This window comes from Sminthopsis crassicaudata, chromosome 5 (assembly GCF_048593235.1).
Source record: "Sminthopsis crassicaudata isolate SCR6 chromosome 5, ASM4859323v1, whole genome shotgun sequence".
In the NCBI taxonomy this organism is placed as follows: Eukaryota; Metazoa; Chordata; class Mammalia; order Dasyuromorphia; family Dasyuridae; genus Sminthopsis; species Sminthopsis crassicaudata.
In genome coordinates, this window is record NC_133621.1 from 79,399,107 (window position 1) to 80,552,539 (window position 1,153,433).

At 34.5% G+C, this 1,153,433-nt stretch overlaps 2 protein-coding genes, 2 long non-coding RNA genes and 1 pseudogene across 21 annotated transcripts; 2 read left to right on the forward strand and 3 right to left on the reverse strand.

The window, feature by feature from the left end:
- Nucleotides 1–17,735: 17,735 nt before the first annotated feature.
- DIP2C (disco interacting protein 2 homolog C) lies at nt 17,736–596,407 on the forward strand. 8 transcript variants are annotated; one of them, XM_074267253.1, is made up of 39 exons: nt 17,737–18,429; nt 327,674–327,745; nt 329,601–329,768; nt 339,710–339,820; nt 363,844–363,969; nt 367,347–367,556; nt 384,600–384,734; nt 388,473–388,592; nt 390,567–390,764; nt 410,240–410,331; nt 414,945–415,055; nt 431,371–431,494; nt 432,574–432,683; nt 432,889–432,991; nt 435,464–435,528; nt 439,702–439,795; nt 440,002–440,121; nt 442,457–442,571; nt 473,923–474,062; nt 477,145–477,281; nt 481,720–481,928; nt 486,096–486,210; nt 486,782–486,983; nt 493,741–493,850; nt 495,466–495,546; nt 506,291–506,414; nt 507,090–507,211; nt 514,906–515,017; nt 515,151–515,260; nt 518,578–518,708; nt 529,209–529,377; nt 534,025–534,195; nt 543,383–543,412; nt 545,556–545,617; nt 578,625–578,682; nt 582,813–582,887; nt 585,090–585,264; nt 588,654–588,777; nt 595,914–596,407. In XM_074267253.1, exons 1-39 carry the CDS (start codon nt 18,345–18,347, stop codon nt 596,164–596,166), a joined length of 4,869 nt encoding a protein of 1,622 aa, XP_074123354.1. In that variant the 5' UTR covers nt 17,737–18,344; the 3' UTR covers nt 596,167–596,407. The 8 variants fall into 8 exon arrangements, with proteins under 8 accessions (XP_074123357.1, XP_074123354.1, XP_074123355.1 ...); XM_074267255.1 differs by lacking the exon at nt 17,737–18,429 and adding an exon at nt 128,355–152,071; XM_074267261.1 differs by lacking the exon at nt 17,737–18,429 and adding an exon at nt 239,798–239,891.
- Nucleotides 329,666–336,062, reverse strand: LOC141542677 (uncharacterized). The gene is made up of 3 exons (XR_012482234.1): nt 335,987–336,062; nt 330,692–330,984; nt 329,666–329,775 (listed from the first exon to the last, which is right to left on the reverse strand). It is a non-coding gene; the product is annotated as an uncharacterized LOC141542677 (long non-coding RNA).
- Nucleotides 596,408–629,519: 33,112 nt separating the features above from the next.
- On the reverse strand, nt 629,520–778,153 carry ZMYND11 (zinc finger MYND-type containing 11). Of its 11 annotated transcripts, none has more exons than XR_012482238.1 (16): nt 760,383–760,827; nt 710,483–710,616; nt 686,386–686,545; nt 673,363–673,524; nt 657,850–657,927; nt 657,242–657,334; nt 654,781–654,868; nt 653,847–653,902; nt 651,575–651,652; nt 650,195–650,313; nt 640,448–640,655; nt 639,906–639,974; nt 638,827–639,099; nt 638,344–638,529; nt 632,851–633,200; nt 629,520–630,167 (listed from the first exon to the last, which is right to left on the reverse strand). XR_012482238.1 is itself a non-coding variant. In XM_074267282.1 (16 exons), exons 3-16 carry the CDS (start codon nt 710,596–710,598, stop codon nt 633,078–633,080), a joined length of 1,809 nt encoding a protein of 602 aa, XP_074123383.1. In that variant the 5' UTR covers nt 710,599–710,616; nt 760,383–760,479; nt 777,785–777,801; the 3' UTR covers nt 629,520–633,077. The 11 variants fall into 11 exon arrangements, 10 of the variants coding, with proteins under 10 accessions (XP_074123383.1, XP_074123387.1, XP_074123386.1 ...); XM_074267282.1 differs by adding an exon at nt 777,785–777,801 and having other exon boundaries at nt 629,520–633,200; nt 760,383–760,479; XM_074267286.1 differs by lacking the exon at nt 760,383–760,827 and adding an exon at nt 777,805–778,153 and having other exon boundaries at nt 629,520–633,200.
- A 72,407-nt stretch (nt 778,154–850,560) lies between these two features.
- LOC141542431 (uncharacterized) lies at nt 850,561–883,356 on the forward strand. Its single transcript, XR_012482152.1, has 3 exons — nt 850,561–850,679; nt 850,940–851,019; nt 883,123–883,356. It is a non-coding gene; the product is annotated as an uncharacterized LOC141542431 (long non-coding RNA).
- Nucleotides 883,357–958,314: 74,958 nt separating this feature from the next.
- LOC141543862 (protein C1orf43 homolog pseudogene) lies at nt 958,315–958,819 on the reverse strand (annotated as a pseudogene).
- Nucleotides 958,820–1,153,433: the final 194,614 nt, after the last annotated feature.

Genomic DNA, 1,153,433 nt, shown 5'->3' on the forward strand with positions numbered 1-1,153,433 from the left:
TATTGAAAGGATTATATTTTGAGAGGACAGTAGCAACTAGGGAAGACTTTTTAAGTGATGAGAAAATTTCAGCCTTTTCAGAGGCGGCAGAGAAGAAAACAGTAGAGAGGGAGAGATTGAAGGTTAGGAAGAGAAGGAATATGATTGAGGAGATAGTTTGTTGAGAATTTGGGAAATATTGGGATAAAAATATATATAGAGGGGTTGATTTTGGTTTAGAGAAGGACCATTTCATTATGAGAATCAAGTAAAGTAGGAAAGAATAAGAAATGAGACTAAGAATCTTAAAATGAAGAGAATGAGACAAGAGGAAGCTCATGGTGAAGCGTCTTGATTTTCTCAATAAAATAAGGGGCAAGTTAAAAAAAAAGAAAAGAAAAGAAGAGGCAAATTCTTCAACTGAGAGTGGAGGAAAGGCAAATAAAGGAGTATGAAGAAAGAAGAGAAGATTTGGAATAGCCCACGTGGTAAGTAAAACCATAAATCAATTAAGGAGAAGCAAAATAATTTCTTTACTTTAGCAAGGACCCACCCAAGGTTAGATAACATAATTTTTTTCCAGCTTTGCCTAGCATTGAATAGAAGAGTAGAATATCGGAAATTATCAATTTTTAGTGTTTGGCAAGGAATGAATAAGAAGAATAGAAGGCAGTGTGAAGGCAAACTAATTAGCTAGGGTTGAGATTGGGAAGGGAAAAAAGTAAAGACAAATTAGGAATAAATGCCTGAGAAAATAAGGGAGGAGTGGAAGGATTGGAAGTCACAAATAGGTGTATACAAGAGTATGCTCAAATAGGAAAATGGCAATCTTGATTGCCTGTGTTCATTTTATTTTCACAATAGTGAAATTTAGGATATAACCATCCCTGTATGTGTCTGAAGCAGAATGGAGGAATAAACCAATGGTATTTTCATAGTAAGAGAAACTGAAAGGTTAACACATTGATGAGGGGTCATCAACATGAATGTTAAAGGTCCCTAGAATAAGAATAGATGTTGATAATTAAAAGGAAGAAAATGAGCCAGGTGTTGGTTTCCTTGAGATAAATGGAAGAATAATCTGGAAATCAATAAGCAACAGTCATCATGATCTATATTAAATGAAAAATTTCAATAAGTTAAATTTTGTTTATTTATTAGCAAGGCATTTGGGATTAAGCGACTTCCCCAGGACCACACAATTTGGAAGTATTAAGTTTCTAAAACTAGATTTGAACTCAGCTTCTCCTGACTCCATAGCTGATGTTCTAGTCACAAGTCATCTAGCTTCCCCTAGTAACTTAAACTTTAAAGAAGCTAAGTGACACTGGCAACAGGATATTTTAGAAGTGGTGATGTGGAGCAAGACTCTTCCTGGATCAGTGTGATGAAGAGGGAGAGAAGGTATAACTAGTGGTCAAAAGGAGAGCCTGGGACCTGGGATCCCATGGAGGAGGCTGGGTCTCTGTGAGAGTAAATTGATAGAAGAAATGTGAGAGGAAAAGTTCCAGAATGAAAGGAAGTTTGTTTCTTTTGGAACAGGAATTCCCAAATTTACAGTATAAGAAATGGACAGAGTTGGAGTGGGACATAGGAATGGAAGGTTTAAGGAAGATGAGAAGAAGGAAGTTGGGAATCATTTACTTCTTGGTCATGGATGATTTAATAACACATAGTAACCAGTGGTGGTATGTTATTATTATTTCTTATTCAATGAAAATGTCAGGCTATAAACTCATTTTTAAGAGAATGAAAATATCTCCAGGACATTTTAATAGTAAATAAAACAACAAAGATGACACTATATGGTATTGATTTGTCCTATTATGTTTCTATATTTTGAGAGCTTTTTATTCAGTGTAGCTTGGCAGTTATGAGTATTTGGTTTGGTGGAATTTATTAAAAACATTATTCTTAAACTCTTGTGGTTTACCGTTTTCTTCAGATGTTTTGGATGACAGTATTGTCTGTGATAACTCTCTTGTTTCAGCACAATTTGTTGAATTCTCAATCTATACGGGAAAATATATTTGCAGTACAAAAATGCATTGTCTAATAATTTATGAAGAATAGCAAAGTTTGGATTATATTGCTTGCCATTTGATCATGTCTTTCTACATAGTCACTATTTTCTATTGATATGGATCATAGTTTCTCCTATTTTGGGGCATATTTGCATTTATCAATAAGCCTAATTTTCTTAAAGTGGAACATTATGTCATTTCTGAGAACAATGACCTAAACATATGTTTTCATGAACCCCTCCATTTCTATAAACAAACCACTTGATTTAGTCATTTGTTTGACATTCCTATTTTGATGGTGCTCAGCCCAATGCATTCTCCTTCACCAAGGGAATGAAGTAAGATTGAATGACAGATACAATCTTAGTCTTGTATTTCTTACAGTTATGTTCTAGGATGTGAGGAAATGTGAAGAATAAATGAATGAACAGTAGTTATTAAGAACCTGACATAGTAATTGGCCCAGACAGTCCCTGGAGATCACCTTCTGAAAGGGGAGACCACACATATGTAACCAAGAAAAGGAATTTTGTTACAGAAGTCACAAGGATGGTAAGTGTAACAATGCCTTTTTAGAGGCAATGATAGTATTTATTTTATTACAATTCTCAGAACAAGTGATAGAAAGCCAGGCTGGAGTAGGTGGAGAAAAGGTTATTTCCATATCAGGGTAGATAATGGCTAGTGTAGAAATGAATTTGCATTGTCTCAGGGAGTTCAAAGTTCAATGACAGCTCCTACCAGAAATGGCCAACTGGTAGTGTGGTTTGGACAGAGGAGCAGCAGCAGGGTGGGAAATAGCTGAGGTTCCAATGAGCACAGAGCCAAATGATTTAGATCCTCATAAACATGGATAAGTGCTATCTTTGGAATTAGCAAATCAGGGGTTGACGTCTTGCTATTCAAACTTGTCATGTGTGACCACATCCAAGTTAGCTAACCTGTTATTTTCCTAGGTAACTCTCTAAAGCTTTAAGTTAAAGAAATTGTGGTTCTTCATTACCAGAGGAAGTTCCTGCATTGAAAATACACCAATGAAATCACTGATCTAGATCAAAACATGTTCCAGAATGCCACAAAGCACTTGGAAGCTGGTTCTTCTTTGTAGAATAGAAATAATGATTGATTGAGAAAATTGTCTATTACTTTGTATAAGATAATGACTACTCTGGAAGCATACCCACAAGTATATAATGCCCTATATATAGTAAGTACTCAGTAAATGTTTTAGATGAATGAATGTTCAAAATGGTTTAAAACTGTTTAAACTTCATCTAGACATTATTTTTGAAATTCAAAAGGGATTAAGAAATAAATGAACATAGAAAATGCTGATTCTAATTCATATGTTTTCAGAAATATAACTAGGGATTATTTGACTTGGAATGTAAACAATTGGGGAGCCAGCAGTATGCAGAAGACTTTATAATGGGATGATTAGTCCCATTAGGGGAAAAGTCTGGAACTCTTTTCTTGAGGTATGGAAAGAAAGGTAGATTATGAGAAATTGCCACAGAAAAGGGATCCTGGAAATGGCTAATGGAAGTGATTGGGTTGAATGGCTGGATAAGGAATGTAAAGAAAGCCTGGGGACAGTAGTTACCAGCAGAGGAAGTGCCTTCCTTGAGAGAAAGCTGTCTCCCTGGGACAAAATCTCATCTTCCTTGTGCTAGTTACTATTCTAGTTAGTACTCTTTGGTAGTCATTGTCCTAAAGGACAATGGGGATATAGAAATAAAAGTGACAATCCATGCCCTCAAGGATCTTATATTTTTGAAGTAGGACTATAACATATTCCCTGATAAGGAAATAGAGGATACATACTAAATGATTATGGAGTTAGTCAACAAGCATTTGTTAAGAGTTTGCTCACTTTAAATCAGCCTCTGTGCTAAGTGCCGGGGATAAAGGCAAAAACAGTCTTTTTCTTCAAGAATCTTGCCTTCTAATGGGTGAGAGAACATGCAAATAACTGTTTATGTACAAGATATTGTGTACAAAATACAAGGAAAATGATCTGAGAGGAAGAGACTCTAGTAGCTTGGAAGGTGGAAGTTCTGGTAAAGACCTGCAGAGGATTTGGTCTGAATTCTGAGGGAAGCCAGAAAAACTAAGGGGGTAGACATAAATGGTCAGAGCATTCTTGATATCAGTGTAAAGGTACAGAGTTGGGAAATGGTATCCTGTGAAAGAAAGGAGTATTGAGGTTCCCCATACAGAACCACCAAATGATAACGGGGTTGATGTTGAAAGTAGTACCAAAAGAATTTATAAGCTTAGACATATTCCAGATTGAGGGGGAAAGATTTTAATATTCTTCTAAGAGCAGGATAAATCCATGAGGGTTTTTAGTAAGAAAAGTGTTTTTTTTTTTTAGCCATTAACAAGGGAAAGATAAGGTCCCTAGCAGGAACCAGAAGGAAGGTATCATTAAGAGGGAGTACACATAGCAGATTAAATTCATAGAGGTTTAGCAAACTAACCTCCAAAGGGGATTCTGGAATGGGGGGAAGGGGAAAACTAACCCTAAAAGGGATTTAGGAGCCTAAAAAGTTAGCAAACATTTACAGTGTGAACAGATCCTTTATAGAAGGATTTGATATCGTAACTTAGCTTTCTGATTGGATACAATAAAGATGGGGTTTTACGAGATCTCCACTTAGGGTGGGACTGTAATCAAAAGTCCAGTAACACCAAAGGCTTACTTAAGAACAAAAGGCCTATTTAAGGCTGAATTGGAATAGAGATTGATGGGATGGGAAGATTCTGGGTTGTTTTATCCTGGTGGCGATTACTGGTGAACTCCTTTCCAATGATATTTCCTTTTTGGGGTTCAGAAATTCTGGACAGGTCTCTTCTATTTTTTTTTCCTGGAATAAGATATTCAGAAGTACTGGATAGCAGAAGTACTAGGCAGCAGGATAGTCAAGAGTGGAGGACTGTACTTTGTGGAAATAGATGATTATAGGATCAAGGCTGCCAGAACAGGGGTGATGAACTGAGAATATAGGGCTAGAGAATGTTTATTCTCTGTGAGATTTTGGGTAAATATCTTCTTTCCTGAGCCCCAACTTTTTCATCTTTGTAAAATGGGGAGCTGGAGTAGATGATGACCTCTAAGGAGACTTTTAGCTCTAGATCTTTCATTCTATGAGCTATTACCACAATTTCTTGGAGGAATTGGATGATCTATCCCACATGATTGAGAATGTCAGAGTAGTGCCACAAAAACTCCCAGAGAAAGAGTATTGAGACAGAGGGGTTATTTAGGCATCAAATGCCATGAAGAGGTCAAGAAGACTGAGGACTAAGAGAAGGACATTCATTGGATTTAGGAATAAAAAGACCATTGTTGACCTTGGAGAGAAATTTCATTTGAATTACGAGATCTTAAACCAGATTGCAAGGAGTTGAGAGGTGAGAGCAAAGAGAGGCAATAGAGTACATAACTTTTTCTGAAAGTTTGTTTGTAAAATTATAGCAGGATGGACAGATATGGGGCAAGATCTAAGGACCTATTAATGTCAAGTGTGTGTGTGTGTGTGTGTGTGTGTGTGTGTGTGTGTGTGAGTGTGTGTGTGTATGTATGTAAACTTGGGATATTTGAAAGCTAAGGGAAAGGAGGCTATATAAAAATAAGGAGAAGTTAGAAATTAGGGAGAGGGAAGGCATGGTCAAAGGGTCAATTTAATTGAGATAGGTGGGTATGTTATCAATGGGGAGATTGGTTAGGGTGTTATCAGTGGGGAGATAAGTGGGGATGTTATCACCAGGGAGATTGGTGAGAATGTTATCCATGTACCAAGTTAAGAAGTTTACCTCTTGAAACCTGAGGGCCCTCTCCTCTAATAACAATGAAGAGATGTTTTGAAAGGTAGGACTGGGGTACAGTAGGAGACTGGCCTTTTCTAGTTGAGCTTTTCTTCACCCTTGCTTTTCCCTTTATGTTCCTAAATATTTACACTAAGTCTGGAGAACTAGTCATATGATACAGTCTGCTGAGTATTTCAGTGGTCATTAATTCAGTTCATTATGTACTTAAGTGATCCGTTGTATTACTATCAGCCATAATAATATGGATACCAGTAAAACTTAATCATGATACTGGGAATGACCCAGCATTACATACTTTTTATTATTGACTTTCCTTTCTTTTATTATTTAATAAATGCTGAGATAGTCTTCTTTACATATTAGATCTGATCCCAAAGATTTTGCCCTTCCCTCAACTTTGTGAGGACTCTTGGTCAGTAAATTTACCTTCCCTAGAAGGACATTTTCACGGCTCTTGAATGGTTGGCAATTAAATCCTACTTATAAATTCCCATACTAATTCTATAAATTGAGTATTTGTTTTATAGTCAATTCACAGTATCCCTATAATATATAAGACTTTCTCTTCCCAGATCCAGACATTATTCCGGAATAGGTGAAAAATCAAGTTCTCTTTTAGAAAAGGTGTGTTTTTAACTTATTTTATTTATTAACATGTTTGTCAATTGGGTTAAACTGTATTTTCTTGGCCATGGTGATAAATCCTCAGCTACTCAATGCATCATTACACCCAGATTTTGAAGGGCAAAGACAAAAAAAACTCACCTTTTTAAATCTCATTAAAAAAAGATCAATTTTCTTTTCCCAAAAAAATTTCATTGTCATCCCACAAGAGGGCAGTAATAAGAATACTTCAGAGCTTGCCAAGGATAGTATAGTCAACGGGTAAAATAACCATTTTTCAAGGACAGGTTTTTTTACCTTTATAAAAGCAGATAAAAGTATACCTTCCCCATTAATTCTCTCTCTTTCTTTCTCTCCATCAAATACTTTTAATAGTGTTCTTTTGAAGGACTTAGGAAAATAAAGGAACAGTAGAAATAAAACTTGCTAAAATGAAAAGGAGTCAATATGTTAATTATGTTTATAGATAAAAGGAGTAATTCAAAGTGATCATTTTGCTAAATTTCCCTCTTCATCCTCTTATCTTATTAAAAAACATAAGACACTTAGCCATGTACAACACTGTGTACATACTTTATCTCCTCTGCAAGATTATTAGATCCTAGAAAAGGATTGTTTCCCACTTGTCTTTGTATTATTTAACATTTCATCTTGCACATAATAAGTTTTCAAAAACTGTTCATTGGATGAATGAATGAATTAGTGCTTATATGTAAACAGATTTCATGGATACTCTTTCCACCGATGCAGATTCTGATTCAACTATACCTCCCTATCATTGGTGCTTCTTGTTCATGGTCTGTAATTCTCCCATGGAGAATTTGCCCATGGTGTTAATGATCTTCTTCTATATCTTTTTACATTATAAAAAGATCCAGTGCCCATTATTTTATGCTAATTCTTTAATCAGTAACACAGTTCCCAAATGTTGTTCCTTTGGGGAAATATCAACTTTTTGGCTATCCATTTTGACATATGTAGGCCCTCATTGTGCTAAAAAGTTGTAATTGCTTATATTTGCTTTTCCCCTGAAGAGCTTTACAGATATTTTCATTTATCTGTTTTTGGAGTTAAATATTGAGGAATTAGAACATATATACTATGAAGGAATGAATATCAACTCAATTATATCCTAAGCAATTGAAATGAAGGATTTTGAGTAATTAGATGGAGTGGAGACAAGGAGGGGCAGAATTCTGCATCCCGTTAAGTCCCAGGTTTCTTTGCGAATCATTTCTGGGGAATCTTTAGATCATAACAGAGTCATACATGGTCAAATATTTATTTGAGTTTGCCCCAATCCATCAACTTGACCATTGGCAAGACAAATAGAAGTACCTACCACTAAAAAGGTAGATTATAGTTACCCTTGATTAGTTAGACTAAGTCTCTGTACTTTTGATTGTCTGTGGAAGGAATGCAGCTTTTTTGGGGGGATTACTCTAATGAACTATCCATCTAATCTTTGAGTGTCAGCAATAAAGGTTTTAATCTGGAATTTCCCTATCCATTCCATCCACTATGTTTATGTACTACCTCTCCCCATCATCAGTTGCTGTGTGCCCAGGGGGTAATAACTGATTTTAGTATTAGCTTAATTAAATTAGATATAATTGTGGAAGGAAAATCTGTTGTTATAAGGAATTAATAAACAACAGCCAAATCAGCCTCCATTAAATTCAACCTTCCTTTGGAGGGCAGCAATAAGTAGCAGAAGGAGCATTGAACTTGAAGTCAGAAGAGACTAGAATTGGAATCTTGCCTCTATAATACTGACTAAAGGTGTGGCCAGGAACAATTCACCTAAACTTTCTGATTTTTTTTTTCATCTGTAAAACAGGCATTTGTGATACATGTAATCCTTTCTTTTAGGGTTGTTATGAGAATGCAATGAGATCACTTATGTAATGTCTTATAAACTGGAAAGCTCTTTGTAAAGTGACCCTGAGTTCTTGAAGGTGAGACCAGTAGAGATCAGGCTTTGGCAAATCTCATCAAACTAAGAAGATTCCAAGAGCAGTGGAGAGATGAAATATATACGTATATGTATGTACATAAACAGTTGATGTTCATTCCTTCATAGTATATATCCTATTTTTTTCTACTTTTTGGTGAAATGGAAGATTGTCTCTTTAAGGCAGTTATATATTACTTGAAACCTACTTTAGTGGAATACAAAATTTTCAAATAATCTGAAATAATTTTACTGTTTTACAAAAAGGAATTACTGATTCCTTTTGTTTTTATATTACAATCTGATCTCATCAAATTTACCCATTTTCCCATTGCCTCGCCCCATAGGATCCTGTCTAATAACATACCCAAACCAGTGAACCAAGCAGCATAAGCTATAGTTTGTAGCATATTTTTATTGAGGATAGAGAAATGTTTCATAAAGTATTTCCTGGGACCAAGATGCATAATCTGATATGTTTCTATTCTACTCTACTCCATTCATACTGTTTCAACTATAAGGACCTATTTGCTTTGTATCACACATATTCCATCTCTAATATTTCTGATTTTTGCATTTGCTGTCTCTCACATCTGGAATGCTCATTCCTAATTTCAGCTCTGAGAATTCCTGCCTTCTTTTATGACTAAGGTCAATCAAATACCAACTCCTCCAGAAGCTAGTCTTCATCCTCCCTTTGTGGTCTTCCCTTCCTCCCTAGTCCCTTGCCTCACAATACTACCATCTCCATCAGAACAAAAGCTTCTTGAAGACAGTAACTATTTTGCTTCTTGTTTCTATTGACAGCACTTAATAGAATATCTGGAATTCTGCTAAGTCTTTAATAAATGCTTAATGATTGGTTGACAAATGTTTGTATTGTCTTCATTTACATTATTATAGTCATGGTTATACAGGGACTTCCAAAAGCTCCAATTGCTAAAAACTGTACTAACTTTTGGGAAATTCGGTATTGTGCTCTTGGTTCTGCTTTATTTTCATCACTATATACAAGTCTTCCCATGTTTTGCTGGATTTCTCATATTTCTTATAGCACAATAATATTTTGTAAATATAACATATTCATCTGTTCTACTAATGGGTGTTCATGTTGCTTGCATTTTTCTACAACAAAGAGTCTTTCCCAGAATGTTTTTCTAAATTGAACCTTTCTTTCTCACACACTACTGATGAATTCTAGTTTATGTTGAAATAAGAGTGTTTCAAACATTTTCCAATCACAATTAATGTCATTAGCAAGATGCTTTATACCCTGATATCTTCAATACAATGAGAACAACTGATATGAGTTACAGAATCCCTCCATCAATCAAATGTGTAAAATGGTGCAAACAATTTCTAGACATTCTATTGTATCAGTCAATCAACCAAAGGTATAAACTAGGTGCAAACTACTTACTTAATTAAGTTGGGAAGAAGTGATAATCATAGAGCCACTGGATAAAATCAAATAACAGAGATAATGGTTATAAGAATAAGACACATTTTGGGATTTAAGGAAATTCTAGCTGTAGGATTCCAGCAACTATTTTGAGAGTTAAGCTTTGGAAGCATCTTGGGGAACCAGATGCTCTCACCCAAAAGAGATGAGAACTGCAAAGAGGGAAGAGTGAGCCCAAGGAGTGTCAGACTACTCTGTCTCTTGATCATGTCATTAGAAATACTGGACCAGGATAATGATGCATCCCTCAGGTTGCTAAAAGAAGAGAAGCTGAACATGCCGAAGAAAGTGTGTGGGAGTGTGACCAAGATAAGTATTGGTTCAGGACACTTCAAGAGACTGATTCTTAAATCCCAACAGAGAACTACAAATGTCACAAGAGAACTTTATAGGGACTATAGGGAGAAATGGACTTCTATCCCACATAGAATTAGTAATGAACATTTTGATGCATTTACATTGAAATAGCTTTCTCCTAAATTCTGTATGTGTGGGAGTGTGACCCAGCTTTTAGGGGAAATGCTTTACTTCTACTGTTCTTATAATATTATCTGAGTAAACAACCCTAATTAATAGCTAATTAGCTCTGACTGGCTAATTGTTGTCAATGAGCACACAAAATGGGGGCTTATGAGCAATAGTACTAGAAAATCCCCCATCTTGATATGGCTCTCTTCAACAATGAGATGATTCAAACCAGTTCCAATTATTCAGTGATGAAGAGAGCCATCTACACCCAGAGAGAGGACTATGGGAACTGAGTGTGGCTCATGACAAAGCCTTTTCACTCTTTTTGTTGTTCACTTGTATTTTATTTTGTTTCTCTCTCTTTTTTAAGATTACTGTTTTGATTTGATTTTTCTTGTGTGGTACAATAATTGTATAAATAGTTATACATATTTTGGATTTAACATATATTTCTACCATGTTTAACATGTATTGGACTACTTGCCATCTAGGGGAGGGTGTGGGGGAAGGGAGGGGACATTAGAATACAAGGTTTTACAAGGGCTAATGTTGAAGAATTGTCCATGCATATGCTTTGAAAAATAAAAAGCTTTAATAAAGGGGAAAAAAAGAAAATCCCCCATCTTCCTGGTTACCCATCTGGGAATCTGGAAGTTGAAGAAGTAGCTCTAGAGGGAATGCTACAATGACAAATAATAACCTTATTGGTTAAATTAAACTTTAAAACTATGTAATTAAATGCATATACAACTTATCATGGATAAATTTTGGAGTTTTTTTTTTTTTTTTAAATAGAAAATCAAAATGTCTTCTTCAGAAGGAGAAGCAAATTAGCAAAGTGAATACCAGGCTAGTCTTTAAGCTATGCTACTGAAACATACTGATTTTAAGACTATGATGAAGTCATTTAACCATTCAAAGCCCTGAGGCAACTCTCTAAGGTTATAAATTACATATAAGTTGCTTCTCCACAAAGTCAAAATGAATTTCTACATGGGGAGTTCTCCAACAGGGATGAAATCACAGTTTCAGAATAAATTAAAATCCTTATCTTCTTATTAAAACAACTGTATTCTTCCAATATTCTAGGAAGAGTATGGGGGAGGGACCGTTTGTTTTTCCTTTTGTATTTACTTGTAGGTAAATAAATGGTGACATTCATGACTTTTTTTGTGGTAGCTCTCTAGTCACAGAGAGAAAAGTTAATCACATCAGGGAAACTATTGGGCATTTTATTTATTCTCATTATTTTACTTATTTTTGTATGGCCATCTCCAGTTGTCTTGACTATTTTGTCACTGGACCCAAATGATGTTAAAGGAGAAAATGAGACTGGTGTCTTTGCACTGCCCTCCCTTACTTAAATCCAGTTCACCTCCTTGTCATGACAATATTTTCCTGACATCATGATCCTCTTTAAGAGTGAAGGACAAACAACAACAACATTTTAGATACTTTTATCATAATAGAAATGTTTTGTCACAAAAATCCTAATAATATCTTGCTCGTACCTAATAGTTTGTGTTGGATCCCAAATAGCTCTCTGAATGTTTATTAGTTTAACCCAAAATGTTCTCTTCATTTGTCTTTTTCTTTAAGTCAAACCATCTACAGGAGCAGAATTTCTTGAAATATGGTAAAAAATGTTGGTTGCCAAGTTCAGTGCTTTATGACAAATTGCATCTTGGAAAGATTTTGTCATGACTGGGTTATAAACCCCAGAAAAATAGGATTTATAATGTAAGCTCCCAGAGAACTTTAAGTACAATATTTCACATCAGGGCTTTGCATGAAATTTCCCCTAAAAAGGCAAAAATATTATAAATTTGGAAGATGCCAGGGAGAACACAGCATGCTCAGGTCCTGCCATCATCTGATAAGAATCAAATAATCACCTCTTATCAGCTTTAAGACTTAAAAGGGAAAAGGTGTACCTTTAAGATATACTTCTCCAAAGGAGTCAGATTTCTATAAATGCTTTGTATTTTCTCTCTTTTAGTAGTCTCATTAATAAATAAACCACCTTCTGAATTGCACGGATTTCTTTTAGCATGTTTTGATTTATTACATCCTTTCATATACACCCTCTTTTTAAACCATAGAATTTTGGATAGGAAGCCTGGAGCATATTTGGATATAAATACTTAATTTTTTATTTGTTAGAGGAAGGCTCTGAAGTTCATTGTATGGGAAAGAATAGAGATGAAGTCCTGAAGTATATATAATGACAAATTATTATGTATTGCATCTCCTAAAAAATGCAAGTTCCTTGAGAGTAGGCATTGTTTAGCATTTTGGCATTCTCTAGCACCAAAAAGATGGCCTGGTAGAGTGGACAGAGGGCTCAGTCTCTGTACCAGATGGGGCTTCTAGTCTTGCCTCTGATAGTGTTGTGACACATACTGAATATATGATTCTAGGCAACACTTTGGCCTCTCAATGCTAAAGTCAACTTTCTAAGACTATAAATGTGGGAAAATTGCAGATCTGTATTAGTGAAGGTAGTTTCTTCACTTCACTATACCAATAGTCTGGACTAAATCTTCTGCCCCCTCCCCAGTGCATAGTATGGTGTCCTTCATATAGTAGCATAGTAGGTGTGGAATAAATTCTTATTAGATTGGCTGAGATTGAAAATGGTCTCCCAGAAAACCAATAGCACAATGTAGCTGTGAGTTTTGTATTTCATAACGATTGTAGAAGATGAATTTACTAATTTGTTTTGATTTATGAAACTGTATATTTTAAGAATTTGAAGCAATGCAATCTGGGCCAGCCTTCTGAAAAACTTTAATAAGGCAGTTGATTTTTAGTGACTCTTCACCAATTGATAGCCTCTGGCTGTCTAGAATCCTTAGTAAGATGCCCTCCCTCAAGTATGTCATCCCTGGTCATTACCTGAACTTCTGAACTTTCTTATAGATTTTATTCATTTTTTTGTCTCATTCCCTGGGAACCTTGCTTGGAAACCACTGGCTGATCTTATAGAAATTAAATCATGTTTATGTGTTGGTGGATGCTGGTTGTTCATTGTAAAATAACATGCATCTATTTCAAGAGTAGCACTTTAGTGAGAGAGGAAAAATACTAATTCAAAATCCTGTACATGGGGGGAAGTGAGCTTTCTGAGCAGGTGGTCTTCATGGAACTTTCAAAGCAAACCTTATAACCATTGAGGCAGAAAAGCATTCCTAACCACATTGACAACTTTAAACACCAGATCCTAATTTTATTAAATAGAAAGCAAGAAAAATAAGAGAGAAAATCAAAGGAAACATTTGGTGGGGATGCTAAGAGAGGATCATCAGAGAAGCAGGAAGCATGAAGAGCAGGTAATGGCAAATTTGAACAGCAGATAGAGGGTAATCAAGCCCAAGAATGGGCAAACCTGAGAGCCTCTTAGAACTGCCTGGAGCTGATTCTTTTGCAGGGTCAAAAAAAGGATGGAAAAGAGGATACTTCCCCTCTTTGGTCTTGATTTTAGACTGCATGCAGCGCTGGGTTATGGCTGCTGCAGTGATGCTGAGAGCAGGTGAATGCTTTGGCAGTATCACCCTGATATGCTGCTTAGGTGCTGTACTGAACAGAACGCAGAAGTGGGGTTTTAGCCCTCTAAGATATTCTTTTCTAATGAGATAAATAAGATAAACATAGCTTCCCTCTCCCCCCTTTCCTATGTTCTATTTCTTTTTTATTTCTATCCTTTCTCTTCTATTTATCTTCCTTCTTTTCTTCCTCCTCCCTTCCCTCTCTCCCTCTCTTCCTTCCCTTCTCTTCCCTTCCCTTCCTCTCCCTCCCTCTCTTCCCCCTTTCTTCATTTTATAATTGAGAAAGCTGACATTGAGAGAGGTTAAGTCCCTTGACCAGGGACTAGTAAATGACTGAGGCAGGATTTGAATTCAAGTCTTTCTGTGCCTAGAGACTTCTTTAGGGACACACATATAACAGGGCCAGAGATTAAAGCCAGGTCATCCTTGTTCTGAGGCTGGCTTTTTATCCATTTTACAGCCTCAGGAAACTAGTTATACATTTTAATTATTTAATCACCCTAACATGTTGCCATATAGGATAAGCAAACAGAGAACACCAAAAGCTACCAAAATTAATTATAAAAAAAAAAATCCCTCTACTCCTGTACAATGTTTGAAACAAAGTTCTTATGGTTAAACTATTCTTTGGGAAGATTTGACCCTTATCAACAATTAATACCTTACTTAGAATTTCTGTATCAGATTAGCCAAGTAGTCATTTTTCATGGCCCTGAAGAAATGAAGCAGATCAGGTTTTTATTGACTAAGAAGAAGGGTCAGGGAAGTTACAGAAAAGGGTATTGTTTCAGAGGGCAAGCCTGGATAGGCCTTTCCAATGAGGGAATCTGGACAATTAAGGCCTACTTTTTAAATGGAGTAATTCTTTGATGTCAATAGTAAAAAGTCACTGGGTATTTGAAGATAAGGGTGAATGGTTTACACCAAAGACAATGTTAACTACCTAGCAAATTTTTCCCTTTGCAATTTTGCATTGATTCTATCACACCTGGTATGTCACAGAATCCAGAATTTAAAAATTGAAAGAACCTTATATGGCCATCTAGACCAATCCATACAAGAAAGATGCGTGTCCTTAATGTGCTTGACAAATGATAATCCATTTGAGAGGCTCCACACCCTAATCCAAGGCAGTCCATTTGACTTTTATATAGATCTAATTTGTAGGAAATTTTCTCTTCCATTAAGTCTCAACTTAACTTTCTGCATCTTCAACCCCATTACTTTCATTTCTGCCTTTTAGGGCAAAGCAGAAGACAGCTGTTATACCCACCCCAAGTCTTTTTAAATACTAACTATGCCCAGTGCTTTCACTAGATCTTATACCATAAATTCAAGACCCTCCCCTATTCTGGATGCCTTCTCTAGGACATTCTCCAACTTAACAATTTCCTTCCTCAAATGTGGTACCTAAAACTGAACACAACATTCTAGCTTTGGCTTGATCAGAGTAGAGCCAATTATGCCCTTATTCCTGGACACTGTTCCTCTTTTAACACAACATAAGATTTATTCATTTTCATATGTCAATGGGCTGTAGTAGATAAAAGAGCCGACCTGAATGCCAGGAAAACCTGGGTTCAAGGGCTACCTATGATACATATAGGACTTCACATACTGTGTGATCCTGGATGAATCCCTTGACCTCTTAGTATAATCAACAACTCTAAGATTTAAAGTTGACAGCCCACAATGATGGAGAGGAGTTTTTCATCAGGTTTTCCTTATATCAGTGAAATCACAGATCTCATTTTTTTTGGTTCCTGCATTTTGCTAATTATTAATCATATAATCCACTAAAACTTTTTTTTCAGATAAACTGCTGTTTAGTTATACTTACCCGTCTTATATTTGTGAAATCGATTTTTCATCCCTAGAGTAATTTTACATTTACCTCTATTGAGTTTCATCTTCTTAAATTTGTTTCAATGCTCTAGCTTATCAAGATGTTTTTGAACCCTGAACCTTTTATCCTGTGTATTTACTTTATTTATTTATTTTTGGAGATAATTTGCACATTTGATAAGTACTATCTGTGACTTTATCTTCCATTGATAAAAATGTTAAGTAGCACAGGCCAATAAAGCATGGATAACTCTATAGAATTATCATTTAATTCTTAATGACTACTTTTTTAGGTCTAGACATTTTGCTAATTTCATATCTAATTAATTTCACATTATTGTGCCCAATCTCTTTTCTAGGTTTTCTTGATCAAGGTAACCCTAATATTCAATTTAACCAGATTAGCAGTGTAGAAAAAAAGTGGAGAAAAAAAAATACATGTTATTCCCAGTATAACTTTTAAAAACTTACCTTATACTTTTCCAGGTGATTCTGGGAGGTGGCAAAGGTGGAAAGTAGGGAGAAGGGATCTAATACTTTTTGGGCCCCGTAGTTTTTAAGGCCTAAAGAATTGGGAATTACTGCAATCTTTTGAATAAAGGATCAGCATGACCCTAACTACATTTCAGGAAGATTCATCTAGCATTGCTGGAAAAGATAAATGGAAGAGGGAGAAAGCTTGCATAATGATCTATTGAACTAATCTAGGCATTAGGCGAGGATGGCTTCTATTGAGGTGGTAGAACAGAAATGGAAGTAGATGTTAGATGTGATGGAGAAAGAATGGGGGGGGGGGACTGTGACACAGATTAAAATTGTGGGTAAGGGATGAAAGATTGTGAGGTTTAGTCAAAGAGAGTAACATTAGTGAAAATGTGGACATTAGAAAGATTTGATTTGTCTGGAATCAATATCAATATGCATTTATTAAGCACCTACTGTATTCATAGTGTCCAATTTAAGATTGACTAAGACTTAATCTTGATCTTGAGAAGTTTTTTGATCTACTATGACCTCCCCTCCCCCCATGGTAAGTGTAAGATAGATTTAGTTTAATGAAATATTTATCAGCCAATTGGAAAAAAAAATGAGTGGGACTTGAGAGAAAAGAGTCAGTAAGATACTATCACTTACCCTAAATCAGGAGTCCCCCCAAAGGTTTCACAAGCTGAAGGGAGGGGGCGGGGAGGGCTAGTCACATGAGCGCTCCCCGAGAGAGCCGATGGACAGCTTGTGGTCCTCTGGTACCCTCAGGCTCTCTGGAGGACTTAAGGCCTCCAGAACTTGGGTGACCTGGATCGGTCATGGACAGGAGTCACCTGGGATGGACTGCGATCTTCATCGTGGGCGGGGAATGTTCACACTGATGAAACGATGGATGCACAGGTAAGAATGTATGCGGGGGGTGGGGGAGGAGGAGGAGAGGAAGTTAGAAGTTTTAGCATGCACATTTCAAGACCACAAAGAATTTTTTTAAACATTGGACTAGGGAAAATGAGTGGGGCCAGGCGGTGAAGGAGCTCAGGCTCGGTCTCCGGTCGGCCCCAGCTGGGCTCACCCCGGGTTCTCACAAGGCCTCAGGCTGTTAGGGCCCGAGCCCACGGGTCCAGCACACCCGACCCTCGAGGGAAAGTTCCATCCTCCTGCCCCCCCTCCGCCCTGCTCCCTCACTCGGGTCCCCGAGGCGTTCCACTCTAGCTCTCCACTGCTTTCCCTGCGTCTTGTGCTCACGCGCACCCCCTAGGGAGGACAAACCCCCCTTGGGGGATGGATGCAGATGCGCGCACACACACCAAATCACGCACACACACTCGCACCCACAATCACGCTGGGGGCGCGCGCGCGGGTACACACACACACAACACACACACACACACACACACACATCACACACACAATCACGTGAACGTGACAGCCACGCTCTCCCAGCGGCAGGAGTAGGCAGCAGCAGCAGCAGCAGCGGCCGGCAACGGCAGCAGCAGTCGGCAGCAGCAGCAGCAGCAGAGGCAGCAGAGGCAGCAGCAGCAATAACAGCCGCCGCCGCCGCTGCAGCCCGGGGGAAGCGAGCGCGAGCCGGAGCCTGAGCCAGAGCCGGAGCCGGAGCCCGAGCAGGAGCTAGAACCAGGCGGTGGCTGCAGCGAGAAGGAGCCGGGAGCTGACGCCCGGACAGTGCCGAGCCCGGCGGCGCCTCGGGCCGGGGGGAGGGGTGGGGAGGGGGGCGGCTAGCCTTGGAAGTCACCTGAGGTGGCCACCTCCCCCTCCCCGTTTGCCACGGAGAAGACCTACGGACACTGCGAGGCCGACATGGCGGGGCTCCACTGAAGGAAGCCGTCAGGGAGGAGAGGAGAGGGGGGAGAGAAGAAGAAGAAGAAAAAAATCCCTGCATTTCCTCCTCCTCCTCCTCCTCCTCCTCCTCCTCCTCCTCCTGCTCCCACACACCATCCCTTTGCTGTGACTCCTCGTCCTCCCCCGGCGTCCTCCTCCTACTCTATGCATTACTAAAACGGCGCAAGGACTGCATCGGGAGGAAAAAAATCTCTTGCAAACAAAGAGAGAAAGAGGGAGCGAGCAGCGAGGGTGGGGGGTGGAAAATCTCCTAGGCGAGCATGGCGGACCGCAGCTTGGAAAGCATGTCTTTGCCCCTGGAGGTGAGAGCCCGTTTGGCCGAGCTGGAGCTAGAACTATCCGAAGGTAAATGCGATGAATGCAGCGGCCTCCTCCCTCTCCTCATTCCTCTTCCTACTTCTCCGCCTTTTGCCTTGAAAAAAAAAATGACATTTTCCCCTCTGCCTCCTTCCCCCCGGCCCCCTCCCGCTCACTCCGTGCGACTTGTTCCAGTGCATCTGGAGGGGACTGGCAGTTGCTGGAAAGTGACATTTTTCAGAGTGTGTGTGTGGTGGTGGCGGGGGGGGCGGGGAACGGGGGCGGAGGGGGAGTGGGCCTTTCCCTCTCCCCTTCCCCACCCCCACACTTGGGGGCTCCAGGCAATTTCAGGGTCTCCTTTGGTCTGATGAATTTTGCTTCTGCAGTTGTTTACTGTAGGTGTAAATGGATCGGGGGGATCTGTCAAGAGAGCGAGAAACGAGAGGCAAAGACGCTCTCACAAAGATCCCAGATACCGTTCGCCTCTCGGGTGACTGACCAGGCTGTCTCTCTCCGCTGGTCTCGGGCACCCACCGGGTCGGGCTTTGGAGAACATTCCGTGGCGGCGTGTATTTGCGGTTCCCGATGGCGTAGCGCACCCACACGCCGCCTCTCCCCTCGCCCCCTCCCGTTCTCTACCTTTTCAGGGGCTGCTCTTTCTTCTGACTAATTTCCACCTCTCCTCGCTGCCTCCTGCCACGGCGCTGGTGGAGGAAGGGAGGAGAGGGAAGAAGAGGCTCTGGCCGCAGTTTGTACGTTTCATTACGGAAGATGGAAAAATCTTCGGGGCTGGGCTTGCAGGGACCTCTGTCCTGCCAAGGAAATCCTATGTTAGTGAAATCCACGCTATCCCCGAACTTAACGTCTGGCCATTCCTGGAAGCGTGAGGCGAGCTGCACTGTTAGAGTCCTCAAAGATCGTTTGATTAGAGAAATCACTTTATGCTGTGATTGGAGTTTGGGATTTGATGGTTGAGGATGTTTCTGGGCTTCTTGGTTCTGGACAATAGTTGTTGGGATAAAGTACTACTGACCTTTTTTTTTTTTAAATGTGAAGAATATGGCAAAACCTTTAGCGCCTCGACTCCCCAATCAAGCTTCAGATCTCACTTTCTGAGTAGTATACTTAGAATGGGTCAGATTTGTTTAAAAGAAAATAGTTTCTTAGGATTATTTTCAAAACAATTGATTTCTTGTGATGGTAGAAGCTGCTCAAAAGACATGAGTATTAAGTGGATTTTGCAGTGTTTGATTCACTTTCTCAAAAAAATTTTATAAAAGTTTAAAAGTGTTAGTTTCAAAATATGCATTTTTTGAGTGATCAACTGCCCCACTTCTGAAAGGGCATGTTTGAGGAGAAAAATAAGAATTTGTATCTTTGGAATAAGAGTAGTGTGGGCTATTGAACTTTTTTTTTTTTTTTTTTGTAACGGTTCTATGAGGGCTCCCAGCCAGAAAATGAATTTCCTCATGCCAATTTTCATCGGCAGGGAGGAGCTGATGTTGACATTGTATTTTCCTTTTTAACACTTTCAGGATGAAGGGTCGTATAAACTATAGAAGCTAATATGTGTGTTTAAACTTGCTTTTTCAGTTCTCTATTGACCATTTTCCTTTTTCATATTTCAAATTTGATTTACTGCAGTGTATATTTAACCAACCCCCCAAAAAGAGAGGAAGAATGTTTCCTAGGCTATAATGTGCTGAGTAGTCAATATTCTGATTATTTGGAGAAGCGATTGTGAATACAATACTGCATGCTGTTATACCAGATAGTCACTGAATTTCTCAGAAGACTTTTTATCCAGGAAATAAAGTCCATCATGCAGTTGCCAGAGATAAATATAATGGTATGATTGCTGAAGTGTGAAGTACATTCAGGCCATTGGCAAAACACTTTATAAAAACATCTGTACACCTGTTTTTTTTTGGGAGGGGTACAGGCTCATATTGATAATTTTTTTCTCATTCTCTCTTCTCTACTTTTTAAAAAAAATCTCTCTTCATCCTGACCTTTGCCTCTTCTTATTTTCTGATTGATCAAAGTGTGTGTTTATCCATTAAGTCAACAGATTCTATTTGTTATATGTTTGTTTTTATCATTAATTCAGACAACTATTTCTATCTTTCCCATTCCCCCCAAGTGAAGTTATTTGTTACTGATCTGGAGTAGGCACAGTCCACTTGCTGCTAGCAGCTTCTTCTTTTTTGTATTAACTATAATTCACAGAGTATTAGGGATGTATGAGAAATGCCTCTGTGATTTGTAGGGTATGTGTATCCTAAACTAACTCCTTGGAAATAGTTGCTTTACACATAGTTGATTTTTCAGGCAGTCCTGCTCTTTGATGGAAAAATCTCCAGCTTTCCCCTCAAGATCAATATCAGGGTCTTCTTACTTCCTAATCACAGCAAAGTTTTTTTTTTAGGGGATTGCAAAAGCAGATGAAAGAAACCAAGCTATGCTCAGCTAAACTTACCCTGTTCTGATTTTTTTTAAAGGGCCCTTTATAGCACGGTTGTATAAGGGGTGTGTATATATGCACATATATAAATGTTTAAAGTTTTATTATTGTTCTTACTCCATAAGCCCAGCCAAGAGTCTGGCTTAAAGGTTTGAGAAGAGTAAATTCAAAGGCCTGCTGCTTATGTGCTGTTCTCTTTAGCCACACCCACACACTGGAAAGGCAATGGCCAGGTGTGTCATCTTTGAACATGAGGGACAACTATATTTATGTTGGCTTTATAGAGAGTTCTTTAAGGCCATCCAGAATTGCATATGCTCCCCATCTCCCCCCAACCTCATAGATCATTTTGAATGGTTTAAATGAGATGCATTAATTTGTTTTCCCAAATAGCTTGGAGGTAATCAAAGAATCAATTTGTCAGGACAAAAGTCTCAGTGTTGTTATAAGAAGGTAATTCTTACAAAGCCTCCCATAGTACATTGGACTCCTGCTAGTGCATTCCTGAGTGTGTATTTACATACATAGTGTCCAAGATTCAATTATGTTTAAATTATATATTTTTTTCCTTCAAACAGGATTCCTTAGGAGAGGAGTTTTCAAAACTTTATTTTTGTATTTTGTTGAAGTGTCAAAATCCCGGAGAAACAGTTGTAGAATCATCAGTACCCAGGGCCTGGCAAGAGAAAATAGAATTACTTTTAAGCAGATGACATAAATATGCTTATTTTTAGAAGGCTTTAAAAGTTGTGGTAAAGCCTTTGCCAGTTTTTGTATTCTCTGTTCCTAGACTCCAGGATCTAGTTATGGTCTGTCTATTATTGGTCTGCATTGTTCATTTGGTATTGTCCTGTACTCTAATGTATTTTGCATTTATTGGGTCATTGTTTGGCGAGCTGTTGTAGATTTATTTCTTGGCTGGAGAGCTTAAATCATTCCCAGCCCCTCTTTCTTGCCTATGTTACTACATTGCTCCAGTACTTCCCTCTCATTGGGGAAAGCAAGAGCCTTCTCGCATAGGAGAACAATATTGTCAGCAAGATACAAGAACATTCTGTGGGGAGATGTGGCTGGCAGCCTCTTCTGTAGACACTAAAAGTATCACATCTGCATGTCTGGATATATCTACTGGTTTGGGGCCAGGGATCTTGGTCTGCTAGTGTCCTTGGGACTGAGTGGCAGACAGACTGATTAAACCATACCACTGAAAATGCCAAGTTGAGTAGAATTATCTATTTTGTCTCTGGTTGCTTTTTTGGGGGGTATTTCTTTCTCCCTTCCTAATATTTCTACTTTTGAAAGATACTTTTTTTTTTTAAAATTTGGAAACTTGATTAATTGCTAGGATTTGGTTTAAGAAGTATTATTGCTCCCTCCTCTTTCATTTCCCCCACCTCAACAAGCCAACTTATATCTATCTGCCCCCAAACACTTAAAATAAATCCTCCACTCACACTCCCAGTTTGCTGAATTTCTTAGTTTGGGGTCAGAAACTGATTGCAGTGCATCTGATTGAAAGTTCCTCTGTTAACTAATCTAGATTTTCTTTCTTTTAGTTTGTTTTCTATTACATAATAACACCTTGTTTAATATGTAACAACGCCCAGTAACTTGTCTACATTCAGATTTGTGTTCTAGGAAGCAAAAGTTTGATACATTGTTCAATTTAGTCTTTCTTTTCAACTTGGTTGAAAGTATTGCTGAATTTTATAAAGTTAATGTTAGTTTATAATAAAAAACTTTTAAAAATGTTTACTTGATTCTTTAAAAAAACATTGCTGTCATTTTTCTGTGACTGTTGCTTCCTCAGAGTTCCTTCCTTTATAGGAAATAAGTATAGTTAAGTGGAGCAAACAACATGGGTCAGATCTGATGATGTATGTCTCATTCTCCATCTGTTGGCTACCATTTTTCTTCTAGAAGAGGGAAACTTGTCTTGCCTTAGGTGCTATGAAGTAGCAAGGGATTGCATCCTTATAGTCCTTGTGTGATTTACTGTTAAACGATTTGGATTCTGCTGGAACATATTAAAATAGTCTGAGATAATGTATGAAAAGCCTTTGGATTTTTGCAAAAGAAGAATATATTCTTTTTATTGGAGGGATAGTAAATTCTGTAAGAATGGATGCTATACAGTCAACCAATGTTTACAGACCAACTATAATATGAATTGTTAGAAATAAAATAATTCTTTCCATTGTCAGTTGAGAAGTTCAGTAACTGAGGTGACATCTGTGAAATTGCGTTCAGGTTTAGCAGTGTTCCTAATAGGTCTCCAATCTGCAGTTTTTCTAGAATAGGGTGAGAATTGCTTGGAGAGAAAGGTGGAGGACTCATGCAGGTGTCAGTACCTCTCTTTGTTGGTCAAGGAGCTAAGAAAGCAGGTTCATTTATAACAGCCAACCTTTATCACACAGGTGGCAGAAGTTTTTTTTTTAAGCACTCCTTATGTTATTATTATGGGACATGAGTCAGAGGTGGAGACTTAGAGAGGCTTTTAATATTTGTGACTGTCTTGCTGTACTTTGAGAGATGTATTTTCCTTCTTTAAATATCAGGACCACTTAATAACAACATACTTTGAGTTGCGTGGATAAATTATTCCTACTTGCAAACATTTTTTCTGACAGTCTCATTATGTAGTTGTTACTGTTATTTTTTAAAACCAGCAAAAGAGAATCACCTTATAGAAAAAATCTTTTGAAAAAAAATTCCCCTCCCTTCCCCAGCAGTATCTAATTAATGATTTGTTGTAAAAAAAATTGAGAGTTTATCTTCCATAGAAGATGGTAGTTGTTAAGATGCAGTACTTTTCCAGTGGGGGGGACTTAAGAAATACTTGTTACTGAGACTTATTTACTTTGTAAGAACTTTGTGAGAAAAAAAAAGTCATACAATAACAATCTGTCAGGTGTTATGCACAATGAGGTGAAATACTTTTATGCATAAATTTAAAATATAGTTACATCCAATATTTTTACAACTGTAAATGACTTGAATTTGGAGGAAATTTTAATAGTCCTACATAATCAGTTATGAATATGACTTAATTTTAATGTTATTTCCTTGAATGAATAATTGCAAATATTAAATTTACCTAGGGTGTTGGAGAAGTTATTAACAAGCCTAGATTACTAAGATTTCTTTGAGAACTGCTGGCCAATATTATTTACTATAACATGTAATTGATTTGAATAGATATGATCAATTATGACATTTGCAACATCATTTTACTTTTCAATATTTGCTACAAATTTTGGTTTTGTGTTGAAACTATAAGTTTTGTAGTATTTTTTGTTATAATTCATGGGAAATGTTGCTGGATAAGATAGTTTTCTGCCTTCCAAATCTTCTTTTCTTGATTCCCTCCCCTAATGGTTTGATCTTCCCCTGCTTTTTTTTTTTTGAGAATTGATTTTCCTAAGTAGCAGTTTACACAGGGAAACATTTGTAGTACTGGTTGGTTTTTCCCCTTCAATGTACAGAGAAAGAGTATTAAAAAATCTTGGATTTAGTGTTCCATACCATTGATTGATTTGGTAGTTCAAAATCATGGCCTGGTTCAAATGCAGTTCTTATAACTCTAACTCTATTTACCCTGTTTGGAGTTCAGCTATCCTTTGGAAATCTTAACAATAGCTTTCAATACCTAATTTTCTACTTCCAACATCAGCAAGAGGTAGTCTCTCAAACCTATGAACTCTTAGAACATTTTTTTTTACATCCTGCATGCCTTGTATTATAATTTATCTAATCCTCATCTTCCCTACTTGACCATGAGGGCAGGAACTATGTCTTTGCCATCTTTGAACTTAACTTACATAAAAGAAGTACTTTTAAGTAATAGATAAATGAGTGCATGGATAAGAAGTACAGAGAGCTCTTCTTCTAGCTCTTCTGTAAAACAGTTATGTCTGTAAGACATAATATACCATAGGGAAAGCAAAAATATTCCTTTCCCAAATAGTCATCATATAAATTCATTCTTTCAACACATTTATTCAATAATTTCAGTGTGCATAGATATCACTGGACAAGTTATCAGGGGTTTACAAAGAAGAACCGTGAGTGGTCGCTGCCTTCAAGGACTTCAGTCGGTTTGGAGAAAGAAAACATATACTGGAAGTTATAACAATTTAAATTTCAATGTAGCCATAATGTCATTCTTGAACTTCTCAAAACCAGACATGTTGGTTTCAAGCAACTTAAATTCCTTTTCCATTATTTACTGCCACCTGACACAGTATTTTTAAAGGACTGATATTGCATGTGCATTTGTGCTTATATTTTAATATTTCATTATGTGAATGATTTGGAATTGGGAAAGAAATCTTACGGGGTATATTTATCCCATCTAGATTGTTTGTGTATGTGTATAAGTGTGTGTGTCTTTTTATTTTAATAGAAAAATGGCATGACAAAGTGGACAGAATGATGAATTAGGAGTCAAGGAGGCTGGAACTGGAATTAGCAAGAGTGTAAAACCTAGTCAAGATAGGCCACACTCTTTACTATATTATCTTACTGCTTAAAAACACACTATTTAACTGAGCAGACAAATATCCATGCATTTTTCTACTCATTGAGGTGCTACTATTTTTAGGCAGTGAGATGGCACAATGCAGAGAATATCCAGACTTGGAGGCAAGTGTGAATCTGGCTTCAGACACTTACTTAGTGACTTAGGGGGAGTTAATTATTCCTCTCAGTCTAGATTCCTTCAAATGTAAAGGAAGAGTGATTAGGTGAAAAGTAAATCCCTTTGCCAACTTTAGCAAACTTACATTGATGAGGATGTTCTGTTTTTCATTTGTTTCAATCATGATTGACTATGATCCCGTTAGCAGTTTTCTTGGCAAAGATACTGATGTGGTTTGCCATTTCCTCCTCTATCTCTCATTTTACAGGTGAGGAAATTGAGGCAGATAGAGGTAAGTGATTTGCCAGGAGTAACTGTCTGAGGCTGGATTTGAATTCAGGTCTTTCTGACTCCGGCCTGGCACTTTATTCACTTTACCATCCAGCTTCCAGAGGGGGAAATAAAAGGAAGAGGAGAAGGAAGAAAAGGAAGAGAAGGAGGAGATGATGGTGATGGTGATGGTGATGATAGCTTCCTTGTATCCCATTGTATCCTTATGTACATAGTTTGGCTCAGTCAGTATTTATTGTTGATGGTGATGAAGATAGAGCTGACTATTATTGCAGTGAGTATTCAGTTCATGAAGCTGGGAGCTGTAAGTGGTATAGAATAAATCTAGAGATATGAGAGTACCACTTGATTTTCTGGGCATAGTAAGTTGAAAGATGCCATCTTCTTATAGGTGATGATTTCCCTTTCTTACCTTTGGACATCTAGAAGTATAAACTGGGTTACTATGAGTGATCTCCATGAATTATGAAGGGAGGGAATTCCTTGTTCAATTTCTTTGTGGTTGAGTATATAAATCAGACAGACAAAAGAAAGCCCTTCAAGATTGTAGGTTCTGGGTGAATTCTATGATTGATAATGGATTGAATAGACTTTCTCTCATTCGGGATGCTGGCTCTAAGATACTGACTGCTTATCAGATGGGAAAATTCCTTCTTAAAACACTGAGGCCCTTAGTTTTGTGAATATGCATTAAGACTCCTGAAACTATTCACATTGGCACCTGGGAGGCCAGCCTTACAGGATCTCAATATAGACAGATGCTTTATTCTTGTGACTGACTTGACTCATCAGTTCAATCATATGGCTACTTTGATCTTTTTCTTTTAGAATTAGGGCTAGAGTTTGAATTTACCTAATTAATTAGTAGGTTTAGCATAGTTTTAAATATAGTCTTAGTTGAGAGCATAAAGCAGTAGTATGCAATCTTTTGAATGTCTTTTGTCCAAGACCATGAAATTCATTTCTTTCCCTAAAAATCTCTGTATGTCACTTCTTTTCTGCTTTAAATATTTTAAAAGATTGAATCAAAGTTAACTTTGTTTTGGCAAAAGAATTTTGTGATATCCTTAGTATAATTAGTATTGTGAACCAGAGGTGAGATTAGAGACAGCTATTTGTTTTCCCTTCAGTAACAAAAATATATTTTTTGAAGAAATTTTAGGGAATTTCTTTTGCTTTCTCTAAAATTCAATCCATTTGAAGATAGAGACATTTCATAGAATTGAAGAGTCTTAGGTATGGAACGAATCACAGAGATCTATCCATATCTGAACAGAAACCTCCTCCATTTGATTTTTTGCAAGTGTTTTTCCAGCCTCCTCTTGAAAAGGGACAACTCAGTATTCTTGAAAGCAGTGTTCTCTCTCTCTCTCTCTCTCTCTCTCTCTCTCTCTCTCTCTCTCTCTCTCTCTCTCTCTCTCTCTCTCTCTCTCTCTTTCTCTCTCTCTCTTTTCTCTCTCTCTCTCTCTCTCTCTCTCTCTCTCTCTCTCTCTCTCTCTCTCTCTCTCTCTCTCTCTCTCTCTCTCTCTCTCTCTCTCTCTCTCTCTCTGTGTGTGTGTGTGTGTGTGTGTAACTGAAATCCCTCCTCTTCAGTTTTCACTAATTACTTCAACTTCTGCCCTCTGGGGCCAAGTGGAATAAGTCTGTTCTTTCATATGGCAATCTTTCAAATATATGAAGATAGCTGTTATTTTGTCTCTAAATTATCTTTTCTCCAGGCTAAACTTCCCACTTTTTTCAACTGGTCATGGTGCCAAAGCCTCTTGTCTGCTTTGCCCTGCCCTGGCTGTGCTCCAGTTTATCCTCCCCAAAATCTGGGATCCAAAAGTGAATATAGTCCAGATGTGGTCTGGCTATGGCAGAATACAGTGGAATTATGACCTTCCCTGTTCTCAATGCCAAGCTTCTATGAATACAACCCAAGGATGAACTCTTTAGGTTGCCACGTCATTCTATTGGTTTGTATTTGACTGGGTGGAAAGCCCTGGGTACAGTTCAAGGTGGCTTTCCAAGGTTAGGTAGGCAGTCGGTGTACCTGTGAAGTGCCCAGTTAGGTGGCCCCATATTCAGGGAGGGGATGGGCTAAATGCTTTAGATGCCCCTCCCCCACATGCTTGCTGCTTGTTTATGTTATCCCATTGCTGGCCACTGTCAGATTTCTTCATTTTGTTTGTTATAGAGAAAGCTTGCAAATCTCTTTCACTTCCTATTTTCACATCTGATTTTTCTGCTCAAGTACTGCCTTTCTCCAATAATGAAAAGTATAGGGAGCTATCCCTCCCCCATATAATAATACTACGTTTCAAATCATTTTCACAAAGCCTTTGTTAGGTATCAAGTCAGCATATTTTGGCAGTTCCAGGGAGGTGGAAAAAGACTGGAGTCTATTTGGAGAAAATAATGTTTTCCTAAGTTAGTCTCAAACAAACAAACAAACAAAAGGCAAGTTGAGGTGATGTAGTTTATGGCAAGATTTTGGATAAAACTCTTACTAGTAGGATGACATGTATGAGATATTATATTTGATCTTACCAGTTGATAGTGTGTAGCATTTAGAGGCAGCTAGACAGTGCAGTTGGTAGAACTCTTAAGTATTGAATAAAAAAAAAATCTTGGTTCAGCTGTGAATTCAGACAATTACTAGCTGTGTGATACTGGGCAAGTCACTTAAACTCTGTTTCAGTTTTTTCAACTGTAGAACAGAGATAACAAGAGTATTTACCTTGCAGTATTGGGAACATCAAATGACATGTTATTTATAAAGTATTTAGCATAGTGCCTGGCACATAAATGTTTATGACCTTCTCCATCTTCACATGTTATAACTACACATATTAATAGAAAACTCTTAACCATTCTTTTTTATATTTATTTTTTTAGAATTGCTTTTAGGCCATAATATTGTTCAAAAAATAACACTGGGTATTTTAGTGTATTAGGTGCTTTAAGATTGGAAAATTTATTTAAGTGTCTCCAATATGGTGGGGAAATAGTAGGTTTTGATACACTGTTGCACTTATGACTTGTAGCACCAAGATCATTTTGTAGGTTATTTTTTCCCCATTCATTTTTATTCTTAATTTTTTTTTGTTTGTTTGTGCTTGCAAGGATTTCCTCATTTAAAAGTCCATGTTTCTGTATATGAAACATTCTTAGTCTGGGATAATGGTATTATAGTCTAGGAATGTTGTTTGTGTTTTTTTTTTTTTTTTTTTATCCTGTGTGTGCACGTGCATGTATACACACCTGTGTTCTGAGAATCTTCATCCATCCATCCATCCACCCATCCATGGCACATTTATTGAAGGCCTGCTATATACTAAGTGCTGATTGTAGGTCTAGGAACCTTATGTTGCTGGCAGAGTAGCCTCCTCCTTCTCTCTCAGCTATCCCACTAGATGCTGCCCATCCATCTCCAATAGGGGAAATGGAAGGAGTCAGTCATCTAACACATCCCTAGCCTTGACTTTGCAAGTATCAATGCATAGCAAAAAATCCTCAGTTTGTCGTCAGGAAGGATTGCCTGTACCTTTATCTTTAGTCCCTCTGAGGTCCTTTCCCTGTTTTTCTCTCTTTACAATTCCAGAAACTTAATGCAGTGATACCATTGCTATTGAATGGTCTATGTCCCTCTATTTCTCTGTGGTTCCATTTACTCACTATCTGTATAACTTTTAAAATTAAAATAGTCCTCCTTGGCTACAATTCTCTTATGTATTATTTCTTCATATTAGAACTAATGTCTTTGGATGGCAGGATCTTTTGGGTTTGTTATCTCTAGTACCTAGCCCTGGACTTGACCTTTAATCAGGACTTTTAATTCATTCATTTACAAATTCATCTGACTCATTGATTTATGTATAAAAGCCCTTACCTATTTGCTTATGTTAGACCATCCTTAAACTGGAAAAGTGTCAGAGTGAAATACATATGCATACTCTCTGGCTGTGGTTTGTCAGCTGATGTCTGCTGGTCAGTTGGGAGGGCTTGAACTGGGTACTAATTGCCCTGGGAACTGGTATGTAGTTTATGAACACTAAGTGTTAGCTGATAAGCTGGGACATGCCTAATGCATTTTCTCTGACCCAAAGAAATCTTTATCTTGGTTAGATTAGAGACAGTCCATGAGTAGGACCTTGAGAATGGGTACCTGTCTTTGGTTCTTCTACCTACTGAGATTCCCCCCCCCCCCACCTCCTCTTCAAAAGAGTAGGTAAGAGTCCAGGAATGACTGAGTACTTCTTCTTATTTCCACTTATTTGGGCCATATTTTGTAAACATTTGTGGGAATCATAAATTTAGAATGCCATTAAATCAAAGAATTTAAAAGTTAGAAGAGATCTAAATCATTCTCTAGATCAACCCATTATGTTTAAATGTTTATATTAGCATATGCATTTTTTAGCTTATTTGTTTGGTCAGCTGTTTTGTTTGAAAATTAAAAATTAAATGCAGACATTTCAGATCCGTTTATTTATTTCTTCCTGTGTTCCCTAATTGTATCAATAGTTTCTTGTGTAATAATTAATGATTGTAAAGGTAACACACAGCATTCAGGTAAAACTGACCATCTAGTGTGTGTGTCTAGGCAAACAATTACTGAAGACCATGGCAGCTGGACTTCTAGTTAGCATGATTAAGCTTTGAAAACCCCTTATGTTCCTATTTTCTGTGGAGATTTTAATGGTTCTTAATAGTTTTTGAGATTCAATATGAATTTAAGGTGCTTTTAAATTGTATGACTGAATTAATTCTGTTTTAATATAAAAAAACAGCTTCAAAATCAGAGCCAGAAAATGGCAAGACAGGAATACCTGTTAGAGATCAAAAGAAGTCATGCTTAGATCAAAACTAACTACTTATTTAATTATCCACATTAACGAAAATTTACTGTCTCTTGAATACAAGAGGAATATTGTCCTATAAGAGAAAGTACTCTATGTATATGTGGAATGATATTTCTTAATGAAAAAAAATCCCACTTTGCAAATAAATGGATTTCCTGTCCAAGTCTTAGCATACACCAGAGTCAACACATTGTACTGGGACAGGCAAATAAAGAGCCAAGTGATTCTTCCTTATTTTTTTTTTATTATGCATTAAGGCTTTGGGAATTTTTGGCTCTCTAGTAATGTCTATAAAACACTTATGAACAATGAGTGGGCTTTGTTTTCTCTCTTCCTTATACATGGTTATTGGTTATTATGTATGCTGGTAAGATGCTAATAAGGCATTTCAGTATTCCTTTTCTGTAAAAGAGGGAAGATAACAGATTTCTGAATCTATCAAGGATTATTTCTTCTTTTTAATTTTTACAGGTTATTCTCTTCTGCCACCCCCACCCCACACACCATTTAATTTGCCCATATTTCTTACTTTACTCCTGGAATAGTTGGAACAACCTTAGAAAATACATGCCTTATGTAAGTTGGCCAATACATCTGGTCTTCTGGGGTATAGTTCTAAACATAAAAAGTGATTTGGTGAAGTCTGAACTTATTGGGAAATGTGTAAAAATAAAGAGAGGACATTTTCCAGGGATATTGTAGAATAGACCAGCCTCGGGTTGACAAAGAGGGAAACCTGGAAGCAGGCTCTAATGTGAAATATTCTTGAGGAAGAAAGATTTGCAAAAGGCAAGAGGGAGGAATAGGACCCTACATGGGACCAGCTTTTTGGCCGATGACATATCTGCTGTTTGACATTGAGAACATTTTTCTAAAGGAAGGAATCCCAAAGGAGAGACAGAAACAGGTGGTAGCAGGAGATGCAACAACTCTGACTTTGAAGACTGACAAGAAAACATGGAGAGAATGATATATGGAACAAGGGTCATCCCTTGTTTGAGAGACAAATTTAGGATCATTAAAAGGAAGAGTGACTTTAAACAATAGGTGTGGAATAATGGAGTTTTAAGACTAGAAGAAACCTAAAATATTATCTAGTCCTACAGCCTTTTTTTTACCCCCACAGCCTTTAAAAAAAAAGATGATAAAACTAGGAAAATCTAGATAACTCACCATGTTATACCCTTTGTGTTATTGTAGCTGTTAATTCCCCAAGAAGAAATGCTGGCATGTTGGGAAAAAAAGATTTCAGAAACTTTAGCAGAATATATATCCACAATTATTTAAGAAAAAGCATATTCCTAAGTTTCAGGTTTAACCTTAAAGCAGAAAAATAGAAATATGACTTGCTCCTTACCATTACTTTTATACTTTTCTTCTACCACTATCACTCAGCAGTTTCTCCTTTTAGACTCATGTTATCCAAATTTATTGCCCCATCTATTGGGTTACAGTATCCATTATCTTCTTGGATATTTCTCCTTTTTTTTCAATGGCATGGTCAGTGATTGGCTGATACAGTCTCTCTATCTCAACTTCTGCCCTCATCTTGGAGAACTTCAATTTAATGAAATACACACACACACACACACACACACACACACACACACACATATATATCTGTGTATATATAGATCTGAGTATATATGTATAAACATATACATGTATATATATGCATATAATTAAATCTACATATATATCTTCTCTCAAATATCCTAACTTAATAGTTTCTTGCTCTACTCAATTCCCATGATGTGTTCACTCCACCCTTGCCTCATGCAGAGATGCTGACATCCTTAATTCTTTTATCACCCATGAGTATTTTACTTACATGATCACAAATTCCACATTTCCTTATTTAAAATAATCTTTTACTGTTCCAACTTTCTTGTGTTTGAGGGCCTCTAAACCTGTTCATTGTCCTTACCATGACCTCCATTTCCTCTATTCCTTCTCTCACCCATCACCCCTATACTAGTTATACTCCCTCCTAATCTTAACATCTTGGTAAACCAGTTCAATTCTCAAATCTTTTGAACTCCTGTCTTTTTACCTGTGGTGCTTTACCAAATTTCAAACTTGCATTATTCCCATTATTTACCTCCTTTCACATTCTAAATTTATATTATTTAATCTCAATTAGAAATTCACTTCACTAAAACAATCCTTCTACTCTTCCCCATTGATTTGCTCACTTGCTTCAATGGCCTTTCCAAACTTCATCTCTACTCAAATGTTCTACTGCACTCTTCACATTATCCTTTCTTCTGAAGACCTATCATAATTCTCCAAAAAAAGGAGACCATTCACTAAACGCTCTCATTTTAGACACATTTTTCTCCTTCATTTCTGTTCCACAGGAAGGTAACCCTTCTTGTCAAGAAAAATCCCTCTTTGAACCTATCCCCTAGTGTGTTGTCCAGAATATTACCTCTTCTTTCATTCTCAATCTCTCTTAACTTCAATCTTTTGCAGGTATGCTCATGTATCCAGCTTGCTTAATTATATCATTATTGTTAGGTATAACCTCTCTTTCTATTTATGGCTCAATTTCCTTTCCCCCCTATTTTTTTGGGGGGGAGGCAATTGGGGTTAAATAACTTGTCCAAAGTCACACAGCTGGAAAGTATTGAATGTCTGAGCATGGATTTGAACCCATGTCCTCCTGACTCCATGGCTAGTGTTCTATTCCCTGCATCATCTTGCTGCCCTCGATTTCTTCTGAAAGTTATCTATATTAAGTGCTTTAACGATCTCTCTATTCAGTTTTCTAACTCCTCTGTAGTCTGATGTTCAACCCCATCATTCAATTGGAACTGCTCTCTCCAAAATTAATAATAATGTCAATTTTCAAATCTAATGGTGTTCCTTTAGTCCTCCTTTTTGATCTCTTTGTGGTTTTTGACACTGTCGAATACCTATATATTCTACATATTTTCTTCATTTTAGGTTTTCTTGACACTAATTTTTCTTGGGTCCCTTCTCATTTTTATCCCTACTTTCATTGTCTTTTGCTAGTTCTTCATCCTGCTTATATCCACTAACCGAAAATTGCCCAGGGATCTCTCCTAGATCCTCTTCTCTACTTTCATCTCCTCTCTTCTTTTTTTCTCTCCATATATACATACCCCTGCACATTATCTTACTTGGAGATCATAACAGCTTTTATAATTTCTTTTATCTCAATTCCTAGATTTATGTATCCAGCTCTAGATTCTCTCTGGAATCACAGCTATGTCTTACTAATTGACTTTTGGACATTTAGAATTAGATGTTACATAGGCACTTCCAATTCATCATGACAAAAGCAGAAATTATCTTTTCTCCCAACCCTCTCTTCCCAACTTTTCTACTATTGTTGAGGGTACCATCAACTTCCCAGGTACAAAAGCTGAATGTCATCCTTGACTTTCATTCTCATTTGCTCCATATGTCTAATCAGTGATCAAGTATTATCATTTCAACCATCACAGTATCTCTTTTATGTATCACTTCCTCTTCACTCATAGCTACCATGCTATTTCAGGTTCTTCTCATCTTTTACCTTGATGGCTAAAATAATTTTTTAATTGCTGTTCCTGCTTTGAGTTTCTTCTACTTCAATCCACCAGACCTCTTCATCTGCCAAAATGACTGTCTTAAAGGGTAGGACTATGAATACCACCCCCATCTGTACTATACATCTCAATAAATTCCAGAATTTCTGCTATTTCCAGTATCAACGATAAAGTTCTGTTTTGGTATTTTAAGCTCTTTACAACTTGGGTCTTTCTTTCCTTTTCAGTCTTGTTATGCTTTTTCCTCCTCTACATACTATATATGCACCGACCTTCTTGCTTTTCCTTGTCTAATACACTCCAGTTCTCCTTTTCATGGCTTTGCACTGGTAATGTTCCTCTTGAACAGCCTTTGCCCCTCACTTTCACCTCTAAGTTTCTTTTGCTTCTTTTAAGACTTTTCAAATCCCACTTTCTGCAGGAAGGTTTTTTTTTTTTTTTTTTTTTTTTTTTTTTTGATATTCCTCTAGCTATTAGTGCTGAATTATATTAGTGTTCTGTATATACCTTGTAGGTACCTAGTTATTTACAGACTATCTCCCTAATTAGAGTGTAAATTATAAATGTAATTAGAGCTAGTAGGCTTCTTGAGGGAAGGAATTGCTTTTGCTTTTCTTTATTCTTAGCACAGTGTGTAGATGTAGCACATTCTAGGCACTTGTTTATTGACTAACAGACATGATCTTCTACAGTGTATACTATGAAGCTCTGGATGCTAGGCCTTATTCATTATGATAGTTCCTATGTAACATTCAGTAGTAGTAAAGTAGGGAATATTAATGTACAGTCAATCAGTAGACTGTTGCTCAGGGCTGTTAATATGTTAATAATATTGTTGCTCATTTGGTTGGTTGAATGATTTCACAATGAAATTTTTTTTTTTTTACATTATAGTGTAGTTTGGCCAAATATATTAATAATGCTCATTCTCCTCCTTCCCTTCCTTCCTTCCTTCCTTCCTTCCTTCCTTCCTTCCTTCCTTCCTTCCTTCCTTCCTTCCTTCCTTCCTTCCTTCCTTCCTTCCTTCTTAATAATGTTCTTTCTTTCTTGGTTTCATTTGTGAATTGACTATATATTGTTCTTTTACTTGATTACAGAATTATATGGCAGTATTCTTAAAAAATTTCTAAACTACTAAATTTCTAAGCTACTGTCTAAAGTTTAAAGCCTCTGGGTCAGTTTGAGGAGCAGGAGGCTGAATTTAGAGTTTGAAGGGAATATACAGCTGGATGTGTAGACTTTCCTATCTTTGGCTTGGTGGGATTATCATCTTGCCTCCATGTGGTGTAGCTGAAGATCTGATTTGGGGGTCCATGTTATTTTTAACATAGAATTTTATCACATGTTTAGCTCTCTGTGAATATGTTACTTTTTTACAACTCAAGCTTCTTGTATTTTGATTATTAGGGGTGGGTTAAATGACCGACATAATTATTTTAATTGCCAGTCATGTTAATGTTTGTAAAATTCCATGAAGACAATTTTTGAAACTGATTTTTAAAAATCTCTAGTAGACTTAATCTGCTTAGTAAACTAGGATTGTAGTTTCCTGTCCTATTGTTAATTTAGCCTTTATTATTATATTTATAGATCCTCTAGAGGAAGCTATTTAGTGATTATTTATAATTACCAAAAGAACGTAATGATTAGAGCATCTCTTTGGAATATGTCTTATGTTGTAGTTTTCCTTCAGCAAAAGCCAGAATCATAGCCCATGAAAATGTAGGAGGAAGCACTTAGCCTTTTAAATGGACTTTGTTCTATAATGTGAATCTGTGGATTAGTAGCAGAAGGTCACACATTATCCTTGGGTAAGAAAACAGAATTACTATCTATACTTTTCTTTCATTTTCTCCCTCCCCTACCTCTCATCCTACTTCTGTCTGGCTAAGTTGGGGGTCTTATTATGTATAGTGTCCTGTGTTGTTAATGGCTGTCAATAGTGAGGTTTCTACTTGAGCCTCAGCTAAGGATATATAACACATGCAGACATGTGCCAGGATGGGCACTTTTTAATGACTTAAAGCCTGTTCTAGTGGATGGTAACCCACAAGGGACATAATTTGTAAACCTTGTCCATGGTGTACAGATGGTCCATCATGCTTATGATGGGTATTGCTCTTGTGGTTAGAGGGATGTCTGTGAGATTTTTCTTTAGCTTAATTAGAGAATTTCCAGAGTTGAATTTCACTCCTAGAAATGCAATCTTAAGATTTAGAGGTGGAAGAGCTTTTGGAGATCTCCCAGTTATCCCACTCATTTTACAGATGAAGAAGAAGTACCTTATTTGCAGTCACTAAGACAGTCAATCACAGAATTGGAATGTGAACCCAGATCTTTGACTCTAAATCAAATGATCTGTTTACTTTGCTATCATAAAAATAAAACTAAAGCTTCACATTGGTCCAGTTTACAAATGCTTCCTGTGCTTGTACACTTTTCTTGCCTTATTAAAAATAAATACCAGACAAATATGGTTTGTGCTTTGCATATTTCCAACAGAGCTTCTTGTAAGAAATGGTTAATGTTTTCTCTTTGATGGAAACCATGTGAATTGCTTAAACAGAAAACATGGATTATAAACTGTATCTTCAGATCATCTTTGCATATTTATGATTGCACCTGTTATATAAGCTATGAAAAATACTCAGCTTTGTCCTATTGGTGCCATGGTTATCAGTTTGGAGAAAAACAAGATCATTTGTCAATTTAAGTATTCTAAATCTAAGGAAGTGCTCTTATCTGCATAATAATGCTCTCTTAAAGAGAGATACCATTTGACTTTTAGCAGGATTATAGTCATGAGATTGTAGTTGAATTATTATGCTGAACTCTGAGTTAATTTTTTTTTAAATTTAGCATAAGGTTGTAGTATAACAGAACATTTGCCAGAATAATGGCTTTTTTTTTTTTTTGATACAAGTGAAAATCCTACTGTCCTTGCTTTGTGATACAGATGAACCTTTGAACATTTATGAAATGATAAGGACAGGGATTTAGGAATCATCAGCCAAATCACCCTATCTTCTTTTAAATGTCTTATTTTTAAAAAAATCTCATCTTTACCTAGTTTTTTATTAAACATTCATCTTACTATTGACTCTGGAAGTCCTGCCTTAAGACAGTCCCTAATAATATGTGAGTGGACTGGTCTAAATGCTTGATTACCAATGAGGAAAAAAAATTTCCTTTAAGTTGCTTCTTGGGCATACAGTTTATTCTTTGTTATTTGGATAGAGAATTTTCTCTTTGGAAAGATTTCAATCTTAGCTTAACTTTCTTCTCTTTCCCATCCAATATCCATCTTCCAATTTAACCTAGTCAGTGAGTATTCTGAGTATACAAACATTAAAAAGTTGACCTTCATAAAACAATTAGGAAAATAAATCTATGAATAAAACATCATATACTGTATTGTGAAGCCAGATAGATTTATTTTGGATTGTCCTTGGGACTGTGTGTTCCATTATCTGGAAATTAATGTCTGAGATAGATGACCCTTGCAGTCCCTTTCAACTCACATTTTATGATTTTGCAGAAATTATCCTATGTTTTGTTTTTCTTCATGACCAAGAAGATCTTGGCCTTTGCTAAGCAACCTTGGTAGTAAGTGTTGTGGTTTTTTTTTTTTTTTCTAAGTAAGACTTATTATTTATTATTTGCAGTCATAAGTATTTGCAAAATAAGGCTTTTTTGACTTGAACATCACCTAAAATAGGATAACTTCAGTTGTAATATGAAAAGTTGGACTATACTTTTGAAGAATAGCAGCTGGCTTTTGTTCATGTAGAGAGTTCTGCTTATAAAAAGTTGAATTTTGTACCCATAATTTGGACCATTTCTTTTAAAAAGGGAATTGCTTTTATAGTGGGAGTTTCTCTAGAGATTCAGGTTAAGTTTCTATGTTATATTTTTGTTACGGTTGCTTAGCATTTGTTCAACCTTGGTGAGAGTAACCCTTTATGATCTAAGAGTAACTTATCTGTTGGGAAGTTTTAACCCTAAACAAATCTCCCCCTGCCATCCAGCACATAATGAGTCACTCTTCCTTCTCCTGTATGTTTGCATAGATTAAAAGAATGGTAACTATTTTTCATCTTAGGTTATGAAAAATGTGATTAGAAAGTAAAATCTCCTAGAAATATATAAAATATATATATATACTTTTGTATATGTATGTTTAAATACACACACACACACACACACACACACACACATATATATATATATATATATATATATATATATATATATATATATACTTATATTTACTCTAGAGCCAAATATAAATTACCCTTGGATTTTTCTTTCTTTTGAATTACTTGTTGCATTACTTAATTCCATTAATTCATCCATTAATCCATACCCATTTATTGAATTTCTGTTATGCTAATTATAAAAAACTATGAGGTATAAAAGCTCATCTTCTGCCCTTCAGTTTATAGCCTATCTGAGAAGAAAAGACATGAGCAAAATGATGAAAGAGTTAAAAAGTTTAAGATAGCTAGATCAGACCTGTCAGAAGGCAACTTAAGATCTCTGACAAAGTTGTAGCTCAGATGCTAAGTAAACTGCAGGAGTTCAAAGAATAATCTGCTATGTGTAGGATGGTGTAGAGGAAAGAGAGGTATGGGAAGGTTTTATAGAAAAGGAAGGATTTGTCTGGAATTTTGAATAAGTATAGACAAAATAGAGCTGATCAATTAACTTCAATCAACTCTTATATTTGACAATAGATTCTATTGGAAGATTTTCTACTTTGTATATTATCTATGGTCTTTACTGCACTGCCCAAGTGAATCATAGAATGGATACTAGAAGTAAACTAAGAAAGATTTGGAATTGGCCATAAGGAGAGTTAAAAATCTTAGTGCCTGAATTAGACTCTATCTTGGTTAGACCACCTCAGGAGGTATAAGGATTAGTTCTGGCCACCATATGCTAGCAGGGAGATTGATAAATTGAAGATTGTACAGAGAAGGACAATCAAACTAATAAAGAATCTTGTGTTTATACCATTTAAGGCTAAGTTGAAGGAAATGGAGATGTTTAGCTTCAAAAATAGAAAACTTAGAGGAAACATGATAGCTAACTGTAAATGTTGAAAGGGCTGCAGGATACAATAGAAATCAGCCTTTGTCCTCCCCCCCCCCCATCCTTAGTAGATAAAACTAAGAGCAGTGGATTGAAATTATACAAAGGCCAGGAAAATTTTTTTTCTAATAATTAAAGACATTCCAAAGCTGCTTTAGGAGGTAGTGAATTTCCTTTCAAGTAAAGGTTGAATGAACACTTGTCTGGTTCTTGATTAGTTATGGGATGGCTAGATATTCTATCATCTGCTTTCTAATTTATCTTGTGATCCTGTATCAGGATTCCCTTGCATTACTATGGTGGGTGAAGAGTTCACTATGTTTTTATTATGGGATTAGGAGTATGGACCTTGAACTGAAAGAAATAAGAGAATCAAACCTACAAAAATTGAATGACTTGCCAAGGATATGCAATGGCAGAATCAGGACTAGTCATTAGGACTTCATCCTATGTTCTTTCTAGTATCCCAATATAATCCACTAGACTTTGTTTCCTCGAGGGCTCACAGAACAATAGGCAAATAGTAAATAATTTTTAAGACATTAACTTGTGCAACAGAATGAATGAGCCCAAAATCACTTCATTTAAATTTTTGTTAATGATGGGTTTTCTCTGTGGCAAATCATCACTGTTCAGCATCTTATGCCTTTCAGGCCTTCAGTGAGCCCTCCTGACTAATCAGGAAATGGTCAGCAGATGTGCTTGGCTCTATTCATCTGACCACGAGATGACTCCAGCCCACAAATTGTTAGTGTTGTAGATCCTAAATTCAGCATTTCTCTCTCATTCAGTTATTTTATTCCTGTTGATCTTATTTTTATTTTGAAGGCATAGAAAGGTGTCTTCAATGTGAAGGCTTTGGGTTTGCTTTCCTTTTTTAGATCAGCATTCTTATGTGACTTTTAGTCTTCCTCTTTTACCCAAAGTTTGATGTATAGGATGATGTTTAAACATATTCCTCAAAACTCCATGGATGGATAGATAGATATTCAACTTTTATCCCTTGATTATTGGGTCAGCTATTGGGGAATGGATTTTATTGAAAAAAAAAAGTAATGTTTTTAATTTTAGGATCTATTTAGGTCATAGAACCAGAAGGAAAATGAATTGACTAACTAGGCAAGGCTTTATTTTTAAGGCAATGGAATGTGAAGAAGCAGTTTTTTAAGGGGTTGGAATCCATTTGGAACCTTGATGCCTGTGAGTCAAATTTCCTCTACTCCTTGATTAGCTGTAGGGCATTTCCTTTTTTTTTTCCTCTCCCCTAGGCTTTTCATTCCTTAAATGTTTGTAAAGGTCAATCAGGATGGTGTTCACATCATCCTAATACTCTGGGACTGAAGTTCATCACTTTCACTTATTGTAGTTGTTATTTAACATCTATGTCTGGAAATATTTACCTTCATTTTTTTTTTTTAATGCCCAAAAAGTTTCTTCTGATTTTTCTGCCTTTTACTCATGTAATAACACATGCCTGTCTTATATTTTTAAAAAGTTCACTTTTACCAAGTCAGAGATTATTAATAATGATAGTTGGCACTTATGTAGTGCTTCAACATTTGCGAAGCACTTGGCAGATATCTCATTGAGGTTATTTTCTCTCAACTGAGTAGCATAAAAATTAACATGCACTAAAGTGCTACTGAAAATTGTTGTCAACTTTCCAATCTGCAAAGGCAGAATTCTAGTTTTGCCTTTTAAAGACAAGTGTGAAGTAATGAGAAAATTGTAAAATTGCTCTAATGGATAAGGACAAGAATGGGGAAATCATATTTTACATGAGTTCAGATTCTAATTTTGATGTATTCTTTTGGGAAAATGGGCTGGACAAAGTATTTGGTTGTAATTAAAAGAATGGTAGTTTTCAAATCAAGAGAAAGAAGCATTCTGATTCTAGTTACTACTCATCAGCTATGTGATCTGAGGCAATTACTTACTTCTTACTCACTCAATTTCCTCATTTGGGAAATGAGTCCCATAATACTTGCTTTACCTACTGTAACGTGCTGTTGTCTCCAGAAGCTGCCAATTGTTCTCTGGGAGGAGATCTGCTGTGTCAACTCAAATCTCTCGAACAGATTCTTCTTCCTGTAGAGAGCCAACTCAACTCTGGCTTAGAGCAGAGACTCCCTATCTCTGGAGTGCTGCCCTCTTTTATCCTCCCAGAGAATGGGCGTGGGATAATGCAAGGGCTTCTGGGAAAAATTACTTCAACCAATGAACTTGCTCCTCCTAAGCATGCAAGCTCCTTCCCAGTAAAGGCCGGAACTAGAGAATTGTTAAGTACCGACTTAGCACTTAGTAAGAACCTAATATCTCATTATCTCATTAGTAAGAACCTAACAACCTACCTCCCAGAATGGTTGCAGGATCAAGTGATACTGACTAATGGAAATCACTTTGCAAATTATATGCAAATGTAAACTTACATTTCTATTATTTCTTCTAGATAATAATTTATAATTCTTTTATCTACCAAAGATATTTAAATAGATAATATCAAAGTTATTAGAATTTGTAGAGCTTATCAGTACTTTTAATTTACCTTGTCTGCAGTCACACTCCCCTCCTAAAACTTATCTATACTACTGTTCTACATTAATTATTGATATCAGCATTCTGCTATCCTGGAGAGATCCCTTTTTGGTTTTGTAGTTAGGCTTACACTCAGTGAGATATCAAAAATTATTATTTATGTGCATGCTTATGGCTTGATTACATATTAATATTACCTGTAATTAGTATTATTTTATGTAAATTATATATTAATGATATTTTAAATGTCATAATTAATTTACATTTGATGTTTTTTTTAAATTAATGACAGATTTTTAAATTCTTGGCTTTCTACTGCTATAGATTTATCTTTTGATTGAATTTTTGTGCAGTATTATTGGCCTATGATTTTTGCATATCATTTGGCTATTGCAATTCATTTGGTATTTTGTGACTTTAAACCATTTAACGTTAATATAGGGTGTTACCTAAGCCTGTTTAATCAGAAACAAGATTAGCATTTGTATATTTTAGTCAGGGTTTAAAAATTATGCCCCCTCTAAGATGACAGGAAAAGATAATGATGAATATTGGAGGGGATGTAGGAAAACTGGGACACTGATACATTGTTGGTGGAGTTGTAGACTGATTCAATCATTCTGGAAGGCAATTTGGAACTATGCCCATAAGTTATGGTATATGGATATTATGGAATATTATTGTTCTATAAGAAACAATCAACAGGATGATTTCAGAGAGGCCTGGAGAGACTTACATGAACTGATGCTAAGTGAAATGAGCAGAATGAGGAGATCATTATGCATAGCAACAACAAGATTATACAATGATCAATTCTGATGGACATGGCTCTTTTCAACCATGATATGATTCAGGCCAGTTCCAATGATCTTTTAATGAAGAGGGCCGTCTAAACCCAGAGAATGTACTTTGGGTTTTCTTTTTTTCTTTTTTCTTTTTTTACTCTTTCTATTGTTGTTTGCTTGCATTTCATTTTCTTTCTCATTTTTTTTTTCTTTTTTGATTTGATTTTTCTTGTGCAGCAAGATAATTGTATAAATATGTATGCACATATTGGATTTAATATATATTTTCACCATGTTTAACATATATTGGATTACTTGCCATCTAGGGGAAAGGGTAGGAGGAAGGGAGGGGAAAGTGAAACAAGATTTTGCAAGGGTTAATATTGAAAAATTATCCAGGCATATGTTTTGAAAATAAAAAGCTTTAATAAAATAAAATTGTGCCCTCTGAAATACAAGTCTTCATTCACTCACAGTTACACATACAACTTGACTTTCCATGAAATAATTGCTAACTGGAACAGTTAGAAAAGGTATAAGAAGCAATCTTTGATGCCCTTCCCTTCCCTCATTGTAGGATTAGAGGTTTAAAGTTTAAAGTGACCTTTGAGGTTATCATGTGGCACCTAGATAGTTAATTACCTCCTTTACCAAACTCAAGAGTGGTAGAACTTCTTATATTTTGTAATGTGCTAATGTCATCTTTGGTTCTTCTCTCTTCTCCCTATATATTCAGTAAGCCATGAGGTCCTATTGATTCTATTTGTAGAATATTTCTCACATCCATCCCTGTTTTATTCACACTATTGCCATTCTAGGTCAGGTCTTCATTATCTCTTGACTAATCAGTTTTTCCCTATTTCACATCCATCCTGTACAGTGCTACCAGGTTCATCTTCAGAATGCCCAGCTCCAGTTGTATTCCTGTAGGTATAAAATCCTTTTTTGACATGACACTAAATAAAGTTTGAACTACTTAAATTAGTATTCTAGCCTTTCTGATAATCTGATCTTGACCTTTATTTCCAAGCTTGTCTCCTAATATTTCTCTTCATGTGCCTGACATCCTGGATGAACTGAATTATTCACCACAAGTGTCTCTCCTTGTTTTATTCCTTATGTCTGTAATATCCCTGTCCCCCCAACCCTATAATTTCTATGTGTTGAATTCATACTTGTTCTTCAAGTAGTGCCTGGCACATAATAGGTGCCCCCAATAGACTTACAGTTTCATTGGGAAGACAAAATTGGCTTGCAAAGAATCACAGAATATTTTTTTTAATCAAAAAGGGACATTGGTGATCATTTTGCCCAGTCCTTTAAATCCCAGAAACACAAAGTCATGGGTTTGAGCATATAGTAGATATGTTTGAGTAACTAGAATCTTGACTGATCTAAAGGGGAAGGAGAATTGAAGTCTTATTTCTTTCACTATTGAATCTAAAATATTCGGTAATACCATCTATTCTATAGTACTACTATGTAGAATAATTGAGAATCTTAAAATGTGTGAGAGTATAAAAGACTTTAGAAATGCTAATGTATAATAGCATAAAATTTAATTATCTCTGTAAAAAAAGTCTTTTAAAATAATTACTACTTGATTATTTACTTTTATCAGTTGATCATAAACTTTAATGAATAAATTCATTTCAAGATTTGTGGAATATCCCTTACATCAAATTCCAGGAAAGATAAGCTAGGCTCTAGGGTTTTTATCTCATAAATTTCAGCTAGATTCACCTGAATGATGGTCCTTTTGGACAACTACAAGAAAAAGAAGCATTGGAGGATCTGTACTGCGATATCTCTAATAGAGAATGTATGTGAGCCTGCCTCTGTGTGTATATGTGTGAATTTAAGAATACAACCCTGTGGGTCTCATGAATCATCACTACAAATGTGAGAAATAGACTTTGAAGACACTTTGTTTAGCCTAAGCAAAACTTAAGCTTATATGAGGCTGTCAGCAGGGAAAGAGACTAGGATGCTGAACAAACTCATGTTGTTCATTTCTCTTTTGCAGGTTCATCTGACTCATGTAGTATGTTTTTCATATAGAGGATTTATTTTTCTTTTTTGGATGGGGGGATTGGTATGAGCCTTCTTTTCCACTTGATGAGGTCATTATTGGACTTGTGGTTTGCTTTCAAAACTCTCATAGTTGCATCATTATTTAATCTTTCTTTCTGGGGGGAGGAAGGGATTTAAAAATAGCATTCAAAGTGAGGAGCTATTGATTGATTGAGCTAAGTTTTGTTTTTTTGCTCAGTTGTTTAAATTGTGCCCTAATCTTTGGGTTTTCTTGATAAAGATACTGATAGAACAGCAAAATTTGAAGCTTATTACCAGGTGGGCTGACAACAGAGGGATATTTTGGCCACAAAAACTATAAAATTACTAAATTGTAGAGGGGTTGTGATCTTTGTTCATGGTGAGAATATCCTCATTAACAGTGATACCAGATTCCTGCAATATTGATGTCGATATTTTATATCTATTTGCCTGTCTCTCTTATCTATCTAAAGTCTAAAGACTTGTCTCAGATGCTTATTAGCTATGTGATCCTGGTAAGTCACTAAAACCTCAGTGTCCTCATCTGTAAAATGAGCTGAAGAAAGAAGTGGCAAACCCCATTCAGTATCTTTGTCAAGAAAACTCCAAATGGCATTCAAACATGAATGCCAACAAAATAATTATATGCATCTCTATCATATATATTTAAAACAGGACTTCCTTTCCCCACAACTCATGTAATTTCAATATAGAGTGTGTCACTGAGCAAAGTTGAGATATCATAGAATGCTATGTTATTTTATTATACATGTAGAAGGTTCATTGTTTGAGGAGAGCCTTCTAAATTGACATCTAAAGTATTTGCTAGTAGAATGGGAGATGTTTATACAGAGTAAAAATAAAAAAGAATTCCTATTGATGACACAATTCTCTGTATTCCACTTTCCCTATATGATCTTATAGTCATTGCATTGAAGTCTGAGACATTACAAAATTTCTGTAATGAAATCTATAGAAGTGAAAAAATTCAAAATGAAATTAAAATTCAAATCCACTAGATTAGGACCTGCATTTGTCTGAGCAGTTTGTCTGGTTAGTTCAACATTTTACAGATCTTGAATGGATGCTACAATAGACAGTAAGCTGGTCTCAGAATTAAAGAGGGAGAGTAGCATTGGTTGGATTGCATTTGGGAAATGGTGCAGTGCTTTGGAAAGGAATCTGGATTTGTAGTCTTGACTATCTGGGTTGAAAACCCAACTCTGATCCTTTCTTCATTTGTGATATTGGAAAATCCATTTAAACTTAAAATGAGGGGGTTGGATTCAATGTCTACAGTTCCTAATCAGCTCTGAATCTATGACTTCAAACTCATCACTGACACAAAAGTCCATCTATTTAATACCAACATTCTTCTTATGATAAGTGGCTATGAATCATGGAACAGCACAGTCTAGGAGGAAGCAAAATGATAACTAACCCAAAGGATAGTAGAATGACATATGACTGACATAAATTAGTTGCATTGTATTACCAGCAATGACTTGTGCCATACAAATGGTATAAATTAAGTCATCATTAAGGATATGTTTGATTGGAAAGGGAGGTGCTTTGGGCATGTAGAGAGTATGAAAGATAACAGGTAGTTAGTTTGAATGACATATTCATACTCCCAAGATATTAGAAGGGCCAGAGAAAGGCCTCTAATTCATTGGCTTTTCCTAAAGGATCTTTGAGAAGATGTCTGTAGTAATGACATACATATAAAAGAAGGCAGAGCTGTTGAGATCTCTCTCCTGCAAGGGAAACCATTCCAATGAAATCACAGAGCCATCAAAATAAATATAGAATAGATTCCAAAGAAATCTAAAAGTATAGGGAAAATGACAAGGTAAGGGAATGGACACTACTTAAAAACATTTATTTTCTGGTTCATTTATTAAGTATGGATCCAGCACTCCCATATTTCTTTTGTTTGGAGTTTTAACCTAAAACATAGTTAAACTATCTTATGTAGTCCCAAGGTAGATTATCCATCTGTGCTGGAGGGTGTTTAGGGCTTTGTCCCTTCTCTCCAGTTGATTAATTACTGTCAGTTGATAATGTTTTCATTTGAATTTTGTTAATGGGGAGACTCTGAGCTGTGAAAAGATTGCCTCTTTTTTATTTCTTTCAGAAATCCCTTTTGTATTCCAGCTATGAATAAGGGGACAGTCATTTTCTCCCTATATTTATAAACATGTCTTGAATATTAGTGATAGCTTTTTGGATATTGTTTGAAATTCAGAGAAATGACAATGTTAAGTTGACTTGGCACATTTTCTTTGAAGTTTTGTGTATAAGAAACTGGCACTATTTTTCAGCAAGGTAACATTGGATGTGATAGAAGGAGAAATGGAAGTTATACTTCTTATTCAGGGAATCTTAGGACTAGCTGACCTGGAAAAGTCACCTTGCCTTTTTCCTTTTCTTTAGGGCAAATAATATCAGAAGTGTTTAAGGCAAAAATCTTTTTATATGCCTCAATCCATGCAATACCTGGTCAGGTTCATAATGTCACATTCTGGGGTTTTATCTGTTTAACCCTGTCGGCCTTTTGTTTCTCATATCCTATCACAGGGTAGAGATGGACTCTCTTTGGCAGAGAATAAACAGATTTTGAAAGAGCTATATTAATGTAGCTATTTTTATACCTCTCATTTAGACTAAGAAGAATAAATAAATAATAAAGTCTATTAGACCTGTAGGTTTTCAGTCGTTTAGTAAATGGATATTTTTAGGTTTCAAGAAATTTTCTTTGGTGAGTATGAAATAGATTTGCCCATCTAATATATACATTTTTTTCCCAAAAATTTCTAAAGTTAGTGAACACCATGTTATATGGACATTTCCATATGCATAATAAAACAACAGAAAACAGAGGACTATATCTAAAACTGGGGATTTCTATTATGCACAGCTTACCTTTCTTTTATATAATGTATAATATATAATTTATATAATGTACAATAAATTCAACATATAACTTTCAAAGTTTTTCTGTGATTCTTTCTGGCTTTTCTTTTGTTTATTAAAAAAGATGTTTCAATGACATCTTTTCTTTTCTTTTTCTTTTTTTAACTACCATATCTTTTTTTTTTCTCTCTGCATCTTAACTCTACTCTCCCACATTATAATGAACAAACAAAGCCTTGTAATATGCATAATTAGAAAAAACACATTTTTATACTGTCAGTAAATGTATATTGTATTTTTCATCTTGGCTCCATCATATCTCTTATTAGTTGGGGAGTCTGCTTCATAATCAGTCTGCGGGAAATATGGTTGGTCATTGTATTAGCATTCTTGAATTTTTCTAAAGTTGTTTTTCTTTATAATATTGTTATTGTATAAATGTTTCTCTTGATTCTTCTTACTTTACTATGTATCACTTTAGACAAATCATACCCATTTTCTCTTAAACTACCCATTTGATTATTTCTTACAATAAAATATTATTTATTATAAGATATAATTTGTTTGGGTCTCCCCTTTTGATGGGTACCCTTTAGTTTCCATTTGTGCTATGACAAAAAAATTGCTATAAATATTTGTGCATATTTGTCTGTTTTTTATTTTTTTATTCTCTTTTGGATTTTGGTCTAGTAATTATTTTTGTGGGCTAAAGAGCATGCATTCTTTAGAACCTTTGGAGGTGTGATTTCATATTGCTTTCCATAATGGTTGGACCAATTCACTACTCTACCAACAATGAATTACTATGCCTGTTTTCTGACAGTCTCTTCCAACTATGTTGGCTTTCCCTTTTTTATCATCTTTGCCACTCAGATGGGTCAGAAATGGCACTTTAGAGTTGCTTTAATTAGCATTTCTCTAATTAGTTGTGATTTGGAGCATTTTTCCCTATTTTTGTCGAAAGTTTGGATTATTTTTTTTCCTTTGAAAAGCTGCCTGTTCATGATGAATAGATTCTTAAAGATGTCTGTAGGAGATTGCAAAACCTCCCTTGTTAATGATTGCAACAACTTATTTGGTTCTTTGTCCTGTGCTTAGTAGGAATGGAAGTTTATCTTTTGGTTAAGTAGGAATGGAAGTTTATCTTTTGGTTAAGTCTTTTGCATGCTTGAATTCTTTTTTATCTTTCAGTTTTCTAAAGCAATTAGGAATTTGTTTTTTTTCAGATACAATCCTTTAAAAATTCTTCTTTGGAAATGAAAAATTCATGTTGTTGATGCCTGTTATTTAAACTTTTATTTTCCAAAATGTTTTTATTTTAAAAAAATTATTTACAATATTTTTAACATTTGTTTTAAAAATTTTTAAGTTGCTGGATTTAATTTGTAGGCCCTTTCACTTTATCTTGTCAATTGTATCCAACTTTATATCTTTGTAAAGTTGTGGATTGCCAAAAATGTGTGACTTCAAAAAGAGGTGGGTGTAGAGAGAAAGAGAATAAAATGTAGACGGGCTCTGATAACCCAGAGATATGAAAAGATCTGGAGGGAGGTCTTTGATCTAGAGCATGCATTCCTTGTGCAAAAATCTAAGGAACAGCATGGCCAAGAATTGCATAGGATGGAAGGGTGTGGATTGCATTCTACAACAATGAAGGGAATATATACATGTGATAAGAGCATTGTACCATTAAATAATAATAGCTAGCATTCACGTGGTACTTTAAGGTTTACAAAAAACATAAATAAAATCACATTTCATATCCTCCACAACCATGGAAGGCAGGTGCTATTATTATCTCCATTTTACAACTGAGACAGATAGGTTAAATGATTTGTCCAGGGTCATATAATGACTAAGAATCTGAGGCAGAATTTGAACTCAGGTCAACAGGTACAGTACTCTATCTAGCGTGTCACCTAATTGCCTTTGAAAATATTGAAATATAAATTATATTATTGCTGTATAAGTAAGGAATATATAATAAAGAATAGGGCAAGTACTAGGAATAGTGGAAAGGAAGGGATTTGTGACTTCCTATTGCTTCTAAAATAAAAAAGGAAGTCTTTTGCTCAGCTTTTAAAACTGTTCGCATTCCTAACATAATTTTCAAGTCTAATATATTACTCCTTTCTCCCTTCTCTATGTTCTAACCAAACTTATCTTCTTCCTTCTTCTCATACATGACACTCCCATCTCTTTGCCTTTCCCTATCTATCCTGCATGCCTGTAATATACTCCCATCTCACCTTTGCTCACAGAATCTTTTACTTCTTTCAAGATTGAGACCAAGCATTTCTGTGAGTCCCCCCAATTGCTAATACCTTCCTTCTGCAATCTACCTTATGTTAATTATGCATGTGTATATATATGTATATATATATATATATATATATATATATATATATATATATATATATATATATAAAATTACAAATTATCTACTTTGCCTTTGTATCTTTAGAATCTAGCATGGTGTCTAGTAAAGTAGCCATGTAATAATTACTTTTTGATTGATTAGAAATTCTGTGGAGGTAGAATTGTTAGGCTTTAGTGACTTAGTATAACAGTATTGGTCATTTGTGACACAGATGTGGTACATATCAAGGTAAAATGTTGCTGACAAGGTTTATCTTTTGAAATGCATGGAGCTCTTTCAGTACATGCCCTCTGTCTGGCACAAGACTCCTAGGGCACATCCAGAACTCTGTTAACATAGTGCTATTGGTGCTTTTGGAACCTGCTGTGGGTATAGTCATTCTTAAGAGTGCCCTGATTGTATAGAAAGATAGGCTGGCATGATGCCAGTCTCAGTAACTGCCTATGCCATTTTACTATTTCCTTTCCTTTAGAATTGGGATCATAGCTGGCAGGAGTTACTGAGCCCTGCTTTACTTTTTTGTGATTTGTGTCCCTTTTGTTTTCAACTAGGATTTGGGGTAGTGAGTCTTTGCTTATAACATATTTCTGCTGTTGATAAATCCAATAGTTCTGCAACTTCAATTGTCTGTCTCATTTGAGAAAGGGAGGGAGGAAAGGAGGCATAAAGAGACGGACACAGAGAGAGAGACAGAGGCAGACACAAGGTCAGACACACAGAGAGAATGAACCTAAATATTTCATTTTTAAGAATTATTAGAATTTTTGTAAATGTAGATTTGGGAGGGAAAAGAGCATCATCTTAGATGTCAGAGACTCCTGAAAAATTGTTTTGTAGCATACTGACTATTCTCATCTTAATTTAGTGTTCATTTAAGGTAAAAAATATTTCTATTTTATTTTAATATTTGATACGTTTTCAATTAAATCTTCTTGCCATGTATTTGGAGTACAGTAATCAGTTTGATGACTGGTGAACTATTTTACTGATGGAGAGAAGCTGAGAATTTCTTCATTCTTTTTAGATCTTAAGATTAAATAGCATGGTGTAAGGAATTGCACATGAGAATCAGGAGGAAGTTTTCAAAATGAAATATCTTAGCCTGTAAAGTGAAGACTATTATGTTGTTCTTAGACTTTTATGGTCCTGAAATAATTTCTGTTGAGAAATTGTTCTTGAATAAATAGCCCTTCCTATCCTTTATTGCATTAAATCTTTGGAAAAGTATTTTCCCCCTTCTTTTCTTTATTCAGCAATATTTGTGGTATGAATACTATGTGTAATATGCTATATTAGGTTCTTCATGGTATAAGAAAAGAAAGAGGACATAATCTCTACCCTCAAGGAACTTACAGTCTACACATGTACAAATATCTGCAGCCTAAGACAATAGGTGACAATAGTGTCAAATGAGGGGACTGAGCTAAGGACTATGGGATTGCAGAGATAGAAATTAGTCACTTGCAGCTGGGTTCATTAGGTGATGAATCATTGAAGTGGCATTTAAATTGGGGTGTGGACTTTTGACTGGCAAAGATGTGGGAGAAAGGCATTGAAGGGAAGATAGGAGGGGCATGAACAATGAAATAGAGGTGGGAATGTGATGCCTCATTTAGTTTTCAACAAAGTGTCGTTTAAATTGGTCAGAATGTAGGAGATAAGGAAAAGAAGATAAATTGGAGTCTTATTGTGGAGTAACATAACCAAATCAGTGCTTTTGAAAGATTAATTTGAAGGTACTAATATGTGGGATTGATTGGAAGAATAGGAAGACAGAGATGGTGAAAAGGCTTGCTTGATAGTCCACATTGATCAGGATCTGAATTAAGGTATTAGCAGGGGAACTGGAAAAGAAAATTTGAATATAGGAAAACTTGCTGTCAAAGACTCAGCAGCTCTTGCCTTAATGTAAGGTATGGACGAGGGAGAATGAAAGGCAGAGAGGAGTCAAAGATTGCTCAGAGGTTTTAAACCTGAGTGACTGAGAATTCTGTACTATTGAGGAAAATACTCAACAGGAGCTGGTTTTCCTGAAATGTGTTAAGTTTAAGGTAAACATCTATAAGAAGAGATAGATTTGAGCTTGGTAGAACTTTTAATTTTCTCCTTGGTATAATTACTAAAATTGGGTGAACTTGGGAGGTCTTTGAGAAAGTGTAATGAGTACAGAGGGCTGAGGACAGGACTTTGGGAATTGTCTATTTTTAGAGGCTAGTAATTGAAGGAGTAGGGCAGGAATAAACAAAATCCCAAACAACAACAACAAAAACCAAATAAATGTCATTAAAAACAAGAGAAAATACATATCTAGGAAATAGGAAGTAAGACATTACTTTTAGAAGCTTCAAAAAGGTCAAGGAAAATGAGCACAGAGAAAAGGCCATTGGCCTTGCTCAGTAGAACCTCCAGGGAGAACTTTCCAGGATAGTTTTAGAAGAAGGATGGAAGGAAAGCTAGATTTTAAAGTTTTATGGAGTGGATAGTTTGGTTGGTAAGGCAAATAGAGGCCTCAAGTTCCCTGAAGCAAATGACCAATAAAACAATAAAAACAAGTCACTATCTGTAATTCATTTTATTCATTGTTTTCTACTCTTATCTGTTCATTCCACTCTCTTCCCCTCCAATTAAAAATGAAAACTGGGGCCAGGAAGAGATAGAAAGGACCTAATTACTTTTGTACAGAAGGGTTAGTTCCTTTAGAAGACTGAGCAGGTGAGCAGGAACAGCACTCTGAGGTTTGCAAAGTCATGGCAATCTTTGATAATGAATCATATTTGTAAAGTCCTTAGCACAATGCCTGACACATAGTAGGTGCTTTCAAAATATTCTCTCTCTCTCTTTCTGTGTCACACAGATATGCACACAGACACACAGACACAGACACACACAGACACACACACACACACACACACACATTCCTTTTTCCTAAACTGTGTTTAATGGTTAAAAAAAAAAAAAAAAGCCTTGCAGTTTTTGTCAAGTGATGTATTTTTATATTCTATTAGACTTTAAATTTATGATGACCTTCTGCAGTTCCATAAAAAAGATAGGAAGTATCACAGAGTGACCTCCTGGATGTGATTTATCTTCCTGACTCTCAGGGTTCCTTTCAAGCTCTACTCTTTTTGGTTAGGTACCTTTTAATCCCTTACATGACATTTGAAATGCTGCACATTTCTTGTTTCTCTGATAGGTTGGCTGAGAAGATGTTTAAAATTAGATTCCTAGAAATTAGGTTAGAGAATCTCTTCCGCTTATTGCATAGGCTGTGTTTTGAGCCTTGAAGAGTGGAGTCATGCAATAGTGACTATAATTAGCATTTATAGAATGCCTGAGTCAAAATGTTAGAAGAGCTTTATTTATTTCCTTTCTCTAGCTCTCTTGTTTATGGACTTTGGTGTACTTTTTACACATCCTCACGGAACACTTGTGACGTCAGATAGTCAACTTAAAAACTGCCCTCACATGTTTCTTTATTCTTCTTTTATCTACACCATTAATCTTCACTTCATTTTTAAAAGAATGTAAATAATAATTTGAAATAGGTTGAAGAACTTGTCTGGGATCATGATTTGGCTGCTGAGTAGTATGAGAACCCACGGCAGTTTCACATCACTGATAAGAGCTTCAGACTACTCTAGTGTTATTTTTTAAAGGTGCTACTTTGCCATGAATTGATCCCAAGATGAAGAAATAGTAATAAAACCAAAACAAAACAGAAAAGGAAGAATTATCCTATATGTTTCATTCAGAGGGAAATTACTTGGATAGGAAAAAAATTTATTAAAAATGGATCAGACCAGAGTATGTTATTTATACCAGATAAGTAGCATGGTCTTACTATGCATTTCAACAAGTTACTAAACCAGTAGTGACTAAGAGGGTGTGCTTTGCTACCCTTGGCTTGTAGTTTATATGGTTGTTATCCTTGTTAGACATAGATAGTTACTTTGTCTTTTTTAATTTTGAAGCTATTATGACCCTAAAGTCACAGACTTAAAGTTGAAAGAAATCTTAGAATCAGCCAAACCAATCTTTTTATTCTACAGATGAGGAGACTGAGGTTCTAGAGGGATTAATTGATTTTTCCAAAGCCAAACAAGCAGTAAGATATAGCTGGGAGTGGAACTCAGCATCTGGGCTTCTAATTTGTCAAGAAATGAAGTGAGGTTATTTTTAAGGATAGGGTTTGAAGATTATACAAACCTACACTGGAATTTAGGGGTGAAGGGCTAGGCTCTTTTGGAAGAGTAGGTGCTTGAGAGGTCATCCTTGGTGGAAATATATAACTGAAGCTTTCTTTTCTTTTTTGGGGGAGGCAATTGAGGTTAAATGACTCGCCCAATGTCACACAGCTACTAAGTGTCTGAAGCCACATTTGAACTCAATTCCTCATGGTTCCAGGGCCAATACACTATCCACTATGCAACCTCACTGCCCTTAACTGGAATTTTCTCAACCAATTCCTTACCAACCTGCCTCAGAGAATCAGACAGATCATTTGGAGAACAGTAAACAAGCACATAAAAAGGGTGAAATGTACTCAGAAGGCTCTTCAAAGTTATTTACATGTAAGAAGTCTAAGCATGTTAACAGTACAAAGTTAATATGTCAAACATAGGTAGGTAGATGACATCATTTGACTAGAGTGCTTTAGTTTTTTAAAAAAAAATTCTAGGGATGATGATAATTTTTCATTATAAGCCACCAGTTCTTGTACATATTATATAATGTATGATGTGGATGAAGTAACAGCTCTGATGTTAAATATTTGCCAGAGAGGTCTGGTTAATAGTTAATGTCATTAAAAATACCTAGAAAAAAATAAGTTCTTCATATGAACTTAGTTATCATTCACACACTTAGATTATTAGAGCCAATTCCTTCATTCAGGAAACATTAAGCACCAAAATGTACTGCATAAAATATGTATTATGACATGGAAAAAGTTCAAAGATAAATAAACTTTATTTCCTGATAGCTTATGCTACATTTTCTCAAAAGGTTTAAAGTCTATAGAGGGTGAAAAGATACACACAGAAAAAGAACACAAACACATATAAGTTTAATAGGAATATACACGTCCAGCTTGGGGGTAATGGGGCACAATTGATTTCCATCAAAATTTTGTTTTTCTTGATATAGGATTTAGAGGTGAAAGGGACAGATTTCCTGTCTCCATTTGCAGATGACTAAACTGAGGCCCCAAATGGTGTCAAGGAAGTATGAAATAGAGCTCAGATTTGATTCTCCAAACCCTTTTATCCTGATTCCAGTGTTCCTTCCAGTTGACCATGTTCTGTTGGCACTTTAGTCATAAGATGTATGTTCCATTTTTCCATATGAAAAGATGGTAATCACAATACTTGTGGGCAGGTGTGACTGAGAAGGCCAGTATATGCTTAATGATCCTTTCTGTGTTTCCCATGTGAAAATATTGTTTTTGGCTTGGTAACCACAGCTGCCATTTGTGGAGTCTGTCACTGATTGCCACTCAGTCTCTTTGATTTATGACTGACTCAAATCAATTCAGGAATTTGACAAACATTTATTAAGCAGCTAATGTGTATAAAGTCCATGCTGTTCTGGGCTGTTGCTGTCCATATGGGTCTCCTTGTTGCAGGAGTCCATATGGGTCTCCTTGTTGCAGGAGTTTAATGTTCTGTACCACAATATTTGAAGCTGTCTTTGGTTCATCTTTAAGCCTTCAATTCAGTCCAATAAATGTTTTGAATACCTACTGTGTATATAGTTTTGGGCTAGGTACTAAAGTCAGACAGGAAAAATAAGTCTTGTGCTTTTAAAAATTATAATTTTTTAGGGTGGAGATATATATATATATACATACATATGTATGTATATATATATATGTATGTATATCTTTCTATCCATCTCTATTATCTATCTCTTTATTTCAGTGCCTTAGAATCACAATTCAGATTCCAGCTCTGCTTTCTATTGTTTCTATGACCTAAAAAAAGGACACATGCCTCTCTGGATTTCAACTTCCCATCTCTAAAACTAGAAAGTTGGGTTAGACCTCTATAATACTTTCCAACTCTAAACCCTATGGTCTAGTGATTTGTATATGAGTATAAAAATTCATGCTCAAATCTGCTTCTCTGTACAATGCAAGAATACTTAACTACTCTCAGATGATGATACTCTGGTTCTTCAGCAATATTTGAGAGCTTCCTTTGATTCTTGGGGAGTGTGAGCATTGCAAATTATGTCGAAAATTTTTTTTTTATCATTAGCACATTTTGCTTCATATGGATACTAAAACAGGAATTTTGCCTGTTTATGTAACATTTTTTTTGAGCTACTTGAAGTGAAGATATAATAATATACAATGAATCTGATCAAAGTTTTTTCATTAATGGAGTCTCATTTTATGAAAAATTTTTCATTAGTTTCTTGCCTATTGTGTAGAAGTTAACTTGAAAGGCCCACTGGTGTTTGGAATGCGGGAGTCCTTTGGACTTTTTTTTTTTATTGAAAATCATTTCACAAACCCAACTGGCTCTAAGAAGAGCTTGCAATTTCCCCCTTTTCTTTTCCCTTTTCATCTGGCAGTCTCTACAGAGATATCCTGGTCTAGTTGTCAGGAAAGCTCCTATTAGCATGAGATCTAGACTTCAGCTGTGAAGAATGAAAGCACTGCTAAGAAATCTCCCTGGATAACGTTTGATAAGGAGACAAACTCTGCTTTATGCTTGCTGTCAAGGTTTATGAAGCAGGATTCTCCCAGCCACCAGAGTGCTTAGTAAGGTTACTTTCATAACTGCCTTTGTCGCTGACCCCTTTGCTGTAGCTATATCCCTACATTTTTTCATATGGATTTCATTTCTTTTGTTTGACATTAGTTCTGTGCATTAGATGAAGATTTCTGTGTTTATAGGCTATATTCCTGTCAAAAAAAAAGAGATTTGTTTTTAGGTTATATGTTCATCCAGACATGATAAAATGATCAAAAGATCTGTCCTTTATGTTAAAAGAATTAGAACATAATCTTTGTGAGGGGATTTTGGTTATTAATTTAATTCTTTTTAAGTGTAAAATTAATTTATTTCTGGAAAAAAACTCATTTTCAAAGTTCAAGATGACAATCAAAGGTCATTTTGAAAGGTACTTAGCACTATGCCTGACACATAGTAGATACCATATAAAAGCTTATTTGCTTCCCCAAATAGACTTTTCTTTATGATTTTACAAAAGAAGATACTGTTGAATGTTTGTATACTTGGTTATTCTGTTTAAGGCAGAAATGTTTTTTTCTTAGTCCTACCCTTGGACCATTATTTTTTTTGGGGGGTATGATCATGTATTATATTTCCCTCTAAGCCCTTGAGGGAGGTATTATGTCATTTTTTCCCCACATTTGTGTACTGGGCATTTAATACAATGCTTTTCCATAGAAGGCCTTATAAGACATGTTAGTTGAATAGTCCCAAATTTTCCCCCATTTTCCCATTTTTTCAGCTGAGTCTGAGATAGTAAGACATAGGTTCTTGGGCTTCTTGTCCTGGATCTTTTCCAGGGTTCACAACATCAGGCACTGGTAGGTATTCAATTTCATGTTTTTTATTTTCTGACTTTGTACAGAATAAGACATATCTCTGTGGATGTTTTACTTTTATCTGAAGGGTCACTTTTTGGTATTACATCATGGGCTGTGGAGCATAGCAGCTTCTTAAAAGCAAGGCTAGAGAAAAAGAGGCGTCCCAAGAAAGGCATAGCAGAAACTCTGTGATGTGGAACAGAAAAGCCTTCTTTGCCCCCAAAGTGTGCTTTGTCTGGTATGGCCCAATGTTAATCTTTCAACACTGCTTTTGTGGATATGTTGACTTCTTTTTTTTAACTTATTCATGTAAGTTGTACATATTTTGGTTTGATTATTGTGGCTTAGTGTCTTTTATTTCATTGATTTGAGAAGACAGATATTTGCCTGAAAACATCCCCCAAATGTTCCCTATTCCAAACCCCATTCCCCAGAGCATGTTATTGGCGGAGGGGGGGTGGTAAACAAAAGAGGATATATATACTTAAACTTTAATAATTTGTTAGCTACGTGCCCACTGTATCCAGTTAAAGTTTTGTTGCCTTTTAGTGATATCTTTATTTACATTGTTGCAATTATTACATACATATATCAATATATAGATATATAGATATAGATATATATATGTATATATATCTATATCTATCTATCTATTGATATATATATATATATATGTATATATATATATATATATGACACTACTTTTTATGTATCACTTTTGACAATCCATTCCATCATAGCTCTTCCCTAGTTGGGGGCATGTTTTAATGTTAGTCTTTTGCTATAAATAACACTGCTGCAAATAATCATGTATATTTTGGCCTTTTCTTTCTATTATTAGCCTCTTTGGATTCTCTGGTTTAAATATATGAATAAATTGGTCACTTCCCTTAAAAAAACTCTAATTTCTCTTTCAGATTGATTTGATCACTTCTCAGCTCTACCAGCAGTGAATTCTGCTACTCCCCCAGCATGAATTTCTTTCCCCCCATCTTTGTTAGTTTGAGGTTTGTGAAGCAATAATATCTCAGAATATTTAAAATTTTCATTTCTTGATTATTAATTATTTTGACTTTAGAATCAGTATGGTATAGTAGAAAAAACAGTGGACTTGGATTATAAGGATCTAGATTCCAATCTCACTTTTGACATCTATTAGCTATGTCATCTTGAACAAGTCATTTCATTTCTCTAGGGTTCAGTCTCCTTAGCTTCAAAATGAAGATAATGATACCCACCTCAATTCTATAATCATTTATTAAACATATTTGATAGCTAGATCCTGAGAATACAGATAAAAAAGGAAGCAGTTTCTAAATTCAATCACTTCAGAAGATCAAATAAGATAATGTATGTAATGTGTGTATATAAAGTGCTTTGTAAACTTTAAATCGTTATTTCTGTGTGAGCTATGATTATTTTTTAATTTTTTTCAATACAACAAGCATTTTCATAGCATAGAATAACAAAAGTGATTGAGCATGAAATTGCAAATCTATTCTGTACAACTTAATATTCTTTATAAACATATAGCAAAGTTATATAACTTCCCCCTTCCTCATTTTTCCCCTTCTCTCTTTTCTTCCTTGACCAGAGATAGCTACAATTAGAGTGCTGGATTGGGGAGTCAGAGGATCTGCTTCCAAATCCTGCCTACCTTATACTAGCTAAGTGCTCTTCAGGAAATCACTTGACCACTCTAGGGCTCTATTTCCTTATTTGTAATATGATAAGATGAACTTTCCATATGACAAGAGGATCTTTCCATTTCCAAAATCTATAATCATTTAATCCTACATGCAAGAGTCTTGGCATATAGCCCATTTCTAAATTCAGTGCTACCATTGCCCCATTTACCTCTGAGGAGACTAATTTTGATAGGAACTGCTTTCTAATTTTTTCTGTTTACTTAGCATTTCATGGGAGTGTTAGGAATGAAAAGGACCTTTATGGCTGTATTGCTCTGTTCTCTCCATTTGAGGAATTGGGGAGGCTCTAGGAGGTGAAACAGTCTGACCCAGGTCACCCAACTTGTTTCCCTCCTACAGTATCACATAGAGTGGTGTCTCAAACTCTAACATTGTGTTCAAGCTTTCCAGGGTGTCAGTGGAAAAACTGAGTAGATGGATGCTCATAAAAATGCAGTAGAAGCATAGTCTTAAAAAAGCAAAAATTGCTTACAAAATGATGTTGATTTATATATTATATATATAATATATATACATATATATATTATATCTCTATATATCTATATATACTTATTTTTCAGCAATGAATATGAATGTTGTTATTTTGAATATCTGAAGAATTGTCTTTGGAAATTTGATTGAATTTGGAAAAAATTTGTCTCTAAACATTTAGAATTTTGTCTTTAATTATAAATAGTGGTTTGATGTAGGAGGAAGAATGAATGACAGCTGTCAGAAGCATGCTATTCAGGAATTACATCCCAAATCTGGAAATAGTTTGTATTGAAGAAACTATATTTTCACATTACCGGAATAAACCATCCTGAGGTGGCACTATTGGAACATGATAGATTTTTGGTTGCTATTCTCTATCCTCTAACTCTTCCTACCCTAAACTTGAGGAGAGTGACTAATCTCATGAAGGCTAGGATGGCTTCAGTTAGATGGACAGATCTACTTAGGGAGTAAAGAGGAATTATGTTGCATTAAATCTAAAATGAGATTATAACTGAAAAATTCTCATCTCGATATATTCATTGTCCTGTGAATGGAATCCAAATGGCAATTATAGCTTTGAAGAGACAGTTAGATGGGAAACCATCTTCTTCTGCTTAAAAACTCCCACATCCCAGGGCCCCAGGGACTAACCCTTCCTCTTTTTCACATAGTGGCAGCTGGAGGCAAAAGCAGCAGGTTCTCAACTGCTTTTTCATTCATTTCAAAGACTCAAGTGCCTAAGTGAAATAATGTCTTGCTACCATTAACAGTTTTCTTTCTTATCATAAATGTGATGAACTTGACACTGTGAATAACAGCTTTTTTTCTCCTTGTTTCAAAACCAAAACATCCACATTTTCCCCCTTCCCTCAATGTTTCATTTGTGTCATTCTTAAAGCAGCAGAAATCCTGCTCAGGAACTTGTTTCAAAGCCCCCACAGTAAGCAGGGTTTGTTTGCTGTTTGCTGGTAGCAAGAAATCACATCCTTTGGCTGCCCCTAGCTTTATTATGTAGTCTCAGGAAGGGTTTGTTCAGCTAAGGTACAGAATGATCATAACTTTCCTTATCTGTCAATATAAAGGCAAAATATCTAGAGAAAAGCCTGCACTTTAAACTAACTTTAGAGTGAGGGATGGGAGTTAAATTTGGGTCATCTGTCAGATTTGTTATGTGCATGATTGAGATCAAGGCACCCAAAGTTTTCTCTTGTTGCTTCCCTTTCAATTCTTGTTAATGTGCAGGCTGTTAAGAGGTGTGAGAGTTCCTTTTTAAAACTGGAATCCTTGTGGATTTTAGCTGGGATAGCTGAAGGAAGCAGTAGCACTACTTTCATTGCTGGTGCCCATGAGCCCCATCTCTCATTGATTTTAGAATTGACTCCAAAAAAAAGCGCAGTTTTTTCTTTAATCCTTTGGTGTTTTTATTTTCATATATTATTTTGTTTTGTATTAGATTCTGATTTTACTGTCATTTTCTTGAGTAGTAGCTAGAAAAAAACCAAGTCTAAAGCTTCCATTCTTGCTTGACAGATTCCATTTTTGAACAGTTTTTTTTTTTAATTTTAATGCCTAGGATTGTTTGTGTGGAAGAAAAATTAGATTTTTCAGGGTAGATAAAAGTTTGAAAATGTGAATGCTGATATTCTCTTAAAGAGACCTGGGCAAAATGGACCAAACTGCTTCCAGTACTGTTGGTTTTGAAAAAATGAGATATGCCATTTTGTGTGTGTGTGTGTAGGTGTGCATGTGTGCGCAAGCACATAAGATTTTAATCTAATTTAATACAGATGGAAAGACTGCTGTTATTCATCTTTCATTCTTGAAAACCTATGAGATCCCAACAGGCATGGAGAGTCTGTAAATGGTTTATAATGTTAACATTTTGCAATCAAAATATTTACTAAGCACCTGTTATACTGCTAGTTATAGTTATTAAGCAGTAGTCTTAATTAATATTACTTATGTTGACCACTGTGTGTGAAGGTTGTGCTGTTGACCAGGAGACAACACATACTTATATATACATAGGCAAGGGATTTTTTTTTTCTATAAGTAGGAAAGACCATATCTCTGAAAATCCATCTATGCCCTCAAATGACAGAATCTTTATTTCTGAAGCATAGCATAGGTGACAGATACTTCCAATAGAAAAACTTTTTTTTTTCTTCTTATCCTCCACACATATATATCCTTCCTTCCTTCCTTCCTTCCTTCCTTCCTTCCTTCCTTCCTTCCTTCCTTCCTTCCTTCCTTCCTTCCTTCCTTCCTTCCTTCCTTCCTTCCTTCCTTCCTTCCTTCCTTCCTTTCTCTCTCTCTCTCTCTCTTTCTTTCTTTCTTTCTTTCTTTCTTTCTTTCTTTCTTTCTTTCTTTCTTTCTTTCTTTCTTTCTTTCTTTCTTTCTTTCTTTCTCTCTTTTTTCTTTCTTTCTCTCTTTTTTCTTTCTTTCTCTCTTTTTTCTTTCTTTCTCTCTTTTTTCTTTCTTTCTTTCTTTCTTTCTTTCTTTCTTTCTTTCTTTCTTTCTTTCTTTCTTTCTTTCTTTCTTTCTTTCTTTCTTTCTCTCTTTCTCTCTCTCTCTCTCTCTCTCTCTCTCTCTCTCTCTCTCTCTCTCTCTCTCTCTCTCTCTCTCTCTCCCTCCCTCCCTCCCTCCCTCCCTCCCTCCCTCCCTCCCTCCCTCCCTCCCTCCCTCCCTCCCTCCCTCCCTCCCTCCCTCCCTCTCTCTCTCTCTCTCTCTCTCTCTCTCTCTCTCTCTCTCTCTCTCTCTCTCTCTCTCTCCCCCCCCCTTTTTGATATACCTGTCATATCTACTCAGAAGAATGAAAATATCTTGAAGGTAGGGACCATTTCCCTCTCTCACTTATTATTAGCACATAGTAGGTAGGCACTTTAGAAATGCCAGTTGATTTGAATGATTGTTGAGTGACCTTTATTTTCAGTGTGATTATCTGAGACTAAGTGAGTTTGTATCTATGGACAAAAATAAGAATAATAGTTCCACTGGTAATGGGGGGCTCTGCTGTTGAAGCCATTATCAATGTGTTTTAACCTATAGAGAGAATTAGCTATAGTCCTAGGGAATACTAACTTCCAAGTTTTTCTTTTATCTGAAGGAGGGAGATAAAAGGATCTAAGTAGTGAAAAAGGAAATAGCTGGTGAGTTCCCCATCTCTAGGGGTATTTAGCTATAAGCTTGGATGCTCATTCTGGAGTGATATCATAGAGAGTTATACAATGTGACTTTCTCTGAGTTCCCTTCCAATCCAAAATTTCTTTGAGCATGAGCTTTCGCTTTCTAAAGGTACAGTTTTATAGCCTTGGAGAGTGCTGTCTTGGGGTACTGCCTCAAGGAAACCTTGCCAAGGGAGCTGAGTATAGTCTAATCACGTATGCAGCATGTTCTTGTACTATTTCTTGCTAAAAACATGCTCATAGGATCCTAGACTCAGAGTTAGAAGGGATCTAAGAGGCCAGCTAAACCAATCCCCACATTTTATAGATGTAGTTGTAGTAGAGGGAGGGAAAGTGATTTGCTAACTAGGTCACATAGATGATTAGTAGGAGAGATAAGTAGGATACTTACCAAGGACTTGAACCCAGAACATCTGACTCTAAATAACATTCAGTGCAATCTAGCAAACGTTTATTAAGTCATCTGTACTATGCTAGACATGAGAATACTTGAGACAGTTCCTGCCCTCAGGGGTATTACATTTTACTATTTCAAATCCAGTCACCTTTCATTTCCACATGTTATTCAATACTTATACTAAACAAGTATTTCTTGACTCATTGCACTATGTAGGCTCTCACTAGTTGAGAAGTCCTTTCCTTTGGTCTTTATAAATCAGACCAAAAAAGGAATTAAAGATTGGGGAGGTAGCCATGGAATAGTTTCTCTCCATAGTCCTGTTACTCCTTAAGACCTCCTAATGTGAGAGAGACTGGAACTGACCCTTCCTAATAAGGAAATTTCGGGCCACCCTAGTGTTGTACTATAGATGACTTGCAATCTGGGAAACATATTCTGTCTAAATTTTTTTTTCATTCTGATGTGTTCATAGCATGTTTCCAAAACAATGATACACTAGGATCTTGCTGACAAATGACCCGCTATGAAAGAAACATGAGCCTATTCAATATAAAGACAGCACTTGCGTTGCATTAACTATAACATGGGATGACTTGCTGCCAGATACCATCTGTCTTTCACTTAAAATAAATACAGGATTATTTAGTTGTGGATTTGTATTCTTTTGTAATAATCTAATATTTTTTTTGGATTTAATTATTCAGTGGACATTTGGCTTATGTCTACATACTAGGTCCTTAAAGACTTTTGGGATCCTAGAAGAGATCTTTGAGAGTTTATTTTCCAAACTATTAATTTTTCTGAAAAGGAAATTGAAATCAAGATAAATAACACAACTTTATCTACTCAAAGTGTGAATGGTGGAACTGGTGCTTAGTTTAAAAGTATTTTCTATTTATGCCCCCATGTTCAATTCTACTTTTCCCTCAATTAGCAATATCAATGACAACATGGCAGATCTTTCATTCACAAAATTACTAGATGCTTTAAATAAAAGAAGTTTTAGTTATTTTTAAAAATTGCTTTATTGTAGTTCAATTACTTTCAATTTACACAATTTATCCATGTTTTCAAATAGGAATGGGTATTTCTAGTGTGTTAAAATGAAGTAATTTGAGCCTTTAAAAATCTTAACTGACTTTAAGAGGATGATTTCATTTATTTTTAAGAGTAAAATGCTAATTTTATACCTAGTATTTTAGTTATTTTGGGGAACATTAGTAAGAATTATGGTAGAATCGAAGTTTTAGGACTTCCAACCCCTTTTTCTTTAACTTTATATTTTTCTCATATTTTAAAGCCTGTCTGTGATCTGAGCTAAAAATTTATTTTCTTAATCTACATATCAGTATAATTCAGAACTCCGAGCAATACTATGTGGTATGATGGAAGGGGCCTGATATTTGCAATCTTTGTGACTTTGGTTGAGTCACTTCCCTACTATGTTCCCCACTTTGCCCATCTGTGAAATTAGGAAGTTAAATTACATGACTGTTAAGGTCTCTTCCCACTCTCAGTGTGAGATGCAGTGATCTCATTGGCTTGAAATTTCAACTTGATAACCTGTGTTTGCGTCTTTACTTTTTTTTTTTTACCCAGTTGATTCAACATGATAAATTCCAATAATGATTTATTTTATTTAATTAATTGTGACTACAGAAGGAGGGAACATTTTGCAACATTCTTAATTTTGAGTGTATTGAACACTTTTAATTAAATTACAGTAGCATATGTAGTGTGAAGATTATGCATATAGTGGGGCTTGGGCCAAAGCAGAAAGGCATTTTACATAGCTTAGCCTTTGAGAAGATCTTCTCAAATCCCTTTGGAACATCTTACAGTTTACTGTAGATGCTCAGTGTTCCAGGTTAGACCCTCTCATTCTCTATGAAATATCAAAGATACTGAGCTGGAATAGACAGAATCAAGGTTCAAGCTCAAAATCCAGCTTTTTCCATTACCGTGTACTGCAGTTTGCTTATGTTGTTATTATAATTGTTTTTCCAGGTGGCCACATCACATTAGAATATTGTAGAGAATGGATGGGGTAGGGCAACAAAAGTGAATAGGAAGATATGAGTTGGAAGAAACCAAAGATCAAAATAGGTGACCCAAGAAGATAATGCTTGAGGTCCTTGAGAAGGTGTGTTTAGTTGATGGAAGACTTTATGACTTCAGGATTAACTTTGTTGTCTCCATTAGCATCAAGTTAGTAATCTTTAAGATTGATAGCAAATTGTTTATTGACTCTTGAAAGAAGAAAGTGTGGGTTATAGAAAGATCTTTCCTTAGATGTAGAAGATTTAAGCTTGAGTTTAGTTCTGCTGCCAACTAGCTATATGGTCTAAGGTAAATCATCTAACCTCTTTGTGCCTCAGTTTCTTCATCATCTTTCAGGAATAATGTATTACTTGATCAACAGTGAATATTGTTACTAGATTTTTTGTGAGTCAGCTTGGATGCTCTCTCCTACAGAGGCCTTTCCGTTTTCTCTCAATTGTTAGCTTTTATTATATGTAGTGTGTGTGTGTGTGTGTGTGTGTGTGTGTGTGTGTGTGTGTGTGTGTGTGTAGGTATATGTTTGTATTATTTTTCCCATTAAAATTCAAGTTCCTCGAAGGTAGGGATTCTTTTTTTACTTTTCTTTCATACGTCAATCATTTAGCATGGTTGATTGCTTACAAGTAAGTTTTCAGGAACTGAGGACATGTGATTGAATAATAAAAAAAATGTCAATTATCCTTTCAAATGTAAGTAGAAGAAAAAAGTAACTAAAGTGAATTCTGTACCAGGATTCTAAGTAGAAGTTATGTATAAGACATGATTAGGAAAAACCTGGGCATATAACTTAAGATGCTCTAGGATGAAGTATTTTTTTTTCTCAGTTTGACTGTGTTCCAATGGAAAGTGTGAATGTAGGTCATTGACTTTTGAAATGAGTGATATCTCCAAATGGGGCGTGAATATCATTGCCTGGGCACTATTGTCCCATTCACACCATATTGAAAAAAAGACTGATTGAGTCATAACTCTGAGATTTTATAACCCTTTATCAATCATTCTTTCTCAGTGGGTTTTCAGTTAGTCATTAGTGTGATATCAATTGTCCAAGAAGTACCAAGGGGGAAAAAGAGTTGTAGGTCTAGCTTCAAAAAGAAGTCATTAGAGAATGACAGTGGCTATGTCCATACTTGTAAATCCCAGAATAAAAAGCCCCATCTGATGACCTTGTTAGGTTAATTGCGTTACCTCTAGGTACACCCTATGTCAGTTATACTGATGATTGTAAATATTTTTAGAATAAGATGACTTTTCATATGTGGTAGGAGAATCCTGGGGAATACTCCTGGGGTTCCTTCTCCATGGTGTTGTAGAATTCACATAAACTGTCCCACATCTGAATTTTACTTGAATACCAGTAGAATATCTCTAGTTACCTCAGAGAGCGACGTGAATTTTCAAAGCCATTTTGAGAACAAAAGAACATCACCAACACTATTTTCTGATAGCTATATACCATGCAGCATTTTTATGGGGGTGGGTGAGGTTGGAAAATCATATCCACAACAATGTGCTACTGCAACTCCCAAAAGTCTGACTTAAGATTTTTAAGAAGAAATGTGGTTAGGGATAGAAGGGTTCACATGAGCAGTTACAAAGAATGGGGTTGTGCACAAGAGAGGGAGGAAGAGATTCCTAAACTTTTCTGAAGTTAAAGACAGAATCTAGAAAAAAGCTTTTCAAGCAAACCATCCTTGTGATGGATTATTTTGTTAACAAACTTAAGAAGCAAAAATCTGTACTTGTTAAAAACTGTGGTATGCAGGTAGCTTTGGGATTGTAAGAAAAGATTTTTTTCCTTCTCTAAGTCATCTAACATAGCCTGTGATACATTTAAAACTATCAGGCAATCTGTAATTCATTTATTGGCATGTTTCTTTCCTTTCAGAGAACAGAAGACAATTGGCTTATTCAAATGTAGAAAAGCTAAAATTGTATCATTTGTTGGGAATGGTAGGCGCTAGCTGAGATTAATAATTCATGGAGACACAATTTACAGCATTCCTTCCACTTCATTCAGTGCAGCATTCAACCATATTGCCTCTGTCTCTAGTCTGTGACACACTTTGTTTTGTGTAGCATTTTATCTTTAGGTGTCTACTTTAAGTCTTTTTTCCAAGACAATAGTTTAGTACATTTGGGAAGATATGCCTTAGTCTTTCCTTTCATCCTTTAACAATGATTCTTCATGTTCCTGACCTTTTTACAATAACCACAGCCTGCAATTTTTGTTTCTAGGCTATGGTAGTGAATATTTTTTCATTGTAGATTTTAATCCTGCCATTTTAATTATAAGTAAAAATAAGAGTCAGAGAATATCAGCTTAAGAAGTAAAAAGGGGGAAGGAGAGGAAATTATGTCATAATAGCATGTTAAGTAACTTGTTCAGTCACACAATTTGGCTAGTAAATGTCTGAGGCAGGCTTTGAATTCAGGTCTTCCTGTACTCAGGACTCTTCTCATGGTGCTACTTCTTTGAGTTAGATGATCTTTAAGGTCCTTTCTAGCTTTAAAGTCTCATTTGAAGTTAGATTATTTCTCTTTAATATTTCTGCTTCTTTGACTTCTTCCCTAATTGCTCATTTCTCTACCTATTTCTATACTGTTCTTTAGGGAAGCCCTTCTATAAAACACACTATTTTCCAAAGTGAATTCACAGTTTACTTGTCAGTAACTAAGAACAATAACATTATCTCATATAAGAAAAAAATAATTCTTGATGTTCAATTTTGTGCCAGGATTTTTATGTGTATAATATTTATATATTTATTAAGATATCACAAATGCATTTTTGACATTTCATAAAGTTGGATTATTTGTTTAAAGATCAGACCATTGCTTTTGACAGCCAGTGCAATTAATAATATGAGGGCACAGAAAGTGATACTATACTTTGTGAAGTCTGTTTCTAAATATAGTGTGATTTTTATATTTCCTTTTCTCTCTTCTGGAGGACTATGTTGTTTGTGTATGGAGAAATAGAGTTACATAGATTTGTATTACATTCCTGCTCCAATTTAAAGTCTCCTAAATACTAACTTTAGTTTGGAGAAGACAATTGCTTTGACTCTGGAAGATCCCTTTATGAATGTAAGAATGGTTAGAAAGTTTCTGTATCATTTCTAGTGTCATTATATGTTGATATACCTGGGAAAAGTGTGTGGTATGTGTATATGATTATGTTTTGGTACATTGTAGGTCTAAAAGCTTAAGCTGATCTTAGTCATATTCCAATTGTTGTAGTTAAATGGATCTAAAAGATGGATGCTATTTGGAGGCAATTATATCGGTCAACTTATTTGCTGGATTTATAGACTTTCCCATCTTCACCTACTTTGTGGAAGTCCTAGATAGTTGTTTTTAGAACTAAATTGGCAGCCACTTAATTTTGTATTTGGACATTTGCTCCAGACTTATGCCCTGCCAAAGTTTACTGGCATGGGAGGAAACCAGGTCTGGGATATTCCCATCATGGAGAGAGACAAGCAACTGTGAAATGACAGGGTACCAATATTGTGGTAGAAAAAAAAGACGTGTTTTCTTAAAATGGGAAGAAGAGAGAAAATGTTTTTTACTTTAGTCACACTTACAAAAGGATTTTACATTGCCAAATAATATTTGCAAGTATTGATAAACTCCTTTATTTCCCACTAGGCTCAAATAGAGCATTTCTCTGGAAATAAACAACACAGACATGAAAGGACTAGATATGTGCATGCTTCCTGAGGAAACTTCCCTTTTTTGTCCCCTCCCAATCACAAAGCACCTATGAACTTTTGAAGCAATTATTAAAAAGTACATTAATAGAATTAATAATACCACCTAGATGTATTTCAGCCTGATTAAGTCAGAAATGAAAATAAAACCATGAGTCTTTTGTAGCATGAGAAGTTATATCCTCAAGTCTTCTGCCTTTTCTGTTGGTGAAAAGGAAAGATAATAAGTTTTAATTTAAGTAGGACTCCAACTATAAATATTGAAGTTGGCATTTATATACATAACTGCTTTAAGGTCTTCAAAGTTCTTTACTTAAATGATCTCATTTGACTGTCATGACAACTGTACAAGATACTGGTCTTATCTCTGATTTACAAATGAAGACATTAAGGTTCAAAAAGAGAGATGTCTGGCAATACAGGCTATCAGATGTGGGATCTGAATTCAAGACTGCTAAATTCATGGCTGGTACTCTGCTTACTACATCAGGCTTTGTCTTAAGAAATCATAAAAAGAAGATAAGAATCAGATACACTTAATTCCCCCCCTCCAATATACTAAGTTTACAAGATCCATAATTTGTAACTACAAGGTGCAATCTCATTTTAAGTGCTTTTCAGACAAACAGGAAAAAGCAATAACTTCTTTGAGGTCACAGAGAGAGTTTCTTTCAAATCCAGGAATAGAAAACAGGTCTTCTTTGCACTGCTTGAATGACTTTCTTTAAAATAGATTCTTTGTTTATTATGTAGAACTAAAGACTATAGTGTAAAACCAGTAAACTGAAAGGAATGAAAAGTTTGCCCAAAGATCCTGAAAGATTGAGTTACATTTAATATTCCTAATCTTCTCCCACCTATTTTTTGAGTGCTTTCATATTTTTCCTCTTTGGCTTAGCTAGAAATAAAACCTCACGATACATCTATCTGTGGAAAGAACACATTAGCTGTGGAGTTAGAAGACAAAAGTTCCAATCTCACTTCTGACATTTTCATACTTGTGGGACCTTAGGCACTTAATTTCACCTTTCTTGGCATCAACTTCTTTACCTATGAAATAATGGGGTTCAATTAGATAGTGTCTGAGGTCCTTTTTAGTTCTGCGATCCTATAAATAAAACAAAACACTGAAGTAGTTTTTCAGAAAATAGGGTTATTTTATTTGTAACAACATGTAAATTGAAAATGTACTCACCTATAGCTTAGGAGACCAGAGGTCATCAATGGTTCAGATTTTCTTGTAGGCTTTAAATACGTCCCCTTTCCGATAGTACCAGAAGTGCAAGGCATCTCCCTTTTGGCTCATGTGGTTCTATAGCAGCTGACGCAGCTGTCTTGAATCAGCTTTAGCTTTGATATTCCATATTGCTGACAGTTTATCTGTCCCTGTCTTTTCTATTCTCTTCTTTCCTCCTCCCTCCTGTCTCAACAGTCAGTTTGGAATTTAATATTTATTACCACTGCTGGGCATGCCTCTTAGTTTTCAGTAGGTACTAAAATTATGTGGATTTTTTTTTGTCTGGGGGTTTAATTTTACTGAGATATAGAAGAAAAAAATGGAAAGGAGATGAATTGCCAACAATAAGGGCAAAAGTATATGTAAACTTGGGTATATGCCTTCATTCGTGATATGATTCAAGTCATCTTTAAGGAATGGTTTAAGAAAATAGAATTTGCTACATCTTAATAATAGCTACTTTTTATACATCATTTTAAGGTAAACACAGCACTTAACATTTGTTATTCCATTGATCCTGTAAGGATCATATCCTGGAGTATGTAGATGCTTAATTTTATCTCCATTTTATCAATGAGAAAACAGGTTGAGAGAAATACCAAAACCAAAAAACAAAAACAAAAACAACCCCCCCCCAAAACAATAAAAAAACCTTGTCCAGTATTTATATTTTGTGAGTAATTGTCTGAGGAAAGATTTAAACTCAGATCTTCTCAACTTCAGCACTCTATTTGCTATGCCCTCTAGCTAACATATTTAAATATTGAATATGTAGTTATTTCAAAGATAGGCAATTGTAATCATGAACCCATTTGACCATTTGGATATATCTTTCAAGCCTATGGGTTAACTGTTACATTTTTATATTTTTAAATCAATAATTCCACAAGTATTTATTATGAACATAGTAGAACATAGTATCTATCTATAATTAAGAAAGACAAGTAAACATATAGGGGTGTTTATGTACATGCATACATACGTGTATGTATGCATGCATGTATATATACATATATACAGAGAGAAATTAAAGATGTTTGAAATATGCTTGACAGCTAAGGAAAGGAATCACGTAAAAGATGGCATTGGTGAAAAGTAGGAGCATATCCATTCAGATAAATCAGGGGACTGTATTCAAATTTTGCCTCTGATATTTACTCATGACCTAAAAGCTTGGCAAAGTTATTTATTTTCCCTCAGCCTCATTTTCCTCATCTACAAAGCAAGTAGATTATATTAGATAGTCTCAGAGGTCCTTACTCATTTGGTTCAGTAGTACTACATCAGCATCTTTTGTATACCTCAACAACTATTTATTCATTCAACAAATCATGATGATGAGGATGACATGAAAGACACTGTACTGGCTCTGTGTAGTGTCTATTTTGGGAGATTGATTTAGATGGATGAGTGAATTTATACTTAAATAGATAATTGCATCCAGGGAAATGGTCCATGTGCACAAATTCATGGACATAGAAATACTGATGCTGACTTGTGGCTATTGTAGGACAGCAAAAGGGCAGTGGAATATGTAGACAGTTGTATTATAGTGAGATGAAGCAGGTCACCACTGGCAGGTCAGCCACCTTCCAAGCAGATGGGTAGCATTGTGTATTGGAGGAATACAGAGAAATCCTAGATAGTAAAAGGCCAGCCTGCTGTCCTGTAAGTGAAGTGATCAGAAATGGGAGGGGCTCATTTAGAAGGAAACCATCAGTCAGAACTTCAAGGCTAAAAGACAGAACCACAAACAGTGACAGGCCCATCAATTAGCTGCTGCATATAGGTGTGGAATGGACGGTTGGTCATGTCTTGTTCTTTTCACTCACAGATGGATAGCAATATCGGCCTTGTTATCCCAGAACACAAAGGACCATCATATTCATCATTGCTCTCAACTGAAAAGAGGTACTTTGGAAGAGAAAATAGGCTAGGGGAAGTTAGCAGCTGGCTAAGACGATAGTAGCAGAGAACAGAACTTAGCTTTCTGAAGCAGGGACAAGAAGAAATATTGATGGGGTTTCTACCAGAGAATCAGTACCTCCTGTAAAGGCTGGTGAACGCCTATAAATTATATTAGAGAGATTTTTTACAGCCTGCTATGAGTTGAGGGTTTTGATAAATGTTAAATGATGTATTAAATACAACAAAAAGAACTGTTTTATTAATTGTTCCAAGGGACTGCAGGAAAAACTGAAATCCCTATTAAAGGTAAATGGGAAGATCATGATAGCTTATAACAGAGAAAAGTTAGCATTATACCAGACCTATTTTGCTTTTGTTTTCTTTCTGGAGGAAAATGGCCTTCATCCTGGGAAGCATTGAACAAAACTGATTAAAAAGAAAATTGAAATTCAGAATAAGTGAGGATATCGTTAAAATACCTTGCTGTCTTCAGTAAATTCAAGTCTCCTGTCTTTTAACTTCCAGATATTTGAAGAAAGATCATATGAATGGAATAGTTAGATTTGTTCCTATTTGAACTCCTTGAATAGAACTAGGTAGGATGAGTGAGATGAAGATAGAAGCAGTCAACTTTCAGCTTGACATAAGGAAAATTACCTAATAATGAGTACTATCTATAAATAGATTTAATGGCTTGAAAGTGCAGGGGAGAGAATTTTCTGCCTTAAAAGTGGAGGCCAAATGGCCACTTGATACAGGTATTAGAGAAAAGATTCATGCTTTAGGTAGTGGTTTGATTCAATAACTTTTGTGGTTATCCAAATATGTGGTTTCCAACTCTGAAATTCTCTGATTCTATGTTAAAACAACAAGCAAAGCTCCCTCAGGGGGTTGATCATCATTCACTTAATTGGAGCCCAACTTTAAAAATAAATAAGAGAATGTTTCCTCTGCAAAGTCCTTTTGCTAGCTGGCTAAAGTGCATGAGGGAGGATTTAATGATGTGTTTTATGCTTGAGCCTTGGTTGGTCTTACAATTGAGATTGGAATTTTCCAAATGCAAATGAAGAGTAATATTGGTAGTATATTTGCTGTGATAAATGTTGTTAATATAATCTGGGAATTAACACATACTCTGATAAGTTAAATGAAATATCTCCAGAATCAGAAAAGTTGGAATGAAAGGTTTCGCAATTGTCAATGTTGAAAAATTACCTATGCATAAAATTTTTGTAAAAATTAATTGATTTAATTAATTAATTAATAAAAAAGTTGTGCTAAACTGTTTGTATCCTTTCCACTGAAAAAAATTATGTTATCCATTTAACATGTATGGGACTGCCGGTCCTCTAGGGGAGGGGGTGGAGGGAAGGAGGGGAAAATTCAGAACAGAAGTGAGTGCAAGGGATAATGGTGTAAAAAAATTACCCATGCATATGTACTGTCAAAAAAAGTTATAATTATAAAATTAATAAAAAAAAGTATAAAAAGTGGAAAAAAATATGTTATCTTTTGGAATATCCATTGATAAAAGATAGCATCTTGAATAATTCTGAAATTTTTTCAGCATCATCTTCTGACAATTTTAGTAGGAAAATTGGTAAAAGAATGTTCCTTTCTCCCCAGATATTTAGTTTTTGCTGTGCATCTAGTTTTCCAAAGGAATGTTTGATACTAGAGACATTTAAAAAATCACTAATTTGACCAAAGCATTTAAGGTAAGCCTATGCCCAAACAGGTGGGTTTTGCTTATGCTTTGTTCATAAATTTAGGTACTTTTTATGCTAGGCCACATGTAAACGTGTTCATCTTTCTGTGTAGTCCAACTTGTGGTTTCTATGGAAATAACCCCTCTGCTGCTAAAAAATTGAGGGCAGGGGACAATGTTTCTACTTTGGTGTGCAATCTCTGAAGTGCCAATTATAGTGCCATACACTCTTGTTACTCAGCAGATTGGGTTGTTCTTGTAGTAGTTATTATTTGGAACAGTAACAATAATAATAATGAGATGGGATGACTTTTCTCCATTTTCCAGTAACCATTTACTAATAGGCAAAGCTTTGTAGTTACTGTTGCTTCTTTCTAATCATGTTGGGGAGTATAACAACATGTAAAGGGCAGCGAGGTGGCACCATAGTGCAGAGTGCTGGAGCTGGAGTCAGGAGGACTCTTCTTCCTGAGTTCAAATCCTACTTCATACACTTACTAGCAATGAAACTTGGGCAAGTCACTTAATTCTTTGCATCAGCTTCCTCATCTGGAGAAAGAAATGGCAAACCACTCTAAAATCTTTTCTAAGAAAACCCCAAATGGGATCATGAAGAATAGAACATGATTGACAAATGACCACATACTGAGCTTTCTTATTTTCAAAGTACTTTTCTTACAATAATGCTGTACCATAGAATGTTATTTATTTTGATTTTATAAAAAAGGAAACAGAATCGGAAAGGTGAGTTTATAGTCACATGATTAATATGTGTCCGATTTGGGACTTGAACCCAGGTTTTCTGACCAAAAACATATTCATGGTTTCACATTAGTGATGGAAGGGGATATTGGGTATCCTAAATCTAAGTACTTTTCATATTATCCCTTCTAAAGGCCTTTGAAAGCTGGGGCTGTATGATAATATATATTTTCTAAAGCCTTCATCTTCTTGATGATTTTTGGTCCCTTTAAAAAAGCATACAGGTGATGAGAAATGGAATTTTACTTTATATATTTAGTTATATATTGGAACATGTTTCCTTAAAACTATGCCATCTTTTTTACTGTACAAAGTCCTTATATAATATTACAAATTCAGGTACCCTTAAACCTGTGAGCCCATCCTATTTGCCACATAAAAAAATATCCAAATGCTTAATTTCATTGCCAAAAATGAAAATAAAGTACAACTTGACCTAGAACCATACTTTTCTTGTCGCTCTGTCATCCAACAAAGCTTTAAATTAAAGTCTTTTCCCCCAGTTTTATTCATTTAGCTAAACTCATTTTCTGTTTTATAAATACTGGACTTCTGAATTTATAACTTCTGAACTACCGTGAAGACTGAATTGGCTCTAGAACTCATTTCCTTAAAAAAGTATTTGTTCCTTGTTGGAATCATTTTCCAATGCAGTTTTTGTTGCCAATATAAAGAATAGAACATTATGTTCTGCTTGTGATGATTCCTTTGACTGAAGCAACTGTATAATTAGGATAGAAGATTAAATAGCATTTTCCTAATTAATGTGTCTTTTCTCGGTCTTCATCTTTCTTGACATCTCTGCATCCTTTGACACTGTCAATTATCGTCTTATTCTTAATATAATTTTTTTTCTCCAGGTTTTCCTGGAACCATCTTCTTATGATTTTCCTTCTGCCTCTTCGATTGTTCCTTCTCCATCTCCTGTGCTACATCTTCACATACTTGTGAAGCTAACTCTGCCAACAAGACTTTGTCTTTAGCCTTTTTATTCCTCTACATTATTTTGCTTGGCAATGTCATTAACTATCATAGTTTCAATTATAATCTCTATGCAACAGACACAGCTACTTATTTAGTCCTGTCTAAGAGGACATCTTGAATTAGCTGACCTATAGACATCTTTAACTCAACATATTCAAAACTGAACTGATTATTTTTCTCTCCCCTCTCCACTTAATAGTATTTTATTTTTCCAATTACATATAAAGATAGTTTTCAACATTTACCTTTTTTTGGAAGTAGTATTTTTTTTGGAGTTGGAAGAAGCTTTATTATTTGTTGTTTTCTTTCTTTTTAAAATTTTTTTTCAACATTAATTTTTATAAGATTTTGAGTTCCTAGGAAATCATTATACTTAGCAATAGCAAGATTATATAATGATCAATTCTGATGGATGTGGCTCTTTTCAACGATGAAATGATTCAGGGCCATTTCAATGTTCTTGTGATGGAGAGAACCATCTGCACCCAGAGAGAGGAACTGTGGGAATTGAGTATGGATCACATCATAGCACTTTCACTTTTTTGTTGTTGTTTGCTTGTATTTTGTTTTCTTTTTCATTTTTTCCTTTTTGATATGATTTTTCTTGTGCAACATGATATTTGTAGAAAATGTATAGAAGAATTGTACATTTAACATATATTCGACTACTTGTCATCTAAGGGAGTGAGGGGATGGGGAGAAGGAGGGAAAAATTTGAGATACAAGGTCTTGCAAAGGTGAATATTGAAAATTATCCATACATGTGTTTTGAAAATAAAAAGCTTTAATAAAAAAGAATGAAAAAAAAGATTTTGAGTTCCATTTTTTCTCTCTCCTTCCCCAAAATAGCAAGCAACTTGATATAGGTTCTACACATATAATCATATTAAACATATTTCACATTAGTCATGTCATGAAAGAAGAATCAGAACAAGAGGGGAAAACCATGAAAAAGGAAAAAAAAACCCAAAAACACATGAAAATAGCATGTTTCAATTTACATTGAGACTCCATAATTCTTTTTCTGAATGTGGATAGTATTTTCCATCATGAGTCTTTTGGAATTGTCTTACATCATTGTATTGCTGAGAAGAGTTAAGTCTGTCAAAGTTGATTATCTGACAATGTTGTTACTGTGTACAGTATTTTCCTGGTTCTACTTATTTCTCTCAGCATGAGCTAAATATCTTTCCTTCCTAATTTTCCTTTCTCCCTAACTTCCTTATTACTGATGGATGTATCATTTTTCTCATACTCAGCAGGGCTTGAAACCCTCTTCTTGTTCTCTCTCTCACCTCCCATCCAGTCAACTGTCAATATAGTTATTTCTACCATTATAATGTCTTTTGTATATTTCTCATTCTCTCCTCTGACACTGTCATCATCTCAGAGTCATCACATGGCACCCAGATTATTGCCTTCCAACTGGTGATTGGTCTCCCTGCTGCAAGTTTCTCCCCACTCCAATCTATCCAGTCTATATGTCATGACTCCAGGCATTTTTACCAGCTGTTTCTTATGCCTACAATGTTTTTTTCTTATCTGTGCCACTTAGCTTCCCTGGCTTTCTTCAACTCGTATAAAAATCCAGTCTTCTGGAAGAAACTTTCCCCAGTACTCCTTAATCTTAGTGCCTTCCACCTGATATTATCTCCAATTTATTTTGAATGTATCTTATTTATACATAGTTGTTTAAATATTGTCTCTTTGCATCAGACTGAGCTTCTTGAGAAAAGGGGCCATTCCTTTCTTAATATTTCTAGTATTTAGCATGGTGACTGTTATATAATAAGTGCTTAATAATTGCACTTGACTAACTAGTCTTTTTTAAAAAGTTTCTTCCATATGTATTATTACTAAAAACTTGCTGCTTAATATGGGATATTTTAGAAAGTTTAACTTTAGTTTAGTTAACATGTTTTAAAATTTGTTATTTTACAAATAGCTAGAAAATGTACTTATAAAACGCCCAGAATTTGGGTTTTATATAGTGGTAATGATGAGTTTTTGGAAGCACCTGTTCTCTCAAAGGGCTTAGTGTCCAGTGAGTATCCACAATCAGGAAAGTGAATGAAGGCTGTTTATTAGATTGCCTGCCTTTTAGATTAGTGTCAGAGGGATTAGCCTTCAGGCAAGAGGTTGAGAAATAATGGATTGATTTTTTTCTTTTTTCTTTTTGTTAATAGCATAGTTGGCATCTGTATTAGTTACATTTCCTTTGTCAGGCATTGTAACAGGAAAGTAAAAGTAATTGAAATAGAATGATTTCAGTCTTTTACATAATCAAAAGATATGTGTGACATACTGAACACTAATTATCAACAGATAAGGGAAACAAATCAATTTTTGCAAGTCCATTTCTGTCTTGAGTATGGGTGAAGTGATAAAGGAAGATAGAGCTATGGTTCATGAATACTTTTCTTGAGTTTTCTACTATGAAATTCCTTCTCTCCAAGGAGACTCTGGCAACTACTTAAGTGATGTTACCCTGAGTAAGGGCACCATTCTAGTCTTCAAGCTCTCATTATTGAAGGGGAGATCTCTACATTGAAATTTACTCATAATGTGTTTAAAATGTCAATTAAGTGTACATTAAAATATCTTTCCTACCATAAATAAAAGGAAAGTAATTCCATTTAATGAACTTATTTTGATGTGATTTGAGAAATGCAATTTGAATAAGGTGGCCTGTAGTGTACAATGAGTTAGGGTGAAAGCCCTCTTGTCACTTTGGAAGGAAAGACTTACAAATTACAAGAAAGAAAAAATCGAGGGAAATTAGCATATTTGTGTTTCTTTAATATTAAGAGCAGAAATACAAACTCACCTCCATGGCAACTCAAAGAATTTTCTTCAGGTACAGATTGTTTTCTGGATGAGTCCAGTGGATATCTATTTGATAGAATCCTTAATTTCATCAATGTAGGGAGTCCCCTTAAAAGGAACTCTCCTCTATCAGTGCTGATAGGTGCTTTCTCTAAAATTTAATGTCTTAGAGCATACCTAGAAAAATGATGGACAGACAGAGTCATAGATGACTAGAGGAAACAAGCAATCTTTTATTAAACCTTTTGTGTGTGCAAGGCTAACAAAACAGTCTCCAGCCTGGAGTCAGAGAAGACAAAATATAAAAGGATGCTGGTAAAGGTACGGTGTGGTGGCTACATGCATGGCTGAGTCATTTGAGGACTTGGATTCTAATAAGATAAGGTGAAAACCTACTTTGCAGATCTGAGTGGAATCATCCAGGGAGTAGGTGGAGAAGGCCAGAGTCTATTGACTATGCAAAGTTAAGTTACTTAGCTAGGGTTACAAAGCCATTATGTGTTAGAGGCAGGATTTTAATCTAGGTCTTCTTGCCTTATAAGCCAAATTTCTTGCCACTCTTCGATACCACTTCTTTGAATGAATATGAATTAGTAGCATGTACAATAATCATTTTCTCAGCAGACTGTATTGTCATCTGGGAAGTACTTCCACTTAATGAACTCAGATGGAAGGAACTCATTGTATTAGTAGTAGAGGAAATAGAATTGAAATAAATAGTAAAGGAACAAAATTTAAATTGTGTTATTGTTAATAGGGCGTCTCCTCTATCGTTATTGCATTCCATATTTCAATAATATTTGCATGAAACCAGAAAGTTAATATAAGGATGCATTTTTGTTGACTTTAATTAGGTCTTCTTAATGAACTGAAGTACTTCTGACATGGTTCTTTGAGGAATTCAATGAATCTTATTTCCTGTATTTGGGTCTACATCCTAATTTTCTTGATAATTGATTAGGATTCTTACTTGTATATGGAGAGAAGTGCCCTAATGACTCGCAGAACTTGCATTAGTGTAAATTGTCTTACAATTGGAGAATCTACTAGCTAGAAAAATAGTATTAATGAAGATTGAAAATAAGGAAAATATGCCATATTTTGCTTGCTGTGAAATGAGTTTCAAGAGTATCACAGACTCTGAGAGAATTACAAGAGTATTTCCCAGTATTGTCTAGGAAAGGGATTGTGACTTTACATTTATAAAATCCTAGGCAAATTCTTATAGATAGGAAGATGAGGCACTAGGGTACAGTTGCCAGCTTTTGTGTATTATTAAGATGGAAGCAGTTAAGAGGAACTATTTACCTGCGTCTTATGTATTATAAGAGAATTTGAGGAGTATGAAGAGACTTTTCCCATTTGTTCTTATCTTAGGACCCTACCTTCAGCTATTTGTTTCTCCATTTGCCCTTTGCATCTCTGTCTATAACCACTTCTGTGTTACTTGTAGGTTCAGATTATGAGAATGCTTTTGACAATGAAAGTAATTTAAAAGACAGCAGTAGTTAATTCCACAGGCAATGCTCACTTAGGTACCTCTGAAACAAATTTAGAGATAGATGGAGTATTAAGAGTAATTTTGTTTAACCTCTCTCATGTACATTGGAAAAACTGAGCCTGAGATTAATTGACTTGACCATGGTCACAGTGGTAGTTAAATTGTCCCAGTGGGACTTCTGATCCATGCCCCCCTTTGTTCTCTCCACAGGGTTATACTGGTATGTTCAAAAACTGGACATATTTTAAAATTCACCTTTCATTATTAATAGTTTTTTTCCTTAGTTTTATTTAGTGTATGTCTATTTTAAAATGCTGTAAACAACAGATTGTAGAGTTTTGTTTTCTTATCTGATATGTCACTTTTCCCTTTTATTGGATTGTTTAATCCATTCACATTTTAAATTATGAAAACTAAGTGTATATTTTTTCATCTGACTCTAATAGTGCCTTTTTTAGAAGTGCAATTCCTCCCCCTCTCATATTATAAATTTAATACTAAGTTCTTTCAATTATTTTATCTTAATCCTTTTTAAGGTGCCCTTGCTCTCATTTGCTATCTTACTACTTTCTTATGTGCCATTTGTCCCCAGGTGCTCCAAGTTCCTCTCCTCCTGAGGTAGAATGAATAGACTTTTCAAGTATCAAATTCACTGAGCACATGGTTTTCATCTTTTCACAGATCATCTTTTTTTTTTAAGCAGTAGAGACATTTATCAGTAGAATTCCTACCATCAAAGCAAAGCATCCTTTCTTTCCACTCATTTTCAGTCCCTTTTACCTCTTACTCACTCCCCTGCAGGTGCTTTTCTTTCTGAGAAGACAGAGATCACCTTCTTTTTCTGTTAGCTCTTAATTTGACCCTAGCATTTTACATATTCCTCTCTATTGTTCTGCCTTTTTTCTTCCTCTTCATGTATCCTTCCATGTTGTATTGTAGTTCTAAAAAAAAGAAGAAAATATTGATTTATCTGGAAGCAGGATATTACCAGATTCTCTACATAAGGACCCATGCTTGACTTTTCACTGTTTCTTCTACAGGGCTTCTGCCTTCACCTGTCTCCTTGGGTTTGTTTAGAAAGAAATTGATTATCAGTCTCTGTTGTTGTTTTGTTGTTGTTGCTGTTTTTATTTGCTACCTTTTTTCATTGCTTTTGCATTTCTGCTATTTGGGGTGTTCAAGAAACAAATAATCTCTTCAATTTTAGGTTTGTTTGAAAATGTTTCAGTACCTCTTTCTTTTTGAGCATCCACCTTTATTCATGTATGGCTAAGCTCAGATTTATGGTATAGGTCACCATGGTTGAATCCTGAGTTCCAATCAGAATACATTATTTTATTCCCTCCTACATTTTCTTGTGAGTACAGTAACACATAACTTGTATATTTGTATTTCCTTTATTTTTTATCTAAAGATAGTCTTGATAGGTTGAAAAACTTGATCTTTCTGAAGTGAATTTTAAAATTTAATGCTAAATTAAATTGAATTTTGTAGCCTTGGGATTTTTTTTCTGGAGGAGAACTGTGAATTCTTTGACTTGGTTCTGTGGTTAGAGTTTCTTTTATTGTGCTGTTAAGGTCTTTTGTGTACTTCTTGGTGATCCATGATCCTCTGTCTCTATGCATCTTGTCTTTGAGATCAGTATGTTTTGCTTACAGTATAGACATAATTTTTCCCTTTTAATGTTATTGTTTTTGCTTCTCTTCTAGATTGTCCTTCACTTCATTATATTTGCATTCACAATCCCTTGCTTTCTCTTTTGTTTCTTTGGTAAGACTTACCATTGTAGATTCCATTTTTTCTGTTCTAACTATTGTTTTTGCTGTGTTGAATATAAATTCTGATTTCTCTTTTGAACTAGTCCAAAGAGTATATTGTGGTTACATGTTGTCAAATTCTACAGGTTTCTTTATCTCATCAAATGTTGGGATCATTTTCCTTTGCTTTTATTCATAGATTCCTGGATTCATTTACTGGAGACCATATTTCTCTGTCGTTATGTATTTCCTTTTGATTTATTAGTTTATATTCAAGTTTTTGAGTTTTCTTCCTGAGGGCTTTGGTAAATTTCTCCCCCATATTTTTCTTCTTTTTGCTTTCTAATTGTTCCCTCTGATGACAATCTCAAAATGTATTAATCTTCTTCCATATTGGACAATTGATGGCTCAACAGCATAAGTCCCCCTGCCCGTACTGACTTTTAGGTGATCAGAACTGGTACTGGTAGGATGCTGTGTACTTTGCCTTAGGCTTAGTAGAGTGTTGCACATTGCCCTTCCTTAACCCCATCTCAATTTCTTGCTCTGGTGTGCTGGCCTACTCTCTTTGTTTTATAGTTTTCTAGCCTCAGTGCCAGCACTTCGAAGAGCTGCTGTGCTGATATTATGAGTTTGTACATTCTGGTTTTCATGGTTCATTGTTCTGCAACTTTTATACTACTATTAGCTGTCTGTTTTAGCCCAGGTAAATTTCTGCAGCTTGGAATCAAAGTCTTAACAGCACTGGAAAGAAGGAGGGGAAATTGGGATGTAGTTCTATTGTAAGCTTATGTTGTACCTTTGAGTATGCTAGTACAGTTTTGTTGCCAGTTGGATGGAAAATGGTATGGGGATGCTGAATGATCTTGGTGTTAGTGAGTGTTTAGAGAGTGGTTTTTTAAATCTTCTTTTGGACTATGGAGACAGTAGAAGTTGTTTTATCTTTGGCTTGTAATTTTTATCTTAGAACTGTTTGAGAGGCTGTAAGGATCAGAGAAAATGTCTAATCCTCTATCTTGTTGCTCATATGACTTGGAAATCAATCATAGTAAACTAAAGACTGATTCTTGCTTTGGTCTCTTACCTGTAAGACCTTCAGCTTTTATTAAAATCTAAAATTTCTTTCCTGAAATCAGCACTCTGCCCTGATTCAGTTAATACCCTAATTTAATAAATAGAGAAAATTCATAGTCATCAAAGACAAGAGTTGAAATACTAGAGTCTATTGTTTACTAAGAAAGTCTATTAGGTACAAAACTTTCTACTGGTTCTTCATAGCTACAAATTAAATAGATATGGCTCTCATTTTCTGCTAATTAAATGTCAGGAATTGGGAATTTTGCTCTAAATAATCATAAATGAAAATCAAGTATTTTATTTAAAATATGATTCCTTTTTAAAATACGTTGATCAAAGGGGAAGCAACCTATATCCTTTGGGTACAAGTACAAGTAACTGAGAATGATTTATCATCTTGATTATTTTGAAAGCTATTCATTTGTTTTCTTTATTCCATTATCTTGAATTGAGGGTAGGTGGTATATCTCAGCAGACTTTTAGCAAATCCATTATTCCATGTATGCTGTGTATGAGCTGTGAGTGATTACTGAGGTTAACACCATGTCTAGATTTGACTTTAGTTACTAATATCAGAGAAACAGAGAAATGGTATTAATATTATTTGTTAATGGCCAGTCATTGTAAAACACTACTCTCTTTTTCCTTTTCAGATATTGAAGAAATTGTATTTGGTTTGAAATAAATGTTTAGGCATAAATATTGATAAGGACAGAATTATGAGTGTCTTCCAGTAATTTGTTTTATTGTGTGCTCAGTAATTTTGTACAATTCTAAAGCCAAGTCATAATGAAAGTATTTATGGTACATACCTTTTGGGAAGGTTAATGATTTTAGCTGGGGTTATCTTAAAAAATGGTAAGTAGTGACTTGCTCTTGAGTTAACAGCTTATAAGCGCCAGTAGTCACAGTCCACAGAGAAAACCTACTGGGCATCCTTAGAGGAAAAAGGAAGGAGAAATCATGCTGTACTAAGAACTCACTATTTATCAAAGTCACTTTGAACTTTCATGGAATAGTGATCACTAGATAAGATGGCCCCAAGTTGGTTATTTTAGTGGTGTTGTGCATGTTTTAAAAATAACAAAATATCAAAAAAAATTTAGGCTCGTCAAAGATAGGCAAAATAGGGGATCAGAATGGAACACTCAACTCTATTTCTCCTGCTCTCTGCCCCACCCTCCCAGATGATATTTTTATAGTCCTATTAGTGATGAAACTTTGATATATTTCTTTAAAAATATTTAGTATTATTCTATTAGCAGTTCCTCAGAGTGGTATCTGGAGGTGTTTGTGGTACTAAATATAATGCTGTCACAATTGATTAGAGTTTGTAATTGTAAATGGCAGTATATATATATAGATGAGTGCTCAAATTGAGGCAAGATTACTGTGAATACAGTACTACAAAATATTGCCTCAAACAAAAAGAATTTTCAATAATATTAAGACATAACCAAAACCTTTATATTGACATCATCCATTTCACCCAGTGTTCTGCAATGTAATTAGAACATAGCCTAATCATTCCCCAACCTGGGTTAGCATTTCCTCCCATCAACTCCCTGTGTTTCTTATAGCACTAACCACTCCCTCTTGCTTATCATCTTATGTTAAATTTGAATGGATCCATGTAATCATGTTAGACATGATTTGTCTATAGAGATAGCACAGTGTCCTGGTTCACTGTCCTTCATTCTGGAAGAGGACCATGACATCAGGAAAGTAATACACTTATTGCAAGTGAATTGGATTTAATTGAAGGAGGGCTGTTCAAAGTCACCAGTGTTACACTTTCCTCCAGAACGATCTGGGTCCAGTGGCAAAATATCAGTCAGGAAGACTGAAGATGGCCCTGGATACAATGGGATATGAGCAATTCCCATTCAGTGGATAGGTAAGAAATCAGCAAAGTAACTAGGGAAGCCAACAAGAGGGAGACCAGACTAGAGCTATGTGAAAGGAAGACCACCTTCTGTACTGTATGCACTGGGACAGAAGGGGCAAAGAAAATGTTTTTAAATCTAAGATACCCTATTCCTATATTTCTCCTCTCTCTCTCTCTCTCTCTCTCTCTCTCTCTCTCTCTCTCTCTCTCTCTCTCTCTCTCTCTCTCTCTTTCTCTCTCTCGGTATTTCTCTCTTTTAGAAGGAGTTGGGCAGATGTAGTTGGCACCAGAAGATCTTCTCATAGAGATCACTTTAATGCAACTTATTTTCCAAGGTTTTCCCTGACCATTTGTATGATATAAATGTGGATTTTTCATTGATTTTCTTGTATTAATGTTCTCAATTACGCCATGTTCATCTTTTCATCTTCTACATTGATGATGATCTCCCTTTGGCTTCAGGCAGTCCATGTAGTTTGGTTTGGAGTTTTTCTCACTTCTTTCCTCTTATATACTTCCTTCATCTACTCGTTTTTCCCTCAGGATATTTTTAAAAACATGTTTTCTTATTTGTGTTGAATATAGGATATTTTTATCTGTGGGGAATGCTTTTGTTGAGTGAAATAAATATATTGCCTGAATTCTCAGTTCCTCCTAATCAGATGTGGTGGTAGTGATAATGGATAATAGTGGTGGTAGTAATAGTAGTAGTAGTAATAGTGTGTATGTGTGTATCTATGTGTTTGAGAAACAAAGAGAGAGAGAGACAGACAGACAGACAGACAGACAAAGAGAGAGCCAGAGGGAACATGAGAAGAAGAACATTGGATAGGGAGAAATAATTTTTGTAGTTTCAATTTTTGTTTCTGGTTTGATTTGTTTGGTTTCTCCCTTGCCTAAACATCATTGGATCTCTGGTTTGTAGTTCAAAGTGTAGTCTACTTCCCTTATTTCACAAATGGAGCAGCTGAAGCCTGGGGAGATTTGTGCTCAAGGTAAGGGTTACTCAGTGAGTGGAGAACTCAAGTGCTCTGGCTCCAAAATCAGTAGATTTTTCTTTCCACTATACCTGATACCTTACTGTTGGATCTTTGAAGGTTTACCTTCTCTTCTCTTTGAGCTGGAGACACTTGACTATGCACCACTGCTGGAGAATCAAGTTACAAAAACAACAGACTTTTGATCTTAGAATCCATATTCTAGATCAGCAGTGGACATTTTCTGCTTTCTCAAGAGGTCAGTGAGAATCTGTTTGCCAAGCCATTTCCCAGAACATTCACAAGTCTTCTCTTGTGCATTTTATTTCATGAGAAATCCACCTTTTCATTTATTTGGATTTATCATTGTATATTAGGCTTTCTTAGTGATGTTGACAGTGGGAAATAGATGTGCATCATCTATCTCCCTGGGCTATAGATCTGGCTGTTACTATTATGAAAAAATAACTGGGAATAAGCAGAGACAGAGGGAAAACTCTATTTTGCTAGACTTCCATCCTTAGCCAACTCACAGCCCCTGAGTAATTATGTAAGTGTAGGGAAAGGGGGAGAGAATAATTTTCTTGTCAGTAGGAAATGTCAAATCCTCTACACCTTATGAATGAAGGGTTCAGGCATAACAAACGTATGCTTGTGATGTAGGTTCTTAGCACTGTGGCTGTGATTTAAAGCCAAATTTTGGTTTTATGAACTAGGAACATGTCTAGGTCCGGTCGTCTCTTCAATTATAATCCTTCTCTGGGAGGAGATCTCTTTTCTGTATAATCTTTTCTCTGTGAGCAGGTTTCTTGGGAGCTCTGAATTTCCTCCCGCTCTTGTCCTTCCCCATCCAAACTCACTCTCCAGGCCCAATGCTGCCCCTTTTTATCCTCCCAGAGAATGGGCATGTGGAACTCAACGGGGCCTGGGGAAATACTTCAATCAATGAACTTGCTCCTCTTAAAGGTGCAAACTCCTTTAAACATGAAAACTCTCCCTGAGAATTCCAAAGGTGTAAACTCCCTTAAAGGTCGAACCAAAGGTGTGAATTCTGAGCTAGAGAATTGTTTAGATAACCTTAGTTCTCACCTTGTAATCCTAAGAGGAACATATACTATACATACATACACATGCATGTATGTATATATTTCTATATATATATACATATAGAGAATATTTTAGTCCCAGCTCTTTTACCCCTTTACTACAAATAATTGAAAAAAGGTAAGATTCTGCTTTTAAGCTGCTGTAAGATTGTATTTGCCATAATATATTATGGACTTTATAATATCTGTTATTTTATAATAACAGGTATTCCATATAGGGAAAAAAACTATTGATGTTAGATAGCAAAAAGTCAGTAGTATCCTCAAGATACTGGAAACCATTTTATGTCCTGCTCCAAAATTTCTTGAAAGCTTATTTCTTTTATGGATATGAAAATGAAATGACAGATTTTTTTTCTCTCTTCCTCATCACTTCCTGTCCCCTCACTGTAACTCACACTTTTTATTTTCAGACTCTTCATTTCCATTTAGTTAATTTTCTTTCCATTAGTATTTTGTTAAACAATTACTATCAGAGGAGGGGATTTACAAAAAAAGAAAGGAAGAAAAAGGAAAATAAAATTGTGCTTGTCCTCAAGGAGATTATATTTTACTTTGTAGCAATAGTAAAGAGAAATTGTTAAGCTTTATAATATAATTCTACTTTTGTTGAAAATTGACTTTGTGGCTTTTTTGATAATACTCTTATATTATTTTTAAAATGAATCTCATTAGCATTTGAGAATTAAATCATCATCTGTTCAAGCCTCCTTGATTGCTATTGTATGTCTTTGTATTCCTCCACAATGAGAAACAATCTAGAATCATTCTTAAGTTGCTCTATTTCAAATGCCCCATGGGATGCTTGGGGTTCCATTTTGATACTTTTGTTAATAATAAACCATATTCTGAACATTTTTTTAAAGACTTAGTTTAGTTAATTGTATTAGTGGTGTCATCTTGGTGTGGGAACTATTTTGCTGAAAAAAATAGCATCATTGAGTTCATATTCACGAAAAAATAAAAAAGGTAAAACACTCATTCATTCTTCACAGATCAGTTCAATACTTATTTTTTTAAAAAATGAAATTTGTGATTTCTTTGGCATTAGGAATTGCGGAAACCCTCTCTTTTAATATAGATCATTGTCTGCTTTGTAAATCATAATTTTATAGAGTTGCCCAAGGCTTTGACAAGTTATTTGCCCAGGGTTACACAGTGATTTTGTGGCTGAGGTCCTGTGGCCAAAGAAGACATCACCTTGCTGCTAAACTATTGGTGATGAATTTAAAAGAATATTAGAATATTAAAGCTGGAAAGAAATAAAAAAAATCTTTCTCTTCAGTGCCTTCCCAGCACATTAGGTAAAACAAAATGCAGAAAAGTTATACAACGTGGCCAAGCACACAAAGCTGAATTTTATGTCACTGTTATTATTTTTTTTTATTATGTAGCACAGATGGAAAGAGCTCTGACCATAGGCCCAAGGTTCAAATGTTTGCCCTATCTATGTGACCTTTGTTAGGAGTACCTAAAATTTGTTTTAGAAAATTTTTTATGTCTATTGGAATTGAATAGCCCTATTAAAACCACAAAGCTAATTGATAACAACTATTTCTCCAGCACAAATGTGTACTAAAATGAAAAATTAGTTTTTTCTTTGAAGGAAAGTTCATAAATATATTTATAAATTTATATGCATAAATTTACTTTTGGTGACCTTTGATTTATCTACCTGCTTATTTTTTTGTCTTAAAAATGGGTAAGGATAAGGAGTAAGCATTCTTCATAAGCCTGTAATGAGACTTTTATAACAGTTCTTGGAAGTAGAGTTGGGTTGATGATAATACTTGTACTATGAAACCAGCACTTCTCTACTCCATATGACAACTTTTTTATTCTTCCAGAATAGTTTACTGGTATTATATCTGTCTGCTTTCTCTCCCCTCCTTTTTCTTTTCCTTCTCCTCCTCTTTCCCTCCCTTCTTTCCTTCTTCTCTTTTGGCACATGGTTCTCTTCTTTCTTGTAGGCTAAAAGTATCCACTCATCCATTACTTATTGATTTCAGTTCTTTTCTCCTTCTATTTCAACCTTAGTTGGTTTACCCCCTCCTTAGGTAGTCCTGTGGCTGCTTGTTGCATTTTAAGAAGCATAAGAAAATATTTTAGCACTATTTCTCTTTGCCTCTCAAAAGAATAATTCTGCAGCAGTGGGATGTCTTATTCATCTCTCAGCATGTATTTTGTCTTTCTGTTACTTAGCTGAGCCACACGAAGTCCACTTGAAGTTGGTCATTGCTGAGACATCCCATTGTAGCTGCCAGCATTTTATTATACTGGGGTTGAATTTAGCTTGGATGTACAATTGGCTTAGTCTGTTGCAGCTCAGAGCTACTGAGTTCAAGTGATCAACTACCTTAACCTCAGGAAGCAGAGAGTATAGACATTCTTATCTGCCCTCTAGTTCTTTCTCACTGCCAGCATCCTAGTTTAAGCCCTTATTATGTAATATTTAAACTATTAAAAATGCTCCATTGGTGTTCTTTCCTTTTCTGTTACCACTGGCATTTCCCCACAGTTTCCTCCCTCCCTCATTGGAAATCTTCCTTGTAACACATAAGTACAATTAGATAAAGCAAATTATACTGTTTCTGAAGGCATTTGGCTCTTAATCATTGTTCCTTACAATACAGAAATATTTCCTCACGTTCGTGGACTAGTTTGCTTAAATAACTCCTCATTGACGAACATTTATCTTGCTTTCATTTTTTGGTTGCTGCTACAAAAGGTATTGTTATAAATATTTTGTTATACATAAGTTTTTTCTTTTTATGGCTGACCTCTTTAGAAGAGTATATTTAGTTGTAAAATCTCAGTATCTAAGACACCAGCATTTTAGTAATTTTATTCAAATAATTCCAAATTGCTTTTCAGAATAGTTGGACAAATTCATAGTTCTACTAATAGCTAATTAGAGTCTTGTCTTCCCATAACCTCATCCACCATTGACTCCTTTCTTCTTTTGTTATCTTTGCTACATGTTGGGTATGAGATAACCCCCTCAAAGTTGTCTTGATTTACATTTCTCCTATTATTTGTGATATGGAACAATCTTCCATAGTTATTAATAGTTTGGAACTCTTTTAAGATCTGTTTGTTCATATTCTTTTTTCACTAAATCATTGGTGACTGGCTTTTGGTCATATATTTGTGTTAAGTAGCTCTATATCTTGGATAGTAAATCCTTGTCAGAGATATTTAATGCAAAGACTCTCCCCTTCTCCCTTCCCCTCCCCCCTGGATTGTTTCCTTCCTATCCTACTTGGGTTAATTTGGTCCCTCTTTATTATCAGACTGCATTTTTCTTAAGTGGATGTGAGGGCAGAGAGTACCAAACTTCTTGCTTCTTTTGTGCTTCACCTAGTGCCAGGAATATTAGTAGGTTTCAGTAAATGGTAGTGGAATGAGCTTGAAACTAATTCAGGTAAAATATGTTATTCCAGCTTCCACTGAGAGATCTTTGATCCTTTGAAGAAGCTTGAAGAAAGCTCTATTTTGAAGTTATTTTAAGCCCTTTCTTTTAGTAAATGTGCTCTAACACCTAGAGGTGCTAAGTACTGGTTTCCTACTCTAGATTTCAGCTACTTTACTTGTTGTTAGGATAGAAAGTGGCACATTAAAGGTACATTTGTTACATTTAGTCACATTTCAAATTCAAGCTTAAATGTCCCAGTTCTTGAACCTTGTTTAAGCAGCTGTAAAGGTACCTCTCATAGAGATTCCTGCTATTTGACTAAAATGACGGACCCTTGAGGAAAACTGAGAGAAAATGAAAGACATCTCCAGATTCTGTGATTTGGTGCTGTTGTTCCATAGTAGATAGACAAGATTTTGGAAAAATATATTTTTTAAAAATCCCAATGTATTAACATTAAATAAAAATATGTCAGAAAGACTTGGTTATCTTGCAATTAATGGGGCAAGATGACTATAGAGTTCAGAGATCTTAGCATGTCCTGGAATTCAGTAAAATGACAGTGTAGGAGCAGCCTGTTTTAGAATCTTGTTTTAAAGGCTTACCAGTGATTGATTTTATGGATAGCTAGGTGATAAAGTGGATAAAGCCTTGGACTTGGAATGAGGAAGACTCATCCTTATCAGTTCAAAATCAGCATCAGATGCTTGCTAGCTATGCTAACCTATTTGCCTCAGTTTCCTCATTTGTAAAATGAGCTAGAGAAGAAGATGGCAAATTCTTCCAATAACTTTATCAAGAAAACCCCCAAATGGGGTCATAAAGAGTTAGACGTGACTGAAAAACGAGAAAGTGATTTATTTTATTTTGTACTAACCTGGGATTCTATTAGCATGGGGAACTTTTCTCCTGATAAAGATTGACAACTCACTTATAATTGAGATTTTCCTAAAGTACTGAGGGATTATGTGACTTGCTCACAATCACATGGCTAGTTTTTCTCAGAGGCTGAAATGGAATGCATGTCTTTTTCCCTTCAAGGTCAGTCTTATAGTCTCTCTGTAAAGCTGCTTGATACATAGTCATTGCTTGATGATTGCTCGCTGAATTGAATTGAATTTTTGAACTCCTTAACCTAATACATATTTGAAATACAAATCTGACTTATAGAGTTTATCCTTTTCTTACTCTTGAGATTTTGGCTTGGTTGTTTCATGTTTAGATGCCACTAAAGGTCAGCCATGCCATCTGCTTCCTACTTTATTTATAATTAATAATCATAATAGGATAGCAGTAGTAATTTCCATGTAATCTAAAGTTTGAAAAGTATGCACTTATTAGAGAGTTGGAAAGTACCTGATGATAAGCTCAGCCACTGGTTTTATTACTTGCCTGAACTAATTCACCTTTTTTTCTGGCAATTGCAGGATTTTGATTGTAAAAGTATCAGGGTTCTATTTTTGCCGACACATTGGCAGTGATCTCAGTCAATCTCGCTACCTTTCCAGTGTGGAAAGTCAAAGTGATATTATTTCTTTCACTTTTTCTCAGGGATCCAGAGAATGCTGGCCCAAGCTGGGCTTATTTTAAAATACATGGCCCGGTGCTTCGCTCTGTTGGACACATTGGATGTCATTCTCTGGTTATTTTTATATATGTTTTACTCTGCCTGCCTCCCCTTTCCCTAGGGTAGAGATTATTTTTTTAAACTATTTTTACCACAATTTCTGGTATAATCAGGACACTTAAAAATCATATAGGGACCCTTTCCAAGTAGGCTTTCTTATCCGAAATACTAGAAATCTCTCGTGAGTGTGGGCTGATACTATATAATGTAGGCCTTTGGCCCTTCAAAACAATACAATTACTATGGCTTATAAACCAATGCTTTCTGTGGTAATGGGTATAATAAATCAGGTCTTTTTCATATTTGGAATATTTGTGGCTGCTTGAAATTTTACTTTTTACATTTTATAGATACTTTGATTAGAAACCCCTATTCGTTGTTATTGGATAATCAGGTGTACTCAATAAAATTGTGCCAATATCTGGTAATCACCATGGACCTGAAAACCTCTTCTAGTCCTGGACTGAGCCGAATTAAAGAGATCTTATTAATTATTCATCATGACATTTTCTATGTTATTTTACTTTATTTAATTACTCAACTCTATGTAATTAACCTTTTCATTTAGTTAGAGTAAAGCATTTAACATTAAGTAGGGATATAATTACAACTATTAAAAAAGTATATGGAATCTTTAAAATTATTAAATGGATAGAAAAATCATTTGTTTCAGTTCTTCCCTGGGCTTCTTCTCCCTTATCAAGAAGCATCCAAATTAAAAAAAAGTGTAGAGAGAAAAGCAAAAATAATTTAGTAATAATCTGAATGAAGCTAACTGTTTAGGGTTACTTCTTTTATTCACTATGCATTTTTGACATTTCTGAGTGGTAGTATAGTCTCTATTTATTATGTTTCATTTTGTTAGGACTGAGGAGGGGAAAAGATTGGTAAACCTGGTTTGGATCATATAAGAGTGAGCTAAGCTGGGAAAAGGAAAACATTTTAGAGATGATGGTTTTTGCTTATTGAAGAACATTGACCTGTGTTAATCTGAGATGATGGCTCTTTTTCTTATGACCTCTTGAGTAGACCTTCATATCTATTCTCAGAGTAGGAGTTAGAACCATGATGTAATGGCTTGTATTCTTCATTCCTTCTTCCATGTTGTATTCCTTTCCATGATTCCCTAACTTCCATGTACATCTATCTTTTGGCTAATCATCAAGGGAAGTGATATGTAGGCTTTAAATGAGGTTTGGTTAAAGAATAGTTGAAATTCTTGGAGCCAAAAATATTTATGGAAATGAATTCAAGATATTTAAGTAGACCTGCTTGTGGAAGTTCTGGGGAGAGCATCAAACAATCAGCAAGTATTTTTTTTTTAAAAGCATGTTGTACTAGGGCATATATGTTATGACTCGTACATATTCATCCATATAAGCATATCAAAATATATACAAAGTAAATGAAGGAAGATTTGAGTCCAAATTCAACATCATATACTCACTGCTATTTGATCCTAAGCAAGTCATTTAATGTCTGATTGCCTTGGTCTCATCATCTGTAAAAGGAGGATAAAATAAAATAATATTTGTAATTTTTGGTGAACCTTAAAGCACTATGAAAATTCTGCTACTGGTATTATTGTTATTACATGGAGAAGAGTTATATAGAAATGATGAGAATTCTTTCAACCTGGCAGTCCCCATATTTGGAAAGAGTCCCCACACCAATGGCATCATAGGTACTTTGGAGCATTGAGATAAGGTGACCAGATGCTCTAAAAAGTTAAGCCTGATAACAACAGAGAAAAGAGGAATTTCAGTTATTATAGGCTAGTCTTAGACTCATAGAATCTTAGATTTAAAATAAAAGGAAAGGCAAAACTGAAATCAGAATAGGAGAGAGAGAGAGAGAGAGAGAGAGAGAGAGAGAGAGAGAGAGAGAGAGAGAGAGAGAGAGAGAGAGAGAGAGAGAGAGAGAGAGAGAGAGAGAGAGAGAGAATGAGAGAGAGTTTTTTTTAAAAAGGGATAAATATTGGAAGCCGAGGACATTAACTTTTGGTGCTAATTGAAGATGCTTGCAGAATGAGTTGTCAATTGCTTTTTTCCTCTTAAGGGACAGAACACAAGCTCTGCAGAGTGAACTTAAAAGCAAGTTGACAATCATTTGTGCTGAGGTGTTCAGGTTTTTCATGATTCCTGTTGACACATTTCAGAGGGTTAGCTGCAATATAGGATTAATTACAATATGCCAGAAGAAGAAAAACACCACGTGGAAATAATTGCTCTTCCATTAAACTGAAGCCTATTTCATTTGACTTTGTAGATAACTAATCTTAAAATAAAAATCATATAATTCATTTTGATTTTTCTTAAAATGATACATTTATTTTGGTGCACTGTTGTTTTTCAGACATACTTGAGAGGATTTGGGTCTAAATCCAGCTTCCCCTGGTTATTAGCTGGATGATTCTGGATAACTAATTTCTCCTGTCTGAAACTTTGGTTTCTCATCTATAAAACAGAAAAGACTAGATTAAATGACCTTTGAAGTCTATTCCAGGATGATTTTACAATGAACAGAAAGGAGGGATTTGTCCTTTAACCTGGGCTTTAAGATACTAAATTCAAATAGTTTCTATGTTGATTTTTTTTGAAACAATTAGGGTTAAATATCTTGCCCAGGGTCATACTAGGAAGTGTTAAGTATTAAGTGGTCTGAGGTCAAATTGAATTCAGATCCTCCTGACTTCAGGGCTGGTGCTCTATCCACTTGGCCACCTAGCTGCTCCATGTTGACCTTTTTTATGTTGTTATACTTATATATTCTATTCTTTTGCTTCTGCTTTTTAAAACTCAGTATTTGTTCTTATAAGCCTTCTCATGATTCTCTGAATTCTTCATTCTTATTATTTCTGATAGTGAGGTAATATTCCAGAACTTTCATATGCCATAACCTATTCAACCACTCCCCAATTATTCATTTCCCCAGGTTTTTGTCATTTTTATTATCACAAATAATATTGCCATTAAAACAACATGAATCTTTTCTCGTTTTAAAAACAGGAGCTATCATTTGAGTCACTGTATGCTTTTCTGCCCTATTAGATTTATAATTTACAAAAATATCTTAAACCATTTTTGAAACAAAACCTTTGTGGCCTTTTTCCAAGAGAGCTGAGTGATAACCTTTACAATTTTATTGCATTTCCTCCCATTTCAGAATTCATTGATTCATTTTCTTTAAATTAATGTCTCTACTCAAAAATAAATTTTATTACAAACAAATTGATGTATTTTTATTTCCCCCACTTTTTTGGGGGAGCATTTCATTTACCTACTCAGTACTTGTAAACCAATCACAAGCAAATAAGGACTTTTTAACTATGTCAAAATTAAAGAGATTCTTATTGCTTTAATCTTGTGAAGTGATCTTTCTGCTCTTTCCAAACCTATCTTTGTTTATCTCTTTGCCTGCCCCTTCCCAACATTCAGCAAGCATGACATATGATGCTCAGCAATCTTTGAATGACTTGTTGGTTGATCCAAGCAGCTGGGGCCACCAACCAAGTGCAGCTGAAGCACAAGCCCTTGGATGGAGAATAGAGAAGTGTCCAGATGCAGACCCACTTCCAAAATGCATTTGAAGGTAGAAACCTATTATTAGCCTCTTTTTAATAAAAGAAGCACTCTGCAGAACGTTTAATTTAGCAGTCAGCTCCTACAAGTTGCCCATTTTTCCCCGTGTGCATTTAAAATTAAAAATGACATTTTCTGTGTGGTAGCCAGTATCCTTGTTAGCTCTTAGTCATTGTCATGCAGCTTTATGTTAATTTGACTGAAACTGCCAGATGTAGGAATGATTCTAAGCATGTTTGCCCCCAAACTGTGTGAGGCCAGTTTGTGAACATCTAATAAAGGGTGGGTTTTTGTAAAGTGCATTCAGGGTTGGAACTGTTCTTCAATTGTGAGCACAAATGGTAAGCAATAGAAAAATGGCTGTGATTTGAAATGTGAGGAATTTTACATTTATATTGGACTTCAGGTGCCTAATTGCAAAGAGAAAAAAAGCAAATGGATAGTTTGCAAGTCCATTATTCCATTATTGCTTGCTTATTTACCTTATTTATCTTTTTAAAATGTTACTGTTGACTTTTGGGTTTATATTTTCCCTTTTTTTCTTGCTCCCTTCCTTCTAAGCTGTTCTCTACCCCACCTCAAATTTTTTTTATAGTCAAGTATAGTCAAATTTATAGTCAAGTCAATAAGACTTGATCAAATGTCTACTATGTGCCAAGCACTGTATTAAATGCTGGGAATAGAAAGAAAGCCAAAAACTAATCCTTGCTCCCAAGGAGCTCATGGTGCAAACAGCTGTGATGACCAAACAGAACAATACATTTAAGTTAAGAGTTGGGCCATGGAGTATCTTATGAGAGCAATAGCAAAGATACCGATATCACTAAAAGATAGAATATTTTGAGGGAAATAAGGTGTAAGAAGACTAGAAAGCTCTGGAAAGGGGTTCTGTTTGATCCTGAAAATAATAGGGAGCCTCTGGAGCTTATTGAAGGGTAAAAGGTAACATGGATGTTGTTTGTAAGCAAATCTCTCCTTTCCTCCAACTCAAATATTTAAACAAAGGTAATGGACAGAGCCAGGTGACTTAGTGAATTAAGTGGAGGGCTTGAAATCAGAAACCTTCATCTTCCAGAGTTCTAATTAAACCTCCAACTATAGTAGCTGGGCAAATCACTTAACCCTTACAAAATGATTTGCAGAAGGAAATGGCAAACTACCCCAATATTTCTACTAAGAAAACCCTAAATGGAGTCACAAAAGTAGGAAACAAACTCAAAAACAAGTTGAATAAACTGACATTGGGAATCATTTTTTCTCACTGGATTTATTCATTGCCTTTCACATATACAGTATCCATCTCTCTAGACTGAAAAGAGCAACAATATGATTCGTTATCAGTTCTACATACCTGAATTACCTTCTTTTTTGATGTCCATTATTTAGGCATATTGTTTTCTTACTTTTTTTTCTTCAAGCTGCATCATGTCATACAAACTTCGCCATGTTTCTCTGAATTCCTAAATTTCTTATACTATAGTATTATATCCATTATAGTTCATATGCTATCATTTGTTCAGCCAACCCAATTGATGGATACTTATTTAGTTCCTTTCATTTTTGTTGTGGCTGAATTCTTAGTTTTAGTAGCTACAGTTTCATAAATAAATTTATTAATAATAAACACTTTCAGGCTTACAATAGAATTCAAAGGCCCCTATTTGAACCATTGGTAAGAACTTTTTGTACATTTAGAAATTCAGTTTGATAGGACAAAAGATATGCTAGTAATCTCTTAACCTTAGAAGTTAGTTCATAGGCCAGTTTCAGAGTAGAATCTTAGGATTCCACCTTAGAGTGTCTTTGTTGGTTAGCAGATGTGAAGTTTGCACCTTGGAGTCTAGACCTTGCAGTGTGATATCTTAGTACTTAAATGCTTATTCAGTGAATTTGAATTGAGAGAGAAAAAGAGGATGTATTTTCCTTGTATCATGGCTAACTTTAGAATAAAAGCACATTAATATTTTCCTTTAGAAGAGGATAACAAATATTTGGTTTTCTTAGACCACCATCTTTGGGATGGAAGACATAGTTTCATATTAGTGTTGAAAATAAAAGAATTCATTCTAAGTTATCAAATTAATTTCTTCTGAGTTCATAGAATTGGAAAAAAGTCAAATTACAGTTTATCATTCAAAATGGTTATGAATTTCTCTCATTTTAACTAGTGATAAAAATTAGTTTTCATATAAAAATTAAGGAAGCCAGTTTAAAAAAAATTAATTATTAGAACCTCTGCCATACATTTTCAAAATGGTTTATGGTTTATAAAGCATTTTATATTAATTATCTTGTTTGATCCTCCCAAAAGTCGTCTGAGGTGAGCAGCTAGGGAAGATATTCTTATCCCAGTTCTACAGATGAAGAAACTATTCCTCTAAGAAAGTGTGACTCATTCAAGCTGACATGGCTACTGAGTGGCAGAGTTAAGACCAGAAGCCAGCTTTTCTGACTCTTAATATTGTGCTCTCCCCCAATGTACAAAATACTCTTTGAACTAATCAAGTAGAGTGAGTCAACTTGATGACATTTAGGAGAAGGCCTACCTCCAAAAATATATTTTCCAGCAAATTTTCTAGTTGTGAGGGATCAGATTTATATTAGATAATGGCAATAGGAACTTCAAAACCGAACTCATTATTTCAGAGTGTGAGAACATCATACAGAATCAACATAAAGATCAGATGTTAAGAAAGTTAATGTAAAGACCAGAGAGGGCCTCCATGCTGGACATTAGAATGGGATGATTGTAAGTGAGCCACATGTTGAATGGTGAGCTTTGCTGTGAAATCACAAAATGACAGGATGCCTGGAAGGATTAAGCTGGTTGAATTCAGTTCCAGTTCAACTCATACTTGACACAAGTATTTTAATCCATTAACAAATTTTTATTGAATTTATGCTACATGCATATGGAAGGAAGAAAAATATTTCAAGCTAGCAGGGCTGGCTTCTTGGAGTTCACAGACAGTGGAAGAGATAGACATCAGCAATACAAGGATGTCACAAAGCAAGACGTGATTGTCTGATAAGTGGGAATAGACATAACTGCTATGAATCCAGAACTTAATGAATTTGATAGGTGTGAATTGAATATAGGTACAAAAATAATAGTTCAAAAAGAGGAACTTCAACCATGACTTATTAGTTTAGGAGACATGCCAGTTTCTTAATGATTAAGATATGTTAACATTTATTATGGGGAGGTACTAGCAATTGCTGAGTGTTTCATGGAGAAAGAACTATCAGTCTGTACTTGGTTCATTCAGGTTTTGTTTTCTGAACTTGATGTATATATGTATATGTATATTTGTAGCATCATAGATTTAGAACTATAAGGAATTTAGAATTACTCAATTAGGAAAAAAGGCATTTGTTAAGTGCCTACTATGTGTCATATATCCCATTAAGCAATAGGAATAGAAAGGCAAAAATAGTATCATTTAGTCCAATCAACTGAGACTCAAATTAATAAGTGAGTTTTCCAACATCACATAGCTAGTGGTAAATGATAGGGCTGAGATTCTAACTCCAAAGTCTTATGCAACCTGGTGAGTGAATGGAGACTCAAGAGTGGGAAGGGAATTAATAGTTACTTAGCCCAATCATAGCTGATCAGAATCCTTGACTGTAAAATAACAAACCTCACTGCTTAGCATTTAAAGTTGTTCACAGTCTGACTCCACGACTTATTTCAAATGATCTACCTTCTCTTCACTGACATCCTTTCTTTCATTTTCATGATCTTGTTGATTCCTTTAACAGCCCTATAAGAGAGTAGGTAGGGGATATTTTCTTGAGTTCATAATAGGGACCTGGAGAAAGATTAAATGAATTGCCTATGGGCAAATAGTAAGCAAGTGATAGAGCTGGAACTGAAACCCATAATATCATAGCTTGGAGGACCCTAGGAATCCATCCCTCTCATTGTAAAGATGAAAATGAGTTGCTCAATGTTAGCTCCCTAGTTAAAAAAAAAACAAAAAAAAAAACAAAAAGAAAAAACAAAAAAAAAGAGACTTAACATGTATGAGTAAATAGCTAGGGGGCACAGTGAGTAGGACTCTGAATTTTTTGGGAAGACCTGAGTTCAGATTCAGCCTTAGATATTTTCTGTGTGAATGGAAAAGAAAATGGCAAAACACTCTAGTATTTTTGCCAAGAAAACCCCATGCACAGCATTGGGGTGCTAGCATCCACAGGATCACAAAGAGTTTAGTATGATTAAACAACTGAACAACAAGAATCTGTGTAACCCTGAACAGATCCCTTAATCCTGCTTGCCTCAGTTTTTTCATTTGTAAAACAGAGATAATAATAAATAAAATAATAAAATAAAATAATAATAAAGAGTGAAGATAAAATTTGATAATATGTATAAAGTGATTATCACAATATGTGGCATATAATAGTTTATTTAATTCTTGTTGAGAGACAGAGAGAGAGAGGGGAAGAGGGGAGATAGAGAAAGAGACAGAATGGAGTTTCTGACTCAGATAGTCTCAATAAAAATCCAATTCAGATTTTTCCATTGAATCATGCATTTCATGTTCTTTTATGTCATGTATGTATTCCTTTTCTTTTCATCTCTCAAACTCCATAGCCTACATAGGCTTCCTGTTCCTCATGTCTCTTAGTATTATTGCTTAGCCTAAACATCAGCAATAGAGTCCAGACCTTTCCCTCCCAATTTGTGCACGGCTTTTGGAGCTCCCTGTTATTCCAGGCATCTCTGAGAACTGTCAGTTTGTTGTCTCAAGGCAGTTTCTTATGTACTTCAGGAAACCAACATCAGATCACTGGTTTAGAGTCGCAAGGGGATATTTGAGATGACCTACTCAGATCTCCTCAATTTTCAATTTAGGACACCAGGTCCCAGAGGACCAAAGTGAAATTGCCCAATATCACACAGGCTATAAGTAACACATTTATATCAAAGTGACATGATTTCATTGGAAAATAAAAAAATAAAACAGAATTGATGCTTTTGTTCATACCATTTCCCTGGCCTAAAATATCCACTCATTTCTTTATTGGTCTCTACATCTCAGCCAGTTTTCAAGGTCCATTTAATGCCTTCCTATTCCATTAAGTCTTCTCCAATCACTCCAGTTTGGAATGACTTTGCTATCCTCAGAACTAGTAATACTAACTGTTTATATTGCTTATTTGATTAATATATCTTATGTAATATGTATTTTAAATTCCTACATTGTAGTTTAACTCTTAATGAATTTATGACTTCCAAATAGAACTGATTTTTAGTTATTGCTTATAATAACTGACATTTATATTGAACATTAAAAATTCACAAAGTGATTTGTATAAATTATCCAATTTGAGTCTGACAGTGACCCTGAGATTATCACCCCCATTTTATAGATGAGAGAACAGGTCAAGGATATCACAAATGGAACCAAGTCAACCTGACTTTAAGTCTAGTAGTCTATATCCTGTGCCACTTTGACTTCCTTTATCTTATCCATTCTCTAGATAAGTGTGGGCCCCTCTATGTGCTGAAGGATGGTATTGATAAGACATTTGAACTTTATCTTATCATGATTATCTGATTTTAGATGGTGACTTTTTCCCCCTTCCCAACATTCAAGCCAATCCTGATACTATATCTCAGATGGGCCTGAAATTCTGAGTTATTGTTGGATCATTGGGAACAGTGTTGATTTCCTTTGGCAGGAGCAAAGCCTAATGGAAAGATTCAGACACCTCAGGAATTTGCATGTTTGGGATAGGCGTATTCCCTGGATTGGAGACTTGGTATTCCTGGCAGCTGCTTTATTAGTCCTCTAGCAGGTGCCATTGGAAGGCATTGCTAATAGAAGTCCTAAAATAATTTCAGTGTACCAATCTTTTTGAAAAATGTATTGAAAAATCTCAAAGGAAGAGAAATGAAACAGACAGCCTGAAAATATATAACAATGTTTTGAGTTTTTATATTTGATGGAAATTTCTTTATTGAAAGATGACAAGTTAAATTAAAATTTAATGAATAATGGGGATGACTGGTAGAAACAATAATAATGATAATGAAAATACAAAAGGCTATTTGTTTTATTTTCCTATCTTTTTCAGATATATAGTAAGTCTTTAAGTTTTCAGAGCTTACCTGTGAAGGGTAAGCAGGATGGTGAAGATCCTCAAGTTTATTCCATATGAAAGTCATTAGAAAAAAGGGAGGACTTTCTATCTGGACAAGAAAGAGAAGGCTCAGTGCCTTCAACTATTTGAGAGTCTGTCATTTTGGAGGAAGGATTAGATGCTTTTCCTAAAAGACAGAACTATTAGAAATGAAGTTGATGGTGGCAAAATTTATACTTGGACTTTATTAAACCTTTCCAAAAGGGAAGTAGTGGGTTCCTCCTTAATGGGGGGATTTTTTTCCCTCCAAATAAGGATTGTATTAGATGGCCTCCAAGATCTCTTCCAACTTGGAAAATCTGGGACTTTGCTATTCTATAATGCATGTTTTTGGCCCATCTAGAACAGAACAGATTTTTACTCTTATTGGCATTGTGGAGAATTTCAAGTTGGTTTTTCTTTCAAATGACTGACATGAATGAAGTCTACAAATCTGGACCTCAAAGTTTCCCTAAGCAGACTATTCTTTAAAGAGTCAATGGGAAGAGGATGTGGGCACAACCATATTTGTCTGTTTATAGCTGCATGGTAGGGTCCCTAGAGTGTCCTGATGCACCGGAGGCTGGCTTAATGTTGCTGATGTTTTCCTTGTATTAATTGCTTCAGTGGAGGAGAAATTAGGGCTTGGGATTCTCTGCCTTTTTTTTTAAAGGCTTTTTAGGTGTTTCTCTAAAACTGTGGGACTGATCTTGAAAACCACATATGGCAAGTAAACTCATTACTTCATGTAATGTAGAAATACATTGAACAACAACAAATTTTAAGCATATATGAATAGAAAGACAGATATTGAATGGGAAAGCCAATAACAGACATTTAGCAATATAGAAAAAACAAAACAGAAAATATATTTCATCCAACTCTACTAAACTAGGTTCTCTTCTGTATAAATTTGCTTTAACCTTGTTCTTTGTGAATATGGAACACTGGTATCTAATTTTAACTTGGAATGTTTTTCAGTGCAGGTTGAAGCATATAACTTGCATTGCATATGCAACTACATTTAATTGAGCATAATTAACAGGATGTATTTAAAACATCTCAGTGTGCCCCAAAGGGCATACTGAGCTCCAAGTCATGCACGTAGTAGGCACCCGATAAAATTTGTCAGATAAGAAATACTTGTCCAATAGAGAGGCTGAACACAATACTAACTCAGTTAGAAGGAGATCCAAGAGTCTGCAGTGCAAACAAAGCGATAAGTTGGATTATGATTGTGAGCAGTTGTATTATTCTCATTATAGCTCATCAGTTCAGTTTAGGTAGAATACAGCGGAGCTATTAGCTAATAGAATAATTTAGTAATGAGCCTGAAAATACAATTTCTGCACAGTGAGGAAGCAAAAGCTCTTTGCTAGTTCATTGTCTGGAATTTCTGAGCCAGATTTCTTCATCATCAGCTCAGCTGGATGACCTCTTGACTGGAGCCCTCCTGGATGTGAACTAAAAGATTGTCTCCACCCTTACCTCTTTATCCATTCATGCCTCTTTTGGCCTCTAGTGAAGGAACTCATCATGTGTGCCATGCTCAGGAAGGTTTTATTGAATGACTACATGTTAAATTTAGTTATATAATATTTTCCTTGGGGACACCTGAGACAAGTGTAGGGCAAAATTTAAAATTTTGTCCTCTTTATCCTTCCCCCCCCATAAATAATTTTGTATTGATAAGCCCATGGAGTAAAGGAACCAAGGATTTAGGGTCTGATCTGTAACTGGGGCTTACATCTCAGTACTTCTATGATCTCTCCGACAAATGACTTCACCCTGATGGATCTGTTTTTTCATTTGTAAAATGAAAGTGCTTACCTTGTTTGTCTCTAACATTTAGCTCTCTTCCTTTGATATCTTTTATTTTAAAATAAGTTTTGTTGATATCTTTTGTCTTAACATTGACTAAATTTCTCTCTTTATCTCTTTCCCTTTCTTTTTCTAAAAAGTCATCCCACATAAGAAAAGATTTTTTTTGAAAGAAAGAGGGGAAAAAAGCAGGGAAGGGAAGACAGCAAAACAAAAATAAATCTCTCAAAAATCTTCCCCCAAATTCTGTGTACCCATACTCATAGGCCTTCTCTTTGCCCTTTATGTCCAATCTCTGCAAAAGAATGGAGGATCATATTTGTTCAGAAACTTTTTCAAAATGAAACAAAAGGCCAACTTGAAGAATCATCAGAAATAGGGAAATGTCCATGGTAGAGTGGAATTACATGGTAGAGGAGGGATGATGCTGGCAGGCTGCCAACCCTAGCACTGTCTGCTTGCTGCTCAAAGGAATAATGCTTGGTGGGTGCCTCAGTCTTTTTGTTGTTAATAGCATTGACCCTTAGTGCCACTCTTCTCTTGTTCTTCTCGTGGCTCTCTATATGAGTCTAGCATAGCTCCTGAAGCTAGAAAGCTGATCCTCAAAGGGGAGAAGCTAGGACAAACAACGTGGCATGTGTTGTATATTCCCTGAGGATTTTCTGTGCTTTCTCTCACCTTCAGCATTGATGTTCTTTAGGTCCATTAGTTTTGAGGATGGGGCATATTTTGATTTAGTTATATAAACTTGCCTGTGGCTTGAACCATTATCAATTTAGTGATTCCTCAGAATTCCTTCTTAGACAATATTTGTCATCATGTCTGGTTAGAGTGAGCTAATTTTATGTTCAATATCGGCAGCTAAGCCCAGGATGCTTTTGGTGGAAGTTTTTCAGAGTTTAATTGAATACCCACAAAGTGGTTCCTCTGACAGGAAATAAAACCTCTTACCTAGACTCCTTGGGCAACTGTGTTTGAGAGACAGCTGGACTTCGTTGTCACAGAGGAGGGAGAGCTGGCCTAGAAATCAGGAAAATCTGCCTCTCTCATATACACTGGTTGTGTGACACTGGGAAAGTCCCGTCATCTGCAGACAACCCTTTCAGAGTGTAAGTTGTAGAGAAGGTTCCAATACTCATTAGTAGAAGGAAGTCCCTCAGCACAGTTACCCATAGCAACAAAATCATATGTTCAAGCCATTAACCCTATTCCTGTCATGTTTTTAATGTGAAAATTCAGCCAAACAGGACTACTAGAAAATTCTTTCTTATTCCCTGTGGCTTTCTGTTTCAGGGAAGCCTTCCTACCACATCCACACTTTGAAACTCCTCTTCCCTTTGCCCATCCTTTAAATGTCAGTTCAGATGTCACCATCTCCTGGAAGCCTTCCCTGACACCTCAGACAATAATTGCCTTTTCTCATTTGGGTGAAAAATAACTTAATAACATTGTCATTACATTTCATGTGCATGTATCATGTTTCATTTTGTAATACCCTTGTCTCGGTGTCTCCTTATTAGACTGAAGGCTCTATGAAAGCAAGGACCTCGTCTTTTCTAAACTTTGTGTCCTTACCAGTGTTTATGAGGGTTCTGAGCACATAGTAAGTGCTTAATACATACTTATTTATTTGAACTGAAGGGAATGACATACTTGTGATAACATCTATAATAATTAAATTAAAATTAAATAGTTCTTAACCTTTGCAAAAAGAGACAGGTTGATGTTTGTGCCCTACATCAAGGTAATATATTTTTTTAATTATGTTGAAGTGGAACTCATTCTACATACCCCTCTGGTTACTTTTGTCTTCCCCTCTGAGATTACCTTCCATCTTTCCTTCTATTCTGCATATAACTATGCATGTACCTAATTCTTTACATGCCTTCCTTACTCTTTAGAATATGAGTTCTTTGAGGGGCAAACAAGGACTATTAATACAGTGACTAGAATATAATAAGCTTGTAATAAATGCATATTGACCGACCCATTTACTTTGTTTTGGAAAATAAAATTCTAGAAAATCCTGTCACTGGTAAAATAATTTTAGCTGGATGTTAGAAGAGTAAGACTTTTGGAATCATGTCAATTCCAGGAAAATAAAACATTGCATTATTTAAAAAATAAAAATGAAGTTTAACCAAGTGTACTGCCTTTCTTATTGAAATTAGTTTTTCCAATAAAACCTATCTATCTTTTTCAGTAGCTCAAATGCTGATTTCTGAAGAGTAAAGTGTTTACCAATGGACACTTTGGATTTCAGAACTTTTTAGATAGGCTTCTTCTAAAGCTTTCCTTTCATGAAAAAAAAAATCTTTGGGAACAGTGCAGAATGTTATAGTCTTATTGGATTGAAAAATCAAAGATATTAGAAAACATCTTGTTGGTAATATATTTTGTTTGGATGGATCTTTTCATATTTTTCTCTCAATTCTGGAATATGTTAAAAGTCAAAAAAGCAGATACAATTTAATAAAGAAAAATAATTTCTAGATAATAGAATAGTTATTGTTATAAGTTATTCTGCAAATGCTTTGGAGGCTCTCTGTCCAGAAGAGCATTTTTAGTTAGTACCTTCTGTAATGGAATACATGTGTATAGTTGTTTTGTACTCAGAGTAACCACTTTTTATTCTCCTAGGTGATAATAATTATTTATGGTAGGTTCTAGTTTCCTAAATACTGATTTATTGTGTGGTTTTGCAATTTGGAACTATTTATATGCAATTTAAGACATAAGTGGTACTAAGTACATATAGTTAGTATAATTAATGAAAATCTACATTCATACTTATCTAAACTATAAACAATATTTTATAAAGATTAATTTAAAGAATTTGCAAATATAGACTCTTCTAAGAGTGTAAATCTAAGTCAGGGTTTCTTAATCTGACTTCCATAAGTTAGTTTTTAAAATATTTTGATAATTATATTTTTATTTATTTGCAGAAATATATTAATTTAGTTGCAAGAAAGTAAACAAAACATTTAAGTCAGTTTTGCAAAGTTATTCTCTATTTATCATTATGAGAGCTTTGGCAATGTCTGTAGTCTTCATGAAATATTACATACGTTGATATAGCTAGCATTTTAAAATGGTGGGGAGGCCCCTGCTTGGAATCCCTGGGTATGTTGGTTTCTATTTGAAATGTTATGAGCAGCAGCTGTGCTCAATGCATCTAAGAAATGTGGGCAGGTCAGCAAATTTAGCCAGAGGCTGATGTGTGATTGTGTAAGGGATATGTGACAAGGTCTCATTAGCCCCAGGAGTTCAGCCTTTGTCCAAGCAAATGTGCCATCTGCCTATATATATAGCCTGGGAGCTGCCAGACTTCATCTCAAAGGCGTTCATTGGATGAATGAGGTTCTCTACCTCCTGAGAATGCTCATTCCTCAAACAGATAAAATAGTGATTTACATCAATGAAGGATGGAATGGAGGGGTTGGGCCTATAAATTAGGAGCAAAATGTTTTTCATTAAAAAAAAACTTTAATGTAATAATAACAACATCCCACATTTATATAGAATTTCATGTTTTAACACATTGCTATTTTAAACCTCACTAATTTAGAACCTGTAGTCAGATGCAGTATGTGATTCTTAGTAAATGAGAAAATAAATTTTCTTCTGAATTTTTAGGATCTTACTCAACAGCAATGGGATTTTGATCCAAAATCAGTATCATTTTCTAACCAAGGATTTAAGAAATTAAGGATCCCCTCAACTTAGAAAAAAAGTTATTTTTTTTTAAATTTTGGCTTTTTTTTTTAGCAGTTTGATGCAGCCTATAGACCACTTCTCAAAAGAATGTTTTAAAATACATATATTGAAATATAAGTATCATGGAGGAAACTAAACTATATTGCAATATGAGTTTTATTTTAATTTTGAAATATTTTTAAAAACCTATTCTTGGAGGTCAGGTTAAGAACACTTGACTCAGATTAGTATTCTTAAAGGAATCTAATATTGGATTTATATGATTTTGTTCTATAGTTTAGATTTATTGTGAATTGTAGATTTTCTTTAATTCAACTAATTGTATGAACTGAGAACCATTTATGTCTTAAGTTATATGCCATATCTGAAAAATTATAATGGATTTTACTTTAAAATTTTTATTTATTTATGTTACTTTGGGTACATAGATTAAGAAATTTATTGAACTATTTGGTTGAGACATACCAGATGCCTTACAAGTATAACCCAAGCAAATCCTTTATTTGAGAACTTTTTTCTCCCTCCCTCCCTCCCTCCCTCCCTCCCTCCCTCCCTCCCTCCCTCCCTCCCTTCCTTCCTTCCTTCCTTCCTTCCTTCCTTCCTTCCTTCCTTCCTTCCTTCCTTCCTTCCTTCCTTCCTTCCTTCCTTCCTTCCTTCCTTCCTTCTCTATCTCTTTCTCTTTCTTTCCTTTCTCTATATAACTTTATTCTCTCTCTCTGTCTCCCCATTTTTTTCATTCATGCATTAATTGATCCTTACAAGAAAGGAAGGGCATATCCTTGAACTTAGATAATACAGAAGTGGCACTGAGCCCTGTCTTGGACCAGAGTTTTGTTACTTGTCCCTACTGTGGTTTTTTTAAACATCATTTTAGTGATTGAGTTTGTTTTGGTTCTGTTTTCTTTATTTTGCATCTTCTCACCTGAGATATACCTCTCTGTATCTTCAACATTAATATTCTATAATAATATTTCATTTGAGTTGTAGTCCATAATTTGTTTATACATTTTTGAGTTATTGGGCACACACTTTGTTTCTAGCATTTTGGTCTTACTAGTTATGCTTTTACACACATTTTTGTAAATATAAGTCTTTTCTTGATGTTAAAAACCCCTTTGGGACATAGTCCTTCTAGTGGAATCTCTGAGTCAAAGGATATGAGTAACTTACTAAAAAGATGAATTTTTAAAAGTTTCACAATATCATTCAGACTTTTTAGAAAGTGTGACTGGCTTCTCTTCCACCCCATCTGATGTTTTAGATTTTTGTTTATTATGCACTCATTATGCTTATGCCACAGTGACTTGATCAGTGTTTAAAAATCCAGGTCATGAGACTTCTGCTAGCAATTCAATTCAACAGTTGCTTTGTAGGACATTGGGCAGTAACTTCCCTAGAGACACACAGTCCAGATAGGTCAGAGATGGTCTTTGAACTCCCATCTTAAAGAGGTTCAAAGAGTTTTCCTTTGGTTTCTTCATGTATTCCTTACTCTGCAGGAATGAAGAAACTGAAGTTCATGGAGATTGTGACTCACTTGTGCTATTCAAGATGGCTTATTGTAAATGGCTGGAAATGTTTCTCTGTCTTTAGACTAAACTGATCTAGCTACTTAGTCTAACACTTGAACAAGTCACTTAATTTCTCTCTTCTTTGCCTCCAGCATAAAGGACTTGACTTTGATGATTTCTAAAGTCCTTTCCATCTCTGATAAAATGTTATGCTTTTATACTTTGATGGAAGAGGTCTCTGGGAAAGGGGCTATATTTTCTTCATAGAGACCGCAATATATGGATGTATGATTAATCTCATTTAAGGAGACCATTCATCTTTCCAGATAATATTTTTTAAAATAGTAGATAAAATTTAAAAACCAAATAATATTTGATAATTGCAATAATGTAAAGGGAATTCCATAATGTCTGGCTCCCCCAAATAGCATTTATCCATTAACATATTTCCATACACAGATGATGTAACTCAATGAATTGAGAGATAGCCTCAGTCTGGAAGAACTGGGTTCAGGTCTAATTTCAGAAACATACTGGCCACATGACCTTTGTTAAGTCCCTTAACTCTTTGAGTCTATAAATTATAGAAAAAGTGTTTGCCTGCATTGGCAGAATCCCCTCTTCTAGTAGTTCCATGTTTCAGTGAAATCATAGTTCAGGTCCCCATTTCCATTCCCATCTATTTCTCTATTCTCATTCCTAAGCTTATGTCAATTTATTTAAAACTACAAAGGGTTTTGTGGCTGAGTTATTTTGAGTAATACTAATCTAGTCTAGCATTTGTTCTAAAAAAACCCGGTCCCTCATAGGTGATCTCTAAGGCATTATTTACTTTCTAGTCAATAATAACTATGTTTGCAGCTTATTTTATTTGGGAACCACCTAACAAATGAATAGCAATGTTTGGACACAGTTTGATTTCAGGAGATTCTAATGGATATTGTAGAATAGTTTGCATAACTGAGTTTCAGATATTTAACAACCATTGGAATTATTTGATTTGCCCTTCCTTCCATAAAGATTTTACCTCCCCCCAACATCTTGTAATCACAGAACTTCTGTGTTGAACAGATTTCAGAATCCATCTAGTTAAATCTATACCTGAAGAAAGTGCCTTTCACACCATGCCCAAGAAGTGTTCATCCAGCTTCTGCCTGAAAAGTATTCTGGAAGGGGTTCAGAGAATCCATCCTCTCCTAATGCAAGCCATGGTACTTTGGGATGCTCTAATTGGTAGGAAGCTTGCCCGTACAACTTCTATCTATTGTTCCTGGTTCAGCCAGATGAGAACAAGATGAGCAAAACTAATCCTTCTAGATTTTTGCCTTTCAAATACAGCTATGTAACTCGTCAATTAAAAAAAAAAATCCTCAGGCTACTCTTCCCTAGTTCCTTCAATTACATATACTAGTATCTTCAGAGGATGCTAGGATTGCAGTGCAGGAGACTGGAAGCACCAAGTGCAAATTCTGCTTCAGATAATTAGCTTGGTCATTTAACCTTTGCCCTGTCTAAGTGTTCTCATCTATAAAATGAAGATAATAATAATAGTGCTTGCCTACCAGGATTTTTGTGAGGATCAAATGAGATAGTAATGACAGAACTTTACAAGTTTAAAACACTATACAAATGCTAACTATTACTAGCCATTAACCAGTATTCAATAGACAAACTTTCCTACTCATGAGTAGTAGATTGTCCTGTGGCACGGACCATTTTAAATTCTTTTTATTCTCTCTTGGTTGCTCTCCAGCTTCCATTTTGCATGTGATCTGATTATGGTAGAGTGAAAAATATTGAGGCGCCCAAGACAGTATCAACTGTTTGGGGGCTATTATGTCTCAAGTTTCTGTCATTTTGAACTATTACAAATCTGCTACAATCAGGTTCATTCCATTGGGTAAATTAGATTAGATGCTTATTGTTTGGCTTGAGGGGTGTGTGTGTGTGTGTGTGTGTGTGTGTGTGTGTGTGTGTCGTGTGGTTATAAAATTCCCATAAGGCACTGGCACTCTCAACAATAGCTACGCAATTTTTTTTCTTGAATATATTTATTTATTGAAAAATATATTTTTGTTTGTTTTCCTTCTTTAAATCCACATAGGCTAAGCCAATTATTTGCAGTAATGAATGTTCTATGCTTGTCAGAGATGTGACAATGTTAGAGACAGAATAAGGCTTTAGAAATCCAGGAGTCCAACTAGTTTCTTTGTTTTTACATAGAGAAACTGAGGCCCAGAGAGAGCCACATATTCAAAATGGGAGGACATTGCCAGTTAGTGACAGACATGGGAATTAGAAATCTGGTGCACAGTCTTGTGGAAAGAATACTAGATTTGGTTTAGAAACTTTAGCTCTATCACTTATTGTCCCCTTAACCTTGTATAAAGTCATTTAACCTATTTAAGCCTCAGTAAAATGAGAGGTTTCCTATTTTGCTGCATTTCTAATGAAGTAAATATTGTTAGAAATAACCCTTATTAACAAAAGATCTTAGAGGGAAGTCCTTCATAATTCCTAAGAGCATAAAGAGGTTCTCAATCCCAAATCTTTGAGAACCAGTATTTCAGAGAAAACTCTTTATAAGCTTTGAACCATTAAATAAATAAGATGGCATTATTAGCAGAACATGTTTGTTGTTTAAGCTCTTTTTTTATGTGATGAGGGAAAAGGAAATAGACATTTATTAAATACCAACTATGTACTAAGAACTGTCCAAATATTCTTATTTCATCTTTGCGATAATCCTTGAAGGTAGACCATATGATTATCCCCATTTTACAGATGAGAAAACCGAGGTAAGCCAAGGTTAAGTGACATTCCCACGATCACACAGGTAGCAAGTGTCTGAGGTTATATTTAATGCAAGTCTTCTTGACTCCCAGCCCAGCATTCTGGGATATTTAGTTTCCTTGTTCCTGAGGGTTGCTTAATTGGACTTGAAGTCAGCATGGGGCAGTGGAATGAGAGATGGATTTGATTTAGATTCCAAGGCCTGAGTTTGAATACCAGCTTTGCTAATTTACTATCTGTGTGATGTTGAGTAAGCCTCTTAAACTTTTGGGGCTTCTGTTTCTTACTACTGTAAAATGAGATGGGAGTGGAAGGGGGGAGGGAGGTGGGAGGTAAAGAGATTAGATTGGATAACCTCTGGAGTCCCTTCCAACTCCAATCTGTGTGTGTCAGCTAGAGAAACTAGTGAAGGAATTAGGGGATGTCAATCCCTCGATCCCTATTTTATTGCAAGAGTTAATATTGGATTATAATCTGTTATTATTTGCAGGTGAAAATAACAAAAAAAGGCTGTCTTTGTTATAAAACAAAGTCTTTCCTGCTCTGTTCCTCATCAGGTTTAATATTAAAGGAAAAATTTGGTTGTAGTTCCTATAATCAGGTTAGAAAAGATGTGTAAAGGTTTGGTTTTAATTTTTGTATTTTTTTTTTTTTGCTATAATTTTAATGTCTAAACTGGTATGTGGGCTGCAGTTGTTCACAAGTCTCTGAAATAAATGAACTTCTTTAAATCTTTAATAATAAGAATATACAACATAAATACAATTTAATTGTTTAAACATGGGAAAGCTTTCTCCCCTAATCTTTAAGCTTGTATAGATTTAGTCTCCCAATGTTGACAATTTCCTCCTTCCTTGCCTCCCCCAGCCATATGTAATCTCTGAAGGAAGCTGTTCTAAGATAATTCCTCTCCCTTTCTTTGAGAGGGCATTGCTTTAGAGAGGGGAAAAAGGGGGAGTTTTTTTTTTTTAAGGTGGATTACATGGTTGTTAAAAATTCTCAGCTAATACCAGAGCTGAATTGAGGCATGAGTTTGCTTTGCAGCAGGGGGAAAACCTTTGTATTTAAGCAAGTATTGCTTAAGTAAAATGCCTGCAATGAGTTAAGAGGGATTTAACATTTTAAAGCTTCATTTTAACAATCTCCCATGGGAATTTTTGGAGAAGATAGATATTCTTGTCCTGCTGTTAGTATCTGAACTTGTGAGCCCACATAATAAAGTTATTCAACTAGGGAAGATTACATCATTTTGCTTTTCTTTCTCAGCTTTATCTGTTTTGTTTTAGTTTTAGTTTTTAGTTTCTTGGGTTTTTAATGTCAGTTTCACAAGAAAAAATAATTAGTAATTAATCCAGGTAAACTGTGATTGGAATCATACATTCTAGGTTTTGTAAAGCTAGGTATCAAAATGAAATGGATTAGGAAAAAACACTGAGAAAAGTGCATTATGATATGGAACTGGATAAATGTCAATTTATCATCACTCAATCTTAAGTTCCTTTTATATGCCAGACTCTGTAGATACAAGTATAAAGAATGAAACAATCTCTGCTTACAAGGGACTTCCATTCTAATGGGGAGGCCAAGTACAATTCTATTTAATAAGTATTAAGTATTCTTACAATGTGCCTAGCACTGTGCTAGAGATAAAAAGACAAAAAAGACACCATTCCTTGAGTTCAAGGAATTTACTTTCTGTCAGGGGAAAACAACATGCCAACAAATAAGTAAAATGCAGATACTAGGGGGAGGAGAGAGCACTAATTGTGGGGAGGGATATTCAGGTTTAAATTAAGGGTCCCTGAAGTCAGGCTTAAGTCAAGTCTTGAAGGAAGTGAAGAGGTGGAGATGAAGAAGAACTTTCATTTTCTGTGAGGGAGATTGCTTGCAAAGGTTCATGGACTGGAAATGGAAGGTCACATAGAAGGAGAGTTAATATGTCCCTCTGGCTGAAACATAGGGTTCATAAATAGGAATAATGTGCAGTAAGCTAGGTGGTATATTGTGAGGGCTTTAAATGCCAAACAGAAATGTTTAACTTTGTTATTCTAGGGGCATTATAGATGCCCTGGAACTTCTTGAGCAAGGGCTAGTTTTGGTCAGCTTTGATATCTTGTCTTTTGTTGACCCACTTTACTCTATTTACATAGCTTCAGAAGGGAGAGAAACCTTTTTCGTGTTGGCATTGCTCTGCTCTTCCATATAGCTACATTTCCATTTATTCATTCCATATGACCCATAAGAATTACATCAGATTACATTATAAATTGGTAATTTTTAGTGCATCAGAGCGACTTCTTTTTGAAGGGATCCATTTTAGGGAATCTTTTAAGAAAAGATTATTCATATTCTATTAAAGTGTTTTTTCTGGTAGTAGGAGTTCCTTCCATCTTTGTGCTTCAGCCTGTCTGTAACTTTAGACATAGCATTGTAGATTCATAGATTTCAAGCTGGAAGTAAATGAATGGAAGTAATGTGCCATGATTTGAATTCTGTTTATCAGCCTTCAAACCCAGAATATCTACTCTTCCTTGTTTTGGGCTCATCAAAGTGAGGTTCACTTGAACAGTTAGAATGATGTATGTATGATGGGAAAAGAGATCATAAAAAGACACGAATTAGGGAGTAATTATTCTTTCAATTGTTTCAGTTATAAAACAAATCTAACAGGAATGTACTGAATGGCATCTAGAAGCAAAATTAAAAGATGGATAATTCACTAAATCTGATTGGTTCTCAGTCTGTAGAAAGGGGAAAGATGCACTCAGGGGAAATATCACTGATTTGTTGTCTTTCTAAGGCAATAGATTCTTCTAAACCATATTGGAAAGCCATATTGGAAAAAAAGAAAAAAATATTTTGTATAGGGTGTAAATTGCTTTGCATTTGAATTAAAAGAAAAAAAAATGCCCTTGTTTAAGCAGTTGGATTGTTTACTATTATCTGTTGTTTAGTTCTTTGTAAGACAAACTCATAATTGGCCCCACAAACAATATATACAGATTAATTGATGTTCTTATCTTGTGTTAATCTATGATGTAAATATGAGCTATTATTGTTGTCTAAATTAGCTTTAAATTTAGTATCTGATTATGGTCCAGATTCCTAGTTTGCTGCTTGATAATTTAATTGACTTAATTGTCAGAAATGCTGTACTTTCATGTTGGAGCCTGCAGTAGGGCTGCCTGAATCACTTGTTTTATAAAAGAATGTAATGGATGGGAAAGATTGGTTTGCTATGAACACTCTGAGTTTAGACTGAGATTATATTGAATCAGAGGACTGGCTTTGATTACTGTCTCTGCTGGCTTCAGGGAGGAAGAACAAACTTGTTAAAGAGCATCTAAGCATGACATGAGCACACACCATATAGCTCCCTTTCTTCAGTCCTAGCTCTCCTAGTGTCATTAAGAAAGTGAATGGACTGAATCATTGTAACGTACATGAAGAACATAATGTAATTAGGATTGACGTGAAATAAATCGATGGAGTTGGGTCTTAGGTGGTGTTTTATTTCCGAAAGTTCTTTCAGATTTAGGAAATGACTCATTGGCCCTGCTGTTTGCAGAATAGTGAAACCTGACTCATTCTGGTACCAGTTTTTCAGCAATAAGCCTCTGGACGCTGTTGTGGGGAGGTCAGCTGAATAAGTTTGGGACTTCCTGTATTAGAGGCATTCATGCATCATGGATCACAAACCTGCTCACTGTTCTCTGGGCTTAGTGAATGATACCTAGGTGACATTTATAGACTATGGAAGGACTGCTGGGGACCTCTTCTTACCCCTTCTAACTTTAACTCATCAATATTCGGGACTCATTCTCTGGTACAACTTACTACATTTGAGGAAAATGGATCTGGCCCTTCCTAAAGGAAAAGGTTCTCGGAAGCTTTTATATTTGTAGATGTGTTGTTTAAACTATATTGGATTACTTGTTATTTAGGGGAGGGAGAAATGGGGAGGGAGGGAGAAAAATTTGGAACTCAAGGTTTTGCAAGGGTGAATGTTGAAAAGTATCTTTGGGTATATTTTGAAAAAAGCTATTTAAAAATAAATAAAAAGTTAAACATGTATACTATTTTCTTGGTACCTCAAGGGTATTTCCAGTTTAAGTATTTGATATTGGATCTGCCTTCAGAGAACTCTGTTGAGAAGATGAGAGGCTTTATTCCTTTCCCTACAATGAAAAGTTCAGATGATAATGTATGATTTTCATTCTTTAAGAGTCAGTTAGACAGATGTAATGTATCTGGAGATGAAACCAAATGACATCATTGCTGTGGGAGGCCATATGGTAGAGTAATATGGAAAGAGAGCGGAACTTTGAATCTGAAGTCCTGGGAGTTATTTCATCTCTCTGAGACTGTCTCCTCATCTGCAAAACAAGAAGGTTGGATGTGGTGATTTCCATCCATCTCTTATAAACTTTGATTTTTTTTCCCTAACACTTGGGCAAACCATTTAACTTTCTCGTAGACATCAGTTTCCTGATCTGTAAGAAGAGAAGGTTGGATTAGATGACCTTTTGCATTCTTAGTTTGATCTGTGATCCCACATATCTATACAATCAAGATGGTGAAGTTAGACCCTCAGACTGGAGTAGTGGTAACACGTGGTGATCATATTGGAGAAACAAAGTTCTCATGGATCTCCTAGATAACAGTTCCTGGAAAAAGGGAAAATAGACATAGGAGCTTCATGTTTTCTGTTAGTGTTACTGAGGAACATTCATCCTAGAGGACAGTAGGGAAATTTAGCTCAAGTGCTAAAATTCAGGGCTCTTTTATAATCTTATAATTTTGATTTCATATGGATGGCAGTGGTAGCTGACATTGTACTATGCTTTAAGATCTGTAAGAGTGTGTTACAAAGATTATTCATTGGCTTTTATTAATAATAGCTTAATTTATATTATTAATTATATTCATATACAATTAATTTTATAATCAATAATTTGGTAATTAATCTAATTAATAATCATATTAGTAGGTGCAGCAGACATTTTTTTTCTTCATTCTTCAGATGAGGAAACTGAGGCTTATAGATGTTTAGCAACTTGATTGGAACATGGTTGAAACAGACAAAGTGTTTTACAGAAATAACCTTAAGTTTTTGTGGTAATGACTTGCATATTTTAGGTACTCCCCAAATATTGAAGTAAATGTGAAGGAAAGGTACCATTATCTCTGTCTCACTAAGAAGTCAAATAGAAACAGGCAAAGTTACTGTCCTCAGGTTTTTTAGTGGGTCTGTGGTAAGTCTAGGAATGGAACCTCTTCCAAGAGAAGCAATTCTAATTCATATCTTGTACAGGCAGAAACAGAAGTACTAGGGCCAGGTTGAAGTATGGTTTCTGAAATGGTTGTAAGAGAACTTATTAATAAATCTCTAAAGATAAAAAAAAATCTTCTTCCTTGTTTCCCCATATTTTTTCTCTTGAATTTAGGATCCCTTTAAGAACAAGCACATGTCAAGTTCTTATTAGTTGTCTATGAAAGGGCATCTAGCACCAACAAAGTGATTTGGTAGCATTGTTTCCCTACTTTGCAAGGCAGATAGATGCATCCCAAACCTTGGCATTATTAGGGTTTTTTTTTTTAAGTGTCCTCAGCATATGTACTGAGGCAGGCCTTTTTGGCTGGCTGCCTCCTGCTCTGCTCAGGTGTTGTGTGCCCTCATAAATGTGTTATTCAGAGACAATGTGACTTGTTATGGAGAGGTTAGGACTGACAGGACTTTTTGCCCACGAGCTCTTGTTAGCATTGTTGGCTGCCCTTCCCTATTTGAGGAGGCTCTGATTCTGCTCTGTTAATTGAAACAACACTCCCACAACTTTAGCCAATGGAGGTCTGTATTTGCAGAAAAAGCTTGCCTGATTTCTAGAGAAATAAGGTTCCTTGTGCTGTTTCCCCATAAAATGTGGTAAAGCTTTTGGTTTCCAGCCAATCATAGTATCTAAACAGCAGTCCATCTTCTTCAGATGGCAGAGGGAATGCATTTTTGCTAATTGGATTAAGAGCTACATTAACTTTTTTTAAAAATAAGAACTCCAGTGACTATATAAGCGCCATTAGTTCTCCTGGTTCTTGGAAATTGCAGATTTATAGAAAGTTTATTTGTTTATAGGTTGACATTGATCAGTCTCTCTTGCTACCTAGGTAGTCAGGAATTTCATTTCATTTCGTTTTGTTTCTGATTTTTAAAAAATTACCTGAATACTCTTATTTGGAATAGGACAAGGTCCGTAAGTTATTTTGGTGAAATATTTAATGTAGGAAAGCGTTGAAGTTATAGTTATTTAGCTATACTTTCCCTTACCCAAACTTGATAGGGAGTGAAGAATGGAAGTAGTCTGGTTTGTTATTTAGTGCAACATTTTCTTCTTTCAGGGGAGAATGTCTAGAGAATGTAAGTAATTTATCCAAAGTCACATAAGATAAAAAATTGCAGAGGCAAAATATAAACTTGGTTTCCTTTGATTTCAAATTAGGCATGCTTTTCAATGGCTCCACTTTGGGCTGGAATAAAATGGAAGTAGGGTCATCAGATGTTCTTGGAAATGGTGAGTACCTATTGCATCCCATTTCCAGCCAGCATTAGGAATTTGTACCATGGTAATTCAATAGCAAATTGTGCAGTTGTCCTAATTACCCGCTGGTAACCTGTTCCTAATTATCATGGGCTGGAAACAACAATTGTTGTTAGAAGAGGTAACAAGTCAAAGATATCCAGAGTAAAAGTGAATGTATTTGTTTGCCTCACTAAGTGTGTAAAAGCAGTGAAACCGATGTGATGAGATGCTTTGAATTCCCTTTATCTGTTAACAAGATGACTTATTTGCTTTAGCTGCTATTGTTCTTGTTGGAGGCATTCAAATAAAGCCATGTTTATTTCTCTGTGGGTGTAGGTAGGAACTGGTCTTTGAATTCCATTGCTATAGGGTACTTCCCAGAGGGAAAATTCCATCCCCCAATGCTGCTTGGCATCTTCTTTTTGCAATTTCTAGTCTCATAGAGTTGTCAAAAACACTGGAATGTTAAATAATTTGTCCAGGGTCAACCATTATGTGTCAGAGGTCAGACTTGTACCCTGGTATTCTTAGCTTGGGTGTCTATTCTCTGTCCTCTTTGCCATTTTGTTTCATATTTAGATAATATTTTGTGTTTTTCTAATACTTTCAGACTTAGGTGATCTGTTACTTTATTAATATGGATCTTCTCTCCACTTGGGCAAGTTTGAGTCCCTTTGTTCCTTGAAACAACATGGTCTATTAGAAAAAGTGATGAATTTAGAGAAAAAAGAGATTTGAGTTCCAGTATTGGTTGTGTTGCTTATTAATTGTATGCCATCGGACAAATCACTTAATCTCTCTGGGTCTCAGTTTTCTCACCTGTAAAATGGAGATGGTAACTTGCATTATCTACCTCACAAAGTTCTCTATTTTAAAGCATCGTGTAAATGTGAATCATTTTTGTTATTACTTACTGCCTAAGGATTATTTTAAGAGCTTCACTAGCCAGCCTGTTGATGAGCCTTATTGAGGCTACCCCTTGAATAATAGACATGCAGGCTGTCAGCATGTCCAGACACACTCAAAGCCTTTCTAACTGCGTAGAGCTTGCCAAGGTTTAGACTATCATGACAGAGTCTTGAGAACACATAGTCAATTTTTATGCCACAGTAAAGCACAGAGGAGGACTTCAGTGGATATTTCAAGCCTTTTTGTCAACATTTGCTAGTTGGGGCAGAGGGAGGTTGAATGAACTGTTGTTGAAGCAGACAGAGAAGAAGTAGGAAGAGACCCCAAGGCTTTTGATTCCTACTCCCTTAACTGACTATCTAGTATTAGGAAGAAAAAAAAGAAATCATTAATGGTCTACTTGTAGGACACTAAGATTTCAAGGGAAAATCAGAGAATCACCGATTTAGTGCTGGGAGGGATATTATAAATCATCTTATCCAACCCATTCACTTTATAGAAGAAGAAAATAAGGTCTATGTCATGTTTGTACTAAATGATGGAGGTACAATTTGAACCCAGGCTGTCTGATTGAATGCACTGCTCTTGTTGCTGCACTATATTGGGATATAAGAGATCAGGGATCTAACAGGCACATGAAGGGAGCAAAGTAGCAAAACCCAAATTCAAACTTATACTCTTTGATTTAAAAATCTGATGTTATTTCTACTAGATCATGGTATTTAAGATAATGCCTATTATTAATACTAATAACAATTATTATTAATAATAGTAATTATAAAAAATAATCAATAAAAATGGTCATTATCATTAAGGAGTATTCAGTCTGGTTGGGGAACCAAGATATGATTAATATGTCAGACAATTAAAAGAATGACAAAAGGCAATGTAAAATATAAGTATAAAGTACTAGGTTATATGTCCTTTTCCTGCCTTTCTTTGTTTAGTTCTCTCTATTGAATGACCAGCAAGAAAATTTTTCAAAGTCTCAAAGAATTTTACATTTAGGAAAGAACTTAACAATTATCTACTTTAAGGGTGTTTTATTTCCTTCATTTGTAGACCATAGTAATGCAAATTCATATGTGTGCCATGAAATTTGAATTATATAAATAACTACATTCCAATTCTATATAATTACAGTTTCTAATTGACCTATTAGCATGAAACTCAATTACTCTTCTGGCCTACTGGTTCAAATTTTTAAAAATAGCAAAAATTCTTAGATGGGCCCTAGCTGAGATGTCAAGTGGACTGAATTTGTTTATTTGTGGGCTAAAAATTATCACCTGTCTCTAGTAAAGTGTATTAAGAAAAAGCATTCAATTCCAAAAGACTTATGATAGAAAGTGCCATTAATAAGAATGGTGAATCAAAACATAATCTTTTCATCTTTTTGTTGTTGTTTGTATGCTTGTTTTTTTTCTTGTGTTTTTTTCCCTTTTGATTTGATATGTAATATTGTACAGTATGATGGATATGGAAATATGTTTAGAAGAATTTCACATACCTAACCTTTATTAGATTGCTTGCTATATTCAGAAGGGGAGAGGAGAAAGATGAGAGAGAAAAATTTGGAACACAAGATTTAGTAAAAGTGAATGCTAAAAACTATCTTTGCATATATTTGGAAACAAATGAAATATTCTTTAAAAAAAGAAAACAAAAGTTGCAAAAACTGCAAAAAAAAGCTTTCGTGATATATCTACTATGTGCTAGGCACTGTACTAAGCATGGTGAATGTAAAGAAAGGCAAAAGACATTCCTTATTCTAGAGGGGTTTACAAGGTAATGGGGGAGAGAACTTGTTAAAAAAAACAATGATATACATACTAATCTTATAAATGCAAAATTACAAATAAACTTGAGGGAAGGCGCTAGCATCAAGAGACAGTGAGAAAGGGCTCTTGTAGAAGGTGAGATTTTAGCTGAGATATAATTGAGATGTATAGAGATTCAGGGCCCCAATGATGACATACTTAAATAGTAGCAGAAACAGAACTCTAAATCAAGGCTCTTTCCACTATAGCATGTTGCAGGTTAAAGGCTTACTAGACCTTTGCCTCACACAGTTTTGTTAAATAAATAGCCAAAATAACATTTATCTTACAGAGAGTAAGCTGAATCTCAGAGAGGTTTAATCAAATATCTAGTAAGTGTCTTTTAGCATTAGGATTGGAACTTTTGTCTCTTATCCTCATACTTACATTCTTGTCACTGGTCCATCTCTAGAAGCTCCTAATGAGTGGGGGGATATGGCAAGGGAGGTGTCTTTACTACTTTCTAGGCTAGTTCTTTGTCGCTCTCTTAATTACTATATAGCTCAAAAAGAGAAAACAACTTAAAATTAACCGCTTTTTCTCATGACCCTAGAAAACCTGCTTTAAAAAAAAAAAAAGCTTGTGTTTGCATGAAGTGAAAAAGTTTGCTTGAATTATGTACAAAAGCTGTTCCCTTCCTCCAGAACACCCACCTGTGCCTCACATTGAATATTTGTAAGCTCTGAATCTTGATCAGTCTGAGTCATAAAACGGAGTGAGTGTAGGTTTAAGGATGGCTTTTCCTCTTAGCATTTTGGAAAGAATATGACTTCAACATTCTTCCTGAAACACAGATATTCTTCTGAGGTTTCTTAGTAAGATATTTCCCCCCCTCTTCACTTTAACACAAACTATGTAATTTCCTGATGGCATAAGAGGTACTAGTCCTCATACATTTTGTGCTGAAATGTTCCCAGTTAAGGGTGAGAATGGAAGAGTTCTTTTCATGCCCTGGACTTTATAGAACTTGCAAGTTAAATTTTAAAAGAACTTTCCTCATTACACTATGTTCCATCAGTTTTCAGGCTGGTTATTTTTGTTCTACTTAGCATAGACCACCTAGGCAACTTTTTCTTTACAAATCTAGTTCTTTGACTATCAAAGGTCTTGTTTTAAACTTGAGATATTGGGGAAATTATTGAAATGGCTCTTGGTCCATTGACCAAATCACACCTAATATTGTAGCTACTGAATTTGGGTTTTACAAAAGTGTATGTTATTATGTTTCATGTATAAGACTATATTCCCAAATGTTGCTTTATAGATGAGGTGGTATAGAATAAAAGTAGAAAGGCAATTGTCTATTAATTAGGACCTATTTGTACCTTATCAGCTGTTTCTTAGCCATAGATGACATACATACTCATTCTTAGTCTCCATTCCTAGAAATATCAGTGTCATTTTGTTTCAAAGAACTCAGGACTCAAATTTATAGTTGGACATGAGCAAATTGATTCTGAGACAAACATAAATATAATTCAGCATTCCTTGAAGAACACGGATTAGTCCAAGATGGAAGAGACTTTACAGTTACCTAGTCAAAGGACCATAAGTCAACATCTGTAAAGGGACCTTAGCTAAGGACAAAAGAGTTTAAGTACATTTTCCAGATAGTAAAAGAAGTAAAAGCTGGATCTAGATTAAATAAAAATAGAATCAGATTCAGGAATTGAGTCCAGTGCCATTCTTGTCATCTGAACTTTTAAGCCAATATTTACAATACCAAACACTTATCTGTGAGTCATGGATGAGTCTTTTTACTTATTGTATCATTATAATGGTGGTGGTGTTGGGGAGAGAGTACAATTCCTTTTGAAAGGTACCACTACTATTTTTTTTATTAATTTTTATAATTATAACATTTTCTTTGATAGTACATATGCATAGGTAATTTTTTTTTTTTACAACATTATCCCTTGTACTTCCTTCTGTTCCGAGTTTTCCCCTCCTTCCCTCCACCCCCTCCCCTAGATGGCAGGCATTCCCATGCATATTAAATATCTTATAGTATATCCTAGGTACAATATATATGTGCAGAACCGCATTTTGTTGTTGTTGTTGTTGCAAAGGAAGGATTGTATTTGCAAGGTAAAAATAATCTGGGAAGAAAAACAAACAAACAAACAAAAATGCTCACAGTTTACACTCATTTCCCAGTGTTCCTTTTCTGGATGTAGCTGATTCTGTCCATCATTGATCAATTGGAATTGAATTAGCTCTTCTCTATGTTGAAGATATCCACTTCCATCAGAATACATCCTCGTACAGTATCATTGTTGAAGTGTATAATGATCCCCTAGTTCTACTCGTTTCACTCAGCATCAGTTGATATAAGTCTCTCCAAGCCTCTCTGTATTCCTCCAGTTGGTCATTTCTTACAGAACAATAATATTCCATAACCTTCATATACCATAATTTACCCAACCATTCTCCAATTGATGGACATCCATTCATCTTCCAGCTTCTAGCCACTACAGAAAGGGCTGCCACAAACATTTTGGCACATACAGGTCCCTTTCCCTTCTTTAGTATTTCCTTGGGATATAAGCCCAGTAGTAGTATGGCTGGGTCAAAGGGTATGCACATTTTGATAACTTTTGGGGCATAATTCCAGATTGCTGTCCAGAATGGTTGGATTTTTTCACAACTCCACCAACAATGCATCAGTGTCCCAGTTTTCCCATAGCCGCTCCAACATTCATCGTTATTAGTTCCTGTTATCTTAGCCAATCTGACAGGTACCACTACTATTTTTGGTGAATTCTCTAGAGGAGGGAATGTGGCTAAAATGTGAAGAAAGATGAAATTAACATCTTCCCTGCAGATGAAGGCAGGACTTTTTCTTCATATTATTACCAGCTTGTAAAAAGCCTACACAGAGGAGGGGAGCAGATTTTTAAGCCACTCTTGTTAGGAGCCTGTATGTTGTTTATAGCCCTGTAGATATAGAGGGAGAAGATAGAAAAAGGTGAATTTATATGTGTTTTTTCTTAAATGTAAAGTAAAAGTCTAACAAAAATAAATGTGAACAAGTCAGACTGGTTGTCATAATTAAGTTCTTAAGGTATTCAGGATTATTGCCTATGTAGTCTATCTAGTCTTTTAGTGTTTCCCTCACCTCTAATTGAAAAAAATGAACACCTTAATATTTGGGTGGATAGGGAGGTGGAAGAAGAGAGGTTTTGTAATTTTTTCTTTTCTTCTTTTTTTAACCTGATGTTTCAACTGTTTTTGAAGAAGTAGTTGGGTGATTGGATTTCCACTTAGTAGAGGCTCAAATGTAATAGATCCTTTTTAAAAGGCTTCAGTGTCTCTCCTAAGCTGTACTGATAGAGGACATTAACTTAAAAACAAACTTAAAGCAGTTTATAGCAACATGGGCCCCAGATGTCCCCTTTGATCTAGGATTTACAGAGTTGGGGAAATATTCCTAAATCATCCTTTGAAAGTAGTATGTCTTCCATTCACATTTCTTTGATTAAATAAAAAGTCTCAGTATTTCATATTTTTTGTGCCACTTTCCTCAGAATATGATCAACCCAAAGGGTTTCTTGGAATGTGAGAGGGACTGACTGGCTTCAGAAAGACTTCAGGAATGGTTTGGAAAAAAGGATGGAGAGAAGGTTTGACAGAGGGATAGCATTTCATCCCCATGATATTGTTTTAGAAAAGATTTGAGAGTAAGGATAAGATGAATTGTTGAGGGGAACCTTTTTTTTTTAAAGTTTTAAATAATACCTTTTGTTTTTACATCACCTATATTTCCCATCTTTCCCTCCTCTGGATTTCCCATCCCAGAAAACCTTATTTATATAATAAAAAAGGAAAAAAAAAGTTCTGCAAAACTAAGCAACATCAAAAAAGTCAAATATTATTTACAGTGTTCCATATACATAGTTTCCTCTGCAAGGAATGGAGACAAGTGTCTTCTTATTTATTTTCTGTGGAATTTAAACTTGTTCCTTATAATTTAATAATTTAAGTTTAAGTATTACATTATAGTTTAAAACTTTCTATGTTGTTTTGGTGCTGCTTTCCATTTACAAAATCATTTCCCAAAATACTGCCAACTCCCACTGAATTGCTTCCTTATAACAAAGAAAACCAGCTACCACCTTACAAAGCAAACACACCTGCCAGTATCTGAAATATTTTTGGACCTAGGGACACCTTCTCTTTACTGTTTCATCATGTCATCTGGGACTATAAGTAATCATTCAGTCAGTCAGGGTTTGCCTGCTTTTTTAAGTGTTATTTTCATTTATATTACTATAGTTGTGAATTTTGTTGTCCTTGTTCTGCTTTCTTTGCTTTTTATACTAGAGGAGATGACTTTTTAAGGATAGTCTTTAAGGTTTCATTTTATTCTTTAATTAACAAGGATTGACAATAGAATCATATGGTCTTTATGCTTTTGTTGGTTGTTCTAAAATGTAGTCTGTCGTAGAGAAATCGACTGCCCTGTTCATGTTTTCATCAAGGATACCTTTGGTGATGTGTACATAGACCTTTCTCATAATGACTTTATTTTTCACCAGTAACTAATTGCTACTTGAATTGAACTTATAATCCATTAATCATAATGAAAGAACCTCAGAAAATCTAGGTTTGGCCAAACTGCCCAGGATAGACCTTGTTTCACAGTCATAAATAATTTTATTCCCAGATCATGAGAGATGTTTTCATTTTCAACAAAGGTTTTTGTTCCCTGGGGAGAAATTTTGGTATCTGCCTTGTTTGCCACCCATTATATAATAAATAAAGTTATTTTTACTCTTTTTAAAAGGTAGCTGTTTCCATTAAACCATGATTAGCTGGAAGATAGCATCTGCTTCTTTGGATGTGGTAGTTGTGATTGCTGACAACTGACCTATTTTATTTTCTTATGATTTAGTGGTATAACTTTTTATATTATTCTTTTATCCATGTGTCCACTTTTAGTGTGATTTGAAAGGACATGAAAGTAGTGTAATGAAAGATATGTTTACCTATTTCTAAAAATATTGCATTGTAAATCTAACAGGAAAATTATCATTATTTTTTAAATTTAGTGACCTGCCTTTGGGAATGGCTCAGAACAGAACGTCATAGTGTTCAAAAGAATTATACATTTGGAAAATTGTAATTGATCTAGATCAAGAAAAAAGGCATCTAGTTGATGGAACATATTGTGAATATTGAAAGTTTATTCTATTTCTGGTTATCTGCTTTTTAGTGACTGTAACAAATCCATTTTCTCTCTTTCTTATAAAATTTGTGGGCTGGAGAAGCTCCAAACAGCTCAAGGGAACATATACATGGATATTAGCACTACTGTTTACCTTTTCAGTGATGTCATCACAAAGAACAGATATCTTATTTTTAAATATAGCATTTGATTTTGGAAAGCCAAGGGGATAAGAGATGTGAGAGGTTCCTAACATTGGAGTATTCTGAATCAAGTCAGAAGGTTTTCATTCTCAGTGGCTGCATCTTTTTTAAACTCGTCTTCTAGAGGTTACACAATATCACTTGAAAGTCAGCCCAAGTAATTAGAAGTGAGAATAAGCATGTTCTGGCTGTACCTTACTTGCTTTGAATCATAGAAGTGATCACACTAAGAAACAGTGGTCAAAAGGATCCCTGTTAGTTTCTTGATACAAAGTTTCTTTCTGGATATTTGTTTTAATTTTGAACTATAAGGTCTTTAAGGCTAAATTCTGGTTGCGTGTGGCAATTCTGTATCTGACAATTTTAAGCATAAGCAATACATTCTGGCTTCAGTTGTTTTGTGCAGAAACTTTGCAATACATCAATCATTCTATCTTTTGGTCATTTGGGATTGGTGGGGTTGGATGCAGAAAATTGCTTTGGGTTGGGGCACCAAATATTAGAATTTAAGAAAATCTCTTTCCTAAGAAGATTCCAAAGAGAAATTAAAGTATTTTGAATTTCTTTGGAATAAGGGGATTAATATATAGGAACAAATCTGTAGATCATTGATGGACTTTGTTAAATCTTAATATATGAGAGCTATGAATGGCTGAACATGCACAGTTTTTGGGTTTTGTTTTTTTTTTTACTTTGACTTATAAGATTGTGACATAGGAATGTAATCTGTTTTTAGATCTTGTCATCTGTTATTGAAGATTTTAAATTATAGTTATAGTTAAAGAAATACACTGGGCATCTTAAGGCCAATGCTTGATTCACTGGAATAGAATATGTGACAGATAATGCTGTTTAAACTCTCAGTATAGAGATTCCCTCCACTAGAAACTGTCTTAATTGTCAGTCAGCATGCATTTATTAAGTGCTTACTATATATTACGCACTAAGTGCAAGGATACAAAGAAAGGCAAAGACATAGTCCCTGATCTTAAGAAAGGTGCAGTCTTATTGGTTTATGATGTAGTATATAGCCTTAGAGAGTTGCTGAGGCATGTATAATTTAAGTGACTTGCTAATATCTCCTAGCTAGTAAATCTTTACTCCAAAACCAGCACTCTGTCTGCTATGCATACCCTCAGGCTTCAAGTAAGAATAATAAAATATAAGCAATTGGAAGGAAGGGATGTTTTTCATTTTCTAAGTAGATCATAGACTGTGATGGAAAGTTCAGAGAAGGCTCAGACATCATTTAGTCCAACTTCATTTTATAGATGAGAAGACTGAAGCTTAGGGAGGGGAAGTTAAGTGACTTGCCCAGGACCACAGAGATACTAAGTATCAAAGGCAGGATTTGAACCCAGTACTTTGTAGTAGCTTGCACATAGTAGGTACTTACTGAATAAATACTTGTGGCATTTAAATAAATTGTATCAACACAAAGTTCTAAAAAAGGTAATTAATATTTAACAATGTATTCTATATAATAAAGAATCTTAGCAATATAATAACTTTATAATAAATGTATTTTCTTCAAAAACATTTTCACATGTGTGGATATGAATGTTTGAAGGATAGCTGTTATATAGGCCACGCATGGACATTTTTGCTTCTTTGATTACATCCTTATATCAATTCTCCTTTAAATTCCTTGTTTGTAATGGAATGCAACTTGCTTATGCCCACTATGAATCTCCCTATTATCTTTTTCATGATTTTCTATTTCATTTCTCCCAAAAAAGTATCTTTCTCATGTCTATTAAAACTCTACATGATTCCTTGCAAAATAGAACTGATACCTTTATTGATTATTCTGAGGCATTAACAAAAGACATACTCAACAAAGGATACTTGTTATTAAGGAGAACTGAGTCAGAGTAAGATGAAGACTTTTTTTTTAATAGGTGATGAGATTCTCTAGATGATTTAATGATATTATGATCATCAAATCTGAGACCTCAAGTACTGCAGAGTCTCCTAAATGAGATTTATTAGTGAAAAAAATTTAACCACAATATGCAAGAGAGAAAAACTAAAATGCTGATGTCCAATGAGTATCTGGATGAGCCTGGTAGGTAGATGGTGAATATGCCCAGAACCAAACAGAATATAAGACTTGATTAAATTTGGGAAACTTATAAATTTTTTGATCCCAAGCTTCCTTGAAAACAATATTTTTCTTCTAGTGATATTATATTACTATATGAGTTAGAAAACTTCAGTCTTTGAAGAACTGAAGATTGTTTTGTATGTTTTAGATTTTTTCTTTTAAAAATATAAATGATTTGTATTATGTACTTCTTTTATTAAATATTTTATTATTTTTCTTGTTGAATTCATTGAGATGATTATTATCTAAAATTTAATAGCAATTTCTTTTTTTTTAAAAAAAAGGGCATTTAAATGAATAAAGGGAAATGTATTGCCAGCTGTGGCTCCTTTTCAACTCTAGAAAGTTTATGATTATGAGTCTGAGTCATTTGTGACTTAAATTTTCCAGATTTTCAAAACATACATGTCAAAAGTGATCAGTTAATAGTACTAATAAATTTGTATGTTTTCCCATTCTAGGGATGATCCTTGTGGTTAATGCTATTTATTTTCTGAGGATAAAAGGATGCTTATTCCTGAGAAAGAAGCAGAGGCATTTAGATTATCCTTACTTACAGAATGAACTCATTGAAATTTCAGAATTCATCAAAAATTTAAATTCAGAACAGTATTCTCTTGGACAAAGGAGGCAGTTTGTCCATGTCCTACTGCCATTACCATAGTGGTCACTGCTAGGATCCTTGCTGTTATGTTTAGAAAGTATGAATGAAACATATTGTGTAGGCCAGTAAGTATTGGATTTTCAGCTTTGGCTATTGCTAAAATTTACTTAATATTTTACCTACAGTATACAGCACAAAGAAGTTAGAATTGGAGGTCTACTCATTTGCCAGTTTGCCTACTTTCTGATTTCCCCATTAAGCTTCTTTCTCCTTTAACAGAGCTCACATTGAACAAATAGAAATGTGAAAGTAGGAGGGATGTTGGAGTTAAGAAAGTGTGTGTATAGGGAGGTAGTGGGATTTTGATAGTGCAGAAATTTCCAGGCCATATCAATGAATAGACAAACATGTGGACACCTTTTATCTATGAAGACAAAAGAAAAATAGAACCTGTCTTCAAAGATCTTAAATTTTATCCCAGAAAACAATATATATCTAATATAGGTATATATTTATACTATAATATGCAATGTGTATATTTATATTCATATTCATATGTATACTTATATTTATGTGTATATGCACCCACATTAAAAGCACACTACATTATACATATTATATAATATTTAATGTTTTGTACATACCCACATTGTGTATATTGTGTATATGTGCAATGCATGCACATGAAGCATATATTTATATTTTATATAACATACACATTATGAGTGCATATATATTTACAGGCATATATACACACATATGCATATGTAAAGAAATAGAATCTTTCACTATTTTCAGTTTCAAACACAGCCTCTTCATTAAGTCCCTCATGGTCTTTTTTTTTTTTGGCCCAAAAGAGTAGGAAGAAATTTTCCTTCTTGTTTTGTTATATTTCATGTCTTTTTTTGTTCTTTTATCTATGGTAAGGATAATAGACACTTTAAAATACACAAATAGACATTTTTATTGTATAGAAATTTGGTGGTGTTAGACACATTAGGTACAATTATTGGTGAATTACCCAGTTATGTTTAGCTGGGCTTGAGAGGGAAAATCAAATGAATATCAAGAAATTAGGGTAAGGAAAGAAAGGAAACATTATGTGCATACTTTAAAAATGTTTGTTCCATAGATCACATTAAGAACCTGGTGTAGGAACAGCCGAATACTTTCAAATGCTAAAATGGGGACAATCAAATTTCATGGTTTCCAGGAGCCAGCTGGGAACTCACCCTCATGAACAGCTTTGCATAACAGCCTATGTGTTGGGCCATTGCTGAAGGCGGGACATCAGTTAATCTTATCCTCTGTGGTGAAGCATAAGCTTTATGCACAGAACTTGACCTTGCCAAACTTGGCATGGGACTGCACAACAGTAAATCAAGCAAATATCTCAGGAAATCCTGTTTCGTTGGGGTCTCCTTTGTTGGTTGAAATAGAGAATTGAATGCACACAAGTTCTTGGTATCCCTAAATTGTAATGATCGAGATAGTGGTAGAAATTTAATTATGCAGCCCCCAAAGCTCCATTTGAAGAAAAGAACAGAACTTGGAGCTAATTTTTTTTCTCTGTTTGTACCCTGGTGACTGATGCTGATAGGGTTCTTAGTCAGTTGCACACATGGGAGAAAGTTGCAATTCTCTGGCAGCATTATCGTGAGAAATTTCGTCACGCAAGATAAACAGTTATGAGATTTGGACCCACTTGGCAAGTCAGGTGTTGACAATTGTAAAATTCCTTTTACCTTATTACAATGTGTGGTAGTCATCATTTTCCTGAAATTCTCCCCCTGTTGCTTTGAGAGCTCCATTGCATGTGTCTTTTGATTTACCCCCTTTGTAGTTGTTGCAGATGTTGTTGGCTTTTCTCAGCGTTCTGGAACTCTGGATTTTTCACTAAGAATTTAAGATGTTTTCTACATGCCAAAAGACCAAATTTAGACACAAAGTAAACTCTTACATAGAATTTATGCTTATTAGGTTTGCACTCCCTTCTTCCAGGATCCTTTCCCTTCACTGAGGAGGATTGGGATTTAAATTGGGTTAATTAGTCCTGGTCACTTTCACAAAGCTACCTGACTGAATGTTTCCTATCCTTTCTCTTATGTTTGACATAACTTTTAGCCTGCATGATCCATAAGACCTAGCAAGAAAACATGCCCATTATGTTTTAAGCTAGCCCAGGATAAAAGCACTTGCCTTAAGATTCATTGTCAGTCAGTCAATAAGCATTAGTTAGGCAAGCATCTATTATATACCCAGCAATGTGCTAAGCACTGCTGATACAAAGAAAGCTAAACAAAACCAAATCAGACCATCCCTGTTTTCAGGAGCTCTTGACCTAATGGGGGAGAAAATATGAATACAGGATATACATAGGATAAATTAGAGAGGGGAGAAGTTTGCATTAAGGAGAAATTAGGAGAAGCTTCTTATAAAAGATGGGATTTTGCCTGAAATCTCAAGAAAGCCAAAGAAGCTAGGAGGCAGAGATGAGGGGGAATAGCATTCCAAACTTGGGGGGCAGCCAGAGGAAATGCCAGAAGTTAGGAGATGGAGTTTTGTGTACAAGGAACATCAAGGAAGCCAGATTCACTGTGCACAGAGGGAATGTAGGAGGGAGAAAGGTATAAGAAGAACAGGTTATAAAGAGCTTTGAATGCCAAACAGACTTTTATATTGTTCCTGAAATTGAATACCACTAAATTTAATAGAATGGGAAAATGAAGTTATATGATGAGATCTGCATTTCAGAATGATTGATAGTTGAGTGGAAGATGGACTATAGTGAACAAAGAGGAATATTAGTCAGTAGGTTCTTATAAAGTCTGGAAGTAATAAGGATCTGTACCATGGTAGTATCAGAACAAGAAAGGGATATATAGGAAAAAAAGTCTGGAGGTGAAATTGAAAGACTGGCAATAGAATGGAAATGGAGAGAGAGTGAGGAGTTGGGGATGGGGCTCAGGTTACAAGACTGGGGGCTTGGAAGGATGGTGATATTTTCCATAGTAATTGAGAAGTCCCGTACAGGGAAAGATTTGGGGAGAAAGTCAATGAGTTCAGTTTTGGACATGTAAAATTATTTGCTCATTGTAATAAAGATAATTCTGTATCAGAAGCCTGACATGTACCCATGTCTACTTGGTTCTACCATTCTTGTCTTTATCTGCTCTCATTACCTTACAAGCTAGAGATTCAACATGATTGTAATTTGTGTGCACAGGCTACTTATATTTCTATAGTACCAGGCTAATTCTGAGCACTGAATTAAGTAAATTCAATAAATACTTACTGGTTTGCATATGTTTTTGGTACAGTAGGAAAAACAATGCTGGGAGATAGGTAAAGGGAAAAAAGTTCAGTGGACCTGAGTTCATCATCTCAGATCTGCTACCTACAGTTAGTCCCTGTAGAGTATAGACCTTTGACCAAATCACTTAATATTTTTGAATTTCAAGCACATTCTCTATAAAAAAAAGAGATGGATAAGATGATCTCCAAAATTACTTTCAACTCTATATCATGTGTTTTTTTAAAACCTGTATTGATTTTATCATGATATTTGACTTGTGTTGACATAATGATGACATTTATGATTTCCCATATCTCCAAGGTTGGGTTTCTCATTTTTTTTTTTTGGTGAGATAAATGTTACTATAGTTTCTGCTTAACCTCTTAATCACCAAATTTTGCTTTCTTTCCCTTTTACCATATATTTTACTGTAGGTTTATTTCTGCTTTTTTGTGTCTAACAACATTGTTGTCATTCAGTCATTTTAGTTATGTCTAACTCCTTGTGATCCTATTTGAAATTTTCTTGGCAAAGATGCTGAAGTGGTTTGCCATTTCCTTTTCCAGATCATAGGTTATATGGCTATGAGGCCATAGATGAAGAGACATAAACTTAGACATTTTGAACTGGAAGAGTGAATCTAGTTAAGTGTGCCAAACACAAATAGAAAGTTAAAGGTCATATAAGGATCCCTGCAGGCAGCATGTTGACTTAGAAAACCACATATTAATATCATCAATGTTCTATTCTATTTTTCTCTTATATTCTTAAATATTTCCCAATTTCATTTTAATCTAGTTCTACCAAACTTAGTGATACCTCTAATCCAGTCTAACTTTCTCATTTAATAGATAAGAAATTAGGACCAGAGAAATCATGACTTGCTTAAGATCCTACAAATAGGACCTTTGACTCAAAAGCCCTGTGGGTTTTTTTCTCAGTGTACCAGTTTGCCTCCAATAAATAATTTTATATTTGATTTATAATTTTTTAAAGATCATTGGGAAAATAGGATGAGGTTAGGTGATGGTTCTAATGGTTGGTTACCCTTCTTTTCTATCAACATAAGATTTTATTATAGACATTTGGGTTAGCTTCTAGTAAATTAAGTAGAAAAACCTGTTGTTATCAAGAAATTTATTTGAGATTTAAGTTATGCCCTCATTTAATTAACCAGTAAAAAAAAACCTTGTTAATTTCAAATTGGTAAATGTGTTCAAAGAGAGAGCAGTTTGTTATAAGATCTATTGATTTCCTTTTATGGAATATAAAAGTGAAGTTTGAAAGCAGAATAGGAAATTGCTCATTTGTAGCAGGAGGTTTAAGTATAATTGAGGATAATGTTCATTTGATGTATACTTGAATGAATGCATGACTACAAGAATGTGTAGTTTGCTTCGTTCACTTTGATATAATAAAGACATAGTAAAGTAATTTGTTTTGTTAATTTCCACATTCTCTTAATTTTAAAACTTAGTTGCAATCTGTTGTTAGTTTATTATCCTTCAAATTTTAGAGATGTAAACTTAATAGATTGTGACTTAATAAAATTTTAAAATAAGAATAAAGTGTTAAGATATAGTAATTTGTCCAAAAATTTTCAATATTGAACCTACCTGGGGGATGGAAATGCATGAATTTTATTTCTATTTTTTATTAGCATTCATCAGATTACTTTTTACCTTGAATAAATATTTCTTGGAAATAATTTAATAAAAATTGGTGAAGCTACATATGGTAAAATGCATAATTATTTAGTAATTTTTTTTTTTTTTGCTGGCTGAAATGCAAACCAAGCAGACCTTGGGGCTGATCTATTCAAGATGCATGTTATAGAATTATACTTTAATTCCCTTTGACAGTCTTCTGAAGCTTAAATGCAGCCTATGTCTTTTATTTTCAACAAGACCAAATTAGGTGATAAAGTTGTTTTAAAAGCTTTAATCCCTCAAAATATAATTCCTTCAATATTTTAGTAATCTCTTATAAACATTTCAATTCTCATGAAGTAGGTTTTAATGGAGTCAGTTATAGGAGGAACTGCTTCATTTGCCACTGGGGGGACCTTTGGCAAATCATTTAACCTTTCTGAACCCTTCTGTAACATGCAGAAGTTATACTACAGAGCCTCTTAGGTCCTTTTCAGTTCTATGGCTATTATTTTTATGATGATGAATGGCCAATATGAAGAAAAGTATTGCCATACCCATAAAAGTGCCTTTGTTTTCTAAATTTATTCCAGTTGAATTTTTAAATAGCACTTTTAATAATCAAGTTTTTATTGAGTAAAGAGATTGATTACATGTGATCCTAAAGTCACTTAAACTCTGCAGGTCTCACCTGCTAAGTGTGTTTGATTGTCATGATGATTTTGTACCCATGTTGAAAGATAGAATGTTAAAGCAGAGGAAGAAGTAGTGATATACTGGAACGAGCCTGAGTCTCTTTATCAAAGTAGTTGGATTTAAGTTTTCTCTCTCGTACATATTGCACATGTTATTATGATCAAATTATTTCACTTTTCTGTGCTTTACTTTCTTTCCTCATCTTTAAAATGAGAATACACTAGATAATTTCTAATGTCTCTCTCCATTCTATATTATTTGATTTTCTTGGGTTTTTTTGTATGTCTTTTTTTGGGGGGGTGGTATCTTTTGTAGGTGCTTAGTAAATGCTTACTGGCTTGATTATAATCTCTAAAGTTCCTCTCAGCTCCAACATTCTATTATTCTGTGACTTTTCTCTAGCTCTAGAATCTATGCTTGTGTGACATGTCACCAAAACCTCTACTTCTTTGCATCTTCACAGGACAAGTATACCTGATTATTTCTATATGGATTTTTTTTATTAAAGCTTTTTATTTACAAAACATATGCATGGTTAATTTTTCAACATTGACCCTTATAAAACCTTCTGCTCCAAATTTTCCTCTCCTTCCCTCCACTACCTCCCAGAGATGGCAGGTAGTCCAAACATGTTAAATGTTAAAATATATATTAAATTCAATATATGTATACATATTTATACAGTTATCTTGCTGCATAAGAAAAATAAGATCAAGAAGGAAAAAAAAAACTGAGAAAGAAAACAGAATACAAGCAAACGACAACAGAATGAGTGAAAATGCTATGTTGTGGTCCACACTTAGTTGCCACAGTTCTCTCTCTGGGTGTAGATGGCTTTCTTCATCACTGAACAATTGGAACTGATTTGCATCTTCTCATTGTTGAGGAGAGCCATGTCTATCAGAATCGATCATCATATAGTCCTCTTGTTGCTGTGTATAATGGTCTCCTGGTTATGCTCAGTTCATGTAAGTCTCTCCAAGCCTCTCTGAAATCATCCTGCTGGTCATTTATTACAGAACAATAATATTCCATAAGATTCATATACCATAATTTATTAAGTATGGACTTTTTTTTAGAACCAAGGACCTTTGCCCATCTCCTAGATGCATATTTGCTTTTTTCAATCTATCAAATATTTATTGAGTACTTCCCAATGTGCCAAGCATTGTTTTCTTTTCCTCTCCTTCTATACTAAAGAAATAGCCCTTCTTGAGTAAAGAAAAACTGTACTTCAGGTGAAATTATCTACTCAAACTTCTCTTCCAGAGTAAAACATTATGTTTATAGAAAGCTCCTGGGAGGAATAGGTGAGCGCTCTCTGTCTCTCTCTGTCTCTCTCTGTCTCTCTCTGTCTCTCTCTGTCTCTCTGTCTCTCTCTGTCTCTCTCTGTCTCTGTCTCTGTCTCTCTGTCTCTCTCTGTCTCTGTCTCTCTCTCTCTCTCTCTGTCTCTCTCTCTCTCTCTCTCTCTCTCTCTCTCTCTCTCTCTCTCTCTCACACACACACACACACACACACACACACACACACACACACATACACACACACACACTCCACTGGGTGATCAAAGAAACTTTCATGGAAGAGATAATATTGCGACCCAACCTTGAGGATTGATATAAGTAGGAATGAATGAAAATGAATTAACATCATTTTCCAATTGTAACAGAAAGCATGAGCAAATGCCTGGGGATGAGAAGGTATGGGAGAACTCCAACTTGGCAGATTTGACAAGAGCAAGAAGTTTGAGCTATGTCTGGAAAAGCAGAATTACAAGATCATAGGGATGGAGTTGCAATTATCCTCTGAAGACCTTTTGTCTAGTCCTCTCATTATAGAGATCAGGAAACTGAATCTTAGATTATAGTAAAGTTTTTTAAACTGTGGGTCATGACCATATGGGGATTGTGAAATTATGATTTATTATCAGTAAATGTTTGATTTGTATATCTATTTTACATACCTATCTACCTGGGATCATATAAAAATTTCTTGGACAAAAAAGGGGTCACAAGTGTAAAAAATTTAAGAAGCCCTGGATTATACGAGAAGTTGGAATGGATAGTGTTGACCTGGAATCAGTGATACCAGGCAGAAGACTCTGACTTTTTCAGTTGTCCAGATAAGATATGATAAGGGTCTGAAGTAGTGTGATGCCAGTGAGAATGGAAAAGAAGGACCATGAGGAAAAGAAATTGTGGAAGTAAATGTGAAGATGAGATTTGGCAACTGATGGTATTTGGAGAGAGTGGTGAGGGAGAGAGAGGAGTAAGAGATCCTATAATCAAAGTTAAGCATCCCCCTATACAGTCTATATGGCACATTTTAGTACATTGAGAGGCTCAAAAAACTGCAATAAAAATATTGTCATAGCAGTAGTACATACACACACATGTTTGTATACCCACACACTAATGTAATCCTGTTTTTGTGAGTGGAAAATTTAAGCATCCAAAATTGTAAACAGTTTCATAGCTTTTATCATGCATTGTATGTTCCTTCCTTACTCCCTCCCCAAAAAAGAAACTTTCAGGTAGTTTAATTCTCTATTCTAGGATTACTCTTTTTGTGTTCCTATTTAAAATATTGGGAAGCATGGTTTTCATAGTTAATACCTATTTCTGTAGATGTCTAGAGTGAAACAATTTGATGTGGCCTCTTTTTGGAACTCTGTCTTACTGTGCCTAAATTTTTACAGCAGCTGTGGAGTGATGATGTTGACAAGTCATTTTTATTTGACTCCTCATACTTGAAGTGATGTAATTTAAAACCTATGTAATGGTGCAAAACAGAGCACCCATTGGAAAGTAGCCAACTTTTTTGCTCTCTCTTTTTATCTTAACCAAACAAGGAAATGAAATGCATGAGAGAGCCTTGTTAATGCAGATATAGACAGCAAATTTAAACAGAAAACAGTTAAATATTCTCAATGAAGCAATGTTTCTTATGTCAGTACACTAAATATCTTCATTGATAACAAAATTTCTTCATATGTTTATTATACTGGAAAGAAGATTTTCCCAGTATGGATGAGAGGATTTGCAGTATTAGGGCAGTTTAAAAACAAAACAAAACATTGATTTCAATTTAGGTTAGTTGTGGCCTTGTACAGTACAAGAATAGCTTGTACTGGAAGGAGGGATGGGTTAGGAGTCAAATTGATGTACCTACTAAATAATGATTTGGTTTTCGGCAAATCACTATACTCAGTTCTCTGTTTATAAAATAGGGATAATATTTGCCCTACTGCCTCATAAAGTTATTCTCTTGAAATAATTGAGGTGAAAGTTATTAAAGGAAGTGATATACTATTAAAATACTAAAATATATTATTATCTCTCCCTGGTGTCTTAGATACATCTCTGTTTCTCCATCTGTTTTTTCCCCACCTTTAAAAAAAGTTACTCCTATCAGTAGTCGCTCACCTGGGGCCAGAAACCAGGAAAAAGGAAATGTGTGAAATTCATTCAACAAATGCTGTTATTTGTGAGCAACTCTGATAAAAGCTGGATGGAAAAAAAGCTGGGAGTACTGGCCCAAATGGAGTCTGCACTTAATGAGAGTTCCCAGCATGAGCAGGTTGACAGTAGACAGACAGTCCTTTGAAGGCCACTGGAGAAGTTCCTTCAGTAGGATCAGGTGGCCCCACAAGGGAGAGAATCCTGGCAGATAGAGCAAGGGCTATGGGCTTTGATCTGGAGGAATCAGCCTCCTAGGAAGCCTGAAAAGATAGGACTCAGGCATTCTGACCTTTGTCTTACCCTGGCTACCCATGAGATTTGCCAGCTAAATCATTTCCTCTCTGACGTCATCTCCCAGTTCTTGAAAAATAACTGGTTTATTTATTTATTAAAAAAACAACATTAGATATACATTAATTCAGAAGAAGTTAAATTTCACTACAGTGTTAAGAGTTTTCCCACTTCTTTTTGGTGCTTTGCATGAGAAGATTGAGTACAAGTGGGCACAGGGGCCATTTCCTTCTTTTTTTCTCCTGTTTGTTCTCTGCCTCCCATACACACACACACACACACACACACACACACACACACAAACACACACACACACACACACAAACATGCATATACACACACAGACACACACAGATGACACAGGTATAAGTCCCAGAAGTTCATAAAGTTTCTTGGGGATTGAAAAACAGTGAACTGAGAACAGAACTGAAGGGTGATTGGATTAAAAGGACATGGAACTATGTTCCACCTGAAACCAGATGTAAGAAACTCACTTCAAGACAGCTCTTGAGTTTTTGTGTTTCAAACTACTCCAAAGAAACTCATGGTAGAAAAAATTGAACTCTCAATAATAGTTCTTATTGATATTCTACTTCATGATTTCCTCATGATAACACTGTGAGAAAGGTCATGCAGCTATTATCTCTCCCATTTTGAAGATATAAAAACAGTCTCAAAGAAAGGAAGTGCCTTGGTTAAAGTCCCAGCTAATAAGCATCACAAGTGGGCTTTAAACTCAGGGCTTTGAGCCTCAAAGGTTAGTAGTTGAGATTCCAACACATTTCCTTTGACTCCACTTTCAAAATTCATTACACTACTTTTCTTTGCATCCTTCAAAATCTCTTGAATGGTCCCTTGCTCATAGTAGATAAAAAATATTTGGTGCATAAATGGTGAATTAATGTAGATTTTGGATTCTGATCTCCTTACTCCTTGTCATACTCTGATACATTCCAAAAATAAAAAAATAACCCTTGCTTCTCTGTGAAGGTAAATACTTTTATTAAACAAAGGCAATGAAATTTTTGTAACAGGTTAAAAAAAAAGTTTTGTGATTCTCAGAAAACGGAAAGTCAGTTAAGGACACTTAATATAATAGGTATAATCATTAAACTAAAAAATCAGATGAATTGAGAACCCTATCTGCAGTTAGCTAACCCCATTGGTTAGAACACCATGTTGATGAGGCCAGTCGAGGTCACAAGTTTCATCCCTGTGAGCTCTGCTCTGTTCTGTGTCTACAGATTGCATGTATTTCTAACTCTGGACAAACAACCTGCAAATATATGTGGTACAAGGGGCAGGCAATAAAATATGACTAAAATAGCACTGAACATATACTGTTAACATCTTGGCAATTCTCTATATTTCAAAAATTACATTTTCAAAGGAAAAAAAATTGAGAATACTATTATAAAGGGAGAGTTTGCTGCTACTGATGAGATTCAGTTATAGAAATGTTTGCCAGTTGTTTACTACAGTACAGGGTACTGTGAGAGGTGTTGTGAGGAGATCTGAAACTTAGATTAACCAAGATTCCAGGGAAGGAGGTAGCTCACAATCAATTAGAGAGATAAGACTTCACAGAAATAACTATAGCAAATAACTTAAGGTTTGCAGGAAAAGTGTACAAATGCATTTTCTTATTTGATAATCTGAAATGAAATATGTATATGCAAGAGGTACAAAATAAATGAGATCCAAGAAGTCCTTGTGAATAAAGTGATTTTTAAATTGTGCTTTAAAGAATAGATTTTTTTTAATGGAGAGTTTGAAAGGTCCAGACATAAAGAACTGTAAGAAGGTAAGAAGAGAGACAGGAAAAATGTGGGCATGTAGGAAATATCAAGTTTCTGAATTGGCTAAAGTATGAAATAAAGCAAGAAAGGTAGAGTGGTAGTAAATTGTGAAAGGACCTTGAATGTTATTTTGGAATTTTATTCTAGGCAGTTGAATTTGGAATGCTATATTGATATTTACCAATTTAGACATAAGGAGAATTAATCTGAGTTTAGCATAAAAACTGTTTTGGAAGGGTGGGAAAGTATAGGCATGAAGATTTCTTAGAAGGTAATAGAAATAGAGTGGACATTTGATTGGGGAACTAGGTGATATAGTAGATGGAGTGCCAGGCCAAGAAGACTTCAATTCAAATCTGATCTCAGACACTTGCTAGCTGTATGACTGTAAACAAGTCAGCTAACCCTTCTTGCCTCAGTTTCTTCATCTGTAAAATGAATCAAAAAAGGAAATGGCAAACCATTTCTAAAGCTCTTCCAAGAAAAATCTAGATGGGTCATGAAGAGTCATATATGACTAAACAACCAATCAATAAAGGCATTTGATCATGAGATCCCACCCAGGTTGTTGGCAAGAAGGGACAAATGGAAGAAAGATGATGGATTTAACAAAGAATTGAATGAGCTTGGATGAGGGAAAAAGTCAGTAAATGTCAAAGATGTTAGATCTAGGAGACTGGGAGAATTGTGGTAAGACTGACACGTTTATAATTTTTAATATGTAGCTACTGTGTAAGCTTGTTACTGTGATTTGGGCCAAATATTTTTAGCTGATATATGTGTTTGCTTAGGAATGGTGTTTTACACTTCTTAATGTTTGAAAGTGTGTAAGTGATATTGGGAAAAAATGCAACACTTTGTTTAAGAGATATATTTGTTCTTTCCCCATATTACTTCCTAGTGGAGGCCATGTATTTGTTTGCTTTTCTCTGCAGCATTTTGTGTTCACTCTATAACAAGAAGTAGACACAGAATGATTGAAGAATGGTTTATAGTATCTTTTTTTTCCCCTTTGCTGTTAAAATATGTCTTCTGTGGGTTTTCAACATAGGCCCCAAGTATTTCTTGACATTCTCTTGTCTGCTTTCATGAAGTACTGTTAACAAGCACTGAATTGTAGACTCATAGAATTAGAATAATCCTTTTATTGTACAGCAGTTGTAAATGAATAATATGTGGTGTTTCTGGGAAGAACATGTTATAAATGGCTTTTGCAGCTCTTTTCCAAAAATGGAAAAAAAATTGTTTATTTTTTTTTTCTGTCCTAAAGTTGGAAGGAAAGAGCTCAAATATAAGACCCAGCTTCTGACTCACTGGGCATTTTTCCTTTAATAGAGCTGATTATGGCAGTATATGCTTTAATAATCTAATAGTCTGGTGCTTATGAGCCCAGACAATTATTTGGTGGTCTGGGACAGTCATCTGATCAGTGCTTTTCCTCCACTTAGAATGCAAGTTCACAGGATTGTTGTAGGCTCTCAAATGAAACGCTTTGGAAAATGCTTTTACTGTCACAATAAAGTAGTATACTTGTAAATTGTTATATATCACAATAAAATAAAAGAAAGCTTGTAAATTGTATAGTCAAACTGTGAGGTGAGAGTTGGGACACTTTGTTCTGTGAAGGATTTATGGAAAGGCATGGACAAAAAATCAAAAGAATGGGAAGGGATGATGAATGAATAAGTGAGATAATTAATGAAAAAGCATTTATTAAGTATTTGTCATTAAGTCCAATTGTGTCCAACTCTTCATGATCCTTTTAGAATTTTCTTGGCAAAGATACAGGAGTGGTTTGCCATTCTTTCTCCAGCTCATTTTATAAATAAGGAAACTGAGGCAAATAGTTGTTCTGCTAGTTTTGCTTTAAATAGGATCAGAAGGAACATAAGCTAGTTCCTTCTATATTGGAAAGAAATTATGTAGTTAATAGTCTCCTGCTGACTGTGAAGCCTAACTTTGTAAAAAAATAAAACAAACAAACAAAAAAAACCTCTTTGGGAAATCAGTGGTTCTGATTTAAACTTTCCATAATTTTGTATCTTTTAAAACCTTGGTACTAAAGGGGAGGTGAAGATTAAAGAACAAGGGACCATGAATTAGAACCCCTGGCTCCTCTCCTTTAATCCAGGAAAATGATGGTGAAGAGACCTCTGGAATTGAATCCTACATGGTTATTATATTAACAACAATACTAACATTTGTAAAATACTATTTGCTAGGCATTGTTCTAAACACTTTACAAATATTTCATTTGTTCCTCATAATATTGTGGGAGGGAAGTGCTATTATTACCCCCATTTCACATATGAGGAAACTGAGGTTAAAAACTTTCTCAGAATTACCTATCAGTATACAAGGCCAAATTTGAATTCAAATCTTCCTGACTCCTGATCCAGTACTCCATCCACTGTGTCACCTATTTGATTGAGGACCATATTTTAGTGCCAGTAGGTTAAGAGGTAGAGAGGAAGGCATAGATAGGTTCTAACTTCTCACTTTTTAAAGAAATTAATTTTCTCTGTTTTCTTTTATTAGGAACACTAAAATAAACACTGTGGGTACTTTGTTTAATGGTTCCAAGGTGCTCTGCTGTAACTTGCCCTGTTCTAGCTTCAGTTATTCAGTTTTAACTTTGTGTGTTGGGAAATTAAGACATTTAATGTTGTCTCTTCCTTTGTGATCCCAGAAGCAGAAGAAAATAATAAAAATCTTGTCTCTTGGAGTGAATCACCAACTTTTAATCCCTTCCTCCAACTTTTAATCTTCTTCACTGATTTGGGCTTCACCAGAGCCTTTAAGAATTCTCTGTGGATGCTTTTTACTATGTTGATATCTCTACCAAGAGTTGGAGTTAAAGATAAAATGGTTTCTGAACTTCTCTAGTAGTACTCTACTTTCATATGTGGTCAGGGTCACACCTTGCTTTGGTTTATATTCTTCTTCCTCTATTACAGACATGTAGAAGATGGGGCACAAAGAAAACCTTTTGGATAAAGCCATGCCTTATCAATGTCCTTGTTTGCCTTATGTAGCTGTGGTCTCTAGTATTATTTATATTCACTTATCCTCCAGGCTTGCTCTGTCACTAAAATATCAAGAGACAGGAATAGTTCAAAGGCATTTACAGAATTATGCAATGAAATAAATAGACCTAGTTTCATAATTTCCCTTAGACATGGACAGATATGAAAAAAAGCTTATTGAATTTGTTAGAAAAAAAACTGTATTTTATTCCATAGAAATATCCATTAATTATATATGTGTAAATGTGTTTATATATGTATACACCTATAAATATGTATGTATGTATGTATATATCTTCAAAATTTTTCTTATAGGAGGGATTAAAAGCAGCTGCCATTGTACATATTTCCTAATTTGTTATGTGTTACTGCCTACATATGTCCACTCTGTGTCTCTCCTTTGCCCTTTGGGTGATCTTCAATGTCATTTCATTTAAGCTGTAGTTTTTCATAATGTGCGGCCATACAGCACTGCAGCGAGTATATTGGGATTAGAGAGATGGACCTCTGTTTCAGGGAGAAGTTTGGGTTTGATACAAGAACTTTGCAATTTCTCAGTAAAATGCAGGTAGATGGAAAACCTGTAGAACTCATACATTTAAATGTATATCTTGGCCAGGATTGATAATGGAACTTGAGTTGGGTTGAGGTTTGAAGAATAAAAGGCTGGATTATCTCACAGAAATGGCAAACTACTTTTATTTAGTTTACTATCAACTACAGAGAATCATGATGGCTATATTTAATCATATATTAATTCTAGGTTAATCTAAGAAATGAAAATTCAGCAATGATGCCCTGCATTTACAGTCTTTTCACTTATTGTAGCACCATTATTCATTAGCACCTTGCAATAAGTTGGTGAAAAGTATGAAGTAAGTGGTACTCATGTGGCAGATAAAAGAACAAGAAAAACTGAGGTTAAGTGATTTCCTTGTCCAAGATTACTTCCAAGTTTGTAACTGTTTTGAATCTGTAATCCAGGTGCTGGGATTTTTCTATTGGATCAGGCATATTACATGAATTGAAATGAGTTTTAGGAAAGGGGTCTTTTTGTCTCATCATTTGGGCCAGCTTATGTAATTTGTTTTATGCCTAAGTGATGACAATGGTCATTCGATTATCATGACAAATTGTAATTGATTATTTTGGTAGATTGGTGCTTATTTTTGTTTTAGATATGATTCAAATTATTGAATAAACAAGAAGGTGATTTAACATCATAATTTAGAATTATCAGTGTGGAAACTAAGAGACAGCAATTACAGTATCAGTCTTGCTTTAATGTAGCAATTGCATGAAAGTTCATAGCTATATTTTACATATTGATAGGGATTTTTTAAAAAAGCTATCTTTCTAAATGGTGCAAAAATAGCCAAACTAAAATGTAAGCCTTTTTAAAAAGTTCAAGGCACAGATATAATCTTTTTTGAGATAGTCTTGTCATTAGCTGTGCTTTAAAGTGCGTGTGTGTGTGTGTGTGTATGTGTGTGTGTGTGTGTATGTGTGTGTTTGGGAATGAGGGATAGGGTAGAATTCCTTGATTAAGTAATTTTGTGAAGGCCTTTGTGCTTTGCCCCAAAGTGGACCAAAAAAGTACAATAGCCTTGATTTTCAGTTGAATTAGAAAATTAGGAATTTTTTTTTTCTCTGACTCCCTGGTCCCCAAACACACACACACACACACACACACACACACACACACACACACACACACACACGCACAGCTAATGAAAATAAGTCTAATATATCTCAAAAATGTTATTTGTACCTTGAAATAAAAAAAAGACATTTTAGTTTGGCTATTTCATGATCCATTTAGTAGGATAGCTTTAAAAAAAGCCCTTAACAATATGTAAAATATAGCAATGAACTGATACACCTAAACTTGTATACTAATACTTCAAATACTTCTTTTCTCATGAAATGAAATTTCAACTCAACATTTTTAAGATAAAAGGTACTTAATGAGCATTTCTTGATTAATATAATATCTTCTTTTGAACTCACTAATTAATTTTTTTTGTCTACAAATGATTATTTTGCACCCAAGTTTTTCTTCTTCCCTCTCATTAAGCTTTTTTTGCCTCATTCCATTTCCTTCTGGATGAAGGTGTTCTCAGTGATTTATCTTGACAATCAAAGATCATACCATTTGAGACAGGATGTCTCATAAGCTCAGGCTCATTCCCAGTGTGATGAGTGATCCTGGGATGTTAACTCAATTTGATTCTATTGCTTTTCCCTTCTTGCCATCACTGGAAAAGTTTCAAATTGTGGTGATCCTTGAAAGAGATTTATCTCCTGGGGTTTGGTTTACAGAGCTATACTTCCCTAGATTATGATGTGTTTATTGTACTTATTTGAGTATCCTTTTAAAATGCATATTCTATGCATTTATAGTTGTTTACATTTATGCAGTTATTTATCTTAAACTTAATCTGCTTTCTTTAGGTTGATTTATTACAGTCACAATGTGTTTTTCAGATGCTAGTCCTAAATTATACTTATCACCTGTTTCAAGTGTTGTTGAGAGGGTCAAATGAGATAATATATGTAAAGTCAATATTTGTAAATACTAGATATTATTATTATCTATCCCCATACAGTCACATGTAGTTCTTTATGGTTCATAAGGCATTTTACTCATAGGAATTTTATATTTTATGTACAATTGTCTATTTCACAGAGGAGAAAACTGAGGCCCTAGGCAAATAATTTGCCTAGGGTAACAAAACTAGCAAATGTGAAGATCCTAGACTAGTTCTAACTGGAACCTCATCTTCTGACTTACAGGATCTCTCTACTGTACTATGCTTCCCCTCCTTAAATGAATAAGCTTAATCTCTCATTTGGCACAGTAGTAGTATTTTAACTCAATCAGCATTTCTGGAACTCTATAGAATGCTATTGGTAGGTAAAAGGATACACTGTTTTATATTCTTTTGGACAGAGTTCCAAATTATTCTCCAGAATGGTTGGACCAATTCACAACTTCACCAACATTGCATTAGCATATTTATTTTTCTACATTTTCTGCCCCCCACCCTTCTTCCTTGCCTTCAGAGTATCATTTTCCTTTTATGTCATGTTAGCCAATCTGATAGGTAGAAAGTAATGCCTCAATTTTTTAAAAATAATTGCTTTTCTCTAGTTAGAGAAAGTGATTTAGAGTATATTTTCATATAACTATCTTTAATTTGATTTCTTTTTCTGAAAAATTACTTCTTCATATCCTTTAACTATCAGTTGGGTACTAGATCTTTTTTTATATAAATTTGACTCAATTTACTTCATATTTGAGAAATGAGACCTTTAATAGAGAAATGCTGTTAAAATTGATTTTGATTCATTGTGGTAGTTTTTCCATATTTTGGAATTCCACATTGTGGAAGTGATACCTTCACTTTTGAAGGTATTCTTTCCTCTATTCCCGCTCAGTAAGTAATTTTTTGTTTAAAAAATAAAGAAAAAGAAAAATCAAGTTCTTTAGCAAAAACTCCCCAACACCAATTGTATTCGATATTACATGTGGTGTTATATTTGTATGATCTTCCATTTCTGTAAAGAAGGTAAGGGATATGTGTGTATTTTTCTCTTTTGCCCTTGGGATCTAAAATTAGTCATTATAATTGCACAGTGTGCAATTTTGCTTTTTAATTATAAGTTTTGATTTGATTATAGAAATTGACATTTGAGTCTTTGTCTCTCAAACTGGTTCTATGAGCAGTTCCAAAACATTCTTTAAGGCCAGGATTATAGAATCTCAAACAGCTGTTTGGTGGTGGCTATTGTAAACTATAGGAAGTACTGTGAAGCTTGACATGATCTATTTCCCAAGTTCTTACTTTGATATGGCCTCCTTTCTTTCCTGGATCTGTTTTTCTTGTTTACATAAAGAGAAATGAGGCAATGGACCAATAGTGGCAAGACTCAATCTCTAGTCTTGGCCAGCTTCATGTTACTGGACAAGCCACTTTACCTCTTTCTTCTTGTACTCACTTTTGTAAAATGAGGGAATTGTAAGTGGTTGCTAGGTGTTCTTTAAGGTGCCCTAATTTTAAAATTCCAAGAAAGCAGCAGCAATAGTTTACCATATTGTAATCAGCACATACCACTATATAACTTGGAAACAAAGAGCTCTTCAATATTCGAAAATTGCTGTGGCCTTGGTAGCCTACTTAAAAAATCTCAAGTAGCAGCAGCAAGCTCATGTTGTCTGCACCTGTTTATGTGGATCAGGGCCCAGAACTCATGACCTATAGTAGTTGTTGATGGGTATAATTAAAACGTATACCTAATATGCCTTGAAAAATCAGGCTTCCACCCCAGAATATACTCCTTCCTCTCTTCCAAGGAGCCTAGATGAATTTTGACTCATCTGGAGCCTGAGCAGAGCCAGGGAGCCTGGGAAGAGCTTATCTGCTGTGGCAGGAGCTTGCAAGTAAATCTACTCAGTCCCTGGCCCTTATGCAGCTTTGTTCCTCTTTAGACATTGGTGAGGTTCTGCCAGGCATCCTCACTGCTGGCACACATTGAGGAAGCCTCTTCCTCCTTGAGATGTCAAGCTTCATTCTGCTGAAAGTCTTCATTACCCCACAGACACTGAGGGACCTTAAGAGTCCTTCTGGAATACGGTCTTTTCTGCTTTCATGGTTCCTTGCTGAGTTTTATGGCTTATTAAGATGATGAGAACTCTTTCCAATAAGCTTATTATTCACAACCCCATTATTTTTGATGTAACACTGAATCTCTCTCTTTAATAAAAACACCAGGAAATACACTGCTAAGGTTGACAAGGGTAAGGAAAGGTGCCTAACCAAAGATTCCATTATAGCTCTTTTTGGTGTATCTGCAGAAATTATTAATTTGAAGCTGCAAACAGTTGCTTATCATGCACAGGAAGGGATATAGGGGCCTCTGTATTTTCTCCTTTTTTCTGTTCAAGTTTTTATTGCCTATTGAGTATTCTCATATTATTAAATAATTATCCTGCACTTGCAAGCCCTGTAGATTGCTTTGTTGCATCCAGTTCATCATGATGAATTAGAGTTAACTTGAAGAAGGTTTTTTTTTCTCTCCCTGTGTATGTGTTCAGTCCTGGGCACTCTTCCACATAACTTGGGGCAGAAAATATGAGTGTGACGGCTGCTATTTGAAACCCTTTTAGTAGTATGGCATCAGGACTGTGCTAGTTTCCAAGGAATTTTTCAACCAGACAAAGATTTTTTCTGTCTGCAGACCGAGGTAAAGGAAGAAATGAGAGTGTTGGTTTGCTTCAGCACTGTCCAAGGGCTAAAACATTCTCATGCAATGTCCCTGCCAATTGTTAACACTGAAAAGCACCCCACCTTGGAGAGCATTTTGCTCTCTGATCTGTTTTAGGTCAAGCCTTCCCACCCTTACCTCCCTCCTTGGCTATGGATAACATATTTTGTGTTGGTTCTTCCTGACTACATTGTAAATGAGGGAGGTGGTTAGGGGAACTGAGCTTCCTCCCAGGCTCATACCCATTTCAGACACATAAACAGAATGCCAGCTCTTCATCTTCCCAGACTTTTCTAAGTTCAGGAATGGGCCAAACTCCTGATTCTCAGAGCTAGGCTTAGGCAGCTGCTGCCATGGCCACTGACTACTTGCCAGAATGCCCTGGAAAGCAAGGAATGCATGAGAGAGGGGGTTGGGGAGGAAGCAATGGTTGGCACTGGCTGCCCAGATTTTTAATAGTTCTTCCCAGAAAGTGAAGTGCCCCTTTATAATGCCAAACTCTTTCATCATGCAGTAGAAGTGCCATGTTAAGAGCAGGATGTGAAAACCATCTTTGTATTAAGACTATCACTTGTTAGTTATGCAGAGGTTGATGGGCACATTTTTCATCCTACATATACCAGTGAGGAAATATGGAGCTGAAGGTTAGGAGAAGAAAGGATCCAAGGCTTCTAAATTGGGAATTTCTCCATAAATAGATAGTGACTAAACCTGGATTTCATTGGTATAGGAAATCCAAGTGAGGAAACTCTTTGTACCAATGGACCTTGTTTGCAACTTAGTGTCTTAGAATGATGTCTAGAGCCCTGACTTACCAATTCACATATGTATCAGAGGTAAACTTGTATTCAGTTCATGCTGTTCCATTCTGCTTTTATCATATACACAAAACTACATTTAAAAGCAATGTTTAAAAGCATCTGCTTGCTCTTTATATTTAGTGGTGATAATGGAAGCTGTGGCAGGAATGTTTGAGGGGAGAGGAAGGATAGAGGGTAGAACACTGGGACATACCTACGCTTAGGAAATTGGAAGAGGATGAAGTCGTCAGAAAAAGTGATTATAAATCAGATGGTGATGTCAAGGAAGAAGAGGGAGAAGGTGGAAAAATGAGGCTAGATAAAAGTCTGAATATTTTTATAAGCAAAACAAAAGTAAAGTATTATAGAGGGAAATAGTGAAGACGCCAAGAAAAAAGCAGTGATTGGAACATGCTTTATCTTCTCAGTAATCCTTATTTTATAGACAGGGAGATTGAGAAAGGCAGAAGTTAAGAAATTTTCCTATAATCTCATAGCTAGTAAGTGTCTAAGTCTGGATTTGAACTCTGGTTATGTTGATTGCAGTTTTATCTAAAGTATTGACTAAGAAAAGGTAATAGTATCAAGGGATAGGTGAATGTTTTATCTTTGATGAGGAGAGAATTGCCTCATTTCCCAAGATTGGAGAGAAGAAAGAGAACATGGTTCATCCAAGAAGTATAGGAAGGGAACGAAGGGAGCCTTCCTTGGATGACTTTTCTCCCTTCAAGGCTCAGCTTGGATGAATTCTTCCTTGATCTACCCCAGCTTGAAGTAACATTTTACTTCCCTTAATTTATCATAGGATTTTTTACTTCTATACTTCTTACATTCTACTTCTAATAATTATTTGTGGCATCTCTTACCTTTAAATTCCCTGAAGCTAAGGTTTATGGTTTGATTTTACTTTTCTCTCCCCAATGTTTAGTTGATACTGTTCTCTGAATAGACATACATACATACATACATACATACATACATAGTTTTATTACATAGCAGAAGTTGTTATGGATGGTTGTACAGATGTGGACCTCAAATGTATGCATGAGGCTGGATTGCTAATTTATCTTCCTTGAAATTAAACTAAATGTATTGAAATTTGATTTGGTTACTTCTATTATGTTGTGTACCTAGAAGACTAATTGTAAGTTGTCAAGAGCTATTATTGTAATATTCTAATACTTCAAAGTTGTGGCCTAATACTTCTTGGCTGTTACAAGAGTAGGCTCAGTTTTATAGCTCTTTGGGCTATACAGAGTCTGGTCAGCAGTTTTGTTCTAGAGGCATCATCTCCAAGAGCCCCAGGAGTGGGATTTTACTTGATGTCAAGCTGATAAATGTCCAATGAAATGGAAGGTTCCTGAAGTTGGTTATAGAGGGCTTTTGCCTAAATAGTAATGTTTCTAATTGAGAGTTCATTCGCATTTCCTTGGGTAGATGATATTGAATTTTGATGAAATTATAGAATTTTAAAGTTAGAAGAGATTTTTTGTGCCCAGGAATCTTGATCTTTTTTTGTGACAAGGATACCTTTGGATATCTATTTGGTGAAAGCTTATGTATCTCTTCTTAGAATATTTTTAAAAAATTACAAAATAAAAATTCATATTCTAACAAAGGAAACCATTATACTGAAGTACACTTATAAAAATAATTTTTAAAAAGTTCCTGAACCTCAGATCAAAATCCCTTGTCTGATTCCTCATTATTATAGATAGGATAAGCATTATAGGTACTATAGATAGTACCAGGAAGAGCAATTTAAGATTGGTCTAAAAAGAGGCAGTTAGGGAACTCACTGGATAGAATACTGGGTCTACAGTAAAGAAGAACTGAGTTTAAATTTGACTTCAGATGTGTATTAGCTGAGAGATTCCCAGGAAGTCACCTATTTTTTTTTGTGCCACAGTTTGCTCAACTATAAAATAGGAATAATAGGAATAATAATTATATCACCTATCTCATAGGGTTGTTCTGAGGATCAAATGAGATAATACTTGTAAAGCACTTAGTAGTGTCTTATAGCGGGTGATTAATAAATATGCATGTTCTTTTTACATACTACAAGACTTTTGACTGACATCATAAAGCCAAATACGGAAGATTAACATATATGTGTTTGCTTTTTAAAAGCCACATAGAAATCATTATTAAAGTAAAATAAAATGATGTTAGGAATACAAGAACTAGCCCATATTCTTTCTTCACTGTACAGACTCTTCATTTTCTAGGAAGAACATAGATTTTCACAGAGAATTGTCTTAAAATAATTGATTTTATGAAACTTTATGAAAGAAATGGCACATTATTAAATTTTGATTCATTTAGATTATGGTAGAATTTTTTCTTTATATATTTTTATTTATGAAGACTTTGCAATTTGAATATGATGGTATCATAAGTTTCCAGGATATGATAAGCAGTTGTACGGTGGTCTATGAGCTAGTTCATTAGCATGTATGTATATCTATATTTCTCTATATTTTAGTTGCTATATGTGTCAGTAAACTATATTGAAAAGAAGGGTAGTTGTCTGGACTGCCTTTTGGGAAATTGTGCAATAGCTTTTAGTGATATCACCTTTGAGGCAAAATCTCTTCTTAGCACCAATTTTGTTATTGTTGTTGATGCTGTTCCTGTGTGGTTGTGAATCATGGAGTGATGGCATAATCTCTGATGAGTTAGTTGTAAGTCATGCAAAGGGCAACATTTAGATTGCATAGTGGATGGGCTAAGGTCTTTTATCAATGAAGAATTTGCTTACCAGAAGAGGGAAAAAAGAGATCATCAAAGAGATGTATGACCTAAAAAGGGAGACATTAAGAGTGCAGGATAACAGATGGCTATATCACCTGGGTGCCCCATGGCATGAAGTTAACATCAAGAGACATAGAAGAAGACCCTCAGCATGCTGCTTGCAGTCTCTGTGGTAGATTTATGGACAGATGGTTGTGGGATGAAAAAGTTATAGATGTATTGCAATGGGGACAACTGGACAAAACTCTTACATCAATCAGGTAATAACTCTGTTAACGTACTCAAGTACATAATGACTATTCATATTACTTTCCATTCGTCAATGGATGGGTATGAGCTAAGATCTCATAGATATGGGTAGCTTCCTCTTATTTACAAGTGTTTAAACTAAGATGCTGAATGAATTTTTAAAAAATGTAATAACAGTATTACTGAACAGATGTATGCAAACTTTTGAAAATAAAACATCATTTTTAATTCACTAAAGAGGCCTAACATTACAATATTTTAATATAAAATTTTAAAATTCAGTTATAAAGAAAATAACCATCCCTTTATTCTCTCTGGTTTGTTCTAAAGGGATTGAAATTACACCTGTGTTTTCATATTTAACTGAAATCCAAAGCATAATATTCTTGTTAGCATCATGCTCTATTTCCATAGATTTTCCAGGCCTGTTTCCATTTTTTGAGGCTTGGGGAAGAAGTTTGCTTTTTCTGTCTCTTTTAGCTTCCTCAAAGGTATCTGGTTTATTAAAGCAAAGGTATTTTCTCCCAGATGGTCTAGTTGGCAGCTAGAAGGTTAAATGGTCCTTGATAAAACAGCTAGACTTGAAGAAAAGTCTTAAAGTTTTCTGGAAAATCAAGCTAACCACTTTGTGAGCTGTTAACCTTTCAGTGCCTGTTCTATTAGTCTCTTGAGAAAAGAGAAAGCAAGAAAACAAGTATTTATTATGTACCTGCTATATGCCAAGTACTTTATAAATATCTCATTTTATCCATACAACAAAATAGATGATATTATTACTCCTGTTTTACAGTTGAGGAAATGGAGGCACAGATTAAGTGACTTGTTCAGGGTCATACAGATAGTAAGTAGGTTTGGCTGGATTTGAACTAGGGTCTTCCTGATCCTAGAAAAAATTCACATTATGAACTTGATGAGCATTCTTTTCATGTTCTCTGGATGGAATTTGTGGTGATAGTGAAAATAATGATTTTTGGACATAACAGGTTGCTAAACACAGGCAATAAAAAATAGTAATAAGCTTTGCTATTAAAAACTTTAATTTCTACAGCTTTTCTTTGTGGAAGGCATATAATTGTATCACAATCTAATAACTGCTTCTACCGCTGAGCCAAAATGAATTCATTTGGAGGCAAAGAAATGAAAGACTACTTTTTATTGCCTATATTTTGAGCTCTTAGCTGCTGAACTTATTTTCTAACACATATAAAGTGATTGAAGTGCCAGACACACTTTACCTTAGCTAATTAGTAGTTCTTAGTAGTTCTTAATTAGTAGTAATCTTTAGGAATTTATTGTATTTATAGATAAGAAGAAGGCTGAGTATGGGGGAGGAGAAATCAAGATCCTTAGTTTGGGACCTACAATAATTGTTTGAATAAGGTTTTGCTGTTTCTTACTTATGTGACATTGAGAAATACACTTTACTTCATTGGGACTCAGTTTCCTCATATGTGAAGTGAGAGGCAATGATGATCTTGAAGGTCCCTTCCTTTTGGTGCTCATTTTGTTAGCTCTGTGAAATCTAATTGTCTAAAGTAAAACATTTCATAGAAAGAGAGATTCTTTTAAAAAATGGATTCACTAATATTTGCCTATATTTCTACTTTGCTTTCATTTCAGATATTGGGCTTGATAATCCTTGAAATGGGCTATTGAGAGAGGGTGTGTTTATAGTGACAATAAAGTACTTTTCCATAATGCTTTAAGGTTGAAACAAGTGCCTTTCTTACTATAGCACCAAGGTAGACGGTGGAATTTCTACTTCCATCTTATAAATAAAGAAATTGAAGAACAGAAAACTTAAGGGAGCAAGCATTTTAAGTCAGGTGTTCTGATGTTTAGATTTAAGTGCTCTTCCCACTTTTATCTGTCTGGAAAGACTTTAAAAACATAAAGGCTTTTTTTTTTTTTTTTTTTTTTTTTTTACTCTAGAACATTGTAAATGTCCTTCTGCATGATGAGTATGGTGACTTTTGAGATGTTCTTTTGACATAGTCCTCACTACCATCAACCTTATCAAACTATTACTAGGACAATGCTGAGAACAATACATAGAACATTTGGTTTGGAGATTAAAAACCTGGATTCAAATTCTTCCTCTGATGTTATTTCTAAACCTATGAGCAAATCACTCTGAGTCTCAGTTTCCTCATCTGTAAAATGAGGGATTCAGTTTATTTGGTTTCTGAGGTCCCTTTTACCTTTTTACATATTGTTATGCTGTATGCAAATACTTTATCTTTTTCTTATTTGACTCTCATACTAAAAGCCTGTGAGGTGAATCATTCATTAGTGCTGTGCACTCTGCTAACAAGTAGGAATACAAATAAGAGTAAGGAGCATCATTTTTCCTGTTTTACAGATGAGGAAATTGAAATGGAGAGAGGTCATATGGATAGTCATTAGGAAGGATTATTAATTCCATTTTATAGACGAGTTTTAGAGGAAAGCAGCAATTTGACCACTTGTCACTTAGCTAGTAAATTTCAGAGCCAGAATTCAATCTCAGATGTTCAGACACCAAATCGAGGTGGCCTTTTATTACTCTACAAGTCTTTGAATCTCTGATGGTATATGGAACATCTTCTCTTATTGTAAATAGAAATTACCTGTGCTGTAATATATTGAAGGTATCAGAATTCTACTGGATGGAATCCCCCAAAATGGTCAAATTGAATTAGAGGAAAGGAGTCCCTTCCTTGAGGTTGGCATACCTCAGTAGTATACCACTGACCAGAGAAATTGGGGAATTGGGTACTGCCATAAGCTTGGTCGTTAATTGGACCCTGAGGATTGAATCATTCTTATTCTGAAAATGGGCAGTGAATTAATGCCCATTTGGAAGCAGTTTTGGGTTGGCACTTTGTGAGAAGGGTAAGAAGACAGTGTGAACTTTGGTATTGGAAAAGTCATTCCTAAAGTCCAGGGAGAGAGGAAATCTGGAAAGGGGAAGTGCTATGGCTTAAAAGTGTGGAAATTATTCAGATGTCCTGGAAGGCAGGCATGTGTAATTCTAAAGTCTCTTAGGTTGAGAGAAGAAGCTGAATAAGGGAAGAATTAGTTTCATGTCCAATTAGTGAATATTCAAGGTTATATATAACCTATACATAGAAATGGGTGAAGCACAAATAGATAGGCTCATCAGGATTAAACTGTTATTTCAAGTTAAGTCAACAAAAATTCATTAATGCCTGCTTTGTGCCATGCACTATGCCAAGTGTGAATATATAAAGAAAGGCCCTTTCTGAAGTTTAATGGAGGAGACAACATGCAAATAACTATATGCAAACAGAATGTATATAGGATGAATTAGATAACCTCAGAGGGAAGGCACTAAGATAAAAGAGGATGAGAAAGGCTTTTTTTGGAAGATGGAATTTTAGCTAAAACTTGAAGGAAGCTAGGAGATAGAGATAAGCAAGGAGAAAGTTCTTGCCAGGAGTCGGCTGACAAAGGTCATTGCCCCTGGATCATAGTGTACATAGAAGGGAGTAAAATAGTAGGAGGTTGGAAAGATAGAAAGGGAACAGATTTTGAAGAACTTTAGAAAGCAATAAGAATTGTAAAATTGATTTTGCAGGCAAGATGGAGATGTAGAAGTTGACTAAAATGGAGGGGGTTATATGTGTCTCTGTGTGTGCGGGGTGAGGGAGAGGATATGGTTTAATGTGCATTTCAGGAAGATACTTTGACAGCAGAGTAAAGGATGGGAGAGACCTGAGGCAATATGACCAATTGTCGTAGTCCAGATGTAAAGTGATGACCGCCTGCATTAGATTGGTGCCAGTGTCTAAGGAGAGAAGAAAGTTCATAGGAGAGATATAATAAACATAGAAACAAGATTTGACAAATGATTGGCTAGAGGGAATGAAAGTGAGGAGTCCAGGATGACACTTAGGTTTTGAACCCAGCTGACTGGGAGGATGTGTTATGACCTTGATAGTAATAGGGAAATCTAGAAAAGAGTGACTTTTAATCTTTTCAGTTCTGTGCTTTTGTACTTTTTTATTTTTCTTTTAATTCTCAAATAAATTTTGATTGTGTTTCTTCTTCCCTTCAACATCCTCCCAAGCTAAGGATGGGTTGCAATTTGCAGTATTGAAGTGGGGGCCCAGATCAATGGGATTGAAATATTGAAGATCTCTTAATTACTTAGCCAGATGGGGCAGTAGATAAAGCATTGCACCTGTAGTCAAGAAGACAAGTTCAAATGCAGTATCAAATAATTAAAAGTTGTGTGACCCAGAGCAAAACATTTAACTACTCACTCAATTTACTCATCTATAAAATGAGGCTAGTAATCTTATCTACCTTCTAGAGTACTGTAGAGTCAAATTAAATACTATTCTAAAGAATCTTGCAAACTTTAAAGCATATATAAATATTAGCAGTTAGTAAATAAAGTAGATTTTAGTCCACACTTGGATAAAAAGATTCTGTGTTGAATTGAAATGGCCAAGCTGGGACATGTAGCTACAAGAAGATAGAAACTTCCTTTGAAGCTTAGCTTAGGAAATAATTTCCAGCTTGCAGTTTTTTTGATTTATAGTTTAAAGTCTTTTTTGTGCTGAAACTTTTGAAAAAGTTATCTTCGTGCTCTTAAGGTTTGGATCATAATCAAGATGTTGTAATGGGTTAGAAAAAAAGTGAAAGTTTGCTATTTTACCTACAGGGAGTATATCAACAGTTACATATTTGGAAACATCTGTGCAATTATGTTTTTCATTTTTATGGTTGTTCCTTCATTCAATAAACATTTTTAAGATGCCTACTGTATGCCAGGCACTGTGTTAAACAATAAAAATAGGACAAAAATGAAGTACACCTTGCCCTCAGGAAACTTACATTCTAGTAAACATAGACACTAATAATTTCTGTACTCCAAATTGGTGAAAATTATGCTCCCTTCTGATGTCGATTCCTTCAGATCTAGGCATAGGATTTGCTTGTTTATTCAGCACACAAACACAGATAGCATAAAGGAAATGCAATATAGCTGCTGGAAGATACAGTGCCTTGTGTCATTTGTGATAAATGTAGTTAATTATTTTGTATTTTAGTGCTGAAATGAATGTAATCCATGTCTGCAATGTTGATCTTGACAAATGAAATTGTAGGACTGACATTCTGTTCCAGTTGAACCATACTATTAGTAGACTTTTCTGTGGTGCTCCTTGAGGAAGAAGCGCTGATTCTGTGACTTAAGGCATAATTAGCACATGCTGGGAGGAAATGCTTCAAATTCAGGTTGCTCATTGATTCTGCACTAGCAGGAGATGCATATTTAGGCAGTTAAGTAACCCATTTTCTTTAGCTTTCCACCCTTTTTGCACAATACACTGCAAATAAGTCTGCATGACTCATACCATTGCTCCTAAATAAATTAATAAATAAAGTTCATGTCACAATGTCAAGGGAGTCTTCCCTCTGGTACTCATTTAATTTAATTGCAAAACTTAACTGCATCATCCAACCTTACCAATAAATGTTCAAATGAAGCTTGAACTTGAAGGAACAGAACATGAGAGAGATAAGAGGGACAAAAATAAGTAGGGGAGAGCAGGAACACAGCCATCTGCAGGGAAATCCCAAGACCTCTAAGAAAGCTCTAGACAGAGCCATTATCTCCCTGATTTGCTTCTCCTTGGTGATAGTTTTTTGCCTTCAATCTACACTTATGAGGTATAAGAATTATCCATATGTTTTTTGATTGTTTTTGGCAGAGATCCTGGAGTGGTTTGCCATTTCCTTCTCTTGTAGATTTAAGACAAACAGAGGTTAAGGACTTATCTAGCATACAGCCAGCAAGTGTCTGAGGCTGGATTTGAACTCAGAGTTTCTTTACTGCAGGCACGGTGCTTTAGTCACTGAGCCATCTAGTTGACTTAGAAAGAAAAAAAAAAAAGAAAAAAAAACAATTTTCATAGTATCCTAGTATAGAAGTATATGAATATTTTACCCTCATATTATCAAAAGACCCCAGGAAACTCAGCAAGATTGGAAAGTAAACCTGGTACGGATTGTTGCTGTCCACTGCTTTGCCAGTTGCAAACTAATCCAGGAGTAGTATTACAACCAACACTTTTTTGAAGTGAGGAAAGAATCCCTTATTCAGCAATTCTCATGAGAAGTGGGTATGCTCACAAGTGAGACATACAAAATGCAGAAGCAGGAACAAGCTTTATACTGTTAGTATAAAGTTCCTTATTCCTCCCTTCAGTCTTCAGATTGATTGGATTTATAATCACAGTTAGTTACTTTTGGTCAGATTTACAGTCAAAGTTAAGATTGGTTGCATTTACAGTCAGTTACGATTGGTCAGATTTACAATCTGAGTTACAGTTGGTCAGATTTACAATCCAAGTTACAATTGATTGGATTTACAAAACCTCTTTATTCATCCATTCCATATATCAAAAGGCTTGTGCCCTGTCATTGATCTTAGCTGGTTTGGGCCAGTTTAGACCTGAGCCCCTTTGTCAGGAACTTTGTTATTAAGCCAATTCTTTGACTCACATGATGATTGTTTGGAGATATTTTAATAAGATATTTCTCCCCTCCCTTCATTCTGTCTTGACAATATCTGTGAAAACCTAGCTTCTCATACTCCTCACATTTAGCACCTTGGTATAGTGGAAAAAAAAGCCTAACTTTGTGGTTAGAAGCTTTGGAATTAAATCTTGACTCTGACACTTGCTAATGGGTATGACAATGAACAAGTCATTTCATTTTCTAGTTTTCTCTTCTGTAAAATGGGGTCCTTTAAAAATGCAAATGGAGCAGCTAGGTGGCTTATTGGATAGGTCAGCCCTGGAGTCAGGAGGAACGGAGTTCAAATGTAGCCTTACTAGCTGTGTGACCGTGGGCAAGTCATTTGACCCCAATTGCCTTCTCCCATAATATTAAACACTGATTCCAGTTTGGAGTAGGTTATCGTAGTTGTATTTTAGAGTTGTCTCTTTACTTGATATTTTATTCATTCATTCATTTATTTTACCATAGTCTACCTTATCCACCAGTCATTTTTCTGGAATGGCTTTTGGCTGTATACAATAAATATCAAATCTGTCTTGAAAGGAGAAAAATTTGTCATGTTTGAGAATCTTTAAGAGGACCCACTTTGTATTTTGAAAGTTATTCCAAAAATGCTTTGCGTAAAGGTATCATAAATACAATAAAACATTTCTTGGGATGATAACTTTGAAGGAATCAGTGCTGACTGAGAATGTATAAGCCATATATATATATGTATATATATATATATAAAACATTAGCCATGTAATGTCATATGCACACCTCACATTAGTTTTTTCTGTCATTAAGCATTATTTGGTGGTGAAAGGAAGCATTTTGGGAAGGAATTAATTGGTTCATGTTAGTGGGAATGTTAATTTCTTTTAAAACCTCTTGTTCTCTCTAAAGCCATTTAATCAGTGCATTATTTCAGAACATTTGATTCTCATGTTTTGAGAGGTTATGTTTCCAGACTTAATGATGATGATGATGACTATAATTATAATTATGCATTTTACTGATTAAGACTTATTTTCTTACAACAACCCTGAATAATAGGTATTACAAATGTTATTATTCTATTTGCAAATAAAGGAACTGAGGCCCAGAGAATTAAGTGACTTGTTCATAGGCACATCAGTCTTCAATATTGGATCCAGGTATATCCAACCAGATTTCCCGACTCTAACCTATGGTATTACATGAAGGACAAAGATAAGAGACCTGGCTTTGGGTCACAATTGTATTTCTAAGTTGCTGTGTGACCTTGGAAAAGCCTTCATTTTCTCATTTGTAAAATGAGAAAAGTTGATCACCAGATGAACTCTAAAGTCCTTTCCACTTCTAGCATTCTGTGACTCTTTATTAGTCTTTCCACTTTATTGGGCTCTTCAATATCTTCTATAGCTTTGTGTAGATAAATAAAAGAAAGATTTTAAGTACATCTAATAGTGATGAATAGGAATAAACTAAGTGGGTTTTTTTTCTAGCTTTCTCTGTGTGGTTTTTGAAAGTAATGCTGTCATCTCCTATTCAGCATAATTTGGAAATAGGGTCATCTGGCTAATTAGATGTTCCAATTAATCATGAGTTACCATATATATTGTTGTTATTCAGTCATTTCATTTGCATCTAATTCTTTGTGACCCCATTTGGTTTTTTGTTTTTTTTTTGGCAAAGATACTAAATGGTTTGCCATTTCTTTCTCCAGTTCATTTTACAGATGAGGAAACTGAGATATACAAGGTTAAGTGCTTTGCTCAGAGTTATATAGCTTGTAAGTGTCTGTGGACAAATTTGAACTCATGATGATGAATTTTCCTTATTCCAGGCCAGCAGTCCATCTACTGTGCTACTATGCTGTCCTTATCATATATACTGTATGCATTTTTAAAAATATAATGCCATAAAAATAGAATCAACCTTGAAATTAGAATTTAATTCCTTAGATTCAGAAGATTCTTCAAGATTTTAAGACTCATGAGCATCATTAGAAATGTATATTTTTTGATCTCCCCTAGAAACCCAGAAGTATTAGGGGATTGATCCCAACGTCTTGGAGAACAGAAAGCACATATGTATTTTTTAGAAGTATTTCAAGTGATGGTCTCCTTGATAAGAAGAAATGAAATATGATTTATTCCCTTCTGTTCCAGAGAGATCTCCTCACTGATGCTTCTGTGTTTTCTTCCTTAATTTTTGTCCTGCTTTTATCAGTTTCAATTGAACATACATTTTTACTGAGTGATTTGTATGTACAAAACAGTATGCTTGATGCTGGTGAAAAGAGCTTAAAATGAAACTATCCCTTCTTTCCTCGAATTTGTCTTCTTGAGGGGAGAGGAAGAAACAATGGAGACTAGTCTGGTTCATCAGGAAGGTTAAGGCAAAAAAAAAATTCACATGAGGGGTATTTTGGAGGGTGTGAAATTTGAACCAAACCTGGAAGGAAGACAAAAATTCTGATGGAGATGGAGATGGGAGAGGGAGTGCTTGTATGAAATTACAACAGTAGGAAAGTGATCTTTTACTATTAATACATGGATAAATCTGGATTAGTTCTTTGACATCAGCTAGTTTGACTACCTCATTTATAACTGAATAGCTGAATAACTTGGGTTCGTGAAATGAATTTAAAATGGTAGCACAATGTATATATTTTAAATTCATGATTGCCCCTGGTTTCATTATTTCATTCTTTTTCTTGAGCAAATGTTGATCACTTACTTTAGTTACTTAGTTAAACAAAATTAGAATTAATTGGTACAGAATACCAGCCCTATAAAATCATCATCAAAATCTATTATTGTAAAGAAAGTATATTTGTATTTCTTGCAGATGAATATAGGCCATTATCTTAAGGACTCTAGAAACCCATCCCAATTTTTCAGCTGTTTCTTCTCCACCTCAGAGATAATGGACTTATCCCAAGGTACTTATTTGTTATCTAAAAGTTTTTGATGATCTAGCATAAAAACTAAGCAGTTTGAGAAGACGCATTTTAAAAACTATTATTTAGAAGTACACTCAAAGAAGAAGCCATGTGGAAAAGGCTTTTCTTCATAAGCTTTAAAACTGATGGTCTTCAAAAGCCATCTTGAAATGAGCTGCTTTCCAAAAAATGTATTAGACTTTAACATTTTCATCCATCTAGGAGCTGTTAAGACATTTATTTCTTATAGATAAATGTGCTATTTCATATTTATTTTAGAAAAGGTGTTATTATAGGATATTATGAATTTATTCCCTGAAACAAAATAATCTCTTTGTACAAAATGCATTTTGCACAAAAAGGTACTTACCAGAGTGGGTAGTAAATCATAACATGCTCTCTTGCTTTGTGTGATGGAGGGGGAGCATAATCTATTGGAAATTGTTTAATAGCTCTAATCAGTTACCAGATGAACTATATGTGCTAGAAGCTGCTGTGTGAATTATTAATGTTTCTGAATGAGGAAGTAACCATCTTCTGGTTGGTAAGGTATCTAAATGGGGTGGGAAAATCCATTAAGAGTAGACTTCATTGGGTCCAACTTTCATTTCTACCTTGAAAAAAAGTTAAATAGAAAGTCATAATTATTTCACCTTTGTTTTATTTTCTAAAAATATTGTTAGGTTACAGGTAATGTGTAACAAAATGGACATATTAAAACATGGGATAAACAAATGAAAATCTTCATTTTGATGCATCATTTTTTTGTTGTTGTTTTTAAACAGTGGTTTTCTAAAATGGAAAAAAAATCTTTTGATTGGATTTACATATGTATATTTTGATATAATGAAATAGAAAGAAATCCAGTCATGGAGGAATAGATAGAACTCTAGACATGGAATTGTGAAGACCTAAGTTAAAATGTGACCTCAGGCATTTATTATCTGTGTGACTCTGGGCAAGTCACTTTACCTGAGTCTCTCTTGAGTTTCTCATCTTCAAATTGGGAAAAACAATAGCACCTATCTCTTAGGGTTGTTGTAAGGTTAAACAGAAACCATATTTATAAAGTGCTTTGCAAATCTTAAAGCATTATATACATGATAGCTAAGAACTTGAAGAACTAGTGAGTGATTTTGTTTGATCCATCACTTCACTGTGATGTTTTACTAGTACTTTATTATTAAGGCAACAAAATGAAATAATATAAACTAACTGTGAAATAGAAGTTAATTTCCAGTCCAGTGTTGACTGCCTTAATCAATAATTCAGTAAATATTTACTAAGTATTTACTCTGTGCTAGGCACTGTGCTAAATTCAGGGATATGAGAAGTGGTAAGAAGAAGAGTTCCTGTCCTCAAGGTGTTTAAAATATAAGTTATATGCAGGATAATTAGGAAATAATTAACAGAGAAGACATTAAAATTAAGAGGGGAAGAAAATATTTCATATGGAAGCTGGGATTTTAGTTGAGATTTAAAGGACTCCAGGAAGGTCAGTAGTTAGAGCTTCGGAGGGAGATCATTTCAGGGAGACAGCCAGAGAGAGTACTGGAAGCCTGAGCCAAAATACTTTGTCCTCCAGGGTTCAGATCAGTCTTGTCAGACTCCCTCCCATCCTGGTTATATCCTCTTCCCCCAGAGTCTCCCAGGTTCCCCACCTCTACACAGAACAAACGTTTTTTTATGCCAGATCAGCAAACAGCTGCTTCTGCCCCCCCACACCACTAACTCTACCAATTTTCCCTTACTCATCTCTTCTTCCTCTCCCCCTGGTTTGCTTTCTTTTCTGTGGGCAGAACCTCATACTTATTAGTTGGCTCCCTGTGTAGAGTGGTCTTCCTTCCTCTCCCACTCAGTGTCATATTTTGCTACCTTTCAACCTCCTGACACAAGACAGTGTTCTCTTCATCAGGGATGCTGGTGGGAAGGAATCTGTTTTTAATTTTATTTTTGCCTCATCTATTTTTTCCCCTTCTCCCCTAGGAACCCTTTATTGCCCTGATAACCTTAAAGATGAAGTGGAGGTGGTGGTGGGGGGGGAAGCTCCAACACAGCAGGGAATCCAGGCATAATTCACAGGGACCTTATTTTTGGCTTGACTATTTTGGATATGAAACTTTTGAATGAGCACATATGCTAAGTAAATAAACCGTAACACTTCTGTTATTTAAAGGTTTTCTTCTGGAGATAACTTCTGGGAAAGCTGAGCCTTTCTTTTAAAACTGGAGGGCTGGATATTGAAATCCAGAGTTCTTTGAACTCAAAGGGACCTTCAGAGATCATTTATTCCACTTTATCATATTTAAGTGGAAACTAAGGGCCCTGGTAAAATAATCACCTAAAGGTCAAGGGCTATTATCTTTTTGTCTCATTAGTCCCAAGGCTATCCCACCCTAGCTCTCTCTCACCTCTTTTGAAAGAATTTTAAATTTAATTGGTTAGGGGAATCTCTGGGAGGAACTCATGCTCCCAGATAAGCATTTCTTTTGCAAATCCAATGTTTGAGAATTATCCAAAGCACTGAGATCTAAAATAATTTTCTTTAGGTCAGCTGACCAGTCACATGTCTTAGGAAAGGACTAGAACCTAAGATTTTCTTAACTTGAAGGCTAGCTCTCTTTCTTTATTATATGCAGCTGCCCCATGCCTCTCACATAATAGGAACTTAATAAATGCTTATTGGTTTGAAATAATTGCAGGGTTTGGGGAGGAATCTTTTCCTCCAAACCAGAAGGTAAATTACTAATGTCTACAATTTAGGAAAGTAGATCCAGAAAAAAAACCTCTTGATTAAGAGTCAAGAAGCTTGGCTTCTGAACTCATAATGATTATTTTTGGCTTAATTAATTTGATAATCTTTTCAATTTTTGTTTTTATTTTTATATATTTTTTATAATTTTACTTTTTCATATCAGTTATGTATTCACAACTAATTGGGTAGCTCATGATGCTCTGTGCAGATCTGCTGTCTTTTATTTTATTTTTTAATCCCAACAATGATCAATTAATATTTTTTTGATTAGAATGATAAAGAGAATGGAAATGCAAATTTTCATTAATTTCTAGACCAATTTTAAATGTTATTTTTAGGGTACAGCTAAATCCTTCAGCATGATTCACTTGAGTAATTGTGCTGAATAGTGAGTAGATCTTTCTCTGTTGGTTTAGGAAGGAATTTTGCAGTCCGTGAATAAGCCTAAATCTTTAAATTGCTGAGAAGAGACTACATTTTCTGTCCACAGAGATTTTTACACATTTTGTGTATGGCAGCCTGGTGAAGCCTATAGACCCCTTCTCAAAATAAGGCTTTTAAATAGATTTTTTAAAAATTAAGGTTACCTCTAATGTTATTGAAATACAGTTAGCAAATTGTTTTTGCTATTTTAAAATTAAATTATATATAAATATATATATACATAATATTTATATGTTATACATATATATATTTATTTAAACAAATAAATATATTATTATATAACTAAAATAAATAAAAAATTAAAACAATTTTAAAATTTAAAATATTTTTAAAATAAGTTCTCTCATTCTTAAATACCCCTATATTGAGATGTAAAGTCTTTATCAACTTGGTTTTATTAATCTGAGTGTGTGTGTCTGTGTGTGAAAAGAAAGCAAATTAAAGCAAATTAAGCTGGAAAAAAAGCATATATTATCTCTCTCTCTAGTAAATCATGCTTGATTGATCTGTTTGTAAAATCATATATACACTGTGTGTGTGTGTGTGTGTGTGTGTGTGTGTGTGTGTGTGTGTGTGTGTGTGTGTGTTTGGTAGTTTGGTTCCTAGGCAAATCCACCAAAGCAAAGGAATTTCAAATTTAAGAAAATCAACTGGAGTTCAAAAGTAGAGAGTGACTTTGTAATGAAAGCAGGAAAATGTTGACTTCACTGGCATTAGTTTAAAGTCAGGGCATCTTGGGCATCAACCAAATTGACTTTGTTAATGAACTAAATGAAAGGGTCCTTGCAGCATAGACCCCAGTTTAGTTTGCCAGCAAGTAATTGCTAGGATCTCTTTTTTCCTCTTTATGCTCTTTCACTTAGTTATCTTGCTAGCTTTGAGGGGTTCAGTTATATCATAATGTAGATGACTACCCACATCTCTAGTCCCTCATCTCTTCTAAACTGTACCATCAAATGCCTTCTTAACATTTTCACAAGGGTGGCCCATACATAACTTAAACGACAAAAATGGAACTGATTTTCCCCTTTAAATCCACCCCTCTTATTAACTTTTTCTGTCTTTCACGGAGGGCACTTTCATTAGTACAGACCTCTTGGCAATCTCAAAACCTTTCTTCCTAGGTCCTTGGCTCTCTCTCACCAGCCATATCCAGTCATTTTCCAAGTCTTGCTTATTCAGCTTTCACAAAATCTTTCTTACCCATTCCTTTGTCCTCACTTATTAGTTCATGTTCTCACTTGGACATGTAATAGCCACTTAATTGGCCCTGTTCCCACTATTCTTTCTCTTTTCCAACCCATTTTTTTAAATGGCTGTCAGATTAATTTTTTTAAATACAGGTTTGCCTATGACATTCTTGTCACTCAAGAAACTTGAGTGGCTTCCTATTGATTCTAGGGTCTAATATAAACTGTTTTTCATTTGAAATTCTCTAAAGCCTTGTTCCAACCCATTTTTCCAGATCAACTTCATATATCACAAATTAGCCTTGCCTTGGTACCTTTTCTCCTTTTTAATTTAAATTTCCTTTCCCCCCCTTTAAATGAGCATCAAGAAATAAACATTTAAGTATACAAAAAAAAGAAAAAGCATTGTTTCTGAAATTGTGGTCTTCTAGTACATGCAGATTTTTAAAGTTATATATTAAATTAATGACAGTAACAAAATTACTCTTTTGAATTCAATTTTTTTTTTTTTTTTACTCTTCTGTGTATTTTAAACAATACTTTATTAAGGTTCACCCTCTGTGTCTTTTCAAGGTGGCACAGTGACTAGAATGCTAGATGTGGAGTAAGAAAGATCTAATTCCAATCTTGCCCCGGATACTTAATTAGCTGTGTCAATCTTGGCAAGTCACTTTATCTTTCTTTGCCTCCATTTCCTCATTCATAGCATCAGAATAATGGTAATACATGCCTCACTAAGTAGTATGGTATTCAAACGAAATACACACAGTGCTTTGCAAACTTTAAAGTGTAACAAATGCTAGTAACTTTTAGTAATTTTTTATGTTTTACATAAAATAATATCCTTGCATTATAATATAAAACGGCAATTATTAATAGGCTTTCCACCATTCCAGGCTGCAAGATCCTGGAAGGTAGAGACAATCCTTTTTCTCTTATTACAGTGCCTAACACATAGTAGGTGCTTAATAAAAATTGATTGATTGATTGCATATTCTATATTTCACTTCTGCTTCTTAGAATCTCTGACTCTTTCAAATCAAGTTCTCAAATGTTGGATGTTTTCTGATGTCCCCAGTTGCTAATATTTTGCATTCCAGGTGCAGAGAACCATTTTAATTTGGATTCTACATTTACTGGACTATTCACTTGTTATTTCTGAATAGTAGGAAACTCTCCTCGAGGGCAGCAGAGCTTTTTTGCTTTTATTATTGTATCCTGGGTGATTGATAATGCACTTTAATAAATACTCTTGGGAGGAATCTCATAGCAATATAAAGATATTGACCTTTTGTTTTTTCAGGTGATAATCCTGTTTTGTCAGCGTAGGTCAGTGTGGAAGAAGCCTGTTTGGTCAAGATCAAGTATGGTGTCTTAATGAGACTTCCTAGCTTGGCTCTGATAGTAACCTTAGGAAGCATCTATTTTTTCACTTATAGACAATACTTAACAAGACTCACACTCCTTCCTTCATCTCATAGACATTGTGAGAATTAATTAGGTAGCAGCTTAAAAGAAATAACTTTCAAATCATTGGAGAATGACTCCTTGAAAATTGAGATGTGATGTCTGTGGTTAATTTTGTTGTTTCTTTAGAGAGTTTTACATTTTCTGTGTGGTTTCTTCTCAGTGACAGTACCTTCTATAGCACGATTGCTTGTTTTGGGTCCTGGGAAGCTTATGCCATTCAGTAAGCAGGCACATTTTCTTTGAGACCTTAAAAGGACATGTGGAGAACTTTTTTTTTTTTTTTTCCATGGCTCGGCAACTGCTTTTCTGGTGCACACACCAGTCATTACTTCTTAGAAATGTTCACTCCAAAAATCTATATTTTCTTTTTGCACAGTTCTTCAGTGTTTTGTGGATATCATTCGTTTATTTTTTTTTTTTAACAACAGTTGGCATTAGGTATTGCAAGGAGAGCTCAATTTAAACACTTATCAAGAGTTTGCTGTGTATAAAAGCATTGTGCTGGAGCTAAAGGAGCTTAAAAACTGCAGGAACTATGGTCCCAGTCCTTCCCACAAAGAGCTTTTGGGCCATAGAGAAGAGACAATATTTGCATGAATTAGAATATAAAAATACATTGGAAAAAGATAAAAGAATTATTAGAGTTCAGGAGAGGTAGAGGTCATTTTGTTTGGAGTTACTGAAAATTTATAAGGGCAGTAGAATCCAAAGAAGACCTGGCTTTGTTATATCTCTGGGATAGTCACTTTACCTCTGGCTCTTAGCTTGCTATTTATAAACTGTAGTAATTGCACTAAGTTTCTCATAGCTGAAAGAGTCAGTGAATCTAAATGTCTATATAATAAATATCAAATAATGACAATAACTAAATAAATTATTTAAAATAGTTTTAAACCTCAGTCTTTTATTCATAAGCTATCCTCTTTAGATGTGATACTCGTGTTCTATTTTCCTTTATTTTATTCTAAATCTATTTCTTCCTAAACCTTCCTTCATTCAAAAAACATTTATTTAATATCTACTATGTACCATTATCTGGGGATCCAAGACAAACAATTCCTATTCTTAAAATGCTCACATTCTACTGAGAAAAATAGAGGAAGAAGCATTTATTAAGCATCTATTGTGCCTTCATAGCCATATACAGGGACTCAAAGAGAATTCAGCCATCCCTATCCTTATTTTCAAGGAGGTGACAGTGTACAAGGTAGACATAAATAAATCAATATAAAACATGCATACAAAGTAATTTAATGAAAGAAGGCACTAATAATTGTGGGAATCAGGAGACCTAAAGTTACTATCTGAGTCTTGAGGGAATTCTAAAAGGTACAAGTGGAAAGGAAGCCCTTTCTAGACTTGGGAGCTAGCCTGTGCATAGAGGCATAAGATGGAAGAGGGAAAAGAAGGGACTTTTTGTTTGGAACATGGAGAAATTCTTAAACTCTTACCAGAATCATTATATTACTAATCTGAAGGCTTGTTGTGGAAGAAAAATAGGTGAAGTGAGGTGAAAGTTTTCTAACTCCTGGGTAGCCATATACCATATACCGGTAATTCCAGGAAATTTGTTAATGACTCCTGGGCAACATTAACTTGTAAATGATATACATACTTTATAAAGAGATCTTTCTAGATTTCCTCTTCTGGTATTACATATTGGGGACAAAGGGAAAGATAGAGGCATAGACTCTGGACTTGCACACTTGATTTTCTAAATTTCTTATGTTTAAGCATTCTAGATTGAGTATTTGTGAACCAGAAATTTTCCTTTATTTTAAACTCAAAATGATGTAGCCTACCAAAATAGGTGTCCTACTAAGCCTTTCACTGCCATTAATGTGTGCCATATTATAATATCCTTGAATTGTATATTATTTTATATATGTGTATGTATAAATTATATATACATGCATATATATGTATATGTATATTGTCATATTTGTGCCCATATATATATCAAAGTATCTAACCCTGCATGTTACATTAATATGTTCAGACTACATGTGTATATTTGTGTTCACACACACATACACACACACACATACACACCCCTTGAATCTTCCTCTTTATGAAATTGAGACCATTAATCTGAAGCCTAAATCATCCAATTAATGAGCTTCTTTTCTTTATTCAAGAATGTGCTGTTTTGGGTTATTCATTTGTGCTGGGTACCAAGCTAGAGAACAGTGAATGAACCTTTGAGTCATTTAAAACTTCTCCCCCAGCCCTCTACTTCCCTCCCTCCCTCTTGCTCCTAAATTTCATGTGGGCTTCTCTCTCTTACTGCCTGAAAGTTCAAGCACCAATTAAATTATTCATCCATTTTTAAAGTGGGCACATCCACTTTAAATAGGAGGTGACATCCATGTTGCTATTCCAATACCTATAATTTCAGTTTTTTACCCTTTGGTGCCAGCGTGAAATGTGAAAAGCCATTAGTAAAGGAAAGAGGAGTTTGGAAAGGGAGGCTTAACTCATGTGAATGTTTTTAATGATTTTCATCTGGATGCCATTCTCTTTCTTGACAAAAAGAGAGTATCATTAGATTCGCTTGCTTATTTGCAGTGTTCTGCTCCTAGGCACCAAGACCTGGGTACCATCACAGCACAAGCTGCCTGTCTGCCCTCATTTTTATTTTTGTGGAAATTAAATAGAGCGAGTGATTGCCATTTTCATTCGTGTCAGTGTAGCATCCTGAGATTAAGTATGGGTGAAGAGCATGGCTGGATACTGTATTCTCACTGATTTCCTTCCATAGGGAGTTGCTCGGTGACCCACATAAATTATGTTCCTTTGTGCCCATATGCTTCTTTCAGCCCCTGCTATGGACTGGCAGGTAGCACACACCCTCTTCCAGATGAGCACCAGTGAAAGGGCAGGAAGCATTTCATTCAACTGTCTCTTGGTCAATTTGGATTTTGGAAATACTAGGCCCATTGACATTTGTAGAAAAGATCTTTTGTATCATTGAAAATGAGAATAAGAGTCATATCACTTACAAAAGTCTAGAAATGCAACTTAACTCATCTTTAGTTTAAAGTGAATTAATAAATTTTAATGTCTACATTGATTGATGTCGTTTATAGTGTCTCTTTGATTTCTCTCTGGATTGATTTTACACCCCCCCCCCAAGAGCTGAAGCATTTTATTTATTTATTTATTTTTTTTTTATTTTTTTTTTTTTAATTTTTATTTTATTTTATAATTATAATGTTTTTTGACAGTACATATGCATGGGTAATTTTTTACAACATTATTCCTTGCACTTACTTCTATTCAGATTTTTTCCCTTCCTCCCCCAAACCCCTCCCCCAGATGGCAAGCAGTCTTATATATGTTAAATATATTACAGTATAATTTAGATACAATATATGTGTGTAGAACCGAATTTTTTTTGTTGCACAGGAAGAATTGGATTCAGAAGGTAAAAATAACAGTTTACATTCATTTCCCATTGTTCCTTTTCTGGATGTAGCTGGTTCTGTCCATCATTAATCAATTGGAATTGGATTAGCTCTTCTCTATGTTGAAGAAATCCACTTCCATCAGCATACATCCTCGTACAGTATCATTGTTGAAGTGTATAATGATCTTCTGGTTCTGCTCGTTTCACTCAGCATCAGTTGATGTAAGTCTCTCCAAGCCTCTCTATATTTCTCCTGTTGGTCATTTCTTATAGAACAATAATATTCCATAACATTCATATACCATAGTTTACCCAACCATTCTCCAATTGATGGACATCCATTCATCTTCCAGCTTCTAGCCACTATGAAAAGGGCTGCCACAAACATTTTGGCACATACAGGACCCTTTCCCTTCTCTAGTAGTTCCTTGGGGTATAAGCCCAGTAGTAGTATGGCTGGGTCAAAGGGTATGCACATTTTGATAACTTTTTGGGCATAATTCCAGATTGCTCTCCAGAATGGTTGGATTCTTTCACAACTCCACCAACAATGCATCAGTGTCCCAGTTTTCCCACAGCCCCTCCAACATTCATCGTTATTTGTTCCTGTCATCTTAGCCAATCTGACAGGTGTGTAATGATACCTCAGAGTTGTCTAAATTTGCATTTCTCTGATCAATAGTGATTTGGAACACTCTTTCATATGAGTGGAAATAGTTTTAATTTCATCATCTGAAAATTGTCTGTTCATATCCTTTGACCATTTATCAATTGGAGAATGGCTTGATTTCTTATAGATTAAAGTCAATTCTCTGTATATTTTGGAGATGAGGCCTTTATCAGAACCTTTAACTGTAAAAATTTTTTCCCAATTTGTTACTTCCCTTCTAATCTTGTTTGCATTAGTTTTGTTTGTGCAGAAACTTTTTAATTTGGTGTAATCAAAATGTTCTATTTTGTGATCAATAATGGTCTCTAGTTCTCCCTTGGACACAAACTCCTTCCTCCTCCACAAGTCTGAGAGGTAAACCATCCCATGTTCCTCCAATTTATTTATGATTTCGTTCTTTATGCCTAAATCTTGGACCCATTTTGATCTAATCTTAGTATGTGGTGTTAAATGTGGGTCCATGCCTAGTTTCTGCCATACTAATTTCCAGTTTTCCCAGCAGTTTTTGTCAAATAATGAATTCTTATCCCAAAATTTGGGATCTTTGGGTTTGTCAAAGATTAGATTGCTATTTTTATTCACTATCTTGTCCTGTGAACCTAACCTATGCCACTGATCAACTAGTCTATTTCTTAGCCAATACCAAATGGTTTTGGTGACTGTTGCTTTATAATATAGCTTTAAATCAGGTACACTTAGACCACCTTCCTCTGACTTTTTTTTCATTAGTTCCCTTGCAATTCTCGACCTTTTATTCTTCCATATGAATTTTGTTGTTATTTTTTCTAGGTCATTAAAATAGTTTCTTGGGAGTCTGATTGGTATAGCACTAAATAAATAGATTAGTTTGGGGAGTATTGTCATCTTTATTATATTCGCTCGGCCTATCCAAGAACATTGAATGTCTTTCCAATTATTTAAATCTGACTTTATTTTTGTGGGAGCTGAAGCATTTTAAAAGAGAAAGCTTACATATATTTCCCATTCTTGAGAATAGAAAGGACATTAGGAAAGTTATACGTGTAGACAATGAAATAACATGGGAAATATTTTTATAGAGTGGCTGAGCGAGTGAAATGTAGAAATGATTAAAAGCCATTCAGCAAGAGGCACATGTGCCATTGCGGAAAAAAAAAATGACCCTAATTTGAATATGAGGGGATATGCTGAGTGCTCTTTCCTCTTAGTGTGAATCAGGTATTGGAACATGGAGGAAGCCATCTAGATAAATTAGATTTTTTTTAAAAAGACCTTTGCCTTAATGTTCAAAAGACTTCATTTGGAAGAGATTCTGCATTTCCCTCAATTCTTTCTTTTAAACAACATTTTATTATACAATTAATAATTTATTATTTATTTCTGTATTTCAAATATTGATGATTTTGTCTGCAATGAAGCTTAATGGGAAGAAGCTGTCATAGGTTGTGCTCTCCTGGCACAGTTTTTGAGGAGCCAAGCACATCTTAAGCTACAGTGAGGCTTGAGAGGACAATTTTAGCATAAAGGATGGGGCAACATCAAACTGCAAGAATAAGTTCATGGAAAGTGTTGGAATCTAATAAAATCCATCTTGAATATTTATAATACTATACACTATGATTTTATCTTGCATGGTTAGTAGACATAAAAGATAAACAATCTTCATAAACCATCATTTAGTCTGACTTTCTGCTCTAAACATTTCTGGGGTCAGCTTGAGGAGTGGGTGAATAGATTATCTTTGGAAAGTCTATAAAGATGAAGAATTGAGATCCACCTCCCATTTTTAGGTCTTTACATATGCCTTTCTTCTTCACTCTGACTCTTAGAACAACTGAAAGGCTATTCTCTGCCTCCACCCAATACACAATTACATTTTCCTCAGGGTTCTCCATATTCTGTGTATACTGCATATTGTGACTACCATTAGCAAATAAAGTTTTTGAAAGCAGGATTTTTTTCATTATTTTATTTTTTGCATCTTTATTGCTTAACAGTGCCTGGCACATGGTAAATACTTAATACATCTTTGTTGATTGACTAGAAAACCAATCACTTGTCTCAGCCCCTTCCCTTTTCACCTTACACTCTCCCAGCAGCATCTCGCCGAGCCTTCCTTCTCTGGTAAATAGATGAAGTCATAGGCTGTCCCATTCTGATCTTACAGTCCAGTGTCTATCTTGTTCCACCTTCTCTTGCTGAGGGGAAAGTAAATCTATCAACTCGAATATCCTCAGAATAATACAACTCTGCTGGTATCTTTCTTACTGGGGAATTAAGAAGGCAATCTTAAAGGCTCAGAGTAGCCTCAAGATCTCTTTTTATATACCTGGAACTCCTCTTCCCCTATTTAGTTAGTTCTGGGAAGTTATAAGGACACAAATGCTCTTTCCCTTTTCCACCTCCTGGGCCCATACTACTTCAAAACTAAGGTTTGCTATTGTAAGGTTCTTTAGGAGGTAGTCATCCCCTTTGCATAAGACTGAGAGTTGTAAAGACTTTTCAGCTGCGTTGAAATCTCTGGCTGCTGGAAGCTTGGAAAATGGAACACAGAAAAAGAGGCTAACCATCTGCTCAAGAACCAGGTAGTTCCTCTGGGAGCAATTTGTAGAAAGAATGGCAGGCATGGATGGACTTCTATCTGTATCTGTGGAAGGAGTCCTTACAAGGAGCAAATAATGAAATGAAGAAGCAATTTACTACATTGCTGGATTTGATTTCAGAGAACTGGACTCAAATTCTATTTTTGTTACTTATTAGCTATGTGGACATGGTCCAGTCCTATAACTTCTGTGAACGTCAGAGTTTCCCTTAGAAAAATTGGGAGGTTGGATTAGATGGCCTCTATGAATGCTTGAAACTCCAGACTTATGATCTAATGATTTTTACATTATTTTACTGAATGGAACAGTATCCCCTTAGTAACAAAACATCATCTGGTTGCTTGGGGAAAGAGTCCTTGTACCACAAATATTTGAACCTAAATCCCAAAGCTATGAATCCTCTGAGTTTCCTGAAATTTAATTTATCTTCTGAACTCTGAGAACTAAGGGCATAACAATGTTAATAGAGACAGGAGAAGGTAGACAATTCGGATCATATATATTTTCTTTTAATCAAATTGAACACCTATGGTCTTTTACTAAGTGTTATTCAAAGCATGCATATATTTTTTGAAATAGGTACTTTTTAGGCAAGTTCTGAATGATCTATCCACCAGAGAGTCCTTCGACTTCCTTAGAGTATTGAACATTTGAGAGAAACATGGCTTTTTAGAGAGGATTTTGATAAGCTTTTAATGCTCCTCCCTTTACAGCACAGGTCATGTTGACATGTTGGTATTGTATGTTGAAAGCTTGAGGCTTGAGTTTTTCAATCTGGCAGAAGTCATTGAAGGAAAAAAGATGAAATGATTGAATTTATTTACATTTTCTATACAATTTATTTAGGCTATGTGGACTAAAATTGGAAATATAAAAATAGCAACAAAACAGGCCATCAGGGAGAAGAATGACTAGATAATAAAGAAGCAATATCACGGGACAATCAGAGGACAGTTTGTATCTTTCCTTCATATCTATACATTGTCAAGAGATCTAATAGAAATCACCAAGTCACCCACCATTTAATAAGGACTACCACATGCCTTGGCACTATGCTTGTGCTTGGGAAACTAAGAATTGTAAAAGACAGTCAGTCTAGTGGAAAGTTCTTAGCATGTGGGGTCATACCCTTCAGAAGTTTCATAGGAGGACATGGACAGGAGATGATTAGGATAAGAAGACTTGGATAGATGGCATAAGTACATCCCACTTATGTTGATAAGCTCAGAGTAATTAAAGTAATTGTAACACAATACTTTAATTTAATGAAAGAATTTTTATTTCTAATTCTTAATTTTCCTAATTTCAATGAGTTTTCCTTTAAGAAAAAGAAATTATATTTCCCTAATTTCAAAACCCAGCCAGAAACTGAAAATCCAAATTTAGTTAGCCATGGCTTACATTAGATCTTTCAGGCTATGAACAAGCTGAGAGTGTGACTGTGCTTAACTTTCCTGTTCTTATTTTCCTTGAATTAGATTCACTTTGTAGTGTTTTGTGGTAGTTTAGAGGGATATTTTGTGAGCTTCTTTTTAAAGTAATGTAGAAATTGGGAGAAAGAAGGAAAGTAAAATATGTATCTTATAATCGTTACTTAGAAATGGACATGTGGCAAGTTTTAGGTGTGGTTCCTTCTATAACTTAAAATGTGGTAGGATTTCAAACCCCTCATTAGTGACTATAATTGAATTTAAATAATAGGGAAAGGTATTTTACTAATCTGAGACTGCAAGGGAATGACTCCTCCTCTTTGTTGGGTTCAGAGTGTAATAAGCAACTGGTATGCAATAGGAATAAAATGTGGGGCATGGGCAACACAAAATTATATCTAGATATTAAGGACACATATAAAATATAAGTAACCAAGATTTTGTCCTTTTGGTAAGTTCCTTAAGTAAGGTAAGTGATGGTTTTAGCTTTGTTTCCATATCCCAGAGCCTAGTACAATGGCAGGTATAGAGTAAGTGCTTGTCAGATTCAATTAGGTTTGCTTCAGTGGATTTAATCAACAGGAATTTATCCAACAGTACATGAAAGGCATGTGTGCTAGTTGCTATTAGAGATACAGAGAAGGAAAAGATCTACTTCCTGTCCTTGGGGAGTTTTCAGTCTAGTTGAGTTCAGTCTAGTTCCAATGTACTCTGCAAAATGCATTGCATTATTTCACAACAGTACTAGAGATTATTTCCAAATAAATGTTATGCTCTATGTCATGACTTTTAAAGGGAAAGGAGCACTGTTGTTGGGATGGTTCAGAAAGGCATATAGGATTTTCTTCTCTAGAAAATAATTAGTATATCTCTTTGATTCTACAGATGTGAGAAGTATGTTCTTTTTAAAATATAATTTATTTTTCCAAATACATGTAAAGATAGTTTTCAATATTCATTTTTGTAAGATTTTGTATTCCTAATTTTTTCTCCCTCTTCCTGCCCAAGATAACAAGCAATCCAGTATAGGTTAAATACATACAGTTGTACAATTATAAATAAATATATTCTTAAAAAGAGCTTTTAAAATATTTACTAAAATCTAGATATACATAACTAGGGACTATCTCAATCATTACAGAGGGTCTTCCCATTCAGTGATGTAATGAGTTTTCCCAATTTAGGTTGATTTGCATTTGGTGTTGAAACAAAATGAGACACTCATGGATCATTGAATAGTTAATAGAATGATCCATTGCAGAGAAAGAATATTTAGCATAGATGGGAGATAAACATGGCCTATCTCCCCTCCACATGAAAACTGATCTGGTCAACAGAATAAGGTTTAGGCTCTCTTGGAACATTGATATTGTCTTAAAGAATGTCAGGGAGTTTTTATGCCTAGAAGTGATCATAGAACCAACATTAATGTGGCCAAAAGCCAACAGGAAGCAACTTTGTGGGTGACAAAGGCTTGAATTTGAATTTCTAGGCCAATCTAGTTCTGTCAGCTTTGTTGTTTTTCAGGGGGAAAAAAGTCAGCCTGTGTTATGGAATGGATGGGGAGGAACCTGAGTATATAATGATATCACAAGAGGTATAACTCAGGGTAAACAATCTCTAGATTTCTGTATTGAATTAGTTAGATTTGGAAGGAATAAAAGTTGTATAATGATATTGTAGTAATGTTGGCATAAGAAATTTGGTAATGTCTCATAGATCTTGCTTAAAATAAATCAGTTTAGAATCTAAGCACTCCTATATTGGAAGGCTTAGTGGAGAAGGGGAGAAGAGGCTTTGTATGGGTGAGGACTCTGTGTGTGTGTGTGTGTGTGTGTGTGTGTGTGTGTGTGTGTGTGTGTGCGCACGCGCAGGAAAAGTGATAAAAGGCATTGAAGACCAGTTAAGACATAAGGGAACTAATTCCAAGAAATGACATGCCCAAATGGGATAACAATATGTTTATAGTAAGCCTAGGTCTAGAGAACCTAGGGTTCTTGATGTCTTAACCAGGCCTTCTGGTGATTCTCTCCCTCCCTCCTCTCCTTTCCTTCTTTCCTTTTTTCCCTTCCTTCCTTCCCTTCCTTCCTTCCTTCCTTCCTTCCTTCCTTCCTTCCTTCCTTCCTTCCTTCCTTCCTTCCTTCCTTCCTTCCTTCCTTCCTTCCTTCCTTCCTTCCTTCCTTCCTTCCTTCCTTCCTTCTCCTTCCTTCCTTCCTTCCTTCCTTCCTTCCTTCCTTCTCCTTCCTTCCTTCCTTCCTTCTTTCCTTCCTTCCTTCCTTCCTTCCTTCCTTCCTTCCTTCCTTCCTTCCTTCCTTCCTTCCTTCCTTCCTTCCTTCCTTCCTTCCTTCCTTCCTTCCTTCCTTCCTTCCTTCCTTTCCTTCCTTCCTTTTCCTTCCTTTCCTTCCTTCCTTTCTCCTTCCTTCTCTCTCTTTTCCTCTCCCTCCTCCCTCTCTCCACCTTACTCTTTCTATCCCTCATTCTTTTCCTTCCTCTTTAGTGAGGGACTTGCTTACAATGCATGATAATGGCAACAGATGCAAGATTTTTGCCTCTACCTCCCCCCTAGAAGGTTTTTTTCTTTCTCCAAAATCATATTGAAACTATATCAAACTAAGAGGATAAACTATTAGTACATGAATATGAAGAACCTCACCAACAAATTGAAGGAGAAAGTGCTGGCTTGATAATGATGTAGTACATAGCCCTGGAACAGAGGTATCCCTTAGAGATGTGATTAGTGGTTTCCAGGTAGTCTTTGCCAAGTTCTGACATCACTTGGGGTTACATAGAGGGTTGCTGGTTTCCAACATTCATGTCGTTCACTCTGGGAAACAAAATTTTGTTGGCTAGTTCCTTTGTTACTTAAGGATGTGTTAATACAGCATAAACCAAATTTGCAAATAACCATTTATCTTATGAAGAATAAAAATTTAAACCAGAGAGGTAATAAAGAATGCTGATTAGATTTATTTTGTAGCTTTAGTACTTCTTGGAAAGTTAATAATTTAGAAAAATACAAAAACAAAAACTTGAATCACTTAGCTCTGTTGTATTTATTAGCAAAACTAGACTTTAAACAAATTAGAATTTTTCAGTTGAAAATATTTATCCTATCTTTCAGGCTTTAAAGACAAAACAAAGCATATCTTGGTTTTCACTGCATTAGCCATATTTAGGGGAAGTGAGATGGAAGGTAAAAAGTTTAATGCCACATTTAGAAGTAAGATAGAAAGTATTTTATAGTAGAAAGAATGTTGGATTTTGGTGACAGAAAACCTGGCTTTGAATCCTGGATTTGATACATTCTTTGTGCCTAAGGGAAAGTTCCTTCTGGGATAATTCTTGAATTATCTACTTTATGAGGTTGTAGTGAAAAAAGGAATTTTCAAACCATAAAGTTCTTTTTAAAAGTAAAAGGCCTTCCTGATCTCTCCATTTGTTAATATTCTACCCAAATTGTTTTTGTATTTTTAAAAATGCACTTAATACTTATGTTCACTTTGCTTACTGCTCAGTAAGACAAATTCCTTGAAAGAGACTTCCACTTTTGTTTTCATCTTGCAATCTTCCAAGATGCTATATACATAGTAGCTACTTAATAAATATGTATCAATTTTATTTTTAAATTGAGGAAGTGACAACTCTGAAGCCAAGGGAGCTCTTTCTAGAAGTTGGGCAGCAAAAGGGAGAAGAAATATAGGACATTATTTTGAGAAGATGGCAGGGCCAAATGGAGGCTCTTGCTCTTTTTTGATGAAAGAAATTTGAGAATGTCTGGATCCAATGGCTAGTGAGGGATTAAAGATCATTGAAGGAGAGAGGAAATGACTGATGAAAAGAGGATGATGGGCTATTTTTTCCTCACTGAATAGAGCCTTCATGAAGGTCAGGTGAAGGCACAGAGGGATTTAAAGCCTATCAAAATTTGTTATTGTTGAATCATTTTAGAATTTTTTTTGATAAATATACTGAAATGGTTTGCCATTCCCTTCTCCAGTTCATTTTACAGATGAGAAAACTGAGGCAAAAAAGGTGAAGTGATTTGTTTGGAGTCATATAGCTAGGAAGCATCTGAGACTAGATTTGAATTCAGGAAGATGAGTCTTTACTGACTCCAGGCCTGACACTCTGTGTACTGGGCCCCCTAGCTACCCAAATAATAATAACTAGCATTCATATAGCTCTTAAAGGTTTTTTAAGTGTCATTCATAAGATTTTAAAGTGTTGATTGATGTGTTTTGTATGTGTGAATATATATAATATATGTGTGTATAAATTATATATAGATATTTATATATTGTTATACATATGTGTGTTTTTGTTATATATGAATATTTACATATATATTATATGCACACACACACATATATATACACACACACAGACACATACCACACAAAGGCACACATTATATATACATATATATATGTGTATATATACATGTATGCACATTTATTCATAGATGGAAATTGGAAGGGGAACCACCATTGCAAAATCCTGTCATCCTTGTTAATTTCACCAACTTCTTTTTGAGATACAAATATAATTTTACAGATAGTACTTATGTATAGTCAAGTACCAAAGAAAGCATTGTCTTGCATTGATTCTCAAAAATTGCATTTAAATTTTGAAAAGAGAAAACACTTTACCATTTTTCCTGTCTTTTTTCAAAAGGAATAATGACTACACTTTTTATTCATATGGAAACAAATTGTAAACTCTAAAAAAATCCTCTAAAGAGTACGTTAACTCTCCAAAGATTTTATTAGTTTGTTTAGAGCACCAAATACACAAATCAAAAATTAGCATATTTCTGGAAAATTTTCCTTTTCCTTATTAAAATTGCCCAAGTAATAATTTGAGACTTAAATGTATCTAGCCTGTGTTGGTATTCTAAAAGGCTTTATTCTGCTGTATTGAGATGTGTGGTTGAGTAGCTTGAAACATCTAGGGAAAAGTATAATGTGGAGGCTAATAACAAAATGTGTCTGGTGGCTAACTAAACTTTCATACTCATGACTTACTTGAATAGGTAAATAAATATTTGAAGTATTTGTTCCTTTAAAAATGTGGCTATTTAAAAAGAGGGAATATCTATATTTTAAATTTTGGAAATAGTTTATTTTGAAATAAATTACCTTAGAATGATAAATAAAAGAGAAAAAATTAAAATTTTGTGCCACATTTTTTTGGCTTATAATGCTTAATTTTGTGTGTATGTATATATGTGTTTGCATGTGTGTATTTGGTCAATAGAGAGCTGGCCTGTGAGCCAGCAAGATGTGAGCTCAAATTCTGACTAAATGTGCAACTATGATTAGGTACTTAACCTTTACAGGTTCTGGAAACTGTCCAAAGATAATAAGTTGATCTGCATTGATAGAATTAGTTTTCCCATTAGATTTCCCTATTTCATTAAATCAGGTGTCTAGTGTGTTTGAGGAGAGGTCAACCATGCAATTGGAGTAAAATGAAACCAAATTCAACTTCAAAATTTATAATGGGTACACTATCAGCATTTCACTAGTTTCAAACTGCTGATTTGTTCTTGCTCACTACTTAAGGGAAAAACAACAACAACAACAACAACAAAACAAAAAACTGGTAGTGGGGAAAGAGAGACATTTTGTAAAGTGGTCCATGGAAAATAAAATTTGTGGACTTGAGACTTTTTTTTAATTTAATGTATTTAATGCCTCATTTTGGCTTCTTAAAACAGATTCTATCAATTTAGAATGTTATTGTTTTCTTACTAGTGTTTCTAATCAGACTGTACTTGAAATATGTGTCTAGTGCCAAGTGCCACATTTTAGGAATGATGTTACTTTTTTCCTTAGATAATGAAGATTCTGACAAAATATGTGAGAAAACAATCTTTTGATTTCTTGCTAACAAATGTCAAGGTATCACTCAATATACAGATATAATTTTATAGTTAGGCTTATGCATATTCAAGTTCCAAAGAAAACATTTTCTTATACTGATTCTCAAAAGTTGTATCAAAATTTTTTAAAAGAGAAAATACCTAAGAATTGTTTCTTTCTTCTTTCAAAAGGAATGGGATAATGAATATACTCCTGTAATTATTCATGTGAAAATAATTGCAAATTAAAAAAAAAAAAAACCCAAAACTAAATAAATATCCAGAACTCGAGGGTATTTGGCCATTACCTTCCACTGTTCTTCACCAAAAGTTTTTATTTTTGCCATTTGCCTCCTTTTCTCCAAACTCCATGTGCCATGAATTATATTCCCAGTTTTCTGTGGCAGGTCAATACTAAAGACTTTGAGAATTCAATTTTTTCCCCAATTTGATTTTGTTTTTGCAGAGGCAATCAAGGTTAGGTGACTTGTTCAGGATCACATAGTTAAGAAGCTAGATTCCTTTCACTAACTTGAAGGTTGACTCTTTTACTGTGGTTTTTAAAAAAAGCCATTTGTTTCCAACTTGGTGCTGGGTCTCTCTCTTTCTCTACCCTTAGTTAGGCTTCTTCCTTATAAAGTGTATACAATGTGTCCCTCAGAGTATGTTGCTTGGCATATGCTGCCTTAGTAGCTGTACAATCTTAAGTGAATATCATTTCACTTGTAATGAGACAATAAATGTAAAGAGCTTTCCACGATTTAAGGAGCTATATGAATACTAGTTGCTGTTACCATTATTATTATTTCCATGCTTCACTTTTCCAATCTATCAAGAGAGACACTAAGCTAATTTAAGTTCCTTTCATCTCTAAATCTATATACTGACTCATTTTGGTAACACCTATTTTGCATCAGTGAGCATATTCTAGAAGAAAGCTTCTTAAACTCTGGGTTACAATCCCATATGGGGGTCTTGAAATTGAATGTGGGGGTTATAAGATTATGATTTATCATCGGTAAATATTTGATTTGTGTACCTATTTACATACTGCTCTACATTGGGTCGTGTAAAAATTTCTTAAATGAAATCACAATGGAAAAAGTTTTAAAAGCCCTGTTTTAGAAGCTTCACTTTGATATAGTTTACCATTATTTCATCTCTGGGAAATCAGGGTGATTTTAGTACTAAATTGAGCCACTGGAGAATCAAACTTTCATAGAGGAGCAGGGAACACAATATACTTTTTAGAAATCTGAATAGCAAACTGTGATAGAAAGTCCTGGGTTGCTCAGCGACAGTATAAAAATGATGTATATTTAAACTGATAAAGACTTTCTGAAGTTGGTTGATGTGTAGATCATTTTTTACATTGTGTAATATAAAATGTTTGGGTTACAAAGCACTGGTTCATCTTGAGAAGCTTCCCCAACTCACTTTTTTCCCTTTAAATGAAGCCACTGAATCCAACAAATGCCTCTATGTATCAGCCAGCCACTTAGAAACAAGTTCACTTTGAGGAAAGCTAAGCTGCTGTCAGCTCTTGGGCATTTTTCAATTTGTATTGACCATATTTCTCTTCTTGAAAATTCTCTTTTATTTAGAAGCATCTGCTTCCATTTGGCTTTGAGTGTATCACTTCTTTACTCTTTCCCTGCCATCACATCTTTGAGTAAAAGAATGGGTTGAGCATTCCTTTCTGCCCAGCTATCTTTTTGAATAATGAAAAAGTAACCTTTGATAACAGGATGAAATATTTTCTTTACAAACAAGGATGTTGTCGAATTTTTCCAAAGAAGCATCTTTATGTGAATATTGATACTTAACTACTTTGCAAATTATATAACTAGTTATATGCTACGAAAAGACACATGCATTCTATCAAGGTTCTCATTAATAAATGGAGCTTTAATTTATTAATTCCCAATTTTCAAAACGAATGACAGTTCATATTTATATTGTATTTTGTAGTTAATAAATTACTTTCCCTACAATAATCCTGTGATGCAGGCACTACAAATCTTATCCTGTTTAGAGCTGAAAAAGCTGATGCTCAAGAGAGATTTTGTGTTTGGCCTAGAGTTATATCCCTGGCAGGTGCAGTAAACTCCATAGACTTCCTTTTTCTTTCAGGATCAAATGTATTTGTTTGGCTTTTAGAAACCTTTTAAACTCCCTTTCTTCCTCCCATCACCTACATTATTCTCCTCTAAGTATTCTAATATCCAGGGACACTGGCTTTCTTGATGTTTTTGCTCACAGTAGACTCCATCTCCTAGTTCTGTATATAAATCCTCGTGCCCAAAATTCTATGTTTCTTCATCTCCATCTTCTGGCTTCCTTCAAATCCCAGCTAATTTCCTATTTTTTATAAGAAAACTTTCCTTTTTCTACTGTCTTCCTTCTCTGATTATTTCCAATGTATATTGTATATATCTTTCCTGTATAGAATTGTTGACTTTTAAGGCAGGGTCTATTTTTGTTTCTTTGTATCCCTAGCACTTAGCACAGTTCCAAGAACACACAGCAGGAATTCCATCAGTGTTCATTGATTTGATTTCATTCAGGTCTTCTGACTCTGAGTCCAATAATCTCTCCTTCACCCCCACCCCCACTAAAATGTGAAATAAATTGTATTTTACACTGTATTAGTTATGACATTATTTGTGTAAAGGGAAACAATAAAATAATTTCTATTTTTAGTTGAATTTCTAGGACTGTTATAAAGTAAAAATAAGAAGACCATCAGACTTTAGTGTCAATTTGTTTTCCTTTCTCTTTTAAGCATGAGATGATATGTCTCATCTTCCTATGTCCTTGAAAATTTGAACTAGGGTATTTAAAAAGTTTGTATTCCTGGTGCTTAGTATATAATTGATGCTTAAGAAATACATGTTTATTGACCAGTTAAGGAATAGATAAAAACTTTCTATTAAACGTGTGTTGATTACAACATTATTTTTAAATCTCCTATAAACAAAAGGGACCACATCAATTTAAAATTTATTTCAAATTTTAAAATTGATAAGTTGAAAATGTTTATTGAAGTTAATTTTATTGAAGAATATATGAAAATTTTAATAAATGGATAGGTCTCACTCATTTCATATGTCTTTTTTCTACTAGCAAGGGTTTGCTGAATGAGGAAAGAAATTAATTCTGTTAACTGCTTGTTTTTATTGAAAATCAAATAAGTTAAAAGCTTATCCTTTTATCTTTTACAATTTTGGAAATGAATTGAATCTATTGCTCACATTCAACAGTTCACATTAAAGATTTTTTTTCCATATATTTATTGTACCTTAGAGAACAGCTACCACTGAATGCCCAGCTAAAGTCACGTAGTGTCATATGGTCCAATTTAATGTGTCCCCAAATACTCCTTACTGCCTGCCTTTTTATAGCAGGGAAACTCACTATGCTTAAGATATACATACAGCTAATATCCCTTTGAAGCAATATTTCAAAATTACCTCCCCCCCAGTAGAGTATGATCTTCTAGACTGATATACACTAAGAAAAAACCAAATACATATTTTGATTTTAATGTTAAAATTAGTCTGACATATGGTTTTTAAATTTCCTTTTCAAATTGAAAGGCCATCTATATTAAATAAATATCTTATGGCTACTGAAATTAATTTAAATTCATTTAAAATATAGCCCTATGTATTCCATCAAATACATTGAATTAGAGCTGAACGAATTTGAGTGAAACCTTTTTAATAAACCCCTTCTTTGAAATTCAGTTTTGGATCTGAGGATAAATAGACAAGAGAGGAATATTTCATTTTTAATGCACCCTTTATGAGCCAACTTCAGATTAAATGAATAGTAATGAGTGATATCCTTCAAAGATCAATGAATTTATCATTTTGGGTGCCCCCCCCCATACTCTTGTACATCTTGAGTAAACTGTCTTTATGAGTGATTGAAAAAATTCATTACCTGGTGGTCAGTGCTTTGATGAGAAATCTCTCCAACTTTAACTAGGCTGATTTCTCGATGAAGGACACAGTCAGCAGGCCTCTATCTGAAGCTCTTCCAGATTGCTTCCCCATAGTTTAACCTCCAGGATTCCAGTTTCCTTCCACAGCACATAATGAAGCATAAGCATAGAACATAAGTAAGGGATAATAATACTAGCTTATGTTTACTTTGTGATTTAAGCTTTACAATTAATTACAAATTTACAAATTTATTGTTTCATGATGACTTAGGATAAACAAAAAATGACTGAGCAGTAATCAAGGTCTTAGCAAAAAACAACCAATGTTCTGACCAAGAGAGTTAGCTGTTTTCTAAAAGATGATAGGTACCCTGACAAAAACTTAATTTAAGAAACACAGAACCACTGTTTACTAAGTGCATGTAAATTTCATTTAGGAGCTAAGCTTTTGGCTCACTTATTCATTTATAGATCCTCCGCTAGTTTTAAAAATTCATGTTGTTACTTTTCAGGCATTGGTCATACGTTCTGGTATTGAGAAAAGCTTAAATGTACGATGAGATCACTTTTGATTTATATCACTTGGGTCCATCAGCTTGTAAAATGAAAGTGAAATGTGTGGATTACTACCTCCTTGGGGCGTGGGAGGAGAGAAACACTTTCATTTATAACTCTGGTCCTCTGCAGTTCACCCCAGGCACAGCAATCCAAGAGAAAGCCCATTTGCTACTTTTACTTCCACCCATTTGGGCATCATTTTAAGGACTTCTAGACAACTTACTCTTGTACTCTTGATTGTGATAGTCTGGATTTTAAAGAGTGTGTGTCTTTTTTTTTTTTTTTAAATAAACAAATAGCAACCCCAAAATAAAACCTGGATTTTTTTTTTTTAAGGGATGGTTTATACGATAAGTCTTTAGCATTTTCTCTACAGAATTCAGTCTTCATTTAGAGATTTGCCTAAAGACCTTTGAGAGGTTGAGACTTTTCCAGGTCCATTTAAGCCATATGTATGGCTTAAAATCATCCTCTTGCAGAAGGTTGAACTTGAGCTGAGTCTTCAAGGAACCCAGGGAAGCTGGAAAGCAGAAGTGAGGACAGAGAGCACCCCGACCTTAGAGAGATAGCTAGGGGAAAAGGCACCAAGGGAGATGTGGTGCTGTGTTTGAAAAATGGCTACAAGGTCATTATTTGCTGGATAATACAGTACATGGAACGAAGCAAATGTAAGAAGATGGGGAAGATAAAAAGATCCAGCTCTTCATACAGCGGCACATCCATATTTTTTATCTATATTATGGCACATATGGCATTCCCAATTGGGAATTTTGTCTTTCTAAATGTTTAATTTTCCCTTTCACCTCTCCCATTTTGCTTTTTGTTTGGAGGGTTTTTTTTTTTTTTTTTTTTTTTTTTTTTGGTGGGGTGTAGGGGAAGTACTATTATGGCAAGGCCCCTTCTATTATCATTTCCATCTCGTCTTGGTTCATTGCCTTTGGCAAGCAGTTGCTGCTATAGTCTGAGTTCATCTGGCAAAGAACACTGCCTCACAGTGGGGGATGTGGGATACCTTGCCAGCAGCAGCTGAGAATTTACCCATGATACATGATAGGAAAGTAAATCTCAGAAGGACAGAGAGATTTCTCCATAGAGAATAGGATTATTTCCCCTTTAGCCTATAGTTCCCATTCAGAGCCATTCTTCTCCTAATTCCTGCATAAGGCTTCTCTTTTAAGACAATATTTCCTTATGTGAGTTTTTAGTTGGTTATTTTTTATATTCTCCAGAAATTTGCAATACAACATAATTTGGTCCCCTTCTTGAAAGACCTTCTTCCTTCTAAGTAATTGGGCTGGAAAATGGAGAAAGTGTGCTTTGATCTGGCTGAACTTTCTGACTGATCAAAGAAAACTGCCAGCCAGTTTTCCCAAGGAATCAGAAGAGTCAAGACTGTTTGGGCTAGCCAAGTTAACACGAAGTTACCTTGACGAGGTCAATAGAAAAACTTGAAATTGTCTGCATTTGGTCTCACTAGCAACCAGATGTCAGCAATGTTGTTAGGAAAATCTCAGCTTGATCTTTGAATTCTGACTTGTAGTCAAGACTTGAAAGCTATTGTTCCCCTGGAAAAGGTGATACTTTTGGGCAAAGGTCACATTGCAGGCTTTGAAATTATTTGGCTTCTATCCACAGATTTGCTGAATCTGTTTAAAAAAAAAAGTGGGGAGGGGAGAGGAGGAAGGCACATGCCAGGGGAAAATAATCCAGATTATTTGTTGCTACAAAAAAAGGACATGTTGTTTAATTTTTAAAAGCATTTGTAGTTTTCCTATCTTTTGGGGGGCAAAATCTTTTAGAACTTGGCTCATTATATAGGCCAAGATTCTTTGATATTTTTTCCTTTCTCTTTTCCTGTCTCATTATTTGATTTTCCGGTTCATGGTGAACCGGGTGTATGGTTATAATGAGTCTTTGCAAACTCCAGGTGTTAGCCAAGTTCAGGAAGTAAAATAGAGTTTAGTGTATTACACAAGATGGGAAGTTTATAATTAATATTTTTTGAATGAAATTGAGTACTGTTTTGCAAAGGGACATCGAATATCAGAGCTGGAAGGGGCTGGAGAGAATTCTGGTAAAGGCATTTATATACACACCAGGAAATGAACCTAGAGACCAAGGTCACATACCTAGTTATTGGCAGATCCAGAATTCCGGCCATTCTAGTGCTTCTTTCCTTATATCTAGCCTTTTTCATTCCTGTTTTGTTACCCTACCTGGGTAGAGAGTATCCACAGGTCAAAGTAGGTATATATAGAAAGCAGACCTATCTGACTGGGATTCCAAGATATATCTAGAAAATCCTTTACTACTTGTCCCACTGACAAACTGCATGCTTGAGAGTCAGTTTATCTAAATTCAAAGGGATTAGTTTACAAGTTCATTTTATGTGATTTGTTTTTTCCCCTTACTATAACAATTCCCAAAGACTGTCTACTTAGTTGTAAGAGGGGTAGTGATCTGTGGGTGTGTCAGTGCATTCAGTTGTCCCCTCTTAGGCCATAGAACCTTGAGGCAGAATTGTAGTGCAGATAATGAGTCTGGTTCAGAAATGTTCTGTGGTTGTGGGATTTCATGTTGACCATGGAGAGTTTCCTCAAAAAGTCTTTTTAATTATGCAGTGCAGAATTTCAGGTTCTTACTACCACTGTGTCCTATAAAGACTAAGATATTGACAAAAACAAGGATGTTGCTTTTACAAACCCAGTAACACTGCTATCATTAAGTAGCTCTTTGTTTTTTTTCTGTGTCTAAGACCTCGAACAGCTTACATTATGGGTGGATGGATCCAGGAAGCTTTCCACAGGTACACAGATAACACAGGTGAACACATGCAGGAAAAAATCACATTCAACCAACAGATATTTATTATTATGTGCTCTGCTTTGAACAGGAGACAAAAAAGGCAAACACAAGGTTCTTTTCTTCACAGAACTTTTAGTTTAATAGAGAAGACAAAATGTAAGCAATAGGGTGAATAGGAGGGAATTTAGAGGGAAGGCACTAGCCACATGTGTTGAATGGACGACCACAGAAGCCCTCTTGCTGAAGGTTGAACTTGAGCTGAATCTTTAAGGAACCCAAGGAAGCTGGAAAGCAGAAGTGAGGACAGAGAGCACCCCAATCTTAGAGAGATAGCTAGGGGGAAAAGCACCAAGGGAGATGTGGTGCTGTGTTTGAAATGGCTACAAGGTCATTATTTGCTGAATAGTACAGTACATGGAGCAAAGCAAGTGTAAGAAGATGGGGAAGATGAAAAGAGATCCGACTGTTATAGGGAGTTCCTGGAAGTTTATTGAATGGGAGAAAGGATGCTCTTTAGGAAGTTTTTTTCTCAACTAATCAGAGAATGGTTATAGTAGAGAGAGACTTGAGGCAGAGAGATACCAAGCAGGAGTTTATAGCCCAGGTGTGACTTAATTAGAGTCTGCCCCAAGTGGTGAGAACTGAGTATCTTTGAGAGGTGTTGTGAGACTTGGCAGCAGATGTGAAACTGATCTGCAACAAAAGAAGGCTTTCATATCCTTCCTCCTGCCAAAATATTCAGTGCTCTGGAATCAAGGCTAGTTTCAAGGTCATCAGCTCAGAGACCTGGACTCTCTCAGTTCCCTAGGTGAGAAGGAAGCTGAGCTCTTTAAGGTTACTGGCAACTCCCAAGGTTACTCAACCACTTCCTACTCTCACAGTTCAGTTGCCTTGGCTCTCTGAATGTGTTTCTTTAGGAGACTTGAGAATTAGAATCTTCAAGGACTAAGAACAGTTACATTATTTGATACTTACCTTTTAATGCCAATAACTAGGTTTAAATATTTATTTTGTAGTTTTTGTTTCTTATAGAAGATATTAGATAATCTTATTTTATACTACAGAAATATTATTTCTGATTTTAATGCATGCTCTCACATTTGATTTCAAAGTAATTTGAAGACATAGCTACCTGGTACGTACATAGCCTCATAAATCAAGAGATGTATCTGGAATGTCTTCTCAGGTTCCAAATAGACCACTGGAGCCTTACACCCAATTTGCTTGGATACAGGCACAAAAAAACTGGCAAAGACATCAAAGAAATGGATGAGAGAAAATGGGGGTTCTTCCTTTGGAAAATATCCTTTCTATATTTTAGAATTGTTACATAGATTTCAGTTGCTTAAAAAAGTTGTCCATCAGCATACTAAAGATTTACTGTGTACCGGCCTCTGTGTCAAGTGTGGAGCATAAAAAGGATAAATCAGAGATAATGTCATAGAGAAGGCATTAATATTAAGAAGGGCACAGATGTAAAAAGTTGTCAATTTGTATGACTTTCAAGTCCCAAACTATCTTTTTAGGCCTTAGTTAGTGCCCAAATTTAATTTTAGAAGAAATTCAAAAGTGTATTAGTTAACTAGAAGAAAGAGTGGGGAAAAATAAGTCATCTAACTCTTTCCAAAACAAAGTAGGCAGCTATTGATCTCACACATGTGGCAAAATAATTTTACATTTTTCATTAAACTTTGCATATAATGATTTAGAGGTAGAATTGACTTTCTAGATAATCTCCTCTAATCTCATTTTAGAGAAACCTGAGGCCTAAAGAGCTTTAGTCACTTGCCCAATGTCAGAGCCAATTATAATAATAATTATATAATAATCTAGTCATAGCCAGAATTCCACCTGATCTTCCAGATATAAATCTGTTGCTTTTTGGATTATACCATCTCTTTGAAAGAAAATTAATGTGATCTTAGTCAAAGAAATATTTTCTTCTTAAGCTAAAGAACATTTTTTTTTTCATAGTTTCTGTGAAGAAACTGGGATGAAATTACTTCCAAACTGCCCCTCCCCCAACTGTCTCCCTTTCCCATAGTTCATTATAAATTTGGAGGATTTTTTATTTTCCAAATCTCCTTTTTGCCCTTGCCTCATTTAGGTCCTTTTATTAAACAACAGGATGATATAAAATATGTTGAGCAGTCAATGATTCTTAGAATGCTGGCTAATGTTTTACATGCTGTCTCATTATATTCACTTTTAAAACTACAGCTTATATAATACTCTCCTCTGTTTCCTCTTGGTGGTTCTTCTCAACTTCCCCTGTCCCTCTCCAGTCACCTAGATTTGACCTATACTGAACATCTTTGTTTTAAATATGTGTGTATTTACTTATTTTGCATTTGTTGAGATTGCACCTATTTGAAAAAGAATTTTCTAGGTCACCAAAACCTTTTTTGTAGTCTATTAATTCCCACAATGTTACATAAGCCTTTGGTTTGCTTGGGTTGGTCTGTTGTGACTTGAGGGATCTAGGAACTATCTTATTTTCCCAGAATCTCCTCTCCATTTTGGTGACAGTGGAATTTCATTTTTAAGATGCCATCCTCTTGTAATCATTGCCTTAAGAGATTTTTGTAAACTGCAGATACTTCAAGGAAAGGATTGGACTTCTGTAAATTCACATCCCCAAATGTTCATGACTATTCTTTGTGGGGCCTGCCATATATTGAAGTGGTGGAGGAAGAGGAAAAAAAGGAGAGAAGTTCAGTGATAAAAAGGGAAAACTAAGAGAGATATGAGAACTCCAAGGATAAACTTCTTCATTCTTCCTGTCTGTTTTCATTAATAATTTATTTGATATGAAATTATACTTTTATTTAGGGAGGGATTCTGTTTTCTCCTGTTCTTAATCCAATTCTCACCTGTTAACCAGGTTAGTATAAGAAGGAAACTATAAATATCATGGGACAAAGGACGTATCTGAAAATTTCTGATTAGTAGATAGGAGTGTATTGGGGACATTGTATATAGAGATTCCTCAGGACATTGAACTATATTTCATTTCTGTAGATATTGAAAAAATTGCATTTGAGTAGTAGAATTTGCTTTTTTTTTTTTTTTTTTTTAATTTTTTATTTTATTTTATAATTATAACATTTTTTGACAGTACATATGCATGGGTAATTTTTTACAACATTATCCCTTGCACTTACTTCTATTCAGATTTTTTCCCTTCCTCCCCCAACCCCCTCCCCCAGATGGCAAGCAGTCTTATATATATTAAATATATTACAGTATAATTTAGATACAATATGTGTGTGTAGAACCGAATTTTTTTTTGTTGCACAGGAAGAATTGGATTCAGAATGTAAAAATAACAGTTTACATTCATTTCCCAGTGTTCCTTTTCTGGATGTAGCTGGTTCTGTCCATCATTAATCAATTGGAAGAATTTGCTTTTTTAATGATATTTTTTATGTCTTACTTGAAAATTAGGAATTTATAAGTTAGGGAGGGAACACTCTAAATGGGCTCTCAGATATGAAGTCTACTTGGAATCTACTTTTATAAATGAAAGCCTTTGTTTAAAAGGTCAAAAATTGACTCAACTTTTTTTTTTTCTCATATTTTAAAAGACCATTTCTCTCATAACTAATTAGCTTTTTGGATGCTACATAAGGAAATAACTAGACTTTTATAAACAAAACAAATCCATAAGTCTTTTTTTTGGGGGGGTGACTTGACAAAGGTCACAATACATAAATGTTAAGTGGCTGAGGCTGAATTTGAACTCAGATCCTATGCTCTATCCACTGCACTATCTAGCTATCTCCTATACCTATGTCTTGCAAATAGGTTTATGTTTTCCCCTCTCTGTGATGGTTTTCAGAAATATTCTTTTTTTTTAAGTTCATTTTTGTTATTGCTATTCAGTCATTTTCAGTTATGCCCAACTCTTTGCAGACCCTGTTTGGAGTTTTCTTGGCAAAGAAAGTTTGGTTTGGAATTTTCTTCTCCAGCTCATTTTACAGATGAGAAAACTGAGGCAAGGAGGGTTAAATGACTTGCCAAGAGTCACACAGCTAATAAGTGTCTGAGACAGATTTGAATTTAGGAAGAGAAGTCTTCTTGACTCCAGGCTTGACACTCTATCCACTGGTCACCTAGCTGATCATTGATATTAATGGTAATTTTGTTTTGTAAATACAGCATACTTCTCTGGAAAGTGAAACATGAAGATGCTCTTTCATTGTCTCTCTGCATGCTGTCTGTAGTAGTAATAAAAAAAGAGGGTCAGTATAAGAAATTTAGCTAGACAGCAGGGGAGGGGATAAACCATATGTGATTGCGGTCACAGATCATGTCCAAAGAAGGCAGTGAAGGGTGGAGGAAAAGGTAGGTAACATTGATCTTGCAAAGTCAGCAAATTCTAGAGTCCAGGAGATCAGACAACAAGAAGTCTATGACACCATAAATCAGTAGACCGGGCAAAAGGTCTATGTAACAAATGGTCTCATCAACATAGGGCAAAGTTTGGGCTGTAAGGCTAGAGTAGGCTAAGGATAGAATATCTGCAGCAAGAATGCAATTTGACACAGTGCCAATTGGTTCTGCCAAGATTAGAGCTGATTTCAGAGGTGTTCCAGGTCTGCAGGTAGAACTAAGTTGGTATAGCTGCAGGAGAAAATAGTGAAGGAATAAGTGAGGAAGGTCATTCCTTTTCTAAAAGTCTAACAAGCTGTCATCAGAAGTTAGATCTTTGCAGTATAACATATTTTACAAGTGGAATCTAGTTATGAAAAAATACCAAAAGCATGTTTGAAAGGACATAGATTTTAGTCTTGAAACTAGTAAATAATGCAAAACAAATCCCTGATGCACAGCATTGAACCATCTTCCATTCTTTAATCCAATCAACAAACTCAATTTTAATTAAGAGGTATATCTTCTAAGTACTTAAGCAATGTTCCACAAACTTTTTATAAAAAATGAAGAGCTACACTTTAGAGACTGCTATTTATTCTTGATCCATTCATTTTATTCCTAATTGTCTAAAGTTATACTTTATCATCACATCATACATTTAATATATACTGTATTTCTAAATATGATGTCTATAGATGCTATTGGTTCTACTTCTTATTTTCATTTAAAGACTTCTGTCATTTTTTTTGAAAGATCTAATGGCAATGTGGCTACTCTCCTGGACCTGAATTTCGGGCAGATTCAACTCTGACATTTACTAGCTCTTTGACCATAGACACTACTCTATCTAAGTATTAATTTCTTTATCTGTAAAGTGATAGTAATATTACATATTCATGTATCAAATGAAATAATGTTAAGTATGCTTCAAACTTTAAAATACTATATAAATCTCATTAATGATCAGGCTGGTTTTTTTTCCTATTTTTCAAATTTTTTATTCTTTGATAATGCTTGAATTAGTTGGTCCAATGGAAACTTTTGCTATTAGAGATTATGATTTCTTTGTTGAGCATAAATGTTAGTGATATGTAATAACACATGTATTGCTGTAGTTAATATGACACATATACAAATTCATAATCCTTTTGTATGGAAATTCATCTGTAAAGTTAAGAATTTGGGCTTGGTGATATTTAATAATTTAAAGTCTATGATTCTATTATTTGAATTGCTTTGAAGATAATTGTCTACATAGATATTTTCTTAGTCTTATTATTTGTCTGGCTGTGTGTGTGTGTGTGTGTGTGTGTGTGTGTGTGTGTGTGTGTGTGTGAGTTTTCCTTTATGTGGCCTCATAAATTATTAGATTGCCAAACTTAAAAGAACCTTACAGATTAATCCAATCCAATCCTCTCATTTTATATATGAGGAATTATAAAAGTCAAAGAAAGTTACTCTTTTTTCAATATGAACTATGAAGAACCAAAAGAATATAATTCAATGTGACAAGTTGGTTAGTAGATTATGATAAGATGGTCTGGGAAAGTAGGAAGGACCATATAAACATGTGATAATGTCATTCCTGCTTCCTACTTTCCCTTTTGTAGTCTGCCACTCATCAAAGAATTGTAATTGTTTTCTTTCTGTCATCTCTCTCTCTCTCTCTCTCTTTCTCTCTCTCTCTCTCTCTCTCTCTCTCTCTCTCTCTCTCTCTCTCTCTCTCTCTCTCTCTCTCTCTCTCTCTCTCTCTTTCTCTCTCTCTCTCTCTCTCTCTCTCTCTTTTAATTTATCATACAAAGCACAGTACTGAATTTGCCATGCTATGTATCTCAGTTCTACAAGGGGCAAAATGACTGTTTTGATATCACCACTATGCAAACCTTGTGAAATAAAAGATTTTTCATTAAGCTCAATTGATATCAAATAGGATTTCTTTATAGATTTACTCTTCATATGTTTCTTCATAGGATTATTTTTAACATCCTTTTTAGCTTGCCTAATTATTTATAGTGCTGATAGGAAAGAAAGTAGAAATTTGGCTAGAGTTTCAAACAGAAGAGATTTAGGTAAACAGGAAAACTTTATTCAGAATATATCCACCAGTTCAGAAAGACTTTAACAGCAAGTTAACCCAAATCATGCATTATATTTTGAGTAACTTGGCAGGAGGAAATTGAGAATCAGATTTCTGAAGTACTGTGACCTTAGAGTTTTAAGGTTGATGTACAGATGGAGAAATGGTGTGAAACATTTCTTATTGTAGATGTCCCTCTTGAATTCACAGTTTCTTCATGTTACATTATATACTCTTTTAACTCCCTAGCAAGAGAATGTCACCCATATACTTGTTGCCACAGAGAAGGAAATGTAAATTGAATGGAGCCAAGAAATAATGAACGTGTAAGAAAAAATGCTGTTTATAGATGATGTATGTCAACATTTTTATTCAGCATATACAGAGCTATCTTTTGTTAGGGCTTTTCTCTTGATACTTAGTACAATTTGGGAAGCAGGGTCTCTTAACTGCTACTTCCCTACCTAGACTACCCAGCTTTAGTCAGGCAACCTTATTTGTTCTCTTCTGTACAGGGCTGAAACTCTGAAAAAGGTATGCTTGAATCAAACAACCTATCAGCACTTAAGGCTAATTACCTATTTGATGTGAGACAATGAGTGTATTAGCATATGTTTGGATAAATGGCTCTTCTCACTGTTGGGTGCTTGCTGAATGTTTGGTATTAAGATAATCAGAAGCCTGGATTGGAGGGGAGAGAAAGAAGGGGGGTCAGGGAGTGCTTTGCTGCAGGACTAGGAGAGAGGCTGGTGCTTTGGACTCGAGAATCCAGGATACATCATTAGCAAGCCTCGTGGCATTTGTCTGGCTCCTTCATTTCTCCCCCTAAAGATCAAGGACTTTAATTTATCCTAACTCTGGCTGACCCCGAGGCCCTCCAAGGAACTAGCCCGTACTCCACACTCTTCAAAACATAAGGTCAAATATTTGAATCTGGAAGAAACCTAAGAGAACATTTAGTTCAACACTTATTTTACAGATGTGGAAATTGAGGCTCAGGGAAGTCAAATGACATAGTCCATCCCATCACATTATCTTTTTTTTGACTACAGTTTTCTCTCCTCGAAAATGAGGTCAGATGATTTTCAGTTCCCTTCAAGCTATAAAGTTATTCACCTAGCATCCTTAAAGTTTTTCCTGAACACCATAGCCTGAAGTTTTGTCTCCTTCCTCTGTACTCTAATAAGCACTTATGCTATATGGTTCTACTGATAATTAATCATGTAGGGCTTGACAGCTAAGATTCAGTAAAAGGAGCTTTAGATTTGAAGTGACCTGGCTTCAAAATGCCTGCTGTTGTTTATTACCTTAGCTAAAGCACTTTCTCAAGTGAACCCCACTTTGCTCAAATGTTTTAGGATGATGTGGGAGATATCTCCTAAGATGTTCTAACTTTAAATCTGTTGTCTTGAACCAATATTTGAACTTTGATTCTCCTTACTTAGTTTTTTAGGTGGCTCACCACTTTGTTTCAAGCTTCTTGACATCAAAAATTCTGTTTTGTACCTTTTTTGGGGGGGCTATGCTCTACAACTTGTCTCAGAGTATATCTTACATAGTAGGTGTTGAGGGATGTTTTATAATATAATAAGTGTTGAAATTGGAGGCAGAAAACCTAGGTGTCAATTCTGACTCTATTGTTTAATTCCTGTGTGACTTTTGTTAGATTACTTAATCCTTTGGGCCTCAGTTTTCATTAGTTATTTCTCATTCTCATTACAAGAATGATCTTTATGCCCCCAAAACTAGGGAATTTCAGCGTTCTAGTAAATTTGAGGAGCTTTGCACTTGACAACCTCTCAGGTTTCATTTAACTTTAATTTTACAATCTTATGATTTGAAATTGGTTTTGAGATTTTTTTTTTCTTCCTCTGCTACCCTGGAGCTGCCATTCTTTTCCTCCTTATCTTTCTCCTTTTTTTGCTGTCAATTACTGTTCCATCAACAAATAGTAGATTGTGTCTTTGTGTTGACATTTCTATTCTTAGTGGTTTGTTCTGTTGGCAGTTCTCATTAGAACTCAATATAGAAAAACATATCAGATGCACACTGGTTAGCGTTGGGAAGAAATGAGAGGATAGAAGCAGAAATTGTCATTTTTATCAGTATCAGCTAATTCTCATTTTATGCTCTAACTTTACTGTCACCTTCTTCTTGTCTTTTCTTCTCCCTCTCATACATTTATATATATATATATATATATATATATATGTACACACACACATACACACACACACACACATATTTATCTGCCTGTATCAATCAATCTATCTATATCTGACTTCTAGGTGGCACAGTGGATAGAAAGCCAGACCTGGAATTAGGAAGAGTCATCTTTCAGAGGTCAAATCTAGTCTCAGGTATTTAATAGCTGTGTGACTCTGGGCAACACATTGAACTCTGCTCGCCTCAGTTTCCTCATCTGTAAAATGAACTGGAGAAGGAAATGGCAGTACACTCCAGTATTTTTGTCAAGAAAATCTTTTGTGAAGGGGTCACAAAGAATTAGATATGAATGAAATAACTAAATAGTATATATATATGTGTATATATATATGTTTATATGCATATACATATATATTCATTTACACACACATGTGTAAATATGTATATAATATAAACATGTACCATAGCTAGTGATCAAAGAGAATCTAATTTATGCAAAGAGGGAAAATTTTTTTTTTATCGATGAGGATGAGAGCTATGATTGTCTTGAAGCATAAATATTTGTTAGTTTATGTACAATCCCCTCTATCAATTGCAATTGTTGTTTGGGTGAAATATTGAGTGAACCTGACTTTCTGATAGGAATTGCAGTGATGTGTGAAATTCATATGCTTATGACTTTCAATTTAATTTGTCAGACATTTATTAAGTTTTCTATATATATGGCACTATGCTTAAGCATATTATCTTTTCTTGCTAAGCTCTAACAAAGGCAGAAAAAGTTGTCTCAAATAAGTGAGTAATCAACATTGACAGAAATTTCAGCAGGATTATAATGTATAAATTTTCTCTCTCTCTCCATACTTTAAAATGCCAATGCTTTTCTTAATGATGGTACTCTTACTGCCAATGCAGAGTACAAGCCTGCCATACTTCATAAGCCGTTATGCTCAAAAAGACTTATCCCTTGTTGGCTACATTTTTTTTAATTTAAAAAAATTAATTAGTATTTTGTTTTCCCCCTTTACCTGTCAAGAACATTTTAAGCATTTGTTTTTACAAGATTTGGGATTTTAAATTTTCTCCCTCCTTTCCCTCCTCTCTTCCAAAGGTGGTAGGTTGTTTCATATAATTTATATATGTGCTATCATGTAAAACCTATTTCCATATTAGTCACAATTGTGCAAACTTTTGATAAAGAGTTTCTGAGAAATTAGATTGGTTCCTGGGTGACAGTCACCTAGGATCAAACTTTTGTAGTTTGGTGGGGTCTCTCAGACCTCACTCTTTGCTGACATTTAAGGACCATCATTATGCCATGATGAAGTGAGGGCCTTTAGCAGGGAAGTGATGTCTACATATCTTTATTAAAGATGGTGAAATAATGGTATGTCACCGATATTCCAAGATAGGGCAGCTGGGGCAGTTCTCAACCCTTCTAAACCTAAGTAGAGAATATTACTTCCTTCTGACTCAAAGAAGATAGATCATTCATTGTAGCTACCCAGCTATGAAATGTCAGAGCCAGGATTTCTAGTAAGATTTTTGTGATTCCAACTCTAGCATTCTGGTACCAGTACACAGTTTCCAAGGCTACCTTTATGCCATGCTGCCTTTGACAATGATATAACATTAATTTTCATATAATTAGTATGCATTTTGGTAAAATCTCATATCGTGGTTAATGGTCTCTATCTGAATAAACATAATGCTTCCATTTGCTTCCATTCACACTTTACTTAGTTCTTTATTCAGTCTCTATTCATGAAGTAGGTACTATTTAACCAAAATGCTTCATACAGTCAATAAGTATATATTAAATGCCCTACTATGTGCCAGGCATTCTGCTAAGCATTACATGTTGAGTATAATTGACAGAAGGAAAGCCTCATTACCAATCAAAGGGAGTGAGAATGTACAAAAAAGCAACTGATTTCTAATAACTTTAGGATATTTAGTGGAATGTGGGTTATTTACTTGAATTATATCACCATTCAGGAAACACTGTCAGGTACCTCGTATGCTGATATATTCATCATGTGTGAATGCTGGGAAAATAATTACTCTGTGTATTTTGGTATACTGCTAGTATTTTCTTAGCTATCCTGTGGATTTTCCCAGCACATGTAGGAACTTGATTCCTCATTGATCCCATGAGAATAAAGTCTTAAAGATTTAGTTCCTGATGGAAGTGGCCCATTGCATCCTGGAGGGGCACCTCCTATTGAGTCTGATAGTAAGATAAGAGTAATCACTGACCAAAAAACAAATAAAAAGATTATTGTGGCAAATTTTAAGTTACTTGAATTGTGCTACTTCTCTCGGTATGAATAATGGATATTCCTAAAACACAGTGGAATCATTTCCTTAAAGAAATTTCTTGTTTATTTTTTGTTTTTTATTTCCTCAGGTAAAAAGGTGATAGTTGAAAAAATGAACTGAGAGACTCAAAGAAAATTAATGGTGCTAGAAATTGGTCAAAATTATCAGGCTCATTCAGCATTTTTGTCAATTTTTCTTTTTTTTAATTTCTAGAATCATTTATAAAATAATAATAATCCTTGAAAGTTTGCAGAGCACTTCATATCCCTTATATCATTTGATTAAAAACTCCGACTCAGATGTCTAACAGGCTTTATGGTTATAAAGCATTCTCACAACTTCTCTCCTCAACAGGCTGGTCACCTTCTTGGTAGCAAATCTCTGTCCTTGAAGAATAGATTTGATTTCTAGAAACTGCCCAAAATAATTCTGAGTCAAGCTTAGTCAATCAAGTGAGCTGTTTTGATAATTGATGGGGGGAGGGGCAGGTGTCAAAATGAATTATGATGATTACTGAAACTTGCTTTATTTGTGAGACTCTAGAATTTGCTCTGAGGAGCATTTACTTCAGTTATTTTTGGAATGCTTTGTGACTTGAAATTTTACAGTGATATAATGAATTATATTTAAAAATAAAACTACAATGAGCACAAGAGTATATATTTGATGTTTGAAAAGGCATTTGACTTTAGCATGTTTTAGTCTTTCAGAATCACAGTTATCAATTTCAGTGATCATTATATTACAGAAGTTTGGGAGCTTGAGAAATAGTCCAGTTTGAGCGTTTATTATCTAGCTAGAAATAAGGTGGTGAGGTATACTTAGCAAGCTGGTTAGATAGAATGTTAGATGAGTGAGCTTTTGACTATATTTTTATCTGCACAGATATTCCCCTTATGTTATTTCAACCAAATATGAATTCCTAAATCTTTCTGGTGTTTTTGTTTGTTTGTTTGTTTGTTTATTTATTTTTTGCTGAGACAATTGGAGTTAAGTGACTTACACAGGGTCACACCACTAGGAAAATGTTAAATGTCTTGAGGTCTCATTTGAACTCGGGTCCTCCTGACTTCAGGGCTGGGGCTCTATCCACTGCACCATCTAGCTGCCCCAACTACAACAATCTTAATGGTGAGGAGGGCATTCACTTTATGAGCCATCATGCAAATGAGCACTTATCTGTCAGCTTCCTGAAATAGCATTCTGGTGGGTGAGTGACAGAGGGGAAGAAATGCCTTAAAGAAAGCTTAAAGTCACAAAAATGCCACATTTTTCGGTTTCTGCATTCATGACTGATGGCTGGGCTAGAGTAGAGAACACAAGAGTAGCTTTAAAAAAAGCCTGAAAACAGTAATAGCCTGATACAACCATGCCCCTCAATTGAGTTCTCTCCATCTCTAAGCAGCTGGGAAATGTCACACATTTGCTTCATTCATTATCAGGATGGGGCTAGATTTGAAATAGTGATCTGGAGGTGAATTGCTCTCTGTGGTGTTATTCTCTCCCCTAAGCCATCTAGCCTCCTGTGGAAGTATCACTCTTAATGTGGCAGTTGCTTACAGGTATGAAATGATAAAAAGTGTGTTATTAACTTAGCTGTTTTGACAGTTGCTGTGTCTTTTCTTGGGCTTCTCCTTTGTGCATTTTCCCCTTGGGAATTGGTCTGTCATTCAAGGAAGGATTCTTCTGCCCACTTCTCCCCTCAGTCCAGGGCTGGGACACTTATCAAGTTTATGTTATCACTCTATTTCTTGATGGTATAATGCCATATTGAAAGAGTCACATGTGTCCATAACAGAAGGAGCTATAGATTAAGAGTGGGGTGAAGGGAGAAGAGCCCCTTTTTTGATACTTAAAACTCTCCTTACTCGAGGAGAAGCTCCATTTTTTACATTTTTACCCATCTTTTTTTTTTCCCTTGGAAACTGACCCAGAGTCTCACTAAGAATAGCCTGGTTTTCTCTCATTTTTTAAAATAGTCTTTATTTACCAGATATATGCAGGGGTAATTTTACAACATTGACAATTGCCAAAAAATTTGTGTTTTCTCTAATTTTAACAGCATATATTTGATCTTCTTTCATAGATTAACCACAAAAATCAGCCTTCCGTGATGAAGTTTGTTACTGATGAATAGTATCTGCTATTTTCTTTGCACCCTAAGTACTTTATTTTCCCTCCCTCCCTCCCTCCAAAAGACCACTGATGGGCTATCTGTGGCTATTTAGTCTATATTAATAAATAATAAAGAGGTTACTTGCCTGCTTTCAGGTCATCAATCAGTCAACCAACAAGCATTTATCAAGTGGCTACTATGTACTTGGCACTGTGCTTATTCATTTGGGATTCCAAATGGTTAAAATGAAATAGCCTCTGCCCTCAAGGAACTTTCTGTTAGGATAGATCCTGTGTAAACATCTAGGTTTAGACCAAATAAATGCATGGTAAATTGGAGGCAGGAAAAGAAAGGCCCTAGGAGCTTGGTTGGAGTCCTTCATTGTCAAAGAGAACCAAAATGACATCAGTCTGTTGGGGTCAAGGTACAAGGTGACTGTGCCTGATCATTCCAATGAAGCTCTGAGTGCTCTGCCACAGGTGGGGCACAAATAGTCCATATGAAAATTTGAGCATCTCCTGTTCATAGAGCATAGGATCTTCTTTGATGTAAGCACACTATGCTGGATCGTTCTGTGCCAGTGTCTCTCTTGTATCACAAATGATTCCATCGTTCTTCAACGAGACCTGGAGAATGTCATATTATCTAACCTCAGTGTGAGCACTTGCCTTCTATATTCTCAGGAAAACAGTCTTTTAGGAAAGCATCCCTTGGCAGTGAAACAATGTGGTCTGCCTATAGGAGTTGTATTTTCTGCAGTAGAGACTGAATGCTTGGCAATTTAGCTTGAGAAATTTCCTCAGTGTCCAGTGCCTTATCTTGCCAGTAATCTTCAAAATCTTCCTAAACAATTCAGATGGATGTGATTCAGCTTCCTGGCATGGGTTGATCACCCAAGTTTCACAGACCAAGAGATCTGCACAACTTCTCTTTAGATTTTCAGTTTGGTTGACAGCTGTCAATAATACCTCTTCTTTCCTTTTCTCCAGAACCTCCCAAATACTGAGCTAGATCTGACAATAAGTTCATCGACCTTATCATCTATGTGAATATCCCTGAAAAGTATACTGCTATGATAAATGTAGAAATATGTTTAGAATCCAATAATGCTTATCGGATTACTTGCTGTGAGGGGGGAGGGAAAAACATATGGAACACAAGTTTTTGTAAGAGTGAATGTAAAAACTATCTTTGTATATATTTTGAAGAATAAAAAGCTATTACACACACACACACACACACACACACACACACACACACACACACACACACACACATATATATATATATGTGAAAGTATATTGCCAAGTAGATGAATTTATCCCATGGCATTCAGAATTTCTGCTTTTGTTATAACTGATGATTCCTAGTATGGATGGTGTGGTGCTGGCTGATGCAGGACCTGTGTTTTCTTGGTGTAAATTGTTAGGCCAAAATTAGCACAAGCAGCAGAAAATCAATCTATATTTTATTGTATCTTAGCTTCAGGAGCCTCATTGAGTACAAAATCATCTATGAACAGAAAATCAAGTACCAGCTTTCCCTCTACTTTAGTCATGACTTACAGCTTTTTCAAGCTAAATAATTTATTGTCAGTGCATTAGCTGACCTAACGGCCTCAGCTAGGAGTTCCTCAAAAGCTATGAACTATGATTCTTTGGGTGTATTGTATTTTGGAGATGTTTGTAACAGGCTTTTCATTCATTCCCTCTTCTTAAACTATTTACTGAAATCCTTACCTGCTAGCTTTCTGCCCACTCTGGTAACCATGCTCTAGGGAAGCTTCTGTCTGTCCTATGGCATTGCTTTACTGATGGGTGACTGCTTCTCCTAGACCAGAGCTTTTTAAACTTTTTTCCCTTGTGACCCCTTTTTGGTAAACAATTTTTATGTTACTCCGATATATAGGTATATAAAATAGATATTAAAATCAAACATTTATTGAACATAAATCATAATTTCACAACTCTTATACTCATGTGATCTCATATGGGATTGTGATACACAATATAAATAGCAGGTCCCTAGATCACTATTTCAGAAAAGCGCTAGCCATGGTGCTTCATTTTACTTCCTCCTCTCCTACATCTCCCATTGCCTAGCAGGCCACTTTCTTGCCATGGCATTTTCTTCCCCTTTCCCCCTTCATTTCTGGATTTTGCACATGATCAGATCAGTTATGTCAATTATTATTTCTTAATGGAATTTGTCTATGTGAGGGTCTTACTCAACCATTCCTAGTCACCTCTCCCTTATGTGTGTTCTCCTCTTTTTTAGAATATAAGCTCCTTGAAGGTAAGGATTGTTATGCTATTACTTTTATATTTGTATCCCTTATTATGCTTATTATGCTTGTCTCAAAGTAAGCTCTTGATAAATACTTTGTTATTTATTATTTCATTTACTCACCCATTTTCATTTCCATTCTCAACCCCTTCTAACATAGGACTTTCAGTATGATTATATTAAAGAGTTTTTGCAACTTTCTGCATCTCAGTCCTAGATTTTTCTTGTAAACATGTGAAATAATAGAGAACTGATGGTGAAAACAGTGGTGCAAAATGTTCAAATGAAATTGTAAGTGTGCTATTAAAAATACATGTTATTTCCTAGCCCTAGTAATTCTTATCAAAGATAATCAGATGTTGTGTGGTAAGTATCAGATATACTTTGCATATTGAAGTTACTCTATGAGGACAGAAATAGATCATTGACTTGTGAAGGTTTTAAACTGTTTGTCCAACATATTACCTCATTTTTGTTTCATTTTGAGCTGGAACATACATTGAAAAATGGATGAAGCTTTCTTTCTCTAACAGACCATTTCAACCTCACATCATTCACAAGCAAAATGCCCTATATGAAACAAGCCTAAAGCTTCTGAATTCTCTTGCATAGAAGCAAATTAAATAAATTGTCTTCTGGTGTGGATCAAGAATCACTATGTGATCTTGAGGATCTTGAGGATTTGATATAGTCTCCATGACTTCCAAATAACTGTGTCAAATATTTATTTGGATGGAAAAGAACTAAATGATAGAGACATATGGGCAAATTGTATTTTCCCAATTAATATCTCTTGAGAAGAGTAGCATTCTTTGTCCAGAAGAGAGAGGCATGCATAAATAAATATTAGCTGTTAATTTTCCTGATTATAAGACACTAAGAAAAGATATTTACAGTGGTAATTAATACATTATTTGCTGTCTCCTTTGGTTATTTCTAAGTTAGTCAAGCCATGTTGGAATGCTTGATTTTTTTTCCAGTAGCCATCATGTGGAAAGGGAACATTTTCAGTTTGACTTTGATTTGATCTGAGGTTTTCCAAGTTATGGGATAGTACAAATGTTGTGGATTACCGCATGTCTCTTGCTTCAGTATATGATGTCATTATTGTAGAGAGATACAGGGGGCAGCTAGGTGGCACAGTGGATAGAGCACCAGCTATGAAGTCAGGAGGCTGTGAGTTCAAATCTGGCCTCAGACACTTAACACTTCCTTACTGTGTGACCCTGGGCAAGTCACTTAACCCCAATTGCCTCAGGGAAAAACAAAACAAAACAAAAAAACAACTTTAGAGAGATTCATCTGAGGAAGTTCTTCTGCCAATCCATATTATCACCATCTAAGCAACTGTATTGTCTTAGCAGACTCTTTCAGGACCCTAAAAGACAAAGGGATTTGCCAGGATTTAGGATAACCTAGGGATATATCCTACTGCTCTTCCCGAATGAAGGTAGTTCTTGTCTACTATTCCATGTTGCCTCCCTCTAATCTGGAATGAGGATGGGAGATATTCTACAGTTGTTAGTTCATAAAAAGTTTTCATTTAAAAAAAGTGCAAGCAAAGAAGAAAGAACCCAACCATAGAAACTTACTATGGGAATAGGGAAGACCAGGTTCATCTTCAGAGGAGGACGTTGAAGCAAAAAAAAAAAAAAAAAAAAAAAAAAAGCCTCTGTTGCCCCAGCGAGTAATATTAAATGGCCACCTGCCCAGAAATAATTCATAGGGGAATTCAAAAACCACTTTAAAAATAAATGAGAAAAATTGATGAAAAACTTAAAAAAAATAAGAACTAGACAAGAAAAACAAAATTGTGAAAAGAAAGTCAACCAACTAGAAAAGGACATCCAAAGTCTTAAAGAAGAAAATAATTCTTTGAAAATTAAAATTTGGCAAGTGCAAACTAGTGAAGCTATGAGACTATGAAATAACAAAAACAAAATGTAAAGAATGAATAAAATAGAACAGAATGTGAAACATAAGAAAAACAACAGATCTGGATTACAGACCAAGAAGAGAAAACATAAGAATAATTGGACTACCTGAAAGCTGTGAACAAAAAAAGAAGCTTGATACAACATTTCAAGAAATAATCAAAGAAAATTGTCCTGAGATATAATAGAACATGAGGGGAATGTAAAAACAAGTAAAAATCCATCAGTCATTACTTCAGAGATCCTACAAGGAAAACACATAGAAACATGATTGCTAAAATTTCTAAACCCTTAATTCAAAGAAAACATTTTACAAGAAACAAAACAAAACAAAATTTAAATATGCTGGGGCTATAATTAGAATTGTACAGGATTTATAAGCAGTTACAATAAAAGACCTCAGATCTTGGAATATTATATATCAACAATCAAAAGAAACAGGCCTACACCCCAAAATATTATATCTAGCAAAACTAAGCATAATATTCAATGAAAAAAAAGACATTCAATGAACTATTAGGTTTTTAAAGATTTTGTCTCAACTAAAATTGAAATCAATAAAAAAAAATTTAAGAGCCAAAATCAAAGGCTAATTTCAAAGGTCTCAATAATGACAAATTGTTTATGTTTTATACATGGAAATGTAAACCATATCTCTTAGAGTGATACTAGTAGCTGGGTATCCCTCCAAAAAATTGGGGCAGAGCTGAGTATGATCTGTTTCTTAAAAGCAAAACTATCTAGGAAAAGGTAAAATAGTTATTATGCAAAAGGAATGATATTCAGAGGAAGCACTGACAGAGAGGCAGGGGGCTAGAGGTGGTAGTTTTGAAAACTTACTCACTTTGGGAATGGATTAAATAGGGAAAATATACACACATACATACTATAAAGAATATAGTGTCCTCCAAAATCTATTAAAAAATAAAGGAGAAAGAATAGGATAAAGTGGGGCACATAATTTTATCTATCTCTCAATCTATATATTTCTATGTATTGTCATCCTTAACTGTAGTCTGCTTGGGGAGGTTGGAATGGGGATGAAAGGGGGAAAATAAAGTAAAAAGTTCTCAGGAGAGAACAAAAGAAATAATCCACAGGGAAGCAAAGAAAAGATGATCAGTGTTTTCTGGGCTCTATTCAGGTGAACTTGAACTGAGCCTGAAAGGAAGTCAGGATTTCCTAGAGTTGTAGATGAGAAGAGATGCCTGCAAACTTGAGAGACAACCTGTTGAAAGACTTGAAGATGTAGGTGAAATGCCATCTGAGGAGAGCAGGAGGAAGGCTAATTTGAATGGGTAATAGAGTAGATTTGAGAAGATAATAGAATAAGTTTGGTTGGTAATAGAGTAAGCAAAGGAGAATAATGTATAATAGATGTACAAAGGGAAGTCGTGCTAGTTAGGAAGGGCTTTAAATGCCCAATAAAGCTGTTTGACATTTAAGCATTAAAAACCCCAACAACTCTTCTATCCTTTAAAAAAGTGATTTGCTTGGTCAAATTAACAAGTATTTTTGAGTGCCCTATTGTTTGCCCAGCATCGTGTTCTGTAGGCAAAACTAAATCTCTGAATCATCCAAAATTCTCAGTTAGTAGATTTCAACTGTAATCATGTTTTACTTTATTAATATCTCTATGTATCTATTTTATTGTTGGCATCTATGTCATTGTTGGCAACTAAGTGCCAGGGAATAATGTCTAGGACAAGTAAATGTTTATGAAGTAGTTTTGCATCTTTGAAAGTCAAAGCAGTTTTACCCTCCCCCTAGGTTTGAGTAATGCAATGTTAATTTTTCTAAAAATGTGGGAATATCCTTTAGAAGGAATAAGTGGAAGCAGCGAACTGAAATACTCAGCATACTGCTGAAATAAATGGGTTGGCAGCTATTCCTTATAAAAGTAACTGTTGGTTTCATACTTATGGTTAACACTCATCTGAAAACAGCTTTATTTTATTGTGTATTTTAATAGGTTCCTGTGGCCTGCTGATTGCAGAAAATTCAGAGTGATCAGGCATCCTATGGTCATTAATTATCTTCTCTGCCTTAGGAAATGTGTCTTAATTGTTGTACTATTTATCTAGTAGTGCTGGCTCTGGAAGAGGTAGTGTCATTTTTTCTTTTAGGTGACTGCTCTCTCATCACATTTTTGCTTAATGAGACTGGACTTGGTAAGCCTGATTCCCTTAGAATGGCTTTCTTTTTGTGCATTTAATACTTCCTTACATGTCCCTTGGAGTTTTAGGTGTGTATGTGTGGGTAATAGACCTAATTGTTTTAGGTCTGTAGTAGTGCTACTAAAAATAACTACTCATAATCTACTTATTATAGCTATTAATGTTAATTATTGGAAACTTTTGTTCTCCATCACTCCTAATTTATTCTTTATCACTATGTTTTAAAACATATTCCATACAGTATATTGGCTTTTTAAAAGCCTTCTTTCTATATGTTGTTTAAAAGTCTCATTATTGCCAGGTTGTATTTTCCTAAATAGTATTGGGGTGTGTGTGTGTGTGTGTGTGTGTGTGTGTGTTTGAGTGAGGGGGGTGAGGGATTTGGAATAATAACAACATCTGTCAAATTCATTGTTTAAAAATAAAAATACCAGAGTACCTCAAAAAAGTACCCTTTATTAGTCTTTTTGTTGGTACTAATGCTCAGTAAGATGGTAATAATGGTCCCTTTTGCATCTTTTGGAGGGATCTTTGAATAAAATCTCCCAATGCCAATTACTTCTTGTAAATGGAGAGAGTAACACATGTAGAGTTAACACATGAATGATATTTAGAAGGTGTCGGAGATGTCTTGTCTAACTTGCTACCTTATTCTGTTATAAAAACACCTGTTGGTCTAGTCTATAAGTATCCCTTTGGTCATGTAATAACTATATTACATGAACTATAGTTGATTGATTATTTCTGATCTTTCTACAGTGCTTTAATGGTTATATCATTCCTGTAATACAATTTCTACAGATATCATTACTCTCATTTCACATGTGAATCTACAACTCCTGACTTCCAAATCTAGAATTCTTAACATAACACCAGAACAGAGACAGTGATTATGATCCATATAAGCCCATCTTCTGAGATTTAGGGGTTGTGACGTCTGGTGTTTTGGTATCATTGTCTTTTTACCTGTTGAATTCTAACTCATCCTTTAAAATCTTCCACAAATCCTATGAAATTTCTTCTTTCTTCTCTGTCTTTACTGACTTTTTCTCTCATATATCACATGGCATTTTGTTTAAATAAGAAAATGTCTCTACCTTATAAAGCTTTAACTCTAGCAGGACTAGAGCTAATAAGAATACAGCATGGCTCAGTGTAATATTGTGGAATTGTGCTTCCCCCAGAGACCATGCTTGTAAACATGTATCTTGAGAAGGCCGTGAAGATTCCAATATGTCATTGATGAATATTGCCATATGGAAATTTTGATTGTGGCTTAGCCTATTGGGCTAACTATTGGGGGAAAAGGATAATATGAGTCTGGATTAATTTGTTCTATTGTAATTCATATTATAAACAGCATCTTTGCCCTTTGCTTACAGAGTAGAAGATTTGTCTTTGGTAGGATTATTTTGTTTCAGATTCTTTATGTTTATTAAAAACAACTTAACTGGGACTTACACTGTGCCAAAACAGTGTAGTTACCCTGGAAACATGTACAAGAATCTTAGATTTGGCATATGACTGAATCAAGTAGGTTATTGTGGTTATTTTTATAGTGCAGACACTTGTCATTGTAAACTAACTAGTAAAACATAGATATTATTGAACAGTAAACTTTAACAAAATTTATCATATAATAATAGCTTAAAACAGTCTTTTGTTGTTAGTTTTGCTTAGAATAGAGATATTTTGTCAATTACAATGTATTGATTACTTGTTATATTTTAGGTGCTATGCATAAGTACTAGGTTCTGTAAGACACAGGCCCTGATTTTAAGGAATATAATAATAATAAAAGATAATGAAACTATCTAATCATATTTCCAAAATATGGGGAGAGACTCAAAGGCAACTCTATGACCCATTGCCATTGTGGAAGACCAGCATTAAACAGTTACTTAACTTTGTGACCTTGGTAAGTCACTAATCCCTGTTTGCCTCAGCTTCCTCATTTGTAAAGTGATCTGGAGAAGGAAATGGCAAACCATTCTAGTATTTTTTCCCAAGAAAACCCCAAATGGGGTCATAAAGAGTTGGAAATGCCTGAGACAACTAAACTACAATAACATATCAACTCTAAGGGTTGTTGTGAAGATTAAAGGAGGTAACATTTGTTAAGTCTTAGGATGTAATAAATGGTTGTTTCCTTTCTTCCAAAAGTGTGTGTCTTATGTTTACTTTTCATTATTATGCATTTTAGGAGTTTTGTTTATATAGCCATTTATGAATTTTCAAGCCCAAATGCAAAAGTGCAGAATTTTAGAGGTGACAAGGATCATACAGCCCTTCTTTTCTAGTTGAATCATTTAGACATCAGGAAATTAGGGCTCAGAAAATTTAAGTGATTTCACACAGGTCACATAGTGAGAGCCAGGGTCAGAAACTAGCTTTCCTCACTTGCTCCTTCTATTCCTTCTGATTGCCTCCAGGGCCTTAAACCAGGTTAGGCAGTCTTTTGATAATGAGGTCTGCCTGAATTTTGGGGAAAAGGGGAGGTAGAAATACCTAGAGTTATCTGTGGATAACCTTTTTTTTTTTTTAAAGTACATTTAGAAAGTTTCCTTGATTATCTACTTTAAGTGAATATCAAAATAATTATTCCAGACTCTCCTGTTAGCTATGCAATTGTAAAGTTTTCACCTTTGGAATCCCTTTACAGAAAATCAGTATTTTGTTCCTTTATAGGTTGATCTTTCTTGAATGGAAACATTATTTTAAGCCACTGGAAAATCAGTTATGAGAATTCCCAGCCATTACTGCTTACCATCACAATATATAAAGTCTGTTTTCCTTGATTTCCAGTCTGGAGTTTGACACAGAACATTTTCTGAAGAAGGTTTTCCTCTCTCTTTGCCAATAAGTAACTCAGGATAGGTGAAGAAATGCAGGCTTGCTGGCCTTGGCTTGAGTTAGTTCTTTGCAGAAGCAGGGTATCTGACAGCAACCAGGGAAGGGTCACTGGAGCACTGGCACCAAGACGGTGCCCTAGAGGCTTTGTCTCCTTGGTAGCAGAGTGAAAAATTAGAATCTGGCATGGAAGTTGGGGTGGGGAAGAGAAGGAGGAATCATTTACTGTTTTATTTCATGAACTAGTATTAGAGCTTTTCAAAAGTTCAGAAGTTTTGTGGGGTTTTTTGTTTTTTGTTTTTTAGTTTTCCTGTTATTTGAGTATTTTCATTAGGGAATAAACAAACAAGCAAACAAAAAACAAAAACAAAACCCTACCTCTTTTTCCAGGTCGATTTTGCAGATAAAGAATATACGGGTAGCTTGTTAAGCCAGTTCCTCTACAGCCCCTCTGGATCTGAAAAACTGTTGATGTGAAGGTGTGAATGTCTTTTTCTCTGCCTTCACCTCCATTTTTTTGCTTTTGGGAAGTGTCAGGGCCAAAGTCTAAATGAGTTATTAAAAACACTAACCTTGTCATGGTGCTAGTGATATTTACTTTTGTTTCCTTAAAAAAAAGTAAATCTAAAAGAAAAGGCTGTTTTGGGTTCTGGCTCTCTTTTCCCTGCATCCTATGCAGGTGAAAAGATAAAAATCAAAGGTAAAGGAGTGGGGGTGGCAAGGATTAATAACTGCCCCAATGGAGAAATTGCATATATGCTCTGCAGACAATTTGAATGTCACTTTAAAATATGGCACTTATTGACTTGAAAGTTATTATTATTTTTTTAATCCTCAAGGATGTTAGTGCAAAATAAATTATTTCCGTAGAATGTGTGTATGTGTGGGGAAGTATTGTTTAGGTCCTATATTTTGTTTGTTATATCATAGGTCTTTAAGGCTAAAAGGGACTTTAGTCCAATATCCTTATTTTATTGATGAGTAAACTGAGGTCCAGGGAGGTTAAAGTGATCTGCCCAGAGTTACTGAGGTAAGTAACACAGCTGAAACTTAAAACTAGGTCCTCTGACTCCAAAATTGGTGTTTTATTCCATTACCACTTGCAGCTAAGTACTTCAATAAAGCTGTAATTAGCTGTATACCTGTTCCATCTCTGAGGAAATTGCTTTGAAAGCACCCTAGAAATGTAAGTTATTATTGTGCTGGTGGGGGAGAGGGAGGGAGAACTTGGTGTCTGTATGTATCTGAGGTCAGATACTACTAAGTAGGTTTCCTTTCTCTGTATCTTCCTATTTCTGGTAGAAACAAAGAGTTACATTTAGAAATATAGAATCGAGGCTTTACAAAGTTTTACATGGTATGGTTTGGTGATCACAACATCCTTGGGAATCAGGGGGTGCAAGCATTCTTAAAGATGAGGAGATTGAATCTTGGTTATTTCTGCTCTCTTGAAATTCCCAAGAGTGGGAGTATTCTTGTACTATGAGGGTAGGGTGTCACTTTAGGCAGTGTAACAAAACTATGTTCAGTTATTTTAAAGCATGTGTTGTAAAAATAAATTTAGACATAGCTCCTCTTGTATATGAGATCTTCCTATTCCCAAATGATTAATAAATATTAGGCTTCTTTTATTTCCTCCTTCAGATTCAACAATCTGAAGTTATTGGATATGGCATACTATGGGCTGAGTTGTAGGGGGGCATATGACCTATAGTTGCTAAAAAAAAAAGGGGGGGGGGAGGATGATTTTTTTCCGGTTGTTTCTCATTACTTGTTCTGCTGCTGGCACTTTTTGTAGCTCAGCAGGCTTAAACACAGAGCAACTGTGTGAGTTTTTTATTTAGCATGTGGGTACCCTCCCCTCTTCATTTTATATGCTTATAACTTTAGCATGTGTGAAGTCTAGTTTTAAAGCCCAGGTAAGTTTAACAAGTGACATGTAGAAAAAGTCTTTTAAGAAATGGGAAAGTGTTTAAAATCACAAAAATAACTCAAAAATGATCTTATTCCATCTGATCCATCTGTGTGTGCACTTGACTTATGACAAGTCTTAAATGGAGAAGAAGCCACTTGAGTTTAGACAAGATAAAGTTGTATCTCCTTTGGGATATTTCTTGAGTCAGTTTTATCTTTTCTGCTGATTAGGTACTTATCAGTTATTCCTCTGTTTTTATAATGTAGCATAATTTGTTACAATATATAATTTGTATATAATTATAATCTGTTTTTATAATTCGTTATAATTTCAATTAATCTATCCAGAAAGAAAACTATGGAGACTGAATATGGATCACCATAGTATTTTCACCTTTTTTGTTGTTTTTGCTTGATTTTTTTCTTTCTCATTTTTTCATCTGCTTTTTCTTGTGTAGCATGGTAAATGTTGAAATATATTTAGAAGAACTGCATATGTTTAACCTATATTAGATTATTTACTATGTAGGGAGGGAGGGTGATAAGAAGGGAAGGAGAAAAATTTGAAACATAAGGTTTTGCAGGGGTGAATGTTGAAAGCTGTCATTACATGTATTTTGAAAATAAAAAGCTATTATTAAAAATGAAAAAAGTCTATTAATCCAGAGCTATATGACCTTGATACAGTCATTTGACCTTTCTTAGTCTTTATGTTCTCTTCTCTAAAAAGCTGTGACTCTCAAAGAGGGCTGTTATAAGAATCAAATGAGGTAATATAGGGACTTAGTCTCTTTACAAATCTTAAATCTGTATAGAAGTATTTTTACTATGTGTATAAATCAGTTTATTTAATACATGGGGGATACTTGAGAAACATGGCAAAAACGTATTTGTCCCTTTGACTATAGAAAGATAATATTATATCAGATGAGAAAAAGGCTTTACCCTCCCCATTTTCACCCCTATCCCCTTTTATCTGCCTTCTCCCAGTTTTAGAGAAAAGAATGCAGTCCATTTAGATAAAGTTATTTCAGTAATGATGCAGTGGAAAGATAATTAGCCTTGGAGTCAAAAGACCTCATTCTGAATCTTGCCTTGGTATGACTTTGTCAGTTACTTACTGGCTGGGGCCTTGGTTTCTATATCTGTAATGTTGGTATAATAATATATTGGTTGACCCAAAGAGTTGTTATGGGAATTAAATGAAATTATATTTGTAAGGTATCTCGGATTGATAGAGTTCTGTATAAAAGTAAGTAATTATTATTAATTTCTGTATCTGCTGCCTTCAAGCACAATAAAAGAAGGGAAACAGGAAGAAAGAAGTCATTCCTACTAAAATCTTACTCCTTGAGTTGTTTAGGGATTTAAGGAAGAAGATTTCTTTCAGGTTAGATTTCAATGTAAAAAATTATACTTGGTTTGTGGGGAGGTCAAAGGTAATAAATGAATGATGTTGGAACTAAAATCTCATCTTGTGAATTTGGGGATAACTGGAGAGTCAATCTGTTTGTTAAATGATCATTTCATGATGCAGCCTTTGTTCTTCCATTTGGGAATTCACACTGGCTGAAAAAATTAATCTCAAAGTTTATTAGAATTATCTTTAATATAGACAGAAGCAGAAAGATATTTAGACAAGGGGCATACAAGAAATAATTATAAATTATTATGTATGTCATATACTTAGAGAGAAGTAGGAAGGTGACTTTTTATTGCTTTTATCCCCTTTAAGTATTGTTCCCCTCCATGAAAATGGCTTTAAAATACTCTTTTTCTGTGCTCCCAGCTCTGTTCTTTGCTATTTATGTTGTGTGAATGAAAACTGCTTTACTTTTCTAGGCCTCAATTTCCTTATTTGTAAATTGCAATGATTCATCTGTTTGATCCTTCCAATTATAAATCTATGATGCTAAGAATTGATTCTATGATAAGCAGTACTGTTTCTTTTATGTGGGAGAATACATTGTGTAATCAGAGCAGTAAATTTTGACAGAATGAGGCTTTTGGAGACATTTTATCTGTCTCATACACAGTAACTTGAGGTATCAAGAAAAAAACTTTTAGGTAGTTAAGTGCCTTCCTCTCTGATTCAAGTGTTTAAGCAAAGGCAGGTTGACTGCTTGAAGGATATTGCAGAATCATTGCATCTCAGGATTGGGTGGAATCTTTGAAAGGAGAGAGTCACCCCTATCTGAATTGAAATTCTTTTTACAATACTCCCAACAAATCCTACTAATGAGAGGTGCAATTCTCATGATCTCAGAATCTTAGATTAAGTCTGTGAAAGGACCTTAGAGATCATCTTATCCAACTTTGTCACTTTGCAAATGATGTGAAAAGAATTCTTGTTTAGGTATGTGTTATACCAGGTCTCTCACATTTACCTCAATTTCCTCATTTGTAAAATGAATTGACTGCAGAAGGAAACGGCAAACTACTCCATTATCTTTATCAAGAAAACCTCAAATGGAGTCCTGAAGAGTTGATCAAGATTGAAACAAGTGAACAACAACATAAACAACATACAGGACAATGATCTAGACCCAGGATTGAATGGAGAATGTTGTAAGATGGCGTTTGGGCAATGATGTAGATCTAGGATGGTACAGTGGAAATTACACTGGATATGGAATAGATGATCTGCATTCAAATCCTACTTCTACTGTTTAAAGTCTGTGTGACTTTGTGCAAGTCACTTCATCTCCTTAATATGAAATTTCTTTTTGTATAAAATTAGGGGAAGGTTGTAACAGAAGGGATTCATACTTGTTTTTATCTCTAAAATCCCTTCTAGTTTTAAACACATGATTTTAGAGGGACTTACAGATCATAATATGCAGAGTCAGTGATCTTTAAAAATGTATGTGTACAATAATTCCAATAATAATGTTTTCATTGAGTATCATCAAATGTAGTTTTTACTATATCTACTATATCTACTATCATTTCCCACTCTAGAAGATTTCCCTGTCTTAATTTGATAAAGTAAATTTTCTTTTTTAATCTACATCTAGATAACATACAGATGTGGGGTCTTAATAAACAACTGTTCTTGGCAAGATGCTTTGGGTCTCCTTTTTAAAGGCATAGGCTGCCTTATTGTTAGATTTAAATACAGGTGAAGTTTTCTATGTGGTTTCAGTCACTCAGGCTTCTTTAGTTACTGCTTTGAGAGATTTTTTTTAATGACTTAAAAATGTTAAATATGAACCATGTCATCAAAATCACTATCTAGGAATGCATTTGTAAGATGTGTTGGGTGTGATTGACCTGTGAGCGCTAAGTGACAGTAGGTGTGGAAATGTAATAAGGTGCCTGAGGTAGCATTTCAGAGAAGGAAAAAAGCAGGTAATGTTATTTGGTCTCCTGATATTAGAGTCATTTTAGAGCCTTTGCATTTCCCAAATATAGATGTAATAAGGATTGAGGTGAAGCAGTGAGTGACTGTCCCAATTAAAACTAGAAATGCCTGGTGGAGCTTTCCATCAACATCTATAAAAAATATTCCTTGAGAAACATTTGCAAAATTTTCAAGAAATCCTGTGTAGAAGCCACCTGTTTTTTTTAAGATTCCAAACAAATCAATATTGCCAAACAAATATGGAACTAGCTGCCAGTAAGCAGCCTTTGACCAGTTCCCAGGACAACCCTTTCCAATTTTTTCCTTCCCTTGTTGAAAGAGTAAGTGTCAGCTGAACAGATTCCCTTTTTACTGCCTATTTCTAACTTGGTTTTCTGGAGTTGTTTTTTTTTTTTTTTTGAAGGCACCATTGATTGAGAGGGGTGAAAAAAGCTGGTGGAAGGAAGAAGATGGATAATGAAGGTGTGATGGGTCTTTGCTGCCAACAAAGAGATCTTAGCATATTGTTCACCTTATAAGTACACCCAAATCCTGCTGAGATGGATGCTCAATAAAGAGCTCTTTGGCAATATAACTGGTCCTAAGGCATTTTTTCCAGCCAGTAACAAATTCTTTTTTTAAACCTTTAAGAATGGAAATGAAAAAGTGTGTGTGTGTGTGTGTGTGTGTGTGTGTGTGTGTGTGTGTGTGTGTGTGAGAGAGAGAGAGAGAGAGAGAGAGACAGACAGACAGACAGACAGTCAGAGACATAGAGAAATTGAGATAGAAAGGAGGGAAAATGGTGATGTTAATGAGTGTATATTGCTATAAGTGGCCTCAGGCATAAAAATTAGAAATGATACACACAATATTTTAAGGAGTAATCCCTTTCTTTAGAAAGCATCATGAAAGGAAGACTTTTTATAAACAATCACTTCTGGCAGAAAGCACTGTCTAAGCCTGAAGGAATTTTATAGGAGAGATGTCACATATATATATATATATATATATATATATATATATATATATATATATATATATATATATATAACATAAAATTGAATATTAAGTACCATTCAGTGTTCAAGAAGGGAGAGAATGGGAAAATTCCAAAAAGCTTTTATAAAGAGTGCATTTGAACTGGGTTTTGAAGGGTCAAAATGAACGAAGAAGGGCATTGCAGGTACATAAAATTATATTAGCAAAGGCATAGCGGTAGAGAGTTTGAAAAGTATGATTTTGATTATTTAAAGGCTTGATTTATATGCATCTTTCCCAGAAATAGAGTGGATTGTTGACATGGTGTAGCCAAAGAAACAGGAGATCTAGCTGGTTTCCAGTCCTGACTTTGCAGATCTCTGTATAATCAAAAGTACAACGCTTAATCTTTTAGGTGCTAAGCTTGTTGGCCTACAAAATGAAGAGTTTATACTGGGTGATTTCAGAGCTTCTTTCTATGTCCAACAGTTCAGTTATAGAGAGAACCACATATATTATCAGCTGTGGAAAGTCAAATTTTAGTATTTCATTTTGAAAAAATCTAGTCAAGCATTTTTATTTTAATATAATGATTCATTCACTTTGGGAAATACAGTGCTGCAAACTTGGGGAAAATGGGTAAAATAAAACGTGCTGTGGGTACACAGCTAAAATAAAAAACACTATATTTTTGGGGTACATATCTGTCTAGAATCTTAGGCATTTAAAGATCTTCTTTGGCTAAAAATACAAAGAATTATTTAACAGGATTTCGAATAATAGATTTGGGTTGAGATCTAGCAGATAGATACCAAGTACATATAGATATAGATACACACACATATAGATATATATAGATATATACACACACATACCCATGAACTGATTACTTTAGAGCACCCTCAATCACTTTGATATTTAGAGAATGTAATGCAGGTGTTATGAACCCTCTGTGTATGTAGAGGATTTCATTGTCTTTGGAAAGATCTTCGAAAGATTATGGAAGAGCATGAGCAAATACTGATGAAAATCTGAGATAGAGGAAGGAAAAAAAAACTTTGGCAAGTATTATGTGACCATGATCCAATTTTTAAATTTGTGTATGTCAAGTCACTACTTTGAGGATATATTTCCTAGTATGTATTAAGTGTTTCATTGGGAAGGTAAATAATAATAATAATAATAATAATAGCTATTGTAATAATTAGTGATTTAAATTTTTAAAATTTCATTTGGATCTATGATTTTATTAGTTATAAGTAATAGCAAATCACTTTGCTGAAAAGCAATAGATTTAGAGTATCTTCTTTGATTGACTGGCAAAGGGGAAAGTTGGCTTTAAATATGGGTTGTATACTTGTGGCATAGCCAAAAACAATAGGAAGGAACCTATTTAATTAAATTGACTCAAGTGTTTATTACCATGGAGTACAATAACATTTAAAAAAGAATTCTTCATGCTGGTATATTAAGTGGTTCAAGAAATTAAATCCTTATTGACTCTTAATTAAAAATAAAGAACTCTCCTTTTAAAAAAAATCCCAGAATAAACATTTTTCTGATTCAGGCTTCAATGTGAATGTAGGTCTACATATGTATTTTTCATAACAGCTGTTGGATACTTTTTATTCCGTACAGTCTTAAATGATTAGAAAACCAATGCAATTTACCAGAAAGAGTTCTGGACTTCAAATAAGGAGGACCTGGGTTTGAATGGGCCTCTGATATGTTGGTAGAAGTAAAACAATTCACTAGAAACACAGTCTCTTTTCTAATTTGTAAAACGAGGATTAAAAAAAAAATCACACTTCTTTCAAATGCTGTTGTGAAGATGAAATGAGTGGGTATAGAATACTTTGTCCACCGTAAAGTGCTATATAAATATTACATATCATATACTTTGTTATTAGAAGACCTGAGTTCAAACCTTAGTCAGCTGATCACTTCCACTGGGACTTTGGGCAAATTGACTTAATAATTTGGGTTCCAGTTTCCTCTTTTTAGAAGGAGATTTTTGGACTAGAGATTCTCTATGGTTCTAAATCAAGATTTATAATCCCTAAAGCACTTGTTTATTTATCTTCTATCTAGTTTTATTGAATGGGTCTTATTACTTCCTCTTCCAAATCTCATGCTCCTTTCATCTAGGGGCTATGTCTGGTATCTATATTTGTAGGCCTTATTGTAACTAGCCTGTACTCTTAATGAATCCATTGAATTTAGAAAAACAGGACTCAAAGAAGGAACAGAATTGGAGAATGGATCAACTTGGGCGAGTTCCTGAGCTTTTTTGACTTTGAATGATCTTATTTGTGACATAAAGGATTGGACCAGATAAACAAAAGATCCCTTCTGTCTCTAATGTTTTGTGGTTCCAACTAAAATAATTTAATATTTATACAAAAGTGGAGTTGGAGTTTGGACTGGAGGCATATGCTCCCAAGAGCAAAAATTATGCTGCTTTCCTTTTCCCCCAAAAAAATCCAAGTTGAGTTTAGTGTAGCCTAAGAGAATAACCTCTCCATATTATCAGCTAATTAAAAATAAGAAAGGTCCAATTATTCCTCATTTGTTTGATGGAAAATGGTGATGGAATGAGCAGGTTTACCTCAATGGGTTGAGGAAGCTTTGAAGTTCTTACATCAGCAACATTTTCTCTTACCTAGTTGGGTCACTGCCATTTCCCCACTTTGGATAGCTGCCTTGGGAACAGACGCCTAAACTCAGCCAGCCAAGTGGATTAGCCTCCATTTAAAAAAAAAAAAAATTGTGCCAATTGTGTCCTCTAGCCAATACTTCAGGACTTCGAGGAGCAATATTTTGTCTGTATAAGTATTCCTTCTGCTGATACAGATCATAATCTTTCTCTAGACTGTGTTTCAAACTTCACCCTCTGGCTAATGTGGAGAGGAGTCTCACCAAACTAAGCAAGATTTCTCCTTTTCAGAATCTTGCCAATATTCTCACCATTAGCATTGAAAAATCTACATATAAGAAAAGACATTATGGAGTTAATTATGCTACAAAAAGATTCACCAAAAGTTTACTTTGGTGAGAGAGAAATAGAGAAATTCTTATGTGTGAGAAATCAAAATATACCTCGAGGATACCTTGCGTATTATTTATTTAGCAAACATTTATTAAATATTTATTATGTATAGCCTGATGTACCAGGTATTTTACTCTGTGTCAACGTTAAAAATTATAATGAGTATGAAGTAGAATTTCATTTTGGAAATACTGGTTTACAGACAACCTTTCAAGAACACATCTATAGATTTTATATTAAGCAAAGTAGACCTGTACTGGGAACTGTACTGGATCATGTAAGAACTATTAAAAAATAAAATTTATTTAACTTAGGGATATTGTTTTTAAGATAAGTGTTATGGTCATTAACACATAAAAAAGAATATCTAGATTGCACCATTTGATTTTTCCCCCTGAGGCAATGGGCAAATGACTTGCCTAGGGTCACACAGCTAGGAAGTGTTAAGTGTCTGAGATCAGATTTGAACTCGGGTCCTCCTGAATTCAGGGCTGGTACTTTATCCACTAGCCATCCAGCTGCCCCTGCACCATCTGACTTTTATCTGAGTTTTAATTCTTTGCAAATTTAATTCAATCCAGTAAACATAAGCACCTACTATGTGCCAGGTTTTGTGCAGTTTAGAACAAATAAATACAAATAAAATACATATAAAATAAATACAATATATAATACATATAAATACAATATATAATAATATAAAATACATATAAAATAAATACAAATAAAAGACAGTTTCTGCCCTTAAGCAACTTACAAACTAATAGACCCATGAAATGGCTGTCATTTATTCAATAAAGCATTAAGAACCTACTATGTGCAAGGCAATCTGATATGCACATACCCCCTAAAGCTATCTTTTCTGGGCAGTCAGCCATAACTCTTTCAACTAATTAGAGGCCAATGGTTGATGGGTTACTAATAGTGTTCTCTCTATCTGTTCTTAAGATAATTAACAAAGCTTAGGGGGAAGGGAAAGTGAGGGAGAATGGAAAAAAGCTAGCTACCTTTAATTTCTCAGTTTAACATTTGGTTAAAAAAAAAAAAAAAAAAGAGGAAACAATTAAAGTAAGTGCTTTCTTGAGAAGCTAAGCCAAGCATTGAGAACTTGTTAGAGTTCATTTTTTTTTAAAGGGATTGAAATCTTGTATCTGAAGCTTCATGTTTCGTTGTTGGCCCAATCTATTTAGGTAAGGAGCTGGGAAGAGACTCTTGAGAAAGCAAAATTCAGGAAATAATTATCTGGTGAAATAATTTTTAAAACAGTATTTGTGACATAGATTAGATTTCTGAAAATGACATCTCCTTTCATCTGACATCTATAAATTTTTAAATTTACTTAAAGACATCCATCGTTGATCAGTTTAGATATTGTGTCCTTCCTCAACTTTGTACTATATCCAGATCAAGATTTTACCATTTGGTTGAGCATTTTTATACTTCCATTGTTTAATATAAAAATTCTCTTCAGTGCTTTATTTGTACTGAATAGCCTTTGTCAATCAGGAATACTTTCAAGACTTAAGAAAAAAAGTACTCCATTGTCTAATTTTGTAACTTCTTAGCAATTTGGTATCATTCAAATTTCTTTGCTTATGTCTGGGCAATTAACTGTTTCAGTGAAACTAACAGATTATTTGTCTCCATTGGGACTCATAAATTATATTATTTCATATATTCTGTTTATCTCAGGCTTATTTCTCGTTCCCAATAGGAGAGGGGCTTCATGGTAGAAGAATGTACAGGTCAAGGTTAATATTAGCAAAAGTTTGATTTTTTTAATTAAGAAGGGCATTAAATCCCAGTTCTGTGATATTGAGTGTAGGGCAAAGGCTTTGCAAACAGATCCAGATCACTATTTCATTCTGATTTATGGTACCCTTATTGCTTGTGACCTCTTGCCCCTAAACTTGAACACAATGAAATCATTGGAGAGCTTGGCTCTCAATAAGTGGGGATAGGTTTTAAAAAATAGTCTGAGTAATGTAACCTGGTAGATTTATCTTTGCCAATATCTTGGCATTTAAAAAATGATGGTAGTAATGCCATGAAAGAGGAAGATAGCATTGTTACAAATGATTTGTAAAATTGTCTGTGATAATATGTGGAGAAAACTATTTTTTCTATTACAGTATTCAAACAAAAGTCAAATATTTTACATATCAGTAAATAAATCAATAATAATCAGTGCTTGGAGGTCTATTAAATTTTTCTAAAGTTTTTCTTTTAAAGAATTCAAATTAAAAAAATATATTTGAGCCATCAAATTAACAACCATTTAGGGGTGCTAAATTAAATTTCTTAAAAGTACTTAGTGACTTGAAATAATTCCTGTACTTATAGAAGATATTTAGTTTTTTTATTTACAATGTTTGCATTATAAATTTCTTTCTATGAATTTTTTTTTTTGATAGAAGTATCATGAAGGAACAAGTTTAGGGTATATTTTCCCCTTTGTAGTCAACTTGTCCATTTAGGCAGATTTCTTAGTTTCTTAAATGTAAGAATGTTCCAAGTGTTATATGTAACCCCAAAATGCAATTCCAAATCAATAAAACATTTGCTATTCATCTAATGTTTCTTAACTGTTGAAATGGAAGATTTTTGTTATCCAAATTCACCTTTGTTTGAATTCTGAAATGTTATTGGTAGAGAGGAAAGAGAATTTATAATTAAAGGGCCTTGGTTTAAGTTTCATGTCTTATATTTATTAGCTATATAATGCTGGACAATGGCTAATTAATAATAATGGCTAATACATCTTTAGCTTTCTTGTGTAAAGGGCTGAAACTCTTCAATTGATGCACTGAGGTCAACAACCGAGTACTTAAAGCTAATTACAGATTGGACAATCCTCTATTAGCATATGCTTGGAAAATGGCCCTTCCCACTATTCTGTGCTGGCTCCATAATTGGTATATACAGAGAATTGAAGGAGGGACTAGGGGGTGGAGTAAGACTAGCCAGAGTCACTTTTGTTCGGTAGATGAAGAGGAGAGGTCATGGAGATCCTTCGTCCATCCAATTCACATCCAATTCACTTCTACCCCTAAAGACCAAGAATAAAGACAAGTACTTTTGCTTACCCTGACTCTGGCTGATTCTAAGGTATCCAGGGAGCTAACGAGATCATCACATTCTTGGGCCTCAATTCCCTTTTCTGCAAAATGGGAATGATGGATTATGGACCCTATGAGATGTGTTTCACTTTTACATCTATGACCTTATGATTTCCAAATGACATTTCCATCAGACTTGTTCCCCTCCAGGAAAGCATTCCAAAAGTTTGAAAAACTACACTAGGTCAATGAATAGGTTTGTATGCCAGACTGGGAAAATACTTTTAAAATGATCCCTTTTAGGGAAATCTTGGATTGCCTTTTCAATTACTCCTCCTTCCCTCAGAAGAACAATTAATATTATGAATAAATGGGACCATTACATACAAGAACAGTTCTAAATTATATCTATGGAATTCATCTCAGAAGAAAAATGTGTGGCTTTGAAAGAAATGAGGAAAGGAAAAGGAATGGAAAAATGTGTGTGTGTGTGTGTGTGTGTGTGTGTGTGTGTGTGTGTGTGTGTGTGTCAGAGAGAGAGAGAGACAGAGAGAGAAAGAGAGAGAGAGAGAGAGAGAGAGAGAGAGAGAGAGAGAGAGAGAGAGAGAGAGAGAAAGAGAGAGAGAGAGAGAAATAACCTCAAATAAAATTCATCTTGATCAGCTAATTGAGGTGTAATGTAAATGAATGTTTTAATAACTTGATCATTTTAACTATTTTAAAATAGTTTTTTTTAAGGGCTAGACTGTTTCCTTTTTACATGTCTTTAAATTTCTCCATGCAAGATGGAGAGAGAAATAATGAGTGAACTCATTATGGGCATTTATGATAGAAAGAAAGACTTGAGAGCTATTGTACAGAGTCAAGACTTTGTCAGTTAATGGTATGGAGTGGGGGAGGAGGAGAGGGAAGTGATTTCATCAGTAGGGATACACTGGGCAAAGAAACTCCTACTAATGCAGGTTGACAACATCTTTACCATTTCTAGTTTGAAAGTTACCAGGATCACTAAGAGAGTAAGAAGCCTACTCAATGTCAAATAGTTTATTAAGGGACATTAGTAAAGTCCAAGTGCTCTTATCTCTTGATCCAGTAAGTCCTACTGGCTCTAGGATTTGTATGTTGTAGGTGCTGAACTCACAGTGTCTCTAGGTTGCTTTTATAAGGAGAATATCAACATTGTCATTTCTGTCCTAATCAATTTACATTTGTCTTTAAGAACACAACCCAGTCAATTTACAAATTGAAAGAATTGGCAATACCATTTAACCTTGAACTTGACTTTGCAGGATCCTTGCAATGCCCATGTCATTCAGCATTTTGATTTAGTATTTATCTCTTCTACTAAAAGAGAAGAGACAGGGCTGTTTAAATCTGAGCACATCATACTGTGTTGCATGTCATGTTGATCCTGGAAACATTCATTTGAACAATCCTGTAATCAGGTTTTAGAGTTAGAAGCAGAAAAAATAATATCCAAAAATCCCTGAATAATTAAATAAGTCTCCTTTTGGTACTTTACAGGTACCCATTCTCCCCATCTTCCTGGAGAAAAAATTAATTGCTCCCAAATGATGTAGGATCCAGCCCTAATTGTATAGCCTGGCTGTAGGATGCAATTCGAGTGTGGAGGAAATGAGCTACCTGAATAAGAACAAATTTCCCTAACCTGTTTTTATATGGATGGTATTGAAATACAGTTATGTAAAGCATCCATTCTACTACTGACCTTTTAAAATTTGTAACATTAGATTTGGATTATTGTTCTGCTCAAATAATTAGTTTACAGTTATCACTCTAGGACTTAGCATACTGCCTCGAATGTAGTATGCATTAATAATTGTTTATGGATTGATTTTTTTCTCTTTTTCTGTCATTCTCTGAAGTGGTTTACATCTTTTAGTTCTTAAAAACATCCATATTTTTATTAAGTGCATACTTATTACTGTTTCATACTTATGCCTATGTAACTATGATGGAGGCAGGACTCAAATTCTAATTCTGTTCCTATCTACTTGCATGATTTTGGATGTGACTTAGCATCTCTGATTTTCAGATCCTCATTTGTAAAGTGAACATTTTCTCCTTTTAGTCCTGTTCTCTCTCAGTCTCTTTTGCCCTTTCTTATCATCCTTGTCAAGCTTCTTTTCTCCTCTTTGTACAGTCAGTAATCTTACATTCTCAAATTTCTTATCTCTTTATCTTTCTTTGGACTTTCCCATAATCTCCCTTCCCATCCCTGTTACTTGTGATCTTTCCCATTAGAATGTAAGTTTCTCCAGGAGAAGGATTATCTTCTCTTTTTGTTTGTGTATATATTCTCAGTGCTTAGTGCATTCCCTGACATATACTGAAACTTTAATAAATGCTTAATGATGATTGACTCTCTGCTTCTCCCAGAGAGCTGGGGCTTAATAGCAGACATCAAATAAGTGCTTTTGAGTGATTGGATTTGTCTAAGGGATTTCTAAAGTCTTCTGCAGTTCTAGATCTTATGAACCACATGAAACACCCATTTCCTCCCAATAGAGCAAGAAGCCGGGAAGTGTTGCACAGTACCTAGTAAAGGAGGAGAGTTAGGGATCATTGAAAGTTCTTTTGATTTTGCAACTATATGACCAGAGCTCAGGACCTTGTCAGCACCACTTCCTAATTGTTTGAATCTTGTCTATAAAATGTGGAGTTGAAACAGATAAACCTCTATGTTTCCTTTTAGTCCTAAAGCTATAACCAATTACTTTCTTGAGTATGTGCAAGGCACCCTACTAGGTACTGTGGGGGCTGTCAGAAGTGATAAGCTGCAGCCTTTGTTTCCAAGGAGCAAATTTATCACTGATATAACATCAAAAGTGTGAAAAGTAAAATAACATCAGAAAGAATATTAGGGCAAGAAGTGTCACAAGGCAGTGATTCTGAAGTAATGTTTGAAAAAGTGGTAGTAACAGTCAATGAAACAAAAATTCTGGAAAGGGAGAAGAATGGAAAGAGCCAGTAGTAGTTCTCTTGATGGAGAAGTTCATTCCAGTCTTCAGGGGAAGTTATTTTCCTTTTGAAAAATTTAATTCTTTAGGTAGATGCTTATTTTAGAATTCTTGATATATTTTGGAGACACTCAGGGACCTTATTGCGTCTTAAGAACAGTTAGTCAAGTCACAGATCAGACTACAGCTGGGAAGTTCCAAATTGAAAGACAGATTGTACACTTAGGATCTGGTTTTGCTCTTTCTAAATATTCCCATTTTATTGTTATCGTTATTTTAAAAGTCTTTCTCCCTGTCACCCTCACCTTTTCTCCCTTTTTCATTCTAAAGTGCCCACCCACACACTGCATTATGCAAATAACCAAGATAGTCCCTGGCCTCTGGAGAGGTTTACCACTCAAAAATAGACAACCTTGACATGTACAGACATTTAACAAAGGACAAATATCTACCAGATACATAGAACTGATGAAATAAAATATTCACATAACGTAAGAACATGACAGGCAGTTCAAATATTTCCTGTAGCTTTTAAATCTGAACATGCAGCAGAACAGGAATGCCCACCACACGATTCAAATTTCTGAGAAGGACCCTAAAAACAATCCATTTCAATCCTTTGATTTTGCAGATGAAGCTAGAATCAGTAAACTTTTATTAAGTACCCAGAATGTGCCAGATATTATAGTGATCTGCCAAGTCTTATCACTGATGGTAGAACCAGGATCTGAATCCACGTTTTCTGACACCTAGTTAGTTCAATTTCTTGTCTCTTTACCTTTGTTCCTATTTGTCTGGGATCTAAGGTAGACAATGCCAGGTGAATCAGCGATCTCAACCTAGGAGCTGGGATAGCAGGATGGGAGAAGGGTATAGGCTATTGGCATTTAACAAGTGTGATCCAACAGGATGAGAGACATCAATGTCGTGCAATTCCTTTGTACACATACAACCCTATACTTTGCTAAGGTGCTAATTAGGATGACTATATTTTCATAGTCTAGTTTGATGACTAGCTTTTTTTTCCTTTGTATTATTAATTTTTATAATTATACTTTTGCTTACTAGTCTCTTTCCAAACATTTCGGATTTTCTTATGGATCTTATGTTTTTGTCATTTTCTTTCTCCTTTTTTTAAATCTTTGGATGGACAGTCAAACTCCAGACCAAACTAGTCATTCCCAGCTAAATGTTTTCATTCCATATTAGCAGAGCAACAGCAAAGTTTTTGGTTATCCTATATATAGGCTCTCATGTAATTCAGTAAATAATTTTTATATAAGGTAGAAGACTTTTGAATTATGGCAGGGAAAAAATATTTACTATATCAATTAATTGGATCAGCTAGGTGATACTAGTGGTGGTGACAGGGTAGAGACGATTCACTGTGAGTTAAAATTCAGCCTCAGGCATTTTTTAGTCATATGACCCCAGGCAAGTCACTTAACCTTATTGATCTCAGTTTCCTCATCTGTAAAATGAGTTGGAGAAGGAAATGGCAAACCACTCCAGCATCTTGGCCAAGAGAACCCCAAATGTGGTTCTCTTGAATGAAAATGAAAAATCACACAAGACTAAATAGCTACTTAATACAAACTATAAATTATATCATCCTACCCTAAGTAGATTATAATCTCCACGAGGACTGAGGCCATATGCTATTTATCATTATATCTTTCCCCATACCTTTCACATTGATCTATATCTTGTTAGTACTTAAAATGTTTATGGAAGGGAAATCTATCACTCTATTCCTTTTAGCTTGACTCTGTATCAGCCTGAGACAGAGCCCATAGCAGGAATAGTGTGGAATGGAGCTAAAATGGCATGACATGCCAGCTCCCACTGCCTCTAAGACTGCTACAACAAAACTGAATTTACTATCCAATTATAAATATTATAGCTAAGATTATACATTTGGTTTCTCACAGCTTATGCCCCTTGCTCCATAAAAATCTTTTGCCTGATTGGAGAATACTTTTATAACTTCAGTTCTAATTCAGGAAGGATTTGTTAAGAAATTACTAAATGCCAAGCTTTATGCTTATATGCTGGAGATACAGAAGATGAGGGACTGAATCTTAATTGTGTTGTGTTCTCACAGTTTAGAATATAGTATTTGGTACACATTAAGTGATCAATAAATACTTGATGAATAAAAATGAAAATGACCCTATTAGAATATCCAGCATTAGTAATACACTTAAAATTAAAAGGTAAGGAAATGAATTTTAAAAAAAGAAATATAAGACAATTCAACAATTTATTTCCCCCTCCCCACATGTACATTTCCCACATTTGCTGAAACTTTCATTTTTGGAGTTATTGCTAGTACTGCCTGTTAGTGATATTTTGGTGTAATTTTTTTTTTTTCTACATGTGCTTTTCAAAAATAGAATGCTAATTTTTCTTGGGAAAGACTGTTCAGACCAAATGTCCTGTTGTGGTGTTTTCAGCCAAGGATGATAATTTTTTTTTTAATGATTAGATGTTCAAATAAAATATGAAACAATCTTTGTTTGTAATTTAGTCTCATTTATTTTGTACATGTCAATTTTTAAATATAAATTAAAAATTGAGTTCTGAATTCTCTCCCTCTCTCCTGATCCTTCTGTACTCCTTGAGAAAGTAAGCAATATAACATGTAAAATCATGCAATTTTATGAAACTTACTCTTCAGGAAGGTGACAAAATTAATATCTCTCCATTCCCTCCTCCCCAAAAGGCCAGAACAAACACAAAAGACTTGCTAAGTTCCAGTAGTAAGTGAGAAACCAAACTCTTAAGGTTAGAATTATTAAAGTGAGCCAAAGATAAGTGATGATTTCATTTCTTGGGATTTTATCAGCAGAGTGTTACCTTATATTCTGTGTCCTGCTTAGCTTTTCTTACTCTTTCATAACTTCTTTTCTGTGTCAATGAGGAGATACCACCTATTTTCTCTCGCTGAACCTCGTTGAATAATCTGAAACTGAAAAATATGCCTGAAAATGTAAAACTGGTTTCTTCTCATGATCTACATCTTCCCCCTATCCTTTGTCCACCTTTTTCTTCACTTCTGAGGGTTTAAGTGAACTGAGCTCCATTCTGCAAATCTCCAATATCACTTGTGATAAGGAATTAAGGTTATCATTCATTAATTTATTGAATTTTCTTATATGACTTTTGGGTGGTATATATTGCACATCATATTTTTCTTATATTAGTTTATAAGATTTTGTATATTATATGTACATTATATTATATATTACATGAGTCATAAGAATATATGCAAGAATCCATAATACTTCATTTGTAACATTATGGAAATGCTGCATTTGAAATATTGATACTGATTGAAAAAATGTTTATTAAGGATTTATTATGTTTCAAGTGCTAGGAATACATATAAAAGAGCTAGTGGTCTCTACTCTCAAGAATCTTATATTGATACTTACATTGAAATAAGTGACCATATATTGTATGAAATGATTTCTCCTGAAATAATTCTAATTCTACGTGGACCTTTTGTTAATTTGGAATATCCGGAGCCAGAGTTTATTTGGTCCATGGTGCCAAAGTCATTGAGCACTGGCAGCATGTAGTAAACCATCTTGGTAGGTAATGTAAATTGAGGTGAAAATACTACATAGTAAGCCAGTTTTCCCTTATGGGTATAGATTCAGGGAGAATAGGAAAGTCAACTTCTGGTTTGCCAGTGGCAGAAAGAATCATCGTGACTGCTGTGATATATTTATCCAGAAAAGCAGTGAAAGAGGTCCCAGCTGTGTAGAAGTATGGTAGGAAATGATTCCATCTTATAGACTCCTGGGTTGGAGTAAGGGAGAATAGGGGATGGGAAGGAAGAAGAAATCTCTTGTTGTTGCTGCCTTCTCCACTGTGTGCTGGTTCTGTAATCAGTTAGTTGGGCCAGTGACTCAACAGCCCCATATGGGAGCATTTTAGGCTCCCCATGACCACACTTCATGGGAAATCAACGCCAACTTATCTTGTGATCAGCAGACTTCAAAATAATAACATGTTCAAATTCTTTCTGTATGAAAATGAAGCAAGAGATATAGCATCAGTAGTTTGTGCATTTTGAAGTGAGAGTCAATTTGGGTTGAACAATCTACTCTACTCCATTCCTGTGGTAACCAAAAAATATGTTAAGTAGATGGCTGGTTGGGGATCCAGGGTACAGCCTAAGGTTAGGGAACAGAGAAAACCTAACTGTATTCCAGATTGGGATCGCACCTGCAACTTTGACTTCATTAACACTAGGCTCTAACCAACTGAGCTAATCAGGCATTGGCAGCTGTGCAGTTGTTAGGGAGTTGCTGTGTTTGATAGGACATTTATTAGCATGCACAGTGAGACAGAACACAGACTGAGCCCAAAATAGCCCAGGCTTTGGTCAAGAAAAATTAGAATTTAAAAAATGTAGTCAGTGGTTTTGATATTATTGCTTTTAAAGTTAATGATATGTGTGATTATTGGATGTAAATTTGATAGAATGATGTGTCTGTGTTTTGCTTGTATCAGTCTATGTGGATATATATGTATAAATACATATACACACATTCATGTGTGTGCGTGCATGGATGTGAAATATAATGAGTTGCTTTGGGGAACTGAGGGCTTAAACGACTTGTTCCTGGTACCTCAATTTGTTTGAAAGACAGTACTACAATCCAAGTTTAGTAGAATCCAGCTTTATCCACTTAGCAGTGTTGCCCAGTTCTTCTTAGATAGACTGGATTTTGTAAAATTAGGTATTTCGGGGTTTTGATCAGTAATCCCATAACTGGTAATAGAATAAGTGGCATTACTATACAGGAAAATTTATAGTGCAAGAATAACTAAAATAGGGGTGGCTAGGTGGTACAGTGGATAGAGCACCAGCCCTGAAGTCAGAAGGACCTGAGTTCAAATGTGGTCTCAGACACTTAACACTTCTTTGTGTTGTGACCCTGGGCAAGTCACTTAACCCCAATTGCCTCAGCAAAATAAACAAACAAATAAATAAAATACCATTTTGGTAGGAGTCTCTAATAATTATTATGATAACACTTTCCCTGTCTAAGTACTTTGATTTTTGGTTTCCTGATCTTAACTCACATTTGTTATTTGTTTTATTTATTTTTTTTTTGTATTCTTAGATACTTAAAAAATTAACTAGCTATAGTTTTGTTATCAAACTATTATGTACTAAACATCAAGCTTGTTATGCTGTGGTAAAATTTTCCAATATTTATTTCAGTTCATCTTAAAATACTCTATATTTGGGTAATTTTAAGGTGACTTGAAAAATTAACATTTTCACTTTTTTTCACAACATTTTTTTTGGGGGGGAAACTCAAGTTTAATCAACAAATAAAAGGAGAATTTCCATGAAAAATATAAAGGAGAACAGAAAAAGGCCTGAAGGTGAATATGTGAATCTCCATTTTGTCCAACTTGTCCTTCAGTATATGATAAATTAAACAAAACTTCCCTGCTTGTACTTCTTAGCCTTTCTTTTGACATTTCTATTTATAACTGGGTTCAAAAATAGAAAAATAGTTCTTTAGCCACTTACAATTCCCAGTGAAAAATAAATTATTATTCGATTCAATAAACAATAATTAAATAGGTGTGCTATCTATAAAGCACTATGCTAGTCTATACAGAGGGAAATAAAGTATGAACCCTACCCTCTTGGAGTTTTTACCCTAGGAGGTAATGTTTTCTTATCTTTGGTAAGATATTCTTCATGATTTGACTGGTACATTGCTGTAAGGTAGGTCATTTTAATTTAGAATTACTTCATTTCTATTGGTTATAATACAATGGGTGGTAATTAAATTTGCATCTTTGCATAGAGAGGATATTGTGAAAGATTAAATGTGAAGAGATACAATAAAGAATAATAATAATAGCTAGAATTGATATAATGCTTTAAGGTTTTGAAGTAGTTTGCATACATTATCTCATCTTGTAGCATAGAGGTTGTTATATTTTCCATTATCCTCAGACAGCTGAGACTGAGAAACATTAAGTGACTTGCCTTGTCCAGGTTCATATAGCTAAGTGTTTCAGGTAGGATTTGAACTCAAATTTAACTTATTCCATCTCAAGCCCCCTTTCTATTGTACCATGTACTTGCCAGATAGCATGCACACAGTGCACACACAAACATACACATATAATGTTTTACCAGGATTTAGAATGAAAAATTACTACTTTTACTCCTAGATTTTGACTGAAATCACATGAAACAGTCTTTGTATGGTGACTAGTTGGACTAGATAAACTAGTCCCCTTTACTTCTTTCTACAGCTATTCTGTAAATTCTCCCTTTGACCCTGAGCAGTTTCTCTTTGCTCCAATTTCTTTATCTGCAAAGTAGAGAAAATAATACTGAAGTTTGGGTTAGTTTCGAGGATTAATTGATAAAAAAAAAAAGCTGTAAGGAATAAACCGCCTGAGTGATAACAGTGGCAGTAATTCACAGGATAATTTTCAGTGAAGGAGCCTTTTGTGGAAGCCCAGATCCTTTGACATCATCCACCATGTCTTGTGCCTTAAAATACTATAATGAAACAAGGGTTGAAGAGGTTTTCCATAGAAAGTGTCCTTTCTTCCTGACTGTGAAGCTAGAATAATGCTATTGGGTCTATTCTAAAGGGCATATGTGTGTTTGAAATGCCCTCTTCCTCCTCCCCCCATCTCTCTCTTCTGTGCCTTGTGATATGCACAAAATACTGTATTATCTTCCAGAATTGGGATATTCATTTCAGTTACAGCCTGAAAAATCACCCTATTAGAGCAACAGACTGCTAATATAATTGAAGAATACATCTTCTCATCTTTCCAGCATTCATATCCTGAATTCCATAAGATCTGGCTAATTACATAGTCCATGTACAGAGAGATGGAAGATCTTAGTGGTATAATACTTGAAAAGAGAACATCATAAGTACTTACTAAATGTTTGTTGATTTAATATTGGGCAACACTTAAGTATTTACAACATTAAGAAGTTAGGATTATGGATTTAAAGTTGAAAGAGAACTTTGAAATTGTCTAATTTAGCCTTCTCTTTTATAGATAAGGGAAATGAAGCCTAGAGAGGCAAGGGACTGACCCATTTGGATTTAGACTCCTTCCAATATAGTCTTCTTGGGGTATTTGCTCAGTGTGAGAAATCTAAACTCATTCCCAAATAGCTTGTATAAGTATACTTGATTGGAGTGACAAGATCTGAGATTTGTGAGTTATATCACCTCTCTGAGCCTCAATTTATTCTATAGGCAAATTGAGGATTATGTAGTACCTATTGTCCTCAAGGAGTTTTTGGGAGAATCACAGGAGATAATGTATGCTAAGCAAACATATATATTATATGATTTTAATGAATATTTGTATTTACTATTTTCTCATTTGTAAAACATGGTTAGGAAAATTATGATGCCTGTCCTAATTAAATTGAAATGTTCCAGGAAAATAAAGTAATATGTGGGAAAATATACTGTAAACATAAAGCACTGTATAAATGGATAGGGATCCATATTATTCTGTCTCTATCAATCTCTGCAGGTGAAGAACTGGGAAAGAAAGGATTTCTTAGATTTCTTTTCCTCATTTCCTTTTCCAAATTTCATTTTTTTTTCAGTTATTCTATTTTTATTTAACATTCAGATAATCCATTATTTGCTCAGTGTATTTACTGTTAACTTTTAGGATATTTGAATTGGAAGAGACCGTCTAAAAAGTTATTTGATAGATGAGGAAAGTAAGGTCCAAAAAGGTGAAATATGTTGCTTAAGATAACAGGTTGTAAATGGCAAACTTAAGATTCTAGTATTCTGATTCTAAATCTTTGGTCCTTTCTCCTATTCTAAGTTCTTTCCATCTGGGTCAACCAATTTTCTTTTTAATAGAGGTCAAGTGTTTTTATAAAAATTACAAATAATTCAGATTTAAAAAGAATTTTTAAAAATTTATTTTTATATTTATTTATTTTTGCTGAGGCAATTGGGGTTAAGTGACTTGTCCAGGATCAAGCAGCTAGGGAATGTTAAGTGTCTGAGGTCAAATTTGAACTTAGGTCTTCCTGACTTCAGGGGTTATGCTCTATCTATTGTGCCACCTACCTGCCCCAAAAGAGCATTTTTCAATGCATCTATGCAGTAAAATTCCCTGCAAAATTTATCTTCCGGTCTCCAATAGTGATTCAAATACCTATGTTGACTCCAAAGAAAGAGATTGGATTAATATTTATGTACAACGATGTTGTCAGGCATATAATAAAAAACTAAGCTGTGAAAGACCCACAAAATTCACATCCTGTTTTCATTTTTGAATGTGAAAGAGCTTCCTCTTTAAGAGAAGAGGAATACATTTGTCTTTAAACTGATAGGTATTGCACCTGTTTATCTGGTTATAGGGAGAGAAATTATAAATTCTTTATTAGTTGCAAGAATCCAGAGGAATGACCCTATATTCTAATTTCTTTTTTGTTAGAATCTCTACCTAAATAAAAATTCATTTAAAAATCTGTAAATTAGGCATATCTTCAACTACCTATCCATTTTTTTTTTTACTTCTTACTTCTTTTTCTCTCTTTCTCTTCTTTCTTTCTGGCAATGCAGAAGGGAATGAATGTCTTTTCTGGCAAGAGTCAAAGGAATCTAATCTCATATAATGAGTTCAAACCTTTGTATGTTTTAAATTATATCCTAAACTTAGTGAAGCCTTTTCTTCAAACCATGCTTTGAGAACCAGTGCTTGAAATTACATCATTACTTTAAGGTTAAAGGTGGAAAATTCATATGTTTGGGAGGTGAAGACTCTGAGTGCCAGAGACAAAAAAAAAGATAAGTGACAGATAATGCAATGTTAGATTTGGCACAAAGATGTTGGGATGGGTTCTTTGGAATGAGTCAGTTGCATAGTATTGAACATATGTATCCAACGCTGTGTACTTGGTAGTGTGGGAGAACCATAAAAGGTATAGATTAGATCATCCATACCCTCAAGTAGCTTACAATTTAGTTGGGAGATAGAATCAATGGACCTTTATTATATCTATTTTATATCCCAAACTGTGCTTAGGTGCTAGAGAAAACAAAACAAACAAACAAACAAACAAACAAATAAACAAAAAAATTTCCCTCAAATGCTCATATTCTCCTGGTTAAAAATGTATTCAAATGTTAATTTGTAAATATTAGTTGCAGGGTAAATATGTTAGTTCAGGAGAATTTAACATGGGAGTTGTTAAAGATTTAATATGGAAGATGTTTTGATTTATAATAAATTATGATAAATTACTTTAAATAATTCAAAACAAGAAGAAATGTCACACAAAGTAGTAAATGATTATAGTTAAATAAATGCCTAAGTGCTTAGAGACCTTCTGGAGATTACTTCCAGCTGGAGTGATCAGAGACATCTGTAATACACTGTCCTTAAAAAAACTGACTACCTTGTGATCTATCTGGCAGGTAGCTTAGGTGTGGTCTTGATTTGCCACTGGGAACAGACGATTTTAGAAAAATCCCTCAAGACTGATCTCAGCAACAGTTAAATAAATTAGCCTTGGAGCTTTTAATCTTTAAGAGGCTAAGACCTAATTCTTGTGATCGCTTTTACACAAGTCCTTAATAAATGCTTTTTGTATAGTAATTATTTATATTTTGTTAAAAGAAGACCATTGCTATATAGGCTTTTAAAGTAGCTTATAAATGTTGATTTTATATATATTAAGATTTTAGCTAATATATAGATAGTGCTTTAAAGTTTGGATATGCTTTATGTATATTTTCTATTTTGATCTCTCAATAACTCTAAGTACTTTTAATACCCTCATTTTATAGGGAAGGAAACTGAGGCTGAGAGGAGTAAAAATGATTTGTGCCTTCCCTCTGTTGTTTGTTTTCAATTTATTCTGTATATAACTTGTTCATACCCAATTATTTACGTATTTTTTCCCATCTGTTAGACAGTGAGCTACTTAAAAGGAGGGAGTGGTTTATGCTCTTCTTTTGCACTGGGGAAGGCACTTAAAAATGTTTATTGACTGTCTTCACTTAAAAATATTTATTGTTTCACAGCAAGTAAGTGTCCAAGGCAGAATTTGCACTCAGTTCCTCCTGACTCCAAGTACAATAATTCCTCATAGAACAGTATTCTCTTCCTCTTCAGAATCTTCATTAGGTTTCCTGACAGTGGAAAAGCTATCTGTAAGCTTATGTTCATCTCATCTTTCCCATTCTTCTCTCTGGTCTCATTCAGAATTTTCTAATCTTAGTATTGATTGAAAAGGACCTTTGATATCATTAAGTGTAGCTTCTTTACTCTGATAAGATGGAGGGCTCATTTAGTCAAGGATGAAGTAGTAAATCAAATCTCACCTCTACAGATTTCCCAAAACATTGTCACCCAACCTGCACTTTGGTACTTCTAGTAAAAGGGAACTAACTACCTTATAAAGGTAACTTCTTTTCTGAGGTATGCTGAGGCAAAAACCTGCATCTTTTTCTTTCCAATTGCTCCTGATTTTGCTTTGTGGAACAATAAATAACAAAACCACTTCCTTTCCCACATGGCGGCTCTTCTTGTGTTTGACAGTTCTCAAGCCTCCTCAGCCTTTTCTTGTTGTCCATGAAGCTTTTCTTCAGTTGTTTCTTAAATGAGAGAGGTCTCATCACCCATCTGATCCTTTGTAGTTTATCATCCCCCCTAAAAATGGCATCTAGAGTTGATCTAGTAGAATCAAGTTAAAGAACTCTTGCCTCCTTTAATGGTATCTCCACAGCTTGTACAAAGTAGGTGCTTAAAAAACACTCAACCGAATGAATAAATTGCCAACTCAGACAAGGCACTGTGGTCTCAAATCACTAACTTTTTTTACAATTGTACTTTGGGGTTGATTTATATTGAACACAGCCAACTTAAACTACCCAGGTCTTTTTCATTTCTTCACATAAGCTTCTATCAGCTTCTTTTCTGTCTTTTTCTCCTTTCACATACCCTGACGCCTTCTGTACCCCTGTCTTTTATTTATTCAGCTGGTATTTTGAAACTTATATATAGAAGTTTGCACTTAAGAATATTACCTGTAATGGTTGATTTGGATCTGTCATTGCAGTTTATGAAGATGCATTTGAATCTTAGGCCCTGTCACCCATCCATTTACCTACGCTTCCCAATTTGATGTCATCCACAAATATTTAGTCAGTATCTCCTTTTTTTCCTTCCTCACTCCTACTATTGTTGAAAATGTTAAAAGGACAGAGTTAAGAATAGAATCTTATGAATTACAAAATAAAAAGGTGTCCTTCTCCCAAGGTTCCCACACTATATGAATCACTAGTTTTTCTTACAGATATTAATACAGAATAATCCCTCAATGCAACCCTGGTGAAGCAACATGGGAGAATTCATATTGTAGAAGGTTGTTTCTCTGTACTTTTGTCTTGCTCCACTAAACTCTTTCTCTATCAACACCTTCTGCTTCTCCCATCCTATGACCACTACCACTATCACCTCCTCCTCCTCCTGCTCTTCTTCTTTCTCTATTACCATCTCCTATTTCTCTTCCTTTACTAGCATCTTCTCTTCCTGTACAACTATCCACTCTTCTTCTTCTAGTATCACTTTCTCTTGCTTTTCTCTTTCCTCCATTTCTCCTACCTCTCCTCCATTCTCTTCCTCTCCTACTACTATCTCCTTCTCTTCCTCTTTCACTTTCATCTCATCCTCCTTTTTTTTCCTCTTCCTCTTCCCAATATTTAGTCTTTGCTATTTTTCTTCTACTTTTCCAAAGAAAGGACTGTTTTCCCTTTAGAGTAATCAGGAGAGCTTCTTTCACAGATGGCACGGGTATGTCACAGTGTGCTGTGATAGCACTTATTCTGGTCTAAAAATCACACTGTTTATTATATTACACCAGAGATCACACTGCCCAGAGACAATAAAACCCAAGGAGATTATGAAAGAAAATGGTTAAAGAAGATGACTTGAAGGACTTGAAGGATAATTCAGGTGAACAAAGGACAAGGCAGCGCATCTTGAGAGTACTCCTGGAATTAGATATTAGGTTCCACAGTTACACCTGCTCTTGTTTCTGTGATTCATAGAGGATCTCTTGAGAAGATTAAAAAAGGGCAAATGCAATGGCTGCCATTAAAAGATGGGAAAAGGATGACCCTAGCAATTATAGACTGGTCAACTTTCCCTTGATACTGGAGAGATATGACAGCAATTTATCAGATAATTATTCTGAAATCAGCTAGGAGAGCCCAAGGTACTGAGTTGCAACTGTCTTAGCTTTGTATAGGAAATCATACCAGACCAATTTCATTTCCTCCTATGATAAAGTGACAGGCCATCTAGACAAGGAGGAAGCAATAGATAGAATCTAAACCAACTTTGGTAAAGCTCTTGATAATTTCCTACATGACATTTTCATCAACATAGCAGAGAGATACAGTCTATACTACACCGGTCGGGTTCTCTGACTCCTTCACTCCCCCTCCCATACACACACAAACACACATTCCATACACACTCAGATACATCGCTATATACTTCTCTTTGTAAATATTTATATGTATGCAGAAAGGATGGAAAACGGTCTTAGATCATTTGTATGTGTATACATTGTGGGTATAGCTATATATTAAATTAACAGATTTAAGGGTAAAGGAGTGTATGTGTGTGTGTGTGTGTGTGTGTGTGTGTGTGTGTGTGTGTGTGTGTGTATCTGGAGAGGGAGAACTACATGGGCCTGGTTATATGTAGAGAAATAAATATGGATATATTTGTAAAGCCACATATGGCTCTCTCCATTGCTCTATACTTGTCTTTTTTTTTTTTTTTTTTGTCATTACCAGTGATTTCATTGGCACTTCTAACTTTCTCCCCCTGCAAACAAACCAGGACTTTGTGACCAAAAATTCTTTTGGAACTATGTCTGCACTATAAAAAAATGCCTTTTAATTTTTGGGTCTAGTTTTCCTTTGGAGTCCAGTAACTATCTCCAGTCTTGTCTCAATCTCTGAAATTTGGACTGCTGAATTTGTTGTCACTTTTAATATTGCATAAATAGTTCATAGAAAAATTAATATTTTTGAGCTACTTCAGTCACTTTGTGACTTTGGATAAGTTATTTAACTTGCCTCAGCCTTAATTTCCTCACTTTTTAAAATGAGAGAATTGTGCTGGATGCTTTCTTCTAGAACTAAAAAGTTGGAACTCTGTGAATATGCTAAGATATTTTTAAAAAAGAAGTTCTTAAACATTATATAGCAAACTCTTCACTAAGGACACGCAGGTGTAAAAGCAACGATAGACTTTGCTCTCTAGGATATTATTTATATCCAGTGGACAAAGCCACACATATAGGGATGGGAGCCAGGAAAGGTTGCTTTGTTCTAGAACGTTGCCAGCGTGATTTTGTTGGGGGAGGGAATCAATGTCTGTGGAGGGATATATTGCTGTAGATTGTTTCGTGAGCCTTGGTTCGGATTCTAGAAGGAGTAAAAATGGAGAACCTTTGGAGGTGATGGGGTCAGAAGAAAGGAAACAAGAATGGCAGAGAATTGTGGAGGAGGTATTTGGAGAAGAGAAGGTGTCAGGGGAAAAAGGAATGTTTTGGTGAAGGTGAGTACTTTTGGTTGGAGTACTTTTGGTTCAGGGAAACAGTGTGAAATAAGGTTGGAAAGTTAGGTTGGGAAAGAATCCAGAGGATTAAGGAAATCTGAATTTTATTTTGTTGGCCTTGGGGAGCCCTTGAAAGTTTTTTCTTTTTTTTTTTTGAACAGAGAAATGACATGATCAAAGCTTTGTTTTAGGAAGATTAATATTGCAGCAACATTTTTGCCGTATAAGGTTGCTAGTTTTCAGGAAATATGATTTGACTGAATTTCTGTAATGATAAGCTTTCTGGGATCCTACTGTATTTCTTAACTATGAATTCTTCTCTCTATTTCACTCTGACTTTAATACCATTGTAACGGCCTTTCACTGTAATATATACCCTAAATTAGCATTAGCGAGTATTAAGCCTGTAGAATTTATCGAAGGGGATGGTGATTAGAGAAGCTTAAATCAAACTGATTTTTTTTCCCCCAAGAATTTGGATTAGAGTGTGTGTGCATCTATATATGGGGCTGTTTGGCTGTAGAAACACATGTTGGTCAGGTGTGACCTTCAGGTTACCTTCTCTGTCTAATCATGGTGTGGTTGTAACTCCATGTCCTCAAAGACAATGCCGGGAGACTCCAACAAGAGAGGATAGACAGATTACAGTGGTCAGCCAAAAACCGGTCCAGCAAATCTGGAAGAGGCTCATCACTGAAAGGTTGAGCACCTACTGTCAAGAGTTTCCAGCCACAATAATTCACAAAAAATATTTGCTAAGATTAAAAGGCTAGGGATCTGTATTTGTGCATTCACTTTGAAGCATTAATATATAGAGTGATGTTCACTTAGAGAGAGGGAAATCTGGTGGTTAAGAAATCCTCATATCATAAACATGAGCTTATGTTCCCCAAATTCATATTTAGCCTTAGTACAAACTTAGAAATTTAATATTTAATTCTTCTGTGCAAAAACAGCATCTCAACTAATGTGCAGAAAGACATGCAGAGAAATGCATGTCTTAAAATATCTTACATGTCTTAAAAAGAGAAACAGAATTCTGTGAAATTGCTAGACCTACATACTGAGTTATCAGTATGTTACTAATGAGCTATATGATCTTAGACAAGTCAATTCTCTGGTCCTCATTTTTGCTCACCTCCATATAGTGATTAGATTAGATGATTCCTAAAGGTCCCTCCTAGATTTAAAAAAAATGTGAGTCAGTGAGAATTCTAAATAAAAAGAAATGATTTGGAAAGTAAAAGTGATCTTATCTTAGTAAAAATAAAAAAGGAGGACTTGGGGAAAGAACCAATGAGAAAAAAAGCAAGACATATAAATGGGGGAAAGAATAAATTAACTATGGAATGAATGAAGAAAGAAAGGTCAAAATTACAATTTTTGTTTTGGAAACATGTCTTTTTGAATGTTTTTAAGCTTTTGGTCTCTTTAATGCTACTTGAGTGGGTTGATCATAATTCACATATGGCTTATGAAAAAATGTAAACAATTAGGGGCAGCTAGGTAGTACAGTGGATAGAACACCAGTTCTGAAGTCAAGAGGACCTGAGTTCAAATCTGGTCTCAGACACAACACATTCTAGTTGTGTGATGCTGGGCAAATCACTTAACCCCAATTGCATCAGCAAAAATAAAATAAAAACACACACAATTTATTTAGGATAAATATTCTTGTTACTGTATGTGTGCATTACTTTTGAGCTGTTTCCACATTATTAAACTCTTCCTTTAAAAAGGAAATGCATCTTGGCAATCATTGATGAACCAAGAACAAGAATGATCATGAGATGAGAGCAAAGCAAGTGCTGCTGTTGAGACTGGTTTTAGTTAATTTAATTAATGGCTCAGGAAATAGTGTTCCTGGAAGCTGGCTCTCATCTCAGGGATCAAGTTATTATTTTATTCTCAGAATGAGGAGATAGTACATAGTATTTGGAGACACCCATGAGATCCCAAGGCCTAGTTTGGAATCTAAGTTTGATACCTGCTAGCAAATCACTCAGTCTGACTGTGATGGTAATGAGGATATGTTGAAGCTTATTTCAAATGATTGTTAAATTTTTGTCTTAATCTTAAAACCTTGAAAACTGACACATGAGAGGGCTTAGTTTGTTGTCTTGTTGATTGACTAGAGCTAAGAAAGTGATGGATAAAATGTTAATGCAAATTAAACTCAAAAGTGTATTATGTGTACATCTTTTTTTCCTCATAGCCTCTTATTAAACCCCTAATAGTAGAGAATTAGGGAAGATTTTATGGAAGGAGTGTTTTTGGAATTGAACCATAAAGAGAAATTAGGATTCTGAAAGGCACAGGTGAGAGATAGTATCCAGTCTAGGAAAACAGCTAAAAGTTTAGTTTATTGGATCCTTATTTGGATTTATTATATTACCATATATACATATTATATATATTACTATATATATTATTATATGAATTATTTGGATTTATTATATTACTATATGAATTATTATATAACTATATGAAAAAAGGCTGCACAGGTAGATTGGAACCAGAATTTGGAAGCCCTCAAATTCTAAACAGAGGAATTTATGTAGAGAAGGCAATAGGATGCCATTGAAGGTGGAGGTATTTATTTATTGTTTTATTCATGGGAATGACCTGTAATTTAGGAAGATTATTTTGATAATTGTATTGAAGGTGGATTGGAGAGGAGAAAATCTGGAAGCTAAATAACCAATTAAATTGATATTATGGTAGTCTAGGTAAAAAGTGATTGGGGGCTTATATTTGAGTGACCTTTGTGAGTACAAATGAGATGGGTTTACTAATATAAGAGGACCCCAGAATTAGAGTATAGGAAAAACCTTCATATATGAATCAAGGAGACTTATGGGAAATAGCCCCTTTAGGGTAAAAATAGACAGTATTTTGAGAATATTAATGAATCTATTGGTAAATTATTACTTTTTCCTCCTCCCCATTAGAATGTGAGATCTTAGAAGCCAAATTTAAAAAAAAATATTTTATTTTATTTCTTATTTGTTACCATGAAAATGAAAACAGTTCATGGTCTAAACTCTTAATAAATGTTTGTTGATTAATAAATTAATTACACTCAGTGAATTTTAAATAATTAAGACCTTTTGTAAAGTACTCAATGTGAAGTGCCCATGGTTTTTTACAGTTTGTGTTCGGTGAATGTGTATTTTCCAGGCAGAGTTCAAACTGAGCCAAGAAAGGAGAAAATAAGAAGTCAGATCTTTAAAAGACTTCATAACCTCTAGTCTTTGCTGAATATATGTAGCAGAACAGAACCCAGGGTCATCTTCACAACACCACAAGCAATTTCATTAAGATTTGCATACCACTGACGTTTCTTAGGATTCTAGTCCATCAAATGACTGTAGAATTAAACTGGAAACCAACTTCCTTAGATCAGAAAACTGATGACCTGAAAGTGTTAAATGATCTTTTATTATTAGTCAATCTTGATTCTGGAATAATAAAGTCTAGCCACCTTGACTAATTTTATTTTGAAGAACTGGCACATGTCATTGGAAGAATAAAGTGAACAGTTGTTGTAAAAGAAATGAATACAAAGAAGGAATTTTGCTCCCCTTTGAAGCCTAAAGAAAAAAAAATTAGGAAAGGAAGAATCCCACCCTTTAAATTTGGCAAATCTACTGTGTGTGACTAAAAAGACAGTGGACTTTAGTCTTAAAATAGAGGCATCTGTTGCTTTGTACAAAACTTATGAAAATTATACTCAAGGTTCTAGTGACTTAATGTGACAGATTGTAGAATTTCTTCCTTTGCAGGAACTTTTACCTCGTGATTCCTTCCCTGAAAAAACCTATCCACCTTCTGAATTTCCTATTTGTGTCATAGGCACTAACATGCTCCCACTCATCCAGGTTTGCAAGCTCTGAGTTTAATCTCCAGTTCCTTACTTTCTTTCTCTTACTGCTCCCTGCCCTTCCCCCATTCAGTCACTAACTACATTTGATCAATCCTCTCTCTTCAGTATTCTGACATTCGTTCTCTTCTGAGAGAATGTTCAGGTCACAGCTATTTCTTTTGGTGATGAACTATTGCAGGAGTCTTCTGATTGGTCTCCCTGATTTTGGTTTCTCTTCTTGCTAACACATGATCTGAACCCATGAAGATGAATCTGCAGATCTGGCACTTTATCCACTGTGCTACCTAGCAGCTCACCCACCAATAATATTTTAGTTACAATTTCAAAATCACTTTACAGTGACTTTGGGTTTGTTATGTATGTGTGTACATAAATACATAAATGTGTGTTATTTCACATGCTAGAATTAAATTCTTTGATGGCATCAATTTAAATTTTTTTTCTTTGATTCCTCATTTTGTTCTTTTAGTATCTGCTACATCATAGCTGCTTAATAAATATCTATTAATTAATTGTTGATTGGGTCATTGATACTGAATTGATAATATATAGCTAATATGTTTTAAGAATATTCTTCCCAACACTTTATCTTTACAGAACAGTCACTGATAATGTTTTACATCAGTTAAAACAAAAATGTGTGTCACCATGGCAACTTCTCAGGACCTGGGATTTGATTGCGGAATTCTCAAAAGTTGAACCCAAATCATTAAGAATTGTAAGGGCAGCATTTCTTATCTTCAGACAGGAGGCCCTGAAAGCTCTTTTTGAGAGGTTGGTAGTAGGGTTTTTATTAAATGCTTACTAGAGAAGGACCTCTACACCTAACATTATAATACCATAGTAACTCAGTAACTGGGGTATGATAGGGGTGAGGGGTAATAGCAATTATTTAGGAGCTGTAGCATTTATGAGTCCCTGAGCACAGATTTGTTCTGATTCTTCAACAGATCTTTTCAGATGCTTCGCAATCAGAGGGCTTTTACTTCATTGCATTATTGGGTAAAGGGCACTAGAAATTTTTTTTTCTTTCCAGAATATGTATGTGATGTCCAAGCAATTTCATTTAGATACTTGTGGTTTACCAGAATGCACCTTAAACCAGAGGGTTGGGACACTATAGAGACTTTAAGACTGAAGAATTTTTTAACTGTTTGCACTAATTTGTACAAAGTAGCTAAGATACATTTGCCTATTTCATGAAATCTATATTGTTACTTAGTTATTTTCAGTAGTGTCTGACTCTTTCTGATCCCATTTGGGCTTTTCTTGGTAAGATATTGTGGTGATTTGCCATTTCTTTCTCTTGCTCATTTTACAGATGAGTAAACTGAAGCAAAGAAGGTTAAATGACTTGCTTAGTGTCACACAGCTTCTAGTGTCCGAGACCAAATTTGGACTCCAGACTTCAACACCTGATGCTCTAACTACCTTTCTCAATTATATAGTGCTTTAGCATTTATTTAGCCTCTGTCTCACCAGAGCCCTATGAAAATGTTGTTATTCCATTTTGCAGATGAATATAGGATAGCAGCCCCTGATTCTATTTGAGTTTACTACACTGCCCTAGAGGAACTATTTACAAGGAATACTGCAAAATGCTGTAATATGAATACCCCCTCCTTTTAGATCTCCTTTTTAAAAACTTACTCTTTTTGTATTAAGTATACTTAAGAAAAGGAGTCTCCTGTATTAATCAAGAAAACATTCAGGGCAGCAGATTGTAAAAGCTGAGGAAGGAGGAGAAAATAGGTGTGTCTCTTTGTGTGAACCACACAAGTGACACATTGTTTTTTAAAAAGTAAACAAAATAGTTTTGTTACCTAGCTTCAGAAAAACCTTTCACAGGAAAGTACAGGTGGATGACTTAACAACATTGGCTGTACCTCCTGTTTCTCTTAGAGCTAACTCAGTTTCAGGGATGGTTTCACAGGAAGGAAGGAGCTGGATACCTGGAGCCCATGCTTCTTTCCGAACCCTGCTGACCTGGGCAACACCCAGGCACCTCACCAGGTTGATCAGCAGCATATCACTGGGGCATCAGGTAGACCTCCAGAACTGGACTACCTGTACCTCAGGTTTTGTAGTGAGAAGTTAGAGCCCCAAGATCTGGGAATGAGGATATAGTGTGTTCTTTCTTCTTTTTCTTCATATCAACTTGTAAAAATGCTAGAAGAATACAGGATTTGAAAATCTAATAATATTCAGCTAAAATGAAGGTAGGGAAGAGGATGAGGAAAGACCTGATTGTGTTCTTTTATTGTTTGCTATTATTCCATTCCTTGAAAGAGAATATAGATTCCCTATTTTCAGAACTTAGATTGTCCAGAAAGAGACAAAACATTAGGAAAAGAAATCAATATTGGTCTGATTGTTATAATAACACTATTGACTTAAATTGGGAAGATTGCTGATACCTAAGGTAAACAATATAAATGTTAGTAGCTTTAATGTTGCAATGCTTTCGTAGGTAGTTTTTACACAGCTGTGTGACCTTTTAAGAAATAATCTTGGAAAAATTTCTACCATCAGTGCTGATCCATTGACTTAGATCCCTGGGAATCCAGAAACTGATAGTAATGTTGTGTTAATTCATATCAATGTTGCAGAAGTGTTCAGAGGTTTGATGCATTTGATATTAATACAACTCTACATGGGGGAATAATAGTTGTTGCTAAACCATATTTGTTTATTAAACACTTATTATGTGCTGGGTACAAGATCACACAGTTAGTAATGATCAGAGCTAGTGCTGAAACTGAGGTTTTAGTGCTCTTTCCACAACACCATGAACTGGGGTGGAAAGGAGTTAAGAAGTTTGAATCCTTCTTTGATATTTACTATCTTTTTTTCTTAATAGAATTTTATTAGTCCAAATACATGCAAAGATAGTTTTCAACACTCACCTTTGAAAACCTTGTATTTCAAATTTATTCCCCCCCTCCCCTCCACTTCCTCTTCTAGACAGTAAGAATTGCAATATAGGTTAAACACTGACATTTAATATCTAAATAACTGTGAGCATATAAATCACCTTGAAAATTTATTTAGTGCCTAGTTTGTACCAAATGGGGTTACTAGGTGGCGCCTAGTGCACAGAGTGCTGGACTCCTGAGTTCATGCTCCTAAGTTCAAATCCAGCCTCTGACACCTACTAATTGTGTGACTCTGGGCAGGTCACCTAATCTATTTGCCTCAGTTTCACATCTGAAAAATGAACTGGAGAAGGAAATCACAGAGTACGCCAGTATATTTGCCCAAAAACACCCCTCAAAAGCATGTACAAAATCAGACACAATGAAGAAATGACTAAACTACAGCAACAACATGTACCAGGCATTGTGCTAAACTCTAGGGGAAAAAAGAAAAGTAAAAGACCTGCCCACAGGAAGCTCACCTTCTACTGGAGGAGACAAAAAGCAAATAATTAGTACAAAAGGAAAAATGAATTGTTCGTGGAATAGCAAGGAGGCCAGTGTCACCAGATGGAAGAATATGTGGTGTAAGAGGATGGGAAAGATAGGAGGGTGCTAAGGAGTCATGGTCAGACCAGCACTTTGGGAAAATCATGTTAATAACTGGACAGAGAATGGATTTGACTGTGTGTACTCTTTGATGCAGCAGTGTTTCTACTGGACCTGTATCCCAAAGAGACCATAAAAAAGAGGAAGGAACCCACACGTGCAAAAATGTTTGTAGCAGCTCTTTTTGTAGTGGCAAGAATGTCCATCAGTTGCAGAATAGCTGAATAAACTGTGGTATATGAATGTTATAGAATATTATTGCTTTATAAGAAATGATCAGTAGAATGATTTTAGAAAGGCCTGGAAAGACTTACATGAGTTAAGTGAATTGAGTAGAACCAAGAGAACATTGTACATGGCAACAAGATTATATAATGATGAGTTCTGATGGACTTGACTCTTTTAGCAGTGAGGTGATTCAGGCGGTCTAATGATAAGAAAGCCTAGAGAGGGGACTGTGAGGACTAAATGTGGATCACAACATAGTATTTCCCCTCTTTTTTTGTTTAGTTTTTGTTTTCTTTTTCATTTTTATCCTTTTTGATTTGACTTTTCTTGTGAAGATGATAATGTGTAAATATGTATAGAAGAATTGCACATGTTTAACATATTGGATTGTTTGTCTAAGGGAGGGGGGAAGTAAGGGAGAGAGAAAAAATAAAAAAGAGAGAGAGAATGGATTTGAGTGGGGAGAGACTTGAGGCAGGCAGTCACTATATCTAATGTTGAGGATCTATATCAAGATGGTGGCAAGGGCAGAGGGAAGAAGGGGATATATATATAAGGAATGTTGCAAGCATGAAATTAGGAGGCAATGGGCATTATTTGTGTATGGGAATTGAGCTGTCCTCATTCTGTACAATAGAGATCATGGCACCTGTAATACCTTACCTATAGTGTAATTGTAAAGTTTAATGACGGAATGCAATATAAGCTTCTGTATAAATGTAAGCTGTGATCTATGTAAATTGTCAAATGTCCATGTTTCTTTTCAGAGGATCCATTCCAGACTCTTCCTCTGCAAATTGTTCTTTCTCTCTTATGTGCTTCTCTAATAACTATTATCCATATAATATGCTAGTAGTTACTTCTATCCAGTTTTGAATATCACTTTTTTTGCCATCTTAACCTAGTATTTTATTTTTTTTATCATTACTTGAATTTTCACATTTCCACCTTATCTCCTGTCCTAGATTGTTAGTTTCTTAAAAGTAGAGGCTTCTCTGTTTGTGGATACCTAATAGGATGCTTTGCACATAGTCAACAGACAATGTACCTGTTGATTTGATATGATTAAACTGAATTTAGTCTTTGGGGATTGCTTTTGTGATATGTTGCAAGCATATTTGATTAGGATGGCAAAGGGAACCCAAGGGTAGTTTTGTTATTTGTTTTGATTTGGTTTGGTTTTTTGCTTTTGCTATGTGCAGAGAAAGTAACTTCATCACCTGCTTTCCTTTTGATGTGCAGAACATTTAGACAAAGCGGAACTTATTTACTCAAGAGGTCACACTTTTTTGTTAATATAATGTTTTAGATCTATTTTTTTTAAATAGAGGAGGTTGCTATATTTGTGTTTTGTTTTAGATGTATATACAAAATTGCTATTTTCCTCAGTGTTACAGCTTAATTAAAATGTCATTCATATATCAAATAAGGAGAATCTAGGGGGTAATGCCGCAGGGTGGCAATATCAAGGATTGCTATTTTCTGTAAAAAAGCCTTTGCCAATTTATTTATTCTAAGCCTTTCTCAAACCTGGATTTTGGGTTTCTAGCATAGGTCCATGCAGCTTTAGGGACAGGAGTGAAGACTATGGATATTTTATAGAATATAGTGGATGTATTTTAGATATCATGTAGGATAATTATATCTCTCCTTTTAATGGGCAGTCCTCCATCTTATCACTGGGCTGGCGTTAGTACTCTAATTTTGTAGAAGGATTTAGAGAACATGGAAAATAATGACCATAATTAAAGACTGAAAAATAGGACCCATCAGCAGAGGTTAAAGGATTAACCTTGTCTAGGAAGTAACTAAAATTCTTGTCATGGTTGCTGCCCTACAAGAAATAATTGTGAGGCTAATGTTTCGTAAATGGTAAAGCACTTATATACATGTAAAAATGTTGAAAGTAATAATAATAATAATTACTATTATTATTAGTTTTATGAAGTATTATTACTGAATGGAAGAAAATACTGGTTAATGAGCAAATGATTGGTTGTGAGAAGTGAAGGAAGAATCAAAGATGACTCCAAAATTTCAAGCCTAGATGACTGTAGTTTGAGAGGTGATTTGTTATTCCCAGAATGTATTCCTTTCTCACCTCTTTTTGATAGAGAATCTTTCATTTTTGTCAGGGATCAGCTCAAGTACAACCTTCTCTATTAAAAATTCTTAATCTGAGGTCCATGACATTGTTTAAAAATATATTTTGATAAAAGTATTTATTATCCTATGTGTATTGTATATTTTAAAACCTTTTTTTGGAAGTTGGTAGGTTTTATCAGATTACTAAAAGGAATCTATGGCACAAAAATGGTTAAGAACTCTTCTTCTTTGCTTTTATTTCTCTTCTCTTTCAGCTGCTAGTACTCCCATGCAATTATCTTTTTTTTTTAAGTGTTACATATTTTACATGTGTTTATATATCTACCTGTCTCCTGATAGAGTATAAGTTTTAAAGATAGGCACTTTGTTTCATCTTGGCTGTATGTCCCCAACATCTGCCATAATGTCTGGCACCTTATAGATACTGAATCCTTATAAAAATCAAGCAATCAAACAATTAATAGTAATTGATAGTAAATAATGTAGTAAATAAAATAGTAAATAATAATAATAATAGTAATTGTTGATTTTGTAAGGATTTACATGGATTATTTTATTATTTTTTATTAATAAAGATTGTTTTGTAAGGATTAATTTTTTTGATTCAGGCTGAGCTAAGATAACTTCTAAGTACTTCCAAAACTGAGATTCTGAGCTGTGGACAAAACAGTGTAGCATTTGCAAGTGCCTTTCTCACTCTGCATTAGACTGTTTTCATGTAAGATTATCTAGAAAATAGCTAATAACATTAAATAAAAAACACTTATGGAACAAATGAATGATTAGATAAAAATGACTTGCTTGTGCTTAATATTACATAATTTACTTTGATAATATATGATATATGATGTATATGATAATATATTTATAAAAGGATAATATATGATGAATAGGATAATGTAGATAATATATGATAACTATGATAATATAGATAATATGTGATAAGTATAGAATGGGAGGGGATCTCTGGAGTTCATCTAGTCTGTGAATTTTTTCAACTTTTTTGTCTTGTGACTCCCCTTTGATTATCTGCTAAAACCTGTTATAATTGTGATTTAGTGTACCTATAATAATACTTGGAATAAATGCTGAATTTTAGTTAGAAATTAGTGAATGTATTTTCTCCCCATTCAAGTTCATGAACCCCCAGAAACTTATACATAGATCCTGTCATCAATGAGATAAGAAAATGATAAATAAAATTAGGGTCACAGGAATTCAGACTTTCCTAAGGTCACACAAGTAGCTAATGAAGGAACTGGGATTCGAACCTAGCTCACCAGACTCCAAAGCCACAGTTCATTCTACTGTATTAAGCTGCCACAAACAGGCTCACTACTATTTTGTTTATAGTTTTAATTTACATCCTAGACTATTTTTTCATAGATATAAAATGGGTCATTCTTGGGCCTTTGAATTATCACAAATTCTGTAAGAGAGCAGCCTGCAATACTAGATTTTAAACTGTTTTTATGGAACAGATTATACAACTTGAGTTTTAAGTTTTTGAAATTTTTCTCCTTTTAGAATCTACTCTTTTATTTTCTAAACTTGTGCAAATACATCATATTTCTTTGGATGATATTAGGACTAATAAACAGTGGACCACTGTGAAGTATATACTTCTGACCTAATATCATTATATCATATTGTTTACATTTTAGGTCAAATGATTTCCCAGGTTGCTCATATTTTTTTTTTTTTGGCATATAGCTTTTGATCTGCTATCATATTCTGGCAAAAGAAAGGGCCTTTTTATTTCTCTCCAGCCCCTTAAACTCAAGATATTGCATTTTGGGAGACATTTTGAAATGGAATGCTAGTCTTTTACAAAGGTCAGGAATGGCAAAAAGATCTTTGTTGAATGTGACATGGAAAATTATAGAAAATAATGAAATGCTGTGAAAGCTCTCTAGCCCCCAGATAGAAGAATAAGACAATATTACCAAGATAATATAGTGATTAATCAAAATGGTCATTTTCAACTTGAGGAACAGGACTTTGTATAACTAGGCTGCTTTGGAGCACTTTTTAAAAAAATGGTTTAATTCCTAGTAAGATCTAAATGGTTAAATCGTTAGAGATATAATTAAAAGGATTTTTTTAAGAATATGAAAATCATTGTCTCTAAAATGTGTTACCAAGTAACTCGAGGCCTGAAAATCATTTAACTTCTCCTACTCCATCTTCATGAAATTTTAAGACTATAGCTGTGATGTGGTTTTTATAAGTATAGAAGACGTGAATCTAGTATAGTATATATTATGTCCATATTATCCATCTTTGCAGCATGTAATCATTTACTTGATGGTATTTATGTTTACCGGAAAAACCAATATATAAATGTGATCTGAATACTGTGTAACAAAACCATTTCTTTTATCCAGATGGTCTTAAGTAATGCAGTAAGAAATGTGGTCACAGTACATTAGCTTCATCTCCATGGCAACAGCATTTTGGCAGATTTAGTCATTTAGATCTGCACTGCAGTGCTCCTTAAAGGATAGTCGATATCATATATTCTATAGGCATATATATGTATGCAAGCATATGTATATAAATAGATAATATATATATTTATTGTATTAGAATTTTAAAAAGTAATTACACTGTTATTGAACATGGAACATGAATCCAAATCAGGGCGAGGCAGCCCTACTAAAAGAAGCTGCTGCCACAGTGGGGAGCATGTTAGTGATTCTGAAGCAATGACTCCAAAGAGCCTTGTAAAGCAGGTTTTTATTTGGTTGCATTTGTAGTAGCTTAAATACTAAGGAATAGTTCAGTAGTATATCGCATCAGAAGGAAGCATGGCTGTTTCCTGAAAGTCACACAGGTGTTTGCTTACAGGGAGAGAGGTTACTGGCTTCATGATTATACTGTCTGATAATATTATCAATATTGTCATTACCTTTACCATTTTCATTCAGGAAAAGTATTGGCAGTTCTGTGTGTGAAGATGCTGCTGCTGACCAGGACTTGTATCACTTTTCCAGTATTTTTGAGCTTGTGTTAAGGCTCAGCTTCTTACATTATGGTTTGAGACCTCATATGGGGGTCTCATAACTGAATGTAGAAGTTGCAAAATTATGATTTATTATTGTAGATGTTTGATTTGTTATACCATGTTATACTCAGGGTCATGTAAAAATTTCTCAAACAAAAAGGGGTTGGGTGTAAAAAGTTTCAGAAGTCTAATTCTTCCTAGGTCTTCACTGTGACCTTAGTAAGGGTGGGATGAAATTTGTTACCTGTGGCTGCATTTTAGAATTTATGTCTATGCAAAGCTAACCAATCAGTAATAATGAAAATACTACCTTATTTTGATACCATAAGTTGCACAGTTTGGAGTATGCCCTTGGATCCATAATCTCATTGGATTTTTTTCCCTCTCTTTTTGAACTTTTCCCCTCCTAATTAAATGTACATTTTCATCTTCCTACTACCTTCCCCTGACAGTTAGAAAAAAGGAAAAACAGAATCCTTGTAACAAATATACATTGTTAAACAAAACAAATTCTTGCACTGACCATGTCAAAAAAAATCACCTTTATGTGAAGAGCAAAACTTAATCATTGGTTCTCTGGAATCATGGTTGGCCACCATCAGTTCAATTGATCTATGTTCTTAAGTCTTTCAAAATTGTTTGTCCATACACATTGTTTGTAGTTCACACTAATTTTGTGGAGTGTCAGCTTCTTATCCCTAGTTTTAAAGGAACATATATACTAAAATATATACAAGACTGACATTCAGCATTTTAATTTTGCTTTCTATTTGCATCTTTAAATCTTCATCCTTGTCAGTGCCATGTTATAGATTTGAAGTTGAATGTGCTTTCTTCTGTTTGTTTATGGTTGCTACATTCACAACTTTTTTTTTAAAAATAAATCTTCATTCTTGTCAGTGCCATGTTATAGATTTGAAGTTGAATGTGGTTTCTTCTGTTTGCTTATGGTTGCTATATTCACAACTTTTAAAAAAAAAGAATATTAAAAAAGTTTCACCTCTATTCTAGGCACTGAAGATTTAAAACCAAAAATGAAATAGCCCTTGCTATCTTGGAGCTTATGTTCTCCTTCTCTTTGTAGTATTTGGAATCACACCGGCTTTCTTCTTTGGAACATATCTGTGTATTTCTCTATATATATAGGTTATTCATAAGAAATCATTAACATATGATGCTCTTAAGGTCATTGGTGAAGTCTTTTTCAAATACAAAAAGGGTTTTTGTTGTGTCTTAATATTTAAGAAGGAATTTTGTATTAAGTATTTATTTTGAACACAATTTTTATCTGTGTCTATTCTCATAAATGCAGAATGTCTTGTTTCATTTGTTCTTCAGATATTTATATTAATTCATTTCTTGGTTGTAGGAACAGATCTTAGAGCTGATGCTTTACACTTGTGATTCCTGTAAGGGCCAATACACAGACTTCCCCAAACAATTCCAAAAATTAAAAGAGCTTAGTATTCAGTGATAAAATTCAAGTTTCATGCTCATTTCCCCTAAGATATATGTTGACCAGTAACACATTTTAATATGCAGTTACCAAAAATCTTTCTGGATGTTTGTGGTATATATTACAGAGCAGTTAGCTTAATAATGTTATGTCATTGCCCTTTTGGGGTTTACTTTATGCATCTCAAAAATCCATATGGAAAATAGTTGCTATGTTCATATACTATACAACTGTTTTGCAAAACCCCAGATGTTGTGATCATTTTACTTAAGAACAAAAATAGTTCTTTCACTGTATGAAGCATGCTTTTTCAAAAACTCATTTCAATAGACCACATTGTTACGTGACTTTTTAGTACTCTGACACTTTTAGTAATGTATAACAAAGATTAGAAAAAGGAAGAGAAAATGAAGTATGCTGTGGCTAACATTTTAGCAGTTGGGTGGATCAATGGAGAGAGTATCAGGCTTGGTATTCTTGAATTCAAATATGGTCTCAGACAGTTACTAGTTGTGTGATGCTGGGTAAATCATTTAACCCAGTCTACTTTAGTTTCCTCATATGTTAAAATGAGCTGGAAAAGCACTCCAGTATCTTTGCAAAAAAACCAAAACAAACAAACAAACAAAACCATCTCATTTAAAGCTGGACATGATTGAACAGCAACAAATGATATTTTATTATCTTACACTGATTTCCTTCCAAGGCCTTTACAGGAGAAGCATCAGGAAGAGATCAAGAAATTGCTTTGCCTTTTTCAGTAAAAATTATGCATTCATTATGTATCTGAAAATCAAAGTGAAAGCGATCTTGAATTTTAGTATTGTTCGTTCAGTTTTAAAAGTTAGCATGTAAGTCAGTTGTAGCTAACTATTAAGTAACCTTAAAATCTAGAAGTTGGACTAAGTACTGGGGGTGCTGTCCTCACATTCCACTGGAATTCAGATTTACAAATTCACAGTGTTTTAAGGAAAAACATATTGACAGTTCTAACTTGGGGTAGGGAATATCATCTCCCTTCCTAACCATTTTTTTTTCTATAATGAAAACTGCTGTTGTTGATCAGTTGTTTTAGTTGTGTTTTGTTATTTCATTCTCCAGAAAATACGGTTAAGAAGACTTATTTAGAATCATACAACTAGTAAATATCTGAGGCTAGATTTGAACCCATGAAGATGGGTCTTTGTAATGACCCAATTTCAGTCTACTGTTGTGACATGGCTTTATGACATTATAAGGCAAGGTTTGAAACTGCTTTGGGTCCAGGACTGATTCTGTAGTTAGGCTTTTACTTTTAGGACCTCTGGGTTTAGGAGTTGTTACTAGTTGTTCCAAAAGGAAGCTTTTAACAGATGCTAATTCTGCCACTTATTTCTTATCTCTTATTCCTGACTCTTTTATGTATAATTGTCTTTAACATCATTCACCCAATATGTAAACACTTCTTGTCTTTTTCTCTACTTAGAATGAGTATGGAAAGATGTTGTAGGGAAATTATATTTTGGAATCTTTGGGTACTTAAAAGAGTGAAGTAAGTTTAATTTTCATTCTGCAGAAAAATAGACTGTGGAATTTACTACAGCCACTGTGGTGTTTGCTACATAGGTTGACTGTACAAGGACCTTTTTTTCACTGGTGCTATGGTAAGATTAGAAGGGGGAGGGGAGTGTTCTGGGACAAGAAATAGAAGAGACTGGGGATAGGACAGTTTATTATTATTCAGAGACCAGAAGTTGACCAGCTTAGTGTTGGGAAAGTAGAGAAGAACAGCCTCAAAAATTCACTGTCCCTTACACCCTCTCCCTCTTTACTTCCTTATTTTTAGTATTGTCACCCAATCCTTTGTAAATTATTGGATTCAGAGCTGAAATTTCCCAAGAGATCAGCATTGAAATCTTCTCAAAAGAAACTATCAACTACAACCTTTTAATTTTACAGATAAGGAAACTGAGTCCACGAGAAGAGAGTCATCTTGCCCAAAGTAACAAGCTTAGTTAGCAACAGGATTGTAGTATGTCTTTCGTCTGAGAAATAGCTCTGTTGAGTTGAGAGAGGTGGATTGTAGGTTGTTAAAGTTTGTGGCCCCAACAACTTGTAAACATTGGCTGGTGGGTTTTTGAAGGTTTATGAACCATATCCTTGGATGGAGTGCCCAGAATCAATGACATCATAGATTGTAGTATTAAGGAGAATGGTAAAATGGAATTTTCCATAAGAAGGATCATATGTATAGGGACAAATTTCACACTAGAGGAAACCAATCAACAAAATTTTATTAAGCATCTATTATACATCATGCACTCAGGATACAAACAAAAAATTGAAACAATTCCTGCCTTCAAGAAACTTGTAGTTCAAAAATAATCAGCTTTACTAAAGTGATTCATTGTAAATCTTCTTAATGATGGCATTACCATTACTAATTAAGTGGAATTTGATTTGTGATCTGATTTCTCCTCTACTTTATAAATCATTCTAATGATCCATTTAAAAATGATTGCTTTTGTGGAGCAGATGTGTCTCATTTCCCTTATGGAAGTAATGTGTAGCCAGTGTGCAGAAGGACTTCTGGTGAGATGTGCTGATCCATGTGCTAGCTGATGAGCCTACTGGACATGTTGGACTTTAGCAGCTGCCAGCAGTAGCTCAATATCTCTCAGGAGTTGTTTTTTCAAAATTTTCTGATGTAAATAGGCTGAATGGTGGCTCAGTGCCCTTCCATCTCTTCGATCTTGTGTGTGAAACCAAACAACTCTGTGGGATGCCGAGTCAATCAGGGAAAAGTCTGTTGTAATGTAATAAGAACAGTTCATCTATTTGTCAAGAAATAGAAACCTCTGGAGCTTTTGGATAGCCTGAGAGTTTTTTTTTTTTTTTTTTTTTGCTGCCAGTTTCCTTGTTACAATATTTTCTTTTAAAAAAAACAGTATTTTTAAAAATCTAAACTTAATTGTTTCTCCTGTTTAAGTACATTAACCTTGTGATAGTAATTAGGGGACAAATCATTTATCTCCATTAATATTTACCCATTCCTGAACCTCTACCAAATCCTCTGTGAAGAGTTTCATGCTGGATTTCAGAAGCTGACTGGAAGACCAGTAAGAAACCTCAATGCAGAAATACTGACATCTTGGACAAGAATCATGGTGTTCCCTTAGGAGTAGTCTGGTATAGCATTGATGGATTTGACCACATGACCTGTCAGGAAAAAAATATACAGCATTTAATAATCAAAAATCCCAAGATATTTTAGAATAGAAAATGTGGCCATAGCAACATAATCAAAGGAAAGTATTTTTGAACCTTCATCTTTTCATCTTCAGATATTTCACATGCTTTCTCTTTATTAATGAATGAAACGAGTTATAAAAGAGCCACAAGTTATTTTTCCTAAAAATAATGCATGCCATCTTTATATTGTAGCACCTTCTCAGATGGAATTTCTTCTCTGTTCTCTGCTCCCTTGCCCCCATCTCAGACTAGTAAACTATAGCAATGAATTCCTTCAGTTGCCTCTTTTGCCTTCCATTCAGGAATTCACCCTATATATTTGATCCATGATTCAGTAGCAATTTTCAGTAGCAATGGCAAGAGGAACTGAGTTCAAATGTGGCTTCAGACAGACACTTAATATTTCCTAGCTATGTGACCATGGTAAGTCACTTAACCTTGATTGCCTCATCCCCCACCCTTTACCCTCCTCCCCCACCAAAAATGGGATAGCTAGATGGTACAGTGGATAGAGCACTGGCCCTGGAGTTAAGAGAACAATTTTCACAATGGGAATGAGGAGAAAAATTTTAAGTATGCTATGTATACACATAATTTGTATTTTGGGCACAAATTTCATTTGTAAGAGTATATCATCATACTAGTTCCTGAGATTCCCTTGAATTAATTATATATTGTCAATAATTCTTGGGAAAAAGCAGGACTATCTCTCCACTACTCATCAAATACATAATAGCAGGGGAGTCTTTATTATTAAGGTTCACACAATATATTATGAGCAGTTTTATTAGCTAATTATAAAATTTTATCCTAAGTAGTTAACAATTATGTAATAAATAAGTGGAGAACATTTTTGTTGTTGCTAATGACAATTTATATGACACTTTATGAAGAACTTCGTTTTTTATCAGTTGTATTGGCTTGGAGGTAGTAATGGAGTATGGGTTTTTTTTTAACATTATTTTTATTCTTTGTCTAATTCAACAGATTCTCTTATATTGGTCTTCCTTAATCCTAGTAAAAGATAATGTAGAATCTAGTGCTAAGGAGAGACCTTTCACAGAGAACCATACATTCTCTTAAAATATGTCATATCGATTCTATCTCACAGAATCATACAAACTCATTAATAGTGTGTCTGATCCCCTGTAGCAGGTAGTAGATACTGACACTTTCTGTGTTTGATTGGAAAATGTATATAAAATACAAATGCTTTGATCCAGGCAGAGAGTATTGATGATGACAGGAATTTATTTTGTTATCATATGTACTAGACTCTGCCCTCACTTTAAACAGCTATCTCTCAATTAGAATGTGAGCACATTGAGAATAGGGATTCTGCTTTTTTATTTGAATTTTTACCACTTAACTGTATTGCCTAGTAAGCCTTTAATAAATGCTTTTTCTTTCCTTCATTCTTTTCTTCCTTTATCTATTAACTTCCTATCTCTCCTCATCCACTTGTCTTAGATGAATAAGATTCCCAGCAAATGTTCTACATATTCAGCAATGAATCTAGCCATCTCCTCTGCAAAGCTAATCAGTATGAAGATAGTTTATAATCGCCTGTCTTATTGATTTCTCTTCACACCCAGGAGAGCTTTGTTTCTTTTAAGCATATTTAGAAGCCATGTTTTTAAGCTGTTTAAATCTCCATCCATTGACAGAAACCGTTTTTTAGTGGACATTACTCGTCCATGAGATCATGTGGAAACGATAATCATTTCTATTACTTGACTGAATCCTAACATCTCAAGTAACACCAAAAAACAAGAATCAATAAGAAGGTGCCTTGCTTAGCTAGGGACATGTTGAATTCACTTTGGGCCAGATTTATTTGCCTGTCATAAACCCCAGTGATACTTAAAATTTCCAACTTTCTTGTCTAATATAACAGCATGGTATAGGCAGGCTATCTGTTTTCATTGGCTTCAGGTATGCTGTATTATACCTTTTGTTTTCATTTGAAGAGAGAAATATTTCATCCTTTATTCAATATGATAAAGTCAAGAATAGACTTCAAGTATATCAGTACTTCAAGCCAGTTACATGGCTGCTAGCATATTTTGCTTCTTCCCTCTCCATTCCCCATTTGAAATTGGATAGCAAAACAGTGCTCTTAAATGATTATTCCAATTTTCCAAACTTGACAATATGGCGAGTATCATCTTAGATAGAAGAGTAGGAGAACCGTTTTTTCTTTTTCTGATTTTATCTCCTCTCTCTGTTCTAAGCTCTTAACAACAGCAATAATAATATTAATAATAATAAAAAGGGAGTTGATTATTCACCTAATAAGTTCTCCCTGTTATTCCTATGAGTCCAATACAACTCTTTTGAATCAGTTCCACAGCAAATATTCAAAGAGCTAATCCCTTCTAGCAAAATGTTGGATATCTGAGACACACATTAGTTTCTAACACCTTTTAATGTATTGCGACATGTCATATCTAATCATGGGAGGCAAAGTAACACTGTGCAATAAAATACCATTCACAGTAGTGAGTCGAAGCATTTTTGGCATTGTCATTTTGATATGCACTGTCATTTGACCTGGCAGATCTATCCACCCTCAGCTGACAGCAGTTATCTGAAATGGTAAGGGCTGAAAAATACTCTGCATTGTTTGCAAAGTTTTGGGCCTGCAACATGATAATGCTGCCATATTCTTAGCAATCAGGAAGTACTGTGAGAATAAAAATGTTGTCAGTTCTGTGGCTTTAAAAGAAAGATTCTTTTTTCTGGGTAATTAATAATCACTTTATTAATTAGTCTAGTAAATGCTAAATTGATGGTCAGTGACCTTTCTTGGTAACCAAAAACCTATATGAAAAATTTTAAAATTTAAAAGTCAATTAAAAAAATTCAAAAGACAACATATATGGATCTGAACATACCAGATAAATACAGAAGAGCAACAGTAGCCAGAGAGGAGATGATATCAGTAGTTAGGAGGACCAACAAAGTCATCCTAGAAATAGTGGCACTTGAGTTGAATCTTCAAGGAAGCCAGGAATTCTGAGAATTAGAAGTACAGAGGGATATCTTTCTGGGCATGGGGAACAGTTGTGCAGTTGGAGTATTGTTTTCAGGGTGCAGCTAGTAGGTCAATATTGCTGGAATGAAGAGTGGTAAAGTGTGGAGGGGGATAGGATGTAATATGATTAGAAAGATAGGAAGGGAACAGATTGTCAAGAGTTTTAAATGATATACAAAGCACTTCTTAATAGGAAACCATTGGAATTTTTTGAACAAGAAGCTTGACATGGTCAGATCTATGCTTTTTGGTATGTGAGCAGAGGATGGATTGGAGTGGTCAGGGAGACCATTTAGAGGGCTATTGCTATAGTCCATTGAGAGGTTATGAGAAACAAAAGGGAATAATTTTAGGGGCATTTCCCAGGTGATCATGCCATGGTCATCAGTGCCTGGAAGATATGTTCATTTTTAGTGTATATTAAGCCTAATCTCTGAATCCTGTTCTTGAGCATTTGTGGGCTAGAAAATAGAGAAAAACCAACCCTGTCTAAACAACTGTGTTCAAATGGAGCCATGGTTGTCTTGGTGATATAAATGTTTCTCCTTTTCCTATCATTGTGTGCTGTATGTGGTTTGATGGTGCACTGATCCCTAGGAAAAAGCAACTTCAGGGAAGGATTATTATACTTTCCTCATTCCCTTGGAGCTCTCTTGGTATAAGGAATGGGGAAGGGATTTCATCTCATCATTTCTTTCTCTTGCTCCCTCTTTTTGCCTTTGTTTTCTATGGTTTTTGGAAAGCATTTAAGTCATAAAGATGTAAAAAAGCTGAGATTCAGCAATATGGAACACTACTTCTAATTCAGGAATATCTTAGTTCATCCTTACCTAAAAGTCTTGATAAACTGCTCTATCTACCTTCCTCCCCCACCCCCAAACATTACCAGTGGTCAACCTACTAGTTGTGACCCTCTCCCATGCTTTTCTTTAGAGAACAGAAATACACATTGTTGCTGGTCTTTTACTCCAAGCTTTATTTTATTGGCAGAGATTATGCTCAACAGATAGACTTTGAGAAAGTAGGGTCTCTTGATAGTAAGGTGACATGCAGTAGTTAGAAGACTCAGTTTTGAATTCTGCAATAACCTGTGCTAGCTTTGTTATTTTGGTTGTGCAGGGTACTTGCCTTCTCCTGACTTTGGTTTCCATATCTAGAAAGTGAAGATAGTAAATCTTTATCTACTTTACAGAATTGTTGTGAAGATATGATGAGATAGTATGTAAATCTTTCAGTAAACTTTAAAGTACTAAAAATATAACAAAGGAGAACTATAGTCTAACAGAGTGAAGGTTAATTTTTTTTTCTGTATATTAAACTGATCTCCAAGTAATCTTAAATGAAATTCAAAGGAAATAAATTTTACATATAGAAAAAAATTAACCTTTGATTTCTTCTCTTGGCATGGAAATAAGAATAGTTAGTATTTGTAAAGTAGGAGGGGTTTATTACTAGCAGCTTGTTATAGCTGTATTTTTCTTACCTTTTGTTCTCCCTCCTTTTCTTCTCTTCCTTTTTTCTTTTGTCCTTTCATTTATACTTTATCTCTGCTGCACCCCTTTTGCCCTCATACACCTCTTGGGGCAAGTCTGTCAGAATATAAAATCTCAAAGTGATTAGCATTTTTAATAAATTTTTTAAAATGCTGATTTGGCAGCTATGGCAATGGAAAGGAAATGAGAGACATAGTCACTGCTCTTGAGAAGCTTATGGTCAAATTATGCTTTGAAGTAAATAAATGACAATATCTGAACCCACCTTTCAGGCTCTAACAGCTTTAAGGTGACTAGAGAAATAATATTTTCAACCAAGAATCAAGCTTAAAACCAAACAGTAACTTTGGTGTTGAACAACCTGCTATTTTAATATTTGACTTTGGACAGGCAACGCTGTCTAATATCCTGTAGCAAGTTCAAAATAACAGAATGTGGTTTGTAACCTTTGGATGAGCATAACAGTACATTTGAGCAATTTTTGGTTGGAGAACTGAGGAAAGAAAATTGAATGCTACGTGGACAAAATAATTTTTAGGGTACACAGAATACTTTTAAAATGTTTCCCCAATACAATTAGAGTTGACATTGTAACATAGATTAAGATTTTGTTGGGTGGTGATTGATTTTTTTTTTTTTTCAAGATGAGCCCCACAGGATAAAACTCTTTGCTAAGGAGGCCAGAGCTATGCAAATTTCCTAATTCCCGACTGATCCCAATATCTGATCATCATTTTAGCCAAATGAGTCCATTTTGTGGGTGAAGGTTAAATGTTTAAACTTAATCTGCAGAATGGGATTGTTGTGAATAATGGATTAATGACAGTACTTTCTCTCCCTAACCCCCTATCCTCCCTGGGCTATGGGCCACCATGAAGCCATCTGAGGAAGAGTGTCTTTGTATGAGCCAAAAATATGCTGATTGTCAGCCAGGAAAAGAGAGGGTGTAGAGAGAGGACATCTAATTCTGAATACGCAAGGAGAATCTGGAGCAATGGAAGAGTTCCTCATTATGTTTTTTTCAGAGCTGGAATGACTGAGGCTTTGATTTTCTTCCTTTAACCTCACTCCTTTTCTTTTTTTGCCTTTCTTTTTATGTTTGTATCCACAGTGCTTGAATGTCAAGAGTGGTTAATAAACACCTTTTTTTTTTTTTTTTTTTGGTTGTTGTTGTTGTTGTTGTTGTTGTTGTTCCTGTATTCATTCCTTCACAGTAGGAAATAAATTCAGTAACTATTTATTGAATCCTTTTAAAGGGGAAAAAATGGTATCTTAGTTTTAGACATGTAAAGGATCTTTAATCCCTCTCATTTTTCAGAGGAGAAAAATGGGGCACAGAGTGGTTAATTGTCTTGTCTTGAATCACATAGGCAGTAAATGGTAAAGGTATAGAATTTAAACCCCAATTTTGTTTATTTTCTTTTCTTTTTAATTTTTAATTTTTTTTGTTTCATTTTATTCACTCATTTATTTACTTTTGAAGCCCAATTTTGGACAAATGTCGTGAAACATTGTCTAGTTCTTGATGAATATATATATATATATATATACACATATATATATGTGTGTGTATTTATATGCATATATGTATAACGGATTAAAATTTGGGTTCTATAATTTCTATGATTGCTTTCAGTTTCAGTTTTCTCTATATTTTAAGTTATATACAGTAGTTATATGCTGTAGTTGGTGTTTTATGGAAACTAGGACCACTTCTGTTGAGAATTTATTTTTGTATTTCAAGATCATTTTAGCTGTGGTCACATTGATCCCAAGTAGCTGGCTCATTTGGTACCAAATATCAAGAAAAATAATTGAACACACAACTATGTTTTAGCTTTTAATTCAAAAATAAAAATGAGTTTATTCCATTTTTTGTGTTTCTATTAAGGAGCTGGAGGAACCTTTTGTTCCATATCTCAGTGATTTCTATTACTCTTCATTTTAACATCTTTCTGAGATATCCCTGGTAACCTCTCTGTGCCTCATTTTTCTCCTCTGTAAAATTAGAGGGATTAAAGATTAAATATTATTTCCATTTTTTTTAATAGAGGAAAGAGCCTGGATTTGATATGGGAAGGCCCTGAGATTGAATTTAAGCTCTCAGTTGATCTTTGTACTGTAACCTCACAGCCATATGAATGCAGTCTATTACTTCCTCAGTTTTTTCCTCTATAAAATGAGGAGCTTGGTTTTAAAAATATGCCATTTATCATCCTAAGGAAAGATTTTTTTCATCCCCATGTGTTCTAGTTTGTTTTTTGTTTTTAACCAAAATGGGTTATACTCATCAAGGGGATAACCTCTGAAGTGCCTCCCAGTTCTCAATATATCATCCTATCAGTGTTCATTACTATTATTCAGGTCCCTGTGTCAGCATGCATTGCTCTAAGTTCTCTGTGACCTGGGTGATGGAATTGTCTTTGAGTTCCATTAAAGCATAGCTACTATATAGTAAAGTCCACTGAATATATCTATATTTATCTGTCCATCCATCATCATCATCAATCATCCTTCTCTCTCTCTCTCTCTCTCTCTCTCTCTCTCTCTCTCTCTCTCTCTCTCTCTCTCTCTCTCTCTCTCTCTCTCTCTCTCTCTCTCTCTCACACACACACACACACACACACACATACACACACACACATGGCTTTGATTTTTGCCTAATAATAATGGACTTTTCGAGGTTTGTTTCATGAGAGAATCAAGGACTTGTTTTGTGTGCTAATTAAAGACCTGAGTACTCAGTGTCATCTTAAACCAATTTGTACTTGCATTACATTCCATTTATCTGATAGATTTTTTGGGTGGGTGGGTATGTAATGTGTTGCTGAGCACTAGTCTAATATGATTATATTTTGTGGGGTTCTTTGACTGATTTAATATACTAAATCTACCTTCAGTTAGAGTTCTTAAGATTGGATGTCTTTGAGATCCTCAAAGTAACATGGTATCAATTTGTCACTTGAAATTGTAAGTTACAGTTCCCTTGGAAAAAACTTTTTCCTTTTCCCCAGGACAAAGTGGAATAAAAATTACAATGCTGTTTGGTAGCACACATCTGGGAATATGCTGATATTCATTAAGTACTTGTTGTGTTAGGGAAAAGTTTCAGATCTCCTCACAAATCATATGTTGACATGCTTGGTACTTGAAAAGTAATAATCAGATTGTGTGCATTTGTTGGATGGTTGTGAGAAAAGGATAACTTATTTTTTTTATTTAGTGCCCCCAAAAGTCAATACCAAAATAAAAAGATGATATTTTAAAATAACTATTATAGATATCCGAGATTAAGAAATATCAGCTTGTTTTAATTCAATCATAGTACCTGTTTTTATTGAGCACAAAATACTCTGAGGAATTATAATACCTTTACAGTCTAATTGAGGAACATGAATATGTATAAAAAGACAACCAATAGTATGAGCAATACATGACAAGTGTCAAAGGAGAGTTAGTCAAGGAGAGGTCTAGGAATTCAGAAATGGGTTGGGCTGGGGAATGATTTTAGTGGGGGTACAAATGCACTTTTAAGAAGACTGTTAAGTAGTGATTAAAGTATTTTGGCTTCTATATAGGATTCCTGAGAAAAGGGGTGGAAGGAATTATGTAGCTATAGGATACACACATATAAGCTAGGTGAAAGAATGGATATTTTTGTTATCTTTATTTGGAAAAAATTATTAGGCATTATTTCATTCCCAGAATCTTTTCTATTTTTACTAGTACAGGTCACACAACTGCTATTATTGTAAGGTAAATAATTTCAACTTTATCAGATTATATTAGAATTAAATAAAATTATAATATTCTGTTGGGAGAGAAGGAAGTTCAACTCCTACATGCCATTTTTCTGTTATGAAAAAATTTTGACCTTTTAAAGGTAGTAGTCACATTAATATTCCTTCTTCTCCCATATCTTTTTCCTCCCCTTTTAATTGTCTTTTTTGTTCTTTGTATTTGTGAGTTAAAAAAATATTCCTTGGCATTAGTTGATAAAGCATGTGAATATTGGTGATATACCTATATCAAGAAAAAGGAAAGTCACAAGTTTAGAAGTAAAATTTGATATAATTCAGACTAGAACCATCAATTCCAAGGCCCTTCAAAAGATCTAGTGGTCCTCTTTAAAATCTGTTTAATCTCAATGAACCTCCTCTTTCAATTAGATATGCTTTAAGTATCAGCACTTCATGTTTTCTTTGTATGATTTCTTTTCCGAAATAGACTGGAAAAATGATTATTACCAGCATTCAAAGATATTAAGCAATTTCTTACACAAATTGATTGGGTTTTGGTATTTTAAAATTTCTAATGATATCCCTGTATTGTTATCTTCTACTTTTCAAGGAAGTCCACCATTTATTAACCACCAACCAAATAATGTAGCCAACTTGATGAGTAAGCACCATGTCTACCTGCCTTGCTCACCAAAGGGCCCTCAGCCTATAGACTCTTAGCCTAATCTCTTTCGTCAACCCTGAGCTTGTAAGTCTTTTGGTATGGCAGAGATGTTGTCTACAGTTCAATATTTATTTTGGGGTATAGAAAAATAAAATAAATTTTCATTATGGATTATTAAAATTGGGAAATTCTGGATAATTTCTATTTTAAAATGGAAATGCTTATCTCTATCTTCTATTCTCATTTGAATCTTGCTAAAAAAAAAGCAGACATACTTTGAAGTTTATTTTGCATTACTAATATTTTTATAGTTGTGAAAAGCACATTTCCATATTAACCATGTTTCTATTCCCCCCCAAAAAAAAAGAAAAAAAAGAAAGAGAAGAAAATATTCTATAGTCTGTACCCTGAATACATTAATTCTCTTTCTTCTACTATGAGAGTAGATAGCATATTTTATTATGAATTCCTTTGGAATTGTAGTTGGTCATTGTGCTGACCAAAGGTGATTATTTTTATAATATTACTATTCTTGTATCAATTGTTCTCATAGTTCTGTTGACTTAACTTTGCCTCAATTCATTCAAGTCTTCCAGGGTTTTCCTGAAATCATCCCCTATATCATAATAGCATTCTATCACATTCAAAAATTAAAACTTGTTCAATTGGTATCCAATTGATGAAGATCCCTTAAATTTCCAATTCTTTAACACCACAAAAAGAATTGCTATATGTACATATGGATCCTTAATATTGATGTCAAAGGGTAAATACAATATAATATTTTTTGGGGTATAGTTGCATATTGTTTTCCAGAATAGTAAGATTATTTTAAAGCTCTACCACAATGCATTCAAGTAACTATTTCCCCATATCCCTTCCATTATTTGTCATTTTCCTTTTTTGCCATTTGGCCAAACTGATGCATTTGAATGATGAGATGAAATCTCAGAATTGTTTTAATTTATATTCATTATTAGTGATTTAGAGCATTTTCATATAATTATTGATACCTTTGATTTCTTCTTCTGAAAACTGCCTATTCATATATTTTGACCATTTTCAATTAGGAATTTTTATAAATTTTGACTGAATTCCCAATGTATTTTATAAATGAGTCCTTTAGTACAGAAACTTGTTTCAAACATTTTCCCTAGGTTTCTGCTTTTCTTCTGATTTTGACTAAGTTGGCATTATTTTTGCAAATACTTTAAAAATGTTATGTAATCAAACATCCATTTTACCTCTTGTGAACTTTTCTATCTCTTGTTTGGCCATGAACACTGTTTTTTCTTCTTCTTTTTTTAGATCTGACAGGTAATTTCTTTCCTGCTCCACTAAAATTGTTTATGATACCACCTTTTATGTCTATATCATGTACTTATTTTGAGCTTATCTGGTATATGGTGTGATATATTAGTATGTGTCTGGTTTCTAGCAGACTAATTCTAGTTTTTGAATGAGATATTTCCTTCTTTCTGTATGAATAGTTATAAAGTGATTTTTCATTTTTTGGTTTGTTAAAACACGGTAAAGTAAAAAGAATTATAAAGGAACTGTCAAAACTACCTGTCTCCCAAACTGAAACCTTCTGCTGAGCCCTCCCCAGCTTTCCAGCATTGGGAAATGATTAAAGGAAGAAAATGAAAGTCTGCAACTTAAGGATTTCAGTGACAAGGAAGAGATGGGGTGGGGAGAAAGATCTGTTTCCTCTCTCCCTATTTCTTCTGCCATTATAGCTAAATTCTCTCAGCCATTCAGGAATGGGCTTATGATGCCTTTCTCATGAACACGCCCCACATTCTCTATTGCCAGCTTGCAATCCTGTTCCAACTTCAGACCTCATCTGTCTCAGATCAAGGTCACAGCACATAGAGCCACAGATGCAACAGGAGCAGCCACAATAATAATGCCATTAAGTCTTGCTTTTCACCCTCCTCATGCCATTGGTTTTCTGTATCCTCCCTCCACATATTCCTCCCTCCAAAATAGCACCAGAATAGGAAGCAATGGCACACCAGCCACATGAATGAGGATAATCACTTGCTAGAACTTTTTCCCCAGGGAAACTAAGGAATGGTCATACCAGGAATGTGCAAAATATAGCTCATTTTTCTGTCTATATCATGACTTCATTATGTCATGCCAGCTCATTTTCAGGTAACTCCTGCTATCAATATGGCTTGCTAACTCAGTTTAACCTTTAGCAGTTTTCTGGTTACCACAGAGATGAAATGAATTACAGAATCCACTATACTATGTGAGTGTAATATTTGATGTTTATATAGTCTTTTAAGATTGCCAATGTACTTTATATACATTTTTTTTCTTTACTGCTTACAATTGATCTGTATACTATGTGTAGTATTAGCTCCATTTTATAGATGAGGAAATGATCTTCAGAGAGGTTAAGTGATTAATTAACCCAGGGTCATTTGGCTTTAGTTAGTCCCAGAATTGGAAGGTCTGTCCATGGTTTTTTTGTCCTTCGATCTTAGCATTCTTTCTCCTGTACTGTCCTCCTTTCCTCATAGTATTCTGGCTTCTTCCAATGCACTTTTCCCCACCAGCAAAGCAGAGCAAAGTTCTTTTCTCTGATGCATTCACCGGAGAAGAAAAGCTGAAAGGAAAAAGTCTTAGACTTTGAAGCTTTGCATCTTCCCTATCTTCCTGCTAAGTCTAATCAAGGTAGGGTAGGAGACAGAATTATTGTCTCTGTCCTGTAAGCTTGGTGCCATATCTGATGGTAACTTTGGATCCTTTTAAAATTAGGTCATATCATAAAAGAACTCCTCAATCTAGTTGAATGAGTTTCCTTATTCAAAATATATTTTGTAAATTGTTATGCCCACCTCAGGTGTTGATTTTAATTGAAAATTATGGCATTGCCAAAGATAGTGAAGCAAGCAGACTCTGAAAAGAAGTTACAGAAATAGAACAGGAAGATATGATGAAAATTTATTTAAGTGGCAGGACTTAATTTTGTGTATGATGCCTTTGCATGGAAGGCAGTCAAGAAAAGTGTTTTAAAGACAGCACCTAATTAATAATGCTTGATTTCACTTTGAATTTAGACTTCTTTGTTAAGGATGAAACATTCACATTTTTTTTTCATCCTTATTGAAGATACATGAAATATTCTGAGGATGAATTAATACAGGACGGTTTTATTCTATAACTTTGGGACCCATAAAAGATTGTTGATCTTTTGACTCTTGGAAATCTGATTTAGTCATAAGTTTTTATGTCTAGACATTTTAGATTGCTTTTTAACAAGCTTTGCAAATATATCCTCTCGCTCATTGAAAGTTAGAAATGGAAAAATGCTATGCTTTAAAATATTGAAATTCTCAAGTAATTTTTCCTAATCAGTACTTGAGTGGAAGAAATAAACCTGCAAAATGTTAAAATGATTTGCCCTCCTATGTTACTGGGCACCCACAAATGAGCAAATTGTAGGATTTCTCAGTAAAAATAATCATTGACTAAAGTGAAAGTTTAAAGAGAAATTACCATACCTCATGTATACCTTTTTAGATAAAATACCTAAAATTCTAAAGGACTTCATTTTCTTCTATGCTTTGATGTGTTTTTAGATTTTGAGTCAACGTAGCTCATTTGCAAATGACAAATGTATTCTTTTTTCACAAAGATTTATAAAGGAGCACCAAGTCCTGATGGATTATCTCTTGGAGGATAAAAGTGAGCTTTCTTGTAGTTTCTAACCAGTCTAGCTGTTACTTTTACTTTTGCTGGGATGCTAAAATATTCCCCTGCTCATCTCTCATCTCCTCCCAACCCCTTTTCTGTATGAACAGTGAAAGAAAGACCTTGAAATGCTTTTTCCTCCAGTGTCAGTTTCATACCACAGTGCATCATCAATTTCTGGAAACAGGAGTTAGTCTACAGCCACTTCTGGAAACAGTTGGCTGCTTAAAATAGCACCAGATATATCAGTCAATCAGTGGGGAATGACCTTTTGGTAAGGATCAGAACTATTTGTTGAGGGGGATGAGAATGTGTGGGTCTGAGGGTGAGATTTTGTGGAGAAAGATATAGGCAGCTAATTTATACAAATGTAAATTTGCGATCTTTGTATGGAATATGACCTTGTTTGCAGATGATTAATGGGTGATTTTGCAGATTGTCTGGCCAATTGGGTCAAGGAGCCATGCCTTAAAATAGAAAACATCAAAAACTCTTCAAACTTTTCTTTTACAAATTTTCCTTATTTTCCCTCTCGATAAAATTATGAAATCCATTAGAAGGAACATATCAGGTTTTGGGAACTTGTTTCTAATGAGATAGAAATGATCTTAGAGGAAAACTTGTTTATAGCTGAGCAGTGGTTTGTTTATCCGATTTATTCTGAAGTCAAAACTGATCATTAAATTTTATTGCGTTTCATTTTATTGGGACAAGGCTGTTGCATTTTTCTAGAGGGTTATGTTTATGCCATGAACATATTTCCTAAATCAAAAATGGTCTAACAACATATATTACATTTTCATATTTATATTTATACACACATATATTTATGTGTATATGTGTGCACGTATATTTTTATCCCTCTTTAAAAGTATGCTTTCTGTTCCTAAAATGAATGATATTATGATCTTTGTAGACCCCATAGTTGTACTGTTTATGTATGGTGGTCATTTTTCAAATGCTTACTAAAACTACAACTTACTTCACTGACTACAGTGATCTGTGCTGACAAAACAGTCATATGAGTGTGGTCACCATGCTCAGATTATTCCACATATATGGACACAGCTTTAGTTAAAAAGTATTCAAAACCTGTAACCATGTCCAGAAAGAGCTAGCAGCACCATTGATGACCCTTCTCCTATCCCTTCTCTATAAAATGCCAAAATGATGAGCATCAGTGAGCTGTGGTCTTGTACTAGTCAGTGAGGCGAGTTTCCTTCCCCCCAAAACATGAACTTTTCATTGCTACTGTCCTGCCCATTTCAGGGAAGATCAGTTCCAGGAATTAGAAGATAGTCAGGAATAATCACTGTCTAGTACCTGATCAAGCAATAGTACTAAAAATTGCTGATATGGTCCATATCTATATTCCCCAACTCTTCAAAAAGTGGGAAGAATTGCCTCAGCTTATCTGTTCTTTGGGCTTGGTCATCCTCATTTCAAAGCATTCATTTTTAATTATTGTTTTTTCCCTTTACATTATTGTAGTCATTATATATATATAATATTTTTTATATATTTTCCTACTATATTTATATATATATAAAACATATATTTTTAATATATTTTATATATTATATTATATATATAATAAATTTTTAAATATATTTTTCCTATATATATATATTTTTTTTTTCCCCCTTGGGTTCTGCTGGCTTTACTTTGCATGCTGCTGTATTCATCTGAGTCCTCATTTCTTACAGTAATATATTATGCCATCACATTTATGCATGAATCACATCTCATTTAGTCCCTTCTCAATTAATGAATGACTCCTTAAATTTTAGATCTTTAATGGATTAAGAGGCCCTATAAATATTTTAGTGTATTTTGAGGTCTTTCTTTTTATAATTGACCTCACTGCATTTGTCAGGCAATTCTTTAGGACCTCTCTAAATTTTGGAAGGGAAAGGGGAAGTAGGATGGTATATCTGGAGGGATGTAATTCCTATACCAGGAATTTTCTTGATCTGTAGTCATACTCAACTAGTAAACTACCATGAAACTTTAATTTTATCCTAATTGGATAAAATTAGTCAATTTTATTCTACCAAGCCTAAATGGTTTGATAGAATATAAAGATTGTGAAAAGAAGATGGGAGGTATTTTTTTTTAAAACCTGAAGTTTCACCTCTCCACTTCTACCTTAGGCCAGACACAATAGTTTCTTAATAGTATTTTTTTGGAATTCAGAATGCCAGTCAGTGCTATTATTCATTGCACAAGAAATAATCAGAATGTATCATAGTTGAAATTTTTTGAAAATCTGAAAATTGACCTCACTAGAAGAAATAATCTTTTGGAATAAATAATCTGCATTGCTTTTTTGTTTTGTGTCTAAAAGTAGTGAATTTATGTGAAATATTGGGAGGAGTGAGAATGGATTCTTTTATGCTAATAATAAATTTCTACTATCATGCTGCTAAGTAATAATAATGATGATGATGATGATATTGATGATAACATTCAATTATAGTCTTTTTGTTTTATACTGAAAGATGTTCTATATAAGGTAATACCTCACTTATTTGGCAGTGAGATTTCTGGTAACCTCTACCATCTGGAATGCAGCTGTGAGTTCTTAAAAAAAGCAAACAAGGCCTTGAGCATCAGGGAAAATAATGACCCCCGGATTCTTGCACTTTATTTAGCAAGAGATGGCTAGTCTCCTTCAGGTCGGAGCTATGGAAATGTCTATAAAATTAACATTACTATTAAGCATGGTTACATTTTCTATTGGCAGCCTTTAGTACATACCAGTTTTTATTTGGAAGCAAGATTCGGCACTGAAAAAGAGAATGATGTTGTTAGTAGCTGACACCCAGTCAGAAGTTCCAGCTGATAGAGTTGATGGGCAGTAGAATCTCAATTTTAAAATTATTACAGTATGGAACCATTTATTGTAGGGAAAACAACTTTATACAATTCAATAGTTCTGAATACCACAGTGATAAGTGAGATCTGCAGAAAATGACTACCTTTAGCTTAAATACAATTTGACTTATTGTTCAGAAGTCATAAATTTCTGAATTTTTTCAATTTCCCCCCAATAGCCATGTTTCTAAAGAGTAATTTTTATGGAATCATGGTTGTTAAAGTGACTTTAGGAATCACTTTGTTCTATCCTCTCGTGTCCAACCTGGACTCTGTGAAAATGTCTGCTAACATAGATTTTTGCCTTCCTCCCCACACATACCCTTTACTCACCATGAAAGAAGACTCCATTAGATTACTTGGTAACATCTTCCAGTGTTCTCAGCTATTACATGCAAGAAATTTTGTATATCATTACTTTGCCACCTGGTACATTGCTAAAATCTTTAATTAGAGTTTATAGAGGAGATTTTTAAGTTTCTTTTTTTAATTTCAGAAATTTGGCTATGTATTATACAACAGTGTTGATTGCTGTTAGAAATCATCATGTAGAGAAATGGCTACTGCTTTTTAAGAAAGTGACCTTTTCATATGAGTACAAATAGGGGTTGACTTGAAATAAATTCACTATCCTTTTAACTTATTAGTGGGCTGCCAGTCAAAGGAAATAGGAGCACATTTCTGCCAGTGATAAATTTGTTTGTGCTATTGATTTTGCTCCAAATCTGATGGAAAATGATGAGTGGCATTGCTGTAATTATCTTTAAAAAATCTATTTAGGTAAAAGGTAGAGAGCAAGTGCATTTTACTCTGACTCCCTTTCTTTCTCTTACTCTCCCCAGCACAAGTAGAATGGGAATTGCTAATGACATCATAATTATCATCAATGGATATTTGCTCCTGGTCTTTAAAATGCCAGTGCTATGTTTTGTATGGGAAGCAAAATGAGAAGATATAATTCCTGACCTCAAGGATCAGTTGTGGAGAATATACATATATCTACCCCCCCCTTTTTGTGCATTTTCTTACCAATATTCCTTTTGTTGCCATCTCCTAGTTTTTCTTTTATCTCTCTGACTACTCCTTTTCAGTCTCTTTTGTTCATTTTTCACTCCATAAACATGAATGTTTCCTAAGACTATACCATGTATACTTTCTTCTTTAAACATATATTCCTTCCACAATCTTAACAGTTCCCATGGATTCAGCTCTTTTCCCTAAGTATAATCAGATCTGTATATCCAGACCTAGTTTTTCTCAACTCCAGTTCCATATTTCCAGCTACTTGTTGGTTTCTCCTTGGATACTGCATTGACAACTCATACTCAACAGGACACATGGAACTTATCACCTATCCTTGTTAGATGGCTAGATGATATGATAGGTAAAGTATTAGTACTTAAGTCATGAAGACCTTGTGTTCAAAGTGCCTCTCATATACTTACTATCAGTATGACTTTGGGCAAGCAACCTCTATTTGTTCCACTTACTCAAATGTAAAATCAGAATAATCATGATAGCTTCCTCTCAGTATTGTTGTGAGGATCAAATAAGAGAATATCTGTAAAACACTTAGCAAACCATAAATCATGATATAAGTGCTAGCTCTTATTATTATTACTATTATTATCCTTCTCCACACTTCCATATTATTGTGAGAAACACTATTTTCTTTATTACCCAGAATTATTATCTGATACTTTCTATTTTCTATCCTCCCATATATATCTGGTCAGATATCTTTCTAGGTCCATAACAGTCTTTGCATTTCTCTTCTTCCCTCTCTAGGGATACACCTATTGTTCAAGTTCTTATCATGTCTCAATTGGATTCTTGTGATAACCTTCAAATTAGTCTTCCTGATTCTAGACTTTTCCCAAATCAGTAATCTTTGATTTGATTCAAATGATAGCAACTTCTCTCTACATCATATTTTAGACTTTTGTGAGATATTGAAATCTCTCCAGAATTCATCACGCTAATTGGGCCTCTGTTGACAAGTTTCTCCAAATCTAATGAGACTGGTCTTTAATTAACAGACATATAGTCCACTACTCCATCTGCAATGAGAATCTTTTTATTTCTTAAATTAAAAAAAAATTTATAAAGCTTTTTATTTTCAAAACACATGTACAACTAATTTGACAACATTGACCCTTGCATAGCCTTGTGTTTCAGATTTTCTCCTCCTTTCCCCCATCCCCTCCCCTAGATGGCAAATAATTCACTATATGTTGAACATGTTAAAATATGTTAAATCCAATATGTATAAACATATTTATACAATTCTCTTGCTGTACAAGGGAAATCAAATTAAAAAAAAGAAACTAAGAAAACAAAATGCAAGTGAACAATAACAAAAAGAGTGAGAAGGTTATGTTGTGATCCACATTCAGTTCCCATAGTCCTCTCTTAGTGTAGATGGCTCTCTTCATCACAAGATCATTGGAAATGGCATCAATCATCTTATTGTTGAAAAGAGTTACATTCATCAGAATTGATTGTTGTATACTATTAATGTTGTTGTGTACAGTGATCTCCTGGTTCTGCTCATTTCACTTAGCATCAGTTCATGTAAGCCTCTCCAGGTCTTTCTAAAATTATCCTCCTGATCATTTCTTATAGAAAAATAATATTCCGTAGCATTCATATGCCATAACTTATTCAGCCATTCTCCAACTCATGGACATCCACTCAGTTTCCAATTTCTTGCCACTAGGAATAGGGATGCCAGAAACATTTTTGCACATGTGAGTCCCTTTCCTTCCTTTAAGATCAATGAGAGTCTTCTTAACTATGCAGGACTTGCCAGAGCTTCTGGCAAGATTTTTTGAGAACTCAGGATCACTTCCATCCCACCATGATGCATTAGAGGAGTGAAGAAATTCCTTTGTGGACTATAGAAATATGTTCTCTGACAATTGCCTGTTAATAGCTAGACCAAAAGAGAACATAAAGTCATGATTTATTTTCTGGGTTTTTTCTTAGACACACTGTACAAATTTCAGTTAATTTGCATATTTTTGACACCATAATTGAAAAATGTACATGCAACATAGATGCCACAGAGGTTGAAGTTTTATTCTGACTTTTGTCTGATTCATCTTGTTTGGCAATGAAGACATTTGGCCATTGTGTCCCCGCCTCTACACTGAGTACTCCGTATACAACCCATTAATTTTCAGTAGAGTGTTAGTAGGTGCCATGAGCTCTTTTTATTGATGGTGGATTTTCACTATTATCTATAGAGAATGAAATAAATCCTGGCTTATTGTACTATAGTCAGCTGGTAGCTTATTGTTGTGCAGTTCTTTGGAGGAGGATATTTTGAGTTTTTTTTTTTTTTTTGTACTGATTTCTGATTTTTGGAACTCTTCTTATCTTTCAAAGTCTATATACACCTAATAAATAGTTAAGTATATGATGGGAGTATAAGGAAAAACAAAAAAGACACATAGGAAAACCATTTGGAAGTTGAGCCAAGCACATATGCCCTAGAATGATAAGTAATTTTGCAGAATAAATAGTGGTTTCTATTCAGCAGAAGCAGCTAATAGATAATCCCTGAAGTGTTCCTTTCCAGGTATAGAACTGCATGTTCATTTCTAGTTCATTTCCACAATTTTTATTTTTTTAAAAAAGATTTTCTCACAATTCAAAATCCTACAAGATAAATAATAATAACAACAACAACAACAATAATAATAATAATAATAAAAACCCAGCAGCATTTATTTCATTTTACATACTTAATTGGACTGCTTTATTTGCCAGCCTTCTCTGAGGCATTTTGGAGGTGGTTGAACTTATGTTTTTAGGGCTTATCAGTTTAGGGCTTATCATACTATTCATTGTTTAGCATAAACATCTTCAATGAAATATTTCTATTTAGGAAATTAATAGATGTAACCCCTTAGTTTAAAAATGTCAGAAGAGGTCTTCCTGGGAAATTCTTAAAGAAATAGCAACAATGCCAGTGGTTAAAAACAGTAAGACTAAATGATCACTTTCCCCCAACTATACACTTTCTGCCAGCCAGATATTGTTCATCATACAGATGCAAAGAGTGATGAGAGGTCAAGGTTTTGTGGAAATACATTTCTAAAATTCACTTTTTTTCTTTGCCTACCTGCTAAAACTCTGATCTAATATTGTATTCTAATAATAATGATGTCATTTAGCTTTTTAAAAACTCATTCCCTCTGACCCTTGAGGTGAGGGAGATCTAGCTCAGCAAACACAGTATCTTAACATCTATTTGCAAAACTTTGGGATTTCAGGAGGTTTGCTTGGTTATCTACTTTGCTGTTGACATTTATCATCCAGTAATTCCTGTGGGAGTCTTCAGCACTCAGGGATGGATAATTGGTGTGAAGATGGGGACAGACAGGAGCAATGATTCAGAACTGGACAGAACATTTATAAACGAAGGGAAAAAACAGTTCAGAGTGTCTGGCAGCAATTTGTGAAGAAGAGAAAAGAAAAGTGCTCAATATACACATCCTGTAGAATAATCTGCTTAGTTGACTACTTAGAATGGAAAACACCAAAACTAAGTTGAAGAATTTCTTAAAAGTTCATTCCAAAATGATTGTGTAAACCTAAAATTTTAACAGTATTTATGTGTGCTCTTAAATGGATAAATTTTAATCAGTTGAACTAAACTGATATGCTTTAATACTTTCTTTTAAGAAAAACTAATATATGAAATTTATGTTTGTCAGTATAATTTAGAGCTTCTAGGGAAGTTTAGTTTCTCCAGTTCTACTGCCTTATCCTACAGATCCCCCTAAAAAGAGAAAAAAAAAGGTAAGAAGAATTAAGTGATTGTTCAAGTAACATCACAACAGATAAATTTAAGGTTATTGTTCATTAAATAAAAGGATTCCTATAACCATGAATTTATTTTGTTCTGTGTATTTATTTTTTGGTGAAACAATTAGGATTAAGTGACTTGCCCTATATCACATAGTTAGTTCATATCAAATGTATGAGACTGGATTTGAATTATATCCTCTTGACTCGAGGCCCGCACTCTACCCACTACACTACTTACCTGCCCCATAACCATCATTTTAAATAAGAATTTCAGAAAAACCTAGAACAGATATCTGAACAGATACTAAGTTAAGTGAGTAGAATTAGAACAACATTGTATACAGTAACAGTAAAATTGTATGATAATCAACTCTGATAAACTTAGCTTATGCAGTAATTCAGTGACCCAAGACAATCCCAATATGGTAGAAGATACCAACATATACAGAGAAAGGATTATGGAGACTGATTGCAGATTAAAACATGCCATTTTGACTTTCTTGTGTGTGTTTTCCCCCTTTTGTTCTGATTTTTCTTTCACAATGTAACTAATATGGAAATATGCTTAAAATAATTGTATAAATATAACCCACATATGTGTAATATACATATGTATTTGTGCACATATGTGTATATAGTACTTTGATGAAAATTATTTAATTCAAGTCTTGTTACAACTTCATGAGCTTGATACTATAAGTATTATTCCCATTTTACAGATGAGAAAACAGATTCACTTCAATGACTTATCCAGTTTATATGGCTAAGAAGTATCTGAAGTGAAAATTGAACATAGACCTCTCTGATTCTAAGTCCAACATTAATCAATATAAGAAACTGCCTTTTTTGTTAATCGATTATTTCCTCTTCATTAGCATATTAATAACTCATCAGAACCCTTTGCTTGTTGTCTTGGGGAAGGTATGGGAAATCTAGAATGTTGAAAACCATTGGAAAATTACTTTTAACTGGAGAAATATAAAACAAACATTCTAAAAAACATAAATAGCAAACTCTATCTGGACATGATGGTACACCCTTGTCATCCCAGCTACTAGCCAAACTGGGGCAAACAGTTGACTATGCTAATCTGATTTCTATCTTAAGTTCAATATCAATATGGTAATAAGCCCTAAGAAGGGGATGCCTCCAGATTTCTCATGGGAAGTAGCAATTGCATTTCTTTCTTGGGCCAAGGAAAATCAGCCTTGGAAATAAATAGATAATAAGCTCTATTATTATTAGGTTCTCCTAATCAGATTATATAATCTGATTTATAAAAATTCAACTTCTATATACTTTTTCAGGAGCTAAATATATTCCATAGAATGAGGTCCACCAATGTATTGCTGTGATTTGTGAAAAAAAAAAATCAAATTTTTAGTATAGTTGAAAGAATACTGACAATACTAAGGAATTAAAAGGACCTAAGGTCCAATCCCACTTCTGAAATTTACTACCTATGTGGTTTTAAGCAAGTCACTCCAGTTTGTTATACTTCCATTCCCTTAACAGTAAAATGAGGAAATTGGATGGCCTTGGAGGACCATGCTGAAATCCACCTTTATAATTTCTTGGGCATTCTTGAACTTTTATGCCCCTAAAACCTCTCTGAGTATTTGAGACTAAATAGCTTTGACTTAGTCCTTTTAGACCCTCCTTACATAGACCAAGGAAATAAACTGTACCCCTGGTGAAAGAAAAAATGAAATCAAGTTTGTTTTCACTATTTCTATATTGTATATCCTATGAGTTAGATTTTTGTTTTATACTTTAAGTAAACTTTTAAATATTTGGCTGTAACTTCCACAGTGATCTAATGAGAAAGTAAAGTCCTGTCTATGCTCTCAGGATTTGCAGTGATTATCTTTTTCTGTATTTTAAGAATTCTTCCTTCCTCCAACTTCATTAAGTTTTCTAAAGAAGAAATTTTTACTACACTAATTGTAGTTTTTTTTTAGACTTAAGTATTATAGATATCATATATAACAAAATAATCACTTTAAAATGACTGCTGTGAATATTCAGGTGTTTTTAATTTTCTTGATTAAAATATCATTTTATTAATATTAAAAGTTATATGAACATTCTAATATTAGTGGTCATCTTGCTGTAATGTGACACATTTAAATAGAATGACTTTTTCTTCCTATCAGAATGGGAAAGGCATAAAGGTTAAATGTGAAATGTTTCTAGGGCCACCATACCACAGTGAAGCTTGATACTGGAAACTCTAAATTTCAAACTCTTTCCTTTACTACTGACTTGAAATTTGCTCTTGAATACTTGCTTCTGGAGTCCATTTTATGAGAATTTCTGTTTCTCATCCATGGATGGCAATTTCATTTTAAAAGGAACAGAATTTAATGTTTTATATGTATTAGGTTGAGAAACATTTTATACTTTATAGTATAAAGTGGTTCTTACTTTACTGTGTCTATTTCCTTTTAAATAGGATAGTTTCATTTAGATCTTATTACCTAAATAGGATTTGAGTTCTTTAGTTTGAGTTATGAACAAAATTAGCAGCTTATGCTATTGAAGAACAAATTATAAAACTTATTGAGATATTTTGTATGTACATATATGTATAGACATGTTTATACATTCATCAATGTATATCTTTGTGTGTATATATACACACAATGTGTCTGGTGTGCAGGTGTGTCTCACTAATAAATTTATATATTTACACATATATAAACATATGTATGTGTTTATATATGAACATATATATTTAGATGAGAGACAAAAATTAGTAGACATCTATTTCCTTTAAAAAAGATTCATTGCAGATGTTTCTTCAATTGTTTAGCCTGCTAATAATAACAGTAGCATTTAAGTAGCATTTTGACATTTGACAAACTGGTTACATATTCTCTCATTTTATCCTTACTGTAGCCGAACTATAGCCATCTTGGGAGGTGGGTATTATTACCCTCATTTTCCAGATAAGGAAACTAAGACTGAGAGAAAAAGGCAAGTGACTAGTCTGGGGTCATATGCATAATTAATAAATAATTGAGGAAAGATTTGACCTCAGATCTTCCTGAGAGTTTAAGCCTACCTCTTCCTCCTCCTTACCATGTAGTTGTCTCCTAGTCCATTTAAAATAAATGGTTTAGTTTATAAAAATCAGTTTATGGACATACTTTCGAAACATGCCTAGAGAGTAAAAGAAAAGAATGTTGTTCTTCAACAGACTATGTCTTATAAAGGTGGGTTTTTTCCTTTTTTGTTTTTTCCTTTATACTTGTTGTTGGATACCATATAAAGATAAATCTTTTAATAGATGGATATTAAGTTGAAGAAAATCTAATTAGCCTATTTAAGTATGATTTAGGTCATTCTAATAACATCTCATTTTCTGATAATTTTTTTCCTGGATAAATTTAAATATATATTTCTTTTTTCTTAACCATAGCATAAGAACATAAAGTAGAAGGGCCTTCCACTCCTTTACTTTACAGAAGAGAAAACTGAATCTTAGAGATCTCCATTGATTTTTCCCAAAGCCCCAGAGGTAGTAATTTACCAGTCAGGTTTAGAACTGAGATCCTCTGCCTCTAAATTTGAAGTTCTTTATGGGAACTGCTCCTGTATTTGATCTTTGAATTTGCAGTGGCTTAAGGCTTAGGAAAGTCTGAGTTTACAAAATAAAATCTGATCTGGTTCATTAAAAACATTAGTGTAAGGAGGCTTTAGGAGAAAAAAAAAGGAATCCACTGTTTTTCATGAATATTGCCTTTTGTCACTTTTGTATACCTCTAGTTCTCTGGTTTACTCAGATAGAAGCCTGAGGGACATTCAAACGGAGTGCTAATTGCTGCCAGTTCCAGGGACTGGGAACAGTTAAAGCTAAAAATTACTGGAGCTTTCTAGGTGAGAATCCTCTATCATCTCCACCAAGTAGAGCTGGGAACCTATTGCTTTTGGAACTGAGTTGCTTGAATGGCTATGAAATAAAAATGCCTTCCCACTCTTCTGGGATTTAGTTTTCTTTTTGCTCTTTATTGAAAGAATTACTGTCTCTTCTCAGGTAATATGCATGGATTTAATTACTAAATATAAAAAAATATAGTTCCATTGTTGAAAGGTAGTTTTGTGGAAAGATTGGTCCTGTGACAAATTTATAGTCTACCAGAGTGTTAATCTGATGATTAAACAATTGTTCTGGCACTATATGAACATATTAATCAATCTTATCAAATAATGGAAGGATAGAGGCCTCCTGCCTCATAATAGCAAAGATACCATTTTGTAGCTAATCTTCATTTTGATGATAATTACTAAGAATACAAGTATGTAAAAAGACCCAATATATGATATTGTAGAGGAAACAAGCTCTAGTTTAATTTCTTTTATTAGGATCATAAAAGCATATACTTAGTACTGAAAAGATTCTTAGAGATATTTTAGTCCAATCTTCTCATTTTCCAAATGAGGAAACTGAGGATCAAAGTGCTTAAGGAATGTTCCTAAAGTTAGTTACCCAGGAAACTATAATCTAATATTACACAACTATCATAGTCCTTTGTAGTCTAAAAATGCTCTCAGTGCTTCATTTTTTCCTGCACAAAATTTCTGTTACATAGGGAGGGATAGTGTCCTTAACTATTTTCTTTTTGGCTAAGTGACTTATCCAAAGACAAGTGAGAATTTCAGGTCTTTGGCTCTTAATACTGTGCTCATTACTGTCTCTCACAATTTTTCCAAAAAAAAAAAAAAAAGGAAAAGCTTTTTCAAATAATTATCAGATGACAAAGGGGAAAGTTATAATCTGATAAAGATGAAAATAACATTCTTTGATTTAGCTCCTTGTCTATCTACTCTTCCATTTATAAATTTACTGATATTAAAAATAATGTTAGATCATTCAGCTTCATGTTGCATTCAGAAAAAAATAATCACACCAACCAGGAAACATTATTAAATAATATACTTTTCATTGAATTTGGATTCATCTTAATATTTATTTGTTCCTTCTGAAAAAATAGATTGTTTTTAAAAGTTAAAAAAGAAATCACTGTTGTTTTATCTTTAAAAAATGGCTATCAATAGTAGGTACTTAAGATTTGCTGAATCAAGCTGATCATAGAGCTATTCCAACAAGTTCATTTTACAGATTAATAAACTGATTTCCAGAAAGACTACATAACTTATTTTTGGTCTCTCAGGTGACCAGTGGCTTAGTATTCAAATTCATATCCTTTGAACCAATTATACCAATTGAATAAATGAATTTTGGGGCTAACTAGATTGCTAAATAAACTCTTTGGGATATCAATCTTTTATTTCTATAATTGTCATTTTAAATCTAGCTTTAGTGCAGTTTCTTATTTAGCTCTTTATTATACATACTTATCTCCCCCTCTTCTATTCCCATTATTTTTTTTCCTAAAGGAGGAGACATTTTAAAATTGAAGAATAAAATGAACATTAGGATTAATTGTTTAGGAGAGAGGGCAAAATGGAGAGGATGCACGTCTTTTTAAGTACTTGACTATTGACTAACACACTCATAGTACTTACATTATGAATTCCTTATTGAAGAATCTAACCCTAATGCAAACTGCTCTCTGGCATCCTCTTGTGGCTGGTAGAGCAGTCAAACCAACTATATCATCTGTTCACTTTGTCTAATGATGAGATTTTATTCCTGTATGCTTGGTGAAAATTCATTTTCAGAGTCCAGTTTTAGAACTAGGTGACTAAAGGAGCTCAAAAATATAGACATCCATTGCTCATAAGAAAAGAAAATCTTCTCAGCTGCAAGTGTTTTGCAGAGTTTTGCAGAGTACTCAGTCTGGATCTCTACTTTATACCCATCATATTCCACCTTGTATTCTGGTTATATATGGCATGGTTTGCCCATTCGCCAGTCAAGAATTAACTTCATGTTATTAGTGAATCTTTTTTAAAAATTATTATTATTTCTGTGCCACTCTGCTTTTCTTACATGTAGAAGAGTTAATGTTGACATAGTTGACATATGCACTTTTTGGAATCAGAGTTCAAATATCACTTCTGATATTTACTAACTAGATGATAATGAGAAAATCCCTTTAGTTTTTTAATGCTGAGTTTCTTAGTTTATAGAATGAGAAGATTATAAAACAAACTTTTTTCCTGGGTCTAAATATATGATCCTAGAGAAATTGATAAATGAATATTTGTGGGATTTAATCTATCCTAGTTGAAGTCTAATGTTGAATGAGTATCCACAAGGATGATTGATTGAAACATGTTTTAGACATCCCCTTGAGAAAATGCTGGTCTGTAGTTTCAGATAAAGTCAAATTGCAGGAAGTTAGAATGGAAAGAGGAATAAAATGTATCACAGGGATCTGTGTCCCAGGATCCCAGATTATGAGCTGCCTCATAATCTTTCCATTTGCCATATCACAGTGTCAATATAGTGGAGTTTAGATATTATTGACCTTTGCTCACTGTTTGGTCAGGCAGTTCTAAAGCTGATGGATCAGTCAATAGTGAGGAAAGTAAACTCCACAACCATTCAGGGAATGTGAAAATATTTAGATATTACAATCTAATCTGTAAATGTGATTTTGGCTTCCCCTTGTGTTATCCTGTGTTATCCAGCATTTGTTACCTCTTACTATCATCTTTCATATTCCACTAGCAAAGAATTTTCTTTAATTGATCTTTCCTTCCCTGTAGGCCTTTTCCTTCTTCTGGAACATCAAAAATCAGCCTTCATGGCTTTATTAGTGAGGGATTCCAAAATCTCACATGCATAACTATAAAACTGGGTTGAGTACATTTTAAAAGATAACCATAGGATGAGAGAAGACAGCATTGTGTGTGACATGCTGATATATGCAGACCTGAGGTACATGAATCAACATGTTAAAGTGTAAAATTCAGAGAAGGACATTAGTTTTTTTTTGGCAAATCACTTCCTATCTCTGGTTGTAAAAGTCCCACACATAAAATGATGGGCTTTTGACAAAATTGTATTGACCCTTTTAAGGTTTAATGATTTAAGAGGCTATGGGGATTCATAAGGGAGAAAAAGTTCCTATGAGAGTTTTTGATAGCTTCTCATCTATTTAAAAGATTTATCTCTACAGCATGGTATAAAGTCAGAAAGTCTAATTTGGTTTTTGATTTGTTAGACTCAAATGAAATTGCAGTCCAAATAAATATTTACCAGTCTGGGCTTCCATATGTACATCATTCGGGGTGCTCTCTGTCCTTCTTTTTTCTGAAAGACCTTGACACTCATGCTTGTTGTGGAGTAAAACTGTTTTCATCCTGAAAAATGTGAAATGAAGAGGGGGTTGGATAAAATGATTTCTAAGGTTTCCTCCAGCTTTCATATGCTGGTACATTCTGCATAGTAGCTGGAATACTGGGCTTAGACCTACAGCTACAGCATAATTGTGTTGGTATTGTTGAAGCTTTTCTTCAGCAATCTCTGTTTTAGAACTAGCCCCAAATGACTCATGAAATAGATGGCATTTGGCTTCAGTGATACCTGTACCTTCATGGATGTCCCATGATTTAAGTAGTTAGACCTTCATGTGCCTGGGTCCTACTAAACCCCACTAGTGACTTGCTGGCTTATACCTTTGGGTGAGTCATTATACTTCTCTCTAAGCCCTAGTTTCCTGATCTGTAAAAAGAGAATAAGCATTCATTATTATATTCACAATGTTAATGGTAAGCAGTGTGCTTCAGAATACTTAAAGTCATATTGTCATGGAAGTGCGTGAGAAGCATCCCCAGCCCTCTCTTCTCTCCTCCACACATGAAGTTAAAACATATGTGTCTTTTTGTCCTGTTCTCTTGGAACCCCGAATTAAGTAGCAAATCAGTAAACTAATCTTTCCCAATCTTTAGACAAATAATTTTATATCTTAAGGCTGGAAAGGACCTCAGGAATAATGTGGTGTAGTTTTTTCACATCATAGATTAGAAAAGTTAAGATACAAGAAGATTATACTAGTGTCCCAGTCTACTATTCTTGCTGATACTTGCAAATTGCTTAATTATCTTTATAGGGGAAATATTTGCATTTTACTGGGCTTTATTTATAGATAAGACCTTAAGAATAAATCAGATGATGAAGTGACATATACATATCTTGCCTTTTTTTGGCAAGGTAATTGGGGTTAAGTGATTTGCCCAGTCACACAACTAGGAAATGTTAAGTGTCTGAGGCCAAATTTAAACTCAATTCCTCCTGACTTCAGGGCTGGTGCTGTATCCATCACACCATCTAGCTGCCCCCATATCTAGTTGCCCAACACAAATCTTTCGGCAATTATTACGTGTTTGTCACTGAGCTAGCTGCTGGATGGGGGGTAGGGAATCACATAAAGACAGGAATGACAGTTTCTGCATCAAGGGATACAATATATAGATGTAGAAATATATACAAAAAGCATACAAGATGGAATGTGGAGCTTGAAACATGTAGTGATAAAGATGAGGGATTCTAAGAATTGGAGGTATAAAAGAAGACTATTCTGGGCATGGGGAATAGTCTTTGTTGCCCTAACTGGTAAGCAGTGCTTAAGGGTGTCACTTACTGGACATAATGTAGAATTAAAGGGATAAAGTAGAAAAATAAAATAAAAAAAGATTTTAAAAGGAAGAAAGGAAGAGAGAGGGAAGAAAAAGAAAAGCCAATTTGGTGTAATAAGTTGAACACTGGAATTGGAAACTGAGGATCCCTACATCCAAATTTCATCTGGATTTTTACCAACTTTATTAGAGTGTGAGCTCCATTGGAATAGTGACTCTGCGTGTGTGTGTTTGTGTGTGTGTTAACTTTTTCTTTATATTCCTAGTATTTAGCATGTTGCCTGGCACATTGTAGATATTTAATAAATTCTAATTTATTGGCTCCATGGCTCTGGTTAAATCAGTTGACTTTGGGTCTTAGTTTCTTAAATTTATGGAATTAGGGAATTGAATTGGTGGCCTCCAAGGTCCATTTTCCTTCTAACCCTAACTCCTTCCCACTTACATTTAGGCTACCTCCTCCTACCAAATCTTATTCTTTACCCTCAGGACTCTAGGATAAGATCAGTGAGCTTTTTAACTTGTTCCTTAACCCCAAATAGACTTCCCAATGATCCCCAAACTCTGCCTCTGCCTACTTTTCATCTCTTATTCTCTTTTAAGTGTTCACTTCATCAATAAGAATATAAACTCCTTGAAGGCAAGAATAGTGGTGCTTGCCTGTTTTTATGTTCTCTGTACTTAGCACATTACCAGGAAGGAAGTAAATAATAAATGTTTCTTAAAATTCATTTGCTCTATCCCCAGTGCTTAAAATATTCTCCCTTTAGATATGTGTGTCTTGGAGTTCCCAGCTCCCTCTATTACCCTAATAACTTGATAACATCCACTTATCTGTGCATATGTTGTTTCTTTCTAATGGAATGTAAATTCCTTGAGGGCATGCGCTATTTCATTTCTGTGCCCTAGCACAGAAACATAGTAGGTGAGCAATAATTTTGTTTATTAATTATAATTTTTATTTACCAGATATATGCATGAGTAATTTTACAGCATTGACAATTGCCAAATCTTTTGTTCTAGTTTTTCCCCTCCTTCCCCCCCACCCATGGCAGGTTGACCAATACATGTTAAATATGTTAAAGTCTAATAAATATTTTTAAATTGAATTCAGTTGCCCTGTAAGTATACTTTGGGCATGGAAGTAAGGCTTTAGGATCATAGAATCCCAGAGGCCCTCATCTGGTTCAAACTTCTTATAGAAGAGGGAAGTCAGACCCAGGGAGCTTAAGTTATTTTTCTAAGGTCATACAGGTGGTAGATCAGTGTCAAAAGTGAGAATTGAACCTTTAACTCCAAGTTAATATTCTTTGCACCGACCTATGATCTTTGGCAGTAATTCTTACAGTGATATTTCTACATTAGTATATTAGGCAGGAAGCAAGTCCAGTCAGCTCCCTACTTGTGACTCCATCCATCTCAGGTGTACAGGCAAGTGAGATAAGTGTGATTCCTTAACCTCTTTGTTGCTACTGGTCTTGCTCACATCTTTGACTTGGACCTGAAGGCAAAGCCAGGCTAGATCAGGGGTAGAAATGAGGGGAAGCTGTGCAGGTTTGACTTAAGGCTGGGAAAATTGAAATAGGATAAAATATTTAAGTGACATTTCCACTAAGTCATATGACTTTGATGAATAGCCTACAATCTTGCCTTAGCCAGCCCCCCTTCTTTTGTTGCTTTTCTGCCTGTCACATGAGTGTATTGCAGAACAGAATACATTATATATGGATGAAAAGTTCTGAATATCAGCAAATTGCTAAAACCTAAGAACTTTTCACAAATTTTTGTATAATATGATAGTTGAAATGATTGAACTGAAAGATGGAAGATCCACAAAACAAAACCTCAAAGAAGTTTCCAAACAATGCTACAAATTAGGACCATTCCTGAAATCAAATAATAAAAGAAGTCCTTGTGTCATTCTTCCTAATTATTGGCTGAAACAAATGGAATCTTAATTTTAAACATAACCTCCTTCTGCAGAGCCCATCACATTAAAAAGTTGTAGCATTATAGAGCAAGGAAAAGCAACTTAGAGATTATCCAAGCCACACCGTTTATTTTACAGGGCCAAAGCCCAAAGAGGTCATGACTTCTTCTGTATAGTGAGTGGCAGAGTCAGAACTGGAGTTCTCAAGTGATGACATCACAGCTATTGAAAAACCCTCACCAGCAGACTTTGGACTACTCTGCAAATAGCACCCCTTTTCCTTTATTATTGAGACGCCTGGTAAACAGAGAGCCAGCCTCAGAGTCAGAAAAATTAGCTCAGGCCTTGCCTCTAACATATACTGGATGTGTAACTGATCCTGATTAAGTCTTCACTTCTCACTGTGCGCAAAGCAACTCTAAAAATGTCTACTTTGCTGGGAAGGTGCTGACATGCACTAATAGAGACAGTTTTCTCCCACACCTTTGAAATCACAGACTCAAGCCCTGTCCCTATCCCATAATTTTGCCATTAAATACCTAGCTTCTTACTTGTTCACAGATCTGAAAATATAATAAGCATCCAATACATACTTTATAGATTAATGGATCAATAGGCTAAGAAAATAAGGAAGTCCTGAAATCTACAGGTGAGGATGTCTAACCATTATGTTCTCACCAAATCCATTACCTAATCACATCAAGTTATTAGGCCCCTGGAGATATGTGCACACAAGCCTATTTGTCTGGTAGTACAATAATCATAAAGCAGCATTGCAATTAATTACTTGCCCAAGGTGAGCAATAATTTCTTTAGGGCAAACAGAGAGAAATGCTGAGTTCATTTATTTTACTTCCCCTTTGGAAAAAGGCAGAAGGAGTTCTAAGGAAAAACAGGTTCATAATTTTTTTGTATCCATTTGAAAGACTGATGAAGTAAAAGGCTTTTAGCAGTTTGGAGAAAATGGCTTTATAAATAATGGTCATTATTGTTGTGGTTATTATTACTCTCCTTTTTAAGCAATTATTTTCAGCTAGTGGTACAATGAATAGATTGACTCAGCCTGAAATCAGGAGAACCTGAGTTCAAATGTAGCCTCAGACTTCCTTTGATTGAACTAGCTATGTGACCCTGGGTAAATAATCTTGATTGCCTCAAAAAAGAAAAAAAAATTAACAATAGTCTCCAATACTATTATTTCTCCTAACAATAATACAGCGAGTTATCATTGATTTATCAAAATTGCTATTTATTAAGTGCTTTGTAAATATTCATTTTTAAGAAATCTCTTGAATTAGATTCTTTTCTATTTGTTTTTTTAATTGAAAACAAAATCACTTTATTATAAAATTTTTGACAGTATATATGCATGAGTAATTTTTTTGGTAACATTATCCCTTGTAATCATTTTTCCAAATTATCCCTTCCCTCCTTCTACTCCCTCCCCTAGATGACAGGCAATCCCATACATTTTACATGTGTTACAATATAATCTAGATACAATATATGTGTGTAAATACCATTTTCTTGTTGCACATTAAGTATTAGATTCCGAAGTTATAAGTAACCTGGGTAAATAGACAGTAGTGCTAACAATTTACATTCACTTCCCAGTGTTCCTTCTCTGGGTATAGTTATTTCTGTCCATCATTGATCAACTGGAAGTGAGTTGGATCTTCTTTATGTTGAAGATATCCACTTCCATCAGAATACATCTTCATACAACATTGAAGTGTACAGAGATCTGGTTCTTTTCTATTTGCTCAAGTGGAGTCAAAGGGGTTAAGCTTTGAGTTGAAGATCATCAAGGGAAATAGTTGGGAATAAGATTAAAGTTAGTCCAGAGCAAAAGACTAAATCTTTTTCTCCAACCCCCCCCCCCAGAATTTATTGCTTAAATGTTGGGCATAATAGCTTTAATAGATTTGGTTTTAATTGGAAAGCTTGCTTAGAGATTTACTAACTAAAGATCTCCTTGATATCTGATTTAAATACAAGCATATTTGGAATAGAAATCAGGAAACAGCAGCACTCTTAGAAGATGTAGAATATCTAGAGAGGAAAAAAATTCTCCACAGAGATTAAGTGAGCTGCCAAGGATCACCTAGCTAGTAAGTGTCTCAGGATTTATTAGAATCCAACTCTTTTCTTTCTCCCTTCTTCCCTCCCTTCTTCCCTTCCTTCCTTTCACCCTTTCTCCCTTTCTCCTTTTCTCCCTTTCTCCCTTCCTCCCTCTCTTCTTTATCTATCTATCTATCTATCTATCTATCTATCTATCTATCTATCTATCTATTTTTGTGGCATCCTGACAACTTTCTTAAGCAATACTTGATGCATACCTCTAGTTACTGACTTTCACAAGAATTATTATACTAGTTCTTGTGACCAATGTCTATATATTTCTCATTGATTCTTACCTCCATTACTGGTGAACATTCTGAAACATCCAGGAGAAGATTCATAGTGAGAAGCCCCAGATTTCTCCCCCTATTCTGTGTCCATCTCTGAATCTACTTCAGCATCTTGCATAGAGTAGAAACTTATAGATGTTTTTAGAAGTGGATATATCTTCTATATAGTTGAAAAATTAATTCAAAATGAAGTCATTTGTAGATTGTCTGAAGAATGTGAGAAGCATCATTTTTGGGTTAAAAACTCATGGAGACTGAAGTTAGTCCTATTTTTTTTTTTTTTTGAGGTGGGGCCTTGTATAGAAAGAGCCCTTCTTTTATTTTAGATTTAGATATTATATATATATATATATATATTTAAATTTGAGACAACAACAGTAGTTGAAACACAGGGTGGAATCAGTCTTTGAATCAGCTAGAAATATTTATTAAATGCCACCTGTGTGCCAGACATTGTATTTAGCATTGGTGGCACAAAGACCAAAATGACATGATCCTTTTACTCCAATGGTTAATTAGATTTTTTTGAGCAAGATAAAAGAGTCCAGTGAAATAATGAGTAGGATAACACATTAGATCCTATTCCAAATAAAAGTTAGAAATCAAAATATTTTAAGATTTAGATTGAGTTTATAGAGACACCCCCCCTGAAATTGCTCCTAAATTAGAAAATGGCCTTTTTATTGGTATCAATTCCTAAGTAAGTTAGGAAAAAGATGAACAACTAATATAATGCCACTGGATGGATTATCAAAGGTTCATATAAATAGACTTTAACAGAAATAAGGTAGAGGGCCTAAAATAAATTTAATAAAAACTTTGGTATATAGTGTTACCTTTTAGCCATCTTCCTAGGAATTAGTTTTTATTTATTTATTAAGTCTGTATGAATCTTGTCCATTTTTCTCCGTCAATTCTCTATGCAAAGTCTACTCCTAGAGGCTATGGCATTGTATGCATATCTGTGGCACACTGGAGATATTGAATGGTCATCCCCTAGTCTCTCTACATGACCAGCCCTGCTTTTTTATTGGTCTTATGTATTTTTAATGTTATTCTTCGTATTGCTTCTGATACAGTTCTTCTATTTAGATCCACCATGCATCTTCCTATTGGCCTTTGGTGTTCTTGAATTTGAATTCTTTAGAGATAGTACTTCCAGATTTCCAGTCACATAACATTCCTGGAAGAATATTCAAGTTTTGTTGCTAGTTGAGCTTGAAGTAGTATGCCATTGTAGTTTTCCTTCTAAATTTTATATTGGGTCATTTCCTTCACTTTCCAGAGGATGTGACAAGGAATACCAAGACTAGGCATTCTAATCTTAACTTTGTCAATAAATTGATGAGATTGCTTGGTTAAGACACTTAATTTATTTGTATCTCAGTTTCTCATTGATCAAGTTGGGTTAAGAAGAATGATTAAAAGAGAAGGCATGGTATAGTCTTCAGAGAGCTGGTCTAGGAATCAGGATGTCATTGATTCAAGTCCTGATTCTGACATATATTTTGACTTGGACTCTAAACAAGTCATTTAAACCTCTCATTGTCATAGACATTTCTCTCAGACACTAAATAATAGTTGCTCCTCAGCTTTGGTAGAGGGAGTTTATTCCATAATAATGAAGTAGCATAAATTGTCCAATTAAAAATATCCTTACTTAATGAGAGTATAAAGAGTATAATATAATATAATGAGGGTATTAAGATAATATATGCAAAACACTTGGAAGACATACAATTCCATACAAAGTTAAGCTATTTTTCAACTTGAGTTATTTAGCAAGTATATTAACTCTTAGAGAGGTAGCTCGGAATGTTGGTCAGAGAATGAGTATAGAAGCCAGAAAGATTTGAGTATAATTATTGACTCTGGGAAATACTGCTAGTACTCTGCATGAATCCCTGAGACTTTGGGTTCTTGAGATCTAGACAACTCTCCAAGACTAAAAAGTGCAGGAAGGGCTGACTTGTTTTAGCAAATGATTAATTATTTTAAAAATTAATTTCATTTATTAATTTCTATATTGTTTACTTCATTATCATTTTATAATTCTATTATATATTTAATATTGCATGTTAACATAATATACTTTCATTTAATATATAATTTATATATTATATAATTTAATTAATGTCTATGAAAGCACTGCTCTATCCATATTCCTTTTAGTTGAATCCTTAAGAAAATTTATGCCTTAATTAACTTCAATTTCTTTTTTTTGAGGGGGGGTGGAATACCTATTTTTTGGCACATATATAAAGAATTAACATTGCTTTCAAAGTCAAGATGGCCTGCATTTGAATCCTGTTTTTATGCTTATTAGCTATTATGACCCCAGGGACCTCATTTACCACTCTCTGGGGTCAGATACTCACTTTCTTCAGAAACTGAAGAAATCCTTAGTTTCCTCTTCTATAAACGAATAATCTCAGAGGTGATCCTTTGTATTTATTTTTCTCCTTCAGTTTACAAATGAAGAAATTTAGACCCAGGGGTCTAAATTGTGAGATAAGACTTTTAAGACTGGACAAAACCTTTATCTGTCCCTTGCTTTGTGCAATTGAGGAAATAGACCAGGAAGGGCTACTTGCCCCAGGCTATGCAGGTATTAGTGGCTGTGCTGTAGGTTAGACTCTTATAAATCCTATAAAGGTGAAATGCATCTAATGATCATTCAAAGGCATGCTTTTTAGGCATCCATCCTTAGGATGAGATTTGGAATGCAGGAATAATTAGTTGCTCTGGGAGCATTATTCTAGGCAACATCTGCATCTGGTTAAATGCAGTTTTGAGTCTCATTCTTCCCATCCACTTCCTCACACTATCACAGGTAATGTCAAAAAATCACTAATTTTGGCAGATCTTAGCTATTAGGGTGACAGCTTTCTCTTTGCTTTTTATTTGTATACTCAGCAATTAGCACTGTGCCTGATACACTTTAAGAGTTTAGGTACTTGGTGTTGGAAGGGACCTTTGAGGCCATCACATAAAATCTCCGCATTTCACAGATGTGGAAACAGAGACATAGAGAGGCTTGCATAGGGTCACATAAGGTAATACAAGTCACTAAGGAAGATTTGAATGCAGATGTCTTACTCTTTTGAGTCTCTTTTTGGTTTTTAAAATTTTTTTTACATTTTTAAAAAAAAATTTTATTAAAACTTTTTATTTACAAAATATTTGCATGGATAATTTTTCAGCACTGACCCTTGCAAAGCCTTTTGTTCCAAATTTTCCCCTCCTTCCCCCACCTCCTTCCCTAGATGGAAGACAGTCCAATACATGTTAAATATGTAAAAATACATGTCAAATCCAATATATGTATACATATTTATACAATTATCTTGCTGCACAAGCAAAAATCAGATCAAGAAGGAAGGAAAAAAAAAAGAAAACAAAATGCAAGCAAACAATAATAGAGTGAGAATGTTATGTTGTGTTCTATACTCTCTTTCCACATTCCTCTCTTGTGTGTAGATGGCTCTTTTCATCGCTGCACAAGTGGAACTGCTTTGAATTCTCTCATTGTTGAAGAGAGCCACATGCATCGGAATTGATCATTGAATAATCTTATTGCTGTGTATAACTATCTCCTGGTTCTGCCCATTTCACTCAGCATAAGTTCATGTAAGTCTCTCCAGGCCTTTTCAGAAAGGCCTGGTCATTTCTTACAGAACAATAATGTTCCATAACATTCATATACCACAATTTATTCAGGTTGATGGGCATCCATTCAGTTTCCAGTTTCTTGTCACCTCAAAGAGGGCTGCCACAAACATTTTTGCACATGTGGCTCCCTTTCCCTTCTATGATTCTTCTTGTTGCCAAGCACAGTGCCTTATGTTAGGTTGAATTAGTTGAATCTCCCTTTCAGAGAAATTAGGAATGGTCTGACTGTGTGTGTGTGTATGAAAGACTCTAGTTTTGCATAGAATAGATTTATACATTATGCATGCTTCTTGATTGAATTGGGCTTTTTAGTGGGCAAAGAAATGGGGAGAATTCTCTGAGCCCACTGAAAAGGGAGAGCTGTATCTGTGGGGGCTCACAGTTTTCTGATGCACTCTAACCATCTGAGTGAAGTACTTGACAAAATGGCTTCAAGGCTAAGGAAGGGCATGAAGTGAGGTGTTCCAGATTAAAGCTAGAAAGCTTGTAGTGAGCCTCATTTAGCATTCTTTAGCTTTTATTTATTAACTAGTACCCTATTGACCTCAGTGTTTATGCATACATTTTCAAAGGGTTGAACTTATTCCAAGAGACCAATTTATTCAACCCTAGAATCTGATCTATAAAATTTTAACATTGGCTATAAAACAACTACTGATTTGTTATGAAGCTGGATTTTTTTTTTCCAATACTTGTTATCTGACCATTTTATTTTCTAATCCACATTTGTAAATATATTTAGGGAAGGAACAGATAATGCAGAATTTTCTTAAGAACAGTTTATAGTTCTCTCTATCCATGACCCTCCCCCATATACCTCCATAATTTCCCACTCTCAGGGAAACACACACACACACACACATACACACACACACACACACACAAATAACACTGAAGGATAACTGCCTTCATGTTTTCATCTTGATTCTCTTGGTGGCAATTATAACTTCCTTTTATGCAGTTTTCAGGAATCAGCCCAGTTTAATAAAAAGAACATTGGGTGGAGAGGCAGGAAATCTGGGTTCAAGCTATGCTACTTGCAATCTGTATGACCTTGGACAAGCCACTTGATTTCTTTCCTCTTGTGGAAATGGAGATAATACAATCTACTTTACTTTTCAAAGAGCTATAAAATGTGAAGTATTTTGTAAATATAAGTTAATTTTATCATTGAAAGATACCATGGCTTGTGGATAGACAGTTGTCTTCTTAGGCAAGAATACTTGGGTTCAAACCCTGTTTTTGACATATACTGATTGTGTGACTGCATGGTGCTTTTGAAACTTTAAAACTATTAAGTTACTTTGAGGTCTTAATATTCAGTAGAGTCTTTAGGATACAAGTCAAACAGTTGAATAACAACAAAGGTAGTAAGGAAGACATTTAAGTGGTGCTATAATGCATAGAACCTTAGGTCTGAGTCAAATCTGGCCTCAGTTGTGTGACTTTTGGTAAATCATTTAACCTGTTTGCCTCAGCTTCCTCATCTGAAAAATGAACTAGAGAAGGAAACAGCAATATACTTTACTATTTCTGTTAAGAAAATCCCAAATGGGATCAAAAAGTGTCCGGTATAACTGATACAACTGAATCACAATAGTAGGGTTATTTGCAAACTTTTCTTATATAGTGATCAACAGCAACAAAACTCCAAAAATGGCTTTGAAAATTGTAAATGTGATCAATATAATGACTGTTCATGATTCTGAATGAAGAATACTATCTATTACAGAGGCATGACATGTTTAGGATATGAATGAGACATATTTCTATATAGAGTCATCGAAGGAATTTGTTCTCTTTGGCTATGCATATTTGTTACAAAGAATTTTTTTTGTTTTCTTTCTTTCCTTAATTTTTTAAAAATGGGATAGAGTATGGCAGGCAGAGAAAATCAATTTTTTTAAAGAAGTAATACAGATATGAAATGTTGCATGTACCTTCAGGTGAGATCACTGTATTATCAGCTTTGCTTAACTGTTTTGTTGTATTCTAAGAGACCTCACCAAGAGGGGATAATCTGTGAATTTAGATAGTGCAAAACCAAAACACATCAAAAAAACTTAATCAAAACTTATATTAATATGTTATATACTTTTTAAAGTCTAAGAATTATAAGAATTTAGAACTAGAAGCTTCCTGAGGTATTATCTAGTTCAAGATTTTTATAGCTAAAGAAAATGAAGGTTAGAGTCACTCAGTGAATTAATATTTAAGTGCCTACTATGTGCCAAGTACTATACTTAGTATTGCAGATACAAATCTAATGGAAGAAACCACATGCAGATGACTATGTAAAAATAAAATATGGGAAGGATAAATAGGAAATAATCAATGGAAAGAAGACATTATTAGCATTAAGGGGAGGAAAAATTTCCTGTATAAGGTGGGACTTTAGATGAGAAGAACTTATCTTGTGTTACACAGATAGTAAGCAGCAATAAGAAGACATAATGTTTTCCACCAATCCATGCTCAAGGAATCCTTGGAATCTGTCCATGTTGACTTGCCCAGGTTGAGGATCTGTTATCTTCACATACATAAATACATAAATAAATCAATATATAATGATACTACTAAGGCTAAATAATAACCACTACTAGATCACATTTTCATTTTCTATCTAAAATAAATTGTATTTTTCTGTTATTAAGTTTTTTGGGAAGACTTTTATAGGTGTTGTAATAGTGAGCCTTAGGGTTGGCTATGAACAAGAAAAGAAGTTAAGGACAAAGAAATTAGAGCCAAATTACCAAGAGCAATAGAAGTTTATAGTTATGTCTTGTTTGAAACTTTCTGCAGTGCAAGTTAACATTAAGCCCAAATTAAATTTTTTAAAATTCTCTTAATTACCATTTTCTCAATAGAATTTTGTTGTACTTATGCATTTATATCGCCTTCTGACCTGTTACGCTTCTCTAATCCTGAATTTCTTGGGTGCCAATAATGAATGATTTCATTTGGAGACCTCACTGACACAAAAATTTGAAAATGGAAAAAAGAGGAATTTTCTCATTTATTAAAAAATATTTTGATGATCATATTTCAATGTAATTGGTTTTCCTTATAATTCTATGTATGTTTTTTTTAAATGTATTTAAAACATGAATGAGAAGGCATCTGGTTCCTAGACTTTACCAGATTTCCAAAGGGGACCATTCTATACACAAAAGTATTAGGATATAATAAGAAGTAAACCAAAAGCATAGCCAGTCTAGTCAGTCTCAGACTATTTGCCTTTTAAAAACAATTTTTTAACCATTGAATTTACCCCCAACCTGGGAAATTCATTTCCTAAAAATACATTGGTATTCTCTTAAAAAACCCTTTAGTAAGAGAATACTATTACAACATCAACAGTTGACTGCATAGAAATCCATTCCTACAACTTGGGAAAAAAATCCTGAAAGACATTCCTCATGAAGAAGTGCTATTTTCATATAATAACAATGAATGAAAGTATTTTAAATTTACTGCCAAAGACTAGGAGGCAGAGTAATGGTGTACTGGGCTGGGATTTGACATATCAGTTATGAGAGCCCTGTGACCTCCTATGTAAGTCACTTTTCCTCATTTATCAAATATCCATTGTACTTGTTACTAAAGACCCAAATCCAAATGGGAATAATTTTTGTGTTTCCCAGTGTGTTGTAAAATGTATTTTACATTCCAAACTTCTCTCTACATCAGAGTATTAATCATAGCATCAGCTAGTTAATTAGCTAATATCCATTGAGTGTACATTAACTGTATTCAAACAGTCAAACCATTCTCTTTGCTTTCCCTCCCCAGTATCCATGCATGCTACATACTAATGCCTTTCCTTAAAGTTGTTGTCCAAACTTAGAATCTTTCCTTATTCTCTCTCTGGCTCAATCTTATAGAATTAAATTGGAGTTCAGAGGCCAGTCTTTTCTGAACATGAATCCATTCTATAACAGTTCCAAAAGCCGTTATCCAGCCTTTTTTTTTTTTTTTTTTTTTTTTTTTTTTTTTTTTTTTTTTTTTTTTTTGTGGTCCTGCAATAGGTGATGGGGAGCTTACTAGCCTCTCCACTTCCAATTAGCTCATTCTTCTTTTGAATAGCTCCTGTTGTGAATACTCTGCTATAGCTTTGCCTTACTTATTTGCAAAATGACTGAAAGGAAAAACATATTATTATCTAACTCCTTCCTTCAATCATTAAGCATTAATTAGATACCTACTGCAGTAGCTGCCAGGTATTAGGCTGGTTGTTTGACATACAAAGACAAAAATGAAATAGGCCCTAAAATCATGTCTTTTACATTCTGCCAGAAAATTTTTAACAAGACAATTCTCTTCCTCTTCTCTTTAAATTTTGTCTTTAATCAATTTAAAATTAAAAAAAATAACTTCAAGATAAGGACATTATTGGCATCTTCCCAATAACTCATACCATAACCCTTTCTAATTGTTCTAATGTCTAATTTCATATTAAATTGAACATTTCAGTAATTCACTTTAAATTTCCAGGATTCTTTGCCCATTTATTCCCCTTAAATGGTTGTAGTTAGAATGTATTATTGTCCTTCTGTTTTTATTTTTCATTTTGCATTATTTCATATAGTCTTTTCCATATTTGTCTTTCTCATACTTGCCAATATTAATTGCATTTTATTTTCCCATTACATTAATGTACTGCAATTTATTTAACCATTCCTATATTCTTTTAGGTTGGTTCTAATTTCTTGCAATTATAAATAATGCTATTATAAAACTATCTGAGTAGATAAATCCTTTCTGTTGTTTTGTTTTCTCTATCATTCCTAATGGGAGTATTCTCATTTACAGAATTACTGATTAAAAGCTTATGGTTTCCCTCCATCCTGTTTTTTCATATTACTTACCAAAACAATTCTACTCGTAGACCATTTCATCAGTCATGATCAATTTTATTGTAAAAGACGAGCACAAAAAATAATCTTAATCAAAGTTTCCAATTTGTTGGATTCTACTTAATTCTGATTTTTTTATGACTTTATTTGTATAGGATAGAAGGGGGAGGGAAGAGATTGAAAACAGAGAAACCAATTTTGAGAACATCAAAAGTCTGCATGATGACTTCCATGTTTTACGAACAAATATATTTGAATGTTTGGTCTGGTGGCTATGTACTGAGCTTTTGTGGCAAGAAGAGGAGGGGTGGATAGATAATTTTCTCTGGAGGAAAAAAAAATGTCTGGTTTGGGATGCTGATGCATCTAAATCTAATTTCAGCATCTAAGAGAAGAATTAACTGAAAGGATCAGTGTTACTAAGGACCATAGAGATTGAGGGATGATAATCAAAATGGAGTCTCTATTTGCAGAGTATTTTATACAATCATTTGATTCTTTTCAATGATCTTGTGATGCAGATAGTGCAAGTATTATCCACATTTACATCTGTAAATGCTCTGTTCTTGGATTTCACATGCTTTATGAAAACTTTGTCCCATTTTCAATGTCTCGAGTCACATAGAAATCCTTAATTGTGACTGTTCATTACTCCTCCTAGAAGGAGGTTTGTAGAGTTTTGCTAAAAACAGCAAGTTTGCCAATGTGAGAATTTGTCTGGATTACTTACAAGGGCATACATATCAGTTTAAAAGATACTGTTTTGTTTTGTTTTTTCCACTGGAGAACAGTCAGGTGGGAGGGATAGGGACTGTGGTCTCCCTCCCCACTAAGTGAGAAAAGAACAGAAGGTAAGCCAGTAGGAGTCTCAGATGTGTAGGATACCTTTGAAAATTACATGTTGCAGAAACTATCATATACTTACAATGAAAATAAGAGATTTCATGCATAATCCTTTCCTGATGTATAATGCAAGTGAGAATGCTCATTTGTTTGCCAACTTTAGAATAAAAGGGGGATACAAGAAATGTGAACATAGTCCCCTTTATCCAATGGGTCAAAGTATAGCCCTGATGGACATCTGTAGAATAGGACAGAAGTCATTGAGGGCTGAAGCTGCTTTTACAAAAGACAGTTCCTCTCTCATACTAAATGAAATATTTGAATTATATTAAAGGGAGGCAGTATGATACATTGTTTAAAGGGGAGGAGAAAGAACACTAAATTATTAAATTTTCACCTTTAATTTTTACTACCTGAATAAACTTGGGCAAGTTATGTAATAAATTTAGGCACTTTCCTCTTTTGTACAATAAAGAGTATGAGGGTTGAACAGTTCTTGGCACAGGGTGAGCACTTAATAAATGCTTGTTAACTAACTGTTGACTGCCTAGATAGCCTTTTAGTTCCCTTGCAGGTTTAGATCTATGAATCTGAAAATAAATATTAATCATACATTTCAGGAGTTATTTTCCTCTACTTTCACCTTATGAAGAAATTTGCTGCTAGGCCATGTAATGAAAGTACTGAATTGTATAATAGTTGATCAATCTTCTCTTGAGACAGAATTTGTAATATGCACATTAATATTTACAATTGTGATTGTCCTTTCTATTTCTAACTCTCTTTTCTCATAAATTACTAAGAGCTAATGCAGTTGATTGATGAGTTCTGCCTTTTGGAGTATCTTAAATATGTTAGATGCTTTCATTTTCTTCTTCCCTAGAAGTTAATAATTCTTCAAAATTTTTTTAGAGCACCTAATGAAACCTGACTTTGCAAGAAATGGATAAAAGGTGTTTTGGAGGTGGTAGACACAATTTCTTTTATGATTTCTTTCAGTTATATTCTCTCTGAAGATAATGTTGAATGTGTCTACTTTTTGTAAATCCACACACTTCCAGCTATGTTAGCTTAATACTGAAAGTCTGCCTTCAGTAGATAATGAAACACAAAATGTAGGAAAATTATCCTAAACCCTGCTTTCACCCTGTCCTGAGCCTCTCACTGAATCACAGCATTGTAATACATTTCAAGAGGTTATCTGAGTTTCTTCTCTCTGAGATAATGCAAGTGAAAGCTCTTTGAAGAGTGTAAAATATCCGTGCCAATATTAGGTGCCATCACTATTTCAAATGACCTGTGATTTAACCTTTTGATGTATAATCCCTCATCTTTTTAATGGCTTTTCTGTGACTCCTATATATGAAAGAGATGGTGCTTCCTACCTTTAGTACAAAGTATTTCATGAATTGCTGCAGTTAAAAAAATTTCTCACTTTGGGACCAATCTTCTAGTGATGAAAATTTCTGAAATTACTTAAGTTAGTTCTTGAATGATAGTTGCTGTCTGATGTTGGATGAGCCTCTTCCAAAAGCTTGGTAGAACTTATTTGACAGCTAATTTTCTGCAGTTATCACTTTCATGAATTCAGAATCATCTTCACAGTATAATGAAACAGTGGAGTATGCTCTAATGGAAATTAAAGAAAATAATATGAATAATGAGAATATCCAAACAGGGATCTCTTTTGGACTTGATTAATTTTCATAGCAACTTTTTTGTTGTAATAGTTGTTTTTAATCATGCAAAACACATATAGTCCATTTCTAAACTCACATTCAGAGGTTTCCCAACCATAAAATTGCTTCAATGAAATCTGCAGTAAATTTAAGAAAAAATCATATACAAACAACCCAATAGAATATTTGTTTTATGGCTGTGAGACATAGAACAAACAATCTCCAATGAAATGAAAATGATCATCACACTGGAGGCAGTGGGGACTTGCATGGTGATTATCTTTGAACAGAGAATTAATACTGGTAAAATCACAAATCTGTTATTCATTAAGAAGAGAGTGTAAGGGGATTGTGAGAATGAAGTATGTAAAAATATGGAAGATCTCACTACGACAATTTTTAAAAATTTGGTCATTGAGATTTTTTGGTTTTGTATTCTCTTATTTTCTTTTTTTTTTTTTTTTTTTTTTTTTTTTTTTTTTTTTTAATTTTTTTTTATTATATATATATATATATTTTATAATATTATCCCTTGTATTCATTTTTCCAAATTACCCCCCCTCCCTTATTCCCTCCCCCCGACGACAGGCAATACCATACATTTTACATGTGTTACAATATAGTCTAAGTACAATACATGTGTGTGAATATCATTTTCTTGTTGCACAATAAACATTAGAATCCGAAGGTACATGCAACCTGGGCAGACAGATATTGGTGCTAACAATTTGCATTCCCCTCCCAGTGTTTCTTCTCTGGGTGTATCTACCTCTGTCCATCATTGATCAACTGGAAGTGAGTTGGATCTTCTTTATGTTGAAGATTTCCACTTCCATCAGAATACATCCTCATACAGTATCGTTGTTGAAGTATACAGTGATCTTCTGGTTCTGCTCATTTCACTCAGCATCAGTTGATTTAAGTCTCTCCAACCCTCTCTGTATTCCTCCTGCTGGTCATTTCTTACTGAGCAATAATATTCCATAACTTTCATATACCACAATTTACCCAACCATTCTCCAACTGATGGACATCCATTCATCTTCCAGTTTCTAGCTACAACAAAAAGAGCTGCCACAAACATTTTGGCACATATATGTCTCTTTCCGCTCTTTAGTATTTCTTTGGGATATAATCCCAGTAGTAGCGCTGCTGGGTCAAAGGGTATTCTCTTATTTTCAAATAGATCCTTCTGTTTTCCTTCTCCAAGCAGCCATTCTCTATAATTAAAATAAAATGTGAGAGGGGAAAAGTCATCCAGGAAAGTTAACTAGTATGTCAGCTGAGTCTGATGATGGATTATTGCACTGGTCCTCACCCACATTCCCCCATCTCTGTAAGAAAGACAGGGAATTATATTTCCTCATGCCTTCTTTGGGAGTTATTTTGCTGTATGAACTGGAGTTACTTATTCACTTTTGGTCAAAAACATGCTGAGAATCAGTCTGCGGTTGACCTACCTTTTATATGTTTGAAAGAAGCGAAATCTTTTTGTTGTTATTGTTGCATTTTTTTTTTTGTTTTAAAAATACATATGATAATGATGTTTGTTGGATTTTTGTTTTTAATATGACAGTGGGGATAAGTAGGTCACCTGCCACCTAACAACATTTCTGGGCATATCTTCCTGAAAATAGACTCCACCAGGAACATCTAAATTATTTAGTTGCCAAGTGAGATGAAACATAAAAATGTCAGGGGAAAATAATCCTCCTTCATTATCCATAAAGAACTCATGGACACTTTGGCTAGCTTGGCTTCTAAATTAGCATCCTATAGTGTCAGATTCATATTATCATGAAGCAAGAATATATGACATTACCTTAGTGATGTTAGGGATGAGCACAAAATAATAATCTGGGAATAGTATAGTCATAGAGGAAACTGAAATGTCATTTATTCTGAGAATTAATTAGAGCTAAACAGAGGAAATTTGTCCTTTTGTATCTAGGATAGAATAAGAAAGTTTCTCTTACTCACTGGGTAGATTTCAGTGTATATGTGTTGGCAAAGATGATTAGCAGGGGGAGGGTTCTAGGGCTGGTTAGTTTGGGGTGGGGGAAGTATATCTTTTGTTAGATCTTCAGAACATTGACTCCTCTGAGCCTCCATTCTAGCATGGCAGTCATTTTCTGCAGAGTGTTTGCCCAGGCAGTCATTTTATAATGATTTATACATTATGGATCATTTAGCACATGGAAAGCTTGGGGGTAAATGTAATTGTGCAAGGGTAAATGCAATTGTGGTAAATATCCTGTGAGCAGCCTGTGAACACATATTGGGATGCAAGTGAATGTATTTTTCTGTACAACTGTCTTCTTCCAATAAATTTTTATATGAAGCCCAGCATTCCCCAAAGGAGGGAACTTCTGAAGTTAAGAACTTCAGGAACCTGCATTAGATCTACCCTTTGCAGTCAAAGATGATATCATGAACTTGGGAATATACATTTTATTTTTGAATTGAATAGAGTGCAGCACTAGGGACAGATGCCTATAAAGCAAATACTATGTTTGGAAATTAATAATCAATAATTCCAGTTGTGAGAGACTAGAGGACAGTGTAGGTTAGTGAAGAATACTAATTTTTTTCCAATTAGAAAAAATCTGTGGTTAAGGGTGATCAGAAAAATCCCTTCTCATCTTTTAAAATTATTGCTGCTCTTTATGTTTTATATCTTAACCACTTCTTGATATATCAAATATAATATATGAATTGCTCTATTACCCCCTACAAATCTTGAAGCTAAGATTATGATCATGCAACTAAGAACACTGGCTACTACGCCATAGCAACAATCTTAAAATGCAAACAATGTTCTTTATTCATAATTCTCCTTTCTGCCTAGAGAAGAAGGCAGTGGTTTTCATCATCTGTCCTTCCAGTGGTCATTGGATTTAATATGAGCTCGACTGCTTTTCAGTATTTGTATTGTCTACATTATTGTAGCAATTCAGCAATTTCAGAGAAATCTGGCAAGACTTACACAAACTGATGTGGAACAAAGAACCAGGAGAGCAATTTATACAATAGCAACAGCTTTGTAAAGAAAAACAATTTTAAAGACTTGAGACTTTTGAGCAGCACAGTGACCTACCAAGATTCCAGAGGACTTATAAATTTTGGACATGGCCAATTTGGGAATTTATTTTGCTTTACTATGCAAAAAGAAAGTAGATTTTTCTAATTAAAAAGAATTAAAATTTTAAAAATCATTGTAGTTATGCATATTATTCTCCTGGATTTGTTTTCTTCTTCCCTCCCCCCAAATACATTGGTTCAAACAAATAAAAGTCAAAATTCTTTTTATTTATATTATTAAAATATTAGGAACTTATGCATCAGCAAACACAAACATTTCCATTTACAAGGGAGAATACAAAAGAGATTCTCTCCCCCCAACCAAGAATCTCTTTTGTTTATGTTTTTGAAACTATATTGACTATAAAGAGATAGTTCTAATATGTTTCTACTGGTGTCCTCTTCTGAACTTGTTTCTGCTTTCTTCTCTATAGTTTTTTAGAAGTGTAGCTAGTCATAAGGATACATATCAGGAATCCCAGCTAGTGGGGGTGGGAAGCTGAAGCTGGTGGATCTCTTGAGCTCCAGAATTCTGAGCTGCAATGGATTAAGCACTTATTCTATCAGTATGAAGAACTCTTAAGAATGAAGGGCCACCAGAGTGGCTAAGGTAAGGTGACCCAGTGCAGATTGGAAATGGAACAGGACAAAGTCCTTGCATTGATCAGTAATAGAATTAGGCTCATTTGAGGCTGCTGCACTGGCAGCCTAGTTGAGATGAGAAGCCTCATTCTTTGAAAAAAAATTTAAATCTTATCTTCTCTTATTAGTAATAGTCTTGTAAAGTCCATCCCCTCTCTATTCAGATATTTTCCAACTTAAAGGATAATAGCAAACTCAAGTCTAGTCATTTGTAACATGGTAGACACAATGACTTCAGACATTTTAACCTTTTAAATAGATTTTATAGATATCTTCAGTTTTAATATTGACTAGATTTTCCTCTCCATCCCTCTTTCTTCTCTTCCAAATAGCCATCCTTTATATGAAAGGATTTTTTTAAATAGAAAAATTCAGCACAACCAATCAACATTTTTCTTTTTAACTTATAAACTGCCTTGACCAATGTTTTTTAAATGTATGGAATCAAATAAAGTTAGAGCCAGAATGGATGAAAAGAGAGATTACAATCCCCCACAGCTTTCTTTTTACAAATGAACATAAGATAGCTTTGGTCTTATCTATTTGGCCTTTTTGAATTGTATTGAAAATTGTTCCATAGAAATTCTGCTACTTGAACTCATTAATGAACATGTTGCTAGTAGGGGTTATATTTACAGGGCTTATTGTCCATCATAAATTACTTTGTTTATTTTTTATAGATATTGAAAATACTCACTGTAGCATTCTCCCTGAATATCTTTTTTCCCTTTTTTTTTGAAATGCAGAGCTATAAATCATGCTTTACTAATCATTTGTCAACATTTAGAATGTCTTTAACACTGATGTTGTTAATGATTTGAATCTCCTAACAGACTTAACTTGATACCCAAGCCTATAGCATTGCAGGGAAAATATAAAGGATTTGATGGCACAGTGTACTAATTAGAAGGATCCATGACAATTGAAAGGTTTTAGAATTTTTCTGGCACTCTGGCCAACTGCAGGAAGACCAACTCTTCCAAATACTTTTAAGATTTCTTCAGCTTCTCCCATTCAGATGCTCACCTATTGTAAAAATTCTGGGCTTGACTAGGCTTATTGGGTGAACTACAATATAAGAAAACACCTATGGATGAAAAGTAGGGAAGTTAGGGAGTCTTTCAAAGTTGTGGCTATGTGAGTAAAATTCATTTTTAATTTAAGTCATTTTTAGAGGTATTTTTGCCTTTTCATTCAGATGCCTAGCATCGTAGCGTTGTGCCTACAAGTTGGGTTATTTTAAGGGGGAATTCTATTATAGTACAGGCATACCTCTATTTAAGAAAAAATTAAATTATTCATCATAGAGTATGTTATTTGGTTTGTTTTTACATATTACTGAGGTTTAACTCTTTTAAGTACTCAGTCACTAAGATTTTAGATGGAAGTTTTTCCAAAATTTTTGTCATTAAGGTCCAATTTTTAAAAATAGAGTTCATTGAGCTTTAGTCTTTTGTTGCTGACTTAGCATCATCATTATTATCATTAGCTCTGTGATCTGGAGAAAAGTGAGATATAGATGCAGATATAGATGAAGGTGATATAGAACAGAGTTGACCCATCCATCAGATTGGTAAAGATGAAGGAAAAGGGAAATAAGACATGTTCGAACAATTAGGAGAAAACAAGAATACTAATGCTGCGAATGGATTCTGGAAAGCAATTTGGAACTATATCCAGAAACTTATTAAATCATCTATACTTTTTGACCCACTCATTCCATAGTTTGGCCTATTCCCAAAAGAGATGAAAACAAAGTGGAAAAGATTTACATGTATAAAAATATTTGTAACAGTTCTTTATGTGGTAGCAAAAAACTGAAATCTGAGTTGATGTTCATCATGTGAAAAATAATTGAACAAACTGTGATATATGAATATGATAGAATACTGTTGTACTATAATAAATGAGGAAATGCATGACTTTTAAAGAGAGATAGAAAGACTTGTATGCACTGAGATAGAGTAAAGCAAACAGAACTGGGGGGCATTTTATACAAAAACATCCTTTCAAAAAACAAACAACTTTTAAAAATATAACTATGACCAATATAATAACCATGTATGATTTTGAAGGACCTATGATGAACTTCCTGTCTACCTCTTGACAAATGGATTCAGGATATAGAAAAAAGCAGATTTTTTATTGGTGAATTTATTTATTTTTAATACTCATTGTTTTGTAAATCATGTCAGGAGAGAAAAATCAGAGCAAAAGGGAAAAACCATGGGAGTGATTAAAAAATAGAAGTGAACATAGCATGTGTTGATTTACATTTAGTTTCCTTAGTTCTTTTTTCTGGATGCAGATGGCATTTTCTGTCCAAAGTCTATTGGGATTGCTTTGTATCACTGAATCCCTGAGTAGAACTAAGTCTTTCATAGTTGATCATTACACGTTCTTGCTGTTATTATGTATAATGTATTCCTGGTTCTGCTCATTTTGCTCAGTATCAATTCATGTAAATGAATTGTAAAAGGTCTTTCTAAAACTAGCTTGTTCATTTATTTTTTTGTAGAACAATAATATTCCATTACCTTCATATACCACAACTTGTTTAGCCATTCCTCAATTGATAGATGTCTACTTATTTTCCAATTCTTTGCTACCACAAAAAGAGCTGCTATAAACATTTTTGCACATGTGGGTCTTTTCCCCTCCTTTATAATTTCCCTGGGATACAGAATCAATAAAGGCACTGCTGGGTCAAAAGATATGCACAGTTTTATAGCTCTTTGGGCATAGTTACACATTGCTCTTAGAATAGTTGGATCATTTCACAACCTCACCAGCAATGCATTTGTGTCCCCGTTTTACCACATTCCCTCTAACATTTATCATTATCTTTTCCTGTCATCTTAGCCAATCAGGGCAGGTAGTTTTTTAGGATGGCCAGTGAGATTTGTTTTGGTCAATGGGCAGTAGGATGGTGGTAATAAAGATGTGAGGAAGAGAAAATAGAGTTGTTAATTTTTAAAAATCATTAGCAGTGGTCCTAAATATGACTTTTCCTGAAAAAAGTCCTCAATTTTTGAGTTGGTTTTTGTCCATTTTCTTCTTTTTCATAAAGTAGTATGTGCCACTGTAAGGCTTTCTGGAAACTGCAACATGACTGGAAAAATAATTGGTGAATTTAGATTTTCTCTAAGTAATATTCTCAAATTTAAAAATCCAATAGCAATAAAAATACTAAATCCACACACATGTATGCCCTTTGTCTTGTCAGCCTCATTTAAAATATTATCTATATTTTCTGCCTCAGCAACACAGTGGACCACAGACAGACATCTTTTTGTCAGCCTACACCCACTCTTCTATCACACTTGCATTAAAGTCACTGATGGGTGTGAAGAAGTATCCCTCACTATTTCAAGAATTTGTGCCAGGGTGGGTGTTTTCTGAGCAGCTTATTCTGAAGTCTAAATTTGTCATCATTGGAATAATAACAACTCTCATTCTTACAGTGTTTTAAAGTGGAGTAATATGGCACAAGCATAAGAGAGACAGCTTTAGAAGCAGAAGAGCTTGGTTCAAGGTCCACTTCTGATCCATATTGGCAATGGTTGGATCCTGGCCAGGTTGACTTTCCTCTTGGGACCTTTAGTTATTTCTTTGTCTAAAACTATGAGGTGCAGAAGTTGTTAACCTACATTGAAGAAGGCATTTTTCTCAATATGAATTTCCTATATCAGTGAAGTTGTAAAACCAAAGAAAATCGCTTACCAAGTGATCTATGTAAACTATTTCTTTTGAATTTATGATACCACCCACATTTTACAAAAGAAAAATCTGAGGCTCATTAAGGTTTAGTGACATTGTCATGCTTTCACATTTTCTTTTTTTTTAATTTTCTGACAATGAATCTTTCGCTTTTCCCATTGTGTCAAGAAAACAAAGCAAACTTTCATCCTGTCTAGTGTTTTCTAAATTTACCTGAAAAGCAGTAGTTGTCCATAGTGAAGACCTGTGTCATTGATGGCCTTTTGTGATTTAGGAGTCAGAAAAAGGAGATGCATTCAAAATAACACTGGAAATGAAAATATATTCATGAGTATTTTTCATATTTCATAATTTTCATTTTTCATATTTTATTATTACTTACATAATTCATTTGGTCAAGAAATTATCTTCTACCTATAGCCATGAAAAGGTATATAATTTCCTTCTCTTCTAGTGTGTGCATGTGTGTGTGCGCATGTGTATTGTGTAATTGTCTTTGCTATTCAGGCCATTTATCAAATTTGAATTTGTTATAGAATATGTTATAAAATGTTGGTCAGCCTAATTCTTTCCAAATTGCTTTCCAGTTTTTGTAGCAGGTTTTTTGAAAAATCAAATAAGAAATTCCTTCTTAAATAATTGATGGGGTGATCAAACACTGGGTTATACTGGGTTATTGATTTCTATTTCTGATTCTACTTGGTCTCATTAGTTTCAATGATCTACTTTTCAATGTCAAATGGTTTGGTAATTACTGGTTTGTAATATAGTTTCAGGTGTAGAAGTATCATTTCTTCTTTACTTCTATCTTTTTTTTTTAATATTCTAGAATCTCTGCTTCTCTGTACTTAGTTTGCTTCAAACTTTTATCTAACTCTGTAAAGCATTCCTTTAGTAGTTTGATTGGTTTAATGTTAAATCTGCAAATTGGTAGTTTTGGCATTTTATTATATTGGCAAGTTTTAGTATAAATACTATAAATAGAGCTATTTAGATTGTTTTTGTTCATTTCTTTAGGCATCTTTTTGTAATTCAATCTCTAAAAATATTGAATATCCTTTGGGAGATTGGCCTCAAAATAGTTTTGGGATTTCCCTTTCTATTAATGCATCTTTCATTTCATTATTATTATATGGGAATAGTCTTATTTTGTGGGTTTATTTTGAGCTTACAACTTTTTTCTAAAGCTTTGTTAGTTTCTTAGGGTTTTCTAAGTAAGAAAGATGTCATCAGAAAATAGGGGTGATTTTGTCATGTTGTAAGTCAATAATATTCCATTACATTCATGTGTAATAATTTATTTAGCCACTTCTCAATCTGCTTTTCCCTTGGAATATTTCTTTCCTCCTCCTACCCCAGTTGATAATAGGTAGTGCAATAGAAAGACTCCTGGAGCTAGAATCAAAATATCTCATCTTCTTGGGGTTCAAATCCAGACTCAGGCACATACTAGCTGTATGCAAATCCTTAATCCTATTTGCTTCAATTTCCTCAGCTGTAAAATGAATTGGAGAAGGAAATGGCAAACCACTCCACTATCTTTGCCAAGCAAACTCCAAAGGGATCACAAAAAGTAGGATACAAACAAACAACAATATTTACCCCTCCTACCTTTTCTGTTCCAATAAAAAATAAAAATAGAGAACCCTGATTTTTTTTAAGTTAATATTGCCTTTCCCACACAACATAACAACAACATCTTGCCCAAGTCTATGATTCACAATCTTAGCTGTATGATAAGGGCTTGTCTCATTGGACTTTGGATTATTTTTCATTTGTACATCTTTCACAATCTGGAGACCTACCATGATAAGGTCCTGGAGCCCATGCAGTTCATTATGCATAAAATACATCTCCATGTTAAGCTGATTTCACCCCCTTGTTCTCCTTGTCAAGGAATTTTTTTTCCTATTACAGATGAATATTCATTCTGAAATTAGTATACAGAAAAACAGCTGTTATCCTGGAACATCTAAAGGACCACCGCTGAACTGGAAGGGTGTGGGAGTAGCTAAAATCTTCATTTTCTCTCTTCTTGCTGGCTGCTTTTTTTATTTCTAAAAAACTTATCACCATATCTTTTTTGTAGAAGAAGCCTCATTTACTTGCAAGAATTACAGTATTGGGAGTTGAGCATAGAAGGTCCTCTCCCTCCCCCAGACCAACATTCAAAAACTATAAATAGAGAGCTTCTGACAGAGGAAGAAAAGGGATGTGGTTTTAGCACCACTGAAACAAATGGTGCCAGGAAAGGATGCTAAGAGCACTGGAGAGAATGGCAAAGAGCTCCTTTAAAAAGTCAGGATTTCTTGTAAATAAGGGTACCAAGTATCTTACTATTTCTGGCTGTGCCAGAGCATACTGAGTTGATTCAAAATAGGTACTTGGAATACCCACTTCATGGAAATGAATCCTTGGCTTCTTAGAGAACCAAAGAGTCTCAGTAAAAGATTATGCAGTTCAAGATCCAGATCTAGGAAAATCATTAGTCAACTAGCATTTTAAAAATGCTTACAGTATATCAAACACTGTTCTAAGTACTAAAAATAGATATAATTATTTTTAAATATTAATTTTATTTTTAATTTCACTTTAAAACCATCTATTTCCCTCCTCACATCTCACTGAAAAAGAAAAATGAAATCTCTGTAAAATATGCCTATTAAAGCAAAGAAACTTTCACATTGGCCATGTCCAAGAAATATATTCCTCAGTCTTATACTCTGAGACCAACATCTTGACTACAGTTAGATGGTAGTATCCAACTTTGTGGTTTCTACTCTTTAAGATTAGAATTAGATATATATATTTTTTTTCAGTGTGCTTTGATTTATTATTTAAATTTATCTAATTCTCACAAGAAACAGTGGGTAGAATGTTGGATTTTGGAGTTGCTATTCTTTATATAGCACCATTGGCATAACCATTGCCATGGCTATTTGTACAGATAGGGTAAGGATGGCACAAATATGTTATTATTATTAAGGGGTAGGGATGAGACTAAAACCAATGATTTCAGATTCTCTGCCATCTCTCCCTTCCTCCTCAATTCTCTTCCTTTTATTTTTATCATACATTTCATCACAAAATTTCTGACTTGAGATGGAAGAAGCTATTGTCTAGTCAAACCCTTTCAGCTTTACAAGTGAGAAAATAGTTCAAGAGAAGTTAAGAAGGGAGAGTCTGACCTAATACTCAGGACACCTAGTTCTAAATAATCTTTTTTTCTTTTTGCCATACTTAGTATCAGACACAAGCCTGCTCACCACAAGCAGTTGGCACAGGCAGTCAACATCATAGTAGCAGTGCCCATCATAGTGGGAAGATTGTGAATTGGGAGAAAAGATAATAATAGCTAGCATTTACCCAGTGCTTTAAGGTTTGCCAAGTTTTTTACAAATGCTAAACCATTTGGCCTTTACAACAACCCTGTGAGGTAGATGCTGTTCTTATCCACATTTTACAGATGAGGGAACTGAGACATAAAGTTGTCAGCTAATTTATCCAGGGTCCACAATTCATAAATGTCTGAGAAAGGGGTATAACTTGGGTCTTCCTGAGTATCTCAAGTTCTGTACTTTATCTGCTGTGCCTTTTAGCTGCCCACAGGATGAGAACAGAATGCATCCCTATGTAGTTCTTGCATCTTTGAATAAAGTGACTGTTCAGATGATGGGCAAAACAGATCCCTTAGGAACCCATTCCAAATATCATAACCAACTGATGGAGTACTGGATAATAGTAGTTACAGAAAGGTCTCTTTTACCTTCCTTTTTCCCCTATTCCCCTTCCCTTAGCATTCACACTATGTACAAGAGGAAGAAATTCACAGCATCGTCCCTGGCTTAACCTTTCTAAGATTATTATGTCTTATTCCCTTGTCTACATTTCACAGTCCAGTCCAACTGGCTTTTTTACTTCCTTTACAAGATATTTTGCTCTGGGTCCTGATGCCTGAAGGTGTCTTTTCTTTCTTCCCCATTCCTGCTCCCCCAGATTCTGGTATCCTTCCCACCAAAACAAAAAATGACCTTGTATTTATTTTGGAATTTTAATATTACCTTCCCAGAGAGAATCTAAACTCCTTGAGGGAAGGGACTAGTTCTTCTTTGTCTTTCTATTCTTATTTCTATTCTATTCTTACCTGATTAAATTAGTACAGAGTACAGAAGTGTGATGGTGGTATAAACATTCAAATATTTCCTCTCTTTTCACCTCACCATATGAAAGTAGCACCCTGGCTACCATTACTCTGGAGTTGAGACTGCTTTCTTTTTGTGAGAACATCTATTGGTGTGGAAGTTAATGCCCTCAGTACCATGAGCTGTAGGTCCCTCATTCTGCACCTGTTAGGAAAATTGGTATTGCTGGATTGCTCATTGGGGTTTGAGGCAATCAGCGTCAGGAGTGTTCGGATTCTACCCAGAAACAAATGCCTCTGAAGCACCACAGGGATTCTCTAACAGAAGGTGCTTATAGTTCCCAGAGATTATCTCATTACTCATTTATAAGAAAAACCTTCTTTTCAGCATGATGCTTTTCTTTGATGTGCAAAGGACTGAGCAGTTTAGTCACCTTGCATTACTTGAATATGACCAAAATGTGCTTTCTCCCCAGCCTCCTAAAAAGGACAGATTTAAAAAGGATTTTTTCTATATACTCAAACTATTAAACTCCCTAGGAAATATTTTCAAATATTCAATGTGTGTGTGTGTGTGTGTGTGTGTGTGTGTGTGTGTGTGTGTGTGTGTGTGTGTGCTGGAAGAATTTTTATTTTAGATTTCCAACTCTTAGCATACTTCCTGGCACATAGTAGGTGCTTTATGAATGTTTATTGATTTGATTGAGAGAGATAAACAGACAGAAATAGAGAGAGAAAAAATGAGAATAAATGTGTATATTTTTATATTTGGGTGGAAAATTGGAGCCCTATTGATTTTGGACCATTTCAGCTTCAGGAATTCCTCCTCAGCCAGATATAAATAGCAAATGTGTGTCATGATTTCTGTTTACATAAAGAGGTCCACCTTTCTTTCCATTTGTTTTTCCCAACTGCAAATACTTTCTAAATTCATGTTATCCTATATCACCTCTAAACCTGACTTCTCTAATCACAGTAATTAAAATTCTTCCCCTTCATTGGTTGCTTCCCATAACTGAATAACAATAACTTCAAGTAACTGAATCCCAGAGGAAAATGGGAAGCAACCAATGAAGGGGAAGGATTAATTAAAAGGGAGCGACTTAGACTGATAAAATCTACTTCTTTTACAGATGAGGAAACTGAGACCCAGAGAGTTTAAGTAACTTGTATAAGGTCATTAGCACAGCAGCTTTGGGAAAGCAGATTTTTTTGATGTGAGGTCCATTGTGCTTTCCATTGTACCATATTATCCTCTTTCCTTTTCTGTATCTCTTAGAGCCACAGCTAAGTCCCAGGAAGTTTCCCGAATATGGCTCCTTTACTCAAGGAGTAAAGCTCACACTTGCCCCAATAAGAATGAGATGGTTGGTGAGGATTAGCATGGATAATGTCTGCTACAGTCCCAGTTGCTTCATCTAACCTCACCCTAAACTATATCCTCCGACCTTAGCGCCATGTACCTTATGAATTGGAGAAATCATTGCAGTCCTGTGTTTAGGAAAAAAAGAATCCTTGGCTTGGGAAATCTGCATAGAGACAGAGAGGAATCTGATATGTTGTGAGATTGTTTCAAGATTTTTTTTTTTTTTTTTTTTTTTTTTTTGTGGTTCCACTTGAATTGTTTTTAGATCTTTAGGAGCATGTGGGAACTGAAGAGTTGGGCTTCCAGGATCTCTTTTTCTGTAAGATTAGAGGCTTCAGAAAGTGGTTCAAACTTGCCTCAGGATAAATTCCCCCCCCCCCTTGCCCTTTTGTTTAGGATGGATTTGAATTAAAAATTGATTATTTCTTTGATCCCTCCTAGTCCTGACTCTTTGGATACTAAATAGCAAACCTGAAGGGAATTTTGAGGTGAAAAAAAAAACAAACAAACTATGCCATAAATAAAAATTCAAGAATAATAAGAGATAATATTTTTATGGGGCTTAAAGATTTGCAAAGGGCTTTACATACATTATAATGCTTGAGATTCCCAGTAAGTAGGTATTGCTATCATCTCCATCCTACAGAGGAAGAAGCTTAAGTTAGTGTATGAATCAAAACTTAAACCCAAGTCCCTTATGACCTTATGTTCATATCCACTAAAGCATGCTGCCTCAGGATCTGAGGGGTTCACATGTCATTATATATAATATTATCCTTGTGTTGGGGCAATTAGATTAGCACTGTGGACTGAGTGCTGAGCCTGGAGTATCTTCGGGAGTTCAAACATGGCCTCTGATTCTAATTAGTTGTGTGATGCCAGACATTTAATCCTATTTGCCTCAGTTTTCTTATTCGGAAAAGGAAAAAGAAAACTAATCCAGCACTTCTGCCAAGAAAACCCCAATGGGATCATGGAGCATTGAACACAACTGAAAAATGACTAAACAAGTCATTGTTCTATTATTCTCTTGATTGTGATAGGGCATAAGATGTCAGAAAGTCCAGAATTTAAATCCAACCCCAGATACTTTCTATCTGTGCAATACTAGACAAGTCATTCAATCTTTGCCTGCCCCAATTTTCTTAACTGCAAAATGGTATAATAATCAGACCTTATGTTCCAAAGTTGTTATGAGAATCAAATGAGATAAAGTTTGAAAAGTGCTTGACACATAATAATAATGTTTAATAAAAACTTATGTCTTTCCTTCCTATTTTTAATATGCTATAATGAACTTTTTGGGGGAAATTGAGATTATTTTTTAAAAGTTAAAGCCTATATGTTTATAAATATATTGTTCTTGAAAAGTTTCTCCTCTATTACTTATGCTTCATTTTAAAAATATGTAATCATAAAGAATTTAGCCTAGAAAGATTACCGGGACTGTCTTGAATGGTAATTTTTTTTTTTGGCTAAAATAATATATGATTATGTTTTATTTCAAATAGCCATTATGTTGAGTTTCTCTAATATACATAGCACAGGGGTGAAACTCAAATAGAAACAAGGCCATGTGACTCAGTTGAGCAATCATAGAGAAGAATCATAGAACTTGGGAAAAGACAGTAGAGGGCATTAATTACCCTTTTCACATCTGCTCTCTACTGTAGAAGTGAATCATGGAAAGAAAATGTGGGTTCTCATCATGGTTGACTTTACCTGAGCAATGTTGAGGAAGACACTTTTGAATGTCATTTTCTTCATCTTTTGAGACGAGAACATTAATATTCACGTTTCCTGATTCATAGGATTGCTATAAGGATCAGATGACTTATAATATATGTAAAACAGTTGTCATTGAAAAGCTTTCTATGAAGAGGTTGCTTAGGCAGGATAAGAAAATGCTCATCAAGGACTTGGGACTTTTTCATCCTAGAGGGCAAAATGGTACAGGTTACTATCTTCATTAATATTAGAAACATTTAAAATAGGAATGACTGCTTTGAGGGAGAGGAAGTTCAATTCAATGAGTGATTTTAAGCCCCTATTACTGTATGTATTTGGGGTACACAAAACAGAATATAAAACATTTCCTATTCTCAAGGAAGTTATTTTCTACTGGAGTTTCTCCTTTGTACATGTCTTCCAGGAAAGGGTGGATATTGCTTTATGGAAGATGCATCAAGGAAATTTTTGGTCAAAGACTATTTGGGGTATTCAAGGCCTTCAAGGTTCCTCCAATCCTGAGATTCTCTGATTGTATAGAAATACAGTTCCTCCTATAACAATTCATTACCCTTTTCATATTAGCAGAAATTTCTTCTATGGGATTTGAAAGACAAGATCACAGTGAAACATAATATCCTGGGAAGGCTTCCTTTAGAGAGAAAGAGATAGAGCTGAGCCTTGATGATTGAATCTTGAAGTGTTATGATTATCTGTTGAAAATTCTGAAGACACAAAGTTAGCTTCTATGTTTAGCTCCTTTTGTCAGTTTATTTTTCTCATGGTAGGTTGGTGTAAGAGGTGAAATTTATTTGGTAAAATGAAGAGATTGGACTCAAGAGTTCCATATATTTCAAAAACCATGCAGAAAGAACTCAGCATAACATGTCAAAATTCTAACTTCCATTAGCCTTCTTTGATCAATTCAAGTCAACTGGCATTTATAGAGTATTTGCAGTGTTCAAGGCACTATACCAAGTGCAGAGACTTCGCAAAGATTAATAAGACAGAGTTCTTTCCCTAAAGGAGATTAAGAATTCAAAAGGGAGATAAAAATAGCAATAATGCCAATTAATCCAGGACCTGTCAATGCACCTCTCTATATCAAGAGGAAGTAAGTATGTTTGTTCTGTCTTCCCCAAGACTTTCATTGGTTTTTCATGGCTTATCTTTCTTTTGATACTCTGCCAGTGCATAGAACACTGAGTACTCCATAATCATGTATTGATTGTCTTCATGTATACTCCTTATACTTGTAGCATTTTATGATCTAAACTGTTATCTAATTGGATTCTGACAACAACTCTATGAAAATGGGTGATTGTAGAAGCAATGTAGTAGTGGATATAGCATTGGATTTGGAGTCAGGAAGAAATAGCTATGAGTCCAATGGCAGTTGCTTAATAGTTGTTTGACCCTGGACAATTGCCTTAACATCTCTTGGCCAGTTTCCAGAAAATGAAGTTTATTCAAATACCTTCTTCACAGTGTTATTATGAGATTTAAAACTTTATGTAGAGCTTTGCAAACTTAAAAAACTATATAAATATCACATAATGCATATATACATATATATGTATTATGTGTATATTGCCATTGTATAAATAGGGAAGTGAAATATACTTCTACAAATGGCTTGCTGCAAGCTGAACTCAGATTGATTAAAATAAAATTCTTAGTCCCATTATGACATATCACTATATTGATTATTTTTGTTTAATTACTTTTCTTTGTTATGAGAGTTGTTCCTAAAGGACACTGAAAGAGGAGGTGGTAAAGTGGAAAATATGGTGACAATGGTGTACAAAACCAAAAGGAATCAGTAATATTAAAAAAAAAAACAACTAATGTTCAGGGGTTATACAGCTAATTAGTGGTAGTGCTGGAACCCAGGTCTATTATCTTCTGAAATTGTGTGCTGTCTCTGTTACATAGTAAGTGCTGATTTTATGTCTCTAACCAATTTTAGGTCAGTGGTCTAATTGTGACTGAGTGAACCTAATTCTGAGTATACTAGTATAAGCTGTTTCCCTACTAGGGAACAGAAAACCTACTAGAGTGAAGAGATGAACACAAGCAGCTCTAAAAGAGCTATATTCCTTCCAAGGGTGCCCCCTAAGCCTTATAAAGCAATAAGCTTAGGAAAGCAGCATTAGGAAGGTTCCTAACGACCATAAAACTCCAAACATGGAGATGATTGCTTTTGTAACATAAAGCATTCGTTGCAGCATTAAATAATGAAATAAACTCTTGACACTAAGAATGGAAACCGTCCCTGTTAAACCAGGCTGTTTACTTTGCAATAATCCTGGCCATAGAAGCACTGCTATGACACAAATATTTCATTCTTGGGGAACTAGGAAATGCCTTAAGACCACATGATCCTCACAGAACTTGAAGGAGACATCCCTAGAATTGGCTGGGTTCAGGCCACAATGTTGGCAAATGCAAAGGGCAACAGGGTTGGCAGAATGTTGCTGAATTGGAGAGACCCAGGAATCAAGTACAAGATATGAGATGTTAACTTGTCCTTTATATTTTCTGGGCTGAAGAAAATGCTTGACTTTTCTGAAGTTCAAGCTTTACCCAAGGAGTTTTACTTTTTACCCAAGTACAAAGACTTTCTTTCTTCCTCCCTTGCCCACCATGCTCTTTTGCAGTGTAAGATGGGGGGGGGGGAAGAGTTTGTACTGTTGGTAGGAGAGGGGCCTAAGGCAAGAGGAGGAATAACTTTTCCTCTTCTAAAACTTTGTCCAACTTCAGGTTGCCATAGATGCTTCCTCTGCATTTTTCTTTTTCTTTTTTAAATGACTAATCCGTAAATAGATCTCTTTCCAAGAGTCAGTAAGAAACATTTAGCTGGGGAAACCAGCTTAAAGTTTCATATGATTTCTTTGAGAACAATAGATCATTGTTTTTAGAAAGGTAGACTTCTAGACTTAGCTTATTAGGTATAGTATTTGAGTAGGTACTTCCTTCAAACTGTGAAGTATTTTCAGAAGAATTACTCATCCTTTTTTACTATCATGAAAATAGCAACATTTTCTGCTTCTACTTTTGTCAGCTTTTTATTATTATTAAAAATGGGAAAGTGGCTACATTTTTTTTTTCACCAAAAAACTCCATATCTTAACAATTATAGTCATCAATGTGTCACCTAGCACTGTGCTAGGTGAAAGGTACACAAAGACATGTAATAAAAAATGACTCCTTTTCCCAAGGAGCTTACATTCTAATGGGAGAAACAAAGTGAAACAACTATATAGGCATAAGAGTCTAAGGTGGAGGGGAGTCTCAGAGGAAAGACTAGCAGTAGGGGGTTGGGAGGTGTAGAGGAAGAATTGAGTTGAATGATGAAACTTGAGTTGAACCTTGAAGAAATCCAGGAAAAGGATATATATATGTATATATACCTTAGAAATGGAGATGGAAATAGTAGGACTTGACAAAGAAAGTGATTCATGGTCTCTAATACTAATAATAAAAGCATAATTACTTTAAAAAAATAGTTTGCTATTGTTGTTGTTCAGTCATTTTTGGTCATGTCTGACTTTTCATGACCCCATTTGGGGTTTTCTTGGCAGGGATATTGGAGTAGTTTGCTATTTACTTCTCTAGCTGATTATCAAATGAGGAAACTGAGACAAATAGGATTGAGTAATCTTCCCAGGATCACATGATTTGTAAATATCTGAGGCTGAATTTGAACTGAGAAAGATGAGTCTTCCTGACTTCAGGCCTTGTTTACCCAACTGAAAGACTTCTACAATTTTTAGTTACAGTTTTCCAAACTGCAAGTAAAAAAATCTATTGTCAAGAAAGCTGTTATCTAGGTATGTACTGAAAATATTAATATAGATGATAAAGTAAATAAACTCTAAACTTGCTTTCTCTTTGTATTTTATGCTTAATGGTGGTGCTTGAACCATCTTAGATAAAACCATTTAATTTACTTCATATTTTTTGTCCCATATGTGGGAGAACAAAATGAGTCATAATTTTCCTTAGGAAAAGCCTTGTTTCATTCAGTTACTTAATGCCAAGAAGATGACACTGATATTGAGTCATCCACAGTGAACAGCTTGTCTTCAGAGCTGCATCATTATATATGAGAAGTAGGTACTAGGAAAAAGGGGAAGATTAAGTGATAAAGCTCACAGATGTACCTCTCTCTATGTGAGAGCTTGTTTGACCTTAAAACTATGGCTTTATGGGTCACTTGTTGAATAATGTTTACGTGATTTCCTGGCTTACTGCTAATAATAGTACTGTGATGTATTAACTTGCTTCTATATGCTGTATATGTATATACTTTGGAAGACCCTAGCAACTTAATTTTTGGGTTTTTTCTCTTAAATACAAAGCAGCATGAAAAAAGGGGCATGAAATGAATTTTAGTTAAGTTCAGGCCATTAAATTCTAATTATCTATTTCTAACTGTATAGTATAGATTGCCAAGAAATCTAATCATAGTATAGCATCACTCGGTAAATTTGTCATTATACTGGGATATACTCATAACTGAATTATTTAGGGGTTAAGTTTTCCTGATTTAATTTGCTTTTTTACCAGATATTTTTGAAGTTAAACATTTATATTTCATGTAGAGTCTTTTCCCCCCTTAGAATATTTATAAAAATGAAAACAATAAGATTTTGCTAGTTTCTATCTTAAGGTCCTTAACAGCAGAAGTGTTTTCTTAGGTTACTTAGGTTAAGTTATGGGACATGTCATAAAACAGAGTATGTAAATGATGAAATATTCAACTTCTGTCTTCTTTTTTTCTAACCAGTTTTTCTGTTTCCCCCTTTCCTCATCTGTATCTCTTCTTTATTTCTTTGCCAACATTCTTGCTTTTCTTCTCTATCTATAATCATCAATTTCATCAGGAGTGAAAAATACGGTTTTCATAAAACCAGGCTAAAAATATGCAAAAGATAGCCGGCAGTTCTTTTGAGGCTGTAAAAATGTATACAACATTCAATTTGGAATGAATATTAGCCTATTCTAATATGTTAATTTGCACTATTTGAATAATTGGTATAGATTAAGGAATATACTTGACACAAAGAAGAAAATAAGTGGTTATGTGAATCAATAGAGAAATATTCCTTAAATAACATGCACTGAATAGACCAGGCAATGGTGATACAAATACAACTAAGGAAACGATTCCTTCTTGGAAGGTGTTTCATTCAAGGAGAGGAGAAAGCTTAGATAAGTATACACAGAATAAATACATACAAATTATGGAAGAAAGGTACTCAGCTTAAATCAGGAGGTGTTATATATCATGAGGTGATATTTGAACTGTGTTTGAAGAGAAGTGTAATGTGAGGTGAAAACAAAAAGGGAGACAGACTATACAAAGACATGGGGATGGGAAATGTCCAGCTATGTATGAAGAACAGAGAGAAGGCCAGATTGGCTGGACTTTAGAGTGTGAGAAGGGGAGTAATATATAATGAGGCTGAAAAGATACATTGGGAGCCAGGTTTTGAAGGGTTTTAGAAGCCAAACAGAAGAGTTTGATATTTGTCCTAGAGTTTATAGGAATCCATTGGAGTTTGTTGAGTAGGGAAGTGACATGTTCCAATCTGTGCTTGAGGAAAGACATTTATCTCTATAAAATGATAAACTATCAATCTTTAATGTTTATTTTCCCTGTAGGAAAGGCCCAGCATATTTCATTTTTTTTAGGATGATTCCTGTCCTCAAAGAGTTAACAAATTAAATGAGTAAAACAAAGTAAATGGGTAAACAAGAAATCAGTACATGCCTGAAAAAGATAAAGACACCAAGAAAGAAATATCAATAAAGCAGAATTAAATGCTTAGAGAGTACCCAGTAGAAAGGGATTTGTACTGAATTGTATTTATTCAGGAAGTGTTCATAGAAAAGATTGATTGGAAGCTTATGTGTTTGGGGTTTTTTGTTTGTTTTTTGGAAGGGAAGTGAGAAGTAATTTGACTGAACAGAGGGGGAAAGACATTCTAGAAATGTGCATAAGCAAATTGTGTTCCAGGGATGTACAACATTGTTTGACTGAAATAAAGAGTCCATGATAGGCAATAATAAAGAATTAATGTCACTAAAATTAAGAAAAATTACTTACTATGGGAGAGTCAGCTAGTTGACACAATGGATGTGTGCTAAGCCTGAAGTTTGGAAAACTTCTCTTCCTAAATTCAAATCTGATCTCAGATACTTATTACCTGATCAGTTCACTTAAGCCTATTTGCCACCATTTTTTTTTTTTTTCATCTCTAAAATGAACTGGACAAGGAATTGGCAAACCATTCCAGCATATTTGCCAAGAAAATCCCAAATGGGGTCACAAACAGTTGGACATGACTGAAAAAAAAAACAACAACTACTTATTAGAGGTTCTTAAAACTACCAGTAGTTCTAAAAAACTGGTGATTGATTAACTGTGAACATCCCAAGGTAATTTTAATGTGGCTTCTGATTTGCAAGCATATCAATTCTTAATCACCAAATATATTTTTTGTTTCTCTTGGCAAGCAGCTCATTTGTAAGGAGATAAATTCTTGCTTAGAAACGTGGAAAAGAGCTTACGTTGTTTTGAGCTTCGTCTAGCTCTACTCTAAATTCTGTCATTAAGTTAAACATAAACCTATTGTTACAGTATATCCAGAGTTTGGGAGAGAGGAAAAAGGAATGATTAATTGATATTACAGAGCCTGAAGTGACTTTAGAAAAAATAGAAATATCTGGATTAGATTTTAGAGCTAACTTGAACTCCTGGGATGATGACACCTGTAATTTATTGGTGAGGTCAATAATTTACCAATCAAGAGAATATTCAGGATGGAAAATGTTATTTAAATGTTGTGCATGCAAGCATTTTTCTAATTGAGGAATATTTATCATTCTGCCTTTTAAATAAAGGGAAGTAAATGAGCACCCTACATTAGAAAATTTATCCTTAAAACCAACCCTAAAGTCCCTAGAATTCATTATTGTTTCTTGGCCCTAACCCAACAGTCCAAAGAAGCTTCTCCTATTGGTTCCATTTTTTCCTCTATTGGCTCAAAACTAAAAATACATGGATTTCTGCCAGGAGAAGAATCTGCAACCAGATTATTTTTAGTTTTGGGGCCCTTGGGAGTTATTTGGATATCCCAATGGAGACCTATTGCCCCGTTTTCACTGTAGACATGTGAACTTCTTAGGGATTCCACTGCCCAGGTTCTCTAATATTGCTTTCTTTCTGTTATTGATTTTCCCGCAGATTCCTAGGGTCACAGTATATAGAGTTGGAAAGAACCTAGGAATTATCAGTGTCCATTTCCCTCATTTTTTATACCTGAGGAAGGAATACTGCATCTTGAAAAGTTGACATCAATTTTTTTGTCTTCCTTGTGGGAATTCTAATATTAACAGATCACATTGTATCATTGGTTCTTATAGAGTTGCCTTGGGGGCTAAAAGATAATCCTGGGTCACATAATTAGTGACAGAATTGAGATTATGAATCCAGGTACTCTATAGGATGTTGCCTCCTAAATTTCAGAAGTGGAATTAAAATACAATCTTTCTGCCTCTAACTAATTCCACCATTATGGCCAATCATTCAATGGCATTTTATTAAGTGCCTATTAAGTGTGAATCCCTGTGATAGGAATCAGACCTAAAAATGAAAGTCATTACCTTTAAGGAGTTTATGTTCTAATAGAGCCAGAAAGAGGCATATACAGAATATATAACCATGCTGACTCTCATTAAAATAATTTAAACAAATAAAATATAAAGGATATCCCAAAAGTCTTAGTAAAGTTTTAAGCTTTAATAATTTGATATATAAATGCTACAAACTTACAAAAACATAATTTGAAAGTTTAATTATTTCCATTTCTTTAATACTTAGTTTGATGAGATTAAAATAATTAATTTTTACTTTTAATTTTATCTACATTGTCTTTGTGAAGTTTTGTGAACAGTTTCTGGATATTATTTTCTTAAGATTTCAGCGGAAGTCCTTTTATTTGGCTTTCACTGTCACTTGATCTATTTCCATTAGATGTTTTCTTGTGGAGTCATGTGAAAATTGTTGTGTATACACAAAAACCTAGTTCTTTGGATGATCTTACAGCTAAGGTTACAAATGTAATATTGCCCTTCCGTCCCTGAATGGCAGCTGCTGAAAGTTTTTATAAAGTTAATAAAAATAATGGCTATCACAAGATGGTAGCTTTATTTGATTTTAATAAGAAATACAACAATATTTTTTCAAAAAAAAAACTTTTGAAAGATCTTTTTTGCAAGTATTTATATTTCTGAAGTTATTAAATATTTTTAGGAATCCTATAATCAGATTTTTGGGATACCCCATATTTTATAAAATATAATTATTATAACTATAAAATAAATAGTGATGGGTGATTTTTTGGGGGGTGTTTGTATAGTTCCTGACTTATGATTTCAAGGGACGTCCAGCTGTATATGCAGCTTCAAGTTGTCTATGTTTCATGTATAACATGTAATAAAAGTACCAATCTTACATGATGGTTATGAAAGAGAGAGAGAGAGAGAGAGAATGTGTATGTGTGTATGTATATATATTGCTCTCTCTGTTTTTACCTCTTTCCTGTGTGTGTGTGTGTGTGTGTGTGTGTGTATGTGTGAATTATCTTCTTAAGCACTAGTGGCCTGAAGAGTTCCCATCAAGTATATGTCAGAAGCAGTTCTTTAAATTTTTTAAAATTTTAAAATTTTTAAAAAAATTTATGCAATAAAACAGCATTTCCATAACATAGTATAATTTAAAAAGATGATTGGACATGAAACTGATAATCTATTACTTTCAGACATGAAAAGCAACTCTTTTAAAGGCAAATAATCTTGGCTTCATTGCTAGTTCTTTCACTATTATGTCATTCTGTATTTAGAATAATGTATTTTTATTATATGTACACAAGCACACATATATTATATATATATATATATATATATAATATGCATATATGTATGTATTATTCCAAACAGTTAAAAGATTGAAGAAATAAAACCATAATGAAGCTTGGAAATTCTACATAAATAAAATGTGTCCTCATTTACTCAGAATGAAAGTAGTGTTTGTGTGTACTTTCAGGGTCTTCAATTAATTATTTAACATGTATTTATTGAATACAACTTTGTGTGCAAGACCTTTGCAAGATTATTGTAGGAGGAGTGTTAACAAAGAAGCGGAAAAATCAATCCTGAAAGAATTTAAAATGACGTGTACAGATAAAAAGAACTAAAAATATAAATAAGGAACACCATGATAATTACCGAATGAGTGCTACACTAATTAAGTGGTGCAGAACTTGAAGGAGGGACCAGGGAAAGTCAAAGATGCCTTTACTTGAACTTGGCCTTGAAGGCTGAGGGATGGTATTTCACCAGTGGGGAGAAGGGAGCACTCCCTGTGTGTAGAAGCTGGAAAATGCAAGGAGGCTGTTTGGCTCTGAGTAAAGGGAGGAGAGGGCTCAGTGCTTAAAGAATAGCAAGTAAATTAGGTCCTCTCAGAGGACACAATTGGGGAAAAATAAATATGAAAAGCATTCACTTCCTGGACAGTTAAACCTCTCTCCCAAATCCTTTTTTTTTTTTTTTCCCCTTAATGTGTTATGGAACAAAGAGCTGAGGCATTTAGCATAGTTGGCTAAATGGGATTTAATTCTGCCCTTTAAAGAAAAAGAACTATGGAGTTATTTTGAGATGTGGAGGTCCCTGCCCTTCATTTCCCCCTCCTTTTAAGTATTAGCTTTTGATTATTTGTTTTCTTGCCTATTGTGTTTCCCATGCTTCTGAATTTAAATGTCATCTCCTTTTGGTGTTAGAGTTTTTCCTGGTTTGAACTCTGGAGGATGGGAAGGACTCTTTTAATGTATTTCAAGCAAGCAGCTGAAAAATTTGTGAAGTTTGGGTCACATTTGTGGTCTGAGACAGATTGAAAAATGAAAAGCAAATTTTTCCAGGGTTTGAGTTTCAATATAGACTTCTTCCCAAAGAAACACTTGAAGCTGAGAACTAGGCTGTGATCTCCTGAGTGAGGATGGAGAGAAAATTCCCTATGAATGTTTATCTGGTGATAATACAACATCTTGTTAGGATATTAAAATGTGTTATTTGTTTATTCACAAGTGAATCTTGCTTTTTTCCTAAAAAATTAATGTGACGTTAACTGTTTATTAATAATATTAGAAAAGATCAAGACTTGGAACTTCCCAACATGTGCAGACTCTTTGTTTCCTACATATTCTTCCAATCCAAAAATATTTTCTTCTTTCCTCTAATATTTCAGATGTGGTGATTGGAAGGGAGAATGACTAGAAAGAAAGAGGAGGAGGAGCGTGTGAAAAGGAAAATAAAGCTAATGGTTAAGTTTGTAGTTTGAGGAGTTTTTGTGTTAATTTTTTTTTTTTTTTGCTTTATCACAATTGCTTAGCCATTTTTAAAATTTTAAATCCTATGTATGCATGGGTTTTTTTTTCCTGTTAAACTCTGTATATTACCCAAAAAACCATCTTTGATGTAGTAGTGATGTTAAGGCAGAATTATCACTTCCAGGAAAGATAATTTGGAAAAGAAAACCAAAAACAATTCACTTTGAAAGCTTAAAAAAATTCAAGGACAAATTTCTGACAACTTATGAAAGAAAGTTATTTTATCAAAAATAATTAATAGTTTTTAACTTAGAAGAAAATATAAATACATTTCTTCTCTGTCTGAATATGACAGGTTAAAAATCTTATTTTTAGTATCAAGACTGAGTACTTTTCTAATATATTTTGCTTTCTATGCTGGATGTCTTTTAAGGGGTAGCAGGCTTAGATATTTTTGAAAACATCACCTTCACTCTTAGCTTTATTGAAGTAACAGAGTAGCAGTTCAAAATCGTTGTGACCTCCATGCTTGATTAGAAAAATCCTATTAATGAAAAAAGATGCTAATCGGTAATGTGTTTTGCCAGTCATCACTGGCCTAAACAGTCTGCATAATCCATTGTTGATTAAGTTAATGAAAGTCTAGCACTGGATTTGAAAGCTTTGTGATAGCAGATTGGAATAAGATTGAAGACTCTTAGACTATGCTGCACTGGGGGAGTGAATCAAGATGTGAAGGTTACTTACCCAAGTGCTCCAACATGCATTAGGTGGGCTTAGGGGGTTTCTTTTGTTTTTGCTGGGGGAGGAGAAGGAAAACAAAAAGAACACCCAGAAGAATGGTCATACTATGTCTTAATGAGTTTATTATCACTGTCAAATCTAACAAATGGTGCTGGACAGGCAATAGTGGCTCTGTGTTTGATAATTGTGTAGTCAGAAAGCTCATGCCATGGAAGGTTACTAAATATTTATTTTCCTTTCCTTATAGGTGACATCACACAGAAAGGTTATGAAAAGAAGAGGTCAAAATTAATTGGGGCCTATCTGCCACAACCTCCAGGTATGTAAATCTTGGCTGGTGACATAAAATCTAAAACATTGACAAGTCTTGAGAACTAATCACCTTAAGCACAGGACAAATAAGATGGACTATTTGAGACCACAGAATATTTTTGATGCACTTTTTCTATGTAAATAGCATATTTCTTAGTGCATTTATACATCCCCCCCTTTATGGCCATTTGCTCATATGTAGTTTTTAAAATCAGTTGGATACTTGATTTAATGAGTCATTCATATATATTATGGCAAATAATGTAATAATTATTCTTAAAAGCCCCATTCTTATAAAAATGATCAGTAAAGATTTTAAAATACTTTCTCATTCTCTGCCTAATATTTCTACCTGGAAATAGGATTCCAAAATATTGTTTGTGATTATGAAATCTCAGACAGAGACTTGCTGTGTTTTAAATTGTAGCTTATGTCAAATAGGTTTTATTTATCCTCCTTGTATGTACAGCATCTACCTCATTCTAGCTTTCTCAGATTTGCTAATTAATGTTGTCTTTTTGCACTTGGGTAATGTTAGTCTCTCCCTGAGCCTTGGTAAATTCCAGGAAAAGGGGGCCAGTGTTGGGATGAAGTGTTGATGTCTCAACTCTCAGATGATCCTATCTGTGGTGTAAGAGTGACCTTGAGTGCTGACTTAATGCGAGCTGATGCTAAAATGAACTTAATTAAGAAATGTTTATTTTTCTTAGAAAAAATGGAACTCCTATACTGTGAAGTTAAAGAGGTCTTGATCTCATAAGCTGTATTTTCATATGATTCTATAAATTTCAGTTTGTAAAACATTGCTTAGAATTTCTGCTAGAGAACACATACACATGCAGATTTACACACACACATACATACTGAAGCATTCCACTATTTTTAGCTAGATAATAATTACTGTAACTAACCTTGATATATCTGGTGGCATCCTACCACTATGTAATGGTAACGCATGTTCAAAGGGAGCTAATTTGTAGCTGAGTTTCTGCTGACTTTGCAGATTTCATTTTAGTTTTGTAGGTTTGTTTAATTTTTAGTTTATTTCTTTTTTTCCTTCCTTTAGCTTTAAAAAACAAACATAAAAATGGGTGGAAACACAATGTATTGCTTTTTATTTCTCTTTATGATAATGACTAGCAGTTTTTTAGACGATAATACGAATAGGATATTTAGGAAGAATAGAGCATTGACTCATTTGCACAGAACTCTCCTTGTCTTCCAATTCCTCATGAGAGACATTCCTGGAAATTAGAGTGTCTTTCTCAGGCTTTGGCTAGCTGGAGGATAGCATGACTGTCATTGCTGCCTGTACGAAAGAGGAAGGTGATCCCCTTTCACCAGAACATTCGTGACCAAAAACCAATTGGGTTTGCTCAAACCCTACATGTCTGAATCACTCAAGGTCAATTGTAAGGTGACAAGTGATGGAAATCCATGGTTTGTTGTGTTTTCTCTCCTCCTTCCAACAGAATCCTAGCCAATGCTGACCTAAATAACCACACCACTTGTGAACTGTTTTAAAAGAAATGGAATCTTCTCTATTTTGGAAGAAGGCTGGGGATGGATTGGTTGTATGTTGTCCTTGTGGTTGTTTTTCCATCTGTGCATTGCAAACAAAAGTGAAACGGAGGCATTTCCCGAGAAGATAGTTCTCAAGCCGCAGCTTTGCAAAGAACATGATTGATCCCAATGTTGGCTGGGCCCTAATGGTGGAAGGCCCCCGGACTGTGTCATATGGTCCCTTGTTTATTGTGTGTGCTGTTCTGCATGGGGGCGGGAGCTCCACTCACTGCTGTAACAAATTTAAAAAAAAAAAACTAAAATTTGAATTAATTAGTTTTTTTTTCAACTTGTTACAGCAGCGAATGGAGCTGCCGCAGTACGGTGTAGACTGCAGCACAGTGAAGGACCCACAAGAAGGATGCTCCGTTCTGCCAACATCGGGGTGTGTGACATCCGAGAAGCAGCGGCCAGAGACCGGGCGGCCAGCACCGCGGGAACCCGGCCTCTGTTTTACTTTCGTTTCGGTGAGCACTATTTTCAAAAGAGAGAAAGAGAAAGAAGTAGTAGAGAAATCATCGTTCAATAAAATTCAAACAATACTCAACACAACTTTGTTATAATTGAAACTGGAGAATTATAAAATCATAGAGCTACTAGGATCTTAAAGATTCTTTTAATCCATTTATTCCATTTCATAGATGAAGGCCCAGAAAACTGAAATGATTTACTGGAGCTTACATAGGTCGTTGTCTTCCAACTCCCAATTCATTGGGCTTTTCTATATGATTCTCCCATTTTTTATTTTACAACTCTTTTTTTTTTTTTTTTTTTTTTTTTTTTTTTAGAATTGGGGGAACACAAAACAACTTACACTTGGAAAACAGAAAAAAATACATTGAAAACTCACAACTTACTCAACTAGATTTCTCTGATTTCCTATCATTTCCATTATTTTATGGTCAAATATCTGTTGGAAGGCTGGACTCAATTCTGAACATCAAACCACGTATGTTTTTAAAAGGCTTGTAAAGTAGTAAATTCTACAGATAACAAGAAAGTATGTTTGGCAAAAACCAAAAAAGAAACAAAGAAAAAAACCAAAAACTAATGAATGTGAAGCCCAATGGCAAAATAAAATAAAATAAACAAACAAATTTTAAAAACCCTCAAAACTAGCCAATCTAAAGCTCTCAGCCCAAAAAGAAAACATGAACCTTCTGATTACATCATAAGAAAATTGATGTTTATAAACCAAAGTTTAAGCCTCATCAATCATCCTGTGGCATATCTCCCTCTCTCCCCCCCTCCCATAAACACATTGCAATTGAATCATGCCCAAGTAATGGAAATTATAGATATAGAACTTGCAGAGAACTTGGAGCATGATTCCATCATTCCCATTTTAAAAATTAAGAAAAGTGAGATACAAAATGATTATGTGGCTTACCCAAGATCATTATGCCAGTAAACGTCCAAGGTGGTCCTTGACTCCAGGGCTTCCAGAGGCCAAGTTTAATAATTTAACCAACTGTGTCAGGCTGATGAAACACCATTATAATACAGTTAATATAAAATATATTAAGCCATTGGTCCATCCCTTTGTTTTAAAGGCAAATGGGATGAAGGTTCCGCTCTTCATCCTTCCTATTGGGTTTGTTTCCTAGCTGCTTCTTCCATCCATCCTTTGTAATTTGACCCTCAACCAGTTGTTGATGGGCCTGGAAGCCTATAATATCACTGCTGATAAAAAGAGACAGAAAAGAGAGAAGAAACATATGAGGTGACACAGCTGTCTGGTTTCAGCAAGGTGGTGACTTGTCATCAGATGCCATTTTAGTTTTTCTTTCTTTTTTTTTTTTTTTAAGACTCACATGTCCTTTGAACATGAGAGGAAAAATATTTAATTTGACAGGAGAGTGTTTTGTGTACAAGAGCCATTTACCCACATTAGTCTCCCTGGTTTCCTTTGAGAACTAGAAAACATCATTGCACTCTCACCTATGATTTGAGGACAGGTTGTCCTACTTCATGTTCTATGGGAAAATGACAGTCTTGCTTCCTTGTGTTATATAGTGGGTTTTTTCCTCTATTTTTTTTTCTTAGAGGTTTACTCCTGAATGAATAAAGGCCTTCATTATGCATAACTTAATTCTCTAGCAAGTCAGTAACTGAAGCAGATGTTTCTAAATTAAAGAATTTAATTCTTTCTTGACTGACTCACTTTTTATAATGATTTTCCTTATACTGAAGACTCCAAAATTATTTAGTTTTTCTTTTTTTTCCTTCTCTATTCTGTCATATGTAAAAAGATAAATCATAGAATTTTTATGTTGGCAGGAAATAATTTGGTATTATTTCATACTAATTTTTCTAAAACATGTAAGGTGTTTCCAAGTAATTCCTTTTCATTTTTAGACTTACTATTGTAGGAAAAATGTTAGTGCATTTATGGTAGAAAATATAATTAGGATTTCCAAGGCAGTTGTCTTGTTCTGACTTTTTCTAACTTCCTACATCATATTCCATTAACTATTCTAACTGATTATTCTTGCAAATTTATGAGGAAGAAACCAATGTCCTTATCTTTCTTATGAGTGAAATTTTATGTGTCCAAAGTGTGTTTCTATAATTAAATCTTTACTATTTCTGCACCATAGGATGCAGTGACACAATGAACTGGATCACTAATGCTATTATCAATAATTGAGCATAACTTTTCTCATCTCGATAAACACTAAGAACATGTTATGATATATTTTTCTTAAATAGCTTGTATTTGTTCTATGTATTGGTCTGTAAAATATCACTTTTACTCTACAAAAGCTATCAATGAGAATGCTACAGTGAAGTTTGACTCCATTCTAGAATGGGCATTCAGCCAACTTCTTTCTTGAGATTTTAGGTAAATTTTGCATTTAAAATTTTTTTCTAAAAATATTAAAGAAGGTACTTAATTAAGCTTCTTGCTCTAGAAGTCCTCCTAAGCCCACTGAGGCATTTTAGAGTATTGATGTGGAATAATTTGTTGTTATGGTAATTGGAGATACAAAAGCCATGATATAGTATGACACATAAGTGTGCAACTTAAGGATTACCATAGAATCACAGAATTAGTAGTGAAATTGCATCCATCTAGTCCATCTCTTTGTTTAGAGAAGAAGCTATAATATAGCATCCATTTTGTCTTTGCATGAAGAAATCTAGTGAGAAGGAAGTCTCTACCTTGGAAGCAGTCAATTTTGCTTTGGAGAAGTTGTAACTGTTAAGAATTTTTTTTTTCCTGATAGGAGCTCAAGTCTGCTTCTCTGAAACTTCTGTCTGTCACTCCCATTTCTATCTACTAGGTTCAAAATAACAAATCATTCTACCTAATGACTTGAAGACAAATTCATGTCCCCCTTGAGGAATCTCTTTCTAGGTATCTCTAGTTTCTTTATAACTAACATGTTCCTATGAAACCTTATCTTTTCCTGACCAAATATTCCCATTTCTAGTATATAGTTGAAGATAATGATGATGCCATTCTTGAGCTCTCTATTCTCCTGGTTAAATAAACATCCTCTGTTCTTTCTAACAATTCTTATAGATCACATATTTGAGGGTTTTGACTCTTCTCTATGCACACTCTTTAGTTTCTTCAAATTCCTTCCTCATAATATTTAGCAGCATACAGAACTGAACATACTAATCCCAGATATGACCCTATATAAACAAAGTACCTATATGAACATCTTTAAAGATGTCCCATTTTAAAAAAATTAAATGATTTGTTAGAAACAATATTACACAATTCAGTTAATTCAATTTGTTTAGTACTTCTTTATAGTTAAATTAATTTCAATGCAGAAAATAGAGTTTTTCAGTCATTCCTACTAAGGCTTCACAAAGAATTTTTTTACACATTTATTTTCACTTTGACTTTTTTCATTTTACATTATCTTATGATGGTCTTTCTAGATTTCTTTGAAAGCACAACTCTTAATCTATCTGTCATCTTGTTGATTTCCATGGTCATCTGGTTAGTAGGGTGTATGGTCCCTGGTTTTTCCACCACCTCATATGTACCATATTGTAAAGGAAAACTTCAGAAGGTCTGTTCTGAGTCCTCAGTCCATCATTTGCTCATAAAGTAAATATGGGAAAACCAGTTTCCTAATCAATAAAATAGGAATAATGATATTTTCAATAATTTGATAATATTGTTATTTTCTCACAAAGTTGTAAGGAAAATATGTTGTGAATTTTTGAACAGTATAATGTGAACTTTTATTGTTAATACCCCTCTAGAAACTAGAGGAATAAAGAGGGAAGTCATTTTTTTTTTTTTTTTTTTGTGGAAGTAGTGGTATTTGTACGCTGCTCAAGAGAGGAAACAATTCAAATCTACCACTCTCTCTTTTTCAGCTTATTTTTTCTCTTCTTTCTTCCCTCTCCACTTTATTCCTTTTTGGAAGGACACAGTTTGAAAAATGAACAAAATTAGATTCTCTTTAGGTAGACAAAAAACCATTCAAAAATTAGTCTAGAAGGTAGATATCAAGGATATTCAACTTTGTAATACACACACACACACACACACACACACACACACACACACACACACACATTCACACACACCCCTGCCTGTGGGGGAGGCTTATTTAAACACATAAACACATATCCCATTAGAGGACAGCTTTATGCTCTTTATGTTACCTCTTTGCTTTCTTCATTCACTACTACCTTTTCCTTTTGATTTCTACTTTGAGAAAATTTGCAAGGCAAAGTAGGCTTGGGAAGCAGTGTTTATTACTACCCAGTCATTGGAGATGGCTGCCTGCTGATCACTGTTCCCATTTCTTAAATGTCAAGGATGCCATGATTTTTTTTTTCTTTTCTTTTTTTTACTTCAGCAAATTCTAGGGAGCTAAATGTTTGTTTACTGTTACTTTGGGAAACTCAGCATAAAAATTCCTGTATTGGGTAATAATTCTGAGGTAACAATGTGTTGTACTTTTTAATCCCTGAATTTAATGGCTTGGAGTTGCCTGCCTTTGGAAAATTTGGTATAATTAATGCTCAGAACCTGATTTGAAGTCCAGTAGCAGCATTCAACAAAGCAAAATTATTTGAGGTGGGGGAGGAAGGGGACAACATTAGAGTATTTTAGAGGGAAAAATTTTTTTTTTTCTTTGCCTTTCATTTCAACCTTCATGATCTCATCAATATAGCTACTTCACTGAGCAGATTAAAACTCATCTTCACCCTCTCATCCTTTGAATGTTTTTACATCTTGCTCAATGGCCAGAGAATATCTAAGTTCCTCAGATATTTATTATCCCTGTTACCTTGGGCAAGTTATTGCTGTTGCTATTATTGTTATTAACACCAGGATAGCTTTCAGGTTGTTAGGTTTTCATTCCGTTGTTCTCTGTGCACCCCATTGATTGACTCTTTGCCAGTCATGTATGTCCCAGATGCTGCATTATCAATAACTTCCCAAGCAAAAGTCTTTGTCCACTTCAACTAAACAAACATTTACTATGTTGCTAATAATATAGTAGTGTCTACTTGTTTCTATTATGTGTCTATAAGTTGTTCTTTGGATCACTTGCAATTTTGATTCTTGTAAGATCATAGTGCTTCACTATTTGTAATTATGTGGTATCCGAGGAATCATATTGGATGCTTAAAAGTTGTTTTATTTTTATTTATTTGGAAGCATCTTAGACCATTCAAAGTGATTTTCAGCTTTTAAAAAATTGGTTTTGAACATGATCTCTACTTTTTCTTCAGTTCTGGCTTCAACTTAATACTTGTTCGTGTGCAATCTCTGTCCTATACATATTTACATAAAGAAAGCTAGGTTAATTAATTTTATAACCTGAGTTATATATGTTCTTTATCCACTTGGGTTTTTTTATTTTGAGTTTGTAAGAGCAACAGTCCACGAAACAGATTGTTGTTATCCACTGTTTTATATTTCCCTATTATTTCTTCTAAAAGATTTTAATAAGAGACTCAGTTATTTAAAAAAATTAATTAATTAAGAGGTATTTGGTAACAGCTCACTTTTTCCATTCTTATTTTTATTTGTTGAGTTTTACATCAATTTTAATTAATCCCATCTTTGCCATTTTAGCAGAGGGCTTCTTCCATTGAATCATTTCTCAATACCAAAACACAGATTTAGGGTAATGTTTTCATTATGCAAGTAAGAGCATGAAAGCATTTTGAATGTGATGTTCAAATGTGCTAATCTGTAGAACATACTCTGCAAAATTTTAAAGTACTATATTAGGCAACTATTAGTACTACAAATCTGATGATCTTGACAATAAAAATTCCATTTGCTACCATAAGCATTTAAACTCACTTTGATGGTGTATTTGTTTTTGTTTTTGTTTTTTGTTTTTTTTCCCCTCCCCTTTTTCCTTTGCTTTGGGAATATTTATGTAAGCCTTGATAGTTTACATAGACTTTGCAGACTATGGTCTTCAGTTGAAAGAAACCTGTAACCTATAGCTCCTCTAGTGATGTAGAAATAGATTGTATTTCCACTAGATAACATACAAAAGACAAGGTTAAGCCCTGGAATAGAAAAAGAAACAACATTCAAATAAGTAATTGTTAGTAATTTAAAATGTGGCCAGTCAGTGACTCAGCCTGATATTTTCCCAGAACAGATTGCTACAGGAAATATAAAAGAAATCCCAATTACAAGTGGGCAGAAATATCACAAACAGTTTGGTCCAATACTCACAGACACTGGTGACTCTCTATTTCTCCTGCTGTTCCCTCTTAAGGAGTCTGTTCTTGCTGCTAACTGAGGTGTGAATGACTCTCCACCTCATTCCAAATTGTCTCTTTGAGGCTCTCCCTTGGGGCTGTCACCAAGTCTGAGAGCTAGTGGTTGGCCAACTTGATTTGTTATCTTATATCAACAAAAGTGTCAGATTTCTTGTATCCGAGTTAAACCATATTCTTGATCAAGAATATAAAATGAATTTCCAACACTAGGCGAGGAAGTGTGCTTACTGAATATATCAGTAGGAATAGATAATGGAATGATTAATGAAACTTTCTGTCAATACTTGGGATGCTGATGGATCCTTTTTTCCTCTAAGACAGCAGGTTCTTCATCCTAATTAAATTCAGATAGGGATGGAAGAAGCTTGAAACCAGATTTTTTTTTTTTTTTTGTGATAGGGTAGGTTGTAGTGGTATTCTGTTCAATCTTAAGCATTGTGTCACTACCTTTATTCTCTTGTAAATTGAGAATGTTACATAATTTAATTCTCTTTCCTATAGTTTCTTGTGGGGGTGGAAGAATGACACAAGGACCTGATAGTTCAAATTCGCACAGTGTGAACTCACTATGAGCTCTGGCTCTCTGTCTTTTAATCAAGGGAGAGCTCATTGAAATACTAAGTCAACTGGGAGTAAACATGCAATCCAGGCTTTCAGGGATTTTCAAGCTTCTTGAAATCATTTAAAAAATGAATACTGATTTCAAGAACCAAATTAAATGAAAATTTAGTGTGACAGCACACACATTGGGCAGATGGAGGCAAGCAGAATTTATAGGAGTCTGTAGTCAGAAATCAATATTAAGAGGTAAGGGTAGGGTAATGGTGCTAATTTTTACTTATTTTGAAATAATGAGTAATAAGAACTAGAAATTATATTGTAATTTAGAATAATTTTTCTTTCCTTATTTTCTTCTTATGTGGGCAACAGTAAATCAAATGGGGTCCACTGCGATACTATATGTAAAGTTTTTTGTGAACATTAAAAGAATAAATAATATGAATTATTCACATCTTTTCACCTCTTTGTAGAAACACATATATTTCTTCTTTCTGGTGTTGACTTCAAAAATAAATATGTAGCTTTAAGATAAAAATGATAGTAATTTAGATATATAAGAAGAGAGGAAAGCAGGATTCATATTGTATTATTAGATAAATTTAAAGTTTGAGAAAAATCTGTAATTTTACTAAAACTCTAAAGTCTAACCCAGAACATGAAATGTCTCGTCAAACTTTAGGATGTTTCTAGAGAATTCATTGGCTCCTTCACATCACTTTGAAAAACCCTATTTTGACAGTTTATATCTGATTCAGAATAGGAGCTTAGAAAACAAAGATTAAGATTAAGGTCAGGGTCATGTGCCTGGCCAATCCTCACAATGACTATGCTATTGGAAAAGCATACCACTTTATATTCCTCACCATTTTTGTTTTCTCTTTCATACATAAATAAACATGATTCTGAGTGTGTGCTTTTTGCCTTTTAGCTCAGAAATTCTGATGGTCCCTTTATGTTGAAATAAAGTTGCCTACAGATGTTTTCTGGCATACATAGCATCCTGAATCCTCCAAAGGTGGTCACTTCTGCCAGGTCATCAGACATAGTGATCTGTTCTGGTTTAAACATATTATTAACATTATTCTGTTGAAATTTATAGGCTCAAACATATCTGCCATGTTCTTTTGGTGACTATGTGGTTTACATATTTTCCAGTGACGCAGATACTGTCTACCCAGCACATAGCATTCATGAAATCTTACACTACATTTACTGGTTAAACTTTGATTGGATAGGAAATAGTTGTCTCTTTTTTCTTACTTATAGACACAAGGAAGAAAGTATACCAGACTGAAGAATGTTCAAATTTTTATTTCTTTCTTGAATATATCCAGATTCCCAGTATTGTAGAGTTTACATTTTAACCTGGCTGGTTAATGATTTCCATCACTGAGTTTCTTTCTGTTTCTTGTCCCTCTCCTCCTTCTTCTCTTTCTCCTTCTCCTTCCTTTCTCTTCCTCTCTTCTGTCAGTTTTCTTTGGAATTCTTCCACCAGCACATATTTGGAAATTATAAATTATTTCTAATCAAGAATGGTTTATATTCTTCCCTTCTGCTCTTCTCCTCTTCCCATTCTTTTCTTCATTTTCCTCCTTTCTTTCCTCTGTCTTTGAGTTTGTGTATATCCTTGATACAGTTATCCTTCAACTGAAATATTTCAGGTGTTAGAATTCTTGTATGATATTGTCCTATAGGCTTTCTCTGCAACTCTGACTTATTTGCAGCTTTTTGATAGAGAAAACCTCAAACTCTGACATTCTTACTGGTATTGTGTCAACAAAACATCAACATGAAGCAAACACACATTTTCTAATGTGCCAGCTAAGTTTGAAAAATCACCCATTAGTGCCAGTGGTAATTTTGCTGAAGGGAGGGAGAAGGAGATGGCACCAGGAAGAAGGGAGAAAGGAGATAGACAGCCTTAGAATCAAGTTCTGTCAATTACGGAAACCCATGCCCCATCATTACCCAGAACCAGAAAACCCAAGGCAAATCATAGTGTGAATCTCATCTTCCTTAAAATGTATTGTTTAAAGGAAATACTTGCATTTATGAAATCATAGATTCCCCTGGAGTGTGTGAGTCCTTCGATTTAAACTATGTAATGTAAAAAATAAATGAAGTGACAAAAGTGCAAGCCTTTTGACATCTTCCTACAAACTCTATTGATGCTTGTCTCTCTAAGGCTAGTAACGTAGTGGGAGATTCTATAACCTGAATAATAATAAAATCATTATCATTGTAATGGATAATTATTATAATTAACTTGAAGTTAATGTCATGGCCATGGTCACCATAGGAACTAACTCTCAAAATAATTTCCAATAGGTCTATATCTCCTCCCATTGAATTGTAAATCATAAAAGAATTTCTCTTACTTATGCTAGATTAAAGTAGTGGGGAACAGGAAGGTGAGGCCTACCCTGACACTTTTATACCAACCAATCAAATTAAGGTTGGGAAGAACAGGTGATAAATGAATGTACTTATACCTTCAGTTTTTCTGTGATTTATTGATATGAGCTAAATGGCTCATTTTGGCTTGCACTACCTCTTTAGGATTAAATGCTATGCCATAATTTTTAAAACATTTGAAAATATATTTGCTATTTATTGGAAATAACTTTTGGAAAAATATTTTTTCCTATAGATTTTGAAAAACTGATGTATTTAGTTTATGAAAGAGAAGAAACTTTTTTCTCCATATTTTATATTCCCCATTCCTTGTCTTCCCATTAGGCTCCCTTTTTTCATTTTACCTTCATTTAATTGGGCATCTTCATGATACAAAAATAGTATATTTTGCTGCTTTTTTCATTGCCCTTAGGTGGCAATAGACATAATTTAAGTATATAATTATCTTTGGTAAGTATGTCCTTCATAGTACTCAGTACATAGTATTCTCCCCTACAGCCATTGGCCCACAATCTTTCTATCTCCTCTCTGCTCCCCACTCCTATTTGGCTGATGGGAACTGTATTCATGATTTCTTGTTGCTGGGTCACAGGGTAAGCATAATTTATTCCTATAGAAATCAGCATAGCTGTAATTTAAAATTCCTCCAAGTGAATTATCACAATTATCTATCTGTTTTTTCTTTTCTCATTGAATTTAGGGGTGGATCAGGCCTTGCCACAAGAACGCCGGACTCCTGTTACCCCTTCCTCCTCCTCAAGATATCACCGCCGTCGGTCCTCAGGGTCCCGGGATGAACGATATCGATCTGGTAAGGTGCTAAGTTTAAGGAGACACTGCCCACCTAAACCAGACTGATCATAAATTGAAATGTGTAGTGAAGAGTAGAATTAGAATGACAAGTTAGGAGACGGAGGGTTTGGAGTTCTCAATAGTTCATTTCCCTAAAGGTAAGTTTTGATGAGCTATCATTGTAATCTTGGGATGAATAGATCCTAACCTTTTCATTATATGTTGTTTAGAACAAGTGACTATCTGGGGTGAATGCTATCACTCTTAACAGAACTTCACTTCTTAAAGAAGATCTTTTATTTATATTTATGAACAAAGTTCATATTTATAAAATTTATAAATATGCAAATTTAATAGATTTTATGTAATAATTTAAGAAAAATTAAGAGATTTTTTTTTACTTTATAAACAAAATTCTACTGATGACTTAAGTTTTTGTAGCTAATATATTTATCTTCTTTACCCATACTATACTTACATCATGTACCTTTGTTTCTCTCTCTTAAGCAAAACTATTTCTATTTGCCAAGGAGACTTTATTTTTAATCTAAAAAAAGTTCTGAAAATGTCATACCATGTGTACTTGCTACCATAATATCTTTCATATTCCTTTTGAAACCATCTTATCTTGGCATTTTCATTCTCATTATAGTTGTCACTTGGCCTAAACCTATTTCATCATTATTTTCTTTTTTTCCTCAATAATATTTTATTTTTCCAATTACATGAAATGATAGTTTTCAACATTCATTTTTGCAAGATTTTGATTTTTTAATTTCTTTTTCTCCTTCCTTCCCTTACCACCGTCTTCTTCTCAAGACATTAAGCAATCTGATATGGTTATACATATATAATTGTTTTGAACTTATTTCCATATTAATCATGTTGTAAAAGAAAAATTAGAAGAAAAGGGAAAAAAACACAAAAAAGAAAAAAGGAAACAAGCAAAAAGGTGAAAATAGTATGCTTCAATCTGCATATAGTCTCCAGAGTTTTCTCACTAGTTCATCCAATGATTTCACAGTAGAAAACTTGCTACCATGATAATTTAAGAGATATTTTCCCCTCCCCCTGCTTCAACATCCAGATTTTTAAAATACTTTTATCAGGGTAGGAAAACGTTGGAACACTGAAATACTATGTTTTTCTCCACCTGAGATTTTGTTAAAGAAAATCTTGTAAGCTATTGTGTTTGTTCTCGGATTATAGAGCATCAGATCAGAGTATGCCGTGGAATGGTGATAATAGTAACAATGATAATGCTTCTCCCTATTAGCCAGAAGCCTTTCATTATAAACCACCAAGCATTTACACATGGGCAGCTGTCTGGCAGTCTGCCTGCCTCTGTTTACCCTCTGGAAGGGAAGAAAAGGAAGACAAAGAAGATTTCTGGCACTTGGGCAAAGAAAGGGTAATGGCCCCTTGATTAGCATGAGCCCCTGCTTAACTGATGCTTCTCCCATCTTGTTGGAAAAGCTGAAAGGCCTGGGCTATGTGGAAAGTGGCTTTGTTCCCAGATGTTAGTTCCCCCCCTTCTCAGGTTGTAGAACTATTCCCAAATTGGTGCTCATACCGAAGACTATGTGTGCATTTTTCTCTCAGGCATCTTGGAAACTTGTTCTGACTTATCAGAAGAGTAATCCATTGAAGAGATCTAGAAGGAAATCCAGGAAGTCTTATTTTAGTTTCTGCCGTCTAAATTAGATTCCTGACATTATTTCTATAAACTTGGCCAGGAAAAAGAAACAAACAACCAGCAAAATCATCTCCCTGCATTTAGCATGTACATGGTATTTTTAAAGATTTCAGATATTTTAAAATAGCTATTAGGAATGACTTTTAAAAATCAGTGAATCAGTGTTTATTAAGTACCTACTAAGTTCCAGGACTATGCTAAGGGCTAGAGATACAAAGAAAAACAAAACAAAAAAACCCCTGGTATTTTCTTTCAAGGATCTCATGGTGTATCATTACTCAGTTTACCTAGTTGTTTGTTCTAGAGGAAAAATTACTTAGGGTGATAAGAAGGAGAAATGTTACAGAACAAGAGTTCTTAATCTTTTCATGGATCTCTTTTGTAGTACAGTGAAACTCAGAGAGTTCTTCTCTGAATAATGTTTTTAAATGAATAAAATAAAATGTATAAAATTATAAAAGTAACCAATCATATTAAAATATAGTTATTAAGATATTTTTTACAAAATTCACAGATACTGAAATCTATCTATGGACTCCTTAGGGGGATGGGTCCATGGATCCTAGATTAAGCATCCTTGATATAGAGGCAAGGGAACAAGGATATCAGAAGAAAGGACTATATTGAGCCATTTGGCAAGTTTTTAATACACTTGGGAGTAGATTAAATGTTTAAGTCCTTTGGAATAGAACTGGAATACCATTCTACTTTTATTTATTCACCTGCCCACATAATCCCAGACTTAGCTTATGACTCTTATTTTTGGTTCTCAGTAGCATCCTCTGAGTTAGATTGTCAAATAGTTATTAAGCTTGAGTCTTATTATATATTCCATTAGCCTTTTAGAACTAGGCAACTGTTCAAGTCTAGAACTTGGGAAAACCAAACTCGCTACGCATTTGACCATATCCTGCATCTCCCTCATTTGACTATATTCTTTGGAGAATTATTTTTCCAGTTTGTGATGTGCTTCAACAATATTTTTAGTGCCCAGAAGATACTGTGGGGGTTGCTGTTTTGGTATAAACCTATGCACTTTTTTATTTCCAGCTCTCAATTCCAATACAGTCTTATGCATAGAACTCATTTAATACGTGTTTAAATGAAGGAATGCTCTCATAATAGTAGTACTTCAGAAAGTGCTGACATAATAGTTATCCTGGGGAGCAACTATAGAGGCAAACTTCATATAGTAGTCTAAGCTGCTCCTCTGTACTTTTTAAAATAATTTTTTCTAATTAATGAGCATTTATTTTTATCCTTTTCCTGTTTAAAAATATGATTATATATCTACATACATATAGATAAATATATATACATATATACAAATAGAAGATTGTATTTATAGAATATTATGGAATATTCTATATATATAAAGACTACTTATTATTTATTATATAGAAGTCTGTGTATATATATGTATATATATAAAAGTAACAATAACAAAAACTATATATATATGTATATGAAACAAATATACCTAATTGAATAAAAACTATTCCTACTTTGGCTATGTCCAAATAAATCTGCCTCATTCTTCATCTTGAAACTATCACTTCTTTGTAGAGTTTATACAGTTCTTCATCTGTCCTCTAGAATTGATCTTTGTACTGATCAGAGTTCTGATTTCTTCAAAATGGGTGTTTTTTTTAAACATAATATTGTTATTGTAATACAAATTGTTTTCTTGGTTCAGCTAACTTTACACTGTTTACTTCATACAAATTTTCTATTTTCACTTTTATCATTGATACATTAGTATTCCATTATTTTCACATTCAAATAGTTCATATTTGTTTAGCCATTCAACAATTGATGGATACTCCTTTAGCTTCCAATACTTTTCCATTATTAAAAGAGCTACTAGAAATATTTTTGTACGCATGAGTTCTTTTTCTCTTTTGATCTCCTTGGGATATGTATTGGCCTAATAGTGGTAATGCTAGGTCAAAGATTACATACAGTTAAGTTAACTTTGAGAAAGCTATGGTTCCAAACTTTCTAAATTGGCTGTGCCACTTTACAGTTTCACCATTACTGCACCTATATGCCATTTTACTCTAAGCTCTTCAGGATTTATCATTTTCATTTTTTGTCAAATTTGTAAATTTGTAATTGCTTTAATATATATTTCTCTAATTATTAATGATTTGGTGCATTTTTTCATATGGTTATTGATAAATTCAGTTTCTTTGAAAACTGCCTGTTCATTTCTTTTAACCATTTATCAATTTGGAAATGCCCTTAGCTATTAAGAAATTATAATAATGGACTTCCACTTAGATTTTTCAAAAAATCCTTTATCCCATCCTCTCTTCTCCCACCAACTGCCTCTCTATGGGAGTTTAAGTACATTTTAAAACTACAAATGCTTCAATAATTTGCTGAAATGCAATAATGTCTTTTCTCTTGGGATATGTACATAATACACGATAATCTACACTTTCAGAATTTGCATGTTTGTATCTTTCAGTTTAGTTTCACTTGAGTTTGCTTAATAAGCACTTCATATTCATTCTTTCATTTGATTATCATATTAACCCTAAGAACGTGAGTTGCCAAAATATTGGGTGAGTTGCCTTAAGCAAGCAAGTGGCAAAGATAGCATGTCAAGGACACCTTTACTCTGCCTAATAGGCCCCATTGCTTCTTATATAGAAAATGGGAAATTCAGCATGGCAGACCGAAGGAATACTAAGTTGTTTTTATGTTTCCTTATATTTATTAGAGAGTTGACATGTAGTCTTTGCTTACATTACTTTACTTAAAATACATTTTTAAAAATAAAGGACAAATATAAAGTTCATTTATCAAGTACTTATTAATAATTTATTAAACAAGTTAAGGACCTGGGTTTAAACATTTCCTCTTCCACATTGTTGTTGGGCAAGTCCCTTAGCTCTAAGGATCTCATTTTTTTTCATCTGAAAAGTGATAGGAGTCCAGGAGTCTAGAATAGATGACCTGTAGGTCATCCCTTCCACCTCTGACCAAATATAATGGAAAATAAACTGTTTGTCAGAAAATATTTATTAAACATGTGCTATGTACCAGTACTGTTCTGAACTATAAATTATTTTTATTTTAAAGTTTTGTCTAATATATAGTGTTATATTATATGACACTATTATATATTATATAATGCCTTATGTTAAATTCTGGGAATACAAACACAAATGTAAACCAGTAACACAGGAACACAGAGCTTTTATTTTCTAGTAAGATGAAAACAGGTATATGACAGTATTAGCTAGGAAAGGACATTTTGATCTGGGGCATGGTGGATCTCTGTGAATTCACAGAGCAGCTGATTGACATCCTCTTCAGCAGTATTTGTAATGTTCAAGAATTAATTGATAACAAGCTAAAAAGAATGCTCAAGGAATGAAAAATGGCATAAGCCTCTCCAACAAGAGTTAAGATGGGTTATACAGAGCTGATCTATTAGCCCTTAATTCACTATGCTAACTTGATTTTAAACTGGATTCAATTATGATACCCAAATCAGAAGGTAGAACATGTATATGTGGCTGACTTTCTTGTATTCATAGGATGGTAAATGATGATTTGAAGAGACCACCTAGCACAATCTCCTACTTTCCCTTTTTTATTTAGATGTGAACATCGAGACACAGGGAGGTCAAATGATTTGCCCAGAATCGCATTGGTAGAAACTTTGAGAGATGAATTATGAAATTAGATCTGTGGATTCTGGAGTCACTCTTCTTTCCAATGTAGTAAGAGAACCGTTTCCAGTGAGGGTTTCTTTAGTTCTTTACTCCCCCTGCCTCCACCCAAGTTTTAACCTATTATCTCATTGTTATTTTATCCTACTTATTCACTGTTTCTATGATTTATTACTTGACCCATTCTTTCAAACCTTTCCATCCCCAAGCCACCTACACTCACTCCCCTTATAATAAATGCTTTTAAAAGTGAAATTTTATTCAAATGATGGAAATGATGAGAGAATGGGAGGGAAGACAGTTTCCCTAAAAACAATCACTTCTGTTGATTTTTCTGACTTTTGGTGGTAGTTAAAAAATCCTTCAGTAGTTGAATCAGTATTTATCTGAGCTCCAGAGCTCCTGGAGGTCAGGTATATTGGGGAATATAATCTCCATAGTAGAAGACAGAAATAGAAAGAAAAGAAATATCTCTTTAGCTGGTTGACATCTCAGGAAATGTAAATGAGGCACTATTCATAGAAACAAAAAAAACTATGGTGTCCAGTATTCAAGAAATGGAGAATGTGATATCATATTTTCCGATGACCTCCCAGAGTCATATTGATATAGAGAATCCATATAATGAGAGTGCGATAGGCAAGGACCAAGGATTCAGAAGAGCTGCCCTTTGCATCCTATCTTCAATGTAATAAAGCAGACTTTCTTGGAAGGTCTCATCAGCTGGTTCATGTGTGGATATTGTAATCAGGGCTGTTTCCTATCTCCCTTCTTGTCAGGCTGGCTTATTGTTTATGAGTCTATCATCTGCTCTGGTCTATGACCTTGCGGGAAGCAACCATGATATAAAAAATGTACAAGCAAGTTCATCTGGGGGCATATGATCCATGCTTCATTTTAATGCCCTTGCAATATCAACATAATATTATGAAAGGGCTAGAAGTCCAGGTGTTAGCTGAGAATCCAATCTGAATATATGGTGATTTCCATGCTTTCTCAGAGAGATCATTAAGTCAGGAGCAGGCTGTGCAGCTTTGTTTGAGAAACATATCAGATTCCAGCTCACCAGAAAACAGTATCATCATGATGTTTTTAGAAGCATCAGAAAACCAGAGGCAGTTTATATTGCTACATGCCAGGAATGTTCTATACCGCCTTGAATTACAGTGAAATCTCACTTTCTCAAACAGTCAGAGACAGAGAATTTTATACCTGGAAATAATGTCAGATAATATAGAGTCCAACCCACTCATTTTGCAGAGGAGGAGACTAAGACCTAGAATGACATGATGGAAAACTAAAATTCAAATTTCCTTCCTGGTTAAGAAAATTGAGAAAAGGATGAGTTTAGAATACAAACAGCAGTAGGTTTATGATTCAAGGGCCAGGGGAATTCTAGTTAACTGTCAGTCATTAGAAAACAAATTTCTATCTGTATTTATGGAAAAACTGAATATCCCTGAAGGTTTCTAGGAGTTGCTGTTGCTGACAGCCTCCAAGACAGACTTCCAGCCCCTTCCATTAGTGACAGCAATCATCTATGTAGCACTCTTTCTTCAGTTATACAACACCTTAAATACATGATCTAATTTGCTCCTTGTAAGAATGGTGCTTGAAACAAGTCTGCATTGTGTGGCACAAAATCTTATTAGGACTTCATTCAGCCTTAATTCAGAAGACTGCAAAAACTCATGAAATCGTGGGACAGTATCTGAGTTTAAAGACAGAAGATTGGTTCACACTTTGAAAGGCTTAAGAACACTGATCAATATAATGACCCAACATGATTCCAAAGATCTGATGATGTAGTGATGTTGTCCACCATCTGCCAGAGAGGTGATAGTTTCAGGATGCATAATGAGACCTATTGTCTGGATATTGTCAATGCTGCAATGTATCTTGTCTGATCTTCCTTTTTCTGAACAATTCCTCCTCCCACTTTCCAGTGGTAGTGCTGGGTGGGAGGGATAGAAAAGGGATTTTAAAAATTGATTAATTTTTTAAAAATAGTTTTGACTGGATGATTACAAAGATCTCTTCCTGCTCTAAATCATGTGGTCATATGAATTCCCTGAAGGAGTCTAACAGTTGTCACTGACTGGAGAAGGAAAAAAAAAGACCTTGTTGGGGGAGGGGGATTCACAGAGATAGTGATAGCTATAGAGGGGGTATCCTAGCAAGAAGAAGTCAGCGGAAATACAGGCTGATATTATCCTCAGATTATAGTGCTGGACTTTTAGTAAATGGTTGTAAAAGCAGATATTATTTACCGTTTATTTATCCATATCTGACTTGCAAAGTGGTTTACCATCATTTTCAGGCTTTTTCGCAATTTGTGTAGAGAAATGTAACTGCTCCTGCTACTTTGCCTGACTGCAAATATAAGAAGTGCTAAATAAATTCTTTCCTGGTAATGTAATGATCTCTAAATTTATTTCACAGCTACACAAGACTGGCTTTAAATATCTCTTTTTCCTTAGTAGATGGACACTTTTAGGCCATCAGAACTGAAAGACTCAAACTGAATAAAATATAAACTGCTGTAGCAGAGAAAGGAAGCTGGGCTACAAGGAGATTTACTTAGTTTTGCTTAATGTCACCAGGCAACTTAATTGAAATGCCTCACAAGCTGGATAATGAATCTACTTATCTCCAAGCACAAATGGAGCATTTACTCTTCTTAAATATGATACCTCATTCATTGCCACGTATTGATTACCTAGAATGTACTTAGGAGAGCATCTAATGTATATAGCAATGTAGAAGATTCACAACAATCATTTCCTTCTTGATAAACTCTTTAAACTAATGCTCTTATATAGACTGACAGATTATTTATCCTCTGTACTAATTTTTCCTTCAAAAACACCACCTGGATAAAAGTAGAAGGGCTTGCTTGTAATCCCATAAACATATTACATATCTGTGTTGGAAGAGACCTCACAGCTCAACAAATACTTTAAAAATATATTTTTTTCTTTTGCTTTTACATCACCCAGATTTCCTCCATATCCTTCCACTTTTCACTTCCAAATGAATCATCTTAGGACAAAGAATTTTTAAAAAGCTGGATGGATGGAAATCACCAAAATCTATCAATAAATTGAAAAAAAATTGACAATATATGCCATGCTCCACCTCTCCCTCCTTCCCTCTACCTGTGCAAAGAAGTAGGGGGAAATTTCTTCTAACATCTCTTCTTTAGGACCAATTTTTTTTCTTTGTAATTTTCCCCAATCACTTTCAATTGTTTTGCAGTAGATTTGGGGGGATTTTGTCCTAATATTGGACTTGTATATATGGTTTATTGATTCTTCTTAGTTATATAATTGTGCATCTAAGTCTTTCTATTATGAAGATAATCATTATGTTCCTTTTTTCTTATAGCACAATGTTATTCCATTACATTCATGTATCTAAATTTGTTTAACCTATCACCATTTTATGGGCATCTATTTTATTTCTCATTCTTTGCTACTGAAAAAGTGCTTGTTATGAAGATTTTGGAGTATATGTAGCCCTTCTTTTTATCATGTTAACTGAAAAAGCATGCTATCAATGACATACTTGTCAAGCTGTCATCTGGCCTCCTCTAATACTCCTGGTGATAATCCTTTTTCTCTAGAAGCTCTGACGTATACTTTTGGACAGTTCTAATTATTAGAGAGTCTTTCCTTATGCTATTTTGAAAACTGTCTTTGTGATTTCCGTACTCTGTTTCTATTCTACCCTCTGGGCCTAGGTAATACAAATGTAATCCTTCTTTTATATTGAAATCCTTTAATTTTTAGGCACTCGTGGCCCATGTAAGTCTCTTCTTTACAAGATTTAAACATCCTCAGTCCCTTCATGTAATTACCATATTCCATAGTCTCTAGCCTTCTCTCTAATGGATTCCTTACCAATGCTCACATTCTCATTTGTCAAAATTTTACCTCAGACAAGAACACATAGAAAGCAACATGATGTAGCAGTCACACACACACACACATTTCATAACCTAACCCAATTACCAAAATTGTCAACCTCAGAAGGGAGAGCATGTCCTGATATTGAACTACTTTTTGAGAAGCATTTTGTCCACAGTTGTTGCTACATCATTTTGCTTTTCTCATCTGGTTTTAAAATCTTGTTTTGGAGGGGCACCTCATGGTTCTCTAGGTCATGCTTATCTTTTCATTTTTGTAATATTGTCCCTATCCAATAATGAACTCTCCTTTATCAGTGAAAATGATTCTATTCCTCCATCACCCATGTGTTTTAGTTGACTTAGTTTCTGCTGTTAGTAATAGTGATGTATGTGAACCACCCACTTGTTTTTTTTCCCTTTTTTTAAATTAACTTTTATAATTATAACATTTTCTTTGGCAGTACATATGCATAGGTAATTTTTTTTTTACAACATTATTCCTTGTACTCTCTTCGGTTCCGAGTTTTTCCCCTCCTTCCTTCTACCCCCTCCCCTGGATGGCAGGCATTCCCATATATATTAAATATCTTATGGTATATCTTAAGTACAATATATATGTGCAGAACCGAATTTTGTTGTTGTTGTTGTTGCAAAGGAAGGATTGTATTCACAAGGTAAAAATAATCTGGGAAGAGAAACAAAACAAAACAAAACAAAACAAACAAACAAAAAAAACCCAACAATGCTCACAATTTACACTCATTTCCCATTGAACCACCCACTTGTAAGCAGCAGGAAATATTTATGAGCCAACAGGCCAGTGAAGAGTATGTTCTATAAACATGAAAGACAATGAAGTCAATTGATTCACCTGGAGATAGAACCTTTGATTTGCCCTCAGTATGACCTCAGTAGCATGGTGTTCTAACTCACTTTTAGCCTTTTCCAGTAAAGAAAGTTGAATGTTCTTTGCTGTGCTGCCTGAGTTAATTAATCCTTTAAAAGCTGTGCCTATTAGTTTCTTGCTTAGATTACATATATTCAATTCCCTTAATATTATCTGACCCTATGTTAAAAGTTGTACTTTAAAACTGTGCGTTCCTGAGGCTATCCCACTGATAAGGCTATGCTTTGACTAGTCCTAAAACTTTGAAAACCCTCAACTGTGGGCCCTACGATGGATATACTATGTTTGTTGTCCAAGTGGTCAGGTTTAGAGAACCCCATCATCAGGCTAACCTTTGGGAGGTGAATTTTTTGGCCATATAAAGTCAGAGGTTTCTCTTGTCCTCTAAGTCATAAAGAAATTGTCATCATCATTGGAGAAAACAGGATAAACATGACAATATTAAAGATATTTGATGTATACAAGTAATATTTACTGATAAGACAGCTTCTTAGTTTATATATTAAACTTTTCTCCTCCCATTTGTCAATATTTTGTGGTATCCAATTGAGATCACTTATTCAAAGCACAGTTTATAACCTAATAAAAACTGGCACTTCCCTGTCTTTTCATATGAAGTCTGAAATGCTTTGAGGTATCATATCTCCTTTGATTCTCATAGAAAGTATGGACTCTTAAGTCCACTAGGAAGACAATCTTTTGCATGAATTTCGAGGATGACATATTTGTTTGCTATATCAAATTGTTGTTCCCTCTTTGTAGTTTTAAGACTATAATTCTCTTGTATTTCAACCTTCACTGCTATTCACAATACATACCACATTAGTGATGTCAGCAGATCTCATTAATGTTATATTATGTTCTGTGAAAAATTTTTAAAAAATATATATTTGCTTAACTTCTGAATTCATACACAAATGGGTGGGCTTCTTGTTTTTATTATTACCCACTTACAACTTCCCATGAGTATGGCTTGTTTAAAAGTATACACAGAATACTTATAATAAAGGTTTTGATGAGACACTTAATCAAATGCTTTAAGTAATTTCAAATTTGAAATAGCAATTTACTTCTCTTCTTTCATTAGTTTTGTGAAATACCTGCCTCTGTAGATTGTATGGCATGATTTCTTTATAGAAACTTCTGGTTTTGTTTGTTTGTAATTTGTTCTGATTCTGATATTTGTGAAATAATTTGATCTATGGTTGACTCAAGTAATAGAGTCCATCACTAGAACTATAAAATAGGGAAAAATTCTGTATTTGACACCAATCCACCCTAACCCTTCTCCAGTTTTTCAATATCATAAAGAAAGCTGCTTAATAGAATGGAAAATTCTGGATTTGGCATCAAAAAACATGAAGTGACTTGGGGCAAGTTATTTTTCTTTGAGCCTCACTTTTCTCATCTTTAAAATGATGATAATAATACTCTTACTCTCTACATTATAGGGTAGCTGTAAAGAAAGGGATTTATAAATTTTATTTTTGTTTAGATCTGCCAGATATAGTTTCAAAAAAATTAGAAACACTCCATGATACAATCAAAATAGACAATATTATAGGAATTCAATAGAGGGTGTTAGATTTTTAAAATGTAACTGATTTTAAAGAAATCTAATACAAGGGAATCCACAGGTTCAAGATTTCTCAATTGAGAAAATATTCCCAAATGACCATGACTTGTATTACCATAAGCATGAATAAAATTGTTCATTATCCATGACACTTCTGTCTGCTTATTAAAAAAGAAAGAAAAGAAAAAGGACTTGTCATCCCTGAAGGTCTTTTCCATATCTGAATCTGATCTCATAATCCTATGACCTTAAATAGTTATATTTACTTTGGCCATTCTCTTATATCTGTCTTTACTCTAGGTCAGAATTTATCTGGTTTACTCAATAATGGCAAATTAATTTTCTTTAAAGTGCCAACAATACCATCTTTTCTTTTTTTTTTTGGAAATAGTATTTTATTTTTTCTCAGTTACATGTAAAAACTGTTTTCAACATTAATTTTTTAAATAAAATTTTGAGTTCTAATTTTTTTCTTCCTCTCCTCCATGTAGAGAGCAAGCAGTCTGATACAGTTTATACAAACTGCAAAACAAACAAAGTAAAATTGTATGTTTTAATCTGCATTCAGATTCCATTCTTCTTTCTATGGATGTGGATAGTATTTTCCATCATGACTCTTCTGGAATTGTCTTTAATCATTATATTGCTGAGAAGGGCTAAGTCTATCACAATTGGTCATCACACAATGTTGCTGTCACTGTGTACACTGTTCTGCCCATTTTTTCAGCATCAGTTTATGTAACTCCAGGTTTTCCTGAAACCTGCCTGCTCATCACTTTTTATACCACAATATCTTCATTTAGTCCATATGCCAAAAATTGTTCAGCCATTCCTCAATCAATAGGCATCCCCTGAATTCCCAATTCTTTGCCACCACATAAAGGATTTCTAAAATATTTTTATACAACTCCCTTTTTAAATGATGTCTTTGGGATACAAATCTAGTAATGGTATTGCTGGGTCAAAGGTAGGCAGAGTTTGATTGCCTTTTGGGCAAACTTCCAAATTGATCTACAAGAATGGTTGGATCAGTTCACAATTCTACCAACAGAGATTAGTATCCCAGTTTTCCCTTATCTTCTCTAACATTTATCACTTTCATTTTCTGTCATATTATAGATGACTTATAGGTGTAAAGGGGAACCTCAGAGTTGTTTTAATGTGCATTTCTCTAAGCACTTGTGATTTTGAATAGTTTTTTCATAGATTAATTGATTCACCTGAAAACTGTGTGTTGATATCTTTTGACCATTTATCAATTGGAGAGTGACTTATATTATTATAAATTTTGTCCAGTTCAAAATATATTTTAGAAATGAGATCTTTGTCAGAAATACTTGTTATAAAAATTGTTTCCCATCTTTCTGCTTTCCTTCTAATCTTGGTTGCATTGGTTTTGTTTGTGCAACCTTTTTTAATTTAATGTAATTAAAGTTATTCATTTTGTATTTCATAATGTTCTCTATCTCTTGTTTTGTCATAAATCCTTTCCTTTTCTATAGATCTGAGAAGTAAACTATTTCTTGCTCTCCTAATTTACTCTTTAAGTCTAAATTATGTAATCATTTTGACTGTATCTTGGTATATGGTGTGAGATGTTGTTCTATACTAGTTTCTGCCCTAACGACTTTCCATTTTTTCTAGCAGTTTTTGTCAAGTGGTGAATTCTTGTCTCAAAAGCCTGGGTTTTTGGGTTTATCAAGCAGTAGATTGTACCTAATCTATTCCACTGATCCACCACTCTATTTCTTAGCCAATACCAAATAGTTTTGGTGATTGATGCTTTATCATATGATCTTAGATTTAGCATGACTACCTTCCTTTACATTTTTTCATTAATTTTCTTTTTTCTTGGCCTTTTGTTCTTCCAGATGAATTTTGTTATTTTTTTCTAGCCGTATAAAATAATCTTTTGTAGTTTGATTGAATTGTAATAAATAAACAAATGAATTTAGGTACACTTAATCTTTTTTTTTCTTTTAAAGTGATTTAAAAATTTATTGGCATATCATTTAAAGTAGCATAGTACCATGAAAATTAATTGTGGAAAAGTAAGAAAATTTCTTGATATATAATAAACCTTACATCTTCTCTCCCTCATTTCTTCTTATATCTTAAAAAACCCACTTATAAGATGTTATATGCCTTGATTTGATTATAACATATTATTTTATATGATTACACATTCCATGTATTTTTAATTCATTTTTACAAAACATTACTTTTGATATTAAGTGTATGTTCTTTCTACATCTAACCTGTATTATAGCCTGTAGATTTTTACTGCAATTTAAATAAGTCAAGGTCACAGTCCATTGAAGCATGCTCATCTTAATTTCTTGAATAAATTTTTTTAACTATTTGTGATAACTCACCCAATCTCTTCCAATTCTCATCCAATGAAGAGTTGAAATAGGTTGTTTGCAGAGACAAGAATGATTATAGTAAACAGGAATGTGATTAGGTATTTGAAAAATCGGTGGATATTAGGACTGCATGTATATATCATATTGAGAATTCTAAGATGGACCATGTGACGTACAGTGCAATAGGAATGAAGATAATGGAAAAGTAGTCTAGTTTGAAACTTATTGTTAGATTGAAGGAGTTTATTGAGAATCACTGTCAGTTAGTGATTGTAGCTTCTTGTCCTGAGAAGATGAATAGGGTGAGTGGTAGGATGCTAGTAAAGAAAGTGAGTTTAACTGAGTTTTTACATAGTGTGGGGAAGCTATTGGTTTTGTGTGGGAAAAGTAAGCTATAAATTAGGGGGAAAGTGAGTATGGCAATGGATAATAGTAATGAAGTATTTAATAGATAATTACTTTTATTTGGAATTGCACCAAAATTTTTGGTTCCTAAGACCAATGGATGACTACTATCCTTTAAAAGTAAGAAAGCCATGGGTTTTAGGCATGGATTCAAGAATTAGCAGTTTTTGTAACTTTCTCAGGTATATAAGGAGGCTTGAACTCCTAACTCTAGATTCACAATCTAATGTTTTTGTTAAACTGTATTTGCAATATGTGGGACCTAAGATGAATTTAGGTGAAACAGAAATAATTAGTAGGGGTAACAGGTGCAGTGCTATTAATATATGTTCTCGGGTGAATGTAGGCTTGATAGGATTTATGTGGTGGGTAAATTTGCCTCGTTGAGAGGTGCTTAGTATATGGAGAGAGTATAGGGCAGTAATTACTGTATTAATACCTAGGAGGATGAGGGAGTTTGTAAGTGTAAGACTGTTTAATATTCCTTTCCATTTGGGAATTTCTATAATTCTCACTCAGTATTTCAACATAATTACCAGAGTTCATCAATAGAGAGAACACTTCTGGGCCCATTGAAAGAAAAAGTCCCCTAAACATTTTTGTGGTGAATATTTTATAGTCTGATAAAAATACTTTTGAAGTATATATTTATTTATCTTAAAAGCTCATCTGAACTATTTCTGACATTGGTTTTGGTACAGCCTTAAATTAATGAGTGAGTTTTATCAAGAAAATGATCTTTTTCCAATCTTCAATATTCTAGTCTTTGAATTGGATAGATATATTTTCTTCATGGAAATGGTTACCAACCTACCCCTCACACTACTACTACTACTACTACTACTACTACTACTACTACCACTCCTACTACCACCACTACTACTGTTACTACTACTACTTCATTTGACCTTGTTTGCCTCAGTTTCCTCATTTGTAAAATGAACCATGTAAATGTAAATGTAAAAATGAAAATACTCTAGTATTTTTGCTAAGAAAATCCTGAATTGAAGAGTCAGACATAACTGAAAAATAAGTGAACAATATTAATACCCAGCTCAATTTGATGTCATCTGGTTAAGGTTAGATATTGAGTCAGTCCTGTCAAGAGAAAGTTCCACCCATGATCATTACTTATGTAAAATGAAACCTTATAAAAATCATTATTTGTTTCAAGTAATGCTGAATCATGATTCTAGAATAGGGAACATCCCTCCCCAAACTTACTATCCCATGTTTGATCTTTACCATAATTGTGTTTTTGTGCAAATAATATCCCAGAACTCCAAGACTTGAACTACCGCAGAAGGAATTTGAGCGTGTTGGCTTAGAAGTGAATCCAAGGAAAAGCAAAGTGAATATGCATTGGCTATTGACTATAAGGTAGAGCATATATAAGTTGGAGATTAAGGAGGTATATGAATATGTTTACCTTAGGCACTTCTTTACCAAGAAGACAGTGTAAATGAAGAATGAACCAGCCTGGGTCAATCTCCATTATATCCATGGTTATTGCTAATGATGTGACTACTGGGGCACTAATGTTCAAACACAGAAACATCCAGTGTAAAGAGTGGAAGCTCATTGTTACCTAGTTTAAAGTTCAGTGTGTTAAGTTTTTCCCCATGATTGCCTGACAAATGAAGAATTCTTGAGATCAGGAGAGTAGCTCATATAACCAAGCTGCCTGGGTAGCTGATGAACTGCTCTATTGACAGCCTGGATCCTTCACATCCACAAAAGGCCAGTGGCAATATGACAACTCCAGAATGAGCCAGTGTTTCCATTGTTTAAATAGAAAGGGAACCACAGTAAAAAAAAAAAAATGACCAGTCAGGTATTTGGTGGATCTGCATAGAACAGTAGCTGTGAATGAATGCTAATGACCTAATGTCTTAATTTTCTAAAAACATTAATGGAAAGTACAGTTTACTACAGAAGGACCTTTTTAGGCATCCTTATGTATGGATTTCTTCTACTGACACAAATTCCATCCTGTTTGTGACATAATGAGATTTGGGGAATGGTTTGGAATACAAAGAAGTTTAGTTCTTTTCCTTAAGTTACACAGCTACTAATTATCACAGAATTTGGACTTGGATCCCCCCCACTCCAAGCTGAGCAATCTGATCACTATGCCAAACTATTTCTCTTAAGTAGTAACATTTTTGGAAAGGAAACCTAGAAACAGCAATGTCTTAGCCCAAAGACTAATGTTGCTATGTGGAAATGTCACCACAGATGACAGAAAGACAGCTACATCTTAGTCTATGAGACTTGCTGTAAGATCAAAGAAGCTATGCTTCCCTTGAGCTTCACTTTAGTTTTTGTCTTTATTTTATACTAGAATTAAGATAAACATCTTCAATTATAAATGGAGATAATTTTTCCTCTTAATTCTTGTTAATGAATAACCAGAATTATATTTAATAGTCATTTCAAGTATGGACACATTTTTCAAAAATATATAGGATATAAAGCTTGTATATAAAGTTTTTGAGATTTTCTAATCAAATCCTTTATTTTATAGATGAAGAAACTAAGACTCACACTGTCACTCAGATAGTGAGTAGCAGAGTCAGAGTTGCAATCTAGATTTTCTGACTCCAAAATTCATGTTTTTCTGAATGTATGCCCTAGTTCCTGGGATAGTTAATCTGTTCTTTGGGTTCCTGGTCCTAGAGCACTATCCAGGTTTGGGCGACTAGGTAAACTAGCCCATTCTATTTATTGGTTGGTTCAAGATATCTGAGCCTCAATCTAAGACAAAGCCTTCTGGTTTCATTATTCACACTAGTTAGGACCTAGCTGTAAAAAGGGATGTAAGGTAAGTAGGTTGAAATCTATAAGTAGAATTTCAAAGTTCTGAATCTCCAAGGTTTAAGATGTAACCATGATAAAGCAAGATGTGGAGTGTGGTTCTTATTCACTTTTCATACATCAGAAGAACCAATGGTAATGACATCATGATGTTGGAGTCAGGGTAGAATATGTTCATCTGTGGCCAATCAATTCAATATGAGCTCAGAAAATTCTACAAAGATTGAACACAAATAGTCCATTTGAGCATTTAAGATAAAGATGTCTCTGGATTTGCACATCTCACATTTCCATTGTGCTGCTGCAATTCTGATTTGCTCATGGGACATAGAGCCTTCTTTGATATGACAGTGTCATGTTGAACAGTCCCTTACCAGGCTCTCCCATGTCCACAATCAATATTAAAGTCTTCAAAGGACCTTAACAGTGTTCTTATACTGCTTCTTCTGATCCCATGTGAGCACTTGTCTTGTGCTAGTCTCTGTAAAATAGTCTTTTAGGTGAACATATGTTTTGCATTTGAACCCTTTGGAGCTGTACTAAGTTTGAAAACTTGATCGTTCAGCTCAAGAGAAGACCTCAGTGTCAAATATCTCATCTTTCCAGGTAATCTTCAGAAGTATTGAAGTATTGTCTTTAAGAAGGTCCAGGAACTTCATGTTGAGATTATATATGTCATCAGTAAGTCCCTGAAGATTTTGAGAAATGATTGTATTGTAGAGGAAAACTCAATATCAACTGAAAAAGTCAAAAGGGTCTAAGTTGTTAAGAACAGAAAATGAAGCTTATGAACACAAACCGTGTCCATCTGAAGGATCATATGTATGGAAACAACTTTGAGAGGGAAGAGATAGTGCTAATAACAGCAACCTTTTATCTTCCAAATCCTCTTTGTTATTATGCAATGCAGCATGTAGGTCAATGAGGATTGGGGGGAAAGGAGGGGTCTCGAAACAGCAGTGAGGAGCAAGAAGAATATCAAATCCTTCTCTTAACCCTCTGATATGGAAGAATTAGGAGAAAGAGTAGCTTATGCTGCAGAGGGTTGCCAGGGATGAGAGACAGCAAGATCTAGTTGATTGTGTGTTGGCTGTGGAATCCAGAAATTTTGGGTACTAATCTTCTGTACTTTCTGGCTAGGTGATCTTGGGCAAATCATTTCACTTCTAGGAATCAGTTCCTTATCTGTAAAATGTCGGGATTGAACTCAATGGCCTCTACAGTTCTAACTCTGGAATCCTGTATGATCCTATGGCTGTGTTGAGCTCAGATGATAGCCAAGTTTGGAGTAAAACATGGAGGTAGAAGGAAAATTGTTTGAAAAGCATAAGGGTGTTTGGAAGATTATTGAGAATAGGTCAGGAGTCCCAAATATTATATTATAATAACCTAGGACATCTGTTACCTGTATTGGACATGGAAGAGCAGGACTGATTAGAATAGGAATTAATCTGTAGGCAGGCAGAGAGCCAAAGCTGTGTGTTGATATATTCCAAGGGGAGCATTCCCATTGGCCCTTTCCTACCCCACACTCAGTGCATACCTATGGAGATTATATATGAGAGGTATGTGTATATGTGTGTATATATATGTATATATAATATGTATGTTTATATATGTATATATTGTGTATATATACATACTGCATATATTTATATATATATTTACTAATCTAATGCTTCTAAATTCATATACAGCAGAATTGCAAATGCTATTTCATTGCATTGTTGATCAAAATTATGTAGTCATCACTTGGAAAACAAAGAATTAAATGAAAACAAAACAGAAGTTGGAAAAAACAAAACCATGTGTGTGTACTTTTAGGGAATATGAATCATCTTACCAGCACTGGATTTGGATTCCAGTGCTGTATCATGAAAGATGCCAAATTTATAATGCTAGACATTAGGAGAGTCAGAACTTGTGAAAGTGTTAAATGAATCTGAACCTTAACTATTAGCTCTTAGTGAAACAGTAATCTTCTTGACATTTGTGTTGATAATATTTCCTTGGAACTGGGCTGGAGACAGACTTCTAGGTATCTACGTGACTATGTAACAAAGTAGTTTTGATGGAATAGTACTGGATTGGGACAGCTTTGACTAACATCTGTCTTGGACAATTTGTCAGTCTTGTCCTAAGTGTTCCCCTACATGGTTCCACATGGAGGATAAATAAGACTGAAGAAAAGATTGTTGCTAAATCTTTCCTCAGCGCTACCCAGGAAGTACCATCACACATGCTTTTTTTTTTTTTTTTTGTATATGTCACCAGCAGTATAATGCAGTGAATTGGATAGTGACTTGCATTAAACAAGACGTGGGCTCAAATTCTGATGCTGACTGAAACAGTTTGATGCTAGGAAAACCATTTAACTTCTTTTCTTTGAGGCCATTCGCTAGGAATAAATCATTGATGTTGTGACCCCAACTGAAGTTCTTCACACTGATGAAATCTCAGCCCTTGAAGAGCAATTTTAAATGGCATCATCTCAGACTTTTTTTTTTTTTTTTTTTTTGCTGAGGCAGTTGGGATTAAGTGACTTGTCCAAGTTCACACAGCTAGGAAATATTCTCTGAGGCTGGATTTGAACTCAGGTCCTTCTGACTTCAGAGCTGGTGCTCGATCCACTGTGCCATCTAGCTGCCCATAGTCATTGTTTTTGAGAACCAAAGGTCAGCAACACTGAATAGAGTCTTCTAAGTAAGATGGCAATTGCATTACTTAAAAGAAATCTTTTTGTCATAGCTTTCCTTTGAAACCGGACTACCAAGTACATGTCAAATTTAGAAATATAATGATTTTACTAGTTCAAGATTGGCCAACTAAATATCCCTTCTCCTACTTCTTTAATCCCAAAATGATCAGAAGCAAAAGTTTGTTTTCAGAGTTTTTATTTATTTTTTTATTTTATTCATTTTTCCAAATTATCCCCTCCCTCCCTCCACTCCCTCCCCCCGATGGCAGGTAATCCCATACATTTTACATGTGTTACAATATAACCTAGATACAATATATGTGTGTAAATACCATATATATGTGTGTAAATACCATGTTTTCAGAGTTTTTAGCAAGTCTGATTTGATAACAGGATTCTGCAGCATGAGTCAGAGGCAACAGTGAACAAAATAAGTGGCTGAGTGTTTGTGGTTGCTCACATGAGTATGGGATGTGTTATATTGCTTTTGCTGCCAGTAACACATGATTGGGTCAGGGTGGAGGTAGCACATAGAGCACACAAAATTCTGCAGAAAAAAGAAAAATGGCAAGGAGGAAGAAAGAATAAAAGAATAAAAGAAAGGAGGGAGGGAAGAAAAAGGAGGAAGAAAGAAAAGAATTCATGATAATTATGATATTTATGTTTAACCTTCTTATCAATATTATTATCAACACATCAATTAAAAGGCTAACACAGTAAATAAAGGAGCATCTCTTCTGAATCAGCTTGTATCAAACTGGACCAGGTATCATTTTATAAGATATCAAAACATAAAAACACTAGATTGTAATCTTCTCTATGAGGAGTATGCTGCACACAAATGGATATTTCTTTCTGTTGGCTTTTGATTTTGGAACAAAAAAAGAGAGAAAAACTGAATAAAACATGGGATAGATATTTTAATTGTTGTGAAAGTTGATACAAATAAGACTCGAGTTTTGATTCTGTTATAGTTGTGGTCCCACAGACTTTGCCCTTTGCTATGACCCATTTTGCTCCTGGCTTGAGATACCATAGTGTCACTTTAGGAACAATGTTCTCAAGGTTTCCAAATGAAAAAAAAATCACAAGAAAATCTGCCCCTTAGCCATGGACCAGCTAGCTGGTTGAACGCATCCTCTCCAATGTAAAGGCCTAAATATCCCCAGTTCTCAGGAACTTCATGAAAAATGATTTGTCAGATAAAGGAAAACAAATATAAGGGCAATTTATGTAACTTTTTATAGTGTTAGGGTGTTTGGACAAGTACCAAAATATTAAACCTTTTTGAGTCTTTTTTTTTTTGAGCTTTGAACAAGGAACCTTTTCAGTTACTAATTTTTTTTTTCTTAGAAGAATTCAGTATTTGGTATTCTTTTCCATTTCCCTTTTTCTCTTTCTCCTTTCCTGTTGCTCTTCTCTTTCCCTCTCTCCTTCCTTCCCCCCACCCCTCTCTCTTTTTTTTTCTCCTTGCCTTTATCTTCTGAATTCATTGTCTTTGTTTTGTAGCATGTCAATACCTCACAATTTCATTAGATTAGTAAACTGTGCATTTGTGATATTTTTCTACTATCTTTTAATCATGGAGGCAGGGGGCAGAGTAGTAGGAAAGTGGGAGTGAGTTGTGCTTAGTGAACGCTAAGAAAACTGGAACAGCTGAATGTATGAACATTCATTAAAATATGTCTCCAAAGTCCAACCCTAAATTGAAAAAATTAGTGCTAAAAATAATCTGAAACGCATGGACATAATGAAAGTCAGCATGTAACCTCTGCAGTTACATCAACTGCTTCAAGTGTTACATTTGCAACACACATACAAATGAAACACAATAAGGACTTCAGTCCTTGAGTTCATGCTTCAGGCCTCCAATTATTTTAAGTAATTTCTCCCTTGCAAAGCATGATAAAATATAGATTGGAAGTGCATCCCCACCCCCCTTTGTCAGGAATCTAGTAGCATTCTCATTTCTTAATAATAGTTCACAGATTAATTTTCTCTAAGCAGTTGTCATTAATTCATCATTAATCTGCATTAACAAGATAATTACAAAAGCTACTCTAATAATTTCAGGTTCTAGATTTACAATACTTTTTACCTGGCTTTCATTCGAAAGGAGATATGGAGAAGAGCAATCTTCTCCCTCCTCATTGATGAAGTTTCTCAGAGGATAGTGATCAAATCACTTACTCAGCAAGATTATGCAAGATAACATACTGCTTCATACATACTTCATGTAGTTCATTTGTAATTTTTTTACTGAATTTGTTAAATGTCTCCTCTTGAGTAGTCATATTTTAGGATTTGCCAAAAGGAGTCCTTTAACCTCAGAGTATCTCTTATGCCAGTTCCATGCTTACTCTTTCCATTCCCACCATCATAGTTCAAATCCTAATCAATCATTTCTTGTTGCTTTTTTTTTTCTCTGTTCCTCCAGTCTCTTCCCTTTCTACTTCCTCCTTTATAAGTATCTAAATTAATCCCTCTACTACACATGAATATATTACCCTTCTGCTACAAAACCTTCAGATGTATTTCTTTATCTGTTGACTGCAATATAGATTATTCACTTTGGTGTTCAAGACTCTCCCTGACAGTGCTTCACCTCCCCCATCCCTTTCAAATCACATTTTAGATTCCTTCCTTTTGGACATTCTATGCTACCGCCAAAGTCTGCCAGGACTACCGATTGTCCCATTTACCCACTCTGGATTATTTTGCCTTTGTGACTTTGTGTAGTCTGTTCTTTGGAGAGAACATCAACAAGCAGAGAACCTCACTCCCACCCACTTCTACCTATTGGCAATCAAAAATCGATTCCAAAGCTACTTCCTCCATGAATGATCTACAGAGTCAGATATAATCTTTTCTTCTTTGAGTTTCATATATACTCTACTATGTACTTAATAATTTTGAGCTTGCATTTTAATTATTTGTATACATGTCTCATCTCTTACTGTACCATAAACTTTTTAAAAGTAGGGATTGTATCTTATATTATTGCCTCTCCATCTTATCTTATATAGTGCTCTCTCTGTTGATACTTCTCTGTCATGTACTTACTGTGTATTCTAACTATGTATTATAACAATTTCGCTCTTATGGTCTCTGCCCTCATAAAGCATAGAGTCTATCTTTTTAATACTATTCTCTACATTCATTAATGTTTTTTTGAGTTGAATGGAATTCAAGATTATCAGAGACTTAAATAGTTCTATGGACTAAGGGCTTTAAGAAAAAAAACTAAACATTGATTTACATACTGGGCAGTATCCCCAGAAAAATGTAATGGAAAATTCATAGAGGTGAAGGGGAAAAATAAATATTTATATAGCACCAATTATATTTCACTTAGCATATTAAATGCTTTATAAATATAATTTCATTTGATCCTCAATTCCACTCCCCCCTGGTGAGGTAGGCGCTGTTATTTTCTCCATTTTTACAGTTGAAAAAACTGAGGTAAAGAAAGGTTAAATGACTTGCCCAAGATCGCACAGCTTTTATGTGTCTGAAGTCAGATTTGGATTTAGGTCTTTTTGACTGCAGGACTGGAGTTCTATGCTCTATATTATCTTGCTGTTTGTCATAGTATTAGGCAAATTAGTCCATAGGCCTTCAAAAATGAGACGCATGGGGTGAAAATTCAAGAGGAAGATTTATTGATATAAAATCAAGGCAATATTGAGCCCTTTGCAAATATAGTTGTCTTTTGATTAGTAATAATGGCTCAAAATGCCTAAATTAAACTAGATATGCCAAAAAATAATTTTTCCCTATTTTTAATGGAACTTCCAGTGAGTAGCGAAAGTGACTGAAGGAAGCTTTGCTTCCCTTTTCCATTCCCTTTCCATCTTTTGGTGCTGAGATAAATAGGCAATGAAGAAGCCAAAGTTGTCCAAGAAAAAGGAGGACAAACCCAGGAGCTTATAGAATCCATAGACTACATACTAAATAATCAAATATCTTGTATTATTTCAGATGTTCATACAGAAGCTGTCCAAGCAGCCCTGGCTAAACACAAAGAAAGGAAAATGGCAGTTCCAATGCCTTCCAAACGCCGCTCTCTGGTTGTGCAGACCTCAATGGATGCCTACACACCTCCAGGTAAGTAAATGTGCCAACCTGTGGTCTTTGTTACTCAGGAGAATGTGCATGTACTTGTCGGAGCACATGGTGAGAAAATAATTGATTTGGGGTTTCTTGCTTAGGATTTTTTGTTTGTTTTTTTAAATTGTGGCGCTTTGATTTTGATTTTTCTGTGTTTATCAAGAAACAATACATGTTACAATTTCATTTGAAACTCATTTCCTGGTAAGGTGGACAATCTTTACATCCTTAGTAATCTTTACATTCTTAGATGATATCTCTATGACATCCTTAATTACATTGCAGAGAGCAAATGTTTTAAGAAGCACCTTCTCTGTTCCTAGCATTGTGCTAAGCACTTCACAGATATTATTTCATTTGATCCCTTAGAACATACAATCCTTAAAGACAGTTTTGCTTTTGTCTTTTTATATAACGTTTAATGCAATGCCTGCAATATTGTAAGTGCTTAATTGCTTTTTTGTTTTGAGTGGATTGATTGAAACCATCAATCTGTGACTTGGATGCATTTTAAAATCTGTGCAATGAAACATGTGTGTGTGTGTGTGTGTGTGTGTGTGTGTGTGTACAAACATATATATATATATATATATATATATATATATATATATATATATATATATATATATATATATATATATATATATATATTTAAAATGTAGAATATTTCATGCTTCTTTTTTCCCTCCCCAAGTAATTGCTTTAACTCTTAACTTGTGGAGGCAGATCTGCCTTCCTCTTTTTCTTTGTCTTGAAAGAATTATAAGGAGCTAAAAGAATAGCAAAATAGCAGCATTACATGTAAACCAAAGTCAATAGTTGTTATTGAGGTCTGAACTCATCTTCCATATTTTATAGTTTAGCTCTAAGGCTCTGTGTATATTGAGAAATAGTGACATGGGACTTACTAAACTAACATTGTGTTCAGATTAATAATTTTACCTGTCCTCATTCAACTTCAAATGTCTGAACTTATACAGCCTAAAAATTATGTAATAGAACTCATTATATTGAAAATTTCCAATGTACCTCCATCTGTATTCATGGTTTATATGTGAGCTTTCAAATGATTCTTTTATTAAGGACATGATTTTCTATTATTTATTTTTCTTTTGTGTGTTTAAATAGTAAATATTCTGCCTATTTGCAAACATCCTTGTAGCATATGGTGGATTTTAATCAATATATTTTATTTTATGATAAAATTTATTTCCATGCTTTCCCAGAATTTGCATAGCAAAGAAAATATGTCATTGTTGTAATTTTAAGTGTTAGATAATGGAAATATCTTTAAACTGGAAAAATGGGAAATAGTTAAAAGCCTAAGCAAGCTTGGAGACATGGGCCCTTCCTATAAACTTTTCTTTTTCTTTTTCTTTTTTTTTGGTAGAAATATATAAACTATATCAAAAGTAAGAAGCAATATGTAGTTACTTTACTTTTACTATCTGTGTATTTATGTGCTCATTTATATGTTTATATATGTATATTTCATAGAGAATTGTATCATATGTGTACATCTGTACATGTACACACATAAACACAAAACCCCATAAGTCATGACACAAGGTAAAGTCCTTGTATTTTAAATCTTCTTTGAGAACTGCACAGGTTCATTGGTGGAAGTCTTACTCTGGCTATAACATTTGCAAATGATTATTTGCATAGCATTTCCATGCGCTCTGAATGAAGAATTTTGCAAATTGTCATCCCATCCAATCCAATCCAGACTGACAAACATTCCTTCTTGTCATCCAGCAGTCACGCAGGAGTCATAGTGGTGATTTCACATGAGATGGCTTTAAAACACCATACATGTCATGGTCAACATCATGCTTATTCAAAAAACATTTTTTTTGAGTGCTCTCTTTTGTGTTCAGTACTGCTCTCAGCCTTTTATAGCCACATCTGCTAATGCATAATCCAACTTCCACTTGTTTGCATTATTTTCCTTCCTGGGATCTTGGTGACCTTTAGAACTTTGCTCAATAACATGTGAGTGTTTGCTTGGAATAAATGGCTCCTCTACCATTCTCTCCTTTCCTGGGTATTATCAACCCAGGCTGTTATTGCTCAGTTTACTCTGAATTACTGTTTGTTTCCTTTGGGAAGGATTCCTTTAACGTTGCCTTAAGTCAGCGTGGCACATAAAAATAATTTACAGGGGCTACCATTTATTGTGTGTGTGTGTGTGTGTGTGTGTGTGTGTGTGTTTTAATGGACAATTCACAATTCTTCACAAGCTACGTGGATCTTATAATTAACAGAATTAATAATGCTTTTTATTTTATAATTTACAATAAAAGGAATAGAATCACAATTGCTTATAACTGGATCACATCTGTTTTTTTAGTGACTCGGTAATCATTAGCAGTGTGTACATTGATGTTCCACTAAGCAGTACATAGTTTTCCACATTTTATTTTCCAATTCCTTGTTCCCCAGGAGACACTCAACAATAAATAGGATGCTGAATTTGAAGGGAAATCCTGATGTCTTGACATTCCTACCAGATGTGGCAAAATGTCTGGCATTTTTATTTGCAGCTCTATATGAGATGCAAACTAGAGATCCCTAATTCACAGTTAAAGTGCTAGACTTTCAAGGCATTTGCAGCTATGGCTCTCTTCTAGAATCCTATATGCAACTCAAATCTTTATTTGAATTAAATAGGTTAAGGAGATGGCCAAGCTACCTGATGCTTATACTTTTTCTTGCTGAACTGGCATAGTTAAAATCAATTGGCTAGTCAAGAACTGGTTACTGAGAATACCATAGGAGTGTAAAGCAAGGTATATGGAGCTGTGAGAACGTTAGCTTCTTGAGAACATTCTTTGTCTTTACAATCCCAGTACATCTTGCACAGTGCCTGACCTAGAGTCGCTCCTTAATGCTTTTTTCTTTTTCTTTTTTTTTTTTTGATTGAGTGAATAAGGAGTTATGAAGAGAGAATATTTGCATAATACCATTCCTTCATGTAGAAGAAGTATATAGAAGAAAGGTACATTTCCTAGGAAGGGTTTGTTACTGAAGTATCAAGAGGTCTTCATTATAAAGTGCTTTTATGCCATGTCAGTAAGCATTTATAAAGCTCTTATCATGTTCCAAGCACTGTGCTAAGCATTGGGGATTCAAAGAACAGGCAAGATAAGTTCTGTCCTCTTAAGAAGCTTAGAAATGGCCAAACATGCAAATGACTATTTTTGGGACAAATCTGAAGTAATCTCAGAGGGAAGGAATTGGGATTAATTTTGATGTATCGGAGTGGAAGTATCCCGCAGTAAAGAGATTAGAATTCTGTGATTATGGTCTCTTGATCATGAGAAATGTCTGGTCCTGGTTTCTTAACTAACCTTGTCTATTTCCATCTATAGATACCTCTTCGGGTTCAGAGGATGAAGGCTCTGTTCAGGGTGACTCCCAGGGAACTCCCACCTCCAGTCAGGGCAGCATCAACATGGAACACTGGATCAGCCAAGCGATCCATGGCTCAACAACCTCCACCACGTCCTCCTCTTCCACGCAAAGTGGAGGCAGTGGGGCTGCACACAGACTGGCTGATGTCATGGCTCAAACACATATAGGTAAGCAGAGGTTTACTTTGAGTTTTCAATAGCTCCACACTTCAAGGGATTGATGACTCTGCCTCCTTTTTGTTTTGTCCCTCACATCCCTGGCTTTAATTTTAACATATCCTCAGTGTTTTTACCACAGTGTAAAGTTCAGAGCCCTATTCTGTCTTCACTCCACTATGGCATAGAAACTTAAAGGTATGGCCTTCTTTCGATTGCCTTTGAAACTCTTTGCACTAAAGATTTTGTCCCTCGTTCTAAAATCCTAGAATTTTTTTAATCATTAAAAGAAAAAAAGCTCCATTCAATAGAGGACAACTATTTGTTCCTTAAAATCATTTTCCATTTATGTTTTGAACTTTCTTCTAAATGAAGCTTTAACCATGTTAGGAAATATCAATAAGTATAATTATGATAAATTGGAGGAGTGTTGCATGGAAAAAGAAGCTTTGGCTCTACCTCAGTCAGCTTTTTGCTTTTTAATGATAGCTTACTTTTATATACAATTATTTTTCACTTGCAGACACTTTTTATATAAGGGACTTATGTAAGGCTTATATAAGGAGCCTAAAATGAAGATGGGTGATTTTCCAGTATTTTATGGCTCATCAGAATCAGGATTTGAACCAAGGTGTTTCATGATTCCAACTCTAGTGTATTTACACAGCTTTGCATGCCATTGTTGAAAATGCTGTATTCATAAAATTATAAACTTATATATATAATATAAATTCTATAATTCATATTGTGTATAAATGTATCATAAAATTGATATATAAGTTCTATGCGTTTAATATACATTTGATATTTATATATTTATGGAATATATACATATATTAACATAATTATAAAGTCTAGCAAATCTTTCTAATTGGATTGCTCTAAAGTTTTAGGAGAGTTCACCATGTACCCCCCAGCTTCTGCAACTTTGTCCACAACCTTCTCTTGAGAAGATTTTCTTATTCTTCCTCCCATTCTTACTGAGCAAAAAGTAATTTTTCCTTCTCCCAGTTCCCCTCAATACATTCCTTAAATCTCTTTTTTGTATTTGCCATATTTTCTCATGTATTATAATTACTTATCTCCCATATTGCCCAATACTATATGATTAGATCTATAATTAAACATACTTGTTTCAAATCTTATCTTTTCCACTTTCCACTTCCTATCTGTGTGACTTCAGAGACCTCTTAACTTCTCTGTTATTTCATCTGTAAAATGTAAAATGAGAAGGCTCAGCTAGATCATTTCTTTTTTTTTTTTTTTTTTTTTTTTTACTTTTTGGATGAGGCAATTGAGGTTTAATGATTTACCCAGATTCACACAGCTATAAATTATTAAGTAAAATTCTTCAGGTGGACTTGAATTCAGTTCCTTTTGACTCCAGGGCTGGTGCTTTATCCATTGCACCATCTAGCTGCCCCAGATAGATTGTTTTTATATCCCCACACAGCTCCAAGTCTCTCATTCTATGATGTCCTTTCGAACAATCCTCCTAGAGACATTACAAAAATAAAATGAAAAAAAATGGCTGTGAAAACTCTTTGGAAATATTAATGGCTGTTCACAATTTTAAGGTGTTGAAAATTAAATTTACAGATCAGATTTCAGAGATATGAATTGTATGAAGTGAGCTCTAGTTAATATTTGAAATCATATTAGCCTAAAAGTTGAGCTCAAAGACATAAATGAAGGAGAATAAAATAACTGTAGTGCCTAGATTGGATCCCTGAAGAGGTTCTCATGTTCTATCAGCATGTTTTCATCCATCACCTGAACTATTAGATAAATAATTTTCTTCCTCCTCTACCTTGAAAACATTTGTATTCTACTTCAAATTTGTTTTTAAGGAAGTGCTTAGAACCTCACTGAGAGAAACAAATTTATGAACAGATTAATCATTGTATTCTGTTACCCTTAGTGCCTTCACATCTTGGAATGTTGGAGGAAATTATAGTGTGGAGAATTAAATTTATCCAGACTATGAAAGGTTGCATTACTCATTTACGTCAAGTCTCAATGTGGCCTAAATATAGCTTTGGAGTGTGTGACATTTTCAGTAATTTTTAATCTGGCACAGTAATAATGTCCCTGGATATCTGTAAGATTTCTGTAAATAGGGGTAGAATTTTTAGAAAAAATCAAAAAAGGGAAAATTATGTGACTTAATGAGGAAAGGGAAATAGAAATAACTTTTTTTTTCTTGAAACAGGATAAAAACCAGTCAGGAAAATGGCACCATTTGGTCTTATCTTGAGAGCTGCTAGTAGGCCTGATAATAAGAAAACACCAGAATGTTTTATTTTTGGAAGTAATGAGGAGTAAAGCCTAGGACTAACATCTATTCCCTAATTTTAAGCATTATTTAAATATGGAGAATTATTAATACCATAAATCTAGAGCTGAATGAGGAAGTCTGAAGATAGACAATGGAGAGATAGTTGAAGGTTCAGAAAATACTCATGACCCACAGAGAGAATTCTCATGGAAAAAATATATTTAATTATCCTTGTCTTACTCTCAGTTCTCTCCCCAATGCCTAAATGTTTATTTTAACAATAGAAATTATGTAAGAACACCACAGATTGTAGCTCAAAAATCAAAACTAATGAGACTTGTTTAGAGCTAGGTACAAAGACCTGTCCTGAAGTCACCCCATTTGAGTCTCCTCAGCTTCTCTTTATTGGTGGAGCTGATCTGACATTATATGCACATATCCCTAGAAGTCCTGACAGTTACATCTCCCTATATTACCAGTGTTTCTCATGCATTAGTAAAGTAAGTTCTGTAAATAGACACTTTCCATAAATTTTCAGTCATGTGGGTACAGTTAGCATGTAACAGCAATTCACACTTAGGGCTGAAAAAAAGATGGGACCGCACATCACAATAGCTGCCCAGATCACCAGCTGAAGCATTATGAAGCTTTCATTCAAAAGAGGTCAGGGTGACTCCTGATCATCATCCAAGACCTTGTACTGAGCCATGTACATATCACATCATGGCAGGGAGTGGACAAAGAGAATTTACCATAATCAGGGCATGGAAGAATTTGTCATCTAAGATTGATATTACCAACACCGATTTACCCACAGAGGGCTACCAGACAAGGAAAACATTAACCACATGTCTAGAGGGTAAAGGTGATTATACCATATCTATGTTCAGAATTACTGAATTTTTCTGATACAGAACAGGGTAAGTAACCAGGGAATTTCCAGCCCTCCCAAATAATAGACCCAGGCAAAAACCTGGTCAATAATGATTTCATTCTCTTTAATGAATTCCCTAGAATCCAGGCAACTAAAGTCTGTTTCAGCTCATTAGATTCACACACTGGAAGGCTGATAAAGAGGCAGACATTTACTTGTATGTATATATCATGGGAAATTAGGGGAATTATAGAGTAAAAATTGAAAGAGACCTCAGATCTGGGACCTTTACTCTTTTTTTTTTGTTTATTTGTTTCATGGACCCGTTTTGGTGAAGCCTATGGAACTTCTCAGAAAAATGTTTTTAAATACATAAAATAAACTACATAGTATGACAAAAGAAATAAAGATGTAGTGGTTTGTTCCTCCCAACCAAGTTTAATAGACTCCCTGTAATCTGTCCATAAAGCTCAGATTAAGAACCCCCGCCTTGAGGCCATTGAATCCAATTTCTTCACTGTACAGATGTATAAAGGCTGAGAGAGATTAAATAATTTACCTAATAAATCTCTGAGTTAGAATTTAGACTCAGATCTTCCTTTGTCTAATCCCAGTGCTCTATCCACTGAATCACTCAGCACCTCAGTGCTATTTTTAGACAACTATAGTGAAAACCAGTCAATAAAATTTTTATTAAATCTCATCTATGTAACTAGGCATAGTCCTAAATCCATGGCCTACAAAAAGAAGGAAAAGATAGTCTCATGTCCTCAAGGAACTCAAAATCTAAAGGATTATCTGCCTTATCGTGGACTAAGAATGACCCTGACTTCAGTAAGGGAATTCAGCGGAGAATATGTTGGAGCAGGTCTTACAAAACTATAAACTCTTTGAGTATGAATTGTACATCTGTTGTCTGATGTCTAACCTTGTTAAGTTCAGGCCAGCACAATAGCATGGTGTCTGTAGGGTGATTGATGTTTAGAGATAGTATTATGACTATATCTCAGGGGACATTTACCAGGTTGTAGAGAGGCTTTCAATGCATTGTCTGGGAAGGAGCTATACTAGTGAAACTGGATCAGTGAAATATTGAGGTATCATGAGGATCCATAAAATGACATCAATATCAAATAGATGATAATGTACTTTGGCACATCCAATATATTTTAGAGTGTTTTCCAACTTCCAAAGGAGTGAAAGCACACAAAGTGTCATGATCGGGGATGGTCCTGAAGAGTGACAGCCACCTGGCCATGGTGCACATGGTGATTCCACCTGTGGGGGTGGCTGAGACTGATGGATCTCTTGGTCTGTCAGCTCACCCAAGGAAGGGAAATCCATTTTAGGTTAGAAATAGAGCAGGTCAAAGCTTCTGTGCCAGTCAGAATGGGAGTAGGAGTAGGAGTAGCTCTTGTGAATGAAACAGCTTGAAGGAAACTAAGAAAGGTAACAGTAACAGTGTTTCAAGCCATAAAAAAGGAAAATGAGAGAAAATATATTTTACTACTCATCTAGCAAATGTAGAATCAGGTCAGACCTCATTCAGATTGATCTGCTGCTTCTGTTTAGGAATTGGAATGAAATCAAACATTCATTCATCTAAGTTTATAGAAAGGAAGCTGACTTTGCTTTAGAATAGCATGGTAAATGCTGAGCTGGCCTTGGGGCCACAAGGGCCTGAGTTCAAAATCCACAACTGACACGTTTGGGTTCTATGACCCTCTGGAAGACAAAGAAGGTCTCATTGCTCTAGGTAGCACTTACACTATCCCTGACTGGTAAGGGAAATTCCTCACTGGCATTTCCTCTATCTCTAACCTCACAGCTTTGTTTTCTATTCTGTACATAGCCATAGCATAGAAAGAAAACTTAGCAAAAATACAGAATTGACTTAATTAATTATAGTTTCTTAAGTCTGTGTTAGCCATATTAGCCAGACTAATCTAGCATGCGGGAAAACAACACCTGCCTTTTATTGGAGTAGTTTTGCACTTAGACTTCTATGAAGTTAAGTAACCTTCCAAAGGCTTAGTCTCCTACTTCAGTCTAGCCTTAAGGACTTTTTCCTTAAAACATTTTAAGGAAAAACTAGATAGTACTCCTGCTATGATCATATTTCTAAAGTTAAAAAATTAGAATGAAACAAAATAGAAAATATATTGTCTTTTGGCATAAATGCTGGCTGAGTAACTGATTTGGTCAGATCACAAAATAGTATATATCAAATATGGTCCTTATACAGCGGGTCTTCCTGGCTATAATGAATGATTGAAAATCACTCACTATTATCCTTGGAGATCTGAAGACTTTCCCCTCAAACTGAACTTGCCTTCCATCAGAAGTCTTTGGGAGCCTTCTCATTAGCAAAATTTTCAAAGAAATATTTGCAATTTCTTGAGCTATTTTAGCAACTCAGTTGATATTAATGCTGCTTGCAGTGTTTGGGGTGCGTATCAATAAACAAATCCTCTTCAAATTTCTAGCATCTGTGTTCCCACTAGAAAGATGAGAAATCAAAAAGGTGATCATGTGCAAGTCAGAGAGTGAATGCAGAGTATGTTCCTCCTCATTGCATAATTAGATGAGAACCCAGAAATTGCACATTTTCATTCTATATTCTGCTTTACCAGCATATTTATTGAGTGCTTGAATGGCTTCAGTTGTGATAGTTAAATCCTCTAATTCATTAATGTGTACCCATCCTAAGTGTTGGGAATTGTTTGATAGCTTTCTGTTGATATTTCCAAATATATATGTATATATATTTTCAAAATACCAAATATATACATATTGAGGATGAGTAAACAACATTGGCAGGGATATTTAAATACTTCCTCTGCCCTCTCAGTGTGGGGACCAAACTTCTGTCTGGGAATTCCCTTTGGCATGAGTCTCTGAGGCTTGGGGCTTTCTTGCCAGAAAAGCCTTCATTGTTATGAAACAAATGCCATTGGGAAAGTATGTTAGAGAAATGGACAAAAAGCAATTAACTCAGAAGACTAGGAATTCTTTTGACAAAATAGAGGTCTTCCATATAGACTTTTGGAACCATCAGCAGCATCATGGTTAGCATTTTTATAATACCTACTATGTTCCAGACACAATGCTTTACAAATATTAATTCATTTGATCCTCAACAATAATCCATAGAAGTAGGTATTATCATTATCCCCATTTTACAGTGAAGGAAACTGAGGTAGACATATGATGAATGACTTCCCAAAATTATTTGCTAATTAGTGTCTTAAATTTGAATTAGAGCTCCCTGACTACAAAATTCAGGCTCCAAGAAATTTCTTTTTGTAGGTCTTTGTAAATGACTAGTGGAATGTCAGATTCTGGTTTTCTCTTCGACCTGGTACTGGCGGGATGTCTGGGGTAAAACTAGGGGATACATATGAGTAGCATGCAGTCTGACTCTGAAGTGCACAATGTCAAAATTATCCTAGCAAGCTGAGTGATGTCGGCAGCAGAGTACCCTAGTGACAAGCTGCTGCCTTAGCCACGAATGTTTATGTCTAATACTGGCATCATATTATATAATTAGTAATAAATCTGAGTCTAAGGAGAGACATATCCATTGACTTTTAGGTAAAATTCACTTTCTTTCCCTGTTATATGCTGAGGGACCACTAAAAATCTTAAGGAGCATTGGAACATTATCATTTTAAAACTGGGTAGACATGAGGAACTAAGCAGCATGAGAAATTAATCATTTTTAAGATAGATTTGAACATTGACCTGACATTTAAGAATTAAGCATTTCTGTAAATCAAGAATTTCCAAGGAAATGACTTTATTATTCTAAGGGAAGTTTACCTTGAAAAATATTTTGACCTTGACAAAGTAAATTAGAATGTAGTAGTCTACTCTTAAGAAGATTGCATGAAATATAATGTTGAAACAACTACTACGTGCATATCTTGGGCTGGCTGAGTTGAGTTGAGGGATAGAGAGGGGTGTGTGTGTGTGTGTGTGTGTGTGTGTGTGTGTGTGTGTGTGTGTTTGTGTGTTGCTAATGGTAGAAAAATAGAAATTAGACATTCATCATAGGTTCATAGATCTAGACTTGGAAGGAACCTTTTACTCAAAGGTCATTTACTCAATGTCTTTCATTTTGAAGAGTAACATTGGGGAAGTGATTTTCTGATCAGATATATTGTATAGAGTGAGATCTGAACCTTGATTATCTGAATCTGGAGGCAGAGAGATTTCCATTGTACCACGTTAAAGTATATTGTATGCATCAAAATACAGAAAATTGGTGACACTTAGGCAATTACATCTTAGTATGAATGAATTTAGGGAATCCTTTCTTTAGAGCATTCATTCCCTGGGGTTTGTGATCAGGCTCATAGGGAGAATAAAAGGCAGACTGATATAATGGACATCTTCCTGCTTCTAACTAAAACCAAATTCAGTTTTCTTCTTAGAAATTTTGTTAAATGTCCCATAAACAGTACAGATTTTAAAGTTGCTATCACTGTAATGCAGAATCTTTGCTTTTCAGGAGTTCTATGATAATAGTTAATGGTAGCCTTTTATAGAAGAAATGGGGTGGCTATGGAAATCTCAAAGGCTACTATTGTCTGAAGTATAAGAGATCTATTCTAACAGCTGCCAAAAATTTATCTGTACTCTTGGTATACTATCATTACAGCATAGTCCAAAAACAAATATTCAAAATCCAAAGTGCTAGGACATCCTTTCAGGGAACCCTACATCTGTGAGTATTGGATTAAAGAAATGTAAGGGAGGCATAATGTGAGAAATACTCACAGTCTCTTTTATTTGGTATTGTTCCAGCTTTGGGCAAGTCACATAATTTCCTTGAATTTTAGTTTCTTCACCCACAAAAATGAAGGCATTGAATTGGATGATTTTTAAAATCCGTTAAGGCTCAGTTCAGAAGGCTTATTCAAAAGCTGGAGAAATATCCCCTTTTCCCAATATCTCTTTGGTCTATTGCCTATTCATATGCAAATCTACAAGGAGGAAGATCGCTTTCATCATTATCTAGTTATGAAATATATAAAATATCAAATTTAGAAGAAAACTTAGAAGTCATCTAGCTTAACATTCTCATTTTATCAGGGAGGAAATTGAGAGCCCAAAAAGGATCACATAGTGAGTTCATGGCAGGCTCAAGATCAAAACCAAATTCTCTAGATTTAATTCTAATTGCAGTATTCATCGAAAAATAGAACTAGGTATCTTTAGTAAAGAGCAAAACTACAAGAAAAATACCATGTTCTTAAATACTTTAGTGGGGATTAGGGCAGGAGGTTGATTGACTGGTTCATTGAGTTTGGATGTGTACATGCACATTAGCTCTTCTCCCTTGTTTTCCATGATGGAACAACTAGATACTTCATGTGTCCAGATAAAACAGGAGAGATGGTGTAGAAGACACAAATGGAAACTCCTTGGAGAGTTGCTCAGCCAAAGTAGTAACACATATGAACTGCTAGAATCTCCTCATTCCATTCAAATGTGACAGAGGCCAGGGACCTGTTATATCTGCCCTCCCCAAATAGATAGACTCCTTGAACCAGAGTAGGGAGAGGAGAAGAGGGGATTTGATACTAATGATTGCCTCTGCTCTAGAAATGACTTGTTCAAGTACGCTAATTCTTCTCACCTTCCTAGTTGACTGATGGCTGCAAAGTTAACAGTGGGTGATACATCTGGGAACACCCTTAAAGTATGGAAGAGTCAAGAAATTCAACTCAATCAGCCAGAGGTTTCTTTAGTTGTTTTTTTCATTAAATTCAGTGGCAGTTAATCAATTATAAGTGCATTGTCTCCTCTGTATTAAAATCAAATCTAGTCCTCGTCTTCGATTAACTTGGCCTCCGTCCTTATCATGAAAAATAATTAAGAAGCCTCAGAAACAAGATCTCTCTTGCCTTTTTGACTTGGAAACCTTCCTGTGCTATGATTTTCATTTGGAACTCAATTATTTTCAGAGAGCATTTTGCAATTTTGCATTTTAACTCTGTAAGGGGGAGCCACCCCAATCAAATTTCAGAGGCTGCCCCCCTCTTGAGTAACAGAAACTTGTCCTAAGAGATAAAGGTAGTTTTTTTTTCTGAATGTCCTCAGGCTTAGAAACATTATCAGATCAAGATTTAGTGCTAGAATGGACCTTAGAGGCCAACTCACTCATTTTAAAGATAAAAAACCTGAAGTCTACCCAAGTAACCAAGTATAATCACTCAATTCATAAGTAAAAGAGTTACGATTTGTACCTATATCTTCTAATTCCAAATTCAGAGGTTCATTTTTTTTCTCACAACAGCCTCCTGAATCCCCCAAAATAAGAAAAATGGTTCCATTTGTGAAATTGTTTGCAGTTGACAAATGGTTTTTTCACACAATTGATCTGTGAAGTAGATCCTGAAAGTATGATTATGCCCATTTCATAGATGGAAAACTGAGACTGACTCAGTGAGTTACTTGTTCAAAGCTACACAGCTAGTTGGCAGTAAGACTGAAATCTGGGCCTCACATTTCCAAGTCCCACAGGCCTCGACTTGATTATTAGTTGGGAGATGGGCCTTCCATCTGGGATGAGAGCTTTGGCATAAAAGTTAGGATACTAAATTGATCTCCCCATACCTGGGAAGGAGAAAACTTCTTTGAACCCAGGCTTTGCTTGACCTTTACCAATCAATCAGGGGGAAAAAAAACTCATTAAAGCTCTCACCTGTAGAAGGTACTTTCAAAAACTTTATCACAATTTTTTTTAGCTTTTTAAAATTCTTGCCACCCTGATATACTCAAAGTAAGTAGGGCAGAGCTTTCTCTGACCTTCTTAACAGAAGCCAGCTGCTGAGTTTTGTGATCTTCAGTGATGGCATATGCACAGAGATTGAAAGGGAAAGGAAAGGGAGATGACACAAATAAATTTGGAAAACACTTTGAAGTCACCCAGCTGTCCCTGTTCCTATTTTTCAATCACCAGATGTACCAGTATCATTATTTTTCCTAGCTCCATGGTAGAAATGATTTGGTATTTGTCCGGTACCAAACAGAGGTTTATAGGATATCCTTAAGGATTCAGCTACAGCCTAATTTAAACAATCAAGACTGAATAAAATAAAATTCAGTGGACTCACATTTCAGCTGCTTTTGTTGGAAGGCACTATTTTGAAATTGTGTTCCTAAAATATTAGCTTCTATTGTGTTTACTTCGGAAGCTCCTAGCTCATGCACTACTGAGCCACATAAAAGATGCTGCAAAAGAGAATAAAGTCATCATCATAGAAAAGATGTAGTATGTGTGATAAAGCAACAGGTAAAAGACAGCCTTTAGAACTGGGCTTTTAGAAGCATTTTGTCCGACACACTCATTTTAGAGACAAGGAAACTGAGGCTTAGAGAATCTGGGTGATTTGTTCAAAGTGTCACATTAGTAATAAATAGCAGAGTCCACATCTTCTGACTTTTCTACTGCATTAGCCATGGAAGCAATGAGGATTTACCAGAAGAGTGCTTGAAAGCTGAAGCAAACTCTTGTCTTTGTCTCCAATTACCCAAGCATCATAATGTCCATTCTTTGCACCCACAATAAGTTATTCAAACTCTCAGGAGGTACACATATATTTTTTGCCCTTAAACAACTCTCTCTGAAAACTATCTCTGTCCCACTTCTAATTGGTAATGATCTCAAAGACAATAAAGTACCATGTGTTGAGTTAAACTGACCTAAGCAGCCCATCATCAATAATAATTTATAAACAAAAATTGGTGTAAATATATCAACAAGGAAATCTACTGAGGGAAAAAGAAGTAAGAAGAGTTAAGCAAGAGTGAGGAAAAAAATCACTGGATTTTTCATTAGAATATCTAGGATTTGAATCCCAATTCTGAGAGCATATAGACCATGGGAACCTCATTTTCTTTCCTTTTTTACCTCAGTTTCCTCATCTGTAAAATTAGAGGCTTGGACAAGGTGATTTCTCAAAGTCTTTTTTGCTTTACATTCTGAGACAAGAGCTCATCCTGTTTCTTAGAGGAGGGGCTGTAACATTCTTCAGGAATCTTACCCTCTTTTCTTACCTTCCACAATAGTGGCAGAAGCTTGGGCTATACAAAGGTAGTTCTTGGTTAGAGAGAGGAATTGATGGGACAGGTTGAAGGAAAGAGGTGCTGACAGCTTTATTCACATAACAGCACAGCAGGATTTGGAATTAATATACTCAGCAAACAGTTCAGAGAAACAGAGTGTGACAGGTGAAAGTTTTCTTAGAGATGTAACTACTTCTTTCCTTCAGGTGACCTATCCAAGGTTGTACAGATGCTTTTTCAGTAGAAGCCAAGAACTCAATGCATATTATTCGAATTATTTGGAACATCCATGACTGTTGAATATTTTCCTTACTTCTTTTTGAGTACATTTTAAATGTATGATTTTTGAAAATTAAGTACCATCAAATTTTACTAATTTATACTCATTGGAAGACTACTCTGAATAAATAAAAACATTGAGTTCTTTTTTAAAATGAAGTTTTTTTTATTTTCAAAACATATGCATGGATAATTTGACATTGACTCTTGCATAGCCTTGTATTTCAGATTTTCTCTTCATCTCCCCCACCCCCTCCCCTAGATGGCAAGCAATCCAATGTATGTTATACATTTTAAAATATATGTTAAATCCAATATGTATAAACATATTAATACAATTTTCTTGTTGCACAAGAGAAATCAGATCAAAATAAGAACATAAATGAGTAAGAAAACAAAATGCAAGTGAACAACAACAACAAGAGTGAGAATTTTATGTTGTGATCCACATTTAAAACTTTGAATTCTTGAATGGAAAGAAGTTGAAATTTAATATATTCAAATATAAACAAGGCTAGCTAAGTGCATCTTTGTAGGAGTAATCTGGGTGTATACATTAATTAGTAGATAAAAAATAGATGTTTGAAAAGTTTGTTTTCACAAGTAGCTGAGTTGTGTTCTCTGCTATATTTTTATGTTTGTAGGTCACATCTTTCTTAGAAGAAAAGAGGGGGACTCTCAAGTCCAGCCTGATGTCTGGATTATCATAAACACTAAACTATAGAATCTATAATGAGTCTCCAGCTAGTTCATACAATGATTGTGTTGGTCCTAGAGGTACACTTGGAGGATGTTCAAAGTCCTTTGTCTTTTCCAGCTCTCCCTCTCAACCATATGTGTCTCCTGTTATTTATTTGGGTTCCTGGCAGGAAAGAAACCTTTAAGTCTATAAGATCTATTTCCTCTCTTAAAACCTCAATCAACAACATATTCTCTGCTTCCTAATTCCCCTGCCCCTCTTTCTTATCTTCTCCCAATCTGCAACTATGGGAAGTCTCAGTAACCAGAAGGACTGGTTAAATCCTAGAGATAGGATTTATGATTTCCTTAGTACCAGGAATTCTGAGGTGAAGAAATTCCATCAAATTAAATTAAGGCAGCATCATTTCTGCAACACGGTCTTAAAGAGTTTTCTTGAGACTTGAGAAGTTAATTGACTTGCCCATGGTCATGTACCCAGAATGCATCCAAGGAAGAGCTTGAATCCAAGTCCCCTGTCTTCAAGAGCAGCTCTCTACCCACTACACAACACTGCCTCTCAGTGGCAAACAGTAATAAATGGAAGGATTTCTGGATAAAAATAGTAATAACAATTTATAAAAATCCATTATTTGTTCAGCAAAATCTAAGCACAAATGGATAGAGGTCTGGAAGTCAGGAAATCTCATTTTAGATCCAGTCTAAGATACTAGCTGTGTGACTTTGGTTAAGCCAACCTCTTTTGCCTCAGTTTCCTCATCTGTAAAAGAGGGATTATAACAGTAGCTACCTCCGAAGATTATTGTAGGAATCTAACAATAATAATTGTAAAACACTTAGTACAATGCCTGGCACATAATAAGTACAATATAAATATCAGCCATTATTATTTTCATTATATCATCATCATCATTATCATGGTTATGATTATTGTCATAATTAAGCCAATGCAGAACCTACTTACCAAATATAGTTATTCATGAATAATTCTCATATCCCTAGTAAATCCTGGGTTCTTTTATTCTATTATTACCCATTTCTGAAATCATGGGCAAGCCACTTTTACTTGCTTTCAAAAAGACTTGTATTTATTACTACTCATTTCCATCACCTCAGAAGTTTAAAACCTATAGAAGCTTCTCAAATTTTATTTAGGTTTTCTGCCTTCATTTTTTCTTCCTCTGCCCTGCCCTTTTGCCTTTTCCCTCTCCATAGAGGTTCTACTTCAAGATTTTTCTTCCTCAGTGGATATCTTCAACATAAAGAAGATCCAACTCACTTCCAGTTGATCAGTGATGGACAGAAATAACTACACCCAGAGAAGGAACACTGGGAAGCGAATGTAAATTGTTAGCACTACTGTCTATCTACCCAGGTTACTTATACCTTCAGAATCTAATACTTAATGTGCAACAAGAAAGTGGTATTTACACACATATATTGTATCTAGGTTTTATTGTAACACATGTAAAATGTATGGGATTGTCTGTCATTGGGGGGGACGGAGTGGAGGGAGGGAGGGGATAATTTGGATAAATGAATACAAGGGATAATATTATAAAAAAATTACTCATGCATATATACTGTGGGAAAAAAATTCTAAATTAAAAAAAAAAGATTTTTCTTCCTCTTCCTCCTTCTTTTTCTCTTTCTATGTAAGTAAATACATACTCCTGTTTTCTTCTATGCCTTCTAGTAGTTTTGTAACCCCTAAAGCTCTTCTCAATCTCGTATTATGAATAATCTCAAAGTTTAAGTACTTCACTGGAAGGAAGAAGTTGTGACAATTGATTATGTTTGGATCGACACTTAGAATAACTCAGGGTTATGTCTGCTCATTGTTTAATGATGTTGTTGAATCTCTTTCCTCCCCATAAAACTGGGATTCCTTTTTGTGTCAACAGAAAAGAAAGCTATGGTATCCTTCTCAGAATGATGCTTTTTAGTACACAAAACAAAATGTATAGGAAAATGTCCAAAGAAAGCCTATATTACTCATAGTATATGTAGGAATATATGTATACACACACACATATTGTTGTTATTCTTTCATTTCAGCCATGTCTAATTCCTCAGACCCCATCTGAGTTTGTTTTGAACAAAGATACTCGAATGGTTTGCCATATTCTTCTCGAGCTCACTTGATATAGAAAAGGAGGCAGATAAATTGGATTAAGTGAATAGCCCAGTGTTACACAGCTAGTATCTGAGGCTCGATTTGAACTCAGGAAGAGGAATCTTCCTGACTCCAGGCTTGGCACTCTGACCATTAAACTACACAGGCGCCATACACACAATGTAAATCAAATTATGTATTATATATAATCATATGTGTATATATATACACACATACATGTATATATTTACAAGTTCATGGACCTCAGATTAAGAATCTCCTATTATAAAATGATACTTGTAACGATTTGAGATTCCTCTATTAGAGTTCATTATAAGCTATCCACTCTTTGTCCGTTGACATCATGAGTTGCCATGGCCAGAACATTTCACCACAATGTTGCCATTCTTCTTGTAAAGAGCCTCTCTCCCCAACTTGGAAGATCTTCAACTGCCAGTGCAAATCTAGGTTCATCCTCAAAACCCTTTTGTGAAGACCCAGTTAGTTCCCTGGATACTTTAGGATCAGCCAGAGTCAGGATAAGCAAAAGTCCTTGGTTTTTATTCTTGGTCGAAATGAGAGGAATGGACACAGGAATCTCCACACCTCCTTTCTCTTTCCACAGCCAAAAGGTAACTCCTGCTTGTCTTATTCCACTCTCCAATGCCTCTTATAATTCTCTGTATACACCAAGCCGGCACAGTATAGTGGGCAGGGCCATTCTCCAAGCATATGGTAATAGAGTATTGTCCAATTGGTAATTAGCCTTAAGTGCTTGGTTATCCAACCATAGTGCATCAACTCAGTTTCAGCCCTTTACATCCTTTCATAAACCCTGCCAGAGCTTATATTGTACTCAGACAGATTTAAAGAAACTACTATCTCTCCATATCCCTGAGAGGCATCTAAGCTAGACATTTCAGGGGTATTAAATGGAGCATTTCCAAGGAAAGAGAGGTATACCTGTAATTGATTGTGTAGTGATTGATTCTGTCTGTATATATTGTCTCTTGTGTTTCTTTTTGGGTGAACAATCCACCAGGGAAAACATTTTATAACATATTACTCAGTGGCATGCTGTATAGTCTATCCAACTCATCTGGAGCAATACAAACCAATACAAAGCAATACAAACCTGGAGCCTTAGAAAGTAATTTCAAAAAGTTTTTCTTGTGGGACAAGAAGTGAAGGTTACTATCTAGCAAAGACACATATGTAATTTTCTACAATTGTCACTTGAGACTGTTTTAAATTTTTTTTACATTTTGACAAATCTTGAAGTTAAACATCACTCAAAAAAGAAAATTTCCATATATATAGCAAATCACAAAAAGATTTTATATGAAGCTGTGACTTTCCATTCATACTATTTAAAAAAAAACAAGAACATACTAAATTCTCTACATTTATTTCAAAACTGTCTTGCTTATCTGTGCTTCCTTCTGAACTTACTTTTATTCTCTTATCTGCATTTTTAAAATGTTACAATGGCTCTCTTTATTTTTTTTAAAAACCACAATTCCCTTCCTCTTTTACTTCTTCTTAATTATGTATCAAAAAGGGAGATGGAGAAAAGTTGTTACAAATAAATATAGTCTAACAAAATGAAGCCACAGAGTGGCCATGTCTAAAAATGTAAATCTAAAAATGGACTTTGTATCTATCACTCTCTGTCAGGAGGTGGGTTAATGTGCCTCAAGTTAGGTACCCTAGTTAAGGCAGTCCTATATTGTTCTGACAATTCATGAGATTAACTCTGAAGTTTTACTAATTTTTTATACTCAACAACTAGATTTATCTTAAACTGAGAAACATAATGGATCATCCTTAGAGCTGGAAAGATCTGAGTTTGAGTGCTGTGTCTAGCTTTGTTTCTTGGTCAGCCACTTAACTTCCCATGTTCTAGAGCAGGGGTCCTCAATCTACGGCCCACGGGCCAGATGAGGCCTGCTGAGGATGTGTATGCGGCCTGCCGGGTTAATGGCAAAATCAGACCAGAAGTGACGTTCAACCTAAACTCACATTAGCAATGTACACTTCCAGCACTGGCCTGAGGTGGCGGAGATAGAGTGTGAGGTACTCCAACAGTCTGAGGGATAGTGAAGTGGCCCCCTATTTAAAAAGTTTGAGGACCACTGTTCTAGAGCCTAGCTTCTTAAATTATAGTCTGCCACCAATGTAGAGAATTGTAACAATGCAGGAGTCACAAAATTATGATTTATCAACAAGTATTTGATATGTATATCTATTTTATATACCTATATACTCAGGATCATGTAAAAATTTCTTGAGAGAAAAGGGGTTGTGAGTCGACAGAGTTTTAGAAGCCCTGTTCTAGACAATCTTATAAGACTTTGAGTTACAGAGAAGGCACTAACTTACATTTGTAGAGGGAGTTTTCTCACCAGGAGCTCCGTATATCAGTGAAATAACAGGTCTAACCCCTGTTGGTGTTCCTAACTTCTTTTTAGCTCTGTTCTCTTTAGGTATCTCCTTGTAGCTCCTTTCCTATTGTACCAACAACTTTCTGTGTTGAAAAGTCTTATATCATCTTTGGTCTAGGATAATGCTCGTCTGACCTGTTCAAAAGCAAAAGAAAAGATACCTGTATATTTCTGAATAATAACAGCAGCTTCTTTTCTCAGGATGTGGTCCTTACTTGGTGATCTAAATAACTTCATTAACCAAGATCATTAAAAAAAAACCCTAATAATTCATTATTTTTTTTCACAGAAAATCATTCCGCACCTCCCGATGTTACCACTTACACCTCAGAACACTCAATACAAGTTGAAAGACCTCAAGGATCGACATCATCACGAACAGCACCAAAGTATGGAAATGCTGAACTCATGGAGACTGGGGATGGTATGTCTTGTAGCCTTGTCCCCTTTTCTCTTTTTCTTCCTCTCCTTTTGAGTTCTGATTTGCATTAGCCCATCTTTCCACTCCCATAATTTGTGTGCTATAGACATCTGTTCCTTGTTTCTTCTGGCCGTATTTCACTCAGAAATGCATCCACAGCCCAGTTTGCAGGATCTTTTTGAATCCCTCCAATAAGGTGGCATATGGAAAGCAAATGACAAGCTCCAAGAAGTGTTCATCAATGAGATATGATTTCTTGAGGGGGTGGGGTGGAATTTGAGCAAATTTCATTATGAATAGAAGAACACTCCGAAGACATTGATGTTTTCCCAGATGTGTAACCAGGATAGAGGCAGAGATTAGAACACATGGACTAAGATGACAACCAGAAACGTTATGGTGAAGTTAAGTGGAAAACAAGAGTAGAAGGGCACTTGAAAAGAAGGTATTTCAGGTTCAGAAAGAGAGAAAAGTATGCCACAAAAATCTTGTGGTGAAAGAAAAGACTACTTAAGTGCTGCAGCATTTACACAACTTTGTTCTTGGGATGTTGTTAGGTGAGGGGCCTTTTATAATTGAGAATAGTATGCAGTAGAGAGTATTCGGGCCCCAGCATCATATGGATCAAATGCTTGAGTTTATTCTTCCACTTCCTCAAACTCTGGCCCTTTCAGATTACACTTGGGTACAATTAATAAAGAAAGGATTTAATTTCCAACATGAATGTCACATAAAATTTGGACAAAATTTAGACTTTTTTCAACACACTGACCTAAGGCCTATGTAGTGTGGTGAGAAATTAACTAATATTAATCATTCTAATCCTTTCTGCTTTTTAAAACTAGTTACCTTTTTACAAGTTACTTAAGCTACCCAATTCTTATTTCCCTTCTTGGTAAGATGTAGAGAATAACTCTTGGGGTAACATAAGAATAAAATGATAAAGTATTTGGGAAAACAAATTGGGAAAGTAATTAAGTATTTGGAAAAAATAGGAGTATAAATTTATCAAATTTGGGACTACTTGAGTTATATTTTCTTTTGCAGGTGACAGGATTGAAAATAACCCCACTAAATGTGGGAACCAAAGGCATGAATTTTAAGCTGCTAATAGTGATATCAGAGAGTAATGAAGGGAACCAATGGCATTGGGCTCTTCTGTCTTTTAAGAGAATTTATTACATGGCATGGTGAATTTTTTTTGTGATTAAACAGATGGATGAATAAACATCAGTCCCTGTTGTGACCAATGACATGTTTTTCTATGGGAGCTAAGCATGCCAAAAAGGCTGTAAAATTAAAATTATAAAGAAAAAAATTGGCATAAATTCATTGTTTAAATATTTCTGTGCCAAATTGGTTAAGTACATTGCAATAATTCATTATTGAATAGAAACATCTTAGTAGGAAGACAAGTATCACCTGAATTGGGTTAAAAATAGTTACCTAATTAATGGGTATGTGTGTATTAATATCTGTGAAACTATACTACATGTTGATAAGGAAACCTGGTTCAATAATAGCACTGATTTTGGATTTGAAGAAACTGAGTTCAGATCTTGGCTCTCCTTCATGAGTCGCATGGCCTTGGACAAGCCAATTTGATTTTCTGAAAAGGTTTTGACTAGATCAGCAGTGAGCCATGAACTTAAACATTTTTTCATATTTCTTTTTTATTTTATTTTTATGATAGTTTTTTTATTTTTCAAAATACATGCAAAGATAGTTTTTAACATTCACCCTTGCAAAACCTTGTGTTCCATATTTTTCTCCCTCCTTCTCCTAGACAGTAAGTAATCCAATATAGGTTAAATATGTGCAATTCTTCTAAACATATTTCCACATTTATCAAGCTGCACAAGAGAAAAAACAAGCAAACAACAACAAAAAAGGTGAAAATACTATGTTGTGATCCATAATCTGTCCCTATACTACTCTCTCTGGATGTAGCTGAATCTGTCCATCATAAGTTTATTGGAATTGGTCTGAATTATCTCATTGTTGAAAAGAGCCAAGTCCATCACGGTTGATCATCACATAATCTTGTTGTTGCTGTGTAGGATGTTCTTTTGGATAATCATCTTTCAATATAATTAGTTTTCTTTGTGCTTTCCTTACCCATAGACACACATTTAAAAACATTATCCTAACGATTGATCATTTTCAAAAGATTGCCAAAGGGGTCCACAACAAATAAAAAAAAAGTTTGAGTCCTTTGTTCTAAGTAATTTCTTATTTTATATTTTATTTCTTATACCATAAAGTCCCTTATATGTAGTTCTAAATCTGTTAGTGTCTCTTATTGTTTTCATTTTTAAAATTTTGTTTTAATTCCTCTGTAAATGTATTATTTATTCAGCTGATTTTTACTGTTATTATTAGTATTACTCAGAGTTTTCTGAGTTCATTTTCTCAGTGATTCACTCATGAAGAGTCTTGTGGCATGACCCATGAGTCATTAGTTACAGTTTCCCCATTATTGCTTGCTATTGTTTAGGGACATAGCCCTCATATTTAAAGGAGATTTAGGGACAGTTCTTGTTTGTTGAAACTTTCTATCTTGAAAGGCACTATATATATTTGTGTATGTATCTAGATATACATATCAAGGCATAAGTATAATAAAATTCCACAAGGAATGCATTTTTTCCTTAAAGAAAGATACTTGGAAAATCCCACTATTTGCCTCTTCTATTCATCTATGGATAATATTTTGAATTATTTTGAATCATCCTAGAAGCAAAAAATGAAACTTTAACAGTGATTGTTTAAAGTCTTGTTTGAAGAGTGCATGTTAGATGACTATGTGTTCTACCATCTTGTATAAATCATAAACAGAATACAATGGGAATGACAGTGTTACATTTCAGTAGCTTATGCTTATATAAATCTTTAAAAAGTAGGTTACACAATTCATTTTGTTTGATTCACACAACAATGCTGTAAGGCAGAAACTATAGGTATTAGCATCTACATTTTATAGAGGAGCAAGCTAAAACTCCAGGGGATAAATAATTTGCCTACAATTTCCCACATCTTGAGTAAATGGATCCGGGTCCAAAGACTAAAACTCTTTATTTTGTCTGATGCCATGATTTGTGCTTTTTCCAGTGGGCAACATTTTTCTTTAGTGCAAAACACAACAAAGTCTCACGATATATGTTAAATGATTGGGTCTTGAATTGTGATGACATGGATAAAGAAAACTCTACTGGATAAGAGAACTCTTTGTACTAATATAGGATAACACCTTCCTTATTACTTGTAGTTTTAGAGAGTTAACTGACTTACTCAAGGTAATATGGTCCACCTTGGCAGAGGTTAGTCTTCCTGACTTCAAGGCCTCTTGTCTCCTCTGCCATGTTGTCTCTCATACTGCAAATGTTGGATTGGGAATTGGGTCAAGGTCATCATTAGAAACTAAAATAATTTGATCACAGAATATTATCCCATATAATCCATATAAAAAGAACACATAATAGAGTCATTACCTTTATTCTTTTTCTGTTTGGATATACATTTGTTCAACCAAAAATGCTTAACTCTGAAATCTGTTCCCTCAGTATCTTGGTTCAGGGTAGGATGTCAGCCTATTTGGGCTTTTTTATTTCTATTTTCTAAACAACCCCAGATCTAAAACATCAAGCTGTTGTTTCATTGCCAATTATTACCATGTTTCCTTGTTTAAATCCTGAGTTGCCTGGAAGCCATCTCATCTCTCCCATGGTCCCTATTCTCCAGGAGTACCTGTGAGCAGCCGAGTGTCAGCAAAGATTCAACAGCTGGTCAATACCCTCAAACGGCCCAAACGACCTCCGTTACGAGAATTCTTTGTAGATGATTTTGAGGAATTGTTAGAAGGTAAAAAAAAAAAGAAAAGAAAAAAAAAGCTTTTTATTTTTATTCTTTGGCTTTTTGGATGTTGTTAAATGCTATGAACTGTAATAATGTTGTTTCTGCCAGAGCTATTATCTTGAAAAGAAGACTATCTCATTTCCTGAGATGACTAGAGTTTAGCAAAGAAAGCTCAGATAAAATGAAGGTCCCTAATGATCAACTTGAGCAATGAGCCAGATGCTTGGTGACTCAGGATTGTAATCCCAAATTGATTATTTGGTGCATCACCTTCAGCAGATTGTGATTTTATCATCTGAGCCAGAGCTCCTTTGAGAGTACTGGAGTATTTCAGAAGGGGTGTGAATTATGGGACAACCTAACTCACAGGAAAAAATGTTTCTCAGTGTAAGTGTGAGTATATATTTCCAGAGTGAAACACGATGCTACCATTTTTCCCCTTTTCTTGTCCCAGTGTAAAAATGTGAGTACCTGGCATCAAAAGAGCGGATGCTTTGGTTTTCCTTAAAAAAATGGATAAGAATCAGAAGTGTTAGGTTCATGTAGAAAAGGAAATCTCTTATTGAAATAAACTTGATCTTAAAGATGAAATCCATGTTTATGTAGCTGTGAGTATTAAATATCAGTTGTGATATGGTAAAAATGAGTATTATCTTGTTCTGTTGACAAATAGTTCTTGAACAATTTATAAGACATAAAAGATTTTATAAGGATAGAAAAAGTTGTCTCCTGCCTCTATCTTCCTAATGCAAATAATTGGACTAAAGGCATTTTATTGTTTAGCTTATGTTAGAGCTTTACTTAAGGATATAGGTTTCGCTTGCACTTCCCCCTACTCCTTTAGTAGTTACAAATAGAAATGTTTATCTGATTGATTTAGGGTGAAAATGTTCTTTAGCAATAACGAGCGCTAAAAAAGACTTTTTAAAAAAATCTAAAGTAAGTTTCCTAGGCTGATGATCTTCTTCCTTCTAAATATCATTGCTATTCTAATATAAAATGGGCCTTTTAATTCTTTTTATTTCCCTCTGTTATCAGTTCATACAAGCTTTTCCCTGTCTTTTTGAAATCATCCATTTTTCTCATCTTGTAGCACAAAAGTATTCATTTCATCATACTACATACCACAATTTAGCCATTCCTCAATTGGTGAGAATCATCTTATTTTCCAGGTTTTTGCCACTATAGAAAGAGTTGCTATAGATGTTTTTGTACTTAAATTCTTTTTTGGACTCTCTCCCTTTTTCTTTGACCAACTGTTGAGTTTAAGCTATACAATAGTATAGCTTAGCCAAAGTATTTCAACTACTTACTATGAGTATTTTTCCAAATTGTTTTCCAGGATAATTGTATACATTTATAGGTCTATTAACAATGCATCAATATGCATATTTTCCCACAGTCCTTCCAACATTTGTCATTTTCCTTTTTTTTTTTTTTTCATTTCTGCTATTCTGTTAGACTTGAGATAGAATCTCAGAATTGTCAAGTATTTTTCATATGGCTAGAGATAGCCTTGATTTCTTCCCTGGAGAACTGTCTGATCATATCCTTAAACCATTTGTCACTTGGGGAATGGCTATTTTGCTTACAGATTTAATACTATGACCATAAAAGTTTTGACTCTTAGATAAAAAAAAGATACATTTTTAAAAATTGCCTCTTGTCAGTCAGCAAAATGTTTTGACCTATTGTGTTTGGGGTGTGTGTGTGTGTGTGTGTGTGTGTGTGTGTGTGTGTGTGTGTGAGAGAGAGAGAGAGAGAGAGAGAGAGAGAGAGAGAGAGTGAGAGAGAGAGAGAGAGAATTTTCACCTATGAAAATTCTGCCTTCTGAGAAATCTGCATACCTAGCTCCTTCCACCTGAGTTTAATCTTTCCTTTAAAAAAAATTCTATGATGCTTTGAAAAGAAGACTGAATTTTACAGGTATGAAAGTGATATTTATGTGAGACTAATTCTGCTTTTGTAATTCACATAAAGTTCAACAACCAGATCCAAATCAACCAAAGCCAGAAGGAGCACAGATGTTGGCAATGCGTGGGGAACAGTTGGGTGTGGTAACAAATTGGCCACCATCATTAGAAGCTGCATTACAACGATGGGGAACCATTTCACCAAAGGCCCCTTGCCTAACCACTATGGACACAAATGGAAAACCACTGTACATTCTTACTTATGGTAAGTAATTCCACATTTTTTTTTTACCATATTTCATTATACTGGTTCTTCTATCTACGTAGACCTTTTTCTGTCTTACCTTCCTTTTCCTTTCCTCTTCACTATAAATAGATATTCTCTCAGGGTTCTGTCATTGGCCTTCTTTTGCCTCTACATTCCTTCTAGGTGCAAGTTTAATGGCTTAAGCTATCCCCATTGAGGACAGTTGACTCAGACCCTCAGGATACAGAGTTGTTTAGCTTTAGACTTGCTCAATAGATAAGAGTGCTGGACCTGGAGTCAGGAAGATTCATGACATCTTGATTTCTAATCCAGCTACAGACACTTACTGGTGTGTGACTCTGAGCAGGTTACTTAGCCTTGCTTATCTTATTTCCTCATTTGTCAAATGAGCTGGAGAAAGACATGGCAACTGCTTCAGTAACTTTGCCCAGAAAACCTCAAATGAGGTCAGGAACAGTCTGAAAAACAATTTAGTTGAATTCTCCCCAAACATGGATTTCTGTTTTGTGGATATATGTATCTGAAAGACTTTTTTGTTGCCACGAACTCAACATGTTCAGAAATAAAATCATCATTTTGCTCCACTTAAAATAGCTCATCCTGGTTTCACAGTTATTATTGTTGTTATTGTTTTTTAATGGCATCACCATGCTTCCAAACCAATTGCCTTGGAATCTTCTTTAACACTTCTCTCTCTCTCTCACCTATTACATCCAATTGGTATTTGAATCTAGCATTCTCTCACATTGGTCCATTCCTTGGTCAGCTCTTCCTTGCTTTAGGCTGGAACTCTCTTGATAAATCCTTTATTAATTTATCTATCTCCCTCCACACCTTCTCCATTCTGATCTCTTACAAGATAAGTCTTTCCTTTTTGAAAAAAACTCTTGGACTAAAATTCAAGGCCCTCTGCTTTTTTATTCTAACTTGTCTTTCTAGCTATTTCTTATATTATTGCCTTATATAGTTGTTCCTGCAAACATGTCTGCATCTTCTCTGACTATTAGTCTTTTTTATGCTATTCCTTCTGCTTAAAATGCCCTCTTAAAATATTGTAGATCCCATTGTTGAAGTTCTAATCGTCCTTCAAGATGTTTCTCAAATGCAGTTTCTTCTAATCAGGTCTCCTTAACAACTCATTAGCTAACATGATCTTGACTATCTCTGATCTTCTTTAGTACTTTCTAACATTCTTGGGGAATTTCTCTCATACTATCTTGAATTTTAATAAATTACATCTGATTAGTTCATCTCTCTTATATCCTAATATCTTTGAGGATGATTGTGTCTTACTCATGTTTGACTACTCCACAGAAGATAGTACTTTTTATATAGTATATATTCATTAAACATTTATTAAAGAAATAAATGAATATTGCATTCTGAAAGTCATCCCATTACTTTCCTTTGTCCACTTAGGAGGGTTGTTTGAAAAAAAAAAAAGAAAACAAGCAACAACAATTGCTTTTGACTTGTGATAGTCATTTTTCAAAGATGGGAAAGAAAATCCAATCTAGTATTTTGGAAAGTAGCCTTGTTTTATAGTGAATAAGAAATAACATCTTTGGCTATTTATGAACGAAGTAATGCTCTCATAGTCATAGGTAGTAGAAGTTGCTACAGGTATCATTTAATAGAAATGTCAAGAGGTCAGTTATTTCATGTTAATTGCAGATTAGAAATTCTAATAAGGTGAGAGTTTTTTGCCTAATGTATAATTAACAACTCCTACCTAGAGATCAGTATGACTCTACTCACAATGCTCCTTGACTTCCTTTAACATGAAAACAGAGACAATACAATGGTTTCAATGCCAGACAAGTTCTCTTTGCCTCCTGACACACATTTTTGGTGATAAGGGAGCTCCTTTTTTGTATTAAGCCCTTGATTAATGAGTGGAAAAAAATTCATTACATATCACATTCCAGTTTCATGAATGAGGACAGTATACAATATTTTGTTACTGGAATTTATTTGAGAAGTTTTTGTGAATTTTAACAGTTTCTTTGGGTCAGTTTAGAATTAAATACTTTTTTCTCTCTTGAAAGACTTCCATCAAAAACATAGCTGATTTGAAGTTAGATGGTCAGTCGTTGTTGGGTGGGCCAAAACTGACAATATCAGATCACATTGAAAAGAGACCTGAAAGCACATTGCTTTTTTCTGAATTTAACCTTGTGGTAGTGAGTCATGGGACTGAGCTTAGCCAGACCATGCGCTTGAAACACTTGAATTTGTTGTTCTTTTCATTAATATTTGACTGCCTATATAGTATGCCAGGAACTGAATGAAGTGATTAGCCTTGAGCCATATTCTTTAAGCACTAACAAATTTTAGGCCAAGAATCTGAACACATGGGAAAAAGTAAACCATGTATATTTAGTGGTCTATAGAATGATGAAAAATTCATACAATGCAAGTAAAGAAATTGACAGGGAAACAAATGGAGGAAGTGAATTTTAATGGGATTTTTGAGGCAGAAGAGGAAAAAAATCTTATATTTTTAGTTTTTCCTATTTATATGATCTGTAACACATAGAAATAACATAGCATGGTGTATAGAAGTCCTGGATTTAAATTCAGACTTCAGATAGGCATATAGGTGCTCAGTGGATAGATCACTACTCCTGTAATCAGGAACTCATCCATTATAAATTCAAATCCAGCCTCAGATTCTTACTAGCTATGTGACCCCTGGACACATCACTTAACCCAGTTTGTCTCAGTTTCCTCATCTGTGAAATGAACTGGAGAAGGCAATGACAAACTACCCCAATATCTTTACCAAGAAAACTGCAAATGGTATCAATTTGAATGAAATACCACAGTCATTTAATCACAAGTCATTTAATCTCTTTCAGGCACAACTTCTTCAATTATAATGTGTCTAATAATACCTAATTCACAAGGTTGTCTTGAATACCACATCAGAAAATTTATAGAAAGCACTTTACAAATGCCAATTATTATGAACTTAGAAAAATACCCCTGGGAATGAAGCGAATAAAGAAAGCAAGGTGGGGCAGGAAAGTGAAATGAGACAAGAGGGAGAGGTAAAGGAAGTGTGGTCAAATTAAACTTTTCATGCTGAAAACAAATTGTTAGATTTTTCCTTTAGCCCTTAACCCAGAAAAGCTAAGTAAGTCTGTTAGGTCATCACTTAAACTGTGTCTTTCTGTTGAATATATTTGGTCATTATTGCTGCATGTGTGTGGTATGGCCTCAGGTTCACAAACTTGGTCATCCTCATGACCTCTCCTGATGCTATTCTTCTTGTTTCTTTAACAACAAATCACAGGGTTAGGTTATAGGCAAAATATCATTTTCATACAGCTGCTACCTCCAGAGAGGAAATAGGATTTGTCTCTTGTTCTTTATAAATAGCACACAACTTTTAGTATAATTCAAATTTCAGATTTTATAGCAGAGGGAAAAGCAGAATTGAATAATAATAATAGTCAGTATTTATGTAGCACTTTGTGGTTTACTAACAGCTTTACAGTTATTATTTGATTTTCACAATAACTCTGAGAAGTAAGGTGCTATTATTAAAATAATTTTATATGTGAGCATCTTGAGGCAATCAAAGGTGAAGTGATTGACCTGATGCCATACAATTAATGTGTCCAAGGCAGGATTTCAAGGTTTTCTGACTCAAGACTTTACACTCTATTGTATAATGGAAAGATAAATACACTTAAAGTCATAAAATCTGATTTTCAGTGCTAGCTCTGTAACTTACTGCTTTTCTGACTTTGAACAAGTCATCATACCTTAATTTCATTATCTGTAAAATAAGTGCGCAGTGTTGAATTAATGAAGTTCTATGGTCCTTTTTACCTCAAAAGATTATGATTTTATGAAATGTAATGAGAAGGACTAATTGGAAAATATCTTAAGTAAAGAGTAACAAAATCTGTTAGTTGGCATTTAATCCTGATTTTCCTTGCACATTTATAGGAATCAAGATTTGACCCTTTCTCAGTTTCTCTTTTCTTTTTCTAATTTATCCTCTACTCTTCTACATTTTCATATCATTCATCTAGTTTATAGCAAATTTATGATCTTTAGCTGATAAATATTTGGTAATGTTATAGAAATCATATCTTTTCTTGAGTTCCCTTCCCCAACCCACATTGAGCTTCTGACCTGGACTGGTGACTCCCATTTCTAAAATATCCTCAGCTGAGCCCTTTATACTCCATGACTTTGATAAGATTCATATGACTTCTCTTGGTATTTGAGATTAAAAAAAAAAAAAAAAAAAAACAAATCATGCTTCCTTAAGACTTCCACTTCATTTGTCTTTTCTTAGAAAGCCAGGTGTTTGATCCTGAACATTAACATCCTTTTAACTTTGAGAACTTTCCTCGTTCCAGTGGTATTATCAGTATTGTGAAATTGGCTTTTCTTCTTCATGGCCTCAGATTTTCATCTGATCTTTCTCCACCCTGGATGCCCTGTGACCTCAGAATCCTTCACAGTTCTTACGATTGAGACTACTTGCCCTATTCTCTAAATCTATGACTGTGATTGATCAAATATTGTTACTACCTGGAAAAAGTACCTTTTTAGGATATTCTTATTTTCCATTTCAAGTTCTACCCTCTGTGATGATTCTTCCAAGTCCTATCCTTCCTACCCAGGATCCCACTTCAGGCCTTCTGGGCTTACATATCAATGATAAAGATAATAATCTTAGGTGTAGATATAATCTACCAGTTAATATTAGATTCCTCTATAGAGCCAATATTCTTATTCTATCCTTTCCTGAGTACCATAATACTGAGTCATGAATCATGTCCCTATCTTGTTAGTGAGTTTTACAAGGGGAAAAAAGAGCATACTGGACTTTCATGGGGTATATAATATCGAACATTTCTTCTCCATTAAGGGCAGGGTTTTCTACCATACTGAACTTGTTTATCAGTTGTTGCTTATTTGAAAACATTAACTGTTTATATGAAATGCCTATTTTATTTTTATCTATTAATTGGTTTGTTGATTCAAACATACTAAACAAAAGGAATTGTACATGGAAGAAATGTATGGAATATGAACTGTGCCCATCCTTCCAGAGAAGCATTGAGCCCATGTAACATCTAGTCACTAAGTAGCCCTTCCTGCCTATGTTAGACAAAAACATAGCTTCTCTGTTCAGAAACCAGGTTTATATCAAGGAAATATAACTATCATTAATAAGCCTAAAGTGAATGTGAGCCCATTAATTAGCTGATGACATAATTTCTTTGGGTATATCAGATTGCTTTATATCAATGTGAAAGTGCAGCTGACCACATCTAACTGGAACCTAACAGCTGATAACTTCTGTTCCTAGTTATGGTTCTTTGCTCATCAAAAAATGTTAAAGAATCAAGAATAACTACTGACCTCATTGCCATATTCATTATGCAGCATGATGGTATGATTAAAAGAGATTCATATTGTTGTGTGTGTTACTCAGCAATCATTCAGTGAATGCTGATGCTTATGTTCTTAGCCTAATGATTTATTGACAACTGAAAGCTGTTGTCCTACTTACTGACTTATTATAGATTCAGAATCATAGCCATTGAATTTAATTAATAATTATTAGATCTAATCCACAGCCTATTCTAATAAATTCTATTCTAATGTGTGCCGGGTATTTGAAGAGAGAAAATGGAAACACCCTGCCCTCAAGGATCTCCTAGCTCAGGGGAAAAAAATGGATAAGACAAATGCATTTTTGTGAGAGGTTTAACATACTGGAAGAAAGGGTTTCTGAATGGGAAGAAATGAAGGAAGAGGTGACTAGAAAGGATGTGGCTCTTCTTTGAACTTTGAAGAAAGAAAAGCTGCCAGAGGTAGAGTTAGAGGAGGAGACTTTTAAGTATGGGGGGACAACCCATGGAAAACAAGAAATCTTAAAAGGGAAGCACAAGAACAGAGTTTGGCAGGAACAACATCATCATGTTTAGGGAAACAATACAAGACAGAATATAGTCTGGCTGATTCATTCAAGTATTTATGGCTAGTTACCTCCCCCTTATTTCTTCAGCTCACAATCTCTGTTCTTGGGAAGCTGCAGGTTTAATTGAGAAGATTAAACTGGAAAGGATACAGTTAAGCATCAAGGTAAAAGGTATAGGCTATATTCATTTGAATTGAGTAATCTTAGTTCTGTCAAAACGTTTCTGAGGCTTAGTTTCTCTGTCTCTGTCTCTGTATCTCACACACACACACACACACACACACACACACACACACACACTTGGCATTTTCCTTTTTTAAAAATTTTCATTTAATAAGTCAAATAAAAAAAGATTACTTTGTGTCAAATACCATAACACCATGCCTGGCAAAACAATTAAAAACAACAACAACAACAACAACAACAACAAAAGATGGTCCCTGCTTTTGAGGAGTTTACATTTTCTTGGGGGAAAGATAATGCATAAAAGGAAATTGAAAAGGGGAAGGAAGAAATACAAAGGTACTTGTGCAGGAGCATGGTAGAGAAAACCATGGCAGCAGATTAAAGGGAGAGAATTAGGAGTGTAGAATACTTCCGGCATGAGAAATTGAGGAGGTAGGAATGTCCAGAATGAAGCATTCATTTTTTTTCTCCCCTTCACTTTCTCCCTTTCAAGTAAAAAAAAGGGGAAGAGGAATCCCTGAAACATGGATGAAAATCAAAGAAAGAAAAAAAGACCTATATGTTCAATATATATGTTTTTAGCAGCTCTTTTTGTTGTAACCTTAGCTTCTTTACAAAATGTAGATATTAATACCCATGGGACTTAACTTATGGTTTTGGTGAGGATTAAATGGGGGTAATATATATATATAAAACATTTCATAAATCTTAAAATTCTATATAAGTACCAATCATAATAATGACTATTATTTTCATAATCATCATTGTTAATAAAAAACTTTAATAAGAGTTTAGAGAATGAGGATCTGTTGTTTCTGAATAGCTAGGGAAGACTATTGTGAAGGAATCTGATTGCTGTATGGGAACTCTGTATATGTCGCCAGATCATAAGCTCCCCCACAGAGAGAATCTTGTCTTTCATTTTCTCCTAAGTTTCCCATAGTGTCACAATACATAGGCCTAGACACACAGCAGGAATTTACCTAAGAGTTGTTGATAAAATACTTTTTTGGAACTCACTACTGAGCTGGTAGATAATAACAAAGGTCTCATACAAAAGCCCCATCTTTACAGTTATGTTCAATTCTCTGGGATTTTAGTTGGTGTTTTTTTTGGTAAGATGTTTGGTAAGGAGTGGCTTGCCATTTCCTTCTCCAATTCATTTGACAGATAAGGAAACTGAGGCAAACAGAGTTAAGTGATTTGCCCAGGGTCACATAGCTAATAAATGTCTGTGGTCAGATTTAAATTCAGGAAGATCAATCTTCCTGATTCTAGACCCAGTATTCTATCTACTGATTCACCTAATAGATGACCATTTTCTTTTTCTTCTCTTCCCACACCCATACCTAATTTGCTTTTCATTTTTGCTGAGTCCTCCTGGCATTGTTTGTTTTACTTATTTCCTCCCCTACCTTAGATTCTTGCTTAACATCTTTGGTTAAGATTTTCTCACAGTTGAAATATATTTTCTTTTCTTCACCTTATTCTTCTGTAAGTGTTCTAATTTTCTTTTTTCTTTTTAATAATAGTTTTTATTTTCAAAATACATTGTTTTCAACATTCATCCTTGCAAATCTGATTTTCTTTTATGTTTGCAACTCAGCTGAGATCTGCCAACTTTATTTTGTTTGTTCTCTTCACCACTGCCCCCAAGTATCTGTTTCAGCAATCTAAGGACAGGATCGATTAAATTGTACTTCATATTACTCTTCCTGTAAGTCTTCATAACTGCTCACTTGTAACAAAATTTGATGGTGCTTTCCTTAATTAAAATAGAGATAAGGCTTTGTGTCTGATATCTAACAAATATCTAAATGTTTATATTGCCTCTAACATTAATTTCTTTTTTTAAAAAAGTTATCAAGGCAGCAGTTTATTGATTTGCAATTTAAAACATAGGTATTCTTTGTTAATGGTATGATCAGCATGCTAAGAGACACCCTATTTTCTAGAGCTAAGCCCAGAAAGAATGCTATTCTCTGAACTTGGCATAAAAGCCATCCTTTATGTTTGCCCTTTGGTAAAATCAGCCATAGCAAAATTCCAGAACTTGTGTGTGTGTGTGTGTGTGTGTGTGTGTGTGTGTGTGTGTGTGTGTATACACCTGCTATATGTTCTATCATTAAGCCCTGCCAAGAATGAAATTTGTCACATTGTTGCTGTTACCCCTCATTGTCAGGGTTCACTGTATAGCCATTGGTATAAGTACTGAGATTTAGCCACATTAAATCACTAAAGATGGGGCTCTGGCAAGTCTTTGCTTGCAAGCCTTTTCCTTCACTTTGAAATTAAACTTTTGTTTGATTCCTGACTCTCTTGTCTCTAACCTGCTCTGTTTGGCTCTAGATATCCACAGATTATAGTCTGGTTTGGTCTAGTTCACAATATATATAACAGATATGAGAGAAAACTTTTTAAGACTTTTCAGACTTAATTACTGCTGATGATTCAGAGGAATGAATGATATATTCAAAAGAAGCCTATTTAAGACTTGCATGTATTAATGTGAAGTGAATTAAGCAGAACTAGGATCTTTTTTCACAGTGACCATAATCATGTAAATTAAAACAAAAAAACAGAGGAACTTTATCTAATATTAATTTTACTCATTAAAGTTTTAATTTACTTAAAAAGCATGTAGCCTTACCAACTCTGATTTGTTTCTTTCTGATTGTGTATTCAGCTGATAATGGATTTATTATTAAGTATTTTGATATTCTTTCATAAATTTGATGGATGTTTGCCTTGATATGTATTTTCATGATTTAAATAGGGGTTGATAAGAGATTTATCTAGAAAGATGTAACCTTACTGGGTTAATCTGCATATTTGCATCATATATCAATATTTCATTATTAGATTGGCAGATATGTCAGTGTCTGAATAGGTATCCCAATTTAGCTTTTTACATTGATTTGAATGATTTTGCCAACCATTTTGAAAGTATTGTGAATCAGTTTTGAGAAACATGGAGGAGGGAAAACAGTTTAGAGTTTATATTTGTGCTGTTTAATTTCTGTTGCCTAAATCACAGGGACTGGACATTCTTTAATGAGAAATGTTCATTTTTCAGTAACAATAGAGTTTGTAATGAGATAATGTAGGGAAATTTGTCAGTTTGAGTGCTAAGAGACCTGGTTTCTGGCACTAGCTTTACATTGATTAGGTTTTATCAAGAAATGTCCCTTTATCCACGGTGGCCTTATGTTCCTGCCTAAATTAATCCATTTCTTCAACTACACTGCCCCATCTCCCATTTTTATACTTGTCTGTGTTGTCACTATCTGTTGACCAAGTCTGAAATATTTTGCCCCCTCATCTTTATCTTTCCCTTGCATCCTTTAAGTCTCAGCTCAACACCCAATTTCTACAGGATGACTTTCCCAGTTCTCCCTTTCTCTTACCTAGTGCCTTCCTGTTATAGATTACTTTCCATCTACTCTGTAAATATTTATGTACCTATTTATTTACATGTTTTCTCCCCCATTTAAATGTGTGCTCCTTGATGGTAGAAGTTGTTTTTGCTTTTCTTTGTATCCCCAGAGTTTAGCACAATGCCTGTTGTTTCATGCTTATTAAATAATTGTTGATAGAATTGGACTCTCCCAGTACCCATGATCTCTGTGCTTTTAATGAAAAGCAGGAGTACCATGAGAACTCATTTCTGAACAATGTAAGGTACTGTATTCTGTCAGTTTAAATACATATATATATATGTGCTATTTTTGAATGAAATAATTTTCCATAGTATAAAATAGCAACAGAATATATGTTAAAACTCAATTGACTTTTTCATTCATAAGAAATATTTTTTATTTCCCAAAATAGTTTTTACAAAGCAAGAGAAACAATCTATAAAAATTCTTCATTCAGTACAAGTAATGCAGATAATAAATTATTTGTAAGTAGTTAACTGGAGCAGACACATATTTTCAGCTACGTTTATTATGCTCTTTGGTTTGTGGGTGGAGAATAAGTGGGTGTTTATAGAAGGTTTTTTCCCCCTCCTTGCCTGACACAGCAAAGTCTACTGTTTGATTGGTTGTTGTCAAGGAAACCAACTTGCTAAGCAAAGCCCAAATGTCTCATGTCTGTCCATGTGGTATTTTTGGGATCATCTCTTTTTTTTCTCCCTCTAAGCTTTGTTCATGTGCCATTTGCAGCCCTCTAATTGGAGGTGGGTAAGAACAATCAAGGCAGTTTCTGCATTTGCTTGCCATATAGCAGATGAACAGAAGGAAACAGTTGTTATTGAATATTAGACTTATGATGGAACAGAAGATATGACCGAACTTTACAAGTTTCTTTGAGTATTCCATTCCTAGAGGAGTAAGTGAGCAAGAGGTCTCATTGCCAGTGTTCCATACATGAAGACCTTACTGATAGTTACAGATTTGGTACAATGACTAAGTTGTAGGAGAATATGGTTGCTGGTGGCTCTATTTTCTTATAACTTCCTTTGGATATGGATATTGCATGTTTTAAAGAAATTAATCACCATAAAGGTCAATTTCATCCTTTCCTGTACATAAGGTATAAGAAGATATGTAGGTGGGTTGTAGTGTGCACTAGTGGAAGAAATACTGAAGCTTGGTGAACCTGCTGAAGTTTGTGCTTAAAGATAGATGGTTTTCCCAGCTACAGAGAAAGAAACCTCAATTTGGAAAATTCTGCCCTGGAGCTAAGAGATTATAATTGCTGCTTCTTAGCTTTCAATGGTTTTAGTACTTACCTCTCTACCATTAAAGGGATCATGATATAGGACCAAGTCAGAGGCAGTTAATTGTCTTGGAGAATTCCCTTGACCACAAGTAGGTAGAAGACACACAAAATGACACTTAGAATCCCTGAGATTTTAGAACTTTGTTAATCCAAACTCTACCTAGAGAACTACTTTTTGCAATTAATAGCTGCACTTCCTGCCTCCTGAGGAAATTCATGGTAAATCTAAACTCTATTGTACATGAAAGCCTTTTAGATATTGGAAAAAAGATATTTTATCTTTTCCCCCCACCCCCACCCCAACTCAGTCTTCTGTCAGGCTAAATACCTCTACTTCAAGGCTGTATCTTACTTAGCAGAATTAAAGCTGTGTCATAAAGTAAATGACCCCAGCTATAATTGATCCAGATCCCATACTCAGCTGTTTAGTGACCTGGGCACCCTGTGAATTCTGTATGTGTGTGTTCTTGAAAAGGATCCAAAATCATGGTAGGAAGTACAAGAAAACTTGCAAAGCAGTATCTGCCTCCAAGTCATTTAACATCTTAGCTGGAAAATGGGATGATATATGCAACATTTATCACCACAGTTTTGGTATATGGTTCACCTGAAATAAAGTGCTCCACAAACTTGAAAATGCTCTACAAATTTCAGTTCTTCCTATTAATCCTCATAATAATGCTAGCATTTAATAATAGTGTGTTAATATATTCAATACACTTTATGTATGTTATATGATTTTATTCTCACAACAATCTTGGGAAGCAGGTTCTGTTGTTATTCTCATTTTGTAGATGAGGAAACTGGGTTGAGATAAGTTTTAAGGGACTTTACCAAGGTCATAGAATTCATAAAGTACCTAAATTGGGAGTTGAACCTAGGTTTTTCTGTCTCCAGAACTGCCTCATATTACCACCTCAGGCCAGAGAATATTTTAAGCAGCCCTTTTACTGAGGCTCTTTTAATAGTGAATTTTTAAATAAAATAGTAATAGTATAATCATGTTCTTGAAACATAATGTCACCATATGTACATTGATGATGGATAAGTCTCCCAGATGCGTTAGTGGTGTTCATATGTTTGAGAAGCTTACAAAAATAATTCTCTAGTGTATTCTTGAAGTTCCTGAAATTGTGGAAAACAGAAGGAAGAGAAAGAAACCTTAATTGTTCTCCCTACTGTGTCTTTAGTTAAAGGTTGTTTCTGAAAGTCTGCAACTGCTCTTTTCATCACTAGGTGGCAGAGTACTGTTGCAAGGTGAAATGCTCATTAAGGGGCTTTGTTTTCTTAGACCAGCTAAAAATTGAAATATGAGTTTGTTACCCTTGTCAAAAGTCATGTGCATATCCTTCCCTACCCCAGGTTCTCCTGAGTGTGAAATGGGTCAAAAAAATTGTCATATTTTCAAAAATAAAATGCCACTTTTCTTAGTATATAATATGTATAGAACTATATTATATTATACAGATATGTCAAGGATATATAATTTTATCATTCTTATAACACATTTCACTAAGGCAGATCAGAATCCATCTATAACTAGGGAAATAATCTGAGCGAATGAAAAAAAATTGTTAAGGGTTTGCTAAATGCCAACTATGTGTTGAGCATCAGGGATACCAAAAAAAAAAAAGAAAAAAAAGTAATCTATACCTTCAAAATTTTATATTTTAATGGGAAAAGTCAACTCATAAAAGAGAACTAGAATATAAGCTTATCTTATGCCTTGGTTTTGGTTAAGATAAGGCCAGAGCCTCCATATCAATTTGAATTGGGGAGGAGTCTGTGGGAAGGAAAGAAGGTATGAGAAAAATGGAGTACAAATGGTATGGTTCTAAAATCAACTGGAAATTGAGATGTAGGTACAATAAGGCAAAAGCTCATCTATCAGAGAACGTGGACTTAAAAACTTATTTGTTTAAAGTTTAGAGAAGTTAAGAAACTTGTCCATCAACATCAAATTAATTAATACAAGAATCTGGGAGTCAGATCTCCCTGACTCCAAATAAAGCCAACTTTCTAACCACACTGTGCTGTTTTCATAAAAGGTTTATGTTAAGCTTACCTGATCTGATGCTAAATTAGAATGGCTTTATAAAAGAATGGTATGAAATAAGAATATTTCACTTAATTTTCATCCATCCTTGAATAAATGTTTTGTTAAGTTTTCATTTCATTTAATTACTGTGGTTTGAGGGATCATTAGTATCTCAAGCACTTAGGATAGTACCTTGTGAGTACTTAATAAACACTTGTTGATTTAACTCTGTATGAAAAAAAGATGGTAAAATAATGAACTGTTCCAAAGTGAAGGAGCAGAACTAGGAGAATATTATACATAGTAACAGCAACATTGTTGCATCGATCAACTACAGCTTAATTCTTCTCATTGGTAAGACAATGCCAAAAGACTCATGATGGAAAGTGCTGTTGACATTCAGAGAAAGAATTGCTGTAGTCTGAATGCAGATTGAAGAATATATTTTCTCTTTCTTTTTTGTGTTTTTCCCTTTTATTCTGTTTCTTCATTTACAACATGAATTAAATGTTAATGTTTATGTGATTACATATAACATCTATGCTAAATTGCTTACCATTTTTAGAGAAGGAGGAGGGCGGAAGAGAATTTGGAGCTCAATTTTTTAAAAATCAGTGTTAAAATTGTTTTATATGTAATTAGGAAAAATAAAATATTGTTTTAAAAATTAAATGAAGCAGAGAAATGGTAAAACAGTTTTCTTAGGTGTTTTGCAAGTATATATACAGGAATATTATAAGGTAAGATGGAAGTCTAACATTTTTGAAGCTCATTCTTCAAGAAAAACTAGATATGGAGCAGATAGCAAGTAGGCCTCTATTGAAGAGTTCCATGGGTTCTCTTTTTGACCCTATGTTATTTGGCATTTTTATATTAAATTTGTTATCTATACCATGTTGACCAAATTTTCAGATAAAGCAAATATGGTAGGAGTGATAGAAGACAGAACAAGGATCCAAAATTATTTATTGAACCAGGGCAAATATTAGATTTCTCCAATTTTTGAGAAATTAGGAGCTGCATGCAGTGGATGAAATTATAGACCGATAAATTTATATTCCCAAAATTAGATTTGTAACCTAGGAAAACACTAAGTTCTCACTTATCTCACTTATCTGAGCTTTCTAAAAAGAGGAGGGATGAAATCCATTCTATCTTTGAAGTATTGTGATTTGGGGGAGGGGGAAAACCGTATTTTCATAAAATGTCATATTTATGCTATAGTTTTTAATAACTGTGGCTTTTAAATTTTTTTCTTATTTTTATTTCAGTGAAGATTAAATTAACTGGTATCAACTTCAAACATTTAAAGACAAGTCACTGATCATTTCTAAGCCTCTTTTCTCTGTTGATCTAAAGCTATCCAATTCTAATACTTCCTGATTTAATGATTCTGTGATAGAGATTAATCACAGTTATGCATTTTGTTCTCCATTAAGATTCTTTTATTTGTGATTTACTGACATGTTTCTTTGATATAAAACTCAGTTTTTCTTTTTCTAGATACACACACACACACACACACACACACACACACTTTGATAAATTCCTTTTAAAACTTAATCCAATTTTTTTTTTTTAACATTTTCTCCTTTCTCATCTTCATTGGGGAAACTAGTGGAAAGAGTCTTTATATTGGGCCTTCATATCATATCTATGTACATGAGAATGTTGTCTTGTTCTGTTTAGGAAAGGAGTTATTATATCCTAGAAGCTTTTAAACTTAGAGTTGGCTTGTTATTGAGCAGTATCCACTTAATGCACAACTGATATTCTGTGCTTCTCATTTATTGACGATCCCATTAATAGAGTACTCCATTCTGCTGTAGTTGAGAGCCCCCTCTGGAAGAAAGATCCCTTAATGTGTCTGTATATTGGACAAAAATAAGATAAATTCCATTGTGAATCAGAATTTTATTTGTTTTTTTTTTTTTAACATTGACAAAAGCAGATGATAAGCCTCAAAAATATAGGTATTATAGCTTGCATTTATTCAGACTTGGGAAAAGAGAGTTATTAAAATTGGAGAACTGCCCCCAGTACAAGATATTGAAAATGATGCATAATGATTTGAGGCTTACAGAGTCCTTGACTTATCTCCATTGATCTTTACTACAATTCTGTAAAGCTTCTGCTATTATTAGCATTTTTAAAATGTGGGAATTTGAGGCATAGATAACTTAAGTGACTTGCTCAGGGTTATATAGCCAACAAGTGTCGGGGGTAAGATTGAAACTCAGATCTTCTGACTTCAAGGTCCGACACACTATCCATCAAGCCACCTGACTGTACCAACAATCATAGTAGTCAGAACACAACTGAATACAGCAACCTGGACTTACTCAACTAGAGATAAGTACTTCTCAAGAAAGAGTTTTTGTTTATTTGAATATCAGAGGGAATAAGGGAGGATATATGTGATTAGTTGGACTGAGCAGCTATTAAAATAATACTTAATATTGATAAAGTGGCAAAAAAACTGTTGAAGTTGTAGTGTCCATAATTTAACTGCCATCTCCTTTTCTAGCCTCTTTACTACATCAAGCCTCTAGATTATCTGTATGCCTGTAGGATTGTTAAAAAGTACCCAGAAGGTTTGTTTTCAATTACATTAAAAGTCTCCCCTGTGATTTTGTTTGTTCTATTAATATTTTAGCAAATTATCTTTATAGGTCGTGCAGAGGTAAACATTGGTACAATTTATGCTTGAATAATAGATTAATGGGGTCTGAATTAATTAGCTTTTCCCTTCACACTGATCTCAGAGTATAAGCCTTCCCCTTTCCTCACCATGGCTTATAAGGACAAGAAAAATTTTGTAGCAGAATAAAAGAAACTAAGTTTATTTTCTTCCTGAAAAAAAATCATCAGAAGTAATTATTAGCATTTGTGAGTTATACATAATTCCACTTTTAATATTTTAAAGGAAAACATTTTAAAGGATAAACATTTTTCATTGGGCCATACTGACCTTCAATTAAAGGAGATATTGGAAATTAAAAATCATGCATTACCAAAGAGAGGTCTGTGAGATGTCAATAAATAGGTATGAGTCCTTTGGAATTGGTAAATTATCCATATATGATTGAGTACTTTTAAATTAATTATGTAATATATTGAATTTATATGGCAAATTTAGTTCATTTATTCCTCAGCTGATGAGTTCCCCTTAGATTCTTATTCTTTTATTTATTTTTTATTCATTTTAATTTCATTTTTAGGATTAGAACTTTGTTTTGCTTCTGACTATTCCTTCTTGATATGTCCTTTGTTTCAGATGGGTGATACCTGGATCCACCAACCCTTCCTCTATGTTTTTGTTTACTCTTATTCTCATGAACTCCAGTGAGGAGAAATACTAAATTCTGCCCTCATCTTTTTTCTTTTCTCTACAGTGTATTATTTTTGCTCTCTACTTTCTTTTCCCTGTTCAAAGCCTCAGAATAGAACCAAACTATTCTTTGGATCTTTGTTTCTGTTTTTTTTTTTTTTTTTTTTTTTCATTCCTTCGGGACACTAAAATTCTAAAGGAACATTTGTTTCTTCTTTCCTTGGTAGAATGAAAGCAGTGCATCCTCATACTACCCCTTTCAATTAACTCAAATAAATTTACTTTTTTCGGTCTCTTTTTACTGTTTTTTTTTTTTTAATTTCAAAGTTTCTGGCCTTTTCATAGGAAATGCTTTAAAGGCCCATTTTCCCCTTTAGGATAATACTCAGTTTTGCAGCTTTGTCCTCTTTGAATTACAAAACATTATATTCAAAGATTTGTCACACATAATAGACACTGACTTTTCCTTAGTGATCCTCCTTACTTTTATATGTTTGCAGCACTTTTATTTTGATGATGAAGTTAGGGATTTTGGTTATGATTCTCCTGGGACATTACCTTTTTTTTCACCCTCAGAAGATGACAGATCAAATTGAAACTAACAAGTATCTGTAAAAAAGAGGTTTTATTTGATGACCTTTAAAGTCCATTCCAGCTCAAAATCTGTGACCTTCTTAAGATTCTTCTTTATGGAGAGGCAGGCATGATAAAACTGAATTAATACCATTATCATCATATTGAAGAATATTTCCTTGATTGTCCAATGAATACTACATCTTTGCCTGTTTGAATCAGCAACTTAACTCAGTTCTCATTTCATTGTCCCTCTTGAAAATGGAATTGTGCCAAAACAATTATTTTTTTCCTCTTCAATCTTTTTTGTAAGATAGCTTTTGTATGTGATTATGATAATGTAGACCCCAAGATTCTGAAGCTTTTAATAAGTCGAAATTTCAGCAAAGCCTAATGAGTAGCACTTTTCAATAATCGGATTTCGATTGTAATAAAAATGCTAGTTCTGTAGTAGTATGCATTAAACTAGATCCAAAAGCACTTATCAGTAGCCAAAGTTTTTTTCTTTTGTTTTGTTTCTTGTTAGAATGAGATTTTAGACTATAATCACACTCTGAATTACTCCTAATGGGATAATGACTTTTATTTTGGAGAAAAGAGATGAATATTAACATACCACAGAGTTTCCTCATAGATGGTTAGAATTAGAATTAGCTTTGTTTAATTCATCAATATGACAATTGCTGGGAGTTGGGAGGAAGCGGATTTCTGCTAATAAAGTCACTGCTGTTTTTCTACATTTTGTACCTGAGAAGATACCATTTACTTTAAAAAGAAACTACTTCTTTATTATAAATTCCTTAAGGTCTAACCATACTTCTCAGTAGTAGTTTCAGAGGATAAGAAAGAATATGTTATCCCAGAAATGTTTTTTTTTTTTAATTTAGAGATAGACAAAAACTGTGTTTGTATTCTCAGGATAAAGAAACAGGCTAAATTACATTTAGTTTTGTGGCAGCATATTATTATTATTGTTAACATAATCATTAACTAAATCTTAGAATTAATTTTTTACCAAAGTCTTTACATGTCTTACATAATTACTATGAATAAATTGTAAAGGGACTTTTATATATTTTCTGGCAATTGTACAAATCAATTATTTGATCAACAAATATCTATTAAATACATAAAATGTGTAAGGTCACTTACAAAACTGTTTCCAAGCTTTGCAGTCATTAATAGGAGTGGCATTAACTTTAAAATGGCCTGAATATTTATGTAATTAGAATGAATTAATCATTTTACTTGCAGACTTAACTCTCTCTTTATTTGTCAGGGTAAAATTAGACTTAAAATCAAGTAAGTTTTCAATCATTGTAATTGCCTTAATGCCATAAATAATTGTACTAATACTTTTGAGTCTCCTACTTTTTCATTTTTTGCCTTTAATGCCAAGCTTGGCCATTATGATTATACAGCATTATTTTTTGATTCTTGATGCAGTTTGTCATTTTATGTGTATGTATGTATGTACTATATATTACATATATAAATATATATATACATATATATTTAAATTCTGCTTACTGTACTTTGTATAAGTTCATATGAATCTTCCCATGCTTCTGTAGGTTATTCTTTATATTCATAGTTACTTATGACAGTAATAGATCATATTCATGTAGATCAATTTGTTTTGCCATTTTCTAATTGATGGGCATCTGCTTGGTTTCTATTTCTTTTCTTTGCTAATGTAAAAGTGTTTCTCTAAATATTTTGATGTCTGTTGTAGTTTTCTTTCTTACTTTGATCTCATTGAGGTGTAAGACCAGCAGTGAAATCTGTGGATCAAAAAACATGGATACAAACAGTTTAATAATTTGAGGGTTTTCCAGAATGTTTGGCCACATTTACAATTTCATCAGCTGTGTCTTAGTATGACTTTCTCTCTACAAGCCACCAAATATAGACTGTTCCCATCTTTTTTTTTTCTTTTGTGGCATTTTATTGGTTTTGAGGCAAAACCACAGTTGCTTTGATTTGAATATCTCTGATTAATGATTTGGAGCAGTTTTTCATGTATTGATTACTAGTCTGTAATTCTTTTTTCCCATCAGCTTAATAGTATTTTTGGAGCAGTTTTTCATGTATTGATTACTATTCTGTGATTCTTTTTTCCCGTCAACTTACTAGTATCTTTATTTTTCCCAATTTCATGTAAAGTGTGATTTATCTTTTGAGAACTGTTTGATGATATCTTTTGCCAACTAGTCTCTTGAAAGATGGTTTTGGGTTGTCTATATTTTTCTTACCCCTCTGAATATACTGACTGATTTCTAATGTTGATTTGTTTCTCTATGTTTTTTAAAAGAAAATTACTAATAAAAATGCATTTTTAAAAGGCTCATATTTCTCCTCTTCATTCTTCTCACATTAAGTATATTAGGACAATTGAGGGAATAAATAGAAACTCATTAATTAACTATTTTGTGAGAGATTATCCATGACCTCTAGTGAATTGCCTTTTCTCTGTTCTTTACTCTGCTCTCTGTTCTTTGACAATTTACTTCTGGGTAGTTTGAAAAAAGAGCAGTTCTTTAAAAACCATGCATTTGAACTTTTCCCTGCAAACTTTCTATGCATAGATTTAACTGGAAAGTGTACATTCTTGATGAAGCATGAAGCAGTCCAATAACTTTTGGCTTTGTCATTTTTGTTGACAGGAAAACTGTGGACAAGAAGTATGAAAGTTGCTTACAACATTCTACATAAATTAGGTACAAAACAAGAGCCTATGGTGCGGCCTGGGGACAGGGTAAGCATTACATTATGGGATCTGTAAATTATCTGTGTTACATGGAGATCTTATTAAGTACCCAACAATTATTGATATCCCAGAATTCCTCCATTCTTAGGTACAATATACACTTCCATGGCTTCACCCAGAATGTAGAATAGATAAATTTCCTATCTAAACCTGGCATTGTGTATCAATACTAATTATAGAGGCAAATGTGTTTTGCCACAAACAGTTGCTTTTCCTTCTTCATCACTAAAGTTCTGTGTGGGGATGCCTTAAAATCATAAAGCAATTTATATTTTGCAAAGCCCTTTCACATATGTTAGTTTATTTGATCCTCCTAACTACCTTGCTGAGTAAATGAAAATGATACTTTTCATTACACTATCCAGGATGAAAAAAATGTAAAGATAAAAAAGAATTTATTTGCCTAAAAGTATACATTAAGAGAGAATTAACAATAGTACTTTGATCTGAACTTAGGTTATTTTTACCTATCATACCATTCTACCGAAGCTCTTAATTTGGTCATCATATGATGGGAAGACTATAATTGTCACAGGGTCATGCTGTCAGGAGAAGGAAGCTTTCCCAGAGGCCACTTGTCTGTAGGTTAATACACACACACACACACACACACACACACACACACACACACATATACACACAATTTAAGGACCCAAATCCCTTTACCCTCATCCCTTTTTGAAGCAAAATAGGCAATGTAGGATAATTGACCTTCTATCTAGCTCCAGAGCTCTATAAACCAATAGAGGTCCAAACATTGATTTATTTGCACTTTAGGGAAGATAATAGTTTGGACCAGTTGATATTTTGAAATAATTTCTCACTCTAGTGTCCTAAGATGGACTATAGATCCTTCTAATTTGAAAATAATTAAGTTTGAAATCTAGCTCTGGAATGTCAATGTAAATTATGTACATTTATGGAATATTCCATCAAATTGACTGAAGTTGGGAATGCAGATATTGAAATAAATTGAGAACATGGTCATAGTATGGTGCTTTTCAAATGTGTTTGTTTGAAATTTGGCATCCAGATACTGGGATTTCCTGGAGAATAGTAATTGCAGAATAAGTTGGCATGTATTGAACTGAGATGTGGGTAGGGGTTTGGAGAGCAGAAAATTAAGTGACAATAAAATGTGGAGAGAAATATGGGTTGGATTTTTTTTAAATGTTTGTTTAAGGTTTTTTTTTTTTTTCCACCCATAGAAAAACTGTTCACGTGACTAGCATCTGGCACTTGTGTGTGACGGCTTCTTAAATAAGCACTTCCAATTAGAATACTCATTTGGTAGAAGCCTGATCTTGTAACAAACTGGATTCTCCCTCTTCATGAAAAATTTTGTCAGTTTTTCCAAAAATGAAGATTTTTTTCCCCCTCAGCATAATGAGCATTCAGGAGTTGACATGTTTATAAAGCATATTTTTATGGATGGCATTTTTTGTCTTTTTTTTCTTTTCTCTTTCTTTCTTTCTTTCTTTTTCTTTCTTTTTTATTTTTTTAAATTTTTTAAAAGGAGTTGTCATTGGGCTTTAAAAGAAACATTACAAATGACCACTGAAGTGCCTGCCAATTCTAATGCTTATAGCCCAAGGCTATAGTCATATAACTGACAAAATAGCTTTAAAAGCTATTGGTTTTCCTCCCAAGGTAGTATTGCCAGTTAGGAAGTATTTTAGTGCAAGTGAACATTCATACTAACTAAAATACTAGCTAATTCTCATCTATAAATATATTTAGCTGTCTTGCTCATTCTTTCTCAAGGATACATCAGGAAATCTTGGTAAACTAGAATAATTGGGGCCCAAACATATCTATATTCCTTTATTCTCCCCAATTTGCTGCAAGTTGTCAGAGGTAAATTAGAAAGGACTTGGAATTTTGGGGCAAAGAGATTATACTTCAAATCCAGAGCTTTAATTCTGAATTGAAAATCAATTTGCTGCTTAAGCATCTCTATTCACTTTATCATTCACTTTACTACAGTTTATTTTTGATATCAACTTTCACAAAACATTCTCATTTGCTTAATCTAAGCATAGTTGTTAATGAAGGAACTTGAGAACTAAGCTGTTTGCTTATGAAGGATCTCTAGTCCAGATACTTTTTCAGGAACTCCTGATTATATGGCACCAACTAACAGACCAAAAACCAAACCAAACCAAATAAACAAACAAAAAAACAACTTGAGAATCAGGTGTCTGTTCTCCTTTATACTCTAATGTGTCTTTTGTTGAAAATTTGCTTGCTTTGATCAGTCTCATCAATGAATCCAAGGGCAATGCATATTTAATAAAATAACAAGGAAATATAGATTTGATTAAAAGGAGGAATGAGATGTGAATTCCTGATGCTGCAGTTTCATAAAAATTGGATGTCTACTCATTTCTCTAAATGTCTTAGATTACTACTCTGAGCTCACCATGGGTTCTGCTATTAACACAGGGTTTGTTAGTGATTTAGACAGAAATTGGATCTTAAAGAGAATGAGATGTAGAATTCCTTTCTCTAAGAAAAATTGCAATTTTGATTTTAAATAAGTCAGCCAGAGTTACAACATAGACATCTATGTTTAGAGTGACAAAAGATGATGCTTTATGTTGTATGAATACCCAATATAAAGGCGTTATTTAATGAGAACATCCTATCAAGCCACTTGGAGGCCATGCTAAAGTGCTATTCTGTTCAAAGCTTCTAAGTAGCTTAAATGTTAGTATTTTTAAAAAAATAAGAAAAGCTACTTCACAATCATAGTTTCTAACCTTTTTGAACAGTATAAAAACTTAAGTCATTTTTGAGTTGATCCTTTTTAAGGATGTTGAATCATCTTCTATGAAGTCCTTTTAAAAATCCAAGATGTTAACATCCCTTCACCCAATCAGAACATTGTCCCTGAAAAGATTATAATGCAAACACTATCATCCACATTTTATAAATAAAGAAATTGATACTCAAGAGAGATTAGATGACTACTTGCCCATGACAGTGCTAGTGTCAAATAATATACTTGAAGTCATATCTCCTTACCATAAATTTGTGTGTATATATACACATATACACACATATTTTAAACCACATTACTTTGTCAAAGTGATACAGAAAGTCTTATGACACATTCTGGGTTCTCTTTAAATAGAATATTGTACCTCTAGATAATATTACTCTTTTTTTCTTTTACAACAAAATGTGATATCAGAAATTTCTAAAAGTCAATATTTCTGGTATAAAAGTTTTTTTTTAACTCATAGAATTTTCTATCAGACCATAAGACAATAAATTTATATTTCATCAACAAAACATGAATTTAAATGGGTATTTATATATATTTAAAAGTTAGAAAATATATTCTTTTTTCCTTAAAATTTTCTTTGTCATAGTTGTGTTCCCATTTAATGCTATCCAGGATAGAAATACGGGGGGAAAAGGTATGAGTGTTTATATTTGATGATTAGGCCATAGTGCAGGGAATTTTCTTGTTCTTATTCTAGAATTTGCTCTGAATATACTAGATTTCAGAGTTTTCTTAGTTTAATTCATGAACCTAAAATATACCATTAGAGTCTCTGCATCTAGTATATATTAGTTATAGTTTTGTTATATAATTATATATTGGTTAATATTTGTTTTAAATAATCACATATGTCTCAACATTCTTAGAAATTTTATTTTAGAAATTTATTTTATTTTTTAAAAATTCCATATTACTGCAGGGGCTTTAACTTAGGAGGCCTCCTTACTTCTATGGCATTATTTGCCTTAACTTTTTTGAAACAATGAGATTCAAAGTTTTGAATAAAATTTTCCTGATTCAATTAAGTCATATAGAAAACCAATTTGAGAGGCAGAATGTGACCCAAACCAAACAAATGATTTATTGTTTGATTTTGGAAAACAAACAAACAAAACATTCAACTTTACTTATCTCAGTTTCACCCTCTGGAACATGAAACTAGATATTCCCAGATATTCTGGGAATAGTGACAAATTGATGTTTATATAGTTTCTTTTGCTTTCTTAGAAAAAGAAATCTCTAGTACCAACAGAATGGAACTATTCATCTCCCATTCAGAAAGGATAGTTTTATTTTGCACAAATTGGCCAAATTTTAAAAGGAAGTAATGTAGATGTAATCTATATATGTTAATCATGGATTTAATACACTTAGGAAAATAACTCTATGTAAGAAGTTAAGATGTGGTACATAAAAAAAATATCACATGATATTCTTACTTCATAAAATCCGTCTTGAAAGGACATTGCCTATATTCTTAATTATATTATTAGAGTAGAGAGATACCATGGATATTATGGAGGAGTCAAACACATGGCCCACAAAACTTCTGGCCACTGGAATTGGAGATATGAAGATCTCAGACACATACCTCTCTCTGCCTCAATTTCGTCATTTGTTAAATGAAGGTGTTGGATTCTGTAGTGTCCCTGACTTTTGTCAGCCATGAATTTATGATCTTACAGTGCTATGATTTAAGGGAAAATCTGAAGTCTCTCCTTAATCTGTTATGGTCATGCATCTTAGGCAGTGGGATATGCTCTGCAGACCTTTCTCCTACTGGCTTCCATGTTCTGTTTTTCTCTTTCAGGTAGCACTGGTATTTCCTAACAATGACCCTGCTGCTTTCATGGTTGCCTTTTATGGCTGCTTACTGGCTGAAGTTGTTCCTGTCCCTATTGAAGTGCCACTTACCAGAAAGGTAAGGAATGCATTTATTCACTGGCATTATTATTAAAGTCTATTTTAAAAGTAATGACAAATCATAGTTTAGCTGAAGGTAGTCTATTGTAAAGCAAGAATGGGCAGATTCCTCATTTAAAAGTGGCTCTTCATCTCAGTAGGAAATGAATCTTGAGACTCTGCAAATTATCAATTGTTTTTGAGACACAGACACTGCAGTTTTGCTTTTTTTTTTTTTTTTATCAGTTACCATCTCAGTATCAACCTACTCAACATGCCTTTAAATGCTCTGCTTGCATGAGGAGCAGGATAAGAAGGGGAGCAGAGAAGGCTGTGTTTATAGATGGGAACTAAAAAATGAGGAAAATACAACTTGTGTTAAGTCTTTGGTTGTTTGCAATCATATAAACCGAGGCTTCTTAAACTTTTGTATTTGTGACCTCTTTTTTGCTCAAGAAATTTTTACATGACTCCAGGCAGATAAGTGTATAAAATAGTTATACAATTAAAATATTTTCAGATAGTATATCATAATTATATGACCCCCACATTCAATTATGGGGCTCCATTTGAAGCTGCAAAACCCACTATTTAAGAAGCTGTGATATAGACCAAGGACTGAGATACTTGTTGGAATGATTTGATATTTATCCAAGTCCCTTCCTCTCATTTATTCACAGACATAGACCTTTGATTTACTTACTTTTTAAAATTAATCATTTTAATTGAGTATCTTATTTTTCCCCAGGTATAAGTAAAAACAATTTTTAATATCCATTTTTAAAACTTTTTAGATTTAGATTTTAGATTTTTAGAGTTTTAGATTCTTTCCCTTTTCTCCTCCCTTTTCGCCATCCCCCATTGAAAATGTAAACAATTCAATATAGGTTAACATGGGTAGTCATGGAAAAAAACATAAATCAAAAAACCTACCTTCAGGAAAAATAAAGTTTCAACCTATATTCAGATATCGTCAATTCTTTTGTTCTATATGGATAGCATTTTTCATCATAAATCCTTCAGAGTTGTCTTGGATCATTGTATTGCTGAGAATAGCTAAATCCTTCACAAATGATCATGTTACAATGCTGCTGTTACTTTGTACACAGTACATTTCACTTTGTATCACGTGGAGGTCTTTCCAGGTTTTTTCTGAGAGCATCCTGCTGATCATTTCTGACACAGTCCTTTGAAGAGGAATCACTATGATATAGAAGAAAGAATGTTTTCCATTGGACTAAAGGAACTGGATTCAAATTTTACCCCTGTCATTTATTAGCTGTGTGACCTCAGGAAAGTCATTTAATTCTTGTTCTCAGTTTCTTCCTTGGTAAAATTAAGTGATTAGGCAAATAATTTTATTCTACTTCTAAATCTCTGTCCAACATCTTGTGGTAGCATCACAAATTTAGACTTAGTAGGTATGGCATGGCCCTCTAGTCCAACCTATTCTTTTTATGGATGAAAAAATTAGTGCTTAGGGTGGTTAGGTGATTATATAAGGTTATAACAGATAGGCATTAGAGAAAGGTAGGATTTGAACCCAGATCCTCCGGTTGATCCTATATACCGTTCTCATGGAACTTAATTCAAGATCAGAATTGCTTAGGACTCGGTTAAAGTTTGGCATCATTCTGTAGATACAAAGTACATGCTTTTACAGAGGAATTTTGTTAAATGTTTTCTCACTGTGTTTTTAAAGTCATGCATTATAATGAGATTTTCAACTAGTTTAGATAGATGAATGCTCTGTATGAGCTAAAGCTTATATGTGATTATACTGAGGTTTTGAAATTCATTTAAGCAATGACATATTATTCTTGCACACAAAATTATGGTAACCTGAAAATCACAGTAGAAAAGGAAAACTAGCATTGCCAAGATGTCTAGCAAATGAATCACGACAAGCAGGATGTGTGCTGCTGGATTAGGAACAGCAGAACTGAAAGTCAGGAGGCTGGGCTTCTCATCCCAGGTAAACCAACTAGTCTTGTGACCTTAATATGTGGTCCTCAAGTTCGCAGGAAATCTCTCAGGTTCTCCTCTAGCCCCAGTAGTCTTGGAATGAATGTTTTTGCTATCCTCCTCCCCATATTGAGAGCAAATAGCAACATGAAACATGCTCTAAGTGTTGTCCCAGGTCTCTGTCAGTGCATAATTGCAACTTCAATCATACATCTATATGTGGAAAAAGAGATAATCAGAGAGTCCTTTGAAATGTGGTTCAGAAAAAGATGAGTTGCCAGGATTCCGTTCTGTAAAGTTCAAAGGAGTTCTTGCTCTGTTCTGAGAGAAGTGGTTGGGCAAGAATTTGGGGTTCTACATACAAATTTGGGGTTCAACAAAACTCAGGGTTTTAGAGGACCCTGGTAAGGGGCAGGTCCCTGGGATTTCTTTGCTCCACTTGCTCTTGACATTAATAAGACTATTTAGAACAGGGGTTCTCAAACTATGGCCCGTGGGCCAGATGCAGCCCACTGAGGACATTTATGCAGCCCACCGGGTTATGGTAAATGGGCTGAGGGGCGGAGACAGTGTGAGTTTTTGTTTTTACTATAGTCTGGCCCTCCAACAGTCTGAGGGACAGTGAACTGTCCCCCTATTTAAAAAGTTTGAGGACCACTGATTTAGAAACTCTGAACTCATCCTTTGGAATTAGTTTTGGGAAGCTTCAGGTTAGGATCCCATTATTTTTCAGAATGGTCCTGGTTTCTCCAAAGATTCACCCTAACCTCATTGGCTATCTAGATATCTGACCCTTCATCCCTGCTTCTTTGCTGTCAGATTGCTAAGATTTCTCAAGCATGTACCTTGTAATATCAGGATAGGGAGAAAATTATTTTTTCTTCCCCAAATGTTCTTAAACAATTTTGTCTATAGTTTTTCTCTGCTTTTATCTTGCTTTCCCTTGTGTCATGCTAATTCATGTATCTATTATGTATGTTCTGAATCAGCTTGATGATACAGTGATTAGAGTGCTAAGCTTGGAGTCATGGAATCTTGGGCTCACAGCCAACTCCTGATGCTTTTTAGTTGATTGACCTTGGCACTTAACTTATTTTATCAGCTCCCTAAGACTTATCTACTCCATTGTAAATGGATTGGAATTAGCACTGTTGGAGGGAATCCCCATAATGAGAAATCCTCATGCTGATGAAATCATATTTCCTTTGCTTAGTCTCCATTTTCTTTGCTTAGTCTCCTTATTTGATTGTTAACCTCTTGAAGGCACAGATTTTGCATCTTTATAATCCTCAACAGTATCTTACACATAGCTAACCCTTAATATGTGTTTACTAAATTGAATCTTAGATGAGATGAGTCATAGATTAAGACGCGGTTGACCCTGTGATGTGAATGCTAACAGAATACTCCCAGTAGAATAATGCATGCCTTGTCCTTAGGTAGCTTGATGGTGAAGATAGTTTCAACTTCCTCCTTCCCATTGTGGGATGCTCAGAGGACAAGTTGGATACAGTAATAGAAAGAAAAAGAAAGATATTTGGGAGCACCTATTCTCTATCATGTTTATCCTCTGTACCAAGTTCCTTTATGACTCTGAATACAAGGTATAGTGAATAATTTCCAATCACAGGTAACAGAAACTCTGTTAATACGTCCAAGGTACAGGCAACTCTAGTATAGGAGAGAGACCGATGAGTTTCTTAATCCTATTGACTCCAATAGCTAGCTTCCTGACTCTATCATTCATTTATATTACCTTTAATACTGTGTATACTGTAAGCCTCAAAGGCCATTAAGAGTCTCCAACTCTTTTACATATCCTATTCAGTGCAAACTAAACTCTTGCTATTCCCAAACACTCCTTGAGGTTTCCTTCCCAAAGTCATTTCTCCCAGTATTCTTTTCCTTTGTAGTATCCACTTTCCCACCTTTACGACCTATCCAAATCAGACCTTTGATGCCCAGCTTTCATCTCTACCTCTACTATGAAGTTTTCCCTGATTGGACTCTTTCCAAGCTAGAACTACTTTCTTCCTTTTGAATTTCCACTGTTTTATGTATATTTCTCTGAAGTTATACTCTCTACTGTTCCTTTTTGACTATCATCTTCTTGAGGACAGGAAACATTCTTTATCCATAATGTAAACACTGAGATGTAATTTAAAGCTAGGTTCCAATTAGTATAAATAATTAACTCCATGAAATAGTCACATTATTCAAATATATATTATTCAACATAAAATTAAATGTAAAATATGGTCATTGGTACCAACACAATGAAAATTTAAATAATACAACCATTTTCCAGGAATCATTATTCTCAATAATTGAGACTTTGATGTATGTATTTGGCACTCAATAAATACTTTTTAAAAGTAAATTGAATAAACATTTTGAAAATTACTGTAGTACTCCAAGCATCCAGGATTTCATTGGTAATGCAGATCATAACTCCTTTGTGCCTTAGTAGATGGTGTTTTGAGGTTGAAATGGCTAAAAACATTGATCCCCAAGGTCAAAAGTCTCACTACCATACATCATACAATGAATTGGCTATGTATCTTTTGGACTCTGCTGTTATTTGAAGGTTTAAATAGCTTATTATTGGAAATTTTTCTAATTAGATAGAAGCATTAAATCATGATGCATGTGTGTGGTCTGAATCCAGATTAGGATAAAGGATAAATATAGTCCTGTGTCATCTTAGGGGAAGGGGCATATGTATGTGTGTATGTATGTATATTTGTTTTTTACTTTTTATAGTACAGGCATCAGAGTGGAAAGAATAAGCTAGAAATCAAGCTTTGTGAACCAATCCCATTAGAAATGCTTTTGCTTGGTCAAAGGAAAATGAATTTGTTTCTCACAGTGATAGGAAGGTACGTCCTGTGCATTTGTGTGTGTGTGTGTGTGTGTGTGTGTGTATTATCTATATGTTATCACAGAGTGACCTGGGTGGATCATTTCTATTGTTTGATTGCTTTTCTGCATGTCTCAGCTAGCACAGGCTGAACAAGAAGCAGATGGAAGCAGTTTATGACCCAAGGTGGACTTCGGGTCACTTGTTACTCACCAAAAAATGTATCAGGGAGGCAGATGGGAAACCTTAAACCATCACTGGTATTGGTCCATTGGCAGTGGACACTTATAAAGAAGGCAAAGGCAGTTGGAGTCAGACACAAAGGAGAAGAGAGGGAGCTTTCATTGTCTGGCCATCAGAATGATGTCCAGTGGAGTGAAGTAACCAAGGTGGTAGAATTAAAGATCTGTTTATCATGGAGGTATAGCTTTGTGCCTCAAATATTGTGACTCTGAACTTAAGAAATGTTGAGACTTTAAAAACTGATTGAGTTTTGTTGACTGTTTATATTACTATACCACAATAAAGAGAAGAAACCCTTTTGAAGTGACCTTTATTCAGAGTTTTCAGATGGTCTCTCAGAATTTAAAGCATTTCCTCTTTTTATAGTATGCTTTACCTCCTCTATGATTTTAGATAGCTTGTATTTCCTCTGTGTATATTTTGTAAATATTTATAGCTATTTTTCTTTCTACCTACCTACTTTTCATCTACATATGTATGCATGTATCAATCTGTCTATCTATCTAGCTGTCTGTCTGTCTGTCTACCTATCTATATCAGATCCCTAACTTCTAGTACAATGCTTGGCATATAGGATATGCTTAATAAAAGCTTAATGAATTGAATGATAAACAGGGACTTAAATAAGACCAAACAAAAACAAAAAAAAATGAACTAAACAATTTTTTAAAGCTCTGGTCCAAATTAAATCCAGATATTTACTTATTAATAAATTTCTTATCAAACTTAAGGTGTTTTTTAAAGACATCTATTGAAAGTTTGATTCAGAACCCAAGCTTTTATTTCCAAAACCTTTAAACTCTAATCAAGAAGATTAAAATAGGATCTGAGTGTATATCCAGTTGGATCAAGTGCCAATAAACAGATAGGTCTGCATCAACTCTGTACCAGAGGGCAGTTACCAGGTGGGCTCTGGGGTAATCTGAATCCTTTGGTGATAAAAACCACAGGAATCTGAGCCTCCTTAAAAGCTGCCTCTTGATGGAAATTTGCTTGACCTTTACTTTCTTTGGATTTGGTCTAATCCTGTTCTCAATGTCTTTTTAGTTGTAGCTTTTATTAAACAAAATGACAGCATTAAGTCATTCTCTTTTCTGTTTTCTCCAACATGATTATAGTCACTATTAAGAGGCAAAGTTTTGCCTCTGCAGATGTTTACTCTGGAAGGGGAAAAAATAAAAGAATGTTATCTTTTCTTCTCCTAAAGACTTGAAGGATATAAGAGGGGAAATTACCCTCTTGGGTGTTAATTTTTGATGTCCAGATCATTAGTTCCACCTTTCACTTATTAATTAACTAGTTGAAGGCATCGAAATGGATTTTTACTTATATAGTATCGTTTGGCCAAAAAAAATATGGATTCACTGGAATTTCAGGTACTGTTCACTGGAAGATCAATGAGTAAACTTGCTAAATTAGGGTCCTGTTTACATCTGTTCTCAATTATAATCACATGTTTCTTTAGATCAAAGCTTTGTTTTTTCATTAGAGTTATTAGTGAATAGTAATGTATTTGAATTTCCTTGAAGCATTTAGGCGTTGAACACATTGCATTTTCCAATAGGGAATGGTCCCAAAGTAATATTTTCACATAGTGATGATTCTGCCTTAGAAACTTACTACTCATGTGACCTTAATAAAGTCACAACTTCCTTAGGCCTCAGTTTCTTCAACTGCAGGGGGTTGATTTGTATGGCCCCTGAGGTCCCTTCTGTTTCTAAATTTAAAATCCTTTCATGAGTAGTTGAAATCATAAGTTCAACTTGAGGACCTCCTTACAAGGTCTTTCTTCCTCCCCCAAATTATTGATTATATTTCAAATATTCCTTTACAATTCCCTCTTTATATGTATATATATATATATGTGTATATATATATATATATATATATATATATATATATATATATATATATATATATATATATGTTTTTGACATATGTATATGTCCTTAGGGACAAAGATTGTTTTATTTTTCTATCTTTGTCTCCCCAGCATCGAGCTTGGTGTATAGTAGGGACTTAATAAATGCTTATTGTCTGATTAAGAAATTATCTTCAGTAATAAATATGTTATAATATATATGGTTTTAATTAACAAAATTAGTTTTCATAGTTTTCAGCTTTAGACATTAATCTCTGGTTATTCTTTACCAAATCACATTTTTAATCAATGCAGATAATAATGCTCAGCCATATTCCATTATTATATAGGTTCTATTTCAGTGACCTGCTTCTGATTGATTAATTAGAAAAGCTTGAGTTCCCTAGTTCTAGCTTGCAGATTTTGAAGAACATTTGATGTGAATACTGAAACTGGACACTGAGACTACCTCTAGGACAAGACTAGCAAAGTAGAGTAATGGAGGAGGCCTGGAGTGGCCCATCACTGGGATTATAACCAAGAAACCTGCAGTCAAGCTGGGTTAAGAGAGAATTGAGTGCTTTTTGAAATTCAGTAGTGACCAGAGTTCAGGACAAGTAGGTAGACAGGAATATGGAAGACATAAGTCCTGGAAAGCCAACTGAGGCAGCTAGATCAATGTCAGGCACCAGGATAAAACACACAAGAACCAAAAAGGCAGGGAAAAGTTAAATACACTTTTCAAAGAGGGCATTCAAGCATTTGGGTCAGTGGAGAAGATATCATAAGGAAAGAAGATTTGAAAATGAAGTTGTGTTTCTTCCTGGCCAGGAAAATTTTAACATTCTTCCTTCAGAGACTGGAATAGGAATTTGGCCATCTTAATTATGGCAGGTGAGCTCACCTGGTAACACAGACCTGTTTTGGGTACTCAAACTTCATCCATCTGTAAGATGATGAATCCTGGCTATCCTAAAGCAGATTTCCTTCCTTTTGCCTCCCCCACTCCCTTTGACCTAACTCTCCAGCTGTCCTACATAAACAGATAGAGTGAAGTAATGCTGAAGAGGGAATTTGGTCTATTGAGGGCTGAGGGGTTGGATGGGTGTTGGGGAGGAGGATCAGAAAGGGGAAGTGTTACTGCAATTCAACAAGATGTTGACCTGTACACTAGACCAATGCGTTGCTCTTTGACTTTATCCTTAGATTTCGGCTTCAATACAACACTAACCAGGTCAACCCCTCCCACTCCATGACTAACAGTTTCCCTCAGACAGGGTTACTCTCTCAGAAGAGATTTTCAAGACCTTGCCAACCAAATCCAAGTATGGCTTACATCACCACCTTAAGATGGTAATTCCAACCAGGAGCACCCATGTATAAGTAAGAATCTAGTTTTCTTCCTCCTCCTTATTTTTTGAGCTTCATTCCTTCAGTTTAAGATTTTGTCTTTTAAAAAAAATATATATATATATCCCTCAGAAGGTTAACATTACAAATCTTATCAGTCAATTAGACCTTAATATGATTAATTTTATCATTTTTCTAAGTTCCTCTCTGAAAGCAGATTTTGACAAGGGAAGCAAAGACAGATGCTAACTCTGGGGTTTTAAGATAAGGAAGAAGAGGGTTGTACCATTGGAGGGAAAAAGTATAGAAAGGGGAAATTCTCCTAATTTTGAGTAGACCTAAGGCAGGGTTACAGAGTTTGTCAGCTTCCAGCACTTCTTTGGAAATTACTATTACTGAGGGTTTCTCTGATCCAGCTAAATAGTGACTGCAATGATAGTCAAACAGCGACTATCAATTTTGCAGTTCACTCTGTGGTGACTTGGCAGAACAGGCCATTTAAAGTCAATCTTTTCATTAAAGTAACCTGACAGTTCCTTGGTTGTTATGAATGGTGTAGTTTTGAGATTAGTGAACATTTGGAGGAACCCCAAATCCTGGGAAGAAGCTTCATCCTGTTACTTTTCTACTCATTAGTGAGGCAACCCTGCTGAAATATGATTGATGCTTTCTGACAGAAGGAATAAGAGAGGAGTGGAATGAAATAATAGATTATAATGACATGACCACCCTCACGGTCCACTGGATGTGGATATTTGTGAAGTCACTGACATTGTACCTATAATACAAGGAAGTATTTTCTGGGGAATGACATTATTTGTCTGGGATATGGTTTTGGTTGTTTTATTTTTCATCTGAAGGTGGGAGATGATGGCTGGATGAAAGATGAGTCTAGATATTCATAAAAATAAATGATAGTGTTCATTGAAAAGAAAGTTTTTATGAATCTGTGTTTGTAGAGGGAGAATGATTTTAATTTTGCTGGCCTAAGTCTCTGTAATAGGGTTTTTGATAAATAGAACGAATGTCATGAAGGCCATCTAAAGAACTTTTGATTGTGAATTGGTTATTCATTTCAATTTAGGAAGCGCATGCTAGGTGCCTGGGACATGTAAGGCATTACAAGCATATAAGCTTGTTAGCTTTTCATATTTCTTTAGCTGTCATCAAAGGCCAGTCTAGAGAATTACATGATCCTAAGTTTCATAAAATGACATGCTCATATAACTTGATACCTAGGTAACAAAATGAAGATTCAGGTTTTCAACCCAGGTCTTTAGACTCATGATTCCATAGTTTTATTTCCATAATAGAAGTCAAGATCATTATCATCAAGGGATAGGAATTAAATAGAAATAAACACATTTCCAGTATTTTCTCCTTTCTTGGTTTTAATTATACCCCATTGTCTCTTTTTTGATAGCATAGATTTGGAGCTCGAGGGGACTTTAGAGCTTAGTTGATGAAGCTGGGGTTCTAAAAAATCCCTTAATTTACCCAGTGTTATGGAGGAAGTAAATGATAGAGCTGAAACTTTCAGATTCCAAATACCACGCCCTCTCTTGTTTCACTCTGACTTCCAAAATCATTTTTTCCTACCTGGCAAGAAATTTGGACCCATGTCTCACAAGACATCCAGAGATACCCACCACTATTTGAATGAGGATGATGATGTTATTAATTTCATATGGAGTAATTTTCTTGCCCTAACAAAATAATAACTTGAGTGCGTTAAAATTGGCAAAACATCCTACATATTCTTTGGAGTAGTAAAAGGATGGTAGCCAAATTGAACAAGAGAGAAAACTTGAAAGGATTCAGTTGAAGAGACTTGTAGCGCTTCTATACTATGGCAAGAAGCTAGCTGAGACAACTACAAGATCCTTTCGGTCCTGTTTTCTTCATGACAGTCTGTACTCTAGCACAGTACCTGACACATAACAGGTACCTATAAATGCTTGTTGGTTAATTAATTGATACTAAATTTATATACATTCTCTTATTTGAGCCTTTCCCCAACCCTGTGAGACACACACACACACACACACACACACACACACACACACACACACACACACACACACATTATGGGTGTTGTTATCCCTGTTTTACAAATGAGGTTACTGAGACTCTTGTGGTCATGATGTGACTAAGTTACAGAAAACAAAATGGAGTTTAGACTTCCCTGCCTTTAAATCCATCACTCTAGGCAGTGTAGCATACATTCTTTCTGTATCCAAGTACTCATGTAGCAAAGCCTTTGCTTTCTTTTCAGATTTTTAAACTATTATCTTTCTTAGTATAGATCTGTTCTTTGTTTCTTTGTCCTCAGTCTGATATCGGGCTTTTCTCCTCTCCTCTCCTCTTCTCCCCTGTCCCCTTCCCTCTCCTTTCTCCCCTCTCCTCTTCTCTCCTCTCTTCTTGTCTCTGTTCTCCCTCTCTTCTCCCAAGAGAACTAAACATTTCTAAATTCTAACTTTTTAAACATTCCAGAAGTTAATGACAAATATTTATTCAGTGCCCATGATGTGTCAGGAGAAATGAAAGTCAGCATCTTAAATTATGTCTATGTTGTTCCATGGATATTGAAGCAGCTCAATCATTGTGATGTGCTTGACTTAGAAGATGAGCTGAGATAGGTAGATTGGTAAAAGATACCAACTATTTATTAATAATTGATTGTATATCAAGTTCTAGAGATCCAAATACAAGCAAAAAAAATAAACCTTGCCCTCAAGGAATTTATATTTTTGTATCATACATTTAAAAATATATGTGTGTGGAAACATAATAATGAGGAAAATAATACGAAAACAAATAAATAATATAAAAGAGCATAAAAGGGAGCTAATAGCACTTCAATAGGATTTGGTTGAAGAAAGATGGAATGTTATTGTTGCCACAGAAATGAGATACTTTTGAGTCCCTTTCATCCTGGTTTCTCCTGTATTGTTGTATCCCTCTTACATCTACTTAAACCTGCACGTGCTAACCCTAATAAAGACTTTAATGGTAATATAGCCAGCATGGCTATATTTTGCATGATTTCTACCAGAATGATGAGTTGTTCATGATGAACTGAGATGTTAAAAATAGAAGTCCATCAGGGGAGTCAGTGGTAACTAGAAGTATATTTCCATACACATATAGAAAGGGGTCATTTGGCCCCTTCTACAACTGAATGTACTATTATAAGAGGAAAGCCCATTGTGTCAACAATATCTTTGCTTTCAGTAAAATACACATGTTTGATTCTCTTGAAGGTCAAAGTAGTATGTATACTTGGTGCTTATTCTACTCCCATTCATTCTGGCTATATTCTTCATTTCTCTTTATTTGAGTTCCTTGCCTGCTTATCAAAGTCTTCTTCATCTCATCTAGGCTATGGGCAAATAACCCCTTAGAAAAATAGAGCCATGGTCAAAATATTAGTCCTTGTGTTGCAGAGGATTTTGTTCAAGAGTCAGGTTGGGACATAAGGTACTACTGGGGCCCTAAGAAAATTTTTCTTTCCCTCGCAGAGTTGATGTCAGCAAAGTAAGTGAGCATCCTAGATTTCTGGAATCTGTTCGGTAGGAATGACTTTGATCTTAGTAGAACATTGTCAGCCTCTTAGGCTAGGTCATGATGCTCCTGGATGCTCCTGGGAAAAGCTTGAGCCAATCCATGGGGACCAAGTGAAACTCCTGGAAGACAGACATCATTCTTGGCAAGAAATGTACTAGCAATTGCAGCTATGAGGATGCATAGCCCTAAATGATTCCAAGGAGTCAATGCATAGGATTATAATGTTTCCCTCGTATTTTTTGCAAGTAAATGCACATAAAAGAAAATCTTTTATGGTGCAGATGGCTTCAAAAGTGTGTCCATTTTCACCTTTGCCAAGTCACACTCACTTGGTAATTTAATTTTCCTCTTAGTTCAAGAGGCTGATTTTATCCCCGAAGTACAATGAATTATGGTGTTACTCACTTGAAAATAAATTAGTGCTCAGGGGAAAAAAAAGCCTGCAAAACAGTACCTGGAATCAAAGTCCTTTGTATAATCTATTGAACTGGACCTTTGAATCTCTGGCAAAGGATAGTAACGTTGCAATTGTTATTGTGGGCAAGATATGCTATTGAAATCAAGAAGAATTGAATTCAAACCCTGGATGCTTCAGACATTAGATGTGTAACTCTGGGCAAGTCACTCCTATTTATCTCAGTTTTCTTATCTATAAAATATATCTAATTGTATCACCTACCTCATAAGGTGATTGTGAAGGTTAAATGAGATCATATGTGTACAATATTTCACAAGTCTTAAGATGCTTTATAAATGTTAGATATAAATAAAATTAACAAAGAAAAGAATAATAATATTCAGTGCTTTAATATTCACAAAGAGCTTTACATACATTCTTTGATTTAATCATTACAACAATTCAATGAGGCATGTACTCTATCATTTCTATTTCATAAAAGATAAAATTGAAATTTTGAGAGGTAAAGAAACTTGCTTGAGTTCACACTGCTAATAATTGCCTAAAGCAGGAACCTTCCTGTCTCCATAACAATTTATTATTCTATTCCACCTGTGTACTCCCAGAGGCTTATACTCTAGTTCTCAAAGGTTCTTTACTTAATCCTTCTGGACTTATAAAATTTTGTGCTGGTTATGAGATATAGAATGCGATAGGTCTCAGAGTGTCAGTGAAGATCCATACATTTTGTACTGAGCTGGGTGTGCATAAGAGTGGGGGGGGGGTAAAGAGGAAAGGGTAAAGAAAGGGAATTCTAGGTTAATCTCTCTAAGAGATCTTAGAAGACTAGAAATCTCAATGCCTCCTGAAACTGAGCACAGAGGGATTCCATGATTTATCTAGTGTCCCATAACAGAACTGGGATTGGAACTAGAGGATCATGTTAGTTTCCATTGACTCACACTGCCTTTCCAGATATTGAAAAATAGAGCACTCTACAAAACTCTATTTCTAGTATTTTGCCTTTCTTTGTATCCAGCACTAAACACACTCGACACTGAAAGCTGTACATAGCTGCTACTTGACTTACTAGAATGTTGTACCTCTCACCTCTATCTACCTTTTAGAACCCTTGTTATAGCATTCCCTTAGCACTAGTGCCCTCGTCCTCAAAAGAAAATCAATTTGGGATTATATCCCTGATGAAAGTAATACTAGAGAGCTAATATTCTCTGAAGGAAAGACTCTTAGTTTTTATTTTTGCCAATTGAGTATTTGATATAGTGTATGACACAAAGTTGTCACTTTGTGTTGAGTCTTGATTGATTGGCATCAGTGATTACCATTTCCAACCCATAGCTGATTAGGAAGGTGCCTTCCAGTGTTTATGACTGGATTTGCATCCTCCCCTTAGGAACCTATTTGATGAAAAGGAAACACAATCTACTTTTTGTATAACTCTAATAATTTGGAAATTTTCCTTATAATGTGTCACAATCTATAACTTCCATTTCTTTAATTCTGCCCCTCAACAAATGAGCATTTATTTTCCCTTCAGCCTGACACAGAAATTAAAAAGAAAAGTAACTTTATAATTTTAGTCAAGCAAAACAAGTTCTCATGTTAGACATGTCCAGAAATGTGTAATTAATTCTGTATGTTTAGGTGATCACCTTATTGTCTTGAATTATATAGTTGATAGTTGTGTTTTTCATCGTTCTTAAGTCCTTCAAATTTTTTTTGCTCTCTAATATTGATACTCTTGTATAAATCTCCTAACTCTACTTACTGCACTCTGTATTACTTCATAAAAGTTTTCCCAGGTTTTTAAAAATTACCATTTTCCCAATTTGCATGTCAAGTTAACTTTTAGCATTCATTTTTATAAGATTTTACATTCCAAATTTTTCTCCCTTCTTTCTCTCCCCTCTTCTGAAAATGATAAGCAATTTGATATATGTAAATGTGTAAAACATTTCCATATTAGTCACAATTGAAAACAAAGAAACAGATCAAAAGCAAATGAAGTGGGGAAAAAATGCTTCAATCTGTTTTGAGTCCATCAGCTTTTTATTTAGTTGTGAATAACATTTTCCTTCACAAATCTTTTGTACATATTTTGGACCGTTATGTTGCTGAGAAAAGCTATGTCAATAATAGTTGATCATCACCAAAGTTGTTAATACTATGGACAACAGTTTCTTGGTTCTTCACTTTTCACTTCCCATCAGTTTGTGTAACTCTTTCCAGGTTTTTCTGAAATCTGTTCATCATTTTTTATTGTACAATAGTATTTCATTATATTCACATATTACAGCTTGCTCAACCATTTCCCAATTGATAGGCATCCTCTCAATATTTTGCATCTAGGGGGCAGCTAGATGGCACAGTGGATAGAGCACCAACTCTGAAGTCAAGAAGATCTGAGTTCAATTTGGCCTCAGGGACTTAAAACTGCCTAGCTTTGTCTCCCTGGGCAAGTCACTTAACCCCAATTACCTCAGCAAACTATGTGTGTGTGTGTGTGTGTGTGTGTGTGTCTATGCACACACACATATATTTTGCCACTATGAAAAGGACTGCTATAAATATTTTTGCACATGTAGGTCCTTGTTAACACCCCTTTTGTTGGTCTTTCCCCCCTTTTATGAAATCTTTAGAATACAGATCTAGTAGTGGTATTACTGGATCAAAAAGTAAAAACAGTTTGTTTGCCTTTTGAACATAGTTCCAAATTGTGAAGATAGCATTTTCATCATTCTTTACAGCACAGTAGTATTCCATTACATTCATCTGCCATAATTTCTTCAGCTATTCTCCATTTAATCTTCCTCCCAATTTCCAGTTCTTTGCCACTACAAAAAGAACTGCAATAAATATTTTTGTACTTCTTGGTCATTTTCCTTATTTTAAAAATCTTTTTCAGGTCATATACCTTATATCTTTTCTGCAACTTCTACACATTTCTCATAGTAACATTTCCTTTGGAAGAAAAGGAAGATAAGCGTACAGTAGTTTATCTAATTTTTCCCTGGGAGAATGGGAACTAAGTTAACATTTTCCCTTGCTCCGGTCTCTTATAGGAAAATCTTTCTCCCTTTTCCATATAGTTCTCAGCTCCTTGTCAATAGGAATTCATTCACTTCTTTTTCATCATTTCTGATTGCTGGAAGTTAGAGGGATTTTATTTTCCTTTTTTTTTTTTTGATGTGGTGGTCATCATAAGTAGAGGAACTCTAGCTATAGCAGAGAGGCAGATCCCCCAGCAGCAGCTATTACAGAAGTTGGAAAGGGAATATATCTGGGTCTCCAGAGAGTATGAGGGAGTTTGGTCATTGTTCCTGTAAGTTCCTGTTTGTGGAATCCCATGGAGGTGGGGGAAGAGTCCTTCAAGATGACATGGGACAAAAGGATGATATACTGGGGTTGGTTACATCTGCAAAGGCTTCTTTGAGCTCTAGGTGCTGGGAGACAGGGTTATCTTTTGGAACAAGATGTTGAGGACAGGATTGGTGATATTGCAAGGGAGAGGGAGGAACATCCTTTGAAAGACCAATATGGAAAAAAGAAACACTGTTCCTGGGGTCCTGAAAGCTAGAGAAATTATTCCCTTCCTCAGGTGACCATTTTTATGGGGGAATTCATACATCAGGCTTATGTGGCCTGCCCATGCCTATTTACAGGTTGCCAGAATCAATCTTCTGGACCAAAATATTTTCCACCAGGAGACCATTTAATGTGCAAAAGTTATTTCATGAGAAACATGAAAGTTATAGCCTCAGGATAGGGTGAGAATATGGCACAATAAAAGTTTCCATTTATGTCATGCCTCAAGGTTTGTAAAACACTTTTCTCAAAATAACCCTTTAATAGAGGTAGCAAAAGGGTTATTTATTGTGACAAATGAGAAAATTGAGGCCGAGAAGTATTTAGTGACCTGCTAATGGTAAGTATGGCAGTTGATATTTGAATCCAGATATCCAGATGCTGAGTCCACTCTTCTTCTCCCTCTTGTACTTTCTTGCCCTGAATGTACACTATAGCAAAAAAGAATATTTTAGCATTTTCTCCTCTTTTTTGTCTTCTCTCAGGATGCAGGCAGCCAACAGATAGGGTTTTTACTTGGAAGCTGTGGAGTTACTGTGGCCTTGACTAGTGATGCTTGCCATAAAGGACTGCCAAAAAGCCCAACAGGGGAGATACCACAATTTAAAGGTAACAGTCTTATGGTAACTTCTGAGTCATTTTGGGGATCCGAATTCCAAGTGAACAGTATTTAAAGTGATTCACAGACTGGCCATGAGCACATATCTCCACTATTTGAGAAGTTTTAAAGAGTCTCTTTGTCTAAGTGATAAAGCACAAAGTTCTCCATTTCCACTTACGGCTCTTCACAGCCCAGCTCCAATTTGCATCTCCTTATTTTCATATTACTCTCTCTCAGGTGTTCTGAGTTATGCCCAAACTTACCTACTTTCTGTTCCTTGTCCCGGACATCCCATCTCCTACCTCCACACTTCTGTTCCCAGTGGACATGTGCTCTCTCTTACTTTGCTTTTGGAATCTCCTCAAGGACCTTTCTTCATTCCCTTTGTTTTCAGTGCTTCTCTCTTCCCCTTCTGAAGTTATGTATTTATGTGTGTGTATGTATATATGTATATATGTGTTTATATACACACATATATATAATGTATATATATATTGACATTTATAACACATCTATTTATAACAATATATTGTATATGAACTACAGGTATCCTAATAAGTAAATATAGAGCATGTATTATAGATAGATATAGATATATCTACATATACATATGTATATATGCATATATTGTATGAGTATAATTATCAATATATAGTTTGTCTATTATTGCATCTGCACATTGATAGTTACACTAAGTCATATAGCTATATAGCTATACCTGTATATCAATATATAGAGAAGTACATCAATGGATAGATCTGTAAATCTGTATAAGCAGATATCTATGTCTATATAAGTATATAAACGCTCTCTCTTATTTATCAGTATGTGTTGTTTGTTGTCCACTACAAGGTAAGCCCCTTGAGGACAAGGACTTTCATTTTTCTCTTCATATGTCTAGAACCTAGGACGCTATTTGATCCATAGTAGGCCCTGAAATTTTTTAAAAAATGAATTGAATGTGCTTGAACTATTTATTCTTTGAAGAACAACAAATAGAAACATTCTTACCAATGTTTTAAAAAAAATCTGTACTTATTTTTGGGTGAGTGCCAACCAAAAGAGATGTTTGTCATTTATTCCCAAGGTTGGCCAAAGCTCTTATGGTTCGTCACAGAGTCTAAGCACCTTTCTAAACCTCCTCGGGATTGGTTCCCACACATCAAGGATGCAAATAATGACACTGCTTATATTGAGGTAAGTCAGACGTGATCCATTCCCTTTGGACTGAATGCATATTTGGGATATGTAATCATGTGTGTTGATGATTGCTTTTTAAGTCCCATGAGCAAGGACCACATAATATTTGAAATGGTTGTGAGATAAATCCAATTATTATTTCCTAATACAACTCTGCTTTGCATATTCTTGAATCTTCCTTTTTTTTTTTTTCCTATTTCAGTATAAAACATGTAAAGATGGAAGCGTGCTCGGGGTGACTGTAACAAGGATTGCACTGCTCACACACTGTCAAGCCCTCACACAGGCGTGTGGCTACACTGAAGGTACAGCCTGCACCCAAGTGCATTTCCTGCAAAGATGTGACTTCCTTGGTCCCAGGTTATGGCTTTCCACTTGGTTCTTAATGAGAGTCATTTGCTTACTTCTGCTAGAATCAGTCACAGATAGGATCAGATTCTTCCCCAGCATAAGCTCAGCAATTCAGTAGTTGCAGCCCTGAATTAGCTTACCTGGGTGAATCCCATGGCCCCTCAGAGGATAAGTAGGAAGGGTGCACGAAGAAATGTGGCTAAAAGTAAAGGAGAAAAAGCATTGGATTGCCAATCAGGGTACTGAGTTCTAGTCTTTACTCCTTTCACTTACTGGCAAGTTGATTTGCGGAAGTCATTTACTCATCTCATCTTTACTTTCCTTATCTATAGAACAAAATCACTGAACCAGATTATGTCCTTTTTAGAAAAAAAAAAAAGTTTGAACTTTTATTTCTTTTTTGATTAAACATTTTCACATTTTCACTCTCTCTCTTACACTCTCTCTCCTTACCCAAATTGGAAAAAAAGACAAAACCAGTATAGCAAATAAAGTATTATATTTTATTAAGTGCCTATGGAGTTTGGTATGAGGCCACCTGGAAGGAAGGTAGCTAAAATACATTCATATCTTTTGTCAAGGCTATCAACATTCTTATTGCTTAGGTTCTCAACTTTATGATCTTAAGGAAATCTTTCCTTTTTCTCATCTCCCCACATATTTAACCAATTATCACATCTTGGTTGCATCTATTCCTTCAATATAAAATCTAGCAGCAATTGCCTGCTCTCTGTTTTTATCAGACACATTGGCCCAGGCTCTTATGGACCTCTGCTGGACTTCAGTAATGGAGTCCTAATGGGCCTCCCTTTCTTTCTACAATGTATCTTTCACATAGCTGTCATTTTTTTTTATCTTGGATCTACCTCTCTTGCCCAGGCTAAGTGTAGTGAGCATCCCATTTGTATAGGGCCATACCCACAGAAATGGCCTAGATCCCAGTTGTAATGATTTGACCTAATCTATGATTCTCCCCTCCTTATACAATCTGCTGGGCTTCTGTTCCCAGGGATCTAACATATTGGTGCTTCACTTAGTGACAACGCCAGATTTTCTTTAAACCTTCAATAGCTGAGAACTCCTGCACTCAAGTGATCCACTCAACTCAGCTTCCCCAGAAGCCGGGACCATATGGATGTGCTACCACATCTAGCTTTAGCTGCCTAATTGATATTGCTAAGGCACATACAAGTTTCCCACATGACTCACTTGCTCCAGAAGCCTTTGTGGTACCCCATTTTCTTAAGATAAATATATACTTTGTCTTTGTGGCATTTTAAAATCTTCCTACTCTGTCTACAAATTCCATTCCTAGTCTGATGACGTAATGCTCTTCTAAGGAAGAAGAATAGGTATTTTGGTACCCAACCAAACCCAAGGACAAGAGATTTACTTATTCTTCCTGTACCTGGCTTCTCCTGCCTCCATACCCTTGTATAAACTGTACCTTATTTCAGGAATGCTCTCCCTTCTCACCTCTCTACTTCTTGTTATCCCTACCTTCCCTCATGTGCCACTTCCTTCCAATGGCCTTTCCTGATTCTTCCAATTATCAGTGCCCCCTCCCATCATTATCTATTTATTCTCTGCTTACTTATCCGTAAATACATTTTATTCCTTAAATAGATTGTAAGATCTTTGAAGAAAATGATTATCTCACTTTCATATTTGTCTTCTCAGAACTTGACAGGGTACCTGGTACATAGCAGGCACTTAAAAAGTGTTTTGTTTTGGGGTGGCTTTTTTGGTTGATCAATAACTATGATTTTACCAATAAAAATTAATAGCCCTATCACTTATCTTTCCAATAGTTTAATGATAGCTGGGAGTCAGAATACCTAAGTTTCAAATCACTATTTCTACTGCCCACCCACATATATTTGTATTTTGATGAATATTGTATATATTTGGGGGTTTTTTTCTCTCTTGCTGTTAGTTTTCCCCACCAGCTCATAATGTCACATACTCCTTGTTTGTATATAATTCACTTTCCCATACATCTCTTTTGGATTAACTTTTCTCATTTTTCCATCATGCTTTTTTATTTCTCAAAAATGTGATTCAGTATTTATGAATGTTGGTTACCCTCCTGGTCTATAATATTTAATGGGGAGAAAGAAAATGCCTGTTGTCCTCTTTAACACTCCATACCTTACTCCATATTTCCATTTTATCCCCCTTTCGTGCTAATTCATAACTGACCCACTTCAAAGCCCTTTCATTTAGCTTTTCCTGTGAAGGCAAGGGTTCTAGAAAGATAAAAGATGTTTTATTTTATTTTTTAAAAGAATCTCTTTGAGAACATCATACTTTCTTTGAAAATAAGCTGAATTAACATTTGTCTGTCACTCATATTTACCTTTCCATTTTAAGTTGTTTTTGCCTGGGCTAACAAGTAATGTCTTTTTGGTCTTTTGGTTGAACAGCTGAAACAATTGTGAATGTATTAGATTTCAAGAAGGATGTTGGCCTCTGGCATGGGATACTGACGGTGAGTATGTGACCATTCCCTCTATGTCCCTGCCTTTCTCTTTTGTAAGCCTCATCTCATTCTGTACACATGTACAAATGGCCCTGCTCAGTCTTAAAATCAAGATGTTGGCTTGTGCTTCTGTTCGTGATTATATACATTCCTTCACATTTTTAAGGAAAGAAGATTCTTGCCTTTTAAAGAACAACAAAATTTACTTTGTCAGCTCATTCATCTCCTTACCAGGCAGGAAAGCCAAGATAGTCTCAGTGGCAACAGACTTTAGTCACTGACCCACATTTTGAGATTATAGCTGCTGACGGGAGCCTTTCTTACACTCATTTGTAGTTCAACAAATCCACCCCCACCTTGCTGTTTTTCAGAGCAGGAACTAATGTCATCTATTGCTTGTTTATATTAAGTTGACTTTCCCATGAATCTGTTTTGGATAAATTGTCCTTGACTGTTCCCTTATGCCATCTTAAAAAAAATGATTCTGTGTTTATGAATGTTGGGGGATCCAGTGTTCCAGGATGCTCAAGGAAAAAAAAAGGGAAAGAAAATGCCTCGAATTTAATTGTCCCATTTTCCATTGAAAACTCAGCATGAGTTGAACAGAAATATGTATCTTATTATTATGGATGTCGACTGATAGGTGATGACAATTCCAGAATAAAAGCATATTGTGAGGGAAATAAGCCTATGTGTTTGTTTAGCTGATAGCTTTTAAAAGCATATTTAGCATAACCACCCAGAAATTATTGTATGCCTATTTCATGTATAATAATAATTTTTACTTAATTTTTACTTCTCTCTTCCTCTTCTAATATTTTTCATAATTGATAAAAAGAGAAGATGAATAAAAACATGGGGTAAATTTGTCCAAGGAATTTAACCAGAATTGATCCAATAGTGAGAGGCAGAATAGAGATTGTATTGGACAGGGATATGAATCCCACTTCAGATACCAATTTTGTGTATGTGTGTGTATGTGTCTACAGAAAAGTCACTGAACCTTTCTGAGTCTGTTTCTTCTTCTGAAAAATGAGTATAATATTTGCTCTGTCTACCTCGCAGGGTTTTCTGTCAGGTCCAAATAAAATAATATTTGTAAAATTCTTTGCAAATCTCAAAGCACTGTGTAATTGCCAGAGGTTGTTATCATATTACTGTACTATATGATCGTATTATGTTATTGTGTTAGGTGCCACAACCAGCCTTAGCTTACTTATTTATTAATATGCTGTGTTTCTCCTCTAGCTATAACAGAGTTAATAAGATTTAGTAGTACTAATGAAAATAGCTCTCTGATTTACATGAATATTGTGTTCAATTCTTTATTATGTAAGGTGTCCCATAAGTCTTAGGGATACCTTCATATTCTGTATATAGGTGATTTGCTGTGTGCCCTCAAATAGGCCATCTTTTTCTGAGTTTCATTATCCCCTTTTACATATGAGGAAATGAATATACTATCAGTCTCCCAAGCTAATTGTGAGGATACATTGAAATAATATAGGTAAAGGGCTTGGTAATGAAGCTGTTAGGTGGCATTGTGTATAAAATTCTAGGTTTACATTCAGGAAGACCTGCATTCAAATCAACCCTCAGACAGTTAATTAGTTGTGACTCCAGTTAGCCTCGGTTTCCTCATCTGTAAAAAAAAATAAAGAAGTTATTCTCATTGACTTCTAAACCCCTTCCAACTCTGTATCTTTGGTCCTATGATCTTGTAGATTTTTAAATATCATTTTTAAATAAATGAATCAGAAAATATTAGAGTTGTAAGGTACAAGGTCATTTATCCTCTTAATTTAACATTTAAGGTATTTGAAACACTGAAGGGCAAGAGCCTTGGTCCAGGTTATATAGTTATAGTTATTGTGGTCCGCGTTATAATTTATCTGGGAAAATCTTGGTTTTAATTTCTTTATAACATTTTATCTCTTTGGCTGAAATCACCAATGTCTCTGTTGATTATAATACTGAATGACAGCCTGTAAGCCAGCAGGAGCTAGAAGGAAAGGGAGTTTAAAATCCCTTCTGAATTACTTTTCCCCTGGCAGAGGAAAAAGATAGTCTTCCTTAGGCTGGTTCTTTGTATCCCTTTCAAAGAGGAAGTTCATTCTTTGTATGGGGAGAAAAGAGTTCAGCTAGAAATCAGGGGACCCAAATAGTGAAATAAGACCTCTCTATTTGGTTATCAGTGACTTGTATATTGTAAGCAGTGTGTGTGTGTGTGTGTGTGTGTGTGTGTGTGTGTGTGTGTGTGTGTGTGTGTGTACAAATGCATATATTTGTATACATATATATGGACAGATATAGCTAGATATAATTATACATACATGTATTCATATATAAATACACACAAATGTGTGTGTGTGTGTGTGTGTGTGTTTGTGTGTGAGAGAGAGAGAGAGAGAGAGAGAGAGAGAAGCAAGCATAAAATTACATTAAGATTTTTTTGTATATCCTCTATATCATAGCTTCTTAAACTGTGGGTCATGACTGTGTATGGAATTGTATAACTGAATGTGAGGCTCATAAAATTATGATTTATTATCAGTAAATGGTTAATTCATATACTTATATGCCCAGGATGATGTAAAAATTTCTCAAGCAAAAAGGTGTTAGAAGTGGAAAAAGTTTAAGAAGCCATGATCTATATATGTAATTTCTCCCCCAAGTTGTTTTTTCATAATATGGTCAAAGCACAACTTTATTATTTTAAGAACTATGAATTTCCCCAATATGATTCATGCATATTCAAACATTTGTTCTCTAATTCCATTGGTGTAAGAGAGTCTGCTTTATAGTAAACAGTTAAATACTCTATTTAAAAACAAATCTGTTCCTTTAGCCTTCAGATTGTCTTTTGGACTTGATGTGTGATTTCATTAATATAGGGAATTCTCAATGAGGAAATAACTCTTCTCAGTGAAGCTAGGCACTTTTTTGTGACTTATAGCCTTAGAGAGTTGACTTCAATTTGCCATAAGGAAAAAAATTCATTCATTCATCCATCATATTCTCATTCTCTCTCTCTCTCTCTCTCTCTCTCTCTCTCTCTCTCTCTCTCTCTCTCTCTCTCTCTCTCTCTCTCTCTCTCTCTCTCTCTCTCTCCTTCTTCTCTCCCTTCTTCTCTCCCTTCTTCTCTCCCCTCCCTCTATAATATGTAAGGCCATGCATCAATTCATAAAGTTGATTGGAGGACTGAATAATTATCTGGATGATTAAAGCAAACCTCACATTTCTCCTCCTCTCCTTAGGGTTATATTTAATTAAAGGCACAAGACCAGAATGCTTAGGGATTGAAAAAGAGAGTTTTATAGCTAAAGCTACAACAGATCAAGCTTTAAGTATGGAAAAGCTATGTTATACAAAGGATGATAACCTCTTCTACTAAAGGAGGAAAAGAGAATGGGGCGTGTTATTGTTTGTCCTATGGTTTAGAAGAGGACATGACATCAGGGAGGCGATGCTGTGACATGCAAGTGAATAGGATTTAAATGAGGGAGGGTATGGAAGGTCACCTGTCTCACTTTCCCCTCCAGAGCCATTTGGATCCAGTAGCCAGATAAAGATCATGATGATTGGAGATGGTTCTTGATGATAGGAGGAAAAAACTAAAGAAGGAAAAAGGAATAGGGCTTAAGTACCATAAGAGGAATTTGAGTTAGACCTAGGGCATAAAAACAGATAACCTTTTGGCATTCTTTTTCAGTCCCAAGAGTGTCTAAAGTGATTAGCAAAAAGTTGTTCACAGATAGTGTCAGGGCCTCTAGAGGAATCAACAAGATGTTTACTTTGTGGAAATCTGAGCATAGCAAAATGGAAGAGTACAGAATTTGGCGTCAAAGATCCAGGTTCATATTCTGGCTGTGGTTTTTTTGACCTTGCATAAGGTCTTGTTTTGAAAACTATTGAACAGAGTGGATCAGAGAAACCTTAAATGCGATTTTCCTGAACACTTTGGGGAACCCAAGATCCTGTAAATTAAGGGTTTCTTCCACCTGTAATCTTAGTAGTTGGAAACCCACTATAAAGTAAATTTCTTACCAAGGGCTTAAATTGTTCTTCCCACAATGTCCCGGCATGTTTATTGCATCAATATGGTGGGATCTTCTCTAGATATTAATGTTCCGAAATCAATGAGTTTTCATCTCAATGTAAATTGTTTCATTTTTATTCCAGAGCGTCATGAATATGATGCATGTGATCAGTATCCCATATTCCTTAATGAAAGTGAACCCCCTTTCCTGGATACAGAAGGTCTGCCAATACAAAGGTAAGGACCTAAGAATTTCATTTCATTTTGAAATGTTACCAGGAGTTATCAGTTTGATTACCACCGAATTTAAGTACAGTCAATAATTACTATTCCACAGTTAGTTAGGATTTTCCATTCCCTGCCTTTCTGTTTTTGGAACATGTGGCCTGATCTGGAGCAACTTCATACTTTTTCATTAATATTTGTTTTGTTTTTTTTTCCAGCCAAAGTGGCTTGTGTCAAATCCAGGGACATGCATTGGGCATTAGTTGCACATCGTGATCAAAGAGATATCAACCTCTCTTCTCTCCGTATGCTGATAGTTGCTGATGGAGCAAACCCCTGTAAGTAATGTTCTTCTATCCTCAGAATTCTTTCCTCAGGGACAAAACCTACAGTAGAAATCCTCACATTCTTTGGACTTTACCACTTTCAATGATGTTTTACTTTTTAATCCTAATCATTACATTTTAATCATCATCATTTTGTTAAGACATAAAACTTAAAAGACAATTTGATCAAAAGATTTCTTGGGATGCAAGTTATTTTTTTATTTTTCTTGAGCAAATTCTGCAAAAAACTAATTATTTATATAATGTAAGCTATAATAAACCATTTTTTCTACTTGGAAAATAATACAGAAAAATTAAAACAAAATGTTTTGCTTTTCTTTTATACAAAATAACAAATGCTTTTGAGGTTCTTAAATAGAATGAGGCACAGGGCATGTACATTATTAATTGTGAATGATAGCACAAAAGGAGACTGGAAAGAAAAAATCTAAGCAAGCTGTTATGAGAAATTTGAGGGAGGAAAAATTACTTGTTCAGTTAAGCTAAGGAATGACTTAATGGAAGTGATAGTGTCTTTGTTGGGCCTTTTAAGAAGAAAGAAGCTTCAAAAGATGGAAATGGTAGAGATAAATAACCCTTCATGGAAACTGAGCTTCATTCTAAACAAAGATGGCAAAGATAGAAGGGGGATACACAGCAATTGTTTGACTGAAATGGAAAGTATATGAATTGAAATGGACTAAAAGTAAAAATGTGTAAATTATTGGAGTTACATCCAGGGAGACCATATACAGAAAGAAAATGGCCCAGAATAAAACCTTGAACAACATGTTAAAGGGAAAGGACCAGCTGATAAGCCAACAAAGAAGTCAGAGAAGGAATGGTCAAAAAAAAAAGAAGGAAAAGAAAAATCACAAGACTGTAGAGATGCTATAAGGAAGAAAGGAGTGAACAATCATGTAAAATGCTGCTAGAAGAGCAAGAAAATGAGAATGAGATCAAGGGAAAAATCAAAGCCTTTGGCTTTAATGATAAGATCATTAGTGATTTTGTAAGGAACTCTTACTAGGGGGATAGAGATAGAAATCACATTGTAGGGATGAATGGCTGATGGAGAAGCGGAAGCTATAAGTACAAATGTTTTTGCTTCCAAAAGCTTGTCACCTAAAAAATGAAGACAGATGATAGTAGCCTAGGTAGATTTTTAGGGTCAAAAAAAGGATTTTAGTTAGTTGTTTGTTTGGTTTGAAATGTAGAGAATGGAGCAACTTTTTAAGCCACAGAAAAAGAGAGCTAGTTGGCAGAGAGAAAATGAAGATTCATGAGAGAGTAAGTCTGATTGTTGGGGCAGGATTATGGAAGAGGCAGAAGAGAATATCACTCTAGTTAGAAGAGGAATGAGCTTTATCAAGAAGGAGTGTTGTATAGGCCAGTTCCAGTGGACTGGTGGAGAGAGCCATCTGCACCCAGAGAGAGGGCTGTGGGGACTGAATGTGGATCACAACACAATATTTTCCACAATATTTTCACTTTTTTGTTCTTGTTTGCTTTCTTTTTGTTTTTTTTCTCATTTTTTCCTTTTTGATCTGATTTTTCTTGCACAGCATAATAATTGTGGAGATATATATATATATATATATATATATATATATATATATATATAAGAATTGCACATATTTAACATATATTTGATTACTTGCTGAATTTGGAACACATGGTTTTGTGAGGGTGAATGTTGAAAACTATCTATGTATATATGCTGAAAATTAAAAAAAAAACTTAAAAAAAACAGAAAGAGCAGCATCTTTTCCTATCACACTGAAGAGAAGGAAAAGAAGAAAAGGAGAGATCCTTGAGAACTTTGGAGGTATATAAGTGGAGAGTCAAACCTATATGGATGGCTTCAAACATCCCAAAGAAAACTAAGCTTTAAGTACAATAAGATGCTTTTATGTAAATAAAATCCATGTAATAAAATCTATCTAAATAAATATTTTAAGGAATATTTTCTTTATTTAATTTTGAAGAGGAGTTGATTCAGATCTGCTCCTCCCTTTTAATGTGCTTATAAAAATTGCCAGATCAATTCCTTAACAAAAATTCCTTCATTGATCAGAAAAAAAAAATTATGATGATATAAATGGAAACAAGTCTACTTTTCAGTCCATGAGTTGTGGTCTTTTTACTATTAAATTTTGAAAAGGTGTTATTTCTTACTGCTGAATACATAGTACAGTATAAGAGGAGGCATTTTTTCCTTATCTAATTCCTTTTGTACATCAATTTCACCATCTTAGAATCCTATATCATGACATATTTTAATATATATAAATCATATTATTTCACTGCCCTGATTTTTTTTCTTTCTCTGAATTTTCTACTCCAGGGTCTATTTCTTCTTGTGATGCATTTCTCAATGTCTTCCAAAGTAAAGGCTTGCGACAGGAGGTCATTTGTCCTTGTGCTAGCTCACCAGAGGCTCTCACTGTGGCCATCCGAAGGTATTGGGTTACATTAATTAAAGTAGACAGCTTGTAGAACAACCGTGATGAAGCAGCTAACTCAACCCAAATCATATCAGTGTTAATATTCTGCTTGTAGAATAAAAAGACTAGATTCATCATTTCTCAGAACCAAAATTTGTCTATGGTTACCAGGTGACCAGGTAGGATTGATTTTGGAGTTAGAGAATTGTACTGTTGCATCATTATTATAAAATATGGGGAATATGAGAACTTGCATAATGCCAAAACATTACCATATATAAAGCAAAGCAATGAAAAAAATATTCACAAGTAGCTGTGAATTAATTTTTGCCACATATAACTTGTTTTTCTCCCTACAACAAACTCAACATATTATTATCAGAGCTGTTTTTCTTATTTCCTATTGCTCTTCCTTCCATTGTTTTTTGTGCATTTAAACAATTTTATTCAGTGCCCTTCTTCCTTTTCTGAAGGAAATGAATGTTGATTTTATTATGCTATTTTGTTTACCATGCTAATTGTTCCCCTGCTTAGATTACTTGGATGTGCATCAGTTTATATAACCCTTCCCAAATTTTTCTGAATTCTTTATATTTGCAATTTATTATGACACAATAATACTTTATGTCATTCTTATGCCACAATTTATTCTTTTTTTTAATTATCTTAACTAAAAAACATAGTAAAGAAAAAAAGAAATACAAAAGAAAATAAGATGAAATTTTAAAAAATTGTTATGTGCCCAGCAGAATACCAGAGAGGATTCAAAATATATTAACAGCATTATCATAGTAAGAAAGTATATGTGTTAGGAGAAAAATTATATTCATGGATGTCCATTTTTTTCTTCTCTTTGTAAATTGTTCTTTGGTTCTTTGCTGCACATTTTATTTGCATTATCCTTTTTTCCCCCTTTCATACCTCCCCACACCTAAAAGCAAGCTACAGTTAAAAAAATATATTTATATATACATATGTAGATATATACATACATACACATACTCACACACATACCCTCCACATACACACATATATTTTCCTATCCCCGCTAATTTTTTTAAATTTTAAATTCTGCTCCATAACTCGCTTTGCTATTACTTACCCCCCCAAGGGGAGAGAGAGGGAGAGGGAGAGGGAGAGGGAGAGGGAGAGGGAGAGGGAGAGGGAGAGGGAGAGGGAGAGGGAGAGAGAGAGAGAGAGAGAGAGAGAGAGAGAGAGAGAGAGAGAGAGAGAGAGAGAGAGATGCCTATTGAAGCCGATATGAATGTTTATTCTTCCTCTGCACCTCATTTGTATAATATGGTCACTATTTTTATTTTAACTCTGTCACTCTTTTTTTAGTTACCTTATTGTTGATGTGAATCTTAAAAATATGGTATATATGTCCTATGTAAAAAAAAAACACAGTTTGTCCATGTTGAATTCCTTAAAATTGATCTTTGATACTGACGCTTATAAAATGTTCTGTTAAGTTTGAATTTGGTTGATAGAAAATCCTGAAAATCTGCAAGTTCATTAAATGCCCACATTTCTCATTTAAAATTACAGATAATTTTCCTGGATATGATATTTTTGGCTGCAGGCCTAGTTCTCTTGATAGTATTTATGATTCCAGGACCTGTGGTCCTTTATTATGAGTACTGAAAAGTCTCATACAATTCTAATTGTAGCTCCTGCTTATCTGAATTGTTGTTTCTTGCAAAACTTTTTCTTTGATCTGGGGGATTTTGAAATTTGGCAATTCCTGTGTTTTTCTATCTAAGAGTCTATATCTCTCTGAGGTGATGGTTAGTGCATTTTTTCCTACTTTTCCCTAACATTCTATCATCCAGGACAATTTTCTTGGATTATTTCCTGTATTATAGTGTCGATGTTTTCTTTTTGGTCATAGCTTTCTGGCAATCCAATTATTCTTATATTTTCTTTTCTTGTTCTGTTTTCTAGATCTGTCAATTTTATTATAATGTGTTTCATATTCTTTTGTATTTTCTTATTCTTTATAATCTGTTTCAGTATTTCTTAGTCTCACATAGTTTTACTGACTTCCCCTTGCCCAATTCTAATTTGCAAAGCATTATTTTCATCTTTGGGACTGTATCTCCTTTTTAGTTGGCTAACTTTTTCCCCCCATAATCTTCTTGTTTTTCTTGGGTTTTCTTGGATTAATAAATATTTATTTATTTATTTTTTTTTTTACTTTTTACTCAGTGTCTCTCATTTTATTTTTAAATTCTTTTTTGCGTTCTTCTATAAATTCTCTTTAGGCAGGGAGCCATTTCACATTACTCTTTGGGGGTAAAAGCTTTTTTTTTTTTTTTTTTTACTAAAGTATCCTTTTCTAAACATGAACCTCAGTCTTCCCTTTTCCCATAATATGTTTCAAAGGTGAGATCCCTTCTTTTTTGCTGCTTCATTAAAAAAGAAAAAGTTGTATTAGTAAAAGCACCTGTAATTGTTGAGAAAGGGGATGCCTCAAGTTTCCCTTCTCCTCTCCCCTCTGACCAGAAACCCCAAATCAAGAGCTCCCCCTTCTTGCAAGTGTCTGCAGCCAGCAGCATCTTTGCCCCCTCCCCAGCCTCTCCACTCTCTAGGTGCTGATTCCTTCTGAGTTTCAGCAACATAGCTTGGCCTGGCATTCCCAATCACTCTAGGTTCATTCTTTCTTTCCAGACTCAGACTCCAGTCCAGTCAACCAACTGTCCAGTAGGTGAAAATCTCAGTGGTTCCTGCTGAGGTTCCAGCCATACCCAGCTAGCTTGAGGGATCCCCACTTGGTGTTTCTTTGGAGCTAGCTTGGAGGTGTTTGCACTTCAGGCCAGGTTAATCCCCAGCCCAGGGTCTTTCTTCAGATCTTAGATTATATTTGGAGGACCCATGTTCATCCCCAGGTCTAATTTTTCACCAATCTATGTTCACTTTGGGGGGGAAATTGGGAGAGCTTTAAATTTACCAAACTACTTTGTCATCTTCCCAGAATCCTCCCTACCACAATTTATTCTGCCATTCTTCCATTGTTGGATATCTGTTTTTGTTCTGTTTTTTGCTACTAGAAAAAATACTGATTTTAGATGCGCGCGTGCGCACACACACACACACACACACACACACACACACACTTTATATGCATGAGACCAAAGTCTTTGGAGTTATATGTCTAATTACTGGATCAAAGCGTTATGCCTATTTTAGTGACTTTTCAGTATGATTGTAAATTGTTTTCCAGAATTATTGAACCACTGCCCAGCTGCACCACCAGTATTTGTCTTTGCACAGCTATTCTAACATTTATCATCTTCATCTTCTGTCATCTTTCCCCATCTGGTGGGTGTGAGATGAAAACTCTGCCTTCTTAAAATATTTATTTCTCTTATTATTAATGATTTGAAGCTTTCTTTTATATCATTGATAGCTTGCATTTCTTTATGAGAAAAAAAGTACCTGTTCATTACCTCTGACCACTTATCTTTCTACAGGAGAAAAACTTATTTTTATAAATTTTTTTGTACAAAGTTATTAGTTTACTTTCTGGCATTCACTGTTTATTAATTTGGGGGAAAGAGGAAAAAATAAGTGATGAATACTGTAGGCCCAGTCAAATCCAGGCATTTTAACATGAAGTTGTTATGCTATCTTCAACTCTGCCCTCTGGAATACTGCACTGAACACATTTTGAAAAATGCTGATTTTTGGAACAGTAGAGCAGCTTGATAACACATCAAAGAGAGTCCTGGAATGTGATAAGCAGATTTTCTCTCAGCATGGGCATTAAATCTCCCAGGGTGATTTTACTAAGTCTAAGCATTATTCTCAATGTCCTTGGTCATAAGTCACCCCACCTTCACTGCCTTCTTCCTAGTGGTCTAGTATGGTGGTAGCTTTTTAAGAGCTTTGGGAAGGAGGTGGCTGAGTTTTTATTACGCTCAAGATGAGGAAAAAAAATTGAGCCTTATTGACTGTATATAAAAATAGAAACAGCCCTCCAAAACATTAAATCATCATTGTCACTTAAGTAGCTTCAGTTGTCAATTACCCCAAATGCCAAAAAACTAGATAGATATAGGTCTCAGTTATCCACACTAATGAGGGGAAAGGAGTATGTGGAAAATTCAATCATTATTTTTATTTGGGTCTTAAATGTTTCCTATAACTTGTCTTTACCAGGGCAGCATTTTTTCTTCCAAGTTATGTTTTATTTAGCCTAATAGGAGCATGAAACAAGAGAAGCTGAAGTAAGAAAGCCTAGTTTACTAAAGAGAGAAATTAAGGGAGATGATTTACCTGACTAAATGATTCTATTTTACAAAAGATTTCCTATAAGAGGCTGTTCCAATAACATTTCTTCTAGAAATACTAACTGTTGGTTTACAGGCTGGTCTTTATCAACGAGAGGCAGAGAGCTGCAGTCATTTAAAGCTAAACTGTTTAGACTCATGGTTAACTGGGAAGGAATAACCCCAATGATGAGTCAATATCTTTGAAACCACCATCTAAATTGGTGAGAAAATATGAATATATTTACAAAAATTCAGTATGTATTTTAACTTCTTAGGGATATAGTCACTGTATAAAGTGAGGCGTGATTTTACAGTTAACACTTACTTATAGTAATAAAGAAGAACTGGAGGTTAGGCAAAACAATAGCCCTCTCTTTGGTTTTGTAATGCGTATGTGTGAAAGGATTTAGTTATGTATATGTCTGTAGCAGTTTTGCTTTCTTGTTAGTAAGCATTTATTAAACAAACACTATGTGCCAGCCTCTATGCTAAGGCCTTCAGATAAGTAAAAGAGTCCATGCTTCCAAGAAGCTCAAAATCTAAATTTTGGAGATATATTGGAAATAACTCCACATAAACAAAATGTATTTAGGACAAATTGGAAATAACTACCAGAGAGAATACAGTAGCATTAAAGGGGGGGAATCAGGAAGGGCTTCTTATACAAAAAGGTTTTGTAACCTAGACTTGACAGAAGCCAAGAGAGCCAAGAAACAGAGACAGGGGGAGAGCCAGTGAAAGTACTCCCTGATGGAAGATGGAGCTTCTCCTTCCAGGAACAAAAAGGAGATCAGTCTCGCTGAGTCACAGAATACATGGAAGGAAAGAAGTATAAAAAGACCAGTAAGGGAAGAGGATCCAGGTAGTGAAGGGTTTTAAAACCTTGTTACATTTTGTTTAGAAAGATAAAAATAATTTCCTCCTGTTAAAAACAGAATATTATAGTATACTGGAAAGAAAACCAGTCTTAAAGTCAAGAAGACTTGAGTTCAAATCCACTTTTCTAACATATTCTCCCAGTTTCCCATTGGTTGCTCATCTGATGTGGTAGAGAAAGTTGTCACACTCCTGGTAACCTATGGGAGGAGGAATTAGCCTCTCAGCAGCTGGCTACCAAACCCAACTTCTGGGTTAATAGTTGGTCATGGGTGATTTGCAAAGTGAATAATTGAGAGTTTACTGAAATTCTTATTTCCTTATTGGTGATACTCAGAGGGAAATGAAAGTGACTTGAATGTGTTGTCAACTTTTGTTTTTTAGTCATTTTTCAGTCATGTCAATTTTCTTAGATTTGGATTTTCTTGGCAGAAGAGTAATTTGTCATTTCCTTCCTCAACTCATTGTACAGATGAGGAAACTGAGGCAAAGAGAGTTAAATAACTTTCCCAGGGTCACACAACTAATAAGTCTTTGAGGCCAGATTTGAATTCAGGAAGATGAATCTTCCCAACTCCAGACCTGGCACTCTTTCTACTAAAAGCCACTTTGCTGCTTTACTGGTATCAATTGGGGAGTAGAAAAAAGAAACAATAAAAGAAAAGATCCTGCCCATGTGACAAATAATTAAGATATCTTTCAACAAATACTTACCGAACAACAGTTATTGATTGCATGCTGTAATGGACACAGTGGGGAAGATAAAGAAAAAAAAGACCTTATAGTGTGGTCTGGGAGAAAAAGACTTAGCACAAGAAATAGAAAACAGTAAAAGACAATTTATCATTAAATTGCCAGTCAGGAAGGGAATTTAGGATATGTTCTCTGTGAACTGATAATTGAGAGCTACCTGGAGTTGTTACAGGGTTCCTTTTAGCTGAAAGATGCTCCTCTAGAGATAAGGGTGCAATATACTGGGGGTGTGATTTCCTTTGCATCATCAAGCCATCAGTTTGAATCCATAGACTCAATGAAGAAAGTAGAATTAACTGTATTACAGACACACCAACAAAGAGGAAATGAAGTATCAAATTCTAAGTAACTAAACATATTACCTGTGGCAATCCCTTCAGTGAATCCAGCTTTTATTTGTCATATATTTTATGTTATGCCTGCATATTCTTGTTATTTCCCATGTACTGTGAAGTGGAATTTAAGAAGACAGAGTAACACAGCTCATAGTCTTTCTACCTGTTTCCCAGGTAACAGACACAAAGTCTCTGAGCCAGGTTATATTCAGTAGAAGGAAATAAGTCATTGTCCCTGCAGAGCATGGTCTCAATACATTATAGCTGTTGGTGCTACATACAAAAGGATCTGATGGAATTAGCAGATGAAGGACTGCCAGTGTGGGACCATCATGATTACATCTTGGCTAACTTTTGTGAGGCAAGAGATTGTCCTAGATAGAACTTTCACTTTTCCTTGATCATATCCCTGCCTTTTTATCATAATCATCTTCTATCCATTATATGGAATACTAACTAGGCATCTGTGCAATGTTATCAAACCCTGTTGTCAGCTTCCCTCCTCCCCTTTTTATTTTGCAGAGCCCTTCATAGTATTTTTGGAGTTTTCCCTTCAAGGTTCTTTTTTAACAAGTCTCATAAATCTTGTGTGATTTTATCTTGCTTTCATCCGATCTGGAGCAGGTTAAAAAAATAGCAGCAGTGTGCATTTATATGGTACTTTAAGGTTTACCAGGTGCTTCATATAGCTCATTTGATACAGTGGATGATAATGGAAAGACAGTAGAGTGTGAGTTGGCAGATGTGAGTTCTAAGATAAGCTGTGTGACTGGACAAATCAGTCCAACCAGGTGGAAGACAACCAGGAGAAAGCATTGTCACAGAAACTGAGAAGGTATCCAGAAGGAGAAAGTAGTGATAGAAGTTACAGAAAGGCCATCAAGATAAAACATTTTCAAGTCATTAAATTTAGTAATTAGGAGGACAGGGCTGACCTGGGAGACAGTAGTTTCAGTGGAATGATGGGAATAGAAACAAGATTGTGAGTCTTGAAGAAATTGGGGCAACAAGTGCCAACCATTCTTTCTGAAAGTTTGTTAATGAAAGGGGTGGGGAAACAAGTTTTGAGAGGTGCCAAAGTCAATATATGGGTTTAAATTTTTTTTTAGTTTTTTTTTCCCCTTAAATAGAAAAGGTTCATTGAGATTGATGAAATGAGACAACCATTTTAGAGAGAATGAAAGTAAAAGAGTAAATGGTCATTTCTATGTCATGAATTTGTAATTGAAACAAGATTTCATGAATAATGGGGGGATACCAGTAATTTAATTCAATGTAGTAAACATTCATGAAACACCTATTATGTTCCAGACTCTGCTAGTTTCTGAGAATTCAGAAATCAGCCTTTGCTCTCAAAAAGCTTACATTTTCCTGGAGAAAACACATAAGCAAATATGTCAGTACTAAATATAAATAATGTTTTCTGGAAGGGAGTGCAAATAGCTGGGGGAGTCAGAAAGTTCAAGTGCAGGAAAAGACCTTTGGCCTTGAGGGAGCAGAGAATTCTAAAAGGCTGAGGTAAGACATTAGCAGGCAGTTCTGTTCCCCCTCTGAATCTGAGAGTCTCTATTCTGCTTAGCCTCTAACCCTTCAATGCAACTTTCTTATTCTCTTATCTTCCTTCCTTTTCTTTTTTTTTCTTTTGGGAAAAAGCTAACCTGTGCCCTTCCTTTTTAACTTTTTAACATCAAAAGCAACAGGTTAATAATGCTTTAGAGTTTCATCCTACCTGAATAAGCTACAATAAAGAAATAAAGATTCACCTGTTTCATACAGGGCACCATTATATGCATGAAACAAGGGGCCCCTGGTTGTGAGTTTATATCTGCAACCAAGTGTCATGCACTCAATTAACTGGATTTGCCCCTGGTAACAAACAATGCAAACCATTAGAGAATATGGCCAACCTCGTGAAGAAAAACAATACTGAGCTATCTAGTGTCCTCAGGCTACTGGCATATTATGAATGTCATTTTTGCTTTGTCCTCCCTTTAACCAAACTGAAGTTCTTTAAAAATGTTTTCACATATTTTAAGCTGCCCTCAAAGCTTCTGGGTTGGCTACTCTAAAATGAAAAATGGAAGGGCTGCTAGCAATTCTCCAGGTGCCCCTTGCCTTGCTGTGTTCTATCATTTCAGAATTGATGATGTTTTGGGTTAGTGTAAGGTTTTCCCTGAGGATGGTGCAGGAACTTTGGAAGGCTCTGGGAAGCTCCTTTGGTTCCCAGGACTATGTCAGTTATATAAGGAGAATTATCCTTCTATTATGCTCTAGAATTTTGAAATTAAGATAGGGTGGACAGCAAAAAGCATTGAACTACATTATCATTTCAAACTATTTTGTGTTACATTCCCAATTACTTTTTAATAAAATTAATTTTTGCTACTATTATTTGCTTTTGCATCTCCTTCATTTTCTACTATATCCTCTTTTGTCCCCAAGTTACCCCTTATAATGAGGAATAAAAGAAGAGAATAAACAAAAAACAAAATAGTTAAACGACACTCAGACATTAAACAATGCACAGCATTCCCTACCCATAAACCTGTTATTCTGCAAAATGGTGGAGAGAAGCCACTTTTCTTAGGGGCAGATTTTTTGGCATTGCTATTTTATGGCTCAGTTTCAATTGTTTTCTTGTTGTCCTTCTGTCCATTTACATGTTCCTTCTAGTATTTCACTACACTAATGTACCACAACTCATTTATCCATTTATCTCTTCTAGAACTTTTAGGCTGCTTCCAGCTTTCTTTGCAATTGTGTCAAATGCTGCTATGAAAATCTATTAATGAACTAGCATGTGTGTATGGATGTGTATATGTGGTTATCATAGCAATAGCAATCTATATGGAAAAAGCTATACATAGTACCAACAACAACAATCACCATCCCATAAATGCAACCTGAATGTCACATTTTCCAACTATCATTTGGGGTTTAAAATTCTTTGTGGCCGACGAGGTACTAAATTCCCTTCCCCACTCCTTCAAAAGAGACAGAAAATTGAAATGGAATAAATGGGACCAAAGAAAGGAAAAAGGGTCCTTGGTTTTAAAATCAGGCAGGATTGCTCTTTGATATGGTCTCAGATGGTTAGGACTCAATGATTTCATCAGTTTGAGTACTATAATCTTAGGGAAACACACAGCCAGCTGTCTCTCAGTGTAGCCTGCACATAGAAACAAATGGAAGTAAAAACAAAACATTAAAGTACAGTAAAATTTATACATCTTTTTAGTGTTAACCTGGGAATAAGATGCCTAGCAAGTACTTCAAAACATGCATTGAGCATTAGAAATGTTAAAAACATTAAAGTTTCATCTACAGGAATATTCAAAGTTTGTTTTTAGAAAGTACTTAGAGTCATTCAGTATTATTACTACATTGTTACAGTAAGGATGTAGTGAGGATTTTGTAGACACTATGGACTAGCTCTATCAGATTACCAGGGCAAATATTTGTTAAATATACACAATTCTGAGACACTGAATTAACTGGTATTCTCCATTTAGGGATTGTTGAACATATTCAGAGTAAGAAAGGTAGTTTTATGGGAGGAAATATTAGTAGTTTTTAATATTTTTTCTTTTTTAAAAATTAGTATCACTTGTTTTCATTTCATTTTCATTTCCCATTATGTCTACCCTCCCCAATCTAGAGGCATTACTTATAACAATATATATTAAATTAAAGAGGGGGGAGTTCAACAAATCTAATCAATACATCAAAAGAATCCAATAATATACGGTGTTCCACAGCTACAGTTTTTGTTATTGTTGTTCAATTGTTTTTTCAGTCTTCGATGATTCCCATTTCAGGATTTCTTGGTAAAGATCCTGGGTTGCTATTTCCTTCTCCAGCTCATTGTAAATATGAGAAAACTAAGGCAAGCAAGTTAAATGACTTGCCCAGGGACATACAGTTAGTATTTGAGGTTATATTCGAACTCAGGAAGATGAGATTTTCTGACTCCTGGCCTCGCATTCTATCTATTTGCTGTGCCACCTTAACCCTCACAGTAACACAGAATAAAGAAAGGAGAGAGGAGGTACATTCTCAGGTGGACCAATCATTTAAAAATTATTTCTCCTGCATCAATTTTCAAAGTCAGTTGTTTTTCCAATAAGATATTTCACAGATTTCTATTTTTTTATTCTTTTGGTTTTATTTCATTGTTTCATAAAGTCATTAGTTCCCATTTGCTCAATTCCAATTTTTAAGGAATTATTTTCCTAGTGAGCTTTTGTACTTCCTTTCCCATTTGGGCAATTTTGTTTTTTTAAGGTATTCTTCTGGTTAGCTTTTTCTATTTCATTTTTTACCACTCTCAATTCTCTTCCTAATATTCCCTCTATCTCTATTACTTGATTTTTAAAATCTCTTTTGAGATTTCTATTACCTGAGACCAATTCTTATTTTTTTAGTAGGCTTTGACCATAGAAACTTTGGCTTTGTTTTCTTCTGAGTGTATGTTTCAATATTCCTTATCAACATAGTAATTTTCTATGGTCAGAATCTTTTTCTCTTATCCCTTCATTTTTCCAATTTATAATTTGCCTTTTAATTCTTTAAGTAGGGCTCTGTTTCTAGGGTGGAGGGTGCGCTGTCCCAAATTATGTGTAATTCAACAGAGTCCTTCCTCAGTGCTAGTAAAGAGATTTCCTGTGAGCTGAGGAAGCTGCCATTGTCACCATTGCTAATGCCCATTCCTGGTTTCCCTACTGACAAACCTTTCCTGCAGATTTTCTACATTGTCTTTGGCTAGAAAATTCTTCCACTCCATCTTTTTGTGTGTTCTGATGCTCCAGAAATTGAATCCTTATTTAAAGGAAAGGAGCTATTTGGGGAGAACTGGGTAAGTCCCTTCCTTTTACTCCACCATCTTGGCTCTGTTTGGGAGGTACATTTTCAGATCTCTTCTTCAGGACCAAAGTTGATCATGTGTAATTATATAACATTCAGTTTAGTTTATTTCATTATTGCTTTTTCCTTTTACATTCTCATGGTCATTGTATATCTTGTTTTTCTGGTTCTTTTTCTCTTTACATCAATTAGTATAAATCATGCTTCTCTTTGGTATGGCCTTTTCATCTGAAATATTACATTCATTATGTTATATCTGCAGCATGACTAATGTTTCTGGGTCTATGCAATATTGTAGATACTTTTGTGATATCTATGTCAACTTGTTTGTTACATCTGTCAGTTATCTAATACCTCTTAACTTGGCAATGAAGTAAATTTATGTTAACTTGTCCAGTCAATCATTCAGTATTTATTAAATACATCCTATGTGCTATACACTGGAGATACAAAGACAAAAATAAAACTATTCCTTCTCTCAAGGAGCTTGCATACTATGTAGAAAACAATGTGTACATAGAATTATGTACAAAATAAATATAAAATGATTGTGAAATAGGGGTTCTAGCACTCACTCACTCACAGTTCTGCTTATTATAGCACATAATATTACACTGTTCCAATGGCTTTACACTATACGTTGCCATATTATTAGGATGGTAGTGTTTGATTTCTGGATATGTTTGTTCTTTACTGTTTTCCTAATGAGACTAACATTCTTTCCTTACCTTCCTTTCAGTTCCTTTGTTTCGAGGAAAGACAGGCATTTCCTTTCTTCTATTGTTACTACTATTGCTAGTAATGATGATAATAATAATAATAATAGTATTTCAGTAGCACTTTGTTTTGAAAGTACTCTGCAAATATTATATTTTCCTCATAACAGTCTTGGGAGATAGGTACTGTTATTATCCACATTTTACAAGAAGAAGTAGGAAAACGTCTGAATTGAAATTTAAATTAGGTCTTCCTTACCCCTGGTCTAGTGCTCTGTCCACTTGTTACATAGTTATTTAGACTTTAACACAGAAAGTACATGTCCTTATAAACTGTTCCCACAATAACTCTCAGGTGGTTTGACTAGGACTGAAATTGTAATTAACACTTCCTTATTGACAAGGATGGATTCCCAACTTCTCTAGATCTTCACTTTCAAGTTGATGTAAAATTGCAGCAAGTCCCCTTTTCCAGAGGAGTCATTGAGAGTGACCAGAGCACTGAAAAATGCTTAGGATTTCAAGACTGTGCACACATCCCTTGAAATTGTAACTTTCAAAATGAGGCAGCAACATCCATAGCTGCATAGTCTCTCCTTCTTTGGAAATCAAATATTACACCATAGACTTCAAGTTTCCAACATCAATATTGTCTATAAAAGGAAAAGCAAACCAAGTTAGACTTGGGGAATTGCCAAAGAAGCTATTTATTAAGATGATTCCATCCAGGTCTTACCATGTTGCATGTTTCATCTTGTTATTAATTAGGCATCTCCTAAATCATGGGATGGATTCAAAACTCTAGGAGCCACAGTGAAGATAATTTTTGTAACTTCCCACATGTAGAAAATATACTTGTGACCTCACAGGATCATTAATTTAGAGTTAAAAGTGACCTTAGAAACCATTAAGTCAAACCCCTGTCTATAGAAGACAAGACTGAGGTACAAGGTTTTTAAGTGCCCAGAGACACATGGTTAATAAGTAACTTAGGAGGGATATGAATCCAGGGCTTCCTGACTCCAAGGTCTGTCTGTGCTCCATTTGCTGTGTCTTCTTGTCATGCTGAATTATTTTTTTTCCTTTTTTAAGTAATATTTTTTCCAAATACATGCAAAAATATTTTTAAATTCACCTTTACAAAATTTTGTGTTCCAAATTTTTCTCCCCCTCAAGACAGAAAACAATCCAATATGTTAAACATGTCATACTGAATATTATAGTCTACTTAAACTAAACCTTTTTATATCTATATTTTTAGTCTGTTATGTGCTAGCATGTCTATTGATGAATATCTGAGAGGAAATCTAACCTAGTGGATAGACAACCAGTCTTGGAATAAGGAAGACCAGGTCCTACAAGACTTCAGACAATACTGTCTGACCCTGAGCAAGCCAATTTTCAGCATCCCTAGGCAACTCTGTAAGATGATAGATTGCAGAACAGTTATTGACCTACCTAGTAAGAGGAATCTTATTACTATAAAATTTCTGCAATCACATATTTGGGTCCATATGAACACATATGTGCATATTATAAGCATATGTATATGTTAATATATATACACATATATATACAGTATGTATTTTGTATAAAATATGTAATATATAGTATATGGCATATTATATATATGTATATGTATTTATGGAATATGTACATATATATTCACAAATTCAAAAATCTCTATATATGTGTATGTATGTCTATGCATATATGTATATGTATATACACAATGCAGAGATGTGATTTTATTCTGTTGGTGGTTGGTGATTCTCTACACAAAGCTATATTTTAAACTCCTCCATGACCTAATAAATTATTTTTGAGATTTATCATGGTGAAAAATTATCCTTTGGTCTATCTGATGATGAACTTCCTGGAATTCAGATTTCTTGGTCCTTGGCAAACACAATTCACATCCTTCAAACCTTACTTTGAAACCTTCCCATTTCACTAGAGCTGACAAAATATACACACTCAGTATAGTTGCAGAAATTTCAAAGACACTTTCATCTAAGACTGAAGCAGTAGATTAGAATTTAAGTAATCTACATAGAATATGTATATATATTCTCTATTTTTCACTTCTAAAATTTTAATTTCTGCAAAAAATCCACCTTAGGATGCAAAGTTAATTTGCTTTAATACATAATAATAAGAAATAAAAAATTACTTAGTTAAAATACATAAAGCAGCAGCAATAATGATAAAAATAACAATTAGCATTTATATTGTACTTTATCATATAATATAATAGAATGCATAGATTAGGCATCCAGTGAGTACTTTGAGAAAACTGCCCAGGCTGTGGATATTAATGATCTTCCCTGGAAAGCATTAAGCATGGTCTGTGTCCGTAGCCCAGTGTTAGTTCAGTGTTGTTCTACTTTCTTGATTTCACTACATAAACAGAAAAATATTCTTTAGGAATACAAATCTTGATGATTATAATATTTGTTGAGATTTGTAAGAATTAACAGACCATAAATGCCTATGTGGAAGAGAATATATCAGTTTAAAAAATAATAATTCACATTTATATGATTTTATAGTGTCTCATGTATGTGTTTTCATTCAGTTCTCATGATAACTCTATGATGAAAATAATATTATCCCCACTTTATAAATAAGCAAATTGAAGTTGAGAGTGGTAAGGAACTTAAGCCAGGATCACAGAGTTCATTAGGAGAATCTGAGGTGGGATTCAAACCCAGACTTTCCTGACTCTAGCATAATACCAGACTACTACATTTAAATGGGTATGACATTTTAGGTAGATGATAAATCAGAAAAAAGACAGCAGCAGGTCATGTATTCATTCATCCTAGCCAGTCCAAAATGTAGACAAACTAGACACCTAATTATGGCACTCACCTAAATTGATACATATACGTGTAGTGGTAGTTCAGTTATTATAGTTGTGTCCAATTCATTGTGACCCCATTTGAAGTGTTATTAGCAAAAATGCTGGGATAGTTTGGCCTTTCCTTCTCCAGCTTATTTTACAGATGAGGAAACTGAGGGTTAAGTGACTTGATCAAGCTCACCAAGCTTGTACGTGTCTGAGAACAGATTTAAGTCTTCCTTACTCCAGGCCTAGGATTCTATCTACTCTACCATGAAAGTGGATAGCAGAAGAGAAAAATGGGAGGAAAGGAGACCAATTAGCATGCAATTGCAATATTTCAGGAAGGAATTGAAGAAATCATAGACTAGGGTGGCAGCCCTGCGAGTAGAGTCAGAGTCAAATATGAAAGTTGAAATGAATATAGAATCCACAAGGTTTGGAAAAGACAAATATTATTCTGAGTTTGTGATCCTATAATTCCCCTTTATATGAATAAAAAAGTTACAAAGAAGATCTTTGGGGACAAAGATACTGAGTTCTGTTTTGGATATGATAAGCATAAGGCATTTACAGGACATCTCAATGGAGATGTTTGTTGGCAGTTGATGGTGTGATCTTAGACCTGCTTAGGATTCTCATCTTATGGAAGCTCATCTGCCCAGATATGTTAATTGAACCCCCCTAGAACTGATAAACTCGCTTAAAGAAGGAATGTAGAAAATGAAGAGAGCCCATGACAAAACTCTGACTGTGAAAAGAGTGTGAGAAGTGGCCAAACAAGGAGAAAACAACATCGTGAAGACCCATGAGTCAACATACTAAGGAGATCAGGAAGGATAAGGTCTGAGATTTTTAAAAAATCAGATTTAGCAATAAAGAGATCATTGGTGACCTTGGAGAGTAGTTCATTTAAAGTGCTTCACAGACCGATTCCTTCTGACTCTTCAGTCTTTTTACCCTTTACTCTCTGTTCTGTATTCTATAATCCCGCCATAATGGCCTGCCTGGTGCTCCTGGCACCCAACAATCCACTTTCCATCTTGCATTTGCACTGACTTCTCTTCCTCCTTGTTTTTCCTCTTCTCTCAGAATATCAGGCTTTCTTCAAGACAGCCCCGCTGCTTCCTTCTGCTGGCCTTTCCCAGTCTGCCAGATGCTAGCTTTCTGCTCTAAAGTCACTTTCTTGAATATATCCTCTTGGTTTATGTATGGTGTGCCCCATTGAAATATAAGGTATTTGAGAGCAGTAACTGTTTTTATCTTTCACTGTATCCCCAGCACTTAGGAACTCATATGTGCTTAACGAATGTCAATTGATTGAGATTAAAGCTTGATTACAAATGAAGGAGAAATGAAAGGGAAAATGAGAAGCTGAAGACAATGAATATAGATGGGCTTTTCTAGATTTTTTTGTGAAAGGGGGAGACAGGAATGTAAGTATATATAGTGTGTAAAAGTACACATGTACAATACACACATAAATGTGTGTACATATAGTAAAGGGGATGATTGAGCTAAATTAAGGTTTTTGTCTTGTAGAGGAGCACTAGGTTTGTTTGTAGGCATCAGGAATAAAGCTTATGAATAAAAAGAGATTGAAGATTAAATAGAAAGTGATGATCAAAGTTGCAAACTCCTGGAGGAGAATAGGAATCAAGGGCACAAGTAGAAGGGTTGGCAAGAAGGGCCATCTCTTCCTTAGAGGAAAAGAGAATGGGGGGAGTGGTAATTAGAGGAATGCTCAATAGCCATGAGCAAGAACTTTCCAGTTGTAGATCCCCAGAACTGAATATAAGCTATGATGGAACTGAGTTCCACAAATCCCACATGGAAATTAATCTCATTACCACCTTTTCCTTTCCTTCCAAGTTGTGGTTAGGGGTAGACAGAATCATCTCTGTGGGATTTTATTTAGGAAAGATTGGATCACTAAATCTCTTTTAGTGGCAGGAGACCTCTCAGCTTGAGGCAGTGAATCCCTATGTCATTTTTGATGATGATTAGAAAGATGACTGGAGTCGCAGGACTTTGCCAGAGTATATATAGCAGTGCTTGCTGTTATTCAGGCTTAGCATCAAGGGGACAACCACTAATTTCGTCAGTTTGGAAGGAACCCAATTTTTATACCATTTCCATTATCACTACTGCAAATATAGAGCAAAACTTTTAAGACCAAATGACACTAATGGCAGCAACATTGGCATGTCATGCTGTGAGAAGCTTAAGACTTTCCCAACTCAGTTGACCCATATGACCAGGGATGGAATTTGTGGATTGCATGGAAGAGCTATTTCCATGGCAATCGGAGGTAAAATCGAGCATTAGGAGCCTTTGAAGACTGTCTTTTGGGGATGATGGGGCCTAAAAACGTTTTTAATTGAAATAAAACTGTTTTGTAAATTTTTAACATTCATTTTAAAAATTTTGAGTTCTGAATTATCTTCTTTACTCTCAACCCTCTTAAGAAGACAAGAAATGCTATATCAATTAATCAGACTTCTGAAAAATGTTTGTGTGCACCTGTTTTAAACCCCTTCTGATATCATTTTGCCTATTATTGTAGTGTGCTCTCTGTGAAGGGCATAATAGAGCGAGTCTCACTAATGGCTAAAGTACTGGACTTAGAGATGGGTAGGACTGGGTTGAAGATCTGATTCTTAACACTTGTGGGAAATGTGACCATGAATTGGACTGGTTGGCCTTTAAAATCCTGCTAAGCTCTAAATCTTTGATCATATGATCGTAGCATGCCATTTTATTTCTCTGATAAATATTGGCAAGAGGTAAAAAAAAATCCAGAAAAAAACTAAAGTAACTGTTTACAAATTACAAATTACATTAGATTTCAAGGTACAAAATAAGATCAAGACTGACAGATTGTTAGCTTTTAAAGATAGTACTTGAGTGAATTGGTTCACTTGTGTCTTAATAAAACCATGTCAAAAAAGGATTGTTTTTCAAAATGTGTTAATGTCTTTAAACATATCTTGCTAACACATGGTGGGAACAAGTGGTGATGAATGCCTTTTGTAATTGGACATACCATTTAGACTATCCCATTGTACTAAGTTTCCCTTAATATAATTTGGCACATTTTCTAATAGTAGCTTTGAACAGTCATCATTGGTCACTTTATTTAACTTGGAAATCTTGTTAGTAATGGAAAACTGGCAGCTGGGTACAGTGGATGGAGCCTTGGGCCTGGAGTCAGGAAGATCTGAATTCAAATATCCTCTCAGACATTTAGAAGCTTTGACTCTTAACTTGGGCAAGTGAGAATCCACATCAGGATCCTCAACTGTAAAATAGGGACAATAATAACGCTTACCTCCCAACTTGTTGTGAGGATCAAATTAGATAATATTTGTGAAGTGCTGAACCTTAATAAGTACTGAATAAATGCTTTTCTTTTCCTTTCCTTCCTCCCTTCCTTCCTTGTTACTTTCCTTTTTTTCTTTCCTTCCTTCCTCCCTCCCTCTCTTCCTTCCTTCTTTTTTTCCTCTCCTTCCATCTTTTCTTCCAAAACTTTATTGTCTAATCTCTCATAACCTCCCATATTTCTTAAATCATTTTACTACTTTTTTTCTATCAAAGTAGGTTAGATGACCTTTAAAGTACCTTTCAAATTCTAAAATTTCATAAGATTAGAACACCTGTCAGCTCCCAATTTCATTATTGTTTCCATTTCAGGTAGAAGTCAGGAAGTGTACAAATTGGGAAACAAATTCAATCACATTCTCCATAACTGGTTCATTATGAACTATTATTGCCACATAGAAGGGATGTGATTAGTGAAAAGAAGCCATTGATTTTTTTATTGGAGTCGAATACATTGACTCTACTGCTTATATTGTGACCTTGGGCAAGTCAAGTTACCACTAGGCCTCAAATCTCTCATCTGTTTAATAGGAAGGTTTGTACTAGATCATTTTAAGGTCTCTGTGCTAAACTTCTCTGAACTTGTTGCTTCATCTTTAAAATAATAAATAAAGATACATAGAAATAGAGATAAAGCCCTAGGTAACTCAGGGAACTTGCTGTAAGAAAAACACTTTGTACACCTTTTTGATGTTAAATAAATATTAGGTTTTTATAATTATTATTCAGTTCAGTTTCACAAACACTTATTGTTTATTAAGTGGGCAAGGTGCTGGACATCAAAGTCCCTACCCCTGAGGAGTTACATTCTACACACATAGCATAACTAAAATTCATTTTAGAATATTTAACTTGTAAAACCACAAATGTTCATTCCAGTCACTTTGTCTTTTTTAACTAAGAGCTTGTTTTTTTTCCATTCATTAGAATATTAAAGACTTGAAGTATGAAGCCTGAATATACAAGGTCAAAGGCTAAGTTATTAACTAAAACTAGCTTTCATCCACTCTATTAAAACTATTATTTTTTAAAAGGCGAGTAGGGAAAGGTTAATCGTTGTCACTCTGTCTGCAGATTTTAGCATATGGAACAGACTCAGCTGTTGCATGCTTAGTCCAATACTGCTGGAGGCATCGCAACTCACATTTTATTGATTTGTTAAAAAGCAAATGAGAACACACAATCTCTATAAAAAAATCAAATACATTTGACCAATGAATTATATGTATGCCTCTGTCAATGGCAAGTTCCTTGGATGAGGTTAATTGCTTTTTATCTCTTGTTAGAAAGAGTGCTGGGACTGGAATTTTCATGCAGGTTGATATACTCTCTGCTACCAATGGCAGTCCACCTGGCACATTGTTTTAGGGAGAAATGATTGTGTCCTCATAATCAGCTGGAGAATTAGCATTTGCATTCATTAAGTGATTCAGCAGAAGTTCTTTGGTTGCTTTTTTAGCATTTATTTTTCCTCTTTTGAGAGAGAGAGAGAGAGACAGAGACAGAGACAGACAGACAGACACACACCCTTGATTTCATCTGTGTGGGGTGTTCCTATTATAGAAATTTTCTCTATTCAATGCAGATCAACAATTTGTCTGGCAGTTATGATCTTAGTGCATTGTACCATCCTCTCTAAGATTGCCTTCCATCTTCTATTTATTTTATATGTTCTGACTTACATATGTGGCTTTCTCCTATTAAAATGTAAGCTCCTTAAGAACAGGAACTGCTTTTCCTTTTCCTTTATATTCTGAGCACACTTAGCACAATACCTGGAACAGTAGTGTCAAACTCAAATAGAAACAAATTCCTTCTGATCACACTTTGACTTAGAAAACCAAAAATGAACATTACCTGAGTCATACTATATATATTTAATTTTGTTAAACATATCCCAGTTACATTTTGATTTTGTCCTGGGCTGCACTTGGATATATGGGGTATATTTCATTTAAAATCTTACATTTCTGGTATAGAATATACTAACTGCTTAATAAATGAGGATGCCGAGAGGTTAAGTTATTTGCAAGTGGAAACACAGTTTGAATGTGTCAAAAACTGGACTTGAAATCAGGTCTTCCTATGTCCACTTTTCCCAGCTTCTTCTATTGTTTTTCTTAATTGTAAATGTTATTAAAATACTCCCTCCATATTAATGAGCACCATAGTTGAAGATATGGAAACATTTCTGAATTAAGATCCACTCAAATTTTCTGTCACTTTTGATTTCTAACAATTTACATTTTCTGATACTTCCTCCTAGGGAAAAAAAGTAAATTGGGGAGTAGAAAATCATTGCGGGTAAGCTTAGCTTCTAAAGGTTCTAAGGTTCAAAAAAATCCCTAAAATGAACAGAAAAAAAAGATTCCCCTCATCCCAAACAAATAAACCTGCTGCTCGCAAAATATAACCTTTTCTTTCATGGCTCAGCCTGTACTACCATGGAGTACTTAACTGGTCAAATTAGATCTCACAAAAAGTAGAGAAGAGTACTTAAGAGAAATTATGGATTCAGAGACTTCCCTGCATGCTCAATAGCATTGCCTCTCAGGCAGTATAATTGTCAAATATAAATCAAGAGATCACCATGCTCTGCAGTGTCCTCAGATGAGTTACCCAGATCCTTGTGCAACCTCCATCTGTAAGACTCAGGCGATATTACAGAATTTACTTACAGATATGTATTGTGAGAATGTTGATTAAAAGAATGTTTGAAAAGCCCTTTGGGCTTTTTAGCAGAAAGGTTCTATTTAAATAAATAGTTTGCTATTAGCAATAAAAGAATAACAATTATGCAAACTAGCAATTAAAACAACAAATTGGGAGAATAAGAAAAAACTTACCTGGCCAGTCTCAAGTCACTTTTCCTGTTTTATGCAAGGTGAATATAATAAAAGACTAAAGGGAAATGGGAAGAAAGATAATGTTTTTCTGTGGTTCAGTTTCTATTTTGTTCTATTTTATGAAACACAAAATAATATAACTTTCAAGGGCTCAGGAGAGAGACAAGGGCTAGGATAGATTCCAAATGATCTGGACTCATCTGCAAAGAGATAATGGAATCCATGGGATGAGACCCCTAAGTGAGAGATTACAGAAAGAAAAAGAGAAAAGGACCCAGCACAGAATTATGGGAAATACCTACCAATAGTGAGTGTGATGTGGATGACAGTGCAAGGAGACTGAGAAGCAATGAGGGAAAGAGGAAGGAAAAGAGAGAGAGAGAGAGAGTGGAGAGAAGAGAGAGAGAGGGAGACAGAGAAGGGGGAAAGGGGAGAGGAAGACAAAGAGGGGAAGAAAGGGAAATAAAGAGGGAGGAAGAGTAAGGGAGGGAGGGAGAAGGAAGGAGATAGAGATGGAGAAACATACAGACATATATATATATATATATATATATATATATATATATATATAGAGAGAGAGAGAGAGAGAGAGAGAGAGAGAGAGAGAGAGAGAGAGAGAGAGATGAAGAGAGAAAATTTCAAGAAGGTGCTCAATATTATGAGGGCTTGCAGTGAGTTCTAGAAAGGTGAAGATTAAGAAAAAGCCATTAGAATTGAATTCAATGAAGAAATTATTAGTAATGTTAAAGAGGGAACTTTCCATGGAACAATGAGACTCAAAGATGTCTACTGAGGGTTGAGAAGATGATGAGAAGAGAGGCAATGGAGGCAGCAATTGTAGACAGATTTTTAAGAGTTTAGCTAAAATGAGTAGGGAGACATAAGATGATAGCTAGTCAGCATGATGTAATAAGGATTTTTTTTAAATGAGAGAAATTCAGGTATGTTTGTAGACAGTACGGAATTAACCAGTAGATAAGGAGAAATTGAAGATTGGAAAAAGTGGAAGTGATGGTGAGGGAAATCAGGCAGAACATAGGAACAAGGCATATAGAAGGACCACCTCATCATCAAAGATAAAGTAAAGCTCAATACAGAGGAAAGTGGGAAATAAGGTAAGTGTGAAATAAGAAGGGAGGGGAAAGAACATTCAGAAACTATTCTAATTTCTTAAAGTGTGAGACAGTCTTCAACAGAGAGAGTGGAGTCAGAAGTGTCATTGGGAGACTTAAGGAATGAAGAAAAAGATTGCTATAGTAATCTGCTATGGTAAATGGGATGGGGGGAATCAAAGAAGAGGAGAAGTAGAAGTATTGCCATCCTGTAGTGAGGACTGGATTGAGATTAACGCATATAAATTTGTAGTGGATCCAGTCTAGTTTCATGCTTCACAAAGACATGACAATAAGATGGCTCCTTTTTGGTCTCTAAGAGGATCTCAATGAGGTGGTTCTTTTACTCACCTATCTCCCTGTGTGCTTGGCTAGACCCAGAATTTTCTTAAGACCCCTCATTTCTTAAGGAGCTTTTGTTATTCAGGTGTTTTATTACACTTGAACTTTTGCAGTCAAATATTAGGTGGCTCTGAACACAAGCTATGTAGACCAGTTTAAATATTCTAGGAGTGGAGGGCCTAATTCCCTCCACTTTGTGAGAAGGAATAGTGGCTTCTCCAGACTATTGACTATCACTGCTGCTTTAAGAAAGCAAGTAGGAAAGTGACCCCATGGCCAAGAACCATTTTCCCTTGGGCCAGTTCAGAAAACACACTCAATTCCATGAGCATAGGTTAAATGCCTGTGGTGCACAGAAAACACCCTACTGTTTTGATGCATAAATTCATTAAGAAAGAAAGGTTGGAGTTGGGACTGGGCTTCTTCCAAGATGTTTGTACACAGTAAGCCCTTAATAAATGCTTTTTTCCCTTCATTTAACTCCTTCAAATCCAGAGATCCTAGAGGCTTAGCTAGATTTCCTTTTTAGTTTGGAATATTTCCATAAATATGGCATTTTAACCTATTGCACAAATAGTTTTGTTTTCAGATTGCATTAAATCAGAATTTATGATTCATATGATTATTATCAGGGTATATTATCCTGTTTTGTTTCCTAACCTTTGAAAGTACAACTTCAACTTTTGGCATTTATTGTTAGGGATGCAAAATGTAGGCTAGCATAATATAGCCTAAAGTTAAAACTACAATTACATCAGGGAGATATAGTGCCTATTGATATTTGTGTGTCTCCAGCCGATGAGATATTTATTATTTACAAGATACACTGGCATTTTAGACTCGGTAACTCTTGGATTTGGTCATTGGAGGAAAGAAGATTATAGAAAAATTGTAAATGCAGCATGGTGCAGAACAGTAGCCTCAACATTAATAGAATTGAGCCTACTAAACCACATGTAAGACACATATTTACTTAGAAAATCACATATTAATATGATGTTATATTGCATTTTTATTTTTTTTGATAAATATTTCCTAATTACATTTTAATTTGGGTCAGGCCACTGGGGACTATTGCTAGCCATGTCTGACACCTCTGGTATAGAAGTTAGAGAACTGGTTTCAGAGCCAGAACATTTGGGTACAAATCCTCTTTCTTATTCATCCTGTGTGATGCTGGATAAGTTACCTGACCACTCAGTGCTCTAGGAAATTCTCTTAAGACTATAAATTGTTTAGAACATCTTTCCTTGAAATGATGTGAGTTTCTTCATATGGGAATTCTCTATACCAATAAAATCCCCTGCCCTTTCAAATATTATTATTTCCATTAAAACAAATAAAGAAATCTAATCTATTTCTATAGGAAAAAATAAGCTTCCTATCAAAATAAATTAATTACCACTTTAGGATAATCTACAAAAGATTCAATGAAGGGGAAAGGAGAAAGCAAAGGAAGGACACTCAAAAAGGTAATATATTTGTTTGAATTCAGTTCCCCCCCATATCCTCAATGATTAATTTAAGAGAATGCATTTTAGTGCTAAGAGATGAAATAAGAAATGAAGATCTCTGTAGCCAAGTGATTTAAAATGCCTACTTTGTGACTCAGGTTGACAACCCAAAAACCTATTCTCAGCTTTGAGATTTGAGAAGTACAAGTAGCTTCTGGCTTTTTAATGAATTGTTTCCCAGAAATATGTTGTTTGTTTAGAAATGCCATGCATTTTCCCATAGGAAAATTTTTATTTTATATTTACTGGTCATGGGTTCTTTGCATTCTGTGTGGGGCTTGTGTGGTTCAGTGGAAAGGTGGTTGGGTTTCTGAAGGTGTGGACTGAACCACCTTGACTTTCTATTGTTATAATCTGCTACACATAGCTTGAAAATGCAGCTGGCTGTAGCCCATTCTAGAAATACTAGCAACTATTAAGAATCTCTGTTTATTCCTCTGACTCGGTGCCAGTCGTGTTTCAACTAAATCACACAAGCCTTGATGTCTTTCTAACACTCTTCTTTAGCCCTCAGTGATGCTATCCTGATTCCAGAATCCTGATGTAGCAGAAAGTTGGACTCAGGAGACCTAGCTTTGCTTTGCTTTGTTACTCTATCTAGCTGTTACTGTGTATTGACTAATCACAGTTTTTCTGGACCTCATTCTCTCCATCTGTAGAATGAGTACGATAACAACTATTCATTCTTACATAATTTATAATTCTTAAAGTACCACTTAAATATGAATATTTGTCTCCAGTTCACTTCCTTGTAGCTGTTAAGGGACTTCAGAAAACCATGCTCCTCTGTACACAAGAAACAAAACACAAAACAAACAAACAAATGATTTCCATAAGAGCTTTGAGTAATTATTGGATTCCTGTGCTGGCCAGTTCAAGCCATAATAAAATCCCTATTGTGCTAAGTAGAATCAACAACACCTAACCACCATTTTCACTTCTATGGAAAGATGCACCCTGAGTTCCAGTTGGTGGGGTTGAAAGGCAAGGGCTGACAGAAGGTAGAAAGGATGAAGTAAGGATGCCTGAGGCTTATCACTTTGCATTTATATAAGAGAGAATTCTCCCCTGTTCTTATACAGAGGAGGTATTCTCTGTACCTATATATCTCATGTAAGAGATATCAGTCAGTCAACAGATATTTTTTTCCTGAGACAATTGGGGTTAAGTGACTTGCCTAGGGTCATATGGCTAGGAAGTAAGTGTCTGAGGTTGGATTTGAACTCAGGTCCTCCTGACTTCAGGGCTGGTGCTCTATCCACTGCACTATCTAGTTGCCCCCAAAAGCCATTTATTAAGCACCCATTACCAGGCACTGTCCTTAGCATTGAGTATACAAGGACAAAAATGAAATAAATCCTGTTCTGAAAGAGCTTACTCTGTTGAGTAAGACAATACGTGCATACGTATTTATAGTCTATATAACTAAAGAAATATCTTGCTGGCTTTGAAGACAAGGAGCACTTAGCACCAGGGAGAATATTAAAAGTCCTCCTTGGGGAGAGTTCTTGGGCTGACTTCTGAAGGAAGCTAGAAGGGCCCCTTTTTGGTTTATACTGCAGCTATTCTTATTGGGGAATACATAAAGGGTTTTGTGGGGGATAATGGTAAAAAATACAGCAGTGAATAAAGGTCTTTAGTTTTCCTCCATTAGAAAAGATGCAGTGAATGACAAAGTGGAATTAAAGCCATCACAGACTGTTCCCAGTCAGTCCATTAGATGCTGGAAATGCATTCATCATAACTGTGTTATTTACATGCTTCCATTTATTCTTCCTTAAGCACATTTGGGCTCGGCCAAATCTCTGTTTGCCGACACTGGCGACGCAGAGAGATGCCGCAACCTGTAGTGCATATTAATTGAAATTTATAGCAGCTATTACTTCTGGTGTTATACAAGCATGATTAGCTAAAGAACTTTCTACTATTTCAAACAGAACAGAGCTGGTCTGACAGGTAAAGAGAGGGATGCAAATGGGCTTCAAATGAAAGCATTTACTAGAATGAATTCTTGTACAATGCCAGATTATGGAGACCAGATATTCATATTTGTCCCTTTCATTTGTCTTAAATTTCTGGCTTTAGCTGTAGATAGCTTTAAACTAGACCTGTCTTTTACATTTTTAAATGCAGAAAATAAAGTGAGGTGTATATAATTGGTATCATGGATGGGTGCTGTCTCTGGAGATGAGGAGACCTGAGTAAAAATCTGACCTCTTAGCGGTGTGATCCTGTGCAAGTCACTTCCCTTGTTTGTCTCTGTTTACTCATCTGTAAAATAATAATTGCAGCAGCTAACATTTTTGTGAGCATGGAATGAGATAGAAAAAAGCCCAGTGCCTGGCACAAATCAAATGATATATAAATGTTGGTTATTACTCTCCCGTCCCAGGAAACTACTGTGATAATTCAGGATAGCAGCTCATGGCTTATGCATGTCATTGTCTGACACAAGATAATACACATTTTTAATACCCTGTTTACTCTGAAGCTGATGGGAATTGAGAAGTGAGTCTGTCAGTGATCCCACTAACAGGCATGTGTCCCCCCCTCAAGGATATTAGTGACAGAAATAAAGTTCCTTTATAAACCAAGATACTCAGAACAGCCCTTTTTGTCATAATAAATGAAAACAAAATGGGTTGTTCATTGATTAGGGAAAAGATAAATAAATGGTGTAATGTAATATTACTAGACCTTTAGAATTGGAAAATATGAATTATTCAGAAAAAAGTGGGAATATCTCTGTGAAGAGATACAGAAAAAATGGAGAATTAGAACGTGTTTTGTTGGCATGGAGTGGAGTGTGACAAAACTTTCCAGATGAATTCACTCTTTTGGTTGTTTTTGTTTGACTGTTTTTCTTTGTTATAAAGGAAGATTCAATTCCACCCATTCTGTTTACATATTTCCAGAAAACAAAATTTGATGTAAAAACAAAGAAAGATCATCAATAAACTTTTTAAAAGTTTATATATCTTTATATATGTAAATTATATATGTATCACGTCATTTATGTTATATAAGTATATATGAATATGTATATATCTCACATATCATATATAATATATGAAAATTTATATATACTCTATATCTCTAGTACCAATTATTAATTATTTGGGGAAGCGCACCTCTCTTCCACATGCAATGATGGAATATTCTTTAGCTAAGCATGTTTGTATAACCCCAGAAGTAAGTAGCTACTACAACTTTCAATTAATAATGCCATGGTTCACAGCATCTCTACTCTGCCAACATAATGAGGAATCTCTTTCTACACGTACAGCTCAGCAATTCTTCTGCAACCTAGAGCCTTAAAAATTGTCCGTAGCACCAGGAAAACAGATGACTTATCCAGGGTAACACATGTAGTATGTATCAGAGACAGGACTCCAGTTATGATATATGGTTGCATATAAAGAATATGTTATTGAAAATTTCCCAAGAGTTTTCTCTTGGTCTGTTTTCCCCTTGTTATCTTGCTTATGACTTTAACAATTTTTAAAGATGGTCATAGAAATAAAAATATTCTAGTTGAATTAATAATTATTTGAAATTTTCTAAAAACAGCATCTTACAAGAAAACTTTGCAAAATCTTCAAATTTGGTTTAAAATTGAACAAGAGCAAGTCTAATAGTCCCTTAAGTACTTCCCACAGTTGGCAGAAGTTCCAATATTCTTTTTTTATTTTTGTTCCTGTGAGGCAGTTGTAGTTAAGTGACTTGCCCATGTTCACACAGATAGGAAGTGTTAGGTGTTTGAGGCTTCATTTAAACTCAGCTCTTCCTAACTCCAAGATCCATGCTCTGCCTCATCTAGTTGCCCCAAGCCCTAAGATTGTTGACTAGAAATCTGTCATACCTTACACTTGGTACCTTCCAGCCGCTTCTCCACACTTGCTCTGATCCAGCCATTCTGACCTGCTTGAAGTTCGTCATACAGAATGTTCCATCTCCTATTTTGGTAACTTTTCCCTGCCTAATTACCCCCATGTTGGAATTGCTCTGGCTCCCTCCCTCAGCCTTTTTGCTTCCTCACTTTTCTTAAAGATTTAACTCAAATCCTATAATCTATAGGAAGTCTTTCTTAGTGTCCCCAGCTTTGCTCTCTCAAGTAATGTTCCATTTAATATCTCTCTCTATCTTCTATGTGCACTATTATTAGTACATTTTCTCTCATGTTACAATGTAAATTCCTTGAGAACTGGTTCTGTTTTTGCTTTTCTTTGCAGCTTACTTAGCACAGTGCTTAGCTCATATTGAGCAGTAAGTAAATGCTTATTAGAGGACTGATGTACATTTTCTGTCTATAATCTCCTGCTCTTCTGTGTTTTAGTACTTGAAGGAAATTATGTAGGGTCAGGTGAATGTAACTTTCAAATTTCTGTCTGTAGTTTCTAAAATGTCATCATATTTTTCCCCACTGTGAAATAAGTATAAATAACGATTATGTTTGCAGAGACTATGTATGAGATTCCAGGGACACATCTTGGCAAGTGTTGAAATTTCTCTCTATTAAAAATGAATTTTCATGGTTGAAACTGGTGTTGAAATCTTAGCTGCCCCACAATCTATGTAATCAAGTTGTGTATAAACCTTTCAAGTTAGAATTTTTCCAAAGTTAGCCCAGAGCCAGATGTTATTGTTCCAGCCTTTCTCAATATGGATAATGCTTTTCATTTGTCTTCTTCAGCTGCTTTGACTTTGTCTTTACCAAGTAGAATCCTGTGAGTACTGTGTAAAAAACAATCACCACAACAGCAGCAAAAAAAAAAAAAAAATCACTTGCTCTTTTAGCTCTGGGGTTTCCTTCTTCCAACTCCTATATAAGTGGCTTGTTTGCATCTATTTACATCCTTCTCAAGAGGAAAATCATGTGAATATTTCTCTTGGCTTGCTTTCACCTAATTGGTATTTACATCTTCTAGACTGGAGGGCTGGGAGGGAAGAGAGGGTTGCCTTCCTATGTGTGTCCTTTTTATGTACGGAGATGTTCCTTATAAAGTTTTATAATCTGTAACGTGCTGTCGTCTCTAGAAGCTGCCGGATCACTCTCTGGGAAGAGATCTGCTGTGTCTTCTACTCAAATCTCTCCGACAGATTCTTCTTCCTGTAACGAACCGTTGTCTCCAGGCAGTTGCTGTTAACTCTTGTCCAAAGAAGTGACTTCCCTTCCTGCAGAGAGCCCCGTCAGGCCTGATGTAATGCAGAGAGTCTTCTTCTTTCTCTGAGAGTCCTCTCTTTTATTCTCCCAGAGAATGGGCGTGGGATAATGCAAGGGCTTCTGGGAAGAACCACCCCAGCCAATGAGCTTGCCCCCTCTATCAAGTCAACCTGAGTTCTCACCTTGTAATTGTCCAGAAAACCTGAATTCTCACCTTGTCACTGTCCAGACAACCCGAGTTCTCACTTAGTAATCCTAACATCTCCCCCTTTCTTTTGATTTAGAACATAGGACAGTCATGACCTTGAAACATAAATCCATCAATATGGGAAGTATTACAGATAATTACATAAATTACATAAGCACATAGTAACATAGTAACATAACACATGCTAGAAATATATAACATAATCATAAATTGAAAATTTATAAATGTCCATAAGTCCATTGTCCATTAGTCTCATCTTGTGTGAGGAAGTCCAATGATTCCTGCTGGTTTTAAAGTTCTTTAACAGTCTTTTTATTAGCCATGCTCTTTCGGTGTAAGATGTTTCTTAGATCTTCTCCTTTATTTTGAAGTCTTTCTCTTTTTCTGTCTCTCTCTGATGGACAAGGCGAATACGACTCATTGGCACCCATCTGATTCCTTCTCCTGCTGAAGAAATACAAGCAAACCCTCTCTCCCAGGCAGTTAACCTATCTAATTACATTCTATTTACCACTTTCTAAATCTCTTCTCATCATCTGGCAATTACATCGGAATTGTTTGCACTGGACACAGCCCTGTTGGTTTAAAAGGCCTGTATTCTCCCCAAGTGTAATCCATTTTTGCAATCTGATTGCCTTTTGGCTGACTGATTGGGTAATACCTTTCTGCCATGTGATTGCTTTTCTGCTGGTTGATTAAATCAGAGTCCTGGCCTTCTAAAGATTCTTTGGGTGTAACATCAGCTGCCATCATGCCCCAAGTCTTTTTTGCCTGGGGCCCTGGACCTGGGCCCCTCATCCCATTTCCCTGAATTATTCTACACTCTGATGCCCAATGGAGTCCTCTGTTGCATTTTGGACATGGGGTTTTAGGTCTTCTTTCACCCTGTCTTCTCACTGTATCTCCATACCTACACTGAGCTCTTAGATGTCCAATTTTTCCACATTGAAAACATCGCCGAGTTTCTCTAGAAGTCCCTTGCCAGGAGGGACCCTGCCTTTCCACATTCATCATTGTCCGGGTGTAAAAAGCATTTGTTCCCACTGTAGCACAGCGTCTTATGATCTCCTCTAAAGGAGCATCTTTGTCTAATCCCCATATAATTCTTTTGCAAATCTCATTGGCATTTTCCTTAGCCAGATGTCTGGTCATTATTTCTGTAGCTGAATATTGTTGAAATATTGTTTTTTTTGAAATAAAAATTGAAATATTGTTTTTTTTCTCTTACTGGTCAAAGGTTTGTCTCAATTTTTAGCCCCCAAAATTAAATCAAAGTTAAAACTTCTATTAAAAAAAACCCAAGTAGAATATGTGATCTATACAAATTATGAACTCCTTCACACCACACATAAACACATCCCAACTGCTATCAGATATACTTTCAAACATCCAGAATTTGAAAGAGATAAATCCTTGACTTACAAAGAAATTTAAATGCCTAGGAAATCTTGGTGCTGTCTTGCAAAAGTAATTCAAGACAAACTCTCTCTAGAGATGAGGAAAATAATTCTAATGCATGTCTTTCTGGTTTTATTTGAGATATGGCAATAGATAAGGACATAGAATTAATCTTTTTTTTGAATTTTAAATAATTGTATATATAGATATAAATAAATCCAAATAAGAGTCTGGTGAATAGGAATTTGATGATTTGAATGTTTATAAATTGGGGTCCATGAACTAAAAATTAATGATAACTAATTTGATTATTTTGTAATTCTATATATTTTGTGTACATTTATAGACATTATGCCAAGAAGGGGTCCAGAGGTTTCAGTAGGCTATTGTAGAAGTCTACAAAGTTCAGAATCCTTATTGTATGTTCACAATATAGTATGCAAACATAGAAATGTTATTATCCTCTTTACCCCCATTTGTAAAACTGGGCAAAGCAGGACTGACCCATTTCATGGAAAAGTATTGATTTTACCAATGACTTTTGGGTACCATAATGCAACATACCTTGAAACCCTCAGGAGTGTCATGTAAGTAGAAAGTGTCATTCACATTCATGAACAGAAAAACCAAGTTCTTTAGGAAGTATTAAGCACCCATGACTGTGAATGCTTTGTGAGGTATCTCTGTGACCCCCTGAATTAGGAAGCTTCCTGTTCAACTTTTGAAATTGTCCTTGCAGGCCCACAGATGATAGTAACCAGCCTCCAGGCAGGGGAGTTCTCTCTATGCATGGGCTCACCTTTGGTGTCATCAGAGTGGATTCTGAAGAAAAACTCTCTGTACTGACTGTGCAGGACGTAGGCTTGGTGATGCCTGGAGGTAAGGACAGCAGCAGCACTGGGTTCTGGGAAACAGGTGACATTAGATTGATTTTTAAACTTTAGAAAAGGTAGCACTAGAAATAGCAGAACTGTGTGACTAGAAGAATTGTGGCACCATACTGATGGAGAATATCCCTTTTGTTTCTTATCCCTTTCATTTTATTTCCCTTTATTCAGAAATTCTTTCTTTCCACAAGATTTTGTAAAGGTGAATATTGAAAATTAGTTTTGCATGTATTTGGAAATACAAAAGACTATTTAAAAATAAATAAATGCTAAATGTTGTGAACTTTAAAAAATACTATCCTTGAGAATTTTCCCATCTTCCTTATTTTAGCTAATACCTTTTTCCTCTTTTCCTTTTTATTCCCCCACTTATCCAGATGCAGCATAACATTGGTCAAGAAAGTTGTTTTAGTCCTGATTAAGTATTTGACCTTAGGTCAATCATTTAAGCTCTCTTGGCTTCCATTTTCTTCAAAATAATAGGGTTGGACTATCTGTCTGGTGATGTTGCATAGATTTTAAAACCCTGTGATTGAAATCCCTAAATCCCTAGATTGCCTCTTTCATTTCCACCTTTGACGATTTTTATTGATTCTTTTCAATACACTGGATATATGTCTTTTTTCAACTTTGGCTCATAGATCTAGAAATCAAAGGAGTATTTGAGAACATCTAGTCATACATATTCCCTGATATTACAACAACAATGTTAATGATAATTAATATTAATATGGCACTTTAAGATCTTGCAAAACACATTAAAATATAATCTCTCATAATCTACATAAAGTATAATCTTTATATAAAATATACATTTTATATGTAAAATATATAAATATAATTTAACATGCATTTCAGAATATTTAACATGTATTGGACTACCTTCCAGCTAGGGAGAAGGAGGGAAAAATTTGGAACAAAAGGTTTTGCAAGAGTGAATATTGGAAAAATTATCCATGCATATGCTTTGTAAATAAAAAGTTTTTAATAAAAAATAAATAAACATAATCTCATTTTTTGTCACAACAATGCTGGGAAGTGGGAGCTATTGGTATTCAATTATACTTTCCATTTCACAGATAGACAAACTGAGCTGACTGAGGTTAAACCCCCATTGTGTCCAAGGCAAGCCAAATTAAGCCTTCCCGAGTCCAGGTCCAGTGCGCTCTGTACTATGGTGCCACCTAGCTGCCAAGTGCTTTACATACCTCTTATTTGATCTTTCCAATGTTTCTGGCAGATAGGTGCTATTATTATCATCCCCATTTTACAATTAAAAAATCTGAGGCAGACTTGGTTAAAGTGGTTTTCCCAGATTATATAACTAGTAAGTGTCTGAGGCTGGAAATGAATGATGCTTCTTTAATTTTGGAGCTAGAACTCTTTCTGAAGCACCATTTCCTGTGGTAACCTTTTTTGTCAATTTATCAGAATGTTCTGCATTACTTGTAACAGAATAATTGTTATGTGCATTATTGACATAAAAATAAAGCTAGTTTAATATAATTACCTGCATATATAACTGTAGTTATGTGATTCAAAGTATGATTTTTAGGAGAGAGGGACTTAGTAGCCAGCATATTTGGAGTCAAGGAACATGGTCCAGTCCCAAGCTTTCTATTTATTAGCTATATAATCCAAATATGTTTTCTAAAAAATCATATGTTGTAGGACTATAGATTCAGAGATATATTAAGAGGTCGCTGGAAATGAAGTCACATGTAAATGAAAAGCTTAGTCTGGATGATCTTTGAGGTTCCTTTCATCTCTAAGACCTGGGAGCTTGGGACCTATAGGTACCATTCAAAACTTGTGAATTTCCGTACCATTGTCTGGTCTTCCCTTTATTTTTGCTTCACCCCTTTCAGACACAAAGCGAATCAAGCTGCTCATCGAATTCTTCCTCCTGTATTCCCCCACATCACATTGTTACCTGGTCTCTTGGCAAGTTCGTCAGCCATCCTATAAACTTTGCTCAAAAATTACATCCTTGGCTTTGTTGCCTCCCTTGCCTGAGCCTAATCTGTTTTCCAATTCTAGAGGCACCTTTTTTTCCAAGTTTAAAATGAACTCCAAAATTCCCAAGAATTCCTAAACTGAACTAGGCCTGGTATGAGTCCAGTTCCTTGTCAGGAATTAGATTGAATGAGTTGGAACCCTCTCCAATGAAATGTTAGTCTTTATGGCTCTGGTAACATTTGTATTATGCATTTGAACAGAGTAGATACTTCAGTGAATTTATCAAGATGTAGCAGGCAAAAAAAAAAAAAAAAGAACAAAACAAAACAGAAACTCTAGCTGGAAGTGAGTGATTAAATAGAAGCCTAGACTTCTCTTTGGATACAGTTACACATATTAAAGAAAACTTATACTGACGAAACAGCCTGCTAACACTTTTGCTGCATCTTTAAATTTAATAAAGAACTGAAGATCGAAGTTTAAGATTTTCATTTGAAGCTTGAATATGGTTGAGGTTTGTTGCTTTAATTTTAGCTTTGAAAAGATTTTAAAGGACAGCTGTCCCTTCATGTATCTGTTGATTTCCAGGGATGTGGCTGTCCTGTACCTTAAATTGACTGCCATTTTATTTAATTGAGGCATGAATGGCAACACCAAACCCTTATGTATTCATATCATGTATCCTAGTCTTACCCACACATCATAGAAAGTTCTCCTTCTAGCACTTTGAACACACTAAGTACTCGATAAATGCTTATTGGTTGAATGAATGAATACCTAATCCATTTCTTTCCCATTAGCCAAATAGTCAGAAAGCTTATGGCACCTCACTGTTTTGCTCAGTATTTTTTCACAGGAAGGGCAGAAAGCAGATTTACCAATCCATGGCTCTGATGTTATAGCATAATGTTTTAGATAAATGGTATGTATTGAAATTGGAAAAAAATTAATTATTTATCTCTGCCACAACTTTTTTTGCTGATGTACACAAAATCATGTCTTCTTTCTTGGGAAACAAATGCTGAGCTTGTTGTTATTCTGTTGATTCTATCCAGGCTTTCTTTTCCATTTTGGGGTGTATGTTCTTTTGTAATGTTCTTTGTGCTTTCTTTTAGCTATCATGTGTGCGGTGAAGCCAGATGGAATTCCTCAGCTGTGCAGAACAGATGAGATTGGAGAGCTCTGTGTGTGTGCAATTGCTACGGGTACATCATATTATGGCCTCTCGGGCATGACCAAGAACACTTTTGAGGTAGGCTGGATGGAAATGTCACCAAACAACTCTGCCTTGGGGTCATTTTTGAGCTTCACCTTCTGGTAGCTATTTTTAGATCTCACTTGGTGGCTGAATAGGGAAGAATTATGAATTTTCTTTAAGGAAACTGATAGACGTTTTTGTTAGAGTGATTGACTGGTGAACTTGGAGTTCTGCAATAACTGCAGACTTTCTATATCACTCTGGTTTAGAGGCTAGTGTCAGATACACAAAGGGCTTTTTCTCTGGCACCTATTAATCTTCTGGTCAGAAAGCACTTATGTTCTTGTGTTCATTTGGCATTTTGAAAAGTACTATGCAAAATGGCAACTAGACTGTAAGCTCTTGAGGGCCAGAAACATGACATATATCTTTGTATTGCCCAAACACATAGCACACAGCTAGACCATAATAAGTATTAGAAATATTGAGTGAATGAATGAATGAATGTCCAACAGATCATGAACCTCGGTAGACCTTGGTTTGAATCCTGACTCTGTCACTGAGCAAATCACAAGACATCTCTGGGCCTCGGTTCTTGATTTGTAAAATGAGGGGATTTGGTCTCTTGTCTATAAGATCCTCTCTAGCACTAAATCTGTGCTCCAATGGAAGTTTCCATTTGATCCTTAATTTGGATAACCCAAAAGAAGATATTAATGTCTAAATATGTGTGCAAATTGTTGTGCAAACATCATGCTCCAGAATACAAGTATATGTGCATTGGGGAATTAAGAGAAGCTTAATTTTGCAATAGAACGAGCTTGGGGTAAACAGAATGGACTGCTTCCCTCCCTGCTTATTATATTTTACCCTTCTACTAGTCTGTAGACTACCCTAATAACAAAGGGATAGAGTCTTATCTTAACTTTGTTTCTCCTTCCAGCACCTAACAGAGATTTTGAACACACTAAGTACTCAATAAATGATTGTTGGTTGAATGAATGAGCACTTAATCCATTTCTTTCCCATTAGCTAAATAGTCAGAAATCTTATCAATGTTTTGCTCAGTATTTTTTTACAGAATAGACAGAAAGCACATTTACCAATTCATGGTTCTGATGTTATAGCATAATGTAATAATAATTTTCTTTAAAATGTTAGTGTTTATACAATGCTTTAGGGTGTGTGAAACACCTTGCAAATATTATCTTATTTTATTCACACAATAACCCTGAGAGTTTTTGATGCTATTTGAGTTAATAGATGATATTATTAATCCCATTTTACATATAAAGAGACTGAAGTGAGTAGAAGCTATTGACTTGCCTGGAGCCACATAGCTAATTAAGTGTATGAAGTTGGATTTTAATGCAAGTTTTCCTAACTCCAGACCTAGTGCCCTAACCACCTAGTAATTTATTTACCTTTAAAGTAATTTAGATGAAATAAGAAATTTATTTGATAAACCGATAAAGATGAAAGTAAAAACTTCGTATCCTTGAGCCTTGAGCAATAAATGCATGCAAGATCTAAGGAGTAATGGTTTGACAAGTAAACACTTTTTTCTCTTAGAAGGTTAGATCGGTGAGACTAGGGCTTATATTTCCCCTGTTTTTCATGAGTTCCCTGGGATATTGTTCTGGTCATGTCAGCTTTTTGGAATTGTAATCTTCATAGTTTTTGAAATCTGCACTCAGCTTTTAAAAAATGTGCTTTGAATACAGACATAAGTGTACCTAAGTAAAAGTTATGTATCCTTCCATAAATGATGTATTTATCCATTAGCTTAGACACTACATTTACACTTTGATTCAGTTACATTTTTCTTTTTCATTGTAGGCAATAATAAGAAAAAGTAGCCTCTTCATAAATGAATGATATCAAATATTTATAAGAGTTATAATTTTACTTATATATTCACTTTCATATCTATGAATTTTAAATAAATTTTATTGACATTTTTTGTTTTTATATCCCTTGCATTTTTTATTTCCCCTTTCAGATATTCATCCCTCAAAATAAAGAATAAAAAGAGAGCTAGTAAAAGCTCAGCAAAACTAATCAGCACATTGAAAAACTCTTGTTGTTATGTATAGTGTTCCACATATCTTCCTCTACTTCTACCAAAAAAAAAAAAAAAAGTAGGAAAGAATCTTCTCTTGATTTCAGAGAACTCAGTTTTGTTTCTTTTCATGTTGTTTCTACCATGTTTGTGGTTATAGTCATCCTGCATATTGTTTTTCTATTTTTGTCAACAACATTTAATACCCTTCTTCAACTGAATTAATTGGCATTTAATTGATTATTTTTTAACAAAACAGTTGACACTAGAGAGCATAAGATAAGAGTGTCTAAGTAGAGAGGAATCTGGAAACAGTCATATAAATGGCAGAGGAAGAAAAATTTTAAGAAGACCATGGTAGATATCATGAATCTTGGAAGGGCTGCCATATGAAAAAGTTGTCTTGACTATTGATGGATGGGATTTTGAGGGAAATATCTCTATCTCTTCTATCTCTAGTTCATTTTACAGATGAAGAAACTGAGGAAAGCAAGGTTAAATGATTTATCTAGGTTCCCATGATTAAATGTCCAAGATCAAATTTTAACTGAGAAAGAAGTCTTCCTGACATTTGGACTTGGCATTCTATCCACTGTACCACCTGTTGCTGCCAAAGTGCTATGTAAATAAATATAAGCAAAAAATAGTATTAGTTATTAAGTTATCTAACTATTACAAAATCTCTTCAGTTGAATGAATCCTTCATATAGATTGTAAGGTAGCTAGAAGATTGGGAACAAATGAAATTACAAAAGAAGTAGAAGAAAATAGACTTTTCAGAGAACATGATTTTAATTTTATTAGTTCTCCTGGCCTTTTGGTTTCCAATTTATCATTGATGAAAAGAAAGATATCATATATGACAATGTATTTCTAGTAGCCCCCATTAAAAAAAAAGAAAGAAGTAGAAACAAAGTAGGTAGTATCAACTGGGGAAAAAAACTAATTTTTCCCCTTCATCTTAAAAAAAAAATCTTTGTTACAAGGAACGACTCCATGGGATAAGCTAGGCAGTGGTCCTCAAACTTTTTAAATAGGGGGCCAGTTCACTGTCCCTCCAACTGTTGGAGGACTAGACTATACTTAAAACAAAAACTCACACTCTGTCTCCACCTCTCAGCCCATTTGCCATAACCTGGTGGGCCACATAAACGTCCTCAGCTGGCCGCATCTGGCCCGCGGGCCGTAGTTTGAGAACCCCTGAGCTGCTAGGGGGAGGAACATAAATGATATAAAAATAAAAATACAAATAACATCAGTTTTAAAAAATAAAAAAGGCATGATGTAATTAAAGAAACAGTATAACACGAGGAAAAGAGCTCTGAACCGGAAGTGAAGAAAAATGCTCTACAGGCAGTTTCTAGCTTTGTGACCCTGAGCAAGTTTCAGTTTTCCATCTGCAAAGTTGGCATTATAACATCTGCCCTATGTCTCTTCCTTATCTTGGGAGACCCTTAATTTCCCCCATTTGATTCCTTGCCAAGTGTATCTAAAGTTTTATTAAGAAATCAAAAATCTAAAGGCAGGTGAGTTTTTAATCACAGCTCTGCCACAGATTTGCTGTCATTTTCCCTTTTTTTTTTTATTTCAGTTTCCCATTTATAAAATATTGGATTAAGCCTTCCTAGTTCTAAAATTCTAGGATTCAAGAAAAGACCAACAGGGGACAATTCCATAACAGATTTAAATTCCACTTAGGACTGATGTTTTCAATCAGAAACTAGATAGCCAATCAAGGATATTGTGAAAGGGAATCCTTCATTGTTTATGAGGTTCAATGTCAATGAGGTGATTTGGAAAGTCACTTTGATCTCTAATGTTCTGTGATTTTGTTTATTTGTTGAGATTGGTCTTCCTATCTCATTCAAGCAGAAAGCACAGCAATCATTTTTGGTCTAAGCCTGTACACGGTTTTTGATCTGCTCTATTTTTTGAACTGAGTCAGTTCAATACTCTGTGGGCCGCCTGGTGCCCCCTCCATCCCAGTGGCTTGCCATATTGCTTCTGGAATTAATGCAGCCAGTCAGTTTAAGGCCACTGCAGATCAGAACTTCTGAGTTCAAGAAATCCATAGCCTCAGCCTCCTTGGTAGCAGGGATTATCAGGGACCATTATATTCCATTTGTATATTAATTTGCTGAAGAATATATTTCAAACACTACCAGAATTTCTGGCATAAAGAATAAAACAATTAACGATGTGGAACCTGTCTGCACAAAGTTTAAAAAAATTGCAAAGTTTTGACTTTTGTAAGTTATGTAAGTTACCCATTCTCCCCTAATTTTTTGATGTCTTGCCCTTTTGGGCCAATTTGAATAATAATGACTTTTGGCAAAAATCCTTGCATAATAACTCTCATTAACCTTGTGCAGCCATTATAATTGTGAGAATAAAAGCTGTACTGTGAAGCTTCTGTGTGTTTTTCCTTAGGTGTTTCCTATGACAAGTTCAGGAGCTCCAATCAGTGAATACCCATTTATAAGGACGGGATTATTGGGATTTATTGGTCCTGGTGGACTTGTCTTTGTGGTGGGTAAAATGGATGGCCTGATGGTTGTCAGTGGACGAAGGCATAATGCTGATGACATTGTAGCAACAGCGTTGGCAGTAGAACCAATGAAATTTGTCTACAGGGGAAGGTGAGTTATAATTCCTTCTTAACATGGTTGCATTTTTAGTATGTGGATCAGACAAGTCCTTTTTCATTTGAAGATGAAAAGTGTTAAATCAGGGCAATTCCCTTCACCTTGGGCCTCAGTGCTCTGATCTGTAAAGTGAGGCCATTTTATTAGCTTCTCTCTAAGGACTCTTTCAATGCAGAAATTTTTGATTCTTTGGAAACTTTGCAAGGCTTATGGAATGTATGAGAATATACCAAAAGATCTTTTAAGGTGAAAGTTTAAATGTAACAGTATTAGTGAAATGCTTTTTGGATTGTTCACTGTAATATTTATTAAAACATCTTCCTTTCTAGACACTATTAAATGCAACAATAATTGCACTATTCATGCAATAATAATAATGTTCAGCTAATACTTGCACTATTAAAGGAGTTTCACATTTCCTATCATTTTATCCTCACAAAAACTCTATCAGGTCAACAGTGTTTATTAATAATACTATCTCTATTTTATTTTATTTATTCATTTATTTATTTTTAATTTTTACAAAAATTTTATGCATAGGTAATTTTCCAGCACTGACAATTGCAAAACATTTTGTTTCAGCTTTAACCCTCCTTCTCCCCATCCCTTCCCCCAGATGGCAGGTTAACCAATACCTGTTAAATATGTGAAAGTATAAGTTAAATACAATATATGTATACTATATTTTTAAAAGAGAGGAAAATACTTGGAGAAATTTTAGAATGATTAAATCTCAAGACTGGCCTGAAATCTGAACCAGCTGGTCCAGTGGTATCTTCTCTATTCGATCTGCAACAAAGTAGACTCCTAACGTCACTTAAGGACCTTCAGTGAAAGGGAAACTTGTATTTCCTGAAGCAGCTCATTCTACTTTTAGGTGACTTACTTACTAGGAAGTTTTGTCTTATTCCCATTATGTCCATTAATTTTCCCTGACACCCTAGGATAAAGCCTTAGCATAATCTTTATTTCTTCCTTCCACTTCCAGATCTTTCTTCTGCTGTCATCACTTAACAACTTCTCTTTTGGAGATTCAGTTTATCCAGACACCTCACCCTGCCCAGACCCTGGTATCTACTGACCCCCAGGTCATACTACCTCCTTTCAATATTTCCTCTCTACTCCAGGATCTGCTCCTGTACTTAAATATACATGTTGATGTGTCTCAAATACTCTGACTCCTTCATCTGCTTTCCTCACGTCCTGCCCATTACTCACTGTAATCACACACAGGGATATTCAAGCCCTTCATTTCTTCATTGAGTATCATCTCCACAGTACCACCTGGAAAGTGCTCTGGCTAACTATAGCTTTCTCTTTCTCATTTCTCTGGATGCTTTCACTATACTTGTGCATATTCTTTGTCCTTACTGTTGTTTTCATTCTTTCTACTTTTTCCTTCTTTCCAAGTTCACCATGTTTATTTGACCTCATCTTCCCCCTTTTTAAATATATTTCTGGTAAAGACATAGTCAGAATAGTTGTTAAATTTCTCTAGTTCTGCTCAGTAAGATCATAGATAGTAGATATCATCTAAAGTTGTAGTTTGGAAAGGCATTGGAGTATAAGGTACTATCAAATTGTACTGGCTAACTAGATTTTTACTGAACAAAACTTGAGAAAGTTAGCAATCATTCTATTTCTTTACCAGAAATATAAGCTAAGCCCCTCACTGCTTATTGCCATTTTTACTTTTCTTCACTTTTTCCTCATCTCTCAAAATCCTGACATCTATTTCAAATCTTCTTTTCTTAGCCTTCCTCTCCTGCCCTTCTCTGCTTCCTTTCAACAAAGATTTATTTGCTGGTTAGCTGTTACTGATAGAATTTAACCTGTTCATTACAAGTTTCAATTCTCTACTTAAAATCGTCTCACCTTCATACCCCAGTCTTTCTTCTTTTTGCTGTAATCTCAGAGGAAGAGATGATCCTTCTTGCCTAAGCTAACTATTTACATTAATGACATCCTTTCCTCTCTCCTCCATGACCTTGCTCCTCTTATCATCCCTTCTCTTTGCAAACTGCAATTTCCCTTTATCCATTGGCTCTTTATACCTACAAATATGCATACAAATGTGTCCAAATCTCCCTCATCTTTAAAAAAACAAAAACAAAATACTTGTCCATGCCATTCCCTTCAAGCTATCCTCTACCCTTTTTTTCTATGCAAAACTCCTACCTCCTCTCCTCATATAATTCTAGACTTAGTAAGAACTCAGCAGTCTGCTTGTCCAACCCATTCATCAAAGAAATCCTTAATAGCATCAGACATCTGTTGGAAGACTTCCAATAAAGGAAAATCCACTATGTCCCAAAGCTGCTTATTCAACTTTGGGATAGCTCTACTTGTTAAGAATTTTTTTTCTGTATATCAAAACTAAATTTGTCTCTGTAGCTTCTATTCTTTGCTCCCACATCTATGATAGAACATGTCTAATCCCTCTTGCACGTAACAGATCTTTCGGTACTTGAATACAGTTTTCATGCCATTCTCAATGTTCTTTTCTTCATATCACCAGTTTCTGTAGCCTTTTCTCCTGTGACATATTCAATGCCTTTTATCAAACATTCTTCTGGTTGCCCCTTTCTATACTTAGCTACCCAGGCAACTTCCTAATAGGTCTTAGAGCAAGAGACACTCAGCATTAAGAAAGAAGGATGGAAGAAGAGAAATGAGAGGGAAGGAGGGAGGAAAAGAGGGAGGAAGAAAGGAAGGAAGGAAGAAAAGTGAAAACTTATTTGGTATCTCTTTTATGCTAGTTACTATGCTAAGTATTTTACAAATATTATCCTATTTGATACCAACAAAAATACCAGTAGGTAAGTATTAATTATTATCATCACATATTGGGAGGTAAGTATTATTATATCTACTTTTTACATTTGAAAGAACTGAGGAAAGCAGGTGTTAAGTGACTTGCCTAGGGTTACATAGCTGGTGTCTGAGGCTTGAGTCTCTTTTAATGTAGCCCAGGGTTTTATTAGTTGCTGCCTCATATCAAACTTGCAATCCACTAAAACCCTGATCTCTTTCAGACAAACTACTGTTAACCATGTCTCCCCCATCCTTGTCAGTGAAGTATACCAAACTTGTAAAATGCTTTTTAGAGCAATTTTTACCTTACTTAGAAATCTGTTAATGACTAAGACATGCCTACTACTGTTTTCCCATCCTGGTTACATAAAAGACATAATAAAATCTATGATATGAAATCAGAAGATCTGGCTTTGAGTCTATCTTAATCGCCAAAATACAAGGTGACTTTGAATAAGTTATTGCCTCTGTTTCCTTATCAATAAAAAGAGAGGCTTGGACTATGTGGTTTTTGAGGTCCCTTCCAATTTTAATGCTCTGTGATCCCATAGTCAAAATTAAAAGGCTATTTTTTCAGTTATTCAGCTGTGTGCAACTTTTCATGACGCCCATGGATGAATTGGCAAAAACATTGGAATGGTTTGCCTTTTCCTTCCCCTGTATGTCCCCATTGTACAGAAAAACTGAGGCAAATAGAGGTTAAGTGATTAGCTCAGAATCACACAGCTAGTAAATGTTGAGGTCAGATTTATACATAGATCTTCTCAGTTTCAGACCTGGTGCTCTATCCACTGCCGCATTTATCTGTAGGAAGGTAGAGTTGCTTAAAGGAAGAGCCAGAGTTCACAGTTTTGAAAGTGACACTACAATCCAGAACCAGAACTACCTTGTGGGCCCAACCTCAGGTGATGAAACACCGACATCAGTGTGGCACTGTAGACTCCTACACTACTATTTTCTATAGCTCCTATATAATTACACTCTGAAATCATGAGTCTTATTAAAAGCTATAAAAACTTGTCATAGGAACTCGAAGGTTACTGAAGGCAAAGGTTTCAAATCCTGTTTTAAAACCTGGTGCTGCTTTTGCTCTCACCCTGTCTTTAAGGCTCTTCTTTCTCACCCTTGCTTCCCTCCCCTCTCCCCCAAAGCTATTCTTACACTAATAAGTATGTGGGAGCCGGAAGTTACAATTTGCCTTTTGAAGAAGTATTAGTTGAAGCTGTGATCTTCTGAACTCTATAATTAATAGTGGTTATAAAAAGTTCCTTTTTGGAGCAGTGAAAATCCACATGGTATCTCCACAATGCACTCTTACCCATTGCCCTTCTTCCCTGCCTTCCACAGAATAGCTGTGTTTTCAGTGACTGTCCTTCATGATGAAAGGATCGTTATTGTTGCAGAGCAGAGGCCAGATTCCACAGAGGAAGATAGCTTTCAGTGGATGAGCAGAGTTCTGCAGGTAATTCTTTTGTTGTCCCTGAAAACTCTTTTCTTTTTCTTATTTCTCAGAATCTTATTCAGCCTTTGAGGTTGCTACCTGACCCTTATCAGCCATAGTTTTCCCCCCTGTCCTATTGTTGTGTTCTGGTGTGTGTGGTTTTTTTTTCATTACTTCTGAATAGAAATTGCATCAAATGTGAAACTGATAGTCTGTTTCCAGTTAACTGGTCAAACAGATTAATAACAGTAGATCGGAAGGGTTAGCAGAACCTTATTTCTGGTGCTTTTCACTTCAGCAAGGCCCAGAGGTAAAAGTTCATTAATGCCATCCTAAAAGTTCCATTCTCTTTCTTCACTTCAACCTAGATTATCACTGATATTTCAAAAACCCAAGTAAGAACAAAAATACCTCAAACCTGCTCACTGACAGATTAGAATGCTATGCATGTTTTTGAATTATTATGTTTTTATGTGGGACTCATTACTGATGTTGCTCATTGGTGTTGGGTTATTATTTAGCATTGTTGTAAGTAGTTAGTGAATATTTCTGGTTTTGAACTTACTGAAACAGCTTTTGGGAATTTTTCTAGGCTATTGATAGTATCCATCAAGTTGGGGTTTACTGCTTAGCGCTGGTTCCAGCAAACACCCTTCCCAAAACACCCCTGGGAGGAATACATTTATCGGAAACCAAGCAACTTTTTCTGGAAGGTTCCCTCCATCCCTGCAATGTTTTGATGTGTCCGCATACTTGTGTTACCAATCTGCCAAAGCCTAGACAGAAGCAACCAGGTATGTTTAATAATAACTGGATTTATTTTTCAGGTAGACAATTTGTACATTTAAGGCTCTATTGCAATTTAACTTCATTAGACATTCGGATTCATTTGGGCCTTACAAAGTAGGAAACTAAAGTCAGTAAAGACCAACCAGATGATGAAAATAAGAATTCTTGTAGAAATATTTGTCTGCTAAACTAATAATTGCTTTCCAGTCCCTTTCCACCTTATGTCTCTAGGGATAATGAAAGAAGTATACTGATGAATGTTTAAAAGTCAACACTCCAAAAATGCATGATCCAGTTTTTATGTTTAATTTGCAATATAAGCATTATTTCCATCCCTCTCTTAAGTTGAGACAACACATCAAGACAATATTTGGAGTTTTTGCTAATTTCTGAGGTTTAAAATGTCCAAACTAAAAATATAGCAATTAGCTTTTGCAAGCTGATATTAGTTGGTTTCAATATATTCCTAAAGGATGTGTATACTAGACCAAGAGTAAATAAACCCAATTCTAATCTTCACTCCATTGTAAAGAAACTCTGGGATCTTAGATAAGTCACTTAATCTTGCTATAGCTTCATAACCTCTTCTGTAACATTGAGATTTCTATAATGGGAAATGGGAGGCCTAGAAAAGCTGAGACTTATTCAAGATCATCAAGATCTAAAGTCCTAAGCCTAGATCTTTAAGGTAGAAAGGAAGGAAGAGAGGAAGTGAGGGAGAAGTTCACTACTTTATAATTAGTCTTGTGAAGATAATTCCAATTGTGGCCAAGCCATTCCATCAATAAGAAGTAAACAGACAATTTTCATCATTATCATCTCAGCTTAAATTCTCCCAACACTATACTCTACCTGTGTCTAAAAACCAGGGTCACTTCTATATTCCAGAGAGCCACTGGAGTTAAACTTTTATGAGGAGTTATCTTAAATATATTCATAAATACAGAAAGATTACTAGTATTTTTCTGATATAGACTAGTTCTCTCAAAATTGAACTCGGCTAGTCAGGCTTATTTTCTACTTTTCTAGTCAAATTATACTTTTTTTGATTACTATTATCTTTTTTTCAGAATAATTTTTTCTTCTTCTAATGACTTTCCTAAATGGAAATAAATAACAGAAGTTGTTCAAAAATTTATTTCATCTTCTTTTGTGTTTTCTTATTTCTTGGTTTGGTTACTTTTATAAACTGTAGGATTGCAGTTCCCAGAGATATGTTCATTTCTCTAAATAACATATGTATAATGGTTCTGTTCTGGGAGACATTAGGAAACACAATGCATCACACTTCTGTGAACAAATTAAAAGGATGAAAAATCACCTTTTGTGTCTCATATTATCTCAGAACATAAATAATGTTGGGAATCATAAAACAACTATTACTTTATCTAGACATATCTGTTTCTGTCTTATTAAAATTTATAGTAGGATCAGAACTTACCAGTGGGTTATTTAGTATAAAATATGTGATTGTGTTCTGCAGCTCAATACCCACTCTATTTGAGCCATTTCATTACCACAGATCGAGTGAATCATTCAGACAATCAGTGGTTCTAGATACAAAGGAAGAGGCGTAAATCTTTGAAAGGTGAGCGGGGGAATACCATTTATATATGGTCAACAAATCCCCAAATAGGATGCTATTCTAATGACCAGAGGGATTGATTATTTTGTCATGGATCAAGGAGAATTCCTTTTCTACCTCCCAGATTATTATAGACACCATCTAAAGAGAAAAACTGACATCCTTCTGGTGATTGAAAGAGTCTCCAAAATAAGGAGATTGTATTATGTTAAGCACAGCCCACTTTTCTAGAATCTGAGAATTGAAAAGATGGTGCAGTGAAAAGATCATTACCCCTTTTATATGTTTTGTATTTGGGGAAAATCTAGACCAACCATTTAGATTTTTCTCTTCAAATTATTGATTTTTTTTCATTAATATACTCTTAGAGTCAAAATACCTGGAGTCAGAAATCCCAACTCTGTCCCTTAATAAATGTGTAGCAAAAGAATGAATGCAATGGATAGAAGGTCTAGAGTCAGAAAGACAAGTTCAAATTCAACCTCCCTTACTAAAACTGCAAGTCATTGAACCTCTTTTTGCCTCAGTTTTCCCTTCTGAAAAATGTAGATAATAACTACCTACCTCCTAGGATTGTTGTAAGAGTCAAATGACTTAATATTTCCAAAGCCTATAGTATAGAACCTGATACAGAGTGAGCACTATATAAATATTAATGATGATAGTGATGGTGATGATGTATGATCTTAAGCAAATCAATTTATTCCCCCATATGTCAGATAAGTTGTTTAGGCTGGATGTTTCAAAATTTCCCTTCTAACTTTTGTAGCCAAATCCTTTTCACAATAAAGATTATTTGACATTTCCTATATGAATAACATATATATGTATATATATATATATATATATATGAATAAAAGTCCTTTCTCCATATATATGAACATATATGTCTCTTTCTACATATAAAGATCATTACTTCTTGTCAGAAGATGGGTGTCATGTTTCATCTTCCTTCTTTAGAGCATAATTATTTTGGAAAAAAAATTATGTAGATATACTTGTATTCAACAATGAAGACATTAATTGGTCATAAACCTGCCAGTGAGACAATCCAGTTAAATCGAACAGTCATGGCAGAGTTTTTGAGATTTCCTGGAATGCATTTCATCAAAGAGGCTGGGGGATGATGCTACTTATGGCAATTATGTGCAACACAGTCCATGGAAAGCAACAGTGACTCAAAGGGAAGAAATATTTCTTATGGTTGTGAATTATCTATCTTGAAGCATTTGTCCTAGATAAAACCTCTTCCAGTGTCCCAATGTGAATTTATCAACCATTGTAAAGTAGAGAGAGATCAATAAGAGCTAGACATGTAGGTACTGATAAATCTATAATTGGGAAGGAATAAATGGGAGCTACAGATAACCTACATTCTGGGGACACATCTCCATTTTATATATTCAGTTTGGAAGAAGGGTGATGTGCTACAAGAATTTTTCTTCCACACCCTCCTCTTTTTAAGTAAAGAGGAAAATCATCTATTCTCGGGGAGGATAGATTTTTATAAATGAGAAAGTTTTTTTTTTTTTTTTTTTTGTCTCTTAGCAACAACTAGAGAAATATGTTTTCCTGACTTTATGAAGAGCACATAGCCTAAAGTCTCCAAAGTTACATAAAGTTGAGGTCAGTAGAAATAAGTAAGACCAAGAGAGGAATTGCATCCCCTAGTTATAATGGTCCTACAGAACATATTATATGGAAACCCTATGTCATTCATAAATACATTAGACCAACCTCTAGATCTCTGATTAAAAGGAGCGTCTTACCTAGCATTCAGTTACAGTGACTTAAGATAATAATAAGAGAAAGTTAACAAGCAAGATTGCAGACTACAAGGCTATTTAATTATCCATACAAAAGCAATTAAATCAAATATTCTCTAAGTAGTACAGTGGTTCCACTCATTTTGGCCACACAGGATACTAAATTTCCTTTGTATTTTTGTTGATAAGGAGAATATTTGTATGCAGCATGACCACTTTACCAAGGAAAAAAGCTAATCCTCACTCCTCCCCATCCCCATCCTCCAAACAGTACATGAAAATCAACAAAGGCTCTGCTAAAAACATTAGGCACAGTTTGATTATCGTACATGCTCACTAGCTTAAAAATTGCCTGAAACCGGACTGCCAGAATGGCAGCCCAGAAATCCCTTTGTGAAAGTTCCTGTCATCTGGAGGACTGTGTTTAGTTCTAAGTGCTGATAAGCTGGAAGATATCCAGTAGAAGACAACTGGATTGGTTGAAGGCTTCAAATCAATGCTGTAGAAAGATCATTTGAAGGAACCAGCATGTTTGTTCTGAAGAACAGGAGACTAGAGGGAAACCTTGCTGTCTGGGAGCATTTGAAAGGCTGTCATGTGAAAAAAGGATTAGCTTTGTTCTGCTTGTCCTCAGAGGGCCGAAGTGGAAGCAGTCAAGGGGAAGTTGCAGAGTCATAGCAATTAGAGTTAGCCCAAAATAGGATGGGCTTCTTGGGGAGGTTCAGCTCTTCTGTCACTGGAGGTTTTCATCAGATGCTAAATGGCCATTTGTTGGATGGGTAAGAGAATCAATTCTTTTTCAAGTAAGAATCTTTTTCAAGCACCTGAACTCCATTCCAGCTCTGATACTCTGTAGTAGTGAAACCCTAAATTCTGATTCTCCACTTTGCAGTGACATACCTTCATTAGAATAGCTTTTTTTTTTTCTTGGCTTTGATTGATTTCATCCTAGAGTCAGGTGCGATCTCCTAGGTTGGGACTGACATTTAAATAAGGGCTATTTTAGCTTCAGAAAAAAAAATCAAGTAGGCTGGTCTTTTTAAAGTAACCAACAACTGTTTAGTGACCATCTAATTTATAGCCAATATCATATATTTTCTTTCTTTATAACTGTATAAATAAACCAGGAAAATCAAGTGGTTCTTATAATGAAGTGCAAGTTCACTAACGAAGCCTTTCCTTATTCCATCTCACATCCTTTAGACAAAGTTATCAGTGGCATATGTGTTTGTGTCTATATGTACAAGTGTCTATGTATATGCATAAATTTGTTTACATTGATATTACATGGTTTTATCAGTGTAGGAAACTCCCCCTACTAATGCATATCCCTACCAATGCATGTACTCTTGTACAACTTGAAATCTTGCAGAGTTATTTGGTGCAATGAGAAGTTGTGAGCTGTCCAAGGTCACACAACATTATAATAAACTGCCTTTCATGTTAATGTGTAAATATGTATTCATCTATCTAGCCTTAGTTTCCCTCAGTTTCCTCAATTGTAAAATGGGGATAATAATAGTATCTACCACTAGGGTTGTTGTGCAGATCATATAAAATAATCATTATAAAGCACTTAGCATAATTTCTGACACATATTGAACACTAATGTAAGTGGTTTTATTATATGTTATTGTTGTAGTACCCCTTTCCCCAATATTAACACCTGGTGGCCAACCTCCTGGTTATAATCCTCTTAGAATTGGGCTGCAATAGTCCTTATTTGTAGGTGTCTACCTATAATCTTGAAGGTCAGAGCATTTCCAGCTTAGAATACTCTCTAGCACACTATATTTCTATTTGAGCTAATCTGGTAGGTCCACTACTTTAATGGCTACAGCCTTTGAAAACTCAGGGTGAAGTCCATTCCACAGAGACATTAGGATTGTAGTCAGAGTGTATATATCAACAAGTGTGTACTTACCTTTGCATATGAATACATGTGCATTTAGGGATATGTCTTACCTGATTACATAATGTTTTTTTCACACACATAAGAAAATTTGGATAGGGGATTTCAGTTTGTTTTCCCAACAAGAGACAAACCAAATCTGACCATGTTTGATATGTAATTCTAGCCTGAAAAAACACCACCACCACAACCAACAAACACTATGATTTGCTTTGACATAGGAATTTTAAAAACTCAATGGAGTATTCTCTCCCAAAGTTCAAAATGTGCTTGAAAAAACTAGCAGTTCTATCTCATTGACATGCCTGTCTTTGTTTCTCAGGGCCATTCTGTCAAAAAGAAATGCAGGCACTGGTCTGCCAATGGTACTATTTTGAGGTCTGTAGGTTAGGTCCCTAGAGGTCCAAGGAATCATTAGAAATTCTGAGGAAGGGTTCTGTAGTTCATAAAATGAGGCAGTTATTTTCATTTTTTAAAATCATGCTTATCATACATTGCAGGATCATAGGAGCGTAGATTTTGAGATAGAATAGCTCTTATAAGCCATAAAATTGAACATCTTCTTTTTTATAGACAAGCAACTACATGCCCATTGAGTTCAGTGTCTTATGCAGGTCATGTAGTTAATAAGCATGTGTTGCAGGATTTGAACCCAGTGGTTCAGATCGATGGCCTATTCACTAAACTGGACTCTTTCAAAATAACTGCATTATACTTCAAAGATGTGTACTTAAAACAGAAGAAAGAAGCAAGAAGTCTAGGCGCAATAGGAGCACTCAAATGAGTTCTCATCCTCTCTCTTCCATGTGTTTTGTGTGTAATCTTGAATAAAACATTCTATTAGTTTAGACCTAAGTTTCCTTAAAATAATGAGTAATTACAGAATTTTAAAAATGTATTGATTTTGCAGTATCTTTTATTTCAAAGCAGTTTCTGTTTTTAAGTGCTTATTGTAGATTTGCTGAGAGTACTTGATATTTCTTCAATCAATAAAATGGATAGTCAAGTGATTCTTCTTCTTCTCACCCCAATAATCTTATTCCTGGAACTTAATTCAAAAGATTTTGCAAAATGTGAGATTTCCCTTTTAGGAACTCTCCATTATGTGTAGTAATGGGGAGAGGTAGTGATAGAGGTAATACAATTTCTTATTTGGCTTTGGAATATATATATATAGTGTGTATATGTGTGTGTGAGGGGTAGGATGGATGAAGGGAGGGAAGGAGAGATGGAGGGGAGATTTACTAATATCTTATATTTAAATCAGTTTGCACTCCTTGAGTCCAAAATAAAACTTTTCATTGTGATTGATTCAATCCAAGATAGTTAAAAATGAACATTTTTGGTCTCACTGTAACTCATGTGTTTCTTTTAAAATGTTATAAGAGCATTTCTTTCAAAGGTTAGTAAAGAGCAAGTGACTCTTGCCCAAAGGGAATGATACTAATTTGGGATGGAACCTTATAATTTTCTTTACAATTTTTTCTGTCTCTCAATAGAAATTGGCCCTGCCTCCGTGATGGTGGGGAACCTTGTGTCTGGGAAAAGAATTGCTCAAGCTAGCGGCAGAGACCTTGGGCAGATAGAAGACAATGATCAGGCCAGAAAGGTAAGCCTTGGGAGTGTTTGCATTGTAGTTTCTATGGATGTGCAGCTAATAAGAGACTAATGTAGCCCTTTGCAGACTTGGATGATACTGTCTATTGTGAAGTGCTGTATATATATTCTTGCTCTGAAATAGAAACGTGTTGTTTTATAGGGTTTTAAGACAGATGGACACTTTTTAAAGAGAAACAATAGACATGTAGTCAAAACCATTGAATGATATGGAAAAAAGATGACCTGAGTGCTAATATTGCATCCTTTAATTTGATAATTTAGGGGATTTAGAAAGGAATTCTTGGAAATCCTTGCTGACTTCATTCTCTATCCCTTAAACTACCTGGTGTTCCAACCATCCCATTTCCTCCTGTTCCTTCTTTTCCTCAATTCTTCTCTGCTGCTGTAACTCCCAGTGGAAGTCCTGCTTCTGACCTCTCTTTAATGAAGCTCTTGCTGCTTCAGATTGTGACACAAAACAACTCAGAAAACCAGGTGTGAGAGCTAAGTTTCTTCAGAGTAATTCAAGGCCTTCAAGGCAGAAGAGTGAGATTTATTAAAAACACAACTCCTGCTTTTTAATATGATTTTTACCTTAAGTACCATCTTCCCCAACACATAGAATTAGAAATGCCCATTATTCTCAGATTTAAAGACCTAAAATAGTACTGTTTAATCGTATCAGATACGTAATGCTTCCTAGATAAGAAGGAATCTTAGTTTAAATATATAATTAATTGGACAAAATCACCATGTAGTTGCACCTGCCATTTTATTAGAAATGAGCAGAAGTTTATCTATAGCATGAAGTACCTCACTAGGCCATAAGATTGTCTTATTATATGTCACATCATTTCCACCTCCCCTATATGTACATAGTGTATATGTGTGTATGTGTCCAACTCCATATGTCTTTCTCTGACTTTCTGTTTCTATCCTCTCTGTGTATATATCTGACATTGTCTGTCTGTCCCTCTCCTTTGTCCTTCCTCCCTCTATCTTCCCCCTCTTCTTTTGTCTTTCTTCCTCCTTCTCCTTCCTTCTCCTGTTTCTCCTTCCTCCCTCAGAATGTGGGACAGCCCATTGGTGAAATGCAAGCATTGTAATAATCAGAGAAAGTGATCCAGTGGGATGTATATAATTGTTAGAGTACCATACTTTCTTTTAATATAAAGAAATCCCCTCTAGAGATAGTCTGCTTAGTCCAATAAATAAATCTTTCTCTTTTAAAAAATCTAGGCGCTCTAGGCCTTGCAAGGGACATAATTACAAATGTATTCCTTATGTAGGGAGATCTGACTTGCTCTGCCCACGTATAAATTAGGGTTTCCACACCTACTAGGGACTTTGGTCTTTGAGCCAACAACTCAGAATAAAATAAAAATATTGAATTGCATTAGGCCAAAAATTATAACCAAGCTGTTTATTCTTGGTTATGTTTGCAGAGGATTTTAGCTGCGGAATATAATTGTGCTGCCTTTCCTATGGTATTTGGATTGGGGAAAACAGCTGCTGGAAGTGATCCTGAAAGCTTTCCAGATGGAATTGCCTTATTCTGTTGTTGGAAAGGAGAGTAAAGGCCCCAGTTCCAATAGCCTGAGCCTAATGATTGTGCTTTGTTGTAGTTCCTGTTTCTCTCAGAGGTTTTGCAGTGGAGAGCCCAGACCACACCTGATCATGTCCTGTACACGCTGCTTAACTGTAGGGTAAGCCATTTTTGCCTTTTGCCTTTTGCTTTAGAAGTTTCGCCTTATATAAAATCTATTTTACTTCTTTAGAGTTTTTGGTGTCATTGTTTTTCCCCCCTTGTAATATTCCTGGCTTGATCTTTTCTTTGATTTTATTCTTCCTTGTTTTAAATAGTTTTAAATTTTTCATGACTTCTTTTTGGTTATTGATTATTTTTCTATCCAAGTAGTAATATTTATCATTATTTATAGTTTAAATTCAAATAGGTATAGTTTATACTTAGCAACAGTGTTTACAGAATACTTTTCTTTCCCTATACCTCTCCTTCCCCAAACCTTGAAAATAGAAATATGTGTATTGCATTGAAATTTTGGTTTAGACCTGGGATTTCATGAGTGTGAGGAACTTCCAGGAGTGGAAATTCTCTCTATTAACACAAGTCAATAGTTCTTCTATACTTTCCAGTCTCAGCAAATTTCTGAGAGATTAAGTGATTTGTTCACAGTCACACATATCTTATTTAAGGGAAGTAGAACTTAAATCCATGTATTCCTGACTTTGGAGAATCATAGTGTTTGGGAGCAACAACCCTTCTTGTTGCTATTGGGCATTCCCAAGGGTGACATCTTGATTAGATTAGATTGGATTTAAGGTATGTTGCGCAAAGTCATCAGTCTCACTCTCTCCTCCACAGCTATTCAAGTCCAATTGCAAGGCAAAGGTTAAGATGATGGGTGATGGTCCAGAATGCAGTGGGTGACCATGACCTTTCTAAATTAATATCTTTCCCAGGGTTGTCTGAGGCCATGTCCATTCAATTTCTAAGGGCTAATTAAAAAATAGAGATAATATATAGACCAATTTACCATCACAAAAATGTCAGTCTATGAGGAAAAGATCTTCTATAGCAGGATTTCTTAAATTTTTTTCCACTTGCAACCCCTTTTCATCTGAGGAATTTTTATGTGATCCCAGGTATATAGGTATATAAAATAAGTATATATACCAAACATTTACTGTTAATAAATCATAATTCACAATGCCCAAGTTCAGTTGCATCACCCCATATGGGGTTGTGAACCAGTTTAAAATCTTTGCTCTAAATGTTCTACTCACTTCACTTTGCATTAGTTCATGTAAGTCTACCTGTTCATAATTCCTTATAGCATAGCAGTATTACATCACAACTTATTCAGCCATTCCCAATTGATGGGCATCCCCTCAATCCTTAGTTACTACAAAAAGAGCTGCTATAAATATATCTGTACCTAGAGTAAATACCTAGTAATGATAATTCTGAATCAAAGGGCATTATACATATTCTTAAAAGTCCCCAGAATGGCTGAATCAATTCATATCTCCACCAATAGTGCATCAATGTCCCAATTTTTTTCACATCTCCTTTGATATTTCATTTTTCTTTTCTGTCAAGTTAATCAATCTCATACATATGAGGTGGTACCTCAGAGTTAACAATTGTATTTATTTTTGAAAAAGAAATTAGCCCGATGATTATATTTAAAAGATTCGGATCCTTTAGTTTACTAAATATTATTAATTTTGAACTGAAGGTGTACTATAAAATTTGAAGGAACATCTTTTCCAGACAAGTACAAGAACATACAGCACAATCTATGTTCTATATCTCCTATTCACCCCTCAAAAGATCTTCTTAGTGATCTAGCTTGTCCAAAGAAACCTCTCTGCTTTCTTTGTCTTATAGTTTTTGTCTCAATTCAATTTAATTCAAACTTGTAGTAAGTATCTGTTATGTGTTCAACATTTCATAGAGTATACAAAAATAGAAGTGAAAAACAGTCCCTGTCCCCAAAGAGCTTACATTCTATTTCCCTTTTCCATAACTTTACCCAGACTTATAATGGTTTCTGAAGATGATGAAATCATAGAATTTTAGAATTAGAAAGCATCTTTTCACTTATCTAGCCCACTATATGGATGAGGATATTGATGGCCAGACAGGTAAAAGTAGTTGTCTGTGATCTCCATCTGAAAACATAAAGGCAGCAGCAGATGCGGAGCCAATCCGCTACAACCCGGGCAGTCAAGACATTGCCCATCAGAAATCTGATTTAAGATATGATTTGAAGCCTATGTATTTATTGGCTTATGCCTGCTCCAAATTATTTTTAAAATACAAAATAACTCATATAAGTCATTAGCCTAAAGAGATAATATAGACTAAAAATAAATACAGCTTTAAGAATATTCAGTTAAATCCATAGCTAATCAATAGAGCTTCTCAGCTTACTAAGGGAAAAACTGTCATTTCAGAATTCAGATTTAACTTTAGAGATGATATGGTAGAAGACCCATATGATGGTCTCCTACAAATCACCCAGTGATACAATGTAAGAGACACACTACTGGCATATTGGGAGCATTGTTATGACCTCATATATACTCCTTTAGTTCATTTACAGAATGGTAGCTCTAAAAATTGTGTTCCATTGAAAAAAACCATTTTTTTTTCTGAAAAGGACAAAGAATACAGCCAGATTTCAGTTGATGAGAATGAAACCACAAATGAAAAGTTTTTAGGTTAAACTGAGGAAAAGAGAGTTTGCTTACACAGAAGGCTCTTTGTCTCCTATAGGGACAGCTTAGTATTTCTCAAACAATGTAAATTTGCTAACAGCTGAGAACACAGAAAGGAATTATTGGACAAAAAATTTCCACATACTGAGCAATTCCAGTTCTAAACAAGAAGTATTATGTTCCTTCTATTTCTTAATTTTTGTTTTCTCTTAGTCAAGAGTTGTAATTCTTATCAGTGTAGGAACCTTGTTACCAATTTGGATTGACAAATTTTCTGTACCCCATACAAGACCATTATTTTTGAGTGGGAATGAACCTCAGAAATCTTCTGGTTCCACCATTTTATAAATGTGGAGACTAAATCCCTTAGAGGTGAAGTAATTTGCATAAGAATGAACATTATCCCCCAATATAAAATGCAGAACCTGAAACTTGATCTTCCCACACTCAAGGCCAGCCCCTCTGTCTACTGCATCATAATATTTTTGTTCCATTATGTTCCATTTCTGATGGTCCAAAGGTGTCAGATTCAAGCAATTACATGTAGTTACTTTTTCTCCCTTCCTAGAGAAACTGTTTTCATATTTGAAGGCATAAGACATACTAACAGTTGTTATATTGTCATTTCCATTTAAAATTATCTGTAAGCTAGTAAAGAATCCTGATGCTATCTGACTAGCTCTTCATTTTCAGGTAGATTATCAACTCCTTTGGAAATGATGGAACCTTTGGTTCATAAATGTGAGTGATTCTTGACAATATCCAATTACACTGTTGTGCTCTGAGGCCCCTTCATCTGGAAGTCCCTTCCCCTTCATCCATATTGTAGTGAATAAATACTAGAGCTGTGCACTTGGGCTTAGTGATGAATAAGGATTAGATTCATTGCAAATCAAAGAAAATTCTCCATTCTTTGAATTTGGTGAAGGAGAGAAAGAGGAGGGGTTGAAGGAGGGAGGAAGGGTAGGGAAGGTGAAAGGAGGAGGAGAAACAGAGACAGAAACAGAATATCTATTATAAGAATCTTTTTAAAATGCAGCCAAAATTTCAACTCTCTTTACTTGTAATAATGTTTAAGGATATAGACTTCTGATTATTTGCTCATTTTTTCCTATTTCTTCAAGCTTGCCATTGTTTCATTACATTAAATTTTGCTGAAAGTGTCTATGACAATCAAAAACATTAAGATTCTTTATTTACAGAGCAAGGATTTTCAGGGTGTGTTACCAAGACAAATATAGACAGATTGTGAATGAATGAATGAATGTGAGTGAACAAGCATTTAAAAGTTTACTATATGACAGGCACTTTACTAAGCTCTGGGGTTGCAAATATAAGCAAACAATATAGATGCTGCCCTCAGGAAACCTGTGTTCTAATGATGGGAAGACAACAAATAAAGAAGTAGAAAGGAGGTGAAAAGTATGTAATATTGGGGTAGTTTGGAACTAATGGTCAGAAAGTAAGATGGGGACCTGATTTTGTGCAAGATAAGCCAAAAGCTTGATTTGTCAGAGCTCACAATGGTTCCAGGGTAAGAGTTCAATGAGAAGATAAAAATTATGGCATTTGTGAAGGTGATGTGGTTCTGAGTTGGTAGAGAGGAAGTGAGGTAAAAACCTACACTACCACTCTTGTCTCCCAAGGCTATTTTTGAGGTCAGTTATATGTTTTTCTGCTTCCTTTGTTGAGACTATTCTACTACATTCTTTTTCTCAATTCATTCTTCATATTAGCTTTACAAAGAGAGACTTTAGATTTTCCTATGAATGATGTTAAGGAATTCAAAAGAAGAACTTATCTACCTGGGGTCCAGTAACTTGCAATATAGGATGCTATCTGAAAAAGGTCACTAAAAATTAGTGTTCTTCCATTTGAGCCAAAAGCTTTTTTTATTAAAGTCATCAGAGACCAAGTAATAATGACTACTGGTATTGGATTCAAATGTGAAAAATGCTCATCTTGTAAAACTGTCATTGAGCCAATGACAGAGCCTGGTTAGAAGGTCACTCAGTTTAAAAAATAACCACTATCTATAATGCTACAGTAATGTTCCCAAATTGTTTGGTACTTTGGAGTATTGCTAATGTTAGACAATGTGGTGAGATTAAATTTTTGCATGCCTGCCAATATAAGAAGCACTGAGTTCCAATTATGAAATAAATTATGATAAATAACAGTTGTTTTCATCATTCATATTATATTATGATCTTAGGACAGCAATAATTAAAGCTGGCATTTATGTAGTGCTGTATAGTTCATAGTGTGCTTTATACACTTAAAAGGGATATAGTAGTTATCTGCATTTGTTTGAAAGGCTATCATCCCCCAGAAGAAGGATTAGATATATTCTTTTTTGTTCCTGTGGGCAGAAAATAGGAACAAGTGGCAAAAATTGCAAGGAGGAAAATGTAAGCTTGATGTAAATTATATCCTAATAAAAATATCTATCCAAAAGTAAAATGTGCTGCTTTTAGAGGTATTTTGTTTTCCCTTATTTGAGGGCTTTAAGAAAAAGCTGAATCACCATTTTAAAAAAATACCTTATGTTAAATAAGCAAATCCTTTTCAAGTTGAATTAGAAGGGCTCTTAGATTTCTTCCCACCTCTGAAATTCTGTGATTCTGTTTTCTTATGCAATCCTCACAGTGCAGGCTGAGGCAGGTAATACAAATATTATTCCTTTTTTTAACAGATGAGGAAACTGAGGATCAGTGTGATAATTGACTTTATCAAAGTTTTACTTGATCAAAGACTTACTGCCTCAACCAGTAAGTCATACTAGTACAATTTCCCATCAGAAGTGAGTAAATTATTTCCTGCCAGTACAGAAATCATATTTAGCTGGTTACTTAAGATACAAGTATCTGGAGTATTCTGTGAAATTTTAGTTTTTGTTGATAGTAATGTAGCTTTAGAAAGCCATTTGTCAGAAAGCTCATCTTAATAGTTCTCGAATATTGGAAAAGCAACATCCATTTATCTTCCATGTAGCTGCTGAAATGTTTTTTTCTTAAATATAAGTATGACCATCTCTCTCTTCTACTTAAACTACTGTAGATTCTATTGTCTCTAGAATAAGATATAAATTTCTCTATCTTTCCAGCCTTAGATATTCCTCCTTGCACTTAGCAGTGTTGCCAAACTGATCTTTCTGACCCTCACACATGACTCCCTACTCCATCCCATCTTCATGTCCTTTCTCTGACTGTATCCTATGACTGCATTTCTGTTTCTATACTGGTAATCCCCAGAGTAGCATCTTCTGACTTTGAAAGAGGTTTGTTCTTTATATAAAAATATTTGGTGATTAAAACAAATTACCATGGTCTCATTTTCTGGGCTTTTTTCCTATGAAATATTTCAGTCTGATAGAATGATCTGAACTGACCTAGCCTCTAGTCTTGGACTTATTATACTTTGTGTTATATTGTACAAGTAACTTAACCTTTCCAATTTTTATTTTCCCCAATTGTAAAATAAAAACATTTAAACAGATCTTGAATCTCTCTTCTGGGTCTGAAATTCTAGAATCTAGCCTCTTAGAGTCCAGCTCAAAACCTATTCTCAGAGATATTCACTGATTCCATTTAACTTCTATGAAGAATCCATTTTCTCACAATATCTTTGATCATAAAAATGTCTCCATTTAGGCTTGCACTGATTTTTCTTCCTTTTTTGGTCAGGTAAAGTTGGCATTTTTTAATCAGGTATTTATCCCAGTTTTTGCATGCCCTAATACCTTTATAATCTTTCCTCTTACCCTTTTTTGCGAGTCACTTTCAGTTCTATTGATGCTTTTATATTGCATACATTTACAAATTTTCCCCACTTTGTGAAAGGTAACCCTTGAGGAATAATATTGTGTGTTTCCTTACTATAAAACTTGTCAAGTGGAAAAACAATAAATCAGAATTGAGGGTGTGGGGAGGAATTATACTTCAACAAAGTAATCTTTCAGTGTATATCATTTCCTCTATACTCCCCAAAAAGATAATAAAGGTATAATATAGGAAATGTTAAGGAGACAAAAGATGGACACTCTCTGATACAATATTAGAAATGCTAACAATTGCAATTAAGATAAAATCATAGGAATTAACATTGGAAATGAAGAGATCAGAATATCATTATTTGCTGATGACACAATAATGCATTTAGAAAATCAGTCTCAACCATAAAATTGAGATAATAAATGAGATCACTGAGGTTGAAGAATACATGAATTATGTGCATTTTTCTTATATAAAAGAGACTATATTTACAATAACAACAAAAACCTTAGCAAATATTATAGGAATTAAGCACCAATGACTAAAATAAAGGAAGACTTAAATAATTAGAATTACATTCATTATTCACAAGTAGATCTGATAGAATAAAAATGACAATATTACAAAAATTAATGTAATGCAATAGCCATCAAAACACAAATAGATTGTGTCATAGAACTCAAAACACATTTCCTGGATACATCTCAAAGCACTGACCACCTGAGTTAATTAATTATGCCTTTTTCTATAAAATGATTTTTTAAAAAGGCATCATGAAGTATAGTTGAAAGAGCACTGGAAATGAATTTGTGAAACTTGGCTTCTGGTTCTAATTTGATTTAGACACAAAAGCCATGTGGCCTTAAACAAGACATTTGAGCCTTTTGCATCACAATCAATGAGTAAGCATTTATGAAGTACCTACTACATATTAGGCACTGCACTAAGCACTTTACTAATATTATCTCATTCAATCCTCCTAACAACTACTATTACCCTCAATTTACAGAAGAGGAAACTTAGGCAAACCAAGGTTAAGTGATTTGCCCAGAATCACACAACTTTTAAGTGTCTGAGGTCATATTGAAACTTAGATTTTCCTGACTTCAGACCCAGAGCTCTATATACTCTGCTCCAGCTACTTCTAATGTAAGGAAATCATAAATAAGTTTTTGAGGGAGCACTAGCTTCTGACTGGGATATTATCCTGAAAAGGAGGTAGCACTTGAACTGGATTGTTTAAAGGGAGTTTGGGATTCTAGTATGGGACAATCCCTTGCTGAGACAAATTTGAGTGAAGCAAATCAGTTAAAGTAGAATTGTACAGAAAAGTAGTAAGTAATAAGCCAGGAAAAGTAGACAAATAGGAAATGATTCCAAAGGCCAAACAGAGGAGTTTACATTTTATCCTAAAGGCAATAGGGAACTACTGGAGTTTTTCTAGAGATACCTGGTGAAGGATGATTGGAGAATGGACAAACTTGAGCCTGGGAAACTTAGGGGTCCTAGGTATAGGTCATGGGGTTTATACAGTGGTAGCCATGTTATTGGAGAAAACTAGACAGAGGAGTGTTGTTGTAAATGTTTGACATATTTGACAGTAGATGAGATAGGTAGTAGGAAGGAACATGAGTAGAAAGGGAGATAAATTTGGGTATCTGCTTTCATCAGAAGTAAGGCAGTTCAGAAGAAGGGTCAGTTTGGGGAAAGGAGACAGTTCTACTGAGGGCATATTGAGTGTGAGATCTACAGAGGACATTGAGTTGGAAATGTTCAAATAGACCAATGATAACATAGAACTGAAACTCAAGAAGAGTCCTCTGCATAAAGATGATCATGGAAGCTTTGTAAGTTGATGAAATCAAGAGTAGTTCTAGAGTGAGAAGAGAAGAGGTCCCAGGATAGAAAATTTGTGACTTGATGACTCATGTTTATGACATGGATAATGACTTAATAAAACATGAGGAGTCCCAAGTAATAAATAGGAAGAGGGCAAAGTGAGAAGAAAGGGTATCCAGGAGGAGAGTGACTAATAATATCAAATGCTGCAAGGAGTTGAAGAAAAGATCCAAAAAAGTCACCAAATTTGCAGCTAAACAGTTATTGTGTCTTTAGAGAGAAAAGTTGAGTGGTGATGAGAAGAGAAGCTAGCTTGTATGGTTGAGAAGTGAGGGAGAAAATGAAGATAACAGCTTTTTCTAGGATTTTTTACTACAAAAAAAAGGAAGAGAAACAAAAGAGACTGGAATGCTCATATGAAGCTTTTTTGTTGTTTACACCAAACAGAAAAAGTATATGTGGAAAGATTGAAAATTTAAAAAGCAATTTAAAGAGTCTCATTTAGAAAATGAACTCTTTGGACAAATGCAAAGTATCAACACTGAAGTACAAGTACATTTCAATACATTTAACTGTTTCAGTCATAGTTTAAGGAAATTTAGACCTTTGACTGTTACATCTTCAGGCCCATTCACTTATGTGCTCACTATTTTGTCCTCCTCTGCTGGCTTCAGGAACAACTAGCACACATGATTATATATTAGTTATCAAAAAAAAAGATGTTTTGGTGTTTTTTTAGCTAGCTAATTATTAAATTAGTGCCTTCAAAAAAATCAAACTCCTATTGCACAGCTTTTTTTTTATTCCATTGCCTTGAGCTTCAAGTTGCCCCCTCATCCCGTTAGACTAGCATGCTGTCTTAACCCGGTGGTGTCCCAGCAAAAAAAGGAATGAAAATCAGATTTCAGATCAACTTCCTAAATCTGGCAAATCCCATGACAATCTTCTTTCAAGAATGATCCTTCTAGTGGCAATTCTTCTATGATACTCTATTTCCCTGTATCCATATAGGCTATTCTGGATAGAGATTATACTCTAATTAGTCTTTTTCCACTTCTGAGGTTTTTACAACTGACTTCCTGCTGACAAAAATAGCTTCTTATTATATAAAAAGCTCCAGGCTCCTTTTTTCTTCTGAACTTTTAAAACTACAATTTGAAGAGAACAGAAAACTGTTAGACAAAGTTATACTGCAGTTTCTTCACCCTGGGAAATGCTGTAGCCCAATGGTGTCAAACTCAGATAGAAATGGAGCAATAAGCCACCCATAAGGATCCCTGTGGGCTACATATTAACTTAGAAAAGTATTGATGTGTTCTCTATATTCTGTTGTGTGTTTATTTTGTTAAATATTTCTTTGTTATGTCATAATCTGGTTCGTACTTCATTTGAGAATATCGAGGTGGGCCTCAGAATTAATAGCCCTGCTGGCATATTATGGTATGAAGTATATGAGTGCAAAGAACAAATATAAATACTGACTGCAACTTATATCCTCATTTAATTACAGAGTTGTTTTTATCTTTTTGCCATAGTTTTCTGTGTATATTCTGTGTCATTGGTACCAGACTTGATTTAAATTCCTAACCTGGATTCAAATTCTAACTCAGATACTTCCTATGTTATTGTAAACAAATTATTTAACCTCCAAACCTCAGTTTCTTCATCTGTAAAATGGGGATATTTTTCCTTACACCATTTCCTTTACTAGGGTATTGGAAGGAAAAGATTTTTTTTAATCTTAAAGCACTACGTAAATGGGAGCTGTTGTTTTGAATCTTGTATCCTTATTTGAAATCATTATCAATGTTTTTTTTCCCAAGAAACTACTATTTTAGTACTCCTTCTAGATAAATGTAGTTTCCTATTATCTTGTGATTTTGATAATTTTTTTTTGGTATGGGTGATGATTTTTGCAGAAAGTATAGATACCTTAATCTGGCTGTGGAATATCACAGATCCTTATTGATATGCCAAGTTCTTAAATCACCAGAATACTGCCATATTTCAGATAACTATTTAAAGAAATATCCAAGTATTTCATGTATATACTCCCAAAGGCAAAACTAGGAATAGTTGATCAAAGATGGGAAAAAAGCTGATTTTGGCTTCTTGTTAAAGAAAACTCCAGATTAATTAGAGCTTTCTAACAGTGGAATGAACTATGCTGACTGGTGGTGAGATCCTCTCCTTGGGAGCCTTCACATAGAATTTGTATAATCTTTCCTCAAATATGTTACAGAGGTATTCCTTTTTGTGGGGGGGTTGGATTAGAGGGCCATTAAAAATCCCTTCCAACTTAAAATTCTGTGAAATATCTTATTCTTATACTATTTGAAGTTCCATGTCTTAAAGCTATCCTAATGGTGATTATAGTAATAACTTACGTTTGTATTGCATTCTAAGAATTATTAAATGCTCTCCTCAAAACAAGTCTATGAGAAAAGCCTATACTCAATGACATAATCAATCTATAATAGGTTGTCTTTAAGTTGTCTTTCTAAACAGCATTTCCCATGGTCAGGAAGCAAAGTAATTGATGGATTGAAAAAGCCACTATCCTTACCTGGTCTTGTCTTCTCTTAATATTCAGGGCACGATAGCCAACTCCTTGACATGTGTCCAGCTGCATAAACGAGCTGAGAAGATTGCTGTTATGTTGATGGAAAGAGGGCACTTGCAAGATGGAGATCATGTGGCCTTGGTTTACCCCCCAGGTGAGAGGCTTGGGCAAAATATAGGGCTGCAAACATCTGCGACCTGCACTATCCTGCCAAGAAAAACCTGTTATAATGTACCCTGGTGCTCATCAGCAAATATACCTGTGTAATCCAAAACTTCTCACAGTGAATTCAATTCCTAAAAAATTCCTAGAAGTTTCCATTTCATTTTCTACTCTGGAAACTAAAATTAGTTTATTGAGGTTCGTACAAAGGTCTAGGCACTACATTTCTAGGCAGCACAATTCCATGATGGATTAGTTACAAATTTCAAAAAGAAATTCTATTTTGCAAAGATGTTCTTTTTGCTTAAATTTATTCAATTTGCTAATTTATTCTGTTAAGCATGTGCTGTTGCTTATTTAATCAATAGTAATTAAACTTTTTACTAGTAATAATCACAAAATTTAAAAATCCCTCTGAGAAATGAAGGAAAGATTAAAGTTCTGAAGGTTCCTTGGGCATTAAATGCCCAAAAGAGTAGCATGAATGAATGCAGTCAGTGAAACTTAACTGGTACTGACGAGGGACTGAAAAATAAGCCTGTTAAAGAGTTTAGCTGTTCAATTAACTTTCTCCTAAGTTACTTCGAAGTAGTATTTATGTTGACAAGGATGACTGATTAAACAATCTGATTTTCAGCTGAGAGTTTCTGTTTTGTGCTTCATGCAGGAATAGACCTAATTGCAGCTTTTTATGGCTGCCTGTATGCAGGCTGTGTGCCAATAACGGTCCGACCTCCCCACCCCCAGAACATTGCCACGACATTACCGACTGTCAAGATGATTGTGGAGGTAAGGCTCTCTGGGAAGGCAGAAGTTGGTTGTAGCTGAAGACTAAGAGAATGCATGCTCTCTTTTGTAGTTTAGCATAAGGCTGCTTCTGTCTACATTCATTTGAAAGTTTCTGAGTCCTCATAGCATTTGGCAGGTTTTCTTTTTGTGTTTTGTTTTTGCTTTTTTTTTTAAACAATAGTTTCCCTCGTTATATGTTAAGAAAAATTTTAGTGTTCACTTTTGTAAGTCGTTGAGTTTTACTTTTTTCTCCCCTCTTTCTTCAAATGGTAGGAATTTTAATATAGTATATGTGCTATTATGTCCAATATATTTACATATTAATCACAGTTTTTAAAGAAGAAAAGATTCAAAGCAGGAAAAACACAAGAAAGAATAGAGTAAGGTAAAAATATGTTTTGATCTGTATTTAGAATCCATCAGTTTTTTTAAAAATTTGGTTGTGGATAGCATTTTCCTTTGTGAGTCCTCTGTGCTCATCTTAGATCATTGTGTTGCTGAGAAGAGTTGAGTCATACGTAGTTGCTGATACTGCATAAAATTTTCCTGGTTTTGCTCATTTTACATTGCATAAGTTCATACAAGTCTTCTCAGGTTCATCATTTATTATTGCATAGTAGTATTTTATCACATTCATATACCACAGCTTATTCAACTATTTCTCAAACAATACCCTCAATTTCCAATACATTGCCATCATGCAGAGGGCTACTACAAATATTTTTGTACATATAGATTTTTTCCTCTTTTATAATTTTCTTGGAAGGCAGTGGTGGTATTTCTGGATCAAGGGGCATGAACAGTTTGGTTGACTTTTAGGCATAATTCCAAGTTGATCTCCAGAATGGTTGGATCAATTTAGAATACTACCAACTGTGTATTAGTGTCCCAATTTTCCCACATCTTCTCCAAGATTTATCACTTTTCTTTTTTGTCATATTAGTCAATCTGATAGATGTGAAGTAGTATCTCAGAGTTGTTTTAATATGCATTTATCTAGTCAACAGTGATTTTAAGCACTTCTTCATATGCATTTAGTTAGCTTTGATTACTTCATCTGAAAATTGCCTGTTTGTATCCTTTAACCATTTATCAGTTGGGGAATAGCTTGTATTCATAGAAGTTTGTCTCAGTATTTGAGAAATGAGGCCTTCAAGCAGACATACTTGAAAAATTATTTCGCAGTTTCCTGCTTTTTTGGTTGCATTGCTTTTGTTTGTTAAAAAAAAAAACTTTTTAATTTAATTGTGCATTTCATAATGCTATCTATCTCTTGTTTGGTCATGAATTCTTCCATTCCCCATAGATCTGGCAAAGGTAGACTTCCTTGCTTTTCTAATTTGCTTATAGTATCACCCTTTATGATTAAATCATGCATCCATTTTAGCCTTATCTTTGCACACAATGTGAGATAGTGGTCTATGGATATTTTGTGTCCTATTGATTTCCACTTTTCCCAGCAGTTTTTTGTTAAATAGTGAGTTCTTATCCTAAGAGCTGGTGTTTTTAGGTTTATCAAGCATTCGGTTACTATGGTCTTGAACTATACTACGTCTTGTTACCAAATCTATTCCAGTGATCTACTACACTATTTCTTAGCTAGTGTCAGATAGTTTTCCAGCTCTTGTCTTTTTGTAGTTAGATGGGTATTGCACTGATTAAGTAAATTAGTTTAGTCAGAATTGTTATTTTTGTTATAGTGGTGTGGCTACTAATGAGCATTATTATTTTTCCAATTGTTTATATCTAACTTTAAATATGTGAAAGTGTTTTGTAATTGTGTTCATGAACTTCCTGGGTTTGTCTTAGCAGATAGACTCTTAAGTATTTTATTTTGTTTACAGTTATTTTAAATGGCATTGCTCTTCTATGAAATTATTGATTGTTTCTATGATTTGTAATTTGATCCACTTATTCTTTATGATAAGATTATTTAGTTTTCAATTAATTTTTAATCTATTTTACACTTCTCTTTGTGGAATGTAACTTTTATTGTATTATGATATAAAAAGAAACATTTAAATTTTATGCCTTTTTACATTCAATTTTGAGATTTTATGCCCTATTAGAAGGTCTATTTTTGTGTAGGTCCCTTGTGATGCTGAGAAAAAAAAGGTATATACCTTTGTCTTCCTAGTCTGCTTTCTCCAAAATTCTATCATATCTAACTTTTCTAATATTCTATTTACCTCCTTAGTTTCTTTCATGTTTGCTTTTTGTTTGGCTTTATCAGGTTCTGAGAGGTCTCCTCTGGTACAGTTTTGCTGTCTATCTATTACTCATTGAATTTATTTAGAAATTTGGATCCTATACTCAGTGCATATATATTTAGCTTTGATATTGCTTCATTTCTATGTCAGAGCTTTTTAAACTTTTTCCACTAACAACCCCTTTTTGCCTAAGAAATTTTTACACAATCCAGGTATGTAAGTATATAAAACAGGAATACAAATAAAAATATGGAGTTTTCTTCTTCATCTATCTTAATTAGGTCTATTTTTGCTTTTACTCTGCTATCAGGATTAATATTCCTGCTTTTTTTTTTCACTTCAGTTGAAGCATAATAGATTCTGATCAAGCTTTTTACCTTTACTCTCTGTGTGTCTCTCTGCTTCAAGTGTGTTTCTGTAAACACCTTATTGCAGGATTCTTAACATATTGTAGGAGTCTGGTTTTTGATCTACTTTGCTATCTACTTTTTATTAATAGCATTTTATTTTTCCAAATAAGTGCAAAGATCATTTTAACATGTGCAATTCTTCCAAACACATTTCCATATTCATCATACTCCACAAGAAAAATCAGATCAAAAGGAAAAAAAAAACAAAAAAGAAAAAAAAAAACAACAAGCAAACAACAACAAAAAAGGTGAAATACTATGCTTTGATTCACAGTCAGTCTTGATAGTTTTTTTTTCTCTGAATAAGCATAGCAGTTTCCATCACAAATCTATTGAAATGGTTTTGAATCACTTCATTGTTGAAAAGAAACAATTCTATCACATAATCTTGTTGCATTATGTTACATGTCAGTATGCTACTGTATACAATGTTCTCTTGGTTTTGCTCATTCTACTTAGCATCAGTTCTTGTGAATTTTCCCAGGCTTTTCTGAAATAATGGTGCAATTTTTAAGAATTACAAGATCATCTTTCTCTGTAGGGATGTAAATAGTTTGGTTCTATTAAATCCCTTGTTTTCTCTTTATACCTGTTTATGTTTCTCTTGAGTCTTGTTATTGGAGGTAAATTTTTTGGTTTAGCTCTGCTCTTCTCCTTAGGAAAGCTTGAAATTCTTCTACTTCATTGAATGATCATTTCCTCCCTTAATGTATTATACTTAATTTTGCTAGGTAAGTGATGCTTTGTTATAGTTCTAATTCCTTTGACTCCTGGAATATCATAGTTCATGATCTAAGATCCTTTAATGGTGTAACTACCAAGTCCTGTGTAATCCTGATTATAATTCTCTGACATTTGAATTATTTCTGTCTAGCCATTTGTAGTATTTTCCCCTTTATCTGATACTTCTGAGGTTATATTGTTCCTTGGTGTTCTTATTTTGTGATCTCTTTCTTGAGATGATTACTCAATTCTTTCAATGACATTTTTTCAGGATATCAGGGTAATTTTCCTTGATAGTTTCTTGAAAGATGCTGTCCAAATCCTCTTTTTCATTATACCTTTCAGGTAGTCCAATGATTCTAATATTGTTTCTCCTAAATCTGTTTTCCAGGTCAGTTGTTTTCCCCATGAGGTATTTTATAGTTTCTTCTATGTTTTCATTCTTTTGAATTTGATTGAGTCTTCATATCTCATTTACTTTTTAATTTTCACTTGCCCAATTCTAACTTTTATAGAGTTGTTTTTCCAAGCTAACTTTTGTACTTTCTTTACCATTTAGCCTATTGTATTCTTTAAGTAGTTGTTTTCTTCAGTGGACTTTTGTATCTCTTTTTCCATCTGACCAATTTTATTTTTAAAACAGTTTTCCAAGCTGTTGATTCTATTGTGTCACTAACATTTCTTTGCCCAGTTGTTCTAATCTTTTATATGATTTTTATGCTCCTTTTTTAGCTCTTCTATGACTTTTTCCCTGGGTTTTAGATTTCTTCCCTTTTGTGTTTTGAGGTTTTGCCTACAGACTTGTTATTTTTCTAGGAAGCTCAATCAATTTTGGAAGCTCTCTAATTGTTAGGAAGATTTCTCTTAGTATCCAAACTTTCCTAGATGTGCCTTCTGGAGCCAGAGTAAGTATAATCTCCTTCACAGAGTAAACTTTCACCAGCTTGGTGGACATCCCTTGCATATTCTCCAAATTATCAGTGTCCTTCTTTAACAGTAATACCCAGCACTCAATCTAACACTCTGCATGAAGTCTAAGAGGGACAGAGAACAGTGGAACTTTGGTCTCTTTGTTTCTGGAACTATACCTCCAACTATACCTCTGTTAATGAAGCCCAAGATCTCACTAGCTTTTTAGGCTGCTACATTATACTACTGTCATATAGAAACTTGTAGTCCTCTAAAATCACTATATCTTTTTCAGCACAGCTACTCTCTATTCATGCTTCCATCTACTCCTGTTTTTTTTTTGTAAAGCTAATTTTTGTTAGGTAAGGGTAAGACTTTAAATTTATCCTTACTGGATTTCATATTATTAGATATAACTCGATGCTGTCATCTGTCAAGGGCCTTTTCAGTTCTGATGTTGCCATCCATCCACTGTGTTAGATGTACCTTCTGGCTGTGTATCAGAGGAGAGATTAAGTACATGACAGAGTGAGGTATATGGTTGCTGGAAACAATATTATGAAAAAGACATCATAGAATAGATATAGGGACAGAAAGTAACCTTAGAGAAGTCTAGGGATACCCTTCTTTGACAAGAGAGAAGAAGTAGACTATGGGTAATAATGCTAAGTTTATAGGGACAGATTTAACAAAGCTCATATTTCATTGAAACAGGAAGGCAAGTTATCTTTGTGGAGATGCTCTTGGGGGCTTGAAAATAGAGAGAAAAGTCTGGAGTAATCACTCTAGGAAATGAGACTGTAAGTTAGTTACGGTACAAGAATTGTCAAGTGACACTGAAGGCCCACCTGGGCTTTCTGTTTGAACCACAATGAAATGAGATAATATTTCTTAAAGAAGTTTTCTCTGATATGTCAAAAGCATTATTTTCCTTTTGTTAGCTGTAGATACATATTTCTGCAGTGTGTCCTGATTGAATGTGAGTCATTTTGGTATATTATTTTTGGAAGAGAAGCCAATAAGACTTAATCAATTAACAAATATTTATAAAGCCTCTACTATGTCCTACATCCTGTGCAAAATAGTGGGTACACATTTACAAAGAATGAAATAATCATTACACTATGAAAAGGCCTTAGATTCTGAAGGGGAGGAGGGGAAAACAAATATGTATGATAATGTAGTGAGCATAGCATATGTGATAGATGTATGGAACAAGGAAGTTTAGTGAGAAGACACTAACATGTTGGGGAGAGATTAGAAAAGATATTGTGCATAAAGTGATACTAGAGATATGTCTAAAGAGAGTAGAACTATTCAATGAGTTGGGAGTGAGAATGCAGTACATTTAGTACATGAGGGATGGCCACCACAAAGGCATAGAGTGAATGATGAACAAAAAGCACATCAGTTTAACTGTCTCCCAGAGAACAGGGGAAAGAATAATGTCCAGATGAAGTTGGAAAGAGGTTAGAGCCAGGTTGTATTGGGCTTTGAGTCAATTCTAAAGGCAATAGGAATCCACTAGAATTGGTTGAGTAAGATGATCAGATCTTCTTTTAAGGAAACATAATAAGCAGCTTTATGTATTGGGCAAGGAATACTATCTCAAATTTAAAGAGCTTTTTTGAGAATCAAAGGAATAGTTATTGCCTGACAGGTGGAGATGACATTTAGAATAAGAATAATATAGAGATAATAAAAATATTAATAGACTCTTCCTTCCCCATGGAGAGCAGTTCATTCATATATCCTTTTTAGAGTTTGAATTGTCAGGTAGAGTTCTGTTCAATTCAACAAATATTTATTAAACTCCACTATAAATCAGGCATTTTACCAAGCCTATGGATACTAAGAATAGAAAGTGACAGACTCTGCCCTAAAATATATTACCAAGAGGATGTAATGTTAAAAAACACATACAAAGCTTTACAAAATTATTTTAAGAGTGAGGAAAAGGGTATTAGCACTTGGGGTCATTAAGAAAGGAATCTTGGAGGAGTTATACCAGAGCTATGCTTTGAAAGAAAATGATGGATTATAAATAAGAGGTAGAGATGACATCTCAGGAGCAGCTAGGATAAAGTGTCAGACATGGAGACAGGAAATCTCATCTTTCCAATATGGCCTGAGACACTTACTAGTTTGCCTTGGTTTTCTTTTCTGTAAAATTAGCTGGAAAAAGAAATGGCAACCATTCCATTGTTATAAAAAAGAACCAAAAATAAAACAAAACAAAACAAAACAAAACCTCAAATGAAATCACAAAGAATCAGACATGCCTGAAAAATAACTTAACAACATGATATTCCAAAGATGGAGAGAATCCCATATTCTACATTAGATCTGATATTGATAGAGTGAGGAATTCACATGATGAGTTTTCCATCATGCTTCTAACATGTTTAGATTAGATCTTCCTTGGAAGAAATTGCTCTCCCTAACACATATTCATTAGTAAGAGCTATGATTTGTTCATATTAGGCAATGGGACTTATCACTAAGAGTAGAAAAATCACTGCATTGGAACTCAGAGTCTGGTTTTGAATCCCAGGACTGTTATTTACTACTTATGTGTCCTTGGACAATTTTTTTTATTTATTCCTATTTCTTTATCTCTAAAGGAAAGGGTAGAACTAGCTTATTTCCAAAGTGCCTTTTAGTTCTAAAGCCTATCATTACATAGAATGCACACCCATATATAAATTCACACACCATAACTATATATTATTCTCATATAATTTACCATTCTCTCTCTTTATTTTGCACATACTTATACAAGTATTTCTCATTAGCAGGTGAGATCCTTTAAGGCAGGACTTGTTTTATCTGTCTGTTTTGGCACATATAGTAAGCACTTGATAACTGCTTGTTGGTTGGCTGATAAATATAAAGGTGTTAGACTTTTTCACCACAGCAATCCTCATATTTAAGTCTCAGCTTCTTAAAATGTGGTCCACGAGCTCATATGGGGTTTCATAAACTGAATGTGGGGAACATGAAATTATGATTTATCAGCAATAAATGTTTGACTTGTTTACCTATCTTATATATTGGGGGTCACATAAAATTCTCTTGGGCAAAAAGAGGTCGTAAGTAAAAAAAGTTGAAGAAAAAAGATTTATGTAACACTGTACCTTACACATAAAAATATTATTAAATATTTGTTATTAAAGGCAGCTAGGTAGTACAGTAATTACAGCATTGGGTCTTAGTTTCCTCATCTGTAAAATGAGGATAATAATAAGCACAACTCTGTGCAATAGATACTATTATTATCAGACTTTAAACTACTTTAAAGTAAATAAGTAAATTAGTAGCTGATATTAATTATTCTTTTTAACTAGATTTTTACTTATTCATTCTGTTATTGGTTCAGATTTGACTTTCTCTCCTTTGAAATGCATGTTGCTAATTGCCTTGCCATTTTCTTGCCCCTTAGGTGAGTCGTTCTGCCTGTTTAATGACTACACAACTAATATGCAAATTGTTAAGATCCAGAGAGGCAGCGGCAGCAGTGGATGTCAGAACGTGGCCCCCCATACTGGATACAGGTAATCAGATTCATCAATTGGCATTTACAGTAGACTGTTTAGATCATTTTTGAAGCTAAAATACACTACTTCTTTTCTTTGCATATTCTAAAATTGAAGCCAGACATGCTAAAGCTTTTGTTTTGGTCTCCAGATGATTTGCCAAAGAAGCGGCCTGCCCAAATCTACAAACCTTCTAACCCAGATACACTGGCTTATCTTGACTTCAGTGTATCTACAACTGGAATGCTAGCTGGAGTAAAGGTAAGTTTTACATTCAACAGAACTTGCATGTCTCTCTCAAGCCCATAAAGTTCTTTCATTTGTTTTGGAGCATAAGGTTTCACATAGGATCATATATGCATAAGAATCTGTTAAAAAAAAGGTTAGTACGTAAAAAAGAAGACATATCTATGGTAGAGGCAGATAGAACACTAGACTTAAAAACAAGGAGACTTCAGTTCAAATTTGACTTTAGATTCTTATTAACTGTGGGACCCTGAATAAATCATAATCTTTTTTACCTCAGTTTTCTCAATTACCTATTTCCCAACATTGTGAGTAATATTTCTGAAGCACTTTGCAAACTTTAAAGTACTATATAAATGCTATTACTTTTATTATTGGTAATTTAGTGAATTGTTTTCATATCTCCCTAGCATCTAGCCACGTATTTTGCACATAGTAAGTGCTTGATTAGAAGGCAATGGAAAGACTTTTTCCAAATGTTACTTCTCTCCCAATTTCTAGGCTCACATTTCCAGCTGTTGGCTTGATCTATTATATGTTGCAATAAACAAAAAAAATTAAAACATAGTAATGAAACTTAGAATTTAACATGTGCCAAGTGGAATCAATATATGATAATTAATGTGACTGGCAGAGTCAGAACTTTAAAATTATTTCAACAAGTAAGGACATTGGGCAAGAATCAAAAGAAAAAAAAAACCAACCACAATAAGAATGGAGTAAGACAGACTAAGCATAATTAATTAGCAATTCATCTGAAAAGGACTGGCCTAAGAATGAAAATTAATTTCCCCCAAAACACTTCACTTTCTTTTTTATTGATAGTAGTTGTTATTCATTTCAATCATATCTAATTCTTTTTTTTACCTCATTTGGGGTTTTCTTGGCAAAAATACTGCCATTTCCTTCTCTAGCTCATTTTACAGATGAGGAAACTGAGGTAAAAGGCATGCCCAGGGTCGTACAAATAATATGTGTCTGAAACTATATTTGAACTCAAGTCTTCCACACACTGGCTCAGCACTCTATACACTCTGCCATCCAGCTGCCCCTTTCTGTTGGTACTACTATTCTACTTGTTTCCAAAAGTTCATAGCTTTATCTTCTCCCTCATCAAGTTGAGATATATCATTGATTTTATTTCTGAAATAGTCCTTTACCCTTTCTTACTTTTCCAATCCCAGTACCTCACTTTAATTCAGTCCCTTATCATCTCCTCGTAGAACTATTATCATAATCTCATAATTGATTTCCTTGTCTTTAGGCTTTTATCATGCTGTTCTATCATTCACAGTAGCCTGGCTTTCAAACAATACCACAACTTGGCTTTTACCTACATGTGCAACTTTATTTCACTTTATTTTCACAATCTACACTAAATAATAGCCAAATTGGATTATGAGCTGTTCTCTAATTATATTGTGTATTTCCCACTTCTATCAGAGAACCTTTTTTACTTGCAGTCTTCTGTGTTTGGAACAGACTTATTTTACAAGTTTGTCTATTCAAATTCTCTTCTGTTTAACTTAGTGATCTCTCCCTTTCCAAATCTCTTATTTCTACATTTGACTTTTCCCATGTTTTTTTATCACATGCTGTTCATTCAATTACTTAAGCTTTAATAATGTAAAGTTATGCTAAGACTTTTGGGACATCCTGTATTGTGTTCAATTTATTTTATCTTACTAGATTACAAGCTCCTTGAGGACAGAGATTGTGATATTTTAACTATATATTTCCAGCACTTCCCATAATGCCTTCAACCATATAGAAATTTAAAAATACTTAATGAATTGAATAAAATTCTGCTTTCCATTTAACATCAGGCACCTGCTTGAAATTCAGTCATCAATTCAAGGCCTAATATTGTCCCTTTATTGTATTTCCTTCCAGCTGGCTTGGCTGGGTAGATGGCCTCTTCCAAGAAAATTAATTGTTTTGGTTGTAAATTACAATGTTTGTCTGCTTTGCGCAGAACATATCATATACTGATTGAGGGTCTAGTGGCAAGAGTGTAATTTTGGATTTGGCTGAGGATGGATGCCCAGGTGCATCATTACTGGTGATGTTGGAAACAGGGATCAAAAGATCCTTGATCCAGAGCTTAGAAGGGGATATCAGAGTCCAACTAGTCTAATCCCTTGTTTTAGTTTCATTATTTTATTAAGGAGAATAGAAAAAACATCACATTTATCACATTTAATATGACTTTGTAGGTCATTCACATTTGGAAACTTAAAAATCTGGTTTGTGGTTGCTTTTTCTATTTTGTACTATAATTTTTTTGTGAGGCAATTGGGGTTAAGTGACTTGCCCATGATCCCACAGTTAGGAAGTGTTAAGATTCTGAGACTGGGCTTGAACTAGATCTTTCTGACTTTAGAATTGGTATTCCATTCACTGTGCCATCTAGCTGCCTCACTAAAAACTTCTAAGAAACTTCAGAAAAGCACAACCATCAACATAGTTCCATTATTCTGGAAGAATGGGAAGGTCATAGATGAAAAGGAAACTAGTTGATTGTTTATCAACAAATAGGAAATCTATACTTCTCAAGAAATCATGCTTTTTAATGCTAAGACTAAATAGTTACCCTTTACTCTGATTCCTGCTGTATAAAATTGGTCAAAAGTTTGGTCAGATCTTTTGCCTTCACCGCTTTTTATATTATAGCAGTATTAAATATATCAGGACTTAACAATTGATTGTTTTCAATCCCATTATCTCATAGCAACCCTATAAAATAGGCAGAGCAGTTATTAATACTACCATCTTAACAGAAGAAACTGAGGCTGAGATAGGTGAATTGATTTGCTGAGAGTGAAAAGTGGTAGCAAAACACATTTCTATACATTTTTTCTCATTCCGCCTTGACCTTGATGAACAGAAGTTTTTTTGATTTTTTTTTTGGAGTGGAAGAGTGAAAAGAAACAATCACTATTATTCCATTTTCTATCTACTATATAATAAAAAGAAAAAATAAATAATGGGGGGGGGGACAAATCTAGGAGTCTTTCCACTTTGTCACAGTCTCCTAACAGAGAATGAAGCAATAGTGAAGAATGCTTCTCTTATTCCCAAATGACACATCCTTGTGTACCTGGACATATCTGCATATATATGCCAGTTACATGAAGCAAGTGGCAGAGTACTGGCTTACTAATCCATCAAACAGGGATGAACTTCCAGATGTTTTCAATGGGTATAATAGTAGCTCATTCCCACTAACTCCAGCACAATTTCAAATTAGCTATTAGAGTCGCTATCCCAGGTGCTGAAAGGCCTACTTTTATTAGGCAATGATTTTAGTTGATTGCTTTTTTGTCTTATAGATGTCCCATGCGGCCACTAGTGCCTTTTGCCGTTCTATTAAGCTGCAGTGTGAACTTTACCCCTCTAGAGAAGTGGCTATCTGTTTGGACCCTTACTGTGGGCTTGGGTTTGTCCTCTGGTGCCTCTGCAGGTAAGATTCCTCTGATTTTTAAGGAAAAACACATTTTTAAAAAGTGTTTTCTTAAGTGTTTTTAAATATCATTCCTTAATTTACTCAGTGAACATTTATTAAGCACTTATATGCAAAAGCACTCTTATCGCTTTAGAAGTGACTAAAACACTTCTCTTCTGGCACCAACCAAAGGTATTCCAGTTAGAACAATTACAATTTGAAAAAACAACAGCCCAAAGTAAGTGGAATATTTTAAAGATTTTGCTGCATGCCAGGATGTATTAGTGCTATGAATAATAAATTATTTCAGAGGATGTAGCTTAAAACATTCAAGTTTTTAGACATTGACCAGTTTGGCTTAGCTCTATGTAGACCTTCTTGATGAGGAAATAAGAACAGCACTTATGGTTTAATAGGGCATTTCTGTCTTCATTGGGTTAAGCATTAATGAATCTCAAACCCACAGAACAGCTGTGGAGCAATTTGTCTCCCCAGCAAACTAGTAAAACTAGGATTCAAATTGAGTGCTTTTGGTCCTGAATCTTATGTTTCAGTTTTGACTGTATTGTGGTACCTCCTAGAATTACACCATATTTTGCTAAAAAGAAGTGTGACCTTGGGGGTGGTAAAAAAAAAAAAGGTACAAAAGTTATAGGTCCCTCTGTTCTCTAAAATTCTCTGAATAAAAGAAACTTTAAGGAAGTTATAAAAGAGTAGAGACTGGGATATGAGCAACACTATTCTTCAGTGCATAGGTCCTGGAGCATCTAGACCTGCCATTTCTAAAGCAACAGATTGTTCAGAAGCATGCATACAAAGATTTTTGGTCAGTGTTATCTTGCTATGCTTTGGCAAGATATTTATTTTGCCAAAGACCCAACAGTGACTAATATACACAACAAGGAAAGAATAATTAGCAAATTTATGACTCATGCTTTCTGCTTACATTCTGTTACAAGGACTAATTTTTGGTTTCCTAGAATAAATATTTCTACCTTCATCACTAGTCATTAGTAACACATACACACACACACACACACACACACATTTTCTCTCTTACATATGTATGCATACACATCTACATAGAGAGATTTCTTAAGTTTTCTTGAATATCATTCATTAATTTATTCAAAGAACATTTATTAAGCATTTGTTATATGTGAAACATTCTATCAGGAGATAGTTTACATAAGATACAATTTTGGCTTTCAACAATTTTACAGTCTAAAAAACTAAACTTTTTAAGAGCCAATCTCCATTCCCCCCCCATATTTCTGAAAATTGTCTTCTATCCTATATTTCATTGGGTGGGGGGGATAGGCAAAAACTTTTATCAAAAGTACAAATCAGCCATCATATAGATGAGGTTATTCTCTTTTTTTTTATAAATCTTTTTTTATTTTTAAAACACATACATAGCTTGACATTCACCCAAAACCTTGTGTTCCCATTTTTTTTCTGCCTCCCTTTCCCCATCTCCTTCCTTAGATGGCAAGTAATCCAATATATATTAAACATGTACAATTCTTTTATACATATTTCCACAATTATCATACTGTACGATAAAAGTCAGATCAAAAAGGAAAAAATGAGAAAGAAAACAAAGTGCAAATAAATAACAACCATGAAAGTGAAAATACTATGTTGGTCCTCTCTCTGGGTGCATATGGTTCTCTCCATCACAAGCTCATTGGAACTGGTCTGATTCATCAATGAAGTCATACTGGTGAAGGTCAAGGAGAAGACTTCCCACACTCTAGGAGATTCAATCAAGATTTCATTCTCACATTTACCTTCGCTCTGGCTGGAGGCTCCAGAAGCCTCCCAAGAAACCTGCTTCCAGAGAAAAGGATTTACAGAAAAGAAACTTCCTCCCAGAGAATGATTCACAATTTAGAGAAACAGAACATTACAATTTGGAACATTTTGTGCTCAATCAACTTCATTTAGTTTTTCCTAATATTAGTTATTCATCTTGTACCATAGTGCCTTATATAAAGCAGTTACTTAATAAATGCTTGTGGATTTAAACTGAATTTAATAGCATTGAAAAAGAACCAAGGAAATAGAGCTAAAAAAGAAAATTCTGGAAATCCTGTGTAAATATTGGTGAGAAATATGATCAACTTTAACTTCCAGCTAGAAATTCCATGGAGGAGTGATTAAGCATTTTTGACACTCAGCCCTGAAAACATAACATCTTTGATTATGAAAGGGTGACTGTTTAAAATAGAACTGCTCCAAAGATCATGCAAGGCAATCCAATTAAGTCCACGGTTAAGCCTTTTTCACAAATGGATACTGAAAAAAAATTTGTATTAGTAAAAATATTATGTTCTAATTCTTGTAAGTAGCTCTAAAATGATAAGAGGTATAATGTTTCCCACTGGGTAATTATGATTTATGAGATACATAAAGCATATGCTTGTTAGACCTTGTCCCTATTACCTTGGTATATGATCCCATTTTCAGCCCAGAAATTGTTCTCTTATTATCCTTTCAACAGAAGTAAATTTTCTATTATTCCAATTTGTTCCTGCTTAATCATGCTGCCTTGGGGCTGTAGTCTGAGTTAACACACCAGCTTATAGTACTCCAAAAAAGTCTTATTCAAAACCACAATGAGATATAGATTTCTAGGTTGGTCCTGGAGTTATTCCAATATATTACTTGAATTCTATACATGGTACACAAAATAAGATTCAGAAAATTGTGGCCACCTTCAGATCAAATCCATGGTAGCTTACATACAACTTACTGAAATCAGAAATCATCCCTTCTTGATTTTTGTCAATTTGCAGAATGTCAGATTACTAACATTGTAGAAAGGGGATATGCATTTGTACATGTCCAGATCTATGAGGATTCATTACAAAGTTTCCTTCTAATAGCATTATTAAAGATCCTTGCCCAAAACCAAAACAAGGATCTGAATTCAGTAATTCACATTATAAGTGTGATCCTGGTAGAATACAATCTATTATCCTGTTGTGTTTCCCCTTCTTTCTTTCTTTCTTTTTTTTTTTTCTTTTTCCTGAGTCAATTGGGGTTAAGTGACTTGCTCAGAGCCCCACAGCTAGGAAGTGTTAAGTGTCTGAGATTACATTTGAACTCAGATCCTCCTGACTTCTAGTCTGGTTTTCTAACCACTGCCCCACCTCGCTGCCCCCTCTCTCCCTTCTTTGAAAAAGGCGGTGACACTAGTGGAAAGAAAGTCAAGCAGAGGAGAAAAAAGACCAACAACAGCTTTCACAAATGGGAAAAATAAATGAGTGTGGCAATCACTGTCAATGTGTAAACATTTTGGGGGGAGAGACAAAAGTAAAGGAAAAGTTAGTAGAAAATAGAACAAATCACATATAGTATGCATGACCCCAAAAGTAGAAGTAGCACCATAGTTGTATTAACCTTCTTGTGTATATGATCCAAGGTAGGGAGAATTTTTGCTTTCTAAGACTATGAGTGATTCAGACTCTAAAAATCACTTTGGGAATTCTACCATCTGTGAAAAGATGGTTACTTCTGAAGTTTAAAGAAATTATCTTTATAAAGCCAGGATCATAGGCAAATTGGCAAATAAAATGGCTCTACATTTTAAGAGGAAGGTCTGATTTTAAAGACTATCCAATCTGTCTTTGAACAGAGTTACTACTGAAAAATTCAGTCTGAAAATTCTAGATTTCACTGTATTCAAAGAAACATCAGAGAAATAGGATCTGAATAGAAATACTATATTGGAAGATCTCAAATGATGGGGAACTCACTACCTCTCATGTTAGTCTATTTCACTTTTACAAACACTGTTAGGAAGATTTTCTGCTTATAGATCATAGATCTGTCTATATCTCTCAATTGTTGTAGTTCTACCCTATGAATCCAAGCAAAATAAATCTGGTCCTTTCTTTGCAAATGGTCCTACAACTTAAAAACATATTTTAAACAGAAATATTTTGAAACTAGTAATATTCTCTATTGCCCCTCCACAGCAGCATACCCCAAGGAATCTTTCTGTCTCTAGACTAAAAACTCCTAGGTTCTAGCCATTGTACTTCTAATCACTTTCCTCTGGAGTCACCTTAAAAACATAACTCTTAGAATTATACACTGGCCTGACTTAGGCTAGAAGGCAGCAGAATTTTCACTTCCCTCTTTCTGAACATTTTACTTCTCTTAATGCAGCCTATTAGGCTATTATGTTACATTCTTGATTCTTATTGTACCCATGATCCACTAAGTCTCCCAGCTTTTTTTAAACATAAACTGCTTCCTAGCCCTAGCTTGCCTATTCTGTACTTGTGCAATTGATGTTTTGAATCTAAGTATAGTGCCTTATATTTGTTACTACTACATTTGATCTTATTAAATTTGGTCTGTCATATCTTATTGAGATTGTTTTTTGGAATCCATCATTCCTTTCTATCATCACTATATTTGATAAACTTGTCTTTTATTCTTTTATCAAAGTCATTGTAAAAATTATTTTAAAATAAAACAAAATTAAGAGGGGCACATTCCAAAGTCTCTCTAATAAAAATATTAGTTGGTACAGAAAACAGAGCAGTGGGTTTAAAGTCAGAAATTCCAGATCTAGCCCTAAAGGCTAGTTGTGTGACTCTGGGAAAATCACTTAATCTGTCTATTAGTTTCCTTAACTGTAAAATGGTGATAAATATCAAGGTTGTTGTGAGGATATCAAATGGTATAGGTACTAATAATATATTTTAAAACACTTAGCACTGACATATAGTAGGTGCTATACCAATGCTTATTCACTCTCCTACTCCATATATGAGCCACTACCTTTAAGAATTCACGTGCTATTTTTATTCTTTTGTTCTTTGCTGTTTCTATTAATCCATGGCAACATTTTTACAAATGTTATATCAACCTACTAAAAATAATTTACATGCTATTGGGGAGTGGGGAGGGAGGAAGAGAGGAGAGAGAGAGAGGAGAGAGAGAGAGAGAGAGAGAGAGAGAGAGAGAGAGAGAGAGAGAGAGAGAGAGAGAGAGAGAGAGAGAGAGAGAAGGAACAACATATACAATAGTAAATGATGAAGGAAGGAGGGAGGAAGAAACAAACAAATATTCACTTATTAAGTACCTTCTAGTGCCAGATACTTACAAATATTATCTCATTTAATATTCAAAACAGTTTTGAGAAGTTAGTGTTATTATCATCCCCATTTTACAGTTGAGGATCCTGAAGTTAGCAGCTTAAATGATTTATCTAGGGTCACACAGTTAATGACTGTCTGAGGCTGTATTTGAACTCAGATCTTTATGATCCCAGGTCTACTATGCTCTACCTCTATAATATGGAAATTAAGCATGGAGAGAATACTGACATGGAATGGGTTCAAGGAAGATTTCATAGAAGAAGTAGCACCTGCACTTGATCTTAAGAGAAGATAGGAATTGTGAGAGGCAGAGATGAGAAGACTTTGATATTCCAAACTAGGGACTGAATATATAAGAAGCATGAAGTATCACATTCATGTGGCAATTACTATCCTCTAGCATCTGGCTGGAATGTAGTTTTTAAAGAGAAATAGTAGAAAATAAAGTTAGGACGAGAGATAAGAGCTAGACTATAGGGCTTTTATCCAAGTCTAAGGAGTTTATATTTTATACTACAGGCAACAGGAAGCCAGGGGAAATCTGGGAAGTGAAATAATCAGTTCTGTGCCTTGGGAAGATTATTTTGGCAACTGAATTAAAAAGGGGAGAGACTGGAAACAATAAGGCCAATTTGCAGACTGTTATAGAAATGAAAGATATAGGTGATTAATGCCTGAACCAGGTTGTTAATGTGTGAGTGAAGAAAAGGGGACAGATGCTATGCTATGAGGCATGACAATTGATTATATATGAAAGCTAAAGAAAAGGAAGAGTCAGGGACAACTCCAAGGTTACCTGGGTGCTAGAAGAGTAGTCAAGTCCACAAATGACATTTAAAGGAGAAAGGGAGGTTGTGAAAAAAGGAGTGATTATTTCCATTTTGGTCATTCAATTTGAGATGCCAAGGAACATCTCCTGAGTATTTATCAATGTGTAACTAGAAAATATTAAAACATTCGTGATGGCTATCTAGAGTTTGAAGTCATTTATGGAGAGATGATACATGAACCCATTAGAATGGATGACCTCCAGGGGATAGTCTCTAGAGACAGAAGAAAAGAGAAGATTCAAGATAGAGAAACATTTCTAGCAAAGGACAAGAGATCCAGTAAATGAAACAAAAAAATCAGTCAGCCAAGTGGTGAACCAGGAGAAAGCCATGCTATCACAACCAAGAGAGAGAAAAAAAAAAGCTGTCTCAGTTAATAACAGTCTCAAAAACTGCACAGGTCAAAAAAATAAATAAATAAAGATTGAGGAAAAGGTCATCAGATTTAGCAATTAAGCAATCACTTATTTTCAGTTTCAATTTCCCATCAGCCATTTTTTGTTTTATTCTTCCAAATGTGAAGAGCATTCTCCATAAAATGCAAAATAAAGACGAAAAGTTGTGTCTTCTTTTTTGCTATTCACTCTTACTCATGGTCATCTGCTTTGTTTAGGCAGTCTTTTGACCCTCTTGATGTCCTTATCATTCATCATCAATTCTGGCTCATTCTGAGCGTTAGAATTTCTGTTTCTTAGTATTCTTACAGGACCATCAGTCCCTTGTAATTCCCCCCACACACACACACACACTCAGTTATATACTTTTGATTTACTCATCTCCATGTCTTTGTCAGTGAATTTGCTGAGCATTTGTCTCTTCTGTTCTCCCTTATTGCAATCATTTGTGTTTAATGAGAATTTCGTTCTTGCACTTCTCTCATTCCTCCTGAGCCAATTCTCCCTGTAGAATTTTAGGTCAGGAACTCCTACCTACCTTCCTCTGAAATTTTCAAAAGTGTTAGTAACAGCAAAAGCTCAAAAGAGATTTGAGATTTGAGTTCCATTAATCTGGTTACGGTTGACAGGCAGCACACTTAGGTTGCAGTGCTCATCTTCAGAGTTTGTTTTCATTGAAAGCTAGATAACCACTTTCTCTAAACTGGCATATGTTAGAATTTTACTACATTTCATCTAAGTCCTTTTGATTTTAAGGCAAACTTCTGAAAGCATTTTCCCATCTATTACTTTATGTGAGTGTCCTAACAAGTGCTTGACACATAGTGAGCTCTGAATAAATTATTAGTGACTGACAATAACATTGTGCAGTAGAGCAGATCAGAAACTGAAGTGAAGAAAATCTTTGTGACTTGCTCAGAGTCATTCAGAAAACCATTTCTTCGGATTCTTAGTCTGGTGCTTTTACTGTTCCATGCATGGATTGCAATCAAGATTAAGTCTTGTTCTCCAGATCAGAGAGAAGACAACAGTGTGGGTAGGGCTTGAAATGAGGTGTGTGTTTCTGATCCCATTGTGAAGTCTCAGTTTTGTTGACATTGTCATGTGGTTGTCTACTGAGACATCAAGATGCAACAAATTATGCATTGTAAAATCACTACAGATACACTTGGGAGGAGGGAATAAGCCATTTATTTCCAAACAAATATCCTTGCCAGCCAAGCATGTGTGACAAAAAGGAATATTTCCCCAAAACACATGCAAGTTTAATGATGGGTACGTACTCAATTAAAATGCAATTGACAATACTTAGCATTTTTCATTTTCTAAGTACTTTATAAACAGTGACTAATTCTTAATACCACTTATGGCTAGGTAAGTTTAGTTGCATCTAGAGAGAAAGTCATTAGAACTGAGTTTAAAACCCAGAATATCCCTAGATGCCTATTCTACACTCAAGTCACCTCCAATCACACATATGTAATCAAAGAAAAGGCTTTCCAATTCCTAATTCACTTCAGGTTGAAAACCTAAAGTGCCATGTATTGCCTGCAAACTTTCTGTCCGAGCACAAGACTTCCTTCTTCAGCAGGACCAGTACTTTAGGGACTGGGAGAAATTAATTTAGAAAAGAGAGTTGTGAAAGCCATTTAATGTGTAGGTATTCTCATTTTTTTAAAAAAATGTAAGTCAAAAAAATAACCCTTTGCTTACCCAGGAATTGCAAAAGATCTTTCACATCCATATTATAGTTACCTGAAGTATTTATCTCAGGATCCGCCTCTCTCCTAAGTCCCTCCCTGTCAGTTTCCCCAAATTATCAACAAGTTTCTAATTCAGTATGTTATTTTCCATTTGGAAAAAAAATCTTGTGGCAATTGTTGCTTTAAAGTCAAATTTTAGAACACTTTTAGTTCCTGGAAAGCAGTCCATGATAGAGATTAAAATGGTACCCAAAGCAGAATTTAGCCAACAGCAATTGCCATTGAACCACAAAAGCAAACAGAATACAATGTGGGAGAATGGGATATGCTTTTACTAAAAAGACCTTGTTTATATGTAATAATAGAATTAGTTTTGCAACATTTATTTCTGTTCTTTTTAGACAGAAATTACTTCTTTAAATGATAAGCATTTCATTCACCTTAATATAGTTAAAAGGAATTTAGGCCAATAGTCAATTATTTCTTATAGGCTGGATTTTGTGGCAGATATTCATAAAAGGTACAAATCATCTTGTTCAGTTGAATTCTAGGGAGTTAGGATGGAAGGAGAATTACTTTTAATTATTTCTTTTTCTAATTTCTTAGATTTCAGAATTTGTTCAAAAACTGATTTCTAATTTATAGTCTTCTCAATTATTTCTCTTTCATCCCTTGAATGGACTTTTAAAAGGAATACTTGGTTTGAACAAAACATAAATTCTACTGCTAAAATAAATGCTTTAACATAGCCTCTGTTCAAATAGTGGCAACTTTAGAGTTCTTGAAATACATCAGAGCAATATTTGAGTTTTCCTCCTCATCTTAATAGTAAATAGTAAATTTGATCAATGAAATCACAGGTCTAGTCCCCCCATCTATAATAGGTTAAAAATACTGAGCAAGATGCTTAATGTAAGGACATTGAATACAAGGACAAAAAAGGACATTTTATTATTTTAGTGTCTAGAAAGGAGAATAAGATAAACATAAACATGCATATATGAATTAAACATTAACCAATTAACTATTAAACTAATTAATTAAACTAAACCAATTCACAGATTATAGCATAATCCATAAAGCAGGATATAGTGGAAAGAACATTCCATTTGGTTGAAATGACAGGTTTGATTTCCAGTCCTTGTCACTTATTATTTATGTGACACTTTGGCTAGATCACAAGTATCCTTAGAAGTGATAGTATTAATAGATTGGAATCTAGATCTCAATCTGAATTCTACAGCACATAGAATAAATGAATTTATGTCAGCTAGATTATTTTAACAAACATTTTATGAATTGTTTGTATTTCTCCTCTTGGATGAGATTCTAAAAGCTAGAAAGCCTATATTGACCATATTGGGGTAAAATTGGCTTTTGCACAGTGACATTTAATGATGCCATGAACCCTGCCTGCCTTACCTCTGAAATTCTTTATAGCAGAAAACTACTTTTTATGGAACCATTAAAAAAGAAAAGAGAGTACCTTCTTGCATGGGGAAATTAGAAGAAGATGGCTGACTTTGGATGATTTTTTCATAAATAAAAAGGTGTAGATATTTGAATATGACATTCAAAAAACCACAAAAATAGGGCGAATGTGAATCCTTCATTTGTGCCAACTAGTACCTTTTGTGCTGCCAATGTAGTATATAGTCCAGATTTCTTAAACACAATCAGTGTCTGAATATTTTCTTTCATTTTTCAAAATGGGTGTACTGAAGTGAAAGTCTATGTCTCATTCCTTCATCCTTCTTAGCTAGTTTTTTTTTTTTTTGCTATTATTTGGAAAAGAAGGAAAATCAAAAAATAGGCTTAGAATAATTGACTATTTTCCATCTTCTCAATTTTTAAGCTAATCTTTGTATCAAAGATACCACCAAAAGTGAGAACTTTCTTCAAAATGGCATCCTTCCTGCTTCAGTAAGACTCTGGTTTACAGAGATAATACAGCAGGTTCAGAAGATGAAAAGCCAAATAGCATATTAGTTTTAAGTAAGATGTTTTAAATAAAGATAAATTTTGACGAGACCTGACCTATAAATCTTCAAAGAGGTTTCAGAAACATCATCTTATGTGATTGTCTATGAGACATGTGGGACAGATCCTGTTCTTCCCACTTTATAGGTGGGGAAATCAAGACATATAGGTTGAATGATTTGTTCATGGCTACATAGAGTTGGTCATAGTACTGGAACTGAACTTTAGATTTTAGATGATGATAGTTTGCTTTTGCATTGTCTATAGTTACTGATTTTATTTTTCTTGCTAATATGAAAACATGCTTGCATCATTTCACATGTGAAAATAGATTATCATATTGTTTGCCTTTGCAATGGATAGGGGATAGACTAGAGGAAGGGAGAGAGTTTGGAATTCAAAATTTAAATATTTTTTAAAAATAATACTTTAAAAAAATTAAAGGAAACTATAGAGAATTCTCCTAACCAGTAGTCTTTTCTTTTTACAGTGTTTATTCAGGACACCAGTCTATTCTGATTCCTCCTTCAGAGCTCGAGACCAATCCTGCCCTATGGCTTCTTGCTGTGAGTCAGTATAAAGTCCGAGACACTTTTTGTTCCTACTCAGTCATGGAGCTTTGCACCAAGGGACTAGGCTCGCAGACAGAATCATTGAAGGTAAGTAATCCCATCTCTTTTTTTTTCAAAGCAAGCAAGACTTTCCACAGTACCTTTTTGCCTGTTTTCCCTTTTGATAGGGAACACTCCTGATTGCAATCACTGAAAGGAAGAAATTACATTTATGGAAGAATTTGGGAAATTATTATTTTTTTTTATGGTCAGTTTGGTGGTTTTTATTGTACATTGTCAGGCTGCTTTCTGAAGATTGCACCAATTTTTTTTTATTATATATATATATATATATATATATTATAATATTATCCCTTGTATTCATTTTTCCAAATTACCCCCCCTCCCTCTATTCCCTCCCCCCGACGACAGGCAATACCATACATTTTACATGTGTTACAATATAGTCTAGGTACAATACATGTGTGTGAATATCATTTTCTTGTTGCACAATAAACATTAGAATCCGAAGGTACATGCAACCTGGGCAGACAGATATTAGTGCTAACAATTTTCATTCCCCTCCCAGTGTTTCTTCTCTGGGTGTAGCTACCTCTGTCCATCATTGATCAACTGGAAGTGAGTTGGATCTTCTCTATGTTGAAGATTTCCACTTCCATCAGAATACATCCTCATACAGTATTGTTGTTGAAGTGTACAGTGATCTTCTGGTTCTGCTCATTTCACTCAGCATCAGTTGATTTAAGTCTCTCCAAGCCTCTCTGTATTCCTCCTGCTGGTCATTTCTTACAGAGCAATAATATTCCATAACCTTCATATACCACAATTTACCCAACCATTCTCCAACTGATGGACATCCATTCATCTTCCAGTTTCTAGCTACAACAAAAAGAGCTGCCACAAACATTTTGGCACATATATGTCTCTTTCCGCTCTTTAGTATTTCTTTGGGATATAATCGAATTTGGGAAATTATTAATAAAACTAATAAGCCAGAATGCCATCACTTGCTGTTTTCAAGCCAATCTTCCTATAAGACATTAGAAAAACCCATATTTGGGAATTACCTAAGTTTTTTCCCTCACTATTACAGACAAAATAGACTTAGAGACCAGAGGGCAGATCTCTGGATCTGTGAAATATTCAAGATCATGGCTTCATTTCATCATTTTAACTCTGAAAGCTCAGAGTTTGCCTTTGCTTTGTGTGAGTGAATGAGGCCGAACATCATGGACAAAGATCCAGCCTTGAAGCCAGGGAAAACAGGGTTAAAGATCCATTTCTGATACATGCTGGCAATGGGACCCTGGACAAGGCTCATAACTACTTTTTACTCTAGGCAACTGTTTAACACTATGAAGTACCAAGAAGATGCTAACTTGAATCAGTCTAGGGAGATTTTTTACATAAGAATTCAATATATCTATGAAATCACAATTCTATTCTTCTGTCCATACTATGTGAAAAGTTCTGAGCATACAATGACATACATTGTCAAGTAAAGACCCTCATTGCTTACTGAAGGGGGGAAACAGACATATTTGCAAAGGAATTGTATGTCATGTGAAAGTATGAGAGAGAGAAAATGTTGAGATCACAGGTGTGAGGGATTCTTTCTAACTGGTAGAATTGAGAAAAGTTGTGTGAAGAAAATAGTATTTGAAGGATGAGTAGGATTTCATCTGGTAAAAGTTCAAAGGAAGGAGAACTATAGTGCTCTTAAGGATTTATAGGATTTATGTCTAGAGTATGTGTAGATGTCAAGAGACCTATATTTCAAAGAATAATAATGATTATTGTTTAAATCTCACTGAGGCTTCTCTTAAAGAATTGTAGAAGACAATTTGTTAAATTTCCCTTTTTATCTTTACCGTGAAGTGAGAATACCAATTCCCCCCTCATTTAATCCAAGGACACCCTAATTACTTTATGTTATCATGGCAAATTCAAATAGCTCTTGTTTCAAAAATCTATTGTAAAACAAATGTGAAGTTTTCTATTATTATATCCAAACATGTTACTACTTCAGAGGGCCAGCCCAGAGTGGAAGACAGAGAGTTGGTCTTGGAATCAAGAGTCTACACTTCTGAAATTAGTCATATTTGGGGGCTTTTTTAAAAAACAGGAAGAATCTTCAGATTTAAATACTTGTATAGGGGCAGTTAGGTGCTGCAGTAGATAGAGCACAATCCCTGAATTCAGGAGGACCTGAGTTCAAATGTGGTCTCAGACACTTAATACTTCCTAGGTGTGTGACCCTGGGCAAATACTTAACCCCAATTGCCTCAGGAAAAAAAAAAAACAAAGTCTAAAACACTTGTATTTGTATGCCCCCAACTAGTGCCTAAAACCAAGAATGTCCAAAGAATGTAAAGATAAAATCTAGAACAATGAATAATTGAACTGAGAAATCGTGTCTTTTATATTTTTAAACATAGGAACTCTTAATTAGTCTTAAAAAGTAGACATATTATAGTTTAAAGTTCTTCATATATTACATCTGGAAAGTATCTAATATTAGCAGAAGTATCTGATAAACACATAAGCCAAAACAAGCGAAGCAAGAATGCAATTTCCTTTAGGTAATGGGGCCTTTCATTCTATTGATCTTGTAAATTAAAATGTCCACACAAGTGAGTCCTTTCTGACATTGTTAGTTTATATAATGTGTTCCCTTGGTTTCATCTTGAGGATCATTCATGATAGAGACATATGTTTCACATAATTAGAGATTATATAGTGTATCTGTGACTGTGAATATATTATATATATATATATATATGTGTGTGTGTGTATATGATGTGGGTTGTATGTATATATATATAGAAAGAGAAAATATTATATATCTATACATACTTATAATCTTGTCAGCCTGTGGTCCCCAAAATTACATATGGACACAGAAAAGAAATTAAATATGGAATTATAAAAAGAATTTTACATTTTATATATGCACATGCAAATATACATATGGATGGGGTATATTATATATATAATTTGTTTATATATATTTATAGTAATGATATTACATTATATATACATGCAGATATAATATACCAGTTACTTCTGCTAATATTAGATACTTTCCAGATGTACAATATGCAATATACAATTATCTGAGTGCATATATAATGTAATATTATTACTTCTGAAGCCAGCAGTATAAGTATTCTGTATTCTGACACTAAATATAAACTTCAAATTATTTTATGACTACTATAGCCAAAAAATTGATTATTAAAAAATAATTATTATTTTATTAGCCTTCTCATACTTAGCTGGTCCTAACATAGCAGACCACAGGCATATTCTATGGGAGTTTCAGACTTGAAGTCTTTCTAATTTGGCAAGGCTTTCCTGAAAGGGTCCAGATTTCAAATAACCATTGTCATTTGCATTAGACATTGAGGCAACAAGTAAGACCTTAGTAAAGGAGAGTATATTTTCTAGTTATGTCAAAATAGATTTCTCTGTCAAGCCTAATGTTCAATATAAGTGCAAGGAGATACACATTCAAAAGCAGCAATACCAGGAGAAATTTACATTGTCAGAAAAGCCACAGCATTACATTAGTTCCTTCTCAGAGTTGCTGTGTGGAAATTGCTTTCCAAACTCTAAGCTATCACATAAATATGTGAGTTATCGTTATAATAGTTTAATATAGTAAGTAAACAAAATACAGGCAGACACGCACACCTGTTCATGTCAACATTATCTTGAATTCTCTTCTTTTCTCCAGTCACAAGTGCATTTATTGGCAACCATAGAATGTAAAGAACAGACTGGCTTTATTTTGAGTTCTCCTCTCTTTGTCCCTCATTTACGTACCAGCAGACAACATATATCAGAGCCTGTGGTCATTCCTTTTTTTGGGATGCCATCCAACATCTTTGTTTACTCTCAGTGTGAATTGTGCCAACCATTACCACTGAAAGCACTCTGCGTGGCTCATTTGAATTCTTCCCCCTCTGATTTCTGGTGCTTTTACTCACTGGACCTCATCCGTTCTAGAAATATTCTACCATAAAACTATAAAGTGATTAATCAGAGGGAATATAGCATTGGGTCTTTCAAGGGCCACAGGACATAAAATGCATGATCCATCTTTATGAAGTCATTGGAAAGGTCTGATTTCCTATTTGCATCCAGTCGGTTGGGATTAAACCATGCTTAGAAATGTACACATATACACACACACACAGTCATGCTTGTAAGCACATACACACAAACATTTCATCAGGCTTCTTTTCCTGTTTTTGCCAGCCTTGAATTGCCTTCTCAGAAACATTCATTTTTCTCTATTCCCTTGCTTCACTTACTGGTCTGATGACCTTGAAGCTATTTAGAAAATATGTTTGCTGTTACAGAGGGGTAGCCCAGAGTGGGAGACAGAGAGCTGGTCTTGGAATCAAGAACTATATTCAAGTCTTGCTTCTTGACACTTACTAGCTAGTTATGTGACATAAACAGGTCTATGAATCTCTCTGAGCCTGTTCTGCTTTGATGGAGAGTATAGCCCAGGTTTTTTATATTATCTCTTTAATTTTGAATGTCACTAGGTGTTTTAAACAGGTAGTCAGTTCTCTCCTAAAGCAACAACATTGAATGACCATATAGTACTAGATCTTTGCTGTGTTCTTTTATCATTGCAAAGTAACAGGATCCATGATTTTACATAGTGATACCCAAGTGTGAGATTACCTTACCAATCAATGTCATTATTATGATTCCCAGGCAAGAGGACTGGACTTGTCCCGAGTACGGACATGTGTGGTAGTGGCAGAAGAACGCCCTCGAATAGCCCTCACACAGTCATTTTCAAAATTATTTAAAGATCTGGGTCTCCATCCGCGAGCTGTTAGCACATCGTTTGGCTGTAGAGTTAACTTGGCGATCTGCTTACAGGTAAGTTTCACTAGTGTCATTAGGTTCTGGAATAAAGGAAGTGACAAGGGGATGTTACGTACATACCACAAATCTGAAAAGTTTTTGACCTTTTTATTTTTTTTTCTGGATATGATGCTTAGTTAAGGTTTTTATCATCTTTTCAGTAAATGTGTTTGACTGATCATGGGTGTTGTTTTATTATTTTTTTTAATAGATTCACATTTGTCAGTAATCATTATTCATTATGGGTATTCTTAGCATTCACCCTATCCCAAAATCTTTTAACTTCAGTAACAAGCATGGAAGTTTGTCACAATTTATGCTGTTTTTCTAAAGAATAAACACTTGGAATAATGTATTCATACATCCTGTATCCCTGTCTCTTTAAAGGTTTGGTATGATGTAACTAGGTAAATCATTGTTTTTTAAAGAATTAAGTCACTTGAAGGTTCAAATATCTCCTGTTTTATTGACAATATAAATCACAATCTCAGTTTCATTTCCTTGCCTTGATTGTTAAGAAAGACAGATCCATGAGATAAACATTTATTAGCCTTTATCTACTAAAGAAAATCTGATTTATTATTTGCCTTCGTCATTAGTGTCCTTTCCAACCATATTTATAATCTCTACCTTTCTTTAAGCTCTTTTTTTTTTAAGGAGACACTCCAGCCCATGAAAAAGCTCACATTTTCCACAATTAAAACTAATTAAAAAAGAGAGAGAGAAGGTAAAGATAGTTCATCTTTCCATAAACTTCTTTACAATTAAGTCCCTCTAATTTGCCCTCATGGTATAGAGCTGTAAAGTTCATTCATTCTGTTGCATTTTAAGAAGAAAAGCCAAATAGTGACTTGCATCTTTCTCATTCATTACTCAAACCGCCAATCCTATGTCTCTTCAATTCACAATAAGTGAATTTCTTTTGCTTAATTTTGCCTACCTGTTAACAAAGGCATAATTTTGTTGTTGTTGTTTCTTTCATGGAGTAGGAAGAGGAGGAGCTAACGATAGCGTTGTCTCCCCTGCCCCTATCAAAAAAAAAAATTAAGAAGTAGGGAGGGTCTTGAAAGTATTTTTTAATACTGAGAAGAAAACAGAAAGAAGACAAAAGGAAATAAGACCAGCAGGACAACTTTGAAAGTAACGTATTAAAATTTTTTGTATACCTTAAAAAAAAGGTATACATAATAGATTCAGATTTTTTAAATGTGATTGTATACTTTGATTCTACCCTCTACTTAGAAATGTTTTTTCTCTTTCTCTCCTTTTCCTTTCTTTTGCTGTTTAAGTTCAGAATTTATTAGAAAAAAAAGGCCCACACAACTGAAATGTAATTTTAAAAAAGAAATGTCATGAAGAGAGTCTTGCAAGTATTTCCCCATTTCTACTTATCTCCATTCATGTTTTATTTCATCTCCAAACAGTAATTTTCCCATTTTTCTTTTCTTTCTCTTCTCCAATCTCCAATCAGTCTTCTGCTACAGCTTTTATGTTCAGATAGCTAACCCTCTTATTGCCCTTCTCACATCTTCATCATTCTGTCTCATTCTTAAATTCAGTAACTACTCCAAACACCAATTACACCTTCCTTCCCCAGAGAGTAACTGGGACTCCCCAAGTGAGACTGTAATGAGAAATCATTAGCCAGTAACTTAGCAACAATAATATATTTATTCTATTTCTGTCTCTGCTGTCACTTTGAAATACTCTAGGAAGTCCTTTCACAAAAGGAAAACAAAACAGATTGTAAAAGGAAACGATAGCACTTAGCACTTGTCATCTTTGACATGATTTATAGGCATCAACAAATTAAGATTCACAAACACTCTTATGAAGTAGGAATTGATCAATTTTTACTTCAATTCCAAGTGAAAGAAACTGAATTGTAGTAAGAATGACATTCAGGGGTGATTATTAGACTTTTCAAAAATGTGCATTAAATGTGCATAATTCTCAAGTAAATGGGACTAGACTTCTTCAGATAGCAAACTCCTTCAACTATTAACAAAAAGCATTTGAAATTATAAGAAAAAATATGACTTTTCAAGAACGTAGTTGTCATATAAAGAGAAGTATAGCTCCAAACTGCATTTCCACAGAAATGAAAGGTACAAACTGCCACCTCAGATAAGAGAAGTCATGATTCATTGGTCTTCTTGGTATTGTCCATCATTGCTTTTAAGACTTTTCATGGAATAACAAAAACCTGAACTTCTTGTTTTAAAGGGGAAATGGAAGCAAATGCTTACAGATTTCTTGTGTAATTTAAATGGTCCTCATGGGATACAGACTGCTTGAAGGCATACATACATTTGGAGTATTCACCATGATACAGCAGCAAATGGTGAACTCCCTTTAAACCCCTTAGACTCTGAACAACTTCCACAGAAAATAAAAAAGACTGTTTTACTTCCCTGCCTACTCTTTATACTTATATTTGACATGTAGTACATGAACTAGACACTCCATAGGAAAAGGAATGCGTGTCCTTGTGTCTTTGCTTCTTGGGCTGGTACATTCTTCCTAGCCTATGCCAAAGGATATAATTTTCAGATTTTTTTGTATCATGAAAGAAATGAATATAACAATGATCAAAGGGTCTTTCCAAATTTTAACATTAATTTTTAAAATTAAATGTGTAAACAGGAGAAAAAATAGTAAGTTCTTCCTTATGCCTGTATATGGCACATATGCATTATCAAAAATTTCAAGAGCCCAACTTGCTAGTGCAAGGTCAAATTGAATAAAATGGTATACATAAAGGGTATTCATTCAATTAGATGAGGCCCTGTAGCTGAACAAACAGCTGTCAGATCATGAAGCTAAGCAAAGAGTAAGTCTTTGCTTAAGAAAGCTTTATGTATCATATGATGTGAGCAGGGGTCAATTTCTTAAAGAGTTCTAACATTCTACAGCCTTATGAGCTTCTCCTTGCTGATGATTTATTACTCTACTCTAGAATGCCCCCCCTAAGTAATATTTTTAAGCTTTTAAAGCTTTAGCACAAGGAATCAGACTTTCTATTCTAATGATTAGTCTTCCACTGAATCTCTTTTGGAAAGACTATGTTTGTTTCTATGTAATTAAGAATATGGAGAACAGTTTGTTGGAAAGACCATTGTCTTGAAGACTTGTTTTTGAGTCCTAGTAACTCATGACCTAGAAAACTAATCTGGCCAAACTATTTCTTCACTGATAAAATTGGGAAAGTAATCCATGTTAATGATAATCCTTGATAGCAATTTGTAAACTAATGTATAAGAAAGTATTTTATTTCTTGTGAAGTACCATATAAGAGTAAATTAATAATACATAATATGATGGGGCAGTATGATCATTCTTTTTTATTGTAGTTTTTTATTTAGCAGATATATGCATGGGTAATTTTTCAGCATTGACAGTTGCAAAATCTTTTGTTCCAATTTTCCTCCTCCTTCCCCCCATCCCCTCTCCCAGATGGCAGGTTGACCAATACATGTTAAATATATTAAAGTATAAATTAAATACCATATATGTATACATGTCCAAACAGTTATTTTGCTGCACAAAAAGAATCAGACTTTGAAATAGTGTACAATTAACCTGTGAAGGAAATCCAAAATGCAGGTGGACAAAAATAGAAGGATTGGGAATGCTATGTAGTACTATATATACAGTATGATCATTCTTTTGTCCATTATTGTCACCCCTAAAGAGTTTAGGCTTGAGACAGAATCAGTTGGTAATGGAACGTTCTGGGTTATTCACCTCATTTAGAATGTGATATTATTAAGAATCTACTTTGCCTATCTAGTGACAAGATAATTCAGAAAAACCTAATTTCTGTGATGCTATTGATTCAAGTATTCAGTCTGGGAAAATTGAAGGGTAGTTGTTGGGTGCTCAATCATTTCAAGACAGGAGTTACCCACTGTGTGCATTTTGACACTGTTCTTAGAGTTCATAAGTCATTATTCTTTGACAAAGCTTGACCTTCTCAAAGGAAAAATAGATTTCTTTGATTTTTGCATGAACTTCTAAGATTGTAGGCACTTTTCAAAGAAGATTTAGATGCATAAACCATTTGTTATTGTCATAAAACAACATTTCCCAGAATATCTAGCTGCACAAATGACTTTTAATATAAAACAGTTGTAATTTGTTGAATTTAGTGTTGAAGAGAACATTAAAACGATCACATCCTGACTTCTGTGTTTAATTAGCCTTAACATAAATTTCTCTTAGTGCTGTTAAAAAGTGTCACTTGTTTATTAACCTCTGTTGGAAAGGATATTGCCTGCAGCCACAATTACTCTTTTGAAAAAATTAAGATGAAGAATTTTAGCTTGTACTAGGTTAGAAATTGTGTTCTCTCATAAAAATCTTAGTATCATTCTCCATAGGATTTATGGGGTAAGGGAATTCCCAAAACTTTTCCCTTTTTTCCAAAGCAGATTCAAATTATTTGGGGGGGGATTGAAATACCTTTGGGTTATTTCTAAGGAAACTTTTTGATCTTTACTTTATTACAGATGGTGAATAATTGTCTTGAAAAGAAAGCTGTATTCACAACTTGCAGGCATTTCAAAGCTCAGTGAAATCAATAGCATGAAAATCTTAAATTCACAGAATGTTGTAATTGGAAGTGACTCCAGGGGGTTTCTGGCTCAACTTTTACCTGAAGAGAAATATAATCTCTCTGACAATGTAGTCACCCAGAGTACCCATTACCTACTGGGGCTGCCCTTTCCATTTTTAAGCAGCTCTGAATGTGAAAGTATATGCGGGAGTATGTATACACATACCTGTGCAAATATAAATATACCTGGAGAAATATATATAAGATATGCACTATGTAATACTGAGCTGCCTTCTATCAACTTCTAGCAAACCTAGCTCTACTCTTTATGACAAAGATAAAAAAAAACTCCTTAATGCCTCCTCCACATGATATCCTTTCAAATTCTTAAAGGTCACTGCCATGTTTCAGTGAATTATTTTCTTCTTAAAAACTAAACACCCTCAATTCCTTTCAATCTTATGACCTGGTGTCTATCCAGTCCCTGTACCACTCTGGTCACCTTCCTCTTGATTGATTCCAGCTTATTGGAAGAATTACTTCTTCAAATGTTGCTTCTCAAACTAAATAAAATATTCTGAATAGTGACTGACCACAGGAGGCTCTGGTATCTTCTACTATCTCCTTTCTTTTGAATGCAAGACTTCTATTAACTTAGCCTAAGATTCCATTAGCATTTTTGACTACCATGTCATACTAGTAGTCTCATGTGAGACTTACTGTCCATTAAACCCTCTCTCCCTAGTCTTCTCCCATAAATCTCAAATATGGGCGAGACAAAGCATTAAGCATCATTTGCAACATTGACTATTTTTGCCACAGAGAGGCAGTTCAGAAATGTGACTAATATGTGAATAGGTAATAAAGAACAGAAACATCATGTCATTCACATTCATCCCTTATATCTGCAATTACCAGCCCAAACTCAAGTTGATACAACAGGTACTAGGAAATTCTCAAAAAAAAAAAAAAGAATTTGATGGTAAAGTCACCAGAACCCCCAATTCATACTCCTTTTCAATTACATTTATATTTTTAGACAATTTGAATTAATGGCATTAGACTGAGGTACAAAAATATCTTCAAAATGAGACAGAAGCATTCAATTTTTTCAGTGACCAAGTCAAGAAGGTGAACAAATATAGGTATAATTTAAAATTGGCAGTAGTATGGGTTATTTAAAAATAGTTTCTAAATTAGAAGTTCTGGCTTTGCTATTTGCCAAATCTTGGCTTTGCCACTCTCCTCCTTGTCTGGCTCTGGACAAATGAGAGGGCTGGATTTGATGATTTCTAAGGTGCCTTTCAGTCTTAAATCTCCTGAAATCTAAATACAGGATTTCTGTTTAACCCAACAGCAAGGCATCACATACTGAACATTCTAACTGATGAATGGTTTATTATAATTTACTTTTTATGGAAGGGTAAGTAAATGCCCCACAGCATATGTTTGCATATGGGATGAACTGAAGAGCCATAAAATGAAAACTAATGATGTTTGGAGAATTATTGTCCTAATAATAAACAAACTATATAAACTTATGTAGATGGAAGTTATCTAGCCCCCTTTTATATTATTGTTATCATTATTTTTCTAAGTAGAAATCCTCTATTATTATAATGATAAAAATAATATAGATGTTAATTTGAAAATGTGATTTTACAAATATCATTGGGCCTCATAATGTCTCTATGAGAAAATTACTATTAGTCCCATTTATAACTAACAACGACTCTAAGAGAGACATAAAAATTAAGGGATTAATCCAAGTTCAAACAGAATGTAGCAAAGGCAAGATTTGATCTAAGATTTTTTAACTCCAAATTCATTTCTATTTTCAGCATAACACAGCTTTCCAGGGCAAGAATTAGAAAAACTTATGGAAATTCTCTTACCTCATGGAGCTGGAGTATGCTCTCAAATTTTTTATCTCCCTTAGATTAAGCCTCAATTTTCCATTCTGTTTCAATTCTATTTTTTGGCATTTTATGATTGTAGTTCACCTCTAGTTTTTGTCCAAATAAGCTTAATTCTTTTCTCCTAGAAAGAGAAGAGTCAGAATGCTATTAGGGGAAAGGACACTAGATTGAGAGTGAGAGGTCTGAGTACCAATTTTAGCTCTTTTATTTACTATCTACATATTATATTATAAGTTTTCCCTTTAAAAAAAGTTCTTCTTGAGATTACAACCATGTAAGAGAATTTCTCTCATACTGTTTTTACCACATGAATTTGTATTTAAATATTTCAAAAGAGGTTTTCTAATATTTTACTTAATTCAGGTAATTAGTTGGTTTTTCTGCTCATAAGTAATTTCCAGAGCATACCACCCTGGGTAAGCTGACTATTCTTGCAGCTGGGTAATTTCTGGAAAGCATTGACCTAGTTCCAACTCCAGCTTGACTTCAGACAATGTGGACTCTTAGAAGGATGTTATTTAAATAATTATATTCATCTGGAATGTATGCAGTGTGATTCCCTCTAGGAATACAAAAGCACATCATACATGCCTTCTTTGTTCTTACTCTGCTTAATTTTGCCTCAATATATAAAGAGACAGTGGGGATGGGGTGGGAGGTTGGGTAAGGGAGTAGGGGGGACATTGAAAGGGAGAAAGAAGTCATAGACTACAAACCAGAAGAACTAGTTTCTCTTCCTAATCCTGCCCAAATTTTGTAGCTCTGAGTGGGCCTCTTGGGACTTAAGTGCTCTGTAAGATTAGTATAAAAATGCTTATCCTAATTACCTCACAAAATTGTTCTGAAAGAAGTTCTTTATAAATTTTAGAATACAGTATGTTTCTCCAGAAAAATCACTAATCATTATGGAACAACTACAGTTTCATTGCCCAACTCCAACATTCAATAGATGTATGGTTACAGTCAAATCGCTAAACCTCCCTGAGTCTCCTTTTGTTCATTTCTAAAATGGGAACAACAAAATTTATATTACCTATCTCACAAAGTTATTATGAGAAAAACAATTTGTAAATCTTAAACATTACATAAATGTGATCTATTATTATAAAGGATAAAATATTTAAGAGCCAAAGGGATCATAGCTCATGGAACTAAAGCTATTTGTTTGGAAGAGTTCTCAGAGGTCATCTGGTCCAAGGTTCCTTAAACATTTTCTACTCCTTACCCCTTTTCTCTTGAGAAATTTTTACATGACCTCATGTACATAGGCTTATAAAATGGGTATACAAATCAAATATTTATTGATAATAAATCATAAAGACAATTTAAAAATAATTATTTCATATATATATTTACCATTTATTAAAGATGAAACACATTTGTATAATAAGATGGACATGCTTATTTTTTTCACATAAAGAATTAAATTTTAGTGGAATATTTTATATCTTTTACTATTGACAAATTTTTTGCAAACCCCAAATTCAATTATGGGACCCCATAGGGAATCACAATCCACTTCATTAGATAGAGAGAAAATTGCATCGAAATTAAGTGCCTTTTCTAAGATCACACTGATAGTTGATGTCAGAGATGGGATTTGAATTCATATCTCCAGAGCCAGAGCTTTTTTTTAAATGTTTCATATGTGATTCTTCTGAAACTAAGTCCAGGGTACTTTCATGTCAGTATTTGGGAATCAGTGGAAGAGACAAACTGGAGACTTTACTAACCCTAAATTTTTTCATCTACTTCTGGAAAGTCTTAGTGGTCGGTTTCTCTGCTGTCTTGTGAACAGGTGACTCCTGCTTTGTTTTGATCATTCCAACATGAATTTAATGGTAACCACTTTGGCAGACACAAATATGACATTATTTATAAATATGAGCAATCACTTGGTGCTGAGGAAATGAAGGAAGGAGATATGAGTTCAGATGCTTTGAGGAAATATTGGAAAAATGTCCCCTGGCGCTAGAAGAGGCTGAGAATGAAGAGAAAGTATGCACAAAGGACCTTTTGCTATGTGGCATGGAGGCAGACCATGCAAGAAGAAGTAGCATAAAGAAAACTTCCTTCAATTTCACAAACAAATCCAGTAAGAGTAGAATAGGTACTGCTCCTTGCATCTTTCTCTGTGTTGGTTTTGGGATTTCCCTGAGCAGTATTGCTAAATTAATGTAGTTGTATTGCTTTAGAGGTGAAAGACCAACATCAGCATTTTTTAGTATAAGTTTGGATTGCCATTTCAATTAAGTAAGTGATTAAATACCTGGGCCAATAAAATTGAAACCCCATTTATTTTGGGAAAAACAAAAAACCAAAAAGGCTTCCTAAAATGAAATTATCCACTAACATTGTCTTTGTCTTTAAAACCACTTAGCTGTTTGTCCACAGTTATTTGTTTATTACCATCTCTTCTGTTGCTCTACTACTAAGATGTTGACATCTCATTTTAGTTTTTTTTTTTAACCTTTAATGGTACAGTGGTTAATTTTTAAAATTTCTGTAATTGACATTGTTTTTGTTCTTTTTTTTTCATTCTGTTCCCTGCTTTTTGCATTTTCCTCCTTCCATTCCCACTTTTACTTCCCATTTTAATCATTTGGGGGATTTTATGTGTTTTTTTTTGTTTTGTTTTTGGTTTGTGGTCTGTTTGGTTTCTGTTTTGGGTCTGGTGTTCTCTCTTTCCTTCTCTCCTGTTGTCCTTGCTATCCTGCTGCTATAGCCTCACAGGCTGGGGAAGCTGGCTGACCAGGTAGGGAATTTTCCTGTTCCCTCAATAGCAATACCTACCTTATCAGCTTCCAAGAGTGGGACAGACTAGAAGTTGAGTCTGGAGATTGAGGGGTTTAAAAATCCTTTGGTGCAACAGTGCAGATGGCCCAGGGCTATTTAATCTGCTCAACCCTCATCAAACATTTCACCTTTGTGACAAAAGTTCCACTTCCATTGAACATAACCAATGGTGTGTGTTAATCTCATCTTCCATCATTTTCACTGTTAGACCCATTTTATGTTTCTTTTCAAAATTGACCAAGTCCCAGAAAATCTGTCAACAGAAATACCTTTTCCTCCCCCACTTCCATTCTACATTCAATAAACCATGTTGCATTACTGGAAACATGTAACTAGCTCTCCACTCGGCACTAGTCTGTTACACAGCTGAGTATATCTAAGTAGATTTGCGTAGACTCCTGGCCAATTAGACCACTCTTTATACTGTATATTAATGTAATCTTCATTCTAAAGGCTAACCTGCATGTGCTGCTCCTTAGATCTTTCTCTGTCTTGGTGTTTGGTTCTCCATAAGAAACATTGTTAAATAAATAGAGTATAGAGTTAATAATTCATGAAGAAATTTAGTTTCTTTGTCTACCATTGGTATGAAATTAGATTTTCCCCCTAGAGAAAGTGTAGTTCTACACCTAATACCAGCTGATATTTCTACAGGCATAAAATTGGTAGTGGATGGGAGTCAAAGAACAGTTGAACTCAAAGGTCTAGCCTAATCTCCACACATAGTATGAATCCCATCTATCCTATATCAGATAAGTGGTTATCCAGCCTTCTCTTGAAGATCTCCACTGGTGGAAAACTTGCTGCCCTTGTAGACATTATATTCCATTCAATATTAAGTTGACATGTTAGCCTTTAATTTCTACTCAGCTGGTCCTTGTTCTGCCTTCTAAGGGTGAAGCAGAAAAAGCCTAACCCCTCTTCCATATGACAATCTTTCAAATTCTTGAAGATACGTTTTTTCCTCTACCCTGAGTATTCTTTTCATTAATTTAAACATCCCCAATTTTATAAACAATATTCATAGCAGTTTTATATCACATCACCCTTACCACTTTTCTTCAATAAATTCCATGTTTCTCCTTCAAAATAGCACAAATTGCCTGTGTGGAATCCAGGCTTGTCTTAGTGAGACTGAATGGAATTACTGTCTCATGTTATGTTGTTTTATGTAGTGTGGCTATTGCAGAGATTCATGGAGCCACAGCAAAATGTCAGAGGCAATAGGATTTAGCCAAGGTGTCTTTCTAGTTGGAGAGTAAAAACAAAATAGCAAGGACTTAATGTTGGACATTCAAATAATAATGAAAAAAAGGAATCATCCAGTCACAGAGACAGTAAGGATTCATTCCTAGGCACCAGGACTAGCCAGTCATATAGGAAAAAAGTTGATTTAGATACCATAATGTCCCATCCAGCTGAATAGGGCTTGTGTAGACAACTTCTGTCATAGAAAAGCTTGAGAAAACAGCTTCTAAAGTAGTGGCGGGAATATCGGATCACAGAGTTGTAGGATTAGAAGGAACAAAATAATTGCTTTTTACATCTTTCTCCTTAATCCAAGTCAGTTCATGTCATGTGTTCTGCATTAATATCTTGAGCTCTAAATACACACCTTTTTGGTGCATGCAGTGAGAATTTCTCAGCAAATCATGCTTCATATTCTTGACAACCTGCTTCTATCACCCAAATGTTTTCTAAAGCAGTCCCAGCTTTCTTTTACTTGGTAAACTTTCGGCATGCCTCTTATAGTACATGATTTCCATAATCCATAACCTCGTTGAATTAAGCCTTCTGAAATGTCCACAATTATGTTGATAAATTTCCTTTTTGAGACTAATCTCTTTGAAGTTCTGATCATCAATCCCAAAGGTAGCAGGTGCCTCTGGGTAGGTATGGTTTTATGCATTTTTTCTAATCATAGATGGTAAACATGCCTCTACAAAAAGTAAGCTTAATTGATAGTTACATTACATGCTTTTATTTTATTGGCTCACTAAAAGGCTGTAAGTAAAGTGGGGAGCACAAAGAAGGAGCACTTGATAGGGAAATCTCCTTTCCATTCATAATTCTGATTAACTAAAACATGTCCTTGTTTACAGGGAACATCTGGACCTGATCCAACCACTGTGTATGTTGATATGAGGGCACTAAGACATGACAGGTATGACGACATCCTGTTCTTGTTGCTTTCCTAGCATTCAGATACCCAAACATACAAAAGAAAAAACACAGAGATGGAAGTTATAAATGTTAGTCAATCCAAAGGAGAACAAGGATCTCAATAAGATGGAAGGTGGAGTTTCCTGGCCAGGAGGCAGAATGCTGGTACTTTTAAGCATTGTAAAGCTTCACCACATTTTAAGCTTTGGAGTTAACACGCCCGGTGGGATAATAAACCTCTTGAAAAACAGCACATGCTGTACAGATGTACTGCAGATGCTCCTGCATAATAACCAGGAGCGATTAAAGCTGCTGAATTGGACAATCTCACCTTATAATCATCACAGATCTTCAGCTGGTCTATTTAAAGTAGCCACTATTTTGCCCAACAATAAAATACCAAATTTTGTGCTCATCTCTCTATTTTCCCCCACTAAAAGAATATCCTTTAAGTAAGTACTGGGCAGCCCCAGCTGTGAGGCTTTTCTAATCATTCTTAGGAGAAGGGTTTAAGAGGTAAATTACCTCTTGTAGGTATATAACACACTGTCTCTCTCTCTCTCTCTCTCTCTCTCTCTCTCTCTCTCTCTCTCTCTCTCTCTCTCTCTCTCTCACACACACACACACACACACACACACACACACACACACGTGCTTGCACTCTCTCTTTCTCTCACACGCGCTCTCTCACTCGCTCGCTCGTTCTCTCTCTCAATACATATATGTATATATAGGTTTATTGCTTATAAATACATATATATGTGTGTATTTATACATATATATATAGGTTTATTGCTTATAACTAGAAGAACCATATATAGTTTTGGGGTTTGTTTGTTTTTTTTAATCAGTATTGCAGTGAAAGGTCTCCAGAGAAAGAAGGAAAGGAATAAGGAAGATATGAGCAGAAGCAACTGATGGAGCTACAAATGCAGTGCTAGGCCTGGAGTCAAGAAAACCTGACTTCATCAGCATTAGATTCTTACTACTTGTATGATTATGGTTGAGATGGTTTACTTTTATTTGCCTCAGTTTTCTCAACTGTAAAATGGGGATAATAATAGCATCTAACTCTCATGGTTGAGCTAATATTTGTAAAAGTGCTTAACATGGTGCCAGGCTCACAGTAGGTACTATATAAATATTTATTCCCTCCTTTAAAAGGAACCTCTATTCCTACAGAACAGAATCTAGTTAATTGTCTTGTGGGAGGAGAAGTTTCTTATCATTTTCATTAAAGACTTTGGGGTAAACTTTATTTTTTAATCAGATTGTAGTAGAAAGGGTCATATATCATTCTCATTGTCTGATTATTATTAATAGAAACATTTCCTATTATGTTAAGTGCCTGAATTAGTGCAGAATCTATAAAAGATGTTTGTCAGAGCTCTTTGGTATTTCAGATATAGATTTTTATAGTGGAAAGGAAAATTAAAAATCAAGTCTGTCCCCTTTGGTTTATCAGCAAGGAAATTGAAGCCAAAAGAATTTGTGCCTTGCACAGGGTCCATCACTATTCTGGTGCAGAATTCCTTCTGTGGTAACCCAATGCCTCAATTCTGAGTTATACACTGTGACAAAAGAAAAGCTATGACATCGTATCCCAGGCAGCAGATAATCGAGACATTTTATGTTACACTTTGAAATGTGCTTTTTTTTTCTTTTTATCCATCCAGGAATGTTAACCTTCTTAGTTTGATGTAGTTAAAAATGAGTTTGCATTCACTTATCTCACTCTAGCTGGACTAAAGTGTAATGACTCAGGCTACTGGGAAAATGAGCCTAGAATTAAAAACCTTCTGTATATGTTCTGTAGAGTGAATGTGTCTCACATAGATAATTGAGCCATGTGTATTTGTGATTTCCCTTAATTTCCGAAATACGGTTTTATTATTTTTTTATTTTGTTTTCTGAGTCATAGGATTGTAGATCCAGAGGTAGAAGAGACCTCAGAGAATATCTAGTCCAAGCTCCTCAGTTTATAGATGAGACTTCAGAGAATATCTAGTCCAAATCCCTCAGTTTATAGATGAGACCCACACACGTTAGGATCACATTAGTAAGTAGAAGAAGCTAGGCTTTGAAGACAGGGCTTCTAACTGCAAATCCAGCGTTCTCCACTCTGGTACTCTGAAGTCATTAAAACACAAACAAAAAACCCCTCTTCATTTACTTTTTATTTATTGATAAGTGATTCACCACAACTGATTCTTGTAAATGGAAACATTTCTTTGCACTGAGTTCCTGACATTGAGATTTGTCATTGCCCCTTTCTTAACTCAAATAAGCTATACAGATGTTACAGTATTATAAATTATAAATTATATAGTATACAGTATTATAAATTTAAGTATTCAACCTTTCTGGTCTGTAAACAGGCATGTATGTTACTTAGCAAAGTGTTTCATGTTTAGATGTTCTAAGAATTACCCTTAGAATATTTAAATTTTTTTTTTCTGATAGGGGATAACAATATTCAGAGGTTGGCAAAATCCATAAAGCAGGTTATGTTGTACCTAAGACATCGACCCTAGTTCTTTAGAGGAAAAAAATTACATTTCACTCAAATTAAATTAAAGGAGTAGTTTTAGGAAATCAATGTATTTCTCAAGTTATCTCAGGACAATTTTTAGGATAATAGAAAAAAAAGACTCTGGAGTAAAAGATCTAGGTTAAGATCCTTAATACTTGTGTGACCTGAGCCAAATCTATTAATCTTCTGGGATATCAATTTTGTTCATCTGTAAAACCAAGGGATTGGATTAGAAGGCCCTTCGAATTCTAGATTTCTGCTACTCTGTTGCTAATAGACCCATTTCATAAATTTGGGACACTTCCCTCCCATTAAAAATTATGTAAATAATCTATAATGGGACTATTACTTCTTTATGGTGGGATTAGGCACCTGCTAGGCTCAGTTTGACCCAAGGTTCAGGAGGACTAGATCTTAGTTTTACTTCTACTCTTTATTAGCTGTGTGATCACCAGCAAGGTGCAAAAGCACTTAGGTAGTCTCAGGTGTCTCATCTGTGCACTAGGAAGAACAGTATTTGTATTTAGTTCAGCTAACTACTACGTGGAAGACACTATACTATTTGTTTTACAGAGTTGTCATGAAGAAAGCATGTGTAAACATTGTTCCATATAAATGTGAGCTGTAATTACTATTTTATTATCAAGGAGATTTAGTTACTGATGTACTAAAAGGACTTGGGCATACGGCAGTTTCACATGTTAAAGCAGTCCCAAGTGTTTCTTAGGAGATACAGTGCTATTTATATTGAAGCACTAAAAATACATGACGAAAATCTAGGAACAAAAAACAATGTCAAAGGCTCTTAAATTCAGAAGAACTCAATCCTGCCTGAAACACAGTTCAGAAACAAGTGGAATTTTAAAAAAAATCCAACAAAATATTCACTCAGCTGCACCTGCAGCCCTGAGTAACTATTCTTTAAAAAGTCAATACTATCTCATTAAAACACATATGCCTCGGTGACTCACATGTAATACTGTATGTATTATAGCCCTTGAGGTAGGTGAGAAAAAAATTAATGCACTAAGACAGCGCTGATAAAGACTACTGACCTTTAGAGCTTTAGAAAAAAAAAAGACTTCCCTTTCAAGCAGCTGGCTCCCATGGTGTAGCAACTGAAACAGATATTTTCTATGCTCTTAGATTAAGCAGCCTGATGTGAAGGAATACCAGGCAGGGCAGATCTCAGGATATAGTTCCTCTGCCTCCACATCCTCCTTCTGGGGAGATAGATTACCAAGATTATCATGAAAAGAAAAACTAATTCATTTTGTGTAGCAAAAATCAATCAACCAAAAGCATTTGTTAAGCTTCTACTAGTAAATGTCATCCATTCTGTTAGGTGCTAGTGATACAAAGGTGAAATAGTACCTATGCTCAGGATGTTTTTATAGTCTAAGTGGGGCAGACAACATATATAGACATAGGTACATACAAAATAATAGTAAAGGAGGGACAAGCATCTGAGGGAACAGGAAAGACTTCATGGAAATGGTGGCACTGGAGTGTAGCCTTAGAGAACAGGAAAATTTCACTCTCAGGACAGATGGGGGCAGGGTTGGATTTCTTCCATCCTCCTGATGATGAGGATCTAGATGATTCTCTGTTCACAGGGAAGCCAGTCTGCTGCTGGTATGCTGGTGAGTAGTTCCATACTGACTGTGCTATACTGTGCTTGCAAGATTGGCTATACTCCCCCCAAATGCATCCCTCTGGTGGATATCTTTCTCTTTAGCTCATGTGATTCTCAGAAAACACATAGACCTCTAGTCTGGCAAAGACTCTGCAGCTAGAAAGCTCCTGGCTTTACACACCCAAGGTCACCTGTGTATTGAGATGATGCTTTGGAATAGGACTCTGTTCAAGGTGGTGACTCATACCAGTGAAGTTGTGGATCCATCAAAGCATCTCTGAACTTATTCTCCCAAATGGGGCTTCTTCAAGGTCATCATGTTGAGGAGAATGTATTGATTTCAATTATGTTGCCACCATTCAGAACATTTCTGGAAACCTCCTCTGCCTTTATTTCAACATCTGCATATCTTTCTGTGCTAAAGGGTTTTTGGTTTGGTTTGTTTTGTTTTGTTTTTGGAAACAGCACAAAATCACTTGGAGCTATGTGGAGGATAAAAGTTGAGAATAATATGAGTGAAACTGATTTTTTTTTTGTTTAAAAAAAAAAAGCAACATTGCCAAAGAAGGAAATTGAGTCTGTCAAATGGCTGGCAAGTTAGTTTGAGAGATTTTTTTTCTGAAGCAATTGGGATAAAGTAACTTGCCCAGGGTCACACAGTTGGAAGTATTAAGTGTGTGAGGCTGGATTTTAAATCAGGTCCTCCTGACTTCAGGGCTGGTGCTCTATCCACCGCACTACCTACCTGCCCTTCCAAGAAAGACTTTTGCAGAGTTTTTCCATCAACATTTAAAGCATTATCAGCATTGTTGTTAGAATTTTAAAAATATAGATATAATTTACGTAGTATTTGAAGGATTGCAGAGCACTTTACAAATATTTTCTCATTTGATACAATAGTTGTGCAAGGTAGATATTATTATTATTTCCATTTCACAGATGAGGAAATTGAGACAGATAGGTTGAATGACAATCAGGATTCAAACTCAAGAATTCATAACTCCAGCTGCAATATTTTATATACTGTGCCCATCTAGCTGCTCATAGAGAATATTCCCAAGGTAACTAACTACATTGAGAGTGCTAACATTAGTATGGATTTAAAAGTATTCAAGTGTTTGCTTTTTAAAAATCAGATGGCATTAACAATAATGATACCTCAAGCTTATGGCTATAGGTGATTACTCACTTGTTTCTATGTGGGGCTGGTTTGTGAAAAAAATAAATTTTTATTTTCATTTACATGAATAAATCTGTAAAATATAAGTGAGGTGAGGGCAGGGTATAGAGTGTTATGTAGAGTGTTAAAAGAACACTTATTGAATTAAATGGATGTTGCTAGTGTATTTCTTTGACTGCTGGTGCCCAGAGTGACACATGGCCCTGATTAGTGTGGGAGAGTTTGTGAACCCTTTGAAACTTTTAGATAATTTTCTTTCATGCCTGCCAAAAACCATTTGGCTTCTCAGGTCATTGGTTTATGATTCTCTCAGAGATCGGTTCAGGAGGCTTAGCTATACTCTTGTGTGCATGCCTCCTCTCTTAAGAATGGCCTTTGGATCATCAATCTGTGGGTGTTAATGTGCTCAAGATACAGACTGTTCTTTCATCAGCTCACAGTTCAAGTTGCTTTCAGAGGCGTATTGCAGAGAATAAATAAAGCAGAAGAAACCAAATAATCCAAATAGGAGAGATATATTTGGGAACAAATCACAGACTACGAGGCCTTTGATCTATAATGGAAGGCTATGCTGTCTTAATCAAATCATTAACAAGTTCTCATGTTAGTTCAGAGGTTTCTTTAATCTGAGGCTTGGCCCTCCTTCTCCTTGGTCCCCTCCAAATAATAATAATAACAATAATAATGATGATGTTAGAATTCTGATGAGGTCTAGAAACAAATGAAGAACCTGTCCACACAGTTAGCTCATTTCTCCCTCAGTCAGTAAGTGTTTACTAAGTGCTTTCTGTGTGCCAGGAACTATGCCAAGCTCAGATAAGTAAAGGTAAAAGGTAGTCCCTGCCTTCAAGGAAGACCTTCACACCTTTCACTATCCATGTCTCTTCAGTCATCTATCTAGGGTTCTGGAAGGGCTCTTAGCATAGGAAAAGGAAATCAATAGGGGTGTTATAGCACAGGGCGAAGGATTGTGGTACCCTTAGGTGGGTCAAAGGATTAAAGAAAAGATCTGAGAAATTACTGAACAGATGTGGAAGAGATGGAAGTCTACTTTGATCATATGAGATTATATGAAATAAAATTCTTAGCACCTAAGAAGAGCTTAATAAATGCTTATTTCCTTCCTTTCTTCCTTTCCCTGGCAGGGACATATTAAAATCTGCTTCCTCCTCCATTTCTATATGACCTTTGGAAGGATGGCACATTAAAGCTAGATAAGACAACAAAGGCATCTGGCAAAACCCTTTTACAGATTAGGAAATTGGGGCCCACAAAGATTAAATGGCTTGACTTAGATCACACAGGTACTAGCAGAGCAGGCATTCAAACGCAGGTATCTGACCCCAAATGCAAAGTTCTTCTTACTATATTATGCTGCCTCCCACATATTTTAAGGCCATTATTCCATTCTATTTAGTTTTAACTAAAGAAAAAACTTTCCCGTTCTTTCCCTCCAGATACAATCTTCTAGTCTCTACTTTTACCCAAGAATTAGTACTCTGCTCAATTAGCAATCTCTCCTCCATCTAGAGAGAGACAGACAGACAGACACAGAGACAGAGACAGACAGATAGACAGAGACAGAGACAGAGAGAATATAAATATGAATATGACTCTCATGACTCTCTATGGACAGATTGAACCATTTGAGTTGCTTTCCAAAGGGATCCATGTCAGATAAGAAACAAGTCAATCAATCTTTGTTAAGTGAAAAGAATAGATGCAACAGAACTTTTTGGAGTGGGTAGAGGCTTCTTTGCTATTTATTTCATGTTATTCCTCTTGCAAAAAAAACATCATTATTGTCCATCATTGTTTCAACTGTTTGAATTCTGCCATAAGGATTAATTACTTTTGCTTTTGGCTTCATGGTATATTCACCTGGGAGCCCCAAGGCACCTGTCCAATTATCACTTAATTAACCTGTAGATACTTAATTTGTCAATACTAGTGTGCTCACTCCCTTCCAAACAAGATGAAGTGTGATTGTGAAAATTCATTGTCAAATAAAATCCCACCATCTGATCAGCTATTACTACCTAAATTTCTGCCTGTTTTTATTTCTACCTTCCCCCAATTCGACATCATACCCACAGTGTCTGAGTTTCTTTCTGTGCATTTGAATTTGTAGCAGGTTGCCATGGAGAGTATTATTTGTCTCCTGTAATGGAATTTATGAGGGTATGAATTCTCAGTGTTGCTAGAATAAATCAAGTTCCCACATACACAAGGGGGGGAAATGATGAAAATGATTTGAGAGTATTTGAAAATAACTATTGAGTTTAAAAAATATACTTTGTGATATGTTCATTTCAAATGTACCCTTGGCCCACCAGATTACTTCTATGGTTGACCTTTCTTAAAACATTCAAGCTTTTTCAGGCAGCATGTGGGAGAGGGGAAAAAGTTTCTGCCTTTAAATTAGTCTTTTGGCAGTGAACTCTAGCCAACCCCCATCCCTCCTCTGAATAGACAATTGACATCTCCCTAGTCCCAACCTCTTTTTTCTGAATACTTTGTTGACAAGATAACTAAAGAATGAAAACTTGTTTGGGCTCCTCATTGCAAGGGAATCCAACCCAAAGTCATGGATTCTTGTCTACAGAGGTTAGTCAGTGGATCAAAGGCTAAGATTAAGCAGGAACAAAGTAAAGGGATTTTGAAGAGACTGGGTATGGACTGTAAGCATGTCAATATATTATTAGTCATTGAGTCAACAGACAGCAGGGAAAAAGAAGAATCAGTCATGCCAGTAGAATTTAAAATGAAATAGAAAATAGAAAATAAAATTAAAATGAAAGGCTAATTATTTAGCAATATGATATCCTGCCTTCTTATTCTAGAATTAGAGAGCTATAAAAACCATTGGATTATAATTCCAGTTATGGAGTAGAGACTAATTTTTGTTCCCTTCAATGATTATCCCCATTGCCATCATTACTTTTTTATTCATTTCTTTCTGTCCAATGTCCTCATTACATTATGATTACATTTTTTTTTCATTTCTTTGTTCATTGATGATTCTCATATTGTTTCACCCAATGCATGTCTAGTCCTTTCAAAAGAAGTGTACGCTCTTAAAAGGATGAGACAGTACATTTTTATGTTTCTGTACATCAGTACCTAACGTTTTTGCCACTCCCATTCCCACTTGATGATAAAGCAGTGTGGTATGGTGGAAAAGTACTGTTTGGAGTCAACACTCAAGCAATAGTCAGACCAGGCCAGAACGCTGAATATTCTAAATTTCCTTCTTTTCAACATCATCTTTCTTCATGAAACTTAAGACCTCATTGTTTTTTTGTTTGTTTGTTTGTTTTGTTTTTTTTTTGTCTGCAACATCAAATTGTTAATTTCTATTAAAACTTGAAGTCCAATATTTTTGGACTTTAAATTCAAAGTAATTATCTTTGCCTATTCCATTCTATAACACTGATATTTTGAGGCCAAGTATAGTAGGATGCTACTATTAAATTTTACTTACTGGTTTGGCCCAACATTTTGATCTATTAAAATCTAATTAGTATGTTAGATGCCTCTTCCAGCTTAATGTCAAAACAACATATTTTATAAAGATTATTATCTATCACTTCATCCAAGTCATAGAAAAAGATGCTGAACTGCAGAAAATTCCCAATAAAAGAATGATCAGAGAAAAGCAAATTTATCTCCTGCTTCCATGACTTTTTACATAGTTCTATCTTCCAGACCTGGAATATACCACACCTTCATCTTCACTCTCTAGGAATCCCTAGCTTCCTTCAAGATTCAATGTGTGTACTTATCACAGCAGTTTGTGGTCATTCCCTCATTACTAAATTATTATGGATATATTTATCTGTTTATGTTATTTCCCTTTCTAGTAAAATGTAAGCTTATGGAAGGCAGGAGAGGCTTTTTATTTTGTGTTTTTATCCCCACTGCTTTACATAGTATGCTGTATATATCAGGGGTTTAACAAGTACTTTGTAAACTGAATTAAATTGGACTGGATATCTTCCAGCAGTAGTATGTGAGAGATGCTTAAAAGGGAAGATATATCCAATTGTATTATTTTCTCTAAAGCTCAACCAGTGCCAGTGTCTCCAAAAGATCTTCTTTACTCCTCTAAGTCACAATGAATCCCTTTTTCTGAACTTCTAACACATTTAGAGCCAGTACCATACAACACAATGTTGTGTATTTCCCTTCTATTTTCTTTTTTAAAAGCTTTTTTTCTTCTATTTTCTAATTGATTCATATTTTTGAGTCTTCTCATTCCAGCTATGATGTGGATCTTGATTTCTTTTGTAGACTATATAGTCCCTAGGATGTTGCTTTATCATCAAGCATGAAATAAATACTTCTTGACTTAACAGACCTTTATTTTTGTTGGGAGAAGGTAAGGAGAGCTCCAGAAGATTTGCCACTTAAGAGGGTTGGTACTTGCAAATCTAATTAGGACACATGTATAGGAGATCATTAGATTTTTGAGTTAAAAAGACTGTAACAAATTTTGTTGTCTCCATCATGAAACATTGCTACATTTATTGCTACATTTATAGCAATAAATCTCCAGACCTGGCTCTCCCCATGATTCTGAAACTTCTCTATATTTCCCTGGTTCATTGTGTTTTATTAGGTCCTTGATTATTCAAAATCTATGATCCCTATATTGTGGGAGTAGCTCAAAGCAAAACTTTATGCGTGCATAAAGTAAAAAGTAAAAAAGCTTACTTAAAGCACAATAAAGTTAATAGCAAGAAATTGGTAAATATTCCGAACTGTGGGCAAACTAGCTATGCTGGAAAGCATCCATACAAGGCAGAGGCACACTCTATGTGAGTGATGTGTTTTTTCCATTACTCTCATCCAGTTCCTAAGGCCAGGAGGATGCAAGCAGACCAAACTTTTCCTTAAAATGAAGGGACAAAGCATTCCCTTCACCCAAGTTGAAACCCCACTTCTTGAATTGAGCTTATGTATGAAGGCCAAAAAGAAATGATAGAGTAGGAGTAGTGTCATGGACCATAAAACAGCTTTATTGTACCCAGTTACTGGTCCTTCCAGGGACACAGACGAGTTCATATAGAACACAGGGCCTCTTGTCTGGGAGCCCGAACTTGAGAATTTCTTTAGGGAGTCAATGAGGGGAAAACTCAACCAAGTATCTGGCAGTTTCTCCCATTGCATTTCCATTTCTATTCCAGTAGTACACAGAGACCACTTGCTTTTCAAATATCTTTGTTTCTTTTTTCAGATGATGCTGGTTCTCCTTTCTCTGTCCCTTCATTCTGTTTTTTTCATCCCTTTTCACTTTGCTTCTCATTACATGTATGACATTAAGCAAGTCATTCCTCTTTCATGTTCTTCTATAGTTTTCATTTCTTTTTTTAAAATCTCAATAGTATTTAATTTTTAAATTACATGTAAAGATAGTTTTCAACATTCATTTATGTCAGATTTTGAATTTAAAATTTTTTCTCCCTTACCCTCCTCCTTCCCTAAGATATATATATATATATCTTAGGGAAGGAGGAGGGTAAGGGAGAAAAAATTTTAAATATATATATATATATATACATATACATATATATATATATATATATATATATATATATATATATATATATATATATATATATATACAACCAGTTTAAACATATTTCCATATTAACCATGTTGTGAAAGAAAAATCAGAATAAAAGGGGAAAAACCATAAGAAAGAAAAAGCAAACAAAAAAAAAAGATGGAAATAGTATGCTTTGATCCATTTAGTCTTCTTCTCTCTTTGGATATGGATGCAGATATTTTCTATCTCAAATCTGTTGGAATTGTCTTGGATCTCTGTCTTGGTGAGAGAGCTAAATCTATCATAATTGATTGTCCCATAATTTTGCTGTTACTGTGTACAATGTTTTCTTGGTTCTGCTCACTTCATTCACCATCAGTTCATGTAAATCTTTCCAGGCTTTTCTGAAATCAGCCTTCATTTTTAAAAGAACAATAATATTCCATTACTTTCATATACTATAACTTACTCAGCCATTCCCCAATTGATGGGCAGCCACTCATTGGAAATTGAATTGCCACCAAAAAAGAGCTGCTATAAATATTTTTGCTTATGTAGATCTTTTCCCCTCTTTTACAATTTCTTTGGGATACACATCCGGTAATTTATGTCTTTAATTTTTAAAAAAAGAAGGTTGGAGTGGATAATCTCTCAGGAATCCTTTGTAGCTCTGTTTCCTGTAATTCTGTGCTTTTTTAAGTTGAGGCATATAAAGGATAACATAAGACTGGTAGCCAAGGAGGGACTAGATTATAGGCTTGTGTATGAGCCACGGAATCTCTTCAGTTGTGTTATCTGTACAATTTAGTCCCATCCATAGTCAATTATTAACCACCTATTAAGTATAGAGCATTGTGCTTGGCCCCCAAAGAAATACAAAATTTAGAAAAGATCTGGTGCTCAACCTCATGGAACTTTCAGTCTAGTGGGAGTCTAGTGTATTATTGCAAATAGATATAATATAAAATGATACCTAAGTATATCAGAGAGATATAAGCAGAGTACTTATACGAGTCTAAAGGAGGGAAAAAGTCATTACTGACACAGAGGCCACTGAAGGAGGCTTCCTGGAAAGAGGTAAAGTGCAGAATGACTAATTTGGTTTGGCTAAAATCTAGAGTTCTTGGAGAGGAGTGCTATGAGTAAAGTTTGGTGCCAGATGTGGACAGTCTTAATGCTATTCAGGGAAGCTTGAACTTTGATTCATAGGCAATGGGAGGCCAAGAAAAGTTTTAGCAAAATGCTTACAGAACCATATTTTCATATAGTAAAAATGGGCCTGGAAGCCTATTTTAGGAAGCTTTTTTTTTTGCCACAGAAATACCTGTAACTATTATTAAAGTCCTGTTCAGGAAGTTTGCAATGAAGATATGGGGATAGAGGTGGAAAATACCATATGGAATTCATGGGTCTTAGTAAATAAGTGAAGATATGAGATAAGGGTAAGAAAAGAGACACAGATAACACTAAAATTTCAACCATAGGGAATGTGTGGCTGCTGTCATTCAGTTACTTTGGTCATGTCCAACTATTTTTTATTCCATTTGTGATTTTGTTGATAAAGATACTGGAGTGGTTTGCGATTTCTTTCTCCAGTTCATTTTAGACATGAGGAAACAGAAGCAAACATAAGCAACTTGCCCAGAGTCACACAACTAGTGAACTCAGGAAGAAGATTCTGATTCACAGCCATCTCTATGTACTGCACCACCTACCTGTACCTAGCTGTGCAGAGAAAATATATCAAAGTCCCAAGAAAAGAAACAAGAAGCTAGATGACAAACGCATTTTAGGATATGTTAAATTTGAGGTGTTCATGGGACATCCAAGTGGAGATATCCCATAGGCTATTTGAGATGTGGGTTTTAAACTTGGAAGATTGGAGATATAGATTTGTGTATCATGGATGTAGAAGAATAGTTGCATTGAGAAGACTGGATAAAATTGCCAAACAAGGGGGTAGGAATACATACATACATACACATATACATATATTTACACAAATACACATATGCATATATATATATAGTGTGCATACACATGTATGTATAATTTGTATTGTATATATTACATATATGGTATAATATAATAGCCACATGAAAACATTATATTATAGAAGTATAAAGTGAAAAGGTTTAGGTCAAGGTTGAAAACTTAGGAGACTACTCACTTTAGGGGGTTAAGAAGAAAATAGCTAGCAAAATTAAAGTTAGTTAAGAGTTAAAGAAATTAAGAGAATCAGGGATCAGATGGTATCCTGAAAGGAAGAAAGAGTACTTGGGAATGTCAAAACTCAGGAATCAAAGCAAGAATATTATAATAAGGAGACTGAACCAAATAAACCTTTCCCAAATCCCCTGGGCTACATTTTTTCACCCTGACAGGCCATTGAAAAAAGTAGTAAGTCCATCAGAGAGGGGCTGGACATGTCAAGGATGCTGTAGGCAGAGATTCAGATTTCCAGTACTGAGTGAGCATGATAGCCAATAGTTTTCAATTTCCTTTTTCCTGGGAGGAATTTTCCCATCCTTTATCAGGTTTATACTTAGTAGGCTTTAGCAGTGATATTCACTAAAAAGTCAAGTAAAGAATGTAAGACAAATGGTTCTCAGGCCAGAGTATTCAGCTCTTTTTTTCCAAGTTGACTATTTATCATTCAGTAAAAGTTAGTGCCTGAAAGAAATTTTCTTTTACTATTTATATAAAGCCACCCAGCGTGAAAAGCTGTGTGTTCTGTAGTACCTGCAAACCCATCTGAGTGTAATGATTAACAAAACAACAGGCATCCCCAATAGCTTCAACCTAAAAGTCCTCTGGAGAAAACTCTCCCAGTGTCTCTCTTTATGAAAGCAATGAAGCTTCTCTTCTTATGGCCTTTTCCTCTGGTTATCAGTAAGACACTGCATGATTCCTCCTGCATCTTTAATACATGGAATCCTGCTCAAACCTGTTAATCTCTTTGGTGGTGTTCTTTCCCTTTGCCTGTTTTGTTTTGTTTTATTCCTACTGACTACTTCTCAGCTATTTTTCTCTCTCTCTTCCTCTCTCCCCCTCCCTTTCCTTTTTCACATGGGACTGAAGTTTCCCCTCAAACATTTATGTATTATTCAGCAAACAGCCTGGAGGATAGTCATTTTCCCCATAGGAAATAGGCCTGTATCACTTTGTCATTTATTCAGCCTTCACTGACCAATTATTTTAAGCTAAAAAAGAAAGAGAGAGAGAGAAAGAGAGAGAGAGAATTTAAATATTAATTTTTGTTGCTCCTTGTTTAGTTTAAGACATTTTGTTAATCCCCCCCAAATACACAAAGAACTCTCAAAACTGGAGATAGGCTCTTGGAGAATGTTATAATTCTAGGCTGTCAGTTGTCTTGATGAAAGGACTCTCTGAAGCAAACTGCCCCACCTCCAGAAGCTGCTTTTAAGAGGCTGAGAGAAGACATCATTTGCTTTTTTAACTGGAAAAATAATTCAGTCTGACATTTTCCTTTAGATTATAAAGTAAATAAGTCATGAGATGAGGAGTGGTTGCACCATGAAGTATCAGAACTCCGGGGAGGGGGGAATCTAAATGAGAAACTTAATCTGTTTTTTCCCATCTAGAAAATCAAGCTCTTTCTGCATTCATCTAAACAACCCTTTGAGGCCTACCTCTTGCTCAGATTGCTTCTATGAAGCTTACTTTTCAATCCTCAATACTTTCTATGTTACTTACAGGTTGTTATTATCCAATGTAGTGCTTAGTTTTATGTATTATTATATTCTTGAACTTTTTCATATATCTTCTTCAAGTATATTAAAGAGCATTATTTTACTTCTTTTTTTACTTTTTACTTTTAGTTTTCTATTCCCTACAGAAACTGAGAGTAATTATGAGTTGGCAACCTTTTTTATTCCTCAATTTTGCCACGTAACCTTAGTTTCTGCTCACACATTGCTTTAGGGATACATTTCATTCTGCACTGTACATTGGAAAGATGCTGTGGCCTGTTTGCCCTACCATGCTTCTCTCTATTTCCCTTTGGGTGATTCCTTCCCAAAAATTTGATTAAAATTGTGATATCCCAAAGTTCAGTATCATGCTACCTAGCCAGAAGATTATGGATGCTAAAAAATAAGTGGAATTTTGTTTGAGGAAGAAGCTTATAGTCAGTTGAGTGTTACATTAGTTCTCAAATGCAAAGGCAGCATGCTCTTTTTCTCTTAAATTTTGGATCCCCGGACCCCTTTTCATTGTCCATTTGCAACATCTGTTCAATATAGGAATAGCTCTTTCAGCTATCCATTCAGTTGCTTATCATCCCTCTTAATATGATTCTTTAACCACTTGGTTTTGCCTATATGGATAATTATTTGGGTGATTATGAATGTATTTAGGACACTTCGTGAAGTTTTGGAGATTGATGAAATCAACAAAATGTCATCTGCAAACTAAACCATTTAAAGGACTTCACTCTCTATAAATATATATTTCTTTTACTTCTACTATGTAGTAGACAACCCCCATATTGATTCACAATGGTTATACTTCTGTAGTAAATAGTGACAGTTCATGTCAATGACTGCCTTCTTTAACCACTTCCCATTTTTCAATGTCAGTAGCTCATTTAAATAGATCACTAAAAAAAGTAGATCATTAAATAGAGTAGCACAGAATTATAGGCCAAATCTTTTCATTTCTATTCTTCTAATTTAGTTTTCATTTTGATCTTTAGTAAGTCAGAGATCTTGACTGTACAAAGACTCCTACATCGATAACCATTCATTTCCTTTTCATTAAAAGATAATTCATTTCATTCTGTATTATTCAAGACTTTTCATTAGTATAATTGCCATTCTCTTCTTGAAGAAAGGATACATGATACATAGGGTTAAGCTTTATTCAGTCTAAAAATTGCTATCATGTCTAGATGCATAGCCTTGTTTTCCAATACATTTTTCACCCTTCTCCCCTGCCTTTGTTAAATATATGTTGATTTTCATTTGGAAGATCTTAGCAGTTTCTTTGTAGAATTTCGCTATCTCCTCATCTTCCATATTGTATATTGATGCATATGCTACATGAATTTTCATGATTGTTTTTCTGCTTAGGCTAATCATGATCATTGTAATAAGAGGTGACAGACCAATTATCTTATGAAATTATATTTCTTATTGAATTTGGATACACAACTAAATCAGTCTGCCAACTCCTATAATTGCTTCTCCTGGGAAACCCTGTAAGCTATACTTCTATTTAATTCTATTACATATTTTTTACTTCATTTACAATGGGAATATCAATAAAGATATGATTCAGTTCTTCTAGCACTATGTCAATAGGTCATTGTATGACAATCTCAGATTTTTGGCTTATAAATCGTATGGTTCCTAGAATGCCCCTTCTTCACAAACTCTAATATCTCCCAATTACCACTAGGAATCAATAAAAATTGACAATTTAATTCACTATAAATTGACACTTAAACTTCACAACCTGACCCCTTACTACTTCTAAAGTCTTCCCCTCAAACTCTGCATATAAGTCATACTGGTCTACCCTGGCTTCTGTACATTTCTCTTTTGTCTGGAATATATTCCTCTTCATCTTTCAAAATCAGTCTCCTTCAGACTCAGATTAAGTGATTCACCTTTGTGAAATCATATCTAGACCTACTCTTCTGGCTGTTATGGCACCCCTCCCAAAATTAGATTGTATTCATTTTTCATATTCTGCAAATACAAAATGTATACATGCTGTGCCCCCCCCAATACCATGTGAGCTTCTGGAGATCAGGGACTCTCACTGTTGTCTTTGTATACTCATCACTTTGTACAGTGCTTTATATATAATTCTTGCTCAGTAAATGCCTGTCAAAATGACTGGTTGATTTAGTACCCTCTGTCTTTTTCTCCACCACTCCACCATCATTATATAGAGGAATCTTGGGAGAGAGGGGAACAATATAATACTGGGAGCTATTTTGTATGTTTCTTTGTCTCATGGATGTCACGGTCACAACATTCATCATTTAGTGATTGGCCAAAGTGAAGAATCCCTCTGTACTTAGTCCATATGGTCTTTGGAAAGCATCCATAATCTACCAGTTGGACTATATCGAAAGATGTTCTACTATGGTAGAACCTACGAGGGTTTGCACTTCATTGTCAAAAACTTTTAGACCCTATGCTATACTGGGACATACAGATAGTCAAAGAATGCTCAGGTAGTCTGCTCAAACTCATTAGAATACTGTTTCCCTCCTTTGTTTCTTCTCCCCCTCTGAGACAAAGCTGACATTAGGCATATAAGACTGAAAATAAAAGATATACCAAAGAGAGAAAGATAATATGCTTCCCTGGATTAAATAAAAGTATTTGAAGGTAAATAGGAAAACTATATGAAGGCAAGTTGGCATAGTGGATAGAGAGCTGGCTACAAAGCCAGTAAATCCCAGCTTCAAGTCTCATATATGACTTACATAAACTTCCCGAGTTATCATGGCCAGGTCACTTACGCTATAGATGCTTAAAGTCGTAAAAAACAGAGCATGACCAAGAATAGTGATTCTACAGTTTGGTACCATTTACTATCACCAGGAAACTTAGAAGATTGGCTCTGGATCTCTCATTGCTAGACTCTGATCTTCTCTCAGATGAGAACTTTGCTTTAAATTTCTCTCAAAAAATTAAGGTCATTCTTCCTCTCTCCATCTCATATCACTCAAATTCTTTTGCCTCTATATCCTCCTTTATCTCTAGTTCACATGAAGAAGTAGAACTACTCTTTATCAAAACAAAACCCTCTCTCTGACTTATTCCAGTCTAGTCCATCTCCTCAAGCAGACTGTCCCCTCTATCATCCTCAGTCTCAAACTTATCTTCAGTCTCTCCTTGTTTCTTGGCTCCTTCCCTACTGCATAGAAACATGTTCACATCTTCCACCATCCAAAAAAACCTTACTTGCTTTTTACATTGTTAACATCATACCTTATCTCTTGTGTCCTTTATGGCCAGATTTCTTGAGAAGATGGTCCATTATATGAACCTCTATATCCTCTCTTCTCATTTTCTTAACTTTCTATAATCAAAGTTCCTACCTTATCATTTAAGTGAACTGAGCTCTCCAAAGCTACCAGTTTCTTAATTGCTGAATTTGATAACCTTTTCTTAGTGCATATCCTTCTTACATTTGTCACTGGCAGTCACCTTCTTCTTCATACTTTTAAAACTCTTGGTTTGGAGACACTAGTACCTCCTTGTTCTCCTCCTACCTATTTATGCAAGTTCTGCCCACTAACCAAGAATGTCGTTCATGGTTTTGTCCTGGGCCCTTTTCTCTTTTCCTTTTGTACTACTTCACTTTGTGATCTTGCCAATCCCCACGGATTTAATTATCATCTCTATGTTAATGATTCAAATTAAGCTGTCTAGCCCTAACTTCTCTACTGGCTTCTAGTCCATCTCCAATTCCCAAGGGGAAAGCTAGATGTTCAATAGATTCAACATGATCAAAACTGAACTCATTATCTTGTCCCATAAACCTTCCCTACTTACTATCAAGGCTACCACCATTATCCCAGGTTTGCAACTTATTTTTATTCCTCCCTGTCTCTCACCTCCTATATCCAATCTTTCACCAAGGTCTGATGATTTCACCTCTACAATATCTCTCTTATAGTCTTCCTTCTCTCTTCTGACACTGCTTTTATGCTCATAAAAGCATCTCACACCTTGATTACTGCAATAGCTTGGTTGAGTATACCCAATTCAAGTCCCTTCCCATTCTGATCAATTCTCTATCCACTAAAGTGATTTTCTTGGTCACCCCCTCCCCAACTCAATCATCTCTATTGATTCCCCATTACTTCCAGATTCAAATACAAAATCCTCTGCTTGGCATTCAGAGCCCTTCATAACTTAGCCACCTCCTACCCTTCCAATCTTCTTATTTCTTATTCTATATTACACTCTACCAGATAAAGATACTGGTGTCCTTGCTGTTCCCAGAAAAATACCCTCCATTTCTTGGCTTTAAATATTTTTTTTCTGACTATCCCCTTCCAGTCTTCTTATTCCTTATTCTACATCATACTTTTCCATCTAAAGATACTGGTGTCCTTGCTGTTCCCAGAAAAATACTCTCCATTTCTTGGCTTTAAACATTTTTTCTGATTGTTTCTCATGCCTGGAATGCTCTCCCCTATCATCTCTGCCTCCTGCCTTCCTTCAAGTCCCAGTTAAAATGCCATCACTTACAAGACAATTTTCCCAGCCTTTTTCCACACTAAATGTTTTCCCTTCTGTTGATTATTTTTTATTTATCCTGTGTACAATGTGTGTAGCTATTTGTTGGCATATTTTCTCCCTCATTAGATTTCAAGCTTCTTGAGGGCAACAACTGTATTCTTGTTTCTTTGAATCCTTGGTGTTTAGCACAACACCTTGCATAGAACAGGTACTTAATGAATGCTTAATGAATGACTGATTTCCTTTAAGATTCAAGGTCTGTTTTATAATCTTAAAGATCAGTTTCAAAGGGTTCATGACAATTTCCAGAATTGATAGCTACAAGAAACAATCCCTTTATTGACACTAATACATTCTTAGATAATAGAAAGTTTTTAGTTCACAGATTTTTATCTATATTTGGAAGGCAGACATGTTTAGTTAAAGAAAAGACAAAGCGTTTATTCTTTGTTTGTGGTTTATATATTCTGGACACCTAACCAGAGAAAGAGGCTGGGATTTAGTATTTATTTCTGGATTTAGAGTGAAAACAGTAAGTCTCTTTTTGTCATCCTCTTTTTATGGCATCCTTAGAGCACGGTGTGCTTTCAGTGATTTCTAGTGTATGCCAGTCCTTCTAGAGTCTGGGTAGCAGAAGGAGAAAAAAGAATTGGAAGCTTGTTCAGCTAGTGAATCCATGGGTAAGAGAGATGGCAGATTGGGGTCTATTCTTGGTGTCCTATTAGAGTGTCAGCAGGGACAATGAGTACCACAAAAATGGTTGCTTGGGATGAAAGCTTGATGAAAACCACAAAACCATGGCTTAATTCCACGCAAATTGCTTCTTAGAGCTAATACACTTCTGCTTTGCTTAAACCTGACCATTCCGGCAGAAGTATTATAATTACAAAGCGAAACATGCTGATTTTGTTTTTTGTAGCACAGTCTTAGTCATGAAACCTATAATAATAACTAGAGGAATACCTGAAAATTCATATATTTGTTGTTTCTTTAAATGTTTAGAATTCTCAAATGTTTTTCTTTTCCCTTAATCTCAGTGCTATCCAGAAATTAGTTCTTTTCCAAGCCTTTTCAATCCACACTTCACTGAAAACTGAGTTTAATCTCTATCTATGGGGAAAGATAAAAAACAGAGAAAAGATTGCAGGGAAAAAAAATGTAAGCCCTAAAAAGGAAGGTAGAAAGGAAAAATGCTATGATTGAAAGATAAGGGTACATCAAGGACATAGGAAATGTCTTAGGATGGGAAGAAGGGAAAGAAAAAAATGAAACCTACCATAGGATGAAAATGAAATTTAAAAGAAAAAAAGAGACTTTCAATGTACAAGCCCAGCATTTAATTACTATAATGATCTTTTTCAAATGAGTTAGGAGGATTGCTGCTACACTTTCTCTGCCTCCCCTCACCCTGACTTTGGGCTCTAGCTGCAGAAAAAGAGTGAGGGCTTAGGAGGAGGCTAAGGAAAGCTAGTTGTTGTCTGGGCTGCCGGGGCCACTGAATATTCCTATCTGTTTCTTTTCATTGGTGTTTTTCTGTGGCTGCCTTTGAAAGCTGGAGCTTTTCTTAGCTACTGATTCCCAGGAAGGGAGGTGCTGTCAATAATATACAACTGCCCCGCTGCATAGTGGAAGCTATGTGAGTCAATCATGAGGTTTGAACAGGAGCTTTCTATGATTGAAGTGTGCCACTGAGACCAAACAAAAGCTGTGTCTATTTTCCCCTTCAATTTTCTTTTCATTCACTCATCACTGGAAATGAAGGAACTAAGTGGAGGGTAGAGGAGAACAATTTTCCATAAGTCCTAACTTTGGATTTCCTTCCACAGGACTAAGTTTTTAAGCAGCAAATCATTTTCTCCTTACCTAAAATATTGCTCCTGCTAGTTCTGGGTCATGAAGTGTAAGGGAATCAAGGATACTGCCCTCCCCCTTTTTGCCACAGCTTGCCTTTCAGCCCCTTGGCTCCCCAAGAGGTCAAGGAAAAGAAAGGGAAAGGAGCTTAAATCCCAGATTCTTGAGCTTAGCTCTGCTAAAAGGTTTAGTTACTACTAAGCTTCAAGGAGACTGAAGAGAATTGTGCAATACGGTTTTAGAATTCCCTCTGGATTTGGGGATGGGTCTATTTGACACTGATGCCTCATAGGATCACAGCTCATCTGCTCAGTGGAAGAGTCAGAGGACTGAGATTAAGAGTTACTTCAGTAGAATTAGAAAGGATCTCATCTTTTGGATTCGGGAAGTACAGTGACTTTTCCATGATCAAACAGCTAAAGTCCAAGGTGGAACTTGGTCTTCTAATTCAAGAGCCCTCTGCCTTTGATAAAAATAGTCATAAATGACCCAGAGTTTGGTTGTATGAGAGCTCTTGTCCATTAGGGATGGGAAGGGATATTAGGAATTCTTGGACTTGAGAATAAGGAACTAAGGATAGGAATTCCCACGCTTGATACTTATTAGTTGTATGGAAGTCGATTCCCTTTTCTGACTCTCAGTTTTCTTATCTGTGAAATGGGGATAATAATACTTTCAGTCATTTTTTTAACCTCTAACTCTTCATGACCTCATTTAGGATTTTCTTGGCAAAGATATTAGAGTAGTTTGCCATGCTTTTCTTCAGTTCATTTTACAGATGAGCAAACTGAGAAAAAAAAAGAGTTAAATAACTTTTCCAGGATCATGTATCTAGTGTCTGAGGCTGCATGTGAACTCAAGTATTCCTGACTCCTCCAGGTCTGGTACTTTTAAGTTCTATGGTACTACCTAACTGTTCCTAATGATACTTGCACTTAGTTATTTTCATGTTATCTCTCTCCCCAGGATGTGAGCTTCCTAAAAGCAGGGGCTGACTTTTCTTTTCCATTTATACATGCTTGGGTTTAGTATAATGTCTGGTACATAAGGATTTAATAAATGCTTATTGACTGACTAGCTGGCGTCCTCACAAAGTTATTGTGAGGTTAAGCATTTTTAAATGCAGAAACATGATAGAAATTCAAGGAGTTATTTCAGAGGCTAGACCTCTATCCTTCCCTCTCCTAGATCCTTCCTCCTCCTAAACAGTCCATCAAGTCTGGGGGCCACAGCTTGCATTACCTTCCACAGCAAACAACTGCCCCTCATTTGATAGGATGGTTGACATTTATGTTTTTTGCTTCTGGTAATCCTGAAGTCATTAGAATTTTGGCAGCAGCTATTGTGATGACGTTTTTTCCCCCCTCCCCAGCATTCCCCCATTGGGGCAACTAATGTAATTTTGTTTCTTAATTGTTATAAATCAGTCTCCAGCTGCCAAAGATCGATAGACACTACACAAAACAGTAGACTAATAATAGGTTTCACTATCCATCCAGGAATGGCATTAGCTGAGGTGATATACTTGTCAGGTGTGAAGTCTTTGACCTCCCTTTGGAAATGATTTTACCATTTTTCAAATTGGCTCAGCATTCTACTGGCTTAAGATTAGCAGAGACTAGATCTGGTGTCTAATTCTGAGCTTTTAGTGTCATGACAGAAGAAACACCGGGTAAAAAGCCAGGACATAGATGTTCTAATCCGGATTCTGAGGACTGTTGTAAGTTTTGATCAGGATTAAACATGGCAGATAATGGATCTTTTGTAAAGTATGAAGCACTATACAGCTATGAGCTCTGGTTTTTCTAGCAACTGAGGGTTTATTTATTCCATTTACATTTTGACCTAGTAGATCAATTAGTCCTGATCCCCACCAGCTACTAGTGCCCACCCCTCTCTTCTATTTATTTGATATCTATTTTGTATATAACTAAACACATACTGAATCCCTCAATGAAATGTAAACTTCTTGAGATCAGGGATTGTTTTCACTTGGCACAATTTTTACAATGTAAATGTACATAGGTTCTTGATAAATGCTTATGAACTGATAACCCACATAAATAGTTCCAAATTCTCTTTAAAGAATTGGACAAAGCAATTTTAAAAGTTGTACATGGAGCATCTAGGTGGTGAGGTGGACAGAATATTGACCCTAGAGTCAGGAGGATCTGATTTCAAATCTGGCCGTAGGCACTAGCTGTGTGACCTGGACAAGTCCCTTAACCTTGATAAAAAGAACAGAAAGGAAGGGGGGAAAGTTGTATGGGTCCTACGGGAGATTGAGGCAGGGGGGGAGAAGGGAATGGTCTTGACTCATGCTTTCATTAATATAGGGAACTCTCAGTAAGGAGGAAATTCCCTTTATTAATGCAGTTCAGCAATGGTAATACAACTTGTACTTTCAGATGGTTGTCTAGGACAGAGAGATTGAGTAATTTTTCTAAGGTTACATGTGTGGGTCAGAAGCAAGCCCTCACTGTGACGCCAGCTGTCTTTATCCACTGGGCAAGGCTGTCTCTACTAAATTATACTGATGTGTAAGTAAGTCACTAAATACTCAAGGCCTCATTGTCATATGGAAATGACCTGGGGCTCTCAAAGGAAACAAGGACTCCAGCAGAGCTTGAGTAAAGATCTTCTGCTAAGCCAAAGTTGGCCCCAAAGAGATGAAATTTTCAGCTTGGGATGCTCTTAAAACCAATTACTAGATTAGAGAGGGATAGCAATCTGCATCGGGGCAGGGAGTACTCACAATGATGTAATCTCAGGTCCTTGAAACAAAGAAGTAAATAAATGAGTGAATATGTGAGAGGCTTGGAGGCAAAGAACACATCTGTAACTGTGGATAATTTTTTTTTAAAAAGTCTTATTTTCTTCCCTGCCACTTGACCCCCAAAGTTTTTTCAATACCTCTCCTGCTACTAGACTTGCTGTTCATTCTTCCTTCCTTCTGGTAAAATCCTGACTTTCAGGGAAACATTGGAAACTAGAATGAAAAGGGCTGTCTGCCTCCAAGGTCACATCATTTGCCAAGAAGAAGGAATGAGGCTGGGATCAGGAGTAAAGACTTTGGTTTAGGCCCCCACTGGGTGGAGCAATAGTCCTAATGTAGAAAAATAATGAAAAATAAGGTGAACAGATTTGCAGTCACACATAGTGCACTTGAAATCTTTCTTAGATGTAGAAAAGTTCCTTTGAAAACTTAATTTACAGATTCAGCACAGCCAGAAGCTGTGGACATTCAGAGCAATGGAATGAAATTCCCATTTCCAGAACTTCCAGATAGGTAATTATAGCATATGAACCTCCTCAAAAACACACACAAAGTCAAGACAGACCCTGAGGGCTTGACCCCTCCTTCCCACCCCACCCCCACACTTTTTGCCTTAAGAGATAGATTTTTTAAATTGCAGTGACAAGAGCCCTGGATGTAAAGTTAGAGATCATGGGTTGACATCTTCACCCTGCCACTTATTAAATTATGTGATCTTGGAAAAGTCACTTAATTTTTCAAGTTCTCAGTTTTCTTCATGATAAAATGAGGGGATTTGATTTACATGCTTTCTAAGGTACCTTTCAACCAACTTAAGATGTTTGATTCTTTGATCTCTTATTCTGTTTTATAAATTTGGCTTTAGGGTAATTATTCTTTAAAGACAAGCTGTCTTTTATTTCCTCACCCCAGCCCTTCTGCAGCTTCAGAGTAATATGTTTCTAGCCTAGACAGGCAATGGCAAAAATGTGAAGCATTATAAAGTCATAGAATTTTGGGGCTGAAAGGGACTTTGGGTAGGGGTGGGGTTAGTGGAGGGGAGAAGAGAATCTTATTCAGTTCCTTCATCTTATAGATGATGAAATGGTGGCATGAAGTTACTTGACTTAAGCCACAAATCTGATTAAAAACAAAGCCAGACTGGCATCCAGGTCATGTGATTGAATTCAGTTCAATATACAGTTAGTAAGCACCTATGGTTTACAGAATACTGAATTTGGGGAAGACTCCAAACTTGTGGTTTTCAAGCTTATGACCTAGAAGGCAGATGTAAGGCATACAAAACTAACTAGAACATCAAAAAAAAAAAAAAAACCTTAAAGAAAAGTTCAATGTGTACTCTTGAAGGGAAAAGATCATTGCTGCCTACAGAAATCAAGGAAGATTTCACTTGGAAAAAGGAGCATTAGAGTTGGGTTTTTAATGTTAAAAATGAAAAGGTAAGAGTATAGGGAGAAATCACCAGGCATAGAAAATATCTTCAGTCAATACACAAATTCACGTTAACCCCAACTGGGCTTTCTCTGCATCAAGACACAGTCTTTTTATTCTTCCCTAACTTCCCACACAAGCTATTTCTAACCTTTTCTTTTTTCCACAAAGTTCTCACAACTTTCTTTACAAGCCCTGTCTTTCAACAAAAGATCATGTATGTTACTTGGTGGAGACAGTTGCATTGCATTTGAGCTCCCTCTTCTCCCATTCTCAAAATCCTTTGATATCACCTTTCCTTCCCTCCTCCTCTTCCCATCTTCCACAGAGACTTGGCTTTCTATCTTCCTCCTTTCCTTCCATTGGGGGCTGTAATTGCTTCCTCTTTTTTCATGGTTGTACCCTAGGGTAGACTATCTTTTCCCAGCCTCCCTGACTTTCTCCCATCTTTCTCCCTGATACTTCTTCCTTATACACGTATTCCCAGCTTTCTCTAGTTTTTCTTTTTCCTTCTTCTGTTTTCTCCCTATTCTCTTTGGAACCCCTCCATTCTTTCTTTAAATTTTGGGTTTTGTTTTTTAATGAACAAAATCAGGTTTCTTCCCCTACTTCCCACCCTTATTAAAAAGAAAAAGAAAAAGAAACAATCTCTAGGAACAAATATTCCTAGTCAAGGAAAATAAATTCCTTCTTTAGTTCTCTTGAGAAACTGTCTTATTCAGCAACTTTGTCACCTTTCTTTCAGGAGTTACATAACATATTTCTCTACCTATCCTCTGAAATCATGACTGGTCACTGAATTAATTAAAATCAGAGTTCATAAGGGTTTTTGGATTTTTTTCAGGGTTGTTGTGTTATTGTATAAGTTGTTTTCCTGATCCTGCACACTTTACTTTGCATCGGTTCATGAACATCTTCCCAAGTTTCATTGAAACCATCCCTTTCATTATTTCTTTTAGCACAATGATGTTCTACCACATTCATATGCCATTCCCTGGTTGATGGGCACCTGGCCCTTCTTTATTTCTTATCTGTCAAGTACGAGGATTTGATGTCTAACATCTCTTTCATGTATAAATTCTGTGATGTTATGAATATGAAATCATACCATGTCTTTGTAGCTAGATTCAAAAATTCAGATAGCAGTTGTACAAATAGATTAGTGCCTATTAAACAATCCTGCAGTTTGAATCTGAGATCAGAATGGAAGTCACTATTATAAAAAACTGACACAAAGGAAGTATCAAATGAGTTTTGTACTATATGCCCAGCCCCAGTGTGTCATTTTCCTAATGGTTTAAACTGGCATTTTGAGATCTAATGTGAATAGACATGTTCCTGCTTTTGCCACAGTTTTTGGCCTTTCATAAGTTGGCACAATACAAGATGTAATGAATGCCAGCAGTAAGCAAGTGAGGAAACTCAGGAGGATGTGTCAAACATTGTATTAGGAAACTGTATGAGCAGGATTTGGGGGGGGGGCTCCTTCTTTTATTCTCACAGCCATTTTCATTCTGTGAGCTGGCATGAATTTGCCCCATAACCAATCATCCTGATAAAGCACCCTGAGTTGCCTGACATATCTGATGACATGCTTGGCAGGGATCTTTCACTTTCCAAAATAATAGTGAACACTGAGTAAATGATAGACCAAAAGGTGAGCAGGAATAGAAACTTAGCTGACCTCTCATCCCTTTGGGCTACTGGGCTCTAATTTTTGTCCTCAGAGTTCACTCCACAGCCTGGCTGTCTGGGACATAACTTACAATCCAGTTGTTGGAAAGCAGCCCACCACCCAAATAGCAGCAGGCTTTTACAACCCTCTGCGGCAATGCAGAATCAGCACAGACAGTGGGAGCCCAAGAAAAATCCATTGCTAAAGCAGGAAGGGCACTGAATTGAGGCTCAAAGGACTTCATCCAGATCTCAGCTCTGCTATATGTTACATAAAGGAAATGGACAAATCCCTCACCTTCTCTCCCTAAGGGATTGGACTAGTTCAGGAATTCTTTTTCCACTTGCTACCCCTTTTTACCTGAGAAATTTTTACCTGGCCCCAGGTATATTGGTATATAAAATAATCATATAAATCAAATGTTTACTGATAATAAATCATAACCCCCACATTCGTGACCCCCACATTCTGTTATGAGATCCCATATGGAGACACAAATCATAGTTTAAGAAGCTAGGGACTAGATAAATTCCCAGATCCTTTCCAACTTAAATCTTGATCTTCTGATTACACACATGAAATAGAATTATAGTCCTTGTTACAGTGAATCTGGATTAAGCAATATCTCTGAGATTAACTTAATAAAAAAAAAAAACAGACTTCCAATTCTTCCTCCATCAATCCCATATCATTGGTAACATCTGTTAGACTCAAAATGAGATAATATATGCACAATGTTTTCCAAATCTTAAGCACTATATTCACTATATTACTAGTAGCCAGCTATAGTTATTTTTATAGGGGAGAGGATAAATACAACATTATTGGCATTATTACAGTAAGTGACATATAGCCCTCCCCATCCCCAATTAGATTTTAGTATTTCCCAATTAACATTAGATGTATAACTAGTCCAAAGGACACAAGACCCAAAAGGATCAATAATAACTTGTGTATATGTTACATGAAGATTTACAAAGTGCTTTCCCTAAAACAATTCTGAGAAGCAGCTAGAAGTACAATACGGTATATGATCCTCATATTTGGAGGCAGCAAATCTAGGCTCAAATCTTAAGCCTACCATTTACTATCTCTAAGATGATGGGCAAATCCTCTGGGTCTCAGTTTCCTCAACTATATAATAAAGAATTTGTACTAGGTGATTGCTTATGTCCTAAAAGATAGGTAGAGATATAAAAGTATAAAACTTCAAGGTCACACTTTCACATGTGCCACATCCCTAGTAATCACTGTGGGTCAAAGATATGTTTTGATTTATCAAATACTGAAAACAACAACTCATGAGCTCCTAGAATAAATCTTTTACCAAACCAACTTGTAGAGCCATTAGTTTTAACCAAAAGATATTATGAAAACACCAAAATAAGTTTCAAAGGAAATTCCCCCATACATAGAGAAACAAGTACATTCCCCATGGATTCCCACGCATTACAAAGGAAAGCGAAGTAACGTTAAGGCAACACGCATTTTTATTAAAAATAAAATTCTTATTTAAGTAAAAATAAAAATTAATTTAAAAGACAAATATTTTTGCTAAAAATTAAAAAAAATTAAAAGGGCTGTATCTCAACTGGAACTTCTCTCCATCATTATAACTTCTACTTTCTCTACAGTTAAACTCATGTTATCCAGCTGATTGAGGGGTGCATTGAATTGAGGATCTTCACCTTTTTGAGACACAAACTCTTTTGATAAGCTTCACTCTTGGTGAAGCTTATAGACCCAGTCTTACAGTAATATTTTTAAAAGCATAAAATAAAATGGATTACAAAGTTGAAATAAAGATGTAATTTTTTTTCATACAAGTTCACAGACTCCTTGAAATCTATTACTAAGTTAAGAAACACTGAGAGAGGCTAGTGGGCTATTTCAATAGGTTGTTCTCTCCACTGCCCTGAGTATCTACACCCAAACTGCTCACTCCTACCATTGGCCAGTGCTCTGAGGTTGGACAAGGGAAATTCCCCCATAATCAGAGAAAGAAGCATATTCTCTATGAATTCTCATTCTTCTGCTTTTTGCGGTTATGTGTGTATGTGATCTGGTTTAGGTTAAATAACCCTTTAGTTTTTCCTGAGCTGCCATTCCATAAATTTAATTTGACTTAGAGTAAGAAAGTTCTTTTTGATGCCTTCCTCCTCTCATGATGTCCATGATAATCAATGCAGATCATCAAAGGAGCTATAATGAAAAAGTTTGAATGAGATCAGTGAGCTCTGTTTTATTTTCTTCACACATCCCCAAGAACTAGGGCTTTGGTTCCCGTACATATTTCTGTGATTGGGAGACATAAATCTTATAAAATTCAAATATGTAATAGTGACATTTCTCAGAGCATTTTCATTTTTTAAAAAGCATAAATGGAAGGTAATTTATCGTGTTCAAGCATTTGTTAAGTACTTATAGTGTAATACAGATACAGAATACAGGTCTAGTAATAAAAAGACAGAAGTGAGATTTTCTGCCCTCATGAAACTTACATTCTACTAGAAGGATACAAAATGTTCACATATAAGTAAATGCAGAATATGTACAAAATAGAGTGTTTAGAAAGGGATACTTAGGATTAGAGCAATCAGGAAAGACCTTCCAAAGGAGGTAGCATGTGGGCTAAGTGTCATAAGTGACTCAAAATTCCAAAAAAACATAAATGATAAATCCCAGGCCACGGTCAGATGGCCTGTTCAAAGAAGTGGAGGAGGCAGATGGAATGTCATGTGTGAAAAGTAGTTAAGTATGTTATTTGACTTGGACTGTAGAATATGGGAGGGACATAATATGTAGCCAGCCTGGAGCCAAATTGTGAAGACTCTCAAAGGAAGGAGTTCTGGAATTCTTTTGAAGGAAAATTGGTTGACTCATTGAGCTTGATTTGAGGAGTTAAAAGAATCAGAGACTTGAGTTCAAGTGCTGACTCTAGCACTTATTAGCTACATGGTGATATAGAAAGTTATTTTTATTTGTCTATTTCCTTATCTGCAAAATAGAGATAATACTACACATACCATTATGTATTTCACTAAGTTGTTTGTAAAAAGAACATTTTACAAATCATGATTGTTAGAAAAATAAATATGAACTATTATTATATTTAAAACAATCATCTATTTCACCTATATTGAAGAGTCTTAGCTTCTTAGCTTCAGATATGGGAAGATTTAAGAGATCATTTAGCACAATCTATTCATTTTACAGATAAAGAAACTGATGCTCAGAAAAGTAACAATTCCAGGGTAATCCCAGGCTAAGAGCAAAAAGGGATGTTGGTTATCAGCCTATGCAACTTATTCATTTTACAAGTGAGGAAACTGAGACTTAGAAAGGTTAAGTAGTTTGCCTGTGGTAAAAAAGATTTCTGATGGGGCAGCAGAGGGATATATGAAGGCAAGCCCTGTATTATGAAGTACATCACTTCACCACATTGGCAAGAAGGAGAATGCATTCCACCATTCCCCCTTTTAAAAATTCTGAACCACTAGAGATTTCCCCTCTTTACTGTTTAACAACAAGCTAGCATTTACATGGCATTTTAAGGTTTGCAAAATGCTTTCTCCTTGATCTAATGGCATTGACCTCTTTGTTCTATTCCAGGCATTTTCACTGGCTGTCTCCCATCTCTGAAATGCGCTCCCTCCTTTTAGTTTCCTTGCCTTTCTTCAAATCCCACCTTCTATAGGAAGCCTTTCCCAATTGTTCTTAATTCTCATACTTCCCTTTTTTTTAAATTTATTTATTTTTTTTTAATTTATTTTTCCAAATTATCCCCTCCCTCCCTCCACTCCCTCCCTCCGATGGCAGGTAATCCCATACATTTTACATGTGTTACAATATAACCTAGATACAATATATGTGTGTAAATACCATTTTCTTGTTGCACATTAATCATTAGCTTCCGAAGGTATAAGTAACCTGGGTAGATAGACAGTAGTGCTAACAATTTACATTCGCTTCCCAGTGTTCCTTCTATGGGTATAGTTATTTCTGTCCATCATTGATCAACTGGCAGTGAGTTGGATCTTCTTTATGTTGAAGATTTCCACTTCCATCAGAATACATCCTCATACAGTATTGTTGTTGAAGTGTACAGTGATCTTCTGGTTCTGCTCATTTCACTCAGCAACAGTTGATTTAAGTCTCTCCAAGCCTCTCTGTATTCCTCCTGCTGGTCATTTCTTACAGAGCAATAATATTCCATAACCTTCATATACCACAATTTACCCAACATTCTCCAATTGATGGACATCCATTCAACTTCCAGTTTCTAGCTACAACAAAAAGAGCTGCCACAAACATTTTGGCACATACAGGTCCCTTTCCACTCTTTAGTATTTCTTTGGGATATAAGCCCAATAGCAGCAATGCTGGGTCAAAGGGTATACTTCCCTTTTTTGATTAATTCCTTTTTATCTTCTACAGTCTTTCTGTATATGATTCTTTGCATGTATTCTTCTCCCATTAGGCTGTGATTTCCTCAATGACTGGGAATTGTCTTTTGCCTCTTTTTTGTATCTCCAGTATTTAGCATTATACCTGACACATAAATAGTAATTAATAAATATTTGTTAATTGACTGATATATGTTATTCATTTGATCCTCATAACAGTGAAGTCAATACTATTTTGATCATTGTATTTTATAGATGAAAAAACTAAAGCACAGAAATGTTAAATTATTTACCCAGAGTGACACAGCTATTAAACTATTAAGTCTAAACAAAATTCAAACCCTGGTTCCCTGTTTACTAAGCTACTTTTCTCTCCTTTTTCTTTGATACTTCCCAAATGAACATTATAATGTTGCCAGCAGCAACAGTTTTGAGAGAGAAAAGTTAACAAAATTGACAGTGATGACAATGTTAACAATGATAATGATGCTTGACTCTTTAATGCCTGGAGTATCCACTCACTGTCTGAATTAGAAGATTCTATTTTAAAGAAAATTTCAACCTATGAAGTAGCTTATCTCTTGCTACTTTAGTACCTTAGGCAGTGTTTGTTTTATCTGTAGTCAGGGGTGGGCTGGAATCAGCTAGAATCAGCTTGTACATGTTATCCTTTTCATACTTAGAAAATCTGCAAGTGCTACATATTAGAACTTGATTTATTGTTTTGTTTGTAAGAAAAGCAAAGAGAAAAAGTCAATAATGCTTAAGTTTGTCTTTTGTATAATTTTTGTTTTCAGACAGACAGATGTTAAATATTTATCAGCACCCCACTGCCCAGAACAACAAAGGCTTATTATATAAATATTAGCCATAATGATGGATTATCTTTTTCTTCTTCATGATGTTAATTATGGATCCTCTTCCTTCTTTTCTTTCTCCCTCTCCCTCTCTCCTTCCTCCCTCCCTTTCCTTCCTTCCTCCCACCCCCTTCTCTCTTCCTTCCCTCCTTCCTTTCTTTCCTTTTTTCCTTCCTTTCTTGCTCTCTTTTCTTCCTTTTCTTTCTTTTTTCATTTTCTTCTTCATCATCACCAATACTTCCAGCCTGATGAGCTTTCCATACAATACCAATTCACTATTATTATATTCAATTCATAATTATAACCCAACCAATTCATTATTATTTTATAGTCATTTGGCCAGACTGCCATTTCCCATTCTCTTTTTGCCTTCACCCTACATTCATTGTTCCTCAACTGATACCAATGCTTTCCATTTTCTTAGTGGTCATGATTGAACATTGTTAATGAATTGAATCTTTCTTATTCTGAATACTTTCTTACTAATTGTATTAGGCACATGCAGACAGAAAGATATACCTGAACTCCACACCACAGAACAAGACCCAGAAATCCTACAGCCAATTTGGCATTTCCTAATTTATTATTATTATTAAGAATAATAATAATAATAAATTGCCATTATATTATTATGTTATCTATTATATAGCATATCATTATTATTTTGATATTTTCAGTTACAGTAAAACTCTATTTCTTCTCAGCCTACACGTAGTCAAAGTACACTACAAGAGAACATTCTTTTTCTTTTTAATCTCATTTATTGTTTGTTTGCCCTGAGAAAACCTACTGGGAACATAACCTGGAAGAAAGTAGGATGGGGATTTTGCAAAAGTAAAGGGGAAAATATTAATATATATCTGTTGTTTCTGTGTTTACAGAGTTCGTCTAGTAGAAAGAGGATCTCCCCACAGTTTGCCACTCATGGAATCAGGAAAAGTAAGTATTAAAAGACCCAGCACCTAGCAAGTTAGGGGGTATAGCACTGAAAACTGAATAACTTTATAAGTTGAGACTATGGCAATTAAATTCTTTTTAATAATAACAATGGTAATTGATGATTAGGAGAGTCACCATTATTGCAGCCCTTTGAGTTTCGTTCCTCTTGCCATACTGACTGCAACAGTACATAATACTACTTGTCCACTAACCCTGACCATCTAATTAAGGGCAGAGTGATTTGTTCCGGCCCCCTTATCTCAGGCCTCTATCAATGGGAACTATTCCAGAAATTCTGTGTTCTGTATCAAATGGTCTTCTTGCCTGTCTCTGTTCTTTTATTATGAATTATCAGAACTATGGCATATTGCATACTGAACCATTGCTTTCTTTCTCTCAAATGTCACATTATTTGATTTTCTAATCAACAGTGTTATGCACCAGCATGTCTTCCTTTAAGTATGCTTTCCCACAAAGTAGGTTAGGAAGCAGCTCTGTATTAGAAAAAAATTCCCTGATCAATGAAGTAGATCATTTGATGAAAAGGCAAGAAGAAAGCTAGAATGCAGCTAGTTGGTGCATAGAACAGCAGACCTAGATTTGAGAAGAGCTGCCTTTAAATCTTACTTCTATGCTATGTAGCTTTAGGCAAATCCTTTGACTTTCCTCACTTGAAAAAATGGGGATAATAACAGCTCTACCTCAAAATATGCTTGTTAAGATCCAGTGAAGTAACCCATACGAAGGCAAAGAGCTAGCCATTCTTGCACTGAGTATTCAATAAATGTTAAATCCTTGAGGTGGCAGAAAGAGTGTCAAACTTGGAGTAAAAGGATTTGGTGGGGCAGCTTATTCTGAATGAGTCAATTAATTTCTCTGATGTTCTGTTTCGTCATCTGCAAAATGGAGTTGAATCAGATAATCTCTAAATTCTCTCACTTTAAATTTATGATATTGATATTGTAAAATCCTACTTATGACAATGGGCAAGCCATTTAACCTCTGATATATTTCTCATCTGTAAAATGGGAATAATATACTTTTATCTATAGGGTTGTTACCAGTTCTAAAAGAGATGACATATACATAGGGGTGTGTGTGTGTGTGTGTGTGTGTGTGTATACATATGTATGTTATATGTGTGTATAGATAAAATATTTGATGGCTTAATGCTATTATTACTATTACTATTAATATTGTGTGCATGACACTGGGGTATATGTTGAAGAAGCATAAAAGGAAGAAAAAGAATTGTCTCCTCAAGAAATTTTCTAGGAGGAGAAATAACAACTAACATTACATTAGATATGTGAGATGTTTTACATATCTTCTCTCATTTAATCTTCATAATAACCCTGTGAGACAGACATTATCATGATTATCATTTTATAATTAAGGTATCTGAAGCGAAAGAGGTTAAGTGAGTTACCCAGAATCATACAACTAAGAAATGCCTGAGACTACTCTTGAACTCAGATTTTCCTGACTTCAAGTTCAACCCACTGCTTCAAAAGTGGAGGTTCTTAACCTTTTTTTGGTATCATGTACTATTTGTCATATGGGGAAGCCTATGAATCTCTTCTCCAAATAGTGTTTTTAAATGCATAAAATAAATGATATAGTAATTACAAAAATATATTGAAATAATTATGAATTTTTTAGTAAAAACAAATCCATGGACCCTTTGTTCTGAAATAGGTACACAAATAATTATGACATCAGTTGAAGCATGAGAAATATACAGAAAAGGTCATATAACATCAAATGAATGATTTAAAGAATATTTCTGATTGGAGGTGATCAGCTTTAGAATATATTAGAGTCTAGTAAATACAAATGCTAACTCTAATGGGAATATTGTCCCTACTTCATAAACACTCCCCCTAATCAATCAATCAATATTCATTAAGCACCTATTATTTGCCAGACACTGTGTTAATATTAAGAGTACAAAAGAGGCAAAAGACAGTCCCTGCTTTTGAGGAGTCCACAATCTAAAGGGGAAAGCAACATGCAAATAAATAAACACTCTCTATATAGGATAAATAAGAAATAACTGACTGAGAGAAGGCAGTAGAATTAAGAGAGGTTGGGAAAAGTATCCAATAAAGACAGGATTTTTGTTGGGACTTAAAGAAAGCCAAGGAGGTCAGTCGTCAGAGTAGAGGAAAGAACATTTCACACATGGAGGACAATCAGAGAAAAAGCCCATTGCTAAGAGAGGAAGTAAGTTGTTTTTAAAACAGCCAGGAGGCCAATGTCACTATAACCAAGAATATATTTCAGGAAATGACGTATAAGAAACTGGAAACATAAGAGGGGGTTAGTTTATAAAGGACTCTGAATGTCAAACAAAGCATTTTGTACTTGATCCTAGAGGTATGGGGTCACATTCACTTTAGGAAAATCAATTTAGTTGCTAAATGGAGGATGGATTGGAGGCAGACAGACCCAGCAATAGCCTATTGGAATAATCCAGGTGTGACAAAGGTGAAATTGACAGACCTTGACAGCAGATTGATTATAAGAGGTGAGAGTAAGTGAAAAGTTGGGGAAATGACTTCTGGGTTCTAAGTTGGAGGATGGTGTTGTCAGTAAGAGGGAAGGAGGAGAATATTTAGGGGGAAATATAATGAGTTCTATTTCAGATGTGTTAAGTTTAAGATGGCTACTGGACAACCAGTTGGAGATGCAATGTTGGAGGTCAGCAAAAAGACTGGGGTGGGATAGATGGATTTGAGAATCATCAGCATAGAAATAGTAATTAAACCCATTAGGAGAGTATAAAGCTGATGAGATAACCAAGAGAAGTCATATAGAGGGTGAAGAGAAGAGGACCCAGAACAGAATCCTGTGTATGGCATCCCTAAAGCTTTAGAGAACAGAAAATCAAGGAAAAGAGAGTGATCAATAATAGCACAGGCTACAGAAAGGACAAGAATGAGGATTGAGAGGAGGCCATTGAATTTGACAAATAAGAAACCAGTGCTCACCTTGGAGGGAAGAATTCTAGTGTCAAGCTGAAGTTGGTTTCTTCTTCAGTAACTAAAAAAAAAAAAAATCAATTATCTCCTGAGCTCGTATCTGGGATACCTTGGCTTTCAGACTTTGGCCACTCCGATTTCTTTAACACGTATTGTAGAAGCAGCTTTCACCTGCAAATCTCATCACCTGAGCAAAGGATTATAGTATGTATAGATAACTAAGGAAATCTTTGTGATCACTTATTGAAGCCAATTATTTTACAGGTGAGGCAGATGAGGTCCACACAGGTTAAGTGTATACATGTATGCTTGTCCAAATACACTGAAGAATTGTGCAGAGGACCTAGCATAATGGATTTTAGTCTGAAAATGATCTTTTAAGACCTGAAGTCACATAAAATGAATGAGCAGCATAGCATAATGAAAAGAACACAAAATGTCTGAAAGCTTAGGGTCCTGGAACTAATAATTATTCTTTCATAAGTATAAAGAAGTCAATTCCACCCCTTGAATCTTTTTCCTCGTCTGTTAAATGGGAATAATGATGTTTATCCTGCCTACTTCTCAGAGTTGATGAAAATGATTTGCAAACTGTAAACTATATGGAAAGATGTGCAATTATTATCATTACCTATTTCTTGATTATCAGTTTGGAATTTTGTGTACCGAGATCATGTAAGATGAGGGTTGCCTATTTATTCATTTACTGCAATTGGAATATTTAACAGGATATCTTAAAGATAATGCATTTCTTATATATTCTGAGAAATGCATTGCATAGTTCCGGACTCAGGATCATTGACTTCCAAAAAGAAAGGAAATGATCCTTTAAAAGGATAGTTCTAGGGGCAGCTAGGTGGCAGCCCTGAAGTCAGGAGGACCTGAGTTCAAATTTGGCTTCAGACACTTAACGCTTCTAACTGTGTGACCCTGGGCAAATCACTTAACCCCAATTGCCTCACAAGAAAAAAAAAGTTCTAAGAATATCTAGCATCAGTATAAGAATAAATATGTTTTCCTGATATGGTGTATGTTTATATCTTTTACCCATTTGCCTATTTCCCCACCTGTCTCTCTCCTCTCCCTCTCTTTTTCTCTCCTTCTTTCCTTCCTTCCCATCAATTGGATTTTTTTCTCTCTCAATAGATTCTTCCTGGAGTCCGTATCATAATTGCAAATCCAGAAACAAAAGGACCCTTGGGAGACTCTCATCTTGGGGAGGTAAGTAATAGAAGTTGGCTTTTGGAAGGCCATCCCTCTCAGACCAGATTTTCCTCTTCAGACACACATATTCTATTCTCCTTGAAACCAGGGAGTACCTTTCATACAGACATTTGATCTCTAATTGGAACCTCATGAATGAATGAGTGACTGAACCAACAAATAGCCCCCAAAGGAAATGGAGTTTGGAGTTCATTTCGAACTACAAAGTCTGATTTGATCAGAATCTGATCAGAAGAATCTGTTAGGCTACATAGAAGACTGAAACACAGTTACATCTCTTCCTCAGAATAACAAAATATCAATTCCTTAAAGAAGTGTGTGAGATTCTTTATGGGATTCAGTAATGATTTAAACACACCCTTGGTTCCTCATCTCCCTGAACATGTTGTTCTCCCTCATGATTCCCACACACACATATATATATATATATATATATATATATATATATATATATATATATATATATATATATCTGCTGCCCTTGCTGGGAATACCTCATATGCAAAAGAGCTATAGAAAGGTAACTGAGAAATAAGGATTCTGCAGTTTAGAATTGAGAATTCCCATTTATTACTTAGGAAATGATGGCTGGCATATTAAGTAGGATGAGAATGACACAGTTTTTATTTCGGGTCATAAAATAAATGTCCTTTAACATTTGCAGTTTATACTGGGGGATAATATCTGCTATTTATAATTTATTTGGGAAAAGTAGCCATAGAAGAGGTAAATCTTAAAAAATCTTACTTTACTTGTTTTTTCCTTGTAATAACCCTTTAGTTCATGATCAGATATGATTCCTAAATTCCTTTTCCTGAAGGGGTTTCCATTGGCTCTAATCTACATGAAAATTTATTGAACTGCAAATGTATTTGACTACAAGTGTTGAGAAAGTCTTAAAAATGCTTAGTTAAATTTCAGTGCCTTCTATGAGTTACCACAGTGTTGTACCTGACCACTGCTTGGAATTTGGAGGTATAAGTGTGCAGTGTCAGGAGCCAGAAAATTTTGGCATAGTTTCTATTTTGAGAAGCTGAGTGATGAAATAGAGAGCAGCGCTCAGCTTGGAATCTGGAAAAGATGGGTTTCAATCCTGTCTTGGAAACTTGCTGACTATGATCCTGGGGACAAATTACTTCATCCCAAGTCTCTTTTCCTCATCTGTAAAGTGAGGATGTTAAAAAAAGATGAGCTCTCGAGTCCATTCTAGCTGTGATATCCTTCCCAACATAGAGTAGATACAGATTCTTGATTAAACATGCAGGTTAGTGTGTCCACTTGTTATTCCTGGACTTGATTCTGGGGGCTCCTGGAGCCCACTTTGGGAGTAACCCGCTATCAATCAACCAGCACATATTAAGCACTCTCTGTGTGTCAGGCATCAAGCTAACTACATGATGAAAGGATATCCCTTGCCTTAAGAAGGCAATATTGTAAAGGGAGAGTTAATACATTTGCATGTGCCCCCCCAAAAAAAAGCATAATAAGGTCCCTTTGAAAGTGGCAGTGGGATAAACAGGAAGTCCCTAGTCACCCTTCCTTCTAGTATCCCAGTAGACCCTCTGGAAGCAATGGCTCAGGATTCCTCTTGAGCCTATGTCTGATTTCTCAAATGTTTTGGGAAGATTGGGAATGCTTCCCTAGTCCTGAGCCAATCTCTTTCAGATACCACTGTACTAAGAAACCTGGGTACAAAATGTTAGAGTGGTAGGAGTAGGATGGTGTATTAAATACATCCAGAGTATTTATAGTCCTTGAGATTAACCATAACTCAGGAATTCTTTATCAAAAATTGGTTTCTACTTGGAAAATGATTCTATTAGCTATGAGTACTACAAAAGTTCATTACGTAAGGTATCTAAATGGAGTGAAAAATCCCACTTTGATAAAACAAAATTAGCAGTTACACCAAGGTGTCTCTGAATTACTTTGGTCCAGTTGTATTTTCTTAAACTCTTGTAGGGAGAAACCTTTGGGAAGAGTTTGGCCAATAAGATGAGCAAAGCCATTAATGCAGAAAGCTTTAGGTATTAGAATATCCCTTAAAGCCTAGAATGAGATGAATGAATCAGACTTTCTCAATCCAAATAAACATTTATTTAGAATCTTAAAAATAGTAAATATTTTTCAAAAATAACTTGCCTGGGTCAGTTGAATAAAGCTCTGGTCAATTTGTTTTGTTGTGTTTTGCTTAAACAGATCTGGGTTCACAGCGCTCACAATGCCAGTGGCTATTTTACTATTTATGGAGATGAATCCCTTCAGTCAGATCACTTTAATTCAAGATTAAGCTTTGGAGATACACAGACTATTTGGGCTCGAACAGGCTATTTGGGATTCCTGAGGAGAACTGAGCTTACAGATGCCAATGGAGGTGAGCATTTTCATTCCGAGTCGAGTTCAGCCAGCTTCCTCAGAACAAAAAAGACAGATTCCCTAACGGCTGTCCCTTTACTGAGTTCCCATAATGTCAGATTCCTACTATTCCCATCTTCCTTTGGACTAGCTGGGGTTCTCACCCAACTCCCCCTAAAAGAAGAGCATGTCAAGGATTAAATACTTTCCCTTTTGATGAATAGAATGCAAAAGACCTTTGAGAAATCACCAAAAAGTATCCAAATCTGCAAAACATGAAGAATCCTGTAGCCAAGAGTTTTTGACCATTTATTCAGTACAACACTTGGGGTAAACCTCAGGTTCGTTTGCAAGAAGGCAGACTCCATTTAAAACTAATGAGGGTTCATGTCTGTTTAAGGACTTGAATGTTTTCAGAATGCAGTATTAAAAAGGCTCCTATTGGATGTGTTCCTCCTGCTAACTTTGGATCCATTTCCCAACCTCCCCCAAGATGTGGGCTCAAAATAGAAACTGGCCCTGAAGTTCCCACAGGACAACAGCTAAGGTCCTGTTTGTCCCTGCTCCTTCCTCGGGGTGATTCAGATTGTCGTCTTCTCCTGGAGAAAATGTCCCCCTGCCCAGCTTTAACCTGAGCATCTTCCTCCAAGCTGATGCTCCTGGATGTAAGATACTGTTCTCCAGCCATGGCTTAAGGGAGGGTGTCCTACTGCCCCCTCGTGGATGGAATTAGACCAACCTGAGCTGTTTGCCCAGTTTCTTTTTTTTTTCCGGGAAAGATGGGAAATGTGATTTTGAGAGAGGAAGGGACCACTTTGCAAGACAAATCACCAGATAGAGAGCCATTCTGGCTTGTAAATGAGCTGAAGCATATAACTATCCACATGTCTCCTTAATACTCAGATCACTCAACCTGTTGAGACAGTTAAAATACCTGTTTTTTTGTTTTTGTTTTTTTTGTTGTTGTTGTTTTTTAATCTCTTTTGGGAGAAAGTGGTTAGTTTCCTTTCCTGACAATAAGACATTAATGTTATTAAAAATTTAATGGGAGCCAAATGAACTCATTTAGTGATTCAAGCAACAGATTACATTTGGCATCTTAGAGATATATAAACTGTTTAGGTTTCAACAAGTTATTTGGGATTCCTGCAGAAAATCAAATTTATAAACAGAGATGAGAAACTGCACAGTGACTCAGCCTTGGATGGCCTTCCCAACAGTTCCCCAAGACTGTGTCACTAAGACTATGTTTTAGGAAGTGCAGTCCACTCCAGACCCTTCTTTACCATGAGATCCAAAGAATGCCAGGGCTGCATCACACCTCCACGAGAATGCAGAGAGATATTAATAATCATATATGTCTGATGTCTTCTATTCTTTTTTTCCCCCCTGAGGCTGGGGTTAAGTGACTTGCCCAGGGTCACACAGCTAGGAAGTGTTAAGTGTCTGAGATCAGATTTGAACTCGGGTCCTCCTGAATTCAGGGCTGGTGCTCTATCCACGTCGCCACCTAGCTGCCCCCATTTTCTTCTATTCTTATAATCGTATATGAACCTAGGGAAAATTGTTTTCCTAGAGGATGCTGATGGTACAATGGATAGAGTCCTGGGTTTTAAGTCAGAAATATCTCAGTTTAAATTCAGCCTCAGATACTTACTAGCTGTAGGACCTTTTACAAATCACTTAATTTTCATTTGCCTCTGTTGCTTCAACTATAAAAAAGGATCATAAAAGCATCTACTTCCCAGGATTGTTGTAAGGATCAAATGAGATAATATTTTTAAAAGCCAGTAGCTGGCACATAATAGACATCATATTCTTATTTCTTCCACTTTACTTATAAGTTGGTCATTTTTTAAAGGGAGGTCTTCATTTACCATTTAAAAGATCAAAGATATATTTCCTCACTTTCAAAGAACAACATAACTTTGTTTTAATTTTTTAATTAAATTTTAACTTGAAGGGGCAGCTATTTGGTACAGTGGATAGAGCACCAGCCCTGAATTCAGGAGGACCCAAGTTCAAATCTGGTCTCAGACACTTAACACTTCCTAGTTGTATGACCTTGGGCAAGTCACTTAACCCAGATTGCCTCAGTCAAAAAAAAAATAACTTTAATTTAAAATATTCATTATTTATTTATTTGTTATTTCTAAATTGGCTGAGAATAAATCCTTAAGTGTCTCCTAAATTGAATGGAATCTAGCTACAATATGGTATCAATGTGGTAGATTACCAGAATGGAAGTCAGGAGACTTGGCTCATTGCCTTAACCCTGTCAGTAACCACATTTGTGACTTTGAACAAGTCATCTGCTTCAGTTCACTCATTGAAAAAGTGAGATATTGAGCCAAATAATTACTAAGGTTCCTTGAACTCATCATCACCAGAAGAAAATAAAATCATATTAAACATAGTGGTGTATATACTGGCACAGGAAAAAGAAAAAAGAAAAAAAGATTCTTCCCTCTCAGTAAAGACCAGCTTTATTAGGAATGGAGAGTTATGAGGGAGATAGTAGAGTTGGTACAAAGCCTGACAAATTCTAAACATCTTCAGTGAAAAGACTTCACAACATAGAGTGATAGATTTGGAATCAGGGGACTGGCTTTCAAATCCTCATTCTGCCATTGATTAGCTGGGTGACCTTGAGCAGGTCACATCTCTCTGGTCCTCCTATTCCTCACATAAAATGAAAAGTGTAACTGCCTTGACCCCAAAGGGTCCTTTCGGTTCTGAATCCTTTCAAATCTGCTGGTTCTTTTATCATTCTTGTTGGTTTTCTGTGCCCTGGCAAAGACCTCTCCTATTAGGAATCCCAACTAGAGGTTGTTTTCTTTTTATTAAATAAAACAACACTTCCAATCGGGTATAGAATTAACTAAGATTTGATTTTTAAATATTTTACCTAAATTAATTTTAAAGATTAAAATTTCATATGAAGAAAGATGCTATCTGCCTCTAGAGAAGGAACTGATAAATAGTATAGTATAGAATAATTTTACTTATTTGTATCTATGTATACACATATTTGTGTCTAATGATGGCCATAAGAGGGTAATTTACATGATAATTTTGTTGTCTATTTAAAAGGAAGAGCAAGTTTTGACTAATAGATTTGCAGTTTCATTCTTTTTTATTATGCTATATTATAGTATGTTATACTATATTATTATATAATATATATGTACTATATATTATATGTATTATTTTATTATATTATACTATATACTTTGCAATATTATATTATTATTACTATATAATAAACATTAAACTGTTATAGAAATGTTTGTTTTATTCTATAAGTTCAAAATAAAGTGAAAAATAAACAAAAAAGAAGCAAATTGAACTGTGCAATCCTGATGGCTTATATATCAACTTTCTTTCTCCTTCTGGTTCATAAAACAGAGCGCCATGATGCCCTCTATGTTGTGGGTGCCCTAGATGAAGCTATGGAGTTAAGAGGAATGAGGTATCATCCAATCGATATTGAGACATCAGTGATCAGAGCCCATAAAAGTGTCACAGAATGGTAAGTTACAAACCAGGGAGTCTGAAGCTTGCATTCTTATGAACTACAGTGAAAACGTTTTTCTCCCCACTCTCACCCCAACATGATAGAATGCTGCTGCATGATTCATTCCTACTTGGAGAGAGAGAAGAGCACCAGATTCTAGTCCTACCAGACACTCACAAGCAGTGTGTAATATTAGGCAATTGAAACTCCTGAATCTCAGTATTTTCAAATGTAAAATGAGGATCACCACCACTAAATGGCCAGTACCAACTTCACAGGATTGTTTAGATAAGCAGATGAGAAATTACAAACTGTTAAACCACTATAGAGATGCCAGCTGGTATTATTCCCAAGAAACAAGCCCTCTACTTATCTTCTCAGAAAAAAAAATTATTAGATTGGGGTTGGGTAGGGGCAGAGCAGTGATTTCAGTTTGGATCCATTAGAAGTCAGTACTATGGCACAAGTTCAAGAGGGACAGTGTACTGTAGAGCTCAGGAAGGCCTGGATTCCTCTCCAGTTTCTGACTTCTACAGGCTGTATAATCCTAGGTAAATCATTTAATCCCTCAGTGTTCCCCCAGGCAGCTCTGTGAGGCTATAAATTATTGCAGAAGCTGGTGATCTGCCTTGATGGATGAGAGTTCTTACCAAATGGTTAGCATTTCTTCACCAAATTTCTTTAGTTTTCCTGTACCAAAGAAAGCACAGATCTATTAAAGAAACAAAAGTTAAGGAAAACCACCCAACAGTGAATTATTCAACTAACAGTGTATGCCATTTTCCATTTTTATTATTTACTCTGGGCAATTCGCTTTAATCATTTGGAGCCAACCCTATACATTGTATTAAACTAAGCCGATTTTTTTTTCTTTAAAGTTCTCTTCATTTTCATCATGGTAGATAAAGTTTTTGGTTTTAGTTTCTTTATTCAGTAATCAGCACAGGGTCCCAAAATCAAAGCAATTTTAAATTATTATAAACTTTTGAGATACCTTGAATTTCATGACATTCTCATACCACAATTTATTTAACCAGTCCTCAATCACCAGGCTTCTAGTTTGTTTTCAACCCTTTGCTATTACAAATATCACCATTTTTAATATTTTGATACATTAGGATTCTCTTGCATTGGTAAGCTGGAGTAGTGATGCAATAGTGGGACCTCTGGATCAAAGGACATGAACAATTTAGTAACATCCTTTAATGATTTCCAATTGTTTTTCATAATTGTTGCACAAATTCATAGTTTCCCCTCTCCGTGACTTAGCATGTTTGTTATCTGAACATCCCACAGATGCTGATTTTTTTTACCCTTTACGTCTCTATCAATTTGAATACAAGGTGATCCCTCAGAGTTGTTTTCGTTTCCTTTTCTCTAATCATTAGTGATTATGAATAGTTTTCCAAATGGCTGCATCAAAAGTACTCTGCCATTGTAAAACACTGGTGGAAATGAGCCTTGATAGAAAAGCTGAGGAAGTGTTGCCGAGCCTTCAAGTGTAAAGCTTCATTTTTCTTGGGGTTAATACTTAGCAATAAAAAAGCATTCCCTGCTCAAAGTTAATATATCATGCTTTACCTGGAACTAATTTTACTTTTATTGCAGTGAAAACTTCTTGGTAATGTTTTCCAGGAGGTTTTGGAGGGAAGTTTTTTGGCTTTGGGAAAACATGATACAAGGAATTAAAAAAAAAAATTATGAGCTGTCACCTGGAGTCTTTTAAAATAAATGTATGAGCTATGTGGGAAAATGTTAAATGGGGGGAAGGGAGAACATAATGTCAAAGTTTTGCTGGAGGAAGGCTTACATAAATTTGACTAAGACCCTCTTATTCCCCTCAAAAACCAAATAACCTATTTCAGAAGTTCCTTGTTATTCCCTGTGCAGTAAAGCAGCTTAACAGGTTACAAGTTCATGATGGAGCCTTGGCCCAGTTAAATACTTTCAGTATTTTCCTTCCCTAAAGGTTTGGAGCTTTGGTCTATCTCTAGTTGTTGTAAAGTACCTTGTATGCTAGTGGCACTTCATTAATAATAGCAGCCCTGTTAGATGACTGAGCAACTGCTTTTTAGATATTTGCATCTGTACTATATTCTCACCAATGCGATTAAGTAGTATATAGGGGGTTAGGAGTGAAGTCAGCCAAGTTTGGTGGATTTCCCCTACAGCTAACTTTTCCAGCCCAGGAACATAATATTAGAATCTGATGATTGAACAGGGATTCAATTTAATTAGGGACTTCCTCCTTCCCTCTCCTCCTCCCTCCTCCTCTAGATCTTTTGGCATTAGCTCCAGGATCAAATATAAAATCCTCTGTTTGTTTTTTAAAGTCTTTCCTAACCTTGCCTTGTTCTCCTGTTCAAGTACTCTCCATCATGTATGGTGCAATCCAGTGGCAAATGACTTCTTTACTCTTCCCCAAACAAAAGGACTCCAATGGTTGTCCCTCTTGTCTGAAAGGCTTTCCCCCTCCTTCCTTTGTCTCCTTACTCCCAGGATTCCTTCAGGTTTCAGTTAAAAACCCCACTTCTGCAAGACCACAAAACATTACAGTAGCACTGCTGTACTTCTGAAGGTGCCTTCCCCTTTCTCTGGAGATTTCTTGTACAGACCCAGTTTTTGCTTGTTGTAATCCCCCCCTTAGAATATGAGTCCCTTAAGACCAAGGGCCATGTTTTTGCCCTTTTTTTGTATCCTTAGTGCTTAATAGCATGTCTATCATGGAGCAAACTCTTACTACATGCTTGTTGAGTGATTGGCAGGAGCAGGAATGCTTGCCCAGGGACACCAAGCCTGTCACCTGGGGGAGGAATTTAATAAGCTTGGGCTCCTACAGCACAGGTACCTCCTTGTAGCCTGCATGAGCTTAGGGGGAGAGAAGACCTAATGGAAAGACTTTGACATCTTCCCCAAAGTCATTTTTTACTCTTGAGGAGATTGACATCAAGGAGAACTAACTGCTTCTTTTGAGCCTCATAGATTTGCAGTGGGTGGGCTTGTGTTCCTCATAGTTCAGTCATTGAGTACATGCTTGGCAGAGCACAGTAACTGGTGTTTTCAGAATAAACTGTGTAAGTCCACTCAACTAAAAATGAAAACCCTGAAATAAAATCCCTTTAATAGTCAAAATGTTCCTCCCTTCTCCTCTTTTCCCTTCTACTTCCTTCCCTTCCCCTCCCCTTTTTTTCTTCTTCTCTCCATTTTTCTTTCCTTTCCTCCTCTTCTTTCTCCTTTTCTACCCTCCCAAATTCAGGTTCCCTAGTTTAAAAAAAAGGAAAACATTGAGGTCAGTGGAGTCACTTTTTTCTTTTTTCGTGTTTCTAAGAACACATTTTCAACTTGAATTTACTATCTTGTTTCATGGGTTTCTGCCTAGTTTTTAAGACAGCACCTAGGTTTCTCCATGAGGTTCTGCCTGTCTGGGATATGGTGTCCCTATAGCCATGTTATGAAATTCTATCCCATGATTTTTAATGTTACTGTTAATGTAACTGATTGTTATGGATAGAGTGTCCACTGACAGAAATTCAAGATTTATCCTAATCTCCTTTCAGAATAAATCTGAGGCCCATTCAATAATTAGGAATATCCCAGAAAATTGAACCTTTGTCTCTGAGGTCAAAAAGGCACATGTCAGGACATCACCCTTGTGATTGATATCTTTGATCCTCTTCAAAAACAAAGGATGAACAACAACGTCCTTTTTAATTTATGGCTGAATTGAGAAATCTAGAGCAACCCAGACATACCCAGCTTACCTCTGAGCAGGCAACTTCAATTTATTATCAATTAGTCAACAATATTATCTATTAATATTAATGGATATTAAAAACATTTACTTGGAGTTGCTCTTAATGTAAAGTATTAGAGATAAACCTTAGTCCCCATCATCAAAGAGTTTAACCTACCTGGGGAGGTGGGGAGACAACATTAAAAAAAAACTATGTCCATACAACATATATATCGTGTAAATGGAAGATTTTTATACTGACAAGCTACTGAGTGGGGAAAACAGAGAAGACCTCAGGGTTTTGTAACATAAACAGGGAACAAGTCCAAGCAATCAAATCCCTTTTTTCATCAACAGCCAAATTTTTTTTTTAATTTGTATTTTTTCAGTTTCCCTTTTTCCTTTGCCTGTGAAGATGTGGCCAAGAAACCAAACTATGCTTGTGAAAAGCAGTTATAAATGAATACCTGATCTTCTTTAAGACTGTCAAACAGTCAATAAACAGATTAATAGAATCTTCTGTATGTCCTTTCTCTCTTACAGAAGTGAGGCCTTTAAGGTCCACACCCCCCAGCTGCTATTATTTTCCCCACACCCGCAGGAGTGTTGTTACTTACTTAGAATATAGTTCATTGAGAGAAGAATTGTTGGCTTTTTTCTTTGTATTCTTGGAACTTCCCATAACAGCAACCATATAGTAGGTATTAAATAAATGCTTGTTGATTAGTTGCACACTTGGTTACCCTATGAGTATCAAATAGCTGACCATTGAATTAGGGACCTCATCTGCCACTGAGAAAGCTCTGTCCATATTTCCCATCCATCTCCTACCTATGTGGACTTTGGATAAAACTATATCCAACCCTCTTTATTTTTTGCTTAGAGACAGTAATTCCATGAGGAATACATAAACTCTGAAAAAAATCCTAGTAGCTTCATCCCAAAAGCCATGCTCACATTACTGATTCAGCCTAATAATGGTAGCTAAGGAGGAGAGCTAGTTTTATATAGAGATTGAAGGTTTGCAATGCATTTTACATGGTGTCTCACTTGACCCTCACATCAGCTAACAATCTTGGGAGGTGAGGAATGTATTAAAGGTGCTTTCTGATCTTTTTTATAGCTTTTTTATTTACAAGATATATGCATGGGTAATTTTTCAGCATTGACCCTTGCAAAACCCTCTTTTTCAACTCTTCCCCTCTCTCTCCACACCCCCTCCCCTTAGATGGCAGGCAGACCCATACATGTTAAATATGTTAAAGTATATGTTAAACACATTATATGTATATATATCCATACAGTTATTTTGCTGGTGCTTTCTGATCTTAAGGAATAGTTTCTTTTTAAGTTAGTGGAGCTTGGATCATGTTTCATTGGTAAACAGAACTTACTAAGGAAATAAAATCCCTCAATTTATATTATTCAACATCCTCTCTACAATTTAAGAGTCTTGGGATTTCCCAGAGTACAGAAAATATAAGCAATGAATCCAGGATCACACAGCCAACATGGGTGAGAAGCAGGTTTTCTTGAACCCAGACACCACACTATACCTCTATCATATGGATATTTGCGATTCTTTTATTCCTAGAGTTAATTAATACCCTTTGTGTACTCATTTTCTGGCAAGTATTGTGCAGTTGGCTAATTTTTCAGTTGTAATGATAAAGAATTAGAAGACCCTTTTGTCTGGTGACCCTCCTTTTGGAGTCATACTTTAGAGAATGTTGCTTAACCAGAGATTTTCCCCACATTAAAATGCAGAATAATTTCCATCTTCCTTAAAACTAAGTCAGCAAAGTGCTAACCTGGAGCAGATTTTTATGACTAAGTTTTACATTGCTTAGGAAAAAAACAAGAGAGAAGATAATTAATACTGCACATTATAAATTTGTACATTTCAGGGTTTGGTAATTTGATTTTTTTCAAGCTGCACTTAGCAGGATGATCTCATTTGGGAAGGAAACAGACCTAGTCAGCTTTTTTTTTCGACTCAGATGGCCCAGATCCAAATGAATTCAGGTTTTATAGGATTCCTCTGAACTGCTCCTCCACTTTGGACCTTTATTGTTGTCATGGTTGTTGGAAGGACTCTTAGTTGTCATTTTTGTCTGAGCAGGAACCCCCTGTAGAGCCTCCCTGATGTGGAAGAATTGTCCATGCATATGTTTTGAAAAATAAAAAGTTTTAATATAGAAAAAAATAAAATAAAAAAATCACTACATAAATGGTAACTATATATACACACATACACAGACAATAAAATAAAGATATATTTTTTTCGTATTTAAATGGATAGATCCTTAGAAATCTATTTAGACCCATTGGAGCCATGGACAACAGGATAAGTCTTACAGAGATTGATTTAATTTGAGAATTCATTTCAAAATAGAACAAAATGCTTTTAACTTGATCCCAGAAAATTAGCTGCCTGCAGCTAGTGTCACACTAAACTCTTATGTAAATTCTACTTAAATCCAGGGCCTTATTATTAATATTGCCTATTTTTAAAAAAAAATCTCTGTTCTAATGTCTCATTATGGCAAGGAGGCTCACAAACTTATGGCTACAGAAAGCCACCAAGCTAGATAATGAATTTTATGTTTTTTGTCATATAACCAGTTTGGCTCATTTTGGCAAATCCTATTTCCTTTAAAAGTTACCTTGAGTACCATGTAATGTCTTTCTTGATCTTCCCTGTTGCTAGTGTAAATTACCTTTGATTTTTGCCAATAAAACAAAATAAAATTGCTAAACCCAATGACCTGTATACTGGCAACTATACTCACTAAGGAAGGCAAAGACAGAATATCCAAATAGCCTTTCTTCTTGTAGCAAAAACAAGAAAAGAAAAGTGGGTGTCCCTGGATTGGAGAAATGAATGATTGAACAAACTATGGTACATGAATGTAAATGGAATGTGAATTCTATGATAAGAACATCTTAAAATATGAGGAATTTTTAGAAACATGAGAAGACATGAATTGGCAAGTAAAGAGTGCAGAGTGAAAAGAAAAATGTTACTACCATCCCATAATTTAAAAGAACACTAAAAAAAAACAGCTGAACTTGGATTAATTACAGTATCTAATCTTAGTCTGGGAGAACAGATGAGGAAGCATATTTTCTTCCTTTTAGAAGTGTGGAGTGGGGGACCAGAAATGTCATAAATGCTATCGGATGTGGTCTTTTTGTTGGTTATATTTAACTTTATTTTGTTTTGGGGGAAGGTTCAAGGGGGAAAGGTGGGAGCAGTATAACAGGAAATGACAGTGATAAAAAAACAAGTTATCTTATTTATTATCTATTTATGTATACATATCTAATTATATTTAAGTATATATTTATTATTAGAGGTTTTTTTTTTTAACTCAACCTGTCTATCATGCTAATGATTTGTCTTCTCCCCTCCTAGTGCCGTGTTTACTTGGACAAACTTGTTGGTCGTCGTGGTTGAGCTGGATGGATCAGAACAAGAAGCCTTGGACCTTGTTCCCTTAGTCACGAATGTGGTTCTAGAGGAACATTACTTGATTGTAGGCGTGGTGGTAGTCGTGGACATTGGTGTAATTCCTATCAACTCCCGTGGAGAGAAGCAGCGTATGCACCTACGAGATGGATTTTTGGCAGACCAGCTAGACCCAATTTATGTGGCCTACAATATGTAGTCTTCTCCCTTTGGCTTCCATGGACTTTACTAGAGATGTATACATTTTTCTCAGTGTCCACTAAAAATGTGCAGAGAAGCGAGGGTGATACTCATCAGATTGGAACTGTTTCTGTTATTGTGATGATGATGATGATGATGATGATGATGATTGATGATGATGATGATGATAATGATGATGATAATAATGATGACTTTTCAAAGCAGTCACAATTGGCCAGGGAATAAAATGTGGAAATGTATTTCCTTTACCACTAAATTTTTAGCTCAGAAGGACTTTGGGATTACTGCCTTTGGTTTGTTGGAAAAGTCCATTTTAAAACTTTTTTTCTTTTCTATTTTTCTTTCTATTTTTTTTTTTTTTGGCTTACTGGATAAGTGCTTTCTGCGTAAATGTGGCTTTGTACTTTATGTTGAGCTGAAGTAGCAATTTTTTAAAATCTGCCCTCTGAATGGGTTCTTTTAAAACAATTTTACATAGTGTGACAAAGAATTGTTTTCACTGTTTTAATGTGTCATCAATCTTACCAACGTGGATCTGTTACTAATTGAAGCCATCTTTAGATCCCATTGTTTTAGGAAAACATGTTGAGGTACGAAAACTTTCCAAATAGCACCTTCCAATTAGAATTTAGCAGCTTTCTTTGTCAGAAATGTGCCGAAAGATAAAGGCTAACAAATGGCCTTTGATGTTAGCATAGAAAGAAGAAATTATAAATAAGGTGTATTTCGGCAATTATCTTGCAGATATCTTTGTACTAAACTAAAAAGATAAAATAAGTTAACTTCTTCATATGTAATTATGTACAAAACGTTTAATTTATTTTGATCTCTTTAGAAGTATAAAAGAAAAAAACATTCAAGAATATTAAAGTCTTGTAATGTTTGCTAATATAAAAAAAGTGTTGTATTATCTTGCGTGGATAGTATCACATCAAATATATATATATGAAATATAAATTCACTAAGGACAAAAAAGATTTTAAAGTTTAAAATGCAGAACTTGTCACTTGCATGGTGTCCCTGTTCCCCCCCCCACTCTAATGTAGATAATTGAGTGTTAACTCACACAAACTTTCTCTGATGAAAGCAATCGTGGATTGCCAAGTAACCCTGTCTCAAAAGTTTCTTCTAGATACCAGATACCAGCAAGTGAAATTATTGCCATCTGGAAGATGGTGAATGAATTTAAGGCTAAACATGCACTAAAATATTTTTTTCTTTGCCACAGAGGTAACAATAACTATATTTGTGCTGGCATGTGCTTACACTTGTTAGACTTTAGGAAGGCAGGTTGGCAAATAGCACTGTTTCCTAGCTGCAAGAATTTGTTGCACAAGTTTTCCCCATCATTTTTGTTGGTGTGTTTATTTTTTTTTCATTGCTGTTATCGTTGTGATATGATAAGGAATGGTTTTACATGGTCACTTGCACCAAGTTGGTCTCATTTCTCCCTCCAATGGCCATTGTAGTGGGTAGGCACATTCTCCAAGACAACTCTAGGGAATGGAATTAGATAAATGGTCTTCTCTCCTCCTGTAACCAAGCTAGTGAGTCTGTCTTCTCCGGGTCTCTTAGACCAAGGGAAGTTCTTCATGGAGCTGAGCTACCCTGGTAGCCTGTACCAGAGGCCAGTGATAGGGAAGAGTACAAAAGCATGCTTCACAGCTGCCTTCATTTAACTACCCATAGATAAATAGATCTTCAGGTCCTACTTCCATTCTCGTCTCTCCTCTCTTCCCTCTATCCTTCCCAAATCCCTCCCTTTTTTTTTTTTTTTTTAATTTTCAGAGCTCATTAGTACATTTCTAAATCAAGACGGCCTGTCTGTGTCTGACCAAGTGAGTCTATCAGCAGCCACCCAAGACTGATTTATTTTATGATTGTCCCAAATAGGCTCCTGTGATAGCTCTCTTGTTACTGGATATGCATGACTGAGATTGTTGCTGGGAAAAATTTAGGTCCTTTTTTTGAAAAATGATACTTTTAGGCAATGTCTATGTCTGACTTTGCAGTATACATTCAGTAGTGGGCCCTTTGCTAAAAGAAAGTTTTGTTTGACTTCCAAAATCCAAGGCAGCTTATTTTGAGTATTTTTTAAAGGCACATTTTTGTCTGCATGTACAGTGTATCCTCCTAGGTGCACAAGACATTTGCTTTTTAGATCACCACTTTGGACTTCATTGCTGTGTTAATATTTCTAAACATATGCTCCAAAAATACAATCCAAGAACTTATGTAACATGAGGTCCTGTATTTCCTAAGGGGCAAAAAAAATCATATCAAGAAAAAGGAAATAAGAAACAAATTGTATACACACGATCTCCTTGTCCTAAGGGAAAGTTGGCTTTAAGTTTCAAATATGATTTTGATCAATTGCAAAATATAACTGTCCAGTGGGGAGTGGGGAGGTAACTTGTGTAATTCCAACCTCAGTCCCTTTGGCCAAATTTAGCCATCACTTCCAAGGTCACTTTAGCCTTCACCAAATCAACTCTACTTTCATGGAGGAGAGAGAGGGGAGAGACATGTGCTGCAATGCAGTCGGGAAAGGAGTTAATAATGGATCTCTTCTGCAACCTGTCCATCTGTGGTGTTGAGTTTTCTTCTCAAAAGGGATAAAGGACTGAATTTGGAGCAACATAGTGCAAAGCAAAATGGAAGGCAACCCTTTGGTACCACCAGATTCAGCAATAAAGAAGGATTGTTCTGTATTAGGAACTGTATTGTAGATAAACCATTCATGAGAATGTATAAAATGTTTGTCTTGTGACCTTGTGCTTTTGAAGTCAGACAAAACCATGTAATCAATTTGCACAAAAAGAGGGTACACAATGAACATTCACACACACACACACACACACACACACACACACACACACACACCTAATCAAACAGGAGCAGATTCCTCATGGTGCTTGTTTATTTTATATATATATCTATATATATAAATAAGTATATATATATATAGATATTTAATCCTGCTTGACACTTTACCCAAGGGGAGACTGTCCCTTTTATCAGTTGAATGTTAGCAGCGTTATTTCATAGAGTGTGGTGACTGGTTAGAGCAGTTCATATACTCAGCCAATCACAGTTTCAAACAAAGTTTTTATGTGCAAAGGACAGCAAACCTTCTTGTATGTTAAACCACCAGTACGCTTTGTACATCTGTGATAACGCCTGTTTTATATTCAAATGAACAAATAAAAGCTTTTATTTTTGTTGCTCTGAAAATAGTTTCTTAATGGGTTCCCCTGGGGGACAAATAAATATACTATGAAGCAGTTGAACTCTCTTTAAAGCACAAGGACTTCATCTCCTTACTGGATTACATCTTGTGTCATTTACCCCACTAATTGCTTAAGTGATAATACATTTTCATTAACTGTCCCCCAATGCATGGAACGCTCCCCCTCTCCATTTTTTAACCTCCTGGCTCCCCTGACTTCCTCCAAGTAAATCCCAGTTAAAATTCCATCTTCCCTTTGTTGTAATCGCTCTCCTCTATTTATTTCCTCAGATGTGTCCTGTAGCTAGCTTGCTTCTACATAATTGTTTGCATGTTTGTCTTCCCCATTAGACTCGGATTTCTGTCGGTGCAGAAATGCTTTTGCCTTTCTATGTCTCTCCAGCACTTAGCACGATACCTAGAACACAATCGGTGTCTTTAGAAATGTTTATTAACTGACTTAGAGAAGACCATAATAATTATAATAGGGACATTTATGTAGCACTTTGATGTTTGCAAAACACTTTACATGAAGTATCTCACTTGAGATACTTTTCCACAACCCTATAAATTAGGTACAATTGTTATCTCCATTTTACAAATGAAGAAATGAAGACTCAGTCAATAAGCATTTATTAAGCACCTACTCTATAACAGGTATCACGGTATCACACAATTATTGAGTGTCAGAGTTATAATTTGAAACTAAATTTTCTGCACTCGCAAATCCAGCATACCATTTTCCATGGCAGGCTGCTTCTCACACTTTAAACAAATTTTACATCCTACAGTAGACATTTGTTGCTTTGAACAGCTTAGCATGGCAACAAATGTTTTTGTTTTCTCCCTCCCATTCTTTTAAATAAAGTTGAACATACCTATTAATCTTATGCATTTTTTCCTGAAAATATACAAACCACTGGACCTTTACTCACCCCTTGTGAGCAGCAGTTAACAAATAGAATAGAATAGAATAGAAGGTATAGTAGAAGAGCATCTGTCCTGGAGTCAGGAAGACACCTGCTCCTGAATCCAAATAAAGACCCCAGATACTTCCTAGCTGTGTGACTGGGCAAGACACTTTACCCAGTTTTCCTCAGTTTCCTCACCTAGAAAATGAGCTGGAGAAAGAAATGGCAAATCTCTCCAGTCTCTTCCAAGGAAACCCCAAATGGGGAAATGAAGAGCCAGACACAACTGAAAAACAAGTGAACAAAATAACAACCAACTGAAGCACCTTCTCAGTGTTTGGTGATTTCATCTGTCCTGTTGTTGCCGGTGACCTGTGACACCTCAGGAAATAGTCTGCTAGCTGCTGCAACCAAAACTGACTTGATTCATTCGACAGCTAAAAGCCACATCCTTAACTCAAGATCTGTGGGCCTCATTATGGTTTTTTGGGGGGAAAATAGTAGAGTGTTCATCACCCATCGGGCCCCTGGTATGAAAAGTGCTCAGGCTTGTTGGATCATGTTTGAAAGTCAACAGAATTCAACACTGGCAGGCCGGAAACCACAAGAGCTGATCTAAAAGCATCCTCCCCCCTTAACTTCCCTTCCCACCTTAGTTCTCCTCTCCCACCCTCAACCAAATCTAAATTGACTTAATTCAGTCTTGGAAGATATCCAGGGGTTGATCATTCATGGCCTAGGAGGATCCTCGCTCCAATAAGCAAATGCCTGACTCAATGCAGACAAGCAGACCAGGGGTACATTAATAAAGCAGACTAGTCTAAAGGTCTATACAGGTACAGAGGCAGAAAGGGGCAATTCCTCATACACTCCATACTTGGAATTTCTAACCTGATAAGAGGTTCCCATCCCTGCTAGTCAAATCAAGTCAAGAAGCAATTTTAAAGCGCCTTCCATGTGTCAGAAACTCTCTGCTAAGTGCAAGGCAATGTGGGTATCAAGGAATCATGTAGGAAGGAAAAACTGTATCAGGCAACCAAAGTAATCCTTCCCTAAGACAAATACCATAAATGGATGCCCATTCCCCTTGTCTTATCTCCCTCTTTAACTGTCCATGTAATTCTAGGTAAGCCATGTCTTCAATTTAATAACCATTTAGCATACTTCTAAGGAAGAATTATGGAAAATGTCTGGAACTATCTTAAAATAGCATAAAGCAAAGGTATCAAACATTTAGCAACTCTCCATTGTAACCAGAATCAGATTAAAATATAATTGGTAATTATCAAAGAAATAAATATAAATGCAATAAAACATAAAATTTAAATTTAAATTTAAGTCAACATGTGGCCCATAAGGATCCTGACATAGATCAGTAGTTTCTATTTCTATTTGTGTTTGACACCACCGGAAAAAAGCATTCCGGATGTGTAAAATATGATTTTTGTTCATCCTAATTTACATCAGAAAAGAGAGTGATCATAAAAAGTCATAGTTCTTCAAAGATATGAATCCCTACTAAGCTCCAGTGTATGGAAATCTTTGTGAATGCATGAAGAGTCACTTGTTTCATTTGTGGGTGTAATATCTGCCTTTTCCCTATCAAGAGAAAACCCAAGGCTTGTTGTCTTACCTGGCATCAAGAAATTATTTATAGAAGTAGAAACTTATTACTTGATGTATTAGTTCCACATACCATAGACTTGTCCCCTGTTTTCCACAACATTTGTTTCCCACAGCTACTATTTGTCTCCCACAGGTGTGCTACACATTCATGTCTCAGAGAGTGAGACTCGGGTCCCAGATAGTTGCCTCTTTTGGTGCTGAGTTATTCTGGAGAATATAACAATTCTGGAGAAGTGCTACAGGACACTGACTTTAGTAAAATGAGGTTCAAACTGATGGAAACTGACTCACATCAAGTAGATTCTCTTAGACTAGAAAAACCTGCTTATATTTTTCAGTCTTGAAGGCACTGACCAAAAAATGAAATCATCAGAACCCATCATGGCTGAGAAGCTCACTTTTGCCTCTTGGTATAGTCTTGTGGGAACTGCCCTGGTTTCAGTTAGAGGTCCTAAGTTAGAGTTCTGATTCTGAGATTCACTTGCTTGAGTCTGGGTAAATGGCTCTACTACTCTGTCCCTCCATTTCCTCATCTATATGAGAAGCTCACTTTTGCCTCTTGGTATAGTCTTGTGGGAACTGCCCTGGTTTCAGTTAGAGGTCCTAAGTTAGAGTTCTGATTCTGAGATTCACTTGCTTGAGTCTGGGTAAATGGCTCTACTACTCTGTCCCTCCATTTCCTCATCTATAAAATGTGACAATGTAATTAGATGGTTATGGGTTTATAAATAGTTATAAACCTTTATTTCTTTCTTAATTAATTTCTTTCCTTCATTCCTATTTTTTTCTTTTTTCTTTTTTTCCTTCCTACTTTCTTTCTCTTTCCTTCCTTTCCATCTTCCTTCTTTCTTATCTTCTATTCCTTCCTTCCTTCCTTCCTTCCTTCCTTCCTTCCTTCCTTCCTTCCTTCCTTCCTTCCTTCCTTCCTTCCTTCCTTCCTTCCTCTCTCTCTTCTTCCTCCCTCCCTCTCTCTCTTCTTTCTCTCTCCCTCTCTCTCTGTCTCTCTCTTCCTTCCTTCCTACTTTCTTTCTCTCATTTCTTCTTTCTCTTTTTTCTTCCTTCTTTTTTATCTTCTATTCTTTCCTTCTTTCTTTCCTCCCTCTTTTCTTTATTTTCTTTCCTTCCTTTCTTCCTTCTTTCTTTTTTCTTCTTTTATCTTTCTTTCCTCCATTATTTCCTTCTCCTTTTCTTTTGTTTGTTCTTTTTCTTTGTTTGTTCCTCTCCCCCTCTGCCTTCTTTTCTTCCTTTCTTTTTTCCTTCCTTTTCTCCCTCCCCCTTCTTTCTTTTCCATTCTCTCTCTCTCTCTCTCTCTCTCTCTCTCTCTCTCTCTCTCTCTCTCTCTCTCTCTCTCTCTCTGTCTCTTTTTCTCATTAATAAATTAATTGTAATTAATTAATTAATTAAGAGTTGATTGTCACCTGTTGGGAGCATCTTCTCTTCCAAGAGCATGTAAACTGCCAAGAAACCACCATGATCCATCTTTGGTTTATAAGAAATAGCCGAATGATCGTTCTTTTATTAGTTATGCACCAGCCATAATTAATAAAAAATTAATTACCCAGAAATCATGTCTTTTGAGTTTTCTACATATTACATCAACAAGAATCTGCTCTGTCACTGACCCCTAAATAAGCTTCCCTTCATAATTACCCTATTTCTATCTACCGATACCATCATCCTAATAGCATCTCAGACTATTAACAAGGGGCTGATTTCTACACAGTCTGTCACTGATCTGTCAGAAAGTTTTTTGAGGGGTTAAAACAAATTTTTGCTACACATTATTTGTTAGAAAATCAGTCTCCTCTTCCACTTCTCTTTATGTGAGAGGAAGGGGAAGCAGAGACAAATTTTAAATAGAAATGCTGGATTTCTTTTGGAATTGTAAAAGAAGTAAAGATGAAATAGCCAGTCTTGTGGTCCAGAAATATTAATAGGGTAGAGGAATGACAAAAGAAAGAGCCCTCTTAATTTATTTCTGACCTCTATTCCTGACTCTCTTCAAATGCCACAGCAACCTTAGTGCCTTGAAAGTTCACTCTGCCTCTGTGGCCTCTTGCTCTGACTGGGCGATTTCTTTCAAAGTACACTTTTTAAGGAAAGTGACCTGGCAGCTACTCTCCAGCCATTACTTTTCAGGTTCTTCTCCTGATCCTCTGGATTTTCTCTACCATCTTCCACACTTCCATCCATTATGGCTCATCTCTCTGCCTTCTCCATCTTTCAACTTCCATTTATTTATGTTCTCCCAGTATTTAGGACAGTACTTAGCACATGATAAGAGCTTAATAAATGTTTGTGGATTTGTCTTGACTTTAACCCTATTTTTTGTATTGGTTTGTTGTTGTTGTTGAATTGTTTTAGTCCTGCCAACTCTTGATGAACCCATTTGGAGTCCAGAGATAATGCAATGATTGACCATTTTTCTTCTCTGGCTCATTTTAGAGATAAGAAACTGAGGCAAATAGAATTAGGTGACTTTTCCAGGGTCACACAGCTAATAAGTGTTTGAAACTGGTTTTGAACTCAGAAATAAATCTTCCTGACTCTAGGCCCTGCTCTCTATGCAAAGGGTCATCTCATTGTGCCTTTGTACTGCCCAATTATGCCCAATCATATCTTAGAAAATTGGGCTGGGATCCCAGATGGTGGGATCCTCTCTTTGATGGTGAATTATTCTAACAGATATAGCCTCCTAATTCTGGAGCCATACAACAGAAGACAGACTTCCTAGAATTAGCTCAATCCAATGAAAATTGGCTCAGTGGCTTCTCTTAGCTGGGCCTTGTATGATCTTATGTAATAATAAAAAGATTTCATTAATAATGAGAAGACCTGGGCACAAGGCTTGAACACAGGCTGTTCAACCATTAACAAGTCACTTAAAATCTGGTATGACATATCATAGGGCTAAGAAAAAATAAAAGTACTCTGTGAAACAAAAAGTTATGAAATTTCTTATTATGTTATTCACATTATTTCCCTTATTGGACAAGAAAGATCCTTCCCCAATACTATGCTTAATTCATCTTTATATTCCTTGCAGCACTTATTCCTTTGCCTTGATTGTTTAGATATACACGAAACATTTGATAAAAAAAAGTTTTTCACTCTCTAATAGGCTTTCTGTCTAAAAGAGGGGCTACCATATGCAGGAATCTGGAATACTCCTGGCAGAAAAATACTGTGAAATAATAGATGAGAAAGTTGTTGGAAAAGTTAAATGGTGTGGTTAATAAGTGCCAAGTATTGGTTTTTATTCTTAAACTTTAAATGAATTAAGTCAAAATATTATATAACCATCTAGAACCTGTTGGCCCGATAGGGTATAATAACCTATCATAGAGAGAGAAATTACCTCAGTGATGTGTTTAATGCTTGGAAAAACTTGCTCATAACTTTATGCCTAGGCTTAAAGGTTATTCTTCAAGGTAGTCAATCAGTATACAGTGTATATAATTCAATCAGTTAATCCTAGTCAGAAGCATTATATCAAAGGCATAGTTCTCACCCATTAGTTGTAATGGCTACTTAGAGAGGGCTTCTTTAAAAAAAAAAAAAATATATATATATATATATATATATATATATATATATATATATATATATATATATATATATATATATATATAAATTGCTTTATTTTTCTGGTTATAGATTTGTATTAGCTTTTTAAATACATATTTCTTTATAAATCATGTTGGGAGATAAAAATCAGAACAAAAGGGAAAAACCATGAGAGAGATTAAAAAAAAAAAAAACAGAAAAAAGAAGTGAATTTAACATGTGTTGGTTTACATTTATTCTCCATAGTTCTCTTTCTGAATGCAGATGGCATTTTCTAGTCAGGGTTTATTGGGATTGCCTTGGACCCCTGAATCACTGAGAAGTTCTGAATCTTTCATACTTGATCATCATACAATCCTGCTGTTACTGTGTATAGTATTATTATTCTGTATTATTGTTCTGCTTATTTCACTCAGTATCAATTCATATAATGTCCAGACTAGTTTTCTGGAGGATCTCTGGACAGGCCTTGGTCTTAGCAGGAGAGTCACAAGAAGGATGGTCTTAAGTCTGGAATCTGGAGTCTGAGCTCAAGCTCACACATACACTCACTCTCACACTCTCCTTCATTCCTCCTTCTCTCCAGTCCTTTCAGCCCTTAAATACCCTAGTACAATTACATCACTACAGCACACTGAGCATGTGCCAGGTGTAGAACCATTACATAACCGTATCACACTAAGTACTAAGTATATGTGAACTAAAGAACCATTATCTCATCAATCACATTGAGTAAACACTCTACTGTAAATATCCTTGTTTCAAGTATACTTTTCCAGAGTTCCAGTTCTCTACAAGTTCATGTAAATCTTTCCAGGTCTTTCTGAGTAGGGATTCTTAAAACTTTTCTCATTCATAATGCTTGTCACCCAAAATTTTTTTCATGCAACCTGAAGTAGAGAGGTATATAAACACAAATCAAACATTCATTGATAATTAATCATAAAGAAATTTGTTTAAGATAATTCTTTGCTATACATGTAATTTTAACATTTTATTAAAGACAATAACAAATTTATATTCTGAGATAGATGTGCTTGTTTATTTTTACATAAAGAATTAAATCTTAGCAGAATATTGAGTACTTTATTCTTTACAAAATTTATCATGACACCCACATTATTACATGACCCCAACCTTCAATTTATGAAACTATGACTTACATAATTTTTAATATTTTTTTATTTTTCCAGATACATGTAAAGATAGTTTTCAATATTCATTTTTGTAAAATTTCATGTCCCAAATTTTTCTCTTTCCCTCTTTCTCCATCCTCTTGTTAAGAGAGCAAGCAATCTGATATAGATCAATGTGTGCTATCCTTTTAAATATATTTCCATATTTGTCATGTTGTGCAAGAAAAATTAAGGGGGGGGAATAAGAAAGAATAAACAAACAAAAAGATGAAAATACCATGCTTTGATCCACATTCAGCCCCAAAGTTCTTTTTCTGGATGTGATTGTCATTTTCCATCCCATGTCTATTGGAATGACCTTGAACCACTGCATTGTTGATTATTAGATAACTTCTTGATAGTAAAATATATTGTATATTTTTGTTTCTGCTGATCAGAACCTATATTTAGATACATAGATAGATTATAAGCCATTTGTTTCAGCCGTTTCTTCAATTTCTTATGGTCCTTAGACATTAATACTGTTTTAAGTTTCTTTTTGTTATTATTTTTGTCTTTTTTGGGGGGGAGGATGGATGGGGAGAGTGGAATAGCTTGTCAAAATAGACAAAGTCATAGATCTGGAATAAGAAAGACACAAGTTCAAATCCTGCTTCAAAACTTAATTGTGTATTCCTAGGCAAGTCTCTTAAGTTCACTGTCCTCACTTGCAAAATGGAGAGAATAATGGAAACTATCTCACAGGGTTGTTGTAAAGATTAAATACAGTAATCTACATAAAATGCTTTTCTATCCTTAAGGGGTCATCTAATTGTCAGCTAGTATTAAATGAAAGTTTCAGATATGTTGTTGTTCTTGTTCATCCTTCATGTTTGAAGACCAATGACATCAAGAATGAGTGATATCTTGAGTTGTATGTGAATAGCATTTCATTGAGCAAAGTTGTGACTTCACTATCTCTTCCAGAGTTATAGAAGTCCACTGGAAAGACAAAAGTCAAGACAACTAGTAAAGGTCCAAGATACAGGGGATAATCTTGGTGTCTTTAATGTCTTACCAAGCTGTGAGCACTCCACAGTACCTGCCATCTTCATGGTTGTTGGAATAAACTGTCATCAAGCTCCCATTCTGCTTGGAGAAGTTAGATATCCCTTAACTCACCAATGGGTTAAAATCCTCTTGGATGCCCTCAATATGGTTTAGCCCATCTGCTAGGATGGTTTACAGTGGTATGGCCACCATAGATGCTACAACATTTTGGAGCCACAGGTTCATAGCAGAAGTGGTTTAGCAGCCCTAAAAAGGGCTCAACAAATCCTCTCAACAGACAAGCTAGTCCTCCCCTGAGCACTCATTCAGGTATGTAGCAACTTATTTGCAGTTTTCTAATTGTCCTATGAACTTCCCAGCCTATTATCTAATTCTTGCTTAAGACCACAGAATAAAGGGAGTAGACCCAAGATGATGAGTAAAGCCCACATTTTTGCTGAACTCTGCCAACATACTTTATAATAACATGAATAGACATGACAAATCAAATCCTGAGAGGCAATGATGACAAAAAGTCACAATGAGTCATTTTTTAGTCCAGGGCAGCTTAGAAAGACAGAGATGTTTGCAGACATTGAGGTCAGGGCTAGCTGGGGGCTCAGGCTGAAAGAAGTCACACAGGCACAACAATGGTAAAATATATATATTCCAGTGCCCAGGGTTGCTGAACATCTGGCCAGAAAGTGATGTCAAGAGACCTTTCTCTTAGCCACTTTGCATCTCTGTCACTCATTACCCAGTTCCAGGGTGGAGTGGAATGGTCATGAGGAAAGACCTATCTAAGGACCAGTTCTCAGATCCGGAGGGCAATAGCTAGACTTCTCCCAATAAAGCCATTTTGTAATGCTCTCAATATGGTTTAGCCCCTAACTGAACTATGAAAACAACAGATGGACATAAAAGACTGAATCTCAGGGCAGATTCCACAATCTCAGAGTGAACGTAGATTAACTCTAACAAAAAGTTATAAGTCAAAAAATAGATTATAAAAGTAAAAACAACAACAACAACAACAAAAAAGAACTTGATAATAAAAAATGATTATGGAGACAAGGAAGCTTCATGTACTAGAAGACAACTAACCTGCCCTCCAATCTTCTCTTTTCCTAGCTAAGCAGTGTCAGTTTCCTAACCCGTATGACTTGACTTTAAAATCCTGGCCTTTCCCTTCTGGATATACTTCTCAGATTTAATATAACTGAAGGATTTATAAATTGATCTGAAGAACAATTGGGCCTTTAAAATACATATATTTTATTTTTAATTTATGGAGTAAAACAAGCATAAAGACTTTCTCAGCTACTTCCTTTACCCTTCCTGGCAGCTCAATGTCTTTTGGTGGAGCTAGGATTGATACAAGTTCAAATATAGGGTTGGCCACTTCCAAGCTACTTGACTCTGGATGAATCACTTGAGCTGTCTCAAGTTTTCTCTTTTGTAAAACAGCAGTTGCTACCGTTTTGATGAAGGATCAAATGAGATAGCTTTGCAAACCTTAAAACACTATATAAATGTTAGCTATTTGTATTATTCCTCCAAGTCACTTTAACTGTTCTGGTGAGCAAGATCCTAGGATTATAAACTAGAAGGAACCTTGTATATCATCTAGGGGAAGATCTATTGTTTTAAGAAGTGCATTCATGCCCCGAGGCAGGATGTTATAGTGGGGGAAAAAAAAAAGAACTGGGTTTAAAACCTGCCCAGAACACACCCTTCCTGAGTGGCCCCTGTTTAAGTGACAACCCCTTTAATGGGTTGATTTGACTTGGGTAGAGAAAATCCCTCACCAGAAATTCCCTATGCCTGCAATTCTCAGAATTTGTTGCACCAGACCCTGGGAGTTCCACAAACTTCTTGAGGCCCTAATTCACTAGAGCCCAGTAGGGCAGACTGAAAAAGTAACCTTCATTTCCTCCCACTTTTTTCATCATCTGGGGAGCATTAGCTGTTTTTAAAGGGAGAGAAATTCTTTGCCTTCTACTTGTATCCCAGTGACTAAAGCAAGTTACCAATTTATCATTTTGAAGCTGCTTCTATAAAATATAAGCTTAAATTATTTTGTCTCGTAGTTTTTCTGTAGTGTTTGTTACGATAAAATAATAGTGGCAATTTGTCAAATCTTTCATTCAGGATTTTACCTGCAGGGATCACTATAGCTATAGGTTATTCAAAAGACCAAACTTTCAGCTGTAGAACTGCTTATGTTAGCTAATGTTGTTTGAGAACAAATTCGGAGTTCTGAAATGTTGGATTTTTTTTTTCTCTTGTGCTTTCTCTTTTTCTCCATTTCCCACTTTTCTTATAGCACAATAATATTTCGTCATATTAACAAGCACAATTTACTAAGCCATTATCCATTCTTTTGCTACCTTAAAAAGAGATACTATAAAAATTTTTATAGAATCTTTTCCTATTTCTTTGATTTTTTTGGGGGGGAGGGTGTAGTAATAATATAGTTAGGCCAAAGAACATGGACTGTTTAGTAATATTCTATGTATAATTCCTAATTCCTGTCCAGAATGGTTGTAACCATTCATGGGTCCAAGAACAATATATCAATGTGCCTATTTTCTTATAGCCCATTCAACATTTAGCATTTTCTTTTTTTGGTCATTTTTGCTAATTTTATTCATTAATTGGTATTATTTCAAATTGTATTTTTCCAGTCAGTGATTTAGAGCATTTTCCCTCCTCTTTTCAGCAAAATTCTGAGAAAACCACTTACTGGATGTACTTCCACTTTTCCCTCAATCTCTTCTAAGCCTTCTAGTACTATATGTTGTTAACTACTATTATTAATAATCCATTAAAATTTAAGAACATTTTAAATAGATGTCACTTTACCAAATAGTTATAATATCCAAGATAAATGGAATAAAAGCTTTCAAAAGATATGACAGAAGAAATTAAAGCTATATGCAAATAAGGGCTTCTGACTTCATCATCGATTAAAATTGCACTCTGCAATGTTACCAGACAGTTCTTATTTTCCCAGTCTAATAGCCTTTTCTCAAATCCCATCCTCCTTTATCTCTCTGCAGTCTATGACACTATCTATAACCACATCTTCTTGGATACTCTATCCCCTCTAGGCTTTTCTTTCTCCTAGTTCTTCTGTCTCAGTCTCCTTGACTACATTTTCAAACATAACATGCCCACTAACTATGTGTGTCTCACAAGGCACTGTGCTGGGCTTATCTTCTCCTTCTATACTTTTTTTATTTGGTGAGCTTATGAAACCAGGCATTTAAGTATCATCTCTGTACAGGTGATTCCTATAGCTACATATTGTGACTGTCATGTCTCTTTCCTGAGCTCATCTTATATCACCAACATCTTTTGAACATCTTAAATTTAATATCCTATACTCATTCCAAATTCATTATGTCAAAGGAGAACTCATTTTTCCCTCTAAGCCTTCCCTTCTTCCTAACTTTCCTGTTATTTTGAAGGCTATTATCTTTGTAGTCCTCAAAAGTTTGCAAATTTGGTGCCATCCTTAATTCCTTACTTGTACTGACTCCACATATCCAATGTCAAATCTTATCATTTCAATCTTTACAATATCACCTGAATAGGGTTGATTCTCTCCCTTCATAATACTATGAATTATGCCAAGAAGTAGCAAACTGATCAATGGTTTTATTTATAAAACCACATAATAAGTGTTTAATAAATGTTTCTTGTTTGATTAACTGCTACTTCCTTAGTTCAGGCCCTCTTACGTGGAACCTAGACTGTTGGAATAGCCTTTTAATTGGTCTTTCTGTCTCATGTTTCTCCTTGCACCAATCCATTCATCATATGGCTGCCAAAGCAATTTTTGTAAAGAATAGTTTTAATAATATCATTCCTTTCCAACCACTCCCACTCAATAATCTCCTTATTAACTCCAGGATCAAAATTAATGCCCACAAACTGATCCCTTCCTATCTTTCTAGTCCCCTGACTACACAGTGCAATTACACTGACTTATTTTCTATTCCTTCCACACTATGTTCCATTTTCCACTCCATCTCTATAGGTTGGTCCCCTACAAAGAACAACTGGCTGTCCCCCAATACCTGGAATACTCATCTCTAGTCTTCCTTGGCTACTTTTAAGACTAAGTTCAAATCCTGACTTGTATAAGAAGCCTTTTCTTTTCCTTCCACCTATTCATACTACCTTGCCCTCACTTCCAGCTACAGCTTTTTCTCTGAGATTATTTTCCATCTATTCTCTCTATATCTTTTGCATGTTTAGTTATTTTCATGTTTTCTTCCCCATTATAATGTACAATCTTTGAGAGAGGAGAGTATTTTAACCTTTTTTGTGTACCTAGGGATTAACAAAGTGCCTTAGCACAGATTGGACATGGTTAATATAGAAATATGTTTTGCAAATTAGAAAATGAGTAGATATCCATCAATTGAGGAATAGCTGAATAATAAAAAATAATGGAATATTATTGTTCTATTAAAAAAACACAATCAACAAGCTGATTTTAGAAAAGCCTGGATGATGAGCGAAATAAGTAGAACCAGGAATACATTATACAAAACAACAAGATTGTGTGATGATCAACTATGAAAGACTTGGTTCTTCTCAGCAGTTCAATGACCCAAGACAATACCAATAAATTTTTGATAGAAAATGTCATCTTCTCCAACTCACTTCCAGTTGATCAATGATGGACAGAAATAACTATACCCAGAGAAGGAACACTGGGAAGCGAATATAAATTGTTAGCACTACTGTCTATCTACCCAGGTTACTTATACCTTCGGAAACTAATAATTAATGTGCAACAAGAAAAAGGTATTTACACACATATATTGTATCTAGGTTATGTTGTAATACATGTAAAATGTATGGGATTGCCTGTCATTGGGGGGAGGGAGTGGAGGGAGGGAGGGGATAATTTGGAAAAATGAATAAAAAAAAAAAAAAAAAAAGAAAATGTCATCTTCATGCAGAGAGAGAACTATGGAGACTGAATGTATATCAACAGATGCTATGTTCACTTTTTTTTTCCGCTTTTTCTTCTGTTTTTTTTTTTTCTCTCATGTTTTTTTCCTTTTTGTCCTGAATTTTTTCTCCCAGCATGATTCATAAAGAAATGTGTATTCTTAAAAATTAATGTACATGTATAACCAGAAAAAAAGAAAACAATAAAAAAGGAAAAAAAAGGTTTTGCATGACTTCACATGTATAAACAATATCATATTGCCTAACTTTATAAGGGGTGGGGGAGGAGAGTCATGTGGGAGAGAATTTGGAACTCAAAATTCTAAAAAAAAAGAATTGACTATTAAAAAATTTTAAATGTAATTGGAAAAGATTGAATTACACAAATAAAATAATAGATAGCTTATAAATAAAATAATAATATTGAATAAAATTTTAAAAAAAATGCTTGTTGACTGAATGTTGATACTTCTCAAAATAGCCCAACATGGAGTATCTGACCAAACAGATTCTTTGAAATTTAATTGAGTCTGTTTATAGTAGGTTACTGTATGGAGTCTAATTACCCTTAAAGCATTAAATATATTTTTAAAAGGACAATGATAAAACAAGGCAGAGTTTCTAGCCTTGTTTGTTAAATTGTACAGAAACATTTTTGTAACCCAAGGAAGGACCTGAAAACTTGTGGGAATTGTAATCCTACTAGTATCGTTCAACTCAAATGACTAATCTCTCACAAGTCTCTTAAACTGCCACCCAGGAGTTGTAGGAAACAAAGACCTCACCCTCCACATAGTATGAAACACAGCTGGCATATACCAGTAATTAGAGAGGGAGGGGGAGGGAAAATGGAAAACCTCACCAGGAGCAAAGAGCTCAGTACAGGAAAGCAATTATTATAAAGTCAGACATCTGAATGAATATGAAACACCAATATCCAAGATGTTGAGTGAGAGAGTCAGTTTCTAGTTAGAAACCACACACACATACACACAAGAAATATGTGAAAATTAGACAAGATACAGAGAACTCGGAATAATCACTTTCTGAAACTTTAGGTTTTTTAAAAAATATTGGGAAAATATTTTTTAAATATCTCATGCCCTAAAAAGGCAATCTCCAGAAAAACCTTAACTAATAACTCAACCAAAAAATCAATTAACATTGATGACCTTGATGGTTTGGAGATGAGAGAAGGTGGTTTGGGAAGAAAGAGAATAGTTACTCAATTCTGTGTTTTCCCCACTCCACTCTCTACTATCATGGTATACCTAGATTATTACAGTAATTTCTAAAACACAAAGTAACCTACATATATAATGTGGTTAAATCATCCTGCTGCTCCTGCAAAGTTGCTATCCAGCATTAAGAACCTAGTTTTACAGAGGAGGAAACTGAGGCTGAGAGAAATAAAGTAGCTTGCTGGAGATCAGAGCTAAGTAAGCAGAACAGAGATTTGAACCAGTCTTTTGACTCAACACGTTGATCTTTGCATAACATCTCTATATTAATCTTAGAACTGAGTTGAAGTTGAGCCCAGAGCAAAAATAAACTTTTTATTTGTAAAATGAAAGTGAGGAAAACCCTAACTAAAGGCACCCAAAGGTTTAGATGTGTTTATTTACAAAGAAACCCAGCCTCTGTGGCAGATTTGGCAGAAACTCGGCTGGTAAAGGCAACAGCACAGATGTCCTCCTTCTCAGTGCCAACAGCAGATTCCCAGTTGCCTGCTTCACCAGTTAATCTCCCTTTATTTTTAAGCATGCTTCCTTTCCTAACTACCGCTGTTAAAATGGGGACATTATAAATTTTAGTTAAAACCATTGGCTTCAGTGACTCTCAACAAACTAAAATACAAAGCTCTACTACCCTTGTTCTTTCTAACAAGCTAAAGAATAAGGCTCTACCACCCTTATCCCCCACATTCTTAGCCTGGTATTTGAGAACTTTTATAAACTGGCTCTAATTTCCACCTCTCTACCCTTGTTTCCCATAATTCTTTTGTAACAATCTATAACAGCACTGTTGAAGGATGCTTGGACCTTGGCTAAAAACATTAGCTTCTCTATTTGCATTTTGGTTTACCTCCAAACAATTTCTGTGATGCCATTAACATAAAATTACTTTCTATGTGATCCCTCCAAGCAAGTCAAACTGTCTTAATTGGCATCCTCTGGACTCACCTTGGACCAATCTGTGTCTTTACTCAACTTAGTGATGCTCTCCCTTACCTAGTCAAATGTTATCCATGCTTCAAAGCCTAAGTCAAATACCATTTCTATCCTACTACACTTCACTGTTAAGTAATATTTATATCAACTTCTCTAAGATTTCTTGTCTGCATAATAATGTCTGTTGACTGATATAGAAAGTAGACTTGGGGAACTTGGCTTCTCCAAGAACTTGGGTCATTAATATTGTTCTTGTTTATGCTTTTATTAAATTTGCCTAGTCAAGAAAGGGTCATATTGAGATCCTCACCTGTTAGAGATTTGCTACCCATTTCTTTCTATAATTCAATGAGCTTTTCTGCTAAGTATTTAGATAAAAAAGATATTTGGTGTATGAATATTATTTCATTATTTATGTGTTCTTAAAGCATATTTTAATTTTCCCACTCCTCTTTATTAACTTGTCTGAAATCATAAATGCTACCTGATTTTTTGTTTTTATTTCATTACTTATTTATTTAGCCTCTCCAGTCCTTGATATTTAATTCAATATGAATCTATATGTTTCAAATGTGTTTCCTTTAAATAACATATTGTCGGATTCTACTTTCTATTCCATTTTATTATTCTCAGAAGTTTTACAATTGTGTTAAATAGATAAATTATGTGTTTTATTTTTAAAAATTTTATCCCAAACTTATATAATAAAAATCATTTTCATATCTGTAGCAAAATTAAAGATATTAAACTATAAATCTCTGTCATACCACATACATGTACAAATGTTTATATGTGTGTAAATATGCATATCTATCTGTGCATATATTACAATATACACATATGTGTTTGTAAGTTTTACTTGGTGCAGGCTTTCTTAAAGTCATACGCTTTAGCTCTATTTATTAGCTTCTATGGCAAAATCACTCTCCCAGGCACTGATGGCTCTTGTCTATCTTTTATTTTTTTCTCTGTTGTTGCCTTATTTTGTTTTGAGGTTTTCTTTGTGGTTTATGTTGGTTGCCTCTTCAGATCTTACTGGTGTATGGAAGCTCTTCACAAAGTCAACTTAACTAGAATTGTGGGATGAATCTGATTGTTCCGATCTCAAAGGTTGTTGTTGCAGGATAGAGGCCATTATTGTTGGGCCTGAATTATTAAACTGCTCTTTATAAGGATTTTATAGAGACAAGTTGGGTAGTTTGCTTAAGACCTGTGTTTAAATAAAAGGGTTCCCCTGACTTTTGTTCCCAGTTGTGCCCTTTTCTTGCTTAAGGAAAATTGTTTAATCTTTTTCAACCTGTATTCTCCTTTGTAAAAAGGACATATCAATACTTCCCTTCAGCACTTTTCAGCAAAGCATTTTTTTTTTTTTTGGGGGGGGAGGTAATTCCTGACTTCCTTAGGTTCTCATAGCTAGTAAGTATTAAATGTCTAGGGTTGGGTTTGAATTCAGGTCCTCCTGACTTTAGGGCCAGTCCTCTATTTATTATACCACCTAACTGCCCCACAGCAAAGCTTCCTAAACTATGGGTTTCAACTCTATATGGGGTCATATAACTGAATGTGGGAGTCCCCAAATTATCACTTATTATCAGTAAATGTTTGATTTGTAAAATTAATTCATATATTTAAATACACAGGGCTGTATAAAAATTTCTCAGGCAAAAAAAGGGGTCAAATATGGAAAAAGTTTAAGAAGTCCTGCTTTATAGGAATGTTTTGAGGATCAAATCAAATATATTTATTGCCTAGGATCCTCCTGTTCTTACATGTGATCCCCAGAAAAGTTTCAGATATTTAGTATATCTGCATCCATTCAAATGCCATAGCTCCCAAACCCCTGCCTATGTTTGTTTTACTACCCAGAGATAAAATTAGACTTGTGTATACTCAATGGAATAGTATATTAATAAGAGCTGTACAATGTTCTCTCATATGCCGGGCCACACTGTCCTACAAACGCATGCATCATAACTAGGAATAATAATGCTGCTCAGGGAACAGGTGTGGAGGGGCCCTCACATGGAGAAGACGTGACTAGAATAAACAACTCATGTCTCCAGTACATGAGTTCTGTATTCTCTTGTTGCCATCATTGTGTTCTTCCTGGAACTATTTCCCTCTGGCCTCTCACAGAATGGAGTCTGCAGGGTTGGGTTCTGCTGGTCTTGAGGTCCTTGCTAGTCATTACTCAATTGAGCACACAGTTGTGGAGCTTTGCTGAAGTCCTCAATTGAGATGATACTGCTCCATAAAAGGAGTGAATTCTAGTATTTGTCCTTTAGCTTACAGTCCCAGAAGCTTTTTCTTTTTAATGAGGGAGGCAGGTTTTCTTACATTCACTCTCGCTAGGGAAAACCCTTAGCTGCCCTTTTCTCCCCAAGGAGAAAGTTGGTCTGGCAATTCCAAAATCTTAGTTGTAGAAAACGTTTATCTTCAGAAGATCCCTCCAGAGACCAAGCTCATTTGGAACATAGATCAACCTACCAGCTAAGTAGCACATTTAATTGGAGCCTGGGTGGTAGTGAATGGTAGTGCTCCACTCTCCCAGATCACTATATGATTTAGGATTACACATTCCTAACTATTCTCATTCAATCTCTCATGAAAATCCTGTGCCATTATATCTTGTTATAAGATATAAAAGGAAGAATCTGTAATAGAAACCTCACAAGAGTTGCATAGTGTATTTGCTGTTTGTCCTTTGTTCTCCAAGGGGATCAATGACATCATAAGGGTGATGTCTTGACATGCATGTTGAATTGGATTTGTGAGGCAGAGCTGTGCAAAGTTGTCAGTCTTACATTAGATTAAAAATGAAAGTGGAAACTTTGGGACTGTAGCTTTCTACCTCTGTCCTTTCCTCTTTCTCACCAAATACTTACCTTGATTTTCTTTGTGTGGCTAGAATCAAACATCCCAGGCTTTAGATTGCTTTACATCTAAAGTAAAAGGGCCATGAAAATGATATGTTTTATGAATGGTAATTACTCTTCTACATACTTAATTCTCCCTTGATTAATCAACTTCATCCTGTGTACTCCTTTGGTAAAATTTCCTCTGTACCTAAGTGTACCTTAGGTAACTTTACCTCAAAGGGATGCTCTGTCAGCATTTTAAATCCTTGCCCCTCAATGTCCAGTTTAACTAAAGATAACTGAGGATGGAGGCCATTATTTTTTCTTTCTGTTGTGCCCTCTTTACATAATGCTGCTTGGCTTGGTACATCCTGACTGCTCAATAAGTCAGGATAAGTATTAAATCTGGAGCTAGCGGACTGAGACTTACATCCCACCTCTGATACTCCTTGTGTGATCTCGGGCAAGTTTTCTGGGCCTCAGTTTTCTCGTCAATAAAATTCAGGAGTTGAACTAGTTGATCTCTGAGGTTTTTTCAAGTTCTAGAACTATGATCCCATGATCCTTTCAGAGATATGATATAGTGTAAATGGGAAGCATACTGGACTTGGAATCAGGAACCTTGGATTGATAATGATAATATTTACAAAGAGCTTACTATGTGCCACACACTGTGCTCACAATTATCTCATTTGATCCTCACAACAAGCTTAGGAGGTAGCTGCCAGTATCCCCATTTTACACATGAGGAAACTGAGTCCAGCAGGAGTTGAGTGACTTACACTAGTAATTATCTCAGGTCACATATGAATTCAGGATTTTTTGACTCCAGATTTAGCCCTCTAACCACTTTGCTGCCTGGCTACTTAAGGGGGTTTAATTTACCAAGAAAAAAGTAAATGATACCTTTCTGAATTTCAACTTCTTCATCTATAAAATGGAGACAATAATATTTGTGTCACTGAACTCATGAGTGCATTCCAAGGATTTTTTTCATCAATTTTAAGTGTTATGTAAAGGTAAGCTAGTATTTAGAGGAGCAGCAGTAGAAATTCCTTCTTATCTTCAGTGCCTTGAGAATAAACGTGGGGATCTTAGTCTCCTAAAGTTGACTAATAGTTTCACTTAAGCTTAAGAAATGTCCTCTACTTTCTAGTCATCAGATTACAAGAAAGTGTAATACACAGAGTCCAAATAAAAGATTCAGTGAGACAACTAAAGCAAAATTATCTGAAGAGGTAGAGGATACTCCTGACCTGTGTAAAGAAATTGGATTTTGGCAACATTCTCCAACAAAGGAGAAAAGGATCACTGAAAACTTGGACGTAAAGGAGGGAAAAAATTGAAGTTCTTCTAAAAGAGAAATGCTGAATAATGAGAAGAGAAAGTAACTGCCGACAAGGAATGAAATGACAATGTAGATCTAAAGATGTTATTGGATGAGATCACTCAATAAGGGTCAGAGAAAGAGCTCAAGAATAATGGCTAGAAACTATTGAATGGGAGTACTAATGAAGTTCTTTGTTAACACAGTAATAATATTAATATTCTGTCTTCCTAGGGTGTGTTTCAGAGATGTAGAGAAAGCCTTCTAAAATTTGTCAATCCAGATGACAACTACCTAACTCTGGGTATTCATTTGGATACAAATAACATTATTAGAAGAAACCAAGAAAGCATTGTTAATTATTGCTTTATTGGGAACAAAACTAAAGACTTTAGAAGTACAAGTGATGTTTTGATTGAATTCCATCAAAGGAAAAGTATTTAGAAGAGAAAGACTTTTTGGAAATGAATAAGAGGAGGCTGCCTAATAAAGTGAACCAAGATTTAAAATAGAAGAATAAGACTACTAGTCAGGGAGAAAGAACATCTTTAAAAAATAGATAAAATCTGAAAAGAAAAAAAGAGAAAACTGTGTGAATTTCCAAAAAAGTAGAAATTATAGCTGTGACACACTCAAAAGTTCAGAAGGGACAATAAAGAAGACATTTTGTAAATTTGTAACCTCAGACATACATACAAAAATGGATAACAAGATCAATTATGACTTCTACTGCAAGGAGGCAAATTTGGCCTATATAGATTTCACTGAGATTTAGTGAGATAAAATCTTCGCTTAGAATACAGCCTTAAAAGGCGATGACATTGTGGGCAGCTAGATGGTGCAGTGGATAGAGAACTAGCCCTTGAAATAAGGAGGACCTGAGTTCAAATCTGCCCTCAGACACTTAATACTTCCTAGCTGTATGACCCTGACCAATCATTTAACCCCAACTGCCTCAGCAACAACAACAACAACAACAACAACAACAACAACAACAACAAAACTATGGCATTCAAACGAAAGAGGTTAGGGAAAAAATATAAGAACCAGAATAGAGGAATAACATGATTGGCATTTGGGAAAAGAAATGAGTGATTCTGCCAACTAAAGTATTCTACAGATCACCTGTACAGAAAGATGAAATAGAAAAATTCAGGGAGCAGCTCACAAGCTTTATAGAGAGATCAGCAGAAATGATGAAAGACTTCAATTTTCTAGACAGCTTCTAAAACTCTCCTTTTTTGCCAAAAAACAGAGCAACTAAGAACTTCATGTCTTACTTTAATATTAGAGGAATTAACAAAGGTAAATTCTATGCTGGATCTGATTCTTAACAAGTGAAAAACAATGCTGGGAGTGGAAATGATGTGAAATATAGTAGGAAGTATGTTCTTTCATGGTGTGTGTGTGTGTGTGTGTGTGTGTGTGTGTGTGTGTGTGTGTGTCTGCATTTAGGATTAGGGAGGAAAATTTTCAAAAATACAGAGAAAAGATAGGTAGGATCCAGTGGACTAAGATTCTATAAAGGAAATTGGCCCACAGATGCCCTAAATAATAAATGGCAAATGTAACCAAATGTGTACAAACATGTCAAAGAAAAAAATTTGATAAGGAAGAAATTGACTAAAGAGAATGATGTGAATATGTAGGAAATTCACTGACCAATTTAGATTTTGAAAGATGGAAGCAATAGTCAGTGATGGAGGGGCAGAGCCAAAATGGAGGAGTAAAGACAGGGACTTACCTGAGCTGTTCCCCAACTTCCCTCCAAATACCTTTAAATAATGACTGTAAACAAATTCTAGAGTGTCAAAAACCACAAAAAGATGGAAAGAATTTTCATGTCAGTAGGAAAAGTCTATTTTTTAATACAGTTCTGATGTTGTTCATGGGACAGCTCCACCAAATCAGAAGTTCTTGGGAGCCTCTGAATCACTGGTTTCTGGACCTCTCAGCCCACAGATGCAAAGGTTGGCAGGAAAGATTTGTTACACCAGAATGGGAAGGCTTTGGGAGCCACTGAATCAGAAGCAGCACTGACAACAGCAGCAGCAGCAGTAGCAGTGTCCCTGGCCTGAGACAAGTAAGGGCATCTAACAGCTGGTCAGAAGAGGTCTCTTTGTGGAAAGGGACCTGTATGTGCCAAAATGTTTGTGGCAGCTCTTTTTGCTGTAGCTAGAAACTGGAAGTTGAATGGATGTCCATCAATTGGAGAATGGTTGGGTAAATTGTGGTATATGAAGGTTATGGAATATTATTGCTCTGTAAGAAATGACCAGCAGGAGAGACTTACATCAACTGTTGCTGAGTGAAATGAGCAGAACCAGAAGATCGCTGTATTCTGATGGAAGTGGAAATCTTCAACATAAAGAAGATCCAACTCACTTCCAGTTGATCAATGATGGACAGAAATAACTACACCCAGGGAAGGAACACTGGGAAGCGAATGTAAATTGTTAGCACTACTGTCTATCTACCCAGGTTACTTATACCTTCGGAAGCTAATACTTAATGTGCAACAAGAAAATGGTATTTACACACATATATTGTATCTGGGTTATATTGTAACACATGTAAAATGTATGGGATTGCCTGTCATCGGGGGGAGGGAGTGGAGGGAGGGAGGGGATAATTTGGAAAAATGAATAATAAAAAAAAAAAAAAGAAGAGGTCTCTTTGAGAATACTGGGACAGGACTTTGTTGCTTTGCCAACACTCAGATATGGGATTCAATCCTGGTTTATAGTTCAAGTATGAGGAAAAGCACTAATATACTAAAACTTATATGCACAGTGGAGTAGGGACCCTCTTCAGTTCTAGGGCAAAAAAAAAAAAAAAAAAGTGCTTGTGGTTGCTCAGACTAGAACACAGGGCAAGAGAGTAATAAGCATACTTCTTCTTGGATCATACCACCTTGGAAGAACTGAAAACTTACAGGTCCCTAAAAAGACCTCTGAAAATAGCTGTACAAAATCCCTAAAACCTGGGACATTGCAACCTCCACCTTGGGAAGAGAACCCTACTTTAACAAAGATTTAAAAGTCAAGTAATAAATTGGGAAAATAAGCAAAGAAAAAGGTCTTACCATAAAAAATTATTTTGGTGACAAGGAAGATCAAAAAATATGCTCAGAAGATAATAAATTCTAATCTCCCATATCCATAGTCTCCAAGAAAAATAAAAATTGGTTTTAGGTCTTAGAGGAACTCAAAAGGAATTTTGAAAATGAAATAAAATAGGGAGAAGAGAAATAACAGTGATGCAAAAGGAAGTGCAAAAAGTCAATGGGGAAAATGCTTTAAAAAGCAAAATTTGCCAAATGGTCAAGGAAGTACAAAAACTCGATAAGGAAAATACTTTCTTAAAAATTAGAATTGAGCAAATGAAAGCTAATGACTGGATAAGAAATCAAGTTATTAAACAAAATCAAAAGAATGCAAAAATAGAAAACAATGTGAAATATCTCATTGGGAAAGCAACTAATCTGGAAAATTGAGCTGGAAGAGATAATTTAAAAATCATTGCTATAATTGCTCTCTAGAAAATTGAAGTCTTAAAAAAAAAAAAAAAAAAAAAAAAAAAAAAAAAAAAAAAAAGAAAATTGAAGTCTTCCATTACTTCTGCTGATCTCTCTATAAAGTTTGTGAGCTACATAGCTGAAAGCCATAATATTTTTATCTGTTTGTTTGTTTGTTTCAAAAAGCCTAAACATCATTTTCAAGAAGTTGTCAAAGAAAACTGCCCTGATATTCTAAAATCAAAGGATAAAACAGAAATTGAAAGAATCCATGGATCTTCTGAAAGAAATCCCATGATGAAAATTCCCAGGAATATTATGGCCACGTCAAGAAAAAGCAAGGGATTTTAAATGATATTCCATAGAGCAAAGGAACTGGGATTACAACCTAGAATCACCTAACCAACAAAACTGAAAATATCTTTCAGGGGAAAAGATGCATATTCAATTATATTGACAACTTCCAAGCATTCATGACAAAAAAAAAAAATCAGAACTGAATGGAAATTCTGACTTTTAACTACAGGATTCAAGAGAAGCATAAGGGGGAAATATGGAAAGAGAAATCAAGTTAATTCATTTACATTTCTATATAGGAGAATTTTACTTATAATTCATAGGCACTTTCAAAGTATTATGGTAGTTAGGGCAGTTATCTATAGATAGAGCACATAGGTATAAGTTGAGTATGAAAGGATACTATCTAAAAAAAGTCAAATTAAAGGGTAAGAATTTCCTGAAAGGGAAAAGGAGAGTTGGAATTGTGTAAATTATCTGCCATAAAGGAGGTAAGAAAAAGTTTTTACAGTCAAAGGGAAGGAAAAGAAGGGGAAAAGCGGGTGAATCTTACTCTCATTATAATTGGCTTAAAAAGGGAGTAACATATACACTCATGTGGTTATAGAAACCTACTTTACCCTACAGGAAAATAGGAGGCAAAGGGGATATGAGAAAGAAGGGTGACAAAAGGATGACATATTAGGGGATTGGGTAGTCAGAAGCAAAATGCTTTTGAAGGATAGGGTGAAAGAGAATAGAATAAATGAGGTGAGATACAGCTAGCAATAGTCATTGAGAAAAGAATTTTGAAACAAATTTTTCTGATAAGGGTCTCATTTCTCAAGTATATAGGGAACTGTGTCAACTTTTTTTAAAAAAGAAGTGCTATTTCCCAATTGATAATATATGAACACTTTTCAGATTAAGTAATCAAGCTATTTAAAGCCATATTAAAAAAAAAAAAAAACCTCACTATTGATTGGAGAAATGCAAATAAAAACAATTCTGAGGTAGCCAATAGGCTAATAGGACAGAAAAATAAAATGACAAATGTTGGAGGGACTATGGGAAAAATGAGACATTAATGCATTGTTGGTGGAATTGTGAACTGATTCACTATGCCCAAAGGGCTGTAAGACCATACATAACCCTTTGACCTAACAATACCACTACAAGGCATGTATTCAAAAAGATATCGTTTAAAAAAAGGAAAAAAAAATGACCTATGCATACAAAAATATTTATAGATCTTTTCTCAGGGCAAAGAACTGAAAATGGGGGGATATCCATCAACTGGGGAATGGCCTAATAAATTAAGGTATGTGATTCTGATAGAACACTATATGAAATTATGAGCAAGATACTTTCAGAAAAACCTATGACTTCATGACCTCATGCAAAATGAAATGTACTGTGTACAAAGTAATAGTAAAAATATAAGATGATCAGCTGTGAATTGTTTTTCTCAGCAATAGAATACCTTGTGAAAAAAATATCAGAAACACTAAAACTCAGAATGAATCGAGATTGGTCAGGTAAGTTTTTCTGTTGTTTTATCGTTATAAAATTGCACTAAAGGAGAAAGAGAATAAAAAGGACCATTGTTTAAAGTGAAGGACATGATGATAACTAAGGATGGAGAAAAAACAGGCACATCTGCATGCTTCTATTTATTCTGCAAAGGAAAATGGTCTTTGGATTAAAAAGGCAAAACAAAAATAGATAATAGAGAACTGGTATCTAATATAAATATTAAGATCATGAAAATACTTTGCTGCTCTTGAGGAATTCAAGTGAAAAGCCCACTCACATGAACTTCACCTGAGTCTATATAGAACTACATTCTAGGTAGAATGGATGGGCATAATTGATGAGCTGCTGTCAATGAATAAGGAGAAAATTAGTGAATATCTTCAACATGCTTCAGTGATCACAAAGATCCATTTTGGTTTCATTAAGAACAGGCAGTAGTATGCTATTGTAGCATTATTATCATCTCTAATGATAGGGGACTTGGGTTCAAAACTTCTCTCTACCATGTGCTGGTTGTAGCCTGGAGCAAGGTATATTCCCACAGGTCTCTTTTCCCTTATCTTTGGTAAAATAAAGGAGATGGACTAGATAATTCCCTAAGATTCACATTGCTATATATCTTAGGTAATGCCAGAATAACCTTATTTCCTATTTCTAAAAGGTCGCTAGACTGGTAGAACAAAAGAATGGTACAGATATTTCATGTAGCTTAACAATATATTCGATTAATTCTTTCATATTATTCTTTTGGCCAAAATGGGAGAGATATGGACTAGAGACTATTACAGCTAAGTAGTAGATTTACAGCTGACTGAATGGATAGCCCCCAAATACAGTCATTAATGACACAGTGTAATTTTTGAAAGAAGACCTTAATGAAGTGGTCCAGGTATCTCTGCTTGGTCAACAATTTTAAAAATTGTAAAATAATGATTTAGATAAAGGCATAGATGATACATCAGATTTAAAGAGTACACAAAGGTAAAAGAAATAGATAAAAGTAGATGATAGTCAAGATTCAAAAACAGTTCTTATCTCAATAGAGTAAAATGGGTTAAATTTTTATAAATGAATTACACATCAAGTTAATACTTTAAAAAATCAACTTTGCAATAAAAGATGTATAAGGTAAGGGAATCTGACACTTTATCTGAAGAAAAGTTGAAGGTTTTAGTGAACCGTGACTTCAGATGAGTCAACAATGATAGGGTAGAAAGCTAAATCAATTGCATTTTTTAAAGGGGTCAAGCATCTAGGACTTAGGCAGTGAAGTGGATAGAGTAAGGAATATTCATATTCCTGAGTTCAAACTCTTGACACTTACCAGCTGTGTGATGCTGGGCAAGTCACTTCACTCTATTTGCCTCAGTTTCCTCATCTGTAAAATGAGTTAGAAAAGGAAATGGCAAACCACTCCAGTATTTTTGCCTAAAAAATCCAAAATGTAGTCAGGAGAGGAATCAGACATGACTGAAATGATTGAATAAAAAGTGTCCAGGATCAGGAAGATGATAACATTGTTGTTCCCTGTCTTGATTAGCCCACATCTGGAGTCCTGAGTTCAGTTTAAACATCTTGTAAAGGGCTGAAACTCTTGAGTTTACGCACTGGGGTTGGACAATAGAGCACTTAAGGCTAATTACCGATTGGCTAATACTCTATTAGCATAGGCTTAGAAAATGGCCCTTCCCACTATTCTGCCCTGGTTCAATCTTTTGGTGTATATAGAGAATTGTGGGAGGAATTAGGGGGTGGAGTAAAACAAGCCAGAGTCACTTTGGCAGTAGAGGAGGAGAAGGGAGGTCATGGAGATACTGTGTCCATCCCCTTCACTTCTACTCCTAAAGACTAAGAATAAAGACCAAGGACTTTTGCTTATCCTGACTCCGGCTGATTCTAAGGTAGCCAGGGTGCTAACTTGGTCTTCACAACATCTTTACTTTTTATTGGTAAGAATCTGACAACACACCAAGAACACAGACATTTCCCCACACAAAGAAGAAAAAGAAAAGGGGATTGCATGCTAAACTATGAAAATTATGTAATAACATAAAGCTTTTTTTTCCCAAAAAAAGTCAGTTTCTAATTTATTAATCCCAATGCTGGGTACATTTTTTGGGAGACACTAATAAACTGGAGAACATTCAGAGGAGGTTAACTAGCATCGTGAGAAGTCTCTAGGTCATGACAAAAAGAACTAGGAATGCTTAGCTTGGAGAAGATTGGTGGGTGTGTGTGTGTGTGTGTGTGTGTGTGTGTGTGTGTGTGTGTGTGTGTGTGTGTGTGTGTGTGTGTGTATGTGTTTATGTGTATACATGTGCATGATAATTCTTTAATATTTGAAGGATTTATTTTGCTTGGTCCCTGAGGACAGGAAAAGGAACAGAATGCAGTAATGAAGCAAACTTTCAAATGAGTCAACCTGTCTAAAAGAGTAGGCAGCTGCTGTGAAAGATGGTAGCTATCTCCCTTCAAAGGTGTCCAAAGGCTAGATGAAACCATGACTGGGCTTTTATTATTATTATTATTATTGCAGAAGGGATGTTCGCTTAGAGTTAGATTAAATATTCTCTAAGATGCTGCAGTTCTCCTTTCTTTTTCAAAAAGGATGCAGGGTCAAATGCTATTCAAAAAATAAATACAAGAAGATTGTGGATTGAGAAAAAAGGTGTTAGGTTTGGTAATGAAAAAGTCATTGATGGTTTTGAAAGCTCATTTTCACTAAAATGGTAAGAGGGGAATCACGGGGTTTTGGAGAGCTGGTGCTAATCAACTAAAAGCATTAGATAACTTTTTCAAATTAGGTCATAAAACTAAGGAGAGCATGGACAGGACTTTTCTTAAAGATTGAGGCACATTGAAAGAAATCAATGGCTAGAGAAAGATTAAATGTTTTTGAAAAAAGGAAAGATTGCTTGAAATTCTCATTATACCAACACATTTTGTGATCTTCTTTGCCCTCACAGCTGCAATTATCACCACTATTCAAATGATTTCTGAATCTTTATATCCAAACTTTACCCCTGAGCTCAAGTTACTAATTTCTAATGCTGTTGGATATTACCAACTGGATGTTGCTATATTACCAACTAGCATCTCAAACTCATTGAGTGAAAATCAGAATCGAAGGGGCCTTTAAAGATCATTTGGCTGAACCTCATTTTACTAAAGAGGAAACCAGTACTCAAATATATTAAATGATTTGTTGAATATCATATATGTATTTAATGCCAGAGCTAGGAGATTCCCTTTTAGCCATTCCAGTAAACCATGCTGTTTCCATTTTTCTCCTTTATCCTTTCTGTGTCAAACATGAATGAAAACTTCAATTAACTTACCTTTAATTCTAGATTCTCCTTTTCCTATGACTCCTTTCTCCCACTTTTTACCAATTTCAATGAATCCTACTTTAGAAATATTTCTCATTTCCATCCCATCCTTTCCCTTTCTAATGCAACTGTCATTATGTCAGATAAATAGAATAGAAGCCTAGTCTCTCTCTTGTTCAGTAACTCCTCACAAATTAATCTCAAAACAGTTTGGGTAATATCACTTTACTCAAGTTTCCTAACTACCTAGTAAATCAAGTTCATACCTCAGTCTAACATTTAAGGTCCTTCATCAAAGTCCAACTTTTGGCTTTCCAGGTTTCTCTCTTCACAACCTAAACACATACCATGGGACATAAGATAGTTCTTACTAAATACTTTTGGCTGTGGCTGTGTATCTCCTCCCTTTCTACTTCCCCAAATTACATATATTTCCATTCTTTTCCATTAAAAAAAATGGAATCTAATAAAGAGGACATTTCAAAACCACCTCTTTCATGAAACATCCTCTTTCTCCCCTCCCTCCTCTGAATATCCACAGGATCTAGATTTGTACACTTGTCTTATTTCCCCTATTAGAGTCTTAAGTTTCTTCATAGCAAGGATTCCTATCATTGCACATCTCTCAAAACCAAACATGATGCTTTGCAATTTATTCTGGTTGAATGAATAAGCTACTGAGCTCTAAATAAAGTACTTTCTATTTAGCAACATGATGTCATGTTGTTTCAACCACATACTTTAAGGTCACAGAATATATGGTGAAAACATTCATTAGGAAGGAATTGTCAATCATTTGAACAAGAGCTGTTTTACATGGCAATCCTGGACAATACTAATGAGGGTGAATAAATTGGTCAACAATCTGATTCTAGGACCTCAGTGACCCCTACTCTGATCACCAGAGAAGACTGATCTAGAAATCTAGTCTGCCATTGAACATTCTACACTGGTCCTCTTCTCTAATGTTCTACATTCCTCTCAAGGATTGAGATTTAAATCAATGTTATCTTTGATATTATAAAGGATATAGGAATCTACTGACAGCTCCAATTAGCATTCTTGTGATTCAGTTATAAGCTGCCCAAACAAAACCCCCTATTTCTAAGCACCACTTCCTTTTCCTTCAGGCTAATCAGTGGGATAGTTCTATTCCCGTCTCCCCTATTTGTTCTATGTGTCCTCTGGAACTTCTATTATTAGCAAAATGTTATCATTATTACTCTAGAAATTACTTTGTCTTTATAGAATATAAGCTCCCTGGAAAAATGGTCATTTTGAATTGAATTTGTATTATCTCTTTAAAAAATGCAATAATAAGCTAATTAGCATTATGGATCACATTGAAAATAGATTGTTTGCCTATGTAAGAACTTTCATAAGCACCTGTTTTTATGTAAAAATAACTCCATTGCCACCAGCCCTCCTTAAGTTGAGATTTTCTATACTGATAAAAAAATTATCAAGCAGGACATCCATTGAAGGCATAGTATTAGCTTGGTTTTAGTTATTAAGTAAAATTTCAGGTCCCCAAAAAATCCTTTACAAATTTTTTTGTCTCATTTCTATTACCTTTTCCTGCTTTTGTAGCATGGAAATGAAAGAGTTCACATTTCAGCCATATTTGATCAAATAAGGTGAACTTACCAAAGTTTAAGAAAATTCCTTAATTTGGTAAACTGCTATTTTAGAGCGCCAGGCTCCTGCATAAGCTCAGGACTCAGAATATGTGTTTGTGGTTAGTAATTATCACTAAGAAAAATGTGCTTAGTTTAATGACTATTTTTGTTATTCTTTGTCTCCCCAGTGCTTAACAGTGCCTAGCATATAGTACCAACTTAATAAATGCTACTTGACTGACAAAGTTGTAAGAGGGTAATTTAAATGATTTTTATTAACAATGTTGCAACCTCATTTCCTCTGATAATCTGAAAAACCAGTATTCAGAACTAAACTATTTTTGTCTTTCAGAGATGTATGCTTACAGGACAAGAAACATGCACAGAGCAGCAGATAAGGACCAGGAAAACTACTTTTAATGCTGGGAAGTCTGACACTGAAACTACCAACATTTGGAATTGGTAAGCTGAAAGTAGGAGCACCACTAGATTAAGAAAAAGATGGAATCCACTAGTCATCATGTCTGACATGTTTCCAGTGGAACATATGTACAGCATAAAAGCAAATAAAGATACTATCAGAACATTATTTCTTAAAATGGAATAACAAATGCTTAATACAGTAAAAATCCAAGATAGTCTTGTTTTATATTCAATTTACAAAGAAATGAATTCTTGCTTTTTGATGTTTTCTTTCTTTTTCTTTTTTTTCTTTCTTTTTTTTTTTTTTTTTTTTTTTTTTTTTTTTTGTGACACACACTATATAGAGATCCAAAGATAATACACAGAAATGATCAAACATTGAATGTTGGAAGTGATTACAATGAGGATTTTCCTTCCTCTCTGGACATGTCCTGCAGCTGGAGTTCCCTTTGGGATCAATGGGATCTCCTCCACCTGTGGATGAGAGTAGCAGGGTGAAGAAGAGGAAAGGGTATGACCCAAGAAATGACGCAAATACATACATGTGAATATATCCCATATATACTTGTTAGCAAATTTCAATGACAGTACAATTCCTAGAACAATAAGCATTTCTGTTTTCTAGTTGAAATAACAATATTCTATTCCAGTGATTTAAAGTAAGGTCACATGGCAGGTGATTCAAATCTGTTGTGCCTTACTCAATAGAACATTGAGTGGTAAATTAAAGAAACACTGAGGGAAAAAAAAGTATTAAGCTGAATTTCTTGCTAACCGTTTGCCCAGTTTTGCATGATGCAGAAACCAGACCAACTTTCTTAGATTATAGACAGTTTTATTGACCAAATACAGTTAGTTTTCCTGAAAAAGCTGGAAAAATCCAAATGTGGCAATGCATTAAATTTATCAAGTTTCTCAAATGGATATCACATCTCTCTTGTTAACCATAGTACAAAACACAACTTAAAAAAAATCATGAATGAAATTTCAATTTAAATAAATGTAGTTTGTAGGAGAATTACTTTAATAAAATTATTCTTTTATAAGGAAAATGGTTGCCAATGAATGACCCATAATACAGAATCAACATTCAGCTGCAGTTGTATTTAGATGCAGGGGACTGGACTAGATTGACACTTTATTAAGCCAGTGATTATTTTAAATACATTTATTAACCAATGTTAACACATTAAATGACTCTATATATTGCTAGTCAGAGCAGCTTACAAAATGCCAGAATGCATCATAGAACTGGACAGCCACAATGAATAATTACAATGTGCATAGTGGCTAAGCTCAACACCGTAATATAGCTTTATGATTTGCAGAAAATTAATTTTAATAATGATTCCTAAAACAATCAATTGTAATTTTACCTAAAACTTATACAAAACCAGGCCACAATGTCTTTTTTTGTTTTTTTGTTTTTTTTTTTTTAAACACACAGTTTTCACGCTGTAGTAACTTGGAAATGTGCAACCGTGTCAACAGAGACAAAAAAGCCAAAGTAACACGAATCTTACTTTCATGCAGCTATCAGTTAAATAGTACATACTCTGGAATGATTTTACACCAAAAATATTTCCACAATAACTTGCTTTCATAGGGGTGGATCGAAGTTTGGGAATTTTTAAAATAACTGAACAAGATTAATTTTCTTCAGCTATGTTGGACCTCACCAGTGCCACAGCAAAATGGCAACATGGATTAATTACACAGACACTAGAAATAATGCAAGTCACTGTGTAATTTAGTATGTTGTTTTGAATGGGGTTGCTACGTAGTTTCTGCAAAATATTGTGCATTATTTGGCAGTTGCTGGTCAATTAACTTGTGTCACCACCATTTGCAACAACATTAGGCTTGGATGTTTTTTTTTGTTTTTTTTTCACAGAAGATTCAGTTAGATTTTTATATTTAGAGTGACCCTGACAAAACCCAGAGAAAACTTTTAAAAAGGCTTTTCTCCTTATTCTTTCACTTCCATTGTGTGTAATTGCTTTTAATAAATATCAAAGATCTAAATAAATATTTACAAATTATTCCTCTAACTTTTCAAAAAATAGCTAGATGATAAAGGGAATTTGACTTGGTCTAAGATCAATCAGCCTTTGAAAAAACAAATTATGAGACATTTTGAAAGAAAAAAATTTAAGTAAGTTTTACTGGATGTGATTTATATATCTATGTATAAAAAAACATTATTCAACTATCGATCCATTCCTATTGGTAATGCTTCTTAATCCAGACATTCCTCAAAATACAGACTTTTTACAAATCACGGCATCTTTAATACAAGAAAATTAACATGCATTATTCTTCATTCTGTGTACAGTGATGGAGCTCATTAACAGGCAATGACCCATTACTACAAACATAACGGCTTCTGTGACACTTAAGTGCTTTCTTTCCTTTGAGTATTAACTTACAGTGGACTAGGTAACACCAGATAATAGGCAGTCAGATGATATTTGGGAAGGGAAGGGAAGCATTAAAGAAATTTGTATGCCTCATCTAAAATTTCACGTATGAATAAAGGTAGTTTTTGGCTTTTCCTTGTTTTGTTACAAGCACTCGTGTTAGGACAAGAATGAAATGTGCAAACTTTAAAATTTAAATATTCATTTTTCTCTAAGATCCAGCTCAGTAAAAGATTACCCCAGTTCCCTGCAATTTTAAACTACAAGATCAAAGCTAATAATTTGTTATAAAAGTTATATATTGAAAAGAAATAATGAAAAACACAATTGGGAAATATTTAAGAAAAAATATGCAGGACTAGCACCTGCTGTGTCAACCCTGTTCCCTAAATTCAATCATATACCCACTGGCATAACCAATAGATAATGCCTTTAAACAGTAAATTAAGCTGAACAAAACCAGCTCAACAAGGTTAAGAAATAAATGTTACATCAAGGTAGTATGTTTTATTTCTGAAACAGTTCTATATTTCTTACATTCAGATCTATTTTAAATGTTTCTTTGTTAAACTCACTTGTATTCACCTGTTTTTTTTTAAAGATCTGTTGTTTAAAGGTTAAAATCTCTGTAAAACCTAAAAATGTTTTAAAATTTGCTGAAAATGCAACAAATCCTCAATTAAAATTCATTTAAAATAACCCTTAAAATACCCTCCACTGATGTTAATCTTACTTACTGACAAAATCTGGAGGAGCATGAACAGAAGATTTAAACTACTGTGCAAAATTTCTTCACGAAAAGTGTTTAAAGGCTGGTGCAAAATGGGAAGCAAATTCTAAACAATTTTGGCTTCTTGGAAACAAAAACCGCTTTGTCTGAGAATAGCAATCATCGGGGTGATTCTCTCTCTTTCTCTCTCTTTCTGTCTGTCTCTCTCTCTCTAGAGGAGAAGGAATACAGTTTTCATCTTTTTCGGCGACAGGTGCGTTTATGTTCAGCATGCCAGTGTTCCTGCTGACACTTGATCGAGCAATAGGACGTATTCCAACAGCAATGGTACATGGCTTCCTCTTCACAGTTGTAGCACTAGGGAGAACAAGCCGGGATGCATGATTATTGCAGCTGGGACATGGAGCCTGAGAAACGAAATTTCTTCCTTACAAATTTTAGTTTGGCTTTTATGTTGAATATGCCCTTTTTCTGCTTTTAATGAGATAAAGTATAGTCAAATTAACAAATCAGTTTGAGCTTCAGGCGAAGGCGGCTGCTATATGAGGCAGTGGAAAGAACTGACCTAGTAGACACAGAACCTGAATTAGGTTTCTACTTGACCTCTTAAAGTACCTCTTAGTACTTAGTATTAGGCAAATCATTTCCTTCTCATGACCTTATCTTCCTTATCTATAAAATGAAGGGAATAGAAATGATGCTCCCAAGATGTTTTTTAGCTTCTAGAGTCATGAGCCAAAGATCCTAATGATCAATGCTTCCAAAATTATCTAGTCAAGGAAGAGATTAAATCTCATCCCTCTTTTCTTTAAGCTATGAAGCAAAAATAACACTAGTGAAAACAACAGATCACTAAACATTTTTGAAACTATAAACTAAGCAAGAAACTTTAAAAGTTTCCTTCTAACCTTCTTACAAGTTAAACTAGTACCATCATTAATACTTGAACACTTGCTGTGTCTGAACCAATCTCACAGAATCTGAAAGTTGGAAGGGTCTTAAGAAATCATCTTGTCCAATTTGCTTCTGAAACATGAATTCTTTCCACAGTACCCTATTTCCACTTGAATCTTTGGTGAGAGGGAATTTATATTTTAAGAAGCAGCCCATTTCCTTCCAGGGACAGCTCCAATGATTAGGAAGTTCCTTGTTATTCTAAGTCAAACCCTGCTTTACTAATTCAAATCTGGGCACTACTTCATGGACTTACCTGCAAAATTTTGAAATAAAGATCTTTTTGTCAATGATCGCCATTTATCCTTGTAGTAAGCTGATAATTTTGTTTATCCATCCCCTATTACATCTTTGCATTTTCCTGAATACCAAAGGTCAACAACCGATAATGACAGAGCAAAAAATGTTAATTTTCTTTTTTGAATGAAGAATGTTAAAAAAAAAAAAAAAAAAGATCCTCAGGAAAACCATAATTAGTTATTTAGTTATTTTGTGTTCTACATTTCTAATAGGAATAATTATATGACCTCTAATTCTTATGCCATTATGTGAACAGTTACTCTTTGATCTTACTTCTAGTTACTCTTATTTTCCCAAATGCTAGCATAATTTTTCTTTAACTTCACTTCGATTCTTTTATTTCCTTGTCGTAGCGCACGTTTGCCATCTTAACCTTAATTTATCTAGTATTAAAGATGTACTATCAATATAAAAGCCCGGAGGTGACCTCATCATATGTATTAACAGCTCTTCCATTAGCCTCTTTTTTGTTTTACTTATATTTTTCTGTAATTGAACTATCCTCTTTTTCCTACCATTCCACATCTTTTACATCATTCCAAATGTGGCTCATAAATGGAAAAAATAAAATTTAATTTAAAAAATTTACCCCTTTCAAGGAGTTCTCCCCTCATGAACTCAAGTTCTCTCTAAACAACTCTTTTCTGGTGAGATAAAGATAGAACATATTTTGTTAACTCTTTATCTCCACTAAAAGACAAGGAACAGATCTTTTATATTCCTCCTTTTCCAAAATACTTCATTAGGCACAAAGTAGATGCTAATAAAAATGTTAGCTTTATAACTTCTATTTATATTTTATAATTTTTTAAATGGAACAACTCCATCAAAGAACTTAATCCATTAGTATCTTCAAGTCAATACCTATAAAGTGATATCTTTGGACTTGATAAAACTTCATGTTTCCCAAACTATCCAATTTGTCATCACTTTATGTAAAGCAGCAATTTATTTACATGACTGGACATGGTTTATTAGATAATGATAATTTTTACCCAAAATACAAATAAAAGAAAACTATCTCTAGTTCTAAATTTAGAAAACTAAGTACTGTATTCTGCATATTTTTGATAATATTCTGACAAATGAAAGTTCATTCTACTGAAAAGATGTGCTTGTGTAGTGGGGTTTAGGTCAAAATTCCAGCTTTGTTACTTTCTCTAATTCATGTGAAACTTTAGCTAGTCAGTGTTTATCTTTAAATCTTGGTTTTCTCTTCTGTAAAACTAGAGGTTTGATCAAGGGATTTTTTGGGGGGAAATATTTTTTGGTGTCCAAATTTATCTTGGAGAACTTGTATATCCAGTTACCCACACAGGACTGAAAAATAGTTTTAAAAAATTTTAATTAGTTTAAAAAAAAACAACCCGAATAATAAGATGAATGTAACACAAAAATATACTAACAAAAAGAAAATGAAGAACAAAGGGGCATATGGCAAAACTGCCAAAAGAAAGTTTTCAAGATCATGAACAGATAACGACTCTTCTGATGATGACAGGATAATAAGTGAAAGTTCAAGTGCCATTTAAATTTCAGGAATTGAACATTTTTCTGAAGACAAGGTGCCTTTACATTTTATTTGCTTAGTAAAACAGGACCCTGTCAGACAATATTGATTACACTTATTGGGTACTCAAAATCTAAAATGTAGTATTTCCCCAATTATAAGAATAAAGAAAGATAACTGTTTATATAAAGAAGCTACAAAAATTAAATGTTAGTAATCTCCTTTGTTTTCCCTAAAACCCATGTACAAGGAAGTAACTTGTAACAGTTTCTGAACAAATATTTTCTGGAGATCCATATTCCTGGATTTCATAAACTTTTGGAAGTCATTAGAAACACTAACTGAAAAGCAACATAAGAACTGTTTAGGTTGATTACATATGGCACATTAGCCAGGTCTCTAACAGGTTCACATCTGGGGATTCACAATTCAGGGAACTGAGGTTGAATTAGATGGGAAGGAAGTATATTATTTAAGAGGGTAAGATAGATACTTGGAGAATTCCTGTTTTTTCTTCATTAAGTATCTCCTTCAAGCCTTGGTTATAATCTCTTCATGTAGCTTTAAATTGTGTGATACACCTAACTGAAATACCAAAATCTGACCTTCTGGTGTATTTCTTTGCTTTTTATTTATATGAAAAAGAAAAGAAGAACAGTAGTAAGAAATGCTAAGCCACGCATGTAGAAATAAACCCAGTAGTGAATGACAGCTGCCCAAGCATAGAAAAAAGTTTAATTAAGTAAAGGCTTTGAAAAGTGAGGTTTATTTAAAAAAACAAATACTTTCACTGAGGTAAAAACAACATCCTAATGTAAACTAAGTGTTTCTAAATGACAATAAATTCATTCAATTAAAATTATTATTTTTATTATTGACTTATTAATTTTACTATTGTATTATTGACTTTAAAAGTATAATACTAAATAATTTAATCACTTTTGAACTAATTTTTTAAATCTGAAAAGGTTAGACTTTTTTTTTACTCCGTGGGGACCAGTTTCTAATTTGCCTATTGCCAATTTGCCTGGCCTGTTAGAAAATAGACTAGTACAAGCCAAAGCATAAACACTTAGTATATACTGTTTTAATGAATCAATTTATACTCCTCTAATTTATTACGGATCTGCTTTTATACTTTTGTCCATGTCAAAAGTTTGATGATAACTACATCCTCCATTTAAGTGTTTATTACAATAATAGTACTTAGTAATCATATGTACCATTTATGTATAAATAATGTGAACCCATCCAAATCCTATCTCTCCATATACACCAGAGCCTCACTATAGTGTGACATGTTATAGCATAGAAGGCAGGTCAACCTAATTCTCCCAAGAGAATTGAACTTTTAAATATTAAAACATCTATAAAGAAGATACTTCACATAGCATAGACTCCAAGCATATCATTAGAGTGGGTTTCGGTATACTTCTTAAATTCCTGGACCTGTTGATTATATTTGGCTATTTATAAGCCCAACATTCTCCTTTTTATCTTGATTTTGGTTAGTTTTCTCTTTCAACAAAATTTTCTTTTGAAATTTTCCATTAACCTTTCACTTATAAAATCTAAGTGATCATACTCTGCTGCCCCAGTTCCAATACTTTCTTATAGTAACTACTGTTGGAGTATCTTAGGCTCTTTTCTCCCAAATATCCTTCTGTATGTCAGAGAGAATCCTTCAGAAAATATCTCCCCTATTTTATCTTTCTTCTCAAAGAGTGTCTCACTGTACTTCATTTGGAGTACTTATCTTATTTCAACAATTATGTCCAAGTATCTGACATACATCTACTCAAGTTCTCTCCTTTAATATTTGTCTAGCATCTTTCCTGGATATCTTACTACCAATCAGTGAAGAACATCAGTCTTCTTTCTTTCTTTTCATCAAGCCTTCCTTTTCCCTGATTCTTCAGTTACTGTAGGGGATCTTCTTCTGATTAGCCTGTTGAATGTCATCAGCATTTAAGATTACTGGGTCCATTCTCTCTTACCCCCATCCCTGCAAGAAGTCAGAACTGTTATGACAGCACAGCTTCCAAGCATCCTGCCTGCCTCTTCATCCCCATCTTGCTCTCTTTGCTCATCCCCCACCCCTCAGTTTTTTCACTAACCTGTCTTCACAGCTGTGTCTTGGTAGGCTTCCTTTATCTGCTTGTCAAATCTTTCCTTTAAACTAATTTTCAATATTCACTTTTCATAAAGATTGTATAAAATGTTTTAAAATATTCCCCTTAGATTATAGAAGCTGAAAGTGAGTAAGATGAATTAAAGAAAGTGACAACAAAACTTCATGAAATGAAGTAAACTTAAATAAGGCAATAAAAATTTGGAAGTTGCAGGCAAACTGTGTTTTCTTACACAATAAGAAGTTAATGAGAGTCTACTGTATATCCAACACAATAAGGGATACAGAAGAAGCATATAATATCATTACTGTCATCAAAGAGTTTAGCATTTAGCTAAGGAGACAAGACTAATCAATATAAAACAAGGAGACACTAACCAACACAAATACTAAGTGGTAGAGTGAGAGGTTGTAAGAAGTACAATTTTAAAATAATTAAACTTATTTTTAAACAAATGATTGACAAAGGAAGTTTGTGGAAAAAATCAGCACTGCAATTCCCAAATGCACCATGGCAAAGCCATTGTTAGCCAAGACATGAGCCAATATTAAATATGAAAAATAGATGAGATAAAAAGATGAAAAATATTATAATTAACATTTACCCATTGCTTCTTCTTGGTCTGGGAAATCAGTTGCTTGTGCTGTGTTGCTAGCTTCTTAATCTCTTCTACAAATTCTTCTTTACATTTTTCCTTTACCTGTTTACATTTCCTGTCCATCTCACTCTGCATATTGGCCACAGCTTTATTTACAGCTTGTCTTTTTTCTTCCTCCATTTCAGTACGCAGCTAATTAGAAAAATCAAATCCCAAACATATTAGTTAAGATCAACACAACTTGGCAAACAGATACCTGCTTGTTACCTAAATAATGCCATCTTCTTTATCTTATAAATATGTAAGAAGAAATTAGGAGTATAAAGATATTAGTTAAGTCCTAAGTTAGTGATATGCATAGGTTTAAATCTGTGGCCCAAATGGTGGATATATATAAACAGTTCAACCACCACAGGAAATGGTATTCATCTACTAGCCAACATTTTCTGAAAACAAACTTCCCCATTCAGACATCAAAGACAGGATTACCTTCTCCAGTGCTTCTCGTACAACCCTTTCAGTTTCTCGTTTGTGGTCAGATTTCATTCGATCTTTGAAATCATTAAAGATTTTGGTGTATTTGTCATGGCACATGTTTTGACACACTCCATCATTAGTGGTCTGTGTGCTCCGATGCAGCATTCTTGGAGAAGAGGCACTTAACTTCTTGGTCTGAGTTGAGACTGAAACCTTTTCTATTGGCTGAGGCATTGTGGGAATTTCCTGACTTGAACTTACAGCTTCAGTTTCAGGTTCTGGTTCCTGGAGGGCAAAAAAATTGCTAAACATTATCTGCAGCCACAATAAGGCACCACAGACATAAGAACAAAGAATGAACCATGTTAACTTGTAAGTTTAGTAATAGACTTTTAATAAAAACCTGTTATAATTAATACAATTAAAGAACTAGTTATCTAAAGGGGATCTTGATTGCTGGGTTTCTCAGAGATAAACTTAGAAATTAACTTTATAGATCATATAATTTAAAGCTAAATACTAATAAAGTTAAATATTTAAATATAAAACTATTCTACATAGTAATAACTGATTTTAAAAATCATTTGTCTTAATCAAATTTATTAGTTAATTTGCAAAAATTCCTAACCACTTCTCACTGAATATGTATCTGGACTATATGCTCAGCTCTAGAACTTGAATTAAATAATATATGAATTTCACCATGAAAAGATTATCATTCTGAAAAAGTAATGGTTTTTAAAATGTCAATTAATTCATGTTACTTTCATTATTTGTTTCAGAATAGTAAAATAGACTTTCTGAGCAAAATGGAATGGTAAAAGACTTTCTTTTATAGGAGTTAGTGATTAAAAACTCAAGTGGAAACTTTTACTTGTGATACCACTTTTTCTTTGTTTCTAGCAAAGGTACAAAATGTAAAAATGGATGAGACAACATTCACACTTGATTAATATAACTATAACTTAATTAATATAATAATGACAACTGCCTTACACAAATATCCACAGGATGAATCATCTTGTATATGCCTTTAAAAAGATTTTCTGGATCAACTGCCATTTGGACTCTAGGAGGTCAGGGTAACTTACTTCTTTTTTGGGTTCCACACTTTGATTACGTCGGCCTTTCTTTGCTCTTGGTTCCTGAGTGATCTTCAGCTGTGAACATATAAAAGTAATAGCCCATTATTTCAACATTGTGAAGTACTTCATCTTGGCTGCAAATACTGACCTAGAGATGAAAGAAAAAAACTGCTTGCTTTTGCCTTAGTACTCTTAGGGCACTTGACACAGCTGAGTAAATTACCTTTCTTGGAACAGCATGTGTTTACATCTGAAAGATCAGAAAAAAAAAATAATAACTCATATCCCTAAAGGAAGTAATCTATTTCCTCCTCCCTGGAAGGATCACACGTTAAGCCTTTTGGTTTGGGGGAAAAGGAGTGAGGCAAAAGCAGAGAGGTGGGCAATGTGTGCTACTGTTTGTTGTTACAAAACAATTTGCTAAGAAATTGGTTAAAAAATGGAAAAAATACAATCCAGGCTCTGTTCCTGATGAAGCAAAAAATATTACTCTCAAATATTTTCACACTGAACAATGACTTGTACTTTATGATGAGAATCGGACTTACCTGTTCATTACTAGTAGAGGAGATGCTGGATTCTGCTTCTTCTTCACCTCGGTCCTCATTCTTAGACTTCCAAAATCTTCCCTCACGTAGGAAGCGTTGATGTAATTCCAGCTCATCACATGCTTTTTTCCAACCCATACTGCGTTTCACATGTAATCGATGAATATTAACGGTAATATCTTGTATATTTTCAGAAGGAATCCAGGCCCTATAAAATAATTTGAAGGTACAATTAGAAATCTCCAAAGGGTAAGGATATATGTATGGGGGGAGGGGTGTGAGATCAAGGGTAGAGGGTTTTGAGAGATTAAAAAGGTTGTATTATGGCCCATTTAGACATAGTCATTCATATCTGTGAAAACTTGATAAGTCTTGCCCAAAATTGGAAAACTAGTAAGGCAAGTTCAAAATCAATGGGACCATTCTATTGTAATTTCAGCTAAATATAATTGACTCATCCAAGGAGAGGGAAAAAAAAAGGGATTCTACTTTTTAAAAGTTCTCAAGCCTAAAATTTATATAATTCACTTCTAATGTTTTTAATATTCTATTGAATATGGACAATTTAAATCTAGAAGTAATCTAACACATTCATTTAGATTAATTAGTTTTTGAAATATCTTGACTCATTAATTTTTTTTTTTTTTTGAGGCTGGGGTTAAGTGACTTGCCCAGGGTCACACAGCTAGGAAGTGTTAAGTTAAATTAAATAAATAATTTTAAATAATTAAATAAGTTAAGTTAAATTTGAACTCAGGTCCTCCTGAATTCAAGACTGGTGCTCTATCCACTGCACCACCTAGCTTGCCCCTTGACTCATTAATTTTTAAGTAAATTATTTTATTTTTGATTTATGGAATAAAACAAACATTCCTATAACATGGTATAATAAAAAGATAACTGTATATAAAACTGCAAATCTATTATGTACAGCTTGCTATTTCTTTTAAATACAGCATATATGATAATATAGATTACATGTATGTATATACAAAATCATTCTACACACAATTCTATTTATTGGTTCTTTTTCTGATTTAGATATCAACTTTATATATCTTTTGTATTTAATATGGGTATTTATAATGGTCAAAATATCTTATTCATTCAAAGTTGTTCTTAAAACAATATTATTATTACTGTATACAATACAATACTGTATACAATACAAAATGTATACTGTATATATTTTTAAAATAGCTTGATTCATTAATTGATTCTCTTGCTTCTGCTCATTTTGCTCTTCATATTTCATGCAAGTCTATTCATGTTTTCTAAGATCACAAGGTTATAATTTCTTAAAGCACTATAGTATTCCATCACATATATCATTATATCATTAATTTGCAGCAAAACGGATTTCCCGCAACAAGGAATTTCTTCTATAAAAATCAAAATCAAACAATATTCCTTGAAAGATGTAATAGAAATAACTTTGGTTTTATAAACTTTTGATTATTATTAATTGAGGCATACAAAGGGGTGTATACACACACACATACAAACATATATATTTATCAATGATATTTGGTGGAACAGTCAGAAAGTGAGACAGGGAACCTATGTCCTCTAACAATATCCATGAGAAATTCTCAACATGTTCAATGGGAATCTTGGTATAGGTATTCACAAGAGACATGAGCAAAACACCATTGGAGGAAGTTCCCATATCAATAATATTTATTGAATGAATATTGACATAATTTCCATGAGAAGAGTAGATTTTTAATACCAATTTTCTCCATTTTAACTAAAAATCCATGATATCAATTTATGACATTTTCTCTCTGAATATTTACTTGTCAAATGAAAATGGTAATTGGAAAAAGAAAATAAAATGAAGTTACAACTAAAACATTAACTAGACCTAGACTATTACTAATACCAGAAGAGCTATTTTTAAGGAACAAAAAGTATATTTTTTATCAGTGAGGGACAGCTGAAAGTACCATGCATGAGGCATTCTGCTATTATGAAATAAAGCACAGTAAGACAAACCAGACTTGTTTTTAATATTTTTGGTCACTTTTTCCCTTTAAAAAAAGACTTTAATCTTTCTTTTCTGGTACTAGCAGTCTAAAATCACCAATTGGGTGGTGTAACGGATACATGTAGGGGTAGAGAAGGGAAAATGCTAGAGTTACAAGAAAGTCTCCAACTGCCCATATGGAACTGGAAGCACATCTGGATGACATTTGTAAACTGACCACATGATCTTTCTTGAAGAAGCCAAAAACTTTGCTAACTTCCATGTCAAAGTTAACCCTGAAGTTCACATCTGTAGGTTGAATTATGGTTAAACTCCCTACACACCAAAGGAAAGATGCCACACAGGATAAGCCTGGCATACACCTTAGTCACTATACATAATATTAATGACAGGGACCCAAGAATTGTATCTATCTCCCTGGTGAATACCAAGTCTGGCTCAATTGTAATACTTGAAGGAAGGCTTTAAGGAACCCATAGCAGCACCGAAAGTGAGATCCTTGGTTGTGAGAGTGAAGAAGCCTCTTAAAAATCTGCAAGTGAAAGTCAGAGACTTCTGCCTCTCAGGCAATCAAGTGTAGCATTTGCACAGTTTATGCTGGGTATCTTCCTTCAGCAATATCCTCAGACAGCAAAATTCAATCAGCTCCATCTAGAAACATATTGGTTACACCACTACACTTGACTTGTGTGGGGTCTAGCTTCTTAATCCATGTCCTTTAGCATTTGAGGAGCACAAATAACAGGTGTGAAATCCAGGCTAGCTCCTTGGAGGCCTCAGGAATAGCCTGAGTCAGGATTAGTAAAAGTCCTCATCACTTCCAACATCCAACATTTCTTTTTCTCTTTCTTTGGTCATATTTATCACATCTGATAGGTATAAGATGGTACCTCAGGAGGAGAAGTGAAGGAGATGGATAAAACTGCCACAAGCTCACCACCAATCTCCCTTATCCTCATCCTGCCACAAAGTGAAATTCTCTCACCTCTTTCACCCCACCCCTTAATCCTTAACTACAATTCTCTTAACCCCAAACACTGAGCCAGCATAAACTGTGAGAAGAGCAATTCCAAACATAGGCTAATAAAGTCATTGTCTTATTTCGAATAGGTGATTAGCCTTCAGTGCTTGGTTGTCTGATTCAAGTGCACCTATTCAGAGTTTCAGCCCTTTACAAACAGGTAACCTGATTTGATTATAGGGTTCATTCTTCATCTTCAAAAACTTTTCTGCAGGGATGTCACTACCTATTATTCCCCACCTCCAGGTCCCTTTCCCATCTCTCCACCTCCGAAGCTACTATAAAGCCATCAATAGTTTCTAGAAGCTAATCAGATCTTTAGGCACCTTCATGATTCTCAGTTCTGCAGATGAACTTGATATCCCTTTCCATTTCTCCTTTCTGGCTTCATAGACATCAATTACCTTTGGTATAAAAGAGGAAAATATCCATGTCTATATCTTGTTTTATTAAAAACTGGAGATCTTTAATACTATTTTCAGATATAGCAGGAGAGTCTATAGTGACTCTTGTCACTTGTTGCCTAAAGTATCTCTATCCTTCACCTTTGTTACAGGGACACCATTATTTTCTTCCTTCACAGAGAAATGAATTCATCATCCACAAAGATCTTGTTGTCAACTTCTATCCCTCTTCAAATACTTATATAGTCTACCCACAGCATATTGTCAACACATTTCCCTATAAGGACCTAATCCAGGGTGATCTGAATGTTGCCCATCTTCAGCTATTCTTCAACAGAGTCAGCACCTTTTCTGAGAGTAAAATTTCAAACTTTGATCCTTTGGTGTTCAGCACTACAGCCATAAATCAGTAGAGATTGGGATTAAAAACAAAGCTGCCTGTGATTTTTCACAATTTGTAATATCTTTGCATGGTATTCATAAATTCCAGGGGCATTTAGAATCACATTTATTCTACGTTTACTCATCTCATCTCATCTCATTTAACATTTCCACAAATAGGGAGGTGGGCCAAATATGCAGCATTTCTTTTATTGATGGGCTTACAATTTTTCTCTCCTCCCCAAATGAAAATGACAATAAGTATGAGAGATTTTTGAATTTAAAATATTTTTATTCATTCTTTCAAATCAGATTATTAAATATATCTATCCAAGTGGAAAATAAAAAAAAAAAATAAACTACAATATCAAATTACAGACTCTTCTTTAAAAAAATAACAAAGGTTCTTATTGGACTGAATTGTTTCAATATCACATTTATATGAAGTTCTGAAAACATAAAATTGTAGTTTCAATAGGTGTTAACAACTGTGATATTAAAATATGTATACTATTCATATTAGGTAGAGCATTTTAAAGAAATAGTCACTTGTGATAGCATGATATTTAAAAGATCTGCCGTGTTCTCCATTCTTTTGTTCAACATTAGTAACAAGAATTTATGGAGTTTTAGTTTGCTGCCATTATGATTTTAAAGGGTTTTAGGATTGATTTTTGAAGACTTAAGAAACTATATGTGACTTTTAAAAACTTTAGATGACACAGTGGGTAAGAGTACTGGACATGGAATCAAGGAAATCAGAGTTTGCATTCTGTCTCACACTCCTCCTAGCTATATAATCCTGGGGAGGTCATTTCCTTTCTTCTCAGCCACAGTATTTTCATCTGCAAAATGAGATAATAATAGTACCTACCTCTTGGGCTTTTAAGAAGATAAAATAATATGTACACCACATTGCAAATATTAAAGTGCTAAATAAATGCTAACACTTATTTTTATTTCATTTTATAATTTAAAAAAATTATTGACATTTAAGTGGATAAAATGATTTCTGTTAAGTGAACTGAATAATCTCATGTAAATCCTTTCTTTTTTTTTTTTAAAAGGTTAGTATGACTCATGACTCTGTGAATGATAATGCCAGCTAACCACTATTTACCTGGTTTTTAAGGCTTAGTTCAAACAGAAGCTCTACTCTGAAGCCATTCTTAAGTCAGTTGGAAGCAAATTCTCTTTCCCCAGGATTTTAAATTTCTCCTACAATACTTGCCTCATTCAACTTTGTATTACAGTTATTTATCTGAGTACACCTTAAACCCCAAACCTCCCTAGAATATGTGGAACAAACGCTTTGGGTGTTATAGATCTGGAGTTTTAGGAATGCTGTGAAAACATGCAAACCTCTAAAATAGTGACTACTTCTTTGTTCAACCCCTTTATCACTAAATCTCATCCTTTCTATATTCTCTAGAATATCATTCTCCATATTCATCCTCTTTTGTTAATCTTTAATTTCTCCTTATTTGCTGGTTCATTACAGTCTATCTACAAACATATCCAATTCTCCACCATCCTTACAAAACCCTCACTCGGCTTTATCTTCTCAAAAGATATATCTTATGTCTTTCTACTTACAAGTAGCAAAACTCTTTAGAAAGCTCTACCTCCACTTCCAACTTATTTCTTAAAATCTTGCTGCCTGCATTTCAATCTCTATTCAAATGAAACTATTCCTCCTAGGCTCAAATGACACATCTATTTGCCTTTTCTATAATTTATGAAATTATGAGTGCTGACCACTCTTTCTCTCCTGAATAATCTCCCCTTTCAAGGCTTTCATGACACTTTTCTCTCCTGATTCTTCCTGTCCATTTGACCATTCCTTTGATGGATCATCATCAAAATTCTGCTCTAAGTATACTCTAAGTTTATCGGAGGCCCTCTTCTTTCTCTCTACATTCACTCTTTGGGTAAGTTTGTTAGGTCTCTATTTCTGGTAAGAGCACCCCTATCCTTCCAGTATTTCAGGTTTACAACTTCAGAGTCATGCCTGAATCCTCACTTCTCCTCATCCTATATATCCAATCAACTGCCTGAGAATTTTCATTTCTATTTCCACATTTTTGCATCTGTTTTCTTCCTCTTCCTTAACTCATATTATTATCATTACCCCAGCCTAGCCATCCATCACCTCTTTTGGATTACTACAATGACTTCCTAATTAGTCTCCCAAACTCAAGTTTCTCCTCATTCCAATCAATTCTCCACAGAACTGTCAGAGTGATATTCCTAAAGTACATATTCAAATATGTCCATCCTGAGCTTAGTATTATTCTCTAAGATAAAATGCAAATTATTTTTGATTTGTTAAACCCTCTATGATGTCTTTCCCCCTCAATTTTAAAATATTTTTATTTAAAATTTTAAATTCCATATTCTATCCCTGAGATTGTAAATAATCAGATATAGGTTATATATGTGAATTATGTAAAACATTCCATATTAGTCATTTTGGACAAGAAAATTTGAATAAAAGAAAAAAAAAAAGAAAGTGAAAACTAGTATACTTCAGTCTGTATTTAGTCAACATTAGTTCTTTTTCTGAAGGTGGATAGTATGCTTCATCATTAGTTCTTTGAGATTATCTTGGATCATTGCTGTAATTCACAGTTCTTCATTGAACAATATTGCTTTTATTGTGTATATAATGTTCACCTGTTCTGTTTACTTTACTATGCATTAGTTCATGTAAGAGTTTCCAAGTTCTTCTGAAATCATCCTGCTTATCATTGTTTATAGTACAATAATATTCCTTTATAATCATGTATCACAGCTTGTTTAGCCAAACCCCAAATTGAGGGGCATCCCTTCAATGTTCAATTCTTAGCTATCACAAAATATATATATATATGATATAAATATCTTTGTACAAATAGTCTATTCCCCCTTTAATGGATATCTATGGGATATAGACCTAGAAGTCATACTGCTGGATCAAAGAATTTACACATTTTTATACCTCTTTGGATAAAGTTCCAAATTGTTTTTTAGAATGGTTAGATCAGTTCACAGCTCTACCAACAGTCCAATTTCCTCGCATCACTTCTAACATCCAACATTTCTTTCTTTCTTTCTTTGGTCATATTGATCACATCTGATAGGTATGAGATGGTACCTCAGAATTGTTTTAATTTGCACTTCTTTGATCAATTAAGAGGATTTTTCCATATGAATACAGATAGCTTTGATTTCTTTGTCTAAAAAAAGTCTCTTCATATCTCTTGATCATTTATCAAATGTCTTGTATCCTTATAAATCTGACTCATTTCTCTAAATATTTGAGAAAGGAGGCCTTTATCAGAGATAATTGTTGAAAATGTTGTTCCCCCAGTTTACTGCTTTACAATTTTAGTTATATTGGTTTTGTTTGTGCAAAATCTTTAATTTTATATAATTAAAATTACCCAGTTTATATTTTATAATGCTTTTTATACCTTTTTTTGGCCTAAATTCTTCTCTAATCCATAGATAAACTATTCTATACTCTCTAAATTTGCTTGTGGCATCACTTTTAAGTGTAAATGTATTCATTTTGACCTTGACATATGATGTGAGATGGTCTATAACTAGTTTCTGCCATACTGTTTTCTGGCAGTTTTTGTCAAATAATGAGTTTTCTTTCCAAAATTTTGTATCTTTGGGTTTATCACATACTACATTTCTAAGACCATTTACTATAATGTTAATTTGTCCTTAATCCACTAACCCACCACTTAATTGCTTAGCCATTATCAGATAGTTTTGATAATTATCATTTTATAATCCAATTTGACATTTGGAAGGGCTAAACTACCTTCATTTGCATTTCCCCCCCCCCCCATTGATTCTCTTGATAACCTTGAGCTTTTATTCTTCCAGTTGAATTTTGTTATTTTTTTTCTAGCTCTCTAAAACAATTAAAAAATTTTTTTGATTGATATGGTACCAAATAAATAGATTCATTTAGACAGAATTGTCATTTTTATTATATTGGCTGGCCTACTCATGAGCAATTAATATTCTTCCAATTGTTTAGATATGATTTTATTTGTGTAAAAAGTGAGTAGAGCCAGGAGAACATTGTACACAAGGGCAACAAAATTATGTAATGATCAATTCTGATGAACTTGGGTCTTTTCATCTCTACTCTTTTCACTTAGCATCAGTCTTTTGCTGATAATTCTTGGGTTTGTCTTGGCAGACAGACTCCCAAGCTTTTTAATATATGTAATTTATTACATCAAATGTAACATATTACATAAAGTATAATATGTTACATGTAAATGTAATATTTTTTTCTATCTTGTTGCTGGACTTTGTAATATGTAGAAATGTTGATAATTTATATGGATTTATTTTTTATTTAGCAACTTTGCTAAAGTTAATAATTTCAACTAGTTTTTAATTAATTCTCTGGGATTTTCTAAGCATACCATCATATCATCTGCAGAGAGTGATAGTTTTGTTTCTTTACTGTTTATTCTAATTTCTTTAATTGCTTTTTTCTCTTATTGCTAAAACTAACATTTCTAGTACAATATTAAATAAGCGATATAATGAGCATCTTTGCTTATGTCTTTCTGTATTGGGAAGCTCTCTAGATTATTTTTAACTTATTTCTAGCTTTATTTGGATATTCAATATTCAATAGGTGATATCAGACTGAAGCTCTGGAGAGAAACCAGGGCTAGATATGTTTATTTTCAAGTCATCTGTATGGAGATAATAGTTTAAAAAACCAAACCAAAAAAAAAAAAAAAAAAAAAAACCCCAACCAACCAAACAAACAAAAAAAACATCCCATGGGAGCCTTACTTGTGCCATTTGATAGAATATAAGCTCCTCGTGGTCAGGGATTATTTCATTTTTGCTTTTGTATCCCTAGCAACTAATATAGTGATTAACACATAGTAGGCACTTAATAAATGCTTATATATTTCCCACAGAGCTTTGCAAATATACAGTATTTGTTTTATGAATGCTCATTTTCTAAAAAATTTATTAATGGCATTATTACTAAGAAACTTAAAAATGTAAGTATTGAGTAATATTTGAATGTTAATGTGGTTAGCAGATATGCTACAGATGTATGTCATAACCTATTTCTACCCATTTTGTGGAAGTAATATTATTGAAAATAATTTTATGGCAATAAAAACAAGAAACTATTTCTGCCATTGATAAATATCTAAATCCATACTCTCAAAAAATGTAATTTAGAAGGTAAGCCCCTCTCACAAAGAAAAAGTTTTCTAAGCTAAAACTCTGCCCTATTATTATTACAGCCATACAACTCCATGCACACTAAAAAGAGTTACACATTTCTGTACACCTAGTTAGAATGTTATAATTCCTGGTTTTTAGTAGGATGTTGTTAGAAAGGTTGAAACTATTGAAATTAAGTTACAATACTATTAAATCCACATGTACTCTGAAACTTTCTATCATACTGTCTTGGTTTAAATATTCAGGGATAATACACTACTGTTACATTATTAAACGCTATTAGATACCACAAATGTCCTGAATTTAATACACAAGAAAATAATATATTATTTTATTTCTTCAGTAAGTATTTAGTCTAGGCTTTATGACTTCAGAAAAACTAAATATGCTCACCAGATGATTATGTAAGCTATGGCAAATTTTTTTCTAAAACCTGTTGGTACTCATTTAAAATTTAAGGATGAGACGTGCTTCATTTCTCTTTATACAATATAAATCCAACTTCATAATTACATTAGAGAGATAATGAAATTCTTATCTGAAACCTTCTATGATTGAATAACATTTAGCTATATTTTGAAACATCTTTGAAAACATGCATTATTTCTATGCACTAGAAAATTTGAGATTAATAAAAGTAATGATATCCTTAAAACCTCTTTAAAAGCCAACTTTTTTAAAGGAAAGGAAGGTTATGAAATTTGCATAAAAGATTCATAAATTACCTTTGGTGATGGTGACCAAAGAAGCGAACATCAACTTGATTGTCCTCTTTCTGCATGACCTTGGCTGGCCAAAACCCAAAACCCTTCATTTTGGCCCAAACCAGCTCGTGATTAGGTATCTAAAAATAAAACACATTTCACATCATAATTTTAAAAATGTTACAGTTAAGTACACTATTTGCATTAAACTATAAGGTAAACTATTATGTTAGTCACTTGAAATCAAAGCTGTTCTTCTCCTTTTTTTTTTTTAACTTAAATATTTTGTCCTGATAATGGTAATACAGAAGTTTTTCACTTAGTAGGTAATATTCCTTCCTCTAAGAAAATGTGATAATTTTTCAAGAAAAATGAATATATCTAATCATTTTTGAGAAAAAGATAATATAGCTTCTCCTTCATTTTCCTTATTCATGAAAACAAATCTCACTGGATTACTGATTACATTATTGAACAAGTCAGTCAGTACCATTTATAGTCATGAATGTACTGAAAATAAAAGAATGCTTAGCTCTTAATATTTTTTATCTTAAGGTATGCAGAACTGATTTCCAGAGATATAAGAGATTTTAAAAGTTATGACTTTTTGGTCATTTGGTTACTTTAATCCCATTAATTGTAACTAGCATTTATATAGTGTTTTTAAGTTTGCAAAAAACTGTACATAGATTATCTCGTGTGATCTTCTCAACAGTTTTGTGAGATAGGTACTATTATTCTTGTTGATGGATAAGGACTTCCAAATGGTTTAAGGAAGCTATGTAATGGATCAATCCAATGGACTATCAGACAGGTATACTCATGGATTGTTTTCATGCCCTTGTTGGAACAGAAATTTGTGGATTGGATATGCTTAAATTCCTTTTATTCAATCTTCCCTAGATTCAATGTGGTAATTACCCATTTAGAACACTCAAAATGCTTCAGACAAGTGAAAATTCATAAAATTCTTAAACAAAACTAAATGGAGGGAAAAAAATCAAATTTAAAATATCTCAAGACTAGAAATAGATAAAGTCTCTGAGTTTCCAACACTAAATAACACCTTAATTCTCATTCTAATTTGAGTAATTTTGATAAAAATTCTATTGCTGATAGTTGCCTACTTGAAGACATTTAACGCATGAAACCATAGCTTTGACAGTGTATTTAGAAAAAAATTAATAAAGAATCAACATCAGGAGAAGTTAGTGTCTGATATAAAAATACATGCACATTAAATATATTTATTATAAAGATATCTCTGCAATAGTAAAAACCAAATACAATGGAAATGCATTTAAAACTGTTTATTATTTAAGAGGCAAAACTTTGTTAGCTGCAAAAAAAAAAAAAAAAGAAAAAAAGAAAATATGCAAATTTTAGGATTTCAGAACATACACAAGGATAGCAGAACCAGTTGTCCGGACGCGCATTTGACAAATAGAAGCAATTCTTGCAAAGCTGCAGTTCGTCCAGCTAAAAAATAAAAACAAAAAATTCAAATAAAGAATATTTAGTTGTCTTGTGTATAAACATGCATGGACATCAATAAGGCCTCAAAGAGGATTAAGATTTTTATAAAAAGTGTAATATTTACAAGGCTAAATCTTCTACAAAGTTGCCTAAATTCATTATTGAGGGAAAAAATAATTGTAATACCAGAAGTTGCAAAGTTAAATTTTTGACTAAAAATTTTAAAATTCCATATTTACATAAAAGAAAAATGCTTCTTTTAGGTCACATCTATGAAATGAGAGAAAAGCATCCCCCTCTAAAAAAAAAAAAAAATGCCACTTGCCAGAGAAAAATCATGTGGCAATGAGTGATAAAATAAAAAAATCAATATGAGCTACAGGAAATGTCATTTAAATACCTGCTTTATTAATAATTTATTTGAAAGTTGTCTCCAGATAAAATATATAGGTTTTCTTGCTTTTACTTTTTGCCTTTGTGTAACTGACTCAAAGGATTTTGGGTAACTTCCTTTCTCAAGCAGATAAGCAAAGTCACTTAACATTAATAAAGTGTCCTGTGATAGCCCTCTAGCATAAGTCCCTCCTGGGAGGAGAGAGATTCCCCTCTTTTGTCTCTTGCTTTCCAGGAACTAGGCTCCCAGCCCTCGCCCCCACCAGAGTTGATAGTGTCAAAAGCAGAAGTCCCTGTCCCAGGACTTGGTTTATGTCTAAAGAAAGGCCTGTGGACTAGTCAAGGAAAAACAAATTCCTTAATGAGTTCAGATTTCATGAATAATAAGATATTAACAGTGAGGAGTATTGCCACTGTCAGAAAAGTATCTTAGAGTACATCTCCAAGTACATAGGAGTAGTTGTCCCCTCCTTGGAAGCATATCTTTCATCTCACAGGAGCTTACTGCTCCTGTGGGACCAAGCCTTTCCATCTCAATGAACTGTGCTTTTCTATGCTCTCCCATGAAGTGTCATTTTGACATGAGTTTTATTCTATGTGTTATGTATATGTCTGATATATATCGGGATTCTTTCTACCTTTCCCTCTCTCTCCTTCTCTTCCTTATTTATTAAAAATAAAACTTAAATATGGGATTGCCCCACACTGTTAAGACATTTTATTCACAGCATCTGGACTCATTAAAGGATCTTTTTTTTTCTGATGGCTCTGGTTGTTTCATGGGCCTTTCTTTAGATATAAACCTGGTAAGGACTTTCCCTTGTAACAATCACATATCTGGTAAGGTCTACTGAGCACTCTGAGCCCAGTCCCTGAAAGCAAGGATCAAAAAGGGAAACTCTGTTCTCCCACAAGGGACTCCCTTATATTGCAGGACTGTCATAAGACATACAAAAATCAGGAGGATCTTGGTCCTGATTCTAGGCATAATATGAATTACTTCCTGTCCAGCATCCAACTTTTAATTTTTCTTAATTTATTTCTTAATAAAAATGTGTGGTCGGGCATGGAAATGAAACTACTTTTGGCAAAATAACAATAGAATTGAAGAACACTTGCTTTTTGCATATATTCTCATGATTTAACAAAGGGATAAGCATAGAAAGGAAATGTTATAATTTAAAAGCATTTAATAATACCTTGATTACAGAATTGATGTTACAGATATTAGTAACAAAATGATGTCAATTTTATATTTGTAACATTTGTTATTTTTACAAAGATAGAAATGAGCTTCAAGATTGAATGAATTAAATAATTATGACCACTTCTGTTGTATTTCTATAAAGATATGGAAATGACAAAACCTATTTCTGATTTTTCATTTTTAGTGGTGTTCTCTATAAAAATAATCAAACTTATCTTAGTAAAAAAAATGAAATATTTCAAACCACTCTGATAAAGCTAATCCTGTATAGCAAAAACATACTACTTATTAGGCATACTACTTATTGCATTATTATTATTATTGTTGTTATATTATTATTAATTATATCATAATATTCAGGAATATTAATATAAAATATTAATTATGGTATTATAATTATATATCAATAACCATATTGTTAATATCATATATGTAATATTATATTGTAGCATTATGGTAAGTTCTGATATAAAATGTCATAATAGCTATAGTATATTATTTGTAGCTTACAAGTGAAAAAAGAAAACACAACCTGTTTTTCTCATTAACTATTATGATATAATCCTTAACTGTTTAGTTATTGGGCTTTAAAATTACCTCATGACATGTATCTTTGTAGAGCATTCTGGCAATGTCAGCTTGTTCACTGTCCGCTGTAATTAAAGACAGACATTATCCATTACCAACAATCTAATAATGTGAGCTAAGTCATATTAAAACATTTGACTTAGGGTATTCACATTATGCTTTTCAAAACTTAAGCAAACATATGCAACAAAATGTATTCTTTAAGTCAAATTCTACTAAAAGATCAAAATGAACAAAAAGAGACTTTACACAGCAAGATATGTTAATGGTCTAAGTACAGAGTATCTTTTTGCCTATTCATATGTAGTTTAGGGATTTTTTCCCTAAACTCCTAATTGACTTGAGACATTTGTATTTGAAAAAATACAAACGAATCAATTACAGAAGCAATTATAATCTGTAGTATTATAGCATATATTTTGGATAGGAAGAATTAAAATATACATATATACATATTTGCAAATACCATTTTATAATTTTAAAAGTTCATATATGCTCAGTGTTCTCTCTCTCCATTCACTTTATCTTATTTGTTCTTTGCAATAACCCTAGGTGGTAAAAAAGTATTTCTATCCTCATTTTAGATGCAGAACCTGAGGTTCAGAGATGTTCAAGGTTATAAATACTGTTATATATTAGCAAAGATGACATTTTAATTTGTGCTTTTTGACTGTAATTCTACTGATCTTTCTATCACATTATGTGATTATAATCAATTCACAAGTTATTTCTTCTGCTTTTAATTGTATTACCTTTGTACTCAAATAGTTCATCAATATATACCCTCACTTTGGTAGTCTCATGCACTTACTTAAAGCAGGTATATTTAAGGTTGTAAATAAACAATTGCTGCTTATTTTTTTTTTTAACAGTGGTTTTAAAGTTAAATACTTCCCTCTATCGGAAGTCAAGTGATTTAAAAGAAAAAACAAAACGACTCAACCTCCATAGAAAATCACTGTGTTGTGGAGAAGAAGTTGAGCATCAGCTTTGAATTCTTCATAACTTCTGTATTTTCCTTCATTTACTTTCTGCAGAATACAAAAACAAAATACCAAAAAAGTGTAAGAAAAGATCTCTTTATTATGAGCTTACATTATGAGACCCTCTGCTGAGAAAAGGATATAACAGATCACAATGAAGGCAGAGGAATTATCTTTTTAATAATTTCACATAAGTACATGGTGATAGATAACTTAATTTCCCAGTTAGAATTTGAAAGTTGTCTATATAAAGGGTATTTAAGAAAATTAAATTCCATTTTATAGGCTAATGATACATCCTATCAAGTCACTTTATGCCTAACTGACTGGACTACCCTTAAAATTCAAAAAATATTTAATCTACAAGTTATAGAATTATAGAAAGTTAAGGATGTTTTTTACTACAAAACTCTTAGAGATGTGAAAATTGAGGCCTAAAAAGGTAATGTGAATTGCTCAAGCTGATCATATAGATTAATATTGGTCAATGGTAGTCAAGAATTTAGATCTTCTGAATGAAAATCTGGTGAGTTTTCTATCACATCTGCTTATTAGGGGCTGAGGTTGTAAGAAAATTAGTGTTGAGGTAAAAGCCCCCGTTCTCTGATATGGCCCAGTCTGGGGAAATCAAGTCAAGGAAATTCACAATTCACTTTAGTCTCTTTTCCTGAAGTAATTTTTCCTTGAGTTGCAAATTATTAATCTCTCCTCGCCATTTCTCAGATTCAGAAGAAATGATGGTTTTAGCATTGCTTCTTACTATATCTACAAATTTTCATAGCTAACAGTTATAGCTTAAAATTTCAAAATGATACATGAAGAGGTTTTGTAATCATATTGATTTTAACTAAAAACATATGGTTAATCTTCTTTGGGTTGTCACGGTGGAAAACTACATGATTAATCATCAACATTCTGGGACCACAACAGTGAATTCTATCTTAGATCAAAAGAGAAATTCAATTCAGCACATCAATTAGATGTCAATTATGTGCAAACTACAAAGGAGTCTATCTTCTGGTAAAAATATTTCATTTCATCTACCATCATTTTCTAACTTCCTGAGGAGGTGATGGACAGATACAGGCAGTTTTATACAAAGATCTAAAACCACTAAAAATTTAATAGAACAAATTATGAAATATGCCTTCACACCTGATGAATTGTGAAAATGACTAACTTTTGATCGTTATTTTAAAATTTTCTTTAATACTTCAACAGATAGTCTTTTATTTATGTTTTTTTTCAATCTCTAATGAATCAAATTACAATACTTTCCCTATCTGTTAAAATTTTTTCTTTATTTTTTTCTTTTCTCTTTTTCATTTTCTACCTTCATGAACTGATTGTGACCAGCAAATGCATCCTTTAATGAGTAACTCTGATGATGATGTTCTTCAAACTTATCTAGGCACTTTCTTGAATGATGTAAACACAAGAGTTGAAGCCTTTCTAAAGAGATAATAGTTCCCTATTTGGCACTTTGCCAGCCTAACTGAACAGAATGCATGCCACAATCAGGTGTTAAGAGTGTGGTCCCTTAATTTCAGAGTCTCACTCATTTACTTCCTACAGTCCATGAACAGGATTATCTCTGACAACACCCCTAACAAGGACTTATCCAGCCTGAGCTTGAAGATCTCTAATGAAAGGGAAACCAATTACTTTTTGATATAGCCTTTTTTTCATGACTTAAGTAGGTCTGTTAGAAAGTGTCTAAATCTCCCTCTCAGTAACTTCCACTGCACACACTACTTCTAGTTTTGCTCTCTTCTGCCTTCAAATAATATTTGCAAAACAAGTAAAATCCTCTTTCTCCTAACAACCCTTGAGTACTTAAGGGCACCTATCAAGTCCCCTTTCCCAGGTCTTAAACCCATTCTTAGATGATATGCTTTCATAGTAGTTACTCATTTTTGTTGCTTTTTTCCCCCAGATGTTTTTCTTTCTTATCAATATTTTCTCAAATTATGGTACCCATATTGACCACAGTATAACAGATATGGTCTAATAAGGTCAGAATACACAAAGATATTGCCTCCTTCATCCTGGACACATATATTTCTTGATGCAGCTAAAACTGTGTTGCCTTTCTTGATATTTTATCACAATTCTCCCATCTTATTTTTGTGAAGTAGATTTTTTTTTAAACCCAACTAAGTATATAAAATTTTGTCCCTATCAAACTTCATTTAATTAGATTTGGCTCAATGTTCTAGCTCATCATGTTCTTTTTTTAAGATTCTGATTCTGTCATAAAAGTGTACTAGTTGCTTCTTATGGTTTTGTGTCAGATAAGCATGCAATTAAAAATAAAAAGAACACCAAAACCACAACTCTTATTGGATGGGTAACTCTTCAATTTGAAAAGCATTGTGAGCAGATGTATTGGGTGGGAAGGGAGTTAGAATGTGGCGTTACCTCTTGTATTGTAGGAACATCTACAGCTGAATGAACCAATCTTCTGTACATTGGGTGCTTATTGTCCTTCCCCTTTTTGTTTAGATCTATAGCCTATAAAAATGGTTAGAGAAACTTCAAAATGGGAGCTAAAATAAAACAAGAAATCATCTATATATAAAATTCATACACTTACAAAAAATCTTAAAGATATTATCAAAGAATACATACATGAATTTGCAAGTGGAATTCTTGATTTTAATAGTAAGAATAGCTGTTTTAATGATCCCAGAAAATTTCATTTGTTTTAATTACTAATTACTGATTTAAAAAAACAATATTACCTATTAATAGAACTTTAAGCAAGTCATATTTTAAATCCAATGTACCTGACAACAGATGACAGACTCAAAAATGAAAATAACTACAGAGAACAGCTAAAAGCTTGAGAAAAATGATTTAATGCAAAAATCAATAAAATAAAGGATTGATTTTCACATTTTATAGTGCTTTACACAGTACTAGTTGTCACTCAGTAAATTTCCTCAAAGTAAAGTTAAGAAAAAACAAATGGAGGGAGGGGAGATTAAGGGGAAGGAAGAAATGAGAAATTCTTTAGGAAGACTCACCCGTTCCTTCATTCGGGAGACAATGAATCTCAGGTATGTGCTCATCTCCTGCTTGCTTGTATTTTTTTTCTTAATACTCTATTTAATACAACCAAAGTATTTAATTAAATTTTGCATACATACATATATATATATATATAATATATTCATAAATATAAAAATACATGTTTACATATAAAACACTATTTGCAATACTCATTAAAAATGCAATATTCTTATATAATTTTTAAAAAATCTATTTCAAAAGGTAATGCATAGGCTAAAAGTAAAATGTATATGGCCTTTTACTAAGAATTCTAAAGAAATTTCTATTCATTACAAAAAAATTACAAATTTATAATATTCTTAATAGAGTATGTATTTGCTAGGTTTCACATAAAAATAATAGAACCTCAAATGTAGAAATGTTCAATTAATTTAAAATGTGATATATATGGGTCATTTTATGATTACACTAATGGGGAAGACAGTTTCTTATTTTCCCATAGTCCATTTAATATGTTGTAGTTCTTTTATCACCTTTGGCACTTTGATTTGTAATAAACAATGCCTTCTTATTTTAATTAGTATTGGTATTGGGCATTTTCTTCACATGTTGATAGCTTGAATTAATTGTTTTTTTCATTAAATGCTTACCTCGTTTGAATATTTATCAATTGGGGAATGGCTTACAGCCTTATATGTCAATTTCTTTATTTATTTTGGATATTTGAGTTTTATCAAAGACATATGAGGCAGATTTTTTTCCCACGTTAATTTGTTTTTTTTTCTTTTTATGACTACATTTTATGACCAATTTTTTTAATAGAATAGGAATAAAAACATCTATTTTGCTTATAAAGTCTACATTGCCCTAGCTACTCCCATTCACTGCTCTTACTTGTCACATAGTTCTGAAAGATACATGCTTCTTTATTCTTTTTAAAATGATATATTATTTATTATTGTTCTGTTAGAAATGACCAGCAGGATGATTTCAGAAAGGCCTGGAGAGACTTGCATGAACTGATGCAGGACCAGGATATAATTATATACTTCAACAACAATACTATATGATGATCAATTCTGATGGACGTGGCCCTCTTCAACAATGAGATGAACCAAATCTGCTCCAATAGAGCAGTAATAAATTGAACCAGCTACACCCAGCAAAAGAACTCTGGGAGATGACTATGAACCACTACATAGAATTCTCAATCCTTCTATTTTTGTCCACCTACATTTTTTATTTCTTTCACAGGCTAATTGTATACTATTTCAAAGTCCAATTCTTTTTGCACAGCAAAATAACTGCATGGACATGTATACATATATTTTATTTAACTTATCCTTTAACATATTTAACATGTATTGGTCAACCTGCCATCTGGGGGAGGGGATGGGGGGAAGGAGGGGAAAAGTTGGAAAAAACATTTTACAATTGTCAATGCTGAAAAATTACCCATATAGCTTGTAAATAAAAAGCTATAATAAAAAAGTGATATATTCTTTAAGGTGTGCTGGAACTCTGTCTTCCCAGAAATCAGCCGGAGTCAGGATAATCAAAAGTCTTTATTCTTGGTCTTTGGAGGTCATGGTGAGGGGATTAGAACTAGCAATCTCCACACCTCCTTCCTCTCTCTCCACACCTCCTTCCTCTCTCTCCACCACCAGGAGAATGCCTCAATTTCCTCCTCCTACTCCACCCACACAAGTCACTTTCCCTTCTTTGTCCACACCCACCAATTGAGCTAACACAGAATAGTTGGGGAGGGTCATCCTTCAAACATGTATGTAATAGAAAATTTTACAATTGGCAATTAGTCTCACATGCTCCATTATCCAAGTGCATTTGCTCAGTTTTAGCCCTTTACAAAGGTGGATTTATTATTCTCATAGGCATTTATTATGGCACATATGGTTTTCAAATCTTATTTTCTGCCACATATTCTTCTAGTTTTCCTAGAATTTGTTGTTGTTGAGTAGGGAGAATATTTCAGTGTTTGTATTCTTGCTTCTCCCTCCCCCCCCACTTATCTGTCTCACAGATCTATTTTTCTACTTAAAAATCAGCATCAAATAGTTTTAATGACTACTGGTTTATAATAAAGTTTGAGAATCCATAATAACAAATTCTGTTCATTTCTATTTTTTTTTCATAATTTTCTTAGAGATTATAGACCTATTGTACTTCAAAGTGAATTTTGTCAATATTTTGCCTAATTTTATATGATTTCTTAGTAATCTGTTTAGATTAATACTAAATCTGTAAATTATTTAGTTGGTACTGTTTATTAATATATTTTATTTTTATCATTAAATATAAATCTTTTTCATTCATGATATATGCAAAAAACAAGATTCCATACATAAATTCCAGATGTTATTTGCTTTATTCATTACAATTTTTAATTTTTGTTATTGTAGCCTTAAATACCATTTTTTTTTTGTTACAGAAATCCCTCTTACTAAAAGAGGAAAAAAAGACAAATGTCTCCCTTTAAAGAATTCAAAATCCTACTCTTTATTTCTCAACATAATTCTAATTCTTAATAAAAAAGCCCAAATTTCCTTTTTTTATTATTATAACTTTTTATTTACAAGATATATGCATGGGTAATTTTTCAGCACTGACAATTGTAAAACATTTTTTCCAACTTTTCCACTCCTTCTTCCCACCCCTTCCCCTGGATGGCAGGTTGACCAATACATGTTAAATATGTTAAAATATAAGTTAAATACAATATATGTATCCATGTCCAAACAGTTGTTTTGCTGTACAAAAAAAAAACCGGACTTTGAAATAGTGTACAATTAGCCTTTGAAGGAAATAAAAAATGCAGGCAGACAAAAATAGAGGGATTGGGAATTCCATGTAGTGGTTCATAGTCATCTACCAGAGTTCTTTTGCTGGGTGTAGCTGGTTCAGTTCATTACCGTTCTATTGGAATTGATTTGATTCATCTCATTGATTGATCATCATATAGTATCGCTGTTGAAATATATAATGATCTTCTGGTCCTGATCATTTCACTCAGCATTAGTTCATGTAAGTATCTCCAGATCTCTCTGAAATCATCCTGCTGGTCATTTCTTACAGAACAATAATATTCCATAATATTTATATACCACAATTTATTCAGCCATTCTCCAATTGATGGGCATCCACCCAGTTTCCAGTTTCTGGCCACTACAAAGAGGACTGCCACAAACATTTTTGCACATACATGTCCCTTTCCCCTCTATAAGATCTCTTTGGGATATAAGCCCAGTAGTAACAGTGCTGGATCAAAGGGTATGCACAGTTTGATAACTTTTTAAGCATAGTTCCAAATTGCTCTCCAGAATGGAAAAGCCCAAATTTCTATCCTTCACTTCACTTCAGTGAAATCTAAAAGATATCATTAATCTACTGACTAGCATACTGTCTGGCACAAGGTAGGCACTTAATAAGTACATATTTAGTTAATCACAGCAACTTTGTTCTTTGTCCACAGTATTACCTTCAATATCTCAATCCTCACATTCTTTCCCAGGCCATCACCCTGTATTAACTATATTCTTCTTCCTTTTCATCTTAAACTGCTGGTGAACCAGTTCAAATCTACATCATTCTTTTTTCTAGTCCTTTGCCACTGAACTCAAACACCTATCCTCCCCACTGAGCCTCAGCCTTGGATCACTACCCCATCTATTGCTTTTGCTTACAAATACATCTTGATGAAAGTAGCTGAGAAATCATGCAACAGGGTTGACTAATTCCAGTATAAATGTATGCTATGTTACCTTAATAGGATCATTACTGGGCAAAGGAATCCTTATATACTTTCCTAATTAACTTATTATCTCACTCATCATAGTAGCTCTTCCAAACCTTTTTATCGCTCCTCAACCCTTCAGTCGTTCTTCTTCCTCCCATGGTTTCAGCTGAAAAACTTAATTCATATCTCTCTAAATGAAGGTCCTTTGCCAAAAGCTTTCCAATCTTCTCTTGTCTCATCTCCTCATTTACCCATCTTATATAATGGTGTGAGGCACTCCACATCCTATTCCATCCTACTTACCCCAGCAGATGAACCCCTTTATAATCCCTAATCTCTCTTATCTTTTGGCTGCTTCTCTACAGCCTACAAACATACACAGAATTCTCTTATCTATCAACATTTGAATCCTATATCTCTCCTTCCTTTAGTAGTTGAAGGATATCTACTCACTTTCTTTTCACTCATTTTCTTTTTTCTTCTCTATAGTCTGGCATCCCCTTCATCATTCAACCAAAACAGCTCTCTCCAAAGTTATTCATTATCTCACTTGTCCAAACTTCCTGGAATCTGCTGACAAATCCTGTGGATTTTACCTTGCCTCCTTCTTTTCTCTGACATTGCCACCCCCCTGGTGCAAGCTCTCACCATCTGATTCCTGGATTATTACAACCTGTTGATGGGTCTCCCTGCTACATGTCTCTCCCCATTTCAATTCAAATCTACTCAATTATCAAAGTGATGTGTCTCCACCATAAGTAAGAGTACCTGCTTAACTGCCCTACTCAATAAACTTCAGTGCCTCCCTTTAACCTTCAGGATCAAATAAAAAATTCTTCTTCTGGTGTTCAAAGCTTGTCCCTTCCCTGCAAACCTCTTAATTTTCTCAGCATTATTATCTCATGTGATCCTCACTACAATTTTGGGAAGTAGATGCTATTATTATCAGCTCCATTTACAGATGAGGAAATTGAGGTACACAAAGATGAAATGACTGTCCAGAGTCAGAAAGTGTTTGAAACCACATTTGAATTAAGGTCTTCCTGACTATTCTTAGGAGCATGAACTCACTATTACTTCAATTTCTGAAAATTCCGAATCAATCTCTTTAACTTACTACAATGATTCAAATATTGTGGCAATCTCATACAAGACAAATTTAAAACACATATAACATAACAATCTGTGTGGCCTCCAACCTTGACATTATGATCTTTTCTAAAGAAGGTTACATATCAGTCAAGGTAAAAATGCATTCTGCTCTTTAAGGTTCTGAGAATAAAATAGCACAAAGAAACTTACTCAAGAATGCTCACTACATATTCTATTCAACAATTCCTATCACAAGAAGAGCAGAGTTATTTCTCTCTTTGGGAACAAACTTCTACCCTAGATTCTTTGCTTGACTTGATCTTGTACCTAATTTGAACTTAAGTTTAAGAGAACTATACTGCGTTTTGTGAGAATGAGGGCACTGTCACTGCAACTTGGGGAAGGCCTAGGACATTATGGTGCTTTACATATTCTGTCTCTCAAACAAGAATTCAGGGGAAGATAGGATCATTTTTCTCTTCTAATTTCCAAACATAAATACCTAGACTGTTTTAATTTGTGAAATTGTGATAAATATCCTTTCTTTTTGTTTCAAAGTCAGACATGTAGAAAACGGTGCAACCTGGCATTTACCTAAGATAAATACAATACCTAATAACTATGGTATATACAATATGTAATCCATATAATAGAATCAATTGTTGAAACATATTTAAACTATATTTTGTTTGAACCAAAGAAACCATACTTTTAAAACACCTTTGAAGCCATACAGAAAAACTATTTTAAACTTTAATATTATGTGCCATGTAAAAATTTCTTCGTGTAATTCTATAACTTAAATAAAGATCTTTTCAATCTTTACTTTCATTTACAATGAAAACAAAATCTAGAAGTAACAAAGTCCTGTTATATATTACCACAATATTTTAATTCTAATTTGTATTCCTTTAAAAACAATTTAAATGACTTACAAATTCAGCATTTCTGGGAGAGATATTTTAAATATGAAAATTTGAGATTTACCTCTTTAGAAAACCCATAAAATAAGAGTAATATTGATATCATGCAAACTAGGGACATGATTTAAAAAAAAAAAAAACTTAAATAATACCCAATGAAAATCTGATTTTGAATGAGTTGGCAATTATGTTTTAAAATGTTTATAGAAAGATGCTAGACCAGGCTATTTTCATCCAAGTACAATTTAAAGGGATTACCTAGATCTTGAAACTATGGATGATGGAAGTAAGAAGATTTGAGTAAAAAAGGAATCTGTAGCCTTAGGGATGTACAAAGGAATAAATTCTCTACTAGAATTAAACTGGCTTCAGTTTCTAAACAAACTGCTTTAACTTCTACCTTCCCTCATCCTGCCCCCAATCTATTAGAACATTATACTCATGTAACACTTTAAGAATAATTTTATACTTCATTCTACAAAAGTCCAACTTAAATTTCTTTCAGGGAAAACTAAATATAAAGCTTACTTACACTCTAGTTGAGAAGCTATGGTAAAATTCAATTCCCTTCTGTAATTAGTCTAAAAATTATTCTTTAATTTAGGTGACAAGTATTCTTAGAACTTTATTTACCCACAACAAAGAATTCATCTTTAATAGATAAAATTTTTAAAAAGCAAAATTCATAGATAAGATTTTTTGGTTCTGAAATGATATTGATAGACTTTTTTTTTTGAGATCTCAGACCTGACATTTTCCAATAAAGCCATAAGTATACTTAATAGTTGTCTTCTTTCTATGACTTGATACATTTACATAATTTTTACTATATAGACAACTAAGGTTAAATGTATAGACTTATGGGTGGCTAGTACACAGAGTGGCAGGCCTGCAGTCAGAAAGACTCACCTTTCTAAGTTAAAACCTAGCCTGATACTGACTAGTTATGTGAACCTGGCCAAGTCACTTAACCCTGTTTGCCTTGGTTGCTCATCTGCAAATTGAGCTAGAAGGAAACAGCAAATCACTTTAGTATCTTTGCCCAAAAACAAACCCAAATGGGATCTGGAAGAGACAGAAACAGAATTGAAACAACTGAACAAGCAAAGTACATTACTCTTATATTTCACAAATTACTTCACTGAACAAGAATAACCTTTACTTTCTGAGTTTAATTTCACCTATTCTGACTTCTGAGTCTATTTATAATTATTTTTCCCTTAAGTTTCTTCTACTTAAAAATATAAATATAAATAAAATTATAACAAAAATAAATCTATGATACAGATGCAGTAAAAAATACATAAGTATATACTAAAATCACGTTCACATTAAATTATTTTCTTCCTTGCCATTATCTGATAAAAATTTTTTAAAAATCATTCACTTTAGTGATTAGGCAGTTTTATGAAGACAAAAATGATTTTTCAGCATCGTATCTCAGAATTAATAAAAATAAAACTGGCATCAGAAGTATTATCCATCTCTCTGCCTCCAACTCATGCTATTATGATAATTAAGTGGTAATTAAACCTCATGTGATTATTACAAATTTCAGAAAAATTACTGTTGAAAAATGTGCAATTTTAATTACTATGAAAATCCTATGGTTCACACTGGACAATGAAGACTGTAAAATGCAGTTTTCTCTTTCATTCCTACATTAGTGATGCTTATTATTAAGATTTAATAAATGATTTTTGTTCTTAAGACTTATTTTAAAATCTAATATTTGGTCCCATTCTTGTAATCTTGGATACAACCCTTTTGAAATGAAACAGGTTAGAGACAAATGATGATATTCATAAAGGAGTATAAAGATGAGAAAATTTGTGTCATCCTTTTTCTATTTTTAGTTCTAAGGTAAAATAAGTATGAAAATTAAAAGAATTTTAAGAATGATGAAAATGATGTTTGGAAAACAATAAGGCAGATAATTCACTTAAGCTTACTTAGAACTCTGCTGATATAGAAATGTGGAGGACAGAATGGTACAGAGTAGAAATAGCATTAACTCTAGTGTGAGAGAAGCTCTGCTGATGCTGGTATTTACTACCTATATAATCTTGGATGAGTCAGATACTTACTTCACTGAGCATGTTTTCTCATTTTTAAAAGCAAGTGGTACCAATGGCCTTTACATTTAGAAGGTATTTATCATTGGTCTGATATTAAGGTAATATCAAGTTTATATAGTGATCTGAAATTCTTATATTACAGTGAAAAGTATAGCATTACAATTTTGTAGTATTAATAAATAGTCACAAAAACCAAGTGAGATTACTTACATGGATTTCACTTGGCCTACATTCTACCTCAGGGGCCTAATTTGGGAAGATTCTTACAAATCACTGTGGGTAACTCATCCAATCCATACCCCCAAATTTTCCAAAATGATTTAGGTAAAATTATTTTGGTTGGTTAATTGGTTGGTTGTTATCCTTTGTTTTCAAAGGACAAAATGACATCACTATGTTAGAGTTGAATTACAGTGTGTCTGACTGTGGCTGATCAGACCAAAACAAGGTCAGAATATTCTGCCACAGGTCGGGCACAAATAGTCCCTAAAGCATTTGGGGTGGCTTCTCTAACTTTGTGCATGTCACATTGCTTTTAAACAAATTCAATTCTACTTTGCTCATAGAGCACAGCACCTTCTCTATTGAGGGGATGCTATACTTGGCAGTTTCTCATGTTATACAATCAATTCTAAAGTTCACAAGAGAGTCCTTGAATTTATTATTATTATTATTATTATTATTATTTTAGGGGACAACTAGACAGGGTAAACCATTGGCCCTGGAGTCAGGAGAACCCAAGTTCAAATTTGGTCTCAGGCACTTAACATTTACTAGCTATGTGACGCTGGGCAAGTCATTTAACCCCAATTGCCTCCCCTCTCCTACAAAAAATAAGTTATTTAAAAAAAAACCTTAAATGCCTAGTGAGGTCCCGGACTCATCCAAGGTTACACAGTTTATAAAATAAAAGCCAAAAAAGAAATCCATAATTGTGTCTGCATTTAAATGGGAAAATTGTTAAGAAATTAGTTGAAATTTTCTTAGAGTTATATAAGATTTTATATGAACTTTATATACTCTTAAAGAAACTTGTTGCTTGAGAGCTTTACAAGACAAATTCTAAACTGACTTTTATTTGCTAGAGGTGCTAGCTACACATTCAAACACACACACACACACGCATCCATCCCTCTTTGACAAAGGCAGATTTATTTAAGGGAAGAGGTTTCAGACAAAATGAAGGGATACAATAGACACCAGGAATGGTTAAGACTGAACTACAATTGGGAGAGGATATAGTTAGAAAAAGGAAAAAGACAAGTCCCCAGGGGAACTCACAATTAACCAGGAGAAAGGAAATACTCCCCAAGGTGCTGGCAGGTTAGACTGACCAGAGTTAGCTAGAGTAAGAATGGCACCATTAGAAGGAAGGCACTATCAGATAAAGAGAGTATCTCATAGCGGGCTTAATCCTGAAGAGAACTTAGCCTAGTTATATATTTTACCCAGTACAAAAGAAGTGTACCTTCGCATTTTTTATAATTCTCTTTCCAGTCAGAAATATAGAGACACAGAAGAATATGCTTAAGGATTCATCAAGCCTGAAATTGTATGAAACAGAATAAATACCATAGCATCAATTTCCTTTTTCAAGGCATTATTTACAGAGTGGGACTGAAGCCAAACTAGTCTCTTTGTATTTCACAACTTAAGCATTCTATTTCTCATCTCTACACTTTTGCAAAAGTGTCCCTATGGCATTAATGCACACCTTCTTTACTCTGCCTCTGAGAATCTTCTAGCTTCCTTAGAACAGAAATCATGGAAGGGGGAGAGTAAGAGAGGAACAGTGTGGGAGGAGGAGGGGGGAATCCTGTTTGCTCATTCATGGAATACAAAAGAAAATGCCTATAAAAACTCCATGTGTGTTTTCACACTGGCATGTGTGTATACATATATGCATATACAAACATACTATAACATGTAATTTAAAAAGTGAAGGTATCTTTTTTGTTTCTGTGCTTATTAAGATGTTAAATGATATAAACAACCCCCTTTTTCGAAATTCAGCATTCAAAAACTATATTAGAATAAAAATCCAGTGAGTTTATAAAGTGAAGTCCCACCCAAAAATATCCAGAACTCTCAAAAAGAGAGATATTTTATAGAATTGTAAAATAATGAATTACTACAAAAACTGACTTTAAGTTATTCTTTAAAACAATTATTGGCTATATATATTATATATACATATATATATATATATATAATATATATATATACATATATATATATATATATATACATATATATATATATATATATATATATATATATATACATATGACTTGTAAGATCATTCCTACAATGTACACTTAAAATATTTGTACACTCTTTTCTAATATTCATCTTTTACAAAGTTTTGAATTCCAAATTTTTTCCTTCCTTCTCTCCTTAAAAGAGCAAGCAATTTGATATTTGTTTCATAGCATTATATTTTAAAACGCCCAAGGGAGTTAAGAATCCAAGGTAAAGTTACTAGAACTGAATGAATTCACACAACTGACAGTTGGTGATAAAAACCCTCTACTTCCTTTTTCTCTCACTTTTTAAACTCTCTTGAGCCAGGCTTCCTCATCATTCGACTGCTCTCTTCAAAACTCACCAATAATTTCTTAATTGCCAAACTTAATGGCCTTTTCTCAATCCTTTTCCTTCAAGATCTCTCTGAAACCTTCAATACTATTATTCATTTCCCAGTTTCTTCTCTTTCGGTTTTTGTGGCTGCTTTCTTCAAGTTTTCCAACTCTCTCAGTCTCCTTTGTTGGATTTTTATTCAGGTCATTTCCAGTAACCACAGGCATTCTCTCCCCAAGACTACTTGGGGGTCTCCTTATCTTCTCCTTTTATAAGTGGTAATCTCATCAGCTCCCATAGATTCAACTATTATTTTTATGTAAATGATTCTCAGATTTATTTAATCCAATTTTAATCTCTCTTCTAATCGACAGCTTTAAGACCCCAACTATCTCTTACATATCTTGAACCTGTGGTCAAAATATCTAAAATTGAATTTATTATCTTTTCCTAGGCTTGTCCCTCTTCTTATTTTTCCAATTACTAAGGAGGGTATCACCATAGTAAGTCATTCATGCTCACAACTTGGGTGATCTTCTTGCTAAATGTTTTCCTTTTTACTTTTTTAGTTGCTATTCAGTCATGTCCAACTCTTTGCAACCCTATTTGGGGTTTTCTTGGCAGAGATACTAGATTGGTTTGCCATTTCCTTCTCCAGTTCTTCTTACAAATAAGGAAACTGAGGCAAATGGGGTTGTTATTTGCTCAGGGCCATATAATGAGTTTCTGAGATCAGATTTGAACCCAGGAAAATAAGTCTTCCTTCTCCGGTCCAAAGAGCCATCCAACTCCCTCTCTACAGCATCTTTTGTATATACTACCATTTCTCCTCTGATACTGCAACCACCCTAGTAAAAGAAAAATCCTCTATTACAATATTATTACAATTTTAATGTTACAATAACTTTCTGATTGCTCTGCTTGCCCACTCCAATACATTCACTTACCTGATGAGTTTCTTTAACTTTGTAATTATACCTTTCCTGATCTGCCCCAACTCGCACAGTAGATTACAGTTGCTCTCTACCATAGCCTAGGCATATATAAAATCTTCTGTTTGTATTTTATTGTCTCTCTTGCCTTTAATTCCTAGCTTGCCTCACATACTAGCTAAAATATCACCTTCTACAAGAATCCTTTGTTAAAAAATTTAGTTGAAGGCTTTCTTTGCCCTTCTCTTTTAAAAGATAGAAGGGAGCTTGTATCTTTCCTCCCTGGTCTCTTCAAATTGTCCTAGATCTATCTTGTTTTATATATAGTTTTCACATGCAGTCCTCCTCCATTAGACTGTAAATTTGTTGAGAGCAAGGAATGGTTATTGTTTTTCTCTTTATCTCTATCATTTAATATGGTACGTAGCATGTAGTTCAATAAATTCAATAAATACTGTTGAGTGACTAAGTGATCTTTTTATCATTATAAGGACAATTTTATATGTAAGTGAACTGTTGTTATATGATCTCTTCAAAATAAATTGTTTTACATAATTTCTTCAAAATATTTATTTATCAAGAATATGCCATTTCATTCTGAATAATTATTTTCCTTAAGTAGAATGGTTTTTTTCTGCGTTAAACATTTAGCACCTTTTCTTCCAAAGTTGCTCACTAAAAAAGTTAATTCATCTTCATTGAAAGAACTCCAAGGTTTCACTTCACACCCTGAAAATTGGCAGAGATGACAAAAAATAGCAAAAGTCAATGTTGCAGGGGTTGTGAAATGACAGACATACTAAAACTTATTAAAATAATTTTCTATTTAAAAATTTCATATGCATAGATATATATGTATTTGTGTTAAAAAGCTTTATTCTGAAATTTATATATTTAATTTTTAAGATGTAATCTTCCTTCTAGAAAAATGTTTAAATTTTTATAGATAAATAAGTATGTATAAAATAATTTTTCATTAAAAAATAAACATTTCTGTAAATGTTTCCATTTTTAAATATCAATATAGCACTATCCTCTCATTCTGCAAAAAAAATTTCTTCTTAAAAATATAACTTATGGATTACAAAAGAAACATTTAGCTCAGTTTTTGTTGCCAATTACAGAATTGCAGTATATAAGATTTTGAAAAGTTTCTAGGCTGTAAAAAGAAACAAGAAAAAATAGGAGAAAAAAACAGAGAACTTTAACAAATCTTAGGTTTGGAAAAGACCTCTGATAACCATTTAGCTAAATCTGAATCTGAACAGGAATTCTCTCTAAAATACAATCCTAATACATTATTTAGGCCACTTTAGATTTATGTGAAGCCGAAGATAAACAATGAAGTAAAAACAATTATTTAACTTACAAAAAAACTAGTTAGCATTTACAGGGAATAAAAACATTTAATAACTAATTGTGGTGGAAGTCATTAAGAAATATCTCCAGAAATAACTGAGTAACTGGGGAGGTGAAGGGGATATGGGCAGATAAACACAGTAGCATGGTAGAAAAAAAAGTAGTTAAAGGACTTGGCTTCAATCCTTGGCTGTGATATTTATCACTTGTGTAACCTTGTCTCTAATTTGTTAGAATTTAATGTCCTCTTCCATAAAATAAAGGGACAAGGCTTGGAAGGTCCCCTTCCAGCTCTAAAACTACAATCCTACACAACTGCTTGATTTCTCAGGGTCTCAGTTTTCTCATATGTTAATTCAAAATGTTGAATTAGATGACTTCCAAAGGTCTCTTTCAGTACTAAGAAATTGTGATGGGATATGATTTTGTGACGGCATATATCCATTTTGAGTGGAATTTTAAAAACAACTCAGAATTAAAAGCTTTTAAAATTATTTTACCATTAAAATTAATCAAAAATAATGTTACACATTAATAACTAACTCATTTATATAGGGCTTTTTGGTTTATGCAAAAACATCTTTGTCCTAACATACAATCCTAAAAGGGAGGAAGTGAAAGATTATCTATAAAGATAAGGAAATTAAGTTAAGTGACTTGTTTGAATTACAACCAAGGCTAAAACCCAGGTCCTTTTGATTCTAAGCTTAAGAGCTTTTGGCACTAGTGACTTCTTTTGGATTTTCAGTTTTCTTTGCTAAAACTATGAGGTATTATTTACACAAAATACTCTGAATAGAAATACAACTTTGATTATTGATTCCCTTGTTTGTCTTCCTCTAATTTGAGTCTTAGGATCCTACTTTATAACAGGATAACTGCCAGAAGAGAATGAAATGTAACTAAAATCTATGACAGTAAACATGTTTTAATGCTGGTACTCTGTTTAATTAATATGAATATATATATATATTCATATTAATTCATATACACACACATATACACATATATACACACACATATACCATTGGTTGAAACAGCCACTTTGTTGGAAAGACATATTCACAATAATAGAGCTAGAGCTAGAAAGGACTTCAAATTTCATCCAATCTGTTTCACTCTTATTAAAAACTCAGGCTCAGAGAAGTTAAATAACTTGAGCACATGTACAGATTTAGGCTACTTAAAACCACAGCATTTGAACACTCATGGAAGCAATAAATCCTTGGTAATATTTATTTTCCACATGACTTTGTTATATTTTTGTTATACTTTGTTTAAACTGCAAACCAATATCAATATTATCAATAAAATAATATAGCTCATGAGGAAATCCCCAAACTCTTAAAATCTCCTAGGACTCTGCCTCAGGGAATGGACTCCACCCCAAGCACAGTTTCATCCTTATCTAAAAATCCATTGAATTGTATTCATATTCTAACCCTGGCTGAAACTCAAGCAGGAAGCCAATCTGGGACTCCACCCATGAGCCCCTAAGGTTATTCAAAGCCCACCATTATAAAAAGAGCCAAACTGGAGTCCACTCTTTGCAGAGGTCCCAAACATGGCATCCTTACACCAGCCATGTCAAGGATTTCTGCCCACTAGGACTGTGGTTTTACTAACTAAACTTTACTTCCACACCCCACAATAAACCTCTTTTATCAATCTAGGTTTTCGGGTCTGTAAATTCCTTTACAGAGGACTCTTGCGCTGCTTTTAGGCCTCATTTAACTCTGTATCCTTGCGCCGAATCCAAAAAAGATTGCAGGGGAGCTCTATTTGACTCCCTTTTCCTCGAAACCTGCTACTAGACCTCAATTAAACCAAATTTCATTTAGGTACCCCTTATCTAGTTCTCATCACAATAACACTAAGATAATACACAGGGATTCAAAGAAGGCAAAGAAGAGTAGAGCATATATTCTAGATTTGACCTATATTTCTTTCAGAAAGTCTTTATAATTTCAAAGGGGGGAAATATTAAAAGGCTAAACAAACATATAGAATAACCTGACAGAATCAATAAAATATATGGAAATACAACAAAAGTCTTTTGGGTTATCTACAAACTGCTAAGTGTATTCGTATACTGGGTAACCATGAACAGTTTAGGCATCAGTCAAAAACATTGTTTAAATATTAAATTTTAATATATAACAATTAATATATAGCAAATACATAACACCCTTATGTCCACCTATCATTATAATAAACATATTTTGGTAGGATTGGGAGAAATAAATAAAATTAATTGTGAGCACAACTTTTACTTATATGTTAAAAATTCTTAATCTCAATTATTCCAACCTATTATCCCCTCTCAAGATAAAATATAAAGACAATTAGCTAATTCAAGATCTAACAAGAATAAGTGAATGTAGATAAAAAAGAGGAAATTTTTTTTAAAAAGATAAAAGATTCTACTTTTGAGAACATGTTTTGGTAGTATGTTTCTATGGATGGCGCAGATTTTGAAGTACCAAATCAAATACTTGTGGAAGAAAATCTGGGATGGCACAATATTATGTGGGCCTCAAAGGCCATATGTTCTTGGGCTGCAATAAATGGCAAGTAGATTTAGAGTAAAAGAAGGCAGCATACAGTTTTTAATATGACTCAAAGTTCTCATGGGCAAAATCCTAAAGTAATGTCAATATTCAAAAAAGATCCACATTTATACTCTTTACATTGATCAGCATTTTAATAGGCAAAATATCACTATCTTATTCATTTTTAGCCAGACCATTTGAGACACTTCAATAAAGTCAACCTTTTAAATAGCACATTAAAACTGAGGGATACTTACCCTACAAACTGGACATTGCCAATGGCTACTGCTGTCTCTAAGCCTGAATTCATCAGATAAACACTTGGAATGATAAACACGAAAACACAGGTCACAAATCAATACCTCTCCAGGCAAATGGCATTCAAAACAATACCAGTCATGATTTTCTGTTTCCCAGTCCTATACAAAACAAAAACAAAACATGTAATATTTTGTTGACATCTGAAACAATACAGAATAAAATAAAAATTCTGAAGCCAATTAGAAAATAATATAAACATTTGAATATTTACTACATTTGATTTGTATTAAATTTATTAAATGTAGATTCTTAAAGGGCTTCAATAATTCTTAAAAATGCTGTCTTTAACATTATCAAAGAAGATAAATTTTGTAAACCAGTCCAAATATATTAATATTCAAACGTATAAAATTGTCTATAACCAATGTTCAATTTCTTAATAATTGTTTATTTATTAAGTTATAAATTAATTTTTCAACAATTTAATGAATGAATTTGAATAAATAATAAATGTCCTACACCATCTTCCATTCAATCACCAAAGTGATATTTCTACAGTACAGTGGAACAGTACAACTATGTCATCTTGCCTACTCAATAAACTTCAATGGCTCCTTATCACCTCCAACATCAAATATAAAATGCTCTGGCATTCAAAGCCCTTCATAATCCATGCTTCCCTTCACTCTCTCCCCCCAACCTTTTCAGTCTTACATCTTACGCTAAACCATTTAGTCTTTAATCTAGTAACACTGGCTTCCTGAGCTGCAATTAGAATAAAACACTTCCATCTGTTGGGCTCAGGACATTTTTTTCTAGTTGTACCTCATGCCTAGAATGCTTTCCTTTTTAATGCCATTTCTTATATTCTCTGATTTCCTTCAATTCTGAGCTAAAAATTCCTCTACAATAAGCTTTCCCCAATTATTTTTAATTTCAGTACCTAAAAATAAACCTATTTATCTTATATAGAGCTTGTTTGTATTTATTTGCTTGTTGTTCCTGCCCCCCCATTAGAGTATGAGATCCTTGAAGACAAGAGCTGTCTTTTGCCTTAATTTGTACACCCAGAATTTAGCAAAGTTTCTAGTGCAGAGCAGGTGCTTAATAAATTTTTTTTACTAAGTCATCAGAGATTTTGTTTTAATAAAGAAACTATTAAAATTGTTAAGAATCTAGAATATTGTGGAGTCCCATGAGAGATCATACTAATTGATAAATTATAATTATTACTATTTTCTTTCACAATATTAAAATTATTTTATTTAAATAACTACCAAACTACCACTAACTAGCATACAAGCATTTGATTATGTCATCAAATTCAGAATCTGAATTTGACAGAATACAATTTAAAAAGTAAAAACTAAAAGTTTACCAAAATGCATGTTAAAATGTAGCCATGTTTAGGGTTGACTCTGATATTATTGGATATAAAAACATATAATTGCTAGTACACAAATGATCTCTGCATTTTTTCCATCTAAGCCTTCTCACAGTTATTGTTTCAAGTTCTTCATAAATATGACCTATGTATAAAAAAAGGTGATGAAGTTAATTTGCAATCTTGTTTTATGGAACTGAACTCCCTTCTCTCAATTCCTTTAATGCTTTACCCATGATTAGCACTAGTTCTTCTGGAACAACAAGATTTAATAAATTTTCTACAAACTAAGTCCCGTTAAGACTGTCAGCATATAAACTGAAGAATGTAATTCAAAAGCTTAACATCCTCTTAAACATTTCTGGGCTGCTAATATTATGACTTTACTTAAATTTACTTAAATTTGGAGCATAATTATCAAGATAGCATGAATATTATTATTCACTTAGCTGGCAAAGGTATATATACTTATCAATAAATAAAATTAATCAACAAATAACTTGGCTTTGTAATTATAACTTGAAAAGCTGGTTGGCACAAACTAACATTCTCTTTTAAGAGTTGCTCCAACGATAATGTATAGACAGTCTTTATCTCATTTTCCTTGAAACTAAAGAAATGGTATATAACTTCTTCAGATATGTAAAGAAAGTTGTTTTGTTTGTTTGTTTGTTTTTGTTTTTTTTTTTTTTTAGTAAATTCTTTGGTTGGTTTCTAGTTAACAAACAATTGCTAATTGTAGATGTTTTACTGAATTTTAACTTGTGGAGATATGTTATGATTTTGTCATCATATATCTGGTGTAGTATAATAACAGAACATTGCTATCTCACATCATTTGTATGTTTTTCAATTTTTTAAAATCAAGAAGTGATTTTCACAAAATAGTCAAAATAGCGATTAATAGAACTCAGGCTACTTAATAGAAGAAAGCAAGAGAAAAAAATCTCCCCCAAAAGAAATAATAGATATTGTTTTTATCATATAATATAGTTAGTTTTAGATCCAATTGTTCATAATAATATAAAATTAAAGTGTGATCATTAAAACACTAAAGTAGGATAGCTCAAAATTGGGTTAAATATATAGAAATTTGTCTATTTAATGTCTCCTCCACTCTATTGCCAAAGTGATTTGCTTCAAATCATTCAGTCTGATCAGGTTGCTTCTCAATAAAATCTAAGAATTTCTTATTACCACTAGGATCAAATTTAAACTTCTGGGCATACTGATCCTGCATGCACTACGTCATTCTTTACTATTTTCTTCTCTGATCTAGCTTGCTATTCCTCAAACATGGCAGTTCAAGTGCTGTCCCTGGTCTTTGTATTGACTTATCTTCTGTTTGGCAGCCATCACCTTCTGAACTTTGCCTCCTAGAATCGCTCTAATTTATTTTGTGTAAATTCTGTATCTACTTCTATTTTATATGTTGTTCTCTCAGACAATTTGGAAGCTCCTTTAGAGGAAGGCCTGTTTCACTTTTTGCCTTTATATGCCTTGCACCTAGGACAATATCTGGCAAATAATAGGTACTATAGGAATGGTTGATGAATAGAGATATTTCATGTTAAGGTCCCTGGCAAAATTGGTATGGCCTAATCTTCAATCTCAACACAGCAATTGAAAATACATTCTAGTTTTCTCCAAAAATAAATTGCACTAAATTACATTAAATGGCAAAAGAAATAATTATGTGTAATAAATAGAGATGCTTATATCTTATAGAAGAGTTATTTAAAGTAACAAAATCTGCATATTAATGGTCAAGCCTAAAATTCAACACATTTAAACACATTCAGGTTGTACTTTCAGTGTGGTCCACCAGATGTCATCAGCTACTCCAGAACATAGTTAAACAGAACTCAGAAAAGCAAAGCATGGAATAATGCGTCCATTTGTAAAACAATAGATTAAAAATAATATCCTTCAAAATTGGAGGTGGTAATAGTAGAGTTTTAAGAAATTACTCTATATTTCATGATTTAAACTATCTTAATAGAAAACAGAAATGGAAAGGGAAAATAAAAAAATTCAGGATATACCCCAGAGTAACAAAGGAGTTCACTTGTTTTAGTCTGCTGTTCTAAAGAAAGATTTCCTAATATAGGACTTTTAAGACATACACCAAAAAAAAAAAAAAAAAATTTATCTACATTTCACAATTTTGCTTGGTATTATAATATGCACAGGATTACAGAGGAATTCATACATGGAGAATGTAGTGGTATACAATATTGATATATAATTTCTACTACAAATTTAACAGATTACTTTTTATTTTCATGTTTTCCCATATTTTAAATAGCTATTCATGAAAAGAAAGTAGTGGGCAAACAAATATTTGTAGTGGCTTAAAAGGCTTTAAGCTACTCATAAACACAAAAATTAAGATCTTTTTCTTAATTTAGTGAATTCTTTAGAGATGTCAGAAAAATAGCATGTTGACCAATTGCTATGTATGGGCCAGAACGTGAAACAAAGTACTAAGTGGAATTGAGGAGACAATGGTTATCTAGTTAATATGGTTCAGTGTGATTGATTTAAAATTACAACAAATAATAGTTTCCTAGTGATATAATGATTGGTTTATACTCAGTGTGGCGCATATAAGCATATACAGAGGAGGAAGCTTTCAGAGGTCAGAGAAGACAGACAGGAGCTCAAGCTCTTGGAACCAAGGACAGATATTCATTGGATCTTCAGTCAGGCCACTGGTGGCAGGCTCTCCTCCTGAATTTCTCCACTGAGACCAAGGCTGGTCTGAAGGGCTCTCCTGAAAGCTGCCCAGACTCAGGAACGAGATAATAAAGAATCTGGACTATAAGAAAGCTAACTGGGCCCCAGGAAAAGGAGACAAGACTTTGAAAGAGATAATAAAAGAGTTGGACTTTAACCCCTGGCTACTCTTATTGTGATTACTGAGCTGAAAAGAAGGCTGCTCCCAGAAACCCCAAGAAAATTGAACAAAGAACACTATAACCAATACATTTATTTTCATTGTAAAGTAGATGTGTTAAAAAAAAAAAAAAAAAAGAAAAACCATTTAAAGATCTAACTGATCATCAATAAAATCATAAAAATCTAAAATTTGCTCTAGCAGGTCTAAATAAAAATATGGGGATGATGTAGTGAGAAAATGAACTCAGAATTTCAATAAAAGTTTGTACTTTATAAGGATTTAAAATTTTCATTATTCAGCAGTTGCCTTGATACCTCAATATATATAAATCCACTACTTGACCACATTGCCCAAAGAACTGATTACCAATTTGTAAAACTATCTATCCTATTTATAGTAATCCTTTATATTTCACTAACATATATAAGGTCAAGCACTGTTAACTCCAATTTACAGAAAAATAATAAAATTAAATTACTTGCCCAGAGTCACCAAGTAAATTAATGGGAAAGCTAAGACTAGAATTCCAAGTCTCCTAAGGCTAGCACTCTTTCTTTACAGCCAATTGTATTAGGGCAAAAAGGAGGCTTTCATTTTATTCAGATTTCCTTAATAAATATATGTAAAGATATAAATACATGTATGTATAAAATATATAGATGATATTAAATACATGTTAATGATACATTATTTGTCTTTGCTTTGGCAGGGTGAGGTAGGGCTTTGTGATTACATCAGTGGGTGAAACTCTTAGTATGTGAACTATGCAGATATACAACTCTTTTCTAACTAGCTTAAAGTTAGAGTTGCCTAAAGAACAAAGGGGTTAAGTGTCTAATCTGGAGTCATGATAATTATGTGAGAAGCAGGATATGAATATAGGTCTTCCTATTTCCAAACTAGGTCTTCTATCTACTGTCATATTACTTCTCAATAGTTTTCATTCATAGCTACAAAATAAAATTAGATCTTTATAATTTACTGTTGGTTTTTACTTTTATAGTAATGCATTCAATTTGTCATGAACAAAGATAAAAATGTGATTAAAAAAAATTCTAACTATGCTATCTGAATAACAGTTAGAAAGAGACATGTCCTGATAATCTAGATATGTCCTAAAAAGGAGGTAGGATATTAAAACCTTAAACTATTTTACAAATATAATCAAATTTCTTGTTAAAGAAAGAATAATTTTATAATAATAAAAATTATAATAACAACTAGCATTTATATAACATCTAACTACATGTCAAGTGCTGTGCTAAGTACTTTACAGATCTAGCTCACTTGATTATAATGTATAAAGGAAATACTTAATCATTAATAAATTATGATGAATTTCTTTGTAATTGAGAAAGGTAATGGATGGAACATGTGATGTTATATAATATGAACAATCTGAAATACTTGAAGGAAAAAAATGTCTCAGAGAATACTGTTCTAATTTCCAAGGCACTTAAAACATATACCAGATCTAGTATAAATTTCAGGCAAAACATGTGAAATAAATTAATTTTTTTAAAAAGAAAGGCACTTTCTTAAAATTGTTATCATATCAAACTTTTAACTATAAAACTATAAGAATAAAGATGGACGGGAAGAAAAAAACCTGAAATTAGTTCTCCCTATAGCAATGTACTGTAAAAGAAAGCTAAGGAGACCATAGTCTGATGTTTATTTTGCAGAATAAGGTTCTTAGCACCAATCCAACATCAAATCCAAATGATAATTTCTGGCCTACCTGAAAGTCCCAAAGTATATATAAATTGAATCCTGTTTCTATAATAAATTTATGTGAGTGAAAAATATAAAATGAATTTTCATAAATGATTCACTATGAATTTTGATTTAGCCCACTTATCTCTAAACATGACTTTTTTTAAACTACATCAAAAAATAGATGAAAAAGTGATCCAAATGTTACTAATTAAAAAGAAAACTAAGATAGTGAGAAATTCTAACTTAAAGACAAAAGAATAAAAATTAATTTCACCATTCCATAAGTAGTTATCTATGTTTGGGAGTTAAAATAGTATGAAATTCTGCTTACCAGGCAATACAAACAGGATTGAGTGGAAAGAAAGTATTCAAATTGAAGTAGAAGAACTTAACAGCCAAGACCTGAGTTCAAGTTTCCAGTTTCTCTTGAATCATAAGCAGCAAAACAAACTGGTAGAAGCATTCCAACAGAAAATGTAAGCTACATTCCCTGTATTGTATTATTTTTGTAGTGACATCAACTATGGAAGAAGAAACAAGAGACCCTGAGTTCAGGTTTGGCAGGTAAGTAAATGGGGAAATAGTTTATAGCAATGGTGACTTTACATTTTGATCAATTTCAAAATTAACACTGAAAATGAATTTTCTGATTTTTACTTTGCTTAATGACATATGAGCAAAACTACTACAAAATTGCAGGCTATATCTGCAGTGATCATACAAATAATATTAATTATACTGACTCCCAGATTCAGTCAGTTAAAACATATTAAAACAGTGAGTGGTCAAATTCAAAACTAGCTCATCTTATATATTAAGGAAGGAAATCTCACTGTCCAAGGATTTAATATCTTCATTTTGAACTCAAAGAAATGAAGCTCAACAGAAATAGGTAATCAAAAGAAAATCCTTATTTCAAACCCTGCTGATGATAGGAAATTCTGCTTAAAGCATTAACTGAATACCTAATGTAGTGACATTTCATGAGATGCAAGGCAACAGGTTTTAGGAAAAAACAGTAATACTAGGTAGCATTTATAAGGTAGTATCTTAAGGTTTGCAAAGTACTTCACAGATATCTCATTTTATCCTCATTAACAACCCTGAGATGTGGATGTTATTATTATATGCATTTTTATAGAGAAGGAAAACAGGCAGAGATCAAATGACTTGTCCAATGTTCACAAAGCTAGTAAGAATCTGAGGTCACATTTGAACTCATTTCCCTGCCTCCAGTCCACTACTCAATCCACTACTTCTGTTAGAATGAAAAACTTCTCTCTGTTGACATTATATGACAACAGAATGTTGCTACTTTGCAAAACCTATGAGATAAATTATAGCACTCTTGTTCTAGGTTTTTTCCTAAAAAAAAAAAAAAAAAAAAAAAAAAAAATTAAAAAGCAGGCTGTTGCAGTAAGTGAAAGTGTATCGAGAACTTTCCACTGTTTAGCATCCTTCAAACTATCAACACTGATACACTATAGAAAGAGATAAGAACTCAGAAGATGCTATCAAGGAGATAATTATTGCAGATGAGTTGACAAAAATATATAACTGCCAAGTCTCTTGTGTGTATCTTAAGTAATGGGGTAACATAGCTGGCACATAATACTCCTGGGAATACAGAGTGGAAAATATAGCAAAACACAGAAGGAAAAGCACCCAGGAAAAATTCAATTCTATGATTGTGCTCTCTGTTGCAACCAAGTCCTCCTAAATTTGCTGTTTTTCATTTGTAGAGTCCTATATAAGTAGTATCATTAAGGCAAGTTTCAAGGGAGAACCCTGATTATACCTACTTTTATGTACTGGCTATGAATAGCTCCAGTATAGAAGAGAAGCTACTCATTTCCTACAGACCTCAACTCTGTAGCTCTTTTCCTACTAAAACATTAGATGAAGAAAAATGATAATTTTAAATTCCTAACTCTTTACCAATAAAACAATTTAAAAAGTGACATTTGAATATGTTTTTCCTCAAATTTTCTCTTATCTGCAATAATATCAATACTACACCAGACTAGAAATTATTCATCACAGCAAATTTGTCCCTATAAGAAAGAGTAGGTACACAAAGGATAAGTATTTTTTTTAAATAGGTATTTACAAAAAAATCTTAAGGCTTCAAAGTGTTTTATATAAATGATCTCATTTGGTTCTCACAACCATTTTATAAGATATTAGCAGTGGTCCTCAAACTTTTTAAATAGGGGGCCAGTTCACTGTCCCTCAGACTGTGGGAAGGCCGGACTATAGTAAAAACAAAAGTTCACACTCTGTCTCCACCCCTCAGCCCATTTGCCATAACCCTGTGGCCTCATAAACATCCTCAGCAGCAGCATCTGACCCGCAGGCCATAGTTTGAGAACCCTTGTATTATAGGCATAATAGTCCCTATTTAATGGAGGGGAAACTGAGACTAAAAGAAATTAAGTAACCTACTTATGGTCATACAATTCATAAGTATCAAAGATTCTCTGATCTGATCTATCTGATCTTATTTTATCTCTGATATCTCCTAGATTTCCCACTCTCTCTATTATGATATACAGTTGGGAAAAAAAAAAAAAAACATAAAGCAATCAAAAACTAGTATGTCGAAGGGGAACCTTAAATAAAAAAGCTATAGAAAATAGATGTCCATAAACTACAGAATGGCTACACAAATCATGGTTCATGAAAATAAGGGGATATTACTGTGCTCTAAGAAATTATGATTATGGAACAGTATGGAAAAATCTTAAATGAACTGACACAAAGTGAAGTTAGTAGAAACAACAAAGCAATATACTACAAGAAAACAATGACTACAAAAATGTAAACAGAAAGATCAGGAAAATCAAGGAAAACAGGAATGCTTCAGGATTACAAAGAATAAGCAGTCACAAAGAATAGATATAAAACCTCTCCTCTCATTCCTTTGCAGAAGTGAGGTCCATAGATATGGAACATAGCATATGTTTTCAGGCTTTGTTGATGTTTTAATTAATTTTGTTTAATTTTCTTCCTTTTTCATCTTTTTTTTTTTCTTTCCTTATTATACATTTCTTTTTGCAGGGAGGAAAATAGGGAGGTGTGCTAGAAGAAAGTCAGGCAATGTAAACACAAACAATAAATAAAAATTTATTTAAAACATGTAATAACAGATTACATTCATTTTTAAAAATTAAATTCTTTTTCAAAAGGTGAAATCCATCAGCAGGTTACATCCTACAATCTTTAAAAACCCCCTAAAATTTAATAAAACTGACAACTTAAAGCCACTATTTATCAGAAGATCTTAAATTTTTTTTCCATTATTAATAATTTAAAATGTTCTTGGGAAGATTACTATAACACTGGCATAGTTTAAAACACTGATATTTAAAGATAATACATACCATCCTTAAATTTAAAAGAATATATACATATATTTTAAACATTTGCCCACAGGAAAATAAGGCAGGGAACATATGTTCAAATGACATATGCACAGAAGCATTTAATAAATAGATTGTTATGGAATAGTATTGTTCTGTAAGAAATGACCAACAGGATGATTTCAGAAAGGCCTGGAGAGATTTGCATGAACTGATGCTGAGTGAAATGAGCAGGACCAGGAGATCGTTGTATACTTCAACAATACTATGATGATCAATTCTAATACACGTGGACATCTTCAACAATGAGATGAACCAAATCGGTTCCAATAGGGCAGTAATAAACTGAACCAGTTACACCCAGCAAAAGAACTCTGGAAGATGACTATGAACCACTACATAGAATTCCCAATCCCTCTATTTTTGTCCGCCTGCATTTTTGATTTCCTTCACAAGCTAATTGTACACTATTTCAAAGTCTGATTCTTTTTGTACAGCAAAATAACTGCATGGACAAGTATACATATATTGTATTTAATTTATATTTTAACATATGTAACATGTATTGGTTAACCAGCCATTTGGGGAAGGGGGTGGGAGGAAGGAGGGGAAATGCTGGAACAAAAGGCTTGGTAATGATCAATGATGTAAAATTACCCATGCATATATCTTGAAAATAAAAAGCTATAATAAAAAAAAATAGATTGTTAAAGGGGGAATGTTAGCTGGATTGTTTGGCCCATAAAATCACTAATAGATGTTTTCTTTGCCAATAAAAGCCTCTTGGGATAAATAAGTTAAAAAAAAAAAATCCCTTTTACAAAATAAACTATCTTTTTTCCATCCAAAGTATGCTAGATATAATTGATAGGGACTGAAGAAAGAAGATAATCTCTCCCTTTCTCACATATAGCTTCTAGATTTTAGGGTGGCAAAAAAGTGTTTTCTCTTTATTATGGAAGCCTGATAGACAACAAGGTATTATCACTTGTAAAAAGTTTACAAACAACAAATAGATACAATCTTGGCTTACCCTCCCAAAGTCTTATCTTATCTACCTGATTTCACCCTCAACTTCTAATAGGATTTGAATCTAAACCATAAATGGACTATCATATTCATCTCTTACATTTAAATATTCCACTTACAGAGCTATCTAAGGTAGTCAGTATATGTCAATACCATACCTGAAAAGTGACTATAATGTACTATATGACTATTAAAAATGGATTCTATAAGTAACACAGAAATTTTCACTACTTTTTATAATGTATACTCTACATATGCATTTTAAAGATTACTATAAAAATTTATAAATGTTATAACTTAAGAATTGGAAAAAAATATTAAAAGGACCCTTTCTAATATTTATGCTTGTAGGTAAAAATTTGTGAGGTCTTTGCATATTAGACTTAGCTTTTCTTTTTATCCTACTAAACTTGGCTTTTCTTTTTATCCCATAAAATGATTTTCATAAATATTCATTTTCTATACTAGGTAACAAATTTGATACAAATATAACATGACCATGCTTTAAGAGAACTCATTAAATGTGAAAGCATAGGTAGATGAACAAAAGAGTAGGAAGATTAAGTGCTTATTATATTTTTTAAAAAACAGTTTTGATTTATAGGAATTCATAAAAACTCTGGGAACAAAACCCATAATTAATGGTTTTTAAAAAGCCTGTTACTGTAAACTATGACTCAAAAACAAATAAAAATATAAAATAATTAAGACAAACCATCTATCACATAGTAGACTCTAAAAGTATTTCTGGAAGTGAACTGAATAACAAGGAAAAAAAATACTCCAATAACTTGGGAATAATAAAAGCATTTAGGAAAATAAAACACAGAACAAGAACTTAGAGAGGCAGAACAATTAAAGATGAAGCAATTAAACACAAAAAAGCTATAATTGTAAATCATACAGCCAGCCAAACAGAGAAATACTTTTTACGAAAGAATCTCCAGATTATCCACAAACTTATATTCTCTGGATAAAGTCTGTGGAACACAGTATTTGATGACAACTTGCAATGCAGTTATAAAAATAATCGTTGAGTAAAAGAGCATGATATATTATGTATTTCAGAATAGTTGAAAGCCATTATTATCTAGAATAATAATTTTGTAATATATTTTGACCATAAAATCATAAAAAAGCAATTTTTTCCTTTAAATCAGATGTGACAGTGAGTTCGTTATCTTAAGAAAAATAATTTCACTGGAAACATTTTTTTTTATTTTTATATAGTACAAAAATAAGAAAGTAATTATAACACTTTTTTTAGTATAACTAATGCCTATATCACAAGACAGATAATTAAACATTCTTTTATTTTATAATTTTCTCACTCATTGAATGTGAAAATTTTTTGTTTTCAACTCAACTAACATAAACAAAGTTATACAGTTTGTTTATCCAATTTTATAATTCTTTTGTCAGACCAAAATAGCTACTTTTATGAACCAGCATGTCTGTGGATCAGTATTTGTTAGTTAACTCCTTCTGGGGAACTAGGAAAGGACACATTTATAAGCCTGTGCTTGCTAGTTGTGGTAATGAAGCAAGAAAAGGAAATACAAAACATTTTTTTAACCTTTTGAACATCTCAAAATAGGAGCAGCAAAGATCATCCTTTAGGCTTTTAGTTCAAGGCTTTCATGAACTAATTTAAAATACCATGTAATAACCCAAATAATTAAGCTCTATTAAATTCAATCAATTTAAAATATGGCATATTCTGAACCTATCATTTTAAAACAATATCCTTAAAAACAAAGTCACTTCCAGACCAGAACTTGAAACAAGCAAGAACTTTTAAATGCTATATACTAAAGTAATTTTATATCAAATAGAGAAAAGAAATTTTACTCCTAGGAATAATCATTAAAGCAAAATAAACAGATAAAAAATGAATGTTTATAATATAATCCAAGCAAATGAAGGTCTAAAAATAAGAACAAGATAAAAATAGGACTAGCCTATTTTGATTTTTGTACATGTATCACAAAAAGACAGAATCACTAGTTCACTAAGGTAATAGCCTGGAAAAAATTAACATATGGATCCTCTCTACCTAGTACCAAAATTCAACTTGCAGCCCTTAATTAGGCCCTAACATCTCTCTCCTGAGGTCCATTCTTTTCAACTATCAAAACTGTCAATCTGAGTCTTTAATTCAAACACAATTCCTAAATGAAAATATTTTTCAAAGCCTACTAATTGCAGATGGCTTCCAATGGATACCTTTAATTCAGAGAGATCTTTAAAAAAAAAAAAAAAAAGATGTCTTTTTTAAAAAGAGGTCTTTTTTTCTTCTGTAAATTTAAGTAAATATAGACTCAATAAACAGTTTTTTTTTTTCTCACAAAAACTTAGTCATTCTTGAAAGCTATCCAAGGAACATATCAATGCTACTAATGTAAGTTCTTCATTTTGATGAAAATTCTCTTCAATTTTAAACATTTAGATAATAATAAATTTCTGAAAAAGCTTTATTTCTATAGTTTGCATTTAATTTAAAAATGATTAAACAAGTTTTTCAAATATTTTAAGTATATATATACACACATATATACACATACATATACATGTATTCACATATACACACTCAGAAAAGTGAAATTTATCAAATTATACTCACAATCTCATCTCCGGGTAACCAATAACCTTCTTGTTCAATACCAGCTTTTGAACCCTTGCAGCCTACAGTTAGGGTCTCAACAATAAGCCCATCTTTCACTGCTAAGCTTAGCTGACGTGTTGTCTCTTTTGGATGCATACCATGGACTCGAGACATATACCTGAACACAGGGAAAAAAAAAATTATAAACACTTTACTCATTTCTTGGTAACAATAATGAATAAAAATTACATATAATAATCTGTCAGCCATTCTTTCTCTAGACCTGTTATGATACCTTCAATTAGAGTTCAAGAAAAATAAAATGAGTAATTTTGATTCTTTACGTTGGTAATTTCCACATAAGTATTTCTGCTTCACAAAATGCTTTTTTGTGTGTTTGGAGGGATTATAGATTTTTAAATGACCTTTAAGTAGCAAAACAAGTCACATAATAGATCTAGCTAAAAATTTTCTTTTAGTCTTAGGTTCACAGTAAAAAGCATTCATTGTTTTAATACTTGAGGATTATGCTTTTTGCTTTCCTCAAGCAAGATCCAGAATATCAAAACCCATTTCTCAAAACTTAAAATTAAGAGAGACAAAGAAATGTAGAAATTATAAGAAGTTTAGACAAGAGAAAAAGTATCATTAGTAAAAAATCATTTTCAATTAGTTGGTCTTTGGATGCCTTTGAAAATGATAGGAAATCATCAACTTAGAAACAAGTAATTATAAAATGTATAGGAAACTCTGAACATGTTTTCCTAAAAAAAAAAAAAAAAAAAAAAAAAAGTAATATAAATTGTGGTTCTCAGGTTAGTCACAGAAGCATAAATTAAGCGAAATGTGAATGAAAATCAATCCTTTTTAAAAAGTAGGAAAATACATTGTTACAGATATAGCATTGTAATTTTACATTCCATATAATTATCCATCTCCATCATCTCTTCTTGGTGCCCTTGCTGTTACCTTCCTTTTTTTTTTCCACATGAAACATCATCTCCAGACTAGAAAGCCAGAAAAATATCCTAGCTCTTATGGGAATTAATCTACTGACCTTTGAAATTCAGATTCTGAAACAAATTGTCTGCATTGGTGGATAAATAAACACAAATCAAGTCCATAATATCTAGCCAAGCTCAGATCACCAGACCAGAACTGGTGGTTTACACCTTCCCTCCCACAGTTTTGCTTCCTATCCTCCTATTACTACATTGGACCCATGAAAATCCTTCTTATTCTAGGCTTAGTAATCAAATTAATACTACCCTCCTCCTCTCCCATTCTTCCTTCCTCCTACCCCAGAAAGGGCATTCCTATAAATCCCTGACCATATCTACATGTATGCTGTCACTTCCTATTCAAACTGTACTTGTATCTTAGGTGCTTTAGCACTATGTCTGGTGCATAGTAAATGCTTAATAAATTTTGCCTTCCTAACTATCTTTACATGTAATTGGAAAAATAAAAAACTGAGAAAAAATACTTTCCTTCTTTTACCCCAAGCATTTGCATTTCAGAAAAAGCAAAAGATCCAGTAAGACTTTGTTAAGTAAGAGATTGTTAAGGAATAAAAAAAGACACAAGCCTCATGATGTCCTCCATCTAAAGACCCAGATAATCTGAACATCTCCATTAACCGGAAGAAGAAATTTTAGTAAGCAAGTTAGAAAAGAGAACAATATATCTGTTCAAAGCCATTCAAAATAGAAATAAGAAATAAACCCATCTCTCACTATAGTAGAAAGAGAAGACTGTGTAGTACAGGACCAGAATAGCAGGCTCAATATCCCAAGGTCAGAGACTCAAGTTGGTTCTGATGCTATGATATTTAGCAGGTCAATTAATAACCTTTTGGAACCTCAGGATATTTTCCATACTTGTAAAATACTTAATCATCAGATCAAACATGTTTTTCCAATATTGGACAAATTTATTTTCTGTTAAATGACAAGAAGTGATAAGTAAATATTCTCACACCTCACATTACCCATTTAATATAGATTAAAAGTCTAAGTAGATGAGAAGATGGAGAAAAGATGAGGAAATTGAATAGGAAAGGGACAGATAGAATAAATAAAAGAACAGATACTGGGGATGGGAACCAAGAAAAGCCTTGTTTCGCTGATGTCAGAATCCATGTCTTCAGGTTTTGTGATTACCCTGTCATCTGTCTAAACCAGGACCCAAGTCTAGCCATTCTGTCTTCATGATCACAGCAAGAAAGGAACATACTTCCTGTTGTGCTCACCATTCTCTTAGTCAACCTGCCTGGGGGACACATAGTTCCACTGGAAAAATGTCTGCTCCCCTTTTCTTCCACCAGCCCAGTATGTAGCTAGAAGAGAATACAATGGCAAAGAAAGTAATTCTCATGATGGATTGATTTCTAATATACTTTGATTCTGATTTAATGAGTTCACATATTTGAAGTACTCAGATTGTTCCTATGCCTGGAATGAACTTCTTGCTCCTATCAGTTTCTTGGTATTCTTAGTTTCCTTCAAGGAAGTTTATGTATCAGTTTCTCCAGAAGCTTTTCTTGAGTCATACATCCAGTCCTGGTCTTTCTTCTTCCTGTCCCACATCAACTACCTACTGAATAGGTGAAACTAAATATTCTGTAGACATTGCAAACTCAACTTGTCTAAAACAAAATTCATTATCTTTCTTATCCAAAAGAGAGCCCTTCTAAATTCTAAATATAACCTAGTCATCCAAGTTTGCAATTTATGTCTAATATTTGACTTTTTGTCTCTCACTCACCTAATGTATTGAAACAGATGCCAAATCTTGTAGTTTTTATCTTAACAAGATCTTCTATATATACACATCCCCTTGCAATGCCACCATGCTAATTTGGGCCTTCATCACCTCTCATCTGGATTTCTAAAATTAATTAGTCTCACCTCAAATCCAAAGTGTTTTTCTTCAGTACATCTTCCACACAACTGGCAAAGTAAACTTTTCTAAAGCATAAGTTTGTATCATCCTCTTAGCCCCCACCCAAATCCAGTGGTCCCCTATTCCATAGGATGAAAAATAAAACTTCTGTCTGTCATTAGGGATAAAATTCTTTATAAGCTAGCATCATCTTGTTTTCTAATCTTATCATCAATGATTCCTCTTTACACAGTTTGTGGTCCAGAAAATATGGGCCTACTCCCACATGATACTATCTTGCTTAATATACTATTATTCATTAATTTTGTGTTTTTCTGGAGTGGATGGTGGTGGGAAGTTGCCCTCATGCCTGGAATGACCTTCCTTTTTTTCTCTAACTCTTGGGAGTCTCTGATGATGAAAGTTCAATTTCTCCCTTCTTCATTAAATCTTTCTTGGTCCTATATCCCATTCCAAGCCTGTTGCTATCATCCTCTTAAAGATGACAACTGCTTGCTTTTAAGGTGTTTTGAATATACCTTTTTGTGTTTGTATGAGGTGCACACACATACCTACCAAGTACACGCTATTTTCCTGATAGCTATTCCAAATGTATTCCTTAGTTCTCAAATTGCTCACTGTATTACTTCACCATACTCATTCTGCTAAGGACTTCACTTTCAAAAAAAAAAAAAAAAAAAAAAAAAAACTATGACTATTTGGACAGCTCCATCTTTATACTTCACCTCATCTCAGATTACTGAGATATTTTCTGGCATCTTCTCCTCCTTCATCCCTGTCTGATGAAGTGATAGTCATCCTTGTCAAGGTAAACCCCTGCAATGTCCTTTGATTCCATGTCCTCTCATTTTCTGAAAATGATTCCTATATCTAATTCTATTCTGAGCTCCAGGCTTATAACCCTAACATTTTTTTAGACATTTTGAACTGGATATTCTTCCCCCTCTCCAAACTTTAATACTGTTCAAGTATCATCATCCTAACTTCATAGAATCCTAGAACTGCAACCCCAATATCATTCTCCTTTTTTTCCACATTCACAGCCACTATCCTTGTACAGACTCATCATCTCTCACCAAGAATATGGCAAGATATTTCTAAGTAGTTTTATGTCTCAAGTCTCTACCCAATTCAATTTATCCTCTACTCATCTGCCACAATGAATTTCCTATAAGACATGTGTGATGTTATACTTCCCAAATCCATCTGTCTAATGTTCTCTTGTTTGGTTTTCTCCGGGTCTCTGGGAGTCTTGGGGCAGCCTTAGTTTCAGTTCAGTAATCACCACAAAGACAGCCAGGTGTTAAAGTCCAAGAGTCTTTATTGTCTCCTTGCCTTATGCTGGGCAGCTTTCTGGCCTTTGAGTCTGGCCTTGGTCTTAGTGGAGGAAGTGCAGGAGGCCAGGACAGCCATCAGGAGTGTGACTGAAGGTGAAATGAATTTCTGTCTCCTCGGCTCTGAAAGCTTCTAGTGAGCTTGTCTTCTCTAGCTCTCTCTCTCTGAGACTCTGAGAGCTTAAGCTCCTGCCTCCAGTTCTCTTGTCTTCTCTGTCTCTGAATGAATCTAGCTGAGACTCCTAGCTTATATGCTCTACACCGAGTATAAACCAATCATTATATCACTAGGAAACCATTATTTGTTATAAGTTAAAATCAATCATTAGGAGTGAAACAAGTTGCCCACTATCACTATTACTATTCAATATTGTATTAGAAATGCTGATTTTGGCAATGACTTGAGAAAGAAATTAAAGGAATTAGAGTAGGTAATGAGGAAACCAAATTATCACTCTTTGCCGATGATATGATGGTATACTTAGAGAAGCGAAGAGAGTCTACTAAAAAGCTATTAGAAATAATCCACACCTTTAGCAAAGTTGCAGGATACAAAATAAACCCACATAAGTCATGAGCATTCTTATATATCAATAACAAAATCCAACAGAGTTACAAAGAGAAATTCCATTTAAAGTAATTACTGATAGTATAAAATATTTGGGAATCTATTTGCCAAGGGAAAATCAGAAACTATATGAGCAAAACTACAAAACATTTTACACACAAATAAAGATCAGATCGGATTGAACCAATTGGAAAAATGTAAAAAGCTCTTGGGTAGGGCAGAAAAATATAATAAAGATGACAATACTATCTAAACTAATGTAATTATTTAGTGATATACCAATCAGACTCCCAAAAAACTATTTTAATGACTTAGAAAAAATAACAACAAAATTCATCTGGAAGAACAAAAGGTCAAGATTTTCAAGGGAACTAATGAAAAAACATCAAATGAAGGTGGCCTAGCTGAACCAGATCTAAAATTATATTATAAAGCAGCAGTTACCAAAACCATTTGGTATTGGATAAGAAATAAATTAGTTGATCAGTAGAATAAGTTAGGTTCAAAGTACAAAATAGTCAATAACTTCAATAATCTAGTGTTTGACAAACCCAAAGATCCCAGCTTTGGGATAAGAACTCAATGTTTGACAAAAATTGCTGGGAAAATTGGAAATTAGTATGGCAGAAACTAGGCATTGACTCACACTTAACACCATACACCAAGATAAGGTCAAAATGGTTTCATGACCTAGGCATAAAGAATGAGATTTTTAAATAAATTAGAGGAACATAGGATAGTTTACCTCTCAGACCTGTGGACGAGGAAGGAATTTATAACCAAAGAAGAAGTAGAGATCAATATCGATCACAAAATATTGATTATATCAAATTGAAAAGCTTTTGTACAAACAAAACTAATGCAGACAAGATTAGAAAGGAAGCAATAAACTGGGAAAACATTTTTACAGCCAAAGGTTCTGATAAAGGCCTCATTTCCAAAATATATAGAGAATTGACTCTAATTTATAAGAAATCAAGCCATTCTCCAATTGATAAATGGTCAAAGGACATGAATAGACAATTCTCAGATGAGGAAATTGAAACTATTTCTAGCCATATGAAAAGATGCTCCAAGTCATTATTAATCAGAGAAATGCAAATTAAGACAACTCTGAGATCACACTACACACCTGTCAGATTGGCTAGAATGACAGGAAAGATAATGCAGAATGTTGGAGGGGATGTGGGAAAATTGGGATAATGATACATTATTGATGGAATTGTGAATACATCCAGCCATTCTGCAGAGCAATTTGGAACTATGCTCAAAAAGTTATCAAACTGTGCATATCCTTTGATCCAGCAGTGTTACTACTAGGCTTATATCCCAAAGAGATTTAAAGAAAGGAAAGGGACCTGTATGTGCAAGAATGTTTGTGACAGCCTTCTTTGTAGTGGCCAGAAACGGGAAACTGAGTGGATGCCCATCAATTGGAGAGTGGCTAAATAAATTGTGGTATATGAATATTATGGAATATTATTGTTCTGTAAGAAATGACCAGCAGGATGATTTCAGAAAGGCCTGGAGAGACTTACATGAACTGATGATGAGTGAAATGAGCAGGACCAAGAGATCATTATATACTTCAACAACAATACTACATGATGATCAATTCTGATGGATGTGGCCATCTTCAACAATGAGATGAACCAAATCAGTTCCAACAGAGCAGTAATGAATTGAACCAGCTACACCCAGCGAAAGAACTCTAGGAGATGACTATGAACCACTACATAGAATTCCCAATCCCTCTATTTTTGTCCACCTGCATTTTTGACTTCCTTCACAGGCTAATTGTACACTATTTCAAAGTCTGATTCTTTTTGTACAGCAAAATAACTGCTTGGACATGTATACATATATTGTATTTAACTTATCCTTTAACATATTTAATATGTATTGGTCAACCTGCCATTTGGGGGAAAGGGTGGGAAGAAGGAAGGGAAAAGTTGGAACAAAAGACTTTGCTATTTTCAATGCTGAAAAATTACACATGCATATATCCTGTAAATAAAAAGGTATAATAAAATTAAAAGAGAAAACAAAAAGATTAAATCAATCATACTGAACCATGCTAAACTAGATAACAATCGTCTCATCAATTCCACTTAGTTAGGACCTTGTAAGAATTCTTTGTTTCAAGTTTAGAATTCTGGCCCATTATCACATCTGCCACAATGACTCTATTATTACATTTAGAATCAAATATAAAATGCTCTATTTGGCAGGTAAAGCCCTTCACAACCTGGAACTTTCTGATTTTTCCATTCTTCTTACAGTATTCTCCTTTTTTGTACTCATAACCAAATGAAATTGGTCTTTTTGGTGCTTCTACTTAAAAAAACAAAACAAAAACAAAAACCTCTCTTTCTAAACTTTGTATCTTTGCATTGGCTGCCCTGAACACTTGGAATACTTTGTTAATTCAACTTCAGCTTGTAGCATTTGATGAAGTATAACACTCATTTCTATTAAAAACACTTAAAATGTAGGTAAAATTGGACTTTTCTTTAAAATGATAAGAAGCATTTACCTAAAACCATAAACAAGCATTATTTGTAACGGGGATCAGCTAGAAGTCTTCCCAGTAACATCAGGTTTGAAACAAGCCTGCCCACTGTCATCAATATTACTCAATATTGTCCTGAAGTGCAATATTGTACAAAATTGTACAATAATACAATACTAGCAGTAATAATAAAAGATGAAAAAGAAATAGAAGGAACTAGAATAGGGAATAAGGTAATAAAACCATTTCTTTTGCAGATATTGATAAAATGATGATATATTTAGAAAATTCTAAAGACTCACCTAAAAAGTTAATTGAAATAATAATTTCAGCAAAGTAGTAGGATATAAAGTAAACTCACACAAATCATCAGCATCTCTACATATTATCAACAGGATTCTGCAGAAAGTGATAGCTGAAGATACCCCATCTAAAATAACTCTAGCCAATACAAAATACTTGAGAATACACCTCTCAAAACAAACCCAGGATCTATATGAACAAAAACATAAAAAAGAAATTTGTATACAAATAAAATTAAATTTAAATAAATGGAGAAATATCAATTGTTCATGGGCAGGCAAGACAGATATAATAAAAATGAAAAAAATTACATAAAATAATCTATATATTTAATGCCATCCCAACTGAATTACCAAAAAATATTTTATAGAATTAGAAAAAATAATAAAATGCATTTGAAAGAACAAAAGATCAAGGATATCAAAAGAACTAATGGAAAAAATATAAAGGGAAGAGATTTAGCAGTACCAGATCTTAAACTATATTCCAAGTTAGGAATTATCCAAACTTTCTATCTGGTAATGGCTAAGAATTAGAAAGGTAGATCAGTAGAACAAAGTACACCTACAATCTAAAGCAGCAACCAAATATAGTTTCCCAGGATTTGACAAATGAAAACTTAAGTTCTTGGGATAAGAATTCATTATTTGGCAAAAATTGTTGGGAAAGGTAGAACAAAGTCTGGCAGAAATTGTGCATATACCAATATCTTACACCATTTACCAAAATAAGGTCATAATGGATACATTACCTAGATATAAATGGAGTTATTTCAAGGAAATATGAAAAATATGAAACATATTACCTATCAACTTTTATGGATAGATGAACAATTTATGAACAAACAGTAGACATAGTGAGATAAAAATGAATTCCTTTTATTATATTAAATTAAAAAGATTTTGTACAAATAAATGTACAAACAAATGTAGCCAAAGATCAAAAGGAAAGCAGAAAACTGGGGGAAAATTTTATAGAAAGTTATTTAAATAAAGGTCTCATATTTCAAATATATAAATAACTTTGCCAAATTTGTAAGGATATGTCTCATTCCACAATTCATAAATGGTCAAATTATGTAGACATCTTTCCAATTTAGAATTCAAAACAATTTATTTTCTATCTCTTCCTCTCTTCTTTCCAGTCTAATTTCCCAACTCTTGAATACCTCTTAATTCCCAACTGGATGATTATTTTCCTAAACTTCTGAACAGTGTTGTATAGCTAAGCAACACAGTGAGAATCCCCATGTCATTCCAGCTCTCCTGAGATAAATTCTAAATGTTTGCAAAACAATAATATGGTAAATAGTTTTGAATTCTGAAAACCTTGAATTCAAAAAAGGCAAATTAGTACTTACAAATAAATCTACTTGAAAAATTGTCTTTTATTGTTTGCCAATTATCCAGTTTTTAAGAAACATAAGAAAAATATCCCATGAGTTCCCAAAGATACAAAATGCTAGAGGTTAACAATTTTCTAATCTCTCTTGGTTCTGGTGCACTTAAACCAATTTGAATACTTCAGCTAAAATGTTATGTGTGGGAAAGAATTAATCCCTAATAAAACATTTAATTACATTATGATCAGATCACTTAAAAAATGATCTAGCAACATATAGTGATAATAAGAGTCTCATTTATTTATTTAATTTGTTGCTGAGGCAATTGGGGTTAAGTGACTTGCCCAGGGTCACACAGCTAGGAAGTGTCTGAGGCCAAATTTAAAGTCAGGTCCTCCTGACTTCAGGGCTGGTAGTCTTTTATGTATTAAAAGAATCCTAGTTAGTGAATTCCTAATGATCTTTGGTCTTTCACAGACCAGAGATCTGGTCTGTATTACTATGCTACTAATATAGTACATAGAAAACTGAAGTCAAGAAGATCTGCTTTTGAACCTCACCACAGATAAGCTATGTGACTCTATACAAAAATCACTAAAATTCTCTCAGTTTTATTTTCCTTATGTGTGAAATGAGGGTGGATTCCTATCTAGCTATAAATTTATAATTTCAGATTTTATAGCTGTCCATTACGCAAAACTTTTTGGAAGGACCAACACTGGAAAATGTATTTTTGTTGTTCAATTTTGTTGTCAATCAATTTTTATTGTATCTGACTCTCCATGACACCATTTTCTGTTTTTTGTTTTGTTTTTGGCAAAGATATTAGAGTGGTTTGCCATTTCCTTCTCCAGGTCATTTTTCAGATGAGGAAAATAAAGCAAACAAGATTAAGTGACTTGCCTAGGATCATACAGTTAGTTAATGTCTGAGGAAAGATTTCAACTCAGAAAGAGTAATCTTTCTGACTCCAGGTCCTGTGTTCTATCCATTGTGCTACTTACTTGCCCACAAGTGCCCTAGCCTCTCAAGAAAATGAGAGAAAGTAACCAGTGTATAGCAGAAATAGGAACCTTTCTGTACAAAAGAGCTAGGAAACCATCTTAGTGAGACTTAAATATGCATAGCATTGTTCATCATCAGCCCTCTTTAAGCACTCAGAAGATATCCTTAAGTCAGATGGAGTTCAACAGAAGATCTTTGAGAACAGGAATTATTTACTTTTAAAGCACCTAGCACAGTAAACTGTACAATGTAAGCACCTAATAAAGACTCACTGACTGAAAGATTGATCTCATGTGGGCATGCAAGTGGTGTACATTAATTCTACCTTCTATTGTGGATGCTAATTTGGTACAGAATTACTCATTTGGACATGTATTTGCCATCATATATAGCAATTTATATGGATAATATTTATACTCTATGAACCTAAAAAAACACCACCAATTGAAATTAATGTCAGAAGTAGGGCTATTTTCATAACATAAAAGATGTATTTTACCATCTATATCTCCTTATGATTATTTCCTGAACTCCAAAAGGAATTCACTGGGACTTAGGATCTTTGACATTAGCCAAATATATCAACTAAATATCACTTTTAAATTAAACACTTAGGTTTCTTGTAATGAAGTAAAAAAAACTATTTATTACTCTTTGTATTTTTGTACAGTTTTCTCCTCTCTAATCACTTAATACCACCATAATACATTCCCCCATGAGGCATTACGGTCAAAACATTGGAAAGGAATTGATGGATTCACCCTTCCTAGTTCTTGGCCCATAGAGCCACAAAGGGAAAAGGCAATCAATTCTTTTACTGTATCAACAACTGAGCTTCTTTGTTCATTTTACTTTCACCCATAAAATGTCAACATTAAACTTAGAGCTAAACTGGAGAAACTATAATAGGATGTGCTGCAGTAAGAAAAAAAAGAAAAGAAAGTTAGTTCAACTGAATGTGGTCTGTCTTTATCATGAAAACCAGAAAGCAGAAATTATGCATCTAAATATGGCAAATACATCTTCCTTCTTGCCCCTACCTCTCCACACTGTATAGATACAAATACTTTGTATATGTGCCTGCTACATGGGGAGGGACATCTAGCTTTGTCAGCAAAGATCAACTTCGTGAGATCAATTTACCTTTCTTTGCCACTGGACCAATGACTCTGGTATGTTTGGCAAAAACCAAAAAAAAACCCTATGGAAATGTCTACAAGGTCACAAAAAGTTGGACACAAGTGAACAACTATGTGCCAGCACTCTGTCTTAAAATACAGAAAATATAAAGGAGTTGGAAGATAATCCCTGTTCTAATTGAGTGCAGTTTATCAAAGAAGACAACATGAAAACAAGAATGAACAAATAAATTATATGCAGGAAATATTGAAAATAAACAACAGAACAGTATCAGAGAAAAAGAACTAAAAAATACCTTTTCCATTATAAACTACAATTTATATAAGCACCAAAAAACCCCAAAGGAAAACAAAACAAACTTGCTGTATGACATGTAAGAATACTGGATCAAGGTTCTTGTACTAGTTTGACTTCTTAACTATAGCCATCTTGGTTAAATAATTTAATCTCTTTGACCTATATTTTACTACTTAAAAAAGGTGGGAGTAGGGATGGGGTGGGCATAAGGATGGGTACTGTTCCATTAGCCTCATGGACTTTCAGAGTTCAAACAAGATAATGAATTTGAAAGTATTTTGAAGATTGTAAAGTACTAAATAAATATAAAGTATCAATATCATCATTTTGATGGCAAGGATGCTTTTATATCTTTTCTGATATGCTTTTTATCTCAAACATATGACAACATGTTGTTGGACCTATCAGAGATATAATACTCAAATATTTGGATTAAAACAAATGATACAAAGACCTTCCTAATAGAAACAAAATAATAAAACATAACAATGGACTTGGTGAAAAATTTATATTCTGTCTATTTTGCTTTGGTGAATTTTATAATTTTGCATTCAATATAGTACACTGGGAAAGAATATGGGATTTTGGAGTCAGATGACTTAGTAGAATGAAGTACTAAGTTAGGTCTATCCTAGCAGAAAATATGTCACTCAAATCCTATTGCAGAAATATTGACAACAGCTAAAAAAATGAAAATTGAAAGCTATTAAAAAGCAAAACCTTTGGTTTTTAGGTTTAGAAATCATATTATAAACTTATGATGTTCTTTAAATTATTCCTAAAATAATTGAAAAACAATAACTAGTATTTATTATAATAAAGAAAAACTTGGAACTCGGTATTATTTAATTTTAAGAATAAGGCAAACTAGAAAACAACAAAGCATTTTTCTAAAATTTAATATTTTTACTCTCAGTGTTGCTTAGATTTAAGGAATATTCAAAAATAATACCTGAAATTCCCAACCTCCTAATTTAGATGAGCCTATAAGGAATAGAAGTTAAAATAACTGGTTCTCAAAAACTGAATAATCTGAGATAAACAGAAAAAAAAAAAAACATTTTTAAATTGTAAATAACATTACATTTTACTATATCATTGCCTACATATTTTAAATTTTTTTGATTCTGATATTATTGATTAAAACTGAAAGAACCATGAGTAAGCTAGTTTTCTGTCTTTGGGGATAAAAATTAATGTATTAAAACAATAAAAAATAAGGTATATTAGGTGATAATTTTTATATAGCAACTTTTAAGTATTTAAGCTACAAGTGGATTTATTCATTTAGTACCTATTATGCAATAGTTGAGAGAGAAGAGTCTTTTAAAATGTTTATATTTTATCTCCTTCAAACCTCCTTGAGAATGGTTGTGTAAAACAAGTTCCTTTTGTTACACATCTTTGCATCCTCATTTTAATCTAATCCCATGCTTTATACACATTACACACAAAATATTTTGTTGGTTGTTGTTACTGTTAAATATTTCTTTAAAAGGTAGCAGATAAACAATAGACAGGATAAACAGGAATATAGTAAATCATCTAAAAAAAATTCTAACCTATTGGAATGCCTTATTAAATCAGACCCCAAAATTATTCATTAAAGTATATTTCTGACATTTGCCAAGAAAGATTGGGGATGAAATCCCAAAATTACCTCATTACCTAGCAAATTTACATTTTCAATTCAATTCAATTCAATTTCAATTTTATTGTTGGTAGTACTAATTTTTCTAAGTTTATCCTATCTCATACTTTCTTGGATTTTAATTCACAAACTCTGTGATACAAGCATTATTCTAAGCCATCTAAGTTAGGCTAGTTTTTCCTAAAAATGGTATTGAAACATCTCTTGACATATTCCTTGAGCTCAGACGAGAAAAAGACATTCCTTACCACCTATGTACAAAGCAGCCATGAGTACTAGGAATGCTCTGAAGCTTGGCTGAAGGGTAAGTAAATTCACTCCATTAAATTAATTCAAGGTGACCTCAATCCCCATCTATTCTTTTTCCAGTATCCTTCTATCTTAACCAAATAAATCCCCCTTTTTTTGACTGCTGAACAACCTACAAATGTCTCATTTTGTTATAATATTGAACCTAAACTACTAGGAAATTGGCTGATGTCAAGCAAAGCACATAGCAGTTAAAGTATATTCCCCTACATCTGATAAACTGAAATTAAATAATCTTTACATATGATTTTAAATCTTGCTCATTCTCTCTTGATAATTTTCACATTATCAAAGCAAATAATTTTTAAATCAGCTTCATACCTCCAATCCACTCTCACATTTCTTCACTTAATTATCTTAGCCATCTCCCTCTAAATCTTTTCTGTGCCTCTCACTAAAGATAATGAGCAGAACTACAAACAGTAGTAGTCAAGATTCAAATATATAATTGTTTTGCACAAAAATAATGATATAGCATATTGTTTTTCTTACTTCCAGTAAGGTCCAGCATCTGTTTGTCATTTTTATTATAGTAGATGACTAAGTACGTGAGGATTCCATGGTGTTCTTGAGTTAAAACTGCTGGATCAGAACTCTTTGCCTTAGACATATATGTGGGGCTATTTCACCTCAAGCATATTATAAAACAGAATTTTAAAGCTAAAAAGTATGCTACAGAGTTCAACACAGTGGCTTATATATATAAAATGTTGACATTTAAACATCTTTCTCAGAGAATGCCTCTCCATAAATCTTTTCTACACAACTCAACTTTTCTCTCTCTTCATTTCTCCTATTTTAGAATTCTTAACACTTAGAACTTGGCTACTGAAATAACCTCCTACTTGGTCTCCCTGATACTAGTCTCTCCCCTCTCCAATTCATCTTCTATGCAGGTGATAAATTGACATTCCTTAAACACGTATTTCTGATCATATAACTCTCCAGTTCCAATAGTTCATCTTCCTTTTTTTTTTTTTTTTAAAGCATTTAGATCCCTTTATATGTCCACAACCTACTTTTTTTTTTTATTATTATTATTGCACATTATGCTCCTTCATGGTCCATGTACTAATAGAAACTAGTCAACTTTCTATTTCATGAATATGACATTCCATTTTATTTTTTTATTGTAGTAAATTCATTTATTAATAATACACATTGTTTTATGAATCATGCTGGAAGACAGAAATCAGAGCAAAAGGAAAAAATTATGGGAGAAAGAAAAAAAAAAAAAGAAAATACATTCCTTCCTTAACACTTCAGAACATATCAAGCTTCATTGAAGGCTCAGTTCAAATCATTTAATCACAAAGAAACAGCACAGTCATGCCAGATTAATTTTTTCCATGATATGTGGTAGTTACAATATCCTAACTGTTGCTCCCATGAAAATTATATTAATTTTCTCTAAAAGGTATGAAGATCATTTCTAGAGATGTGATTGGCTTAGAGGACTCATGCTTCTAGTTGTAGATATTACTTGCTAGCCAAGTAAGTACAAAGAAATCATGAAGAGCTTCAGGTGTGCTGTGCTGCTTGGTTGGTGAAAAATGAAGGGAAACTCATGAAAGTCAACTTGATGTCATCTATATCTGTCCTTGTGAAATACTCTTCTCTAGCCATGGCTAAGCAAATGTCCACTTGTTAGCTATTGATGACTTAAGAATATCACATTTCACTCCAAATATGAAACATAAATCCATGGGACCAGCCAAGTCAGGCAGCCCAAAACAGTATTACTAACATGTTACCACAGAAAATGCTGTTGATTTAGTTTAGTTAAATGTTTAATTAAATTCAAGACTAAAACTTGAATCTGAGATACAAAAAAAACAGTTATTAATGATTAATGATTGCAAGGAGGTCCTTAATGGAACACTAGGGAAACATGCTTTTTGTTTTTACATCAAATCCAAGTCATTCTCCTCGAAACTTCTGTCTTCTATGAAGAAACAGAACAAAACTCATCTTTCTTCTATGACATGCTTATCAATTCTGTACATAACACAAAAGGCTTGCTAACATACTAGATGAGAATGAAAATTCAAAAACTCTTGATACTAGGCCAAATCTAATTTGATAAAATTTAATAGATAAATGTAAAGTCCTAAAATTGAACTTTCAAAATTATTTTTAGGCATAGTTACATATCAGTTCATTTTAAGAAAACCTAGTGTTTTTAATGAATTATAAACTCAACATGAATCAACCGTGATAATGGCAGTGAAAAAGCTTAACATTTTCTTAAGCTAAACTTAAAAAGGCTGTGTCTTTAAAACTAGTTCTCAAAAGGTACCCCAAATACCACAAATTCGATGGAACTTTTAATTGCAATCTAGCAAGCACATATGAGTTTCCTGCAAATACATAAAATTTACAACTTGTGATGTTATGGCCGTGCTTAAAGATAAGTTCCTTGTCTTTTGTAGCATTTCTTCCTAGAAAAGAAAAATAGTATTCAAACAAGAAAAATAAAGTTTTGAGAATCACCCAAAAAGGGAGTCGTCTTTTACCCATGCTCTGCCTTGGTCCAACAACATTCAATAGTATTACTAGCTTTACTTCTAGGTACATTTTAATAAGTAAATTACTGTGCTGGAAAGTATCTGGAGAAGAAAACCACTAGATACTGAAAGCACTTGGGATCATGGCATATGACAATTTGTAGAAGACACTGAAGATGTCAAGTCTGGAAGAAAGAAGACCTACGTCAGACATAATAACAGTTATATACAAAAATACAAAAGGTTGCTATATGGAAGAAAGATGAGTTTTGTTCTGTTTCTTCACAGAAGATAAAAATTTCAAGGAGACTGCCTTGGATTTGATTTAAAAACAAAAAATAGCTCCCCTTTCCCCAACAATTAAAGTCATCACCAAAGTGAAATGGATTGCTTTGGGAGACATAATTGGCTAGATAAATACAATGAAAATATTGTAGAGGAATTCTTATTCAGGTATAGATTGAAGTGGATGGTCTCTGAAGTGCCTACCAATTATGATACTGTGATTTTGCAGATCAGAAAGAATGCTTAAAAAAGAATGATATGAAAAAAGACTAGAAAGATAGGAAGAAGCTAGTTTGTCGAAGGTACTAAATGTCATAAATTAGGATTGCAAATATGGATAGAAAATTTTGGACTCGAGCAATTTAGTACTTTTATTTCTTACAAAAATGTTTGATAATTTTAAAGATGATATGTTTATTATATTGCATTCAAGAATACTTATGTTTGCATATTTATCCAGTAGCTTTATTTCCTACCAAAACATGCCCTAATTTTAAAAATAATTAACCATTTTCAAGTAAAATACAGTTACTTTAGTATTATAAGTCTATTTCATAACTATATAGGTTTAAAACATAAAAAATAAATACAGTGTGATCTTGCATCTTTATACCTTTCAATCAATTGTGCAAGAATAAAGATAAAGTGTAGCGTAGAATATTGCCTACAAAAACCTATTTGTTTCTTACTAATGCCTTCATCATAAATGCCCACAATGCATACAAATGTCAGTCTCATACAAATTTTATGTAAATAGGAAAGTATGTATATGGGTTAATAGTTACTGATGTTCTCTTGATTGTCTTTTGGTTTAGAAATTTTTATGTCTCACTTGATATTAATAATCACTGTCATCAACCAAGGTTATCTCTTCTTTCTTTCAAAGAAATCAGACATAATTCTAACATTTCTGAAGGAGAGGGAAGGCAATTCTTTTTGTATTTACTGAATCAAAAACCTTTTTTTTTTTCATTTTCAAAACAGAACACAAACAATAAGCATAGTAAGAACTTGCAAAAACTTAATTTTGGATACAGCTTTGGTATATATCACTTCCTTCAGATATAAGGACCCCATTACTCAATACCCTCAAAACTATCTAAACTTTAGAATAAACCTCCTATGTATAATGCTTGGTCTAGTCCTAATATTTCCAAATTTTTGTTTTCTTAGGGCGTTTCTACTTTTGTATAAGCAAACAATGTCATCATGATATTAGTTAATGATAGTGAAAAGACTTTATTATAAAAAGTTGGTAAATTAATCAGAAAGTTTTTATATAGTACCTGATTTATGCCAGCCACTGACATATATATGTTGGGCATTGGGGAAAGGAACCAGACCTCTGATTTCACTTAACAAACACTGAGAGAGTGGGGACTTTTTTTGGGGGGGAGCTACCAGTAGGTGAGAAAATTAGTAAAAGCCTCATGGAAGAAGTAGCATTTGAAGTGTGCAATATCAGTTACAGTTTGTTTTGCTCTGTTTGTTCTCCTCATCTAGTTTGATCAATTGTTTCAATCAATAATTGATTAGTCAACATTTATCAAGTACCTATTATGTGACAGGCACTATATTAAGTGTTAGGAACACAGACACAAAAGATGAAAACAAACTCTGTTTTTAAGGACTATACAGTCCATCATAAGGACTTTGCTTAGCTGGGTCTATTACCTAGCTTTCATTAAAATGACTTTTTTCTCTAAGGCTATTCATTGTTTTATGAGGTACAACTGCTCAAAGTTTCACCATTGCTCTTTATAAAATTCTACCAAGATTTTTAAAAAAATACTTTTTTGATCCTTTTTGTTTTGTTTTATTGTCAATTTTCAATGATATTTCATCTCTCCCTTATGGAATCCTCTCTGGTAATTAACATTACAGTAAAGCACAACCAACAAAGTTCTAAAAACTACTTCACATTTAGAATCCCTCCTCCTCCCTCTTGTCAAATGTGGAAGATAGGCTGCACTTCTACTCCTCTGAAGTCACAGCTGGTTACCATATTTGAGTCATAAAGTCTTGGAATGGTTTTTTGCTGTACATTATTTTGATCATTCTACCAAAAAAAAAAAAAAAAAAAAAAAAAAAAAAAAGCAATTATGTGTCTTCTCTACATACACACATACCCAAATGTACACACACATATAGCCTTTCTCTGTGTATCTTTGTAAGTATTACTAGATTTACTAGTTTTGAATCTGGAAGTCTTTATCTATTCCTATACCATCACAATGGAGTTACCACATATCAAAATATAAGATGACTTAGTTTGAGGATTTTAAGTTTTTTATAGAACTTCTCTCTCTGCTTACTCATTCTTTACAATAGCTGAAACATAAGCTTTTATTTTTATGCTTTTTTTGCTAATATTTATTATTAATACCCCAAGAAAATTTTTTTGTTGCCTTTGGACACAAAATAAAAGCAATTGCACCAAGTTCTTTGACTTGCAAGGAGAAAATCTATGAGCCACTCTTCCCTGTTACTACAACAATCCTGTCTTTCAAACTTTAGTCACAAGGACAATGTCAAGACAGAAGTAGTTTATTTCCTCTGGTAGCATATCTACTTAACCATTTTTCGACAAGAGTATCATATTCAGAGTACCAAGTAATAAACATAGGCAGTCTAAAAACTGTGATTTTAAGCATTCCCTGTATTCTTACACATATTACAACTGTCAATGCAGGAATGGACTGAGAGTATTTTTCTTTGTTTTGTCACCAGGTGTCCAGTTTACTTATACATCTAGCTAGGATGGTTCTTTCAAAGTGGCCACAAGTCTGTTATGTGCCAAGAATGTGCTTAAAATCTTTCCAACATATTGAAACTTTTTTTCAAGGGCATAGACTCTGAGAGTCCACTGGGTCATCTCCATGCTGTTGGGGCATGGGCATCTCTAGACATGGTGAAGGAAAATAAAAAATCTAAAAGGAAGAAATAAAGGAATGCATTCTATCTATAAGGTGTTATTTATATTCATGAAAAGGTATGGGAAATAACATGCTGCATTAGTGGAACAGTTAGGACTAAATGGGGAGAAGTGATAAAAGTCATGAAAAACTACTTCAAGATATATATTCCAAAGTAGCCAAAGATGGAAGTAAATGACTCCATATACTTAAATATGTACATACTAGCACCATATGTGGTAGCATAGAACTGAAATCAAAGTATATTCCACAAACTGGGGAATGAATGAATAAACAGTAGTTTATAAAAATAATAGAAAATTATTATTCAGTAAGCAATGATGAATGATGAAATAAAAGAAATCTGGGACAATTTATACAAATTGATGCTGAACACAAAGAGCAACCAGGAAAAAAAAATTACATTAAAATGTAATTTAAAATAATGTGGAAAGACTTCAGAAGACTATGATGAAATATGCTTTCCTCCCCTCTTGGAAAAGCAGTAATAGACAAGAGGTACAAAGTGAGGCAGATATTTATAGATACAGTGTAGTATTTCTTCTTGTATGACAGTACTTATCGTTTACAAAGAACGGCTAATTATAAGAAGTGGGAGTTAGTAGACTGCCTCTAGTAGTGAAGTGATATAAAAAGAGAAGAAAAGAATAACAATGAAATATTAAAATACATTTTAAAAAGAAAAGTAGTTAAGGGATGTATAGGTAGGTAGAGCAACTGTGTTGCCATTGTGTTAAATTAAATATATGCATTCACAATTTTATATGCAATCATTCAAGTTTGTTTTACCTATTAACCAGGTGGGGATTTGGATATATTTATATAAAAAGCTTACGATAAAATCATGATAAAAGATGGCATAGGATGAACTATCTAAAGAATGAAAACAAAAAAATACTTCAAGTTCAGAGGAGGGAAAATCACGTTAGGTTGTAAAACTTATAAGAAAGTTTTCTTGAAGAAGGTAAGATCTGAAATGAACTTTTAATGATGTGTAGAATCTGGACAGTTGAAAACGTTAAATTGTAAACAGTGTGACCCTGGGCAAGTTACTTAACCCCAGCCTCAGGGGGAAAAAAAAAAAAAAAAAAAAAATAACAGAAATTATATCTTAAATTGTAAACAGGACCTTGAATAACAGAATATATCTTTTAATTCAATATGGGCTTTTTGGATTTTACTTATATTTGGTTTACTTATTGAATAATTCAACTTGATGATTACTTAAGCTTAGTATTTTACATATTTAGAGTTTTTTAAATTTTCAATCATAACAGTACCTCTCAGAATAAGGGAAAAATTTTTGATTTAAAAAATAATGAAATACAATTACATAAAAATTATACTATATTTCTACTTTTAGGGAAAATATCAATGTAGAACTATTTAAGAAGCTTTTCTTTTTGGAAATGGATTTAAGGTTTTGTTTGAATGGATTTTGTTAGAGTGAGAATGAAAAAACAAAAAACAAACTAAGAACAAAGTTTCCATTTATTGAAGCAAAAGCTAAATGATATGATTAATAAGTAAGAATTTCCTAGTAATAAAATCAAAGGCAATCTGTTTTATTGCAAATGTTGAAAAGAATTTTTTTTTCTTTCTATTTTGTTTTAGGCACACCTGGAACATTAATAAGAACTCTAGAACTCAGAAGTTTAATTTTCATTGCTCAATGTGGTATAATAAATTATAATAATAAGCGTAATGATTAAATGCAGTTAAATCTTTGTCCTAACCTGCTACTCATAACTTGAAACAAATAACTCTTTTCAATCCAATTTTAATTGTCCATATTTGGTGAGTAGTTTTCAATGTTGTTATTCACAATTGTTATTCTAATTTTGCTACCGATTTTTCCATATAAAAATAAAAAACCCAAGCCACTCCACATCTAATAAAAACATCATTTTAATTTCAAAAATATGAAATTTGAAACCCTCTTATAATAATTATTATTAATTATTAAAACTGGCCTGTCCCAAACTTCAAAACTAGATAATTCATAGGTCTTTTTTGGTTATAATAATAATTTGTTTACTTGTAGACAGAAAGAAGACAATGAATAGAAATTGTTTCTATGTCTCAGACTTAAAAATATGGAAGTTTTCAATAGACAAGTCAGAGATAATGACTTATAATAAAGTGTATGGTTGTCACTTAGCTTGATTCTGTGATTTTGCACTATTCTAATTCAATAATTGGATAAGTAATTTCTAATGAAAAACAAAATTAACAAGAATATCTAAGTCAGGCCTTTCTTTTGGATTTTATATTATTAAAACACTTAATAAAGAGTGTTTTGACATCAGAAGGCTACCATTAACTGTATTTAAAATCAAACTGCTAAAAATTTTAACATTATTTAATTTATAATTTATTTTGCTTTATCAAGATAAATGTTTATTACATAATACAATCCAGTGAAATATTCTCTTCAACGGTACAAAAAGGATGAAACATTTTAAAGACATTTAATTTCTTTTTTAAAATATAATTTTATTTCATGAAACATTTCCCAATTACATTTAACATTTTTATCATTCATTTAAAAAATTTTTGAGTTCCAAAGTCTTTCCATCCCTCACCCATTGTGAAAGCATGTAATGATATTGATTATATATGTGAAGTCCTGCAAAATACATTTCCATATTAGCCAAGACATACTTAGTTTCAATAAATATAGGAAATAGATTTTAACTAACATTGTGTAATATAACAGTCCATATTCTTTCCCAGTTTTGATATAAAATTTATTTTTTTTTTGAAATGAGGATAATTAAAGAATTTAGAAAATAACTTTTGTTTCTTGAGAAATCTAAATAGAACAAATTGGAAGTCTGTTTCCATGAAGTCTGGCAATAAATTTGTAAATCATTGATCCTAAGTTTGTAAGATCATAAACCTAAAAATCTCAGAGTCACTTGGTCCATCCTGTCATTTTAAAGATAATAAAACATTCAAGGTATTCTGCAAACTGGCACTACTCTGTTTCAATCTTATTCTATATGTTTTCTACTTTGGCCAAAGTTTCTTAATCTGTTCTTCTCAACCCCATATGGAGTTATGTAACTAAATGTGGGGATCACGAAAAATCTGGCAACAATAAAAGGTTTCTGAAAACAATGATCAAAAATTAATTCAAAATCAAATGTATAATGAATTCGAGATGTTTCTGGCAGTGCTTGCCCATGTTGCATCACATTACTTCACTGCAGCCTTGGTTCTGAACCACAACATGCACACTTAGCACTGTGCATATACGAATGCTGCCAGAAAAACTTGGCTCAGATTCAAAATACACTGCATAAAAATTTTCTGGGTGAAAAGGGGTTATGAATGGAGAAAGTTTAAGAAGCCCTGCTTTAGGCAATTTCTACTGAGTTCCTTCCCATTCCCTATACATATCCCACACATTCTTACTTATATTGTTGTTCATAGATCTTTAAACCTGAAATAATCCCCACTCACCTACCACAATCTCCTTTGAATTCCTTTAGAGTCCAACTCATATAATATTAAATTAAGATTTATATAACACTTTAAGATTATTAGCAAATTTTTTATATATATCTCAGATGAAATCTATTAGGAAAACTTGCTGAATACTATCATCCAGTAATGATTTTCCCCTCTTAGATCTTATGGAGCACTTCATTTATATTTTTGTATTAAGATCATTTGAACATGTATGATATCTTTCTGCTATGAAGGCAGGAACTATGTCTTATCTAACTTAGTAATTCATCCAGAATCTAGCATATGCTCTCTGATCACAACAGGTTCTTAATGTTAGTTGGGTTGATCTGACTTGAAGACTATCCCTTGGTTTTTCCACTGATTATAGACCTATTGGTATTTTTATTATTATTTACTCACTTTACTTTCCAATGCCTTTACTATCCATTCTCTTTCTGAAAAAAAAAAAATACACAACCAAGTATGGCATATTAGTTTGGCAATCTAACATAGATTAATTAACTAACTAATTATCTAACGATCTCTAGCCAGACCACAGATAGGTTTTATTTTTTTTTTTGGTTTTATGCTTCAGTGTGTTTATAGGATGCTGATGTTTGCTTTCACTACTTTGAGCTACTTCATATTAAAAAGCTATATAGTTCTTAGTGTCATATTACCTATCTACATATTAAATTTAGAAACTGAGCTACCAAAAACATTTATTTCAAAGCCAACTTTATGTCAGATGCTTATTGCTAGTTTCTTTCTCATCCCTAAATTCTACAATTTGATGATACTAAAGTATAAACTGAGATTCTATTCCTTGAACATTATGCCTGCTAGTGTACATTCATGAGATATATTTGGTGGAAGAGATCGCTGAGGGGGACACAATATGCCAGCATGACAGGTGAAGTTGATGGAAGAGCTTTTTGGAAGAAGATACACTGCTTGGAAAGATATATGAATCCACACTTTCAATATTTCTCCTCACTAGATCGTAAGCTCCGTGAGAGGAAGAATGATTTTTCCCTTCTTGGGATCCCAAAAACTTAGGACAATGCCTGGAACATAATTTGTGTTTAATAATTGCTTGTAGACTAAAGACTTAAGGTTTTCCCCTTGAGTGAGTTTGGGACTTCTCTTAGATTCAGCTGAGACCTCCCTCATCTTGCTCCCAGCAAAGAGCTCTTTCATCAAACTGACATTTTCTGATATTTTCTAATGTGTAGCACTTCTCTAATTTCTGTTTGCTATTTTCCCTAAAAAGGAAAAAAAAAAAAGTAAATCTAGCTATTGGTGATAGTCTTCTGTATAAACAGAAATGCATGTAAAAAGGGTAAAGCAGTTCAGTGTAAACTGAGAAGTATACTCATTGCTTAAGAGTGACCTGGGAAAAAGTTTTTTTGGATCCATCATAATTCTTTTCTCTGTAACAACCCTACATTATAAAAATGAAATTTGTAAATACTGATTTATTTTATCAATCTTTTTTAATGGAGTTCACAAAGATTGCTATATTTTTAGAATCCACTTAAAATGTTTATTATAAATGCTACTTACTTTGTAATGCGGTCAATGTTAGCAATTTGCTTCTGGTTTCGGATGATCTCAATAGCTGCCCAAAGATGCTGGATAGCTTTTGTGTCTGCTTGTCGTCTCTTTGTTAAGCGTGCCATGACCTATTCACGTTTTTGCTGCAGTAAAACACAAAGAACATACATATACTGAGTTATGGAGTTAAGTATACTAATATGTCTTGTAATAAATGGAACTATTGGCAATTCTTGATTTAGGGAAAAATCAATACAATTTCTAAAGCATCAAGATTATGATTCTAAGTAAAACCTTAGGGCACCAAACAAATATATTATTTTTTTAAAATACCACAGCAGGCAGTCCCAGGATAGCTGAATTTTCTTTGCTTTATACCTTATTTCTCTACTACTTCCAGTGGAACCATGAGACTCACATATAATTACTGTCACATTCCTTTTATTTCTCTAAAACCAATTTAGCACTTCTATTCCTAAACAGGCCCACCACTCTCCATAAACCCTGTAAAAATTAGCATTTTTCATAGAAAGGCCTTCAGGAGAAGCAACAATTGTTTATAGAAATGAATACAAATAAGTTTGGTTTTTGTCTGAATATGAAGCATTTAGGCTAATAAAAAGAAAGACACTTGGGGCAGGTAGGTGGTACAATGGATAGAGAACTAATCCTGAAGTCAGAAAGACCTGAGTTCAAATTTGACCTCAGACACTTACTACTTCCTAGCTGTGTGACTCTGGGCAAGTCATTTAATCCCAATTGCCTTGGCAAAACAAACAAACAAACAAAAACTAAACCACTTAAAACCATATATTATATAATATTTTAAAAAATAGGCACTTTCTTCTCCATTGTTACTTCTGTTTACTCTAAATTCTATTTCAGGGTTAACAGGTGCCACAATATAGACTATGTTTAAAAGTTTTAAAGGAAACAAGAAATGTCATTTATTTTAGTGGAAGCCTGTATATATAAACACAAAATAATAAAAATGACTGTTTTTAAAATAGGTTTCCACTATTTTTGAAAGGAACCAAAATTTTAAGCATTTAAAATACATAGGAACCTTATCTAAATAAATTTTCCTAGTTTCAAATGTATAAATCTTGAAAATATTGTTTTACATAAACTGAAATATTAATCCTAATAAAGCTATTTTGGCTGAAAATAATATATATATATATATATATATATATATATACACATGCCAGCTCCAAATGAAATAAGCAACTCAAAAATAAAGGCTATGTCATATATAGAGGAAAATGGAAGGATGTATCTTTTAGAATCATAGTGAGGGGCAGAATTCAATATCTAAAAAATTAGATTAAAAGACACAATTTTTATTATAGCTAATGATAAAAGTTTTGTGCAAACAAAAACCAATATAACTTTAACAAAAAGAGTGTCTAATTAAATTTTTACAACCACAACAGAAAAGAAATTAACATAATGATATATGATTATTGAAAAATAACTAAATAACAAAATATGGGCCGTTATTTAATGCATAAGTTGTCAGTAGCTATGAATCATATTTAAAAGAAAAAAATTATGTGGGGGAAAAATGCCCCAAGTGACTAATCACAAGAGAAATGCAAAATAAAATAACCTGCGGTTTTAACTCATACCCAGTGAATCAAGAAAATTTACAAAAGATGTCGGTTTATACAGTTGTTTTTAGACATGTCCAATTCTTCATGACCCCATTTGACAAAGATGCTAGAGTGGTTGACTGTTTCCTTCAGATAAGGAAGCTGAGATAAATAGGGTTAAGTGACTTAGCTAGGGTCACACAGCTACTAAATGTCTGGAGCTAAATTTGAGCTCAAGAAGATAATCTTCCTGATTAAAAGCCCAGTCAATCAGAAAAGTCTAACCTAAAAAATATCTTGGAATTATGCAAGAAAAGTTTCTAAACTGTTTATTCTCTTTGTCCCAATGATATCTAAAAATGATTTTGGAACAAGGACATAACATAATCTGATATGAGCATTAGGATGATTAATCCAGGAGCAAGTATGAAAGATGGATTAAATAGTAGAGATTCTAGAGGATGGAAATCAGGTTACTAAAAATAACTCTTAAAACAAAGTAACCAACTTGTACATTGTTGGAAAGATAGTAAAAGTCTAGAAATGTGAACCCAGAATCTAATAATCTTTTCAAAATGCATCATGACTGACAAAAGAATAAATGTACTATAATTATAGCAATAATAGGAAACTGATTGAATGTAGGAGGTGAAGAAATAGGAGAAGCCAAAGCTTTAAGCTTTGGTAACAGTGACTGTACAGAAATGGGAAACTAAGAGAAGCAGCATCATTGGAGGCAAGAAAACATTTTTAATTTCAGCCTGGGTTTGTCTGTATGCTATGCTAACTTGGTATGATGTCAAACATTAGTCCTTTCCTTACCCATTTTAAACATTTAATAGATAATGTTTTTTCTAGTAGAACTATTTTTTATGAGCTATCAATGGGAAAACTGAAATAATTTGAAACTTGTTTACTGCAAAATATTATAAAAGGCAATCTGCTGTTATATGTCAAAATAAATAGGATCTTCAGAAATAACTATACATAGTACAAAGAAAATGTGGTAAAACAACTAAAACCTACCTAAAAAAAAATCAGTACTGGTAGAATGATTAAAAGATAATGCCTTTGAGCATTAGCAGAAATATTAAGGAAGAGATGAAATAACCAATCAAATGTAAGAACATAAGAGCAACTGACTTTTTAAATTTCCTGAAAGTTTTAGGTAAAAAAATAACAATGAGCCACAGATGACTAAGAGTTCATTTAGAGGCAAAGAATTTCCTTCTCAAAGTTTAATAAAAACAATTATAATTATAAATTACAAAAGCAATTTGTAATTATTGGGAGGAAACAGAGACAGATGATCCAGAGAATAGTATAACCAAATGAATATATGGTTTCCTAGACTAGGGTGGTAACAAACAGTGCTGCTATACTCTACCATCACTTAACTACACTTAGAGTACTAAGCTGAATTCTCAGCACATTTTAGTGAAGTCGCTTTGTCCAAGGAAGGATAACCACAGACATGAAGGGAACTTGAATTTATATCAAATTAAAAATTGTTTAAATTGGAGAAGAAATTATGTTTATATTTGAGGGGAAAAAACATTAAGGTATGACAATTGTCATTAGGTATTCAAAGAGTCATCCTGGAATGAAAATGAAATTTGCTGCTGAAGTCAGAACTTGTAACATTTCATGGAAGGCAAAAAGGAGAAAATTTGATGTTTCTTTAAGGGAAAATATTTATTATAATTAAAAGTTTCCAAAAGTATAACAAACTGTTTTGGGAATTAATAGGTCAGCAGGGGTCTTTAAGCAATGATTGGATGATCCTTTGACTGGTGTATTAATAGGAGATTCTTGTTCAGGATACTAGTCCTTCTTAAGTCTTTTAATTTATGAAGTTATTTGGTAAATTATTTCAATGATATGAATATTTTTAAAATGCAAAATATTCAGATTAACATAATAAGAAATAGAAGGTTTAAGCAACTCAGTCTCAAAGAAATAAAAGTCATAAATTACAAAGAAATAAAAAAAAACACATTAAATTACAAAGAAATAAAAAAGTCATAAATTACACATCATCACATAATGTGTAATTTAAATTGTAAAGGTCCTGTCGTCTCTAAGTTATAATCCTTCTCTGGGAGGAGATCTCTTTTCTGTATGAATCTTTCCCTCTGTGAACAGGTTTCTTGAGAGGCTTCTGGAGCCTCCAGCCAGCCTCTTCTTTTTCCTGAATCCTGGCTCTGAATCTCCTTCAGCTCTTGTCCTTCCCAAATCCAGACTGCTTCTGACTGCCATCTCTACTCAAAGTCCTGGGCTAGACTCTCCTTGTCCTACTGCCCTCCTCTTTTATCCTAGCAGAGAATGGGCTAGTGAGAACTCAGGGGCCTATGGGAAACACTTCAACCAATGAACTTGCTCCCTCTAAAGGTGCAAACTCCTTTAAACATGTAAACTCTCCCTCAGAAGTCCAAAGGTTTAAACTCCCCTTAAAGGCCAGAACTAAAGGTGTGAATTCTGAGCTAGAGAATTGCCCAGACAACCTGAGTTATCACCTTGTAATCATAACAAGTTTCCAAAGCACAAAAATCAAACAAACCCAGGACCAGATGGATTTACAAGCTGATTCTATTGAATTGAACATTTAAAGAGCAATAATCCATTTTAAAACTACAAAGTTATTGGAAAGAACTGGATCCAACCAGATTCCTTTCGTATAAAACAATAGGAAGTCAAACCAGATAATGTTTTGTGTGTAATAGAGAAAGATAACTACATAATCCAATATTCCAAACAAACATTTATAATACAATTTTAGCAAGGAGAGTGCAACATGTCAAAAAACATACTCTAGGTTAATTTTATACTAGGTCTGCAGGGCAGATTCAAAATTAAGAAAACATATACATATTTGACTATATTAAAAATTATGAACAAGATTATATCAATAGATGCAGAATTTTTTTATAAGGTGCAATATCCATTCCTGTCAAAAAGATTAAAAAGGCATAGAAAAAATTGTATGACAAGTAATATGGCAAGTATATATCTAAAATCTAGAGTCAATAAATGTACCTTTCTTAATATTACAAAAAGTAAATATTTAAATCTAGAGTCAGCATTATTAATGGGGGAAATTAGAGACATTGATGAAAAGATAAAACTAGGATGCCAGTGATAATTTTTTAATACATGGTAGAAAATAATTAAAAGGAATTGAGGAGTTAAACACAGGCAAAGTGAACACAGAATTGTCACTTTTAGCTGATGACATGATAGGTTTACTTGTAGAATCTTAAGAGAGAGTAAACTAAAAAAATTAGCTGAAATGATGAACTTCAACAAAGTTGCAGGGTATAAAATGAATTAATGTAAATCATTAGCTTTTCTGCCAACAATTACTAACAACACCTGGCAGGAAGAGGTAGATATGGAAATAAAGATTCCACTTAAAATAATTGCAGCAAATATAAACTACTGGGGTGTCTACTTACCAAAACATATAAGAATCAAATTACTACAAGTACATACCATTCTTTACTCAAATAATGATCTAAATAATTAAGAAAAATTAAATTCCCACAAATAAACCAAGTCAAATGATAATACTAACCTATTTACTCTGTGTCATACCAAATGATTACAGCACTAGGAAAAATAAAAATAAAAAGAGCTCATCTAAAAGGGAAAAAAAAAGATCTGAAATCATTAAGGACAATACAAAAAATAAAATAGGAATGAAGGAAGCCTAATAGTACAAGATCTTAAACTAGACTTTTAAAAAGCAAGAAAAAATCATAACAATTTGGTACTGAATAAGAAATATAGAGACTGATTAGTGGAACAGATCAGATATACAATATATAACAACAAACAGGAATGTAACCTAATGTTTGATAAACCCAAACATTCCAGATGTGAGGGTAAGACTTCCCTATTTGACAAAAAATGCTAGAAAGAATGGAAAAGCAATTTTGTAGCAAGTAGGTATAAATAAATATCTTATACTATGTAACAACAAAGGCAAAAAGATACATAATTTAGACAGGGAAGATGATATAAACAAAAGAGAGCATCAAGGAAATCACCTGTTGAGATCTAGAAAGAAGGGAAGAAATCATCACCAAACAAGAGAGAGAGAGGACTTAGTAGAAAAAATGGATATAATGGATATATATAAATAGGAAGTTTTCAGAGGAAGAAATTCAAATTATCAATAATTATAACAAAATCATGAATTAGAAAAACACAAATTAAAGCAACTATGAGGTTCCACCTTATACTCACCAAATTGACAAAAATAACAAAAAAAGAAAAAATAAAACATGCTGGAGTGGCTAAGGGAAAACAAGTTCATTAATGCATTATTGGTGGAAAAGTTAACTCATCCAGCTATCACAATTTGGAACTATACCCCCAATTTTTTAAGGTGTGCATACCTTTTGATCTTATGTTACTAGTAAGCCTATACTCCAAAAGACAGCAATGAGACAGGAAAAGGAGCAATATATACAAAACTATTTATAGCAACTCTTTTTGTAGTAACAAAAAAATTGGAAAATGAAGAGGTGCCTATTATTTCCAATACATGAAGTTATTATATGAATGTGATGGAATACTATTGTACTATAAGAAATGATAAAGAGGGAAGTTCCAGAGAAACTTGGGAAAACACATGAACTGAAGGAGGGAAATGAGCAAAACCAGAACAATTTATACAATAACTTTTATTGTAAATTTTAAATACATGTTAAATCATTTTAAAGGCAATTTTGAATTTAGAATTCTAATCAATAAATAACAACTCCAGAAGATTCTTGATGAAACATGCTGCCCACCACCCAAGAAGTGATGGAATTAGTGTAGATTAACGTATTTATTTGTTTCTTCTTGGACATATGTACTGGGGTATTTGTTTTATACAAGTATACATGCTTGCACTCAGAATTTTGCTTTTCTTTCTCATTTGGGTACTGGGAAGAGATGGAAGAAAAATCATATTTCTATAATTTAAAAAATATTTTAATTTTAAAATTTCGAAGTAGGAAAACTACTAGAGGAACTCAGGAAAATTGTGGAACCAATTCTAGATAATAAGCAACACACTATATTGAGAATTAATTGAAATATCCTCAGTAAAGCTTATGAGTCAATATTAAAAAATCTGTAAAAAGTGGCATAATCCCACCTAATATGCTCAATTTGCCTGAAGAGGGTAATCCTTACTGCTTTTAATTCCTGAGAGCTTTGAGAAACCCTAATCTTATTTACTACAAAAAAAAAAAAAAAAAAAAAAATGGGTGGGAGGGAATCAAAGGAATGTTGATCTTTTCATTTATAAGTTGTAGCTCTAGTTAGAGACCCAAAGAGTACTCTTTTCATGCAAGGAATCTCAGTAGATAATCTACTAAACCACTAATAAGCTTACTGTCCTACAAGAGGACTTTTGTGCACACACACAAAATGTATCTTAGCTCCTTTTGTAAGTAGCCAAAAATTGGAAACAAAGGGCATCTTCCTGTAGAGGAATGATTAAACAAATTATGGCACATTATTATTGTGTCATGAGAAATGATGAGTCAATTTTAGAGGAAATTGGGAAGACCTTTACTGAACTGATACCAAACAATGGCATTATAGAGAACAAATACAATGATAAACCATGAGTCCAGAAGACTAAAGATGAAACTTACTATTCACTTCCTACCAGAAAAGTGATGAACTGAAAATGCAAAGATATATGGATTTTCAGGTATAGACAATATGGGGATTTATTTACTAGTTTATGAATGTTTATGATGAAACTTGTATTTTTCTTTAGGTTTGGTTGTTGTTAAATAGGGTCAAGGTCGAAATAGATCATAAACATATGAAAAAGTACATTAAAAAAAAACATTATATGAAGGCTTTTTACCAGGTACCCTGCTCTGAATGATGTGATACAGGAGTACAGAAGTGCTGTCATACCCTGTCATTTGGTGACTCATATATGGGGAAAATAGGAAACCCCTTGATAGCCCTGTTTAGGGAGAGTTACTTCCTTCATTTCAAGGGAAGCACCCCTTTCTTTGTCATTCTCCTATACTTGGCATACCCCAAGCACCTAGGAAGCCTTGTTGGGTCATTGTTGAGCTCTATGCTTAGCATACTTTTCCTTGACAGGGGACTTCTGGTCTTGGGGACACTTGCAATTTTGGCATAATTCCACTTGGGAACACTTGCCTGTTTTCAACCTTCCTAGGATGCCAAAGGAAGTGGGTTGCTGTAATGTTCTGTTGTCTCTCAATTATAATCCTTCTCTGATTTCTTTTCTGTAAATCCTTTTCTCTGGGAGCAGGTTTCTTGGAAGGCTTCTGGAGCCTCCAGCCAGAGCGAAGGGAGACATGGGAATTAATCAGATTCTGCCTCCAAGTGTGGGATTGTGGGTTTCCCAGAATTCAATCCTAGTTTTGAATCTCCGTGAGCAGGCTTTTCTTTTAGTTCTTGTGAATCTGCTCTTGTCCAAGTGTCCCTAGTCAGCACTACAGTAGAATCTCGATTCCTCCTCTTCCTGAATCCTGTCTCTGAATCTCCTCCAGCTTCCCTGAAGTTCTCCTGGGAAGTCTTGTCCTGGACCCAATCCAGACGGCCTTCCAGAATCAATGTTGGCTCCTTATATCCTCCCAGAGAATGGGCTTGTGGGAACTCCTTCACAACCAATGAGCAAGCTCCTTTAAAAGTGTAAACTCTGAGCTAGAGAACTGTTAAGGACTGACTTAGCACCTAGTAAGGATTCTAACAACTCCCCCTTTCTTTTGATTTAGAACATAGGGTGGTCATGACCTTGAAACAGGTATGCATAAATCCATCAATATGGGAGATATTACACATAATTACATAAATTACATAAACACATAGTATCATAACACATGCTAGAAGTGATGTAACAAATAACATGATCAAATAATCATAAATTGAGAATTTATACATGTCCATAAGTCCTAGAAATAGTCATCAACAATTTTTCATCTCAAGGAAACCAATGATCTCTGCTGCTCTTTCAGTGTCAGATGTTTCTTAGATTTTCTCCTTTGTTTTGAGGTTTTTCTCCTTTTCTTTCTCTCTCCAGGTGCTTGTTGCCACCCATCTGTTTCCTTCTCTCTGTTAAAATACAAGCAAACCCTCTCTCTCAGGCAGTTGACCTATCTAATTTCCTTCTATTCACCACTTTCTAAATCTCTTCTCATCATCTGGCAATTATATTGGAGTTATTTGCACTGGATACTGCCCTGTTGGTTTAAAAGGCCTGTATTCTCCCCAAGTGTAATCCATTTCTGCTATCTGATTGCTTTTTGGCTGACTTCTCAGGTAATCCCTTTCTGCCATATGATTGATCAAATCAGAGTCTTGACCTTCTAAAGGCTCTTTGGGTGTAACTTCAGTTGCTATCATTCCCTACCTATCTTTTGATATCTCAGAGCTAGGCTCCACTTCTCATTTCCCTGGATCAATCTACATTCCGAGGCCCAATGGAAGCCCTTGTGACATTTTGGACATGGGGTTTTAGGTTTTCTCTCAGCCTGTCTTCTCACTGTATCTACATATCTACACTAAGCTCTTAGATGTCCAACTTTTCCACATTGAAAACATCAATGAGTTTCTCTGGAAGTCCTTTGCCAGGAGGGACCCTGTTTTTCCATGTTCATCATAGTCTGGGTGTAAAAAGTATTTGTTCCCACTGTAGCACAGTGTCTTATGATCTCCTCTAAAGAAGCATCTTTGTCTAGTCCCCATATAATTCTTTTGCAAGCCTCATTGACACTCTCCATAGCCAGATGTCTGGTCATTATTTCTGTAGCTGCATTCTCTCCAATAGTGCTTGTGACAGCAACTCCCAGGAATGGAATAGGAATGGAAACTTTTTTTAGCTTGTGGAAAAAATGGCAGTCCATTTCTATGCCTTAAAAAAACAGTAGTCTCTTTGCTTGCAGAATGTCTATATTGTGTGAGCAGATTCTGTTACCTTGAAAGACTTAAAATATAGTCTGCTAAAAGAAACTTCTAAGGGCTGCACTAAGAAAGAAGACTGAGGAAGATTTATCAGTATTACTTATTCACAACTTAGATTAAAAAACAAATAAATAAAAGAAAGCCTATGATTCCAACACTGGCCAAGTTGGAGCTACAAAAATAAAGCTAGATAATTAAAACTGTAAAACTACTAAAAAAAAAAAAAAATCTTAGCAAATTCTGGAGGTTTTGATTCATTCATTATTGAGGAAATTGGCAATTAGTAATTTTCAAATTGCAGGAAAGAGCTCCTATGACTATGGGGTAATTCCAGGAATTCACCCCCTTCTGAAACATGAAGTTATAAAGTACCACTAAGTAGAAAGTATTTTAAGGAAAAAATGAGGATTAGCTCTTATAACAATCTTTAAAAAGATTTTAAAAGCAATTGACAAGATTTTCATCATTATAGCCTGCCCTATTAGCCCCTCTTCTTTAAGGAGGAAGTCTGCAATGTGTCACCCCTTACCCCAAGTGCTCAAATAAATGCCCATGCTTAATTTGGAGATGTTTCAAGCCTAAATTCTTTCAGAAATGATACAACCCAAGCCCTGATACCCCAACATCTTTGGTAACTCAACATTTCTTACACCTCTCAACTCTAAGTTAACTTCCTTACTGCCAGTACCACCCCCCCCTTCACCCCGAGCCACTTAAGACTAGAGGGAAGTTTTAAGCTCCTGTGCCCCAATCAACAAGTTCTTTCTAGACAAGGGATTCTCTCTCTCTCTCTCTTTTTTTTTTTTTTTTAAATTAATTATTGGTCTGCTAACTTTTATAGTGCCTTGAAACTGCAATTTCAGGAGTTGAATATTTTCAACCTTTGCTTCCAAATTTAAAGGAAGTGACAACTTGGTTATCACATGATTATTGCAGTGTTAAAATCTACATTTGGTGATTGCTGTCCATTGAGAGCAATTTGCTTTAAGGTATAAGAGTACACATAAGAATCTAGGTGGAAGTGGCAGAGTGCACAGCCCACAACAGTTCCTACAGGCAAAACCAGCAGGTTTATTAGCCCCTTTTCTGGGGTCCTTGTGATTCCCCTTAATTTATGAACTTGCCAGGTTTCCTTAAATCATCTGGGGACAAGATCATCAGTTCTTGGAAATACAATAGTTTGGATTATGGAGTTCCAAAACAATGAATTTAGCTTGCTAAAATTTATAAGTCGATACATAATATAGAAGTTATTTCTAAGGATTGGTCTCCACACCAGAATAAGTTTAATTTGATTGATAGTATTTTTGGCAATGTATGGTTATAGTCTACACTATTTGGGATATGTGATCTTTGAGAGATGAACCCATATGAAGCTTCATTGGTGAAACTTTAAAATTAGTGAGTATTTAAAATAAAATATCTTGGAAGTATAATTGATATTGTCCAGAATTTTGAATTCAGGTATGATTTTATGGAAAATCAGTAGCCCACTATTTGAGAAAAATGCCACAAGCTACTTAGATATGATGGGGTTAGTGGCAGGGCAGAGAATTATGGAAATCCCTTTTTGGGGCACAGATTCTTCATGAAAGAATTCACAAACCCCAAATATTAAATGGTAAAAATGGAAATTTATTGTTGGATAGGAAGCCAGTTTTGCTAAGAGACTGACTTCTTTAGTGGCAAAGTCCTATTAGGGAAATGAAGGCTGACACTGAGAAGAAAATGTCTTTTCAGTGGGCAGGGTCCTGGCCACTATGCCAAAGAGGCAGAGCAAGCTGCTTTGGGCCTTCTGCAAAGAATGAGTTTAGAAACTGCCTTTTAAAAAGGAATCTTGAGGCTCAGGTTTCAGGTTGAAAAGAAAGCCAAAATCCTCAGTCCTAGATGTTTATCAATATCTGGCCCAGGTCTCCCAAAAGAATTTGAATGGGGATCTGGCTATCAGGCTAACAATAGGGGTGATTTGCCTTAGCAAGGGCCAACCAGGGGAATATGCTCTCATAGACTCTCGGGACTCTGGGGGTGAGGAATCAAAGGGGACAGAGTTTCAGAGTGATAATTTTAAAGGGAACACCATTTCACACCCTCTTCAGATGATTATGATCTTGAACTTTTACAAGTGAAGGATTGTATCTGGGCAGAAGCTGGGAAGATAAACTTTGGCAAACGTTTAAGGTAGGCTTAATTCCCTGGGATTCTCACCTATTTGTTCCCAAGTCTGACTATGAGGTAGATTTATTACTGTATGATTGACTTCAGATAAGAGTCACAGTTGATAGCCAAACAAAGCTAAATATAAGGATGCTTTATTCTGCAATGTTCATGGTCCAGCTATTTTCTTTTAAAGAAGATTTCTATTATTAAAGTAAGTGATCATAGAAGACATGAGCACAATTAAAGTCTATCTTACTGTTTATAATCTGAAAATGAATAGTTATCATATCCTGAACAATTAGGCAAATGAGTATTTGACCTCTTCATCTGCTTCTTACTAAATATATCGGCATGACTTGGGGAATTTTAAGTATAATTGGAGAAAAGTCAACATTTTCTTCATGTTCCCATGCCAACTAAACCCTCTCCTCAACCTTTCATCCTCTCCATCCAATGTCTTAATCCCCTTTAAACACTTTAGTACATGTTCCCTTGGCCATCTAAGCAGTCACTTACTGTTCACAATGCTACCATCCTGAACCCTCCTCTTTCTCATTAAGATTTGTTTCCTCTATGCTATAGCCAATTGACCTTCAAATGATGATCATACTATACTATTTCTGATCCTAGGACAGCATCCATTGGATGCTATGTCAACTAGCTCATCACCTCTCCCAGTGGAACACCTAAGACAGGGACAACTCTACCCAATTTCAGCAGAAAGCAGTTTCAGAAAATGAGACCTTTGTTTCACAACCAAAAGATCAGAGCAAAAATCTTTACCTTTTAATTTGAAAATGATCTAAGTCTACAAATTCTTTTGAGACACCTGCCTCAATCCCCACTATATTTTTGGAGTCAAACACCTACTCTCCAACATTTCTAAGAGAAAATGCTAAAAACCCCAATATATTTTTAGAGTTCAGTACTTCTGTACCCCTATGTCCCATCATGAGTATTATTAGTTTTAACAAATGACCACATTGCCACATCCCTTTTCTCCTAGAAATGGTCATTTTATATCATTTCAGATGTCATTAATAGAAAAAGGGACAAAATTTAAAATATATAGGTAGAAGCATATTAAAAACCATGGTATATTAGAATGTAGCATGAATGTATGATTTTAAAAGATTATAGCTTTAAAAGTCTTGTAAGAAAAGTTTAACAATATATTTAAAAATTTACTTTATCACATTCCTTGACTTGGGAAAATGAGTAAATTTTTTTGAAAAGAAATAGATGCTGTTGATAAGGCTGTTGATTTTTTAGAAAACAAAATAAAAAAATATGAAAATATAAGGAATAATGAAATCCAGCATAACCTGCATTTTAGCAAGAAATTACAACAAAACAAAAGATGGGACAAGGTCCTTGCAGTACTACATAATTCTAGTCTACTCCATCCATGGCTTTTATTTGTTTTAATTTATATTTCTCTCTCTCCAAGTCTCAAAAACAAAGATTCCACACAAGAAACTTTTCTTTGAATTTGTTTGGGTTTTTTTTTTCCCACTTTCCTGTTGTCTTGCAAGCCTACACAGGCTACTTGTCTTTCTTTTTTCTGAATACATTATAACCCTACCTTTTATGCCAGCTTTTCCTTATGAGTCCATTTAACACTCCATCATGTTCCAAAATAATATAATTAATAGCAACTCAACAATTTTTAAAATGTATAACATATTGTAAACTAAATATAGTGGCAATTATTTGAAATCACGGGGGAAAATTGGTCAAGATGATGGGGGAAGCCTGAAACTGTCCCCTTGAACTATGGGGTGAGCCCTGAAACTCTCCTGACAGGGAACCACCCTTAATTAAGTGATTTCATTAAGATTGGCCCAGGACCACTCCCTATTGAGCTCAAACTTAAGTAGTCCCATTTAGCTGGAGTTCTAGATTTCTATGGACCTCTACAGAGCTGAAAATTGGCTCAAGACCACTCTCAGTAAGTGGTCTCATTTAGGCCTGGGGGAAATGACAACATTGAAGGAATCTCATTCAATTGAAACCTCAGTTTCAGATCCCTTATAAAAAAGGGCAACTTGGGTCTCATTTCTTTGCAGAGGCCCAAAAGCAAGACCATGCCTTGTCAAGGAACTTCTCTCTCTTCCTCTCTCCTTGGCATAGCTGCCTGCCAGGACCCTGCCTGCTGAGAAGACACCCCTCTTTTCAGCATTAATACCCCTCTTTATCTCTCTCTCTGTCAGGATTTCTTTGCTAGACCTTTACTTCTCTGTCAGAATCTTGTCACTGAGGAAGTCAGCCTCCTAGCAAAAAGCTGATTTCTCAGTGCCAATAAACTTCTTTTTGCCAGTCTAACTTTTCAGGTTTATGAATTCTTTCACATTGGACCTGCATTGACCAGAAGAGGTTCCTACAACTCTCTGCACTGCAACAAACCTCACCATTTGGTTCCCTGACTAGGAATTGAAGGGAACTGAAGGGGTTCCGACAACTCTGCCCTGAGCCAAACCTCATCAAAGGGGAAAGAAAGAGAGAATTTGGAATTCAAAACAAAAACAAAAACAAATGCTCATTTTTAAAAAATATGTAATGATAGTGTGTGTGGGGGAATAGATCACTTTTTTTTTTTCCCAAGAAAAAAAGGGAGACAAGCTGGGTCCTGAAGAATAGGCACAATTTGGATAGCATTAGATTCTGATTGTTCTTCATTCTCAAAGGTGACTGACATCAGGGAGGTAAGGCCATAACATTCAAGTGAATTAGATTTAACTAAGGGAAAGCAGTACAAGTTCACTTGCCTCACTTTCTCCTTTAGAGCCATTTGGGTCTAGTGGTAAGATACAGATCAGATCACTCGGAAATAGCTATGGATACAATAGGAGACTTTGACCTTTTCAAGCTAAGGCCTTTAACAGGTCTCAGTTTGACTGCCAATCAGCAAATCAGTCCTTAAGGATAGGTAAGAAATGTCACACACACACACACACACACAGAGTCAGTCTGAGAGGGAAGATCTTCAAAATTTCTAGACAAATAGAAACAACTGGTATTTACATTCACTCTGAACTAATCAGGCTAACAATGGCACAATGACCAAGTGAGAGATAGCTTAAGTTCAGATAAGTAACAAAAGAGCATAATCATGCCTTCTGTTAATTTGTGACATTGTGAGGTGTCCATTTATAAAGTAAATAATACTTTTATGATACAAAGAATTTTCATATCTCTTTTCTTTATGTGAATTTCATATATTAATTAAAATTCTGATTGTGTTTTGTCAATTGACCACTACTCTTAAAACCTACTCCAACTATTTTGCATTTCAACTTCTGGACCAGCCATCTCACCAATAGAACAGAGAAACCATGCCCTTAAGGATTTATGTCTTTCATACTTACACCTTCTGTATTGGAGCCTCAATGTTCAAGTCTGATGGATGCTTCAGTCACCCACTACATTAAGGTTGCGTTTCAGCTACTCGTCACTCTAAGTCATAGTCATCTCTTTATCAGCTGTTGTGCCATCCACTCTGTGATCTCTCTCACACCCACTCTTTCCAGTTCCGGAACTATAATCACACCAAATCTGTCACTGAAGAGGTCTGTGAATTCACATATTCTCTGGTGCCACATACCAACCAAGAAATTTTTCAAACCAAAATATCTCTCTCCCTTCCCATTAAGGATACATGTTCCTTAAGAGGGCAGGGACTACCTTTGCTTTTGTTATCTATATCCCTGAGTTTTTAGTATAGTGCTTAGCACATAGTAAGGACTTACTTTTTTCCTCATTCAATCATTAATAGAGTATACAGTTATATGTAAAATATTTGTAGATTAATTTATTTCTTGTTACATGAATACATTGAAATTTTAATTTTATTTCATAAAAAGTAAATGTTATTTTAGATTCAAGAGTGTGATTTGACAGTCAAGAATGCTAATATGATTCTGGGCTTCATGAAGAGAAGCACACTTACCATGATTACCATACCATAAAGCAATAACAATGATGTACCTTGTCCTACTATATTGAGTATTTTTGTTAGGTTCTTAGTTCATAGGAAGTTCAAAACCCAGAAGATGGTAAGAATGATGAAGAACCTTTACTTCATATAATATAAGATTACAGGTATAGAGAACATTTAGCCTGGAGACTTAGAGGGAACAAAAAAATTTGCAAATATTTAAAGATCTGTTGTATGGAAAAAGAATTAGACTTCTAATACCTCTTATACCAGAGAACAGAATGAGATATAATGGGTGGAAATGGCAAAGAAAAAAAATTAAACTTCCTAACAATGATAATTATGCAAAAAAATGAAAGGATACTTAGGAGGATTAATAGGATTTTTCTTCCTTTTGGAAATCGAGGAAAGTATGAACAATATTGATATAATATACCTTCTAGGGGAGACAAAATTATTTTGAGTTCCCCTGATCTGGGGAGGGGGGGGTGCTTCTGTCCTAACAATAAAACAGTAATCCTAAATATAGACTACTCCTCAATTCATTGCTGACTGTCAGATAGCTTCTGGCCTCAGGATAGTCCCAGGGACCAAACTCCTGAAACAATAGTGATAATCTGTTGGTCAGTGAGAACCAAATTCTGGAGACACTTATTCCTCAATCCTACCTCTGGGTCATAGAATCAGTATTGTCAATGATAGAAAGCTGGATAAGCATGTGCCCTCTCTCTTAGCAGTTTGATAAATTCTTTTAGAACTTAACCTGCTTCAATTGACATTACAATTACAATAAACTTTGCTCCTTGACCAGGAATGACACTAGTTTGTGACCACAAATTTTTGGGTTCCCCTTTCCAATATCAACAATATGGTAGTATATAGTTAAAATAATTATTCTTTAGGAATAAACTGATTACTTTTTAGGAATAAATTAAAGCAAATAGCCTCTGAAATTCCTTTCAAATTGAGATTCTACGATTCTATGTTCCAACGATTATCTACTAAAGCACAAAGTATAGAATGGATAAGATAGATTTAGGAAAACATCTTTTTTTAGTTGAAATATGGCCTCAGATACTAGCTCTGTGACCTGAGCAAATCACTTAACTATTTGCCTCAGTTTCCTCATCTGTAAAATGACAAACGATTCCAATAACAATGCCAAGGAAACTCCAAGTGGGGTCATGAAGAGTAAAATATGACTGAATGACAACAAAAGTTCCAACATGCAATATTGGTGGAAGAATTTCTACAATGAGCATCACCAACTCTTAAATTTAAGTAACTGTTAGTTAAGATACAATTTTATCTTTTTCCCCCTTGGGAAAGTGAGGCAGCCCCAAAAATACTCAGAATAATTCCAAATGCAGGTTTCCTCATATTTTTTCCAAAATATTTTTTGCTATTGTTTTAAAACTAGAAACAGTCAAAAGCAAGACAAAGTTAAAATTTTATAACTATATCATACAATGATTTTTTTTTTGCATATGGACATTAAAAAGGACCATTTCCCTTGTGATTATTTATTAAATATTTTTATTAAAACTTTTTATTTTCTAAATTCCCAGGATCAGATGGATTTACATCTGAATTCTACCAAACATTTAAAGAAAAATAAGCCCCAGTGTTATATAAACTATTTGAAAAAATAGGGAATGAAGGAATCCTACCAAATTCCTTTTATGACACAGAAATGGTACTGATACTTAAACCAGGTAGGTTGAAAATTGAGAAAGAAAACTATAGACCAATCTCCTTAATGAATATTGAATCTTAAATAAGATGTTAACAAAAAGATTTCAGAAAATCATCCCCAGGATAATATACCATGATGAAGTTGGATTTATACCAAGAATGCAGGGCTGGTTTAATATTAGGAAAACTATTAGTATAATTGACCATATTAATAATAAAATTAACAAAAACCATATGATCAGCTCAATAGATGCAGAAAAAGCATTTAATAAAATCCAACATCCATTCCTACTAAAAACACTTGAAAGTATAGGAATAAATAGACTATTCCTTAAAAGAGTCAGGAGCATATATTTAAAACAGTCAGTAAGCATCATATGTAATGGGGATAAACTGGAACCTTTCCCAGTAAGATCAGGAGTGAAACAAGGTTGCCCACTATCACCATTACTATTCAATATTGTATTAGAAATGCTAGTTTTGGCAATAAGAGATGAGAAAGAAATTAAGGGAATTAGAATAGGTAATGAGGAAACCAAACTATAGCTCTTTAATCTTATATTAGTTTTAAAAAGTAAGCAACCTAATCCTGAGCCAGAGCTCTAGAAAAAAAAAAAATTTTCAGAAGTATATTCAAAATGATTTAACTTCACATGTAGATGGTAACATAAAGTAATCACTGAAAAAAATTTAATTTAAAAAGTGTAAAAGATAACTTAAAGTGATCATTCTACTCACTGTACATTTATAATGTTAAATTCTCAAAATTGTAACTTAGTACCTTGTATAGTACCTTAAAAATGTCTTATTCCCTTACTCAAACTCTAGAGGATTTCTATGAGCTCTAGGCTAAAATGTAAACTCTTTAACTTTTGAAGTCCTTTACAACCTTGCCTTCACCTCCTGTCCAACTCTGCAATCTAGCCAAAATGACCTCTTACGCACAGAAGACCCTCCTAGTACCTGTCTCTGTCTTTGCCCTAGCTGTTTTCCATAGGTATAAAGCACATTCACTTTTACTTGATTGACTGAATTGTTTTTATTCCTTTAAATCTCAGTTTAAGACCACTTAATATGCACGCTCCCTCTCAAGTTATTTAAAAAAAATACTTAGTATTTGTTTTCTTTATATTTATTCTGTTGTCTCCCCCTCTAGAATGTAAGATCTTTGCAAATAGTGATTGCTTCATCTTTTAAATTTGTATCCTAATAACTAACTACAACACAGGTGCCTGGCACTTGCATGTATTTAGTCAACACTTACAGAATGTTTTCTTGCCTCCAGTTTCTCCTCTCTTTAATCCTGTACCCCTTCATACAGCTAACTGAAATCCTCATTAGAAAAAGAAATAGAGGAAAGAATCTATGTTATTTGGTTCAGTAGGGTCCAGCAACTCCCTTTTAACTCTAGAATCAAATATAAACTTTTGGGACACTTAAAGCCCTTCACATCGGGCCCCAACCTATTTTTCCAGAGTTAATATATATTACTCCCGTTCACATGCACACAATCTAGTTCAGCCAAACTAAGCCACACACTTTTCCTCACATAGGATGTCCCTTCTGCTTTCACTGTGCTTTTGCAAAGGCTGTTCCCTATGATGACTGGACACTCACTTCTCATACCCCCCTCAATCCCACTGAAAATACTTAACCCTTCAAAACTCAATTCAAGCACTACCTTCAACATTAAGTCTTTTCTGATCCTCTTCCCCCTAGCCCCAATTATTTTGTATCTATTTTCTACAAATAATTCAAGTTGTCTTCAACAATAAAATATAAACTCCTTAAGAGTAAAGAATGTTTCCTTGTATCCTCAGGTTTCTATACAATGCTTAGCACACTGCAATTTAGTAAATATTTGTCAACTGCTTATGTTTTCCAATTAGAGTTTGCTTTTTTCAAATCCATCAAAAATACTACACAGAAGCAGTATAATTTTTTTTTAAATGGCCTTACATCTTCCTCCTAACTTATTTTTAAGAGAACTTGCCTTCCCCCTTGATAACTGCTAAAACCCTTTTCTCTTGCTAATTTCTCTTGGAATTTAGCATGCTCTTAGCAGTGTAATGAAATCTTTGACCTTTTATTTTTTTTTTGAGGGGGGGGAAGAAGCTAGCCTTAGATTGAGGGTAACCCAGATTTATGTCTGATCTATGATGTATTCTGATTAATGACACTGAATTAATCTATTAAAATTTTAGTGACTCAAGCTCAGGACCTAATCATATTAAAAAAAAAAAAAAAAAAAAAAAAAAGGCTGGCAAGAGGAATCAAACTAATTTCAAAGATCACCTGAGTGAATTAAAGAAAAAATTTCTCCAGGTAACCTTTACAAGTCAGTCTTAGCTAAAATCTGACTTAGATAAAGAACCCAGCTTCTAACAAGACAAATCAGGAAGACCAAACAAATAAAATAAGGGCCATTTAACAAATCAAAAGGATACCTTAGCCAGAAGTTAGACTCAGAAAAACTATATATTAATACTATCTGTGTTTTAGTGTATTTTTATTTAAATATTTCCAAATTATATTTTAATTAGGCTCCAGAGAATTGTTTTGGTACCCAAGTCTTTCAAGAGGTTGGAGGGGAGAAGGTTTGGAGAAACTGTATAAGGCTGGTAAGCAGGCTTCCAGCAAAGAGTCAGGAATTCAGATGTCCTACATCCACCCCCTCTACAGTAAGTAATCTTTTACCTCATTTTTCTTCTGAGATTCCTTTTTGAAGCTCTCCAAGAGCTTTCTCTTGCTCTCTGTTTTGCTTTTTTGGTTTTAAGTATTTGATTTTGGAGTACATGGCACTCTCAGCTAGGGCCAACCAGAGAAGATTTCTTGAAGAAATTAATACTTGAGATGAATTTTGAAGGAAGTTTAAGAGTGCTAAGGGAGGAAGATAAGAAGGGAGAACATTCTATTCATGAGGGAATAGACTGTGCAAAGACCCAAAGGAGGAGAGAGAATATAATTTATAGGAAATAACAAATAGGCAATTTAGCTGGAAAACAGGTTAAATAAGGAAAAATGATATGTTCAACCTGGAAAAATAAGCTCAAAGCCAGAAACATTTTATATGCTAAAAAAGAAAGTTGTGTTTGTTATTAACAGACAATTGGGAAACGCTGCAGTTTCTTGCTCGCTTTAATGGAAGGTGGATGGGAGAGGGGAAAAGTAGGAAGGAGACTAGTATAACAAAAGAGGTTAAAGGACATGAAATGTTTATGAAAATAACCTATACACATTTCAGGGGCATTTTTCACAATAATATAAATAGGCAAAAAATTTTGGGGAAATAAATTTAACATCAAATATACCAGTTCTTTGTTGTTAGCCATTTTAGTTGTGTCCAAGTCTTTGTGATTCCATTTGGAATTTTCCTGGCAAAGTACTAGAGTGTTTTGTCATTTCCTTCTCATTTTACAGATGAGGAACTGAGACAAACAGAGTTCGTACTACTACTAAGTGGTGAACTCAGAAGGAATCTTCTTGACTTCAAGCCCTGCACTCTATCCACAATGGTCCTACCATCACTTCTTTACCCTTACACAAATGACTAAAGTTTACACTATACTATTGATATTATGTTTGCTGACTATTTTTAAAAAAAATTTCATCATAAAAAGAAAAACTTTACCTTAAACTTTTTTTTTCCAAAAACAGGTTACTTTCCATGAATATAGCAATATTATACAAAAACCTTTTCTGACAACCCACTGACCCACTAACATATCATATGAGATATAAAATATGGAGATATGTGTTTGCCAAAATTCTTCACTGGAGGAGTTCCAATACATAGTAAAAGTCAAAGAGAAATTTCCTATTGAGAGTGATGTCTTATCACACATTCTTAATTTGCCTTCTGTATTGTTGATTCCTCATAAATATTTAGTCAGCTGAACTGAATTTAGAGATAGGGAGAGTTATGATGGTATTGATGTGAAAGAGAGCCAATATAAGAAAAACAAAAGGCTGCTTGCACAAAAGTGAGGGTCCAAATGGCATTAGTTAACATTAATCTGTCATGGAACCAGCTAATTTAGCAGCTGTATGACTTCTAGCAGTATGTGAAAGTTAAGAGCTAAACAGGAAGGTAGACTGTAGAGGTGAATGCTTACAGGGCCTTAAAAACTTGCATATGAATGGCAGTAGGACAAGTGATACTACTGTGAAGGACAGTGAAGAATTAAAGTGATAAATTACAAATTCGACAATATGAGGCAATGGAGGCAAAGAAGGAGTGATGGAGCAGAAGAAAGATTGGTGAATTTAGGAAGAATAAAAGTGGATTATAAAAGAAGAAATGAATAGATAGGGAAGTCTTGGAGTTTAAAAATATGAGGATGACAGTTTTGACTAATGGTGAAATAAACTGCTACAACAGAGTGACAGTTCAAGTCACATCTATTAAAGAGATTAATATAGTGGATTGTTAATACATATAATGTTCTCCAAATATGAGAGCAGGGGTTAAAGGGATAGGGAAGAAATTTGATCCATTTATTGGACTTCATAAAAAAAGAATGGGAATAAGCTGAGATATTAATAGTAATAGCCATCTGGATATGGTAATATAGAATGGTGGACAGAGTGAACCTTAAGGGGAAAAAAAGCTTAAAAAGAGATGTTAGCAGAAGAAGCTTCTAGAATTGCACTAAATTCTTTAAGTAGTAACTAATTTGATGGTGTTCTCTAAAGCAAAATTCTTCTCCTGAACCACAATTTGACAGCATTGATTCTGTGGTGCTCAGCTTTCTTTATAGATCAACTCTTGAAGTCATACATTGCTACGAAAAACTCATAGTTTTATTATACAAAACTCTGTCAATAAAGTGATGTTTCTGCTTTTAAATAAGCTGTCCAGATTTACCGTGGCTTTCTTTCCAAGGAGTGAGCATCTTTTAACTTCATGGCTTCAATTGCTGTCTTCAGTGATCTTTGGCCCCAACAATATAAAATCTGATACTGTTTCTATTTCTTCTCCTTCTATTTGCCAGAAAGTGAAAGGATCAGTTGACAAAATCTTAGAAGGTTTGGGGTTTATTTTTTTGATATTAAGCTTCAAGCCAACTTTTATCCTTTTCTCTTTCACTCTTATTATGAGGTTTCTTAATTCTTCTTTACTTTCAATTACACAGAGTTGTATTTTCTGCATCTCTAAGATTGTTGATATTTCTCCTGGCAACTTTAATTCTGGCTTTCATTTCACATAATACACATTGCATAAAAGTTAAATAAATAAATAAGTTAAATAAATATAGCCTTATTGAAGAGGTAATGGAACCAAATAATTGAGGTCTATACCTAATGGTGAGGTATATACCTCAATAGGATTAATTGAAGTCTTGTGGCAGGATTGGGTTACAGGGAGTCACACGAAGCTCCCCTGCAACTCCCTTAGGATTTGGCGCAAGGATACAAAGTTAAATCAGGTCTAGTGGTGGTGTGAGTTTCCTGTAAATGAATTTACAGGCCCGAAAACCTAGATTGATAAAAAGATGTTTATTGCAAGGTTTGGAAGCAAGGTTAAAGTCTGGTTAGTAAAAGGCATTAGATAGAGGAAGATATACTCCGAAAGCGGCGGGACAGAGTCTCTGATGCAAAGCATTTTGGCTGGCATCTTTCAACTCTTTGACAAAGGATGATTCTACCTTGTCTGTTTTTATCTGCTTGAAGGGGCAAATGGGCAAAGCTCAGGTTGATTTCTGGAAGGCCAGATTTTTGGCGGGCTTTTCAGATAAGGAAGAAACTGTTTTGGGGAAACCTGAGCAGATAGTTGGAGGTTGGGTTATCTGAGCAGATCATTAGAATGGGGGCTGAAAACCCTAGCCAGCTCTGATCCGGTGGGGGGGGGGGGGGTTACAAGCCCAAACTGGCTCAGATACTGATCTCTCTCCTTGGGGTTTTGACCAGATCTTGTAAATCAAAGGTCAGTCCCAAAGGTAGATCAGACAAAGAATCTTAAAGGGGACTATGCCTGCATCATTATCTTCCTTTTCCAATCTTAAACCAATCAGTTGTTCCATGTTTGGTTCTAATGGTTGCTTCCTCACCTGCACATGGATTTCTCAAGACACAAGTAAATTAATCTGGTACTCTCATCTCTTTGAGGATCGCCATATTTTATTGTGAGTCACATGGGTCAAAGACTTTTAGTGTAATTAATGAAGGACAAAGATGTTTTTCTAAACTCTCATTTTTCCTCCATAATCCAGTGAATGGTGGCAATTTGGTACCTGCTTTTCTGATAATTCTCAGTTCACATATTGCTAAAGGATAGTTCATAGAATCTTAAGTATAGTATTATTGGCAAGTGAAAATCTTTTCCAATCCAGTGGCCACTGTTGAGTTTTTAAAATTTGCTGACTGATTAAAAGCAACACTTCAGTACTATCTTTTAGTATTTTAAATAGTTCAGCTGAAACTCTATTACCTCCACTTGCCTTATTAGAAATGCTTCTTAAGGCCCACTTAACAGTCTTTTTTTCAAAGCCAATACGTACTAGGTAACTTAATCAATCAATTTATTCATGTCTATTGTATGCTAGGCACTGTGCCATAAAGATTTAAGGGGCAAAAAGACAGTTCCTGATCTTAAAGAGATTACAATCTAAGGGGGGAAGATAAGGAACAAGATGCAAACAAATACTAGATTCAAAGCAAGTTATACACATAAATAAGATATTTATACACATAAAGAAATATACATATAAGAAATAAGAGAGAAAGCATTGTAGTTAAAAAGGGCTGGGCAAGGTTTCCTAAAGAAGATGGGATTCATAGAAAAGGAAAAAAATATAGAAGGAGTTACTACTTTCAAGACAAAGTTTTCCCATGTTTCTCTGAATTCCCAGTATCTCTCATTTCAATACTCTAGTATTGAATCATATTCATATACCAGTTTATCTAGTTGGTCCCCAATAACTTTGTTTTCATTTTGGAAGGCTACAGGTGGAATATCACTACAAATATTTTGGTATATATGAGCCTGCCATTAATATCCCTTATTAATGTCCATTGATGTCCAATCACAGGACTGCTGGAGAAAAGCATTTCAGTAGTTAGTAACTTTTCATTCATAATTACAAATTGTCCTTTATAACATGTTTGGCAACATGCACCCCATCCAACATATCTTTTACCATCTTTACTAGCGTTATAGGTATAATACAATACTTTTGATATGGGTTAAAGATTCCTTTCTAATTCCCGCCGCATGAATCCCAATGGGAGATATTTTCCCAGCCCCCACAGGAACTGAACTAATTTGGGCTGTCCCAGCCCCCACTCTAATGATCTGCTCAGGTTTCCCCCACCCCCAACACTTATCTAAAAACCCATTGAATTCTATGGGATTCTAACCCTGGCCGAAATCCACCAGGAGCCAACATGGGATTCCACCCACCTTCAAGATTACCAAAAGCCCCCATTATAAAAAGGGGAACCCTGGAGCCCATTCTTTGCAGGAGCCCCAAACATGGCATCCTTACCCTCTCCTTGCCAAGGGTTCCTGTCGACCCAGCACCAGCCCTAGCCCTGGCATCTTTCTATCTTTACCTTTATTTCCAAATCCCAAATAAACCTCTTTATTAATCTAGGTTTTCGGGTCTGTAAATTCCTTTACACAGGACTCTGCACTGCTACTAGACCTCAGTTAACTGTATCTTTGCGCAGAATCCAAAGGAGTTGCAGGGGAGCTCTATTTGACTCCCTGTACCCCGAATCTGCCACTAGACCTCAATTCCCTGATTTCATCCAGCTACCCCTTACCTAACTGCCATCACTTTCAGTTTAATTTGAATTTCTCTTTTATTAATAATTTGACACATTTTATATAGTTCTTTTGTGTTGCTGAATTTCCTTGAGTCTGGACTATTTAGAGTTGTCTATTTTATGTTTTACTTGCATTTTCCTGTTTCCTATTTACTAGATTTGTTATCCCTAGTTTTAAAAAATCATTCTGTATGGTTTTTTTAAATTCAATTGTTAAATGCCTGACTTTAGGTTTATTTATCAACTCAATAGTATTTGTTTTTCTATTTTTAAAAGAGTTCTACTTTGCCATTTGCTTAAAGGTTAATAATTTCAATTTTCTAAAGTTTTAATTTTCCTTCTCTCCTTTATTAGTGTGTTTAATTATTTAAAATTTCCCTTCAGGTTGCTGTAACTGAATTCCACAATTTGCTTTGGTCTTAATGTTATTATTCTACTTATCTTTAAAATAAAAGCTAACTAGCATTAAAAAAACAAACAAAAAAAAAACAAAAGCACTACATAAAGCATTTAACATACATTTCCATGTAGCTTTTTTTCCCTTCCCTAAGCACATGAAATAGGAAATAACCTTTAAATATTCACTAGTCAAAGTTTGTTAAGAAACTCACATTGTGGTCTTTTAAATGTTATTAAAGACATACTTTAATCCACTGTGCAGTAGGAATACAAAGCAGTAAATGATCATTGCTTAAAGTTTCCAAACTATTCTTACAAACTTGCTATTTCAAAAATATAAAAGTGTGAAATTCACAATGATAATAGCTTTATTAGATTTATTTGCTAAAGATCATATTTCATTACATAACCATTCAAAATTTTTCAGAGGAAATATTTTAATTATAAAAGACTTTGAATTCTTCAATTCTAAATAAATGTTTTTAAAAGAATATTATGGGGCAGCAAGGTGGCACAATGGATAGAGCACCAGCCTAGAAGTCAGGAAGTCCTGAGTTCAAATCTGTTTTCATACACTTAACACTTCTTAGCTATTTAGCCCTGGGCAAGTTACTTAATCCCAATTGCCTCAGCTAAAAAAAAAAAAAAAAAAAAAAAAAAAAAATTGTATCTTTATCTTATCTATTATAAAATATTTCCTATTTAAAGTAATGTAGTTTTAAAAACAGATTCCTTTATAAGTAGATATTTTTTCATATGATACCATAAGAGAGGAATCTGAATGAATTTTTAGACATTGTAATCTTGGGAGCAACAGCTACTTCCAGACAACATGTACAATATGTACATTACATATTAGAGCTAAGGAAAAGAGAAAGTATAAAGCTATCTTTTTTACCTGCCTTTTCTCTTAAATCTATATCCCAGGAGATCTTTAAAAATAGGATAGAGAGCCATTTGTAAAACACATTAAAAAAAAACTTGCCTAAATACACAGCAAAGACCAATGAGTTTAATTAGCCTAGTGGAAATCCACTAGGATTTTCTGAGGACAATTATGAAACAGTAAGGGAAGAAAACAATTTGTATATGATTGACATGTTTTTGAATATATTGTATAAGCCTTTAAATCTTAAAGTCTTTTATCAGGTAATTTCCAAATTAAAATGTTAACAGTCATCCTTAAAAAGTCATTGTTTGTTTTTTCTCTGTCATACTATTTATCATTCATAAACTACTGGTTTAAGTGAAATACTTAGCAGAGATGAGAGGAATATAAAAGGGTAGATTGTAGGACCAATAAGGACCTTAGTTTTGGTCACAAATGAACAATATTATGGAGAACAGTTTAAGACTAAATGGAAAAAAAAAAACCTAAAAGAAATATAAAGTCAGAAATATAACGTATTTTACATACAATGATTACGTGAAAGCTTCTAGTACAAGTTGATTGAATATAAAGCATTTTAGTACCTCACAAATAAGAAGATTATTATTTGCTAAATTATTTTTCAATATTATACACTAGTTGCATGTCATTTAATGCCACCATGCTTAATTTTTTTTCTAAATCTGGTATCAACCAATAGATCAACAATCAATCATCAAATCTTTAGTAAAATCTAGTTAAATAACATTAAAAGCATTCCTTTTATCCACCAATTTACAAGGGTCAAAAAAAGAAAATAAGATAGTCTGGCATTAATCTTGATAAAGCCATTCTGAATTTTTGCAATCATGGCTCCCCTTTCTAGACATTCACCACTTAGCTCTTTAAAAGTTAAGTCCATTGGCTTATAAATTTGCAAATTCTGTTTTTATTCTTTGTCTTGGAAAATGGCAATATTTTCTTTACTCTTCAAAGACATTTCATATCGGGGCAGCTAGGTGGCACAGTGGATAGAGCATCAGCCTTGAATTCAGGAGGACCAGAGTTCAAATCTGGTCTCAGACACTTAACACTTCCTAGCTGTGTGACCTTGGGCAAGTCACTTAACCCCAGCCTCAGGGGGGGGAAAAAGACATTTCATATCATTACTATAATTCAAATGCAGGAGCTACTGGAAATAACTGGCCATACAGAGAAATCTATAAAGACTCTAAAATTAATTTATAACAATACTTCATGTATTATTCAACATGTTGAAAACAGAACTCATAATCCAAACTTTCTGCTGAAGACACTGACACAATTTCAATACTCCTAAATCATCCTAATTTGGACTCACATTAGCTAATTCTAGGTTCCTTTCTCTTCTGAATTAACCTCAATACAAATTTAAAAAAATAAAATGCCCTTTAGCTTTAGTACAGGTCTGAGCAGATCATTCTCCAACTTGATAATACTCAGTGGTTCCCTTTGAATTTGAATTTTAACCCAGTAGAAATAAGAATATAACCTTCTTGCCAGAAATCCCTAAATCTTCTAAATAGAAGACTACAGGAGTACTTGACTCTACTCCTGTGATTCCCAATGTTTTTTGTTCCAAATGTTTGGATAGCAACAAAGAAAAGTTGTGAACACCCAAGGTAATGTAAAATACTGTTCATATTATTCTTTTAGATTTATTCATTAAGTGTTTACAATAACTACAATGGTAAATTTGCTTGAACTTCAAAATTAAAATTTACTTTATATAGTTATTGAATATAAAATGTTATTCTGTCCACAACTATTAAAATAGCAAACATAAAATTATGAAACAAATTATAAAATTTTACAAATTCTTGATGAGAGATGGATTTGGGTCACCTAATCAATCAGTAAAAAATGAAGAGCTAGTTATATAAAAATTACTTTTCAGTAAATCAATAAGCATTTATTAGGTATCTACATTATGCTAGGCATGGTATTAAATGTTGGGGGTATAAAAGAAAAGGTTTAAAAAAAGATCCCTCCTGTATGTGCAAGAATGTTTGTGGCAGCCCTCTTTGTGGTGGTCAGAAACTGGAAACTACATGGATGCCCATCAGTTGGAGAATGGTTGAATAAATTGTGGTATATGAATATTATGGAATATAATTATTCTGTAAGAAATAACCAACAGGATGATTTCAGAAAGTCCAGGAGAGACTTACATGAACTGATGCTGAGTGAGATGAGCAGGACCAGGAGATCGTTGTATACTTCAATAACAATACTGTATGATGATTAATTCTGATGGATGAGGTCCTCTTCAACAATGAGATAAACCAAATCAGTTCCAATAGAGCAGTAATGAACTGAACCAGCTACACCCAGAGAAAGAACCTGGGAGATGACTATGAACCACTACATAGAATTCCCAATCCCTCTATTTTTGTCCACCTGCATTTTGGATTTCCTTCACAGGCTAATTGTATATTATTTCAAAGTCTGATTCTTTTTGTACATCAAAACAACTGTTTGGACATGTATACATATATTATATTTAATTTATACTCTAACATATTTAACATGTATTGGTCAACCTGCCATGGGGGGGGGGAAGGAGGGGAAAAATTGGAACAAAAGTTTTGGCAATTGTCTACATTGTAAAATTACCCATGCAAAAATCTGGTAAATAAAAACTATTATTATTAAGAAAAAAAAATCCTAATTGTTCAACCATACAAAAAAAAAGTAAAAGAAGAAAGGAAAGTGGATGCTGGAGCATGTGGAAACAAAGGAATGCCTAGATGGCAATAATTTAAAAGAGGAAAAAGGTATCTATTGTGTATTGGGTAATACATAGCAGATACCTCAGTGTTCAGTAAAGAGAAGAAACATTACATAAAAATACTTTTTTTTTTATAATATACTTTAAGCTAGAGTCAAAGTCATACAAAGGTTATTTTATTGTCTTACATGTACAACTTACTATTTCAAAATTTTTCTAAAAGTAAGAAGGAAGGTTAGGTGTTTAGACATTATTCCTCAAGGACCACTGTAAAATGTCCATGAGTAACAAGGAACATCTCCATTTTATTTGTGTATCATTTTAATGACTAGCCTTTTAACTTAGAAAGCTATCATTTTAACCTCTCAGATTGGCTAAGATAACAGGAAAATATAATGATAAATGTTGGAGGGAATGAGATAAACTGAGACACTAATGAAGTGTTGGTTTTTGTGAGCCGATCCAAGCATTCTGGAGAGAAATTTGGAAGTATATCCAAAGAACTTTTAAAGGATTTAATCCAGCAGTACCACTACAGGGTCTGTATCCCAAAGAGATCATCAAAGAAGGAAAAGGAACCACATGTGCAAAAATGTTTACAATTCATTTTATGGTGGCAAGGAATTGGAAACCGAGTGGATGCCCATCAATTAGAAAATGGCTGAATAAGCTGTAGTATTTAAATGTAATGGAATACTGTTGTTCAATAAGATCAACAGCCTCATTTTAGAAAAGCCTCGAAAGACACAAAATGACTCTAAATGAAGTGAACAGAACCAGGAGAATATTGTTATACAGTAACAAGACTTGTGTGATGATCAACTATGACAAACTTAGCTCTTCCAACAGTAGAGAGATCCAAGATAATTCCAATAGATATTGGATGGAAAATGCCATCCCCATCCAGACCAAAAAAACTACAGAAACTGAAGGTGGCTCAAAGCACACTATTTTTACCTTTTTGTTTTGCCTTTTCTTTCTTATGGTCATTCCCTTTTTCTTCTACAACATAACTAATATAGAAATATGTTTAAAATGATTGTACAGATTTCTTGCTATCTTATGGAAGAAAGAGAAAAAGAACTTTGAAACTCAAACTTATAAAAGTGAATGTTGAAAAGAAAATAAAATGAGAAAAGAAAAGTGAATGATGAATTCAGAAAACAAAAATCAAGAAAAAAAAGAAAACAACTTTAAATAACAGATTGGGAAATCATGTTCACATACTAATAAAAATACAATTTTAAAGCTATAAACATGGGCTCTTTGTATGCTTTAACATGATTCTCTTGAGTCACTTGTGTAACTGTCATTTCACTTTCTTGATTTTCTCAGAAGTCTTTTGAACCTTTTGTTGACAATGATCTCAGATTACATAAAGCATCCTGGTAGATTATCTCTAAATCAGTGAAAAAACAATAATCAAAGGACATAGAAATCTTTTTTTTTTTTTTTTTTTCCTGCTGAGACAATTGGGGTTAAGTGACTTGCCCAGGAGGACACATAAATCTTTACATTAATGACTATAGATGTAAAGAAAGTGATTTAGAGGATATTGTCATTTTTGTTTAAACTATTTCGGTTTATATAAACATAACTTAGAAATCACGTAAGAAAGAAAAGTATATATATATATATATATATATGTGTATATACACACACACACACACACACACACACACACATACATGCAACATGGCTTATACATTTCTCATCCAAAAAATACCTTATTTTTTTTAACTGTTTAAAATTAAATAGAATAATGGTGTGTTTTATGGGCACTGCTCTAGATTTCAGTGCTCAAAAGTAACAACTTAATCCTATAGAAATTATAGCACATTATTGCTGTCCACATTAAATCATCTGTGTTTGGTTAGCTTCAATGAGGCAATGATTGAATTCCATATGGATTAATTTCCTTTGCTTTGTTCTTAGATAATTTTGCCCATAAACATTGCTAGTTATCTCAAAAAACACAAGCCACTGGTCACTAAGTAGACAAGCTTTGAGGACTGAAGAGCCAGTGCAAATACATCATGATTACAGAAAAGGAAACTCAAATCATATTTCCTTATTGAAAGGAATATCCGGAGCAAAGGGATGTGGGGATAGTGATTAAATCTGTGATTTCATTGGTAAAATCTCCCAGGTGAAGAAAAATCCTTTTGCCCAGTATCTTCTTTGCAATTTAAAATCTTAAGAGTTGCTTAGAGCACTGAAAAGTTAGGTGACTTGCCTAGGAATCCAAAGCCAATATGTCAGTGGTAGAATTATAACCAAAAAAACAAAACAAAAAAAAAAAAAAACAAAAAAAAAAAAAAACACATAAAAAATGTTTTTAAATGTAATTAGGGAAAAAGCCCATAATGTTATTTTTAAAAATAGAGATATGGTCCTAGAATCATACGGATACCAATTGCAAGATTATCTAAAAGTGGAGTTAACATTAATAGAAAATTCTAAAGACTATGTAATTATATCAACATATGCTTCATTTCCTACCCAAATTAATTCCTTTCATGACCCCATGAATCTTACCATCCTGCAAGAATAAAACCTCATCAGCACCCTCTGCTCCTGGGAGCTCCTTCTGAAAATGGAAGATGAAACCCTTCATTTAAGAAGGGGCACCCAGGTCACTCAATTCTTCATTTTCTATCTGGATATACTCTGTTAGATTATTCATCAAACCACTTAGCCTCTTTTCCCTTTCTATATTTCCCCCCTTTTGATTGCATATTCTTTGAGGGAAGAAACTATCTTTTTCATATTTGTCCTAGCCCTTAGCATTGTGCCTAACACATAGTAGGTACTTATTATTTATTGACTATTTCATTGAAAAGTCTTTTGATAAAATCCAACACTGACTTTTGTTAAAAATTCTTGAAAGTATCAGGAATAAATGGACACATTAGAATAATATCCACCTAAAGCCAACAGTAGTTATAATATGTAATGGAGAAAATTTAATGGCCTTTTTAGAAAGATCCTAATATCACCAATACTATGAGACAGTGCTAAAAATGCTAGTTATAGAAAGAAGACTAAAAAAAAAGTAAAATCTAGCCCATGCGTGGGAAAAGAAAAATATTGCTTTTTGGAGAGGATAATAATTTATTGGTGCTAAACATTAAAGACTCAACTAAAATTTAATTGAAGGAGTAGGATTCAAATAAATCCACATAAATCATTAGCATTCTTGTATATTACCAATAAAACTTAGTTGCAAGATAAATTGTGTTCAAAATAACTACAGAAAGTGTACAACATGAGACTATGTAAGCAAGACACACAGAAACTATATCATTACAACTACAAAACACAATATAGAAATAAAGACAGATTTAAATAACTGGAGAAATATTAATTTGCTCTTGAATGTCAAGACAATATAATAAAGGTAACAATATTATCTAAATTAATTTGCACATTCAGTGTTTGACCAAACTATCAAAAGATTATTTTATAAAGTTAGACAAAATAAAATTAAATATATCTGGAGAAGAAAAAGATCAAAAATCTCAAAAGCAGAAATGAAAAAATCAAGGGGGATGGAAAAGAAACTTACCAGTACCAGATCTCAAACTCTACTACAGAGCAATAATCAAAATGAATTCTGGTTTAAAAAACAGATTAATCAGTGAAAGAGAAAAGGTTCATCATATATAAGAATAACTGAACATATTAGCCAATTTCAATAAATCCAAACTTGCCAGATACAAATGTATAAAGATTCATTATTACATAAAATGTGCTGAAAAAACTGAAAAGTAATCTGGGAGAAATTAAGATACAGAACAATATTCACACCACATAACAAGTAGACATAAAGAAGTGATGTCATGAACAAATTAGGAGTAAAGAAGCAATTAACTTTCCAATTTAAAGATTGGGAAAGAACTCATGACCAAACAAAAAATAGGGGAGGCAAAAGAGTTCTCAAAAGAGAAGGCAAAATGGACAATTTAAATTAGTTAAAATTAAACAATTATTGCATTAACAAAATCAATGCAGTTAAAATTAAAAGGAGGCAGTTGACTAAGAGAAAAAATTTTTTTCTAACAAGTCTCTCTGATAAGGTTCTCATACCCAAGAGATTTGAAGAACAGATTCAAATATTAAACAGCTTTTCCCCAGAAGAAAAATGGTCACAAATTTTCATTTTTCCCTCCAATAGTATTTTTATCTTTCCAAATGTATGTACAGGTAATTTTCAATATTCATTTTTGTAAGACTTTGTGTTTTAATTTTAAAAGAAGGTATTCTTATTTCCAAGTTTGATTTTTCTTGTGCAGCAAAAGAACAAAAGAATATATAGATAGATAGATAGATAGATAGATAGATAGATAGATAGATAGATATAGATATACATACATATATTGTATTTAACATATACTTTAACATATTTAACATGTATTGGTCTACCTGCCATTTAGGGAAAGGGGTAGGGAGAAGAAGAGGAAAAATTTGAACAGAAGATTTTGCAAGGGTCAATGCTGAAAAATTACCCATGCACATATCTTGTAAATAAAAACCTATAATTAAAAAATAATAACAAAAAAAAAGAAAGAAAGAAGGTACTATATATAGCTGAAGAGATGAATAAATAACTGGGTTTTCTGTATAGTGATATACAGTCATGTATCTAATTTATAATATGTTTTGTTTTTGAGAGGTTTTATTATAGTTTGATATCTAAAGAACTACATACTGCTTTTATACAAATTCAATTAGCACACTTCTTAATTGTGAACATAGTTTTACACAAACATTACTCAATAAGAAAAAATTCAATTATGATGTACTTTAAACCATTCATAATAGTTTTGTTATACAACATTGCCTGAAGTGAGCTATTAGCTGAAACCTAGAAAATTTTTATACCAGTTTTTATAAATGGATTTTACCTGCATATTACAGCCATTCTTATTATTATTCCAATACATACACTATTCTACATATTCATATTTAAAATATTCTATTTCTCCTTATATAGGGAAAAATTTGAATCTTTAAAATTAATGTATTATGACCAAATTTACCTTATTTTAGGGTTAAAAAGAACTTAAAGATTATCTGATCCAACTTTTTCAATTTATCCATACAAGTCTTAAGTTTGCTACTGTCGGGAACGAATCTTGAAACTATCCTTGACTTTTGGGGCGAGCCCTGAAACTCTCCTGATAGGGCCCACTCTTTGGGGCGGTTAAATGGTTTCATTAAGATTGACTCAGTGTTAGGTTCTTACTAAGTGCTAAATTGGTACTTAACAATTCTCTAACTCAGAATTCACACCTTTTGTTCAAACCTTTAAGGAGTTTTCACCTTGAAAGAATACTTTAAAAAAGCAAAGGCTGTAGGAGTTCCCACAAGCGCCTGGGATTACTCACAAGCCCATTCTCTGGGAGGATAAAAAGAGGCAACATTGAGCCTGGAGAGCAATCTAGACTGGGACATTGAGTTTAGATGGCAGTCTGGATTGAGTCAAAGAGAAGATGTCCCGTGGATTCACAAATCCAGCAATCCCACACTTTTGGAAGGGAAGGCTCCAGAAGCCTCCCAAGAAACCTGCTCACAGAGGAAAAGATTATACAGAAAAGAAAGCGCCTCCCAGAGAAGGATTACAACTGAGAGACAACAGGACTTTACAATTTGGAGCCCACAACTTGGGGCAAAGACTTATGCTTATCCTGACTAGGACTTATTCTGAGCCCTTCAGAGGAGCTAGTCTGGACTTCACAGCTCAGGACCACTCCCTACTTACTTATAACTTGAGTGATCTCATTTACCTGGAGATCTGGACCTGATATTTCTATTGAGTAGCTGTACCCTCTATTAAGCTGAAAATTAGTTGAGGACCACTCCTACTTAGCTGAAACTTAGATGATCTTAACCAGAAATCTAGGCCTGGAGGCAGTGACAACATTGAAGTAATTTCATTCAATTGAAACTTCAGTCTCAGATTTCCTATTAAAGGGCAATTTTGTGCTCATTTCTTTGCAGAGGCCCAAAGCAAGACCATGCCTTGTTAAGGAATCTCTCTCTCTCCTTGGCATAGCCTGCCTGCTGCCCACTGTAAAGACATTCTCTTCTCAGTGTAAACACCTCTGTTTATCTCTCTGCCAGGACCTTTCTCTCTCTGCTAGGACTGACTTCTCAGTGCCAATAAAACTTCCCTTTTGCCAAGCAAACTTTTTGGGTTCGTGAATTCTTTCATGTTGAACTTGCGCCGACCAGAAAGGGATTCTCATACCTCAACTCTCTGCACCTCCACTAACCACACCATTTGGTTCCCCGCATCACTACTAGATCCTCACCAATGATCAAGTCATGTCTGATGCAGAAAAAACAAAAAAGATGTTCAATGGGGTCCTTTTCTCCCTCTCTGCTACTACTCTCAATTCTACAGGACTCATGCCATCCCAAAATTAAACATACCACAGCCAAGTTACAGTCTGAATTATTATATACTAGTTCCAAGAAAAGCACTCAAACTCAAACTTGAGAAACTTATGGAGAAGTTCAAGGGTAAGAATAAATAACTCCCCACTCAGATTCATCTTCAATACAGCAAAATGACCTCTTCCTAAAGCACATTTTTAAACTGTAACCACCTTCTCACTCAATAAACTCAATGGTCCCCTATTCCCTCTAGAAGCAAATAAAAAACCCTCTAGCTTTTAAAGTCCTTTACAACTTGGTCCCTTCCTATACTCTTAGTATTCTCACATTTTACTCTCTTCCTAGTCCTCCACAATACAGCTACATGAGCCTATGAACTGTTTCTTACACATAATATTCCATTTCCCAACTCCATGCATTTTCATTGTTATTACTTCACAATGTCCTCCTCTTCTTCTTTTTCACCCCCCTATTTCCCTTGGCCTCCTTCAAGAGTCAGCTCAAGTTCTTATTTCTGAATGAAGTTTTTCCAAGTCACTACCTCATCAAAGTCCCCAGTTACTTCCTTCAAAAATTACCTACTATTTGCCATTGTTCAGTTATTTCAGGCATGTTCAGTAGTTCATGACCCAATTTGGGATTTTGATAAAAATACTGGTTTGAAATTTCATTTTCCAGCTCACTTTATAGATGAGAAATTAAAGAAAATGGGGTTAAGTGATTTGCTCAAGTATCTAAGTATCTAAGACTGGAGTTGAAGTCAGGGCTTTCTGACTCCTGTGTTCTGGGTATCACCCATCTACCTTCTTTTTATGCCATGTATGCAATGAATATTGTCTCATTAGAAAGGGATCTATCTCCCTGAGAGCAGGAATCATGTTTTTGCCTTTGACACACAGTAGGAATTTACTAAATGCTTAACTGACTTCACTCTATTATCTCTCCCCACCCATATGATATTTCAATTAATTCTTTTTTCCTGTCACAGCTAAACTTAAAAACCTGACTACATAATACTATCTCTACTTTTTATCTTCACCTCCACAACTACTTTCTCATAATTTGGCTTTTCTAGCCCTTTTCATGGTCAAATCAAATTCAAAAGTATTATGTATCTACTATGGGCTAGACATTGTAGTTGATAGTGGGGACACAAAGTAAAAAACAAACAAAAACCCAATTCCTAATCTCAAGGAGTTCCCAATCTAATGTATAAATAATTTATTATAGAGCTCCCTTGAAGTATTTAACTGAAAGAAGACAATAGTATTAAGTGGGACTGGGAAAAAAGCTTCTTATACAAAGAAGATGAGCATTTAGCTGAGATTTGGAAGAAGTGTAGAGAAACCGGAAGGAGGAAATAGAGAAAATTCCATGAGTAGACAAAAGCCCAGAGAAATGCATAGAAAAAGGAGATATCAAGAAAACTAAAGAGTACTTGGGAATAAGGAATAAGAAGATTGGAAAGGTAGGAGGGGACCCAGTTATAAAAAGTTTTGAATGATAAAAAGAGACCTTTATGATTGATCTTGAAAATTATAAGGAGCCACTATAGTTTATTTAATAAAGGATGACAAGATCAAACCCATTTTTAGGAAGATCAATTTAAAAAATTATTTTCCCCAGCTTATTAGAAACAACATTTTTAAAAAGCATACATGTACTTTCATTTTAAAAAATATATTTAGGAAGATCAATTATTTGGAAAAATTTAATTTAAATAAAACAAGAATTTCCATGACAGTGCAATAAAAGCACATGAAACTGCAAATCTATGTATAATTTGTTATTGTTTTCACAACTACAGCAAAATTGTCATTCAATTTTTTTTTTTCTTTTCCTTCTCCTTGTCCCTAGAATGGCTACCATTAGACAGAAATAAGTACACATATACACACCCGTAAAATTATTCTATATATATTCTATTTAACACTTCTTTCTCTAGATGCTGACAGTACCTTCTTCATATGTTCTTTATAGTTAATTTAGATATTTATAATAGACAAAATAAATTATTCATTCAAAGTCATTCTCAAAACAATATTTTTGTTACTATATACATTACTCTCTAAGTTCTGCTCATTTCATTCTTCATTGTTTCATCCAAGTCTTTCCAAGTTTTTCTAAGATCACTGAGCTCATCATTTCTTATTCCACAGCAATACTCCATTGTAATCACATACCACAACTTGTTCAGCCACTCCCCCAATTGTTGAGATTTCCAATTCTTTGGCAACAAAAAGAAAGTAGCTATAGATCTTTTAGAACATATAAGTTTTTTTGTTTTTTTTTTTCCCCACTGCTTATCTTCAGAAATAGAAAAAACTGTGAGATAGCTGGGTCAAAAGATATAAATGTCAAAGGCAGTTTAATAACTCTTTGGGCATACTTCCAAATTGCTCACCAAAATCAGTTTAAGATGATCAATTTGACAGTTTTATGGAAGATGACAAGACTGGGGAAAGACTTTGAGAAAATAAGATCAATCAAAATATAAGTCCAAGCATGAGGCAATAAAGAGCTGCACTAGAGTATAATTAGTATTAGAAAAGATAAAGGTATGCTGGAGAGATGCTACAGAGGTGAACTTAATAAGACAGCAACAGAATGGCCATGGAAGGTTAGAAAAAAATGAGGAGATAAGGATAATATCTATGTTTATTGCAAAAATCCTTTTACTTCACAGTCATCATTTATGTTCTGCCTACTAAATATGGATATATCTCAGGATTCAGTCCTGGGACTTTTTTTTTTCTTTCTTTCTTTCTCTAGCCTATATCTTCTCTGCTAGTGATCTCAGCAGCTCCCATAGATTCAAAAAGGAGAGAACTCCCAAGTCTACAAATCTTTCCTTTGACACTATTCTCACATATCCAACTGCTGGACATCTCAACCTAGACAGATGAAAATGAGAACAGAAGCCTCAGAAGGAGGACTTCTAAATGACTAGTCTTGCTTCTAGTTCAGCTTTCAGAGGTATAATTTGTGGAAGCAACTACTATGAAGTAGGAAAACCTTGCCAATTAATTGCCAACCAAGTTCCTCTTACAAAGCAAACAAACATAATTCCAAGGGAGAAAGGAATTAGTATATAAGCCACCCAATCAAATCACCATTATTAACCTTCACACCCTGACAGAGATAGCCAAGGATCCTGAATTCAAGAGCCTTGAGAATAGCCCAGTGTCCCTAGGACAGCATCCAGGAAAATAGTCCCAGTCATGGCAATTGCTCTTACATGAACTACAGCCATATCTAGGACCCAGCAAAAAAAAAAAAAAAAAAAAAAAAAAAAAAAAAGTTCTTATCAATAATGGTCAAGTGGTTCAATATCAGTAACTGATATGATTTTATCAGTGACATGACATTAAAGAATAGATGTTAGCATTTGTTTTGCTGCTTCTTCTTAAGAAATATGAAATCTTTTAAATTTGACTTGCAAATGAAATCTATTGGGGGTGGTAGCCCCCTTTGATATTTCTTGTTTAATCTCCAACTTCCTTTGGGCTAATTTTGGTTTTCAGCCCCCATTCTAATGATCTGAAATTCCTTTCTGGGGAGAGAATGAAGGAGATAACAACAGAATTTTTGTCTTATTTACAATAATAAGAAAATTCCTGTCTTATTTACAACAACAGAGAATTCTTGTATTATTGACAAATATCTCCGGAACCTCTTGATAATATCTCTGTGCAACATTGTTTTGATGACTCTAGTCATCATGTATGTATATAAGGAAGGCTGAAAAATGAAATCTTTGCATTTGGTGTATACCAGCTAATGCCCGTCAACTAAGGTCACCCTTTCAGGCAGTTTGGGTCTTCCTGAAGGCCAAATGCCGGTCTATCCTTTTACTATCAATAAAGATTTTGTTTCCATATAGCATTAAGTAGCAAATTTATTTGCTGCGGACCCCGCCCTTGGTTACTTTGGGGAAGGAAGGAGAGAGAGAAAAGGAACTGACCCATCTCAGTTTATACCTCAGTTTACTCCTCATCATTATCTTATATATTTCCTATCTTCCCCATGAAAATGTCAGATTCTTGAGAGCAGGAACTTTCTTATTGTCTTATTTATATCCCCAGTGATTTGCATATACTAAAATCAATATCTCTAAAGGCAAATTCATTATCTCTCTCTATAAATCCACCTACACGTCTTTCAAACTTCCCTAATGTTGTCAACATTATTTTAGAAAAACAGTTTTAAAACAGAGGTATAACCCATCCTCAATTCTTCTTTCTTTATCCTACACACCTAATTATTTGTTAAATCTAGCCATTTCAAACTTCACAAAATGTCAGATTTGTCCCTTGTTCTTCAAACACGTTTACACTTTTTACCTCTAGTCTAGATTACTGCAAGAATCTTCTAATTAGTCTCCAGACATCAAATCTTTCTTCACTCCAATCCGTCCTTCTACAACTATCAAAGTGATTTTACTAAAGGTAAGATCTGATAATATCATTCTAAAAATCTATTCCTCTAAATAAAAGTATAATTTTGTTTTGCATTTATACCACTTCATAAATATATTTATATAGACATATATATGTAAACACAAATTTAAAAAATTTGTTTATTCATAACTATTTCACACATTTTTGAGGGGTATTTTTTGTCATATAGTTTCTTGTAATTAGCCCTGAAGACAGTTTAATCCTTTCTGTATTTATTAAGGAAAAATATTTCTAAACCTTGGCTAGAAAATATAAACTAGTAATCAGGAAGGAAGTAGACAGTGTAGTGGGTAAAGTACTACATTGAAAATCAAATAGACCCAAGTTCAAATCTTGCCCCAGATATTTATCTTTGTAACTCTGGTTGAGTCAAAACCTTTACATCAGTATTCTCATCTGTAAAATGTGGATAATAATAGCAGTAACCATCTAAGGTTGTCATGAGACTTAAATGCAACAATATTTATAAAGCACTTTGCAAACCTGAAAGCACTATATAAATAAATGCTAGTCATTATTATCATTATCATTATAGCAACCTGTTGACATTGATTAAGCAAAGTCTGTATATGACAGTTGTTAACCAAAACTCTAGCCATTTCTTAAGAAGATAGACAATGATGTATTAATATTTTTAAGCATATGGAATCTTGGCTAAAAATCCCCAAAAGAAAATAGAAAGACAACATATCTTTTTCCTATCCTGAGATATTAGCTGCACTTTTAGTTCTATCAGTGTGAAGAATAACCACTGAAATAACAAAATATGCAAGTTTTTATTTGTGCTCCTTTTCTGTAAACATAAAAAAACTTTACTTCTTATAGTTTCCAAGTATTTAGGAGGAAATGTGTTATAAAATTAAATGCTAATAGACTACAAAAGCAAAAAGCTATTGTTATTATAACTAACAATTAGCAATTTGTAGTGTAAAATGGTAATGTTTTTACATTTTCAAGATGTCAGAAATATATCCACACAAAAATACTAACATGTGGACATTATTTCCTGCAGAAACAACAAATATATGAAAACTATATTGATGTATTAGGATCCATAACAAAAACTCGTTAAACCAAACTAAACTTTCAGCTACATAAGTTCAATATTAGGGCATTTAATCAAACTCAGTACTTATGCTTTATGTGCTCATTTTTCATTAAGAGGTATGTTAAAATCCAATCTAATATTTGTTTATGGACATCGTACTACATAACAATTTATGTTCTAATAAAAATCAAAAGACATAAAATTCAATGTCAGAATCCCAGAAATTCTCAGGAAAAGAATTATTACAGTAGCCATTTTAAATTGATAAAGAAATAAAAATATTTTGGCTCACTGCAAAGAATAATATGTGCCAAAATCAAAAGAAAGTGATTACTTTAAAATATAGAAAACAGCTACTTTAGAATATAAACACAAGAAATGGACATACAAATCTTAAAGTAATGGAGAAGTAATAGTCCATAAAATCATAAATTTAGGACAGAAAAAAAATTTCAAAGTTTTTTTAATAGATAGGAAACTAAGGCACAGAGAAGTTGAATGATTTGTTCAAGGTTACATAGTAGCAAGTAATGTTGATTTCCTTTTTTAATGAAGTTTTAAAAGATACTTATTTTTGTTCCTAAGTAATAATAAATTTATAATAAACAATTTTAAAATACAAAAAAGTTATTGGCAATTTAAAATAAAATGGTGAATGGGAAGTGATCCAATCATAATTTCAATTATAAAAATTATCCAATACAAGAGTTAAAAGGATTCTAGTATCTTATTGAAAAGAGATAAAATGTTTCACAGAAGATAGGAGTATAACTGCAAAGATTTTTTTTTTAATGCAACGTAAAAATATTTGGGTTAGGAAACATCTATAGGGTTCAAAGTAATATGAGACATGAAAGAAGAGCACAGAAGAGTCTAGCTCTCCCACAATGTTCTAAAAAGAGCATCAAAACCAAAAATGATTGAAAAAATTCAATTTAGTCTATAACTGCCCCAAAACATCCAGAAGCCTCAAAACTAAAAAAAAGATTGCAACAGAAAAGCCACAACAAGCTCAAGTGAACAGACCAGAAGACTGCACCAGAGCCTCTCCTGGTGGATGGATTGTTGCCACTCTGGCATTTATTTCATCCACTAAAGTAGTGGCATTCTAACTAGAGACAGCCAACTGCAGACCTTTCACTGAGGCCATGGAAGCTTGGCCCACATTCTGAACATATGAGGAAGGTAAAATTCAGTCAGGCACACAGGAAATTGAGTTAAGGATGAAAAGATGCCTGACCAACTAGATAATGTGAGAATGGGTGGATGAGACCTTGCCAAAGTCTGAATCAAGAAACAACAGGAATACTTTGAAGAAATATGGGTTAAGAGATAGCAAAAAGGTAAATACAGAAGAATATAATTCCAAAACAAGTATTTGCAAAGGCTCAAAGAAAAAGAAAAGGCCCATATATAAAGGCCTAGTGTGTGTGTGTGTATATATATATATATAAAATATATATATATATATATATATATACACACACACACACACAAATATATATATAAAACATTTATATCTATATATAAATGTATAGGATTATGCATTTCTGTAAGAAATGAGAGATTTTTAAAAATAGATTTATACATGAAATAAGCATTCTGAAGGAAAGAATTGGAAGGCAAATAAATAGGTTAAAGAGGCAGATAGAAATTCTTATCAAAATAACAGATCCCCGAAAATGAGAATTCACCAAGCAGAATGATTTCATGAAACAATAAATATAAGAACAAATGCAAATTATTTAAAAAAGAAAAAAAAAATGAAGAGATCAGAATTCCTGGGAGGATGAGGGAATAAAGAGCCTAACCACCATATATATCTCTTCCCCAAAGAAATCATAAACGAAAACTATCTAGAATTACCAAAATCAGATAAAGTGAAAAAAAAAAAAAAAAAAAAAGCCAATCATTTCAGGGGATAGCTAGGTGGAACAGTAGATGGAGCACCTACCCTAGAGTCAAGAGGACCTGAATTCAAATATTGCCTCAAACATTAGTTGTGTGATCGTGGACAGGTCACTTAACTTGCCCTTAACCCCAATTGCCTCCAAAAAAGGGAAAGCAAAACATAACAAAACCAATCAAAAAAAAAAAAAAATTCCAAAATAAAAACTACCGGCATTATCAGAGAAAATATAACAACCAATAACTCAAATCTGGGCAAAAGAAGAGAGGAAAGTGTATATATGTAAATATGCTCCAGTCAAACTGGTCTCCTCATATATAACTCTCCATCTTCCATCTCATGCTTTTCCTGCATGCCTAGAATATTATTCATATTCCCTCCTACCTTTGCCTCTCAGAATTCCGACTTTCAATTTTAAAGTTTGGCTCAAATTCTGCCTCTAAGCCTTTACTGTTTATAGCTAGCTACTAATTCTGAGATACACAGCCCACAGTCTCTCCCAACTAAAATTACTTTGCATTTATCTACATCCATTATATCCAGTAGAGTGCATGCTCCCTAAGGAAGAGCTCTTTCATTTCTCTGAATCTGTATTCCTAGGATGATGGCTGCTATAGCACTAACTAGAGCTGTGCCTGTAGGCCTCTCACCTCCCTCTACCCTTCATATTTCTTTTAAATGAGATATGTGCCCTTCTTTCAGAGACATTTAATTCATAATAATCATCCTATTCAATATTCATAATATATAAAAATCCCTTTATATTGCAATCTCTAATTGATCTTGCTTATTTACATATTCACTTTACAAACGCCTATAAATACCCGAGATCTTTGGTTTCTTTATTGAATTTTTTTAAAAACCATAGAAAAACTTTTGCCTTTTGTGAATTTGGATATAGGTCGACTGCAATTTGTTAAATAGTTTGGTGAACATAAACAAGCATTTTTCTCTCTCTTTCAGTTTAAAGCACTTATGATTAAATTTCTATGTAATAAAAGAGAAGGATGAGGACCCCATGCCTCCATGCCATCAAGGCAAGTTAGAGAGAATTCTTCCTCAATAGCAACTTGATATCTCTTCTAATCCCTATTCCTGACATTTCCATTATACCCAAACCCAAAGTCTTCCACTCACAATTCATGTTTTTCCAGACTAATACTCTTTTGTATTAAAAGATCTAGTCATAGTATCTCTGAGTTCAAAAATCTTCAGTGTTCCCCTAATGCTTTTCCTATAAAGTTCAAATATCGGAGCCTGGAAATTCCTCACAAACATAATTCCATGTTGCATGCCATCTGGACATGCTTTGTACTTTTCCAATTATGATGATACTGTTTCTTATACCTGGAATATTTCTCTCCTTCTCCACTCTATATCTTTCCTCTCTTAATCTACTGAATTCCTGCTTTTTCTTTCAGTTCGAACACTATCTTCACAAAATATTTCCTCATCTCCTCCAGATGGTAATGATCTTTCATGACAGAACTCCACAGGACATAGCTTTCATATTCATTGTGAAGCTTCACAAGGGCAGGGACCAGGAATATCACTCTTTAGTTCTTAGTACAGCATGCTGCACAAAAAAGGTTCTTAATGTCATGTAACTAAAATATAAATTGGAAGTTGGAAGGTCTATTATGCTGTTCTCTATGAGTCCACCTGTTTGCTCTGCTGCTGGGAGCCCAAAATTCAAGGAACACTGGAGTATCTTTGAATGGATTGCAGAAGAAAGCTCGAACAACCTGTCTTTCTTCAATCATTTTTTAAAAAAAAAGTGTTCTCCAATTCAAAGATTGTATGGGTTAGTTCCAAACAGATGAGATCCTGCTAATGTTTTACAACAGGTTAAAGCAAAAGAGTAAGTAAGCAATTAAACTGAATAATCATTGTCAATATGATGAGAACTGAATAGATAGAAGAACCAGAGCGTCCAGAAGGGACTTTTACTTAAACTAACAAAAGTAAAGCTAGAAAGCAACACACCTATGGATGAGGTTGCTGTAGTAGAATACATAATTCAATTCAAATCAATACTACAGTAGACAAAGGATTGGAGTGGGCATTAAGACCTGGACTCAAAGCTGACCTACAACACCAAACAATTGTGGATAAATGGATAATTTATCTAACCTTTCTAAACCTGTTTCTTCAAATCTAAAGAGATAAACCCTGTCATCTTTCATCTATGTATCCCAAGTACATAACATAATGTTGTGTAAATATTGAGTACTTAATCTGTTGCATGATAAGTGAAACTTAGTATTAAAAATCAGGTATCATTTTAATAAACTTGTGTAAGGTAAGAAAAAAAGATCATGGTTTAACTGTACTTTTGTACAATTCTACATATAATTTTATTGGAATGCATAAGTAAATTTAATGCATGTAAATTGCATACTGACAAATGCAAAATATTTCTCAGAGTGAATATTAGGATTAAACAATTATTACCAGGGGAATATGCAGTCAAAATTATAAGTGTACAAGAAAGCAATTCAGCAAATATACTTGCATTTTAAATTCTGTACAACTTTGTATTGTCTACTAGGCCAAAGGCCTCCACGGATGATTTATGAGAAAACACAAAGGATAGGGACAGGTTGTGAGGGCAATGAAGAAATTGTGATATGCATGAATAGAAAAAGTCACTATATCAATGAAATAACAATCAACAAAAGCATATTTTTTTCTAAAATGGTAGGTTCCATTTCTCCCCTTCCATACTTAAAACAAAATCAGCTAACCATTAGATTGCAAAATCCATGATGCCAGGAATTATACTTCTAATATATTATAGAAATCTTGTCCACATACAGACTGATGAAGACACAATTAAAAGGCAGGTCATTAGAAAAGACTGCAAATCCAATAATTCAGCCCTGTTTCATGGACCGAAAAAGGTATATAGTTTCAGGCTGCATTAAAAGTGAATATAGTGTCCAGATTAAAACGGCAACAGTCTTGCCATATATTCACCCTGGTCATACCACATCTGTTTTTACACACACACACACACACACACACACACACACACACACAGAGTTTTCAGGTCTCGGTACCATTTTAAAAAGGTCATTAAAAACTAGGAGAGGACAACCAGATAAAGATGACCAGGATGAGGGGTAAAAATGTGCTGAAGCTTGTTTGAATTGGGGTAAAAAAAAAAAAATCAGTTAACAAATTTTAATTTTTAGAGTAAGAATTACTCCTTCAGAATTGGCAAAAGCTACATATCAGGCTGATGTGTTAACTGTCTAGACTTAAATAGTGAAAATATTATTATCTTGTGTACATTCCCCTTCACCCTCCCAAAGAGCTAGCTAATTGCTAAACATTTACCAGCACACCCCTGTTAAGGGGATTTAAGGTCATGTAAATATCAAAGATAGTTGTTTAAAATATTAACATCAAATAGCAGTGGTGATGGGGTATGTGTGTACGGGCCCAAATCACATGTGCACAAAAAAACAAGCAGGCTATCATTATACTGCTGATGAAGTTATAAAAGTGCAACCTTTACAGTAATATGCCATTTTACATCAAGTAAAAACTAAATTCCCTTTGAACCTATAATACCATTATGGAGGAAAAAAATCTATCTGTACAAAAGTACTGATGGTATCTTTATTCATAATAAGAAAAAAACAGGTTTCCAACAACTGAGATGTTTAATGATATGAAGTTAAACACTCCATATTTATCATATTTATTTATCAAAATATTTATCATATAAAAGTATGTTAATGTTTACTATATTAACGTATAATATTAAACAACATAAAATTTCAAATAAATATGGGCAGACATAATTGACATGATACAAAGTTAAAAAAGAAGAATCAGAACATATAAACTGACCAGTTATATGTAAGAACAAATTAACAATATCTAGAAAAATAAAGAATAAATAATTTAAGAGGACAGAAACAAAATATTTCTGTGACAATTTGGTTAAAGTCAATATACACTTAAAAAAACCAAGTATACAGCAGAAGTTTATGTTTCATGCACATGCATTTTTATCTGTGCATGGGAAAATTTGTTTTTGTAAATAATTACTAAATTTAGAATGAATCTAAAAAAACCTAAACAAACATGCAATTCAAAGATTGACGGAAAGCATAGAGTTCAAAAGTCAGGAGATTTGAGGTCAAATTCTAACCTGATACTTAATAGCTTCATAATCAAAAATTCAACCAACCTATAAAACTTTGTAAGTCTGTTGTAAGTTTGTTTTCTCATCTGCATAATGGTTATACTAATGCTCTATTGCAGAGTTGTAAGGAAAGTACTTTGTAACACATATCACTTGATAACTGTGAGTTACTATTTAACTTGGAGACACAAAAGATTTAGACAGGTAATGAAGTAAGAGGGTGAAGTGAAAAGGACATTGGATTCAAAGTGAAATACCTCACTTCAAATACTGTTTATAGCAACAGTATTTGAAGTGAGGTATTCACTTTGAATGAGCAGTGTGACTTAAACCTCTGTGGGCATCAATTTTTGCATATGTAAAATGTGGAGAGGAAAGGAAGATTTTGAACTAGGCGGTTTCTAAAGTCCCTTTCAGCCTTCAATCTCATTCATTTAAGATTAAACTTCATAGATTTTGAGATTCGTCATATGAAAATGGTATTAGAATGATTCTGCTTGATTCAGAGAATATTATAAGTGAAAAGTATTAGGAAAGCACATTTCAGTTTTTATAAGGGAAAACTTTGTAATAGGGACATCTCAAAACTAGAACAGATTATTATCTAAGGGGATTAAAATATCTATTTTTAAGCAAAAATTTCACGATAAATTGTCAGCAATGATATAGACAGGATTTTTTTCCTTTAGATATGTGTTAGAATAGAGGACTTTTGAAGTCTCTTTCATATATGCAATTCTATGATCATAATGACACTGGTGTAAAGTCTAAAAGAAGTATAATATACACTGAATCTTTTCTACACTATCTTTTAGATTTTTATTCACACGAAAAAAAAAACTGTGAATAAACTGTATAATTATTTATAGTTAATCCTGCTATACAAAACATATATATGAAAATACAGTTCAGGTTTAAGAAACTAAAGTGATCAATAGTGTATGGTTTCAACTATATAACATAATAATGTATAATATTATACATGAAGGATATTCTCTTTCAATAAGAGTTGGAAGGCACAAGACATGATAAGCACTGAATAGCAACATAAAAAGAAATGAAGATGACTCAATAGTCAGTGATGTTACTCAAGAAAGTCATAAAGGAAATCAACTATATAAGTGAGACCCAAAACAAACTAGTTAAAGGTAAAAATCAACACAAATTAAGATAAAGAAGAAAAACTACTGTGTATGTTAGCAACAACTTCAAGATAACCTATTCCAATGAGTTATTACCCAAAAATGAAAATGGAAAGAAAATTATTTCCTTTACCATCATTTTTGGAAAATTTTTTTTAAAAATTAAGGCAATCCCCATTAAGAGGACAAAAGAACCCAGAAATTGTCTTAACCAGCAATTTCCCTAGCAAGAAAAAAAAATGGCAGCCCAGGATAGAATTATTTTTAAATTCAAAAATTATTTTAAAACCTAGAGTAAAAAGCAATGGAAGGGGGAAAAAAAAAAAAACAGGCCTAAAATAGCACTCAAAACAAATAAACAAAAATTACCACCTAAAATCAAAAGAAATAATGGAGTGGTGGTGATGGAGATCTAAATAAAGAGAGAAAATACCTTTAAATCTCATATTACATTAAAAACAATGAACATCAAAACATTTTGGAATTAGTTAAAATACAGACCAGTAGATTAAGTGAAAAAGACTAGATATCATCAGAAATAATTAAATTTAATAATCTAGTGCTCTATATAAACCACATAATGTTTCTATTTGATAAGAACTGCTTGGGAAACTGGAAAGCAGTTTGACAAAAATCAGGATGGACATTTCACACCAGACATTTCATAATAAGCTCAAATTGAATATGTCTTAAAAGAAAAAGATTATACCCTAGAAAAAAGAAGGAAATTAGATTAGATATTTTTCATACTAAGACTAGGGAAATAATTCTTAACCAAGTGAGAAGACCAGAAAAAATAAAATGGGTCATTTTGACTACATGAAAAAAAAAACAAAAAAACAAAACTTCTACATGAACAAAATCAATATAACAAGGAAAAAATATACTGATTGTGGGGGAAAAACCAAAAACCTTTGCATCAATTATTTCTGATATGGATCTCATATCCACTATGTGTGTGTGTGTGTGTGTGTGTGTGTGTGTGTGTGTGTATAAAGAATTAATATAAATGTTTAAATCCAAGAGCTGCTCCCTCAATGGACAGGTAAACATGGGTTTGAACAAATAGTTTTCAAAAAGACTGCAAACTACTAACCCTTAGATGAAAGATTATTTGCAGAAAATAATAGAAATGTACATCAAAACAATCCTAAGTTTCACCTCATACACAGCAAATTTGTAACTATAACAAATGTGAAAACAGTTGATTGTAAAAGGACTATGGAAAAACAAGCACACTCATACCACTGGTGGAATTGTGAATTGGTCCAAGCTTTCTGAAAAACAATTTCAAATTATATTGAAAATATAACTAAAATATCCATAAGAAAGGGTGTGCCAAACTGCATTTGGAAAATATTACAGACTGCTTCCCAACACAAAAATCTTTTAAATACAAATGTTTTCCCAGAAATGCTTTATAGTCATGAATCTAGGAATCAAACAATCTTTGAAGAATCAAAGTTACAGGTAACCCAAAAGGCAATGAAGATATATGGTGAGTATTAAGTAGACTGTAATATAAATTACATGCATGAAATAGTAAGAGACAATTTGAAGAAATGCATGAGTGAAAAACTTAGGCAATTATTTAGCAAAAGTGAGAAGTAATAGATGAAAAGAAATTAAGTATTGCACTGTTACTCACAGAATGCACAAAGACCCATCGAAATGCAGATCCTTTGTAAAACATCTATGAAAGAACATCAGCCAGAAAGGACACAGGATAAGAAATCACAGTTGGGCTGCAAAATGCAGAAATCTATTAATATGCTGAAGTTACAAATACATGTTTATGTTCTTTTCAATCAGCACTGACCAACTTTTTAGTCCTGACAAACTATACTTGCATAATATTGGCAACCTAATTCCCATATTATGGTTAATTATTGCAAGAACCAGAAGCTTTCATCTCTTGCTTTGTCTCCTATGATCAGTGATCACAGTATGTGGCAAAATTATAATGTACTTTGACTTCACTTGATATTAGTCATCTTCACTTTTCCTTTGCTGATTTATGTGATATTTTCTTATAATTCCTCCTCCTTCTTACACCATCCTTGTCACTTGTCACTTATATTCCTGAACATTCTTTTAACATGGCCATACTCCCATCACATTTTTCTTCCTCTTTCCTTTATACTCAATCTCTCTCTCTCTCTCTCCTATCTCTTCCTATATCTCCTCCTCATTTCACTCTTCCTGGCTCCCAACATTCATTCTTTTCTTCCTCCTTTTTCCCTATTTATCCCAACCTCTTGTTTTAGAACACGTTTGTCAGCAAAATCTAAAACAATCATTTTATCACTAAACCAAAAACCTGAGCCAGGAAATAGTTAGATTTAGTAATGATTAGAGAATAGTTGCTGGGTCAAGTAGAAACAAACTCAATACTGCAAAAGAATAAGAGTTAATCTGGGGAGGAAGACATGAGATCAATATTACATAATAAAATGGGGAATTGATGATCTTGAGCAACAGTATAAGTAGTAGCACTAAAAAAGCAGCACAGTATAAAAGGAAAAGTGCTAGACTTGGGGTTAAAAGGAATCTGAATTCAAATTCTGTTTCGGACAACTGCCAACGGTGTGACCATGTTCAAATCACTAAACTTATCTAAGCTTATAAACTGCCATAAAAATATCTGTGGTTTTTCATATAAAGAAAAGTATGTAAAGTACTTTACAAACCTTAAAACATTACATAAACATCAGGTAATAAATAGGGCACACTACAATTCTTCAAAGCCTATTAGATTAAAAAATAAAAGCTGGACAAGCATGGCATAATTTGGAGATAATACTATAATCAGTGGTTGTCATTACTAATAATTTTAGCAAGGAATTAAAACTTTGTGTATAATTTTAGATTATTTTGTTTAAAAGGCCAATTTATTTCAAGGACATATTTTGCATACATGTTAAATAGGAACTGAAACTATCATTGTGCTTCAGAGAAGACAAATCATTTAACAAATGCTTTACTAGTTTTATGAAAATCATTAAAACTGCAAAAGAAAGAAGAAATTGGAGAAAACCTAGTTGAGTGCAATATTATATCTACATTTGGTAGTTTGCAAAGCTAATACACTGACAGCAAAGAAAATGATAAAACATTACTATTAGACAACTTAAGTACATTACTGCTGATTTCTCTATATTTACCAAAGAGTAAGACATCTATTTTGAAACAGAAGACACAGAATTCATGTTTGTAGTACGTGTAAATTAACCATGGAGTTATTAAAAAACATTAAAAATATTTACCTAAGAAGTTACTATTGAGAACAAATAAAACTGGTTTTAATAACTTTTAACTACATGGTAGTAAAAAAGACATTTTATAGCTGAATATCTGTCAACAGTTCTCAGGTTTTCAGGAATATTGTGGAATATTCATGCTCTCTCCATTATTATGATTTATCTTTTAATTCGTTCAACAAAATACTGTTTTTATTTGCATAGCAATATGCTAAATATAGTGGAAATAAAAGTAGCAGAACTTGGTCCTTTCACATGTAACCACCCCCCCTCCAAAAGCTATAATCTGGAAGAACTGAATATAAGCACATGAAAAGTTAAACAACAAAAATGTTAAAAAAAAAAAAAAAAAAAACTGACCTAGCAATACCATTTACTAAGTTTATAAATCAGAGATCAAAGAAAGAAAGAAAGAAAAAAATAATCCATATACAAAACTATTTATAGCAGTGCCTTTTGTAGTGGTTATGCCTTTGTTTTTTAAAGCAAGGTATAATTTTCCCCACTCCTCTACATCTTTTCAAATCCTAATAAAAACTAATTCTTTTCAAAATTTAGCTCAAGTTCTATCTACTTCCTGAAATTTCCCTTTTAATTCTAGCTAATGATTGTCCTTTTTTTTTTTCTTTCTGCCTGTCTCACTTTACACTTTAGCTTTTGCTTTGAGAAGCCTCATATTCAGTTGGCTGGAGTTTATTTTTCTCTCCTTCTCACCCTTTTCCAATTAAAACAAGAAAAAAGAAAACCCTTTTGATTTGTAAATCAAGTAAAACAAATTCTCATATATAAAAATATGCCTCATTCTAAATCTCAAGTCCATTATTCTGTCAGGATGTAGGCAGCATTCTCTGTTATTGGTACTCTGGAATGTTGAATAGTCATTGCACTAATTGGAATTATTAACACTTTCAGACTATTTTGCCTTTATAGTATTATTGTATAATTTTTTCCTTACGGTTCTGCCCATTTCTTCAGGCTGTTCATAGAAGTCTTCCTAGATTTTTCTTGCACCATCTCTTTTATGATTTCTTATTGCCCAATGTTATTCCATTAGATCACATATTATAATTTGTTCATTTCTTCCCTAATTGATGGTTACCTCCTTATTTTCCATTTTATAACCACTACAAAAGACACTGCTATAAATAGTTTTGTATATATGGATTCTTTTTTTTGACCTAAATGCCTTAGAGACCCTTAATCTTGACATTGAACTGCAAGTGTTCTATTTTCTTATTCAAAAACTCTGAATTTCCTTAAGCTGATCATAATCTTTTAGCTTGTTGTATGCCTCATTCTTTCTAAACCTATTCTTCATCTTAGGTATGATCTTCAATCCCTCCATCCCACAATGGCATATCAAGTCATCCCACTTGCTCTGCCTTCTCCCTTCCCAATTTTGTCCCATTTGAGGAACCAGTTCTCTTGAATCCTTTGTTCCCTGGTCTGGTAGCACATGGCAATCATGCCTTGATATACCTCATTACCAGATTCCCACCACCTAACTCCTTCATTTCCATTTGTATACTCACAAAATTATGCTTAACTTCATCCACTACAGATTTATGCTCACTATTTGAGATTGGTTTAGTGCAAGAATTCAATCCTATATTGACTGATTCCTTACCCCACTCACCATAGTAGTCCCTGAAAACATTTTCTTCTTTTCTCAAGATACACAGACCACTCCTTTCCCTCAATCCTCCTTGGTGAGGAAGACCTTTCCCTATGCTTCACCAAAAGTGTTTAGATCATTCAACAAGAACTCTCTTCTCTCCTCTTCTTCACCCTTATCCTTTGCAACAGATTACCCCCATGATCATTCCCACATTTCTAATCTTCCATCTCTTCCTCTTTACTGGTTCCTTCCCTGCTGCCAACAACCTTATCCTTTGCTTGATCTAACCATACTGGATAGCAACTGTTTCATATTTCCCCTCTTTTTTGACTGAAGAAAGTTATCTTCACTAGCTGCTACTCTTCTCTCTTCTACATCCTCTGTAACCGGGTTTTTGGTCTTATCAAATGAAATTGCTTTCTGCAATTGCCAATTGTTTGAACTGACATATCTAATCCTTATCCTTTATATCTCTGATCACCTCCTCCAGGAAATTCTTCTTTCTTAAGACTTTTTTTTTTTTTTTATGATGCTCTCAGTGTTCTCTTGACACATACTACTTAAATCTCTTTCACTGGTTCTTCATCCTTTATGGCCATTAACTCTGGGTACTACCCAAGACTGTCCTTTGATCTCCTTTATTCTCCATATACTCTTCATTTGATGATCTTACCAATTGCTATGGTTTTGGTAAATCATCTTAATATTTGTAATTCCCAGAGATAATCTCTCTCTTTACATTGAATTCTTCATCACCAACCACCTGATGGATATTTCTAATTGGAGATACCATTAAGCATTTCAAATTAAACATTTCCAGAAGAAAATTGATTAACTTTCTCTTTAAATTTACCATCTCACAATTCCACTATTACTGTTGAGGGCACCATTATTCTCCCAATCACCTTAATTTGCAACCTCTGTGACATCCTCACTCATTCTATATAGGCAATCAGTTGCCAAATCATATACTTTAATTCTTTCCTATTTGTCCCCTTCTTGTTCTCATTGTAACCATTCTTATTCAGATGCATCACTTCTCATTTCTTCAGACAACCCACATACACTATTACCTGCCATACCTTATATCAGGGGTTCTCAAACTACATCCCCGAAGGCCAGATGCAGTCTGCTGAGGATGTTTATGCAGCCTACTGGGTTATGGCAAATGGGCTGAGGGGCGGAGACAGAGTGTGAGTTTTTGTTTTTACTATAATCTGGCCCTCCAACAGTCTGAGGGCCAGTTTGAAGACCACTGCTACATTTTCATTTTCTACATTTCTCCTGGATGTCTCTTTCTCTACATTCACACAGCCACAACCTCTCATCACTTCTTGACTATTCCAATAGTGTTCCAATTCATCCTTTTACTCAAATCTTTATTCACTTACATCTTCCATTGAACTGCCAATGTGATTTTTCTAAAGCACAGGTCTGAACATGTTCACCACATCATTCAAACTCTAAGAGATCCCCTATTACCTATATTATCATATATAAAGTCCTTTTTCAGGGATTTAAATTGTATACTTTTGTTCACTTTCCAGCCATATTCCTTTATATAAATACAATGCCTTCCCTCTTCATGTCTTTACACCGGCTCTCCAGCATACTTGGAATACTTATGAAAGTACAAGACAGGAAGATAATAGTTCAAATTGAGTCTCAGATGCTAGCTATGTGGACCCAGGGTGAGGCATTTAACATCTACCTGCCACAGCCTCCTCCATAAAATGGGGACAAAAACATTACCTATATCCCAGAGTTGTTTTGAAGATTCCATGAGACAATATTTGTAAAGACACTTAGCATGGTGCTTGCACATAGTATGTGTTATATAAATGCTCTTTCTTTCCCCTTTCTTTTCTATGTATCAAATTCAAGGAAAAAGAAAAATGATATGGTTCATATATGATGCATTATCTGCATAATGAAAAGGTCCCTATTACCTAAAAAAAAAAAAAAAGAAAAGAAAAAGCAATAAGCTATTACTTTGGTATACATTAATATATGCAGATACATATTTACACTTGATATCTTATAGTCTCTAATATATAATGCATCTAAGTAAATTAAAGGTGTCAATTATTTAAAGAATATAATCCAAAAAAGCAATTTTAGACTGGTATAAGCAAGTGGTATAAAGTACAGTTACAGAAAAAAGGAATATCTAACATTAAAATGATTCAATTTTTAATTTTATACAAGTACATATCAAATCTTTTACATAGCCCTTATGAAATATATGGTTCAATGTCTAAGTATAGAAAGATTAAAAGCTTTTAACATGTTAAATGTCCTATTATTTAATTATTTTAAGTAATTAACTCAAGCTGAAGAGGTTCAAAACTAATGATATGAACCATATATTAACTACTGGAAAAGAATAAGAGTTACATTCATTTATGGAGGTGGGAGGTCCACAGGTGCTATATATTATACCTGTTTTGGGACTTTTTCAATGTACTGACTAGTTGTGGAGATGATTACAATGTAAAAAACAAATCAATTAATAAAAACTTATTTTTAAAAATAAAACAAAAGGATATATGCTTAAAAATGATTTTAAAACATCCTACCAACTTCAAAGAGGGATCATATCACCTAGAGAAATAACTATTATTGCTCACTCCCTTAATTCTAACAATTGAGAAAGCTGAAGTTATGAAGAGAGTTTATAACTTCTCAAAATAACCTAAAAACTCATTAGGTCAGAAATAGAGAGGAATGTAGATGAAAGGAGTACATAGGTACAAAGATAGGTCTTAAAATGAACCAAAAAAAGAGGGAAACAAATATTTGAAAATAGTAAAAGTTTATTTTTAAAGTGTAAATGATGGAATCTTTGATTTTTATATTTAGTATAAAAAGATGTGTTAACAGGATTTATGTTATCTTGAATTCATGTTAAAGAATGGCAACTGTCTTTGCCTAGAACCACATCATCTGTTTGATAAGCAAGATAAAAAAGAAGGGAGAAAACAAGTAGGATGGCATATAAATATAAATTCAAAATACTTTTTTCCTCATTAGTTTTTATCAATTCTCAACACTTCACAAAGCAGTTAAAATTAGTATTTACCATTCATTTCTTTTAGCCTCCTTTCTTGACATGTTGAAAGCTTTCAAAGAGCCAAATTACTAAAAAAAAATTAGAAACGATAGGAAAGCCATACTCTGCTCTAGGCAGACAATATTCAGCTCCAAGAAGATTTTAGGATGGACATTATTACTAAGTTGAGTAACATTTAGACCACCAGGACAGAGAAGGGGATTGGGTATGTGGTATGTGAGAATGGCTCTTCATAAAAATCACATTTATATATATTTTCTTGTGAATTAGCAATACAAAAGTTGTTTTCTCCTTGAGAATGGGGACTACTTTATCCTATTAAGTAAAGTATTTACTTAATAAATTCTTTAAAAACAAAGAAATGAATCAATGAAAAGACTGGAAGAATTTGAATGTGATAACAGTTTTTAAACAATTTATAATGCTGTCATATGGAAAGGGGGTTAAACTTGTTCTACTCAGTCCCATACAGCAGAAACAAAGGCGATATTTTGGGAAATGCAAGGCAAATTCGTGTGAACAAAAATTTTCTAACATTTATGACTGTGACAAAATAATGTGCTACTTTAGAAGGTGAATCTCCTCCCCTCTCTCCCTCTGAAGGTATTCAAGTACAGGCTGCCATTTAATTAAGGGTATATGAAAAGAAGGTTCTTTTTCAGTTCAGAGTCCCTTGCAATTTTGTGAATATGCTGTTGTATCCCTTTAAAAGGAAAAAAAAAAAAAAAAAAAGACTTTACTACCTTGACTGGATATTGGCAGTTATTGAATTTTTTGTGTTAGAATTTTTATTTATTGAAATATCTTTAACCTGATTTATAATTTTTAAAATAACAGTTAACAGCTAGTTTGATTTTAGCAGCACCAGCCAGTGAACCACATATAGTTTATTTATGTCTCTAAGACTCTTAAAAATTAGCAGATAATACTTAGGAAATACATACTATAACATCTTAATAATTTCCATTAAATGATAAAGGAGTATTCAAAAGAAGTAAACAGCTTACCTATTTGAGAAACTTAATTGGAATGTGTTAGTATTTGGTATAAATGATTCACAGCATGTCACTTAAAACTGGAAATTGTCTAGGTGAAATAATCACCAGGAAGTTACAATGTAATCCAAAGCTATTCACAGAAGTAGAAATAGATATTGCTATTCCTAATGTCAAGAAGGTCACACAATTCCAACACATTTCAGAGAAAACGTCCAGGCATATCCTAAGCAATTTAAATTTCATTTTCACTAGTTCACGATTTTTCTTTTAAGACTTTTTGTTATACATTTTCTAGTAAAATGCATAAAAATGTATTTTTAATCCAAGTTGATGATTTTAACTATAAATTTCTAATTTGCTAAGAGTTCTGGATGCCATATTACAGAGCCAGAAATACACAAGAAAGGAAAGAAAATAATCTGAACTTGGAATGCACTTTAATCTTCAAGGGGTTGTTGTTAAACACTAACAATTATTTTCTCAATATGGCATAGTATTTGGTAATACTTTAATTTCATAATTAAATCTACATAATCAGTGTAGTTATAAAACCTGTGTTTTTTATGGCAAATCTTTCCTTTTAGTGGTCTTTTTTATTTCTTTTGTTTGTTATTTTCTTACATATTTTCTCCTCTTAAAGATTTGTCCGATACCACTAAAAACTGTAGGAAATGGATCTAAGTGGTGCCAAATAATTAATTCAAGATTAACACTGCCATTACTGAAATTAGTTTCAATTAAAAATCTGGTTTTATAATGATGTTTTAAAAAGAAAACAATTTTCTCCTACTAGGTCAGATTTCATACCCAATGTTCCTCATGCTATGTCCAATATAAAGTCTCTGGGAAGTCTCTGAAATATTATCTCTATGCTAAATTAAACTCATTGTTTCCACTTCAGGAACTGAACAACTAATTATATTCTGTTGACTCAACAAAATTTAATTTTCAAACTATATTCTCAAGATCAAATTCTGAAAGAATAACAAAGAGATCATTTCTTCCTAAAAGATAAAAACATACCTCTATATTAACAGGTCAATTAGGACATCCCATGTTCATACATATATGGTAACTGAAAATATTGACAACAAATATTTAAGAACATGGATTAACAAGCTTTAAAAGCAAATTATAAATCTGTGCTTTCTATCCCATTATGCCATGTCATGAGTATAGCACTTATCAGAAGTATGGTAATTTGAAAACTTAACTAAGGTTAGTTGTATAAAAGGCCAGTCCCTTAGAGTCACTTGTTTATCTCTCAATCTATAAAATCATAGATTTAATAAAAAAGGAAGGCATACTGTCCAAACCCACCAAAGACTAGCAGTAATTTTTCATTCAATTGTAAGCTCTTTGTGAGTAGATATTGTTTCTTCTTTGTGTTAATTTGTATCCAATGGCCCTAGTTTAGTGCCTGGCACAGAGTAGATGACTAATAAATCTCTACTAAAAACAGAGGATCTATATATTACCCAAATGACATTTGTGGATAAACTGTACTATGATAATTCTGTGAATTACAAACACTAGTAAATTCAAGAATCTACATAAAAGAAAGTCTTTCCAATAAGTTCATACAAAGTATTGTATGTTTTAAATATCATAATTTAAGGGCAGTTCGAAGAATAATACATCTTATTTTTCCTCAATTAAAAAATTTTTAAAACTAAGTTTACATATACCATGCACACGGATACTGAAGAGTCTATTTACTATTTAACACAATAGAATTATGGCTAGAATTCACCTCACCTAATATATTTATTTCTTCCTATTTTTATGTAGGGGTAGGAGTTAATTTTATTTTAAATTAATATAAACATAAAATTGTGAAGGTTCATCACTTACAGCAGCCATTTCAATGCAAACTGCAATGATCCAACAGAGACCTTTCTGAAGAGACTATATTGCTCAAGACAATGAATGACTCCTCTTTATTTCCTTACTCTCTCCCAGATATATCAAGAATATTTATAATGTAGTAAATTTCAAAATATTTATAATTTTTTTTTCCTTAAACATAAGTATTCAAAGAAAGATTACAGAGGTTTTTTATATTTTTAAACTTCCCTGAGCCATGTTATCTTCAAAATGTCTGCTGGCACAGGCAGGATACTTTATGATGAAACAGCAGCCTCCTGAAAGCTGCTATGAGAAATAAGTAGATTTTTTAACTAAAGTACATTCATATTTGCTTAAAATTACACAAACCCAGGAGCAAATTGTACAAAATTATTCTGTTCAATTATCCTGCAATTAATTATTTGCAATTTTTTCAAGGATGAATAAATTAAAATGACTAGTTTAAAATGCTAAAGTTAAGATGGCAAATGTTTTCACGTAACTCCATTAAAATATTTTCTATCTAAAAATGTTTAAGCTTAATTAGTCAATAATTCAAGTAACTGTGATAAAATGTTTTTAGCTAAGCATAAAACATAAACACATATACCCTACATTCTTTAAATAAAGTTTAAGATTTAATCTTGCTTAAAAACCAATGAAAAACAAATTTTTGAATGAATCTTTCACTTAAATGTCCGGATTAAATGTCCAAAAATATATAATGTGTTTAGTATGCAACTGTAGATATAAGTATTATTTAATTTTTGTATGGCTATAGTTTAATGCACATATGACTGGGAAAATTAGGAAGACTTAAAGAGAAGACACTTTTGGTGCTTGTGTTATTTCTTTTTCCAAAAAAAAAAAAAAAATTACCTTTAGTTATTTGAAATAACCAAAATTAAGGCTTAAATAGCAATTATTTTTCTACTGTGTGACTAAAGAAATAACCTTTGCTTCAAGAAAATTAATGCACAAATGTGAGGTTAAAACTCATTTAAAAATAAAGTGAAAGTTTACATAGTAATATTGACTCAATTAAAACCCATCTTACAATAAACATTTTCCATTTATTCAGACTAAGATTTGCTTTGCCTTAAAAAGCTTCAGTTATATAAATATGAATTTATGAAACAGTTTAGTGATTTGCATTATAAAAATATCCACCATCAAACTTCTCCCCCCAAAAAATTTCTTTGCCTTAGGTTTGCTTTCCCAGAACATTTTAAATGGGATCCACATACACCTTAGGAACCAATCCATTCCATTTTTTTTTTGTTATACAATGTGAATTTAGACAAATCCCTCAAATTCTCTGGGGGCTCAGTATCCTCATTTGTAAAATGAGAGGATTGTGTTAAATGATCCCAAGGTCCCTTCCAATTCTAAATTCTTTGAGCTGATAATATAATTACTCATAAATATTTAATTCTAGGAATTCTTAATCTAAAGTCTGAAATTAAATACATACATATACAATATCTAAATATATATGTATGTGTGTGTATAGAAACATAACTTTTCCATGCAAGTGATTTCTTTTTTAATCCTATTTCTCACAAGGGGTCACCAGACTGCCAAAGGGGACAGCATGACACCAACAAGGTTATAGAGCCCCTGATTTAGTCTCAAACTTCACTCCTTAGGGAAAAAATAATTAGAAGCATCAATGGAAAATCACACTTTACTGTACTATCAGAAGTTTGTCATTTTTCAAATATGGAAATTTTAAGGCCCAGAAAAATGAAGTGACTTGCCCAAGATCAGAGTTAAACCCTTATACTGACTACAATACAGAGCACTCTTTCCACACCAGTTTATTAGGATACATTCAAAAAGTACTTCTCCAGTGTTATGTCATTGGGATGAAAAAACAAAACAAAACACTATAGTAACATATGAAAATTTTGGATGTTGCCTCCATTATTTCTATGCCTTCAGACAAAAACCTCTTGCCATGTACACGTTAAGTATCATATAACTATTTATTGATTATTCCTTAAAAGGCTGTCAAACAAAATATTTTTCAACTACTTTTAAAATAACAAATATAAATATTTGTTGTTACTGAAAGATTTATTAAAAATCCAAATCTATTTTATTAATAAGCTTGAGTTTCTCCCACTCATCTCCATTGTTTTTTTAATCACTGTAATTTACAAAAATATTTTCCAGGATATGAAATTTACCTTTAACACAAGGTTATTTAACACTTTAAAATATCTTTTATGATGCTGAAATTTAGCTATCCATCCAAATGAATAAAGAAAATATGCTATTCTAAAACTTCTGCAAAAATCAAGAATTTATCCAAATGTTCCAACAAATTTTTCTTAACTTAATAAGATAGCTTTGTACTTTAAACTTATAGAATTTAATTAAAAAACAATACTACATAGGCAAAATCTCTCTCATAAAAGTAGCAGTTATAGTCTCTATTCAATACAGTTGAGTTTTAATCATTATGATTATCTTGTTTGCCCAATTCTTTGGCTATTTCTTTTTTCCCTATGTTGTGCTTGCACTTTGACCACTTTACTATCTCTTGATATCAATATACCTATCTTTTAGTGAATGATATCCATTCCCAGGGAAAAAAACAAAACACCTAAACCATACCATATTTCTCTTTGACAATGAAAAATAAAATCTGAATTGGAATTGATTTTGATGTAATCTTTAAAATGTGACATGCACTATGTTATTGAATAATGATTAATTTGTGACCAAAACAAAACCAGAGACAATTCCTCCCCCCCCCCAAATTAATATTTAAAAGACAAAACTACTAAGCTCCTAGAAAACAAGCAGGTAGACCACCCAGTCTGCAGACATTTTAAGAATGAATTTGACAGGTTTTTCCTTTCACACTCAGCAAATAATCCCTTATTCCAAATATTACTTTTATTTTGGAATTTCACAATACTCCTTCTAAAACATAAAAATAACAGGAGTTCCTAAAATCAAATCTGGTGAACACTTCCATAAAGAATGGGCAGAATCCAGGTTATATGTACCTTCGGAATCTAATGCTTATTGTGCAACAAGAAAATGGTATTTACACACATGTATTGTATCTAGGTTATATTGTAACACATGTAAAATGTATGGGACTGCCTGTCATTGGGGGGAGGGAGTAGAGGGAGGGGGGGATAATTTGGAAAAATGAATACAAGGGATAATATTATAAAAAAATATATAATAAAAAAAAAGTGGAAAAAAAAAAAAAAAAAAAGAATGGGCAGAATAAGGGGCAGCTAGGTGGTTGGCCCTGAAGTTAAAAAGACCTTAGTTCAAACATGACCTCAGAAATTTGACACTTACTAACTGGGTGACCCTTGACAAGTCACTTAACTCTGGGAATTGCCTTGCAAAAAAAAAAGGGGGGGGGGAGAAACAGCTCAATTATGTTTATTAAAAAAAAGATTTTGTGGTAAAAATAGTCATTATTTAGTGAATAAAGAACAAAGCTTGTGGTTTAAGGGAAAGTCAACACTTTTTAAGTATTATACAGCCTTCAGAAAGGATCTCTACTGAGAGCTAGTTATTAAAAGACCTTTAAAATCATTTACAAAAAAAAAATCAACCTTGCAAATTACAAAATAAATTAGTAAAAACAAAAACCCTTGCTCATTTACACCCTCAAATAACTGCCTATATCCACTCTGATCTGTTCACTGAAGGCTAAAAGTAACTTGTAACCTATAATTAAGAAATGTAATATAGTTACCTTATAAATGCTTTTTTTTTTCCCCCCCAATGGAACATAGCTATAGTGGTATCAATTATAAGTTGCATATATACAGTATTCTAAGGTATTTTCTGAGTGTTTTTATAGACTTTATTTTACTTAGATGATACAGTAGATAAATACTGGACTTGGAGTCTGTAAGATCTGAATTCAAATCTAGACACTTATTAACTATATGTCATCCCTAAGGTAGTAGTATCTTTCAGAATTCTTGTGAAAAAAAAAAAAAAAATTTAAACCAAACCATTCATATGGCACACTGCAAACCTTAAGACTTTTACATAGTTATTACTTGCTCTTAACAATAATCTTGTGTGCTAGGCAATATATTCATAACCCTATTTTACAAATGAGGAAATTGAGACTCAGGTTAAAAACTTTTGCGTAAGGTCTCCCCATCTATTAAAAGAATAAATGCAGGACCAGAATCCAAATTTTCTGAGAATTCCAAGACCAGTACTGATTTCATTAACAATGATATATAATTTTGGCTCTCAAAGATTTTATAAAAACCAAGCAGGTATTTAAATTGTTATTCAAGAACTGATTGTCAGTTCAAGTAGTGACTGTGTGTGTGTGTGTGTGTGTGTGTGTGTGTGTGTGTGTAAAACAACAGTCACATTATCTTTTACTCTTTCCATTTCTTTATTTAGTATCTCATCAAAGGACAGAAATTTGGTCCAAATTAAAAACAGTAAAAGAAAGAAAGAAAATCTTAACCCAAATATAATCTAATTAGTGGCTAAAGAGAAGATTCACATTAAACTGTGGTATTCTTTTATAGTTCCACTACCTCCTTCTACTGACAAAGACAACCTTAGCTGTATACTCCCATTTGTTCTTTCAGGACATTCTGTTCTTTCAGGAGAATGGGCATTGCAACTGTTATCAGGGGAAAGATATAATCTTGCTTTACTGCCAGAGCCACCATTGCCAGGGGGCAAACTGTATTTGAAGGAGTACCCACATAGAGGAAATCACAGATCTATCAAAATAACTTAGAAAAAAAATGCTACTGGTGAATACTGTGCACATGAATACCTTATTTTTCATGGTAGCATAATATCAACTTGGTTGGGAAAAAAATTCAAGTCAAAAAAAAAATGGGAGAATATCATTCAGTAAGACAAGTCTTACTGAATAACAATAAAAGTTCAAATAAATGAGAAGAGTGAAGAATCCCTTTTTAAAGGATTGTGAACTGATGTTTATACTGCAAAAGCACCAAGAAAATCTAGTAAAGATAAATCATGTATTAACTTATTCTGAAAGTAATATCTAAAATGAGACAGGCTTCCTTATAAAATGCCAATATAATGAAAAAAGTTCTATCCACAAGATCACTATTAAACCCAATGTTTAATATTAAGATGTTTCAACCAGAATATGATAAACTTTAAAACATTATATAAAAAATAACTTATGGCAAATTTTTGCTCTCCAGTTATTCCTTAATTTCTTTCATATAACTACTTAATTGCAAAGTTTTCCATGTAGATATGAATTGTAAAGATTGGGGGTGGGGGGATGATAAATCAGACCAGACACCAGATAGTCAAGGCTACAGTCAAAGTACTTAGAATACTTATGTTTAACAATATCATTAGATATCACTGTATCCAACTAGAAATTGACAAAGCAACCAAGTATGCCTTAGGCATATTGAGAGTATCAACACTCAAAAGTACTCACAGAAATATACATGGTTTATTTTGTGTTACACTTGGGGAAAAACCCAAATAAAAGGACCATAGTAGAGTTAGATAAGTCCTCAGAGGCCACCTAAACTGATCCCTTCATTTTACAGGTGAGGAAATTGAGGTCCACAAATGTAAGAAATTGCTTGTTAGTGGTCACCTCTTTGAGGACTAAAGAATGCTTAAATTGTTTGCCAAGTAGGGATGTAGACATCTACCACCAAATTTTAACCAAAACACTATGTTAAAAGTATAGCTAAAGTGTTTATTAAATAAAAATTATCAACAGCTGTTCTTTATCAGAGTTTTAATGAAATCACAAATTTACCCAGGAAATTACTATGAAGTTAGCTACATTATCTTCTGATCTTTGAACTCCTAATTTAGTTAGTCAAAAAAGAATGACAGTTACACTGTCATCCATTGTATTGACTGTAAGGCAAACTCAGAGCACTGTATAGAACCACTCAGGTAAGAAAGAATATTCCTGCCAGAGTATTGGACACAGTTAATAACTCAGCTCTAAAGCTGATATTCTGAAGATATTCTGAAACCAAAAAGATACAAATGGGTACCTGTCTAGAAAAGACAGGTAGGAAAGATAACTTTCAAAACACCCAGGAGCCATTTCCCCAATATCTTGTAAGTAAATGTAATTATACCCCAAGGTTGCTACTCCAAGATCTTACCTGGTAAAGAAGTCTGGTAAAGTAAGTCTTTATGTCTTTGAACAAAGTCTGAATTAATACTCACAAAAGCCGATTTTATACGTAAGGGTAAAACTATGAAAAGTTATTTTTTTCTTTAAAAACTTATTTTTAGGACAAAAGACAATAGTAAAAACCGTTTGTTAAAAGTGATGGAGTGCCGGCTCCCCCAAGTTAAATTCCCAAGACTAAAAAACTCCAGACACTAGTAGTCCAAGTGTAAACCTAACCACCTGCTTCATAATTTTCCTTCCCGGGAACGCAATAGTATTTTAGAAACGATCAATCCCATATTTTCAAAGTGGGATTTCGGTTGCTTTTCACCAGACTACCCCAAAGTCTTTGGGTTTTCCTTCCAATCTCACGGAGACCCTCGGCAGCCAGAGGTGCCGTCCAAAGGACACATTTCAGGGCAAACAGTTCCAGTACATGCAATTTAAAAGGCTTCAGAAGCCCGTGATGAGGAAAGAGCTTTTCGAAGAGGTCAGCGTCGGCAAGAACCAATTGACCACACGTTTTGATTTCTCTCTTCCGAAGACAGACCCCCTCCTCCCTCTAGACGCCATTAGGACACTCACTGGGGAGTCTAACGAGGGATGAGAGGCTACTTTCTAAAAAAAAAAAAAAAATCTTCCATAAATATCGCTTTTCTCCAAATGCTCCCAAAAGGAGGAGAAAAATACTTGCTGGTGGCGAAAACCGGGCACCGGCAGCACAGAAAAGGCACGAGAAAGGGCCAGAGGAGAAAGGAGAACTTTTTATTATTTGCATTTCTAGGGCGGGGAGCGGAGTCGGGACCTGTTGAGGGCGGAGGGACCAGGAGGCGCCGCCAGGCCCGTGGCCCGGGGGCAGGAAGCCCGGCTCGAGCCCGCGTCCTTCAGGAGCCCGGCGGCGGCGGCGGCAGCTGCCATTACTCGCCCAACCAAGAGCCGCGCCGGCTGGCCAGGCAGCCGCGCTCCACCGCCCTTCTCCCCTCTGCTGCTCCCCGCCTCCTGGCCCTAGCCACACATACACACTCCACGTTCCGGGGGTGGAGGGTGCTCCGGGAGAAGGGTCCGGGCTACCGAATCGAGTGCAGCCGGTCCCCGACAACCACGCGACGCCCCGGCTTTTCCGCTGCCGACCAGGCCTCGGCGCGGTCCTTGCAAGGGAAGCTTTTCCCACTGTCCTTTGAAAGCTACCGCGGGCAAGGGGAGGGGATGCGGAGGGGGGTCACTCCTCTAACCCCTCCAAAAAAAGACAAGACACCCGTGCAGAAGCCACGACGCGAAGATGCGCCGCCCACGGCCACCACCACCCCCGCCTTCCACTCCTGTGGTAGGGGAGCACCCCAGCGATGCCCCACGCGGCTCCAGCGGCCAACTTCGGCCGGGGCCCAAGGGAGCGAGCGAAAAAGAGGGCATGCCGAGGGGTGGGAATTGGGGTCGGGAGCACAATACCGGGTCCCCCTTCTCCAGGAATTCTCGCGGAGGACCCCCGCCCTCCTCCCCCCGGGAGCTGGCTGCTTCTCCCCACCATTATGCTTCGGCTCCTCGCCGCCGCCGCCGCCGCCGCCGCCGCCTCGGGCTCCTACGGGCGCCCCCAGCCTCTCCCCCCCCACCCCCCCGCCGCGCGCACACGCACACACACACTCACATATACACACATACACTCTCTCCCGCCCATCGCCCTCCTTCCTTCCCCCTCTCCCCAGAGCTCGGTCTTCCCAAGGCAGGGAAGGGCGGGAAGGAGCGGGGGGCGCCCCGAGGTGAGGGCGGGGTGGGGGGCACAGCCTGCCCTGGGGCAGGTCCCCGCGGCCGCCGCCCTCCCTCCCCTCCCGGCGGGGCCCGCGGGCTCGGGAGTTTGGAAGGCGCCATGTTGATAATCCTCCATCACACAACCCGCCCCGGGAGAGAGAAAGCGAGAGACCCGAGGCGGGGGGGCGGGAAAGCAGCCGCGACAATGGAGGACGAAAAGGAAGGGGCAGCGGGGAGGGCGCGCGCGGGGGCCGCCCCAGGGCGGCGGGGGTAGAGTCCGCCCGGCAGGGTCCCTTTCGCCCGGCCGCCCCAGCCTCAGCCTCCCCCTCAGCCCGCCCGCCCGCCTCTTCCCCACTTACAGCGTCGCTCCGCTCCTCACCTGGTGCTGCGGCGGCGGCGGCGGCGGCGGCGCGCGGGCGGGCAGGCGGCGGGCGGCGGGCTGGCTCCCGAGCCAGGGAGGGAGGGAGCGAGGAGGGCGCGGGGAGCGAGGAGGGAGGGAGGGAGGGGGACCGGGGGAAGGGGGGCGGCGGCGGCGGCGGCAGCGGCGGGGGCGAGAAGTTGGGAGGCGCGCCCGCCGGCCTGCTTGGCTGCCGGGGGAAACTTTTCAATCCCTTCCCAGGCCGCTGCTGCCTCCCCCTTCACATGTTGGTTTTGTGTGCGTGCGTGTGTGTCTGCGTGTGCGTGTATGTTTTCCTTCCCTCCCCTCCTCCGCCCTCCCTCCTTCCTCCCCTCCCCTCCTCCCTGCTCTCCGCTCCTTCTCTCCCTCGCTCTCTCTTTCTCCCTCGCTCCCCCCCCCTTGGAGTTTTATTGTGTCTGATCCCCCTCTTCCCCCCCGTGTCCACAGGTCAGGTTTCTCGGGGTAAACAGGGTTGGTTTCCGAGGGTGCGAGGAGGAGCAGCCGCCGCCGCGTGGGGAGAAGGAGAACTCTAGCGGTTGCCTTCGGACTTGCTCCTCTTCCCAAACCGGGATTTTTTTTTTTTTTTTTAACGTATATTTATATGATGAAAATAAATCTGCATTTACACCCAGTCACCCAGAGCCTCCCGCCCCACCCCATTCTACCCCCCCCCCTCACTTCTGGATGCGATTTGTTGCAACTTAACACTTCTCCCTCTTCACGGATGTGGATTCTGTCGACACGTGTGAAAAACATATCATGCACACTTGAGTAATAATGAATAGTTACTCTAGGCAAACATTTAAACGGGAGCTTTCTTTTTCATTGTTCGTCAGTGGCAACTGTAAAAGGTGTGCGAGTGTGTGTGTGATTCTGGCAAGGCTTGTGTTTAAATGGGATTACACTATTGTATTTATGTCGGTTATATTCATGTTTTATGTGGTCCTGGAAATTCTATCCAAGGTTCAATAAGCCCTTTGCAAGCATTAATCTTTAAAATTACCAAAGTCTGTGAGATAGTTTCAGTGCCTGATGTAGTGAAATGTAGTCAAAGAAAGTGGAAGGTACACTAAATCACATGCCTCATAGTACAGAAATATCTATTATTACATTTCATTTTAGCAAGGACAGTACAAATAAGGATTAGAGAAAGAGATTATTCTTTACAATTGCCAGTTATAAATTAGGCCACAAGAAATCCAGATGTTCAGTTTAGGAAGATAAGGTAGGAGGTGAACTTGGCTTTGTAAATCTGAGATTCCTTCCTGAATACCTGACAGTTGGGCCAAAAACAAAAATCTTTTCTCAGGTTCTTACCTGGTTATTAAATCTGATATTGTGCTGTAGCTGGAAACTAGTTGGTTAAGGGAATGCACTGGGAATATTTATTTTTTAGGACAACTCATCAGCCTTCAGCCAGGCCTTAAATATTGGGTTAGATCTCTGAGCAACTGAACTACACAGACATCTATTCTATTTTACTAGCTAATCTGCTTCAGTTATTGAAGAACTTTTTATACCAAATATCATGGTAGCCTGGCCTATTAAGTAATTCCCAGCTTTGATTTACTTACATGTCAGGAAATTTCTAGTTACCTCATGGGATATCACAAAATTCTCAAAACAAAAGTAATTTGAAGAACATAATACACAGCACTTTTGGAAATGGTGTTGGGGAGTACCAGGAAAATAGGAGGAATTAATTCCACCACTGTCTAATTGAAGCAAATAAATCAACTTCTATGCAACTCAAATTCCCAGTCAATGAAATGGTGAAAATAGTTGGCCTGGGGTATTTCAGAAATAATACATTATCTCATTTTTGTATATACACACACATACACACATGCTGTTATTTTTGTATGTATTTAAAAAGGTTTCCTCTTAAGAAAAACTTGCCATATAAATCCAAGTTTTAATCCAGTTATATTTTGCAAATCACTTCTATTTTTACCTCTGTTGCCTTTCTCATCAAAGACCAACTCATGCTTCTGTGTTTTCACTTTTCATCACTGTTATCTGACTTTTCCTATGAAGTTAACCTGTCAATTTTCCCTTCCCATGGTCTTTTTGACCTACTTCGTTCATCAACTGCTAATCTGTCCACAATCTAGGAAACAAGCACCCAACCCTTGGTACTTCTATCCATTTAGAAAAGAGGATGAGTGAGGGGCTGAAGTATAAAAAATAGAAATGAGGTTTGAAAGGCACAAAGGACACTTAGGAGTCAATGAATCAGAGAACATTAAATCTGGAAGGGACCTTAAATGCCATCTAGTTGACTCTCCTCTTTATACACATGAGGAAAACACCCAAAGGGTGAAACAACTTCACAGTTAGTTTAATACATCAAAGCTAAAATTAGAAATCACATCTCATGACATCTAATCGTCTGTGTTTTCTACACTCAAAAATAGTTAACAGAAAATAAAACTATCTGAAGAACAGGTAATTACCTCTCCTCACTTCCATTTCCACCACCACCACCAAAAAAAAAAAAAAAAAAGTTTGCTTCCTGACAGTAGGGAATGGTAGACCAATAGATAGACAGACAGACAAACACATAGATAGATAGATGGATAGATAGATAGATAGATGGATGGATGGATAGATGGATAGATAGCTTTGAAACTATGAAGACCTGGGTTCAAATTCTGCCTCTGGTACTATGATTGAACCTGGGCAAATCACTTTAATATTTCTTAGTTTATAGGAAAGAAATATAAAGTTCAATAAATTAACAAATATCATACTTTTATAATTTTGAATAATAATAGAGGACATATGTATTGTGTTCGAAGATTGTTGTTCCTCAATTTCAGTTATGTTTGATTCTTTCTGACTCCATTTGGGATTTTCTTGGCCAAGATACTAGAGTTGCCATTTCCTTCTCCAATCCATTTAACAGGTGAGAAGCTGAGGCAAATGGTGTGAAATGACTTGCCTAGAGTTACACAACTACTAAGTGTCAGAGGCTGGATTTGAACTCAGGAAGATGAGTCATCCTGATTCCAAGCCTGGAACTCTATCCACTGCTCTAAAAAGCTATCCATTTTAAGACTGCCAAGCAATTTAAAGACATATGTAAAATTTGATTATAATATTAGTGATTCCCACAAACCGAAAGAGGCTTAAGAGATTGACTACTGGGTTAACAGCTTTGGGGGAGGAATGGGTTAAGATAAGTAACCCAGACATACTTGGTGAATATTTTTAATGCTGAAGTATTTCCAGTACTGAATAGATTGATTCTTTAATATTCCATGTTGCTAGTCAACAAATGATGTAGTTTCATCTAGAAATCTCGAAATAAATTGAGGCCCTGTGTAGTAAGGCAGAGAATGAAGTCCCTGTGCTTTCTCTGGTAGATTTGGAGTTAATTCTTGGATGACACCACTGGCAATAGTAAAAAAAAAAAAAAAAAAAAAAAAAAAAAAAAGCTTTCTTCATTCAACAAACATTTTAGATAAGTACCTTCAATTCACAAAGCACTGTGACAGGGCCTGATGGAACTGAAAAGATAGGAGATGGTACCCTGCTTTCAAGCAGGCTAGAAGAGGATATGACATGCACACAAATAACCATAATTCAAACTAGAATAGATAAGGGAAGCATAAAGTGCTGTGAGAAGTAACACCACACTCCCAACTCTAGACTCTCCTTTTCTTCTCTAACAGCAATGCTGACTTAGAATTTTATAGGACTTTCAAAACACTTTTTTCATGATACACTATTATCTAGGTGGTGTGTTATGATCTCCACTTTATAGATGAGAAAACTGAAGAACAGAGTGTGAGGTCTTGTGTATTGTCACACAGGCAAAAGTCCAAATTCTGGCCCAGTTGTCCTGATTTCAAATAAAGTATTCTTTCTAAATCACACTATATGTAATAGAATACACATAGACAATTTAAAGCTCTTAACTAAATTTTTATTATAACTGGATGGAATTGGAAGGTAGATTGTAAATACAGTTGACTTAAATCACAAGTACAAAGTCCCATTACTAAGCCTCATTTTAAAACGAGGCTCTTAATGATTCAAGAAACAGATTTTTTTTTCCTATTTGAGTTCTAGATTCTCCATTTTCTTTCTTCATTTTTGCTTCTGATGGAAATTGTTGTGTCTCTGTAGCCTGACATTCAAAGGGTTAGAACAGAGACAAATCTCTTCTGCCCATTCCTAAACTTGTAGCAGCAAATACTCTCTGGAATGATAGTTGATGAATGTTTCTGCCTGTCACTAAAAGGCTAAACCCAATGTACTAGTTGCATATTTGTTTCAGTGGAGTTTCTTAATGGATAAGTAAGTGTGAATGCTTTCATAGAATCTTTGGATCCTTTCAAAACAAGGGACATAGCCCACATGCTAATATAAGTACCAACCTCTTCATAAGCAACACAATTTAAGGTTAGATTATTCTTACTTTGATAAAGTCTCTTCCTCTAACAAAATTATCAGCTGAGTCTCACTTCATAACATGCTCTTGACAATTTTTACCCAGTGTATGGAGCTAGCGCCTATAGAAATTATTTTCAATACTTTGGTAATTAATTCATCCTTCACATACATTCAACACCCTCAGGATACTCAGACATAGATAGTTGCTCTGTGGAACTGTGGTCTACAATGGGCAGTTTCTCACAACGAGCTTAAGTGTAACATAGATTCAGTATAAAAGGTAACTTTTATCATAGGATCAGTGATGTGTCCAATTTGAATATTACTAGTTACTCTGAAAGTATTCTTAAAGAACCTATATTTTCTTAGATTTTGAGTGAAATTCCAGTAAGAACTTCTTGCAAAAATGTAACAAAAAGAATACCATCAGGAGTTAAAAGTAGGAAGCTACTTAGAATACTATGTATAATGTCAGGCTGTCTATATTGCATGTTTTTTGCTTAATTGTTTTTCTTTGTAACAAGACAGATTTTATAGAGGAGGAGTATGGCTGTGTGGTAAAGACAAAAGGTATCAATGAAACATTTCATTACAAAAGAAAAACAACTGTACTCGAAGCATACAAATAATGAGATTCCAATCAGTTGTACTTCATAGAATATTAATTTGTATCATACAAGCAAAAATGATTACAGTAAACTACATTTTTAATACAACCGCTTCTATTTAGGAGATAAATCTCCAATTAAGGATGATCCTTCTGGTTTCAATGCACAATAAGTGATAAATAGATCCAGCAATATATAGGGCTTGTTCTATCACTTAATCATTTTAAAGTTAGAACTTCATTAATAACACCTCAAAACATGAAGTATAGAATAACAATCAAATAAGAAACTGTCTAATAAATAGGTCACCCATGACATAGTCTCATCCCAATTACTTATACCATTGTTTCTGTAAAGCAAGAGTTCTTAACTGTTTTTGTATTATGGATCCCTTTGGCAAGCTTGTGAAGCTTGGGGAACACTTCTCAGAGTAGAATTCTTAAGAGGCAATTGGGTGGCACAGTAGATAGAGATCTTGCCCTGGAGTCAGGAGGACCTGAATTCAAATGTGACCTCATACACTTCTAGCTATGTGACCCTAGGCAAGTCACTTAACTGTATTTTCTCAAGTGTAAAATGAGCTGAAGAAGGCAATGGCAAAACACTTCATTATCTTCACCAAGAAAACCCCAAATAGGGTGAAAAAGAGTTGGATATGACTCAAATAACAATTTACATTCCCTCAATTCCAGCTCTCATGGAAAACTCTGCATCATTTCCCCTCGGAGATCACATCAGATGTTCTGCCCCTGTGAAACCTTCTGTAATCCATTCCCTGACTCCAGCATTGTCAGGCTCTACAAAATAACCTTGCATTGATTTATGTATATAAAAGATACTGTGTTGTATCGTAGATAAGGAAACAACCTTCAAATCAGGAAGATCTGAATTCAGATTCTGTCTGGGACATGTACTAACTGTTTGAATGTGGGCAGATAATCTCTACCACTCAATAGGCAACTTTCAGACTAAGTTATGAGTCTGTAATGATGGAAGAAGCTTCTGTTCTGGAAGGTTCATATATTAAAAAAGACTAATGCCTATGGTGGGGGTTTCTTTTTTGTTTGTTTTCATACACCTAGCGTAATGTTTTGCAAATTGGAAACACTCAATGAATGTTTGCTGAATTTAATTGAAGCTCCTTTACCTCTTCACATTATTAGAATTTCCCAATCCATCCCACAGTGGTCCAGCTGTATAAATCCTTAGAGACCATGTGGTACAGTGGAAAGAACATGAACTTTACAAAAGATGTGAGTTGTATTTTCAGCTCTTATACTTATTAGCTGTGAGATGGTGAACAATTCACTTAATCTCTCTGAGATTCAGTTTCTTCATCTGTTAAATGGGGAAGATTAAGACCTTCCCAAAGTTGTGAGTTAAGACTTTATAAACCACAAAGTAGTATGGAAATGTAAACCCTCACAAAGCTCTAATTTATATTTTCATTTAAATATTTAAATAGTCATTTAACCAGGCAGCTGCCTTAAGAAAGTTCCCCAACTTCCTTTTCTTCCTCTAATATTTAAAATAATCATGACTCCATATTTTCATCATAATTCTACCCTTCGTTATAGTATATATATATATATATATGTATGTAATACTTAGTACATTGCTTCACTTAAAGTAGTTGTAATAACTGCTATTATGCCCTTTAATACACAGTTCTTTTGATACACAGTAACTTTTTTGGAGAAAGAGAGGTATTTTGTCCCATAATATTTTATCAGTTCTGCAAATTTGAAATTCAGTAAAATAGTATTACTTAAAATGATGGACAATTTCTACTGGTTTTATCTCTGTGAATTACATAACAATTTCAATACAACACAGTACAATTTCAGTGATCTTAAATCAATGGTTTCTCTTTGATTCTTAAGTAGCAGCTGCAATGTGTCATTCTTTTGCAATCTTCAATCTTAAAATTATTAATTTACTTTTTAATTTATCATCTAGAAATTTTGTACCAACAAATGAAAACAAGTAAAAAACATACCAAGATCCTCACAATTGTGTATTTGGGATTTTCATTATCTTGTTCTCTAACCAACTCACAATTATTTGCTGAATGGGAATGTTGATCCCTCAGTACACTAAATGAAGGTGTCAAACCTTTGAGAAGCTACATTTACATATAAAAAGTCAAGAAAGTAGAGTAAGACGCAGACTAAAACAATGAATTTGACTTTTGGTCTTGGATTTTCCCCAGGGCCTTTACTTCTCTCATTACTCACAGTGAACCACCTTGCGAGATTATGTGCTTTTCTTCATTTTTATATTTTATTTTTCCCTCCAATTACATGTTAAAACAAGAGACTATATGTTTTTAAATGACAAAATATACTTAGTCTGATAAGTTGAGAAGAGAATGAAATGGAATTCTTCTATGGAAGAAGAATTCAATTCTTACTGATGTTCTTAGTTCCATCATGTAGAACGGAATTGCTAAATAAACATGATCCAAAGGTCCACAGGCTCCCAACACTCCTGAGTATAGCCAAACCATATCAACAGATCAATTTAAAATAAAACCAGTGAGATTATTTATAAAACTATAGGAGGAAACCAGTAAAATTTAAATATAGCAATCCAAAGTAAAGTCACTTTTTACAAGATCATATGCAATTAGTCAAAGATTAAAAAACCCTTATCCTTTGCCCTCTCCCTTTTTTCTCTCTTGAAAGAATTGGTGAAATTGCCTATTCAACTTCAAAGAACAATGGGAAAAATTTCAGATTCTTTAGAAAGAAGTAAATTAAATTTAAAGAGGAAAAATGGAAGTTAAAAATTCAAATACAACAAAACACAGCACTGAATTATACTTTCTAATAAGTAAATACAGTTCAGGTATGCATTTCTGGGTTTGTTTTTTTTTTGTTTGTTTGTTTGTTTTTGGTTTTTTTTGGCGGGGGGAGGCTTTACTATTTGTGCATTTTCCCTAGATAAATTTGCTTTTGTGTATATACAATGTTCAGATAAAATCAGACCATCAGGTACATTTGCACAATTTATTCCATCCTTAGCTCTGACCTCAACTGAAAAGTGGATGCCTGCAAATACTCTCTCTCTTTTCTTTTTTAACCTAGTGGTTTTAAAAAGTGCACTGCAGGCCTTAAGTACACCTGCTGGGAGCTCTCCCTGTCACTATGTGACATTCTATAACAAATGTTGTTGCATAGCACTATATAATAAAAATTACTCCTTTTCCCTCCCTCTTTCACATTGCTACTTCTCTGATGTTCTCTCTTTTGCTTCCCTCCTTCTGTTCTCAACCAGTAGTTAAGCCATGTATTTCTTTCACTATACACAATAAATTCATGGCTACACAGGGAATTGTTATCCATTCTTTTTCTTCCTATTTCCTGCCTGCTGCCCTTATTTTGACACTATCACCAGACCATGGACAACTAAGGGAGAGATAATGGAATTCAGTTAGTCTATTTTGATGCTCATTAGTTCTGATAGAAGGTTTGGTAGAAGAGGAAGACAAAAATGAAGTGTAGGCATTATGTGCATGGATATTTAGATTTATAGATAGATGGTTTTTATTGCTGTCATTCCTGTCCTCTATTACTATCTTGAAATATCATAATGAAAACTGTAGTAAAGGTACCTAACCATCTAGGTAAACAAGGCAAGCTAGACAATCAGAATTAAAATTGGCTTTCTCGTGTTTTGTTTTATTTTATTTTTTGAAAAGCAGAATTATAACAGAGATTATGTTTATTATGATTATGATTATGATTATAATAGATTGTGTGGGATATTGCCCTAAGATAGCCAAATTCATAGAGCTCAGATAGCACTTTCATTCTTATATGATAGGAGCAACTAAGCTTAAAACCTAGGCATAAGAACAGAAAGGTCAGAAATGGTGCTTTTCTTTCCCCACCATAACCACACTCCAGTTATATCTCTAAATAATTTATCTTGTCTTGTTCCCTAAACTACCACTCTTGGTGGTAGTCATTCCAAAACCTCTCTCCCTTTTACCCACTGAATTGTCCCTTGTACCAAAACTGTTAACTTCACTTCTGTTGCAAAGCAAGCATTATCAAACCAAATGGTTGAGTCAGTTAGCTTACAATCCAAGAGATCTAAAAAAGTTCTGGATTTGATTTTGCTCCTGGACTCATTTATCTGGGTGGGTAAATCCATACTCAATTTTTCTATTCAATAAAATAAGAATTATAATGCCAAATTTGCTTCAGGGGACAGTTTCAAGGAAGAAGATTGCTAAACAAATACAATTTGGTAAAACTGTTAATAAATCAAGGAAGGAATCCTCTAACCATAAGATCCACACATTTCTATCTAAAACATATTTCTTTCATGCTGAAACTACTTTCCCCATAAACTTATATAATTTATTATATATCACATTATTCCTATTAATGTATATTATGCATAAATTATTATATAAAATTATACATATTTACATGATAAAAAGTAGCATCCTTGATATAAAATTATCAACAAAGGTAAGGTGTACCCAATATAAAGGAAATCTAGTATGAGAAATTCTATACTCAATAGAATATGTATTAAAAGGGCATTATTATTTTCCTGGCACTATCTCTAAGATAGTAATATCTGGAAAAATTACATTAAAAAATGCTCAAAACCATCATTTGTATAGGAAGATGATAATTCTCATTCATTAGCTGGGTTTTGTATGTTTGTGTGTACATATGTATATGTATGTGATGACAGATCTAAGCAAATATTTTTAAAATGTACTTGAAGTTAAGTCATATTTGTATTTTTTTCCCCCTGAGGCTGGGGTTAAGTGACTTGCCCAGGGTCACACATCTAGGAAGTGTTAAGTGTCTGAGACCAAATTTGGACTCCGGTCCTCCTGAATTCAGGACTGGTGCTCTATCCACTGCGCCACCTAGCTGCCCCCATATTTGTATTTTAATATGACTTTTAAAATTTTTTCATATTCTTAGATTTGTTTTTATTTTTGTTTTTTGTTTGTTTTTAGTTAAGGAACTTGGGGTTAAGTGACTTACCCAGGATCACCCAGTTAGTAAGTATTAAGTGTTTGAGGCTGGGGGAACCCAGGTCCTTCGATTCCAGGGATAGTGCTTTATCCATGGTGCCATCTAGTGAATAATTCCATATTCTTTAAAATAATATTTGATTAGCTTTGGGAACAATAACTCAATGGACAAATGTAATTTAGTTAAGAAAAAGTTTATAGCCAACTTTCCAGGAATACCTCTATTCCATAAAATAAAATAAAATAACACTAGATTCTCAACTCCTAAGAGCAGTCCAATAAGAGAAGTTGAGTATAAGGCATAGCTCTTATCTAGGAAAATCATCCTCCAAATTTTAATACAAATATTATAAATTTACATTTGTGGTTGAAATCATATTTTAAGAATCAAGATACTTATCATAAAGATGGAAGTGGAAAGTTACTTCATACTATTCAATTCATAATAAAATGTTTAATGTGATAAATAACTTTTCTGAAGCTAGAGAATTTTGTAGTACTTTCCTGGCAAATAATAAGTGTTTAATAAATGATTACTTCTCTCTCTCTCTCTCTCTCTCTCTCTCTCTCTCTCTCTCTCTCTCTCTTCTCTCTCTCTGTCTCATAATCTCATCCATCATCTAATTGATATTATTAGATGACTTTTAAAAAAGGATTAAATGTTATTTAACACTGATATATACATATATAATATTAAAAACACATTCATCATATGTGTATATATATTTTCTACTAAAATCTTTTTAATAATGTTTTTTATTTTTCAAAATACATGCAAAGATAACTTTCAATATTCACACCTTATTAAATTTTTTGTTCCAAATTTTCTCCTTCATCCCCACCTTCCCTCCTCTATAACCAAATATAGGTTAAACATGTGCAATTCTTCTAAAAAATATTTCCATACTTATTCTGAAGAACAAAAATCAGATCAAAAAGGAAAAAAATGAAAAAGAAAAAAACAAGCAACCAAACAACAACAAAAAAGGTGAAAATAGTATGTTGCCATCCACATTCAGTCCCCATAATCCTTTTTCTGAGTGCAGATGGCTCTCTCCATCCCAAGTCTATTGGAATTGGCCTGAATCACTTCATTGTTGAAAAGAGCCAAGTCCTTCAGAGTTGATTATCACATAATCTTATTATTGCTATATACAATTCTACTGAACATTCTAATCTCTGTCCATTAAAGGAAACTACTAAGACAAGGGTTGATAAATAAATAACCTTTAGATAGAGAAATTACTAGAAGTGGGTCTTTAGAGCTTTGCCTCAGGATAATGAATTAAAGAGAAACTAAATTTAGGGGTTATTGACAACTCTTGAAATTATTCCACAACATTGAAATGAGATTTCAGTACCCAGTTAACAAGAATAATTAGCTAAATCAGAAGTATAACTTGCTATCACTCTGCTTCCAATGCTTAAGGAAGGGTGATTATTAGAGAATGAATACTTGTTTTTCAAATTTATGTTACTCAGCTGAGGCACAAAAAATCCCAGTTATGTTATAATTTTTAGATTCATATCTTCTTAAAATTTTGATTGATGTTTGATTTTTACTATGAAATGACATAAATTTCAGCAAAGTGTTAGATAAAGTATATAGAGAGACAAACTAAACACAATCAAATGACACTGTAGAAAGGACTCGGACACAAACTCTGGAAGAATTGAGTTCAAATTCAGATTCAGACACTTAATTGTATTGTTGTTATTCAATCAAATCAATGTTCAAGTCTTTGTGATCCTGTGGGATTGTGGACTCTTCTTGGTAAAAATATTAGAATGGTTTGGAAGGAAATTGCATTTCCTTCTCCAGTGGGCAAAGGCCAACATAAGTTAAGTGACTTGCTCAAGGTCATATAGCTAATAAGAGTAAGATGACTTCCTGACTCCATCCCCAAAGCTCCATCCACTGAACTTCTAGTTACCTCACTTAGCTATATGTCTCTTGGCAAATATCTGACACACTTTCCCCTCATCTATAAGGTGGGAATAAAAATATTTGCTCACCTCCTACAGTAGTTGTGAGGATGAAATAAAATAATATTTGCTTTGTAAACATTATAGCAATGTATAAATGTGATTTATTATTATATAATACAGTGATATGAATATAGAAGTGATTATATTGCTGGTTTAAAGACTAATTATTAATGCAAAGTCAACATAACAGTAGATCCAGAAGAGAATCCTCCAAGGATCTGTTCTTAACCTTATGTTTTTTTAATATTTTCACCAGTAACTTGAATAAAGGCATAGATGGCACACTTATAAAATTTGCAGATGATACAAAACTGGGAGGATAGGTAACATAAAGAGTGAAAGTTAATATATAAAAAGATTTTGATAAGGCTAAATATGAATCTGACACTATAATATAAAAGTCAATAGGGATAAATGTAAAGTCTTTCTTTTGGGTACAAAAATCAACATCACAAACATAATATAGGAGAGGCATAGTAAGGCAGAAAAAGATGCAGAGTTTTAGTGGCTTATAAACTGATTATGAGTCAATAAAATATAATACTTAAAATGATCTGTTTCATTGGTTTGGATATTTACTTTAGATGACAATCCATGTATATCTACCTATTCTCTGAAATACCTGTTCAGGCATTCTCCATAAATCCATTCAGGATGTTTCCCCATGGCAAGCAAGATACCTAATGTTTTTTTGCTCTATTATAAGAGAAGAGCAAGAGATGTAAAAGTTCTGCTGTTCTCTGATCTGGTTAAGCAATACCTAGAGTATTGTGTTTGGAAAGATCCAAAGGAGGGCACTTGAGATAGGGTGAAAAGCTTTGAGACCATGTCTCTGATTTTTAAAGGACCACCTAAAACTGCTAAAGATATTTTATTTGGCAATTAAGTATCCGGGGGAAGGGGATCAAGGAATATCATGACCTCTAAATTAAAGTATTTGAAGGTCTGTTTTATAGGAGATTAGAATTACTTTCTTTGGCTTCAAGAACAAAAGAGGAACAATGGATAGAAATAAAGAAGCAAAATCAGGAAAAATCTTCTAACAAGTAGAATTATCTAAAACTGAAATATGCTACCTCAGGAAGACATATCATTATTAGAAGTGTCCATCATTAGAGGTCTTCAAGCAAAGGCTGGATGACTGCTTTGCATGTTGTAATAGGAATTTCTTTTTTTGGTATGAGTTGAACTGAATAATCATTGAGCTTCCTTCCAGTTCTAAAATTCTGAGATTCTGTGAAATAAAATGTAACCTATCACACACAGAAATAGAAAATTATAGAAATTGAGAGCAAAAAGACACTTTGAGAGCCATTTAATCCAAATTACAGTATATATAAAAGGAATCCCCACTATACCATACCTGGTAAATTGGGCATGTTCCAATATACACTGCACTCCCTCCCACCCTGACTCCTGATAACAAAAGGAAAAACATTATTTTCCCTTTGATTTTCTTTTGTGTAGGCCCAGGATGTTTTCATCTGAGTACACCTTGGTTATTTCAGTAATTACTTCCTTGAAGGAATCCAGTGTGTTCTAACTCAATTCTGATAAAAGTGAATTGATGCTATCAGGTAAAAGGGAAGGACTCTTCAAGGTTATGGACAGGGCTAATAAATGTTATTATACTACATCCCTATAGGTATGTGTATGTCTGTATGTCTGTATACATACATATGTAGTTTATATTTATATTATGTTTATATATAAATATAAACTATACACACATATACATGTATATATAAACACTTATATGTATCATTACATTATATTAAAATACCTTAATCCTGAGAACAAGGTTAAATTTTTTAGGCTCAAAGTTGAAATGAATGAATATTATCAATTTTAAGAGGATATATTTATGTGTACACATTTGTGTGGGCATGTTTGTGTGTGCAATAACAAAGGAAACTTTTCAAACTAAAGTATTTGGTTCAGAAATGGTTAATCCTGGAATGTCACAAATAATTTTATTTTGTAAATTTGTATTTGGCATTTTAAAATCATATGTGAAAATAAAACAATTATTTAATTTAAAAAGAAATGACCAAAAGAAGCCTACTACATTTATGTCATATACACTCTTTTCTGTACATTTAAGTACTGCACTAGAGCAGTTATTAAAAATGAAAAAGCTCATTGAAAGGAATCAATGTTTTCATTTATCTGGATTCAAATTTTTTTTTAAATCTATTATTTCTTGCCCAGCTCTGTGTAGCTCAAATTCACCCAGTAAAGTCCAATGATTTTTTTTTCCAGTGAGGAGCCTGCCACAGCCATAATCACTTGGTTACTACCCAAACTCTAAGTTGATGTGGGATACCATTTTGTCACTATTTTAGCTTTTGAACCTAGAAAACAAAAATGCTTACCATTTACATGAAATAACCAGAATCATGCCATTGAGTTTTAAATATGAAATATGCAAATTCAGGAATAGTATCTTTCTGCTCGCAAGTTTGTCTTCATTAGAATGCAAAAGAAATAATCCAAAAATAACAATCAACTAAGGGCCACACTCTTCCACCAATGTATATTAGTTTCTCTATGGGTGAGTGAAAACACAATTAACAGGGAGTCCTTTGTTTTGAAAAAACACCTATGCCTGGGTCAATTTACAATTCTGTTTTGAAGCTCTTGAAGATCTTAATCCTATTCTTTCTGGGAATATTTGGCACCTGCTGGGAAATACTGAATCACTTTTAACTGTTCCTATGCTAATCCACAAAACTTTACTGCTGGGCAAGAACATCTCTCCTTTCAAACAGGTCTTCTCAGGACATTTATCTGAAGAACACTTTTCTTTTAGGTTCTTAAAATAGTTGATGTCTTTCCTCAAATATTTTAATTTGAGGGACCATGTTTCTTTTCAAACTGATTTTTATTAGTGTTCTTTATACAGATATTCTTTTACCAAAAAAGAATCCTGTAAAGTATCCTGTAAACGTCCGGAATTGTAAAGGTCCGGTCGTCTCTAAGTTATCCTTCCAGTCTGCCATCCCAACTCTGTCCCAGGCTAGACTACTCTCCAGACCCAATGCTGCCCTCTTTCAGAGATTGTAGTGAGAACTCAATGGGACTTGTGAGAAACACTTCAACCAATGAACTTGCTCCCTCAGAATTCCAAAGGTGTAAACTCCCTTTAAAGGCCCGAACCAAAGGTGTGAATTCTGAGCCAGAGAACTGTTCCAGACAGCATGAGTTCTCACCTTGTAATCCTAACATCAGAGAACTGTCCAGACAACCTGAGTTCTCACCTTGTAATCCTAACAGTATCCTTTCAGCAATCAAAAATGTTAATGTAACAAAAGGATAAGCTTACATTTGGAAAAGTTGGTGAAGTATTACTATTATTTGGTAGCAATGCCAAAGCTAAGAAAAACTACTAGTCCAGATTTATTGGGCATTTGGAATGCATTGCTTAATAAGTTGACATGCTTGGAAGCTCTAATCTTTGTTTCTTCAGTTCTTTCATCTTTCACCCACTACAATATATAGTAGGAGGCAGTTGAAAGAGAATTCAGAAGTCGGAAGATCAAGGTACTAGCCCTACTTCTGTCACATCCTCATTTTGTGCCAAAGAGTTTATGTGATCTGCTCAAGGTTATAAGTAGTTAGTGAAAGAGGCAGGATTAGAGCCAAAGTCTTATGCTGTTTTTTAATCCTTATGGTTCTTAGTGTTCTTACTTATAAAATAGGAATAATGTCTCACCCAACTACATTATCATCATTGAAAAATCAAATGAAATATGTGTAAAAAGACTCTAAATTGACAATACTATACAAATATAAGAAATGGTTATTTGAAGACTGGTAAACATGATGTAATTAATCAGTTATTTAAGCCCATATCATTCCTCAAGGTTAGCTACCAGTTCCCCCTTTTAATCACCCAGACTCACAAGGCCTTGAATTGTTTTCTTTTATAGTAAAAGACTTAGACAAAGTAAAGAATACCTTAGAAATTCAAGACACAATTTACCTCTAGTAGACCACTCTTCCTTAGGGATTTGCAAAATTCCTGTGACCATTAGCAGGTAACTTGGGTTCTTCTTTCTGCTGTCTATCTTCCTATTTTGCTGTTCCTCATGTTTTGGATCTTTTCCAGTAGATAATACAAATTACTTTCTCCCTAACTATAAGCTCTGTAGAAGCTGAAGTGATTATACAAAAACTTCTGTTAATAATGTTACAATCCTTTCATATTTTCAGGGGATCTGTATCTATCTAAATTATCCATTACTTTACTCCTGAATCCCATAGTCTTATGTTCCATGCAAAGGCTCTTGTTAGGTGAAGTTAATTTCTTAAATCACACAAATAGGTTTCTTCTTTTTGTTTTAGATATTTTGTTCTGGCAAGACTCTGTAGCTACAAGAAAAATAATGAGTGACTTTCTGTCCTACTGGCTCCTGGCATGGCCCAGTGGCAAGGCTCTGTGACTTCCAACACAAGCTATCAATAATGCCCTGTAATCTGTGGCTTCCAGTCCCTGGTTCCCATTGCAGATGAGCAGTTCTTTGACCCTCAATACAAGTCAGTAGTGAGGTCCGGCATCCCCATGCAAAAACTTGGGACAGTAAGGGAGAACTAGAGACCATTATTGATCACAAAATAGAAAATTTTGATTACACCAAATTAAAAAGTTTCTGCACAAACAAAACTAATGCAAACAAAATTAGAAGGGAAGTAACAAATTGGGAAAACATTTTTACAGTTAAAGGTTCTGATAAAGGCCTCATCTCCAAAATATACAGAGAATTGACGTTAATTTATAAGAAATCAAGCCATTCTCCAATTGATAAATGGTCAAAGGATATGAACAGACAATTTTCAGATGATGAAATTAAAACTATTTCCACTCATATGAAAGAGTGTTTCAAATCACTACTGATCAGAGAAATGCAAATTAAGACAACTCTGAGATATCATTACACACCTCTCAGATTGGTTAAGATGACAGGAACAAATAACGATGAATGTTGGAGGGGCTGTGGGAAAACTTGGATACTGAAACATTGTTGGTGGAGTTGTGAAAGAATCCAACCATTCTGGAGAGCAATCTGAAATTATGCCCAAAAAGTTATCAAAATGTGCATACCCTTTGACCCAGCAGTGCTACTACTGGGCTTATATCCCAAGGAAATTCTAAAGAAGGGAAAGGGACCTGTATGTGCCAAAATGTTTGTGGCAGCCCTTTTCATAGTGGCTAGAAACTGGAAAATGAATGGATGTCCATCAATTGGGGAATGGTTGGGTAAATTGTGGTATATGAATGTTATGGAATATTATTGTTCTGTAAGAAATGACCAACAGGAGGAATACAGAGAGGCTTGGAGAGACTTATATCAACTGATGCTGAGTGAAACGAGCAGAACTAGGGGATCATTATACACTTCAACAATGATACTGTATGAGGATGTATTCTGATGGAAGTGGATATCTTCAACATAGAGAAGAGCTAATCCAATTCCAATTGATCAATGATGGACAGAATCAGCTACATCCAGAAAAGGAACACTGGGAAATGAGTGTAAACTGTGAGCATTGTTTTTTGTTTTGTTTTGTTTTGTTTCTCTTCCCAGATTATTTTTACCTTGAGAATATAATCTTTCCTTTGCAACAACAACAACAACAAAACTCAGTTCTGCACATATATATTGTACCTAGGATATACTATAAGATATTTAATATGTATGGGAATGGCTGCCATCTAGGGGAGGGGGTGGAGGGAAGGAGGGGAAAAACTCAGAACAGAAGGGAGTACAAGGGATAATGTTGTAAAAAAAAATTACCTATGCATATGTACTGTCAAAGAAAATGTTATAATTATAAAAATTAATAAAAAAATTAATAAAAAAAAACTTGGGACAGTGCCCCTTCCATTAGAGGAACAGAACCTAACTTCATCTTAAAGCTAAAAGTCATGAAACAAGCTAGCTAAAACCAAAACAAAAGAAACAAACAATAAAAAAAAAAAAGAATTTGACTGTAGAAAGTTACTATGCTGACAGGGAACCAAAACAAATTTAGAAGAGGATAGCAATATTAAAAGAGCTATATGTAAAATCTTGAAGAAAAATATGATTTGGTCTCAGACCCAAAAAGAACTCCTGAAAAATTTTTTAAAAGGTTAGAAGAAAAATTGGAAAAAATGATTCAAGAGAATCATAAAAAAGAGTTAACTTTGCAAAAGAAGCATAAAAAATAGAAAAGGATGAAAAATTCACTGAAGGAAAAAAATTTTTTTTTAAAGTAGAATTGGCCAAATGGAAAGGAGATAATAAGAAGCTCATTGAAGAAATAATTACTTAACAATTAGACTGGGTCAAGTGGAAGCTAATTGCTTCATGAGACATCAAGAAACAAAACAACAATAGCAGCAGCAACAACAACAAAACTTCCCCCAAATCCAAAAGGATGAGGAAAAAAATAGAAGACAATGTGAAATAACATACTGGAAAAACATCTGGCCTGGACAATAGAAGCAGGAAAAATAATTTACAAATTACTGGAATACTTGAAAGCCATGATAAAAAGAACCTGGATATCATATTTCAAGAAGTTATCAAAGAAAACTCTCCCAATATCCTAGAACCAGAGAGTAAAATAGAAATTGAATGAATCAACCAATCCTCCTGAAGAGATTTTAAAATGAAAACTCCCAGGACTATTGTAGCCAAATTCCAAACCTCTCAGGTCAAGAAGAAAATATTGCCAGAAAGAAACAATTCAAATATTGTGGAGTCACAGTGAGGATTACACATGGTTAAAACAGCTTCTACCTTAAAGGATTAAAGAATTTGGAAAATGATATTCTGGAAGGTAAAGGATTTAGGATTACAGCCAAGAATCACCCACCCAGCAGAACTGAGTATAATCCTTCAGGGGAAAAAATGGATATTCAATGAAACAGAGGACTTTCAAATATACCTGATGGAAAGAATAGAGCTGAACAGAAAATTTGATTTTCAAAGCAAGAGTCAAAAGAAGCATAAAAATGTAAACAGGAAAGGGAAAACAAGGAGTTCCATAAGGATAAACTGTTTAAATGCCTACATGAGAATATAATATTTATAATGCTTAAGAACTTTATCACTATTAAGACAGTTAAATGTTGAGTGAAACAAGCAGAACAAGGAAAACATTCTAAACAGCAATATAGTGATGTTCAACTATGATAGACTTGGCTCTTCTCAGTAATTCAGTGATCCAAGGCAATTCTAATAAACTTTGGATAGAAAATGCCATCCATATCCAGAGGGAGAACTGTGGAGACTCAATGCACACTATTTTCACCTTCTTTTTCCTTCTGAATTTTTTACTCATAGTTTTTCTCTTTTGTTCTGATATTTTTTCTTAAAAAAATGACTCATATGGGAATATGTAAAAAATGAATGGACATGTATGACCTGAACATTTATCTATCTAGCTATCTGAAGAATAGGATAGAAGAAATATATATGGATAGATGAATATAAGTTGACTATGATGAAAGATTAAAAAAAAACCCAAACCAGAGTTAAGAGGTGAGAAAGAGGATTGTGCTGGGAGAAGAGGGAAAGGAGGGATAGAATGGGATACATTATTTTGTATGAATAGGAGAGAAAGAACTAATAGAGTGGAGAGAAAGATGGGAAAGATGGGAAGGGGTATCAGGAAATGCTTGAACCTTAATTTTACTGCAATTCTCTCAAAGAGGAATAACACATGATCCCTTGAGTACAGAAATCTAGTTAACTCCATAGGGAAGTAGGAGGGAAGAAGATAAGAGAATGGGAGTAGTGATAGAAGGGAACTGAGATTGAAGGAGGTGGTGTTCAGAAGAGGGACACAGTGAAAGGAAAGGAAGAAAGAGAGCAAAGGGACAGAGAGAGAAAGAGATACATGAAGAGAGAGAGAGAGAGAGAGAGAGAGAGAGAGAGAGAGAGAGAGAGAGAGAGAGAGAGAGAGAGAGAGAGAGAAGGATAAACAAGGGAAAATAGGATGAAAAGAAATACACAGGTAGTAATCATAATTATGAATGGGATGAGATGAATTCACCTGTACAAAGAAAGAGAATAGTAAAGTTGATTAAAAACCATATACAATATGTTGTTCACAAGGAAATACATCTGAAGAGGAGAAACATACAGATAATGAAGGTAAGGGACTGGAGCAAAACCTATTATACTTCAGCTGAAGTTTAAAAAAAAGAGAGGTAGCAATCATTATCTCAGACAAAACAAAAGTAAAAAGAAATCTGAAAGAGATAAGGAAGGAAACAACATCTTTCTAAAAGGCATCATAGAAAATAAAATAATAATAGTACTAAACATATATGTACCAAATGGTATAGCATCAATATTTTTAAAGAAATTAAATTAACTGCAGGAGGAAATAGACAACAAAATTATACAATGGGGACCCTTAACTTTCCTCTCTCAGAACTAGATAAATCTGATTTTAAAAATAAATAAGGAAGAAGTTAAAGAAATTAATAGAATTTTAGAATTTATATATGACAGATATTCTGGAGACAAATGAATGGGAACAAAAAAAATATGTCTTTTTCTCATTGGTATATCATGGCAACACAAAAACTGACCATGTATTGGGCTCTAAAAATCTCGCAAACAAATGCAGAAAAGCAGAAATGTTAAATGAATCCTTTTCACATCATAATGCAATAAAATTGCATTCTATAAAGAGTCACAGAAATGGAAACTAAATAACTTAATCATAAAGAATGAGTTGGTCAAAGAACAAATCATAGAAACAATAATTTCATTAAAATGAATGATAACAATGAAACAACATACAAAAATTTGTGGGATGAAGCCAAAGCAGTACTTAGAGAAAAAGTCATATCTCTAAACACTTATACCAATAGGATAGAGAAAGATCAAATCAATGAATTGGGCACACAGCTAAAAATCTTAGAAAAAGTAAAAAAAAAAATATAGAAAAACAACAAATTAAAAATCCCTAATTAAACATGAATTAGGAAATCCTGAAAATGAAAAGATGGATAAAATTAAAAGTGGAAAAATTTTGAGCTAATAAATAAAATTAGGAATGAGGTTTTTTTAAATTAAAAATGTTATTATTAATTTGATTTTAAAAAGAAGAAAAACAAATTACCAGTTTCAAAAATAAAAAGGATAAATTTACTAACAACAATTAAAGCAACAATTAGGAGTTTTTTGCCTAACTATATATCAATAAATCTGACAATCTAAACAAAGTAGATGAATATGAACTAAAATATAAATTGTCCAAATTACAGGAGAGGAAATAGAATACTAAAATCACTTCATCTTGAAAAGGCAATCAATGAATTCGCTCCAAAAAAAAAATCCTTAAGAACAAGGGTATTCATAAGTGAATTCTACCAAATTTTTATAGAATAATTCCAATACTATGTAAACTATTTGGAAAGTAGGCAAAGAAGGAATGCTGCCAAATTCCTTTTACAACACAAATATGGTATTAATACCTAAACCAGAAATCTGAAAACAGGGGAAAATGATAGAACAATTTCCCTAATTAGTGTTGATTAAAAATTTTAAAATAAAGTATTAGTAAAGAGATTATGACTATATATCAGAGATAATAACATTATAACCATGTGAGGTGTTTTTTTTTTGTTGTTGTTGTTGTTGTTGTTTTTGTTTTTGTTTTTGTTTTGTTTTAACCAGGAATGCAGGGCAGGGTCAATATTAATAAAACTGTCAGTATAATTGATTTTATAAAAAACAAAACCAATAAAATTCATATTATTGTCTCAATGATACAGAAAGACTTTTGACAAAATATAACACTCATCCCTATCAAAAACACTAGAAAGCACAGGAATAAATGGAGTTTTCTTTAAAATGATAAGTAGTATCTATCTAAAACCATCAGTGAGCATTATCTATAATGGAGAGAAGTAAGAACTCTTCTCAAGAAGATCAAGACATGAAGATAAGATGCCCATTGTCAGTACTATCATTCAAAATTCTAGGAGAAATGTTAACTAGCACAATAAGAGAAGAAAAAGAAATTGAAAGAATTAGAATAGACAATGAAGAAACAAAATGATCATTCTTCGCTGATGAGATGATGGTATATTTAGAGAATTCTACTTCAGTTAAAATAATTTGCAACTTTACCAAAATTTCAGGATATAAATAAACCCACATAAATCATTGGCATTTCTATATGTTAATATTAAAGTTCAGTAATAAGAGATAAGAAAAAGAAATCCCATTTAAAATAAATAGATAATTAAAAATACTTGGGAATATACCTGCCAAGACAAACTCAGGAGCTCTGCAAGCACAATTACAAAATACTTGTCACATAAATAAAGTTAAATATAAACAACTGAAAAACACCAGTTGCTTATGGGTAGGCCAAATCAATATAATAAAAATGACAATTCCATCTACATCAATTTATTTATTCAGTTACAGGCCAAACTTTCAGAAATTATTTTATAGGACAAAAAAAAAAGAGACAAAATTTATCTGAAAGAACAAAAGCTCATGAATATCAAAAGAATTAATGAAAAAGTGTGAAGGAAGTGACTTAGCTTTACCAAATCTCAAACTGTATCAGCAAATAGTTATCATCAATACAATCTAGTACTGGCTAAGAAATAGAGAGCTATATAATGCACTCTAATAAATGACCATAGTAATCTAGTGTTTGATAAACCCAAAGACCCAAGCTTTTAGGATATGAATTCACTATTTGACAAAAACTGCTGGGAAAACTGGAAAACAGTATGGGAGAAACTAGGTATAGATCAACATCTTACATTGTATACCAAGATAAGGTCAAAAGAGGTATAAGTTTAGATATAAAGGGTGATATTAGAAGCAAATTAGGGCAGTATAGAATAGTTTAGATCCATGTCACATCCATGAATAAGAGAAGAATTTATGACCAAAAAAGAGATAAAGTATTATGAGATGTAAAATGGATCATTTTTATTATATTACATTTAAAAGGTTTTAGACAAATGAAACCAATGCAACCAAGATTTGAAGGCAAGCAGAAATCTGGGAAACAACTTTTTATAGTAAGTGTCTGATAAAGGTCTCATTTCTCAAATATATAGAGTGCTGGCTCAAATTTATAAGAATTTAAGACATATATAAATTATATATAGTACACAAAATTATAAGAAATATAGCCCTAATTAATAAATTGTCAAATAATTTGAGCAGGCAATTTTCTAATGAAGAAATTAAAGCTACCTCTAGTCATGAAAAATGTTCTAAATTGCTCTTGATTAGAGAAATGCAAATTAAAATAACTCTATTAAATTGATTAATATGATAGAAAAGGGAAATGCTAAAGGTTGGAGGGGATGTAGGGAAACTGAGATGCATTAGCATCATTGGTGGAGTTGTGAACTGATCCAACCATTCTGAAGAGCAACTTGAAACTATGCTCAAAGGTCTATCAAACTGTGCATATCCTTTGATTTATTAATATCACTATGAGATCTGTATCCAAATGAGAAAATTTGCATAAAATATTTATAGCATCTCTTTTTTGTGGTGGGAAATAATTGGAAATTGAGGGGATGATTTGAAGAACAAATTATGGCACATAATTTTAATGAAATAATATTATGCTATAAGAAATTATAAGCAGTATGATTTCAGAAAAAAATTGTAGATTTAAATAACTGATGCAAAATGAAGTGAGCCACATTATCGTAGTAAAAGCAAAACTGTATGATGTTCAACTGTAAATGACTTAACTATTCTCAGAAATACAATGATCCAAGATAATTTTAAAATAAAAAAATGCTATCCATCTCCAGAGATATATATGATGGAGCCTGATTGTAGATTTTAGCATTATATTTTTCCACTTTTTGAGATTTGTGTGTGTGTGGTGGTGATATTATTGATAATAGTGGCTTTTTTGTTTTGGTCTGTGTTTATTTTTACAACATGACTAATAGGAAATATGTTTTGCATGATTGCACATAAATGTCCTATATAAAATTGCTCACATCTCAAGGAGAAAAGAGAAGAGAGAGGAGTAAAATTTGAAACTCAACGTGAAAAAAAAAAGAATGATAAAATTTGTTTTTACATATAATTGGTAAAAAATGAAATACTGCTCATCCTCAAAAAAGAAAAATGAAATTCTGTGCTGGAAATTCTATTCTAGAAATTTGGTTTCTTTTCTAGAATAGCTTATCCTGAGTCCAGCCTGCTCACCTTTAACCTCTTCCATAGACTGGGCAGTATACCTTCTTCAGGGCTTTCTATTTAGTTTCTTGGATTTTAGAGAGGCACTTCATGTTTTTTTTTCCATTGGATTTTTACCTTTCATCTTACCTTCCATTCAAATTGGGCCAGGTTTGCAAGTTATACTGTGTGTATTTCTAAAATATTCATAAGAAAGGAAAGGGAATTGCTATAAGACGATTATTCTCAGTAAGGGTTTCTGAGTTTAAAAGGGAGAGAAATACAGATAAATTATAAACTTCAGATTCATAGCTGTTTCTTCCTCTCTCAATTTTAATCCTTAGATTAGATTACATATTAAATAAAATCATCAGTATAAGAAATTGTATGTTTTCTTGCTTTTCATCAAGATCTAGGATTTTATCAGTGTAAGAAGCTCCCAGTATGGAAACTCCTTTCACCATTGCAAATTAACAACTCTTCAATCAAGGCTTAGAAAATTGCCTAGGGTTTTGAAAATTGTCTGAAGTCACATAGCTAGTATAAGTCAAAGGCAAGACTCAAATCCAAGTCTTCCTAACTTCAGGTCATGCTTTCCTTTAACTCTGTCATTTCTGTTAACTTCTTTGCCATAAATTAATATAATCAAATCCTGCCATTTAAATGTAATATAAGAATATAAATCATGCAAAGAAATAAAATGGTCTTTTGCAATAGTTAAATAACTGTCAGTTATCAAATTTTTATTTGACTTAATTGTGGATCATATTGGAATAATGAACTTTAATTGAATGATTTTAATGGCAATTTGTTATTATTTTAAATTATTTTTCTTTCTTACAATATGATTTATTTTATGTGTTGTATGGTTTTATCTAATGTCTGTGCAAATGTGTAGGAATCTTTTCTTTTCTTTTCTTTTTTTTTTTTTTTTGAGGCTGGGGTTAAGTGACTTGCCCAGGGTCACACAGCTAGGAAGTGCTAAGTGTCTGAGACCACATTTGAACTCGGGTCCTCCTGAATTCAGGGCTGGTGCTCTATCCACTGCGCCACCTAGCTGCCCCCCCACCTAGCTGCCCCCTGGAATCTTTTCCATTGTAGTCTTTAAGCAGTGTGTGCTTTCTGTGCTCTTGATTTTAACTGTAGATCAAATGCTTGAGTTGTTATATTAGAACTTGTATTTGAAGTAAAATTCCAAATATAAAGTCAACAGTATAACATTATAAGTCCCAGAATCATCTCTCCACCCTGGCTTTCACCTCCATATTTAATCTAACCTAAGAAACACAGGCTACCCACTTAGCTCAAATCAGTCTCTATTTGACCAAAAATTGAACAATAGTAGAACCAGAGAACCCACTGACTATGTAGTTTTTATCTAACTAAGCATAGTCCTCCATATTCTCTCTTTTGTTTTTAAATTTAATTTCTCCCAATTACATATAAAAACAATTTTCAAACATTTTTCAAAGTTTCATGGTCCAAATTCTATCCTTTCCTTTTGGGGCTTCCCTCTCTGCTCCCTGAGTCTGTAAGCAATCAAGTACAAATTATATGTGTGCAATTATGTAAAACATTACCATCTTAGTCATTTTGTGCAAGATAATTTGAATGACAACAAAAAGACAAAAAGATAATGAAAAATAGTATCACAAAATGGGAGTTATTATCAGAACAATTGAGTATATATATATATATGTGTATATATATATATATATATATATATATATATATATATATTCAGCAGATCAGTACATTACATTTGTAGGCACAGGGAAAGATCAGATAGATAAGAGATTGAAGATAACAGAGAGAGTGGAAATGAGAGTGGGAACATTCTTAGATAGATGAGATATAGGAGAGAATAGGATCAAGTGTTAAGTAGAAGGGTTTGCTTTGATAAGAAGGGCTGCTTTATATGAAATGGTTGGAGTAGTAGTATGACATGAAGAGGATGAGAAAAACAAGAACTCCCCAAAGTGGCATCAATTTATGATACATTGTTAGTGGAGCTATAAAGTGTTTGAAACATTTTAGATTCCAGCTACAAATCATGCAAGAAAAGTGACTAAAATGTCTACATTTTTTGACACTGCAAAAATCCTATTTGCCACAAACCCTAAGGCTGTTAATAGTGTCATTTTTATCTAGATGTTCATGGAGTTTGTGGTGTATCAAAGAACACAGAACAAAGTGAATGCTATGATTGAAGAAGACTGAAAAACCTATGGTACATGAAAGTAATGAAGTATTTTTGAGTGATAAGAAATTATAAATATGTGACTATTTTGACAGAAATGGAAGAATACCGAAGGCTAAAAATTACAATTTTTTGCTTATTTTTTCATTGATTTTCATGGGTAAAGAATTCATCATGAAGTGGTCAGCCAGGTCATACATCTCTATGTCCTTAGGTATACTGATTCTTGGAAAGCATATACATTCTGCTTACATGAATTGATGCTGAGTAAAATGAATAGGACCAGGAGATCATTATATACTTCAACAACAATTCTATATGATGTTCAATTCTGATGGACGTGGCCCTCTTCAACAATGAGATGAACCAAATCAATTCCAATAGAGCAGTGATGAACTGAACCAGCTACACCCAGCAAAAAAACTCTGGGAGATGACTATGACATAGAATTCCCAATCCCTCTATTTTTGTCCACCTACATTTTTTATTTCCTCTACAGGCTAATTGTACACTATTTCAAAGTCCGATTCTTTTTGTACAGCAAAATAACTGTTTGAACATGTATACATATATTGTATTTAACTTATATTTTAACATATTTAATATGTATTAGTCAACCTGCCATCTGGGGGGAAGGGGAGGGGGAAAGGAGGAGAAAAGTTGGAACAAAAGGTTTTGCAATTGTCAATGCTGGAAAATTACCCATGCATACATCTTGTAAATAAAAAGCTATAATAAAAAAAGAAGAAAAAAGAAAGCATATACATTCTGTGAATGGATTATCTTGGAAACTTTTTCAACTTGGTAGGATTTGCTAGGGGATGCACTTGTGGGCATAGCCTAATAACAACTTTGTGAGGTTCATTTCCACACCATAAAGTGGCATCAGAGTGGAACTTTTGGGAGGAAGCTATTAATAACCTTTGTAGAACTATTTCTCTTTCCACTGCTTTATAGAGAAACATCAAGTGATAAGTTCTGAACATTAAAAAAAATTCAACTTCATAGATGAAAGAACTTTTTGTATTGAAAACTGTGGGAGGTACTAATTAAGAACTGACATGGGGTTGGGTATCTGGGGGAGAAATACTTGAGAACAGCATATATGAGAGCACAATATATTGTAAAATTATGTGAATCAGTAAAAATCATGTAAAAATCAGTTCATTTGATTATTATTAAAACAGTTGGAATTGGCAGACACTTTCAAAAATGTTTTTGACCAAATGACATAATATATGTAAAACTCTGCAAAACTTAAAACTCTACAAATATTATTATTTTCCTTGAAGATTGAAATATGCTATAGCAATATGGCATGAGGCTGGACTTGAGTTCAGGAGATATGAATTTGAATCCTGGTTCTGAAATATTAGCAATATCACTTTGAACAATCCATTTAATATCTCTCCTCTTAAGATTCCTCATCAGAAAAATGATAATAATAATAATAATGCCACTTAAGTTGACATGAGGAAAGCATTCTATAAATCTTAAAATATTATATAAATTAACTTTCTATTATTATAAAGCAAATGAGGAAGATGTGTAATCTTTTTTCTCCAAATTTTGTTTTATTCTCCATTTCATTCAGTATGTTCTTATGGGTTACATAGTTTTTAAAAAGTTAATGAATAAGAATTTAGCATTGGGGATACAAAGGAAAAACTACATCAACTCCTGCCCTTGAGGATCTTAAATTCTAATGGAGGGGAAAACATAATGCAAATTGATAGATACAACATAAATAAAAAGATAAATAAATAGCCTGAGAGGGGAAAACAGCAATTGGGAGGATCAAGAAAGGTTTCATGAAGGAAGTAGCACTTGGAATAAATGTTAAATATATACACAAACATGCAAATATATGTACAGAATCCCATATCTTTTTACTTGAGAGAAGAGATCCAGAGAATTCTAAAATATTAGATTTCACAACATAAAAATACATAGGAATAGGCCTCTTCCCTAAAATATGAGAATTTTCTCATATAAAGGTTATGAGTCTGTATTCAATTTTCATTAATAAGTGGAACAATATATAATTGTATTAACCACATATAGAAACAAAAGCTTTTGATTCAAGGCCAAGTTATGATCACAGACTATCACTACTGCCAATACCATATCAGAAAAACAACTACAACAATCCCTAAATTATAATCACGTTTTAAAATTAGAAACAAAATAGGATATCACATGGAACTTGGGAGCATCTACTCTAATTCTTATGGATAATAGGTCATTTCAAAGGAAATATTTTACATGTCTTTAAATATAAAATCAAAACAATTGTAGCAAGCAAACCTTTACATCTCTAAAATTTAATAATTAACTATGAAAAATTCAGTGTTCTAACAAGTGAATCTTAGAGTTACTGCTTAAACTTATGAAAACATACTTTTAATAGTAGATCTATGTTTCTTTCTATATCTGCTAATAAAAATAATAGATTAGCTTATTTGTAGTCTAAGGCCTTTGATTTTGGATAACTCTAATGATTTACTCTAAATGACCTTCAATTTTTTTTTAAACTTCAGTTAAAAACTTGCCTTTTTATGGTATACATTCCCTAAGGAAATTACATACTACTGTGCAACAAGAAAAATTTTTTCAAAGAACACTTAGGTTCAAAACAACTTTTCTAATTTAAAAGAACCTATGTTGATATTATATCCTGAATTAGTATTAGTGTTAGGCTTGGTTAGAATATTTCCTTCTCTTCTCCCATTCATGAACCAAAAAGTTTACCCTAGATAAAATAAATCTATGTTTTAAAGGTAGAAATTGCATAATTTGTAAAATAAAAGTTTTTATTTTGCAATAAATGAAATGTTCTAAAATAAAGAGATGTTTAAAATTTTTAGAGATCTGAGTAGGATGGGGGGGAATAAGATAATATATATATATGTATATATATATATATATATAAAGCAAAGCTGCAAACCACTGAAATGCTAATTATTATTATTCAATAACATTGGATTAGACAAACTATGTTTGAAAGGTAAGATGGATACTTTGAACTTAGTACTCTTGTCTTTCTGTCTGTCTCTCTCTTGCTGTCTGTCTGTCTCCCCTTTCTCATTTCCTCCCAAGATATAAATATATACATACTGTGCTATATTTATATGAGGAAGGAGGATATGATCACTCATTTCAATTCAGTTGATATTGTCATAGATGATGAAGTTTAATTTGGTAACAAGGTATTAAACTAACAAAATTTCAGCCACACTTGAAGATCCATTTATAAGGTTTGAACACTTCTCTGATTGAGTCAGAAGGTAACAGGTTAGTTGGGTGAACAAACAAATTATCAATGTTTCTGTAAGCTTTAAAGTGCTAAGCCCTGAAAAGTTTGAGAGTGTTTTGTAAAGAATATCTTTGGAAGGGAAGAGAGATTTCTGTTTCCTCTTCATGCATTAGCCATAGATCTATATTAATTTTCCCAGGGAAAAACATTATTTGAAGTGCAGGACCTGGCTCATAGTAAGAGCCTGATAAAGGCTTGTTTCCTTTCTTCCTTCATCAGTTCAAAAGAGAGTTTGAAGTATAGTTGGGGTCACAGATAAACATACTCCAAAAAAACATAGATACTGAAAGATAGCCACTTGAAGGAGGAAGCAGTTTCAAAAAAGGAAACTTCTCTGTAGCAGAGAAAAGAATCTACAAATTCAAGAGAGTGAATGCTCTAGCAAATGAGAATAATGCTGTAAAAAGGAGTAAACCTTGAGAACTCAACTGAGCACTCAGAATCCCATTCAGCACACCAGAAGAGAGTTTTGTGAGCACTTTATGAAAAGAGAGGAAACATACAGGTCCTGTAGTACCAGAATCTATGAATCATTTTTGCCATATGTGCCTTCTATCAATGGACTTTAACTCTGAACTCCCTTTTCCCATGGATGCTGTTTATTTGTGGGAGAATGCACCCCAAGTTTATGGGATAATGTTTTATAGCTACTATTTTGGTAAATTTTTTATAAGAGCTAATTGTTTCTATTGGCTGATTATTAAGGGGAAGCAAATTAATGGGGGCTTATAAATTATAGTGTTATCCACCCACAGAATTCATCCTAGAACCCTAGGAAACCCAAACTGAAAATCTGTGGATGCAGAGTCAGGTGAAGTAGTCCATAAGGAATGTTTACATTTATAGGGTGCAGTGTACACCAAAGATCTTAAAACTGCATTAAGAGTTTTGCAACTATATATGTGTATGTGCATACAACACACATGTTGCACAATAGATATGTGTGCATTTATATATGTATACATGTATATAATATATAGTTTTAAAACTCATATATCTGCATATATACACACACACACACATATATATATATATATATATATATATATATATATATATATATATATATATATATGTATACTTTTGTATAGAGAAATGCATATAAATATTAACTTCCTCTGTAGACTACTTCCCCTGACTTTTCACTCACAGCTTTACAAGCATGTGAATATATATACAGACGTGTGTGTGTGTGTGTATGCGTGTGTGTGTATATGTATTACTATATTATGTTCCCCAGATATGCACTGATAAAAGAAGTTTCTTCACCTGGAGTTTCCTATGGCAATTAAATCTCTTTTTTCCCTTTAATTTTATTTATTTATTTAATATCTTTTCTACAGTTACATTCAAAGCATTCTTTCAGAGAGTTCTAGGTTCTCTCCCTTATCCCCACCACAATTAAAAAACCACATGTGAAGTTAAGCAGAACATTTCCATAGAAGTCAAGTTGTGAAAGATCTCTCAGCCTAATAAAAATAAAAACCCTGAAAAAATTAAGTTAAAGAGAAAAAGAGAGATAAAGAGAGAAATAGAGGATGTTTCAATCTGTATTTAGATCAAATCAGTTCCTTCTCTGGATGTGAATGGGATTTTTCATCATAAGTCCTTCAGAGTAGCTGTGGATGTTTTTACTACCGAGAACAACAAATTCATTTTACTTTGTATACAGTATATTTAACTTTGTTCATGGAGGACTTTCACGTTTATTTTTTTTTTCTTGAGAACATCCTGTTCATCATTTCCTAGAGAATAATAATATTTCACCACAAATACATGCCACAGTTTATTGACCCATTTCCCAATTGATGGGCATCACCTCAATTTCTAATTTTTGTTTTGCCCTGAAAAGAAAGCTTCTATGATTTTTTGTATATATGTTTTCCCTTTATTTCCCCTGATTTTTTCTGAATCTTTTTTACGGCAATTAAATTCCAAGCCATATACACACATGTATATATATTTATATTACATACATATGTATAATGTATATGTATATGTGTACATACACACACACACATCTTACTATAGTGAGTTTGAATTGATCTAGAGTGGCCATCCTATAGAACATGATCAAAGTAGCCAGTCCTGCTTCTATTTCACCATTTAGCAATTTTGAAATCTGTTTTCTGTCTCTCTTTTTCCAGCAATAGTTTTACAAAGTTAGTTATAGGGATCTTGTCCAGTTTTTGAGAGGTGAATTCCAATCAAACCAAAGTACTTAATCCTGTTTGGGAGCCCCAAACATGCTCAGGAATTATGTCTTTATTTTATTTTTTTTTATTTTTCCTCCTTGTCCTATTACTGGGTGAATTAGAAATTTCATTTGGGTTTCTCTATATACTGTCAGTGAAATATCTGAGAAATTTCTCTCACCCTATTCTTTTTCTTTTCCTGAGGCAATTGGGATTAAGTGACTTGTCCAGGGTTATACAGCTAGGAAGTGTTAAGTATCTGGGACCGGATTTTAACTCAGGTCCTCCTGACTTCCGAGCTGGTGCTCTATCTATTGTGCCTCCTAGCTGCGCCTCTCACCCTACATATTATTTGTTGTCTTGCTCTCCACTGAGATTGTCCTAGATATTCAAGAATTCTTAGAGAAATATTGGTGGACCTTTTTTTATGAAAGGAGACCTGGAGAAAATCTGTCTGGATTTCTAGTTAGTTCATGTTGAGTGAAAAGAGTCAGAATAATTTTTACCTAGGACAGTAAGGTTCTTCACCTAAGGTGAAGTCAGGTCAACCTGAGGATCCTTATCCTTAATGAGATAGCCTCATGTATTCTGTGAGTTCATTTGGCATCAGAGTTCGTTTCTTTGTACGAGGAAAATTGGACTTTTATTTTTTCTTATTTTTCATTTTTGTTAGCTATTTGTTTTATTCCAATTTTCATTTTTCCCCTTTTCTCTATTTGCTTGAGTTGGGGAAGGCCCTTTACAAATATTAAGCAAGTAGTAGTCTTTGTTAACTTTTCTAACATTAAAATTCTGTTGGTTTGTTGAATTTATATGACTTTAATTGTGGGATGAAGGGATTGTGATCTTCAGAACTATTAACTGTAGTAAATCAGGGCCATCACTAAAGCCTACACTTTTGGGATTGTAAAGGATGTATTTTGACTTTCTTTACTTCAAAGCCAATATTTGATACTTGAAGGGAGATAATTGAAAGGCTCCCAGAGAACTTGAATTGAAGGCAGATACAAAGGAGTGAGATATTTACTGAAGACAGCAAATATTTCATTAGGGAATTAGCTAAGTTGGTCTATGGGGCCACCCCATGAAACATGCCCAGAATTCTTCCTCTTGCTTATAGTGTCCATGTGGGACTGTGGGGTTGGCTTCCAGTCCTTGTGGGTTTAGCAATGATTTCTCATGGATAGATTATGGTTATAGGAGAAAAGTGAAAAGATTCAGCTTTTGTTCTCTTCATTGGCTCACTTATAGTCAAGTCTCAGTTCCCTAGAGAAATATCTTACTTTCAAGTTTATTACCAGCACCCATTCCACCTAATTATAGCTTTGTGTATATTCTAACTTTTATCCATTCTCATAAAGAAGTCTATAAACCAAATATATTTTTACTCTTCATTAAGCACAAATACCTAGTTCTAACTTTGATACTTCCTTTGAATAAGGAAAAAAGTGAGGGGGAATAATTTTTGCCTTTTTATGTAAGTAAATAGCATCTAAAGCCAAAAAAAGGGATCACATGTAATTTTTGGATTATTTTGTGCTTCCCTATTAGTGGCAACAAACAAGAATTATATACTTATCTCCTGTCTCCTAGAATATAAGTTAGAAAATATGTTAAAAATTGCTTTTTGAACAACAAATATTGTATTCTCATGTAATAGTGCATTGGCCAATGAAAAACCTGTTCTGGAAACAAGCAAAAACATTGGGATTTGTTGAGCTCACTCCTGAAAGTACATAAAAATGCAGAGCAGTAATTCTAAATCTCTACTATAGAGTATTTTCAGCTATTATATGACTGCTTTTTGTCCACTTGCCAGGTGTGAAGAAAAAGTCTTTGGTTTAGCTGCTGAGTAGAAACTATGTTTGCATACACAATCCCATCTTTTCCCCACTATAGTGGTATCAAAAACAGGTATGCTGTAAATTTTTGTTAGGAAAGAAGCCACAGGGCTTTATTTCTCCAATCAGGACTTTAATTCATGACCCTAATTTTACTTCTATCTCTGTTTATTCTTTCCTAGTTTAAGATGAAAGAATATTTGAGATGGCCTTGGCTTTGTGATCTTCAAAAGGTTAAACATCTAGAGAGAGCTGTCAAAGGTCCAGGGATGGGAGTCTATGCCAGAGATCTTTGACAGTTAAACAACAGGAGAATCAATCTGAATGACCCAGAATAGGAGTGGATCATTGCATCTCACAGCTCCAGTTAAAGACCTAGGATCAAGAGTTTCCAGGAAATTGATACTAGGGGAGATACAATCAAGAGCTCTGTTATTATGAGTTGTAGCATGAAGGCAAACAAAAGCATAAGCATACATTGTATAACAATACAGATAGATAGAGATTCTCACAGATCAAAGAAACTTACCTATTGTGAGGGTAAAGAAGACAAATCAGAGAGGAACCATGCTAAAAGTTCGATTCAAGTGGCAAATTCATAAATACCCTAAAAAGAAGCTTCATTGAGAACAAGTAATTGGGGTTAGAGATAGGAGGGGGCTTTTTAAAAAATTATTTTAAACTAAAAATATTGTCATGTACACAGTAGATTAGATTTAATATAACACAATAAATTTCCATTTCTGTAAGGGCCCTTTAAATGGGCGGACACAGTGCATCGGGAGATTGAGGCCCGGAAGTAATTTCTGTGGATATTAGGACTGCCCTTGGGCGGGATCCTGGCCATATTGAGATAGTTTCGTAATGGGTGACTCTCTCGCTGATTGGCTGTGTGTGTGACCTCACAGGCCCTATGTAAGCCCACTGCAGGCAGCAACCGCCCTCTTTAACCTCGTGCTGTTCACCCTGGCTCCTAGCCTGGGTAGCCAAGCCAAGATGGGTAGCCGAAAGAGGTAAGGATTTTGGTAGTGAACACATGGGTCTTCTGACCAGGTGTTCACTCGGGAACCAACAAGTCAGGGCATCAGTTAGGGCATTATGTGAGTAGGTATAATAAAGGCTTTTAAGATTACATGTGGTTGTTCTTGAGTGCGCTACCGGTTACTAAGCTATAGATTCAAGAGATTGTGGCCAGAGACCTTAGAAGGCCTCAGAGGAGGCGAGCCGGGTAGAGCTCACATTGCAAAGGACAGTGGTCAAAGGTACTCTGGTGGGTCTAGGACAGACTAGTAATTGTAACTGCCAGGAGAGCATGCTACACATTTCAAGAAAACCCATATAATAAATATTACACATTGTTTTCAAAACAGTCTAGCTTTTCTTTGTTTCCTTATAGGCTTTCTTTTGTTTTCTGCACTGTATGTGCATTTTTTTACTTAATTTTTCCCCCTCACTTCCCTACTTACTCAAAGAATGCTACAATTAGGTGCATATTTCTATATCTACATATATTTATGTGTACACACATGCACATGTGCACATATACATACTATGTTCTGATATCTAGATATATGATATACATATCCATATATGTAAGATTACTATGTTTGTTTCTACTTATCAACTATTTCTCTGGAGGACAGCATCTTTCATAAGCCCAAGTCTTTCCATGTTTTTCTAAACCAAACAGCTTATCATTTCCTAGACCACAGCAATATTCTAATCCAATTACCTTCTCTCTAAGAAATTGTCTATAAAAATTTTCCCACCCCATCTTTTTTGTATCCTTCTATTTTTGACTGTATACATTTTATTTATACAGGAAAATTTTAATTTAAAATAAGCAAAATTATCTACTTTGCACCCAATAATGCTCTTATAATATGTTTTAAGTTCTGATACTACTGAATCTACTTCCTTTACATCTTACTCTCCCCTTCCCCTCCCCCCCCGTTTCTTTGAAGTTCCTGACCTTCTTCTAATTGAATTTTGTTATTATTTTTTCTAATTCAGTAAAATAATTTTAAGGGGGAGTAATTCTTAATTAAACTGAAATGTGATGGAGACGTTATCAAGGCTACCTTTTTCTACAAGATTTGAGTGAAGCTCAGATAGGGGAAATTCTTTATTGGGACCATAAACTGGGGAGAAGGTTTAATGTTAACAATCTAAAATAGAAGAAGAGAGAATTAATTCATATTCTTTTAGCTCAGCAAGAATTTCATCCAACCAAAAGCTATGAGCCTTATCTGCCTGACATAGAGTCAATAGTGGAAAATTATAAATTATCTGCCTTTGACTAAATACTTTTCTGGGTTTAATATGACCACTTAGTGTGAGTATCTATATATTAAAGTCTTTTACATAATTTTTATTATGACTACAACACTAAACAATATAAACAATAAACAATTACCACAATCATGGATGACATACAAGATGGTCCGATAGCAATGCCATATTCAGAAGCAAGGTTGATGGGATGGCTATACTGTAGCAACTGCTTTAAATTTGAATTTATTCTTCCCAGGATTAAGGTGGTATGTATGGGAAGAGTATGACCCAATTTTGGGGAAAGTATGTACTGTTCTTACTAGATTTTCTCAGGGAACAGGCTTTTGTGAAGGCTAGGTGATGTTTATTGATGAAAGGATATAGAGATGCTATTTAATATTACCTATTATATTATGTATATGTATTATCTATTATATAATATATTTATTATATATAACATATTTATTATATTAAGTGATACTGGTTAGAAGATAATACAAAGATAATTTATGTTTGATATTGGGGAAACAACCTGGGAGGGGAACTCAAGTTGATAGTATCAGAAAGGTATTCCAACTCGGGGGTGCCTCTGGAACACTGTTGGGAAATTTGTAGGCTTTTTCTGGGAACTCAGCTTCTCAGTAAGAGTGGAGCATATATAAGGTACACTCAAATTTACTGTTAAATTCAATAGAGCAAAGAGTTATTGTGTTTACTCAGCAAAGTAATGTGCAGGAGTCATATAGTGTTGGGCTCAAACTAGGCAAAAGTAAAAATCATTTATTAGTTCACAGGTTATACAAAAACACATAGACTGGGAAAAATTTGGGTTGGGGCAGGGTCCATGCTTTGTAGACTTATTATAAATAGAAAATCAAGAAGACTTGGGGGTTATATTCTACCTATGACAAATGTTGATTGACGTCCTGAGTAAGTCAGTTAACTTTTCTATGTCAACAGCTAAAGTAGTCTAATCTACCAGTTACAGAACAGTGTATCTTTAAAAAAAAATTTAAGATTGGTGTCAAGATAGTGGCCCTCTTCAACAATGAGATAAACCAAATCAATTCCAATAGAGCAGTAATAAATTGAACCAGCTACACCCAGCAAAAGAAGTCTGGAAAATGAGTATGAACCACTACATAGCATTTCCAATCCCTCTATTTTTGTCCACCTGCATTTTTTATTTCACAGGTTAATTGTACACTGTTTCAAAGTCCAATTCTTCTTGTGCAGCAAAATAATTGAATGAACATGTATATATATATGTGGTATTTAAAACATACTTTAACATATTTAATATGTAATGGTCAACCTGCCATCTGGGGGAGGGGGAAGGAGGAAGGAAAGGAAAAATTGGAACAAAAGGTTTTGCAATTGTCAATGCTGAAAAATTACCTATGCATATATATTTTGTAAATAAAAGCTATAATAAAAAGAAACTTTTAATATCCAAAAAATGATTGGTGTCAAGATTTATTTTTCTTAGAAATTTTAAGTTTTTCAAGAGTTTAAACTATTCATTACCATCTTGCAGAAATGGCTGAACAAATTGTGCCATATAATTGTGATAGAATATTACTGTGTTCATGATGAGCATCGTGATAAATGACGAACTCAGTGGTCTTAGAAAAACATGGAAAGACTTGCATGAACTAAAGGACATATGAAAAAATCTACTATCTGCCTCCTGAGTAAGAACTGATTAACATAAATATATAGAGAATAACTTTACCTGTGTGTATGTGTGTGTGTGTACCTATTTGTATATAATGGTAGCTTACTTTAGGGAGAGGAAGTAGAGAAGAACAAAAAAGAAAAAAAAAAAACAAATTTACATAGTAACTTTATTATATATTTAAAAGGAATAGCAAGTTGTGCACAATGGATTTAGTTTCATATACAATCATCTTTTTCTTATACTGTTTCATGAAAATGCTGCTTTTATTTATAAATTAAAAATAAAAACCAAAACAAAAGCAAATAAAAAAACAAAACAAAACAAGCATTGAGTAGGTTTTTAACAAATACTTATTTGAAAAGGATATAAACAAATGAGGCATTCACAAATGCATGTTTGTGAAATATTTATTACTGAAATACTTGAGGCCTTTTAACAGTAGCCTTAAGTGAATGAATGGAGGTAGTACCTTCAAAAGAATAATAGGAGTTGGAAAAAATGCCCTTTGATTTAACTTTAAGCTACTGTGTGACTAAGTCAGGTAAAGCTTAAAATAGAGATTTTTTTTTGATAAGGAAAGATTTAACAGTAACTTACTTTGACACATGCATTTTTAAATGTCAGGTTCCTAGAAAAAGTAACATGTTGTAACACAAAATACAATTTTCTGCATTGTTTAAATTAATTTAAAACAGAGTCTAAGTGAATTTTTCTATACTGGTTTCAATTCTGTACAAAAAGATCACTCAGCAGGGATTACCAGTTGTTCAGCTCATTGAAAATTAGAGAGTACTAGGAAAGAGTATTCAGTATTCAATGTTTCTTACCTTAAGAAACAGCATCCCCAAGGTGCTTTTGCCCTCATGTAACAAAGCTAGTAAAGTGCTTTATAAGACACAGGGGCCACATTTTTGCTAAATTAAAAACATGCCTGGGGGTACAGTTTCCCAGCTGCTATGACCCTGGTATTTTTTTCATCCTGGTTTTCTGATTAAAACTTTTAATGAATTCCTCATATAGCTTAATGAAACAATAAAATATGAATTAAAAAAAGAACATGAGTGATTAGTGCATTAAGAGGTGTGACTTTTTATACATCTGCCTTAAAAATAAGTTCATGGCATAATAATATGAATTATGTGATATACTCCACCGAGTTTTAGGGATTTGTTGTATTTAGTTATGTTGATCTAATTCATAAGAATTGTATTAGACCCAGTATTAAATGAGTTTCAAAGAAACTTGCCATGGGGTAATGGCAGGATATAGATCATTTACCACATTTTCATACAGGCAAAGTGAGAGATGTCAGAAACATGCTACCACACGAATCGTTCACACCTCTGATATGGGTTTGTAGAGACTTTTTTTTTGAAAAGGGAGGAGATGTTAATTTTCTTAGTCATCTTTTAACAATTATATAAATATATATATGTTTTTCATATTTAAACATTATTTTTATCTAAATTGCTAGCTATGATCAATTTCTGTTTAAATATAAAATTAGTTAGCCTGATTTTTGAAGTGTCAAGCAAAAAAATATAATCCAACCAAGAGATTTTCTCAAGGATTTTATTTTATTTTTATATTAAATTTAGCTCATTCACTTACTCTCTGCAGTGACATTACAAAGGTTCAACTTCATGGCCTCTCAAAGGCTGAGTAAAATATCATATTTCATGGCTTTCTTTGTTTCCAGACATTGCTGTAAATACAAAACAGTACATTTCTATAATTTTTGTACTTTGGCTTATGCTTTTTACTAATGGTTGACACAAATTCTTAAATTAGCAAAGCCATTGGATTTCTATTTCCTCTATCAGCTGGAGCTTTTATGAAGAGTCTCTTATTCTTGGCTGTTAGGGTAGCAATGGTAACAATTCAGGATGGTTCAGCCAATAGAAAAACCATGGGAACAACCTGAAATAATTGGTTTTTATTACAGTTGTAAACTGGAAAAATATAATTTTTGCCGACATTAGATAGGACTTCAGTGAATGTCATTTGATATTAAAAAGGTTCATTTTATATATATAAATGCTCAGTGTAGCACCTGACCAAAAAAAAAAAAGGTTTCATATAAAATATTGTCCTTTAGTTATACTTAGATGTATATAATTTCTGATTTTTTTTTTTACAGCCAACTATTTTTCCAGTTTTAGTCTTCAAAGAATATTATAATATTCGGAAAACTGGAAAAAGTCTAAAATTATCTTTTCTTTATTTATTGTAAATTAGGTTCACTTTAGGTGACTTAAAGATATCACTCCACCTGCCCTCAAACCCCAGTTGAATCTATCTCTCTGTTGTTCTTTTTTTTTTTCATTTTTCTCCCTCCCTTCTGAATTTCCTAATGATTATAATTTTATATATCTTAAAACTAAAATGTCATGGGCAATAAGTCCAAATTCTGTTTTTTATTTCTTTCACAGACTCCCTTAGTTGGTCCAGTCTCTGTTTACTCTATTTCCTTTTCTCCACTGGAGGAAGAGGAATATGATAGGCTGTGTTCCATTTTGTCACTGGCCCATCATAAAACAGATCCATTCTCTTGCAGTGTTCCTTTTTCTCCATCTGGCCACCCAACCCTCTAGAATCAACCCTTTAGAAACATAGCCTCTTTGGGTTTGATAAAAAAAAATAAGAGATTTAATAGATAAATATTTTATTAGTCTCCTGTACTGAATAGTTGATCTCCAAGTAATACCCCTCATTTGGAAGAAATTAAATAACATGTTTTTCTTTAAGTAATCAGACTGATATTTATTTTTCACAGAAGAACTTAATATCTCTTTCCTCTCCTCAAATTCCTCCCTTCCCAACCTCTTCACATAACCTCTCCTCTGACACTGATTGTCCCATATATGTACTTTTTTTTTTTTTTTAAGCAAGACAGAATATAAAGAAAAAGGAAAATAATTTTCTGGTTTCTATCATTAATGTCTCCTTTGTTCCTGCCCACCTAAGTTTCTGGATCTACAGAGTAGTTACCTTGTTTTCAGTCATTTCCCTCTAGACATAGTTTCCCAACATAAATAAGATTTATCACCATGGACAAAGAAGGATTGTATCAGGAACAAAGTTTCCATTTCCAGTGTATGGCAAAGGAGAGTTTCCTTTAGAGAATGAGCAGACATGGCAGCCAAGCCTGAATTCTGTTTTTTTGAACTATTTCATGGAGTATAATTCAATCTTGAAAATAATGTTAATTTCTGTTCATTTATATCATGACAATTTTTTGGTTAAAAAAGTTTTTGGAAATTATCCTCCTCAGAGAAATTTAACAACAGTAATCATAGTTTCCTATGAAATGATTTTTAAATTTTAAAAGTACATATAATCATAATTGTCATTTTATTCTGAAGCCACTGTTATCTGATACCACTTATTTCCCTCCCTGGAGAATGTAGGGTAGACATCAAGGAGATTTCAGCCATTTTATAGGGAAAGAGGGAAATGATATACAAAGAACATTGTTAAAGCTCAACTTTTAGAGGTGTTTAGTGTAGTATATTGTTAAAAAAACAAAATTATAGGCAATTTATATAATAAAAAATTTACTAAATAAACTTCCATTCCTTAGAGGCAGTGGATTGGAATAATATGCTAGATGGAATTTTAAACCCTGATATAATGGGACAGCTGCAGTATACTTTACAGGGTTCAGAAAGGTTAGGTAATTTATTCCACAGAAGTAAGTACTCTATCCATACCCTCTTTCATTCCAATTCCTATGAATTCCAAAAAATCCTTTTTTTTTAGATGGCCAAGACAGTCAGTACTAAATTAATTAGTATGCAATATAATACTACTACTACTACTAATACAGTTTATGTTTACAAAATGTTGTGCAATTTATAAAGTGCTTTATGTGAATAATATAACTTGATCCTGATGAGTTAGGTGACATAAGTATCATTATCATTTGATACATGTGGAAACTGGTATTTATTTAGTGATTTACTCAAGATCCCATGGTAGTAAATAGTAGAATTATATTTTGAGCCTAACACTTCACACACCAACTTCAGTGTGCTTTCCAGGATATCATAGCCACCCTCGTGTAAACAGATATATCTTTAATTATGTACATTTTAAAAGAAAGGTTTTTTAAGGCAGGAATTTATACCCCCATCCAAATCATCCTTATTTTTTTTGAAAGTAGTTTTATTCTGAAAAAGCTGAAATTCATATAGAGAGGGGAAAATATTGAAGCAGCTACTAACATTTTAAGAAATATTCTAAATTGCATACTTTGTTTATTGCCTTCATCAAGAGCATATATTGTGTTCCCCATTGAAAACTTACAATCTAACTACAATAGCTTACAATCTTTCTGTTTTGTTTTGAAGAGGATATATATCATTTGTGAAATAAGTAGCCATTCTCTCTCTATAATCCACATGAAATGATCATGTCTGATTTCTGTACTTTAGCAACATGCAAATATTGATACCCTTTTTCTGGGGTCAAGAAAACAATATAACCAAGAAGACAATCCAGAAACTCCTCTCCACCCCCAACCCAGGACATATTGAAGAAGAATAGTACATCTTAAAAAGGAGTTAAAAGAAATCATATTTAGTATGTAATATGATACTTTACTGATTATGAAGTCCTTTGAAAGAAATCACTACTAAGAGAACTTTGGAAGATTTGGCCTTAGAAAAATACATTTAAAAAATAGATTAGATCCCATTATATTTTTCACTAAAATTCGATGAAGAATGATGCACACATTTACTACATGGTACACTAAGGACTCTGCTCCTTAATGAGGCAGTACAGGATTTACTTTTTTGAGGCCAGGAGGATATTGGTTATATTGATTGTCTCTTGGGTGTGGCAGTCAGAAGAGCTTTCCTGTATCCTCTGCTTGCATTCTTATGCCTGGCTGGAGGGAATAATAGACTGGTAGCCACAGCAACCTGCTGTGTAGTTGCTCGGAGAGTGGATTAGCTATGCCCATTTTGATTTTGAATGAGCATAGCTATACCCCCTGCCAAGTTGTGCAGCCTCATCATCATTGACATTGGAGAACTATTGCGGTTCTGGTGCTGGTGACTCCACTTTTGCTGGCACCCAGTATACCAAGAACTGTGCGCTCTCTCTCTCTCTCTCTCTCTCTCTCTCTCTCTCTCTCTCTCTCTCTCTCTCTCTCTCTCTCTCTCTCTCTCTCTTATTAAAAGGCTAGAAAATGCACAATGCAGTAATACTTTATAATGTTACTAAATCTGAGGTGAGAGGAGGCAATGCAACATTTATGCAATGAGCCTGCATTATTTTATTTTGATGTTATCCCACTTTGTCACAAAGAAAACTTATGTATATGATATATGATGATGATGATGATGATAGATGATGATATTGATAGCTAATGGCACCTACTATGTGCCTAGAGCTGTACTAAGTGCTTTGCAAATATTATTTTTTTTTAATCTCAAAATAACTTTTTGTTTTGGAAACTGAGGCAAACAGAGATTAAGTAACTTGTCCAGAATCATATAGCTAGCATCATATTCTATCTACTATCACCTAAGTGTTAAGAATTCCTTGAACAAATCACACCCTAAATTTATGCCTAATAAGTTACTGGTGTGTGTTTTGTTCTGTGACTTCCTTTTAGCTGCTTATCTACTCTACCTTTTTAATAAGAAGGAATTGAGAAAATATTTGAAAGTGACATCCGCTTGCTCCTAGGCCTGAAACATTTTGTCTCCTCATCTCCAGTTCTTGGGAACCTTCCATCATCAACTTCCTTCAAAGTTTAGTTCAAGAATCACCTTCTACAAAAGTCTTTGCCAACTTTCTCCAGCAAATTACTTTGGATATATTTTACATTAATTTATATGTGTTTATTTTTTGTTTCTCCAGAAGGCAAACTCCTTCAAAGTAGGGACTACCATGCTATGTTTTCTCTTGTGTTTTTTTTTTTTTTTGTCTGTATCCCAGCACTTCCCAGTGCTTGGCATAGTGTAGGTGTTCAATAAACACTCATTCAATTAAACTGATTAGCTGATATTAAATTGAATAGTGCTATTCACTATTCACTAACACTCAAGGTTTTAGTCACGTGTCCAAAAATGGGGGCTCATTTAAAGACAAAAAAATCTGGCAGTTATTGTTGATTCTCCCTTCAAAATGGCAGTGTGGGAAATCAGGCTGTGCACTTTTCTGGGAGAATTAAATAGAGATGTGTTAGCGTTATTTTTGCTGTGAGTTTGGATATGTTAGAATAGTTAATGGGCTCTCAACTTGGTTTACAATGCATACAGAAGTTGTAAGATGGGGTTTCCCATCATGCTGTGTTCTCTTCTCTAAAGAGTTATAAAAATTTCCTAGGGGAAAAAAGGAATTTTGGAACACAACTAATAATCAAGACAATACCATTTAAGCACATTAGGAAGAGGGGTTTAGCCAAAAAACCGTATAATTAATAGCTGTAATTGTTCACATTCTGAAAGCACCTATTCTAGTCAAGAATTAGTCTTTAAACTTTTCCTGTTGCTATTTGAATACCTTTAATGGGAAAAGGCTGCCAGACATGAATTTTCAGGGTGATTTTAAGAGCAACTATTTTTTTTCTGAGTACCAGGGGGTAGATAGGACAGTTACAATCAATTGTGTACTCTAAATCTCAGATATTTCTTTCTACTTTTTTTTCTTGCTTGTAAACATTTTTGGTTGTCTTTGTGAACATGGACTGCTTGATTTGGAAGATAACTGTTTTTAAAGGAAAATGACCCTTTTATACAAAAGGAAATTTAGAATAAATAAATTTTGAAATTGAAAAAGAAATGAACTTGTGATACAACATAATTAAAAATAAATAAGCACCTCTCCTTCAACAAAATAAAGCAATGAGACTGATTTCCCTGTAGGAACATCATTCTGTCATACTCTTTTTTTTTTTTCAAACTTAAAGTTATGGGAAATCTGCCAGGAACAAACAATGGAATATAATAGAGAACTACCACTAAAGATACAATTCAATAAAACTCTTTACCAAAAGCAGAAGATTTAAAAATTATTGGTGCTGAACTCTTCCCATTTCATTGTTCTCTGTTTTTATTTTTTCCACTTTCAAATTCTCTTTATTGCCATTTTCTATTTTAGTCTATTTATTTCTTTTGTTTCCTATACTTTTTAAAGTCTTTTTCCTTTCTCTCCTTTCTGGAAAATGTAATTCTAATTTCACTTGTTTCCCTTTTTTCTAAAAGCATAAAGTAGACAGAGTATACATTTGTAGAAGGAGCTTCCTCACCTGAGAATTCTTTACACTAAAGGAATTACAGCTTCGTCTCTCTGTATCTATTGAAGTAGATACAATATCATTTTTCATTTCCTGGTCAGAACTGCTGTCCTGTTAGAGGCTACACAGTGGTAATTAGAGAAATGGGTCTCCATCTACTATGTAGAGATCTTGTGAGACTCATAAAGCTTATTGGTATCTTTCTTTAAAGAGTCTATAGAAGTTCAAAAGACTACTAAAATGTTAAATGAATTTTCCCAACATATCAAAGATATATATATATATATATATATATATATACATATATATATATATATATATATATATATTCATCCTGAGAACCAGATTTAGGGTGCCTTTGAAGTTTATAATTACTCTGAATTATTTGAGTCACACAAGATAGCTCCTAGTAAGCATGAATGAAGGCTGTTAATAAATATTAAATAAATTTTTCCCTTTGAGCTTAGAATGGTACAAAGAATATTCCTTCTCAAGCATACGGGAGAGAAAAAATGCTCATCCAAGTTCTTCTTGGTTTTCTTTTGTGGTAGGATTGTGAAGCAAAATTGATCTAGAAAATAAAAACTAATCAAGCGAGAAAATGCTATTTCCCCTTGATTCCAAACCAGAGTCCTGCATTTGAGGATAGGGCTTCAATTTATGGGTCCTATACATGATTGATTCTAGGAAGACAAGGAGAACACCATTCATTTCTACCATCAGTATACCCTAGAAATTTGCTCTCTGCTTTCTCCTCCTTCTTATTTTGATCTATTTATTTTTTCATGAAGATTTATTAAAAGTGAAATAATGTCCAATGGCACACAGCTAAAAAGTGATAGACTCAGGATTCAAACTCAGATCTTTTGAGTCTTTGATTCCAAGTTCAGAGCTCTTTTTATTTTAGCACAACAGAGGACTTCTTGAATGCTAATAGATACTGAATGCATCTTAGGAAGAGGGGATTCCTGAATCCACTCCATGGATTCTGATTATACTATAATTTTCAACATGCAGTATGACTTATACTTTTCTCTGCACTTCTCACACAAAGGAAATGACTTACAAAATCTTATGCATGCAAGTAAAAAAATAATTCTTTCAACAAAGCATGGGCAAAAGTAATATGGAGTAGAAAAAAAGAATGATTAAGAGTCAGAAAATATACATTCTACTCCTGTAAACCAGTTTCTTATTTACTCACATCACTTTTAATAAATCATTTCACTCTTTAGGACTCTCAAATTGGACTAGATGATGTCTAAGCCATTGATTTATTCCAGCCTTGATGCTCTGTGATTATAATCCTTGGGACAAAATCTGGTCTTATAATTTCTGTTATTGGAATAATAGGAGAGATCTTTCATGCCTTTGTTCTTCCTTCAGATAAAGTATCTTCCTGTAACTTTCTAATGCCCACTGTTCTCCACACAATAGAAATAAAGTTTTGTTCTGACTTTCCATGACTTTATCGAACACTGAGAAATTTCTGAGAAATTATTGAAATATTATTCTGTTTACTCTTTATACAGAGAGTTAAGTCCAAATTCCTTTATGAACTTACAAAAATCATCTTTTATCTAAGCACAGTCATAAGAAATGTCCAACAGAAAGAAAATACTTTAAAAAGTGCTTCAATCATCATCATTGTGGTGCAATAATAGAAATGATATTCTCATATTACCAATATTCGTCATGCCCAAAGAACGGAATCTATCTGCTAATCTTCTATTGTTTGGATTACACACAATTCACAGAAGCTGCTGGTTCAGCAGTTTGAGGGAACAAGCTCAGACAGGAATATTACTTAATAGTACCTCAAATGTTCATATTTGGCAGAATTTGTGCCTTGATTGTTCCTTTGCTCTTTTTCCTTCTGATAAATAAGACATAAACACTAGAAAGTGTTAAATGAATCATTGATCTTTAGTATTCACTCCTATGTAGAAATAATTTAACTTTGTATGTAAATTTGACATAGAAGTATGGTTTCTGAGAACTGATGTCTTGATATTTTCACCATGATGTGACACCAAAATACCCAAGAAACAAGGACATTATATTTGAATGAAGCTACTCAACTGTAAAATGATATTGTTAGCTTTCCTAGAGGCAAAATACTGCCAAAGGGGTCCTTATACTTTTCTATTTTTATTTAGTACCAGAGATAGTTTTGATAATTACTGCTTTATAATATAGTTTATGCTTTGTTATTACTCTCGCTTCTACTTTTACATTTCCTTCTCCCCCATTAATTCCTTTGATATTCTTGACTATTTATTTTTTTCAAATTAATTTTATTATTTTTTTCTGGCTTAGTAAAATAAATTTGTAGTTTAATTGGAATGCCATCGAATAAATCGATCAGTTTAGATAAAATGTCATTTTCATAATATTGGCTTTGCTAATCCATGAATACTTAAAATTTCTCCAATTATTTAAAATCTGACTTTAGGCATAAAAAAAGTGTTTTGTGATTATGTTCTTGTACTTCTTAGGTTTGTCTTGATAGATATACTTCAAGGTACTTTATATAGTCTACAATTATTTTAAGTGAGACAACTTTTTTTTTCTTATGCAGTTGGGGTTCAGTGACTTGCCCAAGGTCACACAGCTAGGAAGTATTAAGTGTCTGAGTTCATATTTGAACTCAGGTCCTCTTTACTTCAGGGCTGGTGCCCTATGTACTGTGCCACCTACCTGCCCCTAAAATGAGACAACTCTTCCTATCTCTTCTTGGAGGGTTTTGTTGGTAATATATAGAAATGTTAATGATTTTATATCCTGCTATTTTGTTAAAATTTTTATTTCTTTCATCTAACCTTTTAGCTGAATCTCTAGGATTTTCCAGATATATCATCATGTTATCTGCAATAAAAGATAGTTTTATTATTTCATTGCTCATTCTGATTCCTTCAATTTGCTTTTCCTTTCTTATTGTTATTGCTAACATTTAAAATACTATAATATTGAATAATTGGTAGTAATTGGTAATTACTGAATAACTGGTAATAAAGAGTATCCTCGTTCAACTACAGATCTTACTGGGAAAGCTTCTAACTTATCTCTATTACAAAAAATGCATGCTGATGGTTTGAGACAGATTATACTGTTTTAAGAAAAAATTCATTTACACCTATGCTTTTGAATGTTTTTAACAGGATGGTTTTTGCATTTTCTCAAAAACTTTTTAAATCTGTTGAGAAAACCATATAATTGTTATTTTTGTTATTGATATCAATTATAGTAGTAGTTTTTTATATTAAACTATTCCTAATATAAATGCTACTTGGTCACCATGTATAATCTTTGTGGTATATTGTTGTCATTTCTGGGATGGTATTATATTTAGAATTTTTATATCCATGTTGATAATGAAATTGTTCTAAAATTTTTCATTCTTTGTTTTTTTGGTTCCTGATTTAGGTATTAGTATCATATTTGTTTCATAAAATGAGTTTAGTAGGACTCCTTCTTTGTCAATTATTCCAAACAGTTTATTTAAAATTGGAATTAACTGATCTTTAAATGATTAGTAGAATTCATTTATAAATTCATTTGGTTCTGCTGCTTTTTTCTACAGAAGCTCATATATAGCCTGTTCAATTTCTTTTTTCCAAAATAGATTTAACTATTTTATTTCCTCTTCTGTTAATCTAGGCCGTTTATATTTTTGTAAATAGTCTTCATTTCACTTAAATTCTAGAATCTCTCAAGATTCTATTCATCTCCTTAACGTCTTATTTTTTTTTTATTATATTTATCTGGTTCTGAAATTGAAGCCCCCACTTTACAGTTTTGCTACCTATTTCCATTTGTAATTCATTTAGCTTTTCCTTCAAAAATTTGGATGCTATATCATTTGGTGCATTTTGCTTTAATATTGATATTACTTCATTATCTAGAGTGCGTTTTATCACAATGTTGGTTCTGTTTTTCTGATTTAATTAAATCTATTTTAGATTTAACTTTGGGAACATAATTGCTACCTCTGATATTTTTCCACTGACTGAAGAATAATAAATTCTACTCTAACCCTTTTTCTCTCTCTATGTGTATCTCTTATTTTTAAATGTGTTTCTTATAAATAGTATATTGCTGGATTCTGGTTTTTAGTCCATTCTGCTATCAAGTTCCATTTTATGGATAAATCTATCCCATTCACATTCAAAGTAATAATCACTAGTTGTGAATTTTCCTCCATCCTTTTTTTTCTTTTTCTTTTTCTTTCTTTTTCTTTTTCTTTTTTTTTTTTTTTTTGGTCTCTGTTGATCCATTTTTTTCCTTTTTACCCTCTCTCTCCTTAAAACATTGAACTGACTAGTGCCTCTCTAATCTGCTCCCCTTCTAAGAATTTCTCTCTTATCCTCTCTTTTTACCTTCCTATTTCTTCACTTACACTCCCTTATCCCCTCTTTCACTTTAAAGATCTCTCCCTTTCCTTCTCCCTTTCCTTTTCTATTTCTTAATTTACATACTCTTCAAAGAGTCCTTCCCTTATTCTATCCCTCTTCCCTCTTATTTCTCTTTAAATTAAGAAGACTTTTATACCCTTCTAGATATATATGTCATTTCCTATTTTAACCCAGTTCTGTTGGGAATAGGGTTCTAGAACTACCAGCCTCTAAACCTTCCTACTTTTGCTATTTTTCCATTCACATTTATCTGTATGAAATAATTTACCTCTCTTTATCCAATTTAATTTTTTAGGATTATTCTATCATACTTAACTCAGCCCTGCGCCTTCTATCCATATATACTCTTTAAAATTACCCAAATAATTCTAGCATTCTTGGGAGTTACAAATAATGTTTTCTTATTTAACAAGTAAAGATGTTGACCTTATTAAGTCCTTCATAATTGGTCTTTAACCTTTGCCTTTTTATGTTTCTCCTGAATCTAATAGGTAAAATTTCCATTTAGTTTTGATGAGAGTTAGGAAAGGGGGTACCCCTTTTGGTTCGGCACAAGGATAGTCTAGTGACGATGCAGAGTCCCCTGTAATTTACAGGCCCGAAAATCTAGATTGATAAAAAAAAAAAAGTTTATTGTAGGGGATTGGAAGTAAGGATAAAGGTAGAAAGACACTAGGGCCAGAGGTGGTCGCTGGGTGGACAGGAACCCTTACATGGCCGGAAGGATAGCATATTTTAGAGCTCCTGCAATGAATGGACTCCAGAGTTTCCTTTTTATAATTTGGAAGGTGGGTGGAGTCCCAGGCTCCTGGCTGGTTTCGGCCAGGGTTAGCATTGAATAGAGTTCAATGGGTTTTTAGATAAGGTAGGAGCTGTTTGTGGAGGTTGGGGAAACCTGAGCAGATAGTGGAGGACTGGGAAAGCCCAAGTTAGCTCAGATCTGGTGGGGCTGGGAAAACCCAGATATCATTGGAATTCAAAAAGGGTTCTTTTTGACCAGGATTTGTGAATCAAAGATCCTAGCTTCTTCAGCCATGGTGGGGTTGGGAATCAGGAATCTTAAAGGAACCTCAACCCCATCAGTTTTGGTCTTTTCTTCACAAATATTGAAAATGTTTTAGTTCATTAAATATCCATTTTTCCCCATTCAGGATAACATGCAATTTTGCTAGGTAAATTATTCTTGATTGCAAGTCCAGCTCATTTGCTCTTTAGAATATATTATTCCATGCCCTTTAGTCTTTTAATATAGAAGCAGCTAACTCTTGTGTTATCTTGACTGTAGCTCTACAATATTTAAATTATGTTTTTTTCTTAACTAGAAAACTTTTGTAGTTGCCTGGAAGCTTCAAAACTTAGCTATGATGTTCTTGTGAGTTTTCATCTTGAGATCTCTTTCAGGTGGTAAGCAGTGTTTTTTTGTTTGTTTGTTTTGTTTTCTATTTTTATTTTACCCTCTCATTCCAAAACTTTGGGCAATTTTTATTAATAATCTCTTGAAGTATAGAATTGAGACTCTTTTTTGATCATAACTTTCAGGTATTCTAAAGATTTTCATTTTATCTCTACTAGATCTATTTTTCAGGTCAATTGTTTTTCTAATAAGATGTTTCATATTATCTTCTATTTTTTTCATTCTTTGGATTTTCTTTTATTATTTCTTTTTGTCTTATGAAGTCATTTGTAGACCCTTGACCAATTCTAATTTTTAAATAATCATTTCATCCCTAAATGTTTAGATTTCCTTTTCTGATTGATTGTTTTTCTTTTAATATTTTTTCCACATTATTTTTTTAAAATTTCCTCAACATCTCTTAGTTTATTTTTGAAATTCCCGTTCAAACTTTTTCTAAAACTTTTTGGGCCTAAAACTTTTTTGAGATAAAAGTAGTTTTAAATCCACTATTTGCTTCACAGTTTGAACTCAGATCAATCACCATAATAACTATGCTTCAATTCTTTCTCTTTTGTTTACTCATAGTTTTCTTTATCCATCTATGACAACTTATATCTTGTCTATTAACTTTGTTTTACAGTTAGGCTCTGGTCCTGAAGTGTAAGAGATAGTATATAAAGCTTCAGGGGTTTTGGTTTGTTTGTTTGTTTGTTTTGTGCTATTGTTTTCTAAGCTCTATCTGGCAGCTTGATTTTAGGTATTCCTCTTCACTCCTGAGCCATGACCAGGGTGCTTTGCAATTCTGTCACTGCAAATGTTCTTGCTCCCTACAATCCTCTTGCAGTTTCTAGTTTAAATTCACTCCTCTGCTTTGCAACCCAAACCAGGGACTCTGTGAGTACTCACAACCAGCTGGCTTCCTGACCAGTGTGACCACACTCACCAATATGTGCTATGTCCTCCCTTCCCATAGCCAGGTTGGAATGGCATCAGGTCAATCAATGCATTTGAGCCCTGTATCCAGCATTAGTAGAGGGCTCTACAATCTCCCTCTTAGTAGCTGTCTAACACTCCACTGTTTGTGAAACAAAATTTCCTGAAGCCAAAACTGCCACCTACACAGAGGCCCCCAGGTTAATTTAGCTTATCTGCCTGAAGGTATTTGTACTTCAATCAGGCCAACCCACAGCCTGGGAGGTTAGATCTCTCCTAAGGTATTCTCAAATTGTTTTAGATGGACAGCTTCTTTATCCTGATTTTTAATTATTTTTGCCACTGAAAGTGTGCTCGGATGCATTATTTTATATGTTTGGGGGGAATTTAGGAGAGCTAGGTAATGTCCTACCTTATTTCACCATCTTCTCAGAATCCTCTCAGTGTGTTTCTGCCTTCAAAATTCAATACTCTGAAATTATTTTCTGTTTTGTCAATATTTTGTTTATCTACCTCTTCTTTCATGATTCATTTCCTGAACCTGTCCTTGACTATTGTCATGATCTCAGTCCCTCCCTGTAATTTTAGTCCATCTTTCCTCTAATGATTTCATTTTCTTGTCTTTATAGGTAGTCCCTGCAGCAATGCGCAATAATTCAGCTTTAGATCTCTCCTCCCATTGTTCCCATCCTTTTATTCCAAATTCCTTTCACAATCTATATTCTCTGTCCCTACTCCTAAACTGTCATATACTCCCTCACTCAAATCTCTCTGGTCGCCAATCTGTCTTTTACACATCATAGGGTTGACCATTCACTTACTCAATAAATTCCAGTAGATTGCTGTTATTCCTGGTACCAAATGTGAAAGGCATCAAAAACACCAAGTGTTGTTCCTTATCTCTTTAGAATACTGCTCCTATCTTCTTTCCTGTAGGGCAAAAGAGTTTTTCTACTCCCCAAACTTTATAAGTTTTGCTTTCCCACCAGTATCTCTGAACTACTCTACTTATTTTGGATATGGGGTTAGGGTGAAAACAGAATGACTGGTGCTTCTTTCCTTTTTTTTTCCCAGTTACTTTATCATGATATTTTAATTGAATAATTCACTAATTTTTGGTTACTAATTAGTCTATGGATTGATGTTCACTGGAATGAGGACTTGAGCCACATTTATCCAATTCCATTACACAAAATATCCACTGCTGAGCCCAAAGTAAGTTAGAAGTGCCGGAGATATCCACGATGCTCTGGTTTTCAAATAAATGCAAGGTAAATTGAGGAAGGAGAGAGAAAGAAAAACTGGAAGAATGTGGAAGCTTAGTTTTCAAAGAAAAGGTCTGAAGGATGTCTAAGTCTAAGAAGAAGGTCAGGAGGAACTCTATTTAATAATGGGGAATCAACCTGTTCAAATATGTAAAATTCAAAGATTTTACATGGAAAAATCCATGTAAATGGATTGCTACTTTGGGGGAATAATAATAAAATTTATCTAGAAGAATATAAAAAATAAATCTAGATTGAAAGTTGGATATATACTTCGTAAACAAAGATTTGTTAAGATTTTTTTATAATCCCTCTATCCTTTTTGTTATACTGTAATCTCTTTGCTTCAATTTTTCTACTCTTGTACAATCTCTGGCCCATGATAGTTACTTTTAACTTTAGTTCTCCTCCCCCCAAATGTAAGGGCTATCCTCTAATTTCTATAGAAGAGTTGCCTGCAAGATAAGTAGACTGTGTTTGTGAGCCCCATTGGCCACTGAGACTCTTGTTAATTATTTCTCAATTTATTTCTGTGTTTTCTTTATTGATACTGGATTTTTTTCATAAGAACAGATGCTTTCTGTTGACCTAAATATTCTCATGATTCTTCCCAAATGAGCATGTATTTAGCTTAAAAAAATATAATACTTAATCAGAACACAATGTAGAAAACAATTAGCCTACCCCAGGACATTAGGTTACACTGTAATAATGCAGAAAATTTAGCTGAAAACACAGTATCTTGTAAACATTACTTTGACACATAATGGGATCCTCTTAAGCAAATCTCCCAAGATCAACTAAAAGGTATTTAAAAGTAGATACATCTTTTTGGTATTTAAGGAAAAAAGCTTAACTTATAACACAATTTTCCTGAGTTTTCAAAGCAAGTTCTCCCTAAGCAAAACCACTTATGCCCAATGATCTTCCTTCTATTTTCTAACAATAGATCTCCCTCAAGACTCCATTTTCATTCCTTTTTCTGTCTCTATACACTTTCCCCTGGTGATTTAATTGACTCCCAAGACTTCAATTATTACTCACAGATCACAAACTAGTATATATCGCCAACTCCTCATCTTTCCCCTGAGCTCTGTTTCCATTTTTCCAGTTGTTTTCTGGTTATAGGTACTTCCATATCCTAAAATAATCACCATTTCTAAAACATATTTCATCCTTTTTTCTCAAGACTTTTGCGCTCCTACCAAAATATCAATTTCTTTTTATTTTCCTTTATAATAGGTACTTCTCAATAAATACCCAGCAATATCCTATTAGAACATATTTCCTCCTCTAGCCCCAAAGCCGTTAAATGAGGGCAGGAATTGTTCCATTTTTTTTGCCCTAAAAAGATAGGGATAAGAATAAAAACTGGAATTGTGATTTTACTAATATTGGGAATTCCCAGATGAAAAAAAAGCCTCTTTTTAAAAATCAATGCAGATTTTCTGAAAGTGATAGTTTTAGTTCCCAGAACACCATGAAGTTAAATGATGTGTTCAAGATCACAGGAGTGAGTATAGTTGGGGGGGGGACTTTCTGGCTTAGCTGCCAACTTTCTTTACACTTTATATTCATTCTGCTTCTCACAGAGTAAGCATATATAAAAATTACATGTTGATTTAATTGCTAACAGAAACAAGAATGCATCCTTTACCTTTGATAGTATAACAGCAACTTTGGCCATTGTTTTTTTTGTCTACTAATGTCATCTTTATTTACATTGTTGTCGTTATTTTCTTTATTATTATTTTGGCTTTATTCTCTTCACTCTACATCATCACACATGAGTCTTACCTTGTGGCTATGCATTCCTCATGTTTTTCATAATGCAATATAATTCCATTACTATCATCCTCATCTGAACTATTTTAATATTCTCCTAAATGGTCTCCCTATCTCAAGTCTCTTCCCATTCCAAGTCTCTTCCCATTCCAATTCAGCCTCCCTGTCCAATGATGTCACTGACCAACTGCATGAGCTCCTATGACTCCCTATTATATCAAAGATCAAATATAAATTCCTTTTTTAAAAAAACTTAAATCCCTTTATAACCTTGTTTCAAAACATTTTTCTAGCCCTATTATAGATTGCATCCCTTTCTGCATTTTATGTTATGGTTAAATTGGCCTTCTTGGTATTTTTCATACATGATACTATAACTCTCATCACCTTGCCTTATTAGATTCTTTCAAAGAAGGATCAGACTTCTTTAAGTATCTGCCTTATCCTTGATATTAGGCTGTAAACTCCTTAAGGACAAATCACTGTCATTATTCCTCTCAATTTCTAGAACATACTACATTGCTTTGGGAGGTACTTAATGAATTTTTAAAATTCACATTATTATTTTATTTTGTCTAAGTATCCTTAAGTTCTTTTTAAATAACATTTAAAAAACAATTCTATTGGGGGATCAGCTTGGAGTGTCTGCTGCTACTTTTGAGTGGACAGTGGAAATCCTGATTTCTAAGTGAATTTCCACTTTATTGTCTTCCAAGAAGTCCCTTATAATTTCATAAATTTGGGAGAAAGAAGCAAGTAAGATTTGGTAGTGATGGTGGTTGGGAAGTGGACAGAGCTTCCTAACTTTGACCAGTCTTATTTCTGCGGAGATTCATTGTTGGTAACTGGATCAGCAGAAGTTTGTTTTGATTTCTTAAAAAATGTGGAAAACTTCAGGGGACAAATATTAAAAATGGAACTTTTTGGATCTAATGTCATTATATTTGGTTATCCTCTCTTCCTGAAATAAATTACTAATGTGGAAAGTTTTGTGTAAGAGCCCCCCTTTTGACATGAAAGACCTAAATATATTTTGTGTATTCTTTACCACAACTTTCACTCTATTACCTGGAATATGAGGTGCTGAATGGTGGGTGTATAGAGCAGAGAGAAATTAAAGAATTGATCTTGGGGCTAGTAGGAAAAAGACACTCATGGAGATCAATTTAGCTCCATGGTCTCACCTTCTAGGGATGTTGTCCTGTCAGAAATGCAAGTTATGTAGAGGTCTTGGGCATGTCCTATCAGAAATCTCATTCATGTCCCTGAGATTAAATTTTCCATATAAAATCTACTTATGGCCATGCCATGCTCACTCTCTCCACTTTTTTTCCTTATAGCTAACTAACTCTTTTGGAGTACTAAGTTCATTTCAGGATTTAGCCTGCCAGCTAAGGGCATGCCCCAACTTCATAAAGTGTTTCCTTTCTCCTGGTGAATGGAAGTTCCACTAGGAAACTTGCCTTTCCCCTCCTTAATTATTAAAACCCCTTTTCTATGCTCTTCCAATTCAATTTCATATTTACCATTTCTGGGGTCTATTCTATTCCATCATTTTGTCTGCAACCTCTTCCTTAAAAAACCTACCTTTTGCCAAAGAGAATGGTCATTGTGAATTCTTTACATGATTGAACTCAACTTTTGCTGCTTCAAAAGCACCAAATAACAATATTTGGTGCTACATCAGCCACATCAATGATGTGGGTGAAATTGATACCCAGTCAATTTCTGACATTTCTCTAATTTGGGTTCCCCTTAAAGCACTGAGATATAAGACATCAAGCATAAAACATCTTATTTTCACATTACAAAAACATAGAAAGAAGTTGTATGTCATTCCATAAAGTGTCAAGAGAGTACATTTTCTCTTTTTAGTGGGTTCTTTCTCCTCCCAGCCCCAATGGAGAGTTTATTATATACAATACATAGATAGGACTCCAGTGGAATGTAGAAGCAAGGACTGACTGTAGTACCCCTTATTTCAATACTAAATAAATGCAATGTAATTAAAGATGAAATATGTAGATGACGGTAGTCAACTAGTATTTATTAAGCTCTTACTCTCTTCCAAGCACTGTGCTAAGTGTTGGGGATGCAAATACAAGTGGAAAGACAGTCTATATCCTAAGGAGCTTAAATTTCAAGAAAGAAGATAATATATAAAATGAGAATAAAAAAAGAGATGGGGGTAGAGAGACAAAAATACCAAGAATAGACAGAGTAGATTTCCAAAGGGGAAATCCAGGAATGTAACATGGCTGACCTGGGTACCCTCCTTAAATGCAAGTTCTGGGAAAAGCCACCTAATCAAAGGGAAAGATCACAGGACATACTTTTAAGTATGTGAATTCTAGAGTTGGAGTCAGAACCTTCAGGATGAAGGGTTAGGGATTGATAGAGAAATTCTTAAGAGCATCCTGAAGAGAAACTAGAATCAGGAAAGCCTTAATTTATATTGCTATGACTGAGCAGTCTTGAAGGAAGGGAAGGAGGCAGAAGTGAAGAGAGAGTGTATTTTAGCATGGGGAATGGCTACTGCAAATATATAGACAAGAGATGGAGTTCCATTTATGAAAGAATTGACAGAAAGCTAGTTTGTCTGAATCACAATGCATACAAAGGAGTATTTTGATACTGGAAGTAATGGTAGAGTTACAAAGAGAATCAAAAGCCAAACAGAGTTAGATATGGTGGCACAAGCCTAGAAACTCAGGTTGGTTGTTCACTTGAGTTTTGTAATTCTGAGTTGCAATAGGATTAAAGAAGATAGAATATGGGCATTAAGTCTAGCATGAGTATGGTGAATGGGCATGGGAGGCTACTAGGTTGCTCACAGAAAGACAAAACTATGCAGGCCATATATGGGCAAGGTCAAGGCTTCTGTGATGATCAGCTGTGGAGATGGCCCAATATTAATTACTTAGAAGAAAGCAATTTCAATTAAGTGATGATTTTGGAAGTCAAATTGCAAAGATTTGAGGAGTGAGTGAAAGGATAGGAAGTAGAGGCAACAAGCTTGAGACACTGTTTTCTAATCTGGCTGAGAAAAAGGAGCGGGATGAAGATAGGGACTGAAAGGCTGGTAGGGCTGGTAAAGATTTTTAAGAGATGGGGGAGATGGGTCTATTTAAAGGGTGAACTCTCTAAATCAGGCAGCAGCTAGATGGTACATTGGCTAAAGTTCTGGACCTGGATTTAAGAAGATCCGTCTTCTTGAGTTCCATTCTGGCTTCATACTTCTTAACTGTGTGACTTTGGATAAGTCACAGGGAAAACCCTATTTGCTTCAGTTTCCTCATCTACAAAATGAGCTGGAGAAGGAAATGGCAAACTACTCCACTATCTTTGCCAAGAAAGCCCCAAATGAAGTTATGAAGAGTTGGACATCACTGCAAATGACTAGCTAGATGGGCTTAGAGTCAGTAAGACATGAGTTCTAATCTGGTCAAATCACTTAGCCTTTGTTTGTCTTAATCCATTGGAAAAAGAAAATAATAATCTCCAGGATCCTTGCCAAGAAAACCCTCTTGATAGTATTGGTATGTTATGGTCCAGGCTCACATATGACTGAACAATTGAATAACAATAAGAGAGAGGAGAATATTTCATGAGAAAAAAGGAATAAAGGGACAATTTATTGGAGAAGATAGTGAGCAGTGGGTCATGAGAGACTTAGGATAGTGCAACAAAAGCCTTGCAACAAATATGGATAGTCAGTTCAAAGAAATGTTCATTTCAACTTTGTCCCATAAGCATCCATTATCTTACTTTCAGGAGGTAGATAACATTTTTCCTCATTGGTCCTGTGGAATTATGGGATTATTCACTGCATTGATCAGAGCTCTTAAGTCTTAAAGCTGTTCATTTTTACCATGTGGATAGTTTTGTATAAATTGTTCTCAGATTTTCTTCACTCTGCATCAATCATTTCACAGGTCTCAACACATCTCTGAAACCATCTTTTTTTTTTGTGATTTCTTATGGCATAACAGTATTGTACTATGATCTTACAACAATTTATTCAGCAACTCTCCAATTTAGAGGTACCCACATAGTGTTCAGTTCTCTGCCACGGCAAAAAGAACTGCTATAATTATGTAGATAGAGCTCCTTTTCCTTTTCCTTTGATCTCTTCGAGGTATAGGCCTAGTAATGATATTGGTGGATCAAAGGGTATGCACAATTTAGTGCCTTTTTTGGGCAGTTCCAGGTTTTTTTTGGCTATTTTTGGAAAGATAGAAGAACATTCTGGATAGCTTTTGTATAGTGTTTTTAACATTTACAAAATGTTTTCACATATCTTTCTTATTCATCTTTACAAGTGGCTGGTGATGATGGAGAGAAAACTCCTTGATACACTTTGAATTGTTACTGTGCTTGTAAAATAATCATATAAATAGGCTTCATGGTTGCCAAGTTAAAGAACCTGAGGAAATTACATGAAAGGCTTATGGAGGGGGCTGAATTGAACTTCTTCACATGGTATTAACAAGTGATAAGTAGTCATAGAAACTGCTGAAATTTGGAAAACAGCAGTGGGAAGAGAAAAGTGGTGATTTAAATATCTATCCCTAGTCTGTCTGGACACTTGCAGAGGATAATTATATTCTCTCAGTTTTTACATTTGTGTAAGCTCTCCAAAGTTTTTTGAGTGAATGTCAAATTTTAAAAAAAATAAAGTTTTTAATAAATGGATTTGCCAAAGAATATCATATTAAAAACAGGCATTTCTCCTTTTTGACAATATTATCTGTTCAACATTTACATTTTCTTTACAAAATTATTATGCTTATTATTATCCTTCTATTATCCTTGGAGCTATGTTTTTAGCTCTTTGGGAGAAAATATTGTAATAATACCATTTATTTGTATAACATTTGTATAACAATAAAAATTTTCAAATTGTTTTCATGTGTTGTATTTCATCATCAAAAAACTCTTTGTCACCAAGTGAGGAATATGAGTTTCCAAGAGATAAAAAGATTTATAAGGCAGAGATATGAACTTAACCTTCATTTTCTGAGTCATAGAAACATAAAAATAACAGGAACATTTACATAGTGCCTTTGTGTTTGCAAAGTGGTTTACACAGATTATGCTAATTAATCTTCACAATAACTCTGTAAAGTAATTGCTATTATTCCTACTTTTACAGATGAGAAACTGAGACTGGGTTTTTTTATTTTATTTTATTTTATTTTTTGAAGGGGAAATGAACTAGAAATTGAATGGATGCCAATCATTCAGGGAATGACTGTTATGATACATAAAGGAAATAGAATATTACCTTTAGATTAGAATATTCTAATATTTAGATTATTTATTTATTAAATTATAAATTTATAAATTATTAAATTTATAATTTATAAATTATTAAATATTATAAATGTATAAATTAAATATTTAGAATATTTAGATTAGAATATTCTAATAGAATATTCTATAAGAAATGATGAGCATCCTGATTTCAGAAAAGAATGGAAAGACCTACTTCAACTGATTGATTCTGAGTGAAGAGAGCAGAACCAGGAAAACACAATAATAATAAGATTATGCCATGGCCAACTGTGATGGATTTAGCTCTTCTCAACAATGCAGTGATTCAAGGCATTTCCAACAGACTTGGAAAAGAAAATGCCAATCACATCCAAAGGGAGAGCTATGGAGACTGAATGTGGATCAAAGCATAGTATTTTCACCTTTTTGGTTTTTCCTGTACAACATGACTAATATGGAAATATGTTTAAAAGGATTGCACATGTTTAACCTACATCAGATTGCTTGCTATCTTGGGTAAGGGAAGGAGAGAAAAATAATTAGAACACAAAGTTGTATAAATATGAATGTTGAAAACTATCTTTATATGTATTTGGAAAAATAAAATACTATTAAAAAAGAGAAATTGAGGGTGAGAAAGGCTGCCTCATCCAGGATCACATAACTAGTAGTAGGATTTGAGCCTATGTGTTCTTGAGTCCAAGTCCAGTGCTCTCTTCACTCAGCCATCACTTCTGTCTATATTATAGACAGAATGACTTTTCAGGATTTCATACTCTGATATTGAAAACCTTGTTCTTTCCACAAAGAACATGTTTTAAAATCCCTGTTCCCTAGGAGTTTATATCTTAAAGACTGCACTATTTCAAAACCATGAAAATGAGCTTCTCTTCTTATTGGTGGCGATGAATGTTCTTCCCCATATGAGGGGAGAGCAGGAGAGCTGCAGCCATCCCTGTCTTCTCCAGGACTCCTCATACTTCAAATCTTCTTGGAACTTCTCAAACTTCAGTCTTCTTTGATCTTGGGGCTGCTTTAGGAACTTCTGGCTTTCAGTTTCGAGAGGGGAATGGAAGATACCAACATTACTTAAGATTGTTGACAGAGGAGACTCTGGGAAGGTATGGGAAGATCATCTCCTCCTAGAAGGATATATAAGGGAGCAAAAGAGATATTTTTCTAGCCTGGTTTCCCCTCTGAAGAGAGCAGAATGGTGACAACTTCCTGTTTCCCTTTTTGACAGGGATAAAAGTCTCTTTAGAAAAAGAATATGGTATAAAGAGACTAGAGATGTCTATTCTGCTTCTCTTCAAGCCATCAAATAATATTCCTTACCACAAGCGGACCTATCTACCCTTGAACTTTTTCCTACACATATATATATATACATACATACAAATGAAGAAGTAAAGTGACTAGATAATATCTGAAAAAATTAATCCCTTGATCCATTGTCCTTTCTCCCAAAGTGCTCTGTCGAATTACAATTTTGGATTATTCTTACTATTTATCTTTCTCATACCTATTCCTGTATTTTTGAATGGAGCTGGATAAAATGATGACATTATGTTGTTGTTTGTCCTTCATTCTTGAAGATTATGACATCAGAGAGGTGAAGCTACAACATGCAAATAAGTTAGATTTAAATAAAGGTGGGTTGTACAAAATAATCTTACTTTCTTCTCAAGAACCACCTGGGTCCAGTGGTAAGACAGATCAAGATGACTGGAGACGGCCCTGGATGCAGTGGGAGACCTTGACCTTTTTTCGTGAGGAATTGAGTTCAGTATAAATTTATTTTATCTAATCTCAACTGGGGCCTTATTGTACAAGGTAGCCATTTTATATCTCTATAGTATGTATTATCCACAGCTACTGTTCCAAATATCGTCTTTCCAAAAAACATTGGAGATGTAACATTACATCTTCCTCTTCTCCTCTTTTCATATCATGTAAAGATTTCTCTCCACTACTTATCTTACTTTGGTCCTAAATGAAGAGGTCCTTTCTCCTTTCCAAAGCTAGCTCCTCCACATATACCCTTGATTCTATTCCTAATATTATGTTAGAGACATCTAAATCTCAACATGCTCAAAACATGATTCATGAATCCCTCTCCAATCCTTCCATTTTATTAATTTTCCTACTTCTATTGAAAGTGATATCATCTTTCTAATCACCTGAGTTCACAACTTTGGAGTAACCCTTAACTCCTCATTCTTATTCACTTCACATCTCTTATATATTATTTATCAAATCTGTCTTTACACTTCTCCCTCCCCTCCGCTCCTCCTTTCCTCCTCTCTCCTCTCTCCTCTCTCTTCTCTTCTCTTCTCTTTTTCTCTGTCTCTCTCTCTCTTTCTCTCTCTGTCTCTCTCCTTTTCTCCCCTTTTCTCCCCCTTTCTCCCTCTCTCTTTGTGTGTGTGCATATGTGTGTGTATTCCTCTTCTCTTTATTCACTCAGTTCCCACCTTGATTCAAGCTCTTATTTCCTTTCACTTGGACTATTGAATTAGCCTTCTAATTAGTCTTCCTGACTCATTTCTTTCTTCTCCAAGCTATATTTCACTTACCTGCCAAAATGATTTTCTTAAATTGTAAGTTTAATCACTCTCTTAAAGTGTAAATTAGCTCACTCTTTTTTTCTCTACTCAAGGCTCCACTAAATAAGCTCCAATGGTTCCCTGCCTCCAGGATAGAAGAGAAAGCCCTATGTTTAGCAACATGATCCTTTCCTATCTTCCCAATCTTCCCCTTTATTCCCCTCTACACATTCTATCATCTGATTACATTGACTTTTTAAATCTTATTTGCAAATAACATTTTATTTTCCATCTCCATTCATTAGCATTGATTGTACCTCATGCCTGGAATACTTTCCCTCCTCAATTCACTCTTATTTTTCTCTTTAAATCTCAGCTCAAATCTGACCTTCTGTAGATGACTTTCAAAAGTGCCCCAGCTGCTAATGTCTTTCCCTCTCAGATTATGCCTATTATACACAAACATACACACATCTTGTATGTGCCTAGTTATTTATATATTGTTCTACCATTTTTTACCTTCTTTGTACCTCCAGGGCTTAGTTCAGTGCCTTAGCAGTAAGTATTCAATAAATCATGTTGACTTGCTGATGGAGTGACTGGAGGAGGACAGAAATATCCCTAGAGAAGACAAATAATAATACTGAGTTTTTTGGCCAGAAGTTCTGTCTCTACATGGATGAAGGATTTTTTTTTAATTGCACATCATCCTTTTTTTTTTCTAACTTCATCTAATTTTTTGAATTTGGTATTTATTTAATCTTTTTTTTCCCCACAATTAATCAAGTTATTGAACATAGAAGCTGAATCTTAATGTATTAAGAAATAATCACTTCAATTTTTGAATTATTCATTGTTCAACAGATTCAATGCCCTTTAACTTTCTTCTTGAAGAAAATATTCATGGTATATAGATAAGAAGTTTCTGTGTATATGCACATATGTCCTCTTCAGTGTCTTTATTCCAAAAATAGTTATCAATGAATTTTTCTCTGTCTTCTCTTGTACCCCTCTTATGTTGAAGTCACATGAGTGTATACTGACAAACTTGTCAAGTTCTTCAAGAAATTTTTCTGTTTCTTCAACAGATTTCTGCAACAGATTTTGGCACATAAGTTCTAGTTAACCTCATGGTGGTCTGTTTGCTTACACTTAGGAGCATTGCAAGGCAAGATGGTTTTTAAAATTCAGTTAATTTGGCCATAACAATTGGACTGGTCTCAACATCTTCATGAATAGTGATTCTTTTTAATCATTTCACTTTGAAATGTCTCAAATTTATGTTGATTATTATAAAAATGAAACTTCAAATGGAACTCAAAATAATTTACTTAATGGTAAGTAAACTTTATTCTCCAGGTCATTATAGGGAAAACTTCATTCCCTATAAAATCTGATTTATTACTTGGATGAGACTGGAAGTCTTCAAAGTCAGGGTCACTTTTGTACTGGGAAATAAAGTAAGAACTAGCTAATATCCAGAGGAAATTTTGCTAACAATATGACCCAATGAAATAAAGTAGTAAAATGGTATTTAGGGAGAAGTAAGTGAACCATAGTGTGAAGGAACAATTTTTTTGGTCACTGTTGTTAATAGATATTATGGATAAGTAGTTTATACATTCTAACTCAGCAAAGTTCTAGTTTTTCATCTTTTTTATTTTTTCAGTTACTTTTTCAATGAACGTTGACTGAATATTGAGAGCTGCCTACTGAAAAAGAGAAAACACTGCCCACAGAAAGCAGTAATCCTAGTTGGGATTAGATGTTTGGGAATTTAACTAAAAATCAGTTACACAAACTGCACAAATAGTATAGATAAGTAATCTCACCTTCTAGGGAGATGAAGTAAAGAAGTGATCATCTTTGCGTGAATGTTGAACTGATTCTAATGCAGTATAGGGATGGGCACTGACATGAGGGAAGGGTAGTGTACCCTATATGGCAGATTGCTTATATCAAAAGAATCAGGGAGAGTTGATGAGGGAAGTGAGAATCTGATTAGGGCAGGTCATAGCTGTCAGGGACCAGATTGGGGCAGCAGAGAGCCATAAACACAGGGTCTTCTTGGTAGGCAAGACATCTTATCTGAGTTCTATAGTAGGTGACTTAATAGAATGATAAGAGGCGGACATTAGGTTGAGTTCAATCTGCTCTTGGAAACTGGTAAAATAAAACTTTAGGAAGATAGAAGGTCATAAAGCCAGAGAAATCTTCCAAAAGACTCCAAAAGATCAGTATCTTGCATAGCCTACTTGGCAACTACATTTAGCTCTTACAAGATTCCAGTTTACTCAGCTCCATTCATGCTGGAACTTAAAGGGCTTGAATTTATTAGACCATAATATCTTCTAGGCTTTTACACATACAGAAATTATGTGAAAATTCATTTGAGATATCTAGATGCTATAATTACCATAAAAGACTGATTTCCAACACCCCCCCCCAACACACACCTTAATCACTTTTTTCCTCCTATGAAGATAGGCTGTCACCAGCAGCAGGTAAGGGCCATATGTTCTGAAGCACATTTCCCCTTTACCAACATTAAAAAAAAAAAAACTCTCTTTTAAAGTCAGTCAAAATGGAATAGTAAAAAAAAATAATGTTGTTGAATTGTGTCTGACTCTAATGACACATAGACTTTTGCTTTTGGGATTTTCTTGGCAAAGATGGAGTAGTTTGCCATTTCCTTCTCTAGAGTATCCAGTTTTACAAATGAGGAACTGATGCAAAGAGGGGCTAAGTCACTTATCCAGGTCCTCTTTTAGAAGTATCGAAATTCACATCTGAATTCAGATCTTCCTGACTCTAGACTCCATCTTTGGTAACTCCAGCTGCATCCAAAATAATGTTAAACAATTATTCAAAAATAAGCATTTCAAAGTTAGAGTTAGAAGACCTGGTTTTGTATCCTGGAAATCTTGCTTGATCAGCTTAGGCAAGTCATTTTAACAGTCCAGATTTTAGTTTTCTCACCTTCAAAATGAATGTACTTTCTAAGGTCCTTTCCAGTTATAAATCTAAGATCAAAAGAAATAAGCAAGTCCACCTTATTGTTTTTCTTTGTAATTCTTAGGTGTTACTAATCTTAATACCAGACTTTGATTAGATTGCTTCTTCTTCTTCTTCTTTTTTTTTTTTTTAAACTCACTTTGAGCCCTATGTTTAATGTGTAGGTCTGTGTGTGGATTCAGGAATTCAGGTGAATTTAGAATCATCAGCTTTCTGGCAGTTTTTCCCTAACCTTCTGGTTACTTATTTTGTCACAGCTGTTGACTATGAATCTCTCAGCTGAAAGAATAAGTTCCTGGCACTCAGTCATTCATAGCTTGTTGTTGAAACAATCCCCTATAGGTTTCAGAAATATCAAAGAGCTTCAAAGGAAAAATAAGAGAAAACTCCATTGAGTTTCTTTATACAACCATCCCTTCCATCCCCCAACAATAAGGAAATAACCTATCCCACTCTTGGCAAACAAACACTGCATCTCCCACCCCAATCCTATTCCCTCATCCCCAACAATTTTCTAGCCCGCTAGGTGTTGCTTGAAATCTAAATGTAAGTCCTCCCTAGGGCTACATTCTCGGCAAATTTTTACAAATTACCTTCGATACAAATTGCTTCCAGAATCTGTTTTCTCAAAGGACCCGTTTTTCTTCCCATAAAATGTTTATAATAGCATTTAAACAAGACTGAATAAGGACAGTTTCTTTGCACATAGTAGGCACTCAATAAATACTTTCTGAGTGAATATATATACTATACTTTACAATAATGACTTAGTGAAAAATTGGTAGAAAAAGACATTAATAAAAATATGTCATGAAAAGGAAAAGTAAGTGGATAATCACCACACTGAATTGAGACTATCAGATCAATGATAGTTTTTCTATGAATAAAAATGGGAAAGGATGGCCTCTTCAATGTGCACACCCAAAACAATGAGATTACAGTACAGATTTTTTGAAATTTCAGATACATTTAAACCAAGTTTAACTCATGCCCATCTATTCATACACCATCATAACACAGTGGAAAGAATCTTACCTAGTTGAGAAATCAGTAGATAAGAGTTCTACCACTGTGATGTCATTTAATATGATCTTGGCCAAGCTGACATTTCTTTGACCCTTTTTTCTTTATCAATAGAAATCCTAATGTTAGAGGAAGAAAGGACCATAGTACCTATACTCATTTTACTGAAGAGGAAATTGACTCCAAATTTGGTTATTCTTTTATTTTAACAAAGAAACAAGTATGCTAAACTAATTTGTCAAATAACAAGAACTTAGTAACTGCCATGCACTAGGTAGCTAGATGGTATAATACATTGGGTTCTAGCTCTGGAGTAAACAAGACTCATCATAAGTTTAAATGTGACCTCAGACACTAGCTTTGTGACCCTGGGCAAGTCACTTAACCCTGTTGACTCAGTTTCCTTATCTGTAAAATGATCTGAAGAAGGAAATGGCAAACCAGTCCAGTATCTTTGCCAAGAAAACCCAAATGATGTCATGGAGAGTCTGAAATGACTAAACGATGATTACATGTAACAGGCACTGTGCTAAGCACTGGGGATACAGATATAGACTCCTATCAAGGAGTTTATATTAGCCTTTCCATTACATGTGAGCTTCTGAAACTAAGATTCACTGTCTATCATTTTAATTCTATTTTTCTTTAATGCCAAAGTCTCTTGCTTTTTCCTTCACAATTATAGTTCCTTCTTTTGAAATCTCAATCCATAAGATAATGTTTATATGCCAAATATAGTAGATTCAATCATTAAGTAAAACTTTATGAGGCAGTATATCCAGTATTTTACTTTAGACAAAATGTTAGATAATATTTCCTATGTTTTCTTTTACTATGTATGTTGTAATCCTATTGAAAAGGACCATCAAATTTAATTGATATGATTCAATCTTGAAAACTCCACTGTAGTTCATATTTTTATTTCTTCTACATGTTTATAACTCTTTTTTTCTCCTATTTTTTAAAATTAGATATTCATAGGGAAATTCTTGTGACATCATTATGACACTATCATAACATCTTTTGAATTGTTGCCATATTGTTTTCTTTTCTTTTCTTTCTTTCCTTTTTCCTTTTCTCCCTTCCTTCATTCCTTATTTTTTCTTCTCTCCTTCCCTCCCTCCCTCCTTCCTTCCCTTCCACCCACTCATGGTTCCCTAGAGCTCAACAATTAAAAAAAAATAACATACTTATTTAATGCATAAGGCAATTTCCTTAATTCCCTAAGATCCCTGTCATGCAAATGCATTCATTTTTGTTTGCTAAAATTTCCCAAAAATCCTCTCTCCTGTTTTTGAGAGTAGCTGTTATTTTCATTGCTTATGTTTTAATTGTTCAAAATTATTTCCTGTTTATCTTGTTAAAATGGTCTTTTACCATTGAGCTTTTGAGCTTATCTATTTTAATTTCCTTTTAAATCTCGTTACCCTTGGTGATTAGGAGTTTTTTCTGATATTATGTTCCCCATTATATTTATGAGAATCTATAATGTGTAAAATTTTGCCAAGAGAATTACATCTTAAAGTGGAACATTTCTATTCTGTTCTTAGTGATTTCTTCAGAGCAGTTTTCATAAAACCACAACCAGATCAAAAAAGTCATAGGTCCTAGAAGTACTGAAACTTTCTATTTTTATGTTTTATAAAGATTTTTGTTTTATTAGTTTTATAATTCCTTTTAATATAGTAGCCCAGAGTTATCCTTTTCTTTTATTGATGAAAATATTGAGAGATATTTTCCAATTCTGAACTTCTTTAATTGTAGCTCATCATTGTATTGTAATTTTCTTTGATAAAAATTATTATTTCTATGATTTGTTATTTAATTCACACATTCTTTAGGATTAATTTATTTTCTATTTTAAAATATGAATTATTTCTTCAAATGCTTTTTAATTGAAATTTATGTTATATTACAGTTTTGTTAAAGGATATATTTTGTATTTTTGATTTTTCCTGAAGGTTTTTTCCCTAAAAGAGTGTTGAACATTCAGCCTGTGAACTGCATACAATCTACAATACTCACAAACTGAATTAAAATATAACTTCTCTCTCTCCCTCCCACCTTTCCTTCCTTCCTTCCTTCCTTCCTTCCTTCCTTCCTTCCTTCCTTCCTTCCTTCCTTCCTTCCTTCCTTCCTTCCTTCCTTCCTTCCTTCCTTCCTTCCTTCCTTCCTTCCTTCCTTCCTTCCTTCCTTTCCTCCTTCCCTCTCTCTCTTGTTCTTTCTCTTTCTTTTTCTTTTTCTCTCTCTTTCTTTGTCTTCCTTCCTTTTTCTTTCTTTCTTTCTCTTTCTCTTTCTTCCTTTTTTCTTTTTGTTAGATTTGTACAGTTCTGAAAAAGGATCATTGAGATTTCCATCTTTTATAGTTTTGTTGTCTTTTTCTCCATGTACTTTAATATTTTCTTTAAGTAATTATAGTCTATGCCATTCAATGTACTTCTTATATGTTATTGTGCTTATATGTTATTGAGCTTATTCTTATTTCTCTAGAATAATTCCCAAACTCTACTAGTTTCTGGGCATTTTTTCATGTGTAGTTCTAGACTAGATGGAGGTACTGTTTGGAATTATTTATTATAGCTCTATCTGGAGTCCTTTTCAGATAGTGTTTGGGATTTATGTATAAGATAACAGTCTTCTCTATGAAGATCTTGAAGCAGAAAATTACCCAAAATTTTGCTTAGTGCTTCTAATACCTACAAGCTTCATCCTAAATCAAACATTAAACTTTCTGCCATTTTAAGGCTTGCAAATTGCTTTACTTATATGCCCATTAAAGGGATATGGTGGTGGTTTTCAACTTCATCAACTTCATCAATCATCATCATTCCCATTTTACAAATTAGGAAACTGATGTAATTCACCTATCATTACATATCTAATCATTTTCTGAGGCTTGATTTAATTCCAGTTTCCTGGAATTTCCTGACTCCAAATCTAGTGTTCTATTCACTTTGAACATTGATTACCAGTTTACTCATCCTGCTTCTGTCTATTCCTGTTGATTCTTACCATTGATCCTATCTGTCATTTCTCTTCTATCTTGCCTTACTTGCTCACGATCACAACAAGGAAACCAATTTGTGACTTAGTGTTTTCTATCTCTAAAGCGTGCATGTACACTATTTTATTTAATAAATTTATTCCTGAAACTATTGAATATAAACCAAATGTTTGTATATAAAATCCTGATTATATGTTGTTTTTCATGACAATCTTAGAAATATGTTTTTTCTAGAAAGATTGCTCAAGCTAATAATAATAATAACCACATTTAAGAAATCTAACATACATTTCAAGGATCATTCATCCTTTGTCAATGCACATGTCTGTGCTTTTACTTCTCCACAGCTCCTGAAGAATGTTACTCAAATGAACAGCCTAGCCATATAATCTTTGAACACAGAAGCATGCAAATATTAAAATACTTCATATAATTAAGTCCAGCCGAATGGCCATCTGTCTCATATTGGAAACATAACTTCAAGCGTTTTCTTAGAGACAGTACTGTTTTTCCTTCTAAAAACCTGTTTGTTACAAGTATCTTGGATATACCAGCAGCAGATAAACTAATCTTGACATAAAAGACTTAGGGATGAAGAGGCCATTTTGCTTTAAATAAAAGAACCAGGTTGAACAGAAGACTGAGAAATAGAGATAAGTCTTAGAAATAATTTCTAAGGATATAAATTAGAGGCCAAACTAATCTGATGCTGTCATGAACATCTTAGATTTAGAGCTGTTAGGAATATCTGATATTAAACCATTCCTTCACTTAATAGATGAGCAAACTAAGGCCCATAAAAGTTAAGTCATTTCAGGGTCACCCAGGTACAAGAACCAGGACTTGATCCTAAGATCTCTGACTCCAAATTCAGCATATTTTCTATTTATGTGAAATGGGTGAGAACAATGACTTTGAACTGATTTTTAAATCATTTGGTACATAATTAGAAACATCATTTAAATATTTATTTATTTTGTTTTTTAGGTTAAACCAGTACATTAATTTTTTTTACATATTTTCAATATGTCATGTTAAGAGAAAAATCAGAACAAAAGTGAAAAACCATGAGAAAAAATAACAGAAGGAAAAGAAGGTGAAAATAGTATACTTTGACCTACATTCAGTTTCCATAATTCTCTCTCTGGATGTGGATGGTGTTTTCCATGCAAAGTTTGTTGGAATTGCTTTGGATCACTGAATTGCTGAGAAGAGAGAGCCAAACTGATATCGCACACAATCTTGTTGTTCCTGTGTACAATGTTTTCCTGGTTCTGCTTGCTTCACTCGAGCAACAGCTCATGTAAATATTTCCAACCTTTTCTAAAAAGTCTGTTCATAATTTCTTATAGAACAAAATTATATATTACTTTTTATATACCGTAACTTATCCAGCCATTCCCCAATTGATGGACATCCACTCATTTTCCAATTCCTTGCCACTACAAAAAAGTTGCTACAAACATTTTTGCACTTGTGGGTCCTTTCTCCTCTTTTATGATCTCTTTAGGATGCAGACCCAGTAGTGACACTGCTGGATCAAAGGGTATGCACAGTTTTTTAGCCTTTTGGGTATAGTTCCAAATTACAGAAGCATTCTTTTTAACAGTATCTAATAGCAATGGCATACAGAGTTTGTGCTAAGCATTGTACTGTTACATCATGCATAATAAAATAATTTTGGATAACACAATGTTTTGTTATGCCTACAAAGCAACATTACAGGGTGTGTCAGTTATAAATATGATTTGGTTCATACTCTCAGAAACTATTACTTTCCCAGACATATGAGCCCCAGAAAAAGCATCATACATCTCTCCACTGCCCTTTGTGTTGCTTATAAATTTGATTTCCCCCCTCATCATTATTCATTTTGCTATATTTGGCCCAATATTTAAGACTGTTGAGATATCTTTGCTTACATCAATCACATTAGTTATTCCTTCAAGCTTTTTATTGTCTGCAAATTTGATAAGTATACCATCTGTGCCTTTTATTCAAGTCAAGTAAAAGTGCCAAACACACAAGCACGGATACCTGGAAGCATTCTACTAGAGACCTCATTTCAAACTGACATCAAATCCTTTCTTTGGGTTCATTTATTTAACAAGTTCCCATATCCAATCTAACTATACTTCCTGAATTTGATTCCTATATCACTTACTAAGTATAACTCTGGGAAACTCATTTCAGCACTTATAACCTCAGTTTCTTTATCTGTAAAATGGGGATAATAATAAAATCTATCTCACTGGATTGTGGTGAGAAACAAAAAAGGAACACATGTACAATGTCTTAAATGTCTTAAAATAGTATACAAATACTAGATATTATAAATGCTCTTATCAGCAGCTATATCTAGTCCACATCTTGTGTACAAAGATTGCACAGAATATTAAATTAGAAATGAAATCTTAAATATCTTGATAAAATCTTTGTAAATGATATCTATAGCTATATCTATTCTCTTGATAGTAACTTTATCAGGAAATAAGACTAGTTTGGTGCTATTATTCACTAACCAGTCCTCTAAGAGAAAGGCAAAAAGGAAGAGCCACAGGAAGGAGTAATGGACATGGTGGATATGGGAGCACAAAAATATTTGTACAGATTTTTAGCAGCACAACGCTGAAACTGGTGAAGGTAATAGCAGGAACTTGTGATAATATAGGGAAAAAGGAAACAGGTGTCCCCTGGAGGCTGCAAGAGGCAGGAGGTGGCAGTAATTCTGGGAGGATGTTTAGTAACAATTTCAGGAAGCAGCCTCAGGACTGGTATTGACCTTTTGGTGACTGAAAAACTAGCCTGGGAGTTGTATGTGCCATACCAAGGAAGAAGAGTTAGAAGATGTGGAGACTATATGCTGTGGTATTCAATTTGAATGAGAGTAGACAGCAAAAGACTGTTCTGAGATTGTTTGGAATAATATCGTTTCCAGGCTATGTGTGCAGTGGTAGAGAGAACTTGTCAATAGTACATGTGAGAGCATAAAGCTTAGAAATCCCAGTTGTACATTAGCATTTGGTGTGAGAAAGAATGTGTTCAGGAACAGGGCTATGGCTCAGTTCTGGGTCTTCCTCTGTCCTCAAGCAGTGTGAGCTATGGAGTGAGTGAGGAAAATGATATCTTGAAAGATTCTGTTCATTTGAATTTGGGACATCTGAGCTTTTTCTGCTTTCCATTTCAGGAGAAATTGTCTTGAGTGGCAAAGAGTAACTTATGTCTCTAAAGTAGAGCTGTGACCTAGCTCTAAGGTGAGTGTATCCAATCAATTTGAGGGTGAGAAGATGGGTCACTTCTATTTTCCTTCTGATAAGCTGCCATGGGACTTGTCTCTAACACAACCCTAAGTACCTTTATCTTCAGCATTTTCCCATCCTATTCCCTTTCTTCTTAGTGCAAATTCCCAATTTCTTCTCCTTCTAAAGTCCTTCAGAATAGACATTACTGCTACTTGGACATCCAGAGCAGTAGCTACAGAGGTGTTAAGGGAGAACCTCTGATTTCTCCGTAGACATCTCCTATTCCATGGATCATCTTGTGGTTCCAACAGGCTTCTCCCAGAGAGTGGGCTTTCTTCCAAAGAAATGGTTGGTAAGTAAGAGTCCTACTTCCCTCTTGTTTGTTTGTATAGGACAGAATGAATTGCACTAAATTGTTGACAGATGGATTGTGATCTGTATTGTAACTTTCTTTTCATTATCTTATACCTATCTTTTTAATATATTTTAATAGTTTTTATTTACCAGGTATATGCGTGGGTAATTTTACAACATTGACAATTGCCAAACCTTTTGTTCTAATTTTTCCCCTTCTTCCCCCACCCAGATGGCAGGGTGATCAATATATGTTAAATATGTTAAAATATAAATTAAATACAATATCTGTATACATGCCCAAATAGTTGTTTTGCTGTACGAAAAGAATTGGACTTTGAAATAGTGTACAATTAGCCTGTGAAGGAAATCCAAAATGCAGGTGGACAAAAATAGAGGGATTGGGAATTCTATGTAGTGGTTCATAATCATCTCCTAGAGTTCTTTTGCTAGGTGGAGCTGGTTCAGTTCATTACTGCTCTATTGGAAGTGATTTGGTTCATCTCATTGTTGAAAATGGCCACATCCATCAGAATTGATCATCATATAGTATTGTTGTTGAAGTATATAATGATCTCCTGGTTCTGCTCATTTCACTCAGCATCAGTTCCTGTAAGTCTCTCCAGGCCTTTCTGAAATCATCCTGTTGGTCATTTCTTACAGAACAATAATATTCCACAATATTCATATACCACAATTTATTCAGCCAATCTCCAATTAATGGGCATCCATGTAGTTTCCAGTTTCTGGCCACCACAAAGAGGGCTGCCACAAACATTTTGGCACATACAGGTCCCTTTCCCTTCTTTAAGATCTCTTTGGGATATAAACCCAGTAGTAACACTGCTGGGTCAAGGGGTATGCACAGTTTGATAACTTTTTGAGCATAGTTCCAAATTGCTCTCCAGAATGGCTAGATGTATTCACAATTCAACCAACAATGATCTTATACCTATCCTTAAACTTTTCTATTCCTCTTGAGGACCCCATCTCTTCTAATCACCTTCATGTCACCTTTAAGTCTATATTTTCCTTCACCCTATGTGCCTGGCTAATTATTTGCCAAATATTGTTTCTCTCTCTCTCTTTCATTTTATTTTTCTCCATTCAAATATCTACCACCCTAGCTCAAAGCCTCTTTATCTTCTCCATTGCAACAGTCTCCCTTTTTCAAGTTTGTCCCCTTTTAGACCTTTCATGTCTGACCAGGCCATTTCACTGCTCAATGAGGTATAATGATTCCCTATTCACTTTAGCATTCATGGTCTTCTCCCCTTTTGTCATTGTTTTTAAATGTCTGTTTTTTTTTTCTTGAATGTGCATGTATCACAATGTAGGTAATTATTAGTTTGGAAAAATTAAATAAGAACCCATAAATATAATAAGTGGGTCTGCTAATTTTTTGTTGTTGATAATAGTGTGTGAACAAAAAATTTTGAGTACCAATAACATTGGCTTTGCTATTGTAATAATTACAAACAATAAGAGATGTAAAGACATTGGCAACCCCATGCTGCATTAATGAATTGAAGGAAGATGTTCATGACCCTGTCACCATGAGCCAATTTTCCTAATATTCTAGAAAGGGCCACATTATGCTCTCTCATATATGGAGGGGAAGGAGAGAAGAGAATTCTTACAAAAGAAGATTATTTTAATATTATTGTTATAGAAGCAATCAGCACCATGGCTAGAGATAGCAAATCTACAATCACCTATACTATCACAGTTGGATTGTTTTGTAATACCATTAACACAGCATGCAGGGTAATGTTACAAAGGATTTTTAAGGAAGGTATAAATGCTATAGACTTAACAAAGTAGGCTTGCTTCTGTGTCTGCAGGCAGTTTAGATTGTTGACAGGGGGAAAATAAGACTCAGGGGAACCTACTAAGAAAGATACTGGCAGCATCGACTTGCTTTTCAAAGCAAGAAATTTCCCTGTCATGAGTATGTCTTGTCTTCCCTACCCAAGCATGTGCTAAATAGAAAGAAACCAGCTGGGAGAGAAGTATCTTGTCTAGTGTCTCATGTCAGCACTTTAAATCTTTGTGGGAAGAGGTCATTGTTTTGTTAAGAATTGAATATGTGATGAAATGGCCTCCCCCAGACATTTTAGTTATAATTCTGATACTCCCCTTATTTAGAGAATTTGCACTATAAACCTAATGGCACATTTTGAGTGGAAAGATTTAACACAGAGAAGTTATGATGGATCTACTTTATAGCACTGCCATGTATGCATAATGAAATATTCTACATATAAAATTATTATAATATAAATAATGCACTGATAATTAGCTGTAAATTTACTTTTAAATTAACCTATGTTCAAGTATGTTAGGAGAATATGGACATTTTATAACATTTCTTTCATTTAAATAATGTAATAATAGTGTGAGGTGTTTCACAAAAGGGAATTTTCCAGATGAACAAGGTCTTTAGTTTATAATTTTAAAAAGATTTAGTCAGCGTTAAGAGAAACCTTATTTTCTTTAAAAACTATGATGGAGAGAACTTAAATACATTCTGTGAAATAAAGTCATAAACATTAATTGTGCAGTAAAAATTATGCTCTTAGGGGCTTTTAAGAAATGTAGTTTGTTGTCCCTCTACTAAATAGCTACAGATTGTTATGCTTTTTTTAGTTTTAGATTTTCTGTCTCTTCAGTCAATTACCAATTTATTGATAACTTTTGTTGTGCTTACTTAATAGGAACCCATTCCTCCTTTCTAATTTTCTGCTTTTAATCTGACATGTCAGTAAAACCAAATTATCCAGCCCATTAGGACTGTGTCTAAAAACTAGCTGTGTGTAAGAATTTCCTATTAATAAAATATATAAACTCTAACACATGATATTTCTGACATCTATTACTTTTTGGATATGTGTTTGCTTCCTGATTCTTAGTTGCATTGCATAAAGTTATTGTTTGGTAGATAAATAAGTTACTACTGCATAATACTTTGAAATCCACTTGCTCTTCAACATTCAATTCTCTCAAACTAAAAAATCTGTATTTCCTTTCTATTCTCTTTAATTTCCCAATCACCATGATGTCTCCAAAGTCCATGAATACTTGAGTTTTTGGACATCTCACTAAATAGTTTCTTACTTCATTCTTTTGTGAATTTTACAATTAAATAACTATTCATGTATATTTCTGTATGTTTCTACTTTAAAGTCTTTGCAGAATGATATCCTACCAGCAATTCTGATCTTTTGGTAAGAATATCCATTGTAATATTAAAAATATTGTGTTTATTAAGTTCTTTACATTTGTGACTTCATAACAACTCTATATGGTTATCTATGAGATTTCTGATCCTTATTATAAAACAGAAAACTGAATCTCAAAAAGGTTATATGAAAATACAATAATGTGTCTTAAGTGGGATGTGAACCTGAGGGTTTTTTCTTTTGTGAAATACAAATCCAGTGCTTTTCCCACTAGACTATTGAAAAATACCCATTAAAATGTAACATTCAGTAAAACTTGTCAAAAATATTTTTTCATATTAAACATTCATATTCAGGGGTACAAAGGGAAAAATGAGAAGAAACATACCCAAACAAGGTTGAATTTCAGAAACATTTGCCAGATCTCTTCATATGCTCTCACATAAATCAAGTCTTGTAATATTTTTCTGGTCAAATGGGAAAAGGTCTACCCTTACTCACAAATAATAGCTTTAGAGTTGAGATTTATTCCAATTATTCTTAAGGATTCATTTAAGCCTAAATGAGATATTTTAGTGGGTCTTGACCCTGTCAATTATAAAATAAGAGATTTTGTAGTTATTTGTTTAGGTTTTAAACAGACATATATGAATATTTATACCAGATCATATATTTGCCCTTAAAATACATGGTATTCCCCCCCTTCAAGGAACCATATTTCCAAAATTATATAGTCATTTTCATTGTGAGGGTGCTGGTTTTCCACTACTATTGAGTTATTGTTGCGTTTTAAAATGATTTTTATTAAAAAAGGAACATTTTCAAGATAATGTTAAGTGAGAGTTCAAGCAACCGTAACTATAATATTTATAATACTCCAATCTATAATATAAAATATGATTTAATATTATACATTAATATAACAATTACATATTTACATATTTGTAAAAGTTTCAGCCTTGTATTAAAGAAGACTTCAAGTCCTAATTCTTCCCAATCTTGAGTGTATGTGACTCTAAGTAAATCACAATCTCTCTGTTCTTCCAGGCAACTCTTTATCCTTCTAGTTACATAGGTAGGTGATAATCTACATTGTCAGAGGAAGTTTTCAGTCCAATGTTTGCTTATACCAATGAAACTGCACATCTGGCTCCCATTCCTGTCTAAACAAAATAAAACAAACAAAACAACAACAAAACAAAACCAAATAAAACAAGATAAAAATATATGTTCCAGACATTTTCTTTCTTTCAAAAAAATAATTGAATGCATAATTGATCCTCTTTAAAAAAATTGTTGTCCCTTTCCAATGATCACTTCTACTTCTGCCCCAATAGACTCTTTCCTTAAAATAAAGAGGGGCAGTTAAGCAAACAACAATGCAGCCCATTATCCCAGAAGGTAATTTTCTTTCAGTGGATTGTAATTTTGCCTTAATCAGGAGAAAGATCCAGAAACAATAAGGGATGAAAGATGTAGTGGAAAAAACAAGTGGACTGGGATATGTGAATTCTTGTCTTGGCTCTGTGACTATTACTGTCACAACTTTAAGCAAATCACAAGTTTCCTAAGTTCCAGTTTCTTCGTTTGTAAAATGAATAGTTTCTAAGATCCTTCAGTTCCTTTGTAGCTAGAACATTTTATGAATCTATGAGAACTGACAGGCCTTTTGGGGAGGTAGTTTATCTATAGATAGATCTTCCGAAGAGCTTGTCTAATTCAGTATCCTCTGTCTTTCGATGGAGCTATAGTAGATTTTCTTCCCTGTAGTAACTGCTTTGTGTTAAGTCCATGAATATATTTCCTGCTCAGAATAAAGCCTCTTTCATCTGGTTATCATTAGGTTGCCAAAATGCCGTTCATTCCCAGCTCATAATGGATTCCACTCCAGAATTTTCAGCTTCTAATTGGGAAATCAGGCCTGAGCCTGTTTGTGTGCAATGTGGAGGAGGAATGAAGTCAAATATGCATGTATTTTACCTGTCAACTGAAGGGGTGTTGAGATGACTAGGGATCTGACACTCCTGAAAGGTACCTTGGGGAGTGCCCTAGCTTCTCCTCAGGAAGTTTTCTATTCCTTGAAATGACTGGAATATTGCCACAATGTCCCACAAAACCTTCAAGGTGGTAGAAATTAATTAACCTAAGATGACAGATTTGAGAGCAAGCTGTGCTGTATGTGAAAGAACTGTAGTTTATTTGGTGTGGTGGTAGAAAACTTTCTATTTTTAATAGTTCATCCATTTGAAAAATTAAGACTAATAATAATGATGATGATGATAACAACAATAAAACTACACTTTGTGATTGAAAACATTTTATTTGGAGTCATATTTTTTCTAAAGATAGGTTCTTGTCATCTGGAATTTGGTTTGTTTTTGTTTCTGATCATAAGGAAAATTTTATGATTTAGAACTCCAGAGTCATTCATATATATATATACATGTAAAATTTATTTCCTAGGTATTTGGGAGAAGAAAGGATTATAGAGTTTAGAACTAAAGGACCCCATGAAGTTCATTTAGTTTAATCCCTTAATATTATACAAGGAAATACTCTCACCAAGAGAGGTAAAGTTAATTGCGCAAAGCGACACATTAATAAATGGCAGAGAAGACATTCAGATTCTTTCTTTCTTCCTTTCTTTCTTTTCTTTTATATTTTTCTTCCTGTCATCTTGGCCTTTTGCATAGGGAGAAAAATACACTTAACAAAGAAATCTTGAATAAATGTGTTGATACTTCTTAGTACCTTCCAAACAACTCCTTCATTTCAGGGTGGGTTCAGGAAAGGAAAATGACTCTCTCTCCCTGAAAATATGATTAGGCTGCAATTAGCCAGCACAAAGGGAGTCATTTCTGAAATGTTTATTTGGAGATTTAGAATTTATCATCTACCACAATTGTTTTTCATTTCTCTAAATAGATCTTTTTTTTTGCAATTAAATTTTATCTTTTGAATTATCAAACTTTTCCCTTCATTCTCCCCTGTCACTGAAATCCAAAAAATAAAACTCTTATATAAGAAATGAATATAATCAAGAAAAATGAATTCTTATGTGGTCCACATTAAATATGAATGTCTTAATTCACATTTTTGGCAGGAGTTCTTCATCATTGGTCTTCTAGAATCTTGATTGATCACAGTTCTTTTTTTTCAAAATCATTCAATTTTTAGAATGTTGCTATATTGTTCTGGTTCTACTCACTTACTCTGTGTTAGTTAATACAGTTCTTCTTGGGTTTCTCAGAAATAGTCTCACAATTTCTTACAAAACTCATATTTTATTACATTTATATACTGTCATTTGTTTGACCCTTCTCTACTTGATGGGCAATCCCTCAGAGTCTAGTTATTTGACAATATAAAAAGAACTAAATAAGCCACGGGTAAAATAGTGCCAGTGACTTGGCATTAGGACCAAGAAAGATCAAGTATAGTAACCAATTTCAGTTTTATAGTCATCCTCATCTGACAGAAAATATTTCATACCAATAATACATTTAGGTAGACCTAGTCCTTATCTTATATGTGATAAATCCTTTTGCCAAAATAAGTCCTATGCTAAGACCTCATACTAGCATGAAAGGAACCCCTGCTTCACAAAATTATGTTCCTGAAGTATAAACTCTGTAAGACCCTACTGAGTTGGAAAGATCAAAATGTAGAATGATTAATGGAAAATATGTATGTCAATTGAAGTTAAATGAAGAGAGACAGATATTCAGATATCTTGCCACTAGATGATTTTTTTTTAGTTAGAGCCCACACATTTTCTCCTAACCATGTGGTCTGTATTAGTGAAGGGGATTTCCAAGTTATGAAATTATAGATCCTTAAACCACTGAAAAAAATTAAGAGGCTGGGTAAACAAACTGTTACAGGAGAATGGATGATTGAATTGGAACAAAGTCATTGTTGGTAGTAAGAAACTATTGAAATTCCTTTTTAAATTTTCTTCCTCAAACCATGAATGAAAAAGTCAACTTTAAACAGAAGTTTTGCCTTTCTTCTTCCTGATGTAGCACAAGGACTACTGTTCCCAGTTGGCTAACTTTTAACAATTGTGGCTGACTTCTCTTTCGGTCATCCTTTGCTGTTAGGCACTGTAGGTTAAATGAGTTCAGCAGGCATTTGGAACTTTTCTTGCAGACTAGTAGAGAGACTGAATACCTAGAAATAGTATGAGTAAGGAGACCCCAAAATTATGTATGACATTATCTCTTTTCATTACATTAGAATGAATATATGTCTCACAATATGGCTTCTCCATAACTTTATATGGAAAAGGAGAGATACTATTGAGAATTTACCTAAGACTATGGAAGGCAGAGAAAGGGAGAAATCAAAAAGTCCTGCTAAAAAGAGAATGGAGTAGAGCTGAAAGAGGGCATACCAATATGGAGTTTCCTCTCTCCTAATAATAGGATGAGGCAAAAAATCCAGGCTCAGTTTGGCTGGATTCCCATTATAAAAAAGTTTCCATAAGGAATAATCTGTAGACATAAGCATATATGTCTCTAACTACTTTCACAGATTTTTCATTAAAAATATAGACATATGTACACATGCTGGTACAAATATAATCCCAGAGGATGGCTAATCAATTAGGCAAACAACAAACATTTTAATGTCTACTATGTGCCAGGAACTAGCAAAACATTTTAAAAATGAAAAAAGTCCCTATCTTCAAGAAGTTTACATTCTTGCATAAGTATATACAAAATATATACAAGGTAATCGGGGCATGGGATCTGGGGGGATTAGGAAAGTTTACTTTGGATTAATTTAACATAGCTTGTCTATAACACATAATCCTATGGGGGCAGTGGAATCAGGGCTTGGAATTTCGTTGATATAAGGAGTTCCCAATGAAGAGTTTCTTCTATAATTGTAGACTGATTTCTTCTCTGCAACTTCTAGTCTTAAAATGTTGCATGGAGCTCAGAGATGTTACATGAGTTCCTTAGGGTCATATAGCCAGGATGTGGCAGAGTTGGGACTTGTACATAATTATCCTGATATGTAGACCAGTTCTATCCCAGTCAGTCTCATTAGTCCATTACATAGTAAAGTGAAATATATATGTGTGCATGTATATGTTTCTGTTATATCATAATATATTCTAATGTATATTAGGATAGCTATTTACATATATTTTTCTAGCTTATTAGAGAAGTTAATTACTTATCTTAGAAATAAGTGCAGACATGATATTCATTGAGATAAAGATGTTATAGCTATAGAAATATACTTGTAAAATGAATTTATTATTAAACTAAATTTTACATTTGGATGTGTTGATACCAATTGTATTCCTCAAACATATCGTAGTAGTTGTGAAGTAACACATTTTTGTTTATGTTGTGCCAAATGATATCATCATTTTATTGAATATCATCTATTATGTGCAAGGCACTGTAACAGGTACTATTAGAGATACAAAAAAGAAATGATTTCTTTCCTTAAATTCTTTACAATTTAGCTGGATGGGGATAGAGATTACTCAAGGCATAAGCACATTAAAATCATATGCTGAAAGGAAGGATATGGTTAATTACCAAATAAGAAATATAATTAATAAGTTCTATAAGAAAATACACACTTTTAAAAATTAAATGTTTACTATTATCTTCAATATTATCTATTCTGTAATATAATCTTGTTAAGGACTCTGTGTGGGTTGAAGGGGCCGAAAAGAATCCCCCTTCACCTCCCCCACAGAGAGCCCCCTCAGCTGTGGATCGTGACACTTGAAGGAGTTGCAGGGCAGCCTTTGCTGATACAGGTATTCCTTGTGGATTGAGAAATAAATTGGAGGTAGAGGGAAGAGGAGAGAGGTCGGAGAACAGCAACTGCCTCTCAGTCTCCTTGTATCATCATCATCCTCTCACATGAAGAGATCCATTCTACAGGTCTGAGTTAGACCTCCAGCAGCCACTGGCAGGTGGCTCTTATATCACAACATAACCTCTTTTCTTTTTTTATTATAGCTTTTTATTTACAAGATATATGCATGGGTAATTTTTCATCATTGACCTTTGCAAAACTTTTTGTTCCAACTTTTCCTCTCCTTCCCCCCACTCCCTCCCCCAGATGGCAGGCAGACCAACACATGTTAAATATGTTAAAGTATTATGTTAAATACAATATAACATAACCTCTTTTCAAAAATGTTATCTCATATTTGGCAAAGATTGTCTCACTTGATCGATTGCGAATTCAGAGAAAGCAAGAAATGTAATTTAGCGATCATTTACAAAAAACAGTGATCACAAAAAAGCTTCATTAAAAACAGTTCATGGCATATAATTTCCTTTTTTTGGACTAGATTAAAAACTTGTTTATAAAGGAAATGCTGTAGATCTAGGTTACAGTAATAGTATTTGCTACATTTTTTCTTGTTCTTATTATAGAAAAGATTAAGATATTCTATCCAGATCATGGTACAATTAATCAAAAGTGAATGAATGAAAGAACCCCCCAAAAATAATCATTAATGCTTTATTGTCAGCTTGGATATCTCCACTGGGGAGAGCCAGATAAGTATGCTTGTCCCTGTACTGTTTATTATTGTTCATTAATTACTTAGGTAAAAGTATAATTGGCTTGGGTAGCAAATCTGAAGATAACATAAGACTTAAAGGAATAATTAACACATTGCATAATGGAATCAAGATTCAAAAAAGAGCTAAGTTTAGAATACTGAACCAAATCTGATTGGGTAAAATTTAATAGGGATAAATATGAAGTTTTATATTTGTTTTTTAAAAGTTTCATAAGTATAAGATGGGGGCTCTCCATAGGTGGACAGAAATTCATCTGAAAAATATTCAGGATTTTAATGGGCTGCAATTTCAATTTAGCATTGTGATATGGTGGCAAAAAAGGGCAAAATGATCTTGAACTTCATTAAGAAAGACCTTGTATCCAGCCTTAGTGAAGAGAAAAATCTCATTGTATTCTGTCCCTGTCACACCATTTCTGGATATTATTTGCAGTCTGGTCATCATCACATTTAGGAATGGAACTGAAAACTGAAGAGTGCTCTGAAAAGGAGAATTAGGATAGAGACCTCTAGAGCATTCCTTATGAGAATCAGTTTAAAGAATTGAGGACATTTAGATAAGACTAGAGAAGATTTTGTGGACATGTTTATATTTTCCTGTATGTGCATTATGCATATATTTATGTACATAAATATATATATATGTGTGTGTGTGTGTGTATTTGTGTTTGTGTGTGTGTGTGTAGATATAATGGAGGTTGCTTAAATTATCCCATATGGGATATTTGGTTCTAGAGAGCAGATGTAGGAGCAATGGATGGATGCTGAAAAGAGAAAGATTTAGATTCAATGTAAGGATTTTTTTTAAATGATGGGAGCTATTCCAAAGTACAGTAGGGATCACTAGTAGGTGATGGGTTCCTTCTCACTTTATGTCTTCAAGCAAAGGTAGCATAACTACTCTTTACTATGGGGAGGGAGAAGCATGTTTTTTAAAATATAAATTTAACTGATAAATCAGGCAACTTTATACACTGTTCCTTCAGATCTCTCCACACTCCTTGCCATTACTTTATAAAAATGCCCTGCTGTGATCTAAGTAGTTAGTCTAACTTTGAGAACACACTTTCCACTCTGTCATGGGTCTTTTATACTTCCATGCTGTTGGCTTTTGGCTGTTCTCAACTGTTGGAATGGTGGTATATAGTTTTTCCATTTAGAACCCTCATATTTCTCAGAGATGGATGCAATCAGAATCATTGGGAAAGTCTAGTCCAAATCCATTCCAGTTCAGGATGATCTGCCAGATTAGCTTGTTTTATAAACATGATTGCTTTATTACACACCTAAAGAATGATGTTGTATCAGTGAAGCCTTCTGGAATGTCTGCAACAGACCATTAAATATCCACATTTGGGGCATAAGCAGATACACCATAATGCTTTGATAAGGAAAACATTGTTGGATACAGCTAATGAAATCTTGGCTTGTACACTTGAAGAAGCAAATTGAAAATAGATGGATAAACATTATCTTCCTTCAAGTCCCAGATTTGTTTTAATGAATATGTTTATTTAACAGTTGTGAGATGATGACATCTGGTTGTAGTAGAGAAATCAGCCTAGTTAAAATATTCCATTTTCCCTCTCCTTTGTTATTTTGTTCTTACCCCATCTTAGGAGTAAAACAAATAAATATGGAAAAAACTTACAAAACCAAACCCCTAAGAAACAATAAAAGTAATAAGAAATTATACAACACAACTTCTGATTTCAAGATAAAAAATATATATATAATTACCAATGACATGTTCTCTCTAGAAAGAAAAAAAAATTTGAGCATCTAACCACTGATTTTGGAACTGCCTATACTCATAAACAATGCAGATAGTTTAGGGAAGAGTAAAGTGATTTCCCCCCCCCCCCCATTTTGTTAGAATAATCCAAGCTGGTATATTCTTAATAGTCCAAATAGTTAATTAGTTATCCACCCCTTTGTTTTGGCTATGTAGGCATGGACACTCAAACATTTGTAACTTTCAACAATGATGTAGAATGGTAGGATGGTCTAAGTTAGGAGGAAAAATAATTTGGGATGACAAACTAAATCTCCACTGTTAAATTTCAAGTTCTTTTATTACTTAAAATGTGAACTTTGTGCATTTTTTCTATAGTTGCTCTTTTGTTGGAAACACAAACACCAAAAAGAAGCAAAGTTGGTTTGACTAAATTTAGTCAAGACCCTATTTCATTACTTGACCTTTTGTAAAGAATTTTAAATAGAAATTCTAGGAAATAAAGAACTTCAGGTCCCTATAGCATTATTAATTCAGTGGTGCTGTGTAGTACACAAAGTGACAAGTAAACTATAATTTACCTTGCAAAATAAACAAGTATCAAGGATATTAACCAGAAAATATTGTATTATATTTCAAAACTAGTTTTATATATTTAGTCTGCAAAAGGAAACCACATTAAAAGTTTAATTAGCATTAATTTATTTTTATCTATATAGTACATTCTATGTATTAACATCTTTTAGTCTCAAATGGTTTGGACTTTGAAAGCAGAATATTACTTAGACATAATATATGAATGACACAAAGTGGTGTTCATGGAAGACCACTCTTGATATCAAGAATACCTGGCTTTAAGTCTTGCTTCTAATGTATAATAGTTGTGTGACCATGGGTAAATCATTTAACTCATTGGTATCCCAGACAACTACCTAAGATTCTAAGTTGAAATCAAGTTGCTTATTTCCGTAAGCAAATACAGTAGAGGAGTTTCCTATATTGATACAACCAGAGCTCTGTACTCCCACATACAATATCTATCTATCTATCTATCTATCTATCTATCTATCTATCTATCTATCTATCTATCTATCATCTATCTATCCATCCCTCTATAAAAGCTCTCTTTTATGATAAGAAAATCAATTATAATAAATACTTGATTTGGGCATTGAGTTTTTAATTTCCTTAAATCTTTAAAGGAACATTATGCTTTTTACCAGGTTTAGTTTGTAGCACAAATTTAGAAGAAAAAGGTATGGGATTTAAAGCCAGAACTTTTGGGTGTGGATCCTAGCTCTGCAATTACTATCTGAGGAAGGCCCTAACCTTTGTGATCCTCAATATCCTCATCTTTAAAATGAGGGGGATCTTCTAGGCTCCTTTCCAGCTCTACATCTAATCTATTTTTTCTCTGAGTGACTTGGACAGCAATTATCTGTTTGCAATGCTTAAATGTCCACTTTTTATGATTGTAGCATTTGGCAACTGTCATTCAAGCAGAAGGTCACATAAGATCATCTAGTCAAAGAGAAGGGATATTCTGGGCTGTACTCCAAGAGTTGTCTTGAATAATCATATATTAATGCTTCAAAAACTCTTGACTTTGAAGTTATCAAAATGTGCATACCCTTTGACCCAGCCATACTACTACTGGGCTTATACCCCAAGGAACTACTAGAGAAGGGAAAGGGTCCTGTATGTGCCAAAATGTTTGTGGCAGCCCTTTTCATAGTGGCTAGAAGCTGGAAGATGAATGGATGTCCATCAATTGGAGAATGGTTGGGTAAACTATGGTATATGAATGTTATGGAATATTATTGTTCTATAAGAAATGACCAACAGGAGAAATACAGAGAGGCTTGGAGAGACTTACATCAACTGATGCTGAGTGAAACGAGCAGAACCAGAAGATCATTATACACTTCAACAATGATACTGTACGAGGATGTATGCTGATGGAAGTGGATTTCTTCAACATAGAGAAGAACTAATCCAATTCCAATTGATTAATGATGGACAGAACCAGCTACATCCAGAAAAGGAACACTGGGAAATGAATGTAAACTGTTATTTTTACCTTCTGAATCCAATTCTTCCTGTGCAACAAAAAATTCGGTTCTACACACATATATTGTATCTAAATTATACTGTAATATATTTAACATATATAAGACTGCTTGCCATCTGGGGGAGGGGGTTGGGGGAGGAAGGGAAAAAATCTGAATAGAAGTAAGTGCAAGGGATAATGTTGTAAAAAATTACCCATGCATATGTACTGTCAAAAAATGTTATAATTATAAAATAAAATAAAATAAAAAAAAATTAAAAAAAAAAACAAAACTCTTGACTTTGTCAATTTGGATGCTAACATAGATTGCATCCCCTCTTAAAAAGTTAATGTGGCCAAAAAAATCTATCGCTCTGCAGCCAACCTTATTGTGATCTGCTCCAAAAGTAGTTTAATTGCTCTTTGGGTGACAGATGTAGTGACTGTCATAGGTGTCTTGCTAGGAGCCTTTGTCTTTTAATGGGAACTACTAGAGCTCCTTCTTAGGATGTATAGTCTCCACAAATTCAGAAGCATTTCTTTGACATGTAGTAGATGTGAAATAGGACTTTTGAGGAATGAAAAATTTAGAATAATAAAATAAAGTTTAAAAGGGTCTTATGTATCATCCAGGGAAACCACATTTCTAGAAGAGGAAATAAGTTCAGATAGATTAAATGACTTACCCCAACTCACAGTTAATTAAAGCCAAGACTTCTGATCATTCATTATTCTTTCTACTATGCTATGCTTATTTTTAAAGGGCATTTAGGTGGCTCCGTGGCCAGGAATCAGGAAGACTCGAGTTCAAATCCAGCCTCAGATACTTACTAGCTGTATGATCCTGATCAAATCAAATGCTGTTTCTCTCAGTTTCCTCATCTGTATAATGAGCCAGAGAAAGAAAAGCTTAACTCCAGCGTCTGCCAAGAAAGCCCCAAAAGGGGTTCTGAGGAGTTGGACATGACTGAAATAATTGAACAACAAAAATGCTTAGTTTTATAGATTATTTCACAATGAACTTAATTTAACTTGAAAAAAGACTTAAACTTTGACCATTACAAAGACAAGGATACATAAGACATAAAGTAGCTTTTCTAAAAGATGCAGATTGGAGGTTGGAAGAGAAATTGATTCTTTTGCGGTCAAGCTGATCTTTTTATGGTACAATGTAAAGATCAATCCTCTTCATAATTCCTCTCCTTATAAGTCTATAATTAGTATCCACTATTTAGAAAACCTAACTAGTTCCATGAGTAAAAAACATCATGAGCTATTTAATAAAATAACAACAGAAATCACTTTGTAAAGTAGTATTTTGTTAATATCAAGTGATGCATGAAGGTATCTTTGCCAATGGCATCCTTCATCATCATGGAAGAGGTTCAGTATGTAATCCAAATAACTGATGAGATCTTCCAGATGCTCCAGTTTCACTAAAAATATTTTTTGAAAAGGGGGGGGGCAATGAACAAATAGCTAAAATATTTTATTGGCTTGCAACTATATTTGCTAACACTATAGAATGAAAATGTTCAAAAGGTAATATGATAGTTCTTTGATTAGATTTAATTCAAAGATATTAATAAATACAAATAGGACTTTTCAAAAAGGTATCTCTGTGCCAACTTATCAACTGTCTGAATATTACCCAATGATAAGGCATTGGCATACATTGAACTAAAAGCTAGCACTTTTTCAAAATAAATCCTAATTTTAAATTTGCCTGTGTTTAAGCTAAAAACAATTTTAATGTAATTTCAAGACATAATGATAAAATGAAATAAATCACTGCTACAAAATGTGGACCTTAACTTGTAACAATGAAGAAAGCACATTAAACTTCCACCCCATAAAAGAACTTACTTTCTTCAACATTAGAACAATAGCTTGTTATCAACTCAGGGCAGGAGATTAAAAAAAAAATCCAAGCAGTCAGGAACTGAAAAATCTTGCAAAAATTTAAATGTGGAATTGGAAGCTTTGTTTTTAGTTTAGTGATGCAAAGATGGAACACACAATTACTAAACTTGCCTATATTACTTTTAATAGAGAAGAGATAATAGTATTCACTTTTGTGATATTGAGATTGACAAAAATAAACCTACTGCTCTTAGGGGAGTCTTTTCTGGAGAAAAGCCTTGGAGGAGGAGGTCCTTGTTGTATAAATGAATGTCTCTATAGTTCTCTCCATCATCATGCCATCTACTAAAATAAATAGTTTTGTTTCTTCCTGGTTTATGCTTATTTGTTCACTTTTTTCTTGTTTCATTGCTATTGCTAGCATTTCTAGAATGATAACAAGTACTAGTGATGATAATGAGCATCCTTGCTTTATTCTTAATCTTTTTAGAAGTATTGTAGTTTATATGAGATATGTAGGGTTTTTGTTTTAAATAATAAATACAACTTACAATGCCTATTCCTCCCCATGTTTTCTGGTTGTTTTGTTTAAAAGAAATAAGTATTTTGGGGTAGCTAAGTTGCATAGTGGTTAGAACACCATTTTTGGAGTCAGGAGAACTTGAGTTCAAATCTGGCTTCATACACTTAAACTAGCTGTATGCTTCTGGGCCAGTCAATTAACCTCAATTGCCTCCACTCCAAAAAAGAAATGAGTGTTCTATTTTGTCAAGAGCTTTTTCTTCATATATTTATATAATCATATGATTTTTGTTCTTGTGATTAACAAGGTCAATTATATTGGCAGTTTTGCTTATATTGAATTTTGTATTTTTGATAGAAATCTGTTATAGGCCCAAACTCTGAAACAAGGATTTTTACAAGGTGTTAAATCAGAGGAATTGATAAGGTAATGTACTGAACTTGAGAACTATTAATCACCACACTAAAGTACATGTGCTTAGTACTTAATATAGTTCCACAAGATTCACACCTATGATAATGTAATTATAATAGATTATATAACAGCCAGCAGAGACTGAGAGCCAGATTCATTCATTCAACCATCCACTTTTGTGGTGGATGGAAGCTGAAGCACAAGCCTGAGGACTCAGAGACAGATTCACTACATCTCACACCACCATGGTGGCTGGCCTCCTGCACTTCCCCCACTGAGACCAAGGCCAGTCTGGAAGGCTCTCCAGAAAGCTGCCCAGCCCCAGGCAAGGAGACAATAAAGAATTTGGACTTTAACACCTGGCTATTCTTGTGGTGATTGCTCTGCTGAAAAGAAGGCTGCCCAAAGACCTCCAGAAAACTAACAAAGAACACTACAGAAATCTTACAAAGTATTTATTTGTGATATGTTGCTATAGTCTTAATATTTTATTTAAACATTTTATATCAATGTGCATTATGATTATTTATAGTTTTCTTCCTCTTTTCTTTATCTCTGATTTAGGAATCCAGATCGTGAGATCTTTCCTTTTCTTATTTTTGCAAACAGTTTATATAATGTCTAAATTATTCTTCATTTTTTGATAGAATTCAAATTTTGGATTTTGGATTTTTATTTGGAGTTCATTTGCAATTTGTTTATTTTCAAGAGATTAAAGGAATTAGAGTAGTAATGAGGAAACCAAATTATCACTCTTTGCAGATGCTATGATGATATACATAAAGAATCCTAGAGAATCAACTAAAAAACTAGTGGAAATAATCTACAACTTTAGCAAAGTTGCAGGATACAAAATAAATCCACATAAATCATCAGCATTTTTATACATCACTAATAAAATCCAACAGCAAGAGATACAAAGAGAAATTCCATTTAAAATAACTGTTGAAAGTATAAAATATTTGGGAATCTATCTGCCAAGGGAAGGTCAGAAACTATATGAGCAAAACTATAAAACACTTCCTATACAAATAAAGTCAGATCTAAACAACTGGAAAAAATATCAAGTGCTCTTGGATAGGTCAAGAAAATATAATAAAAATGAAAATACTACCTGAACTAATCTATCTATTTAATGCTATGCCAATCAAACTCCTAAGAAACTATTTTACTGACTTAGAAAAAATAATAACAAAATTCATCTGGAAGAACAAAAGGTCAAGAATTTCAAGGAAATAAAAAAAGCAAATGAAGGTGGCCTAGTTGTACAACATCTAAAACTATATTATAAAGTAGTGGTTACCAAAACCATTTGGTACTCTTCGGAATCCAATTCTTCCTGTGCAACAAGAAATTCGGTTTTGCACACATATATTATGTCTAGGATATACTATAACGTATTTAACATGTATAAGACTGCCTGCCACCTAGGGGAAGGGGTGGAGGGAAGGAGGGGAAAATTCAGAACGAAGTGAGTGCAAGGGATAATGTTGTAAAAAAATTACCCATGCATATATACTGTCAAAAAGAAAGTTATAATTATAAAATAAAAATAAAAAAACCATTTGGTACTGGCTAAGAAATAGAGTAGTTGATCAGTGGAATAGGTTAGGTTCACAGGACAAAATAGTCAATGACTATAATAATCTAGTGTTTGACGAACCCAAAGATCCTAGCTTTTGGGATAAGCATTCACTATTTGACAAAAACTGTTGGGAAAATTGGAAACTAATATGGCAGAAATTAGGTATTGACCCACACTTAACACCATATGATCTAGACATAAAGAATGATATAAACAAATTAGAAGAACATAGTATAGTTTATCTCTCATATCTGTGGAGGAAAGAATTTGTGATCAAAGAAGAACTAGAGATTGTTATTGATCACAAAAGAGATAATTTTGATTATATTAAATTTTAAAAAATTTTGTGCAAACAAAACTAATGCAGACAAGATTAGAAGGGAAGCAATAAACTGGGCAAACATTTTTATATTCAAAGGTTCTGATAAAGGCCTCATTTCTAAACTATATAGAGAATTGACTCGAATTTATAATAAATCAAGCCATTCTCCAATTGATAAATGGTCAAAGTATATGAACAGACAATTTTCAGATGAAGAAATTGAAATTATTTCTAATCATATAGAAATATGCTCCAAATCATTATTGATCAGAGAAATGCACATTAAGACAACTCTGAGACACCACTACACACCTGTCAGATTGGCTAAAATGACAGGAAAAGATTATGACAAATATTGTAGGGCATGTGGGAAAACTAGGACACTGATACATTGTTGGTGGAACTGTGAAAGGATCTAACTATTCTGCAGAGCAATTTGGAACTATGCTCAAAAAGTTATCAAACTGTGCATACCCAGCAGTGTTACTACTGGGATTATATTCCAAAGAGATCTTAAAGGAGGGAAAGGGACCTGTAGGTGCAAAAATGTTTGTGGCAGCCCTTTTTGTAATGGCAAAAAACTGGAAACTGAATGATGCTCATCTATTGGAGAATGGCTGAATAAATTATGTTATATGAATGTTATAGGATATTATTGTTCTGTAAGAAACTACCAGCAGGGTGATTTTGGAGTGGCCTGGGGAGACTTACATGAACTGATGCTAAAAGAAATGAGCAGAACCAGGAGATCATTATACAAGCAACAACAAGATTATATGCTGATCAATTCTGATGGATGTGGCTCTCTTCAACAATGAGATGATTCAAACCAGTTCCAAGTGTTCAGTGATGAAGAGAAACATCTATACCCATAGGACCATGGGAACTGAATATGGTTCACAACATAGCATTTTCACTCTTTTCACTATTGTTTACTTGCATTTTATTCTGCTCTTTTTTTCTTCTTTTCTTTTTTTACTGGTTTGACTTGATTTTTCTTGTGCAACACAATAATTGTATAAATATGTATGCACATATGGGATTAACATATATTTTTACCATGTTTAACATATATTGGACTACTTGTTATCTAGGGGAGGGCATGGAGGAAAGGAGGCAAAATTGGAATACAAGGTTTTGCAAGGGCTAATGGTAAAGAATTATCCATGCATATGTTTTGAAAAATAAAGTTTTAATAAAAAAAGAAAAGAAAATAGTATGCTTTGATTCACATTCAGTCTTCATAGCTCTCTCTCTGCATGTGATTATCATTTTCCATTCCAAATCTGTTGGAATTGCCCCAAATCACTGCATTGTTGAGAAGAGCTCGTCTCTCGCAGTTGATTGTCACATAATCTTGTTCTCTTGATTCTGTTCACTTCACTCAGCATCAGTTCATGTAAGTCTTTCACATTAGAAAAGAAAATGGGAGAAATGATGGGTGAAACTATTATTGTACATAATTAGAGTAAACAAGTAGAAGACTTTACAAAGGAGGAAGACATGGGGAAGGTAGCTGCCACTTGAACCTCATTTTCATATAAATTGTCTAAGTATTAGAACACACATACACATTAAAATTGATATAGAAATATTTTCAAGTCAACAGTAAAATTATTATTTTTTTTACTTTTTTAATTTTAATAGTTTTTATTTACCAGATATATGCATGGGTAATTTTACAACATTGACAATTGCCAAACCTTTTGTTTTAATTTTTCCCCTCCTTCCCTTCCCCAGATGGCAGTTTGACCAATACATGTTCAATATGTTAAAGTATAAATTAAATACAATATATGTATACATGTCCAAACAGTCAACAGTAAAATTATAAGAAATTAAGAGAGAAAAGAGAGAGAGATAAAGGGATAGAATCAGGGAGCAGTAAACAAATAAAACCCAAGTTTATATGGGGAATCATGAAGAAGAATTTAAAAAAGAAGGGGAGAAATCCTGGGAGAAATGATGGGTGAAACTATTGTACATAATTAGAGCAAACAAGTAGAAGCCTTTACCAAGGAGGAAGACATGGGGAAAGTAGGCACCACTTGAACTTCATTTTCATATAAATTGTCTAGGTATTAGAACAGAACTACACATTAAAAATTGATATAGAAATATTTTCAATTCAATGATAAAATTATATGGAACATAGAGAAAAAAGAGAGAAAATCATAACATCAAGGAGCAGTAAACAAATAAAACCCAAGTTTATTTGGGGACGCATGAAGAAGAATTTAAAAAGAAAGGGGGAAAGCCTGTAATTGATGTCTGAATGAGGGAAACAGAAGCATGTAGAAATAGAAGGTAGTCACACAAATATAGAGAAACAGTGCTGCTCACACTCTTGCCCAGTGATTCTCACCTTCTTTGTAAAAAGGAGAGAAGGAGCAAAGAGACGAAAAAGTTTTCATGAAAAGGATAAATGGAAATACATAATTATTTATTTTTGTCTGCATTATAATCAACATTTTCCACTGTTTTTATTGAAAAAAGAAGATGATGGTGGTGGCAGTGGTGATAATTATTGCAAAGTCCCCATTATAAATTGCATTATCCAGAACAACAAATTCTCACTATGGCTATGCCTTGATAGATAAATAGATATAGATTAGAAGTTGATATAGATCTCTATTTTAAGTTCATTATCTCTCTTGCAGGAGGTGAGTGACATGTTTTATTTTCATTCTTCTGAACTCTTGGCTTGTGGTTGCATTAGTCTAAGACTCTGTTATTAGTTGTATGGACAAACATAGAATTAATCCATTAGTATGCATATTATAGGCAGACATAGCCATGAGGATGAAGTCAAGTCCAGAATTGAAAAGGAGAATAAATATAGGATTTGGGAAATTGTGCAAGTTTTTCTCTGAAAAAAACTCATCTTTTTATTAACAATATTCTTCTAGTTATTCTGTATGGTTGTGAGTCATGGAACACTACATTCTGAAACACATAAAGTTAAGAGTCAGTCAAAGAGCACTAGAGAGGCACATGGTGAGCATGAATAAGCTATGGCACATAAATCAAGCACTGTGCAAGAGAATCAGAATAAAGATGTTATAAGAGAGATGTATGACTGGAAATTCAGTGGGAAATGGCAGTAATATGGAAAGAGCAAGGGATAAACTATGAACCGTCCTTATATTATACTAGTATATATGCAATATTAAGAGTCTCTGAGGAGGATTTACATAAGGACATAGACAAGTGTCTCCTAGGAGAAGAGGATTTGTTTACAAACTATGTACTTTCACCCTTTGACTTATACTTTTCATCTCTACATTAATACAATCAAAGTGATAGTAATGATACCATCAACTCTTCATTTTCTGTGCTACTATAACTCTCTTCATTACATATTTTGTCCTAAACATATGGGGGCCAGATCTTCCATTGTCACATCAACCATTGTTCTTAATAATAAGCATCAAAGGAACATATTGATCCTCTTTAAATAGCAGGGGAATTTGCAGATATACATAACAGCTGTAGGCACTTACCTATCTTCCTCCTTCCTCCCCTCCACACCTTTCTTGATGCATCTATTTGCCTTTCAACTTGAAGTCTCTAGAGTCTAAGTTTGCTGGATGATGCATCCAGGTGCTTTCATTCTGCTTTACTTTAAACAAAAATTTCCTATATTGATCATTTCCTTCCATACTTGAACTCTCTTTGACAAGTCACTTCCTGGCCAAGAGGAAGAATAGAAGGGTAGAAAGAATATTCAATTAGTTGGAAGATTTGGATGATAGCTATTGGCAAGCCAGTCAACTTTTCTGAGTATCAGTCAATCACCTCTAATTTGGATAATATGAGTAAGAAAAATTGCACTACTTTCTTCACAAGATTGCTGTGAGAAAAATGTGTAAATATTAATATGCTATAAAATATGAGTTATTATTAATAATTTTAATTCCTTTATTATTCTGTTCCATTGATAGAGTAGGAGAGAGATTGATGAATCCTGCATCTTAGTTTGGTCCCAATCATGAAGCTTCTGAAATTTTATTCTTCTTATAGAATTTGGGATTTGGTGCAGGCAGAGTTGAGAGTATTTGTAGGGTGTGTGGGAATAATGGAAGTTTGGGGTCAGTATAAAGATTCAAGAAATAGTAACTCCTAATAGAAAGACCATAGAGATTTCTTCCTCTTCTTAGATTGGTCTTAGTTCTACTCCAATACTCCAGTGGAGATGAACATGCTGTGGTAATGAAGCATAGAAACTAACCAATGAACCAGTTGCAATTAGCTTCATCATAAAGCTGTCAGAGAGCAGAATCAAAGTCAGGAGTTGTTTTTCATCTTTCTTTGGGGGAAGCCCCAGTTTATTGCCAAAGGGTAAACAGATTTATAGTTCTATCTAATTATAACTTAGCACTTAGCATCCACTCTTGAAGCCCTCCTCCTTTTTTAATGACTTATTTTAATGGGTAAAATGACCTTGGCATAAAGGAGTAAACTGCAGAAAAGTGAACAAGTATGTTTGAAATCTGCATAAAGGTATTTTTTACTCAGCATAGAATCTATTAGCAAAATAACAATACTCAATAACTAGAAGTAATGTATTAAAAACAAATAAACAAACAAAAAACCAATAACATAGCTACCAAATGGCTGCCAGGCTGCAGCTTTCATAAACCCCTGAATCTGCCAGACTTAGATTCACATGAACCCAGTTCTAGGAAGAATCCTAGTCCTAGGGTCTTAGAGAAATCCTAGCCAAATGTTCCAGGAAAATGTGAAGATAGAGATTTCTCTCAGTTGTGTGAATTTCGTGGAGGAATAATAATAAAAATATTAGTTTAAGTATCACTTTGCATTTTCTAAAATGCTTTTCTTACAATAACCTATTGAACTGGGGATTATTAGCTACCTTTTATATGTGGCATGTTGTGACCTTACCCTACCAGCGTAAAACTTGTTATATTTCCCTCTTCTTGGATGTAGAAGTTCCCTGAGGCTTAAGGGCTACATCTAATGCTATCATCTTAAATTCCTATTGGTTGTTTCTTCATTGTTAGGTACTCTTGAAAGATTAGTGCTTCAGAACCATTTAACCATTTAATTTGAAACTAAAGAAAGAACAAAAGTAAAAATACACCTTCCTCCCTCAATGCCTTATGGATGTTACTCTCTCTTAGTCATCCTACTCTCTCCAATTACTAATTCAGTCTGAAGATAGGGGACGCACACTTAGCAGTTTCTACATAGTACTAGACCTACTCAGTACAGTCTACCTTTCCTGAAATTTAAGAATTCACTACCCTAAAACTTTCAGATTGACCTCCTATACATAAATTTGAAAAGAATAAATAGTAGAGCAGTTAAGTGGTGCAGTGGATAGAGCACCAGCCTTGAAGTCAGGAGGACCTAAGACCAAATCTGGTCTCAGAGACTTAACACTTTCTAGTTGTGTGACCCTGGGCAAGTCATTTAACCCCAATTTCCTCAAAAGAAAAAAAAAAGAATAGCAAAGCAAAAGAACCATGGGCCATTTTCACAATCATATATCAACCTCATGGGGAAGGAGGAACAATTACCCAACATATATATGCACTCCAAAGTCTAAAGCATTTCCATGACATTTCCTCACAATTATTCTAGGAACAGTATTTCCAGCCTCTTTTATATGGGAAAACACAGTCAGAGCCATTCTGTGAATATACTAGTCTGAGTTACATGTAGATGGAGAAACTTGTCTATGGTTTAGTGGCAGAGCTGAAACTCTGTTATTATAGACCCAAGAGTATTTTTTTCCTCAGTTAAATAGGGATGTTTCTTCTGTTACCAGCATTGATGATCCAACCTGAGCTTGACATATTTTACAGCCTTGTTTATGGAATCACCTACCTTTCATCTTTCCATGAGACTTTAGTTCCCCCAGGAATGATTATTACTTTTGGACCTGGCTATGGTATTCCCATGTTATGATGAGTCTCCAAAATTATATGCTTTGGTAATCTCACCCCAACCAACATAGAATAAGAAACTCCGTAATGGCAGAAATTGTGTTGTTTTCATCTTGGTAATGCTTACACCTTGCAGAGCTGTCACACTCTGCAGGCATCTGAGAAATTTGTTGTAGCTATTAAATCATTAAATGACTCTCCATAGAATCCTTTCATTGTAATACATATAACTTTAATCATCACAAAATAAATTTCTACACATTGTGAAGAACAGACTTTTCTAACATTAAGAAAGTATTTAAAAGAGTAGTTAGAAAGTATCACTCAATAAACATTGTACATAGTAACAATGATATTATAATGGCAATCAACTATAAAAGACTTAACTACTCTGATCAATACAACAATCCATGACAGTCCCAAAGGACTCAATAAAAAAGAGGGGTGGGACAGAGTGACAGAGAGACAAAAAGAGACAGAGAGCTAGAGAAACCCAGAGAAAGAGGGAGAAAGAAGCAGACACAGAGAGAGACAGTGACAGAGAGACAGAGACAAGAGACAGACAGAGATAGAGAGATAGAGACAGAGAGAGAGAAAGAAAGGGGGGACAGAGCAACAGAGGGACAGAAAGAGACAGAGTCAAAGACAGACAGAAACAGTGAGAGAGAGAGAGAGAGAGAGAGAGAGAGAGAGAGAGAGAGAGAGAGAGAGAGAGAGAAGAGAGAGACAGAGAGAGACAGAGAGAGAGAGAGAGAGAGAGAGAGAGAGAGAGAGAGAGAGAGAGAGAGAGAGAGAGAGAGAGAGAGAGAGAGAGAGAGAGGGAGAGGAGAGACAGAGAGAGAGAGAGAGAGAGAGAGAGAGAGAGAGAGAGAGAAGAGAGAGACAGAGAGAGACAGAGAGAGAGAGAGAGAGAGAGAGAGAGAGAGAGAGAGAGAGAGAGAGAGAGAGAGACACAAAGAGAGACAAAGAGAGAGGGGGAGAGATAGCCCTGATGGATGCTGAATGTAGATTGAAGCATATTTTCTTTCATTTTCTTGCTTTTTAAAATTCTTTTGCAGCATGGCTAATGTGAAAATATATTTTACATGACATCATACACATAATAGGGTATCAGATTTCTTGCATTCTCAGTTGGTGGGAAAAGGAGGAGGGAGGGAATTTGGAACTGAAAAATACACCCGCACATATATAGTATAGTGAATATAAAAAAGTATCACTCATTGTAACTATTCCCATGTGTTCTGGACTCTATAGCTACCTATCATTTTTTATCTAGTTTGTTCATTGCCATTCTTATGGGAGATCACAAAACATCTTGGTGGTTCTTTTGCCCAATGCATTTTATGCTTGTTAAATCTAGTAAAAAATGTTATTAATTGATTTAAAGGGGAGGAGATAGCATAAAATCTAATCATTTAACCTGTGCAGTAGAAGATAGATACAATGGGGATGGAAGAGTCAATGGCCAGTCAATTAGCCACAGCACTTGTTCATATGCTTAAGTTTCAGGTCTTTTTTGGCAACCCTGGCAGTAATATCTCTTTCAGTCACTCTTTTTTTTTTTTAACTTGTTATATTTGGTTGGTCCCCTAATCACTCAAATTTATAGGATCGTAGAATCTTGGAGCAAAAAAAGGGACCTCAGAGACTTTCAAGTCCAACCCCCAAATTCCCTTTCTAAAATACCCATCAAGGACTGTCCAACTTTGACTTGAAGAACTAAAGTGAAAGATGAACTGCTGATTTAGTTAGTTTAGATCTTTATACAGTCCCCTAATTGTTACATATTTCTCTAAATGTTAGGTATTTCTTCATTTATCTCTGTAACTCCAATCACTGCTCCAAAATCTGCCCTCTGAGGCCAATAAGAACAAATCTATTTCTTCTTCCACATGACAGCCCTTCAAAGATTTAATATCATCATGTGTTTCTTGTCCTCTCTTCTCCAAGATGGATATCCCAATTCTTGTGATCAATCCTCATGTTCTCAAGGTTTTTCACTATCTTGGCTATCCTCCTCTGGATGTTCTTCAGTGTCCAGATTCATGGAACCTTGGGTTCGTGGGCCCACATTTTTCAACAGTTATTTTAGTCTATGGCTTTTCTTATAACAATAAAGGGTAGTATTGTGGGAAAAGCACTGGATCTAGAACTAAGCATGAAATTACTTCCTTTCCTTGAACTTTTCAAAGAAGAGAACAGAATTAGAAGTTCTCAAAAGACTCTTCCATTCCTAAATCACAAAATCATAGATTTTAATTTGGAAATGACTTCATTTTACAAATGAGGAAATTGAGTCACAGAGTAGTAAGGTAGTAAAATCTTCAACCAATAAACTCTGTCCTTCCCTTCCAAGCAAGATAGTGAAATACTTCCATTTGTTCTTGTACTAAACAGTGCTCTTTAAGTTTGTTTTATCTATGATATTTTTCTCTAAATTACATATCCCAATCAGAGAGAGACCTTGTCATTTTGAATTAACTATTGTATGACTCCCATGCTAAGCTGGGCACTGAAGAAATATGAAATGGCTCAAGGACTTCTGAAGGTATAGGCATTACTAAGGCAATTGGGAAAATAGAAGAGGTAAGTTAACTTAGTTAAATTTCATTCTCTGCTTTTCTAAAATAATTAGTGGGTGAGGAAGGAAGGAAGGGGAAATTTAGCTATTGAATTAACACTCTATATGTTTCTTAAGAATTAGAGTGATATATTTAACATGTATTGGTCTATCTGCCATGTGGAGGAGGAGGTGGGGGTTAGGAGGGAAAAAAATTAGAACAAAAGGTTTTGCAATTGTCAATGCTGAAAAATTGCCCATGCATATATCTTGTAAATAAAAAGCTATAATAAAAAGAGAAAGAATTAGACTGATAAAATCCTGACTTGTCCAAAACTGAGAAAACAATCACTGTTATTGTTCATTCCCCTGGGCTTTTTACACTTCTCTTATGTTCATTTCAATTTAAAGACATAGTTGTTTAACTATTTGTTGTTAAGAAAGTATGTTTCCTTAGGAAACCGAGCAAGGCTAATTCAAATAGACTTTCAATTAAAGAGTAATTCCTTATATGAAACAGTTTATCAACCGCCTCTAACATTTTATCCTTTTATACATACTGCCCCATTTAATTCTGTTTAATAATTAGATTGCAAAGAGGCAAATGACTTATTAATTATGCTAATAAAGTTGAAATAGAATATTCCTGTACATGCACAAGAATTAGACAAATGTATCCCAATGAGATGACCTTTTGAGTGCAGCTGAAATATTATGATGAGAAACAACTCTAGATGAAAAATGTTAAGCTATCAAATAGGATAAGACATTTTTATGTATTAGACAAAAATCACATTTAGCATGTTCAAGTTACTAAGTGAGATCAAAATAAAACATTCTTTTCCTGTTTATGGGCATTGAATAAATCTTTGGCTGGTAAAGCTAGCATACTGGGACAAGCAGTGAGTTATCCTATATTAGGCAAATCATATGTATTTACTAAAGGAGATCTATATTGATATTAAAAAGAAAAGAAAACCTATTATTCTGTGTTACAATCATAGATTTGCAAGCAGGGATAGAAAGAATTTCAAATATAACTGCCATCCATAACTGTACTGATTAGACAGAAACTAGCAGAATATAAGCTCTTAAAAGTAAATAATACAATTGGAGAGAGTATTGGACTTGGACTCAGAAAGTTCTGGGTTTCAAACCAGACTCAGACACTTTCTAACTGTGAGTTTTTAGTAAATCACTTAATCTCTCTATTATTTTATTTTCTTCATCTGTAAAATGGGGATAATAACCTCTTAATAATGGTTGTTGTGAGCATAAAATGAGATAATATTTCTAAAATGATTTGCAAACCTTAATCTGTTTTTTATGTTAGTTTATTCATCTGTAAAGTGGGGATAATAAAAACACCTTTAATGTTTGTTGTGATAATAAAATGAGATAATATTTATAAAGTGATTTGTAAACCTTAAAGTGCTAATTTTAGTGATCTGTTTCATTTTTGTTTTGTATCTCTTGTGTGCTATAGATGCTTCCTAAGTGCTTACCAGATTTGGTTCTTTTTAGGACCAATTTCATTTATGTTCAGGATGTTGTATAAGTTAGTTTACTTTTGTTGTAACTCCTAGAGAGATGGTTGTGGTCAGTATCTTTCATTATCATAACCCTTTAGACACTGAAAACTGATAAGTAAGGTAACTTGTTTTTTTAATCTATAGACTAAATAATTCAGCCTGTGTATTTTCTCAGTGTCCTATTTTTATATCTTTTATTTGTGTTTCTTCAGCGTATCTATATTTTTCTTGAAATATTGATAAGTTGAACACTTAACAAGGGTTGGAAAGAAAATTACCCCCTTTTAAAAATCATTAAATTGTTCATGGTTTATACCTTCTGGTTTACTAGGATTCATAGCTCAAAAGAGCTATCCAATAGAGCATGAGCTTTATATCTTCTACCAAACTATAATTTCTGACACATTCTTTTCTTTTAATTGAAAAAAAATATTTCCCTAGTGACATGTAATATGATATTCCACTCTGCCCCATTATACATGTACATTCATTTTTTACACATTTCCATGTGAATCATGTGAGGAGAGAAAAATCTGAACAAGAGGGAAAAATCATGAGAAAAAAAAGAAAAAAATGAACATAGTATGTACTGATTTACATTTAATCTTTATAGTTCTCTCTCTGGATAGAGATCCTATTTTCCATTCAGAGTTTATTAGAATTGCCTTGGATCACTGAATTGCTGAAAAGAACCAAAGGACCAACTTTCATAGTTGATCATTGCACAATCTTGTTGTTTCTGTGTACAATGTTGTCCTGGTTCTGCTTGTTTCACTCAGCATCAGTTCATGTAAATCTTTCCAGGCCTTTCTAAAATCAGCTTGTTCATCCCTAGTGATTATGTTTAGTAAATTTAATGCTATTTTAATACTAATTTCTTTAATCTTTCAAAGTTTATTCCTCTTTCAATCTCCTTTCTCCCGCTCCTTTACAGTATCCAATTGCTTTTATATAGAAACCCTCATCATCAAGTCATAGAATGTATTGGAAGAAGCTTAAGTAGTTCCAGTCTTTCTCTTCTGCCCCCAGTTATTTTATAGATGACCTCTGAATTGTTAGGAAAAATATTGGAAACTAGATCAGTTAATTTGGGTGGCCCCAAGTTCTGTACACTGAGCACTCTGCCACATTGCCTTTTTACACATAACACTCCATAACATCTGAATGAGCTTGGTTTGAGCAAAGTAGTTCAATACTCAGAGTAGTTCTGTTAGTCTCCTATTTGTATTTTATATTGGGGCTTCTAGGGGCACAGTGGATAGAATGCCAGGCACAGTGTTAGGAAGACTTGAGTTCAAATGTAGTCTCAAACACTTACTAGCTGTGTGAACCTGACCAAGTCACTTAACCTTATTTGCCTCAGTTTCTCATATGTAAAATGAGCTAGAAAAGGAATGATAAATAACTCCAGTATCTTTGCCAAGAAAAACTTCAAATAGTGTCATGAAGAGTGGGACACAATTGAAAAATGACTGAATGACAAAATTTAAATAGTGAGCAAATCATCACAGTACATGAGTAGAGGATGAAGCATCCAAATGTGGAGATGTAGTATATACATATGGAGGTGATTGTTATGATAAAATTAAGCTTGCAGTGTGAATCTGATAATCATGATACCAAAAACTGATATGGAATTGCATGGAAATTGGGCATAACAAGGCTTTGGAATCAGAGGATCTAGTTTCAAATTCTGGCTCTATTTCTTACAATCTATGTAACTTTGGGGAAGTCATTTTTATCTCTGTATATCAGTGTCTTTTTGTAAAAGGAGATGCTTACTTAGATGAGATATTAGCTCTAAACCCTATGAGTCTTTCTTACTTATTCATTTTTGGCTTAAAATTTCTGTTAAAAGGGAGACAAAGCCTTTCATTACAATGAATTATTTTCATTTCACATTTCATTTAACTTGTAATAACTAGCAGGATTAATACAAGAGTTTAAAAATCTAAATAATGACACCAGATATTTAATTATTTCAATAGGAAAAGCCCGCTAGAAAATAAGAGAGCCCTAAATATTTTAGTAAGGTATGCTGCTGAACAGGGAGGCAAGGATTAAGGAGTGAATTAGGGAAAAAGCAGAAAGGGAACACTACAAACATGCAGGATGTCCTTCATAGACATGAGTTTTATCTTAGGGCTCAACTTATCTTTATTTGTGTCTGAACAAAGGTACTTTATGTCCGAAGGTACTTTTCTCCAAGATACTTTAGGATCTTCGCAACCCTATCTTGCCTCGCTCTGAGATAAGCAATGAATTTCTATGTAGAATGGTCATGTCTGACAGCATATGAAGAATTTTTACAGTCTGATAAATTCATTTCCACAACACAAATAATAACAACAATAAATTTTATCTCATTGCAACTCTAGGTCTTAAATACATATACTTTCAATAGTTGCTCTTAAGGCATAATCCTCTTTTCATTCAATATATTGTCATCTGCTCATAAATGACAAAAAGCATTGGTCCAAATGAGAGTGTCTAATCTTCTTAGTTTAGGGTTTGGTGGTATAGTGGAGTGCCAGGCCTGGAGTCAGAAAAACCTGAGTTCAAATCTGGTCTCAGATGTTCACTAGCTATATGACCCTGGGAAAGACCTAATGCTGTTTGCCTCTATTTTCCTCATCTACATAAAATGAACTGGATTAGGATGTGGCAAACCACTTCAATGTCTTTGCCAAGAAAACTCCAAATGGGTCACAACTGAAATGACTAAATGCCACCACCACCAACAAAAGACAAATATTTGGTTTTTTATTAGATTATTTGGATGCCTACAGGATTTCTGGAGTTATATTTCTAAAACAAAGGCACTGTTTTTGAGCATCATGCTAGACTAGACATGCATCTCCTTTTATGGCAGGGTTTCTAGACTAGCTGACTAAAAGAAGGCTGACAGTATATCTAGATTTCAGAAAAAAATTGGTAAATCATTGATGGTAGCATAGGATAAAATATATTTACTCTTGATTCAGAGGACCTGGCTTCAAATATCACTTGCGTATGGGCCATTTGGTAACTCACTTAACAATTGTGAACTTCACTTTTCTTATTTATAAAAATGAGTTTGGACCAAATGAGTTCTGTGGTCCATTTCACCTCTGGATCAATGAACCTATAGTCTTAAGTATCTCATGGTATTCATATGACAATTTGGAGAGAATTGTTTTGAAACTGAAGCAGGTGGTGGTCCCTTTAAGAAACTAGACCTTTCAGATGGATTTATTCCTTTCTGATTTCCAGCCCTTCCTAGCTGATGCATTATCAATTCAAGAAGCTAGGACCTTTGATTCACAAATTCTGTCAAAAGCACCCCTTTGAATTCCAATAGGAGATCCCTTACCCAGATCTGAGCCAGCTTGGGACACTACCCCACAAGTCCCTTTAGCTAAATCTCTCATTATAAAAGAGCCAAACTGGAGCTCTCTCTTGGCAGAGGTTCCTAACATGGCAGCCTTACTCCTTCTTTTATGTGGAATTGGACATTCTGTATAAGTTTAAATTGATTGTATTGTATTCAGTCAGAGCCTCTAAAATTTTATATATATATATATATATATATATACACACATATATATATGTATATATATATATATATATATATATATATATATGTATATATATATATATATATATATATATATATATATATATATATATATATATATATAAATTTTTCCTTGTCCTTTTGAAAATGTTTCTGTTAAGGACAATATGCAATTTGGGACTCTCAGTTCTTCTCTTCTAAGGGCAACTTCTGCCTTCTGAAAGAAACACTCAGAGTAGATGTGCGTTTTTTTTGTTTTTTTTTTTTTTTAAATACAAATCTCTCCCATTCTTCTGTAGGAAACTGTTCAAGGAGACTGCAGTCTCTGTTCTGAGTTCGAGCAGGAGGGAAACTGGAAAAACTACATCAGTGAACACCACAGGGGCTGAACTGGCCCCCTGGCATCCTGCTCCCTGGTAGGAAATTGGGGTCTGGCCCTCTTTCCCTTTATCCCAGGACAGTCCAAACACCTCAGGGGCCCACGCTGGGTAGGCACCCCTGATACTTGACACTCCCTCTGATCCCTTCCACCCCTTCCCCATAAAGAGTGGGGATAGTGGGAGGGAAGATTCAGGAAACTGCATTCTTATCTTGATCTGCAGCCCTGACAATCGGGGATACACCCATCCCTAGACCTTGCCTCACAAAAGACCAGTGGCTTATTAAATCTACTAGATATTAAGACCTCTGCCTACTATTGCTAAAGGCCCATTCCCCTGAGTGTCACCATCTCCACCCTGGATGACACCCCACTTTTAATCTGTTCCTGAGATCTGTTTTCTCTAGGCTTCAAACTTGGGATTCTCAGCCACCCTTCAGCCTGGAGACCATTGACTGGATAACTGACTGGGGACAACTGATTGGGACACCCCCTAGATGCCCTGCTGCCATCCCCCACACCTCATGTCTCACCTCCTGGCATGAAATCCCAAATCTCTATGACGTTTGTCAGCTTGAAGCAGTTAAGAGATCGACGCCCCTTTTCCCACATGCATCTGGAGGTGACTGTTGGAGGGGGGAACAAGAAGAGGGGACCCTGCTACTCTGAAGATCCTTGGAGAAAATCTTCAACCTTGCCTCAAATGAGGGACACTGCCTCAAATCTTTTTTTTTTTTTTTTTTTTAAATGAATTTAAGTTTTTTAAGTGTTTTGAGGGGGGAAATGATGTGGATTGTGCTACCTTTAAGAAACTAATCCTTTCAGATGGATTTATTCCTTTCTGATTCCCAACCCCTTGTAGGGGATGGATTATCAATTCAAGAAGCTAGGCCTTTTGATTCACAAATCCTGTCAAAAGCACCCCTTTGAATTCCAATAGGAGACCCGGACTCTCACAACCCCCACCCAGATCTGAGTCAACTTGGGATATCACCCACAGGCCCCTTTAGCTAAATCTCTCTTTATAAAAGAGCCAAACTGGAGCTCTCTCTTTGCAGAGGTTCTGCCAAGGATCTCTGTCCACTGGAATCCTATTTCTGGTGCCCCTTTGTCGCCACCTTCACCTTTTACTAACTAGACTTTAACTTTACTTCCAAACCCCATAATAAACCTTTTTTTTATCAATCTAGGTTTTTAGGCCTGTAAATTCCTTTACAGGGGACTCTGCGCCAAACCAAAAGGGGTTACCTACCCCTTACCTAATTCTCATCAAAACTACTTACTGAATGCTACATCTACCAAGTAGTCATGAAAACTTGAAATTACCTTGGCTGAAATTTAACATCCCTTATGAAGGAAGCCTCTAGGCAGAGATGGCTTTAGTAAAGTATCTCAGGAATTTGTCTTTGACCCTGGGCTCTTTACATTTTTTTTATCAATGACTCAGATGAAAGGATAAATGGAACATTCAAATTTGCAGATGACAAAAAACTGGAAAAGAGAGTCAATATGATGGATGATAGAGCTGAGTTTCAAAACAATCTCAATCAGTCTAAAATTTTGGACTGAGTGTAAGCAGAAACTCCAGAGATGACTGTAAAGCCTTATAGTTGACCTTAAAAAAGTCAACTTGAGAAATGCAAGATGGGGATGAGAAGGCATGATGAAATGACAATTCCTTCAAAAAATACTGTAAATTTTAATGGCCTTGCAACTTAGTATGTATGAATCACTAAGGTTTATGATGACCAAAAAAAAAAAAAAAAGCTGATGTTCCCAATTAAGGTTCCCAAAGGTTGGGAGGCTGGGGTCCTGCTCTACTATAGAGTACCATTAGTACTATTAGTCATGGACACTACATTTTGGGAAGGCCATTGATAAGATAGCATCCAGAGAAGGGGAACCAGGATGGTGAAGGGACTTTGGTTCTTACAATACTAACAGCGATGGAAGGAAATGGAGAAAAGAAGATTTTGGGAGGGAAGATCATAGCATTTGTCAAGAATTGAAAAGTTAATATGTGAAAGAGGGATTAATACTTTTTCTTCTTGTTCCCAGAAGGCAAAGCAGAATCAGTAGGCAGAAATTGCATAATCAATTGGCCAATAAGTATTTATGAAGTGCCTAAGTGCTTATTATGTGGCAGACATTTTAGTAAACACCAAGAAGTCAGAATTAGCTTGATGTATGGCAAAACCTAACAGCTGGAACTGACTTAAAGTGGTGGTAGTAAAGACTTATAGTGAGGCATTCAGAAGCTTTGGAAGTCTTCAAGTAAAGGCTAGAGGAACATTTGTTAGAGTGCTATGAAAGAGATTGTTCTTCAGATATATAGATGTTCTTCAGATATAGATGGTCACTGAGTCTATGATTTCTGTACTAACTATCTATACAGCAGTTTAAGATTTACAAAACTTTTTCAACACTACAATGATGTAGAGAGTTCATTTTATAGGAAAAAAAAAAAAAACCTGAGGCTCAGATTAGATTTCTTCATTGTATTTAGGATTTTTAACTGCCATGGACTATAGAACTTATATGCTTTTCCTCCAATCATTTTAGACAGAAGGAAAATGAGACACACAGAGACAAAGTTAATTTGCCCAGGGTACATTGTTTAGTAAGTGTTAGAACTGGAATTATTATTGAGGAGAAATATATGATCACTAGTAGGAGTATTTTCATTTAAATTAGCAAAAATTCCTGAAGTGAAAAAAATTAATTGCAGCTCATGGATTTCTATCCTTTCAGCCTTTAGTAACCTGGTGAAAGATCATTGGAGTGTAAAGCTTATTTTTTCTATTGGTTGTCTTATGTACTTTGCACAAAGTACATTCAAGAATCTGACTACTTGAATAATCAGTGAATTCAGTACTTAATGAGATTTTGAACTATTTCTGCTACCTCTAATCTTGAAATTAATTTTTAAAATTTAAAAACAATTATTTTTTATATGTCATTCAACTTGATGACTTCCAAAATGACTTGAAAAACTTACATCAACTTCTAACACAAAGATTAACAACTTTTTTGGACTGGGGACATATCATTGGTGTTTTGTGAATTTCCTATTCTCTTTGATCCTTATTTTCCTATCTCTGTCAACACTTTGTATCATTTGAATAATTCCTTTAGAAATCAAAGTAAATAAAAATTAATTTACCAAAGCAGAGAATGATTGATCTAATAAATGAGGAAAGCAGCTTAACTTACTCTGGTGGTCTGAAAACTGAGCCCTTAAAAAGTCTTAAACTAAAAAGTTAAATAATGTACTCAAATATGTTACTCAGTTTATCTACTAATAATCAAGAGTGAAAGGCCTCATTTTCTTTTTTGGTTGTTGTTGTTTGTTTTGTTTTGATTTGATGAGATTATGACAGGAAATGATTTTATTTTAACAAGCTCAAATAGTTCCTTTATCTCTTAAGTTTGATTGTTTATAGAGTTGATAGATTTTCATTAAAGAGAAATAAAGATTTTCATTCCAAAGTCCATTGGCAACTGAGGTGTACTGGTTGTGCCAATATACATAAAGTGAAGTGGACAATGGCAGCTGCTTTCTGGATAAATTTGCCAAGAAAAAAAATCTTTGCTTTGTCTGTCCTCAAACTTTCTTTCACTCCCATGTGGAGTCATCAGACAAAGTTTATTAGTTCTAAATAGGGCCAGCAGGCAATTCAATAAACATTTATAAGTGCTTTCTAAGTGTAAGGGATTGATTTGGGTTTTAAAAAGATTTACTCACTTAAATTCAATTCATTCCCAAATCAAGACAATACCCTTTTGACTTTATCATCCTCTTCCAAAATGAAGGACCAAAAACAAGAAGAAAAAAAGAAAAGATATATTAAAATTAGATACTTTCCTTACTTTTACTTCATGTAGAGAAAATGACTCTTGTTTGAAATTTCTTTAACAGGAGAGATATGGTTTATAACCATATGTTGTTGTTTGGAATCAGGATGCTGAAGGTAGAAGTCATACCACCCTAGAAAGGGGAAGGACAACAGATATGCTAAAGACAAAATACCTTTGTTAAGGTTTTGTACCGGGTAGCTCTTGGGTCAGAATGAATCAGACAGTTGTTTTTATTCCTTCACTTCAATGAATGTGCAATCCAAATATTATGAGTTAGAGATGGAAAACCAATTGTATATATGGAAACAAATAAACAAACAAACAAAATGTAGCATTCTCACAGATGGTCTATTTAATATCCAGAAAACTCTCACCACATGCACTTTGAGAAAATGGTTCTTCATAAAGTTTTCAAAAGCTCTCCCTAAAGCCTTCAAATCCTTTGAACTTTTGGTTCACTGTATATTGACTCTTAAACCTGACTGATGGATTAAACAACTCAGTCATTTAGTTAATGAAAGAGAAAGATCAGATTTCCAAAGAACTATCTGATCTGTCTCTGTGTCTCTCTCCTTAGTTCCCTGTCTCTCAGAGTGATGTTGTTCTGGTAATCTCAGAACTTCCCCAGTGAGGAAATACTCTTTATCAAAATATATATGCAACTCTTTCACAACTTATAGGTATAGAAAGTTACAAGGTGCATTGAAGAGTTAAGTGACCTCAGGAGATGAGGGAAAGAGAGAGAGAGGGAGGGAGAGGGAGGGAGGGAGAGAGGGAGGGAGGGAGGGAGGGAGGGAGGAAGGGAGAGAAAGAGAGAGAGAGAGAGAGAGAGAGAGAGAGAGAGAGAGAGAGAGAGAGAGAGAGAGAGAGAGAGAGAGAGAGAGACATGAGGGAAGAAGGAAGGAGGGAGGGAAAAAGAGAGAAAGAGAGAAAGGGAGAGGGGGGAGAGAGAGGGAGAGGGAGACAGATAATAAATACAAAGAAATTATATATATGTATATATGCATATGCATATATGTATATATGTATATGTGTATGTGTGTGTGTATATGTGTGTGTATAAAATCTCCTGGAAAGAGTATCCAGAATCCAGTTCCCAACTCTAATGAAATCACAAACAGATTATATCCCTTTATTCTTAACTTATTGCAACATAATTTTCCACATTTTCCTCTTAAAATTATACTCAGTCACATGAATATAGGATACTGAGCAATCCAGAAAGGGTAAAGATAGCAGGACAGGTTAGGTAGGCTAACAGTTCAAAGAATGAAAGATGATCTTAGAATCCAGTTAGGTAAGACTGGGGCATATGGACAACTTTCAAAACCCAAACAGATAAGCTTATGGGGATGAGAAAAGTCCATATTCAAAGACTGAAAATGATTAGAGAACACAAGTAGAGAATCTTTTGGAAAATATATGCCCTGGATGATAAAGCTATCAAAATCAAGACTAAAAATAACAAGCACAACAAAAGCAAAATGCTAAACCAGTCATTATAATAATAAAAAGCAATTGGCCTAGGTGATTAATTATACACCAAGACAGTCACATATTGTTTGGTCTGGAATTTTAGAGTTTGACAAACAGAAGTTCATGCAGGTAGAAGAGTAGGAGAAATAGAGTCTAAGTCTGAAAGCACAAGCCATGGCTAATTATGATGAAATAGATAAGGAGGAGACTAAAAACATCATTCAGATTTAGAAAAGGCAAGTGGAGATCCTAAGAATACAAACTAGTGTATGATTTTTTTGAATTTCTTTGAATTTCTAATTAAGCATTTTTATATGTATTTTATATTAGCTTCATTAAATAGTTCCTTCCCTTTTTCCTACTTAGTAAATCATCCTTTGTAACAAATATATACATGTACATAGACATACACACACACACAGAGTTAAAAAATGTCCTAAATAACTATTGACCAAAGAAATTAAAACTCACCTATTAGAGAGGCAAGTATTATCAAAAAAGAGAGAGAGAGAGAGAGAGAGAGAGAGAGAGAGAGAGAGAGAGAGAGAGAGAGAGAGAGAGAGAGAAGAGAGAGAGAGAGAGAAATGTTGTATAGTGGAGGAAATGTGGGAAAACCAAGACATTAAAGCATTATTGGTAGTGATCCAACTGTTCTGAAGAGAAATTTAGAACTATGCACAAAGGGGTATAAAATTGTGTGTAACAGTAATACCATTGCTAGGTCTATGTTCCAAAGACATCAAAAAAGGGGAAAGAACCTATCTGTACACAAATGTTGATAATAGCTCTTTTTTTGTAGTGGCTAAGAATTGTACATCAAAAGGATCCCTAGCAATTGAGGAATGGCACAACAAACTATGGTATATGATTGTAATGGAATATTATTGTGCTATAAGAAGTAACAAGTAGGATGATTTCAGAAAAACCTGAAAAGACAAAATCAACTGATACATAGTAAAGTGAACAGAATCAAGAGTGTTATACACATTAACAAAGATTTTGTTCTATGAAGAACTGTGAATGACAGCTTTTCTCAGCAATATAAGAATCCAAGACTATCTCAAAGGACTAATGATGAAGCATACTATCCTCATTCAGAGAAAGAAGTGATATTGATGGAACAGAAAATGAAGCACGATTTTTAAATTTTCTTTCTTTCCTTTTTCTTTTGTTAAAGTTTTCTTGTATAAAATCACTAATGTGGAAATGTTTTACATAATTACCCATGTATAACCTATATCTGATTATTTACCATATAATGAAAGAGGAAGGAAAGGCAAAATAGAATTTAAATGCAAAACTTTAAATAAGAATGTTAAAAAAAATTGGGGCAAGAGTGGAAATGGCTCAACCAAGTCTGACCATATGTTTGATATTGATAGTCTACACCAATAGTCCTCTCCTCTGCAATTCAGGAGAGTAGTATTTTTTTTTTTTTCACTTCTCTAAGACCATTTTGGGCCATTACAACTTGATGTTCAATTTCTTCTTTTGTTCCTCCCTACTTCCTTCCTTCCTTCCTTCCCTCCTTCCTTCCTTCCCTCTCTCCTTCCTTCCTTCCTTCCCTCTCTCCTTCCTTCCTTCCTTCCCTCCCTCCTTCCTTCCTTCCTTCCCTCTCTCCTTCCTTCCTTCCTTCCCTCCCTCCTTCCTTCCTTCCTTCCCTCCCTCCTTCCTTCCCTCCTTCCCTCCCTCCTTCCCTCCTTCCTTCCTTTCCTCCTTATTTCCTTCCTTCCTTCCCTCCTTCCTTCCTCCCCTCCTTTCCCTCCTTCCCTCCTTTCCCTCCTTATTACATCATGTTATCATGCTGTATATATGTGTACATATATACATACACAGATATATACATATAGTTATCACATATACTGTTTTCCTGGCTCTGCTTACTTCAACCTGCATTGGTTCCCTTAATTCTTCCTATACTTTTCTGAATTCTTAATATTCCTCATCTCTTACATCTTACTCTGGTTTTCTATAACCTTCTTGGTGCATATAGGGGTAGGCAGCTGAAGACTGATCCCTAGAGTGACAGTGAGGATTATTCAATTGCTGATAATTACAGCAGAGACTACATCCTCTAGAGAGCACTCAGTTCTAACAACAGCAGTCTGAGCATCTGTTGATACCGAGCATCTGTGACAATTCCTCCTTAAAAGTTGGGCTAACCAGGGTGTCAAATTCACATCAATTTATGTTGTTTCCTCTTGGTGTTGATTCATGTTCTGAATGTAGAACGGGGCACCCTGTAGAGATAAGCAAGAATACATGTCTTAGCTGATAGGGATGACTTGCTCTTGCTTATTGATAAACAGTTACCTTTGATATCATACAAATAAAGTATGTCTTCTAAATGTGACTATGGCCTAGGGGTGCTGATCTGTACACAATTCCAGGCAGAAAAATGTGGAAGGAAGCTGACTTATTAGGAAGCTGGAAATTGCTCTGGATACAGAGAAATGTAGCTGCAGAGACATACACAAAAATGATATAGCACATATACAATCATTCATTTGGAGACTTGTTGATGGAAATAACTTCACTGGGCCAAGAGGCCAAACATCAAATTTGACTTTGATTTAGGGGTATTTTCTCTAGGGTACATGAATTTTACTAAAAATTTGATAACTCTATTTCAATAAAATTAGGTCCCTTTATATAATTTTATGTTTTTTATTTTGTGTATTCAAAACCATTATTCTAAAGAGAAGTCTATAGGCTTCAATCAGAATGTTAATGGGTCCCATGACATAAAGAAGTTTTAAAATCCCTGCTTTGATGCTTCTTTATGGTGTGTAGGGGATTCTAGGTTCCTGAAGATTATGTCAATGGAGAGTGAGTTCTGGCAAATTCCACCATTCTGGATATAGTTCTAGCAACGGAGTTTCTCCTTTCCAAGAATCAATTTTAGTGGGATCATCTTCCGGTAATAACTTGGACTATAACAATTTGTGAAACAAAGAAAAATACAAAATGAGTTTGAAACTGCGTTGAAAGCGAACTTATTTGGGGCAGCTGGGTGGCTCAGTGGATAGAGTACTAGCCCTCAAGTCAGGAGGGCCTGAGTTCAAATCTGGTCTTAGACACTTAACCCCTCCTAACTGTGTGACCCTGGCCAAGTCACTTAACCCCAATTGCTTCAGCAAAAACAAAACAAGACAAAAGAGAACTTATTTGATATTATGTTCTATCAACTAAAACAGTTTTTATATTCAACTCCAAACATAGAGAGATATTGTATTTTCTGTACCTTCCCAGCAACTATGTGTCTTATAAGGGTATGGTCTACTATAGAACATAATTTTCAAAGGCCTTCCTATTTCCTTCTCATACTTTCATCAAAGATACTCCAAATTCACATGTAGGCAATTTTTACAAGGTTTTGCTCTATAAAATTTGATTAGCAGAGAATATAAGTTGTTATTCAATTGTTTTCAATCATGTCCATTCCTCATAACCCTATTTGGTATTTTGTTAGCAAAAAATGGAGGAGTGATTTGCCATTTCTTTCTCTAGCTCATTTTCAGATGCGAAAATTCAGGCATAAGATTAAGAGACTCAGGATAACTTAACTTTTGAGTGTCCGAGGCTAGATTCAAACTCAGATGAATCTTCTTTACTCAAGATCTGGTGCTCTATTGATTGTGCTACAGGGAAAGTATACAAATAATAGTTAATGGGATAATCCTTTTCTTTCACAACAAGGGCCATGAAATTTTTTGAATTACCTCAAATATTAGAAAAGTTGATCCTACAAAATTCACAAAATTTGTCTCCTGCAAGTGGATAAGTTGAAATATATTCCCAATAAACTAAGGTATTGGAGATATGATGTAAATTGTGAATGAGTGGAAAATTAGATGAACCAATCATGGTGCAAGAGTGGATAAAAGATGCATATAGCACACAGTGTGTGAGCTCCATTGGCACTTGTATAATATTATAAAACCTTGAGAGATACTTTTGATACTCAATGGAAGACTTAAAAGAAATTATTGATGTTTTTGCTTATATATCTCCAAAATTTATCTGTTCTTCTACCTTAAGAGACATTTCATATAAGAACATTTTTTTTAAATTAAAGAGAAAAAATCAGCAAAACATTGAAACAATTTGAAAATAAATACAATATTCTATACCTATGAACCTTCCTTCTCTGCAAAAGAGGGGAAAGATGTAAAAGTTTCTTCTTATATCTAGTCTAACCTCCTTTTCCTTTTCTTGTTTTTTGCCATATAGATGAGGAGACTGTGGATTGCTTACAACAAGGGTTTGTAGGGACTCACACAAGCTCTATACTGTGTTCTGAATTTATCCTCTTTTCTCTACCCAAAAAGTCATTAAGTGTGTTCACAGGTAAATTGTGAAGTAGATAGTTTGTCTTTGGATCCATGAAGTTTTCCTTCACTTTATTGTGGTTCACAGATCCTGTATCTTTTTTTTTTTCATGTTGAAGGTTTGTGATAATCCTGCATTTAACAAGTCTGTTGGTGCCATTTTTTCCAACAGCATTGTGCTGTGGGTTACATTTTGGTAATGTTTATAATATTTGAAACTTTTTTCATCATTCCTATATTCTGTTCATATATTACTATATAATGATATATTATTTCTATATCTACATATTTTTACTATGGTGATCTGTGATCAGCAATCTTAGATGTTATGTGATAAGTGTTGGGGCTGACCTGAATTGTGACCATATAAGATGGTAAACTTGATTAATGTTGTGGGTGTTCTGTGAGCTCCACTCAACTAGCTGTTCCTCCATCTCTCTCCCCCTGCTTGGGCCTCCCTATTCTCTGAGATACAACAACATTGACATTAAAGCTAAGTAATAATTTTTTAATGACTTCTAAGCATTTAAGTGAAAACAAGAGCTAGTTGATGAGGCAATTTTTTTTTGTTGTCTTATTTTTAAAAATTGACATTTCTTCTAGCAGTCATTACCTGATCTGATCAGTACCAGCCATCAATAATAAGGTAAGGTCTTCCATCAGCAAAAGCATTATGACTTGCTGAAAGCTCAGTATGATGATGCTTTTTTTTTGGTAGTAATAAAATGTATTTTGACATAATGCTATTACACACTTAGTAGGTGTGTAATAATGTAAATATATTTGTATGTGAATATATTATATAAATATAACTTTTATGTGTACTGAGAAACCAAAGAATTCATAGGACTCACTTTGTTGTGATATTTGCTTTATTTTGGGGATATGGAACCACACCTGCAATATCTCCGAGGTGTGCTTGAATTTCCTATCCATTATTAGAATCTGTAACCTCACACTCTGAGTGGTCTCTTAGTAACACAAGACCAGAGATGAGAAAAGTAAGTTGGAGTCCTAGGGAGGAGAAAGCAGCTGATGAATTTAGTACTAATACACAAAATGGATTAAGTCTAGCTGAAAAAGCAAAGAAACAAACAAACAAAGATGGATAATTTTAATTAAATAATGTATTAATGTAAAAAATTATATATATGTGTATGGATATGGATATATATGTACATATATATCCATATCCATACACATATATATATTTTTTGCTGAGGCAATTGGGCTTAAGTGACTTGTCCAGGGTCACATAGCCAGAAAGTATTAAGTGTCTGAGGTCAGATTTGAACTCAGGTCCTCCTGACTCCAGGGCTGGTGTTCTCTGTCCACTGCGCACCTAGCTGCCCCAATGTGATACATCCTAAAACTGAAAGATGAGAATGGGAGACCACAGCAAGTTTTCAATCTTTGTTTTCTACTTTAGAAAATGTTCCTGTGATTCCAAATACTATCATCTGAATGTCATTGTAAATGCATGATCATGGACAACTGGGTCTGTACTCTAATTTAATAGGTTTTTAAATGCCCTAAAATAAAACACTATTAAGTTCTGGTGGGCATTTCAAGCTGCACAAATGAAGAAATGGAGAATTGTTAGTGAAGAAAAGAAAATTAATGAATGAAAGTCATGGTTGGAAAATTCGTATATTTAAAGATGGTGAGGGGGGGAAAGTTCCTAGTCATCTGTTACATAGCCAGGGTTCCTGGATGCTTGCACTTGTTGCTGCATCTAGAACTAGAGGCTCAGATTCCATGCTTATTCGTTTGTTCCATCCCTGCAATCTCTTAGTGCCCTACTGGCTACAGGAAAATCAGTGGTAAAAATTAATTAGCTACTATTGGATCATTTGGAATCATGGTATAATTTGGAGATATGGAGGCACCAGTGGGAAATGTCTCCATTCCTGCTGTTGTTACTTATATTTTTGTGAATGGCATCCTAGGGCTTTGATGTCCTGATGTAGTATGCCAAGTGCTGGCTTTGGAATCAGGAAGACTTGAATTCAGAACACCCTTGACATTCAACTAGCTGTGTGACTATGGGCAAGTTAACCTAAGTTCTTTCAAACTCAATTTCTTCATCGGTAAACTGGGGCTAAATATTTAATACCTATCTTCTAGAATCATCATGATGGTCAAGTGAGATCATCATCATTATCACTAATACTCATATAGTGATTTAAGGTTTACAAGTACTTAATCCACACTGAGAAACTAAATATATATTTGGACCGAAAACTGGCCTTAAAGCCAGAAAGACTTTAGAGCAAAACTTGTCTTTGATATATTTTGGGGCTGTCTTAAACCTTGACTCTGTTTAAGAAGCAGATAAGGTGTAGATCTCCATTGGTAAATCAAATTTTGTCATCTGAGAGATCCGTATATGAATGAATCACAGATCCCTTTATACCTATGATAGATATCTATGATATCATTTAATCCCTATGACAACACTAGGAGGTAAAAGGTATGAATATCCCCATTTTACAGGTAAGGAAATGAGATTGAGAGAAGTGAAGAAGCTTGCCTGAGATTACCTGATAAGTGTGTGTCAGGATTTGAATTGTGGGTTTCTATACTTCAAGCCCTGTTTTTTCTACTGAATTTCAGCTGCTTCCTCATAATGTTTGCATAGCACTTTAAATGTCAGCCATGATTAGTGTGTGTTTTCTAACTATTTCCAAGACCCCATTAAAACAACATTTCAACATGGCCTTTGGTGTTACCCCCTTCCAGGAGCTATAATGCTCTCATCTGGTTAAATCACATTTAAAGCTTTTAAGGAAGAAATGGTAGAAATTTTAGGCACCTTAGCTGACCCAATAGGAGAGATATTTTTGGCAGTGGTGAACGGGGGATGGGGAGAGTGGGTTGGCATGGAGAGGGAGGGTTTTTCTTCTTTCTCACATTTCACCATAAAGACAGCTGCTTACTTTGCCTGTGGGGGAAAACCATCTCCAATTTCACCTCTCTGTTTTTAGCCTCCTGCTCTAGCTTCTAATCTAGGGGAAGGAAGGGGGTTGGTAGACAGGGGACCAGGGCAGGGTGGATGCTAGAGGGAGATTATGAGCTGAGGTGGTTTGGCAGCTCCATTTTAGAGGCTCTCCATTTCTCACTTCCCCCTAACCCCCTCTGCTTGCCATAAGAGTTCTGCCTCCCTTGGGAGCCCTTAACCAATGTCGAAGCCTGCTGGGCTTGGCCAACTGTGATCCCCACTGACTGAGTAATCACTCAACTTCAGTTCTAATTCCAGTGCCAACTTTACTCTAATTTGCTTGCCCCTCTCCAGGGGACAAATCACTCACAATTATAGAAAATGAAGTTTAGAGATGGAATTTTATGAGAGTTTTAAAGTGATTGATGTTTATCAACAAAAATAGATGAGAGGATTCAAGGGCATGGTGCTAATGTTACCTTATAGTTAGGTATTTTAAACTGACATTGTGTGACATAAAGAAAACCCAAGTAACCCACAAGCTTTTATTTTATCTTTTTTTTTTCATTTTTACACATAGTGAAAACCTTTTTGGTGAGGTAAAACCACAAAATACTGAATGGAAAATGTCTAGGACAGTTAACTCCTAACTCAAGATGGCAGCATGAATGTGCTTAAATATGAGCTGGGATGCACATAATTGACCTTAGTATTTAAAATCTGAATTCTTTTTTTTTTTCTTCTCAAATCATCATCTCATCATCTCCCTCTGGATGGGGAATAAAAAGGAATGAAATGATAGAGGAAGCATTGTCTGTGACTTCTTTAAATCGGGCTCAGTTGATGTATATATGTGTGCTTAAAGCTAGTTTTATTACAGTCTTCCTTAGAAAATTGATGGATTTCTCCAATCAACAACTTCCAATCACTCGAGATTACAACAGTATCAACAAGGATTGGTCCCTGATGTCATTCTGGCACTCTTTTATATATCTTTCCTCGTATTCCTTTCCTCCCAAGGTACCTATTTTGTACTCATCTCAAAGGGCCTTGTTATAATTTAGTTGCAGGATTGGAAAGCATCTGATAGCCTAATACTTTAAAATGTTAAGTTATTAAAACATTAGCTTTCAAGAGATATTTGCATTTATGAAAGGAATTCAGGAAGACCAAAAATCTTAAGGACCCAAAGGAATGATTCTCTAATGGAAGCCCTTCAGGCTTCAATGACAAGTTGAAAAGGATTTGCTCTGGAGGCTGCCCAGAGAATCTCAGATCTTCTTGAAGAAGAGGTGTCTCTTTTACTCCCATAGAGTAGTCCTAGAATCTTATGATTCAGCATAAACTAATTAAATTTCAGAAGAAAAGATAAACTAATAGGAAGAATGAAGAAAAAGTGGAAAGAGGAATAAGATGAAATAGAATTTCCCTGATTATAGTGCATATGGTATTTGAGTTAGTGGTCAAGTTACCAACATTTCCAATCAAAAGGAATGAATTCTTATATTCTATATGCTATCTGTCTTGGGCCACTTGTTCTCTGTGTGATTATGGGAAAATGACAACCTCTCTGCAACCATCTCTAAAATAATAAGGGTAGATTAGATGACTATCTAGATTCTTTTTAAGTCTATATTCTAGTAGTCTCAGTCAAGTCTAACTATTCATGATCCCATTTAGGGCTTTCTTAGCAAATATACTGGAGTGGTTTGCTATTTATCTCTCTCATTTTATTAGGAAACTGAGGCAAACCCAGAATTAAGTGACTTGTCCAGATTCACACATATAGGAATTATCTGAGGACAGATTTGAATTCTTCCTGTCTCTAATGGCTCTATCCTCTGAGCCACTTAGCTTCCCAAGGGAAAAAATGAGATATTTATAAAGTGTTTTGAATCTTATAACACTTTATTGATATTGTTATTGACATTGTTATTGTTGTCATTATTGCTATTTCCAGTACAACAGCACCTCTTATTAAATTATGGATTTTTTTTTAGGAGAGATTTCTTGAGAATTCTTGGCAAGTTGTTCCTGTATCTAACCCAGGGTGGCCACAACATATGGTACACAGCCTTGGTGAAGGTCATGGTTTCTACTAGCATATGTTAGCCATTTTCTCTTAGTTCTCCTAGTCTCGAGATGCACACATTCTTTCTCTGAATCAAACCTTTCTATCCTGTAAGCTACCTTTTGTTAAACTTGGTATCATGTAAAGTATATCCACAGGGAAATCCTTTATGCAGTAGAAAATTCAAAGAACACTGTTTCTCTTTTCTTTGTTTTCTGAGTGGAAAAATAGCCTCTGAATAATGAAGGGAAATTCCCATTGAGGAGGTGTTTAATCTGGGCTTTCTAAATGAATTTACTGTTCTTTTACTCTTGGCTATGTTTGACTGAGCAAGTGAAAGTCACATTTTTAGTAGTGTAAAGTCACTTAAATATAAAGTAGAATAATCCACAAATAAAATGGACAGACAATTTAGAGTGCTCTGAAGCCAGCAATAGTTTTTTTTTTTCTCTCCATTAAATAACAGGTCTACTTAAAACCTAAAGACTCTGTTTCCTGTGTATTTTAGGCTATATGCTATTGTTCAATTTTCTTTCAATTGTGTTCAACTCTTCATGACTCCATTGGGGGTTTTCTTGGCAAAGACATTGAAGTGATTTCTTACTTCCTCCTCAATCTCATTTTATAGATGAGGAAATTGAGGCAATAGGGTTAGATGAATTGCTCAGCTAGGAAGTGTTTAAAGCTAGATTTAAACTCTGGACTAAGAGTGTTCTTGATACCAACTCTAGCCCTTTATTCCACTATGCTACCTAGCTGCTCTTATTTAGGCTAATTTGTCTATGAACTAACACAGACTCAAATTCCCACTAAGCTCATTGGCTTAATCCTTATTTTATCTTCTTGATATAGAAACCACTTACCTGATATGAAGACCGGGTTAGTATCTGTTTTTAGTCAATAGCTCAAATGGAGAGTAGGGAAGAAAGGAGAGACCAGATGATGAGGGCACACAGAACGAATGGCTGAATTCAATTCAACAAATATTTATTCATTGCCTGCTATGTTCATGACAATGTTCAAATCCTATGTTAGTGGCACTAGGTGATGCAGTGGATAGAGTACTGGACCTAGAATCAGGAAGATTCATTTTCTTGAGTTCAAATCCGACCTTAGACACTTACTATCTGTGTGACCTGGAATGAGTTATTTGCCTCGCTTGTAAGTGAGTTGGAGAAGCTGGAGTGACAAACCACTCCAGTATCTTAGCCAAGAAAACCCCAGACTAGACAGGGCTGAAAAACGGCAATGATGACAAATATTCAAGACCCTGAATAAGCCTGGGAATGATAGGGATGAGTCACAAAAGAACTTTCTAATTTATTTAACTCTGTAAATGATGGCTGTGCAACAATGAGGATGTCCTTGCTCTTGAGGAGCTCACGTTCTCCTCAAATATCTGCTAAAATGAACAGAACTAGGTTTGTGAGAAAATGGGCCCCTCAAATATGATAATACACTTACTGAAAGCATTCTGTGTCAAGATCCTCAAACACAGTATAGATAGAGCACTTCAGTATAGAGCTGGAACTAGGGATAGCTCTCTGTCCCAGGGACAGGTAAAGTCAGCAGCTGTCTATGGTTTAATTTAGGGAGTAAGAAGAAATATTTATGGCATTTTAATAAATGAACACATTTTTAATAGTAGAATCATGTTCTCTATGGCCTATATGTAAGTTTGTCAAAAGTCATGTCACATATGAAGGTTCAAAACCTCTGGCACTTTATAAAACTATGCTCATAGAGAACAAAAACTTGAGACCAGCTCAATCTACTCAAGGACCTCTCAGTGTTTTCATTGGAAGAACTGGTTTGAGATAAAACTCTTAAGGAGCACAAGTTTATGTCTATATCTTCAACCCCTTATGCACTATTCCTTCTTTTTTCTTGCTTAACAGCCATGCTAACACCATATCTTCAGGTTATCCAGATTAAAGATCAAATCCCTTTATTGTATCCCATTATGGCATACTTTCCAAGCCTGCCATTCCCTTTATGTTCTAGACCATTTTCTCTATTTTGTCCTCCATTAAAAATTACCTGCTTTAGATCATATTCTCTTAGGCCCTTGATCCATATTAGTTAGCCTAACAAAATAATTTCAGATAAGTTGATAATGACATAAGGGAATATAGAATCATAGTTTTGGAGATTAATATTTTGCAGGTGAAGAAGGTGAAGCTAAGAGACTTTAACTTGTTTAGCTAATATGTATAAGAGGATTTGAAGATAGATAAAAAGTGTAATAAGATTCCTAATTTCAGGTCCTGCATGCTATTACACCATGTACAATCCTTCCAAATAATATTTATATCTTAAATATAAAGCCTTCACATGAACTGATGCTGAGTGAAGCAAACAGAATCAGGAAAACATTGTACACAGCAACAAGATTGGGTGAAGATCAACTATGATAGATTTGGTTCTTCTCAGAACCAAGGCAATTCCAATATATTTTAAATGGAAAACACCATCTGCATCCAGAGAAAGAACTATGGAGACTACTGAATATAGATCAACACATACTATTTTCACCTTTTCTTTCTTTGTTTTTTTTTCTCCTGATTACCCCATTTTGTTCTGATTTTTCTCTCCCAGCATGATTTGTAAAGAAAAAATGTAAAAAATGAATGTATATGTATAATTTAATTTTTTTAAGAAAAGAAATAAGCCTTCAATGCTTGTTGAAGCCACCTAAGAGAAGAAATAATTTAGAATTTCTAGATTCTTTGATCGTGCAATCAGGAAAGATATTTTTGGTCAAGAGGACCTTATTTTAGCTCGGCAGAAGCCTATCCACATAGAAAGCTGGGTCTATAATGAAGAGCTCTACGTGGGATGATTCTTCAGGTAGAATCATCACTTGCATGCTACTGATTAAAGGCAATGACTTGAATCTCACTTTGTAGTACCAGCTCAGACTCTGCTAGTTAGTGAATTGTCAAATTTGATGATTTATCACACAAGCACTTGCTGATTCATTTAATTCTCTAAATTGCATGATGGCTGTGGGGGAAAAAAACTGGACGGGGAGGTTTCCTTTCAAACTTCACTCCACACTTGCAAAAATATGGAGCCATTGAGTACCTGACTGGAATCCTGATGTTGCTATTAAGATTAACAAAAAGAGTTATAAGTTCACTGAAGCTTCAGGAAAAAAAATCTATATTTTTCTAAAGCTATTTGCTGATGACATATTCCTACGGAGAACCACACCTGCTGCATTTGTCCAGATTTGTCCTATTTGCCTGGCAAAGCTCTAATTAACACATAATTGCTCCAGCGAGTTTGGGGTAAAACTGCCTCGTTTCAAGAGCACCACCCCCTTCACTGATTAACTTCTTTACTGTGGGAGTTAGTGCTATAGGGTCAGGCAGAGCTAATGAACACATCTCCAAATTGGGGCATAGTGGAAACCAATCAGATGAAGGCCAGCTTGGAGGCTGGCCAAATTTGGTTTGTGTTTAATCACTGACATTTCTGGTGCTTTTGGGATTGGATTGAAATGAGCTACAGAGAGGGATGACAGAGGAGGAAAAGGAGGGCTGTTGTTTGCATGGCTGCATATGTATTTGTGTTTGTGTGTGTGTGTACATTTACATGGAAGCCTGTTGAAAGAAAGGAAGGGTGCTAACCAGAAAAGGGAATAATGAGAAGAAAAGGAGAGCCCTTTTGTATTCAGGACAAAGCCCCCTTTCTGAAAATGGAGCAGGCCACAAAGAGAATATGGCCGCTTGTGGGGCTAATGATTTTTTCTCAGGACTGTGACTAGTTATTCTTTTACAGCCATATATCTTGCACGACCTCGTCTGCAATAAAATTAGTTCCATATGTGATTTTGCCCATTTTCTGAAGATTTACTTCTTTCTAAATTGCCAGTTTCTCTCATGTGAGACCAAAAAGACTCAGAGGCTTGAGAGGGGGGGCGTGCATTCCCTATGCCACACTGCAAACAATAAAGAATAAGAGCCTTGGATGAGTTCAAAAGTGCTGGGCCTAGAGAACACCAAAGCGTATTCTCTCGGAGCCTTTCTAGCTCTCCTTAACACTAATGGGAATTATATGTGAAGAGAATAGATTGCTCTTTTTCCCTAAGGGCTAGAAAAGGGCAAATGTCAGTGTTTTTTTCTTTTGAAAAAAGTCCCCATTTCAATTCTTTGGGTGATCCATCAGCTGCAAACCATTTCAGCAGATGCTGCAAAAGATGTTCTCTCTCTTAATCCCCTCCCCTCCTGACCACCCTGCATAATTCACCTCAGTAGCAACAGGAGACCAGCTGCCAGGGAACATGAAAGAAGATAAACCTGGAAGGGCAGATGATGGGGAAGGTAATGGGAGAGTAATCTACTGAGACGGAGTAAAAAACATTTATCTAAATTTAGACTTCAGATATTCACAAGTGGAAAGTGTGAGTAAGAACCTAGCTCCTGTTTTTGTCACCTCTGAGCTCAATTTTCCTGAAAGAAGGGAAATTCTCAAAACTTGAGGGTGAGTGATGGATGGATGAGGGACGAATGTTAGAGAGAGGGAGGCACAGGCTTCATGTTAAGAAAAAAATATCCTAATGATGACAGTTGTCCCCAAGTTCAATAGGAGGCATCAGACCATAGGAAGTGCTCACTCCCTTCAAGCAAAGGCTAAATGTCTATTTATTATCCATGTCATAGAGGAAATCTGCATTCAGCAAAAGATTGGATTAGATCAGGAGTTCTTAATCTTTTTTAATCTGTGGCAAGGATATCTTTGGCAATATGGTGATGTCTATGAACCCCTTCCCACAATAATTTTCATATTGTCTAGAACATAAGGCATCTTGAGAATAAAAGTCATTTCCCTTTTATCTTTGTATTTCTGATATTTAGCATAGCTAAGTGCTTGACACATAGTAGGGGGTTCATAAATGCTTATTAATTGATTATATTGCTCTTCTCCCCCATTATCATTATTATTTATTATGATAAATGGACTATATTTCCTATGATATATTTCCAGGGAATTTTAGGAGATTAATAGATTTGCCTAACACAAATGCCTTAAATTTTGAGGTGGATATTTTTGTGTGCCCATGGAGTGTTAAAGATAGGCTATAAACTCCATGGAGATGGGATCATGTGTTAAGAATGATGGCTTTGGGGTCAAATGTCATGTGTTCAAATCTTAGCTGTTCTACTCACTAACTGTGTAACCATGGTTAAATCTCTAAACCCTTTTAAGTATTAATTTCTTCTGCTATAAAACTGGTGAATTGTACTAGATGACCTTTGAATTAACTTTCAAGCTTTAAACTTTGTGTGTCTTAACTACACTCTGCATGCTCCTCTAGTTCCTAATATCATGTTCTGAATGTGGCAAGAATTTAATAAATATTTGTTATTTATTGTATGTATAGTAGTATTAAGAACATCAGGTTAGGAGTGAGGAAATATGAGTTCTAGTCTTAGTTCCACACCAAATCTCCCCTAATAAAAGCTAACATTTGTAAGCACTTTACAATTATTGTCACAATTATTATTACAATTATTTGATCCTCACTTCAACCTATGCAGTAGCATAGTTGCTATTATCATCCTATCTTTCATATGGCAAATAAAGATTGCCTAGGTTAAAATATCTAGTAAGTGTCTGAGGCCAAATTTGAAATTTGTTCTTGATGACTTCAGACTCAGTGCTCTATCCACTATGCTATGCCCCTATTCCCTCTCCTGAGATTAGATTCTTATCAGCAGAATCAAATATAATTTATTTAAAAGTTTTATTGCTTTTTTGTTTTTATATCATCTATATTTCCAAATGTATCCTTTTCCCCAGAGAGCCATACTTTATTTTTTGAACAATAATATTAGGCTTTTTATTTTTCCAAATACATGCAAAGATAGTTTTCAACATTCACTCTTATAAAACCTTGTGTTCCAAATTTTTCTCCCTCCTTCCTCACTTCCCCCCTCTCCTAGATAGCAAACAACCCAATATAGATTAAACATATTTCCACATTTATCATTCTGCACACACAAAAAATCTGATCAAAGGAGAAAAAATGAGAAAGAAAAAAAAACCCAAGCAAACAAATAAACAACAAAGGTAAAAATACTAAACTGTACTCCACATTCAATCCTGATAGATCTCTTTCTGGATGCAGATTACTCTCTCTATCACATGTCTATTGGAACTGGTCTGAATCACTTCGTTGTTGAAAAGAGCCAAGTCCATCATAGTTGATTAATCTTAACATAATCTTGTTGCTATGTACAGTGTTCTCAGCATCATGTTCCTTTAGCATTAGTCCATGTAAGTGAGAGCCATATTTCATATAAATAAAAGAGAAAAGAAAAAAATCCCACAATTTGGTAAAATAATCAGATGCATAAGTTTGACAATATATATGATATTCCATATGAATACGTCCCTCTGAAGGGAAGAGAAGGAAATGAGTTTTCTATTCTTTGGAGCCAAGCTTAATCATTATAATTATAAATATAATTTTATTTTGTTGTTGTTCTGGACACTGTACATATACATACTCAAACATATACCCATTTTACTGGTTCTATTTACTTCAAAATGACATTATTTATCAAAAGTCTGTGGGCTTTTGATGTGGTGCTCATGTTGCATTTTACAAGTTAAGTAGACATGAACTTTATACAGCGGAAGAATGAGGCGGTGTTAAGATAAAGAAGTATGAAGTAGACATGGTTTTTTGACCTCAAAGAATTGATAATTTAGTGGTTGAGATGATACAAGACACTTTGGAAAATGACTAGAAAGCAAACATGAGCAAACACTACATTGTGTGCTTAAGATATTAGCTATGTAAGAGTTCAGAAAAGAGTCATGGAAAACGTAGGGATATTTCAGGATCATAACTTGGTCAGAGGAAAGAATCAAGTGGAATTTTTCTTTTCTGTTATCATGCCTTCCCTCTTACCTCAAACATATTTCTCTCTTTAAAATTTTCTTAGAAACCAATACATCTTGAAATTTGTTTTCCTACATTGTTGTTATGTAAAGGATTGGAATTTTGCCTCAGTGCAGATCACAAGTATTCTATGACTTAATGGATAAATGCTATACAAACCTAGTGATACGGGATGTCTGACGTCCATTTATTCATTCAGCCCAATATCTCTCCTGAGCTAAAATCCACTATTTGCATAGTAGAAATTTCAGATGACATCTTAGAGATATTTCAACCTCAGATCTTTCCCCTCCAAAGTGCTGCCTTCCTCCAAATATCTGTTGAAGGTACCATTATTCTTTCAGTCTCCTAGATTTGTCAATTTGTTATTAACCCTGACTCCTCATTTTCCCTCACTCCACATATCCAATCAGTTGCCCAATTTTGCCATTTTTACCTGCACAACATCTCTCGCTTCTGACTCCTCTCTACTAAAATGTCTCCTACTTCTCATCACTTCTTTCCCAGGTTATAGCAGGTGGCTTCCTAATTGATCTCACTGCCTTTCTTTCCTTCAGTCTTTCCACCCAAATGTTGCCAAAATAATTTTCCTTAAGAGTCTGATTGATATTTTTCTCCCTAATAAACTCCTAATAAAATGGTTTTCTATTAGTTCACATTAAAATACAAATGTACGTTTATTTTTTAAAAAATATTCATAGCATCACCTCAACTTGTATTGTCAGTCTCGTTGTATATTACCCCCTACTTTTCAATCCAGACAAATTTTCCTTCACTTGATTTCTCAGATCCAACTTTTCATCTTCCATCACTTCTGGCCATCCCTTATACATGGAGTTCACTGCATCCTTACTTCTACTTCATAGAAAGCTTCTTTTCCTTTAAGGACCATTTTCTACATGACGCCTTTCATAATTTCCTTTGTGTCCTCCCCCTCAAACTATCTTATATTTGGTAGTTTCAATGTATTCTCTATTTCGAATGTATTCTCTTTGTTCTTATAGTCTCTCCCATCAATGTAGTAGTTGTTCCCTTACAACTATGGATTATTTATACTTTAACCTCTGTGCTTAGAATAGCACATGGCACACAGTATGTGTTTAAGAAATCTTTATTAACTGATTGATAATAGGCACCAGTAATATTTATTGATTTATCTGTGGTCTAGGGATAGTTCTGACCATCCACTTCCTCCTCAAGTGAATTTTCCCCAGGTGCCCAAATTTCTCTCCCTGACCAAGATTAGAATCCAAACTTTTTGACTCTAAAGTCAGTGCAAATGATCATAGGATCATATTTTCAGCAATACAAATTACATAGGGTCATAGATGGAAAGCTGGAAGGACCCTTAGGAACTATCTACTTCTCATTTTACAAGGACATTAAATGTATTTGGTACCTTCTAGGTATTGCATGCTTAATTTACACTGAGCGTACACTTAATTTAACTAATATCTTTTCCATTTTCATGCTTAAAATATCTTGTGCCAATGAAGAAAGAAATTTATTTCCCCTTTCACTTGGATGAATAGATAGCTTCTGAGCTCTTTTGTTCTATCTTTCTAGAGGGTCTGCTATCCTGAATTCTAGACACTCTGCCTGGATCTTTCTGTGCTCCCAGCTGCCACCTGTTGGAAATGTCAATTCCTGCATAGGAAAATAACCCCCTTAGTCAGAGATTGTCACCAGAAGGCATACAATATTTGCACCAGTTTAGAAGATAGAGAAAATGTATAGTCCTTTTTTTTTTTTTTTTTTTTTTTTTTACTTCACAACAGTGTAAGATCTGTTCTGCCAGAACCAGTAAAACAACTATGCTTTAGACTAATGGAAATTTTGAGCGTAACTGATTATTTTTCAATTCCTATCTGTTTTCTTTGTTTGATGCATTATTTCCAGCCAACATTACTTCCCTCTTTATTAAGGCCTGATTATACTTATTTTTGGATTAAGTTAGGCATTGCCAAGATTTTACAGCTCTGCATTGGAGTAGAAGTAGATAAAAGTTCTTAATTACATAACTTCTTGACCTCTGGTACAATGTGTTAAATCATTTATTGGTAATAAGTACACATCTTGGGAACAGAATGGTAAAGGAAGGGGGAGAAAAATACACATTAAAATCTGTTTCTCATACTCTGTTATTTTACTGGCTGAGGTTGGAGCTTTCTGGTTAGATAAAATTCCAGTCCACTTGAATAGTAGTAGAATCCCATCAATGTCATTAGTTTATAAAAATTCATCTGAAATCACTCCTATATTTTCCTTTTAAAATGATAATAGACACAGAGGCTGATGCCTTTAGTAGGAAGAAGCTAAGGCTAGTAGTAAGGAGTTCTGTGTCCTAGGATCATACCATCATGTGTCTATACCTGAAAGGAACCTCTAAGACACTTTGGTCCAATTCTCAAATTTTATAAACTGGGGCCAAAGGAGACAGATTTGCTCAAGGTTATAAAAATGATAAATGTCACAGCTAAGTTCTGAATCTGAGTTCTCTGACTAAAGTCATTATTCTTTCCACTGTACCATTTCGGACTCTGTTATAATAAAAAGTGAAAAGGGTAAGGTAATCCCACTCTAAAATGCTATGATTGTGTGATGCTGTGGCCATTACTTACAGTCAGAGACACTGCCACAAAGGCACCTTTATATCTGTCCCAATGTGAAGGAATTAAGTCCAATAGAGAAGTATAGTGTTTACTAATAAGAATTGACAAAATCTTAACAGTGTCCTCAACTCCTGCCCTTGTAAATCAACTTTGGAAAACTGACATAGGGATGGAAAGGATTTTTCCTAAAGCAGACAAAATCTTGGCTGTCATCAAAGATCATCAAGTTTCCTTAAAGTTGTCATTTCAATAAAAGAAATCAAAGAAAATCTCTGGGCTTCAGATGCAGGAAATCCTGTGAGAAGTTTGATAAACAGGCCATCTACTTGTTTAAATATTAATTAATATATTTATCTATTTTGTCATTTTTTTGCTTATTTATTTTAGGCATGCATATAATATATTTATAGAGAAAAAAAACTTTAAATCACTAGAAGAAGCTTTAGATCACTACTTAAGAAGTAACTTTTGCCTAAAAGAAATATGCAAACATAAATGCAAAATCAATCACTACCTTTAGAAGCTTCTTAACAACATTTCTAAATAACATTTATAGGGGAGCAGAGGGTGAAGTAGGGATGCTCTGGTTCAAAAAAATTAGAAAGATGGTGGCTACAAGGAAGTAGATTATATACTTCAGGAATAGTGGAAGTTAATTTGATTATGGTTGCAGATCTGGGGTGGGAGTAGAGACACAGAGACATACACAGGAAGAAAAAGCATTTTGGGAATGAGCTTATAGAATGAATCTTTCCTAAAATACAAGAGAGGTAGGAACCAGGCAAGAGAACATGGCTTCTGATGTGGCTTATGAGACCAACTAGTCAGTAGTCAGCCAACAAGAATTTTTACAGCATTTACTGTATGACAGGCACTGTGCTAAGCATGAAAATAACCAGAAATATAAAGAATAATTTTGGAGAGGAAGACATTAGGAACTTAGGAGAACAGAAAGATCCTTTGGCAAAAGATGGGATTCAGTGAGAGGTTTGTGGAGGAGGTGTCTGGGGAGGAAGGAAAGTATAGTAACAAGCTATATATTGAACTGGTATCACCAATATCAATAGTGTGTGTGTGTGTGTGTGTGTGTGTGTGTGTGTGTGTGTGTGTACAGGTCATCAAGTATTGATGACTGAAGAGGAAAGTATTTAGGACTCTTGACAGGACATGGGACCTAAAAGTGGAAATTTGAAAAGCATGAATTTCAGAAACTTGCTCAAAGATCCTCTAGGCTCCTTTCTGAACAACCATCTTGCTATAATCTCTACCACAGGAAGAAAGTTATTGCTACCTTGCCACGAATTCCACTTATGACTTGAGAGAGAACATAGCATACAATTTGGGAGATGCTGTTGGTCTTGGAGTGAAGAAATTGTTTTCACATGATGCTTCTGACTGTTACTAGCTCTGTGATCATGGGCACATTTTAACCCATTCTCAGACTCAGTTTCCTCTTCTGTAAAATGGAATAATAATATCTGTGGAACTTAGCTCAGAGTTCTTATGAGAATCAAATGAGGATAGGGGAAGGGGTGGGGAATGGAGGGAAACCTGGAAGTTTTGCAAAAGTGAATGTTGAAAATTATCTATGCATATATTTTGAAAATAAAAAGCTTTAATCAAAAAACAAAAAAATCAGATGAAGAAATGTATGTAAGTAAAGAACTTTCCTAACACCAGAGTATTACAATTTATTTTCACAGATTGTTTCTGTGGCTAAGTTGCATGCATTTGGGGACAGTGTGGGGAGGACAGAGTAGGGCAGGCAGAACAAGAACTTCTATTTGTTACTACATAGCTATTGGGAACCCAATCTCCTGTTGAACTCACAAAAAGATGGAATAAACTTTAACTATCCAGGAAATTATGGCATGATTAAAGAATACATTAATTCTGAGAGGCTCTCAAGGTTCATTTTAGTCAATAATTATTTCTAGTTCTAATCTTTTCTCCCCACCTCTGTACTGCTCATATAATTCCTACTGCTTCTCCTTCTTCATCTCTTTCCTTTCTACCTATAAATTTTTTATCAGAGGTTCTAGCATATAGCATCGAATTAAAATTTATTCATTCATTTAACAAGCATTAATTAAATACTACAAACAAGACACTGTACAAGATGCCAGTGATGCTGAGATAAAAATGAAGAGGTCTCTGTCCTCATAGTATATATATATATTTTAAGCAAATAAAGAATATAATAGAGAATAATTTTTGGGTGGAAAGAGGGAAATGAAAGGTCAGGGTATGATCTCTTCTTTCAAGGAGCTTATAATATAATTTGAGATAGAAGAAATATATTTTATATATTTAGTAAGAAGAAAAAATATAATTCCTAGAAATTTACAAGCTCAGTTTTAAACTGAGATAATTTAGCCTTCTTGTTCTTTAATCACAAATATTTCCTACTATGCTTTAGCTTGTATGTTGATTAGTAAAATTTCTCAGAAAAAGAAAATTTTTGTCGTTCAGTCATTTTTAGTTATGTCTGACTGTTCTTGGCCCCATTTGGGATTTCCTTGGCAAAGATATTAGAATGGTTCACCATTTTCTTTTCCAGATCGTTTTATAGATGAGGAAACGGAGGCAAACAGGATTAAGTAATTTCCCCAGAATAACACAAGTTAGTAGTTGCCTGAAGATGCATTTGAACTCAGGAAGAGTCTTCCTGACTCCAGGTCTGGTGCTCTAATTATGCACTATCTAACTACTCATAGGAACAGAGAATACTCTGGGTTAAAAGGGAACACCATGGTTGGCAGACTGGACAAAGAACTGGATTTGAAGTCAGAATACTTTGTATTTATGTCTTTGTTTTACTATCTGAAGTCATTTCTCTTCTTTTTATCTTAGTTTCCTCATATTTATATTATTTATTATATGCTATATTATATAACATAAAGATATTAAACTAGATAATGTCTAAAAACTTAGAATCACACAGAAACAGATTTCAGTGGAAGAAAACTTAGAGGCCATCTCAAGCAATTGAAATTAAAAAAATAAAGTTCAAAACTATAGCGTACCCTGAGAGTTTTCATTCAGGGTCCCCTGAACACTTTCAGTGAGAGAGAACCCATTTTCTCCTTAGCAGCACATTCTACTTCTGGATGGCCATTAGGAAGATCTTTTTTTCCTCTTCTGACATCAGACTTTAAATGACCTCTCCCTGCCTTGTTGTGCCTCTAGGCTGAACAAGCCTACTCCTTCTTCAAGCCTTTAAATACTTTTGTGAAGGGGTGATGATGGTTAAGTGTTATCTGTAGTCCTAAGAGGAATACTTAACAATGGATGTAATTTTTCCTAGTTTATTTCTTTGATCTTTGATATTCTAGACAGCATGATCTGTCAATGGATGAACCAGCTGAGGGGGTTGTAGAAATATTGTTTGACCCCCAAACAGTCTCCAGTCACGTATGAGTAGCCTACTTGCTTCACCAATCTGATTCCTCTCCACTGTTCTGCCTCCCAAATATCCAATGACTAGGTCAGTCCGATGGAAGTCTCTAGCAGTATCCTATGCAATATTATACCTAAAACTAACCCAACATTTATTTTCTCTTCAAGTAATTGAGCCACCATCTCCAAAGGCAAGATTCAGCACCTCACTAAGCCCTTACTAATGTATAGTATTCAGCAATTCAATTTTAATGAATTTAATGAATAAACCATGTAGTTTATTAGTAATCAGGGAGAATAGTTCTTGAGAAAAACTCAGTTGTTAAGATGTTTCAGTTATGGTCCATCAAGTTTCTAGGTTAAAAGAAGACCAAAAACCCAATGATCACATGAATGGAAACAATACAATTTTTTTTGTTTTGTTTTTAGTAAGTTCTTCATGGAAGAAGAAAGAAACCCCTAGCTCTAAGAAATTCTGTCTGATATTTATATAACATTATCAAATTCACAAAGCACTTCACAATAACTCTTTGCTATAAGTCCTACTATTCTCACCCTCATTTTATAGATGAGGAAAGTGATACTCAAAGTCATGGTCATATCATCAGACTCAGATTTCTCCTGAATCTAAGTCCACAATTCTTTTTCTTTTTCTTTTTTTAATCAGACCATATTTCCTGTCACAAGTTCTAAAGCAAATTCTGTTTGCCTTTGTGTGGTCTGGTCCTAGATTATTTATATTAAGGCTAACTGTACAGAACATGGTGGGTGTGATAATTTTGGACACTTCAGAGGCAGATTCAGTTTACTAGAACCTCTCCTATTAATGTGCGCTGATTGACTGTTGATAAGTAAGACTTCAAAGAGAAAGGACTGACAAACAGCTGATTTAATGGCTATGTTTAAGCATAGCCAAGCTTCAGAACACTCTTCAATCACATCATTAGTGCATATTGTTGACTCAGAAAAATCCCCCTTTCTTTCCATATTCTGTTCCCATCACCCCATCTCTTTCCTTTAAAAAATCCCAAGAAAAGCAGATTGGAAGGGCAAGCATATGGAAGCAAAGAAACCACTGCAAAGATACATGAAGCCTTGGAAGGGCAAAGGGTAATAATACTGCTGCTCATTCTAGGTGAAAAAAAATGGCAAACAGGAGTGTTATTCAAAAGGGAAAAGACCATTAATTTGCTTCTTTGTGGGGAGGGGAGGGAGCATCTCAGGGAAGTCTTTTCCAGTTAATTCTTGGGTTAATTTTTTCTAATAATAAGTGAGCATATTTGAAATGCTACCCAACCCTTTAAACAACAAATCTACTGCCACTTCAATATGTTCATTACATCTTTTCCACTTATGAAACTGTGTGCATCTAATAAGTAATCAGGATGATTGTCAGGTTCCCTGAAAAGAGAACGTACTCTATAGATGAAGCTATTTAAAACTGCATATACCACCAGCAGCACTGAATGATTTAAGGAGACTCCTGGCGCTGGGGGTGGGGAATGTCTGAGAATATAGTTTCAGCAATTCTTGCCCTGAATGGCAACCAGATATTTTCATGATAAACAAATGATTTCATGGTAATAAGATCAGGGATTCCAGATGAAGTAATTTCTATTCCCACCACCTTTTGACATCTCTTCTAATTCTATGTAATCTAAGAAAAGCCAAACAATAATAATTCTATTGAATCATTATGCAAGTTCTCTGTGAGAATCTCCCAGAGTCTCATCCTATCCTTAGGATGAGACCATTCTTCAAAATTCTGTTCCAGGGACATCTCCTCTAAGAAGTCTTAATATATAATCGACTCCAGTTCACACTGATTCCCTTCTCACTTTCAGTTGCCCTATATCACAAATCCCAGCATTCATTTATAGATTGTTTTAATTGTTAAGACCATTAGGTGACACAATAGATAGAATGCTAAACTAGAGTCAGGAAGAAGAGTTCAATTTTGAACTCAGAGACGTAATTTATATGGCCCTGGATAAATCACTTAATCTCTATTTGCCTCAGTATTCTCAATTGTAAAATGGGGATAATAACAGCACATACCTCCCAGGGTTGCTGTGAGGACTGAATGAGATAATTTGTAAAATTGCTTAGCACCATCTGTGGGAGATGGAAGGCATTTAATAAATGTACATTTCCTCCCTCTCTCCTTCCCTTCCTTTCCCCCTCCTTCCCTTCTTTCCATCCTTAATTCCTCTTTTCTTTCCTTCCTTTATTCTGTCATTTATATATTACAGGCTTTATTTAACATTTACTGTGTTTCAGCTGGATTTACTTCATTTTTATCAATTCATACTAAATTGGGCATACAAAACCCAAAATAGAACAGTTCCTGACTTCAAGGATCATAAAATAAATTAGGGGTGGCTGTGATAACATGCATGTTACTAAGGAAAAACAAAGTGAGTTGGTGGAATGGGAGAGCACCCACCAATATGTGGGGTGCTGGTGATCAGGACAATTGTTGCATCCCAAGCAGCTCTCGATTTGTTCTTCGAAGGAAGTTTAGATTGATTTAGGTCAAGAACTAAGTTATATTCATCTTTTAAGTCCTATATAACACCTAGCTCAGTGTTGATTGTACAGGAAATATGTAGGTAGTAGTTGTTGAATTACATCATATTGAATTCTCATGATGAAGGGGACGAGCAGTTTCTTTTCCCAAGAAGAGCAATTTTTAAAATAGTATTTTATTTTCCAAATACATGCAAAGCTAGTTTCAAAATTCATCTTTGTAAAACTTTGTGTCACAAATTTTTCTCTCTCCCTCCCCATCATCAAGACAAGAAGCAATCCGATATAGGTTAAACATGTGTAATTTTTCTAAACATAGCTCCAAAAATACTTTGACAGAGTATATAAACAGTCTCTTGGGAACAGGAAGAGTTCCTAGCCATACCAAAGCCATATATCCCCTTCCAATTCATAGAACGGGTAATGATTCTCCTTCTTATCTATGCAGTGTAACATGGCAGTAGGTATTCGGTTAGATCTCACCTTATAAGGAAGAGAGAAAGCTGAAATTGTAGGTGGGTATTAGAATAGGGGAAAAGGGACATTAGATACCATTTCTGCATGCAAATTTGAATTTACAAAAAAAGGAAAAAATTATAAACACTGAGGGTTTATCCACCTAATGTTCAGTTAAAAAAAAAGTGACAAAAAAAAAAAAAGACAGACACTATGCCTATACATTGGCAAACATCTGCATAGAAATGTAAATTATGTATGTTTTATGTTTGCCATTATACAGATAAAACATTTCTGTTTTCCTTTGCATGATTCCATAGACACAGCCTAAGCCTTGATATCACCTCCTGTGAGACAGATGAAAAGGTAGCACTGAATATAAAAATGTTAGTGATTACCATTTAATAATTTTCTAAGAAAGGAAATTAGACCAAACCACTACACGGAATTGTTAATATTAGGCTGAGTTTAAATGGGAGATTTGGCAAAAACAAATAAACAAAAAAGAAACATTAAAAGTATATCCCTCCAGAAAACTTTTCCTGGATTTCTTGAATTGTTCTATTATTATTCCCTGCCTAAGAAAACACTGAGCTTTCTACATTTCTTAAAACAGTCCATTTGATTTTGTATCTATACTGACATCTTTGCCCATGTCATTTCAAAATTAATATATATGTGTATGTGTTTGTACACATCTCTACATATATTAAGGAACAGATATTATTTCTGCATTATATTCATAGAATTATTTCATAATTTCCAGTAAGATAATTGAACCATAGAGGAAAAATTATAAGGGATCTCAGACACCATTTGGTCTAACAATTTCATCTTATAGCTGAAGAAATTTAATTCTTGTGACTTATTTAAGATCACACAGGTTATTAGCAGGAATGGGATTCCAATATAGGTTCATCAATTCCAAAAACTCAGTGCCATTTTCTATGCAATATCATATTATTTTTTGCAGTTAGAAATGGGATCGTTTAGATCACTTTTTTAAAAGATGACGGAACTAAGGCCCAGAGAGCTAGCATAATTTTTCCAAAGTCACACAGGTAAAAGTAAATGATTAGAGTTCTTTATCATAATAGCTAAAAATTATATAGAGCAGCTAGATGGTGCAATGAATAGAGGACCAGACCTGAGTCAGGAAAACTCATCTTCCTGAATTAAAATCTGGCCTCAAACACTTCCTAGCTATGTGATACTTGGCAAATTTTTTAATCCTTATTGCCTCTGTTTCCTCATTTGTGAAATGAGCTAGGGAAGGGGAAAAAAAATCTAGCCAGTATTTGCCAAAAAAAACAAAAAACAAAAACAAAAAAAAACTCCAAATGGAATCATGAAGAGTTGGATAAAATTGAAATGACTGAATAACAATGACAAATATGTATATATAGCTTCTATTATGGGCCAGGTACCGTGCTAAGCCCTTTACAATTATTATCTCATTTGATCCTCACAGTAATCCCAGAAGGTAGATGCTATTATTATTCCCACCTTACAGATGAGGCAATTGAGGTAAACAGGTCATGTGACTTACTCATGGTCACACAGCTAGTGAAAGTGTCTGAGCCTGAATTGGAACCCAAGCTTTCCTGATTCTAGACTCAATACTCTATATACCACACCATCTAGTTGCCTCAACCAGTGTAGAGTTGTTCTCCACAATACTATGTAGTATCTATTGTTATTTAATTATCTAAATAATAATAAAATGAATTTATTTATAAAATTTAACTAATGTAAAATTAAAACACTTTAATAAAAGCAATTATTTTATACTATCTTTTTTAGTATAGTTGAGATAGAAATGAACCAGGGATAAGTCATTATCTTATAATTATTTTTTAAAATTCAATGTTCTATGGTCTATTGCTCAAGTATATAAAAAATTACTTTTTGTTATTCAATAAAAGTATTGATAAGCAAGTTCATCTACTGTAGGTTCACTAAAAGCATCTTCTGTACAATTCCAGCGGGAGAAGAATGATGGGTACCTAAGCCTATTTCTTTATGATTTTGCCTTCTTCCTATAGGGCGCTCTATAATTTCAACATTGATTATTTCATATAGTTTGGAGGCAATGAATTTTTGATGTGGCAACAACTATTAAAAGTATGTTTGGGCAATTGTGAACAACAGTTTTTTTAGTTGTGTTGGTGCTCTGGTTTTAGTATATGTGCTGTAGTCATTATTCAGTTGTGTTAACAGTAAAACTGTTTTTCCTTAGAAATAACATATGATAATAGAAAGAGTCCTAGACTAATAATTAGAGGACCTTATTAACTTTGTGATTCTGTGACAGTCATCTTTTTTAAGCATTAGGAGAGAAATAACTCTCTTTTGACTTTTAAGATTAAATTGGTTTTCAATGAACAAAAATTGATTTTTTTTCCTCCTACCTTTATTATTACTAGGGGAAAAAAAACACAAAAAAACCAAAACTAAAATCCTGTAACAAATGTGCATAATAAATCAAAACAATTTCCTACATGGCTATGTTCTCTCTCTTATATATGCTCACATACATACATAAATATATTTGTACATGTAACACACACACACACACACACACACACACACACACACACACACACACACACATATATATATATATATATATATATATATATATAATTTACAAATTTGATCATTATATATGGAATTCTATGCCACAAGTTCATCACCTTTCTGTCAGGAAGTGGATGGCATGCTTTAACATTAGTCCTGCAGAATCATAGTTGGTCAATGTATTGATTAGAGTTTTTAGATTTAGAGGTTTTAAGGCTTTCAAAGTAATTTCTTCCCTAGTATTGTTATTATTGCATAAATTATTCAACTGTTATTCATTTCACTCTGCATTTTTTGTGATAATCATCTTCAAATATTCTAAAAGCTCAAAGGTTGAGGAAAGTCCCAGAGATGTTTTATTATCATCCTCATTCCCTCTCATTCCACCAAGTTATCATTTTTCTTTTACTGGACTTAGAGTTTAGAAGTTCAGGATCCTAATCCTGATACTTTCCTTTTCTCCTACTATTAACTAATATTTAGATAGTTTTACAAAGTGCCCTATATATATATTTTTTATCTCACTTTGATCCTCACAACAGCCCTATAAGATAGATGATGTTATTTACATTTTACAGGTGAAGGAAGAAAAATTGAAGCTGAGGAAAAGTTAAGTGATTTCCCCAGAGTCACATAATCAATAAATGTCTAAAGGGTTCTAGCTCATGTCTTCTTGATTCTAAGTTCAAATCTCTAGTTATTATTCTGATTAGTTGTCCACTATCCTTTGATTTTGGAAAGTTCATTCTCTGGCCTCAGTTTATTTGTAAAATTACAGGGTCGAACAACATGATTTCTAAGGTCCCTTTTAGTTTTAAAGCTTATGATTTAATCCACTTACATCCCCTCCCCCTAGTCCTTCTCTAGTTTTTTTCTTTCTTTTTTTTTTTTCTGCCTTCCATAGGGGAGGGTGTGTGTGTGGGGGGGGGAAGAAAATCAATTTTTGTTCATTGGCAAAAATAAAATTTATTTTTAAAAGTCAAATAGAAGGATATTTTTCTTTTAATGTCAAAAAGAGGGCTTTTGGGGCAGCTAGATAGCACAGTGGATAGAATACCAGCCTTGAAGTCAGGAGGACCTGAGTTCAAATTCAGCGTCAGTCACTTAATATTTCCTAGCTGTGTGACCCTGGGCAAGTCACTTAACCCCAATTGCCTCAGCAATAAACAAATAAATAAACAAACAAATAAATAATTAAATAAAATTAAAAGAGGGCTATTATAGAATCCCAGAGCTAGTTGGGTCTTGTAACTCTTGGTCCAGAACCCTTTTCACTCTCTTTTTGTGGAGTCATCATTGGCTGTTGGGGTTTTGAGGTTTTCCCACTGGGATTGATGCTCTTTATTTACTGATTTTTCAGTTGTGTCTAATTCTTTGTGACCCCATTCAAGATGTGACCCCATTGGCAAAGATACTAGAATGTTTTTTCCATTTTCTTCTCCCACTCATTTTGATGAGAAAACTGAGGCAAACAGGATTAAATAACTTTCTCAGGTTCACACAGTTAATCTTTGAAGCTGGATTTGAATTCCAGAGGATGAGTCCTCTTAACTTGAAGCCTAACAGGCTATCCACTGGACCACCTCCCTGCTTCAGTCTTATGTTCAATGTCTTTCTAATTCTTCTATTTTTCCTGTCCATTTACTTAACCTGACAAGAGACCAACAATAGCTATTAGAGTGGATAAACTAATTTGAATTCTAGTGTGAATGGTCGATAATGACTTATGATGTTTTTGTTTTAATAGTGACAAGTTCAAAATATCAAATTAGCCTTTCTAGAGGGATATTTTTAATGAGGGGAACCTTTCCTAAGGAACTCCCCACCATCTATAAGTTCCTGGTATACTCTGAATATATAGAAAACCTTTTGAAACTTCTCAAAATTCTCTGCAAAAGTCTGGCATCTGGCAAACACGTATAGTGTGCCGGTTATATGTGTCCAGGAGATGGTAAGAATGCACTTTTTTGTTAATCTGATAAAAAAAGATCTAAGCTTTAGAACGAAATATTAGTTAATTAGCTACTAGCTGCAATGTATAATATACTTCATGAAGTCAGAGATTTTCAATTCTCTGTGACCTCTGGGTGTCTCCTATTGTCTCTGGGGGGTATTGTGACATCCTTTGTAAAAATTCACTTAAATTTTAGTTGAATGAAAAGAATGAAATCCTGGGAACCTCATATGTTTGTGTATTTATGATGTGTGGTTTAGAATTTTTATGGAGCAAGTAAAATCACAATGTAGGTCAAATTTGGGGCAAAAGGAGGGAGGCTGTTGGGTCTCAGCTGCTGTATATAGTTCTCCTTTTTATCCACATTGTTATGTGTAGCCATGGGCTTCCAGCTGCAGTTGATGGGTGGCCTTGGCTAGAAGTCTACTGTCTTTCTCCTTTTCTTCTGTGGGAGGTAGAGTCACCTTTCTCTCAGTGGGAGTCAATTAGAAATTATAAAGCTCTAAAAGGGAGACAAACATTCATTAGCTGCTCAATGTCAGCAGTATTCTGTGTTGGGAACAAATTATGTTTTTCACATAAATCTTTATTATGAAGGTAGTTCAGGATTTGTGGATTTCTTTATTTTAGAGGAATCTTTAAATTATGTCTTCTGATACAATGAAAGTAACCAAGAACTTTTAAGGAGAGTGGGGTGCTGTGAAATCAAACAATATATTCTGACTTAAGAGAGTTTGGAAGCTCTTACTTGATATTGTCTGTTTTTTTTTTAAACAAATGTTCATTGCACTGAAAGGCAGATGTTTGGGGTTTGGATTCTGGACATAGTACTAAGTTGTGCTTATACAAATTTGGTTTCATACTTCTTGAGTTCATCAATGTGGGTACTTCTTTCACTGATACAGTTCAAAATTCCTCCTTCCTTATCAGATGTCTTTATGAGTCTTAAAAAAATACATTTTCTCATTGCTAATCTTTTGGTGTCCAATATGAAAATAAGATATTTTTACATTTAATGTTAATGCTTTTCTGAGTTTATATTTGATGTGTGATAATATTTTATGAATATAGAACTTTCCTTGTGTTAAAGTATAATATTCATGAAATAATGCATAAAATTTTAGGAAAATTTTAAACTTTTTTGGATAACATAGAAAGATGTGCATCAGATGATGGTACCATTACACAGAGTCAGATCTAGTTGGATGACTAAATCCCAAAAAACAGTCATTATGAGTTCATGTCAACTTTGCTCCAGAATTCTGTCCCTGACTCTCTATTATTCAGTATTTTTTAAAATTAAAAGTCAAATGATATAAGAAATGATGTAAGAAAGCATAAGACTGGTTGTAGACAAAATTGATGGTTTTGTATGGGTTGGACTAAATCACCTCTAATCCAACTCTGTGACTCTGTGATTCTGTTTGAAAGTTCACAAAAAAAATCTGGGAGTATTAATAAGAAATGAAGATATAAATTAGGAAACAGAGCTCAAAGTTAAAAATGACTAGTAAGAACAGAGATTGGAAAGGTTAATATTTGTTGAATAAGCACATGGCTGCCCTGAAGCAATGTGAACTCGGGAAAAATCATTTCCCTTAGTCTCAGTTTACTTATCTATAAAATGAAGGAGTCGGGTTGCATTATATTTAAGATCCCTTGTATATCAAATTCTAAGATTACATGGACCTCTCTTTTTATCCTCAGCAAAAGCATTGTCTGCCATTTTCCTCATAGAGGCAATATTTTACTCTAACAAATTGATTTGATGAAATTGAACAAAAAATATGTGGTTGGATTTAATTTTTTAAAGATGAGAGTAGAGTTGGCTTGGTAGCAAAAGGATGAATGATAAAAAATTATTGACTTGAATAAAATTGTCCTTATTTATTCAATTATTTTACATAGCTGAATGCTTTAGTTAGGGTTCCCCATATCAAGATAACTACTTGTAAATTAAAGCCTATTGCGACATTGGTCATAAGTTATGCTCAATACTTATATTGCAGTACAATAAGTATTATACAATACAATACTTATATTACAAATATGACAAATACATCTCAAAATTAAGGTTCAGTATCTAAAGTTGATCTTGCGACTCTTGATGAGGTTACTCATTGTTCTGAGAAATAATTCTATTTATTGGAGATATTCCAAGGGATGAGAGCTTTAAAAGATATGGAAGACTGGACATGAAAGGTAGAGAGATCAATGAATGGCAGTGAAAGGAATTAAAAGAGGAATGAGATTTCTGATCAATTTTAAAGAAGAAAGCAGGGGAAAGGGCTGAGAGAGTATTCCTAAGAAATGAGAACAAATGCTGAGACTGGTTGTTCATAAAAATGTCAAGAGAAAAATGAATTTAGAAAACAATATTTCTGTTGAACTAAATTGAATAAGTAGAATATCTTCTGTAGGTCAGGATATAAAAGCATACATTGGGAAAGAGTAAATGTTTAAAAATGTTTATTGAGACCACAACAACTGCCAAAATATTTGGTATATACATACATCAGAATGAAGCAGTGAAATGACTAATGAATTTGGAGGCAGGAAATCTGGGTTCGTTTTCATATTCTGCCACACACTGCCTAAGTAATCCTGAGGAAGTCCTTAACCTCTTTGATTTTCAATCTATTCATTCTTAAAATGAGGAACCAAACTAAATGATCTTATGGGTCCTTTCAGCTCTGAATCTATGATTCGTGACATGTGGCCACAAATAGAATGATGGGAACTTGAAAATGGATCAGTCAATTAAAAAGTGATTACTATGTCAGGCATTATGACAGAGAGGATATAAATAGAAAGAACAAAAGAATCCTTACCTTCAGGGAGTTTCATTAATAATAGGGGGGAAGGGGACATCTGGGTGGATAGAGCACCAGCCTTGAATTCAGGAGGACCCAAGTTCAAATCTGGTCTCAGACACTTAACACTTCCTAGCTGTGTGACCCTGGGCAAGTCACTTACCCCTCAGGGAAAAAAATAATAGAGGGAAAAAAAAAGTAAGCTAGAGTATGCATACCAGCAAATAAATGAAAAGTAATTAAATACATGGTAGTTTGGGAAGGAGGGTACAAGCAGGTAGGAAGAAGAGGAGACCTGTGTGAGTAGAGAAAAGGTATCAGATGTGAGAAATGTTGTATAGGTAGAAATATCAAGATTTGGTAATTGAATATATAGTCATAAAGAATGAGTCAAAAATCATGCCAAGGTTACAAACATAAGAGACTGAAAGAATGATGATGTCTTTTTTCAAAAATGGAATGCAAAATGGATAGTTTTGATTATATGAAATTAAAGAGTTTTTGTACAAACAAAGCCAATGCAGACACGATTAGAAGGGAAGCAATAAACTGGGAAAGATTTTACATTTAAGGGTTCAGATAAAGGACTCATTTTAAAAATAGATAATTGACTCGAATTTATCAGAATTCAAGCCACTCTCCAATTGATAAATGGTAAAAAATGTAAACAGGCAATTTTCAGATGAAGAAATTAAAACCATTTCTAGCATATGAAAAGGTATCTAAATCACAATTGATCAGAGAAAGGCAAATTAGGACAACTTTGAGATATCATTACATACCTCTCAGATTGGCTAAGACAGGAAAAGATAATAATGAATGTTGGAGGGGATGTGGGAAAACTGGGACACTAATAATGTTGGTGGCTTGTGATCTGATTGAACCATTCTAGAGAGCAATTTGGTACTATGCCCAAAGGGCTATCAAACTGGGCATACCCTTTGATCCAGGAATGATTCTATTGATCTTGTATCCTAAAGAGATCATAAAAGAGGAAAAGAAAACCCCATATGCAAAAGTGTTTGTAGCAAGAGATCATAAAGGAGGAAAAGAAAACCCCATATGCAAAAGTGTTTGTAGCAGCACTTTTTGTAGTGGCCAGAAATTGGAAACTGAGTGGATGCCCATCAGTTGGAGAATGGCTGAACAACTTTGGTATATGAATGTTGTGGAATATTATTGTTGTATTAAAAAAACGATCAGCAGGATGATTTTTAGAAAGTCCTAGAGAGACATGCACTGATGCTAAGTGAAATGAGCAGAACTAGGAGATCATTATGCATGGCAACAACAAGATTATATGATGATCAATTCTGATGGACATGGCTCTCTTCAACAATGAAATGATTTAGTCTAGTTCCATTTGTCTTGTGATGAAGAAATCCATATGCATCCAAGGAGAAGACAGTGGGAACAGAATGTGGACCACAACATAGTATTTTCACTCTTTTTGTTGTTGTTTGCTTGCATTTTGTTTTCTTTCTTATTTTTCCCTTTTTAATCTGATTTTTCTTGTCCAGCAAGATTACTGTGGAAATATATATAGAAGAATTGCACATGTTTAACATATATTGGATCATTTGCTGTCTAGGGCAGGAGATAGGAGGAAGAGAGGGAAAAATTAGAACGCAAGGTTATGTAAGGGTGAATATTGAAAATTATCCATGTATTTATTTTGAAAATAAAAAGCTTTACTTAGAAAAAATAAAATAACGAGTCCTGTCTTGGACATACTGAATTTGAGATGTCTCTGTATCAGCTTGAAATGCTCAAAAGGTATTTATTGACTAAAGCTTGAAATGGGGGCTGACTATATAGATATCTGAGTTATCTGCCAAGAAATGATAATTAAACCAAAAAGAGAGAGAAGAGAAAGAAGAGGTCAGGGATAGAGTTTTGGGGAACATTTACAATTAGGCGTTTGATATGAATAATAATCCAACCAAAAAAAATGAGAACAGAAGGCAGAAGTAGGAGAAAGTAATGTCATGGAAACTCAGAGCAGAGAGAGTATCCAGAAAAGACAGAATAGTGAATGGTGTCAAATGCAGCAGATAGGTCAAGCAGGATGAGGGCTGAGTGTAAAATATCAGATATAACAGATCAGATACCACTAGTTACTTCAGAGGGAGCAGTTTCAGTTCAGTGGTATTATCAGAAGCCAGATTACAAAGAATTCAGGACTGAAGAAAAGGAGAAGTGAAAATAATGAGTACAGAGAGCTAGGGCTGAGAAGGTGAAGCTAGGTACAGGATAAGAGCTTGAGGGAAAGAGAGCATGTTGAAATATAAACATAAATATACCATATGTTTAAATATATATATATATATATGTATGTATATATGCAATACATTTACATATGTAAAAAATTCTAAAAATATGTGTATATTTGGAACTTCAGAAGCATTATTTCATCAATCAATTATACCTTTACATTTTTATAAGCAAATTAATCACCCTTATAATTTATTAGATTTTTATTATTAATTATGATAAAAAGTAAACATATCATAGCCATATTTGTGTACTGATGGACTCTGAATGTGGAATGCTTATATTCCTGAATGAAAAGAGCTCATGGTTATCTATAGTCACTAACAAAGGAGTAGTCAGGATATTTTCCCAAAGCTGGTAATTGAGAGAAAATGCATATATAGTTAGGAAGCCTGTCTCTGGATGTTTGTGAGAGAGGATATTAAGAGCTGTTAAGAATGTGTGGAGAACAGGGCGTGAAAAGAGAATTACTGATATGAATTGCAGGGAGAAGCAGCATGAATTGGAGGGTGAGAGAGAATGTATTATGTTGTACATGTGGGTCTCCAAGTATAGATGTTTGGAGGGTTAAGATTACCCCTGGGACAAACTTTGGCTTAAAGTGTGTGATGGATTAAGGGAGCATACGGAAACAGCTGTCCTAAGACTATACATCTAGCTGAATAGTTTGAAAGCATATTTTTTTATTTTGGATGATGAATTTAGAGACTCTATTAAATAGGTTTTATTTGAATGGAATAGTTTTGAGTTCCCATAGTTTTTGTATGGCCAGAAGGGAGGGTCAGGAGAACATATGAATTTACATTTATGAGTAGTTGAGATTAAGAACTTGGGTGAGTCTATAACAGCTGGTCCATGGTGGGAAGACATCTCTTTTTAGCTTGGTAGAATACTTTCAAACCTTTCCTTCACTAGGATAGCTTTTAAGAAATCAGGGGTCACCTCTATACCAAGGTCAATGCCATATTCTATCCATAGTTCTGTCTGGATTTGACTCCACACCAGGTAACAATTCCCTCCAATTTTTCAACTTCCTTTTGTTTTTTCCCCTCGTTAGATTGTAATCTCCTTGCTGTTAGGAATTATCTCTTTTACTTATTTGTATTCCAAGTATTTAGCACAATCCTCAAATATATTTATCTATATCTATCTATCTATCTATAATACTTAATGAATACTGCTGAATTAAACTGAATTGATTGAATCAGAGTAAGACTTCAGAAAACATGTATAAGCATGCATGTTTGCACCCATGTTTAGAAAAAGAAAGATGCATACATTTTATAATTCTTTATGTTCATAGAATAAATGTTCTATGCTTTTTTACATAAATAACCATGATTTCATATGTTTATTATTTATTTTTTGCACTAATTGCATCAAGACACTTTTGTAGCTATGTGGTTCAAGTTGTATCATCTATTTCCATTAGTAAATAGAATTTATAGCAGAAATTAGATTGGGAAAGTTGATTTAGTTTCAAATAGCAGGATTTATTTTTTTTTAAATTAGCAACAGTGATAAGAGATTAGGAACACAGAGAGTGCTCATACTCCCTAGAAGTTTCTGAATTTACAATGGATTCTTTTATTGATTTGGGATTTATGACACATTCACTAATCCATGTAAAAAGGAGAAGTGAAGAAGCATCCTGCTGAAATTCCAGGAAGAGAAAATGTATTACTACAGAGGGAAACTACTTTCTAATTAAGGTGGAATTTTAAATTCACATTTTTGATTGAGTCATTAATGTACCTTTGAGAAATGGGAGAAATATCCAGAATTTTCAAGTTCAAGTACAAAAAGTGGTGTTTTTAGCCACTGAATAGAGTGAAATTCATTTAGTGACTGACTCTCAGTGTCTATAATTTGCTTTTGAGTATATATAACAGTAGCCAGCAGAGCTGAATTTCCATAATTAGGGCAGGTTAAATTGGCAAGAAAATTTAGGCAAGAAGTTAATACCTAGAGTTAAGATTCTACTTGAGCAGTGAGGGGCCCTAAGTCCAAAACTCCTGCTTTTCCTAGGTAATATTTCTGCAAACTTGAAGCTAGAGATGGTGCATACCATGGCTAAGCATCATGGTTATGTTCCCTACCAGGAGCAGACCCAAGAGACTTTGTGGAATGACTTGTCCTGCAGAAATATCAAACTCTGAGGGGATAGTATGAGTATGTTATGGGAGGAAGTCAGATATCTTATAGGAGAGTGCATGTCAGGTTTATCAAGGTGTTGTGTTTCTTATTGCACCATTTCAGAAGATGCCCTTGCTTTGAACTTATTGTGTACTCTGGCAAACTAATAATAAGGTAGACACATCACTGGAGATTTATGAGATGTAGTTTTCTTTTTCTTTTTTTTTTAAAGCTTTTTATTTTTTAAAACATATGTGTGGACAATTTTTCAACATTAGCCGTTACAAAACCTTGTATTCCCATTTTACCCCTTTCCCCCACGCTGTGCCTTAGATGTAATCCAATATAAATGTGCTAGAAATATACATTAAATCCAATATATGCATACATATATACAATTATCATGCTGCAAAAGAAAAATCAAATCAAACCAGTAAAAAAAAAGAAAAGAAAAAGAGAAGCAAAATAAAATGCAATCAAACAACAAAAAGAGTGAGAATGCTATGTTGGGAACTATGAGATGTAATTTTAGGAGTGCAGACACACAGAGTACTGTAAACCTAGCTAGCCATCCCCAAGGGGACCCAACCTTCAAGGGAGAATCGGTGGAATAGCCTTTAGTTTAACATCTCAAGTGGTTAAAAGCTTTCAAATCTTTTGATCACTTATCCATTGGGGAATGGCCTTTTATCATGTACTTTTGTGTTAGTTTTCCATATGTCTTGGATGCCAGATCATCGTCAGAGATTTTGCTCGGCCTTTCTTTATGCACCAGTTTTTAATTTAGCATAGTAAAAAATGTTCAATTTTATCTTTTGTTTTTACCTTCATATTTTGTTAGGCTAAAAATTCACCTAGCTCTAGCTGTGAAGGACACCTGAGCAGATTCTCTTTTAATATTTTTTTTTATTGGACGATATAGATAGATGATGTTGTGATAGTGAATGGAATTCTGGACCTGAAATCAGAAAGTCTGGGTGAGGTTTTAATCCTGTGTCTAATACTCTATCCTAGTCTCAGTTTTCTGGTCTGAAAAATAGGGACAATGATACTCATAACATTGCCCTTCCAGGACTGGTATGAATATAGTTTTATTTTAGCGAGAACTTTCTGGGAAGAATTCCTTAACCAAAGAAAATGAGTCAGGATGATGTGGGGGAAGTGTTTTAAGAGAGATATGCTTTTAAAATTTAAAAAAAAAATTTAAAGCACGAATAGGATCACATCCCCCTGACTGAGAATGTTCTCTATTGCTTCTTGAATAAAATAAAAAGGGCATGTAAAATCCTTCATAATGTGACTCCAATTCAATTTCTAATCTTGGTTCATGCTGTGGTTTAGCCAAAATGACCAGCTTCCTCGACTTCAAAGTCAATATTCTTCCTCTTCTCTCTGTGCCTTTTTATTCTCCACCAGTCTTAAATCATGTCTTTCCTATAGAAGTCACATTTAAAATGTCTCAAGAAACCTGATTCCATACAGGCCTGTGATCTCTATGCCTGGGATCTCCTGCTTGTTCATCTCCAACTTCCTTTCTTTTAAGACTGCTCATGTGCTACCTCCTAAAGGAAACTTTTCATGATTCCCTTCATTTTACAGGCCTGTTCCTTCCTCAAATTATCTCTTCCTTGTATTGCTGGAGGAAAATTATCTCCTTGAAGGCTGAGGCTAGGTTTCAATTTTGGTCTTTGTACTTTTCTAACAATGGATTGAAAAAATTAGATCTTTAATCTGTGCTTGATGAATTGAACGTTTTGATGGTTAAAAATGTTAAAATTGAGAAAGATAAGTCAGACTTAAAGTTACTTAAAAAAAAAAAAAGTAATCAGAGTTAAGTGACTTGTCCAGGGTCATACAGCTAATACTTGTCCAGTATCTGAAGTTAGATTTAAACTCATGTCTCTCTGACCACAGTGCCAGTGCTCTCTCTACTGCAATATCTAATTGCTTCAGAGTTACTTTTTTCTGATTCCATTTAGAACTTTCTCTTTGAGGAGGATGCCCAGGCCAGACATTTCCTCATTTCTTTTCATCTCTCTTTCACTTGCCTTCATTTCAGTTGTTTATATTAGAAAGTAAATTCTTTGATGGTAAAGACTTTCTTTCCATTTCTTTTGCATTTCTAATGCTTATTGCTTGTCACACAGTAAGTGGTTTTTTTATGATTTAACTTTAAAAGGAAGTAGTCAAAGGAGTCAAATATAGATGTATTGAAAAGGATTAGGATTAGGAAGAGGCAGTGATTAAGAGATCAGTGATTACTTTGGAGAGTTTTAACTGGATCATGGGTTTGAAATCAGATTTCAGATGATTTGGAAGAGAGTAAGAAGTATATGTGACTTTTTCAATGATTTTTACCTGAGAAGAGGAGGTGAGATAGGAGCACAAGTTAATTTTTTAAGGATACAGGAAATGTGGATGTATTTGTAAGCAGCAGAGAAGGAAGGAAGAGAAAGATAAGGACTGAAGATTATGGAGAGAGGATGATGGGAGAGAGGTATAATTTGCATCACAGACACTTTCTGAGCAAGAATCAGATTTTAATCTGATTTGGGCTGATGAGACATGGGCCCTATTTTTGACACTTTTGCCTTATAAGATCATAGTCCTAGAACTGGAAGTGACTTCAGATGCAATCTAATCCAACCTCCTCCTTATTCCTCATATAGGGAAACTGAGGCCCAGGATAGCCATATGACTTGGCCAAGTTGAAAGGGTTCTAGACTTAGAGTTGGAAGAGACCTTAAAGGCAATTTAGTTCAGTCTTCTCAGAGTGAAAGTTCAGGTTAAGTTAAGACACATAAGTAGTAAGTAGCAGAGTTGAATTTGAACCCAGAGCCTCTAATTCTGAAGCCAGTTCTGTTTCTCCTATAGCACACAAGCACTTTTCCATCTTTTACCACATTTTAGCCCCACAATATCTTTGACAGATAAGTAAACCAAAAGTCCAGAAGAATGAAGAAAGAAGTTCAATGTCTCCCGGCTAGCACCCAGATCCCTCAGTTGGCAGTCCAATGCGATTTTATTATTTTTTTTTGCACCATTCGTGGGGCCAAATTTTGCATTTTTCTTCAGTTCTTCTCGCCTTTCAGAATATCTCTATTTCTCATCAAACTACAGTAGCGCTTAGTGTGCTCACACCTTGCTCTTTCATTTTCATTCTTGCCTGGATCACTCAGAATGTTATTTATTTTTACTATTTTTTACCCTGTATTATTGGTGACCACATAAAGCCTATTTGCCTTCAGTCACCAAGGGCTATGTTTTCAAAGCCCTGACTGGGTTTCATTTCCAAGAAGGCCCCAGTGGATGTTAATCAAGACCAGACACTTCCTCCCTCCCTCCTCCTCCTCCCGGCCACACAGATGTATCTTTTCATCCATCTGTTCTCTTGCAAAGTGCCGGGGCTCTTTTTTGAGGTGACACACAAAGACTGCATTTGGTATCACTGTGTTCCCAACCACAGTCACGACAGGCTTATCTGGCCTGACGACAAGTGGGCTGGGTACTTTTAGTCCTGGCCCAGTGCTGTTCAGTGACAGCCAGGGTCATGTAAGAGAACATGGCCTGGAGTTCATTTTTCCAATGATGTGGCTTCTCTGTTTCCAATTAGCCCTTAGTAGTACCTACAAAGATCACACAGGAGAGGAATATTTGAGGTTTTCATCTTGTCGAGAAGCTAACTTCTGGGACTTCCATTTCTGACTCTAAAAGGTGAAAACTGCTGGTGAAGGCTGAATTTACATGTAAGCAAGGGAAGACATGAATTACACAGTGGGATTTGGGGCACAATGGAAAACTATCATTCATAAGCTAAATTTCACTTCCCCAATAGATAACCAATGCTTGAATTCTACCATCGAAAGGTCATTTGACTGGAATATTACTGTAAGAAAATGTCTATGAGGTCTACAGAGGGACTTAGGAAGACTTATATGAACTGATGCAAAATGAAATAGAATCAAGAAAGCCATGTATAATCATGTCAATGGGAATAACTTTAAAATGAAAATTGAATCCTGTAATTATAATGTTCAACCTTGATATCACCACCACTATTCTCAAAGAAAGGACAAAGTGAATTTCCTACTCTTCCTTGCAGAGGTAAGAGTAAAAGATTGTATTAAATTATTGTTCTGTAAGAAATGACCAGCAGGATGATTTCAGAAAGGCCTGGAGAGACTTACATGAACTGATGCTGAGTGAAGTGAGCAGAACCAAGAGATCATTATACACTTTCACAACAAAATAATGCGTTGATCAACTCTGATGGACCTGTCTCTCTTCAACATTGAGATGACTCAAACCAGTTCCAATTGTTTAGTAATAAAGAGAATCAGCTACACCCAGAGAAAGAACTATGGGAAATGAGGGTGGAACAAGACATAGCATTTCCACACTTTCTGTTATTGTCTGCTTGCATTTTTTTTCCTTCTCAGGTTTTTCTTTCTTTCTAGATCTGATTTTTCTTGTACAGCGAGATAACTGTGTAAATATGTATACATATATTGGATTTAAAATATACTTTAACATATTTAACATGTATTGGACTACCTGCCATCTAGGGGAGGAGGTGGGGGGGGAAGGAGGGGAAAAGTTGGAACAGAAGGCTTGGCAATTGTCAATGCTATACAATTACCCATGCATATATTTTGTAAATAAAAAGCTATAACAATAATAATAATAAAAATAATAAGATTGTATTGACTTTCAAGACTCAGTTGATATGTTTGGTTAGTTTTGTTGAACTACTCCCCCCCTTTTTTTTTTTCTTCTTGATAATGAAGGATAGTTTTAGAGAACAGAGAATGAGTTAGAATCTATTCGGATATGAGGTTGATATAAAACCAGAAGAAAGCAATACATATTTTCTTCTTAAAGATAAAAGGTAATCTTTTTAAGGCATTTGTTTGAATAGGGAATTTTCCCAGAATAAAATGCAAATGAATTGGCAGGCACAACACACTATCAATCATTAACATCTTATTGTGAATTAGTTTTTCAGATCCTTTCCAACCTTTAGTTTGCCAGAGCTGGCCCTGCTTTAAGCTAAATAATCATTCTTTCAGAAGAATTGTGGAAAGGATGAATTCAATTATATTCTTGTTTTAACCACTTGATTACAAATCAAAGGGAAAAAAAACTACTAGGATCTCAGACCTCTAGCCTCTTTTGAGGAAGAAGAAATTAGACTAAAGTATTACTCCAAAGTAGATAAAATGTACATATCTTCATAGAGATAATTATTTTTCTGATGTTTTCCTCACTAAAATGTGAGCTCTTTGATAGCAGGTATTGTTTGTCTTTCTGTGTATTCCCAAAGCTTAGTATATAGCACCTGGTGCATAGGAAGTGTTCAATAAATGCTTATTAATTGACAAGTGGTTTGATCATAATTTTGTTTCTGTCATTCCCTGTTATTCTCATTGTGTTATAGCATCTCAAACTCAATATATTAAAAAAACTTTTTTCTCTTCCAAGCTATGTCCCATATACAATTTTCTATTTTTGCCAAGGCTACCACCATGTTTGCTACCTGAAAGTAATTCTGAAATTCTCACTTTCACTCACTCTTCATACACAATCAGTTGCTAAGTCTTCTATATTAAACCTCCTCAATTTTACCTGTATTCACTTCTTTATGTTCAGTCATAGGGCAACCTCCCCAATTTAGTCACTCACCAGCTCAGTCTCCTATAGGCTCCTAAGTAATCTTTCTCTTTTAGGTCTCTTTCTTCTCAAAGGAACTTGGAGGGCCTTCCCTGTCCTAACTGATTCTTTTGTAAAGGGAAAGTGAGCCATCTTTTACCTCAGTTCTTACTTTAGCCGTTAACTTCTGAATGAGTGTTGCCTCAGACAAACTGAGTCTTGGGAAAGACCTTATCTTAAAAAGACCAAGGTCTCCCACTAAATCTCGGCCATCATCCTGAACTATGTTTTGCCATTGGCCTTTGATGTCTCTGGAGGAGAAAGTGAGGCTGATGACTGCACAGCAGTGCCTCATTTAAATCCAATTCAATTGCAAGCCAAGACATCACATTTTTGATGTCATTAATCCTCTTTGAGAATAAAGGATAAAACCCAACACTTTTCCTTCTCAAATCCATCTTCCATATTTTTAAAAATTAAATTACTTTCACAGTTACTAAACTAATATTCTTAAAACACAGTTTCTACTAGGTCACATGTTTGTTCAAAAAACCCTGTTTGCCATGTGTGAAAATTTCTCTTTTCTCTTTTCTGATTTCCTTGCTTCCTTCAAGTGTTAGCTAAAAATTCCCACTTTCTATGAGTTTTCCTATTTCTCCTTAATGCTACTGCTTTCTCTGTTTATTATCTCCAATTTATCTTTTATATAACTTGTTTGTAGATAATTGTTCACAAATTGCCTTTTCCATTAGATTGTGAATTCCTTGAGATCAGGAATTGTTTATGCCTTTTTTCTGTATCTTCAGCTCATAGTATAGTTCATGGCATATGGAAAATGCTTAATAAATGCCATTCGAATGGTTCCTTATTGCCTTTTGATAATATACAGGCTCCTCTGTTTACTTAAGACAGATCCAGGCACATAGTAGGTCCTTCACAAATGCTTACTGATTGCCTGCCTGCCATGAAATGAATGTTCCTCAGTTCCACGATCTTCTTCCATTTGTATATTTGCAAAGGCCATCTCCCTTTTCTGCTATGAATGTCTCCCCCATAGGTGCTTATTGAGGTTCTCTTTGTTAGGGTTTATCTCAAGAATAATTGATTTCTTCCAGTCTTCCCTGATTTCTCCAGATGTTTCTAAAACATTTTGTATAAATACCTCCTTTCCTCATTTCCCACTTGACTATACTACTCTGGGACCTCTTTTGACTTCTCCACCATGTCCCATGGAGGTCCTTATTGGTAAAATCTTCTCACCTGCAAGGTACCGTCAGCATTGGAACTTACCTCATCATTATTCTTTCTCCCTCTGACTTGGGAGTGGAACCATATATTCCCAAACCTCCATTTAAAGGGGAGCTCAGTTGTATCACTGAGATTTCTTGACTGTTCCATCATGCTCCTGCATTGGGCACCTTCTATACCTACTCTGCTTTTCAGCTTCCTTTTGTGTTTTGTTTTCCCCCATTAGACTGCAAGCTTCTTGAATGCAGGGCACATCTTTTCATATTTGTATCTCCACTACTTAACATAGTACCTAGCCCATAGTAGATAAATGTTTATTGGATGTATACTTATTTAGAGACATGTATTAGCTTCAATATTAAAAAGTAAGCTTTTTAACAATAGGGACTCTTTCTCTAGCAAAGTGCCTTATAGATGGTGAGTACAAAATAAAACTTGTTGAACTGTTATTGAATTAAATGTTTTCTGTTTTGACTTGCTCTCCACGTAATTGTGTAAAGGGATTTTAAAAAATTAGTTCTGCTTAAATTTGTTCTGATATCAAGTTTAATTTGAATCCAATTAGTTAGAACTGGTGTTCCTAATTATTATTACATGTGTTATTTTATTTATTACTGAATTATTACATGTGAATTTCAGTTTGTAAAACTCTAGAAGTAGAAAGTATCATGACCCTTCCAAAGAGAAATAAAGAACCTTGAGATTGGGGAATCTTATTCATATCAGAATGTCAACTTCCTGAAGGAAAAAACCTATTTTAGTTTTTATCTTTGTAGCTCCAGCATTGTCACAGTGTCTGACTCAGAGTGGATTCTTACTACATTCTTATCTAGTTGAAATGAATTCACTTTTGGTTGTACACTCTTGTGACTGTATGATCTTGTGACTTCTGCCATGTGTTGGGAAAGAAGAGCTGAGTTAGGAAGGTGAAAAAATATCAAATTTTCTTTTGATTTGATGGAACTATCAGAGGATGATATTTCTCACTGAAGGGAAACTGATTACTGAGCATTAAAGCAAGGAACAAGAGCTTTTGCCCTAAAGTGGCCTGAAGTGTTGGACTTCTAGAGCTTGTCTACATTCTCCAGGTAGTTGTTATTGTTGTTTTTTTAACTCTGAGTTGAGAGAAAGATGGGCTATAAAGGAACCAATGAGTTGTTCAAAGATGGGCAGATATCAATTCAAAAAAGAAAATACTTTTTTAATAAATGGAATTTATAATGAGAAGCTGCAAGATATTCTCTGTAACTGCTATTATTTAAAAGAAAGTCATATACTCTAGAGCCCTGGTATTCTAAGTATAGTCTGAGTTCTTCAAGATTCTTCAGGGATACATAAGGTGAAAACAAGAAAATTTAAAAATTTCTAATATAGTAAATATGGACACATATAACCCTCATAAACAAAAAATCTGGGATAGAGGTATTCAATAATTTTATAAATAGGTCCTGAGACCAAAACTTTGAGAACTGCTACTCTAGAGAGATTTCAGGATTCAAGTAGGAGCTAAAGTCATCTGCTATCTACTCTAAGATTGGATAAAAATTCTAACCAAAGTCTGTCAATAAAAATAATTGTTGAGGAGAAAAATCAAGCCAAAATTAGCAGAAAAGATGACATTGATTTTAGGTAAATGTTTTCTTTTCAAAAGTTGACTTATTGCTATTACCCACATATTGCCAATAGCTTATTAGTTATCATTATTTTAATCTTGTTTTTCATGTGCAAAGATTAAGAAACACAGTTAGCAAAAGAAGCAAATTTTGCTCATCATTATAGGTGAAGATGTGAATGTATTACAGTGCCAGGGGTTCTCAAACTATGGCCCGCGCCCGGTGGGTTATGGCAAATGGGCTGAGGCGGGGAGACAGAGTGTAAGGTTTTTGTTTTTACTATAATCTGGCCCTCCAACAATCTGAGGGACAGTGAACTGGCTTCCTATTTAAATGAAATAGAATTTAGTTATACTCTTCATGACTTAGTAAATCTGAAAACTCTTAAAATAGAAAGGTATTTTTGTTTAAAAAAATGAGTGCTTATCTCCATCTCATTGAAAACATACTTAGAGAAGAAGGCTTTGCTTTGTATCATGTTTGCAAAAGTGAGGCACACTTGACTCATGTGATAACTAGGGTGACTGAGCCCCAAGCCCCCATTTTCTAGTTCCCTCCTTTGATAGCAGTTTTTTTAAAAAGAGGATATTATTTTATTTTTAAATCTGAAATTGGCAAACACTAGATAAAATAATCATTTCCACATACACTGTATAACAAAAGAAGGGGCTTGTCATAAAACTAATATAGAGTTTGCTTTCCCTTTTAAGTATATGATATTTAATACATAGCATTCAAAGCTGTCCTGCTTATCTCTGATTTTTTCAATACTCCAGTGTGTATATCTCTAATATCAAACATAACATGACTTGGAGTGATATAATATACGATATATATACATATACATATATGTATATATACACATATATATTATATTATATTATATTATATTATATTATATTATATTATATTATATTATATTATATTATATTATATTATATTATATTATATACATATACATATGTATACGCATACACACAATCCTTCAAGGACAAACTCTTAGAACCAGACAAAAATTCTCCCTGAGCTGTCTAGAAAGAAGCAAAATCCTGAATCTTTAAAAAAAATCCAACTTCTACTAAATTTTCCATTTTATTATTTTTCCCATGTGTAATGATAGAAGCTTCCAATTCTACTCCCTGGTACAATTAGGAGAGAAGCTGACATCCATGTGATGACACGGTTCTTGGTAAGGTGAGAGACTCAGAGCTATTAAATGAAGCTATAGATGAGAAAGAAATTTGGAGGTGCTTCCTTGCCAAAAGGATAATAATAGAACAGGGCAGGAATACTGGGAGTCACTAAGAAGAGGCCAAACAATGAATATGAATGAAGATGCAAACCAACCTGGCAAGGTGAAGAAGAGGATTTTTGTGAGGGGAATGGAATTTCCATTTAAAGTAAGAATTTTAAAGCATGACCTTCAACAATTAGGAATGGTTGTGAGTGACAGGTACTGAACAAAAGCTATAGTCTCCAAACTTAGAACAGATGATTTGAACTTATTTCATCTGTATCTTCATCTGTGTTGACCATCTTGGAAAGTAGATATATCATATATCTCACCCTTCAATTTTATCATCATCTTTGCACATATAAACACAAGTTTATGTATATTTATACATAGTGTTATTTGATATGATAGATTATAATATACAACAGCGCTTTTCTAACATTTTCTCCATGTCACATGCATATATTTGCTATAGTAGCTTTAGAATACAGGACCGGTGAAAGGGCAAGTCTTCTCTTTACTGGTATAATTTGGGTCTAGGGAGAAAAGCAGATGTGATAAGTAGACTCCTGTAAGTAAGGGAGAAACAAATAGGAGAAACACTAAAAGGAGGAAGAGGAAGAGAAGGAAGAAGGGGATAGTCTCTATGTCTATCTAGCTCATGGGTAATACATACAGAGCCAATGGGTGGGAATCAACCCCCACCATAATGGTAGTGGACTCTATTTCATTTCTTCTGGCCAAGATTATGCTCCTTCTCAGTTTCTGGAAAGCAGGCAGCCTAATGGGAAGGTTGCCATAGCACAATAGTTGAGAAGGACTGTGATACACAGATGGTAAAATAAATTTAAAAAATCAACATTCTTTATTATTAGCCCATCAAGCAAACTTCCCAACCTGCAAAGTGGCCTCTTCCTCAAGCTGTCCTAACTGAGAAATGGATATAACTAAGTCTTGTATTATTGCCAATAGCTTATTAGTTATCATTATTTTAATCTTGTTTTTCATGTGCAAAGATTAAGAAACATAGTTAGCAAAAGAAGCAGATTTTGCTCATCATTATAGGTGAAGATGTGAATGTATTACAGTGCCAGGGGTTCTCAAATTATGGCCCGCGTCCAATGGGTTATGGCAAATGGGCTGAGGGGGGGAGATGGAGTGTAAGGTTTTTGTTTTTACTATAATCTGGCCCTCCAACAATCTGAGGGACAGTGAACTGGCTTCCTATTTAAAAAGTTTGAGGACCACTGTACACTTTTGGAGAAGCAATGGAATAAGAAGAAAAAATGGCTCACATTTCTGAAAGCACTTCATGATTTACATTGCAAATATACTGATACTAATTCTCACCAAAGTTATATGAGACAGGCAGAGTAGATTTTATTATCTATATTTCACAAATGAAGAAATTGTAGCTCAGGGAAGTTTACTGACTTGATTAGTAATCACTCAGGGAACATGTTGTAGAGCCCAAACTGGAATCCAATGGTTTTCTGAAGCCTACTCCTTATATTATAGCACTTTTCCTTGCTAAAAGAAAGGAAAAGGAAAGTAAGAAATTTCCAAGAATCTCTTGGTCAAATTGAATCAAAGTACTTAAAAAATCATCTGGATAATTTAAACATAAAATCTATTTCCACTTGCATAATTTAGGAGAAAGAAGGAACTAGTAGAATATCTGAATGATAAACTAGTCAATTCTCTTAGTTCTTTATTTGATTTGATGTTGGAACTATGACCTTGGTTCCAACCTGTCAGATTTGCTGTCAGCCTCTTTCAGGAGAACTACACCATGTTATAGGATCATAGATTGAGATTTGGAAAGAACCTCAGAACTGAGCTAGCCCAAACCTCTAATTTTGCAAATTAGGAAACTGGGCCTCAGAGAGGTAAAAGGGCTTGCTCCATATCATATAGGAAGTAAATTGCAGAGCAGAGATTGAAAACCAGATTCTTTTAGTCCAAATCCAAGTAATTTCCCCATTATACCACATTAAGAGAGATTTAAATGTAGTCTTCTCCATTTATTTAAATATATTCTTGCCTCTTCAGAGAGGGGAAAACAGAGATAGAAAGAGACAGATTCCTCTTAAGAGTCGCTGCTACAACAATCTCAGCTTCCAAAAGTAGGGGTTGAAAGTCACTATTGTACTCCTTGCTCACTATTACAGCCTATAGTCAATTCTTAATAAATACTAGTTGATTTTCTAATTTTTATCATTGTAGATATACAATGTATAGTATGTATAGTAATAGGAATATAGTCATGAAGATATAGTAATATATAGTCATGAAGATATTAAATCTTTACAATAAATTAAGTCACAGGAAAATATATGATTGAACCTTTCTTATAAAGAATCCTTTTGTACAATGAAAAAACAAAGACAAAAGTTTACTTGACTGTTAATCTATTTTTATGTATTTGTTGTTCAGTAATATTCAATCATATCTGAACCTTCTTAGAATGGTTTGCTAGTTCCTTCTCCAGCCCATTTTACAGATAAGGAAATTGAGGTTAAAAAAAAAGTAACCCTGTGGCCAGGGTCAGCACAATTAATAAGTACCTGAGGCCCAATTTGAATGCAGGAAGATGAGTCTTCTTGAATCTAATCCCAGTGCTCTATCTACTGCACCACCTAGCTGCCCCCCCCCCTTTTTTTTTTTTTTTAACATATTATGTTTGCTTAAGTAGGGAATTTACTTGGATAGTTTTGTCTTTCTAGTCTCTATTTCTCAAGACTCTAATGTATGTTCAGTGTACCATAAGCAAATGTAGAAAACTTAGGGGCTTTGTATGGGCACATTATAGATCATAAAAAAGGAAGTACCCTAAGAAATAGTCAGTTAGATAACTTGCACGTGCAACATGGCTCTGCCATTGTTTGACAAGGATATTAGTTTTCTTTGTTGTTCTTTGTTTTTTCATTTCTAATTGATAGCTGAAGTGATCATTTTTTATATCACTGGGTTGCAAGGAGAGAAAATTGTGTGTGTGTGTATGTATGAGAGAGAGAGAGAGAGAGAGAGAGAGAGAGACAGAAAGAGAAGCAGAGAGAGAAAGAGAGAGAGAGAGAGAGAGAGAGAGAGAGAGAGAGAGAGAGAGAAAGAGAGAGAGAGACAGAGAGACAGACAGAGAGAGAGAGAGAAAGAGAGAGAGACAGAGAGAGAGAGAGACAGAGAGAGAGAGACAGAGACAGAGACAGAGAGACAGACAGAGAGAGAGAGAGAGAGACAGAGAGAGAGAGAGAGAGAGAGAGAGAGAGAGAGAGAGAGAGAGAGAGAGAGAGAGAGAGAGAGATTTTATGCATTTGGGGTTACTTAAATTATAATGCAGTAATGAATTAAAAGCAGGTCAATTACTTTTTTCTTATGAAGAGGTGATGTAGCATTATGGAAAGTACACTAAATTTAGAATCAAGAAATCCGAGTTCAGATCTAGGGTTTTTTTTGTTTTGTTTTGTTTTCGTTTTTTACTAAATAGGGTCAAGTCACTTCCTTTCAGAGCCTAGTTTCTCTTTTGATGAGAAAGAATCCTTTTTTCCCACCTCCTCATGTTGTAAGGCTCAAATGTGAAAATTTATGTACAATGCTCTGTAGCTACCAATTATACTCCATTAGTACAAAAACTGGGCTCTGAGGTAAAAGGTAAAGTAGAAAGTTGTCTTTCCTCCTATCACTCTTATTTCCTTTCTCTTTCCCTTTGCTACTCAATCTTGGAGGAGAAGTCTTTGCTAATTACTATCATATCAATGTTTTCTTTTCTTTCTTTATGGACATTTTCATTAGTTAATATATTGCATCCAACCTGTAGAATCCTGGAGTGTAGACACTTTTTAGGATTTTTAAAATCCTGTTTCCTGCACAAATTAAGCACTTCAAAAATATTGCTGGATTAGATTAAAATGTTCTTCCCAGTACCTTTCAGTAATCCTCCACCTAGGTGCCTCTCTTAAGGTCATCAGGACTTCAGATTGTCCTGATCCCATCATCATATGAAAATTTCCCTGGCCCTTATTTCATATTTCTGATGTATGAATAGCCAACCTGAGTAACCAATTCAAGTTGAGATTTTGGTGATAATAGATTTTTTTTTTTGTTTTGATATTGTGATTGTATAGATGGTACAATGGATCCCTGGACCTGGAGTTGGGAAGAACTGAGTAAAAATGTGATCTCAAATACTCAATAGCTATGTGACTCTGGGCAAATCACTTAATTCCTACCTGCCTCCGTGCCTCATCTGTAAAAGGGGGGAGGGACACACTGGAGAAGAGAATGGCAAACCATTCTACTATCTTTGCCAAAAAAACCCCATGGACTTCCCATGTCACAAAGAGTTGGACATGACTGAATACAGTAAATGAGCTCTGGGTGAGTAACTCCCTTTACAACTTATGATGGACATCTGCTTTGCAACTTGATCTTAGAGCAATGATTTTTGTACGGGTCCATTTGGCTTCTGAGGCTCTCTTCTCACAATAATATTTTTAAATGCGTAAAATCAATCAACTTATATTTGCTAAGTAATTCCTGTGTGCCAGGAACTGTGCTAAGGATCCCTAAGGAATGATATTTTATTGAAGTGCAACTACTACATTTTCTTTTTAAGAAAGCTCATGGAATCCTGAATAAGAATACCTATCTTGGAGAGTGGCTTGGGGGCACTGAGAGATTGACTTGCTCAGGATAGCCATTATGTCAGAAGCAATCCTTGAATTTAAACCATTTTCCTCAATCGGAGGGGAGTTTTCTATACACTGTCATGTTGCTTCTTTTAAATTTTAACTACACTCTTCAACACCTTAACTCAAAGGACTGAATAATGTGGGAGTTTTAGGATTCATGATGGGGCCAGTATGGGGGATAATTAGGGGATAGTTGTGACTTTCAAATCATACCAGGCAGGAGGTTGTATGCTCTCCTCCAGTGCTTATTAAAGTGCATAGCACATATTCATCACTTCATAATTACTTGTCAACTCTGCCTCTATATAAAACTGTCATTGGCTATAGATCTGTAGCTTATAGGTAACTTTGACCCTTGTGAAAAATGGGTACCATCTATCATTCTCCTACATGCATGATATAAATGGGGCTTTGACGTAGAAAATCAACATCTGTGGGGCTATGTTTCCTTCCTGTGGTGATTAATTTTCCCATGCTTATCAGAGCTCTACTGCCCCATTTTGAAGTACATCAAGATTCCCATGTTCAGGGTCTTGTTATCATGACAGTCTTCATGGACTTGCCATTCTCATTAACCCCTGTTAAGGGTGAGGGCTTTACTACTTCCAGTTTTGGTGTGACTATATCAGTGATTGAACTGGCTTCTGTGTTGTTTTGGTGAACTCCTTCCTCCCTCCCTAACTATTTTTTCCTGCAGGTAAAAAAATTCTAGCTATTCTTTTATGTGTCTTGATGTCAAAATCCATCATACATCAAGTGTGGCTGTCACAGAGCTTTCAGGAAGCTAAAGCACAGATATCTACATACTCCATTCAGGTCTTTACTCCAGAGCGAAATGGTGTACTGAATACTTATTACTGTAGAGCTCAAATCATCAACTTATATTATCCAAATTCAGCAGATGATTTCCCATTTATTTTCTTCCTCACTTCTTCCCCCCAAACCCTATTGGGTATGTAATCATGAACTCCCAGAACTGATAGCAAGACTGAAACTGAGTGTTACTTTGAATTTTGTGAAACTTTCATTTATAGTAAAATAATAATAGTTTTACTACATGTCAGGCCCCGTGATAAGCAATTTAGCATATTCATCTCATTTGATCCCCATAAGTTCCCTGGGAGGGAAATACTATTATTATTTTCATTTTAAAGATGAGGAAACTGAGACAAAGAGAAGTTGTCACTTTTCCAGGGTCATACATTGGGAAGTATCTGATGCTGGATTTGAACTCAAATCTTCCTGATTTTAAGCCTAGAACTCTATCTACTATGTAACTTTCTTGCCCGATTTATTATTTTTTTTCTTGCCAAATTTATATGGGAAATGACAGACTCAAAAATCCCAATGCATCATGATGTAATGAAAATGATTCAGGGCAAGAAAACTCAGTTTTATGTTTAAAGCACAATTTTTCTAGGCCACTTTGGGTAAAAAGTAAATAAATAGTATAGAAACTGATATGGAAAGAAAAAGAATGTTTCTCAAATACTTCACCAATATCAAATCCTAGAAGCTGACTTGACAATGACCTTCAAAATTCCCTAGGCTAACTAACCCATACCTAAATGCAAAGCTCCTCTACTGCTTTTCTGACAAATGGTCACCTGATCTTTGCAAGGGGAAAACCACTAGTACCCATGGCAGTCCATGTACTTTGTAATAGGTCAAAGAGTTAGGAATTTTCCTTATTATTTTGAACTGGAATTGACATTTCTGCCACTTCTGTCTATTGATCCTAACTCCTGTTTGGAATTAAGAAAAAATAAAATAAAATAAAAGTTTAAGCTCTTTTCTATAGGATGACTTTTTAAAAATCTAAAACAGCTCTAGCACACTCCCTGCCATTTCTTCCTAATCCCAAACTAAATATCCCCAGTTCCTGAAACCAGCACTTATTTGGCACAGTCTCAAAACACCTTCCAATGTTCATAGCCCTCCTCCCGCTGTGCTCAAGTTTGTCAATGTCCCTTCTAAAACATGACACTTAAAACTGAACAAAATATTCCAGATGTAGTCAGACTAGGGCAGTGGACAGAGGCTGCATTGTTTCTCTGGCTCTATGTACTATGCGCCTATTAATGCAGCTTAAGATTGAATTACTCTTTTTGGCTGCCTGTCATATGGGTTATAGGCTCAGAGGATCTAGGGTTGAAAGGGACCTCAAAGACCATCCGGTCCAACCCCTCCCCCTTTCCCACAGATGAGGCAAGGAGTAGAAGGGTCAGAACCCTGGTTCAGGCTCCCTGACTGGAACAGGGTAGGGCCAAAAAGTCAGACCACCGGCAGAAGTGCAAGTGCCTGAGGCCCTAGCCCTTCATGTGATATTTCCTCTTCTGCCTGAGCTTTGTTTGAAGGTTAACTCTTGCATATCCGGTTGATTTGCTTTATATTAATTCCTGAAATGTACTGTATAGAACACCTGATCTAAATTACAGACAATTAATGAATGAAGTAATGAATGAAGAGGAGTCAGGAATGGATAGCTGTGTAATTCTAGGTAACTTACTTAATCAATGTGTGCCTTCAGTTTCCTAACTATAAAATGGGGATGATAATAGCACCTGTCATGGTGGTTGTGAGGATCAAATAAGATATTTGTGCTTAGTACAGTGCCTAAGGCATAGAAGACACCTACTTAATGCATGCTTCCTTCCTTTTTCCTATTCAGTGTTCAAGAAAGGCTAGTTACTGAGAAATTTGCTTTGATTGGGAAAAGATAAAATCTGTCAAGAGCCAACACTGATCAGTCAATCAACAAGCATTTATAAGTGCCTTCTATGCCCCAGGCACTGGGTACAGACTGAGGATCTAGCTGATGCTGGCTGAGGATACAACCCCCCCCCCCCCCACAAACGAAACAAAATTTAAGTCCCAATTCTTAAGGAGTTGATATTGCAATCTTGGGATGACCGGAAGCACTGTGACTAGGCCAGAATTTTGTATAGCTTTATTTGTTATGGCCCAGTTATGTTATTGGTTCACCTAAAATCTGGATTCATAAACACTAGCCTTGGTTTTGTATTTTAACTAAGTGCCCTCCAGCAAAATGATCAAAATGACAACATTTTTGGATTTTTGAGGTTATCTAGTCCAGGAGAATCCAATCTCTTCATTTAATAGATGAAGAATTCAAAACTGGTCAAATTCTTACCTGATGATGCAAAAGTAATAAATAGCAAGTGGGAATGAGGCATCTTTCCTATTCTGTTTCTATTAAATTCTATTCTATTCATCTATTCTGCAACAATTTACATTATTTATTCAATGCTTTAAAAATAGGATCATAGATGTAGAACTTGTTGTTGTTGTTGGTGGTGGTGGTCCTTTGTTCTTGAAGACAATTATGACATCAGGGAGGGGATGCCATGACATGCAAGTGAGTTGGATTTAAATGAGGGAGGGCTGTACCAAGGCCACTTGTATCACTTTTCCTTCCAGAGCCATCTGGGTTCAGTGGCCAGATATAGAAGATGATAATTAGAGATGGGATACAGTGGCAGACCTTAGCTTTTTTAAACTAAAAGTAGAAGAGACTAGAGGGACCATTACCCCCATCCATTTTAGTTTAGAGTTGAGGAAAGTAGGACTTAAGGAGGTTGTGACTTGGACAAGTGTTAAGCTTCAGATGAAAGATTTGGACCTTGGTCCTCTAACTTCAAAGTCAGTATTCTTTCCACTGGATTGTACCTGGAGAGCCCTTTCCTCGCTATAACCCTGTGAAGAAAATAGCATCCCTTTTTATGGATGAGAAAATGGAGTTTCAGAGATACTAATGAATCGTTCATGGTCAAGGAATCAAGTGCCAGAGCCAGCATTTACATTCAAGTTTCCTCATTTTAGGTTCATAGTTCTTTCCAAAAACTTCTTATCTAGTCCAATATTTTCATTTTATATATGAAGAAAAAAAGTTCATCACTTGTTTAGAGCATATGGCTAGTAAGATAAATGACTTTTCTAGGGCACAGAGTTAATAAATACAAGAGAAGAGATACATCAATTCCTTATTATTCAGCTGTTTCAATTATGTCTAACTCTTTGTGATCCCATTTGGGTTTTTTTTGGAATGGCGTGACATTTCCTTCTATTTTTTTCTTCAAATGAGGAAATTGAGGCAAACAGGATTAAGTGATTTGCCCAGGGTCATATAGTTAGTACATTTCTGAGACCAGATTTGAACTCAGGAAGACAAGCCTTCCTGACTCTAAGATTCTATTTATCATACCATTAGTTGCCCATAGTAGTGCCTCATCCAATGCATTTTACAAACAAATTCTGCCTAGCCCAGACCATTCTTTTATTATTCCCCAGCATATTCCTACTCTGCCATAGGAATTCTAAGAGGCTTGGAGATAAAAAAAAAAAGTTGATCATGAACCTGCTATGCATCATATAATTTAAAATGTGTCATGATTTCCTATTTCAGGACTTAGACTATTATGATTAAAATAAGATCTTAACCATTCCTCCCACCTCCTTTTTTAACCCACAGAAGGGCTGTCAGTCAGTGGTAAGATGCTAACTGTAACAATCAGTTCTCTAGAGTGGAAAAGGGTACTCATGATAGGACACACACAAATTTAATTTGCATCACTACATTTTCTTCATCATTTTCATCATGTTTCTTGATGATCAACAAACCTATAAATCAAGCCCTGATTTGTAGCATTTGATGATTTTTTGAGGTATAAATGCTCACACTGAAAATTTAAACGTTGGCTCTAATGTCTCATGACACAGAGCCGGCTCTAGCACACTGCCATCCTCACTTGTACTTGTGGTTCTGTTCACATGACATGGCTACCCTAACCATCATGTGGGTTTGGTTATAGTACCTTGCCCAGGGATGGAAGTGATCAAGAGCACTAGAATCCAGGAAGTCTCCAAGTCTTGTATACAGAACAACTTTTGTTGCACTCACCTCACCTTCTTGGGCATTGGACTGCTGCTTCTGCCTAAAATGAGGTAGAAGCAGATGGGAGGGGGCTGGATATATGAATTCCTATATCATACTGCCATGATTCATACTAAGCAATAATTAAACTGAAGGTGATTACTGTATTAATGACCAAAAATCTTAATATATAATTTCACTGTGACATTATTTAATAGAATAATTATTTAAAAGAATATTGGTATGACAGGCCTGTCTTTGTCCCAATCAAGATTTAATTACTTGGAAACCTTGGAGTGAGGCTAGAGTCCATCTCTCTTATATAAAGTGGATACATAGCACAGATCCTGAAGACCAAATTTAGAAGAATATTTTTGTCCCTACTCTGTTCTATCCTGTGAGCTTGACCCATGGTTCTGACCCTTGCCTCCTCGATTCTGCCTTTAATATTCATGACAGCCTTGGTTTTAACAGGCTTGATTTTAATTTCTGTTTTTTCTGGCCACCTTTATGGATCATTGCTTCTGCTCTGACTGAATCCAGATTTCAAAATTTCTGACCCAAGCTTGATGACCTCACTCTGATTCTTGAGTTCACTTTTTGTCTGATAGTTTAGTTTGACATTTTTGGTTCTGGATTCTATCTCTCCAATTAACCTCAGCACAATGGTTCAAATCAAAGGTATGCACTTGTTCCCTCAGTATCCTAAAGTGGTAATATTTACAGAATAATAACATTACTTTTAGGACACCTAAGTGGTGCAGTTGATATAGTATTGGCCCTGGAGTCTGGAAAACCTAGCTCAAATTTGGCCTTTAGACAGTAGGTGAATGACTTTGAACAAGTCACTTAACACTATTTACCTCAGTTTCCTCATCTGTAAAATGAGTTGGAAAAGGAAATGGCAAACTATTCTTGTATCTTTGCCAAGAAAACCCAAAATGGGGTCAAGAAGAATCAGGAATGATTAAAACAACTAGGACAATAAAAACAAACATGAAAATTCATGAAGTCTAGAATAGTCTGTCTTCCTACTGTGGTATTAGATCTCCATTAGTGGGCTTAAAGTAGCCTGAACTGAATTGCTCTCCCAGTTTCCACATCTCAGGTGATCTACTTCCCATAGCCTACCTCCTCTACTTTTCTTTTGTCCAGGACACACAACTTCATAGTTCTGACTCTGGGAAGTTTCTGTTGTCTGTTAGGGAAGAGGGAATGCTTTGTGCTCATTATAATTTTGGAAAACAAATCAATCTCAGTTTAGTCATTGTATTTATATCAATCTGATGTTAATTTTTAATAGTCACTGAGGATGTCCATTTTGAGGGAGTTCTCCATTGGTTACCTTTGACATCTATTCTCAGCACTGGATGGGGTTACAGGAAGTCCCTGGGACCATGGTTCTATGTTCACTTCAGCCATTCTTCACTCCGCAGTCTACCAGTGGTCTGAGAACTGTGACCAAATCAATACCACCATTGCTTTTGGAAAGGGCATGCTCATTAGCTGCATTTTTGTTTCATCCACTATTTCCTTGTCTTCACAAGTCAAAATCCTGTTGTCCAGTCATCACTCTACTAACTTACCTCCCTTCATGTAATGTAAGCTCCTTGAGCATTCAGATGTTAAATAACTATTCTTTTATCTATACATAGGCAATGTAGCCTGTATGTATCATTCAGATCTTCCTGATTTTAAGTCCAGATCTCTATCCAGCATTGAAATTTTTCTTTTCTTTTTTGATAGTATTTTATTTTTCCTAAATGCATGTAAAGATAGTTTTCAATATATATCACTGTAAAATTTTGTATTCCAAATTTTTCTCTTTCCTTCCCTTATCTCTTCCTTCTCCAAGAGAGCAAGCAATCTGACACAGGTTAAATGTTTACAATCCTTTTAAATATATTTTCAATACATATCACTGTAAAATTTTGTATTCCAAATTTTTCTCTTTCCTTCCCCTATCTCTTCCTTCTCCAAGAGAGCAAGCAATCTGACACAGGTTAAATGTGTGCAATCCTTTTAAATATATTTCCATATTTGTCATCCATATTAATGTTTGTAAAGCTTTGCAGCACTCAATCTTTTCATTAATGATTTGTTCATTTATTTTATCAATGGCTTATATGAAGGAGGAGATGGAATGCTTATCATATGTTCAGATAACAAAACTAGGAAATGTAGCTAATCCATTGGATCATAGGATTGTTGGTTTAAAACTGAGGGAATCTTCAATTTAATAATAATAATAATAATAATAATAATAATAATAATAATATAGTGCTTACTAGGTGCATCTGATTTTCATAACAATTCTAGGTGCTAATAGTATCCCTATATTACAATCTAAGAAAATGAGAAAAACAGAAATTAAGTGATTTACCCAGAGGGATACAACTGGTAAGTGTCTGAGGCTGTATTTGAATTATTTGAATTAAGGGCTACCGGAGTCTTCCTAGGGCTCTAACCCATTGTTCTACCTTATTTCCCCTGTTCTAATTCAACCTTCTCATTAAAGACAAAGAAAATGAAGCCTAAAGAGGCTAATGAAATTGGCCAACTACAAATCAGTAAACATTTATTAAGTACTTACTGTGTGCCAGACATTGTTCAAAGTGCTGAATTTAAAATTATAAGCAAGAAGTCGTTGCCCTCAAGGAGTTTATATTCTGAGGGAAAATTACACATAAAAGGAAGCTGAGAAATGTAGTGATGAAAGGTCTGGGCAAGGGATCACAATAGAATGTCAGGAGTATAACCTGAAGAGGAATGAAGACATGTCTGGTTTGGGTATATTTACTTTTTTTTTTTTTTTTTTTTTTTTTTTTTTTTTTTTTTTTTTTAAAGAGGCAATTGGAAGAAACAGCACTTTCCAGGAAGAGTCCTCAGGAGTGGAAGATATTTCCAATATGTGAAGCCCAATGAACTTCCAGGGTTCTAAGATTCCTATGGTATAGAAGAGAAACTTCAGAATGTCAATAGTGCCTCCTGAAGAGGAATGATCATCAGTCCATGATGACCAGAATTAGGGTTCAAAATCCTGACAGGGTCAGATCCAAAAAATTTAAGGCCTGGATTTGAAGCTTGATTCTGACTTGATAGCAAAGTCACCTTGGACAAGTTAAAATATTTCTCAACCTTTAACATTTCTTAGGTTCTTTTTCATTTTAAATTTATCATCCTAGGCTTCATTCAAACACTTGGAATGCTAGTACTAGGTAAATTTATCCTCCACTTTTTGTAATTTTTCACTTAGAATTGATTTTAGCTTAACTCAGCTACAGTTTCCTATAAAAATGGCTAGACCATAGCTACCAAACAGAGGTGTTTTTTTTTTTTTTTTTTTTTTTTCCCCACTTGGGTAGTGAGAATTTTTTTTTTTTTTTAAGAAAGCCATTTTAAAGGTGGGATAACAATATATCCCATGAAGGCTCCTGGAATTGGAAACAATGTCACCTCACAGAAGAAATATGAAGGGTCTCAAGCAGGCTGAGTCAGTGATACAGTATCAGCCAAAGTCCAGCCTCTCTGCTCTTAGCTGTCTGTTCTCCCCACCCCTGGCAGGGGGTACATATATTTCTTGCTAAAACAGGGAAAATGAATTATTCTATAATTTGATGCCATGTAAAGAAACCTTGTGGAATGAATAGCAGTGACCAGGAATTCATGAGTTAGCTAAAGACAAATTCCACACTGGGCATCCTTCTAGTAATCGTAGTGTTCCGAAAGGAGGACTTTCCCCCTCTTATAACACATTTGCAAGTTCTTCTCAAGGTGGCACTCTTAGCACATGCATAGTTCTTGTGACTGACATTTTGGTCTGCTTTCAATAGCTTTCTTTGGGGTTCTGAAAAAAACTTCTACTAGAGCTAGTATTCAGCAAAATTAGAACCCCCCCAATTACCCACAAAGCTTGCATCTTAATTTCTCTGCTGCTCTTAGCCATTTCTTTCCTCTCACCCCTGTCATTTCAACTTTAACTTCTCAGATTTCCAGTGCTTTCTGTCCTCTGCTCACCCAAGACCCCAGGTAAGTTGGTCCATCTGGACTATTTAGATCCAAGAGACCTTTATTATTTTGTCCCTATTAAAACATACCTATCTTTTCTTCCATTTCTTCTGATCACTTTCTTAGGGATAATCTGAAAAAGTTGTATATACAAACAAGTAATTGATAAGAACCATTTGTGTGCTGCCTGTCTCAGATAACAGATTTGCCTTCCTTTGGTTTTTGTTGTTGCCAACAACGCCATTCTCCCTCTTTATAATTCGCCTTCATCCTGGAATTTTCCCTTCAAATCATTTCTCTCTCATCATATCTCACATGAAACTCTTCCTCTAGACCAAAGTTTCTTAAACTGAGTTGTGAACCCATATGGGGTCTCATAACTGAATGTGGGAGTCATAAAATGATGATTTATTATCAGTAAATGTTTGATTTGAATAACTATTTTATATGCCAATATACCCAGGGTCATGTAAAAATTTCCCAGGTGAAAACGGGTTGTGAGAGGAAAAAGTTTAAGAAGCTCCACTCTATACTCCCACTACCATTCCTTAATTTAATTAATTTTAGTTTTTATAATCTTTTACCTAGGCTGTTTCATAATAATTCTTTACTGTTCTTCCTGACTCTACTCTCTGAATTCTCTAATCCATCATCCCCAAAACTCTTAGTATGACCCTGTTATTCCACACTGAAAAACCTCCTGAGGCCCTTGACTAAGGATAAGATGCAAATTCCTTACCCAGGCCTTTAAATCCTGCGTAATATGGTTCCAATCTACCTTCTCAGTTCTATTTTACTCGGTTACCTTGTATATGCTACCATTCAATTGGACATCTACTTCTTCAATCTTGTCTATTTCTATGTGGTCCATGCCCTTCATATGCTTTATTAACAATCTACTATGTATGATATTGATTTATAATTTTATTTTTATTTTTTAATAGTATTTTATTTTTCCAAATACATACACAGATAGTTTCAATATTTATCTTTGTAAAACCTTGTATTACAACTATTTCTCCCTTCTCCTCCAGAGAGCAAGATAGCAAGTAATCCAATATCTACTAACATGGGCAATTATTATAGAAAATATTTTAAATACATGTTAGATGATAAGACCCTTGAAATTTATACTTCATCTTTTCTAGCACTTGGCAGGAGGGGGGTGCATTATGCATATTCTGTATTTAATAAGTTTATATTGATTGGAATTTAACTTTAAGCCATAAGAAGGATCATATATGGATATAAAATTGGCTGGAGAGATTCTGCATAAGACAGTTGCTTCTAATCCTGATTAAATCATTCCTCTGAAGTGACTTCCATTTGTCTTTAAATGTAAAGACCCTTATTGCTTTACATGAATTGTTTCATCCAGCTAGTGAGATAGACTAAAATGTCTTCCAGGGATAGTTGTACCATCACTCTTGAGACAATGTTTCTTTGAAGTATTTAGCAGCATTTAGCAACTCATTCAGTTATGAAATGCCTCTTTTAACTAAGAATGGAGGTTGATAAATAGGAATTTAATTTAAAATCCAATATGTGTGGCTGATTTGTGTCTGTGCTCAAACCTCCTATACTCTCTTTAAAACTGTTTTAGTAAAACTCAATTATCAATATTACAGCTTAATTTGTGCTGGATTTAGTTTAGTTTTTTTTTTTTTTTTTAATAAATTTGGCTAACTTCCTACTCTCTTCTTGCTCTTCTTTCATACGTGTTAATGAGGAGTATAATAGAAAGGCTAAAGACTTGGCTTCAGACTCAGAAAGATGTGGGGGTCAAGTCCCGGCCTTTATATATGTGGGCTATGTGACCTTGGGCAAGTCACTTAAGTGACTTTAAGAACAGGGTTCTTGACTCTTCTCTTTTCTTTCTTTCTTTCTTTCTTTCTTTCTTTCTTTCTTTCTTTCTTTCTTTCTTTCTTTCTTTCTTTCTTTCTTTCTTTCTTTCTTTCTTTCTTTCTTTCTTTCTTTCTTTCTTTTTCTTTCTTTCCTCCTTTCCTCCTTTCCTCCTTTCCTTCCTTCCTTCCTTCCTTCCTTCCTTCCTTCCTTCCTTCCTTCCTTCCTTCCTTCCTTCCTTCCTTCCTTCCTTCCTTCCTTCCTTCCTTCCTTCCTTCCTTCCTTCCTTCCTTCCTTCCTTCCTTCCTTCCTTCTTTTTTGCATCATGGAAGAAACTAGGATAGAATGCTGGGCCTGGAATCAGGAAGACTCATCTATATTAAGTGACCAAGGTCATATTGATTGTAAGTGGACAATCTGAGCTTCTAATCTAGGTCTTTTGGTTTTAATTTATCCACTTTTCCACTGGCCCATGTCTTAGCCTCCCTCCTACAATCCCCCCAACTCCCCAGCTAGGTTCAGATTTTGTCTTGTTTGACTTTTGTCAGACAAGATGACCTCTAAGAATATTTGTGATTCTAAGAATCTATGGTTTTACATTTTTAGTCTTTAACTAAGTAATGAATATTTAAAATATTCTACAAAATGATAAAACTCTTTCTCTGACTTTTTCAATTCCTCAGTCCTTTAAATGATGAAGTAATTTAGAGATATATTTGAGCAGGCTGAACAATATCTGCAAACTTGAAAAATAATTTCTTTTTTTTTGTTATTCAGATATTTGACTTAGTAAAGACACATCCTTAGTCTTTTGGGATGTTGTTTCATTCCTTGGATATTTGAAAAAATGAGTTTGGGTAGACTTCCATGAAAAATATTAGTTTCAGTCTTCATCTATTTTCCCACCCAGTCCACTCCAGTTCATACATATTTGCAGCTCATTATTTAGAGCAAGAAATACTACAATCCAATTTCTCTAAGATGGATGGAACATGGAGGAGAAAACTTACCTTTTACATCTAAGGGACAAAACAACCTACTAATCCAGGGGTGAAATTTAAAAGCTATCTGTGTAGAGCATTTTGGGAGCCATATTCTGGGTTGATTTTTCATTGGCACTCCTAGTTCACACCAACCTTGTCTAAATATACAGTGTACCTGTAACCTTTAGCCCAGAGCTCTAGCAAAATAGAGATTTTTTTGTTTGAATATACTTGAAAATATACATAGCCCAAGCTGATAACATGACTTCCAGAAGGTCCCATTTAGAGGTATTGCAATGGCAAAGAGAGAGAGATGGAGACAGAGACAGAAACAGATAAACAAAGGCACACAGAGAGAGAAACAGAGAGAAAGAGGGAAGAGAGACAGAAAGAAGAAAAGAGAAGGAAAGAGAAAAGAAGAGAAGAGAAAAGAAAAAAAAGACAATGCAAAGCAATAATTCACCAATCCTTAGACTTACTAAAACAGTTAAAGTTCATGGTAGCCATGGCAGCCATGAATATTGCTCTGGTTGGCTCTTAGCTGGACTTTTAGCTACAGTTTTTGGCTAAACATTCAATTTGATTCCGTTCAAGCCTTCATGCTTATTATAAAAGGCATTAAGGAAGAAAAAGCAGCATCAGGTAGTGTGGTGATGTCAAATTCAAATAGAAATGGAGAACCACTAAACCATACAGTGAGGAACCCTGAGAAAATCATATATTAACATTATTTATTTTCTGCTGTATTTTTATTTTGTTAAATATTTTCCAATTACATTTTAATTTAACTTAGGTTACTGACATCTCTGATGTTACACTACATCTATACTGACCTCAGCTTCTTAAACTATAGTTCACTCCCCCACAATGGATCTCATAACTAAATGTAGGAGCCACAAAATTATGACTTATTATCAGTAAATGTTTGGTTTATATACATATTTTGTATGCCTAAATGCCAAGGGTCATGTAAGTAACAATTAGAGAAAAAAATTTAAGAAGCTCAGGTATAGGACTACTAGATTTGTAGCCAGGAAGAAATTGGTTCAAATCTTACTTCTGACATGTGGTTTTATGACTAAAAGCAAGTCATTTACCCATGCTTCTTTAAGACAAGAGGTCTTAAATCATAGTCTGTGGATTCACAGCTAGTGAATGTCTGACCCTGGGTAAGTCACTTAACTGGCTCAATTTTCATCTGTAATGATCTGGAAACAGTAACTGCAAACCACTCCAGTATCCTTGACAAGAAAACCCCAAATGGGGTCCCAAAGAGTTGGATTCAATTGAAAAGTGACCAAACAATTGAATGTGACACAAACTTAATTTTTCTCATTAATTTCACTCACTTCTCCTAGTTCTATCTTCTGGAACCAAATAGAACAAATCCAATCTTTCTTCCATGTGTCAGTCAGCTCTTCAAAAATTTGAATACAACTATCACCTCCCCCCCCTAATGTTTTTCTTCTCTAAGTTAAGTGTTTTCATTTCCTTGAATGTATCCTCATTGGATGTAAGGCCCTTCATCATTGAATTTGACCTCTTCTGGATACTCTTTATTGATTGAATAGGTATTGATTGGATACTCTATTATTAATATCTTAAAATGTGACACCCATATTTTCAAATGAGATTTGACAAATGCAAAAGTCAGAGGACCTTTCACCTCTATTTCCCTGGAAGCTCCCTCTCCCTCTCCCTCTCCCTCTCCCTCTCCCTCTCCCTCTCCCTCTCCCTCTCCCTCTCCCTCCTCCCTCTCCCTCTCCCTCTCCCTCTCCCTCTCCCTCTCCCTCTCCCTCTCCCTCTCCCTCTCCCTCTCCCTCTCCCTCTCCCTCTCCCTCTCCCTCTCCCTCTCCCTCTCCCTCTCCCTCTCCCTCTCCCCCTCTCCCCCTCTCCCTCTCCCTCTCCCTCTCCCTCTCCCTCTCCCTCTCCCTCTCCCTCTCCCTCTCCCTCTCCCTCTCCCTCTCCCTCTCCCTCTCCCTCTCCCTCTCCCTCTCCCTCTCCCTCTCCCTCTCCCTCTCCCTCCCTCTCCCTCTCCCTCTCCCTCTCCCTCTCCCTCTCCCTCTCCCTCTCTCTCTCTCTCTCTCTCTCTCTCTCTCTCTCTCTCTCTCTCTCTCTCTCTCTCTCTCTCTCTTTTTTCCCCTGAGGCTGGAGTTAAGTGACTTGCCCAGCGTCACACAGCTAGGAAGTGTTAAGTGTCTGAGACCAGGTTCCAGGTTTGAACTCAGGTCCTGAATTCAAGGCTGGTGCTCTATCCACTGCGCCACCTAGCTGCCCCAGCTCTTCCTCTCTTAATATAGTTCACTGATTATCTTAGCATTTATAACTACTATGTCATATGGGAGATTCATCTTGAGCTTTGTTAGATAAACAGGCCTCTGTCATCTTGAACTTATAAGAGTGGTTTTTGTATATTCAAAGGTAAGACTTTACATTAATCCCTTATGACTTCCATCTTTTAAAATCCAGTCCAATGTTCTAGCCTATCAAGATCTTTTTGAATCCTATCATCTAGTGTGTTAACTATTACTCCCCAGCTTAGTGCCACCTGCAAATCTGATGAGTTTGCCATCTATGCTTTATTCTAGTCATTAATAAAATGTTAAACAAACTCTAGCCAAGCACCAGTTTTTGGGTTACTTGACTAGAGACTTCTTGCCTGCTTCACTGACATTGAATGATAAATAACTAGCCTTTTAGGTGAGCTTTCTAACCATCTCTAAATCTGTCTGATTGTATATAAAAGGGCATATAAATCTTTTTTTAATCAGCCACAGGAAAAAAAAAAAAACAATGAATTTGGAATTAGAGCCCAGTATCTTATCTCTACTACTTATGATCTGTGTGAATTTTGAATAAGTTACTTCCCTGGCCCTCAAGTTTCCTCATTGTAAAATCAATGGGTTTGATCAGAAGATTCACTCTAAGTCTACATTTATGATTCTATGAATATCTATGATCCTAAGAACAGTTTAAAAATTTGGTAGGATCAACTCAGGTAAATGAACAGAATTCTAGCAGTAAATAGTATGTTTTCAGATCCTTTTTCTTCAGATATTTGACTTGCTGTGTATTATGTATTCTTTTTCTTAAATGTGCAGCTCAGTGCTCACTGCACAGGGCTGGCACTCAAATATTTGATTATTTTGTTTTTTATAAACACTGTTAAGCAGAATGAGTAAAGGGGAACTTATGAATTGGACGCTGTGGCTCTCAGTGTGCATATGGAATATATTCTCAAACTTCTTCATCAGAGATTTTGTCCTTTGCCAGTTAACATGACCTAGAGGAAATGGATCTCAGCTGAAAGTGATTAGTGGAGTCTCAGATAAAACTCTTTAAGAAGTTAAGAATGCAACACTAAAACACTCCATGACATATTTGTGAACTGTTGGGAGCCACCTGTAGCTCATACATTGGAAACAGCCCTGAACTAGAAGGCAAGAAAGCTAGGTTCTAATCCCAGCTCTGCTATTAGCCAGAACGTGGCTTTGGAAAATGCACATTAACTCAGTTTCCTTACCTGGAAAATGAGAGAGATGGCCTACATAATCCCTAAGATTGTTCCAGCTCTAGCAATCTATGAATTGATGATTGGAAGAGAGATGGAAGCACAGGTGGTAGTTTGTAGTTTATCTTATAAAATGGATCAGTGTGTGTGTGTGTGTGTGTGTGTGTGTGTGTGTGTGTGTGTGTGTGTGTGTGTGTGTGTGTGATGTTGGGATGGGATTCTAATCTATCTGGATATATTCAATATTTCAATTTATCAGAATTAAGACACATGCCAGCTGTCATTCAAGTGAAGTAACAATTGCAAACATTAAAAAAAAGTTCTTGTTTTCTTAGGAATCAAGATAATAATCTCATGACAGAAAAAAACAAAACATGTTCTAAAGAGAGATGTTCTTTAGAGGAAAACCAAAATGGTTCCATAGTAAGTGGCTTAATTTTGCTGTATTAGTTTTCAGTTCAGAAAAGCATCTAGTAATCAATGGGATCTTTAAATATGAGAATCCTTAAATATCAATGAAATAAAAAATTTTTAAAGTGGGGCATCTAGTCCAATTTCCCAGTGATTCCATAATAATGAGTCAAAAGAAATATCAAAAGAAAGTTGGGACAGGAATTCAAGGTCATCTTAATATATTTGTTCATCTTATCTCTAGATAATCACCTCTTATAACAAGCATTAAAGAAACTCTCAGACACTAGAGAGATTTTCTATACTACAGAACAAAAGAGAAGAAAGAGTATTGGACTCAGCATCAGAACTAGAACTATTTAAATAAATCTCAGTTCTGACTTTGATTAGTTCCTAGTGTGACTGAAAAAGCCACTCACATTCTTTAAGCTTCAGGCTCTTAATCTGTAAAATGGGGATAATAATGACTTACTTTTTTTTTTTACTTTTTAAAGTATAAGACCCCATGAAAATGTGAGCTTCTGTGATTGAAAGGCAATATAATGAGTTAAACTAGCCCTCTGAAATTTTGCTCTGACACTTATCAAATAGTCCTGGGCAAATGATCTAGTATTTCTGAGCCTCTATGTTTTCACCTGTGAAGTAGGCATAATATTATTTGTATTACTTATTCAGATCTCTATCCCAGGGCTACCATCAAATCTAAATGATATTATATGTATGAAAGTGAAACTACAAGCTGCTATGTAAATATATAGCTATTACTCATTCTTTTTTTGAATTATGTTGGTTTCCTGTGAATAATTGTGAATAGATTCTTCAGGGCATCTTGTTACAAAGTCAGGAAGTATACATGGGAAAATACATATATGAATAGTCACAAACACAGAAATGAATGCAAAGGGAACACATGTGATCAGGTACATATATAAGAAGTATTATATGGGAAACATGGCTAAGGCACATGCATGGATGAACAATCCACATTGTTGATGCTAAAGGATTATTATTGTCTGCTGGTGAAATCATTGTAACGCTGATGCAATTCTTTTTCTACTATATTGGCTCCTTGCTGGTTTTGTATGGTGTTCGAGGTCTGTAGGATAGATGTAATCAGAGCAGGAATATACACATCTAGCATATCACCAGAGGAAGGTAGTTTTAAAAAAATAGTTCTCTACTTTATTAATTAATTAGTTTGTAGAGTTATAATAGTACAATTTTACTCACTGAGGGAAACATGGAATTATTGGTGGTATCACCAGAATTCCCAATGGCCACTTGTCAGTCTTGTTATGTAGTAAGGGGGAAAAAAAAGGCAGGGCAGTCCCAATGAACACATCTCTCAACAAGACCTGGTTTAAGTAAAACATCTTAGTCTCCTGTTTGTCCTTCTCACTTGACTTTAAATGACATCCAAGGGCTAGACAGTCTGTATTCAGTTGTGTATAAAGATGTAATCTGTGTGGTTTTCATTTTTATCATCATAAGCATCCCTCTTCCCACTAAAACATTTTGGATGAAACGAACTTAGAGGAAGAGGATGACAAATAATAGTGATCAAAAAGAAGTTGGAGTAAAGAAAAAGTGACACATTCAGAGAAAGAATATGGGGATCTAATTCCAGAAAACGACCAGGGGAAGGGGAAAGAGAGCCTCATGGTATCTAAATTCTTTAACAGACTGGAGGGATGAGCTAAAGAAGTTCGATCCTCTAGGAGCACAGTTAAAAAATTCTGGTTGCAATTTTATCATTGCTATGTCCAGTGCTGCTACATTCCTATACCCTAAATAAATCTCTAGGTACTGAGACTGGATGTTCCTGCTAGAGGCATGATGGCTATGGTTATTTCCAAATTCAATCAGAGGGTATTCTCTATCGAGTTTCAGTTGTCCATAAAACTTTACAGCTCCAGAAGTATTTAGCTTTTTTATTCTTCTTTTCCTCCCCCCTAGTAATCAGACATTTATTTTTCTCCCCTTCACACCTCCTGAATAGGAAGGAGAAAAAAGAAAAAGAAAATCCATGTTGCAAATATATATAGTGAAGCAAAGCAAATTCTTATGTTAGACATTATCAAAAAATGTGTGTCTCATTCTGCATATTAATACATCACCTCTCTGTCAGAAGATAGGTAAAATCCTTCTTAGGTTTTCTGGAATCAGAGTTGATCAAGATTCTGAATAATTCTCTAAAAATTATTCTTTTTAAAAGTATTCTTGTTTGATTATGAATTTATTGCCTGGTTTTGCTCACTTAAAACTGCATCAGTTCATACAAGTCTTGCCAGCTTTCTCTGAAACCATCTCTTCCTCCCTCCTCTCCTTCCCCTTCTCCCTTCCTCCCCTCCTCTCCTTCCTCCTCCTTCCCTCTTCCTCACCTTTCCTTCCTTCCTTCCTTCTTTCCTTCCCTCTCTCCCTCCCTCCCTCCCTCCCTTCCTTCCTTCCTTCCTTCCTTCCTTCCTTCCTTCCTTCCTTCCTTCCTTCCTTCCTTCCTTCCTTCCTTCCTTCCTTCCTTCCTTCCTTCCTTCCTTCCTTCCTCCCTCCCTCCCTCTCTCCCTTCCTTCCTTCCTTCCTTCCTTCCTTCCTTCCTTCCTTCCTTCCTTCCTTCCTTCCTTCCTTCCTTCCTTCCTTCCTTCCTTCCTTCCTTCCTTCCTTCCTTCCTTCCTTCCTTCCTTCCTTCCTATCCTGATAGTGCAGATATTCACTTTGGCTAGATATTAGTCCCATATTGAGCTTTTTTATACCAAACCAGCAGGATATCAATGAGAGCTTTGTGGACGTCTTTAATGGGAACACTTGTGTTTCAAAGGTCCAGCAAACAGGAGTGGAAGCGTTAACCCATCAGCCTGGGAAGATGCTTGTTTCTTCCTGGAATAAGATCTTACCTGCATAGGAGGCACCCAACACTTTCGTCCTGTACAAATAGTTGTAGCAATATATTATTTCCCTGTGTCTCCAGATGCAATGTACTGGCACCATCTTTTTCAAGAAGCTAGGGCTCATACTCAACATCTTGTATCTTAGATCATAGGATACTGATCTCTTCCTTCTGATCCTTGGTAGTATTGTGCCTTACAGGGATGTGAGGCATTCTTTGAGACTTTATAGCAAAAGAAATTATCTGCCTCTTACTAAAAATGGATAGGAGCACAAACCCCAAGCTCCTGAAAGTTATTAATAGTTCCATACAATCAGTTAAATACCATGATCTCCTCCAACTTCTTTAGCTTGGGTTCCACAATAGCAAAAGTCTCAGGGGTACTTGGAACTTTCTCTTATATCATATCATATCATATTATATCTTTTATATCATACTCAGACACTGACTTTACATATATATATATATGTGTGTGTGTGTGTGTGTGTGTGTGTGTGTGTGTGTGTGTGTGTGTGTTGTGTATATACATATGAGTATATATGTATACATTATTTATCATGTATTGTTACGATTTATTCAGGGAGAAATTTCTGATTGGAACAATTGTGATGTATGAACATGTGTGTAAAGCAATTGTTTTTAAATGTTAAATAAGTTAAAAACATCTGCTAGAGGTTGTTCCCTGATAGTCTCATATGGATATTGTTTGATGGGGCTCAGCTAATTCCTTCATCACTGCTAGATTCTTTTAGATATGATACATTGGCTGTGAAGTTGTGGAGCACCGATCTCTCTTCTACTTTCTAGGCTTAGCTAGAGTACTCAATCAGCATGCCATCTTTTCTTCATAAGAAAAAGAATTCACAAAAAGAATGTTTTGTAAGGAAAGTGATTCATATTTTCAGTTATCAGACTAGGGAAAAACGCTTAGTGACTTTTCTCCCATAAGTAACATCTAATAATTATGAGAACCTATAAGATCTGTTTCTTCTCAAAAAGGGGATTACTTGCTCCTGAAACAAGTAGCTGCTGGAATATAAGTAGCTAGTCTGATAAAAAGTTCCTGTGAATTTTTTGGTTTTGTGTTTTGTTTTTTTTTAATCTTCACTTCTTGCTTATCAAAAGCTGTGTTGATACAGCTTCTATGTGATTCAGGGTTAGAATTTCCTTGTTAATTCTCAGGTTTATGGCCAATTTTTAAAGTGTATCCAATTAAGGATCATTTTATAGGCTATCCTTCAAAAGAATGACAGACACTATCTGAATTTGAGGTTTCCCTTAGCTCAGCCCTTCTTTTGATCTCTCATGCAAATGAATAAGAAGAGGAAACATAATTTTTTATTAATCCTTTATTCTAAATTCCTACTCATATTTTGTATATATGACCAATCTCAGACTTTCAGGCTTTCAGCTGCCCTTACACCTGTATATTAACAGGTTAAAAACAAGGAATTATTCTCTAATGATGAAAACATGAGTTAGCAGTAAAGTGGAGGAATTTTTTTTTTATGCAACTAACTTCAAAATACTGTTTTTGTTATGGAAGGGGGGAGATGAACACACACCTGGGCATTTAATTAATGTGTACTTATTGTCCCCTCTTCTATGGTCAATATATGTCCATCAAGATCCTAGCCAATACATGCTCAGCTTTGGAGGTCTGTCTCATGTGAACTGATATTAAGCAAAGTGAGTAGAACCAAGAGAACATTGTACACAGTAACAACAAGATTATGTGATGATCAACTGTGATGGACTTGGCCCTTTTCAACAATGAGATGATTCAGGACAATTCCAATAGACTTGGGATGGAGAGAGCCATCTATATCCAGAAAGAGAACTGTGGGGATTAAGTGTGGAAAAGAATATAGTATTTTCATCTTTATTGTTATTGTTGCTATTTGCTTGTTTTTTTCTCATTTCTTCCCTTTTAATCTGATTTTTCTTGCGCAACATGATAAATGTGGAAATATATTTAGACCATGTTTAACATATATTGGATTACTGTCCAGGGGAGGTGGGGAGAGAGGGAGAAAAATTCAGACCACAAGGTTTTGCAAGGATGAATGTTGAAAACTATCTTTATATGTATTTTGAAAAATAAAAGCTATATTATTTTTTAAAAAAAACTTTGGAGATTTATGTTGAAGTGCACTGAGCATTAGGATTGGAACTAGAACAAGAACATCAGAAGAATCTTAAACAACACTAAGGGTCATTAGTTTTTCAAATACAGTCTCTCCCCCTGAGAAAGATCAGATTTCTCATGTGCTGAGATCCTCTCTCTTATGGCAGTTATTATTCAGTCCTAGACAAGAGGCTGCAGAGTATATCTGTGGAAGGCCTCAATTTATCTTCCTGACAATAATTTTTATGCATTTGTTTTTATTGCTTTGCTATTAATTTAATGTTCATCAATATTGCTAAATCAATAACAACCAAAATTGAGTGTGGGGCAGTGGTGACACATTATCAATCAGAAAATATGTAAGTCATCACATATGTAATATATTTTACAAGATTATTGCAATTGTTTTATAATTCTTTAGGCACCACATTATCACCAATGATCAGGTTGTTTTCATTAATGTTCTTGTTGTGAGAGACAGCATGGGCAGTGGATAGAGAGGCGGTCTTTTTAACATTTTTTTATAAACCTATAGGAACGAGTCATTTGTATGTAAGGTGAGGGGAAGTGTTTGGTGCATTCTTATTTCATTTGAGTTGCCATCTTCACATGAGGGGGATGATGATGAGGAGAACAGTGATGACATATAAGGGAAGTGCTCTGGGGAGAAGAAGCATCCACAGACATTCATTTTCATAGGTTACATGGTGAAGGGGAGGTTTTTTGATTGGCTTTGAAGGCCAAAAAACCCACAAAAGTGTTTTTCAGCTTTGACAGTTCTGCCTCCCCATGGCTATGTTTGGTCTCACTGTGTTCACCTGAACTCTGGTAATGGATTTTCTCATTTTGTATTTGTATTCTTGCCTCTGCACTGGAAGGTCATTTTCACTTATTGAGAATAAGAGACCCTTGTCATGCCATTCATATTAGTCTCTATGATGGTGTCTAGTAAACCATATTTGAAGAGGAAGGGATGGAAGTTCTTCCTGATCTGAAGCTAAATGGCATCTAAGAAATTAGACTTTTTTTTTTCATGATTTAGTTATAGGAAGTGCAATTTTTAACCTTGGAAATTTCAAAAGTTAGGAGAAGAAGCTACATATATCCAAGAGTTGGAAACCAGGCCAAGTTTTGCAACCGATGTGGCATCAATATCTCAAGGAATATTATACCTTTCATGTTCATGTCCAAAAGCAGTATCTTCACCAGATGAGTCCTTCCTCTGGTCTGTCTCTTTGAAAATACAAACTAAATGTTTATTTCACTCTCCAAGGTCCTGTGATGATCATGGGCAGTATCAATTCTTTTTTTTTTAAAGAAAAAAAATTCTCATGATTGTATGTAAAAACAATTTTTAACATTTCTTTTTTCAAAATTTTGAGTTCCAAATTCTTTCCCTCCCTTTCCTCTCCCATAATTAAGAAGGCAAGTACTTTTGATATAGGTTATCTTTGTGCATTTATGGAAAACATCTTTTCATATTAGTCATGTTGTGAAAGGAAACAGAAAAAATAACCCAAGAAAAATAGAGTTAAAAAATGCTTAAGTCTGCAATCAAAATTCATCAATTCTTTCTTTAAAGATGGATAGCATTTTTTCATCATAAGTCCTTCATAATTGTCTTAAATAATTTTGTTGTTGAGAATAGTTGTCATTCACAACTGACCATCATATAATATTTCTGTTACTGTGTAATGTTCTGATTCTGCTCATATCACTTTGTATTAGTTCATGTAAATTTTTCCATGTTTTTCTGAAGACATCCTGTTCATCATTTCTTATAGCACAGTAGTATTCCATCACAATCACATACCACACCTTGTTTATCCATTCCTCAATTTCAATTCTTTGCCACAGCAAAAAGACTTCCCAAAAATACTTTTGAATATATGTACATATACATGCATATTTCCTTTTCATTTTTAGGTCTTTTTTAAAATTAAATTTTGTTGCTGCATGTTTTTTGTCTTATTTCATTTTTTCTTTTTTTTTTTTTTTCAAAAAAATATTTTTCAATCAACAAAAATCTATCTCCCCTCCTCCCATTTTGTCACCACTGAAATCAAAAGACAAACAAAACCCTTGTATCAAATTTGCATAGTTAAGTAAAGCATATTTCAATGAAACAACAACATTCTTAAGACAACATTAAAAGACTCAAGAAAGCTGATTGACTCAATGACCAGCATAATTTCAGAGCACTCATGATAAAAAATGTGATATTCAATATTTAACAAGAAAATAATGTTGTTTGTCTTTAGAATGTTGTTGTTACTCTGTAAAGTAGCATCAGTTCTTTTTGAAAATACCAGGGGAAAAAGGAGGTTGAATTTGGCCTCTGAATCAGGAATAGTGAATGGTGATCTTAGAGACATGACTAGGCTTAGAGTTGGGTTCTCTACCTTATTCCACAATGTCAGGTGATGATATACTGTCAGAAAATGGTGACTTAGCTCTAAGTGAGTCTCACTGTTTGAAGTATTTCCTGGTTCTATAGTTGACAGTGAGAAGCTCAGTGCTTGAAGTTATAGTCTAGAGTATGTTCCAGCTATGAAGAAGTCTGGTCTCTGAATCTATGGTAGTCTTAGTGGCTGACATATTGTTTCTTTCTTTTTTTCTTTGAGATTTTTTTTTATTAAAGCTTTTTATTTTTCATAACATATGCATGGACAATTCTTCAACATTAGCCCTTGCAAAACCCTGTGGCCTAATTCACCCCCTCCTTTCCTCACATCCTCACCTAGATAGCAAGTAGTCCATATGTTAAACATTGTAGAAAGATATGTATACATATTTATACAATTATTGTGCTGTACAAGAGAAAAAGAAAAGTAAAATAAAATGCAAGCAAACAACAAGAAGAGTAAAAATGCTATGTTGTGAACCACGCTCAGTTCCCATGGTTCTCTCTCTGGGTGTAGATGGCTCTCTTCATCATTGAACAAATGGAACTGGTTTGAATCATCTCATTGTGGAAGAGAGCACATCCATCAGAATTGATCATCGTATAATCTTTTTGGTGCTGTATATAATGATCTTCTGATTCTACGCAATAACATATTGTTTCTTTTCTCAGTATGTGTGGTTAAGTAATGTTGTATATCAATAGGTTTTAGATTTAGTCTTAGCATGAATCAACAATGTCATAAATCTGTCCTGAAAGCAGCTCTAATCTTAGGATACATCATTTATCATATGGGACTTTTGTGTCACTGAAGGACAGGTAAGCTCCCCAAAACCAAGCATAACAGTACTATGAATACTACAGACCAAACCACTTCCCAGAGGAGCAACATTTGTGAGGTATGGGTTGTTTCCTCCATTTGAATGTGTTTGTTGTTATTGTTTATTTGTTTTCAGCCGCATCCAATTCTGTGGTCCTTTTTGAGAGTGTTCTTGGCAAAGATACTGGAATGCTTTGGTATTTTTTTTTCTCTGGGTCATTTTATAGAGGAGGAGCCTGAAGCAAACAGGGTTAAGTGAATTGCCCAGGGTCACACAGCTAGAAAGTATCTGAGGATAGATTTAAACTGAGCTTTTCCTGCCTCCAGGTTTGGCATTCTATCCATGACAATATTTAGCTGTCTAACTAGAATGTCAATGCCTTACATGAATCCAACTAACAGGAAGTTGATAGGTCTTGAACAAATGGCTAAATAATGCAGATTTATTTGTGGAAAAGAAAGGCTCTATTATGATAATTCAGTAACAGATCACTGCCCACTAGGAATGATAAAAGCATTATCCCTAAGGAACCCAGCCTCTATAATCCATATAGATTTTGCAGAAAAACAGTTGGAATTGTTGCTTAACAGTACTATGCAATCTATTATTATGGATTGTAAAAAAACAAATTTAACTGATTATCTAGCTTGACATGACCCAGTGGTTAGAAGTATAAATCCTAGCCTTATTATTTTTCACAGACTGAAAGATAACAAAAATCTACATAAATTTACAATTGTAAGTATAGACATTTATATTTACATTTATAAATATAGATCTCAAAATATCTTTTATAATTCAACAAAAACCTTTGCTGAAATTAGAACATTATCATGTTCTAAATTTGTCCACAATTGCCCAACCTGATATAGCATTGATTTATAAAAAGCTCAAAAACATTTTTAATAGAGGTCATCATACCAACTACTCAATTTCCAAGCTACAGGAATGAAATGTCAGAGAACAGCAAGCAGGCCAAGAAGATCAAGATTGTGTGTGAATAGGAAGAGGTATATAATTCTTGCCATTTTGTCTGCTGCTTGAGTTGTTCTGAGAATGTTTTCAGGGAATTTAGACAGGATGATCTGAAATCCTAATAGGTTTATTCAACTACATAAAGCAATTTTTTATCCATCTATATAATGGTGTGCAGAAAATGGGATATAAAACAACAATAGTAGAATATGACTTGTCTCAGGATTGTTTCTCTCTGAACTCAATTGAAAAAGATGAGAACAAGATCTTAATTATAAGAATAAGTCAAGGGACAAAGGCAGTACTTACTAGCTAGGCATTCACATTGAACACATAACTATCAAGGAAAAAACTATGGTTTAATATGTTAATATGTTAAGAGATTTACTGTCATCCTGAATTCAAAGCTTAATGAGAACATATTTAAAGCACTTATCACCTGTGTCATACCAGGCTTAAGGATGACTTTTGGAAGCATAAAAGAAGACATGAATAGATAGAGAAATATTCAAATTATGGAGAAATAGTCCCAAAAATTCATAAAATTTTAATGAAATATAAAGCCCATCCCTCTAAGGTAGCTAATAAAAACTACTTCCTTGTCATAAATAAGAAAGAATCGTCATAAAAATCCTCAGAATATAAGTTGAATGGGTCTAAAAACTACAAAATAATTTTGGCCCAAGCAAAAAGCCTTTCATTTAGTAATAATAAAGGTTAATAACAGGTACATATCGGATTTGTGGAATGTAACCAAAGCCCACTTGTCTTTAAATAGAGTCTATAAAATGAATAGAACACTGGGCTGGGAATCAATAAGACTCATCTTTCTGAGATCAAATCTATCTTCAGACTCTTACTAACTGTGTGACTGAGCAAGTCACTCGTCCCTGTTTGCCTCAGTTTCTTCATCTATAAATTTAGCTGAAGAAGAAAATGACAAACTCACTTCAATGTCTTTGCCAAGAAAATTCTAAATGTGGTCATAGTCAGCTATGACTGAACAGCCACAAAATAAAATGCTTAAAGTTCAAGGAGAGAATTACAAGGCTCTTCATGATAGGTATCCACATTGGATCTAGCCAACAATATTTTTATAAGGAAGCATCAGACAAATGGGTGACTCATATATAGATTTTTTTTTCTTATCTAGCCTTAATCACTGAAAGGGTATTTGCCTCAGTTAGAGTAAGACTTATTAAAGACCTTAACTTAAAAAGGCTAAGGTCTCCCACTATATCCAGTGCTATCTCTAGTCATCCTGAATATATCTGACTACTGGACTCAGATGATTCTAGAGGAGAAAGTGAGGCAAAAGTGACCTTACACAAATCCAATTCACTTGCATGTAATGGCATCATCTCCCTGATGTCATTGAAAATGAAAGGTAAACAAGGATAGCTACAAGTACATTTGTAGAAGCAGAGGATTTTGAAAACAAGACAAGACCAGGTCTCATCAGCAATTCAAATGATCATTGCAGATTATATAAAGAAATAGGAGAAATTGTATAACACATGTTTGTAAGATGAAAACATTTAGCACCATTAAATACCTAGCAAGGCATGATCTAGCAGTTAGAATTATATACTAGAAGCTTTCTATCTTTCAGGGATTAGGAGAAAAAATTTCAGATGACAACGGCCTCAAAATTTCTTTGTGAACTCAACCCATGATGGTACAGGAATAAGAACATGTTGTCCATAATTGTCAGAACAAAATATTAATCCATAAAAACTTAAGGAAGCTTTAAATAGAGGCTGCTCTACCAAATACTCATAAGATTTGAACTTAATGGAACAAAAAGCTTTCAAAGTACAGATACTTAGTATCAGAACTCAAAATAATGTAGGAATAGCATGGGGTACACATCTTCCTTGTCATCTTCTCTGCTACTGGATTTGTACAGAGGATACTTTTAGTAGGAGATGAATTCTCTCTTCAAAGTTTTTTTTTTTCGACTCTTCCTTATGATACTTATTGACTATTGGTTTTATAATAGTAAGCCTTAGATGGAATTTACCGCTCACTTTGAATTACATTCCCAAGCAACCTGATCTTTTAAAAACATGTTTAATAATAGCTTTTAGTTTTCAAAAAAAATATATACATAGTTTTCAACATCGCCCTTGAAAAACTCTTGTGTTCTAAGTTTTTCTCCCTCCCTTCCTCCCACCTTCCTTCCCTAGGCAGCAAGTAATTCAATATATGTTAATCATGTACAATTCTTCTATATGTATTTCCACATATATCATGCTGCACAAGAAAAATCAGATCAAAAAGAAAAAAAATGAGAAAGAAAAAAAGCAAGCAAGCAACAACAAAAAGGTGCAAATACTATGTTGAGATTCACATTCAGTTCCCACAGCCCTCTTTCTGGATGGAGATGGCTTTCTCCATCACAAGCCTATTGGAACTGTCCTGAATCACCTCATTGTTGAAAAGAGCCAACTCTGTCAGAGTTGATCATCACATAATTTTGTTGCCACTGTGTCCAATGTTCTCTTGGTTCTACTCACTTCATTTAGCATCAATTCATATAAGTCTCTCCAGGCCTTCTGAAATTATGCTGCTGATCACTTATTATATAATAATAATATACCATAACACACACACATACACACTATCTTATTCTGCCATTTCCCAACTGATGGGTGTCCATTCAGTTTCCAGTTCCTTGCCACTACAAAAAGGGCTGCCATAAACATTTTTGAACTTGAGGATTCTTTTCCCTCCTTTATGATTTCCTTGAGATATAGACCCAGTCGAGAAACTGTTGGATCAAAGGGTTTTGCACAATTTGATAGGCCTTTGGGTATAGTTCCAAATTGCTCTCTATAATGGTTGTATCATTTCACAACTTTACCAACAATATGTTAGTGTCCCAGTTTTCCCCCATCCCCTTTAACATTTATCATTATCTTTTCTGTCATCTTAGCCAATCTGAGAGGTGTATAGTGATTCTTCAGAGTTATTTTAATTTGCATTTCTCTAATAATAATGATTTAGAGAATTTTTTCATGACTAGAAATAGTTTTAATTTCTTCATCAGAAAATTGTCTGTTCATATTCTTTGACCATTTGTCAAGTGGAAAATGGCTTGTATTCTTATAAATTTGAGTCTCTATATATTGTAGAAATGACAGCTTTATCAGAACTCTTGGCTGCAAAATTTTTTTCACTAGTTTTCTGCTAAGCAATCTGATCTTAATGTTTTTATTTAATTAGAAAAAAGCATTTATTTCATATACATATTCTTTAGAACATTAAATAGAAGATGATAACATCAAGATAATTACTTGTCTCTAGATTATTATATTTGATCAGAAAAATCAAAATAACATAATAACACTGAACATTTTAATAGCATATTAAGACTTGCAAAGTTTTTTATATAAACTCTCTCATCTGGACAGTTAAGCATATACTGACTACCTTAAGATAGAAATATTCTATATTTCTATGCTGTTATTTAACTCTGTCATTAATTCTGTCATTTTTTACACATATACCCTTTCTTCCTAAAAGCATTTGAATAATAAAAAAAGATCTTACCAATCATACAGTTCAAGTAACAAAAGCTTCAAATTCATAATTTCCACTTTTCTTATTCTAGTTAAAAGTGCTTATAAGAACAATATCATCAAACATTTAAGCGTCAACACTATGCAGAAACCACCGAGTTAAAAATTAGGGGATAAGAACACAAGATGTACAGCAAATCAAATGCCTACAAAATTTTTTTAAAGTGGCCTGAAAACATGTTTGGAAATGATTACAACAAATAAGTATAAATTTATCTGATCCAGTAATATTAGTTCCTTAATCCAATTTTAAAAATGCCAGAGGAATTCATAGTATAATAAATTTAAACCTAAATGCAGGAATGTGCTGTTGAATATTTAACAATCAGCTCTCTTAAAAAACACTTTTAAATTTAATCTGGATTATTATAAACATTTTCTCCATCATTTTCTTAAGTATAGAAATAGACCAAACTACAAATCATACAGATTTTCATTATTTGCCAATTTTTGATATGTAAATTCTCACATTGCAAATGTGACAATTGGCTTTCCCCCATGACCATTTATCGGATCTGTTATGGTGTAAATTCATAGTCTTGAATTTCTGCAATAATATAAATGGTCATCCAGTATCTATTTGAAGATATTAAATGCATTTATTAAAAGAATCATTCAAGTTGATGAATAATCTAGACAAATAGGATTATATTTACCTATCCTCAGCAGGCTGGAAAAATTTCCATGGTGATAGTTCTGAGGTGTGACTTCTGGAGTTGCTGAAGTTCCTCAGGTTGCTACTAGAGGGAGAAGAAAGAGAGATAAAATTTACCAGAAACTATTGTTCCATCTTCAATTGACCTGGAATGAGGGCAGATTTCTTTGTGGCTGAGTCACTCATGAGAGTTTTGCAGTAAAGAAAACAATAATCCCTATTGATTGACAATATGCTGCTTTCAGAGGCAATAAACTATAGAGAACAGAATGTTGTCTTTAGAGACAGGAAGACCTGTATTCAAGTTGGCTTCTGACACAGTAGCTGTGCTACCTTGAACAAGTCACTTAACTTTTTAGATCCAGATGAGCGTCTACGTTTTTTGTTATTGGCAAGTTACTGATTTTGTAATGGTGGAAGGTATTTCCATACCAGGAGTTTGTTATGGCATTAAAGTCATACTCCTTATAATGAACAAGTCACTGGAGTAGAAAGTAGATATACAAAGATAAAAACAACAAATAGTTCTTTAGGCCCCTATTTTTAATCTTGAAAGGAAAAGATCATCTCACTTTTATGTTTCAATTCTCAGGACCTAAAGCAGTACCTGGCAAATAGCAAGCATTTAATATTTGTTTATTGATTGATTGGTTGATTATAACAAGTCTTTGAATCCTTTAGTTTGTGAGACAAAATATGTTCTCTTCCAAAGCTGGATGTCTTTTAAATTGAACTAATGTAAGTATAAGACACAGTGACAAGTGATATGAAAAATGAGAAGATTTTCGATTCTATTTTCAGCAGGAGCTGATGAATAATGCAAGAAAAATGGCCTATACTTTTATTGATGTGTTGATGGGCCTGTCTTTTCAGGCCTGTCAGACTTCTCTGACTAGATAGAGGAAGGCAAAAGTAGAAATAGGAACTCAATGTCACCCAACATGCAAGTCACTGCAGTCAAAAGCATCTTAGATTTTTTTCTATTAAAAAAAGGTCTTTTCTTGCTTCCCCAGCTTAGCAGCATATGTCTTGAATTACTTCCTGGAGCAGGCAGTGCATGCAAAAGGCAATTCTGAATTGAACTTGTTAGCCTGGGATTTACTGGGACCCCATGGGATGAACATTCTAAATTTGTAATCAAAACATTCAGGGTTTCCCAGCAGAACTGTAAATGGAGTTTATAAGTTTATAGAAGAAAGTGTCATACAACATCTTTAGGGCATGGATGGAGGCACTTTAAACATTCAGATACTAAGAGTGAATCATTTTGTGTACATTAGAAACACCTGCTCTCCAGTTCAATCCAATTTTATCTGGTGTGTATGTATTACTTGTCTCATTCTTAATGTGCACAGCAGTCGGTTGGGTTCAAGCCATTTTACTTAAAATAATTACTTGTGTTGATTTTAATTGCATGTAATTTGGGAGAAAACAAAATATGGTAGCCTTCCACTCACATAGTCAAAAAGGCACAGGATAGATTGATGCCAGTTTCTGTAGTAAGAGGAGAGTTAGGGAATAAAAAGCAACATTCTGATTCAGTAATGTTTAGAATTTAAAGAATTGCTCTTGCAAACTGCAGTTACCAAACTTCCTAAAATTTGTCTTCTTCCCTGAAGGAAAAAATACCTTTTATAACCAACAATTCCCAACCAAGCAATTTTGAGTTAATACAGGCAATGATAAGGAAAGCAGGAAGTAGAGAATTACCAAATACTATTTTCTCAATTTCATGTTGGCACAATGTAAACCCTCCTGCTTCTCTGTACCTTTTCCCTGGGCTTTTATTCCTTTCTGTTTTCCTTTGCCCAAATCTGCTATATACCACAAAAGTAGTTTTTGGTAATGTAAGCTATTTTATTTTTTTTAGTAGACTTGCAAATTAATTGGTGAGAAGTTCCTTCAACCAATGCAGTCAGTCAACAAGTAAGCATATATTAAGCATCTACTATGTGTTGGGCACCATGACAAGCTCTAAATATAAAAAGAAAGGAAAAACCCATCCTAAATAAAATAAAAAATAAAAACAAAACAACAACAAATTAGTTCCTGATCTCAAGAAGTGCATGTCATAATAAGAGGATAGTTAGCAAAGATGAGTGGATCAAATGAGAGTTGACTTGATATTTTTGTTGTTATTGTTGTTTTTTAAAATAGAATAGTCATGGACATGTTTCGAGGCAGTAGGAAAACAGCCAGGAGACAGAGAGAGATGAAAGATTAATAGGAGAATAGGAATGATAGAAAGGTCAGTAAGATGGAGGAGATGAGATGGAATGGGGCCATTTATTTTTTCAAGTGAGCAAGAGGTAAATGAAGAATTAGTGGCAGAAATCAACTTTGTGATGTAAGATTAGGAGGAAAAAAAGTAGAAGTTCTCATGATATGGCCTCATTTAAAAAAAAAAAAAGAAATGTGAAACAAGACTCTCTACTGAGAGAGTGGAGGTAGTGGAAACTATGGGAAGTTTGAGGAAGCATGAAAAGGTTAAGAAAAATTGCCATGGAGGGTGGGAGTCAATGAGGGAATTGTAAAAGGAATTTCTTGCCACAGTGAGGAACCAGTTAGATTATATAACATAAATTTGTGGCCGATCCAGTCAGCATGGTTTTATGGTTTTCTCCAGCTTCACTCTGTACATCTAAGTAGGAACAAAGACAGCAGATCATGGGAGTAATATAAAGCTGAGGTTTGGCAAGGCATGACTGCTGAAAGGATAGAGGTATAAGACACTAAAGAGAACATACAGAACTATAAGTATTCTGCAAGTTATTAATCAATCACCATTTGTTAAAAAGTACCTACTATATGCCAGATATTGGGCTAGGTATTAAATAAGTAAAGACAAAAGTGAAACAGTCACTACCCTCTGAGAACTTATATTTAATTATGGGAGATAATATGTGTACACACACACACACACACACACACACACACACACACACTCATAAACAATAAATAAAAGATAATTTATGAGAGATGCACCAACAGCTGGAGATATTAGGAAAGGCCTCAGGGATTTACCAGACAGAGCTGAGCAGGATGTACATTCCAGGCAGGGTCTTTGCAATCTTAAGATTAAGTAAGCATTAAGTGATTTCCCAATCACTTAGCTAGTAGTAGTTGAGTCTAAATGAGAAACTGTTTTCCTGACTTTCAGGTTTTTCTCTCTACTCATCATATCATAGTTGGAAGTTATAAGATACTTTTACAAGTTTTGAATCCAAAATAATCATTACACTGACTGTTTTACTTTCTCGGTGGCCTGAAATTATTCAACCCAATGAAAAAAAGTATTTGTAAGTTTTATAAATTTAAGAAGAGGCTTTATTTGAGTTTTAAATTTCATGAGTTTATTGTACTGTCGTTTAAAAAAAAAAAACATATTAATGGGTTGATTGGAAGCTCTGATAATTAACCAGTAATTACATATGAGGAGATAGTGTTTATTGAGTGAAAATCCTACAAAATGCTTTCATGCCTTCAATTTATATGGAAAAGCTTCATTTTCCCACCTTTACCATTTGCTTGTTTCTTTTTTTAAATTAATTATTTTTGGTTTCTTTTTATATCGGCCATTGTTCCAATAAACACCACAGAATTCTCCATCCTGTTAGACTTTTCCTTGTAATATAGACAAAAAATTAAGTAAAACAAACTAAGGCAGTTCCTGAAATGGAAAGAATATTCAACAATCTACATTCTGAATCCTTCATGGCATATTTCATTATCTGTTCTTTATAGCTTGTAATTGATTACTACAATTATAGAAAGTATGATTATCTTTCAGTGTTTTATTTTCATTAAAATAATTTTCATTATTTTATATGTTGTTGTCCTAGTTCCTTTTACTTCACTCCATAATATATCCTATAAACCTTTTTATGCCTCTTTGAGTTCTTAACATCCATGTAGTTGGTTCTTTTTTAAAAATGTGCTCTGATTTTACATTAGATTCATATACTGCATTTTATTTAGCCATTCTCAAATCACTGGATGCCCACTTTGTTTCTAATATTTTTCTACCATAAGGAGTGCTATTATAACTATTCTTGTATAAAGAACATTTTTCTTTTAGAGGTATGTGCCAAGTGTTGGAATTGCTGAGTTAAAGAGAATGGTCAGTTTAATGACTTTTCTTATTTAATTTGAAACTGATAATCAGACCATTTGGACCAATTCAGAGCTCTGTCAACAGCAAACAGATGTGCCTATCTTTCAATAAGCTCTCCAAATTCTACTATACTATACTATATTCATCTTTTATTATCTTTATCAATTTGTTGACGAGTGTGAAGTGAATCTTCTGAGTTATTTAAATCTGCATTTTTCTTACTAGATGATTAAGAGCAAGATTATTCAGTTTCTAACTTTTTTGAGCAGTTTAAAATATTCTTATCTATTTGACTTGTGACTCAATCTTATTTATACTATTTATTTCTTAGCATATTAAACAATGGAAACTTTTCAAATTACCTATCAAATCCAGAATTTTTGTCGGATTAATGAAATATGCTGAATTTTTCAAGAATTATAAATAAGTGAAGGAATCTCTAGTTTCCTTCTAAGTTCAAAAATCTTCCTTTAATATACACTTCTGTCTTTTAAATATATACTTGTAAGCATACTTGTTATATACCCTGATAAAATATAAACTCCTTAAAAGAGTTAACATGTTTTCTAAATCCCCCAAATATAGCATAGTACCAGATATATAGTGGGCACCCAATGAATTCACAGGTCTAGTCCAAACATAAAATGATATGCATTAAGACAACTGCCCTAAACTACTTTTTGTTGTGCAGTAAGCCTGTGTAAAGGCACCAAAAAGCAAAAAAAAAGAAAAGGAATACACAAGCCCCGAAACTATTGGAATAGTTACAGGATAGCACCTGAGATTTCATGTCAACATCAATGTGAATTTTTCTACTAATTTTCTAACCAATCAGCATTAGCTCAAGAGCCATGAGCCATGGGGCTGATTGGGGATTGCTATTAGAAAGGGAAATTTTATCTTCAGAATACAACATTATGCTATATTTTTGAGTTAAAAAATATTTGGAGTGTTCTTCATAAATGAAGAAACTGAGATCTGGATAGATGAAACGATTTGCTAGGATCACATAGGTGATTAGCAGCAGAGACGAAAATCTTGGTCTTTTGGTCCTTGGTTCAAGTGTTCTTGTCATTCATTTTCATACTTTGACTGACATCATCCACTTCCTTATAATAATATCAGGATATATTTTATCTTGTATTTCATGCTTGACTGCAATGAAAAAATTAGCTTAGTCTGATCACCATAAAAATTGCGAGGATGATCTATTTTCTTATTACTTGTTGTGACCTAGGAGGAATTAAGCATTTGTGAAATTTCTTAATGAGATTAAAAAAAAAACACACTAGAATGCTTTAAAATAATTTCAATATAATTAAATAGGTATCATTATGCTTGATTCAATGAATAACTAATTTGCTTAATTACCAAGGCATTTTTAGAAGTGGTCTATATTTGGCCATTTGTTGTTGTTGTTGTCCAGTTGTGGACAACACATATGATCCCATGTCATTTCTTGGCAAAGATAGTGGAATGGTTTACTATTTCCTTCTCCAGTGTATCCCAATTTGACAGATGAGGAACTGAGACAAATAGGATTAAGTGACATGCCCAGGGTCACACAGCTAATAAGTTTTTGAAGCTGTGTTTGAACTCAGATTTTCCTAACTCCAAGCCTAATGCTCTGGACCACCCAGGAGCTTCATATACCTGACCATATATAAATCTTTATTTAGAGGGAAAAAAGTATTCTTGAGAACAAAAACATGTATTGGATTGCTTGCCATTTAGGAGAGGATGTGGAGAGGAGGAAAAAATCTGAAACAAAAGGCAAAACAAGGGTCAATGTTAAAAAATTACCCGTGCATATGTTTTGAAAATAAAAAGCTTTAAAATAAAAAAGAGAAAAAAAATATCAATGCAGTGTTGAAGAAGTCCTTCTGTTGAATGGAGATAATGACATCTGTCCACCTAGTACATAGGCAATTAATGATTTCAAATGAGAAAATATATAAAGCTATAAGATCTTTTTTTTTTTTTTAAAGTGAGGTATTTTTTATATAGTAGGAGTTCAATGAATGCTTGTTCAGTAAATTATATGTGTTAAAATGTAGCAGAGCTATTCCATATTAAAATGTAGGGTCTTAATTTGTTAAGAAAATATAATTATTAAATTAGACATGACTGAGCTTCTAAGAGAAAGAGAAAGCAAATAATGTGCTTCATAACTTTGATGATTATCAAATATTCACCTTAAGCTTAGTAGAACCTTGGGGATGAGGTAAATGGTAGAACAAGCATTAAATGTCTCTTTTCTCCTAAAATTATAGAGCTGAACTTATTCTTGAAGGAAAGAGTCTTCATGATTTCAAGTCAAACTATGGATTCTCTTAGATTTAACATTTATGCATCTCAAGAGAAGCAGTCATACTTAAGACAACCAAATAATACATTAAGATCTTGCTATGTGCAGACTGTTTAATCTTGTGTTGTATAAAATAAATATTGAAAATTATATTGCAAATATGTAATGGTCTACTGAGGGAGGGGGTTTCTATTTTGGAACTTACCAATATATTATTTTTGTCCATATATTAAATTATTGATTCTGAATTATATCATCACCAAAGAAAAAGTAAGGTAGCATAACTGGTAGGTTAGAGTTGTTACAAAATAATAGACTGTTTCCAAACTCAAATAATTAATCATAATCCCAAATTCTGCATGGCCTGGTGAATAAGTATTGCTTTTTAAAATTGACTTTCTATTTCTACTTTCTCTCCCTCCTACTCATTTTCTATCTTTTCCAGTTCCTCTAAGAAGCATGTCTGTAGTGAATATACTACTAATGCTCCTAGAAAAGCCACTTCCTGTGAAAACTTAATCAAATGGGTGGAGTATGTGAAATTTCTTAGACTCACTGTCTGATCCTCATTAGACCCATTGCCTGTTTGTCATTAGGTAAGTTAGCAGTGATGTTTCTGGGCCAGCATTTGTTTTCATGGGTGGGGCCGAAATAATAGGATTACAATGAAATGTTTCCCAGAAAAGGGAAGAAGATTTTTTTTTTTTTTTTTTTTTTTTTTAACGAAGACAATATTTGTGAGCTAAATCAAAATGAGTGAAGTTTGTTTTATAGCATCCAGATCCTGTCAGAAACAGAAAAATTAAGGTACTAGGAGATCTCTAATCCAGCATAAGTGCTAGCTTTAGGAGAAAATGGGAATAGACAAGCAGATTCAAAGTTTAATATCAGGGTCAGAGTTGTCAGAAAGAAAATGATTTGGAGCTATGTAATCCATTAATGTGAGAGAAAGATTAAAAATATGTATAATGAAATGGTTTAGGGGTTAATCTTCATCTTTTAATGTTCAAGATATGAATGGAAAAGACCATATAGAAACATTGTTTTGCCTTTGTGGATAGAATTTTAGGAGTGATGAAGCATGTGGCTGTTCAGGACATCCAACAGAGAAAAAAAGAGTAAATAAATGGAAGTTTTAGCTCTAATTCAATCTTTATTAAGAAACTCACTCTTTCCTTCCCTCCATTACTGCTTGGTGTGCTTAAGAATATAATAGAAAATCAGAGTGGTTTATACAAATTCATCATGGCTAGTAAATAGTTTTCAAAAGTTTGAGCAAAAACAAAACAATTAAAACATACTCTACTTGGTCAGCTGGACTGATGGATTTGACTGTAAATCCCAAACCTAAACTGAGACAGAAAACTTGCCATGGATATTTTGAGTGAAATCGTATACCCACTCCAATAATCTCTGATTTACTTTTATCACCAGCATCAGAGAGAGATTAGACAACCCAATATCTTAAAGATACCCAGTGTCAAAAAATCTGCAAACTTTTTATAGTTATATATTATATATAACGCTAACATAATTTTATATATAACTTTTGTTGTATGTTATAATAATATAGAACAAAATAGCCTATGCATGAATATATTATGAAGACATATATGTATATAAACATTTATGTCTTAAAACATTGTATGTGTATTCCACACATACACATAAACATATACACATACACATTTTGACTTGGTTGGTCTATATTAAAAATTGTGTTACCTGACCATGTGCTTTGGACTATGTTCTTACATTTCCTTAATTAACAGTGAGGCAGAGTATAGTTTACTTTATAAATGAGCTAGTAGTATTTAGGTTGGAAAACATTCATGTTAGCTAAGTATTCCTTATTATTTGTAACATGATTGCTCACAATAATTTAATGATTGTAATATAGAACCTTTTGCTACCATTTTGATCGTTAGTTTAAGATCATGCAAACTCAAATATTTCCAAAAGTTTAACTATAGTCTTAATTCCTTGGCTGCTTTCTGATTTAATTCTGTCTTGCCTCAGTGACAGTCAATCACTTTTTACTAGAGGCAAGTGTGAAATTATAGAGTTTGAAAGGATCTTAGAAATAATAATCTTTAAATTCTTCAATTTAGTTTTATTTTTGCTTTTTATTTTATTTTTTAACTGGATTTTTGATTTCTTCAATGTAGAAAGATCTTGGTAAGGGATTTCCCTTGCCAAGGTTTTGTCTGCCCTACAATTTATGTATAGTCTTGGACAATTACCTGGTGCTGAAAGCAATGGTTTGAAATGTCTTAAGAGTGGCAAAAGGATTGTCATGGAAATCCACAAGGGTAGTTGATTGTCATGTACACTCTCCAGAAGCAGTGGCAGTATTGATTTAATTACTGATCCCCAGAGAAAGAGGTAAAAATGGTGGGGGGGTAGGGAAGGGACTATATATGTGACAACAGGACAGATGGCAAGATGCTTGTGGTAAGATGAGGCAGGATGAGCGGCCATATGGAATGTGAAGTAGGGTATGGGTTCAACTATACTACATTAGCTAAGTATACACTAACTCATTCTCCAATTAGCTTGGATATAATAATAATCTTTTACATAATATTTTTCTTGGCCAGCTGTACACAAGATATTGAATTTAATAGGATCTCTGATAATATGGACCACAGGGGATCATAGAATCATTGATAAAGAGTTCCAATTCCCTAATTTTGCAGATGAGAGCTTAAGTGACTTGTCCATGATCCTATAATGCACTAGAGAGTTAGTCAAATTCAGTTTGGACCATATGGAATGGGCTGCAATCCTCTGGATGGGTCTATAGTTTGAAAATTCATCAATTAAGTGACATTTTACAAAGCTTTTCCAGTATCTCTGTCAGTAATAAATACAAGTTTGGGCTGAATTGTATTTTTTCCCCTTGTTTACTCATATTACCTCTATCTCTGCCTGACTGCCCCTTCATTTCCCAGACAAGGAAATGGACAAAGTCCAGTTAGTTAGTTGTAGCCTACTGTAATAATAATATAGAACAAGCTCTAGTAAATAATCATGCAAAATATAGTTCATGCTCCCAGAAAATTCCATTGTAATTGTTATGGTTCTAAATATTGGATATACTTCAGAACATAATCAATTTGGTTCTTTCCAGTAGACTAAATCACTCTAAGAAATGGACCTGAAAGACTATGAGGGGAATATTTAGACAGTTACAAAGATGTCTGAAAACAGGAATATTTGGAGAACGTTATCATACCTACATCATTTGGAATCTGAGAGAGTAACAGATTTGGAATTGGGTAGGACTGTATTTGAATCGTGCCTGCAGCAATATGATCCCAGCATGTAAATATTTAGTTTCCTCATTTCAAAAGAGAGATAACCGCGTCTTCCTCACAGGTTGAGGATCAAATAAAATAATTCAAGCAAAGTGTAAATTGCTATGTAAATGTGATTTATTCTTAATGCCATCATTATGGTACATCATCTAAAATCATAAGAGACACCTTTGGTAAATCCAAGGATCTGTTTCCTGGGCACACATACACATATCCATATATAACAAAGAGAACTATATCTGTGTTTACAGTTAAAAAGGATTCTTATATGATCCTAACAAATGATGGAGGAATCTCTTTGCTGTACTGTTTAGTATTCTCTAAAGCTTTTAGTATTTTGTATTACTGTGAAGATGTATTCTGCTGCAGAGAATCAGAAGTCTATCTGGTCCTCTCTCATATTTTTTACCAAGAATATTATCAGTAAATATATAAACACTTTAATAAATATTTTATAGAGATGAGAAACTAGTTGTATGGATAGTGGCTATTTTCTTTTTTCTATTTTTTATTATATATATATTTTTATAATATTATCCCTTGTATTCATTTTTCCAAATTATCCCCCCTCCCTCTATTCTCTCCCCCCGATGACAGGCAATCCCATACATTTTACATGTGTTACAATATAGTCTAGGTACAATACATGTGTGTGAATATCATTTTCTTGTTGCACAATAAACATTAGAATCCGAAGGTACATGCAACCTGGGCAGACAGATATTAGTGCTAACAATTTACATTCACTTCCCAGTGTTTCTTCTCTGGGTGTAGCTACCTCTGTCCATCATTGATCAACTGGAAGTGAGTTGGATCTTCTTTATGTTGAAGATTTCCACTTCCATCAGAATACATCCTCATGCAGTATTGTTGTTGAAGTGTACAGTGATCTTCTGGTTCTGCTCATTTCACTCAGCATCAGTTGATGTAAGTCTCTCCAGGCCTCTCTGTATTCCTCCTGCTGGTCATTTCTTACAGAGCAATAATATTCCATAACCTTCATATACCACAATTTACCCAACCATTCTCCAACTGATAGACATCCATTCATCTTCCAGTTTCTAGCTACAATAAAAAGAGCTGCCACAAACATTTTGGCACATATATGTCTCTTTCCGCTCTTTAATATTTCTTTGGGATATAATCCCAGTAGTAGCACTGCTGGGTCAAAGGGTATGCACATTTTGATAACTTTTTGGGCATAATTCCAGATTGCTCTCCAGAATGGCTGGATTCTTTCGCAACTCCACCAGCAATGTATTAGTGTCCCAGGTTCCCCACATCCCCTCCAACATTCATCATTATTTGTTCCTGTCATCTTAGCCAATCTGACAGGTGTGTAGTAGTATCTCAGAGTTGTCTTAATTTGCATTTCTCTGATCAGTAGTGATTTGGAGCACTCTTTCATGTGAGTGGATATAGTTTCAATTTCTTCCTCTGAGAATTGTCTGTTCATATCCTTTGACCATTTATCAATTGGAGAATGGTTCAGTTTCTTATAAATTAGGGTCAGTTCTCTATATATTTTGGAAATGAGACCTTTGTCAGAACCTTTGTTTTTAAAAATATTTTCCCAATTTGTTACTTCCCTTCTAATCTTGTTTGCATTAGTATTGTTTGTACAGAAACTTTTTAGTTTGATGTAATCAAAATCTTCTATTTTGTGATCAATAATGATCTCTAGTTCTCCTCTGGTCATAAATTCCTTCCTCCTCCACAAGTCTGAGAGGTAGATTATCCTCTGTTCCTCTAATCTATTTATTATCTCCTTCTTTATGCCTAGATCCTGGACCCATTTTGATCTTATCTTGGTATATGGTATTAAGTGTGGATCCATATCTAATTTCTGCCATACTAATTTCCAGTTTTCCCAACAGTTTTTTCCGAATAATGAATTTTTATCCCTAATGTTGGTATCTTTGGATTTGTCAAAGATTAGATTGCTATAGATGTACCCTTTTTTGTCCTTTGTATCTAATCTGTTCCACTGATCTACCGGTCTATTTCTTAGCCAATACCAAATGGTTTTGGTGACTGCTGCTATATAATATAGCTTTAGATCAGGTTCACTTAGACCACCTTCCTCTGAGCTTTTTTTCATTAGTTCCCTTGCAATTCTCGACCTTTTATTCTTCCATGTGAATTTTGTTGTTATTTTTTCTAGGTCATTGAAATAGTTTCTTGGGAGTCTGATTGGTATAGTACTAAATAAATAGATTAGTTTGGAGAGTATTGTCATCTTTATTATATTCACTCGGCCTATCCAAGAGCACTGAATGTCTTTCCAATTATTTAAATCTGATTTTATTTTTGTGGCAAGTGTTTTGTAATTTTTCTCATATAATTCCTGACTTTTCTTTGGTAGATGGATTCCCAAATACTTTATACTCTCAACATTTGTTTGGAATGGAATTTCTCTTTGTATCTCTTGCTGTTGCATTTTGTTAGTGATATATAAAAATGCCGAGGATTTATATGGATTTATTTTGTATCCTGCCACTTTGCTGAAATTTTGAATTATTTCTAGTAGCTTTTTAGCAGAGTCTTTGGGGTTCTCTAAGTATACCATCATGTCATCTGCAAAAAGTGACAGTTTAATTTCCTCATTTCCTACTCTAATTCCTTGAATCTCTTTCTCGGCTCTTATTGCCGAGGCTAGCGTTTCTAGTACTATATTGAATAGTAATGGTGATAGTGGGCAACCTTGTTTCACTCCTGATCTTACTGGGAAAGGTTGCAGTTTATTTCTATTGCATATTATGCTTACTGAAGGTCTTAAATATATGCTCCTGATTATTCTAAGGAATAGTCCATTTATTCCTATACTCTCAAGAGTTTTTAGTAGGAATGGATGTTGGATTTTGTCAAATGCTTTTTCTGCATCTATTGAGATGATCATATGGTTCTTATTAATTTGATTATTAATATGGTCAATTATATTAATAGTTTTCCTAATATTAAACCAGCCCTGCATTCCTGGAATAAATCCTACTTGATCATAGTGTATTATCCTGGAGATGATTTTCTGAAGTCTTTTTGCTAATATCTTATTTAAGATTTTAGCATCAATATTCATTAAGGAGATTGGTCTATAATTTTCTTTCTCAGTTTTCGATCTACCTGGTTTAGGTATCAGTACCATGTCTGTGTCATAAAAGGAGTTTGGTAGGACTCCTTCATCCCCTATTTTTTCAAATAATTTATATAACATTGGGACTAATTGTTCTTTAAATGTTTGGTAGAATTCACATGTGAATCCATCTGGCCCTGGGGATTTTTTCCTGGGGAGTTGATTAATAGCTTGTTCTATTTCTTTTTCTGAAAGGCTATTTTCTAAATTACTTTCTTTGGTAGTAGTTCAAACAATGAGCAACAGAGCAGCACATGGTGGATGGGACCAGGACACAACATATTAACTTTGAACAATTTCAAAGAAAAACAGGACAATAGGACAACTGGAAAATATATGATAGGAAAAGAAAATGGACCAGTCACATGACAAGAGTGTTCCATTGGTATCCTTTCAATGTCAGGAGAAAGTGAGGAAAGTTTCCAGCAAAAAGAATATAAGGAGGTTCAATGAGCATGATAATGGGTAAAGAGGCCAAATTTCTTCAAGATGTTTGGATGCTGGCTTTGCTGCTTATCACTTGTGTAAACTCAAACAAATCATTTTATATTTCTGAATCTCAGTTTCTTGGTCTGTAAATTGGGGGGATAGTGTCCCCCATCTGAGGTATCTAACTTGCTGCCCATTTTCAAAACTCCCAAGTTCACAAAACAGATTGAAATGTAAATAAGGAAATCTTTAATAAAATGAATAAAAATATAACATAATTATAATAGAATTTTGATTTTTCTAAGGCGCTATTCTGCCTGCAGGGATTTGTTTCTTTCTGAGCTTCACACCACTATAACAAATGATTGTTGTTCTTGCATCTCTAATTATGATCTTAAGAACTCAAAAGAAGGAGAGATATAGCCAAAGAAAGAGTTCAATTTTTAAAGTACGATTAAGGATTTTTTAAATAGAAGATGGTGATTTATTGAAAGGGAAGAAAGGAATAAGAACTTATATAACACTGTATTTTACATACATGTATGTGTGAGATAAGTTCTTTAAAGATATCTTTTATTCTCATAACAATTCTATGGGGTAGGTGCTGTTATTATTCCCAATTGAAGCTGAGAAGAGTAAGTCAAACAGAAATAATATGACTTGCCCAGCTAGGAGATGTCTGAGAACAGATTTGAGCTTAAATATTCCTGACTCCAAGTCTACTCCACTGTACTACTTAGCTGTCTTATTGCATAGGATTCAAAAGTGGGCAATGTCCAGCCAATGGCCCATATAAGGCCCAACTTCAGATTCAAGGATGGCTAGGAAATCATGGAGCAATCTCAGAAAGTTTAGGATGAAATTTTTATTCTGGTAGCAGTGAAGTAATGAATTTCAAACTTCTGTCTATGGAGTAAAAGGCAACTTGCAAGAGATAATGAGCTGAAAAATAGGTATAACAACTTCCCACTGCTTAAGTTCTATAAGTTGATAATTTTGTATGGCCTGCAAATGATGTTGTAAATATCCAAATGGCCATTGCGCGCGCGCACACACACACACACACACACACACACACACACACACACACACACACAAAGTTCCCTATCCATGATAGGTGATGGAAACCTGAGAACTGGGTTGTTACACAAGGTAACAGATTGATGATGCTCTCACTGTACAGTTTTTGAGGAAGGAAAAGATAATAGCTTATATTTATATTGCACTTCACAATTTATAAAGCATTTTTTCCTAACAACCATGTCAAATAAATAAAGTATTATTATACCTTTTTAAAGATAAAAAAGAAGATGAACCATGCCTTCTTTAATGACTCAGAGGGATGACTTGCTCATATCCATTTAAATCAGTAGATTCTGACTCTAAGTTTAGGACTGTTTTGTTTTGTTTTTGTTTGGTTACTTTGGCATTATCCTAAATTTATGAGGTTTTAGGGAGGAAAATAGGCAAGACTCAAAAACATAGTTGTGGGTTTGTTTCCTGAGAATGTAAGTGTATCTGATTGAAATGGGAATATAGTGAATTATACTCATCTCCTCAAACAGAGAGATGTCCAATATTTGAATATTTCAAACCATCCAGCATTATAATTGATATGATTTTTCATATATCCTTAAATAACCATTCAACATCAAATTAGCTGAATTTGTAAGGATAAAAAAATTCTGAAATCAAAGGCCAAATGTAATTAAAACAAAAATCTTTGTCTAATACACAAAAAAATTTCTAAACTTTCATCAAAACATCTCCCTTATTTTCAGCATAATTGAATGCAACACACTTCCAGCCTTGAACAATAAATACCATTTGAATTATTCCTAAATGTTTGTTGTCTTGGGATCTGACTTTTCTTGTTATCCTTTGAGAACTGAATGTTGCAGAATAAATAAACACTAGGATCAATTTTAAAATAGAAAATTAAAGGAAGAAAATGCATTTCAGATAGGAAGAGAAAACCCCAAATGTCACAAACACACAATGAACTTTAAGCGAACTAGGCTGACGTTACTTCTATAAGATACAGAGAAGATTATTTAGGATCATGATTGGAATTATTTTTTTGTTTCATGGGTTGTCATATCACAAAAAATAAAACAAAACAAAAAAACCACATAGGCAGAATTTGGATGTAGAAAACTACTTTTCTTCATGCTATGCTTCCCAGGATATCAAAAGATATCCTCAACTCTAATTATGGCTAAGTATACCCCAGAGTTAAAAAAAAAAAAAAAAAAAAAAAAAAAAAAAACATCTGGTTAAATGGGGAAAGAAGAAAACAAGAAACTGCTTTTTGATTACAGTATCATCACCAACAAAACCAATATTAAATCTATTCTGACTTTTCAGCCCTTTATTTCAACTTAAGACAATTGGATGGTGAGTAAATAGACTGTAAGGCCTTTAAGAATATTCAGCTTCCTGAGTTCAAATCTAGTCTCAGACACTTGCTAGCTGTGTAATTCTGGGCAAGTCACATAACTCTGTTTGCCTCAGTTTTAAAATATATAAAATGAATTATAGAAAGAAATGACAAAGTATTCCAGTATCTTTTCCAAGAAAACCCAAAATGGGTCATGAAGAGTCAGACGTGACTGAACAACAATACTTCAACTAGAGTTTAGAGGAAGTAAATCTTGAACTGAAAGGGACCTCAGAGGTCAGCTAATAAAATACCCTCATTTTTTTCAGATAAAAGAGCTAAGATCAAGAGAAATTAAGTAGGGGCAGCTAGGTGTGCAGTGGATAGAGCACCAGCCTTGAAGTTAGGAGGACTTGAATTCAAATCTGATCTCAGACACTTAACATTTTCTAGCTGTGTGACCCTGGGCAAGTCACTTGACCCTAATTACCTCGGGGGGGAAAGAAAAGAAAGAAAGGAAGAAAGAAAGAAAGGAAGAAAGAAAGAAAGAAAGAAAGAAAGGAAGAAAGAAAGAAAGAAAGAAAGAAAGAAAGAAAGAAAGAAAGAAAGAAAGAAAGAAAGAAAGAAAGAAAGAAAGAAAGAAAGAAAGAAAGAAAGAAAGAAAGAAAGAAAGAAAGGAAGAAGGAAGGAAGGAAGGAAGGAAGGAAGGAAGGAAGGAAGGAAGGAAGGAAGGAAGGAAGGAAGGAAGGAAGGAAGGAAGGAAGGAAGGAAGGAAGGAAGGAAGGAAGGAAGGAAGGAAGGAAGGAAGGAAGGAAGGAAGGAAGAAAAAAAGAAAGAAAGAAAGAAACAGAGAGAGAGAGAGAAAGGGAGGAAGGGAGGAAGGAAGGAAGGAAGAAAAAGAAAGAAAGAAAGAAAGAAAGAAAGAAAGAAAGAAAGAAAGAAAGAAAGAAAGAAAGAAAGAAAAAGAAAGAAAGAAAGAAAGAAAGGAAGGAAGGGAGGGAGGGAGGGAGGAAGGAAGGAAGGAAGAAAAAAAGAAAGGAAGAAAAAAAGAAAGAAACAGAGAGAGAGAGAAAGAGAGGAAGGGAGGAAGGAAGGAAGGAAGAAAAAAAAAGAAAGAAAGAAAGAAAGAAAGAAAGAAAGAAAGAAAGAAAGAAAGAAAGAAAGAAAGAAAGAAAGAAAGAAAGAAAGAAAGAAAGAAAGAAAGAAAGAAAGAAATTGAGTGACTTGTTTAAAGTCACACAGGTAGTTCATGTAAGAGGTGACATGTGAACTCACCTGGTTCCACACTAGTTCTCTTTCCATTTTACTCCACAGACAGAAGTTTGAAATTCATTACTTCACTGCTGCTAGAATAAAAATTTCATCCTAAACTTTCTGACTGCTCCATGATTTCCTAGCCATCCTTGAATCTGACTAACCAGAAATCCCTTCAACTTACTTGTGGAGCTTAAATAAGAAAATCATGGTCTAAGATATTGGCTCTCATTCCACTTTGAAGGCTTTCTGAAGGACTGAGTCAGTAACAAGTTCATTTCAATGCAAATGAGCTCATTATTACTCTTCTCAACCCTGACCTTTCTGTGATAAGAGAATCTCTCAAGCTTCCAGACAGCACTTCATAAATCCAATTCAAAGACAAAGAGCTTTATAAAAACACACTAACTTCAATTGGAGAGCTCAGGCACTATAGATGATGCCTTTTATGGATGTGAAAAAGATGTTATTCATAGTTATTTGAAGTATTAAAACATAACTTTCATCTTTCAATTCTGTATTGGGTCAAGGAATATTGCTTATTGTCAGTTCCAACAATACTTTTAACATTTTGTTGTCATTTGGAAAGTCAAAATTCATTAGTCATGTAAGCCTTTAAGAGTAAACTCTGCTTTCTAAGTCTTCTCATAAACTAATGAGCATATGGTCTTTATCTTTAAGGGCCTCGCTAATTATTTTACTTCCTGAGATTCATATCTATGATCTACATTCCCTAAGACCCCCGAAGCAGTTGTAAGTTTCAGGTATATAAATCCCAGGAAGCAGAATCATTCTGTATCACTTATTTCCTAATAGCAATTAAAAAAAAAAAAAAAGCTCAAAAAGCTCAGGCCAAAGACACAAAAATTAAAAAAAAAAAACAAAAAACACAGTACTTACTATATAAACTTTCCAGGACTTTGGAAACTCTCAAGTGATTTTCAGCTTAATGGAAATGATTGGTGGAATCTCTAATCTTCTAATGATCTGTCTACCAAAATTTTAAAAGATTTATTTTTTAAAAAATCACCCTACCATCATCTCATAAAGCAGTACTTTCCACCCCTTTATCATAACTAATTGAGTGCTATAGTTATTTTCATCAAGTGTATAGATGAAGGGAAAAAATAACCATAGCTACACTTGGCAACTACAATGCAGATATACATATGCCATTCAAATATTTCTGAGATGAGGTTGCAGAGAGTTCAGGATTATCATCAGCTGGACCTACTAACAATCCCCCCTCCCAAAGTATGCATATGTTACCTTGGCTTGGTAGATGAAATTGAAGTTGTCAGATCTTTAAAGTTTTGGGTAATGGTACATGGCAGTTTGTCATCTGGGACTAAAATCACCATGGATTCCAAGTCAGAGTTCATTATTGTCAATTAATGGAGAGACATCATGCTGAATAGTTGCCACTTCCTAACAAAAAAAAAATCTCATTTAAAATTATAGCTTTCGATGACTACATTTTTAGAAAGTCAAATTCTTAACTGTACATGTTGATGTGAAGGATGAAGGAAGTAATCAAGAAGACAATGAGTTGGGAATTATGAAGAGGCAAGTATTGAGCATTGGATATGATGACCTCCTTTCTGAAGGACATATTCCCCATTTATATTCTGCATATGTGCTAATGAATCTCAACTAACATCTAAAATCAACAGCCCTTCCCTTGTGAGACACATATCCTCAAAGCCTGTGTAGTGTGTGTATGGGAACAGCATGGAAAGGAATTTCAACACTCCAGTTTGAAGAACAGAAGTCTTTTGTTGAGGGTCAGATTGCTGAGAGAGATTGTCCACAGTGATTAGTTAACTGAAAAGAAGCCATGAGCTTTTCCTGATTTACTTTTGAGGCCAGAAATAAAAAAAACAAAAAACGAAAAAACCACACACAAGAAAAAAACAAAAAGAAGAAGGAGAAAGTGAAAAGAAAGAATGGATTGCCTCTTAGACCTAGAACATGATATTTGTTAGAGGAAACAATTTTTTAGTGCAAGTCACATTGACTATATGTCTTTCTCCTATGGAAAATGTACCTAAAGACTCTACAGAAATATTTCACAAAGGGGGTAGATATCTTGATATGAAACAGTGTTAATGTAGGAAAAAAAGAATGGATTATCTTTCGCTTTTCTTTGTATGTCCATTGCTTAGCACATTACCCAGTACATCATATTTACTAAATTAAAAATTAAATTTATTAAATTACAGATTGACTGTCTAGAATCTTTGCTTTATCATTGAGTGACTGAAGGAGGTTCAGTCACTTAATTTTTCTGGATCTTATTATCTATAATTTGTGGTTATACAAATATTATAAATGACCTTTCTATATAATATATATTACTAGTAATATATATATATATATTGCATATAAATATTATAAATAACCTCTAAGCTCTCTTAGTGGGAATGAATTTCATTGAATCCATTCATTCAATACTGAATAGAGAAAGGATTACATTTCCTCTAGTTCTCATAAGTTTAATAAAGCCTGGTCATAATATCAGCTGGCTTCATCTACCTTTATGTAATCTTAGAAAAAATTTAGCTTCATGGAGAAGAAAAATAATTTGAAAACATCAAAAATTCATTGGTGAATTAAGTACTTAAGTTGCTCATATCATTTCATTTATTATTTAGCATATTATTTAGCACCTACTATGTGTTGTGGTCTGGAGATAAAAAGAAAGGTAAATGACAGCTCCTGCTTTTGAGTTCAGAATCTATTTGCAAACAAGTATATTACAAACCAATAACTACATAAAAACAACTCTATATAAAATAAATTAGAAATTATCAACCAGAAGGGAAAGCCCTATAAGTAAGCAGGATTAGGAAAGGCTTTTTGGAGAAGGTAGAATTTTAGATGGGACTCAAAGGAAGCCAGGGAATCCAAGAGGTAGAAATGAGGAAGGAGAACATTCCAGGAGTGGGATATAGTCATGGAAAGTTGGAAGATGGAGTATCTTACTTCAGGTACAGCAAGGAAATTGGGGTAACTGGATTGCAGAGTTATGTGGTGAGCATGGGGTAGTATAAAGTGTAATAAGACTGGAAAGATCAGAGTGGAGATTGCTGGTCATGAAGGGTTTGAAAACCTGACTGCTGAGTTTGTTTATATTTGACCCTTTAGGTGATAGGGAGCTACTGGAGTTAACTGAGCGGAGGAACTGTTGTGATCAGTCATGTGCTTTAGGAAGAGCATTTTTATAACTAAATAGGAAAGAGGAAAGGGGATCAAGCAGCAGAGGGTTGCAATAATCCAGATGTGAGATAATGAGGACCAGCACCAGTAGAATGCTGGTCAGAGGAGAGAAGGGGTGTATGAAAGAAACATTACAAAGGTAAATTCAACAGACCTTGGCAATAGATTAGATATGGAGGGAGTAAGAGAATGAGGAGTTGAGAATGAGAGTTAGGTTTCTAGACTGGTGTTACAATAGTAGTAATAGGAAAGTTTGGAAAAGAGGGTTTTTTTTTTTTGCGGGAAATTTCAGCTTTGCATATGTTGAGTTTAAAGATATCTAGGGAACATCTAATTTTAGATGTCCAATAAACAGTTGGAGATTTGAGATTGAAGGTCAGCACAGAGGTTAGGGCTGGATAAGTGGATTTGGAAATCATCAAATGTTGTTCATAGGAGCTGATGAGATTCCTTAAGTAAAACAGTAAAGAAGAAGATAATATAGCTCAGGAGTTTATTAGATACCTGTGGCTAGTAGTTATGATTTGGATGGAGATTCAGCAAAGGATACTGATATAAGGAGGAGGAGAACCAGGAAAGATAGTGTGATAAAAACTTAGAGAGAAAAGTATATTGAGGAGAGAGTAATTAATAGTGTCAAAGGTAGCAGAGACATCAAGAAGGATGAAGACAGAGAAGAGGTCATTAGACATAGAAATTAACTGCTAATAATTTGGGAGAAAGCAATTTCTGTTGAATGATGAATTCAGAAGCCAGAACCTTACGAATAAAGTGAGACATGTGCAAAAATGTTTGTGGCAGCCCTTTTTGTAGTGGCAAGAAATTGGAAACTGAGTGAATGCCCATCCATTGGATTATGGCTGAATAAGTTATGATATATAAATGTTATGGAATATTATTGTTCTATGAAAAATGATCAGCAGGATGATTTCAGAGAGGTCTGTAGAGACTTAGATGAACTGATGCCAAGTGAAGTTAATACAAACAAAAAATATCATCGTACACAGGAACAGCAAGATTATACCATAATCATTTCTGACGAATGTGGCTCTTCTCAACAATGAGATGATTCAATCCACTTCCACTGGTCTTGTGATAAAGAGAGCCATCTGCAATCAAAGAGCAGACTATGGGAACTGAGTATGGATTGTAACATAGTATTTTCACTCGTTTTGTTGTTGCTTGTTTGCATTTTGTTTTCTTTCTCATTTTTTCTTTTTGATCTGATTTTTCTTGTGCAGCCTGGTCAATGTGGAAATGTGTATGGAAGAATTGCACATGTTTGACATATATTGGATTACTTGCTGTCTAGGGAAGGAAGGAAAGGAGGAAAAACAATTTGGAACACAAGGTTTTGAAAGGGTGAATGTTGAAAATTATTCATGTGAATGCTTCGAAAATAAAAAGCTTTTAAAGAAAGAACAAAGTGAGAAGAGAGAGCCTTTGCAAGGAGTTTAGAAAAAAAAGGTGAGATATTAGGGATGATGAATCAAATGAAATTTTTTGAGGATTGGAGAGAAATAGATATGTTTGTAGGCAGTATGAAAACAGCCACAGACTATGAGAATGGTAGGGTGGGGAAGAGAGAGAAATCTCTGGGGCAGACTGAGAAATAGGATTGCTTGCATATTTACCGAGGCCTACCTTGGCCAGAAGGACTACTTCTTAATATGAGATGGGACAAAGGCAAAGATAGTGAGTGGCAGGAGGCATCTGAGTGATGTGAGATACAGAGAATGAGAGAAGAAGGAGTTCTTAGGGAATTGTCTCAATTATTTTTCCAGTAAAATATGAGGTAAGATTTTTGTAAATGGATGGATTCTAGAATTTACAACTTGAAGTAACCTTATAGATCATCTTAGTTTACCCCTATCTTTTAACAGAAGAATATGAGGCTCAGATGATGAATCAATTCCAGAGTTATATTAGTTGTTAATAATAGAACTGGGATACAAACTTGGGTCCTCAAATTCATGCCCATCCCACTAGATCATACTATGAGTAACATCATGTGAATATAATAGATTACAGTATTCAAGATACTAGTTGCCAAAGTCTTCAGATGAGGTATATTTGCAGTGTTCATGGATGAATAAGATGAATCATGCTTCAGAATATCAAAACTTTAAAATTCTGTTTTAGTTGATTCATAAGTTGGGTATGATTGAGCCATAAACTTGAAGTCCCATCCATCTGTGGGTGTTGGCAACAAGCATCTCAGTATAGACTTAGTTTAGCTTGTGATGGAATATTTTTTTTTCTGTTCAAATTTCTCAAATCATCTTTTCCAAATATGCATCTTTTCCAAACACAGATCACATTGAGATTTGTGTTATGTTCTCTGTGTCCTTGATTATCTCTCTTAGTAGGAACCATGTTTTATTCTTCTTAGTATTCTTATTATGTGGGCCAGTTCCTCTAACATTCTAAGTCCTTGATAAATGTGTTGAATAAACAAAAATGATCATTAGCAAAGAGTACTTATTGGCCTGGCATTAGAGTTTGCAAAGTACTTTCATGTATATTCTATTTAAAACACAATAACCCACTAAATTAGGTATTATTATTCCCATTTTACAAATCCAAAAAACAACTGAGGTTTAGAAAACTTAGCTTAAAATGACTTGCCCATGGTGACAAAGTAAGTGTCAGATTTGGGATTTGAACCCAGGTTTTCTTGCATTCCATTTAATATACAGATAAATCTTTCCATAATTTCCCCTTTAAAGGAAAAATTTTTGACCTAACTTTCTTTCTTTGGTGTGGGAATTACAGCACCATAATGAGAAAGAATTTCTATGTAAATGGAGAGCTTTACAATAAGAAATATGACCAGGGGTATATTTTAATCCTCAGAAAGGAATCTAAAATTACAAAAAGTAAAGGGAAAATAGTTTCTTTATTAATTATTTTTCAGAGATACCTTTCAAGGATTAAAAAGTTCTCTGAAAACAGAGGACTTTTTTTTTCACTATGAAATGGAAAGTATCTAAGAAGTCTTTTGTTGTTGTTGATGGAGAACAGTTTATATTACGCTAGAATAAATAAGGCACAGAATGAATATAGCCAGAAGAAGGCTTCACTTGGCCTCATTCTGGCTTTATTGTGCCTTTATTTGTATTTGACATGATTGGGAGAAGATTACAAAGGATCTTCTCTCTAAGTGGAGAAATTGAAATGTAATGAGAGGTGATGTAAGACTGCCAATCCAAAGGGCATAAGTGTCTGGGGAAATTCTTACTTTAAGGAGCTAGATAAACTAACAAATTACAAAGACTATTAGAAAAACCAACCAAATATATTTTAGAGATACCAAAAAGCCCAGTTTAAATCATCACTCCAGGGAAAGAGAAAAAATAATTTCTCTTACTTTTCTATTTCTTTATATCATTTTGGGGAGCAAGATGGAGAATTGGAGCAAGAGCTAATGTATAAGTGATGGGTTTATGCTGCCACTTGAACTACTTATTTGTTAAAGCATTGCTCAACTATAGAGTTATGCTTTATGACACATCTCCAGCATTTCCAGCTGGTATAATACAGGAGCTACCTGCCAGTGGCTACTGGAGGTCTAACTCAGACCCGTAGAATGGAACTCTTCATGTGAGAGGATGATGATGATGATGAGGAGGAGGAGGAGGAGGAGACTGAGAGGCAGTTGCTGTTCTCTGACCTCTCCACTAAGAGGCAGTTGCATTGTCTAACCTCTCTCCTCTTCCCTCTGCCTCCAATTTATTTCATTCTCAATCCACAAGGAACATCTGCAAAGGCTGCTTTGTAGCTCCTTCAAGTGTTACAAATTGACCTGCACCTTCACTTAGGCAAGGTCCTTAACATCCAGCCTTCTTTTCTTTTCTCCTTTGTCTCCTTGGGAATATCTCTCCCTTACAACCCTTTGGAACTCTTCCTTTGTCTTAGTTAAAAAGTGGATTCATAGAATTTTAGCCTAGAAGGGGCCTTGGAAACAATCTAAAATCACTCCTTATTTTTCATATGAAAAACTTGAGACCCAGAGAAGTGTGACCAACGTCACCCAGCAAGTTCGTGACAAATCTGGGATGAGAACCTTCTGTTCAACCTGATATTGTTTCACATCATTTAAACTCCTTTAAGTACCACATAACATATGGAGACCCATCATGCTATGAATAACTAATAGGTGATAATGAAAGATAATTTTACTGAAAATATTATGTTGGCTATATTGTTTCCATTTGGTTTTCATTTTTATGTAACTATAATAAGTACTTAGGGCATGACACGAGTAATATATCTTTGTTTTAGCTACAGGAAACCTTAGAGATCACTTAATTTAACCCTTTTTACAGAAAACTAAACTGAGAACTTCAATGATCATAGCAAGTCAGTACTATCTTGAAAATTTAGCATAATGTCAGGACATTGTAGATTGTTAAATTAAATATATGCTATCTTGCTGAAATGATTAGAACTCTGCCTCTTAAATCCTAGAATGAGGCTCTATTGCATTGTGCTACCTCATCTTTCTTTGTTACCCTTTTCCATTCAAAGATTGGCTCTTAAGTATATGAATTGGAAGAGGAAGCCAACTCGCTTATTTTTTATCAAAGAGAAAATGGGGCTAGAAAGGGTGAATACTTTGTCCAAGGTCCTTACAAGTTATTATTTACAGAATTCACATATATCCCCTAATTTTTGTGTCCACTAAACATTCCAACCTTGAGTTCAGGAACATAAGAGTTTTGGTGTTCAAGTTTCAAATGTGCTAAACCTTACCAGTCTGAGCCTGCTTGGACTTCAAACCTTGATTGGCAGGGAAGATGTGGAAGGAAAGAAGGAAGGAAGGAAGGAAGGAAGGAAGGAAGGAAGGAAGGAAGGAAGGAAGGAAGGAAGGAAGGAAGGAAGGAAGGAAGGAAGGAAGGAAGGAAGGAAGGGAGGGAGGGAGGGAGGGAGGGAGGGAGGGAAAGAGGGAAGGAGGGAGGGAGGGAAAGAGGGAGGGAGGGAAAGAGGGAGGGAGGGAGGGAGGGAAGGAAGAAAAGAAAATTAAAAAAACCAAAACAAACCAAAAGTTATTTCTAAGGTAGAATGACCACAAGGTGGCAGTAAAGAATAAATATTCACATAGTAAAGTATAGGTAACTATGCGTGGAATTAAAAGAAACCTATCAATTTCAACATAATTTTTTTTATCATTTTTAATTTAATGCTTATTAATATCATCTTCAAGTGAATCCACTACATCTTTACTTGTTACCAAGATCTGATTTGACTTCATGATCTTCCACTTTAATATTTTACTATCCACTGCCCAAGAAGAATCCTTGTCACTATCACTCCTTCCCAATTCTGAGACCTAAACTGTGAACTTCCCAGCACATAAATGTCCCTAGAAAAGGCATACAATGGATTAATTTCACCCTCTACAAATGGAGGGACTAGACCCTCAGAAATAATGGGCCCTCGATGCTAATGTTGAACAATCCTCATTTTCTTTTATCACAATCCTAGGGTGATTCTTCCAAATCTTTTCCTCTCTTAATCAGGATGCCAGTTATTTAGAATAAGTGCTTTGACCTTTTGCCACATTTCATTGAGGAGAATGAGAATATCCGATTAGAGCTCCTCTATTCCTCTAAATAGCTAGTCTTACTAACATCTCTTATTCTTTTCTTCCTTTTCTCTGTTCACAGAAGGCATTTCCATATTTATCATCATTCTCTTCCTTGTCTTTCTCTTCTCTTCAATCTCTCCCTATGTAATGACTTATTATTAAGGCCTAAAAATGTGCTTAAGCTTTATTCCTCAAAACCCTCTTGGTTTTAGATTTATTTGGTCTACTATTCTAAGTCCCTTCTGCCATTCACTGTCATTTATGTTCTCTTCCTCTCCATCCACTCATTTCTGCATTGATCCCATTGGTCTATTGAGTCTTCTCTCAGAGATGAACTTGAAATTCACTAAAATGCCCAGATTTGCTTTGGATGAACTGTTCTCTGTCCTTTCTTTACCCATTGTAAAAACGGGAAAGTATGGGATTTTGTTTGAACTCCAGGGTAAGATTTTTCATTTTTTTATATTAAATTTGTTCTTATTAGAATCAGGTGAATAGGGAAGCCTGGCAAAAGCTTTTAAATCCTGATTCATGTCATCTAATTTGTTAGCTATCTTCTCTAAGCTTTATATTATCTTTAGATTTCACAAGAATTCTTGTTGTGCTTATCTCCAAGTCACTGAAAAAATTCTCAGGTCAACCACAGAATCTTGGGACATTTCCATAGGAAATATCTTCAAATATCCCTACCTTTATTAAGAACTATTCTACCAATTCTTAATATATTTTTTGTGTTCTCCTTTTCTTTTATAAAAGAATAGCATGAAAAATGTTGTTTAATCCTTTTTCTAGAATCTTGGTAAATATCTGGAATATTTCCCTGATCTATAAGTCTGGTGACCCTGTCAAAAAGAAAGAAAAAAAAAGAAAATGTGTCATGGCCTTTTCTTAATGAACTTGTTCCATCTCTTTTCGAAAATACTCAGCAGGCCCACTTAGCTGAGATTAGAAAATGAAAATGACATCGCAGTGATTTAAAGACTGGGTGGAATGGAGATACTGACCAGCTAGCTCTTCCCTAGCTAGCAGGAAAAAAGAAATTTTTAAAACAAAAGACAAGTCCAAATAATTCCTAGGTAGGGTTGAAGAAAACAATGCAAAATATATAAGAAGGGTTAGAAAAAGAACTCCTTGGGGATTTTGTCTCTTCATTGAATTGCTTCAAAAAATAAAAAGAAAAGAAAAAGAAATTTAGGACTGCCAAGGAGAGGGGAAAGAGAGGTCAGGTTATGACTGAAGAGAAAAATAATATAGGAAAACACAACTGTTTCTTGCACAATCAGTCACTGGCATGAATGCAATTGAAATAGATCATTTCAGTAAGAGAAACAGTGCTATTGAAGCTAGAAGGACTATCAACACTTAGTTTATCTCAAGAGAACAAAAGAGTTTTCTTGAGGAAAGAGATGAAAGCTAAGAGAAATAGAAATGCCCACTGGCTTTTAGTCTTACAAGAAGAGATTATGGTTCTACTTATTCATTTATGAAATAATTGCTCTAAATTATTGCCAAGTGCATTTTCAACTTAAACATTTTATATGATGATTATGTATAATCCAACTAAATAAGAGACTTCTTTAGGCTAGGTGTCATATTTTCTCCCTTTAGGTCTCTTCCAATGCCATAACTTGTATAATCTTTGGCACACAGTAGGTACTCAAGTTCTCACTAATTGATTTTCTACTTTGATTGAAAGATATAAAAATGAGAGACTAAATTATTATTGCAGGCAGTATTTAGTCTACCAGAAAACTGGGCAAAGTTAATAAGCATCTATCTGTCAACAAACATTTATTAAATGTCTACTATGTGCCACTCACTACATTAAGTGCTGAGAATTTGAAGAAATGTAAAAGTCTCCATTTTCAAGAATTTCACTATGTAAATAGGTCCCACACTTCCCATTGGTCTGTGTGCTATGTTCAAGATGGAAAGGAATAGAGACCCAGCTCTACCTTCAACATTCATAATAATATGATTTAAAAGAATTTATTGATATGATGAAAGCACTTAGTTGCCCTTTAGGAGTCACCAGACATGGATAAATCCTATATCTGGGTTTTAAAAGAATTTAATTATTCCTTGACAAAATTGTAACTAAGTAGGAAAAGGACAGGGCATTTAAAGAATGATAATAACACTTTCCTGGGTAATTGTTTCTCTTGCCTATCCTTACTTGGCAGGAGAGATGTGCTTTTCCCCTGATTTATCCTGTTACCATTTCATCCTCCTTTATCTATCTCCATTCCCAATGGCCATGATATTATCAGGCTAGAAATGTTGACTGCCTCAAGAGGGTCCTTCTTTCTCTGAGAAGTTGAACTCAGTCTCTGCTGAAGGCTTGTTTCTTCCCCTACCCCAGGCACACCGGAGTTGAACTACCCAATCCATTCTTTGACATTTACCTCAAGTGAAAATACTGCTGATTACAACTTGAATCACTGCAAATAGGAGAGGTCTAGAACTAGAGATAGTGAAATCTTGTCCTGATTTTCAGGGGGGAGGGAGAGAGAGCATATATATCCTTGAACTTCTAAATATGGAATTTCAATTTTGGGGAAAAATCATGCTATATTAAAAGATAGTTTGATAATAAGAGAAAAGGAAGTGATCAATAAGATTTAGCATCACTTCATGATGGAGAAGTCATGCCAACTTCACCTCAATTTTTCTTTTGACATGATTATTAGACTAGTAAATCAGAAACATGCTATAGACACATTTTACATGAGTAAAAATAGTTTTCAACGGTTTTTTTGTAAGACTTTGTATTCCAGATTTTTCTTCTTTCCATCTTTCCCCAAGAAAACAAGCAATCTGATATACATTAAATATGAGCATTTAAAATATATTTCCATATTTATCATGTTGTACAAGAAAAATAAGAAAAAAAGAGAAAAGAAACTATGAGAAAAAAAGTGAACAAAAAGGTAAAAATACTATGCTTCAATCTGCTTTCAATCTCTATAGTTCTCTTTCTGGATAAATATGGCATTTTCCATTCCAAGTCTATTGGAATTGTCATGAATCACCACATTGTTGAAAAGAGACAAATCTAGTTGCTACTGTGTACAATGTTCTTTTGATTCCACTCATTTAACTCAGCATCAGTTCATGTAAGCTTTCCAGGTTTTTCTGAAATCAGCCCGCTCATCATTTCTTATAAAACAATTAATATTCCATTATATTCATATATTATAACTTATTCAGCCATTTCCCAACTCTCTCAACTGGGCATGCACTCAATTTCCAAGGGATATAAATCCCTAGATATAAAGGACTGACATAATGAAATAGAGACTCTTATTAAGTTACATTGGGAAGAATAATGGTCCTTAAATAAGGGGGCATGAATTCAAATTCCACCTCTGGCACTTACTACCCATATGAATGTAAATATATTCCTTAAGCTCCCCATGTCTCAATTATTAAAGGAAGAGGATGGGTCAGATGTACTTTCAGATCTCTTCAAACTCTAGATATATTTCTCTTTTCTTCTTTACTAAGAGGAATGGAAGATTAGAGAAAGAAAAGACCCATGCAGGCTAGAATGCTCAGAGAAAACTCCAAGAAAGCAGAGAATAAGCTGGAAGGATAAAGAGGTTTTAGATAAGCAAGAGAGTCTGAAGGGCATTTCAGGGTAGGGAAAAGAAAAAAAAAGTAGAGCATGAAATGAGCAGGGCATGTGTAGGGAACAGTAAATATAACCTTCTAAGCCCTTCTTCTTCATGACATCACATAAGATACCACCAATCCCCCAAAGACTTGTTTTCAGAAAGTTTGCCTCAGATACCCTGTTTCTGAAAGCTTTGCTAACTGACCTGGCATCGTACAGATAAGCCTGACCTTCTCTGAGAAGCTGGTTTATCCTGGCATTGAAAACACATCTTAGAATATGAAATTGGAAAAAAATAGCATGGTATCTTTTTATAAAGAAAAAAAAATCTTTTAAAAGTTTCAACATATTTGAGGTTATTTCCCACAGCACTGTCAATTTTTCTTTTTCAAAGTGATTTGAAGTAAGAGAATTAACACAGATATTTTACTACTTAGATTTAGTGACTTTCCACTAAAAATCTGACAACAGATATTAAACACTCCACCCCTTTCTTGATTTGCTTCCAGGCAACAATCCACCATCTTGATTTCATGGATGGGGAACTCAATTTTCATGTTAATTTTATGGCATCTGTAGCTCTACTTTTTTAAAGTGAAAAAGCTGTATTTATAAATCTTAAAATTATAAGTCCTTTGCAAACAAATTCTTGTTCTGGCCACCACTCCATGGTCCGTGTTTAGTATGTAAAATGATGTATCTTACATCATTTATCCCATATAACATAATGTATTATGTGGGATAAATAACTAATAAATAAATAAATGAAGTAAAATAAATGAAATAAAATATAAAAAATAAATAAAATAAAATAACTGGTATTTTATTTCTTTTCTAAACACCTTTTAGATTATAAAATCCTTGATAGCAGAAGTCTGCATTTTAATATGGTATTTTTTTCCAGTGTGTAGCTGCACTAGTAAGAACTTAAACTAATAAACTAGTAAACAATCATTGCACATAGAACATACTTAAATTCTCATTGAGTGAATAAATGCAATTTGAGTCAAAGTATCAAGATTTGTATCCTGTATCTAATATTTACTATGTGACTCTGGATAAATCATTTAATCTTGCTAAACCTAATTCTCCTCATCTATAAAATGGAAATAACTGTGATACAACTCATGGGACATTTTGGCAGGATGAATGAATAATGTATGGAAAGTCAAGTGCCATTTTATATTAAAAACCAGTGTTCTTAAAAATTTTGTATCTCAGAAGAATTTTATTTGGAAACTAGAAAAGCAGTCTGATAGAAATTATATTTAGACTGCCATCTTATAGCACTACAAACTAAAATGGTGTCTATATGACTTAAACACTAAAGATTGTTTCATAGAAAAAGTATCTTTCATAATTTTGGCTAGGAAGACAATTCTAGGAGTAGAGGTAACTATAAAAATAGAATTTTAATTATATAAAATTAAAAATATTTTTGTGAAAAATAATGCAACTAGGTTAAGAAGGGAAATGATTGGGAAAAATCTTTGTATAAAATATCTTTAATCAGGTTCTGATTACAAGATATAACTCACAAAACTAATAAAGTTCTGATTATAAGATATAACCAACAGAAATATGTAACTGATTTAACTAAGATATAACTAACAGAATTTATAAGCATAAAGACCATTTTCTCATAGATAGTGGACAACGAATATGGACAAATAGATCCCAAAAGAAGAATTGCAAACAACCACATGAGAGAAAGGTTTAAATCATTAATAACAATAGAAATGCAAATCAAAACAATTCTGAAAAAAAATCTCATATGCAGCAAATTGGATAAGATGATAAAAGTTTGTGATAGTGAAATATAGCAGGCAGTGTGAAAAGATAGGGACAGCTGGGAATTATGTGAGGAAAGTGAATCAAATGACCCTACCTATCCTACGAGATTCTGCTGTTAAGCATATATGCCATAGAGAATGGTGACAAAAAGAATGATCCTACATACACTCAGATATTTATGGCAATGTTTTTGCAGTAGTCAAGAACTGGAAACAAAGTGGATGTCCACTGACTGAATGAAGGTTCAAAAAATTCAAAATTTTGTAGTTATGGATTGATGTAATATCACTAATCAAAATGGAATTGTATGAAATTTTAATGGTCATATTTAGCTCCAAAAAAGTGAGAATGTACTCTCCCTAGTTGTTTGTAGAGGTAGAGAGCCATGGACATAGATCATTGTTTTTAATGTCAGACTTTGTCAATATCTTGGTTAGTTTTACTAAACTTTTTCCCTATTTTTTCCTAAATTTTTTTAAGTTTTAGAAGACAGGAGAAAAGATACATTGAGAAATGTAGGTGGCGCAAAACCAAAAAGTATGAATAAAAATTTATTTTAGAAGAATTTTATTTTCTAGCTGTCATCTTCCTTCCACACTATCTCTTTGAGGATTCCTCCACAAAACATGGAAAGATAGGCATTATCATCTCTGCAGATATACCTAACCATAAGAACTTTTTATAGAACACCAAAAACTTGTTGAACTTATATATCAAGGAACTGATGCTATGCCAGCATCTGATAATTCACTTTATAGGGTTCTAAAGTATCCTCAACTTTATATTCAACTATCCCATTACTTCAGCAGTGATGTCTGTTTTATTTCATATCCTGTGATATAATACCTCACATTGACCTTGTTCAATCTTGGAAGCAGATTCTTAACCTAATCATGTCCCTTATTTTGCGTAATATTGCCAATTAAAGATTATAAAAACAGAGAGACAGCATACCAAAATTTGTGAGATATAGCCAAACAGTACTTAGAGGAATTTATTCTCAAGCCCTTAACATCAATAAAAAAAAGAAAGAATAGATGAATGAATAGGGTATACAACTTTTAAAAGCTTGGGTTTAAAGAAAACAAAATAATTACCCTAACTAAAAACCAAAATAGAAAGATTTATAAATACAGCTTTTTCACTTTAAAAAAGTAGAGCTACAGATGCCATAAAATTAACATGAAAATTGGCATTTAAGATAAAGATAATTGGCATTATCTTTATCTTAAAATTATAAGTCCTTTGCAAACAAATTCTTGTTCTGGCCACCACTCCATGGTCCGTGTTTAGTATGTAAAATGATGTATCTTACATCATTTATCCCACATAACATAATGTATTATGTGGGATAAATAATTAATAAATAAATAAATGAAGTAAAATAAATGAAATAAAATATAAAAAATAAATAAAAAAATAGAAACCCTGAAAATCAAAGGAGAGATTAATAAAATTGAAAATTAAGAAAATCATTGACCTGATAAGTAAAACTAGGAGTTGGTTATTTAAAAAGACAAATAAAATAGATAAATTATTGGTTAATTTGATTTTACAAAGAAAGAAAATCCAAATCATCAGCATAAAATTTAAAAAAAGGTGAATGAATGTATGTTCAGGGAAGATGTAATCAAAGCAATTATTAAAAGCTATTTTGCCCAATTATATGCCAATAAGATGAATATTTACAAAAATATAAATTTTCCTGTTAATAGACTAGGAAGTAAAATAATCTTATCTTAGAAAACAAAATTGGGCAAGCCATAAAGGAGCTCCCTAAGGAAAAAATCCTCAAGATCAGATGGATTCATAAGTGAATTCTGCCAAATATTTAAAGAACAATTGATATCATTACTGTATAAACTATTTGAAAAAAACAGGTAAAGAAAGAGCCCTGTTATATTCTTCCCATGTTACAAATATGGGCTGATGTGTAAATCAGGGAGAACAAAAACAGACAAAGAAAACTATAGATTGGTGAGATTTATGCTAGGATTGCAGGACTGGTTCAATATTTTAGAAGTATCAACATAATTGATCATGTCAATCATAAAACTAACAGAAATCCTATGATTTCATCAAAAGATGCATTAGAAGCTTCTAGCAAAATAAAATACATATTTGTATTAAAAACACTAGAAAGCCTAAACCTCTCTTAAATTGATAGTCATTATCTAAAACTAAGAGCAAGCATTATTTCTGATGGGGAAAAAACAAGCAGTCTTCCCAATAATATTAGGGGTGAAATAAGGATGTTAATCATTACCATTATTGTTCATTATTATTAGAAATGCTAACCATAGCAATAATTCAAGAATACAAAATTAAGGGAATAAGAATAAGCAAGAAGGAAACTAAGCTATCGCTCTTTGTAGATAACATGAAGGTATAATTAGAGAACTGTAGAGAATCAGGTAAAAAATTGATCAAAATAACTAGAAACTTTAGCAATATTGCAGGATAGGAAATAAACCTACACAAATAATTGACATTTCTGTACCTTACTAACAAAATCCAACAGGAGGAGATAGAAAGAGAAATACTTGGGAATCTACCTGGATAAATCCAGGGAGTATATGAACACAATCACAAAATACTTTTCATACAAATAAAGACAGATCTACACAATTAGAGAAATATTAATTGCACATGAGTAGGCATAATAAAAATGGCAATTCAACCTTAATTTACTTATCTAGTACTATATTAATCAAATTACATTTTATAAACCTAGAAAAATAATAAAATTCATCTGGAAAGATAAAAGTTCAAGAATATCAAAGGTATCAATTCTAAACATGAAGAAAGGCAGCTTAGCAGTACCAAATTTAAAAATATATTTCAGAACAGTAATCATAAAAATAGAACTGGCTAAGATCACTGAAGCACATTGGGTAAAAAAAGGACATAGTAAGAAATGACTATACTATTCTAGTGTTTGATACACTCAAAGATTTAAACTTTGGGGTCAAAAAGTCACCATTTCACAAAAACTGGTGCGATAATATTAAAATGGTACATGATTTGGACATTTTGGATATCATAAGCAAATTGAGGGAGCGTGGAGAAATATACTTATTAGATCTCTGGATAAGGGAAGAATCTATGACTAAAGAGATGCCACAGGAAGTAAAATCTGTAATTTTGATTATATGAAATTTTAAAGATTTTGAACATAAAAAAACCAATATAGCAAAAATTAGAAGGAAGTTAAAAAACTGGGGGGAAAGGAGAAATTTATAGCAAACTTGTCTGTTAGAGATCTCATTTCTCAAATATAAGAGAAATGAGTCAAATTTATAAAAATAAAAGCCATTTCCAAGTTAATTGTCAAAGGATATAAACAAATAGTTTTCAGAAAAAGAAATCAAGGCTGTTAAAAGTCATAAGAAAAAAGTGCTCTAAATCACTGTTGATTAGAGGCAAAAAAATTGAAACAACTTTGAGGTACCTTTCACAGCCATCAGATGGGCTCACATGAAGGAGAAGGAAAAGGACAAATGTTGAAGAGAATGTGAAAAATAGGGACACTAATGTAATATTTGGTGAAGTTGTGGCAACCATTCTGGAGAACTTGAAACTTTATATATATATATATACATACACTAGCTCTTTTTTGGGGATGGCAAAGTATTGGAAATTGAAGGGATATTGATCAACTGGGGAAATGATGAACAAGATGTGGTATATGATTATGATGGAATACTATTATCATATAAGATATGATGAAAAGGATGGTTTCAGAAAAACCTGAGAAAACTTATATGAAATGATTCAAAGTAAAGTAGCAGAACCAGGAGATTATTGCAAAATTATAATGATGATTGACTATGAAAGACTTAGCTACTCTGATCAATATAATGATGCAAACTAATTCCAAAGGACCTCTGATGAAAAATGCTATCCATCTCCAAAGAGAGAACAGATGAACTCTGAGTGTAAAATGAAGCATACTTTTCCCGTTTATTTTTCTTGCCTAACTTTCAGCAATATATCTAATAGGAATATATGTTTTGTGTGATTTCATATGTTGGTATCATATTGCCTGCCATCTCAATGGATGGGGAGGATTTTGAGAGAATTTGGAAGTCAAAATTTTTTAAAGTTAAAAGAAAGTATATATTTTATAGAAGAAGAAACTGAACCTGAAAGAAGCTACATGATTTTCCCAAGGAATTTGATGAATGGTGGAGAGGCACATCTTGTCAAGTCAGTAAAAGACTGGACATTCTGTCAGTCTATATAATAGGCAATCCATTCCTACTGTCACCTGTCCATAGGGAAGTTATTTTGATTCCCTGAACAAAAGGAGGATACAAAAGGCTATTCAAGGAAAATCCATGTACTTTTCTCCAAGTAAAGATGGCCAATTAGCTATAAACAATGTCTCCAAATGGAGAAGACCTAGAGTACAATAAAAAGTAGTAATTGTATGTAGATATAAATTTTAGGGTTAACAATGCCTATAAGGTTTATGACAGCTTGATGGAGACTGCTACCCCCAGATTAGGGGAAAGCTGGATCCAGAGATCATCTTTTACTTCTTAATGTTTCAACTGTGAAGGCTACTTGAGGACAAAAACCAGGTAAGGATCTTCATTTATTGATCTATAGGCAACAAATAACCAATCTGAGATAACTATTAATCCCGGGATTGGGATTAGAAGTGGAGTTAATGAGAGTACAGAAGGTATAACAGTCATTGCAGAATAGCCAAGATTATTCAGCCATCCTGTATTCAATCTGAAATTATTTTCAGCAATAATGAGAGGAGGTTTTATATATATATATATATATATATATATATATATATATATATATATATATATATATATATATATATATAATAGTATATATTATGTATATTCTTTGGTATGTGATATTTATATGATTTATGTGTCTGATTTACTATATCCAGTTCTAAACAGACATTATATAATATTTATTTAGGAGAATCATGACTTTATTCTATGTTGATTAATGAATGTTTGTGATGTTCACCTACAGAAGGTGTACCTGATCACTGGGTGAGATTAGCAATGACTGCTTTAATTAACTATTAGATTAATTAGTTAATTAATTTAAAAATAATTCTATGGAGGATCTTTTCTATTCAGAGATGAATGTAAATACAGGACAGTTCTATCCTGGAGAAACTATGAGGCAAGACTGGTATAGTTGATGTGAATAAGGCATTAACATGGCTAAAGCAACAGAAACAGATCAGAAATAATTATTAAACTGAAGGAAGACTAGCATATGAGGGAGAAAAAAGATGTCTCTCTCTCTCTCTCTTTTTTTTTTTTACTAGAAATCACTTTCTCCCCCCTCTTCAATTAATTAAGAATTTGGGGAATTTAGAGTTATCCTACTGGCTGTAACTATCAGGATTCATTAATATTTATCTTTACATGGAAACTATTAATTAAGGATAGCCCTGCATTGCTTAGATGTAAGAAATAACTTTTGAAGATTGTATCTTTTAAAAATGTTACTAGGAATTTAGGCAACTCGATAAAAATGAAAGGATTTAATATGGCATAAAAGGTAGCATGGCAGAGTGGGTAGAAAACCAGGCCTGGGAATATGGAAAACTTTATTTAAATCTTGCACACATACACATATATGTGGTTGTTTGCCTGCTGTCTTCTGCAATATAGTATAAATTTCTTGAGGTCAGGGATTATAAGCTTCTTTGAATTACCAGAGATTGGCACAATGCCTGTCATATAGTCATAAATCCTTATTGATTTGTAGAACAGATACACATCTACATTGGTAGAGGGAGTTTCTTCAATCAGGAGATAACCTATATTGATGAAATCAACAAGGCTAGATCCTTCCTCTTCCCATTTTCAAAATGAGCATTACACTTACCTCTTCAAATCACTCCAAATTCTTTTTAATTTTTGTTAATATGCAGGAATGTTTCTTACATTGCTACAATTTAGAGTATATGAAATTTTGTTTTGTTTTTACTTAACATGATTTCATATTCATATTTTTATGTAAACTCAAGGTTCACAGACTTGTGATTTTTCTGAGTCCTATGGTATTCTATCACAGTACTATATTTTAGTTTTGATTACCTCTTCAAAGGTACATTTCCAGTCAGATAAAAAACTTCTCCAACTTAGCATATTATGGGGACAAACCCTGCACTTGCTCTGGAGGACAGTCTACATGACCTTGTACGGTTGTTTTAGCTCTGATCTCTGCTATTGTAAGAGTTCTGGGAATAAACTTGATGACCAATTCTTTTACTAAGTACTAAAAGTACCATATCATTGAGCTTTTAAAATTATTTTCAAATGTTTCTTTCTGATATTTTCTTTAACCACAGTTCTGAGATGCTACTTTGAAAGTTGAAAATGATTGGGGTTATATATTTTATTCTTACCAGCTCCTGATGATTTCCACTGAAATTTTCAAAATGATATTAAGAACTAGATAATGTCCTAAACAAGAGGGAATAGGAAGATAAATGGCTGTAAAGTAAAGTAAAATTAATAGGTATGTGTTAGATGTGCCAAGTACTGTGCTAAGTACTTGGGGTTATAAACAGAAAAGTGAAGAGTTATTAAAGTTATCAAGAAACTTAAAAGTTTAGCTGAGAGGAATGACATGTATACACAATTACAAGCATATAATAAATATGAGATGGTTTTGGAGGGAAGGCACTAGCAACTGAGGGACAATCATGGAAGGTCTCAGGTAGAAGGTAGTGTTTGAGTCAAAGCTTTGATAAGTGCATTCTAAACATTAAGGACAATCAGTGCAGTGCATAGGCAGAAAGATAGGAGATAGAGTGTGATGAAAGACATTAAAGTGGCAGAAGTGTCCTGATCTATTATGTTGTTGTTCATCCTTTTTTTTTTTTTTTGAAGACTAGTAACATCACGGGATGATGGCTTGACTTACACTTAAATTTAAATGAGGCAGAGTTGCACAAAGTTGTCTCCCTTCTCATTTCAGAGTCTCCAAAGTTCAATGGCAAGACAAAAGTCATGATTACTGGTGATGGTTCAGAGTGCAGTAGATGACCTTGGTTTCCTCATTGTCTGACTAAGCTCTACTTGCTGCAAAGCTGCCTTCATGGTTGCTGGAATAAATTGTTTTTACATGCCCATTTGGTTGAAGAGAAAACTTCATGTTCATGGGCATAGATATCCCTTAGGATTGAAGCCTGTCATTTACCCTCAGTCTGGTTCAGTCTGTTTGCCAAAATAGTTTTCCTAGGGTATGGCCACTGGCATGCTGCAGTTTTCTTGGAGCCACAGATGAGAGTTAGAGGAGAGGTGGACACCAAAGGTAGCTGTAAAATACTAAAGAGGACTTGGTAAGCCCCATACCAGAGGTGCTAGTCCTCCGTGAACACTTCATAAACTCTAGTCTATTATATATAGAAGTAATGTGCAGTAAGCCTATAAAGTTAGGGTGAAGCCAGATTGCAAAAATATTTAAGTCTAGTTAAATTGCCTCCAGGAAGCTAAACTTCTTAGAAGTTAGGTAATTTGCCCAACATTATACACACAAAAAATGCATAAGAAAGTGATTTGAGAGCCTTTGTCTCTAAATCCAGCTTTTTTTTTTTTCTCTAAGAAATAAGACTGGATAAGAAATCACACCATCTTAGAGAAAGAAAAGGAGCCTAATGATCATCTAATATGAAACTCTTTACTTTTTAAAAGAACAATCCAAGGACTGGAGAGGCAATGATTTGTTCATGATCATAGAGCAGTGAGTGTCAGAAGAGACTACAAGCAACTCCCAGGAAAGTCTGATTTCTACAGCACTGTTGTGATCTATCATAAGAGAGTAGACAGTATTTGATTGATACAAACTTTTGCATATAGATTTGGCTATGGACTTGGAAGAAAATTAGCATTTTTTAGGATTTAAATCCCTGTCTTAAAGTGGAACAAAAAGGGGGAAAAAAGCTAAAATAAGCACATTTCTTTTCAATCTGATCGATTAGGTGGTAATTCATTTCAGTGCAGATAAGTTCCAGGCATTGTCATATCCGGAACAACTGAAGGAACACCAAATCAGGGTGCAGCCAGTGTTTCCTGATCTCTCATACCTGTTAGCAAGACGCCAGTTCTCTTCTGCAAGAAGAGGAACTTGACAGTACTGTAGTATTTATCACATCCCACTGTTGTATGTGAAAAATTGAAAATTTTATATAGAAAGACATGATAAAAATCAAGGGGAAAGAAAGAAATTGTTTATTCATAAGGCATATGAGCTCAGTCCAACAGTAGCAGACTTTGGAAATGGAATTGTTGTTTCCTAGGTGTTCTTTATGAACAACAATGATGAGTCTGGGCTGAGATTAAGGCTTCTGAAGAGCTGACTTCTGGGAAATTAGGGAACATGGGTTGGAGTATTCACAGGTGTAAGAACATTGCTCTATCCCTCCCTCGCTTCCAACGTCTGTTCTGCAACTAGTTAGATCTTTGAAAAACAAGTGATTACCACAATAGGCTATTTTCTTTTTATTAAAATTAATTTTTTCATTTTCCTGGTTGTCCCATTTTTTACTTTCCTGAATTTCACAGGACTTACACTCCTGAGACCAAAGCTTCCTCTTTAATCCTCATTAAATCTGCAAGCATTTAGCAGTTATGTCACGACTCTCAGCAGATAATCATCATTCTATACTGTTCTGAGGATGACAAAGTTTCTCCAGCCACAGTAGCAAGATTTTTGTTAATGGAAGTAACAATTTCTTGCATATATCTAGTAATGGGGGAAGATTCATTTTTCTACTAGTCCCAGAATTCCTTAAAATGAACAACAATGATGAGTCTGGGCTGAGATTAAGGCTTCTAAAAAGCTGACTTCTGGGAAATTAGGAAGCATGGGTTGGAGTATTCACAGGTATAAGAACACTGCTCTATCCCTCTATTCCTTCCTCACTTCCAATGTCTACTCTGCAACTGTTAGGTTTTTGAAAAACAAAGACCATCTAATTTAAATGGCTTGCAATTAGAGAAGTTATTTAGAAAGGGAAACAAATATATCTTATTTCTACCTCTCTCCAAAGGCTAGTTGTGAGGAGAACATTTTGCATATTAGAATGCTATATAAATGTGAGCTATTGTAATTATTACAAAGGATGCTCTAGGAAACTTAGCCTGTCTGGAGCTTCTTTCAAGGAAAAAAAAAAAAAAGTGCTTAACATGCCCAGTAGCTGTTGTTTCCACATCAACAGACTTGTCACTTGAAAAATTGGGCGTGATTATTTTATGACTTGCTAATCTACACTAGATTGGAATTGTTCTTTTTTCTTATTTAAATTCAGAGCTGTGAGGAAGAATGGTTAGAAAATATCTTTTTTTTTTTTTCATATTAAACGTGGATTTTTTTCAGCATTCTTTAATTTCAAATGACAAAGATCAATTGTGACACTTATTCCATTCAAACTCACTTGCACAGATTCATAATTAGGGTTGTTTTTTACCTGAGGCAAAACCAAATGGGGAGTGGGAAGTGTTGAGTGAGGGGGGAAACAATCTGTTAGGGACATCAGTTAACACAGAGGAAAATTCACCATGTAATTGAGGAAATGGTAAGGGAACTCTCTTTAGAGAGGGGAATCATGGCAATGTGACCATAGGAGCAATAGCCAGGTGTTGGGGATTGTACTGCAGAGTACACCTGCCCTCCATGATGTTAGAATCCCATGAACTTTTGAATAAATTCTTTCTTTTTGTTTCCAAGAAGAACTTTCCAGTTCATTTGATGAATACTTTTACATTCTCCAGATTCTTTATTATTGTTGTGTTTTGGGGCATGGCAAACTTTATTCTGACTAGACCATTCTTTAGCCAGAAAAAAAAAGGCTGATAACAGGTATCCATAGATAGATAATTTACCACTATCACCACCTATAGCTTCCCCTTGACCCCTTTCTCTTTGGTTAGCCATGAGCTTGTGACCTTGAATGTAGGAAAATGATAATTCTGGAGGCAGAGAATGGGAGAAGGGGGGGCCAAGCTTGCTTAATAAGGCAAAATGATAGATAATAAGGTTGACTCCGTTTTCAAGGATATTGAAAGAAAGAAATAAAACTGGCTAGTGGTAGAGTGAATAAAAACAATAAGTAAACAAGAACTAATTAATAAGTTACTATGTCCCAGGCATTGTGCTAAGTGCTGGGATATTATAAAGTAAATAATTCCTGCTCTCAAGAAATTTACAGCCGAATGGGGAAAATGGCAAATAAACAACTATGTACAAACAAGATAGGGGATGAATTGGAAATAGTCAACAGAGGGAAGTCAGTAAAAGTGAGAAGGGCTTTTCACAACAATTATGGGAGATTAGTGCTATAATTATCCTCATTTTACAGATGTAGAAACTGGGGTAGATGGAGGTTGAACAACTCATTCAGATTTATATACCTAGAATTCCTCCTCTGATTCTAAGTTCCACAAGTGATTGCTGAACTAGCAATGTCTGAAATCTTAGCTCTAGAGCTGAAAAGGATGTTAAAAACCATCTGGTTAAATCCACTCATTTGAATTTATTTCTTAAATTATTTTTTTCAATCAACAAAAATCTACCTTCTCTGCCTTCCATTTCTTCTTCCTCTTTCACTGAGAAAGAAAAACAAAATTCTTGTTATAAATTTGTATAGTCAAGCAACATAAATTCTCACATTGGCTATATCCAAATCCACTAATTACTTGGGGTAGTCCAATGATTCTATATGAGGAGGTGAGTAGCAATTATAAGTACTCTGAAATTGCAGTTCATCATTGCACGGATCAGAGTTTCTATGTCTTTCAAAGTTGTTTCTTTTTACAACATTATTATTATTATGTAAACTGTTTTGTTGTTTACTTTGCATCAGGATATAAAAATTGTCCCAGGTTTTTAGGAAATAATCCCTTTTGTTGTTTCTTATGGCACAAAGGTATTAAATCCCATTCATATAATCCTTTTCTAAATGATGGGTATAATCTTACTTACTAATTCTTTGTAATTGTAAAAATAACTGCTATAAATATTTTAATATCTAAAGTTAGATTTTGAGTTCATCCTTTGCCTATATCCTCCCTCTTAATCTTCTTTTTATTCTCTTTTTTCCTACCTTTACCTTATAGAGTGAAGTATATTTCTGTATTCATCTCTCTGTCTCTCTCTGTCTCTGTCTCTCTGTTTGTTTGTGTTTCTTTGTCTGTTTGTCTTTGTCCCCTCCTTTGACTTATTCAGATGAGAGTAAGATTCAAATGTAATTCATTCCCCCATTCTTAACTCCTGGTTTATATAGATGGTTCCTTCCCTTTCCCCCCTTTTTTCTCCTTTCCAGTTTCCTTGATTATATGAAATGATATCCTCCATCTTTCCCACCTCACTCAATTGTACTTTTTTCTCCTCCATTTCTATTCTTTCTTAAAAAAAATAATTAAAACATAACTGACCCACCTCCAAATCCTCTGTCTAGTTAGAGTCCCTTTATGATACATACATATTAGCATGTAAATACTTCATCCTCATTTAGCCTCTTATGATTTTTCATTTATATTTACTTTTTACTGTTAATCTGAGATTGCAGATCAAAGTTTCTATGCAACTCTGGTCATTTGATCTTGAATGTTTAGAAGTTCTCTATTTCATTAATGCTCTCTCTCTCTCTCTCTCTCTCTCTCTCTCTCTCTCTCTCTCTCTCTCTCTCTCTCTCTCTCTCTCTCTCTCTCTCTCTCTCTCTCTCTCTCTCTCTCTCTCTCTCCCTCCTGCCCTGCCCTGCCCTGCCCCAGAGGATTGCTCTTAGCTTTCCAGTGTAAATTACTCTACTTTGTAAGCCTATTTTCTTTGCCTTCTGAAATATGGTATTCCAAGATTTCTGTTTCTTTAAGAAATAGTTGTTAAATCTTGTGTTTTGGATAATGGCTTCTTGTTACTTGAATTCTTAATTTTTTTTGGATGTTTGAAACATTTTTCTTTAACTTGAAAACTCTGAATCTTATATATAATGTTCTTATGAAATTTCACTTTTTTTTTTGTTTGTTTGTTTTCAGGAGGTGACCAGTGACTTCATTCTTTTTCACTTGGCCTTCTGGTTGTAAGAGGTCTAGGCACTTTAATGATTTCTTGAAGCATGTCTAGGTCCCTTTTTTTGGTCATGACTTTTGAGTAGTTCAGTGATTCTTAAGTTATCTCTCCTATTTTTCAGGTCAGTTATTTTTGCTATGAGATACCTTTGATTTTCTTCCATTTTTTTTTTTAGTTTTTTGACTTTAATATTTTTTGTTTTTCATGCAGTCATTAACTCCTATTAGATTTATTCTAATTTTTCAGGAATTTTTCTAGCTCTTAAGCAAAGCTGATAATTCTCTTTCCAGCTTTTTCTTCCATAGATTATATTATTTATCCATTTTTTTCTTTAAGCACCTTAATTATAAAGAATAACTAAAGTTCTTTTAAAATATCTTGTTTCACCTGTTCTGTATTTTTCTTTAAGACTTTGCATGTTGATATTTCAGAATCATTCTCTTTCAGATGTGTGTCTTAAGTCACTTATCACCATAGTAGCTTCTAATAGGAGAATTTTTTTTGCTCACTTTTCTAGCCTATTCTCTAGTTTCAGAATTTATATTAAGGTTGGACTCTGCACATTTCTGAAGAGATTATCTTGACTCACTTATATCTTCTTGAGTTCTGCTACTTTACTGGGGATATTGAAAACAGTGTTATTCTAGGATCTTAGGGACAGGACAGCTCAGACTAGGGAATTACAAACTTCCAGTATTCTACAAGTGATCTGGTTTCATCCAAAATATGATCACTAACTTCCTCTTCTGAGCTCTGTAATTTTTTGATTTATGTATTGGTCTGATGAAAATAACTGTGGGCTTGCCCCTATTTGGAGTTTCAGTAAACTGCTGCTAGAATTAGCCATTATCAAGTGAAAATTCTGCTGATTCAGAGTTACAGAAATCCAAGAGCCTGTTATAGTCATGTTCTATATATTTCATGGTATTTGGAATCTGGATTTGAAACCCCATTACACTCACATAAGAAATATAAGGCTACTACTTGCTCCTAAACTTTTTCCTTGCTCACTAAACTGCTTAATACCCATGACCATTCTTACCCTGTAGTGGTGGCCCTGAGTTCAGATTCTGCTCATCCTGGATCTGAGACTAGAATTGAGCTAATTGGCACCTTTTCTTGTACCCCACCTAAGGTCATACTCCTCATTGTGAGTCTGAATCTCCTTTTTGTTCTAACATATAGCCTTTCCTTCTATTAGCATGCTCCACTGAGCTGTTTCTGAATACATTTTATACTTAGTATCCACAGACCTCTCTGTTTCCCTTTGCTGACTTTGGCTAGAAAAACGATCCACTTTGATTTTTCTTTTCATTTCAGGATCAAGATTCAGCCTTGTATGTTGTTTTAATTCCATGTATAAAAGTAAAACAATAAACTGATTCTTCTGGAGGTTAACAGGGATTCTTTAAAGTTGTAAGTGGAACATTTGGGATTCACATTCTTGGCAAGGCTAGCCTGATCATTGGAAATGACCTGTCTGCCTCCAAATACTTCTCCTATCCATTTATGCTTGAGATAATTCTAACAGAGTATAAAAGTTTTTTGTTTTTTTTCTGGAATTACAGAGAAGACTTAAAATGATAGTACATGTAGAAAATGCCTTGAGTAAGGCTATTTGAATGGTTTATACTAATCTAAGATGCAAATGATTGATATTAGGTGATTTTTGTTCTCTGAGATAGATAAGGAAGAAAGTTATTTGAGGTACTATTGAGAAAGAGAATCTCAAGATGACATTTGTAGAAGAGGCTAGAGGTTCCTCCATATTGGACCTCATTTTATAGTGAGCTCTCTTAGTATGAAAACTCTATCCCTTGATGAAGATGAACAATTTCCCCATAACATATACTCTTAGAAAGTTGTCCAGGGGTACCAAAATGTTAAATCACGTGTTCATATTCATATAACTAAAATGCATTAAGCCAGAATATAAATTCAAATGTTTATTACTCCAAGGCCAGCTTTTTACCTAGTGGGCCATGCTGCCTATTTGCTCATCTAAAGGTCTTTTAATTTAGGATTTAGGCTTGCATAATACATTGTTATGACTTAAAAATATCAATTGCCACTTTCTACAGTATATAAGGGGAGAAATGCTTGTTTTGAAGAATTGAAATTCTTTCTGTTGAAGATCTTCCCCTATCTAATGCAGCACCACTCACAGGATATAAAACTCAGTTCAATTATAAGGTTCATGGTCATTCTGAGCCTGGCTATATCTCCAGTTTACTTCAATCTGTCAAAGGCATATATGATTGAACCAAAAGTACCATTATAGAAAGATAGTGCACTCTCAAGACTAGAGTCTTCAAGCCTGGTACTTTGTATTCTTCTGTACTTGACAAAAGGCCATCCATGACATTGATAAAAAGTTTAGAGTTTATAATGTAATTGAAGTGCAGAAAGATTTGCTGAAATGGAAATAAGTTGTCAGTACACACTATTCTAGAAAGAAATGCTTGAGATGATAACTTCTGCAATATAGCCAAGTCAAAATTAAAACATGGCATGGTAAAAAGAAAAAAAAAAGGAAACAAATTGTACTGTTGCAGGCTGGCTTGGAAATTTAAGACTAGAATTAAATGAAAAGGAAATTGGATTTCAGTAGAGCCCTTTCTATGCTTCTCATTAACTCTATGTCCTTGGACAAGTCCTTTAATTTTCTGAATGTTAGTCTCTTCATCTATAAAATGGGGTTAATTATACTGGTACCCTGGCCCTGGATACCTGTGATAAGTTCTTTGTAAACGTTAAGTCAGTTATGGTGGTGATGGTTGACAATAAATATATTATTATTATTATTATTATTATTATTGTCAATAATAAACATTCACTGAAGACCTATTATCTACTTGCAAGACACTATGCTTCTTGATCAGATGCCAAAGAGAAGATGAAATGAAAAAACTATGGAAGGGAGGGATTCTCCTCCTTATATACTTATTTTCAATATAAATCATTTAATTTTTTAATCCTCTGAGATGGCCTTTACAATATTGCCTTGTATTTTAGCTTTTAACATAGGCATAACTTGTAAACTCAGAGAATAAGCCCCCTCAGAGTAGAAACTTCATTCTTTTTTTGAAAACCATTAAATCATGGATGATTCCTAGTCCCCATAGCTGTTAGTGCCACCTCCTTTAAGGTTTCTTTCCATTTTTTTTCTGTATTCCTTTTATGCATTTTGACTTATATATGTCCCTCATTAAAATGTAAACTCTTTGCCAGAAAGAAATTGCTTTTTTGGATTTGTGGCTAGGGAAAGACTCATGATCAAATTAAGGATAAATAGAATCAAAGAAGATAAGATGGATAATTTTTATTGTATAAAATTTTATATAAACAAAATTACTACAATTAAAATTAAAAGGGAACCAAGTAACTAAAAAAATCTTTGCAGCAGATTTCTTTGATAAACATCTTACATAAAAATACAGAAAGAACAGTTTCAATTTTATAAGAGTAAAAGCCATTCCCCAATAGATATATTGTCAAAAGATGTGAATATCCAGTTTTCAAAGGAGCAGGTAAAAGCTAGCAATAGCTATGCTAAAAAAAAAAAAAAAGCTCCAAATTGGTAATCATCAGAGAAGTTCTACCTCACACCAATCATCTTGGCAAAAATGACAAAAAAAGGAAAATGGCAAAGACTAAAGACACTAAGGGAAATAGACACAATAATGTACTATTAGTACAGTTGTGGATTTAAGACAATTTATAATGATGTCAAAAGAATCTTTGAACTATCTAAATTCTTTTCCATAGCAAGACTATTACAGGCCTCCCTACTCTAAAGAGATCAAGGAAGGAAGGGGACAAAATATTTAGCAGTTATTATCATAGTAATTCCAGACAAGAAACTACAACAGTGCCCATTTGTTGAGAAATAATTAAACAGATTATATTATGAGTATAATGGAACGTTACTGTGCCACAAGAAATGTTGAAATAAACCATTTCAGAGAAAACTGGAAAGACCTCAATGAACTGATGTAGAGTACAATTATGAAGACAATTTATACAGTGTCAAGAACATTTTAAATAAAAACAACTTTGTAAGAACTTACAATGCAATGACGAACTACAATTCCAGAAGACAAGAGTCAGAGACATGATGGACTCAAGATGTATGAGGAAACCTACGTTGTTGGACAAAGCTAACATAGGGGTTTTCTTGGCTGGATAGTGCTTGTTTGTTACAATGGCTTTATTTCTTTTTCTTTCTTATTTGTTTGAAATTTGGAGGGGAAGTAAAAAGGAGAGAATAAACATTTGTTAATTAATTAATGTAGATATATATTAAAAAAAATAGTAAGCTACTAGAGGAAAGAGACTTTTTTTTTTTCTTGAAACACCAGTATGATGAAACATGCATGATACCTAGCATACAGTAAATGCCCAATACATAATTGGTAATGGATTAATCATAGATAAATGCTAGAAACTAGAAAGAAGTTGGGGAGCAGCATGGTTCATTGAAAAGACTGCTGAATTTGGTTTGGACCTTGGCATTTCTGATTACTACTTGTGGCCTGTGTGATCATCAGTAATAAGTAATTTAGTTTCTGGGCCTTAGTTTTCTCATTTGTAAAATAGTCTTTTTTAAAAGGGTTCTTTCCAACTATAAATCTATAATCCTTTCAGATTTTCTATTTCAATCTACTGCACTTACACATTTGAAGTATCTAGAGCCCAGAGATACCAAATGAATTTTCAAGAGTACTTATAATAATGAACTCATTGAAGAGATAAGCTCTGGAGCAACACTTGGGAAATCTATGATTGTGTAACCAGTTTGAAGGACTCAGGCCAAAGCTCTTGATCTCCCTCCCTCCCTCCCTCTCCCTCTCCCTTTCCCCCCCCCTCTCTGTCTCTCTGTCTCTCTCTCTGTCTCTCTCTCTCTCTCTCTCTCTCTCTCTCTCTCTCTCTCTCTCTCTCTCTCTCTCTTCACTCTTCACTAGATTATTTGGGCAAAAAGTCATTCCATAATAACCTAAAATGTCAAATGTCAACATGAATATCACCATGAAGACCAGGCATAACATAATTTTAAATTCTCATCTAGCAAATCTTTTTTCATTTTATGGAAGGCAATCTGATTTAGGAAAAATTGCATTGCATTTAGAGTTGCAAGACTTAGATACTGATCTTGATTCTGTCACTTAGGAGTTTTGTGTGAATTTGGATCACTTGTTCTTTTTTTAACATAAGATGCCTTGATTATGAAATACTAATATTTATCCTACTTAGTATTTCTGAGGCCTTGGTGATGTAATGCCTGTGAAAGTTATTGATTAATTGTAAAGAGGTACATAAAATTAGAATATTTATTATCTGGCAACTAGGTGCTAAAGCTTCTATGCTATTTATTATTAATACATTTTGTGGGATGGAGCAGACCTTGAAGCCAAGCTGCCAAAAGTCACCCTTGACAGTGAATAGAAAGAAGTCTGATTTGGAGTCAGAAGACCTGAATATGTTATAAACTGATGCAAATTGAAGAAATGTGAAGACCATTGTAAACAGCGAGAGCAATATGATATATGATCAATTGAATGATTTAACTGTTCTAATCATTGCAAGGATCCAATACAATTCCGAAGAATTAATAATGAAAAATGCTATCCAAATCTAGACTGATGAACTCTGAATGCATATTGGAGCATACTTTTTCTGCTTACTTCATTTTTCTTGGATTATTTTTTGCAACATGGCTAATATGGATGATTTTATATGTATAATTGATATTTTGCTTGCCTTCTCAATGGATAAAGGACAGGCTCGAAGAGGAAGATAATTTGTTACTCAAAATTTGTCTTAAATGAATTAGAAAATAAAGTATATTTAAAAAGGAAAAAGAAAGACCTGAGTTTGAATGCTGAGATACTTAGCAGTGTGACTCTGGGCAAGGTTCAGCCTCTCAACCTCAGCTGTCTTACCTATAAAATAAGGATAATAATTTCTATGACAATGACATTTGATAAGCATTTCAGGATGAAATGAATTTATATATTCAAAGATCTTTGAAAGACTTAACAAAGTATATAAAAATACCAATATTACTAGTATTTGGGTGAGCTCTCCAAACTTAAAGTTTAGCCTATTCAGGAACAAAAGGATCTCATGTGGGATCAGTTTGCAAAATAAATGGACGTGTACCATGATGTACCGAATAAATGCCCTTAAGAATGCTAAAAAAAAATAAAAACAATTTGAAAACACTAGAAACACTATAGACATTTTTGAAAATACTTGGGGAAGCACAGAACAAATACCACTGCCACAGAACAATACCATAGAGGTACTAAATGAAAGCAGTAGTAGGAAAACTGATCCTAGAAAGTAGGAGGAAAAGAGAGGCAGGTTGCCCAAATTGACCATTAGTTTCTGTGCTGTTATGTGTTCTATATACAACTAATATTAATCGTTTCTTTAGCTACCAGATGTGCTTGAAATGTTTTCATATAATGAGGAAGGATGTTCTAAAAGGCAAAAATCATTTCCATTTCAAAGCAGCTTGATCATTTGTTGGCCTGGACAGGGCAATCTTCTGAGGACAAGGCTTGTCTTCCTGATGCTTCTCTCTCTGCTGGGTCCTCCCATTTTTCAGACTTCTAGCAGTTGCTCCGTAAGATGACTTTCCCCCCAGGGAAATCTAAAGCTATGCAGTACATAATTCTCAGAATTCTGATGTCTTTCTGGTATTCTATGGGCTAGAAAAGCATGAGGGAGTGGAGAGTGGGTAGCTTGCATCCAAAGACAGCTTGGTAGGAAATGGATGTACTTTCTGAGATATGCATTATTTCATATTTGAGCAAGCAATAATGCTCTGAAATCATCCCTGTCTCTTTACACTCCCACAGGCATGGGGAAAGAGAGGAAAACAAGCATTTATTAAGCACCTGTCATGTGCTAATTGCTGTGCTAAGTGCTTTACATATATCTCATTTGATCTTCACAAAAACCATAGGAGGTAGGTACTATATTATCCCTATTTTAGAGTAGAGGAAAAATAAGTAATTTGCCTAGTCACAAAACTAGCAAATCACATTGTAGTAAAATACTTTATTTAGTAAATAATCATATAGATAATAAGGAATTCTGGGCTGAATTGGAATTTGAGTGTTCCAAACTCTATCCTCCATACTACATAGCTGGAAGGATATATGGTTAATAGAGTGATAAGATGATTAATAATATAGTCCCTCAAAAAAAGCATGTATTAGGGGCAGCTAGATGGTGCAGAGGATAGAGCACCAGCCCTGAAGTCAGGAGGATCTCAGTTCAAATCTGGTCTCAGACACTTAACATTTCCTTAGCTGTGTGACCCTGGACAAGTCACTTAACTCCAATTGCCTCAGGGGGGAAAAAGCATTTATTCTAAGTAAATATTTTTAAAAAAAGACAATATGGTTCCTGTCTTCAAGGAGATTACATTCTAATGGAAGAAATAATGGAGACAAGACACATACAGAGTAGATGGCAGATAGCTTCAGAGGGAAAAGTTTTAGTGGCTAGGGAGCCTTAGAAATTACTCCTAAAGAACTAAATGTTGAAGAGAGCCAGGGATTCTAAAAAGCAGGTATAGGAAGGAACACATTGAAGGCACAAGTGGCAGTCAGTACAAAAACAGGAATATGGGGCATGGAAGGTAGTGTGTACGAGGAAGAGCAAAGAAGCTAAAATAACTCAATCAAACGATGCAAGGAGAGGAAGTAAAGAGGAAGAAAACTGAAAAGGTTAGAAGGGGCCAAACAAGTTTCTTCCAAAAAATATACATCTAAAAAGAAACTAGAAATATTGGGGTGAACTACAGATTTTCTCAAGTGAAATTCAAAGGCCAGCTCATGACCTAACTCCTTCTTGAAGCTGTCTCTGTTCCAGCCCCCACTGATGCTCTCTTTTTATTAAAGCTTTTTAATTTTCAAAACATATACATGCATAGTTTTCAACATTAACCCTTGCAAAACCTTATGTTCCAAATGTCCTCCCTTCCCCTTCCCCTCTCCCCTAGAGGGCACGTAATTCAATATATGTTAAACATGTTAAAATATATGTTCTATCCAATATACTTATTATATAATTATCATACTGCACAAGAAAAATCAGGTCAAAAAAGAAAAAATGAGAAAGAAAACAAAATGCAAGTAAACAACAGAGAGTGAAAATGCTATGTTGTGATCTATACTCAGTGCCCACAGTCCTTTCTCTGGGTATAGCTGACTCTCTTCATCACAAGACCACTGGAACTAGACTGAATCACCTCACTGTTCAAAAGATCCACGTCCATCAGAATTGATTATCATACTATCTTATCATTGCTATGTACAATATCCTCTTGGTTCTTCTCATTTCATTCAGCATCAGTTCATGTAAGTCTCCCCAGGCCTCTCTGAAATCATCCAGCTCATCATTTCTTTTAGAACAATAATATTCCATAACATTCACATACCTGATCCCTCTCTTTCCATGTGGGCACTCTTACTATTTTTATAGATCACATGTCATCCATATTTTCATAGCCTGTGTCATTTTTGCTCAAGTCTTTTTAGGGTGGATCAGGCCAACATGCAGTTAGCCTTTTATTCATTTTTACGTTCTGTAGCATTTAGACAGTTCATCTATCAGCCCATCTATCTTACTACATTTCACTTCCTTTTCTGACCATATATTGTTTTTATTCTAAAATAATCTTTATTGGTATCTTTTGCTTTTACATTGCAATTATTTCTCCCTATACCTTTTGCCACCCACTGAGCTCTTCTTATTGTGATAAAAACAACAAAAATAAGTAAAGTCATTAAATAGAGAAGGTGAGGAACAATAGGTAAAAAAAATGATCGTTTACAATATTTTTTTTTTACCTTTTGTCCCTCAGCTTCTCTACTCAAATAAAAGTATTTAGCTTCTGGGATAAACATTGGTCATTTTTATGACTCAAAATTTACCTTTTTAGTGTTCACATTTGTATTTTTTGGTCATTTTGTGTATTGGTCTTCTAGTCTTGCTCATTTATTCGGAATTCTGCCTGAGTTTAAGCTAGTTTACCCATGTTTCTGAGAATTCCTCATATCTATCACTTTGTAAAGCACAACAATATGCATAGATGACAATTTGTTGAATCATCCTCAAAATCTGACTGCCAGAATAAATACTGCTGTGAATACTTTGGTGTAAGTTGAATCATTCTGTTCTTGACTTTCTTGGAGTATATTCCCAGTAATAATATCTACTTGTATATTTAACTAATGATGTTTGTTTATGCCTTTATCTCAAAACTAACACAAATGATGTAATTAGAGAACATGACAGGATATAATTATACAATAATTTGCAAACCAGCATGGTATTAGATTATGCAACTTATGTACATAAGTTCATCAATAAAAAGCCACGGTAACCTAACTCCTAATGTACTGATGTTCACAATCACATTACCTGGCACACAATTACATATAATCCTATCCTCTAGTTGTTTTATATGTACTAGCTTTGAGACCCCAACTGAACCATAAGCTGTCTGAGATTTTGAAGCCACTGTGTAGTTTAGAACATGCTGTATTTGTCAGGAAATCTTACTGTATTTACTTCACGTATCACCTTGAATAAGTTAATTTATTCCTCTCAGTTCTGATTTCATCATCTGTAAAATGAAAGGGTTGAATTAGGCATTTTTATTTCCTTTCAAGCTCTAAATTTATGATACTATAACCACCTAGAATATTTTTCTTGTTTTTCCCAAACAAATCTTTCCATGCTGTCAGATGGATGTTATGTGCTTGATTATTACATATAAGTTTCTTGAATAATTGAGTCTAGAAGAGGTATTTAAATGAATTTAAATAGTTATAGGACTTAGTTGTTTCTTTTTCCTTGTATTGCTGACTACTCAAAACTTCCATTTCAAAGAACAGGAGAATCCTTTCATAGATTCTAACGTGTAATACAATAAGGTAAAATAATATAGAATTACTATATGTTTTATTATCTACCAGGTGTCATATTAGGCATGGGGAATACTGAGACAAAATGAATATTTTATTTATTAATATTTTATTTATTAATGATGGCTTAATAGTTGTTATTAAAGAATCCTAAATAAAGTTCAGGCTATGTTTATGTTTCAAGTGAATCCAAAGCAAGTAACACCATTTGCAGTGAAAATCCAAACTTTGGAACATTGCACTAGCCTGTATGTTCAATGAACCATATCATACCATGAAGTATTATATCTGTCTTGATAATCAGAATTACTGGCATTTACATAATGCCTTAAAGTTTGAAAAGCTATCTATTTGCATTATCTCCTTCCATTCTCATATCAGCCCTATGAAGTAGGTACTATAGATATTATTAACCCCATTTTACAGATGGAACTAATGAGGCTTGGACAGGCTAATTGACTTACCCATTGTCAGATAGGTAATAAGAGTTGGAGATATTTTTTTTTCATATCTAATAGTTTTTATTTACCAGATATTTGCATGGGTAATTTTACAACACTGACAATTGCCAAACCATTTGTTCTAATTTTTCCCCTCCTCCCCCCTCCCCAGAAGGCAGGTTGACCAATACATGTTAAATATGTTAGAGTATAAATTAAATACAATATATGTATACACGTCCAAACAGTTGTTTTGCTGAAAAAAAAAATCGGACTTTGAAATAGTGTACATTTAGCCTGTGAAGGAAATCTAAAATGTGGGTGGGCAAAATCAGAGGGATTGGGAATTCTATGTAGTGGTTCATAGTCATCTCCCAGAGTTCTTTTGCTGGGTGTAGCTGGTTCAGTTCATTACTGCTCTATTGGAACTGATTTGGTTCATCTCATTGTTGGAGAGGAACTTGTCCATCAGAATTGATCATCATACAGTATTGTTGTTGAAGTATATAATGATCTCCTGGTCCTGAAGATCTGGAGATATTAACTGAACTCATATTCAGAACTCTTACTAGTAATCAAGTTGTTTTTCTAGACAAAGTAGATTTAGGGTCCAACAAACTGTCATAATTAAACAAAGAATTGAACAAATTCCTTATTTTGGAGTTTCTTAGAACTAGCAATGAGGGACATTAATACATTTTCCTTTCATTAGTAACTTGCATTCAAAGAAATTCAATACCATAAATAATGACAAACAGTAAAATTAAGGCCTGTACGTATTCTTTAAAAAGGGGGAGGGATTATTTCTGATTATGGTGATTATCCTCATTTTCTCCACCCCTATTATTTTCTCATCACTGACATAAGAAGACTGGCTTAGGTGACATGTAAGGAAAGCAATCCCTCCCCATTAGCACCAAAATGTTTCAGGCAGCTGAACCTGATCTCAGGAACAGCTGAAAAATGTTCTGCTTACATATTAGGCCAAAGTTCTTGATGGGACTATGGATAATTCATTAAAAACAGCAGCCAAGACATGTCTAAAGTGTGACAGAAAGTATTTAAAAATAACTTGGAGATTTATCTCCTTTCTTTCCACTCCTAAGCCCTCTAACATTCAAATGATCTCATCTGGATCTTGCAGGTCCTGCCTTAATGAGAGTAATGGGGTGTTATTGATCTCTCCATTCACCTGAATATTTGCCCATAAACTTTGGCACCCTCTTTACATGCATTTTTTTTTATTTTATGAATATCACTTCCAGAAGGAATGAATAATACACAAATAACAAATGAACTGACCCAGGAAAATCAGAGTCTCCCACGGTAAACCAGAAGCGTCATTAATTTCTTTTTTTTCTGTGTGAAAACTCAAAAATTTGCTTCAAAGCTGATCACACCAAATTAGCTTCTTCCTCTTTTTTCCTCTGCTGAAATCCTGCAGAGGGATTACCTAGAGGAAAAGTAGGCTTTAATTTATAAGTATATATTTTTATATTCAATTAATATTTTATTTTTTCTAATTACATGTAAAATCAATTTCAACATTACCAAAATTAGTATGCTTCAATCTGCCTTCAGACTTCACCAGTTCTTTCTTTAGAGGTGGATAGCATTTTTCATCATTTGGAATTGTCTTGGACTTTTGTATTGCTGAGAATAGCTAAGTTGTTTATAGTTGATCATTATACAATATTGCTGTTAATGTATACAATGTTCGCTGGTTCTTCTCACTTCACTTTGCATCAGTTCATGTAAGTCTTTCCAGTTTTTTTCTGAAAGCATCCTGCTCATCATCCCTTATAGTATTCCATCCCAACCATATATCACAGTTTATTCACTCATTCATCAATTGATAAGTATCCTCTCAATCTTTAATTCTTTGCAACCAAAAAAGAACTGGTATAAATATTCTTTGTACACATAAGTCCTTTTCTTTTTTTTATTTTTTAAAGTGTCATTGCTGGATCAACTATATAGCCCTTTGTGTATAGTTCCAAATTGTTTTCCAGAATGGTGGAATCAGGGGCAACTAGGTAGCACAATGGAAAGATGCCCTGGACTCAGTAGAATCTGGGTTCAAATCTTGTCACAGATAAGTCACTTAACCCCAATTGCCTTGCCAAAAAATCCCAAGAAAACAAAAACCGCAATCAGTTTTTGTCTGATCAGTTTATCAGTTCGCAACTTCACGAATACTACATTAGTTAGATTTTAAGTTGTAATGAGCTAGTGACAACATTTTCAAGGGCTGGATTCTAATACTAAATGAAAGACAAGATGAATTTTTATATAGATATTAATAATTTGGGGTGGTGAAGCCAAATGGCAAGCAATAAGGAGGAAAGCAGGCTTTGTTTCTTTTTGCCTGTTTTCTCTTCCAGTGAAGAGGCTTCTCTTTGCCCCATCCAATTAAGTCCCAATTGGCAGGTCCTATCTCTCCTGAGGTTTCCTTCATTTTTTTGACCTTTCTTTAATAGTGATACATACAGTAGCCTTGACTTGTAATGTGGGAATGGATAACAATGCCTGAAAGAGTGGGGTATTGGGGGAGAATTAAGAGGCAGAGCCCTCTTAAAAAGGAAAAAAGGCATGGAATACAGGCCCCAGGTAGGATAAGGCAATCCTGTTTGGGGGGCCCAAATGAAGATCCCTCCATAGTCAAAGTATGAGGGATTCTTTAGGAGAGAGAGAATGTTAACAGGATGTAAGGATACCCAAATAGGAAGTGAAATAGATGGAATAACAAAGACAAATTTAAACTGAGGGTGAAACTGGTAAATGATGTTTATAATAACAGTCTTGAGGAACTGAAGTATCTTTTCAAAACTTATGGGACATCAAAGAAAGATAGGTCCCTTTTCTCAAAGCAGTCATTATCTTCAATCTGATTTTGATGTTATGTCTTCAAATTCTTTAAAAAACTAGTGATCTACAAAATGTCCTATACATGTGGCTATAAAATATTGAGCCTGATTTAAACATAAGCCATATGTGAAAAGCTGGTCATTAATATTTAATACTTTATTGAAGCTTATTTTTTTTACCAAGTCTCATCTTAATGACACTTCCTCAACCCCATTAAGCCCTCTCTTGTAATAAAGAAGTACAACTAAATAAAACAAATAAATTCATTGGCTAAGCATGGAAATGCATGCCTCATTCTGTACTTCTAGCTCTTCACCTCTCTGCCAAGAGAGAGGAGGCGTACATTTCATCATCAGTCCCTTGGAGTCATGAGTGGTTGCTACACTCAAAAGATTTGTATTTCCTTTATTTTATTATTGTCATTGTGCAACTGTTTTCTTGGCTCTGTTATATTTTTGCTCTGCATCAAATTATCCAAGCCTTCCTACTTTTTTCTGAAATCTTCATTATCTTTTTTGATAGAAAAAATATTCAATTATTTTCATATGTTAAATTTTATCCAATCATTTCCCAATTGATGAGATCCACTTTGTTTCCATTTTCCATAATTATTTTTGTATGTATGGAAACTATTCCCATGTCTTTGACTTCCTTGGGGGTATATCAGACTATTAATTTATAGCAGCTCCCCTATGGTGATTCTGTTGCACTAGATATTTTGCCAATCAGAAAACTCCATTCTACAGTTATTTTGGATAATAGGTAACTATCCAAAATAAGTTAGAAAAACAGGTTTTATATATAGTTTTCCATTCAACTAAACAAATCTTCTTTAAGTTTCTACTAAGATTGAATCAGAATGGAGAAGGGGATAAAGTATTGGCTTTGGATCAGAAAGTTTGGTTTCAAGTCCTGTCTTTTACAGACACTATGTGTGTATGGGCAAGTTACTTACACATTTAGTGCCTCAGGCAAGAATTTAAGGCCATAAGCTGCAGGGCTATTGCAAGTTAGCGTTCATGGAGTATTTCCACATGAAGTATTCCTTCTGATGAAAACTGCAAGTAAAAATCTCCCCATCCACCCAGCCAATATACAAGTCACATGCTTAGATCTCCAATTTACAAAGATGAAAGTTAAATTAAATTAATTTCCCTCCTGAAACTTACAGTTACTGGAGAGAGAGGGCATAACATACACAAATGAATATAGTACAGGCTAAAATGAGGAATGAGACACCAGCAACTGGAAGAATCAAGAAAGCCTTCATGGAAAAGGTGGCACTTGACTTGAGCTTTGAAATTCATGTTGAAATTTGGAGTACTATAGAGCACCCAGAAGATATTAATTATAGCTATTGTAGCAATATTTTTATTTGTCTATATTCTATAATGATTCATTATGCCTTCTGCACTAATATGATATTCATAGTTTGAAATTTTTCAAAAATAAATATAACAGTATAAAAATTTCTCCCAGGACCTATGCAACTTTCTACTAAGGATAATTGGGGTGGTTGATTTTTTTATCTTCATCCTTTTATAAAAATTCACTCAACTATGGAAAGCCCCAAATGAAAAACCCAGGAGATTTCATTGACTCTGATCACATCCACGATAGATTTTTTTTAATGTGGAGCTAAAATGTGTTCTTACTACTTCTGCATTTTTTCCTTGTGTTTATTTATTTATTGTTTCAAAAAAATGCTCTCATTGCCTTGAGGCATATCATGCCAAATTAACAGAATACACAGGATGGACTAAAAAGTACTGAGCAGTCAACCAATGCCAAGTGACCTAGAGAAAGAGCTCCTCCCTTCAGGGAGAGGCTTGGCTGAAAGATGTCTTCTACTCTATCCTGACATACTAAAAAATGTCCACCTAGACTGAAATGCAACATATTGCTTCTGATATTAAAGTCATATCAATAAACTCGATGTGATGAAAATGAGGCGATATTCTTTCTACTGCCCAGAAGGACTTTTGACATCAGTTCTACTGTCAAACTGCTAAAAGTACCTCAGACTTGTTCAATTGTTTCAGTTGTGTCCGATTCTCCATGACACCATTTTGGGTTTTCTTAGCAAAGATACTGGAGTGGTTTGCCATTTTTTCCCCAACTCATTTTACAGATGAGGAATGTAGGCAAAAAGGGTTAAGTGTGATTTGCCCAGAGTCATGTAACTAGTAAGTGTCTGAAGCTAGATTCAAAATTATAAGATGTCTTCCTGATTCCAAGCCCAGAATTCTATCCACTGTACCACTTCTACCTTAAGCTTAGAGAGGTTCAGAGATCAAGTCAATCTGTGTAAGAGAACAGGAGAAAGGAAGGAAGGAAGCCATTATTAAGCACCTACTATGTGTCAGGCACTAGTCTAACTGTCTTCCAACTATCATTGCATTTAAGCTCTACAACCAAAGGTAGGTGCTATTATCATCATTATCACTATACATTTGAGGAAACTGAGGTGGAGAGAAGCTGAATGATTTGATAGAATACCTAAGAACACATTTAGATTCAAGTGTTCCTGCTCCCAGGCCCAGCATCCAACACACTTGCCTACCTAGGGAAGTTGGCAAATCATTTAACTTCTGCCTCAATTTATTCACTTATAAAAAGGGGATAATTATATAACTTGCTAAAGTTGCTATGACTCAAATAAGATAATATTTGGAAAGTACTTAGCACATTTCATGCATATAGCAGATGCTTTTCTCCCCTTCCTTTAATGATGATGATGATGGTGATGATAATTTGAACAAAATGGGATTTGGTTCTCACCAGCCCAGAACACAATGAGACACAGTTCTGTCATACCATCTCCTCAGATGCCCAGGGGCTTTCTTTGTAATGTCTTTCTGTCTACTCTGAAATGACCTGCTCTGCTTCCACTTCCATAACTCACCCGTCTGATATGTTAATTTGTGCTAATGAGTTAAGGAAAGATGATTACACTATAGATCTTCCCTTTCTATTATAGAAGATAAGGTTTTAAGCTGAATGATTAAGTCTAAGGTTAGGAGGTCAATATCAAGGAAGAGAGATGGATGACATTATGGAAAATACATTTATGTGTGCAACATTGTACTAGGCATTGAGCATGCAAAGGTGGAAAATGGTATCATCCCTATCCTCATGGATCTGATACTAAAGGAAGGAAAGATGCAGAGTATAACATGGGCATAAAGAAGAATGATACAAGTTGGAGAGTGATGAAGACAAAGTGCTCTAGGAATATTTGGAGGGATGGAGAACATCCAATTGGGAACATAAAGGAAAGTCTTAAAGAAAAGGTGGGGAATTAAAGAACGTCAAGGATTTTTAAAAAGTGATACACTTAGAACTAGCAAGGACCTCCAAGGCCAGGTAGTCTAAGCCTCTCCTTTTAAAGATGAGGAAAATGAGATTAAGTGACTTGTCTAGAGATAAAAGAATAAATAACATAGCTGGAATCCTAAATAGACCCTTTGGCTTCAAATCCAGGGCTCTTCACTATACCACTTATGAAAATATGGAGTCTATTCTAGGCATGGGGAACTTGCATAAATGTGCAAAGATGGTAGATAGTATTTTGTGCTCAAGGAAGGAGTAAGTTGAAATTAGAGTATACAAGGTTTTAAATGACAGGCTGAGTTTGCATTTTATTTTAGAGGCAGTAGGGAGATTTTTGAGAAATAGTCAGATTGCAAGTAGAGGGCATTTTTTTTAAATTTAAAACTTTATTTTATTTTTTTCAGGTTTTTAAAATTTTTTTTTATTAATTTTATAATTATAACATTTTTTTGACAGTACACATGCATAGGTAATTTTTTTAACAGCATTATCCCTTGTACTCCCTTCTGTTCTGAATTTTTCCCTGTCTTCCCTCCACCCCCTCCCCTAGATGGCAGGTATTCCCATACATATTAAATATCTTATAGTATATCCTAGATACAATATATATGTGCAGAACCGACTTTTGTTGTTGTTGTTGTTGTTGTTGCAAAGGAAGAATTGTATTCGGAAGGTAAAAATAATCTGGGAAGAAAAAAATTGCTCAGTTTACCCTCATTTCCCAGTATTCCTTTTCTGGATGTAACTGATTCTGTCCATCATTGATCAATTGGAATTGGATTAGCTCTTCTCTAGGTTGAAGATATCCACTTCCATCAGAATACATCCTCATACAGTATCATTGTTGAAGTGTATGATGATCTCCTAGTTTTGCTCATTTCACTCAGCATCAGTTGATGTAAGTCTCTCCAAGTCTCTCTGTATCCCTCCTGTTGGTCATTTCTTACAGAGCAATAATATTCCATAACATTCATATACCATAATTTGCCCACCATTTTCCAATTGATGGACATCCATTCAACTTCCAGTTTCTAGCCACTACAAAAGGGCTGCCACAAACATTTTGGCACATACAGGTCCCTTTCCCTTTTTTAGTATTTCCTTGGGATATAAGCCCAGTAGTATCACTGCTGGGTCAAAGGGTATGCACATTTTGATAACTTTTTGGGCATAATTTCAGATTGCTCTGCAGAATGGTTGGATTCTTTCACAACTCCACCAACTATGCATCAGTGTCCCAGTTTTCCCACAGCCCCTCCAACATTCATCATTATTTGTTCCTGTCATCTTAGCCAATCTGACAGGTGTGTAATGATATCTCAGAGTTGTCTTAATTTGCATTTCTCTGATCAATAGTGATTTGGAACACTCTTTCATATGAGTGGAAATAGTTTTAATTTCATCATCTGAAAATTGTCTGTTCATATCCTTTGACCATTTTTTCAATTGGAGAATGGCTTGATTTCTTATAAATTAAAGTCAATTCTCTGTATATTTTGGAAATGAGGCCTTTATCAGAATCTTTAACTGTAAAAATGTTTTCCCAATTTGTTACTTCCCTTCTAATCTTGTTTGCATTAGTTTTGTTTGTACAAAAGCTTTTTAATTTGATGTAATCAAAAATGTTCTATTTTGTGATCAATAATGGTCTCTAGTTCTCCCTTGGACACAAACTTCTTCCTCCTCCACAAGTCTGAGAGGTAAACCATTCTATGTTCCTCCAATTTATTTATGATCTCGTTCTTTATGCCTAAATCATGGACCCATTTTGATCTTATCTAAGTATGTGGTGTTAAATGTGGATCCATGCCTAGTTTCTGCCATACTAATTTCCAGTTTTCCCAGCAGTTTTTGTCAAATAATGAATTCTTATCCCAAAATTTGGGATCTTTGGGTTTGTCAAACACTAGATTGCTATTTTTATTCACTATCTTGCCCTGTGAACCTAACCTATGCCACTGATCAACTAGTCTATTTCTTAGCCAATACCAGATGGTTTTGGTGACTGTTGCTTTATAATACAGTTCTAGATCAGGTACAGCTAGACCACCTTAATTTAATTTTTTTCATTACTTGAGGACATTATTTTTTATACTAATGAAATTATAGATCTATCCCATCCACCTGTGTTATCCTAAGGTTTTTTTTTTCTTTTCTGGGCAAGAGATTTCCTGAATTACTTGGAAGACTGCAGCATTTTTGGATCATTTGCTTGTCTAGTTACCCAAACCTCTTTAATTTTAGTTGTAAAAAGCTGAAATTACTGACATATTCCACTAATACCTCCTTGTGGTATAGAGATGACTGGTTTCTCAAAGTCTATCTTTGGTGTTCGTCAGTCTTTTTTAGTCATGCCCAACTCTTTGTGAACCCATTTTAGGGTTTTCTTGTCAAAGATACTGGACTGATTCGCCATTTCCTTCTCCAATTAATTTTACAGATAAGGAAACTGAGGCTAACGGGGTTGAGTGACTTGCCCAGAGTCACAATCTAGTGTCTAGAGTAGAATTGAATTCAATCTTCCTGACTCCAGACCTGGTACTCTATTTACTGTGCCATCTATTTGCCTTAAAAACTATGTTAGTAAAGCACAAATTCTGAAAGTTGGAAAGGTTTTGAATACAGGCCGAGGAAGTTTAAGTTTGTTGTACAAGGACAAGAATAATAAAACTTGGGAAAACTTACTACTGAAAAGTTTGGCACCAACTGATATTATTTTGGCCACAGATCTTCGAATTAGTTTAAGTAGTACATAAATGTATTGGTATCTGACTCAGTGAAGAAAGTACCTAAACTGATGAAATCACAAATCTCTGAAAAAGTGGAAAAATTGACCTGGAAGGTTTAGAATATTAGAAGCACATAATCTCACACTTTTAGAACTCAACTGGACTTTAGGAAGCCTCTCACCTCTTTTCAGATGAAGAAATTGGTATCTCCAGAGACTGAAGAACTTGATCATGGTCAAGTTATCCAATTTATTCAAAGAATCAGGTTTCCTAATACTCACTACATGTTCATTCAATCACACAACATCTGTTATTTTATCTGTTTCATTAGCTTGATGACCTAGAGTTGTGGCAAAATTACAAGATATTTTTAATAAATATCAACCATTTGCTTTAAGTTTTGCAAGGTGTTTTATATAGGTTATCACTTTTGATCCTCACAATAGCCCTGTGAGGTAAATGCTATTTATCACCCCATTTTGTAGATAAGGGTATTGGGGTTGTGAGGTTAAGTGACTTGGTCCACAAGCTAATAAATATCTTTGACCAGGAATTCCTCAATCTAAAAACTAGCACTTTATCTATTATACTACACTATGTACCTGGTTCACTGTCATGATCACCCTTTTAGTTGTTGTTCAATTGTTTTTGTTATTTTCAATTCTTCATGACCCCATTTGGGATTTTCTTGGGAAAGTTACTGGACCGGTTTGCCATTTCCTTCAGCTCATTTTACAGATGAGGAAACTGAGTCAGATAGGGTTAATTGACTTCCTTAGGGTCACAGAAGCTACTAAGTGTCTGAGGCTGGATTTGGACTCAGGTCCTTTTGACTCCAGGCCTGGCATTCTATGTACTGCATCACTTAGCTGCCCTGCCCTACTTACTTTTAGATATTTCTTTTCATGTTTATTAGTGCCATCATGTCTGAGGTATGATGATTTATGATTTCATCAAAATGCAAAGTTTTCAACTTCATTCTCAATACAATTAGCCCACTCCAAGACTAAAATGATGAAATCTCTTGGAAATCCTTCAAAACACTGGATTAAAGAAATTGTTCATGGCCTTGTAAATGATAGTGGCCACCTTTTTAGTGAATCCAGAATGATGGGTGTTTTTATTTTCTTTATGTTAGAAATCCGACTCAGCTAAACACATAATCATCCCAGGAGACCTAAATTTTAGCATTGCATTTGCTTAGTTGGTTTTTAAAAAGGAAGTGGTTCATGCTCAAACATTGCTAGAATACTTCCCTTTTTAAAAAACATTCGCTGAGAGGCTTTAAAGATTATGACCTGAAGCTTTTACTGGGATTTATAACAAAGATTTTAAAATCTTAGAACAGAAAACCTAGGGAATTGAGTCAGTTAAATGAAAAGGATAAGTGTGAACAGATCCTTGCTTCAAAAGAGATTTCAAACCAGGAGAGACAAAAATCTAAGGGAGGCAGGAACACAATCAGTTCTTCTGCAACTTGACATGTGTTCCTACAAATCACCATGCTGTGCAAAACCACTAAATAAAAACCACAGGGACTTATAGGAAATATGAGGTCAAGAGCACAGCACTAAAAACCTTCACAGATGACAATTTTAAAAAAAGAAAGGAATTTAATAAAAATGGTAGCTTGGTTTATACTGATTAAATAGTTAAGCAATACATAAAACACTACCATAAATAGTGTCAGCATCCTTGTCCTCCAAAAGTTCCTAGACTTTCACTCTGGTTCCCATGGGGCAGGGGCTGTAGCCATGGAGGAGGTAGGGAGTGGGGTGGAGTATTTTTGTGGTCCAGACCTCTTTACTGCACCAGAAGAAATACAATAAACATGTCACTTTATTTTGAGAGGAAAAAAAAAAACCTGATGTTTTCTTGTGGAAGTGGGCTGTGAACTTAGTCTCATGCAGTTACCACAGGTGAAGCCGCCTTTAGAAGAGGTGAATCCTTATTGCAGAGGGTTGGGTCATCATCATCATTGGCTGCTATCAACAAAATATCCCGAGATTGAGATGAATTGTTAGGGAGACATCCAGTCACCTATAATTCCCAGAGCCCTGGGCAAGTAGCTTGGTATGATGAAGGTCAAAGGGTCTAGGTGGACATCTAGTATCCCTCTCCCATTCTTCCTGTCTTTCTTTCCTTTCTGTGCAACTTCTTCATGTCTCTGCTTCTCCTTCCTCCAGTGTTATAGCCTCTTTTGCTTCCCCATCCCCAAGGTCTGATAAACACAGTTTGAAGAGATGAGAAAAGGCAGAAAGAAACAAGAGTTTACTATTTCCCAAGAATCAAATGCAGACTAGTATCACATCCCCACCAAAACTCATTCATCAAAGATGTAGTCCAATGGTTCTCAAACTTTTTAAATAGGGGGCCAGTTCACTGTCCCTCAGACTTTTGGAGGGCCGGACTACAGTAAAAACAAAAACTATGAACAACTTCTTATGCACGCTGCATATATCTTATTTTGAAGAGAAGAAATAAAACAGGAACAAATACAATATTTAAAATGAAATACAGTTAAATCAACAAACTTACCAGTATTTCAATGGCAACTATGGGCCTGCTATTGGCTAATGAGATGGTCAATGTCTGGTTCCATATTTGTCACTGCTAGTCGTAACAAGTGATGCAAGTGTGCATCCGTTAGTCTTGATCTGGTTGGAGATTTCAAATGTTTCATTCTAGAAAAAGTCCATTCACAGACATAAGTGCTGCCAAAGATGGTTGCCATTTTGAGTGCATGGCTCCTGAGATGAAGATATGTCTCAGAGGGAAGAGATGCATAGACATCATGAAGGCTGCTTGACTTGAATGCGTCTTTCAGAGAGTCACAATTCTTCAGTTCAGCCAGTTCCATTTGGTAAATTGTATCCACATTTTCAATGTCAATAGAAAATGGGTTATGGAAAAGCTGTATGTCCTGTTCATGGAGATGAAGCTCTTTGAATCTAAATGGGAACTCCTTTTGCAATTTTTCCAATGAATCCACACATGTTTTGTTTGGGAATGCAATCAGCGGTTTTTCTGCTAACAGATTTTGAGTTGTGGTCAGATGGCAGAAGTTTTCCTCCTTCACTTCTTTGATGAGGAGGCCTAATTTTACTTCAAATGCTTTGACATGTGATTGCATATCACAGATGAGCTTCCCCTTTCCTTGAAGTTGCATATTGAAATTGTTAAGTAGCTCTGTTACATCTGTCAGAAAGGCAAGGTGCCATTTCCATTCTGCATCATTGAGCTCTGGTGCTTCTTTGTTTTTTGAAAGCAGAAAAGTTGTAATCTGTGGAAGTAAGTCATAGAGACGTTTCAAAACTCTCCGTCGACTCAGCCAACAGACTTCTGTGTGATATAGAACATCTTCATACTCAACATTTAGCTCAGACAGAAATTCCTGAAATTGTCTGTGATATTACATTGGCTCTAATGAAGTTAAACACAAGATACCAAAATTTTCATAATGAGTCCCACTTCCGTGATTTACTACACAGCATTTGTTGGTGGATGAGGCAGTGTATGGCTGTTGGATGAGAATGGTTTTGTTTGCCCATCTCTTGGTTAATGTGAGAAATTACTCCTTTCTTAGACCCCCACCATGCTAGGGACACCATCAGTTATCACTCTGGCTAGTTTAGCCCAGTCCAGCTCCAAACCATTCATAGTTTGGCAAACCTTTTCATAGATATCCTCTCCTGTAGTTGTTCCTTTGATGCTTTGCAGTGCAGCAAGCTCTTCTATGACTTCAAAATAATCGTTCGTCCCATAAATAAAAATCAGAAGTTGTGCAGAATTATGAACATCATTGCTTTCATCGTGTGCCAAGGAAAAATATGAAATTTTTTTTGTGGAGTTCTGCAAATGCTGATGCAGATTGTCTCCCATTTCTTCAATCCTCCGTGTAATTGTAGGTCCCGAAAGACTCCACTGTGCTAAATAAATTGGCCTTCTCTGGACACATCTCTTTGGCAACAGAAAGCAGGCATTCATTAACAAATTCTCCCCCCACAAATGGTTTGCCAGTGTATGCTATTAGCTTGGCAACTTGAAAACTTGCTTGTAGTGATGAAATATTTAGCTGCTTCTGCTTCACAAAAATATTTTGCTGAGTTGTCAATGTATTTTTCAGTTTTAATATTTTAACTTTTCTCACTTTTCCAATGAAACAATCATATTTATCTTTATGTTGAGTGCATAGTGTCAACGCAAATTATGTTCTTCGAACACAGACACTGTATTTTGTCATATCAAACATACAGCCCTTTCTTTGTACTGCATGAAAAAGTAATCCTAAGTCCACTGTTTTTTGAATATCCTACACTTCGAGTCAATTTTTCTTTTTCTCAACATCATTATTTCTAAGGGATTCCAAATTGCTATTAGTAAAATATCTATATATACATACAGACTGCAATGCCCAACTTCCTCCAAGCTGCCTCTGTGCTATGATGCCTCCGTTTCCTGCACTCTCTCTCCTGCTTCAGACCTTCATTGCACACAAGTCACCCCTCAGGCCGCCCTCCCAAATGCCCTGGCTTCCTCTGAATCCTGGGATCAATTCTCATGATCCAGCGCTGCATGATCGTACGTGCTGCACTTGTAATTTATCATAATTGCAGGCAAGACTGTGTATATATGTATATAACTGCGCGATATATTGTATGTGCAGAATAAGCTTCAGTGACAAATCGTACATTGGGGCTTCCGGGGGAGGTCATCATGTGACTTGAAGCTGCCTTCTAAGCTTGGGGATACAAAGAAAGTAAAAAGTCAGTCTCTGTCTTCAGAGAGCTTAAAATCTAATGAAAGAAGATAAAATGGAAAGTATGTATAAACAAAATCAAATGGAAGAAGACAATATGGAAAGTGTGAATGAACAAGATTATGTGTGTGTATTTGTGATAAATCAGAGATAATCTCAGAGGGAAAGAACATAGATAAAGGAGGACTAGAAAAGGCTTCTTGTAGAAAGTAGGATTTTGACTGAGAGTAGAAATTATCAAAAATACATTTGTTGTTGAACTTGAGGCAATAAGTCATCATCTAGTAAGTAGATTTTTCTAAACCCAAGACTTCAGGTAGCTTACTGCCAGCCCATTACATAGGATCATCAATTTAGAGCTGGAAGGGAGTCAAACTCTTTCATTTTACAGATGAAATAAAGTGATGAGTCTAGGATAACAAGACATGATGTGGGATTTCAGCCTATAAGATTTATAGAATTATAAGCTGATATAGGTTTTAGAACTAGATTGGGCCAGCAAGATTAAATAATGCATTCCAAATTACCTGGGTATCATAGGACTGGGATGTGAAACCAGAATCATAGAATCACACAATTGGTAGGAACCCTAGAGATTATCTAGTACAACCCAGATTCTCTGATTCCAAATCTTGTTTTCTTACAATAGAAACACACACACACACACACACACACACACACACACACACACACACACAAAGAGACAGACACAGAAAAGCAGAGACAGAGAGTGAGGCAAAGACACAAAGAGAGACAGACAGAGATGGGGCGGGGAGGAAAGAAGGGAGGGAGAGAGCAAGGGAGGAGAGAGAAAGAAAGAGGGCGAGGGGGGAAGGGAAAGGATGGAAGGGAGGGAAGAAGAGAGAGAGGGAGCAAGGAGGAGAGAGAGAAAGAGGGAAGGAGGGGGAGAGTAGGTGGGGACAGAGGGAAGGGGGAGAGAGAGAAGAAGGGAGGAAAAGGGAGAAATAGAGAAAGGGAGAGGAGAGAGGGAGATGGAGATGAAAACTGACACAAAGAGATAGAGACAGAAAGAGAGAGGGAGACAATTTTGATGCAGCAGTATAATAGAACAGACATATACAGAGTTCTGGGTTCTCTTCGGTTTCAACTGATGCCTACAGGCATCTAAGAAACTAAGAGAGGCTGCTATTCTCCTTATGGTAATAGCTGCTGAATAACTGCTTCCACAACTTAATTATCCTGCTACCTTGTTATGGTAATAATACCATTTATTATTTTTACATATGAGGGTAAACCTCTAACTTTAGGCAGAAAATATTTGGAAGCTCGGAAGACAAAATCTGCCAAGTTTTTTTTTTTAATTTTAAAAAAATAATTTGAACTCAGACATCTTTTCTCTTAGACACATGCTTTTTTTTCCCATGAAAACCAGGACAGAGAAACGTGGTGCCCTTAAATCTCAGTTTAGAGACTACACAGAAGACACAGATTGTAACAATCACCAGCAAATTAGACTCTATACCACCAAGCAAGAAAAAAAGAAAAGGAAATTGGAGAGGACGGGGAAGGAAAAGTCAATTTGTGAACCAAAATGTGTATTATGTTTTCAAAGGAATAGCAAGGGTTGAAAAAAAATTGCTATTATGGTAGAATACAATGCTGTGACCTTCTAGGCCAGCTTCAGACAGCTGCAGCTGCTGACTTTTTATCAGGCAGACCTATTCAGGGCACAGCTTTCTCCTCAACCAGATGTTGAAGCTCATTATTTGTGTCAGGCCTAAATTTATTTGAGGTCCATACAAACAGAATATTTTCTCACTTCAAAAGCAAACAGGATTCTTTGAAAATTATTTTAGGCACCTCCATTTCAGACACTGAGGATACAGAAGAGTTTTCTCCCAGTGTATTTGAGTCACATATTCTTTGCAGAGCACAGTAGATACTGGCTTGTTTGTTTTTTCTTTATACTCTAGGTTTTTTGGTTTGTTTTTTTTTCTTTATTTAGACCTGTAAAGGTTGGGAAATGAAGATGTCATGCTGTTGGGGTCAAAGTATTGTAATCACAGAATGTTAGACTTAGAAGGCATTTGAGAGTTCATAAAGAACAATCCCATTAAAAAATTTGATTGAAAAACTGAGGCCTGAAGAGGAGAAGAAATGTCATCAAGGTTATGTGGCAAGTTAGTGGCAGAGCTTGGACTTTGACTCAGGTTTCCTTCCCCTCAGTTTGTTGTTCTTTCCTCTTGAACCTTCTTTTTCTAATGAATTGATCAAAAGATTACTAAAGTTAGAGCCGGAAAAGAACTTAGATATATGCTTTCTAGCTCTTTATTTTACAGATCAGGAAATTGAGTCCTAATGGAGTTAAGAAACATCCAAGTTCATACAATTTTTAAAGAGATTTGAATTCAGATTGTCTATCTCCAAATTCAGGATGGTTTCCCTTAGAAGATGTGGTTTACATAGTGTGATGGGAATGTTCTGAGAAATAAGGAACATGAATAACTATAGATTTGAGGGGGGTGACACATAGTGTCCTAGGATTGAATTGAAGAAGATTCATCTTCCTGACTTCAAATCCTGGTTTCAGATACTGCCTAGTGGTGTGATCTTGGGCAAGTCACTTAACCCTGCTTTATTCAGTTCCTCATCTGTAAAATGTCTGGAGAAGGAAATTGCAAACCACTCCAATATTTCTGCCAAGAAAACCCCCAAATGGTCACTAAGAGTTGGACATGACTGAAAAACAACAAAGCATATACACAAAGATCAATGTGTTAACATATCAGCAAAGAGGTACCTAAACACTAGATGTGGTGCTGCAGCACAGAAACAAAGATTGACTAAGACAGAGGATTTGCCTCCTGGCAGTAGCTGAATTACATACACAGATAACTATAATAAGAAGATATGCTCATGAAATACAGATTTAGATCTGCAAGAGACCTTAGTGGTCGTGCAGTGAATCTAAACTCTGAAGCTTAAATTCAAGTTTTGTGGATTAACAGCAAGTTGCTACAAACAAAATTAAAATCCTATTTCCCTGACTCTCAGTGCAGTTTTTCCACATCAGAGTCTTTAAAATATCTTTTTCAACAGATAATTTGGCTCAAAATTCACTGTATTAATGTAATAATGGATGAACAAGAAGCCTTTTGGCATAATGATATCTTTCCCTTCCATTCCCTTCTCCCCTATCTCTCCAGTATGGTTAATGTTGTCTTGAGTTTTCTCTGAACATTTGAGAAATTTCATGTCTTGGCCTTAGGCATCCAGAAAAATGATGAAAATCAGAAAAGTGAATGGAAATGGGCATGTGCTATTCCCTATCCTTCTTCAAAAAGTAGGGTGCTAACTATGCAGTGGACATAATACCTGCACCATGATATAAGGAGGAAGTAAACATCATTCGGTTCGGTTCATTCAGCTAGGAACAAGAGCTTGGAAGTCCTTTATAACTCTGTGAGGATCTTGTGTGGGGGAGTCAGGTGAGACCCTGGAGTTGATGAATAAAAGAAACGTGTATGTTGACTCAACTTGAAATGTATTGACCTTGGCTGTATCATTCCTTGATGTACCATTTCCTGATAAAAGGAATAGTAGAAGACAGTTACAGGGTCATTGAATGCTGTTTCTACCCCAATATTCAGAGAGAAAATAATGTCCATTCTCTGTCTCTATTTCTTTCATATACTATATAAACTATATATTATATATAGGCTTGTCAATACCTCCCTCCCCTTTTCTTTGTCTTCCTCTTCGAATAATGAAGTATACAATTAGAACCAGTTAGGACAGATCCTTTAGGCATTATTATTAATTATTATAGAAGATATGATAATTTTGAAGAACAGAAACCTTAGAATTCTAGAAGGATGAGAGAACAAGAGGGAAGAAGAGGGAAAATTTCACTGTCATGGTTTTTAGCAGACTGGAATATCCATAGTTTCCCTTGTCTCTACCCTAGGGAATATCTGCAAAATTTATGCCTCAAGTATTAATATTAACAGTAACTGTAGCTCCAGGGGATGCTCTTCCTATCATTCTAGCTCCTTTTTAAAATAATTTTCTCTGTGACTTCTTCCACTCCTATAACTGCAGGGTTATGTCCTACTGATGATGGCCTCTCTAACTTAAGAGGGAAAAAACCTTCCATTTATTTGGCTATTCCAATACCAAGAAATTCTCATTGCACAATAAAGAAAACTTTTCTCTGCCTCCTAAAACCTAATATCATTAGGCAGAGGAACAACTTGGTTGGTCATGTGAGAAAGTAGAAGGTAAAATAAAAAAGAGAAACTACTTCTCCAAGTGAATTCACAATGAGTCATATTATTATCCATAAGCACTGCAAAAGTAGAGCAAACATCTCCAATTCCTTCTAACAGCTAGTTCCCTGCAAAAACAGTTTTTGCAGCAATAGAATACCCTCAAAGTACTGAAAGCTCATCAAACACACTTGAAAGTTTTCAGTGATGTGCATTTATGCAATAAATATTTCTCCTACACTGAGGATGAATGAGGGCTGAATATGGAAGCATGAAGAACATACTTCTTTTGGCTATTATTTATTATATATTGCTCCTTATATAGAAAGCCAAGTAGGGAAAGGAGAGAGAGTAAAAGACTCAGGTAAGACCTTATTATGGTAGAAGAAGTCCAGGTAACATGTTAACTGCAGTGAAATATTTCATCTCTCCATCTCTTTGAATCCTGTTCTTTTTTTCCTCAAAATTCACCTCCCAGTGCCAGCTTTTATGTGAAATATTTCTTGAATTTTTTGCCCTCTTGAACTGCTAGTGACTTTCTTTCCCAAATGACGTGATATTTTTTGTATATATTCTGTATCTGTTATTCTTCAGTTATTTCAGGTGAGACCAACTATTTGTGGGTTTTCTTGCAAATATGCTGGAGTGATGGGCCATTTTCTTCTCTGGCTCATTTTAGAGAAGAGGAAACTGAACCAAAGAAAATTAAGTGACTTGTCTGGAATCACACTCTGATAAGTATGTGAATCAGGATTTGAATTCAGATTTCCTGATTCTAGGCCTAGAATTCTATCTCCTGTGCCACCTTGTTGCCCTTCTCTCTCTCTCTGTCTCTCTCTGTGTCTCTCTCTGTCTCTCTCTCTGTCTCTCTCTCTCTCTCTCTCTCTCTCTCTCTCTCTCTCTCTGTCTCTGTCTGTCTGTCTGTCTGTCTGTCTGTCTCTCTCTCTCTCTGTCTGTCTCTCTCTCTGTCTCTCTCTCTGTCTCTCTTTCTGTCTCTCTCTCTCTCTCTATATATATATATATATCTATATTTACACTCATATTTAAATCTATATCTATATGTGTTTTGTTGTTAGAATGTAAGCTCCTTGAATGTAGGGACTATTTCACTTTTGATTTTGTATCTCCAGTGCTTAGAAAGTCAACAAACACTTATTAAATAAATATCCATTATATACCAGGCATTATGATGAGCATTGAGTACATAAAGACAGGCAAAAAATAGTTCCTGCTCTCAAAAAGCATGAAAACAGTGATGTACAAATAAACTAGAAGTAATAAAGATAAAATATTATCATTAAGGAACATTGGAGAATATTTGTTATAGCAAGTAAGATTTTAGTTGGTTTGAAGGAAATCTGGGAAGCAAGAAGATATAAATGAAGAGGGAGAGAATTTCAGGCCTGTGAAGCCTGTGAAAATGTCCAAAATCAAGTGATGTCATCTCAGCTTTGTGAGTGGAATAATAAGGAGGCTGGTGGCATTAAATTATAGAGTACATGGGCAGGGGAAGAATGAGCAAGGGGTAAGAAGACTGGACCAATAGAATGGAGTAACGTTATGAAAGGCTGTGAACATCAAAAACAAGATGTTATCTTTGATACTGGAATTGCCAGAGAGCAACTGGAGCTTTTAAACACCAGAGGAGGTGTTAGGGAACTTTGGGGTTGAGAGAGAGAGAGAGAGAGAGAGAGAGAGAGAGAGAGAGAGAGAGAGAGAGAGAGAGAGAGAGAGAGAGAGAGAGAGAGAGAGAGAGAGAGAGAGAGAGAGAGAGAGAGAGAGAGAGAGAGAGAGAGAGAGAGAGAAGTGAAAGAGAGAGAGTATGTGAAAGAGAGAGAGAGAGAAGAGAGAGAGACAGAGAGGAGAGAGACAGAGAGGAGAGAGACAGAGAGAGAGAGAGAGAGAAAGAGAGAGAGAGAGAGAGAGAGAGAGAGAGAGAGAGAGAGAGAGAGAGAGAGAGAGAGGATCAGATTTGCAAAAAAGTAGAAAATGTAGATTGCAATCCAAAGAGATTTGAAGTAAGGAGACCAAATAGCAGATCATTGCAATAGTCCAGGCATGAGATAATAATGTACTGCATCAGGATGGTGGCCATGTCAGAAGGGATAAAAAGACATATAGGAAGATGCTAGGAAGGTAGAACCAAGTTGGCAACAAATTGGATATGGCAGGGGTGGGGTCAGGGATTGAGGTAAAAGAGAATAAGGAATTTAGAATGACCTCTAGGTCGGAAGTCTGGATTTCTGGGAGGATAGTGGTGCATATGACAGTAATAGGGAAGTTGGGAAGAGGAAGGGTTTGGGGAAAAATTTAATGAGCTCAGTTTGGATCATGCTGAGTGTAAGGTATCCCTAGAACATCCAGCTCAAGATGTTCAACAGGATATTGGAGATAGAGGTTAGGAACTCAATGTCTGGCATATAGTAAGAGCTTAATACTTGTCCTGGTGGAGGATTGCCTCGTCATGGTGAATTTTGCATAGCTGAATGAAATTATGAGCTAGGCCATGCAGGGCTATTCAAGATAGGTTATATTGGAGGGTTCTGAAAAAAAGGGGACCACTGGAGCACTCCATTATGTTTGCCAAGACAACCCCATGGACAGATAGTAGGGTCTACATTGCTATGGTCTATGGATCACAAAGAATCAGACATGACTGAAAGACTAAGTGAAAATAAAGATCTTAATAATTAAGTGAAGAAATAGATGAAATCATGGATAATTAAAATATCAAAATTTTGGATTGTATGTATTATAAAGACTAGAAAAGTTTCTAGGAGATGTTATTTAAAATGATGATAGTATTATTAAAGTGTTCTCTTTATCCAGAGCTTTGATACTTGTGTGACCTAGGAGAATATACATTGCTACTTCCCAACTGTTAACACTGAGGTGCTAGTAAGGAGAGAAGTAATACCAGTATAAGCTTTGGCACTTTCACTCCTAAGTCAAAGGACTCTTCCTAATTATAAATAATTTTTATCTCGGTTAGATACAAGAGATCCTAGAGGACAAGGAAATATATTTTCTACTTATTCTATGAAGTTTTACATTACCAGTGTTCACTTAGTTCAGATGGAGCTGGAGTTAGCTGGCTAAATTTTGCTGTTAACTTTGCAAAAATGCAAAGAAGAATAAGATATCTTTATGAATTCTTTCCTTTTTCCTGAATCTTCCCGCTTCTGAACTCTTTACCTATTTCAAAATCCCTCCCCTTAAAGATTACAGTGTTTTCCTACTGCCCAGAATCTTGACTACAATGCCATATTCTCATTTGCCTATTCCAGGGAACAACCTTGTTCTTTGATCTTTCCCTTTTCAAAATTCAAGTCACTGATTTCCCATTACTTTCAGTACAAAAACTTTGCTATAACTAATTAATCTGATAAAATAAAACATGCTAGTGTGTTAGGACTGATACTTTAATGGGAGCTACTCCTTCTTTCCAGATAATGGGGTTGTAACAAGAAGTTTTCAATAAACAATAAAGTGAATAGAGTACAAGCCTGGAGTCAGGAAGACTCCTCTTCCTGAATTCAAATTCAGCTTCAGACTTATTAGATGTGTGACCCTAGGTAACTCACTTAACCCTGTTTGCCTCAGTTTCCTCATCTGTAAAATGAGGAAATGGAGAAGGAAATGCCAAACCACTCCAGGATCTTCCAAGAAAATGCCACATGGGGTCATGAGGAGTCAAATACAACCAAAAAAAAATAACTGAACAACTTTCAATAAATATCGTGCTATCATCTCTATTGTTCAATCGTTTTTCAGTAGTGTCCAGTTCTTTGTGATCTCCTTAAAAGAGGGAAAGGGATCCATGTGTGCAAAAATGTTTGTGGCATCCCTTTTTGTAGTGGCAAAGAACTGGAAACTGAATGGATGCCCATCAAGTGAAGAATGGCTTAATAAGTTATGGTATATGAATGTTGTGGAATATTATCGTTTTGTAAGAAACGGCCAGCAGGATGATTTCAGAGAGGCCTGGAGAGACTTAATGAACTGATGCTTAGTGAAATGAGCAGAACCAGGAGTTCATTATGCATGGCAACAACAAGAATATATGATGATCAAGTCTGATGGATATGGCTCTCTTCAACAATGAGATGATTCAGACCACTTCCAATTGTTCAGTGATGAAGAGATCCATATACACCCAGAGAAAGAACTGTAGGAACTGAGAGTGGAACACAACATAGCATTTTCACTCTTCCTGTTGTTATTTGCTTGCATTTTGTTTTCTTTCTCAGTTTTTTTCCTTCTTGATACAATTTTTCTTATGTAGCAAGATAACCGTATAAATCTGTATAATATATTGGATTTAATATATACTTTAACGTATTTAACATGTATTGGACTACTTGCCTTCTAGGAGAGGGGGTGGGGAGGAGAGGGTAATTTGGAACAGAAGACTTTGCAAGGGTCAATGCTGAAAAATTACCCATGCATATGTTTTATAAATAAAAAGCTTTAATAAAAAAAAATTTTTAAAAACTCTTTGTGATTTGGGTTTTTTTTTTATCAGAGATACTAGAATGGTTTGCCATTTCCTTCTCCAGCTCACTTTTATAGATGAGAACATTGAATAAAAATAAAATAAAATAGAGTTAAATGACTTGCCAGGGTCATGCAACTATCAAGTGTTTGAGTATGGATTTATACTCAGGGCTTCCTGATTCTAGGCCCAGCTCCTAGTCACTGTATTACCTAATTGTCTAAGGAACTAGGTAAATCACTTAACCTCTGCCTCAATTTATTCACCCATAAAAATGGGAATAATAATAGCATCTATCTGCCAATTTTGTTATGAAACTCAAGTAAGATAATGTTTGGAAAGCATTTAGCAAATTTTATATATAGATATATATATATGTGTGTATATATATATATATATATACATATATATATATATGATGCTTAATAAGTGATTTTCATTCCTTTCTTTAGAGATGATGGTGGTGGTGGTGGTAGTGGTGGTGATGACAATTTGAACAAAGTAGAATTGGATCCTCACTAACCTAGCACATATACTGACATTTTTAATGTTGTTATACTATCTCCTCGGATGACTTTCTTTGTAATGCTTCATTCCATACATCTAAATGATCTGCCCTACATCCATAGCTCACTAGTCTGATAGGTGAATGTATGCTAATGTATTAAGGAGAGATTAAAGTATAGATCTTCCCTTCCTATAAGAGAAAACAATGTTTTTAAGCTGAATGATTAACTCGAAGGGTAGATGGTTAATATCAAAGAAGAGAGATGGATGCTATTATGAAAAATACATTTATGTGTGCAATATTGTGCTAGGCATTGAGCATACAAAGGTGGAAAATTATATCATTCCTATGCTCATGCATCTGATATTCTACTAAAGGAAGGGAAGACGCAGAATACAGCATGGGCATAGAGAAGAATGATACAAGTTGGAGAGTGATGAAGGCTAAGTGCTCTAGGGATATTTGGAGGAATGGAGAACATCCAATTGAGAACATAAAGGAGGTCTTAAAGAAAAGGTGGGAAATTAAAGAATTGCAAGGATTTTTCAAAAGTGACACATTTGGAACCACCAAGGACCTGCAAGGCCAGGTAGGCAAGCTTCTCCTTTTAAAGATGAGGAAAATGAGGCTTAAGGTTAAATGACTTGTCTAATGTAATAGAGTAAATAGCTGGAATCCAAAATAGATCCTTTGGCTTCAGATCTAGGGCTCTTCACTATACCACTTATGAAAATATGGAGTCCATTTTAGGCATGGGGAACTTTCATAAATGTGCAAAGATGGTACATGGCATTTTGTGCTCAAAGAAGAGGGAGTAAGTTGAAGTTAGACTATACAACGTCTTAAGTGACAGACTGAGTTTGCATTTTATTTTAGAGGAAGTAAGGAGATTTTTGAGAAATAGTCAGATTGGTGCCTTAATATGATTATTTTGCTAGCTGTCTTAAGGATAAAATCAAGAGAGGAAGTGCTCTTGGAAACAGACAGATCAGCTAGTAGGCTACAATCATCCAGATAAGAGAAGATGAGGGCTTGAACCAGGATGGTGGTAGTAGGAAAGTAGAGTGTGGAGAAGTGTGACAGATGTGAGAGATGTGTAACTACCCTAAGGGAAGAGACTCAAGACAAAACATGGCTGTTATCAACATACTCTGCTGATCTCTCCTTTGTGGACCTACCACTACTAACACAAACTTTATGATAGTCAGGTGCCAAGTAATGAACTCTCATTTTTATCTGGTGATAGCTCTAAATATGTTTTCTGAATCATAATTGACTGGTTCTCCCATGATATGTTTCCATCATGACCAAAACTATGGAAAGAACTCCTTTTCCATGTTATATATGTTAAAAATATACACTTCTCTTCCTTTCAGTCTATTAACATCTCAATCTTTGGATCCTTTAAAAAAAGTTTTTGTGGTTTAAAGGGCCAATGTATTTAACAAAATTTAACTAGCTCAAGATTTCCAGGTGGACATATATTTGCTTGGTGAAACAACATATCTGGACACACATGAACATACCTGGAGCACATGGCAAGAAATGACTTTTGTGTGCATTGTGGCAAAAATAAAAATAAAAAACAAAGTAAACAAACAACAACAACAACCACAAAAAACCCCTCAACTGTTGACTGCTTATGAATCTTAGGTAAGTTAATGAACTGATTCTAGACTACAATATTCCCGAGAAAACAGAATTGATTAAGTTATCTGGCACCATGACTATGAATACTAAAATAAGAGTAGCAAACAACTGAACATGGCTTGATGGTAAACAAATTCAGTTTCCTCTCAAAAGATCATATTAATTTGTATCTCTCTATATATCTATAGATATCCCTCTGTATTTGTATACCTCTATCTGTCTGTCTGTCTATCTATCTATCAATCTATCTCAACATTTCTACTCTCTCAAGACTGACCTATTGATAGATTTACTTATTTCTCTTTCAACCTGTTTACCTATCTTTGCTTATATAATTATCTTCCATATTTGCATGTCAACTTGAAATGCTGTTTCTCCTTATATATTTGAATTGTCCCCAAATTTCAAAGCCAAGCTGATTGCTGGGGGAGAGAAATCCCAGCTTTTTGTTAAAGCTTTCCTAGTGGTTGGTTGGTTGGTGGTCCTCTTCATGTATTTTATACCATTCATTTGACACATACTTCAGCATCAAGGCTTCAAAGACATAGTGATAGAAAGATCATATCAGATCTAAGAGCACCAAATTTTAAAGTGTACCTCTGACTTGTCACAAACATATGGAGTCACAAACCATAGTTTAAGAAGTTGGGTCTTAAATAATAGGTTCAATTCCTGTACTGGCCTTTCATTTTTTGTCAATCACCTTTGTTCTGTCATTTCAGACTAATTTTAAAAGGGCATCCTGACTCTTAATTTTCTGCATTGTCTTCTACATAGAAGAAAATCACTAATATTTTTAGATTAATTATTTTACTGAACTCTTTGGTTCCAAAATTTCATTTCTTTTGTGTAGAACTGGAAAAAGAGGCACATGGGAATATATTTTCTAAAATTTTTCTTGTAGTTACAATACCACTTCTCTCTCCACTTAATCATGATAGATAACAGTTGTGTTGAATGAATTCCATGCTGTGAGAGTTATTGGGCTCAACCAAAGTCAAGGAACTGTTCTTTCTTTAGAGGAAAAGGAAGGGGGATCAAGAAGGAAAGATCCAATTAGGTTGTGTTTGAAACAGGTCAAAGAGAAGAGAATCTTATATTGGGTAGTAGCCTTAGAGAACATTCAGTTCATCTTCCTATCTTGTATAGAAATACTTTCTACAAAATCCTTGAAATTTCCAGTTTTTGTCTGCATGCTTCAAATGACAGGAGTTCTTGGCCACTGGAAGCCTTTCATTCTGTTCTAGTTAAGTTCACTTATTAGAAAGAATTTCCTAACAATGAATCAGAATCTGTTGTCCTCTTATTTTCAGTGATTAATCTTTTTTCTTCTCTTTGGAATTGTAAAGAAGCAAATCCATCCTCAACACCATAGGATTTCATATATTTGAAAACATCTATTAAAACTGCATTCTTCTTTTTTGAGCCAGTCCTTTCCTCCTTGCCCTCCCCCTTCCCACACCTATCTTTTTATATTTGGGAAGAAGTGTTTGATACATAGAGTTGGGAAGAGAATGTCACAATTATATCAAGGAGATGAAGACCCAATATGAATTGCTGCTACAAGTGCTAAAGATAACAAACAAATTTTCTTAAGAGCAAGAAGAAGATCAAAGAGAGCCTAGGAAGAAATAGTAACAAATACTAATTCTAGAACAAGAGGACTTGAGCTCAAATTCTGTCATTTACTTTCTTACATGATTACAAGTAAATTTACTTTTTCTCTCTGGACTTCAGATTTTTCTTCTGTAAAATGAGGCAGCAGGACTAGGTGGATTCTGAGGCCCTTTCCAATTTTAAATCTGTATTCCTCTGACCTGCCTTGATTAGAAGGAAAGATGATCATAGAATTACTCAATTCCACACATATTTCTGTTGATACGATCTAAAACTGCCTCAGCTTTATTTGGCTAACATATGACATGGCAGAGACTGAAGTCCAGAAAAACCCTTAGGACTTTATTTTCTTTAGGAAAAAAAAAAACTTCTGAATTTAACTTTTATGACTTTTTCACATGAACTACATTCTAACTACATTTCTCCCACAGTCCAAAATGAGTCAAAAGATGGTAAAAGGATATTGAACTACCTTCAATCATTTATTGTTATCTGGTTTGGATAACTGAAAGAACTGTTTTCTAAATTTCAGAAGGCAAGGATTCATGGCATAGGATTACTGAATCAATTTTTTATGATATCTCATTAGTGAGATAGGTGCCATATAAGTCTAGAAATGCAGATATTTTCTCAGTTTCTGGAAAAAAGAAAGTTAAGAATCCTAATTATAAAGTGAGAAACTTACTATAAACCTTTCTAAACCAAGAGTTCACACCTTTGAGGGCCCTCAATGGGATGATGATTCTTGTAAAAAGATCTATTTGTGATTTGCCCCCTCTGGATTCTGAATTGGCTTCATTCACTTGCTCCTTAATCCCATAAGTTACTCTTAGACAATCACAGCACCTCATGATGCCTAGTGAGCTTTTGGTATATCCTGTTATTATCAAAGGAATAATCACTTAACTAACTTAGTAGCTTTCCTTTTTGCCAGAAGAGAATAAAGAAAAGTCTATCAGATATAATAAAACATTTTTCATCACTTGAAAAACAGAATCCAACACTATTCTGAATATATACAAAGACAAACCCTACCCATTAAAGGCAAATCTTTAAAATACCAGGAAAGAAGCTTTTTCTATACCCAGTTTTTATATATTCTTTCTAAAGGAGTTCCTTCAGTGGAGAGAATTCCTTTATTTTTTAAGTGCTGTTAGCAGAAGTGGCTTCCTTCTCAAATTTTACATTTTGACATACTACCTTTCTAATTGTGGTAGCAAAAGTCCACCTGGAGAAAGATGTCTCCTGAAGTAGACCAAAACTCTGACCTTATTTTTAAAGATTTTTAAAATCAATTATTTGAATAAACATATTCATAGGATGTTATTGAATTTAGGGATTAGGAAGAGCCTTAAAAACCCTTAAAAACTTCAACAGATCAGAACCTTGGAATGAAGCTAAAATATTTTGTATTTTGAAATAAAAAAGAAGGGGAGGAAATTCATGTGAAAAAGTGCTGAGTTAAGTTCAGGTGTTTTTTCTTAAAAAAAACAAAATCCTGAGGGTTTTAATATACTTCAGTTTCTGTCATGTCATATGTTAGCCAAATAAAGCTGAGGCAGTCTTAGATTGTGTCGATAGAAGTAGGTGTGCAGATTATGAGAGGTAAAAGTCCTACATACTTTGCACTTGCTAGACCATATTTGGAATATCAACTTTGCTTCCAAGTTCTGCTTTTTAGGAATGACATTGACATTGGTAGATGGTGTGATGCAAAGTAAAGAATGATGATTCTTATTCTTCCTCTAATTAATGCCACTAGCATGACCTCAAGAAAGTAATAACCTCCCTGAACCTCAGTTTCCTTATCTGTAAAATGAAGAGTTTGGACTCAATGATCTTGGAGGCTCCTTTCAACTCTAAATCAATAACAAGCTAGGGCATATAGATGAGGGAGATCAGCATTGTAGAGGATTTCAAAAGCATGCCCTGCAAAGATAAGATGAAAGGATTGTAGATGGTCATCTGGGTGACATTGTAAATAAAGTCTGAAGATGCAAGTTCAAATCCACTCTTGTACACTAACTGGCAAGCCACTCAATCTAGGGAAATCATTTAACCTTGGTCTATTTGTTTCTTCATATGTAAAATGGGTATAATTAATAGCACCTACCTTTCAAGGTTACTATGAAGTTTAAATGAGATAATATTCATAAAGTACTTTGCAAACTTAAAGCACTATTTAAAATTTGCTATCATTATCATTTTATTAGTTCAGTCTGGTGGCAGCTAAATGGTACAGTTGATGGAGTACTGAAACTAGGGTCAAGAAGACGTAAGTTTAAATCCAGCCTTAGAAACTTCCTAGTTAGGTGACCCTGGGCAAGTCACTTAATCACTATCTGCCTCAGTTTCCTCAACTGTAAAATGGAGATAATAACAGCACCTACCTCACAAGATTGCTTTGAGGAGCAAATGAGATATTAGTAAAGGACTTAGTACAGTGTCTGACAAATAATAGACACTATGTAATGCATATTTCCTCAGGAAAGTGGGAAAAGGAAAGAAATTTTCAAATAGTTGAAGGATTAAAATATAAAAGAGAAATTTGCTGTGTTCTGCTTCATCCTAGAGGAGAAAATGAAGATCACTAGATGGGATCTAAAGGGAAATGAAGTTTGAATGGCTGTAAGAAGAAACAAATATGAGCCTCTGCTTCAAAGAGAAGTGTATGGTCACTGAAAGAAGCTAGCATAATGGCAATCTGCCAATTTAAGTACCAAGAGTGTTAGCCTTGGAGTGAGGAAAGCCTATTTTTTAATACACAGTGGTTTTGTGATCCTGGGCAGGTCAATTATTCTGTCAGTGCTTGGAGCAAGTCTTTAAGAATTTAATCTACAGAGAAAGTGTTAATATGTAATTGATAAAGGATATCCTTCCCCAGGAGTTACCAGCACAGATAAAATTAGAGATTGGATTAAAACAAAGAATTCTATTGCTTTTAGATGGCAGTAACTCATGGAAGACTACAGTTTCTGAAATACTGAAAGTGATTATCCTCTATACATAGGGCTTCTTAAACTTTTCCCCATTGCAACCCTTTTTGCCCAAGAAATTTTTACATGACCCTATTTATGTAGGTATATAAAATAGATATACAAATCAAACATTTATTGAAAATAAATCCTAATTCTGTGACCCTTGCCTTCGGTTACAAGATAGTATATGGGGTTATGAACTATAGTTTAAGAAGTTGGGACTTATAGAACAATGAAGAAGTAAGTGGGGCTGTGAACAGCTGATAAATAAATTATGAAGTTCTGGAGAATTAGAATAAGGAGTATGTATGACTGAAAAAGTAGATGGTACAATCAGATGGTGAGAGAGTGATAACCATTGGCTAACCTATGTATTCTACTGGTGTTTTAGCAATGTCCAAAGAAAGTGAGGAAGGCCCTCAATGTTCTGATTGGAACCCCTGTGGCAAACTCTTGGGAAGACATGAACAAGATTCATAGTGAACAGGGCAGGCAGGGATAGGATTCATTGGAGGGAATATCCAAAATCATGAAATCATAGATACATTTGAATATTTATTTGAGCATAAGGAAAAAGCTATCTTCAGAATTTGGGTTGTCACCAAACAGACAGAACAAGTGAATTCTCTTTCACTTGAAATTTTCACTTGGGACCTGCATGACCACTTGTAAAAAATTCCAGAAATGAAACAAATCCTTTGATTGTGTTTGAAACAGCAAATCTCTCAAATCTCATTTTTATAATTCTCTGATTCTACTTGGCTTGGGAAAGAACTATATCTTCTACTTCCTGCACATATCTACATGAACATTTACTAGCTAGATGACCTTGGATGGGTCAAATTAGCCTACTGATTTTTCAATTAGTTTTCATCTCTCAAATGAAAGTATTAAACCTGATGGTCTATGTGGTTTCTCCCACTTGAAAGCCACATTATCACCACAAACCCCAGTTTTGTCATAAGAAAAATGGGAATAATAATATTTATAAAATCTACTTTATAAGGTTGTTGTAAGGACGGTGCTTGATTAAAGTATGAACATGTGAGTCAATAATAAATGTTATAATTCTATAGAAATGATGAAGAAAATGATACTAGTTATGCAGGGAACTTTGCAAACCTTAATGTTCTTTACATACATTACTCATTTGATCCTCACAATAATTCCATAACTTAAATCCTTATAATCATTATTTTTCCCATTTTGTAGATGGGAAAAACTAATCCTTATTCATTTATTGGGGGGTCAAATTACTTGTCTCTGATTATACAGATAATAAGTGTTGGGGCTGGGATATGGACAGAGTTTTGCTTTCTTTCAATTATACAGAATACCTTTTTTAATCAAATTGATCCTTTTAACCACAGAATTTAAACCATGTTGAGGAAAAGATCTCTTTGTTTCTCCTTGTCTTTATCTACCCCTATCTCTGTGTCTTTTTTTCTGTCTGTCTGTCCCTCTCCCTCCCTCCCTCCCTCCCTTCCATCTCCCTTCTTCCTTCCCTCCATCTCTTTCCCCTCTTTCTCTCTTTTTGTGTCTCTCTGTAACTCTCTGCCCCATCTCTTTTTCTCTGTTTGTCTCTGTCTCTCTCAGTCCCCCCTCTCTCTCTTTCTCTCTGTGTGTCTCTATTTGTCTCTATGTCTCTCCTTCATATGTGATATATAAATATATACATATATATATGCATATATGTATACACATTGATGTTCTAGGAACTGAAAAAACAAAACAAAACTGTTTGTATTTGTGCATGTATGCTTATATACACACATATCAATCAATAAGCAATCAATTTATAGACGTTTACTCTTCACCAATCATATGTCAGGTAATGTGTAAGCACTGGGGATTAAAAAATGTCAAAAATGCTCCTAGATCTCAAGAAACTCACATGCACACACACACACACACACACACACACACACAGAGCTTTCTGTGTTATGTGCTGTTTTTTTACACTGTCCTGCCCTTTCACTCTTGGTGCTTACTCTAATTCCCAGGACTGCAGTAGCTTCCCATTTTCCTTGTTTCTTATGAATTCAAGCTGTTAGACAAATAAACTTTCCTTTTAAGAAGAAAGGAAGAAACTGTGCCACCTGGAGATATTATCTCACCTTTCATATGGGATGACTAATAAGCATCCCTAGAGGGAGTTTCTCATTGTGCAGGCTTCATCTCAACATATCAAACACATGCCTTATTTTGCCATAACAGGTGCTGTGAGTTTTTACCATCTGCCTATTTAAACCTCCCCTTTCAGTACCCAGCAAAGAGTGTATTCTAGGCAGAAAATTCTGCAATGGTGCTATCTTTGACTGTCCTTATTAAGACTGTGGACAATTCCCTTTAGCTCTTCATAATTTTATGTTTCCCTCTGTAGAAGGAAGACACTTGTAGAGAAATTTTTTTCAATACCTGATTAAAAACCTCTCTATGTTCTGTTTAAATGTATTTCATTAGTTATATTCCAGTGCATGATGACAATGTAAATCACCTCTGATAAACATATATTTGAATATATTCCAAAAAAGAACCTAAATCAAAGAAAAATTCCTAATGGATACTGAGGTTCTTTACTTGTTCTTTTGCTGAAAATATGTCCAAAACTATTGTTGAATCTTATAAATAATATTCATGATCACCTAAAAAGTTTGGATTAATTATCCATTAAAGAAAAACCAAGTGGATGAAACATGCTAGTTTGTGATGTGTAGTTGGATGGACAATTCCTAGAACTTGTGTGTGTGTCTGGGGGGGGGGTGACTGTGTATGTATCAGACATGGAAATTGGGCCATAATTAAAGAAGAAGGGAGTGAGCATGTTTGCATTTGGGAAATTGCGCAAACCTTTTAGTGAATCAAAGAATTTCCCCTGAAATAAGGATCCATTTAAAAATATATCAATATTGTTATAAGAATGCTGAACAACTACAGTTTATCGATTACCTCTGTATTCCAAAAATTAAACACCCAAAGATCAATGAGTGAAAGTACTCTGCAACATATCACCATTGAAGAAGTATATAAGATGTGATGTAAAGAATATTATCGGAGAGATATGCCTGACTAAAACTGGATTGCACTTATCATATAATGAGAGCAAGAGATAACTGACAGATGTAATATCAAGAGTTAAAAAGGAAAACCAGTAACATATTGGGTGAACTCTCTGTAGGAGATTATGGGAAAACATGGACTAGAATTGCTCAAAGATAGGAGTCATGGATGGGTTGGAATCTGCATGGATATAAACATTATCCACTTCAACATAATTGTAAGTCTAATACATCAATGCATCTCCCACAAATATGGAAGAAATATCTGGTATAGTTTAAATTCATATCTGAAAAAATGACATTGAGTTCATTTATTGGTGATCAATTATACAGAATACCTTTCTCCCTGTCTTTATCTGTCCTTCTCTCTCTCTTTTTTCTGTCTGTCTGTCTGTCTGGTTACACAGGTAATAAGTGTGGGAGCTGGGATATGGACTGAGTTATTGCTTTCTTTCAATTATCAAAAAATACCAGCTTTGTCTGTAGAAACACAGATGTTCATGATATCAATTTAGGAAATGATCATTGCCAAGAGATAATACAAAATTTATCTGTAAGGAATCTAAACTTAGGTTATAAACTTTAGTTATGTAAAGAAAAGGTAGAAATTATGTAACATTCCTCATTATTTTGTATATCAAATATTTGGTGTAATAGGAGTGACAAATTGGCACTTAGGTATAATATAAAGAGATTCTCAATATCCACTCATTTTCCTCATTATTTTGCATATATAGTTTTAATGTAATCAAGGGTTATATTCTGACATATCCATAGTCAACACTACAATTGCAGTGTGTTTAATTAGTCAATTATCTCTCAAGTCGCAACACAGTTTATTAAATATCATTATTAATATTAAATATGTTAAATATTATAATACTAAATATATTAAATATTTGAATAATAATAAATGTATTAAGTATCATTAATAATAGCATTATTAATTAACATTAATAATAATATTAGATAAACTTTTCCTCTCTCCTCAATCTCTAGGATTAGGAAATATCAAGTTTACTGACTCTTCTACTTATTAATAGTATAACATACAATAACTATATTTGTGGGTGAGAAAGATAATAGCAAATACCTATGCAAGGGCAAAGAAAATTGCTTTGACCATCATTACCCAATCTTTCACTGGCAGCTCATGTACTACTGTGCATGCTAAACATACTAATTGTGAGCTTTATAACAAAAAAATTAATTATATGTGAAGTAACATCATAGAATAAATGGTAAAGGAAAGATAACTACCCATATTGAACTTTTAAAGGCTTTGTAATGTAGGAGGAAAGAGGACTTGACCCAGACACAAGAAATTTGGGTTATAAACTTGATTTTGTCATTGCCTGGTTGTCAAACAATCTATTCACGACTCAGTTTCCTTATCTGTAAAATGAAATTACTGGATTAGCTGTAGGTATACTCTATTGTTTCCTCAACAACAATATTTTATAACAATGCCATCTATACTTATCAAAATCTCAATAAAATATTGAAATTTCTGCAATATGTCTGCCTATCAGCTTGCCTGAGAAATACAGCTAAGTTTCTATGAATGAAAATCGTGAATCCTTTGAAGTGGTCACATTAATCAAATTTGTACTGCACAGTTCCATGGGTCTGGAACAAGTTATTATATTTTACACATAGTTATAAGTAAAACTAGTGTCAATTTGAATAATGCCACTACTCCATGGGGTCCATTATTTGTACCAATTGGGACTTAACTGTGAATCAGATGATCTAACTATAAAATTGTCTCCTGTAATATTGTTTCATGTAACATGTATTATCTTGGAATCAATTAATGATGCTAGTCAGGATATTTCTGTAGTCTCTATGGTTCTCTATTTCAGAATCTGTGACTTTATTGTTTTAATGTTTTAAAATTCATTACTTAGAAGTGTGAAATAATATTTGCTAATAGTTATTTTTCAGTCTCTTGACACTGATTAATCTTGAATGGTTTGAAATCTCTATAATGAGCTAGAGAGTTGCATGTACCCAGACATCCAATCTATTATTGTTTCATATTGGCTATACAATGGTTATCAACTTACTAAATTAGAAAGGTGTTTCTTCTTTTTGGAAATAGACATTGAACCAACGTGCCAATCTCTATTCCAGGGTATTATTAATGACAAGACAGGAAGTATACTTTTATTTTACAATTGTAGCCCTCTTAGAAAGGCTCTCTTGGGGTCACATAATTTTAAAGAAAGTAATGTAATTAGTTAAATTCTTTCTATTTTCTTTTCACACTGAAAATTTCTTGCCAAAGCACAGCTTTCTGAAAAAATGGAATACATGGAAATATAAATATTTCTATTTGTATATGTATTAATATTCATAATAATAACTAATTTTACATAATGCTTTAAGGATTTGAAGAGTTTTTTTGTGTCAGCTCATTTGTTTCTCATAACAACTCTGAGTTAGATGTTATTACTACTTCCATTATACAAATAAGGAAACAAACACAGAGAGTTTAAGTGACTGGCTCAATATTAAGTATTTGAGGCAGCGTTTGGACTTGGGTCTTTCTGACTTTAAGTCCAGAGATCTATTTCCTGTGCATCAATCAGAGTGAAACAATGAATGCCATAATAATTACTGGTTACCAAAAACATTATGTAGCCCAGGCTTGTGTTAAATTGGTCAGGAAGATGAGAAATTACATAATATCTATCTATTTCTCAATGTATCCACCAAATAAGCAGCATAATACTAACAGGAGAAGAGATCTGGATTTTAGTGTTGATCAGTTAACTAACTTAGAAGTTTTGAGATAGCTTATTTACCTCTAAAATGAGGAAAATTATTTCTATGGCTTCTTCTAAATATTATGCTTTTGTTATAAAAATGTGCACATTTTAGGAAATAATTGTATTTGTTATTTGAATTGAATAGCTATCTTTCGCTCTTTGGTCCTACTTGATAAAATCAGAATATCATTTTGTCTTAGAAATCCAGGTCTATTATCATTCTGTTGACTCTGCCTCCTCATTATGAATAATTTCTACCAGCAAACTGCAGGAGTTGGCTCACTAACTGAAACCTACTTCTTTCTAACTATATTCCTTTTCATACGATAATCCTATTAGGTAGATAGTACAAGCAGTCTTATTTGGAAGAATAAAAAATAAAGCTATAGCTAGAGTAAAGCAATCAGCACTGTGTCTTAGAGTGAGAAATGTAGAAAGAACCTCAATCACCACATCTGGGGTTTTTCTTCCCTCCTTGCCCTGTCCCTGGCAGCCATTGTCATCTTACCTCTTATTTCTATTTCTTAAACCATACCTCAAGTAAATCCACACTAAAGTTTCTCTGCTTCTACCTTCATTGGCACAGGGGGAGAATTTCTATGTATACCTCTGGTCATACTACTAATACATGTCAGATCAAGGACTTGAGTTCAGGTCTACTTATTGCAGTTTTTGTTCTTCTTAAACTATAGTGTATAATGATCCTATACCCTAAATCTGAAATTTCTATGCTAATCCAACCATGGAACACCATTCACAACTTAATTTTTCTTCCCAAAGCACTACCCTCATTATATATATATATACCTTTTCATTATATTCTTGTTTCTGGAGAGCCTTGGCTCCCAGACCATTGGTAAGATGGAAATAACAGATGTACTCTGGGATTAAAAGCATTATTCCTTTGTCTTTTCTTTTTTCCATTTATCTTCTGGTGTTGCTGTTCCTGAATGATTCATGTTTTCCTGGAAAATGACTTTTCAAACTCTACATTCATAATAGGGGAGGAAAACAGACACAAAATAAATACTAGCAAAAATAAGGAAAGGGAATGGTAACAGTGTTTCCCCTCAATCTAACATAACACTATTTTGCCACACTATACTCATCAATTAATAATATATATTGTATCTCTGGGTGGCCATGGCCAAAGAATTCATCACTAAGCAATGATGGCTAGATGATAATCTTCTCCTTACTTAGCTAACAGCCTGATCCTTAGAAAATAGATACAGTCTATTACCTGGACTCTACTTGAAATCATTTTTAATATGATAGAATTTGGAAGAGTATGAACTCCACTATTATGGTTTTCAAAAATCTAAAGTGGCCTCCATGATATGATGAAGCAGAAGAAGTGCAACTTTTTGAAGAGGTACATTAAATAGGGGATGGTGAACTGCAGTAGGGTGGTATATATCATGTGTGAAGAACTATATAAAAGGGATGTGGTGTAAAGTATATCATTAGAAAATATGCAACTAAATAGCTAAAATGGAAATATGTTTTATATGAAATGTATAATTAAGATAAAATTGCTTTCTTCAAAGAAGGAGAAAGGATAGAGAAAATTTGGAACTCAAAATTTAAAAAATAAGTGTTACATGTAATTACATATAATTGGGAAATATTAACGAAATAAATAAAAATAACTTCTGAAAAAGAAAAATATGTAACTGGAAGAGGGGAGTGGAACTGTTACATATAACAAGTAGAGGAGCCATTGAGAACCAGAGTTTACTAATGTATCTGGTTAAAGATTCCTACCATACATTCCTGTTATGGTGGCTTTATAGGAGAATATGAATAAGAACAACATAAGATGAGTAGTCAGGGATGGATCGAAATCTTCACTAGTGGAAGGACTACCTACATCAATGATGATATTGATATGTTGAAATATCAAGGTATCCTTCAAAACACTGTTATCTTTTTTGGCATCTTGTTCTCCTAGATGATTGTAAGAACCATGAAAGCAGGAATTCTGTCTCATCTTAGTTTCCCCAGAGATCAGCACACAGGCTCTGAATACAATTGAAGTTAAAGAAATGTTTTCTAACACTTTTTCACTCCTAAAATACTTACTTTAAAGCCAGAAATAAGCCATGCATCATATCAGCAGCCTGGCTAGAGATTCGGTTCTGAATTATTGGGAAGAACAGACATTCTGAGCAGAATAGTAAGTAGCAGAAGGGGTTCTTTTAAGAAAAACAAGCATTCATTTGATACTGTGCCATCGACAGGGTAGTAGGGGGTCAGTAAACAGCTAGGTTCTGGCAACCTTCAAAATTATTATTTGATTTACAACTGGGCTTCTCGAATTAAGGGAAGCAGCAAGGAATGGGAAACTCAGGAAACCAGAGCAGAAAATGCCACAACATTCTGTGCAATCATGAAGTACATGAATATTTTAGTGGCTATTTTTTATTACTCTCTCGGCCACCCTTCCTTTGATTTCTCCCATCCAACTTGCAAAAGGGAAAGGTAAAATACAGCCATTCCTATTCAGCATTAAGGTACATATTGTTTCATTGCCTAACATATTTCCTTTCCTAATTACAGGCAGCCATGGAGAGGGAGCTAGTCTTGGAGTCAGAAAGACCTGGATTCAAGTGTTGCCATGGCTGCATGATTTTGGGTAAGTCATTTAGTTTCTCAGTGCTCTAGGCAAAATCCAACCAATAGGTGCCTACTATGTGCCAGACCCTGAAGTACAAAAATGAAAAAAAAATAAACAGAGATGCCACTTTTCCCCCAAGGAAGGCACCTAAAAGTGCCTTTTGTACTGCCCCAAAGTTCTGTCAAATAATTTCAAAAGAAATGTCCTATTATTATTAGCTACATTTCATAGCTCTTGAAAATAATGTTCAAAGAAATGTGTTTGATTCAGATATAAAACTGCTAAGTAGATTAGCCTAGATAAGCTAAGCAGTGGAGTAGCACTCTACAAGTAAAGGCTATACAAAAACTTAGGACTTGTAATTTCTAATTCAATGATCTTCCCATTCATTGATGTTTTATTATAGGCATTGAGAGTTGATATGATAAATAATAAGCAATTATGGGGCAGATAGGTGGTGCAGCAGCCCTGGAATCTAAAAAATTCATCTTCATGTGTTCAAATCTGACTTCAGACACTTAGCTGTGTGACTCTGGACAAATCACTTAACTCTATTTACCTCAGTTCTTCATCTGTGATGGTCTGGAGAAAGAAATAACAAACTACTCCAGTATTTTTGCCAAGGAAACCTCAAAAGGGATCATGAAAAGTTGGATACAACTGAACAATGAAAAAGAAAATTGTGGGTTTTATGATGTAAGTACAATGGATAGACACAATGACTAGTTTTGTCCTGAGTAATATAAATTCATAAAGGGATTTACTAGTGCAAGACCCCCATTTTACAGATAAGGAAAATAAGGTCAATAAAAGTGAAATCACTTATCAAAGGCCGCACCAGGGATTGGTAAATTTTTTCTTCTCTTTATGGTTTGTGGTAGTTCAATTTCAAACCACAAAGTAGAGATATTGTATCAGAAGAGTGTTCTAAGAAACAGAATTTAGCAAGAGTAGTTTGGCAGTCCACTTAAGTTGACTTAAGCAAAAATGTGTTCGATATTAATCCAATGCTATATTTCACTGTTAAAATGCCAAAGAAGAATGATTTATATTAATCCAAGAATTCCCAATGCCTTATAGTTATTTTTCTTGAGACATGCAGTTGAAATACTAAGCTAAGCTCAAAGCTTTTTCAGTCTTATGAATTTTTCTGTGAATTCTGAGAGATCACTTTTGCCCATTTTGCCTGGCCTACTTCAAAATATTGAACGTTAAATGTTTTTTCCTTCATAAAAGACATATGTAACCTCCATTTTTTATACTTCACAATTTTTATACTGCATATATTCTGAGGAGAATGATAATACTAGGAAATGATGTTAGTTTTTTAAAAATTTGGTTTAGAACAGGGGTTTTCTTTTTTTATTATTAATTTTATAATTATACTTTTTTGACAGTATATATGCATGAGTAATTTTTTATAACATTATCCCTTGTATTCATTTTTCCAAATTTTCCCCTCCCTCCCTTTACTCCCCCCCCCAGATGAAAGGCAATCTCATACATTTTACATGTGTTACAGTATAACCTAGATACAATATATGTGTGTAAATACTATTTTCTTGTTGCACATTAATTATTAGCTTCCGAAGGTATAAGTAACCTGGGTAGATAGACAGTAGTGCTAACAATTTACATTCACTTCCCAGTGTTCCTTCTCTGGGTGTAGTTGTTTCTGTCCATCATTGATCAGCTGGAAGTGAGTTGGATCTTCTTTATGTTGAAGATATCCACTTCCATCAGAATACATCTTCATACAGTATTAGAACAGGGGTTTTCAACCCAAGCTAATAGATTTCAGAATGTCTATGAACTCGGATCGGGAAAATAGATCTTCATTTCAGCATTAGTCTTGTAATCTGACATATTTTCTTTAATGTATATAAAAAGATTAGTCTGAGAAGAGGTTCATAGGTTTCATTAACATCGAAAAGGTCCATGCTACAAACAATATTTAGAATTACCAGCTTATTAAGAAATACCCATCTTTCTTATATTTGCACGAATAGAAAATGGTTCCAAACACTATTTTAATTTTCAAAAATGTAATCAACATGTGCCATTAAAAACTACATTTATTTAAGATACACAGAGAGGAAGAAACCTAATTCCTAGAACTAGTCAACCAAGACTAGTAACCAAGAAAGGATACTAGAAAATAATGGCTATTTTTAAAAACCATAAACAAATCTCTCTTTATAATATACATCTGCAGTATCTGCTACATATTGTTACTCTTGCAGATCAGTGAGGAGGAAATGGTAACAAGGGGTAATCCTATAAGACTATCTGGTCACTAAGTTCTCAAGGAAGGTTTCACTGACTTCTGCCTTGCAAGTTATCTGAAAACAATTTAGATTGCCATACTTGTACCCATTCCAACCCTGCCAAAGGCTACTTTGAATTTGGGGCATGGCACGAATCAATTAAGGCACATTATTCCCCTACTTAGCTCTCCAGTGTTCCTTTTAAGAAAGAATATTGTAAAGGTTCACATTACTCCTTAATATATTTATGACAAGGTACCTTGTCATGTTCTTTCTTTCTATCCCTTATAGTATGTAGCATAGTCCTAGGAACTAAACACATACACACATACATACAAACACACACACATAAATCATATACTCACACACACCTACACAGTGCATATATACACAGATATAATACATGTACATATACCCACACACATACTTGTACTCATACATACATACCCATACATGCATGCACACACCCCACACAACACACATACATGAATACATGCCCACATAAAATGTGTGCACACATTTGTATGCATGTACACATGTATGCACAATACATATATATATACACACACAGAGAAAAAATATAGATATATAGATACATAAATGCATACTTACACAAATAATAATGATAGCTAGTGTTTACATAATTCTTTAAGGTTTGCAGCAGGCTATACTTGTTATCTCACTTACCCTTCATAACTAAATTCAACTCAATAAAGAGTTTGAGATCAAGTGCCTAAGATGGACTGGGCAGTATGTTAATCATTGTACCTCACAATAACTCTGAAAAGCAGGTACTCTTTTCATACCCATTTTACGATTGTGAAAACTGAGTCAAAGAGAAGTTGAATAACCTGCCCACTGTTATACAGGTAATAAATGTCTCTGGTAGGATTTGGGTTCAGGTCTTGACTCTAGGCCCAGAGCTGTATTGACTATGCCTCTTAGCTGCCAAATACTATACCTTATACTTCTTTCCTCTACCACAAATCCTACATTTCAGAAGTTGAAAATAACAAGACAACTGGGAAAAATAGAACAATGTAAAAACATGAAATGTGAGAGCAATGAATGAAAGTCACCCAAGGATAGCTGAATCATGACACCTTATGAATTGTGCTGGATAGTGAGAATCCAGATAAATTGAGTTTCCCAATCTCTTGGAATAAACCCCCAGCCTGACAAGACTGGGACTGGAGCAATAAAAAGGCTAGAGATGCTTGATCTTTGCCAACTGAATCTCTCATCTCTCATTTCAACTATTGCTTATCATCTGTTTTCATCGACAACTGGAGCCACTATGCCTGGATGGATTTTCCTTTCCTACTCTTCTGTATTATGAGATGTTGTGAGGGAAAATAATTCTCCCTTGGTAAACCCATGGCCAAAGTGAAGTAGAATTGATTTTTTTAAATCTCTGTTCACTTGGAGTAGTTGAGGGAAAAAGGAGTTAAAATGAAATCTCAAACATTGTTCATTTTCATAAACAGATATTTATAATAGAATAGGTAACAGAGAGAGTGCTGACCACTTTTCTGTGGACTTTGTCATACCCTCTGGTGTCCCTAGAAAACTCTTCTGTGCCCTTACATTATTCTTTTTTGAAACCTGTTCTATAGTTAATAATATATCCTTCAAATTATTATTGTGTCTTTTCACATGGAAATTACTTTTTTGTGTTTACTTATTTCACTTATTTTGTATTTACCTGTATAATGTACAAGGTTTCCCCAGATAACATAAGCTCTTGATGGCCAGTGCTATTTGATTTTGTCTTTAAGTCCTCATGTCTAACAGCATGGGTGGCATATAATAAGTGATCACTGAATTGAATTGAAATAAATTGTATTCATGGAGATTGTATATAAAAATGTCATGTAGAAGCAAGATCAGAATGTTATTTTCCATCCTAAGAGGATATAGTACTCCAGTATACAGTTCAGAGTTATTTTTTGTGGAATACCAGCAGAATTCTTGGCCTTGAATATAACACCAAAGAGATCCTAGCCTCAGGGTTTTTAAAACTAATCTCAATTCCCAAGGATCCTGGAATTGATATTTTGCTGCTAGTGGACAACAGTATCCAAATGCTGTATTCGTTTTCATATAGAGGTCTCTTGTCAGTCAAGGAATTGATTTCACATGTCAAGAAGGGCCTGTTGTTGACCTGTAGAAGAGGTGACTGAAGATTTAGATGGATAAACTTCCCAGTCTTTTTTAGAAAAATAATCTATGCTTACATTTTTTCTAATACTTTTTTAAAGGTTCATTCTCCACTTCTGTCTCCGTGTGTCTGTTCCTGTGGAATTTGGAATTCTGAATTCTTCCAAAGTTGACTGTTTCTGCGTCATTACTGCACCTCTCATATAAAAAATTTTCTTGAATCCCTGTGCTGTTCATTTAATTCTGCTTCAATTTTTCTTTAAGTTTAATAGCTTAAAACTGAACAAAGACTTTTGGAATATCACATGCATGTATATATGTGTTACATATATGTGACATGCATGTTTTCCTTTTTAAATGTATATAACAATTAATACTTATGTCTCCAGTTTGATCAACTTACAGTTTCTCAACACTCTTCTGCTCTTTCTCAGCTCTCATCCCTAAACCACCCAGACAGTACTTACACTTAAAAATCTGGTTTGAATCTTATTTTGTCCTTTAAGATTATGTTGACCACTCCTGCTGGGAGTGATTTCTACCTTATCTGGATTTTAGAGCACATATAAGATTCAGAAGATTTAGAGATGAGAGATACCTTGGAGATCATTGCACTCAACCCCTTCATTTTAAAGATTCAAAAATCAAGATTAGAGAAATCACAAAATCTTTCATTTGTGGCTAAAAGCCACCTGAGGACTTTCTGTCCAATACTCTCTTTACAAGTAAGACAGAAATGCCTTGTGCAAAGTCATCCACTCTAGGTCTAAAATTCTTTGCTCTCACTCTAGACTTAAGTTCTTTCTACTAAATCATGGCACTTTTCCATTTCCTGCCTAGATCATTCATTTGACATTTCTCACATGCTGCCTTGAGTATTTAATTGTTTTTCATGATGCACCTTTTGTCTCTTTCTAAACTGAAAAGGATCCTCCTTGAAGGAAGATATTAGATACTTTATACATACTTTTAAGTGATTGGTTAATATTATATATACCTGGGGGACTTGGGTTTAGGGGAGACTATGGATATTGCATTTGAGCATATGGAAGATTTAAAAAAAATATTCCCTTCCAATTTGGAAACTTGTTGTCAGGACAAAATCAGAGAACCTGATGTTGGGAAATTGGGTTTTAGTGCTGACTCTCACCATCTAGTTATGTGGTTTTGTGTAGGTTATTTAGCTGTTGTTCTTATTTCATCATTTCAGTCATATTCACTTCCAGTGGTGAGGGGAAACTTAAGTGATTTACTATTTTCTTGTCTAGTTAATTAACAGATGATAAAATTGATATAAACAGATTCCAGTGATTACAAAGCTAGTAAATGTCTGAGGCTGGATTTGAACTCATGAAAATAGATCTTCCTGATTCCAAGCCTACTGCTCTAACTACTATACTATCTAACTGCTTACTTAACTACTGAGAATGTGCTGGTCATGTTAAATACCTGATGCTCCAGGGGGAAAAATATATCCACAATACACTTTTAAGTTTATTCTATATTATATACATTTTCTCCATTACTTTCTTAGGTCTAGACAACTGATAAAACAAGAAATCAAGCCTTGATTTGTAACATTTGTTAATTTATAACATCACACTAACAATTTAAACAGCAGCTCTCTGGAACCAATCTAAAGTAGCTCCAGTCCATTCATGTTTGTAAACATAAAGTGCCATATAAATGTAGGATCTGATTATAATGGCTTTTTGCTTTCTCTTTCTTCCTTTCTTGGAATTTGTGACTTACCCAGGGTCACACAGCTAGGAAAGTGTTAAATGTCTGAGACCAAATTTGAACTCGGGTCTTCCTGACTTCAGGGCTGGTGCTCTATCCACTGTACCATCTAGCTGTCCCTATGATGGTCTTTTTCAATGGGGATAAGGTAGACATTGCAGAATTGAGTTAAAAGCTGGATTTACATGTAAATATCTTAAAGGATATTATTCTAATTGGCTCTCCCAAAGATTTTCCCTGGTTGGTCTACCCCAGTATATTATTTCTTTTAACCATCATTTTTTCTTTTGAGATTAGTTATTAAAGATCCTTTTAAAAGTTAAGATATGTTTTGCTGAGATCAGTCAGTCAACTAGCATTTATGAAGCACCTGTTTTGTGCCGGGCACAATATTAATCACTAAGTATACAAGGAAAGGCAAAAAGAAAAACAACAAAAATTCCATGCCCTCTAGGAGATCACAGAATTATAGAGACAATTTGCAAACATCTATGTAGAAACAAGTTAAATTATAGGGTAGATTGGGGGTAGTCTCAGGGAAAGGACATTAAGATTAAGGAGGACTAAGAGAAGATTCTTTTTTTTTCAATAATAGTAGCTTTTTTATTTTTCAAAATAAATGCAAAGATAGTTTTCAACATCCACCCTTTCAAAACCTTGTGTTCCAAATTGTTCTCCCTTCCTGCTCACTTCCCCTCAAAAGCAAGTAATCCAATATAGGTTAAACATGTGCAATTCTTGTTAATATGTTTCTGCATTTATCATACTGCACAAGAAAAATCAGATCAAAGGTGAAAAAAAAAAGAAAGAAAGAAAAAAAAAAAAACAACAACCAAGCAACCAAGCAACAGTATATAAGGTGAAAATACCATGTTGTAATCCACATTCAGTCCCCATAATTCTCTCTCTAAATATAGATGGCACTCTCCATCACAATTGCCCTGAATCACCTCATTTTTGAAAAGAGCCAAGTCCATCACAGTGGATTATCACATAATCTTCTTTTTGCTATGTACAATGTTCTCTTGGTTCTACTCATTTCACTCAGCATCAGTTCATGTAAGTCTCTCCAGGTCTCTCTGAAATCATCCTACTGAATTTCTTATGGAACAATAATATTCCATTACATTCATATACCATAACTTATTCAGCCATTTTCCAAATAATGGGCTTCTTTACCACTACAAAAAAGGCTGCTACAAACATTTTTGCACATGGGGGGCCTTTTCCCATTTTTATGATCTCTTTGAGATATTGACCTAGTAGTCACTATGGGATCAAAGGGTATGCACAGTTTGATAGCCCTTTGAGCATAGTTAGGAGAGGCTTCTTGCAGATGGCAGAACTTTAACTGAGACTTGAAGGAAGCCAGGAAATAAAGAAATAAAGGAATATGTCACCCATTCAAGGTCACTTATACAGCAACTTTGCCAATCCAGAAGACAGCTGAAAACCAGGAAGATACCCTGATGTGTGTAATGCATGGGCATTATAGGTTAAAGGCAGCAATATTTATTGAGTACCTACTAATTATAAGTCATTGTAGTACATATTCCAACTAAAACTTACTTATAAATTGATTGGGCCAAGAGTTCTTAACCTGGGATCTGTGAACTTATTTTTAAAATTTTTTTAAAGTTAAATAAACATTTATTAGAGTATTTTGTACAAAAAAAGATTCCAGTCATAAAATGTATATTATAAACCATTGAAAAATGACATTTTGCATGCATGTGTATTATTTAAAATTTTTTTTAAATGATAAAGCCTAGATTATCACATAGTTCTCAGATTTTCTGCATGATGATCTGTCATCTCTACTGAAGTTTGTGGGAGTTTGCCATGACTATCCAATTTTGCAAATCATTCAAACTTTTTTTTACAGAAGTATGTGAACTTATTTTTTAAAAGTATTTTGATAATTGTATTTTAATTTAATTGGTTTCTTTCATGAGCCTACATATTTTATACATTTAAAACATTACTTTGAGAAGGGGTCAATAGGATTCACACTACTGCTCAAGGGATTCATTAAATGAGAATCCTCATCGTTGGCATTTAGTTAAAATACACTTACTATCATGTTCGATACAATATACTTTATTTTCTAGTTTCTCAGTTCATAGGAAATTAGAAGTATAATAGGAACATGAATATTTGCTATTTCACAGGTTGCATCTTCAGTATTTCCTGTTTTCTTCCAAGTTGGAAGGAATTACTACAATAATAGTCACTATTTATATTTTTCAGAAGGTTGTATATATATATATATATATATATATATATATATATATATATATATATATATATATATAGTCCAGATTTCTGTCAAATATTTTTTTCTTTTTTTCCCCTTAGTTAAATTTCATTTTATGTTATATGAGGATTACTTGGATTTAGGTAGCACAAAAATAAACAGCTGACCCGAATATCATTACCATGTTCCATTTTTCTAATGAAAGTATTAGATTTTTAGAGTTAATGAATTATGCCAAAAGAATAGCCATTGGCTAATTTTCATGGACTGGCTAAATTACTACCAAGGAAGATGGGAAATTGGAATGTTCTGGGATCCTACTTAATGAAAGAGCAGAAAGCTTAAAATTAGCTCACAAAACCTCTGTTACTAGGCTTGACTGAAAAGGTTAAGAAGTTTTAAAAAGCTTAGAAGAATGGAAACCTTTGCTATTTCATCCTGAAAGAGCTATAACATTCTTCTGAGGAGGAAATGTCAAAATAACAAGGAGATAAAGCAGCAAAGGTAAAATGAGAGTGATAAGGATCAATTAAATGAGCAAATGGGAGCCACAGTCATAGAAGGGAAAGCCATGAGGATGTATCTGATGTAGATGGAACCAATTTAAGACAGAGCCCTAGAACAGCAATGAGAAGCAAAGGAGAGAAGGAAAGAGTGACAAAGAAGGAAAAAAGAGTGACAGAGACATATAGAGAAAGAAGAAAAAGAAGAGAGATGGAGAGAGAGAAGAGAGAGACACACATTCATAGGGGAGAGAGAAACACAGACAGAGAGACAGATCTTTAATCTTTCAGATTAACTTGAAGAGATCAAGAATTGTAGAAGATTTGATGAGGAGAAAGGAGAGTTGGAGCTTAGAGCCATGTAAGGAAATCAGGGCTGGGATGGTGGTGCTAAAATTTTGTAAGAATTGCTGAAACTGATATGCCTCTACTAATGCTTAGTAGGGAGAAAAAAATATATAGTACCAGTATTATATTTAAGTTAAACCTCATTGTGTAAGTGTGACATGAGGTTTAAGTGGTCCATTTGGTTCTTCTTGCCAGCATTGAGCAAGGTAATAGATATGATAACCATCGATTATTACCTTCCAGGAAATAGTAAACTACTGTTTTATATTTTTTTTAACTAAGAAAATCTCATAAACAGTATGGTCTATAGAGTCATGAAGAATTAGATGTGACTAAAAAACTGACCATCACCTAAAACCATGATACATTTTGCAAGAATATATAAAACCGGAAAATACACAACTTTGCTACTGATTCCCTAGCATTCTCATAACTTAATTGAGAAATTATCACCTGCACAGTATCCCCTGTACTGCATTTTAAGCCTTTACTCTAAGCACTGCCTTGAAGAGAATGATAAAGCTCTAGAAATTGTCATTAGCTTCTCTCCTTTCACAGTCAAATTAACATCTCAGCAAAGCTGGAAAGAACAGCTGATTCTAACCTCTCAGACAATTAATACAAGCTTTCTTAATATGGGAAACTGAAATATTCCTTTTTGATATGATCTTTTATACAATCTTAAACATATGTGGTCTTTTAAACAGCAAGCAGAATTAATATATGTGTTAGATTCCAAATGGATTGGCTTTCTTTGTTAAGCAAATATTTGCTATTAATTTCTCTCTATTTAGATAAGAAATTGTTGTTTTAAAATTTAATTTCACCATAGGAAATAAATCTCCCACAGATATGGTTCTTCATGAAAGTGGAAAACTTTATGGGAAAGATGTCTTTTATTTCCTAATGCAAAGATGATAGACCCTATTGCATGGAATCTTCATTTGTTTAAAATTTTCCCAGGTTCTTAAACTGTCATTCACAACCCTCTATGAGGTCTCTTATCTGAATATGGGGGAGTCATAAAATTATGATTTATCAGTAATTTTTATTTGTATACCTAATTTATGTGTCTATATACACGTTAAAATTTCTTTGGTGAAATGGAAGCATGAGTGGGAAAAATTTAAGAAGTCTTGATTTAAAAGAACTTTAAAGAGTTTCTATACTACTAAAGAGAACACTAAGGTTTTTAGCTGACACAGCAGATAGCCAGAGGTTTTTTGTTTTTTTTTGGTTTTTTGTTTTTTTTTTAATAGGAAAGAAATGTCAACCAGGGCAATCAGTACTAAAAGCCACTTCTTCTATGATTAGTTTCTTTTTCCACTTCAGCCAAATATATAGAGCCATGATTGTTTAAAGGTGGAGACCAAATGGGTACTTATACATGGAAAAAGCTGCTTTTTATTTCAGTGGAAGGGCTATTCAGGACTGGTTTTTAAGTAGTCTAGGAATTGGACAGGAAAAATTCTTTCAAAACATCTGAACTGCTAAAACTGTATATGTAACTCTCATGAATAAGACACTGAGAATGAAGAGCCATATAAAATGTCAAAAGAAAATTAAAAACAAAGAACTAATACATATATTTTTTCCAAGAAAACTAGTCACTTCAAACCTTATTTTGAATATTCTCTAGTATTTCTTACAGTACTAGAATAAAGCTCCATTTTCACTGGTTTCTTTCTCTATGAATTACCAGGGACAGGGTCACTATTCATCCTTCGGGGAACTGTGTTTGCTGCTTTAGTTCTTCCAGTTTTGCTCTTACCTGTCCAGCCACTCTCTTCAATCTCCTTCTTGGTGCATTTTCTCCTTCTCATCGTCTAAGCCTCTGGCTCAATCTTCTCACTTTCTTTTTTTTTCTCAACATCTTCTGTTGTGGTTCTCACATGACTCAAATTTTCATCTCTGTGATGTTGACCCAAACCAATGTCTTAAGTTCTACACTTTACTCTGAATTCCAGGCCTGCACCTCAACTGTCTTCTGGAGCTATTACCCACATGTTGCTCAAAATCAATATACCTAAAAACTGAACTCCAGCTAGCCATGTATTTTGTCTGTTTTAATATATACCTATATTCCTGTTTGTTTCAACCTCAAAAACTCATTTTCATTATCTGTAAAGTACAGGGGTTGGAAATGATGATCTCATAGGTCCTTTCCATCTCTTGATTTGTACGGCTAGCCCACCTATATTCCTGTTTGTTTCAACCTCAAAAACTCTCATTTTCATTATCTGTAAAGTACAGGGGTTGGAAATGATGATCTCATAGGTCCTTTCCATCTCTTGATTTGTACGGCTAGCCCACATACATGTGGAAAATTTTAGTGTATATTAAAGTTGAAAATCTACTATGAGGCCTGCTTGAAATGAACTTTAAAGGCCAAACACAGAAATTTATATTTAACCAAAAAAATCAAAATTAGTTCATGACCTAAAATGTATTGAAGAAGGGAAGCTTGAAATCATGATGGCTACAAAAGTGAAGGAAAGGGAATCGATATGAGAAAGATTATAGAGGCAGAAACTACAAGGTTTATCAGCTCTTTGGATATATGGAGTGAGGAGGATGAAAGGTTGAGGATGATACTGGGGTTGTGAGACTGGGTGAATAGATAATGTCAGTGACAGAAAAGAATGGGGCAGTTCAGAAGAGGGGTGAGTTTGGAGGGAAAGATTAGTTCTGTTGTGGATATGTTGGATTTGAGACATCAAAATATCTAGTTTGAAATGTCTAATGGGTATTTAGTGATATGGTATTGCAATTCAGAGGAGAAATTGATGCTGGAAAAATTAATCTGTAAGTATTCTATATTGAAGAGGGAGAGGAGCTGGATATATGACTATATTAGTATGAGGAAAACTATGAATTAAGAAACTAATCAATTTATCTTGATACTTTTCCAGCAACTTTATGCAAGAGATTTGCTTTACAACACTAAGAATTTAACTGATTTGCCCAGGATTACACAGTTAGTATGTGCTAGAAGTAGAAGCTGACTTCTGTAGAAATTAACTCATGGCAGTTGAAGAGGTGACTAAATGAGAGAGTGCAGATACAGAAAGGACTTGTAATTGAGGTTGCCATACATCCATTTAGGAGACAACTAATGGTGGTTCAGAGAGGCATACTAAAAAGGAACTTCAAAAGAGGTAGATAGAGACCCAAAAGAGAATAATACATCTCAAACCTAAAGATTAGCGTATCCAGGGAAAGGAAGTGGACAATAATGTCAAATGCTATATAGAGAGATTAGAAATGATGAAAATTGAAGAGATGATAGATTTGCAAAATGAGAGATCATTGGTAGCTTTGGCAAAAAATTTCAGTTGAGTGATAAAGTTAGAGATCAAATTGTAGAAGGGTGAGAAAAGAGTAAGAAGAGAGTAAATAGAAACAATAAATGTAAAAAGCTTTTTTAAGGAGTTTGGCTGAAAATTTGTTATGCATATTTTATTCATTACTTAGTAATTATTATTTATACTGACACCTTAATAAAGGGGTCATTTTTTACATTAAAAACCATAATATACTGGATTGTATGCTAAATATCTTAAGAAAATCTAGTCAACTGGTTAACATATTCATAATTCAAATCATAATGATCAAACTGGTGACAGTTACCTGCCATAATTGTAGATGCCATAACTATTTTATAACAATAGCTATAACCATATTTCAGAAAGGAAAATTTCATCAATGGATTTTTGAGAAGGGCATATTTTTTTAGGTATACCTAGACCTTGTCATCCAAAATGTGTTCAATTAAACTTGGATTACATAAACACCATCCTGGTTTATGCTAGCCCAGGAGAAGACTTTTAAACCCTACACAATTTTGCTTAATTACTTTCTCTTGTCTCATTTACCCCCTGAGAAGAAACAATATTCAAGACAATACAGCTCTACTTTAAGCAAATGCTTAAATGTTTTGGGATGCACAGGCATGTTTTCTATCCCCAGAAATGGAGTAGGAATTCTGAGCAGGGTGTTAATATGTGAAATCTTTCTAGTGCTTCTTGAAGCATGCTTTTAGAATATGGCTTCATTATTTATTTTGAAATGTTCTGAATTACTGGATTAAGCATAAATATAAAGAAAAATCATAATAAAGCCAGCACAAATGGCATTTTGAATTTTCTCCATTTTGGACAATCCACACCAGTAAGAGTTGACTGTATTTGATAAGTTCCTTGACAAAATTAGCACACATCTCAAAAGAAAATATGGGTGGAGATGTGCAAAAATGTTTGTGGCAGCCCTTTTTGTAGTGGCAAGAAACTGGAAACTGAATGGATATCCATCAATTGGAGAATGGCTGAATAAGTTTATATGAATGTTATGTAATATTATTGTTCTGTAAGAAACAACCAAGAGGATGATTTCAGAGAGGTCTGGAGAGACTTACATGAACTGATGCTGAGTGAAATGAGCAGAACCAGGAGATCATTATACACAGCAACAACAAGATTATACAATGATCAATTCTGATGGATGTGGCTCTCTTCAAAAATGAGATCATTAAAACCAGTTCCAATTGTTTAGTGATGAAAAGAGCCATCTACAGCCAGAGAGGACTGTGGGAACTGAATGTAGTTTACAACATAGCCCTTTCACTCTTTTTGTTGTTTGCTTGCATTTTATTTTGCTTCACTTTTTCTCTTCTGCAGTACATTAATTGCATAAATATGTATGCATATATTGAATTTAACATATATTTCTACCATGTTTAACATATATTGGGCTACTCGTCATCTCGGGGAGGGGATGGGGTAAGGAGGGGAAATTGGAACATAGAGTTTTGCAAGGGCTGATGTTGAAGAATTGCTCATGCATATATTTTGAAAAATAAAAGGCTTTAATTTAAAAAAAAGATTCTATTAATACCTCATATGAGAATGTAGCATCATTAAAATGAATGGCATTAGTTAAAAAAATATGGGTGGGAGCTGAGGAGTTAAAAAATAACTATACTGGAAAGGGAAGAAGAGTGGTAGCACCTTACTGAATTCCAGATAATTAAATCTGGACTCATCAGCTGGTTGATATAAACTGAAAGAAGAAACTATATGTTTTCTGAGTTCCTTTCGAACTTCTAAGATTCTGCATCCCTCTAATTGATAAAACATAAATCTAATTGATTTGCTCATGAGGCCTTAGCCTTTCATACACTCTTTGTCTTTCCTACTGTTAGTAAAAATGGGCCTTGTTCCATCCTTTGCAGGTAGACATTCTCCCTCTGCCCCCATAAATATCTTCAAAAGGCACTCTTACTATATTTCCCCCTCATTTTCTCCAACCTACCTTGCTTCCCAATGATCTTAAGATTTTGTTGAAATAAAAATAGTCATGAGTTCCAAGTGGTTGAAAATGCATTTCTTAAAATTGTTTGCAATTTGTATATTCATTCCTAAGATATGAAATTATGTTTCTGTGACCAAACACTATCTAGTTCGAAAAAAAAATAAATACCTGTAATAAAAAAGATCACTACAATTTGTCCAACAATAGATAAAGCATCTATTATGCATTTACTATGTCTGTGCTAAGCCTTAATGTAGGCAAAAAAAAGATATATACTCTCAAGAAGGTTTTATTCTAAAAGAAAAAAAATATAACACATAAAGGGAAAGTATAAATGTGTGGGCTGAGAGTAATAAGAAAATACTTGTCTAATGGCAATTTGCAAGAAGGTAGAAAAGCAAGGAGAGTGAGTTGATCTAAGAATAAAGTTAGCATTCTTCATAAAATGGAAGTTCCATCTAGGGACTTACAAATCAGCAAAATAAGCTCCTAAGCAGAAGCAACTCTAGAGGAGAAAAAGCATCTTGTTTAAACAAGTTCATTTAGAAATGACTATAATTTATAAATATTACAACATGATTAAAATACATTATACTACCTTTTAGGAAATTATAAAAATCCATCTCAGAGCCATATGTCATAAAGTTAAGACTTAATTGGTGGGTGATGAAAGGATGAGAACTAAGGACACGAGGTGCAATTATGGGAAAGTGTTAGGCATAATCCTATGTCCATTGGTAGGGAAGGAAGCAGAGTATTGCTGATCCTGGAAAAGGGGCACCAAGGATGCTACTGCAGTGGAAATAAATTACCAATTTGTAGCTTACTGGCTTTTGGGTTGTTTTTGTTTTTAAGCTAACTAGGTGCTAATATTAGTTATTTCTACCTGTTGAAAGATTCCATATATTATCAACATCTGCTAATTTTTGATATTCTAAGACAAAGCCCTAGTGTTCCAAGCTTAGTTATCTATCTAGTCCCATATAACTTGTCACAATGTAGATATAATCTTCTTTTCCAGTTTTGTGACTTTGCATAACCCAGAATCATGGTATGAGTGGGAGGAGAGGTGGTGATGATGATGGTAAATGTTTTTGCTTCATTAAAAGGCGAGGACAATGAGGAATCAATGGGACTTGGAGAATGTTGCAAATTTTTGTGCTCAGGTTGTGGGACAGTGATGAATTTACTGTACATGATGGTATTGCTATCTCAAACTGGATAAAATTGAGAGCAGTTAGAGCTTTGTCTTTGTTGACCTATTTAAGAGCAGTCTACGTAGATAGAATTTGCTCTTTGCCTGATTGTGCTTCTGTCACACCACTAGTTGGACTTGGTAAATTTTCACTCCCTACTTCCCTGTCAGCTGTGAAACTAACCAGTTAAAGGACATTTTCTTTCTCTCTTCCCCTCCCTCTCTACTCCCTCTGTCCATTTTTGCCAATGCTGAAATGTGTTCTACTGTTCTATCCTCAATGGCTAATGGTGGTATGTGTCTGATTCTTTTTTGTAAATGAGTTTGTTCTCTCTGTATGTTTTAATTTGAAATCAATGTACTTGGAGTTGAATGGGAGTAATAATTTATGGTTTTTGTTTGGTTTTGTATTTCACCAATTAGTCAAGGACAATTCTAAAGGACCTCCCTGGGTGCTATTTTGAGCCATGATTTCTTTTAATGAATGACCCTCTTACCCTGCTAAGCAGGATCCTAAAATTTAAACTTGGAGCTCACTTAGTTTCTATTGGGAAAAAGAATTACTACAAGTCAGTGCTGCTGAGGATATGAACACTGATCCTTCATACTCCATAAGAACACCTGGTATTTTTGTATGTTACTATTTAATTACAAGTCCCTTCTATAGGCTGTTTCTTAATCTGTGCTAAAATACATAGCTGAACAAATCAAATACTAACCACTCAACATTTGGGGAAATGTTTCTCTTTTAGCTTATAGTATTTTAGAATGACATGTTTCAAACATAGGTTTCCTAGGACCATAAAATCATTGACTTAGACCTCTAATGGATTCAGTCACACAGAGAGCACATTTGTCAAACTTTGACCCTGTGGCTCCAAATCTTTCCACAACTTGCTCCAGTTGATATTATGGTTTATTGAGTATGTATTTTCTGGCCTCTGGACTTATTACTCTGGCTTATCTAATCCTAGTTCATAATACCCTAATCACCGTGATATCAGCTGGCTTCCATCACAGTAATTTTGTGAGGTGACACAATTTTAAGAATGGTTGGGGCACTGTGAGTGGGCAACAAAGGTTCATAAATAAATTAGGAGGAAAAAGGAAGTCCAGATTTTATTTCAAGGAACCCAAGCAACTCCTGAATATATATATATATATATATATATATATATATATATATATATATATATATATATATATATATATATTTAAAAACCCTTTTTAATATTGGCAGTTCTATGTAGCTACAAATAATGTAATATTGCAGTCTCTGAAAAATCAAAATTGCAGGTAACCCAGATAATAATAGAGAGACTACAGCAAGTATAATAGGCTGTTGCATTATTATCAATGATATCATGTATGCAAGCAGTAGCAAAAAGGATATTATTCAGGAGGTGAATTGAAGATATCCTGAAATAAAGAGATAGTCTAGGACTATAGAGTATACTAGAAGATAGGAATGGTCTCCTTTGCTGTCCATAGGGAGAGAAGCCAAAGTAAAGCTCTAAGTTGAATCACCTAGAGATGGAGATACATGTAGCCAAATAAGAAAAGTTATTCTATGTTGGAGTCCAGCTCCAGTAAATACTCAGAATATGACTCTGAATCGAATATCCAAGAACAAGTGAAAGATATGCTTTGCAATCTTCATTATTAATCTGAGAGCCAGGGTTTACAAACTCTTTAAGCTAGTGTTACATTAATACTAGATACCTACAGATGATGTGATATACATTCCAGGATTAATACATAAACATACTTTGACATTTCAGTTTCATTTTAACTATCAATACCAATGTATTTATCAAAACAGAATAGTAAATAACAGAAGTTATCATACCATTGTATTTATCAAAAGACTCATAAATAGCATAGTTGTGATGCCTTATTCCTGTCGAATGCATTCTCCATAAGCATTATCCTAAATTTATCTCCAGTATGTCTTTCAATCATTGTTATGAATGGTGAGTGGATGTTTTGAATTGTTCACCCTTACAAAGAGCAGGTGTCAAGTAATACTGGGCTTTTCATGTACATGGACTATTCAGTACTGGCCCTCTATATTTCTATTTATTTGTTAGTTTATTTGAAAGCAATGAAAAGGAGCAAAGTTGCATATTGGGGCTCATATTGGGGAATATAAAGCAGATTTCTTCAAACTACTAGAAGGAGGGTACAGTCCCAGGCTGAGAGAAACCTGAAGGTGAAGGCCACAGGAACCAAGGCTGTGGGAAAGATAAATTTGTTCTTCTTGCAATGTATTGTTTTTTTCCCGTTGAGCCATTCTAATTCAAGGGGGGACAGACAGAAAGACAGACAGAGACAGAGATAGAGGCAGAAGCAGAGATAGAGAGAGACAGAGAAATAAAGAGAAAAGAGGGAGAAGAGACAGCAAGATAGAGACAGAGATAGAAAGAGACAGAGATAGAGACAAAAAGAGAAACTGAGAGATAAGGAGAAAAGGAGCTAGTGAGAGAGAGACAGCAAGACTGAGACAGAGGGAGATAGAGACAGACAAGCAGAGATAGAAACAGAGACTGAAAGAAACATGGAGAAAGAAAGACACAGAGAGAGACAGCAAGACAGACATACTTAGAGAAAGACAGATATAGAAATTCAGAGACAGAGAGATAAAGAAAAAAGGAACTAGGAAAAGAGAGGAAGAGAGAGAGCAATGCAGAGCCAGAGATGGGCAGAGGATAAAGAAAAATAGAGACTGAAAAAACACAAAGAGATAAACATATATAGGGAAAGACAGAGAAACAGAGAGGGGGGAAGGAGAGGGAGGAGAGGGAAAGAGAGAGAGAATGGTTCAAAGGAAAAGCTATACAGTTAAGAGCTGAGAGAGGTTTATTAGGAATTTGGGCCCTCCAGAGGTGAGGGTTAAAGATATTATTGACTTTAGTCCAATATAGGGAAGACATTTTCTCACTAGGAGCTGGGTAGAGGCAAGAACAGGATAGGAGATATGTTTCAAGACTGTATTCAGTCAATTAGGGTTGCTGGCCTCTGAGAACTCTTACTACTCTCAAATTCCGCAATTCTGTGCAAATAAACAAATTGAAGGTAAATAGATTAAAATGATCTGTCCAAGCCGTAGGCTACTGTGTTCACTGGGACCAAATCAGTTGATTTGAAGGTGGAACGCCAAAGGGGAACTATACTAGTCCTATCCAGCCCAATTAATGTCCAAGAAAAAGAAAAGTGAGTTAATAAATTGGACCAAGAACAGGTAGAGATTCAGATAGGAGTCTGCGATGAGAAGACCTAGTATCCTAGAGCTACTGACTCCAGTATCTCTTTCTCCAGTATATTCTTTATACCACTATCAAAGTAACCTTTTTTTTTTAAACATACAATGCTAATCTAGTTATTCATCTGCTCAGAAATCTTCAGTGGCTCCCCACTGCTGACCAAATCAAGTACAAATTTCTTTTCCTGGTATTCAAAGTTCTCTATGATTTGGCTAGAATTGACCTTTTCAATTCTACCTCAAATTCTTCCCCTTCATGATTTTATGTTTCAGTCATGCTAAATGATTCACCGTTTCTCTCCATCCCATGAGCTTCTTCTGGAAATAAAGGAGAACAGTTAAATTAAACCAGCTGATAAAATGACTATACCTGACCTATACCTGCCAGTCTCTAGAACTTAGCACCATACCTTGGAGATATTCAATAAGAATTTATGGATTGACAAAGTGATGCCTTCCACATTTCTCAAAAAATCTACCACCTTCTGAGGGCCCAATTTGAAATTGACTTACCTTCAAAGGATCTGATAGGCATAATAGTCTCAAGAAGAACTTTCATCATGATTTTTTTTACTTTCTAGTTTCTAAGGGGATATTATATATGAAAACTCAAAACTCATCTAGTCCAAGGGTCTAATATTTTTTTTTCTTTTGGGGAAAGTGAAGAGGAGGTTCAGATCCATGATTTAATTATATGGAATTCCCAATATGGAAACTACCCCCACCAGTTCAAATAACCAACTTGTCTATAATTTATAGGAATGCATATTCTGAACTTTAATGAAATAAACATTCAGAACCAAACAATTCTTTCAAATTTTCAAATAATTATTTATTAATAGTAGTATTAATCACTAACATTTATATAATGGTTTGAGGTTTGTAGAATACTTTACATATATTAATTTACTCGGTCATCCCAAGAACTCTATAAAGAGGTGTTATTACCCTTATTTCACAAAACAGGAAACTGAGGCATGGGAAAGTTAAAGCAAGATTTGAACTCAGATTTTCCTGATTCCAAGTCCCATGCTGTCATTTAGCTGCCTTTTAAAAATTACTTGAGTGGGTTCTAAAGAGAGAAGAAAATGGTTAACCACCATTTTTACTAAGGAAATATGTTTTTGATACCCAAACTTGCCAAAAATAAGGCTGCGATAGAAAATTATAATCTGATATGAGCTAATTAGAAGAGGGTGAGAATAGTCCAAATTATTAATTTCCTTGGTATAGGAAACTCCCCAAAAGGAAATTTTTACTAATGCATATAGGCAACTTTTCTCTAACTTATTGTATTAGAATGAATCAGAGGATGCAGAGAGAACCTGGATATTTTATCCTTGTCATACAGTTTATATGTGTCAAAGACAAAATGCGAACTTGGAGATTCCAGACTTCAAGGTCAACCCCCTATTAATTACTTTATGCCATCTTCACAGGTACTGTCCTAACTAAAGGCCCAAATAGCCTGAAATGTCTTAGAGATTCTGCTTTTAATTAGGAAAGTAATAGCTTGAGTTTTATCATTCAAAGTACTTATTAATTGCATCCAGATTTCTGTGGATTGGTGCTGCTATCTTCCCAGTGAAACTATCCTTCTTTGTTGATTTTCAGATGATTCCCACAATGTGAGAGCATGATTAGTTCCAGCATTTCTTAAAAGATATTCTTATTTTTTTCAGTCTGCCAAAGGCAGGAAACTTTCAACCTGCTCATTACAGATGAATGGGGCAACTTGATTTGTTAGGTAGAAAGATGATAGGAACCAAAAACATTTTGCAAATCCTAGACTGAAACGCGAATGCTGAAATAATATGTTCTTCTGCTCTTTTAAAGAGAGCATTAGGATCTTAACATTTTGACTCTTGCCCCACCCCTCTGTTCCCCCCTCCCGGCATTACAACCTGCTACCCTCAGCCAGTCAGTCACCTAGCATATACTTACCAGAGACTATGCACAGCACTGGGTAAACAAATCAAGGCAGAAATAAACTAAAAACAAACAAAAAAACAAACAAAACCAGTTCTTACTCTCAAGGAGTGACAGTCTAATGAGGAAGATCTTATAAACTGCCATATTAATGAAAACTGAAGCATATATTTTTCATTCTTTAAAAAGACTTCAGTTTCTTCAAAATGAACCCACTATCCCTCAGAACAAATTTAACACAGAAACAAGGCTCAGAGGAATTCAATTAAATACAACAGACACTTATGAAATACCTGCTATATGCTAGGAACAGGAGATATAAGCAGAAAAATGAAAAGTTTGAGGGGAAAAAAACAAGCTTAAAAAACAACTCAGACTTCAGCAAATTCTGGGAAAGTGGGGCTCAATACCTTTCACACAATCAATCCTGAGCACTTTCCTTTCATAGGGACATCTTATGTAGGATACTCTTATAAGTCTATAGGTCAAGCCAGGTGAAGACCTACCAAATATAGAATTGTTTTAGTTATTATATTAGGTATAAAACTTTACTGCTATATCAAGTTTTTATTGTTGTTGTATTAAAGAAAACTTGTTCCACATTCAATGTATTATTAGCTCAAATGTTTGTATGGTAGCTGAGGGGTCTTTTAGCTTTTTTATAGAAATCTAGATGTGAATAATATTCTGAGGTTGTCATAGGAGATCCTGAGCAAGGGCATGAGCCAAATAGAATAATTTGTGAAAAGTGTTCAGTATTTAAATAGTCTGTGTAAATGAAAAGTTATCGTTCTAAGCCACAGATTGCAAGAGTAATTATGCAAAAGCTATGTGACCATCTAATATAGGCTTGGAACTGAAGTATGTAATCTATCAGGAAAAAAGAATGAAGTCCATTCATGACTTATTGAATATATATCTTAAATAAATAATATTATGTGGATGTAGAAGGGCAAAAACCAATCACACTAGTATTAATCAAGAAAAGAGAAAGAAATTACATTACTGTAGAGCAAATGAAGAGGATTTTAAATGCTGATGATTTGAATTTATAATAAGAATCAGGAAAACAGATCCTATTTCTAGGGGCAGTCTAAATGTCTTTTCCTAGAAGAGAGTTTCCACAATGCAGGTACAAGAATAAAGTGCTAGAGCTCTTTTTGGAATCAAAAATTAGAAATAGAGGAGATGCCCATCATTTGGGGAATGTTGGAATAAATTGTGGTATGTAATTTTGATGTGATTATGCTATAAGAAATAGTAAGAAGGTTGCTCAGAAAAACAGGGAAAGGCTTGTATGAGCTAATGCAAAGGAAAATGTACTATGTACAAAGAAACAATATTGTAAGATGATCAGTTGTAAATGACATAACTTTTTTCAGCAATTCAATGATCCAAGACAACTCCAAAGGATTTATGATGAAAAATGCCATTCATACCCAGAGAAAGAACTGAAGATGTCTGAATGCAAATTGAAGCAGAATTTTTAAAACTTTATTTTTCTTGGGCTTTTTTTGTTTGTTTTCTTTCACAACATTACCATGACTGCACATGTGTTATCTATATAAAATTATTTTCCTTCTCAATATGGGGGTAGGAGAGGAAAAGAGAAAATTTGGAACTAAAAAAAATTTTAAATGGATGTTAAATTTGTTTTACATGTAATCAGGGGAAAATAAAATAGTAAATAGTAAAAAAAATATATTGGATTGGAAAAAACAAAAACAAAGGGCAAAATCCTTCTTAGTGTGAGAAATGGATGTGCATTTGTTTTCCACAGTTATGAAAATTAAATTGGAGAAAAGAAATAAATTAGAAACCTGAAATTCACAAGGATATCAAGGAATAATAAAAGTTGAGTCTATCTTTTTCCAAAAGAATGGAAGCTCCTTGGGAGTAGGAACTGATTTTTGCAATGAAAGATGGTGGCTTGAGATTTGGAAAAAAAATCTTTTATTCTCTCTGGTTAGCCCTCCTCAGTCCCCTTCTAGAATGGAAGCTCCTTTGAGGGCAGGCACTACCTAGGTAATGAGGAGTGGAGATAAATGTCTTGTAACTTCTATAACATCCAGTTAATGTGGAATCATGGGTGGGGCTTGTGCTTCAAGATAGGAAATAAAATGCTGCCTTTGGAGTTCTAAAGTCTATTCACCTAGCATCTGTTCTTGCAAAAATGCAAAAATTTTTTTCCCTTCATTCATCAGTGAGTCAGTGGAGTTCTTGGTAAGATATTTTGTTTCTTACATTAGGAACTCCAAAAAACAAGGTCCAAGTTTCTCTTGGCTCCCCAGTCAAAATAAGTGAGCTGCTGAAATGAAGATTGGAAGTACAACTCACCAGCCGAAGATAATCTGGAATATCGTCAGAAAAGGTTTGTCCTGAGCAGCGGGAAAAGACCCACACAGGCAGGGCCGCCTCCCCAGTTGAAAGGTTTACATAGAGCTCTCTGCCATAGTCTGACTGCTTTGCTTTGATTGTCCAGTAGTTGACCACCAGAGAAATTAGAGCCTAGGGTAGAGGGTATACTGAGGGACACCAGAGCCTAAGAGGATCTGACTGCGTCCACCCAGGAATGGAAGTGAGTCAGTGCAGACCATAACACAGCTCTTCAGCAGCATTCTGCAGCTAGGGGCTCTTGTTGGGGGGTAGTCACAAATCTGCACAACAGGGGGCACAGCCTGGGGCAGCCTCTCATCTGCACAGTTGGGGGCTCAGCCTGGATTAGCGGAATTTCCCTAGCTTGACTGTGGTCCCCAGGCAGAGACACTGCAGGTGCCATGAGGGATAAGGCAACTGAGTAATACTCAAAGCAACGTTTGGGGAGGGGGGAGGGCAGTGATAGTTTTGCTGCTTAGCCTCTAGCCACAAGGCAGTCACTAATCCTCATAGTGGGGATCCTTGAAGGGCTTTTATGCAGCCCAACCCCATGATACCAGGCCTATTCACTTCTGGTGTGGAGCTCTTCCCAGATCACTCCCACAGCTCAGTAGCTCCTTGCAGCCCATTGAGAGGACAGCTACTGTCTGTATACCTATCCTTGCTCTGCAGAGGAAGCTGGTAACCTCCTTGCCCTGAAGGCAGACCCTAAAGGCTTTAAAAAATGAGTAAAAAAATCAAAAGGACAAGCAATAACTTCTATACAGAAAGAGAGCAGGAGGCTAACAGCAAACAGCCTCTGGACAATACCCCAAATAACACTCTTCTAGAAGAGACTATTTAAAATCTCAAAAGAGAGTTAGAAGGAAAATGGGGAAAGGAAAGAAAAGCTATGCAAGAGAGTAAAAACTTCCTGAAATGTGAATTGGAAAATGTAAAGAATTCACAGGAAGTGCAGGGAAACAGAATTTGTGAATTGGAAAAAATAAAGAAATCACAGGAAAGTAGGATTTGTGAATTGGAAAAGATAAAGAATTCCCAAGAAAGTAGGATTTGCGAATTGGAAAAAGAAAATAACTCAACTAGAAAAAAATTTCATAGAGCAAAACAACTCATTTAAAAACTCAGTTGGACATATACAAAAAGAAGTAAAAAAAGCTAATGAAGAAAATAACTTGTTAAAAATCAGAACTGAACAAATAGAAATGAATGATTCACTGAGACATCAAGAATCAGTCAAGCAAAACCAAAAAAATGAAAAATTAGAGAAAAATTTTAAATATCTTCTTGGAAAAATGACAGACCTGGAAAATAGATCTAGGAGAGATAACCTAAAATTATGATGAAAAAAAGAGCCTAGATACTATTTTACAGGAAATCATCAAAGAGAAATGCCCAGATATAATAGAATCAGAAGGTAAAATAGGCATTGAAAGAATTAATTGAACACCTTCTGAAAAAGATCCTAAAATAAAAACTCCAAGAAATATTGTGGCCAAATTTCAGAACTATCAGACTAAGGAAAAATATTAAAAGCAGCCAGGAAAAAAAAAACAAATACCAAGGTGCCACAATAAGAATCATGCAAGATCTGGCTGCCTCCACATTAAAGGATCAAAGGGCCTGGAATCTGATATTCCAAAAGGCAAAAGAACTGGGAATGCAGCCAAGAATAAAGTACCCAACTAAGCTGAGCATTTTATTCCATGGAAGAAGATGGACATTTAATGAAAAAGATGAATTTCAATTGTTTGTAAGGAAAAAATCATATCTAAACAAACAAACAAACAAACAAACAAAAAAAAAAGATCTCCAAACATAGGACTCAAGAAAAGCAGAAAAAGGTAAAAGGAACTCTTGAGAACTATAATTCTGTTGTGGATATACATAATGACTACATGTATAATTTGATTTTACTGATATAACATAAAAAGGGAAGTAGAAAGGAAAAGGGGATAGTGTCATAAAAAGGGAAAAGAAGGAATAAAAAGAGACAAACTACATCCCATGAAAAGGCAAAGGAAACCTATCATATCTGAGGGAATTTAGAGGGGAAGGAACATTATGTGAATTTTACTCTCATTAGCGTTGGCTCAAAGAGAAAATAATTGACATATTTGTTTTACAGAGAATTTTCTCTCACCTCATTAAAAAGGGGGAGAGGAAAAGAGTAATAAGGGAAGGGTACAAGAAAGGGGAAGAGACTCAAAGGGGGAGAGGGAGGGATCCTAAAGAGGGTGAGTGGCGTGACACAACTGGGCCCCATAAGTTTAATACTGGGAAAGAGGGTGGGGGGGGCAAGAAAAAGAAAAGCATAATCTGGGGATAGTAAGATGGCAGGAAATACAGAATTATTAATTTTAAATTAAAATGTAAATTGGATGTACTCTCTATCAAGTGGAGGCAGATAGCAGACCAGATCAAAAGTCAGAACCCTACAATATGTTGTCTATCGGAAACACATTTAAAGCAGGGAGGTACATATAGAGTAATGGTAAAAGGCTGGAGCAAAATCTATTATGCTACAGGTGAAGTAAAAAAAGCAGGGATAGCCATCCTTATCTCAGATCAAGCAAAAGCAAAAATTGATCTAATTAAAAGAAATAAGAAAGGAAACTATATCTTGCTAAAGGGTAGCACAGACAATGAAGCAATATCAATACTAAACATATATGCACCAAGTGGTATAACATCTAACTTCCTAAAGGAGAAGTTAAGAGAGTTGCAAGAAGAAATAGACAATAAAACTATAATAGTGGGAGATTGCACTCTTAGAATTAGATAAATCAAGCCACAAAAAAATAAGAAAGAAATTAAAGAGGTAAATAGAATATTAGAAAAAATTAGGTATGATAGATCTTTGGAGAAAACTGAATGGTGACAGAAAGGAGTGTACTTTCTTTTCAGCAGTTCATGGAACCTGTATGAAAATTGACCATATATTAGGACATAAAGATCTCAAAATTAAATGCAGGAAGGCAGAAATAGTAAAGGCTTTCTTTTCAGATCACGATACAATAAAATCTACATTCAACAAAAAGTTAGGGGTAAATAGACCAAAAAGTAATTGGACACTAAATAATCTCATCTTAAAGAATGACTGGGTGAAACAGCAAATTATAGACACAACTAATAATTTCACTCAAGATAATGATGATGAGACATCCTACCAAAATTTATGGGATACAGCTAAAGCGGTAATAAGGGGAAATTTTATTTCTTTAGAGGCTTACTTGAAAACTGGAGCCATTCCCAATAAGATCAGGAGTGAAACAAAGTTGCCCACTTTCACCATTATTATTCAATATTGTATTATAAATGCTACCTTTGGCAATAAGAGTTGAGAAAGAGATTAAAGAAATTAGAATAGGTAATGAGGAAACCAAATTATTACTCTTTGCTGATGATATGATGCTATACTTAGAGAACCCCAGAGATTCTACTAAAAAGCTATAAGAAATAATTCACACCTTTAGCAAAATTGCAGGATACAAAATAAATCATCAGCATTCTTATATATCACTAACAAAATCCAACAATTAGAGTGACAAAGAGAAATTCCATTTAAAGTAACTACCAATAGTATAAAATATTTAGGAATCTATCTGCCAAGGAAAAATCAGAAACTATATGAGCAAAACTACAAAACACTTTCCACACAAATTAAGTCTGATCTAACCAATTAGAAAAATATTAAATGCTCTTGTATAGGGTGAGCAAATATAATAAAGATGACAATACTACCTAAAATAATTTATTTATTTAGTGCTATACCAATTAGACTCCCAAAAAACTATTTTAATGACCTAGAAAAAATAACAACAAAGTTCATATAGAAAAACAAAAGGTCAAGAATTTCAAGGGAATTAATGAAAAAAAAATCAAATGAAGGTGGCCTAGTTGTACCAGATCTAAAATTATATTATGAAGCAGAGGTTACCAAGACCATTTGGTATTGGCTAAGAAAAAGATTAGTTGATCAGTGGAATAGGTTAGGTTCAAAGGACAAAATAATCAATAACTTTAATAATCTAGTGTTTGACAACCAAAAGACCCGAGCTTTGGGGATAAGAACTCAATGTTTGACAAAAATTGCTGGGAAAACTGGAAATTAGTATGGCATAAACTAGGCATTGACCCACACTTAACACTATACATCAAGATAAGGTCAAAATGGGTTCAAGACCTAGGTATAAAGAATAAGATTATAAATAAATTAGAGTCACCTAGGATAGTTTACCTCTCAGACCTGTGGAAGAGGAATGAATTCATGTCCAAAAAAGAACTAGAGATCATTATTGATCATAAAATAGAAAATTTTGATTATATCAAATTGAAAAGTTTTTGTACAAACAAAACTAATGCAGACAAGATTAGAAGGGAAACAATAAACTGGGAAAACATTTTTTACAATCAAAGGCTTGGATAAAGGCGTTATTTCCAAAATATATAGAGAATTGACTCTAATTTATAAGAAATCAAACCATTCTCCAATTGATAAATGGTCAAAGGATATGAACAGACAATTCTCAGATGAAGAAATTGAAACTATTTCTAGCCATATGAAAAGATGCTCCAAGTCATTATTAATCAGAGAAATGCAAATTAAGACAACTCTGAGATACTACTACATACCCATCAGATTGGCTAAAATGACAAGGAAAGATAATGCACAATGTTGGAGGAAATGTGGAAAAATAGGGACACTGATACATTGTTGGTGGAGTTGTGAAAGAATCCAACCATCCAGCTATTCTGGAGAGCAATTTGGAACTATACTCAAAAAGCTATCAAACTGTGCATACCCTTTGACCCAGCAGTGTTACTACTATTAGGCTTATATCCCAAAGAGATTTTAAAGAAGGGAAAAAGAGACATGTTCAAGAATATTTGTGGAAGCCCTCTTTGTAGAGGCCAGAAATCGGAAACTGAGTGGATGCCCATCAATTGGAGAATGACTGAATAAATTGTGGTATGTGAATATTATGGATTATTATTGTTCTGTAAGAAATGACCAACAATATGATTTCAGAAAGGCCTGGAGAGACTTACACGAACTCATGCTGAGCGAAATGAACAGGACCAAGAGATTATCATATACTCCAACAAAAATACTATATGATGATCAATTCTGATGGACATGGCCCTCTTCAACAATGAGATGAACCAAATCAGTTCCAGTAGAGCAGTAATGAATTGAACCAGCTACACCTAGCGAAAGAACTCTGGGAGATGACTATGAACTACTACATAGAATTCCCAATCCCTCTATTTTTGTCCACCTGCATTTTTTATTTCCTTCACAGGTTAATTGCACACTATTTCAAAGTCCGATTCTTTTTGTACAGGAAAATAACTATTTGGCCATGTATACATATATTGTATTTAATTTATACTTTAACATATTTAACATGTATTGGTCAACCTGCCATCTGGGGGAGGGAATGAGGGTAGGAGGGGAAAAATTGGAACAAAAGGTTTGGCAATTGTTAGTGCTATAAAATTACCCATGCATATATCTGGTAAATAAAAAAGCTATAATAAAAAAATAGGAAGAAAAATAAAATTACTGTAAACAAAATAAAATATGTGGGGGTCTACCTGACAAGACAAACACAAGAACTACATGAAGAGAATTACAAAGCACTACTCACACAAATAAAATCAGACCTAAATAACATGACAAGGCTGAGCTAATATAATAAAGACAACAATTCTGCCTAAAATTAAAAAAAAACCTGCTAAAACTTTAGCAATTAGCAACAAATACAAATAAGTTTATACTTTGAAGACAAAATGGGGGGGAGGCTAAGTATAAAAGATACTTAGTAAATGAAAAGAGAATAGCTGGAGATTAGGAATTTATAGGCCAGAGATGGGAAGTATGTTCTCTGATCCAGAGCTTTTTTATGGAGAATTTGTTGAATTCCAGCAAAATAATGATAATAATGACTATCACAACAACTAGATTTATATAGTGCTTTAATATTTGCAAAGTGTTTTATATATGTGTATATGTATTTGTGTTTGTGTTTGATTCTCACAACAACCTGTTGAGATAGACACCAATTTTTTTCCTTTTTTTTCAGATGAGGAAACCGAGGCATAGAGAGATCACGTGACTTTACAACTATTAATTAAATTCCATACAACCTAAAAGAAAATATAAATTAGTTGTAGGAATAAATAGTAGGGAATCTCAATGTACCTCCTTCAAAACAAGAAAATCTAATAAAAATGAATAAAAAGAAATTAAGAACCTTAATAGCATTCTGGAAAAGTTTGATTTGCCTCAAAAAGCTGTTGACTGGGGAAAGAAAAGAATATAAATACACACACATATACATACACACACAAAAATTACTTTGCCCCACATCCTCAAGTGCCTCTCCTTCAACTTATGTTCAATCTCCCTGGCTGGCCTTCCACTGTGTTCTCTGGAATGTCTGCTCCATAATTCATCCTAAATTCCTTCCTTTCCCACTGTTTACATCTTTTGGTACTCATTAATACCTAGTATTACTGAGACTTGGTTCTCTCCTCAGTGATTCTTCATTCCTGGATACCCTTCCCAGTACTTGTTGAATATTCACTAACACTCCTGACTTATTGGTCAAGATGAGAAAGTTTCAATATTCCTTACTTATCATTATCCTCCCACTACTGCTATCATTTAATAATCTCTTCTCCTTTTAGATTCTTGGAATTCAAATTTATCTCTCAATCAATATCTTAGTTGCTGCTATAAATCAACTCCCAAGATATTCTCCTTCTTCATTTAATGAGTTCTGTGCAGGACTTCCCACTTTCTCTATTCACTTCAATTCTTTCCTTCATATTAGAGGACTTTAAAATATATGTTTCCTCATATACCCTGAAATTCTCAGGTCTTCAGTCTATTCAGTTTTTGCAACAAATTACTTTATTACATCTTAATTGCTCATAGAAATGGTTATCTGATCATAATTTTTTATCATTCACGTATGCTCAGACACATATATATGCATATACATTTATTCACGTGTAAATACGCATTTAAAACAAGAATAATGTGGCATATTATATATAATATAGATTTCTCTCTTGATTTAATCTTTAAATTTGATTCTTATCCAAACTTAAGAAGAATCACTTGATTCTAATATCACAGCTAACCATTATCCTGTATCATTCCCCCTTATTTTCTTCTTTAAAAAGACATTTACACTAAGTACTTCCATTTTTTCTCCTTTCCTCTCTTCAGCTCTCCTTTCTCATTGTATTCTCTCCTCTCCCCCCTTTTTCCTCTCACCTTTGTAAACTAATGGCAATTTGGCTTCTCATTTCATCAATTAACTGGAACTGTTCTCTCCAAAGCTATCAAGGATTTCTTAATTGCCAAATCTCATGTTTATTCCTCAATCTTTTTTTTTTAATTTCTCAGCAGCATTTAAACTATTGATCACCCTCTTCTTCTAGAAACTGTCATCCTTAACCCATTTATTCTCATTTATCCTGCATATCCAGTTGTCAAATCCTGTAATTTCTAACTCTACATCTGCCACATCTGTCTACTTCCCTCTAGTCTCATAGTTACCAGCCAAATAAAGGCTCTTATCACCTATTGCCCAAACACTATCTCTTGTCTCAAGTTTTTTCCCATTCAAATCCATTGTCTACTTAGATGCCTAAATGATTTTCCTGAAGTTCAGTTTTGTCCATATCATTCCCATCCTTTATCCAAAAAACTCCAGTGGATCCCTATGACTTGTATTATCCTGTATAAAACCCTTGCTATGACATTTAAAGCTTTTGCTAACCTTTCCTAGTCAAGTATTCTTAATCTTAAGTAATGTCCATATGCTCTACAATTAAACTACATTGAACTACTTTTATTCATGTAATATAACTTTCTGGGGCAGCTAAATAGTGCAGTGGAAAGAATGCTGAACCTGGAGTCAGAAAGGCCCATATATTTTAGCAAATTTTGCCTCAGATACTTACTAGCCCTGTCATTCTGACAAGTCACTTATCTCTGCTTGCTTCAGTCCTCATCTATAAAATGAGCTGGAGAAGGAAGTGGCAAACCATTCTAATATCTTTGCCAAAAACAAACAAAACCCAAATAGGATCAGACATTACTCAAAACTGAACAATAACAACATGACCTTACACCTCTAATCTCTCCTTCTCACTTCCATCTCTTATTTTTCCTCTGGATTCTTTCAAATTTGAATTCAAATGCTACCATTTTGGGGAGACCTTTCCCAATCCCATCTGCTACTAGTTTATTCCTCTCAGATAATCTTCCATCAATTCCACATATCTGCAGTATATACCTGGTTATTTACATGTTGTCTCCCACACTAGAATGTGAATTCCTTGAGGGCAGGAATTTGCCTTTTCTTTGCTTGTTGTTTTTAGCCTTTCTTTTTTTTCTCTCATTATTTTAAAATAATAATAGCTTTTTATTTTTCAAAATACTTACAAATATTCACCCTTACAAAACTTTGTATTCCAAATTTCCCTCCCTCCCCTTCCCCTGAATAGCTAGTAATGCAATTTTGTTAATCTTTCTTTATATCCAAAGTCCTTAGTATAATACTTGTCATATAGCAAGTGATACACACACACAAACACACAAATGTGCATGTGTATATATATATATATGCATATACATATATATTTCCCCCAATTACATTTAAAACAATTTTATCCTTTTTTAAAAAAAAGTTTTGAGTTCCAAACTCTATCCCTTCCTATTTCCCTCCCCATTTTCTCTCCTCCCTGAAATAGTAACAACCAGATATAAGTTATACATGTGCAATCATGTTAAAAAATTTCCATATTAGTCATTTTGTGCCAGAAGACTCAAAAGAAAAAAAAATGAAAGTGAAAAATAGCATGCTTCAGTTTCTATTCAATAATCTAAGTTTTTTCTCTGAAGGTAGATCACATGCTTCATCATTAGTCCTTTGGGATTTTCTTGCATCATTGTTTAAAATTGCTATTAATGTGTACAACATCCTCATAGCTCTATTTGCTTTACTTTACATCAGTTCATATAAGTTTTTCCAGGTTTTTCTGAAATCATTCTGCTTATTATTTCTTAAAGCACAATAATATTCTATTACAATCATATATCACAACTTGTTCAGTTATTCCCCAATTTATGGGCATACCTTCAATTTCAATTCTTAGCCATCAAAAAAAGTACACAGAGGTACTTCCTCCCTTCCCTCCATCCTGTTTTTTTTTTTTTTAATTTCTTTGGGATATAGACTTAGCATTGGTCTTGCTGGATCAAAGGGTATGTACACTTTTATAGCCCTTTGGCTAAGTTCCAAATTGCTCTACAAAATAATTGGATCAGTTCACAACTCCACCAACAGTACATTAGCATCCCAGTTTTCCTCCATTCTCTCCAGTATTTTTTATTTTCTTTTTTTGTAACATTAGCTAATCTGATAAATATGAAATGGTATCTCAGAGTTATTTTAATTTGCATTTTTTATTCAACAGTGATTTGGAGCATTTTTATATAACTATATATAGCTTTGATTTTTTTGTCTGAAAATTCCCTGTACATACCTTTTGACCACTTATCTATTGAGGAATGATTTTTAATTTTTATAAATTAGACTAAATTTTCTATCTGTTTGTGAAATGAGATCTTTTAATAGAGATTCTTGTTGTTTTTCTACATTTGGTTTTAAGGTTTGCATGCCCTAATGCATGGTCAATTTTTGTGTAAGAGCTATGCACTGTGGGGGTAAAAAGTATATTATTTTCTATTCCCATTCAATTTTCTCCAAAGATCTATCATAACTAACTTTTCCAGAATTTTATTTACCTCCTTAACTTTTTTCCTGTTTATTTTTGGATTAGATTTATCTAATTTTGAGAGTAGAAAGTTGAGGTCCTGTGTTAGTAGTTTTATTGCCTATTTCCTTCTGTAATTCATTAAACTTTTTTTCAGAAATGTAAATGTTGTACAATTTGAATTTACAATGTACAATTGCATATATGCTTAGTATTGATATTACTTTATTGTCTATAGTACCTGTCAAAAGATATAGTTTCATTATTTATCTTTTTAAATCAAATATATTTTTTGCTATGGCTTTGGCTGAGATCATGATTGCTACACACAGCTTTCTTTGCTTTTTGGTTCTTTTATTTTTGCTGCCAAAGGACTGAAAGAATGTCAGCAGAGTTTAAATTTGTTGCATTGGAGTAAAGCAGAGGTCACCATGCCCTAGAAAAAGCTCTGCTGAAGTTGCTGAAGTAAAATATTTTTTAATGGTACGCAACATAACTTGAATATGCTTTTTGATTCGTTTATGTTAGATTTATAGTTTTTCTCCTCAAAAGAGAAAGCACAAAAGTAATAGAGTATGATGTTCATCATCATGTGTATAAGTGCATATATGCACACACACATAGAACACTTAAAAAATTCATTAGGCAATTGTTGAACTGAACTGTGAAGAAAAACAAAACTAAACAGTACTGACTCGATGAATTCTAAACCAAATTTAAATATTAATATTTTTACTGAAACAGAAAGCAAACAAAAAAAAAAACTTTATAGTGAGATAGTCCTAACCAGAACTGAAATCCAGGCATGGGAAAAAATTGAATTGAAAAAGAAATGGAATATCAAAATATTCTCCAATCAAATCTGAAGCAAAATTATATTTTTATTAGTTCAAGTCCTTTAAAGTTACAACAGGAAGGCATCAAGTTTTTTTTCTTTTTTTTCTTTTTCTTTTTTTATTATTTGATTTCATAGGACTCAGAGGCATCATATTCTCTGCAGAAAATGCTGTATTACTTGGTAAATTTCCTAAATTATACTTCAATTTTTTCCTGGTCTTTTTTTTGCCTTTTCTAATTTGTTTCCTTTATCTTATCACCAATATTTTCTATGGAATTATCCTATCCCATCCTCTAACTTCAATAACTATTGTTATTTATTTATTTTTAAGTTTTTCTTTCTTTCCTTAGAAATAAGGAGCTAAAATGGCCATGATATCTTAACTTTCAACTGATTTATTTGTAATCTGCCTGTGATACCTTTCTGGCATTTCAGTCTATTCAGAATGCAACAAAGGCATAAGCTAATAATAGACAATAAATGACTTGGATATAAGGATTTTTTTCTCCTTTCCCCCACTTTTTTTAACTGGTCTTCCTGACCTAAACCACAGCCATCCTTTCCTGTGTCTCCTTTCTCAACTAAGAATCCTGGCCCTATTTTGTTTGTTGTGGTTTCTATATATAATATGTATGTTGTCAAACTCAATGACCCAGCCTCTAGGACTCCAACCTTAGGGATGAATGAAAGAATAACAGACTTAAGAGACTTCAGAATAAGACACTGTTCTGGTATTTTGGATTTGGGAGTCCACAAACCATGTCCAACATATCCTAGAAAGTTAAAATATTGCCCCGGCAAAGGAATTCCATTAAGTTTAGCTATTACATGACCTACCAAAGGATGCTTGGTGAGTCTATTAGATTCTGAGCTCTAGTTGAAAACTTAGCTACTAAGGTTCTAATCCCTCTTTCAATCAGGAGGCTTCAGGATCATAGACTTAGAACTGGAGGGGACCTTAGACATCATCTTGACCAAATCCCTCATTTTGCACTTGAGTAAACTGAGGTCCAGAAAGTTTAAATGGTCCCTTTAAAGTATATACACTTGGTGATGTTTTGACACACTAGGCTGCTTGATCTAAAACTTGGCCCTGCCGATTTGTGTCTGATTTCCCTCAATTGAGAAGTATATGGTCCTATGGTACACACTCATTGTTCAAACACTTATTTCTATAATCAAAGTAAAACAGTACTTACGACATAGAATGTGTTTGAAGCTATCCATATTATTTGTAGAATCATGAGAATAATATTTATGAGATACCTATTTAACCTTTCTCTTCAGTTTGTATCAAATCTGAACTCAAATATTTACTAGCTTTGTGATCCTGGGCAACATTAACACATCAGTTTTTCACATTAGACCCAAAAGATAGGTAACTTAGATACAAGTACACATATTAAGAAACTGAAAGTAATGCCCTCCCTACTCAATATCACGAGCTAGCAAGTGTCAGACCTGACACTTGAATAAAACCTTCTGACTCTAACTCTAGTATATTTTCCAAAGCACCATACCAAAACACCATAGTGTTTTTTTTTTAAACAAAAATGTGTTTATAACATTATGTCCTTAGTTCCAGTTGGCTTGTTCTATTCCATTAACCTTTGACCAGGAGTCAAACATTTTCTTTTCAAAAAATCATAATAATTTTGAGCATTTCTTACTTTCATACATCAGTATTATTTAGAAAAATAATCTGGCATTTATTTTGAGGAATCACAGAAATTTTGAGAGACTGTTTTAATAATCTTTCTTACCTCCAGGCATAAGTACACCAACAGCATCCCCATTGTGCAAATTAAGAGCTTATTTTTCAAATCTTCTTTCATTTGGGGCTAAATGTATTCATGTCAGAGTCTAGAGAAAAAAAGACAAACAATAGATAATTACATATGTGTTTGAAAGGGCTGCCAAATTGTTTCCTACCTCTATCATAAACCCACTCCCATTTTTTTGATGGAACTCTATTACCATTTTTTCAATCTTGCATTTTCCTTTGAGTGATCTGCTCCATTGCTAACATGTCTGATTTTTTTCAGAGAAACTAATGATTTAGGAAGGGGAAAAGACGCATACAGGATGGACATAGCACATATGATAAAGTATAAGTGGGAATTGTTTGTACTTGGAGAGTATTTATGATTTCACACTGCTCCAAAGTAGATGCTTGGCTTCCAATAACAGCGAAGGCAGTTATTGTGCTATTTTTCAGTGTTCCTGGTAGATGATTGCCCAGCGATTAACAGAGCTTTCCCTGGGCTCCTGCTGATCAACAAAATTGATTTAGGTTCTTTAAAAGAGAATCTGTGTATACATGTGGATAATCTAGTCTAATTAACACAACTTTTTATGTTTTGATCTTCCTCTGTACCACAGACATTGGGGCCTCTGTTACTTTTGATTTCAATAGGATTCCCATCCCTTCCACAAGTGTGTAGAATAGTAACATTCAATGGTTCTACCCTCTCATTTGCTTCTCTTGTTTTTAGTTCATCTTTAGCACAATGAATTTATGAGTATTAATTGGACTTCTGGCCAAGATGGTGGCGTGGAGGCAGACAGCTGCTTGAGCTCCGTGTTTTCTCTCAGGATTTACTTCATGACAAGCCTCAGAGTTAATGCTTGACCAGAAAAGAAACCCACAAATAATCACCAAGAGGAGACATCCTTGAAATTCGCCAGAGAAGGTCTGTGTTTGCTCGAGGGAGGGTCAAACAGACTGGGCGCAGACTGAGAACAGGCAAGCCAGAGCAAGACAGGCAGCTCACACAGCTCAGATAGGAGGGGGGAGGGGTACAATCTCTTCTGTTTCTGCAAAAAGACTTTTAGCCCAGTGTGGATACCCCGTCTTGGCAGCAAGCCAGGAGCAGCAGAGAAGGTGTAAACACCAGAGGTGAAAAATAAAACCCGAGAAAGCCAGTGTCTCTCGGAACCGGCCATCCCCACCCCCACCCCCACCTGGAGTGACTCAGCGCATTTTTAGAGCCTCAGAGTGCAGATGCAGCACAGCCATCACTGTCCTGTTAGTGCCTCGCTGCTGCCCTCCCCCCCAGTCTGTAGAGGAAGCCCAGTGACACTATGCAGCCCCATCCTTCCCCAAAATAGACCAATTGTTTCTCTTGTCAATTTGTTTTCTTTGAGTCCTGATTTGACAAAATGAACAAAAAATTCAAAAGGGCTCTAACCATTGACAGCTTCTGTATGGAGAGAGAGCAGACTTCAAATACTGAGGGCACTAAAAGCAGATTGTGTCCAGAGGAATCCCCTAAGGGGGATATGAGCTGCTCCTCAATGCAAAAGACTCTCATAGAAGAAATCAAAAAAGGCTCTCACAAGAGAGCTAGAAGAGAAATGGGAAAAGGAAAGGGAAGCTTGGCAAGAGAGTCTGGAAAAGTCATTCCACACATTTAAAGATAGAGTGGATAAAGAAAACAAATCATTGAGAAACAAAATTAGTGAGCTGGAAAAAGAAAACAGTTCTCTAAAAAATGAAATGGATGAAAAGGAAAAAAAAATCCATAGAAGAAAAAAACTCACTTAAAAACACAATTGGACAATTACAAAAAGATATAAAAAAAGTGAGTGAAAAAAATACATCATTGAAAATTAGACTCAAACAAGTAGAAATGAATGACTCAAGGAAAAACCAAGACTTAGTCAAGCAAAATCAGAAAAACAAAACAATTGAAAAGAATGTCAAGTACCTTATTAGAAAGACAACAGACCTGGAAAACAGATCCAGGAGAGACAATTTGAGAATAATCGGACTCCCTGAAAAATGTGAGGAAAAAAAGAGCCCAGACATTTTGGAAACAGAGGGTAAAATAGACATTGAAAAAATTCATTGATCACCTACTGAAAGGGACCCTAAAATCAAAAAGCCAAGAAATATATTGGCCAAGTTCAAGAACCATCAGACAAAGGAAAAAAAATATTGGAAGCTGCTAGAAAAAAGCAATTCAGATATGGAGGATCCACAATAAGGATAACCCAGGATCTAGCAGCATCCCCATTAAAAGAACGAAGGGCCTTGAACATGATATTCCAAAAGGCTAAGGAATTTGGTATGCAGCCAAGAATAACTTACCCAGCAAAAATGAGCATTGTTTTCCAGGGAAGAAGATGGACATTTAACAAAATAAATGAATTCCATCTATTCTTGATGAAAAAACCAGACCTACATAAAAGGTTTGATCTTCAAATACATAACTCAAGAGATTTCTAAAAAGGTAAAAAGAAATCTTGAGAACTATACTTCTGCCATAAAGATATGTAAAGAATAAAGGTATAATTTGTCCTAGAAACTAGAGGTGGAAAGGAAATTATATCAAAAAAAAGGGGAAAGTGGTGGTGCTACATCTCATAAAGAGGCAAAGGTAACCTATTACATCTGAGAGAAAGAAAGGAGGGAGATGAACATAGTGTGTATCAATAGATATATTCGATTTATGGTGAAACTTTTTCTACTTCATTGAAAAGTGAGAAGGAAGGAGTAAGCTAAGGGGAAGGGAATACAGAAATTGTGAGGAAAAGGGGTAAAATAAGGGGAGGAATTTTAAGGTGGGGGAGGGATACTAAAAAGGGAGGGCTGTGAAAAGCAAGTGGTATTCACAAGTTTAATACTGGGTAGTGGGATAAGAGGGAAGGAAAGGAGAAAAGCATAAGCAGGGGTTAACAGGATAGCAAGCAATATAGAATTAGTCATTCTAAGCATAAATGTGAATGGGGTAAACTCCCTCATAAAGAGGAAACAGTTAACAGACTGGATTAAAAGTCAGAATCCTACTATATGTTGTTTACAGGAAACACACCTGAAACAGGGTGATACATTCAAACTAAAAGTAAAAGGGTGGAGCAGAATCTACTATGCTTCAGGCAAAGCCAAAAAAGCAGGGGTAGCCATCCTCATCTCAGATCAAGCAAAACCAAAAATTGATCTAATTAAAAGAGATAAGGAAGGGCATTATATCCTGCTAAAGGGTAGCATCAATAATGAAGCAGTATCAATATTAAACATATATGCACCAAGTGGTGCAGCATCTAAATTCTTAAAAGAGAAATTAAGAGAGCTGCAAGAAGAAATAGACAGCAAAACTATAATAGTAGGAGATCTCAACCTTGCACTCTCAGAATTAGATAAAGCAAACCACAAAATAAATAAGAAAGAAGTCAAAGAGATAAATAGAATACTAGAAAAGTTTGACATGATAGATCTTTGGTGAAAGCTAAATGGAGACAGAAAGGAGTATACTTTCTTCTCAGCAGTTCATGGAACCTATACAAAAATTGATCATATACTAGGGCATAAAAACCTCAAAATCAAATGCAGTAAGGCAGAAATAGTAAATGCATCTTTTTCAGACCATAATGCAATTAAAATTACATTTAATAAAAAGCCAGAGGAAAATAGACCAAAAAATAATTGGAAACTAAGTAATCTTATACTAAAGAATGATTGGGTAAAACAGCAAATCATAGACATAATTAATAACTTCACTCAAGAGAATGACGATAATGAGACATCATACCAAAATGTGTGGGATACAGCCAAAGCAGTAATAAGGGGATGTTTTATATCTTTAGAGGCCTACTTGCATAAAATAGAGAAAGAGAGGATCAACGAATTGGGCTTACAACTAAAATTGCTAGAAAAGGAACAAATTAAAAACCCCCAGACAAACACGAAACTTGAAATTCTAAAAATAAAAGGAGAGATTAATAAAATTGAAAGTAAAAAAAAAACTATTGAATTAATAAAACTAAGAGTTGGTTTTATGAAAAAACCAACAAAATAGACAAACCCTTAGTAAACCTGATTAAAAAAAGGAAAGAGAAAAAGCAAATTGTTAGTGTTGAAAATGAAAAGGGAGAACTCACCACTAATGAAGAGGAAATTAGAACAATAGTTAGGAGCTACTTTGCTCAACTTTATGCCAATAAATTCAATAACTTAAATGAAATGGAAGAATTCCTTCAAAAATATAGCTTGCCCAGATTAACAGAGGAAGAAGTAAGTAGTCTAAATAGCCCCATCTCAGAAAAAGAAATAGAACAAGCTATTAACCAACTCCCTAAGAAAAAATCCCCAGGACCAGATGGATTTACATGTGAATTCTACCAAACATTTAAAGAACAACTAACTCCAGTGCTATATAAACTATTTGAAAAAATAGGGATTGAAGGAGTCCTACCAAATTCCTTTTATGACACAGACATGGTATTGATACTTAAACCAGATAGATTGAAAACTGAGAAAGAAAATTATATGCTCTCCTGGCAGTTACTATTACTAGTCTGTCCTAGACCCACCAGAGTACCTTTGACCACTGTCCTTTGCAGTGTGAACTCTACCCGGCTCGCCTTCTCTGAGGCCTTCAAAGGTCTCTGGCCACGATCTCTTGAATCTATAGCTTAATAACTGGTAGCACACTCAAGAACAGCCATGTGTAATCTTAAAAGCCTTTATTATACCTACTCACATAATGCCCTGACTGATGCCCTGACTTGTTGGTTCCCAAGTGAACACCTGGTCAGAAGACCCACGTGTTCACTACTAAAATCCTTACCTCTTTTGGCTATCCATCTTGGCTTGGCCACCCAGGATAGGGAGCCAGGATGAAGAGCACCAGGTTAAAGAGAGCGACTGCTGCCTGCAGTGGGCTTACATAGGGTCTGTGAAGTCACACACATAGCCAATCAGTGAGAGAGTCACCCATTACGAAGCTATCTCAAAATGGACAGGATCCCACCTACAAGGCAGTCCTAATATCCACAGAAATTACTTCCGGGCCTCAATGATGCACTGTGGCGCAGCCCATTTAAAGGGCCCTTACAACTATAGACCAATCTCCTTAATGAATATTGATGCTAAAATCTTAAATAAGATATTAGCAAAAATATTTCAGAAAATCATCCCCACTATAATACACTATGATCAAGTAGGATTTATACCAGGAATGCAGGGCTGGTTTAATATTAGGAAAACTATTAGTATAATTGACCATATTAATAATCAAATTAATAAAAACCATATGATCATCTCAATAGATGCAGAAAAAAGCATTTGATAAAATCCAACATGCATTCCTACTAAAAACGCTTGAGAGTATAGGAATAAATGGACTATTCCTTAAAATAATAAGGAGCATATATTTAAAACCATCAGTAAACATCATATGTAATGGCGATAAACTGGAACCTTTCCCTATAAGATCAGGAGTGAAACAAGGTAGCCCACTATCACCATTACTATTCAATATAGTACTAGAAACGCTAGCCTTGGCAATAAGAGCTGAGAAAGAGATTCAAGGAATTAGAGTAGGAAATGAGGAAATCAAACTATCACTCTTTGCAGATGACATGATGGTATACTTAGAGAACCCCAAAGACTCTGCTAAAAAGCTATTAGAAATAATTCAGAACTTTAGCAAAGTTGCAGGATACAAAATAAATCCACACAAATCCTCAGCATTTTTATACATTACCAACACAATCCAAGAGTAGGAGATACAAAGAGAAATTCCATTCAAAATAACTGTCGATTGTACAAAATATTTGGGAATATATCTACCAAAGTAAAGTCAGGAATTATATGAGCAAAATTACAAAATGCTTGCCACAAAAATAAAGTCAGATTTAAATAATTGGAAAGACATTGACTGCTGTTAGATAGGCCGAGGGAATATAATTAAGATGACAATACTCCCTAAACTAATCTATTTATTTAGTGCTATACTAATCAGACTCCCAAGAAACTATTTTAATGACCTAGAAAAAATAACAACAGAATTAATATGGAACAACAAAAGGTTGAGAATTTCAAGGGAAGTAATGAAAAAAAAATTAAATGAAGGTGGTCTAGCTGTACCTGATCTAGAACTGTATTATAAAGCAAGTCACCAAAACCATTTTGTATTGGCTAAGAAATAGACTAGTTGATCAGTGGAATAGATTAGGTTCACAGGGCAAGATAGTGAATAAAAATAGCAATCTAGTGTTTGACAAACCCAAAAGTCCCAACTTTTGGGATAAGAATTCATTATTTGACAAAAACTGCTGGGAAAACTTGAAATTAGTACAGCAGAAACCCACATTTAATACCACATATTAAGATAAGATCAAAATGGGTCCAAGATTTAGGCATAAAGAATGAAATCATAAATAAATTAGAGGAACATAGGCTAGTTTACCTCTCAGACTTGTGGAAGAGGAAGGAATTTGTGTCCAAAGGAGAACTAGAGACCATTAGTGATCACAAAATAGAAATTTTAATTACACCAAATTAAAAAGTTTCTGCACAAACAAAACTAATGCAAACAAGATTAGAAGGAAAGTAACAAATTAGGAAAACATTTTTACAGTTAAAGGTTCTGATAAAGGCCTCATCTCCAAAATATACAGAGAATTGATTTTATAAGAAATCAAGCCATTCTCCAATTGATAAATGGTCAAAGGATATGAACAGACAATTTTCAGATGATGAAATTAAAACTATATCCACTTATATGAAAGAGTGTTCCAAATCACTACTGATCAGATAAATGCAAATTAAGACAACTCTGAGATATCATTACACACCTGTCAGATTGGCTAAGATGACAGGAACAAATAATGATGAATGTTGGAGGGGCTGTGGGAAAACTGGAACACTGATGCATTGTTGGTGGAGTTGGGAAAGAATTCAACCATCCTGGAGAGCAAAATGGAATTATGCCCAAAAAGTTATCAAAATGTGCATACCTTTTGACCCAGCAGTGCTACTTATATCCCAAGGAAATACTAAAGAAGGGAAAGGGACCTGTATATACCAAAATGTTTGTGGCAGCCCTCTTTGTAGTGGCCAGAAACTGGAAAAGGAACAGATGTCCATTAATTGGAGAATGTTTGGGTAAATTATGGTATATGAATGTTATGGAATATTATTGCTCTGTAAGAAATGACCAACAAGAGGAATACAGAGAGGCTTGGAGAGACTTACATCAACTGATGCTGAATGAAATGAGCAGAACTAGGAGATCATTATACACTTCAACAATGATACTGTATGAGGATGTATTCTGATGGAAGTGGATATTTTCAACATAGAGAAGAGCTAATCCAACTCCAATTGATCAGTGATGGACAGAATTAGCTACATCCAGAAAAGGAACACTGGGAAATGAGTGTAAACTGTGAGCATTTTTTTTTTCTTCCCAGATTAATTTTACCTTCCGAATATAATTCTTCCTTTGCAACAACAACAACAACAAAATTTGGTTCTGCACATATATGTTGTACCTAGGATATACTATAAGATATTTAATATGTATAGGAATGCCTACCATCTAGGGGAGAGGGTGGAGGAAGGAGGGGAAAAATTTGGAACAGAAGGGAGTACAAGGGATAATGTTGTAAAAAAAATTACCTATGCATATGTACTGTCAAAAAATGTGAGAATTATAAAAATTAATAAAAAAAATTAAAAAAGAATTTATGAGTGTTATATTTTACTTAAATAACCTCACAAACTTGATAATGAATAATGTCAGATAGACTCAAAATTACATCTCTCATCTACTTTGGTTGTTTTTATTTGTATTTGCTTTTTCATGCAGATCAAAGACAACACTTTTCTAGTATTACAGGTGTTAAAATGGGAAGGCAACTATTTCCCATTGATTAGCTATTGGACTTTTATCATTGACAACTCTGCCTCTTGAACCCCAGGACTTTCTTCTTTACTGTTTTTCCTGTTGAGTTTATTCTTTGTTCTAATTATTCTCTGGTCTCAATCTATCACAAAACGCTCTTCCTCTATACATTTAATTAAATAATGAAAACTTTCTCAAATCTACCTGTACTAGAGTTCTATTTTTACTTCCTATTTACCATCATCAAGGTAAATCATTGCCCTGACTCACTTTTTATGGAGTTTAATAACTATCCAAGAAGAGTAATTATTTTGTTCCAGAGGTAACTATTTTACTTTTAATTTGGACTATATTTGATGTCTTTAAACCTGAGATTCAACAAATGAATAAATGAAAAACACTTAGTAAGTACTTACTCTATTCAAAATATTGCACAAGTACTAGAGATACAAATAGTAAATCAAGACAGTCCCTGTCAAAGGATTTATATTTGAAGAACTTATATTCCAATGGGAACAATATGTTAATTGAAGGGTCATGGTTTTTAGTGTAAAATAGCAAAATAAGTGGTAATATATTTTCTTTTATGCCATTTCCATTGATAAAATCAAATATGTTTCTGATATAGTAAGCTGCTTAGTCATAAAAACTAGGATTTATAATCACTTAAAGAGATAATGCCATCAGTTAATTGTGTTTGAGTTTATATTTTGTTGCCAAATCTAATTATTTTCTTAAAGAAGATATTTTTCATTAATAGATTAAAAAAAAGTATGCAAATGTTTGTGGTAGTCCTTTTTGTAGTGGCTAGAAACTGGAAATTGAATGGATGTCCACCAATTGGAGAATAGCTGAATAAATTGTGGTATATGAATGTTATGGAATATTATTGTTCTTTAAAAATGACCAGCAGGATGAATGCAGGGAGACCTGCAGAGACTTACATGAACTGATGCTGAGTGAAATGAGCAGAACCAGGAGATCATTATACACTTCAACAACAATACTATATGATGATTAATTATGATGGACATGTCTCTCTTCAACAATGAGAGGATCCAAATCAGTTCCAATTGTTCTGTAGTGAACAGAACCAGCTACACCCAGAGAAAGAACACTGGGAAATGAGTATGGATCACAACCTAACATTTATACTCTTTGTTATTGTTTGCGTGCACTTTTGTTTTTTTCTTCTCAGGTTTTTACCTTCTTTCTAAATCTGATCTTTCTGGTGCAACAAGATAACTGTATAAATATGTATGCATATATTGTATTTAACATATATTTTAACATCTTTAACATGTATGAGACTACCTATCATCTAGGGGAGGGAGTGGAGGGAAGGAGGGGTAAAGTTGAAAAAGAAGTTTTTGCTATGCTCAATGTTGAAAAATTACTCACATATATGTTTTGTATATAAAAAGCTATAATTTTAAAAAATGAAAAAAAAGTTTGCAATTTCGCAATCTGGTTTGAATAACATTCATTTTACATGTTGAACTAAAGGCCCGCTTTGACCAACACTTAAGTGCTAACCCATGCAATACAAATTTGGCCACAAAGAAATAGATTTGATAATAGAATTAGAAACAAAAGCATAAATCATCAATGTCTTTATAGTTCTTTCAGAAGTGAACTTTAGCTGACTGTGACTTTTAGTCATAATATACTTATATAAAATTTATTGCTGTTATGTAAAACTATTGTAACTTTCATTCAAGCTTAGCCCTAGATAGAAATTCTTGAATATATTTAATATGCATTTTCTTTGAGGTAATCATAGGCTATAATATTTTACAGAATATTGGTTATACAGACACTGTGTCCTTTGGAAAGAAGGCAGCATGATTCTCAGGGAACTTTAGGCCAAGATACTTTCCTTCATGTGATGGGAGTAGAGAGTAGCCAAACAATTAGGATCTAGCTTAGCCAAAGCCTCAGAAGTTTTGACCATCTGGGTTGGCTATAACAAAGTTTTCCATTTCTTTCCTCTTTAGTCCTTCCTGGAAGCCAGACATTCATGTTTCTTGGAATTTTCTGAACAAAATGATCAAAAAACACAATGGTTACCTCAGTCTTTGTTCTACTTTGAGTGTTGTTAAGACCAATTTGGAAATAGTCATTATCTGGGGAAGAACCATAATAGTCCATTATTGGTTCTAATGTATGTATGGTTTTGTGTAAAGTAAGTAGGATTGAGGGAAATTGGAAATATATGTCTAATTTTACAGATCTAGGTGATTGAAGAAATTTCCAGAATATCAATTAAGTAAGAAATTACACTTAGATAAATATTACAATATGGATTATATATCCACCATAAAAGGACAAAGTCTTCATTTCTCTCCCATCTGCCTCTCCACAGATCTTGTATACTAATTCAAACAAAGGAGTCACTGACATAAAATGCTTGCTTCTTAGACATCATTTATTCAACATCTTTAAACACCTAATTTATACATGACACAGTGTTAAATGCTAAAGGGGATACAGAGATGAATAAGACCTGGTTGCTATCCTAATTAGAGGGAAAATAAGATTTTTATATATCAAAAAATAATAATAACTGCACATCAGCATATAACACATAAAGTTTTACAACATGTTTTCCTGACAGCTAGTTGTTATTCTTGTTCATTCAGTTGTGTCCAAGGCTTTGTGACCCCATGTATCATAACATGACAGTCCTTTATATCTTTATCTGTCTCCCAAAGTCTGTCTGAGTTCATGTTTATAGCTTCCATAATACTATCTATCCTTCTCATCCTCTGCTGACCCCTTCTCTTCTGTCTTCAATCTTTCCCAATATTAGTATCTTTTTCAATGAGTTCCATCTTCTCATTATTCTCATGATGTAGTTAAAAATCTTTATGTGGTCTTTAATCTTCAGCTTCACTATTTTACCTTCCCTTAAATAGTGTCAATTTATTTCTTTAAGTATTGACTGATTTGATTTCCTTGCTATCCAAGGGACTCTCAAAATTCTTCATCAACAATACAATTTGAATGTAGAGGTTCTGTGATTCTCAGCTTTCCTTACTCTAAACAAACATTCAGTCATTCAACAAACATTGGAAGCCCTCATATGTGCATGTTCAGACCATATGTCTATAGTTTGACAAGTTCAAAAAAAGCAGAAGCAAGGAATGGAGAATTATTTGGTGATAGTTCTAGGGCAAAAAATAGTGTTGGGGATGATGGTTTAAAGAACAAAGATGAACATAAAATTCAGATCCAGGAGAAGCCTCTGAGATCATGTTTACAGAGAAGTAAAATGAATTCCAAAGAGATGTAAGGGTCATACATTTAGAGCTACAAGGGGCTTTAGAGTAATTTAAAATACTGTATAGTAATGGAGGCCAAGAAAAGAAAAGTCATAAAGATGATAAATGGCAGAGACAAACCCAGTCTCTATGACTTGTGTTTGTTCCAGTATATTCAATCATCTTCCACATGAACTTAATAGAATACTATACAATGCTCCAGCATCAGGACATGGTTTTGTTTGTTTTGTTGCCCTTGCTCCACATTAAGCCAACACCTGAGCCACAGCTTATGGAGATTACCGGATGTGAAATATATTTGTTAATGTTTTAATGATATTAATAATAATGATATTATTGGACATTTATATGGCTGGTCAATTTCATGCACATTATTTCATCTCTGTTCAAAGTTTTAATACACAGTACAATTATCTTCTTATATGGGAGGAAATGGAGGTTTGGGGAAATTAAATGATTTGGTCAAAGTCAGAATTAGTAAGTGGTGGAGCTGAAATGAAAGCATCTGCCTTCTCACTCCTGCTTGGGTCTTCTTTTCACTGCTGTTGGCGCATTGCCTCTGTTTTGTTGGAAAGGGTTCCCCTATCATTAAAGAAGGAAGCATACTGCCAAGACATTCTAGGAGCAGGCTAGGAAAGAGCATTTGGGAGAGAGGCGTGGTGACAATCCTGACATTCATGTCTTTAGCTGTGTTTGTGTGAAATACATGCTACTCTCATTTTCACTTGATGCTAATTGTCCCAGGGGAAGTATTTCGATCACAGAAGAATACATTAGAAAATAAGGAAAAGAAGGTCATATTGGGCAGGAAGCAACAAATTGCCACTGTGCTGGAGTGGAGCATCAAAATAACTTCCTCTTGAGGCTCCTTGTCATCTTAAGATGTCATGGGGACCTACTTACTGGCTTTTGAGAAACTTCATAATCTTGAAAAGATTTTCTCCCTACTTTTTTTCCACAAGAGGTTGGGCTCATATACTCCCCCTGCTGGTGCTTCTTCCCATCAATTAAATTAAATAGGATTTTGGAGCTAGAGCCTTAAGAATCATTTCATCCAACCCTTCATGTCCAGGCTATGTGACTTTTCAATAGCTATTCTCTCTCCTCCTCTCCCCATGACTCCCCATGAATGCTCACTTTCTTTTATCCCTTTAAAAGTAGAAACATCCATATTGGGACACTCTTTCATCTAAAATTAGTAAAGGACAAACAGAAAAAGGAAGCAGCCCAAACCCAGGATCAGACAGACTTGCCCAGGCAGGACAAGGGTTTTAAATACTATGTGTTTATAGCTATATGGAGGTTGGAGGTAGGAGTAGGGTGGTGCCAAGCACTCATGCCCCCTCCCAATATTAGCAATGCAACTTAAAACACTCCTGCTTAAGCATAGCCAGAGAAGAAAGTAGTTGAAGGGGCAAGCTCCTCTCTTTTGTACAACCACTGAACCAGAAGCATCTCCAGTTCTGTATTCAGTATGAACTCACATGGCCAGAAAAAAAGCCCCCAAGCTCTCATAGGCTCACCTAGAACCAGGAAAGGTTGAAAAGGGAGTGCACCTCATAAGGAATTTGTCTTACAAATCTCAAAAAGATGCAAATAAGCTGAAAAGAAAGGTGAAAAGGAAAAATTACCTTCATTTATGCACCAAACCAAGTGTTATAGATCTTAAGATCATAAATTAGGAGCTAAAGGGACTTTAGAAGCCAATGAGTAAAATCTGTTCATTTTATAGATGAGGAAGCAGATTTTCAAAACTGTTGTTACTTGCTTAAAGTCACACATGTAGTAAGTAATAGGGGCAGAATTCGAATTTCAGGTATTTGACTCCAAATTCAGAGTTACAATGCAAGGAGCAGAGTAGTAATCCATCTAGTTAAAATACAAAAGAAAAAAAAAAGGCAGCAATCAAACCCATGGGCTTAGATGCCTCCACTCAAATGTGCAAAGTATAGAAAGCTAACAGAAATAGAGATCCTAATGAAAAGAGTCAAATGTGCCTCAATTGTCACTTTGAGACTTGCTGATGTAAGCCCTGTAACTAGACTTTGGCTCTGAAAGAGCCTCATTCAGAAGGATAAGAAAAATAAAAGTTGATATCAAGGAGATATAATCATATGAGGAAAACCAGGAAAAAGAGAATGAAATCATGGAGGAAAGAATGAATAAAGATGAGTAGAGATGGAAAACAGAAGCAACATATTTTTACTGAAATATTATTCACAGGCCACTTGGAAAGAGAGAGAGGAAATAGGTGGAAAGTTTTGGAATTAGATCACAATACTAGAACAAATATGATATGGAAGAAACCTGGGGCTCACCTAGACATCTGGAACTCTCTCTGTCAAGAGAGCATATAATATGTTGGTGTCTTGAACAGGACTGAATTTCCAAGCATAGGAAACAATGAAAATGGTTGGAGTCAGGAGATGGAATGTCTTGTTTGAGGAACAACTAGTCAAAGTCAATGGAAAGTTATAAAGCAAGAGAAGAGGAAGAAGATGGGGCATATCATAATGAGTCTCTTGAGAAAGAGACAAAGGGTGGTAAAGAGTTTTGATTTCATTCTATGAGAATTAGTTGAAAAAAATAATGATATTTACCTTGGTAAAATGAAATCTGCATAGGGTGATAATAGGGAGGAGAGAGAACAAGATCATCATGTTCTAGTATTTCAAGGGTTGTCAGACAGAAGAGGGGTTTAAACTTGATTCCCTTGGCCTCATATTTGTGATGATAAATCCATTAGGATTCTTGGATTCTTTTGTTTCTTTTGCTTTCAATTTTTTTAATCCAATAAACTCTAATAAACATAAATCTCAGCTTTTATGGTATTTGAACCCAGATATTTTTAAAATGCAAGTACAGAATTGTTTCTTTTGTACCATTTTGACTCTCACCATTATTTCTCACTCATTCAAAACAGAGAGAATTGGGGAAATGGTAATGAAAATTCAAAAGCCTATTTAATGTGCTTTCAAGAGGGTCATAATAAGATTCTGGAAAACTAGCAGAAGATATAGAATTCTAGATCTTCAGATTGTACTTCTAGAGCTTAACATTACTAAGATTTCAAATTATTATGGGTAATTCCCTACATGCACAGACTTAACAGGTGAACACTTATACAAAGCCAGAACTCTGGAAAAGTATACTTAAAAGACGTATACTTGAAACAAGGTATTAACTCAGAGGAATTGATGAGACAATGGTTATCTAGTTTACATATACTTAATACTTAACATGCTGATGTAATAGCCTTCTAGTTCACACATATTCAGTATTTTGTAATGATATAATTGCATTAGGATATTAAGAACTGGGAACAGGAAGTCAGACAGAAGTCAGACTGGCAGGTTGGCAGACTGCTGGAGGGGACTGAGTCAGACTATGACAGACACAGACTGTGTAAGAGACAGTAAAGACTTTGGACTCCATTCTTGTCCATTCTCATGGTATCTATCCTGCTGAGACCAAGGCCCTTCCAGAGGTCCTCCAGAAAGCTAGCCCTGACATTACAAACATGTCTTTTGATACCTTGAGAGTTTTGGAAAGCTAAACTGTGCTTTTGTGGGAATCCAGGAGCAAGCAATTGGTGGTTACTATGAATGGGTTAATCTTTCTTAACTAGCACTTTTGGGAAGAATCCACTGATGGTTCCTATTAACATGCTTATAGTATAGTTATTCCTTTTCAGCTTTTTGAACATAGAATGCTTTAAATAATAAAGAAATGTACAATAGTAAATTTTCTGACATTCTGAAGAAGACAGACAGAAACCACAAAAAATTATAAAATCCTGACCATCAATGGCAGAGCATCGCAAATCTTCATGTAGAGTAAGAAAGGTTTAGATCCAAAATTTGTTGAATAAAAATGATCAGTATATGAGTGGATCTAAATATGGCAGAGTATGGGTTCTTAATATGAATTTGGATGGGAAAAATCATACTCTTGGGTTCATTAATATCTAACTGACACTCAGCATTTCCTTCAATTAAGGATATATTCTGAGAAAGAATGCATAGGTTTCACCAGGCTACAGAAGGAATTAATGAAAAGTTTAAGAACCCTCATATCAAAAACTGAAGATAAAATACCAAGCTTTCAAAATGTACCACTATCATTGGCACCATCTCTAAAAGATGAAGTAATTGCTTTATGTGCCAAAAGCTTTTTTCCTGGAGCCTAGTTTGGAATATAAAAATTAACTTGTTCTATCTTAAACAAATGAAAACTTTTCTTTCTTAGCATTACACTAGAGTATAATGAAAAATCATTATTTGAAGACTCTCTAGTAAGGCCTATTGTGTCTCTTCCAGAAAAGGCATATAGAGTTTTGAGCTTTTCAGAGTTACTACTTTTATGAGATAATTTTATCTTACTATATATGGAGGCAATCTTCCCTTTGATGCAGAAATGAGTTTCAGCAGAAATAGGTATCTTCCTAAAAATGCCTATGTGACAGAAAGCTCAACTTGGCTCCTAAGTTGGTAAGGAATAATAGAGATGAGTATCCATACACTTTGTCAGTATTTATGACATAAAGAATGAAAATATTGTTCAGTCAAGTTTCTTATAAAAAAAAAACCTTTCTTCAGGAGGACCAGAGTTCAAATCTGATCTCAGACACTTAACACTTCCTAGCTGTGTGATCCTGGGCAAGTCACTTAATCCCAGCCTCAGAGGGAAAAAAAAAACTTTCTTTAAAATTATAGCTTCTTTTCCAAAATACAAAATGGATAAATTTAATTACATTAAATTGAAAACTTTTTGCACAGATAAAATCAAAATGCAGTCAAGATTAGAAGGGAAGCAGAAAAGTGGGAAACTTTTTTTTCAGCCAGTGCCTTTGATAAACACCTCATTTCTAAAATATAGAGAGAACTGAGTCAAATTTATAAGAATACAAGTCATTCCCTAATTGATACATGGTCAAAGGATACGAGCAGAAAATTTTCAGATGAAGAAATTAAAGCCATTTCTAATCATATGAAAAAATACTCTAAATGACTATTGATTATAGAAATGCAAATGAAGAGAGAGAGAGATGGAAAAGAGAAAGAAGGGAGGAAGAGAGGAAGAGAGAGGAAGAGGAAGAAGAAGAGAAAAAAGAAGAAAGAAGGGAGAAAGAAAAGGAGGAGAAGGAAGAAGAAGGAGAAGGAAGAAGAAAGAGAGACAAGCTCTTAAGTTTAAGCAGTCCTAAAATTGTGTTCAGCATGGAATATTTCACTTTATTTCCTCTCAAGAAAGGCTTTTTTTTTTTTTTTTACTTATTTTGTGGTGTTTTTTGTAATAGAATTTTTTTCCTTTACAAGAGTGAAAAGCCTCTCAAGAATGTAAGAGAACTATTTAAAAGGCTGTCAAATGCAATGGGAGGCAGCATTAAGGAAAGATCAATCCATGGCTTCAGAATTATATTAAATTGCCTGCTGATGGTAAAAGCCAGTCTTGAATGAACCTATTTAGAATCCTTTTGTAACTCATAAAAATTAAATTGTATTCTCATAAAGAAAAAAATCTAACTATTGAGTTTACTAAAATAATTATAACAATATAATAAAATAGCAACTTCTTCCAACTACATTTCTTTTATCTGATTATTCTCCTGACTTTCTAGTACACATATGCACATCCAGAACTGACACAAGTTAATGGGCAATTTTCTATAGTTGCTGATATGGAAAGGTAGGTGTTTTCTTTCCCTACCTACAGAGAAAATCTGGCCACCTTCAAAATAGTTCTATTCCTTCATTCATCCTTGGGCTGCCATTGTACAGGGTCATAGAACAATCATGTTCTTCTTGCAGTCTACCTTTCAGGAGGACAGACTTGACCCCTTCCTTCCTATCAGCTGGTTTGGAGATATATATTGTGTACCACTAGGATAGCAACTAAGGCACCACATGTTTGGTTAATCTGATATTAGACTTTATTAGTAACACTAGCACCATGGACAGTGCTGTGCACAAGAGAAAGTACTCAAAACTATTAATCATAATTGTCAAATGTGATGTTTCTTTTCAAGCAAGTAATCAATGCCTTCATTGTATCAACAAAAGGTTTTCAACTGCACAGATTGGTTGTTCAAGATGAAATTAATTGGACTTCTAGGCTTCATTAGAATCATTTCTTTTCAATCAGACTTTTTCCTCCACATTTTTCTGGGCTCAAGGTCATCACAAGATGATTCAAAAAGAGATACAAACTTTTCACATGCACATATTCATGTACATGCACACACACACAATAATGATGTCACTTTGCTGGCTAGCAAAAGGCTCTTAACATTTTTCTTTTTTTTTGGAGGGGGGTGGTAATATGTCAAAATGAAACTAATAGGAAACAATTTTTTTTTTTTTTTTTTTTTTTTTTTACTGCTAGCAACCCAGTTTCCCAAACTAATTTTAAAAAGTTTCATTTCATTCCTGAGTCCATGTGTTTCTGCTTCTCTTTGTATGGCCATAAGTGTGGGGATTTTACTTCATGAATTTTTTTCTTTAAAATCAAAAAAACCTCAACATATGTTTCATTCCCTATCTTTTTTTCTAACCAGATTTTCTCCAGAACTGAGGGAAAATGTGCAAAGATTAGGTGAAATACATAATGTGATATAGCGTTAATATATTTGGAGAAGCAGAGATCAGAATAACTCCAGGGAGGTCAGAGTCTGCAAACCCCATTCTCATCCCACCCTTCTACAATGAGGGATCATACAATGCAAAAAGAAAAGAACCTGAATCTGTTAAGGCTGAAACTAAAGCTTTCTAAATTAGGATGGTAGCATGCTCTGTGGTTTTCAGGAACTGGGACTATGATTCAACTCATAAATAATTCCTCCTCAATGATCTTGAACTATTTTCCACATGTGTGGTCAGTTTTAAGCACCACTTCATGAATTTGAACTGTTTGATCTGTTTAAACATTTGTGTTCACAATTTTGATTTCCTTTGATTTTTAATCTCAAATATTAACTCATGGTGTTTCTGTGAAGAAAAGGTAGATAATTCAAGGTATCTTATTTTCAAATTCTTGCATGTCACAATCTCCAGCTAGTACCCAGAAAGCTTAATTCTCAGAACTTTTTAGAAACCATTAAGTTGTGATGGGTAGTATAAAAAACCTAATTTAACTAGAATTCTTAATTCTTTTTTGTTCCTCTTTTTAGGAAAATAAACTGATAAAGGAATTCTCCCCTCCTCCCAATAACCTAATGATTTTCAGGGGATTGCATGTGATAAATACGTAGATATATAGTGTTTTTTTTTTTAATTTTCATGAATTATTTTAGAGAATGGGCCTCCCTATCTTATACAAACAGAAAGCATGGCTATCTCCCATAGGCTAAGCACCAACATCTTTTGTAAAATGAAGGCACAAAAGTAGATGGCCTTTGAGATCTCTTCTACTTTCCAGATGTGTGGGATGGGTCTGGTGCAAGACCCCTTTCCCAATCGAATTAACTAATCAGAGACATCATCAGATACAAAGATAAAGCATTTATTTAATCCCTGCAGGGAGAGGCCCGGACACACACCTGGGAGCTATCCCAATTCTGCCTTGTGCTCTTGGAACCTGACCTGCTTCTGGCTTGTCCAAAATTTAAAAGCAAAAGATTCGAGCCTTCTCATTGGATAGACTAACAAGATGTAACCATCCTTTACCAATGATCACTAATGCTGGCTACCTCCCACAAGTCAAGTCACTTACTGCAACTTCCTGAATCTCTAGATTTTCTCCAGAGAACAAATGAGCTCTCAAGATCCCAAAGTTCTGGGAACAGGGATCATGTGACAATACTTAGAAATACTTTATCCAATCAGTCCCATTCACAGATCTGTGGTCTTATAAATTCTAGAACCTTGTAAATTTTGATGAATTAAGTCTTATTATTTAAAACAAGTCAGCCCAGCAGTACCAGACTTCAAACTATACAATAAAATGCTAATAATCAAAATAATCTGTTACTGATTAAAATTAGATTGGTCAATGAAATAAATATACAGAAATAAATGGTTACAGTAAACAAATTCTTGATAAATCCAAAGATCAAAATTATTGGGGCAAGGACTTATTATTCAACAAAAACTATCAGTAAAACCAGAAAGCAATCTGGCAAAAACTAGGCAAAGAATAAAATTTCATTTCATATACCAGGATAAGTCCTGATTTAGACATAAAAAGTAATATCAGAAGCAAATTAAGAAAGCATGGGCAAAACAACCTGTAAGATCTATGGGAAAGGGAGTATCTTATAATCAAACAAGAGATGGAAAGGATCATGGGAAATAAAAAAGATAATTATAATTACATTTATATAAGGATTATATTACATTTTTTTGCACAAATAAAACCAATGGACCAAAATTAGAAAGGAAATAGCATATTTCCATGATGAAGGCCTCATTTTTCAAATATATAGGAACTGGACTAATTTTTCAAAAATGAAAGCCATTCTCTAATTAAAAACTAAACATGACATTTTCAGGGAAGACTGCTAAAATTTCTCATTTGTGGTTGCCTTCACATGTTTCTTAAAAGATTGTAGAGAATGAGAGTTGGAAGAGAAGTGGCATAAAATATTTTTTCTTAAATTCTTGGTTATTTCTTTAACTGTGTACTTAGTGTGATAATAATAACCAGCACTTATAGAGTAAGATTTAGAAAGTGGTTTACAAATATTATCTCATTTGACCTTCATAACAATCCTATGAAAGAGGTGCCAACAATACTCCCATTTTGCAGATGACAAATCTGAGGATGAATGAAGACTTACTGAGGATCATAAAGACAGTTATTGATTGAGGCAGGATCTAAAATCAGGTCTTTCTAACTCCAAGTCTAACTCTATCCATTATGCCACCCAGCTGCATATATATGTGGATATGTATATCTATAAATATACACTTATACATACATCTACATATATATATTTATGTTATAATGTGGAAAACTTATGCAATTTTATAATTTATATTAATTATGATACATTATATATCATGTGTGTATCTATGCTATAATTTAAATGTACTTATCTACCCTGTATATTTTATAATTATTATATTATATATAATCTTAAGATACAATTACAATTGTTTTATTCTTTGTATCCTCCACCCTAGCACATTGTAGTCACTTAAAAAACACTTATTAAACAACAGCTTAATATTTATTACAAACAGTTGATTGTGTTGGGAAGTTTTGAGTTCAAAACCAATCAGAGGCATTTACTATTTAATCCTGGACAAGTTGTTTATCCATTTATCTCATGTATCTAAATGCAAAATGGTGGCAGCAATTGTACCTATCTTTTAGGGTTGCTGTGAGGATTAAATGAGATAAGGTAAATAGCATTGTGTCTATTATACAGGAGTGGCTTAATAAATGTTTATTTCCTTCCTTTGTTGATTGAATGATTGGATAGAGAAATTGCATTTGAGAAATATTAAAAACACAAATCTAAATCTTATTATGTTAACTGTTTACTGTGTACAGGGAATGGATAAGATTAACAGATCTCTATGTAATGGGGAAGCTAAACTCAGGATAGGTTTAAAAAAAAAAAAAAAAAAAGACTGGAAACCCAATCTAAAAGGTGCTCAGCACTGGGCCTCTGCCTCTATTCCACCCTGTGTTCTACTTCTCTAGGGCTATTTTCAGGATTCTTTAATCACAGTTGCTAAGGTGTTAGTTGATAAAGGCTTAAAGAATTAACTGGAGTAGGCATATTTACATTTTAATTGAAGACTGGAATTCTGAAGGGGATAACCCCCCAAAACCAATCAAAATAAATTATTTAAACATAATAACAGACATTAAGGAGGGATACTGAGGCAATATTGGGGGAAAGGGGTGTAAAGAGTGAGAGTTAAACTGATATTCTTGAAATAAGACTAGTTGGCCCTATTGAAATGTAAGTACAGAAATATATTACCAAACCAGACAGAAATGTTTGTTATTATTTATGCCCTGGTTCTTTCCCATTGGTATAAACGTTCAAATGTTAAATAAGATTCTCATTTGAAATAAAAAATGTTAAGGATTTCTCCAAAGTTCCTTCTCAGCATTCATACACTTTCCCAGACTTCAGACTTTTGATAGCATTTATAGAAACAAAATTAAGACACTTCATTTATATTCCTTTGTCAGACTTACAGTCATGTTCTGACAGGAGTAAGTTGGCAAATGTTTAATAACTGGCTCTCTAGGGAGAAAAACAGATGTCCATTGGGCAACTATTGAATTAAAGCGGCATTAATAGCATTTTTTCCCTAACTTTCTCAAGTTTACACAATCAACAAGATAATACATTAGGCAATGATTTGTAGCATTTGATGATTTTTGAGAAGTAACACTCACACAGAAAATTTGAAAATTATCCAACAGGTTAGAAGGGTTCCAGATATTCCTACATGTTCGTGAAAACAATTCTTTTCTCTAAGTATGTCCTTTCAACATTGATTTCTGAACTTTACTTCATTTATTTCAAAGATGCATTTTGGAGATTCATTTCTTGGTCTTTCAAAAAAACAAACAAACAAAAAAAAACGTTGTGAAAATATTACAAAGCACCAGAAACAATGACAGAGATAAGATAGTTCTTCTCTTGGTTAAAATCAACCCCTTTGCCTGTGTCTTTGATCTCAGACCTTCTGCCTTCTCCAAGAGCCTCTTTCTACTGATTGTTTCTCTTCTTTATTTCCATCATCAATCTCCCTTCCATCATTTCCCTCCTAATCTAGATAAAAACTTATTCATATCTCTTCAACTCTAAAAAAATCTTCCATTCATCCGAATTCCTCTTTTTCATCAAATCATAAGTTCAGCTCTGTTTTCCCCTCAATTGTAAAAATTCTTTTAAAAAACTGTTTACAGGGAAGGATTCTGGGAAAATGGCAGAATAGGTTTAAAAAAATGTTGTGTTCTATATTTCCTCCACAAACAGGACAAATTTGTGCCTCAGCATAAACATGGATTGGTGAAAAACAAAAACTTGGAGCAGAACAGGGGTCCTCCTGAGGCAACCCAAAAAAACTCTAAGACAAACTCCAGGCTGGGGATTAACCAGTGTGAAATGCAAACACCTTCAAGCTAGCTCCATAGATACAGGGAGGGCTGAGGCTAGCTGGGTGCAGCTGATAAGAACTTTCACCCCTGATAGGAATAGCATAAGGGAATTGGAGGGTCTATGTCTAGGAAGACTGAGGAACCTCTGCAGATCAGGAATGTCAAGACCAGCTGTGAGTGCAGAAGTAGTGATGCAAAAAAGCTGCTGGCTTTAGTCGCTTGCAGGAGAGGGGGACTTTTGGTTTGGGATTTCAGGTCAAAGGTGCAAGCTGAAGTAAAGCTAGAAGCACCATCCCCCAAACCCCAGGATTAGAAATGCTTGCACTAATACTTCTCTTTAAAAAAAATAATAATAATGAAAAAAATGACTGCAAAGAAGAAAGAACTCAATCATACAAAAGCACTATGGGAATAAGGAAGACCAGGGTTCATCTTCAGAGGACAGTGAAGTAAAAAAAGCCTCTTCTATCCAAAGAATAACACTAAAGGGATAGCTGTCCAGAAAGAATTTATAGAAGAACTCAGAAAAGACTTTAAAAATCAAATGAGATTTTGAAGAAAAAATAAAAACCAAGTAAGAAAAACAAGATGATGAAAAAAAAGTTAACCAACTAGAAAAAGGAGATACAGAGTCTTAAAGAAGAAAACAATTCTATTAGAATTGGGCAAGGTTAAATCGGTGAAGGCATAAGAGACCAAGAAATAACAAAACAAAATATAAAGAATGAAAAAGTAAAACAGAATGTGAAATATTTTATAAGAAAAACAACAGATCTGGAGAACAGATCAAGAAGAGAAAATATAAGAATAAGTGGACTCTCTAAAAGATGTGACCCTAAAGAAGAACCTTGACACAATAATACAAGAAATTTTTAAAAATGAGATCCTTTGTGAAAAAACACATGGGAATATTATTGCCAGATTTTGAAGCCTTCACATCAAAGAAAACATTTTGCAAAAAACAAACAAATAAACAAAATTCAAATATGCTGGAGCTACATTTAGAATTGAATAGGACTTCTCAGTAATCACAATAAAACACCACAGATCCTGGAATAATACATACTGGCACTCAAAAGAACTAGACCTGTGGTCAAAAATATCATATCCAGCAAAAGTATCTATAATATTGAAAACAAAAAAAAGAACATTTCATGAACTTGCAGATATTCAGGATTTTGTCTCAACCAAACCCAAACTTAATAGAAAATTTAACATATAAGAGCCAATATCAAAAATTAATTTCAAGAAATTCAACATGAACAAATTGTTTATATATTGTACATGGAAATTTATACCACATATTTAAGATTGAGATCAGTAATTGATTAGTTCAAAAGAAATATGGGGGCAGAGTTGAGTATGTTCTGTTTCTAAAAAGCAATACTGTCTAGGAAAAGGTAAAAATAGTAACCATTTATACAAATGAAGTGCAGAGTAAGAACTAATAAAGAGCCATTAGAGGGGGTAGGAGGGCTCATAGGATAAATGGGCAAGGGATAAAGAGAGAAGGAAAGGGTGAGGAAGAGAAGAAAGAGAAGGAATCCATGGGTGGGTGGAGATTAAGCAATAGCTGGGCAAATTAAGCAGCAAAATTAAAGTACAAGAGTTAACAAGGATAGGAAATAAAAGATACACGTAAACACTACAACAAAGATCAGCAGTAGAATTTGTTAGGAAAAAAAAGGTAGGACTAGTAATCTTTGATCTTAGACAAAGTCAAACTTAAATATACAAGCAACAGAGAAATCTACATTATGTGTCAGCTATATTAATATTGTTTTACATACATGTCTACATTTAGGTAAATACATATATATATATATATATATGTGTGTGTGTGTATGTGTGTGTCTGAGTACATGTGGATAGGTATGTGTGCAATTCTATATATTTATAAATATAGATATATTTATGTGTATATGAATCAGCCCTTCAAATTTAATATGTCTAAAACCTCACAACATCTTTCTGAAACTTTCCCTTTTCTCATTTTCTTTTTCCTTCTAATGGTATTAACAAATTCACAATTGTTCATTTTGTAACCCACAGTATTATCTTTTATTTTCCCTTATTTTATTACATCCTATTATTTTTACATCTAATTATTCTGAAATTTAAGAGAGACTGTATCATTCTCTTTTTCATGATTCGCATTGCAACTACCCTAATCCAATCCAATTCAATCCATCCATCCTTTTTCAAGTATTTAGTATGTGCCTGGAAATGTGTTAAATTATGGGGATCCAATTAATAAAAAGAAAGACAGTCCCTTGCTCAAGAAACTTATAATTTGATAGTGGGAGACAAAACATATAAGGAAGGAAAGTTAGGGAGCATGGCGGTACCTGGCTGTGAGGCATCTTATTCCATGGAATTGAAACCAGGTAAAAACAGTAGATGCAGAGTGAAGCACTTGCTGCCTAGGTCAGGTCTTTGTAACTATTCTTTGGATAATTAATGCAATTTTATAATTGATCTTCCTATATCTATTCCTTTTTTCCCCCTCTTACTCCAAACTGCAGTACAAAATAACCCAAGAGAAATGGGGAGCTTTTAAAAATGAAATCTTCAAGACAAAAACAGAAGCAGTGCCTTGGAAAGTCCTTATTACATGGGGAAGAAGAAGCGGGAAGCATCTCTTCAAGAAATAAATGGGGCTTTAGAAGGAATTCATTGTATATAAGTTGATTTTTTTTTAAATCATGGAAAATAAAGAAAATTTGCAATGAACAAAACCTAAAAAGTAGTTGAGAGTGATAAAGAACAGAATGAGACAAGAGTTGAAATAAATAACAAAGTTAACAAAAAGATGGAATTTTTTGTCTTTTGCATTTAGGGGCAAAAGGAAGGCCCCAAAATAACCAGAACTGTTAATCTGATGGTAATAAAACAATAAAGCACTTGACAAAATCTTTCTTGTTTTCCTTGTAGATAAGATGAAGAATTGTGGGCTAGGTGGCTGAATAGTTAAAATTGCCTAAATGAATAGAACCAAAGAGCAGATATTGCTAGAGAAAGTTTTTGAGATTTAAAGTTTATTGTAGGACCTTTAATCTAATCTAAGTGTCTTTAATTTTTTTTTTATGTGTCCATTGACTCCCTTAGCAGTAAAAGCTATTGACACTTTCTCAGAATAATTTTTTTAATGGTTAAGAAAAATTAAAAGGATTACAAAGAAAACCAATTATAATGAGATTCAGTTATCAAAATATTGTTAAATGGACTCTAGATTAAGAATTCCTGCTTTAAAAGAATGTTTGTGGCAGCCCTCTTTGTGGTGCCCAGAAACTGGAAGCTACATGGATGCCTATCAATTGGAGAATGGTTGAATAAATTGTGGTATATGAATAATATTATTGTTCTGTAAGAAATGATCAACAGAATGATTTCAGAAAGGCCTGGAGAGACTTACATGAACTGATGCTGAGTGAGATGAGCAGGACCAGGAGATCAAGGTATACTTCAACAACAATACTATATGATGATCAATTCTGATGGATGTGGCCATCTCCAACAATGAGATGAACCAAATCAGTTCCAATAGAGCAGTAATGAACTGAACCAGCTACACCCAGCGAAAGAACTCTAGGAGATGACTATGAACCACTACATAGAATTCCCAATCCCTCTAATTTTGTCCGCCTGCATTTTTTATTTCCTTCACAGGCTGATTGTACACTATTTCAAAATCCGATTCTTTTTGTACAGCAAAACAACTGTTGGGTCATGTATACATATATTGTATTTAATTTATACTCTAGCATATTTGACATGTATTGGTCAACCTGCCATCTGGGGGGGGAGGGAGGGGAAAAAATTGGAACAACGGGTTTTGCAATGGTCAATGTTGTAAAATTACCCATGCATATATCTGGTAAGTAAAAATTATTAATAAAAAGTCCAAAAAAAATTCCTACTTTAAGATAACAATATTTTGGGGTAGAGATTATGATCATGAAAAATTTTAAATGATTAATATAAAGTTGCACCTTCTTCAATTAGTTTCATCTAAGCCACTGTGGGCCTAAAGAGAGCTCCATTGCTAAGAAGTTCCTTATACTCATCACCTCATCTCACTCTGCCTATATTAAAAAAATATATATACATACATATATATATATATATATATATATATATATATATATAGAGAGAGAGAGAGAGAGAGAGAGAGAGAGAGAGAGAGAGAGAGAGAGAGAGAGAGAGAGAGAGAGAGAGAGAGAGAGAGTATCATAAGAGGAACTAAATTATTGCTGAGTATCACTAAACTTTCTCTACAGAAAGTAGTTATATATTCCAACTAATTAAGCTTCTATGTTTATATTTGAATATGACAACTTTGAATTGTCAGTGAAGGGTTTCCCAAAGGTAATTGATAAACCTCCTTGGGATAAGTATGTTGTGTGTATGTGTGTGTGTGGGGGGGGAGGTTTGCAGGAAGAGTCTGTTAGGGTTTTGTTGTTATTAATGTTGTTAAATTGAGTTAAGACAATATTTCCTTTCTTTCTACATATATCATATTTATGAATTTGTCAAACTAGAACATTCTAGGAAAAGAGGAAGTTTCATGCTCCCAACCTAGCCATCACTAATAGATAGTCATCTATCCATTCATCACCACTGAATCCACTAATAATACATACCCATTTATATAGATGTGTCTATACATTGCACACCTGTACCCACTAAAATCCTATTCTAATGCCTCATTTCACTTTGAGATAGCCTAGAATTCTTGAAGTAGTACACAAATATACTACTTGAAGTAGTACACAAACTTGGTAGTGTACACAAATTCTTAGAGATATTACCAATTTGGAAAGACTTTGAGTGTACACCAGGAATGGATTTATGTGTCTCTCCTCCATTCATATATAATCAGCTCCGCCTTGATTTCCATTTCTCAATAATATTTTCAAAAAAGACAACACATGTCTGAAACACGTCAGGTACTATATACATGCTTATTCCTTTCTCCTTCCCTTTTCCACTTGGACTTCCTAGCTTCTAAGTTCAACCTTTATATGCCACCTTCTTTACATATTTTCTTGACCTCTTTCCCAATTGCTAGTATGCTTTCTCCCCACTTCTGAAATTATCTTGTATATATACAATTTCCTACTATTGGACAAGTTCTTTGAGAAAAGAAACTGGAACATAAGCTCTTAATAATCACCTTGATAGTCAACCAGGTATTTAATTGATCATTATCATAGAGGCAATTTTGCTAAATCTCAAGAGACTCCCCAGGAGAAAGTAGCCCCCACATGATGATTGCTTTTGGTCAGAGTAACTCTAGAAATCATCTTATCAGAGCTTTGTGGAATTACACATATGATTATTTCCCATCTTTTCTTGATCTTTTGGGATCTAATAGGGATATCATTGGGTCAAATGTAATGCACTTAAATAGCCTTGGGAACTTAATTCCTTTTTCCCCTTTATTAATTTTTTTTCTGGTTACACGTGTATATTAACTTTTTAAGTATACATTTCTTTATGAATCTTGTTGGGAGAGAAAAAATCAGAACAAAAGGGAAAAACTACAGGAGAGAAAAAATGGAAAAAAAGAAGTAAACATAGCATATGTGGGAACTTAATTCCAAATTGACTTCCAAAGTGGCTAGGCCAGTACACAGTCCTCCTAACAATGTATTAATGTAACTCTGAGGGATTGAGTTCCCAGGTATGTGACAGTAGTATTTTCAGTAATTGCAGGGCTTTTATCTGGGAAGAGTTTTTCTTTGGCTATAAGCAGGCAAATAGGAAAAAAAGAATGGAAAATACAAAAGGATAGGTTTAGATTTGGTATAAAGAAACAATTCTTAATGATTCAATTCAAATAAAAGTAAAGTGGACTTCTCAAATTTCCTCTTCAAAAGAGGCATTTAACAAAGTCTGGATAACCATCTGTCAGACATGTCCTGGTACAAGTTGCACAAACTCAGCACTAGTGCTGAAGCCTTTTCCAACTGAGATTCAACCTGTAATTCAATCTGTTAATTGGGAAACAATATCCTAAGAATAGGAAAAGACTTAGTCAAGAGCCACCCTGGACATTTGAGTCTAGTTTTAGTTGTATAGTGTACATCATACCTTGAAGCCTGCCTAAAACCCCAGAGCAATGGTAAAACCCCAAGGACTAGATCAAAATCTGTAAAAGTTTCTATCTTAATGCAAACAACTTCATGCCAGTTAGGAGTTCAAGGAATAATAACAGCAACTAAAGTAGTACAGGCATCTTATGTTTATACAGGTTGTGTAAATTATTTTGCTCTCATCCCAACATCTGTCCATCTCTAAAACACTGGAAATAAGCAGGGTAAATACTGTTATTTCTTATAATCATATTGAAAGCATCCAGCTATCCGTTATATAAGGCCCCAAATCCTACTTGGGCATCATCCTTTTAGCTTAAGATTCCCAAGAAAATGTAGATCTCTCTAGGGGAGTAAAGACTTAAACTATTAATTACTGACACTGGATCCTATATTATGTGTGAAGGATTTGAAGGCAAGTGTGTAAAGGGAAATGACAGGAGAGAGAATGAAGCTACTAGGAACTGAGAGCAGGGTGGGAAGAAAATTCTGCCAAGTGGAGCAAAGAGAAAAAGACAGGTAGAACAAGAAGTCAATTGTGACTTTACAATCTTGCTGAGAGCCAGCTCTCCTCTGCAGGGCTTATTTTTACCTTCTCCTTCATTTCATCATTTGCCAGGTTGGGGATGCAATCCCTGGCAGATGTTGAAATGGCAAATTACTCTAGTGAATGAATCACCCTATGTATTTTCAAATCATAATCCATATAATGTATTTAAGTCTATTTTATATACTTTAGTGTTCATTTTGGAGAAATTTTAAAAAACAAAAGTAAAAGAAGATGTGTGGGGGAGGGATGAGAAATCCTTCAGGTCTGTTTGTTTTTGACAATTTAAGAGCTAAAATTGTCCAGAGTGAAAACTATTTGTAATTTAAATTATATTATTACATGTTTTCATAGCTAAACATTAGTCAATTTGAGTCTTGCATTAAAGCTGAGGTTCATGGCTTAAGAAGGGAAAGTCAGATTCTAGAAGAGTTACTCTTCAATTTAATTATGAAAATAAGAGATAATTTAGATGTTTCAAACACTTTAAAAACTGTTTTACTTAATTTAAAAGACTAAGTAGTAATTATATTTACGTAAGGAGTTGATCAGAGGAATTGTCTAGTCAAGTTGATAAGCATCCAAGCAAATAACCCTTCACCTGAGACTTCTGAAAATAGTTCTACCTGTAAGTAGAGTATGGACATACATAGTGACCCCTTATTGAAAGGATGGAAGACAAATTCTGATTAGGTCTCAATGACAGGAGCTACTAGAAGATGCTTTGGAACAACCACTGCTCACTTTCTATAGAATAATTTTCAAAGACTTAGATTCCCTACAAAATGAAATGGTTGATTTGAAAGCTTGGAAAAAAGAGATTCCTGTGGGAGGTGCTACTCCTTTGAAATGGCCTATGACAAATAGAGCAGGTAGTTGGTGCACTAGATAGAGTGATGGGCCTGTAGTGAGAAAGTTTCATCTGAGTTCAAATCTGCCCTCAGATACTAATGCTGTGACCCTGGAAAGTCACTTAACTCTGTTAGCTTCAGCTTCCCTGTTGGTAAAAAAAAAAACAACTTGGAGAAGGAATAGCAAAACATTCCAATATTTTTGCCAAGAAAACCCCAAATGGGATAATCAAGAATTGGACATAACTGAACCATAAAAATAACAAGTGGACTAACATACCTGTATTTCTTCCTGATTTGTTCAGAATTCTGAGTTCAGTATAGCTAAACAAGGACCTGGGTGCTGAAGAGCCTAAGTATTTGCATCTTGTGCTCTCCTTCCCCATCTGTTAACAGTTTACTTGAGTCAGAGGCACACAGCAGGTGTGTGCATTCCTGTCCTAATGCCCCAAAGAGAAGTTTATTCATAGGCAAAATTTCTGAACTCTAGTCTCCTGGGTAAATTGTAATGAGGGAAGGGCAGAGATCTGGATTTCCTAGGCCCTGTGACCCAAGAATCTAGTTTGGGCAGCTCAGTCTTAGGGATTCTTTCAAGAAGAAATTCAAAGACTAGAGTTTTTAGATCTGATATTTTCAAGGAAAAAGAGTTCTTAATTAGTCTGACTCTTGGAAAAATCATGCCAATTCATCCTCCCCACTTCCTCAAGTAAAGGTGGGTGGGAGACTAAAACCTTAAAATAAAGGAGGTAAAATCTATACTATTTAATTATTTTCATAAATTATATGGATGGCAAAAGTTATATTGGAAGGGGATTGTTTGGTATCCCCAAATATTTGATGTGAGTTTAGGAGAAACTGGATAGGACTCTCTAAAAGACTTCATTCGAGGTTCTCTGGGAAAATCAGGATATTGTTGTCTGGGCAAGTCCATATTCAGTTTCTTTCCACGTGAAATCCAAGCCATAGACTGGTGCTATTTGAAGGACTGTAGGAACTTGGTGGAAATATGGAACCCAATTAAAAAGGAAGAAAATTATTCTGATCTCTTGTGCTCTTTTATGTGCTTTCTATATGTTTGGGGAGTTTCTGTGAATTTCAGGAGCTTTCTGCACTTTCTATGAAATGAAAAAAAAAACATTGTTCTACACTTTCATAGGAATTTGTTGCCTTAAGTGCTTGTAGGAGATGGGGATATTATCCATGTTTGTGAAAACTTAGACATGAGCTTTATTCAATCTGAAGAATACCCAGAATAAACCCTAAATGGAGGGAAAAAATAAGCCCGAAGGAGGAAATGATAATTTAAGAATATCTCTAAAATTTGAAATGGTCTATAAAAGTCCACAGGAAGTGAATGGGGGGGGTTAGGTCACTGATTATATTTATAATTTTTTTTAATTCTTCTAAATTTTAGTAGATCGCAAATCATTTGGAGCACAATACAGCTAGGCTGCTAATAAATATGTTAATACTGAAAACAAAACAAAACAAAAAGCAAAATCTTGGGAGTTTCTGCTACTATATTTTCCTCCTCTCTTGCCAATGTTCTGTATTTCCCACACTTGAAGACATGGTTGAATCAAAAGATATTACCAGAATATCTGTCCAAACATAATAGTGAAAGGGTGGAAGAATCAAGGAAGTGTGTGATTAAAGATTGGGAAAGAGCCAGTAAAGATGCATGGGAAAGATGCAAAATTATTGGTTCTTTGTTTGATACTAAAGTACATGGAATGGCTTGAAAATAGGAATGACACCTTTTAAATTTGGTTTAAAGCAGATATTAAGTGATGTTCCTTCCCCTGAAAATATTTCCATTGGTGCTGGTGGAGAGGAGGTATCCTTGGCTTCTTTGATTATTGGCAATAATAGAAAAGGCTTCCATTTGAAAAATGCCAGATGGCCAATTCTGATGAGTAAAAAAAAAAAACAAAAATAGAGGCCAGGACAGAATCTCTTTGTGAATACATGATATGGGCTACCATATATAGCCCTTGTTAGAAATTCAAGCATCTATTCATTCATGCAACAAACATTTATTAAGTCCATACATGTGCTAGGCACTATGAGATGCCCTGTGGATATGAAAACAGAAATAAAAATGGTTAATATGATTTATTATACAGTTGAGGATTTTTAAATGGATTATCAAATCTGTATTCTAACAAACTATTCTCTTCAGTAAGGAAAGGGAATAAACCATATTTCAGCAAATTGAACAATGGATAGAGCAAGCAGAAAGGCCAGGAAAACCTTTCCGTTGTTTATTAGTCCCAAGATAATGAAATTTAAAGCTAAAAAGGACCTCCAAGCACACATAGCTCAATTCTCTTATTTTATAATAAGAAAATAAGGACCAGAGCATTTAAGTGATTGAAGTCACATAGCTAATAAGTGGTGAACCTATGATTTGAATCCAGCTCCTCTAATTCCAAATTTAATCTTCTTTCTGAACTTCATCTCATTTGACATTTCTACTGAGTTGGGTCCAAGGAGTCCCCTAGAATATAATTTGGTGGGAGGTGCATCAGAATGCATGGTTTTGAGCAGGAAGGTAGTTAATCTGAAAGTCTTGAGAAGAAATAATTTAGGATCAGATAGCTGGGGAAAGAGGGTGTGTGTGTGTGGGGGGGACTTAGGTTTATAGTTACAGGCCAATATCACTATCAAAAAGGATCTAAATCCTAGCCTAGTATAATAGGGTAGGGAAGAACCAACCTTTACAACTTTTAGTCACTTTGTTCTAAACCAATAATATATTGAATACAAAGGAAAGCATTTAAAGCCATAGTCATTTAAATCTCCAGGAAGGGATACTGGGCAATTGTCAAATATTAGCACAAGAAGGCTAAAAAGATGAGAAAACTCCTTGGAAGCCAACTAAAGAATGATCTTTCTTACCTTGTAAAGCTAAAGGGAGCAAAAATAAATTTCTCCCAAGTTAATAGCCAGATATTATAAGGCAACAAAGAGTGTAGTATGTTCTTCGAAAGATAATATCCTACACTTAAATCACTTCCATGTCTTGAAGAGGCATTTTAATAAGATGAATAGAGGCTCATCACCAAGTTGGCTACAGAATGATAAAGAATTCAGCCACAGCAATTATTAAAGTATTATAATATGTTTTACTAGAGTCTTTACTAATAAAAATGGTATAATTTTTTAAAAAGGTGCTTGCTGTTCCCATAAAAGGCCACAGAAAAGGGGGAAAAATGGTGACCTCCCCCTCATGTCAAGCTGAATGGCAAGAGGAAGAAATAATGTCACCTTGAAATAAAGAGTTCGAGTGATATAGATCCTGAGGTTTCCTTATAGAAGCAAAGAGTAGCATTTCCAAAATATAGAGAGAATTGACTAAAATTTATAAGAAATCAAGCCATTCTCCAATAGATAGATGGTCAAAGAATATGAACAGACAATTTTCAGATGAAGAAATTGAGACTATTTCTATTCATATGAAAATGTGCTCCAAATAACTATTGACAAAAGAAATTCAAATTAAGATAACTCTGAGATACCACTACACACCTCTCAGATTGGCTAAGATGACAGGAAAAGATAGTGATGAATTTTGGAGGAAATGTGAAAAAATTGGGACATTGATACATTGTTGGTAGAACTGTGAAGGAATCCAACCATTATGTAGAATGGAATTATGCTCAGAAAGTTATCAAACTGTGCATGCCCTTTGACCCAGCAGTTACTATTGGACTTATATCCCAAAGAGATTTTTTTAACATTATTTTTTATTAATTTTTATAATTTTAACATTTTCTTTGACAGTACATATGTATAGGTAGTTTTTTTTTTTTTTTTACAACATTATCCCTTGTACTCCCTTCTGTTCCGAGTTTTTCCCCTCCTTCCCTCCACCCCCTCCCCTGGATGGCGGGCATTCCCATACATATTAAATATCTTATAGTATATCCTAGGTACAATATATATGTGCAGAACCGAAATTTTGTTGTTGTTGTTGCAAAGGAAGGATTGTATTCGCAAGGTAAAAATAATCTGGGAAGAGAAACAAAACAAAACAAAACAAAACAAAAAAACAATGCTCTCAGTTTACACTCATTTCCCAGTGTCCCTTTTCTGGGTGTAGCTGATTCTGTCCATCATTGATCAATTGGAATTGGATTAGCTTTTCTCTATGTTGAAGAAATCCACTTCCATCAGCATACATCCTCGTACAGTATCATTGTTGAAGTGTATAATGATCCCCTAGTTCTGCTCGTTTCACTCAGCATCAGTTGATGTAAGTCTCTCCAAGCCTCTCTGTATTCCTCCTGCTGGTCATTTCTTACTGAACAATAATATTCCATAACATTCATATACCATAATTTACCCGACCATTCTCCAATTGATGGACATCCATTCATTTTCCAGTTTCTAACTACTACAAAAAGGGCTGCCACAAACATTTTGGCACATACAGGTCCCTTTCCCTTCTTTAGTATTTCCTTGGGGTATAAGCCCAGTAGTAGCACTGCTGGGTCAAAGCCAAAGAGATTTTAAAGGATAAAATATTTATGGCAGCCCTTTTCGTAGTGGCTAAAAACTGGAAACTAAATCATTGCCCAACAATTGGAGAATAGCTGAATAAATTATGGTATATGAATATTATGGAATACTATTGTTCTGTAAGAAATGGCCAACAAGATGATTTCAGGGAAGCCTGGAGAGACTTACATGAACTGATGCTGAGTGAAATGAGCAGAATCAAGAGATCATTATACATGGCAACAAGAAGACTATACGATGATCAATTCTGATGGACATGGCTCTCTTCAACAATTAGATGATTCAAACCAGTTCCAATTGTCCAGTAATGAAGAAAGCCATTTATACTCAAGGAGAGGACTATGGGAAATGAGTGTGGACTACAACATAGCATTTTCACTCTTTCTGTTACTGTTTGCTTGCATTTTTGTTTTCCTTCTCAAGTTCTTTTTTTCTTTCTAGATCCAATTTTTCTTGTTCAGCAAGATAACTGTACAGATATATATATATATGTATATATATATATATATATATATTGGATTTAACATATAATTTCACATATTTAACTACTAAGTGGTGAACCTATTTATATATAGGGGAAGGGGGAAAGAGGGGAAAATTTAGAACAGAAGGTTTTGCAAGGGTCAATGTTGAAAAAAATTACCCATGAATATGTTTTGCGAATAAAAGGATATAATAATACCAAAAAAAAAAAAAAAGGAAGCAAAGAATAGGGTCATGTAATAAAGTAGGACAGTAGAATAATAGGGTAGGTGAGTAATGTTAAAAAACCAAAATCCTCTGGTTGCTACATAAAACTTTTCAGGCTATTATTGTATTATTGTATTATTGGATCATTCATTTATATTGTTTTTAATAATTAAACCAATAAGTAAATATCATATTGATTGTGAAAACAAATTATATAGTTAGTTGATTAAATAATTATTACATAGGCGATTAAACATTCAATTTTTAACCAGTTCTTTGTGGATTAAATTAAATTCAACAAGTATTAAGGACCCATTGGGTACATGGTATTCATCATATAAAAGAAAAAGTGACAGTTGCTGCCTTCTAGGAGCTTAAAATTTGGTAATAAATGATAACCATGTCTTATTTGGTTCCATGCTTTGTATATAATAGGTACTTAATAAAAATGAGTTAATGTATGAATACATAAATATAGCTTAAGGATACATTAACTTTTTTTTTTTTGCAACCACATAATTATATTGGTTCAATGAGTTTAAAATCCACTAAAAATCCCAGATCTTTTGTGCAAAAAAAAATATATATATATTGTCTGACTGTTCTACTTCCCTGTAGCCCTCATTTTATACTATTGTTTTTGAGCCAAACTGTATGACTTTACATTTATATATGCAATGTATAAGGTTTCCCAAAAGCTTAGCCATATACATTCATATGGTTAATTATCCAAATCAGTGATTTCTTTGGTACAAATAGAATGCTAGCTTCTTATGAGAAGGAACGCATTAGATTTTATTTTTGCATTCTCCCTAATTACTATGTTATTCTTAGCAGGCTTTTAATAAAAAAAATTATTGTTGAATGAGCTGCAATATGAAATTCATTTTCCTTGTAATTCTTTAGGAATATCACCTTTTATTCTTTGGTCTGACCTTGTCTTACTCTAAGCCTCTTATAAGTGTGATAAAAAAAAATAAATAAAAGATCACTCCCTCTTTCAAATGAAAGACCTTGACAACATTTTACTCTAAAAGATCTATTTGATTTTAGATATTCATTTGACTTTTTTCTTTATCTCAAATTTAAACTAGGCCAGTGGAATTTTTAAACATTTTCTTCCTTACCAAAATTTAATCTCATAACTAACTCAATGGACTTGAAAATGAAATGGGTAAAAAGAATAAATGTTAGAGCTGTTGCATAATCATTTGGCCTTAAAGCCTATTTCATTCAAACTATTTTAGAATGGCATCAGTTTCCAGGACGCCATAACCTAGGTTTGATTTTCATGGAGATCCTCTCTTATTACTCTTGGGTGAGATGAACATGAACAGTGAGAGTCATTTTACTATTGAACTCTTATTACCTGTTATGAAAACCACTTAAAAGCACTGGTCTCAAAAGCTTCTGAGTGGCAGAATTGACAAAAAAAAAAAGTCCCGTAAATTCCTCCTCTTCTTTTCAAGTCAATCATTAAATAGACTAAAGAAAATGGAAATAGCTCTCTATATTAAATAACTTTGCAGGTGAATTGTCCAAAATATATTTTAATCAATGTGTGTAAAACTTCATTTCTTTTTTCATACATCATTCCTATACAGAGTCACAACTTGACTTCTTCAATAATATTTTTGATTTGAGAGAAAACAATTCTATATTCAGTATATAAGAAAATTCTGGGAGTTCAACATGTAATCTATACATGAGAATGAAAGGCCACAAAGTGTCCCTCTCTTCCCTCTCCATTAAATTGAATGTCTTAGGTTTATTCGTATTTGTAGGTCTGTCTATCATAGGCCACAGAACTTTGGTTAATCTGAATGAGTTCTGAAAGTCTGAATTAAAGAATATTTAAATTGAAATACAATTGTACTGCATTTAAGAACATTCAGTACTCAGAGAAAAGACTAATAGTGTTGATAAATAGAGGTCCTTGGGGAGCTATGTAAATAAAGAAATAAGAACAATGTATAATATAGGGCAGCTCAAAACCTGTTGGCTGCATAAAAATAATAAGAAAATAAATTTGGAATAAGTATTTGAGGCATAGGGTAATACCTTCCCAAAGACCAAGGTTATGTTTTTCATTATTATTCTTTCCTTCCTTCCTTCCTTCCTTCCTTCTTTTAGTTTGTATAAAAGAATTGAGGAAAACGGTCAAGCCTCAGATCTTGGTGATTTATTAAATGTCAGTCCCTAAAAATAATTTTAAAGGTTGGCAGCAGACAACTGGATAAGTATAGATACTGGGCCAGATTTCATTGATAAAAGGAACCCCCTATCTACATTCTATCAACAAATAAACAGTGTCTATTTTGTAACTTGTAGTTTTAGGGAGTTACCTAGAACATTGAAAGGTTACCTGACTTGATCTGTCTGAGTCATAAACAGTATGTATAATATATAGAACTTGAATCCAAGTCTTCATGGCTCAAAGAACAGCTCTTCAACTACTTCAGCATGCTTCTCTGTCAAACAGAAACTGATATGAACAAAATGAGATTTTTCTAACTCAGATTCAGAAGCTTGGGACAGAGGCTGTAGAACAGAAGGAAGTAGGTTCTATAATATGTTAAATAACTGAAGGCAAATTTTTAATTGGTTTAATTTTCTCTACTCCAAAAGAGCATGGATGCTGTAGGTTTTAACTTTCCTGGAGAGAAAAGCTATGCAGATGTAAGAATCTGAGAAATAAACTTCCTTGGAGAGTAAGCAGCTAAGGAATTTTTCTTAATATAATATGTGTGTTTATGTGTTTTTTTCATGTAGGTTATATGTATGTCTCCATGGGTTGTCTAAATGTGACTCACAAGAAGGCATGAACAGAATTCCAGAATCTTACCCTCTCCAAAGGAGATTTTAATTCCTGCCAGAACAGAACTAGGAGATTGGAGCCATGAAGCTGTCCACTTATCTTTCTTCACAGTTGAGTACTAAGGTAGAATTACATCTATCTATATCCCCTAAATATTGTTAGTCTAGGGGAAATAATTTTTAGGTTCAAGCCACTCTACTGTTCACTTTTCCTTAATGGAAAAGTGGTGCTTAAAGTTATATCTAAAGGCTTGATTCCCTTCCCACAAAACTCCTGACCATCCCAATAGTGAATAGCAAATATATCCATTTATTCAAACTAAAAGCAAACAGAAACCAGAGAAATTACACAGATTAGCTTATGTCAAGCAATTCTTAGTGTGAATGTGTTCTCCTCTGGGAGCAAAATATCTCAGATCAATTGAGAGAATTCTTAATATCACCCAAAAGGAAATTTTCTAAAGTATCTGAGCTAGCAAACCAGAAATCAGGACATGCTTAAGGAATCATTTCTTTCTTAAGCTTCTTCTCAAAAGTTGCTCTTCCTCTTGAAACCCTTGTCTAGATAAAGTCTAGAAATATATCAAACAAAACAAGTAAAAGAGACTCTCTGAAGCTATCATCTATTCTTATGCAAGCATGGAACAGTCAGGAACCATTCTCTCTACAAATGATGAGGGTTTCTTGCATTTGGAAGTGCCCTATTCCCTCACTAAAAGAGCCAAAATTTAAGACCATGGGCTTTCAACAAGAGAGAAAACCGAGCACGAGAGCAAAAGTGAGAGTGATGGCAGAGTTTATTCTTTCTCCTATGAAAAAGAAGTAGCATCTAAGGTGAAGGCTAGATATGAAGCTAGAAGTCAGTTTTGAAAACAGCTCTGTAACCACATGCTCAGTGGAATACTATCTCATAGCAGTGGGATACTTTCCAGTAGCACTCTCAGTGAGCAATACCAAGTAGTAATATGCAATGCCTAGCAGGAGTGGAATCTAACAACAACAACAAAAAAAAACACATAGTTTTGTATAAAACTTTTTAGTTTTATACAACTAAAAGTCTTAGGCAATCCTTCAGCAATAAATATAAATGTCTTCTTCAAACATGTGACCTGGCCTCCTTGTGTTCATCTCATAAATAATCCCTAAAGATATTCATTGTCTCCAGTAATAATATGGTAAATAAACCACAGTTCAGTATGACCCAGGTTTTGGGGAAAACATTCCCTTATTATTTTTCCTATTCTGCTATTTCTTTAAATACCTGTGCTCTGAACTAATTGTCCTCTTATCTTGAATGAGTGAATGAATAAATAAAAATTATTTTAAAATCCTTACTATAGGCACTTTGATAAGATCTGGAATTATAAAGAGAAATCCTGACAACCCTTGCTCAAAATGAATTCGCAACTTAATTGATAGAATTGTTGTCCCAGTACAGATAGAAAGGTCCTGAAGTCTTAAGGTCAGAGAAGTGGGTTAGAGTCATAAAATCATAAAAATATTCTTCCTGAAATATTTTTAGATTAATATAAAAATATTTATGTTTTCATTATCCTAATAAGAGAAATTCCACTTCTTCCATGGAGCCTTTGCTAATTAAAAGAAAGAACCATCACATATAACTCTTAACCCCATTTATCTGAGTATCTAGATCTCATTTAGATCACTCTCTTAAAATTTGAGACAGCTCTGCAGTAACCAAGAGGCAGTCATAATCCTGGGAGAACTGAGGCATATTAATATTGATGTAGAGACAAGGTCTGCTCCTGGGACTTGATTAGTTTAGGTGATTAGCAGGTGAGGAAACATCTTCCACCAATACAGATCAGAATTTCCTCTACAACATAAAGCCTTCAAGAGTTACCTAAAACCCTGAAAAATAAGGGTATACATTGGAGGAATCTTAAACCCATTTCTTCTTCTCTCAGGTCATAAATCTTTTATCCTTCATTGTATATGAAATGATTGATCCTTTTGTGTGTGTGTATACACACACACACACACATACACACATATACACATGCATACAAATATACATATATACATATATATATATATATATATATATATATATATATATATATATATATATATATACACACACTGAGATATGTGTCAGCACCTTCTGACTCCTTTTCCATATGAATGCTACATCAGAAGAAGGAGTGAGGGCTATTTTAATTTTTCTTTCAGAGGCTTCCATGGATGAAGAATTTATCACCAAGTAGTCATTATACTGGTGAAAAACTCTACATATACACCTAGTCTGTTCCTCTTTTTAAAAAAATACATTTTTGCTGAGATTATATTGAAAAATTTTCCAACTGGGCAGACTCTCCTGGAAAGTGGCTGTCCTGGAAAAGCCATTGGAAATGCTAGAGTTACCTCCACACTACAAGGAAGCATTGGAATAGAATTTTGTGAAGGGTTTTATGTATGTATATGTAAAATATATGATTTAACTACTGATCAGAGAAATGCAAATTAAGACAACTCTGAGATATGTGATGGTGGAAGGGATGTGGGAAAACTGGGACACTGATGCATTGTTGGTGGAGTTGTGAAAGAATCCGGCCATCCCAGAGAGCAATTTGGAACTATGCCCAAAAAGTTATCAAACTGTGCATACCCTTTGACCCAGCATTGCTGTTATTGGGCTTATATCCCAAAGAAATACTGAGGAGGGGAAAGGGACCTGTATGTGCCAAAAGGTTTGTGGCAGCTCTTTTTGTAGTGGCTAGAAACTGGAAGATGAATGGATGTCCATCAACTGGAGAATGGTTGGGTAAATTATGGTATATGAAGGTTATGGGATATTATTGCTCTGTAAGAAATGACCAGCAGGACAAATACAGAGAGGCTTGGAGAGACTTACATCAACTGATGCTGAGTGAAATGAATAGAACCAGAAGATCGCTGTACACTTCAATATTGTATGAGGATGTATTCTGATGGAAGTGAATATCTTCAACATAAAGAAGATCCAACTCACTTCCAGTTGATCAATGATGGACAGAAATAACTACACCCAGAGAAGGAACACTGGGAAGCGAATGTAAATTGTTAGAACTACCCAGGTTACTTATACCTTCGGAATCTAATACTTAATGTGCAACAAGAAAATGGGATTTACACACATTATATTGTATCTAGGTTATATTGTAACATATGTAAAATGTATGGGATTGCTTGTCATCCAGGGGAGGGAGTAGAGGGAGGGAGGGGAAATTTTGGAAAAATGAATACAAGGTATAATGCTATTTTAAAAAATTACTCATGCATATATACTGTCAAAAATTTATAAATAAAATAGAATAAAATATATGATTTAAAGTATATAGAGAGAAACATTAAAAATACATTTACACACATATGTATGGAGTAGGGATTACTTATTGTTTTTGTTTTGTTTTTTTTGTCTAGAAGTTACGGGTACTGGCTTTACCAATAAATTTATCTCCTGTCTCATGATAGAGAACCCACAGTTCAAATGTTACTTCATTCATGAAGCTTTAGCCTCTCCCTTCAGAGAGAAGGACATATTCTTTCTTCCTCCTAAACTCTTTGAGTCCCTATCTTATGGCACTTATTTTCTGCTTTGTATAGTAGTTAATTATGTAGTTGAGTAGCTAGAATAATGTTCTTGGCCTAGAGTCAGGAAAACTTGAATTCAAATCTGACCTCATAAGCTAACTAACTGTGTGACTCTGGGCAAGTTATTTAACCTCTGCTTGCCTCAATTTCCTCATCTATAAGATGGAGAAACAATAGCAACTACTTCTCAGGGTTGTTTAAGGATAAAATAAGATAATAACTTTGAAGCATTTAGCACAAGTTTTGGCATATAATAAGAGCTATATAAATGTTATCTGGTATTGTTACTAAGCCTTTCTATTAGATTTCGGGAGCACAATTCCTTATGTTACCTTTTTGTCCCTTATACTCCATTATCAATCAAGCAACAAGTATGTATTGAGTTCCTACAGTATTCCAAGCACTGGAGATATAAAAACAAAAGCCCATGCCTTTAAGTAGCTTATATTCTAATGGAAGACACCAAATGTACACACATACACACTTATGTGTATGTGTATGGATTGGATAGATATAGATATATGTATGTATACACATATATAAATATACAGAAATATATGTATATTTATATAGCAACGTTACCTTGCTATTTGCTTTGTATATGTATATATAATGTATATTTATATGTGTGTGAATATATATATATAAGGCATTCTTTGTATACATATGTATGTTTATAATATATATATATTTATGTTTTATATATATGTGTGTGTATATATATATATATATGTACATATATATATATTTATAAAAGATAAAGTAGCTTTGAAAGGGAAGGTACTATCAGCTGGGGAAAACAGAGAAGGTTTTACATAGAAAATAGAATTTGAGCTGAGTTTTGAAGAAACCAGGGCTTTAAAGAGACAAAGATGAGGAAAGAACAAATTCCAGCTATGGGAAGAAAGATGCAAGGATTATCTGTCAGGTATGACATATAGTATACAGCCCTGCATATAGCAGATTCATAAACATTTATTGAATGAATGAATATATTTGGTTCCTGTCTCTTCCATCTGCTACCTCTATAATCCTAGCTCTCATAACCCTTTGCTGGACTGCTGGATTGCTTTGTACTCCCTAACTTCAGTTTTTTTCCCTTTCAAATTCATCTTGTAAATCACTGCCAGATTAATCCAAAGATCTCAACAAGCTAGAATGATAGGGCAAGCCTTGTAATATGAAATTTAATAGAAACAAATTTGTAATTGGTTTAAAAAACATCAACTGCTCAAGAATAAGTTTAGAGAAACATGGTAAGAAAACAGCTCGTATGAAAAAGCCCTGAGGGTTCTCATGTACTGCAAATTCAATGTAAGTCAGCAGTGTGATCACATAGCCAAAAAAGCTAATGGGATATTGGTTAGATTATAATAATAGAAGTAGAATGTTCAGAATGATATAAAAATGAGTCCCATTTTACTCTATTCTGTTCAGAACACACCTGCAATAAGTCCTGCTGACATTTACATTCTAGGAAGTATATTGAAAAGTTGAACTACATACATAAAGAAAAAGGCAACCAAGATGGTGGAAAAACTAAGTGTTTTCAACTTGGAAAAAATTGCACTTAAGAAAGACATCACAAAGTAATAGGGGTAATATTTTTCTATTTTTACAATGCAACAGATGTTGGCACTTAAACAACAATAATTTTCATGGTTATCTTTTTACTTATGCTAGTCCTTAGCACTAGTCCCATAAAAAATGTTACTTGTTGCCTTTGGGCACACAATAAAACCAATTCTGCTGTTTCCTTTATTTGTTTCTTTTGTTTAAAAAAAATCTGAATTTAAATACTATAAAAGGGCACTACCATACACACAGAGCACATAATGCTGAATAAGGATTCCACAGGAAAACTGTACATCTTTTCATACCATGTTTTAAAAAAAAATTATAAGAAATTCTGCAGGTTATTTTATTTTTAATAATAGCTTTTTATTTTCAAAATACATGCAAAGATAATTTTCAACATTCACTCACAAAACCTTGTGTTCTTCTCCCTCCTTCCCCCTCAGTAAGTAACCAAATACAGGTCAAACAAGTGTTATTCTCCTAAAATTTATTTCCACACTTATCATGCTACACAAGAAAAATCAGATAAAAAAGGAAACAAAAATTAAAAAGAAAAAAAAAAAACAAGAAAACAACAATAACCACAAAAAGATGAAAATACTATGTTGTGATCCACATTTAGTCCTCATAGTTCTCTTTCTAGGTGTAAATGGCTCTCTCCATGACAAGTCTATTGGAATTAGCCTGAATCACGTGCTTGTTGAAAAGAGCCAAATCTACCACAGTTGATCATTACATCATCTTGTTGTTATTGTGCACAATATTTTCTGGGTTCTGTTCACTTCACTCAGCATCAGTTCATGTATGTCTCACCAGGCCTCTCTAAAATCATCCAGCTGATCATTTCTTATAGAACAATTATATTCCATAGCATTCATTTCCCACAATTTATTCAGTCATACTCTAATTAATGGTTATCCACTCAGTTTTCAATTCCTTGTCTCTACAAAAATAGTTGCCACAAACATTTTTGCACCTTTGAGTCCTTTTTCCTTTTTTATGATCTCTTCAGGATACAGGCCCAGTAGAGATACTTCTGGATCAAAGGGTATGACAGACCTTTGGACATAGTTCAAAATTGCTCTCCAGAATGGTTGAATCAGTTCACAATTCCAACAACAATGTATTAGTGTCCCAGTTTCCCCACAGCCCCTCCAACATTTATCCTTATCTTTTTCCATTATTTTAGACAATCTGAGAACTACGTAGTAGTAATTCAGAGTTTCTTAATTTGCATTTCTTTAATCAATTGTGATTTAGAGCATTTTTTCATATGACTTGAAATGGCTTTAAATTCTTCATCTGAAAATTATCTGCTCATATCCTTTGACCATTTATCAATTGGAGAATGGCTTATATTCTTATAAATTTGAGGCAATTCTCTATATATTTTAGAAATGACACCTTTCTTGGAATCCTCGGTTGTAAAAAAAATTCCCCTATTTTTCTGTTTTCCTTCTAATCTTGGCTGCATTAGTTTTGTTTATACAAAAGCCTTTTGATTTAATATAATAATAATTATCCACCTTGCATTTCATAATAGTCTGTCTCTAGTTCTTCTTTGGTCATAAATTCCTTCCTTTTCCACAGATCTGAGAGGTAGATTATCCTGCAAGTTATTTTGAAAACTATCCTTGTCTGTTCTTCCTAATGAAATTTCCTTCTTTCTGTTTTATGTGTACTTTTAACAATGTTAGAATGACCCTCTTTTCCTTGGATTCACTACTCCTAATCTCTTTCTTCCCCATCCTGACTCTTCCCATATAATGAAAATGGAAAGAAAATAAAAGAAAAACTTTGTAACAAATAAGCATAGTCAAATAAAATGGATCTAGTTATTGGTTATGTCTAAAAATATATGAAACAGTAAATACACCATGAGGACATTCCCTCACTGGGAAGAGGTAGTTAATATGCAATTAGTAGGTACACTAGAGTCAAAAGTATCTCAGTTCAAATCCAGTCTTAGATATTTAATAACTACAGAAGCTTGCATAAGTAAGTCATTTAATCTCTGCTTGTCTCAGTTACTTCAACTGTAAAATGAAGATAAATAATCCTGGCAGAGTTGTTATAGGCATGAGATAACATTTGTAAAGCATTTAGCACAGTGTAGCACTTGGTACATAGTAGGCATTTAATAAATCCTTATTTTCTTCCTTTCTTTATAAGAAATTATCTTGACATAGAGTTGGTTATTTCATTGACCAGAGGTAATACGTTTTTAAAAGTCTCTTTTCTTTACAGGGTTGCTGTCCTAAATAAATTGTGTAGTTGTTCTGCTTACTTCATTCTGGAACAGTTTGGTATTCCCTGAAATTGTCTCCCTTATAATTTCTTAATGTGCAATAATATTCTATTACATTCACAATTTGTTTAGTCATGCTCCCAGATCTGTAAAAGGCAATCTAATGTATATACTCTTATGTTATTTTTTTTCCTTTTAATTCACTTTTACTTTCTTATTTCAGTGACAAGAAGTTTGTTTTCTTAGTTATACCCTCCCCATTATAGTCATTCTTTTTTAATATTCCTCCAAGTTGTGGTTGTTTCTCAGTTAAGTTCTATAGTTTTACATCAAATTCTTTTTGGGGGGATCAGAGGGGAGAAGGGAGGAGTTTATGTTCCTCTGTTTAATTAAGATAACAATGAGGTTCATCTGAATCCCATTACCTCAACAGCTTCTTCTACATTTGTATATTTTTCTTCTCATACATCCTAATTATAAGACATAACAAGTTCTGCTCCCTTCTTTGTCCTTCCTGTATTAATGGATGATTTTATCCTCCTATCTCCTTTTTTCTTTTTAAAACACTGAGGACTGAACCTTTCTAACCACAGAAATTTTTTTTTTTGTTATTTAAGTCCCTCAATACTCTTTGAAGACATTCACACTGGGAAAGGACACTTGTTTTTGTGTTCTTCTGTTAGAATTTTAACACTATATCATCATACAATTCCTTCTACCTGTTCAAGCAAATTCACATTTATAGATTTCTCTGGTTTCTTGCTTTTGTATTTCAAGATTCTTTCTCATTTCTGATCTTTCCATTTAAAATCCATTTCCTTCTTATAGGATTATATTCATTTTTGCAGTGTATTATTCTTGGCTAAAAGCCTATTTTTCTGAATTTTGGAATATTGTAAATTAAGAACTCCTCTGTTATTTAATAGAAGCTACCAGCACTTATGTGATCCTCCTGTGGTCTTTAGTATGTGCCCTACTTCTCTCTGGATGCTTGCAATAATTTTTTAATGACATGAAAGCTATAGGTTTTTAATATCATATTCCTAAGATTTTTCTTTGGGAGGTTTCTTTCAGTAGGTGATTAGCAGATTCTTTCTATTTCCCGCTTTCCCTTCTTATTCTAAAAGATCTGGGTCTGTCTCATCTATGCTTTCTTTTTCTTTTTATTTGTTTATGAGGCAATCAGGTTTAAGTGAGTTGCCCAGGGTCACATAGCTAGTAAATGTCAAGTGTCTGAGGTCATATTTAAACTCAGTTTCTCCTGACTGCAGGGTCAGTCCTCTACTTAGTACTGCAAACTACCTGCCCCTCATTTATGATTTCCTATAATATTCAGTCTTCTTTTAAAAATTATGTTTTTTAGAGAGTTTATTGATTCTCACAACATCTCTCCTTTCCTTATTTTCCAGGTCAGTATTTTCATTTTGTTTGATTTACAAAATCTTTTGATTTTCTTCTTATATTTCTTATTGTCTCATGCAGATAATGATTTTTATTTGGCCAATTCTAATTTCCAGGGAGTCCATTTGGGGGGTAAAGTTCTTTTTCTTCTAAGCTATTTGTTCTCTAATTATTTCCTCTAATAATTTCTTAATTATTTTCCTTTGTTTCATTTTTTATCTTTCATTTATTCTGAGTATTCACATAGACCCTGAGGAAAGTCTATTTTGCCCCTCTAAGTCATTTGTATAGATTTATATCTCTCTCTTCTTTGAGGAAGACCTCCAGATTTCTACAGTAGAGTGTTTTCTTTGATTTTTTAATCTGCATTGATAGAAGAATTTCCTCAACTAGAAGTCACTTTTATTAATGAAATAACAAGTCCTTTTCTATTTTTACATTAACAGTGATATCATTCAATTCCTTCATAAGTATGGCAGTTTCTTGGCTACTGAAGTGGTATTTGAAATACTGAATACAAGTTTAGAGTGACAATTAAACTAAAAATGATCTGAAAGCAGGGCCATCTTAGTAACTTCTTCCCTTCCTGTTTCAGAATCTAACATTGTCCCTGAAAGTGACTGGAAACCATTTTCTATTTTTCTTTGTTTCATGGGTTACCATGGTCAAAGACAGGTGACCAGACACTGGGAATGAATGAGCTTTTCTATACTTAACAAGTTTTGTACAAAGATGGCAGTTTCAGTCTTTTGTCACTACCATACTTAATCATTTTAGTATAGTAGAACCTATTTAACCTTGTTTATCCTTTGAGAGCCCACATTCACCTCCATACTCTTCCAGTCTTAGAATCATGACTTCATGGAAGTATATTCTTGGAACCCTTTTATGCTTTAAACTTACATCATTCTTTAATTCCCTAAATGTATAATATATTGCTAAAGCTAGGTGGCATTTTTGTTAGAGGGCTGTTCTTCAGTCTGGAAAATAAGCTCAAATCCAGCCTAAGACACTTAAACTACTATGTGACTCCAGACAATTCATTTAATTTCTGCCTACCTCAGTTTTCTCATTTGTAAAACATTTAACTCTCAGGGTCATTCTAAGGATACAATAATATTTATAAAGCATTTTTACAAACCTCAAAGCACTATACAAATGTTAGTTATTTTTCTTGTTTTTACTGGGTAAAGTACTTTATGAATAAAAATTTGTAATGCCAGAAAACAAGTGCATAGGATTTAAAACTAAAAAGTATATTTCATGTCAACTCAGTTTTTGTTTTTAAACAGAGAAAAACTTGAGACACAAATAAAGGACATTTATGTCAGGTTTTAACCTGTAGGTTACAAGTACAAAAAATTCCAGGACACATTCCTAACCTCCTAAGCCTGCTCTGACAAAGCAGAACTGTATACTCCCAAACAACATATAGAATTACACTGGAATAGCAGGTCACTGACAGAACCTTAAGGAATTCTTGGTCCCAGAGGACCAATTCTTGGAGAGGAATGAGGTGGTACATAAGACAGTCTGCCCTTATTGTACCCACATTTAGAAAGTCAATAGGTTCAATCCAGAGCTAATGATTCCCAACTCTAGGAGAAGGTAGAATAGTGGATGAGTGAGAAAGGGTGGACCCTCCTAGAAAAGTAACATGGTAATGGAAGGCTGACCAGAGAAGCCTAGGACTGAAAGGAGGGAATAGGGCTTAACAGAAGGTAAGAGCTAAGGAAGGACTGTTAGTCATATAGATAGAAGAATAGAGTATTGTCAGAGGAAGTATCTCTTCCTCTACTTTGCCATTCTGGGAGCAAAACCCTGGTCGTTTTGCTTAGTTAGGAGTCCAGCTTTTGGTTTGAGGCAATAATTTGACCCTTTTAATAACTTTTAATGGTTTTGGAAAATATGATTGTATCATTATGGGCATTCTTTCTATAATTTGTGAACTGTTTTGGCCAAAAATTCATCACCCTTTTTGTAATGAGCCCCTCAATAATTATAACTAGACTGGATATCTATTTATTATTAATCTTTTGTTCAACCCCAAGTTGAAGCACTTCCAGCTTATTAAAAACTGTTAAGAGTTTCTGCTTCACTAGCATAACCTTTGACAACCCACAATCATCTCCTTGTCACAGTGCAGCAACCAGTTAGGACTGAGGGTGGAATTTTTATGTTCATAACAGAGGGGATTTAAAAGTGGTGAATGTATACCTGTAAAAACAAAATAGAAATCTCAAATCTGGGTTTGCATTTGGTATGTGCTCCAAGCTATGTGCTATTAACATATTCTAACAAATGCTTCTGAAAGAAATTTATCTTCCATTTGGTGGCTTGGCAGAAGAAAAGAAGGAAGATGGAGAGCATTTATTCCAGTGATGTTGCAAAGATAAATCAAAGCAAATGTCTTTTCCATCAGTAAAGCCTTGGAAAGGAGAGGCGTAGGTGGTTTGGAAATCCAAAGTTAAACTATTTCATGTCTTTGGCAATTCCTATAATTAAGAAGGCTACAACCCTTTATTTTGTACCATGGTGTTCTCAGTGAAGTGTGTTCTTGGAATCTGCTAGGAACTGGTTTCCATGCTTGAGTTTAGCAGAGACTTGGGAAATCAAATGATCTATAGTCAGTAAATCACTAACTGCACATTGGGTTAGCACTGTCCTGGCATCTAGGAGGTAGCCTTTTAGTCACCATGACAACCTATCTTTGATGGGAAACTTGTTCACTTAAATTAAAAATAGCAGGAGCACATCACTGTGCTGTAGTGACATGTTAGGCTTAAAGCTACAATTACATCCTGGCTAACCTGAGATCCAGTCTATCTCTGGGATCCTAAAAATGTAACACCAAAAAGAACAAGCACTAAAAACCATACATAAGGGTTAAGGATCTCTGGTTTTAGATTTCCTATTTGTATCTCCTGTGTTTTAAAAGAATGGATACCTGACCTTGGGATGTAATTGGCTACTACAATCAAACTATACTGAATGCACTGATCTTTTCTAAGATGGAGTTGAAGTAAGAAAGTACATGATTGTATGTGTCCGCCTCTTATTACCAAAGCTACCATTATAGTTAGTTTTTAGCCAAGATATCAGAATAATTAAATCCCTTTTCAAAATTCCAACAGGACTAGGAAGATCGTAGCACTTATTTATTCAATTCTTGTCTAACTACATTTATAATATTATGGTCAAATGGGAGCCATAATTAGGGAATGATATTACTCAGATCAATTGTATTCAGAGGATGACAACCAAGATGCTGAAGAGCTTTGTCATTGAGCCTAGAGGAATCAAAGGAAGTGGGGGTTAAGTAGAAGCAATGACAACTGGCTTCTGGTATTCGGAGGACTATTGTGTGGAATGGGTAACAGACATGCTCAGCCTCCAGGAACATAAAGAAGAATAATGGCTGCAAATTGAAAGGAAGTAAATTTAGCCTTGACATATGGGAAACATTCCTAATGTTTACAGTTAGTAGAATGGACTGCTTCTGAAGGCTTTTATTAGTATACGATTTTAGGTAAAGAATGGACAGCTATTTTCTGGAGATGTTACAGAGGAATTCCTGATTAAGGTATAATCTGGACTCCTCAAAACTTGATGTCCTTTTCATCTTCTAAGTGTAAGTGATTCCATTACATCTTTCAAATAAAGCATTCTATAAACCACAACAGCTAGAGGCTGGTAATTTTTGACTGAAAGGTGGCAAGGGAACTTCTAAGGCATACTACTACTCTTTGAAGTCGCACACACCCAAATTTTAAAAAAAAGTCACACACTCATACATTTAGAAGTAGACCAAGAAACTGAGAATAAGAGTAATTAAGTGATGTGCACAGGTGACAGTTACTATGTGTTTGAGACAAGATTTGAGCCTAGATCATCAAGTCTAGCATTGCCACTGCTCCACCAAATTTATAGACAAACTATACATTACTATATTTATATTTATAGACAAACTATACTTTACTGCGGAATGTGCATTCTTCTACTTCTAGTCATTGTTTAGTCAATTTTCAGTTGTCTCACTCTTTGTGATCCCCTTTGGGGTTTTCTTGGCAAAGATAATGGAGATTTGCCATTTCCTTCTTCAGCTTATTTTATAGATGAGGAAACTGAGACAGAGTTAAGTGACTTGCCCTGAATCACACAACTTTTCCTTCCAAATAGCACCATGACAGGAATTTAAGCTCTCATCACCATCAAGAATAATCAAGAATGACTTGACATGGGTGAAGATTGGGGAAGGTGATCATTTTCTTTGTACCAGACTCAGGCAGTTAGGGATATGTCCTCAAGCTATTTATACCTTTAACAGTAAAATGAATTCCCTAAATATACTATGTTAGGTATTGCTTTATTTTCTAGGGAACATTATTGTAGTTTTCCCCTTGAATATGGCTTCAGGGTTGGGATCAGGAGAAATTGCTGTTACTATATAGAGAAATATGTAAATAGACATTAGACACATGAGAGATAGACAGATATGTGATATTATACGATAAAGATAGATGATAGATATAGCATTATATACAGATCTATACAGATATCTCTCTGTACAAGGTGTTAAAAAAGTTTTAGTAAAATGTTAGGCTATTAAAGATTGCCATTGATTCTCCATTCTCTGCTCTAGGCACTATTCCCTTATCTTCAAACTAAACTATTGGAGATTACATACAGCTAAAAAGAAAGACTTCCCCAGGAGAAGCATATGCAAACATGTCATCACAATTTAGGTTTTCTGCCTCAGCAAGAAGTCCTGCAATCTTTATTTACTAAAGGTCATTTTATAATTGCCTAGCATGAAAGGGAGGTAGAAGAATGGAAGCACTGGGAAAAAAAAAACCCAGAATCTTTTAGTGGGAAAAACTCTGGCCTTAGAATCAAGGGGGCATGGGATTCTAATCCCCACTCTGTCACTGACCAGCTGTGTGACCTTTTAATTCCCAGTCTATAATTGACTAGCTGGGTGATTCTCAATCTAGATCGTTCTCAGCCCTATTCCTCCACATTGGATATCATCTCCTACACCATTGAAACATCTGGCATGCTCACTCTTTTGTTAACAATGTCTCCTTTATACTCTCTCTATTTTCATGAAATAACAGAAATCTAACTCTCCCTAGAAGACAAGCCAATTTAGGCAAAGCAGCAAATGCACCCTACAGGAGAAACAGGAGGCAAATATACCAGATGGATCAAACCACCATCACCACTGATCCTCAGACACTGGTTGAGAGAAACCAGGACTCTGAACTTAAAAGCCCAAGGAAGCACAATGTCCTCTGGTCCAGCCTTTTGATCCAGCCCTGAAGCCATTTTCAAGGGGAAAGTAACATGTAACATAGTATATTTAGGGAACTCATTTTAATCTCCTGAACCTGGTACAAAGAAGGTGATCACCTTCCCCATCTTCACCCATGCCAGAAGTCAACTAATTGTCACCAACAGTTATCAAGGTATACACCCCAAATAATCTACTGACTTCTTAAAAATCTTAGGAATCTTTTTCTTAGACTCAAATTAGACACTAGTTAAATGTATTCACTTTTGTTTATGGATATGCTAGGTATATCAATTCATAGGTCATCAATTGGTATCATTCTACTCCACCCTGCAAAAAACATTGTCTATTCAGTGGAGAAAACAAGAAAAATATTTCCATTTAATATATTTTCTTAAGAAATTAATATATATTCTGTTTTGTTACCTTGAAGAAAATTACGTGTCTTTCAGATGTGAAGGGGAAAAAAACAAAAACTTGGGAAAACAGCCTTAAACAAATTAACCGTGTTCCTCTTTTTAAAAAATGTAAATGTATAACCAATAATAGGAATAAAACAGCAGATATTATAACTTGTGAAACTTATAAGTAATGGAGTAAAGGTGTCAAAGGCAAGTATTAAAATAGATAGCTGAGTAAGTCAGTTATGAAATCTGCCAAGGAGAGAACAGAGACTGACTGAGATGTAGATAAAGATTGAAAAAGATGAAATATTAATCACCACAAGCAAGCTCTGAAGACAGTTTTCTCTGACATACTATGACAGAGAATATGAAGACAGCTACATGGAATATTGTAAATGAGCTCTAGGATACAGCCCTAAAAATCCACACCAGCAATAAAACCTCCTCTATTTCTCTATGTTTTTTTTATTTTTCTGTTCCAATCTGTTTTCTCTCCCTTCCTTTTTTCTTTCTTTCTCTGGTTCTTCCCCTCTCTTTCTCTTGTTTCCTCTATGTCTCTGGGTCTTTATTTCTATGTCTTAGTGTCTTTCTTCTATTTCTCCTCTCAATTTTTTTTTTGCTTTCTCTTTCTTTTTTCTCTCACTTTTTCTGTTTCTCCTTTCTTTTCCTCTCTCTGTCTAATTTCATCAGTCTCTGTCTATCGGTCTTGGTCTCTTGAATATACATACACACACACACACACACACACACACACACACACACACACACACACACACACACATTAGAATATGTGCAATATTTCCTTATCCAAAGTACCTTCGTTGCTATGGACAAGCTATGAAGAGAAAACAGAAGCAGTGACTAGTTCTGAATCACCACTGCTGTTACCTTGTTTAGGGTAATTTGCCTCCACAGAACTCTAACTAGGGCAGAATATAAGACATTGCACCAAGGCAAGAAATTGAGAGAGGATCAAGAATATGATCAGAAACTGCTACCCTGATCATGTAATATAAAGAGTCTGCAGCTTGATGAGTAAAGAAATTAGTGTGGTAAATAAAATGTGGAATCCAAATCGTACCTCAACCACTAACTAATTATATGCTCCAGGCAGGTCATTTAAACTTTTTGAGCTTCAATTTCTTCTTCTCTACAAATAATAGCACCTATATGACAGAGTTATTGTGAGAATCAGATGAAATAAAGCCCCTTGTAAGTTTTGTTACTATGTAAATATGAATATTTTTTATTAAAAATAGATGTCAGTTTCTATGGAATCAGAGGTCCAGAGTAGGTCATATCTCAGGCAACTTTTCCAGGTCTAAATCCTATTAGCTATTTTTGTTCATGGGGTTTTGGATTTTATTGGGAATATTGTACTGGGAGATTGAATCTTAGGTCATCAGGTTTGATATATTATGGTTAAGTTAACCCAAAGATGTCCTGCCCTTTTATAATTGGTTTATTCTATCCAAATTCAATTGAGATTGATTTACATACAAAAAATGTGTTCAGCTATATTAGAAGATATATATACATATATATGTGTGTGTGTGTATGTATAATGTATATATTTATTTATTATATATTACTTATATATTTTTATATATAATTCTAAGGGCTAGTTCCCCTGATTCTAGTCTCTCCCTATTCTAATACATCTTTCACAGAACTGACAGCTAAAATAATCTTCCCTTTGGTATCAAAATGACCAGATCAATCCCATGCTCCAAAGTCTGCTTGCCTCCAGATAAATTACTCAGTCTACCACTTAATGTGGTCCACACATTGACTCCAATATAACTCCTCTTCACATATTCTGTGTCCTAGACAAATTGGACTACTTTCTGTTCCCTAAAAATTCAACATGCTTCTCTCATCTTCAGGCATTTATACAAACCAGTCCCCATTCCTTCTTATTTCTTTACCACCCAGGATTCCTGACTTATTCAAGGCTCAACTCAGACATTGCTTCCTCCATGAAGACTTTCCCAATTCACCTGTTGTTGATGCTCTCTTTAATTAAGTTACCTCCTATGCATATATCTGTAACATCTTTCATCAAGGTATCTTCCATGTATATATCGGTACACATATTGTATACCCTCTTTATCTCACCTCCAATAAAAATTTAAAAATACATAAGCTACTTGAAATAAGCTGCTTGTTTCATTTTTGCCTTTTTATCCTCTATACCTAGTTTAGAACTTTACATGTGGGTCTTTAAAAGTTCTTATTAAATTGAATTGAGTAGAAAATCTAAGGTCCTAACCATTTTATGCACTTCCTGAAATATCAGAAGAATTAAAGTGGTTGTGAAAAAAATTGACTGATGAGGAGATAAAAATAGCAAAAGCTATTAGGAAATCTAGTGGGATAATTAATCTAGATAACAACATAGCTTGACATATTGTACTATTATAGCAGAGATATAACTGCACAGCTATTTAATGATTGGGTTCATGAATTTAAAGCTAGGGGGTATCTTAAAAGTCTTCTAATCTAACTCCCTTATTTAACAGAATCCAGAGATTTTAATGACCCATGGTTCCTCTAAAAGTCAATTCTGGGCTTTCTTCTCTTCTATTATAATATTGTATTATACACAGTTACTAATAGTGTTCTAATTGCCAGCTATGATGGTCTTTTCTCAGTCTTCCTTCTTCTTGACTTTTTTTCAATTTTTGTCACTGGCAAATACTGAGAAATTTCAACTCTAAGTATCCTTCTTCTAGATTCCATTATAACAATTATCTTTCTCTCTGTGCTTGTCATTGCAACAATTCATCTTTTCCACATATATCCCATAACATGTTTCAAATCCAAAAGTCTTGACTTGTTTTTACTATTTTATTTGACTTCACCTGCTTCCATTGACAAATAGAGAAGCATTACTAGAAATAGTAAATTACCTCTGGATTTCATTGTAGAATGAATTCTCCCTGGAAAAATTTCCTGCAGATTTCTCATATATCCTTCATGGCCAGACTTGAATCAAAGTCTTGATTAGATTTTGATCTTGACTTGAATCAAAGAAAATAGCTTTTGCCTGAAATCAATGTCTCATTTTCCTAACTTTTTTCTTCAGTGGCCTCTTTTCCTACATTTTGGGAGCCATTTCACTTTTGAGCTTGTAGATTTTGATCCATTGGTACAGCACTGAAAAGCTATTGAAGTAGGGGTTTGAGCTGTGCTGAAGAAGAGGCATAAACAGCAAAATTTTCATGGTCAAAAGCTATTTGAGTAGGCAATGCTATTTTTATCATATGTGATTCAGATTCAACCAATGGGTAAAGGTTCAGGGAATAAAAGGAAACTAACTACTGTGAAGAGCACCGTAAAGTAAATTTATATTGGAAAGACCTGAAGGTTATATACTCTGGATGTCATCTGATAGACATAAGTCATGAAGTGAAAGCTAAAAAATTAAGTGAAATGAAGAGATATGGGGCTGTCAAAATTATAGAGAAAAATAGATAATATATAGTGGGCAACTTATAACTATATATGTTTTCCATGGATTAATTAGAAAGAGGAAAAAAATCTTCACTCACTACTCCTTTTTCATTCCAAAAATTTTCATTTCTATTTCTAAAAGATTATTTCTATTTAGGAATACAGCCTATGAGAGCTTCCCAAATCAAATAATATCTAAGATCCTGTTGCCTCAAAATATACTCTCATTGCTTTCCATAAGAACCTGCCTTTTGAATTAGGAAGCAGCGTCATATATGGAAAAGCCATGTCCTAGGGGCTTGGTTGAAACCAAGCAGAGCTGCTGATGAAATATGGAGCAACTATTTCTGTTTTCTTACTTATAATTGTCTTTGTGTTTTGATGATTCCATCACTGGAAATGTTTTTTTTTTCTATGTATCAATCAAACACCTCTTAAGCTTTTGTCCTTCACTCTCCAAGAGGACCATGGGGCCAGGGAGGTGATGCTGTGACATGCAAAGTGAATCAGATTTAAGTGAAGGATGGCTGTGCAATGTCACCTGCCTTTCTCCTCCAGATCCATATGAGTTCAACGACAAGATATAGATCAAGACGACTGGAGATGGTACTTACTTTGGGTCAGAAACAGGAGAAGAGGAAGGAATTTTTATTTGATTTCTAATTCTTACTTTGGAAAGTACTTCATAAACTGAAGTTCAAATAAGATTCTGCACATAAAGAGTTTTTGCTAAGATTAAATGAGATAAAAATGTAGAGTAGTTAGGAAAACAAGTGCGTGTGTATATGTATATACCATATTTCTTGATAAAATTTAATCTGTATAAGTAGTTCCTTTTGAGGAAGTCTTTCAACCAATGCAGATCAGTAACCTCTATGACTTATAGTCTTATATTCACTGAGAGGATCTCTTAATCAATATATTTTAGAAGTGGGATTTGAACCCTGTCCTTCTGACTTGAAGACCAAGCCTCTACCCACTCATCATGCTGCTCCTCTGTCCCTATATTATTATCATTTTCACATTTACATGAAGATTAAAAATACAAATATGTTGCCTGGGATGAGTAAAATGATGTCATTAGTATCTTATGCATAAATTAGCTTGGGTTAGTTTATCAATTCATACCCCAAGCCTTGAAAAAAGGGTTGCAGGATAGACTATTAATAAACATATCAAAAGACTGGCACAAGTCAGAAGATTTGGGGCACATTTTCAATTCAAACTTTCATTTCAAAATAAACATTTAAGTGCTTGCTATGTGTCAGATGTTGTGCTAAAGTATAGGGATACAAATTCAGAAATGAGATAATCCCTGCCCTCAAAAAACTTGAAATCTAATAGGGAAGACAACACACAAAAGGGAGCTGAAAAGAAGAAGCTTACCAGGAGGTACTGGGCACAGGAGTGATTGAAACCAAGCAGAACTGCTGATGGAATATGGAGCAACTTCTTCTGTTTTCTTACTCATAATTGTCTTGTGTTTTGTAGATTCCATCTCTGAAAATATTTCTTTCTACTTATCAGTCATGTGCCTATGAAGCACTTACTTTGTGTCAGAAACTGTGCTAAGGCCTGGATATATAAAGAAATGAATAGTCCCTGCCTTCAAGGAGGTCATAATCTAATTGGGAGAAAATACATAAATAACTTTGTAGAGACA

Coding starts and splice junctions, on each gene's coding strand:
- ZMYND11 (XM_074267286.1), bottom strand. CDS start 710,598: ATGGCACGCTTAACAAAGAGACGACAAGCAGACACAAAAGCTATCCAG. Junction 686,546..710,482: donor AACATTGACCGCATTACAAA/GTAAGTAGCATT, acceptor CCCTGTGTTCAG/GTATATGTCTCGAGTCCATG. Junction 639,100..639,905: donor GTGTGGAACCCAAAAAAGAA/GTAAGTTACCCT, acceptor TTTGCCCTCCAG/GAACCAGAACCTGAAACTGA.
- DIP2C (XM_074267253.1), top strand. CDS start 18,345: ATGGCGGACCGCAGCTTGGAAAGCATGTCTTTGCCCCTGGAGGTGAGA. Junction 440,122..442,456: donor TGCTGATGGAGCAAACCCCT/GTAAGTAATGTT, acceptor TTTCTACTCCAG/GGTCTATTTCTTCTTGTGAT. Junction 534,196..543,382: donor ACTTGGCGATCTGCTTACAG/GTAAGTTTCACT, acceptor CTGCTGCTATAG/CCTCACAGGCTGGGGAAGCT.